This window comes from Triturus cristatus, chromosome 4_2, assembly GCF_964204655.1.
Source record: "Triturus cristatus chromosome 4_2, aTriCri1.1, whole genome shotgun sequence".
NCBI classification, from domain to species: Eukaryota; Metazoa; Chordata; class Amphibia; order Caudata; family Salamandridae; genus Triturus; species Triturus cristatus.
Window position 1 is genome coordinate 33,640,366 of NC_140586.1, and position 1,153,433 is coordinate 34,793,798.

At 46.8% G+C, this 1,153,433-nt stretch overlaps 2 protein-coding genes, 1 long non-coding RNA gene and 2 pseudogenes across 5 annotated transcripts; 2 read left to right on the forward strand and 3 right to left on the reverse strand.

Moving 5' to 3' along the window:
- Positions 1 to 12,015: 12,015 nt before the first annotated feature.
- Positions 12,016 to 230,396, forward strand: LOC146832872 (E3 ubiquitin-protein ligase DTX3L-like). The gene is made up of 7 exons (XM_085600296.1): positions 12,016 to 12,230; positions 72,087 to 72,147; positions 108,160 to 108,370; positions 109,647 to 109,966; positions 114,394 to 115,908; positions 191,918 to 192,135; positions 228,575 to 230,396. The coding sequence occupies exons 2-7, from the start codon at positions 72,106 to 72,108 to the stop codon at positions 228,642 to 228,644; spliced, it is 2,376 nt and encodes a 791-aa protein (XP_085456422.1). The 5' UTR covers positions 12,016 to 12,230; positions 72,087 to 72,105; the 3' UTR covers positions 228,645 to 230,396.
- LOC146832873 (28S ribosomal RNA) lies at positions 19,883 to 23,058 on the reverse strand (annotated as a pseudogene).
- On the reverse strand, positions 23,062 to 24,277 carry LOC146832874 (28S ribosomal RNA; annotated as a pseudogene).
- A 94,936-nt stretch (positions 230,397 to 325,332) lies between the features above and the next one.
- On the forward strand, positions 325,333 to 895,360 carry LOC146832875 (E3 ubiquitin-protein ligase DTX3L-like). Of its 3 annotated transcripts, none has more exons than XM_085600299.1 (10): positions 325,333 to 325,459; positions 423,620 to 423,675; positions 427,244 to 427,448; positions 479,552 to 479,688; positions 586,923 to 587,091; positions 612,178 to 612,356; positions 722,039 to 723,550; positions 815,192 to 815,403; positions 878,748 to 878,818; positions 894,134 to 895,360. In XM_085600299.1, the coding sequence occupies exons 2-9, from the start codon at positions 423,640 to 423,642 to the stop codon at positions 878,815 to 878,817; spliced, it is 2,520 nt and encodes an 839-aa protein (XP_085456425.1). In that variant the 5' UTR covers positions 325,333 to 325,459; positions 423,620 to 423,639; the 3' UTR covers position 878,818; positions 894,134 to 895,360. The 3 variants fall into 3 exon arrangements, with proteins under 3 accessions (XP_085456425.1, XP_085456424.1, XP_085456423.1); XM_085600298.1 differs by lacking the exon at positions 894,134 to 895,360 and adding an exon at positions 879,177 to 884,167; XM_085600297.1 differs by lacking the exons at positions 325,333 to 325,459; positions 894,134 to 895,360 and adding an exon at positions 339,393 to 339,513 and having other exon boundaries at positions 878,748 to 884,167.
- On the reverse strand, positions 851,878 to 952,479 carry LOC146832876 (uncharacterized). Its single transcript, XR_014960466.1, has 4 exons — positions 952,450 to 952,479; positions 936,326 to 936,375; positions 861,434 to 861,673; positions 851,878 to 854,614 (listed from the first exon to the last, which is right to left on the reverse strand). It is a non-coding gene; the product is annotated as an uncharacterized LOC146832876 (long non-coding RNA).
- Between the last annotated feature and the right edge of the window lie 200,954 nt (positions 952,480 to 1,153,433).

Consider the following 1,153,433-nt stretch of genomic DNA (forward strand, 5'->3'; position numbering starts at 1 on the left):
GATTCTCGGAGGACGGCCTATGCAGGAGGGGATGTGGTATGGTGGGTACTTTCCTGCATATCATTTGGGAATGTGGTGTCATTACGGAATTCTGGAGGAGAGTCCATGCAGTGATGGGGGAGGTGACGGGCATTGCTATGCAGCCGGAAGCGCGGTGTTGCCTCCTGAATGTCTGGGGGCCCACTGACCACGATGAGGCACAGACCCAATGGGTGACTCTGGGTAACATGGTCGATAAGAGAGATATCGCGCGATTGTGGGGCTCCGCGGGGCCCCCCACATTGACCGCGTGGAAAGAAAATATGGACTGGAGTATGCTAAGGGAGAAGACGGTATATTGCGCTAGAGGCCGCCCTCGGAAGTGGCACGCCATCTGGGGGCGGTGGAATCAATACAGGGGGGGAATATGTCTTGCCCCTGATTTGGATCCCCCCGAGGAACAGCTTTCCTCCTAACCTTCTTTCCAGCTCAGTATGGTTAATGGACTTCTTTGGCCTCTGCTGTCCCCCTTCTTCCTCTTTTCACAGTACTGTAACTGGTAGATGATTGGGGTCCTGCCTCCCCTGGGGGGCTATCACCATGGGCATTCAGTGTTCTTGCCTTGCTGGGGGTTGTTGTGTGTTTTGTGTTTATTTAAAAATGGAATCTTTGCACTCCTCCTTCACTGTACTGTGGACGCGTCTCTGTTCCTCTTTATCGAAGCTGCCGAACCTCCGGGTTGTCGGCTGAATAGCTGTGTCCAGACTTTTGAAAATAAAGGTTTTTTAAAAAAATAAAATAAAAAAAAGCGGTGGCCATAGATCATGGCACTGAGTCAGCAGAATCTAGGCCGCACCTCAGGATTTATACAGAGGCGTCCAAGTCATCATTGACTGATACAAAGAAAGACTTTTTAGTGGGCTCTGAAACATTGATAATTGTACGTTTTGCTCACTCCCATAGAGCACTGACGGAGCAGCCAAGAAGGCCGATGGCATTTACAGTGCAAAAAGTTAGTTTGCCAAATGAAATACCTTTTTGGGCCCATATAATCAAGCTGCTTCAATTTGATCTGCAGGGGGCGTAGAAAAGGCGTTGGGGTTCAATTTCGTAGAAGAGACTTTAACCACCAGGTTCTCCGGAGATGGATATGAAAACAAAAAATATGGGTCAGAAGGTGCACTTATTTGACATTGTGCAATTAGTGCATTTTCAGACATGAAATAGGTTTCTCGTAGGCATCCGGTACCAGCTCCAAGAGTGCCTTGTCAAACGACAGCAGAGGGTCTGAGACACAGAGGGATAAGGGACGTCCCAACTAGAGATGTTCTGAGGCCACTCGCATTTTGTAGATCTAGGTGAAGAGCAGCATCTGTGTTGTACGTGGGTGGAATTTGAAAGGCTTTGAGTTATCATCCTCTGTATAGCAAAAGTCTTTGTCAGGTATAGCCTGACCACTGGAATCTGATCTGAAAAGTGGTATCCTCCGGGTGGAAGTCTAGCCCCAGGAAGATGCTCCACCAGATGTTCAGGATCAAAACAAGTAAGGACCTTTTTTGCCACCTGAATGAAGTATGCTACCTTTAGGCTATAGCTGTACCACAATCTGCTCCAAAACCAACACCAGTGATGGCATTGCAACCAGCTTAGAGCCTCTCCACAGTTTTAAAGGTGGGTGGTGGTGGGTTCAGAGATGCCAGAGGTGGCAATCCTGCAGGACTGGGCCCAGCCTTGGGGAGTGACCCAGAGGGCAATGTGGCCATCGTGAATATGCACAACATGGCCTATTGAAAGGTCTCGACCTGCTCAGGTTCAACAGTTGGAGTCAGAAATTCCGGCTTTATCTTTTCCAGTATCAGAACTGACCCTGATGACGAGGAAACATCTCATTGAATCCCTAAATGGGGCAGAGGTGCGTTTTTTTACAGGACGATCTCATATGAGATCTTACCTGTCAGGAGATTTACTTCAAGAGGACAAAGACAACTTTGTCCTTAGTCAAAAATAGCTTAGCCACCAGCTTTCTGTTGGACTTAGGGTGCATTCAGGAACAAGAATTTCAGACCAAGGGATCATGATCAGATCTAAGACATCAATTACAGACGTCATTTGGTTTTAATAAAGACAGTTTGTAGGGCATCTGTGGCATGGTTTAAACTCCAAAACCTTAGGAGGAGACACTGACTTAGACTATGTACAATTTGAGGAATTCAATCAAGGAAACACACAGAGAAGCTCCAGACTCCTTTCGATGAGGTGCAGAAAACCAGGAACTGATGCCAGTGTGGCAAATGGTGACTTTTATACCCAGATTCCATCACATCCTTGGCAGGTGAAGTCACAGTAGGAGTTGTGTGGTGCTACCTAGCAACAGTGGTCAACTGTTGCTAGGGTAAAAAGGTTCTGGATCTATGCTTGATATTTACATGGTGAGGAATCTTCAGGAAGAAGTATCCATCAAAACAAACGTACGCAAGAAATAAAACAAACACCTTTTCAGTATTGCTAAACCAACCTAACTAACAACTCCAGTTGCCTTGAAAACCACATGCCAACTATTTGCCTGGATAAGGCACAAAGATTCAGAGCCACTATTCAAATAGCACAGTGTTTATGTCCCAAAATCTGATCTAAAAGGAAAATTCATGATCAAATGGGACACCTTTGATACCATTTCAATTAACTCCCTAGTAAAAATCGTTAACAATCTGCAACATTCCCCTCTTGATAAATTTACTATTACAGCCTCGGAATTCTCCCTTTGGTAAATTATAGGACAAAGTAAAAAAGTGTATTTAACTACAACAAATATAGCAAAAATAGTGTAATGATTAATATTATAGAAAATTGATTTTATATATTTATTTTAAATGTAGAAAACATACTGCTTGAGCAGTATTAACTTACTTTTTAATGTTAATGTTTCATTCTTTTTTTTCTATTTAAATATATTACATGAAAATTAATTTTCAGAAGTTTAAATTAAAAAGTAAATTCCCACTTAAAGTAATTTTTTGTTATGCATTACAATTAATAAAAGTATAGCATTAATTCAAAGTAATTTAATATTTTAATAACATTTAATCTAATATTAATGTTTAAATTCAACAAAGTGTGTTAAAATATTTTGTAATTAAATAGTAAGCAATTTCTTTTTACATATTTTTTTAACTTAAAATTATATTCACATTTTAAATAAGGTAATTTTTTTTAATAACAGACTTTATTGAGTTTTTCAATAAAAGACCCGGGAGGGTCGCATATACGCATTGGACTCTGTAGGATGGAACCCACTGCCATATGAAACAGAACCATGAAATACCCCCACCCACCCCAGAATTACATCAGGCATCATATACGACAATACATCTTCATCTCTACGCTCTATCATATACATTTTGACCATACAGTTGAATTTCATCATCCAGTAATTGACCAGCCAAGTTGACCGGCTCAAATACAATGCCCCAATAGGTTGCCCATCGTTGCCAGATTTTGGAGTTCTTCTGGGAGCAGCCCCTGACCTGGAAAACAAAAATCTCCAAAGCCATACAATAGTCCATCCTACTCTTCCGCGCACCAGCTGATGGCGGCTCATTGTCCTTCCACTGCCGAGCTATGTCCCTCTTCGCTAATGTAAGCCCCAGGAACAGTAGATGGCGCTTGTACTTATTCCCCCCAATACCATCTGGGCTGTGAAGAAGGAGTTGCTTGGGGGCGTGCGGGATGTCCTAAGCCAGGACCACATGTAGGCATGACATCACTCCTCTTCAAAATCAGGCCAATACCCCACAGCTCCATACAGTATGTATAAATGTTTCTTCCTCGACCTTACAGCGCAGGCACAAGGGAGACACTATAAGACCCATACGCCATAGTCGGTTTTACATATAGTAAGCTCTGTGAAGATATTTAAGTTGGATGAGTCATAAGTGAGACGAGATCGCCGCATGCCAGTGGGCCTCCAGTGCCTTTGCCAGTCATCGTCATCTAGGTCCTCAATGTCGGCCTGCCATTTTGCCCGGAGCGCGGGGAGCATCGTGGAGCTGTTAGTGACCAAGGATTGATATATTTTGTTGATTTTATGTTGACCCAGGTCACCCATCAGCAGATTGCCCTCGAGCGGACTGAACTCCGGGAGGACCGACAGGTCCTGCAAATAGGGGGATATAGCATGTCTTAACTGGAGATATGTATTTTAAAAAAATGGCTACGATGCAATGTGTAATATTCCTGGAGCTCCTGAAATGACTGAAGAGTAGTGCCACGCACAAACTCTCCCAACCCAGAGATGCCAATAACATTAAATAGTTAATTTATTTCAAAATTATTTTATAAGGGGTTTTACTTTACGTCCCTACCTCCATTATTTTCTATGGTAGGCCGTTGCAGTACCAGTGATTGTCCATGTGTGGTGTTGGACTTCAGCTCTAAACTGGAGCAACTTATGACTATTTAGGTCCCTTCTTTGCTGTAGTAACTTCAGAAATGCAGTTTGTGAAAAGCAATATGCTTACTCTTTCAGTGGCGGCTGGTGGCATGCATAAGTGGTGATGCAAGCAAATCAAGCATTTTGAACCACTGACAGGCACTGTGAGACAGTGAGAACACCTTTAGGGTCGACACCAAAGTTCTCAATCATGGATTGTTATAAACAGTGGAGCGGACGATGCGGCGTGCCCTAGATGCGGCGCTATAGGAGCAGAGCTAGGGCACATGCTTTGGGACTGCCCTCACCTGCGAGAATACTGGAGGGAAGTGGGCGAGACACTGGCTGAAACGACGGACAGAGACTTGCAGTATGATAAGGCGGTCTGTGTCCTACACTGGTTCCCCCACACGCCCAAAAACAAGACCACAAGTAAACTCATAGACATGGGCCTCCTCCTGGCAAAAAGGGAGGTGACGAGACTCTGGAAGTCGAAGGCGGGTCCCACACATAGGAGGTGGTTTAAGGAACTGCAGAAATGGGCGGCGAGTGAAAGTACGCTCAGATATCAACTGGCGAGTCGTAGAGCTGATGATAGGGCGCTAGAGACGGCCACGGAGTGGGAAATGTTAGTGCAGGCCCTGCGCAACAGCGCGGTTGAGGAGGAAGTGGAGCCCTCTGATCCTGATGATGGTCCCCAGACAGTTCCACCCACACAGACACAGTAGATAGGCATTTATTTCTGATACGTACCCAAGACCACATGTCACGGCCGAGACCAGTTGTAGGCGAGGGCACTGGCGGGTGGGGTGGGAGGGAGACAGGGGGATAGGGGCTGGGGAGGGGAAATGGTTGGGTGGGGGAGGAGGGGGGGTGAAAAGTTACAAGCGGAACATAGGCATCCCATAATGAGATGAACAACTGTATGGGGGCACAGGGTTACGTATCAGGACCTACATGTTATCGCTGCCCGGCCTCTGGGATGTGGGCTTTCAAGCTGTGTATGGGAGCCTTAGGGCCAGAAGGGAACGCGGCACTGGCATTGGCGGTGCAGGATCTTTATGTATGTGAGCTGACTATCCTATTGTTCTGCAAAAAAAAAATGGATTGTTATAAACAGTGTTTATAACATACTACGACTGAGAGCTCTGGAGTTGCGGCTGCACACAGGCTCGTTATAAACAATGTTTATAACAGACCACAACTGACAGCTCTGGAGTTGAGGCTGAAAGCAGTATGAGTTTCTCACAGTGCCTGTCAGTGGGTAATTAAATGGAAAATATATGTATTTACCCACTGGCTCACCTTCATCGGCCCTCCTCTGTGTTTTTCAGTCTGTCAGGAGCACGTGGTTTCAGAGCCAACTCCCCTGGTCCCTCCAGATGCTGCTCTCATGGTGTTGAAAATGTTAAGCAGAAAGAGAGAAGCAACAGGATTGGTTGCAGCGGACGGCTCAACACTACCTCAGGCACTGGGGGCATGTGTCTGCTCTCCACCCTGCTGTCTAAGACAGCTCAGGTTGGAGAGATTTGAAGTGTGCATGTCAGGCTGGCCATCGCAAGACAGCCGACTAAAGTGACATGCACACTTTAAACTGGAGTGGGCACCACTTCTCCCCTGCTGCAAATCAGCAGCAATGGCTCTGCCCCACCCTGACACTTGTCTTGGGCTGGGAGCATTGAAAAAGAAATGGTAATACATTCATTTTATTTTTCAACTTTGCAGCGTTTTCAGCAGTGGGTTCAACGCTCCTCCACCCTAATGGAGGAACTGTGGCTGTACTCTGGGTGCATGTACCTCCCTAAATGCCTACTGTTAGACCCGGCTTCCTGGGCACCAGGGCACTCAGGGGTTACTGCGCTCCAATCACATCAACTTGAGTGTTCCCTGCTGGTGTCCTTGGGCCACAGTCCTAGTGGACCCAAAATTGGATGGCAAAGAACTCCTCTCTAGCACTTGACTCTCTCAGGGTAGTGAGACAGAGCAGTCTAAGGCTTACCCAAGGAGGTGAGGTAGGGTTAGACATTCAGATTACAGTGCACCTCCATACTACCAGCTGATAAAATCAATGTCCAGTCAGTGCTTTACTTTTTATGAAAGAAAAGCACTTTAATACACTTAGGAATTATACTACACATAAAACTAAGCTAAACAGTGAAAAACAGATGTCTTTACAACCCTCTGGCCCCAAACAGTATTACAGCGCCTAGTACTATAAAAACACCGTTAGTATAAAGACACACAATTAGCATTGCATCTTACAGACCATGTTTCACAGGGTTGCTCTCATTCGCTAGAGCCTTGATACCAATCTTTGGATTGAAAGGCTATAGTTTCAGCATATGATGTGAAGTCAAAGGTTCTTGATCAGCCCCATAGCCCCCACCCAAAGCAACAGAAGTGCCCTCCCATCCTGAGTGAGGACACTGCCCTAGTGGTGTCAGGAATCTGATCACAGGTGCCTGATGTCTTGGTACAGTTTACTGGAGTCCCACTAGTCCAGTAGTGTAGGAAGGTGGAATCTGACTAATGGTTGCCCCCAACTTTTTGCCTGGTATTTGAGTGGTTTTTGACTAGTCTGGCTGGGATCCTGCTATCCAGGACCCCAGCCTATCTGCTTTCTCCCTAAAACTGATGTGAGTGCTCTAGATACAAACCTAATTGGATGCTGGGCATGCCCTACCAGTCCCTTGTAGATGGTACCCTAGGTACCCAGGGCATGGGTCCCCCAGTAGGCCTACCAGGGCTGCAGCACTTATTGTGCCACCCTGGGACAGCCATACAAACTGACACCACCAGACCACTACTGTAGTCTGGGTAAGGTGGTGCTAGCACCCCTTACAGGGATATAGGTAACCTATATCCCACCCCATTACAACACATATGCTCTCATAGGTCACCCCTATAGCAGGCCCTGCTAATCCTACAGGGCAGGGTGCTGAGGTGTGTGTGAGGGGGGACCCCTACATGAGTAGGGCCTCTCTGCAACCTTCGTAAAATCGTTACTGGGTTGTTTGTAGTGTAGCCATACCATATACTCTAAACCGCATTATAAGTCTATTGCGATATCGCGATAACTTGAGAATGGCTACACAGAACCATATCGTGTTTGGTGTCAAACATGTAGGAATCATACCCCCAGTCCAGCCATGGGCATGAGGGTACGATTCCCCCTTGCTAGAAGGGCGATATGGGAAAAGCAGTAGAATTTAGACACCAATTTAAAAGTGCACAAGTTTCACAAAATGGCTACTGCCCGCCACCTACACGACCCTGGCTGGCTGTTGCTGGGGAAAACCCCAGCCTCGCCAGCTGGACAATAGGGCTCCTGTGGCAGGGAGGTGCTAGCATCTCCCCAGACAGGATAATGTGGATTGGAACAGGGTGGGTGCACCAAATGTCCTTTCAGAGTTGCACGTAGGCAGCTGCAGAGACCTAATTCTGCATACACCGCTTGGAACCGGTTCAGGGGCATCCTGCCCCTCGCCCAGGCGGGAAACACACAAAGGGGAGAGGGTGTAGCCACCCTTTCCCGCCTCACCAGCCATTGGTGGACAATACTCTGGACACTCCCCTAATCTTGGGGATAAAGGTGAATAACGTGGCCCCAGAGTCTCAGATTAATTTGGAACTTTACAGAACCGACCTTCGACGAGCTGCTGCCCAGCTGACGGAAGAAATCTCCCTTGGGATAAAGGAGTTACCCCCCTGCTTGGCAGGCACCTGAAACACTGCAAGTGACCCGGTTGGAACTTCGCTGTTCTCACGAACTTCGACAACTTCCAGAACCCTGGAGGTGGGTTTCCAGCGCATCCCAGAGGCCAGTGAGTGTGCTCAACGAGTTTGGGCACCGTGGACCGCGTGGGTGCCGAGATCCCCAATACCCCGAGACCCCGGCCTCTTCTTGCATAGCACACGACCCTGACCAGTGGGGGAGTTGTGCTCTGGCCCGTTTACGAGCCAACCACTCTACAGCAATTGTGCCAAAGACCAGTGCCCTAGCCCCCTCCGGTGGCCCGTGGGTGCCCTTTTACGCACTCCAAATTACTGCCTCCCGCGGTCCCTTGTCTCTCGACTTGTGGGCCCTAGCGGAGGTCTATCTTTGAAAACAAGAGTTCCCCTGGTTGCTCCAGGCCTGCTCTACCGTCTCCTCGAAGGAGACCTCTCCCAGACCTCGTGGGTCTGCACTGTAGCTGATTTGTTTATTCTTCATGGGTTGCGGTTGCCAGGGCTTAGTGGATCCAATCCGGACACTAACACCGCAGCGACCCTCAACCGACGTGGGACAGTCGCCCTCTGGAAGCTGGCCTTCCTTGAAGTCTCCCGGAGCCGGTGGCTGCAGATCCAAGCCACAGCACCTCTCACCTGAAGCACCCGACATCGAAGGGCTCCTTGCTTTGAGCCTCCTGGTCACTTGCCCGTGACCCAGACTCTGTCCCCTCTGCTTTCAGGTTCTTCTCTACATTCTTCACATCTTTGATCTTCACGGCATCATCGACGCTTTTGGCTAGCAGAACTTTTGACTATTTTCCCATTGAAAATCAGCCCGCGACCCGACAGCAGAAACGACCTATGCACCCGGCTTCCCTGGGGCAGGTAACAGTGGTACCTCGGTACTCTCGGGGTTGTGGGCATCTCAAAAGCTTAAGTCTCAAGTTTTAACTTTGTACTCCTGCTAGAAGTATTTGTAATCTGTTTATTTCAAACCGCGACATTCTACACAGGCTAACATTGCGATCCCGATAGCAGCTCTTTGCACTGCACGTGTCTCCCGTGGGTCCTCTTCCTCATAACTGTGGGTGGATTCTGAAGGGGCAAGCGATCCTGAATGCCCTAGGCATTGCCTGTAAAATTGTTGTGGTTCTTATACCACTATTTTAGTATATGGTTTGGTCCCCCCCTGGGGCCCATTGATTACTGTGCTATTTATTGTGTTTTTAAATGCTTGTTTAAGGTGTAACTTTGCCACTACCCACATAAAGTGACTGTGGGATTCTGTCTAGAATAAATACATATATTTTATATATATACCTGTGTGGGCTACTCTTTCATTTGGTTATTCAAGAGGTTATTATGGTAAAACAATAAGCTTAACACTCCTTCAAGACTTAGCCTGAAGGCTGCTCTCCACAGCTACCATTAGGATAGCTTTCTTTAAAGGTTGTCTTAAACCTATCATCAATAAGAGTCGAATTGGACTGGTGCAAGGTGTCCCTATAATTAGGAACAGCATATGCCAGGCCAACTTCTCACAAGTAGCCACTGGCTAGCTCTAGGAGGGTAGTGGCTGGACAGAATGCCAGTTCACCTTGATACACCCAGAGATCACAAAAAGAAAGGTGGGGGCCTGTTTCACTGGCCTCTATTCCTAGCTACTGCTTGTACAGGCTCCCTCAGCGCAGGTGAGGAGTTGAGGGAAAGTGATCTCACCTCTAAGCACGATCAAGCTTCCCCTTCTCTGGCTCCCTTGATATGCTGCAAGCTTCCTTTCCACACCATCTCCCTTGATGTGCTGCAAGCTTTCTTTCCACACCAGCTCCCTTGATGTGCTGCAAGATTCCTTTTCTCCTTGCACAGCTGTTTGCGATTTTCTTGTTCAATAGTGCCCGCTCCACAAGTCTCACAGAAACAGCTGGTCTTCTCCCATGCTGCTGATGCCCTGGTTCCTCATTGAACTCTTCGCAGCAGAATCCATCCATCATAGAGAAAACGTCCTTAAGTTTCAGATGCTGGGAGCAAGTGTCTTATCTCCTTCACACTGCGGGTCATTGCTGGCTTCCTTTGGACGGACTTGTTATGGCCGCCTTTTCAATAATAAACCAGTCTTGAACAGCAGCTGACCATTCAGGCCAGACTTTTATCACCTCTGATTGATAGGCTCATCCAATCAGAAGGTCTGCTACTTTTGCATCCTGATTACACCTCCAATCAAAAACCCTTCATGGTGTGTTCAATGCATGAGCACAGCATGCCCAAATAACCTACTGTCTTTCCTGGTACCAGCCTGTGCTATTCCCTAAAGAGGAATTTAAATTAACTCCAGACCAGGAGGCACTGACCAGGGGGGAGTCCTCTTAGCAGAGTTAGTACAGCTAAACTCAGATAAGAGCTGATTGTCTACCCCAGCCCACCAGGCCTCTCCAAGGAAATGGGGAGGGGAACGGGGGGAGCTGGGATGTCCAGCAGAACAGCTCGCGTTCCACACACTAGCTCAACTCACCATCCCTTCCCTGTACACCCACTGGCTCTCAAACACACGTCCGGTAGACAAAGGCAACAGGACCCCAGGCAAGAGATAGACTGCACAGACTTGATCAGGAGGGTGGCTAGTGACTCACCACTCCTGACTATAGATTTATTGCTGCCACCACTATCAGTCTACCACAGCCTGGGTAGAGACGGCAGTAGCCACTCTTTGAAAAATAAGGGTGCACAAGGCATGCCCCCTTGCCCTCAGAGCCAAGCTCTAGGGTCTCAATCCATGTAAACAGGCAGACCCTCAGTGTGCATGTATGATTGTCATGCTCACTGAGATAGGGATCTAGAAACCATACAGTAGCTTTTGAGTGACTTGCCTGGAGATTAGCATAAAGCAGGGGAAGCACTCTCGCCAGAGACATGCAGAAGACTTCCCGCCCCACACCTGCTTAAACCCCTCCTTACTCCTCTCTAATCTCCTCCCCTTTAGCAGTAAGTATTCCCCATTTTCCAGCCACTCTCCTCTGTCCCTTCCATGTTTACTTCTGAAACCTATACTTACATGTATGGACACCCTACAGTCTGGGCAGAGATCTCTTCACAGAAAAAGATAGGAGAAGCGGAAACGGAACTTGCGCATATAACTTTGCACATTGCATTTTGGAGTACATTTGCAGCACTGTCACAGTATACAAAATGACGTTTTTGAATCGGCCCCAGAATTACCAATGTCCTCCATTCCACTCTATGGATTTCATGTTTCTCAACTGTAGTCTTGTAACATCCTGGATTACTATATCCTTACTGGCAAAGCCAATACTGGCAATCAACAAGCATGCACTTATAAAATGAAGTTCAATTAGAAAATATGAATCTTCTGATGGCCAGCGTTAATATTTAAAGCTTCCTTGGGTATTTGATGTCCTAGTATGAAGGTGCCCTAAAATGAAGTACTCAGGGCAACAAAGAGCATCCAAGCGGGAGATGCACCACAAGTTTTTTTTCTTGATTTTCTCTCGTTTAATGAGTTCTTGAAAAACGAAAATGCAGGAATAGATATATACTCATAATTTTAAAGTATGTGAAACCATTTGGTGTCGTGCTTTCCATTAAGCACCTGGAAATCATAAGGTTGTCAATGTCGACCCATCGGCAGCGCAGCAAGAAAATTGAACCCTAGTAGAATGAATAGTCCTTGCAAAATCCATATCAGAATTTGCATTTTTATGGTCTTAGGGGACTTAAATATCAGGCTTTAGGGTCCCCTCTCCTTAGATCGACAAGTATTTCTTAGCGAAGCTGGTTGGAGAAAATATTTTGAAAGCAACAAAAGCCATAAAGCCTGCCGTTGCACGCGCTAGCCTTTTGAGCGGTGTAGTTACAAAACACAGGAAGATCCTCTCATTCCCGGAAGTTCAAAGTGTAGACCATAGCTTTCACTTTCGCTTTCTGTATAATAGAAACGCTGTCAAGGAATGACTGCGTCCGGAGACAGCAGACGAGGAACCGAGTTTTGCTTCAGGCGTGGCCAGAGCAGCAGACGAGGAAGAGCGTTGCTTCAGGCGAGATAAAGGGCACGGGGGCGAGAACTGTCCAGAGATCCGAGGAAGTCCCGAAAGCGCAGGTAAGTGCTGGGGAAACCGACCTATGGTCGAGACCGTGCATTACAAATGAGAGCACAGGGAGACACAACAAGCTCGGGAACGGGTATTGCGGGCTACAGGCAGGGCTGCCAATTGGCTCTCGGGATTTAGCCACGCTTGGCTTCTAGCCAACAACTATTTACATGGCGGGATGTTTTACTTTATATTTAAAATAAAACTTACAAGCCACAAAATACAAGAATTCACTTTGAACTTGACTAAGAAAAGAGAATAGTAATGGCGGAAAGTGTCACGCATGACGTGTCCGCTTGACAGCTATTGCACGGGGAACGCAGGAGATCCTTTGGACGCGGGGCCATCGTACCTGACAATCTATTCTAGGTCCTTGTGACACATTAAGTCGCCCTGGCGTTTTAGTCGAAAGTGCTTTGCACTTAGGGTGACCAACTGGCATGGGTGCAAATTCAGGGCGGCGAGAGTAAAAATGCAGGACAAAAGTCAAAATTCAGGACAAAAATTCAGGACAGAAGGTCATAATTCAGGACAAAAATTCGGGGCAAAAGATACATTTTGCAGACACATCAGAGGATGTCATGCAATATCATATATGTAAGTAAATAGACAAAGAACATAAGTACAAGTCAAACAAAGTTTATATTAGGTTGAAACAATCTTGTACTTCACGGTTTTCCAGCATGGGCGCAGCTTTGAGCAACTGTGCAAGTATTTTTGTTGTATTTTATATAATCATAATCTATGTATATGGTTACTGCACTGGGTTGTCCAGTCTGATATTTTGTTTACAGTTCATGGTCCTGGTTCATGCATCGGGTAATATACTTGGGAGAGTCTGGGGTGGGAGCCAGCCTTTGAACCCCTTGTGGACCCAGAATGTGGGTCTGTGTGGACTAATCTTGCTTTGCTTAGGGGTTCTCTTCCAAAATCCCACTGGCGTACTGTACTAGTGTGTGCTGCTTTTTGAGTGCTTCTCTTGCGAGGCTTTGCACTTTCGCCATTTCCAGTAAATTTGTTTTCTTATGTGGCTAGCATGGGTAACAAATGACTAGATGAAAATATTTGTGCAGCGTCACAGGCACCCTTCTAAAGTTATTGGCGCTTTGGATGTTTGCTTGCATTTACCTATTTTACAGCCGAGGTGCTGTAGCTCAAAACCCGCAAAATTCGGGCCACACTGGCAAAGTGCTATTAACTGCTCTGAAATCTTAGGCCAACGATCTGTCATTGCTTGGGCTGATCCCACCAGGCTATGAAGTATCACTCAAAAGGCAGTAATCAGTAAACGATCCCCATGTGTTGCAGGCTGGTGTGGAAACAAAAGCAATGTCCCGTTGTTGTGTTTTGCAGCTTCTTTTCTGTGGTCCGCAGGTTCCACTGATTCATTTGTTCATTTTTAGGTCTTGCTAGCTTAGGCTGCGCACATGCGCAGTCTCGCTGGTGAGATTGAATGTTTTGGAGATTTTTCAGTAGAGGGCTTTAAGCCCCGCCCCTCTTTCCCATTGGCCGGCGTCACCGTTTATGCTAAACGGTGGCCAGCCATTGGGAAAGAGCTGTTGGTGACGTTTTCGCTCGGCTTTTCTGCCGTCCCACTTGGATGGCCACGCCAGCTTTCCTTCTGAAGTAAAAGGTTTCTTATCTTTATGGGGCCAAACACATGGCCCCATAAAGATAAGAAACCTTTTAGCAGGCGAGGCCGTCCAAGTGGGACGGCAGAAAAAGGCAAACGAAAACGTCATGGCGAGCGCTTGTTAACCAGCCAGTTGAGTGCACAGGTTTATTAGGGAAATCATCAAGGAGTTTTAAAAACCGAGTACTCCTCAGTTTCAGAAAGCAAAAAAAAGCCAGAAAGTTTTAGTGGCTGATCTAAAGCCGGCTCCGGACGTGTCAGCGTGTACCCCAGTCGCGTTATCGCGGACGTCACATCAGAGAGGGCGCGTGAGTGCGCGAGCGTAGCATGTACTCGTCATTTCAAGGTACTTCCTCAGCTGGCTCGAACGTGCTATTGATTGATGAGCCTGGGCCCTCTGTTTACAGACACACTTGCAGTGGATGCTTTGTTTCCCTGTGAGGTGAGATGAAGCAGACAGTCCGTCTGATCCTCGACAGGTACACTCTGCGCAGGCACGTTGTAGGGTGAGATTCAGGAAGGGGTGTCGGTGCTTGACGGAGGTGCGGGCTAGATGAGCGGCAAATGCAGTATGCTTCAACCAATGACTGCTTGGAGGTGGTGAGTCGGCTGCGAGCTTTCTGGGCTAAGACTCCTTTACCTGCAGAGCAGAGGACGCTGGGATTTGTAGTCGTTTTTTGGTAACACTTGCCTTTGTTCACCTGTCTGGCTCAGCTGTCACTTGTATTATAGCCCTCAAGTTTAAGACGTACGTCTCATTGTACAACTGTTTTGGGTAAAAAGTGTGCGATGGATGCTAACAAAGAAAGTGTGTGACCGTGGAGCTAGTCCTTTGTCTTGACCGGTATTTTTCTTAATGTCACATAAATAACCAGAGATGTGCCGCAGGTGATAGATAACAGGACTGCTCGAATATAGCCAGTTGCTAATATGTAATTAAACAAATGCAATGGATTTCTTTCACTTTATGTACTATGGACGCAAATTATTCACAACAACCTTCATGAATGCTCAACAACTAATGTCTCGAGCATGGTCAATTACTCCTAGAAAGCTGCTGGCTATTTCTGTTCGCGCACAGTTGCAGCCATGCTATTTTTTTTTAAAGATGATCTTCATAACACTTGTAATAATAAAAACAGTAGCTAACATGGCTCAGCTTTTAAGACGAGTAATATTATTTTTAATGTTTACTTATTTTCTCTACCCATTACCAAGCGGTTTACTGTCGGAGAGAGGAAAATGTTCTACTAACTTCATTTTCTTTTCAACCACCTATTCTATCTTCGGCCTCGTCCAAGTCAGTAGAATCAAACAGGCAGTGATGTAAAAATAATGATCGTGCTTGGTTTACTCACATTTCCTATTTCTCCTACTTCAGCACAGAAACTGGGTCGAAGGGAGTGATCAGCAAAATGGTTCCCATGGTCTTTATTTGCTGCATACAGATTGTACAATTTACAAAAGTTTAAGGTATTGGCATTGTAAATGACAATGCCTTTTATTTTTAAAACCAAAACATAAATAAAAAGCATTGTCATTTACAATACCAATAGCTCAAACTCGTGTAAATGCGAGATCAAGTGCATTGCAAATGCTTGTTTTGTCTCTGGTTTGTGTTAGGGCTCCAGCTCAAGCATTTGCGGGCCTCTCTGAACTCAAGCAATAAACATGAGTAGTTTGCAGGGCAGACTGGAGAAACCAATAGCAGCTTTGAGGGTGTCCTAAAATAGCCTCTGCAATCTCTGTGATTTCACTGACTTTACCTAGCTTAAAAGAGGTGCATCTCTCCTCCTCAAACTATGAGCGAGGATAGCAGTGCCATAGTACCCCGTCACTTCTCCTGCCCGGTCACTTCTCCTGCCGGGTCATTGACCTGCCCGTCGACTGCTCCTGTCCCATTACTGCTCATGCCTGGTCCCTTCTCCTGCCCGGTCACTGCTCCTGCCCGGTCACTGCTCCTGCCCGGTCACTGCTCCTGCCTGGTTACTGCTCCTGCCCGTTCACTGCTCGCTCCTGTCCCGTCACTGCTCCTGTCCCGTCACTGCTCCTGTCCCGTCACTGCTCCTGTCCCGTCACTGCTCCTGTCCCGTCACTGCTCCTGCCCCGTCACTGCTCCTGCCCCGTCACTGCTCTTGCCCCGTCACTGCTCTTGCCCCGTCACTGCTCTTGCCCCGTCACTGCTCTTGCCCCGTCACTGCTCTTGCCCCGTCACTGCTCTTGCCCCGTCACTGCTCTTGCCCAGTCACTGCACTTGCCCAGTCACTGCTCATGCCCAGTCACTGCTCATGCCCAGTCACTGCTCATGCCACATCACTTCTCCTATCCCATCACTTCTCCTATCCCATCACTTCTCCTATCCCATCACTTCTCCTATCCCATTACTTCTCCTATCCCATCACTGCTCCTGCCCCGTCACTGCACTTGCCCAGTCACTGCACTTGCCCAGTCACTGCTCATGCCCAGTCACTGCTCATGCCCAGTCACCGCTCCTGCCACATCACGGCTCCTGCCCCGTCACGGCTCCTGCCCCGTCACTGCTCCTGCCCCGTCACTGCTCCTGCCCCGTCACTGCTCTTGCCCAGTCACTGCTCTTGCCCAGTCACTGCTCTTGCCCAGTCACTGCTCTTGCCCAGTCACTGCTCTTGCCCAGTCACGGCTCTTGCCCAGTCACTGCACTTGCCCAGTCACGGCTCCTGCCCTGTCACGGCTCCTGCCCTGTCACGGCTCCTGCCCCGTCACGGCTCCTGCCCCGTCACGGCTCCTGCCCCGTCACGGCTCCTGCCCCGTCACTGCTCCTGCCCGGTCATTGCTCCTGCCCGGTCATTGCTCCTGCCCGGATGCCGCTCCTGCCACATCTCGGTCACTGCTACTACCAGGTCATTGCTCCTACCCGGTCACCGCTCCTGCCCCGTCACTTCTCCTGCCCCGTCACTTCTCCTGCCCCGTCACTTCTCCTGCCCCGTCACTTCTCCTGCCCCGTCACTTCTCCTGCCCCGTCATTTCTCCTGCCCCGTCATTTCTCCTGCCCAGTCACTTCTCCTGCCCAGTCACTGCTCCTGCCCAGTCACTGCTCCTGCCCAGTCACTGCTCCTGCCCAGTCACTGCTCCTGCCCAGTCATTGCTCATGCCACATCAACACTTTTTGCCCTCCCCAGCTCATGGCGCTTGCACCCTCATCGTGCCATTATTTTTTTATTAATACATTTTATATAGTGAAACATTTGGCAGTTAAATAAGTTTCAATGCGCAATTTGTAAAACATAATTAATCACATAGGCGAAACCAATGCATTACCAATGCTTGTTTTTGCAATCACCATCTTGGGTGCAGAACAATAAAAACATAAGTCTCAACATTTTGTGCAACATTTTTTTTGTTGGGTGAAAAAAAAAAAACATGCGCTGGTGGCTAGCCTTTTGGCTTTGTCAATGCTTATGTTGTTTTGTTAGGATTTGTTTAAGACTAGATTGTTGGTGAAGTTGTTAAGGCCCTTGAAAATATATATTAAAAAATATTGGCTAAAAGCAAAACCTTTTGGGTCTCAGAAAGCATGAATTTCGTAGCCTAGGGTTTACACTTGGTTGCAGAGTTTGAGGATCTAATTTCTCTACGGCGAAATGTAAATGTTCTCGAATATCGCATTGCAGTCTAGTTGTGTAGCTATGCAAGACTGCATTTTGCTGGGAAACACGGTTCAGAAGTAATGTCAAATACTTAAGAAAAAAATAAATATGAACTGAAAAAGCAACGTGATCCAGTAGTAACATGCAGAAGTATTTTGTCAGCACTGGGGCAAACAAGATTTGCTTTGCTTTGATGTGGGTGGTATATATTTAGGATACTGTGATTTATTTACGTTGGGCTATCAGTGAACAACATTGGCCGCCAGTTGCCCACAGTACTCTGAATGGCGAAACCTTCTCTGTAATCAGTAATTGCAATCTACGGGCTCCAAGTGAGTCACTTGCCTCCAAGGCACTCCCTTGCCACATGTTATGTTAAAGGCAGACGGCCCATTGTCATTCTAAAAGTGATAATCAGCCTCCATCAGAATGACAATGGGCCTGTCCACAGCCTGTGTGAGGTCGGGGAGGGGCTGCTGCATCCTGTGGAGTTCAACAGAGAAGTGCGAGCTGGCTCCAAGAATGTTAAAACTCTTGGGGCTTCTCGCAGGGGAACAGCACAGTTTGCTGTAATTAATCCCCTAAATTACAGACAAAAGGCGTCCGTAAAAGGAAAAATGACGGACAACGGACAGGACACCCAAATTACGGACGGTCCGTGAAATCTACGGACGGTTGGTCACCCTATTTGCACTTTGGGGTTTTGAGGCCATGTTTGCAATGTTAAAACATAACTTCAAGTCCCACAATTGAGAGAGTATGTAGGTTAATAGTAAAGGTGGGCAGAGAACTCTGCTGCGCGAAGTTACCCAGCTAGCCCCGCTCCCTGACCTGGTCCCTGCTTCTGAACGCAGCCAGGCCCGGGAGAGCCTCCCTGGGCCCTGATGGACCCCCGTCCCCAGCGACCGGATCCTCCGATGGCTTGCAGGACCGGGGTGCTCCCGAACCCCAGGGCCCGCCGGACGGAGCTCGAGCCCCGGGCCCGGTTCCAGCTTCCAAACCCTAGCCAGGCTGGGGAGAGCCTCCCCGGGCCCTGGTGTACCCCTGTCCCCAGCACCCGGACCCTCGGCTGGCTTGCAGGACCGGGGGCTCCCGCACCCCGGTGCCCGCCAGATGGAGCTCAAGCTCCAGGCCTGGTCCCAGCTTCAAACCCTAGCCAGGCCGGGGAGAGCCTCCCCGGGCCACGGTGGACCCCTGTGCCCACCGCCTGGACCCTCGGCTGGCTTGCAGGACGGGGGATCCCACACCCCGGGGCTCGCCAGACAGAGCACGAGCCCCAGGCCTGGTCCCAGCTTCCGGACCCTAGCCAGGCTGGGGAGAGTCTCCCCGGGCCCAGGTGGACCCCCGTCCCCAGCGCCTGGACCCTCGTCTGGCTTGCAGGACCGGTGTTCTTGCACACCGGGGCCCGCCGGACGGAGCTCAAGCCCCGGTCCCAGCTTCCGAGCCAGGCTGGGTAGATCCTCCCCGGGACACGGTGAAACCCCGTCCCCAGCACCCAGACCCTTCGGTTGGCTTGCAGGACTGGGGGCTCCCGCACCCCGGTGCCAGCCGGACGAAGCTCAAGCCCCGGGCCTGGTCCCAGTTCCGAGCCCTAGCCAGGCTGGGGAGAGCCTCCCCTGGGCCCGGTGGACCCCTGTCCCCAGCGCCCAGCCCCTCGGCTGGCTTGCAGGACGGGGGCTCCTGCACCCCGGGGCCCGCCGGACGGAGCTCAAACCCCAGGCCCGGTCCCAGCTTCCGAACCCTAGCCTGGCCGGGGAGAGCCTCCCCGGGCCTCAGTGGACCCCCGTCCCCAGTGCACGGACCCTCCGGCGGAACCAAGGAGGGTTAAGCCCAGGCCATGTCCTCTCCCCGCCGGCCTGCCCAGGGAGCCCATTTTCCTCGACTATTAGAAGGCTTGCAGAACCCCGGGGAAGCACAAAAGTTGGATATAGCCTGGCCAGCCGGCAGGCCGGCCATCTGGTCACCCGGCCCGCAGGGCCATCTTGGCGCCCGGCCTGCAGGGCCATCTTGGCGCCCGGCCTGCAGGGCCATCTTGGCGCCTCGCCGACCAAATGGCCTGAGACAGCCGGACCCAGTCACCCTTGCCGTCCGACGACGGCGAGGGTGGCCAGGCGCTCCGCGGCTGCTGCTTGGGAGGCTCCTTCCCCGGGGCTGCTCACCTCCCTGCTTGACTGGGAAGGGGGGGGCTGGCTGGGCCAGGCCATCTGGTCACCCTGCTGACCTGCTAGGGATGGTAGCTCCCAGAGGGAGAGGCCCCCGTGCCAGAGGGCACATGGTGGAGGCGGCCTCCCGCAAGTCCACGTTGTCCCCTCCGCATTCCTCCCGCCGCCATGGCAGCAGAGGGACCCACCCCTGGGTGTGGTGGAGGAGGGCATCTGCGGGCGCCCACACACGGAAAGACAAAAGCTTGGCTCAGAGGATGACTTTCAATAGATCGCAGCGAGGTAGCTGCTCTGCTACTTATAAAACCCTGACCCAGAATCAGGTTGTCTACGAATGATTTAGCACTGGGTGCCCCACGAACATGCGGTGCACTAAAGGCGATGGAGGCGGCCGCCTTCCATCCGCGCTCCGGTCCCTAAGTGAGCGGCTCTACGCACAGGCTCCCCGAGAGAGGCCGGCTATCCCAGGCCAACCAAGGCTCCATGGCACTGTGGTATCGTTACGGTTTAGGGAGGATTCTGACTTAGAGGCGTTCAGTCATTATCCCATAGATGGTAGCTTCCCCCCATTGGCTCCTCGGCCAAGCACATACACCAAATGTCTGAACCTGCAGCTCCTCTTGTACTGAGCAGGATTACTATTGCAACAACACATAATCAGTAGGGTAAAACTAACCTGTCTCACGACGGTCTAAACCCAGCTCACATTCCCTATTAGTGGGTGAACAATTCAACACTTGGTGAATTCTGCTTCACAATGATAGGAAGAGCCAACATCGAAGGATCAAAAAGCGATGTCGCTATGAACGCTTGGCAGCGACAAGTCAGTTATCCCTGTGGTAACTTTTCTGACCCCTCCTGCTTGAAACCCAAAAAGTCAGAAGGATCGTGAGGCCCTGCTTTCACAGTCTGTATTCATACTGAAAATCGAGATCAAGCGAGCTTTTGCCCTTGTGCTCCGCGAGAGGTTTCTGTCCTCCTTGAGCTAGCCTTAGGACACCTGTGTTATCGTTTGATAGGTGTGCTCCCCCAGTCAAACTCCCCACCTGTCACTGTCCCTAGAGCGGGTCGCGGCTGGCGGACGCGGGCGCTTGGAGCCAGAAGCGAGAGCCCCACGGGCTCGCCCCCCCTCCTCACCGGGTAAGTGATAAAACGATAAGAGTAGTAGTATTTCACCGGCGGCCCGAGGGCCTCCCACTTATCCTACACCTCTCATGTCTCTTCACAGTGCCGGACTAGAGTCAAGCTCAACAGGACCTTCATTCTTTGCTAATTCTGCCAAGCCCGTTCCCTTGGTTGTGCTTTCGCTAGACAGTAAGTAGGGACAGTGGGAATCTCATTCATCCATTCATGCGCGTCACTTAGATGACGAGGCATTTGGCTATTTCTGTACTACCTCGCGGTGGCTCATTCTGGGTTATTATGCTGCCCATCAACGTCAAATCGGTTTTGCTTCCAACAATACAACATTTGTGCGCTCTGGAGTACAGCCCCTCTGAACGCTGTCCTCACTGGAACTGGGATCACGTATAGGCCAGAGATAGTACACCCTGCAGTACTATTCCAACAATTTAAAATTGTCTACGAACAGTCCTGAGAAATTAAAGTATGATTAGCAGGACATCAATAATCAATGTGTGTATGTGGTGATTATGTGTATGTAATTATTTGAGACTTATTCATCATTCAAGACATTTCAATAATTCTGATGTACACATTTCTATCTAAATTGTTATAAGCACACATCTATAAAAAATACACATCTATAAATTGCACATCTAACTACAAAATGCACATCTATAACATTCTTGAAAATTCACATCTATACTAAATCTTGTGTCAACTATAAACTATTATGTAACTGTATAACCACATTTAAATATTGATGAATCAACAGTTTAAAACAGTATGCTTTATAAGGGTGACATGTGTGCTGCAAGAAAATGTACATCTCAGCATAAGCTTGATATTTAAGAGTGTCCATTAAAGTAGTTAGGCAAACATTTTTCTTGAACGGGAATGACATTTGCATACCTAGATCAGCCAGAACAACATCATTACATTGAGGCCAAATACCACGACATCCAACAATAAAGCCATGACATTTTACAGTGTTACATTTAGGTGAGATCTTTGATTTGCTGTGACAGATCCTGATAGTCTTTAACTTTATTCTCAAACGCTAATTCAGGAGAATTCTGTGAGTTTTCATAACAAATTGAAACATCAATCACTACAGCTGTACCATTTCTGGTTAACACTACATCTGGTTTTCGTAGTTCAGTTTAATTATTCTTAACATGAGGTTCCCTATAAGCCATCCAACCACACCTTTTTGCTCTATCAATGAGCAATTCCTGAATTTTATTTTATTTTATGTCTTTTTATCCTAATGTCCTTGGTTTTGGGACATGTACCTGAAATATGTGAAATTGGTTCGCAAACATCTTTACAGTACCTACATGAAGCAAATGTACGATTTCTTCCCCTAGTGATGGTTTCTCTAGTATATAAGACATTTGCTCTTAACATCAGCGCAGCTATGCATTGATTTTCTTTCATTTTATTATGCTTGCTGATCCAGAAATTTGAGGTTCGATTACTTGCTAAGTATTTTATACCATCACCTTGGACAGGGAGATTTGCCCATTTCTCAAATTCTTCTTTTCTCCAATCATATGTTGCTAACAAATTCAAATAATAACTCAGAAACCTACCATCTAAAATGTTGAGTTTGTGTGTTTTGATGATGTTATCAATTTTCTCATTGATTACTTCTCCTGCATACATGAATGAACGAGCTATGTACAGATCTGAAGCTGCCCTGAGATACAATAAACTATTGACTTTGTTTAGACCAATTGTTGTACATAGTTTTGGTATACTGAGACCCCCAAAATGATCGTTTCGAATATAGAAGACCATCACATGTGTATGCAGGAAGGTGTCAAAAATGACGAGGCATTTGGCTACCTTTAAGAGAGTCATAGTTACTCCTGCTGTTTACCCGTGCTTAATTGAATTTCTTCACTTTGACATTCAGAGCACTGGGCAGAAATCACATTGTGTCAAAACCCGCCTCGGGACTTCGCGATGCTTTGTTTTAATTAAACAGTCGGATTCCCCTGGTCAGCACCAGGTCTAAGTCTGCTGCTAGGTGCCGGCCGAGGCAGAACTGCGGCCCCGCGCCCCCGCGGAGGAGGCATGTCGAGAGGCAACCACCGCAGCTGGGGCGATCCATAGGAAGGGCCTGGCTCACGTCCAGAGTCGCCGGCGCCCCAAAGGGAGGCGCTTCGTCCAGCCGCGTGCCCAGTCCCGCTTCGCGCCCCAGCCCGACCGACCCAGCCCTTAGAGCCAATCCTTATCTTGAAGTTACTGATCTGACTTGCCGATTTCCCTTATCTGCATTGTTCCAACATGCCAGAGGCTCTTCACCTTGGATACCTGCTGCGGATATGGGTATAGCCCGGCGCGAGATTTACACCATCTCCCCCGGATTTTTCAAGGACCAGTGAGAGCTCACCGGACGCCGCTGAAACCGCGACGCTTTCCAAGGCTCTCCCCGGGGCTCCCACCGGCTTCCCCAGGATCATTTGCTTTACCGCACTGGACGCCGCGAGGGCGCCCGTCTCTGCCACTCCGGGTTTGATTGGCCGAGGGCAACGGAGGCCATCGCCCGTCCCTTCCGAACAGTGCTCGCCCATCTCTTAGGACCGACTGACCCATGTTCAACTGCTGTTCACATGGAACCCTTCTCCACTTCGGCCTTCAAAGTTCTCGTTCAAATATTTGCTACTACCACCAAGATCAGCACCTGTGGCGGCTCCACCCAGGCCCTCGCCCGGGCTTCCGTGAACACCGCAGCGGCACTCCTCGTTGCGGCTTAGCCCCCGCGGCTTTCAGCGACAGCGACAGCCGGGTATTGACCTGACGCTCTAGCACCATCCATTTTCAGGGCTAGTTGATTCAGCAGGTGAGTTGTTACACACTCCTTAGCGGATTCCGACTTCCATGGCCACAATCCTGCTGTCTATATCAATCAACACCTTTTCTGGGGTCTGATGAGTGTCTGCATCGGGTGCCTTAACCCAGCGTTTAGTTCATCCTGCAGCGCCAGTTCTGCTTACCAAAAGTGGCCCACTAGGCACCCGCATTCCATGCCTGGCTCCACACCAGCGAGCCGGGCTTCCTACCCATTTAAAGTTTGAGAATAGGTTGAGATCGTTTCGGCCCAAAGACCTCTAATCATTCGCTTTACCAGATAAAACTGGGGGCTCCGAGCGCCAGCTATCCTGAGGGAAACTTTGAATGGAACCAGCTACTAGATGTTTCGATTAGTCTTTCGCCCCTATATCCAGGTCGGACGACCGAATTGCACATCAGGACCTCTACGGACCACCACCAGAGTTTTCTCTGGCTTCGCCCTTCCCAGACATAGTTTGTCACTTTCGGGTCCTATCACGCACGCTCATGCTACACCTCCCCGACAGAGCGGGTGAGACGGGCCAGTGGTGCGCCCGCCGCTGGAAGTTCGGCAGGATCCCACCTCAGCCGGTGCGCACCGGCCGTCATCTTCATTAGGCCACAGGGTTTCGCTTGGCCCTCCGACTCGCGCAAGTGTTAGACTCCTTTGTCTGTGTTTCAAGACTGGTCGAGTGGGTAACCGACATCGCCGCAGACCCCTGGCGCCTGGCGTGGGCCTTCCCGCCCATCGGCGCGATGCTGTCGGGGCGCACTGAGCACAATCTGCCCCAGTCGACAGTCGCGCCGGGAGCAGGGGGCCCCGTCCCCCCTTCCCACCCCGAAGGAAACAGATGGCCGAGGGGAAAGGTGCAACCAGATGGCCAGGCTCGAAAGGGACGCACCGTGCCCTAACAAAACAGTGAGCGGGTGCCGAGGGCCCTAGCTGGGCCTCAGTCATGGGGGCTGTGAGGGGGAGGCGACGGGCCCTCCGACCCGGGGCCCGCGGACACCTTGACAAGCAGGTGAAACGGGGGAGGCCTGCATGGGGCCGACGGACCACTGTCCCGGGCCCTTGGCAGCGTGGCAGACCGGGTGACGGGGACCAGCACCCGACCCGGGGCCTGGCGGTGCCCCTGGACCCAGTCGGGGCTCCCAGGCCCAGAGGCAAAGGGGCAGCCTCCCCGGGCCCGCAGGACCGTGTCCCCGGCACCCTGCCACGCAGGAGGACCGAGGACGGAGACTGGGGTGGGGAGGCTGCCTTCCCCGGGGCCCCTGAGACGGAACTCCGTCTCGAGTCTTTGGCGGAGCAGCAGGCTGGGAGACGGGGCCCAGGGCTGGAGCACCCGACCTGGGGCCCTGCGGGGCCCCTGGACCTAGCCGGGGCTCCAGGGCCCAGAGGTGCAGAGGGAGCCTCCCCGGGCCCATGGGATCCTGCCACGCGGCAGAACCGAGGACGGAGCCCAGGGTGGGGAGGCCACCCTCCCCTGGCACCCTGGAGCTCCTGAGCCAAGCAGGTGGAGTCTCCCCGGGCACAACAGAAGCCTGTCTCGGGCCTTTGGCAGATCGGCGGCTGGGGGACTGGGCTAAGGGCTGGAGCACTCAACCTGGGCCCCCAGGACCCCGCGGGGCTGGGGGGGGTGTCCTGGCCCTGCCAGCTGGGGATCGCTAGGCCAAGAGGGGTTCCAGAGTACCCTGTCCCTAGTAATCCGGAGGAAGGGTACCCCCTTTCTGGTAACCCATGCGCACCACAAGACTTAGGGGACCCTAGGTGCGGATGCTCACAACCTCCTGGATCCCTGGCTGGGATCAGCGAGGCAAAAGAACCCTCATCGGGACTTCCAGGGCAGCCCGGCCATCTGGTCGCCCCATTGGAAAGCATTGCGCGCTACCAGATGGCTGAGGGGCGCGGACCCATCTGCCCGCCTGAGCCTTCGCAGGAGGGCTCCCGCCTGCCCTTTAGAGGGCGCGGGGGCTCTGCTTCCCCAGGCCTTGGGGACCCTGGCTGGGCTTCAGGCACGGGGAGGTCTCGGGCCCGAACAAGGAATGCCCAGGACCGATGGAGCTCGTTCCGGGCACTTTGCCACGCCGCGGGCCGGAGGAGGGAGCCCCAGTCAGTGGGGAGGTGTTGTCCGGGCATAGCCCATCTGGTCCCCGGCTGAGAACTGCCAGTCCGGGAGGGGTGTTCCGGCATACCCTGCCCCTAGTAATCCAGAGGAAAGCTACCCCTCTTTCTGTTAACCCATGCACACCGAGTGACGGAGGGGACCCAGGGCGCGGAGGCGCCCGGCCTCTTGGAGCTCTGCCAGGGATTGGGGAGGTGGGCGAGCCCTCATCGGGACTTCCAGGCTGGCCCGGCCATCTGATCGCCCCAATGGAAAGCATTGCGCGCGACAAGATGGCCGAGAGGAAAAGGCGCGATCAGATGGCCGAGACCGGAAGACGCCTATCTGCCTGCCCTGAGCCTTCACGGTAGGGGTCCACCCTGCCCTTGCAGGGCTCGGGGGCTCCGCTTTCCTGGAGCTCGAGGACCCCGGCTAGACCTCAGGCACGTGGAGGCCCGCAGAAGCTCTCGGGCCCGGACGCCCGGGGGAGGACTGCCCAAGACCGATGGAGCCCATCCCGGGCACTTTGCCACGCCGCGGGCCGGAAGAGGGAGCCCCAGACAGTGGGGAGGTGTTGTCCGGGCATAGCCCATCTGGTCCCCGGCTGAGAACCGCCAGCCCGAGAGGGGTGTTCCGGCATACCCTGCCCCTAGTAATCATTAGGAAAGCTAACCCTCTTTCTGGTAACCCGAGCGCACCGAGTGACATAGGGGCCAAAGGGCACGGAGGCGCCCGACCTCCTGGAGCCCTGGCTGGGATCGGGGAGGCGGACTAGTCCTCATCCGTACTTCCAGGCCGGCCCGGCCATCTGGTCACCTGATTGGCAAGCATTGCACGCAACCAAATGGCCGAGGGGAAAAGGCGCGACCAGATGGCCGGGACCAAAGGACGCCCATGTGCCCGCCCCGAGCCTTCACCGGATGGCTCCCACTTGCCCTTCGGAGGGCTCGGGGGCTCTGCACCAGGGACCCTTGTCCCGGTCAGACGGTCCCTTGGCAGGCTGCAGGACGGGGGCTCCCACACCCCAGGCCCTGCCTGAAACCCAGGCCTGGTCCCTGCTTCTCAACCCAGCCAGGCCAGGGAGATCTGGGAGCCTGCCCGGGCACAAGGGACCCCCGTCCCGGGCACACAGACCCTCGGCTGGCCACAGGACGTGGGCTCCTGTTCTGCACATTTATCCCATAACTCCGTGGAACTCCACGTAGTGGCGCTATGCCAACTCTGCCCACCCCTATTCAATAGCCAGGATTGACTGCATGTCCTGGGGCTGCTCGGCAGCTACGTGCAGGTGACGTAAATGTTCTGGTCAAGGGATTAGTAAACTAGAAAACCAGCTGTAGGTTGGTCCAGGAGCATGTTAATCTCCTATGAAACCCAGAGCTTTAAGTGGGCCAGGTCCTGCCGGTCCCTAGTACCTGCAATTCTTAAAAGCAGATGCTGAGCCGGGTCCCTATCAGGCTCTCCGTTTTTGCCAATCTTTCTAAGGTTTCACTTGTAACAGGGGGCTGCTTGGCACCTATGGGTTAGGATCCTATTTAAGTCTCCAATGGTGGGGGAGTCACTCACTATGCTGTACCAGTAGGGGTTGTATGATAACAGTGGGGGTTGCCGCCTTGCTGCCAATCAGAAGATAACGGTCCCGATTTACTAATCTTTTGCGCAGGCGATTGTGTGATGCCAAGCACCGCTGCACAGGTCAAAGTGGCGCAAACAGTAGAGTTGTGAACCTTTGTGACCCTAACTAACGAGCACATTACTTATTTATGACCTCTGGTTGTTCTGTAAATCAGAGGAGCCTAGGTGTGGGATAAATGGTGCAAAGCGCTCAAATTAGAAACGGCATGCTAGAACAAGCATTGGCCACACCAGTAGGTCGCACCTATCAGAGCTATTGGCTTAGCTGTGAAGCATGGCTTAAAATAATTTCTAAACAAGCATTGGCAAATCCAATAGGTCTCGCCCATGCGAGATCTATTTGCTTTGTCAATGTATTGTAGCCCTGTTGCACAGCAATGCAACTGCCGTACAGCTGGAAGAAAAGAAAACAAGCATTTGCAATGCAATAGTTCTAGCAATTGCGAGATTGTGACCTATTGGCATTGTAAAACACTTGGAATAATAAAAGGCATTGTCATTTACATTACCACTCGGTCAAAATTTCTAGAATGCGAGACCTATTGCATTGCAAATGTTTGTTTGGGTTCCCTGCCAAACTCCCTGGCTGCATAAACAACCTTTCTATTTTTTGAAAGCCATAGAAGACATGATTCTTCCCGATGTAGACCAGCCCATATAAATCTGTTTTGAAAGTTCAAAATGTTTACTTTAAGTTTAAACCATTAGTAAGTAGCAGTTAACTTTAAAGTTGTTAACTTTCCATGTATTTTGCATTTAGTTAAAATCATTTCAGTGGCTCTTTAAACGCCAGGCAGGCAGAGCTGCAAAGCTACTGGTGCACTGAAGGTAGCCTCCCTGCCTGCCAATCGACAGCCCACCCACTATTTTCTGTGATTCATGGATAAGGGATGGGAAAATATTTGCCGAAATTGCTTTTGGTAACATGGCTATAGTAAATCACTGAAAATGCATAGTGACAGTCAGTTTACCATGCTGTGGCAGCTAGATTCTTTTTTGTTTTTCAAAAAATTTAAGAAAAAAAACTGAGTGCCCCTGACACGCTGAGAATTTTCTCCCTGCATGTGGGGGGACATAGGTATGTTTTCATGTCTTGCACTTGTATAGCAGACCTGGGCATGAAAATAACACTATAGTCAGGCGGCAGAACGAGTCAGATGCCTTTTTTGACTCCACCCGAGAACTTCTACAAGTAAGGTACTTGAGGTTCCTTTAGGAGCAGCTTAACGGCCCGCCCTGAAAACTCCTGTGGGTACTAAGTTTTAACAATTATTTCACGTGCACTCACTTTCCACTACCTTGGTCCTGAAGAAGCGCAAATGACCGTTTTGGCGACAAATGCGCGAAACATGTTGACTTTACACCTGGGCACAGTGTGCCATTGGGACAACACCATTTGGATGGGTTTTTACTCTGGCAAGGGTTTGGCAAAATCCAATCTCTTTCTCTGAAGATTCCCCTGCCAGTTTTTTTATTTTTATTTTTTTTTATTGATTTTATTGTGCATAAAAGGGTTACAAACACGGGCCTACAACCACCAGGGCCGGCCGCTAGTAGTCAAAGTGTTCCAGCATATCAGAAAACAATGGCTAGCCCACAGGGGCTCCGCATTATCACAGTAATTCAGACTGCACATAAAGGAAATCAGAATACACACTTTTAGTATAAATAACAACAAAAAAGAAAAATACAAAAATACAACAAACAAGGCGAAACGACTTATGAAGGGCGGCGAACACCAGCCGGGGGAGTCAACACCCAACCACCCGAGGGTGGTCAATAAAAGAAGACCTGAGAGGGAGGGGGGGGAAACGAGAGAACCAAATCTGTACTCCGAAGTACGAGATGCACAAGGAACCCTCAAGGATCAGGGGGACGAGGCAACCCCGGACGTATCTACCAAAGGGGGAGCACAGATAGACCCACGATACGCGTTCCACTGCCCCCAAATTTTACCCCAAGCCCCCGGTTTACCACGGGCCACATACACCGTTTTCTCCCTGAACATGCACCAGTCCATGTTTCCCTTCCAGACGGACACGGTGGGAGGCCGCTGGGAACCCCAAAGCTGCGCAATATCTCTCTTTGCAATCATGTTCCCCAAGGCCGCCCACCGAGCCTGAGCCGCATTGCAGTCATTGGGCTCCCATACATTCAGCACACAACGACGCACCTCCGGCAGCAGAGCGACCCCGGTGACTCGTCTCATAATATCATGCACCCGGCGCCAGTATTCCGCCACCTCGCGGCATTCCCATAGGATATGGAGAAAAGTAGCACTGAGCCCGCAGCCACGCTTACAGAGTCCGTCGTCTGAAAACCCCATCGAGACCAGGCGGGGGCCCGTCACATATACACGATGGAGAATCTTAAGCTGGACCAGGCGGAGACGGGCCGGGATGGCCACCTCCTTAGGGGATGACAGTGCAGTCTGCCAGTCCTCATCGTCCAGCTCCACCCCATCTCCCGTCCATGCCTCCCGAAGACGCACCAAGAGGTCAGCCCGATTGTTTATCAGTTTTTTGTAAATCAGGGAAATAGTACTGTCGGGGACGTGACCGTCGAGTATGCGTTCCTCGAGAGGCGAAGAAGAAGGGACCGTGGTCCCCTCCCCAAAGACCGAAAGCAGGGCGTGCCGAACCTGTGCATAACGGAAGAACTCTCTGTCACTAAGCTCATACTCGCGCTGAAGCGCCGCGAAGGATTTAACCGCACCTTTAACCCACAGGTCCCCCACTCTGCTGATGCCGATCGTATCCCAGCGCTCGAAGCCTTTCGTTGTCCAGAGGTTTCCCAAGCGGTCTGAGTCGAATAGAGGAGTGGCGCACGTTAAACGCTCACTCCAGCCCATCGCAACGTTAGCCGCCTTCCATACACGGACCGCAATCCTGGTAGGGCCCGTAAGGGCCCTACCAGCAGACCGCGAGTAAAGCGCTCTGTTATAGTTACCGCCGGGGAGCAGGAATTTATCCATCTCATATGCCGGGTTCGAACCAGGAGCGTACGTAGCATGATTAATGGCAGACAGCTGGGAGGCCCAATAGTACCGTCTAATATCAGGAAGCGCGATGCCCCCGTCATACCAGGAAAGAGTCAGCTTGGCCAACGCGATACGCGATCGCCCGTCCCAAACCAGTCTCCTCTGCAAACTCTCCACCTCCCTAAAGTAGGCCGCAGGAATGACATCGAAGAAGTTCTGGAGTGCATAAAGGAATCTGGGAAGGGACATCATTTTAAACAGCGCCGCGCGACCAAGCGGAGACAAGGGCAGCTTACACCACCGAGCCGTATCTGCCCTCAAACGCCGGAGTGGAGACAGGAGATTCTGCTCATAGTGGACCGCCGGATCCAACGAAACGTACACCCCCAGGTATTTAAAGCCGGACTGAGATATTTGGAGCGGAAGCCGAGGCGGCAAGAGAGGAAAACCACCAGAGATAGGATACACACAAGATTTGGACCAGTTGATTATCAGACCCGAGTTTTTCCCGAAGGAAGTAAGGACATCAAAGAGAACATTGAGCGACTTCCGCGGTGAGGTGAGATACAAGAGAATATCATCCGCGTACAATGAAACCCGATCCTCGAAGCCCGGGGCCCACCGGAGCCCTCTAATCGAGGGCTCCCAACGGAGCCAGGCAGCGAGCGGCTCCAGGGCGAGAGCAAAGAGCAGCGGGGACAACGGGCACCCCTGCCTAGTTCCCCTCCCGAGAGCGAAAGGCCGAGAAACCCGCCCATTGACAACCACCTGAGCCATTGGTCCAGCATAAAGGAGCTTCACCCAGCCAAGGAACCCCTCCCCAAACCCAAACTTCGCCAAGACGGCCCAAAGAAATGGCCATTCAATGGTATCAAAGGCCATCGTGGCGTCTAGGGAAGCCAATATGGCCGGTTCAGCCAAGTACTCAGCCCTAGCAAGGACGCCGTGCAGACGCCGTAAGTTGAGAGCGGTATTACGATGTGGGATGAAGCCACATTGATCCGGATGTATCAAGTCACATATAACGCTCAGCAAGCGATTAGCGAGGACCTTAGCAAGGATTTTGGGTTCGGCATTCAGCAGGGAAATAGGCCTATAGGAGGCACAGCGGTCACGTGGCTTACCCTCCTTGGGAATCACTACTATAGTAGCCAGACGCTGGTCGTCAGGAAGGGAACCCCTCTCGAGCGATTCCTGAAACATATGACGGAGGAAAGGCGCGATTTTATCCGGGCGCAACTTATATAGTTCAATCGGCAGGCCGTTGGGGCCCATAGCCTTGCCCGAGCGGAGGGAGCGAATCGCAGTAGCTATCTCTTCGACAGACAAAGGGGCATCCATCAGCTCGCGGTCATCGACGGATAAGCCGGGCAGGGCAATATCCCGAAGCAGAAGACGAGAGTCGTCCTCATCTCTATCGGACACCGGGGAGTACACTGCACGGAGGTGGTCAGCAAAACACTCAACAATCTCACCCGGCTCAGTCACACACACTCCATCCGACACCCGAAGCTCCGGGACCACACGATTCACTCTCTCCTTCTTGTCCAACCAGGCAATCAGCTTACCCGCCTTGTCTCCGGCGTCATACAACCTGCCCTGCTGCTCCCTATATATAGTCTTGGCAGCATCAGTGACGAGAGACTTATATTCAAACTGCTTCAGGCTGAGGGCATGCAGCCCATCCGGGGTGACACCCGCCTCCAAGGCTGCCTCCAGCCCCGATATTTCAGTCTCCAGCGTCACAACCGCCTCTCTCTTGACCCTCTTGGCCTCCACTATCTGGGACAGGGCATGCCCGCGGAGCACTGCTTTGAAAGCTTCCCACAGGGACACCGAGGACAACACCGACCCCTCATTCTCAGAAAAATATTGATCAATCGACTTAATCAGGCTATCACGGATCTTGGGGTCTCGCAGGTACCAAGGGTTAATAGGAGCGATCCGCCCAGCGGACCGCGACCCGGTGTCAAAAAGCAACCACAGTGGGGAATGATCAGAAATACCCCTGGCCAGGTGTTTGACCTCTCGAATCCGAGCAGCCTGGGCCGCGGGCATAAGGAAATAGTCCAGTCTGGAGAGACTCCCATGGGCCCCAGAGTGAAAGGTGTACTGACACTGTGTCGGATGCATTAACCTCCAACAGTCCACCAGACCGAAGGTCTCCAGGAGCCCGCCCAGCCACGCCTGGGCAGCAGGGAGGGCCCTGGGCGGATGACGGTCCAGGTCACCCGAGACAACCGAATTAAAGTCCCCACCCATAAGCAAAAGACTGTCAGGAAGCCCAAGCAACATACGACCCAAGTCTGAGAAGGTGGAGTTCTGGAGGCCCGGGGGAACATAGACTGAGATCAAGGAAAGGGACTGCCCCTCCCACCTCCCAGTCAGAGCCACATAGCGCCCTCTATCGTCTGGGACCACCCTGGTGATCTCCAACGGAAGTGAAGCTCGCAAGAGAATGCCCACCCCTCTCGAACCAGTGGTGAAACCAGAGTGGGCCACAAGTCGATATCCCCCCCTGTTCATAGCCCGACAAACATTGCCAACCAGATGCGTCTCCTGTAAGAACACCACATCAGGAGTCAGACGACGCAGATATTGCAGCACAACACCCCGTTTGATACGGTCCCCCAATCCATTGACGTTCCAAGACATCAATCTCAACCCGTCCCCCCCCCCATCCCATCCAGTAGATCAAGGGCCCCCTAGCAAAGAGCTCAACACCCAAGGATGAACCATAGCCAATACTTCGCCTTGAAAACAAAAAACACAAATACAAACAACCCCACCCACCCACCAACCCCCCCCCCAACTCCAACACCCCCCAACTTGCAGTGTGCCTGTCGCCCTACAAACCCCATTCTACGAAAAGACCCCGGAGGAGGGAAGGGACCCGTCCCCGCCCGCTCCCCACACACAACATAGTGAAACAAAATGCACAAAAGAAGTAGAACCCAGCCGAACAGTACAACCTGGCAGAGTCCGGGACCATAAGTCACTCCAAAGGAGACCCACCACCCTCGGTACCGGCAGAGGGCCCAGTCCGGTCACCCCGGTCTGGCAGCGAATCCAGCCAGTCACTCACAGTCACAGGAGAGTCAAAAAAGGTAGTCCGATCTTCATGTTTCACTCGGAGCCTTGCAGGATAAAGCATAGAGTACTTGAGACCGAGGTCCCGGAGACGCCGCTTCACCCCCTGGAAGCCCATCCGCTGTTTCTGGATAAGTTGGGTGAAGTCCGGGAAAAAGTTAATGGACGAGTTCTCATGTCGGACCGGGCCATGAACCCGTGAGGCCTGCAGAATCGCGTCTCGGTCTCTGTAATGAAAAAGTCTCGCAACGATAGGCCTCGGGGGGGCACCCGGTCGCGGCCGGCCACCTTGGACTCGATGGGCCCGCTCCACAGCGAAAAACTTACTCAGGCCAGCGGGAGCAAGATGTTCGAGGATGAGCTCCTCGACCAGAAGATCAACCGGGCGGTTATCGGAGGTCTCCGGAACGCCTATGACGCGGATGTTATTGCGGCGGGCCCGTCCCTCGAAGTCTTCCAGCCGCCGGGCCATCAGATCATTGGCCGACTTGAGATCGCCGAGAGTGGCCTGCAGGTCCGACACGTCCGTCCCAAGGGAGGACGTCCGCACATCCAGCGATTGAACCCTCTCGTTGGTCTTAGAGAGATCCGCCCGGATTAGGGTAATGTCAATGGCCACCGTGTCGATTTTACGGGCCAAGGCCTCGTACTGTGTAGCGATGGTCTCTCTGATGCCCGTAATGGCGCCCATGATGTCCTGCAGGGACAGATCCGGAGAAACGGACGGGCCACCACTGGTGTCCTCCGGGGGGACATTGGCTGTCCTGGGGGATCCTTTACCCTGAGTGTAGCGGTCCATGTTGTTCATCTGGACCGGTCCCCCACGTAGGGATGTCTTGGTCTTACGCCTCCCGGGGTCTCCCTTGCCTCCCATGAGAACCTCGATCGCCGAAGGGGACCACCGAGGAAGCGTCGAGGTGGCACAGGCCAGGCAGACGCGTGTCGCACCACAGGCCGCAATATGGCGGAGCGAAGGGACCACCGTCAATGAGCACACTGGCAGCAGACGAAGCCACCGGCATCAAGCGAAGGCAAAATGGAAGCCCAGTCGCACCAAGCAAGTCCACAGTCCAGCCCCTCAAAGACCAAAAGTGAAACCGAAAGTGATGTGACGGCCACTGGCACCGCTCCGCTGCCGTTGTTGTTCAACTACGCCCCGGCTCCACAGATCACCCTCGCATCGGGCACTGCCGTAGGGTGGGCCTCAAAAGTTCAAACCACCATAACTCCGGATTGCCAGGTCCGATTTGATTTCCGAAAGGAGTTTAGTGTTCAGCCAGCATTCGTCTCCCAGATTCCATCAACCGAGTCAGGATAGATTCAGGATAAATTCCGAGGAGCAGCGAGGGTCCGGGGAGCCCTGTGCTCACGCGACCATCTTGGATGCGCGCTAGGCTCCTCCCCCCCCCCCCCCTGCCAGTTTTAACTGAATATGATGCACTCACTTTCAATTCCCACATAGGACCCTTACCCCACACACCCTCCTGCATCATCCGGCATTATCAAAAGATCTCCGCCAAAGTGACCCTACGGGGGATCCGTAGGGGATTGCAGCGCCGGCCCTACGAGGAGCAACGCCCGATGATGAAGCATGACACCTTGCGGGGTGTGTGAGGGCAACAAGAGGCAAGACTTTTTCTTCCTCTTTAGAATGGGTCCATCCCAACCTAGGATCCTGCTTCTTCTTTTTCCCCCTTTTTTCCTCTTTTTCAGGCATACAGGTGACTTTTTGCACCTTGCCACAGGAACAGTGCCCAAATTTTTGTCTAAATGTATCACATACGGAACATGGACACTGGACCTTTATTGGCTCCGAGGTCCCCCCCTCTCTCTCTTTTTTCTTAAACATGAAAATAACAGTGCCAGAAGGCCCCACTAAATAAGGCAGACTTCTGACACCGCTGAGCCGTGATCGGGTTGCAGCTGGAGGCTCAGAGCTGGCTGAGGCTGGGACTTTAGAACCGGAAGTGCATTCACCTCTAAAGTAGGAGGGGAAACGAGTATCCGGCGTAAGGGCCATTTGTCAATTTTTGACTGATGTCTTGTTACCGCCTGTGAGGCCCTGGACTGTAAAAAGTTTGACAAGTGATGCTAATCTTATATTGCAGTTTGGGCCTACTCATTACTTCGACTTTGAGCCCTACTTTGCCATGATGTTACTTCAACTAGGCAGATTTACTGTTTGCTGTTTCAGCAGAACTCTAATTATTTACCAGTGAGAATAACAATAGGAAAACCACTTGGTGTGAGTTGCTACTGTGCCTTTTATTGTGATGTTCAAAGTCTTTAAAAGTGTATTACTAGTGGCCTTATGACGAATGTTAAAAGAATGGAAAAGGTTTATTTTCCCTATGTTTATTGATCAGTTAAGTGGGGAACGAAAAAGGTATCATATGAACAAATATAGCAAAAACCCTTTTAAGAAAAAAAATATATTTTTTTTTCTTCAGTTGGTGAAGTGGAATTATTTATACTAATGATCAAAATAACAAAAAGTAAACCCTTTTTCTGTTAATTGTGTTACCACATCAGTAATCATGACAGTACCATATTTTAAATAGAGAAGGAGAATGACTTATTGGTATGGCGTTTCTGCGCGTTTTTCATATACAGGTGCCAAATTATCACCAACAGCTGCTGTTTAACTCAACAATAACAGCACAAAAACACAACGCAAAAAAAACCAATATGGTGGTAAATTTGTTTTGCACCAAGCACTGCCCTGCTTGCCAACAAGGACATGCAACAGCGCCAGTGAGAAACGTTTTGTTATCGGGCCTTATTGTCTTAAAGTGAGAGGGTTAAGTGGCTCAGCCATTCAAATGATTGCGAGCCCCTTCTGTAACACCCAGTGATCAAGTGGAAACCAAATAAAACAAGCATTAAAAATGCAATAGGTCTCGCCTTTCATTAAGTTAAAGCCATTTGCTTTGCTATACAATACCATTAGCTAAGCACATAGCTTTAACTTAATCAAAGGCGAGACCATTGTGTCCCCAAGCATCAGCTTGTCTGATGGAAATACATATATTTTCAAGCAAGAGCTTTATATTTTGGAAATATTAATGCAAATCCCCAAAATAAAATAATAATTTTGACGACCAAACATCAGTTTGGTATCTTCATCACATATTCACATGTACCGCTATCCAGGTGAATGTATTCTGCCTCGGATGCCCATATATTAATATCTAAAGTCATGGATGTGTTTCATGTTGAACGAATTATCACTATTAAACCAACAATACTGGAAAGTGCCCCAGAGATCAGCAATTGTTTTGCTTCCTTTTTATTTTTTACTTGCTCCCATTGGATTAACGCATGTATGCCTATTGGGTCAGGTACATCTCGTACACTGATGAAGCGCACTGATTTTAGGTCTCAAATATGTTTGCTCCATCAGGTCAAATGGAATCACCTCAGTCTTATCAGACCTAAGCAACCAGCTGCACTTTAAGCACTGAGCAGTATAACTTTCTAATAGATCAACTAATCTATTCTAAGTTGATATGCTTTAATTTTTCTTATGCATTTGTGTGGTAACTCCAATTTCATTTCAGTGTTTGATGCAGGAAAGAAAATAATCACGGATTGTAGGAGAGTAGGATCTGCACTTATGTTGCCCCCACTTTTTTTCTGATGTATACACTGGTTTCTGGCTATAGTCTGGCTGGGTCCCTGCTAATCAGGGCCCCAGTCTCTCTGTTCTCTCTAAACGACTTGGTGTGCATATTAGATGCACTAGTGATTGGATACTCTGGTACCTTATGAGCCCCTAGTATATGGTACCTTAGGTACCTAGGGCATAGGCACTTCACAGGCCTACCAGGGGCTGCAGCATGTGTTACGCCACCCCTGGGAAGCAGACTTAATCTGACACCACAGGCCTGCTACTGCAACCTGGGTGAGGTAGTATTAGCACTCCTCACTGAGGTATAGGTTTCTATATCTCACCATACACACACATACAAACCTATCAGCCACCCCTATGGCAGGCCCTATCAATCCTGAGGGCAGGGTGCTTGGTTTACAATGTGAGGGGGTGCCTCTGCATGAGCAGGGCCCCTCTGCAGCTGGCAGAGTCTATTTTATGTGGGTGTTTGTGGATGCGGTTAAACCATATACTCTTAAGTGCATTATAATGCTAACTTTGGAATGACTGCATCAAAACATATTATGTTTGGTGTCAAACAACTTGGAATCATACCCCACATCAGTCCATGATGTGGGAGCCTGATCCCACCCTTCTAGAGGGGACGACATGTGCCTACTGTGGTAACATGGTAGAAATCTGAAAGAGCCCTGGCATCACAAAATGGATGCAACCAGCACAGACACTGGGCTGCCCTCCTGCTGCTGACTGAAACTAGCAGTGGAGGAGGCCCAACAATAGGCATCGTGTCACAGGGAGGTGTCACCACCTTCCAGACAGGATTTAGTGTATTGGAGCTGGGTGGGTGCACTTCTAGAGTGCTTTGAAGTCCTGCACTGGGGGAGCAGTAGGCTCCTCTGTGCATATGCCAGCTCAAACCGGTCCAGGGGCTACCTGTCCCTGCTCTGGCGCGAAACTGGACAAAGGGAAGTGGGTGTAACCACCCCCTACCCTGACCCTCCCAGAGGAGTGGTCATAGAGCTAGTTCCTCCCCTATCTTCAGTATAAGATAGCAAACTTTGCCATTGCAAAATAGATAAGTCTGGACGACGCTCTAGAAAGAAGAATCCTGGCCCTTCAACGTTCCACTACCTTTGGAAGACAGAAGAATCTCCCTTGGAGTCAAGAAGTGACTCCCCTGCTTGGCAGGCACCAGAAACTCCAATCAACGGTCGCAAACTTTCCCGCTCCCGCCGGAGTTCGAAGTCCCTGCAGCCCCGGAAGTGGATTTCCTGACTTCTTGACGGCCATTGTGAGTCCCCAGCAAAGCTGAGGCGAGTGGACCCCATGAGTGACGAGGAACAGCAATACCCGGGTACCGTGCACTATTGTCGAGTGCAACCCCTTCATGACGTTCTACGAACTTGTGCTTTGGACCATTTGTGGCCCAAGCCTCCAGCAGATTTTGCAGTGAAAATCAGAGGCCTACCCCGTCCCGAGTGACCGTGGGCTCCTGTGAAGCATTTCCTCAAGAGGAGTCTTCGCGATCCCTTGCCCGTTGGCTTGTGGGTCCCCCGAAGACTTTCTTATCGACTCAAAGGGCTCCCCTGGTTGCTCCAGGCCTGCCCTCACTCACCCTCGCTGGGTGAGTCCCTCAGACCTTGCTGGTCTGCACCATTGACTTTCTTCACTCTACACGAGACTTGCTGTTGCCAAGGCTTGTTGGCTCCAATCCGGTTGCCGACACCGCAGTCAGCTGCAGACGTCGTGGGACACTCCGAATCCAGCTGCTGGTCATCGTCGATCCTTCCTGGACCTCGTGAGCCAAGAGTCAAAACACCCTTGATCACCTGAAATCACCCGACCTCTGTGGGCAACCAGCTTCCTGGCCCCTGGTCACTGGCAAGTGACTGTGAACACTGTCCCTTCAATTTTCAGGTCATCTGCATCTCGAATCCACCCTTGGATTCCACCGGACACTTCTTCAGTCGCCGCAAGCAGCATGTCTTCTTTGGTCTCCATAGAAAACAGCGACGTGACCAGACACCAAAAGACACCTATGCACCTGGCTTCCCTGGGTGAGGTAACTCGTGCACTCCGGTGCCCTACTGTGTGTTGGCCCTCGAATTACTTACCTTGTAAGTGGCTTGCTTGTAGACTTCCTCGAAGTACCCTAAAACTTTAAAAATCAAACCGCGACTTGTTCCATTATAATCAATAGGGAACCCGCGGCTGTGTTCACACACTGCATGCGTCTCCCATAGGTTTGTTACTTACCTGCTTTCACTGCAGTAGTGAAGCCCCAGCGATTCTACAGGCCCTAGGCCTTGTCATTTTCCAAGTCGACGTTCCTAACCCTCTTTTTTAGTATATGGTCTGGTACGCCCCTAGGGCCCCAGCCACATTTGTGCTTAACTTATTGTGAAACGTTGATATTTGAATGTGTTCCTGGCTTCTAATCTCATAAAGAGATTAGTAGAGTGTGTCTATAAATAAATACATATATATTTGATATATATATACCTGTGTGGTGTCCTTTCATTTGGTAATTCAAGAGATTATAAGGCAAAACAAGCTGCTTTACATTCCTCTGAGACTTAGCCTGAAGGCTGCTCTCCACAGCTACCACTAGGATAGTTTTCTTAAAAAGGTTGTCTTAAACCTATCTACCATAAGAGTCGAATTGGACTGGTGCACGGTGGGCCACTATAACTAGTGACCAGCATATGCCAGGCCAACTTCTCACGGTAACATTGATATATATACATTGCATTCTTCCATCCCATATTGACATTGTAGGCCCAAATCACAAAACCAAATTTACAGCGGAAAAAAGAATGCCTTTCAGGTATCCACCAGAGGATACATAGCATTTACCACTGCATATTTGTACATCACAACTTCATATAATAATGCAGTAAAGTTCATACAAATAGTGTGGAGCGGGTTGATCAACCATAATTTGCCTCGAGAGTTTGTTAATGCCCACCAACCTTTTAGTTTAAGGGCATTCACAACTCTTACCTGACACTTTCCCACCTTACAAATCCTTAGAAGTTTTCTCCTTCAAAGCACTGGAGTAAATCCCCTCCGAAGGTCGCAAGGGAAATAGAATACCCAAAACGCTTGGAGGCGTGAAGGGTTTCTCCAGAGAGAAAAAAGTTTTCCACGTGGAGAAAATAAAAAGTTCAACTGCACAGCGGCTTTTCCCAATAAGGATGTAAACGTACGTATGTACCATCTGCATTTTGGAAATAGTTGCATCCAAAAGTGTTACATTTCCTAATCTGTCACACGTAGAGGTATTCAAAATTCTTGTAATTTGCTGTTGGATAATTATTCTAAATTATGGCAAAATTACATGAAATTAAGCATAATTACGCAAAATGCCAATCTGTCATTTAACACTCTATTTTTTGCTTGAAATGCATCCATGTGTCCCGTTTATGTGAGGACACATTTCACACAAAAAAATTTTGTAAAAACACACTTAAAGTGGCAACTGTATCATGAGAATTCGTTTTTGGGTGGCAAGGGTATTTTTAGGGCGTATGGTGGGTGTGGGTTTTTGGATGGCAAGGGTATTTTTTACATTTTGGGTGGGAGTGGGTTTTTGGGTGGCAAGGGTAATTTTAGGGTGGGTATGGGTTTTTGGGTGGCAAGTGTATTTTTAGGGTTAAGAGAGGGTATGAGTTTTTGGGTGGAAAGGGTAATTTGAGGGTTTACGGTGGGTATGGTTTTTGGGTGGCAAGGGTTATTTTAGTATTTCAGGTGGGTATGGGTTTTTGGGATTGCAAGGGTATTTACAGGGTTTAGGGTGGGCATGGGTTTTTGGGAGGAAAGGGAATTTTTAGGGTTTCGGGTGGGTATAGGTTTTTGGGTGGAAAGGGAGTTTTTAAGGTTTGGGGTGGGTGTAGATTTTTGGGTGGAAAGGACATTTATAACATTAAAAGTAAATATAGGGGTGTGTGTGTATGTATATATACACACATACTATGTATACATACATGTATATATGTGTATGTGTATATAGTGTTACTACTTATCAATATTAATTTTACAACACATATGTCTTTAGCATGCATGCCTTTACCACAAAATGTAAGATTTTTACAGGTACACAGAAACCCATTACACATACACATATCCTATCTATCTATAGATAGATAGATAGATAGATAGATAGATAGATAGATAGATAGATAGATACACTCACATGTATGTATGTATGTATATGTTTACTCTTAATAATACTGGATAGTAAAACAACTCTGTAAATATTGGGCGTGCCCAATATTTACAGAGTTTTACTATCCAGTATTATTAAGAGTTATATTTTGACACGCATCACACATTTCCGTTTATATATTTTTTATTTTTATTTCTGAGTTTTTCAATTTCAGCTCATAAATGGACGCGTAATTTGTATCAATGAAATCAGTAATTCAATTCCTGATTTTTAATGCAGAATAATGTGTCTTTAAGCATGAATCTACGTTTGTAATGAAGAACTACTAGTCTGTTGTCTTATATACTCCATTTGTAGTCTTTGCACATGTGCCACGTAATTTGTGTTTCAAAATGGTGGAAAACTTTACTGCAAACTGTTGGGGAACAAGCCTGCAGGACAGGCGAAACGCGTCCAGCAGCTGATTATTAAAATCGTTTATTGCGGCAAGACATGGCGTCGTCATCCTTTACCTTGGTAACGGCAGTTTAGAGAATTCATACGGATCGAGCTTGGATGATCCGGGTGGACGACGCGCCCTTTGATCTGGAGATGCGGTGGCTGTGACCAAGCGACAGTGTTTGTGTATATATATTCGGCATTCGGGCGATGTAGGTGCAGCTTAACGTTCCGTATTTGGGGAGAACATTAAAAAATATTTAATTAAGTGCAAACGATGGCCATAGAGTGCGGAAGTGATGGAACAATGTTGAAATTAAAAGCGCTTCCAAGAGAGCAATGCAGCGGCCAAAGTAAATATATTATATTTTTAAGTGCAAACGAGGGCCATAGATTGTGAAAGTGATGGAACAAAAATATAAAAGCGCTCCCAAGAGAGCAATGCTACGGCCAAAGTAAGACGAGATGGAAGTTGAAGGCTTGGCTAGGGACCAGGCGCGTGTAGAAACGTACCTGTAGGACACGATATCTGCAGCCTTCTCCGTCCGGTGATACCAATTGACGGATGGCAGAGGTGCAGGATAAATACTGGTAAAAAGCGCGGGGAAAATTTCAAGGAACGTGCAAGTAAGCACGTAGTGTGTAGCGAGGCTGGTGGTACATTTCCTAGTGGCTGGAAGATGCACGGATGAATCCGTGTCATTTGGGTGATGGATTGCTGTTGTGGTGGCAGAGTCAGAACAAGACTAAAGATGCTTTCCATGGTGAGTGGCAACTCTCCTAAAAGAGCACATTTTAACCATTTTTACCCTAGTCTGTCTTTGTGAAACGAAAATCACTCTAATAACTATTGACAGTTGCCTAGACATCCGCTAGCAGCTTTAGAAGCCAAGATGAGTATCTGGTCGAGGAGTACCAGCCATGTCATTACAGATAGCCTCTTTAAAAAGTCATTTCTAAAGTACTTGGAAACTGAGCAAAAGAGGGTTAAAATAAATTTAAAAAAGTGCAAAAATTGAAAGAAAAAATTTATATAATTCAAAACAGGCTTCACTTTTGGCAGCGTTTTAAATATTTGACACTGCGTCTTACAACGGGATTATCACATGAAGAACATCAAAACCTGATTTTAAATAACCCTAGGAACCACGTCTGGGATCCCCCATGGAATGGATAACAAGCATTGGCATAGCCAATAGGTCTCGCCTTTGGGACCTTATAAGTGATTAGCCATGCAACAGTTGCATAACTAAATACTTATAAGGTCCCAAAAGCGAGACCTATTGGCTATGCCAAGCGGCCGCGAAATTGAAAGTGATCGCGATCATGATCAAACATCAAAGCGGCTGTGCGGCCTCGAAAGTGAAAGTAATCGCGGTCAAGCGCAGCACGAGCGCCCGCGCACATGCACATTAGCTCTAGGCTGGCCTGGTAGCACTTTTTGGAGCACTCTTAATAAGTCTCGCCATACCAGCGCATGCGCTGGGTCAGGCGAGACCTAAAAATGGTGGAGAGGCTCATCACAGAATGCTGCACGACTTAGCTGTTTTTCTACAGCGATCCAAACGCACCCTCGGCCGCCCAGTCCTCCAAACTCTGACTACTTCTGCAAAGTTAACTAGGCAATGTGCAACACAACACACACACCTAAAAGGATCCGCTTTAGGAAAGCAACTACAAAAACAAGCCACACAAAAATTAAAACAGAAAACCAAGGAAGAGTGATGAATGAGATTGGACACAGGTGTATGTGAGAAGCCCTCGAGTCCCATCCCTCACTCTAACTCATCCAAGCAGTGAGAGGGGTCATATCTTTTTAAAAAACACAAGCAATGTAAACTTGTAAATAAAGTAACCGAATAAAGTTCTGCAGCAGTGCTTCAGTTCTCCCCCATGCCCACTTCACCGCCCTCTGCACCTCTCTTGCAGCTCCGTGCCATGGTAAGCTCATGCACTTCCCCAGCGTGGGGTCTTGCTGCACCCACGCGCGTGCAACATCCTTCCGTCATCGCCGCGCGTTGCCGAACGAGTGACTGGCTTCAGTGACAGAATCAGTGCGCGGAGGGCACTGGACTCGATTACCTGCTCTCGGCGTCCCGGACGACTCCCCAGCTCCCCGCCAGCCGCGATGCCCGCAAGAAAGACACAAGTCGTCTCCGTTATATTTCCAATCAAGAACCTGATAGAACACATCAATACAGGTCATTGTTTCATAAAGTAGCACACTAATCAAGGAGCGACTTGGACATGGGAGTGTTGATCTTGATTCCTTTAGCAGACGCAATATTCGCCAACAATGCACAATGCAAAAAAAACAAGAAAAAGGCACGAGCGGATGGGGGAGCAAAGAAAAACAGACACGAGAGCAGATCTTGAGCACGGCACGGCCCGAGGCAAAGAGCAGCGGAGGGGGAGCCTTGCGCCTCCCGCTGCCCTCCTCCACCACGCCACTTCCAACTCACCCGGAATAGTCACGGAGGGAGCCACGCGACACTCGCCCCCCTTCCCCCACGACACAGCCACAAGTCCTCCAGGCAAATCAGTAAATAAATACACTCCGAAATACACTAAACAGCAAGGAAAATAAGTTAATAAACGGAGCTTGGTGTGCCTGAAGCGGGCGCCGCGCTCCAAAATACACTAAACAAGGAAAATAAGTTAATAAACGGAGCGTGGTGTGCCTGAAGTGGGCGCCACGCTCCGAAATACAGTAAACAAGGCACATACAGTAAACAAGGACTGCATTCAACAACAAGCGGCAGTGGAAGCGATCGCGATCCTAAAACAAACAAGCTGGGTACAGGAAGCGGCATTTTCGTTGCTATGACAAAGAAAGCTTTGCAAGATGGCGTCAGACTGTCCCACAGTCCGTACGGACACGCCCATGCTGTCTGCTATGGACAAATGGCATGTTTGTCCATGCAGACGCGTGCACTAAAGCCCTTGGCAGAATCGATTCCAAAAGGTACTCGCAATGGCGAGAGCAGCGCATGTGCTGCTTTCGCCAGGCGAGACCTAAACACACACACCAGAGCAGAGCATGCTACCTTCATTTTGCACCAAGGGACCCTGGGCCCTGTACTGCTTTTTTTACAGGATCTGGTGGAGTGCCTCTGAGGCTTCACTAAGTGTCTGTCATGCCAATTTACAGATGGTTTTCACCATGTGAGGAGAGGGGTTGGGTCTTGAAGGAGGAGGGGCTTAGTGCCGAGCACAGCCCCAGTCACTTTATATTCTTCTCCGCCTCCTTTCTAACACCCAAAATTAAAGTTTCTGAGGTTGCCACCATGTTCTTGGGAGGTTTCACACCCCCTAGAGAACACTGGATGTGCAGAACCTCCAAACAAATCCCTAGAAGCCTACTTTATGCAGGGCTTTCTAGCTGAATTGCCTCTGGGTACTTTTCGGTACGAGGACCCGACCCTTTCAAGGCCCCGCCCCCTCCTCCCCCGTTGAGATTGTTCTGCAAGTTGGCAGGTGTGGAACTGGCAGAACCAAGCCCTATGTTTTTGCGCCTTAGGTGTCTAAAATTCATACAAACAATGCATAATTTCTCCAGTTTAACACAACTTTTTGACAGAACGAGTCAGAAACAGAGAGAGGCCATCTCTGCTCACTGTTGCCGACTTGTTCTTTTAAAAGTTTAATGATCAACTCGTAGAATTTTGGAGTTATATGTATAAACGCGATATGCCTCAGACTCAAAAAGGCATACGCAGAGCCAGTGCACCCTATCCAGACGCGGCCCTTGAAGCTTGGTAGGAAATAAAAATCCCCCCTGCTTCAACACTGTAGCCGCTTAGGTCATGCCTGACACCACCGCACGCTTTAGTAACAGTAATCACTGGAGTTATGCAGCGCGTGCTACAATTTGTCTGGCCTCGAGGCGCTGATACCAACTATCTGGTCCCAGCATTGCGAGGTTTGCCTCGTTATACAGAATTTACCTACCTCAGCCATTAAAGAAAACAAATAATTATACCTGGCCTCTAACTTTGGATAAATACACCTCTTCCCTGGGAGTTTTAAAAAGCAACTCCACTTAATACTTGCTGAAATATCCCGCTCCTTAGCAGCCCGTGGTCAAACCCAGCTGGGCAGAAATCAAGGGTATCTAGGACTATGGTGAGGAAGACTAGGCCAAAGAATAATGAGGAGCATCAGTAAGCAATCAGAGCATTGTTACTCCTCTCAGTGTCGCTCATTTCCTTGACTTTGGAACAATGAAGGGCAGAGCGCATCCGTTGAGATTCAAACTTCTAATGGACAGGTTACACACAGAGTTCCACAACAGATTCATTTTTGTGTGCTGGTGCGAATCCCACCTCCTCAGCTGTTCAAAAGATTTGGGAATTACGGTAATTCAATTACCTCACACAATCAGTATCTGTGGGATCATTGTCAGCGCTGCAATGTATTTTATAACCTTCGTGCCTGATTATAAAACCTGTACATGTACTCTGACCCAGTGAACCTCTGGAAGAGAATGTGAACACGGTTAATGACCTCTTTAACCCCTTCGCTGCGGCGGAAATTCCGCCGCAGCGCTGGAGGGTGCGGGGGGGGCAGCGCGGTGGCGCGGTGCTCATGACGGAGCCACTCCGTCATGAGCCACGGTTGGGCTGTGCTCATGACGGAGTGGTTCAGTCATGACTCCGCCCACAGCGCTAATCGCCCGCACAGGCGGGGAATTAGCGCCGCCTGGGCGGCGCGACTGCCAACGGCCGCAGCATGACGGAACCACTCCGTCATGAGCACACGGCAACCGTGGCTCATGACGGCGTGGTTCCGTCATGAGCACGGAACGAGTTAAAGAGTTTCTCGTCTCTGGCAGCAAGGACAGCCTTCGTGTTGAACGAAGAAGGGCATGTTGGACATTCAGCCAGTGAGCTGCATTCACAGTATGAGCAGCCTGAAGCTCGCCAGGAGTAGCGCCCACCCTGCTGCAGGGATGGCTTGGAGAAGAGCCGGCGTCCAGAGCTGCCTGCTGCAGCCTTGCTGTGTCGTCTTCACCGCCTCGCGTTGCTTCCTCACGCTCCCACTGCTTGGTTACAGTGTCAGCAAAAGCTCAAGTCGTGTGAGCCCTGCATTTTTAAAATATCATATGTGCCGAAATTGGCAATACAAGCATTTGCAGGGCATTAGGTGCAGCGGGTTGTCTAAAAAAAAGGGGGTGGCCTTAATGTGAAAGCACGACATGGGATCTTGAAAACAACAAGAAAGATAAAGCAAGCATTGCGTAAACACACAATGTACGTGGAGCGGGCGCCATAGTAAATAAACTAACCAAAAAACATCAAAGCGGGCGCCGTACTGAAACACGGAGCGGTGCCATTATGTATAAAACTTGTGCACGTGACAGCCTGTAAAGTGCAGGGCACGCTGAATGTTGCAGGAAAGCATGTTGTGCCTGCAGTAGGAGAAACGCATTAAAGAAAACCGTGCTCACGTACCGTGTATCAACAGAAGTAAAAGGGCAAGTCGCCATGACAGGTTACAAATGAAGACAAGGCGGTACTAAGGAGGGACTAACAAGCCTATTAACCAATCAGAAGCCAGCATTTACAAATGACAATGACACAAGCCAATGACTAATATGGGCAGGGAGTGGGTGGGGCTTCAACTACATACTCCAATACAGCATGCTGCAGAGCAGCACATGCGCTGGCCAGGCTCGACCTAAACAATGACCGCTTTGACCGCTTCATAATGCTTTTGTTTTTTACTTTCAGCCGTGCTGCAAAGTAGCCAATGCTGCTGTACAACATGGCTTAGGCGAGACTTCTTGGCTTTGCCAATGCTTGTGCACATTAACAACCTGAAATCTGCTAAAAAAAATACACTTTCAGTTCAGGCCAGAATGATAAAAACGTGTGTTTGTCAGTTAAAATGTGCATGTTCTCATTATAACCACGCGCCTTGATTTTGGGGGAGGGGTGACCCTTCCAGAAACATATGCATAATTGTTTATTTGTGCACTCTTATAGAGTTCGGACTGTGTATTTTGTGCCACACACCTTCTTTTTCTCTCAATTGTGGTGTATTAATCTTCGTTGACTGTGGGAGGGGCAGGGGTGTCTGTGGTTGTTGGACAGCTTTGAGATGTCTGTCTTTGACATATTCATCTTTTAGGTGACGATGGGTCTAGGTTGACATAATGTAAATGTAAATGTAGAGGTACTTGTATAGCGCACGATTCAGAGCTTTTTGATGGAAGCAGAAAGTAATAGTGCAAAAGCATGCCCCAGCCACACAAACCTATTTAATACCACTTTTGTCTTGATTTTGCTGGGTCTGTGTGGTGTGATGCATTTATGCACACTGGTAAATTTTCATTTGTAATATTATGCCCAGCTAAAAGCTGGATTGGTTGGGGGGTAAGATGGGGGAAGAGGGGACGGGGGACATTTCTTCTCCAGAATGGACCCTAAAACTGTTTTTGATAAACAAAACTCTACCATAGAACTCTCTGACTCAGCATATGGATAATTAGTTGACACAATATCTCAACCTGGGCTCTCACTCGCCATCGACATCCGAGTGTTTAACTCACTGACCTCATCCCGATTTGCAACAGGTATTTTGCCAGCATTTGTGTTGCTTGGTTGTCATGTTTTGTTCTTGCCTAACCAACTGTAAAGCACTCTGATGCCTACTAGGGTCAAGTCTGCGCTATATAAAACTTTATAGATAAAATACCTTCATTCTCGCTTCCCACTCCTGACCTTTCGCAGCTGTAGGACCCGTCATCTTAGATCTTGAAATTGAGTTAAAATTCACACATTTCCCTGAGTGTCAGCTGTGGTGGCCTGACTATGCCATGAAGTGACTGATCGGCCTGGACTTAAGATGGATGGATGAGAACTGTGCCTTTGTAATGACCCTAAAAATTCCTGTCTTTCACGATACACACACAGAGGGATGCACAGGCAAAAAAATTAAATAGATTCACATAGGGGTGAGCATGTACACACGAGCTTGTGTGCAAAATCAGGACACGCGCCTTAAAACACAAGGCAGGGCAGGAACAGACCGGCACAGAAGAGAACGAGTCTGCTTTTATCCCCTGAGGGTCGACCATCCTTTTGGTGAAATCGTTGCAGATACAGGATATACCGACTTAAAACCCCTACTGCTCTATGCATGGAGTTTTGCTATGGTTCTTGTGGAAAAGTCCAGTATTTAAGAACAGTCAGTCTGATTCAACAGACATAAGGAGAAAATACAAACAAAAACGGTTATGTAATAGCCTCATAAATAGCGCATAGGCGGGCCACAAGCTGGCTCCATGGGGAGACTAATCTGCATGTCTCTTTCTTAGAAACATTCTCACTTTGAAGTCGGCTGTAAGCAAAGTAAACACCAAGCCAAGCTCCCTCAAAGACACAGCTTGATATTTGACCTCTGTCTTTGAATGCTCAGCAAAGGTGACAAGAACAAGATTTACAGGCCTTTCACCAGAAAGGGAGCTCCTGTAAGGATATTGATGAATAAGGTTTTGGCATCAGGAGGGACAAAGTGAACCTGAAGAGCCTAAGCCAGCAAATGGAGAGCAAGAAAATGTGAGTTACAAACCACAAAGCCAATGGCAAGCAACGGGCAGAATGCATTCCCAGGTCAACTTTCAGAAACTCCCCAAGATGTCTTTCGCATACCAGACAGCTGTGCCGTCTGGTAGGCTGCGACCTAAAAAGCGCTGGATGCAGCTAGCGCTAACGTCCTCTATCTTTTCCTTTTTTTACACACAATTCATGCTGGACTCATCAAAGCTCTATTTCTTAGGTCGAGCCTAGCGCAGCGCGCATGCGCTGCACTAAGAGAAGACTTCTTGGAATCACTCCAGACTTTCCAGAGACTTCTCCGCGTGGGTCGGACTCCTCCCACACATTCCATTGGCCTTCGCGAGTGGCTTTCAATAATGAAAACATGCAAATGGCCAAAGACGGGTGCATGTACCTCCTTTCCTCTAAACGTTCACTCCCATGGCCTATGGGTCTCGGAGGCGAGCAGAGGAGCAGTGGCTTGCAGTATGCCAGCTGCATTCCAGGATCACATTACTAATTAACCCAGCGTGGTCGCTTTCGCGACCGCGCTCGCTTTCGCGACCGCGCTTGTTTTATCTGCCTCTCATCTCCGTTTATTTATTTATTTATAATTGAATCAGCCCATGCCAAGGCTCGAACCCAAAAGTTGGTCGCACTCTGCTCGTCACACCAGCAAGTTGCCCCAAGGAACTGTGGTCAATGTAGTGGCGACGGCGAGTACATACATAGTGGCATAGGCGTACTCGCCGTCGCCACTACATCTACCACAGTTCCTTGGGGCAACTTGCTGGTGTGACGAGCAGAGTGCGACCAACTTTTGAATCATTTATTACGGCTCCCTTGAGCCAACGGGCTGACGAGCCTTGGACCTGCACCTGCGCGCCATGAGAGGTACTTCACCTGTTTTAATTACATTTTGGCAGTCCACGCGGCACCCCTTTACACTGACCTGCTCCCTGCTGACGAGAGGCAACTACCTCGAAACACGTGTCCAGGGATGGCTAATGCAACACATTCTTTTCTACATACATCGTGGCATAGGCGTACTCGCCGTCGCCACTACATCTACCACAGTTCCTTGGGGCAACTTGCTGGTGTGACGAGCAGAGTGCGACCAACTTTTGAATCAACCCTATTCTCCAGCTCCAAAGTCGTCAGCGTTTATATAAATATATATTTTTTTATTCCTGCTTTTATGTAGCGTGTGTGCCTTTGCGGTGCTGTAAGAACACGAGTTTCACTAGGGAAGTCATTGCGTAGGAGCAGCGTGTGCCCACGATTACTTTCCTCTATCTCCTTGTTGGCACTTTCTTGTATAGTGCCCTTTATGAACTGGGCGGCCTTTAGCCGCTTGTATGAAATGTTGGTGCATAGCCGGCGCTTGTGAAAAGTGCAAGCTTGAAGTCAGGAGGACCTGAAATACCTTACAGGGTGCCGGGATTTCACCCTTTCCCTGATTCCAGCTCCTCACACTGCCCTCTTGGAAGAACTTCAAATATCCATAAGTTGTGAGTGCCCAGCAGTGCCCGATTCCTGAAACAGCTTACAGGGTGCCGGGATTTCACTCTTTCCCCGATTCCAGCTCCTCACACTGCCCTTTGGAGTGCCCAGCAGTGCCAGATTCGTACACTGCCCACTGCAGGCGGGCAACGCCTGTAGGGCTCAAAGGGCTTCAGCCCCCCCACCCCCTGTCGTGTGTGTCAGCCCCGGCAGCTTACCGGGCCCACACACAGTTTTTGAGCTGCCAGCCACACCCGAGTACTTCACAGGTCTTTGAAGATCATTCACTTGTTAACGAGGCTTTGTTGTTTTTTTACCCCTATGGTAGAGACACTGCATCTCTACTCTGCCTATTGCTGGAAGAATTAGCCCCCCCGCCCCACATTTAGCTCTAGTTGTGCTTGTCTGGCCCACTGCGACAGTTCCCCTCAGTGCCCACAAGTGCCATTTTTTATGCTGCCCACAAGAGGCAGCTTTTTATATTTTCCTCTCGTGCCAGCTCTTCCACACATTACCCACCTATCCAAATTTGCGTCCCAACTTCCCACACCCCACCTGCTGACCCCGCTCATTGAACCTTCTGTATCCTTTCGAACTCTTCACATATAGCCATATGTTAATGGGCCCAGCCCGGCAAAACCTCCCTCCTCTCTGAATGGTGCCCAATTGCCGCCTTGCCATTTCCCAACATTCGCGCATACCTGACCTGCATTGACAACACCCACCCTACACACTTTAAAGCCACCCGACCACGCCTACCCTGTGCAACCCCCCATCCACCATCCCCTTGCATGTTGTTCCACTCCTGCCACCCTATGAATCTAGGGTGTGGTGGGGGGAGGGGCGAGGGAGGGCGCTTTTGTTGTGTTTCCTGCTTCCAGCTGCTATATGGCCTAGTCTCGACCCCTGTGCAGGGGCTGCTGCTCGGGAGAGTGAAGCTGCATTGGCTTGTGCAGTCCCGGCGCGTGGCAGGTACACAATCCAGGGCATCTGATTTCATGCTTGCCGGGTACTACTTGGAACAGAGAACGGCAATCGCAGCCCCTTCTCCGCAGGGCGGTGGCAGGAAGGAGCTCACCCCCACCGTGGTGCATATCAATACGGAGTTTGTTACCCAGGTACACGCTTCTTCTCCAGACCACTTTTAAAAGAGTGCTTATGTTACAATCGCACTGAGCATCAGTTGTGAGTAAGGACTCCCATAGAACATACACGGCACATATGTGACACTCCAGTTCTGATGAGTTACATGTAGTAAGAAATGTGTACTTCAAGCTGCCTAGGATATCAGATAGAAGCTGGATAGCAAAAAGAGGTGCCCTGTGTCTATAAGGAACAGGCATTGGTGTGTCTTGCGAATGGAGCCCCAATCCCCACGGTCAGAGGTAGTTGAGAGGTAATGCTTGCATCTTCTAGTTGACAGATGCAGTGTGGGCGACGATTAATAGATGTGCTTCAAATATCATGCACAAGTTTTACCAAAGATAACACATAAAGTTATAGAGAAGTTCGAACTCCCAGAGTTAATGTAGTTGTGCTTAAGATCACTACGTGCTCCTGCTCACAAGCTCGTCTACCTCTTCCCTACCCTCCACGAGTAGAGTAACTCAGCCCATGCCTCAGTTCTCTCCTACCCTCGCTGCATGACTAACCACTTCTAAGGTCCCAAAGGCGAGACCTATTGGCTATGCCAATGCTTGTTTATTAATATTTTTATCCGTGTGCTTCCTCCACTCCTCGCTCCTTTCCTCTCCCCTGTCTGTGCCCTTCTCTCATGCCCTCCCTCCCTTCCTCTGTATTGCCTTATTCCCCAAGCCTATCCTTCTCTACTGCCATCCCTCCTTCCCTCTCTGTTGCCTTGTTTCCTAACCCACCTACTTCTCTCGATCTCTCCCTCTGTCCATGTTGCCTTGTCCCCCAACATGGTTGGGGGGCTAGGCATCACTGAGGGAGGGAGGGTGGGAGAGAAGGATACAGGTACAGGGGCAGAATAGACTAAAGGGGATGAAGGAGCACACAGAAGGTGGATCGGAGCGTCTAGTCTAGGGCAAGCACTCAGACAACGGAGGGTGGTGGGATAGGCTGGGGCAAGCACACTGACAAAAGAGGGTGGTGGGATAGGCTGGGTAAAGCACATGGACATCAGAGGGTGGAAGAGGGGCTAGGGCAAGCACGCGAACAACAGAGAGTGTATAGGAGAGGCTGGGGGAAGCACACGAACATTGAAGAGTAGACCAGAGGGGCGGGAAAATCACACGGACAGCAGAGAGTGTGCGGGGGAAGCTTGGTCAAGCACACAGACAACTGAGGGTGGACAGGCAAGGCTGTGGAATTTATCGGACAGGCACAGACAGCAGAGGGTAGGTAGAAGGGGCCAAGGGAAGCACAAAGACAATGGAGGGTGAATAGGAGCGGCTGGAAAAACAAATAGACCACATAGGTTGGGCAGAAATGGCTGGGGCAATACACGGGCAATGGAGGGTGGACCGGAGGGGAATAGGAACAAATACAGAGGGGGAAGAAGTACACCAGGGAGACTGCTGGAAAATATTCATTCTCCTAGAGTGCTTACTTAAGGCGAAAAAAGTAGCTCCTGAAAAAGCGAATAGTAGTAGGACACGGTAATGTGTCTATGCTGCAGGCGAGGAACAAACACATGAAGAGGAATGAAAGCCTATGGAACCTGACAAATAAGAAGCAAGCAAATGAGAGTGACAGTAAAGCCAACCAATGGTAAGCAACAGTCGGCCTCTAAGCCCACTGTAAGGTGACAAAAGGTCTCACATGAGACAGCACATGCACTGTCTTAGGCAAGACTTACTCATACTTAGCATACTCGTTTTGTAAGCAGACTATGCAAGAGGGGATTTTATTGCAAGTTGGATACCTTGAAACTGTCATGCATCTTGTGTTAGACTAAAATATTTTGGAAACATTTCTGTTCCTGTTTCACAGCAGAGTCCGTGATTAGCCACCCAAGTCAGCTGAACTCAGAAGCTGAAAGAAGGCCATATTAATTTAAGAATTTTAGTTTCTACACTCCAAGTTTGGAGTTTCCATCTCTTACTATGTCGTCAGGACACTGTTTCTAGTACTGGGCTTCATTTGACACCATAATGCATTTTGGGAGTTGTAGTCTTCATTTGCTTCCACTGAAGTAATTGGAATAACGCACCTCTTGGCAACCCAGGTGTCCTGACAGCATGGAGTGAGGTGAATGACCTTTCAACCTAGTCCCCGCAGACAAGGGGCCTTTGCATCGCGTATGAAGCAGCAGTGCCCCCTCAGATAAGGGCAACAGGAAAGGTATAAGATTCATCGAACCTCTACCTTGACAGACCTGAAGTTCCGGTTCTCTGTGTTTCACATGTGTCGTTGATGTGCCTGTAGTGAATAATACATGCTGGTAAACAAGCTTTACAACGCAACTTTTACAACGCAATGCCATTACATTGCGGTTTTTACAACGCAAGTCGTTACAACGACTTGCGCTAGATGGCGCTCTAGGACAAGGAATAGTATAATTTACTATCCAACACCTTCCCTACTGTACGTAGACTGGAGTTGGAATAGTAAATTATACTACTCCTAAGTCCAGCGCCCTCCAACGCAAGTCGTTGTAACGACTTGCGTTGTAAAAACCGCGATGTAATGTACCGCGATGTAAATGTATGCGTTGTAACGTCATACATCCATACATGCTTGTTGCCAGGATCTCGTGGAGGACGTCGGTGAGGGGGACGAAGTGTTGTATCCACCTCCTCTTTGAACTGGTGCCCAGGGTCATGTGTGAAGAATTCCTTGTCGTAAAGCGTGCAGGGGATTCCTCTGTTCCAACAAGGAAAAGCGGCTTGTTTTCAAGCTAAAACGAGATTAAAAATAAGCATTGCAAAAGCCAATATGTCTGGTGAAATTCCCAGCCATTTATCTTTGCCAATGCTTGTTTTGTCATGGTTTTTGAACAGTTTATTGTTGGTAGAGCTGTTAGGGCCTCACAAATATAAACAAATACCTTGTATAAAATAAAAATAAAAATTGGTTTCAAAGAGCATTCATTGCTGTAATCGCCCCTGGCACTGAAGAGAACTACTTTATGTGCGGATGTGCTCAATGTGAAATAGAAGAATGTCATCACTCTGGCTGGCCAATGGCTGAAGTGGACTCCTACACTGTCCCTTGCTGTAGTGGGTGGAATTGCAGATTCTCCCAGCCAGTGGTGAAGAAGAGTCCTGATTTTATTAAGGAAATAAAGCAAGTATTATCCATTCTCTTAACTCACTGTTTTATTGACCGCATGCTAACAGAAAAAAACAACATTGCTCATAATACATTTCTTTACACTGAGGCTATAGAAGGACCAACAGCCCCATGCCCCTCCACTTCTCTTGATCCGTAAAGGACTTCAAGCTGATGAGCAGTAGTCCGAATCCAAGCCAGATGGTGTCTTCCCTCTAGGATTCAGGGTCGCTTGAGGAGTCCATCAGTAATCCAGAAAGCACTGTCCTGCATCGGCCTTACTGATGATCAGATTGGAGCTTGTTTTTTTGGCGGGCTAGGAAAGGACACACAAATCGTTAGCGTGGGTAAAACAGCGAGGTATAATACTTGCCTCTCGTCTTTAATAAAATCATGACTCCCCTTCACAACTGGCTAGGAGAATCTGCAGTTTTATAACAGGACAAAAGACTTCCTATTATGCATGTTTAAAGCAAATCTACTACGGTTGATGCTGCATGTTCAGCCCTTCTACAGTAGAAAGTTTTGAAAGAAGAAAATCTGAATAAATGTGCTGGCTTTAAGATATCCTCCAAGCTTGCACCTGCCCAGTAAACCTTGAAAGCCATTGCCCCTCTCGCTGAACGTGCACCAAACTTATCTGTGTCTATCCCAGCTACGAACACTAATGTATTTAACCCACCTACTCAGGGTAGTTGGAGAATAGGGTCTACGCAAAGCTTTTTAATAGGTGTGGCTCTAATGTTTTCTAGTTACTTTCACTTATATAATAAGGCAGCTAACCACACAAAGTTTTGGATGGAATGGAGAGCTCGGGAAATGAATATGTGTGGAAGAATATTTTGTGCATCTGACTGCATTAAAGTAGCCGCTGTTCGGGGTGAAACTCATCACTCGTAAATTCATAGCTCTAACATGTGAAACTCTCCTGAAGGATACTAAACACAATAGCATTACTAGTTTGGCACACAAATGTTTGAAAGATGGATCCTCATTATTCTCCCCGGATTCAAACAGAATTGAAAACTTTGTTTACTTTCCACATTGAAGTATATCTAGGTTCATGAACCTGACACATTTCATGAGGTGGTCCCCTATGGGTTTCCCATCCATCCATTTCATGTCAGCTGAAATAGCCAACCTATATAACTGAGAACAGTGACTACATCTCCTGAAACAGGATCCTAATTGCTTCCCAGACACCAGGTAGACCAACAGCTCCATGCTGTTCTTTAATGCTTCCCCTGACGCCTCTATATAACCAGAAGCGACTTCTGAAATTCGTGGCAAGTCCCCAACTGGCCTGAGAGGTTCCAGGACCCCAACCTTAACTTGCCCCTTACCGCTAGATCGTGTACCTGACCCTGTGGATTTCTCAAGATTTGAGGTGTGACTGGAAGTAATATGGGACAATCCACCAACAGCTCCAACCGGAGTGGATACCAAGGTTGCGATCTCCATAAGGGGGCGACCATTACCAACTTCGCCTGCTGTCTGAGGAGTTGTGTTAGGCATCTGGATATCATGATGAATGGGAGAAAGGCGTAAGGAGTCCCTACCCACCCCAACCAATCCTGGAGGAATGAAACTGAAGAAAGAGCTTCTGAATCAAGCCTCCAACTGAATGGGTAATTGTTTGGTTAATCTGGAGGCAACCAGGTCTATATTGAAGGGTCCCCAGGGGTCCTTTAGTTGTCTGAAAACCGTCACATCTAATTACCACTCTTCAAGTACCAATGCCCCACTAAATTGTTCTGTCCCTAAAGATATTTTAGCTTAATAGATATTTGGTGTTAAAGACAAAAGTCACACAGTACCATGGCTATTTCTGTCAAGGGTTTAGACCACGACCCTCCTAACTTGTTCACATACCTGACCGCAGTCAGACTGGTCATTCGTAACAGAATTGAACATCTTGCTTTCCTTTCGCCAGGCTCTGAGTTGCAAAAGAGCCTGCAAGAAGCTCTAAACAATAGACGTGCCCTGATGTTTCCCTCACTGACCATCCCCTCCCAGTCCAAACACTGCCACATCTTGCACCCCAGCCTTGAAGCAAGGCATCTGACTAATGCATTGTCTTGGGAAGTAGGAAAGCTAGTGTGGCCATTCCAGGTGAACATATGGTCCAACCCCCTTTTTATTTGTCCCCTGGCCCCTGTGGCTAGGGGAACCAACCGAGAATATGTTAACTGATCATTTATGTGCTTTATTTTGAATCTCTGAAGTGCCATGTAATGCAATAGATGGGAATATTGCTTGTATTGAAGATGCCAGGAGTCCTACGATTCTTGCTAGGCGTCTGAGAGATGATAGGATACTTTAACGTATTCGTCAGTTCCCTCCTGATAGAGGTCCGTTTTACTTCTGGGAGTTTCAGCATTCCTTGCTTCTTGACCACTAACAACTCTTAAGAAATCCATGGTATTTGAATGCACTAAATCAGATTTCCCCAGATGTATTATAAATCCCAGATTTTAAATTAGATTCATTGCCTCCTGTAGTTGTACCACCAATAACAGTGTGTCCAGACTCATGAATATTATAGTGTCTAAATACCATACTTATGCCCCATGACCTGAGGCAGTCTGCCACAGGTGTTAGTATTTTTGTAAAACAATAATGAGCTGAGGAGAGGGCAAAAATAAGAGACTTGAACCTGAACGCCTGGGTTCCCTAAGGGAATTGAAGGTATTTTCTTTAGGGATAATAAATAGGGATTGTCAAATATGCAGCTTTCAGTACCAACTCCATCATCCAATCCCCAAACAACAAAATGTCTCTCAGAGTTACCACAGTCTCCATTTTTTAAAGTGCTTGTAGGCGGCAAATTGATTCAGACGTTTTAGGTTCTTGATCAGTCTGAATTTCTTGTGCTTTTTCTGCACTAGGAAGATGTTGTTTACGAAACCTCCTGGGTGTAGGCTGCACTTCTCTATAGCACCCTTGAGTAACAAGTCCTCCCCTTCTTTGGACACGGAAGCTGCCTCCTGAGTGAAAAATATCGGCGAGGGAGCTATGCTTCGATAGTAGGTTGAAAGAAAGTCTATCTGAAATCCCCTCACCGTCTGGGGTACCCAGGGATCCTGAGAGAGGGATTCACACTCCTTGACATAAAGGGCTAGCCTGCCACAAACCTTTGCTAATAGTAGGGTAAGGATTCTTGCTTGGGCTCTCCCTCTCCTTGCTTGTCCGGAGCAAGGGCCAAAGCATGATCTTCTTCATTGAGGGAAAAGGACCGAGCTGGTGAAGCTTCTGGTGCCCCCAAGTAGGGTCTGAAGTAGGTCCACCGGCTTGCGAAACAGCCCCTGTATCCACTCGCTATCGTAGAGACCTGACCAAAGTCTCTGAGGAGGGAGGAATGAGATGTATCTGAAGTTGTAAATGTCTGTTATTTGTTAATCTCTTTCATATACTCACCTTCCGACAGCAAACAGACGTACATGCATACATTTTGAGTAGCAAGAAAAGAGGAGTGGCATGTGACTGTTGGTCCCTTTATAGCCGCAGTGTAAGAAAAGCATTATGGGTATTGTTGTTTTTGTTCTGTTAAAATCAGTAAAGCTGCGAATGAAGAGCCTGCATTGTAGGAAGCCTCTTGACGTGTTATGAAATTAAAATGTGACTCACACAATAGACTAATGGATGAAGAGGACTGACTGACAGATTTAGTAAAACCACAAGTTCTGCCTTTACACCTGGAGATGTAAGTTGATGTCCCACTAATAAGGCATGTAAATAGCCTACATTTGAGGGTGGTGGTGGCCAAGATTGGAACATATACCATCCACAAATCTGGCATTATTACTCGATTAGTTAGTCTAACTGAGGTGGAGGACCGCGAGGTCCACAGTTTACTCCTCCAAACACGGTGACACCCTGATACTATGTCTGGAGGAGTTAACTCCATGACAGTCCACCATGGAAATGATGGTGGACCTACAGAGTAAAATAGGCATGGGGCCCCTAAAGCGTTGGGATGCATAACCCCAGTATTTGAAGCAGGTCAGATTTGTGGGCCCTGAAAGTCTATTCCATCCCCCTGTCCCCCACCTCGAGGGAGAGTCCCAGTTTACTGGTGGAAGATCCACCAGAATTGATTGACTTTGGTAGATTTTCCACTAAAACTTAGTTGAGTACAGCCACTTTGGTGCAGGAACCACCGCCATCCTGGCGGGCCGTCCCTTATATGGTAGCTTTCCAAGTCTCACTACGTGGCAGATGGAGAATCCACCAACCAAAACTTAAAATCAGGTGGCTTCTATTGTAGCACTTGCAACCACAGACTGGTGGTTTCTTAGCACTATCCATAAAAGTTCATCGAAAATAGTGGTACGTTTGTCATCGGTTTCAGACCCAAGACTCCCTCCCAAGAACAGTTTGACAAGGACAGTGTTTCATATTTTTGTGGTAGAAATTTAGCATCGATCTTTAGCAACCACATTTGTTTATGTACAAGATAATATGCTTATTCATTGCTGGTCACAGGAAACACATCTGCAGCCTGTGCCAAAAGGGAAGTACATCTAGCCAGGGTCTATGACCAGTTCCTCTATCCATGGCCTAACGAGATTTTAGTTTAAAGATGGAAAACAAATTCCAACCCGACTCATCATTTGTTTTACACTAGCGCTTCAACCCTGTCAAATATTAATGAGGTCTGGGCGGGGCAGAGATTGTAGATACATTCGACATAATCTTAAATATTTATGTGGACGTCACTGTGGTATGAAGAGGTTTACACAGTTCATTCAGAAATAGGGTGATGGACGTAACTATGGTTGCATTTACTAGGGATAGTATTGCTGCCTGCTACCCCCTCCCCACTCGCTGTAACCCTATATCCTGGTGTATCACCACACCTGTCCCTTTGTATTTATGTCTTTTACAACTGTACTTGTGTTCTTTACGTTTCTTTTTAACCTCTGAAAATGTAATAAAGATTTTGAAATCAAAAAAGAAATAGGGTGATGTCTGCGTCCCTTCACATGGCGCTGGGTGTGGTCCAGGACATCTGAAGGACATCTCACCTAAAGCCCTGGAGACAGCTTTCTGGAAAAAATCAAACGTCCCAGTCGCACAAGCAGTCGTGCCGAGCGCACATAATTAAACACATTTTGGAATTTGACCTTCTGCAAAAAATATGACTTTTTCTGAGTGGGAAAATCACCGGGAATGATTTAAAAAAAATGTACTCCCAGCTATCACTTGCCCTGCATACTCAGTCGGATACGAAATAGGAAATATTGCCTTTACCAGCTTGGTGGATTAGTCGTATTTTACCCTTTCCGAATTTTTCTTTCAAGATCATGGTTGGCATTCGCCCCCGTTTAGATTTCTTACATTCTGTCTTTGCCTTCATGAGAAGTCGATTCAGAATCTGCAACGCATCAAACACGCACCAGGCGGAACCAGTTTCGGTTGTGGGCGTGAAAAAAGTGACTTCGTGACCTCGAAGTTAAAACAATTGCACAGGTTGTCTTTCACGAAAAGTACTACTCGTAAAGCGGCTTGTATTCGCCAGAAAATATACCATCCAAACACGTTCACTAAGCATGCGTTTTTTTGTGATCCCTTGTTTCTGTCTGAAGTAAAAAATACTCTTGGGGCCTGAGTAGTTTTAGAATCAAATGTGTTTCTATTCAAACTTTCCTCATTTATTTATTCGCAACATTGCTGAATGTTCAAACATCTAGCTACTTGAAATATGGAGGGTGTCTGTCCTACTGCAAACTCTCTGTCCCCCATTCTCCTCCACCCCCGTCTTGTATTTTGTGTCTCAATTCTCCCTCCCGATCCTTGCCTCAGCCCCCCCTATGCATGTGTGGCCCCCGAAGACCAAACAATCAATTCTTGCATTCAGTCATAAGGGATAGGCGAGCACCCTAACCGAGTAAATTTGTAATGCAGGTAGATTGTGCAAACTCACTAAGCAAGTGCCCACCGCTCAGCCCAGCGCGCAACTCAACTGGGGTGTCATTACAATCAAGAATTGGCAAAGTCAATAGGTCTGGTGTTGGCTGACTTTGTAAATGCTTGGTTTGTTTATCCCATTTTTTTTGCAAAACGTTATCACTAGGGAAGTTGCCTGGTTTCCTCAATCTAATATTGGCTAAGACCAAAAATGTATATATTTCTTTGGGTTTCAAATTGAACACATTGCCATAATAATCACTGCCGCCCAAAGGAACTACTTTACGTGTGGATTTGCTTCTTGTGAAAAAGCAGAATGATGTCAATGACAGTGAAGTTAGTCAGTGGCTGAAGTGGGCGGTCCCATTCTCCCATGTTATATGCTGCAGTTAGTGGAAGAAAAACATGTGAATGACACAATAATAGACCAATGGATGAAGAGGGCTGGTTGAAAGCCCCTATAAGTAGATATATTATATCTGGAATTAATTAACCCCTGGTGTACATCATAAGGATATTGCAAATCACTGATGAGATTTATTACCATGTAGAGAAATAAGGCCAGAGGCACCGTTCTTTTGTAAGGTTACAGAACTCCAAGGTGACTTGCAATATGCTTATCATGTACGGCAGAGGGGCGTACATGATAATATATGGTTACATTATCACATTTCCCACAAACCCCTTAAATTCTTGGTGCGTAGCTCTTTCCTATGAAAGAGAGAACAAGTATGCCAACCTGAAGAATAAAAATAGAATCTCTTTTGTAAAATTAAACCGATCAAAATGCTGTTATATATTTGTTGCAAACACTTTAGAATCAGTTTAGTACAATTCAGATTTTTTTTTTTTTGAAGGCACAGTAGCTCAGAATGTGCAGAAACATGCAGAAGATTCTATCTTTTCTATGATTACTTAGGGAGTGCAAAAAATAAGCATAAAGGAGATATGTATTGGCAACATGGTTATCAGTGTACAGTTAGAAAAACAAAGCAGAAGAAAGAAAAGCCATGTTGTTTCGTTCTTTAACCCGTTTACCGCGACGGTAATTCCACCGCGGTGCGGGGCGTTCCATTAAGTGGGCGGGGCCGCGTTGGCCAACAGACTTGCGCAGCACTACCGAGGTAGTGCTCGCGACGGCCGTTGGCCGACTGGGCGTAACGAAGGGGTTAAACAGCTACTTTAATTATGTGCTGTGACCTGGTCTGCCTTTCTCCTCGGCTACTGGCTCTGGCAGCGGGCATTGTGACATCAGCACTCAACTGTAGTAAGTTATTATAGTTGAGTTTTGTTGTCATTTCTTTACAATAGGAGATGGGGTGCTTCAGAAATTGCCTAATATAAAGCAATTAAAGTCTTTTTTTATACAGGGATTACGGAACCATGAACTATACGTATAAATTAAAGTAAACCAAAAGGTCTTCGCTAACTACTGACCTAGAAACGAGCATTGGCACAGCCAATAGGTCTCACCTCGGGACCTACTGGCTTTGCCAGTGTGTGTTAGCCCTGCTCTCAGCAATCCCGATACTGTGCAGCATAGCTAAAAAGAAAAAGGTGCAATGATGCAGCAGTTGTGTTATTTTGAAGGTGCGGGCACCGCGCAAAATAAATAATGTGGTGAAGGTTTTTTTCCCCCCATTATTTATTTATCCGATTTGGATTTGGGGTGGAAACAGGGTGGGGGGAAGCAACATGGAGGGTACAGGTGATGGGAAACAATGTGGGCGGGGACAGAATTGACACAGATGGGGGAGCTGTGAAGGAGCTATAATGCACGAGAGAAAGGGGGCGCAGGTGGGTTGGAAGCAACACCAAGGGCAGGGGAAGAAAAGCAACATCTGACAGAGGAGGGCACGTGTGGGGGAAGCAAAGCGGAGGGTGGGTGTGAGGTTAGAAGCAACTGGTGAGAGAAGAGGGTGCGAGTGGTGGGAAGCATGGAGGGCACGGGTAGGAGGAGATGCACCGGGGAAGCAAACATGGAGCGTGCTTGAAGCTGTAGCACACAGGTGAGAAAGCAAAGGGGGAAGTACACAAGAGAAAGTGCAACATGAAGGGGTCAGAGAGAAGAACACTGGTGAAAGACAGTAACAAGGAGTGCGGAGGAGATAACTACACGAGAAAGCCAACTGGAACACACATGCACTCCCATGGAGTGCTTAAGCAAAAAGGAAAAATAGAAGTAGTTGAAAAGCAAGAAGTGGAAGCATAAATGCCAACCAATCAAAATCGGTGGTAAAGAGATCACTCTCCATAAGAGGCTCAAACTTGCCAAAATTGACAAGCAAGGAGACCAATAAAAAGCAGGCAAATTAGAGTGACAGGAAAGCCAACCAAAAGCAATAGGCATGCTTCAAGCTTTTGAATGTTCTTGATAAACACACAATAGGTCTCGCAACAGTAGCTAGCAGGCTCCAGCTAATCAACAGTATGAAATGTTCCAAGTGTAATTACCAGTAATTCTCATGGTCAAACATTTGAATCCATACCTCATTTGGCATTCTGCAACTAGTTCTAGCAGGAATCATGCAGAGCAAAGCAGACTTGTGCACCGGGACACATTTATTGATAGCCAAATTATGAAAATCTACCAATCCATTAAACTGAAAAATAACTGATGCATTTAAAGGATTTTAGGCTCATGATTTTTTTCAGAAACTAGTCTAAAATTGCTGATGAACTGTTTGTACTGAGCTTGCATCAACACCCAAACTATCCATTGAGACCAGCATATTATGCAGCACTCTTACAAATATGTCATAAACACTATGTTTTTTTAGTTCAAAATTCTGAATGAGTGATGAGAGTGGAATGCTCATTGGTTACATCCTGAGAGCAAAGGTCTGCCTCTAAGGGAATCCTTGTGTTCAGTTAAAGCAGAGTCTTTTAAAGTCGGGTCCTTTAGGATGCATTTAGTGCAAATAAGGCTTTGCACAAGAACTCCAAAAATCTGAACAAACTGCCCTATAGTTACAGCAGGAAAGTAAATTCTGTGACAACTTGTTGGCTATTGTGATGTTTAGTAAATGCTATACCAACTTAAAAAAATATAGTAAGAAGCAACACAGACTAGGGGGTGAAGCAACACGGACAAGATCAAGTGAGGATGATAGGGGAAGAAGCAACACAGACAAGTGGGAGTGGGTGTGGAAGAATCAACACAGACACAGGAGTATGGGGTTGGGAGGAGAAGAAGCAACACAGAAAATGGGAGACTGGAGGGGAAGAAGCATCACAAAGGGATGGGAGAGGAAGAAGAAACACAGACAGTGGAGGGGAAAAAGCAATACGGGCAAAGAGGACAGAGCATAAAGAAAAAAAACACAAAATCACAATGTGATCAATGGAAGGATAGCAATCAAGCTGAAGCAATCAGTACTTGGTACATGCTCCAGCCAAAAGGAGAGGAAGTGAAGCCAGCACGCTGGTCAATTAGAAGGCAGCAAATAAGAGTTACAATGAAAGCAACGAATGGTAAGCAGTTGGTGGGCTGCAATTGCCTTGTATACAAAGTATCTCCCAAGCAAGAGAGCATGCAGTGTATGCATCTCAGGCAAGACCTAATGAGTACCCCTGTGTTGCTAGACTGATCTGCTGCTTAGGCCATACTCCTTGGCCCCCATTCAGGTGACTACCTCACTACACCTCATTATGAATACATTCTCCAATTCTGAACTTTTCACCTAATCTAGTTCTAATTAGCTCAATGAAAGCAAATCAAGACTACAACACCCAGAAAGTGTTATGCTGTAAAACAACTGAAATCAGCAGCTGTAATAATCGGGTGGGACGTGGTCATACATGCCCCTATGATTCTTTCTTCTTCTCTGATGCTTTTTCATGCTTTCTCTTTGCCTGAAATGCGATGTAGAAAGAGATAGGGTGAGAAATTTGTCAAAGTTTTCTAAAACAAGCAGCAAATTGTGAACATTTCCAAATATCTGTAGAAAATGAAAACACCTGTAGGGAATAAGGAAATTGGTGTTTTTTATGCAAAAAAAGCCTGTGCAACAGATTTAGACTATCATTAGTTATTACCACTGTTCATCTCAATCTGATCCCTTCGAGAAACACGTTGCAGAAATAGACGAAGAAGAATATGATGACCTCAGAAGGTGCACAAGGTGGGCTTTAGGTTGCTCGCAGTGTTAATCCATTCTGCCATGGTGATCTCTTCCAGGGTGAAACGTCTTTCTTCTGTCTTGCTTTAAGGATCAATAGTTAGAGTAATGACTGTCACTAATTTGACTGTTTTGTTGGGATTTATTTGGAATTTTGTCTTGGATATTTAGAATTATGTTACTAAACTACTTCTTGATATTATCACAGCCTGGTGACTAGTTACGGGAAAATTGAAATTCCCAGGACCTGCCAATGTTTTTTAAGTTGTAAAGATCTCTGTCTTTCAATTACAGACGTTCTCTCTATTGAAGGGAAATACAATTTTCACTTCCTCATGTGGGTGTTTATATGGCTTGTGGACTCTTAATACCTCAAACTTTGTTGCCATATCCTCATTCTGCCGCCTCTAAAGGGATCATCTTAACTTCATTTCATTAATGTCATTAGAGAGGCAGTTATTCTTCTTACATTTAAAGATGACTTTCTAGAGTCAAAGGAATACAATTTTTACCCACATCTGAAGTTAAAATTTGGTTATACCTTCCTGCAGCCTAAGACACATTTCATTTTAGTTTTGTGGGCTGATGTCTGAGAATGCCATAGAATGTATCCTAAAGCTTCCTAATACTTCTATATTTTTAATCAATGAATCATTTTAATGCTATTATTCGGAGCATCGTTTTTTAAATTACTTTATTTATAAAGCTTTGTATAGCGCGAACATGACACTAGTGGGTATCAGAGCGCTTTACATGACAAGAAGTAGCGTAACAATTGGACTGGTAAACAAAAACAACAACAAAAAAAACATGCACGAGAGCCAAACATATAAGAAAGTAAATATGATTTTTAAAAAAGGCTTGGTCTAGGTTAAGATCAGCAATAGGGTGGTCGCTCATAAAAAAAGAGGTGGATGTGCATACATTTTCATTGTCACCGATATATTGTCTTAGGGTAAAAACCTAGTTAGCAGAAAAGATTTTGCTTCTTTTTTGAAGGAGGCGGTAGAGGAGAATGTCCGGAGGTAGAGAGTTCCATATCTTAGGCGCAATAACCGAGAATGCTCTGGCACCCGTTTTCTTTTTGTGGTTTTGTTGGGGTTTCAGAAGGTGTGCGACCTTCCTGAGGATCTGCTGCAACCTTATTTTTCTAGCTTTTGAGTCAAGTAACTGGGGCATTGAAGTGTAACACTTTATGCATCATGCAGGCAATTTTCAGTTGGATTCTTGCTTCGTATGGTAGCCAGTTTAAGGATTATAGAGCCGATGATATGTGTGTGTTTCTTTTCGTTCCATGGACAAGTCTTTCTGCCACGTTGAGGGAAGCTCTTAGAGGGGCCAGTTTGTATCGTGGTAAGCTACTAAGTGTGGCACTACCATAATCCAGTCTGGGCAAAACAAGAGCTTGAACCACTTTTTTTAGGTCTTCGTGTGGAAGGTAGGGTTTAAGTTTCCACAGAATGCTCAGTTGGTAATTTGCTCCTTTGGTGGCTGTGCTAATGTGATTCTGCATATTCAGGTGTTTGTCTAGTATAATACCCAAGGATCTAGAGTAGTCTATAATGTGGGGCGAACATTTGAAGGCCGTAAGATGTTTCAACCAGAGCTCAATTGTGGGGATTATTCGGCGGAGAGATGAAGAGAAATGCATCATCATGATTAATATTAAAGAAACCTTCGATAGGTTCTTATACCATTACGCTGGATTTGATCAGGTTATTGATAAAATTAACTTGTTTGTTAGGATTGAGTCTATTGTATGACCCTTCTAGGAAGTGGGGTATAAAAAGATTAGTTTAAAAGCCTACTCTTGCATTGAAATTGAAGGTTTGGGATGAAAGTGGAAACGGGAACACCCAACATTTCCTCATGTGCTGTTGATTGCCTGTTTGGTGTTTTGCTAAATTGAAATGTCTGTGGTGTGTACCGATGCTGTTGTGAACTGAACTCTATTTGCTGTGGGTGGGTGGGTGCAGTGCTGAAAATGAAATCTTTAGCATATCAATAGAAAGCAAATTTCAATCCATCCATAGTAAATATATTTCTCTTCAGCATATCACCCACCCAAAGAAAACATAAATCCTTTCAGCACTCCATTCATGCATAGAAAACATATTTCAGTTTGACATATCCATAGCAGATTTCGATTCGGAAACAGCAGATTTCAATTCAGCATCCTATTCATCCACAGCAGATTTCAATTCAGCGTATCACTCATCCACAGTAGATTTCAATTCAGCATACTACCCAGCCACAGCAGATTTCTTTTAGCATACCACCCATCCACAGCGGATTTCTGTCAGCCTACCACCCATCCACAGCAGATGTCTTTCAGCATAACACCCATCCACGGCAGATTTCTTTCAGCATATTACCAATCCACTGCAGGTTTAAATTCAGCATACCTTACAACCCACAAATTGCAAACTACTAGGATAGGATAGGATAGGATAGGATAGGATAGGATAGGATCGTCACTTCTAGAGCGCGAACAAATGCCGAGGCGTCTTGGCGCTGGTCCATAGAGAGAGATCGCTCCATCTAACACCGAGTCGTATCAAACAGCCGTGTTTTTATCAGTTTTCTGAAAACTTGGTGACTCTCTGTACGTTTAACAAAGCCAGGGAGCTCATTCCACCGGCAGGCCGCATGAAACGAAAAAGCTCTACCACCACATCTGGCTTTTTTGACACGATTAAGTTTCAGCAGGCTTTGCGTAGATGACCTAAGTGTCCGCTCCGGGAGATATGGGCTAAAGAGCTTCTGAACTTCCTGGGCTCCTCCCCCATAGACCGCCTTATGGACTAGGCATAACGCCTTGAACTCTATTCGCTGCTGAACAGGGAGCCAGTGTAGCGTTTTAATTCCCTCGACAACAGACTGGTCCCTGGGTACATCCAACAAGAGTCTAGCTGCCGCATTCTGCAGAATCTGCAGTCTCTTCAGCAAGGTCTTGTTCAATCCTAGCAGAACTGCGTTGCAATAGTCTATTTTAGACAGCACTAAGGCTACCACCACATTCCTGCGAAGATCAGGATTGATGAAAGGGAAAATCTTCCGCAATATCCTGATTAAATAAAAGCAGGAGGAGGCAAGGTTATTAACATGTGCAGAGAAAGTAAGTTTGTTGTCGAATACCACTCGTAGATTTCTAACCTTAAGCACAGGACAGGGACATTCACCTGCCTCCGCTGGCCACCAGGAGCTATTCCATACCGGACTTCCCGGGCCGAATTCCATTATTTCCGTTTTCTCTGTATTAATCTTAAGAAAGTTTTCTCGCATCCATCTCATGATTTCGGACATACAGCTGTGAAATTTCTTAGCTGTGTCATTCGGTTCTTCACCAGCCGAAACTATAAGCTGTGAATCATCAGCGTAGGAGATTACAGTAAAGCCCTGAGCCTTAATAAGCTTGGCCAGGGGGGCAACGTAAATGTTGAAGAGCGTGGGGGACAGAGAAGAGCCTTGTGGCACCCCACAAGGTAGGTGGAAAGGGTCCGACTGTAGGCCGTCCCAAGACAGGCTGTTATCTCTGCCATCCAAAAAAGAAGCTAGTAGTGCCAATGCCCTTCCCTGTACCCCAAACTCCTGAAGCCTTCGAAGCAACACCTTGTGATTAACGGTATCGAAGGCAGCCGAGAGGTCCAACATCACCAATACTGCCCGACCTCCCCGGTCTGCTATAGCCCGTACATTTTCTGCTGCGATCAGCAAAGCTGACTCCGTAGAATGCTGCGCACGAAAACCGTGCTGAGAAGAGTCCAGCAGATCGTGGGCTACCAAATGTGCCATGAGGGCACGATTTAGTTCTTTCTCCAGGATCTTTGCCCCCATGGGCAGGGCAGAGATTGGACGATAGTTCTTTAAGACGAGAGGGTCTAATGTAGCTTTTTTAAATAAAGGTTTAATTATTGCCCTCTTCCAGCAAGACGGATAGTGCCCAGATTGTAATGCTATGTTAATTACCTGGGACAGTTCCTCCGCTATCAGGTCAGCTGCCAAATGGAACACTGATGGAGGACAAGGATCTAGAGGTGATCCTGAGTTTGTTGAGAGAATCAACCTCTGAGTTTCCTCCACCGTAATTGAGGCAAACTCACTGAGTCCTGTGTTGTTCCTAGGGCCCAAATCCGGCCCTACCTTTCCCCCTTCTCAACCAGCAAATTGCTTTCAATATACAAGTAAGCAAAGAAGGACTGACCTTTGGTTTGCTGTGGCATTATATAGGTATGTACTACCATATAGAACAGTAATGGCCCACAATAATAATAAAACCTTACTACACAGCTGTCAGCAACAAATTGTAACTCATACCTATTAAATTCAGATAGTACATATCTGCTGGGAAGGTTGTCCACCCCCAGTACTGTACAGCCAAAAACCAAATATCACCAAATGAACAGGCATGAAATAACTGAAGAGATCTGTCACACATTACTGGAAGAGTTTGAAGGACTTTAATACAGTTCATTCACTGCAGGTCCCAAATATCTAAAAAATCGTACCGCTTATTTTTGTACCTCACAAAGGCACTCTGATATGGAATGGTAATAAAAGTGCCCATCGCCCTCAGATCTCTTCTCTTCCCTCTTACTCCAACCATATCAGCTCAGGACCACAACTGTTCACAAAATCACATATTGGACATTCAAGTGCAGTAACCAGCTCAGCAGACTATATCGTATGACATACCATAAAATACCTGCAGAGCTGTTCAAAGCTAAAAGCATACTGAAAACCATAAAACTCTGCATCTGTCTCTTCCACTACAGCATCCAACACACTACTATACTCGCCATCCCATAATACGATAACCGCACGCACCGCTGTGGTCACCACGCATGACATGGACACACTTCCCACGTAGAAACATAACAAAAACAAGCATTGGCATAGCCAATAGGTCTCGCTTTTGGGACCTTCTAAGTATTTAGTTCTGCAGCACAATATCCTTGGTGCAACCACATCAACTGTTGCGTGGCTAAACACTTATAAGGTCCCAAAGGCGAGACCTATTGGCTATGCCAATGCTTGGTGTGGTTGTGTGTGTGTGGGTGTGGGTGCGGTTGTGGGTGTGTGTGGATGTATGGTTGTGTGTGTGTGGTTGTGGGTGTGGTTGTGTGTGGTTGTGTGTGTGGGTGGCTGTGTGTGTGGTTGTGGGTGTGGGTGCGGTTGTGGGTGGGTGTGGATGTGTGGTTGTGGGTGTGGTTGTGTGTGGTTGTGTGTGTGGGTGGCTGGGTGTGTGGTTGTGTGTGTGTGTGCTTATGGGTGTGGTTGTGTGTGTGGTTGTGTGTGGTTGTGTGTGTGTGTGGGTGTGGTTGTGTGTGTGGTTGTGTGTGTGGTTATTGTGGGCGTGGTTGTGTGTGTGGTTGTGTGTGTGGTTGTGCGTGTGGTTGTGTGTGTGACAGTAATACTAAAAGCATCTCAAAATAAACTAACACAAACATCGAGTTTGTCGAAAGAGAAAGCACGTTGTAAGTCAAACGGGCGCAGCAAAGCATTGACACAACAACAAAACAAGATCACTTAGCGAAGACTGAGTGCTGATAATGGATACACACAGCCCATCATCTTAAGAGTTCGATTGCAGCCAATGTGCACTCAAACCTGCCCCCTCCTTGTGAGTTGCACCCCATGAGTTATAACTGCTGCACCCACCATAGCGCTTTGAGATCTAAAGCGCTACATAGGTCTAATCGACTAGCCAGTCGCCAACATGCTGTGCTTTTAAAGAGAATGTGCCAAGCGTTTCCAGCTTCCTCATCATGTCCTCGTGAAAGCACCAACGAAAGGACTCCCTGAATGGTGCAACAGACATGAAGCAGCCGCTGTGATCAGAAATAAACACTGTGAACTTGTCCAGTTTCACAGTAACATTTCCTTAATGTTCTTTAAGTCACAAAACAGTAATACTAAAAGCATCTCAAAATAAAGGAACACAAACATCGAGTTTGTGGAAAGAGAAAGCACATTGTAAGTCAAATGGGCGCAGCAAAGCATTAACACAACAACATGTTCTTTGATGTTTGATGTTCATTGAACGAGAACATCAAAGGGGCGCCGCGAAAGTGATCGCGGGCGAAAGTGAAAGTGATCGCGGGCGCTTAATGAGCATGACGAGGTTTGCCATATGGTGCCTCTGCTCCTAAGCGCGCGCCCGCGCACATGCACTATAGCTCTAGGCTGGCCATGGTAGCACTTTTTTGAGCCCTCACTCGCTGGGTCAGGCGAGACCTAACAACATCGTTCCAACCACACACACAGAGTACATGGTGTAGCATGCTACTCATGTAGGCAAGCGCTTCAGCGCCCCACATAGGGGTGGTAAGTGCTATATAAATGCTACACTACAATACCAACCAGCAGATTTCAATTCAGCACATCACTCATCGACAGCAGATTGCTCTTCAGCATACACGCCTTCAAAGCAGATTTTTCTTGAGAATACCACCCTACAAAGCAAATGGATCTTAAGCCATCCTTGGTAAACATATCTGATGGTTGGTATCCTGAGTAGAAATATGTTTGATGTGAACTAATTTAAACTAATTTTAAACATGATAATTTTTTGTCTATTTTAGCCGGATGCCTTGCTAGGGGTTAATTTGAAGGAAAGACAAGTACTGTATGTAATGAAAACCAGTGACACAATGAGATAGTACATAACATTTGTTTTAAGCACTTGGAATGGATGTGGCACTGGGTATGTTTGCGACGTATCCCTTTCTACCAGCTAACTTTGTATATTTTGCAACCTATTTTTGGGCAAATAAATTAGTAATGGCAAACCTGAAAATAAACATTAGGCTCCAGAAAGTATAAGAAGGCCGATCAGTTTGCCGCCATGATTTGAGCCTGATGCTTGCATTTTATGCACAATCTCTGCAATAACCTTCAGAACTAGCTTGGTAAATAATGCAAGAGTGAAAATAGTAGAGTGAAGTGAGATGAATATTCTCCAGTCTCTGTTTTTAGAGATGTTGCAAACTCTCTTGTCTTAGGGATGCCGTCTTAATATATGTACATTTCTTTGGGACCTTTCCTCCTGATCTCTGAGCCTTTCTTCCCCTCAGCCGTCTCTTACCCTGGCATCATCTTCTCTATTAAGCAGAGCCCTCTCTCCTCCTTTCTGTGATACAGGGCTACTGAGGCGGTGAATATGGCAGCTGCTCAGGGTACAGATGAAGAAACCACACCAATGGTGAGTCTAAAATCTCGTCTTCTTTGGAAAATCACGTTCGTCTTTGCCTCAGTTCTTTCATGTGTTGAGATTTTCAGCTCTTAGAAACCGCCTATCTGCCAGCACAAAGCGCTATAGTAATCAAGCATCAGCATCTCAGTAGTTTAGAAAATGTAGATTTTTTTTAAATCAAGGTTTCCCAATGCAAAGAATAGGCACAGGATGGATGACAGCAGCAGCAGTGCAGACAGCTCTCACATACACAGGACAGTAACGGTGCAGGCAGTAGAAGCAGCCGTGCATTCCACCCCATGCACACCATGTGCAGAGCAGACTACCATCACATGCACAGGACAGTAACTGTACAGGTAACTGCAGCAGCAATTTATCCCACCACCGCACCCACCCACCCACACACACACCATGTGCAGAGCAGGGTACCATCACATACACAGGACAGTAACGGTGCAGGCAGTAGAAGCAGCCGTGCATTCCACCCCATGCACACCATGTGCAGAGCAGACTACCATGACATGCACAGGACAGTAACGGTGCAAGCAGTAGCAGCAGCTGTGCATTCCACCCTCACGCACACCATGTGCAGAGCAGGCTACCATCACATACACTGAATAATAACGGCGAAGGCAAGAGCAGCAGCTGTGCATTCCACCCCATGCACACCATGTGCAGAGCAGACTACCATCACATACACAGGACAGTAACTGTATAGGTAACTGCAGCAGCAATGCATCCCACCACCGCACACACCCACCCACACATACACCATGTGCAGAGCAGGGTACAATCACATACACAGGACAGTAACGGTAGAGGCAGTTGAAGCAGCCATGCATTCCACCCCATGCACACCATGTGCAGAGCAGAGTACCATCACATACACAGGACAGTAACTGTACAGGTAACTGCAGTAGCAATGCATTCCACCACTACACACACTTACACACACACCATGTGCAGAGCAGACTACCATCACATACACAGGACAGTAACTGTACAGGTAACTGCAGCAGCAATGCATCCCACCACCGCACACACACCATGTGCAGAGCAGGGTACCATCACATACACAGGACAGTAACGGTGCAGGCAGTAGCAGCAGCTGTGCATTTCACCCCCACGCACACCATGTGCAGAGCAGGCTACCATCACATACACTGAATAGTAACGGCGAAGGCAAGAGCAGCAGCCGTGCATTCCAACCCATGCCCACCATGTGTAGTGCAGACAACCATCACATACACAGGACAGCAACAGTGCAGGCAGTAGCAGCAGCTGTGCATTCCACCCCCATGCACACCATGTGCGAGCAGGATACCATCACATACACTGAATAGTAACGGCGGGCGAAGGCAAGAGCAGCAGCCGTGCATTCCACCTCATGCACACCATGTGCAGAGCAGACTACCATGACATGCACAGGACAGTAACGGTGCAAGCAGTAGCAGCAGCTGTGCATTCCACCCTCACGCACACCATGTGCAGAGCAGGCTACCATCACATACACTGAATAATAACGGCGAAGGCAGGAGCAGCAGCTGTGCATTCCACCCCATGCACACCATGTGCGGAGCAGACTAACATGACATACACCGGACAGTAACTGTACAGGTAACTGCAGCAGCAATGCATCCCACCACCGCACACACCCACCCACACATACACCATGTGCAGAGCAGAGTACCATCACATGCACAGGACAGTAACTGTACAGGTAACTGCAGCAGCAATGCATCCCACCACCGCACACACCCACCCACACACACACCATGTGCAGAGCAGAGTACCATCACATGCACAGGACAGTAATGGTGCAAGCAGTAGCAGCAGCTGTGCATTCCACCCCACACACACCATGTGCAGAGCAGGCTACCATCACATACACTGAATAGTAACGGCGAAGGCAAGAGCAGCAGCCGTGCATTCCACCCCATGTGCGGAGCAGACTAACATGACATGCACAGGACAGTAACTGTACAGGTAACTGCAGCAGCAATAGATCTCTCTCTCTCTCACTCTCTTCTCTGTCTCCCCCCCTCCCCCCGCCAGTGACAGAATTGAAGTGTGTATTTACTATTCTAACTCCTCACGCGTTTTGATAGTAGCTAAGGTTATAAAGCAGACGGAGGCCAAAATAACTGCTTTTTTAGTGCTTTTGATACACTTGCTCGAAAGTACCTAAACACACTACCAGGACCAGTTGTCCTAACGCACCGGTCCTCACAAAAGTTTTTGTTTGTCTGGCTCTGTCAGGGTTTACACATGCTATAAAGACCAATCTGATCCTCACAGCATGGGAGATGTATATCCCCCAACCCTCCACACACCATGGGCAGAGCAGACTACCATCACATACACTGAACAGTAAGGGCACAGGTACAGCAGCAGCAATGTTTTCCACCCCACCTCACCCCACCACACCGCACTCAGTATGTACAGGTGCAGACCAGACTACCATCACATACACTTAAGGGTAACGGTACAGGCAGCAGAGCAGTGAGTGCATGCTTCCCCAGACATGTGCGCACACTGAACCAACAGAGACTCTGCTGCAGTCAATTAATCAATCAATCAAACAAACGCACTTTATTTGGTTTCTGCATAAAACCATAAAAGTATTCTAAAATTCATACATAGTATAAACAAGCATTTGCAATGCAATAGGTCTCGCAGTTGTTAAGAGTTTGAGCTATTGGCACTGTAAATGGCAATGCCTTTTATTTATGTGTGGGTTTTTAAAACATAAATAAAAGGCATTGTCATTTAACAATGCCAATAGCTCAAACTCGTATAAATGCGAGACCTATTGCATTGCAAATGCTTGTTATTATGTGTTGTGTCTTAATTATTTACTGAAATTGTGTTTTTAAATGCTTTACATACCTGCCTTTGAAGTTAAGCCGGTCTGCTCGCAGCCACGTTACCAAGGGTTGAGCATAGGAATAGTTTTCTAAGGCTTTGCCGAGTCCTACCATGTGTTAGTGGCCTTATTGCCAGTGGCAGACCTACATTTACCCCTACCAATAACCCACTTTCCAACACATGCTATTTAATTGTAAAATATCATGTTACCAAACAACATTCCTTTAAAGCAAGGCCTATTAACATTGTCAATGCTAGTTAAGATTTTTCGTGGCCTGAAATAAGAATGTGCATCATCAGAGACTAAGGTTTTGCTACTAAAAGATCAGTGCTTCTTAGGGTGACCAGATTTTGAAAAACAAATACAGACAGGGACATTCCACACACATGGGTACTATGCTTCTGCATTAAGGAAAGGACACAGAATGATTTAAACTAAAGCACTCACCACAAAAAAATAAAATAAAAAAATAAGCACAAATCGAGGGTACACGTGTGTAGTAGATGGCATCTATCAGCTCTTTTCACAGTGTGGCCGCCATCCAACCTGCCAAGAAGTTGGGCTCCACTGAAATATGTTGAACTTGTCCCAGTGTAATTTTCAGACACCTGGACACATTCATTAGCATCTGAACATAATCTGCTTTTGTTCGAAGCAGCAACATGCACACAGCGAGGGGCCTTTGTTTTTTTATTCCAGGTAGACCAAAAACAAAGGCAGAAGTTGGCCATCAGGCCTCCTTTTGATTGAGTAACCTGACTGGTAGCGATCTGGAGCCTCACACCTAGATGCAAATGCAATGGAGGGGAAACACAGGCTTACAGATGGCAGATTTACTGGGTTCACGAAGATCTATGCAGCAGGTGCCTTAACCCCGTATGACATTTTGGAATGCAAACATCACAACCTATTAAGAATAACAGATTTACTGCCACCTTTCTCATTGTTGCCAATTTCATTGTGGCAGAGTTTAAAAACAAATGTAAATGTTGTGGCCCAGATTTTGTTTTACCTCACTTTTTTGGCACACTTCGATACAAAATCTAATTTGTTAAATATTGTAATGCACTCAAATATACTTATGACAGACCTGCTAAACATGTGTGAGGTCTTTATACCCTGATCTCACTTCTTGCGATGTCACTGCCTGTGAGGTCATGGGTTGTTATGCCACTTCCTGTGATGCCATATGTTATGTCACGTGCTGTGATGTCATGCGCCATGATGTCACTTGTATGCTCCCTAACCTGGTTAGTACCCCCATTTCTTTTTTTTACGACTTTGCCCTGCCTTAAAAGGACATCTTAAGGCATAACTGTACTTCGATGACGGCGCATGCTGCAAGTCAAACCAGGCATTCATTGTGCGAAAGCTAGATATTACTCCATAACATGTGGGAGATAGAATAGGAGGTTTAAAAAAAAAAACTTGAAATGTACCCCTTATTCGCCTCCCGTCCTCACACTCTCAATAACACTAAACTACGTACCACCGCCACGCCGCTGTGGTGGGCGTGGAGCAGCACCTGTCAGCAGCAGGTAAGAAAGAGTACACTTACCCCGATATTCGGCACCGCACACCTCTGGTTAGAAGGCTGAAGGAGAAACACGGGACAGGAGTCGTCCACCTAGTGACCCGCGTAGGTCGGCCTGCACGCTGGCCACACGGACAGAATCACGGAGAAATCAGGACCCTACGCAGAAGAGATCTTCGTACACTGACAGACCCAAGTGTCTGAGGTTGAGAGACACCAGTACGAGATGACGCGCCATGATGAAGGTACAGTCCGGATGGCTCCCAGGCAGCGATGCGCGCCTTAGAAAGTGCGGTGCGACTGGCCTTCCTATGCAATATTTAGTATCCCAGCCAGTTCGGCTTTCAGCCAGTTCGTCTTTCTTCGGAGCTCCTCGTGCACCAATGGCTTTGCGGTCCTCAGGGCTGGCTCGTCACAGCTCTAGCCCATTGTCCGCCGCTCATTGAAGAAATGACTGGAACCATGCCGCTTTCTGAAAAAATAAGAAGGAACCCAAGGGCCGGGGCCGGAGAACCAACAACAACCGGCAGAGCACCGCGACCAGTCTGCCCCCAGAGGTGAGGCGGCGAGGAATGGGGGTGGGGGGCAGAAGTTGCGCTCTTGCCTGAGCTCCGTCTGCGGGAGGGCTGGTTTGTGGGGGCAGGTATCCAGACGTTCTTGTGTTAAAGAGGAAGCGGGAATCACGGGACTGTGGAGGGGACCATGGGGTTAATGGCAATCGAAAGTGAAACTTCATGCTGGCTTGTGAGGGAAGGGGGACAGGAGATGTGCACGCCGCGTGGCTGTAAGCGCGTACACCAACTCAAATCCGCCAAAAGCCTGCGCGTGCACATCTCCTGTCCCACTTCCGAGGCAAGTCAGTAACAATAGATCTCGCTGGCGACAGCAGCGCTTCGCGCTGCGTTCGCCAGGCGAGACCTAAAAAGGACTTATACAGTGTGTTTGTACAAGCATCACAAGAAAAGCAAATCTTACCTAAAAATCTCATACAATGCATAAAATATATTATAAAGTGCATATACCGTAAATCATTGGAAGTAAAAAGCAGAAAGGAGAATGAGCTCCCAAGGTCCTTAACTAGACTATATATGTCACCGGGGTACCTAATATAGGACTATGCCATCATTTAAAAGCCACTATCAATTATTCGCGACAGCCTCTAAGCTTCACTGCTAATTTCAAAAAGTTAAGAACAAATAAAATAGTATCACCATACAGCAGTTGTAAATAGATAAAAGCTGGTCGCACCTGCTTAAACTCCAACCTCTTTAAAATAGGAATAATAAAATGTTTCCTGGGCGTCTCATAATGCTTACAAAATATTAAACAATGAAGCATGTCCTGTGGAGGCTCACCGTCGCAGCTACGCGGCTCTAAAATCTGGCCTCTGCTACACCCCCGTGGCTGTGCCAGCAGGAGGTGATAAAGAACAAAACCTGGACAGTAAAAAGCGTTCATAGGTGCTAAGACCCTAGGAGATACGGCTCAACCGGTTTCTTTCTTTTGCAATCCAAAATTTACGAACACTGGGTTTCCCCAGTTCGAGCCCTTCCCTCTCTAGTCTCCTGTGGCTACAAAAAGATACCCTAGCCCACCCCAGATCTTTCTTGGTCACTGATTCTGGATTAGTGAATAATTCAACTCTTCCCAATCTTTCAAAACGACTCTTTATATAGGTGAGCCAAGGAATGTGATGAGCATAATCACGAGCCATACACTCCTTCAAAATCCATCTACTCAAGGGTGACCCTTCGTTCAGCCAGGTCTTCAGCCAAAACATTAAAGGACGAAGGGCCAACAAGTTGGAGAGATAGAACACCCCCAGTTCTTCATGTGCCACCATATTAGACATTCCCTGGGGCACACCTAAAAGACGTTTCAAGAAGGTATTCTCAGTCACTTTTAACTCATCCATAGTGACATGACCCCATATTTCGCTAACATAGGAAGCTTTAGCGAGACATTTAGCCTGATATATCTGCAGAAGTGGCGCAATCGGTCTCCTACCCAATCTAGAGGCAAAATTAAAAACAGCTGTGTTTGCGTGCAATAAGTCTCCCCTCATTCTCTGTTTTAGTGGTCCCCATTTCATCTTCTCATCTATTGGGACTCCTAGGTACCAAAAAGCAAAAAGTGTCTTTGCGGGGAACCTGAACGGATCCAACCATGAATCGATAGGGCTTTCTAGGGCGAGGTTCCACCTGCATCACATAGGATCTGGAATCATTTATTGAGAGGTCCAAATCCACCATAAAAGAGGAAAAGGAATTGAGCAATGTTTGCAGCCCTCTAGCGGTCCTAGACATGAGGACCGCATCATCCACATATAATAAAACTGGCAGGCCACTGTGGTAAATAAAATATTACGCTCTCAGAATTTTTAAAATATAAATAAGATCATGCATAAAGCAAGAGGCTGAGTCTGTGGTATCAGGTTCATAAAGGGCTTTATTCCAATAACTCGAGTCAAAGGGAGAATATTACCATCACCAAAAAGGATCTGGAAAGGGACTCAAAAGTATTCTCAATATTCTCAAAACATTATTCACAGAGTACAGTATATATACATTTCTCAATTGTACGTAAGCAAAAGAGCAAGAGAGAATGAGATAAGAGCATGTGGGCGTGTAAGTAGGCGTGAAGGTGGGCGTCCATGTGGGCGTCCACTTGATGATAATGGGTAATTTGTCATGTGTGGGTGGATACCTGGAGGGGGTTGCGTGATCTGCTGGAATTGTACTGGAACTTTGCCTTACTTGTGCTCAACTCGAGCATGACGTGTAACTGACGTGGGGAGGGTTGCTATGCAACCGGACAAGTCTGGAAGTGAGGCCTTCAGTGAGTGAGGCCTTCAGTGTCAGGACGACCAGCACATCTTGTATTATCTGATATCCGATGTCTGGAGCAGGGACTGATTTGTGACATAGGTTGCTCATCACCAAGAGCCGATGTGGCATCTATTTCTTCATTTACTTCATTTACTGCAGAGGCCTTACATGGGGGCTATGGGCTTTTTACTGACGTGAGCTTTGCAATCTCACAAAGAGAGACAGTAAGGCTGGGCTCCCTCCTTGCAGATGGGTCGCGTTCATTCCTCCTTCACCAGGCAAGAATGTGGTTTCAGTAAGAGTAAGCAGATAACCGTGCTCAATACTGTCTCGGCAACTCGGTCGGGGCCCCTTTGGCTGAGGCCCAAGTGTGCAAGGCCAAGAATACGTAGCTGTAGCTTTCAGAGCGTTCTGAGGAATGAAACCTCTTTTCGGCTCTGGCTGAGCCATAAACATGGGCTTCATGAAAATGCAGGAAAACATGATGAAAAACGTGTAGGCCTCAATACAGATTTGTCGTTTCTCTCATGGGAGACTGGATGATGGCAGGCCACGTTATAGCATAAGCATCATGATAGAAAGGCCATGGAGGGGAAATACATAGGTTACATGTATGTGCATATAAGCGTTTGGGGGGGGGCACATGGGGACACATAGGCCTCATAGATTTTTATTTTCCTCATTCCCTCCTTGTACCCTAGTGAACCCCCTATGTAACGTCTATTTTCATGAGACAGTCGATCTGTTCTTGCAGCATTATTTTTCCATTTTCAATGCTTTGTAAATAGGGATGTGGAACACATGCAGTAGCACACAGGCCACAAATGGCCGGGCCACACTGCAGACATAGGCAACAACTGAATATCATTAATAGTATCAACCCACAGACGGTCAACACTTTCCATCCCCAAGTCGATATTAATCCCCAGAGCCAACCGGACCATGTCCACGTGCCTGGGTCTTGATGTATGTTTTGGGCAATCTTGTGGAGCCTTGTTATTGCTTTGTATTCTTTGGCATCACCGTTGATGGATGTCATTAAGGCAAACCATGCTCAGCAAGAACCATTATGGGAGAACGGAAAAGGAAAAAGAGGCAACACTCCCTTTACCTTCTGATACGGGGGAAATCGGCCACAGACCCAGCAGTCTGTAGCATTGCTAGTCTGATGTGAATGGTGCAGCATCTGAATAAAGGTATTGTTGCGTAAGGCAAGTCGATATGATAGCTCATGGGATGGCAGATCACTAAATGTGTGCTTTATGGTATCATTAGTGGAGGAGTATAAGAGTGAGGCAATAGGAGGAAAAATAGCATGTAGTATTAAGCTGATACATATTATCGTGATGCACAGAAGAGATAGAAAAATTACAGTCACTATACATCTACCACGTAATATTTTACAGTATTTGTTTTTTTTTTTTTTGCTCTTTTTATCAATGTTATTGTCCAAGATCTTATGCAAGCCAGAATACATGTTCAACCGCTTCACCACCTAGTGGACTTAATTGATCAAACGGGTTCTGACTTTTTAGATCTAAGTTTAGCTTTGTGGAAACTGCTGGGGAGTCTCCTCTAGAAAATGGTGTTCAAAGTCTTTCCTTTGTAAAAGAGTGGTGAAGGTGCAACCATCCTTTCCGTCCCTCGACTTTAACGGCTTCGGCGCCTTCCACCTCGGCTCAAGAGGGCTTGATCTATCAAAGTTCCTTATTAGCGATGGAGTGTTCCTTGACCTGGGTGTTGTCAGGGAAGGCGGCAGCAACCTGCGAACAACAAGAGAGTAGTGCAGACATCAAGGAAGCCAGGTAATCTGTCAGCATGTTACTATCAACATCAGTAATCTTTTAGGCATTGGAGTGCCCCACATATTTGGTGGTCTACCAAAGACCACTTCATAGGGAGATAAGCCTGTTCTAGAATGAGCTACCATTCGCATGTAAAAGAGGGCAACCGGCAGGGCTACCATCCAATCCTCACCTTTGTCTGCGCAAATTTTTAATGTCCGATTATGTCTTTCTACAAGGCCTGCTGCTTCAGGATGTCGCACACAATGGAATTTCCAGGTATACCCTAACACAAGGGACACCTGCTTCATTAGTACCAGGACATATTTGTAACCTCTACATCTGTTTATTTGGATATAATCCATTTGGAGCACTTCAAAAGGGTGGTCAGGTGGATGGAATCCACCTTGTTCCATCGGAATGCCTTTACCTGGATTGAATTGGCAACAGATCATACATGTTCTGACCTTTTGTTTCGCTGCTGCACGCAGGTGCTTGTTGAACCATATATTCTGTAAGCTATCTATCATTGCTTTCTCTCCTAAGTGTGCAGGACTATGTGCGGTATTTATAATCACTTGTACCATCGAATCAGGAAGAAACCATGTGGATTTGCCCTTATTCATCCAACCCTGATCAGTCAGTACCCCTCCTTGTTCCGACCATTTCTTTAATTCGTCCATAGTAGCATGTGTCTGTATGTCTTGTACATCCTTGGAAGGATCCCTAACTGTCATGGCTTTGGACAGTGATAGTATCTGTGATTTTGTCATGTCTAGTGGGGTCTGAGCTGTCTGTTTAGCTGTTCGGTCTGCCAGATCATTGCCTTGGGAAATGGTATCTGTGGCTCTAGTATGTGCTTTACATTTTAGGATAGCTATGGCTGTTGGTAAATGTATTGCTTCCAGTAGGGCTTGAATAAGGGGGCCATGCTGTATCTTGGCCCCATGAGAGGTCAAGAAACCTCTTTCTCGCCACAGAATCGGTGTAAATGTTTACTCTCAGGTGCTTAGCTCTTATGCACGCTTGTGTCAGGGTGATGAGCTCTGCTGCTTGTGCTGACAATATGTCTATTCTTTTAGTCTCTATTATTACAGTATCAGTAGTCACTGCATATGCTGCCACTAATTCTCCCGCCCCTGTCCTCATGCATGAGCCGTCAACTTATAGTGTTAGGTCGGGGTCTGGGAGTGCAACGTCTGTCAAGTCTTGTCTTGGTTTAGTCACGGTATGTATTACTTCAACACAGTCGTGTGGTGAAACGCTTTCTGTACTGGAGGGCAAAAGGGTAGCAGGATTCAGTATGTTGCATCGTCTGATCTCTATGTGTGGTTGAAATAACGTTGGCTCATAGCCTGTCAGTCTAGCTACAGTCAGGTGTTGTGTTTGTGTCCGGTTCAAGAGAACCTCTACTGCGTGTGGTACTTGTACTGTCAGAGGGTGGCCCAGCACTATCGAGTCACTTTGTCTTATGGCTAAGGCCGTTGCTGCAACTGATTTTAGGCACGCAGGCAAAGCCTGTGCTACTGGGTCTAATGTACTAGAAAAATAAGCACAGGGCTCGTGTTTTCCTGCATGATCTTGTGTTAGGACAGATAGTGCTGTTCCATCCCGCTCTGTCACAAAAAGCATAAACGATTTGTTGTAATCAGGGTTTGCTAAAACTGGTGCTTGACATAAAGCTCTCTTTAATTCTTCAAATGCCACAGTGTGTTCTTGTGTCCAAGGGAGGACTTTAGTAGAAGCTGTATTAGGGGCTTGGACTAATACCCCTGAAAGATCACAATAAAACATGAGAAAAAGGGGAAAGCACCATACCTATTTCCTCTGCTTAATTTCTAAGGGGGCTAATTACTAAGGGGCTTAATTTCTTAAGGGGCTAGCGGGAAGCGAACCTCCTCAGGGGCCAGCAGAAAGCCAATATTCTCCTCCTTCCCCCCCTTTTTGACAGGAGGAAATCTGAAACAGATTTCACTGCTGTCAAACACTATCAAACCCTGTGTCTTGTCAACACTATTAATCCCTGTGTGTAGCTACTGGGCGTAAGCAAAATTATAGGAGATACACAGCGTATTTGAAACGGCGAGAAATCCTTCAAATTAATGTACAAACCTCATTGTGTTAGCTCATAAGCTGGCCAAATGACATCTCATATGCAAATGTCCCTATTACATGAACCTACACCAACCTGAAGTCAATATTAATGCTAGGAGGCCCTAATAGGAATGCTAAATTACCTAAATATTCGGAAAACCAAGTTTAAGAACAGTTGTTAATGTTGATAATTAATAATTCATCTGCTAAAGAAATCAGTAATTCTGCAATAATTTCCACCTATACAATAAACAGCCTAATTTAAAAACAAGTCAACTTTTGGGGCCACCACTTACAAGAATGAGCTTACTAAAGCAAACTTTAAAAAGGAAATCCTGTCAGATATTTTCTCATTACCCTAAATACCGAGCCTCATTTGTCACTCTGGGGTGGCAGTCCTTATTTAAAACAGGCCTTTCAAGAGGTAAGATGCGAGTGCACAGATCATAATGGTTCCTTAATGTCCAATCTGGAAACATATGACCGAGGCTGCCTGTCTATAAGAGAAAGGCAGTCATGTGATACATATTTAAGTCTTGCATAACTACTTTCTTCTTTTATTCATCTCCAATACCAATTAGACATACACTGATAACGTGTTGTCCGCTATTTTGACAGCATGATAAAGGTAATATCATGTCTGTGAAATTTAGTAATTGTGAACAAGTTCCAGCCAAGCGCAGCGCAAAGATATACGTCGTCACGTCCATCTCTGTAACGCCCAGGAGAACTTGTATTAATGCCAAACATACTGGTCAATACAACACAAAAACAAAACATATATAAAATACATATGCCAAGCCATCAGTATACCAAGCACAGAAAGCATAGACAATTACACTAACATATATAAATGAGCAGCGATGCGCAATTACAGTACCTACAGCTCAGAGGCGAACATTCTGGCCTGCTTAATTTGTCAGGCTTATAATCAATAACTGATTTACCTGCCCTATACACCCCCATCTGAAATCACCGTGTCAAGTCTGACACACAGAATCAGCAAGAATAATCAAAAACGAAGAACAAACGAACCTGTTTTTTTTTTTTTTTATAAAAATGAGCTATGCATCTTCGTCAACACAATGTACCCTAATGTCCCAGACGAAGACGCACCTCTCATCTCTCCTCACAGACTTTTAACCACTGGATCATTTATCCAATGCAACTGGTGGCAGCTTGTGGCCACAATTCAAAAATGTCTGAATTTGAAAATCGTTTTTATATAGGCACATAGCCCTTAAAATTCCAAGCAAGAGCAACATTTTACTTTCTGGCCAGAAGCAATATAACATTTGCTAAAAAATAAAACAAATCTTCTCCATAGACATTTCCCCGGGGCACTGGTTTAGCACAGAATAGACCAAGGGAATCTTTCTCGACTTACATTTCTCAGCTGCCCTGTCTTATCAGAGAAGCTAAAAATAGCCCCTCAGCGCAGCCTGACCTTCGGCTGCCAGCCAACTTTTTTGTTGTTCATACTCCTGGCCCCCAAGGCTCTCCGGCTGCAGGCATTACACAGATGCGATGTCAGAGAAGCTTTCTAAGCAGTGCCTCTGTTCTGCTCCTCTCACCGGCCCCCACCTACACTGGCTACAAGGTCAGAATCTGTCTCCGAGTTCTGTATCACATACTGCTCTACACAGCCCCCACCTTCTCCTCACTCTGAAGCTGTCAAAGACAAAAAGACTACTCAATTCCATAAAAACTGCAATAATTCGCCCAATTGAAAAATTATTTTTACATACAATTTGCACTCAGTGGGTCATAATCTTACCGACTTGACCCAGCACATTGGCTCACTGGACCACCAAGAACACAAACCTGTATTCTTGAACAATTTGCAAATTCGAAATACCCACAATTCTTTTTTCAAGCTAAACTTTTCACTAATTATTTTTTCGTTAACACTTTGTACATTAGGGGTGTCATCAAATCACAGGTGTTGCTCCTTCTCTAGCTACACCCCTCTCAATTTTCTTTTGACAACGTAATCAAATGTTGGACCATGAAAACACCAGCTATGCGCCGATCTTTTGGCGGGAGGCTCAAGAACACTTGAGCTACTATATCATTATCATATGTATCGGGGTACTTGCGGTGGCACTCTAACTGGTCTTTCTACTGGGGCCACTCTTGCTAGGTCCTCTGAAAGGACGGGATAAATACCAGCAACTTCAGTATTTCTTTCTCTGTCAGCCTGCGCTCATTTTACCTGCTCCACTTCCTCCTGTAACATCTTTTCCTTGGCTTTTCCAGACTCCAGTCTACTTCCCTCTGCTTCGTGAAACACTTACTCTGTCCTCCTATGTGACTCCTTGCGCCAAAACTCAATGGCATCCTTCCAAGCTGGTCTACATTTTCTCTTTCATAAGAGTGTTTCGTTGTCTGTCTACTTGTTCTGCTTTTACTCGGATACCTTCCTCAACTAACACGTTTTCTCGGGCTTTGTCTGAATCCTCCCTACTTTTCTCTTCTTTTCTGAGCGCTTTCTCTGTGCGTCTATGCAATTCTTTACGCCATAATTCAATGGCATTTTTCTGTGACTGTCTGGCTGTCTTTTTCCATAACTCTTCTTCTACTCTCATAATGCAATCTGCATCCCAGGTCCCAGCTGCGGGCCACCTCTGACTTTCTGGTAAATCCTTGGTGTAGTCCACCCATAAATCAAGAAATAATACGGCATCTAGGCCATGCTTATGATACATAAAGTACCCTGGAGTGTCCCTAGGTGGAATGGGAACAGCTTCCTCGAGTACCCCTTTTCTAGTTTTGATCTGTCTTAATTTTGAAAAGAACGGCATCTTTAAACTTTGCTACTTGATTTTGAACACAATAAATTACAATAAACACAATAATGAACACTCATTCATACCACAATTTTTAAAACATATTAAAACATTTAACATTTAACATTTAACGAACAATGATAATTAGAAAAAACTAGTTACTGACATAACACTAATACTAGAGAATACTGTATTATACACAAGACTTACTAGATATACTGCTAAACAGTACAGATACACTGCTGAAACAGTGCAGACCGGATCTGTGTACCCAAACCCGTCTTGACCGGCACAAACTAATGTGCACGTCTAAACGCCTCCCCAGCAACGGTACTCACCGGGTAGCACGGAACGGAAGGCCTCGGAACTGAACTGGACTAGACCAAACTGGACTGGACTGGACTCGACTCGTGACCTGGATACTTCGGAACTTCGGAATCTGGTGGGCCTCTGTATACCTCGGACACAGCTCTCTCGCAGGTGGGCTCTGGGTAGGACAATCTGCGTTCCTCACCGCCTCGTATGGATGCCTGGTCGCAGTCTGTCCCCTTCGTTGGCCTGAGGGAGTTGGCGGGAAGACCCGCGACGTGCGCGCTTGAAGTCCGTCACGGCTATGGAAGGGGGCAAAACTGGACCTTCATCTCCGGCGTGTGGGGAAAGAGATGTCCCTGTTCGGGCGCCATTATGTGGTAAATAAAATATTACGCTCTCAGAATTTTTAAAATATAAATAAGATCATGCATAAAGCAAGAGGCTGAGTCTGTGGTATCAGGTTCATAAAGGGCTTTATTCCAATAACTCGAGTCAAAGGGAGAATATTACCATCACCAAAAAGGATCTGGAAAGGGACTCAAAAGTATTCTCAATGTTCTCAAAACATTATTCACAGAGTACAGTATATATACATTTCTCAATTGTACGTAAGCAAAAGAGCAAGAGAGAATGAGATAAGAGCATGTGGGCGTGTAAGTAGGCGTGAAGGTGGGCGTCCATGTGGGCGTCCACTTGATGATAATGGGTAATTTGTCATGTGTGGGTGGATACCTGGAGGGGGTTGCGTGATCTGCTGGAATTGTACTGGAACTTTGCCTTACTTGTGCTCAACTCGAGCATGACGTGTAACTGACGTGGGGAGGGTTGCTATGCAACCGGACAAGTCTGGAAGTGAGGCCTTCAGTGAGTGAGGCCTTCAGTGTCAGGACGACCAGCACATCTTGTATTATCTGATATCCGATGTCTGGAGCAGGGACTGATTTGTGACATAGGTTGCTCATCACCAAGAGCCGATGTGGCATCTATTTCTTCATTTACTTCATTTACTGCAGAGGCCTTACATGGGGGCTATGGGCTTTTTACTGACGTGAGCTTTGCAATCTCACAAAGAGAGACAGTAAGGCTGGGCTCCCTCCTTGCAGATGGGTCGCGTTCATTCCTCCTTCACCAGGCAAGAATGTGGTTTCAGTAAGAGTAAGCAGATAACCGTGCTCAATACTGTCTCGGCAACTCGGTCGGGGCCCCTTTGGCTGAGGCCCAAGTGTGCAAGGCCAAGGATACGTAGCTGTAGCTTTCAGAGCGTTCTGAGGCATGAAACCTCTTTTCGGCTCTGGCTGAGCCATAAACATGGGCTTCATGAAAATGCAGGAAAACATGATGAAAAACGTGTAGGCCTCAATACAGATTTGTCGTTTCTCTCATGGGAGACTGGATGATGGCAGGCCACGTTATAGCATAAGCATCATGATAGAAAGGCCATGGAGGGGAAATACATAGGTTACATGTATGTGCATATAAGCGTTTGGGGGGGGGCACATGGGGACACATAGGCCTCATAGATTTTTATTTTCCTCACCACGCCGACCCACCTGGGGGTAATCTACCTTGGTCTTCAGTAGAAATTCTTCCAGATAATTAATTTACAAAGTAAACAAAAAAGGGGCTAAAATATACCCTTGGTGTACCCTCTTTTTATTGAAAAATGGCAGGAAACCCTAAGATCTTGAGAAAATCTAATCTGAGCATTTGTTGCTTGGTGGAGGTCTTCCAGAAAATAAACAATATTGCCATCCACCCCAATGGCCAACATGGTCTGTCAGAGTTTATCTCTATTCACGTGATCAAACATGCATGACAGATCCATGAAGGCCAGATAGATAGTACCGTGGCGGGCGGCTGTATATCTTTTGAGAATCATAAATAGGCTAAGGCACTGGGCTACGGTGGACCGCCCAGGGCGGAACCCGTACGTGGCGTCCGATAAAATGTCGTGTTCCTCTGCCCAGCTACTCAGCCTATCTAGAAGAACTCGGCCCACCACCTTAACCACAGAGTCCAACAATGATATTGGTCTGTAGAAATGAGTGCTATCTCGGTTGCCCTTTTTAAAAAATCTGGCACTGTGGTAAAAGTGGCCCATGATTCAGGACAACCTGTTTTTGCTGCTGTGTTCATAGCTGCTGTGAGGATGGGTTCCCAGAAGTTTGGGTCAGATTTATAAAGATCGGACGGAATACCGTCAGGCCCTGGGCTTTATTGCTTGACAACCCAACAATACCTTTATTAACCTCTTTTGCCTTAAAAACCAGTCTGGAAATCCCTGCCTCGTGACCAGAGGAACTGTTTAAGTCAGGGGGTACACTGTAACATAGCTTCAAAGTGAAGCACTCAATCCTCCTCTGTAATATGGGCATCCACCGAGTTTCCTTCCTCTTCATTCAGGAAAGGGCTATTCATTATATTCCAAAACCTAGAACTGTTCGTCAAAGTGCTAACCTTCATTAACTCCCTCCAGACTTCCTCCTTTAGCATTGCCCTAAGTCTGGCCAGTTCTGTCTTATACTACCTACAACATGTTCTAACTAATGTGGGGTCTCTTGGGCTCTTATTTAATGCTTCCTCCAACTTCATGGCCACCCGAGGAAAATGAGAATTAAACCATCTAGGAACCTGAACAGCGGGTCGCTGTGCCCGGGCACTGAGGAATTCACTTATTTTAGTGGAAATAATCTTAAAAGCTTTGATGACCTCTCTCGGGGCCGTTCGTGGTGCTGTACACAATGCTAACTGGTTAGCACACGTGGTGGTTAGTGATTCATAAAATACCTCTGGGGGTATCTGGGTTCATTTGATCCTTCTTCCACCATCTGTTGGTCTCACCACCCCACTCTGCCCCCCCCCCTATTAGCCAATAAGGGACCACTAAGATAAACACACAAAGGGTTATGGTCACTATGTATACTAGCCAGAATGGTGAATCCTGTAGTTAGTTCAAGAAGAGGCGTTGACACCAGAATAAAATCAATAAATGAACCACCTCCCCGCCCATCAAAGGACGGTGTAAGGGCCTTGCTACGGGGACCTATTGTGCACATAGGTGAAGCTAAATTAAATTCATGTAAGAAACCATTAAGTATATTGCCTTGTGCAGTGTGTTAAAAATTCATCCCCCCTCACGCGTGGGCAGACCAAATCAATCAGACTTGTGGTCCTAGGATTTCCACATAGGTGAATATTAAAATCCCCGGCAATCACAGAGTTTTTAAAAACTGCATTAAGGTGTTTCTTTAAAAAGGATCCCAACCTAGAAATGTTACACACGCCCTTGGCACAAGACATTGCGTTGTAAAAATTCAAGAGACACAATTTGCAGGACCCTTACACAATAGCAAGGACTGTATACATGGACTTTAGTCGGCAACACAGATATCTTACACTCTGTTGCCAATGAAACATAAATTGCAAGACCCCCTCTCGATCTTCCTGAGGATGAGGTAGTAGCCGGAACAAAGAAAGACTCATAGCCCTCCAATGGAAAACTATTCCCGGTCAACCACGTTTCTTGCAAGCAAATCACACTGAACTGTTTTATTAATAAAATCCATGAGGGATCAAGAAACATATTAGCTAAGCCAGCTACGTTCCATGATATAAAGTTGCAGTCAATTTCACCCAAGGTCCCATTGATTTGCCAAGATTTGGCCTGCTGAGTATTTGGTGGCCCAGGTTCCACAGAAACGGCCCTACTATGTCAATCACAAGTGTCCAGAGCGCCCAAAGGTGCAAAACGGTTTGATAGCTCCATAAGTGGTGGAACAAGCTGCATCCTGCCTTGTGATGGCCAATGAGTATGGTTTGGATTTAAATTTGTGGGCTTGGAGTCTGCCTGTCAAACGGGGCCCTTATGTTGTAAGACATATTATTCCACCCAAGTGCCTCAGGTTTATAGAAGAATCCGAGAGGAAGGACCCTATTGGACGTCTGGGGGCCAAAAGAAACGTTAGTCGCGGTTGTAGCGAGAATCCTCTCTGCAATGTGAAGTCTGTTAAAATTTATATTAACGCAGTCTCCCTTGCAGGACTTATAGGAGCTACCTACCCAATTGACTCATCGCGCCATATTAATGTTTTTCTCCACCCTTGTGCCTAAGGCAGTATTATAAGACAGCCAATATAGGACTTTGTTCTTCAGTTGAGAGTAGTATTCATTAACCCCCTCGGAGAGAGGAGGCACGTTCCCCAGGATCACAACATACGCCGTTGATTCTGGTGGGAGATGTATATCAACAAGATTCCGATCAAGCCCCCCCCCCTGAGATGACTCTCCAGCTCTATTACTCTCAGGGATGGTTTGATCCCATATGGGCATCCTTTCCGCTGGTCGCATACTTAAACCAGGACTTGAGACCGTATGGGTCTGTGAAGAAGACAGGGACCACTGAGACTGGGGGTTCTGTGGGCAATTAATATCAAGACCCATGTGTTGCTTAGATAGATAGATACTCCCTGGTGTTTACATGTGAGGCTTCCAAATTGCATCCTTCGGTTGCCAGGTGACCCGTTGGGATCCTTGATTCCTTATTGAGGGCCTCCCTCCTCGAGGGAATACTACATTTAAGGTCGGAGAGTTCCTTTTCAATCGAGGGCTGACGTTGAAATATAATATGACCTTTAGATAGTCCTGAAAGAATTCTAATATACTCGCCATGTCTGCCTTTGTGATTACATGATCAGTTGGTAACTTCTGAGATGTCATCTTGGCTCTCTGCCTTTTGGCCTTTCCCCCCAGACATTTGGCCCTTTCTTTTCGTACCTCATCCTTGGCTAGCCTTCTCAACTCCTCCTGTTCTCCCTTGCATGGCAAATCCAGAGGTTATTAATTGCTTAACAAGGCTGCCCACCACACGCCTCTGGCTTGGGGGTACTTCGCCCCCCCCGGGATTGTTTACCACAATAGTGGGTGTGAGAAGTAAGTACTGACCCACCATACAGCTGTCTGGACCCTCTAATTCTTGCACCCCAGGACTATTTAATAGACCATCAGCGCTATCCGTGATCTTGTGTGTCCTGCCTGGATTAGGAGGAGGACAATTGACAGGGGACTGAGAGAGACGCCGGGCTACCAGCTCTATTTCTTTATCAAGCACTCCTGCGGCCCTCTGTAAGAAAGAATCTATGGTCACTACTGTGCCTGTCGCAGCTCTCCCAGGAACTGTAGTCACGTTTCTTTTCCTCATAGCAGGCCCAAACCAGTATGCACTTGGAGCACTCAAACCGTGGGCAGAATGTAACCAGGCTCGTATTCCTGCTTAGTGATGCAAAAGGAAATCCCTCAGGGGACTGCTAACACAATCATGTGGAATGGAGGCCACACAAACCTTGGAACCAAAACACAAAATGTCCATAGATCATCTGGACGCTGTGACCCTATAACCAACTGCAAGTAGAGGTTTAAAGATGCCAATAATGTAGTAAGTGAGAACGATGCCCTCCCTACCTGCTCCTCTGATGCCAGTAATAATGTAATGGCCCAGTCGTAGCACCCACAGAAACCCTCCACCATGCGATGCGCCGTGGCAAAAAGGCTGTTGTGGTGAAATCTTGAGAATAAAATTAATAGAGAACCAAGAAGTTAGGCCCAGCCTCCTTCGGTCTCTGAGGCGCTCGGACGGACCCGCCCTTGGTCTGGACGTCGCCCGGGCGCGGCGCGGGACAACTGCACTTTTCAGCACGCAGCGGGAGGGTCTGCCTCACGCTCTGCCTTGCCTTCTGGTACAGCGAGTCCCTCCACACAATGGCCCCAGCCCCCAGCAGCACAAAGATCCGGGCAACAGCAACGTCACTCCACTCTACTTCCTGCGCCGCGGGAGATCAACTGCGCTTTTCAGCGCGCGGGAGGGTCCGCCTCCTCACTCTGCCTTGCCTTCTGTGACAGCGAGTCCCTCCACACAATGACCCCAGCCCCCAGCAGCACAAAGATCCGGGCAACAGCGACTTCACTCCACTCTACTTCCCCAGTCATTCCTCACATACGCAGAACGGTGAGACATAACACAGAGGTGTGACCTCACGCAGACATTTCTCTCTGTGGCCCGGCGTCCCTGAATGCTAAATCCGAAAGCCCTTGGAAGGAAACGTTGATTGTAAAATTCTAGATAGTAAAATTCTAGATAGTAAAGTAAATCCTATCAGATGCTTCTGTGTAGTCTAACGCATTCAAATTGTTTATTAACTTAGCATTTTTAAATTTATTATTGAAATTATTGACTGTATATTTAGTGGGCTTACCATGTTGTGTTACACACATTATGATATTTACTCGTAGCACTGGCTGACTAACAATGCATAAGTGAATTACAAATATAAAAAGTCTACAAAAATTAGGTATCCTTATCTTTGATGCACTAGAGGACTAAAAAAGTCTTCTTTTTATCTTCAGGGCAGCGAATCCTACATCTTCTAAAATTCACTAAATATTTGTGTCTCCGTGCCTTTAAAAAGGGACAGTTTGGTTGGTTGGGCCAACGACAGCAAGACCCGGGAATCCAAATACGCGTTCTAACTAACTGAAGCAGACCCAAGTTATTTTTCCAAAGTTAGGGATTTTAAATACTCCTAATCATAATGTAAGAACATGTTTTCTGTAGGAAATTGGGCGCATCTTCAAAGTGAAGTTGCAACTGAAGGAGTCTTTCTGTAGAAACCTTGTTGTTCAACATCGGGAAAGCCTCAGTTTTTCTTCAATTTGTAAGACAGCACAAGGTGAATTTTACATGTGTTAATTGTACAGACATGTTGGCTCCTTTGTTGCTAGGGTGTGTAACGGTGTAATTTTAATTTGTGTCAAGGCACTTGGACGTTAATAGAAGTCGATGAAACTTCCACAGAGTTTTTACAGGTGGGTTTCCTTCAAAGAGCTTAAACCCGGATACATGTACACATTTGGTACGCTGAGTATTGCAATTTGTTAGGGCATTCCAGTGCGGAGTGACAATAGCAGCACTTTATAGGTGAGAGACAATGGTTGTAGGGGTTAGATGAAGGGATTGTAACAATGTACCTTATATTATTATATACATACCATGGAAACTGCACAAATGATGACATATTGAGGAAAATGACCAGTCTTGCAGCAGGGTACTGCCTATCATTGTTTCAGTATTGCACAGTATACATTAACCAAACCCATGCTCATAGCCACATCATTGGAGATCAGGTACCTAAGGCTCAGGCGAAACTTTTAAAGGACTAACTCAAAAAACTATTTAATTAAGCTATACCGTGGAAACCTAAGCCTTCTCAGGGGATGTTCTACATTCCCATTGTGGGGGAAGGACACCTAGATGACCAGTAGGAAGTGTTTATATTTAGGTTTGAAGGGATAACCTCAATGCTACACATTATAAAGCATGAGGCAAAGCCTACTAAAATAGAATTGATGGCTGAATTACCGAAGAGCGAAATATATATTAGGGAAGAGGTAAAATCACCCAGGTAACCACCATTCAGCATATAAACACGTATAAACTGGTAACAGTGAATAACTGATGGTTTTTAACCAAGAAGATCCCAGCAACATCAACTAGGCCACGAGAGCAAAGCTCGAGTTGTTTATGATGTCACTCAGAGCCAAAGATGAAAAACAACCCCGTTATTCACTGTTTACCCATCAGTAATTTTATGTTGTATATTCCCTTGCCCCTAAGAATTATCTGCCCCTGTCTCAGTGCTTAATTTGTAAACAATTAAGTGCCAGGGCCCTTCTCGGAAGGCCACTGCAGCCTGCACCACGCATACCCTACCAGGGCTGACAATGGCAGTAGCAACATAAAACCTAACCATCACACTCCTACAAGTGTGACAATTCAGACTATTTCAGGCTACACAAAGCTTTAATAATGGCATGAGAGGCTGGTATTATTCATTGTCAATGTATATTCACTTAATAAACACGGTTGTTGTGCTCATCTCCAAATTAAAAAGACAGCGTCACCATGTGGTGGACTGTCACTACAGCCAGTGCTGACAATTAAGTGCTGTGCCGAGCACCAGAAACCGCTGGCACAAATTAAACACTGCCCTGCCTTTCAACACCTACGCAGGGGCAGAGGAGTAACAGGGGAGCATCTGTAGCATAGCTTCCTCTTCCAAATAAAATAACACTGGCCCCCCGCCACCCACCCCACCCCCACTACATTTAACCTCTCTGTTAACCAAATGGAAAAAAACACTTTGTGTTCTGCCACCCACCGACACCGTTCTGTACATATACTCTCCAGCCCTCTACCCCAGCCCAAACTGGGAAAAAGTCTGGCCTCCTGCCTCTCGCATGCACCACTCTTTCAAAATGCCACCACTTCTCAACCAAACTGAACAAGCATTTACAATGCAATAGGTCTCGCAATTGCGGGTTTTTGAGCTATTGGCATTGTAAATGGCAATGCCTTTTATACAAAAATTAAAAGGCATTGTCATTTACAATACCAATAGTCCAAACTTTTGCGAAAGCAGTACCTGTTGTAATGCAGAGTGCGGTGTCTGTGAAGCGGGTGCTGCGCTCATTATTAAAGTAAAAAAAAAAAAAAAAGAAAGCGCGGTGTCCCTGTTGGTTGTTTTGTGGGCCCATTGGCCTGCAAACGTGTGCGTCTCAAGTAGCACGTGCTGTTGTAGTGGTTCTTAAACTTTTGACTACTGTGCCCCCCAGTGAATCATTACTGAAACCCAAGGTTCCCGATTTTGGGGCCGATTACGAGTTTGGCGGTCTGATGGACCGCCAAACCTGTGATGGCGGTGCGGCTACTGTGCACAGGCGGTCCGACCACTGTATTATGAGTTGGGCAGTCAGGCTGCCATAGGACCGCTGCTATTGCCAGGGATATACGATCCCTGGCAGTCTTGCAGCGGTCTGAGGCTCGCAATATGCTGGTGGTGCTGCTGCGGCACCACCAAGCATATTACAAGTTTCCTCACTGCCACAGTTTTCATGGCAGTGAGCCCCATGAAAAGTGTAGTTGTGAGGAAACTAAGTGGGCCTTACAGGGCCCCCTGTTGCCTCGGGGGCAGGGAAAACGTGCAGGGGGGCAAATGTTGTGCCCCCCTGTATGCATGCACCCCCAGTTCCTGCCAGCATGGAATGCAGGAACACGCTGTGGCGCTCCCATTGGGGTGCCTAAGGCTCAGACATGAGCCTTTGAAATGCGCTGCCGCAGGGCCACCTAACCTGTATTCCAATCGGCATACGGAGGGCGGCCAGACTACGGGTTTGGCATTTTGGAGCAGGGAGCTGGTGTGGTGGCCTACTCCATGACCGCCAGTAGGCTGAAACCAGTTGACCTACACTTTTTGGGATATTGAACAACAATTGTTTACCTTCATCGTATCCCGCTTACGTTTTTAACCATGTCCTAAGACCCTTCCATTAATATTGTTTTAGAAGGGCATTTCTTAGAGAAATTTTTAACATTTAATTACACTTCACATAAGCACTCACTTCACGTCACAATACCCGCTCCGCTGTAATCAGGCGTGGAAGCACAGCTGGGTTGTATTTGGCAATCCAGCTGGGACCCCAATGATGAAGCATGCCACCAACCAGGTTGGTGGGTGAGGGGTCTTCTTAAACATCCACTGGATTTCTGTGCTCCTGTGTATAAAACTAATGTGTCACTCTAAATGACACTGTTCTTATGGAGGCCTGTCCACGTTGTTTAATTACAATGACTCCCAACCACAAGGCATGTCTGTAAAGCCAGATTCACCGAAGAGTTTCTTGGTAATGTATGAAAGAGGTTAAGTGAACACCAACGGTACTCATTTTATAGACCTTAGAAGGGTAAAAGGCTAAGTCAGCGCCTTAAATGCATGACCATGGTGTTGTGAGCCAGGCCATGCTAAGGCCACTGGAATAGAGGTCGGGATGACCCACTATGAAGGGGCGGGGGGTGTCCCAGGTTTTAGCATCGTGGATTAAACATATTCACAGAAAAAAATGAAGGGAGCGGTAAAAGAATATAAAATGGGGGATTTTGTTAATGTTTCTTTGACAAAAAACAAAACATGCACCCTTTGTTTTTAGCCTGTGAAAAAGCAGGCTGTAAATTTGGTGTTTACACATTCCAACAGGCAGACGCTGCCTTGTCCTCACAACAAGCCTCGAAGCACCTGATGTTTTGGTAAACTCTGACCTGGCCAACCCGGGGATGTTCCAGCTTCATGTGAACTCTTTCACGGCAGGCTATCAAACAACCAGCGAAAGCAAGATGTGCAAGTTACATTTCAGGTCTCACAGACGCGGGTTTGGAAAACCCAACTTGCCCTATCCAGCGCTTATGATCACTGTGTATTTAGCGGCTAGAGGCTGTACACTGTGTGCTGTGTGCAGGCAGCAGCGGGGTATCTGCGCTGCATTATGTGGTGTTTGTCCTTCAATTAAGTCAAAAGCTTTAATTTCACAGCACACTGTCACTCAGGCGGGCTTTGATCTGAGGTAATGAACAGGAATGCCTCAGTTAGGAGTCATGTGGTACATTAACTGTTTCCATACTGAACAAACGTTCGTGGTGGCTCACCGTATTACCTAGCACTATTTTCTGACAAACTACTTGAGTTGCTTTCAAATAATGGATATGTTTCCAAAGCGTGAAGTTATTTACAACTTAGTAATCATCCGCAGGTGGCCTGGAGTTGATGGGGGACGGGGGCTGGAGGGGGCTGTCCAACTAACACAGCAATAACCCCTTTCTTATGGGCAGCAGTTGTAACGTCAACTTAATTACTATTCACAGGGCACCCCTATAAACCATGTAAGCGCTTTGAGACATGGCAATAATCGAGCACAATTTAAAACAAGCATAATAGAGCTCTCACAGGGCGGCGCGCAGTTCTCCCCCTGACGTGAGATGTCCACCCGGCCATCAGTGAGAAAGGTAAGCGGCGCGAGAGAGAGTCCGTGAAAAGTAGGCACTTGGGGAGAAGAAGGCAGGTGCGCAGAAACAGAACAGCAGAGAGAGAGAGAGAAAACGAGGCAATGAGAGTGGATGGCAACGAAAGCCGACTGACTGAAAAACCATAGTGCTTTAGCGTAACGCTGCAAGTAAAAGATCTAGTCCGGATGGGCGGTCACAAAAGGAGACCGTGCAGTAACAAGGAGGGACTAAGAAGCCTGATTATCAATCGGAAGCCAGCATTTACCATGGACAATGACGCCAGCCAATGAAATATGGGCGGGGCTTCCACAGCACTTCCACATCCGTCCCTTCTACAATATGCCTTGCAGAGCGAGCAGCGCTTGCGCTGCAACGCTAGGCTCGACCTAAAAATTAATTTGTCACCCACTCGCACCCTTCTGTGCCTATCCTTCGCCCTCCCTGCAAAAGCCAAGTTCTCCCTGCTCCCACTGAAAGCGGCTACCAGGCACTGCATTGACAGTGGCGCTGTGCGAGCTTCTTGTCATTGCAGGTTTCTTTCCTCTCTCAGCATGTTTCTGCTTTAAAGGCATCGAAGTCTGTTTCTTTTGTTTTTATTAATATTTTTATTTCAGTGAGTTCAATGATCACATGGTCCACAGCGTAAATATTGAATGTAAAACATAAGATCTGCTTATTAAATATAACTATAAACACACAATGTGCCAAATGCATTTCATACAGCATAATACATATTTCATATCCTATATTATTAATTATTAAAGATGGATTTTAAAATGCGATCTAGGGGAGAATAATGACGAAGTATCCTCCTTGACATTACTGGGTGATATATATACCACTAAGGAGTATTGCACATTTACTATTGCAGTCTGCCCCACTGGCCAACCAATGTCCAAGATAAAAACGTTTATGTTACATCATTACTTCTTACTCGTTTTTAAGACAGAAACCTCCACAACAATTTATACTTAGAATACGAGCCTGACCTTAAAGCATACCTCTTTTCCATTCCCTCAACCTTGCACATTTTATTTAACCCCTGTTGGAATGTTGGGGTAGATTCCGTTCTCCAATTCTGCAATGTTAAAGATCTGGCGGCTAGTGTAATAATATAAAGCCGTTCGCCTGTAGAGCCTGTAGAGGACTAGTGTGCATATCTGGAGAGTATCCCAGAGCAGTGGTCTGTGCATCTAGCACTGTCCCTGGTTCCAGACAGACCAACGTCTGCTCCTTGAAGCCCAGGAGCAAGCGCTCCTCCATGGCCATCTCTGGAAATTGTGACTGAGGCCTTCCAGGATTAAAGCTTCAGACTGTGGACATTAACTCCCAATCTTTGTTTCATCAAAGCAATCTTAAGCATGTCTTCCTGCAGAATAAGAGCTTCTGGAAGCGGGGGCAGAACTTGCAAACAGATCGCTTTCTTGAAAAGCAGCTAAAGGCGTGGGGGAAGTTCAAATGATATCTTGCATGCTGAACTACAGATATCAGGTGTTTGCCATGCATATACCTTCCTTTCCTGTAATGCTCTGGTGCTGAAACATGGAGGACTCTGCCGATGAGGCTCCAGTAAACTCATTGTGTCAGAATAGGGTGGGATGTTTGTCACAAGTGGTACATTTCATGACCCCAGGGTAAGTTATTTACCACGTGTGGCAAATACCCCAAAGTATGAGGTTTTTTTTTTTTTTTTTGTGTTTTAAAAACCTTTATTGACATTTCAAACTGTACACCGCTATTTAGCCAACAACCCGGAGGCAGGCAGCAAAGTGACGTGGCGGCACACCGCCAAAGATTATCCACCGTGTACATCTGAGCGATATATCCAAAATATGAATATACACAATTTACAGTAACATACAACCAAAAAGCGACAGTCGAAGAACAGTAGCACATTCCAGTCATCAGTACTCCTGCAGTTACTAACGCGCACCTATGCAATGCCGCAGCCTCGGGAACCCTAGTCGTCCCATCCAGTCATATCATATCACAGCCCAGCCACCAGAGCAGCAGCGGCCTGGGCAGCGCAGCCCCAACGCCAATCAGCCTCCACATGCAGACCCAAAGTGCGCCCATATCAAACCACCAGTCCACTCTCCCACGGCCTCAATCCTCGCCAGCCGCATCTCTACTCGCCAGCCATTCTACTAGCGGCTGCCATATATCCTCTGGTCGTGAACGCTGCGGCATCTGATCCCAATAGGCAGTGAGTTGGTCCTTGCAGTATATCGCAGACCTAACCCATCCTGCAACAGCCGGCGGAGCCTGCTTCTTCCAGTGTACTGCCAGTTGGCGCTTAGCGAGTAGTAGGAGAAGGGCCACAAGGCGACGCAACGCCGGGGGTATATTCTTGACGAAGCCCAGGAGGGCCACCAAAGGGTCCGGAACAATGCGCATGTCCACAATTTCTCTGACAGCTTTAAATATGGCATCCCAGAAGCCGTCAATGGGACCGCATGTCCACACCAGATGGAAGAACGTAGCGTCCCTCACACCACATCTCCAGCACCTCGTATCGGCCTGCAGGCCCATCTTGAAGAGCTGCATAGGTGTACGGTACGTCCTGTGTAGGTAGTTGAAGTGTACCAGCCGCAGCCGGTAATTGGGCGACAATTGCTCAAGCTGGGCACAGCAGAATTCCCATTGTTGTTCCGTGATGCGCACGCCCGCCTCCTCCTCCCACAGTGTCCTGGAGTCCATATGCGCAACCGGCGTCGCACGCTGTGTAGACCTGTATATGCGTGTTATTAATTTCCGCGAGGAGGAGTTGGACAGCACGTCCTCCAAGGCCGCCAGTGATGGCGGGGCCTCCGGGAACGTAGGATATCTCTTCCTGCATGCCGACCGTAATTGATAGTATAGCAGCAGCTCCGATGCCGTCGGTTCAGGGGTCGCGGCCATGTCTGGCAGTGTGATGAAAGTATCGTCCGGATACAGGTCACCTGCCACCGTCAACCCACACGCACCGGCCCGGCGCGCCACCGCCGCGTCCGTCAACGGACCCAACAGGGGATTTCCCTCCAGGGGCATGCTCGGGGCGTAGAGATCAGAGACGCCCGCGCGTCTGGCAATGCCCGCCCAGGCCCAACGCACCATTTCCACGGTGTTGATATCTTCCCTGGGTCGTTTATATTTCTGGTACACCGCCGTCCGTATCGGGCAGGGCGCCGCCACGTCCAGTTCTATCGCAACGTGTGGCTGGTAAGGAATCGGGTGGTGCCAGTAGTGTAAGTATTGTGCCTGCGCGCTGTACGCATACAGCTCAAAGTCCGGGGCTGCCAGGCCCCCCTGATTGAAGGGAAGTGTGAGGAGGTTCCAAGCCACTCGAGGCTGCCTGCCCGCCCAGACCAGTTCGATCACGGCTGAGCGGAGGCGACGGAAGAACGCCTTTGTTAGCGGTAAAGGGATGTTTACAAATAGGTAGAGAAACTTGGGCACCACGACCATTTTCGCGATGGCGATTCGGCCCAGCATGGACAGCGGCAGCGCCTTCCATCTCTTCACCTTGGTCTCCAGCCATTCCATGGCCACCCCAAAGTTAGACAGCCACACTTCCTGAATTGAGCGGCTGATCTGAATGCCCGGATACTTGACCTCGTCGGTGGCCCACTCAATCGGGAATTCCGTGTGACACACAGCCGTGCCGTCCGTCAGCGGCAGCATCACTGACTTCGACCAGTTAATATTTATGCCGGTTAGGCCGCTATAGCGTATCACCTCTCTCATCAGCGGATCAAAATTCTCTGCCGGGTTCATCATATATATGGTAAGATCATCAGCGTACAGCGAGATTAATAGGCCACGGGACGTGAAGCCTATGCTGCGCTGGGTGTGGTGCTGCCTCAACCGAGCCGCCAGGGGCTCCGTGGCGATGGCAAAAAGCAACGGCGAAAGCGGGCAGCCCTGCCGAGTCCCTCTGGTTATGCGTAGGGGCGCAGACGTTTGACCATTCACCCGCACCCTTGCCGTCGGGCCATTATATAGAACACCGATACGCCTAGCAAAGGGCAGGCTAAAGCCCATTCGAGTAAACAATGTCCGCAAGAATTTCCACTCCAGGGAGTCAAACGCTTTGGTCGCGTCCAGCAACGCCGCCGTCGCCTGCACCCTGGGGTCCAGGTAGTGTAGGAGCCCAAAGAGCACCCTCAAGTTCTGAGAGGTGGACCTCCCCATGACAAAGCCCGACTGATCCGACAGCGCTATCTGTGGCAGCATGAATTTGAGGCGGTCAGAGAGCAGTTTCGCATATATTTTAGCGTCAAGGTTTATCAGGGAAAGTGGGCGGTAGGAATCCGGGCTAGCGGGGTCCTTTCCTGGCTTCAGCAGCGTGATGATCAGCGCCTCACGCATTGACTGGGGAAGGATCCCCGTTTCTACCGCCTCCTCAAACACTCTGTGTAAGCGCGGGACCAGGATGTCAGCATATTCCTTATAGAAGGCCGCCGTAAGCCCGTCAGGGCCCGGTGCCTTACAGAGGGGTAAGCCAGCGATCACTGCCCTTATGTCATCCGGCGTAAATGGGAGATCCATGTATTGTCTGGCTCTATCATTGAACCACGCAAGCGCTATAGTGTCCAAGTACTCGCGGAGAGCAGTGTCGTCCGGATCCACCTTGGAGGTATATAATTCTGTGTAAAAGTCTGTCATAGTAGCAAGTATATCCGGTGGCTCCCGCACCACCTCGCCATTCTCCCTCCGTAATTCCAGGATATGATCCGCCCCACGCGGTGCCCGCAGCAGGTTCGCCAGCGTGCGGCCCGCGCGGTCACCCTCTCCATACCGTCTGGCTTGACAGTCTTTAGATAGGTACGCGACCTCACGGTCAGCTTCCTCCTGATATTTAGTCAGTGTCGATCGGAACATAGCCCTCGCGCCATCAGAGGGCGCCGCGAGTAACGTGGACTCAAGCCGCGCAAGTTCCGCCTCCAAGGACTCAAGCGTGCGCCGTATGGTTCTCAAAACTCCCGATTTTAGTGACATGCAGTACCCCCTGGTGACCACCTTGCAGGCCTCCCACAGTATTCCCGGGGACTCTACGGACCCCTCATTAAGCTCAAAGTACTCCTCGAGCTTCTCGCGGAGACCTTGCTGGAATACCTGGTCGCGCAGCGCTCGGGAGGGGAACCGCCAGCTAAAGGGCGTAGCATATTTGGAGGGGGTAGCCAGTGACAACAACACCGGGGCGTGATCAGAGAGTGACCTCGGTAGGTGCTCCACCTCCAATACCGAGGTGTGCAGGTCCCTGGACAACAGCCAGTAGTCCAGCCGGGACCAAGCAGCCCTATGCGCAGTGATGCACGTACCCGCCCGATCTCCGGGGTGCAGCACCCTCCAGGAATCCACAAGCCCCGCATCTTGTATAATATCACCGAGCGTTTCCGCCGCTCTAGGATGATGGTCCCTGGCCGCGCCCTGCCTATCCATCGTGTCAGAGAGCACAACGTTGTAGTCCCCCCCCCACAACACTGCCGCCGGCCCCCGGGTCTGCACCTTATGCCATAGTTCTTCATAAAAGTCAGGGTTGTCATCATTGGGGCCGTATACATTCACCAGCACCACCCTCATACCATGCAGCGCCCCCACCAATATGATATATCTACCATCTGCATCCCTAATCGTCTCATGGGTGGTCCATGGGAGCCCTCTCTTTATTAAGATCGCCACCCCTCTGGAGTAATTGGAGTATGCCGCATGCACTGGCTCTGCCCAACGATGCCGCCTGAGGAGCTGTGTCGCGGTAGCAGTTAGATGGGTTTCCTGCAGGAGGCAGATGTCTATGTCTTTCCTAAGTAGGTAGGCCTGCACTAGCCGGGCCTTGCGGCCGTCATTCATACCGCGCACATTCCAAGTCAGGCACCTCACTCTCTGCACTGCGCCAGGTACCTCAGAAGATCAGAAGCCAACCGCAGGCCATGATCGCTCAGCTCGCCACTCTCGCCCCACCTACAGACACTAGGGTCAAACACCTGTCGCACGGCTAGTAGTCTGGCACAAAAAGGAGCGCGGGACAGCGTGCACCATGATGGAAAACATTGCAGTGTGTACTGTACAGTAAAAGATAAATCACAGCGATGTGCTTCTTCTCGGTCGTCGCCACAAACCCCCCAACTACCCCGAACATCCTCCCAACTCCCAAAACCAGAAACCCCACCCGCTCCAACCCCCCAATCAGGTTGTGCAACTGCCCCCCCAATTACCCACCCCACCCCACCCCACAAACAGTCGCTAAGGCCATCGATAGCAGCCCGTAAATGGGAATCATCCCCTGAGGCGCGCAAGTTGGCCACCTACTAACCCTGTACTTTTGACAGGGCGATCGAGCGCCAGTGGGTTGTGCCAGCTCGAGGACCCCCACCCCCAGAATCAAGAGGTCAGATTAATAGCAGCCCAGCCATCTGGAGGAATTCCCCAATGCCCACAGCAGACACCAGTGTCCGGTCGAGCCCATACAGGCAGGTCATAGGGAAACACCAGAAAAAAAACCCCTGCGGACACACTCATTCCACATCACTTAGCCTGTCCGGAAGGTCTGGTCCCTCCGCAGGCGGGCGATTCTTTTGGTCTCTGGCTAACTGCTTCGCGTACTGCATGGCTGCCTTCGCATCCACGAAGAATGAAGGTTTCCCGGGGCCATGCACCCGGAGCTTGGCAGGGTAGATCAAAGAGTATTTCGTGCCCGTTTGTTGAAAAATTTTCTTCGCCGGCATGAATTCCCTGCGGGCCATCTGTACCTGTAGCGTGAAGTCCGGGTACAGCGCGATGTTGTTTCCCTTGTATTGTACGTCCTTCATGTCGCGTGCCATTCGCAGTATCGTGTCCCGATCCCTGTAATTTAGGATGCGTGCAATAATGGGTCTGGATGGCGCTCCCGGCTTAGGTCTAGGTCCCAGTGTCCTATGCGCCCTTTCAACAAGGAACATCTGCGAAAGGCCGGACCCAAACAAGTCCTTCATCATCTGCTCGACATACTGCTCCATGCTGGTGATGTCGGTCGACTCCGCCACCCCTGTGATGCGGACGTTGTTACGCCTTGAGCGAGCCTCCAAATCCTCGTTCTTTTGCTGTATGAGTGCCAAGACTTTTTCCATGCCCTTCATTTGCGTGGCCAGCGCCGTCTGGCTCTCCTCCGTCTCCGCAACACGAGCCTCCAGCCCTTCCACTCTGCCCTCCTGCTTGTCCATTCGCGTCGTAATGCCATCCATGCGCGCCGCTAGCGCGTCCATCTTGCCATCTATTCCCTGCAGGCTTGTTTTTAGGTCCAGAAACATTGATTTAATGTCCACGTCTTGAGAGCCGCCCTGGGCATCCTGCACCGCATCGGGGTCTCGAGTGTTCGGATCCGGCGCTTTTTGCTTGGATTTGTCAAATGTCAGGCGCGGTTGGCGGGTATCAGGCTTGCCCATTGTTACCTCGCAGCGCCAACTGTGGAACGGGGCCTACGCTGTCCCCAAGTCGTAATCCAACCGCAGGCCCGCGCCGCGGAGTATGTCCTTCCACGGGGTAGCACGCTTCGTCTGATCAGTTGCGGCACAGATCACCATCCGCCGGCTGCCCCCAGCGCGACCTCCTCACTGCGGGGCTCCCAGGTCAGGGCTTCGCAGCAGCACCTCACAGCGTCAGCATCGCTCCAGCCCGGCAAAATGGCGTCGCAGTCAGTGTCAGCAAGGCCCAAGCGCCACCACAGGCACAGGCCCCGGACTCCGGGGGGTGCCGGCCCGCTATCTCTCGTTCCTAGGGCCCCAGCAGTAGGCACTCCTCACCGTCTCACAGCCGCAGACCTACGCTACCGGGTGCCCCCTCGCAGGCCCCCGCGTCGTCGCCGATCCAGGCGCGGCGATCGATCTTCGTCCCTGATCCCAGGGCACAGTGCGGACCCAATAGTCAAAGGGGAGCAGAAGCGACCCACGATCACAGCACGGGTTACCCTGCCGGGCGGATTAGCAGTTCGCGCCCAGCTTGCGGTCTCCCACAGGGCCTCTCTCTGGTCAACAGGCCAGGCGCTCGCGCCACGACCTCCGTAATGGCTTCCGAGCACGGGGACCCAGAGTGCCCCGATCTCCAGCTCCAGCTCCGCCAGCGGCGGATCCAGTCCAGGGCGAACCGCCTTCGAGTCCCAGCGTCCCCCGAGGGGGCAAAGTCAGTGATCAGGCCTGGGAAGAGCAGCCTCACGCCCGCGAGCAGCACCGCGCCGCTCCGGGCACCAGTCCCACGCCAGTCCCCGGCTTCTAGGAAGGTCGTAGGCCCCGCCTCCGGTGCTCCGCTCGGCAGGCCGATAGTCGCCGCCGCCGCTCACGCCGCGGCAGGGATCCTCTCCGGCCGGGCCCCCACACCAGGGGGTTCAAGCGGGGGCGAGAGGACCGAGACTAGGCACAATTTCGACGGATATTCACCGGATTAATTCGCTCGATCGGCGGAGCTGCGGTTTCAGGCAGCCATTCCGCCTCGCAGCCAAGCCACGCCCCCCAAAGTATGAGTTTTTAAAAGTAAAATTAATCATAATATGCGGGATCGTGTTTTTTATTTTATTTTTTAACGCACAGAATGCAAAATATTGTGCCTTTTTCCCGGGTCTTTCTGACCTGCCAGAATTTATCAAGGAAGAACTCTGCGGGTATGATAGCTTTTTGCAACTCGTAATTCTGATCCTAGTGTAAACACGTGTTTGCATCGGTATCTAAATGTAGCACTTAACTCATAACGAGGGCCATAGTCACGCTTGGGACGTGGGGGTATTGATGTACTTGCATATAGCCCCACTACCAGCAGCAGCAGGTAACTGCACCAGTGCGGCCATCACTGCAGCACCGGTTGTCCTAGAGGGTGAGAAACAGATTCACATTAAAAGGCAGTGACTGTGCTGTGGGCACCATTTCCTGATTTCTTTGTTTTCTTTTTCAAAGGGGGCTTCTTTAGCTTAATGTGTTTTTGTGATAACGTGTAATGGGCTTTTAAAAAGGAAAAACAGAAGAATGTGCCTCCTGTTTACTTTATAGGATCAATTTGTGAAATGTAAAGTATATCTAATAAAAATGTGCTCTTGTGTACCTCAAACAGGCAGAGCTATTCGAGTGTTTATTAATTAAAAAAAGATACCCCTGTACATATATATCAATGAATACTGGAAGGAGGTGACAAGTGTCATGTCAGAGGTTATGGGGATGAGAATCCCAACAGAGCCACGCTGGCTGCTATTGTAATGTAACAGGGGAAGAAAAATGGCCGCAATATACAACCATTTGGCTAAGAGTGGCTGTGATGGTAGCAAAACGAAACATAGCAAGAAAGTGGGGCGCACGTTATGCACTGGACTTGACAGAATGGGAAACTGACTTGGATTGGTGCTCCAATGTAGAGAGGGTGATATATAAAGCCAGAGGATGCCCACACAAATGGTATAAAATTTGGGGTACTTGGCAGAAGTACCATGGGTACTGAGGTAATGGGGGGGGGAGGGGGGGGGGGGTCGAGCTTCAGATGAGAGAATTTCTGATGCTCACTAGGGGTTAGAGCAGAGACCTGCAAATTTGGCTGCATTGATGACAAGAATGACAATATTTGATTATGTAAACTCGATATTGTGATTATGTGACTTAGACAGAGCTGTGTTCAATAAAAAGAGTTAAAAAAAAAAGAAGGTACCCTTATGGGAGAAATAGTAAATCCATTGTCACAACAACCTTACAGACTTTTTATTCAAGTCAAACCAGCACGCACATCTGACTTTGGATAACTTCTAAACATATTGTGTGTATCTATTAGATTTCAATCCTCCAAACAATGTGAATACAGACTATGACCCATCACCCTGCAATCATTTTAGCTTGTTAGTTAACTACAACAGATCAAGGACCCGTGTTTCCAGAGTGTTAATGGGTCCATGACTAGATAAGGGAATGCGCCATGCACAAGGATTTCTCTTCATTAGGAGGCAACACAAGGACTGAAGAGAAGAGGTAGAAGCACTAACCTCCTGTTTGGGGGGGGGGGGGGTTATGGGATCACTATATTGCATGCGATATATCGCATAATAAAACTGGTGTATTTCTTTCAACTACCACTGGATATTCAAGGTAAGCAGATGATGAGTTAAGAATGGTAATCTATACCTGCCTATGTATACCTTGGTGATGTACTAGATGCAATATTTTGGTAGATCAAGTTTGTTGACATCACTATAGTAAGCTGCAACCAGAAGTCACTATCATACCTTCCTGATCAGTTCACATCAGTGGAGTGATGGGCGTCCTTCTAGCCCCCCTTGTTCTCTGTATATTCTAAGCTCTCATTAAAAGGAATAATCCTACAGCAAAACTCCCTCTTCTTATTCATATGGGAAAAGGATAGAGCAGTGTCTGCCCAGCAGTAAGGAACCACTGCTCCATACTGTGCTGGAATGGTCAGCTGACTGGTCTCCCATGCAGTGCCGCACTGGTTCGGAAGTTATGCGGCGTACATAAGAGGGTCCCCACTCGATCATGTAGTGCTTGCGTGATTGGGTGTCTGCATGTTGTACAGCTTGAGGGTCCTTACAGTGTAATGCAGTGCTGCAGTGATGAGGTGACTGTATGGTGCACACTAGGGGCTCTTCACTCCTCCATGCAGTGGTTGGCCTACGGTGCAGTGTACAATAGAATGTCCTCACTTCGATATGCAGTGCTGCTGTGGGTGTATAATTGCGCGGTACACAATAAAGGGTATTCATACTGCTAGGCAGTACTGCAGTGGTCTCAAAGTATAAAAACAATAACTTTAATAATACATATTTGAATTTTATATTAAAGTAATAAAAACATAATGGAAATGTGTGTTAGTGGAATCAACCTTGGCCAAGAGAGAGCAACAGTGCAAAGGTAACTTGCAGATGAGCGAGATGATGCTGAGATGAAGGTGTATATCTGGTTCCTGTTCTCTTGTCTCCACCTCCAGGACATGGATACCGACCAGAGTACGCCCCAGTCGCCATGCTGCAAGTTCCACCGTCTCGTGGTTCGAGGTCTCACAGCTACAGATAGTACTAAAAATAAACTGAAAAAGCATATTGGAGCTCTCGGCAACATGCTCCAGCTAGGAGAGGTAGATGTGGTATCGAAGGGGGTGGAGTCGGGCTGCCTGCAGTTGGAGTTTACCTGCAGCAAAGGTAAAGATGATAATATACCCTCTGATACCAAGAGTACTGTAAGACTTCTATCATTTCTTCATCTCCTCTTTGCAGCTCCACAATCTTCCACTGAGACCAGATCTCAACTAATCAGCCTTAAATCTGTCGCGCGCCTTTAATCCATCACCAACGCGACCTTTCGGCGTTCCACATGCAGCTCGAGCACAATACAACATAAGCGTCCACTTCATTCAACCTTATACAATACTTTATGAAATTACCAATCGACATCAGCCTCATCCACAAAACACCATCTGCTACCAATCATCACTGCACGCGTGCAAACAGCACCAGAATCCTACCATACGCAGAGTTCTCCAGCTGACCCTCTAGCTCGAATTCAAAGAACCATCATCTTCCATCCAACCCAACAGCTATTCATCTGATCCCACAGCTCAAGTACAAAGCACCTTCGGATTACCTCCGTCCCCACTCCACTCCTTTCTGATTCACAACTCATCCACATGACACCACAGCCCCTAAAGCCGTCCTTGCAGCTTTCTATCATGCCCCAGAACTCATTCACATAATGCCATCATTCTACTTCCAGCGCCACATCTCTACATCCCACCTAACAAGCATCCAGCTAACAATCCTACACTCAGTCACACAACTTAACATCCGACCCCATAGCTCATTCACAGTCCCACAACCCTCCAGCCAAGCACCACAACTTTTGTCTGGCATCAAAAGTCATTTACATGATGCCCCAAGTTGTACCCTACACCCCATGTACATAGTATTTGAATTCTACCAATCCCATAATTCAACCTTATAAGACCATTATCCTCCAGTCAACCACAACATTTTCCATTAGACCCCCACAACCCATCCACTGGGTCCTGCAACACCCAGTGCATACCATTTATACAAACTATATCCTTGATTTAGCATCATACTCACCCAACTGAACTGAACAGCTGTCCACCCTTTGCATGCCATCCAGTCATAAACACTATTAACCCCACTAAATCTCACAACTCATTCACTTTTATCCTGCCATTCCCCTCCCCAAAGTTCTCAATTTATCCATGCAAACCTATAATATAAATGATCAACCTACAGATTACGTCAATGGCAAGTGTTTTAATCACTGAGCGTTTTAGCCGGTACACCAGGCTTAATCAGGCGCCCAACTTATCAAGCCAAATGTATACTTTATCGACTCATCCTTATTCATCAGACCTCCATGAACCCCATAACCCTCTCTTTCCTGATTCTCTGTTTATGATAATTTTTTCATTTTGTTCACTAGACGCCACATGTGTAAAAAACATCACCTTGGAAATTGATGGAACACAATATGAACCTGCTTTCAAAAGAGAAAATGATCTTCAAGGTGCAAGAGCTGATGACCCAATACAAAAGACTCAAGACAGTCAAGTCCAAGGACTCCAAGATGTTCTAATGTCAGCGAGCCAGGGATCCCAGGGACCCTCTAGAGCCACCGAGTCTGCAGCTCCAAGCCAGCTAAGTCACAGCTGGCCCTCATCCGCAACCTCTGCAGTTCAGGATTGGCAGAACCAAGGATGGTCCGGTGTCTCAGGGATCCAAAGTCTGGATCGTAAACCCAAGGTGAGTTTTAAGTACTGTTGTCTGTTAAACCTTCTATGGTTGAATACGATAATGTGTTGGTATCTACTGGAAAGGCCAGAACCGAAGGGAAAATCCTTAGTTCCAATAGCTTTACAAGTGACTGCTAACTCATGGTCAGAGCTGCAAATCAGTGATCTGCATTAAAGCCCAGAACCTTCAAACCTAGGCAATTGACAGGGCTTCCGCGAACCTCCCCTCTGTTGCCCTTGTTTATGGATCTGGTGGTGAGACCTATCGCACAAGAAATTGCAAGGCGTCCGCTACTGTATTGGCGACGTCTGTGGGCAACAATCGAGCTGGCGGAGTACAGAGCCGAATTGCAAGAGGTACTCAGCCTACCTGGGGCAGGGAAGCTTCCTTGGCTTATGCATATCAAGAAAAGCTTAAATGAGATAGGCTGTCCCGAGCTATGGGCAAGTCCTATAAATGCCCACACCAGGGTCACGCGAACATATTTATCCACCATGTACTGGAAGGCGAAATTTGATAACATCTCAGAGGACCCCAAGATTGGCTCTGTAACTCGCCAGTTCCTGGATATAAAAGCCATTTACCAACTAGAGCCGTGCTTGGATTTTATACGTCCAACCATTGCCAGGAAACTCTATTTGCAGTTTCGTCACGGTTGTCTCCCCCTGCATTCAGTTGTTAATAAATGGTCTAAGGATGTTCCCATGGCCTGCCCTGCCTGTGGTCTAGCGGAGGAAACAGAACTGCATGTTTTTTTTGTTTGCCAAGGCTACTCTAAGATCAGAAGAAGAGAATTACAGAAATTATGTAAGAATCTAGATGCTATCCATTGCATAGATATGTTTAGGCTTTTAAAACATGACACGAGCATGCATATAGTATTTGCTACCTCACGATTTCTTGCTGCAATGTGGTGGGCTCGTCTGCAATTTTTAAAACCTTAATGAAATGTATTTTTTTATCTGTGGTCATTGACAAATTGCGAAAGATCTTTTTCTTTTATCAATATATTTTATTCTTTTAAATATTCCTGCCAAAATCTTTTTTTAATCGTTGACATGAAATACTGTCTTTTATGGTTTCATAACCGAAATAAAGATTTTCTACTACTTAGTTCCAATAGCTTTACAAGTGACTGCTAACTCATGGTCAGAGCTGCAAATCGGTGATCTGCATTAAAGCCCAGAACCTTCAAACCTATTTTATAAGCCAAAATCAGTTATCAATACTGTGATACAGCTGTTGCAGCAAATAGGGTAAGACCCAGTGGAATACTGTGATACAGTGGTTGCAGCCAATAGGGTAAGACCCAGTGACTGCAGCCGAAGTGAATGATAACTAGCTTGGGGCTTGATTCACAAAGCCGTTTGCACGTGTGTCAAACGTGTGTGCTGAGAGGTTTAGATTTATGAGTGTAAACACACATTTAGTATTAAAAATTGATTTTCAACTCAAAGTGTTCTACTCGCATGTAAAATTGCACCAGTATGGTTACATTTAACATGAGAATACTCGGCACTTCTGGGTAGGAATATGTAGGTTAACAACAAGTTTTGGGATATTTACAATCCTCTTTTGGAAGTTTCCCACCAAATTATGCTTATAAATTTACTCCTGTCAAGAATGTGAATAAATACGCGTTCCAACAGCAAAATGAGGAATGAGGAATCAGAGAAATCCTCTTTCCCTGTCGTCCTACTAGTTTCGGAGGATTCTCCTCCGCAACTAGTAGGACGACAGGGAAAGAGGATTTTCAGCAGGGTAAAAACAAAATAATGCAAATGAACATTTGTGTTTCGTTGTCATGTAAGGAGGTGCATCATGTGCATTTACACATGCGTAAACGGTAAAGCTTGTACATGACATGAAATTCATAACGAATTCCATGACGACTTATGGGAATTTGTAGCTGCTTTGGATTCCCATGAGGCGTTTTGGAATCCTTTGTGAATATCCTGGTAGCTGAAAAATTACTCCAAACATAGAAGGCAAACTCAGAGAGTACGTTTCCCACTACTTTTCGTGAATCAGGTCCTAAGTGCTTAGATGCCAGCACCAAAAACCCACCGAATGGCTTCCTGCCCCACTGACTGCTGAACACTTCAAGTGATTCCTTATTATAACAGATACCTAATGTTCTTAGCCAAGACCATATGTTTTTGAGGTTCTTCAGTTTCACGTCCCCTAACAATATCGTGAGGGGTGTAAAAATGTCTTCTCAGCCAATACAAGTAAAAAATGACACAAAAGGGGAGGTCACTGTATGTGCCACATAATGCATTTTTCCCCACAAGCTCTCAATATACAGTGTTTGTTGTTGAGATGTATATCGGGTGGAGGAAAGTGGAAAAACGTAGTGAGTACCTCGGATATAGATTGGTTTCAGTGCAGCACGTATGGCTGAGCGAAGGATGCAGATGGTGAAAAAAGTAATCCAAGGTGGAGTGGAGCGGGTGTCCTAATGCATTGTGGGCATCAGGTTGACATTGGGGTCACACCAAAAGACAAAACAAGCGTTGGCTTAGCCAATAGGTCGCACCTTTGGGACCTATTGGCTTTACCAAGGCATAGACAAAAGAGGAAAAAAGGCCCAATGAGGCAATTTCTACTGGCGGGCACTTCCTTATCTAGGCGTGTACGTGCTTCACAATGCATGCGCACACCTACGAAATGTCACAGGTGCCTATTCTTTTTAGACATATATATCGATCCGAGAAGGAGTGCAAAAGCGCCTTTTCTATGTGGAGGGTCCCGCAACAATCTGCCTCAATGGCCTCTAAACAGTATACATGTAAAATAAACACTAGAGGTGTCAAGTAATGCCAGTGGAGGTGGAAAACAGCACATGAGGGATAGCAGCAGCAGCCAGGAGGAGAAGCACAGGAGGGAGAAAGCATGGAGCCGGAGTAAGGAAGAGGTTGTTGGGAAGAAGCACACAAGAGAGGCAGCAAAACGAAGCGCAGGTGTGGTGAATATTTTGGGATGGGGGGGGGGGATAGAAGCACACGTCCACGAGGGAGAAAACTAATGGAAAATACATGTACTTTAATGGAGTACTTGACCAAAAGAACAAAACTAGTTCCCTAGGAGTGAGCAGTGAAAGATACAAGTCAGCCAAACAAAAGAATGGTAAAGAGGTTGTGCTCAGGAACAAACACAATATGGACAAGCAAAGCCATTGAATAAGAAGCAAGCAAATGAGGGTGACAATAAAGCCAACCAATGGTAAGCAATGGGCGGGTTTTAATTCCCTGTAATAGGTCTTAGTGCCAATATCGACAACACTCCCCATCCCTCCCACAGCAATAACCTGGAGAAATAATCAGACAAAGCACATTCTTAGTGGAGAAAATTGCTGCAGGTTTATTTGCATAACAAATAGGCCAACATGGTGGGTTATCTCACGGGTGATCCCAGGGCAGGCAGCCCCTCGCCGCCTGATGAGCCAAATTACACCGTGGCCTTAGCCAACCGGTGTTTGTTAGATTTGGGGGGAGGGGATAGCCCCTCCCACCTGTGGACCACCAGTCCACCCCCTTACTCACGCCCCCCAGCTAAGGGGGCGGAGCGTTGCAGGCAACCCCCAGTTGCTCAGGTCCACAACCACCCGTAGGACTAACGGGGCGCCGCCGCTCCTCCAGGGTCCAACACGAGGACCTCCCTGGAGATATTTGGCTTTCGCACCTTTACTGTGCTCCTGCAGAAGGTACCCTTCTGTACCTTACAGCCTCTGGATCGCCCTGTAACTCCGCCTGCAACACAAAATAATAAGTTAGACCCCCCCCCTCCTGCCTGTACGCCGGGTAAGCGGTGGGGAGGGAGACGGCGTCAAGGGAGCATCAAAAGAGGGCGACCAGTGGGCGGGAGAGGTATAAGTACCTCGCCCCCCGCCCCCTCCTGCCTGGAAGTGACACGGGCATGGGGGACCCTTGTGGGTCCCAAGACACTAAGAGGCTGACTTGTGTGCCATCCTGTGGCACTAAGGGGGGGGGCGCCCTCTTAGGAGGGCCCCCTTAGGGGGCCCGGGGCAGCCCTGCATTTGCTCTGCCTGGTAGGGTCGACCTAACAAAGATTTCAAGAAGCCCACTATGTGCACTATTCAGAACTCAACACTAGATGGCAGGTATACACAGAGCAGGCGACTCTACAACAGAGCAAGGTTCGAACCAATGATAAAGGGGTAGTAACATTTCCGTTTTTATTAGAGTTGAGAGTGGGGTCTACTTTTGTGTTTTGTAGATAGATTTTAAACATCTACTGCATGCCTAATTATTTTATTGTACTTTGATCAATCTGAATTGCCCATTGCTTATAGCTGTATTGCTTTGCATCTGTTTAGTGCTATGTTGTGTACATTTTAATATGACGCAAATATGTATTCGCTGACCAATACAATCAAAGCCATTATTATTTCTTTTTTTTTTGTCTTCCTTTAGATTGAAATGCTAACAGGGTTGCAGCTTGATCTCAAAGTCCTTCCTGATAATCTGCAAGGAGCAGTATTTGATTTGATCAGATTGAATGACCTAAGGAGTAGCTTTCCAATAGATAGAAAGATCACAATCGAAGGCCCATTTGAAGCTGTAGAACAATTTTATCGAGGAGTGATTGACCTTCAGAACAGTGTTCCGGGTGAACATACACCTAGTGAAATACAGCAGAAAACACTGAGCGAGAATGAACCGATGACGCATACTCACTACAGAGAGCTGGATAGCGCCATGGAACAAGACACAAACATACTGAGACTCCCCTTGTTCCACTATGAATACTTGAACAAAGTCTGCGCAGACAAGATCTCTGCCATACAGCAACGCCACCAGGTGGACATTCTATCAGAGGTGGTCCTCAAACTTCAGGAAAAAGGGGGCCAAGGCTATGCTCAAGTCGAAAAAGCACTGGACGCCCTCACAAATTCCATCCAACCACTTATAACAGATTTGGGACAAACTAAGTTTTCTATTTCAGAGTCCGAGAGACAATATGTGGTAAATGCTTTCAGGCAAATCCAGAAGAATAAACCTTTGTACACATTAATGGAACTGGAAGAAGAATATGCTATCACTGGGCCGAAAAGCAACCTAACGCAGGTGAAAGATGAGCTGTTGGACCTTGTGAAGTTAAAGGCAAGGCCAAAAGCCGTCCTGAAAATTGAGAATAAAATGACCACAATGGTGAAAGAGATGGATATCCCAAAGCTTCATTGGGAGATTCTGGAAAACCTCTTTAGGAAGGAACTGGAGACCATTAATAGCATTTTCCAGGTTCTAATAGAACCAGAAATCCAGTCACACAAAGGCAGTGTCAAGATCCTCATGAAGAATCTGTGTGCCACACAAGACCACTCTGGAAATGCCTTTCAGGCATTTGTCAGTCTGTATCAGAAAGCTACGACCAGTTGCATTGTGAGGGTAGTGGACGGCAGACACAGGGATCGTGTCAGAGTGCTGTATGATGAGGTTCGATTTAGTCACCAAGGAGTACGTTCCATTGTTCCAGAAGGGGGGGGTCTTGCTCTGATAGGCCTGCCACAACATGTAGAGGTGGCTGTCCGGGACATCGAAGAAAGACTGGGAGAGAAAATGTTTCCACATCTACCTCCGGGATCAGTGGGAGCTAGTGGTCCGCCCAGTTCAAGTGTATTAGCACAGCCAAAGAAAGAAGAAGCAAATGGCACAAACGACGAGGAGGAGAAATGTTGCATCTGCATGGACAACTTCGAGGAGAAGATAACCACAAAGTGCAATCACTCCTTCTGCAAGATGTGCTGGGATCAGGCTATGGCCATGAAACCTGAATGCCCTATCTGTAAAACAACATATGGGAATATTGAGGGGAACCAGCCTGAAGGAACAATGACTCACAGGCCACTGAAAGACCATCTCCCTGGATTTGGACATCATCATGGAACCATAGAGATTCAATATCACTTTCCAGATGGTACACAGTCGGTAAGTTCTTTTAACATGATTTTAAAGTACTAGAAGTGGTTGCTTGGTTCATACTTGTACTGTATACACAGAACAACGGTTTAGTAAGTGATACAATAAGTAATTTAGTTTTTTTTTGGGTGATTTTATTGAAATATGTATTGGTCTTTCAGTCCACCTGATTTCACATCTGATAGCAGAATTTCCTGTTCCAGCACAAAAAGGTTCCACTCAATACCATGAGAAATGCTCGTTTGCCAATAAAATAGCTTATTAGCATTAAAACTCAGACATAGCTTTAAGAATATTTCAGTCTGCCAAGTATTTGAAAACAGCTTAAACAGTGTCCTCAACAACTCCTATAACAAGGATGTGATTATCCAATGAGAATGAAGAATGAAGTGGTAACACCCCACTGAAATAGCTTCAAGCAGACATCTTCGATTTCACAAATTACAGGGCCATTTCTATTATAATGTATCGATTCTAAGCATTACATCAAATTATTGCTGACCAACTGTAGAATTTTAAATGGTATTCTTGGTCATAAGCAGGTAGTGCCCCTGTCTCTGGACTCTCTGCCATCTTCGATCCAGGATAACCGCTGTAAAAAAGCAGTGTCGGAGCCTGGATCTTGTGTGACCTTTCGACACAGTGGGACAATGCTGCTGTTCTTGGACATCTCAAGATCAGAGGTTCTGTAGTTGAGAATTGGGTGAAATCTTTTCTTCCCTGTGCTACTTCGATTTTGACCAGACCTCGTCTCTGGTGTAAACCAGAAACACAAATCAGATGGGGGCCCTCAAGGACTGGCCTTTTTTTGAGCCTTTTTTAAGATTCCTTATATAAAAGCGCTACATTCTCAGGCAATGCTACAACATTTTGCAGCTGTTGCTGGTACTTCATCAGAAACTCAGGAATACATACTGTGGGAAGCCCCTATATCTGAACAGTTACCCAAACACTCATAAATCCTTCATCCTCTCAACAAGAATTGGTAACCTTGCTAACTTTTAAACCAGATGCTTCCAGGCCCAGTGGGAATGCGGAGAGACCCTACCCCTCTTCTACAATATCCATCCTATCTGGATTCATTTTCACATCGTTGTTCCTCTATTTCTTAGATCAATAATAGCAAACAGGTTAAAAAGTGTTGGAGAAAACAGATTATTTCCCGCATATTTTGGGAACCAGTATCACCAGCCTTTCTATCAATCCACACTTTGCCTGTTGGGAAACAGGTGGGTGTATCTATCATAACCTTTCATCCTACCTTTCTTGAACGGGTTCTACAGTTCAAGAATGATAGATGGAGTTGTTGCTTATTCTTAGGGCAGGCGGTCCGCCCATAGAACTCTGATCCCCGCATATAAGGAAGATAGAGGAAGGACCACCTTACTAAGATCAATTCAGGGTCCCATTATAGTTGAAGTATTACTCTCCATTGCGGCAAACCCCATCTCAGTAGCAAAGCCTATGCACCAAAAAACCCCATTAACATAACATTTCTGCTGCAGGACACCGGTTCCAAAAATAAAGACAAAAATCACATCAGCAGTGCAAGACTTTGAATCTTTCAGGAGTTTCTTTGCATTTTTGGTAGATTTGAACACATTTTGAAATGTCGGAACTGTCCTGTTTTGCTAAAATGTGAGCACCCTGTCTTTAACTTTAGCCCTAATGGATTTTTTCTTCCCAGTATTCTTCCTGTCCTTAGAATAACTGCACTATTAGACTTATGACTGGGAGGCCCTCTAAGACTAGTTGGTGATATTATCTTAGGTCTAGCTCGGTGGACGAACCTGATATTTTTGGAAATGAGAAGAGCAACCCTTTTCTAAGAAGAAAACAGAAAGGAGAACACCCTGACAACCGTAGACTGGCAAAACTTTATTTAGGTAGATAAACATAATTTAGAAGAATATTTCTTAAAAACATAGTCACTGTAGATAAGAAAATGGCACAGTTGAACATTTGATGAGAAAATAAACAGGGCATGAATAATGTAGTGGGGAGGTACCGTAGTAAACATAAGGGTGAAGATACTTTGGTCTAAGAACAGATAAGAGGTAGTAGGGATAGCTAGAAGTTGAGGTACTAGGGTACAGGCAGAGATAGAGGTGCTAGATTATAGGTTAGTATAGAGATACTGGGGCATAAACAAAGGTAGATCAACTGTGGCATAGGTAGGATTAGAGATACTAGGGTAAAGGTACTGCATTTATCTAGCGTTTCATACACCTGACAAGTTGCTGCAGCACGTTATCGGACCGGTAGCATCCTACCCCGGGTGGGGTTGTTTAGAAGGGTGTTTTATTACAGTAAGGTCTAAGTTAGAACTGTTTTTGGACCATATGTGAATGACTAGAGTGGTGCTCTGAAACTGTCTGGGGCTGCAGCGCTTGATAGTGTGTTGAGGAAGAACCAGGAAAGTCAGTGAGGACGTAGTATGCATTAATCTTACTCTGTGACTTAATCAGCAGATCACTTATAGAGTTCTTGGATGACAACTGAACCACCAAACCTACATCCTGAGCTGGAATCGACCAGGATAGAAGTTCTGTATAATCCTGGAGGGGCTGATAAAGGACAGGAGAGAGGGTGAGATGGACTGTGTTAGTCATCCATGATACAAGCCATTATTGTTGTGGGAGTGTTAACTGACAGGCATCGAAGTACTTGGGTATAGGAATAACCTAAGGTTCTAGGGCGTAGGTCCTAGATAGAGGTATAGGTAGGAGTAGAGGTACTAGTGTATTGGTCGGTGTAAAGGTATATTAAAACTTTTAAATCCCATAAAACATATATGGGATAGTACGAGTGGAACCACCTCGGAAAATAGAAAAAGGGCAGAAGCGAGGACCAAAGTGGGAGTTGTGTGTGTGAGGGGGGTGTCTGGAGTTCTCTCCACCACAAACACATCGAAGAGAGGGTTGCCAGGAAGTCCCTTGCCTCACTCCCATAGAAGAGAAATGAGGGATCTATTTGATCATTTCACAGGGAATTGTTTTGATATTAAGGATACACACTTTGATGGATTCAGTTTCCTGTAGTGCCGTTTGTTTAAAAAAATTAGAGTCAGCTGGTTCATGTAGAAAGTTTTTCCTGAAACAGTTTCCAGTACATTTTTTTCCAGAATCACTTAACAGCCAAGATGACCATATTCTCTTAGACAGCTTACCGTACCTAATTTCTGCTTTCAGCACTTCTTCTACCTGTGAAGAGGATGCGAGATTCACAGAGATACAGAGGAGGCTGAGGAAGCCTGCCATGGCCACTGAGACACACATTTATTCCTCTTTCGCAATGTTGCTGTTATTTCTCTCTAGTTGTGCTCCCTAAAGAGTGAGTCAAAAACAAAAGGGGAACACATCTGTTTGTATCATGTGTGGCTGTTGATACACATGCTCGGCATATTCCTGCCATCTAGTGTGAGGCTCGGATGTTTACTAATTGTTTTTCTTTGAAGAAGCCTTTTGAGTCCTGAGGTACAGTGACTCCTTCCTTAGATGGTAATGCACATGGGTATCAACTTTATTGTTGGATAGTTTTTTTTTTTCCTACCGTCAGGTTCCAATCTGGTTCTATGTTTGGCGCTTAATGGTGGTTACTGCCAGGCCCATTTGATCGATTTGACTCCAGTGCTAACAGAAGATATCACTACATCAGTTCTTCTGTCCCGATTTCCTTTTTCATCACCACTCGGTGGACACCGAAATCCAGCCTCCCTTCAGTGCCTCACCACGTGGGCCTCTGACCCCTTCTGGGGCCTTCTACTCATTGCCTGTTGAGCCCCATTGATGAGAATGCCAGGTCCGTAATGGAATGGATGCCCTTTCAGTAGTGCTTCAGTGCCATTCCAAGTTAGCCTTGTTGAACCATCATCAAGTCTGCAATCTCTGCTTCTCCCCGGAGCACAATGACAGCACGTGGCAGGCCTGCCTCACCTTCCAGCCGAAGAAGACCCACCTGTTCTGACGCGAGTGGAAGTGGGCTCATTGAAGAATGCAGAGGCAGGATGCCCAAGACCCCCTAACATCTTTGAAGAACACAACATCTAGGTGGAGGAAGAAGCCAGTCCCTTAGAGGTCCAACTAACCCACTCCAGTTCAGAGGCGAGCTAACCCTCTGAGTCTAAGGGAGAACACCATCAAGACCCAAGCCTGCACAATCACGGAAGACTTAACGTGAGTATGGTCAGCACCCACACATAGCCAATGACCGTATAGCATCGACTTATACAGGTTGACAGGCTGAGCACCACCCCAGAGGGGGCTGGGCTTTGAGCTCAGAGTCTCAACTGCAGCCTGATGAGCCACACTGCTGCCATGATTGGCATAGACCAAAGGCTTTGGAGCTGACTGCTCCTTCCTACAGCCACAAAGATCCTGCATAATCCTTTGTTCCCTTCTGACTGACCGGTCCCTCAGCTCCGGCACAGAAGCCAGCATGGAACCAAAGATGACATTGGCACCAAAGCTCATATCAGTGCAGAAAACACTTAGCACGTCGAAGGCTCCCTCAACACTGAAGACACATTTGGTGCTGAAAACACCATTGACCACCTACTCAGAATATTTGGGTCAGCTATTTCTTCAGCACTTACAGAAGGAATTAGATGCTCACAGAAAGTAGCTGTTTATTCATTCATTGACTGGCAGAATCTCCACAAAGCTACCAAGGAAGCCACAGGACACTCTTACCATGAAGAGAAAATTGACTTTTAAGGAGTAGATCACTTTGGAGCCTCCTCCACCTCCCAAGCATAAGAAACAAGGACAGGGGCTTGAGTCCTGTCCCTGCTCGACCTCTTCCTACTCCGCTAGATTCCTCTCCTTCACCTCCACCTCGCCCAGCATGTCCACTCCAACTCCTCATGCACCACCACCTTCATTCTCACTGGAGAGGTCACCACTTTCTTTTTATGGTGACCCACTCCATCTAGCTGACCACTATGATGCTCCTTGGAACCCGGAGCCCAGAGATGATCTGTGGCACAACTATGATGTTGATCTCTCAGCTGATAGGGACCTGTATCTGTATCCTGCTAAGCCTTCACTCCCCGATAAATCCACTAACTACCACAAGGTTATACATAGGGCAAGCGAATAGCATAACGTTGATATGCATGTTGTCCAGGAAGACCGTTCCAGACAGGGTAAAAGTTATTGCGTGTGTGTGTACACACACACACACACTCTCACACACTCTCTCTCACACACACACACCCTCCACCCCCCTCCCCCTGCTCCTCCCTACATCCATGTCCACGTACCACCAGACTTGCTAATAGTTCACACAGCATGGGAATGCGCAGATTATAGGTTATGCTCCCCCTCCTGACAAGAATAAAAAGCTAGATGCAGTGGCCAAGAGGGTGGCAGTACAATCAGCCACACATTGGAAGATTGCCAAGTTGGGTGGCCTGCTCTCGCGATACAACAGGTCGCAGTAGTGATGAGATGGAGGAACTCCTTAAACACATCATTAAGGTGTGTAAACTGCATGAGCAAGAGCTTTTAAGAGAGGGGAAGACCATATATAATGCCACTATCCCTTGCACTGTAGACTCCTCCAACACCGCAGCCAGAGGCGTCATCACAGTATTTTGGTCAGACATCACGTCTGGCTTCGTGTCTCTGGCTTTAATCCAGAGGAACAGCAGCATCTGTTAAACCTGCCATTCGACTGTAAACATATCTTTTGAATAGCAGGTGGATCAGATGCTAGAGAAACTTAAAAAAGACACAGCCACAGCCAAGGCCATGGGTGCCCAGAATACATCTGTCCTGAGGGGGTCATTTCGGAGATCAAAGTATAGGGAAGGCTGTAAAGTCACCTTCCCAAACCCTCTACCCTTCTTTCAGAAGCAACAACCATACCACCAGCAGTATTCACAGGGTATTCTAGAGGGGCTTCCAAAGTCAACAACACCACGGGTAGGGGGCTGAGAAGGCTTGGCTAAAGGAACCGCCTCCTCCAAGCAGAGGCTCCCTTCACCTGCCCGGATCACACATCACTTGTTGGTGTTTCTTCCTCTTTCGTAAGATGTAGGAGAGTAGGATCTGCTTCTTATGGTTACCCCACTTTTTGCTGATGTTTCACTGTGTTTTTTACTTTAGTCTGGCTGGGGCCCTGCTAACCAGGACCCCAGCCTAGCTGCTTCCTCTCTAAATTAATTACCAGTACTTTCGGTACACTCCATATTGGATTCTGAGGTACCCTTATAAGTCCCTAGTATATGGTATACTATGTACCCAGGGCATAGTTACCCCAGAGGCCTCTATCTTGGACTCTAATCTCATAAAGAGATTAGTAGTGAGTGTTTAGAAATAAATACATATATTTTGTATATACCTTGTGTGGATCTCCTTTAATTTAGTAATTCAAGAGGTTATAATCTGGTAAACCAAGCTGATTTACACTCCTTCAAGACTTAGCCTGAAGGCTGCTCTCCATAGCTACCACTAGGATAGCTTTCAATAAAGGTTGTTTTTAAACCTATCATCAATAAGGGTTGTTTGGAATGGTGCAAGGTGCCCACTATAACTAGTGGTCAGCATATGCCAGGCCAACTTCTCACATAAGAGACTAACCCTGACCAATGGATTCTCTCCATCGTAGAGCACGGCTACTGCCTGGAGCTCACTTCAGCCCCACCAAACATACCACCCCTCAAACACACCCTCAGTCTGGCACACCAGCGCCTCCTTCAAGAGAAGGTTCAGGCAGTCATCTTCAAATGGGCAACAGAACCAGTTCCACCGCAACATCACGGCAAGAAGGTTTACATTCCATTTTCTAATCCCCAAAAAGACGGATCCCTAAGGCCCATACTAGACCCCAGGCCCCTCAACAAGTACGTCTTCTTAATAACATTTTCACTTTGTCACTGTACAGGATGTCATCCTGCTGCTGCATCAAGGTGGCTTCATGACTGCACTTGATCTGAAGGACACCTCCTTCCACATACCTATCAGTCCCGCTCATTGCTGCTATCTATGTTTTGTGGTAAGTGGGCAACATTATCATTTCAAGGTATTGTCATTCATTGTCACCACATCCCCTAGAGTATTCACCAAATAACCCCCCCCCCCCCAGAGTATTCACCAAATGCCGCTGAAGACCAGAGGCAAGATGGCGGTCGTGTGAGACTGCAGTGCGTACGAGAATGACAAGAGCTCCTTAGAAAAGAAGATATGTTAATTATGCTGTGCTAAAGATACTTAAATCCTTAAAGAAATGCTCTTGGAGTCTTGCGGCGAGGAGATAAAGCCTATCAGGAAACAATTATATACCCTAGGGACTTTAATTGGGCTTGCCATTTTAAGGTATCTGTGGAGTGCATACCTTGCGGCGGAAGCAAAGCGGAATCAACCGTGTTTGCCGTCGAAGGCTGGCGCTGGCTGCGGTGGACCTGGTGTACTCTCTGGAATGGCTCCGATGGCTCCGAAGGTGACCGCTGCCGCTGCTAAGGCTAGAGCAGCGAGATTGGCGCTGCGCGGGGGGCCCGAGTCGGCTGGTTCTGGGCCCGGAGACGCTGCAGTGGAGGCGCCCGGCTCTTCTGCTCAACCGCTTTCCCAGACAAGACACGGAACCACTCAGGGAAAACATCCGGCCGGTCCTACAGTTGCTGACTTGCTGCTGCGGGGAGCGGCCGCGAGAACAGTTCCGGGTTATCGGGGGAAGAGTGGGATCGGACCTGCGGAGACTGAGAGGGCTGCCAAGACTACGACGACTGGCATCGACTCCAATAAGGAGACCGAGCATGCTGATCTCGGCTCCGCGGGAGCTGTTCTAGAAACATTGAACGCCCCAGAGGTGTGGAATAAGGAGGGGGTTGAGGAAGGAATTGAAGATGCCTATAACTTGCTACCAGTGCCGCCAGTGTTAGAGCAGGATGTAACGATCGGATCAATGGTGATGGCGACTGAAGGTATGCATAGTTTAATCTCCCCTTTGGTTGGAACTGTTGCAGGGACTGATGCTGATGCTGATGTTAATGAAACCTTGCTTAACTCGATGGGCACTTTACAAATGGCGATTTCCTCCTCGGGAGGATGATTATAACTCAGGGGGATCCCCAGGCTTGACTGGCAGAGCAGCAAGGGCTAATATTACACCCATCCCACTGCTGCCGCAGATCTCCCAAATACAACAGGCCTCACAAGGTATAACAAATGAGATTGATGAAGAAGAGAAAGATCCCAGTGACTTATTTTCTTTCTCATATAGAGATTAATGGTCTGAAGATATTTTATCTACTGCAGATGAGAGTTATAGTGATCAGGAAGATGACCCTAGCTCCAAAACAAAAACCACTCTTAAAAAAAAAAAAGAGACATGGAGCAAAAGACTTGGCCTGGGATTATACCCCTACAACTCAATTTACCGATCATCGGAAAACACTAAACTCTATACAAACAGAACACCCAGAACAACTAACCCCAACTCCCCCAACCTTAGATACCATACTTCAAGCCATTTCAATGCACCGTGAAGAGACACGTCAAGATGGACGTAAGGCCCAAGCTACCATGCGTAAGGTGCAAGGAGTGGTTCGTAAACTAACTAAAACATGCAGTGCATTTGGGGATCGGCTCACCGATATAGAATCTAGAATTGTTTCTACTGAGTCAGAATTGGCATCAAATCAAACACGAGTAGACTCTCATGAGGCACAGCTGGCGGATGTCAAATGGAAGTTCGAGGAATTTGAGAACCGCCAGCGAAGGAACAATCAACGAGTACTTGGGGTTCCCGAAGGGGCGGAGGGAGAAGATATACGCTCTTATGTGGTGGAACTCTTCCGAGACTCTATGCCAGAATTAACTGGGTGGAACTGGGCCTTGGAAATCCAACTCGCTCACCGCGTTCCCTATAATATAAAACATCCGGCAAAAGTAGGGGGTTTCCCTCGCGCCATCCTGGTGTATTTTGGTAATTTTCTACTCTGCCAGGCGGTCTTTGAAAAGGCTAGACCGGAATCAAAGAGAACTAGGAATGAGATTTCTTATTTTGTACGACCAGATTTTTGCCACACTACGCCAACTAATCAAGCCATTCCAGGATAAGAAAGCCCAGGCCTTCCTCAATAACCCTGCTCTGCTTAAAGTGATTTGGGGGGGTCAAACCAAATTTTTTCTCTCAGAGATAAAAGCTAAAGAGTATCTAGATGGGTTATCTGGCTAGATTAGAATCACCCCCTCCTAAATTCTGTTATTACGGTATCTAATGTGTCCTCTTTCAGTGGCTTAAAGGGAACTATATGTCCCGACTCTAGCCTTTTTGTTTTGTTTTTTTTTCCTTCTGAGAGGAGAGGAAAAGAGGAGAGGAAGGGGAGAAGGAGAGGGAGGGGGAAGGAAAAGAAGAAACAAAAAAAAACATATATATGTCAAAGATAGGAAGGAAAAGGGGAAAAGGAAAAAAAAAAAAAGAAGAGCATTTAGTCGAAATTTAGAGCTCAGCACTCGAATAGCAAACGGTCATTCGTAGCACGTTCATCACTTTCCGACTCTAGCTGGAGTCTGTATGCCTCAGAAGGGGTGAAGGGTGGGTCATTGGGATGGGAGGGAAGGGGGGAGATGGTGGGAAGAGGGGAGGGGTGGAACATAAAAGAAAAAAAAGTAAAAAGAGCATTGCCGGAAATATTATTGATACCGTGAAACAGTTAATAAAGATAAGTAAAACACAAGCAATAAAAGAATTAAGATACATGTGGAAGATTGACAAGGGCTTCTGGCTATTGATAAAGGGGTTTCTGGAGCTGTCTAGGAGACTTTAATGGGGAAGATAACAATTTGCTCCTGGAATGTAGCGGGCCTGAATAATAGGGCCAAAAGGGTCCGCTTTGCTGAGATTATTAAATTAAATTCTATGGATATAATCTGCATACAGGAGACACACATACCCTGGGAAAAAAGAGAACTATTGAAGGTTTGGGGATATAATATTTTAGCTTGTACAAGTCAAACCTCTAATACTCGGGGGGTAGCTATCCTAGCTAAAATATCATTGGGACTTGTAAAGCGTAAGGTAGCAGAGACATTGGGTAGGTGGGCTATTATAGAACTTATATCTGGTATTACTATTTGCTCGGTTTATGGATCAAATGAAGATGACCCGCATATATTTGAGACTCTCGAAATCGAGCTTGCCTCCTGGCCAAAATCCATAATTTTTTGTGGAGACCTAAATATCTCTCTAGATTCCGAACCTGGGAGACAAAACCAGGCTAAATATGTAGGTCGAAAACCCAGAGTATACCGCGCCTTAACCCAACTTATGAATAGTCATGGTTTGTCGGATCTTTGGGATCTAACAAATCAGTCCGACCCTGGATATACATGTTCGAGGCATGTGGGCTGCTGAATTCATATCTGTGCATAGATCGCCGCCTAGTGTTGGGTCCGGATGTTTGCACGTTGTTGTCCTGGAAGAGTCTTCGAAGTATCCTTGGATAGGTGACTCCTCCCCTGGACTACAGTGCGCATGGGCATCCTCTCCATCCTCAGATTGTTTTTTTCCGCCATTGGGTTCGGATGTGCTATCTTAGCTCAAGTTAGGAAAAAATTTTGTCGAGGCCACAAGGCCTTTAGTTCGCGTCGGTACTGTTTATCGATCGGTTTTCGATACTCTCTGTTAGTTTACTAACTTTCAGCACCGACTTTGTTCGCATTTACCTGCCCATCAACTACTTCGACGATGGAATCGAGGACGCCATTCAAAAGGTGTCCGGTATGTAATGCGAAGTACCCACACATCGACGTCCATCCGGTGTGCAACAAATGCCTTTCGCCGGACCACGACGAGTCGACATGTATGGCCTGTGCCCGGTTCCGTTCAAAGAAGACTCTGCGGAATCGTCGAGCGGCGAGGCTCGAAGCGCAGGAACCCGGATCGGACGAGGCCGACGAGTCACTCTTCCACAGAGGTGAAGACGACACCGAGGTAGGAGACGACGAGGAGGCCTTAGGGGCCGAAGAGAGTAGCTCCGATGATGAACAAGGCCTACCTGTTCAAACCGAGAATTCACCAGTGCCACAGACTATGGCTCCGGTCGAGGGATCGCCTTCGGGCCTTACCCGAGACCTATCACGCAGTCCTTCGGCCCCGCCCTCGGGCCCGGCCTCGGACGTTCAGCGGCAGCCATTACCGCTTAAGCCAGCTGGTTTCCCTTCCACGAAACCGAAACCGAAAGCTGCTCAGGTTCCTACGAAACCGAAACTGAAAGTGGCGCTAGTCGGATCGAGGCCTTCAACACCTTCGACGCCGGCGCACCGTGTCGGCACCGACCGCACCAAGGGGGACTTCGGTGCCGAACTCGAGACGGGCGACATGGGAGTCGACAAACGGAAGAAGGCCATCGGCGCCGAAAAACCTGCTCGGTTACCGGCGTCGACGCCACCGACACCGAGGGCCGTCCCGCCTGCTACGCCTCGCAGCACTCCCTCGACGACACCGAAACCTCACGTGTCGAAGACGTCGACGGTGATCTCCGCACCTCGGCTCGATGCACCACGGGCGCAGAAGATATCTGCAGCCGCCTCGACGACCCTGGCGGGGGCCACGACCTCTAAGGCGCCCCGAGTACGGCCTGGCGCAATGCCAGGCTGCAAAACCAAGGCTGCCCTCCAGGACCAGTCGGGTTCGATCGATCCAGCGGTTTCGTCGGTGCCGACCAGCATTACCTTCGGCTTGCCTCCATCCACAATCCCGAAGGCGTTTCAACTCAGGACACAGGCCACCAAAACTGCGGTTACGCCTGTCGAGCCGTCTCCGTCACGCGTCATCGACGCCGACACTGGCAGGATGATTCTCCACGACCGAAGGATAACTTCGGACCGCCATTGGAACCTTTCAGGATCCCGCTAAAGAGGAAGCTGCCTGTGGACACAGAACCTCTCCTGTATGAACCCTTTCATTCACCCTACCAGGATCCACACCGGGCCTCCCCCACACGCTCCGACACGGATGCATTGGAGGACTACATGGGTGAACAAGTCCCCTACCATGTGGACACGGACCCTGATGACCAGCAGGACCCTGACCAAACTTGGGGCGACCCTGCAGACCCCAGTGCACCTCTTGATGCACAGGACCCACAACTATATGGGGCAAAAACGTCACCCACAGAGGATACTGCGGCGTTCAACGCTCTGATTGAACGGGCGGCGAACAACCATGATGTACAGCTTCACTCTGATATCATCGAAGATGACTTTCTAATGGACACCTTTGCATCCTCAGAAAGACATGTAAAGACTCTGCCAATGTTGAAGGGGGTCCTTAAGCCAGCCACTGACATTTTCAGGGAACCCACCAGGGCACGAGTGATAAACCCCAGGATCGATAAGAAATACAGATCAGCACCTGGGGATCCTACTTACATCAGAGGACAATTACCACTCGACTCCATCGTTGTGGCGAATGCCCGCAAGAGGGCACACTCGCAGACAACGGGTGACGCTCCTCCCCCGGACAAGGAGTCCAAGGTGCTGGAGACCTCCGGCAAGCGAGTTGCCGCACAAGCTGCAAGCATATGGCGCATAGCTAACACTCAAGCGCTCCTCGCTCGCTACGATAGGGCGCACTATGACACAATGGAGCAACTCCTTCAACACCTCCCTGACCCCTACAAAGAAGGTGCAGAAATCCTTATCAGAGAGGGACAGCTACTCACAAATGCTGCCATCAAATGTGCACTAGACGCTGCTGACACGGCTGCCAGGGCCATCAACACTAGCGTCATCCTACGACGTCACGCCTGGCTACGTATCTCAGGATTCAAGCCTGAGGTACAAAACAATATCCTTAATCAGCCCGTCAACCCCGACTTTTTGTTCGGGCCTGAGGTTGACGCCACCCTCGAGAAGATAAAAAAGGACACGGACACTGCAAAGTCCATGGGCGCCCTACAAACTCAGTCCTTTCGGAGCGGCTCCTTTCGTCGCCCCGGAAACAAGGGAGCAGGCAGAGGACAGGGGTCACAACAAACATATAACAAGGGTAATACGCAGACCACCTACGATAAGAACACCCGAGGTGGCTATCGTGGCTCCAGTACCAACAGCAGAGGACGTGGCTACGGCAACACCAGGTCCTCCCCCAAGAACAAGCAGTGACGCCCTCTCCCTTCCTCCCGACCACATAACACCTGTCGGGGGAAGGCTACAACGGTTCCTGTCCACGTGGAACTCCATCACCACGGACAGGTGGGTCAAAGATATTATAAAATACGGTTACTGTCTGGAGTTAACTTCCACTCCACCCACAATACCACCAAGAAACCGTCCTATGTCCTCAGAGCACTTGACGCTCTTACAGCAAGAGGTAGAAAGTATGCTTCTAAAAGGCGCTATCGAGGTCGTACCCGTCCACGAGCGGGGCACAAGGGTTTACTCCCTCTACTTCTTAATTCCAAAAAAGGACGGGTCGCTCAGGCCTATATTAGACCTGAGACCCCTGAACCAGTACATTCTTTCGGAGCACTTTCACATGCTCACTCTACAGCAAGTCCTTCCGCTTCTCCAGCAGGGAGACTTCCTAGCATCACTGGACCTCAAGGATGCGTATTTTCACATACCCATCCACCCCTCACACAAAAAATACCTCAGGTTCACTGTTCAGGGGCAGCACTATCAGTTCAAAGTCCTTCCCTTTGGCGTGACAACAGCGCCCAGGGTTTTCACAAAGTGCCTAGCTACGGTGGCGGCACATTTACGGAGACAGCACATACACGTCTACCCCTACCTAGACGACTGGCTCGTTCAAGCGAGATCGGCCCAGCAATGTGCAAGCCACGTGTCCCGTACCATTCACCTTCTTCACAGTCTGGGATTCTCACTAAATTACCCAAAGTCTCATCTCCAGCCCGCACACGTACAACAGTACCTAGGTGCGACTATAGACACTCTGGCGGCCACAGCTCAGCCAAATTTAGTGAGGATCAACGGCATACAAGCGCTGATCTCCAAGTTCAGACCCAACCACTCGCTTCCAGCGCGAGTGTTTATGCAGTTGATAGGCATGATGGCCTCCTGCATCTTCATAGTCCCGCACGCGAGATTACATATGCGCCCACTTCAGGAGTGCCTAGCACGTCAGTGGAATCAGGCTCAAGGACAGTTGAAAGACCTAGTGTTGGTGAGCGGTCGGGCATACAACTCTCTGCATTGGTGGAATCCACAAAAACTTTGCAAGGGCCGACCGTTCCAAGAGCCTGTTCCACAAATAGTACTGACAGCGGACGCGTCTCTCCAGGGTTGGGGAGCTCATGTACTCCACTACACAGTGCAGGGACTATGGACGACACAACAGAAGAAGATGCACATCAACCTTCTGGAACTGATGGCAATCTTCCTGGCCATGAAGGCTTTCAAAGTACATCTGTGCAACAAGGTCGTGTTGATCCGGACGGACAACATGACCGCAATGTACTACATACAGAAGCAGGGAGGGACACACTCTCCACAGTTGTCTCATCTGGCTCAGAGCATGTGGAAGTGGGCCATTCAGAGGAACATGTTCCTCATGGCGGAACACCTCCCCGGCAAGGACAACCAGATGGCGGATCTGCTCAGCAGACACAGCCACCAGATGCACGAGTGGGAGTTACACCCATCGGTACTCCAACCGTACTTCCAGCAGTGGGGTCACCCAGAAATAGACCTATTCGCGACAAGCGAAAACGCAAAATGCCAAAGCTTCGCCGCCAGATTCCCACACCCGCAGTCGCAGGGCAATGCGATATGGATGAACTGGTCCGGCAAATTTGCGTACGCTTTTCCTCCAGCACCGTTGATACCGCTGGTGGCTCGCAAACTCCGACAACACTCCCTGACACTCGTCCTAGTTGCTCCCACGTGGGCACGCCAGCCGTGGTACACCACCTTCCTCGAACTTTCCGTGGTACCGCATCAAAGGCTGCGGATCAAACCCGCGCATTTGACGCAGAACCATGGAGAGGTTCAGCACCCAGATCCGCAACAGCTGAACCTGGCGATCTGGCTCCTGAAGTCCTAGAGTTTGGCTATCTCAATCTGCCACCTGACTGTATGGACATCATCAAGGAGGCCAGGAGACCCACTACAAGAGCTTGCTATGCAGCCAAATGGAAACGGTTCGTCATTTATTGCGGTAATAATGACATTAACCCGCTGGACGCATCCATCCACAACATCATATGTTACCTCTTACACCTATACCGATGCAATCTGGCGTACACCTCTATACGGGTCCATTTGACCGCAATATCAGCCTATCTGCAAACCAGGCAGCACCTCTCTCTCTTCAGAGTGCCTGCCATCAAAGCATTCTTGGAAGGACTCAAACGAGTCATTCCACCTAGTCACCCACCGGCTCCAATGTGGAACCTCAACTTGGTCCTCACACGCCTGATGGGTCCACCCTTTGAACCTCTACACTCATGCGAGATTCAATTCCTTACCTGGGAAGTAGCCTTCCTGGTAGCGATCACTTCCCTAAGAAGAGTTAGTGAACTCCAGGCACTAACCGTTCAAGAGCCATTTATTCAGGTTCACGCCAACAGGGTCGTACTACGTACCAACCCCAAATTCATGCCCAAGGTAATATCGCAGTTCCACATGAACCAGACTATTGAACTGCCCGTTTTCTTCCAAAACCCACAAACTGTTGCAGAGAGGGCATTACATACACTAGATGTACGGAGGGCCCTCATGTACTACATCGACAGGACTAAACCCTTCAGGAAGACAAAACAACTGTTCGTTGCCTTTGCCCCACACCACAAAGGTAACGCCATCTCCAAAGCAGGGATAGCCAGATGGATAGTTAAGTGTATTCAAATCTGTTATCAAAAGGCAAAACGCACATTAACTATTCCACCACGAGCCCACTCAACACGCAAGTTGGGGGCTTCCATGGCCTTCCTAGGAAACATTCCCCTGCATGATATATGCAGAGCAGCCACATGGTCCACTACACACACATTTACAAAACACTATTGCGTAGATGTGCAGTCAAAACAGCAGGCAGCTGTAGGACAGGCTGTTCTCAAAACACTTTTTCAGACCGCTGCAGCTGGCACGGGTAGCCGCCGCCAATAGAGGGCACTGCTATGTATTCTATGCACAGATATGAATTCAGCAGCCCACATGCCTCGAACTGAATATGCTACTTACCAGTATGCATCTGTTCTTGGCATGTAGGGCTGCTGACATTCATATCGCCCTCCCTCCTCCCCGGCGCCTGTCGCAGCTGCAGCTCTCAGAATTATTGCAAGCATGGTCATCACTTTCTGTATCTACTCCATCACTGCCACAATGGCGAAAAACAATCTGAGGATGGAGAGGATGCCCATGCGCACTGTAGTCCAGGGGAGGAGTCACCTATCCAAGGATACTTCGAAGACTCTTCCAGGACAACAACGTGCAAACATCCGGACCCAACACTAGGCGGCGATCTATGCACAGATATGAATGTCAGCAGCCCTACATGCCAAGAACAGATGCATACTGGTAAGTAGCATATTCAATTTTTCGTATCCACATAAAAAATATGTTAGGATTGACTACTTCTTTACAACAAGAGACCTGGTACCCCAAGTGAAAATTATGAAATTGGCCAAAATAATTTCGCACCATAACCCCTTAATTTTAGTTATAGATTTAACTAGCTTTGTCAGACACCGTACTAAGTGGACGTTTGACAGAAAGCTCCTTGTTAACGAAGATTATATAAAATTTATTAGGGAATGGGCACAGAGATATTTTGATACAAATCGGTACAGTGCGGCTAGAGGGGTTGTCTGGGACTGTTTTAAGGCCACTCTTAGAGGAGAAACTATTAGGTTCAAGGCATATGAGCTGCAGATTACACACTTGTGCGTAGATCGCCATCTGGTGTTGGGCCCGGATGTTTGCAGTTGTTTTTCCTCTTGGAAAGTCTTTGGAAGTCACGAGGTCGTATTGCGCATGGGCTCCGGCTCCATCCTCAGATTGTTTTTTTCCGCCATCGGGCTCGGATGTGATCTTCGCACTCCGGTTCCGAACAGGTTTCGCGCAATCCTCACCCCAATTCGCAGTATTGTTTCGATCGCGATCTCCACACTCGGCGCAGTTCTCATCGATCAACACCTTCGATTCCAGTCGTCGTCGACGGCCTTCGGGCCTACCCAAGCTCCGGTCCTGGCTAATGGAAAGGACTCCCTTTAAGCCTTTAAGAAGTGCCCTCGATGTGGGTCCAAATTCACCCACACCGATCTCCACGAAGTATGTAACCTCTGCCTCTCCCCTGAACACGAGACTCGAGACTGTCCGGCAAGCAAGTCCTTTCGGTCCAAGAAAACTATTCGAGACCGAAGGGCAAAAAGAACCATGGCACACTCGTCAACGGCGATTCCAGATGACATCTTCAGAGAGGGCATCGACGCTCCAGAAGAACACCACACCGATGAGGGCCTCGTCAGTGCCTCCGAAGCCGACGATTCAGATGTGGAGGACATCACCCCGGCACAGAGGGTCGTGAGTACCAATTTGCCACCCCCCCCCCCACACCCTCGCCGGCACTGAAAAAGGCTTTGGTCACGCCTTCGCCTCCGGGCCTAGGTAAAACCAAAGACACTGCTTCCCACACCGCACCTTCGGGACCGGTAAAGAAGCCGATTAAGCCTTCCGGCGGCTCGAGCCAGCCCACCGTCGGTGCCGACAAACACTCCTCCGCACCGACACCGAAAAAGAAAATGGCCTCCTCTTCGGCACCGAGCCCCACACCGAAACACTCGGTGCCGAAACCCAGCTCCAGCTCCTCGGTACCGACACCATTCCCGGAACCGACAAAAGCACATAAGGCCACCGGCACCTAGATCTCGAAACCCATCTCGGCACCGACCAAGCAAAAAGCCCTTCCCAAGCCGCATAGTTCCAAACAGGACACTAAAGCCAGAAAACCAACGGCCCCGATGCCTTCGGCGCCGACGGATAAACCACCTTCAGAAGAACTGTTTACACCGGAACCATTGCAAAAGACATTGACCAAGGATCCCAAAACCGGACATTTGATGCTCAGCATCAAAAAGAGACAGCTGGAAAAACCTGCCCCAGCTCCACCTCCAAAGAGGAAAGTCGCTGCTACCTCACCTTTCAGAATACCTTCTTCACCTCTTCCACCCCCTCCACCTTCCCCTCCTCCACCTTCTCCACCCCCTCCTCATCATTCCCCAACACCCCCTCCGGATGATGATGATCATGATGACACATATGATGACATAGGGGACGTGCCCCATGACTTACCGACAGGGGACCCCACTCCCACAGGCTCCCCAGACCCATGGGACGACTATAACATCCCTGACATTCCTAACGTCCCACAAGATGATCTCTATCCTTCGAGACCATCCCCACCTGAAGACTCATTGGGGTTCAACCACTTACTCCAAAGGGCTGCACACTATCACGGGGTAGATCTCCATACCGACCCTGTGGAGGAGGATTTCCTCCTCGATACTTTCGACACCACGCATAGGGCCACCTCCATACTGCCCATGCTCAAAGGAGTTATAAAGCATGCACCGAAGGTCTTTAAAGACCCAGTCAGAGCCAGGGTCATTAACCCGCGCATTGAGGAAAAATATAAAGCCGCCCCTACAGATCCCTCCTACATCAGAGGGCCAGCACCACTAGATTCCCTGGTAGTGTCCACAGCACGAAAGAGGGCCAACTCCCAGGCGTCAGGTGAAGCACCACCACCTGACAGAGTCAAAACTCTTGGATGCATCCGGCAAGCGCACTGCATCACAAGCTGCCAACATATGGCATATCGCTAATACACAAGCGCTTCTAGCAAGATATGATAGGGCCCATTATGACGAACTAGAAGCCATAATGCAACACCTCCCTGGCAAATACAAAAATAGGGCAAACCAGTTAATTCAGGAGGGCAAAACCATCACTAATACCTCCATCCGTTGTGCCCTAGATGCAGCCGACACCGCCTCCAGGGCCATCAATACTAGCGTCCTCCTCCGTTGCCATGCCTGGCTAAGGATCTCAGGTTTTAAACCAGAAGTACAAGCTTCCATCCTGAACCACCCCTTTGACCAGGAACATCTGTTCGGCCCAAAAGTGGATGAGGCCCTAGAAAAGATGAAAAAAGACACGGACACAGTGAAATCTATGGGAGCCTTACAATCATACCCTCACAGGCGTTCCTTTCGCCGTTCTTCCTTTCGGAGCACATCCAGAGGCTACTCCTCTGATACCCCTTCCACTTCATATAAGGCCCCTACCCAATCCACCTTCACAAGGGGTTACCAAAGAGGCGGCTACAGGGGCAACAATAACAAAGTCAGAGTCAAGACAAACACCGCCCGCTCTGCCTCTGCACCTCCCCAATGACTCCCCTGCACTCCCCCCAGACCATCACACTCCGGTCGGGGGCAGACTCCAAAATGTCCTTCCTGTCTGGGCTACCATCACCTCAGACAAATGGGTAACACAAATAATTCGGTCAGGCTACTGCCTAGAACTAATATCTACCCCCCCAAACATTCCACCCAGACAACGCCCAATGTCACAGGAACATCTAACATTGCTAAAGCAGGAGGTAATCTCCCTCCTACAAAAAGGGGCGATAGAACACGTTCCTACCAACCAACAAAATATGTGGGTCTACTCCCTATATTTTCTCATACCAAAAAGGGATGAGACTCTACGGCCCATCCTAGACCTCAGGCCCCTAAACACATACATACACTCAGACCATTTTCACATGGTAACACTTCAGCAGGTACTTCCACTGCTCTCCCCGAACAACTTCCTGACCACTTTAGACCTAAAAGACGCTTATTTCCACATTCCTGTGCACAACGCTCACAGGAAGTTCCTCAGATTTGTAGTGGACGGCCAACACTACCAATTCAAAGTACTCCCATTCGGAGTCACAACAGCACCACGGGTATTCACCAAGTGCCTAGCAGTAGTGGCAGCACACCTGAGGAGACAACACATCCATGTCTTCCCATACTTAGACGACTGGCTAATAAAAGCCAGATCATACAACCAGTGTGTACAACACACGCATGCCACAATCCAGCTACTTCACCAACTGGGCTTCACAGTAAACCACGCAAAGTCCCATCTCCAACCATCCTACATAAAACAATACCTCGGTGCCACCATAGACACCTCAAAAGCGCTAGCCTTCCCCAGTCCTGCCAGGATTACAAGCATTCAGGCTCTATGCGCAAAATTTATGGCACAACACTCTCTTCCAGCTCGGGTGTTTATGCAACTAATATGGATGATGGCCTCTTGCATATTCATAGTACCTCATGCAAGACTCCAGATGCGTCCTCTCCAAGAGTGCTTAGCGCGCCAATGGAACCAGGCCCAAGGTCAATTAACAGATCTGGTGTTGATAGACGGTCGTACCCATCGCTCTCTGCAGTGGTGGACCACCACAAACCTTTCCAAAGGTCGACCGTTCCTGGACCCGGTTCCTCAGATATGTCCCCCTAACATGTCCCAGGAATCCAAAATACGATAGCAGATCTGCTCAGCAGACAAACACAACAACTCCACGAGTGGGAACTCCACCCACAAGTTCTTCACCCGTACTTTCAGATGTGGGGGCATCCACAGATAGACCTCTTCGCCACCCACGAAAACGACAAATGCCCAAGCTTCGTCGCCAGATATCCACACCCGTTGTCCAAAGGCAATGCGATATGGATGAACTGGTCAGGCAGATTTGCGTACGCTTTTCCGCCTCTCCCACTCATTCCTTTAGTGATGCGCAAACTACAACAACACTCCCTCACGCTAATACTAGTAGCTCCAACTTGGGCCAGACAACCGTGGTACACCACACTGCTGGAACTCTCTGTAGTACCGCACCAAAAGTTACACCTCTCTCCACACCTCTTAACCCAGAACCATGGAGAGATCAGGCACCCGGAGCCAGCTCAGCTCAACCTAGCGATCTGGCTCCTGAAATCCTAGAATTCGGTTACCTAAATCTTCCCCCTGACTGCATGAACGTCATCAAAGAAGCTAGGCGACCCACCACTAGAGCGTGCTACTCCGCCAAGTGGAAACGTTTTGTTGTCTATTTGTCACAACAATACCATCAATCCCCTAGATGTATCCATTCAACACATCATAGGCTATTTACTACACCTACAAAGATGCAATCTAGCCTATACGTCCATTAGACTGCACCTCTCAGCAATAGAAGCTTATCTACAAAACAGGCAACATCTATCACTCTTTAGAGTACCTGCCATTAAAGCCTTCATGGAAGGCCTTAAAAGAATAATTCCCCCCAGACTGCCACCCTAACCTGTGTGGAACCTAAATATCGTTCTCCCCAGACTAATGGGGCCTCCCTTCGAACCTCTGCACAAATGTGAACTTCAATTCCTAACATGGAAAACCGCTTTTCTTGTAGCCATCACTTCCCTCAGAAGGGTCAGTGAGATACAAGCTCTTACCATTCAAGAACCTTTTCTCCAAATGCACCATAACAAGGTTGTTCTCCGTACCAACCCAAAATTCCTCCCTAAAACCAAGCGGTAGAACTACCAGTATTCTTCTCGCAACCACAGACCGTTGCAGAAAGAGCTCTTAGCACACTAGATGTCAAAAGAGCTTTACACTACTACATAGAGAGAACACAACCTTTCCGTAAGACCAAACAACTGTTTGTCTCTTTCTCTCCACCACACAAGGGCAACCCCATCTCCACTTCGGGTATAGCCAGGTGGATTGTCAAATGCATTCAGATTTGCTACCACAAAGAAGAACGAACGCTATCCGTTCCCCCTAAAGCCCACTCTACACGTAAAATAGAGGCTTCAATGGCATTTTTAGAGAACATCCCATTAGATGATATCTGCAGAGCAGCTACATGGTCAACACCGCACACTTTCACTAAACACTATAGTGTAGATGTGCAAACGAAGCAACAGGCTAGTGTGGGCCAGGCTGTACTCAAAACATTATTTCAAACCACTGCAACAGATACGGGTGGTTGCCGCTAAGAATGGGTACTGCTATATAATCTATGCACAAGTGTGTAATCTGCAGCTCATATGCCTCGAACGGAATATGCTATTTACCAGTATGTATCTGTTCTTGGCATGTAGAGCTGCAGATCTACACACGCCCACCCGCCTACCTTTATCTGTTCCAGTTTATCTTCTTTAGATACAACACACATGGGCATCTTTCCTGTTACTACTACGCTCCATCTTTCCCTGCTGGCAAAAAACAATTTGAGGATGGAGCCGAAGCCCATGCGCAACACGATCCAAAGGAGGAGTCACCGACCTCGTGACTTCCAAAGACTTTCCAAGAGGAAAAACAACTGCAAACATCCGGGCCCAACACCAGATGGCGATCTATGCACAAGTGTGTAGATCTGCAGCTCTACATGCCAAGAACAGATGCATACTGGTAAGTAGCATATTCCTTACACAGCTAGAGCAAAAAAACAACAGGAATTAAAAAATCAACAACTGCTACGTGATTTGGCTAGAGCTGAGGAAGAGCATGTTTCAACAATAATGCAGGGTGATGATGGGGTCCATATTCTTCATCGTATATTGGTTTTAAAAACAGAATTAAATAGCTGGTTAACTCAGAGATCCGCTGAAATTTTTCAGTCGCATCTGAATAGCTCCTATGAAAATGGAGAAAGAATAGGTGAGCTAGTGGCCCTACGCACCCGTCAAAAGATTTCCTATAATGCAATATCCTCTATCAAAGTGGATGGGCATGAATATACCACTCTGGGCGATATCATTGAGGGATTCCAACGTTACTACCAAAGGCTATTTCAAGAAGATACCCCGAAAAACATTGCGGAAGTCCGGGATGCAATTAAAAAATTGGCTACAAACCTTAAACTGGAAAACGGATTGGATGACCCAACTAGAGAAGAACTAGAAAGATAATTTAATATTACAGAAGTCCAATTAGCCCTTTTTGACTTGTCCTCAGGTAAAGCTGCAGGTCCTGATAAAATTCCCGTAGAGATTTATAAAATTTTAGGAAATGTAATAGTACCTCTTCTATTGGATTTGTTTAATGGAGTAAAATCAAGTGGAATTCCCCCTGAATCTTGGAGGGAGACTGATATAATTATATTTCCTAAAAAAGGCAAACCTATCGAGAATCCATCCTCATACCGACCAATCTCCCTGATCAATTCAGATTCTAAATTATATGCGAAGATCTTGGCTAATCGGCTCGGGAGGGTCATCGAGCATCTGGTCTCCCCTTGGCAACATGGTTTCATCCCCGGCAAGGGCACTACAGATCATACTCGCAGTTATCTCGCTTTTTGACATCATGTCCGAGACGGGTGACCAGATGTCTATGATCCTCCTTGACACCGAGAAAGCTTTTAATCGGGTATCTTGGGAGTTTTTATGGGGGATACTTGAGATAAATAATTTTGGACCCCAGCTCATTAAATCAATCAGAGCTATGTATGTACATCCGAAAGCTCGATTGCAATTAATGGGTAGAGAATTGCATATTATTAATATATCCAGGGGCACAAGACAGGCATGTCCCTGCTCTCCGATTTTATTTGCCCTTTATATTAACCCCTTGATTATTCATTTGCTACAGAGCCCGAAAATTAAGCCAATTGTTACTGGGCCTTATGAGACCAAAGTTCTCGCTTATGCCGATGATGTGGCAATAGTAACACCAAATCCAGCTGAGGCAATTTTAGAAATAGATATAATCACCGAACAGTTTGGCCGGTATTCGGGCTATTCACTTAATAAAGCATAAACTGTTATCTTATGTACTGATAGCATTGAATATATTGATCCCAGAAAAACAGACAAAGCCACTTATTTGGGGGTTCACTTGTCTTCCAAAACAGAGGATATCATTAAATATAACTATGAACCCCTGATTAAAAACATTGGGAAAGACCTAAGGAGGGTTAATAGCCTACATCTATCTATTATTGGTAGGGCCAATTTTTTAAAAATAAATGTGCTCCCGAAAGTACTGTACTTATTCCGGGCTATACCACTGGCGGTAGAGGATAATATTTTGAAAACAATTGAATCACTTTTTTCAAACTTTATTTGGCATTATGGGAAAATTAGGAGATCTTTGAAGTATCTAGCTCTACTACATAGTAGGGGTGGCCTCAGAATTCCTAATATCACATTGTACTACTGGGCGGCCCTTCTTCATCAAATTGCCCCTTTGCTTAATTTGGAGACTGCAAATCGAACTAGTTCAGATATAGAAATACCCATGCATTTTTGAACTTTCTATTGGGAAAAAAGCTCAAGGACTTCTGCTGAAACAAATAAAACCAAGTTATTATAAAAAGGTTAAATTTAAGGTGATTATCACTGCATGGAGACTATGGAAGAAGGTTTTGAGGCTTATGAAAATCCCGAAGTTTAACAAATACACCCCCTTGTGGCACTCGTCATTATTCTCGATGCAGGTTAATGATGATATGGCTAAAAAATGGGAAAGCTTGGGGATAAGAACAATTGGTGATTTTTCTGGTGGAACATTAGATTTCCAGGTTCCGATGTTACAGAATGTTTTTGGAATTCCTAACAGCCATTATTTTAAATTTATTCGGATCCAAAACATTCTTAGATTAAAGACCCCTAAGATTACATTGGAAAGGATTCCACTCCTATATGTTATAGCGAAAAAAACTATAAAAATTGGTACGTTATATAACATGCTTCTTGATAGAACTCCTGATGATCTGGAACAAATTTAATCATCATGGGCGTTGAAGCTCATCAACCCCAATGTCGACATTGTCATGAGTCTTTCTTTAACAGCGAAAGTATTTCTATCCCCAAATTTGAAAGCCCAAGTATATAAAACTATTTTTAACTTATACTTCACCCCTGCTAAGCTGTTTTCATGGGGGAAAAGGATAGATGACTCTTGTCCCAGATGTGGACTAGGGCCGGCTACCTTGACTCATATGTTCTATGACTGTAATAAGTTAACTCCACTTAAAAATGAGCTTTCGATGTTCTGGGAAGAAGTATTTGGGCATAGGATAGCTGAATCACCTACATTGCAGATTCTTGGCTACGACGGGACACTGGGGCTTAAATTGGAGGAGGAATCATGTCTTTTTATAGGGACTGCGGTTTATAGAATTTTGCTAGCAGCCAGATCGAAGGACATGGATCCCCCGACCTTTCAGATGTGGCTCTCCAGGTTTCTGGGAATTTTTAATCAGGAAAAAGCTATATACTCCACCAGGGGCAGACAGTCAAGAATCCGTGGTCATAAGATCTGGTCACCTATCGTCGCCTGGACTAGTAATGTAAATCGATTAGAATTGAATAATAATAATAAATTATCTTATGGCTCAATGTCAACTGGGATAATCTTCAGATGACTTGAACTGCCTGTAAATTTTCTAAGATTATCGTTTAACTTGTTTTTTGATTTTAGTTTTTTGTAAACTTTATACTTGTTATTAATTTTTTTTTGTACTAATGCACTTTTGAATTTACTGTCTTGTATTACTTTATGTCTTATTATCTCTATATTACGGCAATGCTTAAATAAAAATGTTTTAAAAAAAGAGTATTCACCAAATGCCTAGCTGTGCTAGTCACCCATCTCAAAAGATGAGGCACCCACGTGTTCCCCCTATCTTAACAATTGGCTGATCAAGAGGGCAAAAAAGCAACAGTGCTTCACTCGCACCCAAGTCACTATATACCTCCTCCACAATTTTGGGATTCACAATTTATGATGTCTAGTCCCACATCCAACCCCTTCAGATGCAGCCCTTCTTGGGAGCTGTTCTCAATACAGTTACTGGCAAGGCCTACCCCCACCAAACGAGGGTGCAGGTGTTCCAGCAAACACTGCCTCTTTTTCAGCCAGACCTTCAACTCGCAGTCAGTACAGTCATGCACCCCCTAGGGATAATGGCCTCCTGCATAGCCATAGTCACCCATGCCGAGCTGCACATGCGTCTGCTCCAGTATAATAGTCACAGGCAGTGGTTCACTGAAGATCTATTGTTGATATGGGCCAACACTCATCGACAAGGATCATAGTATTGCCGAACAAGGAAAAGGTGAAAACCCTCTCCTAAACAGACTTTTGGCCAAATCCTTGAAATTGAACTGCAAACTAGGTTTCTGTTCCTCACATGCGCAGGACATTGAGATACCACAGTGCAACGAGTAAGATGGGCCATGTGTATGCTCATGGAACCTTGCTTTCCTTTGCATTATGTGCAGGCCCAGCTTTCATAACAAGTAGATCTTTTTCCCAATAAATGGCTCAAATGAAAATTTAAAAACTAAGCTTATTTAAGTTACTATTTAATTAAACCTTTTTATGAACTTCATTAATAGTTAAACATGGGTACTTTAAATCATAATTGAAGCACTTAGGTGTGTTGTTAATCTATGGAGGAAAAACATGTATTGCATTCGGACACTGAACAGCGACTTACGGGACCAATCTTCTGGACTTAAGGTGAGTAGGGGCAAGGTCCAAGGCAGCACCAACAGTTCACTTTGGGCAGCACTGGGCAGGGTGCAGTGGTGTTTTACAGTGTCTCGTTCCCTATTCAAGTCCATATCGATCGGTCTGTTGGAAAAGAGGCTGCAGGCTCGGACTGGGGGACCAGTCAGGCTAAACCAACGTGGGGGGGGACTCAACTCTTGCGAGCCTTGTGGACACGGGGACACCTTTTGTCCTCTTCTCTAGGGGTTTTCGTCACCTGGAACACTCGCAGTAGAGGGAACCTGCAAACAGAGGCTGCAGTCAGTTTCTGGAAGTCCAAAGTGGCAAAGTCCAAGGTGGGCTTTGTCTCTGGAGGGACGGGAGACCACACTGGCACCATTGGGCCACTTCAGCTATGGCTAGGAAGCTCGGATGCAATGGTGTTTTTGGGTGCCAGGTTTTCGTGGTTCGGAGTCTGTCTTCTTCGGGGTGCCTGCAGGATGCAGGGAAGCAGTTCCCCGGTTCTTCGTTGAAGCCAGGCAGGTCTTCCAGGCTTTGGAGGCAGAGTAGCTGCAGGACGAGACGACTTTTGGTGCACTTCAACGTGAACAGAAGACAGGCAGGCGGGGCTGATGCTAGGTCAGCTGCTTGATCCTTAGTCTTTGCAGCTCTTGAATGTCCTTTGTCTTCATAGGTAAACTGGAATCTTGGGACCATGTTGGCACCGTTGCTCCACTTTAGCTCTGGCTAGGCAGCTCGGTGCAGTGGTGCTTTCTGATGTTGGGTTTTCGTGGTCTAGGAGCCTCGCAACTCTGTCTTTGGTACCTGCAAGATGCAGGGGAACAGCTCTGCTGTTCCTCAGGAGTTCCTGAGTCTCTGGATAAGTGCTGGCAGTCCTCCGAGGCTTTGGAGGATCAGCAGATTGTAGGGCAAGACAACATTGATGCAATTATCAAGAATAGGTAAACAGGTTGGCAGGGCTGGTGCCAAGTCAGTTGCTTCCTTTGCAGCTCTTCGGCCCTTCTTCTTTTTTGCGTCAGCGGGATCTGATTTTCTGTTGCCATGGGCTCCCCTAAATACTGAATTTAAGGGCGTTCGTAGAGTGTAGGGTAGTAGCCAATGGGCTACTGACCCCTGGGGTAGCTTTGTCCTCTATATGACCACTTCCTGTGGGCAGTGGGCATAAACCTGTTCCAGAGTTCTTAAGTGTGCCATCACCAAGATGGCCAACTCTGAAAAGTCGCATCCACTTCATGTAGCCCACCTTAGGGTGGACTTGCCTATCTGATTAGATTATTTTCCCATCTGTGCTGGTGCTAAAGGTCTCTAGACAAAGGGGGTCAGCTCCTCTTCTGTGAGAGAAACCATATTTGCATACCAAAGGCGGTGGGCACTTTGAAGCTCCCCTGCCTTGGAATGTTAATCTGCAGGTTATCCTGTGGGAGTGGGTGCAAACATCCCCGGCATGAGCAGGCTTGATTTCTGGCTTCCGAAGAAACCTTGGGGGTCAGGAACTCGTCTCTGATGGCAGGCTGGCTAAAAACTGTCAGCACACCAGAAGCTGGTTGGTTTTTAGGTGCCCTCTGGGTGCATGTATTAATAATTCCAACACTGGAACCAGTGTGGGTTTCTTAATAAGATGGCTGATATCAAATATTCCTATTTTCAGTGAAGCCATCATGTAATTGGAGAACTCGTTTTCACCAGTGTCCAGCACATGTTTTAAAATGGCTTCCCTGATCACTTGTACTGTCAGTAAAGGAACTGACCAGCACAGGCATATTTGCTCATGCAGAGATGTCTTCACATGTAATATAATGCACCCTGCCTTAGGGCTGTAAGACCTGCTGTAGAAGTGACTTACAATGTTCAGTGGCATGGGACACAGGGATTTGTATCATGCCGTATTTTCACTTTTGTCTGCACCAAAACACTCAGCCTGCAATGGCAGTCTTGCATGAGTTTAGTGAGGGGTCCCTTACGGTTGCACAATAGGTGATGCAGCCCTTACGGACCCTCTTTAGTACCTCAGTCCCTATGTACCATTTACTAGAGGCTTACAGAGGGTACCAAAGCTATTGCCAATTGGGGTACAATTGAACAGGTTTTGGGAAAGAACACTGGCTCTGGGGACTTGGTTAGCAGGAACTCAGTACACCTCAGTCAATGTTGCATCTAATACAACTACCCACACACATAAGCTTCACTGACAACCATCTCCGCTTCAGAATATTACTCAAGAGCTGGCTCTTCCCCACATGATGACTATACTCACAACACAATAGCGTGCCACTACTGTGCATGGCCGTTCGTAGTTAGTGGAGCGATTTGTCTGGTTAATTCCGATAACGAACAAGACTCCTCCATGCTAACTAGTTACGCGACCCCCCAGCGTATATGTTTTGTACCTTTTTGAATATGGATTGTTGTCTTTTTACAGGCATTTCCTAAAAGCTGTCATAATTTCTCAAACATACGTTTCAAAATACAGTAATTAAATTACTTAGACCATTCGAAAAATGATAAAGTTCTTAGTCTGTTTATTAATTGAAACAGCATTGTTAAATAGCAGGTCAGGCCCATTTAAAAAGAAAAAAAAAAGTTTACAAGGTCCTGCCTGACCCCAGTAGGACCTAACCCCTCTTTCTCAAAAAAACTACTGTGTACTCAGACATGACCAACTATTCTTTTCACGGTATAGGCATGAAGTTGTGTTTACATTGCCATTGTACATAAAACTATGCTTCTTGTTGCAAGCAGATACAGTCATATAAGGAGGAAAATGTTTATTACACCACAAGTGACATGTGCATCAGGCAATGTCATAATTGCTGCTTCTATTTACATATAGGTGCATATATATATAAGCGTTTATGCCTGCTACTAAAACTCCTAAGAAATGTTTTGAAAAAGTTTGCAGACTTCACCACAAGATAACTGTGAAAATGAGACAATATTAAATATTACTGCTTCTGTGCATAAATGGGTATTTATAAAGAGGGGTTCTCGCAAGCAAATACAACCTTACCAAGTGTCATGTGTATATGTATACGTAAAAGTTCCTTTCATTTTTTAAAATAGCAGAAATAAAACAAAAATTCTCCTTTAAACCCTCATCTCTCCAACCCACCGCAAACCTTTCTGACTACTATGAACCTGCAATCCTTCTCCTCAAAGTTCCCTTCTATTTTACCCATGACACCCAACTAATAGACAACCTCTACTTACAAAAACAACTTGCTACTTTCCCATCCATTCCCATCAATCTATCCCTACTGTAACCTCTACTAAACACACAAAAAATCAAGAGTACAAACCTAACACAACTAATGCACAAAGGAATGGGAAAAAAAGTCTACTAACTATTAATCTCTAACCGTGAGCTCTGGAGAAACGTTCTACTCCACACAAAGTGCTTCAACGCCTCTTCTGGGGTAGTAAGCGGTATTAAATGTAATTTACAATTACATGCTTGTGGGAAAGTGCCATCTTTCTTGCATGGTATGCCCCCACTTTTTGCTGAATTGCTGAATGTACTTTGACTGAGTGTGCCCTGGGCTCCTGCCAATCAGGTGGCCAGGGCCTATGTTCCTTCCCTAAAACAAACCAACCCAAATTGGCAAACCCTGGCCACATGTCAGCCCCTGGTAAATGGTACCCTAAGTACCCAGGGCTTTGTGACCAAGGAAGGCCTCTAAGGGCTGCAGCACTCCTTGTGCCACCCTTAGAGGCCCTGTACCCTTACACACACACACACTGCCTTTGCAGGCTGAGTGTTTGGGTGCAAGACAAAAACAAAGTCGACATGGCACACATCCCTGTGTGCCATGTCCATCACCTACACTGCCATGGCATACATCAGTCACCCCTCTAGCTGGGTGCCTTATGCCAATGGTGTGGGCACAGGAGCAGGAGCCCTGTGCCCCTACAGTGCCCAGGTCCATTCCTGAGCCCTGTAAGTGCAGTGCTGCCATTTAAGAGTACATGGTGCTGAGAGCTCGTCAAACACGAGCTCCACAGCACCATAATGGCAACACTAAAGACTGAGAAGTTTGGTATCAAACTTCTCAGCACATTAAACCCACACCGATGCCAGTGTGGGATTTAATGTACCCAGCACCCCAGAGGGCATCTTAGAGGTGCCCCCTTAAACCTAACCTACAAATCCACGTCTGCTCTGCGGCTGCCTAGGCTGCCACCCAGCAGACATGTTGCTGGACCCCTGGGTTGGAGAGCCCCTGCTCTCCTGGTCCTGCAACAATGCACATCCTGGGCGAGGTGCTAAATCTCCTCCCCCAGGATGGGCAGGGGGAAGCTTCAAAGGCATGCCACCTCTGTGAGTTTCCCCAGGCCCCTGCAACCCCCCACTCTGGCGGGAAGCTTTGGCCGGAAATCCCAAATAAGGACAGGGGATGTGCCAGCCTGCCAACCCCACCCCTCAGGTGGGGGAGGCGAGGTGAAGCACATCTCCGGGCTCTCGCCATCTTGAAGATGGGGAGCCCTACCCTATCAGGACTAGGCTACTGCCCCCCTCCCACAGGAGAGAGGCAGGATAGGGGGTGTACCCACCCCAGGACGGGGACCCATTGATCCCTGCCCTTCACATACCTGCAACGCCCCTAAATCTAGTATTTAGGGGCACCCTGAACCTTCCTTCCCCAGATTCCAGATTCAAAACTACGAAGAGCAAGAAAAAAGAAGACCTGCCCTGCAGCTGCTGAAAAGAGGAAGACACCAACTGCTTTGGCCCCAGCCCTACTGGCCTGTCGACCCTCGAACCTGCTCCTGCTCCAGCCCGGCATCTCTTGTGGCTAGCAACCTCACCAACCCCGGTGGACCTGGCTACCTTTTGGCTCTAAGCCCCTGGGACTCCCATGAGTAGAGGCTCTATCTCTAACCCCTGGCAGCAGCCCGGAACCGCAAACCCAGCACACTCTGCACCAGCCGAGCCTGGCCAGTGCCGGAGTGAACAAAGACCCTGAGGACGACCCCACGGCGACTGTGACCCCGAGTCCGGCACCCAAGGACCTCCCTCGACACTCCTGAAGAAGCCTGCAGCCTCAGAACAAGGTGCCACCCCAACCGCGATCAACAGAGGGTAAGATTTCCCGACACCTAAAGGCACCCCTGCACGCGGCGCCCTACGGCCCCCTGTGCCCAATCCCGGGGTACCTACCTATCCTCCAACTACCCAACTTACCTCTCGAAGTGGTGGTGGCACCTGAAGAGTTCTCGTCCCCGAGCTTGCAGTCTTTTTCTTAACTGGAGATTTCCCATTGAAATCCATTGAGCGCCCGAAGCTCCCACAGCCGCGTGGCTTGCCAGTCAGCAGCCACCAAACAAGGCCCCCCTATCCCTCATAGGATAACATTGGGCCTAACTCTCTCTGCACCTGGCCGCCCTAGAGCCGCTGAGGGTGAACCGACTGTACCTACCTGACCCTGGGAGACCCCTGAGTCTGTGCCCAGAACCTCAACTCTGCCAGTCGAGTACTTACCCTTAAACCGCAAACTCTATTTTCCTCATAGGGTAACATTGACTGGCTTTTTCCTGAAATTTCTTTTAAGTGTGGACTTTTCAAATCTTCAAATATTCACCAAACATCAGCCGAGTGACAAAAATGAATTTACTCACCTGCTCTTAGGTGAGCTCCCAGTGCTGGATCTTGGTGCCCAGCACTGACTCTGAAAAATACCTACAACTGTACTTACCCTGAAATCAATTTTCTTCCTTAGGAAACGATTGACTGTTTTTCTGTGAAATTTCTTCTAAGTGTCGATTTCTGCAATCTTTAAATATTCTTCAAAAATCGTATAATATCTGAAAACGTAATTACTTACCTGTTTTGGATAAAGGTCCCAGTACTGAGTCTAGGCACCCAGTACTGGATTACAAAAGTAACGAGAACATACTGTACCTGTAACCTGAATTTTCTTCCATAGGGAATCATTGACTGTTTTCTCTGAAATATTTTTTGTGTCAACTTTTAAAATAGCTAAATATTAGTTAAAAATCATTACAGTACTTAAGTCGACTTTCATCACTTGATTCTGAGAACTGACCCAGGACTGAATCTAGGATCCAGTCCTGGAATTCCAAAAGTAATCTAAAAAGTAATCTGTTGCAAATAACTTGAATTTACCATTGAGCTCAATGTATTGTTGTGTTTAAAAATAGAGTTGCCTACTGCAACCACTTGTAACTGTTTACTAAAGTCTATTGCATATTGCAAAAGTATTTATATGAAACCTCTCCTGTTGAGAAAGTATAATTTAAATCCAAGTGTTGGTTCTAAAATAAAACAAGCATATATTTGTTATATATAAACCATTGACCTAGAGTTCAGTTATTGAGTGTGTGAAACCATTTGCTGACTGAGTGTGTACAACAAATGCTTTACACTGTCCTCTGATACGGCCTTGCTGCTCGACCAAGCTACCACTTTAGAGAGTAAGGTTATATCTAACTTTAACCTCTGTCAAACCCTGGGGGACTGTGGCCTCTGTACACCCTGTACCTATTAAGGAACAGTATATACAGAGCCACTTTCTCACAATGCTGCAAATGGAATATGCTACTTACCCTGTAAAAATCTGTTCATGGAGGGGGAGGAGCCTAGCGCGCAACCAAGATGGCCGCGTAGGTGCGAGGCTCCCGAGGACCTCCGCAACCTCCTACGATTATCCTGAAATTATCCTGCCCTGGATGAGGGGACTATGTTGGTGAACCTGAGCTGAGGTGGCACCCGTTTCCCGCTTCTGAATCGGACCTCGGACACCGGAGTGAGCACCGATTGAGGTTCGCGGCCTTCCCCTCGCCGGACCCCGGATTTGCGCTGTGGGGTGATCCAGTGACAAAGTGAACAACAGCGGCAGGCAGGGCCTGGCGACTCGCGTACCCCGCACTTTCGCTTTCGCTTTCGCACCCCCTTGCCGTCTCTGCGAGGTTGGGTCGCGGAGCTCTTGGTGTTGGTGTGGCCTTGCTGGGAGACCCGGCCTGCCTGCAGACTGTGATCCACCCCGCTGCTCTGAGGTGGCCCCCCCCGGAGCTCGTGGCCCTGCTTTCCTGCCCTACACGACGTGGCTGGTGCGACTGGGAGACTGGTGGCCATGGCCAAGAAACAAGATGGAGACCGGGCAAAGATCAAATCGACCCGGCGTGGCACTGTCCATCAGGCCAACAGTATGGACCGCTATACCCTCCAGAAGGGATCTCCCGATGGACCGCGCAAGTCCCCTGAGAGCCCTCCTGATGCCCCGGACCTGCCCGCAGATCTGACACTTCGAGATGTCATGGGCGCCATTGCCGAGATGAAGGCCTCGGTGGGCCAGCGGTTCGATACACTGGCGCAGAAGATTGACTCGGTCCTCGTGGATGTTGGCCTGGTGAGGGCCGATCTTTCCAAAACCAACGACCGAGTAGATTCTTTGGCCCACACCGCATCGGGCCTTACGACAGATGTGGCGGCCTTACAAACAGAGGTGCGCCGGCTTAGTCAGGCGAGTGCGCTTATGGATCGACGCCTGGAGGACTCCGAGAGTCGGGCACGGAGGAACAACATCCGCATCATCGGGGTGCCCGAGGGACGCGAGGAGGCGGCGGCGGATCTCTTTGTGGAGGACCTGATTGCTACCCATCTCCAGCCACGGGGGCTGAGTAAACTCTTCGCTGTGGAGAGGGCCCACAGGGTTCCCGGGGGAAGGCCGAAGGTCGGAGCCCCTCCGAGACCGCTCATTGCCCGGATTTTCAATTTTCGGGACAGAGACGCTATCCTGCAATCCTCCAGACTGCATGGACCGGTCAAGCTTGACAATATGGAGGTAAATTTTTACACTGATTTCACCCCAGCGGTCCAGAAGCAGAGACTGAGCTTCCTAGGCGTCAAACGTCGCCTTCGGGACCTAAACCTCAAATACGCCATGCTCTTCCCAGCCAAGCTGCGAGTGGAGGTGGATGGTCGCACGCACTTTTTTGATCGTCCCGAAGCGGCCGGGGACTGGCTGGATACTCTGTCCGGGGGGCGGGGGGGGGCGGCGGGGGGAGACGGCACGCTGGATCGGGACTGAGGGTTTAATATTGAGCCTCACTCTGGACGAAAATGATGCCACTTTCGATTCTGCGTCAGTCTTTGTAAGTTCCCCTCCTATGGAGGTTGTGTTGGGTCTATTGGGGGTTCTCCCTCCTCCTCTAGGGGGTCTAGTTAGTTTAACTATATATGGGGCGACAGGCACACTGCACGTTGGGGGGGGCTGTTCGGGCTCATGCAGGGGTGCAGGGAGGGGGGAGTTCTGTTGGGGTGGGTGGGTAGGGATGGGGTGTTGTTCGTTTTTATCACAAGGCAAACGTATTTTTGTGTTAGTTCTAAAGTGCTCTCCGGGGGACGAATGATGGCTTCTGTATATGATGGGGGGTAGGGAATTAACTTTGTTGTCTTGGAATGTGAATGGACTGGGGGACAGGATCAAACGAGGTGTGGTCCTGCAGTTTTTGAAGCGAATCTCGCCCGATGTAGTCTTTCTGCAGGAGACACACCTCATTGGCAACTCCTTCTGCGCCATGAATCGGCGTGGCTATCGCCTAGTGGCCCACTCGGGCTTCACGTCTGGCTCAAGGGGTGTGGGCATTATGGTTAAGAACTCGCTCCCGTTGGAGATTGATGAGGTGCTCCACGACGACAGGGGACGTTACACGGTCTTGGTGGGACGACTGGAGGGCAAAGTGGTTGTCTTTGTGTCAGTATACATCCCACCGGGGCTGCAGTCGACCACCTTTGCAGACCTGGGGCGCCTTCTCCTTGGCCTTCCGGGGGGGCTTTTAGTTGTGGGGGGGGATTTCAATGCGGTGGTATCTGGGACTGTGGATCGTCACCCCCCTAGGGACCTCCCCCGGGCACAGGCGTGGCTATCCGGCCTCTTGGATACATTTGGATTAGTGGACTGCTGGCGTTTAAAACACCCCACGCAGCTGCAGTACACTTTCCACTCGGGAGCCCATGGTAGTCTCTCACGACTAGACTATGTACTTGTCCCGGCGGCCTATGTTGGGAGGGTGGGAGAGGTGCGCCATTTGCCACGGGGTATTTCGGACCACTCCCCGCTCCTACTACACTTTGATGTATTTCCGAAGGGTGAGGGTAGGGTGGTCCCAATCAATCCTTGGTACCTGCGCGACCCCGCCATTCACGCTGAATTGATTAAATCCCTTCAGCGATATTTTGATGAGAATGTGGGGTCCGTGCCTTCGGCTGTACCACTGTGGGAGGCCTTCAAGACAGTACTTCGAGGGGAGGCCCTATCCCTTATTTCCCACGCCCGGAGGCGCGAGCGGGAGGAGGTGACCCGGATGGAGGCTGAAATAGCCGAGTTGGAGGGTAATCTAGAAGGTGGGGTGACGGATGCCGCATTACATGTTCTCCAACTCAAGCAAGCGGCCTATAGGGCCCTCGTCACGGAGGCGGCCAGGGGCCTCAGTAGAGAGCAACAGGGGCGACTGTATGATGTGGGTGATAAGGCTGGTAAACTGATAGCGTGGTTGGACAAAAAAGAGAGAGCGAATCGTGTGGTCCCGCTGATTGAGAAAACGGATGGTGTGTGTGTAACTGAGCCAGAAGAAATTGTCTCCTGTTTCGCGGATTATTTCCGTGGGGTGTATTCCCCGATGTCTCCCTGCTCGGAAGAGGATTCCCGTGCCCTGCTCAGGGATATCGCGCTGCCGTCCCTTTCCGGGGATGACAGGGTGTCACTGGACGCAGCTCCCACCTCCGACGAAATCGCCCTCGCCATACGCTCGGTCGCTTCCGGCAAGGCCATGGGTCCGAATGGTCTCCCTATCGAGTTGTACAAGTTGCGACCGGATACGCTGGCGCCCCACCTCCGGGCTATGTTCCTGGCGGCACACTCGGTGGGCTCCCTCCCGCTGGACCAGCGTCTGGCTACAATCGTGGTCATCCACAAGGAGGGGAGACCTCGGGACCGGGTTACATCCTATCGGCCCATTTCGCTACTGAATGCGGAGCCCAAGATTCTCGCCAAGGTACTGGCCAATCGGCTGGTCGGCGTGGTGGGCGATTTGGTTCATCAGGACCAGTCCGGCTTTATTCCCCATCGCAACACAGCCCTTAATTTGCGGCGTTTGCACGGTGTGCTCGCACGTGTCCCGTTCATACGGGAGCCGGCCATTTTGGCGTCCTTAGACGCCACCATGGCGTTTGACACGCTTGAATGGCCATACATCTGGGCGATGCTTGCGTAGTTTGGATTTGGCCCGGGGTTCATCAGTTGGGTCAAATTGCTGTATTCGGGCCCATTGGCGCAGGTGGTAGTGAACGGAAGGGTATCGGCTCCGTTCGAGCTGGGCCGGGGCACACGGCAGGGCTGCCCCTTATCGCCGCTCCTCTTTGCACTTGCCTTGGAGCCCCTGGCGGAGTGGCTGCGGTGGGAGCCTTCCATCCGTGGTCTCCGCTGGACCCCCGAGTATGAGGACCGCGTATCCCTATACGCTGATGACATCCTCTTGTACCTAGCTTCCCCACGTAAATCACTCATAGTACTGGTTGATGTCTTGCACTCATTCGGTCGTAACTCCGGTCTTGTCATCAACTGGGCTAAATCGTGTGTGTATGTTCTCTCCGGGGAGGCTCCTATCCTCCCGCGGGGCTGTCCGATCCAGGTCGCCCCGCAGGGATTCAGGTACCTGGGTGTCTTCATTACTCTGGACCCGGAGGCCCGGTATGATCGGAACTTGCTTCCCCCCCTCCAGCGTCTGAAAGAGGATGCCGCGCGCTGGCGGCGCTTGCCGCTTTCGCCGCTCGGCCGGGCGGCATTGTTTAAAATGATGTCGCTGCTGCGTTTCCTGTACGCGTTGCAGAACACTATGGACCTCGTCCCAGCGCGCTACTTCCGCGAGGTGGAGAGTTTGCAACGCCGCCTGTTCTGGGACGGGAGGCCACGTATTGCCCTGGCGAAGCTGATGCTCCCATGGTATGACGGGGGGGATTGCCCTCCCGGATATTAAACGGTACTATTGGGCCTCCCAGCTAGCTGCGATTAATCAGGGCCTATATGGGCCCGCCTTAAACCCGGCATTTGAAATGGATAGGATGCTACTTCCAGGTGGTGACCATAATCGAGCGCTCTACTCTAGCGCGCCCGACGCTCGCTTAACGGGCCCCACGCGTGTCATGGTGCGAGTGTGGCACGCGGCCAATGCAGCTATGGGGTGGAAGGACCGTTTGACCCGGGCGTCACCACTATACGCGTCTGAGCGGTTGGGCTCCTTGTGGACCTCGAAGGGCTTTGAGAAGTGGGACATAATAGGCATTAGCAAAGTGGGGGATCTCTGGACGAAGGGAGGATTTAAAACGTTCGAAATGCTGCAGACGGAATTTCAGTTACAGGGCAGCGAGTACTTTCGGTATTTGCAGGTCCGTCATGCACTGGGCTCCGTCTTTCCGGACGTTGCCTCCATCCCGGAGTGTTCCCCCCTGGAGGATAGAGTGCTGGATGGACACATCCCGGACAGCACGATCTCACTGATCTACAAAAAACTGATCAACGACCGCTCAGGCTTGTTGAAGGCCCTTCGTGAGGCTTGGGTAGCCGATGGGCTGGAGCTGGACGACGAGGACTGGATCTCCGCGGTGGCCTCCCCGAAAGAGGTGGCCATACCGGCTCGCCTTCGTTTCGTCCAGCTCAAGATACTCCACAGGGTCTACATGACCGGGCCAAAGCTCCTGCGTATGGGCTATGCTGAGGACGGTTTGTGTAAACGTGGGTGTGGTGCGTTGGGGACTTTTCTGCATATCTTGTGGGAGTGCCCGGAGGTGGAGGGGTTCTGGCGTGGTGTGCATGAGGTGCTGCGAGTGGTTACGCATGTGGCGCTGTTGCCCGAAGCGAGGAGATGCCTGTTGAATGTGTGGGAACCTACCGATTACTCGGTGCCGCAGACGTGGTGGGTGACTCTGGGGTATATGGTTGCCAAGCGTGATATTGCTCAACTGTGGGGATCCCAGAGGCCCCCGACTGTCTCGGCCTGGAAAGAACATATGGATTGGTGCATGTTTCGGGAAAAGGTGGTGTATGTGGCGAGAGGTAAGCCTGGGACATGGGTGAAAGTATGGGGCCCCTGGAACGCCTACCGCGGGGGAATCTGTGATCCGCCGTCATTGCCCGATCCGTCGCCGGCCCCGTCCCCTTAGCCAACTCATCCCCCCGGTACCGGGCATTGGGTTTACCCAGCCCTAGTTTTGATCTCTCCCCCCTCTTGAGATTCCTATGGATGGCTAGGATCCCCCCTCTAGGGGAGCACGTGTTGCTATATTCCGATTGAGGATTGCCTTGTGGGTTTGTGTGTATTTGTTGTTCTTTAAGTTTAAAATGGAACCGTATAGTGGGGTCTGGATGGTGTGGCTCTCAACGATGTTAACTCCTGTTCATGCTCATCCGCAGCACCATGTGTTTTATAAATGTATATCGTATGCTCCTTTTGTTGCTAGCGGCCGGCCGGAAGGTTGTAGGCCCATATTTGTATATTCTTGAGTCTTGTAATAAACGGTTTCAAAAAAAAAAAAAAAAAAAAATCTGTTCATACCATGTAGTGTAACAATGGAGCCGGGTGCCCATGCGCATTACCAACTAAAGTAGGCGCTTCTGTGCTTCATAACTCGAAAGACTTCTTGGAAGAAAAACAAGCTGCAAACATTCAAGCCCAACACTAGATAACAGGAGTATGCAGAACGTGTTAATCTGCACGCTACAAACAGATGCTTATAGGGTAAGTAAAATATTAATTCCTGTTTCTGATGCCTTCCTTTATGAACCTTGTGTAGCAGAGAAGAACAAGAATCCAAGGAGGTTGATCTCCCTCCCTCCTAACCTGGCGCCTGATCCCTGCAGTCTTTTTATGAAATATTAGGCTTCTCATGACTCGCAACCGAAGGGCTTCGTTATAGCCAAACACAGGAGCAGACAGCTTACTTGCTATTTTGGCTCATCTTTTGAACATATTTACTTTCCACCAAACATTTAGCCTAAGTGCACCTATTTGCAATTTAGTCTCAGTCGTAGCTTTAACTTGGGGATTTGCATGGCAACTATGGGCATACAAAATATCTGGGTATAATAGAAAGCCCAGGATAGAAAATAGGGATAATTTACCCAGCTCTCCGCTGTCCTGTTAAGTCCTATTTGCACAGTAAATTCTGCACCCTACTGCACTAAAGATTGTCAATACCCAGGAAGATAGCTCCTGATATACACCTCAAATCACAAATCCAGCTGCAGGAGAGATATTTGAAATCCCCACTCAAGGAGAGCATTTTTACCCTGCTAGAGGCCTAAAGGGCAGTCCCTTGGAAACAGTTCAAGTCCAAAGCTTCACTGCCTGCCCATATACGTGAGGGGTGTGAGTGCCCCATGCCCAATGAGGTAAAATAATGCAGTGTTGTTGTTGGTTTAGCCCAGCACCATGTTTTTATGTAGTGATAGAAGTGCCACAAACAGTCTCTAACTCCAGGATATGGATACAGAGATCCTTGTCCAAACAAAGACAATAGAGTGTGTATTTGCAGTGGTCCCAAAGTGTCTGCTATACCTCAGAAGAAACCAGTATTACAGAGACCACTGAAGTTGCTTGTGGATCACCACCGTTTCAGGTTCCACTTGACTACCTTTGAGACAAGGATCAGTCGATACTACAGTTATGTCTCAAGATCGCAGTACGTCCTCAGGTGAGCATCGGAGACAGCCTTGACTCTGGAATTCCCCCTTTCTATGCAGAGTTCAGTGGACCATGAGTCTGAATAGCTCAGTTGTCAGTAGTTTCCTGAAATACTGCTGATGTGCTTCTGCTCTCAAGTTTTGCTCCAGTAAATTGAGGAACTCTGTTCCTAGGGCTCTGCTCATAAATTTTAGTCTCTTTAAGAGGCTCTGAAGGATCAAGCATGGTGTTGATAGATTGTTATTTGGCACTTCGTGTGGCGTCCACTTTTGCAGGTCTCTTGGATCTTTGTATTAATGGACTTTGTGTGCACCCTCTGAAGGACCTTGAACTTTATTCTTGTACCTGGGAGCCAGTAGATGGCTTTTAGGGCTGTATTAATGTGCATAGTCCCAGATCATGAACCCACATACTATTCTCTGAATCTCAAAGGAATTAGTTTAGGGCGATAACTTCTACGCAACATCAGCTCCGGATCAAAATTAGTCACATCAAGTCCCTTGGAAAAAGAATTGGAAGAACTACCCCCTCCTGAATTCCCGGACTTGAGCTTTGGGAGGTTTCGACCACCTTAGAAACATTACACCAATGTTTACCAGAAACTCTCGCAGCACTCCCACACACCCGGTCAACTACAAAAGGACTATCTTATTTCTTCCCACATTTCTTAACAAAATTTCCTTTTTTGATAAACAACTTGTCACCCACAACAATCTGGCAAGCTTTGACTCTATTACGTCTGTCAAAATTCTCTTTCTGTTTCGACTGAGCTTTACGAACATTTAACCTTGCTTTTTCATCCCAGAGATTCAAATCCACACCAAACGTGACCCACTTAGACATCCAGCCAGGGCACAGCTTAGTGGTGGGCTTCCTTCCTCTCAGCATCTCAAAAGGAGAAATCTGAGTGCTAGAATGAGGAAACGTGCTGTAAAACCATAGCATGGACCTAACCGCATTGACCACCAAACACCTGTTGTCAACCGCCCACTGAATGCAATGCACAAGAACGCGGTTCATGCGTTTGACTTGACCGTTACATTGGGGATGATATAGGGCCATCTTCAAATGCTTGACACCCCCCTCCTGAAGAAAATTCTTAACAACTTCATTGGCAAATTGGACACCATTGTCCGAAATCACAAAACTGGGGTATTCCTCCCTGAGGAAAATCTCTTTAAGAAACTCAATGACAGCACCAGCACTGGGTTCCAAAACAAATTTGATTTCTGGCCACTTGGAATATAAATCAACTGCAACTGAGGCAAAACGATACTGTCTCGGCAACCTGTTGAAAGGACCAACTAAATCAATACCAATCTTCTCCCAAGCTCTTGCAGGGTACTCAATGGGTTGAAGAGGGGGTTTTCTTGTGCACAACCCTTTCTCTGAGGATAAACACACCCCACACCCAGAAACAGGTGCATCAACTTCTCTATCTAAAGAGGGCCACCACAATGTTTGTCTAAGCCTTTTTTTAGTGAAAGTAACTCTCATGTGACCTTCATGGGCCATCTTGATAAGCCTGGACCTCAAACCAGTAGGAGGAACTAAACTTATCACCTTTAAGAAGAATACCGTCATCAACTGAGAACTCCTCAGAGACCTTCCAAAAAGCTTGGCATGAAAAGGGCAAAAACGTTTCACTTGCCCACTTAGTCACTTAGAAACAACATATTTCATCACCACCTTCATGTCTTCGTCTGAACCCATTTCATCTCTCCATTCACGCTCAGTAATGGCACACGACTCTTCCAGATCGAAAGAACTTTCATCCACAGTTTTGTCACACTCATCTTCAACACCAGGAATGGCAAAGCGAGACAGGAAATCTGCTCGAATATTCTTCCCACCTTTGATATGTAGGATGTTAAAATGGAACTGTAACAGTTTAAAGGACAACCTCAAGATTCTGGGAGTCTGTTCTTTAATTTTCTCGCCGGACAATATGGCAACCAAAGGTTTATGATCTGTCTTAACAGTAAAATTTGTTCCCCCTATATAAGGTTTGAACTTTTGAATTGCCCACCAGCAAGCTAACCGCTCTTTTTCTATGGTAGAATAATGAGCTTCTGAATCCCACAGTACCCTTGAAGCATAACTGATGGTTCTTTCTGTCTCACCATCATCTTGTGTCAATATGGCTCCCAAATCATAGTTGGACTTATCTGCAGTGATACTGCATCGCAGGTTAGGGTCAAATAGTTTCAAAATCTTGAAACTCGCCAATTGTTTCTTGACCCACTCAAAGGAAAGTTGACAAAAACTGTCCCAGATAATCTTAGCATCCTTCTTCAACAGTTTGGTTATTGGTAAAATGTGTGAAGCATATTCGGGAATAAACCTGGATTAGCACTCGCATGCCCATGAAAGATTTAAGAGCGGTTTTGTCTTTAGGAGCCTCTACTTCCATGATGACACTAACCAGACCTGGTCTGGGTTCAATTCCGTCGCCTGACACAACATGACCCAAATATTCAATTCTTTCTTTACAAAATTCACATTTAGCAATTTTCAGAACAACCCCGTTATCTTGGAGAACAGAAAGGACACAATTAAGAATGATATTGTGCTCCTCCTTGGTTTTGGCAAACAGTCCATCATCTTGGAATGCAACTACGCCCTCTATACTCATGAGCAAGTGAAACATGATTCTTTGAAAGACTGATGCCGCAGACGCTAGTCCAAAAGGCATCCTGCGGTATTGAAAAGTACCAACAGGGGAAACAAATGCAGTATAATGTCTGGATGCAGTATAATGTCTGGACTCTGGTTCTAAAGCTACCTGGTGGTAAGCCGAGGCAAGCTCAAGTTTGCTGAACCATCTTGCACCCGCTACAGAAGCCAAGAAATCGGATATCTTAGGAAGCGGTGTGGTCAACCCAAATAGTCTTATTCAAATTTCGTAGGTCAACACAAACTCGAAGTTCCCAATTCTTCTTGCGGGCTACCACCAGAGGCGACAACCATAGCGATGACTCGATAGGCTCAATAACTCCCACATCACATAGCTTTTTTAATTCTTTCTCTAAATCTGCTGTTACAGAAAATTTCTAAGGTTGTGCTTTACAGGAATAAACCCATCCTTAACTTTTATCTTATGTTGGAAATCCTTTATAGTTCCCAACTCATCAGAAAACACTTTGAAAAAGGCAGCACAAGTTTTCTTGACAAAACAGTCAGGTACTGTGCTCACTTTGGACACTCCTACTACTGAGACTTGGTCAGCAGTGCCTGGTCTTAAAACTATTTTAAACAACCCTTGGTGAAACCAACCCAATATGCCTTTGATGGCAACATAAACCTTGCCAAAAATCTTCCTTCCACTGAAAACAAGAACTTCTTTAAAAAAAACAGAAAGATCAATGCGACGTCCCACGAACGACACAGAAGCGCTTTCTTCCAGGCCACAGTTCATTAAACAACTCTTGAGTGATCATCGTTATTCTTGCACCAGAATCAACCAACAATTTGACAACCATGTCCCCAATGAGAATTTCAACATGAGGGTCAACACATGTGGAGGGATCACCTGTTTCTACTTTGTTGTCAGTAACAACCGTTATCATGCCTTGAAGATCCTTTCGCACTTTGTCTAACTGGTCGTCTAACATCTCATCTCCCAGGTTAGCTACAACGGGAATGTTCTTACTGGCCAGTTTTCTTTGACTATGGCACATCTTGGCATAATGGCCGATTTTATTGCAAAATCTGCAAGTAACATTTCTTGCTAGACACAATCTACCAGTTTTAAAAGTGGCAAGTTTTCGCACCTAAAACAAATATTAGCTTGCTTGAAAAACCCTCTTTCCATCTTAATGGTTGATCTTGAGTTGACATCTTTGACAGAACCTTTGACTTTTTGTCTAACAACGTTTACAACTTCAGATTTACGTTCCTCTTTGTGAGGTTTCAATACTTTTAGCTATTCTCAAAGTTTCCTCCAAAGAAGGATCATGCAGCAACAGAAGCTTTTGTTGTATGGCTTTGTTGGAGCAGTGACAAATAAACTGATCATGTATCAATTGTTCTGTAAATAATTCAAACTGGCAATCTGCAATTAACTGCCTAAGGGCAGACACATAAGCATCATTGTTTTCTCCAGACATTTGTTTGCGCATGAAAAATTTGTTTCTCAAAACCACCATACTAGGCTGAATATCAAAACGTTTCTCTAATTTCTTCACACATATTGTGTAATGATCATAGTTTTGAGCATCGTTTTCCTCAACATTTGGTAAATGTTTAGAAATTGAACGTCACTCAAAACCCAAAGAATGTAAAAGATAATTTTTTTTCATTCCGGACAAAACCTGGAAACTCCTATGGCCCCTAAATATGTCTCAAAAGCATCAGACCAGGTCTTCCACACCACAGGTGGTTCGCCTGGTGATTCCAAAAATGATGGTTTTACTGATTACATAGTCTCTGGAGACACCAAAAACAGTAAGAAATGAAAAGAAATAAACCAGGAAAAAAAATAAAGCTAAGACACAGATATAGTGTGCCAAGGAAAATGTGACTAGATTAAGTAATACACAAAAAAGCAAAAGTAGTTAATTTTCCATGAACGCACATGGCGTGCGAATTGGCGCAACAATGTGGGGAACTAAAGTTATACAGAAACCGTACTGCACTGACGTGCAAAAAGAGATTGGAAGAACGATGACGATGCGCACTTACAAAAACTGACGTGCGAATCAGCGTGCTCCAAGACAAAAGTAAATACGTGTGAGCAAATGGAGTTTACGTGGAGAATGTAGAAATGTTGTTGCCGTGCTTATCGGCGATGACAAACAACAAGAGCAATGATGGCTTCCACTTCGTTATGGGAAAAAAATAACAATGCTGTGCGTATCTGCGATGACACACTGGCAGGACAAAAAGACGGCTAGATGTATCCTACCAGCGAAAACAGAGGCTAGTTACCCCGGTTACTGGGTTGCCACAACAATGCAGTGCATATTAACGGAGAGACGCTGGCAGGACAAAGACGGCTTGAAGTATCCTAACAACGAAAGCTGCGACTGGTTGTTGGGTTACAGGTTACTGGGAAGACCACTCTAAAAATACTCATGCGCACGAACGGAAAACCTCTACGAACATGCGCAGATCGAAACAACTTGGCCGCATCAATAAAAACACAGTCTTGCCAGAAACAGAAATCGGGTTTCGTGACAAACAGATCTATTATTATTTGCTGCAAACAGAACAAACAGGATGCAGCACACAGTACTTGCGGACCATCGAAAAAAAGTTCCAGTCCTTCCTCGCTTGTGTCGAAATATGACGACTTTGTTGAGTTTCGGAAAAGGAGATTGGAAAAATGAAGGCCAAAACGAGAACGAAGCCTCCTCAGCAGCTTTTGACTCTCGACCTTGAAGGTGCTCGCAGTTTAGGTTTTTTGGCAGCTCTCCACAGCTTGTTGCCAACAAAAGTGTGGTATTTGGAGGAATGGCCACATGCAGGTACCATGCAAAGGTGTATTTATTGGATATAATTTAAGAAAGAGAGCTACCCGTAAACGAGTAACAGCCTCCACACAGCATGAACAAAACCCAACTGCTAAAACATCCAGCGTCATCAAACCGCCCACAACATTCTAAGTTCCTTACTGTCATTCTGGCACTGCACAAGGCATAACCAGGACCAGAACGACATCAAGGAATATTACAAAGGGTTCACTGTGTGAATCAATATTTGAGATAAACGCTGGAGAACTGTAGTTACAGGTAAGTTACTTTTTTTTCTTTATCTTATGATTTTTTATAGAGTGAGATGAATTGTCAGCAGTTTATACATAAGCAAACAATGGATGCTGGTTAAATAAAGAAAAAAAAGGCTTGCCTTAATGAAAAAGTTGCTAAAGGACTGCTTGTCCCACTGCTTCATTTCTCTGTACTACAACTTCTTGAAAGTTGTGCTGTGTAAAGGCAGTTGATCACCACCTGTATATGATCATTATCTGCACTCCTGCGAAGATGGAAGGTGAAGCTACAGTGCTTCTTGACTTTTTGGTGATTGCACCCTCACAGGGCCTTGGGAGAGGTCAGCCTGCTTTTGAGAGGCTGAAGGCAATGGCTGCTTTTACCCATCCAGTTATCCCCTGTTTGCACAAACGCTGTCCCCTCTGCGGATGTCCAAAGGTAAACAGCAGCTCGTCATACTGTGAAAGTCCTTGGCTCTGTCAATGTAGAACAGTAAGCCCCATATGGACATCTGAGGTGTGCACTGGAATTTCCACCACATTTGCTGGATTCTAGAAGAAAGTCTTTAGAACCACTGGTTCTTTCAGATGGAATCGGTGGACAGCTTAAGGATGAAGTAAGGGTTTATTTGCAGAGCTCACTTATCCTTGTGGAGTTGATGAAACATGGTGAAGGCTTGTATTTCACTGCCTCTCCTTGCTAAAGAGAGCCAACAACAGTGCAACCTCAGGAAATATATTTTAAATCTCTTTGTGAACTGGTGCATAGGAAGTTCTCATTAACTGTAGTACTGTATATAACATTCGAGGCATTTGAGCTGCAGATCACACACTGTGCATAGATCGCCATCTGGTGTTGGGCCTGGATGTTTGCACTTGTTTTTTTATTGGAAAAGTCTTTGGAAGTCACGAGATAGGTGACTCCTCCTTTGGACCATAGTGCGCATGGGCATAGGCTCCATGGTCAGATTGTTTTTTTCCGCCATCGGGCTCGGATGTGTTTATCGCACTCCAGTTTGGTGCCGTGACCAATCCAACTTTCGACGCGCAATCCCCAACCCTTTCTCCGGTATTGTTTCGATCGCGATCCCTAGTCGTCGTGCATCTCTTCAAGTTCGAAGTCCTCGATTCCAGTCGTCGACGAAGGCTTTCGGGTGCCTACCTAGGCCTTTAGATCTGGCTCATGGAAAGAACTCCTTTTAAGAAGTGTCCTCAATGTGGATCAAAGTTTCCACACACAGATCTTCATGAGGTGTGTAACCTCTACCTTTCACCGGAGCACAAGGCCAAAGACTGTCCAGCTTGTGCCTCTTTCCGCTCCAAGAAAACCATTCGGGATCGTCGAGCTCGAAGAAGAATGGTTCGCTCGTCGACATCCATTCCCGACAAAATCTTCCAGGAGGGCGTCGATGTACCAGAGCAGGTAAAAAAAAAGGCTTCGGTAACACCTTCACCTTCGGGCCTAGGTGCACACTGGGACAATACTTCTCACGCCCTGCCTTCGGGCCTGGCAAAGAAGTCGACAAATAAGCCTTCAGGTCACTCGGGATCGAGTCAGCCTGCCGTGAGTGCCGAAACCCAAACCCCGGCACCCAAAAAGAAACCGTCCTCCTCCTCCGTGCCCACCACTGGTTCCACATCAGCGCTCTCGGCACCGAAACCTACTGGTACCGACCCTTCAACTCCGAAAAAGTAATCGGAACCGGGTAAAAAGCCACTTCCAAAGAGTACGGATGCTCAACCTTCGGAGCAGAAAAAAACCCTCGGAACCGAAAAAACAACCGGTTCCGCAGGCTCCTTCAGAGACTAAAGCATCTCACACTTCCAAGCCAAAAGCGCATAAATCCACTCCAGATTCGGTGCAGCGCAAGTCTTCGGAACTGAAAAAATCAGTGCCGAAAGACCAGCCTCAACCAGAAGAGCTTTTTACACCGGATCCAGCACCAAAAACTCTTCTAAAAGACCCAAGAACAGGTAAAATGACTCTCAGCTCCAAAAAGAGACCAATGGACATACCTCTACCGGCTCCATCTCCACCAAAGAAGAGAGACATTGCAATGTCTCCTCTCAGAATCCCTTCTCCACCTCCTCCTCTACCTCTCCCTCCACACCACTCCCCTACACCATCTCCTCCACCGGTGGACGATGATGACACCTCTGATGACGAGGGAGAGGGTGCAGATGATGAACCACTAGGGGATCCTAGTCCACCTCACACACCAAACCCATGGGACGATTATAATACACCAGATGTCCCTAATGTACCACAAGATGACATCTATCCCTCTAGACCTTCCCCTCCAGAGGACACCATAGGTTTCACCCAGCTCGTTCACAGAGCTGCACAATACCACAGGTTAGCTTTACTTACAGACCCTGTTGAGGAGGATTTCTTAATGGACACATTTGATACATCCCAAAGGTCCACTTCTGTTCTCCCTATGCTAAAAGGGGTACTCAAACATGCACCTGAGGTGCTTAAAGATCCTGTCCGGGCTAGGGTTATTAACCCCAGGATAGAAAAAAAATACAAATCTGCCCCAGTAGACCCTGTTTACTTCAAGGGACAGATACCATTGGATTTCTTAGTGGTCTCTAACGCCAGAAAGAGGGCTAGCTCACAAACGTTAGGGGAAGCTCTGCCTCCCGACAAGGAATCAAAACTCTTGGACGCCTCTGGTAAACGTACAGCGTCCCAAGCAGCCATCATTTGGAGAATCGCCAACACACAAGCTTTGTTGGCTAGATACGATAGGGCATAATATGACGAACTAGAGACCCTATTGCAACACCTTCCTGACAAGTACAAGACCAAAGCCAACAACCTCATACAGGAGGGTAAACTCATAACAAACACCTTCATTCGTTGCACTCTAGACGTGGCAGACACCGCCTCTCGAGCCATTAACACAAGTGTCCTTCTATGTAGACATGCATGGCTACGCATTTCTGGTTTTAAACCAGAAGTACAAACTACAATACTTAACCAGCCATTTGATCAGCAACACCTATTTGGCCCTGCCGTGGATTCATCTCTAGAAAAGTTGAAAAAAGACACCGACACGGCTAAATCAATGGGAGCCTTGCAATCGCAAGCTCCCAGGCGTTCTTTTCGTCGCTCCTCTTACAAGGGCACCTCCAGAGGCTATTCCTTTGACAACCCCTCCACGTCCTATAAAAATCACACCCAGACCTCATTCACCAGAGGTTATCAAAGAGGGGGCTACAGAGGCAATAATAGCAAAGGTAGAGGCAAAACCAACAATACTCGCTCCGCCTCCACCCCTACCCAATGACTTTCCTCCACTCCCCCTGGACCATTCCACTCCGGTCGGGGGAAGATTGCCACAATTCCTACCTGGCTGGAACAACATCACTACAGAAAGGTGGGTGAGACAAATCATTCAATCCGGTTATTGTCTAGAACTCACCTTAACCCCCTCAAACATACCACCCGGACAGCGCCCAATGTCACCGGAACATTTATCGCTGCTAAAGCAAGAGGTACTTTCCCTCCTACAAAAACATGCAATAGAACCAGTTCCCCTGCATCAGCAAAACACAGGGGTTTTCTCCCTGTACTTCCTCATTTCGAAAAAGGACGGCTCTCTGAAACCCATCTTGGACCTCAGACCCCTGAACCTCTACATACAATCAGACCATTTTCACATGGTCACACTTCAACAGGTCCTTCCTCTCCTCACACAAGGTGATTTCCTTGCCACTCTAGATCTCAAGTGCGCCTACTTCCATATTCCCATTCACACCTCTCACAGGAGGTTTGTAGTGGATGGTCAGCATTACCAATTTAAGGTACTCCCATTCGGAGTCACCACAGCGCCCAGAGTCTTCACCAAATGTCTAGCGGTGGATGCGGCTCACCTAAGAAGACCGCAAATTCACGTCTTCCCATACCTAGACGACTGGCTCATAAAAGCCAAGTCATACAACCAGTGTGTACATCACACTTACGCCACAATCCAACTACTCCACGACTAAGGGTTTACCATAAACCACACCAAGTCTTACCTACAACCGTCCCACGTACAACAATACCTCGGTGCCACAATAAGCACCTCAAAAGCACTTGCATATCCCATTCCACCCAGGATAGCAAGCATATAAAGTCTCATAACAAAATTTCAGCCGTGACACTCTCTTCCAGCTCGAGGGTTCGTTCAGTTGATAGGCATGATGACCTCTTGCATCTTTATAGTACCTCTCGCAAGACTCCAGATGCGTCCCCTACAGGAATGTTTAGCACATCAGTGGAACCAGGCTCAAGGTCAACTGACAGATCTGGTGTTGGTGGACGGCCGCACGCATCGCTCTCTGCAGTGGTGGAACACACAAAACCTTTCAAAGGGGCGACCGTTCATCGAGACGGTTCCACAGATTGTGCTAACAGCAGAGGCATCACTCTCCGGCTGGGGAGCTCATCTATTACATCACACCATGCAGGGCAGCTGGACGCCTCAACAAAAGTTACTCCACATCAATCACCTGGAGTTACTAGCCATATTTCTGGCGTTAAAGTCATTCCAGAAACAAATATCAGGCAAAGCTGTCCTAGTCCGTACCGACAACATGACAGCAATGTACTACATACAGAAACAAGGCGGGACACACTCCCTACAGCTCTCTCAACTAGCACAAAGCCTATGGAGATGGGCTATTCCTCAGAACATTTTTCTCCTAGCCCAACACGTTCCGGGAGTCCAGAACAACATAGCAGATCTGTTAAGTCGTCAAACGCAACAGATTCACGAGTGGGAACTTCATCCGCAAGTTCTTCAACCATTTTTCCAAATGTGGGGGCAACCAGAGATAGATCTCTTCGCCACACACGAAAACTCCAAATGCCCAAGCTTCGCCGCCAGATATTCACACCCACTGTTCAAAGGCAATGCAATATGGATGAATTGGTCAAGCAGATTTGTCAAATGTGGGGGCAACCAGAGATAGATCTCTTCGCCACACATGAAAACGCCAAATTCCCAAGCTTCGCCGCCAGATATTCACAACCATTGTTCAAAGGCAATGCAATATGGATGAATTGGTCAAGCAGATTTGTGTACGCTTTTCCGCCTCTCCCACTCATTCCACTGCAGCAATACTCGCTGACTCTCATCCTAGTTGCTCCAACATGGGTCAGACAACCGTGGTACACCACATTACTGGAACTATCTGTAGTTCCGCACCAAAAACTACACCTCTCCCCACGCCTCTTAACCCAGAACCGTGGAGAGATCAGACACCCGGACCCAGCACAGCTCAACCTAGTGATCTGACTCCTGAGGTCTTAGAGTTTGGTTGCCTTAACCTTCCCCCTGACTGTATGAATGTTATCAGAGAAGCTAGACGCCCCACCACTAGAGCCTGCTATGCAGCCAAGTGGAAAAGATTTGTGATATATTGTCACAACACCATCAATCCTTTAGATGTATCTATTCAACACATCATAGGTTATCTACTAAATCTCCAAAGGTGTAATCTAGCATACACATCTATTAGGTTAAACCTCGCTGCCATAGCACCCTACTTCCAAAATAGAGAACACCTGTCGCTATTCAGAGTACCTGCCATCAAAGCATTTATGGAAGGCCTCAAAAGAATAATTCCTCCCAGGGTACCACCCTCACCTGTGTGGAATTTAAACCTTGTTCTCACAAGACTAATGAGTCCTCCATTCGAACCTCTGCACAAATGCGAGTTACAATTTCTAACATGGAAAGTCGCTTTCCTAGTAGCCATTTCTTCCCTTAGAAGAGTCAGTAAGCTATAGGCACTAACTATTCAAGAACCATTTTTACAACTCCATCAGAACCTCTCAGAACCAACCCCAAATTCCTCCCTAAGGTATTTCTCCCTTTCACCTCAACAAGTCTGTGGAGTTGCCAGTATTCTTCTCGCAACCACAAACAGTCGCAGGAAGAGCTCTTCATACTCTAGATGTAGAAAGGGCACTCCTTTATTACATGGAAAGAACAAAACCTGGTACTGCTCATCAAGCTCCTTCTTTAACAATCTCACGTGCAGATGGTAGAAAGGGATTGAAGGGACGTAGGAGGACATCCTCCCCGATGAGGATTTGTGTAGACAACCTGAAACGGACCATTTTCTTTGCAGTTGCTGAGCCAGTGTGTGCAGTCACAGTATTCTCTCATCTGTGGGGAAGGTCTTCCTGTAGTCTGTGTCCAAAATGGCTCCTAGAAACTGCATACATCTTTAAACAGTAGGCAATGATTTTCCCTTTTTGAGAGAAAGACCCAATCTGTGAAACAGTTTCAGAGTATCTCTTGTGGGACCCTTGGCGGAGTGAAATAATGCCACTTCATCAGCCAGCTGTCCACATAGGGAAACACCTGGTTTGCCTGTCTGCTGGACTAAACCACTATTGTAGGCATGCATCTTATAAATTTTCTTGCACCCTATTTGAGGCCAAACAGCAGTAGCTTGAGCTTATAATGTGAAGTCACCACTTCAAGTCTGAGATATTTTTCATAGGATGGATGGGGATGCGAAAAAAGCATCCTACAAATCCAGCAGTGTCATGAAATCCCCCTACCTTCAGCAACTGAAGACTTTCTTGCAGTGAAACCATTGTTTGAGGTATTCTTTCAAGTGCTGAAGATCTATGATTGGTCTCTACACCCCAGACATCTTTCTGATGAGAAACAAACCTGAATTAAAACATGTCGTCAGCTGGGTTATGAGAACCGGCTCCAAGACTCCTTTCTTTATAATGGAAAGGATTTAGGCTTGCAGGACATTAAGATGTTGATGTTTTATCCTGCATAATGGAGTGTCTGGAGGACTTGAGCGTCTGTCCAAACTTTACTGGCTCTGGGACCCACTTACCCATAGTGATGGCACTGTATTCCTAAATAAAAATGCAATTCTTCCCCTGTCACCTCCACCGATCCTTCAGTGTTGAAGGTGGGGTATTATGGCTAGCACCTCAGGCGAGCAGTGCGATTAGCATCCTCTGATCTTGACTGATTGCCACCTTTACAGTGTGGTTTTTGTTCAGATAGGCCGTTGCTGGTGATGCTGTGTGATGTTGCTGAGAATATGATTGACTGCAAGGTTTATGTTGTACTCCATATGTGGTTAACAGCATTCTGGCCGAGATTCACTGATGGTGCTGTCAACGATGGTGGGGTCATCATTTATTGTCCTAAATTGGGTTGTCAGTGGTATTTAAAGCAATGGTGTCTTAGTCGTCAACGGATTTGCTCTAGCAGTGCACTCATCAATGCTGTCTTCGTTGAAGGTGAGAATGCCATCAATAGTATCGGAGATTATGGAGACAGGTCTGATCTGCGCTTTTCTTGTAGTGGTGTTGAAGGAATGTGTGTTGGTGTTGAAGGCTTGGGGAGACTCGGATCTGCAGATGAAGATTTAGACAGGACCATTTTCATAACACATACCACCTCAGCATATGGGCTGTGACCCTTGGACATTTTCATTTTTGCCTTCTGATTTTTGGAGGTGGCTCTTTGGACATTAAAGGCACCTCAGTCTTTAGAAAGCTTTGTCTTAAGGGCTTTTATTTTAAAGGCACTTGATTAACTCTGTCCCAGTCAGTCCCTGCGAAAGGAGCATCTCAAGCTTTGGGCCTCCGTTATCTATCCTTTAGTTTTGTGGAGAAATTCTGCATATCTTGCAGTGTTTGGCTTGTGGGTTGGATATAAGCAATACATACAATCCTTATAATGATCCTGCATATGGAGTCTCATTTTGCACAGGAGCCACAAAGCCCTGGAGAGATCTTTTCTTGATGACTCTGACATGCCTTATCCACGCTTCTGAGACAACACTCCAAGTTCAGAATGCTCGTCCTAAAGTAGGATAAGCAGAAATCTTGAAGTCAAAATTGGAGAACAAGATTTATCTGAAGAAAACTGAGTGTAACTCAGAGGGACTCCCTCAACACATTATGTACAGTTGAAATCTGAGATAGTGTGGCCTCTGGGGAGAGTGGTTTTCAATATGATTTCAACTCCTAAGTTCAACGAGGCTGTTGTGCTACTAGATGGACAGTTTAAGGCCTTTTCAGGTATATCAGAATTACAGTGCAAATTTCAAGTTACCATGGAGCACCAGCTTAACATCTGGCAATGATTCAAGCATGAAAGGAAGTAGTTACATTTGGCAGTGTTCAGTGTCTCTGTGAGGTGGTTTGGAATATGTTAATATTTATCCAAGAGTTTGTACTTGCACCACTTGCGGAAGAGGGGTTACATTTTTTTGTTTTCATGTTTTGGATACTGGTGGCTATCCAGGGCTGTGGGACTAGGGTTGAGTGGGATAAAGGTACGTAGAGCGTAGTGCGAGTTAAATGTTATTCTCACTGTGTTAAAGAAATCATCAAAAGAATGAGTGGAGCAAAGCAGTGGTTAAAGGTTGGTATGAAATTGGTTTAGAAAAGAAGGCATGGTTTAGAAAAGAAGGCAATGTCCTTAGTGAGTGCTTTCATTTGGAGGTTTTCAGCAGCCAAAGAATTTGAAGGGATGGTCACTAACTGGTGAATGATAGTATGATCAGAAGAAGATGGGTGGATTGTGTGATGAGAGTGGGCTATGGTTTCAGACAGAATTAGACATAGGGGTTTGTCATGTGTGCGAGTAAGTTTACATTTTTGAGTAAGTTTACTATTTTTCGGTATTCACAAGCTCTGAGTGTTAGTTACTACTAAAAGAAATACTATTAAGTCCAGCACTACACCTGGCCAACCAATGGTACTGCACACCCTCCCGTAGAAAATAAATAAGGTAGAGAATTAAAATAAAATTCCATAGGAAAAAAAGTTTTATGAAATAATTGAAAATGGTTAAAAATGTACATAAATATAAATCAATGTAAAAAATTGTATATATAATATTTCTTTATAAAAATATTTTAATAAACTATTTTAAATTTAAAAATAATGTAATGAATGTTAAGGTATAGTTACATTAATTATATATATATATATATATCACGTTACTAATTATTAAAGCACATTTACATTCACTTCTTGGTGCTGTAGCATTTTCTTTTTAATTTTTAATGCATTTGAAGTAAATATAAGAAATTAATTAACCTTCAAATTTAACATAATTTTTTTTAGTAAAATACATACATTTAATTTTCCCTATACTATACCATTGGGAGGCTCTGCAGTTGGTGCGGAGATTCCCACATGGTAAAATATAGGGAAAAATAAAGTTTATTTAACTCGAAAATAAATGTTAGAAATATTTTGTTAAATATTTGTGTAAATTCATTGTATATATTTATATTAAATGTCGAACAGAAAATAAAATGCTACAGCGCTAATAAATTGATTTTAACTTAATGCCATGGTTTTCTTGTGCAAAATGAAGGGCTTTAAATATACACTTTTAATAATATCTTAGACATTGTCTTCCCTGGGCCGTTTATCAAGCATGATGGAAAGTTCTTTTTGTACTTTTTTTTATTAACATATTATTATTGAATTTTTAACAGTAGCACAATCCTCTAGATCTTCTAGGTTTATCTTGACCAGTTTCTGTTGCATGTTCTTTTTGTACTTTAGGCCTGTGCAACAAATGATAAATGCCTTTTTAGGAGCTTTTGGCCGCATTAGTGGAAACTGCATTTTGTCATATCCAGCACCCTTTCGTCCGTGGTTGTCTACAGGCTTTGAGAGGTTTTACCTCCTCGGGGTTGGTGAGAAATGGGAAGGGAAAAATCATTGTGGCAGTGTTGGCTGAAGCAGTCATTTTCTCAGGGCTGCATAGAGGGGAGCTCCTCGTTGTTCTTTGATAAAGTTGTCTCTGAAATTTGTTCGGGTGCTGGTATGTGGGGTGGGCTTGCGTTCAGCCTTGCCTTCATTGCTGTTCTGATTTGTAACGCTGTCTCATTCCAGGCTTCTTTTTGCACATACAGACCTGTTGGTGAAAGTTTAGTATTCTTTCTCATCCTACCATGGTATGTTTGGAGAGTGAAAGTGGTGTTTCCTTAAAGTCAGCACTGATTTTCTGCTGTGCTGTCCTCATATCTGCAAGGCAATCCAACAAAATCAGTCTCTCAGGCAGGCAATGGGCAGCATCCTTGGGGGGCACAACTGATGATGCCAGCTGAAACCTTAATGATGGGGTCATTCACCACTTGGTCCCCTTTCTGTAGGTGTAAAGGCTTTTCATTTCTTATGAGACAGTGAATACTACTGAAGCTATTGAAACTGCTTGTCAAGGATGAGTGAAAATGTATATAAAAGCGAGAGACTATTGGTAGCTGCGCTGCGCAAGATCATGCAGGAAGTCAGAGGACAAGAGGGATCCAGTGAGGAAGTCCTGTACAAATCAAAGCTCAGAAAGAACAGGGCCCCGAGATACAATTCAGCATTCAGAATACTGGGATGTGTAACACATCTGGGTCCAAGAGGAGTGTGCCCTATGGTCCACCTGCTACATTGGCTACCCTACTTATGCCTTTTCAGTTTGCACTGGTTGATGAGAAACCAAACATGGACAGATTATGACTTTTGTATCTTCCTGTTTTGAAAAGCAAAAATATCTTAACACAATAAAGTTGGAGGTATATGGGCTTTCGTTTTGGAAAGTATATAATGAACTGTGATACCTCCCGCCATGTGATATAACTAATACTAAAAGGGATGAGTAGCAAAACACTCTGGAGCGCCACATTTTAATTCTGAAAATTAGTAGGTTCCTCACCCAGAATTGCTGTTACAGAAACTGTCTGCAAAATATCCACATGCAAGGCTGGGTCTGGGGAGCTGATGAATTCAGTGACGTTGTAAAAGGTAATTTAAAAGAGGATGCTCAGAATAGATGAAACACTGCATGTTTTCAGCTATGCGGACGAGATGCAGCAAAGGTGTGGAATGAAATACACAGCAACAGTATATAGAAATACAACTTAATGTGAAAAAACAGCAGAAAGAAAACAACCCCATCACACAAAGAAAATGGGAACTATAGCAGCAGGGATTGCAAAGCAGCATACGGGAAACAGGGAACTAAGGAAGACAGAGTCTGCGAAAACTGAAAGCAAACGAAATTCAAGAAATAAGGTTGTGCTGAAAAAGTGCTACCTCGGGGAACTTGGAAGCACCATTGAAGAGTGCTAGCTCGGGAAATAAAGATCCTTTGCAAAGCCATGCCAGTCGAGAAACAAGCATTTGCAATGCAACAGGTCTCGCATTTACGCGAGTTTGAGCTATTGACATTGTAAATGACAATGCCATTTATTTATGTTTTGGTTTTTGAAACCTAAATAAAACACATTGTCATTTACAATGTCAATAGCTCAAACTCGCGTAAATGCGAGACCTGTTGCATTGCAAATGCTTGTTGGGTTTGTGCACGCAAAGGTTTGATACAGAGACTGTCCGGGGCCGACAGGTGGCAGCTGCGCCCAGACACGTCTCTCTCTGTTATCGGCCAGGAGGGGGCGCTGTAGCTCCTGCTGACAGGGGTGGTAGTGGTCACTTGCGTCCTGAGAGAATAGCTTCAAGTGTGCATTCAATGGATCACAGTTCAATATATTCCTAAGTAATAAATGCAATTATACTGCCGTGCACTGCAGAACAAAGCAGTGTAACCCCACTACCAGTGCTGGGAAGGATGTCCTGGGCCCCGGTGAAAGCAAGGAAAAGCGCATCTGACTGCTGTTGGGTAGTAAAATACAGCAGTGTGTTCTGGACCCCAGTGACGCTGCACCTGCTGCACCAATGTTAGCCATTCCCCCGCCGGCTACATGGAAATGCGATCAAAAGTGGAATATGATAAAAATACAATTGTAAGAAACAAACAAGACAAGGCAATACACTAATGTACAGCAAAACCACGGGCAAAAAACCACACACAACGGAATGTAACACCATACAATTCCGTGCCAACACGAGACAACAGTACAATATGAAAAAGTACACTGCAGTATAATAAACAATGCAAAATAAGGCTATGCAGTGCAACTGAACACAACATAAGACAATGCGCTTTGACACACTGCAATCCACTAAATGCAATGCGATACAACACACTCAATGGCAAAACAAATAAAGCAAAATCATACTATGCAATGCAACAGCATACGCAAATGCGTAATGCACCACAACACATTACAATGTGAGACAGTGCTCTGCAGCACAATACAGTGCAACGTAATCCAAGGCACAGGTATAGCCAAGGGTGGGCCGGGCTCGTGAACTCTCATGTGCCCTGGTGCACATAATGTGTGTGCACACTAAGGCAGTACTTGACCCTGATGTGTGTGGTCCATGCACCTGAAAATGGCTGTGCGTTCAGGTGGGGCCAAGCCCCCCATCGTTCTCTGGGTTTGGGGGTGTTTTACAGCCGCATGCAGCACCTGCACCAGTTTTCAATGCCATCCCACACTATTTGCACCCGCGGTGAACACCTGTGGACACGCCCTGCTAGAGGCATCTGAAAACAATCAGATCAACATGAGGGGGGGAGGGGTGGGCTAGGTGGGGGCTGTGTACATAGAGGCACCATGTGTTGCAGGGTGTGACCAGAGGCCGAAGTACCACTGGTATAGATGTCATTTCATGCACAGAATGGTGAGTGGACCCCAGGATTGTGGGCCCTCTCTGCACTATGTGCTGCGAGGAGCCGGGGCGCGGCGCTATGAAATGTGGCATCTGCTGTCCAGCGGGGTTAATGTGTTGCTCTCTGGGCCACGGGGGTTGGTTGGGATGTCGCGGGGGGAAAGGGCACAGGGCAGGCCGGGTCCTCTGTTCAATGAGTGACAGTACGGTGTTAGGAAACACTGCATTTGATGTATAGAACGGTCCACGCAACACATACAGACGCGTCTTATTGAGCGCCGCTCAGAAGCTTTCTAAATACTGCGCGTTATAATTATCCAAGCGACCCCCTCCACCCCTCCTAAGTATCAACTTCGAAAGGATGAACTGCTGCGCCTGTCCTGCAAGGACTCTTGGCAACCATTACAGTCTCTAGTTGCTGATGGTATCTCGTTTCTGACGTGCATGGGTGAAGCAAGTACAGGCTTTTGCACGTCTACTGGGAAGGTAAGGGGAAAAACAAGCAGGAAGTGGGATAAGGGAGGGGGTAGGGGAGAGAGGCACGCAGGCTGGCATATGGTGAGCACTTTCGCGGCCGCTTTGATGTTCTCAGTGGCCGCGCGGCTCACTGAGAACATCAAAGCGGCCGCAAAATGATCACACAGGCTGCCAAATGGTGCGCGCGCCCGGCGCACATGCACTGTATTTGGAGGCCTGAAAGCACTAGTTTGCACTTCCAAATCCCCCATTTACAAAAGCTCTCGCGAGAGCAGCGCTAAAGCGCTGGCTCAGGCGAGACCTAAAAAGGATGTTGCAAGTTTACCTAGTGAGGGATTACCGTAGCTCAGGTATCTGGAAAGATAGGGCTATTATCCCATCAATGTCCTGTGTTTGACTAAAACAAACAGGCTTTGTAAGTGCCTGCTAATGATCACATGCCTCAGCTGTGATCGAGCTGGAACCTGCCAGACACATATATGCCGATTCTCCGCCCAACTTTGGCCTGCAAGGGTAAAGACAAAGCAGTGAATGGGGAATTACAAAGAAATGCAGCACTTGGAACAAAAAATACAGGCTGCCACAAAACCCAGCATTGATCTGTAATGCAAATCAATCCCCGAACGTTTTCCAAGAAGCTGGAGAGAAGTATTGGGATATGAATGTCACGAGCTCAGAGTTTCTAGGAAGTATATTCTTTTGAAGAAAAAACTTTCTTGCTGGAATAAAGAATGACACAAATACAAATTGAACAGTAAGTTCTGAATATGTCCCATGTCCTGAAAGGCAGTGCAGCAGTACAGGGATATAGCACAATGTGAGCTCTCTCTCTCTCTCTCGCTCTCTCTCTATATATATATATATATATTATCTACTGGCGGTCGCCAGTAGATAGTTATAGTTAGGACCGTGTTTCCATAGGAAATCCGCAACATTCTATTTGGAATAACTTTGGCGCCGGTTGACGAATCCTCACGAAATTTTCAAAATAGGTGGGGCGCTCTGCTCTGCTCCTACCCTGAAAGTCTCGGGGGGATTCGTCAAGCGGGGGCTGAGAAAAAAGGGGGTCCCAAAACGCGTTTTCCCCATGCAATTTTCCATAGGGACCTTTAGTCCAAGGTACAGCCCGAACGGCTGAACAGAATTACTTGAAATTTGGCAGAGAGGTAGTCCTCAGGTCAGGGAAGTGCCTTTTGCAGGTCTGGTGTCAATCTGTTCAGTAGTTCCTGAGAAAATCAAAAGTAAAATCATATATATATGTGGGCGGAGCCTAACCACACATCTCATCCTGAGATCTGATTGGCTGTCAGCACTTCATCCAAGAAGTGTTGGCAGCCATCTTGGGACCAATATACATGATAGCACCTCATTAAAAAGCATTGCAGTTCATAGAAGGTTTTAAGACGTTAGTTACATTATAAATCATTTGTTGATGGTACCATACTCATTTTAGGAATTGTGGTATGTTCTAAGGTGATTTCACCATGTGAAAAAGCCTTCTGCTGGGATATCATGATTGAGAGAAAAATATTTTCTCATGTTTTTCCCACAGAGGTTTGGAAGGTGATCTATAAGCTAAACTGAGAGCTTATTTTCTGTAAATTCACATTATCTTTCTCAGTCATGTGAGAATGAACTCTGACATTCTCAGTAAAACATGTACATCCAACAAGGGCAGAGACTGTCAGTTGATTCCTTTGTGTTCTACTGCAGCTTCCCAGAGTGTTCCAAAGAACAACTAGAGCGCTAACAGTCCTACTTATGATAAACATATGGCACACCTGAAGCCATCTTGCTTGGATTAAAGTGGTAACTCTTAAAACATGTAATTTAAAAATGAACAAAATGAGGGGGTTCATTTTTCCATAAAAAGTATGATTAGTGCTGCAGAAAGAAAAATTAGGGCACATTTTGAGTGGCTTCTCAAATCCTCTTCTATTTCATTAAAAAATTCTGACATGCAGACTGAAACATGCACTTTCAATACCAGCAGCAGTTTTCCCTGGTGAGCAGTAGCTTTACTACAGTGATCTAATGAGCAAAAAGAGTGCTAACATTCTGAATTTATGGCAAATGTGTGACACATCTGAATGCCTTCTTGATGGAATCAAAGTAAAAAACTGAAAGTATTTCCTACTGAGGAGACTGCAGTAAATGAGGAAATTAGGAAACTTCATAACAAATAAGTCTCCCAAGATGGCCACCAGAGACAAAAGAGCCCAAATGTAGCCCAAATATCACCCAGATGTAGCCCAAGTATAGCCCAATGACAGAATGTCCCAGAGTGTTCTTAAAAACAACTAGAGCGCTTACTGTCTCCATTATGACAAAAGTATGGCACACCTGAAGCCATCTTGATTGGAATAAACTGGTAACACTTAAAACATTTAATTTAAAAAGGAACACAATGAGGGGGTTCATTTTGCCATAGAAATTATGATTAATGCTGAAGAAAGAAAATGAGGGCACATTTTGAGTGACTTCTCAAATCCTCTTCTATTTCATTAAAAAATTCTGACATGCAGACTGAAACATGCACTTTTAATACCAGGAGCAGACTTCCATGGTGAACAGTAGTTTTACTACAGTGATCTAATGAGCAACTAGAGTGCTAACATTCAGAATTTATGGCAAATGTGTGACATATCTGAATACCTTCATGATGGAATCAAAGTAAAAAACTGAAAGCATTTCCTACTGAGGAGACTGCAGTACATGAGGAAATTAGGAAACTTCATAACAAATAAATCTCCCAAGATGGCCACCGGAGACAAAAGAGCCCAAATGTAGCCCAAAATCACCCAGATGTAGCCCAAATATAGCCCAATGACAGAAGTGTGCAAAACACTTATTATTTTGTGTTTTAGCAGTGTTATATAGTGCAGACTTGTCAGGTATTGGAGTGCTTTACATGAGCATTGGTTACATCACACAAGAACAAATTCATTTTGGTTGTAGACATGGGGAGACTAAGTGATTTGACCAGAATCACAGAATGTCGAGCTGAAGCAGAAACTCCAACCTGGTTCCCCAGTTGCAAAGTCTGCAGTTCTGGAAGTAACACCACATCCTCTCCCCTAAGTGCAACATTTAATCAAGTGGTCAACTGGATAAAAAAACATAAAGATAACAAATAATTTAAAAGTGCTTTGTCGCTATTTGAAAACTCAGAAAATATGTCCTTATTTTAGTCTTTTAGAGCACTAACCATAATTTTGATGCCAATAAGACCCTGTCATTTTTTTTCCAACTTCTTTTTATTGGCATTTATTAGTACAATTGTTACAGGTATATATTTTCCCACAGTATCAAGGTACAAATACAGCCAGCTAGTATCGGTAATAATCTGTGTGATGACGTAGAGTTCCTGTGGGTGCTGTATATGCTACAGCAGGTGTTTGCCAAGTAATAAACCGGGGAAGGTGGGGGAGTCAAACTAAGGGGGGTCGTCATGGAACTATAGGTGGTACGGCCAGTCTAGGGCACACGTGGTCCCTCTGATTTCTAAGTGTTGGCGCAGTTGTATCTCACTATGGAGGATAGGGATTCGCGGACGCACACGCTGCATAGGTGAGTGGGTCGGGTTAGCGGGAAGGGCAGAATACTAGCAAACCCTAGGGAGGGTGTTACTCCTCAGGGGGGGGATCTCCAGTTGTGTGGGCCCGCGCAGTGGATAGCTGTGGGTCTTCATGGGTTGTCACGTTCGTGGTCGATGCAGCAGGAGCCTGGGACTGTTTGACTTGGTGTAGCAACAGCGCCCATTCAAGGGAAATTGGGGTTTTTCGGATGCCTTTCGCTTCCTCCTCTCGTATTGCATCCTCTTCGGCTGCAGCCCATTTGAGCACCGCCCCCACCCATGCTGCGATCAGGGGGCCAGAAGGGAAGCGCCAGTGCATGGCTATGCAGCGCTTAGCCAATAGGTGAGCCAGGGAGACAAAGCGTATGGGCACCTTATACCGTTTCCTCCGACCGACTATGCCAAGCGCGCAACCCTCCCATGTGGTTAGGTGGGTGAGGCCGGTGAGATCTCGGAGTGCCGTGTGGACAGACTCCCAAAAGGCGTGGATACCCGGACAAGCCCAGAACATATGATGAAAGTCTGCGACTGGCGCCGGACAGCGGGGGCAGAGAAACGTGGTATCAGGATAGAAACGCTGTAGGTGTGCTGGTGTTAAGTAGGCCCTATGCAGTATGTGGAATTGTATATTCTTAAAGCGTGCATTCCTGGATACTTTCTTGGGGAATTCGAGTGCCCTCTCCCATTCGTTATCATGAAATGCCCGTCCAGCCTCCTCCTCCCACCGGGCCTGCAAGCGCCCTAGTAGTGGTGGTGTCAACTCCCTGATTGATTTGTATATCCATGTGGTGAGATGCCGTCCCGTTCCCATTCGTAGTATCGTGTGTAGGACCGGATGTGTGGGGGGCTCCCCTTGTGTGAGGTCATAGTATTGTCGGTAATGACTGATGAGCTGACGGTGCCGTAGGAATTGACCCGGGGGGAGGTCGTAGTCAGCAACAAGTTGTTGAAATGGTCTTAGTTGTGCCTCCTCGAATAGTATTTCTGCTTCGGTGGCATCTCTGGACGTCCAGGCCTGAAGCATGGCAGGGGTAAAGAACTGGGTATTTTTAGGCCAGCCCACCAGTGGCAATAGCGGTGTGTAAGGAGGTCTGTCTGGGGTCATGCGGTGTATGCGTTGGATACATTTCCGGGCTACCTCTATCTGGAGGGGGTAAGTCCTGATGGGTCGTGCACCCGGTAGGAGCAGACGCCGCAACTCCTGCATTGTCACCCGGCCCGTTTCTGTGTATGTTTCGGACGCGTATCTACCAGCTGTCCAATAGGAAAGCCATTGAAGCTGTGCCGCCAGAAAATAGGCCTCGAAGGACGGGGCACCGAGTCCCCCTTGTGTCGTGGGTAGTTTCAATTTTGCCAGCGCGATCCGGTGTCGTCCCTTACCCCATATCAGGGAGCCGAGGAGCGTGTCCAGCTCCCTAAAGAAGGATCTGGGAGGGATCACCGGGAGGTTGGTAAAGTAATAGAGTAGTCGTGGGACCAGGATCATTTTTGCGAGAGCAACACGGCCGATTGGGGCCAGTGGGAGGTTCCGCCAGAACCCGATGGTGGACCGTATACCGGCCAGTACCCTCCGGTGGTTACCCGCGAAGATGTCGGCGGGGGAATGGTATAGGCGGATCCCCAGATAACGGGGGGCGTCCGCGGTCCAGCTTATTTTCTGGTCACCTATCCAGACTTCCTGGGGGGCCGCGTTCGGGCATAGGGGGTACACCGTGGATTTATCCCAGTTCACTCTCAGGCCCGATGCAGCGGCGAACTCGGTCAAGGCAGTCCCAAGTAGGGTGAGATCGGTTGTAATGTCCCGTATATAAAGGAGAAGGTCGTCGGCGTATAGCGATACACAATGGGTGGCATCCGCGAGCGGGATACCCCAACCCTGCTCCTCTCGGCGAAGACGAATGGCTAAAGGTTCTACGGCTAGCGCGAATAGTAAGGGTGAGAGGGGGCAGCCCTGCCGCGTACCCCTATATATGGCGAATTCCGGGGAGATGTTGCGTCCAATGCGGACCCGGGAGGTGAGCTTAGTATATAGTAGGTGGGTATAGGCTATAAGCCTGGGGCCGAGTCCAGCACGTCGAAGAACCGGGAACAGGTACTGCCATGTTAGGGTATCAAAAGCCTTTTCAAGGTCCAAGACCAGGCACGCCGCCCGCGGGAAGCGATCGCCGATCTGATCCTGGATATGAAAAAGATGGCGTATATTCTGAGAGGTATTCCTGCCCGGGACGAATCCGCACTGGTCCGGATGCACCAGCGGGCGCACGATTTGGGAGTATCTGTCCGCCAGGACCCTCCCCAGGATTTTGCAATCGCCTGCGAGGAGCGTTATGGGCCGATAAAAGGCTAAGAGGTGGGGGTCACGGTCGGGTTTCAGGAACGTCACGATCACCGATTCTCTCATGGATCTGGGCAGTTCTCCGATCTGTAGTGCTGTGTCCAGCACTGTCAAGAAGCGAGGGGTCAGCTGGAGGGCAAAGGTGGCGTAGTACTCGAGTGGTAACACATCCAAGCCGGGGGCCTTGTTGCGGGCCAAGGCTTGTATGGCGTGTGTGATCTCCGAAGATCGTATCTTTGCATCTAGGTCCGACTTATCTGCGTCCGATATCCGGGGAAGGGGGAGAGGGTCCAAGAAATGGTCTACCGCCTCTAGACCCGATGACCGGGGGTCACTGTAGACCGCCGAATAGTGCTGATGGAAAGCCTGGAGGATCTCATCCTGAGATTGTACCAGGGTGCCGTGGGGGTTGATTATTGCGGTGATGGGTTGCACCTCCGTGTCCCGTTTAGCTAGCCACGCTAACAGTGTGCCCGCTTTGTCGCGGTCCTTATGCATGCGGGCCGCATAGGCCCGGAAGTTGTGACGCCGGAGGTCCGTGCAAGCCGCCTGGTACTCCGATTTGGCATGGGCTACTTGTGTCGCCGCTGCCACTGATTGGTCAGCGGCCTTAGTGACGAGCGCGAGCTGCTTTTCCCTTTTGTCAAGTGCCTGTTCCAAGGCGCGCCTCACTCCGGCCCTCTGTTGAATACACTCCCCCCTGGCCACCACCTTAAAGCCATCCCATTCAACCAGGATGGAGGATGCGGACCCCGTGTTGTGGGCGAAATATTCTTGGATACTGCGGTTTTGCCCGTGTGTGAAGACTGGGTCCATCAGACAATCTCGAGATAGACGGCATGTGGGAACAGGGGGACGAGGGGGCCTCCATTGAAGGCTGAGGGGATGCGCGTCATGATCTGAGACGACCCTACCGAGATAATCTGAGTGGCAGACCTGCGGTAGGAGTGTTGTTGTGCATAGGAAACGGTCTATCCTGACCCGCAAGTTGTGGGGAACGGAGTGGAAGGAATACATGCGGGTATGAGGGTGGTGTAGTCTCCATGCGTCCGTAAGTGACCAATGTGCGACCCATGTCTTGAATCTCTCTATTTGTCTGTGGGTGGGGGAGTGTGGAAGAGGGGGATAGGACCGGTCCAGTCCCGGGTCCAGGATGCAATTATAGTCCCCCCCCAAGTATCCAAGGTACATGAGTAAATTGGGCTAGGGTTTTCGTTAATCTGTCCCAGAATTTGTCCTGATCCACGTTCGGGGCATATATGCTGCCCAATAGGACGGCCTGACCATCCAAGAGTCCCTTTAGTAGGGCAAATCTGCCCTCCCCATCCACCACCCGCCTGAGTTCGCGGAACGGCGTTCCTGGGCGAACCCAAATCAGCGCCCCGCGCGCAAATGAGGAATAGGTTGTAGCGCATAGTAAGCCGCGCCACTTTGCGTGCACCCTGCCTGCTTCGGTTACGTTAAGGTGAGTTTCCTGTAAGAAAATGATAGACGCGTGCTGGCGCTTGGCGTATGCATAGATTGTGTAGCGTTTACGTGGGGTGTGGAGGCCGCGTGCATTTAGTGTGAGTAAATTGACGTCAGCGGTTTTCATCAACATCGCCATGGGCCATTTATGGTGTGTGTGGGCCGGGTGAGGTGTCCGCCATAGCGATCGATAAATGGGCTCCTAGGGATACGCTGCGTGTGGGGAGAATAGGGGGGAGGTGAGTCTGGCCGCTCGGGTAATCTGCTACGTGGGGGTCCATGACGCAGTGGGACTTTTATGAACTGGGGTGTAACCAACGTGCAAGGGTGCGGGAAACAGTCCCAATACAAAGGACTCATCGGTCGGAGAACGATGTGTCCAAACTCCCTCCCGTAACACTGGGGGAAAAAAAAAAACCTGCTCTATATGATGGGGGGTGGCGACATGCAGGTGCGAGGTCTCACGTCTAACGGGCATACAGAAGGATCATTGTGCGCCACTTAGAAGGTATCGCATTCTTCTCTCTCGACAATCAGACACATAATGATGATTATTCATAAGGATACAGTTAGGTAGTCTGTTATGCTGAGCTGAGTTAAGAGATGGAGGGAAGGGCTTGTCCATCCAGTAACCCTTTTGCCGTTTGTGGGGTGACATTGGGGGGTGCTGCTGAGTCAGCCCCTGAGGCAGGGTCATCGCTGTCGTTTTCGCCCTCAGAGGAGAAGAGGTGTGGAGGACGGTCTATGGTTTCTGAACGTTGCGTGGAGCGCAAGTCTATCACTGCTTGGAGCGCCTCGCGCCGTTCCTTCATGATCTGTTCTAGATCCGGCGAGTCATGGACTCCGGCAGCCGTTCTCGTCTCGGTGTGGCGGAGTTTCATGGGGCGCTTTCGAGCACGGAAAGTCTTGAGAGGTGAGTCACGCCCCGGGCGAGCGCCAGACACCTGCGGGCAGTGCTGGTCTGCCCAGTCATGTGCCGCCTCCGCGGTCGTGAAGAAAATGGAGGAGCCCTTGTGGAGTATCTTAAGACGGGCTGGGAAGAGTAGAGCGTATTGAATATTACGTTCGCGTAGTCACCGTTTCACATCTAAGAAGAACGCCCTTTGTTGCTGCACTGCGCGGGCATAGTCCGGGAAAATCATTATGTGTTTGTTCTCTATCCGGAGTGGTGCCGCCTGCCGTGCCGCCCGAAGCACTGCGTCGCGGTCCCGGAAATGGAGAAATTTAGCTAATAATGGCAGAGGGGCCGCTCCAGGTATGGGCTTGTGGGCAGGCACCCGGTGAGCTCGTTCAATTGAGAAGAACGCTGTGCGGTCTGCTGCCGGGGTGAAGGATTTAAGCCATGTGTCCATATAGTCTATAGGGTTTGCCCCCTCGATGCCCTCCGGTAGTCCCAGCACTCTAATGTTGCAGCGTCTTGAGCGACCTTCCAAATCCTGCGCTCGTTCCTCCACCACAGATAAACGGGTGAGAATTCCTTGGATTGTCGTCTGGTGTTCTTTTATCTGCGGCTGCATTTCCTCCAACGTCCGCTCCTCTGTCCGCACCCGGTCCGCTAGTTTGCGGTGATCGTCTCTGAGGAGATTGACCTCCGTCGCCAATGTTCCTAGTCGTTCTTCCATCGATAACCGGGACAGTTCAATGGCGGCAAGGACTTTGTTCAACTTGTCTGAGATTGACAGGTCCGATGCGGGCGCGGCATTAGGGGACCAAGATGAGGTCTTCGGCATATTTTCCGGGGCAGTTTCCGGCACTGCGTTGTACTGCGCTGGCTTCGGTTTCCCCATCTTCGTCGTACGTGGGATGAGGTCCAGTACCGTTGGGTTGAACTTGCAGGTTCTGGAGGGTGTAGTGGTTCAGGAGATGGAACGGGCAGTGCCCTGCGTTGTCATCTGGCGATGGGAGCACAGCCCTTGGTTGCTAGTTCCCACTTCCCGCCAGATGGGCCAAACGGGAAGCGATGTACGGCAATCTGAGCGCCGGGAGCACCCCCCCTAATGTGGGTCCTTCCGATCTCCCGGCCAGTCTCCTGGGGCAGCGCGTCCTGTCAGCGGTGCCAGTGGGGTAGTTGTGGGGCGGAGGTTCACAGTCGGTACCCCAGCAGGTGGGGGGCTCGCCCCATGCAGGGTGAAGGGCTATCGCCACCACTCCCGTGTGTCAGGATCAGGGCCCTTGGGAAGGATTCGCCACAATGCCTGATGTCCCACAGGCGGCCGGTCTCCTGGGGCAGCACGTTCCGTCAGCGGCGCCAGTCGGGCAGTTGTGGGCCGGTGGTGGGGGGGCTCACCCGCCAATAAGACCCTCTCATATATGTAATTTCTAAAGGAAATGCTCTAGGTATTACAGTTTTGATTACATCAAGATGACGTCAGGCGTTCCACACTTTTGTAATAAATATAGAATGTTAGCAATCTAGTTGTTCATTAGGATACTGTTGAGAGGCAGAGGCCAGGGGCACGGACTCTGAAAATTGAAGGCAGGTAGGAGGGTGCAAAGGCAACAATTTAACCACACTGAGCAGGCAGGAAGGGCCGTGGCAGCACAACAGACTATGGAGGGCAGTGGAAAGGGGGGCAGGGGCAACAAACCAACAATACAGGACTTGCAAGAGAGGCTGTGCCAATGTAATAGACCATTGTGGGCAGGCAGAAGGAAGAGGCAATGGTAGTACAACCATACATGCCAACAGACCCGATTCAGCCAGGAAACGTCCAATGTTTTTAAGCTCAAATGGGCTTTATTTGATCTGTCTCCTGTCTACAATCTCCTCTTTTTCAATGTAACTCAAAGGGGAAAATCAATACCCCAGTTTTTTTTTCAAAATCTCCCTCTTACCAAGTTCAAAATGTTCGCAAGTATGGTACATTGGATCATGGAAGGAAATGGGGTAGGGACATGGACTTGGATAACAGAGGACAGGAGGGACATGGAGAGGTGCACCAAACTGACCCTGCAGGGCAGGCATCAGGGTTTGCAGCAGCACAATACACCACACAGGGCATGCGGGACGGGAGTGCAGCACAACAATCCATAGAAAGCAAGAGGGAGGGGACAGGACCATGCACATGGACAACAGAGAACAGAGGGGCAAGAGGCAATGGTAGCTAGCTGACCATAATGGACAGACAGGAGAGAAAGCTGCGGCATAACAGACCATAAAGGGCAGGAGGGACGGATCAGGGGCATTACAATGGAACAGACAAGCCAGGAGGGAGGGAGTAGGGGTCTGCACATGTAAACAGAGGGCTGGGGGCAAGGGGGCAGGGCAGGAGCAGCAAGATAGCCATGGAGGTCAGGCAGGATGGGCACTAGAAGCAAGACACACCATGAAGAGCAACACTGAGACTGTGATGGCATACACACAGACCATGGAGGGAAGGTGGGAGGGGGTCAGGGGCAGCTAACTGACCACACAGGGAAGGTGGGAGGGGCCATGGCAGCACAGAAGACCATGCATGGCAAGTGGGAGGGTTAGTGGCAGCACAATGGCTATGATGGGCAAGAAGGAGGGTGCAGGGGCATGCACAAAGGACGATGGAGGATAGAAGGGAGGGTCAGGACCTGTGCACAGACAAGAAAGTTCAGGGGAAGGGGCCTCACAACAGACCGCACGGGGCAGGCAGGAGGAGCAGTTGCAGCACAACAGACCAGGGAGGGCAGAAGGGTGTGGCAGTACAATGGACCATGTAGGACAGGAGGAAGAGGATAGGGCCATGGCATGTGGACAGGCAGGGTGGAGGTGGCAGGGACAGGTTACAGTCATCTGACAATGCTAGGCAGGTGGGAGGGGAGTGGCAGCTCAACAGAACACTCAGAGTAGATAGGAGTGGCAGGTCCATGGAACATGGTGGGCAAAAAGGATGGAGCAGGGGCATGCACAAAGACATCGGAGGGCAGGGGGAAGGAGAATAGGGGCAGCAAGCTAAGCACAGAGTTTAAGCAGGAGGTCAATGATGGGGCTTAGAATTGGGCAATGGAGGGCAGGAGGAGTGGACTGGTACATCATACTAAATTGAGGGCAGTGGCAGCACATCAGACCATGCATGGCAGGAGGGAGGAGGCTAGTCCATGGATTCACACAACACAGAGGATAGGGAGGAGGGGGATGGGGCAGCTAGCTAACTGTTCAGAGAAGGCGGGTATTAGGAACTTTATTGTTTTTAAAACGTGTGTCTGTGCGAACTTCTTAAAATATGAACAAGTATGCAGCATAATCTCACTTTTATTCAGGAAGAAGAGGACGTTTGTGACTGTGACTCCGGGCTCACTTGGCAGAAACACCCCCTGACCCTCCACCCCCTATCGCAAAATGTAATGCGGTGAAAAGGGTAGGTGAACACAGTGTTATATAGAACATAGTCCTGAGAGCACGATTGAAAATGAAAACTAGATATAGTGTATGGTATAAACTATGCACCAAAAAGTGTGATATAAGATGAACCGGGCGTGAAATATAATATGCAATACATTGTGCGCAATTACAGATTCATTGGAAAGCGTGAGATAGCACAGGCACTAGCGCATGCTATGCGATATGCGCCTTGGAGTGTAATATGCACAGGGCAGTGTTGTGTAACCTAACTAGTCTCTAAAGTTGTAATATAAAATATGTGCTGGGGAGTGTAACGTTGCATATGCACTGTGACAAAGATATGGATCCCAGATTGTAATATGAATGGCATAGCACTGTGCGTTATAACATAGGCATCGAGGAAGGCACGTTAGATGGGGCAATATAACCCGTGCGAAGACAAGTGTGGCATGACATATTCACGGGGTGGTGTTACAGTGCACATGGGCTAGAGAGTGTCATAGCATATGCACTAGCTAGTGGAATACAACACAGAGGTGTGTGGCACTCAGCAGGCAATGGTGGGTGTAACACAGCATTGGGCTCTGCCAGGAGCGCGCTGTGACTCTCAAGTGATGTTCGTCCCCTTTCCAGAGAGTAAAATAAAAAGTATTACACATCCGGCAGTGGATGTGTGTTTTATTAACCGTGAGGGGGGTTTCTTGCATAGTTTTGGTCAAATTTTTGTCGAATCCCCTTTGAATGGCTTGGTGTGCATGTGTATTAAATGTGCCCGTCAATAGCTACCCATGTTTGTATAAATAAACGACAAGGGTGTCTACCGGGATTAGGCACGGTAGGACATCAGACATGTCAGAGTTTCACTAGTGGTGTAAATACATTCCACGTGGATTCATTGTATGCATAGTCGCCTTTTAATGAATATCACGCAAATCGTCATGGTGATAGGTACGTACGGTTTGTCCAGCATGTCCTAGGTGTGTCTATAAATATATATTTTTTTAAAATAATAAAAAACAGTGGCCGGCCCTGGGGATTGGGGTCAAAAAAATATAATTAGGAGACAGGCCCTGGGGGATGGGGTCATCAGGGCCAATAAATTAGAATAAGAAGGGGAACCACACAGCCCCCCTTCTTAAAAAATTAAAATAAATAAAAGACTGGCATCGTGCTGGAGGCCACGCCCCCTCCTTGCAGCACTCTGCAAACGCGCCCCCTGGCGAATTGTAAGTTGGGGAATTAATTCCTCTTCAATACTGAGGGTCCCTGAGGGCCAACTAGCCCAACCGGCATCTCCAGTATGCGCCAGGGAGCTGCGCTGCAGACAGGTGTTCTGAGGCCAAGCCCCTTTTTACACCTCTCTGCAACGCAGCTCTGTGGCGCTTACTGGAGGTACCTAGTGGTCTAGTTTGACCATAGGGACCCTTAGGATTCAAGGGGACTTAATCTCTCAACTTAGAACAGCCACAGGGCGCGTTTACACAGTGGTGAAGGGAGGGGACGGGGCCTGAGGTGACGTGTGCAAACACGCACTATGGCACGTTTTTAAATTGGGGATATAATTTCCCTTCAATACTGAGGGCCCCTGGGGGCTAACTAGCCCACCAAGTGCTTCCAGTAAGCGCCACTGAGCTGCATTGCAGATAGGTGGTCCAGGCCGTGCCACTTTTTACACCTCTCTGCAACGCAGCTCTGTGGCACTTACTGGAGGTACCTAGTGGGCTAGTTGGACTCTAGGGACCCTCAGGATTCAAATGAACTTACTCTCCCAACTAAAAACGGACACAGGGCGTGTTTACACAGTGGTGAAGGGAGGGGACGGGGCCTGAGTTAACGTGTGCAAAAACGCCCTGTGGCCTGTTTTAAGAGGTAGTTTTAATCCCCCTGCCCTATTATATACTAGGGGCTTACAGAGGAGGTCATGCTAATCACAGGGGGACCCCAACGCATAATGTTCCCTAGTGTATGTAGGTGTTTTCACTGTATTCTAAGTGTCTTTTAACATAGCACTGGCTCTAGGACTGGTTAGTCAGACTCAGTTACCACCAGTACCCGTCTGAAAAAGTTGAGGGTACAGGATGATTTTGCAACAAGGCTTCTTTCTGCTCTTCCTTTTGTTCTTTCTGCACGTTATCCTTCTTCCTGCACTTTTCTTCGTCTTTGAGGACTTCTGTTGCTTCTTTCTGCACTTCATTTTTTTCTTTCTGTGCATTTTTTCTTCTTTCTTCACATGTCCTATCTCTGTAGGCATAGTTGGAAATTAGCATTTAAAAAACCTTTGAAATTCACAGAAAAAACCATAGGTTTCAGGCACGTTATAGCTAGGAATTAGCATTTAAAAAACCTCAGAAATTCACTGAAAAAAACCATAGGTTTCAGGGGTGTTAGTTAGCTGGACTTTTCACTTGTACAAAACCATTGAAATTCCCCTGTTATAGTTAGTTCAGCTAACTATAACTCGCACGCCCGCAATGCACTGCTGATGACGTCACATATTACATCACTCATGACATGGTCAGTGACATCACTCACGACATCACTGATGACATCTCAAATGACATCACTGATGACATCACTGATGCATCATCCTTGTGATAGAGTGGCAGACCTCCTCTCACCCTAATATAACCTTTGATAGCACACATTCAAAAATAGAGACTAAAATTTTCAAAACAATGGACATACCAATACCAGTTACAACAACCTCTTCAGTAATTCTAAGATCCACATACACATCCACTCATTCACCAACAGTCCTATACAGTCACTCATACATGTACTCACTCATCATATGTACTCATACACCTATACATCCTGTTACACAATGCCACTCATCCATAGAGTTACTCACACACATAGTCACTCATGCTAATAAAGAATCAAACATACATTTACTTGCATATACAGTTATACACACACCACCACGCTTACTTCTACGGAAACTTACACATACTTAGTCTTTTAAACAATCACTTATAGAAACACATACTTATTCATACAGGAACTCTTTCAATCTCTCACTCTCACATATACTCACTTATATACACCAATAGTCACATATACTAGTTTAAAACATATGTAGTTACTCATAAAGACACTATTGAGACAGTCATTCACTCACTAACTCACTAACACACCCATACACACACTCATCCACCCATACAGTCCTGCACACATGCTGTCTTCAACACATACAAACAGTGAGTCACTCATTCATGCACCTATGCACTACGTAATACCCCCCACCGAACCATGCAGACACTCAGACTGATACTCAAAAAACCAACTAATAACCAATATAGACACTCATGTAGCTACTCACCAACCCATGCAGCCACTTATACACAAAGTGAGAGACTGATACAGATATTTACATATTTAAACATTACTCACTAAGCCATGTATTCACTATGATACACTTAATCAGTCAGTTACACAATCAATTTTTCAAAAACAAATCATCCATTTAGACACTTATATACCCATTTATTCTTCCATCGACCTTGAGATATACATATATAAAACATATTTAATTTTCAGAAAAACACACATTCACTGGATGATGTCATCAGTGATGTTATCAGTGATGTCATTTGAGATGTCATCAGTGATGTCATGAGTGATGTCACTGACCATATCATGAGTGATGTAATATGTGACGTCATCAGCAGTGCATTGCGGGCGCGCGAGTTATAGTTAGCTGAACTAACTATAACGGGGGAATTTCAATGGTTTTGTACAAGTGAAAAGTCCAGCTAACTATAACACCCCTGAAACCTATGGTTTTTTCAGTGAATTTCTGAGGTTTTTTAAATGCTAATTCCTAACTATAACGTGCCTGAAACCTATGTTTTTTTCTGTGAATATATATATACATGTATATGTATATATGTGTGTATGTGTCATTTTTTTTAATGCAGCTGTTTTTCTAAAAGAAAGATGTGATGTGTTTACAATATGAAAAGGACTACTGCTTACTCTTAAAAAAGAAAACATTTCACCATTCTCCATGGTGAAGGTATCCCATGGGGGCCATTTCCCGCTTGCAAATGGGTCACCACCTCCTTTGACTTTGTGATAAAATATTAGTGTTTTTAGACAAGATTCTAGTCGAAAAATATGAATACATACCTTGAGTAATCTGTATTTGGAAGGGACGCCCTTGAAACGCCCCTTCCAAATAGCGATGCCTTAATGTTCCCAAACCAATTTAACAACTTGGAAAATATTTCCAAATCGTTAAATGGGTTTATTACATTACAAATGGTTGTAGCGTTTGCAAACCCTCTGACTTACTGAATTAGAGGGTTTGCAAACATGAGTGCCTTTGTTGCTGATGACCCACACATGGGTTTCGGAGATTGTTCTGCTGAGCACATCTCCTTGCCTGTATTGAAAGTGAGATTCCAGACAGTGAGGTGGTATTGGATGGCCTTATTTCAGAGGGTTTTCAATAATTTTGTTTTGTGCTTGTTCAGACACTACATTGTTGCTCTGCTGTGCCTGAGTCATGATTTCATTGCTTTTTAGTGCTTGTCCGCAGAGGTGGTATACCACCCTGAGTTGCAGCATTCTGATGTGGTATGATGACTCGGTCGGGGACAATAATCCCTAGATCTAAAGGTTGCCAAGGTGCACTTCCCATGTCTAGAGGATAGCTTCTAGAACTGTGGGAGGTTCTTTTTTCGAAAGGCCCACTATTCATCAGTTTTTCTTCCTTTGCCTGCCACAACAATGGTTATGAAGTTACCTCAAAATGATCCTAAGAATGTTCCAGAATAACTAGGAGTGAGATCCTGGGCCCCTGGGATCTGAGGATAGAAGCTCAGGTTCAGTTGTGTTGAAGCACACACACTTCAGAAGGAATTTTTGGGAGTTTCCAAAGTGCTGTGCATGAGCCTGACAGTCAGGAGGTTGAGGCAGCAACTAGGGGGGCTGCGGGACCTGAGGTTATAACAGAATAGAATTTGTGGCTCCAGCGACAGAACTGAAAACTGATATTCCCTGAAGATTACTGCACATTTCCACGGTAGCTACAGATTTTTAGTAATGTGGTAATGCCGTTTCAAGTCTTGCATAGTCAGTGAGTTGTTGCTACCAGCAAACGTCTAATGATAATGTGCGCGTCAGTGTAAGCACAAGTTATACCTCCTCTTTACACTCAAATCGTAAATACAGTGGTAATACTGTGCTGTACTGATATTTCAGCATCAGAGCATTACTTCTAGATTCACACAGGGCTTAGAATGAGCCTGCTGCATTAGTTGTAGCCACGTTTCCAGAGAAGGGCAAGAAATGCTGCTGCTGGCAGATTACCTCCCATAGTCCCCAGTCCTGTCCCCACTGTGGGTCCTCTGTACATTAATGTAGGAGCACTGACACCTGTCCGTCTTTTATTTCTCCTAGCATAAGCACCCACACCCCGGCCAACCGTATTCGGGAACAACCAGATGGGCCTACCTCCCAGATAACGCTGAGGGCCGAGACATACTGAGAATGCTGCGCCAAGCTTTCGAGCAGAAGTTAATTTTCACAGTTGGGGAGTCACGGACGACGGGGTTAGAGAACACGGTGACCTGGAATGACATCCACCATAAGACTAGCACGTCTGGTGGACCCACGGCGTGAGTATCTGAAAATTCTCTTTGATATTGGTTGTTTTTTTTGGTGGTTTTGGGAAAAGGAAGGGATACATTTACGTATTTCAGTTCTCTCACAATGCTAAAGCATACCTTTACAAAAGAGGATCTAGAGTTTATTTATTCAGGTTCCTTATAAATTGTTGATTGTCATCTCACAATAACATTAAAGTGCTGAAATATACTGAAATACAGGAAAGAATATCAACAAAAGTAAGCAAGGTAAATGTCGGTGGTTAAAGTGCTGGAGGTTGAGGGGAGCACCCTATCTGACATTCGTCGTTAGAGACCTCCTATAGGAGGGCTTAAGTCACATTTCCTGAACAGTTCAGTAAACTAGTACCATGCCTTCTACCATCATAAGTATTTGTTCTGCACACCTGCAGAATATGGACCGCCATTGTTTTAATTTGTCCTCTGCGTCTGAAGCTTTTCTGCCATGGTTCTCTCCATGCACTGGCAGAGACGGATACTGTTTCTTGCACCACTGGTCATGGCCTCAGTTTAGTATCTCTGGGTCTCAGAAGATGTAGCTGATGAAGCACAAACTACAGATTTCTTCATAGACTGAAACACAGAAACAGCTGTGTGGCTGGAATCCTTGCTGCTTCTGAAAGAATTTGCAGGAGTGGGTGCTGAGACACTAACGGAGGGGAAGCAGAGGACACAGATTAATTGCTACAGATTTCAAAAGTTAAGACTTTTCATCGAAGCAGCTAGCCAATCTCTGTTGAACTGGATTGAACCGAAAAAATGCTACCCAGTGGCTTCGTGTTCTGCTTGCTTCCATCAGCCAGTATGAATTTTATTTAGCCAAAAAGCAACTTGCATTCTGTGGCTCAGGACTTCAATCCAGAAAATGTCAGAATTCCTACCCACCCACCTCTGTGTTTCTTTGCTCCATTTTGAATATGGCCAGCTCTGCTAGCGTGAATGACACCAGGCAGCCACGACGCTCAGCAATAGCCTTGGTAATGCCATCCAATTTAAGCATGCTACTCCACCGTCCTTGTCAGCAGCGCTCCTTCAGCGCAAGATCAGCATGTAAACCAGGATGTTACGCAGAGAGCCCTTCAAATGTCACAGACATGATAGGGGAAACCCCACAACACATAAGAACATTTGTCACATGGGTACCAGAAGGATACACAAGAGTGGCTGGTTATGCTGTCCAGAGTAGGACATGGCTTTTCACGTGTTGTAAGCCCATGGTCACCAACATTTTACTCGCCATCTATATCTCAAAATAAAAGTCTGAAATAGTAAGGAAGGGATAGAGAGAGCTGCTATCTCAACTGCTTACATCCAAAATAAGACATGTCAAGGACACATAATGTTCTTGGTGTGGAAGGTACAAAGATCAAATGGGAGGTGCTCTTGCTGTCACAAAATGCTCCTCCGAGTAGGACTTGTCTGAGAGGCGGGAGACTGTGCTTAGGAGAGTTTAGTTAGCAAGAGGAGGTTATTATGGTGCAGATGTTTGCCTAAAGGGATTCGGCCATTTTGTGTTAGGCAAAATTCTGTGAGGGGTTTTGGTAGTTTGAAAGCACACAATTTGATAAACCTCCATGACTTGAAGAGAATAGAGAGAGATCGATCGCACAATCAAACTAAACCTAGAGACTGGATATGGTTTCTATAGGTGCAGCAGCAGGCGGGGGAAATTTGCAGACGGGGAGATGGCTCCAAGTTGACATTTTGCTCTTCACCAGGGGTGTCTAACCTTTTCTGTAGCACAAGCTACTTTGAGTCACTCAAAAGCATCCCGAGCTACCGCCTAATATGTGAGTGTTGGATAAAGGTACATAAAGTCCACGTAACTGATAAAGGTACATAAAGTCCACGTAACTTACACTTTCCCTAGAGTATCACAGTCCTGCTCTAGTGAGCACACAGCATTAATGCCACATGAGCTATATAGCAAATATTAACTTGTGGGGACCCTATGGATTGGTTTTGTCTCTTGTTTATGAATCGAATCATACTGAGAGGTGAGTGTCTAATTTAGACATGTATCCTCATTGTCATGCGATTCGTAAGATGACACTGCTCATTTTGAGAGTTAGGTTACGAAGGATCATTGGCAAAAATACATTTTTTGAGGCCCATGCAGAGGTCTTAGCAATCTGGACGTAAACATATCTTGGCAGTAACCAGCACACTGTGTACCAGTCAGACAATAATGCCCCACAAATTCATGTATGAAGAGATTGCTTTAAGAAGGTGGGCACTCCTTAAACAAAGGTTAGAAAGACAGAAATAAAGCAATTACGAATAGATGGAAAAGGAAGAGAAGAGAAGGAGAGGAAAATAAATGAAAGGAAGCAGTGGGACAAAATAAGGAATTGTGAAAAACAAAAAGGAGGGAAGGAAAGAAGCAAGCGACAAGGAGAGAAAGAAAGTAAGGAGAGGAAGAAAGAGATGCAAGGAAGAAGGAAAGAAATGAAGAGACAGAAAGCCAGTGAAAAAGTGAGAGAAATGGAAAAGGATACAAAAAGAGAAAAGCAGTTAGAAAAGGGAGTGAATGAGAGAGAAAGGTAGAGTAAGAGAAAGCATGAGAGAGGGAAAGAGAGAGAAGAGAACATGAAAGAAAAGAGGAGAGAAAGAAAGAAGACAAGAGAAACAAAATGGAGAAATGGAAAGGCATGGGAAAAAGCAAACGAGTAATAAAGGAGAAAAGGAAAAACGAGTAAAAGAAAAAAACAGAGGAAGAAGTTTAAGAAGAGGAAGACAAGATAAGACAAACAGGGAAAGAAGAAGTCAGAAAAAAGGAGAGAAGAAAAGAGAAATGGAGCGCAAGTAGAGTTCAGGTCGAGAAGGAACGGTAGATAAAAGTGAAAGACGAAAGAAAAAACAAAGTGAAATAAAGGGAACGCAAGTGAGAAGAAAAGATAAAAGGAAAGAAAAAAGCTAAAGAAAGACAACACGAAATGAAAAAGACAAAAAGAAAAAATAAAGGAGACAAAGAAAAGCTGAGAAAGAAGCTCTAAATGAAAAAACAGGAATCTTTCTGAAGGGTGTGGGCTACATGCTTCTATATTGTCAGCTTCCCAGGCCCCAGAAAATGTAGTGCACCCTGTTTTACAGTGCTGCCTTTGCATTTGGGCAGCTGCGTATTGTCAAACCAGTTGACAGGTAATTATCATTCGTGAGCTACTCAGAATAAGTCTGATAGCCACTAGTAGCTCGCGGTCGGCCCGTTAGAGACCCCAGCTGTAGACCATTTCCCCGAATCCTGGTAATTCGAGGATACCTCTAATACTCAGGTGGGATCCCCTCCAATCACTTTCCAGACCACTTGCTTTGATACAAAATCCATACCCTGTTTACTGACACTATCAATGATCTTTTGAAAAACCTTACTCCTCTTTTTTAGTGCTGTGTTTTTAGGTCTCGCCTACGCAGCGCGCATGCGTTGCTTAGGAGGATCTTTAGCCATCGGTCTGCTCTTTTTTGAAGCACAGGGGCACCCCACAAGCACGAGTATGTGCTTCCAAAGAGAGCAGACTGCACGCGCACGCACCACTCCCGGGCTTGCAGTTAGCTCCCTCACTCTTGTTTCTTACAAAGGCTTAGAAGCGGCATGCTGCAAGGGGCCATTGTATAAGTACAACTTTTATTTAACTTTCACAGCGCGCCTCGCTCGTCTTGCATTTTTATTTAAATTACATGCAGACACTCATTTTGCACTCGGCGCGCGCAGGGGCCATTTGTTTATACTTGTGGTATTTGTACACTCCTAACAATATCCCCTCGGGAGCCTCTGCTTGCTTCAGCCCATCCCCCCCCACCCCTCATTTCGAAAGCGGATGTTTCCTGTCCTTTCAACTCTTACAAAGGCTCAGAAGCGGCATGCTGCAAGGGGCCATTGTGTAAGTACAACTGTTATTTAACTTTCACAACAAGCCTCACTCGTCTTGCATTTTTATTTAAATTACATGCAGACACTCGCAATTCACACTTGCCGCGCACACGGGCCATTTGTTTATGCTTATGGTGTTTGTAGACTCCTAATAATACCCCCTCGGGAGCCTCTGCTTGCTTCAGCCCCTCTACCCCCCCCCCCCCCTTATTTCGAAAGCGCATGTTTACTGTTCTTTCAACTCATGCAAAGGCTCCGAAGCGGCATGCTGCAAGGGGCCATTGTGTAAGTGCAACTGTTATTTAACTTTCACAACGCGCCTCGCTCGTCTTGCATTTTTATTTAAATTACATGCAGACACTCGCATTTCCTACTTTTAGATTAACAGCACGGGCGCATAGTCAATTTATAAACTGTGGGGTTAATGTTATGCAACACGCTGAAGGTGCAGGGAGAGGTTGGCCTCTGCAGCCGCTCCATTTGTTTTTTTAGAAGGTTTAAACGGATTAGATGCGGGAGGGGGTGTTTGCATTTAGTTCTCTGTCGATCTGGTCTCCGTGATTCCATATTTTTTAACATCATCGCAAGTTGGGGGAATGGATATGGTTGAGAGCAGATCAGGTTTAGTGGAAGCTTTTGTGTTGCCTAACTAGGTGCGGGCGTAGTTGCTTTTGGTACTCTGCATCAGCAGGCATGGGCTTCTTGCAGTTAGATTGGAGTTGCGAAGCCATCGGGCATTTCGGGTGTGTGTGGTAAAGAATGTGTGAGAAATGGGACCTGTGACTGATTCAGCGCTCTCCGGGAGTGGGTATCATGCAGTGGTACCGAGATGGTGGGAGTTGTGACGGGCATTAGGTTCTGCAGGGAGTGCTGACCTGACCCGATTGTGTCCTAGTGCGAGCAGTTCTGCTTTAGTGCAGCTTCATTCACTGTGAAGCTACCCTGGCACAGCAAGAAGCCGGGAGAGGCTCTTGAAAGAAATCACATTCGGCTTTACAATATCTTCACAGCTTTCCATTTTCCTGCGTTTCAGTACAGTGCTAGTGGCGCCTACGGGACTGACTTACTTTTAGAGTACTGCACATCAATCTAAGCACTTTCCCCCCTTATTTTTGAGGTAGTTTGGATGTGAACAGTATACTAGGTGGAATGTTCACGAGAGTTGTAAATGGCATTTTAACAATCTCATAAATATTTGAAGCTGTAAGGGTATGATTTAAAAGGGTAAGCAAGAAGCTGGTCTCCTGCAGATAAGGCAGCTGAGGCAACAAAAAGCACCCTTATAAATGTTCTCAAACAAGCGACAGAGCTACTCTCAAGTTGAGGCATTTCCCCTCCCAGCAGAGACGACTGGTGCATCTGGAAAGGTTGTCCTTACCTCACGCTTTATATAGAATTTATTAGCATTGTCTGATGGTTATGCCCAGGAATTGCATCTATTTTGTAGTTAAGAAATATGTATGGAAATACTATTGGTTTCAAAGTAGTGGATTGAGCTGACCATAGATAATGCCTTCTTGGTCATATATAAGGTAACAAAAATGCTTCTGACACTTTTTTATTATAACTTCTCAGCATGCTGCACAGCAGTCACACTTCTCTCAGCATAGCTTAACGACATTAGCAAAGTAAATATATGTAGCTAAACACTTATAAGGTCCCAAAGGTGAGACCTATTGGCTATGTCAATGCTTGTTAGACTTTCTCAAAGTACTCTGAAGTGGCTGTTTTGTAGAATATGGCCTATAAGCATTATATATAATACCAAAACAAGCCAAGTTTACCTAGTGGGTAACTTGAGTTTTTGCAGTTTGATTTCTTGCATATATTCAGGTATCGTCACAAAGTCTCACACTGAATAGTAAGAAAATGGCAAGAATGGGCTGCTGATCCCACAATAGCTCCCACAAGTCAGTCTGGTGAGGTTGTTGTGCTACAGCTCATTCCGGGGTTCTGTTTGATGTCTACAGACATGCCTTTAGAGTTGAGAACCCAATGGGAAATTCGGAATTATTCACAGTGATAGCATTATGCAAAGCATCCGAATCTAAAACAATTTTGAAGCATAAATCTGTTATATATTCGCATGTATGAAGAATCCTGTCATCTTGTGATTGGGCTCAGAAATGTCATCTCTATTCAATGCCGCACTAAGTGATGCCATTTCCTGAGTGCCTTTCATACCATTAGGTTGGGGGAAAATTGTAAAAAAGAGGAGGAGGAGAAGACTGTTCATCACTAAAGATCTCAAGAGATCAGTGTCCTACTTTTCCAAGGAAAATGTCACATGAGAGTGGCTCCATGAAATGTTTAATGTGTATATTGTGTTGCATTGTTTGGCTCTGAAAGGCGTGAATTGTGTCCTTTAAGTTGTGCCCCCAAATGTAAAAGGAGCTTCCTGTGGACCAGTGCTTAATTTGAGACTGTGGTTTCCGGTGCTCAGCATCGACACTTAAATATCAGCCCTGGCTTTTATGACAGTCTGATAACTAGGGGTGAGCACAACCGCAATTGTTTATTAATGGAATACACATTAACAATGGCTAATAACTGCCACCCGGAGCCATTCTTATAGCTTTTGGGGCCTGAAATAGTATGAAGCCCTTTGCTACTGCTACAAGATTTTCAGGAGGACCGGTGCAACCCATTTGCACCCTCTTATCCCACCGTATTCCCCTTTGAGGCATCGCAGGTCTTCTGGGGCCTTGTTAGCCCAGGTTCTGAGGGTAAAGAAAGCGTGTATGGGTGGGAGTTCCTTTGGATATTTGGCACCCAGGCTTTGAAACTCTCTCCCTCTGCAGTTAAGGCACTCTGAGACAGAACGTCTGTTTCAGGAAAATCTAAAAACCTTGTTGACTGCTAACTAGATGTCCGCTATTTCTTGCGCTTGGAGCTGTCGGTTGGTTTATCTGACCTTTGCTCTGGGACACTCCTCTGGGAGTAGTTGTGCCATTTATAAGCTGTTTTATTATTACTTGTTAGTTTGATGGTTAGTAGTTGTGTTGTTACTATCACTGGCCAGGCTGGCAGAGGCAGTGTGTGGCGCAAGCTACAGCAGCCTCCTGACAAGGGCCTGTCACTTATGTTTTCACATCTTAAGCACTGCTGTGGACTAGTAGCTACACAGCTCATAACCTTTATCAAAACTCCTTGACCACTAGAAGTGTGGGGCTTATGTCCATTACCATCCAATTCGCCTAAACATTTGAAATTGGATACACTGAGTAACCCACTGAATGGTGTCAGACTGAGGTCAGGAACTGATATTTTCCCAAAAACCACACAAACAGAAAACTATTAAGATTGAAGCACTGTCCTTTGAAACTGAAAGGCAGAATCTTCAGATATTTCGAACCCCAGTGGAAATGTCAAGATAAATATCCAAAGTTTTCATGATGTTTATTCAGCCCCATTGGACCGTTCCTTTTATTCCTTTTACAGTCAAAAATATCATAAATCCTAACAAAGAACATGATCCATCTGCAGGGCCAAAACATAGTACCTCAAAAAGCACTTGAAAACAAAGGATATTATGTACAGAATGCTATATCGATGCCTTTGCCCCTGAGGCGCACTGAAAAGTCAGTCGTAGGCTCACTCTAAAATCAGTGCTATTTCTGCTACAAATTAAACTAGCCTGATAAAAAAAGAAATCACAGGAAAGGGGCATTGTAATCTATGGCACCTGACATGTTGAAGCAGAAACAGAATGTTATGTTATGTTGTAACAATTTATATAGCGCACTAATACCCATGGGTGCCTAGGCGCTTCTGCTTCGCATACTGTGTCAGAGAAGACTAATTTCTAAAAAGCCATGTCTTGAGGTGTTCCCTAAACTCAGGCAGGGAGGAGATCTTCCTAAGAAAGAGTTGAAGGGAGTTCCACATCTTGATAGTACTATGCTTGAAACTCCCCCCCCACCTTCATTCTTTTAACTCTGGAGGTGGGCGTCAGGAAAGCATTGGCCGAACGTAGCGGTCTACTTGGAGATTACCAGCTAAAAGCGTCCCAAAGAAATTGTGGACCTTTTCTGTAAAGTGCCTTATGTGCAATGCAGAGTGCCTTGAATTTTACACGCTGGCCAACTGGCAGCCAATGCAATTCCTGAATCCCCGTCCTGATGGACTGGTATTTGGGAACATACAGAACTAGTCTGGCGGCGGCATACTGTACTGCTTGCAATCTTCTGAGTAGGTTGGATTGCAAATTAGTGTAAAGGCCATTACAGTAATCCAATTTTGATAAACCAGGGACGTCAGAACCGTTTTTCTGGTATTTTTAGAAATAAATGGGAAGATTTTACGTAAGGTTCTAATGGTGAGAAATGCGGAAGACACCACCATCAAAATCTGAGACTTAAAATTAAAGTTTCTCATCTAGGATAACCCCCCACATTATTAGCTTTGGCTACTATTGTAGGAGGGGGGCCAAGGGTATCTGGCCACCAAGCTGGCGACCATAGTGGGAAGAGATTTCCAAACAACACCACTACAGTTTTATTTGAGTTTAACTTCAAGCAGTGCCTACTCATCCAGTTGCTCAGAGTGACCATGCAATCATGAACTTTGATGGAATAGTTGACATCCTTGTCTATTGTTGAGATAACCAACTGGGTGTCGTCGGCATAAGAGGTGGGAATTAGATCAAAACTTCTAATCAAAGGGGCTAGTTCAAACACATAAAAATTAAAAAGCGTAGAGCTCAACGAGGAGCCCTGTGACACCCCGCAAGGCAGGATAGAAGGTGCGGATTTAAAATTAAAATAGGTGAACTGTTTGGGTTCTATCTGATAAAAAACGACGTTAAAAGCGAAAGGGCCTTTCCTCCTAAACCTATGATCTTTAATCGTTGTAGCAGCAATGTATGGTCCACGGTATCAAATGCCGCGGACAGGTCGAGGAGGATAAGGGCCACCAACCCTCCGCCATCCAGCGCATTGCGAATGTCCTCTGTGGTCTTTATCAGAGCTATCTCGGTGCTATGACATGCACTGAATCCAAACTGACTCTGGTCTAGAATATGGTTGTCTGAAATAAAGGTGGAGAGTTCCACATTCATAATTTTCTCAACAATTTTATCGGGAAGCGGGAGCCTCGCAATAGGATAGTAGTTGGCCGGGTCCATTATGTCTAAATTGGATTTATTTTGTAGCGGCAAAATGCAGGCCTGTTTCCACATTGTTGGGAAGAATCCTTGTGAAAGCATCTGATTGAACATGCTAGATAGCTGTGGGCTAATGAGATGGCTAATGTTGTGAAGGAACCTGGGAGGACAGGGATCTTCCGGGGATCCAGATTTGGTCCTTGAAAGAAGCGTAGCTATTTGAACTGAAGAGGTAGGGGTAAAGTTTAAAAACGACGTAATGATTCTAGCTTCCTGCTTTGTGACATTAGTGTTTAATTTGTAGTTGGCAAACTGATCATAAATTTGATCCACCTTTGATTTAAAAGATTGGGCAAGTGTGTTGCAGAAATCTTGAGTACAGTTGGCAGCATCGTCGTTTCTAACAGTAGTCAGATTGTTTATGATCTTAAAAAATTCCTTCCTCGAATTGCCCGCCTTCTCTATTTGCGGCGTAAAATATTGGTTCTTCTCAGCAATTAACTTTTTCTTATAGTCTGCCAACATTAATTTATACACATCTTTATCAGCTGCTTCATAGTTTTTTCGCCAAATTCTTTCTTGCCTCCTACAGGCTTGTTAATCTAATATTAGAGCTTCAGAAAACCATGGTGCAGAAGGGGTCTTTTTATTTTTATTAGTCACCGTGCCAGGTGCTAGTTTAGCAAAAGTGGACTCCAGCCAGGTAGTATAGTTTCTGGCTGAGACCTCTACTTCCAATTCAGGAACTGGTTGACTTTGCACTAACTGGCTTTCCAGTAAGCCTAGGTCATTTTTATGCCAAGCTCTCCGAGTGGACTTGGTGCTAGACGTATTGGTGGTATTGGATCTAGGCAAGTTATAACTAAATAAGATAGCGTGATGGTCAGACCACGTAAGAGTGAGGATGGATGCATGCAATGGAAATGGCAGGGTTATTAGTAAGAAGACCATCTAAAATATGTCCTGCTTGATGCATGGGGCCTTGGACCAGCTGTCGAAGTTCAGATGTAATCTCGAGAAACTCCTGAGTATTTTTATCAGCTAATGTTTCCAGATGGAAATTCGTATCACCTAAATTAGTGAAACATCTAGATTGGACACCTAGTTCTAATAAAGGATAAAAGTTATTCAGAAAGCTACTTCTAGAGCCTGGTGGACGATAAATCAATATTCCTTTGAATGTCTCTTGTTCAAACGGATTAATTTTAAAGAGGAGGGCCTCGCAGTCCGCTGAGGGTAATATTGAGCAGTGTGATGTAAGTTCGCTCCTGTGAATTAGTGCAAGGCCCCCACTTTTTTTTAATAGTCTGTCGTGCCTAAACACTTTATACCCGCAAGGAACCGCAATATTAAAATCTGGAACAGATGTTTCTTCGCTCCAGGTTTCCGTGACAAACTTCGCTCCAGGTTTCCATGACAAACAAGACATCCAACTTATTGTCAATAATAAAGTCTGCAATCTCATATTTATGTTTAATCAATGACCTAGCATTGATGAGCGCTAACTGAAGTTCTATATTACGTGTGCCAGAATTGACCAAGTTTCTATCGGGTTTCTGCTTCGCCTGAAAGCTCCTTTGGATTTTAATGAGACATTCTGAGCATTGAGGATGTTCTGTTCTTAGCAAATCTTCGCAAGTAAATTGATAACATGACTTACCCCTAGGCTGACCCAGCGCGCAAAGGCTCTCCCCTGAATAATTAAGTCTGTGCTTGATTTTAGTGTTAGGGCCAGGGGTCCTGGCCCTGGGCCCGGTCCAGGCACGGGCGGGCGCTGATGGGCTTGCCTTAGGCCTCAAAGCAGACACCATAGTTAACTTTCGAGAAGCACGAGCTTCACTCTCATGGTCTTTAATCCACCCCTCCCCCCCAAAAAAACAGAGAAAAAGACATATGCCGTTGTGGATGTATTTACTGTTACTAATTCTTATGAGGCATCAAAATAGGACAGGGTGAGGAGGATCTTCAACTAATAAAATAATTTTAAAAGTATTGGAATGTGCATTTTGGACTTAATATTTAAGCGGGGGATTGACTTGTACTTTCCGAAGCCATTGCCTCCACACAATAGGACCATCTAGAACATAAGACTTTCAACATTATTTCAGAGAAGAGCAGAACAGTATGGCACAGTATTCCAAGAGGAGAAAGAGGAATCATGTTCCCTAAAAAAAGATCTTTATGCCAGCAGACCCCAAGGCACTACCACCTTTGATGGTCAGAAGGTAATAGAGCCAGCTAGGGAGGTTTTTAGAACACAACATTACAAATATGAAACTACGTTGACAACAAAACAGTAGGAATTTAAGAATATAGCAAACTCAGATCCTCTAATATTCACCAATTTGAAGTCCAGAAGAACCTTTCTAATTAGTTTTCATAGGAAACTAGAAAAAAAAAGTAGAAGTTCTAGTTCCAGGTGGCAAAGTCATCTTAAATGAAATGTGTTGAAAGCTTCATTCAGTGCAGAGGACACAGCTAGTTTACAGGTGGCCATTGGGCTTGTGCTAAGAAGGCATGTCCGGTTGAGTCAAGGTCTGATTCAGAGTTGGGTGCTCTGATGTCTGACTGGAGTCCTAAATTCCGAGGAGAGTGCACATTGAATTAACTCCTCCATTTTATCCCTATGGTTGATGAACATCTACCAATGGATTCTTCGTCTGATTTAACATTTCCTCCAGAAGCTTGAGACGTTTCCATTACTGCCAATCTCTAAATCATGCCCTGGGCCTTTAACCTGAAGCATGGGCTCAGATCTTGAATATTCAATTTTATGTCAAAAACCTTTCTGATAAGAAATGTAATATTCCTTTTGAAACAAATTGATACATATACAGCAAGATCAATAGGGGCTCTAAAACGGTGGTGGCCTTCTCCGAGAGATACATAATAGTACAAGCAGATTTCCGCAAATGGTACTTCCTGGGGCGTGGCTAGCAGTGTGTGGCAGTCCCAGTGTAAGGACTTTTTCAGAGGTGTCATCGTATTCATTGGCGTAGCTACACAGGAAGTGGAGTTTCCCAGTCTAAACAATGATGGAAGCTACATTCACATCGTCTCCTGTACTACGGTGGTGCAAGTACAGGGTGGAGAAGTTCATACTTTTGAACAATGTGGAACTTAGAGCATTGGATGGGTGGGTACGACATTTAGTAACTTTCAATTATTGTAGAGAACTTGAATAACAAAAACAACAAGAATTATTTACTTTTAAAAAAGCTATTAAACAAACAACTTCTGCTAGAAGTAGTAGAGACACACGTTGTGTAGTTGTGAAGAGCTTTAGATGAGAGGTGACTTTGAGAGAGGATGTTGAGTTTGCTCAATATATTTCATACTTCTGATATTAAATCTGTGCCCTCTGAACAGAGATGTACAAATGCAAAAACCCTTCATGGCTACCATCGACAGGAAGGAGGCCTTTTTCCATATTCTTAAGCTCAGACAACACAAGATGAATCTGCGCTTTGTGGTACATATTGTCTGGAAAACATTTTGAGCCATGGGTATTCACAAAGGGATCAATACTCCAAGCTATTTGTGCATCCATGTTCCACTTGCATGCACAAATGCCCTTTCATAGGAGTCCGAAGGCCATGTTTTTGATTCATAAAACATTGTTTTATTCTCGTAAAAAGATAAACATACACACACAGATGCTTATGTGAGCAAATCTTCTCCTAGTTTCTGGGAGTGGACTTTCCTGGGTGGGAAAGACCTGGAAGGTGTGCACACAAACCTGTGGGTTATTGGTGTTCTCAAGGCTTTTTTCACCATTCCTGCCCTGAAATAGTCGGGGATGAACTGCAGCAAGGGCCTCCAGTCAACTTTGCTGAATCTTAAAAAATAATGTATATCTACTCTAAGTATTGATGTAAACTTGCGGTGCAGATTTGCAATATTTTGACAATCTAGTTTAACCCCTTTAGTGGAGAGGATGTAATGTTCGTGTGTTCAGGCTACCTTCACAGTGTGGAGAACTTGACCATCGTATCCTCCTACTAAGAGCAGGAACTTCCTCTGGTGTCCGAACCAGAGAGATTGCCTTTTAGCCTCCACCGTGGTCTGCTAGGGATCAGTTTCCCTAGCCGCTTGAGGCCTTTTATTTGTGTGACTGATGATCAGATACATGGCACACTGACTTCTTCACTTTTTTGAAAGTGAAAGCAGGAAGAGCCATTCGGCCCATTAGAAACCAGGGATGAAACAAATTCAAACAAGCATTTACAATGCAATCGGTCTCGCATTTGCGAGAGGTAGAGCAATGGGCATTTTAAAGAACAATGGCTTTTACCCATGTGTTTTGCTTTGGAGTGGAGTGGATGTATGTGGTTTGGAGTGGAATTATGTGAAATGAATTGGAATTGTTAGTTGTGGAATTGTGTGGGGTGGAATTATGTGGCGTGTAGTGTATTTGTAGCATGGTGAATATATAGGGGTGAGAGCTGCACAGAATAAATAGAAAGGAAGATAGGGAGGGATAGGTAGTTTGTGTAAGACGTGGTGAATGAACTCCAGACAGAGGAGCAGAAAGAGCGTGTGAGGAGGAAGGGGAGAGCAGACCAAAGACGCATAAAGATGGTGCGTCAGTGTACACAGAAGAGGAAGAGAGCATTGGTTTGAGGGATGGAAGATTTTGACAAGGCATGGGAAAAAAACTGTGCTCGAAGACGTGAAGTGAACCAATATGACAGAGGCAGGAAGAGTGCTCGAGAGAGCGAGAGAGAGGTGTGAGGGAGAGTACGAGAGATAGAGGGACGAGTGGGGGTTGTACCCGGGGTGAGGCGAGAGGTGGACCAATGCACAGCACAAGGATGTAAAGGAAGGTAGCATGTGTGAGCAGGTAGTATAGAGAGGAGACAAGGAGTGTGAGAGAGGGATGAGCGGGGACAGTGGAATTGCGAGTGGAATGCCATATTTAAAGGTTGACTGGTCACCTTTCTGTTGCTTATTACTATATCTGGGTGTTAAACCGGTACTAATGAGGTGCAACCAATTCCTAGACAGTCTTAACAAGTGTAAAAATGTGAAAATAATGATGTAACACAACCAAAACATGTCCTTCATTATGCCGAATTTGTCCCAACCCCGCTGCATAATTCTAGTGGCCCGCTATTATTATTATAATTAGATGTTGCTAACACCATTCCCCTCCTCATCACATTCTGGTTTCCTTTGTGTCCTTTTACCAGACACAACTTGCACAATACTTTTCTGTATAATGTGCCACTATTTTGAGATGGTCCCTCTCACGTCATAGGTTGTTATTCCAGAAACACGACTGAGCTCTAGAAACACAAGATTTCACCAGATGTGGGCATCTGTGTTTAGTGTAGGGATAAAATACAGATGCGTTTGTAAACTATGGTCGACTTTTCACCTATCAATTTCTAGGAGGGTAGAGTGTGTAAAAATACAATGCCTTTGTTCTAGTTGGCTGTGGGGTTACTTGGCTCCCCCAAACGTACTCCCTCACTCCCCTCCTACCTATGTAACCTGAGGGCTCCTGAAGTGATTCTGTTCCCATTTCTAGCTCAGGATTAGAGTGAGTGGAGGAGTCATTGAACAGCTTCAGACTGGCATGCTGTCTCCTACGAGAAGAGTAAGGGGGGCTGGGGCCAGACGATGCTGATGAGAGGTGCAGTTTGTGGTGCGATACATCAACTGAGCTGCCAAATGTCAGGTGTGAGGGTCAAACCATTGGAAGCTAAATGTCTACGAGTAAAAGAAGGATCTCCGGCGGATCCAGAGGCCGTGAGCTCGGAAACAGAACCTGAGAAATGCAAAGAGATGCTCCTAACAGCTGCAGTCAGGGACACTAACCAGCTCTGCGGAAAGCGGCAAAGGAGCTTAGAGTGTGGTGACTAGGCAGATAAATAAGACAATTACAGAATGAAATTGGGAACAAGCTGTTTGTGATGTCAGAAATGACATATCACCTCTGGGGAGGCATCCATGATAGTCCTAACCCTGTGAACACATTCTGCGATGTTGTTGCATGCAGACACCGAGTGCTGGACTACGTGTAACCAGAGGATTTTCACAAAAGCAGCCATTGCTGTTTGTTGCACCTCCCACAGCGTGAGTCTGTATTCTTCCTGCAGCTATTGAACTTGTGCTCTCTGGTGAACGCTCCCTCGCTGCTTCATGACTTTGCATGCGCTCTGCATCAGGAGGAGCCTGTGTGATCTCTGGCACTTGCCATCCCCTTGTTAGCACACCGTGGAGATAGGTCAGCGTGGATGTTGGCACATCTCCCAACATATTTCTAAGAAAAAAAACATTTAGAAAAGAAAGGAAAAAACACCACGAGGCCAGAAAAGGGAGAGGAGGAGGACGAGAGAGGTGGTCAACATGGAAAATGGCAGGGGGAAGGGAATAGGGAATATACAACAAGGACAGCATGAGGAGGGGCAAAAGGCAATCCGGACAGCGGGCGAATGAACAGCGGTACGCAGGGCAGCCCTTGGAGATACGGCGCAGAGCTCTAACATGAGCAGGAAACTAACAAAACAAGCCGAGGCAAAAGAAAAAGTAATCCTGGACACTAATGTATGTGGATGATAGTGTAATAATCCATATAACAGGGTCTGTCTCCAGGGCGGGAACAAAACAGCCAAAAGGCGTGACAAACGTAAAGCATTTACCAAACAAACCAAAGTAATTTTGAAAGGCAGGTCAAGGAACAAATTAAAGTGATGGGTGTGGTGAAAGCCCACAGAAGTGGATACAGCATGTCAAGAGTGAGCGCATGCGCTCGACCTAAAAATGGAATGGACGGGGGAAATGGGGGCCGGCTGTCCTCACATCAGATCAACTCCTCCACTCAAGACCATCTTTCTTCCACCCTGGGTTGCAGATTTGGGGGATTTACCCCCGTCTGCTGGCCCTGGGGACAGAAAACCCAGCCAAGAAGAGTAAATCTTCCTTATGGGGTAGTGGGACAGAAAGACTATTCGGTGCCTGGCAGCAGTGCCCGATGCTGCAACCCCACACTATTAATTTTTGGGACACCAATCTTTGGTGTCTAGTGGGCTTTCTGCCCTCGAGGGCCGGAAAAGTGGATATGAACCTTCCAATCTGTCCCCCTAAGCGGGCTAAAAAGACGGTCTTGTACTCTGGGTGGGTGGGTACAGCCTTGAGACATGATGATCAAGCCCAGCTCCACATTCTGTCTCTCTTTTTTCCTATTAATCTGGTGGGATTGCTGGCCTATCTGGAGTGGGCAGATAAGAGCGCAAAGCCCCTGTCTGCCCATCTATGCCGGGGGGCGGGGGGACACAGAGTCCACAAGACCACCAGAAATATTCTTTTGTTTTTAAAAAGTAAGGGTGGAGGGCAATCCCCCGCCCCCATTTCTTGGGTCCCTAGAGAGGCAGAAAACACACCAAACGGCAGAGAAAAAAGTAGGAAAAATAATTGGTTAGGTCACCGACCATCTAGACATAGGTCCCCATCTCTGGACACAAGGGAGTTTTTAATGGGGTAGGTCACGGACCGTCTTGGCATAGGAAACTATCTCGAAACACAAGAACAATATTTCTGCACCCAAGAGGAGGCAGTATGGGGGTTTATCCCTCTCTCTGCTGGCCCATATTTCAAAACTACGTTCGGAGAAATCCCAAATTCCTCTCCTTTGTCATGGGGGGTATTTGCGGTATTTGAGGTCTGCGTTGGCTGGCACCTAAGGAACTTTACTAACTCTGGGCATTTCGGAATATTAGAGACCCAGGGGAATGCAGGATGGTGTGGCCTGCATGGATCCGAGCATGCTTACTTAACAAGAATGTGGTACCAATGTCAAAACTATGCTTCACAGCATCCAGTTACTGGACTGAAGATCTGGGAGAAATTGATGAATGGCTGGAAGCAAAGATAGCCCCAAGGGTGTCGGCTATTTTGGCGCAATTATGCCTTATCCAATTTAAATACTTAAATCAAGTGTATTATATACCAGTTAAACTTCATAAGATGTGGAAAGATACAATCCCATCTGCACTACATGCTGGGTGGCGGTGGGCGCGCTCTTGCACGTGATCAAGGACTGTCGTGTGATAAAATATACTAGTTCCACATTCACAACACACTGCAAAAGGTAAAGGGTGTAACGGTGGTACAGAGTCCCAAGAGTGTCATATTCGGTATACAGATAGACTAGGATGGATCCCTTGGGGATAAAATGGTACTGCCCACGTGCCTTCTAGTAGCGAAAAGAAATATCGCTCGATCTTGGCAGGCTGCTAGCTCCCCAACAATGGATGAGTTGGTTCTGGAGATGGACTGGTGTACCCTTGCAGGGGAGTCTGTGTATAAAAACCGTGGTTGCATAGGGAAATATCAAAAGTTATGGGGGAAGGGATTGGGACATATGATATGACCGTGGGCGACTTTTTCTCCATTTTTAGCTTCCAAATGAAAGTCGGTGTTCAAGAAAACACATTTTGCAAAATACCTTCTGAATCGCATATTATGCCTAACCCCAAAGTCACAGTTGTACTGATAACTACGATTCCTAAACTAAATTTCAGCACATTTAAAAAATGCATAGCTTTTCTTCCTACCCATTTTTCATACATTATATTTTGCCTTCTGTATTTAATGCATGGCGAGGACACAATGAAAATATATTCTAAGCTGCAACTCAGTTAAGGACTCTGGGCATGTATGTTTTTTGACAACCAGCAAACACTATATAGCCTAGCAACTGGAAGAATCTTATATTACTTTTGTAGATAGGCTAACAGGACAGAGAAATTACAGATAAAAACATTGACACCTATTCCTGTTTTTCCTACTTACTTTCCTTAGATTTCAAAGCTTAGTTTTTTTGGAAAAACATGAGCACGCTACACAAAAAAATGACCCGTTGCCTATTTTAGAATATTGCCTATGTGTCTGAAATGTATTGCTTTCCACCGTCACCATTGGGTTTCTCATCTCTCTGTTCCCCGCAAACAACAAAGTAGGGAGAACACGCAAAAATAGAAAATATTGGCTGCCTCTTAGAAAATTGGTAAAAAACGTTGGTAAAAATAATTATTTTTACAACTCTGCCTGTTCCAGAATGCTGGGAAGGGGGCAGTCTAAACACAGCAAACGTTTTGTTGATGCCATTTTTAGAACAAAACACACTTTATTGATTAGCACCTTTTTCCCATTTTGCCAAAAAAAAAGGCTAGACTTTTGCTAAATATTGGCCATTTTCTTGGTGCCCCCCAGGTGAATCCACAAACGCTGAGTACCTTTGAAGTCTCAACATGTGGTTGAAAAAGGAATGCAAATTTGGCCTGGATATCTTTTGTGAAAAAAATTTATGTAGGCTTATGCACAAGGTGCAACATATATAAAACAATAAAGGAGTCAACACTGGGGTATTGGTGGGGAACATCAGCACATAAGAGGTTAAATTCAAAGCACTGATCGATGCACACTGGCAATGAGAATGGATACATCTGGGCCAGTCTCTAGATAATTGGTTCAGAAAGGTCTATTTATAACTCTGTTACAGGTGATAGGTGGTGAGGGACAAGGAGATCTTTATTTGTCACTTGTACTTTTTTTTAATTCTTGTTCATTGGGATTTGCTCTGGATGCTTTTCATCAACATATACACAACAAGGTAGTTCTGATAAGAAAGACATCATAACTGTGCAGTCCATATAGAAAAAAAGGGAGAACACGTTTTCCTCAGCTATCATCAGATCATCTGGTGCTGGGCTCTGAAGAGAAAGGAAAAGTTACATATTTTATTCTTAATTCTTCTCCTCACAAGGTAAAAATGCTAGCAGATAGGCACAGCCTTGTAGTAAAAGAAAGTAACTTTGCCATTTTAAGGTAACTATGCTTCTCATGAGTCTTGTTTTGCATGGTAATGATCGCACTCAGTTATTTCTGTCACAATATTAAGAATAAGATATGTTATCAATGCAGCCACATTCACCCTTTTGGTTTTTGTTGAGGCGATAGGAGAGAAAGATACACATGACAAAAAAGAATGATTACAAGTTTTCATTACAATTTCCCTACGTTTTCCTTTTTATCTTCTTAAATATTCAAAAGTAATAGGGTAGACTAAACAGCTCTACCTAGCACTGGAATGTGGGAAAGACCAAAAAACCTTGAAACCAGGAGAAAATTAAAATATATATATTTTAATTTAACAATTTCTACAGAGGGGCCAGACCTACTTGTGTATCTGCTCTTTAATCCATTTTCACTCAGAATTATCCTGCAAAATTAATAGCTGATGTCCATGTGGCAGCTATGCAAAATGCATTTTTCTGGACTTTTCTAAAAAAAGAAAGTGCAGTACTAGCTGTTTTCAGGCTGTTGGCCATTTGGTAACATATTTTGATACTTACTACAATTTACTGGGCTGAGGTTATTTACATATTTCTAGTTTTCATGAACAGCGCCATACTTAAAGGCTTGCTTTGTTTCCTGAATATGTTTGGTCTTGTTGACGTAATGTTGAAGGGTACTTTTCACATCTAAGGTGTGAACTGATTTGTGAAAGAGACTTCTAGCCACAGATTTTTCACCTTTTGAATACTACCCTAGGTGTGGGACTAGATCCAGAAACTTTTCAGCAGAACCTCTGCTTGCCCCAGGAGGCCTCGTGCAACTCCGCATCAATGCCATTTAGCTCTGAAAAACGGAAATGACGTGCAGAGCCAAGATAGGCACCGCTCCCATGTGCCGATTTCAGTTCCTTTCTTTCTATGTCACCAGGTGCGTATCTGGAGCTACCTCTCGTCTCTACGAAACCCGTTTACTTCTAAATGTGCACAGTGTGCAAGGAAAATGTCACCTCCCAAGACGATAGGGTTTTAAGCTTGTAAGGACTGTTGCAAACAAATGTCTGTAACAGATCCTCATCAGTTTTGCCTATGATCAGGCCATGAGTCTAAGGCCTGCAGTGACTGTACGTCAATGAATCCGAAGGCCATTAGAGACCACAAGGTGAAGATATACGCTGCCAAATATCAGCAGACCCCATGCTGGGACAGGTCCACATCCAAAGGTCAGTCTCTGTTCCGGTCTGGAAGTCTGTCCTGAGAGCGATAATCGTTGCGCCTATAAGAAATCCAAGCGGGACTCTACTCCTTCCTGCTACCCTAATGCACCCGAGAAGGCCCGACGGTGTCTTCATTCCTTTCAATCTTGCTCCAGAAGTCTGTCAATGTCGGACCCTATCTTGAAATTTGTCACAGCAGATCCCGAGTTTCTGGAGCCATCTGCGACACCGAGGCAGGACAGAAGTTCACCAGCCAACATAGACTCATAATGAGCTTCCGTTGCCGTTTAGTTTGGCCCTCAATGACTCCCTCTTAGGGGCTTGGGTCTGGGCCAAATCCTGGTCTGCCAGTACCATAGCTCTGCCCCCCAGCGACCCAACTTTTGACTCAGCATCTTTCTCCTGAGAGACTGGTGGTGCAAACTTCCACCAGTTGGAGAAACCCAAATGCTTTTTCGCTACTCCCCTGGATAGGGACTCTTAGAGAGTGGAGACCTTTGGGAAGAAGGGAATTTTTCCACAAGTTTGGCACTCTGCCGGTTAATGCCAGTTGCCTGTTAGGTCGCTATTCCTGTGCTCTTTGGGATTCTGCAGCTCAAGTCCTCTCAGGTGTTTTGGAAGACCTTTGTCTTGTACTGACCCAGGCCATACATGATGGCCGTTATACTGCTAAATTTACTATCCGTTGTGACCTGGATACAACAGATTTCATTGGGTGAGCCATTGGCACCAGAAACGCACCCCGTCACCATGCCTGGTTAAGATCAGTAGATTTATTCTGTGATGTTCAAGCATCCCTAATGCCTTTTGATGGCACTCAACCTTTGGGGATAAAGCAAACTCTAAACTGGAGCGTTTCAAAGAGAGCAGGGCCACAGTGCACTCCCTGGGTTTGTCTGCACTATCAACACCGATCACACCAGCCTTTTTGTTCTTTGTGCTGCTCTGGCAGGTGTACCCCAAACAGACAGACACTTCAGCCTTAGCAGGGTTCCCAGCTGTTTCAAGGCAGTGGCAGCCACTGACACCCCCATGCACCCCCTCCCTCACATCCCCTCCATAGTCAGGGATAGATCGCCAGTCAGTCTTCCACCATGGCTATCTGTAGTTCATGGTGAGACAGGAGAATTTTCAGTGTGTTTTGCCCTCCTTTGGTCTCACCAGTGCCCCTTGGGTGTTTCATGAAGGTTATGGCGGTGGTGGCAGCACATATTTGAGTTGAAACGTCCCAGTTTTCCTCGACAATTGGCTGCTGAAGGTGGATTTGTCCCAGGCAGTAGTCAGCCACTTCCAGACTCGGGTGCACCTCCTGTCATATATGGGGCTCACTATCAGCGTACTGAAGTCATACCAGAGTCCTTCTCACATCCTCCCTTTCGTCAGAGCCATTCTGGACATGGTCTGGATTTGAGCCTTTTCTCTGGAAAGGTGAGTCTGGGACATTCAGATTCACATCCCAGTCTTTCAAATTCTGCCCTGGATTTCAGTGAGGTTGACTTTGAGGATGCTGGGATTAATCGCCTTATGTATCCTGCTCAAGTATGCCAGGTGGCATGTGCGGACTCAGCAGTAGAATCTGATGTCTCAGAGGCCTAACATCAAGGGGACCTCTCAGACCATCTCCAGATCTCGGAGGAGACTGCAAAAGACTTGCAGTGGTGGTTGCTTGACCACTGTTGTGTCAGTGGCAGACCCCTCTTCCCTCACTACCCATATCTGACAGTGGTGACCAATGCCTTGTTCCTGGGTTGAGGCTGCCCACTAGGAGAGGTGAAAATCAGAGACCTCTGATCTCTGGCAGAAGTCCGGCTCCATATCCACCCACTAGAGCTGTGGGCCATCCACTTGGCGATGTAAACCTTTCTGATATCCATCGAAAGAATGCTGGTGCAGGTGCTCACAGACAACACCACTGCCATGTTGTATTGCAGCAAACAGGGTGCGGTGGGGTCATGGACTCTGTACCAGGAGGTGCTGTTCTTCTGTAACTGGCCGGGCCGCCAAGAGAGCTTTCTGGTGGTGAACCACCTGGTGGGATCTTTGAATGCCAGGGCGGATTAACTCATCTGTCGATGCCTAGCGGCTCACGGGTGACAGTTATACTTGGAGGTGGCGCAAGGTACTTTCCACGCATGAGGAGAACCTTTACTCAGTCTGTTCACTGCTGTTCCCAAAGCGTCTCTCTCTTTCTTTTTCTTTGTGTTGTCTCTTTATGGGTTTGAGCCTTTCTTGTAGCTTTCTTCAGCTTTGAACTTGACCTCTGGACCCTCTGACATCAACAAGAGGGCCCTAGAACCTTCATGTGGGAAGAGGCAAGGACTTGGATGCAGAGTCCAACAATGCTCTCTTTGTTGAAAGTGAATCTTGTGATGATTTTAAAAGCATTATTGTTTATTCAACCTTTAGTAATTAGGTATCCAAAATACTGAAGAGAAAGAAACTCTGGTTAAGATAGGAAAAGTGTAAAGCGTTGCAGAATGGGAACTCTAATGGTCCTTGGATGTCAGAAGGAAATAGAAAGTCATAGGAGATTCAAGTTGGCTGTAGTTGTACCGTTGCAGAATCCCTTAATAATTTTGTATTAGGATCTCTTAGTTTCTAGATTTCTTTCAGGGGCTTTGTTCTTACCACCTGTTGCAAAAATAATCATTTTTGGGGTTACCAAAACTTGGGGCAGGCTCCTTCTCTTCAGGTGTTCTGTTTCTTTTGTTGGGAACACTGTCGTAAAACTCCTACTGTAACTCAACGTAAAGAATTCGCATGACTTTCTCTATTCTTTAAAAAATAAATGTTTAATTCTTTTTTCATTGAACAAGTAAACATCCCATCATCATAATCAGTAACCAAGATTGGCGTATTTGGCAGTTCCCAGAGCAAGGATACAGTATTACATATAACGGGGAAGGATCATTGGCCCTGCAATTGTATTGTTGTGAGACTATTGCACCCTTCCTCGGCCGGATTCGTATCTTCATCCGTCTAGGCTCTATACTTTTCCCATGGACCCCACACTTTATCCCATTTTTTGGGTCATCCTCTACTTTGGTATAAAGCTTTTTCTGTCAGGCAGCACCAGTCCAGATCTTCTTTCCAGCTAGCGAGCTTTTCTGGCTCCCGTGCCCCCCACAACCTTGCTATGTTGTGCTTTGCCACCCCTGAGGCCAGTGTGAGCCACGTTTTCGTATGTGAGGGCCACCTGGACTCGCCTGTGACGCCCAAAAAGTGCCAGCGAGCATCAGGGGTATGTGTGTGCCTAGCACTACAGACATCACTCTAGTCACCCGAGTTCAGTAGCGTTATATTTCGGCGCACTCCCAGATAATGTGAAAGAAGGTGCCTGTCCCTCCGCACCCCCTGATGCATTGATCTGAGTCCGACCAGCCAAGTTTGAGATGGAGCGTCCGAGGGGTATATGATCTGTGTAGGACTCTGAGTTAGATCAATCTAAATCTTGTCCGTATGGCAACATTTCTGGGGCTCTGGATTGCTTCCTGCCAGTCTTTGTCTTCCAGTAGCCCCAAGTCAGATTCCCAAACTGCTCTCAGTGAGGCTAAGGGATCAGGAAGGTTGTTCATTATCTTCCAATAGGTTAGGGATGTCGCTTTGTCTATCATGGGGTCGACTAACAATCGGTCCTCTAGAGGGGAGTAGTCGGGTGGGGTTTCTCCTTCTGTTATGTAGCGACGTAGGGCATGCCTCTATTGTAAGTAGCGGAATTGTTCTGTGCCGACCATTTGGTATTCAGTTTGGAATTCCTCAAAGGTGAGCATTCGACCGCCCTGCCACACATCACCCATGGTGTCTAAGCCAATCAGGCTCCATCTGCAAAATCCCTGCAGGCGCCCCACATCACCCAGTGCATCATTATCCCAGAGTAGTGTGTGTTGAGTTAATCTCGAGTCCCACCCCAACAGCTTAGTAGTTACTCGCCATGCTCGTACGACCTCTTGTGTGTGGGCTGGTAGTGGTTTCCCCTGTTGTCTGCAGTACAGGGCCGCCAGGTGCCCTCTGTTCCCCATCGCATATCGGTCAATCCTATATGCCGGTCCAGCCTGGGGCGCAAAAAGCCAGCCATTGACATTGACCAGCTGGGACGCTAGGTAGTAGCTCCGAATGTCTGGGACCCCTAATCCACCATCGTATACCCTGCGCTGCAGTTTGTGCAGTGCTATCCTTGGTTTGCCGCCCTCCCACAGAAGGTTGCGTTGTTCCCCCTCGATGGCCCTGAAAAAGGTGTCTGGGATCCTATATGGGGTATTCTGCAGAGCGTAGAGCAGGCGCAGTAGGGCCATCATCTTAAATAGTGCTGCTCTGCCCATGAGGGAGATCAGTAAACACCGCCAGTGCATTATGTCCCCATGCAGCCTCACCACTTGGGAATGTATATTGAGATTTAGAAATTCCTCAGCTGTCCTTGTAATCCATAGGCCTAGGTATTTGAATTTATCGTGCTGCCTCAGGGCCGCACAGTCAGACGTGAGTGGTTGTAGTTCACCCGCAAGAGAAAAAATATGAGATTTGTCCCAGTTTATCTGATATCCGGAATAGGTGCCGAAAAGTCAAAGTATATTTATTAGACTATGGAACATTTGTTTAGGTTTTTGTGCATAGAGCAGTATATTGTCTGCGTACAGTGAGATACGTTCTTCCCATCTCCCTCCGATGTCTATGCCCCAAATTCTTCTTGGAATTACGCCACTAATGGTTTCAGCACAAATACGAATCATAATGGGGATAGTGGGCACCCCTGTTGCGTTCCCCGATGAGTGTGAATGTCCTCAATGTTGACCCATTTACATGGGCTTTCAGGCACTGATAAAGGAGGCGGACCCAGGCACAGAAGTGTGGCCCAAGGCCCAGCCTGAGTAACACCGCATTGAGATAGGGCCATTCGATACTATCAAATGCCATTAGGGCATCCAGTGACATTAGAGTGGCAGGTATATGTGGGTGTGCCGCCGTGGCATGTATTACTCCATATAGTCGTCTAAGATTAAGCTGGGTGCTTCTGTTGGGTATGAATCCAGACTTGTCTGGGTGTATTATGGTGGAGATTATAGGGATGAGTAGGTTTGCCAACACCTTCGCTAAAACCTTGGTTTCAAAGTTAAGGAGGGAAATAGGCCAATAGGAGCCACATAGGTCTAAGGGCTTGCCCTTTTTTGGGATGACTACTATTGTGGCTAATCTCAGGTCCTCGGGTAAGCACCCCTCTTACAGCGCACTTTGAAACATATCAAGCATCGGTAGTGCCACACTCGCTGCTGCACATTTAAAGAGTTCTGCGGGTAGCCCATTTGGGCTGGACGCATTCCCGGACTGTAATCCCTGAATGGCCCCTTCCACTTTCTCCTTTGCCAGGTGTTGGTCTAGGGCGTCTCTATCTTCTTTTGAGAGAGTTGGCAGGGAAGTGTCTCTGAGCAGTTCCCCACTTTTATCCTCTGATCTAGCTGTCGCTGATTGATATAGCAGAGGCATATTTGCCTCCTACTACGAGTCAGTCTGTCTACTCCAGACCCTTGCTTTGTGCCATCCGTCATACGGATTACTGAGACCCAGTTGCGCTCTCTATCTCTCTTTTCTAGCCAAACGATGAGCTTGTTGGCCTTGTCCCCCAGGTCGTACAGCCGCTTTTGTGTGGGTAGTGCATGTTGGCACGCCGCCTCCTCTTCCAAATGCCTAACTTTCCTTTGTTTAAGGCGTATTGTGTGTCTCAGCCCGCAGGCCTCTGATTCGTTGCCATGTGTTGTTTGTTCTAGTGTTTCAATCTCATGCTCTAGCTTTTTACACTTGGAGCGCCTCTCTTTCTTGAAACCCCCTATCATTGCTTGTAGGTATCCCCTTGCCACCACTTTATACGCCTCCCATAGGGTGCAATGCGAGTCAAGCGATCCCGTGTTTTAATCGAAGTATTGCTGGCGGTGTGGTGTAGTCTCCACCTGGGCCCTAGAGCTAAGCCTCCACCGGCGAATGATCAGAAATGCCTCTGGCTTTGTGCTGCGCCCCTCAATAGTTTTGCACATGCATGCATTGCTTGAAGAGATAATCAAAACGTGACCCAGAGCCGTGTACAGCGGAAATATGCGTGTACTGTCTACTGGCCGGGTTGTGCGGTCTCCATAAGTACGACAAGCCCATTGCCTTTGCAAATACCCACAGGGGCTCCGTCCCCCCTATTCTGGCCGGCGCTGTTGTCCGGTCTAGATCTTGGGACATTCATGTCCCCACCTAGTATGAGCTCTCCTGGAGGCATACCTAGCAGTATTTTGCTTAGCTCAGGGAAGATGTTTGCGTGTAGATTTGGTGGGATGTATGTTGAACATGGTTTCGCCCTTGCTATGTCCTAGTCAGTGCCACACATCTGCCCAGTGGGGCCCTTTATCAGAGGCACTGAGTTTTTCACCAAGATCGCCATACCCCGGGATCTTGACGTGAAGCCCGCATGAGCTACCAAATTATAGCCATATCTATTGAGTGCTAGGTATTGGTTGCCTTGCAAGTGTGTTTCCTGAAGAAGGACCAGGTCGGGGAAGGGCCTACGAAAGTATTGCAGGACCATAGTCCGCTTAATTTTGTCCCCTTGGCCATTCACGTTTCATGTCAATACTTTCAGTGTGGTCATGGACTGTGATGCTTTAGCTATGACCAGGTGTTTAGTGTTTGGATTCCCCTTCTCTTCGCCCTCTCAAATCCTCCGCCCCCTGGTTGGGGCCTGAAGCGTCTAGCCTGAGATGATGGGTCAATATGCAAATCGAAGTTAACATATAGCAAACATAACCTTGTAAACTAGTCCCCTTTGTGGTTGCCCCCCTCCCTGCCACGCTGCACTGTAGGTTTAAAACTACCCAATTCCCCAATTTGCAGAGCGCCTGTCGCCCCATTAGAACCATGTTAACAACAACTTGGGGTTGGCTGGCTCCGCCGCTCGTGTATGTGCAGTCGCCCTCCAGCCCTCATTGCATTAGTTAGTTAAACAAACATGTTGCGTGTTGTCCAAATTCACGGACCCCGTTCCAGTGTTCTGCTCTGGGCTTCGGAGGAGCCCGGTTACCTGTTAGTCTCTTGGCTCCTCTCTCGCCTTTTAAGTTGGGCGTGGTCGCCCCATTGTCATCGCTGTTCGGGGCTACTTCACACTCTTCCCCCCTCAGCTGGTCAGCATCCGGGAGTCAGTTCCGGAGAGAGTGTTTGTTTCTGTTGCATCATTGTAGGTTCTTCCAGGGGAGGTGCGTCCCCTGTCCTCACGTCTCCGACCCTGTTCCTGTCACCGTTGATGGTTTTTTGCCCTCTTTTGAGCCACTCCCATACCTCCTTAGGTGTTGTGAAATACCAGGATTTGTCATTGTCCAAGACTCTGAGCTTGGCAGGGAACAGCATCATGTATTTGAGGTTTTTAGTTCGTAGAGTTCTCTTGACCACGTCAAAGTTGCATCGTTGCCGCTTGACAATGAGGGTGAAGTCTGGGAAGAACCTGATCAACGTATTTTCGTAGGGTAAGTCACCCTTCGTTCGGGCCGTCTGCAAGATTATGTTGCGGTCCCGGAAGTTGAGGATCCGCCCAATTATGGTCCACGGTGGGGCCCCCGGCTGCGGTGGTGGTACCGGTTCTCTGTCTGCTCTTTCCACAGAAAAAAAGTTCCAAAAGCGCTTAGGTTGGAGGCGGTTAAGTATGATGTCTTCCAAGAATAATCCAGCATCCGAACCCTATGACCCCCTCAGGCATCCCTACCACACTGATGTTGTTCCTTCAGGCCCATCCCTCCTGGTCCTCAAGATTCGCTGCCATTACCCTGTGCTGTTGTGTGAGTTGTATCTGCTTTTCCATTTTTAGGGTAGTGACTTGCAGTTCAGTGATATTTGTCTCTGCCAACCCTATTTTATCCGAGGTTTTGTCCGATCTCAGGAGGTTCACCTCAATTGTTACCTTGTCCATTTTGGATTCCAGGGTCGTTCCCGGGTTGCCGTCATGATTGCCCCAATGAGGGCTTCATCCGATCCTGGGTTCCCTGCGCCGCTGCCCCTTCCGCCATAGTTACCCTAGGTACTGTGTATTTATCGAGTTTATTGGTCTGTGGTGGGGGGCGTCCTTCGGTTACGTTTTGTTCCCTTCCTCTGAAGTGGGGGGGAGGGAGATGTTGCAGCGTCTCAGTCTGGGCCAAAGCTTCTTGATTCTACCAACAGTTTCCAGGGCGCTCCCTCCCCTGGGCCGCTTGAACATCTACTACTGCCGTGGGCCTGGTCAGAAGCATTCTTTGTGTGACTCCCCTGGCTCTGTGTAGCGTGGGTTTTAGCCTCTGTGGTTTTATGTGCGCTTGCCCAGGGGTTCACTCTCATAGGGCCTGGTGTTGCCAAGCTACTTAAAGTTTCTCTGCCTCTCTAGCTGCCTCCAGTTTTAGATCCAAGGGGGGAAAGCGCCGTGGAGAAGAAGTATCTGTTCGAGGCATATGAGCTGCAGATTATACACTGTGCATAGATCGCCATCTTGTGTTGGGCCCGGATGTTTGCAGTTTGTTTTTCTTCTTGGAAAGTCTTTGGAAGTCACGAGGTTGGTGACTCCTCCTTCGGTCCGTATTGCGCATGGGCTTCGGCTCCATCCTCAGATTGTTTTTTTTCCGCCATCGGGCTCAGATGTAATACTTCGTGCTCCGGTTCCGAACTTTTCCAGTTCAACCATCGACGAAAAATCCTCGTTCATCGAGATCCTTCAGAATAAAATCATCTTTCTCCTCGGCACTTCTTCGATTCCAGGCATCGACGGCGGCCTTCGGGCCTATCCCGACTCCGGTCTCGGCTGATGGAAAGAACTCCCTTCAAGAAGTGCCCTAAATGTGGGTCTAAGTTTCCCCACACCGATCTACATCAGGTGTGCAACCTCTGCCTCTCCCCTGAACACGAGGCTCGAGACTGTCCCGCCTGCAAATCTTTTAGGTCGAAAAAGACCATTCGAGATCGAAGGGCTAGACGCAGCATGGCGCACTCCTCGGCTCCACTCGACATATTCGGGGACGACGTCGAAGCTCCGGGGCAGCAGCACACCGAACATGAAGATGACCTCGTCAGTGCTTCCGAAGCCGACGACTCCGACGTGGAGGACATCACCCCGGCGCAGAGGGTCGTGAGTACTCTACCCCCTCCCACACCCGCGCCCACACCCAAAAAGGCTTCGGTCACGCCTTCGCCTCTGGGTCTAGGCAAGACCAAACAGCCTGCTTCTATCACCCCACCTTCGGGCCCGGTGAAGAAGTCTCATAAGCCTTCCGGCGGCTCGGGCTCGAGCCAGTCAACTAGCGGTGCCGAAAAACACCCTTCGGCACCGAAGAAGACATCGACCTCCACACCAAGCTCCGTACCGAAGCCATCGGTGTCGAAACCCGGCCTCTCGGTGCCGACCAAACACCATAAAGCCCTCGGCACCGATACTCCCGTGCTGAAGCCTATCTCGGCACCGAGCAAAAAATCGGACCTGCCGAAGAAGCACGGCACAGACAAACTTAAAAAACCGTCGGCCCCGAAAACGTCGACGCCGACCAATCAATTGGTGCCGGAGGAACTATTCACGCCGGATCCTTTGCAAAAGACCCTCCCAAAAGATCCAAAGACTGGACATTTGGCACTGTCTTCAAAGAAAAGACATTTGGAAAAACCAGCTCCACCTCCACCACCAAAGAGGAAGGACTGTGCTACCTCCCCTTTCAGAGTGCCTTCCCCACCTCCTCCACCCTCTCCACCTCCGCCCCCTCCACCATCTCCACCCTCATCACTCTCCAACCCCCTCTCCAGACCATGATGACCAAGGGGACCCATACTATGATCCAACGGATGTCCCACAAGACCCCACCCCTCCGGGATCCCCAGACCCATGGGATGACTATCACAATCCAGACATCCCAGATGTTCCACAGGATGACATTTATCCAACCAGGCCATCCCCACCAGAGAGCTCATTAGGCTTTCACCACCTACTCCAGAGGGCGGCACACTATCATGGGGTGGAGTTACACACTGACCCAGTTGAGGAAGACTTCCTACTGGACACCTTTGATATTGCAGATAAATCTACTGCTATACTACCCATGCTCAAAGGGGTAGTCAAACATGCGACAGAGGTGTTTAAAGACCCAGTCAGGGCTAGGGTCCTAAACCCCCGAATAGAGAAAAAATATAAGGCCGCCCCCACAGATCCTGCCTATATAAAAGGACCTGCACCATTGGATTCCTTAGTGGTATCCACAGCTAGAAAATGGTCAAATTCTCAGTCGTCAGGTGAAGCTCCACCACCTGACAAGGAGTCCAAGCTCCTAGACGCGTCAGGAAAACGCACTGCCTCACAAGCTGCCAATATATGGCGTATCGCCAACACACAAGCGCTGTTGGCCAGGTACGACAGAGCGCACTATGATGAGCTGGAGACCATTATGCATGATCTCCCAGACAAATACAAGAAAAGGGCTAATGAACTAATTCAAGAGGGGAAAACCATAACCAACACCTCTATACGCTGTGCACTGGACGCAGCAGACACAGCCTCCAGAGCCATAAACACTAGTGTACTACTTCGTCGCCACGCCTGGCTCAGAGTTTCAGGCTTCAAGCCGGAGGTAGAAGCCTCCATATTAAATCACCCTTTTGACCAGCAACATCTATTTAGTCCAAAAGTAGACGAGGCCCTCGAAAAGATGAAAAAAGATACAGATACGGCAAAATCTATGGGAGCCCTACAATCCCATCCTCCTAGGCGCTCCTTTCGCCGCTCGTCCTTTCGGGGCACTGCTAGGGGCTACTCCTCCGATAGCGCCTCCACATCCTACAAATCCCCTCCTCAGTCTACCTTCACAAGGGGTTATCAAAGAGGCGGATATAGAGGAAATAATAACAAAGGCAGAGGCAAAACTAACACCGCCCGCTCTGCCACACCGCCTACCCAATGACTTCCCCCCGCTCCCCCCAGACCATTCCACTCCGGTCGGGGGCAGACTACAAAACTTCCTTCATGTCTGGGAGACTATCACCTCAGACAGATGGGTGACCCAAATTATTCGTTCGGGGTACTGTCTCGAATTAAAATCTACCCCCCCAAATATTCCACCCAGGCACCGCCCAATGTCGCAAGAACATGCCACATTGCTAAAACAAGAGGTAATCTCCCTCCTGCAAAAACAAGCCATAGAGCAAGTCCCCATCAATCAACAAAATTTAGGGGTCTACTCCCTGTACTTTCTGATACCAAAAAGAGACGAGACTCTACGACCTCTTCTAGATCTCCGGCCTCTAAATACTTACATACATTCAGACCATTTTCACATGGTAACCCTTCAACAAGTTCTTCCACTCCTCTCCCAGAACGATTTTCGCACCACACTGGACTTGAAAGACGCATACTTTCATATTCCAGTACACCCTGCGCACAGAAAGTACCTCAGATTTGTAGTGGACGGCCAACACTATCAGTTCAAAGTTCTCCCCTTCGGGGTCACAACAGCACCAAGAGTGTTCACCAAGTGCCTAGCAGTAGTGGCGGCACACCTCAGAAGACACATCCACGTCTTCCCCCTATTTAGACAACTGGCTAATAAAAGCCACGTCCTACAACCAATGTGTACAACACACCGCCACTACAATCCAACTGCTTCACCAGCTAGGTTTCACGGTGAACCACCAAAAGTCCAACCTGGTACCGTCTCACACAAAGCAATACCTCGGCGCCACCATAGACACCTCAAAAGCCATAGCCTATCCCAAACCGGCCAGGATTGCAAGCATCCAGGCTTTGCGTCAAAGGTTCATACTTCAGCACTCTCTCCCAGCCAGAGTGTTTATGCAACTTATAGGGATGATGGCCTCTTGCATTTTCATAGTACCTCACGCAAGACTCCAGATGCGTCCACTCCAGGAGTGCTTGGCACGCCAGTGGAACCAGGCCCAGGGGAAACTGACAGATCTGGTGTTGGTAGACGGTCGCACCCATCGCTCTCTGCAGTGGTGGAACACCACAAACCTTTCCAAAGGTCGACCGTTCCTGGACCCCGTTCCACAGGTAATCCTAACAACAGACGTATCGCTCTCCGGCTGGGGAGCTCATCTGTTACACCTCACAGTGCAGGGCACATGGACGCCACAACAAAAATTACTCCACATCAACCATCTGGAGTTATTAGCAATCTTTCTAGCCCTAAAATCCTTTCAGATGCAGATTTCAGGCAAGGCAGTCCTTGCCATGTACTACATTCAAAAACAGGGGGGCACACACTCTCCACAGCTCTCTCAACTAGCACAGAGCATATGGAGATGGGCAATTCCGCAACAAACCTTTCTCCTGGCCCAACACGTCCCAGGAATACAAAACACCATGGCAGATCTGCTCAGCAGACAAACGCAACAAATTCACGAATGGGAACTTCACCCACAAGTTCTTCCCCCATTCTTTCAGAGGTGGGGGCACCCTCAAATAGACCTCTTCGCCACCCACGAAAACAAAAAATGCCCAAGCTTCGCCGCCAGATACCCACACCCATTGTCCAAAGGCAATGCGATATGGATGAACTGGTCAGGCAAACACCTTTCCGCCTCTCACGCTAATTCCATTAGTGGTGCGGAAGCTACAACAGCATTCCCTCACGCTCATCCTGGTAGCTCCAACATGGGCCAGACAACCGTGGTACACCACACTGCTACAACTCTCGGTAGTACCACACCAAAAGTTACACCTCTCACCATCCCTCCTAACCCAGAACCATGGAGAGATCAAGCACCCGGACCCAGCTCAACTCAACCTTGCGATCTGGCTCCTGAAATCTTAGAGTTCGGATACCTCAACCTCCCCCCTGATTGCATGAACATTATCAGGGAAGCTAGACGCCCTACTACTAGGGCATGCTACGCCGCAAAGTGGAAGAGATTTGTTGTTTACTGCCGTAACAACACAATCAACCCTCTAGATGTATCCATACAGCACATCATAGGTTACCTGCTCCATCTACAAAGGTGTAACCTAGCATACACATCCATCCGGTTACACCTCGCAGCAATTGCTGCTTACCTACAAAACAGACAGCATCTATCACTTTTCAGAGTGCCTGCCATAAAAGCCTTCATGGAAGGTCTCAAAAGAGTAATTCCACCCAGAGTACCACCCTCACCTGTGTGGAACCTAAATATAGTTCTCACAAGGCTAATGGGGCCACCCTTCGAACCCATGCATAAATGTGAGATACAATTCCTTACATGGAAAACCGCTTTTCTAGTGGCTATCACTTCCCTTAGAAGAGTCAGTGAAATACAAGCGTTCACTATACAAGAACCTTTTCTACAAATGCATCACAACAAAGTTGTACTTCGCACTAACCCAAAATTCCTACCCAAAGTCATTTCCCCCTTCCATCTGGACCAATCAGTAGAATTGACAATTTTTTTCTCGCAACCTCAGACTGTTGCAGAAAGGGCTCTACATACACTCGATGTTAAAAGGGCCTTGCTTTACTATATCCAAAGAACGCAATCTTTCAGAAAGACCAAACAACTGTTTGTCTCGTTCTCTCCACCACATAAAGGCAACCCCATCTCCATATCAGGGATCGCTAGGTGGATTGTAAAATGCATACAGATTTGCTACCACAAAGCAAAACGAACGCTATCTGTTCCCCCTAAAGCCCACTCTACAAGAAAGATAGGGGCTTCTATGGCTTTTCTAGGGAACATACCCTTAGATGACATCTGCAAAGCAGCCACATGGTCAACACCGCACACTTTCACAAAACATTACTGTGTAGATGTGCAAACCAAACAACAAGCTAATGTGGGCCACGCTGTACTAAAAACACTTTTCCAAACAACTGCAACGGATACCGGTGGTCGCCGCTAGGGTTGGGTACTGCTATATAATCTATGCACAGTGTATAATCTGCAGCTCATATGCCTCGAACGGAATATGCTACTTACCAGTATTCATCTGTTCTTGGCATGTAGAGCTGCAGATCTATACACGCCCACCCGCCTCCCCGGCTACCTGTATCCGTTCCAGTCTATCTTATTTAGATACAACACACATGGGTTTCTTTACTGTTATCACTACGCTCCATCTTTCCCTGCTGGCGAAAAACAATCTGAGGATGGAGCCGAAGCCCATGCGCAATACGGACCGAAGGAGGAGTCACCAACCTCGTGACTTCCAAAGACTTTCCAAGAAGAAAAACAAACTGCAAACATCCGTGCCCAACACCAGATGGCGATCTATGCACAGTGTATAGATCTGCAGCTCTACATGCCAAGAACGGATGCATACTGGTAAGTAGCATATTCCTTCTTTGGGATGTCGCTCCCCCCCCCCCCCCCCCCCACCACACCACCACCTCCCTCTGGGCCCTCCAAGGCAAAGGAGCGTCCTGCTGACTTTGTCGCACTGCTAAGTCCCCCGTTGTAGCCCAGCTCCAATCCCCGCCGCTGGCCTCACCGTGCAATTCAGCAGTTTCCGGCTGCTCGGGGGAGGGGGGGCCCGGTGAGATGTCCAAGTTCCCACCAATGGGCCACTGGGCATTGCAGTCGCCTGGCCGCCTGCAGGCCTCGCCTTTTGGCTCTTCCCTGATGCAGCCCGGTTGTCCTCGTCTCTCCGGGTGCTTTTATTAGTTGCTTCCGCAGTGGGGGAGAGGAGGGGGAGAAACCCCGGAGAAAGCAAGTATCTATTTTGAAGGTGGCCCCCCCATGGAGGGGGTCACCGAGTCGAAAGAGCGTCTTGCGGCCAGGTCACTCGTCGCGGCTCGGCCCTGGACCCTGTTGCAGGCCTCACCTGTTGACCTAGGTTTCGGCTGCCTAGGACCCAGTGGTGCGTCGTATTTCACTGCAGGGCCAGCGGTCGTTGCAGTCCCAGCCGGTTGCTTAGAGGCCCCGACACCAGGCCCTTTCCCGATGTGGCTGTTCCGGCGCCATAAGCCCCAGCCGATCACTGCAGGGCTCCTACCTCCGTGCGCACCCCTGGTCGCACCTCGGTCCCGCAGATCTGCCGCCGACGGCCCTCGTAGGGCGCCGATCACAGCTCCGCTCCGGTCTGGTGTGATGCCCCCCTTCAGCAGACACTCAGGTGGACTTTCTCATGTAGAGTACGCTGGACAGTGTCGGTTTTGCTGAGGATGAGAGGGCCGCCGTGGAGCCCTCTAACTACTCGGCGATCTTGGCTGGTACCAAGTCATACCCCCGCTTTCTCTATTCTTGTTCAAACTGGAAAACTCTTAAAAAGTTGAATGCATCCACAATGTTACGGTCAAGAAATAATCAATCTATGCAACTCTCTGGAGATCTCACAAGACCTAATTTCTGTGTCAGCACTGAAAACATTACCTGAAGTAAGTTACCTTACTGCTCTTGCATTGACACAAGTTGCACAAAGCACAGTGTATATTACTGATAGAAAGCAAGACTCAAAGCAACTAATGTGTTCATTCTGCGTTTGGTAGTAATTCTGATTCTGGCACGAACTCCCGTTAGCTTCTGAATCCAGATGGATTTTCCGGCACTACTTGCTCAAGAGAATTTGCTGATAATTTTGCTGTCAAATGTTTGGGGGCAAAAGTGCGAATCTCTGGTCTGCATACCCTGCAACAGGGAAACACAAAAACACAATTAACGCATAATCCCCATTTCCAAGTTGAAAAACTTGGATGGTGCACAAATGGCACACCCCGTAATTACCATAGCCCTCAGTATAGGTAATTAGCGGGTGCACAGTTCACACCTAGGATTCTGAAAAGGTCAGAGTGAGCACTTAAGACTATTGACAAGTGATTTTTTTGGGGGGGCCAAAACATTCTATAGAGACAGGACTCAGTTGAGGATACACTCAGAAGTAAGAAAAAGTGAATGCAGTGGAATTATGATTACTGAAGAGGAGGAGATTAAAGCTGAATATATGAAGTGACACAGTTAGTCCTAATTTTGGGCTTCAAAAACAAATGCTGGCATATAGAGTTTTGAGAAAAGGTGCATACCCCATGAAACACCTGGCAGAAGGCTAGAGCGGTGGCCACCGAACTTCCACGGTTGGAGAGAAGGCCAAGGCTTCCACTGGGTCTAAATGACCTCGAAAGTGTCAGTTTCATTTTATATGTCCAAACACAAATAGGGTAGCACAAAACCTCAAATGCTGAAGGACTACATTTACAAAGATGCACTGCATCATACATGTGACGAGTAGTCTCACTTTAACTTTTTTACAAAAAAGCAGTCTGTGATTAATATGCTGTGTATTAATGATTTCTATTAATAATTCTCTATGCACTCACCAGTGGCAGGCGGGGAAAGAAGTAGTTTACAAAGATACACACGGGTCTGGTTTGAGGGACCAAAGTATATTATTCAACCCCCAAAACAGACAGAGCTACACCACTGTCAGAGAGCTCTGCTGTTTGAGGTGCACTCGACAAATGACAAGTAACAATCATTAATTATTTTTTTGCAGGTTTGGCTACCCGGATCCAGATTACCTGAAGAGAGTCAAGGAAGAGCTTCGGGCAAAGGGGATTGAATAAGCAGTGGACCATCCTATTGTCCCAACCTACCCCTGCACTTCTGATTCTCCAGAACCGTGTTTCCTTATCTTTCCAGGCCCATCTTAATATCATTGTAATTTCTGTCTGCAACATGTGCTGTTTTTGGTGGCACAAACTCCACCGTGGATCATTGTTGGTGCTTTGTAGAGGGGGCTGATCTATTGGCTTGAACACTTGTTGGAAAAAGGCAACTATAGGTCAAACCACTGGTGAAAATAATGTGTCTTCAAAGAGGCATTTGATGACCAAGCTAATATCCCTATTCATGATATGCTGCCGGCTGTGTTGCACATTTGTACTGGGGCATGCACAAATGTGTTCTATTCCAGAGAAACAAGGTTTGTAGGATTTTTCCCCTATTTCAGAGTTGTGACACAGGTAATCCACCTTTTGAAGTTGAGTGGGAGAGAAGGCCTCAAAGTGACTTTCCAGATAAGAAGTGTGACATTTTTAAGTGTGAAAAGGTGAAGTTTTTACTACGAGAAACTCAGGGCGTTCATGTTATATTTAAGCAGTGTGTAACATTGGAGGAGGAATAAGGGTCTTCTTGTTATATTGAAGCAATCTGTAACATTGGAGGAATAAGGGTCTTGTTAAATTGAAGCAATGTGTAACATTGGAGGAATAAGGGTTTGTTATGTTGAAGCAATGTGTAACATTGGAGGAGGAATAAGGGTCTTCTTGTTATATTGAAAGTGTTGAAGGTAGCAATCTTTTTGGTGAAAGGCATCCATTGTGGGAAGAGATCAAAAATGTATTCTGACTTGCTTCTACCTTACTATTTCCTTGGTTGTAATCAACATGTATTAAACTGTTGTTGTCGGGATAAAAGTCTGGACTAGTTGTGTCCCCCCATATCATGGAACCGTGGTGTGGAGGTCTGGTAGCATTACTTCCATCTTCTGAAACTTGGGAATGGGTCATGGAAAGCTGGCAAAGGCAGGAACCCACAACATTAAAAAACGGAAACGGTATCCACCCTGACTGCAGGTGCTCCAGTAATATATATTTTGCTAAAGGTTAAAAGAAATCCTAGGGTGCAAAGAATTCCAAAATAATAATGGTATAAAAGAATGGGGGATTCCAGCCTGGGCTGCTGGTGGCACACTTCGAATTAGTAGAAATGTTTCTTTGTTATTTTGAAGCCTGGCTTATTCGCACTTGGTCAGATGTATGTCTGGGTTTGTACTAGTCAAACAAAAAAAGTTAAACATCCATTGGACTTCAGCACAGAAAGATATTTCTAGCTAGACCTAGTTTTTATCACAGGGCACCAACTTACCCAGGACACAACCATTTGGTCTAGTAGAGGCCCAGAATATTGCACATAAGAATTGGTAGCTTAGAATTGATGTTTGGGGGTTTTGTGCTTCTTGTCACAAATTTCAGCCAAAACAGGTTGCTCCTGGAACGTCATCAAAGTAATTATCTTCTGTGATTTAGTACTGAGAATCAATTGATTGTTCAGATGTTCTAGAATGGAGTTAAGAAGCTATAAACAATAGTAAACAAATTTGATTCAGGATTTGTTTCTGCCCAGAACAAAGATTATTTACAAATTCTATGCTTCAAATACCTGCTGAAGTACAGAAAATAAATATGATTAACTGGAGTAAGACTGTAAATGCTATTTAAAAATATACATAATGTGTGATATTACTACCTTTGATTGCCTTCTTGTGGTGCTGGTCTACTGCCTAGATAAAACAATAAAATGAGTATGCAGCAAAATGACTTTGAGAGTTTATGTTTTACACAGTCCATTGCAATGGAAGGCGGGGTCCACCCTTAGTCCTTAAGTTCAGACACTCTCAAAGTGCAGATTTTGTGATTTCTCCAGCAGGCTGATGTTTCTGATGAGGGTGTGGTAGTCATCTGTGTCTTTTTACCAGTCTTTAAATCAGAACTTAATCTCTGGAGGCCAAGTGTTTCTTGATGAGTTCTTGACAGTCTGTTGTCGGGTCTAGAACATGTGGCGGCTGAAAGAACTGCTTCAAGCTGGATGAATGCCTCCAGCGTGAAATAATCTAGAACAGTAATATACCCTTTTACATAGTGGTTAAAGCCAGGGTACACTTGCACTTGTGAGGGAAATAAAAAAATGACTTCTAGACTTAGCATGATACCCCTAAAAACATTTACAAACCAAAAACCAGCCACGGACCTACAACATAAGTGGTTTAATTCTGTCCCATAAGTTAGCAGGTCTGCAGTCAAAGACTGCCCAAGAATGGGAATTGTTTGTCTTGAAACTTGATATCTGTCTGATCATGGAACTGCATGTGATGGGAAGGTCTGCTTTCTATTGCTTCACCACCTTTCATATGAAAGCCATTAAGGGCCATAGGAGAAGAACAGCAAGTGTAGGGAAAAGTAGAAAGTGGTAACGTTAGCAAATATGTTGAAATTTTTGGTAAGTGCAGTGATATTCCCAAAGTGTAGTTCTGTTTCTTGATCTGCACATCCCAGAAAACTCACATTTTTATGTTTTAAATGCATACAATTATCTCCCAAAAAGGAGCTCCTAGTAGAGGTCCCACATGACCGGCTTTGCACACCCACTGGAGTTCTCCTAACCTTTCTGGTCAACGTACAAATTCTCCAGTCCGATAGTTTTTATTTGCACCCGCCGTGAGTGAGGAGTTTGGTTAACAGTTCATTTTTGTCAGGCTTTTATTGGACGACATGTACCTTGGCTTTGCCATCAGGCAGATATTAATTTTTTAGTCCCATTATTCCAATTGTTGGACAAGTCTTCTGTTACTTTATCTCAAGTTAATACGCACAAGAGACCTCTTTAGAACAAACAATAGAATATATAGCGCACACCTTCCATGAAAAAAGAGCCTACCGTCTTTGTTTGGTAAAAAATGCTGAATGTTTTTAAATGTAAGAATGTTAAAGTATTTTAGAAACATTTTGAAGGCCATAATGTGACTTGATTTACTCTCATTATAATATTTCCACTAGAGCATAGGTTTAAGATTTCTCAACACTCTACAGCTGCCACACAGAGATTCCATCTGAAGATCTGCATGTGTGGTCGCTCTCTATGACCCCCTCAATAGGGGATTAAGCAGTATCACGCTCCAGAAGGCAAGTAGAAGCAAGGACCCTGGCTCTATAGTGCTTGTTCTCTTCAGGGAAGACCTCCTTTTATAGGCTTCATTTCCATTTGCCAATTTTAAAGCCACCTAAAATATGAGGTGATCACCCCTTTATGGACGTTAGGTCAATATTGGTGGTCTGTGACCTGTACTCACTTCCAAATTCTGCCTCCAAACATTTGTCAACCTTTATTTAGGCTATTTAACAACATAACCAGCCTCAGCATTTTAATGCACATCAGCATATCTACAGCAGTATTATAACCCTATAACACAAAAGAAAGGGGAAGGGATGAGGGAAGTACTGACAATCAACCCCTAAACATGAAAGGCGGGTATAGTTGGACCAGGCCCTGTGAGAGTGTGTCAATCAGAGTAGGTAAGGGACATGCGCACGTCCCTTCCAGCTGGGATGGGCTAAGAGTTGGTGTGTTGCGCTAAGTGGTACTTACGCAGAAGGTCCCAAACGTCTAGTGGCTTGTTTGTTTGCGGCAATAAAGTTGCATTGACCTCAGAGTGTGTAGAGCATATAGTGAGATCCCTCATCCACAGAGCATTGTGTGGAGCAGAGGGCTTCCCCCAGTTCATTGCCACCAGTTGCTTCTTGAGCAGGTGAGCTGGTGCCTTCAAGAGCCTGTGTGCACTGGGATATCTTGAACATATCAAGTAGAGCAACCATAGGGGTTAGAGTGAGGGAGAGGGACATCATACTGATGAGCTCTTGATTCAGCTTGTTCCAGTAAGCCAAGACGGGAGGACAGTCCCATGCCAAGTGTAGGTAATCAGTATTTGGGGCTCTGCATCTCGAGCAGTTAGTGTCTGTAGACAAACTGTATCTGGTCAGAGATGTAGGAATATAATATATCCAGTCTATGAATTTCAGGTGTAATAGTCAAAATGTACCGTTAGAGGAGACCCGTCTGGTCTGCTCACACCAGTATGTCCAACTCTGGGCCGGGATATCGTACACCACTTCTGTTTCCCATTGCACTTTAGCAGTGAGTGTGGCAGTGGGGGTTACAGGTGTGGCGCAGTTGTACATTCTAGTGATGGTTTTACATGTGATGGGATTATTTGTGTTTATGGCCCATAACGATCTACGGAGTCTATTATACAGTCAAACCTGCATTGAACAGGTTAGGGGGCCCATCAGGAACTCCTCAAATGAAAGGAACGATATGCTGGGGAACAGATCTCCCATCTACCCATGACCCCTATTGTGCTGTTGTCAGATTACACCGAGTTCAGACATCATAATCAGCAGCCTAGGGTAATCAGCCAGGGTTATGCAAGTACATGTCGGTATAGCCAGTATGTATAGTCGTTTGAGACCCGATTCAGGGCCTGGGGCCCCGTAACAGGACGGCTGCCTTAAGTGGAACAGGGGAAATCAATCTCGCCTCTACATTTCTATGAGGCGATTGCTGGGTGTCATGGAACCAGTAGTGTGCGAACTGGGCTTGTGCGTCAGATAGTACCGCAACCACTCAGTCAGGGGTGACAAATCCACACTCCCCATATGGTCTTATCAGCTTTGTCCAAGCTATTCTAGGCCGGCCGCCAGTCTGAACCAATCTCGTGATTTGTGTCGTAAATCATGGAAAAAGAACCCCCTTGTCAACAGTATCTGAAGATTCTGGTAGAGGTATAGCAATCTTGGGAGGATTACCATTTTCATTTTTGCCACCCTACCCACCAAAGATAGGAGAAGCTTGATTCATCTGTCCACCTGCTGTTTCAATTTAGAGAGACATTTTTCATATTTTTTTCGGAGCAGTGCCTCAGTGTCTAGATGAAACCAGTTACCCAGGTAAAGTATAGCCTACGTCTGCCATTGTACTGAATAATCTAAATGTGGACATTCAGTCTTCTATCGTCAGTGGCCTAATAATAGACGTATCCAGTTAATCTGCAGACCTAAATGGATTCCAAAGGCGACAATCTTCCTTCACTACGGGAGTCTAATTGTTGTTGGGTTCTTTCAGCATCAACAGGATTTAATCTGGGTACAAGGATATGAGTAGCCTGTGTGTGTGTGGAAATGTAATCCTCTGTGGGAGTGATGTCTAATTATGCACACCAGTGGTTCCATTGCCAATGCACACAGGATCGGCGACAGGTAGCAACCCTGTTGCGTTCCCCTTGTGATTGCGATTGGGAAGGATAGGAGATTTTTAACACTGTTACTAGCCTGAATCTCTGTGCAAAGAAGCCTGACCCACCACACCAGTCGCCTCCCCATACACATCCTCTCCAGCACCACCAAAAGATAAGACCATTCTATAGAACTGAAGGCTTTGGACGTGTCTAAAAATACCACGGCCACTGCCAAAGCTGGATCGACTTGGTGAGCAAGTGCAAATAGCATTCACAGATTATTTAAAGGGAACTTATTTGGCACAAATCCCACCTGATCAGGCCATATCATGTATGGGCGCATGCGAAGGAGCCTTTTCACAATATGGTTAGCTAAAATATTTGAATCTACATATATTAATAAGAGAGGCCAGTACGATTCACAGAGGTGTGCTGGTGTACCAGGTTTAATGAGTGTGATGACCACGGCCTCTCATAGGGCGGGGGGGGGGGAACTCTCCACTCAGGTGCTTCATAGTAGAGTTCCAGCAGAATGAGAGCAATCTGCTAAGTGTAGGTTTTATAGAACTCAACTGGTGTTGCATCCTCCTAGGTGCTGATCCATTTTTTAAATCTTTGATGCAGCTTTTAAGCTCTTGGACCGGGATGGAAGAGCAGAGGGGCTCTCTCTGGTATTGATCATGCCAGGCTAACATTACCCGTTCCAAATATTCATGTATCCGGGGCATTGTGGAGGATTGTCTGGCAGTGTAGGGATCAGTGTAGTATGTAACAAATTTATGCAGGCTATCTATTGACCTATAATATGTAGTCCAACCATGGGATGGGATCTCTGCTATGTCTATTACAATCCAGGGGGGACATAGCATTCAGGCCAGGGATATCCTTGGATGTTCCCCCTTCGCATACTGCTGGGCCACCAAGTATTTGCCTAAGAATTTAACCTCCCGCTCCACAGCCTCTCGGAACACCATCCATTGGGTGCCCAACTGGGCCAACGTTTAGCGTTCCATACAATCTCCTAGTCTGTTTTCAAATTGAGTGATTTCAGTTTGTAGTTGTTTCAGCTCCCTTTGTATTAACTTCACTATGCCCTAGGCTTTGGCAATACATTCTCCCAGTATTAACACTTTGAATGCTTCCCAGAGCATCCTAATCAAGTCTACAGTGCCAGTATTGGTCTCAAAGTGGGAGGAAATAGCCTGCCCAATCTTAGTCTTAAAAACCTTGTCCGGTTTTTCCTCTGGGCGTAAACGCCAGAGTCTGATACCTCGGTCATATCAGGAAAATATATAGTTATTGCCACTGGTGCATGCTCAGATAATGTCTGTTTCATATGTTTGATCTTGTTGGCCCAGCATACAGCAAGTGCCTAGCCTGTAGTCCAGTCTTAAGAGGAAGTTGTATACTGCAAGGTGTGAGGTGAAGGCTCGTGCTTCGGGGAAGCAGATACGGAACAGGTCCACCTGTTCCCACTGGGTCATTACACCCAGCAGTGCTCTCGGAACGCGTGCACGTTGTCTCGCTCCCGTCCCTGTAGTATCTACCCCAGGCTGCATGGAGAGGTTGAAGTCCCAAACTCACAGTAGTAGCGTAAAGTGGTTGTCTAATAGAAGCTGTCACCCTAGGGTTCTATAAAAAATTGGGGTTGGCAATATTTGAGCCGTATACATTAACCAACGTAACACATTGATCTGATATCTGTACACAGAGTGTAAGGTAACATCCCTGTGTTCGATGCATATGAGCTGCAGATTACACACTTGTGCATAGATCGCCATCTGGTGTTGGGCCCGGATGTTTGCAGTTTGTTTTTCCTCTTGGAAAGTCTTTGGAAGTCACGAGGTCGGTGACTCCTCCTTTGGATCGCATTGCGCATGGGCTTCGGCTCCATCCTCAGATTGTTTTTTTCCGCCATCGGGCTCGGATGTGATCTTCGCGCTCCGGTTCCGAACAGCTTCCATTTCGACGGTCGACGCGCAATCCTCACCTTAAACCCCGGTATTGTTTCGATCGCGATCTCCCCCACTCGACGCGCCTTCTCATCGGCGCGGACCTTCAGTTCCAGTCGTCGACGGCGGCCTTCGGGCCTCTCCAAGCTTCGGTCCTGGCTAATGGAAAGGACTCCATTTAAAAAGTGCCCTTGATGTGGGTCCAAATTCCCCCACACCGATCTCCACGAGTCATGCAATCTCAGCCTCTCCTCTGAACACGAGGCTCGAGACTGTCCGGCGTGTAAGTACTTCCGGTCCAAAAAGGCTATTCGGGACCGAAGAGCCAGAAAAACTATGGCGCACTCCTCGACGACGATTCCGGACGACATCTTCGGAGAAGGCATCGACGCTCCAGAGCAGTACACCGAAGAGGGCCTCGTCAGCGCTTCCGAGGCCGACGACTCAGATGTGGAGGACATCACCCTGGCGCAGAGGGTCATGAGTACTGATCCCCCTTCCCCCCCCAACACCCCTGCCGGCACCGTAAAAGACTCCGGTCATGCCTTCGCCTCCGGGCCTAGGCAAGACCAAGGCACTGCTTCCAACACCCCACCTTCGGGCCCGGTGAAGAAGCCAAGCAAGCCTTCCAGCGGCTCGGGCTCGAGCCAGCCTACTCCTGGTACCGATAAACACGCTTCGGCGCCGAAAAAGATGTCGACCCCCATATCGACACCGAGGTCCACACCGGAGCACTCGGGGTCGAAACCCAACTCTTCGGCACCGACAACACCTTTGGTGCCGACCAAAGCACACAAGGCCACCGGCACCGACACTTCGACGCCGAAATCCATCTCGGCGCCGACCAAGCGTCCGGACGTTCCCAAACCAGGTTCCAAACAACGAACCGGCACAGAAAAGCCTAAAAAGCCAACGGCCCCGATTCCTTTGGCGCCGACGGACAGACCAGCCTCACCGGACTTATTTACACCGGATCCCTTGCAGACAACACTCACCAAGGACATTTGACACTTTCTTCCAAAAAGAGACAGTTGGAGAAGCCTGCTCCACCTCCGCCTCCAAAGAGGAAGGACTCTGCTACCTCCCCTTTCAGAATACCTTCCCCACCTCCTCCACCTTCTCCACCTCCACCCCCTCCGCCTTCTCCACCCCAACCTCATCGTTCTCCCACCCCTTCTCCACAAGATGATGATGATCACGGGGACCCATATGATGACATAGGGGATGTCCCCCAGGACATAATCACAGGGGACCCCACTCCTACAGGCTCCCCAGACCCATGGGACGACTACAATATACCTGATATCCCCAACGTCCCACAAGATGACCTTTACCCCTCCAGGCTATCCCCACCAGAAGACTCATTGGGGTTCCACCACCTACAGCAAAGGGCGGCACACTATCACGGGGTAGACTTGCATACCGACCCTGTGGAGGAAGATTTCCTCCTCGACCCATTCGACACCACACATAGGTCTACCTCCATATTACCTATGCTTAAAGGAGTGGTAAAGCATGCGCCAGAGGTTTTTAAGGACCCAGTTAGAGCCAGGGTCATTAACCCGCGCATCGACAAAAAATACAAAGCTGCCCCCACAGATCCCTCCTACATCAGAGGGCCAGCGCCACTAGACTCTCTAGTTGTATCCACTGCACGTAAAAGGTAAAATTCCCAGGCGTCAGGCGAAGCACCACCACCTGACAAAGAGTCAAAGCTACTGGATGCATCAGGGAAACGCACTGCGTCCCAAGCAGCCAATATGTGGCGTATCACCAATACTCAAGCCCTATTGGCCAGATATGACAGGGCACATTATGACGAGTTAGAGAGCATAATGCACCACCTCCCTGAGAAATATAAAGCTAGGGCCAACAAACTAATTCAAGAGGGTAAGACTATCACCCCCTTCCAGCTCGAGTGTTTATGCAACTAATAGGGATGATGGCCTCTTGCATTTTCATAGTGCCTCACTCCAGATGCGTCCTCTCCAAGAGTGCTTAGCGTGCCTATGGAACCAGGCCCAGGGTCAATTAACAGATCTGGTGTTGGTAGACGGTCGCACCACAAACCTTTCCAAAGGTCGACCGTTCCTGGACCCGGTTCCTCAAATAGTACTGACAACGGACGCATCGCTCTAAGGGCTGGGGAGCTCATCTACTACATCTCACCACACAGGGCAAGTGGACACCTCAACAAAAGTTACTCCATATCAACCATCTGGAGTTACTAGCAATCTTCTTAGCCCTAAAATCATTCCAAACTCAAATTTCAGGCAAGGCAGTCATGATCCGAACAGACAACATGACAGCCATGTATTATATCCAAAAACAAGGCGGAACACACTCTCCACAGCTCTCTCACCTACCACAGAGCATATGGAGATGGGCGATACTCCAGAAAATCTTTCTCCTAGCTCAGCATGTCCCAGGAGTCCAAAACACAGTGGCAGATCTGCTCAGCAGACAGACACAACAGATCCACGAGTGGGTGCTTCACCCGCAAGTTCTTCACCCATACTTTCAAATGTGGGGGCATCCACAGATAGACCTCTTCGCCACCCACGAAAACGCCAAATGCCCAAGCTTCGCCGCCAGATACCCACACCCATTGTCCAAAGGAAATGCGATATGGATGAACTGGTCAGGCAAATTTGCGTACGCTTTTCCGCCGCTCCCACTCATTCCACTAGTGGTGCGCAAACTACAACAACACTCCCTCACACTAATCCTAGTAGCTCCAACGTGGGCCAGACAACCGTGGTATACCACACTGCTGGAACTATCTGTAGTGCCGCACCAAAAACTACACCTCTCTCCACACCTCTTAACCCAGAACCATGGAGAGATCAAACACCCGGACCCAGCGCAGCTCAACCTTGCGATCTGGCTCCTGAAATGTTAGAATTCGGGTACCTAAATCTTCCCCCTGACTGTATGAACGTCATCAGAGAAGCTAGAAGACCTACCACTAGAGCGTGCTACGCCACCAAGTGGAAACGTTTTGTTGTTTATTGCCATAACAACACCATCAATCCACTGGACGTGTCCATTCAACACATAATAGGCTACTTACTCCACCTATAAAGGTGCAATCTAGCCTATACGTCCATTAGACTACACCTCGCAGCTATTGCAGCTTACCTACAAAACAGGCAACATCTCTCACTCTTCAGAGTACCTGCCAAAAGCCTTCATGGAAGGCCTTAAAAGAATAATTCCCCCCAGAGTGCCACCCTCACCTGTGTGGAACTTAAATATCGTTCTCACAAGACTAATGGAGCCTCCCTTCGAACCTCTCCATAAATGCGAACTACAGTTCCTAACATGGAAAACCGCTTTTCTTGTAGCCATCACTTCCCTTAGAAGGGTCAGTGAGATACAAGCACTTACCATTCAAGAACCCTTTCTCTAAATGCACCATAACAAAGTTGTTCTCCGTACCAACCCAAAATTCCTCCTTAAAGTCATTTCTCCCTTTCACCTAAACCAAACAGTAGAACTACCAGTATTTTTCTCGCAACCACAGACCGTTACATAAAGGGCTCTTCACACACTGGATGTGAAACGAGCCTTACTCTACTACATTCAGAGAACACAACCTTTCCGTAAGACCAAACAACTGTTTGTTTCTTTCTCTCCACCACACAAAGATAACCCCATCTCAAAATCGGGGATAGCTAGGTGGATTGTAAAATGCATTCAAATCTGCTACCATAAAGCAAAGCAAACACTATCCATTCCCTCGAAAGCCCATTCTACACGAAAAATAGGGGCTTCCATGGCATTCTTAGGGAACATCCCATTAGATGATATCTGCAAAGCAGCTACATGGTCAACACCGCACACTTTTACCAAACACTATTGTGTAGATGTGCAAACTAAGCAACAAGCTAGTGTGGGCCAGGCTGTACTCAAAACATTATTTCAAACCACTGCAACAGATACGGGTGGTCGCCGCTAACGGTGGGTACTGCTATATAATCTATGCACAAGTGTGTAATCTGCAGCTCATATGCCTCGAACGGAATATGCTACTTACCAGTATGCATCTGTTCTTGGCATGTAGAGCTGCAGATCTACACACGCCCACCCGCCTCCCCGGCTACCTTTATCTGTTCCAGTTTATCTTATTTAGATAGCACACACATGGGCATCTTCATTGTTACTACTACGCTCCATCTTTCCCTGCTGGCGAAAAACAATCTGAGGATGGAGCCGAAGCCCATGCGCAATGCGATCCAAAGGAGGAGTCACCGACCTCGTGACTTCCAAAGACTTTCCAAGAGGAAAAACAAACTGCAAACATCCGGGCCCAACACCAGATGGCAATCTATGCACAAGTGTGTAGATCTGCAGCTCTACATGCCAAGAACAGACGCATACTGGTAAGTAGCATATTCCTTATCTGTCAGCAGACCAAATAGTTGCACCAGCACCGCTTTACGGTTTAAGACTGGAACTCCTCTGACATAAGTAGACAAGAATCTGTGTGAACTCCACCTGGCGGGAAACACAGGAGGAGGTAGTTTTGCTATATGGGTCTCTTGGATAAAGGTTACATCTGTATTTTGACGAGTAAGCTAGGAAATTATAAGCCAGGCCTTCCGGGGGTCATTTATGGCGGGACATTCCATGTTAAGAACTTACGAGAGTTAGTGGGATCAGGCATTATGTACAGGGGTTTGGAAAACTGCCCAATCCTGCCTTGGTGGCTGATGATGAGAGCAAAGGTATGAGTGAAGATGGTGAATCAGTCAAACTCACTGTAATGCACTGTTACAAAACTCCTGTCACCCATCCCACTCCCACCAACATTAACGCCAAACTCCTCGATGGAATACCCCATATGAAACTCTAACAACACAAAAAGGAGTTAAAACCAAGATGCACATTTCTAGTTTCCTCATAACGTCTCAATTGTGTTTGGGTAGGCCAGAGGCGCTAACCCTATGAGGTCACTCTGCTGTAGTGCACCGAATGATCAGTGTAGTTGTAAGGTGGAGTCAGCAGTGTTCATTTGTGATAGTTATTTGGCCCTGTCGCATCCAAGACATCGCCGCGCCCATTAAGGAGTCCAACAAACTCTTAGGCCATGTATGCCATCTCAAGGGCTCACTCTAGGCAGGCCCAGGATCGATTTCTGCATCAAATACTCTACATCGTCCATTGAGTGAGTACCCAAGAATGGAGGGGGGCAGTGACTTAGAAACTCTGGCTAGCATGGGAGAGGCTTCACAAATGTAGACACCTCCTCCAGGCTGTTGAGCATTAGGGGCTTATCGTTGTATGTGATACGAAATCAGCCCAGGTAGAGCATAGCATATGACTATCTGTAGATGTAGAGTTTCTTCTTAACTGGAATGAACTTGTGCCTAGCCTCCTTAACTGCTTGGGTAAAGTCTGGATAGAAGGACAGAGTAGCGCCTTCGCGTTGGATTGCACCATGTTCTTGGGCCAGGGGAGGATAGCATCTCTGTCTTGGTAATTGAGAAGTTTGACCAATAGCATCCATGGCGGGGCTCCGGGCACCGGTCACAGTGCAAGGGAACAGTGTGCTCTGTCCACCACAAACACTTGGGAGAGGTGCTCACGTCCAAATATGGTGATCAGTAGGTGTTCAATGCACTTCTCAGGCTTTGCCATGTTGGTGGATTCAGGCACGGGAAACAGCCATCACATTGCATTCGTAACGCACGTGATTACAACGCTGTTGTTACAACAACTGCGTTGTTACATCGCAGTACCATTACAACGCAAGTCGTTACAATGACTTGCTGTAGGGGGTGCTCTAAACTAAGGGATAGTATAATTTACTATTCCAACACCTCCCCTACTGTTGCACACACTGGAGTTGGAATAGTAAATTATACTATTCCTATGTTCAGCGTGCCCCCTACAGCAAGTCGTAACGACTTGTGTTGTAATCGCATGCGTTGTAAACACTTATATTCTTCAAGCACACCTACAATACACAGGTTACCTTTCCACGACAGCTTCCAGGTCTTCATTTTTGGCTTTGAATCGCTCTAGATCTACTTTCATCTCACTATAAAGTTTCCCCTGTTATGTGGTATCATCTTCTATGTCGGAGATCCTCCTTTCAGCCATATCCATTTCGGGGTGCTGATGGTCTAGGCAATGGGTACTCGCAAACATTTTCCTGGGAGCCGCAAAGTTTGGTCTTTTTTTTGACCAAGGGCCGCACCAATGCCAGCGGGGAAGGAGGGTGTAAAGTGGGTGTAGGGGAAGCAAAGCATGTATATCTGCAGGCTGAAGGCAATTGCGCAATGTGAAACCAGAAAATCTGGGATGAATGCCGGCTTCTCCACTTGACCAAATTATGTGGCCCGGGTAATTGTTTGTTTTAATTTCCCTCCATTTCCTTCATTATCACATATAAGGGGACCTCGAAATACATGACTTCAGGACGTGTGCTGTACAAAACCATCTCCAATGCTTGAATATAATCCTTCATGGCAGGGCACAAGTTGAGGGTACACACAGGTATACGGCGTCCACCCACTATTTTTACAGGGTGGACGCCGTCCCCCCCTGCCAAGAACTTGGGCCCCGCAGAAATATGCTGAACTTGTCCCGGTGTAATTTTCAGAAACCGGGGCACGTTCTGCAGAGCCTGTACGTTGTCTGCTTTCCATTCCCAGCAGCAATGTGCAGGCAGCGAGGGAGCTTTTTTTTCACCCGCAGCTGGGAAGTTAAGGAAATTTTGTTTGAATATCCTGACTGGAGGCGGCCTGGAACCTCTTTTTGAAAACACACGGGGCCCCTGAATAATTGGATAACCCTATCAGGGACTTAGACTATATTGGTAAAAAGGGAGGTTGCACCGGGTGAAGTGCCGTTTAACAATAACACAAAAATAGCGCAGCTCAAAACATGCAACCATATACAATATAACACACTGTGTGAATCATTTAAACTATTTTTTTATTTATGTAGAAAAATAGTTATTTTCCCCTTATATTAATATTTTTATAATTTTAGCTTATTTTTCTCATCCATAGACAATTGAATGTTTATACAAATTCAGTTTAAATATAAACTTTTCAATGTATAGATAAATTGACATAACAGTTCACATTACACTAATTTGATCACAATGTCATATGAAATCAACAATTCTAGCAGCATACTATATTTTTCACATGTGTTGTTATTAGGCCACAATTTACAATAAAATCACACTCATGTAAAATCAAGCACTGGCAGTGATTTGAGGAATACCACCAACGCGTTTCGGCAAATGCCTTCTTCAGGATTTTTCTTTGCCAGTGAATACTAAAAATGAAAATAAAAAATTAAATACAAATAACGGTTGTCATCCAGAGCTAGATTGTGCCAGTTCAAAGTGCTTATAGTTTATATATACATAGAGCAAACAAATGATAATCCTGAAAAGAGGTCTTGGATAATTAAAATCGAACAGCACTGTACACCGCCATTGTGAATGATGTAACAATACATTTTCTCTTAGAGAGAAGTCTGATGTTTTATATTCATTTATGAACTGTTTTCAGTGCTGATTCAGGGCAGAAATCAGAGAATCAAATGTAAATTAACTTACTAAGTTCTTATCTTAAGTAACCTTAACCCTAGTTTAAATATTTGTTCAAAAAAACTTGCCACTTATTAGACTATAGGTTGACAACTCAATTTAATTCTGAAAAATAGAGCAGTTCTTATCTATATTGTCCGTATATCATTTTGATCTAATACTATATGTTATATTTGGTTATAAATCTCTATATGTCTTTATGATCACATCTATGGGGTACCTGTTCCTAGATGTTGGTATATCTTCCCAGATTTCTCTGTGTCTCAGGATATACTAATGAATCCAATGTATTTCTTTATCTGAAAGGCATAAGATACAGCCTGTAGGAATCTGTTATCTGAGACAGTCACACTACCGTACTCGATATAAATACTAACTCTATTGTCCTGTTATACTTACTTAAGGATGCTTTTTTATGCCCTCTGTTTGATCATCTTATCTCGTTGTAGATCTAGCCAACATATAATGCCTATATGTATATCTCTCTTAAAATATTAATAAATTGATAATTAACTCATTTTTAATCCTCATGTTTTATTACGATAAAACTTATGGGTATTATACTAATTCATTTATCCCCACCCAATTTGTACAGCAACATTTCAGAGTAACATGATTACTCATTGCAGTGTACTCCAAATAAGTAAATCTGTTTGGCCATCTTGTAGAGTCTTATACATAGAGAACAGGAAACAATTATAGCGACCTATGTCCACACCCAAATGTTTATATATATAACTCAACACTACTAGTTATTTCAATGGCTATAAAATAGAATTGAAAAATGCATTACCTAAAGTTTCATGTTTGGCCGTTTTCTTTCTTCTTCAGGTATTTTAATTTTTCATAGCTAATCGGCATACCTTTTTTCCATAATTCGTTTTGATTTTAATTTCTGGGCCACTGCACGCACGAAGTTATATAAAAGAAAAGAAACAAATAATTGACTCCAATAATGAGCCATTCTCACAACAAGCCCAGCTAGATTTTTATCTATATGCTAAAATATAGCCTTCCTTTGTCTCTCCACAAAACATTAATCGTCCTTTTTTTTGGTGTCCATTATCAAACCAAACTCTACATGATTTTTAAATTAAAACCTACTGAAACCTTCCTGCTGTAGGTTACGTAGCCATCAATGAATTTAGTTATTAAAACTCTATTTCGCCTCATATATAGAATCTTATAGACTCTTAATACTATCAAATAGCACTTTACACATGACACAATTATTGGAAAGCGCCCAGAGTGTATCAATAGGCCCCTTTCCTCTCAACTGCTATGTACGCCCACTTACAGGAAAAAAATGTGTGTGATGCCTATCTCACACAAATTATGAGTCTAATTGTTTTAATGCCTCAGTTATTAATATACCTTATTTCTTTCATATCTAAACATGATGATTTACAACTGATATAATTTAAAATGATATGCTCTTCGGGCTATGAGTATTACACTTATTTACCAGCATTTACCGTAAATGCCAGCCTAATGTCGTAATTTTACTTAATAAAAGCTGTTTAAACTCCAAGTTAGCTAAAATTTAATTATTTCACAATACTGTTTACTTTCTTGCCTGTGGTATAAATTAACGTGATGGTGCCGTGGTGCCATGTGGTGCATAGTCTGTTGTTATGATCATCTGTAGCTACCATAGATAGATATAGATTTTCCTAATTTGCTGGCTAATCAATATATAAAGGATGCATATTGGATACATAGTACCTTATATTTGAATACTAATCTAAGATATAAGCTCTGGTTTGAGATGAAACTTACAATATTTCTTACATATTTAATTAATTCCGAATGGAGAGCTCTTGGATAACATCTTATTATAAGTGCTCTTTTCAAGTGGCATCCACGGTGTGTTATGCATGTGTCGTTAATTTATTTGCCATGGAGAGCTGGTGTGTGACATCTTACATCAAGCAGCATTTAATTGGAGAAGGAAATTCTGTAGTAGGGGATCTCTGTGTATAGTCATAATCTAGTGAATAGTCCCGCCCATGTGCGTGGACCCCGGAGCAATAAAAATAATCTCTTAAGTCGTCAAGCCATGCAGACCTGCATCTACACTTAAGAGAGAATTCAAAGACAGATAATGCAGCCTATATCCACAGGCTACACTGTCCAGTACTTCAACTAGAAAATTCCACCAACATCCACAAACAGCACTGCCTGCCCAGCTTTTTCCACAGAGAAAAAACCTGCCTCTACCAGCAAAAGCCTCTGGAATGATAGAGAGGGAGGAATGGACAGACAAGCCCCATAGGCTGCCATTATGTGGCTCATAACAGGATACTGTGCCTTTAAGAAAACTATCCAGAACTTTTCCAGTATCCCAGAATGCACAGCAGGTCCCTTTTACTTTCAGTTCTTTTTTCCGGCTCCTGCTAGCAGGACCCTGAAGCATTGAGCTCTCCCTTTTCAAGGGTTTATTTGGATATTGTTCACTTTTCAAGTGTTTATTACGTACCTTGTTGCCTTCCTTCTTGTGTGTGCTCTGTGTGGTCAACATGCCTAGCTTGTTTGACAAGTAACCAGAGTGCGAGAGAAAGCAGGCCAAGTCGGACCCACACAGGGTGTGCATCGTCTTCCTTCCCCAGTCCCATGTTCCAGAGGAGTGTGACATTTGCCACTCTTTCTCAGCCAGGACCCTGAAGGAAAGGATGAAGATCAGGCTCCTGGGCCTGGAGGACAGAAGGCTGAGGGCACAAGGTGGGTCAGGACGGGCTGATTCTGCCCATGCTGAGGCCCCTGGGGGGCTCCCCAGGGGCAGGAAGCCCAGCAAACGTCCCCATTCTCCGTCGGCGTCGAGGGGGATGGCTGCAGTCTGCTCACCGTCTCCCCAGGGCTCTGGGGAGAAACGGCGTCGACGCCCGACGTCGAGGGAGCTGAGCAGCCCGCCGTCGACGTCATCAGCATCTTCGTCGACGCCGTCGACTTCTCCGTCGAGAACAGTCCTGGCGTAGGCGCTCGCCTTCGAGGCGAGGTCGCCGTTCGCCGCCGGCGAAGAGGAGACGGTCACCGTCGAGGGGATCCCCGACGTCGAGGACCTGTCCCAGGCGTTCGCCGTCGAGGAGGCGTTCGCTGTCGTGGAGGCGTTCGCCGTCGAGGAGGCGTTCGCCGTCGAGGAGGCGCTCGCCGTCGAGGAGGCGTTCATCGACACCGTGGCAACGCAGGAGGAGTCCTGACGCCAGGAGTTCCTTGGGGTCATGAAGGAAGAGAACGGAGTCACCGGGCTCGGTGTACTCAGTGGTGTATACACCTCCTAAGCCGAGGTCGCCACCCTTTCCTCCTTTGCCGAGGGAGCCCTCACCACGGACCCCTACACCACCGCCTTAGCCCCTCTACCACTACCACCACCACCGCCTCCCCCTCCTCCTCCTCCTCCTCCTCCTCCTCATAACATTCCGCCTCACACACCGTCGGGCCCACCTGTGGCCCCGCCACGGTCGGTGTCGTTGCCTAGATATCCGACGCAGAGAACTCCGAAGCGGCCGAAGCCAAGCAGATCGTGCTCCCGCTCCGGATGGAGAGGGAGGTCACGGAATCGTGGACGGGCATCGTCGACATCTGGGCTACGCCGCAGGAGGCGCAGCGCCAGATCCCGCACCCAATCGTCTGCCAGGGACTACTCGCCGACGCTGTCGGACTCGCCAAGGACGGGAGTTTCGCCTGTCGACGATATAGTCTCCTTCCAGGAGGTGCTACTGAGAGGTGCGGCCAAGCTAGGGAACACGGTGATGGTGCCAACACCTACGACGTCCGTGATCTTCGAGACGCTGCACAAGAAGCACCTGTCGCGCCCCCTGCTGCCACTAGTGCCGGGATTGGTGGAGCCCGCTACGGAGTTGTTCCTCACTCCGGCGGTGACAAAACCAGCCCCCTCTAGGCTCCTGAAGAAGTATCGGGCGCCGGACTCGGACCCGACCTTTCTGAGGATGGACCCGAAGCCGGACTCGGTCATTGTGACAACGACAAGGAAGCAGCATGCTACCACTCCTTCCTCGACGGTGCCGCCTGATAAGGATAGCCATTGGCTAGACTCGGTGGGCAGAAAGGTCTGTGGGACGGCTTCTACCACCATGAAGGCGGCAAGTGCCGGGGCTCTGTTGGGGCGCTACAACCGGGCCCTGTGGGAGTCTCTCCAGCAGTACGCGGAGCTGCTGTTTCGCGACAAGAAGGAGGACTTTCTAGAGACTTTGCGTGAGGGGATGCTGGTGTCGAATCAGATTATCAGCGCGGCGGCGGATGTGTCTCTGTTAGCGGCACATGGATATTGTCATGGCATCAACCAACGGCGTCACGCTTGGCTTCGCCTTACCTCACTCAAACCGGAGGCACAACAAAGAGTGGCCAACCTGCCTTTCTCGGGGAAGACCCTGTTCGGCAAGCATGCGGATGACGAAATGGCCCGCATGAAGACGGAGGCAGAGACCCTGACGGCTGTCGGGTTAGAGAAGCCTGAGAGGAAAAAGCGCCCGTTCCAGAGACGGTTCGGGGCTGCAGGCAGAGGGCGCGGGCAGGCCTCGGGACAGCAGCAACAACAGCAGCAGCAGTTCCGGAAACCCTTCCAGAAGCGCCAGAAGGGTAGAGGAGGCCAGCAGTCCGCTACGGCGACCAAGGGCCCGGCTGGGTCTCGGCCCTGAGCGATTACTTCCCCTGCACCCTCTACCCACTCCAGGGGGGGGGAAGCGTTCAATTTTTTCTGGCAGAGTGGATAAAAATTACTCCGGACAAGTGGGTGCTGAATATTGTTTGCAATGGATACAGTCTTCGGTTCATCAGCCCGCCTCCAGCGATTCCGCCGGTAAGCTCACAGTATCAACTGCGAGAGCTCCAGGCGGAGGCAGACATCCTGTTGAGGAAAAAGGCGGTGGAAGACGTACCTCTGTCTCAAAGGGGAAGAGGTCTGTACTCTCGGTTCTTCCTGGTTTGCAAGAAGGACAAGAACGAGTTCAAGCCCATTCTGGATTTGCGGCAAGCAAACAAATGGATTCGCAGAGAGAAATTCCGCATGCTATCGTTGCATCAGATTTACCCTCAGCTGCAACGGGGAGACTGGCTCTGTGCCATAGACCTACAGGATACGTACTTCCATGTGCCCATTGCACAGAAGCACAGGAAGTTCCTGCGATTCCAAGTCGGCGCCAATCATTATCAATACACAGTACTGCCATTTGGGCTAAAGTCTGCACCCAGGACCTTCTCGAAGTGCATGGCGGTGGTAGCTGCACACCTGCGGAGGAACAAGGTGTTTGTCTACCCATACCTGGACGATTGGTTGATCAAGGCCGGCTCCTTCTCGGAAGCACAAGCGCTCTTCCAGAAGACGTGCGTTCTCTTGAACAAGCTGGGGTTGCACGTCAACATGTCCAAGTCTGTCCCGATTCCGGTCCAGTGCATACAGTACTTGGGGGCCTCTATCAATACGCTGTCAGCAAGCGTGTCTCCTTCGGAGGAGAGATGGTTATCACTCCTTCGGAAGGCTCAGGCTCTTATGACCGCCCCATCGACGACAGCGAGGAAGGTGTCTTCGCTGCTGTGATCGATGGCCTCATGTATCTTCCTCACGCCTCACGCACGGCTGCACATGGGACCACTGCAGGAGTGCTTGGAGGATCAGTGGGATCAGAGGACAGGTTCTTGGGACGACAAGATACGGCTGTCTCTGCATGCTCTTCAGTCGCTGAAGTGGTGGTGTTCGGCGGAAAATCTCCTCAGGGGGGTTCCCTTCCACAAGGACATTCCCACAAAGAGGATCGTGACGGATGCGTCTCTCCAAGGCTGGGGAGCGCATTCCGGAGACTTACAGATACAAGGAAAGTGGTCCCCGTTGGAGTCGACGTACCACATCAATTTCCTGGAACTCAGAGCCGTTTACTTGGCATTGAAGGCCTTCCATCCGTCCTTCCATACCAACTCGCTGCTGGTACAGACGTACAATACAACCACGATGTATTACCTCAACAAGCAGGGGGGGTCGAGATCACGCACTCTGTCGCAGGAGGCGCAGTCGATCTGGCACTGGCTTCTGGCCCGAGGACTGACGATTACGGCCACGCATCTGCCAGGTGTGCAGAATGCTCAGGCGGACGCACTGAGCAGACTGATTCAGGAAAACCACGAATGGGTCATAAACTACGAAGTACTAGGGGACGTCTTCGCAAGGTGGGGGACTCCAGACGTACATCTGTTCGCCACCGCCGAAAACAGCAAATGCCGAGACTTCGCATCCAGGTACTACCAGCGGGGGACGCTGGGGAATGCACTTTGGATCGACTGGTCGAACAGCTTTCTGTACGCTTTTCCACCCATTCCCCTGATTCCGGCGGTGCTCATCAAGCTGTCCCAGTCCGGGGCGAGGATGATCCTGATTGCCCCGGAATGGCCCAGACAGTGGTGGTTCACGGACCTGCTTCACCGGTCTCTCCTTCCTCACATACGGCTGCCGTGCAGGCCGGACCTTCTCACGAAGTTCGGGGGGCAGTTGGTGCACCCCAACCTCTCGTCTTTGAGTTTGGCGGCATGGCTCCTGAGATAGTGCAATATGGCCATTTGAATCTACCAGCAGATTGTATGGCTATACTGAAGGAGGCTAAGCGACCTTCCACTAGGACGTCCTATGCTTACAAGTGGAAGAGATTCTGCATCTGGTGCAAGTCCAAGAACTTTGACCCGACGACATGTAAGGAAGATGTCATCCTTCCGTACCTTTTGCATTTGGTGCAGTCTGGCCTTAATTTCCATTCCATTAAGGTTCATCTAGCTGCTCTGACTGCTTACAGGAAATGCCCTTCACAGACTTCCTTTTTTCAGATCCCTGTGATCAAGGATTTTTTGGAAGGCTTGAAGAAAGTGTTCCCTCCTGTCAGATTTCCCTCGCCTTCATGGGAATTGAATGTGGTGCTGTCCAGATTGATGAAGGAGCCTTTTGAGCCTATTCACAAAGCTTCGTTGCAGCACCTGTCTTGGAAGGCGGCGTTCCTAGTGGCCATTACATCGGCCCGCAGGGTGAGTGAACTTCAGGCGTTGTGTTGCCAAGAACCTTATACGGTATTTCATGCTACTAAGGTTGTTATGCGTACTCACCCTAAATTTCTACCTAAGGTTATATCTGATTTTCATGTCAACCAGACCATAACTTTACCTACGTTTTTTCAGAATCCCTCTTCTCCAGCGGAAAGGTCTCTACATTCCCTGGACGTTAGGAGGGTGTTGAAGTTTTATCTTGATAAGACCAAAGATATTCGTAGGTCAGACCAATTGTTTATCAATTATGGATCAGTCAGGACCGGTCTTGCTACCTCCAAACAGTCCATCTCTCGGTGGATTGTGTCCTGTATACAATTGTGTTACCAAAAGTCTAATAAGACCTTAAGGGGTAAACCTAAGGCTCATTCCACCAGGGGCAAAGCTGCCACGACTGCTTTGCTGCGTAATGTTCCGATTGCAGAAATCTGCAAGGCGCCCACTTGGAGGTCGGTCCATACCTTTGCTGAGCATTATTGTCTGGACACGGATGCCAGGGCAGATGCTCATAGAGGTTCCCAATACAAAAATCCAATAGACTTCTCTGAGTTTTCTAGTTTTATCTAAGTTAAGCCCTTCTCTTTAACTAATTCTTTCTAGAATGTACCACTGCATATCATCTGGGGCATGATTGTTGTCAATGTAATGATTGACCATTGGTGCTGTCGTGGTCTTAGTCCTAATTGCTGACCTATGTTCCGTTAATCTCACATTTAACGCCCTGCCTGTCTCCCCTACATAGCCCAATCTGCAAGGGCATATTATAAAATAAATTACATTTGAGGTTTTGCAATTATTAAGGCGGCCTGGAACCTCACGCTTAAATGTAAATGCAACAGAGGGAAAACAAAGGCACACAGCTTGTTATCTCTTTACATGTACTTAAGAGAGGCATGTTATTGCCTTTGTTCAGTCCTTGTATATAAGAGATGCATGCACTGTAAGAATGTCAGGTGTGTTGGCCTGTCCCAGTATTTACACAAATAACAATTTCCATAGCACTGTTTTTATTTATTTTCTAGCGTTACGCAACCCAATGCAGGGTGTCAGAGCTCTTTACGTAACATACACATTATATATTGACAATAAATCATGTACCTGTGTAAATCAATGTACAAGATTAATTACATGAGACAGGGTTACAAGGTGTAGGAGTCACATGTCCTTCATAGTTCACTGTGCTATTTTACAAAGCTTACAATTTATGAACTGCAGGTAACAAAAGGATCTCTGTGTTAAAAGCAGCAACCCACTTTACTATCTACATAAAATAAAAATCTGCCATCTGCACGTTACGTGATGTGCTTTGCAGGAGATACTTTAACCTACTATGCTACTTTGATTCAAATCTGGGTCTTCACAAAACACAGATCTCTCCAACAAACGCTTTCATCTCCAGAGTTATCTCACCATTATTACTATTCCCTGAGATTTACTGGGCACCTTTACAGCAGATGCCTTAACCCATAAAATATTTTAAAATGCAGACTTTGCAACCAATTAAGCAGAACAGATCTACTGCCATGCTTCTCCTTGTTGCCAATTTCTTTGTGACCGAGTTAAAAAAATAATTATATCAGTTGAGGCCCAGATTTTGCATTGTGGTTGCTCCACTTTTTTGGCAAAATCCGACACCAAATCGCATTTGTTAAATCTCATAATGTGCTGAAATGTACTCATTATATACCTGATAAACATGTAGGAGGTCTTAATATCTGATGTCACTTCTTGTGGTCATATCCAGTAAGGCCACTTCCTGTTATGTCACGTGCAATGTCACGCATCGTGACATCATGCTCTGTGATGGCACGCATCATGATTTCACTTGCATACTGCCTAACCTGGTTAGTCCCCTCACTTCTTTTTTTAGGACTTGTGCCCTGCCTAATGACATTGTTGTCAGGGTGGGGTGGGAAGCATGAAAGTTTCTAAATTCATCTTTGAAAACCATCACTTACAAAAAATACTTCTGAATGCAGTGATATAATTTGATTTACTAAGGTGAAATGGTCCTTCAAGTCAATGAAATACACTTTTTTTTATTTTGAAAAGACTATCGTATTTTTACATTTGCTGTCTTTAAAAAAGACTGTGTTCCTAAAGTTAAGGGCCTAGTTACTTCCTTTTGTTTAACTTCAATTAACCTTTAAATAAGTGTTTGCTGTATAGTTAACATTTCTTCATGTTAGTGCGGAGTCGAGTCTGCTCAAGAGGCCGCATGTAAAGGTCAGGAGGACCGCATGCGGCCCCAGGCCGTACCATGAGTATCACTGGTCTAGGAGCTCTTTCATATCGTCCATACTCTGAGTTAGGGAGTCCATTGAGTGTATTGAGGGAAGCCAGGCTGCCCCACATTTCCAGAAGCAAGGTCTTGACATCTAGATCCTCTCAGGCAGCCAGGATTTCTGGGCCATCAATTCTATCAGAGGTAGTTTGTGTGTGATCCTTGGTAGCAAGTTTGTTCCCCTCAAAAGTAATTTGCGATTGACACCCATTGGACATGCCCCTGTTACGCGGTATATTCAGGAGATCACCAGATGGGAATAGCAATGTGGGTAAGTTTCAGCAGGTGCAGCCTTATCAGGCAATGCCTCTTCCTGCAGTATGCCTAGAACTAGCCGCACGCCTCGCGGGACCAGGCCAAACTCACACCTGTTGCACCACCTTTCTCCCATCAAATTAGTCCAGGAGGCCACAAAGCCCAATTGCAGCCCACTGGTCTCTCTCACGCATGAGCCAGCAGTCAGCAGGCACCGACAGTCCTGCAGGGGCCCTCTACTAAGCTAGGATACCCTGCCCATCCAGTTTTACCCTGTGGCCTTCCATTATCCCCCGCAGTCACACAGGGCCCCCACAATTGCTCCTCCACTCACTACACCTTGTCCATCTGTAGTCTTTATGTCCTCACGAGTCTTTATGTCGTACACTTCGTACTTGGGGCTTTTTGAATAATGCGACAGAGTGCAATATGAGCCAAGAGTGTGTGCTTAGTGCACCTAGATGTTTATTAATGATAACCATTTCCTTATGTTAATCTTTATGTAATAGATGCCCTTTTATGCAAGGTCAATTTGATTTTTAGGGACAATATCACCGTACTTGAACTTGGTTTTACTCAGATCAGGATGTTGGTGTATGCTAGGTAGAACTTACGAAGGTTTAATATAGAACCTGGGCGGGACGATGGACTAGTGTATGACTCTGGTTGCTGGCTAATGTGTTGTTTGATTTTTGGTCTTTTTCTCCCAGGCATTATAATTAGAAAGAGACAATGTGTTTGTTATCTGTGCCGAGTATCATGGCTGGATTTGACTGACATGACCCAGGATCGTGGGGTTTCCTTTTGTTAATACTTTTTGAATTTTTCTTGTTCATATCTGTAAGTGTTTTGGAACACAATTTTCGTTATTAATAGGTGAGAATAAGAGTTGCTACTCTTTTTATTGTTTCATTTGCTCGTTTTCTTTCTTTTGGTTTCCCTTTTTCTTCTTTCCTTTCTATTGACTAAAACTAATGTTATGGTGTTTTCTTACTGTTGGGGCGCTAGAGAGCGCGCGGCCAAGATGGCTGCGTCTGAGTGAGGCTCCCGAGCAACGGAGCCGTTTTCCTGCGGTTATCCTGCCCGGAGTGTGCTGCGGGGCTGCCAAGTCTACCTGTCCCTGCCCGTGGGCTCCGGCACCCGGTGAATCGAGCGGTGGCGGCGGGGGCGGCCTCAGCCTGTGGGCCACCCCCTTGGGGATCTGACCGAAGGGCAACGCGGAGAGTGCTGGAAGCGGCGTTCGGCCGCGCGCATCACCCCACGCCGCGGCCTGCCACGAGGCGGCCGGGCCGCACGTCGCAACAGGAGGACTGGGGACCTGCGAGGGGGTCCCCCTGGGCCGACGGTACATTTGACGCCTGCTGCGTCGCCGGCGCTGTGCTGGCACCCCTCACGCCGTGATTCTGCCAGTCCACACATCCCAGGACATCGGGGGCCTGCCGTGGTGGACGGAGGAGGACGACATTGTGACCGGAGGCGCTGAGGGGGGACGTGACGCCCGCATCGCCCGGTGGCCTGGTGAGTGACCTGCTGTGGAGGACCCCTCTCTGGGCGTGAGGCCGGGGACGGGCCCCTGGCGAGCGCCCGACTGCTGCCCCCCGGAGGCGAAGCCGAAAACTGTAGTGGCGGAGGCGACCCTGGCGCCCACGGTGTGGCCCTGCTACCCACGCCGGTGGATCGGGTTTGGGGCGAGGCTCCCAGGGGAAGTGGCTGCTACGGATCCGACGGAGTGCGACCTGGCACACTTTGGCTACTGGTTGTCTACAGTTCGCGGTGCACCTCCCCCGCTGGCGACGCTGCCCTGCGTCCTGACACCCTTGGTGCTGGCCTGACTCGTGGCGGCGGGGCTGAACCCCCTTTGCTAACGGCGCCTGGTAGTGATTGGAGCCCCGATCGGCCTCGTGCATCACTGAGCCCTCTGAATGCCATCGGCGCAGCAGCTGGTCATGGGGCGACTTCGGAACAAGCAGGCCCAAGCAGGCCGAGAACAGACTGAGGGTGGACGGCCCTGCTGCGACGACGGAGCGCCCTGTTGTGATTGCGGCGCCGCCCGCATCGACCCTGGAGGCCAAGATGGACGCCATGTTGGCGGCGGTCGACCGACTGAGTAACACGCTGGAACAAACTCGCACCTCACTGGAGTCCCGAATCGACAAAGTCACCGGTGACTTCACCCTGCTCCACGCCGACCATCGCCGGCTGGCGGACACTGTTGCCGGTCACGGCCAGGCGCTACAAGACGTGCAGCCGATAGTGCGCAATCACTCCGCCACCTTGCAAGATCTGATCGACCGCGTTAACACCCTTGAGGACCGCGCGGAGGATGCGGAGGGCCGCTCTCGGCGCCAGAACATACGCGTCGTGGGCCTGGTGGAGGGCGAGGAGGGACGGCGACCCGAGCAGTTTGTGGAGGACTGGTTACGAGATATCCTGCCCCCAGGAATGCTCTCCCCGCAGTTCGTGGTGGAGAGGGCGCACAGGGTGCCGATGCGGAAGCCTGTCCCCGGAGCCCGGCCGCGTCCTTTCCTGTTTCGCCTCCTCAATTACCGGGACCGGGACGTGATCCTCCGGGAGATGCGGAAGATGGGAGCCCTTTCAATAGGGGGTGGCCCGGCGATGTTGTTCCCGGACTACACTGCGACTGTTCAGAAGCGGAGGAGCAACTACTTGGAGGTGAAACGCCGTCTCCGAGAGCTGCACATCCCATACTCGTTGCTGTTCCCCTCACGCCTCCGGGTGGTCACGAAAGATGGGACACGATTTTTCGATGCCCCGTCCGATGTCTGGGACTGGCTGGAGGAAACGGGCCAACATGGTGGCCCCCGGCCCGCGGACCCGGGGCCTATGGGGCGCAGAGAGAAGAGGCTGAGACGGCGGAGACAGAGGGACCGACGCGGTGGGATGGGGCCGAGTCCCCCGGCTGCGCCAAGTCCGGAGAGGATGCGTGTGGAGCGGCTGGAGGCTCTGGAGGCAGTGGCCACCCTGGGGTCTGTGAGCAGCCAGGGGGACGTGGCGGCTTGCATTCACAGTGACACTGAGACTGACCTGTCCTCCTCCCCGTCCATCCTGATTCCGGAGGACCAGGTGTTGCCGGAGGTGACCCCACAGACAGCCGACCTCCTGGGGTGAACTCTTGCTGGTTTGCACTGTGTCCACTGCAGGTACCCTGGGGGTCGGGCGGGTTGCTCCGAACTGCTCTCCGGGGGAGGGGGGGAAGCCTACTGCCTCTGCTGCCCCCTGGCCTGTGACTTCTGGGGCCCTGTTCATTTCTGTGAGTGAGATGGGGGTTGCGGGGATTGAGGGGTAACACGGGTCCCCCTACACATGGGCCGGGGACCGGGAGTTTCGGGCTTATTCTGGTTGCGGGGGAGCGGGGTGACAGCGATCCCTACACACACTCCCCTGGGGCACGATTGGGCGAATGGCGGCCCTACAGACACACGAGGCCCTGACAGGGGTAACACGGGGCTCTTGCAAGCCAGGCACAACGGTATTGCTCTTTAGCCCCTCGCCAACCCATCTCTGACCAGGTAGTTCACAGGCGGTTGAGCCTTACATGTTTGGACGAATACCCGGTTCTGGGGTTCGCCCCTGTGGTTATGGAGTTCCGCTTCTTCATATTGTTTTTACTTTTGTCTCTTTACACTCTGCAGTGTTCTGCAGTTTTCTCACACACCATGTTCTTGCAGCAGGAGATCTGGGTGGCGGTCCCTCTGGTCTTTCTTCCCCCTCCCCTTCCCCGGCTGGCCCGCTTCGGCCGATGAACCTAGTGTTGTCCGCGCTCTACCCCAATGGCTGACACTGCAATCGTCACTTGGAACATTAGGGGCATGCATACACCAACCCGCCGATATTCTGTTTTTGCCTATCTCCAGAGGCACAAGATAGGGGTGGCCCTTCTCCAAGAGACACACATGACACGGCTGAAACTAGACAGACTGCGCGCCCGCTGGAGGGGACAGCTTTTCGGGACTACATACTCCGCGCATGCTCGGGGTACACTGGTTTGGGTACGGGCAGGCACACCCTTCATATGCTCCGAGACAGTGCTCGACTCTGACGGTCGATACACTCTGGTGCGGGGGCGACTCAATGGGCACCCTGTGCTCCTGGGTTCTATCTACGCCCCGAACGTTGACCAACCGTCGTTCCTTGATCGCCTCTCGGTGGCCCTGACCCCGTATGTGGGTCTCCCCTGGCTGCTGGGTGGGGACTTTAATGCCGTACTGGACACGAGCCTTGATAGATCCTATCCACCACTCCGCAGTACACAGGCGGTCTCGAATGCGAGGAGCCTCACTGATTGGCTGTCACGGTGGGCCCTTCATGACGTCTGGCGCACCTTACATCCCGCTGACCGGCTCTATTCCTATTATTCTGCGGTACATGACCTTCACGTCCGCCTTGACAGGGTGGTGAGCTCCCCGTCGCTGGACCCTTTGATAGTCCAGGCGGATTACTTGGGCCGGACTCACTCTGACCACAACCCTCTTCGACTGCGTCTCTGCTGGGACCCGGGGAGACCACCCATCCCCACCTGGCGCTTGCAACCGGCTGCTCTTGAGGACGCGGAGTTCCGGGCCTCGCTCGGCACGGCGGTCGAGCAGTTCTTTGACCTCAATGAGGGCACGGCGGGGAGCACGTTGACGGAGTGGGACGCGCACAAGGCAGCCATGCGGGGACACTGTCTGGGGGCAACGGGGAATATCCGTAAGCAACTTACGTTCCTACTCACCGCTCTGGAGACCCGACTACTGGCATGCGAACGTCATGGCGAGGGTGGTGGGCGTGACTCGACCAGGCTGGCCCGGCTTCGGGCACGCCACGCTGCGCTGGTGGAGAGGTTGCGCTGCCACAACTACGCTGCCCATTCGGCACGGGTCCACGCCACATCGGACAGGGCGGGGCGATTGCTGGCCTGGCTGATCCGACAGGAATCGGGCTATACGCCAATCGCGGGCTAGACGGCACGCTGGTGCACACGCAGTGGGAGATCCACCAGACGCTCACGGCACACTACAAAGACCTGTATACCTCGGCGGGGCGACGGCAGGCACAGGATCTGGATCTGTTCTTAGGGGCTGCCGGCCTCCCCACAGTTCCAGATGCCCACCAGGAAACACTGGAGGGTCCCCTCACTCTGGAGGAAATAGGGGACGCGGTGGCCTCATTGGCCTCGGGCAGGGCGCCTGGACCGGATGGTCTCCCGGCAGAATACTACAAAGCATACCGGGAGTCTCTGGTGCCCCGTCTGCACGCGTTATATCTCACAGCCCTTGAGGAGGCCACCCTGCCTGCCTCCATGAGGGAAGCCTACCTGATCTCTTTCCCCAAGCCAGGGCGTGATCCTACTCATCTAGGGTCCTATCGCCCCCTCGCCCTCCTCAACACCGACTACAAGATCCTGGCCAAGGTCCTAGCGGAGCGGTTGGCCCCCACCGTGCCTGTACTGGTGCACAGGGACCAGAATGGGTTTGTGCCGAAGCGCAGTACCTCGCTTAATCTTCGCCGGTTCTTCCGTGTTGCCGCACACGGTGCACAGCACTGGCCACGGGCGGGCTGTCTAGTGTTAGACCTCGAGAAAGCCTTCGATAGCTTGGAATGGGGCTACCTGGTGGCAACCCTATCACATTACGGACTAGGCCTTGGGTTTCTGCAAATGGCGGCGCTCCTCTATAAGAACCCTGTGGTCCGGGTGAGAACTGGCCTGTACATTTCCGAGGCCATCTCGGTTGGCCGAGGTACCAGGCAGGGGTGCCCCCTTTCACCCCTCCTTTTCGGGCTCGCCATCGAGCCCTTGGCAGCCACCCTGCGGGGGGTGTTGACGGACGGCATTCCAATGGGCGACGCCACCCACCAGGTTTCCTTGTACGCGGATGACCTCTTGATCTTCGTGCGGGATGTGGCGAATATCTCAGGGGACCTTGAACGGGTTCTCACGGAGTTTGCAACGCTCTCCGGGTTAAGGGTGAATGCAGCCAAATCGTGTCTCTACCCGTTCCGTGATGATACCCTGATCCCCGGTTTCAACTGGGAGGTGTGCCTGTCCGGTGGCAACCGGACACCTTCCGTTACCTGGGCATTCAGGTGTACCGGCGACCCGCTGACTTAGTGGAAGGTAACTTGGGCAGGGCGGTGACGGCGATCAGAGCCCAGATGCGTTTCTGGGGCACCCTTCCCCTTGCTGTCACGGGTCGCATTGCACTGGTCAAAATGGTGGCCCTGCCCAGACTCCTCTACTATTTTGCTAACCTGCCGACCTATATCCCGGCGTCCTTCTTCGCCGCCCTGGAGCGCTCCCTTCGGGGCACCGCACGACACAGAGTGGCGCTCTCCAAGTTATGCCTCCCCACGGGTCAGGGGGGACTCGCGATGCCCTGTTTTGCGCACTATTACCTAGCGGCACAGCTGCAATGGGTGGCCAGGTGGTTGGCCGACCGGGAGAGGGACGACACGGCGTCCGTGGAGCCACCGCTCCCCCTGACGGATGTCATCGCGATGTTCCATCCGAGGGCCAGTGCGACCAAGCCGGGGCCCCTTCTGGTGGCGGTGGCCTGTCGGTGCTATCGGCGAGCCCTCGACCTGACTCGGTCACACACCCCATATGCCCCTGCCATCCCGATTGAGGGTTCACCTAGCGGTCGAGGGATATTGCGCTCGGCAGAGCTTGCCGACTGGCACGCGGCGGATATTTGCACGCTGGGGGACCTCTACCACGACGGTGTGCTTATACCGTTCGCTCAGCTGGCGGAGGAGACGGGGTTACCGGCCGGTCAGTTCCTCCGTCACCGCTCGCTAGTCGCGACGCTGACGAGTCGATGGGGTGCTCTTCAGGAGGAACCGGCGCAACACCTCATGATGCAGTACCTCCACGTCATGGGACGGGGCGGCCACATGATCCGCTGGTTCGCGGCCTCCTTGCGCATGATGGTGGCGGCAGACCTGTCTCCATTGCGGGGTAAATGGGAAGTGGATTTGGACCGTTCCCTGACCGACAAGGAATGGAGGGATACGCTACGGGGGCCCACACGGATCCCCAGGAATCTGCGGTTTCGCCAAATCCAGTACTTCATACTGCACAGAGCATATCTCACTCCCGACTCCATTAATCGCTATTTCCACCGGGCGGACGCTGAATGCCCACGCTGCAGGGCCCTGGATGCTGGACTAGTACACATGTTATGGAGCTGCCCAGCGCTCGACTCATACTGGAGGACGGTGCATGGAGCGCTACGTACTTGCGCCGGTCCGCTGGCGCAGCGAGATTGGCCCGCCTGTCTGTTACACTTGTTTCGTAGAACTCCCCCCACGAAGGTTGCCTGTCGCTTCCTCGATCTGGGCCTGGTTGTGGCGAAGCGGTTAATTACCAAGCGCTGGAAGGCGACTGAACCCCCTCGGGCGCAGGCGTGGCGGAGTTCCTTGCTAGTGTGGGCGGGGGCGGAGGGCACGGCTCTCTTGCGAGAGGAAACGTTAGGCCTCAGACTCACACCCATAGCGAGTCAATGGGACGTACACGTGCAGGTCCTGATGCAGCTGGATGGGGACGCCCTGAGACTCTGTGGGACACATACTGCGGAGCCACTTACTGGTGGGGAAGGGAATGGAGGTGAGCCTGGGAGACCCACTCCGGGGACTGGTGGGGAGGTCCTAACCGAACCGGGAGGATGTGCGGACACTGACATTTGCCTCTCATAGCATGATATGTCGCGGGGGATTGGGGGGGCCGGGTTTGGGGGGGGGGGTGGACCGGGGGGGGGGGTATCCTGAGGGTCGTATGGTCTAAGATCGAACCTGCTGCTGTTGTTTCTGATGGACTTCTGTTGTTTAACCTATCTTCTTTTATTTAAGTTCGGTTGTTACATGAATCTGTTCAACTGCGGGCGGTGGCCCTGACACTTACTTGATTGCATCAATCCACGCCTCATAGTGGCGCTGGATCTTGCGGCTCACCGCATTCACAATTAGCGGATACTCCTCTGAGTACCGGACTCATTGCCTGTGGGATATTACATTCATGATGTATGTTATGTCTATATCAACAAATGCTAATAAACAGATTTCATAATAATGGTGTTTTCTTACTGTTTTTCCCACATATTGGTGTGTCGTTTTATTTGTTTTTTTATTTATTATGGTGTTCCACTTTGGATCCGGTATTCTGATTGTATTACATCTGGAATCTCAATTGTCTAAAAAATAAATTAAAATATTATTTTATATACATCTGTGTATATTTTTCTATGATTGTGTTAAGTGTGGATTGTCTGTGATATTATTGTCTGTGATCTAGTCTAAAAAAAGGGTCTTTTTGTATATAAGTCTTCTGTCTATATAAATCACGGGTCATTTTGTGTTGTAGTGATATGTTATTGTATTGTATTTATGGTATATATGTGTTTTTTTTAACATGTATGTATTTTTAATTGTTGTAAGTATTTATGTGTTGTCTTGTGTTAACTGTTTTCAGCCCTGACAAAGTTCTGATGGAACGAAATGCGTTGGCTGATGTCCAATTCTGACTATTGTGAAGAATAAAATTAATTCTATGGACTTATTCTTGTGATTTTGATTTCCTCTCTGGTGCACCCTCTACAATGAAAATATCTTTGCTCTGGATGCCAGTGGAGCTTAACTGCGGCAAGCTCCAGAGGTGTATTGCACAGAACTTTTAACATATATTGAATAGGGATTGATGTGCTGAACTTATGGTCAGCCGTTTCTTTTGGTGTTTTGTATACTTATTATTTTGACTATTCATGCACCATCTCACAAGTTATTGATGGATTCATTTACAGTATGTCAAAATTTGTTTTAACTCTTTTTATTAGAGAACAGAAGGAGCTGCAGCATAATAAACAGCTAAGCGCCTACAACCCAATGATGGGCCGGCTACATGAATTGATTAGCATTCAATATAAGTGATAAAGGCAAAATATGACATCACACTTATGTTGGGTTACACAGCAAGTCGCCTACAACCCAAACTGGGCCGGCCGCGTGCAGAGACTACTGTATTAAAGAAACGCTGTGATGGAGCTCCTTCACACTAAAAAGCAAATCAACTCTTAATAGAAATAGAGAAACAAAGAGATAGAACTAGAAAAAGAGGGGGGGGGAGAGAAAGTCCCCAAAGAGTCAAGTGAGGGAGAAAAGAGAGAATAAGGGGAGAGCAAAGGAGAGAAGGGGGGAAAGAGGGCTGGGGGGTGACGGGCGGGAGAGCGGTTGGCATCCCCAAAGCCATAGACTGCAAAAGCGCGAACGCTATAATGTTGAGGGTCGCCAGCCAGCGCTGAGATCATGCAGATCAGAGACAGCGGCAGTCGCCGCAAGGCAGGAGTTTAGGGCCTGCATTTGTAGGGGAGATTGCGTCATCAAAGAGGCGGAGGGCCCTCAACCTCGGGGGTTTGAGTCTAGCATATTCCAGTCGTCCTAAGTCATCCACCAGCGGACTCCACAATTTGACAAACCTGGCATCTTGATTTTGTAGTTGCGCTGTAAGAAGCTCCATCGCCACCGTGTGCCACAGCCGGGTGAACCATACGTTAATCGACGGCGCCTCTGCTTTTTTCCAGTAAAGAGCAATAGTTTGTTTGACAGCCCCCAGCATATGCAGGCTGAGGTGCCGGTCACGTCGGGTCGTGGCTCGCATGTTCACAGGCTGGAGGCCCAGGACTGTTGTAAGTGGGTCTTCTGGGAGTGGGTAGCCTAATACCTGTTTGATATGACCGAGAACTTCCTTCCAGAAGACGGTCACGAGCGGACAGGTCCACCAAACATGAAGAAAGTCCCATGTAGCCCAAGTGCAACACCAACATAGGGACGAAGCAGTAGAGAACATTGTGTGCAATCTGTGAGGGGTGTAGTACCAGTGCGTCATAACCTGGTATGCCGCCTCCTGTTGGGGGATACTATGGAACACCTTGGGAATGTCCCGCCACAGACGTACCCATTGGGCGGGCGCAATATCAGTAGCAAATGCTGCTTGCCACCTCTGCTGATAAGGGTGAGGGGCGGTTCGCTGCGAATGTTGCAGAACGTGGTATGTGCGAGATATTAATCCCCTAGAATTGTCAAATGACTGCACCAACTGTTCGAACGGAGTAAGGGCCCGGGTAGCCACCTGCTTCAGCAAGGATGTCTGTACCCAATGCCGGAGTTGGGCATACTGAAACCGTGCCCCCTCATCCAGCTGGTATTCCTGTTGACATTGTTCAAAAGTTTTAAGAGAGCCCCCTATAAAAAGGTCCTGAATTGTCCTACAGCCCCCTTCTGTCCAGTCGGCGAAGTAGGGCGGAGCATTACCAGCAATGGGAGTATAAGGAGACGGAAAAGATGTGAGGCCTTTGCGCACTGCTACTTTATCCCATATCTCAAGAACAGTCTTGGTGGGAACTGCCAGATAGGCGCTACGAGAGCGTGCCTCCCGTGGAAGCCATGCTAGGTCCCAGATGGGGCGACAAGTCACCGCCCGGTCCATATGGAATCGGACCTTCTCGCTTTCCCATGCCATCCATTCCGAGATGAAACGAAGGTGAGACGCCCAATAATACTCGAGCAGGTTGGGGCACACCAGTCCCCCTCTGTCACGCGGAATCATAAGGAGTTTGTTAGAAAAGCGCATTTTTATTCCCTCCCCATACAAACCCGTTGAGTTCTCATTGGAGGCTACGGATTTGGTGCTCCGGAATGGGCGTGGGCAGCGTCTGAAAAAGGTAAAGTATCTTCAGGAGGATCAACATTTTGATTGTATTTAATCGCCCCAACCAGGAGAGTGACAGAGGCTTCCATGCCCTTAAGTCAGCTATAACCGCAGTCTTGCATTCTTGCCAATTTGCTTGGGTCCATGTGGAGAGAGAGGAGGTCAAGTTAAGTCCCAGATATTGAATGGAGCGAGCTGCCCACTGATAGGGAACAAGGGATTGTAACACAGAGACCTCGTCCGCGGGGATCGTAAGGTTTAAAGCCCATGATTTCATGTGGTTAATCTTAAGCCCCGAAACCTGTTCGTACATTTGAAGCAATTTATGCAAGGCAGGTAAGGAAGCCCGCGGATTAGATAGAGTAAGAAGGAGGTCATCTGCAAACAAAGCTATTTTATGGTCCAGGCCCCCGAGCCTGATGCCATGAATGTCTGGATCTCGCCTGATCAGGATGGCCAAGGGTTCAACCACAAGGGCGAAGAGGAGAGGGGATAGGGGACACCCTTGTCTGGTCCCCCTGTGGATGGAAATGGGCTGCGTGTGCTGACTGTTGACTCGGATCCTAGCAAGCAGGGAGATGTAAGGAGCCATGATTCTGGCGATCATTTGTGGACCCAGTCCTATTTTCTGCAAGACAGCTCGGAGAAATGACCAGTCAACTCGGTCAAATGCTTTCTCAGCATCGAGCGATAGTAAACAGGCTGGAATGTTCCAATGGTGGGCCTTCCATACTAAATGCGCAATACGGCGAACATTATCCGCCCCTTGGCATTGGTGGATAAAGCCCACCTGATCTGGTTCTATGAGGCCTGGAAGGTGGATGCTGAGGCATTTAGCTAGTATTTTAGTGTGCAGCTTAAGATCTGTATTTAAAAGCGCAATGGGGCAGAATGAAAAGCAGAGCACAGGATCTTTCCCGGGCTTGGGAATTAGAGCAATTTCTGCCATTGTCATATCTGTGGAAGGACCCAACTGATCCGAGAGAGTTGAAAAGGCGGAGAATGTAAGACTGTAATTGCGGTAGGATGGCACGGTAAAACGAGACCGGGAGGACGTCTGGGCCCGGATGTATGTCAAAATTTAATGATGGGCGGGAGGAGATGGCACTGAATCTATTCGGATCAGGTGCTTCAAAACAGATGGTGACTCAGGAGGCAACAAATAAGGTCTGCCTCAAGACTCTGTTCATTAGGCTAGAACGACTTAAGAAACAGGAATTCAGCCGTTGGTGGGATGGTATAACATTAAAGCAATACATGGAAAATGGGAAGATACCGAGGGGCTTGCGCATCCTCATTTTCCCCACCTTCGAGGACCTGAGTGAGAGTTTACTAAAGGAGTGGGTGAGAAACTTAGAGGAAGTATCGCATGTAGTGATGCAGATTCTAGTCAAACATGCGATGGAAAAAGGTGAGAAGCTTCAGGAGGAAATAGTGGCTATAGAAAGGGAAATTGATGCAATGGAGCAAAATGATTTAATTGAAAAAAAACTATGTTATCTTGAAACAAGTCATGGAGGGTCATCAAATCTACCTTAAAGAAAAAAAACTTTAAAAGATTGAGAGACGACGAGACTACCGAGACGGGCGAATATACACTTTTGCTAAGAAATTTTACAATTTACAGGGGGTGGAGGATAAGAAAAGGAACAGGGATCAGAGGGATGAGAGTGACGATGCCCTGTCCTTGAGTTATATCTCTGTCTCATCACAGAGCAGTACTGCATCCTCTTCTATGATGCAGAAGCCCCCTTTGGGGGAAGGTGCCTCGTCCTTCCAAAAGGAACTTGCAAAGCTGCGAATATCCAGCAGATTGCAGCGAAAAAGAGACCAGTTAAAACCAGACTGGGCGGGAGGAGGTCAAAAAGGAGCTCCCAAAGGAACAGCGAACAAAACCAATGGGGCAACCAGACCCAAAAAGACAAAGGTATATTAATATCTGACGTGGTTAACTCTCATGCTGATACAAATGAAAGTTATGATTTGAAAGTTGTTAATTTTTCAAATGAAACATTGGATAAAGATGAAATACAATTGCTGAGTAATAGTCTTAATTTTTGCCCCACTCAAAGTGGGAATTTTAGAAATATTCATATAGACCTGTATAAGCATATTGAAATTGAGAGATCATTTTACAAACAGGGTATTTGATCCTGGGGGTGCTATCGCGACCAGGGAAAGTGGTGCACATACAATTGCGGATATCCGCAATATACAGTGTTTATTGTCATTAAGTGATGGGGAAATGGTTGATATCCCATCCCTATTGGAGGAATTGGAGATTGCACAATACCTTAGGGTGGACAGTGGTCTACGTCCAGATTTGTGCCAACTGGTTCCTACCACCCTAATATCGATGTATTCCATAAGAAAGTGTCAAAAGATCTATTTGCACTGGAAGTTCCTAATAAATTTAGGTAAAAAACTGGTCAGAATTTATCCTCAGCTGAAAGACAGGCTTTAGAAAGTAAAGATCCAGAAATAGTAATAAATGAAGCTGATAAAGGCGGGAACGTTGTCATAATGAACCGTTCGGATTACATGAATGAAATTAACTACGAGCTGAGAAACAACTTATGCTATAGAGAGATTGAACTTAATCGTATACCTGGCCTCACGAATATGATTGATGCCCGTTTCTGTGATTGGCGAGACATATGTCTGATTACTGAGGATGAATATCGATATTAGAAGGTTAGTTGCCCCACCCACCCGTGTATATATGTGTTACCAAAATTTCACAACGGGGGGCAATTCCCCCCGTGGAGACCTATTATATCAGGGGTGGGCTCACCTACAGAGAAATTATCCCAGTTTGTGGACTTAAGACTACAAAGACATGTCCTTGATCTGCCATCTTATATCAAGGATGGAAAAGATATACTTGTGAAACTTAAAGATTTTCGATGGCCGGAAGAACTGATGTTTGTAACTTTCGACGTCGAGAGTCTGTATACTTGTATTGAAAAGCAGTTCGGATTGATGGCTGTATGTTTTTTCCTGGATAGGGAGGGCGCTCGCTGAGCGATTTGAATATAATTAAATGGTCATGGATATGATCGAGATCATTCTTATGAATATTTTTTTCTTACACGACAATTGGTGGTTTCACCAGACTCAGGGGACTGCGATGGGGTCAAGGTTTGCTCCCTCGAATGCCTGCCTTTTTATGGGTTGGTACGAGAGGGAGCATGCCTGGGCCAGATGTGCCTCCCCCTGGACCGAACACATAGTGTTCTGGGGGAGGTACATAGATTATGTTATCTGCCTCTGGTCTGGTTCTGCTGAAGAATTGCAACAGTATTTCACTTATCTCAATGATAATGTTTTTAATGTCAAGTTAACCATGTCTTACCATAAGGAAAGTATCAACTTCCTTGATATAAGATTCTGTGTTCGAGATGGCATTATTCACAGTTCCCTGTATAGGAAGGAGACGGCATGCAATTGCACACTGCTAGTGCACATTCTACCTCCGTTAAAATAAAAATTCCTTTTGGCGAGTTTACACGCTTTAGGATGAATTGTAGCGAACAAGAAACCTTTCAGGCTAACGTGTTGGAATCACGAAAAAGATTTTTGAAAAGAGGTTACAGCAAGGATGTATGGGACAAAGCTGAGAATAGAATTTTGAAAGTTGACAGGGAACTTACATTGCGCGATAAACCAGTAGCTAGTGATGACGCCAGAAAGAAGGGTAAAGCTAGATTTATCATTCAGTATACTATGTATAGTGACAAAATATTTAATGTCTTTAGAAAAAATTGGCATTTACTAACTGTGATGCAGCGGAGTTTACCAGCTCTACACATTCATACACAGAACACTCATTTGGGCCCATACACATTCATACAATCAATGAGCTAGTAAATTTCCACTGCTCATCAATTTTGTTTACCCTAGGAAACCTTTACATCCATATTCTTACCATTCCTGTCTTCTGAGTAAATGCACTGTCGAAAAGATCTAGTAGTAGATTAGAATAGGGAGGAAATACAATAATGCATTTAACCTTTTATTTTAAAGAACCACAGACTCGGAAGGAGTTTTAAAAGTTTATCTGAATTAATAATTTCGTGAGTCAAATCAAGATACACATGAATATACCAGAAGTCTCCATCAGGGAAATAGCACAGTTAGCTCATAATCAGTTTGCATTATTAAATTCTTGCAATGACAGCACCTGAGGAGAGAAAGGACAGAGAGCAAGTAGGGCGCATTTAACCTACAATTATATTTACCTAGAAATGGTGTGAGGACCCAGACATCAGGGTGTCAAAGATTCAGGATCAGCTCAGGACAGGGAAGGTGACCTCTTCTAGTTTAACACCAGTGTTACACCCCTCTCTGGTACTACTCTCTCCGGCTCGGGCGCGTCCGGACCCTTCCCTAGATGTGCCTCCTCGGTTGTTCCGCGAATTTCCCTAGTGTTAGATTCTTCAGTCCGATTGCAGCAAAATCGGGCAGCATCTCAGCATCAAGTGTATCTAACTAACTATAACTTACCTCTGTTATACCAAATTCAAGTGTATGATCCATCCCCAAATGTTTCACTTCCATGTTCACCCGCAATTTGAGTGGGCCAAGCAGTGGGGTGAGGACATCACATCATACTAAGCGCAATATTTTTCTTTAGACTATTGTCTAACTCTCCGCCCCTTAATTTTAATACCCACAAGCGTTATTCCCACAAGCATTTCATATGTGGATCGATAAGTCTTTTATACATTGTTGCTCCTTCTTCCTCTAGTAGGGTCAAGAGTTGGGTTTCTCATGTCCTTGCCAGGCTTAGGGTTTGGCAGTCAGTCAATTTACATCACTTGTTGCAGGATAAGCAGTTGTTTGCGCATGTGTGGAAACCACAAGGGAACAGAGACGTGGTCACCCCTCCAAGGCCCAAATACGAACTATTAATAAAGTCAGAGAAGAACATGTTAGAATACAAATATAAATGAATTCACTGTATACCACTTACTTCTACTCTAACCCCATTTACTTAATAAATCTTTTGCATTAATAGCTTAGTAGTACGTGCATAGGTTAGTTTCAGCACAGCATGTGCATTAGTACGTTACTTTAAAGCAGCCATATTAGAAGCTATTGCGCAGCTGCAGAGTTTTCCCCCAAGCGACAGAAAAGTCATACTACGTAGATGTAGTAGGCGCATGCGCAGTAGAATTCCCGCGTTATAGCGGCCATTTTAGGACACTCGGGTTATTCATTAGTGTAAGCACATAAGAAAGCTTCCCCTAGATATAAATATAAAATGTGATGCACTGTTAGTACTCACAGACGGGTTGATTATAATATTACAGGTTATTTGAGGGATTGCATACGAGCAAGTTTCTCTTTATGCGAAACCTTGCTCCATCAATCACCTCTCTGATGGCATTTTATGCCATCACTAAATTATATTAAATCAGATGCCAACTTTTAGCATTCTACCATTTCAATGTCTTCAAATCTTTTATTCCTTCCTTTATCTTTCTTAAATTGTGATCCCTTCATTCTTTTATAGATGTTTCCTTTCAATTCTTCAAGTCGTATTTCGTCTAATTTTCTTTTCCAACCCTTTTCATTTACTTCGTACCTTTTTCCTTTCCTTTCCCACTACATTTACGACAACACATTATCATCAGAACTAACAAGGTTATGCCCATGATTGGCAATAATATTTGACCTAAAATACCTTTGCCTATGTTAGAAATCCAACTACTAATGGTGGAAAAACTATTTGTTATTTTCTTCCATACACTGTCACCCTCCAGTGGTTTCAGTTCCTCTTCCAAATGAGTAATGTTTTTAATATATCTTCCAATTTCTACACTCTTGTCAGGTATATACGTGCAACAATGTTGCACTTTCAGCATTTTACAGACTCCACCCTCTTTTGCCAATAAGATATCAAGGGCAAGTCGATTTTGTAAAACCATAGATCTAACAGCAACTAACTCTGCATTGATCAGTAAAAATCCTCCAGCAGTGTCAGTAGATAACCGATCAACTACTGTTGACAATTGACAGATTTTTCGAGAATTTAGCAGAACCCCCACTGAAGGTATCTATGCACCAAATATATCACCTACTATTTCAGAAAAACTTGCTCTTTTATATCTAGTTAGTCCACTACTGTCAGTATTGTTTCCAGTGATTCTTTTAACATGATAGACTTTATGGAATACTTATCCAAAATAGCAACTTCCATACCAGTGATCAGGCAACCTAAAATAGGCTTTGTTTCCACAAATATAATAAATTCCATGGAATACTGGATCAGTTCCTCCTTTTAGTCCCCAACCCCCAATTACTAAGAAGTTATGTTTACATTCACTGGAACCAATAAATAAGTTGTTATATTCTGTTTTAAGTCTATGGAGACAGATTTCCCCTTTCTTTTCAAAGTCCAGGGACATAGCAGCATGAGTCTTGCCAGTTACTAAAAGGTCTTCCCTTTCAGCCCATTTAGGTATCTGAGGTTTCAGTTCAGAGGCCCTTCTTTGGAAATCCTGTCTCCTGTTTTCTACTAAATTCCAAAATATATTTTCTTCTTCGTGCAAAATTACAGGTTAAGTTGGGTTTATGTGCATCAGCTATATCTATTGTCTTCATTGTTAGAAAATATTCACCCATGAATTGTGAGTCTCTAGTACTAAGGACAGGGTTCATGCTCTTTCGCATAGGAACTTCTGAAAATATTACATCTACATTCGAATAATAATACTGCAGTTTTCCCATTCTATAGAATAAACTAGCCAGTACACTGCATGAAATTCCATATGTCAAGGGTAAATGATGATAAGTTACCCCTTCAGCTACTGAGCTTAGCAATTTCATACAAACGTAACAATCACTAACTTCCATAGTTTCTACATAATGTACTAAGAGATTTGCAAATACATTTAAATCAGTTTCATTCTTATGTACAGTGTGGTGTAAATCTAGCTCATCTGGTGTTTCTAAGGCTACTCTATCTCCTTTAATGTTTGCAACTTCTGTATGTGTGTTAGTACTATTGTGTTTGACAGTAACCATCAGATAGGGAATAGCTATTGCTAACATTATCCATATCACAAGGACTAATATTAAACTACATATACAGATTTTAATACAACTCTTGTTTATACAGCTTTGTTTTGGGTTTCCAGTAACTTTATCATCAGACATGTTTGGCCATGAAGATTTGTCTCTTCTTTAATTCAGAACCTGGTATGAGATAACACCTTAAGCGTCTTTTCTCTCTCAAGTCAGTCTCACTTCTTCCTCAATTTGTTCAACATTCAGCTCTTCATCACTTGCTTCATTTAAGTCGAGGTTTTCAAAGTCTTCAAGAAAAACATATGTCCATTCAGGACCCTTGAACTTGTTATTCAATGTCTTTAATCTTTGACTTCTTCTCTTTGGTATTACTTTGGAAGGTCCAGATGGACTAGTTACTTCATTTACTTGATCCGGTTCTTCATTGATTGTCTTAAGTCGATATCTCAGTCTCTTGATAATTCTTGGCCAATTATCACCTTTTCGACTTTTCTTAAACTTCACTGCACTGCCAGGTTCTTCAAGACACCTCTTATTTTCTTTAGACTTTGGCACAACTTGATCAGCTTCGTCTTCTGATTTCCTCTCTATCTTACCTATTTTTTCAGCCTGTTCTGCCTGGATTGGTTCATCTACCTCAATCTGACCCTGTTCAGGATTAGTGATGTCTGTTTTTTCTTCTGTATCCTGAACTTGAGTTTCTATGCCTATCTGGTCCTGTTCAGGTCTTTTTACCTTTTTACCTTCTTCTGCCTGAACATTTTCTTTAAGTCCTAACTGTCCCTCCTCAGACTCTGGAATGAGGCTTTGAGTTTCTTCTGTCTGAGTACATTATTCTCTCCTTAGCTGTTCCTGCTCAGGCTCTCTAACAGTCGTTTCCCTACTTTCCTGAGCGACTTCTTCTATACCTGACTGGTCCTCACTCTTCTCCTGTCTGTCTAACTGTATTTGACTTCTAGTTCTTATAAGTACTTCAGGTATGTCCACCACTGGGATCCAGTTGTTCTGATAGGTGCTCGGTTGATCTTGGGCAGCTACTTCAGGATCTTCTATAGGAAGTTCTTCAGCTGCACAACCTTCAGCAACATAAATTTCTCGCTTCAACTGAAACTCTTCTTCAGGAGCTGGTACCCTTTTGGTATGGCTTGCATGAATCCAATTAGGCAACCCTGCACACTTTACAGCGGTTGAGGTAGTCAAGATAACTTGATGCGGTCTATCCCACCTTGGTGCCAGGCACGATTCTTGAGTGTGATTTTCCACAACTACCCAGTCACCAGGATTCAAATCATGCGAGTGGCTCAGCAGTCTGTTGAAAGTGTCTTCCCCAACCTGATGAGAGATAGAACGCACTCTGTCAGCCAACTCTTTGCAATACTCCAAAACCAAGTCATCAGTTATATTCAACAGCTTGTGTCCTGGTACACATGCTTGTCTCATTGCTCTTCCCATGAGTATTTCATGGAGACTCAATCCAGTGTTTCTGTATGGAATACTTCTGAGTCCCATCAGAACAAGAGGCAAAGCATCAGGCCATTCCAGTGGGGTGGATGCACACACCTTTCCGAGTCTTGACCTGATTGTGCCATTCAATTGTTCTGCCACGCCAGAAGCCTCTGGACGGTAAGCGCAGTGCAATTTTTGTTCGACTTTAAACGCTTTAACAGATTAGTCAAATTATTTCATTATTAAAATGAGACCCTCTATCTGATTCAATCGTTACTGGAAAACCAAATCTGGGAATGAGTTCTCTTAATAAAAGTTTGGCCACTGTCAAGCTGTCATTCCTTCGGGTATGCCTCCACCCACTTTGAAAATAAACAAACTAAGACAAGCACATATTTCAGCCCTCGACAAGCAGGTAGTTGAATGAATTCTAATTGGAGTCTCACAAAAGGACCATCTGCCTTTCCAATCTTTCCCATGCAGACCACAGTTTTCCTGCCAGGGTTCATTTGTTGACCAATCTTGTCTTACAAGTCGAATCATTGCATCCCTACACACATGTGTATCGCCTTGGTACATTCTAGCCATTGGTGCAAACAAACTGTATGACATGACTGGTCTGCCATCATAACATACCCACACACCATCTTCTGCCCTTCTTTGACATCCTATTTTCACCTTTTCCCTCACACCTACTGCATCCTGCAGATCGTTCACCTCTTCCCAGTTTCCCACTCCTGCAAGTAGCATAAGTTGGCAGCTGATTCCACAAGTTTCAATTTTCTTGTTTAAGGCAATCTTATGCCTTGCACAATGTTGGGCAACCTGGTCAGCATATCTATTACCGGCTGTCACATAGTCATTTCCTGATTGGTGAGCAGCACACTTAACCACGGCCACCTCTTTTGGTAATTGAATTGCCTCTAGTAATTCTTTCACAAAAATTTAATTTTTAATAGGAGTCTCTGAAGAGGCCAGGAAATCCCTCTGCATCGACAGTTGGCCAAAATCATGCACAACCCTATAACCATATTGACTGTCAGTAAATATGGTTACTCTCCAATTTTTCCCAATTTTGCATGCCTTAATAAGGTGATCAATTCAGAAACTTGTGCAGATTTGTCTTCTGGTAAATAGGATGCTTCGACTATTCCAGTTAATGTACATACAGCGTAAGCAGCACTTAATCCTCCCTCCTCGTGTCTCATGCATGAGCCGTCTACAAACAGCTCATGTTCTGCATTTTTCAAAGGTTCTTCTTGAATGTCAGGACGTGGTTTAGTACTAAGTTCAGTCACATCAAGACATTCATGCTCAACCTCATCCCTCACTTCTTCTTCCCAAGGATCAGGTAGTAAGGTGGCTGGATTTAGAACGGTACACCTCACTATTGTCACATTCTCAGCTCCCAATATTATTCTTTCATATTTTGTCACAGTCTACTGGGAGTAAGGTACTGTGTTCGGGTCCTGGTCAGTAAAATCACCACTGCATGAGGAACGTACACCTTGACAGGGTGTCCCATCACAATTGACTCTCTCTGCTCTATGCTTACGCAAGTTGCGGCAACAGCTTTCAGGCAACCTGGTAATGCGCAGGCCACAGGATCCACGGTAGCAGAAAAATATGCCACTGGTCTTCTCATCAACCCATGTCTTTGAGTTAGTTCTGAAAGTGCACAATTACCCCGCTCAAAGCAGAATAAAGCAAATTCTTTTGAATAGTCAGGCATGCCTAAATCAGGTGCTTCACACAAGTACTCCCGTAATTTACTAAAAGTTCCTATACTTTCATTGTTCCATTCTATAGGATCTTTTTCGCTTTTCCTGGTCATTTGTATCAGGGGTTTTGCCAGTAAAGCAAACCCTACAATCAACTGTCTACAATACCCTACAACTCCAAGAAACATTCTTATTTCCTTTTGGGTTTGTGGCAACGGCATTTGTCTTATTATTCTTATTCTTTCAGAGGTCACCCTTCTAACTTCTCTTTTTATTTGATGTCCCAGGTATTTAACTGAATTTCTACAAAACTGAAGTTTTTCAGGGGACACTTTATGTCCACCCTTTGCCACATGATTTAACAATGCAATTGCCTCAGTGACACAGTCATCTCGGGTGTTTGACGCCACCAATAGGTCGTCAATATACTGCACCAGAACTGACTCTCTGGGCAATACAAGAAATTCAAGGCTTCTTTTGAGAATCTGATTAAAGATTGAAGGGCTTTCTGTGTACCCTTGAGGCACACGATTCCAGACATAAACATGCTCTTCAAATTTGAACGAAAATAAAAATTTGCTATCTGGATGCAATGGAATAGAAAAGAATGCATGACATAAATCGATTACTGTGAACCATCCTGCTTTCCATGGTATCTGATAAAGAATCACAGTTGGATTAGGCACCACTGGGCAGCATGGTACAACAATCTTGTTAATGTTCCTGAGGTTTTGGACCACCCTATATTTCCCATTAGGTTTCTTAATGCCAATTATGGGTGAATTACAAGGGCTACTCATTATTTCTTCCAGGATACCTTGTTCAACCAATCGCTCCATCTCTGCTGTGACACCTGCTTTTATTTCTGGACTCATTTTGTATTGTCGGGTATTTGGGTAAACAGCACCTTTTTTCACAGTCACTTTTATAGGATCTACATTTGCCATTAATCCTATTTCTTTTCCAGTAAAACCCCATACTTCTGCATTTACAGTCAGTTTGACTTCTTCAGGTAATTCATTTTGTGTCATCAGTGAATATAATTCATGTACTTCTGTTCCCTGTTTAGCTAACATGAACTTGTAAACTCCATCTTCATCTGGGGTTTGTATTGCAACACCATCCGGGGTGCAAAATATAGTGCAATTCAGATTTATTTATTTTAATTTTCTGTTTTTATTTATTGCACAGTTACTTAAAACCATTTGCAATATTGCAAAGTAAGAAAAAGGTTAATTAAATTACAGTTATGCCTTTTTCCTTTCCGTAAAAACATAAAACAATATCAACATTATGTAAAAGTTAAAAATTAGTTACATTTAAAAAGACATTATCACCATAGTATCGAGATCCTTTGTACACCTCAGGACTATTTTTCTAGGATTGTCTGAGTCCATTGTCTTGGTCAAGTCTGGCGCGAACGTCCTGCATGTATCTCCCCATTCTGGCCAAATCTGTTGTTAATGTACAAGAAAATATGGCTGAGACTGCCTCTTTTGTTGTTCGAACACCTTTTCTCAGCCATATTGATTCAGTAACTTCTGGCGGGGTTCTGAAAGCCCCATGCAACAGCATATCAGATGTAGTAATGATTCTGTTTTGAAGTTACATACTCTACAGCAGATTTTATTTTCCAAGGTTTTCCAGCCAGGATTTAATTCTTTTATTGGGAGAGGTACAAGTCTTGCCCATTGGATGTTTTTTAGGGCCTTTCTCCCCAGTGCTTGATCAAGATAAGGCTGGGATTTGTGGTCGTTGTAAGTTATTATCACCCCAGTTTTACCTCTTCCTTTTTCGAAATTTATTAAGTCAGTTTCTCTTGACAGTCGATAACATTGTTTGTTTATTGCCATTTTAATAATCGGGTAGGTTATACCCTCGTGGCTCCAGTTTTGTGTTGCCAAGGCCAGAACCTCTACTGCTTCCTGCAGGTACGCCTGCCATGGATTGGGTAAGCCGTCATAGATGGATTTCAGCATGGGCTTCAAACTCCTGTTCGGCGCCTTAAGTACTGAGTGGTAGTATTTTGCATGCATACCTAAGCATTCTTTGCTCTGGTGCACCAGGCCGAATTCCAGGTGAATCCCGGTGTTACTAGTATATTTCGGTAGTTTGAATATACGTTTGTATGCCCGACACTGCGCTTTATCCATCATTGTGCTCATTTTTCCGGGAAAAGCCTGCTGGGCGTATCCCGCGACTGCCCTTATTTTTAATTGTAGTACCTTTCTAATTGAGATGGTGGTGGGGTTCTGCATTTTATCTTGTAGCTTGCACAGAGCATATATTGTGGACTCTACCTTGGATTTCATTTTATGTAAGTGCATAGTAGCTTTTCCTGTGTCACTCAACCAGCACCCAAGGTAATTATAAAACTTTGAGACGGTTATTGTCTCTTTTCCCACATGCCATTTTAGGAGTGTTTTTTTTATACGTTTCCCGAAGATCAAAACTTTGTTTTTTTCCGGATTTATCGTTAATTCATTATTCAGGTTATAGTTGTTTAGAGCATTAAGGGCCCTTTGTAAGCCTGTTTTCGTGTGGTCCATCACCACTAAATCATCCGCATATTCTAAACTGCTAGATTAGCATTTTGGATCCACTTGCCCAAGTCAGCTGTGTAAAGATTAAAGAGTGTTGGGGCAAGTACGCATCCCTGTTTTAAACCCCGGTTTGTAAAGCACTTTTTTGTTGTAATATTTTTTACCAGTTTGACTCTGATCCAGGTATTACTATATAGTGAAATAATGGCATTAAGGAGGCCAGATGGAATTTGCCAATTACGCAGTTTGGACCAAAGCTTGCAACGGGGCACTCCATCAAACGCTGCTGAGTAGTCTATGAAACAGGCCTAAACTGGTTTATTTTCCTTAATATTGGCTTGATGACCTAGATAAGATATTGCGGTGATGTTATCAATTGTCGAGCAGCCTTTTCGGAAACCTGTTTGATAGAAGGGGAGAATTTCGTTTTCTTCAACCCATCTGGTTAATTCTGTTAGCAGGGTATTTGCATATGCTTTCCCCTCAATATCCAGAAGGGCTATTAATCTATAATTTTTCGGTTCTGTATTGTCACCCTTCTTAAATATGGGTTGTAAGATTGGCCCGCGCTACGAGTCTGGCACCTTGCCCTGTAATCGGCATTCGGTGAATAAGGAAGATAAGACTCTCCCCCAATAAGTTGGGTCTTCCCTGAACATCGCGGCCGGCAGGCCGTTAGGTCCTGGAGCCCCATCTTTCCTTATCTTTTTGATCACTTTTTCAACAGCTCTTACGTCCTGGTCTTTGAGCATGGATTCTACATTGTTATTCATGCTCTCTATATATACCCTAGAGCTTCCAGAGTTAGTGAAATCTTCCTTATCCACGTATATTGCGTCCACATGTCTCCCCATGCATCGGTATGTACGGCATTAGTCTGGGGTACTTTGTTGTTCTCCAATTCTGCTATTTAGTGCCAGAGTTGTCGTTGTTTGTGGGGTTTTGTTAATTCGTGGATTTTAATCCACTCTTCTTCTAGCGTGTTTTGCTTAATTGTCCAGAGCAGTTGTTTCTGTTTTTACATTGTACTTGTCCCGTGTATTTTTTGAGCCTACTTTGTTATGCGCTCTTTTTGCCCTTTTTAAGTTGCGAGTTATTTCAATTAATTTTTTATTATTGTCTGTAGATTGTGTAAAGGTCATTTCCTTGGAGTTGGGCTCAGCTGACTTCAAGCATATTTTCAGGTCATTTGTCCACTCAGTCCAATTTTCCCTATTAGGTGCAACACCAGGTTTATCCTCTGTATGTTCTTTCCAATGTTTTAGAGCCATCACCTGGTTAGTATTCCATTTTATTCTTCTTACTAGGGCATGTTCTTCAGAGCCTGTTGATTGGGAGAGCGTTATGATTTTTTCTCGTTCTTTGGTAGAGACATTGAGTTCTACCTGAAGTAGTGCATGATCACTTGTGTCGTCTGTTTTAATTTCAAACTTTTGAATTTTGCTAGCAAGCTGATTGCATAGGAAAATGTAATCAATTGTAGAGCAGTTCTTAAATGTGGGTATCCCTTGGTTGTTTGGGTCTAAGCTTTTCTGTAAGTACTAAGCTGAATTAAGTTTGTATTCTAGTAAGAAGTTGTTAAAGAGTCTTTCGGCGCAAGTTAAGTGAGTTCTTTCTTGCTGTTTTATTCCTAAGTAATGCAAATTAAAATCGCCCACGAGCATTTTCGCCGATGTCCGATATTTACATAGAATTTCCTGTAATGTTGTTATCATAGATCTTATGACTTTTAATTTCCATTGAGCTGGAGTATTTAAATATACATTAATTACAAGCAACGAAGCAATGTTTTCAATGTCGCTTTTTTCTTCCATTATCAATACTTGTAGCATGTTTGAGTTGATGTTTAAGTTCCTGACAGTTAGTTGTTTTGCGTGCTTGACATAAGTCGTGATCCTGCCTGATGGTCTTCCGTAATGGTTATGTTTGGTAGCAGATTGGTGGTAACCCGCATACCCTTCCAAGTGTACTGGTTCAATTGCCCAGGTTTCTTGTAGGCATAGGATATCACCTTCTAACAATTTATTTGTAGCTGTTGCTTCTCTAAGGGTTTTTTGTAAGCCAGCCACATTCCAGGAAACGAGTTTTAAACTTTGGTGTATTCTTTGCGTTTGGCCTGGGTTGCCAGTGTTATCCTCTATTAACAAATTTGTTCTGACCTTTAATCGAGGATCTTCCAAAAGGTCCACGGAATACCCTTTTGCATCAGGTACGGTGAGCGGAAATCTGTGTGCCACTGTGATTCCCCATAAAATTGTACCTCCATTGTTTTTTTTGGGGTGCTTCTGCTTTTTTTATTATTCTATATGGGGTTGCTTCCTCCTTGGTGCTTACCATGATACTTAAATTGTTATAGTTCTGATCCGGTTGTTTATTCGAGATTCCTTTCAATATGCTTCGAGGTTGCCTTACTTTCATTATATCTTTGACCGAGCTCGATAAGTCAAGTAGAATTTGCGGATATTTTTCTTGCTCGGGAATCGTAGCCACTATGCCCTAATTTTTGAAAGTTTCTGTTTCTACGAGCACAGCTTCTGCGATGTGTTGATTTATCCAAGTAACTACCGTGTTTTCCTGATTGGGGAATTCGTCCCTTGGTTCAAATGGACGCTCTCTATGTATGCACTTGTTATGTTTGACAAAGATGGAATATATTGGAGGAGCCTTAATAGGTTGCCCCTATTTATGATGTTGTGTCTGCCTTTTGATTTATAAAGAGCTTGGAAGATGCTTAGTCTTGAGTTTTTTCTGTCCGCAAGGTGGCTATTGTTGTAAATTACGTTCTGCGGGGATTTACTTTCATCCGGCATTGTATCACCTGGAAACTTATATGTAACCCCTTGAGGCTGGGTCATACCTTGCCCCCTTATATTTTTGAGGTGTTCGTTTAGTGTTTTGTCCAAGCAAGTAGTTGTTATATCCGTAAAAGCCCTCTTTGGTACCTCCTCTTGCTCAGGTTTCTTCTGAATTTCTCTAACGGCCGGTTGTTCAACTTTCTTCTGCGATTCTCTGATGGCTAGTTCGACTGGACTTTTCACTGCCTCAATACCATTACTTGCATATTTGTTCGCCTTTGTATACTTGGAAAAAATTGGATATACATTATTATTTGTTTTCTGATCCTGTTGCTGGTTAAATGTTATTGCTGCTGGTTCTTTAGGACCATGTGTAAGCTGTCCCAGCTTCTTCTGAGTTGTGTAGTTTTTTCAGCTTTTTTTAGTTTTTTTTAGTTTTTTCTTCATGCGTCTGGTCATGTTCAATTGAGTTAGTTGGATTGAAGCTAGTTGATTGTCCTCCAACTTTGGATTTTCTATGGTAACTAACAATTTCTTGGCTGAGTCTACATCTATGCTTGGCTTATTTAATTCCTCTTTGTTATCATTGAGCTGGGGGCTTACTGGCATGTTGTTAGACTTATTGTTGTTAATTACCCTGGTCTTTAGATCCTCGATGAGGGTGGTTAGAATTTCCGGAATTGTTGCCAATTTATCTATTGTTGGACCACAAGCACATTCCGTATTTATTGTGGTCGCATATGCCTGTGCTCGCCTGATTAGAGAATTGAGATCAGCCAATTTTTGATCAATCCCTGTGTTTGCATTTTCCATGATGTTTAGCAAGTCTACTTGTACGTCAGTCTTATTTGAATGGTAGTTTAATACCTCCAGGGTGAGTTGTGATGTTTTGAAGAAGATGTACCATATTGTCCCTGAATCAGCTACTGACGCTGTTTTAGTTGTTGAAGGTGGAGGTTGAATCTCAAGGCTTTGGCTCAAATTCGCTCCTTTATGCATTTTCTTTAAAGTTAATGGTGATATTACAGGTTGTAGGGTTGTTTCTAGTACCTTAATTTACTGATGTGCTTCCTCTTGATATGCTTGCATTGGTGTTTGATTGAGAATTTTTACCTGGACCTCTATAGGTTGTTGGGCCTCAGTATTTGTAAATGTTTCCTGTATTTTATTCCAGAAAGGGCTTTCCGGTTCCTCTAATGGACGTTCTGTGGCCAGCAGAGATTGTTCTCTAGATCAAATTAACTCCAAATCTGTTATGGATCCCCATGGATTATCTTGTCGTCCTGTTGTATCTTGTTGTAGGATACCCTCGGTTGGACCCACGGCTATACTTGGGTCATTTACATTGTCATGGGCATTTATGTCAAATGCTGCGTTTATGTCCTTTTTTACTTGTAGTTCCCACATTTTCTTGTTAATTGGTGTTATTGGTGAGGGTAATTGATTTCCTCCATCTTGTTTAGTGAGCATTGTCCCTGCAGGGTCTTTTAAAAAATCAGTCTTGCATCGAACTTTGTTTGTTTTTGTAAATATATGAAAGATTGGTGATATTAATGTTTGCGCCTCCCCCTCCGCTTTTGCTTTATTATTGTTTTTGGCTGGCGTTCCTTGCGCTTTTCTTTTCCTTTTTGTTGTGGGGCAAGGAGCTCCATCTCTTCCTGACCTCATATTTTTTTATATTTCTTTTTTTTTTTGTGTTTGTTATGTTTGTTGTTAAATTATTGTGTTTACTGTTCAACTTGTTCAAACTCCCCCAAGGCTGCAGACTCCGATCAATCTCTGAGCACTGGTGCGGCAGGGAGACACTAAGGGGCTCTAAAGGCGAGTGACAATTGTTTAGATGCAGGCCGGGAATACTCACGCTGTTATCAACCAAAAGCTCTCTGTATCATCTTGCACCTTTCCGCCTCACTCACGCTCCACCTTGGATTGCTACCCCGACGGAGTTACAATCTGCACCCTTGCTCCGATTGGTCTGCTTGATCTGCTCGGCCGCTCGGCCACTGTAACACCCTCTCAGGGATAGTCCAATGCCTTAATGCCTGAATCTAATCCGGGCTAAGCAGGGAGGCACCAGAAACCAAGAATAGAAACATGTGCAGCAGTTTCCGTAATGCCGTAATTGTAATTACAAATACGATGCCTTTCCTCGCTCCGCTTCAGATTTCAGGTGACTGTGGGAAATGGGGGCGAGTTTTTAGACAGCTATGGCCTTCTCACTACGGCCTCAATCTCCCCCCCGCTTTCCACGTCTGCAGCACTGTCCTAGGGCTACGCTACCCCTCAAAGCAGATGTCCGCACAACAGGGGGGGTCAAGGATGGCTCTCTAAGCTCGCAGCGCTGGCGTCTTTCCGTGGGGGTCCTAGTGGGACTAGTAGGCAATGGAGGCAATGGAGGCAAAGGAGGCAATAAAGGCTGACGGCCAGCTCACCATGCTAAAAGCAGAAACGGTCTTCCTACCCTGTCAGCACAGCACAGGCAAAGCAAAGCAAAGCGGAGGAGAGAGCGTGCGGCTCTCTGTGTTGGCGTGGCTCTCTACCATGGCACTCTACCAGTGCAGAGCCAAGTGCAGAGCTGAATACCCACTAACTTCTTTCCCAAGACATTTTGGCAACTGGAGTTTTGAGGTTTAATCTTAAAGTTGATGGCGTTCAGGTGGCGAGCAAGGTGTGCAAGGGCCTCAGGAGGGGCCAGAGAGGGGCCCCCTGTGCCCTGCGCCCTGCACCTTCCCAGTGGAGCCCTGCACGCTCTATTCTGCGCACAGTCTTGTGCGCCTCTCAGGTGGCACGGCGTGGCTTCAACCGCCAGCAATAATGACAGTGATAGTGGAAGCGTCCCTTCTCACCTTTCTTGCTGGTTGGAAAATCGGCAAAGTCTAAGCTGCGACAAAGCGGCAATGAAAGCGGCAGTAAAGTCGGCAGTGAATGTGGTGGTAATGCTGTTTAAACGGCTACCATACGAGGGGGCAGGAAGAAGGGAGGTGGATATAACGCCGAGCCAACGCCACTAGCCTTGGGGTCCGTTCGGCAACCATTCTTGAACCGCCGAGTAAGCCACCAGGAAACTTGCCGTCTTGCCGTCTGAACCTGCAGGAACCGCGCTGGACCAGGAGCTGGGAGCCGGGAGCTGAAAGCCTCTGAAAGCCACTGGTCACTTAACCCCGGTGCACCCTCTGCACCTGCTTCCCGCGCTCCTGCTGCTGCAGCTGCTCTCGGTGAAACAGACCGCTGACTGCCTGGCTGACGTTCGGTAAGCCGAAAATCCTGGAACTGGAACCACTGATCATACTGTGCAATAGTTCCCGCTTCGTTGTGACAAAGTACCATTCATTTTGCACAACAGGTCTCTCCCAAGCAAGTTTACAGGGCTTGAGTCACAGACCACAAACTTATGTTTTTCTTTAAAATTACCAATTCGCATCTCCATGGGTTCTGTGATTGGAGTGCTAATCCGTTTGTTTGAGACACCTACAGCTTGAATGTTCTCTCCCGAGAGGGGCAGGTTAGGAATGTCTGCTATTCTCACAGTAGACCTGGTAGCACCAGTATCTAGCAAGAAGGTAATATCATTTCCCTTTAATTTACCCTCTATATAAGAACCTGACTGATCTACCGGTAGGGATGCGCCAAGCACGCACTCCCCTTCCTCCCCCCCTCGCGCACCGTCATTCCTGATCATAATCAATCAGTGGGTCCTGCAAAAGAAACTGTGATGTTACAAAATGTTTCTTACCACTTCCTTCTGGAAATCCAGCGTCCACACTGTACTTGGCTTGACTCACAAAATTCGATTTAGGGGCAGGTGGCAATGGACTCTGAAGATCTATACCCTGTTCCTGATGACTCATTAACAACTCATTCTGCGTCTGTGGATTTAAATTTTGATTTGGGGCATTATTAATTTGTATAGCTGTACACTCGTTCTTCCAATGTCCCACCTTCCCGCACCCGTGACAGGGAAATATTTTCTTTGCCTCTAACCAATTTAATCTTCCCCGTGGCTTCCCCCCATTATTGTCACTTTAACCTTGTGCTTTTCCTTGATTTTCTGACTTTATTTAATTGGAGCTCTTGCTGTTCAGCTAATTTTACTTGTGCCCACATTACTTTTTCTTCTAAAGCCTTTAGCTTATCATCAATTTCGTCCCCACAACATTTTGCATATTTTAAAATACCATCAATGGGCTTCAATTGCCAGCACAGCATGTGCTGCTTAATCATTTGAGATATTTCCAATCTCAGCCCACTCACGAATCGATACACAAAATGAGTCATGTCCTTATTTTCCAAACTCTCATACCCACTATACTGTTTGAACACCTGTAAAAGACGCTCATAGTAGGCATGTACGGACTCATTTTTCTCTTGGGTTGTTCTGTCTATTTTTACCCCATCAGTTTCTTTCGGGGGAATTTTACTCTTTAGAAAGGTGATTACTTGATGATACTTTTTCATTACATCTTCTGACGGGGCTCCTGTTTTTGAATCTCTTGGATATTCCTCACTAGGCCAATCCACAGTAATTTTACACTCTGTCCGCAAATCTGCAGGTACCACTATGTCAAACAGACCATCCAGATCCTTTAATAAAACCTTTGAAACTTTTACGAACCTCGCAACTTGCCTGTACCACTCTACTGGTTTCTCTCTCAATTTTGGAAAATCATTCGTAAAAGACAAAATATCCTGTCTATTCCATGGCACATGTACGTGCCTTCCTCCGGGTACTTCTCTCATCGGATACAACCTTTCAGCTTTTTCTGTTTCTCTCACGACATATTCAGATGTCGTTCGATTTACCTGGGCTTTTTCCTTTATCTCTGCCCATCTAACTTTCCATCTTTCAAGATCTCCCCACTTTTGCAACAGAAATAACAATTCCCTGATATGCAACTTTCTTCTAGACACATTCATGTTTTCCAAATCCTTATCAGAAAATTCTGCTCTATATGGTTTCTGTAACACTTTTGATTTCCCTATGTCAGTTCCCATTTCTGATGCCAGATCTCTCAGCTTTTCATGAAATGCCTTTGTATTTCGTGTAATGCTTCTACAAATAAACAGTATTTCTTCTTCACTGTATGTGTTTAACCTGTCTAGGCTCACATTTCCAGCAACCATTTCTTCCAATTCTACTCTCAATTTAAAAATGTCTAATATTTTTGGCTGTGACTTTGGTTTCTCTATTTCTTGAGACCATCTCTCTATATCTTCTGGGGTTACTATTGTGGCACTTCTAGTTCGTGATGATGTTTCTAATCTAACTTCCTTTGAGCAACTGGGCAAATTCCTTTTCGGGGTTTTCATTATTGGCTCTCTTATGGGCAAATCCATCAATGATATTACTGATTCACATTCACTTGCTTGATCATCCATTATTATCCTTTCTTTTCTAGGTTCTATGCTTGGGGTAGGCATTACAGGAATTTTAGGACAGTTTGATTTTTCTCCATACAATGGAACTACCGGACCTATTGTCACTGGTATTGTCAAGGCCTCGGGATGCGTGTTTATCTGAGCTATTTTCTGAATCAACTCATCTCTATTCTTATTTATTGCCTCCTTTTCCTTTTCTTGAAGTACTCTATCTTTCGTGTCATGTACTATCTGTGGAACCAAAGGTGTTCCCATCATTGGGGCACTAGGGGTCATTCTGTTGAATCTGTCATTATAAGGTGGAGGACTTTTCATCAATATGTTTTCTAGGTATCCCTCTTCTGCTTCTCCGTTACCTAACATGGTTAAATGCTTTGTTTTCTCTGTACATTTACCTCCCATCTGCTCTTCTAATAACATAGGATATAAACCTTCTGCCACCATGGCCTGTCTCCATTGTTTCATTTGGCTATCTCTAGTTTCTCGGGGACATTTTGGGTAATATTTGCTTAAGGTCCTGTTACTTCGGGGTCTGTCCCGTTCAAAGGCTTCCATTTCCCATTCTTCTAAAGCTTCATATTGAGTCAATCTAGGTCTGGGTTCTAATTCATTAATTTGTGTTCTCAAGTTGTACAATAGTCTTCCATTAAAGCTTCCGTACTCAGGAAATGCTAATATTTCATCATCTTTTGTGTATTCTATCCAATTTTCGAACCATACACAGGTATGTTAGCCTCTCTCCACCATCATGTATGATACAGGCGAATTTGGAGGAGGAGTGAATATCTCCTCTCCACTCTTGATGGGTTTGTCCTTTTTGAAATAATTCTTAACTTTTTGTAGAAAATACATGTTCGAGGCATATGAGCTGCAGATTACACAATTTAGCATAGATCGCCATCTGGTGTTGGGCCCGGATGTTTGCAGTTTGTTTTTCCTCTTGGAAAGTTTTTGGAAGTCACAAGGTCGGTGACTCCTCCTTTGGATCGTATTGCGCATGGGCTTAGGCTCCATCCTCAGATTGTTTTTTCCCGCCATCGGACTCTGATGTAATCTTCGCGCTCCGGTTCCGAACATTTCCAGTTCGACGATCGAAGCGGATTCCTCACCTCACATCGCGGTATTGTACTCTGTTCCCTCACTCAGCCAATGCTTGCGCGGCTTTTCTGTGACGTCAGTTTCACTTCTTACTACTGACCCCTCCTTTACAAATTTGCATCAACTACACACCCGCTGTTTCAACCAATCCCAGCTCGGCTCCCATTGACGTCAGTGCAGCACCCGCAACTGACCCCTCCTTTACAAGGTAATGCGAAAACTTATTTTCTCACAAATTTTATTAATTAACAACGTATAAACATTCGCTATTGTGTCTGACCCACTAATTCAAAGAACAGTAAGATTTCTTTCACTACGAGTAAAACTCTTCCGCTTATTCTTCACACGCTATGAGTAAAACTTTTCCGCTTACTCTTCACACAAGCATCAGAGAACCTGCTACTCCTTCAGTATTACCCTTTCTAGGTGATATAATACCAAACTTTCACCAGCGAACTCCTCGCTACCAATTATTCTCACTAACATACAATAAATTTTTCCCTAACTTAGTGCTTCCAGTCCTGCGTAACTTTTAGCACATTCTCGATCCAGACCAATAACCTCACTGCAGTGTGGCTTCCATTCACCACCCGCTATTCAATATTCCCGGGTATTTCCAGACAACATGAAACAATACATAAGGGGTTTTGGTTAAAACATAAATCAATAATTCAAATTTCAAATACACTCCTCACCTAACTAACTATACTAACCATTCCTCTGCTACCAAGTTAAACTGATGCAGCGGAGTTTGCCAGCTCTACACATTCATTCACAAAACACTCTTTTGGGCCCATACACATTCATACAATCAATGAGCTAGTAAATATCCACTGGTCATCAATTTTGTTTACCCTAGGAAACCTTTACATCCATATTCTTACCATTCCTGTCTCCTGAGTAAATGCACTGTCGAAAAGATCTAGTTGTAGATTAGAATAGGGAGTAAATACAATAATGCATTTAACCTTTTATTTTAAAGAACCACAGACTCAGAAGGAGTTTTAAAGTTTATCTGAATTAATAATTTCTTGAGTCAAATCAAGATACACATGAATATACCAGAAGTCTCCATCAGGGAAATAGCACATAATCGGTTTGCATTAATAAATTCTTGCAATGACAGCACCTGAGGAGAGAAATGACAGAGAGCAAGTAGGGAGCATTTACCCTACAATTATATTTACCTAGAAATGGTGGGAGGACCCCGACATCAGAGTGTCAAAGATTCAGGATCAGCTCAGGACAGGGAAGGTGACCTCTTCTAGTGTAACGCTAGTGTTACACCCCTCTCTGGTGCTACTCTCTCAGGCTCGGGCGCATCCGGACCCTTCCCTAGATGTGCCTCCTCGGTTGTTCCGCAAATTTCCCTAGTGTTGGATTCTTCAGTTAGATTGCAGCAAAATCGGGCAGCATCTCTGCATAGCATCAGCATCTCAGCATCAAGTGTGTCTAACTAACTATAACTTACCTCTGTTATACCAAATTCAAGTATATGATCCACCCCCAAATGTTTCAATTCCATGTTCACCCGCAATTTGATTGGGCCAAGCAGTGGGGTGAGGACATCACACCATACTAACTGCAATATTTTTCTTTAGAGTATTGTCTAACTCTCCGACCCTTAATGTTAATACCCACAAGCTTTATTCCCACAAGCATTTCATATGTGGATCGATAAGTCTTATATACATTGTTGCTTCTTCTTCCTCTAGTAGGGTCAAGAGTTGGGTTTCTCATGTCCTTGCCGGGCTTAGGGTTTGTCAGTCAGTCAATTTACATCACTTGTTCTAGGATAAGCCGTCGTTTGCGCATGTGTAGAAACCACAAGGGAACAGAGAGACGTGGTCACTCTCCAAGGCCCAAATACGAACTATTAATAAAGTCAGAGAAGAACATGTTAGAATACAAATATAAATGAATTCACTGTATACCACTTACTTCTACTCTAACCCCATTTAATTAATACATCTTTTGCATTAATAGCTTAGTAGTACATGCATAGGTTAGTTTCAGCACAGCATGTGCATTAGTGCGTTACTTTAAAGCGGCCATATTAGAAGCTATTGCGCAGCTGCAGAGTCTTTCCCCCAAGCGACAGAAACGTCATACTACGTAGATGTAATAGACGCATGCGCAGTAGAATTCCCGTGTTTTAGCAGCCATTTTAGGACACTCTGGTTATTCATTAGTGTAAGCACATAAGAAAGCTTCCCCTATATATAAATGTAAAATGTGGTGCACTGTTAGTACTCACAGACGGGTTTATTATAATATTATAGGTTATTTGAGAGGATTACATACAAGCAAGTTTCTCTTTATGCGAAACCTTGCTCCATCAACTGGAATACCTGGCCTAAAGGACTGTATCAGTGAAAGACCCGCAATCACTTATCGGAGAGGTGTCTCATTGAGAAACCATCTTTGGGCGAGTTATGTAACAACACCTTCTGGCAGACATACTTGGTTGCCACCCAAACCAAAGGGTTTTTTTACCTGCGGAATGTGCTATATTTGCCCTATGGGTAAAAATCAAATCAAAACCTTTCTTTATAACACCATGAAAACATACACTATTGGTCACTTTATAAATTGTGATACGACATATGTGGTTTACGTTCTTGGGTGTGCATGCGATATAATATATGTCGGTAGTACGACACGCTGTCTTAAACTCCGGATACAGGAGCATTGGAGAGCACTCAGAAGTGGGGGCAGTAGATACCCATTAACGGGACATTATAATATGAAACATACTGGAGATACAAGCATTTGGTTTCATGGTATTGATCATGTCCCCCTGAACAAGAGAGGTGGTAATAGGGAAATGTTATTGAGACAGATTGAATCAAAATGGATTTGTCGCCTACGGGCAACGACTCAGGGTCACAATACAGATGGGGAGATGCACTATTTCTTATAACAGCTTGGGTACATCATGTATGTAATATTGATTTGGCCTAATTGAAGTACAACTGTATTTGGGTACCTTTTTTATGACAAGTGAATTAATGAAAGTTTATAAATGTATTCTGTCATCTAAACATAATGACACATATTTACTTGATGTGCATTTTTTAATTTGTGTCTTTAAATATTCTATTAAAATGAATTTTGGGGACTATTCGTCTTTGCAATGTTTTGGAGAATGATATAAATATTTAACATAAATCCTAATTTGCTTTTAGCAAGTTTGGGTGATGGTATTTTTGGGGTAGCTCTGTGAAAGGTCTTGCGTTCTTCTAGTTTAATGGTATGACGCTCTGATGATTGTATTTTATGTATGGGAGATATTCTAAATATGGCGTACGCGTCCGTTTTCATTCTGGTTAGTTAAAATTGATGATTTCGCAATTTTTATAGGTTATTTGTTACCTTACGATTTTATACAAAAAACATTTATAGTTTTTTGTATTGTCGTTTCATGTATCAGTTCGACCCCATATGGGTTGGTTACATATAAGTTTCTGTGACTTTACGGAGAGCTTTAATCGTTCTAATATGGCCGCCAACTGTTGACATATGGGTGACGCGACGGTATTGTCAATGGCATCATTACGTCATTAACGCCGCTCACCGCGAGAGTTCAAAATGCTGTGTTAACATGGGTCGGGTTCACATCATGGACGAGCGTACACGCTAAATCACGGAAGGATAATTCCAGGTATGGGGATCTTAGACTAGGTGAATTTAGTGACTTATTTGGGCTAAAGGTGGATTTCGCCACCATGTCTTGTGGGATTTGTATTTAACATAATATTCTAGGAATGCATGTTAAATTATATATTTTTCCACGCATGTCTGCCATCACTGACATGCTGGGTGGTGGTGTATGGGCTGTCGCTCCTTTTGTTATGTTATGTTATACTGATTTATAAAGCGCATAGCTGCCCCAGCAAAAAGGGCGTCCCAGCGCTACAGCGGAACCAAATCACTAAAACAAAGGAACGGCAAGAGGAGTGGAAAAAGAAGGAAGAACGTTAAGTAGGGGGAAAAAGAAAAGCTTTGATCGCCTTCCTAAAGCCGGATAAACAGGTCATGCTACGGATCTGGACAGGCAGAGAGTTCCAAAGCTTTGCTGCCAAACAGCGAAAAGACCGCCCCCCGCACGAAGGCGTTTAATACGGGGGACAGTGACCAAATGTTGCCCCAAGGAGCACAGGAACATATGGAACAAGTAGATTACTAAGCAGACTAGGAGTGGCCAGCTTCAAAATCTTAAATGAAAGACAAAGCGTCTTAAATTGAATGCGCTCTGTCATAGGAAGCCAGTGAAGTTTACGAATAGCACTGGAAGGGGAACAAAAACGCGAGAAACCAAGTAAGGCTCTAGCGGCAGCATTTTGAACGCGCTGCAGCCGTGTTATTTCTGCCTGGTTACCCCCTAAAAGTAGAGAACTAGCATAGTCCAGACGAGATAGAATAGCTGATTGGACAATCAGCTGGCGTGTTGGAGGGTCAAAAAACTTAAGAAGAGGCTTAAGACCCCGTAAGAGACCAAAACAAGTGCAGGCCACTTTCTTTGTGTGGTCTTGAAAAGTGAGGGAGGAATCCATCCAAACCCCCAAATTCTTTACCACAGGTTTAGGATTAGGAGCGCTGTCCAAGACACTCGGCCACCAGCTCTCACTCCAGAGGCTAGCGTTCTTCCCTACTAACAAAACCTCGGTTTTGTTAGCATTCAGCTGTAAGCAATTGGAAGTCATCCAGTCCGCGACGGCCGCCTGGCCATCTCTGAACCTAGAGGTGCTCAGTGTGGAACCTTCAACCAGGGTCACCACCAGCTGCGTATCGTCCGCAAAGGAGACCATGGTGAGGTCCCACTGCCTGGCGACCGCCGCAAGAGGCTGAACATACAGATTGAATAATGACGGACTAAGTGCCGAGCCCTGAGGCATCCCCTGATCGATGGAATGGGTCAGAGAAAGAAAGGGGGGGGCTGATACACGAAAAGATCTGTCAGTTAGAAAAGATCTAAACCAATCCAGAGCCAAGCCGACCACGCCCACCTCCTCCAACCGCTGAAGCAAAATACCGTGCGAGACCGTATCAAAGGCGGCACTAAGATCCAACAGGATCAGTGCCACCGTCTGACCGGAATCAAGAATGGGCCGAAGATGTTCAGTCATGGCCAAGAGAGCAGTTTCCGTGCTGTGGCCCGGGCGGAAGCCATTCTGAGACGGATCCAAGATGTTGTTGGTACTTAAAAAATTTGTGAGTATGTTATTCACATGTGTTTCTGTGATCTTAGCCACCCAAGGGAGGAGAGAAATAGGTCTTGAATTTCTAGGTTTGGTGGAGTCAAATTTTCGACTGACTAACATTAAAGTAGATTTTTAGACATTGATAATTGTGACGCTGTTAATTACGCATCACAGATGTTTCGTAACTATGAGTAAGGAGTATATATTATCAGTCCGGCCTTCGTATAATTCGTACTTGGGGCTTTTTTAACTATGCAACAGAGTGCAATATGAGCCAAGAGTGTGTGCTTAGTGCACCTAGATATGTATTCATGATAACCATTTCTTTATGTTGAACTTTATGTAATAGATGCCCTTTAATGCCAGGTCAATTTGAATTTTAGGGATGATATCACCGTACTTGAATTTGGTTTCACTCAGATCAGGATATTGGTGTATACTAGGTAGAACTTACGAAGGTTTATTATAGAACCTAGGCGGGACGACTGACTAGTGTATGACTCTGGTTGCTGGCTAATGCGTTGTTTGATTTTTGGGGATAGTTCAACAGGGAACCAAACACACATCCCTCTTGCCTAATATTGCGACATGCGTCACCCCCCAACAAGACATTTTCAGAAAACCCAAAACTTTAGAAAAACATTTTACTTTAGCTTGCATTCCCTAAGAGTATATGTATTTTCCAGAATTCATTGCTTCTGTACCATTCTCATTAAATATATGACTCTTGTAGAGCGCACACTTTGAACTGAGTTGGCTATAGGTATCTGGGTAAGTTCTAGTTATGGGTGGGTGTTTATGATGGGGCATGATTAAGACCACTGGAATGGAGGCTGAAGGCAGTGACGGTTTCTCACTGTATCTGTTGTTGGTCATAAAGGTGTTCAGTCTACATGCTCATCCAACCCTTGGCCTCTATGCAGAATGCATAGAGCGATATTCATATATGTGGCAATATTTATTACCATTGTAATTGAAATTGTGCATAGGCGGGATACACAGCTGTCGAAATACTGACAGCACCAGAGGAAAGAAAATAGAGGGCCAGATATACTAAGGACTTGTGTTGTTCTTGTGTAACGCAACTCATCACAAGCCACACAAGGGGGAACTTGTGCTGATCAGTCCGGCCTTCGTATACTTCGTACTTGGGGCTTTTTGAACTATGCAACAGAGTGCAATATGAGCCAAGAGTGTGTGCTTAGTGCACCTAGATATGTATTCATGATAACCATTTCTTTATGTTGAACTTTATGTAATAGATGCCCTTTTATGCCAGGTCAATTTGAATTTTAGGGATGATATCACCGTACTTGAATTTAGTTTCACTCAAATCAGGATGTTGGTGTATACTAGGTAGAACTTACGAAGGTTTATTATAGAACCTAGGCGGGACGACTGACTAGTGTATGACTCTGGTTGCTGGCTAATGCGTTGTTTGATTTTTGGGGATAGTTCAACAGGGAACCAAACACACATCCCACTTGCCTAATATTGCGACATGCGTCACCCCCCAACAAGACATTTTCAGAAAACCCAAAACTTTAGAAAAACATTTTACTTTAGCTTGCATTCCCTAAGAGTATATGTATTTTCCAGAATTCATTGCTTCTGTAGTATTCTCATTAAATATATGACTCTTGTAGAGCGCACACTTTGAACTGAGTTGGCTATAGGTATCTGGGTAAGTTCTAGTTATGGGTGGGTGTTTATGATGGGGCATGATTAAGACCACTGGAATTGAGGCTGAAGGCAGTGACAGTTTCTCACTGTATCTGTCGTTGGTCATAAAGGTGTTCAGTCTACATGCTCATCCAACCCTTGGGCTCTATGCAGAATGCATAGAGCGATATTCATATATGTGGCAATATTTATTACCATTGTAATTGAAATTGTGCATAGGCGGGATACACAGCTGTCGAAATACTGACAGCACCAGAGGAAAGAAAATAGAGGGCCAGATATACTAAGGACTTGTGTTGTTCTTGTGTAACGCAACTCATCACAAGCCACACAAGGGGGAACTTGCGCTGATCAGTCCGGCCTTCGTATACTTCGTACTTGGGGCTTTTTGAACTATGCGACAGAGTGCAATATGAGCCAAGAGTGTGTGCTTAGTGCACCTAGATATTTTTTCATGATAACCATTTCCTTATGTTGATCTTTATGTAATAGATACCCTCTTATGCCAGGTCAATTTGATTTTTAGGGACGATATCACCGTACTTGAACTTGGTTTTACTCAGATCAGGATGTTGGTGTATGCTAGGTAGAACTTACGAAGGTTTAATATAGAACCTAGGTGGGACGACGGACTAGTGTATGACTCTGGTTGCTGGCTAAAGCGTTGTTTGATTTTTGGTCTTTTTCGCCCAGTCATTATAATTAAAAAGAGACAATGTGTTTGTTATCTTTGCAGAGTATCATGGCTGGATTTGACTGACATGACCCAGGATCGTGGGGTTTCCTTTTGTTATTAGTTTTTGAATTTTGCTTGTTTATATCTGGAAGTGTTTTGGAACACAATTTTCGTTATTAATAGGTGAGAATAAGAGTTGTTACTCTTTTTCATGTTTTCATTTTCTCGTTTTCTTTCTTTTGGTTTCCCTTTTTCTTCTTTCCTTTCTATTGACTAAAGCTAATGTTATGGTGTTTTCTTACTGTTTTTCCCACATATTATATAAGTCTTCTGTCTATATAATTCACAGGTCACTTTGTGTTGTAGTGATATATGTTATTATATTGTATTTATGGTATATATGTGTTTTTTGAACATGTATGTATTTTTATTTGTTGTAAAAATGTATGTGTTGTCTTATGTTATCTGTTTTCAGCCCTGACGAAGTTCTTATGCAACGAAACGCGTTGGCTGATGTCCAATTCTGACTATTGTGAAGAATAAAAGAAATTATATGGACTTATTCTAGTGATTTTGACTTCCTCTCTGGTGCACCCTCTACAACGAAAATATCTTTGCTCTGTATGCCAGTGGGGATTAACTGCTGCAAGCTCCAGAGGTGTATTGAACAGAACTTTTAACATATATTGAATAGGGATTGATGTGCGGAACTTATGGTGAGCCGCTTTTTTGGTGTTTTGTATACTTATTATTTTGACCGTTTATGCACCATCTCACAAGTTATTGATTGATTGACTTACAGTATGTCAAAATGTAATGATGGTCGGGAGGAGATGGCACTGAATCTATTCAGATCAGGTGCTTCAAAACAGATGGTGGCTCAGGAGGCAACAAATAAGGTCAGCCTCAAGACTCTTTTCATTAGGCTAGAACAACTTAAGAAACAGGAACTCAGCCGTTGGTGGGAGGGTATAACGTTAATGCAATACATGGAAAATGGGAAGATAGCGAGGGGCTTGCGCTTCCTCATTTTCCCCACCTTCGAGGACCTGAGTGAGAGTTTACTAAAGGAGTGGGAGAGAAACTTAGAGGGAGCATTGCATGTAATGATGCAAATTCTACTCAAACATGCGATGGAAAAAGGTGAGAAGCTTCAGGAGGAAATAGTGGCTATAGAAAGGGAAATCGATGCAATGGAGCAAAAGGATTTAATTGAAAAAAACTATGTTATCTTGAAACAAGTTATGGAGGGTCATCAAATCTACCGTAAAGAAAAAAAACTGAAAAAGATTAAGAGAGACGAAAGAGACTACCGAGACGGGCAAATATACACTTTCGCTAAGAAATTTGACAACTTACAGGGGGTGGAGGATAAGAAAAGGAACAGTGATAAGAGGGATGAGAGTGACGATGCCCAGTCCTTGAGTAATATCTCTGTCTCGTCACAGAGCAGTACTGCGTCCTCTTCTATGATGCAGGAGCCCCCTTTGGGGGAAGGTGCCTCGTCCTTCCAAAAGGAACTTGCAAAGGTGCGAATATCCAACAGATTGCAGCAAAAAAAGATACCAGTTAAAACCAGATGGGGCGGGAGGAGGTGAAAGAGGAGCTCCCAAAGGGACAGCAAACAAAACCGATGGGGCAACCAGACCCAAAAAGACATAGGTACATTAATATCTGACGTGGTTAACTCTCATGCTGATACAAATGAAAGTTATGATTTGAAAGTTGTCAATTTTTCAAATAAAACATTGGATAAAGATGAAATGCAATTGTTGAGTAATGGTCTTAAATTCTGCCCCACTCAAAGTGGAGATTTTACAAATATTCAAATAAACCTGTTCACATTTAAAAGAATATTGAAATTGAGAGATTATTTTTCAAACAGGGTATTTGATCCTGGGGGTGCTATCGCGACCAGAGAAAGTGGTACACATACGCTTGCCGATATCCGCAATATACAGTGTTTATTGTCATTAAGTGATGGGGAAATGGTTGATATCCCATCCCTATTGGAGGAATGGGAGATTGCACAAGACCGTAGGGTGGACAGTGGTCTACATCCGAAGTCCAGATTTGTACCAGCTGGTTCCTACCATCCTAATATCAATGTATTCCTTAAGAAAGTGTCGGAAGATCTATTTACACTGGAAGTTCGTAATAAATGTAGGTCAAAAACTTGTCAGAATTTATCCTCAGCTGAAAGACAGGCTTTAGAAAGATTAAGTAAAGATCCAGAAATAGTAATACATGAGGCCGATAAAGGTGGGAACGTTGTCATAATGAACCGTTCGGATTACATGAATTAAATTAACCACCAGCTGAGTAACAATTTATGCTATAGAGAGATTGAACTTAATCCTATACCTGGCCTCACGAATATGATTAATGCCCGTTTGTGTGAATGGCGAGACATATGTCTGATTACTGAGGATGAATATCGATATTTGAAGGTTGATTGCCCCACCCACCCATGTATATATGTGTTACCAAAATTACACAAGGGAGGGCAATTCCCCCCCGGGAGACATATTATATCAGGGTGGGCTCACCTACAGAGAAACTATCCCAGTTTGTGGACTTAAGACTACAAAACATGTCCTTGATCTGCCATCTTATATCAAGGATGGAAAAGCTATACTTGTGAAACGTAAAGATTTTCGATGGTCGGAAGAAATTATGTTTGTAACTTTCGATGTCGAGAGTCTGTATATTTTTATTGAAAAGCAGTTCGGATTGATGGGTGTACGTTTTTACCTAGACAGGGAGGGCGCTGAGCGATTTGAATATAATGAAATGGTCATGGATATGATCAAGATAATTCTTATGAATAATTTTTTCTTACACGACAATCGGTGGTTTCACCAGACTCAGGGGACTGCGATGGGGTCCAGGTTTGCTCCCTCGTATGCCTGCCTTTTTATCAGTTGGTACGAGAGGAAGCATGCCTGGGCCAGATGTGCCTCCCTTTGGATCGAACAGATAGTGTTCTTGGGGAAGTATTCACTTATCTCAATGATAATGTTTTTAATGTCAAGTTAACCATGTCTTACCATAAGGCAAGTATCAACTTCCTTAATATAAGATTCTATGTTCGAGATGGCATTATTCACAGTACCCTGTATAGAAGGAGACGGCATGCAACGCTGTTTTGCACGGTGCTAGTGCACATTCTACCTCCGTTAAAATAAATATTCCCTTTGGCGAGTTTACACGCATTAGGATGAATTGCAGTGAACAAGAAACCTTTCAGGCTAACGTGTTGGAATCACGAAAAAGATTTTTGAAAAGAGGATACAGCAAGGATGTATTGGACAAAGCTGAGAATACAATTTTGAAAACTGACAGGGAACTTACATTGTGCGATAAAGCAGTAGCTAGTGATGACACCAGAAAGAAGGATAAAGGCAGATTTATCACTCAGTATACTATGTATAGTGACAAAATATTTAATGTCTTTAGAAAAAATTGGCATTTACTAACTGGAATACCTGGCGTAAAGGACTGTATCAGTGAAAGACCCGCAATCACTTATCGGAGAGGTGTCTCATTGAGAAACCATCTATGTCCGAGTTATGTAATGACACCTTCTGGCAGAGACAGTTGGTTGCCACCCAAACCAAAGGGTTTTTTTACCTGCGGAATGTGCAATATTTGCGCAATGGGTAAAAATCAAATCAAAACCTTTCTTTATAACACCATGAAAACATACACTATTGGTCACTTTATAAATTGTAATACAACATATGTGGTTTATGTTCTTGGGTGTGCATGCGATATAATATCTGTCGGCAGTACAACACGCTGTCTTAAACTCCAGATACAGGAGCATGGGAGAGCACTCAGAAGTGGGGACAGTAGATACCCATTAACGGAACATTATAATATGAAACATACTAGAGATACAAGCTTTTGGTTTCATGGTATTGATCATGTCCCCCCAAACAAGAGATGTGGTAATAGGGAACTGTTATTGAGACAGATTGAATCAAAATGGATTTGTCGCCTACAGGCAACGACTCAGGGTCACAATACAGATGGGGAGATGCACTATTTCTTATAACAGCTTGGGTACATCATGTATGTAATATTGATTTGACCTAATTGAAGTACAACTGTATTTGGGTACCTTTTTTATGACTCAAAGGAATTAATGAAAGTTTATAATTGTATTCTGTCATCTAAACATAATGACAAATATTTACTTGATGTGCATTTTTTTAATTTGTGTCTCCCCCCGCCTTTCACTCTCTCTTTTTTTATCTTTTCCTCTAGATTCGAATCTGTCTACTTTTCCATTTGCTCATGCTGAGTATAACTTGTATTGGGCTGTTTTCTGATTGAGCTATTGCAGTTCTTGTGGGTTTTTCGTCATAGGTCAAATTACAATTCCTGACCTTATGGAATATATAAGTTGTCAGTTAATGAATGAGTAATAAGTACCGTAAAATAAGGTTGTATGGCACGTTCATGTCTGTGTCATGAAATTTCCTTAAAATATTCTATTAAAATGATTTTTTGGGGCTATTCGTCTTTGCAGTGTTTTGGAGAATGATATAAATATTTTGCCTAAATCCGAATTTGTTTTTAGCAAGTTTGGGTGATGGTATTTTTGGGGTAGCTCTGTGATAAGTCTCACGTTATTCTAGTTTAATGGTATGACGCTCTGATGATTGTATTTTCCGTATGGGGGATATTCTAAATATGGCGTATTCCAAAGGCCATTTATTGGATCCGATATTTTCTAACATTGACAGTTTGCAGGTTGGTGATCCTGTCCCTATCCTCTGGACAGACCACTTGCATATCCCTTTCTCATGACCCTTACAAGATTCCACAATTCCAGCTATAACAATAAAAAAACTTACTCGGCCTGGTCCAAACTTTCTTTAAATTCGTGGGTGGCTATCCTTGAAGATAGTGTGCCCATGCTAGAATCGGACCCTGTTATAGCCAATGATAATCTCAATAATTGGCTCGAGCCATCTCTTAACTCTGTCCTTCCAAAAACATTTACTCATAAAAAATCAGGAATTAAAAAAAATGCATGGTACTCCCCGAAATTACGGGAGCTTAAACAAGCTTGTAAGAGATTAGAAAGGAGCTGGAGAAAGGATTACTTGGCCTCCCAAAAAATTGATTATAGAGCCGCAATTAAACTTTATAAAGTTGAAATAAAAAGCGCTCAAACGCTATACTATCAAGATAGAATTACATCTGCAGCAAATTCCCCCCGTGAAATATTTCGGATCGCAAAAGCTCTGGTCACCCCTTACACTTCCCCTAATATCCTAGAGGACACTCAACTTCGATGTAATCAATTGGCAGACTTCTTTTTAAATAAAATACAAGTGATTTAGAAGTCTTTCCCAGAGAATATAGTCCCTCAAATGGATTCTATGACGGACGTCATTATTTCTATCCAACTAGGTCCATTGGAAGAATTCCCTCCTTTGGATATGTTGTCTTCTCAGGGGATTCTGGATCGTTTAAAATCCGGTTCCCCTCTAGACCCTGTCCCACCCTCCATATTAAAACAAGTTAATATTTTGGTATCCCCAGTGATACTGGAACTAATTAATGCTTCTTTGCAGACAGGAATTGTCCCCCCTGCCTGGAAGCAAGCGATGGTTAAAGCCCTCCTAAAGAAACCCAATTTGGATCCAGAGGAGTTGGCAAACTATCGCCCTATATCCTTGTTACCTGGAGTAGGTAAAATAGCTGAGAGGTATGTGAATTCCATCCTCTCTTCTTTTTTGGAAACCAATAACTGTTTCCACCCTACCCAGACAGGATTTAGAGAGCAGCAGGGTACGGAAACTGCCCTGATCAGTGTTATGGAGGAAACAAAAACTATTCTTGATGCTGGAGGCTGCGCTGCCCTTATTCTCTTAGATCTCAGCGCAGCCTTCAATACGGTGAACCATCAACTGTTGATTCAACGACTCAGAAAGGTGGGAGTGTCAGGAATTGTATTAAAATGGCTGCAGTCTTTTCTTGAAGATAGATCTTTTGCAGTCCTGGAAGATGACATAATGTCAAACCTGATGCCATTGAATTGTGGGGTCCCTCAGTGGTCTTCACTGAGCCCCACGTTATTCAATATTTATTTGGGCCCGTTGGCTGAAATAGTATTGCCATTTGGGGTTCAAATAATTACCTATGCTGACGACACCTAGTTGGTGGTCTCTATCAACCAGAAAGATAGCTCCTCATCTGGCTTGTCCGCATGTCTTGAAGCCGTCTCTAAGTGGATGGATGAATCATACCTAAAGCTTAATGGGGCCAAGACAGAGCTTATGTTACTGGGTAACTCAGCTCCTTTGAATATAGATCATCTCTGGCCCAACTGTCTGGGTCCAGCCCCTATCCCCAGAGGACACATTAAGAGCCTTGGTGTGTGGCTGGACTGTAAGCTAGACTTTAAAGAACAAGCTCGAAAGGTTGCGGCTAGTTGCTATGGAATGTTAAGGCTGATTAGAAAGATCTTTCCTCTTTTACCTTTTGGTGCTAATAGGTTGCTGGTCCAGGCACTGATTCTTTCACGGTTAGATTATTCTAACGCTTTATATCTGGGAGCACCGCTCTCCTCGATTAGAAGATTGCAGACTGTGCAGAATTGTGCAGCTCGCCTGTTGATGAATACTCCTAGGCGGCTCTCGGCAAAACCGGCTCTTGCTTCCCTCCACTGGCTTCCCATCAACGAACGTGTCCAGTTTAAGGCTTTATGTATTGTCCATAAAGCAATTACTGGCAAAGGATCTCCTTTGATGCGTTCTCTTATTCAGCCCTATTTCCCTAATAGAGCGCTGAGATCTGGAAATAAACGTTTTGTCACGGTTCCGAAAATCAGAAGAGCTCGAAGTGGGGGGCGACTCTTCTCGTATAATGTGGCAGAGATTTGGAATCTTTTGCCTCTTCACATACGCTTAGAGGCTGATCATCTTACCTTCCGAAAGAAAGTAAAAACCCATCTTTTCCCTTGAGGACTGCCTAAGTGTTGAGTGCTTCCATTAGCGCTGGGATGCCTACGGGTGAGCATGCGCTTTATAAATGCTACTTTCATTTCATTTTCATTCTGGTTAGTTAAAATTGATGATTTTTTATAGGTTATTTGTTACCTTACGATTTTATACAAAAAACATTTATATATAGTTTTTTGTATTTTTGTTTCATGTATCAGTTCGGCCCCATATGGGTTGGTTACATATAAGTTTCTGTGACTTTCCGGAGAGCTTTAATCGTTCTAATATGCCCGCCAACTGTTGACATATGGGTCACGCGACGGAATTGTCAATGATATTATTACGTCATTAACGCCGCTCACCGCGAGAGTTCAAAATGCTGTGTTAACTTGGGGTCGGGTTCACATCATGGACGAGCGTACACGCTGAATCACGGAAGGAGAATTCCAGGTATGGGGACCTTAGACTAGGTGAATTTAGTGGCTTATTTGGGCTAAAGGTGGATTTCGCCACCATGTCTTGTGGGATTTGTATTTAACGTAATATTATAGGAATGCATGTTAAATTATATTTTTTTCGACGCATGTCTGCCATCACTGACATGCTGGGTGGTGGTGTATGGGCTGTCGCTCCTTTTCGACTGACTAACATTAAAGTAGATTTTTAGACATTGATAATTGTGACGGTGTTAATTACGCATCACAGATGTTTCGTACCTATGAGTAAGGAGTATATATTATCAGTCCAGCCTTCGTATAATTCATATTTGGGGCTTTTTGAACTATGCAACAGAGTGCAATATGAGCCAAGAGTGTGTGCTTAGTGCACCTAGATACGTATTTATGATAACCATTTCCTTATGTTGACCTTTATGTAATAGATGCCCTTTTATGGCAGGTCAATTAGATTTTCAGGGATGATATCACCGTACTTGAATTTGGTTTCACTCAGATCAGGATGTTGGTGTATACTAGGTAGAACTTACGAAGGATTAATATAGAACCTAGGCGGGATGACGGACTAGTGTATGACTCTGGTTGCTGGCTAATGCGTTGTTTGATTTTTGGGGATAGTGCAACAGGGAACCAAACACACATCCCACTTGCCTAATATTGCGACATGCTTTAAGATAACACAAGTATTCTGAGCACATTCCAGCGTGCGATGGGGGGGATATCACAATCCAAAGTTCAGGGCGCAGTTAGTGGGAGTCACAGAATGCCAGCAAGGGGGCGCAACCAGAAAAGGAAGGATAGCGACCCTGACCTAGCACAGCTATTAAAACTGGTGTTGGCTAAATTGAGCAGGGACGAAGACAGCGATGAGGATCAAGGGGGTGAGGCTCCAGTGCCAGACATTGACAGAGCCAGTAGACAGGGTCCGCCCTGGCAGAACCATGGTCCCTCCTAAATCAGCATTTCCCCCGCTAGTGAAGAGGCCCAGGGTGAATAAGAGGGGCCAAGGGAACAAGGAATCGGAGGAGCAGCCTCACGCGCCAGCTGCCCCCATAATACCCCCACAGCCAGAACCAGTGCTCCCAGTACCTAGTGTACCCCCGCAGCTTGTGCCCAACGTACCTCCACAACCAACACCTAATGTTCTCCCACAGCCAGAGCCAATACCACCAGTAACGGTTGGGGGACGGGCTGATGTGGGGACAATATTGGCTGAAATTAGGGGAGCTTTGAAGGCCGTGACGCCCGCGCCCAATCCCCCAAATCCCATAGTGCCAGAAGTAGCACCAGCCATAGCGCCAGCCCTACAGGGCGGGCAAGGGGGAGGTTTACCGACACAGGCGGGGGCACTAGGTGGGGTAGTTCCCCCCGCCCCAGGCCAACCGGAAGTAGCAGAGGGGGGGGCAAGCGCCCACAGCTAGTATACTGGCTTCAGTAGCAACCCTTTTAGTGCAGTTGGCAGTGCTGGCAGCAGGAATCAGACCGGTGGGGAGACATTAGCGCCATGGTCACCACTGACTGGCACAGGGAGTGCGCTCACCGAGATTAGTAAGCAGGTGGCCCTCTTGGGCAAAGCGCTGGACAAAGGTTTGAACACGGCCCCTCAGTCGGCGGGTCAAGCGGCCCCCGCCCAACCAGAGACAACAGGGACCGCTACAGGTAAGGCGGTTGAGAGCTCAAGCAAAGGTGCAGATAGCGGGTCTAAGGCAATTGGGGGCCACGATGCTGTGTTATCTAAGCGTAGTAAATTGGCAGCGCATGTTCCTCTTGTCACAAAAGAGAAGATTTGGAAAGGAGAATTCATTGATATATTCTCCTTAATCAGGCCAAAGAGGAGGGAAGTGGAGTCTAAAGAGAAAGACGAGAAAGAGGGTTCTTTTAAAGATAGGAAACCAAGAGTGGAAGAATCAATTACTAACTGCATGTTTGGTTTCGACGTTTTTGCAACAGTAATGTTAGAGAAGAAGCCTGAACTGGCAATACCTTTGATATGCTATGCGAATAAGATTCTGAAGGCGCAGACAATGTACGGGGGTATAGCCTGGCTTGATTATGATAGGGACTTCAGATGGGCCAAAGTTGAAGACCCTGACATGGGGTGGGACCAAACAGAGGTGAATGTATGGTTAGAAAGCGTCAATAACAAAGTACCCATGAAACAACCATTTCGGACCTCACGGGGGGAGCGGGCGAGAAAAAAGGGACGTGCTTTTAACCGAAAGACATGTACCTGGCCAACCGGGACATGTAAGTTTAAACACGCCTGTGCGTTCTGCGGTCACCCTTCCCATCCCGAGTTTAAGTGTATTAAAAAATCAAAAAAGAGAGGGAGAGAGACCAAGCCATCCCAGCAGTAAGTTACCCACACCAGTTGAGATAGGGAGGCTGATTTTTTGGTTGAATCAGTACCCTGACAGGATGGCAGCCAGGACATTGTATCAGGGGTTTTCCACAGGCTTCCGCATTCCAGCACAAGGGGTGCCTCCTGTTGAGTATTGCAATAATCTATTGTCAGCGCGCATGCACTTTACAGTAGTGTTGCAGAAGGTTAGTAAAGAAAGGGCGCTGGGGCGGGTGGCTGGCCCATTCTCCGCTCCCCTGTTGCCAGGATATGTGTGTTCACCACTGGGAGTGGTACCTAAGAAGGAGCCAGGCCAGTACAGGATGATACATAACTTATCGGCGCCAAGGGGAGCATCGGTGAATGATGCCATAGACCCGTGCTTGTGCTCGGTGACATATTCTTCCTTTGACATGGCATTACAGAAGCTGCGCGATTTAGGGCCCAACGCCTTCATGGCAAAAACTGACATTGAGTCAGCTTTCCGGCTCATGCCTGTGCACCCCGACAATTATCATCTGTTAGGTTTCCAGCTGAATCACCAATTTTACTATGACAGATGTATGCCAATGGGTTGTGCGCTGTCATGCAAGTACTTTGAGATGTTTAGTTCTATGCTTCAGTGGCTGTTTGTCTTCAGAACAAGACACAAAGACATTGTACACTACTTGGATGATTTTATGGTCATGGGCCCCCCTGCATCAGGGAGTGTGGCCAGGCTTTGGGTGGACTAGTTGCCATGTTTGAAGAATTTGGAGTGCCACTGGCTCTCGGTAAGACGGTGGGTCCGGCGACATGCATGTCTTTCATAGGGATTGAGATAGACACGATGTTGGGAGAATGTAGGTTACCAATGGACAAAGTACAGGCCTTCTCACAAGCAATAGATTCTGCATTGGCAGGAGCTAACGTCACGCTGCATCAGCTCCAGGTGCTAGTGGGTCAGTTGAACTTTGCCTTAAGGATCATTCCAATGGGGCGCCCCTTCTCAAGGTCAATTGCACAGGCGATGGTGGGGTTGAATCAAAAGCACCATCACGTGCAACTGCAGTCAGATGTGAGGGAGGACCTGAGGGTGTGGCGCAGTTTCTTGAGTGATTTCAATGGTAAGGAAATATGGCCAGCACCGACTTGGGCTTACTCACAGACTCAGCGGGTAGCATAGGTTTTAGAGCAGTGTTGGGGACACGCTGGTGCAGGGGAGATTGGCCGACAGCGTGGCATGAGAATGGGCTGATCAGGAACATAGCCTTTTTGGAGTTGTTTCCAATTGTGGTAGCAGTACAATTTGGGCTGAATTCTTTGAGAACAAATCAGTGATTTTCTGGTCAGACAACATGGCAATGATGGAGGCTATCAATCGGCAGGGAGCTACATATAAGCATGTTTTGAGGCTGTTAAAACATTTAGTTCTGGCCTGCTTGAAGCTGAATCTGTTGTTCAAAGTGGCACATATTCCAGGTGTAGAGAATCAGTCTGCTGATGCTTTGTCTCGCTTCAAGTTGCAGGATTTCCTGAGGTATCACCCACAGGCAGAGGAGCAGATGACAGTGTTCCCGACATCTCTTTGAAGGATTGGAGCCCCGCTTTAGCGGGGCTGGTGGGTGCTTCATTGAGCGAACGCACCAGAAGAACTTACCAGCAACAGTTCAAGTCATACAGGATATTTGCTAAGTGCACAGGCGAAGTGGCCCTCTTTTCTACAGGGGCTCTATGTGCTTTTTTGCAAGCATTAAAAGATCAGGGCCGGCCAGCTTCTTATGCTAGGGCGCACGTGACAGCGGTTGGATTCTTTGCTAAATTAGCAGGCGAGCGTGACCCTGGGGCAACATTTGTAGTCAGGAAAGCGCTGTCAGGATGGGCCAGGTTGGAAGGGGTCAAGACGGATGGTAGAAGGCCACTGGATGTGAAGACACTGAGTGACATTATTGGGTCTTTGCAGGCGGTATGCTCCTCATATTATGAGAGCATCTTATTTGGTGCTGCATTTTCCCTGGCCTTTTATGGGGCTTTTCGATTAGGGGAATTGGTGGGGGCCTCCAAGTTAGACCATTCAGGAGGGCTTCAGTGGCAAGACACTAAAGTAGTCCAGGGTGGGCTGGTGGTGGCCTTGAGAAGATCCATTGGGGAGGGGGACCACGATTCGGCTGAGCCCTGCACCTGGGGCGTCTATTGCCCAGTAGCCAGGATGGAAGCATACTTGGCGATCCGTTCATTAGGGAGTGGGCAGGCCCTGTTCATACATGAGCAGGTTGATTGCCTGTCACAATATCAATTCAGGGCTGTGTTTGGGCGGGCATTGGCGAGTCTGGGTTTGGATCCAACAGGTTATTCTTCACACTCATTCAGAATTGGGGCAGCAACTCTGGCAGCAAGCGCCGGCCTACCGGCTGAGGCAGTGAAAAGGGTTGGCGTTGGTCATCAGCTTGTTTCAAACGCTACGTGTGGCCCGAATTACTGTAGGATAACAAACAGATATGTTGGCATGATCATTCTGACTTTTCCATTGCTCTTCCCGCCATTAGTATTCCTTCAAAAGTGGTGTGGGTGTTGGAACACTCATTCTTACGGCGCACCACGGTCCGGTTGCAGCAGAAGCGAGTGTCAAAACCGCCGGGTTTGAAGGGGATGTCGTTCCTATGGCGAGGCGTCGGGGGGGGGGGGGCTGCAAATCCGGCAGCTACAACGGCTAGTGGAGGAGACAAGAGCACATGGGGGACAGCAGTCCCCGGATTTAGTCATCTTGCATTTAGGCAGCAACGACATGGTGGACCTAGGACGTCAGGCAGTCAGAGAAGCGTTATTGACCGAGTTCGCCTGGCTAGGGAGAGCGTTTCCTCGTGCACGGGTTGCCTGGTCTTGTATGATACCACGCCGAACATGGGGTGCCGGAGTACGATCTCGAGCCTTGAATGTGTCAGTGAGGCGACTCAATGGAGAATTGGCCAAGCTTTGCCCTGGACAGGGCCGCTTGTGTCATATACCACACAGATATCACTATCAAAGGAGAGAGAGAGGACTAGGTAGCTAGTCCGTATCCCCAGGGTTTATATGTGAGATCAAAAAGGACTAGCCTATTTGTGAATTTACATAGACTCAAGACTGTAAGGCAGGGTACAAACCATTTTGTTTGTCCATGAAGCCCTCACCCACCAACCTCGTTGGTGGCATGCTTCATCATCGGGCCCACCCAGTGACACCGAGTGTGTCCCGGGTGTGCTTCGACGCCTGGATACAGCGGAGCAGGTATGTATCTGAGTGTGCAGTGTAGTGACGTGAAGGTGACGATTTAAAAGCTATGCAGGGATCCCAGTGCCTGAGGGTAAATTATATTTTAATAACTGGGTCACTACTTGCATTAAAAAAGGCTGTTGGATGTTATAGGAATGTTAATTAGGGTTTCCTACATCCAGGTGTGGTCTACATGTTTCAGCCAGGCCTTTATGATTAAAACTGGCTTTCCTCAGGACCAAAGTGTGTAGGTGCAAATTACTTAGATTTAAGTTATTGTGTAATTTTGAGAAATGTGTAGCACTCGCTAAGGTGCTTTACATGTGAGAGGGGGATTCCCTCTTAGAGCATTACTGGACATACAACAAGTATGACAGGACACACATACAGGGGAGAGTCTCAGTATGGTTACATATTCACAAGACAGATTGATTGCCGATATCTATTGTGCTGTGTAGACGATAAATAAGCGGCAAATGGTGTAGCCATATTGGTGGTATGGCTAAGGTGAGAGTTATCATATGTACATGAAGTTTTGTGGTGGGCTAAGCATTATAAGCGCATCAACACACAAAAAAACGGTGGAAAGTGCATGAAAGGAAGATTATCCTCACGTTGGCTTGTTGCCAAACATGCCCCATGGAGTAGTCCGTCAGAGGAATGGACCCTGGGAAGATAAAGGGTCCTAAGGGGGTTGGGGATCTTTGGAAAAAGAGCTTACCCGGCTTGTAGCTGAAGCGCTTGGTTTACTCACGATACGTTTGGTTTGTGTCTGCGTTGAGCCTCCAGTCGTCTCTGCGGCCTCCGTTGGACTGTCCTCGGCCGTGTTTGTGCTTTAAATGCAGTCTGCATCATTCTGAACACCTGTGTGGGGAAGGACAGAGAAGACAGACTGTGCGAGGACACGCCGAGTCATGGCTGTACTGCACATGGACGGGAGAGCAGTGTATCCTGTAGTCTGCATGCCCAGAAGAGTATCCTGCTGCGAGCATGCCCATGTGCGGGGGAGTAGTGTACTCTGCTGTGAGCATGTGCGGTGCCGAATGTCCGCGCCTGCGCATTGGGATGGCTGGGTGAGCTGTACCCAGTGTACACAGATTAGTGTACAGTTGTAAAACAAAAGAGCGCTAACTGGAGAAAGAGAGAACTTAAAGAGCGCTGTGGGGTGCCAGGTGTGTTATAACTGGCCAATACAACAGGGGGACATTTAACACGGAGGGGAATCAAGAGTAAGAAATTCATGTTTTTAGTGAGCTCCAGGGTATAGAGTCATTCAGGCCCAGGCCTGGTTGCTGCGTGGAGAGGCGATAGATCCATCTCTGTTCTTTGGTATGAAGGATCCGGTCATTGTCTGTTTGGTGAATGTCAAATTGTTCAATGACAGTCCAGGACATGTCATTGGGGGTGTGGTGTGCACTGAGGTAGTGATCTGTCAGTCTGCTGATGTTTTTGTCACACCTGATCGTGCTTCTGTGTTCAACCACTCTGGTCCTGATTTTGCGGGTCGTCATGCCCACGTAACGGAGCCCACAGGGGCATGTTATGAGGTACACAAGGTTACTGGAGTTGCAGTTGGTGTGTTGGCGTTGTGTCCAGATTTTGCCAGGTTCAAGGTTGAGAGTTTTCGTTGGTTTGGTGAGATGGCACACACTGCAGTTGTTGCATGGATAATGTCCAGTGACTTTGGGAAGGTCCCCAACAGTTAAGGACTGTGTTGTCCATAGATTTGGGACTGGCACGTTGTCTTGTTGACACTAGTTTGTCTTTAAGGTTGTTGGCACGTTTGAATGCAAAGCGCGGGATCTCCCATTTTCTGGTGCCTGAATTGATTATCTTCCAGTGTTTGCGGATGATGCTGGAAACTTGATTTGACGCTGTATTATAGGTGGTCTCACAGGTCATGGGTGGTGGATCTTGGTCTTTTGTTACTGTTTCTTATAGTGACTCTCTGTTTATATTGCGTACCCTTTTGCTGGTTTTGGCAATAAGGGCATTGGGATATCCACGTTCCTGTAGTTTGTGTGATAAGGTGCGGGATTGTCTTTTGTAGTCTTCTAAGTGGCTGCAGTTTCTGCGGATCCGCAGGAATTGCCCAAATGGTAGATTTTCCCTTAATGGTCTGGGGTGGAAGCTGTCAAATCGCAACAGTGAGTTCCTAGCTGTTGGTTTGTAGTGGGGGGTGGTGCACAGAGTCCCCTGTTCTGCTCGAATGTTAAGATCCAGGAAGGCCAGCTCGGTGGCACTGGAGGTGCACGTGAATCGTAGGTAAGGGTCACGCTCATTAAGCCAAGTGAGAAAAACGTTTAGTACATCCTGTGTTCCTTCCCAAATCAGGAAAATGTCATCTATATACCTGTGCCAAGTCTTTACATTTTTTGAGTATGGGTTGGTCATTGACATGACGTGTTCCTGCTCGAAGTAGTGAACATACAGTCCTGCCACACTAGGAGCAAAAACACTGCCCATCGAGGTTCCGTTAGTTTGCAGGTAGTAAGTGCCATCATACTCGAAGTAGTTTTCCTTGAGGGCTAGGGCTGCACAGTCAAGGATGAATTGCCGTGGTGTATGGTACATCCAGGGGTTTTGCATCAGTACATCTTGTAGGACTTGCAGGGTGGCATCTTGTGGGAGACTGGTGTACAGGCTTTCTATGTCCAGTCCCACCAGTAGTTGGGTGGTTTGATCGAAATTCATTTCAGTGATGATGTTCAGGAGGTGTTTAGTGTCTTTGATGTAGGTAGGGGTTCCTTGTACCAGTGGGTTCAGGAAGTGGTCGCAGTACCTAGATAGCGGTTCCAGAAGAGAGTTGATCCCTGAGACTATAGGTCTTCCTGGGGGTGGTATGGTGCCCTTGTGTACTTTGGGTACAATATAAAAGTAAGGTACTTTCGCATTCTTGGTACACAGGTATTCCGCCTCTTGGGTTGAGATATGTTCAGCGTCACTGGCTCTTTTAACCATTGTGTGTATGGTGATTTGCAGTTCGGCGGTAGGGTCTTTTTCCAGGCGTTTGTAATTACGTGTGTCACTAAGGAGTCTGTGACATTCTTGATCGTAGTCGGTTTTATCCATAAGGACGATCCCTCCCCCCTTGTCAGCTGGTTTGATGACAATGGTGGGGTTACTTTGTAGGCGTTGTATGGTGTCACGGTCTGTCTTTGATAGGTTGTTGTATGTTCCTTTAAGGTTCAGTTTCTCTATGTCAGTGTAGACTGCTTGTTCGAAGGTAGAGATTTCTGTGGGTACACTGGTACGGAGGTGGCACAAAGGTGGATTTTAACCTAAGGCCTGTTTCATTGGGATTGGTATTGGTGGTAGTTTCTTCTGGTGTTACTTTTTCAAAGAAGGCCTTAAGTTTGAGCTTTCTAAAAAAACTCAGCTAGTTCGACATGGAGCTTGAATTTGTCCAGTCGTGTGGTAGGGACAAACGATAGGCCTTTACTAAGGACCGCTGTTTCGCTTTCTGTCACAGGTGTACTCGATAGATTAAACACCAGGGATATGGGTGTATCAGGGATCACTGTTTGCTCGTTCCTGGTTGTTCCCGGGTTTTGTTGCGGGTGTTGGCACTGAGTGGATCTTCTTCTTCCCATTGGACTTGCTGGTGGTTCCGTCTCCTGCCGTGTGTTCTGCGGCCCTGTCCTAAAAAAGGAGGTCTTTGGTTCCCTTGGTAGAAGGGCATTGGGCCTGGTGGGTATAGGGGTGGATATCCATAGAATGCGTGTTGCATTGGTCCAAATGGCGGTGGGCCGAAGGTGTGAGTTTGTGGTGGTCCCTGCCAGTTTTGTGGCCAGCGTTGGCCTCGGCGTCCTCTGCCGCGTTGTTTGTTGGAGCCTGCGCTCGAGTCGCTTGATATGGATGTGTTGTCTCCTGAGCTGTCATAGGCACCATCTGTTTTGTTCGGGGGTACATAGTCATTCTCCGCATATGGGTATGTTTTGGAATAGCTGAATTTTTTAAGGTCTTTTTGGAATTTGTTAATTTTGCTTTGGGTCAGATAGTCTTTGTATTCTGCCATCTCTTTGTTTTGATCGTCGAGTTTCTTTTTGTATGATGTTAGTGTGGTTTTGAAGTGGTTTTCTGTGGTTTGGATTGTAGGAAGGTGGATATCTGACTATGGTTACCCCCAACTTTTTGCCTAGTGTCTAGCTGGTTTTTTGACTTAGTTGGCCTGAGATCCTGCCATTCAGGGTCTCAGGCTGTCTGCTCTCTCTTTAAAATGGACTCCATGTACCCTAGGTACATACACAATTGGTAAGGATCACCTTATTGGACCCAGTACAGTGTACCCTAGGTACCCAGGGCATAGGTGTACCCTAAGCCTCCCAGGGGCTGCAGCATGTATTATGCCACCACTGGTCTGGCCTTCCAATCAGACACAACTGGCTGATCACTCAGCTGGGGCAAGGTCGCGTAATCACCCCTTGCTTAGATATAGTATACCTATATCTACCCTTAAAATAGACACATGTGTACCTATCAGCCACTCCTATGGCAGGCCTTAACAATCCTGGAGGCAGAGTGCTTGGTAACATGTGAGATGGTGCTCTAGCATGAGCTGAGCCTGTCTGCAGCTTTCGGAACCATGTCCTTATAGCTGTTCTATGATATAGCCTACCATATACTCTTAAAGTGCCTTATAATCTTAAACGGTTATGGTAACTATGGTTTGGCTTTATCAAAACATGTCGTGTAAGGTGTCTAACACTTTGGAATAATACCCCCATACCATTTCTGGTGATGAGGATATTATTCCCCCCTTCTAGAGGGAGAGACATGTTAAAATCCTACTTTGCTGTTTAACTCTAACCAAAGCCTCAGCATCACAAAATGGATGCTGCTGCCACAGACACGAGTCTGACCTCCTGCTGCTGGGAGTGATCCCGGCAAGGGAGGCCTGGACAATAGGTTTCCTGCTTGGGGAGGTGCTAGCACCTCCCCAGACAGACTTTAGTGTATTGGGGCAGGAAGGGCTGAAAGGAATGAGACATGCCTGGGGCACACAAGGTGTCCCATGCATAGTCCAGTTCAAACCGGTGCTGGGGCACTCCAGCCCCAGTCCTGGCGCGAAACTGGACAAAGGGAAGGGGGTGTAACCACCCCCCTCCCAGGTCCCACCCATAAGGCGTGACCTAGCAGGCAACCCAGCCCCCCAGATTAGTATAAGAGTGGTAGCTGGGCCCCAGGAGATTAGATTATCCTGAACCTGCAACTTGAACAGAAACTCTGGACCTTCGACATTCGACGAAAGAAGAAGACTGAAGAATCTCCCTTGTGGTCAAGGAGTGGCTACCCTGTGCAAACAGGCACCATCAAGAGACTACCCTTTGCTTTGCTGAAGTTATACGAGGGACCGACTGCAGAGCCCGACCAGAGCCTTGACTTCCAGACTTCTCCGACCCTGATCCACATCCACAGCCGAGCTGAGATCCGTGGAGGCGACGAGAGACGTGGGACCGGCTACCTGGGAAAAGTGGCGAGTATCTTCCAGCGCAGCTTCTGAGGCACCCTCGAAGTTGTGCACCGGGGATTGAGAAGCCCCAACCCCAAGCACCATCTGCACCGAAGATCAGCCCCCCACACTCCACGAGTCCTGCGTGGGGCCCTTCTGCATTTTCCTGCTTGCCGCGTCTGTCCGGTTGCTTGCCCGTTGGCTAGCGGCCTTTGTGACGACACACCTTGAAATCTTCACTGCTGGTTTGGCTCCTCCAGACTGGCTCCCGCTTCTTTGCAAAAGAGAAGCACCCCAGACTTTCCTGGTCTGCACCAGAAGCAAGTCCTCCGTTCTGCGTGGGTTCTGCTTGCCAAGGCTTGGTGAGTCCTAGTTCGACTTCGACGCCGCTGACAGCAAGAGCCTATGTGGGACAGCTCGCCTCCTGGTCCTGGTCGTCCTCGACATCTCCTGGTACCCGTGACTGCAGCGACAAGCTTCACCCTTCACCTGCAATCTTCACGACATTGCCTGGTTCCTTCCTGGTTCCACGTGGTCACTGGCTAGTGACCTTGACTCTGTCCCTTCTGCTTGCAGGTATCCTCTCTTCTTGATCCCAGCCTTGGGATCCACCGGACACTCTTCACTGACTGCCTGTCAGCAACTTTCCTTCAGGCATCCATAGATGTCCACGACGAAACCCGACGCAAGTTCACACCTATGCACCCGCAGCCCGTGGGCTAGGTAACTTGGGTACTTCGGTGCTCACAAGGGTAGTGACTATCCTAGGGTCTAGTTTCCGAGTCTCGACTCTCTAGCTGCTTCAGAAGTGTCCTTAAACTGTTAATTTCTAACTGCTAGTAATTCTATCGACTTTTACGCATTACGCGTGAGTGTTTCCACTCTGCACCTGAATCTCGTGGGCCTCCCACTTCCTAACTGTTGCTAGTGTAGTGTAGCCCCAGCGATTCCCTAGGCCTAGGCCTATCCTATTTCCGTGACAGTGGTCCTTATACCACTTCTTTAGTATATGGTTTGCGTGGCCCCTAGGGCCTAACTGTATTACTTACCTGTGTGACTTAATGTATGCTTGAATAAGACTGTGTTGTACTTACCTCTAATCTCATAAAGAGTGCTGAGGGTTTGACTAGAATAAATACACTTTATTTTATATATATATCTGTTGTGGTGTCCTTTCATTTGGTATTCAAGGGATTATATATGGTATCACAGCTGGCTTCACATGCCATTCAGAGTTTAGCCTAAGACTGCTCTTGTCCATGCTACCACTAGGATAGCTGGTCTATAAGGTTGACTTTACAACCAATCACCATAAGGGTTGTTTGGACTGATATAAGGTGTACACTAGAACTAGTGACATCATACATCAGGCCAACTTCTCACATGGATATCAATAATTATGGCGTCGGAGAGACGTTTCGCTGTTTTAATGATTAGCACTAACCAGTCCCTGGTGCAGTGCCAGGCTATCTGGGCCCAGTCTTTCCTAAAGATGGAGTCATCCAGGAATATTCTGGGGGCGTTGGTAACCAGGAGACCTCTTGGTGCTGTATTAGTGCGTAGATATTGGGTCAGTATGACGCCATGTAAGATGGTTCTTATTCGATTCCGATTTTTCTCCGTTAGTGTGTCCCAGTCTGTTGTTTGAGCTATGGTGTTAGAGAGGAAGTCTGTCAGAAAGGATGGGTTAGCAAGGATCTCACTGATTTCGTCCTCACTGAAGGTTAGGCCGTGGTTTTCGGCCATAGTGGGTATTCGTTATCTCTCGCAGCTGTGCGCTGCCTATATATATCACTATCAAAGTAGAGAGAGAGGACTAGGTAGCTAGTCCGTATCCCCGGGGTTTATATGTGAGATCAAAAAGGACTAGCCTATTTGTGAATTTACATAGACTCAAGACTGTAAGGCAGGATACAAACCGTTTTGTTTGTTCATGAAGCCCTCACCCACCAACCTAGTTGGTGGCATGCTTCATCATCGGGCCCTCCCAGTGACACCGAGTGTGTCCCGGGTGTGCTTCGACGCCTGGATACAGCGGAGCAGGTATGTATCTGAGTGTGCAGTGTAGTGACGTTAAGGTGACGATTTAAAAGCTATACAGGGATCCCAGTACCCGAGGGTAAATTATATTTTAATAACTGGGTCACTGCTACCATTAAAAAAGGCTGTTGGATGTTATAGGAATGTTAATTAAGGATTCCTACATCCAAGTGTGGTCTATATGTTTCAGCCAGGCCTTTATGATTAAAACTGGCTTCGTGTACATATGATAACTCTCACCTTAGCCATACCACCAATATGGCTACACCATTTGCCGCTTATTTATCGTCTACACAGCACAATAGATATCTGCAATAAATCTGTCTTGTGAATATGTAACCATACTGAGACTCTCCCCTGTATGTGTGTCCTGTCATACTTGTTGTATGTCCAGTAATGCTCTAAGAGGGAATCCCCCTCTCACATGTAAAGCACCTTAGCGAGTGCTACACATTTCTCAAAAATACACAATCACTTAAATCTAAGTAATTTGCACCTACACACTTTGGTCCTGAGGAAAGCCAGTTTTAATCATAAAGGCCTGGCTGAAACATGTAGACCACACCTGGATGTAGGAAACCCTAATTAACATTCCTATAACATCAACAGTGATCGAGTTATTAAAATATAATTTACCCTCGGGTACTGGGATCCCTGCATAGCTTTTAAATAGTCATCTTCACGTCACTACACTGCACACTCAGATACATACCTGCTCCGCTGTATTCAGGTGTCGAAGCACACCCGGGACACACTCGGTGTCACTGGGTGGGCCCGATGATGAAGCATGCCACCAACTAGGTTGGTGGGTGAGGGCTTCATGAACAAACAAAATGGTTTGTACCCTGCCTTACAGTCTTGAGTCTATGTAAATTCACAAATAGGCTAGTCCTTTTTGATCTCACATATGTTGTAAATTGAAACAGAATGTGATTAAGCATTTACTGAAGACATTAATGCTTTCCCTTTAGATCATGTTTTCTCCGTTATGTTGACCGAAGTTTGGACTCCATTTTGTATTGACATGCTGCCATGTGTTCACCACGAGGAGAGTCCGACCTCTGTGTTAGTTGCTCTTGTAATCTGCCTAGTAACAGTTTATAAATAGCTCTCTCTTGTCCATCTGGCGCATGCCCAGACTTGACCACATCTGTTATAATTAGCCTTGCTTGACCATGTGTTTTCGCGGGCTCAAGGAGTGTGTTGGCTCCGCCCATGTATTGATTCAGTATCGAGAATGACCATAAATGGTAATGTTCTTCGGCCTCATGTTGTATCCACCCACTTATGAGCCCCTCTGTTGTGTATAAAAGGGGACTGTGTACGAATGTTCTTTGTGCTACTCCAGGCAATACTGAAGAGTGTTGTGTGGATTGTAGGACCACCCTTAAGGGTTAATAAATGCTGTGTTTGTACTTTGCAGTTTCCGTGCCAACTTCCTTATAGATTCCGTTACAGGAGAGCGAACCCTTGTGCCTTGCGGGCCTAGCTGGGGCCTGTATTCATCAATTGGCGCCCGTCACGTGGGGCTCATCGGCGACTCGGATGCTCGAAGGACTGGTCGCGACGAAGGTGAGGAGTTTGGCCGGGGACGTGATCACTGCCAGCGGCGTCTTAGCCCTGGCATCCCGAGGTTTTTCTTCCTTCCCTTCCGAGCTGACCGTCTGGGTGGCGCCGGTCATCGACTGAGACCTCTTCTGTCGGTCCTGCCGTGAGAGCCGTTTGGGCGATTGTGGAGCTTGGCAGTTGGAACCTGGACTCTTGATTGGTAAGAACCGTTGTACGGTACTTGCTCCGAGTTTTTGAAGCCTGGGTTGGCTATTTGAGTTTGATTGATGATGACTAGTCATATTTTGAATTTGTCTTTGTGAAAATATATGCGTTGCAACACATATAGGCAGGTAATGTGGAGAGATTTCTCCGGAGCTGTGTGAACTTTGAACGGCGCAACGATTAAGTGCCATTTTTCCTTATAATATTGCATATTTTGCATTATTCCTAGCATGCCTGCTTTTAGCGCACTCCGTAAGTGGTGCTGTTGTTTTGGTAACCGGTTGAACCTCGAGGAATCTGCTCCAGCTCCCCCAGAGGGGACTCCTAATAGGGATATGTATGTGAAGCATGGTCTTTCTTCCATAATGTACAGCACGCTATGGAGGAAATACACGAAGAAGGATCCTGAGTTGCGATGGCCTTTGTATGGATCGTTTGATATACGTAAGATTGAGTATGTGGAACAGTGTATGTGTAAGCGACGTGCTCGTCAGGATATGTTTGAGTGTGTGCGATTATGGGTGAAGGAAGTGCGTGAGCGAGAGAAACGTGAGAAAGCGCTGTTTGATAAAGAGCAACGGAAGAATGATCATGTGCGAGCGCAGGAAGCGAAGCGTCGGGAGGACAAAGAGCAAACGGACAGACAAGAGAAAGAGCGTAGGCTACAGGTCTCGGGTCAATATGTTGTTCGTCAGCCACTTTATCCTGTCCTTAATAATCCTGATGATGATTTTTATTTACTAGATCGCTCTCCGCCCCCTTATGTTGGCGCATCCGCTCCGCGGCCGCAAGATTCTGGCCCGGCTTCGGGTAAGGTAGACACACGGTCCATGTTATCGGCCGAGCATATGGCTGAGCTTCGGAAACTTTCCCTCCGTGCACTTAAGGGCAAGATGTCTAAGGAGGAGTTGTTCCATACTTGGGGGTCGTGGCAAGATAGAGAGAGGGTGTATTTTCTGTCTCATTTCGCGGATGAAGTAATTGCTGCTTTCCGAAAATATTCTAGTGTCCTTGAGCCTGACGAAGTGTCTTCGGATGCCGGAGCATTACGTAATGGTGTTTTTTCTCCCCCTAAGGCTCCTGAGGCGGCTCGGCGGCTGTTCGCTTTGCGGGACGAGGTGCTGGCCCTTAGAGAGAAAGCACGCCAACAAACGGAGGAGGAGAAGCAGTCGGATTCGTCCGCAGCAGGGGGCCACCCATCCGCCTCCCAGTCAGATAAGGATGACATAGTGCATGCTAAACCAATGCGAGAGGTGGCGCCTTTGTATGTTCCTCCTAAAGGAGCGGGGACTAGCTCGGACATTAACTCCGCCGATGCAAGGGGATATTTTGTGTATAATTGGGTTTACACTCCATGGCATAGGGCCGATGTTATGGCATTAAAGAATGCGTTGCCTGACCCCCGCAAGAATCCAGCGGCCTTCTATGAAGAAGTCGAGGGGGCCTTGAATTCTTGCATTATGACCTTAGCGGATATAGACCTGTTCTTTGGCCTTATCCTACCGCCGGATACGTGGCGCTCTGTCCGAAAGGTAGATGATGCGGTTGCCTTCAAGGCCCGGTGGTCTGACCTTGAGGATGAGGATAGGGAACGGAAGCCCGCACAGAAACCACCCCAGAATATTTTAGATCTCCCTGCGGCTATTGTGGCTAAGTTGAAGACGATTATCCCCCCTAAAAAGATTGACTGGAATATGTTAGCTGCATGTAAACAGAAAGTTGACGAGTCAGTTGCGGACTTCTTTACGCGCTTTGAGGAGACGTTTCATGATTTTAGTGGTCAGTCGCTTACTGACGACACGGGCCGCCACCTTTTCGCGGACAAATATGTGGCTAATCTGCTACCAGCAGTTGCGGCCCGTTTAAAAGCGAGCGAGAGTTCCTGGTCCTCCGCGACGCCGACTGCCCTTCTGACTATCGCCCAGTATTATGAGCGTCAGGAGCACGAGGCGAAGGGCCAGGAAGAGAGGAAATCGAAAGACCTCAAGACTAAGGTGATGTTAGCACAAGTATATGGCCCGCCCCGACGGGGTAATAATAGAGGAAGGGGCGGATCTTATGGTCCCCCTTCGGGCCGATCTGATTTGAATAGGAACCAGTGTGCGTATTGTAAGCAATTGGGCCATTGGGCCAGGGATTGCCCAGTGTTGCGTGCTTCACGTCAGGGGCATACTCCGGGTGGCCCGAGAGGTAGAGGGGGTTCCTCGAACTTTAGAGGGAATTCTAATGATAATGCCCGTTTCGATACTGCTGGGCAGCACCGGGATAGCTCAAATGTTTTCGATCGCCAGCACCAGTATCATGTATCGGACATCGATCGATCGGGATATCACGATTCTCAGCATGCATAGGAATGCGTTGGATGGGGGTCCGAATCAGTTGAGGTGCCGGTCGATCAGACGGGTCCTTATGTATCGGCTGAGGTTTTAGGTTTTACTGATCAGTTCCTAGTGGATACAGGAGCGACACGTAGTGCATTGTCTAGGTACTTGGTTCCGGGGGCTCCCCCATCCGGCACAATGGTTACATCGGTAGGGTTTGACGGTACACTCTCCCGAAGCCCTCTTTCACAGCCCCTTACATTTAAGGTTGATTCTTTTTCTGCGCCCTGTCCGTTTCTGCTTGCTCCGTATACACCGGATAACATTATGGGCCTTGATATGTTAAAGTACTTTAGGGCTACAATCCGCTGCTCCCCTGAGGGTGTGAGGGTGATCTTAAATGACAACTACCCCCGGTCTGGGCGGATGTGTACGATATCAGAGGATGCGTTGTTGGCTACCCTCCCCCGAGCTTTATGGGCGACTTCGGACACTGATGTGGGACAAATGGTGATTCCTCCGGTCCACATTAGTGTCCAGGAAGGGGCGGTGTTACCACGCCTCCCGCAGTATCGTATTTCCCAGGAGGGCGGGGAGGCTCTCATACAGATTGTGCAAGACTTGATCGCAGTAGGGGTAGTGGAAGAAGTTCCCTATAATATCTGTAACAGTCCGATTCTCCCTATTCTGAAAAAGGACACGGATGCAAAGGTCTATCGGTTCATAATTGATTTGAGGGAGGTCAACAAGATCGTGATACCTCAGTACCCGGTGGTTTCCGATATCACGACGTTGCTTACCTTGGTCCCGCCTACGGCGACCATGTTCTCAGTGATTGATTTGAAAAATGCCTTCTTTTCTATTCCCATTCACCCTGATAGCCGATTTCTTTTTGGGTTCACATTAAACAATAGATCTTATCGTTTTTGTAGAATTCCCCAAGGCTATACAGAAAGCCCTAGTATTTACAGTCAGGCTTTGAAGCGACAGTTGGATTCCTTTGTTTTACTCGAGGGGGTCGCCCTCATTCAATATGTCGATGACATCTTGTTGGCGGCTGACACCCTGGAGTTGTGTGAGAAGAGCATGTTATCCCTACTTTCCTTTTTAGCATCCCACAATCATAAAGTATCTAGGAAGAAATTGCAATTCTGTAGACCAAAGGTGACTTATTTAGGTCACCTTTTGTCTAAGGAGGGACGTGCACTCACACCAGATCGTATCCAAGTAATTTTGGACACACCGAGACCATCCACGCAGAAGGATGTGCGTGCATTTTTGGGCCTTGTTTCTTTTTGTAGACAGTGGATATTGGGGTTTTCACACATAGCTAAGCCATTGTTAGCCCTTTTGACAAAGGATACGCCTATCCCAATCCCTTGGTCAGATGAGTGTGATGCTGCTTTTCAGCAACTGCGACAGGCCCTTTGTTCAGCACCAGTGTTAGGGACCCCTGATTATGCAAAACCCTTTTCGTTGTATGTGCATGAGAAAGATGGATGTGCATTGTCAGTTTTAGTGCAGATGCACGGCGACAAGCAGCGCCCTTGTGCATACTTTTCGGCTGTGCTTGATCCTGTCGCCCGAGCATTACCAGGGTGCTTTCGCTCGGTAGCGGCGACAGCTGTGTCAATACGCCAAAGTGAAGGAATTGTGTTGTCCCATAAATTGTTGGTGTTAGTTCCCCATGCTGTGGATGCCCTGCTTAATCAAACAAAGACGCAGCATTTGACCAGTGCCCGTTTAACGGGATATGAGCTGACGCTTTTGGCTCCTCATATTACGTTGAAAAGGTGCGTGACATTAAACCCGGCCACATTGTTGCCATACCCCGAGACCCAGCCTGAGGCGCAGAAAGCGCATGATTGTATTCTTGTGACTGAGGAACAAACAAAGGGTCGTATTGATCTCCAGGATACGCCCTTTTCAGATGTAGATGGAGAGTTGTGGGTAGACGGATCATGCCTGAAGCTACCAGATGGTACGACTTCAGCAGCGTATGCAATTACCACATTACACACGATAGTGGAGACAGCACGCATACCACAGAAATCAGCTCAAGCAGCGGAACTGATAGCATTAACACGAGCATGTGAGCTCAGTACAGGATTATGTGTGAATGTTTATACAGATAGCCGCTATGCCTTCGGAGTAGCGCATGACTTCGGCCTACTCTGGAAGGAGAGAGGGTTTTTAACGTCACATGGAGTACAGATAATGCATGGAGAGTTAGTTCATAATCTTTTAACTGCATTGACATACCCAAAGAAAATTGCTATCGTTAAGTGTAGCGCCCATAGGAAAGTGGTTGATAAAGTTGGAGAAGGGGATGCGTTAGCGGATCGAGTAGCACGGGAGACTGCGATGCAGCCCGGTACTACTGCCATGTATGTAGTGAAGTCACAGGTGGAGAGATGGCATGATGCGAAGGAGGAAGTGCGAGAAATACAAAGGACCGCTTCTGACAAAGAGCGGGAACAATGGGCTAGCGAAGGAGAACTGGATGACGAGGGTTGCTGGAGAAATAAGCAGATGGATAGATGGAAATTACCCACGGCCTTTGTACAACCTATGGTTCAGATGGCACATGGGCTAGCACATGTTGGAGCTTCCGCAATTGTAAAATTGCTTACCCAAGTCTGGGAGCATCCAGAGATTGCTAGCACGGCAAAGAGGGTGGTGCAGACCTGTATGATCTGTCTGAAGTATAACCCAGGGAAAGGCACTCGAACTCCAGCAGGAGGATTTGCGACACCCACTGCACCCTTTGAGGTTCTGCAGATGGATTACATCCAGCTTGAGCGCTGTAACAATTTGAAGTATGTTCTAGTAGTGGTTTGCGCTTTCAGTAAATGGGTTGAGGCGTACCCTACGAAAGACAATACTGCAATGACCACGGCGAAGCTACTGCTAAAAGAGTTTTTCCCTCGATACGGCGTCTGTAGACTTCTGTGGAGTGATAATGGCCCTCACTTTGTAGCGGATGTTATAAAGTATGTCTTGAAGGGCCTAGGCATCACTCAGAAGTTTCATGCCGTGTTTCACCCCCAGTCTGCCGGACTAGTCGAGAAGTATAATGGTACACTGAAGCTTAAGATCGCCAAAATCCAAGCTTCAACGTCTTTGACTTGGCCAGACGCCCTGCCACTGGCGTTATTGTCAATTAGGTCAGTGCCACACTCTCGAACCGGCCTTACGCCGTACGAAATAGTATTCGGACGCCCAATGAACATTTGGGGTCCACCAAGGCCTAAGGCTGTGTATGATGTACCTTGTGTAATGATGAGCGATTATCTGGCACAGTTAACGGATAACTTGGTTTCTATTCATCAACAGGTCCGAGAGGCGCTCCCTGATCGGTCTACCGGCGAAGGACATGGTCTCCGGCCCGGAGATCATGTTATGGTGAAAGTCTTCGACAGAACGAACAGTTTGGAGCCGAGATGGGTAGGACCTGAGCAAGTCCTCCTTGCAACGAGGACGGCTGTGCGAGTCTCGAACCGAAAGAATTGGATCCATTCCTTGCACTGTCGAAAGGTACCGCCCGGATTGGTGGAGTCTGCCGTGCTGACCGATCAACGAGAAATCCTAGCAGCAGAGACAGGCCGTGCTGCGAAGCCGAATGACACTGAGGAGCTCTTTCCGGACCACACGACTTCTGGAGGAAGGCGATATCATCTTTGACCAAGGAAGTAAGGTTTCCAGTACCGGGACATACTGTCAGAACGGCCCTTGGGTTAGTGAAACGGAGAGCCGATGAGGCAAGGGGGGGGGATCAGCCCTGCATTAGTGTAGCGACACCCGTCTTGGCCCGCTGGTGAAGAAATCAACCACTGCCCAAGGGGAAGAGTTCTGACAGACTTTTTAGTTTCAGGAAGATATCAGGGTATTGTTTCTTTTGACATGGAGAGGAAGAAAATCCTTTGTGCGTTGGGGTTCATGCTAGCAGTAGCTGTTGTTGGGATAACCACATGGTTTGTGGAGGAGGTAACTCCTGCTCGGAAAACACTTGTGTTGACAACTCCGGTGCCTGAGGAGCACTACTTTTATACATTACCGTATCAAGAGTTGAAGCATCGACAATCTTACTTGAACAACACTTTCATCCAGATGCTGCATCATACCCACGTTGCTACGAACGCTACGAACTGTTGGATATGTGGGATGATGCCGGCCCATCAGAAGAAAGGAGGTACGCCATTCATACCACTTCCTTTCTCTCATAATGGCTCTTGTAGAGCATGGTACACTTTGCTTTTTGCCACTCGGAAACCGACAGTGGGACGATTGCTTTTCAGACTTAATAGAGAATGCCATCAAGACAAGAATGGGTATCCACAAGCGAATGGGACAATTTGGGAATGGGAAGAGTACCGACCGGACAATGAATCCATTCCCTATATCTTCACGAACACCAGAGACACTGTGGGGAAGGACAAATTCGTGATCCAAGTGGCACAAGCTCAAGCGGACCTGTGTGTCCAGAGTGTGGGTTTTATCCCTGTTGGTGTCAGTGATTGTATAACTGTACTGAATATTGATGGGTTGAACAACAGTACCTTCCTAGCGTCCCATAATACTTACTTTGTATGTGGAAATAAAGGTTATTACCGTTTGCCGGCTGGGTGGTCTGGGGTATGCTATGTATCATTCCTATTACCTCCTGTATTCCTAGCACCCGCGTCATATCATAAGGATTTGAAATTGTTGAATAATGTGACTGTAAATAGGTATAAACGTACTCTATCAATTGATGATGTGGATCAGACCGATACCAGCTTGCAACAGTATATTGATTTTAACTTAGGACTGTTTTTCTTTGTTGGAGCCGCTTTGAATAGTAGGAAGATCCGAAGATTAACAAGAGTGGTAGAAGCTGTGACCAATCAGACTGCCGCTGCTCTTGGGAACCTTACGGAAGAGTTACAAATAACTAGGATTGTTGCATTACAGAATCGTATGGTATTAGATGTAATGCTAGCTGATCGAGGTGGAGCCTGTAAAATTATTGGAAGTAGCTGCTGTGTGTTCATCCCTGATCATACGCCATCCGTTTATAACGCCATTAACAAGTTGCATAAAATAGCAGCTGAAATCCACACAGAAAACGGCACTTGGTCCTTTTCTGGATGGTTTTGGGCGTTGGTTACTGCCTGGGGATGGAAGGTCTTAACTGGTCTCTGTATTATTATAGCAATTCTGTTCTTTTTCTGTATGTGTGTTCAATGTGGACCATTGTGCTGTTCTGTGTGCATTTCATTCTGCATTCCAGATAAGAAAACTATTGCCGATGTTGCTCACCAGAAGGGTCTAGCTAAAGAGGTTAAAGGAATGATGATAATTGACATATATGATGATTATTCTTGGAAACCGGATGTCTTCAGTAAATGCTGAAAGGGTCGTCTGTTGTAAATTGAAACAGAATGTGATTAAGCATTTACTGAAGACATTAATGCTTTCCCTTTAGATCATGTTTTCTCCGTTATGTTGACCGAAGTTTGGACTCCATTTTGTATTGACATGCTGCCATGTGTTCACCACGAGGAGAGTCCGACCTCTGTGTTAGTTGCTCTTGTAATCTGCCTAGTAACAGTTTATAAATAGCTCTCTCTTGTCCATCTGGCGCATGCCCAGACTTGACCACATCTGTTATAATTAGCCTTGCTTGACCATGTGTTTTCGCGGGCTCAAGGAGTGTGTTGGCTCCGCCCATGTATTGATTCAGTATCGAGAATGACCATAAATGGTAATGTTCTTCGGCCTCATGTTGTATCCACCCACTTATGAGCCCCTCTGTTGTGTATAAAAGGGGACTGTGTACGAATGTTCTTTGTGCTACTCCAGGCAATACTGAAGAGTGTTGTGTGGATTGTAGGACCACCCTTAAGGGTTAATAAATGCTGTGTTTGTACTTTGCAGTTTCCGTGCCAACTTCCTTATAGATTCCGTTACAGGAGAGCGAACCCTTGTGCCTTGCGGGCCTAGCTGGGGCCTGTATTCATCACATATACCACACAGACTCATCACAGGGGACCTGATGTTTCACCATGACGGAGTACATTTGTCAGACATTGGGATGGACGTATGGTTCAAAGGAATCTGGTCATTTGTGCAGAACTTGTTCGGTGGTAGGGAGGGTAAAGGACCTGTGGGCCCTGGTCACCCTAGTGGCGGACAAGAGGCCACAGAACATTGACTCGCAGGGTTAATGGGAGTCCTCCTTACATACTCCCTAGGCCAGCACTGAGGGGGAGAGACAGTAAGGTCTCCGGAGGGAGAATGGGAACACCGGCTGGGGAGGCAAGGGCGCCAGGTCACGAACCAGGGCATGGGGCAGCGGCCCCTGGTAATTCCCTACGAGCCTCCTTGGCAGCCTGGTGGTAGAGGGGTGGGCCCCATAAATGACGGACAAGGACCAGAGGGCTGGGGCTCACCGCTCAAGGACGCAGGTGGGTTGCGCCTTGCGTGGTTCTCAGATTAGGAGATGCGAGCCAGAGGGCCCCTTGGTGCTGGAGCAAGTGGATATCGCATAACCGGTGGTTATGATATGTGATTTTGATTGTAGATATTAAAAGTGTAAATATTGAATTTGTAAATGTGAAATATATAACTGCATTTTGTCATGTTTATGTGTGTTGATTGTAATTAAACATGGCCGTTTATACCCACAGTCTTAAGGTATCAAGTATTGATTGTGGGATTTCATGAGGGTGGGGCGGGGGACATCCTAGGGGGTCCGGGCTCTATGTAAATTTGGCCCGGTGTGTTCATAGGTGATTAGTGAGAGAGTGGGTGGCTGTGCGGTGAAGGGGGCAACAAAAGGCATTACATGGAGAAAGACACTGAAAAGACAGTGATGAACAGGGAGGAGATGAATATATGCAGATATAGGATTTCAGAAAGATGCAGGGGGAAAAGGGGTACAAGTGGATAAAAGTGAGGCCATGCAGAGGAAATCAATACAATGAGGAAGAATAGGAGTGAGTCAGACACTATAAAGACTTCCACAGACCATGGTAATTTTTAATTCACAGTCTCTTTTCAGTATTGAAGCATTTTGAAATCTAATTTTTCACAACAAAATCCATGCCAATAAGTCTGTTTTTTTGATGCGTATGTTCATTTTTGTGTAAGATGCCTGAATGCAATTATAGAATAATAGAAAACTCACAGAGACACTCAAATAGTCACTGCTTTGACTTATGATAATAAATGTTAAAAAGTCAGAAATGGCTAAATTGTCTCTGTATCAATTTAAGTCAATCGGGAAATTCAATGTAAGTCAATGGGGGGAAAAAATCACCCGTTTTTTCACTATCTCAATCTTTGCTGTTTCGAAATGTTGGCATGCACTGTTTTGCCCCCCCCCCCCCCCCCCCCCCCCCCAGCCACCCTACATATGCCTTGTTTCCTGCGGAGCGTGAGTTTACACACTCCCCCACTCTGCATGCTTCCTGAACAGTGAAGGTGGAGCCAGCAGCTGTAGACTGAACTGGTCTTAGCTTTCACTTTCGCTTTCTCTGGAATAGAAACTTAACTCGATCCACGGTGAGACACTGAGACCAGGAGAAGACGAGGATGCGCATGGTAGCACAGGCGGAACAGCAGACAAACACATCGCCGTACAACAGAGTCAGGTAGGAATGGATAGAAGGCTGCCCCGGGGGTCAGCACGGGACACCAGCGGGAGCAGAGTCGATGATAACTGGAGGTCGTGTGTCACGTTTCACAATTACCAAAACAAACGACGTACGATTTACCAGTCTCTGGAATCTACGTTTTTCACTTTTCCAGATTCAAATTCGTAATTTAGTCGTAGTGGAAATAGAACTGAATTGTACTCACTCGTCCACCTTACCCGAGCAAGGGAATCCGAGGAAGTCCCTACACCGTGAGGGAGGGGTGAGGGGAGTGGTACACGGTGGCCCGGCACAACCAGGCAGTGCACCACTGGAGCGCATGGGCATTGGCGCCAGGTGGCTCCGTTTCATATGCGGCACCTTCATATCTGCGCAATCATCGAGTGCGCTCGAAAACAAGGAATAACACCGCGGGTTTGCTTCAAAATCTAGCGCCTGGACACTCCTCGGAGCATCCGCGCGCTCTACAAATCCCATCCATCATCATCATCAAATCTGAAAACCTTTGCTTCAAATTCCTCTTTTTAATTAATGTCATCCGTGGGAAATGCGTGTGACGTGATCTCTCTGTCACTTGTAAACTCTGCCTCTGGGGCAGTGAACACAACACTGGAGTACAGGGAAGCACAGATGGGCACTGAAGACAGTGACGGATAACTTCTGAGCACGAGACTAGGCTCCGAATCCGAGGAAAGCACAGGACACAGCAGGACTCGTGCTCGAGCGAAATTGTGTTTGCTACTTTCCCCTGACAAATACACCTTATTTTATGTTTCCAAACGCAAAGTTCTCTACAGTGTCCTACTTACCGTCTTCAGTATTTTCTTTTCATAGCACCATCGTCTTAGGGTACTACAGGGGAGCCCATCAGGAGGGACCAGGCAAGGAGGTGCAGACACCTACTAAGGGCACAGTGGCGTACAGACGGGGGGAGGGGGGTATGCAGGGCCGGCGCTAGGCATGGGCCGTGTGGGCAGCTGCCCAGGGCCTCCCACTCAGCCTACCAGCATGGGGCCCGCACAATTGCAACACCCCACCAGTTCTCATGTACCCCTGTCGATCCAATTGAAAGAAAGGTGTCTCTTTACAATTGGTCCCATGGGAGGAGGCCATCTCCCTGGGCCTCTAAGGGATGGTGTGGGATGGCCTAGGGGAGGGGGACACCTCTCGGGCTGCCCCTTGCCTCTAAGGGATGGTGTGGGAAGGCCTAGGTATGGGGTACACCCCTCAGGCTGCCCATTGCCTCTGAGGGATGGTGTTGGGAAGGCCTAGGGAAGGGGGACACCTCTCGGGCTGCCTATTGCCTCTAAGGGATGGTGTGGGAAGGCCTAGGGATGGGGTACACCTCTCAGGCTGCCCATTGCCTCTAAGGGATGGCCTAGGGGAGGGGGACACCTCTCGGGCTGCCCATTGCCTCTAACAGATGGTGTGGGAAGGCCTAGGGATGGGGTACACCCCTCGGGCTGCCCATTGCCTCTGAGGGATGGTGTGGGAAGGCCTAGGGAAGGGGGACAGCTCTCGGGCTGCCTTTTGCCTCTAAGGGATGGTGTGGGAAGGCCTAGGGGAGGGGGACACCTTTCGGGCTGCCCATTGCCGCTAAGGGATGGTGTGGGAAGGCCTAGGGGAGGGGGACAACTCTCGGGCTGCCCATTGCCTCTAAGGGATGGTGTGGGATGGCCTAGGGATGGGGGACACTTCTCAGACTGCCCATTGCCTCTAAGGGATGGTCTGGGAAGGCCTAGTGGAGGGGGACACCTCTCGGGCTGCCCATTGCCTCTAAGGGATGGTGTGGGATGGCCTAGGGGAGGGGGACATCTCTCGGGCTGCCCATTGCCTCTAAGGGATGGTGTGGGATGGCCTAGGGGAGGGTGACACCTCTCGGGCTGCCCATTGCCTCTAAGGGATGGTGTGGGAAGGTCTAGGGGAGGGGGATATCTCTCGGGCGGCCTCCCCATTCAGAGACACCGCAGGATGCCTATTGTTAGCACTTTAGCACCCCCACAGATTTAACTCTCAGCCCCCAAGCAAGTCTCACACCTTCAGCCTGGTCTGAGCTGTAAAACAGGTGCTTGTAGGTGGCAGAGAGGGGAGCTGCGGCCCAGGAGGAGTCTGCACAAATAAGCTTGCCAAGCCCAGAAGATGATACTTTTGTAAATTAGAGGGGCCTCACACCTTCCCTTTGGCCCGGGGCCCAAAAAATCCTAGAACAGGCCCTGGGAGTATGCAGTCTCCTCTGTGCAGTGTACACCCTGCCCTCTCAGCAAACACTCATGAGCCCTTGAGGCCCTGCTGCCAGAGCTCTTCAGCCAAATGGACAGCATGTATCCACATAGTCTGTGTATGTCCTATACTGCACAAGCTTCAATCAATATTATTGTTTTTTTAAAAAGGCTACTCATAACAGAGGAATTTGATCATGTAGAGAAGCCATTATAGTGAGCCTCAAGCCAGGCAACCCGCAATGAAACTGCAAACTGGTGAAATTCCTGTCAAAGGCTTCCATCTGATATATAAATTAAGTAATTTGCATGCTACAAGTTTACCAATCCTGGCGGTTGAAGGGACTGATGCCACTAATTGGGTTGGTTGCCTGGGACGGTAGGCCTTTTTAATTCGATGTGTGCTTGGTTTTAGCATTGCCCCTTTCTATCTGTTCTCTGTAAAGGAAGGTGGAACTGGCTCGATTACTATGCACAGTTGCACTTTTTCCTTTTATTCAATTTTAACGCTATATATAGCTTGAATTGTAATAAAAAATATAGTTATGGTTTTAATTAACTGAAACAATAAAACTATAGAGTTGAATTAAGATTTACAGTTTAAGCGCCAGATTATAAATTTCCTCTGTTACGATAAAGATATTTGAACATTTGAATGAAAATGACTCCCTGTTGATAGTAGTGCCCAGGGCAGGGGACCAAACATGGGCAACCTCTTTTCAGGTCATGTGTGGAACCTAAAGGGAAAGAGACATAGGAAATATGACTGTGTGATAACAAAAACTCTTTTCTAAGAAACAAATTGTGAAAGGAAATATGCAGAGTTCCTAGCTTCTTGTGATATACATGGATCTGTACGGAGTCTCTTGAGGAACAATAGGACCAGATCCATGTTGCTGCACAGGATCAGAAAAGCGCTGAAAACCCCTAAGACCGAGGCTGCCTGTGGCCCACGCAGGGGGCTCCCATAGGAGGGCGGCCACCTTAGTGCCACATGAGGGCACAAACCCGACAGACAAGTCTAGTGTTTGCACCCACTCGGGTCCGGCGATACCTAACCACGTCATTTCCGGCGAGGGAATGGCCAGGGAGGCAGGTATATAGACCTCCCCCACCCATCTTGCGATCCTTTATCACGCTGAGACTTCACGCCGTTAGGTCGTGCCTTTTCTTGCCGGTACAGAGTCACCTTCAGTGCATTTGGCGGTGAGTCCCCCTCCCCTTCAGGAGTGCTATTGTCCGTGTGTGGGGCTCCACTACGTACACCCACTCCCCCCACTCTGCCACCCAGCTCCTCCGCCCGGTGCGCGTGAATGGGCAGGGCCGCTACACTGGAAAGGGGCAACGTGGCTGGATCAACCGGCCCCTTGGCCGGGCACCAATGTCCGGGGTAGTGGGGTGGCCATCCCCGGACCCGGGCTGGGTTCGCCTTTGCTTCGGAATAGGGTGGGCTCACTGGGTAGCCTGTTCCCCGCTGGACACACTGTGTTTGTCGTGTCCCCCTGGTCTGGCAACTCGCGTGTTGGGATTCTCTAGGTGAGTGCAGGGGCATGGTTGGCGCCCCCCCAGAACCTTTACCTTTCTTGTCAGGCACATTCTTTGTGATGTGCGGCTGCCTGCGGCGCACGTGGAGCGGGGTCTGTGGTTGGGGGGGCCGGTATCTGGGCTGACGGTTCCCCATGTCTGGCTGTCCAGGGACACGCCTGCCCGGGCGTGGTATTTGGTAACAATTTGAGTGCGGGTTTGTCGCCCGGGGGCGGCACCCCTGAGTCAGGGCTCTGCCGGGATGGCGTGGGGTTTCTGTTTGCAAATTTAACCCAATATCTACTGCCCATTATCTTTCCAAATAGGGCGTTTAACTGTAATTTTCCGCTTCTAGTTCGCATGACAGCCAATCCTATGCCTTGAACATATGCTAGGAATCGTTAGGGAGGTGAAATGGAGTTGTATTGTGTAAGGTGAGCTAGTATTGGAGGACATTATGTCTAATGGAAACGGTTTGAGATATGCCAGGAAGTGTGGCGCCCTGCTCTGTTTGCGTAAAAAGTATTTGTGCTACCGTATGGCATGGTGCAGCCAGGATAGGGGAAATACCCGAAACCCCTAATTGTGTTGTGGTAAATATTTCATTACCGGTACTATTTTTTATGCGGTAAAGTCTAGTAAGAATAACTCAGTAAATATAAGAGGCAGAATCCGTGGTATTAGAGGTTCTAAAAGGCTTTATTCCTCTACAAAGGAAATTACAGTTCGAACTGCAGGCTTCAAATTCCATCACCACGAAAGTTCAGGAAGGGAAGGCAATACATTATTGACAAGTAATGATATTTATATGAAAAGTATTACATTAAGACAGATGCAAGAGGCGTAACAGCTGATAATACAGATATGATACACATACGTAATGAAAAAAGGCGTGAACATAGGCGTAACTAAATACGTCATCAAACATGATGTCACAAGTGGGTGGATCCATAAGAGAATCCTGCAATGTCAGCAGAAATATTTGGCAGAGATGCGCGCGCAGCCGCATGACGTGTGATTGACGTGCAACTAGAGGGTGAAGGGGACTTGACATTTAGCTCTACATGTGGAGACAGAAGTCTGGGGGGTCATGTCAACCTAATCCCAAATCATATCTAATATCTTATGTTTGAAGAACTGTATTATCCAAAAGGAAAGGTCTCTATGATGGAATCTATTCTATACTGACTGTTAGTGCGTGTACAAGCGTCTAAGTGTCTACATGAAATGCGAGGGGGCAGGAATCTTCCATGGTAACAGGGGCTATGAATTACTTGCATGAGGACAGTGAGGCCTGGCCCTTTGCACGGTAGCTGGAGGAGTGTTTACCTAAACTATTAGACAGGAATGCATCGGATGAGGAGCGGAGCAGATAATATTGAAGGTGAAATACAGTTTTTGGCAGGCAACAGGCTGGATCAGACACCGTTGGCCGCGCAGGGAGTAGGACAAAGTTCATGGATACAGATGCAGGCTCGGACTGGAGCTTTCAGAGGCAGAAGGCAGGAAAAGGCTTGATGGCAGAATTCAGGGCCTACTCGCCTGAATCTGTAAAATGTGGAAAGTGAACCACATAAAGTCGGTGGCCTTTCATACTTAGGAATGGAATATCTGACCCATTCATGGCGGATCTGAAAGAGGACATGTTGACGGTGGACGCACATGTATTTGCGTCTTCATAACTGGAACTGGAGGGAACATACATGTACTTATAGCATGCACATGGAGCCGTTGGGGTCTACGATAGGGGACATAACTGATCACAAAATTCATATTTCCTCATTCCCTCCTTGTCCCCTACGGACCCTCAGGAGATATCGATCTTCATCAATCCATCGATCTGTTCATATAGCATCATTTGTTCTTCTTTCTTCTTCCGGGATCTTGAACGAAAACTTGGATGTGGGATACACGATGTGGCACACAGACCACAAATCGCTGGCCCACATTGTAGACATAAGCAGCAACTGAATAGTATGAGAAAGCCAATACCTAGGAAGGATAGGATCCTCCATCCCCAGGCTGACAACACGCTCCAGAACCAACCGGACCAAGTCCAGGTGCCTGGACTCTGGTGTATCTGGCTTATAATCTTATGAAGGCGGGTTACGGCTTTATATACTGACGGCGAATTTTCTGGTATGAAAACACAGCAACTTGATCCGATGACCCTACAAGCTCCGCCCCTATCGGCCAGGATGACGTCAAGGACAAGACGATTTTGAAGCACAACAATCCGCATAGCAGACTGCTCTTCTGTTAAATTGCCTAAGGCGGAAGTAGTCTCGTTCACTACTGCTTCAAGGGTTCTAGTTAATCTACGTATCAGCTTACTATGAGTGACTGTACCTATATAAGGAAAGAAACCTTTATTGAAATCTGTGTATTGCTCCCATGTCGTTTCAGTGTAATCGACAATCGGGAGATCTCTCTGCTGTCTATTGTGTACTAAATGGGTATTTCTGTGATAATCCGGAGGAGCTAGGAAAACAGGTGGCAGAAGGAATGCTATGTAACAGGTACCATCCCAATCTAGAGGTAGACGTATATATGCGGTCTGGCCACATATGAAGTAGGAATGACGGGAAGCTCTAAATGTAGACTTGCCTTGATCACTGAATTTTATCACAGTGGTGCATTTACTATGGCCCATGTGTATGGAACCATTCTTTCTTACACATAATTCCCCTTTAACTGGGAATACTGACATAGCGTGCAAGATTGGTGTGGCTTCGGATTCAACATTCAGGATCATGAGGTTAAGTGTAAAATTACCCAATCCATATACTTCATTTTCTAGATCAGTTCCTGTTCTTTTGGGAAGTCCCTCCTTGTTAGGGTAGCAGACTTTAAGCAAAACTAGGTTCAGGTTTCCCCATACCCAGTTGTCTTGATAAACTGCGGAATTTGAATCTAGGGAATTAATCAAACTAAACCATGCTCCACAGGAGCCATTGTGTGTGAACGGATACGGAAAGAGGGGCAAAACTCCCTTATAGTTCTGATAGGGAGGGAGTCGGCCACATATCCAACAATTGGTAGCATTGCTGGTCTGATGAGAATGATGTAACATACTAATAAAAGTGTTGTTGCGCAGCGCAAATCTATAAGACAACTCATGCGGAGGTAATTCACTAAAAGAATGTTCAGCAGTAACATTGTAAGTACGCTTAGAAATAGGGTAATACATATGAAGCAATACACTAGTTATAATGATCAGAAAACTTAGAAAAAACAAAATTAATAATGTTACTGTGAAATGACTACGAAGTGATTTACAATACGCATGCTTTTTAAGCTGCATCTGTCGATTTCTTTCTCTATTCCGGTCTAGAGGATACATGTCAAAGACAAATTCAACCGATTCACCTTGGAGAGGACTTAAACAATCAAATTGTCTGACTTGCTAGACCTTAATTTCAGTTTATAAAGTTCAGTTTCCGTGGGTTCAACCAAGGGGAGCTTTAAATCAGTCTGTGAAGGAATGCAAGGCTGAGTGTTCACATCGGACGGTAGTCCATAAAATTTCTTGATATGGCTCGAGTGCAACCACCCTTTACGTCCCTCGATCTTCACGGCTGTCCTTGTTGTTAGTAGAACGAGTTTAGGCGATTTCCACCTAGGCTCCAGTTGGGTCTTCCGGTCGAAATTCCGCACCAGAACCAGGTCACCTGGAACCACGTCATGGGGCTTTACCTCTGTGTTATCGGGAAAGGCTGCAGCTACCTGTGAACGACAAGATTGTAGTGCAGACATCAAGGAAGCCAGGTAATCTGTCAGCATATTACAGTCAACATCAGTGATTTTGCGAGGTATAGGCATCCCCCACATATTTGGTGGTCTACCGAAGATCACCTCGTACGGGGATAGCCCTGTTCGAGAATGTGCTACCATTCTCATATAAAAGAGTGCAACTGGTAAGGCTACTACCCAATCAACACCTTTTTCTCTACATATTTTGGACAATCTGATTTTCAGAGTTTGATTATGGCGTTCCACGAGACCTGCTGCCTCGGGATGTCGGACACAGTGGAATTTCCATTGGTAGCCTAACAAAAGGGAAACGTGTTTCATTAGTTCGGATGAGAATGGCTGGCCGTTATCTGAGTAGACAACACGTGGTAAACCGTACCGTGGGAAGAATTCTCGAACTAGCTGTTTGGCAGTAGTCGGGGCAGTGTAATCTGAAACCGGGTAGGCTTCTGTCCAACGGGAGAGAGCACAGACAACTACGAGAACATATTTGAATCCTCGACATCGTTCCATCTGGATATAATCCATCTGGAGGACTTCAAAAGCATGATCGGGAGGTTGAAATCCACCCTGCTCTACGGGGATGCTTTTACCTGGATTGAACTGACAACATATCATACAGGTACGTACTTTCTGTTTGGCTGCTGCTCGTAAGTGTTTGTTGAACCAAATGTGTTGAATACTGTCTAGCATAGCTTTTTCTCCTAGGTGCGCTGGACTATGTATTGTGTTAATGATGACTTGAACCATGGAGTCGGGAAGAAACCATATAGATTTTTCCTTCGTCATCCATCCTTGATCCGTTTGGATCCCTCCTAATTCAGTCCATTTCGTTATTTCTTCTGGTGTAGCATGTGTCTGTATGTCAATTACATCAAGGGCGGGATCCTTAACTGTCATGCAATGTGTTGGTGTCGGAACTATTGTCTTTGTCGCGTCAGTTGTATGAGTCTGGTTCTGAGCAGTCTGTTTAGCTGTTCTGTCAGCTAGGTCATTACCCTGAGAAACGATATCGGTAACTTTTGTATGAGCTTTGCATTTCATAATCGATATTGCAGTAGGTAGATGAATCGCGTCTAATAGGGCTTGAATGAGGGGTCCGTGTTGGATGTGGGCACCGTGAGAAGTTAAATAACCTCACAGTACACCGAAGTCATGGACGACTCCGAATGCATAACGTGAATCTGTGTATACGTTGACTTTCTTATTTGTGGCTTGAATACAGGCTTGTGTCAGAGCGATGAGCTCGGCTGCTTGAGCTGACAGAGTGTTAATACAATTTGTTTCAATGACTTCAGTGTCTGTTGTGACTGCGTAAGCGGCCACTAACTCTCCTGTACTTGTTCTCATACATGAACCATCTACATACAATGTCAGGTCTGGATCTGATAAAGGGATGTCTGTCAAGTCTTGTCTGGGTTTCGTCGTGATAGTAATGACTTCAACACAATCATGTGCCAATGGATCTGTTCCATTTACTGGCAACAGTGTGGCAGGATTTAACGTGTTACAACGTCTGATTTCTATATGTGGCTGAAACAATGTTAATTCATAACCGGTGAGTCTCGCTATAGTCAAGTGTTGCGTTTGTGTGCGGTTCAAGAGAACCTCTACTGCGTGTGGTACTTGTACTATCAATTGATGTCCTAACACTATGGCATCGCTAGTTGGGGTGTACGTTGGAGTGCTAAATCTCTAAGGGTCTGTTTATTTCGCGGCGGTGTGGCAAATATGTCTGTCGTACCTCCTGTAGCACCATCTGAGGTGCTGGGCAAGAAAGGATTCGTTGGACGTAAGATAGAAATTGTAGATGCGGGAAAAACAGTAGAAACGGACGGACCTGTTGGAACTTGTGTAGGAGTTTGTTGTTGCGGAGATACAGACGGATGCTCTTGATGTTGAACACCATCGGCAAGCGGTGTGTGTGGGGTGGAGTTAGCATACTCGGGAGCTACGTCATCTAAATAGGAGGAAAGGAAAACGTCCTTTGCTGTTTTAGGATGTGTTTTGGGATGTACTTTTATCGGGAGCAATGGAGGAGTCAAGTCTTTTGGTATTTCCGGGGTAGCCTTAGGTAACCCTTCGGCCAGAAGAGGATACATACCATTCATAAGAGTGTTTCTTTGTCTATCTACTTGTTCTGATTTTACTCGGGTACCTTCCTCAATTAATAGATTTTCTCGGGCTTTATTTGAATTCTCCCTACCTTTCTCTTCCTGTCTGAGCGCTTTTTCTGTACGTCTATATGATTCTTTACGCCATAATTCAATGGCATCTTTCTGTGACTGTCTGGCTTTCTTTTTCCATAATTCTTCTTCTACTCTCATGATGCAATCTGCATCCCAGGTCCCAGCTGCGGGCCATCTCTGACTTTCTGGCAAATCCTTGGTGTAGTCCACCCATAAATCAAGAAATAATACGGCATCTAGGCCATGTTTATGATACATGAAGTATCCTGGAGTGTCCCTAGGTGGAATGGGAACAGCTTCTTCGAGTACCCCTTTTCTAGTTTTGATCTGTCTTAATTTCGAAAAGAGCGGCATTTTTAGATCTGGTTACTTAACCTTGAACACACTTAATACAATAAACACAATAATGAACAATCATTCACACCACAATATGTAGAACGTATTTAAAACATTTAACATTTAACAGTTTTAACGAACGATGATAACTAATAAGAAACTAGTTACTGACATAATACTTAACACTAGATAATACTAAATTATATGCAAGACATACTAGATATACTGCTAAACAGTACAGATACACTGCTGAAACAGTGCAGACCGGATTTGTGTACCCAAACCCGTCTTGACCGGCACAGACTATGTGCACGTTAAATGCCTCCCCGGCAATGGTACTCACCGGGTAGCTCGGAACGGAAGGCCTCGGAACTGAACTGAAACTGGACCGGACTGGACTCGACTCGACTGGATTCGGAACTTCGGAACCTGGTGGGCCTCTGTATACCTCGGATCTTGCTCTCTCAGCTAGGCTCTGGTCGGGATACTTCGCACTTCTCACCGCCTCGTCTGGGTGTTGATCGCAGCCTCAGTCGCCCCCGCTTGGCCGGAGGGAGATACAGGAAATCCTGCAGGTACGCGTTTTTGTCCGTTCAGCTGTGGCAGGAGACCGGGCCTGCAACGCACCTCCGGCGCGTGAGATGAGAAAGTGTCCCTATTCGGGCGCCAATTTATGTGGTAAATATTTCATTACCGGTACTATTTTTTATGCGGTAAAGTCTAGTAAGAAGAACTCAGTAAATATAAGAGGCAGAATCCGTGGTATTAGAGGTTCTAAAAGGCTTTATTCCTCTACAAAGGAAATTACAGTTCGAACTGCAGGCTTCAAATTCCATCACCACGAAAGTTCAGGAAGGGAAGGCAATACATTATTGACAAGTAATGATATTTATATGAAAAGTATTACATTAAGACAGATGCAAGAGGCGTAACAGCTGATAATACAGATATGATACACATACGTAATGAAAAAAGGCGTGAACATAGGCGTAACTAAATACGTCATCAAACATGATGTCACAAGTGGGTGGATCCATAAGAGAATCCTGCAATGTCAGCAGAAATATTTGGCAGAGATGCGCGCGCAGCCGCATGACGTGTGATTGACGTGCAACTAGAGGGTGAAGGGGACTTGACATTTAGCTCTACATGTGGAGACAGAAGTCTGGGGGGTCATGTCAACCTAATCCCAAATCATATCTAATATCTTATGTTTGAAGAACTGTATTATCCAAAAGGAAAGGTCTCTATGATGGAATCTATTCTATACTGACTGTTAGTGCGTGTACAAGCGTCTAAGTGTCTACATGAAATGCGAGGGGGCAGGAATCTTCCATGGTAACAGGGGCTATGAATTACTTGCATGAGGACAGTGAGGCCTGGCCCTTTGCACGGTAGCTGGAGGAGTGTTTACCTAAACTACTAGACAGGAATGCATCGGATGAGGAGCGGAGCAGATAATCTTGAAGGTGAAATACAGTTTTTGGCAGGCAACAGGCTGGATCAGACACCGTTAGCCGCGCAGGGAGTAGGACAAAGTTCATGGATACAGATGCAGGCTCGGACTGGAGCTTTCAGAGGCAGAAGGCAGGAAAAGGCTTGATGGCAGAATTCAGGGCCTACTCGCCTGAATCTGTAAAATGTGGAAAGTGAACCACATAAAGTCGGTGGCCTTTCATACTTAGGAATGGAATATCTGACCCATTCATGGCGGATCTGAAAGAGGACATGTTGACGGTGGACGCACATGTATTTGCGTCTTCATAACTGGAACTGAAGGGAACATACATGTACTTATAGCATGCACATGGAGCCGTTGGGGTCTACGATAGGGGACATAACTGATCACAAAATTCATATTTCCTCAGTGTGTGGGTGAAGACCCACACAATTTGCAGAAAACCAAAGTCCTGGGCACACATAAGCTAGGTGAATTTACTATTTGTCAAAAAAGTCATTCGTATTTCACAATGTCTGATAATTATGGTTCACACAATTGTTCTTTCAGGTATTCAATCTTTACGAACAGAACCAGCCAACACGTGTTTCGTCACAAAGGGAAGTATCCTGTGAATTCTTCAGGGCGGAGTGCCGGAGATCTAAGATATTGAGGTGAACCAGTGCCTGTCATCGTCCTGAAGCGCAACTGCTACAGGAAATTATCATACAGCAAACTAACCGTACTGCAATAGACAGGCGCTTTACTTGTGGATCGCCGATGCCCCGACGATCCTGTTTTACAAGCGGACTGATTCTGGCTGATTCCGCTTCTCAATATCTTAGATCTCCGGCACTCCGCCCTGAAGAAGTCATAGGATACTTCCATTTGTGACGAAACATGTGTTGGCTGATTGTGTTCGTAAAGATTAAGGGCCATATGTAGGAAGCCTAATACCGGTCAGTAACGGCCGATTTTCGGTAATTTTACCGTTACCGACCGGTATTTAGGCTTTTGCTATGTAGGGAGATCATTTCATGATTCGGTAATTTACCGAATCGGTAATTTTACCAATTCGGTAAATACCGAATCATGAAATGGGATGTAGGGGGAGTGTGTCGTGGGTGTGGGGATTCGTTATTTACCACCAACTAAAAGTTGGTGGTAAATGACGAATAGGTGTAAAAAAGCATTTCTGTGCACTTTGCAGTGTGCAATGTGGCAGACATACATGCCCTTCGGGCATGTATGTGTGCCACATGTGCACACATGCACGAATCAGGGGTGCAACAGGGTGTCAATGTGACACCCTGCCACCCATGATGATGCCTCCCCCATTACCGAATCGGTATTTACCGATTCGGTAATGGCAACTGGCTTCCCGTTCATTCCTATGGGCCTCCAGGCCCATAGGAATGAATGGGAAGCCAGTTGCCATTACCGAATCGGTAAATACCGATTCTAAAATACCGACACTTACCGATTCGGTATTTTTCTACCTACATTACATTTACCGATTCATAAATACCGAATCGGTAAAATTCGGTATTTAAGAATCGGTAAATGTAACTTACCTACATATGGCCCTAAATACCTGAAAGAACAATTGTGTGGACCATAATTATCAGACATTGTAAAATACGAGTGACCTTTTTGACAAATAGTAAATTCACCTAGCTTACGTGTGCCCGGGACTTTGGTTTTCTAGTATTGGAGGACTGTATGTACCTCAGCCTATCCAAGTATTTAAATAATTTCCCGACGTGCTTATTGGCTGTGGAATATGCACGTAGTTCTTCAGTTTTCACACAGTGTCTGTTCTGCTGCTGCTGCTCAGTACCAGTTGTCAGGCGCTGTATTCAGCATGCAGGATTTTAGAGGTGGATAGTCTGAGGTGAGCCAGTCAATGACCTAGCAGTAAAATTTGAGTTGGGTGTGGGGCAGGTGGTCACAGCCTTTGGTTTGTGGATAAGCATTGCATGGGGACTTCAGAGTACACAAGTTACTTTGTAGAAAGCTCTAGATTGATTCACATGGGAATGGTAGTGGGTGCTTGTTTGGACCGCAGATGCTAGCGGTTAGAGTTACATATATACGGGTTGCAAATTCACGAAGGATTGCATTTCAATACATTTTGAGGCTGTCGGGTTTGGAGAAATATAAAATGCATATTTACACGGCATGCATGGCCCGGTTGGCCCGCGGCCTAGTCTCGCACGGGCTCCCGGGGGTTAGATGGTATTTCCCAACCTGGCAGTAGGCACCGTTCTCGCAGTGGCAGCTTCGTAGCAAATGAGGTCTAACCGAGGCGTGTTGATTACTTATTGAAAACTGACAATACAGCCTTATGCAGAGCCACCGATGGGCTCAGAGTAGGAGGGGCACACGTAGGTTTCTCGCGGGAGCGGAGGAACAATTGGGCGGCTTGAGGGTGGATTGCGGCCCCCGGTGGGAGTGCAGCCTGTGTCGTAGAGGTGCGGCCAGAGCTGTTGGTTGTGCAGCTGTGTAGCCGGAAGCGGGTCCCGGTGACAGCCTGACCGTGATTCGGGGCGTGGGGGCCAGGCTGAGCTCTCGCATGGAAATTAGCGCCAGGTGAGCACACGCTGTCCACAGGGTGTCACGCCCACTGTACTGGGCCGGTGAGCGGAGCCAGCGCCAGGACCCTTGGGGGGGGGGGGAGGTGGCAGGTGGCAGGTTGGTCATGGAGGTTCCCCCACACAAAGTAAAGCTGCTTCGTGGCAATGGTGGCAGTCGCTGTGAACTTGCTTCTCAGTTTAATCGAGACATGTAATTCAGTGTTTAAAAACATAAATGCGACACAGTCTCACTAGTTCCGAATGAAAGCATTTTCAATAGGCTATGCTCGATAGCCACAATTGTGGCTTATTTATCTTATGCAACAGACATGCAGGAACAAAGCCAACAGTACTGGCTGGTAGGTGTAGTGTTGCTTTTGTAGCATATCTCTGGATGCAATTATAGAAGCCGCAAAACCAGTGGTTGGCACACCAAGCTAAGCTCAAATTTGCAGCATACTTGTTTCACACCACGCCCATAATTCATTGACCACGCCGACCGTTTGACTAATTAAGGGAGGTGAACACGGCAGACCAATGCCATTCATTGGGTCGGCTGTCCTCCGGCTCTTGCTTCAACAACTTAATATTATGATGCCTGAGTTCAAATGTGGTACAGAGATGCCTCGAATTGTTTTAATATCCGTTCTGTCAAGGCAACTACCTGCATTGTGTGTCGCACAAGGTGAAACAATTGTGTAGCTTTAATCTGCTGTGGCCGGGAGGGCCCGGCTAGAATAGCCAAATCTTCCCACAGTTGGGGTTATGACTTGTGATCAGGATATGTGGAAGGACTGGTTTCAGACTCTTATGTTAATTTCAAGTAACATCATGTTGAGCGAATTAAATTAGCGCTGCAGTCAATAACTCCTTTTCTTGTCAGGCAAAGGGACTGCAGAGCTCTGGTGATAGCAATGTGGAGCTGAACCTACCAGTTTCTGTGTTTTGCTTCTATTCAAACCAAGGGTATCTGACGAGGTGCAATCTGGTGTTTAGGAAACTCAGCTAGAGCATGGGTAGATTTATGATGCATTGGAATTTGTTGCAGGCTTGCGTCAAGAGAAGAGTCAGCGGCGCTGGTGGTTTGCCTATGACGGGAAGGGGAAGAGCTAGGGCATCCTTTCCTTCAGAGGAAGCCCCTCTTAAATCTTGAGTATTTCCCACCATCCTTGCCTTTTCTTCAGGGCCTCTCCTTGTGCGGTGAGGAATTGGCTGTCTGTTGGTACTGCCTTTTCAATGGAAGCTGCGGTTTTGCTGGTTTTAAAGCTGCAGTGGCAACACCTCATTGTCACATCCTACGGTATACAAACTGCTTTTGATTGTTTGTGGTCATGCTGAGCGACATGAGGTCTGACTGACCCCGACGTCTGAAACAGAAATGTGAAGAATAGTAATAAAACAGCCACGTACACTGCCAAGACAGCCACAGCCTTCCCCGATCCTTCAAGTTACACTAAGAAGACTCACAATAAGGTGGGTTGGGGGAGATTTGAAACTGTGACTATTAGGTGTCAAGCATCTGTCATTACGCCACTCATACTGTTAGCAATTAAGCAGCCTGGGAAGATTGTGGGCAGGATAATTGAGAGTAAACTACATACTAGCCATTCCTTTAAGAAAGGTTGGGCATATTGGAATTACATAGGGGCATCTATTTACTAATGCCATCCCATCAGATAGTGTGCCGTCCACTTAACCTTTCATAATAATAATGGAATAACATTTACCTTCAACAGGTCTGGGCACAAACAATTGTAATGTATTTTAGTTGCAGCTTCAGCCAGCCGTTCTCACTTAGGGCCTCATGTAGGTAAATAAATTTTACCGGTTCTTAAATACCGAGCCGTACTGAATCGGTAAATTAGAATCGGTAAGTTATATGTAGCAAACAATTCGGTAACAGTTACCGAATCGGTAACATTCGGTAAATACGAATCGGAAAATACCAAATCGGTAAATACCGAGGTGGTATTTACCGAATCGGTAAATACCGAGGTGGTATTTACCGATTCTGAAAATACCGAGGATACTACCACCTTCCCTTCACTAAGTAGCCAATATCAGAATCATGTTATCATAGAAGGCCGCTCAGGCTGGAATAGGGGACCCCATACCTCAAAAATCAGCTCAGTGTAATCACATCACAGGAGCATCAGGAGTCTACTCGCAGGAAGGCTCGTCTTCGGTCTGAACAATAAACATGATGTCTGTGATATGAAAAGCACCAACTATCAGGTATGTGCAGCTGCGCGTGTGTCATGGCTAAATAGTGGGTCGAACAACCTAGAGTGGAAAACATGCATTGTGTAAAAATCCAGACTGTGTGTCACAGCATGTACAGACCAAGGTCGCTGCGCAGAGCTGTGGATGGGAACAACAGAATGCACTCGTCTGAAGGAAGTCTCGAGTCAGCAGTTTATTCAAGACAGACCATGTAAACGCAGTGTCGTGTGCAAAGACAAAAAGATGGCTACATAACATTCAACGTGGTTATGCTAACTGAACAATGTATGTACGTATTCAGGGAGAACTCACTACACGCCCCCTTCAGCGAAGCAATATGTAATAGACAAGGAAAGAGAGAACGCAGAGTTCATTTTCGTCAGAGCAGAACAAGGCGTAACCAATGCAGCGCCAAAGTCTGTAAGTCCAATTAATTGCAGCATGAAATACCTAAAAACACAATGCAAGTATAGTAAAAAACCCAAGCAGACCATCAGGAAGAGTAAAACGACAAATGAAAGAAATGAATGTTGCGCCAGGGTGCTGTCCAGTAGCACAGGCGCAATGGACGACAATCCAGTTAATCCATGAATGTATAGGCAGCATATGTGGCCACGGCTTCCAACAAAAAATCGTTTTCAGGGCCACTAAAAGTCTCAGCCATCCAATTAAGTAAAGAAAAGGAACATACGTGTTCTCCAACCAACGGAGCCTCTAGCACAATCAGAGGGCACCCGGAATGTTCCTCCAAATAGCTCATGGACAAGAAGTCGTAGGCTGCCGCTGAGATGTCCCAATTACCCAGGATACCATGCGCCGCACCACACGCCATGATCCGGACACCAGAACAGGCCAACTCGTGAGACACCAAGGGCCTCATCAGTCGATCGAAATCCGGCACCGGAGACACCATGTTGGTCAAGCACAAATCCAGAGGCCATTCAAAGGGACAATCCAGGCAGTGCAATACAGGTTGTACGCAGGTGAAGTAGGAATACCTGAAGGATAATCCATAAGCCAGGCTCAAAGTCGCCAATGGCAAAGTACCATAGAAGTCAAGCATCCTATCACGAAGAAGATGCAGACGGGACAGGTGCTCGTGTGGCACAGAAGGAGCAGCCATTCCGGAGTATGAAAAGGAAAAGCAGCACACCTGCCACTAGCGCCAGAAGCAGCGGGACACCTCCAAAGATGCACGAGAAAAGTGAATGTACAAATGCCGGACTTACACCAAAAATAGTTTTGAAAGAGGTCACGAGACCCGAGCCCACATGTTTAAAAAAATGAGCCAGGCCGGTGGTGGACGAGGCATTGATTATAGTTTGGATCACAGAGCCGAAATGCAGGGGGAGGTCAGTATTCAGAGGCGCCTGTACATCAGTGCGCGTTTTAGCAACGTGAAGGACAAATTTTTCACGGGAGGGAGTCAAAGGCACCTCTTTGTGGGACAATGGCGCTCTATTCAGCTCAACTTGTTGCACCCTGCTTTCAAGGTTGTAATCGAAGGCCAGATGGAAACATCCCGCCGCACATGCGGGGGTGGAATAAGAACTGTATTGCAGCAGACAACTTCATGCGAGACAGTTATGTACGGGATTCACAATCACATCCCGCAGCACGCTTCGTCAATCAAAAAGAAATAAATACCGTTTGCAAGCAGAGTGGAAGAAGGTGTAATCACAGGCACTGGGATACCTCGTAGGATGCACGCCACAATCGGGGCTTGTACATTGCATGCGCCGTGTACTTGCATGCGCCTATTGTCTCATGTATGAATCCTAGAAGTGAGAGTGCTGGAGCTATTATATATAACGGCTAAGGCCTTCTCCATGTTTGCTTGGTCAGTAGCTCTCAAACTGGAAGCCGCCTCACTGTGCGACAACTTGCAGACTTCGTTGTAAATAGCATACGCCCACCTTTTGGTTCTGCCACCCACAGGACCATTCCCAAATTCATTCAATTCGGTATTCACATTGGTGGAGTGGGTGGAGTTCCTGATTGAGTCCATGATGGTTTCGGGGTGTAGCCTGTACCTGTCATGTATCTCTGCATCAGTCAGCTGGAATAGTGTGATGCGCTGTCTGTAGATGCGTTCCTCCCGTCGCCAAACACTCAGTCCTGCTGCCTGTAGATGTAGGCGCCTTGCAATGACGTACATGGCGGGCATGTTGTCCACGCAGTTGCATTTTGGGATTGCTTATCTGCACTGTTGATGGTTACCACCTGCTTTCAATCCGTGTTAATTACCGACTCTTATATACCGATTTTCTTGGATTTCTTAATTACCGAGTGCTCCTACATGTCATTTTAATTTTTACCACTTCATATTTACCACTTCATATTTACCGATTCGTTAATTATGTATTCGGTAAATATGAATCGGTATTTACCGCCTCATAATTACCGAAATTTGATTTTTGGACTCCTACATCTCACTTGTCTGAATACCGGTCGGTAACGGCATATTTACCGAAAATCGGCCGTTACCGACCGGTATTTGGCTACCTACATGAGGCCCTTAGAGTTTCAGAGGCCAAGGGGCTGTTACCTCTTTAGAGGTAGGTCCATGGTAAATGTTGTGCTTACTAAGTTTATCAAAACCCAAGCGGTGTATTGTATCTTCCCAAGAGGAAGAGATATGTTAGGTACTTAAATGCTTACAACATAGCACATGAAGGTGAGCAGGAAAACATTTTTCAAGTTGCAACCAGGAGATTCCCTCATTAATGTCAGCAACTGCTCACATTGCTAGCAGTTAAGAAGCCTGGGAAGTCTGGGGGCCAAAACCACAGATTAAACCGAACAGGCAAGATTCCTGTAAGAAAGGAGAGATTCAGGGCAAGGGCATGAGGACACATATCTCTAAGCTCATCGGATGGTTGAGCCTTTACACATCATAGTAGGATAGTCACCTCCCAGGGTCAGGCTATTGGGTATGCCTTGCCAGGACATAGCCACACACTACATACGAACAGACGTCACTTAAATAGGTCAAATGCTGAAAACATGGACTGGGGTACGTTTGGTTCAAAACCCTCTTCATTATACAGCAGTGCGTCAGGTTGTTGGCTGGTGCCTTTGAGTGGCAAGCAAGTGCAGTAGGGTGCTGTATTAAGTAACAAGTTTACTTACAGGGAGGCAGAGGGGTCCCAGCGGACCCACAAAAGATGGGCTGCGGCACAACATGAAGCTGGGAACCGTAGATTCCTCATTATCAGTGGATTAATAATACGCAGTATCCTCTGGCTATGTGGGGTAAAATGTTCCAACATGTATTACTAGGCAACCTGAAGGTGAGCTGATCCCGGCTCTGATTTTGTGGAGGGCAATCAATTTCGGGGATGACGAGGTGAACTAGGTCTATTGCTGGATTAGGCACCAAGGGTCACAGCTGGTTGGCTTAGTGTGTATCTGTGATTGACTGCAGTGCGCAAGTTGTCACTCCAAGAAGGGTGCGGTGACTGCAATAGTGTGCACCACATACATGCCCTCAAACCAGTTTTGGCACCAGTAAGGTTTCCGCTATGGTTTTGCAATCAAAAAGGTTTGTGCAATTGTCTGGTCTAAGTCAGCAAAGTAGGTGCACTCTGGAACCAAGGGCATGTTACAGGTTGCTTCAGCCAAGCAAAACATTCCCCGCCCGGATACCCATAGTAGGTAGGTTGGCTGTGGAAGCTGTCACCTAACAAGTGTGCTGCGGTCCCAAAAGTTGAGTTAATAAGGTGGTATAGCACAAAAGGCTACAATGTATTATAAAAATTTGGCACGTCCATTATTCAAGAAAAGGCAGGTATCTGTAATTTGTTCCCCCTGTCCCCACCCAATTATCTGCTTCATGGTACACATTAGCAGAAGTTGGGAAGTGCCCTACTTGTCCAGGGAGGGGACATCAGCATGACGTCACAGCCGCTAAATAGTGCAGCCAGAAGGTGATGGGCTGGCATGCAATAGGGTCATGTAATGAAACAGAATACGGGGGGCAGGCGCGATGCTATGGGCGTTACCTTGACCATACACGGGCAGGAGGGTACAGTGCCAGGAACCCTTAAATAGAGTGGGTTTTTAGAAAGGGGTTGCGTAATCTCGCCATTCCAAACAGTGTGTGCTGCGTCTCCAATTAGGGGGAGAAAGAGGGGGGCAGTGCACTCAAGCGGACAGTTCTAGTAACAGCGGAAAACAGGTCTGGTAGGAGCAGGTATACTTCTACTGCTGGTGCTGTGCACGGTTATCAGTTTGGACCCCCCATGTTTAGGAAGAGTCAAGTACGGGAGTAAACAAGGGCTTAGTCAACCTGAACGTGAGATACATATTGCATGCAGTTCTCAATGGATTAAATCAGACATTCCTGGGTTACGAAGAGCAGTAGTTTTGCATCCCTGTCTGGGTAAGAAGTCTGGCCGGCGTGGTACTCCTATACAGGAGGAGGCCAGCTTGCAGAGAGAATGGGATAGTGTTTGCCTCAAACAATAACTCGTTAACAAATACACAGTGTGCCTGGGAGGCCAACTCCAATATATTTTCCAGCATATTATGGAATCAGTGACTGAGCGGTGTGGGTAATGCACAACCCGGCAATACCTAACAACAAGGCCCGTATTGGAACAGTGTACCATATGATTTTCACCCTGAACTGCGGTCAAAGTACAGAGCAATTATTTTGTTTCCAGGCAGGTCATCAAACAAGCCTAGGTATGGGTAAATAAATCTGTGGTTAAAAAAGAACAGTAGTCCCCAATTTGAGTGGAGGCCAGCAGACTTGCCTTCGATGGGGTATACAAGCCATGCACACGCCTATCAAGCAGGAGGGCTTAATACAACCTGAATACAAAATAAAAAAAGGACTTGGTGTATAAGGTGTGGTCTCTTGAGTGGATACGCCACTAGGTTTCCCCGATAGGGACTGGTTACACCTGCAGAGGTGGATGGGAATTGTCCAGCTAGAAGGACTGGGAACCATCAGAGGTAGATGAGAAGCACGGTAATCACACAGGGTGTTTTGATGAGGATGGGGTCCACCTGTCTAGAGTGGGCATGGACCTGTTTCTGTTGGACCTGTTCGACGCCCTATAGTCGGCAGGGTGTAAGTGAGAATGCCTGCCTTGGTGAGGGTCCTGGGTGTGATAGGTGCCACACTCAGAGCTATCACAGAGTTAGAGGGCGATCCTGAGGCTGAATGGTACATAGTGGTACCCTCTTCAGGAGCACAACAAGGGTGCAAATGCCAAACAACCCCAGGAAGTCCTTACCGCAGGACCCTGGAGGAACAATGGCTCCCTGTTAGTCCTTCGGACGGTTGTAAACCTGAGCAACCAGGGGCTTGCCTGTATACGCTCCGCCCCATCAAGGGGCCTGAGTAAATGGGTGGACTGGTGGTCCACATGATGTAAGGTGTGATCCCCCAAAATGGTGAGCACCGATTGGTTAGGCCACGGTGCAATTTGCTCTTCAGGTGGACAGGGCAGCTTAGGGGTGTCACTGCTGTCTGCCCTTGGATCTCCCGTAAGTTGACCCACCATGTTGGCATAATTTCTATGCAAATAAACCTGCAGCAATGTTTTCTCCAACAAACAATATGTCTTGAGTATTTTTTATTATGAGATTGCTGTGTTTGCGGGTGGGGTGTGTTGCTGTTATTGCCACTGTGTTCTTCTTTTGCTAAAGAGCAATTGGGATTACCCATATGTATCCAGGCACATGCAACTGTTAAGAATGTGTGATAACATTGTGCTGCAGTGTATTGCAAAGGCCCAGAGTGTCTCTGACCCTGTTGGATGGCCTCCTCCTACTGTGCTATCTCGTTTTCCGTCACCAGCTATGCACTCCCATTTTTTAGTGCTATGGACTTTGTACCGCTTATCTGAATGTCTCCTCTCTGTGCTCTTTGGTTAACGCCTTGCATGCTCCGCCAGTGGGCATGGGTTTGGAAGCAGTATATCTGACTAGGAGTACTGTCGCTTTGTCCTAGGGCTTTAAGTATGATGAAAAAACTGGAGGGGGTCTCTCAAAGGGGCGTGGCTGATGTAATTAAGGGCATGGCTTAAAACACCTAAGCTAAAAGTCTGTGCTTGGCATAGAGTGCCGCCCCACTGGTATTTTGCTGTTTCTAAAATTGCTTCCAGATATTTAAAACAACAAGTAACATTGCACATACAACAAGCCAGGACTATTGGCTTTCCCAATGGTTGCTAGTTGCATATGATAAAATTAGCTACAACTATCGCTTCGTTGTATAAAATATTGAAAATGCTTCCATTCTGAAATGATGAAGACTGTGAAAGAACTATAACGAGCGTCTTTGAAATTACCCAGAATGGGAAGAGAAATTATAACACCCAAAGATTAATCTTGTACACAACTTATTTCAGCGAAATTCACATTACAACACAGTGTACAAGTACAAAATAATACAACTAGAAAGCTGTTCAGTTCCAGCAGACTCAAAATCTACTCCAAATTCCAAATAGAATAAACTGGCTAGAGCTATATACAACTAAGCACCTTAAAAGTTACCATCTTAGGGGTTGATTACGATGTAGTTTGGAAAGGCACGAATTGCTTTCGGTTCGTTCGTATCCGATTCGGAACCCGCCTTTCTGACCGACTTGGACACTTTTCCGAATGACCGATTACGATAGCTGGAAACCGTTCAGACTTTCCGACTCGGTCCCGAAAGGCATTCGGAGTAACCGAGTCAGTTGGAGCCGAATCGTAGTGGTCTACGGATCGCGTTTCCAGCTGAGAAATTAGGATGTCGTACTCGGACAGCCTTTCCGAATCGGCTGTTCCGACATGGATCGTCTGTTGGAATCTGACTTTTGTGGCCCGTAGCAAGCCCCTCCTTCCCCCAGGGGTATCCAATTGGGCCTGTGGGGGTACCCATGGGTCCCCCTTTCCATTCATGCACAGTGTGGCAGGCACCATGGGGTGCCCGCCACAGGGTGCACGATTTTCCCCAATCACCCCTTTATTTAATGGGAGCCTGTGTAGTCAGTCGGAACACAGGCTCCTATTGAAGTCAGTGGGAGTCCGACCGAACAGCGTTCAGACACATCGTGATCAGTCGGTCAGACTCCCCAAACCCGAGTCGGTCGGACTGCTTTCCGGACGACATCGTAATCGGCCCCTTAGTGTCCCTAACACACAGTTGCTACAAAGTGGAAGCGAGCTCATAGCTACACCCAAGGAACAGTTCTGAGATGATGATGGAGGTGTAAAACAGTCAAAGCAAACCCGGGCTAAAAACCTCCCAAATGCTGCTCCTCTGTGGAGAGATTGACTAGCAAGAGGATTTACAACGTGTTTAGTTAATGGAGTACGATTGGCCGCAGTGCGTGCGCACCACACAATGTGTCCGACCGTGATGTTCAGTCCTCGTGACGTCATCCATTGGTTCATGGGCCATGCAGACCTCCAACACTTAACATGAGTCTGCACAGGAATAGGGATTTCCGACTGTGGATTTAATGAGAGTGTAACTCTTGTGCTCCTTATGCACGGGGTATCATACCAGAACGCAAGAAAGCACAGGAGGCCACAAGAAATGTTAACTTTGAATACGATGTGGCTCTGAGAGGGGTACATAGTCAGGGCCAGTACTCAGTTCTGACTTATGCACTCAGTTTGCATGTTCATCCAGTGCAACTGAACATCCTGAAAGCATGTATTTGACGAGAAGAGACAGAAATACTGGTTGAAGAGAACCACTAACGTACAATGCTTATTAGTCCGTCCTCCTATTCACTGTTCCATCACACCTGTTTGGCGCATCCCCTTTCTGCCACCATACAATCTGTCAGCAGGCAGAGTCACATAACACCCAACCACAGTATATTACTACTGTGCAAACCACAGAATATTCCCACTGTGAAACTACAGTATACTTTCATTGTGCAACTTCAGTATATTCTCACCGTGCAACCACAGTATGCTCACAGTAGACTCCCACTGTCCACAGTATACTCACGCTGTGCAACCACAGTATACTCTCACTGTGCAACCACACTACACTCACCATGTGCAACCACCGTATGCTTACAGTATACTCTCACTTTGTGTCCACAGTATACTCCCCCTGTGCAACCACAGGATACTGCCCCTGTGCAACCACAGTATACTCCTGCTATGTACCCACAGTATTTTCCCACTGTGCAACCACAGTATGCTCCTGCTGTGCAACCACAGTAGACTCGCTTTGCAACCAGAGTGTACTACGGCTGTGCGACCACAGTATACTCTCACTCAGTATACTCCTGCTGTGTTCCCACAATATTTTCCCACTGTGCAACCATAGTATGCTCCCGCTGTGCAACCACAGTATACTCTCACTATGCAACCATAGTATACTCCTTCTCTGCAACTACAGTACACCCTGTGCAACCACAGTATACTCCCACTGTGCTGTGTAATCATAGTATACTCCCCCTGTGCAACCACAGTATACTCCCCATGTGCAACCACAGTATACTCCCACCGTGCAACCACAGTATACTCTCACAGTGCAACCACAGTGTACTCCCACTGTGCAACCACAGTATACTCCTCCTGTGCAACCACAGTATATTCCCTCTGTGAAACTACAGTATACTTATACTGTGCAACCAAGGTATACTCTCGCTATGCAACCACAGTATACTCCCCATGTGCACCCACAGTATACTCCCACCGTGCAACCACAGTATACTCTCACTGTGCAACCACAGTGTACTCCCACTGTGCAACCACAGTATACTCTCACTGTGCAACCGCAGTGTACTCTCACTGTGCAACCACAGTATACTCCTCCTGTGCAACCACAGCATATTCCCACTGTGAAACTACAGTATACTTGCACTGTGCAACCACGGTATATTCCCCCTGTGCAACCACAGTATACTCCCTATGTGCAACCACAGTATATCCACTCTGTGAAACAACAGTATACTCTTGATGTGCAACCACAGTGTACTCCCACTATGTAACCACAGTCTACTACTCCCTCTGTGCAACTACAGTATACTCCCCCTGTGAAACCACATTATACCCCGTGCAACCACAGTATATTCCCACTGTGAAACTAGTGTATTCTCACTGTGCAGCCACAGTATACTCCCCCGTGCAACCACAGTATATTCCCCCGTGCAACCACAGTATACTCCCCCCTGTGCAACCACAGTATACTCCCCATGTGGAACCACAGTTTACTCCCTCTTGTAACCACAGTGTACTCCCACTGTGAAACCACAGTATACTCCCACTGTGAAACCACAGTATACTCCTGCTGTGCAACCACAGCATACTCTCGCTGTGCAACCACAGTATCCTCTCGTTGTGTAACCAGAGTGTACTCCCACTGTGCAACCACAGTATTCTCCCGCTGTGCAACCACAGTATACTCTCACTGTGCAACCACAGTATGCTCACAGTAGACTCCCGCTGTGTATCCTATGCAATAGTATGAAAGGTAAGGAAACATTTAAACATTAAAAGTAACATTTATGTAATTAAAATAAGGTATGGGTTACTCAAATAAATGTAAAAAAGAGGGGTGATAAGAGTCTCGCCAGACATGATGTAATGAAGATTACTGGTAAGTTATTAAGACAGCACTGTTAGAACATGTAACAGCAGACACCAGGAAGGCATAAGGGCTAAAGGGCGTGCAGGAGGTCCAAGCAGCGTACAACGAGGCAAACAACCCTTGTCAAGTGAAAGTTTTCCAGAGCGCTAGTGTACAGAGTCCAGGCGTTGGAGCACAGCACGACTCAAGGTTGGCCGTCTCTGCCAAAAGGCACAGGTATCAGCACTGCCAGGTACATCAGAAACCAAACTCTGCTCCATTACTGAAACCCAAGAGAGTGCTAAGAAGCCCAACCCCGATCCCATATATCCAGGTACAGGAACACAGCACCTATGTGGAACCCAGTGCTCAATGGTATGGGTAAAGTAGGGCAGCAGGGTACATGGGAACCCATTCTCTGCTCAAGGATGTGGACACTGGAGCAAGGATCTGGAGACAGTAGCATATGAGGGCACATGGCACCCCAGTCTTGGATCAGGTTTCCATGCACTGGAGCACAGCATGACAAGTAGGAGGCCAGCATCTTTCAAAGGGTTTAGGGACTGGAGCACAGGAGAGCATCGTGGATGGAACACAACTTTGGCTGATGGGCCAAACACAGGAACACTAGGGAGCCAAAGTTGTGACATTTTAGAAATTACCTGTCAATTTTCTAACTCTGCCTGAATTTCCGGTCATAGAGAAAATTTGGAGAACATTCGAAAATACGGGGGATGACTAGGGCCATGAAGGCAGGGTCACACTGACAGCTATTAGGATAGAGTACTAACACACCAAGGGCCCTATTACATATAGAGTACACTTTCCCTGTTCACATCAGAGTGCACCTTCAAACTGGTGTGCTGTGTGAAAACAGGGAGAGTGCGCCCTATTATGTTGAATGCGCAGCCCTCAGGGCAGCCGTGAACTCATGCTGCCCTGGGGGAAGCGCATTCAAGTTAAGTACAGGACGGCTGCTTCAAAGCACTCCTTGTTCACTGTGCAGGCAGGTGCACTGAGTGACTGCACTTTCCTGCAAGGGGATGTCTGGGGAGGTGGTCAATAGGACCCCCTTGAGCCCTCCAGAGGGCTACTAATAGGGGGTGCACTGACCGTGCACCACCTTTCAGTGCTGTACTTTCAGTGTGCCTCCTGATGGCTTCTTTGCCATTGCACCCGAGTCCATAATACGGCACGGGTGCAGAGGTAAAGAGATTTCCTCATTTGCATTGGACCTTGACCCCATGCAAATGAGGGAATGCCCTCTTGAGATAGTGCTGGTGCAACATATGCGTCAGCACTACAGAAGGGGGCGCACAAGTGTCTGCGGCCCCTTTTATAATATCAAAGTGCCCCGGGGGTGCACAAAATGGGCTAACATACTGTTGTGCCCCAGAGCCACTTTCTATAATACGGCACCAGGTGCCTGTGAGAAAATGGCTCTGTATATACTGTTCCCAAATAGGTACAGTGTGTGCAGAGTCCACAGTCCCCAGAGGTTTGGCAGAGGCTAAAGTTAGATATAACCTTACTCTCTAAAGTGGTAGCTTGGTCGAGCAGTAAGGCAGTATCAGAGGACAGTGTAAAGCATTTGTTGTACACACTCAGTCAGCAAATGGTCTCACACACTCAATAACTGAACTCTAGGTCAATGGTTTATATAACAAATATATGTCTGTTTTATTTTAGAACCAACAATAGGTTTTAAAATATATTTTCTCAGAATGAGATGCTTTAGGTAAATTCTTTTGCAATATGCAATTGACTTTTGTAAATACTGGTTACAGGTTGTTGCAATAGGCAACACAATTTCAAACACAATAATGCATTGAGTTCAATGGAAGTTTTACGTTATTTGCAATAGATTACTTTCAAGATTACTTTTGTAACTCCAGGACTGGATCCTAGATTCAGTCCTGGGACAGTTCTTAGAAACAAGTGATAAAAGTCGACTTAGTTACTGTTGTGATTTTTAGGCAATATTTAGCTATTTTAAAAGTTGACACTTAGAAGAAATTTCATAGAAAAACAGTCAATGATTCCCTATGGAAGAAAATGTAGGTTCTCGTTACTTTTGTAATCCAGTACTGGGCTCCTAGACTCAATACTGGGATCTCTATCTAAAACAGGTAAGTAATTACGTTTTCACAGTTAGCACGATTTTTAAAGAATATTTAAAGTTTGCAAAAATCGACACTTGGAAGAAATTTCACAGAAAAACAGTCAATGGTTTCCTATGGAAGAAAATTGGGTTAGTGGTAAGTATGGTTGTGAATATTTTTCAGGGTTAGTGCTGGGCACCAAGATCCGTGAATATTTTACGTTTTAGAAACTCCACACTTATAAGAAATTTCAGAAGAAACCAGTCAATGTTACCCTATGGAGAAAATTGAGTTATCGGCTTTTGGGTAAGTACTCGACTGGCAGAGTTAAGGTTCTGGGCACAGACTCAGGGGTCTCCCAGGGTCAGGTAGGTTCAGTTGTTACACCCTCAGCGGCGCAGGGGCAGCCGGGTGCAGAGTGAGTTAGGCCCAATGTTATCCTATGGGAGGCAGGGGGGCCTTGGTTGGTGGCTGCTGACTAGCAGGCCACGCAGCTGTGGGAGCTGGGCTCCTGGTCACTTGCTCAGGGCAAATGGGGAAGTAGATAGGTGCAGAGGTTACACTGCCAGGGCCACTCGGGCGGCTGGGTGCAGGGTGCTTTTGAGCCTTCAGGCGCTCAATTGATTTTAAAGGGAAAGCTCCTGGTTAGAAAAAGGCTGCAAGCTCGGGGACGAAGATTCTTCAGGTGCCACCTCCACTTCGAGAGGTAAGTTGGATAGTTGGAGGATAGGTAGGTACCCTGGAGTTGGGCACAGGGGGCCGCAGGGCGCCGGGTACAGGGTGCCTTTTGGTGTCGGGAAATCTTACCCTCTGTTGATCGCGGTTGGGGGGTACCTGGTTCTGAGGCTGCAGGCGTCATCAGGAGCGCCGAGGGAAGTCCTTGGGTGCCGGACTCGGGGTCACAGTTGCCGGGGGGTCATCCTCGTGGTCTTTGTTCACTCTGGCACAGGCCAGGCTTGGCGGGTGCAGAGTGTGCAGGGTTCGCGGTTCCGGGCTGATGCCAAGGATTAGAAGCTGATTTTGAGCAGAACCTCTGCTCATGGGAGTCCCAGGTGCTTAGAGCTAAAAGGTAGCCAGGTCCTCCTGGGTTTGTGAGGTTGCTGGCCACAAAAGGTGCCGGGATGTAGCAGGAGCAGGTTCGAGGGTCGACAGGCCGGTAGGGCTGGGGCCAAAGCAGTTGGTGTCTTCCTCTTCTTAGCAGCTGCACAGCAGGTCTTCATTCTTCTTGTTCTTCTTTGTATTTTGGAATCTGGAATCTGGGGAAGGAAGGTTCAGGGTGCCCCTAAATACTAGATTTTGGGGCGTTACAGGTAGGTAAAGGGCAGGGACCAATGGGTCCCTGTCCTGGGGTGCGTACACCCCCTATTCAGCCACTCTCCTGTGGGAGGGGGCAGTAGCCTTGTCCTGATTGGGTAGGGCCTCCCATCTTCAAGATGGCGAGCGCCCGGAGATGTGCTTCACCTCGCCTCCCCCACCTGAGGGGTGGGGTTGGCAGGCTGGCACATCCCCTGTCCTTATTTGGGGTTTCCGGCCAGGCTTCCCACCAGAGTGGGGGCTGCAAGTGGCCTGGGGAAGCTCACAGAGGCGGCATGCCTTTGAAGCTTCCCCCTGTCCATCCTGGGGGAGGAGACTAGCACCTTGCCCAGGATGTGCATTGTTGCAGGCCCAGGAGAGCAGGGGCTCTCCTACCCCGGGGTCCAGCAACATGTCTGCTGTGTGGCAGCCTCCCAGACCAGACGTTGATTGTAGGTTAGGTTTCATGGGGCATCTCTAAGATGCCCTCTGTGGTGCTTGGTACATTAAATCCCACACTGGCATCAGTGCGGGTTTAATGTGCTGAGAAGTTTGATACCAAACTTCTCAGTCTTCAGTGTTGCCATTATGGTGCTGTGGAGTTCGTGTTTGACGAGCTCTCAGCACCATGTACTCTTAAATGGCAGCACTGCACTTACAGTGCCCAGGAATGGACCTGGGTACTGTAGGGGCACAGAGCTCATGCTCCTGTGCCCAAACCACTGGCATAGGGCATCCAGCTAGAGGGGTGGCTGATGTATGCCAGGGCAGTGTAGGTGATGGGCATGGCACACAGGGATGTGTGCCAAGTCGTCTCTTTGTTTTGTCTTGTACCCAGACACTCAGCCTGCAAGGGCAGTGTGTGTGTGTGTGTGTGTGTTAGGGTACAGGGTGTCTAAGGGTGGCACAATGAGTGCTGCAGCCCTTAGAGGCCTTCCCTGGTCACAAGGCCCTGGGCACCTAGGGTACAATGTACCAGGGGCTGACATGTGGCCATAGTTTGCCAATATGGGTTTGAGGTTTTCAGGGAAGGAATATAGGCCCTGGGCACCTGATTGGCAGGAGTCCAGGGCACACTCAGTCAAAGTCAGCGCTTTGAGACCCTCACGGGTAAGTAGTGCGCTTTACAAATTCCTTGATTGATTGATTGAAAGTACATTCAGCAAGTCAGCAAAAAGTGGGGGCATACCATGCAAGAAAGATGGCACTTTCTCACACAACCCCCCCAAACGAAAGGTGATGAGACTAACCTTGCCCTATGGAGTCTTCATTGTCTAAGTGGAAGAACCTGGAAAGTCCATCTGCATTGGCATGGGCAGTCCCTGGTCTGTGTTCCACTTCAAAGTCCATTCCTTGTAGGGAGATGGACCACCTTAGTAGTTTTGGATTTTCCCCTTTCATTTGCATTAGCCATCTGAGAGGTCTGTGGTCAGTTTGAACCGGGAAGTGAGTACCAAACAAGTATGGCCTCAACTTCTTCAGGGACCAAACCACAGCAAAGGCCTCCCTCTCAATGGCACTCCAACGCTGCTCTCTGGGGAGTAGCCTCCTGCTTATAAAAGCAACAGGTTGGTCTTGGCCTTCATCATTGGTCTGGGATAAGACCGCTCCTATCCCTAGCTCAGAGGCATCAGTCTGCACTATGAACTGCTTGGCATAATCTGGAGCTTTTAGAATTGGTGCTGAGCACATTGCTTCTTTCAGGGTGTCAAAAGCCTTTTGGCAACTAACTGTCCAGTTAACCTTCTTGGGCATCTTTTTGGAGGTGAGTTCTGTGAGGGGGGTCACAATGGACCCATATCCCTTCACAAACCACCTGTAGTGCCCAGTCAAGCCACGGAATGCCCTGACTTGGGTCTGGGTTGTTGGAGCTACCCAGTCCAGGATGGCCTGGATCTTGGGTTGTAAGGGTTGTACCTGGCCACCACCTACAAGGTTGCCCAAGTACACCACAGTGCCCTGCCCTATCTGGCATTTGGATGCCTTGATAGTGAGACCTGCATTTTGCAGAGCCTCTAAAGCCTTCCCAAGGTGGATCAGGTGATCCTGCCAGGTGGAGCTAAAGACAGCAATATCATCAAGATAAGCTGTACTAAAGGGCTCCAGCCCAGCCAAGACATGGTCCACCAAGCTCTGGAAGGTGGCGGGGGCATTCTTTAACCCAAAGGGCATCACAGCAAACTGATCATGCCCATCAGGTGTGGAGAATGCTGTCTTTTCTTTTGCTCCTGGGGCCATGCCAATCTGCCAGTATCCTGCGGTTAAGTCAAAGGTACTGAGGAATTGGGCTGCCCCTAATATCTATCAGCTCATCTGCTCTTGGAATAAGGTGAGCATCTGTCTTGGTGACAGAGTTGAGCCCTCTATAGTCCACACAGAACCTCATCTCTTTCTTTCCACCTTGTTGCTGAGGTTTGGGGACCAGAACCACTGGGCTAGCCCAGGGGCTCTCAGAGGGTTCAATGACTCCTAACACTAGCATCTTGCTGACCTCAGCTTTGATGCTTTCCTTGACTTGGTCTGACTGGCGATAGATTTTGTTCTTGACAGGTGCACTGTCACCAGTGTCCACATCATGGTGTAGTAAATGAGCCACTTTTGTTGTCTGACACCCTATGATGACCCTCAACCACCACCATTTTAACTGATTTTAGTGTGTTATGTTAGCCTAGCCTTAATGTAGAATGGTTTTGCATATGCCTGCTTCTCTTCTGTTCTATAATCTTGCTGTCTTTCAGTAGAATAGTCTTGCCAAGAATAAAGGGTGGTGGGACTGTTTTTTTGGGTGGCTACCAGATTTTGGTATGCTACTATCTTGGGTGGTGCACTCTTAGTTATTTGTTTTTTAGTTGCATTATGTTGTTGCATTCAATGTGTGTAGTCTATACGTTATGTTTCTTATTATTCCAGAGATGGTTTGCATATTGTTTAAAGGTTTTGTATGTTTGACGGTGTTGGACGATGGTCATGGGTGGAATGTAATGAATGTGCCATTTATGTGGATAAATAGCCTGATAATGACCGTCACCCATCACCATCTCAGTCTTATTTAGCATATTATAACATAATATAGTGATGTGTAGGCCTGCATAGTAAGAATAAGCTACGAAGAAGGGCTTGAATATGTCTCTTTCAGATTCTGACTTTATCTTGCTTAACGGCAGTGCTTGCTATTGGCTTTGGCCTGATCTTATTTCATCTTGCATACTAATTTTGCTCTTTTGCGTGAATAGAGGCTTATGCTTGAGTGACTCCATTTTCTGAGCTGTCGCCATTTTTTGAGCTTCACTAGGTGAGAAGGGCATGTTTTCCTTTTCACTTGTTTTTTGCACTTTACTGACCAGAAAGAACTGTATCTTGACAGAGGAATGTGCTCGCTCTGCTCTGAAGCCATAACAGATGCCTGGCCAGCTGAAGCTGTGGCCTTGGTGCGGAGTGGTACGGACTCTGATGGGAAAAGGGGGTGAGGCTCACCAGGTGCTTCGTCTTACTTCTCCACTTGTACTAAAGGAGGTGTCTGGGTTCTGTTCGGTGGAAGTACATCACAGGGCAGACGTGCAGCTGTGGCGGTGGGGCGTAAAGTGTCACTACTGTCTCCTGTTTCGACCGAAGAACCGTACTCCCCTTTGGCGAAGTGGAAACGGGATGGACAGACAGTTGTTGAGGTGTTCCACTAATTTCTAGTTTCCCTACTGTTCTTGCTTACTATAACTTTATTTTCAGGTTCCATACATTTATATACATATATATATTTCTACATATATATTTGCCTTGATTGTGTTTCAATCATAATATTGATATGTTAGAGTCTGCTATGATAGGTGCATTTGGCTTACCGTGTGGTACTATTTACTAATAAATATATCCCAGATATACCAATTCGTCTTTTCCTTGTAGCAGGAGGTTTGGACTCTTCTTGGCCAAGTATTCTGTTGTAGAAGGATGGGTGAATCCCCTTCTAGCAGGTAATTGTGTTATAGGAAGTTGTTCTACTCCTGGCAAGTGATGTGCAAAGTATATCTCGCTCTAGAGAAGTGTTGTGTGTGTTACCTTGGTCTAGAGGAGACTCATGTGATATTGTTTTCTTGCCTTGCCTTTGGGGGAGTGTTGAAAGTTTGCCCACCTTAGGAAGTGCTGTGTATATGTTATATTCCATAAGTTTGGAACTGATATTCTCTCCCTGGAAAAGTGACGGTACATACCTTGGTCCAGGGTTGATCTGAGACCTTTCATTACACATGGGTACACCAGTTTGTCAGACCAGGGGTCAGGGAAAAGAGGCTAGCATACTGTTGCCAGACTTGCTTGCAGTCAGTCTGCTGTTGGGCAGAGAGGGTGTCTGAAAAGACCACACCATCTACTGACCCATCTTGTGGGCTGTAGGAGAGGAGGTCAGGGAGAGATTCACTCTCTGCTTCCTGTTCCTCATCAGTCACCATCAGCATGGTGATGTCAGCCCTGTCATTGTAGAGCTTAAGGTGGTTCACATGGATAACCCTTTTGTGTGTCCTGCTAGTGTCCAGGTCAACTAAATAGGTGACCTCACTCTTTTTCTCTAGGATAGGGTAAAGGCCACTCCATCTATCTTGGAGGGCCCTTAGTGCCACTGGCTCCAAAACCCACACCTGTTGCCCAGGTTGAAATTCAACCAGTGCAGCTTTTTGGTCATACCAGTGCTTCTGAAGCTCCTGGCTGGCCTCAAGGTTTTTGGATGCTTTCACCATGTACTCAGCCATTCTGGACCTTAGGTCAAGCACATAGTCCACTATGTCTTGTTTGGGCTCTTGAAGAGGCCTCTCCCAGCCGTCTTTTACTAGCCACAGTGGTCCCCTCACAAGATGACCAAACAGAGGTTCGAAGGGTGAGAAACCTACTCCCTTCTGTGGTACTTCTCTGTAAGCGACAAAAGCAGGCATGGTAACAGGACATCCCATCTCCTTTTGAGCTTCTCCGGGAGAACCATGATCATGCCTTTCAATGTCTTGTTGAATCTCTCAACAAGGCCATTGGTTTGTGGATGGTAGGGTGTAGTAAATTTGTACTGCACTCCACACTCCTTCCACATGTGTCTCAGGTAAGCAGACATGAAGGTGGAACCTCCGTCTGAAACCACCTCCTTAGGAAACCTACCCTGGTGAAAACACCCAGGAGGGCCTTGGCTACTGCAGGGGCTGTAGTAGTCCTAAGTGGAATTGCTTCAGGGTACCTAGTAGCATGATCCACTACTACTAGAATAAATGTGTTCCCTGAGGCTGTGGGAGGTTCAAGTGGACCCACAATGTCCACTCCTACCCTTTCAAAGGGCACCCTCACCACTGGTAGTGGGATGAGGGGGGCCTTTGGGTGGCCACCTGTCTTGCCACTGGCTTGACAGGTAACACAGGAGCAGACAAACTCATTCACCTTTTGGTGCATCTGGGGCCAGTAAAAGTGACTCACTAGCCTTTCCCAAGTTTTGGATTGCCCCAGATGTCCAACTATGGGGATGTCATGAGCCAAAGTTAGGAGGAACTCCCTGTACTCTGTGGCACTACCACCCTCCCGGTGGTTCCAGGAGTGGGGTTTCTTGCCTCATCATACAGTAATCCCTCTTCCCAATAAGCTATGTGGGTACCACTGACATCTCCCTTTGCTTCTGAAACAGCTTGCTGCCTCAGGCTTTCAAGAGTGGGACAGTCTCGCTGACCCTGGCATAGCTCTTCCCTAGAGTGTCCCCCTGGGCCCAAGAGTTCAACCTGGTAAGGGTCAAGCTCCATTGGCTCAGTTCCCTCAGGGGTATCCAAATACTCTCCCTGTGGAGAGGGGTCCTGCATGTTTTGCTGTACAGAAGCTGGTTCCCCAGTCTTCTTACCTTTTCTCTTGGTTGGTTGGGCCATTATTTCAGGCTCCAGACCTACTTTTTCACCCTTCCTCTTGCTCTGTGCTCTGGTTTGCACACACACCAATTCAGGGATGCCCAGCATGGCTGCATGGGCCTTTAGCTCAACCTCAGCCCAGGCTGAGGTTTCCAGATAATTTCCCAGCAGACATGCAGCTGGCAACTTTGGAGAGACCACTACCTGTTTCAGGCCAGTAACCCTCCCCCCCCCCCCCCCCACCCCCCCATCCTAATGTCACCATGGCCATGGGATGACTAGTGGTGATGATAGAGATCAGGGTGTGTACAATATTCCCACTACCACGGATAAAGTAATCTCACAGTTACACGCACATGCATACATCATACGCTAGGGCCCATTTCACTAACATACGCTCAAATACTCTACCAGCAATAAACCTGTGGAAGGAAAACACTCCTAAACACCCTGCATCTATATCGAGGTCGATAAGACCTGGTTTTTGTGACTGTCCTTAAGCATAATCTATACAATATATACAACAATAATCAATAATGCAAACCCAATAATTGACAAGAAAGAATATCCAACACCATGTTTAAAATTATATTGCTTTATCTAAAATTAGTCAAAGGAAATCAATCAGAGTAAATCATTTCTCATAGTTACCTATTCTAGCTAAATGTCAGAACGGGTCAGGACAAGTCTCTCGGTAAATGTCTCTCAAGACGAAGTCCCATCAGCATCAATCCTCAGCAACGCAGATTCGGTACGCGGCAAAGGCAAAATGGCAAGTGGCAAATGGCCTCTCTAGGCTAACATCTCTTATAGTTTCTAAACAATAGAAAGATACATTGAGAACATAGAAAAAACTATAATGTCCGCCGGACTTGCTGAGCAGAGCGAAAAGGAAAGGATGTAACATTGCTGCATTTCCTGGGTGTCTTCATTACTCTGGACCCGGAGGCCCGGTATGAACGGAATCTGCTTCCCCCCCTCCAGCGTCTGCGGGTAGATGTCGCACGCTGGCGGCGCCTGCCGCTTTCGCCGCTCGGCCGGGCGGCATTGTTCAAGATGATGTCTCTGCCGCGTTTTCTGTACGCTTTGCAGAACACTATGGACTTGGTCCCGGCGCGCTACTTCCGTGAGGTGGAGAGTCTGCAACGCCGCCTGTTCTGGGACGGGAGGCCGCGCATTGCTCTGGCTAAGCTGACGCTCCCATGGTTTGACGGGGGGATTGCCCTCCCGGATATTAACCGGTACTATTGGGCCTCCCAGCTCGCTGCCATTAACCATGGCCTCTACGGGCCCGCCTTAAACCCGGCATTTGAAATGGACAAGATGCTCCTGCCAGGTGGCGACTACAATCGAGCGCTCTACTCTAGCGCGCCCGACGCTCGTCTGACGGGCCCCACTCGTGTCATGGTGCAAGTCTGGCACGCGGCCAATGCAGCTATGGGGTGGAAGGACCGTTTGACCCGGGCATCACCACTATACGCGTCTGAGCGGTTAGGTTCCCTGTGGACCTCTAAGGGCTTCGAGAAGTGGGACATAATAGGTATCAGTAAAGTGGGGGATCTTTGGACGAGGGGAGGATTTAAAACGTTCGATATGCTGCAGACGGAGTTTCAGTTGCAGGGCAGTGAATACTTTCGGTATTTGCAGGTCCGTCATGCGCTGGGCTCCGTCTTCTCGGACGTTGCCTCCATCCCGGAATATTCCCCCCTGGAGGATAGAATGCTGGATGGGCACGTCCCGGACAGCACGATCTCACTTATATACAAAAAGCTCATAAACGACCGCTCGGGCCTGTTGACTGCCCTTCGTGCGGCTTGGGTTGCCGACGGGCTGGAGTTGGACGACGAGGACTGGACCTCCGCGGTGGCCTCCCCGAAGGAGGTGGCCATACCAGCTCGCCTTCGCTTCGTCCAGCTCAAGATACTCCACCGGGTCTACATGACGGGGCCAAAGCTTCTGCGTATGGGCTATGCTGGAGATGGGTTGTGTAAGCGTGGGTGTGGTGCTTTGGGGACCTTTATGCATATTTTGTGGGAGTGCCCGGAGGTAGAGGGGTTCTGGCGTGGTGTACATGAGGTGCTGCGACTGGTTACGCATGTGGCGCTGTTGCCTGAAGCGAGGAGATGCCTGTTGAATGTGTGGGAACCGACTGATTACTCGGCGCCGCAGACGTGGTGGGTGACTCTGGGATATATGATAGCCAAGCGTGATATTGCTCAACTGTGGGGATCCCAGAGGCCCCCGACGGTCTCGGCCTGGAAAGAACACATGGACTGGTGCATGTTTCGCGAAAAGGTGGTGTATGTGGCGAGGGGTAAGCCTGGGACATGGGTGAAAGTATGGGGCCCCTGGAACGCCTACCGAGGGGGTATCTGCGCACCACCGCTGCTGCCTGATGCCTCGCCAGCCCCATCCCCTTAGCCGACTCATTCCTCCGCTTCCGGGCATTGGGTTCCCCCAGTCCTCGCTTTGTTCTCTTCCCCCTCCTCACACTTCTGTGTATAGTTGGGATCCCCCCTCTTGGGGAGCACGTGCTGCTATTTTTGATTGTGGGTTGCCTTGTGGGTGTGGTCTTAATTTTTGTTGTTCTTAATTTAAAATGAAACCGCATAATGGGGCCTGGATGATGTGGCTTTGACATTGTTACCTACGGAGAAATGCTCCTCCTGTAATACCACGTGTTCCATAAATGTATGTCGTATGTTCCTACCATTGCTAGCGGCCGGCCGGAAGGTTGTGGGCCCATACTTGTATACTTTTAAGACCTGTAATAAACGGTTTAAAAAAAAACCAAAAAAAAAAAACATTGCTACATTTGAGAATCTCCGCTTAGGAAAAATACACATAACGAAAACTACGGAACAGGAACCAAGAAAATAAAACATGTATCACAATTATCCTGCTTCTCCTCGGCCATCGAGCCACAGTTCAGAGCTTCTCTCTAAGGCTCCTTTGTTTCCCAAGGCTGCCAAGGACACTTTCACTTCTCTTGGAGACTTCCCAAAAACTGCTGCTGTCCTCATGGAAAGTTTTTCAACAAGGACCATGGTCAGTTAGCTTCAGGACCATTTCCAGCAGGGGTCTCCCTCGTCACAGTTTTCATATTATAAATCACAGCCAGGCTCATAATTCGGCCATCTTTTCTTAGGCCAACATAGGCCTTAATAGACCATCTTAATTAAAAGAGACAAAAACAACGTTACTACAGCATAGTGATTAAACAGTGTTAACCCCACTAATACCCTTATGTGTATGCATTTATCTAGCACTTGCAACATAGAAAAGCATTAATTCAGAAAGCGTTTTGTGCTAAAAAATAAACAGCACATAGCAATGTTTAAACATGAAAACACGCACGTTATTTTAAAAACAGCACATTTATGCACACTCACGTGTAACTCTCTCCTCTCTTGTTAGGACAAACGGATTGATTAATATAAACGCACTTGCACAAGACAAATAATTAATTATTAATTATTAATAAATTAATACAACGAATAGACATGCCAGAGCTTCAAAAGCCCCAGAATTTTCAAACTGAAAACTCTGCTCCAGCAATCCCCCTTTGGTGATTTTATCACCAAATAAACCCAAAAAAAATTAGTGAAAATTTAGCCCCATTTTAGGAGAAATTGGAAATGTCTTTTCCCCTTTACACAACATTAAACACCAGTCACTCTTTCATCATCCCTTTTTGTCTCTAAGTAAACACTCTCCCTCAATTCTTCTAGTTCAATTTCTTGAGGTTCTCTCTTCAACCTCTTGTTTTTCTTTTCTTTATTCAATTTCTTCCTCCCTCCCCTGTTTTTACAACACACACACACCAATCTTATTATTAATAAAGCCACAATTATACAAGACAAGGGAAACAATATTCTACCTATAATAGTACTACCTAATTTTGCAATAAAATCCTTAACAGCTATCATTTTATCAGCTATTTTAGTCCATAAACTCTCAGCTTCAAGTGGTACTAATTCTTCATGCAAATCAGTAATATTTTTGATATAGACCTTTAGGTCTCTGCTTTCGTCTGGAATGTAAGTGCAACAATGTTGAACTTTCAGCATTCCACAGACTCCACCCTCCTTGGCCAATAGAATATCAAGGGCAAGTCGATTTTGCATAGACATGGCACGTACGGCACTTAATTCCGTATTCACCAAAAGAAACCCTCCAGCGGTATTTGTCGATAAGCGATCAACCACTGTGGACAGTTTCCGAATTCCATAAGCATTCAAAGAAATTCCCACTGCTGGAATCAAAACCCCAAAAATATCACCCACTATTTCAGACCAAGTTTCTCTCTTAAAACGCATTAGTAAATTAATATGTTCTACATCTGTTACTTTATCTATATGAAAAATCTTTGGAAAAACTAGGCCCACATAACATGTGCCATACCAATGGTCAGGCAACTTGTAATAAGCCTTATTCCCACAAACATAATATACTCCTGGAAAAATTGTATCTTCTCCACCTCTGAAACCCCAACCTGTTGCAATGAAGTATGTATCATGGCACTCACTAGTCCCGACAAAATATGTATCATATTGGGATTTCCTTCTTGTAATACAAAGTTTACCCTTCTGTGGTGCATCTAGAGCTAAAGTTGGACTAGCCCCATTCTTCAACTCCTTTCCCATCGCAATGTCCCAAATTGTCTCACTCACTTTATATTTTCCTGCTTTCTCATGCATGTTCAATCTCCTTTCTTCTACCATATCCAGGAAAGCTTTCTCCTCTCCTTTCAAACTGCAAGTTAAATTATTCTTAAAAATGTAATCTAATGTTAATCCTTTTTCTTCAATAAAAATCTCACCAAAAGTGTTAGCTTCTTTAGCTGGATTCAGCTCTTTGTTCATTGGCAAGTGCCCAAAAATACTATCTCTGTTAGACATCTTATAATCTACTTTCCCTAACAAATAAAAAACACTACTTAAAATACTACAGGAAATACCATATGTAGCTGGTAAATGATGATAAGTAACACCCTCTGAAACGGATGCAGGTAATTGCATACAGACGTAGCAATCCCTTACTTCCATTGTCTTCACATATTCATATAACAGTTTCGAAAAAACATTACTAGAAAAGTTATTAATTGACCTATCTTTGTGTATGTAAGTATTACTAATTCTATTTGGAAGTACTTTTTGTGAATTTTTCTCTACATTTGTCACATTCTCTGTATGCATCTCAAACTCTACTTTAAAAGTAACTAATAAAACTAAAACACCCCATAGAAGCATTAATAATCCAGTACAGCAGCAGCACATCCTACACCACCTCTTAAGGAAGGCACATCTATTTCTATTATCCTCTATGTTAGCCATTTTAGTTTAGCCTCTACTACTCCACTACTGTTTGAACTTTTCAATTTCAATTCTTCAGCAATTCTTCAGCTTTCAGTTTATCCAAATGATCTCTTTGTTCACTCAATCCAAGTGAATCCTTCTTTTACTCAGTTTGGATACTTGTCATTCTTCACTTCAATTTCTTCAACATCAAATTGTATTAGATCTCCAACATCAAAATCTTCAGTACTCGACTCTTCTCCAATGTCAGTCAAGAGTACTTTCAGAATTTCACCAGTATCTTCCTCAACCACTTCTCTCAAGATCTCTTCCGGATTATCTCGAGTCACTGCTTCTTCTTTTCCTCCTTCAGACAGTGCCACAAAAGACCATTCCGGTGATCTGTACTTTTGGTTGGGTTTTCTTACTCTTTTTATTTCCACTGGTTCGTTTGACTCCTTTGATTCTTCTCCTTCAGCTTTTGAACTTTGACTCGAAACTTCATTCACTTGTTCAGCTTTCGATGTATTTGCTCTTATTATTTTGTATCTCAGCCTCTTAACTCTGTTGTTAGGCCAACGGTCTCCTCTTAACACCTTTTTCGGCTTTATTTCTTTATTACTTCTTTCTCCGATCCAAGTTCTCTTTCTCAGAACTCGACCCTCTGTTTGTTCATCTTCATCATCTGTTTCAAGTGCCTCTTGTTTCCTTTTTCCAGCAGCTCTCTTCTTTTCCACAGATTTTTTCACCACTGTTTGAGACTTCCCTACTCCTGTCCCTCCTCGGGTCTCCGACACGCAATCTTCTTGCTGTCTACTTGTCCCTTCACCTGGCTCATCAAGAATGTTCCCTACACCTCCTCGGGGGTCTTCCGCAATCTGTCCCTCTCTATCTTCTTCTGACCCTACTTCTTCAAGTATAATCTCAAGTGGTTCTTCAATCTCCTCCTCTTCTGATTCAGGAGTAGTCTCTGTGTGATTTCTCTTTTCTTTTCTTTTTCCTTCATTGCTGTTTGAAACTCCAGGCTCTTTTACAGAATTTGATCTCTTCTCTGATACTCGCAGTGGTTCATTCGAAGCTCTTCCTACTTCTTTCCCCACTGATTCTGTATCTATTCCCTGCATTATTTCCTGGATTATTCGCCTGTTCCACTAACTGTGCTTCTTGTCTCTCCGCAACTTTCACTTGTGCCCACATTGCTTTCTCTTTCAGCTTTCTTTGTTTTGCTTCAATTTCATCACTGAAGTATTTTGCATGTCTCAGGATCTCATCTACTTTCTTACTCTGCCAATCCACTGTGTGCTCACGAATTCTCTCACCAATTTCAGGTCTAAGGCCATATACAAATCTGTATACAAAATGACTCAAATCTTTGTCACCCAGGTGTTCATCTCCACTGAATTGTTTAAATGCCAGTATCAGCCTCTGTCAGCATTGGTGACTGGGTAAGACTTCCCAATCAAATATTGCTCAGGGGAAACCAGTGTGTCTTTCACCATAGTGACACTGGCACCTGTATCCCTCAGAGCTTCTACCCTAGTTCCATTCACCCAGGGGTACTGCAAATATTTCTTTAAGTTGGGTGGCCACACAGCTACAGTGGCAAACTCCACTTCCCCCAGTGAGACTAGACTTGCTTCAGTGTTTTCCCAGATTTGCTCAGGGTACACTTCTGATCCCATCTGTATACTTGCTGCCCCAGGAGTAGCTGTACTGGGTGCCTTAGGGGCTTTGTTGTGCGGGCAAGATTTATCTACAGTTAGGTGTCCTGACCTCTTACAGTTATTACACCAGGCCTTTAAGGGATCAAAGTTCTTCCCCTATAGGGTTGAGGCACATAGGGAGTAGTTTGGGTCCCACCCCCTGAACAGGTTTTTGGGGCCCTTTGGAAGACTCAGACTTTTTATCTTGGGGATTCTCACCACCTTTCCCGTAGGGAGGTTTTGTGACCACCTTCTTCTGGTCACCCCCAGTGGCTGTCCTTGTCACCCTAGTCTTGACCCAGTGGTCTGCCTTATTTCCCAATTCTTGGGGAGAAATTAGACCTAGGTCTACCAAATGCTGATGCAACTTTTCATTTGTGCATTTACTTAATATATGTTCCTTCATGAATAAATTGTACAATCCAGTAAAACCTGCACACCATGTCCAGCTAACCAACCATCCAGTGTCTTTACTGAGAAGTCTACAAAGTCAATTCAGGACTGGGTCTGGGTTTTGTGAGCCCCCCTGAATCTAATTCTATACTCCTCAGTAGTGAATCCAAATCCCTCAATCAGAGTCTTCCTCATGAGGTCATAGGATCTTGCCTCTGGCCCAGAGAGGGTCAGAAGACTGTCTCTGCAGTTACCAGAGAACAGTTCCCACAGGAGAGCCCCCCAGAGAGGTTTCTTTACTCTTCTTATTTCACAAGCCCTCTCAAAGGCTGTGAACCATTTGGTGATGTCATCACCTTCCTCAAATTTAGGGACAATCCCTTTGGGGATTTTAGGATCAGAAGTTTCCTCCCTATCCTTGTTTTTATTATTGCTGCCACCATTGATGGGTGCTAAACCCATCTCTCTCCTTTCTTTTTCTAGAGCCAGGAGCCTGGACTCTAGCTCTAATCTTTTGGCCAGCCTTACTAAAAGGCTGTCCTCTTCACTGGTGGGTCCCCCAGTGATCTCTCTGGTACCAGGGTCACCTGTGTGATCCCTAGGTCCCCAGATGCTAATTCTTGTATTGAAGGGTATGAGGGCCCTCTCCTCCCTAGGAAATAGTGTGTGGGGGTCATTATCCACCCCCTCTTCTTCCCTTTCCTCATCTGACTGGCCATCACCATGTTCAGATGGGTGGTCCTTAGCATACTCAGCCAAGAGCTCCTGGAGCCCTAGTGTGGTTGGATGCAGGCCCATTGGTATATTTTTAAGTTTGCATAGGGACCTCAATTCCTTGAAAGACAAGTGTAAGTAAGGTGTAAGGTCGAGCTCCTCCACCAGGTCCATGTTATTATTTTCACTAATATCTGGGTTTGTTTGAGTCATTCTAACCTGACAGTACTAATCCTCTACCCTGACTATAGTGACTTTTATTTTTCTAAAATTCTAATGGGACTTAAGCAAGGCCCTGACAAGACTTTTAGTATTTTGAAAAAGACCAATCAGAATTCTAAAGGCAATTTTAATAGTTCTGTCGTGTGATCAGATGGTAACTAAGTAGTCCAACAAATGCAAGTTTGTATCCCACCGCTGATCCACCAATGTGAGAAAGTGGCCCTGTATATACTGTTCCCAAATAGGTACAGTGTGTGCAGTGTCCACAGTCCCCAGAGGTTTGGCAGAGACTAAAGTTAGATATAACCTTACTCTCTAAAGTGGTAGCTTGGTCGAGCAGTAAGGCAGTATCAGAGGACAGTGTAAAGCATTTGTTGTACACACTCAGTCAGCAAATGGTCTCACACACTCAATAACTGAACTCTAGGTCAATGGTTTATATAAAAAATATATGTCTGTTTTATTTTAGAACCAACAATAGGTATTAAAATATATTTTCTCAGAATGAGATGCTTTAGGTAAATTATTTTGCAATATGCAATTGACTTTTGTAAATACTGGTTACAGGTTTAGCAATAGGCAACACAATTTAAAACACAATAATGCATTGAGCTCAATGGAAGTTTTAAGTTATTTGCAATAGATTACTTTCAGGATTACTTTTGTAACTCCAGGACTGGATCCTAGATTCAGTCCTGGGACAGTTCTTAGAAACAAGTGATAAAAGTCGACTTAGTTACTGTTGTGATTTTTAGGCAATATTTAGCTATTTTAAAAGTTGACACTTAGAAGAAATTTCATAGAAAAACAATCAATGATTCCCTATGGAAGAAAATGTAGGTTCTCGTTACTTTTGTCATCCAGTACTGGGCTCCTAGACTCAGTACTGGGATCTCTTATCTAAAACAGGTAAGTAATTACGTTTTCACAGTTAGCACGATCTTTAAAGAATATTTAAAGTTTGCAAAAATCGACACTTAGAAGAAATTTCACAGAAAAACAGTCAATGGTTTCCTATGGAGGAAAATTGGGTTAGTGGTAAGTACGGTTGTGAATATTTTTCAGGGTCAGTGCTGGGCACCAAGATCCAGCACTGGGATCTCTCCTAAAAGCAGGTGAGTATTTTCGTTTTCGTTACTTGGCTGATTTTGGGTGAATATTTTAAGTTTTAGAAACTCCACACTTAGAAATTTCAGAAGAAACCAGTCAATGTTACCCTATGGAGAAAATTGAGTTATCGGCTTTTGGGTAAGTACTCGACTGGCAGAGTAAAGGTTCTGGGCACAGACTCCGGGGTCTCCCAGGGTTAGGTAGGTACAGTTGTTACACCCTCAGCGGCGCAGGGGCAGCCGGGTGCAGAGTGAGTTAGGCCCAATGTTATCCTATGGGAGGCAGGGGGTCTTGGTTGATGGCTGCTGACTAGCAGGCCACGCGGCTGTGGGAGCTGGGCTCCTGGTCACTTGCTCAGGGCAAATGGGGAAGTAGATAGGTGCAGAGGTTACACTGCCAGGGCCACTCGGGCGGCTGGGTGCCGGGTTGTTTTGAGCCTTCAGGCGCTCAATTGATTTCAATGGGAAAGCTCCTGGTTAGAAAAAGGCTGCAAGCTCGGGGACGAAGATTCTTCAGGAGCCACCACCACTTCAAGAGGTAAGTTGGATAGTTGGAGGATAGATAGGTACCCAGGAGTTGGGCACAGGGGGCCGCCGGGTGCAGGGGTGCCTTTTGGTGTTGGGAAATCTTACCCTCTGTTGATCGCGGTTGGGGGGGGGTACCTGGTTCTGAGGCTGCAGGCGTCGTCAGGAGCGTCGAGGGAAGTCCTTGGGTGCCGGACTCGGGGTCACAGTTGCCGGGGGGTTGCAGGGGTGTGGAATTTATTAAAATATCTACTTGTACATGGGGCATGTTGCTTCATAAATCTACTTGTCCTGTAGCAAAATCCACTTGTCCCTTTGGTGCCATGTTGTGCAGCGACAAATTATGGCAGCAATCTCATTATATAAGAGCTCTTATATAGCCTCTCTGATTATGCCAGGGCTCATACCATAGTAGTGTTTGAATACTAGCAATCCCTTTATGTTGCTACGTTTCCGCAGATCTACAAACTGGGACTGAAGGTAGTGGTAAACAATAGTTTCAGGGTTGGAATGTCCTTTTGAGTCTGTGCAAACCTACTAACTTGCTTGTTTTAAAGGTTTTCAACAACTTTTCTCTAATCATTTCCAATACTGAGAAATGTTGGAAAGTTACTCCTGACAATGGCAGACGTAAACCTTCTTCCAGAGTTGGGTAAAAAAGTGGTTGGAGGGAAAATAAACTTGGAAACACTCAGATTTTCACATGAGTAAATCTATACATGCATATTTGCTCAGGCTAAAATGCAGTTCACAAATATTTTCTAGGAGTACTATTTCTTGCCCTACTGCTGTAAATTCTTGTGAATTCACGAAAGCCATATAGCTGCCCTTAATGCAAGGACATATACCAAGGGTGCACTTTTGAGACTTTCTTTAATAATTGGGCCCTTAATTTGGTCTGGCGTTAACCATGACCTTTTGTGTTTATTAAAATTCTCTCTCTCTCTCTTTATCGGCTGGCTTCACGGTGAGTGACAGCATTCTGCTCTTTCACAAGGAGTATATCGGCACACAAAGTAGTTTTGTTCAGTGCCAGTAACTAATGTGGCAGTGTGTTATTTTTTTAGACCAAAAACATTTTTTTTGCTTTGGCCAATGTTTGTTATATTGTTGAGGGTCCGGCAGCTCTCACATCAATAAGGTTTTACAAAAACCATGCCACAACAAGTCACGCATTGCCAAAACTAAAAAGCTGACCACCAATTCAGACGTACTGGCTTTTCCAATGCTTGTTTATTTTTATGTTTCCCAAAATCTTATTGAAACTGGTTACACTGATTTTCTAATATGAATATTTTGGGAAAAATACTAGCATGCATCAACACATTTTACTAAATGATGCTGCGAAGAAACGGTACCTGAAATTTTACAGTAGTTTAGCAAAAATGTGTTTTTCCTACTTTCATTGTTTAGGAACGTTTTATATTGATAGCAAAGAATCATTAATCTTTCTTTCAAGCTTCGGCAAATATTTGCATCTAATCAGAGCATTCTGGGAGCATTTTGCATAGCCTCATATTGCTAAACTTTGAAACTGTGTGTACACTTTTTTATACTGGAACCACTGTTGGTAGTGCAGTCAAAACTTATATTTACTGTGAGCGCTCACCCTAATAATAAAGGCTTTCAATTAATGAACCATAAATACAAGTTTGAGCAGCATTAACATATGCACACAAATATTAACTTAACTGCAGGCAGAGCCCTTCCCTTATCCTTAATGTGGTACTGCAAACTGGCAGCCAAAGGGTTTGTGCTGCAGGGGGTTGGGCCTGCTTGTCCCAAGGACAAAATGCACATTAAAACTTGTTGCCCTTGACCCCAAACAATATGTCCAGGGCGTCGGGCTATAGGAATTCCACATCCCTGGGTTGTCCTCGTGGTCTTTGTTCACTCCGGCACAGGCCAGGCTTGGCGGGTGCAGAGTGTGCAGGGTTCGCGGTTCCGGGCTGATGCCAGGGATTAGAAGCTGATTTTGAGCAGAGCCTCTGCTCATGGGAGTCCCAGGCGCTTAGAGCTAAGAGGGTCGACAGGCCGGTAGGGCTGGGGCCAAAGCAGTTGGTGTCTTCCTCTTCTTAGCAGCTGCACAGCAGGTCTTCGTTCTTCTTGCTCTTCTTTGTATTTTGGAATCTCGAATCTGGGGAAGGAAGGTTCAGGGTGCCCCTAAATACTAAATTTAGTGGCGTTACAGGTAGGTAAAGGCAGGGACCAATGGGTCCCTGTCCTGGGGTGGGTACTTCCCCTATTCTGCCACTCTACTGTGGGAGGGGGGCAGTAGCCTAGTCAAGATGGCGAGCGCCCGGAGATGTGCCTCACCTTGCCTCCCCCACCTGATGGATGGGGTTGGCAGGCTGCCACATCCCATGTTCTTATTTGGGGTTTTCGGCCAGGCTTCCCGCTAGAGTGGGGGCTGCAAGTGGCCTGGGGAAGCTCACAGAGGCGGCATGCCTTTGAAGCTTCCCCCTGTCCATCCTGGGGGAGGAGACCTAGCACCTAACCCAGGATGTGCATTGTTGCAGGCCCAGGAGAGCGGGGGCTCTCCTACTCAGGGGTCCAGCAACATGTCTGCTGTGTGGCAGCCTCCCAGACCAGGCGTGGATTGTAGGTTAGGTTTCAGGGGGCATCTCTAAGATGCCCTCTGTGGTGCTTGGTACATTAAATCCCACACTGGCATCAGTGCGGGTTTAATGTGCTGAGAAGTTTGATACCAAACTTCTCAGTCTTCAGTGTTGCCATTATGGTGCTGTGGAGTTCGTGTTTGACGAGCTCTCAGCACCATGTACTCTTAAATGGCAGCACTGCACTTACAGTGCCCAGGAATGGACCTGGGTACTGTAGGGGCACAGGGCTCATTCTCCTGTGCCCACACCACTAGCATAGGGCACCCGGCTAGAGGAGTGGCTGATGTATGCCAGGGCAATGTAGGTGGTGGATATGGCACACAGGGATGTGTGCCATGTCGACTCTTTGTTTTGTCTTGTACCCAGACACTCAGCCTGCAAGGGCAGTGTGTGTGTGTTAGGGTACAGGGCCTCTAAGGGTGGCACAATGAGTGCTGCAGCCCTTAGAGGCCTTCCCTGGTCACAAGGCCCTGGGCACCTAGGGTACCATTTACCAGGGGCTGACATGTGGCCAGGGTTTGCCAATTTGGGTTTAAGGTTTTTAGGGAAGGAATATAGGCCCTCGGCACCTGATTGGCAGGAGTCCAGGACACACTCAGTCAAAGTACATTCAGCAATTCAGCAAAAAGTGGCGGCATACCATGCAAGAAAGATGGCACTTTCTCACAGTGCCTGCCTAGGGTACTGATTAATTTTAGTAGCACCACAGCAGAATTGTCTGCCGGACTGAGAAGAAAAAGTTATGTATCTTGGGTAACAATCTTTCTGTAGATACTATAGCTTCCTACAGAATCATCACCTTAGAAATAATACCAGGTGCCAGACTGAGTTTAGAAACTATTCTAGTAATAACACAGTAGCACCACCAGATGGAGCTGCTTGTCTCCAGTTGCAGCACCGCCTGTCCAGGATTTAATGACACTGACCTAAATATGGTGCCATGTGGCCCTCTGGCATTGGTACCTTACCATTTGAGTTTAACAACAGGAGACGATAATACAACCGGAGTATTGTGTGCTACTTATTATGAACAACATTACTTCAGAAGTGGAGGAGGGAGGGTGGTTAGGAACTTGCAGGAAGAAATAGTTTCCATGCGAATAATACGTTTCTTACCTTCACTAAGACACTTTCTGGTTGATACTATATCACCTGCAGAATTCTCAATTTCTGAATTCTCCCCAGCATAAGAGTAGATCTAAAACTTTGCAATAGCTATCAAACTCTGTGTTGACTCCACACCTCTGTATGTGACAGCACATATATGCACTATCTCTATATTTACCACACCGACAGATGTGGAGCTACTGACAATAGAAAAATTACAGTGTATCATATCTAACTCAGACTTTTTTAACACAAAGTACGGGGGAAGGGCGCCAGTGAGGAATCTTTGTTTAGGTAGAGTATCCACCAGAAAGAGTGTTACAGACGGTAAATAACTTGTTCTTCTGATCTTCTTAACTCCAGATTCCCTACCTTCTGAATAGGTAACCAAGCAAAAGCCACACAAGGAGTAGAGTCTAAGAAGTGGTCTTTACACCGGCAGGATTGAGTGGGCAAATGGCTCTCCCTGCTGAGATTCGATAACTTAAAGGTGTGGACGGATGCCCAAGCGGCAGCCAAGCATACGTCCTACACTGTGTGGTAAATATTTCATTACCGGTACTATTTTTTATGCGGTAAAGTCTAGTAAGAATAACTCAGTAAATATAAGAGGCAGAATCCGTGGTATTAGAGGTTCTAAAAGGCTTTATTCCTCTACAAAGGAATTACAGTTCGAACTGTAGGCTTCAAATTCCATCACCACGAAAGTTCAGGAAGGGAATGCAATACATTATTGACAGGTAATGGTATTTATATGGAAAGCATTACATTAAGACAGATGCAAGAGGCGTAACAACTGATAGTACAGATAATGATACACATACGTAATGAAAAAAGGCGTAAACATAGGCGTAACTAAATACGTCATTAAACATGATGTCACAAGTGGGTGGATCCATGAGAGAATCCTGCAATGTCAGCAGAAATACTTGGCAGAGATGCGCGCGCAGCCGCATGACGTGTGATTGACGTGCAACTAGAGGGTGAAGGGGACTTGACATTTAGCTCTACATGTGGAGACAGAAGTCTGAGGGTCATGTCAACCTAATCCCAAATCATATCTAATATCTTATGTTTAAAGAACTGTATTATCCAAAAGGAAAGGTCTCTATGATGGAATCTATTCTATACTGACTGTTAGTGCGTGTATGAGCGTCTGAGTGTCTACATGAGATGCGAGGGGGCAGGAATCTTCCATGGTAACAGGGGCTATGAATTACTTGCATGAGGACAGTGAGGCCTGGCCCTTTGCTCGGTAGCTGGAAGAATGTTTACCTAAACTACTAGACAGGAATGCATCGGATGAGGAGCGGAGCAGATAATCTTGAAGGTGAAATACAGTTTTTGGCAGGCAACAGGCTGGATCAGGCACCGTTAGCCGCGCAGGGAGTAGGACAAAGTTCATGGATACAGATGCAGGCTCGGACTGGAGCTTTCAGAGGCAGAAGGCAGGAAAAGGCTTGATGGCAGAATTCAGGGCCTACTCGCCTGAATCTGTAAAATGTGGAAAGTGAACCACATAAAGTCGGTGGCCTTTCATACTTAGGAATGGAATATCTGACCCATTCATGGCGGATCTGAAAGAGGACATGTTGACGGTGGACGCACATATATTTGCGTCTTCATAACTGGAACTGGAGGGAACATACATGTACTTGTAGCATGCACATGGAGCCGTTGGGGTCTACGATAGGGGACATAACTGATCACAAAATTCATATTTCCTCATTCCCTCCTTGTCCCCTACGGACCCTCAGGAGATATCGATCTTCATCAATCCATCGATCTGTTCATATAGCATCATTTGTTCTTCTTTCTTCTTCCGGGATCTTGAACGAAAACTTGGATGCGGGATACACGATGTGGCACACAGGCCACAAATCGCTGGCCCACATTGTAGACATAAGCAGCAACTGAAGAGTATGAGAAAGCCAATACCTAGGAAGGATAGGATCCTCCATCCCCAGGCTGACAACACGCTCCAGAACCAACCGGACCAAGTCCAGGTGCCTGGACTCTGGTGTATCTGGCTTATAATCTTATGAAGGCGAGTTATGGCTTTATATACTGACGGCGAGTTTTCTGGTATGAAAACACAGCAACTTGATCCGATGACCCTACAAGCTCCGCCCCTATCGGCCAGGATGACGTCAAGGACAAGACGATTTTGAAGCACAACAATCCGCATAGCAGACTGCTCTTCTGTTAAATTGCCTAAGGCGGAAGTAGTCTCGTTCACTACTGCTTCAAGGGTTCTAGTTAATCTACGTATCAGCTTACTATTAGTGACTGTACCTATATAGGGAAAGAAACCTTTATTGAAATCTGTGTATTGCTCCCATGCCGTTTCAGTGTAATCGACAATCGGGAGATCTCTCTGCTGTCTATTGTGTACTAAATGAGTATTTCTGTGATAGTCAGGAGGGGCTAGGAAGACAGGTGGCAGAAGGAACGCTATGTAACAGGTACCATCCCAATCTAGAGGTAGACGTATATATGCGGTCTGGCCACATATGAAGTAGGAATGACGGGAAGCTCTAAATGTAGACTTGCCTTGATCACTGAATTTTATTACAGTGGTGCATTTACTATGGCCCATGTGTATGGAACCATTCTTTCTTACACATAATTCCCCTTTAACTGGGAATACTGACATAGCGGGCAAGATTGGCGTAGCTTCGGATTCAACGTTCAGAATCATGAGGTTAAGTGTAAAATTACCTAATCCATATACTTCATTTTCTAGATCAGTTCCTGTTCTTTTGGGAAGTCCCTCCTTGTTAGGGTAGCAGACTTTAAGCAAAACTAAGTTCAGGTTTCCCCATACCCAGTTGTCTTGATAAACTGCGGAATTTGAATCTAGGGAATTAATTAAACTAAACCATGCTCCACAGGAGCCATTGTGTGTGAACGGATATGGAAAGAGGGGCAAAACTCCCTTATAGTTCTGATAGGGAGGGAGTCGGCCACATATCCAACAATTTGTAGCATTGCTGGTCTGATGGGAGTGATGTAACATACTAATGAAAGTGTTGTTGCGCAGCGCAAATCTATAGGACAACTCATGCGGAGGTAATTCGCTAAAAGAATGTTCAGCAGTAACATTGTAAGCACGCTTAGAAATAGGGTAATACATATGTAACAATACACTAGTTATGATGATCAGAAGACTTAGAAAAAACAAAATTAATAATGTTACTGTGCAATGACTACGAAGTGATTTACAATACGCATGCTTTTTAAGCTGCATCTGTCGATTTCTTTCTCTATTCCGGTCTAGAGGATACATGTCAGAGACAAATTCAGATTCACCTTGGAGAGGACTTAAACAATCAAATTGTCTGACTTGCTAGACCTTAATTTCAGTTTATAAAGTTCAGTTTCCGTTGGTTCAACCAAGGGGAGCTTTGAATCAGTCTGTGAAGGAATGCAAGGCTGAGTGTTCACATCGGACGGTAGTCCATAAAATTTCTTGATATGACTCGAGTGCAACCACCCTTTACGTCCCTCAACCTTCACGGCTGTCCTTGTTGTCAGCAAGACGAGTTTGGGCGACTTCCACCTGGGCTCCAGCTGGGTCTTCCAGTCGAAGTTCCTCACAAGAACCAGATCACCTGGGACCACGTCATGGGGCTTCACCTCAGTGTTATCGGGAAAAGCGGCAGCTACCTGTGAACGACAAGATTGTAGTGCAGACATCAAGGAAGCCAGATAATCTGTCAGCATATTACAGTCAACATCAGTGATTTTGCGAGGTATAGGCGTCCCCCACATATTTGGTGGTCTACCGAAGATCACCTCGTACGGGGATAGCCCTGTTCGAGAATGTGCTACCATTCTCATGTAAAAGAGCGCAACTGGTAAGGCTACTATCCAATCGACACCTTTTTCTCTACATATTTTGGACAATCTAATTTTCAGAGTTTGATTATGGCGTTCCACGAGACCTGCTGCCTCGGGATGTCGGACACAGTGGAATTTCCATTGGTAACCTAACAGAAGTGAAACGTGTTTCATTAGTTCAGATGAGAATGGCTGGCCGTTATCTGAGTAGACAACACGTGGTAAACCGAATCGTGGGAAGAATTCTCGAACTAGCTGTTTGGCAGTAGTCGGGGCAGTGTAATCTGAAACCGGGTAGGCTTCTGTCCAACGGGAAAGAGCACAGACAACTACGAGAACATATTTGAATCCTCGACATCGTTCCATCTGGATATAATCCATCTGGAGGACTTCAAAAGCATGATCGGGAGGTTGAAATCCACCCTGCTCTACGGGGATGCTTTTACCTGGATTAAACTGACAACATATCATACAGGTACGTACTTTCTGTTTGGCTGCTGCTCGCAGATGTTTGTTGAACCAAATGTGTTGAATGCTGTCTAGCATAGCTTTTTCTCCTAGGTGCGCTGGACTATGTATTGTGTTAATGATGACTTGAACCATGGAGTCGGGAAGAAACCATATAGATTTTTCCTTCGTCATCCATCCTTGATCCGTTTGGATCCCTCCTAATTCAGTCCATTTCTTTATTTCTTCTGGTGTAGCATGTGTCTGTATGTCAATTACATCAAGGGCGGGATCCTTAACTGTCATGCAATGTGTTGGTGTCGGAACTATTGTCTTTGTCGTGTCAGTTGTATGAGTCTGATTCTGAGCAGTCTGTTTAGCTGTTCTGTCAGCTAGGTCATTACCCTGAGAAATGATATCGGTAACTTTTGTATGAGCTTTGCATTTCATAATCGATATTGCAGTAGGTAGGTGAATCGCGTCTAATAGGGCTTGAATGAGGGGTCCGTGTTGGATGTGGGCACCGTGAGAAGTTAAATAACCTCTCTCTCGCCACAGTACACCGAAGTCATGGACGACTCCGAATGCATAACGTGAATCTGTGTATATGTTGACTTTCTTATTTTTGGCTTGAATACAGGCTTGTGTCAGAGCGATGAGCTCTACTGCTTGAGCTGACAAAGTGTTAATACAATTTGTTTCAATGACTTCAGTGTCTGTTGTGACTGCGTAAGCGGCCACTAACTCTCCTGTACTTGTTCTCATACATGAACCATCTACATACAATGTCAGGTCTGGATCTGATAAAGGGATGTCTGTCAAGTCTTGTCTGGGTTTCGTCGTGATAGTAATGACTTCAATACAATCATGTGCTAATGGATCTGTTCCGTTTACTGGCAAAAGTGTGGCAGGATTTAACGTATTACAACGTCTGATTTCTATATGTGGCTGAAACAATGTTAATTCATAACCAGTGAGTCTCGCTATAGTCAAGTGTTGTGTTTGTGTGCGGTTCAAGAGAACCTCTACTGCGTGTGGTACTTGTACTGTCAATTGATGTCCTAACACTATGGCATCGCTTTGTCTGATTGCTAAAGCTGTTGCTGCCACTGATTTCAGGCACGCAGGAAGAGCCTGAGCTACTGGATCTAATGTACTAGAGAAATAAGCACATGGTTTGTGTGATCCTGCTTGTTCCTGAGTGAGTACTGACAAGGCAGTACCGTCGCATTCTGTAACAAAGAGTGTAAACTGTTTACTGTAACATGGTGTTGCTAAAACAGGTGCTTGGCATAAAGCTTTCTTTAAGCTTTCAAAGGCATGTGTATGTTCTTGAGTCCAAGGGAGAACAGTCGATGTGGCTGCCTCCTGTGTTGTCAACTGGATGAGTGGTTTTGCTAGAAATGCATATTGAGGGATCCACTGCCTACAGTATGAAGTGAGACCTATAAAAGCCCGCACCTCCTTTTGTGTCTTGGGTGGTGACATGTTAGCAATTAACTGGATGCGGTCGGGTGTAAGCTGTCTTCCCTCCTTGGACAGCGGGTGCCCAAGGTAAACAACTCGCTGGACACAGAATTGCAGCTTAGAAGGGGACACCTTGTGCCCCTTGTCGGCCAGAAATTTTAAAACCGTCAGTGACGCTTTTTCACATTCAGGTTCGCTTCGAGCGGTGATCAGCAGATCATCGACATATTGAAGCAAGGCAGTGTTAACTGGCATGTGGATACTGTCAAGTTCTCGTTTCAGTGCTTGGCTATAGATGCTGGGGCTTTCTGTAAATCCTTGAGGTGCGCGTGTGAATATAAAACTTCGTCCATTTAAACTGAATCCGAACAAATATTGACTTTCCGGATTTATTGGGACGCTAAAGAAAGCATTCTTGAGATCAATTACAGTGAAGAACGTTGCTTCTGAGTCAATAGCCGTTAGTAATGAAGAGATATCTGGAACCACAGGGTATTGTGGTACAATACATTTATTTAATTCGCGCAGATCAATAACTAATCGATATACTGGTGGTGCTTTTGGATCCGTTCTCTTAAGAATCGGAATTATCGGGGAATTACATACATTGGAGTCGGTTTCTACAACCACTCCTTGGGCAATGAGCTCGTCAATGATTTGCAGCAAAGCCACAACAGCATCTGGTGGTAACTTGTATTGTCGCATTCGTGGTAGTACTACTCCTGTTTTTAGTGTGACTCGATATGGTGTAATGTTCATGCGACCAACATCAGTGGGGCCTTGTGCCCATAGATGTGTAGGTAAATTCTGCAGCCGGTGATCCATGTCTCTGGACACGTAGTGACCTTTAAAGTCACGTAAAAATAATCGTACTCCTTCCGGAGAACAACATATTATAGCTCCTAGAGCTTTCAATGTTTTTATACCTAACAAGTTTTCTGGACATGATTTAGTAAGCAATAAATCTGTAGTTCGTGTCAATGGACCAACCGTAAGTGGTAGGGGTTGTGTTACATCATTAATGATAGGCTTTCCTGAGAATCCAAGGGAAATATTCTGTGAGCCTGAGAGGGGTGCCCCTGGAACTTCACTGCGTCGTATAGTTGTTCTGCTTGCCCCTGTATCAAGTAAAAACTTTCTGTCTTCCCCTAATAGTTCACTATGTACATAAGGTCCCTCTTGATCTACAGGAACCTAAATAAGGGGTAAGCCAACTTCCCTCTCTAGGCTATTTCATGTGTATCGCTGATAATCGGGATAATCAGCTTGTGCATACTGATACATCTGTTGTGTCGTTGCTTGTGTTGCAGCAATAGGCTGCGCTTGTGGTGGTGCTACAGTCTGTTGTGGAGCTGCCTGTTGCGGAGCTAGTTGTTGCGGAGCTGGCCTAGATTGTGCATGCTGAGGGATCTGTTGTTGATTCTGATCCTGTCTAGGTGGACGGGTCTTTCCTGTGTTCTACCCGTGGCGATATTATGTTTCAGAACTGGACAATCATGTATATAATGACCTTGTTGTTTACAATAGTTGCATGTCCCTTTCGCCGGACCTGTGGCATCACCCTTTTTATGACCATCAGCTGGAACTGACTGGGCAACAAGCATTTTCATTTTCGTATCTTTCATACGTCTTTGTTCATGTTCTTGTTCTTCTCTAATTCTATTGTGGTGATATTGTAACATCTGTAACATCTGTGACGGGGTGTTACCTTGCCAGGTACTCTCAAATTTCAATACTCTATTCTTAACTTGCGGCAGGGAATTTTCAACTAATTTTGTCACAAACAGATGTGGATATGACTCGCTACTTGCTTTTATGCCACTATTAATACCAAAACATTTTTCAAATCGGGAATAGAAATCACTAGTGTCTTCATCTTGCTTTTGTTTACAGGCTGAGATTGCACCCCAGTCCTCCTTTTTCGTAGTTAATAAACGTGGCAGTACCTGCACTAGTAATCCTGGTAGTGCTGTAGTCTTTTCCCCAAGCCCTGATCCTGCAGCTCGGGCCTTTTCTTCGTTTTCTAATGCTGTCCAATCTATCTTTTGGTCTCCCACCTCCCATTCCTTTTCTTTGAGTTTCTCGTAAACACCGGCAGGCATTAACACTTTCAATATTTTCATAATGTCGGGGTAGGTATACTCTCCCATGAGTAACATGTCTTTTATCTCACGGTGGAAACCTGCTGGATCTTTGTCATGGCTGGGTACTACTTTCTTCATTTCTAATAATTCAATTTTAGTTATAGGCGTGTACACAAACACGCGTGTAAAGTTATTATCTTCACCTCTTATTGGGTGTACTTCGCGTAACGGATTCTGTCTATCTATGTGATACATTTTTCTTCCCATAGTGGGAACTGGAACGTGTTCTGGGCATATGAAAACTATATACTGGTTTCGAAATTCTAGAATTTCTTTAATTAAGTCAGTACCTGACCCTCTCCATTTATTCGTGAGTAATTCGGTCAATATGTCAGGTAAGGGTCCAGGATCGGAGTGTTGACTTTTATATAATATAAGGAGGTGTTGAACCATGTATATACTAGCTAAACGCTGTTCGTCTGGGGCAAGGTTCAGAAACGTGTGTGCTAGTGCATCATCACTGTATTTGCTGGGACTGTCAGCCCATTGTACTGCTGACCTGGCTAATTCTTGTTCGTCCATAGAATCGAGCATATGATACCCCTTCGATCTCGGAGTAATTTATCAGCGGCTTGGAATAGGTGTTCAGGGGACCTTGTATTTAACATAGGGGTTTGAAAATGTCTGTTACATTCTGGACGTATCGGACGTATCGGATCATTAAAGCCTCTAGTATTATTATGGGGTCTTCCTCTACCTACGTAAGCTATCGTTTCTAATTGTTCTGATTCCATTTGGCAAGTTTTTGCATGGTATCATGATCTGCCTCAGGCCTGTCTTGGTTCCTGATCACGCAGTTTATGAAAAAACGTAGTAGTTGTCTTTGTACATCCACTTTCTGGTATTCCATAGCTTCGTTAATACTTTCTGGGCCTCGCCCTGTTTGGACAAAGTGATATATATTGTCTAGGTGTTCAACCATTCCTGGTATCGTCATTAAATACAATGTAGCTCGTCGTATACGTAGTGATGATAGTAGCAGTCTGTCCTGTTTACCTGGCACTGGATCGTATCTACAATCCACAAGATGTTCTTTAAACATGTCGGATGTCGCTAGTTGGGGTGTACGTTGGAGTGCTAAATCTCTAAGGGTCTGTTTATTTCGCGGCGGTGTGGCAAACATGTCTGTCGTACCTCCTGTAGCACCATCTGAGGTGCTGGGCAAGAAAGGATTTGTTGGATGTAAAATAGAAATTGTAGATGCGGGAAAAACGGTAGAAACGGACGGACCTGTGGGAATGGGCGTAGGAGTTTGTTGTTGCGGGGATACAGACGGATGATCTTGGCGTTGAGCACCATCAGTGGGCGGTGCGTGTGGCGGAACGTTAGCATATTCAGGAGCTACATCATCTAAATAGGAGGAAAGGAAAACGTCTTTTGCTGTTTTGGGATGTGCTTTGGGATGTGCTTTTATCGGGAGCAATGGAGGTGTCAAGTTTTTCGGTATTTCCGGGGTGGCCTGAGGTAACCCTTCGGCCAGAAGAGGATACATACCATTCATAAGGGTATTTCTTTGTCTATCTACTTGTTCTGTTTTTACTCGGGTACCTTCCTCGATTAATAAATTTTCTCGGGTTTTATTAGAATTCTCCCTACCTTTCTCTTCCTGTCTGAGCGCTTTTTCTGTACGTCTATATGATTCTTTACGCCATAATTCAATGGCATCTTTCTGTGACTGTCTGGCTTTCTTTTTCCATAATTCTTCTTCTACTCTCATGATGCAATCTGCATCCCAGGTCCCCGCTGCGGGCCATCTCTGACTCTCTGGTAAATCCTTGGTGTAGTCCACCCATAAATCAAGAAATAACACGGCATCTAGGCCATGCTTATGATACATGAAGTACCCTGGAGTGTCCCTAGGTGGAATGGGAACAGCTTCTTCGAGTACCCCTTTTCTGGTTTTGATCTGTCTTAATTTTGAAAAGAGCGGCATTTTTAGACCTTATTACTTAATCTTGAACACACTTAATACAATAAACACAATAATGAACAATCATTCACACCACAATATGTAGAACGTATTAAAACATTTAACATTTAACAGTTTAGCGAACGATGATAACTAATAGAAAACTAGTTACTGTCATAATACTGACACTAGATAATACTTAATTATATGCAAGACATACTAGATATACTGCTAAACAGTACAGATACACTGCTGAAACAGTGCAGACCGGATTTGTGTACCCAAACCCGTCTTGACCGGCACAAACTATGTGCACGTTTAAATGCCTCCCCGGCAATGGTACTCACCGGGTAGCGCGGAACGGAAGGCCTCGGAACTGAACTGGACTGGACCGGACTGGACTTGACTCGACTGGACTCGGAACTTCGGAACCTGGTGGGCCTCTGTATACCTCGGATCTTGCTCTCTCAGCTAGGCTCTGGTCGGGATACTTCGCACTTCTCACCGCCTCGTCTGGGTGTTGATCGCAGCCTCAGTCACCCCCGCTTGGCCGGAGGGAGATACAGGAAATCCTGCAGGTACGCGTTTTTGTCCGTTCAGCTGTGGCAGGAGACCGGGCCTGCAACGCACCTCCGGCGCGTGAGATGAGAAAGTGTCCCTGTTCGGGCGCCAGTTTATGTGGTAAATATTTCATTACCGGTACTATTTTTTATGCGGTAAAGTCTAGTAAGAATAACTCAGTAAATATAAGAGGCAGAATCCGTGGTATTAGAGGTTCTAAAAGGCTTTATTCCTCTACAAAGGAATTACAGTTCGAACTGTAGGCTTCAAATTCCATCACCACGAAAGTTCAGGAAGGGAAGGCAATACATTATTGACAGGTAATGGTATTTATATGGAAAGCATTACATTAAGACAGATGCAAGAGGCGTAACAACTGATAGTACAGATAATGATACACATACGTAATGAAAAAAGGCGTAAACATAGGCGTAACTAAATACGTCATTAAACATGATGTCACAAGTGGGTGGATCCATGAGAGAATCCTGCAATGTCAGCAGAAATACTTGGCAGAGATGCGCGCGCAGCCGCATGACGTGTGATTGACGTGCAACTAGAGGGTGAAGGGGACTTGACATTTAGCTCTACATGTGGAGACAGAAGTCTGAGGGTCATGTCAACCTAATCCCAAATCATATCTAATATCTTATGTTTAAAGAACTGTATTATCCAAAAGGAAAGGTCTCTATGATGGAATCTATTCTATACTGACTGTTAGTGCGTGTATGAGCGTCTGAGTGTCTACATGAGATGCGAGGGGGCAGGAATCTTCCATGGTAACAGGGGCTATGAATTACTTGCATGAGGACAGTGAGGCCTGGCCCTTTGCTCGGTAGCTGGAAGAATGTTTACCTAAACTACTAGACAGGAATGCATCGGATGAGGAGCGGAGCAGATAATCTTGAAGGTGAAATACAGTTTTTGGCAGGCAACAGGCTGGATCAGGCACCGTTAGCCGCGCAGGGAGTAGGACAAAGTTCATGGATACAGATGCAGGCTCGGACTGGAGCTTTCAGAGGCAGAAGGCAGGAAAAGGCTTGATGGCAGAATTCAGGGCCTACTCGCCTGAATCTGTAAAATGTGGAAAGTGAACCACATAAAGTCGGTGGCCTTTCATACTTAGGAATGGAATATCTGACCCATTCATGGCGGATCTGAAAGAGGACATGTTGACGGTGGACGCACATATATTTGCGTCTTCATAACTGGAACTGGAGGGAACATACATGTACTTGTAGCATGCACATGGAGCCGTTGGGGTCTACGATAGGGGACATAACTGATCACAAAATTCATATTTCCTCAACTGGAACACAGCTAGCTAAAGCTGTAGGGGCAGTCTTGGTCCCTGTCAAATGATGCCAAAAGCCCTCAGGAGGCTCTTTCATGGCCAAAGTGTAACACAGCTTGATATCGAGGATGCTTCATCTCAACAAGATCAGTGTGTTGATTGCCTTTCCTCTCTTTGCACCCTGTTAAAAGTTGATCATGCAGACAATGTTCCCTTGTCCTATCAATATAGAAACAAATGAGCTTGCTTGGGATCCAACTGTTCCAGCCTGTCATCCTCCATAGAGGGATGTGGCTGAGAAAAATGAAGGCGTGTGATAGACTGCCCCAAATGAAAGGACAGCACCATTTTCGGAAGAAAGTATGTCTGACTTCTAATCACCACTTTGTTGAGGAACAATGTGAATGGTGGTTGCACATATAATGTTTGCAGCTCGCTGATGTGTCACGCTGAGCATTTTTTGATATGGAAGACATTCTTATGAGTCAGCAACCTCAGAGTACAACTGTACATGGTCTCCCAATGGCTTCAATTTGCTGTGTCTTTGAAGATTGCCTAGGAAACCCAGGTGCATCAGATCAAGAATCAGGTCGGAGTATGGAGACATGACAGAAGATAGGCTTTTAGTGTGCTTACTTTACAATCTCTTGAGCAGGAGTTGTGGGAAGTGTTAGAACTCCACATTTCCACCTCAACTTTTCCCTCAACTTCGTTTTAAACTTACCAGAAGATTAGCAATGATTCTTATGATCCGTGATCTAGAGTTTAGCTTCGATCCCCTGATGGCCTTTGAGTGCATCTGGAACAAGGTTGGACTGGGAGCCAAAAGCAGCTCTAGCAAAAACACTCAAATCGCCTCATTCTCTTCTTTTCACCACTCTCTTCTCATCCATCCTTCTCTGCTCTCACTCTTCTCCCTCTCTGATCTCTCTTTCTCTTAACCTCTATTGCACTCTCTTTCTCAAAGCTCCCCCTGTGCCTGCTGCAAATAACCTTGTAGCTCCTGCAGCCGCCTTGGGCTTTCAAAACCAGTCTTGAATGGATCCAGTCCCCCTGGGAAATGCCTGATGGAATAAAAATTAAGTCATAGCCTGATCAGGAAGCATTTGTTGTATGTCTTTGAATCATGTTTACTACTGAGGCACCAAAGACAAATGTATAGGTTTGCGACTGACATCCGTTTGCAGCAACTGCAGCAAGTTGTGAAGCCTTTAGTCTTTGAGTAATACACTTAGATCTGCATCGAAGGGCACATAATAAAAGGAACTAATGTAAGCATCTAGTGGTGGTGCATTTGTGGCTCCGTGTCATCCCATCCAGCGGTGACATGAAGTCTCATTGCACCACCTGCCAGCTTATGGGAGCTGTTACAGTTTCTACTTACACTCTGCTCCTGGGAGGATTTTGAAGGTGAGAATCTACAATTTGAAGTAGTCCTCAGAAATCTTGTTACTGAAGGTATGCAACTTTTTCTTCTGATGGATACTGTTTCCTACAGGTTCCTCACTTTATGAAGGAGTCCCGAAGCGGTATCTCCCAGGAGGTGGATGATATTCAACCCTTGCAAAGTAATTGTCACTTCCCACCTCAGTCACCTGGTAATAATACTTGGCAAATGTGCTCACTAAAAGGCCAATATGGCTACTAAGTAAATGTCAACCGCTGGAGCGCCCTTGTCATGGCAGTAGAAGCTACCCAAGGCCTCGTATAATATGTATCAATATAAACTGGTGAATCTTTTTTCACTAAGCATAACCCGCCCTCGTAAACAAGTATGTTTGAATGAATGAAGGGATTATAAAGCGCCAGAATCGCCCCCTAAGGGGTATCTCCGTGCTATTGGAGCTAGGACACGGGACCAGTAGAAAGAGGTCTGTTTTGAGAAGTATCCTAAAAAGAGAGGTCTGCACACTTTCAAAAGTGCAAAGGCAGGAGATTCCAATATAGGGGAGCAAGGTAGAAGAAGGCCTTGGCCCCCCGTGCGAGACTTCCTAAAACTGGTGATAAGGAGGTATTTCTCCCCCGAGCGTAAGGATCTGCTCGGGTGAAAAGGGATGGATTTTTCAGTTAAATAGCTAGGACCTTTGCCATTTAGCGCTTTATGTACAATACAGCAGATATTAAACTTGATTCTCTGGTGTGTGGGGAGCCAGTGTAGTCGTCGCAGAAGTGGAAGAGAGGCTGTTCTGGGTGGCATAGCAGTATTTTGCACCACCTGAAGTTTATTCAGTAAAGATTCATTTGCGGCAGCTAGGAGTGTGTTACAGTAGTTCAGACGACTGATCACCAGTGCTTGAATCTGAGTTTTCAGCACAGATAAAGTGAGTAGATGGAACGCTCTATGCAAAAGACTCAACATATGAAAGCAGGTACCAGTGGTAGCCACTACCTGATTTTTCATAGTGAGAAATCGGTCCAAATGGATGCCCACATTTTTAGCCATAGTCTTGTGGACCGGGGCTTTGCCTAAATCTGATGGCCGCCATTATGTAGACCAAAGTGTTTGAGCATTGCCAAAGAGCATATTGTCCGTCTTACTAGCATTCAGATGAAGGACATTTTCTATCATCCAACCCAAGACCGCTCAAAATTGAAGAGGGAAGTTGCTGGACTGACTTGTCTGGGTTGGACCAGCAGAGCCAGTAACTCCCTGACAGCCAAAGCAGTTGCCTCCAAAAGGACAGAGATAAAGTTCAAAAGATAACTAGAGCAATTGTGTATTGTTTTGAATGATGATGCCAAGAAGTAGATCAGAACCAAACTGAAGTCCCTGTCATGTTCACCAACATTATTGGGTTACAGATTACAACTATTATAAAACAATAAGAAAGAAATAGCCAACAATGTTTTCTTCTAAATTGTTTTGCTCAGGTGGTCGATTTACCAGATTATTCTGGTCACAGGAATATTTTTAAAAAAAACATTACAAGTTTCTTGAAATAGGGTGTGGTATTTATCACACATGGTTAAAACATTTCACCAGGGTGAGTTAATTACCACTTGTGGTATATACCTCCTATTCTGAGTTTTCAGCAGGAAAATAAGGCATGACGTGCAAAATAATTTTTTAACACATGCAATTCCGCTTCTTTTTTCTGTTTTCCGGGCCTATTCTACCACTACATTTCAGTAGATTTGTCTTGCTGGATTTTCTCACAGGAAAACAAATTATAATTCCAATCGTTATGCCAAAATGTGTTTTCACTGAGGCTGGAATTTAGCCCTGAACTCATAATGAGGACCAAACTGTTTGATGGCTGTCCAAAAACATGCGGTACACAGAGCCAACAACTGAGCTGCAATGATTGTTCAGTGTACTGAATATACTTCACTTCATATGGTAAAATCTAATGATTTAAAAAAATGGGTATGAAGGAATCCTATTCAATTCTAGGTCTCGTCTGACGAGACTTATTGAGAGGGCTCCAAAAAGTGCTTCCAGGCCAGTCTAGAGCTACAGTGCATGTGCGCGGGCGCGCTTTACCGCAATTACTTTCACTTTCGCGGCCGCATGGCCACTTTGATGTTTGATCGTGATCCCGATCGCGATCACTTTAACTTTCGCGGCCGCACGGCCGCTTCGCATAGCCAATAGGTCTCGCATTTGGGACCTTATAAGTATTTAGTTATGCAACTGTTGCAGGGCTAAACACTTATAAGGTCCCAAAGGCGAGACCTATTGGCTATGCCAATGCTTGTTTAATGTGCCCTAGATACTGACTTTAGGAATAGCAGTAATTTGTACAATTCGGAATCTGGGGTTTCCCATACAGGGAGTGTTTTTTTGCACACTGGCTTACATTTGGAAGACAAAAAATTAGAGAAATTCAATAGATAATAACAAATGTTCTACTACATTGTGTTTCGTCACATCTCCTGATAAAAGAGTCCCCACTTGTGCCACAGTAAAGCCTCTAAAACACACTTGGAGACATCAAATTTTCCACATCCAAATTGATCCATTTTAGCAATGTGGTAGCTGCTTTATTTGAGCCAGGCTTGACCACCACTCATGGAAACCTACTAAACCTAGACAGTTATAAAAAAAACTAGATACCACGGGTTGACCAGAGTGTTGTGACTTGTGTGGACCCCACTACATTTTCTCACCAGGACTGCCCTGCAAATCTCATACTCTGGCTAAAATATGTGAGGTTCACCAAAATTTCTACCACTCAACGTTGACACTCTTCTCCTGATAAAAACAGTACTGCCCATTTGTGTGGCAGGACCTAGTGCCTGTGGCAGGAAAGGCCCCATAATGAAACATGCAGCTGTTGCATTTCTTCCATTAAAATTGACCCATGTTGGCAATGTCTGTATCAGCGAAGGCCTGGCTACACCAAGGGCAACATACTAAACCTAAACATTTCTGACACTCAGGTGATTTCAGGCGAGTGTGACTTGCGGGCATCCCACTACATTTTCATACTCCGAATGCCCTGCAAACCTCAAACTTTGGCCAAAATCATGCATTTATTCATTCATTTTGTGTGAGGGAAAGTTCTGGAATCTGCAGGGGCCACAAAATTCCTATAACCCAGTGTTCCGACATTTCTTCCAATAAAAATGGTACCCTACTTTTGTGTAGTCAAATTAAAATGTAGCAAGGCCCTTTGCCACATATAACATCACATCACATTTATATTTAATCAAATCTAGTCCATACACCTCACCTTTTGATTTGAAAAATCAAAAGGTGTGGCCAGGAACATACTTAACCAATTTTTTAAAGAGCGATACACCGGGGGCAGTTGAACTAAAAAGGCTGCCTAGGGAGACAAAAAAGGCAGACGATGCAAACAAGTAACATTTCATGGTAGAATGGGGTCGCCAACCTTTTCTGTAACCAGAGCTACTAATGCTCAATAAAAACCATCCTGAACTTCTAATATTAGTGATGTAAAAGTGAACACCACATCCAAGAGTGTCCGCAGTGATTACATTGGTGTATTAGGCAGGGTTTCCAGCAGTAATGTAGAAAAGGCTTTGGCAATTTGAAATGAAATATTACATGGGCGGTACATACAAACCATAGCTGTAATCCTCCTGGCACCATGAAGAGTGACAAATCTCTCCAACTCAAATAATAGCTTTAAGCACATTTTGAATTTTCAGCTATTTTTGTACAGACATCAGAATATGAGTTAAAAAAATACACACATTTTTGTCTTGAGTACATGCTCTTTAATTTTGGTTTACATATAATATTTCAACCAAGCAAAAGCTTTGGTAGTCAATTGCTGGGCTGCACACAGGAGAGCTACTCGCAGGTAGCTGGAGAGCAACTGGTACCTCACCAGCTACTCGTTGGACACACCTGCGGTAGATACTACCAAACCCTGTTAAGCGAGGCAAAGAGCAGAGCAAAGAACACCTGCCAAAGCCTCGCACCATGAGACAAAATTTGTCTCAGCACCCAGAGTAAACCGACGTGGCTGCTGGTTTTCAGACACCCAGAATGACATCTGCTCCATCTCTGGTGGGAGACTGACGGCCTCTAATTGAGACTGCTCAGTTGCCACAAAGGACTCACCCTGATACTGCTTCGAAAGCAGAACTGCTGTGTCGGAAGGAAGAAGAGGAGGCTGAATGCTGAGTTCAACAAACTGACATACCGACCAAGAATCAGCTGTGTGCCATACTCTCCCAATTTCTGTAGAACCATCGGCATTAATATATTTAGAGGGAATGCATGGAGTTAGTCTTGTGACCAGTTCAAGCAGATGGCCTTTTCCAGAGAACCACGTGATGGGAAGTGCGGAGCTCAGTACAGGGGGCATTGCTTTATAGAGGTGAAATTAGGGACGCCCTAACAGAGAAAAAACAACCCCTGTCACCTCAGGGTGTAATTATCATTCATGATCCTCTAGGAACAAATTACTCAATGAGTCTGCCTTCATATGCAGAGCTACTGAGCTGATCTATGGCTAGGAAAATACCCCTTAGAGCTCACTGTCACACATATAGGGGTGGGTGAAGAATTCCGCTCCGCGGGCTGAGTTTGAGGAGTTTTGCTCAGTCCTCACGGAGCACTGAGTTCTGAACATTTCACAAAGTGACCTGAAGTGGGGTGTTTTCTCTTGAGCAGCTCCCCAACTTTAGGTTGGTGAGTGCTCGCGAGAAAAAATTGCATGCTAGACCTCTTGGTGAGATTTCTCAACATGGGCGGTCACAGCAGGTCAGAAACCTGCTGCTTGAATTGAGGAAGCTGCCACTTGAGTAGAATGTCTACTCGAGCAGCAGAAAGCAGCAGCACCCTCTGGTGCAATGCGTAGCGCCTTTTGCGCTCATTTTACAGCACAGGACAAACTCCTGGTGCTAAAACTCTGTGCCAGCAGCACGACTTAACAGACTCCGCTGCTGGAAGTAAACTGCAGAGCGCGACAGAGTTTTTCTGACAACATACAATCCCATTACAAGCTCTAAGGACAGACTTTTTTTAAAAAATAGGTTCATTAGAGTTATGTATACATTCAGGAACAATTGACCTGTGTTAGGCCGGAAAGGTCTTATACTATGTACAAATGATGTATATATATGTCACAATACTTTTTCCCTGTCCTCCACTCACACGTTCACCACCATCTACCCAACCTTTTCTTTTTCTCCCTCTATACCAAGAGCACTGTAAATATCTACCGCACTGTTATATATTAGAGCAACTGTGTTGCCATTAACAAATGCTTTGACTCTGAATTGCATTAGATGCTTTTGATTTTGGAATTAAATTTGATTTAAGTATCTCAGAAAAGTAAGAGTGGTGAATGCATTTTCTTTGTTTTTTCTAAAAGAGTTGCTACCGCGACCACCATTCTATTGTACTGTAATACTGCCCCAGGTCGGGTAGTTTTTTTGTGGGTTACCCCGTTAAAACTCAACACAGTACTGTAGGAGAGCACACAAGCCCAACCTCAGAGAATGGCACAAGGGAGCAGAGGAGGCCGCGAGGGAATTCCACCTGTGACTGGGATATTTACACCACAATCCCTATCTAAGGGATCCGAGTCATTGATGCTGAGTGTGGAACTAGTTCTGCTCTGTGCCCTTTGCCTACTTGTGCATCGGTGCAAGAGAGCATCATCATAGTGCACATGTGAAGATGAGAGATGATACAGCGGAGTTTGCCAGCTCTACACACACACACACACACACATACACACAACTCTCGTTTGGGCCCATATACATTCAATGACCTGGCAAATATCCGCTGGTCATCAATTTTGATTTACCTTAGAGACCTGTTACACCAGTATCATTACCATTCCCTGTCTCCTTAAGTAGATGTACTTTTGAAGATAGATCTAGTAGTAGATTAGAATAGGGAGGAAATAATAACACATTTAACCTTTATTTAAAGAACCACAGACTCAAATGATTTTTAAAGATTTATCTAAATTAATAGTTATGTGAGTCAAGTCAGAATACACGTAGATACACCAAATTCTCCATCAGGAAAAATAGTACAGTTAGCTTAGAATCAATTCACAGTAATACATTCTCTTGATGACAGTACCTGAGTAGAGAAAATAGAGAGCAAATACAGAGCAATACCCCACTGAACTATAATTACCTAGAATGGTGTGAGGACCTGGACATCAGAGTATCAAAGATTCAGGACAGGTTCAGGACCGGGAAGGTGACCTCTTCTAATGCAACACCAGCGCTGCACCCCTCTCTGGTGCTACTCTCTCCGGCTCGGGCTCGTCCGGACCCCTTCCTAGATGTGCTTACCATACCTCTGTTATATCAATTCGGGTGTATGATCCACCCCCAAATGTTTCAATTCTATGTACACCCCTCAATTTGATTGGGTCAGGCAGTGGGGTGAGGACATCACACCATATTAAGTGCTATAACTTTCTTTAGTTCTATTGTCTAATACCCTGCCCCTTAGACTTAATAACCACAAGCTTTATTCCCACAAGCATTTCATATGTGGATCGATAATTTTGAAGTACAATGTTTCGACTTCTTCCTTTTGCAGGTTCAAGAGTTTAGCTTCCCATGTCCTTGCTGGGCACATGTTCTTGGCAGAAGTTCAATGACATCACTAGTCTCAGGACAAGGATTCAGTGCGCATGTGTAGTTGTCGCAAAGGAATAGGGACATCAGTCACCCTCAAAGGCCAAAATACGAACTATTAATAAAGTCAGAGAAAAACATGTTAGAATATGAAATTAAATGAATTCACTGTATACCACTTACTTCTACCCTAACCCCATGTTCGAGGCATATGAGCTGCAGATTGTACACTTTTGCATAGATCGCCATCTGGTGTTGGGCCCGGATGTTTGCAGTTTGTTTTTCTTCTTGGACAGTCTTTGGAAGTCACGAGTTCGGTGACTCCTCCTTCGGTCCGTACTGCGCATGGGCTTCGGCTCCATCCTCAGATTGTTTTTTTCCGCCATCGGGCTCGGATGTGATACTTCGTGCTCCGGCTTCGAACCTTTCCAGTTCGACCTTCGACGGAAAATCCTCGTCCATCGAGATTCTTAAGAGAAATCATCTTCTTCATCTCTCTCGGCGGCACTTTTCGATTCCAGACATCGGCACCGGCCTACGGGCCTCCCTCGACTCCGGTCTCGGCCGATGGAAAGGACTCCCTTCAAAAAGTGCCCAAAATGTGGGTCTAAATTTCCCCACACCGACCTCCATCAGGTGTGTAACCTCTGCCTCTCTCCAGAACACGAGGCTCGAGACTGCCCCGCCTGCAAGTCTTTTCGATCGAAAAAGACCATCCGGGATCGAAGAGCTCGACGCACCATGGCGCAGTCATCGACTTCGGCTCCACCCGACATCTTCGGAGACGACACCGGAGCTTCGGGGCAGCAGCACACAGAGCAGGAGGAAGAACTCGTCAGCGCTTCCGAGGCCGACGACTCTGACCTGGAGGAGATAACACCGGCGCAGAGGGTCGTGAGTACCTTACCCCCTCCAACTCCCCTACCCACACCGAAAGAGACTCAGGTTACACCTTCGCCTCCGGGCCTAGGGAAAACCAAACATACAGCTTCTTTCACCCCACCTTCGGGCCCGGTGTTGAAGCATCATAAGTCTCCCGGCGGCTCGGGCTCGAGCCAGCCTACTCCTGGTGCCGAAAAACACCGTTCGGCACCGAAGAAAACCACGCCCAGTTCGGCTCCGAAGTCATCGGGCTCGAAACCTGCACTCTCGGTTCCGATAAAGCATAAGCATAAGTCCCTCGGCACCGACGCTCCGGCGCCGAAGACCACCTCGGCACCGAAGAAATCGGAGACCCCGAAAAAGCATGGCATGGAGAAACCATCGAAGCCCTCGGCTCCGAAAACATCGGCACCGACAGATGATTCGGTGCCACAAGAACTATTTACGCCTGATCCTTATCAAAAAACTTTAACAAAGGATCCAAAGACTGGTCATTTAACTTTGTCTTCCAAAAAAAGACATTTACACAAGCCAGATCCTCCTCCACCGCCAAAACGGAAGGACTCTGCCACATCCCCCTTCAGAGTACCCTCTCCACCACCTCCTCCACCTCCTCCACTTTCTCCACCTCCTCCACCTCCCATATCTCCACCACCTTTGCCTCACCGCTCTCCGACCCCATCTCCAGACCCTGATTATGGAGACCCAGATTATGACCCGGCAGACGCCCCAATAGACCCCACACCTCCAGGGACACCAGACCCATGGGAGGATTACCACAACCCCGATGTACCAGATGTGCCTCAGGATGATATTTATCCATCCAGGCCGTCTCCTCCAGAGGACTCCCTGGGGTTCCACCACTTAATACAGCAGGCGGCACACTACCATGGGGTAGAATTACATAGCGAGCCAGTTGAGGACGTTTCCTGCTGGACACTTTTGATATACAAGATAAGGCCTCAGCAATATTGCCCATGCTAAAAGGGCTAACCAAACATGCTGCAGAGGTGTTCAAGGACCCAGTCAGAGCTAGGGTACTAAACCCCAGGATAGAGAAAAAATATAAAGCAGCCCCCACAGATCCTGCATATATTAAAGGACCTGCTCCCTTGGACTCTTTGGTGGTATCCACAGCTAGGAAGCGGTCTAACTCTCAATCCTCAGGGGAGGCTCCCCCACCAGATAAGGAGTCAAAGCTCTTAGATGCGTCTGGTAAACGCACTGCCTCGCAGGCCGCAAATATGTGGCGCATTGCCAACACACAAGCTCTGCCTGCACGTTATGATAGAGCACATTACGATGAACTGGAGGCTATCATGCAACACCTCCCAGACAAACATAAACACAGGGCTCAGGAGCTAATACAGGAGGGAAAGCTCATCACCAATACCTCAATTAAATGTGCCCTCGACGCAGCAGACACAGCTTCGAGAGCGATAAACACCAGTGTTTTGCTTTGTCGTCATGCCTGGCTCAGAATCTCAGGGTTTCAGCCAGAAGTCCAGGCATCTATATTAAATCACCCCTTTGACCAACAACACCTATTTGGGCCAAAGGTGGACGAAGCATTGGAGAAAATGAAAAAGGACACGGATACGGCAAAGCGTATGGGGGCATTACAATCCCATACCCCTAGACGTTCTTTTCGTCGTTCCTCCTTTCGGGGCACAGGCAGAGGTTACTCTGCCGATAACGCCTCTACTTCCTACAAGTCCCCTCCTCAGAATACCTTCTCAAAGGGCTATCAGAGAGGTGGTTATAGGGGAAACAATAATAAAGGCAGGGGCAAAACCAACAACACCCGTTCTGCCACACCACCCGCCCAATGACTTTCCCCCGCTTCCCCCAGACCATTCCACTCCAGTCGGGGGCAGGCTACAACATTTTCTTCACACCTGGGAGACCATAACATCAGACAAATGGGTGACACAAATTGTTCAGTCAGGCTACTGTCTCGAACTAACATCTACCCCACCCAATATTCCACCCAGGCACCGTACAATGTCACAAGAACACACCATACTGCTCAAACAGGAGGTGATCTCCCTCCTCCAAAAACAAGCTATAGAGCAGGTCCCCGTCAATCAGCAAAATCTAGGGGTCTACTCTCTGTATTTTCTAATCCCAAAGAGAGACGAGACCCTACGGCCCATTCTAGACCTCCGGCCTCTAAATGCATACATACATTCGGACCATTTCCATATGGTCACCCTCCAACAAGTTCTCCCTCTCCTGTGTCAGGGAGACTTTCTCACTACACTGGACTTGAAAGACGCATACTTTCATATTCCAATACACCCTTCTCACAGGAAGTACCTCAGGTTTGTGGTGGACGGTCAGCATTACCAATTCAAGGTTCTCCCCTTCGGGGTCACAACCGCACCACGGGTGTTTACCAAATGCCTAGCAGTAGTAGCAGCTCACCTCAGAAGGCAACACATTCACGTCTTCCCTTACTTGGACGACTGGCTCATAAAAGCCGCGTCCTACAGCCAATGTGTGCAACATACAAACAGCACCATCCAACTGCTCCACCGGCTAGGCTTCACGGTGAACCATCAAAAGTCCCACCTCATACCATCTCACACAAAGCAATATCTGGGGGCCACTATAGACACCTCCAACGCTATAGCCTATCCCAATTCAGCCAGAATCGCAAGCATACAAGCCTTGCGCCAAACATTCACTCTTCAACACTCTCTCCCAGCACGAGTGTTTATGAAGCTAATAGGGATGATGGCATCTTGCATCTTCATAGTGCCCCATGCAAGACTCCACATGCGTTCACTCCAAGAGTGCCTAGCACGGCAGTGGAACCAGGCCCAGGGACAGCTGACGGATCTGGTGTTGGTGAACGGCCGCACCCATCACTCTCTGCAGTGATGGAACACCACAAACCTTTCCAAAGGGCGGCCGTTCCTGGACCCGGGTCCTCAGGTGATTCTAACGACGGACGCATCGCTCTCCGGCTGGGGAGCGCACCTTCTACACCTCACAGTGCAAGGTCTATGGACGCCACAGCAAAAAGTACTCCACATCAACCATCTGGAGTTATTGGCGATCTTTCTAGCCCTGAAATCCTTTCAGAAACAAATTTCAGCTAAAGCAGTCCTCATTCGCACAGACAATATGACTGCGATGTATTATATTCAAAAACAGGGGGGGACGCACTCTCCCCAGCTTAGCACAGAGCATATGGAGATGGGCAATTCCACAAAAAATCTTTCTCCTGGCACAGCACGTCCCAGGCATACAAAACACCATGGCAGATCTGCTCAGCAGACAAACGCAGCAAATGCACGAATGGGAACTGCATCCACAAGTTCTTCGCCCATTCTTCCACAAGTGGGGGCATCCTCAGATAGATCTCTTCGCCACCCACGAAAACAAAAAATGCCCAAGCTTCGCCGCCAGATACCCACACCCATTGTCCAAAGGCAATGCGATATGGATGAACTGGTCAGGCAAATTTGCATACGCCTTTCCACCTCTCCCGCTAATTCCGTTAGTGGTAAGGAAGCTACAGCAGCACTCCCTCACACTCATTCTGGTAGCTCCAACATGGGCCAGGCAGCCGTGGTACACCACACTGCTACAGCTATCGGTAGTACCACATCAAAAACTGCACCTGTCCCCATGCCTCCTGACACAGAACCGAACAGAAATCAGGCACCCGGATCCAGCTCAGCTCAACCTTGCGATCTGGCTCCTGAAATCTTAGAATTTGGATACCTTAACCTTCCCCCTGATTGCATGAACATTATCAAGGAAGCCAGACGTCCTATCACTCGAGCATGCTATGCCGCAAAGTGGAAGAGATTTGTTGTTTACTGCCGTAACAATACAATCAACCCTTTAGATGCATCCATACAGCACATCATATGCTATCTGCTCCATCTTCAAAGGTGTAACCTGGCATATTCATCCATACGTCTACACCTCGCAGCAATTGCTGCTTACCTACAAAACAGACAGCATTTATCACTGTTCAGAGTGCCCGCTATTAAAGCCTTTATGGAAGGCCTAAAACAAGTAATTCCACCCAGGGCACCACCTTCCCCTGTATGGAATCTAAACGTAGTTCTTACACGGCTAATGGGTCCGCCTTTCGAATCAATGCATAAATGTGAGCTACAGTTCCTCACCTGGAAAACAGCTTTCCTCATTGCTATCACTTCCCTTAGAAGGGTTAGTGAAATACAAGCGTTCACTATACAAGAACCCTTTTTGCAGATACATCACAGCAAGGTGATACTTCGCACAAACCCAAAATTTCTGCCCAAGGTCATTTCCCCCTTCCATCTTAATCAATCGGTGGAATTAACGGTTTTTTTCTCGCAACCTCAATCTGTTGCGGAAAGGGCTCTACATACACTTGATGTTAAAAGGGCTTTGTTGTACTACATACAAAGAACGCAACCTTTCAGGAAGACCAAACAATTGTTTGTCTCCTTCTCTCCACCGCATAAAGGTAACCCCATCTCTAAATCAGGGATAGCTAGGTGGATTGTTAAGTGCATACAAATTTGCTATCGCAAAGCAAAAAGAACATTATCTGTTCCACCTAAAGCCCACTCTACAAGAAAGATAGGGGCTTCTATGGCTTTTCTAGGGAACATACCCTTAGATGACATCTGCAAGGCAGCCACATGGTCAACTCCGCACACCTTCACAAAACATTACTGTGTAGACGTGCATTCCAAGCAACAAGCTAGTGTGGGCCAGGCTGTACTAAAGACACTATTTCAAACCGCTGCAACGGATACCGGTGGTCGCCGCTAGGGCTGGGTACTGCTATATAATCTATGCAAAAGTGTACAATCTGCAGCTCATATGCCTCGAACGGAATATGCTTCTTACCAGTATGCATCTGTTCTTGGCATGTAGAACTGCAGATCTGTACACGCCCACCCGCCTCCCCGGCTACCTGTATCCGTTCCAGTCTATCTTATTTAGATACAACACACATGGGTTTCTTACTGTTATCACTACGCTCCATCATTTCCCTGCTGGCGAAAAACAATCTGAGGATGGAGCCGAAGCCCATGCGCAGTACGGACCGAAGGAGGAGTCACCGAACTCGTGACTTCCAAAGACTGTCCAAGAAGAAAAACAAACTGCAAATATCCGGGCCCAACACCAGATGGCGAGCTATGCAAAAGTGTACAGATCTGCAGCTCTACATGCCAAGAACAGATGCATACTGGTAAGTAGCATATTCCTTTAAGTAGCATATTCCTTACTGCATATATATTTAGCATTAATAGATTAGTAAAACTTACGCGGGTTAGTTTCATCATGGCATGTGCGTTAATGCGAGAGTTTCGAGCAGCCATGTTAAAAGCTATTGCGCAGCTGCAAAGATTTCCCACCAAGCGACAGAAGCGTCATTACTACGTAGATGCAGTAGACGCATGCGCAGAAGTGTTCCCGCGTTTTTGGCGGCCATTTTAAGGACACTTGGGTAACTGGTTAGTATTGCACATAGTTAAGCTTCCCCTAGATACAGTATGTAAATTGTGGTGCAACATTAGTACCCACGAACATGTTGGTTACATTATTACATGTTATTCGAGAGGATTGCATACGAGCAAGTCTCTTTCATATGAAACCTTGCTCCATCAATCCCCTCTTAGATGGCATATTATGCCATCACTAACTTCTATCATTAAATCAGATGCCAACTTTGCATTCTACCATTTTGATTTCTTCCTTTGTCCTTATTAAATTGTGATCCTTTCATTCTTTTGTATATTTTTTCTTTCAATTCTTCAAGTCGTATTTCGTCTAATTTTCTTTTCCTACACTTCTCATTTACTTCGTACGTCTTTCTCTTCCCACTACATTTGTGGCAGCACATTATTATCAGAACTAACAAGGTTATGCCCATGATTGGTATTAATATTTTATCTAAGATATCTTTACCTATGTTAGAAAACCAACCACCTATTGCGGAAAAACTATTAGTTATTTTCTTCCATACACTATCAACCTCCAGCGGTTTCAGTTCTTCTTCCAAATTTTTAATATACCCTCCAATTTCTACACTTTTATCAGGAATATAAGTGCAACAATGTTGCGCTTTCAAAATTTTACAGACTCCACCCTCTTTTGCTAATAAGATATCAAGGGCAAGTCGATTTTGCAAAACCATAGATCTAACAGCAACTAATTCTGTATTGTTCAATAAGAATCCTCCAGCAGTGTTAGTAGATAACCGATCAACTACTGTAGACAATTGACACCCACTGAAGGTATCAATGCACCAAATATGTCACCTACTATTTCAGAAAAACTAGCTCTTTAATATCGGGTTAGTCCATTACTTTCATCATTGCTTCCAGTGATTCTTTTAACATGATAGACTTTAGGGAACACTATTCCAAAATAGCAACTCCCGTACCAATGATCAGGCAGCCTAAAGTAGGCTTTGTTTCCACAAATATATTAGATTCCAGGAAATACTGGATCAGTTCCTCCTTTTAGTCCCCAACCCCCAATTACTAAGAAATTATGTTCACACTCACTGGAACCAATAAATGCGTTATTATATTCTGTTTTTAGTCTGTGGAGACAGATTTTCCCTTTCTTTTCAAAATCCAGGATCATAGCAGCATTTGTCTTGCCAGTTACCAAAAGGTCTTCCTTCTCAGCCCATTTAGGTATCTGAGGTTTCGGTTCAGAGGCCCTTCTTCGGAAATCCTGTCTCCTCTGTTCTACTAGATTCAAAAATATCTTTTCTTCTTCATGTAATTTACATGTTAAGTTGCGTTTATGTGCATCGGCTATATCTATGGCTTTCATTGTTCGAAGATATTCACCCATGAATTGTGAGTCTCTAGTACTAAGGACGGGGTTCATGCTCTTTCGCATAGGGACCTTTGAAAATATTACATTTACATTTGAATAATAATACTGTAGTTTTCCAGTTCTATAAAATAAACTAGCCAATACACTACATGAAATACCATATGTCAAAGGTAATTGATGATAAGTTACCCCTTCAGCTACTGAGGTGGGCAATTTCATACAAACTTAACAATCACTAACTTCCATTTTTTCTATATAATGTACTAATAGATTTGCAAATACATTCAAATCAGTTTCGTTTTTATTCACAATGTGGTGTCTAACTCATTTGGTGTTTCTAAGTCTACTCAATCTCCTTTAATGTTTGCCACCTTTGTATGTGTATTAGTACTATTCTGTTTGTTTGTAATCTTTAAATAGGGACTAGCTAATGCCAATATTACCCACATTATGAAGACTAATAATAGGCTACATATACAGATCCTACAGCACTTCTTTATGCAGCTTTGTTTTGGGTTTCCAGTAACTTTATTATCAGACATTTTTGGACAAGAAGATTGTCTCTTCTTTAATTCAGAAACTTGGTATGAGATAACACCTTAAGCGTCTTCTTTTCTTTCAAGTCGGTCTCACTTCCTCATCAATTCGTTCAACATTCAGTTCTTCGTCACTTTCTTCATTTATGTCGAGATTTTCAAAATGTTCAAGAATGACATATGTGTTACCTCCGCGGTGTCTTTGTGGGAAGCGTTTAAAACAGTACTGAGAGGGGAGGCCCTCTCCTTGATAGCAGATGTCAAACGTCGGAGAGATGCGGAGGTGGCGCAGATCGAGGCTGAGATAGTGGCATTAGAGTCTGTCCTGGAAGACGAGGTTACGGCGGAAACACTGCATAAGTTGAAATTAAAACAGTCTGAATATAAAGCACTGGTGACAAACGCGGCTAAGATTCTTAGCAGGGACCAACAAGGGCGATTGTATGATGTGGGCGACAAGGCTGGGAAATTAATAGCGTGGTTAGACAGGAAAGAACGAGTGAATAGAGTTGTGCCAGAACTACTGACGGATGGCGGGGATATTGTCACTGAACCCGATGGGATAGTCCAGTGTTTCGCGGACCACTTCCGCATGGTCTATACATCTGTGTCGGACAAGCCGGAGAAAGACTCGCATGAACTGCTGCGAGACATTGCCCTGCCTTGTCTATCCGACGTCGACAGGGAGGACCTTGATGGTGACATCACCGCGGATGAGGTTGTAGTTGCTATCCGCTCGCTACGCCCGGGCAAGGCCTCGGGCCCGAATGGCTTGCCGGTCGAGTTGTATAAACTCAGACCGGATAAGATTGCTCCGTATTTGCGAGATATGTTTGTAGAGGCGCGGGAGCATGGGTGTCTTCCATTTGACCAACGTCTGGCGACAATAGTGGTTATACATGAAGATGGCAAGCCCCGGAACAGATGCGGATCGTATAGGCCGATCTCCCTACTCAACGCTGAGCCCAAAATCCTCGCCAAACTGTTGGCTAACCGTCTGATCAGGGTCATTGGGGACTTGATCCACCCGGACCAATCCGGGTTTATCCCACACCGCAACACTGCGTTGAACCTCAGGCGACTTCATGGCGTGCTCGCGAGGGTTGAGACGCTGCGGGAGTCGGCCATTTTGGTGTCACTCGACGCCACGATGGCTTTCGACACTGTGGAATGGCCGTATCTGTGGGCAGTGCTCACAAAATTCGGCTTCGGACCGGGTTTTATAGGCTGGATTAGGCTACTTTATGAGGAACCTTTGGCTAAAATCGCGGTGAACGGTAGGGCGTCATCTCCGTTCGTGCTTGGGAGGGGCACCCGGCAGGGTTGTCCTCTGTCGCCACTACTGTTCGCTCTCGCCCTCGAGCCGCTGGCGGCATGGATTGGATGGCAGCCAGACATAAGAGGGATCCGATGGTCGCCAGACCACGAGGACCGCATTTCTTTGTATGCAGACGACATCTTGTTATACTTGACCTCGCCTCGGAAATCCCTCATAGTGGTCTGCGACGTTTTGAAGTCTTTTGGTAGTAACTCAGGTCTCGCCATTAACTTGGGAAAGTCGCACCTATATGTTCTCAGTGGGGACACCCCTACCGTCCCGCGGGATTGCTCCATCCAGATCGCCCAGCGGGGCTTTCTGTACTTGGGGATATATATTTCCACAGACCCCTCTGTCCGATACGAGAAGAACCTCCTCCCTCCGCTGTCACGCTTGAGACGGGATGTTGCGGGTTGGAGGCGGCTACCGCTCGCCCTCCTAGGCCGCGCCGCATTGTTTAAAATGATGTGTCTTCCCCGGTTTCTCTACGCCTTACAGAACACCCTAGAGTTAGTTCCTGCCTGTTATTTTCGTGAGGTGGAGAGCCTCCAGCGTTCGCTGTTATGGGACGGTCGACCGCGTATAGCTATAGCAAAGTTGACCCTTCCATGGTATGACGGAGGGATAGCACTCCCTGACATCAGAAGATATTATTGGGCTACCCAATTGGGAGCGATCAACCATGGGGTTTACGGTCCGGCGTTAAACCCAGGGTTTGCTATGGATCGGTGGCTGTTGCGCGGAGGTAATTACCTTAGGGCGCTGTATTCCAAATCATTGGATGGGTCCCTCACAGGACCGACCAACACGGCAGTGCATGTGTGGAAGGCGGTTACAAACTCGTTGGGCTGGAAGGACAGACTTACCCAGGCTACTCCGCTTTTTGAATCCGATATCCTAGGGAAATTATGGCACACGAAAGGGTTTGAGAAGTGGGACCTAATTGGGATTTCTAGAGTTGGGGATTTGCTGACTAAGGGTAAGGTGAAATCGTTTGAGACGCTGCAGACGGAGTACGAATTAGGGGGTACTGAATACTTTCGATATGCCCAGGTGCGTCACGCTCTGCTATCTGTTCGTGCCGAGGGGGAGGCCGTGCCTGAGTCTTCTCCTTTGGAGGATCGGATTCTGGATGGTCATATGCCGGAGAGTACAATCTCCTTGATTTACAAAAAGCTTGTAAATGTCCGGACCGACCTCCTCCTAGATGTGCGAGAACAATGGACTAGGGATGGTCTCGAACTGGACGATGAGGACAGGCAATATGCCGTCTCCTCTCCGAAGGAGGTTGCGATCCCGGCTAGACTGCGGCTGGTGCAGCTTAAGATACTTCACAGGGTTTATATCACGGGGCCCCGCCTGATTCATATGGGTTTCTCTGACGATGGCTTATGCAAGAGAGGCTGTGGGATGTTGGGCACCTTTCTACACATTATTTGGGAGTGTGGGGAGATCGTAGAGTTCTGGAAACAAATTCATGATGTGATGGAAGAGGTCACGGGTATCGCACTCTTCCCGGAGGCAAGACGATGCCTGTTGAATGTCTGGGGCCCCACCGACTATGATGCCGCTCAGACCCAATGGGTGACTCTGGGGAATATGGTGGCGAAGCGAGATATTGCGCAGCTGTGGGGATCCCAGAGACCTCCCACCTTGGTAACATGGATGGAAAATATGGACTGGGGCATGTTCCGGGAGAAAACGGTGTACAGTGCCCGGGGTCGCCCTAAGAAGTGGCATAAGATATGGGGGCAATGGAACCACTATAGGGGAGATATTTGTGTGCCCCCGGTTGCTGAGATGCTCGATGTGCAACTTTCCCCCTAGCTCTACTCCCAACTATATACGTAAACTGTTCATAACCTGGAGTCTGTACCCCTGCTTTCCCCTCGCTTCTTTGGCGTGGTCTACCGCTCCGCTGATGGGAGTGGGACCTCGCCCCAGCTGAGAACTAGCGCATGCTTATTATATGCTTTGCCTTGCTCGTGTTTTTATTTTTTTGGTTTACATTAAAACTAAACCTTTGTTACTCCTGATGTACGGATATGGACCTTCCTACGTATTGTTCCCATCGTGCTGCCGAACCTCCGGGATGTCGGCTGAATAGCTGTGTACCATGTTGACGTAAAAAAAGGTTTAAAAAAAAAAAAAAAAAAAAGAATGACATATGTCCATTCAGGTCCCTTGAACTTGCTATTCAATGTCTTCAATCTTTGACTCCTTCGTTTTGGAGTTTCAGTGGAAGGTCCAGATTGGCTGAATATTTCGTTTACTTGATCAGGTTCTTCACTGATTGTCTTAAGGCGGTATTTCATTCTCTTGATAATCCTTGGCCAGTTATCACCTTTTCGGCTTTTCTTAGCTCTCACTGCACTGTCAATTTATTCAAGGCTTCTTTTATTTTATTTTATTTGTGGCACAATTTGATCATCATTGTCTTCAGATTTTCTCTCTATCTGACCTTGTCCAGGGCTTATTGTTTTGGCCTGTTCTGCCTGGATATGTTCATCTACCTCAATCTGACCCTGTTCAGGATTGGTGATGTTTGGGTTTTCTTCTATATCCTGAACCTGTGTTTCTATGCCTGTCTGATCCTGTTCAGGTCTTCTTTTCCCTTGTCTTTCTTCTGCCTGAACGTTTTCTCTAAAACCTACCTGTCCCTCCTCTGACTCAGGAATGAGGCTTTGATTTTCTTCTGTCTGAGTATATTGTTCTCTCCTTAACTGTTCCTGCTCAGGTTCCCTAATAGTTTTATCCGTACTCTCCTGAGTGAGTTCTTCTACACCTGACTGATTCTCACTATTTTCCTGTCTATCTAACTGTGTTTGACTTCTAATTTTTACAATTACTTCAGGTATGTCCACCTCTGGGATCCAGTCGTCCTGATAGGTGCTTGGTTGTTCTTGAGCAGCTACTTCAGGATCTTCTATAGGAGATTCTTCAGCTGCACAACCTTCAGCAACTCCAACTGCTCGCGTCAATTGAAAACCATCTTTCTCAGGAGCTGGTACCCTTTTTGTTTGACTTGCATGAATCCAATTAGGCAATCCTGCACACTTTACAGCTGTTGAGGTAGTTAGTATAACCTGATGTAGTTTGTCCCACCTTGGTGCTAGGCCTGATTCTCGAGTGTGATTCTTCACAACTACCCAGTCACGGGATTCAGATCATGTGCTTGGCTCAGCTGTCTGTTGACTGCGTCTTCCCCAACCTGATGAGAAATAGAACGCACTCTGTCAGCCAACTCTTTGCAATACTCCAAAACCAAGTCATCAGTTATATTCAACAGCTTATGTCCTGGTACACATGCTTGTCTCATTGCTCTTCCCATGAGTATTTCATGGGGACTCAATCCAGTATTTTTGTCAGGAATACTTCTGAGTCCCCTTAGAACAAGGGGTAAAGCATCAGGCCATTCCAGTGGGGTGGATGCACACACCTTTCCGAGTCTTGACTTGATTGTGCCATTCAATTGTTCTACCACCCCAGAAGCCTCTGGGCGGTAAGCGCAGTGCAATTTTTGTTCGACTTTGAATGCTTCACAAATTAGTCGAATTATTTCATTATTAAAAAGTGACCCTCTATCTGATTCAATTGTTACTGGAAAACCAAATCTAGAGATGAGTTCTCTTAATAAGAGTTTGGCCACTGTCAAGCTGTCATTTCTTTGGGTCGGGTATGCTTCCACCCACTTTGAGAATAAACAAACTATGACAAGTACATATTTCAACCCCCGACAAGCAGACAGTTGAATAAAATCTAGTTGAAGTCTTACAAAGGGACCTTCTGCCTTTCCAATCTTTCCCATACTAACCACGGTTTTCCTACCAGGATTAATTTGTTGGCATGTTAAGCATCTTTGACAAAGACTCTCTGCTACATTCCTGAATTTTGCGTTAAACCAATCTTGTCTGAAAAGTCGAATCATAGCATCTCTGCCTACATGTGTGTCTCCATGATACATCCTAGCCATAGGTGCAAGCATACAGTCTGGCATTACTGGTCTGCCATCATAACAAACCCACACACCATCTTCTGCCCTTCTTTGACATCCTATTTTCACCCACTCTTCCTGTTCTCTCATTTCTACTGCATCCTGCAGATCTTTTACCTCCTCTCAGGTCCCCACTCCTGCAAGTAGCATAAGTTGACAGCTGATTCCACAAGTTTCAATTTTCTTATTTAATGCAATTTTATATCTTGCATAGTGCTGGGCAACCTGGTCAGCATATCGATTACCGGCTGTCACATAGTCATCTCATGATTGGTGAGTAGCACACTTAACCACGGCTACCTCTTTTGGTAATTGAATTGCCTCAATTAATTCTCTCACAAAATTTCTATTTTTAATGGGAGCTCCTGAGGAAGTCAAGAAATCCCTCTGCATCCATAGCTGGCCAAAATCATGCACGACCCCATAACCATATTGGCTATCAGTAAATATGGTTATCCTCCAATTTTTACCAATTTTGCATGCTTTAATGAAAGCAATTAATGTGGCTTCTTGTGCAGATCTGACTTCTGGTAAATAGGATGCTTTGACTATTCCAGCCAATGTACACACAGCGTAAGCAGCACTTAATCCTCCCTCCTCGTGTCACATGCATGAGCCATCTACAAATAGCTCATGATCTGCATTTTTCAGGGGTTCCTCTTGTATGTCAGGACGCGGTTTGGTGCTAAGTTCAGTCACGTCAAGACATTCATGTTCGACCTCATCTTTCACCTCTTCTTGGTATGGATCAGGTAGTAAGGTGGCTGGATTGAGAACAGTACACCTCACTATAGTCACGTTTTCAGCCCCCAGTATTATTCTCTCGTATTTGGTTAGCCTACTGGGAGTGAGATACTGCGTTTGGGTTTTGGTCAGCAAAATCACAACTGAATGGGGAATGTACACCTTTACAGGGTGTCCCATCACAATTGACTCGCTTTGTTCTATGCTCTATGCAAGTTGCAGCTACAGCTACAGCTTTCAGACAACCTGGCAATGCACATGCCACAGGGTCTAGAGTAGCAGAAAAAAATATGCCACTGGTCTTCGCATCAATCCATGTATCTGTGTCAGGACTGAGAGTGCACAATTATCTCTCTCATAGCAGAACAATGCAAATTCTTTTGTGTAGTCTGGCATTCCCAAAGCAGGTGCTTCGCACAAACAATTTCGTAATTTTATAAACGATTCCATGCTTTCATCATCCCACTCTATGGGGTCCTTTGCTCTCTTTATGGTCACCTGTATCAGAGGTTTAGCCAGTAAAGAAAACCCTACAATCCAATGCCTACAATATCCCACGACCCCAATAAACATTCTTATTTCTTTTTGGGTTCGTGGCAACTGCATTTGTCTTATTATTCGGATTCTTTCTGAGGTCACCTTTCTAATTCCACTCTTTATTTGATGTCCCAAGTATTTGATTGAGTTTTTACAAAACTGAAGTTTCTCGAGGGATACTTTGTGTCCACCTTTTGCCAGGTGATTTAGCAATGCAATTGAATCAGTGACACAGTCATTTCGAGTGTTCGACGCAACCAATAGGTCGTCAATGTATTGCACCAGGACTGATTCTCTGGGCAGCACAAGAGATTCACAACTTCTTTTGAGAATCTGATTAAAGATTGAAGGACTTTCAGTGTACCCTTGAGGCACACGGTTCCACACGTAAACATGCTCCTCGAATCTAAATGAAAATAAAAACCGACTATCTGGATGCAATGGGATAGAAAAGAATGCATGACATAAATCAATTACCTGCTTTCCATAGTATCTGGTAAAGAATCACAGCTGGGTTGGGCACTACTGGACAACATGGTACAACAATTTTATTTATTTTTCACAGATCCTGAACCACCCTAAATTTCCCGTTAGGTTTCTTAATGCCAATTATAGGTGAGTTACTCATTATTTCTTTCAAAATGCCTTGTTCGACTAATCGCTCAATCTCTGCTGCAACGCCTGCCTTTTTTTCAGGACTCATTTTGTATTGTCGAGTATTTGGGTAAATAGCTCCTTCTTTCACTGTCACTTTTACGGGATCTACATTTGACATTATTCCTATTTCTTTTCCAGTAAAATCCCATATCTCTGCATTTACAGTCAGTTTGACTTCAGCAGGTAATTCATCTTTGGTTATCATTGAATACATTTCATTTATTTATGTTCCTTGTTTGGCTAACATGAACTTGTAAACTCAGTCTTCATCTGGGGTTTGTATTGCGACACCATCCGGTGAGCAATATATGGTGCAATTCATTTTGCACAATAAGTCCCTTCCAGACAAGTTTACAGGACTTGAGTCACAAACTACAAATTTGTGCATTTCTTTAAAATTACCGATTCGCACCGCTATGGGTTCTGTGATCAGGGTTCTAATCTGTTTGTTCGAGACACCTACTACTTGGATGGCTTCACCCGAGAGGGGCAGGTTAGGAATGTCTGCTGTGCTCACAGTAGACCTGGTAGCACCAGTGTCCAACAAGAAAGTGATATCATTTCCTTCTACTTTACCTTCTACATATGGACCTGACTGATCTACCGGTAGGGATGTGCCAAGTACGCACTCCCCTTCCTCCCCCCTCAGGCACCGTCATTCCTGCTCATAATTGAGAATAGGGTCCTGCAAAAGAAACTGCGAGGTTACAACATTTTTCTTACCACTTCCTTCTGGGAATCCGGTGTCCACACTGTACTTGGCTTGACTCCCAAGATTTGGCTTAGGGGCAGGTGGTAATTGACTCTGAAGATCTATACCCTGTTGCGGTTGACTCATTAACACCTCATTCTGCGCCTGTGGATTAAAATTTTGATTTGGGCCATTATTAACTTGAATGAATTTACACTCGTTTTTCCAATGCCCCAACTTCCCGCACCCTTGACAGGGAAACCTTTTCTTTGCCTCTTCCCAATTCAACCTTTCCCGAGGTTTTCCCCCATTATTGTCATTTTGACCTTGTACCCTTCCTTGATTTTCTGACTGTTTATTCAATTGAAGCTCTTGCTGTTCAGCTAATTTTACTTGAGCCCACATTACTTTTTCTTCTAAGGCTTTTCGTCTGTTATCAATTTCATCCCCACAATATTTAGCATACTTTCGTCTATGGGCTTTGGTTGCCAACATAACATGTGCTGCTTAATTATTTGAGATATATCCAATCATACCCTGTCACAAATCGATACACAAAATGAGTCATGTCCTTGTTCTCTATACTTTCAAAACCACTATACTGTTTGAACACCTGTAAAAGACGTTCGTAGTTTGCATGTACACACAAATTTTTCTCTTGGCTTGTTCTGTCTACTTTTACCCAATCAGTTACTTTCGGGGGAATTTTACTCTTCAGGAAAGAGATCACCTGGTGATATTTTTTCATTACATCTTCTGACGGGGCTTCTGTCTTTGAATCTCTTGGATACTCTTCACTAGGCCAATCTTTAGTAATTTTACACTCCGTCCACAAATCTGCTGGTACTACTATGTCAAACAGACCATCCAGATCTTTTAACAAAACCTTTGAAACTTTCACAAACCTCTCAACTTGTCTGTACCACTCCACTGGTTTCTTTCTCAGTTTAGGAGAATCATTTGTAAACAACTAAATATCCTGTCTAGTCCATGGTACATGTAAGTACCCCCTCCGGGTACTTCCCTCATCGGATACAACCTCTCATCCTTTTCTGTTTCTCTCATTGCATATTCAGATGTCGTTCGATTTACCTGTGCTTCTTCCTTTGTCTTTGCCCACCTAACTTTCCATTTGTCAAGATCTCCCCATTTTTGTAATAGAAATAATAACTCCCTGATCTGTAGTTTTCTTCCGGACATATTCATGTTTTCCAAATCTTTATCAGAACATTCTGCTCTATATGGTTTCTGCAACACCTTTGATCTCCCTATATCAATTCCCATTTCAGATGCCAGATTTGTCAGTTTTTCATGGAATGTTTTTGTATTTCGTGTGATGCTTCTACAAATAAACAATAACTCTTCCTCACTGTATGTGTTTTATCTGTTTAGACCTACATTTCCGACTATCATTTCTACTCGCAATTTGAAAATGTCTAATATTTTTTACTGTGGCTTTGGCTTCTCTATTTCTTGAGTCCATCTCTCTATATCTTCTGGGGTTACTATTGTGGCACTTCTGGTTCCTGTTGAGGTTTCTAGTCTAACTTCCTTTGAACAACTGGGCGAATTCCTCCTCGGGGTTTGCATTATTGGTTCTCTTATGAGTAAATTCATTAATGATATTACTGATTCACATTCACTTGCTTGATCATCTATTATTGCCTTTTCTTTTCTAGGTTCTACGCTTGGGGTAGGCATTACAGGAACTTTGGGACAGTTTGACTTTTCACCATACAATGGGACTACTGGGCCTATGGTTTTTTTTAAATGTATTTATTAGCATTTTCAAATACTTACAGAACAATTCAACCAACAAAACAAGCCAGTGATTGTCACATCTTATCAGTATTTGTGGTGCTTTCAGATGTCATGTAACCGTATACACATTTAACATTTGGACATGTCAGTTCTACCATGAGATATACACATGTTTAAACAGCTACTTAGGTTCAGGGGTCTTCCAACTGCAATACATTCTTACACATGTGTTAAAGCATAAAATTCTCGTTTAGCTGCCTCAGAGTACTACGGTCATATACGTGCCCATACACACTTCTTCATTCTACACCAGGGTATTGCAATAGTAGCCTACCTCCCAGTTTGCATGATCTATATATCATCTCCTTGTATCCCAGGATCTACACACCTAAGGCATTGTCGGCTACAGCCTCCCCCTGTTGTGTCTGAGCCCACTGCACAGATGGTTCCCAGATGTCACGAGGATGGGAGGTCGGCGGCATTAACTCCCAGAACGTGTTCAGTTTTGAGTGACCATAAGCTACATCCGCCAGCCAGCCCTTAACCGAAGGTACCCTTCTTCTGCCCCAGTATACTGCCACTTGCCTTTTAGCGAAACGGAAAAGCAAAGCATGCAATTTGCGCGATTTAGGTGGAGTATCCTTAACTTATCCCAGTATACCCAGTTCAGGGGATGGGGTATACGACCGTCCAGCAATCTGATTCACCAATGTAAAAATCTGAGACCAAAAGCCCTCGAGCTTCGGGCAGGACCACGCTATGTGCAAAAAAGAGGCAGGTGAGTGCCTGCATCGCCAATATCCATCTTCCTCTCTAAGCCCCATCCTATGCAGACTGATCGGTGTCCTATAAAGTCTGTGCAAGTATTTAAAATATATCGAACTTAATCTATAGTTTGGAGAGAGTTCTGTAAGTTGCCCGCAACAAAAGTTACACTGTTCTTCAGTCAGCGGAGATTGGAGGTCCTCATTCCAGTGTTGGAGGGATTGAGGTCTGACCACTGGCGCTGTGTTCTGCATTTGTCTATATATTCTAGTGACCAATCTATGTGGGGACGGGAAGCCTACCAAGTTCTCCAATGCAGGGAAGGTTGGGGGGGGGCCAACGGAAAATCCTCGCTAAGCGCGCGGCATTCCGCCCGCAGCCTGTGATACAAAAACAGTTCAGAAAGGGTACAGTCTGCCCCTCCTCCGCCACCGGAGGGGGCATAAATTAGTTATTGGGAAACAAATCAGCAAATGTGTGAAGGTGCAGTTTCTGTTCCAGAGGCTTGCCAATTCCTCCTTCAATACATGGCAGCAACGGATTTTGTGCCAACGAAAGAGAGGGGGCATATAGCATCGGGACTCCCGCCCTCTTACGCAACTCCTCCCATACCCAACGCAGCGTCCCAGCAGAGTCTACATCTCCCCTGGGGCGCCGTGCTTTTACACAAATGACCAATCTCAGCAGGACTAGCACCACAGTATCTTGCTCTACCGCTACATGAGGCTGGAAGGGAGTCGGGTGAACCCAAAAGTGTATAAATTGGGCCTGCGCGCAGAGTGCATAAAGACGCATGTCTGGAGCGCCCAGTCCACCCTGACTTAAAGGTAGGGTCAGCATGTCCCAGGATGCCCTTGCTTGGCTGCCCGACCGCCCGCCCGCCCACGCCAACGCAATCAGGTGTGATCGTAGAGTAATAAAAAGTGCGATGTTAGTGGAATTGGTATGTTTGTAAAAAATGTGGGCAATATGACCATTTTAACCAAAGCGATCCTTCCCGTGAGTGACAGAGGCAATCTTGCCCATATCTTCACCTTCTCCTCCAGCCACATGACAGCTCTCCCGTAGTTTAAGTTCAAAATTTCTTGAGGTTCTCGGCTCAATATATTCCCAGATACTTGACCGCCTCCCACCTCCCACCTCAGGGGGTACTCAGAAGAGACCCTCGGGGTGTTTTCTGTCAAAGGAAAAATTATCGATTTTGACCAGTTTACGGAAATCTCAGCCAGACCCCCAAATCGAATAAATTCACGCAGCACTGGGTCCAGATTTTCTTTCGGGTTTATAAGGTAGAGTGTCACATCGTCAGCATACAACGATATTAGAAGGCTCCTTGAGCTGAACCCTATACGCTGCGCCGTGTGATGTTGCCGGATGCGAGCAGCCAAGGGCTCCATTGCTATTGCAAACAGCAGCGGCGAAAGGGGGCATCCTTGCCGCGTACCCCGCGAGATAGGAAATGGGTCCGAGGCCAAGCCATTCACCCTGACCCGGGCGCTGGGCATGGTATACAGCAAACAAATCTTTTTAATATGGAGCGTGCTACATCCCATCCGCGGCCTGAACATCTGGCTGCAGATAGTGCAAAGTGGAAAAAATCGTACGTATGTTGTGACGTTGATCTCCCCGGAATAAACCCCGATTGATCAGGGAGGGCTATCAGAGGTAGCATGGGCTGCACTCGGTTAGCTATCAACTTGGCCAAAATTTACATCCACATTTATCAGAGAGGTCTGTATGAGTCCATCTCCTCCGCCGGTTTATCGGGTTTCAGCAATGTGATTATCAGTGCCTCTCGCATAGTTGCAGGCAGTAGTCCCTCCCCCAGGGCCTCTTCGTACACCGCCAACAGTCTGGGAGCCAGCTCCTCGACATACGCCTTATAAAAGGCTGTGGTCAGACGATCTGGGCCAGGAGCTTTGTCGAGAGGTAGGCTCTTTTTTACTTGTGCATCATCCTCCGCGCTTATCGAAAGATCCATATATTCCCTGTGGGTGTTGTTAAACCAGACAAGCGCAATTGAGTCCAAAAATGACTCCATCCCCTCCGGGCATGTTTTCTGAGTGGCTGTGTAAAGGTTGGAATAGAAACCAGAGAATGCATTTAGGATTTCTCCCTGACCTCTAATCGTGGCGTCCGATGCCGTGTGTAATTCATGAATGTACGTCTTGGGCCTTTCCCCCTCACCATACCTCCTGGCCTCCGCGTATTCACCCCAAAATTTCACCTCACGCTGCGCTTCTTCAGCGTAATCTAGTAACTTGGCTTTCAGCAGACCGGTTGTATCTGGGTTGCCTGCTTCATAGAACTGATTCTCGAGTTCTTTTATGCTAGTCTCCAGGGATGCGAGCGTGCCTCGTATAGCCTTCAGCACTCCCGCCTGGCGGGCGATGCATTGGCCTCTAATTACAACTTTGAATGCCTCCCAGAGGGAGGACTCAGTGTCCACCGACCCAGTATTCAACTCAAAATAATCAGTAACATCCTTCCTAATTTCTCCTTTAAATGCATCATCTAGCAGGGCATGCTGCGGGAGGCGTCACGAAAAGGCGCAACGAGGCAGATTTGGGATCAGTAATTTCAGCATGCATGGGGCATGGTCGGACAGGGAACGGGGCATGTGTTCCACGTCCGTAGTCCACATGGCTACATCTCGTGATACTAACCAATAATCCAATCGGGACCACGCATTGTGGTGATCCGAAATACAGGTACCTTCCTTCAGCGCGTCATGTCTCCCTCTCCATATATCAATCAGTCCTCCATCAGACATTATCGCCTTCAGGGCGGCGCTAGCCATCGTATGTAATGTTCGAGCAGCCCCCTTTCTATCAAGTGCATCGTCCAGGACAGCATTGAAGTCGCCCCCCCAGAGAATGGTATTACAGCCGGTCGTCCTAATCATCGCCCAGACCTTGTGAAAGAACTCAGGGGAGTCAACATTTGGGCCGTATACAGCCACAATGACCACAGACACGCCACATAAGAGCCCCTGAACCAAAACATAGCGTCCTTCCGGGTCTCCATTTATCAACCCCTCCTTCCAATCTAGCTCTAGTTTAATCAGTACAGCTACCCCGCTAGCGTAGTTTGAGTATATAGCAGAGTAAACATGACCTCATCTATTATGACGGAGTCGTTGGGACGGTGTGGTATTCAAATGCGTTTCCTGAAGCAGGCATATATCAATGTTGTGACGGGCTAAATAAGCATGCACCAATCTGGACTTCCTGCCATCATTAAGCTCCCAAACATTCCAAGTCAAACAATTCAGAGCATTATCGGACCTGCGTGCGTCGCTGTCAGTGTAAAGTTGTACAACAATAAAACTGACAAAGCACACGCTCTCCAAAAATAACATCAACCACACATCTATTGACATTTATACTGGCATATAACATCAAAACTAACCCTCCCCTCCTCCCACCGCCCACTCCAACCCCCCAATCAGGTTGTAGATTGCCCATCCCAAAAATGAAGATACACATCAAGAAAGGGAACCTTCCCCTGGGGGCGTAACTATGCCGGCGTCTACCCTGTGGTGGACAGGGTGGCTGGAAGATCTGCGGATGACTCGAGTCGCCCATGACCACATTAATTTGAAACAGTAAACTACAACGTGGCAGGAGCTCTTGAAGGATAAATGCACAACTACATCAACAATTTTCTGGCTCCCCTTTAAACATCGTAACATGGTCAGTACACATTCAATACGATACCCATATCAGTCATTGTCACTTAGCTGGCCTCCTGTTGCCGCCGCGCTTTCAGGATGCCTCTTGGGTTTCTTACCACCTACATGCTTGGTGAACTTCAACGCCGACTTGGCATCCATAAAAAAGTGAGTGGTTCCGTCGAAAGATACCTTGAGTTTAGCCGGATACAACAGAGAATATGGGATCTGCGCTTGTAGAAGAACACGTTTGGCCGGGAGGAATTCTCTTCTCGCCGCCTTCACCGCTGGGGTGAAATCCGGGTAGAACGAGATATTGTTTCCTTTATACGTAATTTTGCCCTTCTCTCTAGCTAGCCGCAGGATGAGGGCCCTGTCCTGATAGTTCAGAAGCTTCGCAATTATAGGCCTGGTTGGCGCCCCAACAGGTGGTTTTTGTCCCAGCGACCTACGCGCTCGCTCCACCACAAAAACTGTAGAAAGGTGCGGGTCAAAGAGTTCATGTAGCAAATCCGCGATATAGGTCTCCATTTTGGATATGGCGGTCGTCTCCGGAACTCCCGTTACGCGGAGGTTGTTGCGTCTCGATCTTGCCTCCAAATTGTCATTTTTGGCTCTGATGACCCCTAGTAGTTTGTCCATGTGCAACAACTGTTCCTTAGTCTCTACCTGAAATTCATGGAACTCAGTGTGACGATTTTCAAGCGCATCCAGACGTGCCTCGTGCGTTGTCACCTGCGACTTGACAGAGTCCAATTGTGTCTTCAGGGTGTCCAGTTTAGTGTCAATGTTGCGGAGACTAGACCGCATCTCCAGCATAAGGGTTCTCAGATCTTCTCCCTGATCCTCCGCGTTGGAATCCCGTTGGCCTTCCGCCTGTGTCTCGGGTTCCGAGTCTGCATGCCTTGTTGCCCGCTTATGCTCAAAGGTCAGCTTCGGCTGCTTAGCGTCCTGCTTACCCATTGTGGCGGAGACGTCGGTCGTAACACAGAGAGTAGCAGTCAATGCACCCTCGACAAGGTGCTGTGGGAGGCGCACGACGACACAGTCTCTGCTCCTCTCCGGTCACCTTTCCACTCCAGCAACGCTATACCTGCGCCCACGTTCCTCCTCCGACGTCTCGTGGTATATATAGGACGTATCTTCCTGGAGCTAGAGCGCGCCCCCTGTATCCAAGCTCCCTGACCGGCAGCCACACACAGAGAGGGCCAGAGGTGCACGATGATATGAGTATCCACAGAGCAACTCGGTTTATTCCTGGGCCGCAATTACTGCCTCTGCCCGCCTGGGCTCACCGCCTTCCGCGGACCGGGCAGAACAAAGTTCATACACACAGTTCAAACATCAGGGCAGAGGCAGCCAGGCAGAGCTAGCTATATGCACAGCCTCAACTCCGCTCCGTCACAGGCAGGCAATCCTCCATCTGCGCCTCATCAATAGGTGGCAGTATCGGCTCCAGCATCAATCATCGCCCGGTCGCAGACTGCCTGTGCTTGCCCCAAAAGGCATCAACAGCTACCATCAGCGCAGCTAGCCCCAGCTACTCTCCGTCTCAGACCCCCCCTTCTCAAGGGAGGCGAAGTGGTATCCTGGCTTTGTCATAAACACCGGAGCACTTCCAGGCAGGAAAGAAAATTGCCACCAAACTGCGCCGGACACACATCCAGGGGGGGTCACGGGCGACAGAAATCCTTCTTGGCATACATGTGCACAATGGGGGGTGTGCGCCCCCCCTCGACCACCACAACGCTTTATAGCAAGCTCTCCCCACACTTACTGATCAGCTATGTCACAGTTCAGCAGCCCCGCAGCTCCAGGAGCAGTCCCAGGCACTGCTGAGTCTGCCTCACAAAATGGCGGCCGTTTGTGCTCCCACTGAAGTTATTGGGCGCCGGAGGTCTCACAATGTAGTAATCTCAGGCCTCTGGATGGCATATGCATTCCTCAGCTTCCACATCACGGCGCTCCAGCCGCGCCACACAAAAGTCAGCGCTCGCCGCACAGCAGCGGCACGCCCCGATGATCTCCCACAGTGGACCCTCAAGCAGCTCCGCTCCCGGGCTCACACAGTGAAAGCCCGCAGGGCAACAGACGTCGCGTCCTGCTGCTCCTCCTCATGCATCGGGCAGGGCCTCCGCAGCTTATCACACCTCACTCTCGGGACGCCACCCGCCGGCTTAGACGTACCAGTGGCCGTTGCGGGCAAAGCTCCGCCTCCCAGTCAGAAGGCCCCAGGCAATGGGGCAGCCCCGGACTTGATTTTAGCGCTCCTCGCCAGCCCTCCAATGCGATCTCCGGTGTCCTCCCGGCATACAAGCTGCCAGGCGCGTATCTCGACCTTCTAAAACAAGAGAGCTTCGAGCTTTCACCCACTTATGCCCCACGCCATCCGTCGTCCCTGCAGTTGGTCTGGGCGACCTATTGACGATCCGAAGTGCAGGATTTTGTCAGGATTGTATTCCGGCCGGCAGAGCACACTTAAGGAGTGGCCATTCCGCTGCTCAGCAGGCCACGCACCCACTACTGGGCCTATTGTTACTGGTATGGTCAATGCTTCAGGATGTGCGTTTATCTGAGCTATTTTCTGGATCAATTCATCTCTATTCTTATTTATTGCTTCCTTTTCTTTTTCTTGAAGTACCCTGTCTGTTATTGTGTCATGCACTGTTTGTGGAACCAAAGGTGTTCCTATCATCGGGGCACTAGGGGTCATTCTATTGAATCCTTCATTATAAGGTGGAGGACTTTTCATCAATATGTCTTCTAAATATGATTCTTCTACTTCTCCGCTACCTATCATGGTTAAGTGCTTGGTTTTCTCTGTACATTTGCCTCCAGTCTGCTCTTCTGATGTTAACACGGGATATAGGCCATCTGCCACCATGGCCTGTCTCCATTGTTTCATTTGACTATCTCTAGTTTCTCAGGGAAATTTTGGATAATATTTGCTTAGGGTCCTGTTACTTCGTAGTCTATCATGTTCAAAGGCTTCCATTTCCCATTGGGTCAATCTAGGTCTGGGTTCTAATTCATTCATCCGAGTTCTTAAGTTATACAGTATTCTCCCATTAAAGCTTCCGTACTCAGGAAATGCTAATATTCCATCATCTTTTGTGTATTTTTCCCAATTTTCTAACACTACACAGGTATGATAGTCTCTTTCCACCATCATGTATGATGCAGGCGTATTTGGGGGAGAAATAAGAATCCCTTCTCTACTCTTAATGGGTTTGTCCTTTTTAAAATAATTCTTAACCTTTTGCATAAATGACATATTTCTCTTTTCTCCATACATTGCGTGCTTGTGCTTGTTAAGGTACTGTTTGTAAGCAAACCCTATAAATCTTCTGTCTGGACGAGTCCCTGTTAATGTTGGATCGTACATGCAAACTCCACTATCTATTATTAATATTGGGATTTCTATTTTGGTGACCAATCAGACGCTTGCTTTAATTCTAATGATTCTCCAATACCAGCGCGTTTTCTATGCTGACGATCGATCAACTTCTACTCTGCTCACTCGCTTAGCCAATGCTTGCTCAGCTCTTTGTGACGTCAGTATCACTCCTTACTACTGACCCATCCTTTACAATTTCGCATCAACTACATGCCCGCTGTTTCAACCAATCCCAGCGCGGCTCTCAGTGACGTCAGTGCAGCACCCTCAACTGACCCCTCCTTTACAAAGTAATGCAAAAACTTATTTTTTCACAAATTTCACACAATTTTCATTAATTAACAACGTAGAAACATTTGCTATTGTGTCTCACCCACTAATGCAAAGGATAGTAAAATTTCTCACTGCGAGTAAAACCCTTCCGCTTACTCTTCACACACTACAAGTAAAACCTTTCTGCTTACTCTTCACACAAGCATCAGAGAACCTGCTACTGCTTCAGTATTATTATTTCTAGGTGATATAAGACCAAATTTTCACCAGCGAACTCCTTTGCTACCAATTATTCTCACTAACATACAAGAAATGAATCCCTAACTTAGTGCTTCTAGTCCTGTGTAACTTTCAGCACTTTCTCGATCCAGACCAATAACCTCACTGCAGTGTGGCTTCCATTCACCACCCGCTATTCAATATTCCCGGGAATTTTCAAACAACATAAAACAATGCATAACAGGTTGGGTTAGAACATAAATTAATTCTTCAAATTTGCAAACTACAATCCTCGCCTAACTTAACTAACCATGCCTCTGCTACCAAGAAAAACTGATGCAGCGGAGTTTTTCAGCTCTATACACACACACACACACATACACATAACTCTTGTTTGGGCCCATATACATTCATACATTCAATGAGCTAGCAAATATCCGCTGGTCATCAATTTTGATTTACCTTAGAGACCTGTTACACCAGTATCATTACCATTCCATGTCTCTTTAAGTAGATGTACTTTTGAAGATAGATCTAGTAGTAGATTAGAATAGGTAGGAAATAATAACACATTTAACCTGTATTTAAAGAGCCACAGACTCAAATGATTTTTAAAGATTTATCTAAATTAATAGTTTTGTGAGTCAAGTCAGAATACACGTAGATACACCAAATTCTCCATCAGGAAAAATAGTAGTTAGCTTAGAATCAATTCACAGTAATACATTCTCGTTATGACAGTACCTGAGGAGAGAAAATAGAGAGCAAATACAGAGCAATACCCCTCAGAACTATAATTACCTAGAATGGTGTGAGGACCTGGACATCAGAGTATCAAAGATTCAGGACAGGTTCAGGACCGGGAAGGTGACCTCTTCTAATGCAACGCCAGCGTTGCACCCCTGTCTGGTGCTACTCTCTCCGGCTCGGGCTCGTCCGGACCCCTTCCTAGATGTGCCTCCTCGGTTGTTCCGCGATTCTTCCCTAGTGTTGGATTCTTTAATCAGCATGCAGCGATTCGGGCAGCATCTCAGCATAGCATCAGCATGTGCGGCATCAAGTGTGTCTGACTAACTAAACTTACCTCTGTTATATCAATTCGGGTGTATGATCCACCCCCAAATGTTTCAATTCTATGTACACCCCTCAATTTGATTGGGTCAGGCAGTGGGGTGAGGACATCAAACCATACTAAGTGCAATAACTTTCTTTAGTTCTATTGTCTAATACCCTGCCCCTTAAACGTAATACCCACAAGCTGTATTCCCACAAGCATTTCATATGTGGATCGATAATTTTGAAGTACAATGGTTCGGCTTCTTCCTTTTGCAAGTTCAAGAGTTTAGCTTCCTATGTCCTTGCTGGGCACATGTTCTTGGCAGAAGTTCAATGACATCACTAGCTAGGACAAGGATTCAGTGCGCATGTGTAGTTGTCGCAAAGGAATAGGGACATCAGTCACCCTCCAAGGCCCAAATACGAACTATTAATAAAGTCAGAGAAAAACATGTTAGAATACGAAATTAAATGAATTCACTCTATACCACTTACTTCTACCCTAACCCCATTTACTGCATATATCTTTTGCATTAATAGCTTAGTAAAACTTACGCGGGTTAGTTTCAGCATCGCATATGCGTTAATGCGAGAGTTTCGCGCAGTCATCTTAAAAGCTATTGCGCAGCTGCAAAGATTTCCCACCAAGTGACAGAAGCATCATTACTACGTAGATGCAGTAGACGCATGCGCAGAAGAGTTCCTGCGTTTTCGCCTGCCATTTTAAGGACACTCGGGTTACTGGTTAGTACTGCACATAGAAAAGCTTCCCCTAGATACAGTATGTAAATTGTGGTGCAACATTAGTACCCACGAACATGTTGGTTACATTATTACATGTTTTTCGAGAGGATTGCATACGAGCAAGTCTCTTTTATACGAAACCTTGCTCCATCAGAGACAGACCTCTTTCTTGAATTGAGGAACTTGGCCCATTACTTACTCGTCTGTCTTCCTTGTCAAGGTTCTAATACCATCTTTCATCACCCCAAATGTTTGCTTTCTCCCCTTCCTGCTGAATTAAATATGTTGACATGCGGCCCTCGTCCATAGACCCCTACCTGAGGATGTGATCCATATGCGCTCAAGAGGAGTGGGGATTGCCGGGACGCTGACGAGAAATGTTCAGCTTGGAGTAATGAAGTTTACTGTTCATTAACCATGGCAGCAGCGATGAAACAGAAAAGAGCGGACCAGGAAAGCAAAATGGATAATGGTGGTGCAGGTGGGCCCAGGGGTACATGAAGGTGGCATAGAGGCACACAACCTTTGTTCAAAGGACTCCTGCGAAGCACAAGTGGGGATAGAGGGGACCAGACTGCCCAAAAGTCCAAGCCCTGAAGCACAACAGGACAATGACAGGCCGTCCCCTGCCAAAACGTCCAGCCTGTGGTGCACAGCCTGGTACAGGGCAACCCAAACTCCGCTATGCCACTGAAACACCATAGAAGCCCAACCTCGGCCTATGTGCCCGGTTACTGAAGCTCAGCAAACACACAGATCCCAGTCCGTGCCTAGCGTGTTGGAACACATTAGGATCTATGGGATCTCATTCTTTGACCAACGGGCCTAGTACTGTAGAACAACTGGATACCTTTGTGCCTATTTCTTCTACCCGATGGCATGGACAGTGGCATCCATAGAGTACCAGTCTCTGCTCATCATTGCAGACACTGGAGCACAGCAAGACAGGTGTGAGCCTAGCATCGTCCCGAGGGTGTATCACAGCAGAGCAGTGGGACACCCAACTTACACCCAAGGGCCCAGGCACAACAATTCTAGGGAGCTAATCTAGGCACTGGAGCAGAGGCGCTTCAGACCTCTACCTAACGTCTTCATGGCGCTGAGTGCTTTATCTATAGGTCCACACACTGGAGGACCAGAGAGCACACACAGGGAGCTGATCTCATTTCCAAAGAAAGACCACCCTAATAATATCAACATAGCCGCACAGCTGTTCCCGTAAAATATGAGACACCTTCAGACATTCCTGGCTTTCCAGTCAGTTGCAAAGAGTTGCACTTTGCTTGGGGATGTGTAAGCTCCTTGTAAATTAAATTATACAAGTGCTCCTTCCACCCTCCACCTAGAAAGTGGTGTTGGCTAATAAGTAATTTGTCAATGACTTAACAAATCAATCGCCGCTGCTTGAAAAATGTCAACACAACACTCGGCAGTAAGGGCCATTTTACAGTGGGAACATGAGAAGTGGCTTTATCCCTGCATATTCAGAACAACATGGAGGCGCGAGGAGGAACTCATTGGTCTGTGCATCTCAATAGGATATTATAGGATTTCTTTTCTTATGAGTTTCTTCTTTGAATATTTTTGTCTCTACCTTTTTAGTTTCTTCTTGACCTTTGAATTCCCCAGGATTTAATATTTTTTATTAAGCCTCCTTGTTCTACATGTTACAGGGCCTGTCGAAGGAGTGAAGATGGCGACCGATGAAGATAGAGGTTCAGAACCAATGGTAAGGGACAATTTTCCTGAGGTACTTTAGGGCCCTCACTGTTGTGTGTGTGGGTGCAGTGTAATACACAATGTCTGTCTTCTGTTCATCTGTCAGTGGGTTTAATGTTTGCTTGTAGTGAAACCATCTTACTTGTTTTCTCACTTACAATTAGTGATTTTAAGTTTTTTATTTACCTTTACCTGCAAGGCTACGCGAGTGTCCTCTTCTGTGCTTGAAAATAGGTCACAGAAACATATATGGTACTCAGACAAAGCATGTTAATATAAACAATAAATAGGCCTTTGATCAAGTGAGTTAAAGTATATTTTATGCTCCTCTATAAATTGAATGATGCAAATCCAGGCCCTTTGAAAAGTATAATGCTGGCCTGGAAATTGAACGTTGAGGTGTTTATTGGTTATTGTATAGATCTACAGTTGGCCCTCATCATTAAATCATCTTTTATCACTTGAAAGTTTGGTAAGAACCCAATCATATGCAAACAGACGTTCACAACAATGGGGTGTGATTTAGATTTGGAAGATGTTATCTGAGAAAACTCCTTTCACACTCTCAGAACTACCTACATGAAACAAAAATTTGGAGCATAGACCAAGTATTTGTGTTCAGCCACTGCTCCCTTTTCTGGAGCTACGTTTTTCTTTGTGTTCAAGCACTCCCTGTAAATGCTTGTGTTTTCACTCCCTCTCCAATTATCACCGTCGGTGTAGCTTCTATTCTCCCACCCGTCCCCCTTCCATTTTGCTTCTTTTCCCTCCCACCCATACTCTGTCATGCTGTAGAGTGTGTAGAATGGAATGGCATTCAATAAAGTGGTGTCGAATGGAGTAGAGTGTCGTAGAGCTAAGTGACCTTGGGGCATATCATCAAGGCCCGCGATAAAACTTATCGCCGCTTTAGCGTCCGTTTTCAGACGAAAAGCGGCGATAATTTTATCGCCCTATCAGCAAAGACACGCTATCGCGTGTTTTCATGCCTCTGCGCCCGTTTCCTCAATGCCCAGCTTGGCATCGCTAATGAGATGCAAAGTGGGCATAACACACAGGAATTACCAGGAAAATGTCACTAAGCGACATTACTCCTATTATCAATCTGCATGCTAACCTGTGCAGCGACGATAAAAGTAGCGCTAACCTTGCTTATCGCAGGTTTTCTTACGCCTGCTTTTCATCTGACTAAGCCATATTAGCCTATGGGTGGTGGATTATAAGGCTGAGACCACCCAGCCCTATCAACAAGGTTTTGCCTATCGCTGTGCGGTTATCGCTGGATTTCCAGTGATAATCGCACTTTCGCCGCCATCGCTTGAATTTATATCGCATTGGAGATAAGCGTTGTTGATAGCGCGCTATTTCTGCGATAAAATTCAGCGATAGCCGGCGATAATTATCCTAGCGCTAAGTTCGCTTAGTGATAATTATCGCCGGCTGTTGTTGATATGCCCCCTAGAGTGGAGGGGAGTGGAGTAGAGTGTTGTGGTGTAGAGTGGTGTAGGATGGTGTGGCATAGAGTGGAGTTGTGTAGAGGGCGTAGAGTGGAGTAGAGTATTGTGGAGTTGAGTGGTGTAGAGTAAAGTAAAGTGGCGTAGAGTGTCTTAGAGGGGAGTGTAATAGAGTGTGAAAGAGTGGAATATCGTGGAGTGGTGTAGAGTAGAGTGGAGTGGTGTAGAGTGCGTGCTTAGACTGGTCAAAAGTGGAGTGTGGTGGCGTAAAGTGGAATAGAGTGTCTTAGAGTGAGTGGTGTAGAGTGTCGTAGAGTGGTGTGGCATGGAGTATGCAGGGTGTGGTAGCGCACTGACATTACAGACAACACATTTAGTTTAAATTACCATTACATTCACACAGACATAGTTTTACTGATACAACTATTCATTACACAAACAATAATGTGTGGAAATTAGTATCACCTTGTGGATTGATTTGTTTTGATAGTTTTAAAATATTTGTTTCCATTACACTTCAAAAGTACAAAAAAAAGTGCTTCATTTATACTGTCATAATGATAATATATTTTGAAATATTTGTACAGTTCAATTACATGTTGTCCTGTGCTAGAAAAAGTAACATCCTACGGCCTTTCCCACTCCCAGCACCCAGCAAGATTGTCATATAAAACCTCTAACTTTGGATTCAGAGAAATAAAAGTGAACACAAAGCTCCCTCCGAAGACAGAGCCTAACATTCGACCTCAGACCTTTAATGCATAGCAAATGTGCCAAGATAAATACACAATTTAAAGGCTGTTTATTGCTCATTCACTTCTGAAGTTCAGCATGGTTATTTTGGGGGTGCTTCACTCCTCTCACTCCCAGTGCCTACAGCATGGGCGTGAAATTGAGGAAGAGGATTGTTTAAATGATGCTGTTAGTAAAGAGCACTGATCAAAATAAACAAGCTCCTAGACAGAACATTGTTCCTCACAGGCATGCAAGATTGATGATCCAAGTGGCAAAGATAAGTAGAATCAGTCAAGAGGAACGACAGGAGGCAGGACACCTCTTCCAAGAAATATGGCACATTTACTGCTTTTTGCACTGTCTTTCAAGGCAGACAACACTCTCCTGGAGTGCCGCTCAAAAAACAAAAGAAAGAGCTCCCAGAAAGCAAGCACGTGGGGAGGAATACAAGGAGCCAGTCATAGAGGTGGTAAACAGGCTATGCACCACAGGAAGAACAAAGACATGCTAGACTGCTTAAAACAGTTAACACCAGCAAATAGAAATCACAGCAAGCAAATGTGAGTAACAGAACACAAGGCCAGTGGTAAGCAATGGGCTGTATGCATTCTTAAAGAAGCTTTATGCATGTCTCCAGTATGTCTTTCACAACCAGACAGCTGTTCTGTCTGGTAGGCTTCGACCTAAAAAAGGAGCTGCCAGCTAAGCACATCTCAGATTGCTTGTCTGCAAACATGCAGCTTACACTGACCTATTCAATACAACTGCTTTCAGAAAAAGCCTTCTTTTTCATCTGAGGGCAAGGCTAACTCTCTTACTCTCACATATGCAAGTCTTTCACAGCACATGTGCCAATGTCGTTTTTTGGCAGTGGCATGAGACAAAGGGACTTCACATGCACATAATCAATAGCCACTCAGGAAAAATGAAGGTGATATTACCAGTCCACAGCCTTCACCAGTCAAACCACAGATGACATTGTTTCGCGTTTCCTTCAAGACGATGCAAGGATGTGTAGCACCCGGCATGCGGTACCCCCACAGTCCAAAAGTAAGACCAAACTTAGACTGGCAAGGGGTTGAACAGCAGGTCTGAGAAGGTGACTGCTGTCTTAGAAAGCTGCTTGCAGAACTCTCTAATCATTTATCTTCTACTGTTTCTCGCCTTTGCTCCCTACGTAGGTATAAAGCCTTTGCAAGCAGAGTGTAGTGATACAAATATTCAGTGTTTCAAGAGGGACTGCCATTGTTACCTGGCCTACCTAGGTGATAGGCATGTCATCAGCTGCCCCAAGGAAGCTAAGGCTGAAGTCATCTTCTAGAACAGAGTGAAGATACTTTAAGGACACATCTATTTTACTTGATGTTATTCTTGTTATTTCACTTACAGGAAGTGGATTCAGCTCAGGATGACACTGAAGAGTACTGTCTACTGGTCAGAGGCCTCACAACCACTCAGCTTACTAGTAGTGAGATACGAAAACTACAAATGAAACTGCAGAGTTTATTCCAGGCATGTAAGCTAGGAGAAATACAGCATATATCATTGGAGAAGGAGCCGGACTGCTTACAAGTGACATTTTCTTGCCCCAGAGGTAAGTGAAGGCAACATGTCTGTGTGAACCACTAGAAGGATCTTCTTTATCTTCAACAACATAGCCACTGTTACTATAGAACAGTCCCCCAAATTACCTTCCAATTTCTAAAGACACAACATAATCTGAATGCTTCATTCCAGCACCATACATCATCCACCCAAAAATGAACTGCAAGAATAATTACATTGTGTTGTCTTCTTTTAGTGCCTAAGCACTCTTTTGCCCATCCACTTTGTGGTGGGGCCCCTCCCCACCTTTCTCTTATAATGGGCGGCTACTTCTCCACAATCGCCTACAACCCACCATCCCTCTTTGTTTGTGTCATGTGATGTAGGGCCACACAACGGGCTCCTCAAAGCCAACTTCCTCATGGCTTCTGGGCAAAAGGGCCAAATAAGCTAAGGAAGACAACCCTTGCAACCCTGTTAGGCCATGATGGACCAAGGGCAGGTATTCCTTGCACAGCTACTCCGCCTTACTTCCACCACTCCTCCAGCTGCCAGCTAGACTGGACCGCCAACCACTCAGAGAAGAAGGTGTGTCGAGGAACACCATGGTTGCTTCACAACTGGGGGGCAGGTGGATTGGTACAGCTATCCAGCAGAGGAGGCCTCTTTGTTGTTTTTCCTCTCTTTAACTATGCCCTGTTTCCCTGTACACATAGTAGTACTGGGGTAGGAAATGCTTAACTAGTGGCATAAAGCATCTGATGACCTACGGCTAGAGCAGAGTAGGTTCTGGGGTAAAGGTACAGTTATATACCATACTAGAATATACCATACCACCCACTTCACACTTACCAATATCTCATAACGTCAAACCACACCATTTTTGCAGATCACCATACACTATAATATTGTGTCTTACCATACAACACAACATAAGATAGCACATCATACCCACCTCATTTCAGAGTCTACAGTCACACCAGTGCACACTGCACTACATTGCACTGCACTATTCAGCAGTACACCACAGTGCCATGTACAACACCGCCTGCGACATCACCAGTGCATATTCAGATTGTATGACCTGATAGCTGCAACACACCTTAAAACACACAATAATCCTACACATCACACAATTTCCCAAAGCAACACTCCACCCTGAACAATCCCTAACAAACCAAACCAATCCTTTTACTGGTTACCTCTTCAACACATCAGAGTCATTCCAAATAAACTACACAACACATATAATAATGGACGGGGTGGGGTGGCTCAAGCCTATCCTGGACTTTATCCCTCTGAATACCTTCCTGTAGAAGGAAAAACTCAAAATGCTCACAAAGGTTCAGATCATTTCTGGACACGGGAGACTGGACTTAGACTTGCAGGACCTGAACTTCCATATACCCGTCCTGCCATACCACAGGTGTTACCTACTGGTCAAGGTGAGCCAGGAGCATTTTCAGTTTGACATTCTCTCCTTCAGCCTCACTAGACCCCTTGGGTGTTCACAAAAGTGACTGTAGTGGTTGCTGCAAATCTTCAGAGACTGGGATTTCATGTATTCCTGTACTTCGACAAATGGCTGCTGAAGGCGCAGTAAATCATGGAGCACCTCTTGATGATAGCAGAACTCCTGATATATTTGGGATTTACCATAAACAAGCCGAAGTCCACCTGATCCCCACACAGGGGTTTCTATTTCTTGGGCTGATCCGGGATTGGGTTGAAGTTCAAGGCAGATCACAGAAGTGGAGTCGTTCAAGGGGGAGCCCATGAGTCATGTGAAAACTACATTCAAGTTCTACATTGGGGCTGGGGGTGTTTTTAAGACTATCAATGCCTTCCTTGGAAGCTTTAACAACAGGTCTTTTGAAAAGAGATGCATGTTCCCTGTTCTGCATGTATGCTGTGACTGCAATTAAATTCATGGCGAGGAAATAGCGGGAGGAAGTAGTGAGTATAACAACCCTTTTCTCTGAATATGGCTTTTGCTTTATGGTACCCTTGGAGAGCAACAGGCGGACCTCATGCAGCAGGATGGACAGATTCTCCTTCAAACTTTGCTCTGGTGGCTGAGGAATATTGGGTGGGAAAGAGAGAAATGATAGGGTGTAGCCCCTTTGAACCACCTGCAACACCCAACTGTTGGACATGATGGCCTGCCAACTTCGGAGGAATTGTTGAACCTTGCCCCTGACTGATTGGGTATAAGCCACTGAGGACAAGCTAAAGTAACTTCTTGGCTATTATTGTAGGGAAGAGGAATTAAAGTATTGACACATCTGCTGGTCTGTGAGCTGTCTGCTAGTTCCATGTCCACGGCTCGAAAGGAATGGGCTGTATGCTGCATCAGTGGCTGAGAAGGCTGTCACTGCCTACATACAAGCCGCCTGGAGTAGCCCCTAAATTTGTAGAACTGGTGGGGAAATGGCTTTACAAAGGTCAACTGCCCCAAGGAACGTGTTTTAGCCCTACTATCTTTAGAGCATTCCAGAGTGGAGGCCGCCTTCTTTCAGAAGAGGCGACACCCATCAACGGGTAGGTTCATTAGCAATGCCTGTACATCACCAGAAAATCTGGTTGATCTCATCCAGGCATGTGTGTAAAGCACAACACTGGTAGTGACTGCCCTGCCAATGCAGTCTGTACGGATGACATACTTTTCTATGCCCTGCCCGTCATGGATTGTCTGAGCCAAAGAGGCCCTAAGGTCCTTCGGTACTATTGACAAGTGTCCCAAAGGGCGTGTGTATATAAGCCCCACAGACAGACGGTGTTTACGGATTCAGTACCAAGCTGAAAGAACATTTGCTTGTCAAAGGCATTAATTCTTGTGAATTCTCTTTCCGGGGGATTGATCTGAAATGAATTAGGCTTTACCATAGGGTGCTTGGTGAGAAAATCTCTGTCACTGTGTGCAGGTCCATGTCGCCTGATCACATGACGACTAACACGCGGGCAAGACCGTAGTTTCCACCTGGTAGCCATCAAACTATCCTTGAAGGCCTCATTAAAGGGAAGCAAGGACTCTGATGTTGCTGGCCCAGGCTGCAATATTTCTGTTACAATGTTCACCATAGTCTCAATGAAGGGCAGCTGTAATTCTAGAACCTCTGCTGCTCTCCGAACCATCACTGCAAATGAGGAGCTTTTTAACCTTTGGTGGCTTATGTTCCTTGTCGAGCTCTGATTCAGAGGTACCAAGCCCACTGGTATTCTGTTAATCAAGGAGTAAAGCATGCTCATTATACTAAGGGAGGAGCAAGGCATCCCCCTTACCATCAACACCCGGATTCTGAGGAACCAAAAGGAAAATTTAAAATCTGTTGATAACTGAGTCATGGTAGAGGCTCTAGATTAGAGTCAGGTTGCATGAAAACGCTTTGCACTTTTATAATTTCATAGCGTGACATCGGTCGAGCTTTGGCCAGTGTATTGTCGCGGTTTACATATGCTGCTGGATACATCAGCATCAGGGATATGGAAACTAGCATGCATCTTAGGGCTGGAGTGGAACTATGTACTGGAGTTGGTATGGGCTTAGTTAACGGTTACAGACGGCGCTGGAGAAGGTGAAGGTGGTAATCTGATTGGAAGCTCTGTGGTTCTGTGGGGCCCAAAGGTGCGAAGAAGGAGCAGAAAATGCACTAATGATTTGTAGCATTGCCTCTGGGAAGGCCCCAAACCTCTGTGGGGTTGACGGCGGTCCGGGAAACTCAGGTAACACAGGGCTCATCGGTACCAATTGACTTATTGGTTCTCTGACTGATTATCTCAAAGGGGGGTGAGTGAAATCTTGATGCCATTGCGCCTTCTCTTTGGAGTTAGACTGGCGAGATGGGGTTCAGTCCTGCTTTGCTTTGTTATGCTTGCACTTCGCATTACCAAAAATGTCATGCAGGAAGTGGAGCAGTCACAGGAACTGTCCCCTGTCTGGACCACGCCTGCGACTTTTGTGAAGGCTCTGACTTCTTCTTGTTTCATATGTCTTATGTTCTTTAATGTACGACTTTGCCTTCAGGTGTCAAATTACCTTTGGGTGCATTAGAGCACATTAGACACACAACTTTGAGTCCTGTATGGAACCCAGGCACCAAATGCACATCTTCTGCGAGTCCATGACCGCCATCTGCTTTTTACACTCGCTGCAATGCTTGCAACCTGTCATTTTTGTTCCCTAGTTTGAGAAGTTGGCCTGATGTATGATGTCACTAGTTCTAGTGTACACCTTATATCAGTCCAAAAAACCCTTATGGTGATTGGTTGTAAAGTCAACCTTATAGACCAGCTATCCTAGTGGTAGCATGGACAAGAGCAGTCTTAGGCTAAACTCTGAATGGCATGTGAAGCCAGCTGTGATACCATATATAATCCCTTGAATACCAAATGAAAGGACACCACAACAGATATATATATATAAAATAAAGTGTATTTATTCTAGTCAAACCCTCAGCACTCTTTATGAGATTAGAGGTAAGTACAACACAGTCTTATTTAAGCATACATTAAGTCACACAGGTAAGTAATACAGTTAGGCCCTAAGGGCCACGCAAACCATATACTAAGTAAGTGGTATAAGGACCACTGTCACGGAAATAGGATAGGCCTAGGCCTAGGGAATCGCTGGGGCTACACTACACTAGCAACAGTTAGGAAGTGGGAGGCCCACGGGATTCAGGTGCAGAGTGGAAACACTCACGCGTAATGCGTAAAAGTCGATAGAATTACTAGCAGTTAGAAACAAACAGTTTTAGGACACTTCTGGTATAGCTAGAAAGTCGAGACTCGGAAACTAGACCCTAGGATAGTCACTACCCTTGTGAGCACCGAAGTACCCAAGTTACCTAGCCCACAGGCTGCGGGTGCATAGGTGTGAACTTGCGTCGGGTTTCGTCGTGGACTTCTATGGATGCCTGAAGGAAAGTTGCTGACAGGCAGTCAGTGAAGAGTGTCCGGTGGATCCCAAGGCTGGGATCAAGAAGAGAGGAGACCTGCAAGCAGAAGGGACAGAGTCAAGGTCACTAGCCAGTGACCACGTGGAACCAGGAAGGAACCAGGCGATGTCGTGAAGATTGCAGGTGAAGGTGAAGCTTGTCGCCGCAGCCACGAGGACCAGGAAACGTCGAGGACGACCAGGACCAGGAGGCGAGCTGTCCCACGAAGGCTCTTGCTGTCGGCGGCGTCGAAGTTGGACTAGGACTCACCAAGCCTTGGCAAGCGGAACCCACGAAGAACGGAGGACTTGCTTCTGGTGCAGACCAGGAAGGTCTGGGGTGCTTCTCTTTTGCAAAGAAGCGGGAGCCAGTCTGGAGGAGCCAAACCAGCGGTGAAGATTTCAGGATGCGTCGTCACAAAGGCCACTAGCCAGCGGGCAAGCAACCGGACAGGCGCGGCAAGCAGGAAAATGCAGAAGGGCCCCACGCAGGACTCGTGGAGTGTGGGGGGCTGATCTTCGGTGCAGATGGTGCTTGGGGTTGGGGCTTCTCAATCCCCGGTGCACAACTTCGAGGGTGCCTCAGAAGCTGCGCTTGAAGATACTAGCCACTTTTCCCAGGTAGCCGGTCCCACGTCTCTCGTCGCCTCCACGGATCTCAGCTCGGCTGTGGATGTGGATCAGGGTCGGAGAAGTCTGGAAGTCAAGGCTCTGGTCGGGCTCTGCAGTCGGTCCCTCGTAGAACTTCAGCAAAGCAAAGGGTAGTCTCTTGATGGTGCCTGTTTGCACAGGGTAGCCACTCCTTGGCCACAAGGGAGATTCTTCAGTCTTCTTCTTTCGTCGAATGTCGAAGGTCCAGAGTTTCTGTTCAAGTTGCAGGTTCAGGATAATCTAATTTCCTAAGGACCCAGCTCCCACTCTTATACTAATCTGGGGGGCTGGGATACCTGCTAGGTCACGCCTTATGGGTGGGACCTGGGAGGGGGGTGGTTACACCCCCTTCCCTTTGTCCAGTTTCGCGCCAGGACTGGGGCTGGTGTGCCCCAGCACCGGTTTGAACTGGACTATGCATGGGACACCTTGTGTGCCCCAGGCATGTCTCATTCCTTTCAGCCCTCCCTGCCCCAATACACTAAAGTCTGTCTGGGGAGGTGCTAGCACCTCCCCAAGCAGGAACCCTATTGTCCAAGCCTCCCTGGCCGGGATCACTCCCAGCAGCAGGAGGTCAGACTTGTGTCTGTGGCAGCAGCATCCATTTTGTGATGCTGAGTCTTTGGTTAGAGTTAAACAGCAAAGTAGGATTTTAACATGTCTCTCCCTCTAGAAGGGAGGAATAATATCCTCATCACCAGAAATGGTATGGGGGTATTATTCCAAAGTGTTAGACACCTTACACGACATGTTTTGATACAGCCAAACCATAGTTACCATAACCGTTTAAGATTATAAGGCACTTTAAGAGCATATGGTAGGCTATATCATAGAACAGCTATAAGGACATGGTTCCGAAAGCTGCAGACAGGCTCAGCTCATGCTAGAGCACCATCTCACATGTTACCAAGCACTCTGCCTCCAGGATTGTTAAGGCCTGCCATAGGAGTGACTGATAGGTACACATGTGTCTATATATAAGGGTAGATATAGGCATACTATATCTAAGCAAGGGGTGATTACACGACCTTGCCCCAGCTGAGTGATCAGCCAGTTGTGTCTGATTGGAAGGCCAGACCAGGGGTGGCATAATACATGCTGCAGCCCCTGGGAGGCCTAGGGTACACCTATGCCCTGGGTACCTAGGGTACACTGTACAGGGTCCAATAAGGTGATCCTTACCAATTGGAAATGTACCTAGGGTACATGGAGTCCATTTTAAAGAGAGAGCAGACAGCCTGAGACCCTGAATGGCAGGATCTCAGGCCAACTAAGTCGAAAAACCAGCTAGACACTAGGCAAAAAGTTGGGGGTAACCATAGTCAGATATCCACCTTCCTACACAACCCCCCCCAAACGAAAGGAGATAAGGCTGGCCTTGACAAGGTAAGCCTCTATTGCCTAAGTGGCCATATAAGGAAGAACCAGCACTGGCATGGTTACCCCCTGTCTCATGGTCCACTAAGCAATCCCTCACCCTAAAGGTATCATAGGGTCTCCACCATAGGGAATCACTACCTTTGGTGTGTCTTTGCAAAGTAAAAGGCTGGTGTTGAGATGGAGTACTGAAGTGAGTGTCCTCAAAGTGAGGCCTCAGCTTCCTGCAATCATCCTCCACCATGGATGCCTTTCTTTCTTTCACTGAGTTGCACTGTGCTCTCAGGGTCAGCCTCTGGCTACCTAAAACTGGAGGCTGGGTCCCTTTTGTGGGCTTACTGGAGGGACAGGTCAGGTTTGGGGCCCTAAGGTCCCATGTTTGCCTGGGCCCAACAGAATCCCTCTGGGGGAGGTCCCTAACTACCTGTAAAGGGGATCCCTCAGGAATGTTTTTACCCATCACCTGGCTAGGGCTACTAGCCAGGCAATCCTCATTCTTTTGATGGGGGGGTTCTTGTGGACAGGGGCCCTCTTGGGGTCCACTGGCCTCCCTGACCTCTGCAGCCCTGGGCTGACTGAGGCAGGGTAGAGAGATGCAGGCTACCTGCACCAGACTGGGTCCCACCTTGGAAGGGGCCACTGACATCAGAGGCTCTGCCAGGCCAGGCCTGGCTACCTCTGGGGCAGTTCCTTCACAAGGGGTGAGGTCAGATCCCTGAGGAGGCTGACCTTTTCCTAATGTCTGGGGAGAGGGAGACTTTTCTTCCTCTCCACTACTCTCTGTTTGTGTGGAGTGATCCATAGTTTCAGGCTTCACTACACCTATGTCAGTCTGAGTATGGGCTGAGACCATTACAGCCTTGCCAACCTTTTCAGGGAGGCACTCAGTTTGGGTTTGAGCTGTGATTGTCACAGCTCTGCCAATCTCTACAGGGAAGTCTGTCTTTGCCTGGGCTGTGGCTACCACTGCCCTTCCAACCTTTTCAGGGAGGAAATCTACTTGGACAGGGGCTGTGGCTGGCACAACCCCACTACCCTTTTGTGAAAGGCCTACCATTTTAGAATGGGTGTCTTGTTCAACTCCAGCCCAAGCTGAGAGTTCCAAGTCATTCCCCAGTAAGCAGTCCACAGGCAAGGTTGGAGACACTGCCACCCTTTTAGGGCCAGTGACACCTCCCCAGCTGAGACATACCTCTGCCATGGGATGACTGTTCTGTTTGCCATCAATGTTAGTTACCTGGTATGAGAAACCAGGCAAAAGCTGCTCAGAGGGAACCTTCCTATGGGCCACCATAGTGATGCTAGCTCCAGTCTCTCTGGAGGCGTGGGTTCGAATCCCACTGCTGCCACCAATGTGAGAAGTTGGCCTGATGTATGATGCCACTAGTTCTAGTGTACACCTTATATCAGTCCAAACAACCCTTATGGTGATTGGTTGTAAAGTCAACCTTATAGACCAGCTATCCTAGTGGTAGCATGGACAAGAGCAGTCTTAGGCTAAACTCTGAATGGCATGTGAAGCCAGCTGTGATACCATATATAATCCCTTGAATACCAAATGAAAGGACACCACAACAGATATATATATATAAAATAAAGTGTATTTATTCTAGTCAAACCCTCAGCACTCTTTATGAGATTAGAGGTAAGTACAACACAGTCTTATTTAAGCATACATTAAGTCACACAGGTAAGTAATACAGTTAGGCCCTAGGGACCACGCAAACCATATACTAAGTAAGTGGTATAAGGACCACTGTCACGGAAATAGGATAGGCCTAGGCCTAGGGAATCGCTGGGGCTACACTACACTAGCAACAGTTAGGAAGTGGGAGGCCCACGGGATTCAGGTGCAGAGTGGAAACACTCACGCGTAATGCGTAAAAGTCGATAGAATTACTAGCAGTTAGAAACAAACAGTTTTAGGACACTTCTGGTATAGCTAGAAAGTCGAGACTCGGAAACTAGACCCTAGGATAGTCACTACCCTTGTGAGCACCGAAGTACCCAAGTTACCTAGCCCACAGGCTGCGGGTGCATAGGTGTGAACTTGCGTCGGGTTTCGTCGTGGACTTCTATGGATGCCTGAAGGAAAGTTGCTGACAGGCAGTCAGTGAAGAGTGTCCGGTGGATCCCAAGGCTGGGATCAAGAAGAGAGGAGACCTGCAAGCAGAAGGGACAGAGTCAAGGTCACTAGCCAGTGACCACGTGGAACCAGGAAGGAACCAGGCGATGTCGTGAAGATTGCAGGTGAAGGTGAAGCTTGTCGCCGCAGCCACGAGGACCAGGAAACGTCGAGGACGACCAGGACCAGGAGGCGAGCTGTCCCACGAAGGCTCTTGCTGTCGGCGGCGTCGAAGTTGGACTAGGACTCACCAAGCCTTGGCAAGCGGAACCCACGAAGAACGGAGGACTTGCTTCTGGTGCAGACCAGGAAGGTCTGGGGTGCTTCTCTTTTGCAAAGAAGCGGGAGCCAGTCTGGAGGAGCCAAACCAGCGGTGAAGATTTCAGGATGCGTCGTCACAAAGGCCACTAGCCAGCGGGCAAGCAACCGGACAGGCGCGGCAAGCAGGAAAATGCAGAAGGGCCCCACACAGGACTCGTGGAGTGTGGGGGGCTGATCTTCGGTGCAGATGGTGCTTGGGGTTGGGGCTTCTCAATCCCCGGTGCACAACTTCGAGGGTGCCTCAGAAGCTGCGCTTGAAGATACTAGCCACTTTTCCCAGGTAGCCGGTCCCACGTCTCTCGTCGCCTCCACGGATCTCAGCTCGGCTGTGGATGTGGATCAGGGTCGGAGAAGTCTGGAAGTCAAGGCTCTGGTCGGGCTCTGCAGTCGGTCCCTCGTAGAACTTCAGCAAAGCAAAGGGTAGTCTCTTGATGGTGCCTGTTTGCACAGGGTAGCCACTCCTTGGCCACAAGGGAGATTCTTCAGTCTTCTTCTTTCGTCGAATGTCGAAGGTCCAGAGTTTCTGTTCAAGTTGCAAGTTCAGGATAATCTGATTTCCTAAGGACCCAGCTCCCACTCTTGTACTAATCTGGGGGGCTGGGATACCTGCTAGGTCACTCCTTATGGGTGGGACCTGGGAGGGGGGTGGTTACACCCCCTTCCCTTTGTCCAGTTTCGTGCCAGGACTGGGGCTGGTGTGCCCCAGCACCGGTTTGAACTGGACTATGCATGGGACACCTTGTGTGCCCCAGGCATGTCTCATTCCTTTCAGCCCTCCCTGCCCCAATACACTAAAGTCTGTCTGGGGAGGTGCTAGCACCTAGCACCTCCCCAAGCAGGAACCCTATTGTCCAAGCCTCCGTGGCCGGGATCACTCCCAGCAGCAGGAGGTCAGACTTGTGTCTGTGGCAGCAGCATCCATTTTGTGATGCTGAGGCTTTGGTTAGAGTTAAACAGCAAAGTAGGATTTTAACATGTCTCTCCCTCTAGAAGGGAGGAATAATATCCTCATCACCAGAAATGGTATGGGGGTATTATTCCAAAGTGTTAGACACCTTACACGACATGTTTTGATACAGCCAAACCATAGTTACCATAACCGTTTAAGATTATAAGGCACTTTAAGAGCATATGGTAGGCTATATCATAGAACAGCTATAAGGACATGGTTCCGAAAGCTGCAGACAGGCTCAGCTCATGCTAGAGCACCATCTCACATGTTACCAAGCACTCTGCCTCCAGGATTGTTAAGGCCTGCCATAGGAGTGACTGATAGGTACACATGTGTCTATATATAAGGGTAGATATAGGCATACTATATCTAAGCAAGGGGTGATTACACGACCTTGCCCCAGCTGAGTGATCAGCCAGTTGTGTCTGATTGGAAGGCCAGACCAGGGGTGGCATAATACATGCTGCAGCCCCTGGGAGGCCTAGGGTACACCTATGCCCTGGGTACCTAGGGTACACTGTACAGGGTCCAATAAGGTGATCCTTACCAATTGGAAATGTACCTAGGGTACATGGAGTCCATTTTAAAGAGAGAGCAGACAGCCTGAGACCCTGAATGGCAGGATCTCAGGCCAACTAAGTCGAAAAACCAGCTAGACACTAGGCAAAAAGTTGGGGGTAACCATAGTCAGATATCCACCTTCCTACACAACCCCCCCCAAACGAAAGGAGATAAGGCTGGCCTTGACAAGGTAAGCCTCTATTGCCTAAGTGGCCATATAAGGAAGAACCAGCACTGGCATGGTTACCCCCTGTCTCATGGTCCACTAAGCAATCCCTCACCCTACAGAAGTATCTGACATAAATATTGTGGCCTAAAAATCCTTTACAAATAATATTGCTCCACTGGATGTGGACTTTCTATTTATGATTTAAATAGTTTGATATTTTTGTTAAGTATGGTTCGCATAGAGAGCAACTGACATGAACAACTGATGTCTAAATCCAGTAATTTACTGCTATTGCATAGCAACATTTATTAAGAAAAACTATTACTCACTGTTGCTATGTCATAAAGGAATTCCAGGCTGCACTGGCTGGGCTGTCGGAGAGCAGCCCTAGAAAGCCAGGTGCACAGCTTCTGGACGAGAGGGAATTAAAGGCACATGGTGTTGGGTGTAGATGGCAGGAGGACTGGGAGGAGAGGATGTGTTACGTTTATTTTCCCCATTGCTCTTCTGCCCCTGTGTAGTAGTTGAGGGCCACACACAAAGCATAAAAGTATAGATGGGTAAAAAGTGAATCACAGGGAAGTTTTCACATCTGATGTCACTCAGACCCCGAGGTGAAAAACATACTCGTAATTCACTGTCACCTATCTATAGTTATTTATGTAAGTAATATTTAGGACACTATATATTTTTGTCAGATATAGGCCACAATATTCTGATACTATATGTTCGAGGCATATGAGCTGCAGATTATACCCTGTGCATATATCGCCATCTGTTGTTGGGCCCGGATGTTTGCAGTTTGTTTTTCTTCTTGGAAAGTCTTTGGAAGTCACGAGTTCGGTGACTCCTCCTTCGGTCCGTACTGCGCATGGGCTTCGGCTCCATCCTCAGATTGTTTTTTTCCGCCATCGGGCTCGGATGTAATACTTCGTGCTCCGGTCCCGAACTTTCCAGTTCACCGATCGACGAAAAATCCTCGCTCATCGAGCTTCTTCAATATTGAGAATCATCTTATTCATCTTCTCTTCGGCACTTCTTCGATTCCGGTCGTCGACGGTGGCCTTCGGGCCTATTCCGGCGCCGGTCTCGGCTGATGGAAAGAACTCCTTTCAAGAAGTGCCCTCGATGTGGGTCCAAGTTTCCCCACATGGATCTTCATGAGGTGTGTAACCTCTGCCTCTCACCAGAACACGAGGCCCGAGACTGTCCCGCTTGCAGGTCTTTTCGATCAAAAAAGATCATTCGAGATCGACGTGCTCGACGCAACATGGCACACTCCTCGACCTCCGCTCCAGTCGACATCTTCGGAGACGACGTCGAGGCTTCGGGACAGCAGAACATCGAACAGGAGGATGATGACCTCGTCAGCGCTTCAGAGGCCGACGACTCGGATGTGGAGGACATCACTCCGGCGCAGAGGGTCGTGAGTACAATTCCCCCTCCCACACCCACGCCGATTCCGAAAAAGGCTTCGGTCACGCCTTCGCCTCCGAGCCTAGGCAAGACCAAGGACACTGCTTCTCATACCCCACCTTCGGGCCCGGTAAAGAAGCCTTTTAAGCCTTCTGGCAGCTCGGGCTCGAGCCAGCCAACCCCTGGTACCGAGAAACACCCTTCGGCACCGAAGAAAAAAATCGGCCTCCACCTCGGCACCAATCCCGGCACCGAAGCCTTCGGTGTCGAAACCTGCTCCTTCGGCGCCTTTGAAACATCACAAGGCCCCCGGCACCGACACTCCCGTGCCGAAGCCTTCTTCGACACCGACCAAAAAGTCGGAGGTTCCAAAAAAGCACGGCTCCGACAAACCTAAAAAGCCGTCGGGCCCGAAACCTTCGGCGCCGACCGAACAACTAGAGTGGCAGGAGCTTTTCACACCAGATCCTTTGCAGAAAACCCTCACAAAGGATCCAAACACTGGACACTTGACTTTGTCTTCAAAAAAGAGACATTTGGACAAGCCAGCTCCGCCTCCACCTCCAAAGAGAAAGGACATTGCTACATCTCCTTTAAGGGCGCCTTCCCCACCTCCTCCACCTCCTCCACCCACTCCACCTCCACCCCCTCCACCCCAACATTCCCCCACCTTGTCTCCGGTTCCACATGATTTGGGGGACCCTTATGATTATCCAGCAGATGGGCCACAAGATCCCACCCCTACTGGATCTTCAGACCCATGGGATGACTATAACAATCCGGACATTCCAGATGTCCCACAGGATGACCTTTATCCATCTAGGCCATCCCCGCCTGAGGACTCCCTGGGGTTCCATCACTTGTTACAAAGGGCGGCACACTACCATGGGGTGGAGCTACATACAGACCCAGTGGAGGAAGATTTTCTCTTAGACACCTTTGAGGATACACATAGATCCACTGCCGTTCTACCTATGTTGAAGGGTGTAATTAAACATGTTCCTGAGGTTTTTAAGGACCCAGTCCGGGCCAGGGTCATAAATCCTCGGATAGACAAAAAATATAAGGCCGCCCCCACAGACCCTTCTTACATTAAAGGCCCTGCACCCTTGGATTCCCTAGTAGTGTCTACAGCTAGGAAACGATTAAATTCTCAGGCGTCAGGCGAAACACCCCCACCGGACAAAGAGTCCAAGCTCCTAGATGCGTCAGGGAAACGCACTGCGTCACAGGCTGCCAATATATGGCGTATAGCTAATACGCAAGCACTGCTGGCGCGATACGATAGAGTGCATTATGATGAGCTAGAGGCAATCATGCACCATCTCCCTGAAAAGTACAAAACTAGAGCCAATGAACTTATTCAGGAGGGTAAAACTATAACCAATACCTCAATAAGATGTGCCCTAGATGCAGCAGATACCGCCTCCAGGGCCATAAATACCAGTGTGCTTCTCCATCGCCATGCTTGGCTCAGGATTTCAGGGTTTAAACCAGAGGTTCAAGCCTCTATATTAAATCACCCATTCGACCAGGACTATCTATTTGGCCCCAAAGTAGACGAAGCCCTCGAAAAAATGAAGAAAGATTCCGACACGGCAAAATCGATGGGAGCCCTGCAATCACACACTCCCAGGCGCTCCTTTCGCCGTTCTTCCTTTCGAGGCACGGGCAGAGGCTACTCCTCAGATAGTGCATCCACGTCCTATAAATCTCCTCCGCAATCTACCTTCACCAAAGGTTATCAAAGAGGCGGATACAGAGGCAATAATAATAAAGGCAGAGGCAAAACAAATACCGCCCGCTCTGCCACACCCCCTGCCCAATGACTTTCCCCCGCTCCCTCCAGACCATTCCACTCCGGTCGGAGGCAGACTACAACAATTCCTTCACGTCTGGGAGACAATCACCTCAGACAGATGGGTGATACAAATAATTCAATCATGGTATTGTCTAGAGTTAACATCTATACCACCCAACATTCCACCCAGGCACCGCCCTATGTCTCAAGAACATACGGCGTTACTAACGCAAGAAGTAACCTCTCTCCTACAAAAAGGAGCAATAGAAAAGGTCCCCATAAAACAACAAGTTTTAGGGGTCTACTCCCTGTACTTCCTAATTCCAAAGACAAACGAGACCTTAAGACCTATCTTAGATCTCAGGCCTCTAAACAAGTACATTCACTCAGACCATTTTCACATGGTAACCCTTCAACAGGTCCTTCCCCTCCTCTCCCACAACGATTTTCTCACCACCCTAGATTTAAAAGACGCGTACTTTCACATCCCAGTACCCGAATCTCACAGGAAGTACCTCAGGTTTGTAGTGGACAAACAACACTACCAGTTCAAGGTGCTCCCGTTCGGGGTAACAATAGCACCAAGAGTTTTCACCAAATGCCTAGCAGTAGCGGCTGCACACCTCAGAAGACAGCACATTCACGTCTTCCCCTGTCTAGACGACTGGCTCATAAAAGCCACGTCTTACCAACAATGTGTGCAACATACCGCCGCCACCGTCCAGCTACTTCACCAGCTAGGTTTCACGGTGAACCACCAAAAATCCTACCTGATACCATCATACACAAAACAATATCTCGGAGCCACTATAGACACCTCAAAAGCCATAGCCTACCCCAATCCTCCCAGGATTGCGAAGATACAGGCTCTCTGTCAAAAATTCTTATGCCAACACTCTCTACCAGCAAGAGTGTTTATGCCGCTCATAGGGATGATGGCCTCTTGCATCTTTATAGTCCCACATGCAAGACTCCAAATGCGTCCAATCCAAGAGTGCTTAGCACAACAGTGGAACCAGGCCCAGGGAAAACTAACAGATCTGGTGTTGGTGGACAGTCGCACCCATCGCTCTCTGCAGTGGTGGAACACCAAAAACCTTTCCAAAGGTCGACCGTTCCTGGACCCAGTTCCACAGGTGATTATAACAACAGACGCATCGCTCTCCGGCTGGGGAGCTCATCTATTACACCTCACAGTGCAGGGTGTATGGACACCACAACAAAAATTACTCCACATAAACCATCTGGAGTTATTGGCAATCTTTCTAGCCCTGAAATCTTTTCAAAGGCAAATTTCAGCCAAAGCAGTCCTCATTCGCACAGACAATATGACTGCAATGTATTATATTCAAAAACAGGGGGACACACACTCTCCACAGCTCTCACAACTAGCACAGAGCATATGGAGATGGGCGATTCCGCAAAAAATCTTTCTCCTGGCCCAACATGTCCCAGGGATACAAAACACAATGGCAGATCTGCTCAGCAGACAAACGCAACAAATGCACAAATGGGAACTTCGTCCACAAGTTCTTCACCCATTCTTTCAGAAGTGGGGGCAACCTCAGATAGACCTCTTCGCCACCCACGAAAACAAAAAATGCCCAAACTTCGCCGCCAGATACCCACACCCATTGTCCAAAGGCAATGCGATATGGATGAACTGGTCAGGCAGATTTGCTTACGCCTTTCCGCCTCTCCCGCTAATTCCATTAGTGATAAGGAAGCTACAGCAGCACTCCCTCACACTCATTCTCGTAGCTCCAACATGGGCCAGGCAGCCTTGGTACACCACACTACTACAACTATCAGTGGTACCACACCAAAAATTACACCTGTCTCCATGCCTCCTAACTCAGAACCATGGAGAGATCAGGCATCCGAACCCAGCTCAGCTCAACCTTGCGATCTGGCTCCTGAAGTCTTAGAATTTGGATATCTTAACCTTCCCCCTGATTGCATGGACATTATCAAGGAGGCTAGACGCCCTACCACTCGAGCATGCTATGCAGCAAAGTGGAAAAGATTTGTTATTTACTGCCGTAATAACACAATCAACCCTTTAGATGTATCCATACAGAACATCATATGTTACCTGCTCCATCTACAAAGGTGTAACCAAGCATACACATCCATCCGGTTACACATCGCAGCAATTGCTGCTTACCTGCAAAACAGGCAGCATTTATCACTTTTCAAAGTACCTGCCATTAAAGCTTTCATGGAAGGACATTATCAAGGAAGCTAGACGCCCTACCACTCGAGCATGCTATGCAGCAAAGTGGAAAAGATTTGTTATTTACTGCCGTAATAAAACAATCAACCCTTTAGATGTATCCATACAGAACATCATATGTTACCTGCTCCATCTACAAAGGTGTAACCTAGCATACACATCCATCCGGTTACACCTCGCAGCAATTGCTGTTTACCTGCAAAACAGGCAGCATTTATCACTTTTCAAAGTACCTGCCATTAAAGCTTTCATGGAAGGCCTTAAAAGAATAATTCCACCCAGAGTACCACCTTCACCTGTATGGAATCTAAACATAGTTCTTACAAGATTAATGGGACCGCCTTTCGAACCACTGCATAAATGTGAGCTACAGTTCCTTACATGGAAAACAGCTTTTCTGGTAGCTATCACTTCCCTCAGAAGGGCTAGTGAAATACAAGCCTTCACTATACAAGAGCCTTTTCTACAAATGCATCAGAACAAAGTTGTGCTTCGCACAAACCCAAAATTCCTGCCCAAGGTTATTTCCCCTTTTCATCTCAATCAATCAGTGGAATTACCGTTTTTTTTCTCGCAACCTCAATCCGTTGCAGAAAGAGCGCTACATACGCTTGACGTAAAGAGGGCCTTGCTCTATTATATACAAAGAACGCAGGCTTTCGGAAAGACTAAACAGCTGTTTGTCTCGTTCTCTCCAACACATAAAGGCAACCCCATCTCAAAATCAGGCATAGCTAGGTGGATTGTAAAATGTATACAAATTTGCTACCACAAGGCAAAAAGAACATTATCGGTCCCACCTAAAGCCCACTCTACAAGAAAGATAGGGGCTTCTATGGCTTTTCTAGGGAACATACCCTTAGATGACATCTGCAAAGCAGCCACATGGTCAACACCGCACACTTTCACAAAACATTACTGTGTAGATGTGCAAACCAAACAACAAACTAGTGTGGGCCAGGCTGTACTAAAGACTCTGTTTCAAACAACTGCAACGGATACCGGTGGTCGCCGCTAGGGTTGGGTACTGCTATATAATCTATGCACAGTGTTTAATCTGCAGCTCATATGCCTCGAACGGAATATGCTACTTACCAGTATGCATCTGTTCTTGGCATGTAGAGCTGCAGATCTATACACGCCCTCCCGCCTCCCCGGCTACCTGTATCCGTTCCAGTCTATCTTATTTAGATACAACACACATGGGTTTCTCTACTGTTATCACTACGCTCCATCTTGCCCTGCTGGCGAAAAACAATGTGAGGATGGAGCCGAAGCCCATGCGCATTACGGACCGAAGGAGGAGTCACCGAACTCGTGACTTCCAAAGACTTTCCAAGAAGAAAAACAAACTGCAAACATCCGGGACCAACACCAGATGGCGATATATGCACAGTGTATAGATCTGCAGCTCTACATGCCAAGAACAGATGCATACTGGTAAGTAGCATATTCCTTCTGTAGTAGGGGATCTCTGTGTATAGTCATAATCTAGTGAATAGTCCCGCCCATGTGCGCGGACCCCGGAGCAATAAAAAATAATCTCTAAAAGGTGACAAATCATGCAGACCTGCATACACCTTTAAGAGAGAATTTAATTTAAAGACAGATAATGCAGCCTATACCCACAGGCTACACTGTCCAGTACTTCAACTAGAATTCCACCAAAATCCACAAACAGCACTGCCTGTCCAGTTTTTCTCCCCATAGGAAAAAACCCTGCCTCTACCAGCAAAAGCCTCTGGAATGATAGAGAGGAAGGAGTGGACAGACAAGCCCCATAGGCTGCCATTATGTGGCTTGGAACAGGATACTGTGCCTTTAAGAAAACTTTCCAGTTTTCCAGAACTTTCCCCAGTATCCCAGAATGCCCAGCAGGTCCCATTTACTTTCAGTTCTTTTTTCCGGCTCCTGCTAGCAGGACCCTGGAGCATTGAGCTCTACCTTTTTCAAGGTTTTTCATTGAGATTTTGGCAATTTTTGTCACTTTTTCTTGTGTTTAGTAGCTGGTACTGTCAACATGCCTGGCTTGTTCGACAAGTGCCCGGAATGTGGTCGAAAGAAGGCTAAAACTGACCCACACGAGGTGTGCATAGCTTGCCTTCCCCAGTCCCACGTGCCTGAAAGCTGTACCATCTGCCACTCGTTTTCAGCAAGAACCCTGAGGGACAGGATGAAGAGCAGGCTTCAAGCTCTGGAGGAGCGAAGACTGAAGGCACCAGGTGGGTCTGGAGGGGCTGATTTGGCCCATGCTGAGGCCTCTGGGGGGCTCCCCAGGGGCAGGAAGACCAGTAAGCGCTCCCGCTCCCCGTCGACGTCGAGGGCGTCGACGGCGACGTCGAGGAGGATGACCACCGTCTGTTCGCCGTCTCCCCAGGGCTCTGGGGAGAAACGGCGTCGACGATCGCCGTCGAGGGACCTGAATAGGCCGCCGTCGACTACATCGGCGTCGTCGGCGACGACGCCGTCTTCGACTGCGTCCAGCGGTCGACGTCGAGAGAAGACCCGGCGTCGGCGTTCGGCGTCGAGGGATCGCAGCTCGCCGTCGATGAAGAGAAGGATCGACGTCGAGAAAGCGAAGATCGCCGTCGAGGCGAAGATCACCGTCGAGGCGAAGGTCGCCGTCGAGGCGAAGGTCACCGTCAAGGCGAAGGTCGCCGTCGAGGCGAAGGTCGCCGTCGAGGCGAAGGTCGCCGTCGAGGCGGAGGTCGCCGTCGAGGCGAAGGTCGCCGTCGAGGCGGAGGTCGCCGTCGAGGCGAAGGTCGCCGTCGAGGCGAAGGTCGCCGTCGAGGCGGAGGTCGCCGTCGAGGCGAAGGTCGCCGTCGAGGCGGAGGTCGCCGTCGAGGCGAAGGTCGCCGTCGAGGCGGAGGTCGCCGTCGAGGCAGAGGTCGCCGTCGAGGCGGAGGTCGCCGTCGAGACATAAGTCGACGCCGAGGAGGAGATCGACGCCGAGGAGATCGCCGTCGAGGCACAGGTCGACGTCGAGGCACACGTCGACGTCGAGGAAGAGAGAGTCGCCGGGATCGGTGTACTCAGTGGTGTATACCCCGCCTCGGAGGTCTCCGTCGCCTCCTCCTCTCCCACCTCTGCCACCGCCTCCTCCACCACCACCACCACCGCCACCTCCTCCACCACCGTCTCCACTTCCTCCACCGCCTCCTCCGCGGCCGCGGACTCTGTCTCCGCCACCCCGGCCTCTGTTGCTGCCAAGCACTCCTGCGGTGCCGCCGCCGGTCCCCCCGAGGTCGGTTTCCCTTCCACGGTACCCGACTCCGCCGCAAGGGACCCCGAAGCCACGACGCCCACGGTCGCCTGGACCAGCGAGACCGGCGGACAGGCCTAAGCCGAAGAGGTCGCGCTCCCGCTCTCACAGGAGGCGACGATCGCGGAGCCGAGGGCGATCCTCGTCAGACTCTAGACGACGCCGCAGAAGGTATAGGTCCAGGTCGCGCTCCTCGGACAGGGACCTTTCCCCGACGCTGTCGGACTCCCCGGGGACTAGGGTGTCGCCGGTGGACGACTTGGTCTCGTTCCAGGAGGTGCTGTTGCGAGGGGCTGCAAAGCTGAATATCACGGTGACGGTTCCAACACCCACGACGTCCGTGATATTTGAGACGCTTCATAAAAGACATTTGTCTCGCCCCCTCCTGCCTCTCGTGCCTGGACTGGTGGAACCAGCTTTGGAACTGTTCCTCACTCCCGCAACAGCGAAGGCCGCTCCGTCCAGGCTCATGAAGAAATATAGGGCCCCGGAGTCGGATCCGTCATTCTTGAGAGGGGACCCGAAACCGGATTCGGTTATCGTGACGGCGGCGAGAAAACAACATGCGACCGCCCCGGCCTCCACGGTGCCACCGGACAAGGAAAGCCGCTGGCTGGACTCTGCGGGCAGGAAGGTGTGTGGTACCGCCGCCACCACGATGAAGGCGGCGAGTGCAGGGGCGTTGTTGGGCCGTTACGACTGGGCCCTGTGGGAATCCCTGCAGCAATATGCGGACCTCCTGCCACGAGACAAGAAGGAGGACTTCTTGGAGACGGTGCGCGAAGGCATGCTGGTTTCGAACCAAACGATCAGCGCAGCAGCAGATATATCGCTATTGGCCGCCCACGCCTACTGTCATGGCGTCCACCAGCGGCGCCATTCCTGGTTGCGCCTGACGTCCCTCAAGCCGGAGGCGCAGCAGAGAGTGGCCAACCTGCCCTTCTCGGGGGAAACCCTGTTCGGGAAGCATGCGGACGATGAAATGGCCCGCATGAAGGCTGAAGCGGAAACCCTGACGGCCGTCGGGTTAGAGAAGGCCGAGAAAAAGAAACGACCGTTCCAGAGGAGGTTCGGGTCGTCGGGCCGAGGGCGTGGGCAGGGCTCGGGACAGCAGCAGCCACAACAGCAGCAGTTCCGCAAGCCCTTCCAGAAGCGCCAGAGGGGTAGAGGTGGCCAGCAGGCTACTACCACAAACAAGGGCCCGGCCGGGTCTCGGCCCTGAGCTGTTACTTCCCCCTCAACCGTTACCCACTCCAGTGGGGGGAAGCATTCGATTTTTTCCGGCAGAGTTGAGAAAAATTACTCAGGACAAGTGGGTGCTGAATATTGTTTGCAATGGATACAGTCTTCGGTTCATCAGCCCGCCTCCAGCGATTCCGCCGGTCAGCTCTCGCTTCCAGCTGAGGGAGCTCCAGGCGGAGGCAGACATCTTGTTGAGAAAAAAGGCGGTAGAAGAAGTACCTTTGTCTCAAAGGGGAAGAGGTCTGTACTCTCGGTTCTTCCTCGTTCGCAAGAAGGACAAGAACGAGTTCAGGCCCATTCTGGATTTGCGACAAGCAAACAAGTGGATTCGCAGAGAAAAGTTTCGCATGCTATCGTTGCACCAGATTTACCCTCAGCTGCAACGGGGAGACTGGCTCTGTGCCATAGATCTACAGGATGCGTACTTCCATGTGCCCATAGCACAGAAGCACAGGAAGTTCCTGCGATTCCAAGTCGGCGCCAATCACTATCAATACACAGTACTGCCATTCGGGCTAAAGTCTGCTCCCAGGACTTTTTCGAAGTGCATGGCGGTGGTGGCGGCACACCTGCGGAGGAACAAGGTGTTTGTCTACCCGTATCTGGACGATTGGCTGATCAAGGCGTCATCCTTCGAGGAAGCGCAAGAACACTTCCGTTGGACGTGCGAGCTCTTGAACAAGCTGGGGTTACACGTCAACATGTCCAAATCGGTCCCATCTCCGGTACAGTGCATACAGTACCTGGGGGCCTCCATAGATACGCGGTCAGCAAGCGTGTCTCCTTCGGAGGAGAGACGGTTATCACTCCTTCGGAAGGCTCAGGACCTCAGGACTGCTCCATCGACGACTGTGAGGAAGGTGTCGTCTCTACTGGGATCGATGGCCTCCTGTATCTTCCTCACTCCGCACGCACGTCTACAGATGCGACCACTGCAGGAGTGCTTGGAGGATCAGTGGGATCAGAAGACAGACTCTTGGGACGACAAGATCCGACTGTCTCTACATGCTCGTCAGTCTCTGACGTGGTGGTGTTCGGCGGAAAACCTCCTCAAGGGGGTTCCCTTCCACAAGGACATTCCCACGACGAATGTGGTGACGGATGCTTCTCTCCAGGGCTGGGGTGCGCATTCCGGGGACCTGCAGATTCAGGGGAAGTGGTCTCCTTTGGAATCGACGTACCACATCAATTTCCTGGAACTCAGAGCTGTCTTCCTGGCACTGAAGGCTTTCCTTCCGTCCTTCCAGACCAACTCGCTGCTGATACAGACGGACAATACAACCACGATGTATTACCTCAACAAGCAGGGGGGGTCGAGATCGCGCACTCTGTCGCAGGAGGCGCAGGCGATCTGGCGCTGGCTGCTGGCCCGAGGATTGACGATCACGGCCACGCATCTGCCAGGGGTGCAGAATGCTCAGGCGGACGCCTTGAGCAGGCTGATTCAGGAAAACCACGAATGGGTCATAAACGACGAAGTACTAGGAGAATTCTTCGCAAGGTGGGGGACTCCAGACGTAGATCTGTTCGCCACCGCCGAAAACAGCAAATGCCGAGACTTCGCATCCAGGTACTACCAGCGGGGGGACGCTGGGGAATGCGCTATGGATCGATTGGTCGAACAGCTTTATGTACGCTTTTCCACCCATTCCCCTGATTCCGGCGGTGCTCATCAAGCTGTCCCAGTCCAGGGCGCGGATGATCCTGATCGCCCCGGAGTGGCCCAGGCAGTGGTGGTTCACGGACCTTCTTCACCGGTCTCTCCTTCCTCACATGCGGTTGCCGTGCAGGCCGGACCTTCTCACGAAGTTCGGGGGGCAGATGGTGCACCCCAACCTCTCGTCTTTGAGTTTGGCGGCATGGCTCCTGAAATAGTGCAATACGGTCATCTGAATCTACCAGACGATTGTATGGACATTCTGAAGGAGTCTAAGCGACCTTCCACTAGGACATCCTATGCTTACAAGTGGAAGAGGTTCTGTATCTGGTGTAAGTCCAAGAACTTTGATCCGACAACATGTAAGGAAGATGTCATCCTTCCATACCTTTTGCATCTGGCGCAGTCTGGCCTTAATTTCCATTCCATTAAGGTTCATCTGGCTGCTTTGACTGCTTACAGGAAGTGCCCTTCACAGACGTCCTTCTTTCAGATTCCTGTGGTCAAGGATTTTTTGGAAGGCTTGAAGAAGGTGTTCCCTCCTGTCAGACTTCCCTCGCCTTCTTGGGACTTGAATGTGGTGCTGTCCAGGCTGATGAGAGAGCCTTTTGAACCTATTCACAAGGCTTCATTGCAGCACCTATCCTGGAAGGCGGCGTTCCTAGTGGCCATTACATCGGCCCGCAGGGTGAGTGAACTTCAGGCATTATGTTGTCAAGAACCTTATACTGTGTTTCATGCTGCTAAGGTTGTGATGCGTACTCACCCTAAGTTCCTTCCTAAGGTTATCTCTGACTTTCATGTCAATCAGACCATAACTTTACCTACGTTCTTTCAGAATCCCTCTTCACCAGCGGAAAGGGCTCTCCATTCCCTGGATGTCCGAAGGGTGTTGAAATTTTATCTGGATAAGACCAAGGATATTCGTAGGTCTGACCAGTTGTTTGTTAATTATGGCTCAGTCAGGACTGGTCTTGCGACCTCTAAGCAGTCCATCTCTCGGTGGATTGTGTCCTGCATACAGTTGTGTTATCAAAAGGCTAATAAGACCTTAGGGGGTAAACCTAAGGCTCATTCCACCAGGGGCAAAGCTGCCACGACGGCTTTGCTGCGTAATGTTCCGATTGCGGAAATCTGTAAGGCGGCCACTTGGAAGTCGGTCCATACCTTTGCTGCGCATTACTGTCTGGACTCGGATGCCAGGGCAGATGCTCAGGTTGGGCAGGCTTCGCTGCGAAATTTGTTCGCACAGTAGTGGTTGTGTCTTATGTGTTCTCCACCGCTTTTGTTGTGTGGGGATGGGCTTGCCATTCTATTCACTAGATTATGACTATACACAGAGATCCCCTACTACAGAAGGAGTAGTTTCTTTTCTGTAACTCCAGTTCTGTAGTAGGGGTATCTCTGTTATAGTCATAAGCGCCCGCCCTCCTCCCCGGTGGAGAGATACTTATTCATATGGAGAATGCTACAGGTCTGGCGTGCTACGCCTTCAAAAAGAACTGAAAGTAAATGGGACCTGCTGGGCATTCTGGGATACTGGGGAAAGTTCTGGAAAACTGGAAAGTTTTCTTAAAGGCACAGTATCCTGTTCCAAGCCACATAATGGCAGCCTATGGGGCTTATCTGTCCACTCCTTCCTCTCTATCATTCCAGAGGCTTTTGCTGGTAGAGGCAGGGTTTTTTCCTATGGGGAGAAAAACTGGACAGGCAGTGCTGTTTGTGGATTTTGGTGGAATTCTAGTTGAAGTACTGGACAGTGTAGCCTGTGGGTATAGGCTGCATTATCTGTCTTTAAATTAAATTCTCTCTTAAAGGTGTATGCAGGTCTGCATGATTTGTCACCTTTTAGAGATTATTTTTTATTGCTCCGGGGTCCACGCACATGGGCGGGACTATTCACTAGATTATGACTATAACAGAGATACCCCTACTACAGAACTGGAGTTACAGAAAAGAAACTACTCCTTCCTATTCACGTAATTACAAGATGGAGACAGCCAACTATAAAAGTTGGAATTAGACATGATCAGCTGCATATGTTCTGAAATGTTCGGCTTATGCTTATACACAGCCATGTATGTCGCAATGTATTTGAGGCAAGTCTTCTAACATCTTCCTTCTCATAAAACAGCTCCCAATAAGGACATATGCCCACGTAACATCTTTCCAAGCACCCACCCCTAAAGGGTGTCCAAGAACGCAATGCAAATCGGAATGCTTTGTTGCACTGTAATGGGTGTGACGGGCTATACATACTTTGCAGTACAGTACAATAAACTGCTCTGCACCACACCATACTGCATAACACCACATCACCTAAAATCACTTCATACCGCAGATAACATCATCACACAATACCAGTTGAAACACATCTGTTCGAGGCATATGAGCTGCAGATCACACACTTAGGATAAGATCGCCATCTGGTGTTGGGCTCGGATGATTGCAGGTTGTTGTTGTCTTCAGAAGAAGCCTTTGGTCACCAGATAGGTGACTCCTCCTCTGGACAACAGTGCGCATGGGCATCCACTCCATCGTCAGATTGTTTTTTTCCGCCATTGGGTTCGGATGAACTTTTTTCCGCTCCAGCAGAAAACTTCCAGCAATCGAAACAACTCTCAAAATATTCACTACTCGACGTCGAAATCCACTCGGACCGGTTCCGGACGCGGCTGATGGAAAGGACACCTTTTAAAAAATGCCCCCAATGTGGAGCAAAGTTCCCCCACAGTGATCACCACGAGGTTTGTAACCTCTGCCTGTCGCCGGAACATAACGAATCCAGCTGTCCAGCCTGCGCCGCATTCCGTTCGAAGAAAACCATCCGAGACCGAAGATCTCGACGCCATATCATGGCCAGGCCAGCTCCAGAACCAGACGACATCTTTGCCCAGGATGTCCCTGAAGACGATTTCGAAGACCTTCAAATCGTATCCGAGGCAGACGATTCCGATGACCTCATCACTCCGGGGCAGCGTGTGAGTACCAGCTCCCCTACCCCAACCCCACCCAAAAAGACATTGGTCAAGACTCTGCCAGCTGGCCCCAGTCGCGACCGAAAATCATCTTCAGAAGCCCCGCCCTCGGGCCCGGCTCCGAAGAAAAATAAGCCTGCAGGTGGCTCGGGCTCGAGCAAACCTCATATTATTGTGCCTACAATACCTTCGGCACCGAAAACTCCACTCTCGGCACCGCAACAGGCTCCAAGGCCGAAATCTCCATCGGCACCAAAACGTTCCTCGGCACCGAAGTCTCCACCGGCACCAAAACGTTCTTCGGCACCGAAGTCTCCACCGACACCGAAAGGTTCTTCGGCACCCAAAGGTTCGTCAGCACCAAAAGGTTCTTCGGCACCGAAAATTCCATCGGCACCGAAAGATTCTTCGGCACCCAAATCTCCGCCGGCAGCGAAAGGTTCTTTACCACCAAAACCATCCTTGGTGCCCAAAAAAGTCCACAAAGACTCTGCCGATCTCCCACAACCCAGATCGGAACCGAAACGATCGACGCCACAACCACTTTCGGAACCTGAAGAACTTTTTCGACCAGATCCTACTCAAAAACGGATCTACATCAATCCGAAAACCGGACATGTCACAGCAGTGCCATACAAAAAAAGGAAGCTGGACATACCACCACCTCCAGCTCCCATAAAGAAGAAGGACTGTGCCACTTCACCAATTCGTCCTTCCTCTCCTATATTACCTCCCATCCCATCCCCCCCACCCCACCTCCTTCTCCTTTACCATCTCCTTCTCATACACCACCTCCACAGGATTTTGATGATGATTTAGGGGGAGGGGTAGACCCGGATTACCTTAATGATCCTACTGATCCTAACGATCCCTTTACACTCCCAGACACAGCACCCTTAGATGACTGGTCTTACCCTGTACCTGACATGCCTGATCCCACTACATACCCTTCCAAACCCTCCCCTCCTGATGACCATTTGGGGTTTGGTCAACTTATAAATAGGGCGGCAACATTCCATGGCGTCACTATGCACACAGACACACCTGAAGAGGACTTTCTCCTCGACACCTTTGAGCAGTCGCAAAAAACTGTTCACATTCTGCCCATGATTAAGGGAGTGATAAAGCATGCCACTGAGGTTTTTAAAGACCCTGTTAGAGCTAGGGTTCTTAACCCCCGTATAGAAAAAAAATACAGACCAGCCCCACAGGATCCCGCGTACATTAAAGCGCAGCTCCCTTTAGACTCCTTAGTCGTGTCAAATGCCAGGAAGCGTGCTAACTCACAGACAACTGGAGACACAACGCCCCCGGACAAGGAGTCTAAACTTTTAGAGGCCTCAGGCAAAAGAGTTGCCGCACAGGCGGCTAACCACTGGCGTATTGCCAATACACAAGCCCTATTGGCTCATTATGATAGGGCTCATTATGACCAGCTTGAGGACCTTTTGCAACACCTGCCTGATCAGTACAAATCCCAGGCCAGTGACCTCATTCAAGAAGGCAAATTAATATCAAATGCCTCAATCAAATGTGCATTAGACGCAGCGGACGCCGCCTCTAGGGCAGTCAATACAAGCGTTTTACTTAGACGCCATGCATGGCTCCGTATTTCCGGCTTTAAGCCGGAAGTACAAACCACCATCCTTGCTCAACCCTTTAATCAGGAGCAACTATTTGGACCTGCAGTGGACACTGCGTTAGAAAAAATGAAAAAGGATAATGAGACTGCGAAATCAATGGGAGCATTGCAGTATCCTCAACCCCGGGGCTCCTTTCGTCGCTCCTTTTATAGGGGAGCCTCCAAAAATGTGGGAACAGAGACCTCGTCCACTTTTAAAACTTCTGGACAAACATCCCCTAACAGAGGATATTTTAGAGGAGGTTACAGGGGAAACAATACCAAGGGCCGAGGACGGGGCAACACCAACACCCGCACCTCTCCAGCCACTAAACAGTGACTTGCCTCCACTCCCCCCAGACCATTCCACTCCAGTAGGGGGACGGCTCCAACAGTTCCTACCTGTCTGGGATTCCATCACCACAGACAGGTGGGTCAGACAAATTATCCAGTTTGGCTACTGCCTCGAACTCATACACCCCCCCCCCCCCCAAACATACCACCCAAACCCTGTCCAATGTCGTCACACCATCTCACGCTCCTCAAACAAGAAATTCGGTCCTTGCTACAAAAACACGCAATAGAACCAATCCCACTTCAACATCAGGGCACAGGAGTGTATTCTATATACTTCCTTATTCCCAAAAAGGACAAAACCTTAAGACCCATACTGGACCTCAGATTGCTAAACCAGTATATACAATCAGATCACTTCCACATGATCACCCTCCAACAAGTCCTCCCACTATTACAACAGAGAGACTTCCTGGCCACATTGGACCTCAAGGACGCATACTTTCACATCCCTATGCATCCCGCTCACAGAAAGTATCTACAATTTGTGGTAGACGGGCAGCACTATCAGTTTACAGTTCTCCCATTCGGAGTAACAACTGCACCCAGGGTATTCACCAAGTGCTTAGCAGTCGTGGCAGCGCACCTCAGAAGACAACAGATCCATGTCGTCCACTATCTGGACGATTGGCTCATAAAAGCCAATACTCTCCAAAAATGCGTTCTCCACACTCACCGCACTATTCAAACCCTCCACGACTTGGGATTCACCATCAACTATCCCAAATCCCATCTGCAGCCCTCCCACGTACACCAGTATCTAGGAGCCACCATAGATACATCCAAAGCCATAGCTTATCCCAGCACAGCCAGGATAACCAGTATACAAAATCTCATCTCACAATTTCAAACTCAACACTCTCTTCCAGCAAGAGTGTTTATGCAACTGTTAGGCATGATGGCGTCCTGCATCTCCATAGTCCCACATGCACGACTTCAAATGCGTCCCTTACAGGAATGTCTAGCACAACAGTGGAACCAGGCTCACGGACAACTTACCGATCTGGTGTTGGTGGACAGTCGCTCACTTCGTTCACTGAAATGGTGGAACACCATCAACCTGTCCAAAGGGCGGCCGTTCTTAGAGCCTCTTCCACAAGTTGTGCAGACCACCGACGCATCTCTCACGGGATGGGGAGCCCACCTCCTTCAACACACCACTCAGGGCAGATGGACCACTCAACAAAAACTGCTCCAACATCAATCACCTAGAACTTCTAGCGGTGTTCCTGGCACTAAAATCCTTCCAAGTGCACCTAAAGAACAAAACTGTCCTCATACGCACAGACAACATGACGACAATGTATTACATACAGTAACAGGGGGGGACACATTCTCTCCAACTGTCCCAACTGGCACAGCAAATCTGGAGATGGGCAATTCCCCAAAACATCTACCTGTTAGCGGAACACCTCCCAGGCATTCACAACCAGGTGGCCGACCTCATAAGTCGTCACACACAGCAAATCCACGAGTGGGAATTACACCCCAAGGTTCTACTCCCATTCTTCCAAAAATGGGGCCAACCAGACATAGACCTGTTCGCCACTCCCGAAAACACAAAATGCCCAACCTTCGCCGCCAGGTTTCCACACCCACAGTCGAAGGGCAATGCAATATGGATGAACTGGTCAGGCAGATTTGTATACGCTTTTCCGCCTCTCCCACTCATTCCATTTGTGGTACGCAAACTGAAACAACAGTCGCTAACACTAATCCTAGTGGCTCCCACTTGGGCACGTCAGCCCTAGTTCACCACACTTCTGGAACTATCGCTAGTTCCACATCAAAAATTACGCCTCTCCCCGGCTCTATTAACCCAGAACCATGGAGAAATCAGACACCCAGATCCTCAGACACTGAACTTGGCAATCTGGCTCCTGAAGTCTTAAGAGTTCGGGTACCTCAACCTTCCTCCAGACTGTATGAATATCATAAAAGAAGCCAGAAGGCCTACTACTAGGGCATGTTATGCTGCAAAATGGAAAAGATTTGCCATTTACTGCGCTAACAACGACATACGCCCACTAGATGCTTCCATCCAAAACATCATTTGCTACTTACTACACTTGCAAAGATGCAATTTAGCGTATTCCTCTATACGTCTACACCTAGCGGCCTTAGCAGCCTACTTGCAAAATAGGCAACACCTGTCCCTCTTTAAGGTACCAGCCATCAAAGCATTTATGGAGCGTCTTAAAAGAATTATTCCTCCAAGATTGCCACCTTCCCCAGTGTGGAATCTCAATATTGTCCTAACAAGACTTATGGGTCCCCCATTTGAACCAATGCATAAATGTGAACTGCAGTTTCTGACATGGAAAGTAGCTTTCCTTACCGCAATCACTTCTCTACGAAGAGTAAGTGAAATACAAGCCTTAACTCTTGAAGAATCTTTCTTACAACTACATCGTAACAAAGTGGTTCTTAGGACAAACCCTAAATTCCTTCCTAAAGTCATTTCCCCTTTCCACCTTAACCAATCAGTTGAGCTACCAGTCTTCTTACCTAACCCAGACTCCGTAGCTGAAAGGGCCCTACATACCTTAGATGTTAAAAGAGCCTTGCTTTATTACATCGACAGGACAAAAACTTTCCGGAAAACAAAACAACTGTTTGTTGCTTTCGCTCCACCACATAAAGGCAACCCTATTTCCAAATCAGGTATAGCCAGGTGGATAGTTAAGTGTATCCAAAAATATTACCAAAAGGCTAAACGTACTCTTACAGTTCCCCCTAGGGCGCACTCCATGCGTAAAATAGGGGCTTCTATGGCCTTCTTAGGGAACATTCCCTTAGAAGATATTTGCAAAGCAGCCACATGGTCTACAACACACACCTTCACTAAACACTACTGTGTTGATGTGCAATCCAAACAACAAGCTTCAGTAGGCCAGGCTGTCCTAAAAACTCTATTCCAAACTGCTGCAACGGATACAGGTGACCACCGCTAGGGGAGACACTGCTATATAGTCTATCCTAAGTGTGTGATCTGCAGCTCATATGCCTCGAACGGAATATGCTACTTACCAGTATGCATCTGTTCTTGGCATGTAGAGCTGCAGAGCCACACACGCCCACCCGCCTCCCCGGGACCTGTATCTGTTCCAGCATTTGTCTTAATTAGACACTACACATGGACATCCTTTCTCTTTATTTCTTATACACTCCATCTTTTCCCATCATGGCGAAAAACAATCTGACGATGGAGTGGATGCCCATGCGCACTGTTGTCCAGAGGAGGAGTCACCTATCTCGTGACCAAAGGCTTCTTCCGAACACAACAACAACCTGCAATCATCCGAGCCCAACACCAGATGGCGATCTTATCCTAAGTGTGTGGCTCTGCAGCTCTACATGCCAAGAACAGATGCATACTGGTAAGTAGCATATTCCCTACACCAACCAACAACACTCCTCATCATACCACATAAAACCTTCACCTTGTGACACCACTGGCCATACGTGAACTACACAAGACCTACATTGTGAGTACATCAAGACTTGCATCTTGACACCTTACAATGACCACACCGACCTAATACTGGTAAAAACTGTCAAACTCACAAGGACACAAAGATGGGATTGGAACAAATACCTAGAACCTAGACACCAAAGCTTGGGTTCAGAGGAAGGTTCTGTCCCCTTTCACATTCTTCCTTTTGAAGCTTTCTTTATGGGACTATCCACACAACAAACTAGCCACAAGGCCCAAATGCAGGAACTTCGTCCACTTAAGTCAGGTCAAAGAAGACAGACCAAAAGAATCCTCACCTCTTCCAAAGGTTTATAAAGAGGAGGTCATGATGATTGTCTATCGATCGCTGTTAGGCAGAAACCGTCTTCAGAGCCTGTAACAAAGTTGCCGTCCTCAGGGAAGAAGATTCTAACACAGGTTCTGGTTCAGTTTCTCTTTATTGCACCTCATCCAGGACACTAACTTCTCAACTGTTGGAACATGTGAACCTCGACATTCTTATCGTAGTATTCTAAACTTCATGACACTATGGAAGGGCGCTAAGACCTCATTTCAGACACACCACGCTCCTCCCTCCCACCAACAACGTCAAGAACAATGTATAACGCTGAGAAATAAAGAAGTTATCTTTGCAGGGGGAAGAGAGACCTCATAAAAGGGAAATGAAGTTGATATGTTAATAAAAGTTACCGAACAACCTACAGCAAAAGAGACCAATGCATCACAAAATACCGAAGATAAAAGGTTTCTCCAGCCTTTTTGCCATTGCTATTGGATCAAGCCAGTCAGTAGCTTCAACCGGTTCAATCACTCCAGCCAGAGACCACCGGTCTATTTTTCTTCTCACATCATCTTGCATACTCAGAGGAATACATCTCACCTTTGACCCTACAAGGTCTGCCCCCCCTTCCTCAATTTAATATGATGCTTGTAACCTTTCCCAAATCCCAGATCCCTTTCAAATTGCTCTTCGAGTACATCTTGAAAAGCAATTTCCACTCTCTTCCGCCTCTCGCCCCTGTACTTAAGGTGAAGCATTTGGGTTGAGTGTGACCCCTAATAATTTTCCATGTGTCCAGCCTATGATTTCATCTCCTCTATGGGAAACATGCACCTGTCTTGCCACAAAACTCCCTCTCACTTCTACACACATCGGGAAATAACCCATCATATTTATAGGCACACCCCGATCGCCGCCAAGTGACGCTTTCATCTTGCACATCTGAAGTGTGAACTGCGATCAAATTTCATTTTCAAATCGACTCCATCTATCGTCACCGGGTAAGTAGGATAAATTCTACCGACACCCTCATTTTCTTAACCCCTTCGACGCTTATGACGGAACGGTTCCGTCATGCACGTCGGTTGGGCTGTGCTTATGACGGAACCGTTCCGTCATGGCCCCGCCCGCGCTCAGAACCTTCAGCACTGCGCGGAAATCCGCGCAGCGCTGAAGGGGTTAAACAATTTCCTTGTTGATTGCTTTCATATCTTTAAATTGATCTTTCTTGTATTTGTTCCTGCAACACTTCTAGTGGTGTGCTTTTCTCCAACAACCATTGTACACAACATTTATGGAGGGGCACACCTTTGCTCTGTCCTTATGGCCAACATTGCTGCAATGAAAACGTGTCCCTTCAAACCTTTTTTAAACTTTTTGCCCTGATGAAGTTCCCCTTGAGGGAATGAAACGCGTTGGCTGACCATTTTTTATCAACTGAAACTCACTTACAATTGAAATAAAGAGGACATTTGGTTCTAACGCTTTGGCTTCATGGACTGTCTGATCCGTGCACCCCCTTTTTATTCTTTATGCTTTATTGATCTGGAACACAGTAACGCTGTGTCAAGAATTCCTGTCATGCGAGGGGAGGAAAACGGTAACCAGCGAAAACGGACTACATCTCCCAGGATGCTTAGCGGTTGAGAGGTTATGTAAACAGGAGAGCTGTTACATAACTCAAGGAAAACACGCCCTTATGTAAACAGGAGAGCTGTTACATAACTCAAGGAAAACACGCCCTTATGTAAACAGGAGAGCTGTTACATAACTCAAGGAAAACACGCCCTATAAAGGGAGGAACCGGGAGGTACAACGCTGTCGGATATTGTGTTTACACCGACGTACCTGCTCAGTGTTCCGGAGTGGTGCTCCAGTAAGGCAAGAACGGAGGTAGGTCGAGTCGTTACTCCCTGGGCCGTGTCTTGCCCCATCGTCACCTGTGAAGGACCCGGAAGCTCTACCGGATAACCATTGAGCTTCGCTTTTTGACTCGGCTGAGTCAAAGCGCAGTGGCGCTTTTGCTGGTTGGAGTCGTAACTCCCAGCCCGACCAGAGATACAGGGACTGCCAGCTGTAACGCACACCAGGAGGTGTTTGCCGCGTTACAGACTCGGAAGTCCACGGGATCGATCGAGCGGCTGCTCTCGGTTCAGTCTTCTTTGCTTGTGATTGGGGTATCGGTGACGCATCACCAGGAGGTGACTCCGCGTCCCGGTGCAGTCTGAGGAAGAGGTTGAGCGGCTGCTCCCTTCAGGTAGAGACCCCGGCTGGGTGTTTCCCTGACTCCTCGATTCTCCCCAACACTCTTCGTGCCCCTCACAGCCTACCGATTGGCATTGTCGGCCATTTCATTTCTGCCCTCTGTTGGCATACGCCGGGATCGGCGTATATGCAGAGGACGGTTAGGACCATCCGTGCTGTGGGCTGGTAACGTACTTAGCCTGGAGGATTCCAGTGACTATAACCTTTGTTTATTCCTTGTATTATTTTTGCCTTCATTAAATAACGAAACCTTCACAAGTGGTTGCGTTCTCATTATCGTGTCTGTTAAACGATCCTGAGACGTTCAGGGCGTTACACGCTGCTCAACGGCTGGCGTGCAGGGTTGATTGCACGACACAAGTGGAGTGCCCTTAACAGGTCGCCACCTCAATGGTCCCCTCAGTTCCTGCCTCAGTTCTCATGCACGTGGAAGTCCCGATCTTGGGCAGTAGATGGAGCAATTTGAGATACTGGGGGCATGGCAATTCATTAAATTCAGTTGATAAGAGAGTAATGCGTGGAGGTCAAAATTCCCAGTATACTTCAGGTTCTGGTGTCGCAGACAGCAGTAATTTCTCCATCCCTAAAAAGGTGCCACATTTTGTGTAGCCATGTATAGGGTGACCAACTGGCATGGGTGCAAATTTAGGACAGTGAGTATAAAAATTCAGGACAAAGGGTCAAAATTCAGCACGAAAATTCAGGACAGAAGGTCAGAATTCAGGTCAAAAACTCAGGAAATGGTATCGACCTTCCCCCCTTGCCCGAGGTGGACCCCTGAGAATGGCCCAGTTTTTCTTCTGCTGTTATATTCCAACTGTATGTTCTAAAATGGGTATATTGACATGTTTGATGTTGCACGAATGCACCGTTTGCTCGGAGACTGGAACCTGTCTGTGAGTTTTTCATTTATGTCACCTACATGTTTGGTGGGTGTTGTTATAAGTCAGAAATATGGTTGTTGGAACAATCTAATTTTTCGCCTCTCTTGCTTTGGTGGGGCTGTGACCCCTACGTATTGCAAAATTACCAAATAAAATTTGTTGAAAAAATTCAGGGAAAAGGTATGCTTTACAGACACATCAGAGGAGGTCGTGCAATATTACATAGGTAAATAGAGGTTCGAGGCATGTGGGCTTCTGAATTCATATCTGTGCATAGATCGCCGCCTAGTGTTGGGTCCGGATGATTGCACATTGTTGTCCTGGAAGAGTCTTCGAAGTATCACGAGATAGGTGGCTCCTCCCCTGGACTACAGTGCGCATGGGCATCCTCTCCATCCTTAGATAGTTTTCTTCCGCCATTGGGTTCGGATGTGCTTATCTTAGCTCAAGTTCGGAAACTTTAGTCTAGGGCCAAAAGGCCTTTAGATCTCGTCGGTACTGTTCCCGTTCGGTATCGACCAGTTTCTTTAGTGTTTTAGCACCTTCTTCACGGTTTTCAAATCCGCTTTGGTCCGAACATCGAACTTCGATCGACGATGGAATCGAGGACTCCCTTCAAGAGATGCCCCTTATGCCACGCTAAATACCCACACATCGACGTCCATCCGGTATGCAACAAATGTCTCTCACCGGATCACGATGAGTCGAAATGTATGGCCTGTGCCCGGTTCCACTCGAAGAAGACTCTCCGGAATCGACGGGCAGCGAAATTGGAGGCACAGCAATCGGCGCCTGCCCCGGCCAACATCTTTAGCACCGAAGACGCCGAGAGCGTAGAAGACGTAGACTCCAGCCACGCTTCCGAACATGACTCCCGATCGGAAGATGACGATGAGGTGATCTTTGAGGGCGAAGACGTCGTCGAAGAGGTAGGAGACTACAATGAGGACCTTGGGGCCGAGGAAGATAGCTCCAGCGAAGAGCTAGGCCAACCCGTCGATACGGAGGCCGAGAGACTAAGTCGTCATAAGGCTCAGGTCGAGGGATCGTCTGTGGGCCTTACCCAAGATCAATCACACGGTTCTTCGGCCCCGCCTCAAGGCCCGGCCTCGAACGTTTCACAGGAGCCATTATTATCGAAGACGACTGTATTCCCTTCAGTGAAACCGAAACCGTTCGTCGCACCGGTTCCATCGAAACCGAAAGTGAAACTGGTTGCGATCGGCTCGAAGGCCTCGAAGCCCTCCACTCCTTCGACGCCGGCAAAGGTCATCGGCACCGACCGCGCCACAAGAGATTTCGGTGCCGAGCTCACCGCAACGGGTCCGGGCGTCGAGCGAAAGAAGAAGGCCCTCGGTCCCCACAAGGCGCCTCGGCCTATGGCACCGAAGATTACGGCCCAACCCACCAAGGTCAAGGTGGCCGACCCGTCTGCGTCTACGTCGACGACGGCGGCGCCTGCAAAATCATCGACTCCGACGAGCGTCGATACCTCCCTTCGGATCGACAACCCAAAGACTGGAAATAAGTCGGATGCCGCTTCGACGCCTACCTCCAAGGTGCCGATCGGTTCCAAGGCGCCATCTGCGTTCACCATGCAACAGGTCTCAGCATCGTTGCAACGTATCAGAGACCGGGCAACCCTCCACTCTACGTCGGGTCCCGAAACGCACAAGGCCGCAAAATCACACTCGGCGCCGGCGCACATCACATTTGGACTGCCACCACCCACGGCGCCGAAAATGTTCGAAATCCGGACACGTGTCCGCCAAACACAGTCCCTCTCCACTGGACAAACCGATATTGAGCCTTCGCAGGCACACTTTATCGACGCCGACACTGGTAGGCTGATGCTCCGCAAGCGGAAAATCATGCCAGAGAAGGGCTTGGACTCATACAAGATTCCTCTGAAACACAAATTGCCGGCAGGTTCAGAACCAGTGCTTCATGAACACTTTCAACCCTTCCATCAGGATCCGCCGTCCTTTTCTCCTACGCATTCAGAGGCAGACGCAGGAGAGGACTATATAGGGGATGATACCACCTACCCTGGGGATATCGATCCTGATGATCACTTGCAAGACCCGGATCAGGCATGGGATGACCCCACCGACCAGGGTAACGCACCAGATACTCCTGACACGCAGCTTTACAATATAAAGACATCTCCCACAGAGGACACTGCTGCCTTTAATGCCCTCATAGAACGAGCTGCTGCCAATCATGGAGTGGAACTCCATTCTGACACTGTAGAAGAAGACTTCTTAGTGGACACTTTCGCCTCCTCTGAGAAAACCGTCAAAACTCTGCCAATGTTGAAGGGAGTTCTAAAACCTGCAAAAGACATTTTTAAAGAAACAACCAGGGCACGGGTGCTAAACCCCAGAATCGAAAAGAAATATAAGCCTGCACCCGGAGACCCTATGTACATTAGGGGTCAGTTACCTTTAGACTCCATGGTTGTTGCTAATGCTCGCAAACGAGCCCATTCACAAACAACGGGTGATGCTCCTCCCCCCGACAAGGAGTCCAAAGTGCTGGAGACATCAGGCAAAAGAATAGCAGCGCAAGCGGCAAACATCTGGCGCATTGCCAACACACAGGCACTCCTGGCCCGTTATGATAGGTCCCACTACGACACACTAGAATCACTGCTACAACATTTGCCAGATGAATACAAAGAGGCAGCGGAGCTCCTTATCAGAGAGGGACAACTCCTTACCAATGCGTCCATCAAATGCGCACTGGATGCAGCCGACACTGCGGCAAGGGCGATCAACACAAGCGTCATGTTGAGGAGGCACGCATGGTTGAGAATCTCAGGCTTCAAGCCAGAGATTCAGAACAATATCTTAAATCAACCGGTCAACCCAGACTATTTATTTGGCCCTGAAGTTGACACTACCCTCGAAAAAATTAAGAAAGACACTGAAACTGCAAAATCAATGGGGGCTCTGCAGTCGCAGCAGTTTCGTAGTGGCTCCTTTCGTCGCCCCGGGAATAGAGGAGCAGCTAGAGGTCAGGGGTCCCAGCAGCAGTACAATAAAGGGGGCACACAAAGTAACTATGATAAAACCACCAGAGGTGGATATCGTGGATCCAGCACCAAAGGCAGAGGACGTGGGTACGGCAACACCAGGTCCTCCCCCAAAAACAAACAGTAACGCCTTCTCCCTGCCCCCCGACCACATAACACCTGTCGGGGGGAGACTCCAGCAGTTCCTGTCAGTCTGGAAAACCATCACCACAGGTGGGTCAGGGACATTATCCAGTACGGTTACTGTCTAGAATTAACGTCCACTCCACCAAACATACCGCCAAAGCACCGTCCTATGTCCGTAGAGCACTTGGCATTATTGCAGCAGGAAGTACTAAGTATGCTGCAAAAAGGTGCAATAGAAGTCGTGCCCGTCGACCAACAGGGGACAGGGGTGTACTCTCTGTACTTCTTAATCCCAAAAAAGGATGGTTCGCTCAGACCTATACTAGACCTGAGACCCCTCAACCACTACATTCTATCAGAGCATTTCCATATGCTCACCCTACAGCAGGTTCTACTGCTACTCAGTCAGGGAGACTTCCTAGCCACACTGGACTTGAAAGATGCGTATTTCCACATACCCATACACCCATCACACAGAAAATATCTCAGGTTCACTATTCAGGGGCATCACTATCTGTTCAAAGATCTCCCCTTCGGAGTAACGACGGCACCCAGGGTCTTTACCAAGTGCCTAGCAACAGTGGCGGCACATCTACGAAGACAGCACATTCACGTCTTCCCTTACCTGGACGACTGGCTTGTTCAGGCAAAGTCAGCCCAGCAATGTGCCAGCCACATGTCCCTCACCATTCACCTTCTTCACAGTCTGGGATTCTCACTAAATTACCCAAAATCACATCTTCAACCCGCACACGTACGACAGTACCTGGGCGCGACCATAAACACTCTGGCAGCCACAGCTCAGCCAAATTTAGTGAGGATCAACAGCATGCAACTGCTGTTCACAAAGTTCAAACCTCAACACTCCCTTCCTGCGCGAGTGTTCATGCAGTTGATAGGCATGATAGCCTCCTGCATTTTCATAGTCCCGCACGCGAGACTACATATGCGCCCGCTTCAGGAGTGCTTAGCACGTCAATGGAATCAGGCTCACGGACAATTGAAAGACCTAGTGTTGGTGAGCGGTCGGGCATACAACTCTCTGCATTGGTGGAATCCACAAAACCTTTGCAAGGGCCGACCGTTCCAAGAGCCTGTTCCGCAAATAATACTGACAGCGGACGCCTCTCTCCAGGGATGGGGAGCTCATGTACTCAATTATACAGTGCAGGGACTATGGACGACACAGCAAAAGAAGATGCACATCAACATTCTGGAACTGATGGCAATCTTCCTAGCCATGAAGGCATTCAAAGTACACTCGTGCAACAAAGTCGTGTTGATCCGGACGGACAACATGACTGCCATGTACTACATACAGAAGCAGGGAGGAACACACTCTCCACAGTTGTCTCATCTGGCTCAGAGCATGTGGAAGTGGGCCATTCAGAGGAACATATTCCTCATGGCGGAACACCTCCCGGGCAAGGACAACCAGATGGCGGATCTGCTCAGCATACACAGCCACCAGATGTACGAGTGGGAGCTACATCCGTCAGTACTCCAACCGTACTTCCAACAGTGGGGTCATCCAGAGATAGACCTATTCGCCACAAACGAAAACGCAAAATGCCAAAGCTTTGCCGCCAGGTTCCCACATCCGCAGTCACAGGGCAATGCGATATGGATGAACTGGTCCGGCAGATTTGCGTACGCTTTTCCCCCAGCGCCATTAATACCGCTAGTGGCACGCAAACTGCGACAGCACTCACTGACACTCATCCTAGTTGCTCCCACATGGGCACGCCAACCATGGTACACCACCTTTCTAGAACTTTCCGTGGTGCCGCATCAAAGGCTGCGGATCAAACCCGCACTTTTAACGCAGAACCATGGCGAAATTCAGCACCCAGATCCGCAACAGCTGAACCTGGCAATCTGGCTCCTGAGGTCTTAGTTTGGCTACCTAAACCTGCCATCTGAATGTATGGATATCATCAAGGAGGCCAGAAGACCCACTACCAGAGCTTGCTATGCGGCTAAATGGAAGAGGTTTGTCATTTACTGCAACAACAATGACATTAACCCGCTGGACGCATCCATTCAAAACATCATCTGTTATCTCTTACACTTATACCGATGCAATCTGGCATACAACTCCATACGTATCCATTTAACCGCGATAGCAGCCTATCTTCAAAACAGGCAGCACCTCTCTTTATTCAGAGTGCCTGCCATCAAAGCATTCTTAGAGGGACTCAAACGAGTAATTCCCCCAAGACACCCACCGGCACCAGTGTGGAACCTCAATGTGGGCCTCACCAGATGAATGGGTCCACCTTTTGAACCTCTCCATTCATGTGAGATTCAATTCCTCACCTGGAAAGTAGCTTTCTTAGTGGCAATCACTTTGTTAAGTAGAGTTAGTGAACTCCAGGCACTAACCATTCAAGAGCCATTCATATAGGTTCACGCAAACAGAGTTGTACTACGTACCAACCCCAAATTCATGCCTAAAGTGATATCGCAGTTCCACATGAATCAGACTATTGAACTGCCTGTTTTCTTTCCAAGTCCACAAAATGTCGCAGAAAGAATGCTCCTTACACTAGATGTAAAGAGGGCCCTCATGTACTATATAGACAGGACAAAGGATTTTAGGAAAACAAAACAGCTTTTCGTTGCCTTTTTTCCACAACACAAGGGCAACGCCATTTCCAAAGCAGGGATAGCCAGATGGATCGTTAAATGTATTCATATTTGCTATCAAAAAGCTAAACGTACATTAACGATTCCCCCACGAGCCCACTCAACACGAAAGTTAGGGGCGTCCATGGCTTTCCTGGGAAACATTCCTTTGCAGGAAATATGTAGAGCAGCCACATGGTCCACTATACATACATTTACCAAACACTACTGTGTAGATGTACACTCAAAACAGCAGGCAGCTGTAGGACAGGCTGTTCTCAAAACTCTTTTTCAGACTGCTGCAGCTGGCACGGGCAGCCGCCGCTAATGGAGGGACTGCTATATAATCTATGCACAGATATGAATTCAGCAGCCCACATGCCTCGAACTGAATATGCTACTTACCAGTATGCATCTGTTCTTGGCATGTAGGGCTGCTGAAATTCATATCGCCCACCCTCCTCCCCGGCGCCTGTAGCGGCTGCAGCACTCAGAATTACTGTATAGCATGGTCATCACTTACTGTATCTACTCCATCACTGCCACAATGGCGAAAAACAATCTAAGGATGGAGAGGATGCCCATGCGCACTGTAGTCCAGGGGAGGAGCCACCTATCTCGTGATACTTCGAAGACTCTTCCAGGACAACAATGTGCAATCATCCGGACCCAACACTAGGCTGCGATCTATGCACAGATATGAATGTCAGCAGCCCTACATGCCAAGAACAGATGCATACTGGTAAGTAGCATATTCAAACTAACACAAGCACAAGTCAAAATAAGTGTATATTCGGTTGGGAGAACCTTGCACTGCATCTGTTGTGTGCACAAGTGAAACTTAAACACCTGCGTTTCAATATTAAAAATAAATAAAAATGAAGAAGACAAAGATCCATGCTGAAGGCTTCTCAGATCTTACATGTCCCCTCTCCCCCATTGAAAAAAAACATCCAATCCGATCAATCGTCCCAAGGCGATGTGATGTGCAAAAGCTTATGGGTGCTGGAGGTGGTGGGGGGTAAACATGAAAGAACAACACAAATGCAGAACCTTTTCACTATTGGAGCAAATGAAATAAATAATAAAGGAAAATTGTATCTGTACCATTATCACTGCTTGTATGACAGTTTAAGAGGCTGACAGTGGATGCACCTGGGTAACATGTGCCAAAATTAAAACACCACCTCCCCAGAGCTTGGCCCCTGGTGAGGTGACAGGAGCCCCTAAACAAAAGCAGGGTGTCATGCCCTAGACTCTGGCAGGAGAAGGCCTAGCAAATGCACAGAGAGGCCCATTATCATTCTGTCTGTGATAATTAGGCCGACATACAGAATTATAATGGGCTGATAGCAGACTGTGCCAGGTTGGGTTAGGGGCGGCTGCAGGCCACTGATCACAGCAGGAGCGCGAGCTGCCCCTGTAGTGAGAGTTACAGAACTCTCAGGCTGCTTGCAGGGGGACAGCTCACTACAATGTCTGAAATTACCGACAAAAGGCGTCCGTGGAAGAAATCCTCATGGACAACAGACAAGAGGCCCAATTTACGGGCGGTCTTTGAAATTCACGGATGGTTGGTCACCCTAGCCATGTAGTATATGTGGGAGTTGTATCTGGACCCCAGAGGGAGAGAATAGCCTGTTGTTCTGCCCCCAGTGCTAAAGCAGATTGTCGTCCTCCCAGGGATTTCAAAGGGTAGATTAGAGGGTTGGGTAACCCTATAATGATATATGCCAGAAAGTGAAGGAGCCGGTTACCTAGAAAGTTGGCAACATCGTCCAATACCGACTCCCAATATTCAACCAGCTTTGGGTAATGTTATAGGAGATATAGCAGTGTGCCAGTTGCCCGGCAGTTGTGCTAGCATAGCTTGCTGCGGTCTTTTCGCTGTGATCTGTGTACCATGTATATATGCATGTTGGCGTCATGTACCAATATGTTGCAATCTATGTGGATGTTTCTGTACTGGAAGTGTTACGTGCTGTATGTCATTTGCGATAGTAGATGTCTTCCCATTCTTTGTGTGAGTGCCTCACATCTTTTCTAACCTGCTTTCTGCTCATACAAGGGCGGTTGTGCTAAGGGCGTAAAGTTCAGTTATCATTCGTTTGAACACACGACACTTAACTGATCTATTATTGTTGATTGCCTTAGATCCATGTCGGTTCTTAAAATCCCCTGGCTTAAATTTGTGCACAATGTTTTGGCAGACATTGGTTATCCCGGGTATTTTGACCACCCAGAGAGTTTGGTAAGAAAAGTACTCAAAATGAAATGTTTATCACTATTAGAGGATTCCAGACTAACATCCAAAATTATGAAATCTTCTGTCTTGAGGAACCAAATGATCCTGACTAGCTACCACATGCAATATTATTTAGCCAATGTGCACAATGTGTGCCACAGGTTTGTGTTGACCTGGTTTCGCTTGGATATTTTCCATCACCTAATTAATTTCCCACCATTAATAACTGGTCACCTGACCTGGGGAAATGCGCTTGTGATGATATCTCCTCGTAGAGCACCATGCACAATGTCTTTTTCTGTAAACATTTCACTGGGTTGAGGAAGAAATATATTAAACCCTTGCTTTTGCAGCTGGGTTTTGTACAATGCCGACCAGCTTTCATGTACCTGCAAATGTTAACGATTATTTACGTATGTGCTGCAATGTCCCGATTTCTGTTGGCCGTCATTAACTGCAGGAAGCAGCGGTAAATAGAAATTTGTAACTGATGATTGTATTTGTGCACTGCAGTTTCTTTTAGCTTTTATCTTTTTAATCCTGTTTTAACTTTTATATTGGTTATTAAACTTTGTTATGGATGTATTTCGTTGCTTTTATGATTCACTTTGTGAGTTTGAATAAAGCTTATTTTGACTTGTCTCCCGCCTTCAGAAGAGCCATTTCTATAAGGGAGTTGGTGCTCTCTGGGTGTGTTTTTTTGACAGACGGGTGTGTGACCCAATGCTGGATCTGAAGGTAGTGTATGTGTGCAGTTTCGGGGAGCCCATATTCAGATTTCAGTGTGTCAAAAGAAATGATCCAGTCTTTGGCAAAGAGTTCTCAGCTCTCTTACATCCCGCCTTCTGCCACTGATGGAAGACATTGGGTTTGAGACCTGAGGGGAAATCCCAGTTGTCAAAAAGTGGCGTCATCCTCAGTGAGAGTTAAGATGTCAGTTCGTTGCGCAGTGTCACTCTGGGCCAGACCATGAACGCAGTCTGCATCACTGGGTAGGAATGAAGGTCCCAGGCTGCATTTAGCCATGGGACCTTCCAAATGTGGGTGCTGGCTAATTCCTGATCCACAAAGCACCAATGCTTCTCTGTTTCAGACCGTGGTACTCAGCTTCACTGCCTGTTAGTATTGAGTGATGTTGGGCACTCTCAGTTCCCCTTTGGCCACAGGTCTGTATAAAAGTTTGTGACGTAGACGCTGCCCCCCCCACAATTCATTTCGGACTTCAACATTTTCAGGGAAATGGGTGGGGGCGTCAGTGGAAGCTTGGGAGAGGAATAGCCCCCTGGGCAGAATTGTCATTTTTATGGCTGCTGTGCGGTCCAGCCAGGAGAGGCGGTATTGTTGTCATTGATTGAGATAGTACTTGACCTGTCGCAGCAGGATGCGATAATAATTTGCTGTCCTATCCCTATCAGCCGGGGCAATCTGTATGACCCGGTAGGAGACAGACGTGGTGGCTCAGGCTATCGTATGTTGGGCAGACAATTGGGCCAGGCCCTCCAATGTCAGATCTGAGGGGCTCTGCGTCTACCCTCGGCACCAAGGAGGCATGTGAGTCCACTCTCTGTCACTAGACTCATCCATCACCACCAGATGGGTCATCCCCCGCCTGCTACAGCCTTGTGGCCGCCATCTTGAATTGCGCCACTGGAGCATGGCTAAATAGGGTTCCATTTGCCGCTGCAGCGATTTTCACTGCTCCTGGAAGCACCTCCGGTATTTTCAGGGCTCCTTTGCACGCCTGACTCTGCATGTCTGCCCCACTATACCCCGCAGGGGTGACATGACAATCTCGGCGTTGGACTGCTGGAGGACAGCGGGGCACATCTTACATATGGCCAGTATCTTAGCCCATGAGTGGGTGATGAGACTGTCACTCATACTGGAGCAGTAGTTCCCCCTCCCATTCACTTGCAACTCTCTTATACCCAACAACTCTTTCATCAACGGTGTAACCTGTCCTATCACACAGCCTTCCACACAGCCTTCCACTCATCATGGCATGCAGTCACCTAACACAGCGTTGCTCACTCTTCAGTATGTATTCATTACTGTTTTATGTTAAAATTGTATGTGTAATGCACTGGATTCTGTCTGTCATAAAATAGATTGTGGCTGCCCAAAGGCGTGCTCTAAGAGAATGACTAGTTCTGAGGAAGCAATGCATAAGCCTTAGACTCACAACTAGATGGGGAGCCGCATCGCGAGCAGAGAGCAAGGAGGACACTATGTTAAAAGGGACTCCAAGTCCCAGGGAGCCCACCGGTTATTGCTGCACCTGAGCCTGACATCATCACCTGCCTGCCTACTTAACAACTCGCTGCTCCCGCTCCGCGGGATGCACGCGGGCGCGCGCCAGGCGAAGCCCGGGCCAAGGGCGGGCACGTTTGAGCCCGCTAGAGACCGGACGATGCCGGGTCGGGTCCCCCCTCTGAAAACAGCGGTTCTCCAGGTCTGTTTGAAATCATTTTATGTTGTTTCCTTGGGATACTAACATTTTGGGCTTCTTGCTTTCATCGTTCCTAGATCGAAATGAATATTTGCGAGCAGGGCACAAGTCCTAAAAAAAAAAGTGGGGGGACGCTGTCACCGGAAGTGACGTCACAACAGGAATCTCATGAAAAGAAGTGGGGGGACGCTGTCACCGGAAGTGACGTCACAATCGGTGCCTCTTAAAGTCTCCAATTACAAATATTAGCATATCTTTGGTACACAATGCTGTCCAGCTTTTGGGCAGGGGGGACGGCGTCCACCCGGAAAAACCTGGTAAAATAAGTGGGGGGACGCCGTCCACCCGCGTGGTACCCCGACTCGAGCCCTGTTTGCGAGGGAAAGAGTAGACCTGAACCATCGGAGGGAAACGTGGCAGGGACTTTGGACCAATTTTTAATTAGGGCCAGCTCTGTTTTAGCTCATGAGATCGCGCTGACTGAGCGTCGTCTATCTTTAGACGTTTTGCAAACCAAAAGATCATCACTGGGCGGTCTGACATCTGCTCGTACACCTGAACGTTGTCTGGCCGCAGGCACTAATTCTTGTGGTTTAGTTGGAGGTGCTAGTCAGACTTCACACGTCTCGTTGGATTTTTCTGCAATACCGGAGGTTCAAAATAGTCCCCCTCCTGATGACCTGGCCCGAGAAAGTACATCTAGTGGCACCCTAACATGTATTGCTACAAGGTCTGTGCCCAAATCTAAAACTCAAATTAAGGAATCTACGGTAACAATGCCGGAGCCATCAACAAAGAGGAAGAGGGGAGGGGGGCCGCAAAGGCAGAAAAGTGCAAAATTGCAGAAGACTAATAAGTATGGCGGGACAGTGACTATGATATCCCCATCGATAACAGAACTGCAGCCCGCCACATCTATCTCTGGTACTTTGAACTTTGATCCACTGAGTGTTCCCTCTGAAGCTTCTGAGGTTCTATGGGTCAAAATGGGTGCCTTAATTGCATCATCCCTTTCCCCTATCCTTGACAGGCTAACTCGAATTGAAGAAAGATTGATTAATTGTGAAACGTATGTTGTGCCTAATCTTCGTACTATTGAAGACTCATTGACAAACATTGGTAGGGTGATTGAAAATCCAACGAATGTACTGTGCAATCCTGTAATTCCAAAATCCCCCCCCCCCCCATTACCTCAACATCCAATTCTAGGCTTCCATCTTCTAGTAGAATTGGTAGAGTAGGAACAGATCCTGTTGCGGGGTTGGTAGATTCGGGTGGCTATATGGATGAGGTAGGGAACATCTCAAGTGAATTTGCTCAGTTAATACCAGGTACCCCAAGGGAGGAGGGAAATAAACCCCGGGCTAGATCAGAAACGAATATTATACAAAATTGTTCCAATTGTGGCGCAGGCAATCAATAAACGCTGGCCGAGGGATAGGGACAGTCTGGCCGAGACCCCCCAAGCCGTGCAAAATGGTTTGGTCCATGGCTCAGTCGAAGATGGTTTTAGGGCAGTACATCTCCCACCGGCCGCTGCCCCTTTGGTAGTGGTCCTGAGGAATGTGCCGACCCTACATGCTGGGTAGTTAGAATCGACTGATCAAAAATGGTCAAAACAATGCATTGGCTTACAGTACAACTGAAGTCAGCCGGGGTACGGGGCTGGGACATTTGCAATCAAATGATAATGGCAAGACGCACACCTTGGGTTGGACACTCTATGAAGGATGGGGGGTGACTGTGTAATTGTCAACTTTAACAATGAGCATGTTGTTAGACATCTGCTGGAGCATTTAGGCAGCTGGAAGCAAGGGTACCATCGTGGGGAAATCTCCCTCCTACCTCTAGGGTTTTTTTACAGACCTAGGTATTTTTCCGAAGTACACCCCATAGGCTCATAGGCAGACCTTTTGACCTTGAACTAGCTAATAGATTTACCCCTTTGTCCAGTTTAGACGCCTGTGATTGACTGCCACCAGTAGTTGCACCAGTGATAGAGAAACCTATTAGCCAACCTGCTGCTCTTTCTGTGTTTGACTTAAGACCCCAGCTAGTTTTCAGCTTAGGGGTAGCAAGTCCCATTACATCTGAGGGTATTAATATGGGTAATGTGGACTGTAATCCTGATCCATGTCCTATCGATATGGGCAGAGATGAAGGTGCTGGTGATTATATCCATAATTGTAGAATTTTGAGCTGGAATATTGCGGGTTTAAGATCTAAAAGAAATGACCCCAACTGGCTATCCTATATAAAACATATGATATTATTGCCCTCCAGGAGACCTGGGACAGGGGGGAGAAGTTTTGGTTGGATGGTTTTAGCTCATATTTTTTACCTGCATGTCCGGCTTTAGCGGGCAGAGCAAAAGGTGGCCTTATGTTTCTCCTCTCTTTGGATTTAATGGGCTCCATAAAAAGGCTAGAGATAGATTCTCCCCACTGTATGATATTGGAGCTTAGTAAGCAAAATATTCCAAAGCTATTATTTGTGAACCTCTACAACTCGGGGGAGTGCGATTATGTAAATCAGCACTTAAGTACTTTGAATTACTTTTTAAATGAATATAGGATAAAGCAATCCACATTTTATTATGTTTTACTAATGGGTGATTTTAATATTCACTTGTGTGATTCGCACTGTTTAATTGACAACCCGTATGGTTTTAATTATGCCATGACTCCACACTTCGAACACACCGCACGGGGCGAGGGCCTTGAGTCCCTTCTGACTGATGGCGATCTTTTTGAACCCAGTTTTGCTAACCCCCAGGATCGGTGTCCTACGTTCAAATCCATGGCAAGAAACATCATTATAGATTATATTTTTATGTCCCCTATGCTACTGAACAAGGTTATTTTTTATAATGCCCGGGAATCGCCTTTGAGCGATCACAATCCGGTTATTTTAAGTTTGGATAACACCTGTGGCACTCAGGGCAAAGGAGACAGGAATTGGGTTTCGAGTAAGGTGGTAACACGTGATCAGGGGAGGAGGCTTAGATGGGCTAAAGTAACCCCGGATACCTTCCTCAAGGGTCTGTGTGAGAAATGTATAGAGAATATTACAACTTGCACCGACCCCTTAAGTACTAAGGATGCGGTTCTCAGAGCCTTTGAGGGCATTTGTAGTCAGATAGGTCGTGACCTAACTATAAAAACTAAACCGAGAATTACTTGTGGCCCAAAGTGTTTTGATGAGAATTGTTCATATGCCCACCGCTCCTTAATCTTAGCCCTGAAAAAACAACCTTGTGATAGGGAATTGATAGCTAGGTGGAGGAAGGAGTATAAGATAGCACTTCACAGTCGGAAAAAAGAGATTAAGGATGAGGCGTGGAATTTACTATTATCTGTGGAGGTGTTAAGGGACAGCTCTAGATTTTGGTCTATTATAAACACCCCTGTTTTTTTGTGGGGAGGATAATGAGGCTCAGGAATGTAATATCACAGAGGCCCAGTGGCTCTCTCACTTTGAGGCGACTTATGAGTCCAGGAGGGCATCGGATTGCATCCCCTGGTCTTCGTTCCATCAAGTTAGTGCGCTGATTGAGTTTAATGTGGGGGAAATTAAGAAAGCCATAAGAGATACGGCTAGTAAAAAAGCGCCGGGCCCAGACTGCGTTCCTGCAGACCTCTATAAAAGTAATCCTCAATTTTGGGCTAAAATCCTTGCCAATGTTTTTAGTGCTGTGGGTTCAGCAGGTTTCCTGGCATCTTGGTCAAAATCAATTATTATTCCCATTTTTAAAAAGGGGCAGAGAGGGGATCCTCGGTGTTATAGACCGATATCCCTTATTGATTCCTCTGTGAAAATTTTAGGAAAGCTAATCTTAACCAAAATTACAGATTGGGTAAATGAGAGGGGGATTTTATCTAACATGCAATATGGATTTAGATGTGGGAGGAGCACTATGGATCAGTGTTTGAATCTGTATTTGCTAATAGGCAAATATACCATGGCTAAAGAGGGTTGCTTGAGGATGGCATTTATGGATCTATTCTCTGCGTTTGACCTTGTTAACAGGTCAAAGCTATGGAATATTTTGTTGGAAAAGGGACTTGATACTTGTCTAGTTTATTTTTTAGCTAATCTCCATCAAGATCTGACAGCTTCGGTTAGGATATCCCAGGTTGGTGATTGCACTAGATCTTTTAAATTGGGCAGGGGCATCCGGCAGGGATGCATTTTGGCACCCCTGCTTTTTACTCTTTATATTAATGATCTGGATAAATCACTTCTGGAGGCAGCTCTGGATATTCCGCGTGTGGGAGACTGCCCAATCCATGTTCTCCTATACGCGGATGACGCTGTACTTTTAGCCCGCACTGCGGTAGGTCTGCAGCGGCTTTTAGATGCTTTTGGGGCGTTTATGCACTCTCTGGTCTTGATTGTGAATAATGGAAAGTCAGACACTATGTCAGTAGGTCACAGAGCTAGAAAAAGTAAACCCTTCTACTGTAATGGAGTGGAAGTTTCCTCTGTCCTCTTTTACTTACCTGGGGGTCCTTTTTGACGATAGGTCATCATGGGTTTTGCAACAAAAAGTTAAAAAGAACGCAGTCACACGATCTTCTGTATCTCTTTTAGGGTTTGCACAGCGGTTGGGGGCCAGACCGTTAGAGGCTATTCTAAAGGTTTATAGAGCTAAGTGTTTGGCCATTGCCGCCTATGGATCCTCTATATGGGGCTACAAAGATCAGGTTGGGATACAGTTAGCTGAAAATAAATTTTTACGGAGTCTTCTGTCTGTACCACAATCCACCCCATCGTATGCTATACATCAGGAGTTAGGGCTAGGTTACGTTACTGATATTTTGAGTATAGCTCCGTTGCTTTGCTGGCTCAAAACTTGGCTAAACCTTGATTTAACCCTGAATCATATGATCTTACGGGACTGCGTTAAACTAGATAAGTCCTCTAAAATTAAGTGGCTGTTGTATGTTAAAAGCATGTTATCCAAAATAGGACGGCCAGAACTTTATGAGGACCCTGATAAAATCCGGAATGAGGATGTGATGTGGGTAAAATTGAATTTTAAGAATTTTTTGATGCTGAGGCGAGAAGAACAGGAACTATGCAAACCTTTAGTTAGGGCTCATTCCTTGTTAAAAACAACTATTAATATGGAACCTTACCTGTCAATGGTAAATAAGCCTTATCATCGCTGGCTCCTAATTAGGCTCCGCTTTAATTTGATTCACTTCACATTGGGGGATTACAAGGGATGGTGTAATCCTGATGACGCAGAACCCTGCCAATGCGACAAATTCTCATCCCAGGATACTTTACATTTTATGATGTTCTGTGACTTTTATTCTAATATTCGCATGAGATTTCTGGTACCCATCCTGAGAGGAAGGGATTTTTCTCAGGTTAGACCAGTGTTCGTTTTTCTACAGTCATTGAGTAACCCTGGTGACATTTTTAATATAGCGTCTTTTCTCATAGCGGCGGTGAGGTTAAAGAAAAAAAGAAACTTGATGATGATTCCTTCTTAATTAAGAGTTTATGGACTATTGTTATTTTTAAAATTTTGGTAACTCGGATAAGGGGTGATAGTGTTTTAAATATTAAGCTTAAGTGAACTGCAACATTGTCCGCGTATTTTAATTATTATGTTAAATGATCTGTAATATTGTCTATGTCTGTAGTTTGTTTTGTACTTTTATGATTTTAATTAATCGAATAAAGTGGATTGACTGACTGACACAACTAGGTTGCTGCAGATGTATCCTACAATTATTAAATGGTTTAACTCTCTAATAACTCCTTTAGGCTGTAACTTGAAGGAGAGGTTAACGTTAAAGTGGACCCTTAGATAACTAGCCTTGCTTACTTAATGGGCATGAGGTGGTCCCTGGTTGCTAGGTTGTCTATGAGCATCTACTTGGAAAGAACAAAGTAGGACATCACCAGAATTTCAGATATGTGTCTATTAAAGGCCATTCACATTTCCTTGATGAAAAGCTGATGACATGCTCACCTTAACATGAGACCCAAACCCATCCTTGATCTGGAAGTGAAACCGGTTGTCAACTGCATTCACACAATAGTCAGCAACAAGATGATGTAAGCAACATTTTATTCAATTTCAGCCATGGATGATCACTAGGGCACGCATCCCAGACCATCAGCTTCTCCCACTGTGTCACTCTAGACAGAGATCACCCATTTGAAAATCAGTCTTGGTCCTGCGCCAATGGGAACAGTCCATCCCCAACTGCCAAGCCAGGTGCCCCCAGATGGGAACACAAGCAACGCCAGGCCTCTTTCGGCTGACTTAGGCCTCTTCCATGAGGCATAGCTTGAGTCTTATGGCACAGTGCGCATGTACCCCTGTCTGGGCAAACCCATAGCACTTACGGCAACAGACAGCAAGATGATAGAAGGAATGTATGGATTAATCTCAAGCACTGGTGATCTCTCAGGCTGCATTCCAGTTCATCATTCTGCTCACACTAGATCACTCTAGAAAGAGACCAGCCATATACAAAGCTGCTTCGACCTGCTCCCTCCAGCGAAAACAGCCCAGTCTGAACTGCCAGGCCAGGCCCCCTCCAGATGGGAACAAAAGCAACCTCTGACCCGTTTCAGCCTACTTAGCCCTCGTGCAGGTGTTCATTAAAACGTAAAGGTTGGGATGCAGATCTCTTGAGGAGCCTCACAGTTAATATTTGATATTTATGAATGACGAGCAAACCTGCGGGAATCTCTTTGTAATGTTTACAAGAAAGTAATTCATGCCAGTACCTCTTCTGTCACCCCCAGATTTTTAAAGACAAGCTAACTGCTTGTCCACATTATTATAAGCCACAGACAGGTTCAATAGGATGAGGGGTGGTCATCCATAATCAAACACTCATAGTGGTACCTTTGTCATATTTATAAATGTATTGTTTGCGCTCAGTAGCACACAAAAACTGGACATAATTCACAAATGTTTTGCTCTAAATGGATCCTTTGGTTGCCAGCTTTCTCTCTTTCTCTTATTGTCTGTGCAGTGAATGGCATGTTTCATATTGAGCGATTGTAGGTTGGAGGCGCAGAGTCTGAATGATTTGTTTTTTTCTATTTTCATTTTTATGATATGTTTAGAAAATATCGAAAACATCACTATGCAGTTCGAAGGAGAGCCACATCTCACTTGTTCCAAAGGAGAATTATCTTCACCAGGATTGAACTCAGGAGGCCACACTACCAGAACGTCTGCAAGTGAAAGCAGAAAATTTAAGGTAAAGTTTAGACATTGTTGCATATATGTAAGAACTTGGGCAGAGATCTTCATGCTTGCAGCTGAAGCTTTTAACTTTAAGGTGTGGCACAGACCTTGCCTTAATGTTGGTTACCCTATGTTTGATCCTTCAAACGCAACAATTTTTGCCACAATAAGTTACTCTGCTGTTTAAGCACCTAATTGTTTCAGGAATTAGGTTATTAAAATATTGTGAAAGAGAATAAAAGGTATTACTTAGGGACTGCCCAAACCTATGATCTGACCTTGGAAAAGGATCTACAATATCATTCTCCAGCTACTGATTGGACATGGACCAAAACAGTAAGTCTTGTAGATCTCAGTCGGGGAAAAACAGGGCAGCATGACCTTGTAGATCGTTAAATTTAATCTGTACACAGTCCAGCTGACTTCCACAGGATGTGACACCAGTGATGTGTAAAGTTCTGGGAAGGACGTCCTAGATGCATGGAGGATCAGGCCTGTTGCAGATCTTTTTCTTTTCAGTTGGAGTGGAAAGCACCCTCTGTGAGTGGTGTGCGAATTGAAAAACAATCGAAAGGTAACATGGAGCATTTTATAATACTCATGAATAAATATTTATTGAATGCTGTCCATTGGATTGCCTCAGTCCAAACCCCTCTCTGATCTCGTAGAAATAAAAATATACTCATCTGAATAGCAGATTATGTACGTTTCCTCCTTAACCGCCCAATATTCACAACCTGTGTATTAGTGCAACTCTAAGGACTGCATCACAATTTGGCACAAATTGCATGGAGTGATCCGAAAATACAGACACTCCTTGGGAAACTGCGCCTCCACCATCTGCTTAAATATCTGATGTGTTCCTTTGGCTTCCCTTCTTTAACAGCCATTGACTTGTAAAGTAAGTTTAACTGGCTGAAAGCTGTGAGGATGGATTTTAAATGGCAGGCTGGAGAGCCAAGGCTAAATCTTTCCTCAACGTGATCCTTCTTGGATTTACTAGAATATAGGAATGATCCTCTCTTTCCTTAAACCACTCGGCAGCATCTTTACTTTTGTGAAAGCGCTCATAATAAAAAAGACACTACAAACTGGTACCCGAAGATGAGGGAACATACCTCTTGGCAATTAGTGCAGATTTAAATCTAGAGAAGTGAAAGCAGAGAACCTGTTTCAATGTGGGTGAAGACTTTGGCCATCTTTACTATTCTCTATGCATAATGATATGTGGGGTGACCCTGTAGAATTACAAGAAATGCAGAGAAATCCACATGGGGTAATCTTCCTTGCATTTGTCTAAGGCAACCTTTGGCAGGAGCTGCCTGTCAAAAGTCACCAGGGGAAAAATGGCTGTGAATTACAGAGACATGCAGATTTTGGCTCAAAAAGCACCAAAATCTGCATGCCTTTCCAGATTATTATGCAGTAATTTGTAATTGAGGATTAGGGACGTCTTTGCGTTCCTTGCAAGGGCGCACAGCATGTTTTTTCATTTGATCTTACTATTCAGATATCAATTTTTTTTTAATTAATCCATGTACTCCATAATATTGTGTAGTAGAGACTTCATTTATTTTCAGATGATTCATCGCACATCAAACGACGTATTTTGCATAGCTTCTCGTGCCTCAGATATGCTAATCCAAGCCTTTATCTGGGCATGCCACAAAACACGGAAACACATCTTACATTTTTTTGACATCTGAATATTAAGATCAAATGAAAAAAACATGCTGTGCGCCCTTGCAAGGAACGCAAAGACGTCCCTAATCCTCAAATTGTTTAAGTAAGCGTGAACCAGGGCGGATCACGCACTCGGGCTGCACGCTCAGCAGTGCTTAAAACTATGATAGTTTAAGAAGACAAAGGTAAACTTTGGTGTGCACAGTAACTCTATGATGGTAACTTGTAATTGGACATGTTTATCACGCCAGACAAACCACGATCCCTAGTTTATTGTTATTTATCGGGTGTGGTAAACATTGCACTAAATACTAGAACACTCGTAAAACAAGGACCTTCGTGAGATTTGAATAGAAAGTTGATGATCAAATTTGAGGGAACAAAGTAAGGATGACACGATTAACAGTTCAAAGGCAGAAAAACATCACACATCAACTAACTTTTACAGCTGCATTTTGTAGTGTTTGGTGACGTGGCTCTCCCCCTCCTCTTGGATATTGTCCTAATGCTGCTTATCATGCAGCTGTGATGTCCACATTTATGAATACTGCATGCTGCAGTCTGGCTACTGCTGCCTTATCAGTTTAAAAATCAATCTGTTTCGAAGTTATCTTTAATGTTATTTTCCATGTCTTGCTAGAGTGCTGGGACTTTTTGAACTTTAGTTCTGTCCCTCATTCCACTTTGCTTTCCCCTTCTCTCTTCACGCCCTGTTTGTTTTTCCCTAGACCTGTTTACTTCACAGGCCTACATTCTAGTGCTCTTGTGATAAGCTTGTCCTCACTCCTCTTTGGTGTGGTCTTCCTGGTCGAAAGCTACCGTGCAAGCCGCTATTGCGTCCGAGTGCACTAGACGCACACCTAGAGAGGCAAGATCAGTCTCCTCAATCCGCAGCCCACTGTTGCCAAAGACAGGGTGTGCTGTCCTGGGAAACCCTGATGCTGTTCTTATTGTTATTCTGGTATAGACTTGACTACTCCTTTCTCCTTCCATTATGAGGTCGATCAGTGGGTTTTAATCGAGCTTCAAGCTGAAAATCTTTATTATCCCATAAACTCTTGGAAAACTTCTTGATTGGCCTTCGAAGAGGAGACCCACTCAACTGAAACAGGCAGTTCTTTGTTCCTTCGCTCAGTTGAATGCTAGATCTTTTTTTAAAACACATATCATGGAAGGACATTTCGGGAGAAATGGTCTTGATTTTATAAGAGTCCTGGTTAACAACCCATAGGCGTCTTATTTATGCAGACCAGTCCCTCCGCCTGTGCAATATTTTGTACTACGTTAAGGGGGAGGTTTTGGAGAGAGGGATTTAGAAGAGGAGGTGAAATAGTCAGTATCTTCCAAGTTGAGTTGGATCTTCGACTGCTGCAGTAATATTTTACTGGTATCTTTGCATGCTAGTTCCATCATTTATTTTTTTGCTTAGAAGGCATATTTTCTAACAGTATCATTACCTCTGCAATGAGATGCCAAGTTTATGGATTTGTGGGCAAGGGGAACTAACACATTTCTCTCATGTTCATTGTGAACAAAACAAATAAGTTTAGAACAGAAGAGAGTGACTGGCATAGGCTAAGCATGATTGTCATGCTTAAACATTGGAATCACCAATATTTGAAGCAAAGTTACACCAAAATGCAGCAAGAAAAACTACAAAAAATTGGGCAATGAACTATGTGTTGACAATGAACAAGTTACTTATTTTTTTATTTTACAGAGTTTTATATAGCGCGAACTTGACCCGAATTGGTTATCAGAGTGCTTTACATAGCACCAGTTGCATTACATGAGGACACATTCATTTTTGTTAGGCACAGGGAGATTACGTGATTTGCCCAGAATCACAGGATGTTCAGCATCATTGCCGAGACTCAAACCCAGTTCCCCAGATTCGAGGTCGAATGCCCTAGCCGTTAGGCCAACTCCACTCCCCTACCTTCTGTAATGCTCTTTCTTGTGAATACTCTATTTAACCACAGATTTCTCACCTTGTGAGTACTCCCAGATGCCAGACTGACTCCAGATATTTTTCTCAGCAATTCCCTCGTGTGCCAGCATGTGGCGTTGTGTGGCTCTGTGTCGGATCCTTCAAACCTCAGAAGTGATGTCGGCAACAAAAGAGCCGCTACCTCTGTGCATCGATGTCAGTTTCTTTCTGATATTCGGCTGCACCTTCCTATGTGAAACCCTTAGTAATCAGATTGTACCAGTGTGCAGATCTCTAATTAGAATCTTTTTTAGTATGAATCAAAGGAGTGCATTGTACAGAAGGGAGAAGAGTTGCTCAGTGAAGAATCTGTGGTTAGATAGAACATCCACTAGAACTTTGTTGAAGATAAGTTACATGTTCCTCTGATGGATACTTCTAACTGCAAATTCCTCACCTTTTAAATAGATATCAGAGTCGTACCTCAGCGGGTGGTGGGTCTGTGAAGTTGCTCAGACCAGGAAATCCTGCAGGACTGAACAGGCAAAGTGCCCCGCCCACCGAAACTGACTATCCAGGCAGTATTGCTTTGTGAAAATGTGAACTGACACCCTTGTCACGACTGGCAGATTTCCTAACCGGGCACTCCATGTCTACATTGCGGTGGTAGCAGCTTTGGCATTGGTGGAATGAGCCCATGGGCATTCTGGAGGATGTTTCTTGGCCAGTTTTTAGCAGCCCCTTATAGAAAGGACAGTCCCATCTGGAGACACTCCGTTAATGCACTGCTTTTCCTTTTTTGCCCTAGAAAAACCCACACAGAGCTGATCGTCCACCTGGTGATCCTTGGTGTAATCTATGTAAAAGCTCAGAGCTCTACTTGGATCTCGTTCATGGAGCCTCACTTGTGCCTTCAATGAAGGAGGAGGAGCAAAGAATGTCAGAAGGGCAATATACTACTAAATGTGAAAAGACAGTACAACGTTTGGGAGGAATGCTGCCTTTGTCCATAGTACAAACTTGATCGGGTAAAAGGAGGCGTATGGTTACTGGACAGTAAGTGCCTGAAGTTCGCTCATGCGACGAGGAGATGTGATCCCAATGAGGACACTGTTTTTAGGTCTCGCCTACACAGTGCGCAAGCGCTGCTTTGGAGTGACCTTTTGGAATCCCTCTGTACTTTTTTGGTAACTCGTGCATGTACTGCACTGTTTCCATTGAGCCCTCGTGCATGTACGGCGTTTACCTTGTGAAAGCGAGCAGCGGCGCCATCTGTTTGCAATTATTATGCCTGCCGCTGCTCTCTCCCGTAAGGTAAACGCTGTAGATGGACTTTAACTTTCACGGACGCGGGGCCGCGCTTGTTTTTGTCTTGCGGCCGGTGCACCTCTTGGATCCCAGGATAAACTGAACCAACAAGATGCCTCCCAGCAGCAGGGCGCAAACACCTCCTCCAGCCAAAGCCCCTAGACGGGCTGCCCAGCCCCACTCCGTCCTGTACACGTTGCAGCCTGTGGCGCGCCTTAGCTCTCTGCCAGGTCACTGTCGCGGTGCAGAGGGGCTGTTATGGATCAGAGGCTAGATGGCTACGGCTTACCCCGCTTTACATGTGCTCCACCGGCACCTGTCAAGATATGTTGTAGATGAAGGACAGGCTGCCCGTCCCCGCTCCATGCTCCGTCCCGCACATGTTACTGCCTGTGACGTGCATTAGCTCTCGGCCGTGTCACTGTCACGGTGCAAAGAGGGCTGTTATGGGTCACAGGCTAGATGGCCACTGCTTACCCTGCTTCACATGTGCTCCACCGGTACCTGTTAAGATATGTTGTAGATGAAAGACGGGATGCCCATCCCTACTCCATGCTCCGTCCCGCACACGTTGCCGCCTGTGATGTGCCTTAGCTCTCCGCCGGGTCACTGTCGCGGTGCAGAGAGGGCTGTTATGGGTCACAGGCTAGAGGGCCACAGATTACCCCGTTTTACATGTGCTCCACCGGTACTTGTCAAGATATGTTGTAGATGAAACTGTACACCGAGGGCTTGACTTTCGGCTGAGTGAATCCAATAGTAAGATCTTAGCGGCCATTTTAGAGTGGTACGTACTTTACATTTAGTGAGGTGACTGGCTATTCTGGCAAAGACGCCCCTTTATGTTACGTATTTCAGGATAAGGATACATCTTTGTAAGCTGAAAGGTAACTTTCTTTTAGTCTATGCCAGTTTTTCAACATTACACATTTTTTATTTTGCGAACCTAAATGTGTTATTTAGTTATATTAAACGTATGTAATATGAACACAAGTTTTTCTTTACGGCAGCAGGTTCTCTGTCTGATTTTTTTGTATTTTATAGAAAAGATATTGTTCTTGTATATGACGCTTTGCTACGGTGTCATCTATGTACCGGCTCCAAATAGGCAACTACTCGCAGTCCTTCTTTTATGTCTTTAGAACATTTCTTTTGTTAATGGCCCTGCTATTCCCCGACAAATTGAAGATAAATGGTTCAGAGTGTAGTTCGTATACCTAGAGTCCCCGCACTTGGAGTATAATCGCAACTCGCAATCTATGACTCCTTCCATTTTAAGATTATAACAAGCATTGGCATAGCCAATAGGTCTCGCCTTTGGGACCTTGTAAGTAAAAAAAAAAACTGAAGTATAAGACTTCACGTTTACATTTACTTCGTATTTAGGATGCAGTAAATGTAAACGTGAAGTCACTCACTTCAGTTTTTATTTTTACAGGGGGCGCCTGCTATTGTATAGATTCACCATCGCAGACAGGTCACTCGTGATAGGCTCATTATATGCTCCCAATGAGAAACAAGAGGAGTTCCTGCACGGAGCACTGGAGAGGGCACTGGGATCAGGGGACCAACTAGTACTGGTGGGAGGAGATCTGAACCTAGTATTCGACAACACACTGGACAGATCGGGGCAGAGGTACGGTCATTCGGGAGCGCTATCTGCGGATGGTCTGTTACGTCTGGAACAACTAGGGGTGGTGGATTTATGGAGGGCCAAACACCCATAGTCCACAGCATTCGCTTACTACTCTCATGCTCATAAACCTTATGCCAGGCTTGACTACTTCCTATGCACTAGGGAGCTTATTTCACTCACTAAGGAATTAGAGATACAAACAGCCACGCTGTCAGACCATGGGGCGGTGACACTCTCTCTTTCCATGCGCCCGACTGTACGCCCCCCCAGATCCTAGCAACTTAGGGACTCCTTACTGCACCGCAAGGAGGTTAAAAAGCAAATCCAGCACACCCTTGATGACTTCCTCCAACACAATGCCATCCCTGAGACATCACAATCCTATGGGGGGCACTCAAAGCCGTCATTAGAGGGGAATTTATAGCTATAACCTCTGCAGATAATCAACTGCGTAAGGCCAAGAGAGAGGACCTCACTGGGCGGGTGAAAGAACTTGAACACATTGTGAGAAAGTGGGTTTCTGTTGCAGTAAACCCCCCCCCCTTTTTTTTTGTTGCCCGACTACTGATGCTCTTTGACTTGATGTGCTCTGATGCCCTGCCAATCAGGACCCCAGGGCCTGTGTTCTTTCCCCAAAACAAAACCCAATTGACAACTCTGGCCACAGGTAGGTCCCTGGTAAATGGTACCCCACGTACCCAGAACACTGTGACCAGAGAAGGATCCTAAGGGCTGCAGCACCAATTGGGCCACCCTTAGAGGTCCTTGTACCCTGGCACACACACACTACCTTTGCAGGCTGAGTGTCTGGGTGCAGAACAAAACAAAGAGACAACATGGCCCACATCCCTGTGTGCCATGCCCACAAATCACTGCCCTGGCATACATCAGTCACCCCTCTAGCTGGGTGCCCTATGCCAGTGGTGAGGGTACAGGCGCATGAGCTCTGTACCCCTACAGTGCCCAGGTCCATTCCTGGGCCCTGTAAGTGCAGTGCTGCCATTAAGAGTATATGGTGCTGGGAGGTTGCCATTACGAACTCCACAGCACCATAATGGCTGCACTGAAGACTGGGAAGTTTGGTATCAAACTTCTCAGCACATTAAACCCACACTGATGCCAGTGTGGGATTTAATGTAAAATGCACGACAGAGGGCATCTTAGAGATGCCCTCTGAACCTCGACCAACTTCCAGTGACCTGATTGAGTGGCTGCGCAGGCTGCCACCACCAGACATGTTTCTGGACCCCTGGGTCGAGAGCTTGCTGCTCTCGGGGGCCTGAAACAATGCACATCCTGGGACGAGGTGCCAAGCCTCCTCCCCCAGGATGGGCAGGGTTCACGAAGGAGAAGCTTCAAAGGCATGCCGTCTTTGTGAGCTTCTCCAGACCACTTGCTGTACTCAGCAACTGGTCCCCACTGGTTCTCCCCATCACTTTGGGCGGGAGACCCGGCGGGAAAAACAAAGTGAGGAAGAGAGGTGTGCCCACCTCTGCCAACTCCACCCCTAAGGCGGGGGAGGCGAGGTGAAGAACAACCTCGAGTCCCTGCCATCTTCAGGATGGGGGGACCCAGCCAACCAGGGACAGGCTCCTGCCCCCCTCCCACTGGAGAGTGGCAGAATAGGGGGTGTACCCACCCCAGTGCCCTTTACCTACCTGTAACACCCCTAAATGCAGTATTTAGGGGGCACCCTGAACCTTCCTTCCTCAGATCCAGCCTACCTACAAGAAGAAAAGAAGAAGAAGGACGAAGAGCCATGCAGAGCTAACAAGAGGACGCCGCCCATGGACTTGGCCCCAGCACTACAGGCTTGTCTCCCCTCGAACCTGCTCCTGCGAAATCCCGGCATGTCCAGTAGACAGCAACCTCACAAACCCCGGAGGACCTTCCTGCCTTCACTTCCCAGACTGTTTCTCCCATGTACACCGGACGTGTTTAAACTGCAGATTCTGGCGCCAGCCAGAGACTGCGAATCCAGCCCACTCTGCACCCGCCAAACCTGGCCCGAGCTCGAGTGGAAAAACACCACGAGGAGGTCACCCTGGCGATCCTGAACTGAGATCCCGCGACCCCTGACCTGCCTCAAGCCTCCAGCCGACTTCTGCAGCCTAAATCCAGAAGGCCCCCCTAACCGCGACCAGGAGCTGGTAAGAAGATCCAACCCCAAAAGGCACCCCTGCACCCGATGCCCCACGGCCTTGTGTGCCTCAACCGGCGGTGCCTAGCCAACCCTTAACTTCCCAACTTACCTCTCCAAGTGGTGGTCGCACCCAGAAGTCTTTCGTCTCCCTGCCTGCAGTGCTTTTTCAAACCGGAGGTTCTCCATAGAAAACAACAGGGCGCCCGACGTCGAAACAGCACTCTGCACCCGGCCGCCCCAGTGCCTCTGAGGGTGCACCTTTTGTACTACTTTGTTTCCCCATCTGCTCTGACCTTAACCCTAGGACACTAGATGGTTGGTTAACTGGACACAATGTGCATGACTTTACTGGACTTTACAATTTGTTTATGAAGGAACATATTTTAAGTAATTGCAGAAATGAAAAGTTACATTTGGTAGACCTAGGTCTAATTTCTCCCCAAGAATTGAGAAAGAAGACACACCACTGGGTCAAGACAAGGGTGACTAGGACAACCACAGGGGGTGACCAAAAGAAAGGGGTCACAAAACCTCCTCAGGGGAAAGGTGGGGAGAATCCCCAAGATAAAAAGTCTGAATCTTCCAAAGGGCCCAAAAAACCTGCACAGGGGGGTGGGTCCCAAACTACTCCCTATACTCCACAGCCCTATAGGGGGAAGAACGTTGATCCTGCAAAGGCCTGGTGTAACAACTGTAAGAAGTTGGGATTCTTAAGTGGAGACAAAGCTTGCTCTAGCAAGAAGGCCTCTAGTCCTACAGTTACAGTTACAGCTACTCCTGGTGTAGTAAGTCTCCAGATGGGATCAACAGTGTGCCCAGAGCAAATCAGGTTGCACACTGAAGCAGTTCTAGTTTCAGAGGGGGAAGTTGAGTTTGCCACTGTAGCTCTGTGGCCACCCAACTTAAAGAAATACTTACAGTACCCTTGAATTAATGGAACTAGGATAGAGCCTCTGAGGGATACTGGTGCCAGTGTCACTATGGTGAGAGACACACTGGTTTCCCCTGCAATATTTGATTGGGCGTACTTACCCAGTCACCAATGCTGACAGTGTTACCACTAATCATGCCATGGCTATGGTGACATTTGACTGGGGGGGGGGGGGGGTTACTGGCTTGAAACAGGTAGTGGTCTCTCCAAAGCTACCAGCTGCATGTCTGCTGGGCAATGACCTGGAAACCTCAGCCTGGGCTGAGGTTGAACTAAAAACCCATGCAGCAATGCTGGATATCCCTGAATTGGTGTGTGTAAAAACAAGAGCACAGAGCAAGAGGCAGGGTGAAAAAGTGTTGGAGCCTGAAAGAATGGCCAAACCTACCAAGAGAAAAGGTAAGAAGACTGGGGAACCATCTTCTGTTCAGCAACAGGATCAGGACCCCTCTCCTCAGGAAGAGGACTTGGACACCCTAGAGGGAACTGAGCCCATGGAGCTTGACCCCTACCAGGTTCCGCTCTTAGGCCCAGGGGGACCCTCTAGGGAAGACCTGTGCCAGAGGCAGCAAGACTATCCCCCTCTTGATTGCCTGAGGCAGCAAGCTGTTTCAGAAACAAAGGGAGATGTCAGTGGAACCCACAGAGTCTATTGGGAAGAGGGATTACTGTACACTGAGGCAAGAGGCCTCAATCCTGGAGCCACCAGGAAAGTGGTAGTGCCAGAGAAGTACAGGAAGTTCCTCCTAACTTTAGCTCTTGACATCCCCCTAGCTGGGTATCTGGGCCAAACCAAGTTAGCCACTTTTACTGGCCCCAGATGCACCAAAAGGTGAAGGAGTGTGTCAGCTCCTGTGTTACCTGTCAGGCCAGTGGCAAGACAGGTGGCCACCCAAAGGCCCCCCTGATACCACTGCCTGTGGTGGGGGTTCCCTTTGAAAGGGTAGGTGTCGACATAGTGGGTCCACTTGAACCTCCCACAGCATCATGGAACAAATTCATACTAGTGGTACTAGTGGATCATGCCACTAGGTACCCTGAAGCAATTCCACTTAAGACTACTACAGCTCCTGCAGTAGCCAAGGCCCTCATTGGTGTCTTCACCAGGGTAGGGCTTCCTAAGGAGGTGGTTTCAGACAGAGGTTCCAACTTCATGTCTGCTTACCTGAAACAAACACATGTGGAAAGAGGGGGAGTGCAGTACAAGTTTACTACACCCTATCACCCACAAACCAATGGCCTCTTACCATGTCTGCTTTTCGCTTACAGAGAAATGCCACAGAAGGTAGTAGGTGTTCGAGGCATATGAGCTGCAGATTGTACACTTTGCATAGATCGCCATCTGGTGTTGGGCCCGGATGTTTGCAGTTTGTTTTTGTTCTTGGACAGTCTTTGGAAGTCACAAGTTCGGTGACTCCTCCTTCGGTCCGTATTGTGCATGGGCTTCGGCTCCATCCTCAGAATGTTTTTTTCCGCCATCGGGCTCGGATGTGATACTTCGTGCTCCGGCTTCGAACTTTTCCAGTTCCAGCCTCGACGGAAAATCCTCGTCCATCGAGATTCTTCATCAATCATCTTCTTCATCACTCTTAGAGGCACTTTCTCGATTCCACACATCGGCACCGGCCTTCGGGCCCTCCTCGACTCCGGTCCCGGCCGATGGAAAGGACTCCGTTCAAAAAGTGCCCAAAATGTGGGTCTAAATTTCCCCACACCGACCTCCATCAGGTGTGTAACCTTTGCCTCTCTCCCGAACACGAGGCCCGAGACTGCCCCGCCTGCAAGTCTTTTCGATCGAAAAAGACCATCCGGGATCGAAGAGCTCGACGCACCATGGCGCACTCATCGACCTCGGCTCCACCGGACATCTTCGGAGACGACACCGGAGCTTCGGGGCAACAACACACCGAGCAGGAGGAAGATATCGTCAGCGCTTCCGAGGCCGACGACTCCGACCTGGAGGACATCACACCGGCGCAGAGGGTCGTGAGTACTCTACCCCCTCCCACCCCCGCGCCCATATCCAAAGAGACTCCGGTTACACCTTCGCCTCCGGGCCTAGGGAAAACCAAACATGCAGCTTCTATCACCCCACCTTCGGGCCCGGTGTCGAAGCATCACAAGTCTCACGGCGGCTCGGGCTCGAGCCAGCCTACTCCTGGTGCCGACGAAACACAAGCATAAATCCCTCGGCACCGACGCTTCCGCGCCGAAGCCTACCTCGACACCGAAAAAACCGGAGGTTCCAAAAAAGCATGGCACAGAGAAACCACCCAAGTCCTCGGCTCCGAAAAGATCGGCGCCAGCAGACGATTCGGTGCCAACGGAACTATTTACACCTGATCCTTCTCAAAAAACCTTAACAAAGGATCCAAAGACTGGGCTCTTGATTTTGTCTATCAAGAAGAGACGTCTTGACACACCAGCTCCTCCTCCACCGCCAAAACGGAAGGACTCTGCCACATCTCCTCTCAGAGTGCCCTCCCCACCACCTCCTACACCTCCTCCACCTCCTCCACCTCTTCCACCTCCTCTCCCTCCCAGGTCTCCGCCACCCTTGCCTCATCACTCCCCAACCCCGTCTCCAGAACCGGATTACGGGGATCCGGATTATGATCCAGCGGACGCCCCGATGGACCCCACACCCACAGGGACCCCAGACCCATGGGAGGATTACCAAAACCCTGACATACCAGATGTGCCTCAAGATGACCTCTACCCATCCAGGCCATCTCCCCCGGAGGACTCACTAGGGTTTCACCACTTAGTGCAGCGAGCAGCACACTATCATGGGGTAGAACTACATAGCGAACCAGTTGAGGAAGATTTCTTACTGGATACCTTTGTTATTCAGGATAAATCTACAGCCATCTTCCCCATGCTTAAGGGTGTTACCAAACATGCAGCATAGGTGTTCAAGGACCCAGTCAGGGCCAGGGTCTTAAACCCCAGAATAGAAAAAAGTACAAAGCAGCCCCCACAGATCCTGCATACATTAAAGGACCTGCTCCTTTAGATTCACTAGTTGTGTCCACAGCTAGAAAGCGGTCCAACTCCCAGTCCTCAGGTGAGGCTCCACCGCCAGATAAGGAATCAAAACTCTTAGATGCGTCTGGTAAACGCACTGCCTCGCAAGCCGCAAACATTTGGCGCATTGGGAATACACAGGCGCTGCTTGCGCGTTATGACAGAGCACACTACGATGAGCTAGAGGCTCTTATGCAACACCTCCCAGAGAAACACAAACGTAAAGCTCATGACCTAATACAGGAGGGTAAGCTCATTACTAACACCTCCATTAAATGTGCCCTCGACGCAGCGGACACTGCTTCTAGAGCTATAAATACTAGTGTCCTGCTTCGCCGTCATGCCTGGCTCAGGATCTCAGGGTTTAAGCCAGAAGTCCAGGCATCCATACTAAATCACCCCTTTGACCAACAACACTTATTTGGGCCAAAGGTGGACGAAGCATTAGACAAAATGAAAAAGGACACGGACACAGCAAAGTCTATGGGGGCACTACAATCCCAAACCCCTAGACTCTCCTTTCGACGTTCCTCCTTTCGTAGCACAGGCAGAGGTTACTCCACCGATAGTGCCTCTACCTCCTACAAGTCCCCTCCTCAAACTACCTTCTCAAAGGGCTACCAAAGAGGTGGATACAGGGGCAACAACAATAAGGGCAGGGGCAAAACCAACACCACCCGTTCTGCCACACCGCCCTCACAATGACTTCCCCTCGCTCCCCCCAGACCATCCCACTCCGGTCGGGGGCAGACTACAAAACTTTATTCACACCTGGGAGTCCATAACATCGGACAAATGGGTGACCCAAATTATTCGGTCAGGGTACTGTCTCGAACTAACATCTACCCCACCCAATATTCCACCAAGGCACCGTACAATGTCACAGGAACATTCCACACTGCTCAAACAGGAGGTGATCTCCCTCCTACAAAAACACGCCATAGAGCAAGTCCCCGTCAATCAGCAAAATTTAGGGGTCTACTCCCTGTATTTTCTAATACCGAAAAAAGACGGGACCCTGCAGCCCATTCTGGACCTCCGGCCTCTAAATGCACACATACATTCGGACCATTTCCACATGGTCACCCTCCAACAAGTCCTCCCACTCCTCTGTCAGGGAGACTTTCTCACTACCTTGGGTTTGAAAGACGCATACTTTCATATTCCAATACACCCTTCTCACAGGAAGTACCTCAGGTTTGTGGTGGACGGTCAGCATTACCAATTCACGGTTCTCCCCTTCGGGGTCACAACCGCACCACGGGTGTTTACCAAATGCCTAGCGGTAGTAGCAGCACACCTCAGACGCCAACACATTCACGTCTTCCCTTACTTAGACGACTGGCTGATAAAAGCCGCGTCCTACCACCAATGTGTGCAACATACAAACAGCACCATCCAACTGCTCCACCAGCTAGGCTTCACGGTGAACTACCAAAAGTCCCACCTCATACCATCTCACACAAAGCAATATCTCGGGGCCACTATAAACACCTCCAAGGGTATAGCCTATCCCAATTCAACCAGAATCGCAAGCATACAAGCCTTGCGCCAAACATTCATTGCTCAGCACTCTCTCTCAGCAAGAGTGTTCATGAAGCTAATAGGGATGATGGCATCTTGCATTTTCATATTGCCCCATGCAAGACTCCACATGCGTTCACTCCAAGAGTGCCTGGCACGGCAGTGGAACGAGGCCCAGGGACAGCTGACGGATCTGGTGTTGGTGGACGGCCGCACCCATCACTCTCTGCAGTGGTGGAACACCACAAACCTTTCCAAAGGGCGGCCGTTCCTGGACCCGGTTCCTCAGGTGATTCTAACAGCGGACGCATCGCTCTCCGGCTGGGGAGCGCACCTCCTACACCTCACAATGCAAGGTCTATGGACGCCACAGCAAAAGTCGCTCCACATCAACCATCTGGAGCTATTGGCGATCTTTCTAGCCCTAAAATCCTTTCAGAAACAGATTTCAGCCAAAGCAGTCCTCATTCGCACAGACAATATGACTGCAATGTATTATATTCAAAAACAGGGGGGGACACACTCTCCCCAGCTCTCCCGCTTAGCACAGAGCATATGGAGATGGGCAATTCCACAAAACATCTTTCTCCTGGCACAACACGTCCCAGGCATACAAAACACCATGGCAGATCTGCTCAGCAGACAAACGCAACAAATACACGAATGGGAACTGCATCCACGAGTTCTTCGCCCATTCATCTGCAAGTGGGGGCATCCTCAGATAGACCTCTTCGCCACCCACGAAAACAAAAAATGCCCAAGCTTTGCCGCCAGATACCCACACCCATTGTCCAAAGGCAATGCGATATGGATGAACTGGTCAGGCAAATTTGCATACGCCTTTCCACCTCTCCCACTAATTCCATTAGTGGTCAGGAAGCTACAACAGCACTCCCTTACACTCATTCTGGTAGCCCCAACATGGGCCAGGCAGCCGTGGTACACCACACTATTACAGCTATCAGTGGTACCACATCAAAAACTGCACCTGTCCCCATGCCTCCTAACTCAGAACCATGGAGAAATCAGACACCCGGACCCAGCTCAGCTCAACCTTGCGATCTGGCTCCTGAAATCTTAGAATTTGGGTACCTTAACCTTCCCCCTGATTGCATGAACATTATCAAGGAAGCCAGATGTCCTACCACTCGAGCATGCTATGCCGCAAAGTGGAAGAGATTTGTTGTTTACTGCCGTAACAATACAATCAACCCTTTAGATGCATCCATACAACACATTATATGCTATCTACTCCATCTTCAAAGGTGTAACCTGGCATATTCTTCCATACGCCTACACCTAGCAGCGATTGCTGCTTACCTGCAAAACAGACAGCATTTATCACTGTTCAGAGTGCCCGCTATTAAAGCCTTTATGGAAGGCCTTAAACGAGTAATTCCGCCCAGGGCACCACCTTCCCCTGTATGGAATCTAAATGTAGTTCTTACAAGGCTAATGGGTCCGCCCTTCGAACCACTGCACAAATGTGAGCTACAGTTCCTCACCTGGAAAACAGCTTTCCTCGTAGCTATCACTTCCCTTAGAAGGGTTAGTGAAATACAAGCGTTCACTATACAAGAACCCTTTTTACAGATACATCACAGCAAGGTGATACTTCGTACAAATCCAAAATTTCTGCCCAAGGTGATGTCCCCCTTCCATCTTAATCAATCGGTGGAATTACCTGTCTTTTTCTTGCAACCTCAATCTGTTGCGGAAAGGGCTCTACATACACTTGATGTTAAGAGGGCTTTACCGTACTACATACAAAGAACGCAACCCTTCAGGAAGACTAAACAATTGTTTGTCTCCTTCTCTCCACCGCATAAAGGCAACCCCATCTCTAAATCAGGGATAGCTAGGTGGATTGTAAAGTGCATACAAATTTGTTATCACAAGGCAAAAAGAACATTATCTGTTCCACCTAAAGCCCACTCTACAAGAAAGATAGGGGCTTCTTTGGCTTTTCTAGGGAACATACCCTTAGATGACATCTGCAAAGCAGCCACATGGTCAACTCCGCACACCTTCACAAAACATTACTGTGTAGACGTGCATTCCAAGCAACGAGCTAGTGTGGGCCAGGCTGTACTAAAGACACTATTTCAAACCGCTGCAACGGATACCGGTGGTCGCCGCTAGGGCTGGGTACTGCTATATAATCTATGCAAAGTGTACAATCTGCAGCTCATATGCCTCGAACGGAATATGCTACTTACCAGTATGCATCTGTTCTTGGCATGTAGAGCTGCAGAGTTGTACACGCCCACCCGCCTCCCCGGCTACCTGTATCCGTTCCAGTCTATCTTATTTAGATACAACACACATGGGTTTCTTACTGTTATCACTATGCTCCATCATTTCCCTGCTGGCGAAAAACAATCTGAGGATGGAGCCGAAGCCCATGCGCAATACGGACCAAAGGAGGAGTCACCGAACTCGTGACTTCCAAAGACTGTCCAAGAACAGAAACAAACTGCAAACATCCGGGCCCAACACCAGATGGCGATCTATGCAAAGTGTACAACTCTGGAGCTCTACATGCCAAGAACAGATGCATACTGGTAAGTAGCATATTCCTTTTGCCCCTTTGAACTTCTGTTTGGCCATCCTGTGAGAGGACCACTCTGTCTCATAAAAGAGGGTTGGGAGAAGCCTCTCCAAGAACCCAAACAAGATATTGTGGACTATATGCTTGGCCTAAGGTCCAGAATGGCTGAGTACATGGAAAAGGCATCCAAGAATCTTGAGGCCAGCCAGGAGCTTCAGGAGCACTGATGGTGTGGGTTTTGGAGCCAATGGCACCAAGGGCACTCCAGGACAGATGGAGTGGCCCTTACCCTATCCTAGAGAAAAAGAGTGAGGTCACCTACTTAGTTGACCTGGGCACAAGCAGGACACCCAAAAGGGTTATCCATGTGAACCGCCTAAAGCTCTACAAAGCCATGGCTGACATCACTATGCTGATGGTGACTGATGAGGAACAGGAAGCAGAGAGTGAACCTCTCCCTGATCTCCTCTCCTACAGCCCAAAAGATGGGTCAGTGGATGGGGTTGTCTTTTTAGACACCCTTTCTGCCCAGCAGCAGACTGACTGCAAGTAAGTCTTGCAACAGTATGCTAAGCTCTTTTCTTTGTCCCCTGGTCTGACAAACTGGTGCACCCATGATGTGGGCACTGGTAACAGTGCTCCTGTCAAAAACAAAATCTTTCGACAGTCAGACCAAGTCCAGGAAAGCATCAGAGCTGAAGTCAGCAAGATGCTAGAGTTAGGGGTTATTGAACCCTCTGAGAGCCCCTGGGCTAGCCCAGTGGTTCTTGTCCATAAACCTCACCCACAGGGTGGAAAGAGAGAAATTAGGTTTTGTGTGGACTATAGAGGGCTCAATTCTGTCACCAAGACAGATGCTCACCCTATCCCAAGAGCAGATGAGTTGATAGATAAGTTGGGTGCAGCCAAATTCTTAAGTACCTTTGACTTCACTGCAGGGTACTAGCAGATTGGCATGGCATGTCCCCAGGAGCAAAAGAGAAAACAGCATTCTCCACACCTGATGGGCACTATCAGTTCACTGTTATGCCCTTTGGTTTATAGAATGCACCTGCCACCTTCCAGAGGTTGGTGAATCAAGTCCTTGCTGGGTTGAAGTCCTTTAGTGCAGCTTATCCTGATGATTTTGCTGTCTTTAGTTCCACCTGGCAGGATCACCTGATCCACCTTGGGAAGGTTTTAAAAGCCCTGCAAACTGCAGGCCTCACTATCAAGGCATTCAAATGCCAGATAGGGCAGAGCACTGTGGTGTACTTGGGCCACCTTGTTGGTGGAGGTCAGGTACGGCCCTTACAGCCCAAGATCCAAGCCATCCTGGACTGGGCATCTCCAACAACCCAGACCCAAGTCAGGGCATTCCCTGGCTTGACTGGGTACTACAGGAGGTTTGTGAAGGGATATGGGTGCATTGTGACTCCCCTCACAGAATTCACCTCCAAGAAGATGCCCAAAAAAGGTTAACTGGACAGTTAGTTGCCGAAAGGCTTTTGACACCCTGAAAGAAGCAATGTGCTCAGCACCAATTCTGAAGGTTCCAGATTATGCCAAGCAGTTCATAGTGCAGACGGATGCCTCTGAGCTAGGGATAGGAGCGGTCCTATCCCAGACCAATGATGAAGGCCAAGACCAACCTGTTACTTTTATAAGCAGAAGGCTTCTCCCCAGGGAGCAGTGTTGGAGTGCCATTGAGAGGGAGGCCTTTGCCCTGAAGAAGTTGAGACCATACTTTGGTACTCACTTCCTAGTCCAAACTGATCACAGACCTCTCAGATGGCTAATGCAAATGAAAGGAGAAAATCCTAAACTGTTGAGGTGGTCCATCTCCCTACAGGGACTGGACTTTGAAGTGGAACACAGACCTGGGACTGCCCATGTCAATGCAGATGGACTTTCCAGGTTCTTCCACTTAGACAATAAAGACTCTCTAGGGCAAGGTTAGTCTCATCATCTTTCATTTGGGAGCCTACGCAGCAACCCCACACACATACCTACTCCCTGCTGACGAGAGGCAACTACCTCGAAACACGTGTCCAGGGATGGCTAACGCGACACTCATTTTCATTTTAAACATTTGGCATAGGCGTACCCGCCGCCGCTACTTCATGGACCACAATTCTTTGGGGCAACACGCTGATAGGACTAGCAGAGTGCGGGCAATCGGATTTTTGTTTATATTCAGGCTCCCTTGAGCCGGTGGGGCTAACGAGCCCATGGCTACGCACCTGCGCGCCTTGAGTGGTACTTTACCTGAGAATATTTTTTGCCAGCCTACGCAGCAACCCCACACACATACCTACTCCCTGCTGACGAGAGGCAACTAACTCGAAACACGTGTCCAGGGATGGCTAACGCGACACTCATTTTCATTTTAAACTTTTGGCATAGGCGTACCCGCCGTCGCTACTTCATGGAGCACAATTCTTTGGGGCAACACGCTGATAGGACTAGCAGAGTGCGGCCAATCGGATTTTTGTTTATATTCAGGCTCCCTTGAGCCGGTGGGGCTGACGAGCCCATGGCTACGCACCTGCGCGCCTTGAGTGGTACTTTACCTGAGAATATTTTTTGGCAGCCTACGCAGCAACCCCACACACATACCTACTCCCTGCTGACGAGAGGCAACTACCTCGAAACACGTCTCCAGGGATGGCTAACGCGACACTCATTTTCATTTTAAACTTTTGGCATAGGCGTACCCGCCGACGCTACTTCATGGACCACAATTCTTTGGGGCAACACGCTGATAGGACTAGCAGAGTGCGGCCAATCGTATTTTTATCTTTCATATGGGGGCGTGGGGGGGGTTGTGTGAGAAAGTGCCCTCTTTCTTGCATGGTATACCCCACTTTTTGCTGAATTGCTGATGTCCTTTGACTGAGTGTGCCCTGGGCTCCTGCTAATCAGGTACCCTGGGCCTATGTTCCTTCCCTAAAACTGCATTGAAGCCTAAACCTAATTGGCATCTCCGGCCACATGTCAGCCCCTGGTAAATTGTACCACAGGTACCCAGGACACTGTGAGCAGAGAAGGCCTCTAAGGACTGCAGCACTTATTGTGCCAACCTCAGAGGCCCTGTACTCTGACATTCACACACTGCCTTTTCAGACTGAGTGCCTTGGTGCAGAAAAAAGTGAAGAGTCGACATGGCACACATCCCTGTGTGCCATGCCCAAAAACCACTGCCCTGGCATACATCAGTCACCCCTTGGTGCCCTATGCCAGTGGTGAGGGTACAGGAGCATGAGCCATGTACCCCTACGGTGCCCAAGCCAATTCCTGTTAAGCAAAACTATTGGTTCTGTTGGGTTTTCAATTGCTTTTGAATGTTCAAGACGCATAAAGTCCACTTGTAAAATATATCATTGATTTAAGGAAAAGAATAACAAGAACATAACACACACCATGGTATGAATTCAATAATATATTTTTGAAATAGCGAATAATTAAGGCTGTCCAATTTACAATTATGAGAAAGTGCCATCTTTCTTGCATGGTATGCCCCCACGTTTTGTTGAATTGCTGATGTACTTTGACTGAGTGTGCCCCTGGGCTCCTGCCAATCAGGTGCCCAGGGCCTGTGTTCCTTCCCTAACACTGCATTGAAGCCTAAACCCAATTGGCATCTCTGGCCACATGTCAGCCCCTGGTAAATGGTACACTAGGTACCCAGGGCCCTGTGACCAGAGAAGACCCCTAAGGGCTGCAGCACTCATTGTGTCACCCTTAGAGGCCCTGTACCCTAACACCCATACCCTGCCCTGGCTGGCTGAGTGTCTGGGTACAAGACAAAACAGAATCCACATACCTGTGCGCCATGCCCACAACCTACACTGCCCTGGCATACATCAGCCACCCCTCTAGCTGGGTGCCCTATGCCAATGGTATGGGCACAGAGGCAGGAGCCCTGTGCCCCTACAGTACCCAGGTCCGTTCCTGGGCCTGGAAGTGCAGTGCTGCCATTAAAGAGTACATGGTGCTGGGAGCTTGTCAAACACGAACTCCACAGCACCATAATGGCAGCACTGAAGCCTGAGAAGTTTGCTATCAAACTGCTCAGCACATTAAATCCACACTGATGTCAGTGTGGGATTTAATGTACCAAGCACCACAGAGGGCATCTTAGAGAGGCCCCCTGAAACCTAACCCACAATCCACGTCTGTTCTTTACTGCCTAGGCTGCCACACAGCAGACATGTTGCTGGACCCCTGGGTAGGAGAGCCCCTGCTCTCCTGGGCCTGCAACAATGCACATCCTGGGCGAGGTGCTAAATCTCCTCCCCCAGGATGGGCAGGGGGAAGCTTCAAAGGCATGCCGCCTCTGTGAACTTCCCCAGGCCACTGCAACCCCCCACTCTGGCGGGAAGCTTGGCCGGAAACCCCAAATAAGGACAGGGGATGTGCCAGCCTGCCAACCCCACCCCTCAGGTGTGGGAGGCGAGGTGAAGCACATCCCCGGGCTCTCGCCATCTTGAAGATGGGAAGCCCTACCCAATCAGGACTAGACTACTGCACCCCTCCCACAGGAGAGAGGCAGGATAGGGGGTGTACCCACCCCAGGACAGGGACCCATTGGTCCCTGCCCTTCACCTACCTGTAATGCCCCTAAATCTAGTATTTAGGGGCACCCTGAACCTTCCTTCCCCAAATTCCAGATTCCAAAATCCGAAGAAGAGCTAGAAGAAAGAAGACCTGCCCTTCAGCTGCTAAGAAGAGGAAGACACAAACTGCTTTGTCCCCAGCCCTACCAGCCTGTCGTCCCTCGAACCTGCTTCTGCTCCAACCCGGCATCTCTTGTGGCCAGCAACCTCACAAACCCCGGAGGACCTGGCTACCTTTTGACTCTAAACCCCTGGGACTCCCAAATAGTAGAGGCTCTACTCAAAACCTATTTCTAATCCCTGGCAGCAGCCCGGAACTGCGAACCCAGCACACTCTGCACCACCCTGTCTGTGGAGGTGCTAGCACCTCCCTGCCACAGGAGCCCTATTGTCCAGCTGGCGAGGCTGGGATTTTCCCCAGCAACAGCCAGCCAGAGTCGTGTGGGTGGCGGGTAGTAGCCATTTTGTGTTACATGTGCACTTTTAAATTGGTGTCTAAATTCTGCCGCTTTTCCCATATCGCCCCTCTAGCAGGGGGGAATTGTGCCCTCATGCCCATGGCTGGACTGGGGGTATGATTCCTACATGTTTGACACCAAACACGATATGGTTCTGTGTAGCCTTTCTCAAGTTATCACGCTATCGCGATAGACTTATAATGCGGTTAAGAGTATATGGTATGGCTACACTACAAACAACCCAGCAATGATTTTACGAAGGTTGCAGAGAGGCCCTACTCACGTAGGGGTCCCCCCTCACACATACCTCAGCACCCTGCCCTGTAGGATTAGCAAGGCCTGCTATAGGGGTGACCTATGAGAGTATATGTGTTGTAATGGGGTGGGATATAGGGTACCTATATCCCTGTAAGGGGTGCTAGCGCCACCTTACCCAGACCACAGTAGTGGTCTGGTGGTGTCAGTTTGTATGGCTGTCCCAGGGTGGCACAATAAGTGCTGCAGCCCTGGTAGGCCTACTGGGGGACCCATGCCCTGGGTACCTAGGGTACCATCTACAAGGGACTGGTAGGGCATGCCCAGCATCCAATTAGGTTGTACCTAATGTACTCACATCAGTTTTAAGGAGAAAGCAGATAGGCTGGGGTCCTGGATAGCAGGATCCCAGCCAGACTAGTCAAGAACCACTCAAATACCAGGCAAAAAGTTGGGGGCAACCATTAGTCAGATTCCACCTTCCTACAGAAAGAAAATCATACGCCAAGTAATTGAAATTGCATTTACTTAAAAACTCCCATTGAGCTCAATGTTATAATTGTGTTGCCTATTGCAGCAACTGTAACTATTGCATTTAAAAGTCTACTGCTAATTGAAAGTACTCAACTAGAGCATTTCATTCTGAGAAAGTAGTTTGATACCTACTTGTGGTTCTAAAATTAAACAACTGTATATTTTTATATACAAAACAATTGGCCTAGAGTTCAGTACCAATTGTTGGTTCTAAAATAAAACAAGCATATATTTTTTATATATAAACCATTGGCCTAGAGTTCAGTTCTTGAGTGTGTGAGAGCATTTGTTGACTGAGTGTGTACAACAAATGCTTTACACTGTCCTCTGATACTGCCTTACTGCTTGACCAAGCTACCACTTTAGAGAGTAAGGTTATATCTAACTTTAGACTCTGCCAAACCTCTGGGGACTGTGGACTCTGTACACCCTGTACCTATTTGGGAACAGTATGTTCGAGGCATATGAGCTGCAGATTGTACACTTTTGCATAGATCGCCATCTGGTGTTGGGCCCGGATGTTTGCAGTTTCTTTTTCTTCTTGGACAGTCTTTGGAAGTCACGAGTTCGGTGACTCCTCCTTCGGTCCGTACTGCGCATGGGCTTCGGCTCCATCCTCAGATTGTTTTTTTCCGCCATTGGGCTCGGATGTGATACTTCGTGCTCCGGCTTCGAACCTTTCCAGTTCGACCTTCTACGGAAAATCCTCGTCCATCGAGATTCTTAGGATAAAAATCATCTTCTTAATCTCTCTCGGCGGCACTTTTCGATTCCAGACATTGGCACCGGCCTACGGGCCTCCCTCGACTCCGGTCTCGGCCGATGGAAAGGACTCCCTTCAAAAAGTGCCCAAAATGTGGGTCTAAATTTCCCCACACCGACCTCCATCAGGTGTGTAACCTCTGCCTCTCTCCCGAACACGAGGCTCGAGACTGCCCCGCCTGCAAGTCTTTTCGATCGAAAAAGACCATCTGGGATCGAAGAGCTCGACGCACCATGGCGCACTCATCGACTTCGGCTCCACCCGACATCTTCGGAGACGACACCGGAGCTTCGGGGCAACAGCACACCGAGCAGGAGGAAGAACTTGTCAGCGCTTCCGAGGCCGACGACTCTGACCTGGAGGAGATAACACCGGCGCAGAGGGTCGTGAGTACTTTACCCCCTCCCACTCCCGTTCCCACATCGAAAGAGATTCCGGTTACATCTTCGCCTTCGGGCCTAGGGAAAACCAAACATACAGCTTCTATCACCCCACCTTCGGGCCCGGTGTCGAAGCAGCATAAGTCTCCCGGCGGCTCGGGCTCGAGCCAGCCTACTCCTGGTGCCGAAAAACACCGTTCGGCACCGAAGAAAACCACACCCAGTTCGGCTCCGAAGTCATCGGGCTCGAAACCTGCACTCTCGGTGCCGATAAAGCATAAGCATAAGCCCCTCGGCACCGACGCTCCGGCGCCGAAGCCCGCCTCGGCACCGAAGAAATCGGAGACCCCGAAAAAGCATGGCATGGAGAAACCATCGTAGCCCTCGGCTCCGAAAACATCGGCACCAACAGACGATTCGGTGCCAGAAGAACTATTTACGCCTGATCCTTATCAAAAAACTTTAACAAAGGATCCAAAGACTGGTCATTTAACTTTGTCTTCCAAAAAAAGACATTTACACAAGCCAGATCCTCCTCCACCGCCAAAACGGAAGGACTCTGCCACATCCCCCTTCAGAGTACCCTCCCCACCACCTCCTCCACCTTCTCCACCTCCTCCACCTCCCATATCTCCACCACCTTTGCCTCACCGCTCTCCAACCCCATCTCCAGACCCTGATTATGGAGATCCAGATTATGATCCGGCAGACGCCCCAATAGACCCCACACCTCCAGGGACACCAGACCCATGGGAGGATTACCACAACCCCGATGTACCGGATGTGCCTCAGGATGACATTTATCCATCCAGGCCATCTCCTCCAGAGGACTCCCTGGGGTTCCACCACTTAATACAGCGGGCGGCACACTACCATGGGGTGGAATTACATAGTGAGCCAGTTGACGACGATTTCCTGCTGGACACTTTCGACATACAAGATAAGGCCACAGCAATATTGCCCATGCTAAAAGGGGTAACCAAACATGCTGCAGAGGTGTTCAAAGACCCAGTCAGAGCTAGGGTACTAAACCCCAGGATAGAGAAAAAATATAAAGCAGCCCCCACAGATCCTGCATATATTAAAGGACCTGCTCCCTTGGACTCATTGGTGGTATCCACAGATAGGAAGCAGTCTAACTCTCAATCCTCAGGGGAGGCTCCGCCACCAGATAAGGAGTCAAAGCTCTTAGATGCGTCTGGTAAACGCACTGCCTCGCAAGCCGCAAATATGTGGCGCATTGCCAACACACAAGCTCTGCTTGCACGTTATGATAGAGCACATTACGATGAACTGGAGGCTATCATGCAACACCTCCCGGACAAACATAAACACAGGGCTCATGAGCTAATACAGGAAGGAAAGCTCATCACTAACACCTCAATTAAATGTGCCCTCGACTCAGCAGACACAGCTTCTAGAGCTATAAACACCAGTATTTTGCTTCGTCGTCATGCCTGGCTCAGAATCTCAGGGTTTAAGCCAGAAGTCCAGGCATCTATATTAAATCACCCCTTTGACCAACAACACCTATTTGGTCCAAAGGTGGACGAAGCATTGGAGAAAATGAAGAAGGACACTGATACAGCAAAGTCTATTGGGGCATTACAATCCCAGACCCCTAAACGTTCATTTCGTCGTTCCTCCTTTCGGGGCACAGGCAGAGGTTACTCTGCCGATAGCGCCTCTACTTCCTACAAGTCCCCTCCTCAGAATACCTTTTCAAAGGGCTATCAGAGGGGTGGATATAGGGGAAACAATAATAAAGGCAGAGGTAAAACCAACAACACCCGTTCTGCCACACCACCCGCCCAATGACTTTCCCCCGCTTCCCCCAGGCCATTCCACTCCAGTCGGGGGCAGACTACGGCATTTTCTTCACACCTGGGAGACCATAACATCAGACAAATGGGTGACACAAATTGTTCAGTCAGGCTACTGTCTCGAACTAACATCTACCCCACCCAATATTCCACCCAGGCACCGTACAATGTCACAAGAACACACCACACTGCTCAAACAGGAGGTAATCTCCCTCCTGCAAAAACAAGCTATAGAGCAGGTCCCCGTCAATCAGCAAAATCTAGGGGTCTACTCTCTGTATTTTCTAATACCAAAGAGAGACGAGACCCTACGGCCCATTCTAGACCTCCGGCCTCTAAAGGCATACATACATTCGGACCATTTCCATATGGTCACCCTCCAACAAGTTCTCCCACTCCTCTGTCAGGGAGACTTTCTCACTACACTGGACTTGAAAGACGCATACTTTCATGTTCGAGGCATGTGGGCTGCTGAATTCATATCTGTGCATAGATCGCCGCCTAGTGTTGGGTCCGGATGATTGCACATTGTTGTCCTGGAAGAGTCTTCGAAGTATTACGAGATAGGTGACTCCTCCCCTGGACCACAGTGCGCATGGGCATCCTCTCCATCCTTAGATTGTTTTTTTCCGCCATTGGGTTTGGATGTGCTTATCTTAGCTCAAGTTAGGAAATTTCAGTTTAAGGCCAAAAGGCCTTTAGATCTCGTCGGTACTGTTCCCGTTCGGTATCGAATAGTTTCTTAGTGCTTTAGCACCTTCTTCCAGCTTTTCGGATCCGCTGGGTCCGAACATCGAACTTCAATCGACGATGGAATCGAGGACTCCGTTCAAAAGGTGTCCTTTGTGCCACGCGAAATACCCACACATCGACGTCCACCCGGTATGCAACAAATGTCTCTCACCGGATCACGATGAGTCGAAATGTATGGCCTGTGCCCGATTCCGCTCGAAGAAGACTCTCCGGAATCGACGGGCGGCGAGATTGGAGGCGCAGCAATCGGCGCCTGCCCCGGCCAACATCTTTAGCACCGAAAACGAGGACGCCGAGAGCGTGGAAGAAGTAGACTCCAGCCCCGCTTCCGAGCACGATTCCCGATCGGAAGACGACGATGAGGTGATCTTTCAGAGAGAAGAAGTCGTCGACGAGGTAGGAGACTACGATGAGGCCTTTGGGGCCGAGGAAGATAGCTCCAGCGAAGAGCTAGGCCAACCCGTCGATACGGAGGCCGACAAAATACGTCGTCATGAGGCTCAGGTCGAGGGATCGCCTTCGGGCCTTACCCGAGATCAATCTCATGGTTCTTCGGCCCCGCCTTCAGGCCCGGCCTCGAACATTTCGCAAGAGCCATTATTGTCGAAGGCGACTGGGTTCCCTTCAGCGAAACCGAAACCATCCATCACACCAGTTCCATCGAAACCGAAACCGAAACTGGTTGTGATCGGCTCGAAGGCCTCGAAGCCCTCCACTCCTTCGGCGCCGGCAAAGGTCATCGGCTCCGACCGCGCAAAAAGGGATTTCGGTGCCGAGCTCACCGCAGCGGATACGGTTGCCGAACCAAAGAGGAAGGCCCTCGGACCACACAAGGCGCCTCGGCCTCTGGCACCGAAGACGTCGGCCCCAACCACCAACGTCAAGGTGACCACCCCGTCTACGTCCACGTCTAAGACGGCGGCGCCTGCCAAGTCATCGACTCCATCAAGCGTAGATACCTCCATTCGGATCGATGACCCCTTGACTGCAAAGAAGTCGGGGGCCGCTTGTGAGAAGTTGGCCTGATGTATGATGTCACTAGTTATAGTGTACACCTTATATCAGTCCAAATACGCTTATGGTGATTGGTTGTAAAGTCAACCTTATAGACCAGCTATCCTAGTGGTAGCATGGACAAGAGCAGTCTTAGGCTAAACTCTGAATGGCATGTGAAGCCAGCTGTGATACCATATATAATCCCTTGAATACCAAATGAAAGGACACCACAACAGATATATATATAAAATAAAGTGTATTTATTCTAAGCAAACCCTCAGCACTCTTTATGAGATTAGAGGTAAGTACAACACAGTCTTATTTATGCATACATTAAGTCACACAGGTAAGTAATACAGTTAGGCCCTAGGGGCCACGCAAACCATATACTAAGTAAGTGGTATAAGGACCACTGTCACGGAAATAGAATAGGCCTAGGCCTAGGGAATCGCTGGGGCTACACTACACTAGCGTTAGTTAGGAAGTGGGAGGCCCACGGGATTCGTGTGCAGAGTGGAAACACTCACGCGTAATGCGTAAAAGTCAATAGCAATAGTACAGTTTAGAAAACGGTAGATTTGGGACACTTCCGGAGTAGCTAGGAAGTTGAGACTTGAAAACTAGACACTAGGATAGTCACTATCCTGATGAGCACCGGAGTACCCAAGTTACCTAGCCCACAGGCTGCGGGTGCATAGGGGTGAAGATGCGTCGTTTTCGTCGTCGACTCCTATGGATGCCTGAAGAAAGATGCTGACAGGCAGTCAGTGAAGAGTGTCCGGTGGATCCCAAGGCTGGGATCTAGAAGAGAAGAAACCTGCAAGCAGAAGGGACAGAGTCAAGGTCACTAGCCAGTGACCACGTGGAACCAGGAAGGAACCAGGCGATGTCGTGAAGATTGCAGGTGAAGGTGAAGCTTGTCGCTGCAGCCAGGAGGACCAGGAAGCGTCGAGGACGACCAGGACCAGGAGGCGAGCTGTCCCACGAAGGCTCTTGCTGTCGGCGGCGTCGAAGTTGGACTAGGACTCACCAAGCCTTGGCAAGCGGAACCCACGAAGAACGAAGGACTTGCTTCTGGTGCAGACCAGGAAGGTCTGGGGTGCTTCTTCTTTGCAGAGAAGCGGGAGCCAGTCTGGAGGAGCCAAACTAGCGCAGAAGATTTCAGGGTGCGTCGTCACAGAGGCCACTAGCCAGCGGGCAAGCAACCGGACAGACGCGGCAAGCAGGAAAATGCTGAAGGGCCCCACGCAGGACTCGTGGAGTGTGGGGGGCTGATCTTCGGTGCAGATGGTGCTTGGGGTTGGGGCTTCTCAATCCCCGGTGCACAACTTCGAGGGTACCTCAGAAGCTGCGCTGTAAGTTACTAGCCACTTTTTCCAGGTAGCCGGTCCCACGTCGCTCGTCGCCTCCACGGATCTCAGCTCTGCTGCAGATGTGGATGAGGGTCGGAGAAGTCTGGAAGTCAAGGCTCTGGTCGGGCTCTGCAGTCGGTTCCTCGTAGAACGGTCGCAAAGCAAAGGGTACTCTTGATGTTGCCTGTTTGCACAGGGTAGCCACTCCTTGGCTACAAGGGAGATTCTTCAGTCTTCTTCTTTCGTCGAATGTCGAAGGTCCAGAGTTTCTGTTCAGTTTTGCAGGTTCAGGATAATCTAAAGTCTTGAGGCCCAACTCCCACTCTTATACTAATCTGGGGGGCTGGGATACCTGCTAGGTCACGCCTTATGGGTGGGACCTGGGAGGGGGTGGTTACACCCACTTCCCTTTGTCCAGTTTCGCGCCAGAGCTGGGGCTGGAGTGCCCCAGCGCCGGTTTGAACTGGACTATGCAAGGAACACCTTGTGTGCCCCAGGCATGTCTCATTCCTTTCAGCCCACCCTGCCCCAATACACTAAAGGCTGTCTGGGGAGGTGCTAGCACCTCCCCAAGCAGGAAACCTATTGTCCAGGCCTCCCTGGCTGGGATCACTCCCAGCAGCAGGAGGTCAGACTTGTGTCTGTGGCAGCAGCATCCATTTTGTGATGCTGAGGCTTTGGTTAGAGTTAAACAGCAAAGTAGGATTTTAACATGTCTCTCCCTCTAGAAGGGAGGGATAATATCCTCATCACCAGAAATGGTACGGGGGTATTATTCCAAAGTGTTAGACACCTTACACAACATGTTTTGATAAAGCCAAACCATAGTTACCATAACCGTTTAAGATTATAAGGCACTTTAAGAGTATATGGTAGGCTATATCATAGAACAGCTATAAGGACTTGGTTCCGAAAGCTGCAGACAGGCTCAGCTCATGCTAGAGCACCATCTCACATGTTACCAAGCACTCTGCCTCCAGGATTGTTAAGGCCTGCCATAGGAGTGACTGATAGGTACACATGTGTCTATATATAAGGGTAGATATAGGCATACTATACCTAAGCAAGGGGTGATTACACGACCTTGCCCCAGCTGAGTGATCAGCCAGTTGTGTCTGATTGGAAGGCCAGACCAGGGGTGGCATAATACATGCTGCAGCCCCTGGGAGGCCTAGGGTACACCTATGCCCTGGGTACCTAGGGTACACTGTACAGGGTCCAATAAGGTGATCCTTACCAATTGGTTATGTACCTAGGGTACATGGAGTCCATTTTAAAGAGAGAGCAGACAGCCTGAGACCCTGAATGGCAGGATCTCAGGCCAACTAAGTCGAAAAACCAGCTAGACACTAGGCAAAAAGTTGGGGGTAACCATAGTCAGATATCCACCTTCCTACACCGCTTCTACGCCTACCTCCAAGGTGCCGATCGGTTCCAAAGAGCCGTCTGCGTTCACCGTGCAACAGGTCTCGGCATCGTTGCAACGCATCAGAGAACGGGCAGCCCTCCACTCTACGTCGGGCCCCGACACGCACAAGGCTTCCAAAGCACCCTTGGCGCTGACCAACATCACGTTTGGGTTGCCGCCGCCCACGGCGCCGAAACTATTCGAGATCCGGACACAGTCCCCAGCCACTGGACAAACAGATCTCGAGCCTTCACAGCCACAATTTATCGACGCCAACACTGGCAGGTTGATGCTCCGCAAGAGGAAACTCACGCCAGAGAGAGGATTGGACTCCTATAAAATTCCTCTCAAACACAAGTTGCCGACAGGGTCAGAGCCAGTGCTTCATGAACACTTTCAACCCTTCCATCAGGATCCACCGTCCTTTTCTCCGACACCTTCAGAGGCAGACGCAGTAGAGGACTATGTAGGGGATGATACCACCTACCCTGGGGATATCGATCCTGATGATCACCTACAAGACCCAGATCAGGCATGGGATGACCCCACAGACCAGGGTACCACACCAGATACCCATGATACGCAGCTTTATAAGATAAAGACCTCTCCCACAGAGGACACTGCTGCATTTAATGCCCTCATTGAACGGGCTGCTGCCAATCATGGAGTGGAACTCCATTCTGACACTGTCGAAGAAGACTTCTTGGTGGACACTTTCGCCTCTTACGAAAGAACTGTCAAGACTCTGCCCATGTTAAAAGGGGTCCTCAAACCTGCCAAAGACATTTTTAAGGAAACAACCAGGGCACGGGTGCTAAACCCCAGGATTGAAAAAAAGTACAAGCCTGCACCCGGAGACCCTATGTACATTAGGGGTCAGTTACCTTTGGACTCCATGGTGGTTGCTAATGCTCGCAAAAGAGCCCACTCACAAACAACAGGTGATGCTCCTCCCCCAGACAAGGAGTCCAAAGTGCTGGAGACATCAGGCAAACTGATTGCAGCGCAAGCAGCGAACATCTGGCGCATTGCAAACACACAGGCACTCCTGGCCCGGTATGATACGTCCCACTACGACACACTCGAATCCCTACTCCAACATTTGCCAGATGAATATAAAGAGGCAGCGGAGATCCTCATTAGAGAGGGACAACTCCTTACCAACGCATCCATCAAGTGCGCACTGGATGCAGCCGACACAGCGGCGAGGGCAATCAACACAAGCGTCATGTTAAGACGGCATGCATGGTTGAGAATCTCAGGCTTCAAGCCAGAGATTCAGAACAATATCCTGAATCAACCGGTCAACCCAGACTATTTATTTGGCCCTGAAGTTGACACTACCATCGAGAAAATTAAAAAAGACACTGACACTGCGAAATCAATGGGGGCTCTGCAGACGCAGCAGTTTCGTAGTGGCTCCTTTCGTCGCCCCGGGAATAGAGGAGCAGCTAGAGGTCAGGGGTCACAGCAGCAGTACACTAAAGGGGGCACACAAAGTACCTACGATAAAACCAACAGAGGTGGATATCGTGTCTCCAGCACCAAGGGCAGAGGACGTGGTTACGGCAACACCAGGTCCTCCCCCAAAAACAAACAGTGACGCCCTCTCCCTGCCCCCCGACCACATAACACCTGTCGGGGGGAGACTACAACAGTTCCTGTCAGCGTGGAACACCATCACCACAGACAGGTGGGTCAGGGACATTATCCAACACGGTTATTGTCTCGAATTAACGTCCACTCCACCCAACATACCGCCAAAGCACCGTCCTATGTCCGTAGAGCACTTGGCATTATTGCAGCAGGAAGTGCTAAGTATGCTGCAAAAAGGTGCAATAGAGGTCATGCCCGTCAACCAGCAGGGGACAGGGGTGTACTCTCTGTACTTCTTAATCCCAAAAAAGGACGGGTCGCTCAGACCTATACTAGACCTGAGACCCCTCAACCAATAGATTCTCTCAGAGCATTTCCGTATGCTCACCCTACAGCAGGTTCTCCCGCTACTCAGTCAGGGAGACTTCCTAGCCACACTGGACCTAAAAGATGCGTATTTCCACATACCCATACACCCTTCACACAGGAAATATCTCAGGTTCACTATTCAGGGGCATCACTATCAGTTCAAAGTTCTCCCCTTCGGAGTAACAACAGCACCCAGGGTCTTTACCAAGTGCCTAGCAACAGTGGCGGCACATCTATGGAGACAACACATTCACGTCTTCCCTTACCTGTACGACTGGCTTGTTCAGGCAAAGTCAGCCCAGCAATGTGCCAGCCACATGTCCCTCACCATTCACCTTCTTCACAGTCTGGGATTCTCACTAAATTACCCAAAATCACATCTCCAACCCGCACACGTACGACAGTACCTGGGCGCGACCATAAACACTCTGGCAGCCACAGCTCAGCCAAATTTAGTGAGGATCAACAGCATTCAACTGCTGATCTCAAAGTTCAAACCTCAACACTCCCTTCCTGCGCGAGTGTTCATGCAGTTGATAGGCATGATGGCCTCCTGCATTTTCACAGTCCCGCACGCGAGACTACATATGCGCCCGCTTCAGGAGTGCTTGGCACGTCAATGGAATCAGGCTCACGGGCAATTAAAAGACCTAGTGTTGGTGAGCGGTCGGGCATACAACTCTCTGCATTGGTGGAATCCACAAAACCTTTGCAAGGGCCGACCGTTCCAAGAGCCTGTTCCACAAATAATACTGACAGCGGACGCCTCTCTCCAAGGTTGGGGAGCTCATGTACTCACTTACACAGTGCAGGGACTATGGACAACGCAACAAAAGAAGATGCACATCAACGTTCTGGAACTGATGGCAATCTTCCTAGCCATGAAGGCATTCAAAGTACACTTGTGCAACAAAGTCGTGTTGATCCGGACGGACAACATGACTGCCATGTACTACATACAGAAGCAGGGAGGAAGACACTCTCCACAGTTGTCTCATCTGGCTCAGAGCATGTGGAAGTGGGCCATTCACAGGAACATATTCCTCATGGCGGAACACCTCCCCGGCAAGGACAACCAGATGGCGGATCTGCTCAGCAGACACAGCCACCAGATGCACGAGTGGGAGCTACATCCGTCAGTTCTCCAACCGTACTTCCAACAGTGGGGTCATCCAGAGATAGACCTATTTGCCACAAACGAAAACGCAAAATGCCAAAGCTTTGCCGCCAGGTTCCCACATCCACAGTCACAGGGCAATGCGATATGGATGAACTGGTCCGGCAGATTTGCGTACGCTTTTCCCCCAGCGCCATTAATACCTTTAGTGGCCCGCAAACTGCGACAACACTCACTGACACTCATCCTAATTGCTCCCACATGGGCGCGCCAACCATGGTACACCACCTTTCTAGAACTTTCTGTGGTGCCGCATCAAAGGCTGCGGATCAAACCCGCACTTTTAACGCAGAACCATGGCGAGATTCAGCACCCAGATCCGCAACAGCTGAACCTGGCAATCTGGCTCCTGAAGTCTTAGAGTCTGGCTACCTAAACCTGCCACCTGACTGTATGGATATCATCAAGGAGGCCAGGAGACCCACTACCAGAGCTTGCTATGCGGCTAAATGGAAAAGGTTTGTCATTTACTGCAACAACAATGACATTAACCCGCTGGACGCATCCATTCAAAACATCATCTTTTATCTCTTACACTTATACCGATGCAATCTGGCATACAACTCAATACGTATCCATTTAACCGCGATAGCTGCCTATCTCCAAAACAGGCAGCACCTCTCTTTATTTAGAGTGCCTGCCATCAAAGCCTTCTTGTAGGGACTCAAACAAGTAATTCCCCCAAGACAACCACCGGCACCGGTGTGGAACCTCAATTTAGTCCTCACCAGACTAATGGGTCCACCCTTTGAACCTCTCCATTCATGTGAGATTCAATTCCTCACCTGGAATGTAGCTTTCTTAGTGGCAATCACTTCGTTAAGAAGAGTTAGTGAACTCCAGGTACTAACCATTCAAGAGCCATTCATACAGGTTCACGCAAACAGGGTGGTACTACGTACCAACCCCAAATTCATGCCCAAAGTGATATCGCAGTTCCATATGAATCAAACTATTGAACTGCCTGTTTTCTTTCAAAATCCACAAAATGTCGCAGAGAGAATGCTCCATACACTAGATGTAAAGAGGGCCCTCATGTACTATATAGACAGAACTAAGGATTTTAGGAAAACAAAACAACTTTTCGTTGCCTTTTCTCCACAACACAAGGGCAACGCCATTTCCAAAGCAGGGATAGCCAGATGGATCGTTAAATGTATTCAAATTTGCTATCAAAAAGCTAAACGCACATTAACGATTCCCCCACGAGCCCATTGAACACGAAAGTTCGGGGCGTCCATGGCTTTCCTAGGAAACATTCCTTTGCAGGAAATATGTAGAACAGCCACATGGTCCACTATACATACATTTACCAAACACTACTGTGTAGATGTACACTCAAAACAGCAGGCAGCTGTAGGACAGGCTGTTCTCAAAACTCTTTTTCAGACTGCTGCAGCTGGCACGGGTAGCCGCCGCTAATGGAGGAACTGCTATGTATTCTATGCACAGATATGAATTCAGCAGCCCACATGCCTCGAACTGAATATGCTACTTACCAGTATGCATCTGTTCTTGGCATGTAGGGCTGCTGACATTCATATCGCCCACCCTCCTCCCCGGCGCCTGTAGCGGCTGCAGCACTCAGAATTACTATATAGCATGGTTATCACTTACTGTATCTACTCCATCACTGCCACAATGGCGAAAAACAATCTAAGGATGAAGAGGATGCCCATGCGCACTGTTGTCTAGGGGAGGAGTCACCTATCTCGTGATACTTCGAAGACTCTTCCAGGACAACAATGTGCAATCATCCGGACCCAACACTGTGAGAAAGTGCCATCTTTCTTGCATGGTATGCCCCCACTTTTTGCTAAATTGCTGAATGTACTTTGATTGAGTGTACCCTGGGTTCCTGACAATCAGGTGCCCAGGGCCTATGTTCCTTCCTTAAACCACACAAACTCCAAATTGGAAAACCCTAGCCACATGTCAGCCCCTGGTAAATGGTATCCTAGGTACCCAGGGCCTTGTGGCCAGGGAAGGCCTCTAAGGGCTGCAGCACTCATTGTGCCACCCTCAGAGGCCCTGTACCCTTACACACACACACTGCCTTGCAGGCTGAGTGTCTGGGTGCAGGACAAAACAAAGAGTCGACATGGCTCACATCTCTGTGTGCCATGCCCATCACCTACACTGCCAAGGCATATGTCAGTCACCCCTCTGGCTGGGTGCCTTACGCCTATGGTGTGGGCACAGGAGCAGGAGCCCTGTGCCCCTACAGTACCCGAGTCCATTCCTGGGCACTGTAAGTGCAGTGCTGCCATTTAAGAGTACATGGTGCTGAGAGCTCGTCAAACACGAGCTCCACAGCACCATAATGGCAACATTGAAGACTGGGAAGTTTGGTATCAAACTTCTCAGCACATTAAACCCACACTGATGCCAGTGTGGGATTGAATGTACTAAGCACCCCAGAGGGCATCTTAGAGATGCCCCCTCACAGCTAACCTACAATCCACGTCTGCTCTGAGGCTGCCCAGGCTGCCACACAGCAGACACGTTGCTGGACCCCTGGGTGGGAGAGCCCCTGCTCTCCCGGGCCTGCAACAATGCACATCCTGGGTGAGGTGAGAAATCTCCTCCCCCAGGATGAGCAAAGGGAAGCTTCAAAGGCATACCGCCATTTGGAGTTTCCCCAGGCCACTGCAACCCCCCACTCTGGCGGGAAGCTTGGCCGGAAACCCCGTACAAGGACAGGGGATGTGCCAGCCTGCCCACCCCACCCCACCCGTCAGGTGGGGGAGGCGAGGTGAAACACATCTCCGGGCTCTCGCCATCTTGAAGATGGGAGGCCCTACCCTATCAGGATTAGGCTACTGCCCCCCTCCCACAGGAGAGAGGCAGGATAGGGGGTGTACCCACCCCAGGACAGGGACCCATTGGTCCCTGGCCTTCACCTACCTGTAACGCCCCTAAATTTTGTATTTAGGGGCACCCTGAACCTTCCTCCCTGAGATTCCAGACAGAAAACTACAAGAAGAGCAAGAAGAACAAGGACCTGCCCTGCAGCTGCTAAAAAGAGAAGAAGACACCAACTGCTTTGGCCCCAGCCCTACCGGCCTGTCGACTCTCGAACCTGCACCAGCGCGGCATCTCTCGTGGCCAGCAACCTCACCAACCCCGGAGGACCTGGCTACCTTTTGGCTCTAAGCCCCTGGGACTCCCATGAGTAGAGGCTCTACTCAGAAACCTATCTCTAACCCCTGGCAGCAGCCCGGAACCGCGAACCCAGCACACTCTGCACCAGCCAAGCCTGGCCAGTGCCGGAGTGAACAAAGACCGAGAGGATGACCCCACGGCGACTGTGACCCCGAGTCCGGCACCCAAGGACCCCCCTCGACATTCCGGAGGAAGCCTGCAGCCTCAGAACAGAGTGCCACCCCAACCGCGATCAACAAGAGGGTAAGATTCCGACATCAAAAGGCACCCCGGCGCCCTGCGGCCCCCTGTGCCCAATCCCGGGGTACCCACCTAACCTACAACTACCCAACTTACCTCTCGAAGTGGTGGTGGCATCTGAAGCATCCTCGTCCCCGAGCTTGCAGCCTTTTTCCAAACCGGAACATTCCCATTGACTTCCATTGAGCGCCCGAGGGCTCAAAAGCACCCTGCACCCAGCCGCCCGAGTGGCCCTGGCAGTGCACTCTCTACACTAACCTACGACCCCACTTGCCCTGAGTATGTGACCAGGAGCCCAGCTCCCACAGCCGCGTGGCTTGCCAGACAGCAGCCACCAACCAAGGCCCCCCTATCCCTCATAGGATAACATTGGGCCTAACTCTCTCTGCACCCGGCCGTCCTGAAACCGCTGAGGGTGAACCAACTGTACCTACCTGACACTGGGGGACCCCTGAGTCTATGCCCGGAATTTCAACTCTGCCAGTCGAGTACTTACCCTTAAACCGCTAACTTCATTTTCCTCATAGGGTAACATTGACTGGCTTTTTCTTGAAAAATCTTCTAAGTGTGAACTTTTCAAAGCTGCAAATATTCACTAAAAATCAGCCAAGTGACAAAAACGAATTTACTCACCTGCTCCTAGGTGAGCTCCCAGTGCTGGATCTTGGTGCCCAGCCCTGACTCTGAAAAGTGTCCACAACTATACTTACCTCTAACCCATTTTTCTCCCATAGGAAACCATTGTCTGCTTTTCTGTGAAATTTCTTCTAAGTGTCTGCTTTTGCAAATTTGAAATATTCTTCTAAAATCGTACCATTTCTGCAAACGAAATTACTTACCTGTTTTTGATAAGGACCCCAGTCCTGGGTCTAGGTACCCAGTCCTGGATTACTAAAGTAACGATAAAGTACTCTACCTGCAATTTGAATTTCTTGCCATAGAGATCCATTGAATGTTTTCTTTGAAATATTTTCTAAGTGCTAACTTTTGAAATAGCTAAATATTATTTAAAAATCATTACAGTTATTAAGTCGACTTTCATCACTTGATTCTGAATACTAACCCAGGGCTGGATCTAGGAGCCAGACCTGGAATTCCTAAAGTAATCTGAAAAGTAATTTATTACAAATAACCTGAATTTACCATTGAGCTCAATGCATTGTTATGTTTAGGAAATAGGATTGTTTATTGCAACCAACTGTGACTGTTTACAAAAATTTATTGCTTAAGGCAAAAGTATTTATATTCAACCTCTCATTCTGAGAAAGTATATTTTTATCCCCTTTGTGGTTCTAAAAATAAAACAAGCATATATTTTCTATATATAAACCATTGGCCTAGAGTTCAGTTATTGAGTGTGTGAAACCATTTGCTGACTGAGTGTGTACAATAAATGCTTTACACTGTCCTCTGGTACTGCCTTACTGCTCGACCAAGCTACCACTTTTGAGAGTTAGGTCATACCTAACTTTGACCTCTATCAGCCTCTGGGGGACTGTGGACTCTGTACACCCTGTACCTATTAGGAAACAGTATATACAGAGCCACTTTCTCACATTGGTGGATCAGCGGTGGGATACAAACTTCCATTTGTTGGACTACTTGGTTACCATCTGATCACACGACAGAACTCTTAAAAATTGCCTTTAGAATTCTGATTGGTTTTTCCAAAATTACTAAAAGTCTTGCTAGGGCCTTGCTTAAGTCCCATTAGAATTTTAGAAAAATAAAAGTCACTATAGTCAGGGTAGAGGGTTAGAACTGTCAGGTTAGAATGCCTCAAACAAACCCAGCTATTAGTGATAATAATAACATGGACCTGGTGGAGGAGCTCGACCTCACACCTTACTTACACTTGTCTTTCAAGGAATTGAGATCCTTATGTAAACTCAAAAATTTACAAATGGGTCTGCATCCAACCAAACAAGGGCTCCAGGAGCTCCTGGCTGAGTATGCTAAAGACCACCCATCTGAACACGGTGATGACCAGTCAGATGAGGAAAGGGAAACAGGGGAGGTGGACAACAACCTCCCCATACTATTCCCTAGGGAGGAGATGGCACCCATACCCTCCAACTCAAGAATTAGCATCTGGGCACCTAGAGACCACACAGGTGGCTCTGGTCCCAGAGACAACACTGGGGGATCCCCCAGTGAAGAGGACAGCCTTGTGAGGCTGGCCAAAAGATTAGATCTAGAGTCCAGGCTCCTGGCTCTAGAAAAAGAAAGGAGAGAGATGGGTTTAGCACCCATCAATGGTGGCAGCAATAATGAAAACAAGGATAGGGAGGAAACTTCTGACCCTAAAATCCCCAAAGGGATTGTCCCTAAATTTGAGGAAGGTGATGATATCACCAAATGGTTCACAGCCTTTGAGAGGGCTTGTGACATCAGGAAAGTAAAGAAACCTCTCTGGGGGGCACTCCTGTGGGAACTGTTCTCTGGTAACTGCAGGGACAGGCTTCTGACTCTCTCTGGGCCAGAAGCAGGGTCCTATGACCTCATGAAGAAAGCTCTGATTGAGGGATTTGGATTCACCACTGAGGAGTATAGAATTAGATTCAGTGGGGCTCACAAAACCCAGACCCAGTCCTGGATTGATTTTGTAGATTTCTCAGTGAAGACACTGGATGGTTGGTTAGCTGGACATGGTGTGCAGGATTTTACTGGATTGTACAATTTATTCATGAAGGAACATATTTTCAGTAACTGCACAAATGAAAAGTTGCATCAGCATTTGGTAGACCTAGGTCTAATTTCTCCCCAAGAATTGGGAAAGAAGGCAGACCACTGGGTCAAGACTAGGGTGACCAAGACAACCACTGGGGGTGACCAAAAGAAAATGGTCACAAAACCTCCCCAGGGGAAAGGTGGTGAGAATCCCCAAGATAAAAAGTCTGAGTCTTCCAAAGGGCCCCAAAAACCTGTTCAGGTGGGTGGGACCCAAACTACTCCCTATGTGCCCCAACCATATAGGGGGAAGAACTTTGATCCCTTAAAGGCCTGGTGTAATACCTGTAAAAAGCAGGGACACCTAACTGTATCTTGCCCCCAAAACAAAGCCCCTAAGGCACCCAGTACAGCTACTCCTGGGGCAGCAAGCATACAAATGGGATCAGAGGTGTACCCTGAGCAAATCTGGGAACACACTGAAGCAAGTTTAGTCTCCTTGGGAGAAGTGGAGTTTGCCACTGTAGCTGTGTGGCCCCCCAACTTAAAGAAATACTTACAGTACCCCTGGGTGAATGGAACTAGGGTAAAAGCTCTGAGGGATACAGGTGCCAGTGTCACTATGGTGAAAGACACACTGGTTTCCCCTGAGCAATACTTGATTGGGAAGTCTTACCCAGTCACCAACGCTGATAGTGTCACCACTAGTCATCCCATGGCCATGGTAACATTAGGCTGGGGGGGGGGGGTTACTGGCCTGAAACAGGTAGTGGTCTCTCCAAAGTTGCCAGCTGCATGTCTGCTTGGAAATGATCTGGAAACCTCAGCCTGGGCTGAGGTTGAGTTAAAGGCCCATGCAGCCATGCTGGGCATCCCTGAATTGGTGTGTGTGCAAACCAGAGCACAGAGCAAGAGGAAGGGTGAACAAGTAGGTTTGGAGCCTGGAATAATGGCCCAACCAACCAAGAGGAAAGGCAAGAAGACTGGGGGACCAGCTTCTGTACAGCCAAACACTCAGAACCCCTCTCCCCCTGGAGAGGATGTGGATACCCCTGAGGGAACTGAGTCCATGGAGCTTGACCCTTACCAGGTTGAACTCTTGGGCCCAGGGGGACCCTCTAGGGAGAGAGCTGTGCCAGGGTCAGCGAGACTGTCCCACTCTTGAAAGCCTGAGACAACAAGCTGCTTCAGAAGCCAGGGGAGATGTTAGTGGTACCCACAGAGCTTATTGGGAAGAGGGATTACTGTATGCTGAGGCAAGAGACCCCACTCCTGTAGCCACCAGGAGGGTGGTAGTGCCACAGAAGTACAGGGAGTTCCTCCTAACTTTAGCTCATGACATCCCCCTAGCTGGACATCTGGGGCAATCCAAAACTTGGGAAAGGTTAGTGAGTCACTTTTACTGGCCCCAGATGCACCAAAAGGTGAAGGAGTTTGTCAGCTCCTGTGTTACCTGTCAGGCCAGTGGCAAGACAGGTGGCCACCCAAAGTCCCCCCTCATCCCACTACCAGTGGTGGGGGTCCCCTTTGAAAGGGTAGGTGTGGACATTGTGTGTCCTCTTGAACCTCCCACAGCCTCAGGGAACAAATTCATTCTAGTAGTAGTGGATCATGCTACTAGGTACCCTGAAGCAATTCCACTTAGGACTACTACAGCTCCTGCAGTAGCCAAGGCCCTCCTGGGTGTCTTCACCAGGGTGGGTTTTCCTAAGGAGGTGGTTTCAGACAGAGGTTCCAACTTCATGTCTGCTTACCTAACACACATGTGGAAAGAGTGTGGAGTGCAGTACAAGTTTACTACACCCTACCACCCACAAACCAATGGCCTTGTTGAGAGGTTCAACAAGACATTGAAGGGTATGATCATGGGACTCCCTGAGAAACTCAAAAGGAGGTGGGATGTCCTGTTACCATGCTTGCTTTTCGCTTACAGGGAAGTGCCACAGAAGGGAGTAGGTTTCTCACCCTTTGAACTTCTGTTTGGTCATCCTGTAAGGGGACCACTGTGTCTTGTAAAGGAGGGCTGGGAGAGGCCCCTTCAAGACCCCAAACAGGACATAGTGGACTATGTGCTTGGCCTAAGGTCCAGAATGGCTGAGTATATGGAAAAGGCATCCAAGAACCTTGAGGCCAGCCAGGAGCTCCAGAAGCACTGGTATGACCAAAAAGCTGCACTGGTTGAATTTCAACCAGGGCAACAGGTGTGGGTTTTGGAGCCAGTGGCACCAAGGGCTCTCCAAGACAAATGGAGTGGCCCTTACCCTATCCTAGAGAGAAAGAGTGAGGTCACCTATCTAGTTGACCTGGGCACTAGCAGGACACCCAAAAGGGTCATCCATGTGAACCGCCTTAAACTCTACAATGATAGGGCTGACATCACCATGCTGATGGTGACTGATGAAGAACAGGAAGCAGAGAGTGAACCACTCCCTGACCTCCTATCCTACAGCCCAAAAGATGGGTCAGTAGATGGTGTGATTTTCTCAGACACCCTCTCTGCCCAACAGCAGACTGACTGCAAGCAAGTCTTGCAACAATATGCTAGCCTCTTTTCCCTGACCCCTGGTCTGACAAGCTGGTGTACCCATGATGTGGACACTGGTGACAGTGCACCTGTCAAGAACAAAATCTATCGACAGTCAGATCAAGTCAAGGAAAGCATCAAAGCTGAGGTCAGCAAGATGCTGGAGTTAGGGGTCATTGAGCCTTCAGAGAGCCCCTGGGCTAGCCCAGTGGTTCTGGTCCCCAAACCTCATCAACAGGGTGAAAAGAGAGAGATGAGGTTCTGTGTGGACTATAGAGGGCTCAACTCTGTCACCAAGACAGATGCTCACCCTATCCCAAGAGCAGATGAACTGATAGACAAATTGGGGGCTGCCAAATTTCTCAGTACCTTTGACTTAACTGCAGGGTACTGGCAGATTGGCATGGCCCCAGGAGCAAAAGAAAAGACAGCATTCTCCACCCCTGATGGGCATTATCAGTTTACTGTGATGCCCTTTGGGTTAAAGAATGCCCCTGCCACCTTCCAGAGGTTGGTGAACCATGTCCTGGCTGGGTTGGAGTCCTTTAGTGCAGCTTATCTTGATGATATTGCTGTCTTTAGCTCCACCTGGCAGGATCACCTGATCCACCCTGGGAAGGTTTTAGAGGCTCTGCAAAGTGCAGGTCTCACTATCAAGGCATCCAAATGCCAGATAGGGCAGGGCACTGTGGTGTACTTGGGCCACCTTGTAGGTGGAGGCCAGGAACAGCCCTTACAACCCAAAATCCAGGCCATCATGGACTGGATAGCTCCAACAACCCAGGCCCAAGTCAGGGCATTCCTTGGCTTGACTGGGTACTACAGGAGGTTTGTGAAGGGGTATGGGTCCATTGTGACCCCCCTCACAGAACTCACCTCCAAGAAAATGCCCAAGAAAGTTAACTGGACAGTTAGTTGTCAAAAGGCTTTTGACACCCTAAAAGAAGCAATGTGCTCAGCACCAATTCTCAAAGCTCCAGATTATGCCAAGCAGTTCATAGTGCAGACTTATGCCTCTGAGCTAGGGATAGGAGCGGTCCTATCCCAGACCAATGATGAAGGCCAAGACCAACCTGTTGCTTTTATAAGCAGAAGGCTACTCCCTAGAGAGCAGCGTTGGAGTGCCATTGAGAGGGAGGCCTTTGCTGTGGTTTGGTCCCTGAAGAAGCTGAGGCCATACTTGTTTGGCACTCACTTCCTAGTTCAAACTGACCACAGACCTCTCAGATGGCTAATGCAGATGAAGGGGGAAAATCCAAAACTACTGAGGTGGTCCATCTCCCTACAGGGAATGGACTTTGAAGTGGAACACAGACCAGGGACTGCCCATGCCAATGCAGATGGACTTTCCAGGTTCTTCCACTTAGACAATGAAGACTCCATAGGACAAGGTTAGTCTCATCACCTTTCGTTTGGGGGGGGGGGGGGGTTGTGTGAGAAAGTGCCATCTTTCTTGCATGGTATGCCCCCACTTTTTGCTAAATTGCTGAATGTACTTTGATTGAGTGTACCCTGGGTTCCTGCCAATCAGGTGCCCAGGGCCTATGTTCCTTCCTTAAACCACACAAACTCCAAATTGGAAAACCATAGCCACATGTCAGCCCCTGGTAAATGGTATCCTAGGTACCCAGGGCCTTGTGGCCAGGGAAGGCCTCTAAGGGCTGCAGCACTCATTGTGCCACCCTCAGAGGCCCTGTACCCTTACACACACACACTGCCTTGCAGGCTGAGTGTCTGGGTGCAGGACAAAACAAAGAGTCGACATGGCACACATCTGTGTGCCATGCCCATCACCTACACTGCCAAGGCATATGTCAGTCACCCCTCTGGCTGGGTGCCTTACGCCTATGGTGTGGGCACAGGAGCAGGAGCCCTGTGCCCCTACAGTACCCGGGTCCATTCCTGGGCACTGTAAGTGCAGTGCTGCCATTTAAGAGTACATGGTGCTGAGAGCTCGTCAAACACGAGCTCCACAGCACCATAATGGCAACATTGAAGACTGGGAAGTTTGGTATCAAACTTCTCAGCACATTAAACCCACACTGATGCCAGTGTGGAATTTAATGTACTAAGCACCCCAGAGGGCATCTTAGAGATGTCCCCTCACAGCTAACCTACAATCCACGTCTGCTCTGAGGCTGCCCAGGCTGCCACACAGCAGACATGTTGCTGGACCCCTGGGTGGGAGAGCCCCTGCTCTCCCGGGCCTGCAACAATGCACATCCTGGGTGAGGTGAGAAATCTCCTCCCCCAGGATGAGCAAAGGGAAGCTTCAAAGGCATACCGCCATTTGGAGTTTCCCCAGGCCACTGCAACCCCCCACTCTGGCGGGAAGCTTGGCCGGAAACCCCATACAAGGACAGGGGATGTGCCAGCCTGCCCACCCCACCCCTCAGGTGGGGGAGGCGAGGTGAAACACATCTCCGGGCTCTCGCCATCTTGAAGATGGGAGGCCCTACCCTATCAGGATTAGGCTACTGCCCCCCTCCCACAGGAGAGAGGCAGGATAGGGGGTGTACCCACCCCAGGACAGGGACCCATTGGTCCCTGGCCTTCACCTACCTGTAACGCCCCTAAATTTAGTATTTAGGGGCACCCTGAACCTTCCTCCCTGAGATTCCTGACAGAAAACTACAAGAAGAGCAAGAAGAACAAGGACCTGCCCTGCAGCTGCTAAAAAGAGAAGAAGACACCAACTGCTTTGGCCCCAGCCCTACCGGCCTGTCGACTCTCGAACCTGCACCAGCGCGGCATCTCTCGTGGCCAGCAACCTCACCAACCCCGGAGGACCTGGCTACCTTTTGGCTCTAAGCCCCTGGGACTCCCATGAGTAGAGGCTCTACTCAGAAACCTATCTCTAACCCCTGGCAGCAGCCCGGAACCGCGAACCCAGCACACTTTGCACCAGCCAAGCCTGGCCAGTGCCAGAGTGAACAAAGACCCAGAGGATGACCCCACGGTGACTGTGACCCCGAGTCCGGCACCCAAGGACCCCCCTCGACATTCCGGAGGAAGCCTGCAGCCTCAGAACAGAGTGCCACCCCAACCGCGATCAACAAGAGGGTAAGATTCCGACATCAAAAGGCACCCCTGCACCCGGCGCCCTGCGGCCCCCTGTGCCCAATCCCGGGGTACCCACCTAACCTACAACTACCCAACTTACCTCTCGAAGTGGTGGTGGCATCTGAAGCATCCTCGTCCCCGAGCTTGCAGCCGTTTTCCAAACCGGAACATTCCCATTGACTTCCATTGAGCGCCCGAGGGCTCAAAAGCACCCTGCACCCAGCCGCCCGAGTTGCCCTGGCAGTGCACTCTCTACACTAACCTACGACCCCACTTGCCCTGAGTAAGTGACCAGGAGCCTAGCTCCCACAGCCGCGTGGCTTGCCAGACAGCAGCCACCAACCAAGGCCCCCCTATCCCTCATAGGATAACATTGGGCCTAACTCTCTCTGCACCCGGCCGTCCTGAAACCGCTGAGGGTGAACCAACTGTACCTACCTGACACTGGGGGACCCCTGAGTCTATGCCCGGAATTTCAACTCTGCCAGTCGAGTACTTACCCTTAAACCGCTAACTTCATTTTCCTCATAGGGTAACATTGACTGGCTTTTTCTTGAAAAATCTTCTAAGTGTGAACTTTTCAAAGCTGCAAATATTCACTAAAAATCAGCCAAGTGACAAAAACGAATTTACTCACCTGCTCCTAGGTGAGCTCCCAGTGCTGGATCTTGGTGCCCAGCCCTGACTCTGAAAAGTGTCCACAACTATACTTACCTCTAACCCATTTTTCTCCTAAAGGAAACCATTGTCTGCTTTTCTGTGAAATTTCTTCTAAGTGTCTGCTTTTGCAAATTTGAAATATTCTTCTAAAATCGTACCATTTCTGCAAACGAAATTACTTACCTGTTTTTGATAAGGACCCCAGTCCTGGGTCTAGGTACCCAGTCCTGGATTACTAAAGTAACTATAAAGTACTCTACCTGCAATTTGAATTTCTTGCCATAGAGATCCATTGAATGTTTTCTTTGAAATATTTTCTAAGTGCTAACTTTTGAAATAGCTAAATATTATTTAAAAATCATTACAGTTATTACGTCGACTTTCATCACTTGATTCTGAATACTAACCCAGGGCTGGATCTAGGAGCCAGACCTGGAATTCCTAAAGTAATCTGAAAAGTAATGTTCGAGGCATATGAGCTGCAGATTGTACACTTAGCATAGATCGCCATCTGGTGTTGGGCCCGGATGTTTGCAGTTTGTTTTTCTTCTTGGACAGTCTTTGGAAGTCACGAGTTTGGTGACTCCTCCTTCGGTCCGTACTGCGCATGGGCTTCGGCTCCATCCTCAGATTGTTTTTTTCCGCCATCGGGCTCGGATGTGATACTTCGTGCTCCGGCTTCGAACTTCTACGGTTCCAGCCTCGACGGAAAATCCTCGTTTCTTCGAGTTTCTTCATCATCATCTTCATTTCTCGAAGCGGCACTTTCTCCATCCCGTACATCGGCACCGGCCTTCGGGCCCTCCTCGACTCCGGTCCCGGCCGATGGAAAGGACTCCGTTCAAAAAGTGCCCAAAATGTGGGTCTAAATTTCCCCACACCGACCTCCATCAGGTGTGTAATCTTTGCCTCTCTCCAGAACACGAGGCCAGAGACTGCCCCGCCTGTAAGTCTTTTCGATCGAAGAAAACCATCCGGGATCGAAAAGCTCGACGCACCATGGCGCACTCATCGTCTGCAGCTCCACCGGAGATCTTCGGAGACGGCGCCGAAGCTTCGGGGCAAATACACACCCAGCAGGAGGAAGACGTCGTCAGCGCTTCCGAGGCCGACGACTCCAACGTGGAGGACATCACACCGGCGCAGCGGGTCGTGAGTACTGTGCCCCCTCCCACCCCCGCGCCCAAAACCAAAGAGACTCAGGTTACTCCCTCGCCTGCCGGCCTGGGCAAAACCAAGACCAAAGCTTCTATCACCCCACCTTCGGGCCCGGTGTCGAAGCCTCCAAAGTCTCACGGCAGCTCGGGATCGAGCCAGCCGACACCCGGTGCCGAAAAACAGCATCCGGCACCGAAGAAAGTAATATCCAGCTCGACTCCGAAGCCACCGGTGCCGAAGCCTGGACTCTCGGTGCCGACCAAACACAAACACAAATCTGTCGGCACCGACGCTCCGGCGCCGAAAACTCCTTCGACGCCGAAAAAACCGGAGGCCCCAAAAAAGCATGGCGCACACAAACCATCGAAGCCCTCGGTTCCGAAATCACCGGTGCCGACGGACGATTCGGCACCATTGGCTCTGTTTACACCAGACCCTTTACAAAAGACTCTGTCCAAAGATACAAAGACTGGGCTATTGACTTTAATTATCAAGAAAAGACGCCTTGATACTCCGGCTCCTCCTCCACCGCCCAAACGGAAGGACTCTGCTACTTCTCCCCTCAGAGTGCCCTCCCCACTACCACCTCCCCTACCTCCTCCACCTCCTCCACCCCCTCCCAGGTCTCCGCCACCTTTACCTCATTACTCTCCAACCCCGTCCCCAGATCCGGATGACGGGGACCCGGACAATTACCCGGCGGACGCCCCAATGGATCCCACTCCACCGGGGACCCCAGACCCATGGGAGGATTACAATAACCCTGATGTACACGATATACCTCAGGACGACCTATACCCATCCAGGCCGTCTCCTCCAGAGGACTTCTTAGGGTTCCATCATTTAGTGCAGAGAGCAGCACACTACCATGGGGTGGACATGCACACTGAACCAGTGGAAGACGACTTCTTACTGGATACATTTGACATACAGGACAAATCCACTTCTATTTTACCCATGCTTAAGGGTGTCACCAAGCATGCCGCAGAGGTGTTCAAAGACCCTGTCAGGGCCAGGGTACTAAACCCTAGAATAGAGAAAAAGTATAAGGCGGCACCCACAGACCCTGCATACATTAAGGGCCCTGCTCCCTTAGATTCCCTAGTTGTCTCTACAGCTAGAAAGCGGGCTAACTCCCAGTCCTCAGGAGAAGCCCCACCGCCAGACAAGGAATCCAAACTCCTAGACGCGTCTGGCAAGCGCACCGCCTCTCAAGCTGCAAACATGTGTCGCATTGCAAACACACAAGCGCTACTTGCGCGCTATGACAGAGCACACTACGACAAACTTGAGTCTCTTATGCAGCACCTTCCCGAGAAACACAAGCGTAGGGCTCATGAGCTAATACAGGAGGGTAAACTAATTACAAACACCTCCATTAAGTGTGCCCTCGATGCAGCCGACACTGCTTCTAGAGCCATAAATACCAGTGTCCTGCTTCGTCGCCATGCCTGGCTCAGGATCTCGGGGTTTAAGCCTGAAGTCCAGGCGTTCATACTCAATCACCCCTTTGACCAACAAACTCTCTTTGGGCCCAAGGTAGACGAAGCGTTGGAAAAGATGAAAAAGGACACAGACACAGCAAAGTCTATGGGGGCACTCCAAACACAAGCCTCTAAACGTTCCTTTCGACGCTCCTCCTTTCGTGGCACAGGCAGAGGCTTCTCCACCGATAGCACCTCTACCTCCTACAAATCCCCTCCTCAAAATACCTTTTCAAAGGGCAACCAAAGGGGTGGTTACAGAGGCAACAACAATAAGGGCAGGGGCAAAACTAACACCACCCGTTCTGCCACCCCGCCCACACAATGACTTCCCTCCGCTCCCCCCAGACCATTCCACTCCGGTCGGGGGCAGACTACAAAACTTTATCCACGCATGGGAGTCCATAACATCGGACAAATGGGTGACCCAAATCATTCGGTCAGGGTACTGTCTCGAGCTAACATCTACCCCACCCAATATCCCACCAAGGCACCGTCCAATGTCTCAAGAACATTCCACACTGCTCAAACAGGAGGTACTCTCCCTCCTCCAAAAACACGCTATAGAGCAGGTCCCCATCAATCAGCAAAATCTAGGGGTTTACTCCCTATATTTCTTAATACCAAAGAAAGACGGGACCCTCAGGCCCATTCTGGACCTCCGGCCTCTAAATGCCTACATACATTCAGACCATTTCCATATGGTCACCCTACAACAAGTCCTCCCGCTCCTCTGTCAGGGAGACTTTCTCACAACCTTGGCTCTGAAAGACGCATACTTTCACATTCCAATACACCCCTCTCATAGGAAATACCTCAGGTTCGTGGTGGACAGGCAACATTACCAATTAACGGTTCTCCCCTTCGGGGTCACCACCGCACCACGGGTGTTTACCAAATGCCTAGCGGTAGTAGCAGCACACCTCAGACGTCAACACATTCACGTCTTCCCTTACTTAGACGACTGGCTGATAAAAGCCGCGTCCTACCACCAATGCGTGCAGCATACAAACAGCACCATCCAACTGCTCCACCAGCTAGGCTTCACGGTGAACTACCAAAAGTCCCACCTCATACCATCTCACACAAAGCAATATCTCGGGGCCACTATAGACACCTCCAAAGGTATTGCCTATCCAAACTCAGCCAGAATCACAAGCATTCAAGCCTTACGCAAAACATTCCTTCCCCAACACTCTCTTCCAGCAAGAGTGTTCATGAAGCTCATAGGAATGATGGCGTCTTGCATCTTTATAGTGCCCCATGCAAGACTCCACATGCGTCCACTTCAAGAGTGCCTAGCACAACAGTGGAACCAGGCCCAGGGTCAGCTGACGGATCTGGTGTTGGTGGACGGCCGCACACATCACTCTCTGCAGTGGTGGAACACCACAAACCTTTCCAAAGGGCGGCGGTTCCTGGACCCGGTTCCTCAGGTGATTCTAACAGCGGACGCATCGCTCTCCGGCTGGGGAGCGCACCTCCTACACCTCACAATGCAAGGTCTATGGACGCCACAGCAAAAATCGCTCCACATCAACCATCTGGAGCTCTTGGCGATCTTTCTAGCCCTAAAATCTTTCCAAAAACAGATTTCGGGCAAAGCAGTCCTCATTCGCACAGACAACATGACTGCAATGTATTATATCCAAAAACAGGGGGGGACACACTCTCCCCAGCTCTCCCGCTTAGCCCAGAGCATATGGAGATGGGCAATTCCCCAAAACATCTTTCTCCTGGCACAACACGTTCCAGGCGTACAAAACACCATGGCAGATCTGCTCAGCAGACAAACGCAACAACTACACGAATGGGAACTGCATCCACAAGTTCTTCAGCCATTCTTCCAACAGTGGGGGCATCCTCAGATAGACCTCTTCGCCACCCACGAAAACAAAAAATGCCCAAGCTTCGCCGCCAGATACCCACACCCATTGTCCAAGGGCAATGCGATATGGATGAACTGGTCAGGCAGATTTGCATACGCCTTTCCACCTCTCCCACTAATTCCATTAGTGGTCAGGAAGCTACAACAGCACTCCCTCACACTCATTCTGGTAGCTCCGACGTGGGCCAGGCAGCCGTGGTACACCACGCTACTACAACTGTCAGTGGTACCACATCAAAAACTGCACCTATCCCCATGCCTCCTAACCCAGAACCATGGAGAAATCAGGCACCCGGACCCAGCTCAGTTCAACCTGGCGATCTGGCTCCTGAAATCTTAGAATTCGGATACCTTAACCTTCCCCCTGATTGCATGAACATCATCATGGAAGCCAGACGTCCTACCACTAGAGCATGCTATGCCGCAAAGTGGAAAAGATTTGTTATTTACTGCCGTAACAATACAATCAACCCTTTAGATCCATCCATACAGCACATCATATGCTATCTGCTCCATCTTCACAGGTGTAACCTGGCATATTCATCCATACGCCTACCCCTAGCGGCGATTGCTGCTTATCTACAAAACAGACAGCATTTATCACTCTTCAGAGTGCCCGCTATTAAAGCCTTCATGGAAGGCCTTAAACGAGTAATTCCTCCCAGGGCACCACCTTCCCCTGTATGGAATCTAAATTTAGTTCTTACACGACTAATGGGTCCGCCCTTCGAACCAATGCATAAATGCGAGCTACAGTTTCTCACCTGGAAAACAGCTTTTCTCGTAGCTATCACTTCCCTTAGAAGGGTTGGTGAAATACAAGCGTTCACTATACAGGAACCCTTCATACAAATACATCACAGCAAGGTCATACTTCGCACAAATCCGAAGTTCCTGCCCAAGGTCATTTCCCCCTTCCATCTCAATCAATCGGTGGAATTACCTGTCTTCTTCTCGCAACCTCAATCTGTTGCAGAAAGGGCCTTACACACACTCGATGTAAAAAGGGCCTTGCTATACTACATACAAAGAACGCAACCCTTCAGGAAGACTAAACAATTGTTCGTATCCTTCTCTCCACCACATAAAGGCAACCCCATTTCTAAATCAGGGATAGCTAGGTGGATTGTAAAATGCATACAGATTTGCTATCAAAAGGCAAAAAGAACATTATCTGTTCCGCCTAAAGCCCATTCTACAAGAAAGTTAGGGGCTTCTATGGCCTTTCTAGGGAATATACCCTTAGATGACATCTGCAAAGCAGCCACATGGTCTACACCGCACACCTTCACAAAACATTACTGTGTAGATGTGCATTCCAAGCAGCAAGCTAGAGTGGGCCAGGCTGTACTAAAGACACTATTTCAAACCACTGCAACGGATACCGGTGGTCGCCGCTAAGGTTGGGTACTGCTATATAATCTATGCTAAGTGTACAATCTGCAGCTCATATGCCTCGAACGGAATATGCTACTTACCAGTATGCATCTGTTCTTGGCATGTAGAGCTGCAGAGTTGTACACGCCCACCCGCCTCCCCGGCTACCTGTATCCGTTCCAGTACATCTTATTTAGATACAACACACATGGGTTTCTCACTGTGATTACCAAGCTCCATCATTTCCCTGTTGGCGAAAAACAATCTGAGGATGGAGCCGAAGCCCATGCGCAGTACGGACCGAAGGAGGAGTCACCAAACTCGTGGCTTCCAAAGACTGTCCAAGAAGAAAAACAAACTGCAAACATCCGGGCCCAACACCAGATGGCGATCTATGCTAAGTGTACAACTCTGCAGCTCTACATGCCAAGAACAGATGCATACTGGTAAGTAGCATATTCCTTATTACAAATAACCTGAATTTACCATTGAGCTCAATGCATTGTTATGTTTAGGAAATAGGATTGTTTATTGCAACCAACTGTGACTGTTTACAAAAATGTATTGCTTAAGGCAAAAGTATTTGTATTCAACCTCTCATTCTGAGAAAGTATATTTTTATCCCCTTTGTGGTTCTAAAAATAAAACAAGCATATATTTTATATATATAAACCATTGGCCTAGAGTTCAGTTATTGAGTGTGTGAAAGCATTTGCTGACTGAGTGTGTACAATAAATGCTTTACACTGTCCTCTGGTACTGCCTTACTGCTCGACCAAGCTACCACTTTTGAGAGTAAGGTCATACCTAACTTTGACCTCTATCAGCCTCTGGGGGACTGTGGACTCTGTACACCCTGTACCTATTAGGAAACAGTATATACAGAGCCACTTTCTCACAAACACTAGGCGGCGATCTATGCACAGATATGAATGTCAGCAGCCCTACATGCCAAGAACAGATGCATACTGGTAAGTAGCATATTCAATTCCAATACATCCTTCTCACAGGAAGTACCTCAGGTTTGTGGTGGACAGTCGGCATTACCAATTCAGGGTTCTCCCCTTCGGGGTCACAACCGCACCATGGGTGTTTACCAAATGCCTAGCGGTAGTAGCAGCTCACCTCAGAAGACAGCACATTCACGTCTTCCCTTACTTGGACGACTGGCAGATAAAAGCCGCGTCCTATGACCAGTGTGTGCAACATACAAAGAGCACCATCCAACTGCTCCACCAGCTAGGCTTCACGGTGAACCATCAAAAGTCCCACCTCATACCATCTCACACAAAGCAATATCTCGGGGCCACTATAGACACCTCCAAAGCTATAGCCTATCCCAACTCAGCCAGAATCGCAAGCATACAAGCCTTGCGCCAAACATTCATTCTTCAGCACTCTCTTCCAGCAAGAGTGTTTATGAAGCTAATAGGGATAATGGTATCTTGCATCTTCATAGTGCCCCATGCAAGACTCCACATGCGTCCACTCCAAGAGTGCCTAGCACGGCAGTGGAACCAGGCCCAGGGACAGCTGACGGATCTGGTGTTGGTGGACGGCCGCACCCATCACTCTCTGCAGTGGTGGAACACCACAATCCTTTCCAAAGGGCGGCCGTTCCTGGACCCTGTTCCCCAGGTGATTCTAACAACGGACGCATCGCTCTCCGGCTGGGGAGCACACCTTCTACACCTCACAGTGCAAGGTCTATGGACGCCACAGCAAAAATTACTCCACATCAACCATCTGGAGCTATTGGCGATCTTTCTAGCCCTGAAATCCTTTCAGAGACAAATTTCAGCCAAAGCAGTCCTCATTCGCACAGACAATATGACTGCAATGTATTAGATTCAAAAACAGGGGGGGACACACTCTCCCCAGCTCTCCCGCTTAGCACAGAGCATATGGAGATGGGCAATTCCACAAAAAATCTTTCTCCTGGCACAACACGTCCCAGGCATACAAAACACCATGGCAGATCTGCTCAGCAGACAAACGCAGCAAATGCACGAATGGGAACTGCACCCACAAGTTCTTCGCCCATTCTTCCACAGGTGGGGGCATCCTCAAATAGACCTCTTCGCCACCCACGAAAACAAAAAATGCCCAAGCTTCGCCGCCAGATACCCACACCCATTGTCCAAAGGCAATGCGATATGGATGAACTGGTCAGGCAGATTTGCATACGCCTTTCCACCTCTCCCACTAATTCCATTAGTGGTCAGGAAGCTACAACAGCACTCCCTCACACTCATTCTGGTAGCCCCAACATGGGCCAGGCAGCCGTGGTACACCACACTACTACAGCTATCGGTGGTACCACATCAAAAACTGCACCTGTCCCCATGCCTCCTAACACAGAACCATGGAGAAATCAGGCACCCGGACCCAGCTCAGCTCAACCTTGCGATCTGGCTCCTGAAATCTTAGAATTTGGATACCTTAACCTTCCCCCTGATTGCATGAACATTATCAAGGAAGCCAGACGTCCTACCACTCGAGCATGCTATGCCGCAAAGTGGAAGAGATTCGTTGTTTACTGCCGTAACAATACAATCAACCCTTTAGATGCATCCATACAGGACATCATATGCTATCTGCTCCATCTTCAAAGGTGTAACCTGGCATATTCATCCATACGTCTACACCTAGCAGCAATTGCTGCTTACCTGCAAAACAGACAGCATTTATCACTGTTCAGAGTGCCCGCTATGAAAGCCTTTATGGAAGGCCTTAAACGAGTAATTCCACCCAGGGCACCACCTTCCCCTGTATGGAATCTAAACGTAGTTCTTACAAGGCTAATGGGTCCGCCTTTCGAACCAATGCATAAATGTGAGCTACAGTTCCTCACTTGGAAAACAGCTTTCCTCGTAGCTATCACTTCCCTTAGAAGGGTTAGTGAAATACAAGCGTTCACTATACAAGAACCCTTTTTGCCGAGACATCACAGCAAGGTGATACTTCGCACAAATCCAAAATTTCTGCCCAAGGTCATTTCCCCCTTCCATCTTAATCAATCGGTGGAATTACCGTTTTTTTTCTCGCAACCTCAATCTGTTGCGGAAAGGGCTCTACATACACTTGATGTTAAAAGGGCTTTACTGTACTACATACAAAGAACGCAACCTTTCAGGAAGACTAAACAATTGTTTGTCTCCTTCTCTCCACCGCATAAAGGCAACCCCATCTCTAAATCAGGGATAGCTAGGTGGATTGTAAAGTGCATACAAATTTGCTATCACAAAGCAAAAAGAACATTATCTGTTCCACCTAAAGCCCACTCTGCAAGAAAGATAGGGGCTTCTATGGCTTTTCTAGGGAACATACCCTTAGATGACATCTGCAAAGCAGCCACATGGTCAACACCGCACACCTTCACAAAACATTACTATGTAGACGTGCATTCCAAGCAACAAGCTAGTGTGGGCCAGGCTGTACTAAAGACACTATTTCAAACCGCTGAAACGGATACCGGTGGTCGCCGCTAGGGCTGGGTACTGCTATATAATCTATGCAAAAGTGTACAATCTGCAGCTCATATGCCTCGAACGGAATATGCTACTTACCAGTATGCATCTGTTCTTGGCATGTAGAGCTGCAGATCTGTACACGCCCACCCGCCTCCCCGGCTACCTGTATCCGTTCCAGTCTATCTTATTTAGATACAACACACATGGGTTTCTTACTATTATCACTACGCTCCATCTTTTCCCTGCTGGTGAAAAACAATCTGAGGATGGAGCCGAAGCCCATGCGCAGTACGGACCGAAGGAGGAGTCACCGAACTCGTGACTTCCAAAGACTGTCCAAGAAGAAAAACAAACTGCAAACATCCGGGCCCAACACCAGATGGCGATCTATGCAAAAGTGTACAGATCTGCAGCTCTACATGCCAAGAACAGATGCATACTGGTAAGTAGCATATTCCATACAGAACCACTTTCTTACAACAATTCAATTGCAAGAGTAATTTTAGGTGACTGTGGTGAAGAAGTGACATGTGGTGATTAGTGATATAAACAGTACACTATATACAAAACAAAAAATGAATGTGCAATTAAGAAGGAGAAAAAGAGGGAATTATGGTCAGTCCTTATGATTTTTGCACATATGCTTCAGGATCCATTAACAAATGAAGCTGTGATCATGAGCGTTGTACAGACATGTGGTGCGTCGACGTTTTGACCCCGTAAGTTGCGCAATTAGTAAAGTGCGTCAAGGTGGGTCTTCTTCAGGACAGGAAGGGAGGATGGGCAGCCTACGGGTTTAATCGGAAAGCTAAATCAGGTGTGTGTTATGAAACAGAAAACCATTTAGCTGTTATAATGGAATCAGGCTTACCAAAATGCAGATTCTTTAATATGTCTGCAATTGTGAAAGGCATCTGAATCAGGGAGTGGTCTGTGTTTTCCACCAGCCAGTGGTAGCCTAAGAGAGTGAAAGCAGAGAGTTGGTCACTCGTGGTGATATAATTATTATCAATTACAGGAAGGATAAGCTACCTGAGTCATACCTCAAAGTGTTTCTTTAGAAGTTCTCAGTTTAACTACTTCCACCCTTCGGTTGGAGTCTGTAAGTGCAGTGCTGCCATTAAGAGTATATGGTGCTGGGAGTTTGTCATTACGAACTCCACAACACCATAATGGCTACACTGAAGACTGGGAAGTTTGGTATCACACTTCTCAGCACATTAAACCCACACTGATGCCAGTGTGGGATTTAATGTAAAATGCACAACAGAGGGCATCTTACAGATGCCCCCTGAAACTCAACCAACTTCTAGTGACCTGGCTGAATGGCTGCCTAGGCTGCCACCACCAGACTTGTTTCTGGACCCCTGGGTCGAGAGCTCCTGCTCTCGGGGACCTGAAACAATGCACATCCTGGGATGCCAAGCCTCCTCCCCCAGGATGGGCGGGGTTTAAGAAGGAGAAGCTTCAAAGGCCTGCCGCCTTTGTGAGCCTCTCCAGACCATTTGCTGCTTTCAGCCACTGGTCCCCACTGGTTCTACCCCCCACTTTGGGCGGGAGAACCAGCGGGAAAAACAAGTGAGGAAGAGAGGTGTGCCCACCTCTGCCAACTCCACCCCTAAAGTGAGGGAGGCGAGGTGAAGCACAACCTCGAGTCACTGCCATCTTGAGGATGGGGGAACCCAGCCAACCAGGGGCAGGCTCCTGCCCCCTCCCACTGGAGAGTGGCAGAATAAGGGATGTACCCACCCCAGGGAAGGGACCCATTGATCCCTGCCCTTTACCCATGTGTAACGCCCCTAAATTTAGTATTTAGGGGGCACCCTGAACCTTCCTTCCTCAGATACAGCCTACCTACAAGAAGAAGAAATACGAAGAGCCGTGCAGAGCTAACAAGAGGACGACGCCCACTGACTTGGCCCCAGCCCTACAGGCCTGTCTCCCCTCGAACCTGATCCTGCGAAATCCCGGCGTGTCCAGCAGCCAGCAACGTCACAAACCCCAGAGGACCTGCCTGCCTTCACTTCCCAGACTGATTCTCCCGTGAACACCAGACGTGTTTAAACTGCAGCTTCTGGTGCCAGCCAGAGACCGCGAATCCAGGCCACTCTGCACACGCCGAACCCGGCCCGAGCTGGAGTAGAAAAACACCACGAGGAGGTCACCCCGGCGATCCTGACCCGAGATCTGGCGACCCCTGACCTGCCTCAAGCCTCCAGCCGATGCCTGCAGCCTAAATCCAGAAGGCCCCCCTCACTGCGACCAGGAGGTGGTTAAGAAGATCCGACACCAAAAGGCATCCCTGCACCCGATGCCCCACGGCCTTGCGTTCGCCAACCGACGGTGCCTAGCCAACCCTTAACTTCCCAACTTTCCTCTCCAAGTGGTGGTCGCACCCAGAAGTCCTTCGTATCCCTGCCTGAGGTGCTTTTTCAAACCGGAGGTTCTCCATGGAAAACAACAGGGCGCCCGACGTCGAAACAGCACTCTGCGACCGGCCGCCCCAGTGCCGCTGAGGGTGCACCTTTTGTGCTACTTTGTTTCCCCATCTGCCCTGACCTTAACCCTATGAGCTTTGCTCCCACAACCCAGTGGCCTGCTTGCCAGCAGCCACCAATCGGAGGCTCTCTATCCCCCATTGGATAACATTGGGCCTCAACACTCTGCACCCGGCGGCCCCAGAGCCGCTGAGGGTGCAACAACAGTGAATCACTGACCCTGGGGAACCCCTGAGTCTAACCCCAGAACCTTAACTCCTACAGTCGTTTACTTACATGTGAACCGTTAACATGTTTTCCTCCCATAGGATAACATTGACACTTTTTCTCCAAAAAGTTTCTAAGCGTGAAGTTTTGAAACCTAAAAATATTCTTTGAAAATCGCACAAATAACCAAAACGTGTTTACTCACCTGTTTGCAGGAGATGTCCCAGTGCTGAATCTAGGTATCCAGCACTGAGTTAGAAAAGTAACATAAAAAGTAACTTACCTGTAATTTACTGAAAAAGCCTATTCATTTCAATGTACTGCATTTGCTAAGTGTTGCATACTACTGCTCCCCTGTAAATCAAACAAAGTACAATTCCTATAGCATTTTTCATCTGTTCTACATCCATTAACTTTTTACTGAAAAGTATTCAATGCTTACCTGTACCAGGCTTGCTTGGTTCTAAAAATAAACAACAGTATATTTTCATTCAAAAACAATTGGCCTAGAGTTCAGTTCTTGAGTGTGTGAATTCATTTGCTGACTGAGTGTGTACATCAAATGCTTAACACTGTCCTCTGATACTGCCTTACTGCTCGAGCAAGCTACCATTATTAGAGAGTAAGGTTCTATCTAACTTTAACCTTTGCCTACCTCTGGGGACACTTGGACTCTATACACACTATACCTCATTTTGGTGTAGTATATATAGAGCCAGTTTCTTACACTGGCCAGCCTTGCTCATTGGGGAACAACGAATACCCCTACCCACACAAACTGGCTGCATAAGATTGGGCACATCTTGGGCATGGAGAAGATCCCTATGTCTCTATCAGGGAAGGGGGTGGAATTTCAGGAGGTATGGGAACCCTATGTGACACTACTGTCTCAGGAGTACAACGAGCTGACCTGCCCAAAGTTTCTCAGGCTCTTGCGTCTCACGGAGATCCCCAAGCCGGAACATCACACAGCGTAAGGACAACAGTTAACTATACACAATAGTGCAAATAATGTAATTGGGTGAGTGTGGACGGGGAGGGGGAAGTTGGGGGGGTCTTCGAGGGTACGGGTTGTTCGAGGCACATGAGCTGCAGATCGTACACTGTGCATTAGATCGCCATCTGGTGTTGGGCTCGGATGCTTGCGCCTTGTTTTTGTCTTGGAAGAAGTCTTTTGTAGTCACAAGATTGGTGACTCCTCCCTTGGACGATAGTGCGCATGGGCATCGACTCCATCCTCAGATTGTTATTTTCCGCCATTGGGTTCTGATGTAACTTTTGCGCTCCGGTTCGAAACCTTGTTTTTCAAACTTTTTCGATGCGCAAACTCTCTGGAACTCTCTGGTATTGTCTTCGATCGCGTGATCTTTGACGCGCATCTCAACAACTCGATTCCGGTCGTCGACGCGGGCCGCTAGGCCTATCGACGCCATTCGGGCCTACAGCTCATGGAAAGGACTCCATTCAAAAAATGTCAGCATCTCCACCCACCATACCACCCAAACAACGCCCAATGTCCACAGAACATCTCAGGCTCTTACAACAGGAGGTTCTCTCACTGCTTCAAAAACAGGCGATAGAACCAGTTGCCTTACAGCATCAAGGAACAGGGGTTAACTCGCTGTATTTCTTAATCCCCCAAAAGGACGGCACCCTGAGGCCAATACTCGACCTCAGACCTCTCAATCTTTACATACAGTCAGATCATTTCCACATGATCACTCTTCAACAAGTCCTCCCACTACTTCAACAAGGCGACTTCCTTGCTACCCTAGACCTCAAGGATGCCTATTTTTATATTCCCATTCACCCCGCTCACAGGATTAACCTAAGATTCATGATGGACAGACAACACCACCAGTTCAAAGTCCTTCCATTCGGAGTGACCACCACACCCAGGGTGTTCACAAAGTGTCTGGCGGTAGTAGCAGCACACTTGAGAAGACAACAAATCCATTTCTTTCCATACCTCGACGACTGGCTGAAAAAAGCCAGGTCACACAAACAGTGTGTTCATCACACTTATCAAACCATCCAGCTACTACACGACTTGGGATTCACAGTCAACTACACCAAGTCACATCTTCAGCCCTCCCACATACATCAGTATCTAGGGGCCACAATAGACACCTCTAGAGCTCTGGCATATCCAACATCAGCCAGGATAGCCAGTATGAAAGCCCTAATCACCAAATTTCAACAACAGCACTCCCTCCCAGCAAGGGTATTCATGCAACTCATAGGAATGATGGCCTCTTGCATCTTTATCGTACCTCATGCAAGACCTCAAATGTGCCCCTTACAGGAATGCCTAGCACGTCAGTGGAACCAGGCCCAAGAACAACTTACAGATCTGGTGTTGGTGGACAGCCGCACACATCACTCTCTACAGTGGTGGAACACACGAAACATGTCCAAAGGGCTGCCGTTCCTCTAGACGGTTCCACAGATAGTGCTAACAGCAGATGCATCACTCACTGGTTGGGGAGCCCATCTCCTAAAACATACAATTCAAGGCAAATGGACCACTCAACAGAAAGTGCTCCATATCAATCACCTGGAATTACTAGCAATATTCCTAGCACAGAAATCATTCCAAGTACATCTACAGCACAAGACTGTCCTAGTCCGGATGGACAACATGACAGCCATGTATTACATACAAAAACAGTGGGGCACACATTCTTTGCAGCTGTCCCAGCTCGCACAAAGCATTTCGAGATGGGTCATTCCACAAAACATATACCTGTTTGCAGAACACCTCCCAGGAGTTCACAATCAGATTGCGGATCTGCTAAGTCGGCAGACACAGCAGGTACACGAATGGGAACTTCATCCCCAAATTCTTCAACCATTTTTTCAAATGTGGGGTCAACCAGAAATATATCTGTTCGCCACACATGCAAACGCAAAATGCCCAACCTTCGCCGCCAGGTTTCCACACCCGTAGTCCAAAGGCAATGCGATATGGATGAATTGGCCAGGCAGATTTGCGTACGCTTTTCCGCCACTCCCACTAATTCCCCTAGTAGTACGCAAGCTCAGACAACAGTCTCTCAAGATGATCTTGGTGGCTCCCACATGGGCACTCCAACCATGGTTCACAACACTACTGGAACTCTCAGTAGTTCCACACCAAAAACTACGCCTCTCCCCAACATTGCTAATGCAGAACCATGGACAGATAAGACATCCCAACCAAGGTCAGCTGATTCTAGCAATCTGGCTCCTGAAGTCCTAGAGTTCGGTTAACTTAATCTTCCGTCGGACTGTATGAATATCATTAAAGAAGCGAGACGCCCTACTACTAGAGCTTGCCATGCTGCAAAATGGAAAAGATTTGTCATCTACTGCAACAACAGTCATCTTAATCAGCTGGATGCTTCCATCCAGGACATCGTTTGCTACTTGCTACACTTGCAAAAATGTAATCTGGCATATTCATCCATACGATTACATCTAGCAGCACTTGCTGCTTATTTACAAAATAGACAACACTTGTCACTATTTAGAGTGCCTGCAATTAAAGCTTTTATGGAAGGCCTTAAAAGAATAATTCCTCCCAGATTACCACCCTCTCCGGTGAGGAATTTAAATATTGTTCTTACCAGGCTCATGGGTCCCCGATTTGAACCTCTACATAAATGTGAACTTCAGTTCCTCACATGGAAGGTAGCTTTCCTTGTCGCAATTACCTCTCTCAGAAGAGTAAGTGAGATCCAGGCTTTAACCATACAAGAACCATTCTTACAAATACATCGTAACAAAGTGGTTCTCAGAACAAATCCAAATTTCCTTCCCAAAGTCATCTCTGCTTTTCATCTTAACCAATCAGTTGAGTTACCAGTGGTTTTCCAAAACCCTGCCTCAGTAGCAGAGAGAGCCCTTCACACACTAGACGTTAAAAGGCTACTACTTTATTATATCGATAGGACTAAACCCTTTCGAAAAACAAAACTACTGTTTGTAGCCTTCTCCCCACCTCATAAGGGTAACCCCATCTCCAAAGCTGGGATTGCCAGGTGGATAGTAAAATGCATTCAAATATGCTACCAAAAGGCTAAACACAGATTAACAATTCCCCCTAGAGCTCATTCAACATGCAAACTAGGGGCTTTCATGGCATTCTTAGGGAACATCCCCTTAGATGACATATGTAAAGCAGCAACATGGTCTACACCACACACCTTTACCAAACACTAATGTGATGACGTGCAGGCTAAGCAACAAGCTTCTGTAGGCCAAGAGGTTCTTAAAACACTTTTTCAAACTACTGCAGCGGATACAGGTAACCACCACTAGGGGAGACACTGCTGTACAGTCTGTGCACAGTGTACGATCTACAGCTCATATGCCTCGAACGGAAACAGTATGCATCTGTTATTGGCATGTAGAGCTGCAGATCCGTACACGCTCACCCACCTCCCCGGGACCTGTATCTGTTCCAGTATTATCTTAATTAGATACATTCACATGGACATCTCTTCTACTTCCTACTGACTCCATCATTTCCCATCATGGCGAAAAACAATCTGAGGATGGAGTCTATGCCCATGCGCACTATTGTCCAAGGGAGGAGTCACCTATCTCGTGACTACAAAAGGCTTCTTCCAAGACAACAACAAGGTGCAAGCATCCGAGCCCAACACCAGATGGCAATCTAATGCACAGTGTACGGATCTTCAGCTCTACATGCCAAGAACAGATGCATACTGGTAAGTAACATTTTCCTTCTGCTGTCTGGTTTTCTTTTCTTTTTGAGTTTATGACGTATCACTTGCAGTAAATACTGTGCGACTAGCAGTCTGGAAGTTGCCTCCCCGAAGATTTACATTTTCTGCTGTATCTGCTTATCCTTTTCTGAAAATGCTAATAAAAGATTTAAACCATAAACAGAGATGGCTGATCAAGCAATCATAGAAAATCAGATAAGGCAGACAAATAATTTTTAACAATTGCCACAGCAAGGCCTTGCTAGGCTAGAGACATGGAGAAAAGGAGATCATCCAACAGTTGGGTCTGTTAGGGTTGGACATGCCAGGAAGAACACCAAGCAACAAACTTCTCCCAGTGTCACTCATAGATTGTCTTAGCAGAGGGATGCCTGGCTGCCAAAATCATACTCACCACTTCGGGAGGGAGGCTGGAGGTTGTCAATTGTTGCTCCTCAGTTTTCAAGCATGGAGCTGCTAGTTGTGCATGCTCAGATGCAGACCTTGTCCTGCTGTTTTGACAGTAGATCCTCCCAAAAAGGCAGCTGATTCGGAGGGCAATGCCGTTGGTCAGAAGTTCCGGGTACCATGCTCTCCTGGTCCAGTCCACAGGCACTAGGTTGACTAGTCATCACTTATCTTCTTCAGAGTTTTGAGCAGGAGAGGTAGGAGCGTGAAGGCGTACAGGAGCCCCGAGTCTCAGTCCAACCGAAAGGCATCTCTGAGGGAGAATTGCCTTGGGAACTCCAACACACAAAAGTTTAGACACTGTATGTTTTCAGCAGTGGTGAAAAGATTGAGAAAGGGATCTCCAAACTTCTGGAAAATGCCCGTGCCTCCTCTGAGTGTAGATGCCATTTGTAATCTGCTAGATGACGCCAGCTGAGTGTGTTCACCCTGGCGTTTAAAGATCCTGCCAGGTGCCTTTAGGGCCAAGCAAATCATCCTGCAACTTCAATAGGTTACATGGAGATAGTGTTCCACCAGAAACCAGAGTCCTCTGATCCCCACCTTCCCCAGATGGCCACCCTCACCCAGCAATGATATATCCATCACAACAGTTAGCTGTAGGTGGGGTTGGGGTGGTCTGCTGTCGATCCAGTTGCAGTTCAGCAACCACCACTGTAGATCTTAAGCAATCTAGTCCAACATCTAGATGGAATATGAGAAGTTCCTTTGGGTCTTTGTCGACTGAGACTTCAGATCCCACTGCAGAGCTCGCATGTGCTACCTTGCGTGGTCCTCAAGCAGTTTGCAGGAGGCCAAGAAGCCTCAGAGCTGCTCTGATTCAGTGTTTAATTTGCGCCTGTGGTTTCCGTTGCTCCTCACATGCACTCGATTGGTTTCCTGTGCTCAGCACCGGCACATGATTGTCAACACTGCACTTATGACAGTCTGCTAGATAGTAGCGCTACTCATCTAATTTAGGGATGAGTGGAACAACGGTTGTTTATAAATACAATATACATTAAGATTCAGAAAGTGCTTTATTTGATTTTAAGTACTAGATAAAATCATAAAAGCCGAAAATACCAGAAACAATTCATATGTACATTATATCTTTTAAAAGTGCATTACAAAACCAGCTGCCCCCATGAATCACAATTGTTACAATTATTAAAACAGTTAAAAATTTATACTTTTCCTTTTTCTTGATATACATTAAAAAATTACTACTACTTGCCTCCTTGGCCATTCCTTTTGCTTTGTGGACCTTGAAACATCTGAACTGTCACACTTGCAGGCGAGAGAAATGGTAAGTACTTGTTTTGATACCGTCATTGGCAGTGATGACAGGGGCAATGGGTGGTGCAAGCTGCAATGACCTTTAGGTCAGGGTCCTGGCACTTGTTATTTTACAAATTAAGCACTGCTCTTACTGAGACCCAGGCCAAGGGTTGAAGCATCGATATCATAGCCCATATGTCCTGGACTCTTTAACCCCTTCGCCGCAGCAGGAATTCCGCCGCGGCACTGGGGGGGGGTTTGGGGGCACAGCGGCGGCGCCGTGCTCATGACGGAACCACTCCGTCATGAGTCACCGACGAGCTGTGCTCATGACGGAGTGGTTCCGTCATGACTCCGCCCACGGCGCTAATCGCCCGCACAGGCGGGGAATTAGCGCCGCGTGGGCGGAGCGGCCGCCAACGGCCGCAGCATGACGGAACCACTCCGTCATGAGCACACGGCGCCCATGGCTCATGACGGAGTGGTTCCGTCATGAGCACGGAACGGGTTAAGGCAGAGGGAATGCTCGAAACAGCACTGTGTCCAGGATGTCTCCATTGAAAAGGAGCCTCTGTGAAGGAGTCAGGTCTGATTTTGGCGATTTGATGGAGAATCCCAGCGATGTCAAGAGATTGGCTGTCGCCTGGCGGTGGTCCACAACAGTTTGATGCTAGCTCACCTTTAGCAACCAGTTGTCAAGTTAGGGGAAGACTGTATTCCCAACCTCCGAAGAGGGGCAGCATCTAACACAAATCATTTTATGAACACCCGAGGTGCGCTGGTAGGGCTGAAAGGGACTGATTGTGCTTGTGGCTTACTTGGCATCGCAGGTAGTGTCTGTGATGGACTCAATACTCAATATTTATAACTACTATAATTTACACCTTACTTTAATGTTCTACGCCTATTGTTAAGGTCCCAACAACCTTGGGTATTCTAATTTATTTTATATGCCTTATGTAATGAACTATTATTTCTTTTGAAAAGCGCTCTAACACCATTAGTGTAAAGCCAATTAAATAAATACATTCCTAGGCAAACTTTCTACCTCTGTTGTAAGCTGGACAGGCTGAAATGAGGTTCTGTCTTATTACAGCTATTACTTATGTCTAGTTCCCGTCACCATTGTCTGCTAGGTAAGATTTTATCACTCCCCCTAGGGATTCTCTAAATCGTGCATAATACGCTCTCTCTGAGACTCCATTGTCCACTGGTGGTAGGACTGGTTTGAAGTTTTCTTATGTTCACTAGAGCTTTCTGAAGCAGCAGGTTTGGATTTTTGACCCCCTCAGGTAAAGTGCAGTTCCATGAGACTAGCCAGGGAGAATCTTCTTTCATGAATGGACAGCACACTCAAAGATCACTAAAAACAGAATGCACATTTTAAAATGTTTAAAAATTAAAACGACGTAATCTAGTGCACATGATATGAGTTGCTACCACAAAAGGGTCAACATTAAGGCAGCAAGGAAATGTATGAGTAATGTGAACAATCCCTAGGGAGAGTGTTAGGGTATAGTTCTGCCTGGGCGTTAATGTTAACTCTCTGCTCATGACCTTGTGTACCATTGTGGTTGATTAGGCTACTTCCTGTGTTGTGGAAGGGAGTCTGGTTTCCCCGGGGCCTCATCAGCTGGGGCTTTGAGCTCAGAGTTGCTCCTGACCCGCTATACCCCGGTGGGATTCCCATTGGATCCTCTGCCTGCACTCCTCCCCCTATCTCCTGCACACACACGTGGTAAGCTTGTAGTGAGTTCGCTCTGGGAGGGATCATGGGGCCCAGTTGATGCAATGCTCATCTTGGCCCACAAATCTCGGGCCTGGCTTTGTCGTACTTCCCTGGATAAGCTCACGCCTCCTTCCTGGACATGCCCTGGTGCGGCCTGGAATTCATGAACTTCCAGCGAGCTGTGCGGTCTTCCCTTTCTGCCAGGGACGCTGGCCCTGTGGTCTCCCCACCTCTGTGCTACTTTGTGCATGGATAGACTCAATCTCTCTGTTGCATCGTGCCTCTGGGTCCTTGTAAAGCTCTGGCCGCCATGTTGGCTATGTTGTGTACAGCAGGCCGCAGGGAAAATCCTCTTCAATATGGCTAAGGAGGGATACCTAATTTACGATCAAACTTTGTCAAATGTTAGTGTTTTCTTGGTGGCTCCCCTGATGCTCATAACAGCCGCACCGTTCCTATTCCAGGAACAGTACCATACTTGTGTATCTGCATCACTAAACACAGCCAACAGTCATTGTATCTTGTGGTGGTTGTTGGCCGCAGTTTTATTACTCCTTACATACGTCATATTTGTACAACTCCCCCGGACACCTTCTTGGGGCCGGGGTCATAAATCATTATCAGACATTATCGCAAATTGGGTATCACTCAGTGTTATTTGGACATCATAAATCAGGGGTCATAAATCATCGAGTATCGTAAATCATTCTGCCGCAACCGGCCAATATTTTGTTGTCATAAATCACTCGGCCTGATCATCATAAATCAGCAGCGATAAATGATGGTCATAAATCATTGGGATGTCATAAATCATTCTGTAACAAATCTGTCATCATTTTGTTGTCATAAATCATTCTGCATGAGCATCATAAATCATCAGCCATAAATCATTGGCTGGCAATAAATCACTGGCTTGTCTTTTGCTCATTTGCATCTCCTAGGGGCGTAAATCACCCTGACAGCTCGTAGATTGTTCTTTGTTGTTTTCCATGCCCGTTTGCGTGTGGGGGGGTAGCCTTTCCCCGGAGTTAGGCCCCAACTCGCTACCTTGCTAGTCTCTTTTGTGCCCTGCCGTCTGGCGGGGGCTGGGCTGCGAGTGCCGTCTCCATTTGCTACCCCGATTATTGTCAGGCGTACTCACCCAGCCGTGAGGCATCCCAGAGTGAGTGGCCCTCCTTCTACACACCGCCCTGTCGGTGTGTTTCCATAACCAAACCAATACACCTTTTGTTTCTGCCCTTTTTTGGTTGGATTTGCGCTCTCTTTGCGCTCTCTTCGTGTGGGGGTAGCTTCTTCCCGGAGTTAGGCTCCCAACTCGCTACCTTGTTAGACTCTTTTGTGCCCTGCCATACGGCAGGGACTGGGCTGCGAGTGCCGTCTCCGTTTGCTGCCCTCTTTTGTTAGACCACTTCGCTCAGCCGCGAGGCATCCCAAAGTGAGTGGCACCACTTCACCCAGCTGTGAGGCATCCCAAAGTGAGTGGCCTTACTCCCACACACCGCCCGTCACTGTGTCTCCATAGCCATCCAATGTACCATTAGTTCCTTTTGCCCCTGTCAGCACTGCGACGCTGCTGTTGTAGGTGTTGGTGGGTGGGACTCAAAAATCGTTGGCGCCGCTCCCCCAGCTCCCTGATGTAAAGGTGAGCTGCCCAGGGGGAGCGTCACCTTATATCCCCCTCCCCTTCCTCTCTTCCCGTTGTTCTTGGAAGGGGGGAGAGGGCCTCAGGCGTGTTTTGCCACGCGTCCTTTCCTGGCGGCTCAAACCGGCGCCAACCAGATCCGTTCCTTTGTGGGCTCTGGCGGCCGTTATGGTGCCGGCCCTCGAGGCCCCATTCGGGGGTGGCCTTTGCTATTTCCACCACAGAATGGGGGGATTGCTGCATTTAGGGTGCTGAAGGGTAGAGGGTCGGGAGAACAGTTCCACTCATGCTGCTGTCTTGTCTTTAGCCCCATCAATGTGACTTTAAAAAGCATCCTATGGTATATTTGTCCTGGAGGAATGAACAAGATGTTTCTAAGGAAAATAAACTAATCGAAAACCTTAAATATGAATACGATATAACGGTAATTACTGTACTGCAGGGTAAATAGTGCATACGTTTACCAACCTGTCTGATTGCAAGTAAAAAAAACATGAGATATATTTCCCTTGCACTAAATGCCACATGTCTGTATGTTTTGTGCATTATATATCAAATGCATAATTAATCCTCTGATATATTTACCGGATACAAAAAATAACACGTGGTTAATAAAACCCAATTACAAGTATGGGACATCATTGAAAACCAGTGCAAAATACCTTCTAAAAGTACCGCCTGTAAAAAGCAGGCGGTATAAGTTCCAGAAAGAATAGGAAATTAAGGGAAGCTATATAACAACACCTAATAACCTGAGAGCAACCCAACAATCTGCATGGATGCAACATTTTAAATCCATTGCATCTTGTTATGCCAGATCGATGTTCTGTAGCAACAAGCCATGAAGTGTAGCGATGGAAACCAGGCCGCCCTGCCACATCTCACATGGTGGCAGCATTACAGGATGAGAGCCAGGATTGACAAAGTAAGGCTGGAACCCCTAAACATGAGTCAACTTGAGATCCTGTGGAATACACAGGCTTAATACAGGTACCATGCAAATGATACTTGGATCATTAAGGGATACTCTGAAGCCCAGAATTGGAATGCACACTACTATTGGGCACATCCTGAAAACGCTAGACGTCTTTGCAACAGGTACTGACAGTTGGAGTGTTGCATGACATTTCTCAGCCAAACTTCAACTAAATTCTCAAATAGGGTATAAATGCTTTGCTGATAGTGAATGGGCAGCATAGCCATTCTCCATGGGCACCACATAGCCATTACCTTCAAAGAAAAGTTCTATGCCATAGTGGGATTTCCTAACATACTAGGTTTTTGTTTTTTATATTACCAAGTTTATTTAGTTTTATAAAGCATCACCATCCAGCATTACAGGCAGAAAAAGCTGAGCATTCTGTTCACGAGGACAAATCATGATAGGACCACCACTTCCCTCACACTTTATCGTGTTTTTTTGGGGGGGGCATCCATGTGCCTAATATATCGATGTTTCTGCTGTGCGCAGTAGGCAGTAGTCGACTCCTGTTTGCCACGGCTGCAGCGAGGGGGGTGAGGGCTGCTTCCACAGTCGCGCCACATCTCTCTTGGCTACCAAGCTGGCCTCCCCCACAAGGAGCCTCTCGGATCATGGATTTCCCAATTCCTCCACAAGTCCCAGTAATGCAGCTCGGGAAACCAAATCAATTGGATGCCTCAGTACCTCCATGAGCTCCCTTTGCACCCCCCTCCAAAAGGGTCTCAGCACCAGGCAATCCCATGCCATGTGGAAAAAATCAATGGCTGGGATTGCATGGCATGCACACGTAACTTGACTGGTCAGGAACGTCGGTTGTATGCGACATGGGGATAGGTAGGTTGCGTGTAGATAGTTCACGAGTATCATACGCAAGCATGCGGCTATTACTAACTCCCTGGGTGCCATGCACACCTCCCTTCAGTCATTGTCATCAAGCTTATACCTCTGCCGCAAGGAAGTAATGCCGTATGTGGCATAGATAATCAAGGAGCGGTAGATTGGAGAGATCGCCCCTTTCCCCAGGCGCCTCATCAGGAGTTTGACCTCGAGCGGGCTGTATTCGGGAAGCTGAGTGTCAAGGGCTATATGGGACTACAGGGCATGTCTCAGTTGGAGGAAGCAAAAGAATTGACCAAGGCATAGTGAGTCTTTAAGTTCTGGAAGGACAGCAGGTTACCACCCTAATACACATTTCCTAGATATGTGATTCCTCAACGGTCCCACTGGTGGAAGCCCTCTAACCTCGAGAGATGTTCAAGCCACATACCCTCCCACAGGGGGGCCAGTTCATTCAGTCGATGGTCCCATAGTATAAAGCGTAGTGGCTCTCTCCAACAGTGCACCGTCACACGGGTGCTTGAGGCCATCAGAGGGGCCAAGTGCCCTCCATACAGTTGGCATAGGAGCCCCTCGAACCCAAGCAATTAAAGTTCCAGGCAGTAGGCAGGGTTGTCCCAGCCTCCAGTAAACCAGTCATTGATGGCAACTAATTGTGCTACCAGATAGTTCACATAGACATTCGAGACCCCCCAAACTCCCATCAAAGGGTGATTTCCATGCCGAATTGAAGGCCACCCTGTAGTGATTCTCAGCATAAATGAAGGCAGTGAGTTTGGAAGTCAGAGATCGGAACCACCCCTGTGACATGGGATATGGAAAATTTGCAAGGACATATAGATATCGGGGGAGGCCCATCATCTTGAAGAGTGCACTACACCACATGGGATTGAGTGGGAGGCTTTTCCAGTGGTATAGGTCTCTGTCAAGGGTCAGGGCAAAACCAAAGGGGATAATGGACAGAGTGTTGAACATTGCAAGCACTCACCCCCAGTCAACTGATCTGGGTTTAATCCATCATCATTCTTTAGCTCACTCCGCCACCCCAGTTCAGTCAGGGCCATATGCAAATCAGTCTGACCCTGTACCTCATGGGAACAGTCCAGTCCGAACTGCCAAGCCATGTCTTCGCTGGACCGGAAACAAGCATGCTGGGACCGGTTTCTGGCTAATCAGCCGTCATCAACAAGGCTAGCTTGAATCCAGTGGGTCACGTGCTCTCCATGCCACTGTAATCACACTATCCTGGCTGAAGAGGGTTGAAACCCTGAAACCGGTCCTAGGATGCTTGTTTCCAGTCCAGGGAGGACCAGGCTTGGCAGTTCGGGCTGGACTGTTCCCATTTGGCACAGGGTCAAGACTGATTTGCATACGGCTGGGTTCAAACTGGAATGGCATGGTGAGCAAAAAAACGATGGATTTAGGCCCAGATCTCTGTACTGGGGTGAATGTATGACATTGTTCTGCATTCTGTCCATCAACTGTTGTTTTTGCAAGGGTCAGGGCCAGGTTTTGAAAGTTAAGGGACCCGGCCACGTCTGAGAGGTGAGATATGTGAATCCCCAAGTATTTAAAAGTGTTCCGCGGTAGGGGGTTGTCTGGGCACCAGCTGTGTCTCTGAGCGGCACCCTTAACCTCTACCAGGAGCCTAACCATAAAGATGAAAAATATCCAGGCTGTGGGGGCCAGAGGGTCTCTAAGGAAAAGGAGAACGTCGTCTGCATGTAGCACCACATGGTCCTTTGGTTCTCTCCCCCATCTCCAGTCCTGTATCCGTGCATCACAGCGTATGAGGAACACTAGTGGCTCAATAGCCAGGGCAAATAGTAATGTGGAGAGGGGTCTTCCTTGGTGGGTGTCTCTGTGAATTCAAAAAGGGGCGGACAAGTTGTCTTTTACCCGGACCTGAGCCATGGGGCTATTGTAAATAAGTCGTACCATTTGGTGAACATCCTCCCAACCATGCTCGTAAGAGGACTGCCTCGAGAAAGTTCCACAAGACATGTTTAACACCTTATGAAAGCAGGACTCGAAAAATCCACTCCCTCACTCGCATTGTCGAGCAAGATTTATTCAGGATAAGCTATTTTCAGAGACTACTCGTCCTTTCTAGCGTGTTGAAAATCCTCTAACTTCAGGGAAGACAAACTGACTTTTGACCCCTGTCTCTGAAAGCAGAGGAAATGTGACAAAATAATAATATTTAAAGGCATCTTTATCGCTCACAAAGTGAAAGAGCAATATAAAGGCCATTAAATCTTATTATCTTGTCACATTTGTTGGTTTTCAGAGAAAGAGGTCAAAAGTCGGCTTATCTTATTACATTTATTTTTCGTTCTTGGACTTAAGTTACAGGTGTTGGAAAGTGAACTGAATGACAATTAAACTGTGCAAAGCATGTTAAATGAAAGGCTGTAAGATTTCATGCTTCTTTATAACACAACACTGAAATAGCTAAGTGAAGTGTTCAAACATTTCAAATATATTGTACTAGTTATGAAGACCCATTTTTGTAATTCTATGGTGAAAAAAATATGTTCAAGGCATGTGAGCTGTATATCACATGTTTACATAGCCTGCCATCTAGTGTTGGGCCCAGATGCTTGCACTTTGTTTTTGTTCGCGGAAGTCTTATCCAGTCACAAGGTAGGTGACTCCTCCTTTCAGTGATAGTGCACATGGGCACCGACTCCATTGTTAGATTGTTTTTTTCCGCAATCGGGTTCGGATGTGAACTGCTGCGCTCCGGTTCGGCACCGGTCCTCGCGTTCCCTTCGACGCGCAATCTACTACCCTCAACTGTATTGTCTCTCGATTGCGTTTACGATTCTCCGTGTATCGTCCCGACTCAAACACCTTCGATTGGAAAACTTGTGGAGAGTCGGTGAGCCTACCCACAACGGGCTCTCTAGCAGTCGATGGAATGGACTCCATTTAAGCTCTGTCCAGGGTATTGCGCCAAGTTTCCGCGCACCGAGGACTCCATTTAAGCTCTGTCCAGGGTGTTGCGCCAAGTTTCCGCGCACCGACTTGCACCAAGTGTGCAACCTCTGTTTATCCCTGGAACTCGCTGAAAAAGACTGCAACGTGTCCCAATCATTTCAATCGAAGAAGACGCTTCGTGACCGTCGGGCTCGACGTCACGAGATGCAACATCAGGGCGGCTCCCTACTGGACATCTTCGGTGAAAATTCCGATACAGAAGAACTACACGCTCAAGGAGCCGAGGAAGCATAACACATCTCCGTATCCGAAGCCGACTCTGACATGGAAGAAGAGGCGCAAGTTACACCGGGTTAGCGTACCGTGAGTACAGAAGCCCCCTTGCCCCAACAACACAAGACCAAAAAGGCTCCGGTCCTTCCTCTGCCTATGGGCCAAGGTCGACACCGAGAAAGTTTTGGGCGCTCCGCTTTCGGGCCCGGCACCGAAACATAAAGAAAAGCCTTCCGGCTCGGGATCGAGTCGGCCCCATGCCGGAGCTGGGCAGAAATCTTTGGCGTCGAAACCGAAGCATGTCGAGTAAATCTTCAGAATCAAAGGGTTCAGAGCTGAAACTTTTGAAGCCGAAAACGATGACCAAAGACATAAAGACTCCACCTAAAGAGCCTCGGTCCAACGTTCCACCGTCGGATAAAAAAACAGAAAGAGCTCGTTATACACCCAGACACTTGACATATCCAGGCCAAACTGCCTGAAAAAAAGCAAAACAGGCCTACAGGAGGATTACCCCACATTTCTCTGAAGAGAAAAAATGTGGGTACTAACCCTTCATCACCTTACATTCCAGCTCTTTCGCCCACTGATCCCAACTTACTCATCACATCCATATTTTCATCACCACCACTATCACCTGATCTACAGGATGAAGGGGATGGGGATGAGAATAGGCCACAGGATACTGAGCCATGGGATGACTATGACACTGACCCAAACACGGATAATGACCCTGAATTATATCCGTCCAGACCCTCACCACCTGACGACAATATAGGATACATTGAGTTACTTAACAGGGCTGCTCAGTATCATGGAGTGGAACTGCATAAGGAGGCTTTAGAAGAGGATTTCCTATTCGAGACCCTAAGTTCCTCTCAAAGGACTACTCATTCACTGCCAATGCTTAAAGGGATGTTAAAGCACGCAGATGAGGTCTTTAAAGACCCTTTGAGGGCAAGAATCATCACACCTAGGGTGGAGAAAAAATATAAACCTGCACCTACTGACCCCGCCTACAACAAGGGTCAGATGCCCTTAAACTCTCTTGTGGTTTCCAGTGCTCGCAAGAGAGCCAACTCACAGACCACAGGTGAGGCCCCTCCTCCTGATATGGAGTCCAAGTTAATTGATGCCTCCGGCAAAAGACTTGCGTCACAAGCGGCCAATCATTGGCGCATTGCTAATGCTCAAGCTTTGTTAGCTTGATATGATAGGGCTCATTATGATGAGTTAGAAAAGCTCATGCAATTTCTGCCTGATGAGCATAAATCTAAGGCTAATGATCTTACCCAGGAGGCAAGCTTATCACCGATACCTCCCATCAGGTGCGCCCTAGACTGAGCAGACACAGCAGCCCGCGCAGTAAACACCAGGTTACTGCTACGCAGGCATGCTTGGCTGTTAATCTCAGAATTCAAACCTGAGGTGCTAGCCTCTATTCTCAAACAACCATTTGACAAACAACACCTCTTTGGCCCAGCAGTTGACACCTCGCTGGAAAAAATGAAAAAAGACACTGAGGATGCAAAGTCCATGGGAGCTTTGCAGTTACCTTCAAATAGGGGTTCCTTTCATTGCTCCTTTTACAGGGGTGACACCAATAATATATCCACATAGAATCCCTCCTCCTCTTACAAGGGCAACAACCGATCGCCCTCATCAAGAGGCTACTTTAGAGGAGGTTTTAGGGGAAACAACGGTAAGGGAAGAGGCAGAGGCAACACCAAATGCACTTCCCCCGCAAATTACAAGCAGTGACTTCCTTCCGCTACCCCCCATCCTTCCACTCCTGTCGGCGACGTCTCTCTCAATTTCTCACTGTCTGGAACACAATCACCACAGACAAAGGGATTCTACAAATTTTCAAATATGGTTACTGCCTGGAACTTACAGACACTCCCCCAAACATTCTCCCAAGATCACACGCAATGTCACAAGAACATTTCACCCTTCTGAAGCAAGAAGTTCTCTCTCTGTTGGAAAAATGAGCATTAGAACCAGTCCCATTACAATATCAAGGGGCCGGGGTATACTCCCTGTACTTCTTAATTCCCAAAAAGGACGGCTCTCTGTCTACTAGACCTCAGAGAACTAAATCTATACATTCAGTCGGACCACTTTCATATGGTGACACTTAAACAAGTGCTCCCGCTCCTTCAACAAGGTGACTTTCTGTCCACTCTGGACTTAAAGGACGCCTATTCCCATATCCCAATATACCCTGCTCACCACAAATACCTCAAGTTCGTAGTAGCAGGCGAGCATTATCAGTTCAAGGTGCTCCCATTCGGAGCAACCGCACTCAGAGTTTTCACCAAATGCCTGGCAGAAGTCGCAGCTCATCTATGAAGACAACACATTCACGTCTTCCCATGCTTAGGCGACTGGCTCATAAAAGCTAGCTCGCAACAATGCTGTCTATGTCACACTTACAAAACAGTGCAGGCGCTCCATAAACTTGGATTCACAGTTAATATGTCCAAGTCCAATCTGCAACCTTCCTACACACCGGTAGATAGATACATAAAAAGCTCTGGCCTACCCCAATCCGGCCAGAATCCGCAACACGCAGACTCTACTGTGTCAGTTTCAGCCTCAACACTCATTCCCAGCTCGAGTGTTCATGCAGTTGCTAGGGATGATGGGATCCTGCATCCTAATAATCCCTTACGCAAGACTTCAAATGCATCCCCTCCAGGAGTGCTTAGCACGTCAGTGAAACCACGCTCAGGGTCTGTTATCAGATCTAGTGCTGGTAAATGGCCGCACCCATTGCTCTTTGCAGTGGTGGAATACACAACCTTTCAAAGTGCTACCTTTCATCGACCTGGTTCCACAGATAGTGCTAACAGCAGACGCATCGCTCACTGGTTGGGGAGCTCATCTCCAGATGCATACAATTCAGGGCATGTGGCGTCTGCAGCAAAAGCAGCTTCACATAAATCATCTAGAGCTGCTAGCGATTTTTGTAGCGCTCAAAGCTTTTCAAGTTCATCTAGTAGGCAAAGCTGTCCTTATTCGTACAGACAACATGACAGCAATGTACTACATACAAAAACAGGGGGGTCACACTCTCTCCAGTTGTCACAACTAGCACAGACCATCTGGAGATGGGCTATACATCACAAAATGTATCTCCTTGCAGAGCACTTTACAGGAGTAAACAATCGGATTGCAGACATGCTCAGTCGTCAAAAACAACAGATCCACAAATGGGAACTCCACCCTCATGTTCTCCTCCCATTCTTTCAAATGTGGGGCTTTCCAGACATAGATCTGTTCGCCACAAACCTAATCGCAAAATGCCCAAGCTTCGCATCCAGATATCCACAATCGTTGTCCAGAGGCAATGCACTATGGATAAATTGGTCAGCGATATTTGCCTACGCTTTTCCACCTCTCCCACTCATTCCATTAGTGGTTCCAAAGCTCAGACCGGCGTCCCTGATACTAATCCTAATTGCTCTCACATGGGCTTGTCAACCATGGTTCACAACCCTGTTTGAGCTCTCAGTAGTTCCTCACCAAAGACTACATCTCTCTCCCAATCTCCTCACTCAGAGCCATGCAGAGATAAGACATCCAGATCCCAGTCATCTCAACCTTGCGATCTGGGTCCTGAAATCTTAGAGTCAGGCTACCTTAATCTCCCGCCAGACTGCATGAACATTATCAAAGAGGCTAGACGTCCTGCCACAAAAGCATGCTATGGAGCATAGTGGAAGCGGTTTGTGATGTACTGTAATAATAATCAAATCAACCAGCTTGACGCTTCAGTTCAAAACATCATTTGCTATCTATTACATATGCAGCATTCCAATTTAGCGTACGCATCCATACACTAACATCTTGCTGCAATAGATGCATACCTATAGAACAGACAACATCTGTCTCTCTTCAGAGTGCCTCTCATTAAAGCATTTACGGAGAGACTTAAAAGAATCATTCCCCCAAGACTTCCACCTGCTCCAGTGTGGAATCTCAACATTGTCCTCACCAGACTAATGGGTCCACCTTTGGAGCCATTGCATAGATGTGAACTGCAATTTCTCACTTTGAAGGTAGCTTTCCTCATAGCTATCACATCACTGAGGAGAGTAGGTGAGCTTCAGGCACTAACCATAGAAGAACCATTTTTACAAATACACCAAAATGTTTTGTGGCCATTTCAATGGAAAATATGCTATCTGTAAATGACAATGAGCTACCACATCATGCTTTGGTAATATATGTTCGAGGCATATGAGCTGTAGATCATTTGCTGTGCATAGATCGCCATCTAGTGTTGGATCCAGATGTTTGCATTTTGTTTTTCTTCGAAAATGTCTTTTGCAGTCTTGAGGTAGGTGACTCCTCTTTTCGGTGATAGTGCGCATGGGCATCACCTCCATTGGTAGATTTTTTTTTTCCGCTAATGGGCTCGGATGTGAATTGTTGCACTCCGGTTCGGCACCGTTCTTTGGGCCTCCTTCGACGCGCAATCTACTACCCTCTACGGTATTGTTTATCATTCGCATTTCTCATTCTCCGCGTATCGTTTACACTCGAAAACCTTAGATCGGAAGATTCGTGGAAGGCCGTTGGGCCTACCCACGCCAGGGTCGGTAGCAGTAGATGGAACGGACTCCATTTAAGTTCTGTCCAGTGTGTTGCGCTAAGTTTCCGCGCACGGTCTTACACAAAGTGTGCAACCTTTGCCTATCCCCGGAACACGACGAGAAGGACTGTGACGCTTATGGGTCGTTTGGATTGAAGAAGACGCTCCGTCACCATAGGGCTTGACATCACGAAATGTACCAGCATAGTGGCTCCGCGACGGATCTCCACGGATACGAGTCCGAACACGAAGAATCAAAGGCGCAGGAAGCCGAAATGGAGGAGCAACACATCTCCGTGTCTGAAGCAGACTCTGATGCCGAAGACCTCACACCGGGACAACGGATCATGAGTAAAGAGACTTCCTTACCCTACCATCTTCCCCATAAAAAGGCTCCGGTCCCTCCTCTGCCTTCGGGCCAAGGTCGGCACCGAGAAAAGGTTTTGTGCGCCCCGCCTTCGAGTTTGGCGCCAAAACATAAACAACATCCTTCCGGCTCGGGCTCTACTCGTCCCCACACCGGTGCCGACCCGAAACCTTCAGCATCGAAATCCAAACACCTTCTGGTTTCCGTGCCACCGGTGTATAAGGCTAAATCTTCTGAGCGGAAAACTTCAGAGCCGAAACTTTTGACACCAAAACCGGCATCGAAAGAAAGTACTTCAACTAAAGAGCCTCAGACCGATATTCAAGCTTCGGATCCAAAACAGAAGGAGATTGTGATTCATCCAGAAACTGGACATATTCATGCCAAACTTCCTGAGAAGAGGAAAATGGGCTTACAAGAAGACTACCACATTCCACTAAAAAGGAAAAATGTGGGTACCAACCCTTCTCCACCATACATTCCACTTCCTTCACCCATTGATCCAAATTTACTCATTACATCTACACATTCCCCTCAGAATATAGAGGGTGGGGATATAGATGACTACACACCACAGGATACTGACCCATGGGATAATTATGATGCTGACCCTCGACCAGATAATGACCCCGACCTATATCCATCCAGACCTTCTCCTCCAGATAATAACATTGGATATATTGAGATCCTTAACAGAGCTGCACAATATCATGGAGTAGAGCTTCATAAAGAGACTTTAGAGGAGGATTTTCTGTTTAACACACTAAGTTCATCTCAAAGGGCTACACAAACATTACTAATGTTAAAGGGTATGCTTAAATATACTGATGACATCTTTAAAGACCCTGTAAGAGCTAGAATCTTTGTTCGAGGAATGTGGGCTGCTGAATTCATATCTGTGCATAGATCGCCGCCTAGTGTTGGGTCCGGATGATTGCACATTGTTGTCCTGGAAGAGTCTTCGAAGTATCACGAGATAGGTGGCTCCTCCCCTGGACTACAGTGCGCATGGGCATCCCCTCCATCCTTAGATTGATTTTTTCCGCCATTGGGTTCGGATGTCCTAATCTTAGCTCTTAGAGTATTTAGGCCTTCATTCGTCGGTATTGTTTTCGTTCGGCGCCGAGTAGTTTCATCGAAGTTAGCCATTTGCCCTTCGACGTCCGAGGCCCGATCAAGATCGACGATGGAATCAAAAACATCGAATAGCCCCTTCAAGCGTTGCCCTCTTTGCAACGCTAAGTATGCTCGCTTCGACGTGCACCCGGTGTGCAACAAGTGCCTCTCTCCAAACCACGACGAAGCCACCTGCATGGCGTGCTCCAGGTTTCGATCGAAGAAGACCCTTCGCAAATCTGCGAGCAGCTCGGCTCGAGGCGCAGAAAGCGGCGCCGCACCCGGACAACATCTTCGGGACCGAAGATGAGGAGGTCGTGGACCTTGAAGTTCAGGGAGAGATGTCGGATCCGGCGTCGGAGCGTGATTCCGACTATGATGCCGAAGACGAACATATAATAGATGAAGAGGAGGATGAAGTCGTCGTACAGGTAGGAGACGACGAAGAGGCCCTTGGGGCCGAGGAGGATGGCTCAGAACATGAGCTAGGCCCTCAGGTCGCAACAGGGCCGACGGAGGCACTCGATAAGGCTCAGGTCGCGGGATCGCCACAAGGCCTTACCCAAGATCATTCCTCTCGTTCTTCCGCCCCTCATAAACGCCCGGCGTCGAACTATCCTAAAGAGCCATCGGTATCCAAAGCGCCATCACTCGATCAAAAAGAATCGAAACTGAAGGCAACGGCACCGAAATCGAAACCGAAAGTAAAAGAGTCTCTCCACGGCGACAAGGCCTCGAAGCCCTCGGAGCCGAAGACACACAAGACTGCTGTCGACGCCAAGAGAGGTCATGGGGACGTCGAGCCAAGGGCGGCGCCGAAACAAAGCCAAGGTCGCCGACCCCAAAGCATCGGCGCCACTATTCCGGTCCAGAAGATGTCATCTGGTACGGGGCTTGATGCCACAACGAAGAAGGCGTCGAAGGACCGTGTCCAATCCACGACGCCATCGCCCTTTGTCAAGCAGAAGGTGTCGGAGTCGTTATTACGCATCCACGACAAGGCTTCCACAACTGGTGCGGAGACAGCCCCGCAGCCGAAAACGGTCAGCGCAGTTCACATCGCATCGACGCATATCAAGTTCGGCCTCCCACCAGCGGTGCGACCGAAAATGTTCGACGCAAAGAAGGGTCTCGACCTGCAAGAAGCTCTCGACCCGAAGAAAACTGTCGATTTACCACCAGGAATACAGATGGGACAGAGACCTGTTGCAGTGCCTCACGACGATGAGTTTCCACGGCAGTTTATCGACGCCACCACTGGTAGGCTTTCCATATACAAACGGAAAATCGTAACAGACACCAATGGAGCCGTACAAGATTCCATTAAAAAAGAAGAGAACCACATCACCAGTTCTGGTGGAACATATTCAATTTGGCACCCCAGAAACTCAGCCATTCTCGCCCACACACTGTGATACGGATGCTGGAGATGATGGTGATGCTGAGGGCACTTATCCTGTGGATACTGACCCTGAGGACCAAAACCAACCTTGGATGGACAATACGGATGCAGGGGACACACATACTGCTCCTGACACACAGGCATATGTGGCAAAAACATCTCCTACAGAGGACACTGCTGCCTTCAATGCCTTAATTGAAAGAGCTGCCAACAATCATGACGTACAGCTCCACACTGATCTTATTGAGGACGACTTTTTGATGGATACCTTCTCTACTTCAGAAATATCTGTGAAAACTCTGCCCATGCTGAAGGGGGTCCTAAAACAGGCTAATGACATTTTTAAGGAGACCACTAGGGCGAGAGTCCTTAACCCTAGAATTGAAAAAAAAATATAGGCCAGCTCCTGTGGACCCTGCCTACATAAAAGGACAGTTGCCTTTAGACTCATTGGTGGTTTCCAATGCTCGGAAGAGAGCCAACTCACAGACAACGGGTGATGCTCCTCCCCCCGACAAGGAGTCTAAGGTCTTGGAAACATCAGGAAAGAGGGTTGCTGCACAGGCAGCTAACATCTGGAGAATTGCCAACACTCAGGCACTTCTCGCTAGATACGACAGGGCGCATTATGATACCCTAGAGACACTGCTGCAGCACCTCCCAGATCAGTATAAAGAAGGAGCGGAGACACTTATTAGAGAAGGGAAGCTCATTAGTAACGCTTGCATTAAATGCGCTCTTGACGCAGCTGACACTGCAGCTAGGGCTATCAACACCAGCGTCATGTTAAGAAGGCATGCTTGGTTGAGAATCTCGGGATTCAAACCGGAGATACAAACAACTATACTCAACCAACCGGTCAACCCGAACTCCCTCTTTGGCCCCGAGGTTGACACCACCCTAGAGAAACTCAAGAAAGATACAGAGACTGCAAAGTCTATGGTGGCTCTGCAATCCCAGCAGGTTCGCAGTGGGTCCTTTGGTCGCTCTAGCAACAGAGGACCATCTAAAACACAGAACTCCCAACAGTTGCAGTACACTAAGGGAGGTACACAGCCCACCTATAACAAGAATAGTAGAGGTGGATACCATGGAAACAACGTCAAAGGCAGAGGCCGAGGAAACAACAGCTCCCGGTCCTCCGCCACCAACAAACAGTGACGCCTTGTCACTGCCCCCCGACCACGTAACACCTGTCGGGGGAGACTACAGAGGTTCCTGCCAGTCTGGGAATCCATTACTACAGACAGGTGGGTGAGAGAGATTGTCCAGTACGGTTATTGTCTGGAGTTCACATCCACTCCACCCAACATACCACCAAGACAACGTCATATGTCCGCAGAGCACTTGCACTTATTCCAACAGGAGGTTCTCAGTATGCTCCAAAAAGGAGCCATAGAACTCGTGCCCACAAAGGAACGAGGATCAGGGGTGTACTCACTGTATTTTCTGATCCCCAAAAAGGATGGATCTCTCAGACCCATACTAGATCTAAGACCTCTAAACCGTTACATTCTGTCAGAGCATTTTCACATGCTCACTCTGCAACAAGTGCTACCGTTGCTCAGTCAGGGAGACTTTCTCGCAACATTAGACCTCAAAGATGCGTATTTCCATATACCCATACACCCCTCACACAGAAAGTTTCTCAGGTTCACTGTTCTCAATCAGCATTACCAGTTCAAAGTCCTCCCTTTCGGGGTAACGACGGCACCCAGAGTGTGCAGAAGGTGTCGGAGTCGTTATTACGCATCCACGACAAGGCTTCCACAACTGGTGCGAAGACAGCCCCGCAGCCGAAAACGGTCAGCGCAGTTCACATCGCATCGACGCATATCAAGTTCGGCCTCCCACCAGCGGTGCGACCGAAAATGTTCGACGCAAAGAAGGGTCTCGACCTGCAAGAAGCTCTCGACCCGAAGAAAACTGTCGATTTACCACCAGGAATACAGATGGGACAGAGACCTGTTGCAGTGCCTCACGACGATGAGTTTCCACGGCAGTTTATCGACGCCACCACTGGTAGGCTTTCCATATACAAACGGAAAATCGTAACAGAGACACCAATGGAGCCGTACAAGATTCCATTAAAAAAGAAGAGAACCACATCACCAGTTCTGGTGGAACATATTCAATTTGGCACCCCAGAAACTCAGCCATTCTCGCCCACACACTGTGATACGGATGCTGGAGATGATGGTGATGCTAAGGGCACTTATCCTGTGGATACTGACCCTGAGGACCAAAACCAACCTTGGATGGACAATACGGATGCAGGGGACACACATACTGCTCCTGACACACAGGCATATGTGGCAAAAACATCTCCTACAGAGGACACTGCTGCCTTCAATGCCTTAATTGAAAGAGCTGCCAACAATCATGACGTACAGCTCCACACTGATCTTATTGAGGACGACTTTTTGATGGATACCTTCTTTACTTCAGAAATATCTGTGAAAACTCTGCCCATGCTGAAGGGGGTCCTAAAACAGGCTAATGACATTTTTAAGGAGACCACTAGGGCGAGAGTCCTTAACCCTAGAATTGAAAAAAAATTATAGGCCAGCTCCTGTGGACCCTGCCTACATAAAAGGACAGTTGCCTTTAGACTCATTGGTGGTTTCCAATGCTCGGAAGAGAGCCAACTCACAGACAACGGGTGATGCTCCTCCCCCCGACAAGGAGTCTAAGGTCTTGGAAACATCAGGAAAGAGGGTTGCTGCACAGGCAGCTAACATCTGGAGAATTGCCAACACTCAGGCACTTCTCGCTAGATACGACAGGGCGCATTATGATACCCTAGAGACACTGCTGCAGCACCTCCCAGATCAGTATAAAGAAGGAGCGGAGACACTTATTAGAGAAGGGAAGCTCATTAGTAACGCTTGCATTAAATGCGCTCTTGACGCAGCTGACACTGCAGCTAGGGCTATCAACACCAGCGTCATGTTAAGAAGGCATGCTTGGTTGAGAATCTCGGGATTCAAACCGGAGATACAAACAACTATACTCAACCAACCGGTCAACCCGAACTCCCTCTTTGGCCCCGAGGTTGACACCACCCTAGAGAAACTCAAGAAAGATACAGAGACTGCAAAGTCTATGGTGGCTCTGCAATCCCAGCAGGTTCGCAGTGGGTCCTTTGGTCGCTCTAGCAACAGAGGACCATCTAAAACACAGAACTCCCAACAGTTGCAGTACACTAAGGGAGGTACACAGCCCACCTATAACAAGAATAGTAGAGGTGGATACCATGGAAACAACGTCAAAGGCAGAGGCCGAGGAAACAACAGCTCCCGGTCCTCCGCCACCAACAAACAGTGACGCCTTGTCACTGCCCCCCGACCACGTAACACCTGTCGGGGGAGACTACAGAGGTTCCTGCCAGTCTGGGAATCCATTACTACAGACAGGTGGGTGAGAGAGATTGTCCAGTACGGTTATTGTCTGGAGTTCACATCCACTCCACCCAACATACCACCAAGACAACGTCATATGTCCGCAGAGCACTTGCACTTATTCCAACAGGAGGTTCTCAGTATGCTCCAAAAAGGAGCCATAGAACTCGTGCCCACAAAGGAACGAGGATCAGGGGTGTACTCACTGTATTTTCTGATCCCCAAAAAGGATGGATCTCTCAGACCCATACTAGATCTAAGACCTCTAAACCGTTACATTCTGTCAGAGCATTTTCACATGCTCACTCTGCAACAAGTGCTACCGTTGCTCAGTCAGGGAGACTGTCTCGCAACATTAGACCTCAAAGATGCGTATTTGCATATACCCATACACCCCTCACACAGAAAGTATCTCAGGTTCACTGTTCTCAATCAGCATTACCAGTTCAAAGTCCTCCCTTTCGGGGTAACGACGGCACCCAGAGTGTTCACCAAGTGCCTGGCTACAGTGGCGGCACACTTAAGGAGACAGCACATACATGTCTATCCTTATCTGGACGACTGGCTTATCCAGGGAAAGTCGGCCCAGCATTGTGCCAGCCACATGTCCCATACCATTCACCTTCTTCACAGCCTGGGCTTCTCACTGAATTATCCAAAGTCCCACCTTCAACCCAACCACATACAGCAGTACCTAGGCGCAACCATAGACACTCTGGCAGCCACGGCACAACCAAATTCAGTGAGGATTAACAGCATTCAGTTGCTCATAAAGAAATTCAGACCTCAACACTCACTCCCAGCAAGAGTGTTTATGCAGTTGATAGGCATGATGGCCTCCTGCATCTTCATAGTCCCACACGCAAGATTACATATGCGCCCGCTTCAGGAGTGCTTGGCACGTCAGTGGAATCAGGCCCACGGACAGTTAAAAGACCTAGTGTTGGTGAGCGGTCGGGCATACAACTCTCTGCATTGGTGGAATCCACAAAACCTTAGCAAGGGCCGACCGTTCCAGGAGCCTGTTCCACAAATCATACTGACAGCGGACGCGTCTCTCCAGGGATGGGGAGCTCACGTACTCAATTACACAGTGCAGGGACTATGGTCGACACAGCAAAGGAGGATGCACATCAACCTTTTGGAACTAATGGCGATTTTCCTTGCAATGAAAGCTTTCAAGATACACTTGTGCAACAAGGTCGTGTTGATCCGAACGGACAACATGACCGCCATGTACTACATACAGAAACAGGGAGGAACACACTCGCCACAGTTGTCTCATCTGGCTCAGAGCATGTGGAAGTGGGCCATTCAGAGGAACATCTTCCTCATGGCGGAACACCTCCCGGGCAAAGACAACCAGATGGCAGATCTGCTCAGCAGGCACAGCCACCAAATGCACGAGTGGGAGATACATCCATCAGTACTCCAACCGTACTTCCGACAGTGGGGTCATCCAGAGATAGACCTATTTGCCACAAGGGAAAACGCAAAATGCCAAAACTTTGCCGCCAGGTTCCCACATCCACAGTCGCAAGGCAATGCAATATGGATGAACTGGTCCGGCAAATTTGCGTACGCTTTTCCCCCAGCACCATTAATACCGCTGGTGGCACGCAAGCTCAAGCAACACTCGATGACGCTCATCCTGGTTGCTCCAACGTGGGCACGCCAGCCATGGTACACCACTTTTCTGGAACTCTCCGTGGTACCGCATCAACGGCTCCGGCTCACACTCACTCTTTTAATGCAGAGCCGTGGCGAGATTCAGCATCCAGATCCGCAACAGCTGAACCTGGTGATCTGGCTCCTGAGATCCTAGAATTTGGCTACCTAAACTTGCCTCCAGACTGTATGAATATCATCAAGGAGGCTAGGAGACCCACTACCAGAGCATGCTATGCGGCCAAGTGGAAGAGATTTGTCATGTATTGTAAAAATAATGTCATAAATCCACTGGATGCGTCAACCCAGAACATTATCTGTTATTTATTACACTTATACAGATGCAATCTAGCATACAATTCCATCCGTATACATTTAACCGCATTGGCAGCTTACCTTCAGAACAGGCAGCACCTATCACTCTTCAAAGTGCCTGCCATCAAAGCTTTCCTGGAGGGCCTCAAACGTGTCATTCCCCCTAGACACCCCCCGTCACCAGTCTGGAACCTAAATGTGGTCCTCACCAGACTGATGGGACCACCTTTTGAACCTCTACACTCCTATGAGATTCAATTTCTAACCTGGAAAGTAGCTTTCCTCGTTGCCATTACTTCCCTAAGACGCGTTAGTGAACTTCAGGCACTCACCATTCAGGAGCCATTTATACAGGTTCATGCAAACAGGGTTGTGCTACGCACCAACCCTACTTTCATGCCCAAGGTCATTTCGCAGTTCCATATGAACCAATCTATAGAACTACCAGTATTTTATCCTAATCCCGAGAATGTAGCGGAGAGAATGCTCCACACCCTTGATATCAAAAGAGCTCTCATGTACTATATTGATAGAACACAAACTTTCAGGAAGACAAAACAACTGTTTGTTGCCTTTTCCCCACAGCACAAGGGCAACCCCATTTCCAAAGCAGGGATAGCTAGGTGGATCGTTAAATGTATACAGATTTGCTATGAAAAAGCTAAGCACACACTAACGATTCCTCCGAGAGCCCACTCCACTCGAAAGTTGGGGGCCTCCATGGCTTTCCTGGGAAATATTCCCTTAGAGGAGATATGTAGAGCAGCCACATGGTCCACTATACATACCTTTACCAAACACTACTGTGTAGATGTACACTCAAGACAGCAGGCTGCTGTAGGCCAGGCTGTTCTCAAAACTCTTTTTCAGACTGCTGCAGCTGGCACGGGCAGCCGCCGCTAAAACGAGGGACTGCTATATAATCTATGCACAGATATGAATTCAGCAGCCCACATGCCTCGAACTGATTATGCTACTTACCAGTATGCATCTGTTCTTGGCATGTAGGGCTGCTGACATTCATATCGCCCACCCTCCTCCCCGGCGCCTGTAGCAGCTGTAGCATTCAGTAATTTCTGGTTAGCATGGTCATCATTCACTGTATTACACTCCATCTCTGCCACAATGGCGAAAAACAATCTAAGGATGGAGGGGATGCCCATGCGCACTGTAGTCCAGGGGAGGAGCCACCTATCTCGTGATACTTCGTAGACTCTTCCAGGACAACAATGTGCAATCATCCGGACCCAACACTAGGCGGCGATCTATGCTCAGATATGAATGTCAGCAGCCCTACATGCCAAGAACAGATGCATACTGGTAAGTAGCATAATCAACTCCCGGGTAGAGAAAAAGTACAAATCTGCACCTAATGACCCTGTATATATCAAAGGCCAGTTACCCTTGCACTCTCTCGTAGTTTCCAATGCTCGTAAAAGAGCTAATTCGCAAACAACAGGGGAAGCCCCTCCTCCTGATAAAGAGTCCAAACTAATTGACGCTTCGGGCAAAAGGGTAGTGTCACAAGCAGCTAATCATTGGTGCATTGCCAATTCTCAAGCACTATGGCAAGGTATGGTAAAGGTATTGATAGAGCTCATTATGATGAGCTTGAAATGCTCATTGAATTTCTTCCTGATGAGCATAAATCTAGAGCTAGTGCCCTTGTTCAAGAGGGTAAATTAAGAACTAATACCTCTATCAGGTGTGCTCTAGATCAGACAGACACAGCAGCTTGGGCAGTAAACACTAGTGTACTGCTCTGTAGACATGCTTGGTTTAGAATTTCAGTATTCAAGCCTGAGGTACAAGCCTCTATTCTTAATCAACCCTTTGACAAAGCACACCTCTTTGATTCAGCTGTCGATACATCACTAGAAAAGATAAAAAAGGATACTGAAGATGCTAAGTCCATGGGGGCCTCACAATCACATTTTAACAGAGGAACCTTTTGTCGCTCATTTTACAGGGGTAGCTCCAAAAATTTGTCTACAGACAATCCCTCCTCCTCTTACAAGGGCAACAATCAAACACCCTCGTCAAGAGGTTATTTTAGAGGTGGATATAGAGGAAACAACGGCAAGGGAACTTCCCCTGCAAACACCAAACAGTGACTTCCTTTCCATACCCTCCGACCATTCCAGTCCTTTCGGGAGACGTCTTTCCCAATTTCTACCCATTTGGAATACAATTACATCAGACAAATGGGTTCTACAAATTATCCAATCTGGTTATTGCCTGGAGCTTACAAGCACTCCACCGACATTCCTGCGAGGTCACACGTCATGTCACAAGAACATCCACCCTTCTAGAAAAAGAGGTTCTCTCTTTGTTACACAAAGGTGCAATAGAACCAGTCCCTTTACCATACCAGGGAGCAGGGGTGTACTCCCTCTACTTTCTAATTCCCAAAAAGGACAGCTCTCTCAGGCCTATATTAGACCTCAGAGAACTAAATCTATACATTCAGTCAGACCATTTTCATATGGTAACACTCCAACAAATGCTTCCCCTTCTCCAGCAAGGCGACTTTCTCTCCACTCTGGATTTAAAGGACGCTTATGTTCGAGGCATATGAGCTGCAGATTACACACTTTAGCATAGATCGCCATCTGGTGTTGGGCCCGGATGTTTGCAGTTTGTTTTTCCTCTCGGAAAGTCTTTGGAAGTCACGGGGTCGGTGACTCCTCCTTTGGATCGTATTGCGCATGGGCTTCGGCTCCATCCTCAGATTGTTTTTTTCCGCCATCGGGCTCGGATGTAATCTTCGCGCTCCGGTTCCGAACAGTTTCCAGTTCGACGATCGACGCGGAATCCTCACCCCAAATCGCGGTATTGTTTTGATCGCTATCTCCTCAATCAACGCACCTTCTCATCGGCAAACCTTCAGTTCCAGTCATCGACGGCGGCCTTCGGGCCTACCCAAGCTCCAGTCCCGGCTGATGGAAAGAACTCCATTCAAGAAGTGCCCTCGATGTGGGTCCAAATTCCCCCACACCGATCTTCATGAGGTATGCAACCTTTGCCTCTCCCCTGAACACGAGGCTCGAGACTTTTCGGCCTGTCGGCCTGTAAGTCTTTCCGATCGAAAAAGACTATTCGGGACCGAAGAGCCAGAAGGAACATGGCACACTCCTCGACCTCCGTTCCAGTCGATATCTTCGGAGACAACATCGAAGATCCGGGACAGCAGCGCACCGAAGAGGACCTCGTCAGTGCTTCCGAGGCCGACGAGTCAGATGTGGAAGACATCACTCCGGCGCAGAGGGTCGTGAGTACTATACCCCCCCCACACCCGCGCCAACACCCAAAAAGGCTTCGGTCATGCCTTCGCCTCCGGGCCTAAGCAAGACTAGAGATACTGCTTCACACACCCCACCTTCGGGCCCGGTGAAGAAGCCAAGTAAGCCTTCCGGCGGCTCGGGCTCGAGCCAGCCTACCAGCGGTGCCGAGAAACACACTTCGGCACCGAAAAAGAAACCGGCCTCTACCTCGACACCGAGCTCCGCACCGAAGCCCTCGGGGTCGAAACTCAGCTCTTCCGTACCGACGCCATCTTCGGTACCGACCAAACCCCATAAGGCCCTCGGCACCGACACTTCCAAGCCGAAGCCCATCTCGGCGCCGACCAAGAAATCGGAGGTTCCCAAGCCCAGTGCTAAGCAAACTGGCACCGAAAAGCCTAAAAAGACATCGGCCCCGACGCCTTCGGCGCCGACGGACCAAACACTTTCACAGGAACTATTTACACCGGATCCCTTGCAAAAAACTCTCACCAAGGATCCAAAAACTGGACATTTGGCACTCTCTTCCAAAAAGAGACATTTGGACAAACCGGCTCCGCCTCCACCTCCAAAGAGGAAGGCCTCTGCTACCTCTCCTTTCAGAATACCTTCCCCACCTCCTCCACCCTCTCCACCTCCACCCCCTCCGCCTTCTCCACCCCCACCTCATCGCACTCCGACCCCGTCTCCAGACGATGATGATCAGGGGGACCCATATCAGGATATAGGGGATGTGCCCCAAGACCCCACCCCTACAGGATCCCCAGACCCATGGGACGACTACAATAACCCAGATATCCCCGACGTCCCACAAGATGACCTTTACCCTTCCAGGCCATCTCCACCGGAAGACTCATTAGGGTTCCACCATCTACTTCAAAGGGCGGCACACTATCACGGGGTAGACTTGCACACTGACCCCGTGGAGGAGGATTTCCTCCTCGACACATTTGATACCACACATAGGTCTACCTCCATATTACCTATGCTTAAGGGGGTGGTAAAGCATGCGCCAGAGGTTTTTAAAGACCCAGTTAGGGCCAGGGTTATTAACCCACACATAGACAAAAAATACAAAGCTGCCCCCACAGATCCCTCCTATATCAAAGGGCCAGCGCCACTAGATTCCCTAGTGGTTTCCACTGCACGAAAATGAACAAATTCCCAGGCGTCAGGCGAAGCACCACCACCTGACAAAGAGTCAAAGCTACTGGACGCATCAGGAAAGCGCACTGCGTCACAGTCGGCCAATATATGGCGTATCGCCAACACCCAAGCACTATTGGCCAGATATGATAGGGCACATTATGATGAATTAGAAAACATAATCCACCACCTCCCTGAAAAATATAACACTAGGGCCAATTAATTAATTCAAGAGGGTAAAACAATCACCAACACCTCTATACGCTGTGCCTTAGATGCAGCAGACACAGCCTCCAGGGACATTAAAACTAGCGTCCTCCTCCGTCGCCATGCTTGGCTAAGAATATCAGGATTTAAACCAGAGGTACAAGCCTCCACCCTTAATCACCGTTTTGACCAGGAACACCTATTTGGCCCAAAGGTAGATGAGGCCCTGGAAAAAATGAAGAAGGACACGGATACGGCGAAGTCCATGGGAGCCCTACAGTCACACCCTCCTAGGCGCTCTTTTCGCCGCTCTTCCTTTCGAAGTACATCTAGAGGTTACTCCTCAGATAACGCGTCCACTTCCTACAAATCCCCCACTCAGTCCACCTTCACAAGGGGTTATCAAAGAGGCGGCTATAGGGGCAACAATCATAAAGGCAGAGGCAAAACAAATACCGCCCGCTCTGCCACACCGCCTACCCAATGACTTCCCCCCGCTCCCTCCAGACCATCCCACTCCGGTCGGGGGCAGACTTCAAAATTTCCTTCATGTCTGGGAGACCATCACCTCAGACAAATGGGTGACCCAAATTATTCGGTCAGGATACTGCCTGGAATTAACATCTACCCCCCCAAACATTCCACCCAGGCAACGCCCAATGTCACAAAAACATTCCACATTACTAAAGCAGGAGGTAATCTCCCTCCTACAAAAACAGGCAATAGAACACGTTCCCGTCAATCAACAAAATTTAGGGGCCTATATTTTCTAATACCAAAAAGGGACGAGACTCTACGACCTATTCTAGATCTCCGTCCCCTAAACACATACATACACTCAGACCATTTTCACATGGCTCCTCTCCCAGAGCGACTTTCTCACCACACTGGACTTGAAAGACGCATACTTCCACATTCCAGTACACCATGCTCACAGAAAGTACCTCAGATTTGTAGTGGACGGACAACACTACCAGTTCAAGGTGCTCCCATTCGGAGTCACAACAGCACCACGGGTATTCACCAAGTGCCATACTTGGACGACTGGCTGATAAAAGCGGCCAGGATTGCAAGCATTCAGGCTTTGCGACAAAAATTCGTGCTTCAACACTCCCTTCCAGCAAGTGTTTATGCAACTGATAGGGATGATGGCCTCTTGCATTTTCATAGTACCTCACGCAAGACTCCAAATGAGTCCACTCCAAGAGTGCTTAGGGCGCCAATGGAACCAGGCCCAGGGGCAACTGACAGATCTGGTGTTGGTAGACGGTCGCACCCATCGCTCTCTGCAGTGGTGGAACACCACAAACCTTTCCAAAGGTCGACCGTTCCTGGACCCGGTTCCCCAAATAATACTAACAACGGACGCATCGCTCTCCGGCTGGGGAGCTCATCTATTACACCTCACAGTGCAGGACACATGGACGCCGCAACAAAAGTTACTCCATATCAACCATCTGGAGTTACTAGCAATCTTTCTAGCCCTAAAATCCTTTCAACCTCAGATTTCAGGCAAGGCAGTCCTCATTCGCACAGACTACATGACGGCAATGTATTATATTCAAAAACAAGGCGGCACACACTCTCCACAGCTCTCTCAATTAGCCCAGAGCATATGGAGATGGGCAATTCCACACAAAATCTTTCTCCTAGCTCAACATCTCCCAGGAGTCCAAAACACCGTGGCAGATCTGCTCAGCAGACAGACACAACAGATCCACGAGTGGGAACTTCACCCACAGGTTCTTCATCCGTTCTTTCAAATGTGGGGGCATCCACAGATAGACCTCTTCGCCACCCACGAAAACACAAAATGCCCAAGCTTCGCTGCCAGAGACCCACACCCATTGTCCAAAGGAAATGCGATATGGATGAACTGGTCAGGCAAATTTGCGTACGCTTTTCCGCCTCTCCCACTCATTCCATTAGTGGTGCAAAAGCTACAACAGCACTCCCTCACACTGATCCTAGTAGCTCCAACATGGGCCAGACAACCATGGTACACCACGCTGCTGGAACTCTCGGTAGTATCACATCAAAAGCTACACCTCTCACCCGGACCCAGCTCAGCTCAACCTTGCGATCTGGCTCCTGAAATCCTAGAATTCGGGTACCTAAACCTTCCCCCTGACTGTATGAATGTCATCAGAGAAGCTAGACGGCCTACCACTAGAGCCTGCTACGCTGCCAAGTGGAAAAGATTTGTTGTTTATTGCCACAACAACACAATCAATCCTCTAGACGTGTCTATACAACACATCATATGCTACTTGCTCCATCACTTTTCAGAGTACCTGCCATTAAAGCCTTCATGGAAGGCCTCAAAAGAATAATTCCCCCCAGAGTGCCACCCTCACCTGTGTGGAACTTAAATATCGTTCTCACAAGGCTCATGGGGCCTCCCTTCGAACCTTTGCATAAATGCAAACTGCAATTCCTCACATGGAAAACAGCTTTCCTTGTAGCCATCACTTCCCTTAGAAGAGTCAGTGAGGTACAAGCACTTACCATACAAGAACCTTTTCTTCAAATGCACCAGAACAAGGTTGTTCTCCGTACCAACCCAAAATTCCTACCTAAAGTCATTTCCCCTTTTCACCTAAACCAATCTGTAGAATTACCAGTATTTTTCTCGCAACCTCAGATTGTTGCAGAAAGGGCTCTGCACACACTAGATGTCAAACGAGCTTTACTTTACTATACTATATCCAAAGAACACAACCTTTCAGAAAGACCAAACAACTGTTTGTCTCTTTCTCTCCACCACACAACGGCAACCCCATCTCAAAATCAGGGATAGCTAGGTGGATTGTAAAATGCATCCAGATTTGCTACCACAAAGCAAAACGAACGCTATCCGTTCCCCCTAAAGCCCATTCTACAAGGAAGATAGGGGCTTCCATGGCCTTTCTAGGGAACATCCCATTAGATGATATCTGCAAAGCAGCTACATAGTCAACATCGCACACTTTCACTAAACACTATTGTGTAGATGTGCAAACCAAGCAACAAGCTAGTGTGGGCCAGGCTGTACTAAAAACACTATTTCAAACCACTGCAACAGATACCGGTGGTCGCCGCTAAGGTTGGGAACTGCTATATAGTCTATGCAAAAGTGTGTAATCTGCAGCTCATATGCCTCGAACGGAATATGCTACTTACCGGTATGCATCTGTTCTTGGCATGTAGAGCTGCATATCTACACACGCCCACCCGCCTCCCCGGCTACCTGTATCTGTTCCAGTCTATCTTATTTAGATACAACACACATGGGTTTCTTCACTGTTGTTACTACGCTCCATCTTTCCCTGCTGGCTAAAAACAATCTGAGGATGGAGCCGAAGCCCATGCGCAATACGATCCAAAGGAGGAGTCACCAACCTCATGACTTCTAAAGACTTTCCAAGAGGAAAAACAAACTGCAAACATCCGGGCCCAACACCAGATGGCGATCTATGCAAAAGTGTGTAGATCTGCAGCTCTACATGCCAAGAACAGATGCATACTGGTAAGTAGCATATTCCTTTCAAATTTCGAATAACCCAGCGCACTGCAAATACCTCAGGTTTGTGGTAGCAGGTCAGCACTGTCAATTCAAGTCCTCCTATTCGGAGTAACAACCACACCCAGGATTTTCACAAAATGCTTGGCAGTAGTCTCAGCCCATCTAAGAAGACAACATATTCATGTCTTCCCATATTTAGATGACTGGCTCATAAAGGCCAGCTCGCACAACAGCTGTCTACGCCACACACAAAAAACTGTGCAATTGCTCCATGAGCTAGGATTCACAGTAAATCTGTCCAAATCCCATCTCCAACCATCCACGTCTCAAGCATATCTAGGAGCTACTATAAACACACAAACAGCTCTAGCGTACCCAACTCCAGCCAGAGTCCGATTATACAAACCCTGATGTCTCAGTTTTAGCCTCAACACTCCTTTGCAGCTCGAGTGTTCATGCAGTTACTGGGAATGATGGCGTCTTGCATTTATATAGTCCCCTACGCAAGACTTCAAATGCGTCCCCTACAGGAATGCTTAGCACGTCAGTGGAACCAAGCTCATGGTCAGTTATCAGATCTAGTGTTGGTAGACGGCTGCACCCATCGCTCTCTGCAGTGGTGGAACACACAAAACCTTTTAAAAGGGTGGTCCTTCAGCGACCCGGTTCGTACTGACAGCAGACTTATCACTGACAGATAGGGGAGCGCATCTCCACACCCACACAATTCAGGGCTTTTGGAGCTTGCAGCAGAAACAGCTTCATATAAATCATCTAGAGCTGCTAGCAATTTTTCTAGCGCTGAAAGCATTTCAAGTTCAGCTAGTACGCAAGACTATCTTATTCGTACATGAGAGCCATGTACTACATACAAAAACAGGAGGGACGCACTCTCTCCAGCAGTCTCAGCTAGCACAGACCATTTGGAAATGGGCCATACATCACAAAATATAACTCCTAGCAGAACATCTTCCAGGAGTAGACAATCAGATGGCAGATTTGTTCAGTCGTCAGACACAGCAAATCAACGGATGGGAAATACACTCTCAAGTTCTCCTCCCATTCTACCAAATGTGGGGATTCCCACACATAGACCGGTTTGCTACACATCTAAACGCAAAATGCCTAGACTTCTCGTCCAGGTATCCACACACATTCTCCAAAGGCAATGCTCTATGGATGAATTTGTCAGGGATATTTGCTTACGCTTTTCCGCCTCTACCACTCATTAGTGGTTCCGAATCTCAAACAAGCACCTCTGACACTAGTCCTAGTTGCTGCCACATGGGCACGTCAACCTTGGTTCACAACCCTATTGGAACTCTCAGTAGTTCCTTACCAAAAACTACATCTTACACCCAGTCTCCTCACACAGAGCCATGGAGACATAAGACATCCAGACCCCAGTCATCTCAATCTTGCGATCTGGCTCCTGAAGTCTTAGAGTTTGGCTATCTTAATCTACTGCCAGACTGCATGAATATTATCAAAGAGGCTAGACGTCCTACCATAAGAGCCTGCTATGCAGCAAAGTAGAAGCAGTTTGTCATATACTGTAATAACAATCACATCAACCCGCTTGATGCTTCTATACAAAACATTATGGGCCTCATGTAGGTAGCCAAATACCGGTCGGTAACGGCCGATTTTCGGTAAAAATGCCGTTACCGACCGGTATTCAGACAAGTGAGATGTAGGAGTCCAAAAACGACTATTCGGTAAATATGAGGCGGTAAATACCGAATCATATTTACCGAATCCTAAAATACCGAATCAGATTTACCGAATACATACTTAACGAATCGGTAAATATGAAGTGGTAAATATGAAGTGGTAAAAATTAAAATGACATGTAGGAGCACTCTGTAATTAAGAAATCAAAGAAAATCGGTAAATAAGAGTCGGTAATTAACACGGATTGAAAGCAGGTGGTAACCATCAACAGTGCATATAAGCAATCCCAAAATGCAACAGCGTGGACAACATGGCCGCTATGTATGTCATTGCAAGGCGCCTACGTCTACAGGCAGCAGGACTGAGGGTTTGGCGACGGGAGGAACGCATCTACAGACAGAAAGTTGTCTGCTGCAATAATGTTCTTTTTCCACCCCCGCATGGGCGGCTGGATGTTTCCATCTGGCCTTCGATTCCAACCTTGAAAGCAGAGTTCAACAAGTTGTGCAGAATAAGAGCGCTATTGTCCCAAAAAGAGGTGCCTTTGACTTCCTCTCGTGAAACATTTGTCCTTCACGTTGCTAATTCGCGCACTGAGGTACAGGCGCTTCTGAATACTGACCTCCCCCTGCATTTCGGCTCTTTGATCCATACTATTTTCAATGCCTCGTCCACGACCGGCCTGGCTCATTTTTTTAAACTTGTGGGCTAGGGTCTCGTGACCTCTTTCCAAACTATTTTTTGTGTGATTCCGGCATTTCTTCATTCACTTTTCTCGAGCATCTTTGGAGGTGTCCCGCTGCTTCTGGCGCTAGTGGCAGGTGTGCTGCTTTTCCTTTTTGTACTCCGGAATGGCTGCTCCTTCTGTGCCACACGAGCACCTGTCCCGACTGCATCTTCTTCGTGATAGGATGCTTGACTTTTATGGTACTTTGCCATTGGCGACTTTGAGCCTGGCTTATGGATTATCCTTCAGGTATTCCTACTTCACCTGCGTACAACCTGTATTTCACTGCCTGGATTGTCCCTTTGAATGGCCTCTGGATTTGTGCTTGACCAACATGGTGTCTCCGGTGCCGGATTTCGATCGACTGATGAGGCCCTTAGTGTCTCACGAGTTGGCCTGTTCTGGTGTCCGGATTATGGCCTGTGGTGCGGCGCATGGTATCCTGGGTAATTGGGACATCTCAGCGGCCGCCAACGACTTCTTGGCTATGAGCTATTTGGAGGAACATTCCGGGTGCCCTCTGATTGTGCTAGAGGCTCCGATGGTTGGAGAACACGTATGTTCCTTTTCTTTACTTAATTGGATGGCTGAGACTTTCAGTGGCCCTGCAAACGATTTTTTGTTGGAAGCAGTGGCCACATATGCTGCCTATACATTCATGGATTAACTGGACTGTCGTCCATTGCGCCTGTGCTACTGGACAGCACCCTGGCGCAACATTTATTTCTTTTATTTCTCATTTTTCTCTTCCTGATGGTCGGTTTGAGGTTTATTATATACTTGCATTTTTTTTAAGAATTTTATGCTGCTATTTTTTGTAGTTTCGGACTTTGGCGCAGCATTGGTTACGCCTTGTTCTGCTCTGACGAAACTGAACTCTGCGTTCTCTCTTTTCTTGCCTATTGAATGGTGCTTCGATCAAGGGGGCGTGTAGTGAGTTCTCCCTGAATACGTACATACATTGTTAAGTTAGCATAACCACGTTAAATGTTAGAAAGCCATCTTTTGGTCGTTGCACACGACACTGCGTTTACATGTTATTTCTTAAATAAACTGCTGACTCGAGACTTGCTTCACACGAGAGCAATCTGTTGTTACCATCCCAAGCTCTGCGCAGCGACCTTGGTCTGTACATGGTGTGACGAACAGTCTGGAATATTACACAATGCATGTTTTCCACTCTAGGTTGATCGACCCACTGTTTAGCCATAACACACGCGCAGCTGCAAATACCTGAAAGTTGGTGCTTTTAATATCACAGACATCATGTTCATGATTCAGACCGAAGACGAGCCTTCCTGCGAGAAGACTCCTGATGCTCCTGTGATGTGATTTCACTAAGCTGATCTTTGAGGTATGGGGTCCCCTATTCAAGCCTAGGAGACCTTCTATTAGCATGATAATAATATTAGCTTCTTAGTAAAGGGAAGGTGGTAGTATCCTCGGTATTTTCCGATTCGGTAAATACCACCTCGGTATTTTCCGATTCGGTAAATACCACCTCGGTATTTACCGATTCGGTGAATTCCGATTCGTGATTACCGAATGTTACCGAATCGGTAACTGTTACCGAATTTTTACCTACATATAACTTACCGATTCTAATTTACCGATTCGGTACGGCTCGGTATTTAAGAAACGGTAAAATTTATTTACCTACATGAGGCCCTATATGTTATTGGTTGCTTCTACAATGTTCCAATTTAGCGTACACGTCCATACGTTTACATCTGGCTGTAATAGCTGCATACCTCCAGAATAGACAACATCTATCTCTTTTTAGAGTGCCTGTTATCAAAGCCTTTATAGAGGGACTCAAAAGAGTCATTCCCTCGAGACGTCCACCTGCTCCAGTGTGGAATCCCAACATTGTTCTCACCAGACTAATAGGTCCACCCTTTGAGCCATTAGACAATGTGAACTGCAATTTCTCACATGGAAAGTTGCTTTCCTCATTGCTATCACATCACTCAGAAGAGTGGGTGAGCTTCAGGCATTAACTATAGAAGAACCCTTTTTACAAATTCACTAAAATAAAGTGTTTCTTTCGACTAATCCTAAATTCCTTCCTGAAGTAATTTCTGCCTTTCATATCAATCAATCTGTTGAGTTACCTGTGTTCTTCCCTCAACCAGATTCAGTGGCAGAACGTGCCCTACACACATTAGATATGAAGAAAGCATTGCTTTATTACATAGAAAGGACAAAACCTTTCTGTAACGAAAATCAACTATTTGTTGCTTTTGCTCCACCACACAAAGGCAATCCCATATCAAAATCAGGTATTGCAAGGTGGATAGTCTAGTGCATTCAAATGTGCTATGCAAAAGCAAAACGAAAGTTAACAGTTCCCCCTAGAGCACACTCTACACGCAAACTGGGGACGTCTATGGCATTCTTAGGATGACATATGCAACACAGATGACATATGCAAAGCTGCAATATGGTCTACACATCACACATTCACAAAACACTATTGTGTAGATGTGTTAGCAAGACAACAAGCTAGAGTGGGCCAGGCAGTTTAACGTACACTATTTTAGACCACTGCAACAGATACAGGTTAGCCACCGCTTTGGGAGATAACTGCTATGTAGTCTATGCACAGCATATGATCTACAGCTCATATGCCTCGAACGGAAAATGCTACTTACCCAGTATGCATCTGTTCTTGGCATGTAGAGCTGTAGAGACATATGCGCCCCCGCCTCCCTAGGTACCTATACCTGTTGCAGTAACATTTTACTTAGATACATGCATTTATGGACATTTCCTTCTTACTACTCTTACTAACTCCATTATCACCCTCTGCGGGAAAACAATCTAACAATGGAGTTGATGGCCATGCGCACTATCACCAAAAGGAGGAGTCACCTACCTCGTTACTGGAAAAACTTCTTCGAAGAAAAACAAAGTGCAAACAACCGGACCCAACACTAGATGGCGATCTATGCAAAAGCATATGACTCTACAGCTCTATATGCCAAGAACAGATACATACTGGGTAAGTGGCATTTTCCTTCCACCGTACGTCATGTATTCCTTGCCCCACATTTAAGTCCTTTCGAAAGAAATGGGCAGGTCAAAAAAACTTAGGAGATCAGTCCTCACACTCTGAAACCCTTTGGTTTGGATGTCAGGTTTATGCAGATCCAAACTCTTCCAGAATTGGGCTTATGTCTCAAGTATAATGATACTTTCTCAAACTATTTTAAGACCCTCACAGGACTGGAAGGCAGAGATCTTGATCCCACTATTAAAGTGCAGCAACAATTATAATCCATCATATTACCAACTGCTTTTCATGCATTTTTCTGTCTGTGAAAATATACTCCAGGATATTGTTAGCTGTGGAATTGTGTCTCTTAAAAGATGGAAAAGAACTGGTACCGGCTACACAGACTGTTTTGGGAAGGAATATTGATGACACACAATGCTAGCATTCATGGTTAGCCAAGTGATAATAGCAAAAACTGTGCAAATACTACCATTTTTCCATGGCTTTAAATGTTTAGATTGAGCTCTACTTTGAGAAAAGCTTTTGGAAATGGGCCTTACCAATGCGTTAGTATGCTTACTCAGTGGAATACACCTTACCGCATGGCCACATTTTGTAATTGTGGCTTGTCTTTAATAACTGATGCAATCCCTATTGAGCTTGGAATGTGCCAGTGTTGCATTTTAGTACCGACTCTTTTTTACTTTACATATGTGACTACAAACGTATTCATGTTAAACAGTAATAATCTCACATTCCACAATTTTGACAAAATACTACAATCTTAAATTAACTCAGCAGTCATTTCTCAAGGGTCTTTGCAAGCATCTTTTTATTTACATACAGGTAATATTAGCAAATGGTCATGTTCTAATAATTTAAATCTAACCAAATAACATGATATGGATTTGGTGGTCATCTATCGCGTGTCAGTCTGAGCTGAGTTAGTGTACCTGGTATAGGCCCTGGAATTGGAGATAAGTCATTTGTAGAAAGATGGGAGCCGGTTAGGGAGGCTCACTCATTTGCTGTTCTTCTAAGCCCTGCCATAGGTACGAGGCCCGCTATTCCCTGTATTAGCGATCATTCAACCATCAGTCTTTATTAGGTCAGAAATGTAGACACTGTTCCCAATTCCTTACTAATGTGCTTCCCTAACTTGGGGTCATGAAGGGTTGGTGCTCTTTATTACGCACACGATCTGCTACTCAGTGACTTCACCCAAACGGGCTTCTGAGATCACTTGAAGCATGGTCTGGTTATGCTCTGAAGTGAAACTAGGACAAGTGTCAAGTTATGGTGTTTGGTCGCATCAGGTGTAAGGACAGTTGGTGTATTGAGGGTATTCGCCTCTGGAATTTGGTATCTACTTCAACAGCAAGGTGCCCTGCAAACTACCTATACCATCTATGAAAAGCTCACAATTTTATTTGCATAATTAACGTCATAGTTATAATTACAATTGTTCAGTTTTATTACTTATTACTGTGCTCCTTGATTAGAGGTTATCATGCCATTGATACGCCTGTAGTCAGTTTTGGTGGCCCAGCCTCGTTCCCATTGCCACAATCTCTACTGGTCTTAAAGGCCCAGTTTGGCACTGGCTGTGTGTCAAGAAAATCTCTGTTCGAGGCATATGAGCTGCAGATTGTACACTATGCATAGATCGCCATCTGGTGTTTGGCTTGGATGTTTGCATGTTGTTTGTGTCTTCGAAGAAGTCTTTGTAGTCACAAGGTTGGTGACTCCTCCTTCGGTCGACAGTGCGCATGGGCATCGGCTCCATCCTTAGATTGTTTTTTTCCGCCATCGGGTTCGGATGTGACTTGCTGCGCTCCGGGTCGGTGTCGTTATCGAACCCCATTTCTACGCACAATCACAAGCTAACCGACAGTATTGTTTCGATCGTGTTACTTCGACGCACCCTCAACTTAAAACCTTGAAAATCTTCGACATCGGTGAACATCGACGCGGGGCGTTGGGCCTACCCACGCCGGTAGCGACGGACGTCGATGGAACGGACTCCCTTTAAAAAATGTCCCCAGTATGGTGTTAAATTCCCACACATTCGGACCTCCATCCCGTCTGCAATCTGTGCCTCTCTCCAGAACATTGAGAGGATGACTGTGAGGCTTGCCGATGACTGCGAGGCTTGCCTTTCCTTCAAATCTAAGACGACTATCTGGGATCAACGAGCTTGACGCCACGAGATGTCCCGAGGCACAGGTTCATCCCAGACATCTTCCATCCAGGTCCCGACAGCCTTCAGGAACCAGAAGAAGAGCAGGTCCCGGTCTCCGAAGCAGACGACTCCGACGCCAAAGATGACATCACACCGGTGCAGCGGGATGTGAGTACCGAGACCCCCGCCCCACCCAAGCCCCAACCAAAGGCTCCGGTGACACCTTCGCCCCCGGGCTCAGGTTCACACCGACCAAAATCTTCGAGCGCCCCACCTCCGGGCCCAGCGCCGAAGGACAGAGAAAAGCCTTCCGCCTCGAGCTAACCACCCGGTCCCGAAAAACCACAGCACCGAAGGCTAAGTCACCCGAGATGCCATGCCCTCCGCCGTCGGCACCGGAGAAACATTTGACGCCGAAACCGGCAAAAGACCCCTCAGCACCGAAACAGCCGGACAAAAGCTCGGCACCGAAGCAGCCAGATAAAAGCTCGGCACTGGAGCAGCCGGACAAGACCTCGGCAGAGAAGCAACCTGATAAGACCTCGGCGCCGAAGCACACAGATAAGCCTTCGACACCGAAGAAGTCGGAGCCGAAAACATCAAAGGGGAAACCTCTCAAACAAACACCTCCGGAGCAGAAACAACCCGCTCCAAAGATCTCGGAACCGAGAAAGACTTCTATACCGGACATTGCCCCTAAACAGTCAACACCAGTGTTTAAGGATAAATCTTCCACGCCAAAGAAAACCTTCGATACCGAAGAACTTTTTCTCCCCGATCCAAAGCAAACTACCATTTTGATTCACCCAAAGACTGGTCATATAGTTACCAAGCTACCTAAAAAGAGGAAACCAGAGCAGTTACCACATGCACCAGTTCCTCTCAAAAAGATTCACATAGCTACTAACACTTCACCACCACCTTCACCCCCCCCACCAGTCAACCCTAATTTACTTATTTCGCCACCACATTCTCCACAACCAGAGGATAGTGACGATCCAGGTGGATGGGTAAGAAGACGAAGATGTAGTGCTACTAGACACTGACGATCCTAATGATCCCCCACAGGAACCATCTACATGGCATGACTACAATACTGATCCGGATCTTAACAATGATCCAGACTACTACCCCTCAAAACTATCTCCACCAGATGACAATGTGGGTTTTGCCCAGTTAGTTAATAGGGCCGCAACTTACCATGGAGTCAAACTACATTCAGACCCTGTGGAGGAGGACTTTCTGTTAGAGACCTTTGATCAACCACAAAGGTCTACACAGGTACTACCAATGCTTAAAGGTCTTCTTAGACACGCTCCTGAGGTGTTCAAAGACCCAGTTAGCGCTAGGGTTCTTAACCCCAGAGTAGACAAAAAATATATAGTAGCTCCTTCTGACCCCATTTACATCAAGGGTCAACTCCCGTTAGATTCCCTAGTCGTAGCCAATGCGCGCAAATGGGCAAACTCTCAGGGATCAGGTGACACACCATCTCCTGACAAGGAATCTAAGTTATTGGACGCATCAGGCAAGTGCATGGCATCTCAAGCTGCCAACTCATGGAAGATAGTAAACACACAAGCCCTTCTAGCAAGGTATGAACGGGCTCACTATGATGAGCTGGAAAAGCTCATTCAACACCTCCCACAGCAGTATAAGGACAAAGCCAACAACCTTATACAGGAAGGCAAGTTAATTACAAATACTTCCATAAAGTGCACGCTCGACGCAGCAGACACCCCGTCCCGCGCAATAAATACCAGTGTTTTGCTACGCAGATATGCCTTGCTCAGGGCGTCTGGCTTTAAACAGGAGGTACAAAATACCATCCAGAACCAGCCTTTTGACCAGCAACACCTTTTTGGTCCTGCAGTGGACACATCTTTAGAAACAATAAAGAAGGATACGGAGACTGCCAAGTCTATGGGAGCATTACAATCACCCTCTAACAGAGGATCCTTTCGGAGTTCCATCTCTAGAGCAGGCTCCAAAACAAATACACCAGAGCACCCGTCCTCATCCTACAAAAGTCCCAACCAGGGTTCCTTTTCTAGAGGATACTCCAGGGGAGGTTACAGGGGAAATAACAATGAGGGCAGAGGCAGGGGTAATAACACCCGCAGCTCCCCTAGCACCAAACAGTGACTTCCCAGCGTTTCCCCCCGACCATTCCACTCCTGTCGGGGAGCGCCTCTCATAGGTCATACCTGTCTGGGACTCCATCACAACAGACAGGTGGGTAAGACAAATTATCCAGTATGGTTATTGCCTGGAACTCACTTCTACCCCTCCCAACATTCCTCCCAAACAGCGTCCAATGTCAACAGAACATCTAACGCTTCTCAAACAGGAGGTTCTTGCACTATTACAAAAACATGCACTAGAGCCGGTTCCCTTGCCCCATCAAGGCACAGTGATCTAATCCCTCTATTTTCTCATTCCGAAAAAGGACGGCTCTCTCAGGCCAATATTGGACCTCAGTCCGCTAAATTTTACATCCAATCAGACCACCTCCACATGGTCACCTTGCAACAAGTGCTTCCTCTACTCCAGCAAGGGGACTTTCTCTCCACCCTGGATCTAAAGGACGCCTACTTCACATTCCCATTCATCCCGCTCACAGGAAATATCTCAAATTTGTGGTAGATGGCCAACACTACCAGTTCAAAGTCCTAGCATTCGGAGTCACCACGGCACCCAGAGTTTTCACCAAGTGCCTCGCAGTGGTTGCAGCCCATTTAAGAAGACAACACATTCATGTCCTCCCTTATCTGGACGACTGGCTCATAAAAGCAAAGTCTCACAGCAGCTGTGTTCAACACACACTCCGTACCATACAACTGCTTCACAGTCTGGGATTCACACTAAATCAGGGCAAATCCCATCTCCAACCGTCCAAAACACAACAATATCCGGGGGCTACAATAAATACCTCCACAGCACTAGCATATCCCAACCCAGTCTGTATAATTGCTATGCAAACATTAATTCAAAACTTTCAGCCACAACACTCACTTCCAGCAAGAGTGTTCATGCAACTAATAGGGATGATGGCCTCTTGCATTTTTCTCGTTCCTCATGCAAGATTACAAATGAGTCCATTACAGAAATGCCTAGCATCTCAGTGGAACCAGGCTCAAGGTCAGCTAACAGATCTGGTGTTGGTGGACGACCGTACCCACCGCTCTCTGCAAAGGTGGAACACACAGAACCTTTCCAAAGGGTGGCCGTTCCTCGAGTCAGTTCCACAGATCGTGCTAACAGACGCATCGCTCACCGGCTGGGGAGCGCATCTTCAAACCCATACCATTCAAGATATCTGGACCCCCCAACAAAAACAATTCCACATCAACTACCTGGAATTGTTAGCAATATTCCTAGCACTGAAATCTTTTCAGCTGCACCTCCTAGGCAAAGCTGTCCTGATCTGCACAGACAACATGATAGCAATGTATTACATACAGAAGAAAGGGGGGGCACACTCCCTACAGCTATTGCGCTTAATGCAAAGCATATGCAGATGGGCCATTCTGCAAAACATATACCTCCTGGCAGAACACTTACCAGGGATACACAATCAGATTGCGGATCTGCTCAGCCGTCAAGCACAACAGATCCACGAATGGGAACTTCATCCTTAAGTTCTTCTCCCATTCTTTCAACAGTGGGGACACCCAGAGATAGATTTGTTTGCCACACACCAAAACGCAAAATGTCCAAACTTCGCATCCAGGTATCCACACCCATTGTCCAAAGGCAATGCGCTATGGATGAATTGGTCAAACAAATTTGCTTACGCTTTTCCGCCTCTCCCACTCATTCTGTTAGTGGTGCGGAAATTCAAACAACATTCGCTCACATTGATCCTAGTTGCTCCAACATGGGCAAGGCAACCATGGTTCACAACTCTGCTAGAACTATCAGTAGTACCGCATCAAAAGGTACACCTGTCACCCAAGCTTCTCACTCAGAACCATGGAGAGATAAGACACCCAGATCCCAATCAACTCAACCTTGCGATCTGGCTACGGAGGTCTTAGAGTTTGGCTACCTCAACCTCCCACCAGACTATATGAATATCATCAAGGAAGCCAGACGCCCTACAACAAGGGCATGCTATGCGACAAAATGGAAGAGATTCATCATTTACTGCACGTACAACAAGATCAATCTCAATCCGCTAGACGCTTCCATTCAAAACATCATCTGCTATCTACTACATCTATAACAATGTAACCTAGCGTATACATCTATTAGGTTACATTTAGCCGCTATAGCAGCATACCTACAAAACAGACAACATTTGTCTTTGTTTAGAGTTCCTGCTATCAAAGCTTTCATGGAAGGACTTAAAAGAATAATTCCACCAAGAGCCCCACCCTCTCCAGTGTGGAACCTTAATATAGTCCTTACTAGATTGATGGGTCCTCCCTTTGAACCCCTCCACAAATGTGAGCTACAATTTCTCACTTGGAAAGTAGCCTTTCCGATTTCTATCATATCTCTCAGAAGAGTAAGTGAACTCCAGGCATTAACCATTCAAGGACCATTTTTACAAATCCATCATAAAAAATTGGTTCTTAGAACTAACCCAAAGTTCCTACCCAAAGTAGTATCTGCATTTCACCTAAACCAGTCGGTCGAACTACCGGTATTTTTTCCTCAACCAGACTCAGTGGCAGAACGAGCTCTTCACACATTAGACGTTAAAAGAGCAATACTCTACTACATTGAAAGAACAAAATCTTTGCGGAAAACCAAACAACATTTTATGGCTTTTTCGCCACCGCATAAAGGCAATCCTATATCTAAAACAGGAATTGCAAGGTGGATTGTGAAATGTATACAAATATGCTACATGAAAGCCAAACGCACATTAACCATTTTCCCTAGAGCTCATTCTACACGCAAACAGGGGCTTCTATGGCATTCTTATGGAACATTACCTTAGATAACATTTTCAAAGCAGCAACTTGGGTTACACCACACACCTTCACAAAACACTATTGTGTAGATGTGCAGACAAAACAACAAGCTAGTGTGGGCCAGGCTGTATTAAGAACACTATTTCAAACTACTGCAACAGCTACATGTAGCCACGGCTAAGGAGGTAACTGCTGTATAGTCTATGCATAGTGTACAATCTGCAGCTCATATGCCTCGAACGGAAAATGCTACTTACCAGTATGCATCTGTTCTTGGCATGTAGAGCTGCAGAGTTGTACACGCCCACCCGCATCCCCGGATACCTCTATCTGTTCCAGTGTTATCTTACTTAGATACATTACACATGGACATCTTTCTATTTCTCACTACTCCATCTAACCCTAAGTAGCAAAAACAATCTAAAGATGGAGCCGATGCCCATGCGCACTGTCGACCGAAAGAGGAGTCACCAACCTTGTGACTACAAAGACTTCTTCGAAGACACAAACAACATGCAAACATCCAAGCCAAACACCAGATGGCGATCTATGCATAGTGTACAATCTGCAGCTCATATGCCTCGAACAGAGATTTTCTTGACACACAGCCAGTGCCAAACTGTGCATAGTATACAACTCTGCAGCTCTACATGCCAAGAACAGATGCATACTGCTAAGTAGCATTTTCCTTCTTTAGAGCTGTACCATAACCATTCAAACATCTTACTGCAGCATGGAAGTCCAACTTATATGCCCCATTGAAAATTAAGACGAACATGCAAATTAGATTTGGGCAGCTACTTCTATCAGTGGTAATTAGGCGTGGTGGGATCTTTCATCTACCAATAGGAAGTACAGTTTATGTAATGAATTACTGTAGACTTTTGCGAATATTAGAGTCTCTTTTAGAATATTGTGTTCATTCATTGCAAATACAATAATTATCTGTTTACTCCTTGCTTTCTTGGTGATGAGCATTATAAACTATGTGGGATATAAACAATAAGGGCAGACTACAATATAACACTGTTCTAATATTGAAATATTTGTGTAAATTCTGCCGATGTTTTTGGTGATGGAAATACCTGTAACTAGTTCAAATGGTTTATTTTGTAACCATGAACAAGCTGTAAGTAATTAATAACATATAAAAATAATAAAGTATTTGATGATCAAAATTATATTGGTTACCAAAAGAAAAGTTCATAAAAGGGTTATGTTTTTCTCTTTTTCGAATAAAAGATTAAATAAGTTTTCTGTTTTTTCTTTATTCCACATGCAGGATGTTCACTGTCTGCTGGTTAGAGGTATTGCAAAAGGCAAGATTAATAATATTGCCAAAATAGAAGAGAATATCCGAAATATCTGCCTTGTGCTGCAGCTAGAAGTGCAGAAAGTATTAAAGGGCAATGAACCGGGCAGTCTAATTGTGGAATTCAACTGCATTGCAGGTAAATATACTGATATGCCTCTGAGAACAAACACAATGCACATTCTTCTCTTCCTTCCATAACTCCACCAGGGAGCTCCACAGTCCACTGACTACATGATTTGGCTACCTGACTTGGAATACCATAACTCATACCCAAAGCAACACTGACACCACCAATCGTCCACCCACTACTGCAGTCCCACAACAAGCCCCTCACCTCAGCCGTCCAGAGCCATAGTTGCGTACATAGCCTCACAATTGACCCTCTCAGATACAGTGCTCCCTCCACTCAGGAGGCAACTTTACCATTCAGTTCCATACCGTGTCCATCCAGTATCCTGCTTATTCATGTATCTTGAATCTTCCACCTAGCACCCGCTCCCAATAAAAGATGTGAAGGAGGGGTAGAAATAGTGCAATGCCCCGGACCATGATAAAGCAGAAACAGTAAAATACCTTTTGCATAAGTTATGAGATACCAAGCTTAGCTTTGACTCTTCTGTTTGGTAACATAGCATTCCAGATTTCCGCTTCATAGGATACTGCGATTTAAACTCCCCAAAGACAAGATTCTTACTAAACGTAAGAATGGTGCAGTGCTGGTGAATCCACTATTGGGTATTTCCTTTAAAATACACCACAGACCATTTCCTTTTTTTTTTTAGAGGTACATAACCATGCTTTCTAGCCATCATACTTCAGTAGAAAAGGCTAACAAGAGTGAAATTCATTTACTCCAAACCTTGTGCCACAGACACTAAACATAGAATTGACTATGTAAGTCAGATGTTACTTTGTCAGTAGCCAAGATCTGACTCTGGTGAAGTCTAGAGTCTCATTGTATTTGCATCATAAGGAAACTATTGCCAAAGACCTTTGGGTTTTGGAGGTGGTGAAAAATGTTTTTTTACCACCACTAACCATTCCCCACCCTCCTAATATTTTTTTTGTCATCATCCTTCTAATGAACATCTGTTTTTGGAAGTTCAGAAGCTTCTTCTGTTGGATGCAATGGAAAGGGTTGCAATATTAATTGGTAGGGATTATTTACAGCAGAGATAAACTCTTCGATTATGCATACTATTCCGATAGTGGTTCTGTTCAATGGTCACAAATTGTGTATACATTTCAAGATGACAACTTTAGCACTGATCATAGAATCCCTGCAACAGATAGACTAGCCTTCTGTGATATATCATAATAATGTGTATTTTCACAAGCTAACTTAGCTTCCTCTTCAAAAAGGCTTTGGAAATGGAGTGGGGTGAGAACGTATAGTATGTAATTCTTGAATTCTGTTTAGATTTTGCCCACGTTTTCCCAAGAGTAATGGCAGCAGTGTTTTTTTTTAACCAGAGGAAAAAAGTGAAGTGTGTCACTTTTGGTTCGATGATTGATGAGGGTCCCTTTATCTGATGTAACCATGGTTGAATTTTCATATGTTTTATTTCATTGCATAATCTGCTGACAGTAAAAGTGTCAGTGCCAACTAAGATCCTTTAAATTAGTAATGCCATTTTTAAGAAGAAATGGGAGTAGGCTTTCCCTGTCCAGAGCAACTTTAAACTCTCTCATAAACAATTCTTTGCTTTTAAATAAAGCAGCCCATTTATGCCGTGTGGTTCAAAAGACCCATTTGCTGATGGCATCTTTCACTCTACTTATCTTTATAATAAGACTGCAAATGAATCTTATTACATTTCATCTAGCAGATGATGAGGATCAAGCGACCAAGAGCCAATCAAAGACAATTCCATTTTCAAATTCTATGTTGAATTCTCTGATATATGGAGGTAAAAAACCCAATTTGTTCAGAGAGTAATATAAGCTTTGTCAGACCTCAATCTGTCTATGACATCAGGTTTGTACAAAATCCACTTACAGCTTTTGGAAACGAAGAACAAGTTACTTACCTTTAGTAATACTCTTTCTGGTAGAGACTCTTATCTAGCCGCAGAATCCTCACCTTTTGGATATTCCCCCATGCATCAGACTGAATTCAGAAACTTTTCAGCAGTACCTCTGTGCGCCGGTAGATGGCACTATCTGGTTCCGCACTGACGCCGTTTCACTCTAGAAATTAAATGTGGAGCCTATATAGGTGCCACTCCCTCATGCCGACGTCAGTTGCTTTCAATAGTGTCCGGATTTGGATAGATACCAAAGCAGTACTTATTTGGGAGGTGGACTCCAATTGGAAAGTCTTATGCTGGCAGAATACCCCTCTCAGTAAACCTGACTGTCCAGACAATGTGGTTTGTGAACGTATGGAAGGATGTTCACGCAGCTATCTAATAAATGTCCAGGACAGGGACTCCGGGTTGCCTGGGAAGAAGGTGGCGTATGGCAGGTTTACTCGGAGAGCTTAAACCTCACTCGCATACCACCTCAACGTTATGGTGATGAGGAACACTGTCTTGTGGGTAACAAGCTGAAAAGAGCAGCTGTGAATTGTCTAGAAGGGAGTGGCACTTATGAAATGTAAGGACTAAGGTAAAGCCCCACAATGGTGTGACAAATGGAGGAGGAAACAAATGTTGTAAACCTTTCAAAAAAGCTTAACAGCTGGAGACTTAAAACAATGACGAATGATTCAATAACCACAAAAAAACCAACAGAGCTGAAAGGTACCCTTTAACTGTGCCCAGAGCAAAGCATTGGCGGGATAGGAGCAAAACAAATTAAAAACCTCAGATAACTTTGCCTTAAGGGGGTCTATCTGCCGAGCACTGCACCAAGCCACAAATGTGTCTCAACATCAGGCTTATAAAGCTTATGTCGAGGGGCACCTGTTTGCCAAGATGACATCAGCCACCTCCGGAGGAAGGGTAAAAGTGGTCAGATGTAGTAGCTTAGTCTCCAATCATGAAAGTGAAGATTGTGAAGGCCCGGGTGCAGAATCCTGCCCAGCTGCTGCAACAGCAGATCCTCCCAGAGGGGCAGCCTGATTGGAGGACAGATGGTCAAGCCTAGAAGTTTTGGATACAACTACGTGTCCAGTCCAGAGCCACTAGAATAACTTGGGGCTGGTCAGTCCTGATCTTCGAGAAAACTCGGGGCAAGAGTAGTATCCGCGCCCACGCCGCCCTGCTTGTTTTAGTACCAGATGGTGGTGGTGTCCGTGAGCACCTATGCCAGTCTCTCTTTGATGGATGAAAGAAAGGCTTTCAACATCAAGTGCATGGTCCTCAACTCCAGAAGGTTGATGTGGACCCTAGACTCAGCTGGAGACCATCGACCTCTGATCTCCACCTCTCCCAGGTGGCCACCCGAACCCAGAAACAGTGAATCGGTCATCACTGTCAGCTCTGGGTGGAGTAGGGGAGAGGAGTCTGCCGCTGATCCAGTCATGGTCTAGTAACCACCACTGCAGATATTTTGCAGTCTCCTCTGAAATCTGAACTTGGTTGGAGAGATCACCTTGATGTTGGGCCACTGAAACTACAGATCCCGCAGATCCCACTGCAGAGCCTGCATATGCCACCTGGTGTGCTCAAATAGTAGGAGGCCATCAGTCCTAGAAACCTCAGAGTCGACCTCACTAAACTCCAGGACCGAGACTGAAAGATTGAGATCATAGGCTGTATGTCTTTCCTGGGAGAAAGGTATGAAACTGAATAGTGTCCAGAATGGCTCCAATAAAGGGGAGCATCTGAGAAGGAGTCAGATGTGACTTTAACATGTTGATAGTGAATCCCAAAGTTGACTGGAGGTTTGCTGTAGTCTGGAGGTGGTTGACGACTGCCTGAGGTGGGCCCTCCTTCAACCGCAAGTCGTCGAGTTAGGGGAAGACTGGCACTCCTGACCACCGAAGGTGTGCTGTCATTACCGCTATCACTTTGGTGAACATCTGAGCGCAGTGTTGAGACCAAAGGACAGCACAGTGAACTGAAAAAGTTCATGTCTCACCACGAAGCGCAGGTAGCGGTGATGGACCTGCAGGACAGGTATTTGGAAATAGGTGTCCTGCACATTCAACACCACCATCCTGTTGAGGGCAGAAAAGACCTGGGTCAGAGTGAGCAGTTTGAATTTCCCCTTCTGGAGGAAGGTGTTGGGAGGGCACTGGTCTAAAATAGAATGAAGGTCTCCATCCATTTTGGGCACCAGAAAGTAGTGTGAATAAAAATCATGGCCTAATTTTGGTACGGCCTCCCCCTCACTAGCCCCTTTGACCAAAATGGCTAGCACTTCCTGCTGCATATTAGGGAGATGGTCCTTCGTCAGTCGCTGGATGGACAGTAGAAGGTGCGGCGGTGAGAGAATAAAAAGTAGGGCATATCCTCCCCAAACAATTTGCAGGACCCACCTGTCCGAGGGTATGGCTTGCCAACCTGGCAATAATTGTCAAATTCTGCCTCCTACTGGGTGGATGTTCACCACTAAGGGCATACTAAATAGGTTTGGCAGGTGGGGCTGCAGGGGTGGTAGTGGATTGTCTTGCCCATTAACCTTAAGTGCGGGGGTGGTGGGTACCATGGCCTTGACTACAAAACTGCTTGGCTCCTTCTGGAGGTTATAATGGCCTGCAGTATGGGGTACCTCTACTGAAGTTGTGAAAATAGCGGTAGGGCCAATGCGGCTGGAGAGGTGGTGCAGGTGCGCCTAGGTAGCGTGCAGTGGACCTGCTTTCCTTGAACAGCTCAAGAGCAGAGTCTACCTTGTCCCCAAACAGGTGAGCCCCCACGAGTGGCACGTCATTTTGGGATGACTGGACATCTACTGAAAAACTGGTGGACCGCAGGCAAGAGTTGTGGCAAATGGGCAACACTAGTGCCAGTGGCCCGGCCAATGGACTCTATGGTGTCCAAGGTGGTACAAATTGTGAACTTGCCCGTGTCATGACCATCCTGTATAACCTGGGCAAGAACAGGTCAGAGATCTTCAAATAAAGTTGGAACATGATTTCACTGGACTCTTTGATGGCTCCAGAAACTCGGGGTGTGCGAGAACAAGTTGCAGAACAGACTCTGAGGTCAACCAAGTTCGGACGTGATATCAAGAAGTATGGCGTCAAAGAATGAACCATGGAATGACTCATCTGACTTCTGGATCTTGAACAGAACCAGGATTGAGGTTATGAATGGGAGCAGTCTCATCACAGACTCTTCTATTGCTTGGCCATGTAGAGTTTCACCTCGCAGTCTCGGATGGCCTTCTGGTTCATCGATGAGCAATTGCTGGAGGCCTCAAAGTCATGGCTTGACTCCAGGTACCTTAAGCAAACCTGATGAGGGTTTGTCATAGACATTTGTTTCCAACAGTTCCTCATGGTTTAAAACGTGTTGTCTTGATAGTTGACGTTTACCTTGCACACTGTTCTACAATTTTGTAGAGGTAAAGGGAGTCTCAACGAGACAACAGGGAGCTCTGGGTCCGCATCTATTGGCACAGAAAAGAAGGAACTGATGTCCGCGCGCGGGAGTGATGCCTATATAGCCTTGTCATCTCCAGAGCAAAACAGCGTCAGTGTGGAACCACATGGTGCCAACACTGCGTGCTGAAGTACTACTGAAAAGTTTCTGGATCAAATCTGACGCCTGGGGGAATATTCAAAAGGTAAGGAATCTGTGGCTAGAAATCACTATCAGAATATAGTGTTCGAGGCATATGAGCTGCAGATCACACACTTGCATTAGATCGCAATCTGGTGTTGGGCTCGGATGCCTGCAAGTTGTTGTTGTCTTGGAAGAAGTCTTTGTAGTCACGAGATAGGTGACTCCTCCCTTGGACGATAGTGCGCATGGGCATCGACTTCATCCTTAGATTGTTTTTTTCAGCCATTGGGTTCGGATGCAACTTTTTTGCTCCGGTTCGAAATCTCCATTTCAAACTTTTTTCAACGCGCAAAACTTCCACTTCGAACATCTTCATCTTCGACGTGCCTTTCATCGGCTCGATTCTGGTCGCCGACGCTGGCCGCTGGGCCTATTCACGCTATAAGGCCTATGGCTAATGGAAAGGACGCCATTCAAGAAATACCCCCAGTGTGGAGCAAAATTCCTGCACAGTGACCATCACAAGGTCTGCAACCTGTGCCTCTCACCTGAACACGATGAGTCCAGCTGTCCAGCCTGCGCATCCTTTCGATCAAAGAAGACTATTCGAGATCGAAGGGCTCGACGTCACATCATGGCGCAGAGATCAACTCCGGAACCAGAGGACATCTTCGACGAAGGCCCGCATCTCCCAGAAGAAGATTCCGAAGCTCTCGAAATCGTGTCAGAGGCAGACGACTCAGACGACCCCATCACTGCTGGTCAACGAGTGAGTACTACTGCCCCTACCCAAACTCCACCACCAAAACCGAAGGCACTGGTCAAGCCTTCGCCTGTTGGCCCCAGTCGCGACCGAAAACACACTTCAGAAGCCCCCCTCCGGGCCCGGCTCCGAAGAAAAAAGACAAGCCTTCCGGTAGCTCGGGACCGAGCAAACCTCACATATTCGTCCCGCCGGCGCCTTAAGCACCGAAGCCAAAGGAATACTCGGCTCCGAAATCGGTTCCAACGCCTTCCACTTCCAAAGACAAATCGGCCCCGAAAAAATCAAAGTCCATGGATAAGCCGGCTTCGAACACTTCCAAGCCTAAAGATCCCGCTTCGGCTCCGAAACCAAGACCCTCGGAACCAAAAGACAAGCCTAAGAACTCTACCACGACTCCTAAGGCAAAATACCATAGAAATCAACACCAGCCACGCTCGGAACCGAAAACATTGACACCAAAGGCGGTTCCCGAGGAAGAGAAACTTTTTTACCTGGATCCTGTCGATCCTAGGCAGAAAAAGATTTATATTAATCCTAAAACAGGACTTGTCACAGCTGTGCCATGTAAAAAGAGGACGTTAGACAAAGCACCTGCCACTCCAGTGCCTGTGAAAAAGAAGGACTCTGCTACATCACCTATGCCTCCTTCTTCTCCTGTACTTCCTTCTAACCCACCTCCTCTCCCTAAATCTGTTACACCACCTCTGTCTGTAACCTCTCCACCACATACACCACCTTCACGTGATGATGATGATGACCAAGGGGTGGGGGGGTGACCCAAATGACCCGTACATAGATCCGGACGACTCACCACAAGATGATTGGGAGTACCCTGTCCCAACAGATCTACCAGACCTCCCAAGCCCCCAACCATACCCCTCAAAACCATCTCCCCCAGACGACAATATTGGTTTTGGACAACTGCTTAATAGGGCTGCAGTTTATCACGGCGTAACAATGCACTCAGACACAGCAGAGGAAGACTTCCTTTTGGATACATGCGAACAGTCCCAAAAGACAGTACAAATACTGCCAATGATCAAGGGAGTCATTAAGCATGCCCCTGAAGTGTTCAAAGATCCAATACGTGTCAGGATTCTTAGCCCAAGAATCAATAAAAAATATAGACCTGTCCCTGAAGACCCTGCTTACATTAAGGGACAGCTGCCTTTGGATTCTCTAGTAGTTTCCAATGCTAGAAAGCGCACCAACTCACAAACCTCTGGGGATGCGCCACCCCCTGATAGAGAATCAAAATTACTAGACGCTTCTGGCAGGAGGGTAGCTGCGCAGGCAGCCAATCACTGGCGCATAGCCAACACGCAAGCACTGCTGGCTAGATATGATAGGGCGCTCTATGACCAACTGGAAACCCTATTACAACATTTGCCTGCCCAGTATTAAACCCAGGCAAATGATCTTATCCAAGAGGGCAAGCTAATTTAAAACGCGTCAATTAAATGCGCACTTGACGCGGCAGACACTGCCTCCAGATCCATCAATACCAGTGTACTCCTTAGACGACATGTCTGGCTGCGCATTTCAGGCTTTAGGCAGGAGGTCCAGACTACCATCCTCAACCAGCCGTTCAACCAAGAACAACTTTTTGGCCCGGCTGTAGACACTGCACTTGAAAAGATGAAAAAAGACACAGAGACTGCTAAGTCCATGGGAGCGTTACAGTCTCCACAAACACCTGGCTCCTTTCGTCGCTCCTTCTATGGAGAAGCCTCCAGAAACATGGGCGCAGACACCTCATCTTCGTTTAAAGCCACTACACAAACATCCCCCATACCAATAGAGGATATTTTAGAGGCGGATACAGAGGGAATAACAGTAAAGGAAGAGGCTGAGGTAATACAACACTCGTGCCTCCCCCACTACAAAACAGTGACTTCCCTCGGCTTCCCCCAGACCATTCCACTCCGGTCGGGGAAAGATTATCACAGTTCCTACCTGTCTGGAATTCCATCACAACAGACAAGTGGGTAAGACAGATTATCCAGTATGGTTACTGCCTGTAACATACAGCTACCCCCACACATACCACCCAAACAGCGTCCGATGTCCACAGATCATCTCACGCTACTAAAACAAGAGGTTCTCTCACTGCTTCAAAAACACGCAATAGAGCCTGTTCCCTTACAACATCAAGGAACAGGCGTTTACTCGCTGTACTTCCTAATACCAAAAAAGGACGGGACTCTAAGACCGATACTTGACCTCAGACCCCTCAACCTATATATACACTCAGATTATTTTCATATGATCACTCTCCAACAAATGCTCCCGCTGCTGCAACAAGGTGATTTCCTTGCCACACTAGATCTCAAGGACGCTTACTTCCACATTCCCATACATCCCGCTCACAGGAAGTATCTAAGGTTTGTAGTGGACGGACAACACTATCAGTTCACAGTCCTTCCATTCGGAGTCACCACCGCACCCAGAGTATTCACAAAATGTCTTGTGGTAGTAGCAGCACACCTGAGAAGACAACAGATCCATGTCTTCCCATATCTAGACGACTGGCTAATAAAAGCCAAGTCATTCAACCAATGTGTTCAACACACTTACCAGACCATCCAAACATTACACAGCTTGGTATTCACGGTCAGCTACACCAAGTCGCATCTCCAGCCCTCTCATATACACCAATATCTGGGGGCCACAATAAACACCTCCACAGTTCGAGCATATCCCAGTCCAGCCAGAATAGCCAGCATACAAACCCTCATCACAAAATTACAAGCCCAACACTCTCTCCCAGCCAGAGTGCTCATGCAACTCATAGGCATGATGGCATCTTGCATTTTTATTGTACCTTATGCAAGACTTCAAATGCGCCCCTTACAGGAATATCTAGCACATCAGTGGAATCAGGCTCAAGGACAACTTACAGATCTGGTGTTGGTAGACAGCCGCACACATTGCTCTCTGCAGTGGTGGAATACAAAAAACTTGTCCAAAGGGCAGCCGTTCCTCGAACCTGTTCCCCAGATAATGCTCACCACAGACGCATCACTAACAGGATGGGCAGCCCATCTCCTCGGACACACAACCCAAGGCAAGTGGACCACTCAACTAGCAATATTTCTAGCTTTAAAATCATTCCAAGTACATGTACAAAACAAAGCTGTCCTGATCCGGACGGACAACATGACAGCCATGTACTACATACAAAAATAAGGAGGCACACATTCTCTGCATCTATCCCAGCTTGCACAGAATATTTGGAGATGGGCCATCCCACAAAATATATATGTTCGAGGCATGTGGGCTGCTGAATTCATATCTGTGCATAGATCGCCGCCTGGTGTTGGGTCCGGATGATTGCACATTGTTGTCCTGGAAGAGTCTTCGAAGCATCCTGAGATGGGTGACTCCTCCCCTGGACCACAGTGCGCATGGGCATCCTCTCCATCCCCAGATTGTTTTTTTCCGCCATTGGGTTCGGATGCAACTATCTTAGCTCAACTTCGGAATACTTAGTTTAGGCCAAAAGGCCTATAGTTTTCGTCGGTACAGTTACCGCTCGGTGTCGACTACTAGTCCTAGTGCTCCACACCCTTTTTCAAACTTTTGATTCGACTTGGTCAAAACTTCGACGCTCCACGACGATGGAATCGAGAACTCCGTTCAAGAGGTGTCCGTTGTGCCACGCCAAGTACCCTCACATCGACGTCCACCCGGTCTGTAACAAATGTCTCTCGCCGGATCACGACGAGTCAAAATGCATGGCCTGCGCACGGTTCTGATCCAAGAAAACTCTACGGAACCGACGGGCAGCGAGACTCGAGGCGCAGCAGGCAGCGCCCGCACCCACCAACATATTCAGCACCGAGGACGAGGACGCCGAGAGCGTGGAAGAAATACTATCTAGCCCCGCTTCGGAGCATGGTTCCCGATCGGACGACGATGACGAAGAGCTCTTTCGACGTGAAGAAGCCGTCGACGAGGTAGGGGACATCGACGAAGCCTATGGGGCTGAAGAAGACAGCTCCCCCGAGGAGTTAGGCCAATCCGTCGAAACGGAGGCCGAAATTAGTCGTCAGGCTCCGGTCGAGGGATCGCCTTCGGGCCTTACCCAAGACCTAATCCATGGTTCCTCGGCCCCGACTTCCGGCCCGGCACTGAACACTATGCAAGAGCCAATATTACCCAAGACGACCGGGTTGTTAAACCCAAAAACATCCATCGCTGCAGTCCCTTCAAAATCGAAAGCGAAACTGGTGGTGGTCGGATCAAGGGCGTCGAAACAGTCCGCTGGCCCGGCACCGACGCCGAAAAAAGTCGTCGGCTCCGAACGCGTACAGAAAGACTTCGGCGCCGAGCTCACCGCAGCAGACGCGGTCGACGCTCAGAAGAGGCGCGCCCTCGTGCACCACAAGGCACCGACACCTTCGGCGCCGACACCGAAGCCCGTCGCCTCCGCAGTCAAAATGGCCGCCTCGGCAACGTCGACGCCTAAAGCACCGATGCCAAAGAAGTCCTCGACTACGTCGACTATCGATGCATCCCTTCAAGCCAGTGACCCCCTTCCGACAAAAAAGTCGGGGTCGGCCTCCACACCTACTACCAAGATGCCCACCAAAGCACCATCTCAGTTTGCTGTGCAGCAGGTCTCTGCCTCTCTTCAACGTATCCGGGACCAGGTAGCCCTCCACTCTACCTCGGGTCCCCACACTACCTCACCCGGTACAGTGCACTCGGAGCCCACCAACATCACCTTTGGGCTGCCACCGACATCGGCACCGAAACTTTTTCAAATTCGGACACGTGTCCTCCACACACAGTCCACCGCCTCTGGCCTAACGGAACACGACCCTTCAGGGCCACAGTTTATCGATGCCGATATTGGCAGGCTCATGCTCCACAAGCGCAAGATCACGCCAGTCAGGGAAGAGGTGCCATACAAAATTCCTCTAAAACGCAAGCTACCGGCTGAGCAGGAACCAGTGTTGCAAGAACACTTCCATCCCCTCCCACTAGCTCCACAGTCCTTTTCTCCTACCCCTTCTGAATCGGACACAATGCAGGAATATGGTGGGGACGATACCATCTACCCCGGGGACGCAGATCCCGATGACACATCCTGATCAGGCATGGGATGACCCCACAGACCCAAGTGTCACGCCACATGCTCAGGATGCGCACCTCTACAATATTAAAACTTCTCCTACAGAGGACACGGCCGCATTTAATGCCCTTATCGAACGGGCAGCTGCTCATCATGGGGTGGAACTGCACTCTGACGCCATTGAGGAGGACTTCCTGCTTGACACTTTCGCATCTTCGGAAAGAACTGTCAAGACTCTGCCCATGCTTAAAGGGGTTCTGAAGCCTGCCAAAGACATTTTCAAGGACACCACAAGAGCCCGAGTGTTAAACCCAAGGATTGAAAAGAAATATAAGCCTGCACCTGGTGACCCTAAATACATTAGGGGTCAGTTGCCATTAGACTCTATGGTGGTTGCCAACGCTCGCAAAAGAGCCCACTCACAGACAACTGGTGATGCTCCTCCCCCCGACAAAGAGTCAAAGGTCCTTGAAACATCGGGCAAACGTGTGGCAGCGCAAGCAGCCAATATCCTGCGCATCGCAAATACACAAGCACTCCTGGCACGTTATGACAGGTCACATTATGACACCCTAGAGTCACTGCTCCAACACCTACCAGAGGAGTATAAAGAGTCAGCAGAGCTCCTCATTAGAGAAGGACAACTCCTCACTAATGCGTCCATCAAATGCGCCCTAGACGCAGCTGACACAGCGGCCAGGGCAATAAACACAAGTGTCATGTTACGACGCCATGCCTGGTTACGCATCTCAGGCTTCAAACCCGAGATCCAAAACAATATCCTCAACTTACCGGTTAACACAGAATTTTTATTTGGCCCAGACGTTGACACTACCCTAGAGAAAATAAAAAAAGACACAGATACTGCCAAATCTATGGGGGCGCTACAAAGCCAACAATTTCGTAGTGGCTCCTTTCGTCGCACTGGAAATAGGGGAACGTCAAGGGGCCAGGGGTCACAACAACAGTATGCTAAAGGTAGCACACAGACCACCTACGACAAAAACAACAGGGGTGGATATCGTGGATCCAGCGCCAAGGGTAGGGGACGTGGATATGGCAACACCAGGTCCTCCCCAAAAAACAAACAGTGACGCCCTCTCCCTACCCCCCGACCACTTAACACCTGTCGGGGGACGACTCCAGCTGTTCCTGCCCGCATGGAAGAACATCACCACGGACAGGTGGGTCAGGGACATCATTCAACATGGGTACTGTCTGGAACTAACTTCCACTCCACCCAACATACCACCAAAGCACCGTCCTATGTCAGCCGAACACTTAGATTTACTCCAGCAAGAGGTGCTTGCTATGCTCGCAAAAGGGGCCATAGAAGTAGTACCCACCGCCCAGCAGGGCACAGGAGTGTACTCTCTGTACTTCTTGATCCCAAAAAAGGACGGCTCTCTCAGACCTATCCTAGACCTGCGACCCCTAAACCTATATATACTGTCGGAGCATTTCCATATGCTCACCCTCCAACAGGTTCTCCCACTACTCACTCAGGGGGATTTCCTAGCTACACTAGACCTGAAGGATGCATACTTCCACATACCAATACACCCTTCACACAGGAAATACCTCAGATTCACCATTCAAGGGAATCACTATCAGTTCAAAGTTCTCCCCTTCGGAGTAACAACAGCACCCAGGGTCTTTACCAAGTGCCTGGCGACAGTGGCCGCACATCTACGAAGACAAAATATTCACGTCTTCCCTTATTTGGACGACTGGCTAGTTCAGGCCAATTCAGCACAACAATGTGCCGCCCACATGTCCCACACCATTCACCTTCTTCACGATCTGGGATTCTCACTAAATTACCCAAAGTCAAGTCTCCAACCTGCGCACGTACAACAGTACTTAGGCGCTACAATCAACACTCTGGCTGCCACAGCTCAGCCAACTTTAGTGAGAATCAACAGCATGCAACTGCTGATCTCAAAATTCAAACCTCAACACTCCCTACCGGCGCGAGTGTTCATGCAGTTGATAGGCATGATGGCCTCCTGCATCTTCATAGTCCCACACGCGAGACTACATATGCGCCCGCTTCAGGAGTGCTTAGCACGTCAGTGGAATCCGGCTCAAGGACAGTTGAAAGACCTAGTGTTGGTGAGCGGTCGGGCATACAACTCTCTGCATTGGTGGAATCCACAAAACCTTTGCAAGGGCCGACCGTTCCAAGAGCCTGTTCCACAAATAATACTGACAGCGGACGCGTCTCTCCAGGGATGGGGAGCTCATGTACTCAATTACACAGTGCAGGGACTATGGACTACACAACAAAAGAAGATGCACATCAACCTTCTGGAACTGATGGCAATCTTCCTGGCAATGAAAGCATTCAAAGTACACCTGTGCAACAAGGTCGTGTTGATCCGGACGGACAACATGACTGCCATGTACTACATACAGAAGCAGGGAGGAACACACTCTCCACAGTTGTCTCATCTGGCTCAGAGCATGTGGAAGTGGGCCATTCAGAGGAACATATTCCTCATGGCGGAACACCTCCCAGGCAAAGACAACCAGATGGCGGATCTGCTCAGCAGACACAGCCACCAGATGCACGAGTGGGAGTTACACCCATCAGTGCTCCAACCGTACTTCCAGCAGTGGGGTCATCCAGAGATAGACCTATTCGCCACAAGGGAAAACGCAAAATGCCAAAGCTTTGCCGCCAGGTTCCCACATCCACAGTCGCAGGGCAATGCGATATGGATGAACTGGTCCGGCAGATTTGCGTATGCTTTTCCCCCAGCGCCGTTGATACCGCTAGTGGCACGCAAACTGCGACAGCACTCTCTGACACTCATCCTGGTTGCTCCAACGTGGGCACGCCAGCCATGGTACACCACCTTTCTGGAACTTTCCGTGGTGCCGCATCAAAGGCTGCGGATCAAACCCGCGCTTTTGACGCAGAACCATGGAGAAATTCAACACCCGGATCCGCAACAGCTGAACCTGGCAATCTGGCTCCTGAAGTCTTAGAGTTTGGCTACCTAAATCTGCCACCTGACTGTATGGAGATCATTAAGGAAGCTAGGAGACCCACTACCAGAGCTTGCTATGCAGCCAAATGGAAGAGGTTTGTCATTTATTGCAACAACAACCACATTAACCCACTAGACGCATCTATTCAGAACATAATCTGCTATCTAATACACCTATACCGATGCAATCTGGCATACACCTCAATACGTGTCCATTTAACAGCAATAGCAGCCTACCTCCAAAACAGGCAGCACCTCTCTTTATTTAGAGTGCCTGCCATCAAAGCCTTCTTGGAAGGACTTAAACGGGTGATTCCCCCAAGGCACCCCCCGGCACCGGTGTGGAACCTCAACTTGGTCCTCACCAGACTAATGGGTCCACCCTTTGAACCTCTCCATTCTTGCGAGATTCAATTCCTCACCTGGAAAGTAGCTTTCCTGGTTGCCATCACTTCCTTAAGGAGAGTTAGTGAACTCCAGGCACTAACCATTCAGGAGCCATTTATACAAGTTCACGCAAACCGGGTCGTACTACGTACCAACCCCAAGTTCATGCCTAAAGTAATATCGCAGTTCCACATGAACCAAACCATTGAACTGCCGGTTTTCTTCCAAAACCCACAAAATGTCGCTGAGAGGATGCTCCACACACTAGATGTCAAAAGGGCCCTCATGTACTATATTGACAGAACTAAAAACTTTAGGAAGACTAAACAACTCTTCGTTGCCTTCTCTCCACAACACAAAGGCAACGCCATTTCCAAAGCAGGTATAGCCAGATGGATCGTTAAATGTATCCAAATTTGTTATCAAAAAGCTAAACGCACATTAACGATTCCTCCACGAGCCCACTCAACACGGAAGTTAGGGGCGTCCATGGCTTTCCTGGGAAACATTCCTTTACAAGAAATATGTAGAGCAGCCACATGGTCCACTATACATACATTTACCAAACACTACTGTGTAGATGTACACTCAAAACAGCAGGCTGCTGTAGGACAGGCTGTTCTCAAAACTCTTTTTCAGACTGCTGCAGCTGGCACGGGTGGCCGCCGCTAATAGGAGGTACTGCTGTGTATTCTATGCACAGATATGAATTCAGCAGCCCACATGCCTCGAACTGAATATGCTACTTACCAGTATGCATCTGTTCTTGGCATGTAGGGCTGCTGACATTCATATCGCCCACCCTCCTCCACGGCGCCTGTCGCAACTGCAGCTCTCAGAATTACTGTATAGCATGGTCATCACTTCCTGTATCTACTCCATCACTGCCACAATGGCGAAAAACAATCTGGGGATGGAGAGGATGCCCATGCGCACTGTGGTCCAGGGGAGGAGTCACCCATCTCAGGATGCTTCGAAGACTCTTCCAGGACAACAATGTGCAATCATCCGGACCCAACACTAGGCGGCGATCTATGCACAGATATGAATGTCAGCAGCCCTACATGCCAAGAACAGATGCATACTGGTAAGTAGCATATTCACTACTTGCCGAACACCTTCCAAGAGTTCACAATCAGATTGCGGATCTGTTAAGTCGACAAACACAACAAATTCACGAATGGGAACTGCATCCCCAAGTTCTTCTACCATTTTTCCAGATGTGGGGCCAACCAGACATAGATCTGTTCGCCACACACGAAAACGTCCAACCTTCGCCGCCAGGTTTCCACAACCATTGTCCAAAGGCAATGCGATATGGAGGAACTGGTCTGGCAGATTTGCGTATATTTTCCGCCTCTCCCACTGATTCCACTAGTAATACGCAAGCTCCGACAACAGCCTCTCAAACTAATCTTAGTAGCTCCCACATGGGCACGCAAACCGTGGTTCACAATACCGTTGGAACTCTCACTAGTTCCGCACCAAAAAACTACGCCTAGCCCCATCCCTGCTAACGCAGAACCATGGAGAGATCAGACATCCAGATCCAGGTCAGCTGAATCTGGCGATCTGGCTCCTGAAGTCCTAGAGTTCGGTTACCTTAACCTACCACCGGACTGTATGAACATTATTAAGAAGCCAGACACCCTACTACTAGTGCTTGCTATGCTGCAAAATGGAAAAGATTTGCCATTTACTGCACCAACAACCATATTGATCCCCTGGATGCCTCCATCCAGAATATCATTTGCTACCTGCTGCACTTGCAAAGATGTAATCTAGCATACTCATCCATACGTTTACATCTAGCAGCACTTGCTGCTTACCTGCAGAACAGACAACACCTGTCACTTTTTAGAGTCCCTGCAATTAAGGCCTTCATGGAGGGCCTGAAAAGAATCATTCCTCCTAGGTTACCACCCTCTCCAGTGTTGAATCTAAATATTGTTCTTACCAGGCTCATGGGACCCCCATTTGAACCTTTGCATAAATGCGAACTGCAGTTCCTCACATGGAAAGTAGCTTTCCTTATCGCCATCACCTCTCTTAGAAGAGTAAGTGAGATCCAGGCTTTAACCATACAAGAACCATTCTTACAATTACATCGTAACAAGGCGGTTCTCAGGACAAACCCACAATTCCTTCCTAAAGTCATCTCTCCATTTCATCTTAACCAATCAGTAGAGTTGCCAGTGTTTTTTCCAAACCCGGACTCCGTAGCGGAAAGAGCTCTACACACCCTAGATGTAAAAAGAGCCATGCTTTATTACATTGACAGAACCAAATCCTTTCGCAAAACAAAACAACTGTTCTTAGCTTTCTCCCCACCGCAGAAGGGTAGTTCCATCTCCAAAGCTGGGATTGCAAGGTGGATCGTCAAATGTATCCAAATATGCTACCAGAAAGCAAAACGCACATTGACAATTCCCCCTAGGGCGCATTCCACACGCAAACTAGGGGCCTCTATGGCATTCTTGGGGAACATTCCCCTAGAAGACATTTGTAAGGCAGCAACATGGTCTACAACACACACCTTCACTAAACACTATTGTGTTGACGTGCAAGCCAAGCAGCAAGCTTCTGTGGGCCAAGCTGTTCTTAAAACTCTCTTTCAAACTACTGCAACCGATACAGGTGACCAGCGCTAGGGGAGATACTGCTGTACAGTCTATGCAAGTGTGTGATCTGCAGCTCATATGCCTCGAAGGGAAAATGCTACTTACCAGTATGCATCTGTTCTTGGCATGTAGAGCTGCAGATCCCCACACGCCCACCCACCTCCCCGGGACCTGTATCTTTTCCAGTTCTATCTTAGATATACACACATGGACATCTTTTTCTTTCTACTAACTCCATCATTTCCCATCATGGCGAAAAACAATCTAAGGATGGAGTTGTTGCCCATGCGCACTATCGTCCAAGGGAGGAGTCACCTATCTCGTGACTACAAAGACTTCTTCCAAGACAACAACAATGTGCAAGCATCCGAGCCCAACACTAGATGGCGATTTAATGCAAGTGTGAGGATCTGCAGCTCTACATGCCAAGAACAGATGCATACTGGTAAGTAGCATTTTCCTTAAGTAGCTAGGAAATCATCACAAGAAAACAATGTCAAAGTAAGTTCTTCCTTGGTTGTCATTGTACTTTATCGTGCTTAGATTATTGTAATAGTCTTCTCGCAGGAGCTAATAAAGCTATTTTAAAGAAGTTACAGGTGGTGCAGCACGCGGCAGCGCGGTTAGTGCTTAAACTCCCACGAAGATCTTCAGCTTCCGCAGCTTTAAATAGTCTTCATTGGCTCCCAGTGCACAAGAGAATTCTTTTCAAGATTCTCCTGATCACCTACAGAGACAGGCTCAACTTGGGACCCAAATATCTTGCAACACGATTTGCTCCATACACCACAATAAGACTTCTCAAGTCATCCTCAGCAAACCTGCTAAAAAACCCCACTTTAAGATATAAATTGAAAGGAGGTAAGACCGTGTCTTACCTTGGAGCCAAAGCCTGGAATCTACTTCCATCTCATCTAAGGCTATTTAACTCAGAAACTCTATTTAGGAAGGCCTTAAAGACATGGGTTTTTAGTGTCCCAGATGAATCATGCCTTTCTCTTATCTAGTCTCTTTATGGTTCTTTCTCACCTCCAAACCAATTCAGCGCCAGGCTACTCCTCGCGGAGTGACAGTCGCGCTTTACAAGTACTTAATCAAATCAAATAAAAAGATTAATCCACTTTCTCTTTTTTCTGCATAAAGTATTATTATGTGTTTCTCTTTTAGCCCATTCCAGGAAATGGGTAAATGCTTACAAGTCTAACTTTGCTGCCATCAGCGTATACAACTATTTGAAAGAATTGCCAAGTATAAGATGGTTACTAGACACTTCTCTTTTCCCCCTATAAAGAGGTTTCACTCATTACAAGATACAGATCTTGTAACTTATTTGATGTTAAGTTGGCTACTTGGAAACCTTTTTTATTTCTGTTTACTTTATTAGTTTATGTTTCTCACAGTGGGAGGATTCTTCAACAGTTTTTAGGAAAGAAAGGTTTGCCTATGTTGGTCATGGATCTCCAGTTGAAATAAGGAGATCTTAATTTCTATTGCTTTTCAAGATCTTACATCTGAATCTGAAAGAGCACTACATACAATTTGTAAGAAAGTGCCCTCTTTTTGCATGGTTGCCCCCGCTTTTTGCTAAACTGCTGATGTGCTTTGACTGAGTGCGCCCTGGGTTCCTGCTAAATAGGTACTAAGGACCTATGTTCTTTCCCTAAAACTGCATTGAAAACTAAGGGTGGGCGACAAATTCTGTTCTGCTCGTGGAACTTGCGAAATTTCTGCATTTTCGCATTCCGTGCGGAATGCAAAAATGTCAAAACGTCCGCGATCCGCGGGGGAACGGAAATATGAAGGGCAGGATTCATTCTGGCACGATGCTCCTGTCACTAAACCTCAACAGGAAGTACTTACAGATAAATAAAGTAGGTGCCCGAGTTGAAGCTCAAATTCTGGAACGCATTAATCTGCCATTCGTGAGCATGGTGGTGGCTAAGCAGATGTCAGTTCTCCCCATTTCCACTCTGAAATGTTAGCTGTAATCCTTGACGGTGGTGTTTGCATCCTTCATTTTCTCGAGCGCAATACTCGTGTAGAATTCGTGAGCGTGGTTAAGCAGATGTCAGTTCTCCCCATTTCCACCCTGAAACGTTAGCTGTAATACTTGCCGGTGGTGTTTGCATCCTTCATTTTCTCGAGTGCAATCCTCGTGTAGAATTCGTGAGCGTGGTTAAGCAGATGTCAGTTCTCCCCATTTCCACCCTGAAATGTTAGCTGTAATACTTGCCGGTGGTGTTTGCATCCTTCATTTTCTCGAGTGCAATCCTCGTGTAGAATTCGTGAGCGTGGTTAAGCAGATGTCAGTTCTCCCCATTTCCACCCTGAAACGTTAGCTGTAATACTTGCCGGTGGTGTTTGCATCCTTCATTTTCTCGAGTGCAATCCTCGTGTAGAATTCGTGAGCGTGGTTAAGCAGATGTCAGTTCTCCCCATTTCCACCCTGAAATGTTAGCTGTAATACTTGCCGGTGGTGTTTGCATCCTTCATTTTCTCGAGCGCAATACTCGTGTAGAATTCGTGAGCGTGGTTAAGCAGATGTCAGTTCTCCCCATTTCCACCCTGAAACGTTAGCTGTAATACTTGCCGGTGGTGTTTGCATCCTTCATTTTCTCGAGTGCAATCCTCGTGTAGAATTCGTGAGCGTGGTTAAGCAGATGTCAGTTCTCCCCATTTCCACCCTGAAATGTTAGCTGTAATACTTGCCGGTGGTGTTTGCATCCTTCATTTTCTCGAGTGCAATCCTCGTGTAGAATTCGTGAGCGTGGTTAAGCAGATGTCAGTTCTCCCCATTTCCACCCTGAAATGTTAGCTGTAATCCTTGCCGGTGGTCTTTGCATCCTTGATTTACTCCAGCGCAATCCTCGTGTACTTCCTGTGACAAGGCGGTTCCTTCTCCTTGTCTGCCTCAGAGACCCTGCTCTGATCCTTTATAAACAAGAGGCATGTGAACTGGCCTAGAAGCCCTGCCCGTTTGGCCCCACACACACTAGCGGTGTGCAACGTCTTCCCGCCCTTTCCCGAAAGCTCACTCAAGGGACCCCGGCGCCCATCGGCGCGGTGGCAAAGTTACAGGCACACATGGTCACTGGAGACAACTCTTCTGGCCCTTTACGCAGCTGTATTGTAGGAAACGGACTATGCATTTCCCAACGAGGTAGCACTTACTGATTAGCCGGTAGAAAGTACTCCAGTTGAGTAGAGGTATTGCACAAAATGGTGGCATCTTCTTGGATAAACATGCAGGGAAGGATTCATTCTGGCACGAGGCTCCTGTCACAAAAATTAAACCTCAACAGGAAGCACTTACAGATATAAATAAAGCAGGTGCCCGAGTTGAAGCCCAAATTCAGTAACGCATTAATTAGCCCAAAATCTCCGCGAGCACGCGAAATTTCACATGTTTGTGCAGATTTTTTCCGTTTCGCGAAATTTTGCGAAAGGCAATTTCACAAATTCCGCCCACCCCTATTGAAAACCAAGCCCAATTAACACTCTTTGGCAACAGGTCAGTCCCTTGTAAAAGGTACCCCATGTACCAATGGCACTGTGGCCACGGAAGGCCTCTGAGATTTGAAGCACTTATTGTGCTACCCTTAGAGGCCCGTACCTTTACACACACACATTGCCTTTGCAGGCTGCGTTTTGTTGGTGCAGAACAAAGTGAAAAGTCGACATGGCCTACATCCCTGTGTGCCACGCCTACAACCAACTACCCTGGCATAGATCATCCACCCCTCTAGCTGGGTGCATTATACCAGTGGTGAGGGTACAGGTGCATGAGCCCTGTACCCCTAAAGCGTCTAAGTCCATTCTTAGGCATTGTAAGTGCAGTACTGCCATCAAGAGTATATGGTGCTGGGAGTTTGTCATCACAAACTCCACAGCACCATGATGGCTTTACTGAAGACTGAGAAGTTTGGTATTAAACTTTTCAGCACACTAAACTCACACACTGACGTCGGTGTGGGATTTAATTAAAAATTCACACAGAGGGCATCTTAGAGATGCCCCCTGAAAAATGACCTATCACTAGTATCCAGACTAAGTGGCTGCTCCCCAGCTGCCACTACCAGACATATTTCTGGACCCCTGGGTTGAGAGCCTGTTGCTTCTGGGAGGTCTGAAACAATGCACATCCTGGGATGAGGTGCCAAGCCTCCTCCCCCAGGATGAGCAGGGCCCATGAAGGGGAAGCTTCAAAGGCTTGCCACCTTTGTGAGCTTCCCTAGACCTGTTGCTGCTTTCAGTAACTGGCCCCCACCGGTTTTGACCCCCACTTTGGGCGGGAGAATCAGCAGAAAACCAAGAGAGGTGTGCCCACCTTTTCTAACGCCACCCCTCAGGTGGGGGAGGTGAGGTGAAGCACAACTCTCAGTTCCCGCCATCTTGCAGATGAGGGACCCTAGCCAACCGGAGTGAGGCATATGCCCCCCTCCCACCGGAGGGTGGCATAATAGGGGGTGTACCCACCCCAAAGAAGGGATCCATTGGTCCCAACCTTTTACCTACCTGTAACGCACCTAAACCTAGTATTTAGGGGCTACCCTGAACCTTGCCAGCTCAGACAAGAATCGACTAAGAAGAAAAGAAGAAGAAGAAACGAAGAAGCCTTGCCAAAGCTAAGAAGAGTAGGACTCCCACTGACTTGTCCCAAGCCCTACCGGCCTGTCCCCACCTCGAACCTGTGGAAGTGAAATTGTGTGTCCTGCAGCCAGCAACCTCAAAAACCTAGAGGACCTGCCCTGCCTTCCACAAGAAAGACTTTGTCTCCAGTGAGCACCGGATTTGCTCACCCACAGACTCTGGTTTCGGCCAAATCTGTGAGTCTGCACCCGACGCCCACAGCCCGAGTTCAAGTCGCCCTACACCACGAGGAGGTCTCCCTGGCGATCCTGACCCGAGATCCGGTGATCTCTGATCTGCCTCGAAACTCCCAGCGAAGCCTGCAGCCTCTTTCTGGAGAATCCTCTCAACCGCAGCTGGTAAGAAAACCTGATGCCTAAAGACACCCCTGCACCCGAAGGCCCACGGCCTTGGGTGGTCCAACTGATGGTGTCCCAGCATCTCCAGGCATCCCAACTTACCTCTCCAACCGGTAGTCACCTCCAGAAGATCTTCGTCCCCGAGCCTGCAGTCTTTGTTGAACCCGGAGAATCCCCATTACAAACAACACGGCTCTTGACACCAAACCAGCACCCTGCACCCAGCCGCCGCTGCGGGTGTACTTTGTGTGCTAATCTGGATTCCCCTTTGCCCTAAGCCTAATACCAGGAGCTTTGCTCCCACAACCTTGTGGCCTGCTCGTGAGCAGCCACCAACCGGAGGCCCCCTATCCCCCATTGGATAACATTAGGGCCTCAGCACTCTGCACCCGGCCGCCCTAGTGCCGTTCAGGGTGCCTTGAGAGTGCATCCTTGACCCTGGGGGAACCCGGAGTCTAACCCCAGAATACTAACTCCCACAACCTTGTACTTACCTGCTAACCGATAGCTCTATTTCCTCCCATAGGATAACATTGACTGTTTTCTTGAGAAAAAGTGTGGAGTTGGAAAATCTATAAAAGCCTATACAATTGTGTTCGAATAACAAAATTGCATGTTCGAGGCATATGAGCTGCGGAATTCATACTGTTGCATTAGATCGCCATCTGGTGTTAGGTTCGAATGCTTGCACCTTGTTGTTGTCTTGGAAGAAGTCTTTTGTAGTCATGAGATAGGTGACTCCTCCCTTGGACGATAGTGCGCATGGGCATCGACTCCATCCTCAGATAGTTTTTTTCCGCCATTGGGTTCGGATGTAACTTTTGCGCTCCGGTCCGAAACTTTATGTTCGAGGCATATGAGCTGCAGATCACACACTGAGCATAGATCGCCATCTGGTGTTGGGCCCGGATGTTTGCACTTGTTTTTGTCTTGGAAAAGTCTTTGGAAGTCACAAGATAGGTGACTCCTCCTTTGGATCATAGTGCGCATGGGCATCGTCTCCATCCTTAGATTATTTTTTTCCGCCATCGGGCTCGGATGTGTTTATCGCGCTCCAGTTCGGTGCCGTTACTGATCCAACTTTCGACGCACAATCATTCACCCTTTCTCCAGTATTGTTTCGATCGCGAACCCTAGTCATCGCGCATCTCTTCAAGTTCGAAGTCTTCGATTCCGGTCGCCGACGAAGGCCTTCGGGCCTACCTAGGCCATTAGATCTGGCTCATGGAAAGGATTCCTTTTAAGAAGTGTCCTCAATGTGGGTCGAAATTCCCACACACAGATCTTCATGAGGTGTGTAACCTCTGCCTTTCACCGGAGCACAAGGCCAGAGACTGTCCAGCTTGCGCCTCTTTCCGCTCCAAGAAAACCATTCGCGATCGTCGAGCTCGAAGAACAATGGCTCCCTCGTCGACATCCATTCCCGACGACATCTTCCAGGAGGGCGTCGTTGTACCAGAACAGGAGCGGGTCGAAGGCCTCGTCAGCGCCTCCGAAGCCGATGGCGAAGACATCACTCCTGGGCAGAAGGTCGTAAGTAGTGATGTCTACCCCTCCCCCCACCACCGAAAAAGGCTTTGAATAGAGTTTCAGAAACAAGGCAACTGTGATGGCCTGATGATGGGTCCCTGAAGCAGCTCAAGGGGAGGTGGGTATTAAGGTGTCAGACTTGCCTTGATTCTAGCAGTGCAACAACAAGTAGTCTTTGTAAGAGTCTGTTTCTCCCTGTCTGTTCATTGCAGCTTGGTTTTGGAAGCTGCTCTTAGTGATGTTTTTGTGGGCCGGGGCATAGTTGTTTAGCAGTAAAAATCTGTTTGTTGCAAGCGAGGCTAGCTAGAATCAAGCGTTCTTTCTACATGTGTTAATAAAGCGGTTCCAGGCAGATCTACTTTTCCGACAACAGCTAGAATCCTGGCTTAGACGCTATTATAAAATGAGTACTTCCTCTCTCATGGTGTTGGATCAGATATTTGCATTTCATCTATGTAGCGCCACAACACATTCACAAACTAATCATGCAAGTAACCCTAAGCTAACCTAGAAATAACCACAACTCATCCGCCTATTTAAAGAACAAGGCAACAAACCTCCAAGAGAGGCGTTAGAGGTTGGTGGAATTTAAAATCCCCCAATTTTTTGAGGAAACTCAAAATAGGTAGCAAAATTCACTTCCTGATTTTCCTCCGTTGCTGATATGGAGGAAATTTAGCCAGTGGTTTCTACTCCATATTTCTTCAGAAATTAGACGTTTTTCAGATGGCATCAAAGACTGAAAAGTCAAAATATGACCTATCAATCCTTGTGATGAACTTTTCTTAAATGCTTCTGCTGACACGGTCAGCAATGTCTTGGCAGCATGATGGGTGACAATATATCATTTTTGTTTTTCAGAAACAAACCACCAAAGTAGAAGTTTGTTTTGGGAAAAACACTGAAATCTTCCTGTTAGATGTTTTCATCATTTCCACCCATTATTTGAACAGTCTAAATCTAAGGACTTTAAGGAATAATATCACCCAGGGTACCATCTGCACCTGTCTGTAACCTTAATATTGTATTCACAAGGCTTATGGGTCCACCTTTTGAGCCTTTACACAATTGTGCATTACACATCTTACATTGTTCACTAAATGTGGCAATTTATACATTTAGGTAGTTAGCCAACATTTTGTGGCATCCAGTTCTTTTACCTTTATGAACTAGTACAGCACCTTTGCTATAGAAGTGTTTGGACAGACCAGGGATTCATCAATTTTATTTTTTCAATAGGGAAAAGATGTGTTAAAGACATCATTTTGGAAATTGACATAAAGTCAAAACTCCCTGCTTCCAGGAGAGAATTACACCCGAGAGGAGGTGGATTTCATGACACACAAGAGCAAAACCGAGACCATGGAGAGCAAAGAAGCAACAGTGTAAGTTCTCCAGGGACAGGAGGACAACCCTACGTAAGTTTCATATCCTTTTTCATGCAAAACAAATGCAGTATCATAAGGTAGGGTGAGGGTGTCTTTGTGAACAAACCAAGATGTAAAACCTTAGCAAAAGTCCATAGTCCCATTGCCCAAAGAGCATAATTTCAGGTTTTGCAGTGTGAATCTATTGTCATTCACAGGCTTTGCATAAGTAAGGCATCTGGTGATTGAGCTTGAAAATGTTCTGTTTTTGGGGTTACATTTTAAAAAGCTGTGTGTTAGCAATAGGTTTGTCGTGAATGACTCAAAACCTCGACTTGTAGTGCCCTCTGCTTCGTACCTCGACAACATCTTAATAATATTTTTGAGACAATTTGGGGGTTTACAGCCTTTGCTATGAAAAGAATGCCATGGATTTTTTGAACTCCTTGTATTTTCTAAATTCCTGCATGTACTTATCTTCCCATCGAATCACAACAAAACTATATGTAAGGTCTGTGCCTGTGTCTAGTAAAACAGTTTGAAAGCTCAGACTTGGGACTGCTCATGCAAAGAACACAAGAAAATGGTCACCAGGAATTGTTTCCACTTAATAGAGAATAGGTCCAGTGTACTAGGCCCTTTTGTGGTTGCAAAGTCTGCATTTCGCAAAATTGCAGACTTTGCAACCACAAAAAGGCGTGTTGTAATGTGGAAAGGTGGCATTGTGATTCTGAAATGATTTTCCGACTCAATGTGTCCTTTGTAATCGCTTGAGATTTGGTAGCAGGAGGGGGTGTGAAAGAAGTGCAATTAATTTTATCAAAAGTTGGGGACTGTCAAATGGGTATGGCATTCCATTTAGAAGTGAATTCCATTACCTCGTGTATGTATGTGTGTTTCATATGGGGGAAATAGTATTATCATTCACTCAATCCCATCTTTTTTTATTCAAAGTAGGAAAAGGAGCTGCTTTTAAAAACATGTCAACATTCAGTGAATGGGAGTGCAAGGATTCAGTCTCTGCCAATATTGAAACGTTCAGATTTGAGGCTATTTGTTTAATCAGCAGCACTGGCCTTGAAAGACACCCATTAACGATGAGTCAAAAACATTCAGGGCCTGATTCACAAAGGTAAACGTACACTTTTTCTATCGTTTTATGTGAGGAGACTCCGCACTTGTAAGGATACTACTCATAAATGCCTTTGTGAATGTGAATAGCACGCAATCGTAAACTTACACAAAAGTGTAAGAGTACTTTATGAATTAAGCCCTCAATATTCAACACTAAAACGTCCACATCGACTTTCAGTCAAGCAAACAAGAAGTTCCACACTGAAAACCACAGACCCTCATTCTAAGTTCACAGAAATGAGAGTTTGCATCCAAAATGGGATTCCAACTGGGGTACAGACTGCAACTGAGTGTTTTTGGCACATACAACTGGCATGACCCATGTAGGCAAGTAATGTACATTTACAGTTTGCGCAGATCAAAATGGAGGGAAGTATGCACAATTAGCCTATTTGCCCTCATTCAGAGGTTCAAAACTGAAAGGTGCAAATGGCGCATCAGGTGAATAACGACCCCTGCACTATTGCTATTTACTGGATGTTCAATTTGGAATGAGGGCCACTGACGTTCAATACTAAAGAAGTGCTGCATGGCTAAGACAGGAGACTCCAGTGCCAAAAACCTTAAGAAAGAAAATATAAGCTTACCTTTATTGCGATGCTGTTACTCTTATTCATGAAGCATTTTCATTTTAACAGTATGCGGGGTGCCTACCTTTAAACAGTATGCGGGTACAATAACAAATAGTTGTGGGACTAACGGTGCTTCTGTCCCTGATAATTTAGAATCTGCATCAGCTTTGGATGTACTTCTCCTGCCCTGGAAATGTCGTACCTACAGTCAAGATCTGTTGGACTCCAGTGATTGGAATCACCAGCTTCATTGTCAATGACACTTTGAATTCAGTCAGTACCGGAGGGTTCTCCAGGCACCAGGTTTTACAAGAATGCCTCAGGGCATATGGGTATGTGGGAACACACCCTTCCAGTTTTGCTGCAAACGCAATTCTAAATTCTTGTGGTCGTACCATCACCGAGTTTGCAATCTCTGCCCACCTGTAGATGAGTTAATGTGCTTGGCCTACCTGGCATTTAAAAATAAAAAAGACCAGGCACTATAGAAGAGAGCTTTGATAGGCACATTATAAAATGCAGCGCCACAACTCTACAGCATTTATGCTGGCCTGTGGCTCGAGGGCGACCAAGAGACTTACTCCAATGGGGAAGGCCAGTTAGAATTCCCGCCAGACTGACTCAAAGCAGAACAGAGTCCTGAGGGCTCCGGTGTCCAGAGGAACCTGCTTCAGGAGCCTAAGGGAAAACTTCCCTAAGGACAATTTTGACACCAAAGACATTCGTACCTCGATTAACTTCCAACAATTGACCTAATCCCCCTCCCCCCCCCCCATGAGTTTGACCTTGAAAAGAGTCTAGCACTGAAGCAGAGCACTGCTCATGCAGGAGCTGGGCATCAAGCCCTGAGACTGGGACCAAGAGGCCTTTATAGTTGGTTCTGCCACTGCCTTCCAAGTTCCTCAGCCCCCCTCCGCTTTGGAGAAGCCTTGATTCAAGGCTCTGAGCCTTGAGTTCAAGCCACACTTTCTCAATCCTGAGCCACCCACTCAACACTGGAGTCGGTTTAGAAGCTGTCTCTAAAACAATTCTCTACTCCAGTTCCGATATTAAGTATCACTACTACACACATCAACCTTTTAGAGATGCCTACAGCAACACATTAGCCCGGTTCCACTATCGCCACCCAGCTCAGTTCCACCACCGCCACAGAGGTCAACTTCACCACGTAACTCAGTCTACAGATAGACACACACTGATTATCAAAGCCATTTTGGCTCACAGGACTCCTACTTTGTGCCAACTCCACGTGATGTTGGGGAAGATCCCTGGCAGGACCCAGAGTCAGGTTTCACCACCCAATAACATGACCTCCTACCACATGGTCATACAAAGATTAGCTGTTAACCATACAGTGGAGCTCCTCGTCGTGGAGAAGGGGGAAGTCTGGTGGAGACCTTGTCCAAAATTGAAAGGTCCATACAATACCGGCCAATGCTGGTGAGTATGGTCAGGGTGGTGAACCTCAGAATCGAGAAGAAATACAAGATGCCGACAGATTACCCTATTTGCATCATGGAACATTGTACCTGAGGTTTCTTGAGTCATGCTTACAATATACAAGAGAGTATTCACACAAGGCACGGGAGATACTCCACCTCTGACAGGACAAGCCACAACTTTGACGCACCTGGGAAGCATGTTGCGGTATGGTCAGTAACACAGTGATGCATAGTCAACTCTATCGGACTCCTCTCAAGTTATCATAGATACCATTGGGAGGAAATGAATCAGCTAGTAAAGCATCTTTCAGAGGCATACCAAAAATACGGCAAGGGGCTAGTGTGCTTGACACAGCTGACTGCTTCCAGAGAGGTCAATACTAGCATCATAGTCCTAGACAAGCATGATAGAGAGTCTCTGGGTTCCGCCTAGAGGTACAACATCACCATAATGTCTCCTTCAATAGCAAGCACCTCTTTGACCCTTAGGTGGACACGATGTTGATGAAAATTAATAAAGCCATAAAACTGCAAAATCTATGGGGCACTCCAAACACAACTCGATATGGCTCGGTTTTGGTGACAATTGACATTAGGGAGTGTGAAACCTGCTTCAACAAGGTAGTATGCTGGCCTCAGGAGTCCTATTCCGATGGAGGATTCCAGGCCAATAATGGAGGAAGAGGTAGAGGGGGCTCTGGAAAGGGCGCTTCTACCACCAAGCAGTGACTTACCCTCCATCTTCCCAATCGTACAACACCTGTTGGTGGAGAATCAGGGTATTACTTCCCTAGTGGAAGGAAATAAAATCAAACAAGTGGGTCCTATCAAGTAGTACAGCAAGGATGCTGCTTGGAGTTTCACACCACGCCACCAGAAACATACACCTCGCTGTCATGTGATAAGTCACGAGCATCAACAGCTGCTAGAAGAGTAAATAAATAGAAGACGTTCTCAGCAAAGGTACCATTGAACGGGTGCCCCATACCAGCAGGTTTGGGGTATTCTCCCTGAACTTCCTAATTCCAAAGAAGGACGGCACCTTGCGGCCTATCCTCAACCTCAAGTCTATCAATTGCTATATCTCAGTGGGGCATTTCAAGATGTCAGCCTTGCAGGAGATCAGTCCACTGCTTTGAACAGAAGATCACATACTGACCCACGATCTTAAAGTTACGTATAGCATACTTATTCATTCTGCACACCATGGTCACTGCAGATTTATGGTAAGTTGACAACAGTACCAGATCAATGTTCTGCCCTTCGAGCCTGAGGGTATATACAAAGTACCTTTGGTGGCTGCAGTATATCTGCGCCACAGGGCCTATCACGTGTTTCCATATCTGAATGTTTGGCTGATAAACAGCAGCAGCCAACAATAATACCCAATACACACTCAAGCAGCAGTAATGCTTCTATACTGTATAGGATTCATAGTAAATGGGGGGAAATCCAATTTTTGTCCTCAGCATAATTTGTCCTTTTAAGGCCAGTTCTCAACTCACTAACATGGAAAGTGAGTCTTGGCTGAGGGAGTGTATGCATATTCTTCGTAATGCTCACAAATCTACCAAATGAGCTTGTTGTGCAGCAAAATGGAGGCATTTTGTCCACCACTGAATACATAAACAACCAGAACCTCTGAAAGTGTTGGTTCAAGACATAAAATTTTGTTTGTTATACCATCAAAAGGCAGAGTTGGCATTCACATCTATTGGGCTTCATTTGGTAGCAGTGGCTACCTACATGCAGAACAATTAACCTACATTTTTATTTATAATGCCAGTCGTTAAGACCTTCATGGAAGGCCTTAAGAGTGTAATTCGCTGAAGACACCATTGTTTCCAATGTGAGATATCAATATAGTCCTCATTAGTAATGGGACTCCTTTCTGAGCCATTAAATTCTTGTGAAATGCAATATCTTTCTTCAAAGGTATCATTTTTAGTGTCAATCACTTCCTTGCACAAGGTAAGCTTCAACAGTGGAGGAGCCTTTGATTCAGTTACACAAGAACTGAGTCGTCCGGAAGACAAATTCTAGCTTCCTGCCAAAGGTGGCCTTCCCATTTCAAGTCAATAAAACCATGTTTGTGGCATGTCTTATTTCAGTTACATATGCTCTGCACACTCCTGCCATGTAGTGTTGGTCTCTGACATTTGCAAGTTGTTTTTCTTCGAAGAAGTCTTTAGAGTCACGTGGTATAGTGTCTCCTCCCTTAGTTGGCAGTACGAATGGGCATTGACTCCAAGTTAGGTTGTTAGGTTCAGACGTGTACCTACGAAGCTGTGTTTGGCACTTTTAGTGCTTTTCTGTGGGCCTATTTGGTTGCTTTTTAGCTACAGGAACACCAGAAGAACCTCCACTAGGCGATCGATTATCCGGAATGACATTATGCTGACACTGACCTCCTTTGACATCTTAACGTCAGGGCCGTGGTACCTTTTTGGGGCTTTTGCCCCTTCCCTCGAAGATGTTGTCACCTAGAATGCTTAAACAGTGAAGGAAAGGATGCCCTAAAGGTTGCATCCTTTGGCATCAAACCCGATTCCTAAAAAAAATAGTCAGATGGGCCACCACTGCCCTTAGGCCATGGTCAGCACCGACCTGCTCCTTCAGAGCCTGCAACGCTCCTTCTTTCAGGCCCCAAACCGAGGCATCCTTCAAGGCTGATGATTCTACATAGACCTTTAAAGCCAAAAGGACCTTTGGTACTGTCATCAAAGCCTTCCTCGGCATCAAAGCCTTCCTTGGCCTCAAAGCCCATGTCGAAACCACTCTTGATGTTGAAAACTTCATCGACTCTAAGAACATACTTTGTGCCGAAAACACCCTTGACGGCTGGGTCAGAGGGGTCAGAACAATCCATCCTCCAGCAGCTGCAGAAAAAGTTGTAAGCTTACCAGAAATGCCTATTTATCCACTTTAAGACAGGCAAGATCACAACCAATCTGTCTCCAATTCCTCCAAACTCTGTGCCAAGGTAGAGGAATTTCACCTTTTGAGGAGAAAATTGCAGTGGAGCTTCCCCCGCCTTCTAAACTCAAGAGGTGCAAAGACAGGGGCACTAGCCCTCCACCACTTTCACCTCCCTCTCTTTCTCTCCACCCACCACGACCACCTCCTCCTCAACTTACCCTTTGCCATACTCAGCAGAGGGTTCACTCAATACATCTTACATGGTAGGCAGCCCACTTCACCCTGCCCACCCCTACGATGCACCTTATGACTTGGTGCTTACTGATGACCTGTGGCATGACCACAATGTTGATCCCTTGGGCAACACACACTCAGATCTTTACCCAGCTAGGCCAGCCCCCACCCCCTTCCGGATAGCACTACATCCTACCACAAAGTAGGATAGAGGGCACCCACCTATCATATGGTGGAAATGCACGTCCCCCAGAAGGCAATGACGTCTTGGTAGAGACGCTTTCTAAAACCAAGCACAAAGTGAAATTCCTCCCTATATATAAAGGTAGACCTAAGACCACCACAGACACCTTCAAGGAGTCTTTGAAGGCAGGAGTAGTTACTCCCTGAATCGATAAGAAATATAAGCCTTCTCCCTTTGACCCATCCTACATATATAGGCAGGTACCCCTTGTAGGAATGTGCCCCTGTTAGCCTGTTAATTTTGACAGAAAGTTACCAGGGTTCCTGCTGTCCAGGTCCCTAGTGCCAGACCTCTTTCCCTAAACTGTATAATTGTTTCCCCAATTGACAATACCTTTAGCACCCCCTGTAAGTCCCTAGTAAGTGGTACCCCTGGTATCTAGGCCAAGGTGGCTAAAGAGGGTCTCTAAGGGCTGCAGCATTTATTGAGCCACCCTAATAGAAACCCTCACCTCGCTCATGCAGACTGCCCATTGCAGGCTGCAAGTCTTGGTGCAGACTAAAAGGTAAAACACAACCATTGCTAATATAGGTAGGTTAATTGTAAGTTTGTAATTCTTCAAGGACCTAGGACTCAAATTAGGTTTATTCAGCAGAAGATGCACAGGACCATTTTTTGATGTGCTAGAATGGAAAAGAATATTGAAAAGGTGGCAAATGGTCGAGACGCGTAGTGCTGTGATCTGTTGAGTGTCATGTCGAATCTGATGGTGAGTTGGTTGCTTTCAATGAGGATAACATTCCTTCCATCTTTTGAAATGTAGCTGGCTGAAAATAAACAAGAGACTGCAAATTAGGAAGCAACTAGATGGAGAGGGTGGAGGCATTCATTGGGCTTATTTTATTTATGTTGCTTGAAAAAACAGAATTTCTGTCCTCTCACAGTTGGAGTGTGTTTAGACTCTGACTAACACTGAATGGGACAGATAGATTTGTTAACCAAATTAAATAGCCCTCTGAGTTGACATTCAGTTCTGTCCTCAATAGCAAGTTTGTAGTCATATCATAATAATTCAGACATTCCTTTCATTTGGTATCCTTTTTTCACCCCAAGACTTCTATTGGTCTGTTTCATTTTCCAAGCAGATTGCTAGTGAATAGGGTACTCTGTGATCTGCCAGAGTTCGAGAATAAAGTCACGGTGAGGTTCACCAAGGCAGCAAAAGTCTCAAAAGTGGCTTTAATTGGAACGGTAAAATTGCCTAGATTGGTTCAATTTGGAGCAATTTGCTTACTCAACCATCCCATCATTTCTTTGAAGGGGTGTTAATATTTCTTGGGATCATTTTGCATGGATTTACAGCCACAAATTCACCTACAAGTGATCTCACCAATGTCAGAAATATTCTCAATGGTGTGCACCCTGAATATCAGCCTCAGAATATCGATGGAACACATTAGTGAATGCAAATTATTGAAAAAAGATATTGAATGGAAGTAAGTCTAGATTTTCTACACCTAACTCCACGTCTATGTACCTACACGTCACTTATGACTTCAAGGTTCGTAGATGTGGCGTTAGGAATAGTAAATCTATACTTCCCTATATGCACTTACCTTTTGATATTTTGTCCCTCGATAGTCTGTCCTCGATACTCTTGTACAGCAATATTCTGGGGGTTGATAGTCAGTAGTACAATTGTTCTGTATGTTAGAAATTGAGAGTTCGAGGCATGTAAGCTGTAGGTCACATGCTGTGCATAGATCGCCATCTAGTGTTGGGTCCGGATGTTTACACTTTGTTTTTCTTCGAAGAAGTCTTTCCAGTCTCAAAGTAGGTGACTCCTCCTTTCGGTGCTAGTGCGCATGGGCATCGACTCCATCTTCAGATTGTTTTTTCCTGCCATCGGGTTCGGATGTTAGTCGCTGCGCTCCGGTTCGACAACGTTCCTTTGGTTTCCCTTGGTGCGCAAGACACTCACCCTCAACGGTATTGTTTCCGATCGCGTATACCATTCTTCGCATGTCCTGTTTAATTATAAAAACCCTCTTTCGATCGGAGAGCTCGTGGTAGGCAGTCGGGCCTACCCGCGTCGGTCCAACTCGCAGTCGATGGAATGAACTCCCTTCAAATTCTGCCCTCGGTGCCACTCAAAGTACCCCCGCACTGACTCACACACACTATGTAACCTGTGCTTGTCTCCTGAGCACAGAGAACAGGGCTGCGACACGTGCCAGGCTTTCCGCTCCAAGAAGACGCTCCGCGACCGTCGGGCTCGATGTTGCGACATGCAGGGTCAACACACAAGCTCTATTCCGGACCTCTTCGGACCAGAATCGGATGAAGAAGCCTGCAACGCTATCGGGATGAGGAGGAACAGGAACCAATCTGCATTTCCGAGTACGGCTCCAGCCCGTATCAAGACATCCCGCATGAACAGCTTACTGTAAGTACAGAAACTCCCTCGACCTGACATCCATCTCAACCGAAAAAGAAGGCTACGGACGAACCTGCGCCCTCGGGCCCCAGTCGGCCCCGAGACCACGCTTCTGACGCCCCGCCTTCGGGCTCGACACCGAAGACTGCAAAAAAAGCCTTCCGGCTCCGAAAAGTCCCACTCCAAATCAGGAACCGAGGCGAAACCTTCGGCATTGAAGCCAAAGTCCGGCACTGAAACATACTTCGGATCCGAAGACACCAGCTCCTAAAGTGTCGGCTTCAAAACCTTCAGTACCGAAATAGACTGATTCACCAAAAAAGCACAGTTTTGACGATCCACTCAAAAAAGAACGGACCGGGAACAGAAGGTGTTGTTTATTAATCCTCAAACTGGACATATTGCCACAAAAGTGACTCTAAAAAGGACTGATGTAGAAGAAGAATATCACATTCCTTTGAAGAAAAGAACTGTTGGAACTAACCTTTCCCCTCCTCCTCTTCCTCCTACTCTTCCATCACCCCCTTCTCCTTAGTTTCTACCTGTGCCAACTTCACCTGAACATTCACCACCACATACAGCTGACAATCAGGGTGATGGGGATGGCAATGGGGATGATGATGTTGATATTCAACCTATACCTACAGACTGATGGGACGATTACAATACTAACTCGCCCACAGGCAATGATCCTGACTAATACCCTACCAGGCCCTCTCCATTGGATGACAGTGTAGGCTACATTGAATTGCTGGGTAGGGCAGCTAATTACCATGGGGTGCAACTACACAAAGAGTCTCTCGAAGAGGATATCCTCTTTGAAACCCTTAGCAGTACACGAAAATCATCACACACGTTACCCATGCTCAAAGGGATGATTAGGCATGTAGATGATATCTTTAATGATCCTGTCAGGGAACGTATCCTCACCCCTAGGGTAGATAAAAAATATAAGTCAGCACCATCCGACCGAGTCTACATAAAGGGACAATTACCATTGGACTCATTGGTGGTGTCCAACACACGCAAAAGGGACAAATCCCAAACTACAGGAGATGCTCCACCCCCAGATAAAGAATCTAAGCTTCTTGATGCTTCTGAGAAAAGAGTGGCCTCTCAGGTAGCAAACTTCTTTCGCATATCTAACACACAAGCATTGTTAGCTAGATACGACCGTGCACACTGGGACGAAATGGAACAATTAGTTCAATTTCTACCCCAAGAACAATGGGCCAGATGTACGACCATTTCATTTAGCGCCTTGCAGTTTGCGACACATTGCGAGGCGCAGTATGAAATGTACAACAGTGTGGTTAGCACTGTTTGCAATTCCCAATGGGGTCGCAAATTGAGAGGCTCATTAATATTAATGAGCCTCTCACAATTTGCGATCCCATTGGGAATGCCAGCCCTCCCAGGGATGGTGGCCTGCTGGACTCAGCAGACCACCATGTCTGGGACTGCTTTCAAATTAAACAGTTTTTTTTTAAATGCTGCCCGTTTTCATTAAAGGAAAACGGGACGCATTTAAAAAATAATAATTAATGTTTTCATTTCATATTTTAAGGGCAGGCAGTGGTCCCTGGGACCACTGCCTGCCCTTAAAAAATAAATTTGCATGCATTTGCAAAGGGGAAGGGGTCCCCTGGGGACCCCTTCCCATTTGCGAATGCATTACCACTTACTTGAAGTAGGTGGTAATTGTGAGTGTTTTGCAGTCGCCAAAACATTAGTACATGGTTTTGAGACTCGGTTTTGGAAGGGAACGCCCCTTCCAAATAGCGAGTCGCAAAACTTATTTAACGAGTCGCAAAAAAATTGCTACTCGCTAAATAGGCTATGTACATGGCCCAATAGATTTTTGCATGCGAAAACGGGTTTGCAAACCCGTTTGCGCATGCAAAAACGGGTCGTACATCTGGCCCTTAGAGCTAAAGCACAGGACCTAGTAAGGGAGGAACAACTTATCTCAAATAATCAAAGGTGCTCCCTAGATGCTGCTGACACAGCTGCCAGAGCGGTAAACACCAGTGTCCTGTTAAGAAGGCACGCCTGACTTTGCATATCTGGGTTCAAACCTGACGTCCAAACTTCCATACTAAATACACCCTTTGATAAGAAACACCTATTTGGCACATTGGGAGATTCTTCAATGGAAAAGAAGAAGAAAGACACTGAAGTGGCCAAATCCATGGGAGCCCTTCAGTCAACACAAGGCTGTGGTTCCTTTCGGCGCTCATTCTATCGAGCAGGGTCCAAAAATACTTCCGCAGAGACTACATCCACCTACAAGGGCAATAACCAACCCCTGGCTCTCAAAATTACTTCAGAGGGGGTTACAGAGGAAACAACGGCAGAGGTAGAGGGTCAAACACACGTAACTCCCCCTCTAATACAAAACAGTGACTTACCTATACTTCCCCCCAGACCATTTAACACCTGTCGGGGGAAGACAGTCCTATTCCTTACCAACTTTCACAGGACCACCTACACCTTCTCAAACAAGAGATACAGTCTCTACTTCTAAACGTATCTATAGAACCAGTACCGCTACAACACCAAGGGTGGGGCGTGTACTCCTATTACTTCCTATTACCCAAAAAGGACGGTTCTCTCAGACCAATATTAGATCTCAGGGAGCTAAATTTCTACATACAGTCAGACCATTTCCACATGGTAAAATTCAACAGGTATTACCTCTTTTGCAGAAAGGCGAATTTCTGTCTACTCTAGACTTAAAGGACGCATACTGTTAGACACGGGTAGCGTGGGGCAGAGTGTGGGCCAAACTCCGGAGGAAATGTGTAAAGCATCCGCGCAGCACACACAGGCGACACACAAGGCATACTACAAAAAGAGACTCCACACCAGGTTGCATGAAAAATAACTTGTGTATTTAGAAGAACACGTTAGAATGCAGAACACAGGTGCATAACTTCCGTGCCAGCCGGCACCGGGTAACAATTCACGGGGGACTCTTTACAAGGCAGGGCCAATCGGGCCACTGCCAGAACCAGCACAAGGTACCATTGGGGATAAAGGTAAGTGCAAAGAATAAACGTAAAGTCCATCAGCTTCAGGGGAAGGCATTAGGCATCATCCTGAGCATAAGTGCATTATACAGAAGACCAAGGCCCACTTTGCATAAACATATTAGCATCTTAGGAGTAGAACACCACCTTAGGCATAGCATTAGGCATAAACATCTGCATGAGGCATCATTAAGGCGTAAACCACTCATCCTGCAACGAAAACATCATGGCATCACAATAGGCAACATCACATGCAGTAGGCATTGCCATGTGCCCGAACACCTCAGGCTTCATCAGTGGCAAGTAAAAAGTAGGCATAAAACAGCAGGCATGAAAACTCATTATGCATCAGAACCCATAAGGCCTAGAACATTAGGCATAAAATCATGAGTAGGGGCATCATCATGAGGATAACCGCATTTGGCATAGCTGCGTTATGTAGACATCATGGCATATAAACAAGATGCATCTCAACAGGCGTAACAGGATCTTAGGCCTGCACATTAGGCATAATCATCACTATCACCATGGGCCCAAACCTGTGAGCCTAGGGGCATTATCCTGGGGCTGAGGCACAATCTGGCTTCAAAAACAACCCGTTCCCCAGGTGGCAGATCAGTCTCTTGCCACCGTTGCCACTGCCCACTGTCCGGCGGGGCAGTGGTGTCAAATCAGGTCAGCACAGTCACGTTGGAGCCCCCAAAACCTCTGGGGCTCAGAAGTCAGAAACTAAGGCCCAGCAAGACTTAAAACAATATTCTGCCCTCGTGACAGCTGCCCGCTTCTGCGGCGCAGCTGGTGCAGTCTGTGGCCCTGGGCACGAGGGCCCCTCCTCTGTTGCAGCTGCCCGCCGTCGCGGTGCAGTTGTGACGCACAAATCAGCGTGGGCACTGGGGTCCCCTCATAGGGACCAACCGAGGGGACGGGCACCGGCAATGTGCCCCGACATTTCCCCCCCACCACCACCAGAAAACGGAGCCCCACTCACCAGCAGCCCGGGGCTTCTCTCGCCTTCACTGGAGGGCTCCGGCAGATTCTCCACACATACAGGGCTCTCCTCCGTTCACGGGGAGCCCTGCCGATGACAGCACCCCCCCCTCGGCTTCACCCGGGCCCCCTCCTGGGACCCGGGACTATGGCGCGGAGCCCACGAGGCTCCAGACGACTCCGGCTGTACCCGGGGCTCTCTTCAGCATGCGGAGAGCCCCACAGATAGCAACACATCTTCTCTGCGCCAGCCCCTGTCTTTGGGGGGCACGGACCGGAGGGGTGGGCTCCCGCTCCGGTTCCTCCTTGCGGCGCAACCTTCACCTGGTCCTCCAACGTGGGCCTGCAGGCTCCGGACGGCTTCCGGTCTCTCTCCCTTGCGAGGCGCGACTTCCCCTCATGCGCTCCAGCCGGCACCAATCGCTGCGCGGCTCCCCTGACGTCACGGGGAAGCCCGCGCGGCACTTCTGAGCCTCCCGGGCCGGCGGCGGTGATTGTTTTGTCAGTTTTGAAGTGCGGGGTGGGCTCCCGCTGACTTCAATTAACACCACGTTGCGGGGTGGGCACTCGCAATTTTTTTAATGTGCAGAGGCGGCACGCACACAGGGTGGGTTCCCGCTGTTTTTAATAACACACAAAGCGGGGTGGACACCCGCGGCACTCTACAATAAAACAGCTCTCCCAGGCCACACAGCGCCGCTGGATCCCCGCTCCCCTCTTCACTGGCCACAGCAATACAGCACTCCCAAGGCCTAAGTCTCACCAGGAGCTCCAGGGACAACAAGATAGCGCCTCTCTCTCCTGGCACTCCACATGCAGAGCTCACGAGACGCTAGGACCCAGAGGCACACAGTCCCACACAGCAAAGTAGCTCTCTTGCTCCTCACCTCCTGGGGGTACAGTCCAGCCCAATATAGCGCTCTTCTTTTCCAGGCGCCAGCCAGCAGGCAGGGCACAGTTGTAGCGCTCACGAGGCGCTAGGTAGGAGAGCAGGCAGGTAATGCTGGGTCAGATCCGCAGTCAGGGGGCACTCATCAGTTTGGACAGCTGTTCCTGGAAACAGGCAACCCTCATAGCGTGGCACACCTCCTGGCATACAGTCTTTACTCCAGCAGCGGGCTCTCACTATCCCTGTGGACAGAAGAGGGTAACAGATGGGCACAGGGGCCAGCACACAGGCCCATGCGGCGGTACCTCCTGGCAGTATGTCCCCTCACAGTCAGGTCCACGCTTCCTCTGAGCACATGGTGGCCTAGCCCCCCTATATATACACCTCTCCTCCCACCTACCAGAAAGGGCTGGAAGCTTCTGGAAGGTTCCCTGGGGAACCGGTCCCAACTGGTTTAGGGGAAGGTAACCCACCTCAGTCAGGCGGCACGTGTGCAGACAGGTATGGCGTCCATTTTAAAACTGACATTTTACACAATGGTCAAAATAAACCTACGTACACCATTGTATTCCATTTAACATTTGTATTTCAAATACATCATGACATGTTGATTCCCACAAAAGCGAAAAAATTCAGGGAAAAAGGGCCAAGTCCAATACATACTCTCATATTCCAATCCACCCTGCTCATCGCAAATTTCTCAGGTTTGTGTTAGCGGGTCAACATTACCAGTTCAAGGTACTTCCATTCGGAGTCACCACTGCCCCCAGAGTCTTCACAATTTGCCTGGTGGTAGTAGCTGCTCATCTGAGAAGACAAAACATCCATGTCTTCCCATACTTGGACGACTGGCTCATCAAAGCCAACATGTACCAACAATGTCTCAAGCATACTTCCATAACTATTCAGTTACTGCATCAACTAGGGTTCATAGTCAATGTGCTAAAATCACATCTTCAGCCAGCCAATACTCAGAACTATCTAGGAGCCACTTTAGATACTCAAAAGGCTCTCACGTTTCCCAACACAGCCAGAATTTGCAATATTCAGGCTTTAGTTCTCCTTTTTCAACCCAATCAATCACTTCCAGCTCGGGTTTATATGCAATTGCTGGGGATGATGGCATCTTGCATCATGATCATTCCCCTTGCCAGGCTGAACATGCGTCTGCTTCAGGATTGCTTAGCCAGTCATTGGAACCAGTCACAGGGTCTATTAACCGATCTAGTGTTGGTAAGCGACCGTACTCATCGCTCTCTGCAGTGGTGGAACACACACAATTGATCAAAAGGACACCCCTTTATAGATCCGGTTCCACAGATAGTACTAACAGCGGACGCATACCTAACTAGCTGGGGAGCTCATCTTCAGCAACACACTGTAAAAGGCCTGTGGAGCCAACAACAAATGTTGCTCCACATCAACCCTTTAGAGCTGATGGCAATATTTCTAGCTCTCAAAGCTTTTCAGACCCACCTAGCAGGCAAAACTGTCTTGGTTCGTAGCGACAACATGACAGCTATGTATTACATACAAAAACAGGGGGGGGGGACACTCTCTCCAACTCTCCCACTTAGCCCAAGACATCTGGAGGTGGCCTATTCACCACACAATCTATCTCCTAGCAGAACACCTCCCTGGAGTGAACAACCAGATTGCAGACCTCCCAGCAGGCAGAGGCACCAAATACACGAATGGGAACTGCACCCTGAAGTTCTCCTACCATTCTTCCAAGCTTGGGGAGTCCTTCAGATAGATCTGTTTGCTACACACCAAAACGCAAAATGCCAAAGATCAACCTCCAGGTACCCACACCCGTTATCCAAGGGCACTGCACTATGGATGAACTGGTCAGGGATATTTACCTACGTTTTTCCGCCTCTCCCACTCATTCCATTAGTGTTTCGGAAGCTTAGACAAACATCACACACTAATCCTAGTAGCTCCTACATGGGCACGTCTAACTTGGTTCACAATCCTGTTGGAGCTCTCTCTAGTCCTGCACCAAAAATTGCATTTAACCTCCAGTCTCCTCACAGAGCCATGGAGATATCAAACATCCAGATCCCAAACAACTGAACCTGGCGATGTGCCTCCTGAAGTAATAGAGTTTGGTTATCTTGAATCTTCCACTAGACTGTATGAACATCATTAGGGAGGCCAGAAGACCTACCATAAGAGCCTGTTACGCAGCTGAATGTCAGAGTTTTGTTATTTATTGCAATAAGAATCATATCAACCCTCTTGATGCCTCCATACAAAACATTATCTGTTACACTTGCAGCAGTCAGCATTGGCTTACACCTCCATCAGACTGCATCTTGCTGCAATAGCTGGGGATCTTCAGAATAGACAACATGCATTGCTCTTTAGAGTGCCTGTAATTAAAGCTTTTATGGAAGGACTAAAATGAGTCATACCACCAAGACTCCCACCTGCCCAGGTGTGGAATCTTGCCATAGTCCTCACAAAGTTAATGGGCCCGCCCTTTGAACCCATGCACAAATGTGAACCACAGTTGCTCTCTTGGAAAACAGCTTTCCTCATTGCCATCACTTCATTAAGGAGAGTGGGTGAACTACAGGCACTAACCATAGAAGAACCTTTTGTTCGAGGCATATGAGCTGCAGATTGTACACTTAGCATAGATCGCCATCTGGTGTTGGGCCCGGATGTTTGCAGTTTGTTTTTGTTCTTTGGACAGTCTTTGGAAGTCACGAGTTCGGTGACTCCTTCTTCGGTCCGTACTGCGCATGGGCTTCGGCTCCATCCTCAGATTGTTTTTTTCCGCCATCGGGCTCGGATGTGATACTTCGTGCTCCGGCTTCGAACTTCTACGGTTCCAGCCTCGACGGAAAATCCTCGTTCTTCGAGTTTCTTCATCTATCTTCATCTCTCGAAGCGGCACTTTTCTCCATTCCGCACACCGGCACCGGCCTTCGGGCCCTCCTCGATTCTGGTCCCGGCCGATGGAAAGGACTCCGTTCAAAAAGTGCCCAAAATGTGGGTCTAAATTTCCCCACACCGACCTCCATCAGGTGTGTAACCTTTGCCTCTCTCCAGAACACGAGGCTAGAGACTGCCCCGCCTGTAAGTCTTTTCGATCAAAAAAGACCATCCGGGATCGAAGAGCTCGACGCACCATGGCGCACTCATCGACCGCAGCTCCACCGGACATCTTCGGAGACGACGCCGGAACTTCGGGGCAACTATACACCGAGCAGGAGGAAGACGTCGTCAGCGCTTCCGAGGCCGACGACTCCGCCGTGGAGGACATCACACCGGCGCAGCGGGTCGTGAGTACTGTACCCCCTCCCACCCCCGCGCCCAAAACCAAAGAGACTCAGGTTACGCCCTCGCCTGCAGGCCTGGGTAAAACCAAGCACACAGCTTCTATCACCCCACCTTCGGGCCCGGTGTCGAAGCCTCATAAGTCTCATGGCAGCTCGGGCTCGAGCCAGCCGACGCCTGGTGCCAAAAAACACCGTCCGGCACCGAAGAAAGTGATACCCAGCTCGACTCCGAAGCCACCGGTGCCGAAGCCTGGACTCTCGGTGCCGACAAAACACAAACACAAATCTGTCGACACCGACGCTCCGGCGCCGAAAACTACTTTGACGCCGAAAAAACCAGAGGTTCCAAAAAAGCATGGCACAGAGAAACCATCGAAATCCTCGGCTCCGAAAACATCGGCGCCAGCGGACGATTTGGTGCCACTGGACCTCTTTACACCAGACCCTTTGCAAAAGACTCTATTTAAGGATCTAAAGACTGGGCTATTGATTTTAGTTGTCAAGAAAAGACGTCTTGACACACCGGCTCCTCCTCCACCGCCCAAGCGGAAGGACTCTGCTACTTCTCCTCTCAGAGTGCCCTCCCCACTACCTCCTCCTCCCCCTCCTCCACCCCCTCCCCCTCCCAGGTCTCCGCCACCCTTGCCTCATCACTCCCCGACCCCAGATCCGGATTACGGGGATCCAGATTATGACCCGGCGGACGCCCCAATGGACCCCACTCCACCGGGGACCCCAGACCCATGGGAAGACTACCAAAACCCTGAGATACCGGATGTGCCTCAGGACGACCTATACCCATCCAGACCGTCTCCCCCAGAGGACTCCTTAGGGTTTCACCACTTAGTGCAGAGAGCAGCACTCTACCATGGGGTGGAAATGCATAGTGAACCAGTGGAAGACGACTTCTTACTGGATACATTTGACATTCAGGACAAGTCCACAGCTATCTTGCCCATGCTTAAAGGTGTCACCAAACATGCTGCAGAGGTGTTCAAAGACCCTGTCAGGGCCAGGGTATTGAACCCTAGAATAGAAAAAAAGTATAAGGCGTCACCCACAGACCCTACATACATTAAGGGCCCTGCTCCCTTAGATTCCCTAGTTGTGTCCACAGCTAGAAAGCGGGCTAACTCCCAGTCCTCAGGAGAGGCCCCGCCGCCAGATAAAGAATCCAAACTTCTAGACGTGTCTGGCAAACGCACCGCCTCCCAAGCTTCAAACATCTGGCGCATTGCAAATACACAAGCGCTACTTGCGCGCTATGACAGAGCACACTACGACGAGCTTGAGGCTCTTATACAGCACCTCCCCGAAAAACACAAACGCAAGGCTCATGACCTTATACAGGAGGGTAAACTAATTACTAACACCTCCATTAAGTGTGCCCTCGATGCAGCTGACACTGCTTCTAGAGCCATAAATACTAGTGTCCTGCTTCGTCGTCATGCCTGGCTCAGGATCTCAGGGTTCAAGCCTGAAGTCCAGGCGTCCATACTAAATCACCCCTTTGACCAACAAACTCTCTTCGGGCCAAAGGTGGACGAAGCATTAGAAAAAATGAAAAAGGACAAAGACACAGCAAAGTCTATGGGGGCACTACAATCACAGACCCCTAAACGCTCCTTTCGACGCTCATCCTTTCGTAGCACAGGCAGAGGCTACTCCACCGATAGCGCCTCTACCTCCTACAAGTCCCCTCCTCAAAATACCTTTTCAAAGGGCTACCAAAGGGGTGGTTACAGAGGCAACAACAATAAGGGCAGGGGCAAAACTAACACCACCCGTTCTGCCACCCCGCCCACAAAATGACTTCCCTTCGCTCCCCCCAGACCATCCCACTCCGGTCGGGGGCAGACTACAAAACTTTATCCACGCATGGGAATCCATAACATCGGACAAATGGGTGACCCAAATTATTCGGTCAGGGTACTGTCTCGAGCTAACATCTACCCCACCCAATATCCCACCAAGGCACCGTCCAATGTCTCAAGAACATTCCACACTGCTCAAACAGGAGGTGCTCTCCCTCCTCCAAAAACACGCTATAGAGCAGGTCCCCGTCAATCAGCAAAATCTAGGGGTCTACTCTCTGTATTTCTTAATACCGAAGAAAGACGGGACCCTGAGGCCCATTCTGGACCTCCGGCCTCTAAATGCGTACATACATTCAGACCATTTCCACATGGTCACCCTGCAACAAGTCCTCCCGCTCCTCTGTCAGGGAGACTTTCTCACTACCTTGGATCTGAAAGACGCATACTTTCATATTCCAATACACCCTTCTCACAGGAAGTACCTCAGGTTTGTGGTGGACGGTCAACATTACCAGTTCACTGTTCTCCCCTTCGGGGTCACCACCGCACCACGGGTGTTTACCAAATGCCTAGCAGTTGTAGCAGCACACCTCAGGCGTCAACATATTCACGTCTTCCCTTACTTAGACGACTGGCTCATAAAAGCCGCGTCCTACAACCAATGTGTGCAACATACCAACAGCACCATTCAACTGCTCCAACGGCTAGGCTTCACGGTGAACTACCAAAAGTCCCACCTCCTACCATCTCACACAAAGCAATATCTCGGGGCCACTATAGACACCTCCAAAGGTATTGCCTATCCAAACTCAGCCAGAATCGCAAGCATACAAGCCTTGCGCAAACATTCCTTCCTCAACACTCTCTTCCAGCAAGAGTGTTTATGAAGCTCATAGGAATGATGGCATCTTGCATTTTCATAGTGCCCCATGCAAGACTCCACATGCGCCCTCTCCAAGAGTGCCTAGCACGACAGTGGAACCAGGCCCAGGGTCAGCTGACGGATCTGGTGTTGGTGGACGGCCGCACCCATCACTCTCTGCAGTGGTGGAACACCACAAACCTTTCCAAAGGGCGGCCGTTCCTGGACCCGGTTCCTCAGGTGATTCTAACAGCGGACGCATCGCTCTCCGGCTGGGGAGCGCACCTCTTACACCTCACAATGCAAGGTCTATGGACGCCACAGCAAAAGTCGCTCCACATCAACCATCTGGAGCTCTTGGCGATCTTTCTAGCCCTAAAATCTTTTCAAAAACAGATTTCGGCCAAAGCAGTCCTCATTCGCACAGACACAATATGACTGCAATGTATTATATCCAAAAACAGGGGGGGACACACTCTCCCCAGCTCTCCCGCTTAGCCCAGAGCATATGGAGATGGGCAATTCCTCAAAACATCTTTCTCCTGGCACAGCATGTTCCAGGCGTACAAAACACCATGGCAGATCTGCTCAGCAGACAAACGCAACAACTACACGAATGGTAACTGCATCCACAGGTTCTTCGCCCATTCTTCCAAAAGTGGGGGCATCCTCAGATAGACCTCTTCGCCACCCACGAAAACAAAAAATGCCCAAGCTTCGCCGCCAGATACCCACACCCATTGTCCAAAGGCAATGCGATATGGATGAACTGGTCAGGCAAATGTGCATACGCCTTTCCACCTCTCCCGCTAATTCCATTAGTGGTAAGGAAGCTACAACAGCACTCCCTCACACTCATTCTGGTAGCTCCAACATGGGCCAGGCAGCCGTGGTACACCACACTACTACAGCTCTCAGTGGTACCACATCAAAAACTGCACCTGTCCCCATGCCTCCTAACTCAGAACCATGGAGAAATCAGGCACCCGGACCCAGCTCAGCTCAACCTTGGGATCTGGCTCCTGAAATCTTAGAATTTGGGTACCTTAACCTTCCCCCTGATTGCATGACCATTATCAAGGAAGCCAGACGTCCTACCACTCGAGCATGCTATGCCGCAAAGTGGAAGAGATTTGTGGTTTACTGCCGTAACAATACAATTAACCCTTTAGATGCCTCCATACAGCACATCATATGCTATCTGCTCCATCTTCACAGGTGTAACCTGGCATATTCTTCCATACGCCTACACCTAGCAGCGATTGCTGCTTATCTACAAAACAGACAGCATTTATCACTGTTCAGAGTGCCCGCTATTAAAGCCTTTATGGAAGACCTTAAACGAGTAATTCCTCCCAGGGCACCACCTTCCCCTGTATGGAATCTAAATGTAGTTCTTACACGGCTAATGGGTCCACCCTTCGAACCAATGCATAAATGTGAGCTACAGTTCCTCACCTGGAAAACAGCTTTCCTCGTAGCTATCACTTCCCTTAGAAGGGTTGCTGAAATGCAAGCGTTCACTATACAGGAACCCTTCCTACAAATACATCACAGCAAGGTCATACTTCGTACAAATCCGAAGTTTCTGCCCAAGGTCATTTCCCCCTTCCATCTTAATCAATCGGTGGAATTACCTGTCTTTTTCTCGCAACCTCAATCTGTTGCGGAAAGGGCCTTACACACACTTGATGTTAAGAGGGCTTTACTGTACTACATACAAATAACGCAACCTTTCAGGAAGACTAAACAATTATTCGTTTCCTTCTCTCCACCACATAAAGGCAACCCCAAATCAGGGATAGCTAGGTGGATTGTAAAGTGCATACAAATTTGCTATCAAAAGGCAAAAAGAACATTATCTGTTCCACCTAAAGCCCACTCTACTAGAAAGTTAGGGGCTTCTATGGCTTTTCTAGGGAACATACCCTAGATGACATCTGCAAAGCAGCCACATGGTCAACACCGCACACCTTCACAAAACATTACTGTGTAGACGTGCATTCCAAGCAACAAGCTAGTGTGGGCCAGGCTGTACTAAAGACGCTTTTTCAAACCGCTGCAACGGATACCGGTGGTCGCCGCTAAGGTTGGGTACTGCTATATAATCTATGCTAAGTGTACAATCTGCAGCTCATATGCCTCGAACGGAATATGCTACTTACCAGTATGCATCTGTTCTTGGCATGTAGAGCTGCAGAGTTGTACACGCCCACCCGCCTCCCCGGTTACCTGTATCCGTTCCAGTCCATCTTATTTAGATACAACACACATGGGTTTCTCACTGTTATTACTACGCTCCATCATTTCCCTGTTGGCGAAAAACAATCTGAGGATGGAGCCGAAGCCCATGCGCAGTACGGACCGAAGGAGGAGTCACCGAACTCGTGACTTCCAAAGACTGTCCAAAGAACAAAAACAAACTGCAAACATCCGGGCCCAACACCAGATGGCGATCTATGCTAAGTGTACAACTCTGCAGCTCTACATGCCAAGAACAGATGCATACTGGTAAGTAGCATATTCCTTCTGACTACACAAAGATAAAGTGGTCCTTCGTACCAATCCCAAATTTTTACATAAGGTAGTACCTGCACTGCACATAAATCAGTCGGTAGAATTACCTGTATTCTTCCCACAAACTGATTCTGTTGCAGAACGAGCTCTACACACCTTAGATATCAGAAGAGCACTCTTGTATTACATTGAAAGAACAAAATAATTTCTGAAGACCAAACAACTCTTTGTTGCTTTTGCACCACCTCGCAAGGGCAATCCTATCTCTAATTCAGGTGTTGCAAGGTGGATTGTTAAATGTATTCAAGTATGCTATGCAAAAGCGAAGAGGACTTTAACTGTACCCCCTAAAGCACATTCCACTTGCAAGCTAGGGGCTACTATAGCTTTCTTAGGAAACATCCCTAAAGCTGACATTTGCAAAGCTGCAACATGGTCTACACTGCATACATTCACAAAGCACTATTGTGTAGATGTGTTAGCAAGACTAGCTAATGTGGGCCAAGCAGTACTTAAAACACTGTTTCAGACAACTCCAACAGCTACAGGATAGGCACAGCTTTCGGAGGATACTGCTGTATAGTCTATGCACAGCATGTGATCTACAGCTCACATGCCTCGAACGGAAAATGCTACTTACCCAGTATGCATCTGTTCTTGGCATGAAGAGCTGTACAGTCACATGCGCCCACCCACTTCCCCGGTAAACCTGTAGCTGCTGTGGTTCTCTCTTTACTATAAATACATACATATGCATGGACATCTCTATTCTTTACCACTACTCCATTCTCACCCTCTACGGGAAAACAATCTGAAGATGGAGTCGATGCCCATGCGCACTCTCACCGGAAGGAGAAGTCACTTACCTCGTGACTGGAAAGAATTCTTCGAAGAAAAACAAAGTGTACACATTTGTATCCAACACTAGATGGTGATCTATGCACAGCATGTGACTCTACAGGTCTACATGCCAAGAACAGATGCATACTGGGTAAGTAGCATTCTCCTTTATCCATTTCTTTAAAAAAGACAAAAATTTTATGTAGTTTACAGCGTGAACATGTGTTGAAACCTTTCACATTCATGTAACCTCACATGTCATATGAAGCAGCGAAAACATATTCGGAAGATGGAGTTAGGATATGAGTCATTATCTAGAGGCCATTTTTTAACATCCACTTTAAGGTATTACACAAAAAAATATTTTCCAGAGCCCAACCATTAGACATGTTGAAGACTGGATGGAATAGTTGCACCTTCCTCTCGTAGCTAGGCTGCAAGAAGAGAGGGTGACTGCTTTCTTTCGCCATTATGTTGCTTGCTCTAAGGCGTTCTACATTAAGGCAACAAATTTCTTTAAAAGATGTGTAATAGTTTGCAAGAAAAAGCATCAAAGGATTAAAAAAAAAAAACAGAACACATGAATGTACTGCAGAGTGTTGAAATGAGGGTGCAACTGTGGAGGAGTTGGCTACTCAATCACCCTACACACAGCGGAAGAGGGCTAATTCCAATAGCAAGGATCCAGGACTAAAGGTCAGGCCTGGCGGCAGAGAAAAACAAGGATTTGCAATGCAATGGGTCTCGCTTTTGGGATCTTATAAGTATTTAGCTATGCAGCACATTATTTTTGGTACAGCAACATTTATTTGCTGTACACAAAGCAGTGAAAGGGTGCAGTACCAGAGGTTTTCACTAGGGACACCTTTTGGCGACATAAGGTACTGCACCCTGTGAGGGATCATGCTCAGTGACAAAAGAACGTAAATAGAAGGGGCGTGGCAAATTTCTTAAAGGGGTGTGGCCTATCCGAGTAGGGGCGTGGTCTAAATCAAGATAACTAGCATTGTGTGCTTAAGAAAATCATGAAGTTGCATCCAGCAAAGGATAATAAAATAGGCAAAAAGGTATATTTATTAAGTACCAACTACAAAAAAATGATTGTATCCTCATGTAACGCAACTGGTGCTATTATATAAAGCGCTCTGGTACCCGATTCGGGTCAAGTTCGCGCTATATAAAACTCAGTTAAAAAAAAAAACTTAGTGTACTTTGGAAAGTATATTTCCCAACAGTTGTTTGGAGAAAATGACAATTCAAGACTGGAGCAAACTTAACCATCGCCAGAGAGAAATTCCACAGTAATCGGTGCAAATTTGCCCAAAGTTTGTTGAGCTGGCTTTAAGTGAGCCCTTGCGGTCCTTTCCTTCCCATTTTTCTTTAATTATTCTCTTATTACACACTTAAGGGAAACTGTCTAATTTCAAGTAAGTGTTATTTGGTATCTCAGTAGTAACTAAGCAATTTCGCTGAGACTGCATAGTTAATAAAGGCACTTGATGCTGACTAATGGTTCCCTTTAAGATGTTTGATGTCATTTTACAAAAACATAAAATATGGTATAATTCAAGCATTCCACCCATCACTTTTCCCTCACTGAGAAACCTAAGTGTAATGGATTTATCAAATCACGAGTCGAAGCGAAGTTGCACATCAGCCTTATACCTGGTACCAGTCAGTGTGAGTGTATATTCCCCATCTGTGTAGAGTGTCACACAGGACTTAATTACATCAGTGTTAGTAAATATAGGAAGAGCAGAACAATGTGAAAGTAGATGAAAATGAAACTCAGAGGGGTCCTGGGTCGGCTTTACTATTGACTTGAGATATCTACTTACTTCTGAATTGTGCCTGAACATTTTCAATGCAGCCACAAGCAAAACTAAAATTCTCAATTGCAACAATATGTTTGAGGCATATGAGCTGCAGATTACACACTTTTGCATAGATCGCCATCTGGTGTTGGGCCCGGATGTTTGCAGTTTGTTTTTCCTCTTGGAAAGTCTTTGGAAGTCACGAGGTCGTGACTCCTCCTTTGGATCGTATTGCGCATGGGCTTCAGCTCCATCCTCAGATTGTTTTTTTCCGCCATCGGGCTCGGATGTAATCTTCGCGCTCAGGTTCCGAACATTTCTAGTTCGACGATCGAAGCGGAATCCACAACTCACATCGCGGTAATTTTTCGATCGCGATCTCCTCAATCACCTTCTCATCGACAAATCTTCGGTTCCAGTCGTCGACGGCGGCCTTCGGGCCTACCCAAGCTCCGGTCCCAGCTGATGGAAAGAACTCCATTCAAGAAGTGCCCTCGATGTGGGTCCAAATTCCCCCACACCGATCTTCATGAGGTGTGCAACCTCTGCCTCTCCCCTGAACACAAGGCTCGAGACTGTCCGGCCTGTAAGTCTTTCAGATCGAAAAAGACTATTCGGGACCGAAGAGCCAGACGAAACATGGCACACTCCTCGACCTCCGTTCCAGTCGACATCTTCGGAGACGACATCGAAGATCCGGGACAGCAGCGCACCGAAGAGGACCTCGTCAGTGCTTCCGAAGCCGACGACTCAGATGTGGAGGACATCACTCCGGTGCAGAGGGTCGTGAGTAATATTCCCCCCCCCCACACCTGCGCCGAACCCCAAAAAGGCTTCAGTCACGCCTTCGCCTCCGGGCCTAGGCAAGACCAGAGACACTGCTTCACACACCCCACCTCCGGGCCAGGTGAAGAAGCCAAATAAGCCTTCGCGGCTCGGGCTCGAGCCAGCCTGCCAGCGGTGCCGAGAAACACACTTCGGCACCGAAAAAGAAACCGGCCTCTACCTCGACACCGGGCTCCGCACCGAAGTCCTCGGTGTCGAAACCCAGCGCTTCCATACCGACGCCATCTTCGGTACCGACCAAACCCCATAAGGCCCTCGGCACCGACACTTCCACGCCGAAGCCCACCTCGGCGCCGACCAAGAAATCAGAGGTTCCCAAGCCCAGTGCTAAGCAAACTGGCACGGACAAGCCTAAAAAGTCATCGGCCCCGAAGACTTCGGCGCCGACGGACCAAACATTGTCACAGGAACTATTTACACCGGATCCCTTACAAAAAACTCTTACCAAGGATCCAAAAACTGGACATTTGGCACTCTCTTCCAAATTTGGACAAACTGGCTCCGCCTCCACCTCCAAAGAGGAAGGACTCTGATACCTCCCCTTTCAGAATACCTTCCCCTCCTCCTCCACCCTCTCCACCTCCGCCCCCTCCGCCTTCTCCACCCCCACCTCATCGCTCTCCGACCCCGTCTCTAGACGATGATGATCAGGGGGACCCATATCACGATCCAGAGGATGTGCCCCAATACCCCACCCCACAGGATCCCCAGACCCATGGGACAACTACAATAACCCAGATATTCCAGACGTCCCACAAGATGACCTTTACCCTTCCAGGCCATCTCCACCGGAAGACTCATTAGGTTTCCACCACCTACTTCAAAGGGCGGCACATTATCACGGGGTAGAGTTACACACTGACCCAGTGGAGGAGGATTTCCTCCTCGACACATTTGATACCGCACATAGGTCTACCTCCATACTACCTATGCTCAAGGGGGTGGTAAAACATGCGCCAGAGGTTTTTAAGGACCCAGTCAGGGCCAGGGTCATTAACCCACGCATAGAGAAAAAGTACAAAGCTGCCCCCAAAGATCCTGCCTATATCAAAGGGCCAGCGCCACTAGATTCCCTAGTGGTTTCCACTGCACGAAGAAGGTCAAATTCCCAGGCGTCAGGCAAAGCACCACCACCTGACAAAGAGTCAAAGCTACTGGACGCATCAGGAAAGCGCACTGCGTCACAGGCAGCCAATATATGGCGTATCGCCAACACCCAAGCGCTATTGGCCAGATACGATAGGGCACTTTATGATGAATTAGAAACCATAATGCACCACCTCCCGGAAAGATACAAAACTAGGGCCAATGAATTAATTCAAGAGGGTAAGACAATAACTAACACCTCCATACGCTGTGCCTTAGATGCAGCAGACACAGCCTCCAGGGCCATTAATACTAGCGTCCTCCTCCGTCGCCATGCTTGGCTGAGAATATCAGGTTTCAAACCAGAGGTACAGGCCTCCATCCTAAATCATCCCTTTGACCAAGAACACCTATTCGGCCCAAAGGTAGATGAGGCCCTCGAAAAAATGAAGAAGGACACTGATACGGCGAAATCCATGGGAGCCCTGCAGTCCTACCCTCCTAGGCGCTCTTTTCGCCGCTCTTCCTTTCGGAGTACACCTAGAGGCTACTCCTCAGATAGCGCGTCCACTTCCTACAAATGCCCCACTCAGTCCACCTTCACAAGGGGTTATCAAAGAGGCGGCTATAGGGGAAATAATAATAAAGGCAGAGGCAAAACAAATACCGCCCGCTCTGCCACACCGCGTACCCAATGACTTCCCCCCGCTCCCTCCAGACCATCCCACTCCGGTCGGGGGCAGACTACAAAATTTCCTTCATGTCTGGGAGACCATCACCTCAGACAAATGGGTGACCCAAATTATTCGGTCAGGATACTGCCTGGAATTAACATCTACCCCCCAAACATTCCACCCAGGCAACGCCCAATGTCACAAGAACATTCCACATTACTAAAACAGGAGGTAATCTCTCTCCTACAAAAACAGGCAATAGAACAAGTTCCCGTCAATCAGCAAAATTTAGGGGTCTACTCCCTATATTTTCTAATACCAAAAAGGGACGAGACTCTAAGACTCATTCTAGATCTCCGGCCCCTAAACACATACATACATTCGGACCATTTTCACATGGTAACGCTTCAGCAGGTGCTTCCGCTCCTCTCCCAGAACGACTTCCTCACCACACTGGACTTGAAAGACGCATACTTCCACATTCCGGTACACCATGCTCACAGAAAGTACCTCAGATTTCTAGTGGACGGGCAACACTACCAGTTCAAGGTGCTCCCATTCGGAGTCACAACAGCACTTCGGGTATTCACCAAGTGCCTAGCGGTAGTGGCGGCGCACCTCAGAAGACAGCACATTCACGTCTTCCCATACTTGGACGACTGGCTGATAAAAGCCATGTCCTACAACCAATGTGTACACCACACCGCCACTACAATCCAACTATTTCACCAACTAGGCTTCACGGTGAACCACTAAAAGTCCCAACTAACACCATCCCACATAAAGCTATACCTCGGTGCCACCATAGACACCTCAAAAGCCATAGCCTACCCCAATCCGGCCAGGATTGCAAGCATTCAGGCTTTGCGACAAAGATTCATACTTCAACACTCCCTTCCAGCAAGAGTGTTTATGCAACTGATAGGGATGATGGCCTCTTGCATTTTCATAGTGCCCCACGCAAGACTCCAGATGCGTCCACTCCAAGAGTGCTTAGCGCAACAATGGAACCAGGCCCAGGGGCAACTGACAGATCTGGTGTTGGTAGACGGTCGCACCCATCGCTCTCTGCTGTGGTGGAAAACCACAAACCTTTCCAAAGGTCGAACGTTCCTGGACCCGGTTCCACAAATAATACTAACAGACGCATCGCTCTCCGGCTTGGGAGCTCATCTATTACACCTCACAGTGCAGGGCACATGGACGCCGCAACAAAAGTTACTCCAAATCAACCATCTGGAGTTACTAGCAATCTCTCTAGCCCTAAAATCCTTTCAGAGACAGATTTTAGGCAAGGCAGTCCTCATTCGCACAGACAACATGACGGCCATGTATTACATTCAAAAACAAGGCGGCACACACTCTCCACAGCTCTCTCAACTAGCTCATAGCATATGGAGATGGGCAATTCCACACAAAATCTTTCTCCTAGCCCAACATGTCCCAGGAGTCCAAAACACCATGGCAGATCTGCTCAGCAGACAGATGCAGCAGATCCACGAGTGGGAACTTCACCCGCAGGTTCTTCACCCGTTATTTCAAACGTGGGGGCATCCGCAGATAGACCTCTTCGCCACCCACGAAAACAAAAAATGCCCAAGCTTCGCCGCCAAATACCCACACCCATTGTCCAAAGGAAATGCGATATGGATGAACTGGTCAGGCAAATTTGCGTACGCTTTTCCACCTCTCTCACTAATTCCATTAGTGGTGCGAAAGCTACAACAGCACTCCCTCACGCTGATCCTAGTAGCTCCAACATGGGCCAGACAACCGTGGTACTCCACGCTGCTGGAACTCTCGGTAGTACCACACCAAAAGCTACACCTCTCACCATGCCTCCTAACCCAGAACCATGGAGAGATCAGGCACCCGGGCCCAGCTCAGCTCAACCTTGCGATCTGGCTCCTGAAATCCTAGAATTCGGATACCTAAACCTTCCCCCTGACTGCATGAACGTCATCAGAGAAGCTAGACGCCCTACCACTAGAGCCTGCTATGCTGCCAAGTGGAAAAGATTTGTTGTTTATTGCCATAACAACACAATCAATCCTCTAGACGTGTCTATACAACACATCATGTGCTACATACTCCACCTACAAAGGTGTAATCTAGCATATACCTCCATTCGGCTACACCTCGCAGCAATTGCAGCTTACCTACAAAACAGGCAGCACCTATCACTTTTCAGAGTACCTGCCATTAAAGCCTTCATGGAAGGCCTAAAACGAATAATTCCCCCCAGAGTACCACCCTCACCTGTGTGGAACTTAAATATCGTTCTCACAAGGCTAATGGGGCCGCCCTTCGAACCTTTGCATAAATGCGAACTGCAATTTCTCACATGGAAAACAGATTTTCTTGTAGCCATCACTTCCCTTAGGAGGGTCAGTGAGATACAAGCACTTACTATACAAGAACCTTTTCTCCAAATGCACCAGAACAAGGTTGTCCTCCGTACCAACCCAAAATTCCTTCCGAAAGTCATTTCCCCCTTCCATCTAAACCAATCGGTAGAATTACCGGTATTTTTCTCGCAACCTCAAACTGTTGCAGAAAGGGCTCTACACACGCTAGATGTTAAACGGGCCTTACTTTACTATATCCAGAGAACACAACCTTTCAGAAAGACCAAACAACTATTTGTCTCTTTCTCTCCACCACACAAAGGCAACCCCATCTCTAAATCAGGGATAGCTAGGTGGATTGTAAAATGCATACAGATTTGCCAACACAAGGCAAAACGAACGCTATCTGTTCCCCCTAAAGCCCACTCTTCACGAAAGATAGGGGCTTCTATGGCTTTTCTTGGGAACATCCCATTAGATGATATTTGCAAAGCAGCTACATGGTCAACACCGCACACTTTCACTAAACAGTACTGTGTAGATGTGCAAACCAAGCAACAAGCTAGTGTGGGCCAGGCTGTACTAAAAACACTATTTCAAACCACTGCAACAGATACCGGCGGTCGCCGCTAAGATTGGGAACTGCTATATAGTCTATACAAAAGTGTGTAATCTGCAGCTCATATGCCTCGAATGGAATATGCTACTTAACAGTATGCATCTGTTCTTGGCATGTAGAGCTGCAGATCTACACACGCCCACCCGCCTCCTCGGCTACCTGGATCTGTTCCAGTCTATCTTATTTAGATACAACACACATGGGTTTCTTCACTGTTATTACTACGCTCCATCTTTCCCTGTTGGCGAAAAACAATCTGAGGATGGAGCCGAAGCCCATGCGCAATACGATCCAAAGGAGGAGTCACCGACCTCGTGACTTCCAAAGACTTTCCAAGAGGAAAAACAAACTGCAAACATCCGGGCCCAACACCAGATGGCGATCTATGCAAAAGTGTGTAGATCTGCAGCTCTACATGCCAAGAACGGGGAACAACCTTTACAACGCAACTTTTACAACGCACTACCATTACAACGCATTTTTTACAACGCATAATCCATTACAACGCATGATATTACAACGCATGACACTACAACGCATTTTTAAAAACTACCTTTACAACGCATTCCATTACAACGCATACTACCATTACAACGCATACCATTACAACGCATAATATTACACTATACTATCCAACACTTACCCTACTGATGCACCCCCTGGAGTTAGAATAGTAATTTTTACCCCTATACTATCCAACACTTACCCTACTGATGCACCCCCTGGAGTTAGAATAGTAATTTTTACCCCTATACTATCCAACACTTACCCTACTGATGCACCCCCTGGAGTTAGAATAGTAATTTTTACCCCTATACTATCCAACACTTACCCTACTGATGCACCCCCTGGAGTTAGAATAGTAATTTTTACCCCTATACTATCCAACACTTACCCTACTGATGCACCCCCTGGAGTTAGAATAGTAATTTTTACCCCTATACTATCCAACACTTACCCTACTGATGCACCCCCTGGAGTTAGAATAGTAATTTTTACCCCTATACTATCCAACACTTACCCTACTGATGCACCCCCTGGAGTTAGAATAGTAATTTTTACCCCTATACTATCCAACACTTACCCTACTGATGCACCCCCTGGAGTTAGAATAGTAATTTTTACCCCTATACTATCCAACACTTTCCCTACTGATGCACCCCCTGGAGTTAGAATAGTAATTTTTACCCCTATACTATCCAACACTTACCCTACTGTTGCACCCCCTGGAGTTAGAATAGTAATTTTTACCCCTATACTATCCAACACTTTCCCTACTGTTGCACCCCCTGGAGTTAGAATAGTAATTTTTACCCCTACACTATCCAACACTTACCCTACTGTTGCACCCCCTGGAGTTAGAATAGTAATTTTTACCCCTACACTATCCAACACTTACCCTACTGTTGCACCCCCTGGAGTTAGAATAGTAATTTTTACCCCTACACTATCCAACACTTACCCTACTGTTGCACCCCCTGGAGTTAGAATAGTAATTTTTACCCCTATACTATCTAATACTTACCTTAAATGCAATTTAATATTATGCGTTGTAATGGTATGCGTTGTAAAGGTAGTATGCGTTGTAATGGTAGTGCGTTGTAAAGGTATTTTTTAAAAATGCGTTGTAGTGTCATGCGTTGTAATGTCATGCGTTGTAATGGATTATGCGTTGTAAAAAATGCGTTGTAAGTGCATGCGTTGTAATAGTGTGCGTTGTAACGTCATACATCCGCCAAGAACAGATGCATACTGGTAAGTAGCATATTCTTTTCGAATTCTGGGGAACCAGTGGCGCTCAATATTTGCCTTGATTTCCCTTCGGAGGGCTGTTCAATCTTTTCTACGCATAAGCAGTGCTTTCTATGAGGGTGCTTTACCACCGCATATATAAATCAATAAACAGAACAAGTCAGCATTGGCTGTGAGAGTGTTTTGAAAAAGATGAATGGCGCTTTGCGGCGGAATGAGAAAGCTGCGGGGAAGGGGATTAAAAAAACGGCCATTAAAATACTCACGTTGAGGGCTTGCAGGCTGGGAGGGCAAGTCTTGTGTGGCTTCGGAAGGATCCTGGCTGAGGCAGCTCTGATGCGGAGGCAGTGTCCCGACGGTGCTGGTAGGGCTGGGGAAGCATCACAAAGGTAAGTTTCCTTTTCTCTGCTGCTAGATTCTGTTTTAGACCCTCGTCCTTCGCTTGCTTTAAGGCAGAGCAGGGTCACACTGGTTGCTGGAGAAATCTTGCTGCAGGCCGTAAAAGCAGTGTCGTGCCGTTTCTAACCAGCTGTTGTTGTGCCAATGGCTGGCACGATGACGTAGGTGGCGCTGCGTGTTCAAAGAGAAGGGAAATCCCGAGAGAAAGTGTCTCTTTTCAAAGGATTTCCCTTCCTGCTACAATGATGTCACGCCTTAAGCAATGCGTGCGCATGCTCACCCGAAACACCAACAAAATCCGGGACGTGTGGTCACCCTACCTTTGACATTTGAGGCCCGAAAATAGAGACCCCTTTCGAGGCCCCCCCCAAAAAACTGGGGGTGCTCAGACCCCCCTCCCCCCACTTAAAGCCCTGGTCTCGTGCCAACTTCTTGCTCGTTTTAACATTGCTGGTTCTAGAATGGTTTGTCTTTCACGTTGCTCCGGCAGTTGGAGGTTGTTCATCTTTGCCTACGGTCAACACTCCGCTGCTGGGGACATTATTATAACTAATGAACATTTACCTGCAAGCTGCTGTCTGCCCTTATCACTTCAATATTAAAATGGATCTGAAGCTAGGGAGTTTTTCCAAAGTAATCATTTGAGAACCAAGGAACCTGATTATTAAGGCTGCAATGGAAGGAAGCTTTGGTAAGGAAATACATTAGTCTTGTCTTTGGACAGACATTGTTAATAGGATAAGTCAAATGACATTCCAGCTATGTACCTTTGCTACCCCAGAAGGACTTCCTTGAACCTAATGAAGCATTAAGGCTTTCACACCAAGGAAAAATTTGACCTCTTGGCAATCTTCTGACCAATGATTAGTTGCATTAATCATTTTCTCTGCAACGCAGGAGAGTTGCAGCACAAATGAAATGTTAGCTCAGCCAACATATTCGTACTCAACAGACAAACTGCAAGTCAGAAACGAAGAAACAAACTCCATGCGACATCAACCCCACACCTCAAAACATTATTACAGTCGGCCCCTTATACAACTTTCACTTGCCTATGTGGGTGAGCGGGATTTCCTTCTTGTTGACATCTCTCTCAAGGGGCGGAAATAAACCTAACTACAAACCATAACCAAGGACAGCTCGAGGGAGAGGATGTAGTGCACCGGCCAGAGCTGTCGACTCAGGAGCTGGAGATCCGGGTTCAAGTCCTGGCGTCAGCTCAACATCCTGTGATTCTTGGCAAATCACTGGATCTCCCCGTGCCCATGGAAAACGCCTCATGGGGGATACGCTGCTCTACATAAATCCACAAATTTAATTTCCTTAATTTATTTTCAATGAAACTGGCAGACTTTACCTCTTCCAGTCTCCCTTAACGTTCGAAACAAAGGTTTGTAGAGGAGTTTAAATAGTTCCACTTTTAAGGTGGAAAGCGTGGGAAAGCAATATATGTCAAAAAAGAAATCTCCACAATTTCAAAGCTTTAAGACGTGCTACTCTTGTACTCCTTTCCCTAAATACTGCATGAAAGAACAGTAGTGAAACAAGACATTTTTTTCCCTCTAAATTTAAGGGTTTGCCAGTGTCAAAGAGTAACAAAATATTTCAGTTTACTGCACGCCTCAAAGTAAGCATATTAACCAAGGTACAAATTATTTCCATATTTGAGCAAGTCTACATTTATAAAAACATTTTTTTACAAGATGTTGCACCCATGAATTTAAAAAGTGCAGTGCCTGCATTTTAAACCTCCTAGTTATATATATTTAACTAGAGCTGTGCCTCACACGTTTCTGCACACAGCCCCTTGAAAGCAGGCGCTGCCACAGCAGATAGTTTCATGCGAAACGAACAAAAAAAATGAAACTCTGCCACTCCCACTCAAACATACTGCCATATGCCCAGTAATATTTGGTGAGAGGAGGTGGCACAACATCCAAAGCTTCCGACTTTGGAGCTGGGGAACTGGGCTCAAATCTCCGCGTCCATGCCTAGTAAACTAAAAAATAAATAAATACATGATTATGTGTTAAAATAAAGCAAATGGCAAGACAACTGTAGAGTACTGTTAAGTGTATTGGCAGTAGGAATGTGTAAATGCTTAAAGGAAAAAGCGTACATTTCGAAAATAGGAGCAGTTAATAGAAACAAAAAAATATGTGAAGCACGAGGCACAGGGCCGAGCTGCTTGGGCTCCAAAACCATGTCATTATTCAAAGTACAATAAGAGAGCTCTGTGTCCATGAGGAATGATCAAACACACGGCGGGAGAGTAGCAGCCATACTTCAAAATAAAGAGCGGCATGCTGCGCTGCATCAAAACAAATAAAATACATTAAACATACCATTAGGGTCATGGAAGTGGTAGGTTCGTGCCTGCAACACCAGCTTATCAAGGAACTAGAACAATTGTAAATGAAACACACAGAGTAAGAGCAGATGTAAAAGGGCCAGTCCTTATGGGAGGTTACAAGAGTAGAAAAGGAGGGACTCAGGAGGGACTACTAAGCAAACTAGCCAAAGAAAGAAAAGCATTTACTAAAGACAGTCACAAGAGCTAAATTAAAACATGAGTGGGCAATAGGCGGAGCTTAAAGCCCATATCCTGTACACAGCATATCTAAAACAAGCATTGGCATAGCCAATAGGTCTCACCTTTGGAACCTTATAAGTATTTAGTTATGCAGTACAATATCCTTGTTGCAACAACATCAACTGATGCATGTCTAAACACTTATAAGGTCCAAAAGGCGAGACCTATTGGCTATGCAATGCTTGTTTGTTTTGAGGATCTGGTCACCCTATCTTAGAGCCAAGCAAGGCCTCTGGTTCGGCTCTTCCCATGAGTTTTTTCTGGCCTGCCGGCGCACACCTCTACCCCAAAGCCTCTCACTGAAAGGTGTGAACTCTAGCACTGCCACGCTCGCACTGGAAGGGCACAGGTCTCTCCACGTATCTCTTTAAAACTCCTACAGTACACCGGCAGGGGGCAGCAAAGCTCACACATGTAGAGCAGGGATACCTGGTGAAGGATGGAAGATTGGCACTCGCTTAGCAAGGGAATGGTGGGATGGAAGAGGAGGGCACGGGCTACAGGACAGCGCATGGTAATGGAGGCGAGAGACAAGTAGGGAGCATGGAGTAGAGCAGGAAAAGGTGAGAGGGAACGCACACACACCACCCTAGCCTTTCACAACCTCATCCACTGCTGACTCTGCAGCTGCAGGAGAATCATTAACAGGCACCAGCCCTGAGCAGCTGGAATGAATGATACACCACCACTGCTGGAGGCTTGACAGGGAGCAGAGGCCGGCCTGCTGTCAAGCCATGGCCCTATTGAAAGCAGTGAGAACCAATGAATGCCTTACCGTGCATAGCAGAAGTCATAAGTGCTTCGGCACTGCACACTACCACCACTGTGCCACCAGTGCTGGAGGCCTGGCAGGGTGCAAGGGGTCCTTGTATCATAATAAAAGCACCAATGAATGACTTACCATGCGTAGCAGGAATCAATGGTGCTTCGGCACAACACACTAAAGAAAGAGAGAGAATGCATGTGTGTGTGAGTGCGAGAGAGAAAGGGAGAGAGAGAAAGAGCATGCACGTGTTTGTGGGTGTGTTTATGTGTGTGTGTGTGAGAGAGGGAGAGAGAGCGGGCATGTGTGCGTGCATGCGTGGGAGGGAGCGAGAGCATGCATGTGTGCGTGCGTGGGTGTTTGTGAGAGAAAGAGAGAGTGCATGTGTGTGTGTGAGAGTGAGAAAGTGCATGTGTGCATGCCTGTGCGTGTGTGAGAGAGAGCGGGCATGTGTGCGTGCATGTGTGTGAGAGAGGGAAAGAAAGAGAGCAGAGAGCCTGCATGTGTGAGTATGCATGTGTGAGTGCGAGAGAGCATGCATGTGTGCCTGTGTGTGTGAGAAAGAGAGAGAGAGAGCGTGCATGTGTGCGTGCCTGTGTGTGTGTGAGAGGGAGGGGGAGAGGGAGAGAGAGCGTGCATGTGTGCTTGCCTATGTGTGAGAGAGGGAGAGAGAGAAAGAGTGTGCATGTGTGCGTGCATATGTGTGTGCGAGAGAGAGAGAGCTTGTGTCCATGAAAGAGAGAGAGTGTTTTAGGGAGAGCAGGTATATCCAATCAATGAGAGGAACTGCGCCTGCGGCACCGGTTCTCATGCAATCTTTTCGTGTTTTTAGGTATTTCAAATGCTGTGTTTTTCAGATCTCTGTAATGTACACACGATTACTTCTGTCACCTCAATAACATGTTTCAAGATTAATAACACGATTTGACATAGAAAATATTCACCTCTGATGCAAGCGCTTGCGGTAGGGAGTGTGTGCGCGTGGGTGTATTTGTGCGCAAGCACGTGTCCATTGCCTACGCACCACAATGTAAAACTCTGATTAAATTGTTCCATCACAGAATCTATGCCGTCGATAAACTGGCCTGTGTAATTACAACCTTTTCATATAGAAAATAATAACACATTCAAAAATACAAGGAGAGAAAAGGTGTGAGAGGGAGAGAGAGAGAAAGAGAGCAGAGAGCCTGCATGTGTGCCTATGTGTGTGAGAAAGAGAGAGTGTGCGTGCCTGTGTGTGTGTGTGTGTGAGAGAGAGGGGGAGAGAGAGAGAGCGTGCATGTGTGCTTGACTATGTGTGAGAGAGGGAGAGAGAGAGAGTGTGCATGTGTGCGTGCATGTGTGTGTGAGAGAGAGAGGGAGAGAGAGAGAGCTTGTGTGCATGAAAGAGAGAGAGAGTTGTAGGGAGAGCAGGTATATCCAATCAATGAGAGGAAAGGCGCCCCGCGGCACAGGATCTCATGCAATCTTTTCGTGTTTTTAGGTATTTCAAATGCTGTGTATGCTCAATAACATACTTCAGGATCAATAACACTATTTAACATAGAAAATATTCACCTTTGATACAAGCGCTTGAGGTAGGGAGTGTGTGCGCGTGGGTGTATTTGTGCGCAAGCACGCGTCCATTGCCTACGCACCACAATGTAAAACTCTAATTAAATTGTTCCATCGCAGAATCGATGTCGTCGATAAACTGCCCTGTGTAATTACAACCTTTTCATCTAGAAAATAATAACACATTCAAAAATACAAGGAGAGAAAAGGAGCCTGTTAGAAGTTTGGAAGTTGGTCGCAAACTGCGCACCGACAAAGATAACAAAAAGATCATTAAAAACAGATGGCACTGGGCCACGCAACTGCTCGCTCCTGAGCAGCCTAGGCCACAGGACACAGAAGGCGGGACATGCACCCACCTTGGGCCAATTGCATGCTGTCTTTCTTAGAAAGACGCATGCAAAGCCCAATAGCAAATGATTTAAAAAAGCACACGCAAGAGCGTGTGTTTGGAGTTTAAAATCTCTGACTAAATGTCTCGCAGAGCAGCGCACGCGCGCTGGCAAAGGCAAGACCTAAAAAACAGCACAAGCGCTGCCTAGGTGAGACTTAAGAATGCAACAAATGAAGAGACAAAAAGGTAGAAAAAGGGATGATGAACATATCAACAAAAAGAAACCAGAGCATTTGTGACACAAATTACTCTGGAATAAGACTACTTAAATAGTGGATAACAGGAAATGGAAACATGAGGACGTGACCTACAGGAAACTGGCTGCCATGATGTATAATTGACCTGTAACAATGCAGCATGAGGCAGTGGCCATCTTGGATGAAACTTTATGAAAAGATTAATTTCCTGTTTTGGTGATACCAAAAAGGGAGGACATATTGGACTCCAATACATTGACCATGCCAGGAAGATACACTGCCAGAAAATTGGTCCATGCAAAGAATGTGACAGATCTAGCCCCTCGAAATCCAGGCCGAGCTTGGAGCATGTGTGGCAGTATGTTCAACACCAAGATCGCAGTCTGTCAACCTGCTCCAAGCCACTGACAGGGAGTCACCCAATGTCACCTGAGAAGGGAATGGTGACTGTGCCATCCGCTCCTCACCAGGAGAGGCTACGTTGCCAGACCGAATGGCTTAGAGAAGGGCACAGCTGTTCTGCCGTATTCCAAAGATGTACGCACCTAAGCCAACGGCTGCCCTAGCAAAGTCTGCCATCGCCATCCACCTGGAGACACAACAAGAGAGAGGAATTATGCATAGCATGTGAATCTGTAATTACTGCAAGTAAAATACAAAATAAGGCTCAGGCAAATAATGTTTTTTGTATGTGGAACACACCTAATGCTTACAACCAATTCCGCAATAATGTTATGCATGGTTTGATGTCTTTGCTTCTTAAATCTTTAGTTCCCCATACCTTTACTTTTCTACCTTTAGTCTTACACTTTTATTTAGTCAAACTATTATATTAATTAAATTATTTATAGCACACCCTAAACAAAATGTTATTTTACATTTATTAAAAAAAATATTAGCCTAGTCTTATCTCCAAATTACGACCAAATTAATATTGATTCTTCTCCTAACCCTATTTTAACTTATTTATTAAACATTTAATAACATTCTAATGCTTGGATAATCTTTGCTCTATGAATAATGCAATTTAAATCATGGTAGTGAAAATTAGCTAAATTCAAGTAATAATAAACTGTTCAAGGCATATGAGCTGCAGATTAAACACTTGTGCATAGATCGCCATATGGTGTTGGGCCCGGATGTTTGCAGTTTGTTTTTCCTCTTGGAAAGTCTTTGGAAGTCACGAGTTCGGTGACTCCTCCCTTGGATCGTATTGCGCATAGGCTTCGGCTCCATCCTCAGATTGTTTTTTTCCGCCATCGGGCTCGGATGTAATCTTAGCCCTCCGGTTCCGAACAGCTTCCAGTTCGACGATCCACGTGCAATCCTCACCCCAATTTGCGGTATTGTTTTCGATCGCGGTCTCCCCACTCAACGCGCCTCTCATCGGCAAAACCTTTGGTTCCAGTCGTCGACGGCAGCCTTCGGGCCTACCCAAGCTCCGGTCCTGGCTAATGGAAAGGACTCCATTTAAAAAGTGTCCTCGATGTGGGTCAAAATTCCCCCACACCGATCTCCACGAGGTGTGCAACCTCTGCCTCTCCCCTCAACATGAGGCTCGAGACTGTCCGGCGTGTAAATCCTTCTGGTCCAAGAAAACGATTCGGGACCGAAGAGCCAGAAGAACCATGGCACACTCTTCGACGGCGATCCCTTACGACATCTTCGGGGAAGGCGTCGACGCTCCAGAAGAACACCACACCGACGAGGGACTCGTCAGCGCCTCCGAAGCCGACGATTCAGATGTGGAGGACATCACTCCGGCACAGAGGGTCTTGAGTACTACTCTACCCCCCCCACCCCCCCACCCCCACCGGCACCGAAAAAGGCTTCGGTCACGCCTTCGGGCCTAAGCAAGACCAAAGACACTGCTTCTCACACCGTACCTTCGGGCCAGTAAAGAAGCCAATTAAGCCTTCAGGCGGCTCGGGCTCGAGCCAGCCCACCGTTGGAGTCGATAAACACCCTTCGGCACCGAAAAAGAAATCGGCCTCCATCTCGACACCGAGCCCCACACCGAAACACTCGGGGTCGAGACCCAGCTCCTCGGCACCGACCCCATCCTCGGTGCCGACAAAAGCCCACAAGACCACCGGCACCGACATTTCGAAGCCGAAATCCATCTCGGCGCCTACGAAACAACCGGAGCTTCCCAAGCATGGTTCCAAACAACGAACCAGCACCGACAAGCCTAAAAAATCAACGGCGCCGACGGACCAACCAACCTCTCCAGAACTATTTATACCGGATCCTTTACAAAACTAAGGATCCCAAAACTGGACATTTAATGCTCTCTATCAAAAAGAGACAGTTAGACAAACCTGCTCCGCCTCCACCTCCAAAAAGGAAGGACTCTGCTACCTCCCCTTTCAGACTACCTTCCCCACCTCCACCACCTCCTCCACCTTCCCCTCCTCCACCCTCGCCACCCCCACCTCATCATTCCCCCACTCCATTCCCGGATGATGATGATCAAGGGGATCCATACGACGACATAGGGGATGTACCCCAAGATATACCACAGGGGACCCCACTCCCACAGGATCCCCAGACCCATGGGACGATTATAATATCCCTGATGTCCCTAACGTCCCACAAGAAGATCTTTACCCTTCCAGACCTTCTCCACCTGAAGACTCCTTGGGGTTTAATCATTTATTGCAAAGGGCGGCACACTACCACGGGGTAGATTTACATACCGACCCAGTGGAGGAGGATTTCCTCCTAGATACATTTGACACCACACATAGGACCACCTCCATATTGCCTATGCTAAAAGGTGTTAGAAAACATGCGCCGGAGGTCTATAAGGACCCAGTCAGGGCCAGGGTCATTAACCCGCGCATTGAGAAAAAATATAAAGCCGCTCCAACAGACCCCTCCTACATCAGAGGGCCAGCTCCACTAGATTCCTTGGTGGTATCCACAGCACGGAAAAGGGCCAACTCCCAGGCGTCAGGTGACGCGCTGCTGCAGATCGGCGCATATAAAATCTCCCTACTTCCACGTATAGAGTAAATCCACAGTCACACGCGCATACACTCATCACACGCTAGGGCCCATCACACTGAAATTCACACTATTACTCTATCCACACTGAATATAGGAGAGAAAAACCTAAACCAATCTGCATCTGAACGAGGTCAATGCGACCATAAAGAAATTGTCCTGAGTCATGATTTTAAACATAGGAAATACATTTGAAACTCAATAAATGACAAAGAAATAACCACCCGACACTGGAATTCAAACAAATGCTTATTTATCTAAATTAGTTCAAATGAAAGTCAATCAATAGCGAAATCATTGTTCTCATAGTTACCTATTCTAGCTAAATGGGTCAGGACAGGTCTCTCGGTAAAGTCTCTCGAGCTGCCGTCCTCAGCATAGGTTTAGAAAGGAAATCCAAAACGCAATGACCGCAAAGAACACGATGAACACGGACCCTCTCTAGTCTAGCATATTTATAACAAAAATAACAAAAAATAAAGTTACAAACAAACTTTGAATATCCGTTGAGCCGCTGAGCAGAGCGAGCAGGAAAGGATGTCACTTGGTAACATTTAGAAAACCTCCACTCAGGAAAAATCACAAAAATAAAAACACGGAAGAAGGAAACTCGAGTTTGCAAGCGATACAGTTATAAATGCTCTTCCTTGGTGCCATAGCAGAGCCACCACAGATTTACCATTGTTCATTGTGGCTTTATTCTTCTCCAAGGACAATTGGAATCATGCCCAGAGCTGCTGTCCTCACGGAAACTTTTAATTCAGGCAGAGGCTGTGGTCAGGTGACTTTCAACCATGTTCAGCAAGGCCTCTCGTCAAAATTCAATCACTCGAGCGCAGGCTGTAAATAGCAGCCATCTTTGTTTAGGCCAAAACGGACCATCTTAATTAAAAGAAACACAAAACAACGTTACCACATCATAATGATTATACAGTGTTAATTCCCACTAATACCCTTATGTGTATGTAATTATCTAGCCGTCTGCAACACAAAGAAGCATTAGCACACGTTATTTTAAAAGCACAAACTCAAAACAAATAGCATTTTTGCGATACTCATTTAATTAAACTGCGCATATTATTAAGCAACATATATGCATTCCCACGTGTAGTTTTCTCTCATTAGTAATGTTGATTAATTTAGACTTTTAACATAACAAACTACTATTTAGTGATTACAAATTAGTAATTTTAATCATAACATTTAGACAAAACTGGAGCTTAAAACTCGATAAATTTTCAACAGAAAACCCTGCTCCAGCAATCCCCCCATTTGGTGATATATTATCACCACAAAAACCAACCCAAAAAAAAAAAATGTTGTCCCAATTTTTAGGAGAAATTGAAAATGTCTTTTATGACACAACATTAAACACCAGACTCTCTCACATCATCCCTCTTCGACTCCAAGTACACACTCTCCCTCAATTCTTCTAATTCTATTTCTTGTGGGTCTCTCCTTGACCTCTTTTGTTTCCTTTCAGCATTCCCTCTAATTATTCTCTTTTTCCCTCCCCTGTTTTTACAACACAAACACCCCAATCTTAGTATCAATAAAGCAACAATTACACATGTCAATGGAAATAATATTTTACCAATAATGGTACTACCTATCTTAGCAATAAAACTCTTAACAGCAAGTAACTTATTAGCTATTTTAGTCCAAATACTTTCAGCTTCCAGTGGTACTAATTCTTCATGCAAATCAGTAATATTTTTGATATAGACCTTTAGATCTCTGCTTTCGTCAGGAATGTAAGTGCAACAATGTTGAACTTCCAGCATTCCGCAGACCCCACCCTCCTTGGCTAATAGAATATCAAGGGCAAGTCGATTTTGCATAGACATGGCTCGTACGGCAATCATCTCCGTATTTACCAAAAGAAACCCTCCAGCGGTACTTGTCGACAAATGATCCACCACTGTTGACAGTTTCCTGAATTCCATATGCATTCAAAGAAATTCCCACTGCTGGAATTAAAGCTCCAAAGATATCACCTACAATTTCTGACCACGTTTCTCTCTTAAAACGTGTTAGTAGATTAATGTGTTCTACATCTTCTATCTTATCTATATGAAAAATCTTGGGAAAGACCAGGCCCACATAACACGTGCCATACCAATGGTCAGGCAACTTGTAATAAGCCTTGTTCCCACAAACATAATACACTCCCGGGAAAACTGGATCTTCTCCACCTTTAAAACCCCATCCTGTTGCAATGAAGTATGTATCATGACACTCACTAGTCCCAACAAAATAGCTATCATATTGGGATCTCTTTCTGGTAATGCATAGTTTACCCTTCTGTGGTGCATCTAAAGCCAAAGTTGGACTAGCCCCATTCTTCAACTCCTTTCCCATCTCAATATCCCAAATTGTCTCACTCACTTTATATTTCCCTGCCTTTTCATGCATGTTCACTCTCCTTTCCTCTACCATTTCTAGGAAAGCCTTCTCCTCTTCTTTCAAACTGCAAGTTAAATTGTTTCTAAAAATGTAATCTAAGGTTAATTCTTCTTTCTCAATAAAAATCTCACCAAAAATGTTAGCTTCTTTAGCTGGATTCAACTTTTTATTCATAGGCAATTGCCCAAAAATGTTATCTTTGTTAGACATCTCGTAATCTATTTTCCCTAACAAATAAAAAACACTACTTAACACACTACATGAAATTCCATACGTAGCTGGTAAATGGTGATAAGTAACACCCTCTGAAACGGATGCAGGCAATTGCATACATACGTAGCAATCCCTAACTTCCATTGTCTTTACGTATTCGTACAACAACTTTGAAAAAACATTACTAGAAAAATCATTAATTGACCTATCTTTATGTATGTTAATGTTACTAATTCTAGTTGGAACTACTTTTTGTGAACTCTTCTCTACATTAGTCACATTCTCAGTATGTATTCCAAAAGTGTCTATTGTAACTCTAAAAGTAACTAGTAAAGCTAATACACCCCATAATAGCATTAATAATCCAGTACAGCAGCAGCACATTCTACACCATCTTTTCAAGAAGGCACATCTACTTTGATTATTCTCTGTGTTAGCCATTTTACTACTTTGGCAGTGTCTTTTGACTTAGCCTCTTCTACTCCACTACTGAGTTTTAGAACTCTAGATTATTTCAAACAGCTAATTTCAGATTTTCTCTTTTCACTTTTCTCCAAATGACTCCTTTAGTTCACTCAGTTTGGATTTTCATCACTTTTCACTTCTTCTTCAGCAACATCAAATTGTATCAGATCTTCAACAACATCCTGTGCATCTGATTCTTCTCCAATGTCAGTCAGAATTATTTTTAAGATTCCAACAGTTTTCTCTTCAAACACTTCACGTATGGTCCCCTCTGGATTTCCTTGACTCTCTGCCTCTTCACCTTCAGACAGTGCCACGTACGTCCATTCCGGTGACCTATATTTCTGGTTAGGTTTTCTGATTCTCTTGATCTCCTCTGGTTCTTTTGAGACCTTTTGTTTTTCACCTTTTGCTTGATTCTGACTCGACACCTCGTTCACCTGTTCAGCTTTCGATGAATTTGCTCGTGTCAGTCTATACCTCAGTCTCTTTATCCTATTGGGCCAAAGATCTCCTCTTACAACCCTTTTTGGTCTCACTTCTTTATTATTTCTTTCTCCGATCCAAGTTCTTTTTCTCAGAACTCGACCCTCTGATTTCTCATTCTCACTTTCATCCGATTCTGTCTCATTTGCCTCTTGTTCTTCAACAATTTTCTTTCGCTCCACAGTCTTTTCCACCACCGATTGAGACTTCCCTAATTCTGTCCCTCCTCGGGTCTCCGACACGCAATCTTCTTGCTGTCCACTTGTCCCTTCACCTAGCTTATCAGGAATGTTCCCTACACCTCCTCGGGGGTCTTCCGCAATCTGTCCCTCTCTATCTTCTTCTGACCCTGCTTCTTCAGGTGTAATCTCAAGTGGATTTTCAACCTCCTCATCTGATTCAGGTGTAGTTTCTGTGGAATTGCTCTTTTCTCTTCTTTCTTCTCTACTGCTTGTTGGAACTTCAGGCACTCTTACAGAATCCGATCTCCCCTCTGAGACTCTCAATGTTTCTCTTGAAGCCTCTCTTGGAAAGAAAAAAGAATCACCTGACTCTCTTTCTCCTTCACCCCTTTCAGGATTCTTTTTTCTTCTCACTGGTTCAGTTTCTGCATCATCACTGGAATCTGACTCTTCAAAATACTCTTTACCAGTCCCATCCTTCGGATTTGGAACTCTCAGAGTATGACTCGCATGCACCCAGTTTTTCACACCAGCACACTTTACTGCAGTTGTCGTAGTCAGAATGACTTGTCTTGGCCTTCCCCACCTTGGAACCAAGCAATTTCTTCTTCTGTGCACCTTAATCCTCACCCAGTCCCCTGGACTCAGATCATGGGCTTGCTTCTTCTCAAGTGTGGTAGCGTCTTCTCCAACCTGGTGAAACACAGAATGAACTGCGTCAGCCAGGCCTTTACAGTAATCCAAAATCATGTCATCAGTTATTGTCATCAACTTGTTGACAGGCACAAATGCATGTCTCATCGCACGTCCCATTAATATTTCGTGCGGACTCAAACCTGTGGTTCTATCTGGAGTAGACCTAATAGTCATCAGCACTAGAGGCAAGACATCAGGCCATTTCATTCCAGTGGCTAAACACATCTTACCAATTCGTTTTTTTATTGTGCCATTCATCTGTTCAACGACTCCAGAAGCCTCTGGTCTGTATGCACAATGTAGCTTCTGCTGTATGCTCAATGCTTCACAAATTAAACCCATGAGCTCATTGTAGAAGTGTCCACCTCTGTCAGACTCAATTGAGACTGGGAACCCGTACCTAGGAATCAACTCTCTTAACAGTAACTTTGCAACTGTTATCCCATCATTCCTCCTAGTCGGATAGGCCTCCACCCATCTTGAGAACAAACAGACTACCACTAGAACATACCTCAATCTGTTCACTTGGGGCATTTCAATGAAATCTATTTGCATTCTGGTAAAAGGACCTCCTTCTCTGCCTATTGTTCCTAGACTCACCACTGTCTTTTTCCCAGTATTGAACTGCTGACAAATCAAACAACTTTGACAGATGCTCTCTGCAATCAACCTGAACTTTGCATTGTACCAGGTCTGCTTAAAAGACCTAATCATTGCATCCCTCCCCAGATGTCCCTGGCCATGATACATTCTTGCCATTGTCGACAACATGGAGTTGGGCATGACTGGTCTACCATCTCTATAGATCCAAACATGATCTGTTTCTCTTGGGGCACAACCTGCCTTGATCCAATCTCTCATTTCCTCATCTCCTGCTTCATCCTGCAACTGTTTCACTTCATCCCACGTTTCCAGGACATTAGTAAACATCACAGAACAAAAAGACATCTCCCTTTCTCGTGCCCTATTAATCGAATGATTGTTCTTTGCACAATACTGTGCTATGTCATTGGCAAAACGATTACCAAGAGTAACAAAATCATCTCCTTGTCCATGGGCAGCACACTTCACCACTGCTAATTCTTTAGGCAGCTGTAACGCCTCAAGCAACTTTCCAATCACTTCAGCATTCTTTATTGGAGTCCCACTCGACGTCAAGAAACCTCTCTGTAGCCAAAGCTGGCCGAAATCATGAATGACTCCAAATCCGTACTGACTATCAGTCATCACAGTCACTCTCAGATTCTTCCCAATCTTGCAAGCTTTTGTCAATGCCACCAATTCAGCCACTTGAGCAGATCTCACTCCTTTCAAAGGCGAAGCTTCCATAACTTCTGAAACCTTGCACACCGCATATGCTGCACTCAGCACACCATCATCAGTTCTCAGACATGATCCATCCACAAACAGCACATGATCACTCTCAGGCAATGGCAAATCTCTTATGTCTGGTCTTGGTTTTGTGCAGTAATCAAGCACATCCAAACAATCATGATCAACATCATCTCCAACATTCACATTGTCAGCATCTGGTAACAACGTTGCTGGGTTCACATTCACACATCTCTCAAGAGTCACATTTGATGCTCCCAGAATGATTTTCTCATATTTAGTCAACCGACTATGTGACATGTACTGAGTCCTGCTTCTTGTCAAAAGAATAGCCACATCATGAGGTACGAATACCCTTACAGGATATCCCATTATTATACCCTCACTCTGTTCCAAGCTTCTGCATGTAGCAGCTACTGCTTTCAGACAACCTGGCAAACCCACAGCTACGGGATCAAGTGTCGATGAGAAGTACGCAATTGGCCTTCTCAGTTGTCCATGTTTCTGAATTAACACTGAAAGTGCACAACCATTTCTTTCACTGCAGTACAACTCAAACTCTTTCTCATAGTCTGGCATTCCCAAAGCAGGACCTTCACACATTCTGCTCTTTAACTCTTCAAATGCTGCCATTTGTTCTCCATCCAGTTCCAATGGGTCTCTCACCTCACTTTTGGTCAACTTAATCAGTGGCTTTGCTATCAGGGAGAAATTACTTATCCACTGACGACAATAACCTACCATCCCCAGAAACATCCTCACCTCTCTCTGGGTCATCGGGGCTCTCATTGCTCTGATAATTTTAATCCTGTCATCAGTCACCTTTCTCAGACCCTTTTCAATATTGTGTCCAAGATAATGCACCTCTTTCTTGCAAAATTGCAATTTGGCTGGAGATACCTTTAACCCTCCATCTGCCAGATGATTCAGTAAAGCTATGGTATCTACTTCACAAGCTTCACGTGTCTTCGATGCCACAAGTAAGTCATCGATGTACTGCACTAGTACTGAGCTTTCAGGCATGATCAAACTCTCCAATGACTTTTTCAACAACTGATTGAATATCGAAGGACTCTCTGTATACCCCTGTGGGATACGACACCATGCTAAAATACGCTGGCCAAACCGAAATGCAAAAATCGGCTGGCTGTCATGATGCAACGGAATTGAAAAGAAAGCATGACACAAATCAATCACTGTGTACCACTCAGCATCATGAGGAATCTGATACAGAATCACTGAAGGATTTGGCACAATGGGACAACATGCCACCACAATTTTGTTAACTTTTCTCAAATCTTGTACAATCCTGAACTTTCCATTAGGTTTCTTTAGCCCCATTATCGGTGAATTACACGGGCTACTCAGTAACTCTCTCAAAACACCCTGTTGAATCATCTTGTCAATTATAGGAGTTATTCCCTCAATTATTTCTGGTGTCAATCTGTACTGAGGAATATTAGGATAAACAATCCCCTCTTTCACTGAAATCTTCACTGGATCTACATTATTCATCAATCCCACATCTTCTCCAGTAAAATCCCAAACCGCTGTTTTCACTGTGTGTCTCAACTCCTGAGGCAAATCGTCTGGATTAAACACAACATATGTACCAACAATCTCACTCTCTCTATTATCTAGAGTCATCCGGTACAAAACATCCTCATCTGGTGTCTCAAAAGCTATTCCATCCGGAGTACAGAAAATTGTACAGTTCATTTTGCACAATAAGTCCCTACCTAACAAGTTCACTGGACTTGTGTCACAGACTACAAACCTGTGCATGTCTGAAAATTTCCCTATTCTTACCCTTACTGGTTCGGTAAGACGAGTCTTAATCTGTGTATTGGCTACACCAACCACTTGGATTGCTTCGTCCGAGAGAGGAAGATTTCTAATATCTGCTGACCTGACAGTTGATCTCGTCGCTCCTGTGTCTACCAAAAAAGTAACACTCTCCCCATTTATTTTCCCATCTACAAATGGTCCTGCCTGGTCTATTTCTAGAGTTGCACCAAGTATGCACTCTTCCTCCTCTCTTCGGCACCGTCAATAGTCCCCTTCAGACTCACTCCCCTCATTCTTTAACCAGTACTGCTGTACCAGGTTAGAACGTCTCGGTTTGTTTACCTGCTCATCATTGTAGAATCCTGAGTCCTGGTTATACTTTTGGGACCCTCTATTCTGCGGCAAGGGCGGTTTTGGCTCTTGACTCTCCTGTCTGACAACCTTCTGCTGTTGCTGCTGTTGATTACACCCCTCGTTCTGCACCTGTTGATTTAAGGGTTTATTTTCATTACTCACTAATGGTGGATTGGTACACTCGGATCTCCAATGCCCCAATTGTCCACAGTTGTGACAAGGGAACTTCTTCTTGGCCTCCTCTAAATTCCCCTTTCCTTTTCCCGCATATCTGGGCCTATTTCCTGGATTATTTGCCTGTTCCATCAACTGTGCTTCTTGTCTCTCAGCAACTTTCACCTGTGCCCACATTGCTTTCTCTTTCAGCTTTCTCTGTTTTGCCTCAATTTCATCACTGAAATACTTTGCATGTCTCAGGATTTCATCAATCTTTTTACTCTGCCAATCAACTGTATGCTCACGTATCCTTTCACTGATTTCAGGTCTCAGGCCATATACAAACCTGTATACAAAATGACTCAAATCCCTGTCACCCAGGTGTTCATCTCCACTGAACTGTTTAAAAGCCAGTATCAGCCTTTCGTAAAAAGCATGAACTGATTCTTTTGCTTCCTGATGTGTTCGATCTATCTTAACCCAGTCTGTCTCTTTCGGGGGTACTTTATTTTTCAGGAACACAATTACCTGTTCATATTTTTTCATAACCTCTGGATCTGGTGCTCCTGTTTTCGGATCTCTTGGATACTCCTTAGCAGGCCAATCTACAACTATTTTACACTCTGCCCACAAGTCTGCTGGAACAATTATATCAAACAGACTATTCAGGTCAATCCACAGCACTTTTGACAATTTCACAAACCTGTCTACCTGCCTATACCACTCGACGGGCTTTTCTCTCAATCGAGGGAAATCATTCGTAAATGACAAAATATCCTGTCTAGTCCATGGGACATGTACATATCCTCCTCCAGGAATCTCTCTCATAGGATAAGCATCCACTGTTTTCTCTTTTTCTCTCATAGGAAAAGCTGAGTAAGTCCTGTCCACTGCATCTTCCCTTTTCTTGTACCACCTATCCTTCCACTTTTCCACATCACCCCATTTTCGCAATAAGGCAATCATTTCCTTAATCTGTCCTGTTCTGCCAGCACCATTTAGATTCTCAATATCTTTGTCAGAGAAATCCACCCTGTAAGGTTTCTGCAACGCTTTCACCATATCCATGTCAACTCCTTGTTCACTCGCTATTGCTCTTAACCTGTCATGTGTACTCTTAGCCCTCCAGGTGATACTCTTGCACATAAATAACAACTCTCCATCATGATGATTTTTCAGTATATCTGTAGGAATTGTTCCTGCAATAAGCTCCTCCAATTCTATGCGCAACCTGGCTACATCAATTGCCTGTGAATCTTTATCCTTCTTTTGAAGAACTTTCAACCAATCATTCAAATCTTCAGCTGTTATTTCAGTAGCCTTTTTCACTGCACCCACTTGTTCTGTCATCCTCTGTGGTTCCAAAATCGTTCCTCCCAAACAACCAGTATTCAATCCTGAATTAGGCTGCACATCTGATCCTCCACTACAGGTGTCATGTCTCGACTGTCTCAAATTATTTTCACCTGTCCTCATTCCCGATTCCTCCAAAGTGCAAGTACCAACCAAGCCATTTCCAACATAGGGAACCGTCAAACCATTTTCACCCATTCTTTGTTTATCAAAAATAGGCACAACCGGACCAATCGTTACAGGCACTGTAACTGCTTCAAGATTTTTCGTCAGCTCCCTAATTTTCTCAGTCAGCTCAGATGTGGTTCTGGCTAATTCTCTCGTTTTCTCATCACCGATTTGATTCTCTCTCTCTTGCTCTCTCTCTCTCTCCCTTTCTGTGAAAGAGCTACCACTTTTCAGATCAGGTGTCACAACCTCAGTTTTAATAATTCGCAAAGTATCTCTTACAGGAGTAGCAACTGGCGTGCTCTCTTCTGGTTCTGGTCTATACGGAGGTGGTCTCTTGTAAATCATGACATCCAAAACCTCATCCTCGTAATCGTTAGCTCCATACCTTCTCACTTCTGTATCAGGCACCTTTTCTGCACCTTTCCTCCCTTCCGCTTCTTCAACAGTTCTCATAGGATATAATCCCTCTGACATACTAGCATCTCGCCATCTCCTCATTCGATCATGATGAGTCTCACGATCATATTTCCTCCCGAACATGTACCTATAATTGCCTCCACTCCTCTGCTTTTCTCGCTCATGCACCTCATCTTCCCATTCCACCAATGCCTCGAACTGTGTCGGCCTTGGTCTAGGCTCTAGACACATCATCTTTTCCCGTAAATTTCTCAACACGGCCGGATTAAATGAACCATGTTCCGGGAACGCTAAGACACCATCTTCCTTAGTATACTTAGCCCAGTTGTCTAACCATATACAGGTATGATACCCATATTTCGCAACCATGAAGGATGCAGGAGTTCTTGTCGGAGGTAGCAATTCACCCTCTCTAGTTATTATGTTCTTATCCTTGTCTAACCACCTTTTAATTTTACCGAACAAGGATTTCTTCTTCTTTTCCTCCGGTTGGTAATACATTTTAACGTTTATCAATATTCTCTAGTCCCTTCCGCAACTGTACGATCTTTTGTCCAATAACAGCGCGACTCACACCAACGCACCAATCCTGGAGCGTCTACGTCACCCTGTACTCCTTCCAATCCCTGCGCGACTCACACTAACGCACCAATCCCAGCGCGAGCACTGTTCTGATCCACTGCCCAATCACAGCGCGGTCCGAATGACGTCAGCAGTCGCTGCAGACGCTTCTGCTCTGTCTCCTGTCACTCGTCTACCCCTCCTTTACAAAGCCTTCTCATTAGACTTCGTTTCAGATTCTACAAAATCTATTAGTTACAACATATAAACATCTCCATTGTCTGCTTCGCTAACCACAGAATAGTAAAAAAAAAAACTCTCACAAGAATCCCGCTTCTCCCTAGAACAGCGCTTACCTCTGCTCTACCACGGAATTATTACTTTCGTTGACACAGTAGCACATCCCTCTACTCTGCCCTTCTAACATGCATCCATTAACTGTTTCCTCTAGGACTGCTCCAAAGAGTCTTACAATCAACTAAATGCTCATACATTCACACACTTTCACACCAGAAAATGTAGCACATGCACACAGAATCCTGCCTTTCCCGAGAACAGCAAACAGTCTGTCCCACTACAGAATTATAACACACGTTAACCAAACAGCGCTTACCTCTGCCCAGTCCTTCAGACAAGCTCAGAGAAAACCTATTACTCCTCCCGCGATAAGCTTTAACGGCAAACCTTACGGATCCCTGGGACTTAAGACCAGAGTTTCACAGATAACCTTCACTACCATACACATTCCTTTTATACCGAAAATATGTCTCTAGTAGTAACACACGACGATGTCACTGATTCCGAACCCAGACAATGTGACGCGCAACTTCAATTGTCACACGTTTTTCCCCGCTTACGTACAGGGCCAACAATCCCGTCTTTCCCGAGAGCAGCACTCACTTCCCTCTGCCCTACTACGGAACCGTCACCAGCTCCCCACGTTCCAGAAGCCGTACACACTACATAGAACTCAATACGACGACCTCAACATATAGTATTAGTACATATACCAACATCAATCAATAAATCAAAAGCCTATGTACAAGCAATCTATCAGATCAAGACAATAATCTAAAACCATCATACTGCTACCAGGAAACTGCTGCAGATCGGCGCATATAAAATCTCCCTACTTCCACGTATAGAGTAAATCCACAGTCACACGCGCATACACTCATCACACGCCGTGGCCCATCACACTGAAATTCACACTATTACTCTATCCACACTGAATATAGGAGAGAAAAACCTAAACCAATCTGCATCTGAACGAGGTCAATGCGACCATAAAGAAATTGTCCTGAGTCATGATTTTAAACATAGGAAATACATTTGAAACTCAATAAATGACAAAGAAATAACCACCCGACACTGGAATTCAAACAAATGCTTATTTATCTAAATTAGTTCAAATGAAAGTCAATCAATAGCGAAATCATTGTTCTCATAGTTACCTATTCTAGCTAAATGGGTCAGGACAGGTCTCTCGGTAAAGTCTCTCGAGCTGCCGTCCTCAGCATAGGTTCAGAAAGGAAATCCAAAACGCAATGACCGCAAAGAACACGATGAACACGGACCCTCTCTAGTCTAGCATATTTATAACAAAAATAACAAAAAATAAAGTTACAAACAAACTTTGAATATCCGTTGAGCCGCTGAGCAGAGCGAGCAGGAAAGGATGTCACTTGGTAACATTTAGAAAACCTCCGCTCAGGAAAAATCACAAAAATAAAAACACGGAAGAAGGAAACTCGAGTTTGCAAGCGATACAGTTATAAATGCTCTTCCTTGGTGCCATAGCAGAGCCACCACAGATTTACCATTGTTCATTGTGGCTTTATTCTTCTCCAAGGACAATTGGAATCATGCCCAGAGCTGCTGTCCTCACGGAAACTTTTAATTCAGGCAGAGGCTGTGGTCAGGTGACTTTCAACCATGTTCAGCAAGGCCTCTCGTCAAAATTCAATCACTCGAGCGCAGGCTGTAAATAGCAGCCATCTTTGTTTAGGCCAAAACGGACCATCTTAATTAAAAGAAACACAAAACAACGTTACCACATCATAATGATTATACAGTGTTAATTCCCACTAATACCCTTATGTGTATGTAATTATCTAGCCGTCTGCAACACAAAGAAGCATTAGCACACGTTATTTTAAAAGCACAAACTCAAAACAAATAGCACTTTTGCGATACTCATTTAATTAAACTGCGCATATTATTAAGCAACATATATGCATTCCCACGTGTAGTTTTCTCTCATTAGTAATGTTGATTAATTTAGACTTTTAACATAACAAACTACTATTTAGTGATTACAAATTAGTAATTTTAATCATAACATTTAGACAAAACTGGAGCTTAAAACTCGATAAATTTTCAACAGAAAACCCTGCTCCAGCAGCACCACCACCTGACAAAGAGTCTAAACTCTTGGACGCATCAGGCAAGCGTACTGCATCTCAAGCGGCCAATATATGGCGTATCACCAATACACAAGCACTACTAGCGAGGTATGACAGGGCCCATTATGACGAGTTAGAAGCCATAATGCACCATCTCCCTGATAAATACAAAGCTAGGGCCAATGAGCTAATTCAGGAGGGCAAAACAATTACCAATACCTCCATACGTTGTGCCTTAGATGCAGCAGACACAGCCTCTAGGGCTATCAATACTAGTATCCTCCTCTGTCGCCATGCCTGGCTCAGGATATCAGGGTTTAAACCGGAGGTACAAGCTTCCATCCTCAACCATCCCTTTGACCAGGAACATCTGTTTGGCCCCAAAGTGGATGACGCCCTAGAGAAAATGAAAAAGGACACTGACACGGCAAAATCCATGGGAGCCTTACAATCTCACCCTCCCAGACGCTCCTTTCGCCGCTCTTCCTTTCGGAGCACATCCAGAGGCTACTCCTCAGACACCGCTTCCACTTCATACAAAGCCCCTACTCAGTCCACCTTTACAAGGGGTTACCAAAGAGGCGGCTACAGGGGCAACAATAACAAAGGCAGAGGCAAAACAAACACCGCCCGCTCTGCCACCGCGCCTCCCCAATGACTTCCCTCCACTTCCCCCAGACCATCACACTCTGGTCGGGGGCAGACTCCAACATTTCCTTCCGGTCTGGACTACCATCACCTCAGACAAATGGGTAACACAAATAATTCGGTCAGGCTACTGCCTAGAACTAACATCTACCCCCCCAAACATTCCACCAAGACAACGCCCGATGTCACCAGAACATCTGCGGCTACTCAAACAGGAGGTAATCTCCCTCCTAGACAAAGAGGCAATAGAACACGTTCCAACCAACCAACAAAATATAGGGGTCTACTCCCTGTATTTTCTCATACCAAAACGGGAAGAGACTCTACGGCCCATCCTAGACCTTCGGCCCCTAAACACATACATACACTCAGACCACTTTCATATGGTGACGCTTCAGCAGGTACTTCCGGTACTTTCTCAAAACGACTTCCTCACCACTTTGGACCTAAAAGACGCTTACTTCCACATTCCAGTGCACAAGGCCCACAGGAAGTACCTCAGATTTGTAGTGGACGGCCAACACTACCAATTCAAAGTGCTACCGTTCGGAGTCACAACCGCACCACGAGTATTCACCAAGTGCCTAGCAGTGGTGGCAGCACATCTGCGAAGACAACACATTCATGTCTTCCCATACCTAGACGACTGGCTGATAAAAGCCAGTTTATACAATCAGTGTGTACAACACCCACACACCACCATCCAGCTACTTCATCAGCTGGGCTTCATGGTAAACCACGAAAAGTCCCATCTCCAACCATCCCACATAAAACAATATCTAGGTGCCACTATAGACACCTCAAAAGCGCTCGCCTACCCCAAACTTGCCAGGATTGCAAACATTCAGGCTCTATGCGCAAAATTCATAGCACAACACTCCCTTCCAGCTCGGGTGTTCATGCAACTAATAGGGATGATGGCCTCTTGCATCTTCATAGTACCTCACGCAAGACTCCAGATGCGTCCTCTCCAAGCGTGCTTAGCGCACCAATGGAACCAGGCCCAGGGTCAATTAACAGATCTGGTGTTGGTAGACGGTCGTACCCATCGCTCTCTGCAGTGGTGGACCACCACAAACCTTTCCAAAGGTCGACCGTTCCTGGACCCGGTTCCACAGATAGTACTAACAACAGACGCATCGCTCTCCGGCTGGGGAGCTCATCTATTACATCTCACCATGCAAGGCAAATGGACACCTCAACAGAAGCTAGTCTATATCAACCATCTGGAGTTACTAGCGATCTTCCTAGCCCTAAAATCGTTTCAGACACAAATTTTGGGCAAAGCAGTCCTAATCCGCACAGACAACATGACACACATGTATTATATTAAAAAGCAAGGCGGCACACACTCTGATGGGCCATACCCCGGAAAATCTTTCTCCTAGCCCAACATGTCCTAGGAGTACAAAACACAATAGCAGATCTACTCAGCAGACAAACACAACAACTCCACGAGTGGGAACTTCACCTGCAAGTTCTTCACCCATACTTTCAAATGTGGGGGCATCCACAGATAGACCTCTTCGCCACCCACGAAAACAAAAAATGCCCAAGCTTCGCCGCCAGATACCCACCCCATTGTCCAAAGGCAATGCGATATGGATGAACTGGTCAGGCAGATTTGCGTACGCTTTTCCGCCTCTCCCACTCATTCCACTAGTAGTGCGCAAACTACAACAGCACTCCCTCATACTAATATTAGTAGCGCCAACTTGGGCCAGACAACCGTGGTACACCACACTGCTGGAACTATCGGTAGTACCGCATCAAAAATTACGCCTCTCTCCACATCTCTTAACCCAGGACCATGGAGAGATCAGACACCCGGACCCAGCTCAGCTCAACCTTGCGATCTGGCACCTGAAATCCTAGAATTCGGGTACATAAATCTTCCCCCTTACTGTATGAACGTCATCAAAGAAGCTAGGCGCCCTACCACTAGAGCGTGCTACTCCGCCAAGTGGAAACGTTTTGTTATCTATTGTCATAACAACACCATCAATCCACTAGATTTGTCCATTCAACACATCATAGGCTACTTACTCCACCTACAAAGGTGCAATCTAGCCTATACGTCCATTCGTCGACACCTCGCAGCCATAGCAGCTTACCTACAAAACAAACAACATCTCTCACTCTTTTGAGTACCTGCCATTAAAGCCTTCATGGAAGGCCTTATAAGAATAATTTCCCCCAGAGTGCCACCCTCACCTGTGTGGAACCTAAATATCGTTCTCACCAGACTAATGGGACCTCCTTTTGAACCCCTACACAAATGTGAACTTCAATTCCTAACATGGAAAACCGCTTTTCTTGTAGCCATCACTTGCCTCAGAAGGGTCAGTGAGATACAAGCATTTACTATTCAAGAACCTTTTCTACAAATGCACCATAATAAGGTGGTTCTCCGTACCAACCCAAAATTCCTCCCCAAAGTCATTTCTCCTTTTCACCTAAACCAATCTGTAGAACTACCAGTATTCTTCTCGCAACCACAAACTGTTGCAGAAAGAGCACTAGAAGTCAAACGAGCCTTACTCTACTACATCGAGAGAACACAACCTTTCCGTAAGACCAAACAACTGTTTGTCTCTTTCTCTCTACCACACAAGGGCAACCTCATCTCCAAGTCGGGGATAGCTAGGTGGATTGTCAAATGTATTCAAATTTGCTACCATAAAGCAAAACAAACTCTATCCATTCCCCCTAAAGCCCACTCTACACATAAAATAGGGGCTTCAATGGCTTTTCTAGGGAACATCCCATTAGATGATATCTGCAAAGCAGCTACATGGTCAACACCGCACACTTTCACCAAACACTATTGTGTAGATGTGCAAACTAAGCAACAAGCTAGTGTGGGCCAGGCTGTACTCAAAACATTATGTTCGAGGCATATGAGCTGCAGATTATACACTGTGCATAGATCGCCATCTGGTGTTGGGCCCGGATGTTTGCAGTTTGTTTTTCCTCTTGGAAAGTCTTTGGAAGTCACGAGTTCGGTGACTCCTCTTCTGGTTGGTATTGCGCATGGGCTTCGGCTCCATCCTTAGATTGTTTTTTTCCGCCATCAGGCTCGGATGTAATACTTCGCGCTCCGGTCCCGAACTTCCCAGTTCATCGATCGACGAAAAATCCTCGCTCATCGAGCTTCTTCAGATAATAATTCATCTTACTCATCTTCTCTTCGGCACTTCTTCGATTCCGGTCGTCGACGGCGGCCTTCGGGCCTATTCCGGCTCCGGTCTGGGCTGATGGAAAGAACTCCCTTCAAGAAGTGCCCTCGATGTGGGTCCAAGTTTCCCCACACTGATCTTCATGAGGTGTGCAACCTCTGCCTCTCCCCAGAACACGAGGCCCGAGACTGTCCCGCCTGCAGGTCTTTTCGCTCAAAAAAGACCATTCGAGATCGACGGGCTAGACGCAACATGGCGCACTCCTCGACCTCCGCTCCAGTCGACATCTTCGGAGACGACGTCAAAGCTTCGGGACAGCAGGAGATCGAACAGGAGGACGACGACCTCGTCAGCGCTTCCGAGGCCGACGACTCAGGTGTGGAGGACGTCACTCCGGCGCAGAGGGTCGTGAGTACAATTCCCCCTCCCACGCCGATACTGAAAAAGGCTTCGGTCACACCTTCGCCTCCGGGCCTAGGCAAGACCAAGGACATTGCTTCTCACACCCCACCTTCGGGCCCGGTAAAGAAGCCTATTAAGCCTTCTGGCAGCTCCGGCTCGAGCCAGCCGACCCCCGGTGCCGAGAAACACCCTTCGGCACCGAAGAAAAAAATCGGCCTCCACCTCCACACCAAACCCGGCACCGAAGCCTTCGGTGTCGAAACCTGCTCCTCCGGCGCCGACCAAACATCACAAGGCCCGCGGCACCGACACTCCCGTGCCGAGGCCTTCTTCGGCACCGACCAAAAAAACGGAGGTTCCAAGGAAGCACGGCTTCGACAAACCTAAAAAGCCGTCGGCCCTGAAACCTTCGGCGCCGACCGAACAACCAGTGTCGCAGGAGCTTTTCACACCGGATCCTTTTCAAAAAACCCTCACCAAGGATCCAAAGACTGGACACTTGACTTTGTCTTCAAAAAAGAGACACTTGGACAAGCCAGCTCCACCTCCAAAGAGAAAGGACATTGCTACCTCTCCTTTCAGGGTGCCTTCCCCACCTCCTCCACCTTCTCCACCCTCTCCACCTCCACCCCCTCCACCCCATTGTTCCCCCACCTTGTCTCCTGTCCTAGACGATTTGGGGGATCCTTATTACGATCCAGCAGATGTGCCACAAGATCCCACCCCGACTGGATCTCCAGACCCATGGGATAATTATAACAATCCAGACATCCCAGATGTCCCACAGGATGACCTTTACCCATCTAGGCCATCCCCACCTGAAGATTCCTTGTGTTTTCACCATTTGTTACAACGGGCGGCACACTACCACGGGGTGGAGCTACATACCGACCCAGTGGAGGAAGATTTTCTCCTAGACACCTTTGACTATACACATAGGTCCACTGCCATTCTACCTATGTTAAAGGGCGTAATTAAACATGCCCCTGAGGTTTTTAAAGACCCAGTCAGGGCCAGGGTCCTAAACCCTCGGATAGAGAAGAAATATAAAGCCGCCCCCACAGACCCTTCTTACATTAAAGGCCCTGCACCATTGGATTCCCTAGTGGTATCTACAGCTAGGAAGCGCTCAAATTCTCAGGCGTCAGGCGAAGCACCACCACCTGACAAAGAGTCCAAGCTCCTAGACGCGTCAGGGAAGCGCACTGCGTCACAAGCTGCCAATATATGGCGTATAGCCAATACGCAAGCACTGTTGGCCCGATACGACAGGGCGCATTATGATGAGCTAGAGACCATCATACACCATCTCCCTGAAAAGTACAAGACTAGGGCCAATGAACTTATTCAAGAGGGAAAAACAATAACCAATACCTCGATACGATGTGCCCTAGATGCAGCAGATACAGCCTCCAGGCTCAGGGTTTCAGGGTTTAAACCAGAGGTACAAGCCTCTATATTAAACCACCCATTCGACCAAGATCACCTATTTGGCCCCAAAGTAGACGAAGCCCTCGAAAAAATGAAAAAAGATACAGACACGGCGAAATCCATGGGAGCCCTGCAGTCGCATACTCCCAGGCGCTCCTTTCGCCGCTCTTCCTTTCGAGGCACGGGCAGAGGCTACTCCTCGGATAGTGCATCCACGTCCTACAAATCCCCTCCGCAATCTACCTTCACAAAGGGTTATCAAAGAGGCGGATACAGAGGCAATAATAATAAGGGCAGAGGCAAAACAAATACCGCCCGCTCTGCCACACCTCCTGCCCAATGACTTTCCCCCGCTCCCTCCAGACCATTCCACTCCGGTCGGGGGCAGACTACAACATTTCCTTCACGTCTGGGAGACAATCACCTCAGACAGATGGGTGACACAAATTATTCAGTCCCGGGGGTATTGCCTAGAATTAACATCTACACCCCCCAACATTTCACCCAGGCACCGCCCTATGTCTCAAGAACATACCGCGTTACTAACACAAGAGGTAATCTCCCTCCTGCCAAAAGGAGCAATAGAGCAGGTCCCCATAAATCAACAAAATGTAGGGGTCTACTCCCTGTACTTTCTAATTCCAAAGACGGACGAGACCTTACGACCTATCTTAGATTTCAGGCCTCTAAACACCTACATTCATTCAGACCATTTTCACATGGTAACCCTTCAACAGGTCCTGCCACTCCTATCCCAGAACGATTTTCTCACCACTCTGGATTTGAAAGACGCGTACTTTCACATCCCAGTACACCAGTCTCACAGAAAGTACCTCAGGTTTTTGGTGGATGGACAGCTCTACCAGTTCAAGGTGCTCCCGTTCGGGGTAACAACAGCACCAAGGGTTTTCACCAAGTGCCTAGCAGTAGTGGCTGCACACCTCAGAAGACAGCACATTCACGTCTTCCCCTATCTGGACGATTGGCTGATAAAAGCCACGTCCTACCAACAATGTGAGTCCCTTGCTCACTTTGCCACTGGATTCAAGCAAGCCTGGCTGAAGACGGTTGAAATGCCAGAAACCGGTCCTAGGAAGCTTGTTTCCCGTCCAGGGAAGACATGGCTTGGCAGTTCGGGCTGGACTGTTCCCATGAGGCACAGGGTCAGACTGATTTGCGTATGGCCATGTCTGAACTGGGGTGGCAGAGTGGGCTAAAGAACGGTGATGGATTAAACCCAGATCAGTTGACTGGGGGTGAGTGCTTGCAATGTTCAACACTCCGTCCATCATTTCCTTTGGCTTTGCTTTATTTACAGAATAGGCAGCACCTCTCACTTTTCAAAGTGCCTGCCATTAAAGCCTTTATGGACGGCCTCAAAAGAGTAATTCCACCCAGAGTGCCACCCTCACCTGTTTGGAACTTGAATATAGTCCTCACACGGTTAATGGGACCCCCTTTCGAACCATTACATAAATGTGAGCTGCAATTTCTCACATGGAAAACAGCTTTTCTAGTGGCCATCACTTCCCTCAGAAGAGTTAGTGAAATACAGGCACTCACTATACAGGAACCTTTTCTTCAGATGCATCACAACAAGGTTGTACTCCGCACCAATCACAAATTTCTACCCAAAGTCATTTCTCCATTCCATCTAAACCAGTCGGTAGAATTACCAGTCTTTTTCTCGCAACCCCAAACAGTTGCGTAAAGAGCCTTACACACACTGGATGTTAAAAGGGCTTTACTTTACTACATCCAAAGAACACAACCTTTCAGGAAAACCAAACAGCTATTTGTCTCCTTCTCCCCACCACACAAAGGCAACCCTATTTCTAAATCAGGGATAGCTAGGTGGATTGTAAAATGCATACAGATTTGCTACCACAAAGCAAAACGAACGCTATCTGTTCCCCCTAAAGCCCACTCTACAAGGAAGATAGGGGCTTCTATGGCTTTCCTAGGGAACATACCACTAGATGACATCTGCAAAGCAGCGACATGGTCAACACCGTGCACCTTCACAAAACATTACTGTGTAGATGTGCAAACCAAGCAACAAGCTAGTGTAGGCCAAGCTGTACTAAAGACACTTTTTCAAACAACTGCAACGAATGCCGGTGGTCGCCGCTAGGGTTGGGTACTGCTATATAATCTATGCACAGTGTATAATCTGCAGCTCATATGCCTCGAACGGAATATGCTACTTACCAGTATGCATCTGTTCTTGGCATGTGGAGCTGCAGATGTACACACGCCCACCCGCCTCCCCGGCTACCTTTATCTGTTCCAGTTTATCTTATTTAGATACAACACACATGGGCATCTTCACTGTTATTACTACGCTCCATCTTTCCCTGGTGGCGAAAAACAATCTGAAGATGGAGCCGAAGCCCATGCGCAATACGATCCAAAGGAGGAGTCACATACCTCATGACTTCCAAAGACTTTCCAAGAGGAAAAACAACTGCAAACATCCGGGCCCAACACCAGATGGCGATCTATGCACAGTGTGTAGATCTGCAGCTCTACATGCCAAGAACTGATGCATACTGGTAAGGAGCATTTGCCTTATATTTCATGAAATATATTTATTTCAATTACATTTGGTTCATTTATTTTAAAACTAGCCCTAAACCTGGCTGTATATACTATCGGTTTAAATATCTCTAAATATTGTTTTAACCATATAATAAATTGTATTCAACCTATTTTCACGTAATTACTGACATACTAAACGTCACATTATATTAAACAAAAGTGAATTACTATGAATTGTTCACAATTAACATAGTGATTCATGTTCAAATCCAGTACTAAATTACGTAACTATAAATGCAGATAGAGTAAAGCGCGGGTGGAGGAATAAAGAAAGGCACCTATGCTTCCTGTTAAGGGGGCCAAACATGATATGGTCCAGAGCCTTAATGTCTATAGTCAGGTCAGTGATGAAGAAATGTGCCTAAGTCCTAATTCCTAAAAACAACGGGTGTCCCTTAGAGGTTGGCGACATGGGGGACCTGCCAAATAATGGAAGAAGCCCTATCTGCCAACCTCACAATTAATCTGCCCCATTTAATTGCTATTGAACTGCTCGCTGTGTTTTCACTGGTAAATCCTTAGCCATTTCCCCAGCCAAAACTCTTCATCCAGCAATGGTCCGCTACAAGGCCCTCTGCGTAGCAGTGAAGATCACTCCACCCCATCGAGCGTGCCAAATGTCACAGGATTTCCTTGCCTAGGGTCACTATGTGAGGCATGGTGGACCCAGACTGGAAAAACAAACAATGACCTTGACAAACAGAGAGAAAGCTCTTAGTAGATCAGAACCAGCCATATTATTGTTTTTCTGAAACAAACTCCCCATTTTGGCAGTATGTTTCAAGAAAACAAAAATAATTCTCAGCAGGGCCAGCAAAACATGAGACACCCCCAGCATTCTCCCCTGCCTGCAGTGAATCTGCCACATTGGTGAATGCACTTAAGGCACAGAGATCTCTATCGTGTCGTCAGCGATCTCTCACTATGGTGGATGGTTCTCTGCCTTAGTTACAATTAGAGGGCAGCCTCTGTGGAAATTTAGCTTGCAAACTGAACATTATCTGCGCCATCTTGCCTCTCCCCAGCGCCACGCACAGCGAATGCACGGCCGCCATTTTAGGCACCCCACTCTCTCCCCGCTCACTCTCGATCGCCAGCGCTTTCCCCTGGCGCTGCGAGCATCCCCCGCGCGCCGGCCACCCCCGCTCTCTCATACACGGGCCGTAAACCCTCTCCTTCTGCGCGACCCTGCTACGGAACCACATCCGACCGACATCCCATACATGGTCATGCCTCTCCTTTGATAACCCCCTTCCTCTGCGCCCCATTGTCCGAACCGATCCCAGGCCATCACCTAGCCCTGCGGATGCAGTTTATTGCCCCTACTGTAAGGGAAACACCCCACATCAAAGGGATTACAGTGGATCAAAGCCCCTACCCCCTGAGACCCGGCCGGTTGCACACACCCCCGGGAATTGGCGGAATGTCCAGCTGTGTGATAGCCATCTCCTACTGTAGATGGGGTGGGGACTTCTACTGTAGATATGTGTGGGAACGAGCTTGAAGTGGGGGTTCCAAGGAATGTCTTTCCGTACATCAAAGTCTCAATAAGAATGTACCATATGTAATAAAGCAATAAACCGGTGTATAAGAGACCAGGTCTCAGAGATGCAGTTAGAGCACCTCGTGACGATACCTTGCTGTCTGATCTGATGTGTTCTGCTCCGACGGAATAAAACTTTGTTTCCTGCCTTCCAGTCTCCGGCGCCTGCCTCTTTCATTGGTAAATTATCGAGTGGTATGAGAGGCGATTACCGCCGGGCAAATACTTGAAAGGTTATCGATTGAAACTGCCGCTACCATTTAACACCTCCTAACCTCCAAATAAAGCTCAAAGTTGACAACTAAGATAAAAGTCACAGCCCTATTGTTTGTAGTCACAGCCAGCAACCAAGGCAACGCTGTAGCTCCAAAGCCTGCAGCCAAGGCAGATAACCAAGATTTGGGCCAGAGCCCTGACCTATAGTCAGAGCTAACAACCTAGGCATGCGTAAAAGACTTGGGACATAGTTTAGTTTGGCATACTCAGTACTCCGTCACAAATTATGAAGGAGTACTCTAACTCTCAGTCCGCCATCCATGGGGTCCCGGGTTGGCTCTTCATCTGTCAACTTGGATAACAAAAAGCATCAAGAAATGCAACATATAAAAAAGCAGTATAAATGGTAAAAAAAATCATACAAAATAGTCAATCAGCAAACTCTTAAAAGTATCTCATATCAGGGTCATAATTATGCAGACAAGAGCAGCTATTTAGCATTGCAGTGGTTGCTGGTGAATAACATGTTCAAGGCATATGAGCTGCAGATCACACACTTAGCATTAGATCGCCATCTGGCGTTGGCCTCGGATGCTTGCACCTTGTTGTTGTCTTGGAAGAAGTCTTTGTAGTCACGATATAGGTGACTCCTCCTTTGGACGATAGTGCGCATGGGCATCAACTCCATCCTCAGATTGTTTTTTTCCGCCATTGGGTTCAGATGCAACTTTTGCGCTCCAGTTCGAAACTTAACTTTCAAACTTTTTCGACGCGCACAACTTCCTCAAACTCTTTGGATTGACTTCGAACATCGAAATCTTCACCGCGCCTTTCGCCGATTCGATTCCAGTCATTGACGCGGGCAGCTGGGCCTATCGATGCTGTAAGGCCCACGGCTCATAGAAAGAACGCCGTTCAAAAAATGCCCTCAGTGTGGAGCGAAGTTTCCACACAGTGACCATCCTAAGGCCTTCAACCTGTGTCTCTCGCCAGAACACGACGAGTCCAGCTGCCCAGCCTGCACCTCTTTTCGATCAAAAAAGACTATCCGAGATCGTTGGGCTCAACGACACATCATAGCACAGAGATCAGCTCTGGAACCAGAGGACATCTTCGACGAGGGTCTGTATGTCCCATAAGAAGATTCCGAAGATCTGGAAATCGTGTCAGAGGCAGAAGACTCCGACGACCCCATCACTCCTGGTCAACGAGTGAATACTACTGCCCCTACCCCAACCCCACCACCAAAACAGAAGGCACTGGTCAAGACATCGCCTGTTGGGCCCAGTCGCAACCGAAAACACACTTCAGAAGCCCCACCCCCGGGCCCGGCTCCGAAGAAAAAAGACAAGCCTTCTGTTAGCTCGGGACCGAGCAAACTGCATGTAATAGTCTCACCGGAACCTTCGGCACCCAAACTGAAAGAACATTCGGCTCCGAAATTGGCTCCGACTCCTTCCACGCCGAAAGACAAACCGGCCCGAACACCTCGAGGCCCATAGATAAAGCGGCTTCGAACACTTCTAAGCCTAAGGATCACACCTCGGCTCCAAAACCAAAACCTTCAGAACCAAAAAACAAGCCTAAGGATTCTACCACGCCTCCTAAGGCCAAAGAGCAAAAAACTCAACAACAGCTTCGCTCCGAACCAAAAAAATCGGAGCCGGAAGCGGTTGTCGAGGAAGAGGAACTTTTTCATCCGTATCCTGTCGATCCCAGACAGAAAAAAAATCTACATTAACCCTAAAACAGGACATGTCACAGCTGTGCCATGCAAGAAGAGGAAGTTAGACACAGCACACGCCCCTCCAGTGCCTGTCAAGAAGGACTCTGCTACATCACCTATGCCTCCTTCTTCTCCTGTACTTCCTTGTAACCCCCTTCCTCTCCCTAAACCTGTTACACCACCTATGCCTGTAACTTCTCCACCACATACACCACCCCCAGATGATGATGATGATGATCTAGGGGAGGGGGGGAGACCCCAGTGATCCGTTCACGGATCCAGACGACTCACCACAGGACAATTGGAATTACCCTGACCCAATAGATCTACCAGACATCCCAAGCCCTCAGCCATACCCAACAAAACCATCTTCCCCAGACGATAACATTGGTTTTGAACAATTGATCAATAGGGCTGCTGTTTTTCACGGTGGGACAATGCACTCAGACACAGCAGAGGAGGATTTCCTTTTAGATATATTTGAACAGTCCCAAAAAACTGTACAAATATTACCAATGATTAAAGGGGTCATTAAACATGCCCGTGACGTATTCAAAGATCCTGTTCGAGCCAGGATTCTTAATCCTAGGGTCAATAAAAAAATTTAGACCTGCCCCTGACGACCCTGCCTACATCAAAGGACAGCTGCCTTTGGATTCACTAGTAGTTTCCAACGCTAGGCGCGTCAATTCACAAACCTCCGGGGATGCACCACCCCGGATAAAGAATCCAAATTACTAGACACATCTGGCAAAAGAGTAGCTGCGCAGGCGGGCAATCACTGGCGCATAGCCAACACTCAAGCACTGCTGTCTAGATATGATAGGGCCCACTATGACCAGCTGGAAACCCTATTCCAGCATTTGCCTGACCAATATAAAACTCAGGCAAACAATTTAATCCAAGAGGGCAAACTAATATTAAACGCCTTAATTAAATGTGCCCTTGATGCAGCAGACACTGCCTCTAGGTCTATTAATACCAGTGTACTGCTCAGACGACATGCTTGGCTGCGCATTTCAGGCTTTAAACAAGAGGTCCAGACAACCATTCTAAACCAGCCGTTCAATCAACAACAACTTTTTGGACCGGCTGTAGACACTGCTCTTGAAAAGATGAAAAAAGACACAGAGACTGCTAAGTCCATGGTAGCGTTACAGTCTCCGCAAACACGTGGCTCCTTTCTTGGCTCCTTTTATAGAGGAGCCTCCAAGAACATGGGCGCAGATACCGCATCTTCTTTTAAAAACACCACCCAAACATCCCCCAATAGAGGATATTTTAGAGGAGGATACAGAGGGAATAACAATAAAGGGAGAGGCCGAGGTAACAACAACACTCGCACCCCCCCCTGCTGCTAAATAGTGACTTCCCTCCACTCCCCCCAGACCATTCCACTCCAGGGGAAGATTATCACAGTTCCTGCCTGTCTGGGAATCCATCACAACAGACAAGTGGGTAAGACAAATTATCCAATATGGTTACTGCCTGGAACTTACAGCTACCCCCCAAAACATACCACCCAAGCAACGTCCAATGTCCACAGAACATCTTTCACTTTTAAAACAAGAAGTTCTCTCGCTGCTTCAAAAGCAGGCCATAGAGCCAGTCCCCTTACTACATCAGGGAACAGGGGTTTATTCCCTGTATTTCCTAATCCCCAAAAAAGGACGGGACCCTAAGGCCAATACTCGACCTCAGACCCCTCAATCTGTACATACACTCAGATCATTTTCACATGATCACTCTCCAACAAGTGCTTCAATTACTCCAACAACAAGACTTCCTTGCCACACTAGATCTCAAGGAAGCCTACTTCCACATTCCCATACATCCTGCTCACAGGAAGTATCTAAGGTTCGTAGTGGACGGACAACACTATCAGTTCAAAGTACTTCCATTCGGAGTCACCACCGCTCCAAGAGTATTTACCAAATGTCTGGCAGTGGTAGCAGCACACCTAAGAAGACAACAAATCCATGTCTTCCCATAGCTGGACGACTGGCTAATAAAAGCCAAATCATTCAACCAGTGTGTTCAACACACTCATCAAACCGTCCAAATACTGCACAACTTGGGGTTCACAATCAACTATACCAAGTCGCAACTCCAACCCTCTCATGTACATCAATACCTAGGGGCCACAATAAATACTTCCACAGCTCTAGCGTATCCCAGTTCAGCCAGGATAGCCAGTAAACAAGCTCTCATCAACAAATTTCAAACCCAACACTCTCTCCCAGCCAGAGGGTTCATGCAACTCATAGGCATGATGGCATCTTGCATATTTATTGTACCTTATGCAAGACTTCAGATGCGTCCCTTACAGGAATGTCTGGCACATCAGTGGAATCAGGCTCAGGGACAACTTACAGATCTGGTGTTGATGGACAGCCGCACACATCGCTCTCTGCAGTGGTGGAACACAACAAACTTATCCAAAGGGCGGCCGTTTCTCGAGCCTGTTCCACAGATAGTACTAACAACAGACGCATCACTCACAGGATGGGGAGCACACCTCCTCAATCACACAACCCACAGCAAATGGACCACTCAACAAAAAGTGCTCCATATCAATCATCTGGAACTGCTAGCAATATTCCTAGCTTTAATATCATTCCAAGTTCATGTACAGAACAAGGCTGTCCTGATCCGGACGGACAACATGACAGCCATGTATTACATACGGAAACAAGGTGGCACACATTCTCTACAGCTGTCTCAGCTAGCACAGAACATTTGAAGGTGCGCCATCCCACAAAACATATACCTGCTTGCAGAACACCTTCCAAGAGTTCACAATCAGATTGCGGATCTGTAAAGTCGACAGACACAACAGATTCACAAATTGGAACTACATCCGCAAGTTCTTCTATCATTTTTCCAGATGTGGGGCCAACCAGACATAGATCTGTTTGCCACACACGAAAACGCAAAATGCCCAACCTTCACCGCCAGGTTTCCACACCCGCTGTCCAAGGGCAATGCGATATGGATGAACTGGTCAGGCAGATTTGGTACGGTTTTCCGCCACTCCCACTGATTCCACTAGTGGTACGCAAGCTCCGACAACAGTCTATAAAAATGATCCTAGTGCCACCCACATGGGCACGTCAACCATGGTTCACAACACTGTTGGAACTCTCACTAGTCCCACACCAAAAACTACGCCTCTCCCCATCACTACTAATGCGGAACCATGGAGAGATAAGGCACCCCGATCCAACTCAAATGAATCTGGCGATCTGGCTCCTGAAGTCCTAGAATTCGGTTATCTTAACCTTCCACCGGACTGTATGAACATCATTAAAGAAGCCAGGCGCCCTACCACCAGAGCTTGCTATGCAGCAAAATGGAAGAGATTTGCCATTTACAGCACTAACAATCATATCGATCCACTGGATGCGTCCATCCAGAACATCATTTGCTACTTACTACATTTGCAAAGATGTTATTTAGCATACTCATCCATACGTCTACATCTAGCAGCACTTGCCGCTTACTTACAAAACAGACAACACTTGTCACTTTTTAGGGTCCCAGCAATTAAAGCCTTTATGGAAGGCCTTGAAAGGAGCATTCCTCCCAGATTACCACCCTCTCCGGTATGGAATCTCAACATTGTACTTACTAGGCTCATGGGACCCCCATTTGAACCTCTACGCAAATGTGAACTTCAGTTCCCCACATGCAAAGTAGCTTTCCTTATTGCAATCACCTCTCTCAGAAGGGTGAGTGAGATCCAGGCTTTAACCATACAAGAACCATTCTTACAAATACATCGTAACAAAGTGGTTCTCAGAACAAATCCAAAATTCCTTCCTAAAGTCATCTCTGCATTTCACCTTAACCAATCAGTAGAGCTACCGGTGTTTTTTCAAAACCCAGACTCCTTAGCAGAGAGAGCTCTTCACACGCTAGACGTCCAAAGAGCCCTGCTTTATTGCATTGACAGAACTAAATCCTTTCGCAAGACAAAACAACTGTTTGTAGCTTTCTCCCCACCGCATAAAGGTAGCCCCATCTCCAAAGCTGGTATTGCACGGTGGATTGTTAAATGTATCCAAATATGCTACCAAAAGGCTAAACGCACATTGCCAATTCCCCCTAGAGCGCATTCCACAAGCAAACTAGGGGCTTCCATGGCTTTCTTAGGGATCATTCCCCTAGAAGAAATTTGTAAGGCATCGACATGGTCTACCACACACACCTTCACTAAACACTATTGTGTTGACGTGCAAGCCAAGCAACAAGCTTCTGTAGGCCAAGCTGTTCTTAAAACTCTCTTTCAAACTACTGCAACCGATACAGGTGACCACTGCTAGGGGAGACACTGCTGTACAGTCTATGCTAAGTGTGTGATCTGCAGCTCATATGCCTCGAACGGAAAATGCTACTTACCAGTATGCATCTGTTCTTGGCATGTAGAGCTGCAGATCCACACACGCCCACCCACCTTCCCGGGACCTGTATCTGTTCCAGTTCTATCTTACTTAGATATACACACATGGACATCTCTTTCTTTTCTACTAACTCCATCATTTCCCATCATGGCAAAAAACAATCTGAGGATGAAGTTGATGCCCATGCGCACTATCGTCCAAGGGAGGAGTCACCTATCTCGTGACTACAAAGACTTTTTCCAAGACAACAACACGGTGCAAGCATCCAAGCCCAACACCAGATGGTGATCTAATGCTAAGTGTGTGGATCTGCAGCTCTACATGCCAAGAACAGATGCATACTGATAAGTAGCAATTTCCTTTAAATTGCATCAGCCACTCTGCGTGCAAATACCTGCCCTGACCCCCAGCTTAACAGTTACTACAAGAGCTGTCTTGGTGGCCCTGCAAACAGGTGTAAACCATTCCTGGAGCCCAGGGGCTCCGGTAACAGGTTTAAAGCTTTTCTGAAAAAATCTTTACGTTCCGCAAAGAGTATACCACGGGTCTCTAGGATTAAGTTGGACTAACCCATGTTCTCAATTAACAAACTTAATGTGGTTGATACATCCTTATAAAACTTTGAGATCGCTTCACTGGAGGTGCAAATGGCATCTGATTCAACAGTCGTGTGATAGTTACTTGTTGTCAGAGTATCTAGACTGGTATGAGGGATACACACCTGAGCAACGTGCAATAAACTATGAATTTCAAGAGATAGGGAAAGTGATTACTCTTTTGTCCACTGATTACCGTCATATCACTCATGTTTCTCCAAGCCCTAACATCCATAATAATATAATGTTCGAAGCATTTGAGCTGTAGATCACATCCTGTGCATAGCCCGCCAGCTAGTGTTGGGTTGGGTTGTGTGCACTTTTTTTTTGTTCGAAGAAGTCTTTCCCAGTCACGTGGTAGGTGACTCCTCCTTTCGGTGATAGTGCGCATGGGCATTGACTCCATTGTCAGATTGTTTTTTCCCCGCCATCGGGTTTGGATGTGAATTGCTGTGCTCTGGTTCGGCACCGTTTCTCAGGTTCCCTTCGACGCGCAATCCACTAGCCTAGACGATATTGTTTCTTGATTGCGTTTCCTATTCTCTACGTATTGTTTCGAACCAAAAATCTTCGATCGGAAAACTCGTGGAGGGCTGTTGGGCCTACCCGTGCCGGGTGCGCTAGCAGTCGATGGGAAGGACTCCATTCAAGCTCTTTCTCGGGTGTCACGCCAAGTTTCCGCGCACCGACCTGCACAGTGTGCAATCTCTGTTTGTCCCCGGAACATGACTAGAAAGACTGTGACGCGTGCTGATTGTTTAGATCGAAGAAGACGCTCCGTGACCGTCCGGCTCGACGTCACGGAATGCAACAACAAGGCGGTTCTGTACCGGACATCTTTGGAGAAGATTCCGACCAAGAACACTCAAGGAGCCGAGGAAGAAGAACATTTCTCCGTGTCCGAAGCCGACTCCGACATGGAAAGAGAGGAGAAAGTTACATCGGTCAGCGTACCGTGAATACAGGAACCCCTTTGCCCCAATAACCGAAAACTAAGAAGGCTCTGGTCCGTCCTCTGCCAGCAGGCCAAGGTCGGCACCGAGAAAAAGTTCTGAGCACCCTGCCCGCGGGCCCAGCACCCAAACACAAAGAAAAGCCTTCTGGCTCGTGATCGGGTCGCCCCCCTAGCGGCACCGAACCGAGATCATCGGCGCCGAAAAACAAGCATGCCCAGCCTCCTTCTTTGTCCAAGCCTAAATCTTCAGTGCCGAAGAGTTCGGAGCCAAAACTATTGGCGCCGAAAACTACAACTAAAGAGAAAACGACCCCAACAAATGATTTTCGGTCCGATGTTTCACCTCTGGATCCGAAACAAAAAGAACTGGTTATCAGCCCAGATACTGGACATGTTCATGCCAAATTACCTGAAAAAAGGGAATTGGCACATCAGGATGAGCATCATATACCTCTAAAGAAAAGGAATATGGGTACAAATCCATCACCATCTGATATTCCACCTCCTTCACCTACTAATCCTCACCTACTTATTACCCCCATTAATTCACCACCACCACTATCACCTGACCCACATGATGAGGGGGATGGGGATGACAACAGGTCACAAGATGCTGATCCATGGGAGGATTATAATACTGATCCACATACAGCCGCTGACCCTGATTTGTATACATCTAGGCCATCACCTCCTGATGAAAATATAGGTTATATTGAGCTTCTTAATAGGGCTGCTCACTATCATGGGGTGGATTACATAAATGAAAAAGGACACTGAGGTTGCAAAGTCCATGAGGGTTTTACCTGCTAGTAGAGGTTCCTTTTGCCGCTCCTTTTACAGGGGTCGTCCCAAAACTGTTACCACAGAAAATCCCTCCTCCTGTTACAAGGGCAGCAATCGATCTCCCTCATCAAGAGGATATTTTAGAGGAGGTTTTAGAGGAAACAATGGTAAGGGAAGAGGCAGAGGCAACTCTACATGCACTTCCCCCGCTAATAACAAACAGTGGCTTGCTTCCACTACCCTCCGATCATTCCACTCCTGTCGGGGGATGTCTCTCTCAATTTCATTACCAACTCGAGTGTTCATGCAGTTACCAGGAATGACAGAGTCTTGCATACTAATAGTCCCTTACGCAAGACTTCACATGCGTCCCCATCAAGAATGCTTAGCTCGTCAATGGAACCAGGCTCAGGGTCAGTTATCGGATCTAGTGTTGGTAGAGCCGCGCCCATCACTCTCTGCAGTGGTGGAATACACAAAACCTTTTTAAAGGGCGGCCCTTCATTGACCCGGTTCCATAGCTAGTGCTAACAGCAGAAGCATCACTCACTGGTTGGGGAACTAATTCTCCAAACACATACAATTTAGGGCATGTAGAGCCTGCAGCAAAAACAGCTCCACATAAACCATCTAGAGCTGCTAGCAATTTTTCTAGCGCTCAAAGCGTTTCAAGTTCATCTAGTAGGAAAAGCTGTCCTGACCCATACAGACATCATGACAGCAATGCACTACATACAAAAACAAGGCGGGGCACACTCTATCCAGCTGTCACAACTAGCACAGACCATCTGGACATGGGCCATACATCACAGAATGTTTCTCCTGGCAGAACACCGCCAGGAGTAAACAATCAGATTGCAGATCTGCTCAATCGTCAAAGACAACAGATCTACGAATGGGAACTCCACCACCAAGTACTCCTCCCATTCTTTCAAATGTGGGGCTTTCCAGACCTAGATCTATTCACTACAAACCTAAACGCAAAAGGCCCAAACTTCACATCCAGACATCCACACGTATTGTCCAAGGGCAATGCACTATGGATGAATTGGTCAGGGATATTTGCCTATGCTTTTCCGCCTCTCCCACTCATTCCACTAGTGGTACGCAAACTACAGCAACACTCCCTCACACTAATCCTAGTTGCTCCCACATGGGCTCGACAACCCTGGTTCACAACCCTGTTGGAGCTCTCAGTAGTTCCTCACCAAAAACTACACCTCACTCCCAATATGTTCACTCAGAGCCATTGAGACATAAGACGTCCATCTCCCAGCCATCTCAACCTTGCAATCTGGCACCTGAAATCTTAGAGTTTGACTGCCTTAATCTTCTGCCAGACTGTTTAAATATTTTAAATATTATCAAAGAGGCTAGACGTCCTACCACAAGAGCATGCTATGCAGCAAAGTGAAAGCGATATGTTATATACTGCAATAAAAATCAAATCGATCCACTGGACGCTTCAGTTCAAAACATCATTTGCTATTTACTACATCTGCAGCACTCCAATTTATCACACTCTTCGATACGCTTACATCTTGCTGCAATAGCTGCATACCTACAGAACAGACAACATCTGTCTCTTTTTAGAGTGCCTGTCCTCAAAGCATTTATGGAGGGACTTAAAATATTAATTCCCCCAAGATTTCCACCTGCTCCAGTGTGGAATCTAATCATTGTCCTCACCAGGCTAATGGGTCCATCCTTTGAACCATTGCATAAATGTGAAATAGTTTCTTACTTGGAAGGTAGCTTTCCTCATAGCTATCACATCTCTGAGGAGAGTGGGTGAGTTTCAGGCACTAACCATACAAGAACCATTCTTACAAATTCATCAAAATAAAGTGGTTCTACGGACCAAACCTACATTTCTACCAAAAGTCATTTCTTCCTTTCATATCAACCTATCTGTTGAGTTTCCTGTGTTCTTCCCTCAACCAGATTCTGTGGCAGAACGGGCTTTACACACTTTCAATGCAAAAAGAGCTATTCTTTACTATATAGAAAGGACAAAACCTTTCCGCAAAACAAAATAACTATTTGTCGCTTTTGATCCACCACATAAAGACAATCCAATATAAAAGTCAGACATTGCAAGGTGGATAGTCAAATGCATTCATATATGCTATGCAAAAGCAAAAAGAACTTCAACAATTCCCCCTAGAGCACACTCCACTCACAAACTAGGGGCTTCTATGGCATTTGTTGGAAACATACCAATAGATGATATCTGCAAAGCTGCAACATGGTCTACACCTCACACATTCGCAAAACACTATTGTGTAGATGTGTTAGCAAGACAGCAAGCTAGTGTGGGCCAAGCAGTTTCATGTACACTTTTTAAAACTACTGCAGCAGCTACAGGTTAGCCACCGCTTTGGAAGAGATAACTGCTTTGTAGTCTATGCACAGCATGTGATCTACAGCTCACATGCCTCGAACGGAAAATGCTACTTGCCCAGTATGCATCTGTTCTTGGCATGTAGAGCTGTAGAGTCTTGTGCCCACCCGCCTCCCCGGGTACTTATACCTGTTGCAGTTACATCTTATTTAGATACATACATACATGGACATCTCTTACTAACTCCATTATCACCCTCTAAAAATGGAGTCGATGCCCATGCTTACTATCACCAAAAGGAAGAGTCACCTACCTTGTGACTGGGAAGGACTTCTTCGAAGAAAAACAAAGTGCAAACATCCGGACCCAACACTAGATGGGAGGCTATACACAGTATGTGGCTCTACATGCCAAGAACAGATGCATACTGGATAAGTAGCATTTTCCTTATTAGGTCTTGCCTGAGCCAGCGCTTTAGCGCTGCTCTCGAGAGAGCTTTTGTAAACGGGGGATTTGAAAGTGCAAACTAGTGCTTTCAGGCCGCCAACTACAGTGCATGTGCGCTGGGCGCGCGCACGATTTGGCAGCCTGCGTGATCATTTCGCGGCTGCTTTGATGTTCTCAGTGAGCCTCGCGGCCACTGAGTACATCAAAGCGGCCGCGAAAGTGCACACCATTTGCCACCCCTCCCTTATCTCTGACGCTGTCCACCAACACCGTGGCTTTTTGTTTCGTTTTGTGACTGCTAACGTTCAAAAGGAAGACTTGGAAGAGGCGTACAACTTCCCTCTACTGCGCCAGCAATGTTATTCGAATGTCAAGGGATCATCTCTCTTTTAAGGCAGATTGATGGCACTGTCTAGCACATCCACTTACACAAGTTGAACTAGATGGTAAAGAGTGCTGCAGACAGGTATGTAACTGGCGACAGCGATGCTGCTGCATAGTGCTGTTGTGTGTAGGAATGCAGTCCTACACTAAATCTACTGATTAATATGACCACCTACCTCTCTTTGTACACCTTTCCTCCCTTCCTTCTGCCCACTTAAAAGACCGTGTCTAGTTCCCGTGTCTCGCCCTGAGTTTCGATTTCAAGAGGTCAGCCACTTACGGCGTCTCCTCCCTCCGCTCCGACTACAACTCCTTCTCCCTGTCTTAGGCACAAGAGGTGCTCACGCACCACAGCGCGCTGCCCGCCTATGAAGGCTGCACAGGAGTCCGGGTTTCTGCTGCCATCCTCGGTGCACTACGTGAGGTCTTCATGTCATGCGCTCCTCGGAGCCCTTCCCTGTCTGCTCCTCTCACAGCCCTCCACCGTCGCCTGCTGCCATGCCTTCGTCTACCCGCAATGTATGTATTTTTTTTGTTTATAAGTATGATGCTTCTAATTCACTTTTCTAATTGGAAAGATATTTCCTTCACTGGATGCAGCTCGCGTCTCACCTTGCCTGAGTTATTTCTGCTACCACCCAACTTCCTTCATTGCAAGGTGGCCTTTAGAATGCAGGCCAAAGATTAATGGGAAATTTGATGCAACAAATTGCCTCTTGAAATTGCTTTAAATGAACCCCACAATGCAATGCTAATTTCACCGACTAACGTTATCAACACGGACTGATTAAGAGAGAGGTAATTTGAAAAATCGACTAACTCAGTGGTACTCATTTTATTTACCTCAGAAATAAAATATATTCACTGCAAAGTGCTCGCAATTTCGCCGCATGTGCATTGATCCAGTGAGCTGTCTAGTAGATTTGGTACTCGGGCCAAAACCCAGTCCATCAATTCAAGGCTAGACTGATTTTTCTTGTCTTCCCCTCCCAGGTTTTGTTCTATTACACAGACAAGCTAGTCTTTTTAAAGAATTCACACAATATATTTTATGACTTCTAACATTTAATTCCCCTCAAATGTTTCACAACACCCTGTCCCATATAACACTCAGGCTGCAGCGCCTTGGCACTCCAGCTTTGTCTTTCCTGGAAACAGGCCGCCTCTCAGCTGTCATTTCAGAATCCACGACATCACCATTTGGGAGACCCAACCCAGTGCACTTCCAACAGAAAGCACAAAACACTAACATCTGGCAACTTTTTTTCAAATTTAAAACGAAAATTACCACAAACGTCCCAGGCGCAAACCGTAGTCTTTCCATAAAACGTTTGCAAAAAGTGAAAGAGAGCCCCGAGGGAGACGTACTATCAATGAAACTGAAGTTTTATTTACATTTTCCTTAGCTAGTGAATTGCCATTTGCACAGAAAAAATGCATTAATTCCAGGAATTGTGTCCTGCTTGACATCGTATAGAGTACATGAAATAAAACAAACCTACCAGCATTAGTATCTGTACACTGGAAAGCTTTCATTGTGACATATTCATGGAAACGAAGAGTGCATGGGGGCAAACACATAATCAGGGTGTAGATGTATATACACCATGTCTCCGATGCTTCTCTACCTGGGTAATATCCAGCAAGTGAGGTCTTTCAACGAAATTCCTGTTAGCCATTTGCAAATGTTTTTTGCTGGATATTTGGCCAATGTGTTTTTTAGACTTTGGACTATGCATGTACATCTGGAAAAAAAAAGAAAATCTTATACCCCAGGAAGAACTACCACTGAACTAAACAGACACAGTTACCCTCACATAAACAATGCCTGTCCTTCATACCCATTCAGCAGATGCTAAAACAAGCATTTGCAATGCAATAGGTCTCAAATTTGTGAGAGTTTAAGCTATTAGTATTGTGATTGACAATGCATTTTATTTACGTTTTAAAACCGCAAACATAAATAAAAGGCATCCTCATGTACAATGCTAATAGCTTAAACTCGCGTGACTGCGAGACCTATTGCATTGCAAATGCTTGTTTTAGTTATGTAGTCCCCTTTCTGAAATGTAGGCGCAGCACTGCTATCAGAGGGGGAGCGGGTATTGCATGCACGTAGGCCATGGGTTAAAGTTATATCAACCAAAATTGGAGTGCTGATCTTCTCAGATGGTTCCTGGTGTGACCTATTAAATCCGGGATGCCACAAAATGCAGCCTTGCCTTTAGTCAAATCCTGAATGAGTATTGATGGTTCAAACTTTAGATTAAAGTCGCCGGCAACAAAGATCTACTAGTGTAGGAACTCAAGAGTGTTGAGAAGTTGAAAGGTGACTGATTCAATTTGGGTGTTTGTGCTTCTGTTATAGTTGTTATATATAAGAAGCAGCATCTGGTGATCAGAAATAATCTTCATTCCCTGTATATCTGGCAAACCTGTGGAGATTTCTTTTACTAAACTCTTTGAAGAAGCTTTCATCCATACTACTAGGCCGCCGGAAGCTCTCCCTCCCCGTGTTGTTCAAAATGTTTTATTCATATAGAAAGTGATCCCAAACTTTATCATTCAATTTTGGTTTTAATCTGGCTACATTCCAGCTGTTAATGGAGATATTCTTCCCACAAACGCCGCTCCTGTATCTAGCCTTGAACCTGATAGTTACTTGAATTTTGATGATTACTAGGGCTTACGCCGAGCTCCTCCCCTCCTGGGGTCTCCTCAATTATAATAGAGGGGTACTCAGACTAAAACTGAACAAACCAGGAGGGTCAGTGTTGATGACTATTATTCAGTCATTCTCCTGTAAATTCGAGAGCACCGAGAAATATAATATAATATAGGGCACCCAGATTTTAAGTTCCGAATGGAACGAAACTCTGGGGAAGCTGTTGAAGTACTGGGAATTTTAAGCCCAGCGGTGCAGGGGAACACACCCTATGACTTCGGGTTCTTCCTGTTTCAGACCTACAGAAACACAGAGTCTTCTGGGTGAAGTCAAAGATCAGTTTATTGGCTGCAGACCAATTACAGGTATCCTAGAAGTACAACAGTGTGTATGTTCTCAGGAGACTGCTAAAAATTACAGAAACAAGCTTCTCCTTAAATACAAAATATCATGCTTCAGGCACACATTCCTTGTTTTATGGCATGGTCATTCATAGGTATACATTACAAACGAAAAGGCAGAGTCATGACGACCATCCCACATTCCAGTTAAGCCAGCCCACAATTATTTACCCAGCGAGGCTCAGATCCCACATCAGATATCAACAGGCCCCAATAAACACGGGCATCTCCTGTTTGGAAAACAAGCCATAAAGCAGGAACGGTCAGGTGTGAAAGAGATTAGCTGGAGGCTCGTGTGGGATGAAAAAGGCTTTATGGTGTGTCAAGCCTTGATGCTAATCACAGGTGGCCATAGGACGGGGAGCTCGTGAGACCGGACGGACCTGGGGCAGCGGAGCCAAGCTGCCCAGGTCACAGAGAAGTCAAAGGAAGGCACATGTGCTCTAAAGGCCCGTATTTGCTCGTGATATGTAGCCTATGTAGCTATTCCAGCGTGAGCGCTATACTTGGAGCGCTGCTCTTGGCAGTTCCTTGATTTTAAAATACCAGTTTTTTGCCTTTTATTTAGCTTGTTTCTGAACACTTATCCCTTGTTCTTAATCAGCCTGGCCTCGCATACCCCCACCTCTGTCACCATACTTGCACTATAATAGTGAAATCACCGCTCTTTGTAGGTCCTCCGCCCCTGTCCCGTGGCGGCCATCTTAGGTGAGTGGGTCCTAGCGCGTGTTGAAGTCCTCTCTCTACCTTGCTAGGAGAGTATTTAGGTAGCCATGTTGACGCGCAGCGGCCACGCGCAGCGGGGACGCCGGACTGACGCCGGAGTTACGCCAGAGTTCAGCCCGTCTGGGCCCGTCCGGGCCCAGACGGGCTCAGGGCTGGTCCCCCTGCCTGTCTCACAGGAGCCACCTCCTACATGTATCAGGTATAGGAGGGATGGCCTTCTTTCTTGGCGGTCCCCTATTGTATCTACTTGTAGCTTTGCTCACGCGGACGGATACCCGTTCCTCCCTTGTGGGGCCTGCAATCTGGATTTGGATAACTCTGTGTTATCACTAGCTTTGCTGAACTGCCGCTCCTTACCCAACCACGCGACGGAAATTAACTCTCTCATCCTTGACCATAAATTGGATGTCTTGTTCCTAACGGAGACCTGGATTTCCTCATGCTCCGGCCCGGACATGGTTAGAGCACTTCCACCAGGCTTCCTCATATTCCATCTAGACAGACCTGTGGGCCGGGGCGGAGGAATTGCCATCCTTTACAGGGATACGTTAGTGTGCAAGGTTCAAGATGGAGGGTTGAGCGACTGCGAGAGCTGTCAGTTCTCCCTACGTATGTCGCCTACGGCGTCCCTGGCTGGCCTTTTGATTTACCGCCCCCCTGGGACTATGGGCAATTTTATCAACTCCTTTCTCGAAACGGTCGCGCTCCTTGCCTCCTCTACTGCCAACTTTGTGGCATTGGGTGATTTCAACATTCACTTTGACGACCCCTCTTGCTCTCTGGGTGCAGATCTGCAGTTCGACATCAAGGCGTTTGAGATTAGCCTGGCCAACTTGGGTGCAACGCATGCAAAGGGACATCTGCTTGATCCCATATTTTCAAACTCGGATCGCCTCAAAATATTGCCCGCGCTGGCTCTGCCCTGGACAGACCATTTTATGGTCCCGGCCCAATGGCAGCTTGATGTCGCAGTGGCATCAACTCCCAGGGTATTTACGGTTGGAAGAGCCTGGTCTAGGCTTCCAGTGCACATCTGGGCAACACATCTGGAGTCGTCCCGGCCCCTTCTTGGGTCCGATCCGCTGGTAGCCGATGTGTACCTTAGCACCTGGTTGACCAATTCGCTCGATGCCATTCTACCTAAGAAAAGATTACTTACCAGGGGTAGAAGAGTGGGATCAGCCCCCTGGTATTCACCATAGCTGAGAACACTCAGGAAGGGCTGCAAGAGGATGGAGCGGACTTGGAGGAAGGACTGGAGTAAAAACAGCTGGACAGAATATCGGGTGGCTCTCGGTACCTATAAATCTGCCATCAAGGCAGCGAAGGCTGTGTTTTTCGAGGAGAGAATAGGTCTCTCCTCCAACTCTTCGAAGGAATCCTTCAGGGTTATCAGAGAACTCCTGCAAACTCCTGAACCCCTGGTTACTCACGACAACCCACGTGAGAAATGTTCCGAACTTGCTTCTTTCTTCAAGACCAAAGTTGAAAACATCTTGGCATCCCTTCCTCAGCTAGCCCAGGAGACACACTCGGGTGGCAGCCCAGGGCTTTGCCCTGGGCCGCGGGCAGTGGAGCTGGATTCCTTTGGTCTAGTTACAGTGGAGGAAGCTCTCGGGGTTCTGGTGACTGTGAAGAGTGGGTCACCGAGAGACCCTGTACCGATGAAATACCTGAAGCAGGTCGCCTCTATCATCGGCGGCCCTGTGACTGACCTTATAAATCTTTCTTTCTCCAAAGGAGTGGTGCCCCCCAGTTGGAAGGGAGCGGTTGTTAAGGCCCTTTTGAATAAGCCTAGCCTGGACCCCGCCGACCTTGCTAATTTTAGGCCTATCTCTTTGCTCCCCGGCATTAGCAAGGTGGCGGAGAAACTCGTGAACAGGCGTCTATCGGGTTTTTTGGAATCCAATTCCCTCCTGGGTGATTCCCAAACGGGTTTTCGCCCTGGTCAGGGGACGGACACTGCCCTGCTCGCAGTCGTGGAGAATGCCAGGAGCATTTTGGATTCAGGGGGATCGGTGGCAGTGATCCTCCTGGACCTTAGTGCGGCATTTGACACCGTAGACCACCAGGTGTTACTCCAACGGCTGGCGGGGGTGGGGGTCTCCGGGATGGCCCTGAAATGGTTCGCGTCATTTTTGGAGGGCCGGACGTTTGAGGTTTGGGAAGGCCAGGAGAAATCAGCATCTGTCCCTCTCCAGTGTGGTGTGCCACAGGGCTCATCGTTGAGCCCTACATTGTTTAACATTTATATGGCCCCACTGGAGAGTGTGGTGCTGCCACTGGGTATCAAGATCATCAGCTACGCTGATGATACCCAGTTGGTGGTAGGGCTCCCCCAGTCGGCTAACCAACCCGACCGGCTGCACACCTGTTTATCTCAGATCTTTACGTGGATGTGCAGCTCAGCACTCAAACTTAACGGTTCGAAAACCGAATTGATGATGCTGGGGAATTCCCCTCCCTCCCTCTCACCGAGCAGCTGGCCCAGCTGCCTGGGAGTGGCACCCACCCCCAAACAGGAGATTAAGAGCTTGGGGGTGTGGCTGGAGCAGGACCTCTCTTTTAGGACACACGCTAAAATAACAGCAGGCGTGTGCTTTGGTCTGCTCCGGGCTGCCCGGAAGATCTTACCTCTTCTCCCGATGGCTTCGAGGAGGCTGCTAATCCAGGGACTCATCATCTCACGGTTGGATTTCAGCAATGCGCTGTTTCTGGGGGCCCCAGAAACAACCCTAAACAAACTGCAGCAAGTACAAAATGCTGCTGCTAGGCTCCTGACGGATCTTCCCAGGCGTCAATCTGCCCGCCCGGCGCTTAAGGCGCTTCACTGGCTTCCTATTAGAGGGAGGGTGAATTTTAAAGCACTCTGCATGGCCCACAAAATCCTGCAGGGTAAAGGGCCACCCATCCTACGGGAGATGGTTCAACCCTACAAGGCCCCTCGTACATTGCGCTCGGATCACCAACATCTGCTGCAAGTCGCGAGAGTGAGGAAGGCCAGGACTGGCGGCAGAAGATTTTCCATAAACGTTGCAACTCTGTGGAACTCCCTTCCGTTATTCCTTCGCTCTGAAACGAGTACTTTATGTTTCCGAAAACTTTTAAAGACCCACCTGTTCCCTGCTTAATGCCGCTGTCTTGTGTTATGGTGCCTTTTTTTTTCTGGAAGAGCGCGGGGATGCCCAAGGGTAACCAGGCGCGATACAAAACTCAGTAATAATAATAATAATAATAATATGTGAGGGCAACCATAAGATGGCCACCGCTCTAAGATGGAACCCACGTAGTGATGTATAATATCGTATACACAGTGCTTTCATAGCTAGAACGTTATACAAAGCACTTATACATACCGCATTGACCATTCGCGGTTCGCTAATACCGGGATAGACAGGGGTAGGGCCCTGCCTCCTACGCGGTCCCAAATTTCAAAGTACGACAGACCCTCCTTTTGCCCTTACATAGGCAATAACTATACTCACATCAATCCGAGTCTAGGTCAATATTCATGAAGTCATGGAGATGTTGCTGTAGCATCATCCTATTACTTAGCTCGTCCCTCGATACAGGTTTCCTTACACATAATGTAGCACAGAGGCCACATATCGCAGGAGCACACTGGATGCACAGACAGAACAGGAAAAGGATGGCTAGGATCATTCCAATGACCATCAGAATCTTCCAACCCCAGGCAGATATCAGTTCCCAGAACCACCCTACCAGTGACCAATCTCCTTTATCCACGTGTATGGATTCAGATATTCTATGCAGTTTGGAGATGGCTTGATAGACTGTTGGAGCATTATCTGGTATGAAAATGCAACAACTAGATTGGATAACCTTACATACCCCACCGCGGTCTGCAAGTATAACGTCTAGAACCATGCGGTTCTGCAAAGTCATGAGGCGATCCGCTTGGAGCTCAGCTGTCAAATTACCATGGGCACCAGCCGTAACATTAACAGTGGATTCAACCACACGAGTCAGTTGTCTCAAGTTCCTACTTTTGACCATCGGTCCCCAAAACGGCAGGAAACCCAAAAAGAAGTCTCCCGCTTCCTGACCTGCAGTATCCTCCTTACTAATCACGCCTCTCACAACTCTGGTCTTGTGATAGTCGGAGGCAGCAGTAAATGTTGGCGGTAGCAGATTTGCAATATAACATGTGCCCGAGAAATCAGGGGGCAACCATGTATATGCTCGGTCATTGCAGACAAAATATGTACCCTTGGCAGCCAAAAACGCAGGGGAAAACTGTGATGGAAAAGTGTACTTTTCAGTACAGTCACTTTTCCCCAGTTGAGCTCTTGGATTCTGACCATTACCTTGTAAACAGAACCGACCTATGTGGGGTACGACCCAAATTGGGGATGAGATTTTCCGCTGCCTTTCACCCAGACTAATACTATACCCCGTCGCGTTCCACCCTACATATGCTCTCAATTCTTCTTTGGGAATAGATGAGTATGCATCGATATCTCTGCTCATATCGGCAACTCCTTTCATTAAGGCCTTATTATTTGTGCTAGGTCTGATGGAACGCGGTTGTCGCGGGGAGTAGGCATCTAGTGCAAAGAGAAACATGGTCTGGAATGCCCATGACGATCCATTGTAACTAAACGGCAGCACTAGATACGGAATACCCTTATTAATGGTATGTGGCATTAAACCACACACCCAGCAATTGGTTGTATTCATAACTAGTTGGTGCTGATGTAGGAGCTGAATAAACGAGTTGTTTACAAACTCTGATCGTCTAGCTTGTTCGTGTTCAGGCAGAGGGTGAAAAGAGTGTGAGGAGACAGTAGGAGGAGGTATAGGCTGTACAGTGGGTGCAATGGGCTCTTGAGAGGAGAAGAATACAAATCCTACAGTAAACACTATCATACTACATAATATAAACAGACATAATAATACAAAACGTTTGCTCTTCATTATTTTACACATTCTCGTTTTCAAGTTCATTTCCTCAGCGAGTCTCTCCATCTTGAAAAACTCCATCCTCTAATCGTGCCGCTCGCGGCGGGTGAGTATCTTCTGCTAAGGAGTACGCCTGTCGGTCCAGGGAACGCCCTAGACCAACCAGAACCGTTGACCTAACGTCTTCGGCCTGTACCCCAAAGTCTTGGCACCGCGACCCTGCGGCTGAACCCGGATGGTGGTTCGAAAAACAAAAATCAAGAAAGTCCTTCAGATGGGAGAGCTATGGTATCAAAAACAGAAAGGTAAGGAAAAGAATATTTATTTGTCCATAGGCCTTGGTCTTAAGTTATAGTGAAAACGGCCAGGTACTGTCTGATCTTGAAACAAGAGTTCAGGCTCTGTGGTGTCCAATCGAATTGACGGTGGCACAGCTTCTTGCAAAATATCGTCACTCTGTTGTGCTGAAGTTGTGCCTCTTACGCGTGCATCACTGAACGGCACAAAACGAGGTACAGTGTCTGTTTCAGAGTCAGCGATACCCTCCTGGACCCACTGGTCATACGGTAGAGGCAAAGGTATCCTCTTGATGTGGGCGCCGTGGATCCAATTCTTTTTCCCCTTTACTCGAACAGCTGATCTTGTAGACAGAAGTACGAGGTGAGGGCCAATCCAACGGGGCTCATCGTTGCTTTTTCGCTGGAAATTCTTAATGAGCACCCATGTGCCAGGGTCGATAGGGTGTCCTGGAGCCTCAGAGGCCTGGGGGAGAATATCGTGCACCTGTTGGTGTAAAACACGCAATTTAGCCGTCAATTCATATAAATAATCAAGCAGTACTGGATGTTCGATTTCGCTGAATTTCGTCGGTCTTGGCACACCCCATACATTGGCCGAGCGGCCAAAAACCACCTTGTATGGGCTAAGTCCCACTCGTGAGTGTACGGTCATTCTGATGGACAGGAGTGCTAGAGGCAGAGCGTCAGGCCATTTAAGACCGGAGCTCGCCTGGATTTTGGCCAGCTTGAGTTTTAGAGCGCCATTGTAGCGCTCTACTAATCCAGCTGATTGGGGGTGATTTGCAGCGTGGAACTTCTGCTTGATCCCTAATCCCTCACACACATTCTTCATCACTTGACCCACAAATTCACTCCCATTATCACTCCACACCATTCTTGCCATTCCAAACCTAGGGAAAAATTCTTTCACAAGGGCTTTGGCTGTGGATAGAGCAGTGTTGTCTTTTAGGGGATACGCTTCTATCCATTTTGAAAAAGCGCAAACAACAACCAATACATATTTCAGGTTGTTGCACCTTTCCATGTGGATAAAATCTAGCTGCAAAACTTCGAATGGATATGATGGAGGCGCAAAATGACCAGCTGGAGTTGGGGTTCCCCTACCAGGGTTGTATTTCAAGCATACCATACAATTCTTGACCACATTCTCTGCACACTTGGGAATTTTTAGCATTCTGCCATACTGGAGCCAACAACTTACAGATTCCTTTCATACTGATATGTGCCATTCCATGTGCCATAGTAACCACTGGAAGCACATATGCATCAGGTAACAACCATCGCCTATGTTCTGACAGATCAATCCAACAACCATTCTCATCCAATTTACCCGTACTTTCTCTCCACTTGCTCAACTCTTTCTCTGTGGCTTCAGCTTGAAGGGACTTCACACTCTCTATCGTGTTTTCACACATTCCAACATCACCAACCCATCTTGCAGGGCCTGCAACATACATTCGAGTCTTCACATCTTTTGCTGTTTCTTTCGCGATTTCATCAGTAAACGCATTACCACGACCAACATCATCAGTGATTTTCTTGTGCGCACTGCATTTCATGATCGCAACTTGTAACGGTAGGGTCAGTGACTCAAGGAGATCATTCACCAACTTGCCATTCTGAATCTTAGCTCCATGCGAAGTCAGGAACCCACGTTCTTTCCACAATCGCCCAAAACTATGAGCCACGCCAAAGGCGTACTGGCTATCAGTATATATGTTCACTTTCATTCCTTCAGACAACACGCATGCTCTAGTAAGGGCAATTAAATCTGCTGCTTGAGCCGAATTTTGTGGCACACGTGCAGTTTCAACAATCGTGTGCAAAGTAGTGATAGCATATGCAGCAGTCGTATCACCATTCGGAAGCTTGAAACACGAACCATCCACCCATAAGGTACCATCACACTCAGTCAGGGGAGTATCTTTAAGATCTACTCTCCCTTTCGTCTCTTCTTCTGTTCTGAACAGACAATCATGTTGCTCAATCTCATCTAGGTCTGCTGGGATTGGTAATAATGTAGCTGGATTCAACGTGTTGCATCTCTTTATGTGTATATGATTTGCTAACAGTGTCAACTCATATCCGGATAATCGCGCACTAGTTAAGTGCTGTGTCTTGGTCCTGTTTAACAATGTGTCCACAGCATGTGGAACCATAACAATCAATGTATTATCCATTACTAGTCCAGCAGACTGTCGTATAGACATAGCTGCGGCGGCTGTAGCTCTCAGACAACTTGGCAATGCCCTCGCTACCGGGTCCAAGGTTGACGAAAAATATGCACATGGACGCGGTCTGTCGCCAAAAGGCTGTGTTAACACTGATAATGCGCACCCGTTCTTTTCGTGAACATACAATGTAAAAGGCTTGCTGTAGTCAGGGGTACCCAACACAGGAGCTGAACATAATGCCTTGCGCAATTCCCAAAAACTTTTCTGACATTCTTCAGACCATGGGATAGGATTCGGTGTGTCTTTACATGTTAATGCTAACAAAGGTTTTGCCAGCAAGGAAAAATTTGGAATCCAATGCCTACAGTATGAAGTAATGCCCAAGAAAGCACGCACTTCTCTCTGTGTTCTTGGCACACTTAATTGTGCATTGGCATGAATTCTCTCTGGGGTCAGTTTCCTTCCCTCCTTCGATAAGAGATGACCTAAGTAGGTCACTTCTTGTCGACAATATTGCATCTTTGAGAGGGATACTTTGTGATGAAAGGCAGACAAATGACGCAACAAAGACAGTGTAGCTTTCTTGCAAATCTCCTCAGTATGCGCGGCGATTAGTAAATCGTCAACATACTGAATAAGGATAGCACCACTAGGTAAAACAAGTGCATCAAGCTGCGCTTTTAAAGCCTGACTGTATATTGATGGACTTTAGCAGTAGCCCTGGGGAGCGCGTTTAAAGCGGAAGCTGTGACCTCCTAAACTGAAGCCAAAAATGTCTCTACTCTCCTCTGCAATTGGGATGCTAAAGAAAGCATTCTTTAAATCGATCACTGAGAACCATGCAGCGGAGGCTGGAATCATGGTTAACAAGGCAGTTATATCAGGGACAACTGGAAACTGTGGCACAACAATCTTATTAACCTCTCTAAGATCAATCACAAATCTGTAAACAGGTGGCTGTGAAGGGTCCGTTCGCTTTAAGACAGGTAAAACAGGACTATTGCAAACGTTACCTCTTGTCTCTTCAATTACACCCTTTTTACTCAAATCGCTGACAATTGCTAACAACGCTTTCTGACCCTCATTGGAGATCTTGTACTGGGGAATGCGTGGCAATCTGACATTGGCTTTTAAAGTTACCACATATGGCGGTATTTCCAGAAGACCCACATCATTGGGACGAGTAGCCCAAAGGCCATCCGGAAGGGATGACAATTCAGGTGGCATTGCATTTTTAGACAAATACATTGGGGAAATCACTTTCTTACCTAATGTAAGTTGTACTCCTGAGGGAGAACAATATAGTGTTGCATGCAATCTTTTTAGCAAATCTAATCCTAGCAAATTTTCACCACAACCTGTCGTTAGGATGAGGGGTGCTTTTAGCTCACAAGGTCCAACAGAAAGTGACATAGGACTAGAAATCGGGTTCCTAACTGGGGCGCCAGATAAACCTACTGAAACATTCATTTCGCCAGACAAAGGCGCACCAGGGAGTTTTGAATGCATGATTGAACTCTTTGCAGCACCAGTATCCAGCAGAAAGGGCTCCGTTACATTTGCTGTAGTTACTTTAACATAAGGTCCGCTCTGATCCACTGGCACCGAAACAACTCCCTCTCTCTGTCTACGGCTGTCCTAGTAATCATTATCTTCTACATTGTCGTCTTCTGCATAATAATCATTATTGTAGTACTGAGCTGTATTACCAGTCGTGTTGGCTTGCTGATCAAAGCTATTTATGGTATTTTGAGGCGGAAGAGGACGCGCGTGTTGGGGAACATTTCCACGCCCTCTGCCTCTAGGAGCTTGCTGACCACCTCTACCTCTTGCGCCATACGCATTACTGTTACGCTGCATTAATTTAGGGCAACTATATTTAAAATGACCTTCCTCTTTGCAATATGAACATTGGTTGGGACCTACAGGGATGCGTGGTTGATAATACCCATTCATTTGCTGATTATTCTGAAACTGTTGGGGCTGCTGATAGATACCTTGGGTTTGCCTATAATTATTCTGTCCTCCACGTGGCGGATAAGCCTGCTGTAAGAGGACCTTTGTCTTCAGTTCTTTTGTTTTCTTATCTGTTCTATCCTTCTCATCTTTGTCTCTATTTTCATAATACTGTGCAGTAGCCAGTATTTGTGCTGAAGAGGAAACAGCCCAAGAACTTTCTGAATCTTTTAATTTCTTACACAACTCGGGAAGTAGATTCTGTACAAATTTATCAACAAATAACCGCTGGCCACCTTCAGTGCTCATGTCTTGACCACTGTGGTCGATAAACGTTTCTTCAAACCGTGTAAAGAAATCGGACACTGTCTCATCCTTCTTCTGCTTGCATGCGGACAGTTTATCCCAATTTACGCGCATCGCAGGCATTATAGTTTTCATGTATGTAATATTCTACCAGGGAGTTCTGCTACTAAAGGGTCAGGTTTCGCACCACCAACTTGGCCAGCATCTGCAGCAATGATATTAGCCCATGTGTTACCCAATTCTGCAGCGTGATCTACATTACGAATGGATCCCCATAAAGGCTGTGGAACCACATTCCCAAACAACATATCTATGTCAGCCAGATTCATGACACACGATTCTGCAGTTTGTGATAACTCCTTATAATAACCTGTAGGGTTTTTACAGGGGTCAGGCAATGTCTGCTTAAGCGCTAACACCTCAGAACGTTTCCATGGGACATGTACCCAAACACGCTGAAAATGAGCTGGGACAGCTAGATTAGCATTTGGATCAGCAGGTCTCCACACTGGAGGAACCTCACGCATCGGATATTGGCGCGCTTTTACCTTTTTCCCCACAGGGAGTTCCTGTTCGAACAATGATTGCTGACAATCGCCATTTCTGAAGGACAGTAAAGTCGCAACTGCTTTATCTACATTGGGACCCACAATTGTACCTTTTTCAAAATCAAATCGCACTCGACACAATTCCTGGGGGTTTGGGTTTGAACCATTATCTTCCAATTCCTCACAGAGGAATTCACACATTTTGTCAAAGGCATACCTCTGTGTTGGGGCATCCCATTGGTGAAAAACGTTAACAACTGATTCCACATCATAGAGTGAAGGGAAACCAATCCACCTACGCGCCAGATGATCTAACACCTCTTTCTCATCGGGACCAGGCAGCTGACTGCGCAATTGTTTACACTGTAAGCCAGGAGTCGCACTAGATGACCCAAAGAGAGGCGACATTAAACTAGTAACTACATTAGCTAGTCGTTGTCGTGCTGAAGGAGAAGTTGAGGCGAAAACGGGGGGATAGACAGAGGGGAGAAAAGCGGATTCAGATACAGGTACCTGGGTGGTGTAAGAAGGAGCGCCAGGGGAGGCAGCTGATGTGCTAGGCAAAGTCGCAGGAAGTGCAGGGGCAACAGGTAGCAAAACTGGCGGCCCTTGAGAGGGCTGCACTGCAGGGATAGGAGCCAGCTGAAGAGGAGCTGGCGGCTGTGGGAAGGCTTGCGGCATATTTACTGGAGGCTGCGCATTTACAAGCTGTGGAGGCGCTGTGGCATTTTGCGCATACGGGGGTGGCGAACTTAGCAAATGGGACATTAGGGAATCCTTCTCTTTCTCTTTCGTCTCATCTTGCACAAGGGGTGACAAAACAGGGTAACATTTATCAATCCCTAGTTTGCGATGTCTATGTAGCTGTTCATTCATTTGTTCCTCCTCATTATCTTTAAATTGCACAGCTGCTTGCATCACTGACATACTTCTTCCTCTCTTATTCCTTTTCGCTAGCTTAATTTCCTTCTGTTTGGCTTCCTTTCGCCATAGGCGGAAATAATCAAACATCGCCGGCCGGGCTTTCTTTTTAAACAATTTAACTTCCAAATTATCTAAGATATCTGTATCGAAACTACCATTTTGGGGCCATTTTAAAACACCGTCCTTTCTGGTGTATCGGATCCATACTTCATTATATGCAATGGGGCCCACGCCATGTTTTACATAAAGCTCATAAGTTGGAGTTCCAATTGGAGGAACCGGACATGAATCCTCTAACTGGAAATCCCTTCCACAACCCAAACAAAACTATCTTCCAAATACACTAGCACCAGGCATCTTCGCTCACTAGTCTAGTTCCAAAACTTCAAAGGATTATCGATTACGATAGTCTCGTGAATACACGAGTCCTCTGGCTTTGGCGTTTGCAAACTCCAAATCAAAATGATCCCGAAGGATACCAAAAATCCCAAAGGATACCAAACAAACTGGGAGACGCTCCACTTATACTTAACTGAATATCGATGATCAATGGAGTCACCAGAAGACTCTCTCGATTGTTTCGCTCTACCAAAATCGTCAAGGGTCCAAAACAGGGCGATTAATCAGGGCAGCAGTCCTTCGTAGCCGTCGGGACGCGGAGAACCTCGCAGAAAAGACTTTCGGACCACGTCGACATGCAGGGGTCGATGAAGTGGCGGCCTTCCTCCAGAATTTCCACACGAAGCTCCTCACGAACCTCTGGCTTGGACCGGTACCGCTGAAATCGTCCTGAGTTGGGCGCCAACTGAAGTACTGGGAATTTTAAGCCCAGCGGTGCAGGGGAACACACCCTATGACTTCGGGTTCTTCCTGTTTCAGACCTACAGAAACACAGAGTCTTCTGGGTGAAGTCAAAGATCAGTTTATTGGCTGCAGACCAATTACAGGTATCCTAGAAGTACAACAGCGTGTATGTTCTCAGGAGACTGCTAAAAATTACAGAAACGAGCTTCTCCTTAAATACAAAATATCATGCTTCAGGCACACATTCCTTGTTTTATGGCATGGTCATTCATAGGTATACATTACAAACGAAAAGGCAGAGTCATGACGACCATCCCACATTCCAGTTAAGCCAGCCCACAATTATTTACCCAGCGAGGCTCAGATCCCACATCAGATATCAACAGGCCCCAATAAACACGGGCATCCCCTGTTTGGAAAACAAGCCATAAAGCAGGAACGGTCAGGTGTGAAAGAGATTAGCTGGAGGCTCGTGTGGGATGAAAAAGGCTTCATGGTGTGACAAGCCTTGATGCTAATCACAGGTGGCCATAGGACGGGGAGCTCGTGAGACCGGACTGACCTGGGGCAGCGGAGCCAAGCTGCCCAGGTCACAGAGAAGTCAAAGGAAAGCACTTGTGCTCTAATGGCCCGTATTTTCTCATGATATGTAGCCTATGTGAGGGCAACCATAAGATGGCCACCGCTCTAAGATGGAACCCACATAGTGATGTATAATATCGTATACACAGTGCTTTCATAGCTAGAACGTTATACAAAGCACTTGTACATACCGCATTGACAATTCGCGGTTCGCTAATACCGGGATAGACAGGGGTAGGGCCCTGCCTCCTACGCGGTCCCAAATTTCAAAGTACGACACTGTCCAAGCCTGGAGCCTTTCCCGTCCTCTGGAAACGATAGGCATTAGGAATGTGTGGAAAAGTGGAAGCGCAAGTGAATGGGAAGCATGTCTCTGTGATTCTGGGTTCAGGTGCCTATAAAAAAACAAAGGCAAAAGCTTGCTTGAACCTGAGTCATTGGGATCCAAGTGAGAAAGGTACAAAGAGCTTTAAGAATATGTGAATACCTAGAGTTCACAATCACTCAATCGCTAGTGAAGTTCTTGATCTGTGGGCCAACCCATCCAACCCTTTGTTCGAAAAGAATATCATTATGGAAAGTGAATATTAGTTCTTAAATTCCTGTTCGAGGCATATGAGCTGCAGATTGTACACTTTGCATAGATCGCCACCTGGTGTTGGGCCCGGATGTCTGCAGTTTGTTTTTGTTCTTGGACAGTCTTTGGAAGTCACGAGTTCGGTGACTCCTCCTTCGGTCCGTACTGCGCATGGGCTTCGGCTCCATCCTCAGATTGTTTTTTTCCACCATCGGGCTCGGATGTGATAAACTTCGTGCTCCGGCTTCGAACTTTTCCAGTTCCAGCCTCGACGGAAAATCCTCGTCCATCGAGATTCTTCATCAATCATCTTCTTCATCTCTCTTAGAGGCACTTTCTCGATTCCACACATCGGCACCGGCCTTCGGGCCCTCCTCGACTCCGGTCCCGGCCGATGGAAAGGACTCCGTTCAAAAAGTGCCCAAAATGTGGGTCTAAATTTCCCCACACCGACCTCCATCAGGTGTGTAACCTTTGCCTCTCTCCCGAACACGAGGCCCGAGACTGCCCCGCCTGCAAGTCTTTTCGATCGAAAAAGACCATCCGGGATCGAAGAGCTCGACGCACCATGGCGCACTCATCGACCTCGGCTCCACCGGACATCTTCGGAGTCGACACCGGAGCTTCGGGGCAACAACACACCGAGCAGGAGGAAGATATCGTCAGCGCTTCCGAGGCCGACGACTCCGACCTGGAGGACATCACACCGGCGCAGAGGGTCGTGAGTACTCTACCCCCTCCCACCCCCGCGCCCATATCCAAAGAGACTCCGGTTACAACTTCGCCTCCGGGCCTAGGGAAAACCAAACATGCAGCTTCTATCACCCCACCTTCGGGCCCGGTGTCGAAGCATCACAAGTCTCACGGCGGCTCGGGCTCGAGCCAGCCTACTCCTGGTGCCGACAAACACCGTTCGGCACCGAAGAAAGTGACACCCAGCTCGGCTCCGAAGCCACCGGTGCCGAAGCCTGGACTCTCGTGCCGACGAAACACAAGCATAAATCCCTCGGCACCGACGCTTCCGCGCCGAAGCCTACCTCGACACCGAAAAAACCGGAGGTTCCAAAAAAGCATGGCGCAGAGAAACCACCCAAGTCCTCGGCTCCGAAAACATCGGCGCCAGCAGACGATTGGGTGCCAACTGAACTATTTACACCTGATCCTTCTCAAAAAACCTTAACAAAGGATCCAAAGACTGAGCTCTTGATTTTGTCTATCAAGAAAAGAAGTCTTGACACACCAGCTCCTCCTCCACCGCCAAAACGGAAGGACTCTGCCACATCTCCTCTCAGAGTGCCCTCCCCACCACCTCCTACACCTCCTCCACCTCTTCCACCTCCTCTCCCTCCCAGGTCTCCACCACCCTTGCTTCATCACTTCCCAACCCCGTCTCCAGAACCGGATTACGGGGATCCGGATTATGATCCAGCGGACGCCCCGATGGACCCCACACCCCCAGGGACCCCAGACCCATGGGAGGATTACCAAAACCCTGACATACCAGATGTGCCTCAGGATGACCTCTACCCCTTCCAGGCCATCTCCCCCGGAGGACTCACTAGGATTTCACCACTTAGTGCAGCGAGCATCACACTATCATGGGGTAGAACTACATAGCGAACCAGTTGAGGAAGATTTCTTACTGGATACGTTTGATATTCAGGATAAATCTACAACCATCTTGCCCATGCTTAAGGGTGTTACCAAACATGCAGCAGAGGTGTTCAAGGACCCAGTCAGGGCCAGGGTCTTAAACCCCAGAATAGAAAAAAAGTACAAAGCAGCCCCCACAGATCCTGCATACATTAAAGGACCTGCTCCTTTAGATTCACTAGTTGTGTCCACAGCTAGAAAGCGGTCCAACTCCCAGTCCTCAGGTGAGGCTCCACCGCCAGATAAGGAATCAAAACTCTTAGATGCGTCTGGTAAACGCACTGCCTCGCAAGCCGCAAACATTTGGCGCATTGCGAATACACAGGCGCTGCTTGCGCGTTATGACAGAGCACACTACGATGAGCTAGAGGCTCTTATGCAACACCTCCCAGAGAAACACAAACGTAAAGCTCATGACCTAATACAGGAGGGTAAGCTCATTACTAACACCTCCATTAAATGTGCCCTCGACGCAGCGGACACTGCTTCTAGAGCTATAAATACTAGTCTCCTGCTTCGCCGTCATGCCTGGCTCAGGATCTCAGGGTTTAAGCCAGAAGTCCAGGCATCCATACTAAATCACCCCTTTGACCAACAACACCTATTTGGGCCAAAGGTGGACGAAGCATTAGAAAAAATGAAAAAGGACACGGACACAGCAAAGTCTATGGGGGCATTACAATCCCAAACCCCTAGACGCTCCTTTCGACGATCGTCCTTTCGTAGCACAGGCAGAGGTTACTCCACCGATAGTGCCTCTACCTCCTACAAGTCCCCTCCTCAAACTACCTTCTCAAAGGGCTACCAAAGAGGTGGATACAGGGGCAACAACAATAAGGGCAGGGGCAAAACCAACACCACACGTTCTGCCACACCGCCCTCAGAATGACTTCCCCTCGCTCCTCCCAGACCATCCCACTCCGGTCGGGGGCAGACTACAAAACTTTATTCACGCCTGGGAGTCCATAACATCGGACAAATGGGTGACCCACATTATTCGGTCAGGGTACTGTCTCGAACTAACATCTACCGTACAATGTCACAGGAACATTCCACACTGCTCAAACAGGAGGTGACCTCCCTCCTACAAAAACACGCCATAGAGCAAGTCCCCGTCAATCAGCAAAATTTAGGGGTCTACTCCCTGTATTTTCTAATACCGAAAAAAGACGGGACCCTGCGGCCCATTCTGGACCTCCGGCCTCTAAATGCATACATACATTCGGACCATTTCCACATGGTCAGCCTCCAACAAGTCCTCCCACTCCTCTGTCAGGGAGACTTTCTCACTACCTTGGATTTGAAAGACGCATACTTTCATATTTCAATACACCCTTCTCACAGGAAGTACCTCAGGTTTGTGGTGGACGGTCAGCATTACCAATTCACGGTTCTCCCCTTCGGGGTCACAACCGCGCCACGGGTGTTTACCAAATGCCTAGCGGTAGTAGCAGCACACCTCAGATGCCAACACATTCACGTCTTCCCTTACTTAGACGACTGGCTGATAAAAGCCGCGTCCTACGACCAATGTGTGCAACATACAAACAGCACCATCCAACTGCTCCACCAGCTAGGCTTCACGGTGAACTACCAAAAGTCCCACCTCATACCATCTCACACAAAGCAATATCTCGGGGCCACTATAGACACCTCCAAGGGTATAGCCTATCCCAATTCAGCCAGAATCGCAAGCATACAAGCCTTGCGCCAAACATTCATTGCTCAGCACTCTTTCCCAGCAAGAGTGTTCATGAAGCTAATAGGGATGATGGCATCTTGCATTTTCATAGTGCCCCATGCAAGACTCCACATGCGTCCACTCCAAGAGTGCCTGGCACGGCAGTGGAACCAGGCCCAGGGACAGCTGACGGATCTGGTGTTGGTGGACGGCCGCACCCATCACTCTCTGCAGTGGTGGAACACCACAAACCTTTCCAAAGGGCGGCCGTTCCTGGACCCGGTTCCTCAGGTGATTCTAACAGCGGACGCATCGCTCTCCGGCTGGGGAGCGCACCTCCTACACCTCACAATGCAAGGTCTATGGACGCCACAGCAAAAGTCGCTCCACATCAACCATCTGGAGCTATTGGCGATCTTTCTAGCCCTAAAATCCTTTCAGAAACAGATTTCAGCCAAAGCAGTCCTCATTCGCACAGACAATATGACTGCAATGTATTATATTCAAAAACAGGGGGGAACACACTCTCCCCAGCTCTCCCGCTTAGCACAGAGCATATGGAGATGGGCAATTCGACAAAACATCTTTCCCCTGGCACAACACGTCCCAGGCATACAAAACACCATGGCAGATCTGCTCAGCAGACAAACGCAACAAATACACGAATGGGAACTGCATCCACGAGTTCTTCGCCCATTCTTCCGCAAGTGGGGGCATCCTCAGATAGACCTCTTCGCCACCCACGAAAAAAAAAATGCCCAAGCTTCGCCGCCAGATACCCACACCCATTGTCCAAAGGCAATGCGATATGGATGAACTGGTCAGGCAAATTTGCATACGCCTTTCCACCTCTCCCACTAATTCCATTAGTGGTCAGGAAGCTACAACAGCACTCCCTCACACTCATTCTGGTAGCCCCAACATGGGCCAAGCAGCCGTGGTACACCACACTATTACAGCTATCAGTGGTACCACATCAAAAACTGCACCTGTCCCCATGCCTCCTAACTCAGAACCATGGAGAAATCAGACACCCGGACCAAGCTCAGCTCAACCTTGCGATCTGGCTCCTGAAATCTTAGAATTTGGGTACCTTAACCTTCCCCCTGACTGCATGAACATTATCAAGGAAGCCAGACGTCCTACCACTCGAGCATGCTATGCTGCAAAGTGAAAGAGATTTGTTGTTTACTGTCGTAACAATACAATCAACCCTTTAGATGCATCCATACAACACATTATATGCTATCTACTCCATCTTCAAAGGTGTAACCTGGCATATTCTTCCATACGCCTACACCTAGCAGCGATTGCTGCTTACCTGCAAAACAGACAGCATTTATCACTGTTCAGAGTGCCCGCTATTAAAACCTTTATGGAAGGCCTTAAACGAGTAATTCCGCCCAGGGCACCACCTTCCCCTGTATGGAATCTAAATGTAGTTCTTACAAGGCTAATGGGTCCGCCCTTCGAACCAATGCATAAATGTGAGCTACAGTTCCTCACCTGGAAAACAGCTTTCCTCGTAGCTAGCACTTCCCTTAGAAGGGTTAGTGAAATACAAGCGTTCACTATACAAGAACCCTTTTTACAGATACATCACAGCAAGGTGATACTTCGTACAAATCCCAAATTTCTGCCCAAGGTCATTTCCCCCTTCCATCTTAATCAATCGGTGGAATTACCTGTCTTTTTCTCGCAACCTCAATCTGTTGCGGAAAGGGCTCTACATACAATTGATGTTAAGAGGGCTTTACTGTACTACATACAAAGAACGCAACCCTTCAGGAAGACTAAACAATTGTTTGTCTCCTTCTCTCCACCGCATAAAGGCAACCCCATCTCTAAATCAGGGATAGCTAGGTGGATTGTAAAGTGCATACAAATTTGTTATCACAAGGCAAAAAGAACATTATCTGTTCCACCTAAAGCCCACTCTACAAGAAAGATAGGGGCTTCTATGGCTTTTCTAGGGAACATACCCTTAGATGACATCTGCAAAGCAGCCACATGGTCAACTCCGCACACCTTCACAAAACATTACTGTGTAGATGTGCATTCCAAGCAACAAGCTAGTGTGGGCCAGGCTGTACTAAAGACACTATTTCAAACCGCTGCAACGGATACCGGTGGTCGCCGCTAGGGCTGGGTACTGCTATATAATCTATGCAAAGTGTACAATCTGCAGCTCGTATGCCTCGAACGGAATATGCTACTTACCAGTATGCATCTGTCCTTGGCATGTAGAGCTGCAGAGTTGTACACGCCCACCCGCCTCCCCGGCTACCTGTATCCGTTCCAGTCTATCTTATTTAGATACAACACACATGGGTTTCTTACTGTTATCACTACGCTCCATCATTTCCCTGCTGGCTAAAAACTATCTGAGGATGGAGCCGAAGCCCATGCGCAGTACGGACCGAAGGAGGAGTCACCGAACTCGTGACTTCCAAAGACTGTCCAAGAACAAAAACAAACTGCAAACATCCGGGCCCAACACCAGGTGGCGATCTATGCAAAGTGTACAACTCTGCAGCTCTACATGCCAAGAACAGGTGCATACTGGTAAGTAGCATATTCCTTTCAGCCAATGAGTGACATTGTTCCTCAGCTGCTCCGGTGCTTCTAGTGCATGTAAGGTAAGTGATGGGACATTCGCCAAAACAGTAACATATGGGCGGGCTGCAAAGGAGCTGATGGATCACGGAACAAGGCACATCAGACCGCTGTTGTGTCAGTCTCTTTCCTGTATCCCTCCTGCCTTCTCTCCCCCTCCACTCCTCAAGCCTGGAAAGAATGACCTGGTGGGGGAGGGGGCATGATTTATGATCAGAGCGCCTGCATTCCCCACTGGTAGATCCACCTCATTGGGAGGGGGCCCGGGGAGAGGAGTTCTGGACAATTACTGGAGTTCTGCCTTATTCAAGATGGGCTGTGACTTTGCCAGTATAGCATCTGACACCGCCCCAAGTTTTTTCGTAATAACCTTCAATTAACCCTAAACTATAGTAAATGGGCCTAAAGACTATTTTCCAAGATGGGTGTAAACGCTGCCGAGAACGGCTGCTCAGTCAACGTGGATCCATCAGGATCTACTACAGTGGATGTGGCAGGCTTGTGTTCCCCTCGATTCCTGGGTTGATAATGTTTTTTCTCACTTGGCTGCTGGGCAGTGGGGGAGAGCAAGCAGACTCCATAAAAGCATCTGTAGTAGGAGGGACAGAAGACCCTGGGTCAGGGCCACTGGTTGGACCAGGGCCTTGTTCTCCTAGGGCTTCTAAAGAGTGTGGGAGGAGATGGGGAACAACTCATCAGCTGAAAGCGACAAGCGTCTTTCTTCCAACTCGATCTCTTTGGATAAGACTTCATCTGCGTGAAGAAGAAAGGGGGAACACAAGGCTAACGCAACATTATCCACCCGGGCAACGCGAGAGCAGACGTGGACATATTAGACCCCAGTTGGAAGGGAACACGGGATGGGCCCTGGGATATACTGCCAATAACTACGGCCAGGATATATTTGTATCACGATGTGTGATTTAACAGATTGATAATAAATGCCAATAAAGTTTGTTTAAAAAATAAAATCTGTGTGCAGAAGAAAACCATCTTGAGTCGAGTCTTTGGGTGCTTTTTGTTGGGTAATTCCTATCTTGGTGTTCCCTATTGTAAGCTGCTCAGAACACTGGTGGTCAGTAGCTCAAATTTGGCTCCTGGGACCAAATCATGCTCAGCCAGTGCCTATAGTCCAATCCGATGTTTTGAAATGTAAGTTTCACAAAACTGTTAGCCGCCTTTCCACTTGAACCAAGAGAATGAAACACTTGGGAGTCAGTAATTAGTTCCTTGATTTCAAACAGTTCATCCCTCCATGACCACAGCTCCTCTGAAGGTACTGAGATGAATGCTGAGCCAGCAGTGATCTCTAAATTTGGCGGCTGGTAGTCTGTCAGGGTGGTGGGTGCAATGGCCTCCCCCACCTTGACAGAGAGCAGGCTGCCCGCTAAACCCTAAATCAGGCCCTTAATCTTTAAAGTCAAGACCTGTGATAAGAGTGTGTCAGAGCTTTTTGCTCTTTAAACAAGACTAGAAAGCTAGACAGGGGTGTCAGCCCTAATACTTACTGTCAAGGCTAACATCCACATGCAAGTGGTAAAGCTTTGATATTTCAAGTCGAGGCTAACAACCAAAGAATGGAACTGTGCCCTATTGCCGACTGCGAAGGCCACGATGAGAACCAGAGCCATAATACCTACAGGCGTGACTAACAACCATGGCATGGCCCAGAGCACTGTCTGCAGACAAAGCAAACAACCAAAGTGTGGTCTACAGTCCTGATTTCTACAATGAAGGCAAACCACCAAAGCATGTGCTACAGCCTTACCTTTTATGACCAAGGCATCAACGCATGTGTTAGCCTAAACCCAAGGCAAGACCGAGAATTGTTAACGACTTCCAGGGTCAGAAACTTAGGAATGGCTACAGCCCTAGGGGGATATTTATGAGTTGTTCACGCAGCGTAGCAAGTCACTTTTCTACGCTGCACTTCTTGACAGGGAAAGGGCAGGAATGTGCTGTATTTAAACGAACATGGAGCACCTCTGCATTTTTCCCAGCGCTGGTGCCGCTTTGGCTGCCTAGCACCAATGCAGGCACCCTTGCAGCATGGTACAAGGATGCCAACGATGCACAGTGGATTGCTTTTGTGCCAGAAGGGGCACCTTCATGCACAATAACAATCCATTGAGGCATTTTCCTATTTCTATGTGTGCTACAGAATGCATCACATCTAGAAAGAGGAAAAAACAAGAAGAGAAATACATATTTTCGAGGCATATGAGCTGCAGATTACACACTGTGCAGATTACACACTGTGCATGGATCACCATCTGGTGTTGGGCCCGGATGTTTGCAGTTGTTTTTCCTCTTGGAAAGTCTTTGGAAGTCACGAGGTATGTGACTCCTCCTTTGGATCGTATTGCGCATGGGCTTTGGCTCCATCCTCAGATTGTTTTTTTCTGCCATCGGGCTCGAATGTGATCTTCGCGCTCAGGTTCCGAACAGTTTCCAGTTCTCCAATCGACGCGCAATCCTCACCCCTTTTCGCGGTATTGTTTTCGATCGCGATCCCCTCACTCGACGCTGCTCTCATCGATCAACACCTTCAATTCCAGTCATCGACGACGGCCTTCGGGCCTACCCAAGCTCCGGTCCTGGCTAATGGAAAGGACTCCCTTCAGGAAGTGCCCTCGATGTGGGTCCAAATTCCCCCAAACCGATCTTCACGAAGTATGCAACCTCTGCCTCTCCCCTGAACACGAGGCTCGAGACTGTCCGGCGTGCAAATCCTTCTGGTCCAAGAAAACTATTCGAGACCGAAGGGCACGCAGAACTATGGCACACTCGTCGACGGCGATCCCAGACATCTTCTGAGAAGGCGTCGACGATCCGGAAGGACAACACACCGACGAGGGCCTCGTCAGCGCCTCCGAAGCCGACGATTCAGATGTGGAGGAGTTCACTCCGGCACAGAGGGTCGTGAGTACCGAAATCCCCCCCACACCCTCGACGGCATCGAAAAAGGCCTTCTGTCACGCCTTTGCCTCCGAGCCTGGGCACGACCAAGAACACTGCTTCACACACCGCACCTTCGGGACCAGTAAAGAAGCTTATTAAGCCTTCCGGCGGCTCGGGCTCGAGACAGCCAAACCGTCGGTGCCGAGAAACACTCCTCCGCAACGACGCCGAAAAAGAAAATGGCCACCTCCTCGACACCGAGCTCCTTACCGAAGCACTCGGCGCCGAAAACCAGCTCAAGCTCCTCGGTACCGACACTGTCCCCGGAACCGAGCAAAAAACACAAGGCCACCGACACCTATATCTTGAAGCCGAAAACCATCTCGGAGCCGAGTAACCAACCAGCCCTTTCGAAGCCGCATAGTGCAAAACAGCGCACTAGTGCAGACTCTAAAACCAAAAAACCTACGGCCCGATGCCTTCAGCGCCGACGGACAGGCCACTCTCAGAAGAACTTTTTAAGCCTGATCCATTGCAAAAAACACTGGTCAAGGATCCTAAGACTGGACATTTGATGCTCAGCATCAAAAAGAGACAGCTGGACAAGCCTGCCCCAGCTCCACCTCCAAAGAGGAAAGACTGTGCTACTTCCCCTCTAAGAATACCCACGCCCCCTCCTCCAACCCCTCCACCTCCCCCTCCTCCACCACCTCTTTCTCCCCCACATCATCATTCCCCCACACCCTCTCCGGATGATGACAATGATGATGTCTATGATGACATAGGGGATGAGCCCCATGACCAACCTACAGGGGACCCCACTCCCACTGGCTCCCCAAACCCATGGGACGACTATAACATTCCTGATATTCCTAACGTCCCGCAGGATGATCTCTACCCTTCGAGACCATCCCCACCAGAAGATTCATTGAGGTTCAACCACCTACTCCAGAGGGCTGCACACTACCATGGTGTGGATCTCCATACCGACCCCGTGGAGGAGGACTTTCTCCTTGATACTTTCGACACTACACACAGGGCCACCTCTATCCTGCCCATGCTCAAAGGAGTTATCATGCACGCGCCGGAGGTCTTTAAAGATCCAGGCAGAGCCAGAATCATCAACCCCGCATAGACAAAAATTATAAGGCCGCTCCTACAGATCCCACCTACATCAGAGGGCCAGCACCACTAGATTCCCTGGTAGTGTCTACAGCACAAAAGAGAGAAACCTCCCAAGCATCAGGTGAAGCACCACCACCTGATAAAGAGTCAAAACTCTTGGACGCATCGGGCAAGCGCACTGCATCCCAGGCTGCCAACATATGGCGCATCGCAAATACACAAGCGCTTCTGGCAAGATACGACAGGGCCCATTATGACGAACTAGAAGCCATAATGCAACACCGCCCAGACAAATATAAAAATAGAGCCAATGAACTAATTCAGGAGGGCAAAACCATCACCAATACCTCCATCCGCTGTGCCCTAGATGCAGCTGACACCGCCTCTAGGGCAATTAACACCAGCGTCCTCCTCCGTCGCCATGCCTGGCTAAGGATTTCAGGTTTCAAACCAGAGGTGCAAGCTTCCTTCCTGAACCACCCTTTTGACCAGGAACATCTGTTCGGCCCAAAAGTAGATGAGGCCCTGGAAAAGATAAAGGAAGACACAGATAAGGCGAAATCTATGGGAGCCTTACAATCCCACACTCCCAGGCGCTCTTTTGCCGCTCTTCCTTTCGAAGCACATCCAGAGGCTACTCCTCAGACACCGCTTCCACTTCCTATAAAGCCCCTACCCAATCCACCTTTACAAGGGGTTACCAAAGAGACGGATACAGAGGCAACAATAATAAAGGCAGAGGCAAGACAAACACCTCCCGCTCTGCCTCCACCCCTACCCAATGACTTCCCTCCACTCCCCCTTGACCATCCCACTTCGGTCAGGAGCAGTCTCCACAATTTCCTTTCTGCCTGGACTACCATCACCTCAGACAAATGGGTAACACAAATAATTCGGTCAGGCTATTGCCTCGAACTAACATCTACCCCCCCAAACATTCCACCCAAACATCGCCCAATGTCACAGGAACATTTAACACTACTAAAGCAGGAGGTAATCTCCCTCCTACAAATGGGGGCAATAGAACTAGTTCCTATCAACCAACACGATATAGGGGTTTACTCCCTATATTTTCTCATACCAAAAAGAGACGACACGCTAAGGCCCATCTTAGACCTCAGGCCCCTGAACCAATATATCCACTCAGACCATTTTCACATGGTCACACTCCAGCAGGTACTTCCCCTGCTCTCCCAAAACAATTTCCTGGCCACATTAGACCTCAAAGATGCCTATTTCCACATTCCTGTTCACAACGCTCACAGGAAGTTCCTCAGATTTGTGGTGGACGGCCAACATTATCAATTCAAAGTGCTCCCATTCGGAGTCACCACAGAACCACAAGTATTTACTAAGTGCCTAGCAGTAGTGGCCGCACACCTGCGAAGACAACACATCCATATTTTCCCATACCTAGACGACTGGCTAACAAAAGCCAGCTCATACAACCAGTGTGTACAACACACGCACGCCACTATCCAGCTACTTCACGAACTGGGCTTCACAGCAAAAACCACGCAAAGTCTCATTTACAACCATCCCACATAAAACAATACCTTGGTGCCACCATAGACACCTCAAGAGCACTAGCCTACCCCAGTCCTGCCAGGATAACAAGCATTCAGGCTCTACGTGCCAAATTTCTGCCACAACACTCTCTTCCAGCTCGAGTGTTCATGCAACTAATAGGGATGATGGCCTCTTGCATATTCATAGTACCTCACGCAAGACTCCAGATGTGTCTTCTCCAAGAGTGCTTAGAACGCCAATGGAACCAGGCCCAGGGTCAACTGACAGATCTGGTGTTGGTAGACGGTCGTACCCATTGCTCTCTGCAGTGGTGGACCACCAAAAACCTTTCAAAGGGCGACCGTTCCTGGACCCGGTTCCTCAGATAGTACTAACAGCGGACGCATCGCTCCCTGGCTGGGGAGCTCACCTACTACATCACACCATGCAGGGCAGGTGGACACCTCAACAAAAGTTACTCCACATCAACCATCTGGAGTTACTAGCAATATTTTTAGCCCTAAAATATTTTCAAACACAAATCTCAGGCAAGGCTGTCCTAGTCCGCACAGACAACATGACAGCCATGTACCATATACAAAAGTAAGGAGGCACACACTCTCCACAGCTCTCTCAGCTAGCACAGAGCATATGGAGATGGGCCATACCCCAGAAAAATCTTTCTCCTAGCCCAACATGTCCCAGTAGTCCAAAACACTATAGCAGATCTCCTGAGCAGACAAACTCAACAAACCCACGAGTGGGAACTCCATCCACAAGTTCTTCACCCCTACTTTCAAATGTGGGGGCATCCACAGATAGATATCTTCGCCAAATGGCCAAGCTTCACCGCCAGGTATCCACACCAATTATCCAAAGGCAATGCGATATGGATGAACTGGTCAGGCAGATTTGCGTACGCCTTTTCGCCTCTCCCACTCATTCCATTAGTGGTGCGCAAACTACAACAACATTCCCTCACACTAATCCTAGTAGCTCCAACTTGGGCCAGACAACCGTGGTACACCACACTGCTGGAACTATCAGTAGTACCGCACCAAAAGCTATACCTCTCTCCACACCTCTTAACCCAGAACCATGGAGAGATCAGACACCCGGATCCAGCTCAGCTCAACCTTGCGATCTGGCTCCTGAAATCCTAGAATTCGGTTATCTAAATCTCCCCCCAGACTGCATGAACGTCATTAGAGAAGCTAGACGTCCTACCACTAGAGCTTGCTACGCAGCCAAGTGGAAACGATTTGTAGTCTATTGTCACAGCAATAACTTCAATCCCTTAGATGTGTCCATTCAACACATCATATGCTATTTACTACACTTACAGAGATGCAATCTAGCCTACACGTCTATTCGACTGCACCTTGCAGCCATAGCAGCCTATCTACAAAACAGGCAGCACCATCACTCTTTAAAGTACCTGCCCTAAAAGCCTTCATGGAAGGCCTCAAATGAATAATTCCCCCCAGAGTGCCACCCTCACCTGTGTGGAACCTAAACACCGTTCTCACCAGACTGATGGGGCCTCCCTTTGAACCTCTACACAAATGTGAACTTCAATTCCTAACATGGAAAACTGCTTTTCTAGTAGCCATCACTTCCCTCAGAAGAGTCAGTGAAATACAAGCACTCACTATTCAAGAACCTTTTCTGCAAATGCACCATGATAAGATTGTTCTACGTACTAATCCAAAAGTCCTCCCTAAAGTCATTTCTCCCTTTCACCTAAACCAATCTGTGGAACTACCCGTATTCTTCTCGAAACCACAGACCGTTGCAGAAAGAGCTCTCCACACACTAGATGTAAAACGAGCCTTACTCTACTACATCGAGAGAACACAACCTTTTCGTAAAACCAAACAACTGTTTGTCTCTTTCTCTCCACCACACAAGGGCAACCCCATCTCCAAGTCGGGGATAGCTAGGTGGATTGTCAAATGTATTCAAATTTGCTACCACAAAGGAAAACGAACGCTATCGGTTCCCCCTAAAGCCCACTCTACACGTAAGATAGGGGCTACCATGGCATTCTTAGGGAACATCCCCTTAGATGATATCTGCAAAGCAGCTACATGGTCAACACCGCACACTTTCACTAAACACTATTGTGTAGATGTGCAAATTAAGCAACAAGCTAGTGTGAGACAGATTGTACTTAAGACATTGTTTCAAACCACTGCAACAGATACTGGTGGTCGCCTCTAGGGATGGGTACTGCTATATAATCTATGCACAGTGTGTTACCTGCAGCTCATATGCCTCAAACGGCAAATGCTACTTACCAGTATGCATCTGTTCTTGGCATGTAGAGCTGCAGATCCACACACGCCCACCCGCCTCCCCGACTACCTTTATCTGGTCCAGTTTATCTAATTTAGATACAACACACATGGGCATCTTCACTGTTTCTTACTACGCTCCATCATTTCCCTGCTGGCGAAAAACAATCTGAGGATGGAGCCGAAGCCCATGCGCAATACGATCCAAAGGAGGAGTCACATACCTCGTGACTTCCAAAGACTTTCCAAGAGGAAAAACAACTGCAAACATCCGGGCCCAACACCAGATGGCAATCTATGCACAGTGTGTAATCTGCACAGTGTGTAGATCCGTAGCTCAACATGCCAAAAACAGATGCATACTGGTAAGTAGCATTTGCCTTCTCCTCGTTATGCCCTACCTGGAAGGTGTTTTTTTTGGCCAATTCCCAGGTCTACCACTTCTGGTAAATCTGAGAATGCATCAAAATCCATGAATGTTGTGTGGGGACAGCCATGCAGCACCCATGGAACGTCTCCCTGGCACAGAGTAAGGCAATGCAGCAATGGCGCTGCGTTGCTTTACTCGGAATCCATTAAGCCACTCAGGCTTCATAAATCTAATTTTTGAGCTGCGTCAGTCTTGCACCCCGTTGCATGGTGCAAGAGCAGCGCAGTGGGGTTCGTAAATATGTCCCTTAATGCTTACAGCCAAGGCCAACAATCAGGATATATGCTGCAGATATAATACTTACAGCTGAGGCCAATGCTCCATATATGGAAAAGGACCTAATAGCTGCATACAAGACCCACAGCTATCAAATCAAATCAAGGAGTATTTATTTAGCGCACACATCACCCAAAGGTCTCGCGGCGCTGGCGAAGTGATAGAGCAATAATGTCTGCAGCCAAGGTCAACAACAAAGGCATAAGGTGCAGCAGCAATGCTGACAACCAAGGCTAACCAGCAAGGTTTAGACTATAACCCTGATGTGCCTAAGATGGTAAGAACTGAGCCAAAATGTTTACTGTCTCGGCCATCACCCAAGACATGGGCTATCAGCCTACTGCTTGTAGCACAGACCAACAACCAAGACAGAGGTAGAGACTCTATTTCTTACAGCTAAGCCTGGCACAGGGTAGAGCACTAATCCTTACAACTAGTGCTCACAAGGCTGGTATTTAGGCCAGCAGTCCGTAATGGTCAGAACCTATCACCTACAGCAGCGGTTCTTAAACTGTGGCCCGGGGACCCCTGCAGGTCGGCCAAATCTTCTCAAGGGGTCCACAACTTATTAGAAAATTAAATAATATTAGCAGATGAATAAAGTATGTAAATAAAGAAGCAAAACGTACAATTGAAAATTATAAAACTTTATTTAAATGTGAAGGAATATGAAATTGGAGACTAAAAATGAAGGGCCTCATTTATGAGCACTTTTGCGCCGCCGGATGCACCGCATTTTTAGGTCTCGCCTGACCCAGCGCATGCGCTGGTCTGGCGAGACTTTTTGAGAGGGCGGCAAAAAGTGCTACCAGGCCAGCCTAGAGCTACAGTGCATGTGCGCGGGCGCGTGCGCCGCACTTTACCACAAATACTTTCACTTTCGCGGCCGCATTGATGTTTGATCGCGATCACTTTCACTTTCATGGCCGCTTTGCATAGCCAATAGGTCTCGCTTTTGGGACCTTATAAGTATTCAGTTATGCAACTGTTGCATGGCTAAACACTTGTAAGGTCCCAAAGGCGAGACCTATTGGCTATGCCAATGCTTGTTGATGTTACGGTGGCGCAATGTGCCCCGGCATATTTACAAGGCCACATAAAGCCACTTTACATGGCTATTCATGACCTTGTAAATATGTGCCCCTTTCACGCAGAACACTGCATGAAAGGGGCATTCCTTGGGTGTTGCTGTGGGTGTACCCACGCAACACCCATGGAATCTGAAGCATTCCCATATTTACGTGAAATCGTAAACCTGGGAATGTGTCAGAATCTAACGCAACCCCAGGGTTGGCGTTAGGGAGGCGGAATGAGGAGAAATGTGTGCGCTGCTTCTGGCACAAAATCAATCAGCTCCGCAACGCAGGCACTCTTGCACAGGGATGCCTGCATTGGCGCATGGGAGCCCATTGTGTGCCAGTGGAGGGAAAAAGGACAGGAATGTACCATATCTCATAGATATGGCACATTCCTGCCATTTTGTTCTGACATAGCGCAGCGCAGCAACATTCCTTGTGGCACTGCTCTACGTCAAAACCTCATGAATGAGGCCCTAATTTAGTAACTTCAGAGTGATTTATGAGAGCAGTGCAAGTGCATCAAACAGAATATAGTATGGACGATGAGTGGCCTCGATTGAATTTAGAAAAGCTCAAACTTTCCTGTTAAAATGTTGTTTTTGTAATATTTGTTTGAGAATTAAATAAAATGTTTTATTTGTTTATTTGTATGATGAATGTATGTTTCTGTATTTGTTGTGCATTTTTTGAGGTTCAAATCATTGAGAATGCTCAGGCTGGGGTCTCTGGCTTCCAGTAATGACTCACTGGTGGTCCCCAGATTCCAATAATGATTTAGTGGGGGTCCCTGAGTTCCACGAATGATCAAGTAGGGGTCCACATTAGACAAAAGGTTGAGAACCGGTGACCTATAGCCATGGTTAACAACAAAGATATGGACAAGAGTCACAGTGCCACTAGGTAAAGCCAAAAACGAAGGTATGGGCTAGAGTACTAAAGTATACAGCTTCAACTAATAACCAACTAATGTACCTGGGCCATAATGGTTATGGTGTTATCTAACAGTAGGCCGTAATGCCTATGGACAAGGCTAACAACCATAGTATGGGGAAGAGTCTTAATTACTAAAACTAATGCAAACTACTCAGTGTTTTGGCTAACTGTCTTCGGACTATGGACAAAGTTTACTAACCAGTGTTGGGCCATCATATCTAGGTAAATAAGAAAAAATGTAAAGCACTGATCATCAGCGATTGCAAAGAAGGCCACAACCAACAACCCTGTATAAGGGCAGTGGCTGTGGCAATCAATGTATGGATTAACAATCGAGTGGCTACAGTTGGGCTCATTAATCAGTAGGAATCAGTGTCCAAGGTCGGTAAGATAAAGAATGACTGTGTCAGCAAACTGCAAACTATTAAAGTAATGTAAACATTATTATGTTTTACCTACAGAAATAAAACCAAAATCAAATTTTGTTTCTGTCCTCAGCTTTATATGCCGACAACTGTAGAGTGGGACCTGTGTACCGTTGAACGGCCTCTACGGGACAAAGTGGAAGAACTGATCAAGTCAAGCACTTTGAAATATAGAGTATTAACAAATGACACTGTAAAACTAGAGGGCTCATTTGAAGATGTGGCCCTTTTGAATCAGTTGGTGATTAATCTTTATAAAAATGTTTGTGGTGAAAAGGTACCTGACGGAGCACAGGGCAGCGCTAGGACACCGCATTGGACCCTTCCGGAGGATCAGAACATGGCAGCCATCTTGTCAGAGAAGCAAGCACAGAACCAGCTGAGTCTTTCTCTCTTCCATTATGAATACCTAAACCAAGCATGCTCAGACGTCATTTCCAGTTTCAAGAATCGCCACAAGGTGGACATCCAGCCAGAGGTGCTCTTATCCTTTACAGACACATTGTCAGGTGGACCACATCACAATGCCGCAGCACAGGAGGCCTTCACACAAATATTCCAACCAATGATTAAAGATCTGGGACGCACAAGGGTTTCGATTGCAGATTTTGAGAGAACTAAAGTTGTGAATGCATTCAAAGAAATTCGGGAGAAGAAACCTTCCTTCATCCTGAAAGAACTAGATGGAGCATTCGTCATTACTGGACCAGCAGGTGGCTTAAAACAGGTGGAAACTGAGCTCATGGATCTGCTCAAGGCAAAGTCCACGGGGAAGGTGACTCTAAGAATGAGGCATGAATTAACATCTACATTCACAGCTATGGAAATCCCAAAAGCTCATTGGGAGCTTTTGGAGAACCAGTTTCAGAAAGAACTTGATGCCATCAGGGCCAACTACCAGATTCAGATAAAATGCCAAGGCAAGTCATCTGAGGGCAATGTTCAAATTGTTATTGAGAACCAGAATGGTGCCACTGACCTCTCTGGAAATGCCCTGCAGGCTTTTGCAAGCCTGTATCAACAAGCTATAACCAGCTGCACTGTCGTGAATGTGGACATTGACCACAGGGATCGTGTAAGAGAGCTGTGTAGGAAGATTCAACCCACTCACTCAAGCGTCAAGTTGATAACATCCAAAGGAGGCGAGCTTTCTCTCATCGGCATGTCACAACATGTGGAGTTAGCTGTCCGATACATTAAGCAGCGACTGGGTGACAAAGTGTTTGTAAATCAGCGTAGTGATCTCTGTGAAGCTCGTGTCCAGTCTGGTTCAGGGGCAGTGGCAAAGGAATTGGTAGCAGCAGGCAGTTTGCCAGAAGAGGAGAAATGTAGTATCTGCTTGGATGCCTTCACAAATAAGATGACCACAAAGTGTAGGCACTCCTTCTGCAAAGATTGCTGGGACAAAGCAATGGATGCAAATCCACAGTGTCCTATCTGTAAAACTGCCTATGGGAAGATGGAAGGTAACCAGCCTGAAGGGACTATGACACATGACATAAGAGACCACCTATATCTTCCTGGATTTGGGTACCAGTGTGGAACCATAGAGATCCAGTATTACTTCCAAGGTGGCGTGCAGTCAGTAAGTAAATGGAAAATTCATCTGAAAAAAATGTAAATATATTTATTTCTATTGTTTCCAGAAGAAAGAGGACAGGAAGTGAGAGGAACAGTAAAAATTACCTTCATGGTAACTTCTATGCTCTTAGATCTTGCTCTCACTCAGTACAGTTGGGAATTACCTGTGCTGGCATTACTTGGAAAAAGTTCTCTAAAAATAACGCAGTAATTTTAAATAATCTGTTGTCCTCTATGCAGTAAGCTTCCCTCCACACATGTGGGCCCTCAATATACGGGCATCGCAAACCACTGCAACTAGTTCTTACAAGGTTTTCCCAACATATAAGTTGTGCACCACAAACCATGCTGTTGAGGGGATGGAGAGGTGGGTGTTGGGAAGAAAGGAGGGCAAGCACTAACAGTACCTTAATCCCCATGGAGCAAATTTTTCCTTACTCAGTCATCCTCTACTCTTTCCTGAAAGGTTGGATAAACAGACGCAACAGCTTAAACCCCTTAGAAAGGGGACGACTGCATCGGCCCAGCGAAGATTCAAACAGATTGCCTAGAGCTCGCAAGAGAGCATACATTAGCCCATTTTGCAGCCATACGCATGGATGCAATAGGGATATCCTTTCGAAAGTCCATTGACGCTACCTTTATTTTAGTGGAATAGACATGCTGTAAGGCTTTGAAATGTAAGCTACTATCCACCTGGCAAGAGATGCTTTAACTGTTTTGTTGCTTGGAATAAATCATCATGATGACAAATAGTTGGTGAGAAAGTCTGAAAGATTATGAGTCTGATGCACTAAAAATAGGTCATAAAAATCTGGTCGCAATTTGCAACCAGTATTTTTGCGACCAGTAAAGAATTTTATAAACTGCCCTGTCTGGTCCAAAATAAACTTATTACATTTACGAAAAGAAAGGGGCCCTAAAGGGACCGTGTCCCTTTTGTGGATTTATTACCGCTCCCACCTCAGTAGTCAGTAGTTTTTCAATGACTGGATTTTGGTCACAAAACAGTGATACTTCTCATAGCTAATGACATCTCGGTATGAGATGTATCAATGTTTTGCTATCAAAATTGCAGAATATTTACTGACTTGTAAAATTGTTTTAGTACATTGTAAAAAAACATTTTGGCAAAGAGCAATTCAAACTGTTTGTGACTGTAAAACGTTTGGTACGTCTGGCCAGTTGTCCTTTCTAGATAAAGCTTTAGAGGCCTTAATACATCCTGATTGTAAAGTCTCTTCAAACACAAAAAAAGCATGGGGTCAAGGGTAAAAGTCCAAGAGGACTATTTATTGATTTCAGTGATTTTGCTTGTAATACCTTCTGAGTCAAAGAAGGGATTGTTAAAGGACAACTTTGGCTTGGTGGAAGATGATGTAAGGGCCTTCAGAAAAGAACTTGGAGCTCACTAAAACTTCTGGCAAAGTTAATCTCTAACAAAAAGGCCATCTTGCAGGTTAGCAGATCCATGCCTGTAGTCCATTTATTTGAATTGTTTAAGCATGAGTACAGTCAGAATTTGTTTTAAGTCCCTCTAATGGCTATTATACTAATCGAAGGAAGGGCATGGAGAAGACCATCAAATGGCACCTAAAAGGGGTGCATGTCTTATTCAACAGTTCTACAATGGCAGGAATATAATGCTCACCGGAGCCAGTTAGCCCATGGCTCAAAGTCAGTGGGCTCATATAAAGGAATATTTCTTTCCAGACCAACTTGGGCCTGCTTCTTTAGGCGCAGTGGAGTTCTACACTGCAAGTGCAGCATGAATTATCCCTGAAGGGTCCTTAAGCATCTTGCAACACTTTTATCAACCCAGACCTCCCCACCTGGTTTCACTCAGGGTGCTCTGCAAGAGTTTCTGGGCCCAAAACTGTGTTGACCTGGAGCCTACCTCAGTCTTATTTCTGATCCTACCCTTTTGAGGTTTCTCCTCTGCAGGAGGTGCCGCTACCTCAATAGGAGTCTCTTCTGAAAACAGCTGACAAGAAAGCCGGTAAAGGATGCTAGCTATACCTATCTTCTTCCTTTCTTCAGTGTTAACCTGGAGCCTTGTCATCCATTTCCACATTGTCCCCTTCCAAGGGAATAGTAAAAGTAATCAGCAGAGGCTGCTAAAGCAAAGCCTCAGACTGCTTGGAGAATCTTTTCATGGTTTACAAAAGCCCTCTCCTTTGTGATTTGCATGCACCAATGGCTCTAATGACAGGGACCTTCCTGCCACCATTATGGTTTTTCTGAGCATAGCACATAGATATAGGATGCATGTTTCATTTCACACCTTTTGGTCTACAGATGCTCGTGGCTACCAGGGACAAGTCAGTTGGTCCTTCTTTGGTACCTTCAGTGGTGAGAAGTAGATTCCCTATGACGGGGGGGACACATGAAGGATCCTCCACTGTACAGTCCTTCTTTTAACAAACTTGACTGTAATTTAAAGCACCCTCTGGTTTTCGAGCTGGTGGAAGAAGCCATGCCTCTATTGCCCACTTTGCGGTCCTCTCCATTGGACCCATATCACCCGGGCTTCTGCTGGGAGCCCTGAAAATTGCCACTGTCATTCTTCTCAGGTGTTGGGCCATGCTTTTGGGAACTCTTGTCACATTGGACCTATAGCCATCAGTCTCCTGTCACTTCTGTCCAGCACGTTGGCAATCCACTTAACAACAGCTACAACAAATTGCTTGGTATAATTCTCCATAAGATCAGCAAATACTACCTGAGACCTGGTGGACACTTTTCCCTGAGTTTCTCAACAAATTAAAAATATATTCAATGAGTCAAAATCATTACCACTCAAGGGATTGTGACAATGTAGAGTTGCTGCCTGTGCATCATCAGGGCCAACCTTTGGAGAACTACAAGCCAAATAAAAATGCTCTGGCGAAGCGACAGCATCTGCTGGTGTGGGAGGGTACAAGGTTCTTGGGAACATTCATTCTGGAAGGGATGGTGGGGACCTCTGACTATATCATCAGGGACTGAAATGGGAATTTGGGTGACTTTATCTCTAGTTTTAATTCTCGTATCTTTTGTCCTATCCTAGCTCTAACCTTTTGTTTTAAAACTCTCCATCTGTTACTTAGGTCTCCCACCCTCTCTCTCTTCTTTCATTCCCCCTCAGTGTCCATCAATCCTCTTTCTCCAAGGATCTGCGCTACGCTTCCTAGGATCTTAATCTCACATTTTGTAAATCAAATCTTCTCTGTCTAGGGATTTGCCTGGAGCAGGTCTAATTCTAATTCCTGGAGATTTAGAGTATCCTTCCTATGTGTAAATAGGAATGCATGTTGTAGTTCTATAGTGTTAACCTAGCTAAATACACTAGATTGTCTGTACATTATGTTAGGCCCACCTCAGTTACTGAACCCTGGGTATGGAGGGATTAGAAGAGGTAGTAAGGGAGGTGATGTATCTGTCAGGAGACTCTGCAATAGGGAACTGTGTGCGGAGGCAGGCAGCTGGGTTATCAGAGCTGTGTTTTGCATTTCCTGTACTAACTCTACAGCCCTAGAGTCACTCACAAATAGTATCCCTACTGGGCTAAGAGGCCAGGATAGAAGCCACTAGTTGATCTTTCTTTTTGTCAGGAGTAATAAGTCCCTTTGCAGAAAAAAAACTTCCTTCCACCAGGCTACAGTCAGATCTCCCAGCTCATATTAAACCCAATTCCTATCTGCCATTTGAAATGTAGCTTAGCTGTAAGTCCTGGACTTATTAAATGCTGTTTGATCTCTCTTAACGTGAAGTCTAATGATCCCTCTGCTTTCACCCTTGTGAGGAATATTTTTTGGTCTTAAAAGCAGTCAGAGGTTACGTGGCAATAGCTATTAGGAATATTGTGTTCGAGGCATGTGGGCTGCTGAATTCATATCTGTGCATAGATCGCCGCCTAGTGTTGGGTCCGGATGTTTGCACGTTGTTGTCCTGGAAGAGTCTTCAAAGTATCCTGGGATAGGTGACTCCTCCCCTGGACTACAGTGCGCATGGGCATCCTCTCCATCCTCAGATTGTTTTTTTCCGCCATTGGGTTCGGATGTGCTATCTTGACTCAAGTTAGGAAAATCTTTTTTCAGGCCAAAAGGCCTTTAGTTCGCGTCGGTACTGTTCTCGATCGGTATCGATAGTATTTTTGTTAGTTTACTAACTTCCAGAACAAACTTTTGCATCTTACCCGACCGTCGATTCGACATCAACGATGGAATCGAGAACACCATTCAAGAGGTGTCCGGTATGCAATGCGAAATATCCCCACGTCGACGTCCATCCGGTGTGCAACAAATGCCTTTCACCGGATCACGACGAATCTACATGCATGGCCTGTGCCAGATTTCGATCCAAGAAGACTCTACGGAATCGACGAGCGGCGAGAATCGAGGCGCAGCAAGCGGCACCGGCCCCGGCCGACATCTTCAACGCCGAGACCGAAGATGTCGAAGAAGTGGAGAACCTACCCTCCAGTCCCGTTTCCGAACATGACTCCGGATCGGAAGACGTCCACGAAACACTCTTTCGCAGAGATGAAGACGACACCGAGGTAGGAGACTACAATGAGGCCTTCGGGGCCGAAGAGAGTAGCTCCGGTGACGAGCAAGGCCTACCCGTTCAGACTGAAGAAAGCCCAGTGCAACAGTCTATGGCTCCGGTCGAGGGATCGCCTTCGGGCCTTACCCAAGACCTATCCCGCAGTTCTTCGTCCCCGCCCTCGGGCCCGGCCTCGGACATTCAGCGGCAGCCATTAATGCCCAAAACGGCTGGTTTCCCTTCTTCAAAACCGAAACCGAAAGCTGTATTGGTTCAATTGAAACCGAAACCGAAAGTGGCGCTGGACGGATCGAGGCCCTCCACACCTTCGACGCCAGCAAAACACATCGGCACCGAGCGCACCAAACGAGACTTCGGTGCCGAACTCGAAGCGGCCGACGTCGGAGTCGACATAAGGAAGAAGGCCTTCGGTACCACCAAACCTGCTCGGCTCCCGGCACCGACGCAATCGATCCGACCCCAAAGGTCAAACAGCCTGCTGCGTCTCACACCGCTTCCACGGCGACACCAAAGCCACACTCATCGAAGAAGTCGACGGCCATTCCCGCCCCTCGACTCGATGACCCACCGGCGCCGAAAAAATCCACGACCGCCTCAACAGAACCGGTCGGTGCAAAAGACTCAAGGGCGCTCCAGACGCGACCCATTGCTGCGCAAAGCACCAAAAAGAAAATGGTCCTCCAAGACACGTCGGGCTCCGAACCAATTAAAGCTCCAGCAGCCTCTTCGACACCAGCCAACATTACTTTTGGCCTGCCACCATCCACGGCCCCGAAAATGTTCCAAATCAGGACACGGGTGACCCATACCACAATCACGCCTGCCGAACGCTCTGCGGAGACGTCTCCATCGCATCTAATCGACGCCGACACCGGCAGGATGATTATCCACAAACGGAAAATAACTTCGGAGCCGGCTTTGGACTCCTTCAGGATTCCACTTAAAAGAAAGCTGCCTGTGGCTACAGAACCAGTTCTTTACGAACCTTTCCACTCACCCTACCAGGATCCACAATCCTTCTCTCCCACACACTCCGACACGGATGCGTTGGTGGACTACATGGGTGACCAAGTCCCCTACCCCGGAGACATGGACCCTGACGGCCAACAGGACCCTGATCAAACTTGGGATGACCCTGTGGACCCAGGTGCACCTATGGATGCACAAGACCCGCAACTCTATGGAGCAAAAACATCTCCCACAGAGGACACGGCAGCGTTCAACGCTCTAATTGAACGTGCTGCGGCCAATCATGGGGTGCAACTTCACTCGGACACCGTCGAGGACGACTTTCTTATGGATACTTTTGCATCCTCAGAAAGGAATATAAAAACTCTACCCATGTTGAAGGGTGTCCTCAAACCAGCAAAGGACATCTTCAAGGAACCCACCAGGGCAAGAGTGATAAACCCCAGGATCGACAAAAAATACAGATCAGCGCCTGGGGACCCTACTTACATCAGAGGCCAATTACCTCTGGATTCCATTGTCGTTGCGAATGCTCGCAAGAGGGCACACTCCCAAACAACAGGTGACGCTCCTCCCCCGGACAAAGAGTCCAAGGTGTTAGAGACCTCTGGCAAACGGGTTGCCGCCCAGGCAGCCAACATATGGCGCATTGCCAATACTCAAGCACTCCTCACTCGCTACGATAGAGCACACTACGACACATTAGAGCAACTAATCCAACATCTCCCTGACCAATTCAGAGAAGGTGCAGAGATCCTCATCAGGGAGGGACAGCTCCTCACAAACGCATCCATCAAGTGCGCACTGGATGCCGCAGACACAGCTGCCAGGGCCATAAACACTAGCGTCATGCTGCGACGACATGCCTGGTTACGAATCTCCGGATTCAAACCTGAGGTGCAAAACAACATACTCAACCAGCCTGTCAACCCCGACTATTTATTCGGCCCGGAGGTTGACACCACCCTAGAGAAAATAAAGAAGGACACGGACACTGCAAAGTCCATGGGGGCTCTCCAGACTCAGTCCTTTCGGAGCGGCTCCTTTCGTCGCCCCGGAAATAGAGGAGCAGATAGAGGACAGGGGTCACAGCAAACATACAACAAGGGCAATACACAAACCCCCTACGATAAAAACACCCGGGGTGGATATCGTGGCTCCAGTACAAAGGGCAGAGGACGCGGCTACGGCAACACCAGGTCCTCCCCCAAGAACAAGCAGTGACGCCCTCTCCCTTCCTCCCGACCACATAACACCTGTCGGGGGAAGGCTACAAAGGTTCCTGTCCACGTGGAACTCCATCACCACGGACAGGTGGGTCAAAGATATTGTCAAATACGGTTACTGTCTAGAACTAACCTCCACTCCACCCACAATACCTCCAAAAAACCGTCCTATGTCCTCAGAGCACTTAACGCTCTTACAGCAGGAGGTGCAAAGTATGCTTCTAAAAGGCGCAATAGAGGTCGTACGAGCAAGGTACGGGGGTGTACTCCCTGTACTTTTTAATACCGAAGAAGGACGGGTCACTCAGACCTATATTAGACCTGAGACCCCTAAACAGATACATTCTTTCCGAGCATTTTCACATGCTCACTCTCCAGCAAGTCCTCCCGCTGCTCAAGCAGGGAGACTTTCTAGCCACACTGGATCTCAAGGATGCGTATTTCCACATACCCATTCACCCATCACACAAAAAATACCTCAGGTTCACTGTTCAAGGGCAGCACTACCAATTCAAAGTCCTTCCCTTCGGCGTGACAACGGCACCAAGGGTGTTTACAAAGTGCCTAGCTACTGTGGCGGCACATCTACGGAGGCAGCACATACACGTCTACCCTTACCTGGACGACTGGCTCGTTCAAGCGAAGTCAGCCCAGCAATGTGCCAGCCACATGTCCCGCACCATTCACCTCCTTCACAGTCTGGGGTTCTCACTAAATTACCCAAAATCCCATCTACAGCCCGCACACGTACAACAGTACCTAGGTGCGACTATAGACACTCTGGCGGCCACAGCTCAGCCAAATTTGGTGAGAATCAACAGCATGCAAATGCTGATTTCAAAGTTCAAACCACAACACTCCCTTCCCGCGCGAGTGTTCATGCAGTTGATAGGCATGATGGCCTCCTGCATCTTCATAGTCCCCCACGCGAGACTACATATGCGCCAGCTTCAGGAGTGCTTAGCACGTCAGTGGAATCAGGCTCAAGGACAGTTGAAGGACCTAGTGTTGGTGAGCGGTCGGGCATACAACTCTCTGCATTGGTGGAATCCACAAAACCTTTGCAAGGGCCGACCGTTCCAAGAGCCTGTCCCACAGATAATACTGACGGCGGACGCGTCTCTCCAGGGATGGGGAGCTCATGTACTCCATTACACAGTGCAGGGACTATGGACACAACAACAAAAGAAGATGCACATCAACCTTCTAGAGCTGATGGCAATCTTCCTCGCTATGAAAGCTTTCAAAGTACACTTGTGCAACAAAGTCGTGTTGATCCGGACGGACAACATGACTGCCATGTACTACATACAGAAGCAGGGAGGAACACACTCTCCACAGTTGTCTCATCTGGCTCAGAGCATGTGGAAGTGGGCCATTCAAAGGAACATGTTCCTCATGGCAGAACACCTCCCCGGCAAGGACAACCAGATGGCGGATCTGCTCAGCAGACACAGCCACCAGATGCACGAGTGGGAGTTACACCCATCAGTACTCCAACCGTACTTCCAGCAGTGGGGTCATCCAGAGATAGACCTATTCGCGACAAGCGAAAACGCAAAATGCCAAAGCTTTGCCGCCAGGTTCCCACATCCGCAGTCGCAGGGCAATGCGATATGGATGAACTGGTCCGGCAGATTTGCGTACGCTTTTCCCCCAGCACCACTGATACCGCTGGGTGCTCGCAAACTGCGTCAACACTCACTGACGCTCGTCCTGGTTGCTCCAACGTGGGCACGCCAACCGTGGTACACCACCTTTCTCGAACTTTCCGTGGTGCCGCATCAAAGGCTGCGGATCAAACCCGAGCATCTAACGCAGAACCATGGAGAGATTCAGCACCCAGATCCGCAACAGCTGAACCTGGCAATCTGGCTCCTGAAGTCCTAGAGTTTGGCTACCTCAACCTGCCACCTGACTGTATGGACATCATTAAGGAGGCCAGGCGACCCACTACTAGAGCTTGCTATGCAGCCAAATGGAAGAGGTTCGTCATTTATTGCAATAATAATGACATTAACCCGCTAGATGCATCCATCCAAAACATTATTTGTTACCTATTACACCTATACCGATGCAATCTGGCGTACACCTCTATACGTGTCCATTTGACCGCAATATCAGCCTATCTGCAGACCAGGCAGCACCTCTCTCTATTCAGAGTGCCTGCCATCAAAGCATTCTTGGAAGGACTCAAACGAGTCATTCCACCAAGCCACCCACCGGCTCCGATGTGGAACCTCAACTTGGTCCTCACACGCCTGATGGGTCCACCCTTTGAACCTCTACACTCATGCGAGATTCAATTCCTTACCTGGAAAGTAGCTTTCCTAGTAGCGATCACTTCTTTGAGAAGAGTTAGTGAACTCCAGGCACTAACCGTTCAAGAGCCATTTATACAGGTTCACGCCAACAGGGTCGTACTACGTACCAACCCCAAATTCATGCCAAAGGTGGTATCGCAGTTCCACATGAATCAAACCATTGAACTGCCCGTTTTCTTCCAAAACCCACAAACTGTCGCAGAAAGGGCACTCCATACACTAGATGTCAAAAGGGCCCTCATGTATTATATCGACAGGACCAAACCCTTTAGGAAAACACAACAACTTTTCGTTGCCTTTGCCCCACACCACAAAGGTAACGCTATCTCCAAAGCAGGAATAGCCAGATGGATCGTTAAATGTATTCAAATTTGCTATCAAAAGGCTAAACGCACTTTAACGATTCCCCCACGAGCCCACTCAACACGTAAGTTAGGGGCCTCAATGGCTTTCCTAGGAAACATTCCTTTGCATGACATATGTAGAGCAGCCACCTGGTCCACTACACATACATTTACCAAACACTATTGTGTAGATGTGCAATCAAAACAGCAGGCAGCTGTAGGACAGGCTGTTCTCAAAACTCTTTTTCAGACCGCTGCAGCTGGCACTGGTAGCCGCCGCTAATAAGAGGGCACTGCTATATATTCTATGCACAGATATGAATTCAGCAGCCCACATGCCTCGAACTGAATATGCTACTTACCAGTATGCATCTGTTCTTGGCATGTAGGGCTGCTGACATTCATATCGCCCTCCCTCCTCCCCGGCGCCTGTAGCAGCTGCAGCTCTCAGAATTACTGTAAGCATGGTCATCACTTTCTATATCCACTCCATCACTGCCACAATGGCGAAAAACAATCTGAGGATGGAGAGGATGCCCATGCGCACTGTAGTCCAGGGGAGGAGTCACCTATCCCAGGATACTTTGAAGACTCTTCCAGGACAACAACGTGCAAACATCCGGACCCAACACTAGGCGGCGATCTATGCACAGATATGAATGTCAGCAGCCCTACATGCCAAGAACAGATGCATACTGGTAAGTAGCATATTCATTACCATTTGTATCCTGAGGCCAGAGTTCCATTGCACTTAAAATGAATGACCAATGTTCTTTTATACCACTAGACTCTTTCAGGGTAGTGAGCTTTCTGCGGAGGCAAGATGGCGACCGCTAGCTTAGCGGTGTGAGCTGCCTCCCAGTTGCTCGCTGTTTCCCTTACCTGAAGAAAGCTGATGCCGAAGTGAGATTATGTGATTTGCTGATTTTGGCTTCACGGATTCCAGGCTTTGTGATACCCGCGGCTGACCTCGGATAAGAATTTACGAGTCACTGGCACGAAAGTTTGTCTGATTATGCTTCCCTCATCTTCGACTTTGTTGTTCGTGCCATGATTGTTACCAGCATTGTATCCATCTGGCTTCCTCCTCGTTCTTGCTGATTTGGGTCTGCTTCATCGTTTGTTTGGCTTTCATTACGCTCGACTTCGTTGGTGCTGGGCTGCTGGGCTGAATGCACTGCTTCTCAGCTGATATCTATGTGGCCTCTTATTATTCGGCTTCCTCGGCTACGTGATTTTACCCGGCACCTCTTGTTCTGCTGGGAGAGACAATCTGCGCTTTGCTCTGTATACATCATGCCGCTAAAAAATGTTAATCAACAGGCGAAGCCTCTAAACACGCGCAGTGGCAAGAACAGGAATGCCCAAACATTCCGCACAGAAGAACTGGAAGCTGGTAACCCGACTCGAGGATTAGCTAAATCCGGTGAGTCTACATCCACTTCTTTCTCGGCAAAAAAAGGGGGAGAATCTCTGAGTAGAGCTTTTAACCAAACAGTTCCCGCATTATTTAACAAGCAAGCTGCCAAAAATGTAATTAATCTCAGTACAGTATTGGCTTCCTCCCCTGCACCCGCACCTGTAGATACCTCCCCAAAATCTGTTTCCGATCCCGGATCAGAAGCGTTACATTTTCCTGACTCCGAGCATGTGTTTGGATTAATGTCGCACAGCACTCTGGGATCTGGAGTCCTGAACTCTTTGATTACTACCACTGGAGGTGGGGAGGCGTCAAACACTATGGCAGATGCTCAGATTACCTCTATTTCTGCTCAGCCCATAGCAAAGCCTATTGAAACTTTGTGCCAGGAATCTGCTTCGGAGCCCACTGAAAAAAAAATTTCTATGTCTGATCTCACATCTGACGAAAGCCTGGATAAGGACTGGGCTGATTATTCAGAGGACAGTAGCTTGGGAGAGGAGACGGGAGTAAGCGAGACGTCACCTGTTTCTAGTGTGACCGTAAGGTCAAGACTAGGAGGATATCCTCAACCAAGAACCAGTCTAATGGTGTAGAGGACCTTTCAGTCACTCAATCTAATTCTTCAAATGAGCCAGCTATTTTTGAGGAACCTGATGCTGATCTTTGCCCGGAAGTGACTCTCTCCATGATATATCAAACAATGCTGGCTCATCGATCAGACACAAAAATGGAGATTGCTCGTACACAAGGTACATGTCAAAAAGTCAAAAATGCCGTTCGTCGCATCACGAAATTTTGTACTGATATGACGACTCGAGTTTCAGAAGCCGAAACCAGGATATCTTCTCTTGAAGATGAACTAGCTATACAAAAGAAGGAACTTGTTTCTATAAAAGCACAACGGGACGATGTTAGTTTCAAGCTTGCTGAGATTGAAAATCAATCACGGAGGAACAACTTGCGTGTGCTTGGCGTTCCCGAGAATCTAGGTGGCACAGACATGCGGAAATTTATTTGTGAACTTTTTTCTGAAGCATTTCCTGAACTCACATCTTGGAACTGGCCTTTGATTATCGAACGTGCTCATCGTTTCCCGTTTCAAACTAAATCTAGACCAAAAGAGGGAGAGCACTCTAGAGCCATTCTGATCAGATTTAATAATTTTTTAGCAAGAGAAGCTATTTTTGATCTGGCCAGACCGGATAAGAAACGCTCCGCTAAAGGCTGCAGTTTTTTCGTAAGACCGGATTTTTGTCAGTCCACTGTCACCAAGCGATGGCAGTTAAGACAATTAATAGCTGGCTTTCAACAAAAAGGCGCTACTGTTTATTTACAAAATCCGGCCAAACTCAAAGTTATTTTTAAAAATCAAACAAGCTTCTTTTTTTCCGAAATTGATGCAAAAGAATATCTTGACTCTCTTTGACTCAATGTTTATTGTTATGTCGGCTTGATATTGTTGGCTGGATTAAGTTGTTTTTTGAACAATATCTTCTCTTTTCAGGTCTGGGAGGGGGCGGGGAGGCTCTCCATGACTCCAGGGACTGGCTATCCCTGTGCCACATAGGGTGGGTTGGGGTGGGGGTTGGGGTTGGGGTGGGTGGCAGGTGTCGGGGTGGGGGGGGTGGTGGCGGTGATGGTGGTGGTGGTGGTGGGGGTGTAACGCAACATCAGTCCAATATGAGCAAGATATAACGATATTGTTTAGTTACTTGCAAGCCATGGAGTACTGCTCAGTCTGCTTTACTAATGATTTAATACTGGGTAAAGTAATGATTTTTCTTGTTATGGTTGTCTGTGTCCAATTTTTTATGGAACCATGTTTTATAGATTCTATTTTTCTAATTTTTCTTTATGCTCTATCTTTAAATGGATAAGACAATTAGAATTTGTACCTTTAATGTCAATGTTCTCAATGATCCGAAAAAGAGAGGTATTCTGTCCAAAATGATCCATTTGTTGCAAATTGATATACTCTGTCTTCAAGAGACTCATCTATCATGGGGAAAAAAGGACTTGCTAAAGAACTTGGGGTTGGAAGTGTTAATTGTTTCTAGGCAGACTGGCATTAAAAGAGGTGTCGCTATACTCATGCGTCGGAATTTGGGCATTCTAATTAAGACTGCTGCTGATAAATGGGGCCGCTGGGCCATGGCAGAACTTTCTATCTCTCAGAACAGGCTTTTGATCTATTCAGTTTATGGCCCTAACCTTGATGATTCTGAATTATTTAATTATCTTAATCAGGAGCTTGCTCTTAGTAGCATCCCTATTATTTTTTGTGGGGATCTCAATATTCATATTGATTCTGCTTTCAATATTAGAAAAAATTCAAGGTATAAAGGATCAAAGCCACGGTCTTTTAAGGCTCTGCGGTCTCTGGTATTAGACAATGCTCTATCTGATGCTTGGCATATTGCTCATCCAGATGAGGATGGCTTTACTTTTTTTTCTGCCCCGCACAAGAAACACGTTCGGATTGATTATTTTTTTTTATCTCAGTTTTTTTGGGATAAAATTGGGTTAGAAATTCTGCCTAGGCTATTATCGGATCACAATCCTCTTTGTTTAAAGTTTAGTATAACATCAAATGAACAGGGCCATAAACCAATTTGGACGTTTCAACGAAACTTACTTGTACAACCTGACTATATTCAATTTATGTCTAAAGTAATCCAGGATTTTTTTTGAATTAAACAATGACTCAGCCCCTGTCCCAGTTGTTTGGGACACGTTTAAATCTGTGGTACGGGGAGAGACGCTAAAATTTACTAATTTTCAGCTAAAGAATAAGCGAAATAAATTTAAAAGGGACTGTGAAATGGTATTTCATGCAGAGTTACGGATGGCTGAATGCATTAAATTAAATAGGGACATAGAAGAAGCCCAATTAGATCTACTGATTAAACGTAGCTCTGTTTATGCTCCTATAGCTGAACAAATAGCTCTATATTATAATCAACATCGGACTGAAAGCTACGAATTTAGCGAACAAACAGGGAAAGTCTTAGCACAAAGACTACGTCAAAAAACCACTGCTAATGAGATTCTCAAAATACAAGATCTTCATGGGGGCTTCAAAACCTCAAAAGAAGATATACTTGCAGCCTTTAACGAATTTTATCAAGTACTTTATCATCAACCGGATAATGTGTCTCATTCTGCTATAAAACAATATCTTGACAAGATTTACACTACAGAAATGTCAGCAGAATATGTGGAGCGTCTCAGTACTCCAATTACCTGGGATGAGATCGAACTTGCTATTATGAGTCTTGCGGCTGGAAAAGCCATGGGTCCTGACTCTATTCCTCTGGAATTTTATCGAGTATTCAGAGAAATTTGGAAGCCAGAACTAATGAAGATTTTTTCCCTGGCTTTCGCTGGTAATCCACCTGAGTCATGGTCTCTCGCAACGATAGTAATTTTTAAAAAGAAAGGTAAAAACAGCGAAGAATTAGGCTCATATCGACCTATCTCTCTGATCTCCACTGATAGCAAGATCTATTCAAAAATTCTTGCCAACAGACTTAACCCAATGATGCCGACCCTTGTTTCTATCAGCCAACACGGCTTTATATTGAACAGAGATACCACAGACCACGTCAAAAAAATAATAACATTATTAGATTGGGCTCAGATATCCGAATCCCCGGTCGCGGTGGCCCTGTTGGACGCAGAAAAGGCGTTCGACAGGGTCTCCTGGGAGTTTCTTTGGTCTGTCATGCTCTGGATGGGTTTTCCTATCTTATATATTAACGGTGTGAAAGCCCTTTATTTTCAATCTAAGGCTGCCATAAGAATAACTAACTCTCTCTCGAAGGGCTTTCCGATAACAAGGGGGACTAGACAAGGTTGTCCCTGTTCCCCCTTGTTGTTTGCTTTATACTTAGAACCATATTTACGTAATCTGTCCCTTGCGGCAGACATTATACCTGTCAAAATTAATACCAATCTATTTAAAATATTTGCCTACGCGGATGATGTCGCCGTAACTACCGTAGATATTGGATCTGCTTTACCAAAAATCACTCTTTTGGCGGAAGAGTTTGGCCAGTTATCTGGCTATAAATTAAATATAGCCAAAACCCAATTGATTCATTCTGATTTTGGCCGACCTAAAGAAATGGTTTTTGATCTTGCTGCTCAATATCTGGGGATAACGATCTCTTCCAGGGTGGACGAGATTGTACGTTTAAATATCGAGCCTATTCTGAACTCATCTAATACAACTCTAGAGAGACTAAACAATATGCACTTTTCTCTTTATGGCCGAGTTAATATTATTAAAATGTTAATTTTACCAAAGTTTCTATATTTGTTTCGCACCATACCACTCCTGTTTCCGGCACACTATTTTACAAAAATTGACAGAATGATCTCTAGATTTTTGTGGGGGTATCACCGCTCTCGTCGAGCTTTGAAATTGTGTTTTTTGCCTAGGCTGAAAGGGGGGTGGGGTATCCCTAATTTTCGGCTGTATTATTGGCTTATTTCTTTAAAATGTATGGGTACACTTCTTTTTGTGGACTCGGTTACTGAAGAATCCGTCTACCCCTCAGTATATGAATTACTACTAGGCAAGGTTGCTCCTCAATGTTTAGTTAAAATCATTGAACCCAGCTATTATAAAAAAAACAAATTCAAGACTATTTTAGCCTGTTTCACAATCTGGCGACAATTTAGGAATAAAATTCTTGGTCTGGGTGACATTACTTAATATTCTCCAATTCTCAATAACTCTGCCCTCCCCCCGGTGTTTAGCGATCAAATCACCAGAGTATGGCATCTTTCCGGAATACAGACTCTGGGAGATTTATACGAGGGAGCTCAATTTTCTTCATTTATGTCTCTTCGCACTAAATATGGATTACCTCAGCATCATTTTTTTAAATATCTTCAGATTTGAAGCTTTCTGGAATTAAAAGGACTTCTTATTAATCCTAGTATGAATTCTCACAAGATATTAGAAATTAATAGGAAAACAAAAAAAATAGGCCCAGTTTATCAAATGATTATTAATCAGCTCGAAGATGACTTATCTTTTGTAGAAAGTAAATGGCAAAGAAAGCTAGATATAGCATACATTGACATAGGAAGATCAATCGAGATATCCATGAAGGTACTCTTTAATGGGCCCCTTCAAAGTCAACACTATATGTCTATCTTTAATCTTTATTATTCACCCGCTAAGATAGCCAAATGGAAGGCCGGCGGCGATTCAAGATGTAGTCGCTGCAAAGAGCTTGATGCGGATTCTATTCATATGTTTTTTAAATGTGAAAAACTTCTCCGGTTCATTACTGATATTGAATCCTTTATCAATAATAATTTACGGATAGTTATAAAACTCTCTCCTGAGGTGGTGATTTTTGGTATTCAAACAGATCAATCTAAGATAAGACCTTTCACCGAGGAAGTATTTTTGTTTATTTGTATGTCTGTTTTCCGATTTTGCATTACTTCCCGGTGGATTGATAACGAACCCCCGACCTTTCATCAATGGCAATCTAAGCTACTCTCCATTTATCATATAGAAATGGCTATGTATAAGCTTAAGGGGATAAAGAAAAAACTTTGGGACCCGGTTACTAAATGGATTTAAAAGACATCTTTTACTTTTTGTATTATTGCTGCTTGTATCTGTTTTCCTTTTTTCCTTGTCTTTTTTTTTCCTGTTATATTGCTCATTGTACGACTGTATGTTGTTGCAAAACTGTAAATAAATTTTTTTAAAAAAAAGACTCTTTCAGGGTAGTGAGTCGATCAATCAAGGTTTATAACAGGAGGTGGTGTAGGGCTTGCAACAGAGAAATAATAAGACAGCATAGATCGCACTTAAATATTAAATTAAAAACAGGCCTATAAATAAAACGGATGTATCACGCTTGAACTACAGATTCCCAACGAAAACCAGAAATGTCTTGCACCTTTTGAGCCAAATGTATAACCCCAAAAGTGTTTCTAGGCCTTGCATGCTAAGCACTACATTTTTACTTAACTGGGCACTACGGCCAATGTTATTCTATATGTAAATGTTTTTGTCAACTCAGGACTCATGGGAAGCCTTTGGGTCCTCAGTTTGTCAAAGACAAAAAGACACCCAACCCTGCTGTCCTTCCTGAGACCAGTTTGGGCTGGTTCAGTGTGAGGTGGGTGCCTTCAGAAAGGCAGGCCATGACACAAGAGGATGCTGATCACAAACATGAAAGGGGATGGGCTAATTTTCACTTTGACAAGAGAGTTACAGCTACATTAAAGTGTTCTGGCTAGCATCCTCTTCAAAAGGAGAAATACGTCTAAGAACTGTATTAGGCTTAAATGGGTTTATTCGAATTAGTGAGGATTTCCACGATTACTTAAGCTATAGAAAAATCCAATGATTTAGGGGGGAAATGGAAGGAATTTAGAGGATGTTTCACCGACCAAGCAAAAGGACAGCATCTTCTGAGGACGTTTTCCTTAACCCTAGTGGAAATAAAAACTCTGGATATTGAGTGTTGTTTTTCATGGTGAAAAGATCTACATGTGAAACTCCAGATATTAAAGATATTCATTATACATTTTCGGTTCGTCTCCTGTTCATGTGAAGAAAGTTGCAGACTCTTAATGGAGTCTGCTTTATCCTTTCTCTTCTCCTCTTTCTCTAAATGTAGAACACTACTGCAAAAATGTTGTTGCCGCGAGGCCAGCTTCAGATCTCTTCCATTAGACTCAGATACTAAAGATCAAAGGTCTGCCCTATTTTTAAAAATAAACCAGGGTTCTTTAGGGATAGAATAACTTCTACCGAGCAGAGGAACGAAATGCTAAACCAGACAAATGTTTTTAGGTTACTGCAACAGTCAGTAGTCAAGGTGGCAGTAGGAATCAGGGTATTTACATTTGGGTACCTTCAGCATGTTGAACACCAGGTTTTCTAAATGAATAAACTCTAGCACTTGGCTGGAAATCACAATTTTTTGTATGGCAAATAGACAGACTAGGTCTGATGTTTTTTCAAGACGTTGCTATGGCATATGCATCCAAAAGGGAACCAAGGAGATGACGTGAATACAGGAGACATTTAAAAGCTTTGATCTCTAGAGCAACCATGTCATAGTGACAGCACAGCATATTTTGAGGATGCAGTCTGCTTCAGACACAGGAAGGCTAAACCTACAAAATAATGTATCACCACTGAAATAAAATAAAGATTCTGAGGTGGGATAAGATGAGATTTTTAGTAAATGGAAATGCACAGAAGTAAAAGATTGTAGAAGAACTAGACTGAGATTCTGTATACTCGTGGTGAATGAGCAAGTCTTGACCAGCCAATTTCTTAAGTTAGGATGCATATAGATGCTTTGAAGATGAAAACGAGCCACCACTACTTAGAGAACTTCTTTGAACATTCTGTGGGTAGAGTTCAGTGAGAAAGGCAGACACTGGTATTGTCAATTCTAATCTGCAATTGTAAATGAAAAAGTTCCTAGCTTTCGTAACGGAAAGTTTCAATTCTATTAAGGGCATAGAGGTGAGGATTAGGCATTTCTTTCTTCTTTTTTAACACAGCAGCCATTTTCTAACGTAAACATCAAAATAGGACTTCATTTCCCATGAAACCTAGAGAAACCATGAAGTTCAACAGCAAAACAAGTTCATCCAATCGGGGACCTTCAGTCCCATGAACTAGCATTGTTCCTTGTCAAATTCCCTCTTTGTTCCTGTGACCAAGCCGACAGTGGAAGATCATCACTCCTGCTTAGAAAATTCTTAACCTATGAGCAGAAAACATTTGTAAGCTCTGGGAGAATGCATTGGTTTCAGCACCAGCAACACCACTAGTCAACAATCATTACAGAAACCAGGAATTTGTTTTACTTACACCCAGACGTAGATCCGATCAAACCACACTATGTGGTCTATACTCAGTAGTAGGCCACATGGGCTCATGGTTGCACCAGATCTCCTCTCACTACCATACAGGAAGTTCAGACAGAAAGATTAATTACGTTTGAAGATTTACTCTACGAAGTGAGGGACTTACCAACAATAGAATGGAACTCGTGCCCGCTGACATTGAACAAGAACAAAGTACAAATGAAACACATATCTCAATTCGGCCTAATACCAACATCTATGTGAATATGTCTCGACAGGAAACATCTGCCTATTCTACAAAACCTGCTGAGCTACCAAAGATAGATTGAACTGCGTCTGGCTTCTTCTTTGATTTTGATACTTTCTCATAGTATCCAAGTGAACCAGAGTTACCGTCGCTATTTCCCACAAACACGATTTTGTGATTTGTACCTTTGGCTGAAAAAGACCTGCCCTCCTTCTCCCTTGCTACAGCTCTGGATTTCTATAGGTATACTGTTCCTAATCCTCTGGATAGGTGTAGTGAATGTATTTTTCCTGCTCCTGAATGGATATTACCTCCCAGAACGGTCCGCAGTACAACATGTGAACTTGGTTCGAAAAACCGCATGCAATATCACACCGTGAACAGAGAGACCTGTCCTTAGTGAACATTACAGCAATTCCAGTTCCTGAAGAAATAGTTTGGGACAGTCAAAGTCAAAGTCATTTATTGTGTTGATTATTTAAAATCTTACAACAGTACAAAAGTATTAAAAGTTATATTCTTACTATAAAATCACTATAAATTGCATTACACGGACAAACTTGATCAATTAATTATTTGCAGTAAAAGCGTCATCGAGTTTCTTTTTGGCTAAAATTAGGAACTTTACAAAAGAAACATTTAAAATAATATCGTCTGGAACCATACATTTGACCACCGCCTGCCTACATGATCGTATGCTGCGAATATTAAAATGAGCCTTAAGAAGTCTTTTTCTTTCTTGTAATAGTCCAGGACAAATACATAGTAAATGAGTGATATCTTCCTCTCCCCACTTACACAGTCTACATTTTGTTTTGGTTTCCTGAAATTCCCATGGTGGAAGATGACATAACCCAGGCATAGATCCGAATCTCGCTCTAAGCAGAACCTGCTTGTTTTTTTACATCCACGGAGTTGTCAAATATTTTTGGATCTCGTTCTTTTTATATCCATTCACTACCATCCATGCGTGGTTTCTCTTTGTAAGAGTAGCCTTATCCTTTACGACTGATAAGTGGGCTGCAGTTTTATTAATAATTTTCTTAAATGATAATTTAGTTATGTTCATTTCCCATATAGATGTAATTCCAAATGCTTTAATTGCCTCACTAAGATAGTGAGCAGCAGTGGAGTTAGTGTCCCTTAATATTTCTGACCATAAGAGCTGGGAAATCTCGTTGTGTTGATCAGTTTTTATTCGATTCCAGACTTTTAAAAAGTGACCTTGCCTTGCAAACTCTTGATTGATGAGGCCAAATTCTAACCTTATTTGCGAAGGAGACGCATTCGCTGGGAGATAGAAAAGCGCTCTGTAGACTCTGGTTATAATTTTGTTAAGGTTGGTGCTATCATTACCCATCACGGCTTCGCTGCCATATGTAATCGCGGGTAAAGGTTTTGCACCAACTATATTTAGGAGGGGGCCATATGTCAGGGAAGGTAAAGATTTCTGAATAGTTCTAAAAGCTGAAGTTAATGTATTAGCTTTTCTTTGTGACTCTTTGGTGTGTAGATGGTAGGTGCCCTTTCCATCAAATAGTACTCCAAGGTATTTATAGACCTCAACTTGTTCCAATTCTATTTTTTCCATAAACCAACGGCTTTTATATTTAAGCCTAGTGTTTTTGGCAACCACCATAATTTTGGTTTTGGTCTCGTTTATAACCATCCCGTTCTCATTTGAATATATATGAGTCCTTCTAATTAACCGCTGTAAGCCCACTCTTGTGTGGCTCATCAAGATGACATCATCGGCATACATCAGATTTGTGAGCCTCTTTTCTGCTAGTTTCGGGGGATGTGCATTTTCTTTATCTAAAATTGGAGGTAGGTCGGCGAGGAACAGATTAAAAAGAAGGGGAGCTAGCACGCAGCCTTGCTTTAGACCTTCATTTGCTGGGATCTCCCTCGATAAAGTACGGCCATCACCCATCCTCATACTCGCCCATTTCTCTGAATATAAAAGGCAGATTAACTTAAGTAGTGGAGTTGGAATTCCCATTTCTTCTAATTTTTTCCAAAGAAGTTTTCGGTTGACACAGTCAAACGCCGATTTAAAGTCTATAAAACAAAGATACAAAGGTTTTTTTAACCGGAGAGACTTATCAATTAAAAGTGCAAGAATCATTATGTTGGTAGTGGTACCTAATCCTTGAATGAAGCCTGTTTGATTTACGGGCATTATTTTTTCTTCCGTCTGCCATTCTGTTAGCTTCATGAGTATTATTCTGGCAAAAAGCTTAGCGTCAGTATCTTGCAATGTGATCAGTCTGTAGTTTTCAGGCCGAGCCCAATCACCTTTTTTAAAAATGGGGCTTATTAGGGAGCCACGCCATGACTTAGGTACCATTCCTGTCCGAGCAACTTCTAAATATAATTTTTCCAAGATGGGTGCCCATAATTCTGGATTTTCTTTGAGGAGCGCAAAAGGTATTCCATTTGGGCCCGGTGCGCCGTTTTTCTGTTGTTTTATGAGCTTAATTATCACTTCTTTTTCTATTTTTATGACTGGATCTGTGTCACTGCCTTGGTAAAAAGTGGTATTTACATTAACTGTTTTGTGCCCCTGTTGCATTTCTATTGGGGTTATACGCACAGTCTGTTGATTCAGATGCCTCCTCAAGTACTTATCCCATTCCTGTTCAGACAAAGGTGATGAGACTGCATGCTTATAAGGTCTTGCAAGACCGTTAATTATAATCCAAAAGTCCCTTGAGTTCTTTTGCTTACTGGCGTGGAATATTTTTGCCCAAATTGCTTGTTCAGCTTTACTTTTCTCACCCCATATTAGTTTTTTTAAATTCTGGTTTAATGACTTTAGTTTTCCCTTGTATTCTACATTTCTCCCTAATTTATTGGCTCTTCTGATAATCCTATTTCGTTCTTTCTTTAGTGCTCTTATTGTTAACGGCATATTCAGAGTAACTTCATTTTCCTTTTTATTTTTCCTCCTATAATTTGGCCTAATTGGTCTTAATTGGTCTTCCGTTTTAGTTAGGGTACCGATCAATTTTTCCCATTGCTCTATCATTGTTTTTGTTGTAGTGTCTCTCAAAGTTTTGTCGAGGATCATTACTAGTTGTTCATTTATTTCATCTTTATTTTCTATTTTCCAGATTAGTTTTTTATAATTAATAGTACCAATATGCCCTTGAGTTGTCCGGTAGATCTTTTTCGTCGTTACTCCAATGTCCATTAGAATAGACTGCTGGGCATGGTCACTTTCATTTACCTTTATTAATCGATATGAAATGATGTCTTGGAACATACAAACTGATGTCATTGTGTAGTCGATCCTGGAATTTCCCTTATGACCATAGTAGCTGTATTTAGGTGGAACATCTGGTTTTACTCTTCCGTTTAGTAGTCGAAGGCCCAAAGCTTCCATGTTTTTTAAGAAAGCCAAAGCTATACGATTACAGTTGGAAATACTCGCCGTCCCTATATCCTGCTCAGGAATTAGCCATTGTAGATTTTGGATGAGCGTGGTCTCATCTCTTTTGTGAGAAGACATTAAATTGAGATTAAAGTCCCCGGTGATCACAAAATCTGCTATTGGTTCATTCAACATTTTGTCAATTAAAACTGCGTTCAGGGTTCCACATACTGACTCTCTGCTTTTATTTGTAGGCAATATATAGACAGAGATCAGATATATAGTCCTAGCATTTTGAGTATTTGTTTTATATCTCAGTTTAACCATTAAAATGTTCGGGTTATCTATCTCCACTTGTTCATGGTTAATATGCAGCGAGTTGGAAATGAATATTGCCTGCCCAGCACTTGCTCGTCCGAACCTTTGTTCTTTCGTTGCTTTTTTGTAATATCCAGCATAGCCATGTAGCATAAATGGTTTAAGTTCCCATGTTTCCTGCAGGACTACTATTTCTGGGTGACCATGTATTGAGTCTATACACGCATTGCATATTTTCCCCCTCAATCCATTAATGTTCCATGAACATATTTCTATTATCTCTTTATCTTTATTGATAGATCCTATTGGATTTAGAGGGGCATATCATTGACTATGGTTACTATGGAGTGCCATATTAATCCATTTCTCTTTTATTTCATGGTTTATTTCTCCCTTACTTTGTATGTTTGCGGCTACCTTTTTTTCCGGGGATCTATGTAGAGCGTTTTTTAGTACTGACATAGGCTTAGATCTTAGTATTTTTTGTTTTGGTAGATTGTCGACATCTATAAAGGGAGTGGGGTAGACTTCTGGGAGTTGTTTCCTTAATGTTATACACCGTGATTTAAATATTTGCTGCTCCTTCATTATCTGATCAACTAAAGATAATGTTGTTAATGAGATGAGAGTTGGAGTTTGAGTGCTAAGTTCATCCTCAATAAATTGTACAGAGATAATGTCTTCACTTAAAATGTTATTCAGTGAGGGTATAGATTTAAAGAGTCGTAGTAGATTCCCTCGATTGAGTATATCTTGTTTACCTCTAGATTGAAATTCCGGTGTAAATATAAGTTTCTCAGCAGGGATATGTAGGTTAGTTTGATCCTTTTGTTCTATATGATTTGTTCGCAGGCTGATTGTTTTACTCCCATCCATGCTTTTAATATGGAGATTGGCCCACTCACTAGCTTTTTCAGGGCTATTTTCAACCCTTCGTACTATGGGAGCCCTTTCTTTTTTTTCTCTTCCTCGTAACACACCTTGAAGTGAGGGATCAATTCATCCATAGTGACTCTTGATTTAATTCCACTACTTTTATCCGAATTGTTAGTGAGAGGTTCTTTTTCCTCCCTATTTTGATTAGCCTCCCCATTTGATATTGTTTGTAGATGTTTTTGTTTCCCATTCTGCTCTTGTATTTCCAATGTTACTTTAACGTCCCCTACTGGTATATGGTCGCTTTTTTTTTCAAGTTTTATCATTTCAAATTTTGTTATATTTTGGCCTTTTAATGGTTTTTTTCCAAATATAGGGAAAGGATTGATATTTTCTTTCGTGTTATTAATGTTTTCTATGCTCGATAACACTTTCTCCTCAACTTTGTTGTTACTCAGCTTTGATTTCTCATTTTTCCGTGCTTTACGGAGTTTTTTCTTTTGACGTTTAGACATCTTCGTAAAGCCATCTGAGTCAGTGTCACTCTGATTAGAATCCATTATATCCACTTTGGTTGCAGTCTCCCGCATATAGTCATTGTTCGTTAGATCGTTACTCTTCTGTGCCTGTACGTTGGTTTTATCACAGGGCTGGTTTACTAGCTTATGTGAATCTTTGTCTATAAGTATAACAGATCTAGACTCAGGTGGAATTTCTTGCATTCCCTTAGTGTTTTCTGGAATTTTTACCGAATTGACCATACTCGATCGAATCTTTCTTTTTGTATCTTCTATTACGGAAGTTAGTACTGCTGGTAAAGCTGATAGCTTATCCATGATTGGAACATAGATAGAGTCAGAGGTACTTGATTCGTTTTCCCTTTGTGCCCTGATTATAAGATCATTTAATTGAGCCAGTTTGTTATCAATTCCCGCTACATTCGTAGCCATCATTTTCAGAAGGTCAATCTGTATATTCATTTTTATTCGATTGGTAATGAAGAGCTTCTAACGTAAGGGTCGATGTTTGATAAAAAATATCCCAGGGTTTCACTATCTCCTGTTTATTGAGTCCCTGTAGGTCCTCTGTTTTTGCCCCTTGCCTAATGATTTCTTCTTTCGTTTCCTTAGGAGTGATGGTATAGTTGTCACTCTGATAATACTCCCCTTGGTAATTAGGGAGTATCTCAGTTCCTTCAGCAGTTAGAGCCAAGTTTTTCTTACGTTGACATTCACTTCCAAGGGGATTCTTTGAATTGCATGTTCAATCAAGTTTGGGACAGGGTTTCATATGATGTATATGGTCCAACTGAACTTGCAAAAATACTACGCTTATTTAAAATTTCTTTAAGTGATATCATCACCTCCAGTACTTTCTCTGATGATTGCGACTTTGAAACTGTAATTACTATGCTGTCTGATATAGAACAATCGGCTAAATGTTCTAGTGATGAATTGTATGACGATACATCTAATTTTGACACCAAGTTTTGTTACCAACACTATGGTCATTATTTTTTGCACAAAGCAAATATCCCAAGTAAAGTTTTCTCTTACCATCAATGAAAACATTGCCCAACACCACCGAAAGGTAGTTCAGCCACTTTTGCATAAAAATGTTCTTATTTTTCTGGGTTTAACACATCAGACCCAACCACTTTTTATTATAAGATCGCACCTACAACTGCAAAGAAAAATATGCTCACTAACACGAAACAGATATACTCTGCTTCCTTTCTTTCCCTGCTGTCTGTACAGGGTTTCGACTTTTGGAAGGACACTACAGACACTTTGTCTGGGGAACTCAAGATTGGCAGGTACAGGGAACTGAGGCCTTATTTAGAGCTTGCCTCATACCACATCAGATAATATTCCTGAACGAGATAGTGCAACAGACTTCCTGCCAGGGGCTAGCCAAGATCAAGGACTTGAACACATCACTGATTCCCTTACTTACACGCTTTGAGGGATGGTAAAATTACACACAACATAGTGGGGGTACATTAGATGACATTCTGCATGATGGTTCGTACAATTCATCTGACCCCAATTGGAAGGGATGGTTAGTCTGGCCTATCAATACAAATAGGTTTCATTCAAGATTCAGCTGTACCACCGAAGGGTTTAGTGCCCATAGGCCTGACCAGCGCTATGTACAAACTGAACATTCAGGCTGGTGACATCTTACAATGTTGGAAAGTTATGCTAACAGTGGCTAAGAACCTCATCACTGTCCCAGGTGAAGCAACACTTGTCCTTACTGTCAGATGACATGGATCTCAGGGATTTTTTGTTAGGTCCTCAGAAGCCACGTCGGAAACGCTTCTTATACGCTGTTTACAGTGAGATTTGAAAAACCTCTCAACAGGAAGCTGCTGAGAGACTTCGTGAAATTGATAGGGTTAACCTAGAAAAAGCTTTGGCAGTGGTCGACAATGGTATGACCACATTATCATCCAGGATGTATTCTCTGGGCAACATTTTGTCTTCTGCAATAGATATAATGGAACTGAGTTTATCTATATTACAACATGGACAATCACAATCCATTCTGTTATTGAGCTGCACGCCACACTCATTGCGTTCTGGTCACGTGTGTGAGAAGTTGGCCTGGTATATGCTGTCCACTAGTTGAAGTGGGCACCTTGCACCAGTCCAAACGACCCTTATTGATTAGGTTAAAGACAACCTTTATTGAAAGCTATGCTAGTGGTAGCTATGGAGAGCAGCCTTCAGGCTAAGTCTCGAAGGAATGTAAAGCAGCTTGGTTTACCAGATTATAAACTCCTGAATGACCAAATGAAAGGAGATCCACACAAGGAATATATAAAATATATGTATTTATTACTAAATACTCTCTACTAACCTCTTTAGGAGATTAGAGAACAAGGTACACAATTTTAAAGCACTAGAACGACAGTAAGTAGCACAATACACAGTGGGCTCCAGGGGGAGACCGAACCATATACTAAGAGTGGTATAACAACCACAACTTGACTTGACACAGTGATTAGAGCACGTAGAATTGCTGGGACCCCAAGGAACCACCCAAAGTAGTGACACTGGGGACCCACGGAAGACGTGTGCAGGGTGAGAACACAGCCGCGAGCTCCATACAACTCTATGGGAAAGTCGCGGTTGGAATTTTAAAGATTAAGGACACTTAGGAGAGGACTTCAAGCAAACCCTTTGGAACATAGAAGGTTCTAAGGCCAGCACCCTTGAGAGTACTGAGGTACCTGTGTTACCTATCCCAGGAGAGCCGGGTGCATAGGGGTCAAGTGGTGTCGGAAACACTTGTTGATTTCAATGGCGTAATGCGAAGAAGTGCCACTGCCGGGAAGATGAGAAGTGTCCAGTGTGATCCAAGCCTGGATCGGAGCTGAGAAGAACCTGAAAGCAGAGGGGACAGAGTCTGGGTTACTTCACAGTGACCAGGGGCATGATAGACGAATGCCCACGATGTCGGGTGAGAACAGTCCCGTGCACTCATACAATCATCAATTACACAAGGTATGTGTGTCTTCGGTATTTTATTTTTCTTTCAGGACTTTGTTCATAGCCATATGTCCAGTCTTTGTTCTTACAAGGCTGATTGTGTAATTATCCGTATCTTGATTTGATGTTCCATTCGTATATCTTTCTTGTATTGGAGGACTTCCTGTTCTTTCGGTAAGATGTTGTTTGTATGAATGTTTGTACTTTATTTGGTAGTTTTGCTTGTTTGTTTTTTTATCTGCATTTCATTTATTGGTGTCGACATCAATCTCTGTTAGAACCTTTGTGCTTACTAGGTGTGGTTGCACGTTAACACATGTTAATGGAAGTGGTAGTGGGCTCTTCTATTTCTGCACGCGATTATTCTAAAGGATTTATTGAAACAAACAAAAAAAACTAATTTTTTGGTAACTTTACACCAATGTGGGATTTATGGTTGTCTTTTCTTTTCTTTTCTTTCCTTTGCTTCCCTTTTAACCATAGGAAGGTTGTTTTTAGTAATTTGAGAGCAGATTTTACATTGTATTGTGCTCAAATTATGTATTTGTATTATTTCCAGCCCTGAAGAGTCAGAGTTTGAAATTGTCTCTGACGAAACACGTGTCGGCTGGCTGTTTGTGTTCTTGCCTGATGACCTATTAAAGGAAACATAAAGATTGCCACGCTGCAGTATCTTCATGTCATACCGAAGACACACATACCTTGTGTAATTGATGATTGTATGAGTGCACTGGACTGTTCTTATGCGTTCAAGTGTTGGTTTCTCCCACACTGATTGAGGGGTTTTAGGGCCTTCCCCTCCCTGTTAGCACCATACTATTTACTTATTTTTGCATTGGTGATACTATTGCGTATATCTGGTTTGTGCGCCTTTGTCTTCCTGTTCATAAAACCCTTTTTCTGGTACCCACGATGTCGGGTGTTTCAGGTGAGAAGAGGTGAAGCTTGACTCTGCAGCCACTGGGACCAAGAGACGTCGACGATGACCAAAGTCCGCAGGTGAGCTGTCCCACGAAGGATGTCGAGTTCTGGGGGGTCAGTGTCCGGATTGAACACCAACAAGCCTTGGCAACTGCAACCCACATGGTCAGAGAAGAGATGCTTCGGTGAGGACCAGCAAGGTCCTGGGGACTCCCCAAGCAATGGAGAGTCAGGGCACGTCTGGAGCAACCAGGAAAGCCCACTGAAAGTTAAAGTTCCCTTCTCAGGGACCCACAGGTCGACGGACCAGGGACCGCGAAGGGACCTCGAGCTGAATCCCAAAATGTGTAGGCCGGAAATCTTCAGTGGAAATACTGCTCGGGGTTTGGACTACAAGTAGCCCAAAGCACAGCCTCAGGGGTCCCCAAAAAGCATATGCTGCTGCAAATGGACACGGTGCACAGGGGTACAGGTTGCACGATCCCCACGAGGGCTGCGGGTCTCAGGAATGCTGAGAGCACTAGTCGACCTTGAGGACACTTGGGAACCCACCTCCAGTGTTGCAGAAATCTTCAGAGTCCTCAGGAGCTCTGGAGATGCAAACCGGTCAGATACGTTTAAGTTGCCTGCCTTGCAGGGGAGTAACTTCTGTACTCCAAAGGAGATTCTTCAGTCATCCAGCGTAGTGTAGATAGTTGAAGTACTTGGTTTCTGTAGCAGAGTTTCTTCCAGGTAAATCTAAAGTCCTGTAGTCAGGGGTTCCTACTTTATACCCAAGGAAGGGGTGGGGCAAACTCTGGGGACCCACCTATGGGAGGGTCGGGACAGAGGGGTGACTACACCCATGTCCTTTGTCCAGTCTCGTAGCAGAGCTAGAGCAAATGGCTCCTGCAACCGGTTTGAGCTGGACTATGCACAGGTACACCAAATGTGCCCCCAGTGCAGACATCAAAGCACTCTGAAGGCACCCACCCAGCCCCAATACACTAAAGCCTGTCTGGGAGGTGGTCACACCTCCCTGTGACAGGAAACCTATTGTCCAGCATCCCCTGCTGGAGTTTCGTCCAGCAGCAGGAGGGCAGACTTGTGCCTGTGGCTGGCAGCAACCATTTTGTGATGCCAGGTTAGAGAAAGCTGGTACCGGGTGTACCGGTGTTGTCATATTTCTCCCTCTAGGAGGGTGGAATCTTACCTCCCACACCAGTTACTGGTGTGGAGATATGATTCCAAGGTGTTTTACAACAAATACTACATGTTTTCATGCAGCCGTTTTAAAGTTAGTATTTACTGCTAGGTTATAATGCACTTAAGAATATATGGTTGGCTGCATCACAAACAACCCCGGAATAGAGGTTCTGAAGGCTGCAGAGGGGCTCTGCTCATGCAGGTGCACCCTCTCACATAAAACCCAGCACCCTGCCTTCAGGATTGATAAGGCCTGCCATAGGGGTGACTGATAGGTTTATATGTGCAGTGATATGGAGTAGATATAGTTAACCTATATCTAAGTAAGGGGCGCAGTTACCACCTTACACAGGCTGCTGTACAGACCTGTTGTGTCATTTTGAATGGTCTCCCAGGGGTGGTGTAATATATGCTGCAGCCCCTGAGAGGCCTCTGGGGTACCTATGCCCTGGGTACATAGTATACCATATACTAGGGACTGATGAGGGTACCCCAGAATCCAATCTGGAGTGTACCTAAAGTACATGAACAACCAATTTAGGGAGAAAGCAGATAAACTGGGGTCCTGATTTGCAGGATCCCAGTCAGACTATGTCGAACCAGCAAAACACCAGGAAAAAAGTGGGGGTAACCATGCAGTCAGATTCCACCTTCCTACAACGTGCTCTGGCGATATATCAACAGTACGACTCTGTTTTCTGCATTTAATCTAACAGAAAGACAGACAACAATGGCACAGTGGTGGCTGGTGAAGTTTGAGAGTGCTGGGGCTGGGCGAGGGGGCACATGAGCAATATTCAACTGAAATGTGGAAATCAACCTTTGAGATGTGCCCTCCTTTGCGAAGCAACAATGATTATGTATTTAGCAACGTTTGATCTAGAACATTTTTTTTGTTGGAATCTGCAAATTATGCAGTAGATAGATTATGTGGCAAATGCAGGAAATCAACCACAAAAGCAAATAATTCCAGTAGCCCTGCATAGGTATCTTCCCATCTCTACCAAAATAAGGCACAGGAAAAAGAAGGGGTCCTGTCTGTCCCAGACAAAGCACCCCCATCCACATGAGCAGGCAGGATTTGTGAAGCCCCTCCAACTCTCAAACAAAGGGTTGAAGAGTAAGTCACAGCCTATCTCTCCAATAGCAAAGTCCATTGGGGAAAAGCAACTCTTTCTCATTCCATTGCCCCATAGTCCCCAGCAATGTTGTTTACACCAACAACAAGCCAGGTCACAAGCCCCTTACAATCACTGGGCAGAGAAAGAGATCTCATAGCCTATAATGCGGCAACTGAGGTGGGGGCAGAATAGTCAGCTATCTCGCCTTGTACCAAGAAGGGCAGCAGGTGTAATGCGTACCTTCCCCCTCCAAATCCAGGCTGCTATGTCTTCACTAGATTAAGGAACGAGGCTGTGGTTCGAGCCTGGTCTGACGAGTTGAACTGCCACTATGGAAAGAGGAACCACTCCCTGTCTTACACCGAAGCCCCCAGGTACCCTCAATTCACAGAACAATGTGATCCAGTGGAGGCACACTGAATAAGAATTATTACCATTATAGGCTGTTTGTTCACCCAAACTCAGCACAGTTCACTATAGCTGAGGTACACAGAGAGCTTGTGATGTTCACTATTTGAAGTGATGTCAAGGGTCGCTAGGGTTAAAACTCATGCCTTTCTCCAGTGCACATAACCTGCTGCACCTAGCACGGAGTTCTGCTCTCCTTCCACCAGTTATATAGCAACGCCCCGACCATCCATGGGGTGTCCGGTCTTAAATGTACCAAGCCCCTTCTCCACCAACCCCCTGAAGTTTAGAAAATGAGCATAAGAGTTTGACACATGTCAGAGTTACTCAAGCCATGCCACTGACTTGTTATATGAGACTGACTCAGTTACACCTCCACAAACCTTTTGATTTCCAAGGTCATTCATCATCTGGCTATCTCACATTTGAGTTGTTAGAAGTGTATTTGTGAATGTTATTGAAACAAAACATCCACAAAGACTACCCTGACCCAGCAACTGCAGGACCGGATGCATACACCTCTCTTATCCCACCCTGTCCCCCAGTGACTAGATACCGTGGGATCCCTGAGAAACTGATATTCCTGTGGCTTCTGTGCCACTCACAAATCCACATGATAATCACACACTTCGACGAACAAACACTAAGGAGTTGGGGCACTCGGATATTACCACACCTTTTTGACACACATGTACAGAGACATTCATATTCTTTAACATACATACATGAATGACATGAATAACAGAAACATGCATTTCGGTTAAAATAGCTCAATTTACAACTAAATGCAAGTAGCATAAAGGACAGGGGTTGGAATCATAGTCAGCTGTTTTGATGGACTCTCACCTTCAAAACTTTGCTACGTTGTAGTGCAGGAGGAAGCCCAGCAGGGCCACTCTGTGCCTATGTCATGTTAACACTGCATGCAGAGTGCCACTTCACAGAGCCAGGCATTAGGGATAGGCGGGGGCAGAAGAGTTTGGGAACTCACCCTGCACCAAGAAATAATGCAGGTATAACAAGTATAACATGTTCCTTCCCCCTCTGAATCCCTCTGTGATCTAAATTCAAATTAGAGGGGACGTGGCCAAGATGGCGTCTCACTAGGATGCTGCTTCTCAGCTCTCCGCTCCCGCTGGGCACCTTAACGCACTCCCTGCAGCTACAAGCACGTCAGACCCTACCCTGGTGGTCCTGGGAGTGCCGCTGCACACCCGGGGATGAAGCGGAGTCCCATTCCTTCGGGAGTGAGATCACTGCGAGCCCGCAGCGGGGCAGCTGCGGGCACAAAGGAGCCTCGAGAGAGACCGTGGCGGCGAGCCTGTGCCTTTGACCCTCGGTGCGGGCTGGAGGCGCCCCCCCCCCCCCCCCAGAGTAGTGTTGGGGGGCCGTGTATGTCTCAAAGCTGCTGCCACCCCTCAGGTGGCGGTTGGGGACGCACACCAGAAGAGACTGGCGAGGCTTTAAGAGGCGCGGACTGCACGAGACCCCGGCTCGGCTGGCTTGGTCGGGCCCTCCTGGAACGTGGATGCTGGGGCTTCGGCCGCCTATGCCCTGCAGGTGAGAGAGCCCGCAGTCTGCTACCTCAAGCAAGCCACATACGACACCACGGCCGGCAGGCCCCGGAGTGACAAAGGGGGGGCTGCCATCAGCATAACAAGGCCGTCCTCCAGAACCACACCAGGTGGCGCTGATTGGGGTCAGAGAAGGCGAGACCAGGCAGCGCGCTATTCCTGGGACTGGTGACATGGTCGGCCAGTATGGACCTTCAGTGTGGTGGGGCATGGCCTGAGGGGGTGGCCAATAGCAACTGGCGAATAGAGGCCCGCCACAAACATACGCTCTCCCTCTGGCCAGCAAGGGTCTACTTGTGGCCCCCCTCTGGTTGTGCGTACAGGGTCTGCAGCCACCACATATTGTCGCCCAGGTTGGCGCCCCCAGCGGCAACAGCACAATTGTGCCTTGGAGGCCTTGAGGATGGGCCTGGCCTGCGTGCTCTGCAGGGGACTGTGAGCTGATCGGCTCGACAAGGCCTCCCTTGTGCCAGCACTTAATTGAGGGGCCAGAGACCTACGACAGGTGGACGCTGGGTGGTTAGAGTGGCCTTTCTTCCAGGGTTCGAGCAAAAGCAGCTGGCTGCAGGGCCCGACCCTATTTGTTTTGACGAGCCCCACGTTCCACTACCAGCCAAACACCCGTGTAGCCATCCTCCTTGGACCCGACGAGAAGAGGCAGTGACGCAGAGTACTGGTGGCGGGACGGGCATACCTCTCCTGGTGCTTGCAGTGGAGAGAGTGAGGAGAGCCCAGCGCACAGGTATCGCGGCACAACTGAGTCCATTCATGCCACCCTGCTCAGTGGGCGCCCACCCAGCTGGATTGTGGCACCAAAAGGCAAAAAAGACAGGTCAGTTAAGGACTTGCTCCTTAAGTCGACGGCTCAGCAGACGAAGGGCACACCACCGGCAAAGCACTCGGATGAGGCGGAAGGCGGCGGGGCATCAGAGGATCCGATCAGCCAATCCTTCATGGAGTAGCTATTTTCCTTGCTCCGTGAGGACTTGTCCACCATGAAGCTCGAGCTTTCAGTGGACTTGCGAGAGGTCCGGCGCGATGTGGACTCTTTGGGGGAACGAATAAATACGCTGGAGGAACATGAAGCAGGTTGGGATGAAGAACTTGAACACCTCCAGCAAGAAGTCCTCAAACTGCAAGAGCAGAACATGGACCTCCAAGCCCACGCGGAGGAATTGCCGGAACAACATCCGCATTTGTGGTATGGCACAGGGCGAGGGGGACAGTGACATAGAGGCACTGGTGGTGGGCCTCTTCCACTCCATTTTGGGGGAGACCCATGAGTTCCCCATCAAGTTGGACCGCACTCAAGAGAGTGGGCCCCAGGAGGAAGGCACCGGGCCCGCCGGCGGATATTCTGACGTGTGTTAGACTTGGCACCATTGGCGTGGTTCTCCCTTCCATTTTTTCTGCTGTTGCCTCATCTGTTTTTGCTGGTCTAGATGCTTTGGGCTCTTTGCCACCACTGTTCAGTGCCAAAATGCAAGTGTTCCCTTTGTAAATTGATGTAATGGATTAGTGATTCCATGCTTGGCTGGTTTGATTTACTTGTCAGACGCTGGTACAGTTCACCATGTGTGCCCAGGGCCTGTAAATCAAATGCTGCTGGTGGGCTTGCAGCACTGATTGTGCCACCCACAGAAGCAGCATGTAAAATGTGGCTCAGGCCTGCCATTGTAGAGCCTGTGTGCAGTGCCATGTCTGCATGTTAGTCACCCCTAAGGTAGGCCCAAGGTACCCCTGTGGGCAGGATGCATTGTATGTAAAAGGTAGGACATGCCCTGAAGGTTGTGGCATGTCCTGATAGTGAAATACTGCCAATTTCGTTTTTCACTATTGCAATGCTATCTGTTCCCATAGGCCAGAATGGGCAGTTAGTTTATAACATCTTATAAACATAACTGGCCCTAGGAACAAGATCGGAAAATAAAGTTTAATATGCCTGAACTCAAAATGTTGAAGTACATCTTTTAGTGAGGGTGATTTTTACATTCTGTGTTTGAAAATACCACTTTTGGAAAGTGGGTATTTTCTTGCCTAACCATCCAGTGTGCGTCTGCTGGGTTTGTGTATTGCATGTCTGGCTTGTCAGTGACAGGGGGCTGGAGGAGGTCTGGGGCTCCTGCAGTCTGATGAGTCAGGGCTCGGCTGAATAGGACATGGGTTGAATTTAGAGTAGGAGGAGGAGATTTCCTTTCACCTATCTGGGCCAGGTCTGCTTTCAACAATGCTGTCTCCACCTCCTGCCAGGAGGCTGCACCAGTGAGGACAGAACTGGTTTTGGTTGGGCACAGACACTCTCTGCCTTCAGAGAACACATAATATGTGTGTATACAAAGGGGGACCCAGACACCAGAACTTTAGATCAGTTCTGGGAAATCAAGAGGAACCCTTTGCCAAGGAGAAGAGATGGATAAGCTGAGAAGGAATACTGCCCCTGTGCTGTTTGCTGTCTGGGGTTGGCCTGCAGTGGCTGCTTGCTGCCAAGGAAAGGAGAAGAAGGACTTTGCTGTTTGCTTTGTCACCTACTTGAAGAAAAGATCTTCAAGGGCTTGAAACTGAGCTTGCCTCCTGTTCTGAAGTCTCAGGGACACAAAGACTTCACCACCAGCTCCCCTGAATGTCCTTGCTGGGAATTCTAACCTGCAAAGAGGTGCCTGCTGCTGTTTAGGATCTCTAGAGACTGTTTGTCGCTGGGAGATAGAAGATCGACGCAACTAGGAAGAAGCGTATAGCATCCGCACCGATTCCCGATGCATCGCCGAGCCACAGGGAAGAAGTGCACCGCCTCCGCACTTAGTTCCGACGTCTCGCCGAGCAACCAGGAAGAAGCGCGCCGCATCCACACAGGGTCCCAACGCATCGGCGAGAAAACCGTTGCAGCACCTACCGTGCGGCTGCAATAGATCACGCATCGTACAGGACTGTCGCATCGCATCGAGCCGCCATTTTTGTTGCATCGGACCGGATCGTCACCACACAACGACGCGCCATCTTGTCGCATCGTAACTGAAACGCTCCTGTGCTCGAACCACAGGACCTGGCTCGCTTAGTGGCTAAAGTGAAATCTGGGTCACCTGAGGACCCTTGTCCTCCAAAGGTGCTCAAAATGATTATTCCTCTGGTTGAGGCTGAGGTGCTGTCTGTTCTGAATCTATCCTTGACCACAGGAACAGTACCTCAGAAGTTTAAGGATGCTATAGTACTCCCACTGTTGAAGAAAGCGGGGGCAGATACTAGGAATCTAAAGAACTATAGCCCCATTTCCCAACTCCCATTCCTGGCCAAAGTACTTGAACAGCATATACTTAGAGCTCTTGCATGATACAGCGCATCATGGGAGGCATCAGGGTAGCCATGCGCCTATATAAATATAAATTCATTCATTCATTCAGGTGTCTGCTGTTGTGGGAAGTTGCATCGGACTGATGCGTCAACTTCGGAAATGATCAATACTATTGTCATCCACCACCATGCAGGCGGCGGTGACTGCTTTAATACTATCCCGCCTAGACTATGGCAATGCAGTCTACATTGGCCTCCCTGGCACACTTCTGAGGAAACTCCAGGTGGTCATGAACGATGCAGCAAGGTTGATATTTAAATTGCCTCGCAGAGCGCATGCTACCCCCTCGCTGCGTCAGTAACACTGGCTGCCTATTAAACAAAGGGTAAGCTTCAAGGGCTTGTGCATTGCACACAAATCCCTGTTTGGTGAAGTCCCCAAATATATCAAAGAATGTCTGAAGTCCTATGTACCGGGCCGGCATCTCCGTTCATCACAGGCCAGTCTCTTTAACTGCCCTCGTTTCAGCATGGCGACATTTGGAGGCCGGGCCTTTTCGGTCTTTGTACCCCAGATGTGAAATAAGCTACCAGATGACATGCGCAAGGAAGTCAGACTGCTCCCATTTCGAAGGAGGCTAAATACGATACTGTTCTGAGAGGCATTTGACCAGGCCTATTAGGATCAATGTTAAGCTTAGTGACGCAACGGAACTCGGACTGTCGTCTATGATGCAGCGCTTAGAGACCTTTGGTGATTAGCGCTTTATAAATGTTATCTAACATTAACATTAACATTAAGAAACAGACACATACCCTCCTCTCCGGTAAGGAACAGATGCATCACCTCCCCTGCGCTGCATTAAGGAATTGCCGCATCGCCTCCCCCGAAGCAAGGAACTGACGCATCACCTTCCCTGCAGCCCTTTTATTTGTTTTGCGTGGCGCATCCGAGGTACTTTGTGAGAAAAGAGTTGCATTTACAACTTGCATTGAACTGAACTATTTCTGCCATTTGAGAGCCTTATTTTTAATACTGTAAAGTGGATTTTTGTTGTTTGGTCTTGTTTAGATAAACTGGTGTGGTGTCCATTTGTAGTGTTTTCACTGTGTTACTGTATGTGTTCACAAGTGCTGTACACACTGCCTCTGAGATAATCCTGTCTGCTCGTGCCAAGCTCCCAAAGGGGTGAGCAGGGGTTATTTTAGGAGTGTATCCGCCTTACCCTGACTAGAAGCAAGGGACCCTATTTGGTCAAAGGTACCTACCTCTGCCAACTAGAGACCCCCATTTCTAACAACGCGCGTCCACGATTTTCAACTAAAGGAGCGGATCCGCCAGGAGGCCCGGTCAGACGCTGGTATCAAATATTCTTGGGGCCACCCCTTCAGACTGATCTTTCAGTTTAAGGGAGAACTGAGACAAATCCGATTCCTGGCAGCGGCGTGTGACTTATTGAGCATCGAGGATCCTACAGGGGAGACTTCATCACGGAGCAACCGGCCACGCAGCCGCCGCAGCGGACATGGGTGGACTACTATCAAGCCTCCTAGCCCATCAGCACGCCCTGATCCGGACACTATGGCTAGGGAGCGCCAAGCAGTCCTGGTGTCCCTCTCTGGGGCGCACTCGGAGTGATTCAACACACCAGGAAAGTTGCTTTGTATTTTGCAGTTACTCCTTCTGCCGGTTGCTGGACATAGTCTACTTTATGATGTGAGCTGCGTGGGGGGAGCGGGGAGCAGCCAACCACTTTTACCCTAATCTCTATCTACTGGGAGCAGTATGCTCTGGGCATTGACTATGTGCGATTTTTCGTCTTTAATGTTCTCATTTTGTTGGGATGTTTTACTTGTCTGTATTGGGTTCCCCTCCATTCCCAACGCGCATTGCTTGGCCTGCCTGTATGTTTGCGATCCTCACCTGGTTAGAGCCCCTAATGTTGCACTATGCAGGCCCAGAAGGGGTATGCACTATACGCCCCATAGTAACCATAACGGAAGGCGCTCCCTTTACTTGCTCGGATGAGTATTAAAATCCTGACCCTTAATGTGAAAGGGCTTAACAACCCTACCAAACACAAAGCTATCCTGTCTTGTTTGGAAAACTCCAAAGACCACATCTGCTTGCTACAAGAGACCCACCTGCTGCGCAGAGACACACATAGGCTTCGCTCTAGGACCTTTCACCAGCAGTATTTCTCCTCTCTCCCAAACAAAAGAGCTGGGGTTGCCATCCTCATTTCGCGCTCTTTCCCTGGGGTGGTAGGGGCGAAGGTGTTGGAAATTTGGGGAAGACTCTTGGCGTTTTCTCTTAATGTGGGCCCACACACGATCACGCTAGCTACCATTTACGCTCCCAATGAAAGCCAAGAGTCGTTCCTACGTGGAGCAGTGGCCGATCTGACATCCTCCTCTGACAGACAAATACTTATAGGGGGCGATTTGAATATTGTCTTCGATGGCCAACGAGACTGTTCAGCGCAGAGGTAGGAACAGACTGGCACCTTATCAGGTAGCACGAGGCATTGTTTTGAAGACCTGGGGTTGTTCGATGTTATGGTGTCACTTCCACCCCCACACGAATGATTACACCTTTTACTCGCACTCCCGTGGAACTTATGCTCGCCTGGGTTATTTTTTGGGTTCCCGATCCCTCCTCCCCTCACTGCAGTACTCGTGTATTGAACCGCAGTCGTCGGACCACGCAGCACTGACCACGGCCCTGCTGTCTCCGCCTGCTTCTCGCCCATCCTTCTCGTGGAGGCTCAGGGACACTCTACTCCACCGTCCTGAAGTTATTACACGCCTCACTAAAACGTTACAGGATTATCTGACCGTGAACGATTACCCCTGATACATCTATAGTATCCCTGTGGGAAACACTGAAATTGGTGGATGGGGAGACCTAATAGCTACATCTTCTGCAGATAATAAAACTTGCAGGGAGAAAGGGAGGAGCTTTCCCGGCAGGTCTCTGAACTAGAGGGGATTCACAAGAGAACAAGAGCCCCGAGGGTATGGAGGCAAATAAAAGCTGCACGAGCCCAATTAGCTAGCTTAGATCTTGACCGAGCAGAATATGCAGCCCTCCGACTCAAACACATGTTTTACACTGGGGGAGACAGATGCAGCCGCTTATTAGCCAACAAACTTCGCACACAGCGTCAGGCGGCGGTGGTTTCCACGATCATAGACGAGGGGGGCTCTGAACTCACGCAGGAGGTAGACATTTCTTGCGCCTTCAGGGACTTTTATGCCAATCTTTACTCGGCACAACAAATCCCAGAGCAAAATCCCTCGGCATATTTTAGGCACTTAACACACTCCTGCTTATCTCCCGACCAGGCGGCCGCATTAGATGGACCGATCCGACTGGAGGAGGTCATCTCGGCCAACGCAAGGCTCAAGCTCCTCAAATCTCCTGGCCCGGACGGGTTTTCAGCCATTTTTTATAAGACCTTTTGCTCAGTCCTGGCCCCAATTTTGACACTATTATTCAACGTCATAGGTGACGCTTCAAAGATGCCCCCCACGATGCTTATGGCGTCAGTGGTTGTTTTGCCCAAGCCTGGGAAAGACGGCAGGTACTGCGCCTCGTTTAGGCCTATCTCCCTGTTGAATATTGACCTCAAGATCTTCACTGGGATATTGGCGAATAGACTAGGCCCGTTGATGCCTGGACTAATAGAACCAGACCAATCCGGATTTGTGGCAACGAGGCAGTGTAGTGACAACACCAGGAGGTTGCTTCACCTCATAGACAAGGCACACCGCCAAACAGTGGAGGGAGTGGTGCTTTCTGTAGATGTTGAAAAGGCATTCAACAGGGTGCACTGGCCCTTGGAATAGGACATCGATTCCGTAGGTAGGTGCTCAGTGGGTATAGCCACCCTTCGGCCACCGTCCGAGTAAATGGCTGCACGTCTGAACCCTTTTCGATAGCCAGGGGCACAGGACAAGGCTGCCCGCTCTCCCCACTCCTGTTCGCCCTGCAGACTTTAGAGTAGATTTTGACATGCTCGAATCGGAACAATATCTCTAACAGCAAATAAGGCACTGGGTGAGGCAGCCCCAGGTACGTCAAGGAGCTGAGAGAAGGCTTACCCCCTACAAACGATGGGTACTATCCAAAAAATCTCCCAAATGTCTCATCTCAGAGCTTTACCACATCCTACGCCCCCCGGAATCAGAGATCAAATCAGCAGGTCAGAAAAGGTGGGAAGTGGAATTGGGGCGGGCACTGATTCAGAAGGAGTGGAGCGACATACACTACAGGGCCAGACACTTAGCACGAAAAACATCTCTAGTGTAGAATCTGCTACTAAGATAGCGTCATATTGGTACCTTACCCCCCATAGGCTGCACAGGAGACACCCTGACTGCTCCCCGAGCTGTTGGAGGGCATGCGGAGCTGATGGCACCCTGCTACATATGCTGTGGGAATGCCCCATACTCAAGCCTTATTGGACCCAAGTCTTGGACGACCTAGATCTTCATTTTGACACTACAATCATACAATTTTCGGAATTGTGAGACGGTGCCAATGGGGACCCGTATCGTACCTGCTATTTTGGAGCGCCATATCCGAAACTGTCCTCAATCCACTCAGACCCCAGGGAAGTACAATGCCCCTAGAACGCCGCCGGAAAAGATAACACCGCCCCCCTGTCGTGTATCCCTACAGGAACCAAATACGCGGCATGAGCCGGCGGAAGGGGGAGGGATTGACTCCGGAAGCAGTAACCCATGGACAGTGAAAATGGCCCGAACAGAAGAGGAAGGCGACGCACTTGCAGGAGGCGTAGAGGAGTTGCGGAGAGCCAGAGTGTGGAGGACGACGCAAGACAAAAAGACGAGGCAGACGGAAGAGACGGCGAAGAGCAGTGGAGCGAGGAGTGATGGTGCCCACCGGAGGAGGCTGGAGAGTGCCCGCAACTCAGGAGAGTTGCGGCGGAGCTGGTGAGTGCCCGTGGGAGTGAGAGAGAGATAGCGGGGTCACAGGAGGGGGGAGGTGAGTGGATACTGGGGGTGGGATAGGGTAGGGTGTGGGTGTAAAGCACGTCGAACACACAACCCAGAAGTACCTCATCCCTCAAATCCCATTTATAAACACCGTATTTCCTCTGCCGTGACTTACTTTATCCTGTACCCCTTTCGTCCTTCACGTTTTCTTTACCTGTCCTGCCCTCAACATTTTCACCAAAGCACGATTGGGTGTGGTGAAGGGCAGCCTAACACTCCGACCATACGGTCAAACCTGCGACTGACGGCTCCCTTTTGTTTCTCCCCTCTTTATGAGCCTCCGGAGATGGTCACTGGATTCGAAAGCGGGAAAAGACGAGACGGCAACTGACACTGAGGCCACCGGACAAGGAGAAAATCCGAGGAAGAAAGAAGAACCATTCCCGTCCCGGGATCCCAGGCAGCCCATTGTTCACAATAAACCACTTACAGTTGCTCACTACATACAGCCTCCGCGTCTGTTTATTTGGCCCGCCCTCCCACAGCGCTCACAATCATCCTAGGCATCTCTGATAGACTTACCTTGACTCTCAAATCACTTAAAGGGAAGCAGATGGGCATCACTCTAGGGGCAGCTTTACAGAACATACTCTCAGCGTGGGGTTCCGATAGGGCACCTTCGATACAGGGGTGGCTGCACAGGCTTTGGTACATGTTAGGCATGGAGCGCATTTCCTTTTCTCTCCAGGGTGATGAGACCTCTTTCCCAGATCTATGGCGCCCTTTTATCAGTCTTCTCTGCTCTGAATTTCGTGAACTCACATGCCCTAGATACATGCACCTCTTGCGACTTGCCGCACTATCGCAAGACTCCACTCAATCACTAGGCCACTAGTTTGGTGGTAACTGGATCCATACACCTCAATGGCAATATCAGGATTGGGGGGATGGAGGGGGATGGGAGGGGCTAAAGGGTGGGGGGTGGTTGGGTAGTTCCTCTCCGAGTGTTTTGATTACATCCTGTAGCGTTTTAACTGTCTATGGCCCGTGTACTGGGTATCACTGCCTGATGCATTGTTTTATTATCCTTTCTGTCGTTCAAATCAGTAACAAAGATTTAAACATACATTCAAATGAGATTTAAAAAACACACTATCCGAACATCTATAACCTAAAGCAAATTTCATCACCACTTTGGAGGTTGAATCTTTTCTTTAAATGCTGCTGTGCACGGTGAGCATGGGTTTAGGTACTCTTAATTGTATGTACATATCCTGATATTGTGTGCAGCGCACTAAGAAAGTAGAAAAGGTGACCATGCCCAATAACTCAGACTTGAAAAGGAAAATGGTCGTCTTTAGACCAGCCATTGATTAATTAACTGGCAGCCTCTGTGCAAGATGTGCCCCTCTTTTCACAAAGACAGACAAAACTCACTGTTTTACTGACCGCAAATTAAAAAAAGAATAAGTCACCTTCAGTCACCTTCAGACACACTTCTACGGAAACCCTTTCACCAAGTTGGCCTAAAATGGGCTGTGCAAGTACATTCTTCCGCAGCTGCTGCTAATGTTTTTTTTGTTTTACTTTGTTTAATTACTTACTATGAAAACAGGGCTGGGGGCTGGAATCTAGGCTCATTTGTAGAGCCACGCCACCTACAGAGCGCGATTTTGCTCCACTGGAGCTGAAATGGTTTCCCTTGCTTGATCCCATATTAGATCAATGCGAGTCTGCGCAGAGTTTCTTCAAAACTCCTGATGATAAACTGCACAGACTCGATTTCTTGTCCTCCCCCCTGCAGCCTCTACCCCACCCTTTCCCAAATCATCACAGGGTAGGGACACACCCCACCCTATGATGATCTGGGAAAGGGTGGTGACAATGCTCTCCACTCTCTGATTAATGTGGAGCTCCGGTGTTACAGGGCTTCAGCCTGAAATGCCCGGGTCTAATTTTATCTCCAAGTTGTTAGGGGGTGGAGATAGATCCTTGAGGCTTGTCTTTTTCCGAACTGATGATGTCACTGCCCTTAGTGCTGTGAGATCATCAGCCCGGCAAATTATCATTACTTGGACTGGAGGAAAGAGTCAGGTGTTGAGAATACGTCCGGGGCAGGCTGCATTAGACAACAAGCGTGACTACAGCACCCCGCTCTCCAGTTAGTAAGCTGTGTGCAGGTACATTGCAAAAAAACAAAACAAAAGGCACTGTAATAGCTTCAAATATGATTTTATATTGACCTGCCCTGAGTGGGGGCTGGGGGATAAAGGGGCAGGGGGCGTATACAATGCTGCACATTGAAAAATTGGACCAATGAGTCACCTTCCACAGAATGGTTAATTCATGGCCATTTTACACTACCGGTCACAACATTCCAATTTCGATACTGTCTGCGATATCACCAGGTAGGCAGGTATGAAGCGATGGGACAGGGATACATATGATCCAGCACAAACCCAATAAATTGATCAGGGATAAACATTCAATAAATCACGTACTTTGGCCCATACATATTCACCCAAATCCCTGATGCGCTGGGGTCAATGCCTCAATTTACTCTGCTACCCAAACAAAATTTTAATATTGAAATTTTTGCATATCTGAACAAATAATAATCGACTTTTCATCAACTTGGTCGTTGGACCAATTAGTTGAAGAGTTGATGGCAATGGAAATTCTATGGGTAACGTTGATCATAAAACTGGCTCAAATAACCACAGACTCTCGGTATGATGTAATACATTTTATCTAAAAGCTCAATGCGATATTCTTTCATAAATTCAAATTCTGGAGAACCTCATGAGAGATAGAACAATCTAATCAATTCAACAAACAAAACAATCATTGCTAAATATATGTTGCAAAGAGTGGAAAGATTTAGAGACATTAGACAAATGTATCAATTTATAAATCAACAATTGGAGGGATAGATGAAGAGACAAAAGGTTCAAAAATAAGGAAAAATACGAATGATCAAATACAAACCCAAAGGATCTGTAAGAGGAAACCACCACCCAGGCCTAGGTAGCAGTGGGGGAACCCCTGGACCGAGAGCCAGGGATCAAAGACTCAAGAATCAGGACAAGGACAAGACCAGAACAGCTAGGCCTCCCTGCAAACCGACGATCACCGGCGCATCCCTCACTCGGACACCTCAGCCTATGCAACCCCAATGACGTCTCCTCTACTTCTCTCTTACTGACTCGCGCTCTAAAAATCACACCTCTAAAGCACCTATTCTTATACCCTAAAAAACACATGTCCATCCCACTATGGTTGCTAAGTTCATAATTTTTAGCTACGGGATTGGCTAGATTCTAGGGTTGGATTTGTCACCCCATCATTAACTCATCTTCTTTTGGCTACAACATTGTTTACATAATTTCTCACATAGTCATCAATACCCCTTCTCTCTCATGAGTACATATGCAACAATTTATTGTACATTTTAATACATTCAACAACTTTGGATTCCGTTCCTACGATGACACTGGCGTTGGCCGCTTGTCAAATGTTCTGTCCTTCACCAGGTCATGCTTTTCATAGCAGTTCAGTCACTTGGTCACATGGTTCACGTGCACTCCCAGCTCTACCCTCTGCTGTTAGGCTAAGTTAAAGCAAAATGGACAACTCGTCCATTACTAAAAGAACTGGAAACAGACATTTGTTAATTATGTGATAATGCATTTTCACTGTTTACCACCCAACTTATCTCTACTTCATATTAGCGGTTAGCCTAGCATAGCATAAGCAGGAAAGCTGCATTATTTATTAGGATAAAGCAACACACATCATGCTTTTTACTACATACACATGCGGCCTTGCCATGCAAACCTTATAAAATCACTCTAGACACAAGATTATTACATTTCCGGTTATTTACGTATGGTTTAAGGTTAATTCATGCATATTGCAAAGCTAAACTCCCACATGTAATGTAAATATGTACATTTGTCATATTTAACATTACTTTCGAGTAGTACGCATTATAGGGGTGTTCGATTGAGCAGGTTTCTTTTGAGAAATCCTGCTCCAACACATACATGATTCTTGGTATTTTCTGTACAGATTTAGATGCAAGAGTGGGGAAACTGAGGTTTTCCTCAGCGGTTCAGACAGTAAGAGTTCTTTAAGTGGGTCTCTAATTTGTTAGGATATTTTGCTTCGTGGAGTTGCAAACCTATCATGTCACTTGAAAGGATCCCCAGCTGCTGTGATTCATCTGGTGTTCAAACTGCTCTCGAATGGGAGCCATTTGATGTTGAATGATCAAGTTTGTTGTGGGGTGGTAACAAGCATCGCATATCTGGTCACATAAGTTACAGGGTTACTTGTTGTATGCAAGTATTGTTTCCACCGACCTACACAGTTAGGGAGGCAAAGCTGTGGCCTTCGTTGGATGTTTCCTTTATACAGTTTAATTCTCTGAGCAGACTGAAAGCCATGCTGTTACAGAAGGATGTGGCCTTAACCTTAGCCCCAGCGACTTTTGATCTCCAGGTTGCAAGGTCTTCATCTGAGATACAGGCGCGAGAGCAAACTAACGTCCTGTGCCATTTCGGAGAAATAGTATATTGTATCTTTAACATGTCTGATACGAATGGGATTGTGCACTTATTTAAGAGCATAGATTCTGGACTATTAAGCACCTTTCAGACAATCTTCGGAGTTTTTCCAGCATTAATACACTCCGTATTGGGAGCAGTTTTAAAGGGCTTTAGTTGGTCCTACAATTTGTAGTGGGTATCCTGGTTTTAATGTTCCTGCTACGCAATGGACGGCCCAGTTCCACTAGAGATTGAAAAAGCACTTCTTGTGTGACGTTGCCGTAAACTCATGGTACTCCATCTGGGCGCACCGGGGCTTCGGGAGCTAAGCGAGCAATGGTTTCTATTGTTCAGATCAGTCTGGGTTGACTGCATGTTGCCTACGCTCCGCTGCCTATTCTGTGGATACAGTCACGGGGGGGCTTTAGTTGCACAGGAGCAGGATCCGCAGGGTCCAGGCACGGTTGGAGGACCAGGCATAGCACTTTTTTCAGGTCGGGCCAAGCAGCGCCTACTTAATGCATGGGTGTTTTGTCCCAACAAGCAGCTGGCATTGACTGACTGGAGGGCAAGGCTGACCGGGGAAAATATCCACTTCCCAAAAGTCTCAAGGCAATTTGACTCTCTGTCAGGAGGAGCCATAGGAAAATAATCGTGGTTCCGCCTACAGATGGAGGCCTAAACCACCATACTACTTGGTGCAAGGAACTGTGTCAAAAAATCAGGGTCACCCGGCGCTGGCCTTTGGCATCTGGCACTCTGCCTGTTTACCAGAGGGCAGGAATAGATCATAGACCGACCAAGTGTGTATAAGAAAGTCGGTCAGGGCCTCATTAAAGAGAGTAAATGTTCTGATGAAGTTTGCTTTGGTAGTAAAACCTCTGTTAGAACATTGGTTTTGACTTCCACAGTGGGCATTGCAAGTCTGAATCGTCTGCCACGCATCTCATTTACAACGGTGAAGGAGGCACTCTCTTCTGTCCATGCCCCAGGGGGAGAACACAGTCCAGTGTCTGGGATGGCGGGGGGAAGTGTCTAACTCAGTGGCATCATGTAAATCCATATATAAATTGGCGTCCTCATTATGTGGAGGAAAATGTACCCCTTCATCACCATTGTCATCCCCAGAGGCTGGTTGGCTTTTGCCAGAGTCCGAAAAAAATGTTTGGTGGAGTGATGAGGTGCAGCTCCTTTCCAATGAAACCACAGCTGAATGACCATCCTTTGAGCAGGGGAATAGTCAGGAATGCACTGATTCAGAGTAGGAAACACTCCAGTAAACCTCAGTGCAATGTGGTGAATACCAATGACATAAAGAGTAGAAATGTTGTCAAACGGATGGAACATTCACTGAAGGAGATATGTATCTAAGAAAGCTCAAGGTGGCCGCCAGAGTCATTAACATCTGAATGAAGTCATCATCATCATTTTCTTTATTCGATCCATTTAAAATACAGATCATAAAATTACAAAAATACATGTAAAGAAATATACTCATAAATATGTAAACATGTTTGCACAAAATCCATTTCTAGATACAAAATCCATTTCTAAGTGCAGAATGCCTTGCAAAAAGGCTAGGGTTTGCCCCACAACCAGTCAATACATTAATGATTCAAACCATATTGAATTGTGGGTAAAAACACCTCAAAGTGCCAATTTATAAAATGCTAGGGTGCAATGTTTTCCTTTTTCTAATGCAAGACCATACATTGCATGCTGTTGAACAGCATATAAAAGGATTAGAAATTCTCTTTAAAAAATAAAGTGCTACACTGCTTAGCTTAAAATGAAAACGTCTTAAAATTGGAAGGATAAATCTTGCACATTCTTCTTGTAAAAACCACAGAATAAAACTATATGGAGGTCAGACTGCTTTGAAACCTTATCGCAGGGGCAAGGAGACAGATCAGAATGGCTGATTTTTTTTGCAGGAAAGCCCATCAGAGGAATTAAATTCATCGGACCCTTATTAAGATGTATCTGTGCTGTGGTATTTTACTGATTCCTAAATAAGAATACTCCTCCACTGGGATAGAAGGTATTTGTGAATAAATGCAAATAATTTCTTTGCGCTGTTAGCTTACTGACAGTCAAGGGCAGCCTCGTTTAGATAGATATTCTTTAGTTCAAGCTTTGAGATCTTCCGGCATGTGCTAGGGTCATCAAACAATTCTCTTAGCCCAAGTGCGGTCAAGGTTAACTTCACATACTGAAGCCAAGTAATTTTGTGAGAGTCATCTAGATTTAGGCAATTTTTTATTATAGATTGGGTAAGATTTATATGTCCCTGCTCCATATGGAGTGCCATAACATGATCAGTGGGAACTTAATTCGATCACACACATAGGGCAATCCTGGCTCTCGATGGCAGATATGATTTGAAGAAATTCTGGGATGTGAAACAATGCCCTTGGAGAATCTGTCTTCCAGTTTTTGGAGTTGATCTGCGGGCACCATGCCCCACACACCTGCCCCATAAGAGATGGTGAATACTGTCTTTGCTTGATAGATATTTTTGATTACTTCGAGAGGTTTTGATTTCAGCTTTTGACAAAGCCCGAGATTGCTCCTAGACTCCTCTCCATCACTAAGGCCCTATTCTCTATCATGGTTTACCAAGACAGTTTTTTGTCAAACAATAACCCTGAGGTACGAGAAGGACTCAACCACCTCCAATTTTCATGTGCCAATATGGAAGTGGGGTGTTCTTTTAGCTGTAGGTGCCCCTGTTATTAGAACAAAGGATTTGGATTCATTGACATTCAGGTCCAAAGAGGACATAAAGGCTGCATATTCCTTTATTAAGAGCTGGAGGGTCAACCCTGTTCTGGCGATTAAGACCGCATCATTCGCGTAAACCAGTATTGGCACTTTAAGGTTATCAAAAATGGAATTGTCTGGTGTTGACCCCCTAAGAGCTGCCTCCACCCCATTTGTGTAAATTAAGAATAAAAAAGGGGTGAGGACGCACCCTTGTCTTACCCCTCTAGTGATCTTAAATGGGCGTGTACATTCCCCGTTTTTGCCATAACGGACAGAAGCAGTTGCATTGACATACAGTTGATGAATGAAATTTATTATTGCGGTCTCGATCTCTATAATCTCCAATAAATTGCATAATTTAGAGTGGTTACAGAGTCGAATGCAGCAGTGAGTCCACAAATGCCATACAAGTTTGGCCTCTCTTTGCTCTGGAATATTTAGCTATTGTCAAGCTTAGATTGAGGCAGTGGTCTATTCGATTGTGCCTCTCCCATTGTAAAAACCATACTGCACTTCAATTAATAAATTCTTCTTTTTGGCCCATCCTGTGTAACAATAAACGGCCCATAAGCTTTGCTGTAGTATCCTGCAAAGAGATGGGTCTGTAGTTTTGGGAGTTCTCTTTATCAACCTTTTTAAAAATGACTACCCTGAGATCCACCCTCAAAGTATCGTAGCCGGGCACTGGCGGGAGACTCCTCAGGAGGAGAAATCTCAGATCGAGGATCGTACTTCTGGCACCACACGACACAGAAACACCACACCGTGTGTCCTTAGGAATCAATCTTTATCAAACAGGTTAGCACTGCAAATATGTACAAGGAGAGCGCGGGCTCAATGAGTCTCGGAAAAGATAGGGGGTATCGGGACAGTCTTTGGCACAAAGGTTCAAGGCAAGGATGTACCCGGCGCACAGCTCACAATCCTCGAGCTGGGGGGTAGGCTGGTTGTCGTGGGGTCCGGCGGGAACAGTGGAGTCTGTGGAAGCCGCGAGTCACTCAGCGGGCTCAGGTACAAGTTCGGAGGTCTTACGATCTTCAGGGAGCCGCGAGTCACTCAGCAGGGCTCAGGTGCAGTTCGGAGGTCTTACGATCTTCAGGGAGCCGCGAGTCACTCAGCATGGCTCAGGTGGTTCGGAGGTCTTACGATCTTCAGGGAGCCGCGAGTCACTCAGCAGGGCTCAGGTGGTTCTAAGTTCCAGGAGCCGCGACCGCGTCAGCAGGCTCTCGTTGTTCCAGCGTCGAATCTGCCGGACAGTCCCAGAGCACCCCTTGTTATAGGTCGACCCCTCTTTGATGTCCGGAGTCTGTGCAGGCAGGGGTCTTGTCACCTGGGGGTCGCTTGTCGGGGTTTCCTGCCATTGTCTTTTGATCCTTTCAGAGCTGGGTCGGGAGGAGTCCCAGACACCCAGCAGGCGTGGAGCCAGCCTTCAGGGAGGCCGGAGGGCCGATCGAAACCCATCGTCCCAGGGGAGTTCAGAGGTGCGATAGAAACTGCTCCTCCCTCTCTCAACCCCTGGAAGCGTGATGTCCTCCAGCCGGAGTGGCGCCTCTAGGCCCGGGTCGCGCTGGGGCCGGGCGGCCATCTTGGTGCATGAAGTGGGCACGCGGGCCCGGGGTGGCCGAAAGGAGAGAAGCCATGGACGAGGATGTCCGGGTCGAGTGCGTGTGTTCTTGGTGGAAAGGCTTGGTGAGGCCGGGGGATTGGGGCTGCCGGCACCAGGTTAGGTGGTGTGGGGACCAGTAGAGCCATGTTATGAGACCGGGTCCAACACGCGTCCCCCCCAGCTGAAAGCCGGAGAGAACTGCCCATCATCTTGGGGGGTTCTCTTCGCTGAGGCGGAAGAACCGGGAGAGGCCATCGGCGTTGGCGTGGTCCGTCCCAGGGCGGTGTTCCACGGTGAAATTCATCCCCTGAAGGGAGATTGACCACCGCAGTAGCTTGGGGTTTTCTCCCCGCATCTGCATGAGCCATCGCAAGGGCCGATGATCGGTTTGGACTTTGAAATGTGTGCCGAACAGGTAAGGGCGTAGTTTTGAGTGCCCAGACCACGGCAAAGGCTTCGCGCTCAATGGTACTCCATCGCTGTTCTCTGGGCAACAGCCGCCAACTGAGGAAGGCGACGGGCTGGTCCAGGCCTTGGTCATTCATCTGGGACAGGACGGCCCCAATGCCATGCTCGGAGGAATCGGTCTGGACTACAAACTCCTTGGAGTAGTCGGGAGCCTGGAGGACGGGGGCCGTGCACATGGCCTTCTTTAGGGCATCGAACGCCTCCTGGCAGGCGGTTGTCCACTGAACCTTTTTTGGCTGTTTTTTGGATGTGAGTTCTGTGAGGGGGCCGACAAGGCTGCCATACCCCTTGATGAATCTGCGGTAGTAGCCAGTGAGGCCCAGAAAGGCTCGGACCTCCGTTTGGGTGGTGGGGGGTTCCCAGGCCACGATGGCGTCGATCTTTGGTTGTAGAGGGGCGACCTGGCCACTCCCGACCTGGTGCCCCAGGTAGACTACTGATCCTTGCCCAATTTGGCACTTGCTGGCTTTTACTGTCAGGCCTGCCTGGCGCAGGGCGGTTAGCACCCTCCGGAGGTGCTGGAGGTGCTCACTCCATCCGGAACTGAAAACGGCGATGTCGTCCAGATAGGCCGCGCTGAACTGTTCTAGCCCGGCCAGGACTCTATTCACCAGTCGCTGGAAGGTGGCCGGGGCATTTTTCATTCCGAAGGGCATTACGCGGAAGCGGTAATGCCCATCTGGGGTGGAGAAGGCGGACCGCTCCTTGGCCCCCTCGGTGAGCGCAATCTGCCAGTATCCGCAGGTGAGGGCGAAGGTGCTGAGGAACCGTGCTGCCCCGAGTCGGTCAAAGAGCTCGTCGGCTCGTGGAATGGGGTGGGCATCGGCTCGGGTGACGTCATTGAGCCCCCGGTAGTCCACACAGAACCGGAGCTCGGGGGCGACACCGGGGGCCGCTGCCTTCGGGACCAGGACCACGGGGCTGGCCCAGGGACTGTCAGATGGCTCGATCACTCCCATGGTCAACATCTTTGAGACTTCAGCTTGAATGCAGGACCGGACCCGGTCGGGGACCCGGTAGGCTCGGTGTCTCACCGGCGGGCTGTCCCCGGTGTCCACGTCATGGACACACCAGTCGGTGACTCGGGGGATCAGGGAGAAGAGGTCGGCAAAATGTCCTAGTAGCTGGCGGCAGTCCTCTTGTTGCTGGGCAGTGAGGGCTGGGGAGAGATTCACTCCCTCCACGGAGCCATCCTGCTCCTTGACACACAGGAGGTCCGGGAGGGGATCGGACTCATCTTCGGCCCCGTCATCGGTGGCCAGCAGGAGGCTTAGTTCTGTCCGCACGAAGTGAGGCTTGAGGCGGTTCACGTGAAGGACCCGGAGGGGATCCCGAGGCGACTGGACGTCCACCAAGTATGTGACTGGACTCTTCCGCTCAATCACTTTGTAGGGCCCGGTCCACCTGTCCTGGAGGGCGCCTGGCTTCACGGGAGCCATGACCCATACTTGTTGGCCCGGCTGGAACTCGACCAGAGTGGCATTCTGGTCGTACCAGCGCTTCATCTCTTCTTGGCTTGTCTCTAGGTTGGCCTCGGCCAGTGCTCGGAACTTCCTGGTCTGGTTCCGGAGGGTCAGAACATAGTGGAACACATCTCGTGGGGTGGTCTGGGGTGCCGCCTCCCACCCTTCCTTAACCAAGCTGAGGGGACCTCGGACGGGGTGTCCATAGAGCAACTCAAACGGGCTGAACCCTAGGGACTTCTGGGGGACCTCTCGGTAAGCGAACAAGAGGCAGGGGAGCAGGACGTCCCACTTACGCCGGAGGGGCTCTTCTAGGCCGGTGATCATCCCTTTCAGAGTCCGGTTAAACCTCTCTACTAGGCCGTTCCCTTGGGGATGGTACGGGGTAGTGAATTTGTAGGACACTCCACATTGTTGCCACAGGGACGTCATGTACCTCGAGATAAAATTAGTGCCGCGATCGCTCACGACCTCGCGGGGGAACCCTACCCGGGAAAAGATCCCCATCAGGGCCCGGCCCACTACGGGGGCCGTGACGGTGCGTAGGGGGATCGCCTCAGGGTATCGGGTGGCGTGATCCACCAGGACCAGGATAAAACGGTGACCTTGGGAGGTGGGGGGGTCCAGGGGCCCCACGATGTCGATCCCGACTCGTTCAAAGGGGGTACTGACGACCGGGAAGGGTTGGAGGGGAGCCTTGCGCTTCCCCCCACTCTTCCCGCTAGCTTGGCACGTGGGACAGGACTTGCAGTGGGCTTCTACGGCTGCTCTCATCTTAGGCCAGTAAAAATGGGTCACGAGACGGCTGTAGGTCTTGTCTTGACCCAGGTGGCCGGCAAGGGGGACGTCGTGGGCTAAGCCCAGGAGGAAGTCTCGGAAGCGGAGGGGTACCACCAGCACCCGTCCGGATCCCAGCTCCACCGACTTCTGCTCACTATACAAAATGCTATTCTCCCAATAAATTCGGTGCGTGCCAGTTTGGTCGCCTGCGGCTTGGCCCTCGGCCTGGCGCCGCAGTCCGACCAGGGAAGGACAGGTGGCTTGCTCCCGGCAAAACTCCTCCCGGGTGGGCCCACCCTCGTGGCGCCATTGGGCCAACTCGGGTAGATCGCCTAACTCAGGGACCGGGGCGGTGTCGGACAGGGAGGGCTCGTCGCTGGCGACGGGCCCTCCGATGGGGGGACGGGAGGACCCTCGGGGTTTACTGCTCTGACTTCTTCGGTCGGGGCGTCTTCGACTTCTCCCAGGGGGGTGAGTCGGGCTGACATAGATCGGGTGGTGGCGCACACCCACTCGGGGAGCCCCATCATCTCTAGGTGGGCCTTGCGTTCGACGTGCTTCCAGGGAGAACTCTCCAGGTCGTTCCCAAGGAGGCAGTCGACCGGCTGGGAGGTTCTTACGGCAACCCTCAGTTTACCTATCACTCCCCCCCACTCAAACGGCACCAGAGCTACCTGACACATACTCTCTCTATTATCGGCGGAAATGACTGGGCAAAAGACGTTGGGGAGGATCTGCTCCTCGGGGACTAAGTGCCTGAGGACACCGGTGATGCTGGCCCCGGTGTCCCGCAGGGCCTCTATTTGGTGGCCATTGATCTTAACGAGCTGCCCGTATTTCTTCGTGTTGGAGGGCAGGAGGCTACCAGGGACCATCTCCCTATCTCCCAGGGATACTAGGGCCATGGACTCTTTCCCTTGACTTCCTTGCTTCTAAATAGTTTTTCTGGAGGGACAAAATCAGGGCACTATTCCGCGGTCGTACTTTTAAGTGCTATATACAATGCTTTTAAGGATTGCGTGCAAGTGTGATCGAACCATCGATTTGTTGGAGCTTCAGTTTTTGATTTAGGACGGGTTAGGACCTTTTTAACTTCATCACGGAAGTCCATAAAATAGTGTATGATTAAAACGGGAAAGCTATCAGGGTCCAGGCAATTTAGCCCAATCTCCTTACTGTTGGTTATAATTAGCAGAACTAGTTTATATTTATCAATTTGGCTCCATTTTAATTGGTAGCCATTTTTCCTACCCAGGATTGGTTTCTGGATTTTTTGTGTAGGGATGCTATTTTGTGGGGCCATTGCCAGCATAGGGAAAAGGATTGCGTTGTCACCAAAACCGGAAAATTGGGTGTCAACTTGTTCAATATTACTCTGGAAGGAATCTGACACTAATACATAATCAAGGGTAGATTCATACTCATTTCGGGAGAAGGTGTTACACAAATTACCCGATATAGGGTTAGTCTTGTTAATAACTTTCAGTTTTCTAGCAATTAGCATTTTATTTAGGCTATTGCCATAATTATGGTGAGGAAAGTGGTGGATAGGGTCCCCCAGCGTATCCTCAAGACCACAAGCGTAGTTTAGATTGTACCTACATAGCTGGACTTTGAAATGTCCTACCCACAAGATGTTAACACCTTTTTTGTGGCAAGCTCTGTTGATTTTGTTCATCTCTGCATCTAGGTGGACCACTACTTCCTTCATATTGCCCCCAAAATTGTTATTATAAAAATTTACGAGCAACCAGTCCTGGTCATTATCCCCCTCAGCCAGATGAAGGTGGAAATGGGGACTGAGGCATTGGAAATTCTTGATTCTCAGTGACAAAGTGTTTGAGATCAAGGTCAGTAGCCCCCCCCCCCCCCCCCCTTGCTCTACCTTAGAGGGAAAGGCAATGCCCCCGTTTAGAAAGAGCGACACCCATCAATAAATATAGAATCAGTCGCCCACGTCTCTTGTAGACATAAGATGTCCAAGTGGGGATTGTCCTGCTTTGACCCAATGCCTAACACATTCCATGAGCCTAATTTAGTACTTACTTTAACCCCCCTTAGATGACATTCGTGGATTTTAATTACACCCTGATTGTTAGCCTCATTTTCCACCTCCCGGGGCTGGGCTGAGGCCTCCCTTCGTAGTTAGTCACAAGATTCCAGGTCTGTTAAGTGGGCTAAAGGCTCAAATCTATTTGCTGCCTTCGGCCCACGCGGCCAACCCTAAACTTAATGTACCACTAGCCATTTTACAGGATGGTAAGGGGTGTCTATAGAAGTACTCCAACAGGAGTGCAGAAATCTGTCTTCTAGATAGAAATTCCTCTATTTTCGTTATTCTTTTGTCTGCGGGACAAGTAGAACATTAATCATATTTTCTAGTCTCATCCAATCAATTTCGTCATTTAAAAGTCTAGAGGATTTCTCAGTGAGGGGTTGAGGCTTACTCCTCTCGTCATCTGTTGACTGCCCACTTCTGGTAGCTCTCATGTTCCTCAACATGCTTGTTTTTTGGACCCTACCCCCTTTTTTTCTCTTGGTCGCAGGCTGGAGAACTGGGTTGGATAAGTGTGTGGGGGGGGGGGGTAATTCAAATTCAGGTTCCGCAACAGTCACATAAGAACTATTTAAATGTGCAGGAGGAGGTTCGCATCTCAGCTTTTCCGAGTGCTCAGAAGGCACTTCGAATACAGTTTGAGTGGGCTCCGGGTTTCGCCTACCCTCCTCCAGAGATAGCCGCCGCTCGGTGAGTTCTATCTCCTGGGATAACACATTTGCGGCCCTTGACAGAAAGGCATCTAAGGTGGTAACTATTGCCCCGCCTCCATGATCATTTATGTTCTTCCTCTTACCCATTTCTCTCCACACTCAGCTTTGCAATCTTTTTCGCGATCCACTTTTCAGAGGGAGAGCCCAGCCCAGCCTCCTCTGGGCTCTGACAGGTGTAACATAGCTTTTCTGGGCTTAGAAGACCTTTGATAAGTGGCAACAACACTCCAATCCAAGCGTCCCGTGTTGCGGTGGATGTTGGTCGCGGGTGTTAGGCCCCTCCTCCTGGTCGTAACACAACTTTCTGGGACTGCTACTCCGATCTAAGTGTCCCCCTTGGATTTCAATACAAATCCTCCAGGAAACCCCTCGGGACCACCTCTGGCAAAATCTCCCTCTTATGGCACCATGGAGGATGCAACCTGGTCCTACGAGTGTGGACCTCCCCAGATAGTCTCTCCGTTGAGGCCTCCTCTCTACCAGAGGGGGGACCTGGCCTGCAGAAGGGTCCAGGAATCCGCTACGGGGATTGGCCCCGCAGCCGCCGACCTCCAAAACCACACCTCAGCAAACGTCCACCTACAAGCAGCCTTGGAAAGAGAGCACCAAACAGGTCTCACCCCCTGGCACCGCAAGCAGCAGGGCGGAGGCGCACAATAAATGACCTGGCCCTACAGCAGCCTGCCAGTGCACTGAAAACTTGTAGGAGGGCCCTCTGTAACAGCTCCCCGAGGGCCCTCTAGAAGGAGGTTCGCTCCCCCCGCAGCAGCCACTCTCACTGCCGCAGCGACACTGGAGAAGCTATCCCACCCGCTCACCTCTCCTCTCGCAGCCCCCTACCACCAGGGGACGGACTGCAGCCCCTGAATGAAGTCAGTGTGACAGCGATTATTTGTGGAATGGCTGCAGAGATAACTTAACATGCCCACCTCAGCAGCTTGATACTTCAACTAGGTGCTTGCTTGCGGTTCCGAGAAGCGACCAGCAACCTGCTTTGTCTCACTAGGCCGACTTGACCAACCTGCTACCCCCGGAACCTCAAGACACAGAAGCTCACACTCTGACCCCCGAAGCCGTCCGCGCAATGGCTCACCTTTCACCACATGTACTCCGTTTTTCACTCGTCCTGAAGAGGCCTTCAGTTTCAAGGCCGAAACACGTCAACACTTTTAATAGGAGGAGTCAATCTAAACCTCGATCTTGTTTGACAGACATTGGCTGATACACTCCAAGGATACAGAGGGCAAACGGCCCCTCATGTGTGTACACTCCACAGACTATCTCCTATATGGACTGTGTAAGAAGCAAAGAACACAGCCATATCTGTTTAAAACAACTGAAGAAAAAAAATTCTACTTGGCACACTTATTGTTTTCATTTGTTATATAGTTTATGTACGTGCAACTCTGTGCGATTATTGTCCTTTTTATATGTTTTTCCATTTGCTTTATGTATGTTTAATGTGTTTTACATCCTCTATACGCCCCAGTTACCTCCTCCAGGAGTGAACGATTGTAGGTCTAGATAATAGGGTTAAAATATATTTGTGTAGACTTTGAATACATCTCCAGTGACTAATTCAGGTACTCACTGAAAAAAACATGATATAATAATTTTTTCCCGCATTATATCATTGTTTGTTTACTTAGACACTTTAACTACTGCATCTGAAGAAACAAGTAATTTGAGAGTATGTGGGCTCCTGTGCTTGCTTTCCTTCATCAGGAAAAGAACTGCTAAGTATATAGAGACACTTATCGGGAATTCCTTATTGTCGTCGGATTTGTTTGGTTTAATTGGCAAGATAGTACTTCTAGTCTTGCATTCTGAGGCAATGCTGTTCATATGAAAATTGTTACCTAATAGACAGTCATCAAAAGAATCATGATGTATGTTGAACACACTTGCTAAAGAAAAAATTAAGCTAGCGCACTAACCACCAACAGACTAAATACAGTTTAACGCTACCCACCAAGAAAATTCAATAGTATGATTGTCAACAGAAAAGAGAGAGACATTAATATGAACATTAATTGATGTGAATATCTAGATAAGTGTGTGTATATATACATATCATATAATGTATATGTGTGTGTCTATATATAGATACGGCATATAGTCCGATAGAAGTTATTTATGTAAAAAGTTTTATATAGCGCAAACATGACCCATGAGGGTATCAGAGCGCTTTACATACATTCAGAGAGCAGATACATATGACTGCAAGATATAGAAACAAATGGATTCTGTAGTACAAGAGCAAAACCATAGGTAAAATAAAATCAAAACAATAACAGCCAGCAGTAATAAGGGAATAATAGACATATCGAGAGGGGTACGGGGAGAGGAGATCCTGAGATCTAGGGCATAAATTTGTTCATGAGTTGCAGTTGAGGGATTCAATCTGGTTTCAGGGCGCAGGGAGTTCCAAATTTTCAGGGTAATCCCAGAGAAAACTCGGTTGTAGGTTTTCTTTTTAGAGAATCTCTGTGGTTTCAGCAGCAGGGTGCTAGAGCTCCTGGAGGATCTACCCCCTCCAGAATATTATGAACTGGAGGAGCTAAGAACTCCTGGTTGTAAGGTATTTCACAGCATTGAATGATACTAAATTGTAATGACCTTGTTAAGATTAATGCAAGATTAAAAGAAAATATTTCACCTGAGCAGCTATGCACTGAAAAGCAGACAATCTATCCTCAAGAGAAATAACAAGAGAGGAAAATCAAAATAAGAAATAGCTGACCTAGAACCAGAGGCAGGCACTTCTCTCGTTCCGGTTCCTCTTTCTTCCGATCTTCTCATGCACAGTTTACAGACCCCCTTTTAGAGGGCCACTGGGCAAGCAGGAGCTACTGGGCCCAACAGTGGGGGATGAGGCCTTTTTTTCACCTGGTTTCCTTATGCCCGACCTAATATGGGTTATGAGCAACTGGGCCATGTTCCCCTTCAGCACTTGACTCTCAGTGGTAGAGCGTCCAACACTTTCCTTTATGACAAAAAGAGTATTTGTACATGAACACAAAATGAAATACAGCATACATAAACAATAGACACTACAGCATTAGTTCAGTGCTTTGGTATTCAATAGGCAGGTCCCTGAGCCCAACTTCCCTCAGCAGTAGTGGTTATTCCCCATTCACTATAGGTGACATTCAGGGTAGGCCCCTCTAGTACTCGGAGTCTCAGGAGTCCCACGCTGACTCTTGATAAAAGTAAAAGCAACTCTAGCCCCCTAAGTGCTAAGTCGCAGAACAAGATCCCCCGGGGCCTTCCGGCCCTGCGATCAACCTTACCTGCTCCTGCAAGGATGGTCGGACTGGAGTCTCAGCTGGGAGAGGCAGTGACTTCTGTTCCTGACTACCTCTCGTAGCTTGCCCAGGACAGTGGCTGGGTGTCCAAGGTGCATCCTCCAATGAGACACTAAGTTCCATTGTTCCTTCCCACCAGTAGAGGGTTGGTTGCTCCCGTTCCTATCATCAGTTGGGTATCCGGTCCGCACAGGTCATCACGTTGGCCTCTCCTCATGACGATGACTTGAACTAGGCAACGGTCATTATCCTTTTTTCTGGCCCCACCTGACATACGGGGTCACTGACCTTACTCCATACAGGCGACAGCCTGCTGTGCATGTCAATAATCTCCATAACAGTCTCACTTGGTGTGAGAAGTTGGCCTGGCATATGCTGGTCACTAGTTATAGTGGCCACCTTGCACCAGTCCAATTCGACTCTTATGGTAGATAGGTTTAAGACAACCTTTTTAAGAAAGCTATCCTAGTGGTAGCTGTGGAGAGCAGCCTTCAGGCTAAGTCTCAGAGGAATGTAAAGCAGCTTGTTTTACCTTATAATCTCCTGAATTACCAAATGAAAGGACACCACACAGGTATATATATCAAATATATATATATTTATTTCTAGACACACTCTACTAATCTCATTATGAGATTAGAAGTCAGGAACACATTCAAATATCAACGTTTCACAATAAGTTAAGCATAAATGTGGCTGGGGCCTTAGGGGCGTACCAGACCATATACTAAAAAAGAGGTTTAGGAAAGTCGACTTGCAGAATGACAAGGCCTAGGGCCTGTAGAATCGCTGGGGCTTCACTAATGCAGTAAAAGCAGGTAAGTAACAGACCCACGGGAGACGCATGCAGTGTGAGAACACAGCCGCCGGTTCCCTATTGATTACAATGGAGCAAGTCGCGGTTGGGTTTTTAAAACTTTAGGGTACTTCGAGGAAGTCTACAAGCAAGCCACTTACAAGGTAAGTAATTTGAGGGCCAACACACACTAGGGCACCGGAGTGCACGAGTGACCTCACCCAGGGAAGCCGGGTGCATAGATGTCTTTTGGTGTCGGGTCGTGTCACTGTTTTCTATGGAAGCCAAAGAAGATTTGCTGCTTGCGAAGACTGAAGAAGTGTCCGGTGGAATCCAAGGCCGGATTCAAGATGCAGATGACCTGAAAATTGAAGGGACAGTGTTCACAGTCACTTGCCAGTGACCCGGGGCCAGGAAGATGGATGCCCACGGAGGTTGGTGATTTCAGGTGATCAAGGGTGTTTTGACTCTTTGCTCACGAGGTCCAGGAGAGATCGACGATGACCAGCAGCTGGATTCAGAGTGTCCCATGACGTCTGCAGCTGACTGCGGTGTCGGCAACCAGATTGGAGCCAACAAGCCTTGGCAACAGCAAGTCTCGTGGAAAGTGAATAAAGTCGATGGTGCAGACCAGCAAGGTCTGAGGGACTCACCCAGCGAGGGTAAGTGAGGGCAGGCCTGGAGCAACCAGGGGAGCCCTTTGGTTCGATGAAGAAGTCTTCAGAGGACCCACAAGCCAGCCGGCAAAGGATCGCAAAGATGCCTCTTGAGGAAATGCTTCACAGGAGCCCACGGTCACCCGGGATGGGGTAGGCCTCTGATTTTTACTGCAAAACCTTCTGGAGGCCTGGGCCACACGTGGTCCAAAGCACAAGTTTGTAGAACGTCGTGAAGGTGTTGCACTCGACAATAGTGCACGGTTCCCAGGTATTGCGGTTCCTCGTCACTCGTAGGGTCCAGACACCACAGCTTTGCTGGGGACTCACAATGGCTGACGAGAGGTCAGGAAATCCACTTCCGGGGCTGCAGGGACTTTGGACTCCGGCGGGAGCGGGAAAGTTTGCGACCGTTGATTCAAGTTTTTGGTGCCTGCCAAGCAGGGGAGTCACTCCTTGACTCCAAGGGAGATTCTTCCGTCTTCCAAAGATAGTGGAACGTCGAAGGACCAGGATTCTTCTTGTAAAGCGTCGTCCTGGGTTATCTAACTTGCAATGGCAAGGTTTCCCTAACTTATACTAAAAGGAAGGGAGGGACTAGCTCTATGACCACTCCTCCGGGAGGGTCAGGGGAGTGGGTGGTTACACCCACTTCCCTTTATCCAGTTTCGCGCCAGAGCAGGGGCAGGTAGCCCCTGAACCGGTTTGAGCTGGCATATGCACAGAGGAGCCTACTGCTCCCCCAGTGCAGGACTTCAAAGCACTCTAAGAGTGCACCCACCCAGCTCCAATTCACTAAATCCTGTCTGGAAGGTGGTGACACCTCCCTGTGACAGGATGCCTATTGTTGGGCCTCCTCCACTGCGAGTTTCAGTCAGCAGCAGGAGGGCAGCTCAGTGTCTGTGGTGGTGGCATCCATTTTGTGATGCCAGGGTTCTTTCAGATTTCTACCGTGTTACCACAGTAGGAACATATCATCCCCTCTAGAAGGGTGGGATCATACTCCCACACCAGTTACTGCACACCAGTTACTGGTGTGGGGGTATGATTCCAAGATGTTTGACACCAAACACGACATGTTTTGATGCAGTCATTCCAAAGTTAGCATTTACCGGTAGGTTATAATGCACTGAAGAGTATATGGTTTAACCGCATCCACAAACAGCCACAGGGAATAGACCCTGCCAGCTGCAGAGGGGCCCTGCTCAGACAGAGGCACCCCCTCACATTGTAAACCAAGCACCCTGCCCTCAGGATTGACAGGGCCTGCCTTAGGGGTGACTGATAGGTTTATATGTGTGTGTATGGTGAGATATAGGAACCTATACCTCAGTGAGGAGTGCTAACACTACCTCACCCAGGCTGCAGTAGCAGGCCTGAGGTGTCAGATTTAGTCTGCTTCCCAGGGGTGGCATAATACATGCTTCAGCCCCTGGTAGGCCTGTAAAGTACCTATGCCCTTGGTACCTAAGGTACCATATACTAGGGGCTCATAAGGCACCACAGTAACCAATCACTAGTGCATCTAATATGCACTCCAAGTCGTTTAGAGAGAACAGAGAGACTGGGCCCTGATTAGCAGGGATCCAGCCTGACTATAGCCAGAAACCAGTGTTAACATCAGAAAAAAAGTGGGGGCAACATAAGTGCAGACACTTGGCATACGATGGCCCGATTGCCACTGCAGTAATCTTTGTGGCAGCCCCACCTGGCACACAGGGTTGTCGACTCTCCTCCGGACATTTGCTATGGCCCAATCTGCACCGCAGTGATCTTCAAGGTAGACCCACCTTGCATGTCTCCGACTTCATTCCACACACAGGTACGCCACGATCAGCACAGCAGTGATGCTGACCACAGCTAACTCAATGTAAGCAAACTCTGGCATATGGTATCACCTACATGAACCTGCCACCGGCATTGACCTGATCGGTGCAGTAGCCATCTCCTCAAACCTCGCTACAGGGATCTACTTACCAGGATCCCCCTCTCGACCTTGCTCCCCTCATCGCTCTTCTCTTTGTCACAGTGCAAACTGCTCATGGCAAGCAGGCCGGCACAGTTGCTCCAGGCTCCAGGAGCAGGTGGTCTTGGATATCCCTGGGTGATGTCCCCTTGCCCAGCTGGGAAGAGGCAGGCCTTAGCCCCCAGCCCTTGTCACAGGCAGACATCTTGCGTAGCTTCTCCTCCTCACAGTCGGACTGGCTGCTTGACAGCTGACAATTTTGAGGGCCTCGAACTCCCCTCCTTATAGTCCATTTCCAGACACCAAATGTGATTTAGGGTCTGAGTCCTTGAAGTGTGTGTTGGGGGTCTACTTCCTTTTAAAGTGTCCTCTCCTCTACCCTGCCCTTCCTGCCAGAAAGAAGTTTGTCACAGCAGGACTCAAAATGTGTTAGCCCCACAACACAGGCCATTGAAGTGACTATAGCTTAACTCTTCGATGTCAATCACAGTGATATGTGCATCAAAAGGTTACTCCAGGATACAAGCCCTACTGTTTATGATCCTCTTATCAGACCCATCCTCTTCCTGAGATGGGCCCAAGCCCCTTTTGAGTGACCTCTCTCTGAATCAAAAAGTACCTTTTCTCTTTGAAGTGTACTGAAGAGCCTGGCTCTTCTGTAGTAGGGGATCTCTGTGTATAGTCATAATCTAGTGAATAGTCCCGCCCATGTGCGTGGACCCCGGAGCAATAAAAAATAATCTTTAAAAGGTGACAAATCATGCAGACCTGCATACACCTTTAAGAGAGAATTTAATTTAAAGACAGATAATGCAGCCTATACCCACAGGCTACACTGTCGAGTACTTCAACTAGAATTCCACCAACATCCACAAACAGCACTGCCTGTCTAGTTTTTCTCCACATAGGAAAAAACCCTGCCTCTACCAGCAAAAGCCTCTGGAATGATCGAGAGGAAGGAGTGGACAGACAAGCCCCATAGGCTGCCATTATGTGGCTTGGAACAGGATACTGTGCCTTTAAGAAAACTTTCCAGATTTCCAAAACTTTCCCCAGTATCCCAGAATGCCCAGCAGGTCCCATTTACTTTCAGTTCTTTTTTCCGGCTCCTGCTAGCAGGACCCTGGAGCATTGAGCTCTCCCCTTTTCAAGGGTTTATTGGAGATTTTGGCATTTTTTGTCACTTTTTCTTGTGCTTAGTAGCTGGTACTGTCAACATGCCTGGCTTGTTCGACAAGTGCCCGGAATGTGGTCGAAAGAAGGCTAAAACTGATCCACACGAGGTGTGTATAGGTTGCCTTCCCCAGTCCCACGTGCCTGAAAGCTGTACCATCTGCCACTCGTTCTCAGCCAGGACCCTGAGGGACAGGATGAAGAGCAGGCTTCAAGCTCTGGAGGAGCGAAGACTGAAGGCACCAGGTGGGTCTGGAGGGGCTGATTTGGCCCATACTGAGGCCTCTGGGGGGCTCCCCAGGGGCAGGAAGACCAGTAAGCGCTCCCACTCCCCGTCGACGTCGAGGGCGTCGACGGCGACGTCGAGGAGGATGACCACCGTCTGTTCGCCGTCCCCCCAGGGCTCTGGGGAGAAGCGGCGGCGACGATCGCCGTCGAGGGACCTGAATAGGCCGCCGTCGACTACATCGGCGTCGTCGGCGACGACGCCGTCTTCGGCCCCGTCCAGCGGTCGACGTCGAGATCAGACCCGGCGTCGGCATTCGCCGTCGAGGGATCGCCATTCGCCGTCGATGAAGAGGAGACGGTCGACGTCGCCGAAGAGGAGATCGACGTCGAGACGCTCGAGGTCGCCGTCGAGGCGGAGGTCGCCGTCGAGGCACAGGTCGCCGTCGAGGCACAGGTCGCCGTCGAGGCACAGGTCGCCGTCGAGGCGGAGGCCGCCGTCGAGGCGAAGGTCGCCGTCGAGATGAAGGTCGACGTCGAGGCGAAGATCGACGTCGAGGAGAAGATCGACGTCGAGGAGAAGATCGACGTCGAGGAAGAGAGAGTCACCGGAATCGGTGTACTCGGTGGTGTATACGCCTCCTCGGATGCCTCCGTCGCCGCCTCCTCTCCCGCCTCCGCCGACTCCTCCTCCACCACCTCCACCAACGCCGCCTCCTCCACCTCCGCCACCGCCACCTCCGCCACCGCCACCTCCGCCACCCCTACCACCGCCACCTCAGCCGCGGACGCTGCCTCCGCCGCCCCAGCCTCAGTCGCTGCCACGCACTCCTGTGGGACCGCCGCCGGTTCCCCCGCGGTCGGTTTCCCTTCCAAGGTACCCGACTCCGCCGCAGGGGACCCCGAAGCCACGACGCCCGCGGTCGCCTGGACCGGCTAGACCGGCGGACAGGCTGAAGCCGAAGAGGTCGCGCTCCCGCTCTCACAGGAGGAGACGGTCACGGAGCCGTGGACGGTCCTCATCGGACTCAAGACGACGCCGTAGGAGGTATAGGTCCAGGTCGCACACGCGCTCCTCGGACAGAGACCTTTCCCCGACGCTGTCGGACTCCCCGGGGACTAGGGTGTCTCCGGTGGACGACCTGGTCTCGTTCCAAGAGGTGCTGTTGCGAGGGGCTGCAAAGTTGGGTATCACGGTGACGGTTCCAACACCCACGACGTCTGTGATATTCGAGACGCTTCATAAGAAACACCTGTCTCGCCCCCTACTGCCTCTTGTACCAGGACTGGTGGAACCCGCGTTGGAGCTGTTCCTCACTCCCGCGACAACGAAGGCCGCTCCCTCCAGGCTCATGAAAAAGTATAGGGCCCCGGAGTCGGATCCTTCCTTTTTGAGAGTGGACCCGAAGCCGGATTCGGTGATCGTGACGGCGGCAAGAAAACAACATGCGACCGCCCCGTCATCCACGGTTCCGCCTGACAAAGAAAGCCGCTGGCTGGATTCTGCGGGCAGGAAGGTGTGTGGTACCGCCGCCACCACCATGAAGGCGGTGAGTGCAGGGGCTTTGTTGGGCCGTTACGTCCCTGCAGCAATATGCGGACCTACTGCCACGGGACAAGAAGGAGGACTTCTTGGAAACAGTGCGCGAAGGCATGCTGGTTTCGAATCAAACGATCAGCGCAGCGGCGGATGTATCCTTATTGGCCGCCCACGCCTACTGTCATGGCGTCCACCAGCGGCGTCATTCGTGGTTGCGCCTCACGTCCCTCAAGCCAGAGGCGCAGCAAAGAGTGGCCAACCTGCCCTTCTCGGGGGAAACCCTGTTCGGGAAGTGTAGGAGAGTAGGGTCTGCTTTCTATGTTCACCCCCACTTTTTGCTTTTGCTTTACTGGTTTTCGACTTAGATGTGGCTGTGGGCCTGCCAATCAGACCCACAGCCCTGCTGTTCTCTCTCTAAATTAATACTATGTACTTTAGGTGCATAACCCATTTGGATAGGATCACCTTATTGGCCCCTGTACAGTGTACCCTAGGTACCCAGGGCATAGGTGTACCCTAGGCCTACCAGGGGCTGCAGCATGTATTATGCCACCCCTGGCCTGGCCTTCCATTTTGACACAACTGGCTGATCACTCAGCTGGGGCAAGGTCGTGTAATCACCCCTTGCTTAGGTGTAGTATTCCTATACCTAACTTACATATAGACACATGTGTACCTATCAGTCACTCCTATGGCAGGCCTTAACAATCCTGGAGGCAGAGTGCTTGGTAACATGTGAGGTGGGGCTCTAGCATGAGCTGAGCCTGTCTGCAGCTTTCGGAACCAAGTCCTTATAGCTGTTCTATGATATAGCCTACCATATACTCTTAAAGTGCCTTATAATCTTAGACGGTTATGGTAACTATGGTTTGGCTTTATCGAAACATGTCGTGTAAGGTGTCTAACACTGTGGAATAATACCCCCATGCCATTTCTGGACATGAGGATATTATTCCCCCCTTCTAGAGGGAAAGACATGTTAAGATCATACTTCACTGTTAGCCTCTGACCAAAGCCTCAGCATCACAAAATAGATGCAACTGCCGCGAGTCTGACCTCCTGCAGCTGGGAGTGATCCCAGCCAGGGAGGCCTGGACAATAGGTTTCCTGCTTGGGGAGGTGCTAGCACCTCCCCAGACAGCCTTTAGTGTATTGGGGCAGGGTGGACTGAAAGGAATGAGACATGCCTGGGGCACACAAGGTGTTCCTTGCATAGTCCAGTTCAAACCGGCGCTGGGGCACTCCAGCCCCAGCTCTGGCGCGAAACTGGACAAAGGGAAGTGGGTGTAACCACCCCCTCCCAGGTCCCACCCATAAGGCGTGACCTAGCAGGTATCCCAGCCCCCCAGATTAGTATAAGAGTGGGAGTTGGGCCTCAAGACTTTAGATTATCCTGAACCTGCAACTTGAACAGAAACTCTGGAGCTTCGACATTCGACGAAAGAAGAAGACTGAAGAATCTCCCTTGTGGCCAAGGAGTGGCTACCCTGTGCAAACAGGCACCATCAAGAGACTACCCTTTGCTTTGCCCACGTTCTACGAGGAACCGACTGCAGAGCCCGACCAGAGCCTTGACTTCCAGACTTCTCCGACCCTGATCCACATCCACAGCAAAGCTGAGATCCGTGGAGGCGACGAGCGACGTGGGACCGGCTACCTGGGAAAAGTGGCTAGTAACTTCAAGCGCAGCTTCTGAGGCACCCTCGAAGTTGTGCACCGGGGATTGAGAAGCCCCAACCCCAAGCATCATCTGCACCGAAGATCAGCCCCCCACACTCCACGACTCCTGCGTGGGGCCCTTCTGCATTTTCCTGCTTGCCGCGTCTGTCCGGTTGCTTGCCCGCTGGCTAGTGGCCTTTGTGACGACGCACCCTGAAATCTTCTGCGCTGGTTTGGCTCCTCCAGACTGGCTCCCGCTTCTCTGCAAAGAAGAAGCACCCCAGACCTTCCTGGTCTGCACCAGAAGCAAGTCCTCCGTTCTTCGTGGGTTCCGCTTGCCAAGGCTTGGTGAGTCCTAGTCCAACTTCGACGCCGCCGACAGCAAGAGCCTTCGTGGGACAGCTCGCCTCCTGGTCCTGGTCGTCCTCGACGCTTCCTGGTCCTCCTGGCTGCAGCGACAAGCTTCACCTTCACCTGCAATCTTCACGACATCGCCTGGTTCCTTCCTGGTTCCACGTGGTCACTGGCTAGTGACCTTGACTCTGTCCCTTCTGCTTGCAGGTCTCCTCTCTTCTTGATCCCAGCCTTGGGATCCACCGGACACTCTTCACTGACTGCCTGTCAGCATCTTTCTTCAGGCATCCATAAGAGTCGACGACGAACACCGACGCATCTTCACCCCTATGCACCCGCAGCCTGTGGGCTAGGTAACTTGGGTACTCCGGTGCTCATCAGGATAGTGACTATCCTAGTGTCTAGTTTTCCAGTCTCGACTTCCTAGCTACTCCGGAAGTGTCCTAAATCTATCGTTTTCTAAACTGTACTATTGCTAGTGACTTTTACGCATTACGTGTGAGTGTTTCCACTCTGCACACGAATCCCGTGGGCCTCCCACTTCCTAACTAACGCTAGTGTAGTGTAGCCCCAGCGATTCCCTAGGCCTAGGCCTATTCTATTTCCGTGACAGTGGTCCTTATACCACTTACTTAGTATATGGTTTGCGTGGCCCCTAGGGCCTAACTGTATTACTTACCTGTGTGACTTAATGTATGCTTAAATAAGACTGTGTTGTACTTACCTCTAATCTCATAAAGAGTGCTGAGGGTTTGACTAGAATAAATACGCTTTATTTTATATATATCTGTTGTGGTGTCCTTTCATTTGGTATTCAAGGGATTATATATGGTATCACAGCTGGCTTCACATGCCATTCAGAGTTTAGCCTAAGACTGCTCTTGTCCATGCTACCACTAGGATAGCTGGTCTATAAGGTTGACTTTACAACCAATCACCATAAGGGTATTTGGACTGATATAAGGTGTACACTAGAACTAGTGACATCATACATCAGGCCAACTTCTCACATTGGTGGCAGCGGTGGGATCTGAGCTTGCTGTTGTAATACCATTGTAATCTTGAGATACTAAATTGAAAGATCACACAGATATTGTCTAGGTACATATAACATAGATTATAATACTTAAGTCCTACTGGACTTAGTAGTTGTAGGTTGAAGGGAGTAACACACCCTGACTACAACTACTAGAGAGGTTTAGTAGAAACAACTAGTGTAGGTAGGTGCACACACCACACCCTCACTAGATCATGTCTCTGAGAGGAGATCAAGTAGATGCTCTCTCAGGAGGATCACGTCTGCAGAAGACCCCCTCTAGATATGATACCTTAACATTCCAGGAGATGAGACAATTGTGTACCTCCAGAGGAATAAAACAGGGTGCAAACCCTACCCTCCTTCAGTTAAGACAACTCCTAGAGGAGTATGATACTCTTAGGGCCTCTCAGGCAGGTACCCTAGGTACAGAGGAGGGTCTACCCACCACAGAGGAGTCAGATGGGGCTTCAGATGGAGAGGTAGACAGCCAGGGCCAAGTAGGAAGACTTAGCCAGGCTAACCTAAGTTTACATGGGAGTTTGCATGGGGTCCCCCCATACAGACCCCCAAGTGGGCTTAACCAGAGAAACAGGAGGGACAGATCCCCTTCAAGGGAATCCATCCACTCCCATGTCTCTAGCATCTCTAGTGTTTCCTCTCACAGGGGAATGACTTCCCCTGAGAGAAAGGAACATGAAGCCAGAATGAGGGAAGCTAATCTGAGGATTCAGAGGGAAGAACTTGCCCTTGCCAAGGAGAAGCTTGCTCTGGCTAGAGAGCAAAAGTTAAGTGGGTCAGAACCCACTGGTGGCAGCAATATCCCTAAGGATAGAGACAGGCACTATGATAATAGAAACCTGAGCAAGATTGTCCCTCCCTACAAGTGTGGGGATGACATCCACAAATGGATAACTGCTTTGGTGAGAGCTTGCAAAGTACAGCAGGTACCCCAAAGTCAGTGGGCAGCTATCTTGTGGCTCTCCTTCTCTGAGAAAGGTAGAGACAAGCTCCTCACAGTTAGTGATGAGGATGCAGATAATTACACTGTCCTGAAGAGTGCTCTGATTGATGGGTTTGGCCTAACCACTGAACAATACAGGTTGTTGTTCAGGGATACCCAGAAGACACAGACTCAGGACTGGACTGACTTTGTAGATTGTGCCACTAAGGCTCTGGAAGGCTGGCTAATGGGAAGTAAGGTTAAGGACTATACAGGGTTGTATAATTTGATCATGAGAGAACAAATACTTAACAACTGTCAAAACCAGCTATTGCATCAACACCTGATTGATTCTGATCTGACTTCTCCCCAAGAATTGGGAAAGAAGGCAGATAGATGGGTCAGCACTAGAGTTAAGCAGAAAAACCAGAACCAGGGCGGTGATCAGAAAAAGGCAGACCAGAAGGGTAATGATCAGAAACAAAAAGACCAGAAGTCTTCACCAGGCCCCCAAAAGGCTCAGGGGGAGGGTGGTCCCAAAAAGGATAAAAAGAAAGATGGCCAAAAGAAACCATGGTGCAACTATTGTAAGTCCAACTCACATTGGTTTAGTGAGTGCACCAAAAAGGATAAGCCCCCAGCCACCATTGCCCCTAAGGCAACTGTACCCCCTAGTTCAGCTGTAAGTGGTGGTTCCCAGCAAAAGGGTGTAGTAGGGTTAACCCTGGGAACTGAGGAGGATTCTGGCCTAGTCAGAGTACCTACTCAGGCTGTTCTGATCTGTGATGGGGACTTAGCTTTGTCCTCTACTGTAGGCCCCAGTAACCTGGGCAAGTACAGACAGACTCCTATTATCAACCAAAGAATGGCTCAGGCCTACAGGGACACTGGGGCTAGTGTCACAATGGTGACACCTGCTTTTGTGGACCCTGGACAGATCATACTAGGTGAGAATTACCTAGTGACCAACGCTAGCAATGCCACTACCTCCCATAGTGTGGCTATTGTTAACTTCTCCTGGGGAGGGGTAACTGGCCTCAAGAAAGTTGTTGTTAGTTCAGACCTTCCTGTAGAGTGTTTACTGGGCAATGATCTTGAAACTTCAGTTTGGCCTGAAGTGGAGTATAGGACCCATGCAGAAATGCTGGGGATAGATGCACATGTCCGTGCTGTGACCAGGTCACAGGCCCAAAAGTGCACCACTGAACAAGTGCTGGATCCTGAAACTATGGACCAGTCACAACCCAAGAGAAAGAGCAGCAGGGTTAAGGCTGTGCCTTCCCCCCTGCCTCAGGTGGTGGATCAGCCCTCCCAGGAGGATGATTCTGAGAGCCCTGAAGGAACTGTCCTAGAAGAACTTGAACCTGATCAGGTTGAGTTTCTTGGGACAGGGGGACTTTCAAGGGCAGATCTGAGGCAGGCTCAATTAGACTGCCCCTCTCTTGAACCCCTCAGACAGCTGGCTGCTGCTGAGGCTGCAGGGAATGCTCAAGGTACCCATAGAGTGTATTGGGATGAAGGGCTACTGTATTCAGAGGCTAGAGACCCCAAGCCTGGTGCATCCAGGAGGTTGGTCATACCACTGAAGTTCAGAGGCTTCCTTCTTACCTTGGCCCATGATATTCCCCTTGCAGGACATCTAGGCCAGAACAAGACTTGGGACAGGCTTGTCCCTCACTTTCACTGGACCCATATGTCAGAAGACACTAAGGAGTTTTGTCGCTCCTGTGTCACCTGCCAAGCCAGTGGCAAATCAGGTGGCACCACAAAGGCCCCCCTCATACCACTACCTGTGGTGGGGGTCCCCTTTGAAAGAGTGGGCATAGATATTGTAGGACCAATGGACCCACAAACAGCATCTGGGCACAGATTCATACTGGTGATAGTGGACCATGCCACCAGGTACCCAGAAGCAATTCCCCTGAGGACCACAACAGCTCCTGTTGTGGCAAGGGCCCTGCTTGGAGTAATCTCCAGAGTGGGCTTTCCAAAGGAGGTCATTTCTGACAGAGGTGCCAACTTCATGTCAGGATACTTGACTGCAATGTGGAAGGAGTGTGGTGTTAACTACAAGTTCACCACACCCTATCACCCACAGTGCAATGGGCTTGTTGAGAGATTCAACAAGACCCTAAAGGGAATGATAAAAGGATTACCAGACAAGCTTAGGCGAAGATGGGACATCCTTTTACCCTGCCTTCTGTTTGCTTACAGAGAGGTCCCACAAAAGGGGGTTGGCTACAGCCCTTTTGAGCTTTTGAAACCCTGACGGCCGTCGGGTTGGAGAAGGCCGAGAAGAAGAAGCGCCCGTTCCAGAGGAGGTTCGGGTCTTCGGGCAGAGGGCGTGGGCAGGGCGCGGGACAGCAGCAGCAACAACAGCAGCAGTTCCGCAAGCCCTTCCAGAAGCGCAAGAGGGGTAGAGGAGGCCAGCAGGCTACTACCACGACCAAGGGCCCGGCCGGGTCTCGGCCCTGAGCGGCTACTTCCCCCTCAACCGTTACCCACTCCAGTGGGGGGAAGCATTCAATTTTTTCCGGAAGAGTGGAGAAAAATTACTCAGGACAAGTGGGTGCTGAATATTGTTTGCAATGGATACAGTCTTCGGTTTATCAGCCCGCCTCCAGCGATTCCGCCGGTCGGCTCTCGATTCCAGCTGAGACAGCTCCAGGCGGAGGCAGACATCTTGTTGAGAAAAAAGGCGGTAGAAGAGGTACCTCTGTCTCAAAGGGGAAGAGGTCTGTACTCTCGGTTCTTCCTCGTTCGCAAGAAGGACAAGAACGAGTTCAGGCCCATTCTGGATTTGCGACAGGCAAACAAATGGATTCGCAGAGAGAAGTTTCGCATGCTCTCGTTGCACCAGATTTACCCTCAGCTGCAACGGGGAGACTGGCTCTGTGCCATAGATCTACAGGATGCGTACTTCCATGTGCCCATAGCACGGAAGCACAGGAAGTTCCTGCGATTCCAAGTCGGCGCCAATCACTATCAATACACAGTACTGCCATTCGGGCTAAAATCTGCGCCCAGGACCTTTTCGAAGTGCATGGCGGTGGTGGCGGCACACCTGCGGAGGAACAAGGTGTTTGTCTACCCGTATCTGGACGATTGGCTGATCAAGGCTTCATCCTTCACGGAAGCGCAAGAACACTTCCGATGGACGTGCGAGCTCTTGCACAAGCTGGGGTTACACGTCAACATGTCCCAATCGGTCACGACTCCGGTCCAGTGCATACAGTACCTGGGGGCCTCCATCGATACGCGGTCAGCAAGCGTGTCTCCTTCGGAGGAGAGACGGTTATCACTCCTTCGGAAGGCTCAGGACCTCAGGGCTGCTCCATCGACGACAGTGAGGAAGGTGTCTTCTCTACTGGGATCGATGGCCTCCTGTATCTTCCTCACGCCTCACGCTCGGCTACACATGAGACCACTGCAGGAGTGTTTGGAGGATCAGTGGGATCAGAGGACAGGATCTTGGGACGACAAGATACGTCTGTCGCTGCATGCTCTTCAGTCTCTGAAGTGGTGGTGTTCGGCGGAAAACCTACTCAAGGGGGTCCCCTTCCACAAGGACATTCCCACGATGAGTGTCGTGACGGATGCGTCTCTCCAGGGCTGGGGAGCGCATTCCGGGGACTTGCAGATTCAGGGAATGTGGTCTGCCTTGGAATCGACGTACCACATCAATTTCCTGGAACTCAGATCTGTCTTCCTGGCACTGAAGGCCTTCCTTCCATCCTTCCAGACCAACTCACTGCTGATACAGACGGACAATACAACCACGATGTATTATCTCAACAAGCAGGGGGGGTCGAGATCGCGCACTCTGTCGCAGGAGGCGCAGGCGATCTGGCGCTGGCTGCTGGCCAGAGGACTGACGATTATGGCCACGCATCTGCCAGGAGTGCAGAATGCTCAGGCGGACGCCTTGAGCAGGCTGATTCAGGAAAACCACGAATGGGTCATAAACGACGAAGTACTAGGAGAAGTCTTCGCAAGGTGGGGGACTCCAGACGTAGATCTGTTCGCCACCGCCGAAAACAGCAAATGCCGAGACTTCGCATCCAGGTACTACCAGCGGGGGACGCTGGGAAATGCGCTATGGATCGATTGGTCGAGCAGCTTTCTGTGCGCTTTTCCACCCATTCCCCTGATTCCGGCAGTGCTCATCAAGCTGTCCCAGTCCAGGGCGCGGATGATCCTGATCGCCCCGGAGTGGCCCAGGCAGTGGTGGTTCACGGACCTACTTCACCGGTCTCTCCTTCCTCACATGCGGTTGCCGTGCAGGCCGGACCTTCTCACGAAGTTCGGGGGGCGGATGGTGCACCCCAACCTCTCGTCTTTGAGTTTGGCGGCATGGCTCCTGAAATAGTGCAATATGGCCATCTGAATCTACCAGACGATTGTATGGACATACTGAAGGAGTCTAAACGACCTTCCACTAGGACATCCTATGCTTACAAGTGGAAGAGGTTCTGTATCTGGTGTAAGTCCAAGAACTTTGATCCGACGACATGTAAGGAAGATGTCATCCTTCCGTACCTTTTACATTTGGCGCAGTCTGGCCTTAATTTTCATTCCATTAAGGTTCATCTGGCTGCTTTGACTGCTTACAGGAAATGCCCTTCACAGACTTCCTTCTTTCAGATCCCTGTGGTCAAGGATTTTTTGGAAGGCTTGAAGAAAGTGTTTCCTCCCGTCAGACTTCCCTCGCCTTCCTGGGACTTGAATGTGGTGCTGTCCAGACTGATGAAGGAGCCTTTTGAACCCATTCACAGGGCTTCGTTGCAGCACCTATCCTGGAAGGCGGCGTTCCTAGTGGCCATTACATCGGCCCGCAGGGTGAGTGAACTTCAGGCTTTATGTTGTCAAGAACCTTATACTGTATTTCATGCTGCTAAGGTTGTGATGCGTACTCACCCTAAATTTCTTCCTAAGGTTATCTCTGACTTTCATGTCAACCAGACTATAACTTTACCTACGTTCTTTCAGAATCCCTTTTCGCCAGCGGAAAGGTCTCTCCATTCCCTGGATGTTCGGAGGGTGTTGAAATTTTATCTGGATAAGACCAAGGATATTCGTAGGTCTGACCAATTGTTTGTTAATTATGGCTCAGTCAGGACTGGTCTTGCGACCTCTAAGCAGTCCATTTCTCGGTGGATTGTGTCCTGCATACAATTGGGGTAACAAAAGGCTAATAAGACCTTAGGGGTAAACCTAAGGCTCATTCCACCAGGGGCAAAGCTGCCACGACGGCTTTGCTGCGTAATGTTCCGATTGCGGAAATCTGCAAGGCGGCCACTTGGAAGTCGGTCCATACCTTTGCTGCGCATTACTGTCTGGACTCGGATGCCAGGGCAGATGCTCAGGTTGGGCAGGCTTCGCTGCGAAATTTGTTCGCACAGTAGTGGGTTTGTCTTGTTTGTTCTCCACCGCTGCTGTTGTGTGGGGATGGGCTTGCCATTCTATTCACTAGATTATGACTATACACAGAGATCCCCTACTACAGAAGGAGTAGTTTCTTTTCTGTAACTCCAGTTCTGTAGTAGGGGTATCTCTGTTATAGTCATAAGCGCCCGCCCTCCTCCCCGGTGGAGAGATATTTATTCATATGAAGAATGCTACAGGTCTGGCGTGCTACGCCTTCAAAAAGAACTGAAAGTAAATGGGACCTACTGGGTATTCTGGGATACTGGGGAAAGTTCTGGAAATCTGGAAAGTTTTCTTAAAGGCACAGTATCCTGTTCCAAGCCACATAATGGCAGTCTATGGGGCTTGTCTGTCCACTCCTTCCTCTCTATCATTCCAGAGGCTTTTGCTGGTAGAGGCAGGGTTTTTTCCTATGTGGAGAAAAACTAGACAGGCAGTGCTGTTTGTGGATGTTGGTGGAATTCTAGTTGAAGTACTGGACAGTGTAGCCTGTGGGTATAGGCTGCATTATCTGTCTTTAAATTAAATTCTCTCTTAAAGGTGTATGCAGGTCTGCATGATTTGTCACCTTTTAGAGATTATTTTTTATTGCTCCAGGGTCCACGCACATGGGCGGGACTATTCACTAGATTATGACTATAACAGAGATACCCCTACTACAGAACTGGAGTTACAGAAAAGAAACTACTCCTTCTTCCTCCAGTGTGTGTCCCACCCAGCTCACAGGAATGCAGCAATGCACATATCTGTCTTGGCGGCATCCTCTAGTTCCTCATGCTCCTTCAGTAAGCCATGGGCCTACCAAATGGAACTTAGAATCTTCCATTTATTGTACCATTCATAGGCAAGCATACATCCAGCACCTGCATTTAACACACATGTGCTGCACAGTGCTACATACTAACTTGGTGTAGGCCAAGGATGAGTTAAGAACACAGCAGCTGAACTTAACATGAGTGAGTCTGTATCCTCATTCCAGTGACACCGTTAAAAAGGCCTGTTCACTTCTACTGACCACCCTTCCACTCCCAACCTACTGAAATCAACTGCGGAGTCCGACAAGGTTCATCACTCAGCCCTACCCTCTTCAACATCTACATGGCCCCCCTCGCCGCCATCGTCCGACGGCACGGACTCAGCATAGTCTCCTACGCCGACGACACCCAGCTCATCCTCTCCCTGCCCAAGGACCCCACCACCACCAGACTCAGCTTCCAGGAAGGAATGCAGGACGTTGCTTCCTGGATGAACAACAGCTGCTTAAACTCAACTCAGAGAAGACAGAAGTCCTCGTCCTCTGAACCACTCCTTCGGCGTGGAACAAAACCTGGTGGCCCATCGCCCTCGGCAGCGCCCCGACCCCCACAGACCACGCCAAGAACCTTGGCATAGTACTCGACTCCTCCCTCTCCATGAATCGACAGGTCAACGTCGTGACCTCCAGCTGCTTCAACACCCTCCGCATCCTCCGTAAGACCTTCAAATGGATCCCACCCGAGGCAAAGAAGACAGTCACCCACGCACTCATCACCAGCAGGTTGGACTACGGAAACACCCTCTATGCCGGCATCAACAAGTCCCTACTCCTCAAGCTCCAGACAGTTCAGAACGCCGCCGCCAGACTTGTTCTCGGGGTCCCTCGACGCGAACACAACAGCCAACACCTACGCACGCTCCACTGGCTCCCCGACGAGAAAAGAATCACTTTCAAGATACTCACCTTTGCCTACAAATGCCTACACAACACCGGACCCCAATACCTCAATGACAGAATCCCCCTCCACGTGCCCAAACACAACCTCCGCTCCACCAACCTCCTCCTCGCCGAAACCCCACGCATCCGCAGAGCCAGAGCAGGGGGAAGATCCTTCTCCTGCATTGCGGCCAAAACCTGGAACGAGCTCCCCATCTAAATCAAGCGCACCCCCTCCCTGAACACCTTCAGTAAGGCGGTGAAGACCTAGCTTTTTGACTGATACGGACCTGCTGACCCCACCCCCCCCCTCAGCGCCTTGACACCGTCACGGGTGAGTAGTGCGCTTATAATTCCCCATATTATTTGATTGATTGATTGACTACACTGTATCCTGCCACCACTGCACTCATGCTGCTTAACTCCTAGCAAGCAAAAGACACACAATTGATGGACGGAATGCAGAACAAATCAACACATTCACCCCCAGTCAAGAGATCTGAGTTAAATCCATCATTCTGTTGCTCACCATGCCACCCCAGTTTAGACCTTGCTATATACAAATCAGTCTTGACCCTGTGCCTCATGGGAACAGTCCAGCCCGAATTGCCAAGCCAGGTCCTCCCTGGACAGGAAACAAGCATCCTAGGACCGGTTTCGGGGTTTCACCCCTCTTCAGCCATGATAGCTTGATTCCAGTGGCACAGTGAGCCCAGGACTGACGTCTGAGCATACCTGGCGCATTTAGGGCGAGAAAGCAAAAGACACACAATTGATGGACGGAATGGAGAACAAATCAAAACATTCACGCCAGTCAAGAAATATGGGTTAAATCCATCATTCTTTTGCTCACCATGCCACCCCAGTTTAGACCTGGCTATATGCAAATCAGTCTTGACCCTGTGCCTCATGGGAACAGTCCAGCCCGAACTGCCAAGCCAGGTCCTCCCTGGACCAGAAACAAGCATCCTAGGACCGGTTTCGGGGTTTCACCCCTCTTCAGCCAGGATAGCTTGATTCCAGTGGCACAGTGAGCCCAGGACTCACGTCTGAGCATACCTGGCGCACTTAGGGCGAGAAAGCAAAAGACACACAATTGATGGACGTAATGCAGAACAAATCAAAACATTCACCCCCAGTCAAGAGATCTGGGTTAAATCCATCATTCTTTTGCTCACCATGCCACCCCAGAAACCGGTCCTAGGATGCTTGTTTAAGTCCAGGGAGGACGTGGCTTGGCAGTTCGGGCTGGACTGTTCCCATGAGGCACAGGGTCAAGACTGATTTGCATATGGCTGGGATCAAATTGGAATGGCATGGTGAGCAAAAAAACGATGGATTTAGGCCCAGATCTCTGTACTGGGGTGAATGTATGATATTGTTCTGCATTCTGTCCATCAACTGTTGTTTTTGCATTTGTCACCCCGAGTGGGACGGGTATGCTCAGACGTGAGTCCCGTGCTCTCTATGCCACTGGAATCAAGCTATCCTGGATGAAGAGGGGTGAAACCCTGAAACCGGTTCTAGGATGCTTGTTTCCAGTCATGGGAGGACCTGGCTTGGCAGTTCGGGCTGGACTGTTCCCATGAGGCACAGGGTCAAGACTGATTTGCATATGGCTGGGTTCAAACTGGAATGGCATGGTGAGCAAAAAAACAATGGATTTAGGCCTAGATCTCTGTATTGGGGTGAATGTATGACATTGTTCTGCATTCTGTTCATCAACTGTTGTTTTTGCATATGTCACCCCGAGTGGGACAGGTATGCTCAGACGTGAGTCCCGTGCTCTCCATGCCACTGGAATCAAGCTATCCTGGCTGAAGAGGGGTGAAACCCCAAAACCGGTCCTAGGATGCTTGTTTCCAGTCCAGGGAGGACCTGGCTTGGCAGTTCGGGCTGGACTGTTCCCATGAGGCACAGGGTCAAGACTGATTTGCATATGGCTGGGTTCAAACTGGAATGGCATGGTGAGCAAAAAAACGATGGATTTAGGCCCAGATCTCTGTACTGGGGTGAATGTATGACATTGTTATGCATTCTGTCCATCAACTGTTGTTTTTGCATTTGTCACCCCGAGTGGGATGGGTATGCTCAGACGTGAGTCCCGTGCTCTCCATGCCACTGGAATCAAGCTATCCTGGCTGAAGAGGGGTGAAACCCCGAAACCGGTCCTAGGATGCTTGATCCCAGTCCAGGGAGGACCTGGCTTGGCAGTTTGGGCTGGAATGTTCTCATGAGGCACAGGGTCAAGACTGATTTGCATATGTCTGGGTTCAAACTGGAATGGCATGGTGAGCAAAAAAATGATGGATTTAGGCCCAGATCTCTGTACTGGGGTGAATGTATGGCATTGTTCTGCATTCTGTCCATCAACTGTTGTATTTGCAACTCCTAGCAATGGCAGTGGCCTATCACCACTATGAGGGTAGCGCTTTGGGTGCACCTTCCGGTCCACCAAGACCGCAATCCATGAGGCTGACCTATGTCATGGCACACACACACACACACACACACACACATGATCCGTGTTAACCCATTACAACACAAAATCAGCAGCAGCGATCCAGACACCTTACAGCTGGGGCACTCAGGGCAGGGGTACACGTCCATTACCATGAGAGGGACTTTTCTGTCCCAACACATAGTCAGGTATTTATAAGTGAGAGGAGCACTGGGAGTTTGTTTTGACTGTTCCTGACGAAGAATTATTGGACTCCTGACAGTGTAAGGGTCATTCATTTTAATCTTCCCCTTGCCACAGGCCATACACACCTTGAAGAGAGATTTCCTTTCAGAAGCTTCTGACATGCTTGGAAATGTCTAAGTAAATAAATACAGATCACCACCTCACAATTGAAGTGGAGCTGAAGCTGAAAAATTCAAAGTGTAATAGAAAAAACCTCTTTAAAAGGTTGATTCCCTTTCACTGATGTGTTGGTATGAAATCTGCCAGTTGAAGGACGGTGTCAGGGGAGGAGATGAGGTTGCTGGACTCTCTTTGACTGAAGTTTGGGTCACACAAATTGGTTGACTGGTTGTGTGTAGTCTATGGACGTTTTTCAATATTATTGAGTGCAGTGCACATTGCTTTGCTAACACTGATGAGGGTTCAGAACCAGATGATGGGCAGTGATTCAACTATGTGAATCTATGATAGATCCAGTGCTGGAGAATCTAGGTTTCTCCGATCATGTTGATTCATTCATGTAGGCTTGTGGCAGGATGACATTGAAGGAAGGAAAAAAATAAGAGATATGGTAGATATTCAGTAAATTTAGGCTGAATGGTTTACAGTACAGGAATTAGGGGCCATATGTATCAAAAAAGAGTTTTGCGATTCTCCAATTGCTATTTATAGCAAATTGCAATTAGAGAATCGCAAAATGCAATGTATGTAGGATTTGCTAAAAATTCTGAGAATCCTACATATTCCTTATTTGCGAATCGCAAATTGAGATTCACAAATAAGGAATACCTTCCCATTCATTCCTATGGGCTAGGAGGCCAATAGGAATGAATGGAAAGTCATTCTCAATTTGCGATTACCAATTAGAGAATCGAAAATTGAGAATGCAAATTCAGGGTTGCAAGGGTGCCAAAAGGACACCCTGTTGCACCCCTGAAATATGCATGTGTGCACATTTTCCCACATACATGCCCTTATGTATGTGCAACATATGGCACTTTTAAAACATCTAAAAAGTGCTTTTTTAAAGAAAATTGCAAATTACCACCAACTTGAAGTTGGTGGTAATTTGCAATTCCTTAAGGCCAAATAGCAAATTTCTGGTGCTTCCAGAAGTGCATTTAAGGAATCGCAATTTGCAATTCCTTAATTGCATTCGCAAAACTGAGAATCGCAAATTTTGCAATTCTCTATTTTGAGATGGCCTTTTGGGATGATACATCCCAAAAGGCTTTTTCCAATTCGCAAACGGGCCGATTCTGAGAATCTGCCCATTTGCAAACGGGAAAAAGGCTTGATACATATGGCCCTAGGAGCCCATCTTGAACAAAATCTTTAGAGCCTCCCTGCTCATTCTAGTTCTTAATGTCCACTGTTCATGGGCTAAAATACTGCCCGGTCAGTGCTGTGCTCAGATTAGTTCCAGCAATAGCACCACCCACAAACATTGGAACTAGGCCGCTACGCCACCTACGTTAAAGAAATGGAAGGAGGATATGGACTGGTGCATGATCCGTGAGAAAACCGTTTATGTAGCACGGGGTTGTCCCAAAAAATGGGTGGCGATCTGGACTAAGTGGAATACATACCGGGGAGGGATATGTGAGCCGCCGGCTATCACGTCCCCAGAGGACCACTGTACACTGTGAACCGCAATGTATGTTTAATGTAGCTCTGCCTGCAGCGCGGAAGAGAAAGTACCGACGCATGTGTAAACCGATGCAATTATATTATGTGAGACGTGATGCTGTGTAACATGACCTAAGTTTCTATGTTTAAATAAAAAGAGTTTAAAAAAAAAAAAACATTGGAACTAGCAGGCCACAAAGATTACATATTATTTTAGCACATAACAAGATTTCAATCCCTCAAAAGTTACATCCAACCACCTCTGGTAAAGCATATGCATTCCAGTCTGAAAACGACTAAAGATCTGTGGTCGAAGTGGGCGGGATCGGCAGGGCACGGCGTGCCCCTACTTCTTCAATTCCAAGGATTCCGTTCCCCTACTTTTTTATTTTGAAAATGCGTCCCAGGACGCAAGAAATCACCATTGCCTTTAAATAAAGCTTGGCGTTCCTGGCGTTCGTTGGAGGACGGGCAGCATAGAGGTAACAGGACTCTGTCTTTTCCTTCTTGCCCAGAGAAGAAAAATACAGTGTCCACTTCTGCTCTGCCGCTTCAGCTGCCCCTCCCTACCCTCCACTCTTTCCTTCTTCCCTCTCTTTCTTTCTAGCAGTTCTTCTGTTACTGAAAACCGTGACTTCAAGACGAGGTTCTCACTCTGTTTCCTCTCCTTTCTTTTATTTGCTCCCCTGTGAAATGAATCCAAAAAAAAAAAAACCATTTTTGCTGGAAATGTCGTATTTTAATTCCAAAGTGCAGCATCTGGAATAAAAGGTTAACAATATGAAAAATAACGAAATAAAGTAATACAGGGTGGTAGCAAACTGGCCAGATTGATTTTATTCACACCCAAACACATTAGCGCCACTTTTACAGAGTTTGCCAATAAAGCACTATTTTTGTTTTCTTGTCTTTGTTTTCCCTGGGCTTGCAACTAGTGCACCAATCCCGGATGTACTGCAAACTGTGGATTGGAAAACAAAATGTGTACTGCGGCTCCGTGTCCAGGGATGTGGTCTTTTTACCATACTGCTTACGTTTTGTAAGGATATAAGCAATGGACATTGAAATAGGTCCATTCAGGGCCCTGTAGTCATGTCCTTAACTTTTCAGGCAAAAGCACTCACTGATTTCTGAATAGTGAGTGTAAAAGCGTTAAGGTAACCATGTTGTTCCTGCTTACATTTCACATGGTTTGCTAAATTTTGCATTCCCTATGAATGCTTGCTTTTTCCAGGATGTTGTTACTGTTTTTTTGTAGGCCGCATATTGCTCTTGTCTAGTGCGTCATTTAAATTGAGCCGCATCCACGTGTTTATAGCCGGCAGCAATTGGGATGTAGTTGAAGGCAGTGTGAGTTTTTCTCAGTGGGGGAGAGGATGTGGCACTATGGCCAGAGCTGCTAAATTTGAGAACTGGGGAACCAGGTTCAGCCTTAATAACCAGTCCACCAGAGCACTCTCATGAGAGAGCACAATCCCATGCTAGACCTTAGAAGGCTTCACAGGACCTTAGAAGCCCTGGTGTCTTAGCACCAGCAGGTGGACCCTAGCAGTGGCAAGTGTGGGTTAACCTTCAAAGTTTGTCCACCACAATCCATACTGAAGTTCACCTCCAGTCTTGCGGGCAGGCCTATGAAGCAGCACAGGCTAGAACAACAGGGACTCTGTCACTGTGGTCACAGGACTCTTGAGAAGGGCCAGCTCTAGGGCAGTGCAATCGGTGTGACCGCACCGGGTGCTGACTTTGGGTGGAGGCATTATGTTTGTAAGTATATTAAGGTTTTAAAAGCGCCTGCTGCCTCCTTCCTGGCCTCCAGCAATTTTCGGCAACAATAAAAATGTCATGATGACTCCGGTGTTTAAAGTTCTTCCTAGAGAGAAATCATTTTGTCTAGTGGACGTTTTGATTCATGGAAAGGTAGCTCAGAGGGTTAATGTGCCTGCTGCAAAGAACATGTACCATGCAGTTCACAAAGTGCACATAATGTAAATAGGTCAGTGGGCTACTGCTTTTGTCAGAGAGATCCTTTTGTTACTTGCAGTTTATAAGTTAAAATCCTAACATAGAACAGTGAGATATTAACTTTCATCTAAGAGCTGCATACAAACTGCAAGGTATAAATTAGAGCGTTATGTTTTTTTCCCAGTCTTTGATTATCCTAATGTTACAAAAAGTGTTCTTTTGGACAGAAATCAATTCTGATTATTAAAGAGAACCCCCAACCATGGTATTACGTTTTAAATTCTGAGTTAGTGTTTCTCCAGACCAATCACTATTAAACTATACAGCCTACTAGTATGGTTGTCATGTGACTCCTACACCTTGTAGTCCTTAGTCTTATGTAACATTTTCTATACAGTGATTTACACACACATTGATTGTCTCTGAGTAATGTGTGTGATGTAAAGTGCTCTGACACCCTACACTGGTATGAGTGGTGCTGTAAATCAAATTAAATGCATCTGAAAGTGTGGTTATGGAGACTTGAGGGGCACTGTTAAAGGGTGGTTGTGAGGGAATCCATGGCAGAGGTGGTCATTGGGGGGCAATAACAAACATTAATGCACAGGGCACCACCAGTGCTAAGGCCGGCCCTGCCCTTGAGGCCAGTCTTCCTCACCCTTAGGTACCTCCATTGGCCTTGTTTCATAAGTAGTAGCTGCAACTCACCAGGGATTGGCAATGCAGAATTTGCACGCACACCAAACTAAATTCACAAACTTCACAATCTCTCTGCTTCATTCACAAGCACTTTTACCATGTGCTGCTTGCTGTTGGGCCACTGGAATTAATTATGCAGCAAAGGACACAATTTTGCTGCAGTGTTGACTAAATTATGCATTAAAAAATGGCTGCAGTACGTCTATATTTTATGCCAATGTGATATGTTTGTGTCTTGGTCTTGCCTTTTAAGATGTATTCGTAAATGGTGCTGTTGCAACCGAAAATCAATAAAAATTGGTTATCATCAAAAAAAATGGCTGCAGCGTAATGCAGTATATTTTCTGATATTTTATTATTTTGACATATGTACACATGCTAAGAGTCTCTGGAAAGATTCTGCCTTATTAGTACCAGTGTAACATACAAATGCAACAGTGAGAAAGGTGACCAGTCAACCTTTGCAATAAGCCATCCACTCCGCAGCAAAACAAGTCACATTTTTTATTAACTTTTTATCCGTTTGAGCTATAAACAATTTATTAGTTTAAATGGTCAGATCATGCAGCAGATCTTGCATTATGAGGCAAATATGGCAGAGCCATAATTATATAGAAAACATTTGTAAACTAGGATATTTTGCCATTCATGTTTGAACTGCTGTTGTGGAAAAAGGGAGAAGTGCTGATGACAAACACTATGGCTCGGCGACAAAAGGCTTGTGCTTTCACATTTCATCGTATTTGGGACATTCTGTGATTAGAAGCGTATCCTACTTTGTGATTGTGTTTTAATGTCGATAACTCATTATAACCTTAAATAATCATGTGTATCCATTGGTTGATTAAACTGGGCAGTGAAATGCCAGACAAATACTAAAAATTGGGATGTTTGCGCATTCTGGCCACACCCCTGGCTCCGCCCACAGATCCAATCCTTGGGTTATTCCCGCCCTCTGATTCTCCGCCCACAGTTTCCCTACTTTTTCTCTCCCACTTCGACCACTGCTAAAGATGCACGTATGCAACCAGTTCAGCGATAAATCAAATAAGAGCAATTGGACTGTGACACTTTGTTCTACGGAGGCAGACTGACTGTAAGCCCTACAAGATTTCAGTCAGTTCCATGCGCTGACCGCTAGGTGTCCTTGTTGCACCAGTTTCGTTTGCCTCTTCTCTCCTTGCACGACCTCAGTGTTATCCTGTAGCTGACCACTAGGTGGCGATGTAGCCACAACGTTCGACCTACTCATTTATTTTTATTTTTTATTTTATTTTTTTTTTTTTTTTTATTTCAAATCTTTTTTATTGAGAAAGAAATCAAAGACATACAATAAAAGACAATAATGACAATAAAGAATTATAAATGACAATAATGACATATGTAATCCAGAGCCCCTGAGCACTGACGAATCGAACTGGCTAATCGCTAGGGGACTCGCCCCTTCACAAACTAACATGGATTCATAGTCCTGAGTACATAGCAATAAAAACTGTACATAAAATTCTCATCAGGACTATAGTTCTGACCTTGCAACCGAATAACATGAGCAATCCTATAGTGAGACTAGTAATGAAACTGAATTTGGAAATACTGAAACTGGGGCTAGATGAATTGAATGAAGTATACTAGTTAGATGAGATGAATTACATAAATTAACCACATGAATTAGCTGAATTAAATGAATTAAATAAAACACCTAAGTGAAAGTGAAAGAAATGAAATGAAACAAGATAAATAAGTAATTGAAGGACGTCACGAATTCCAACTCGCACCAAATACTCCGCTTGCATTATGGTGAATGAGCATCATATCATCCCATGCCTTATATCATACGTTTACTACAGCAGCTGCCACACCCTGTACTCTATGATCCAAAAGGCATAACTCTTCCCCTCCCCTCAGGGCGGGTCAAACGAGAACGATGAGCTGTCCAGGGATTTCCAGAGCCTCCTATTGGGAGCGCGCCACGGGGAGGAGTGTAGCGCTGGATTATCAGCCCCTCTTAGGAACGAAAGCCAATCCTGCCACACCCTGAATGAGACCTCAGAGGCGCTCTTCCATTTACATAACACCACTTTGCATGCTAGGGTAAGCATGATATCTAACAACTGACGATCATTGTTATTAGGAAGGTTGTTATCTAGCACCCCCAACAGAACATATACAAACTCCCTCTTGGATTTGATCTTAAAAGTATGGTCTATGCAGTCGAACACTTTCCCCCAAAACAGACCTAGTGCAGAACACCCAAAAAGCATATGAGCCAAGTCACCAACCGCTATATTACAATTCCAACATAGGGGGCTGTCCCTCAGATGCAGTCGATGGAGTTTTTCGGGCGTCCAATATGTCCTGTTAAGGAGCATGTATTTGGTTTGGGCCAGAATCGGGGAAATCTTATTCGTCAGAGCAGTATTATGGATCAAGTCCCAATCAAATACCAAACCAGTAGAGTTAGGCTCAGATTCCCACCTGGATTCATTCTTCTTGTATGCCTTCCTTGGGATGGGAAGGAGTAATTTATAGATTTTAGAGACAAAGTGACCTGACCTCAAGAGTCGTGGAACCTGGGTCAGAAGCCAAGGGTCACTAGGGTTAAGAGAGCGATTAGACAAAACAACCTTAAGTTTCAAAAAGTCATAAAAATCCATTGGTGACAGGTTGTGGCTAGCCTGGAGCGAGGAGAACGGTAGTGGTTGTTTTTCCTCAAATAAGTCCTTAACCAGATTAATGCCTTTCCTAGACCATTCTTCCCACTGCAAAGGCCTCCCTTCCATTTTAAACAACGGATTATGCCATAACGATCCCATAGTAGACTTCCTCCATAACAAACCTGTTTTATGGGTCTGATCTAGTCTCAGAAGCGCTCTTCTCGTATTCAGTAGTATATACTTGGAATGGGGCAGATGGGCCAGATCCATTGAAAGAAATGCTGTTAGGGGGGCATCACCAGCCAGAGATTTTTCAATCTCAATCCACAGGGGGGTATAGTCCGTATCTCGACACAACCACTGCGCCCCTTGTTTACACAGAAATGCTGTCTGGTAGTTCCTAAAGCTAGGAAGACCCAGGCCGCCCTTCTCTTTTGATAGCTGTAGCTTCTTCATAGATATCCTGGGTTTCTTCCCCTGCCACAGGAACCCCCCAAACAACCCATCCACCTTTGTCAAGAAGGCTTCCGAGAACGTCATTGGTAACATGGACGCCAGATAATTTACCAGTGGTGTCACCATCATTTTTAGGGTTTCCACCCTACCCCACCATGAAAGGAATTTTGGAGACCATCCTTCCAATAATTTAGAAATTTTCTTCAGAATCAAGGTTTCGTTCACCCCTAACGTTGTGACTAGATCTTTCTCAAATTCCAGTCCCAAGTATTTAAAGCAGCCTGGCTGCCACGTCAATCCTGAGTCCCCCATGATCTCCTTATTACCAAAATTATTCAACAATTTCACCTCTGTTTTATCTTTATTTAGCTTGTATCCTGATACCTTGGAGAAATCGTCAATGGTAGAAAGAAGAGCCGGTATAGCCTCTTCCGCCCTTTCCGAAACTATTAAGACATCATCCGCATATGCCGTCAACTTTATTGTACAATCTTCAAATGGGATACCAGCAATACCATCGTTATTTCTCAATCGATAGAGAAAGGGTTCAATGGCCAATAGGAACAGTGATGGCGAGAGAGGACAACCCTGTCTGGTGCCTTGGTGTAAATTAAACGAGGAGGAAAATGATCCGCCAGCCCTAACTCTCGCCGAGGGACAAGAGTACAAAGACATCACCATCTTTGTAAAAGTTTGACCCAGGTTGAATTTATTTAGGACTGCCTGCAGATAGTTCCAATCCACCCTATCGAACGCCTTCTCTGCATCAAGCGTGATAGCAACCGTGGGTGTAGGTAACAATCTTGCCCTTTCGAGGACATGCGCCAATATTCTGGTATTGTCGCTTGACAATCTATGCTTTAAAAATCCCGCCTGTGAGGCGTGTATCAATTTGGGTAGGACCTTTTGAAGCCGATTGGCCAAAATCATGGCTAGAAGTTTACAGTCGAGATTAATGAGGGAGATAGGCCTATAATTCTTTGGCAGCGCCGGATCTTTCCCTTCTTTCGGTAGTACTGCAATGATGGCTTCCGATAACGTTCCCCTCACCTCCCCCACTTCACTGATTTCTTGGAATAGATGTAGAAGTGGTTGTGATAGAAGTGCGGAAAAACTCTTGTAAAATCTAGCGGTGAACCCATCTGGACCGGGTGCCTTACCGCGTTTTAGCGCTTTAATGACTTTCTCTACTTCCTGAAGAGTAATGGGTTCGTTAAGGCCATCACGATCTACATTGGACAGGGATGGGAGTTTGCAGTCCTCCAAGTAACCTTCTATTTTGGAATCAACTACCTCCTTATTCTTGGCATAAAGTTGCTCATAAAATTGCTTGAATACTTCCGCTATCTCCACTGGGTCAGAGTGTGCCGCACCCCCTTGGTCTTTGATGGAAATTATCGTATTCTTTTGGACTTTAAACTTGAGGTATGCCGCTAGGCTTTTCCCTGCCTTGTTTGACGCACAGAGTTTGAATTGTTTCCTCTTAGTCAACCAAGTCCCTGCTCTCTCACTGACTATTTTGTTATATTCATACTTTTTATTAGCTAGTTTATTCAATGTGTCCTCTTTCCTATCTGACAGGTGCTTCTTTTCCAATGCTGCAATTTCTCTTTCCAAGACCTCCAGAGCTTTATTGTGTTCCTTATTGATAACAGATTTTATTTTAATAACTACTCCCCTTATTGTACTCTTTAGCGCCTCCCACCGAATCAGATCCGAAGTGTCCCCCCTACCATTATGCTCTAGGTAGTCACCAATCGCGGTCTCTATCTCCACCCTATATTGTTCTTTATCAAGGACCTCCTCATTAAACCTCCAGATTGATTGTCTGACAGAAGATTTAACATTGGAAATGGACAAGGAGATACATGAGTGGTCGGATAAGACCTTTGGCTCTATAGATGTTTCCTCCATTCTGGGAATGCCATTCTTTGTTATAAATAGATAATCTATCCTGGAGAATGAGTCGTGTGGTGGAGAGTAAAAGGTATAATCCCTTCCATCAGGGTTCTGTAACCTCCATGTATCTACCAGTTGGAATCGAGTGCACAGATTAGTGAAGGCCTTATGAGATTTATTACTACGAAAGGAGCATCTAGAGTCCCTGTCCAACACCGGGTCAAATGGGAGATTAAAGTCCCCTGCCATAATGTGAATGGCTGAATCCGGGATATTCTCTAGTTGTTTAGCCAGATCAGACCAGAACGTTAGATCACAGGTATTAGGGGCATAAACATTTGTCACATAAAATTCAGTGTCGTCCTTCGACAGCTTGGTCGTAACCCACCGCCCTTTTGAGTCCGACTCAAAGGAGAGTAAATCCACATTAGACTTTTTCGCGATCAATGTCAGGACCCCATTTTTCTTCCCTATCGCCTCCGACCCTGCGACCTCAACAAAGAATTTATTCCTAAGGGTATGAAATTGTGAGGCCTCAAGCTTAGTTTCCTGCAGCATCACAATGTCACCCTTTTGCCTACGTAAATATTCTAGAATCTTTTGGCGCTTGACTGGCTGGTTCAGGCCCTTGACATTGAAAGAGAGCAATTTCAAGTTATTCACTCTCGTCACGCCTATAGAAGTATCAATAGCAGATAATGACATAACTATTCAAGGCCAACATGGTGGATTGGAAACAGCCTGTACATTCTGCAAGGGCAACAACAGGGGAACAATCCTAGGTCAGGAGTGCATAGCGATTGGACATACGCATTATCAGGATCGTGACAACCACCCCAACGTTGATGCTGGCAATATGGAGAGACTGATTCTGGGGTACATTGGGAAATGACATAGGCATAGGTAGGATCGTGATAGTGTAATCGACATAGGCATTGGCAATAAAATGGACCTGGCGCGTGCTGGAACATGACGTAGATGGTAACATAAACAATAACATAAATACAAAATAACACAAAAAAGAAATACACATCCCCCCCACTCTCCCTCTCCCATCCTCCCACCTCCCCCTCACCCACCCAAACACCCTCTCCCACCCCTCCACCCCGATTTAAACTAGTAGGCATGGTGACACGGAAAGACTAGTGTTCCTCCCATGGTCACAAATCGTATTCGTGCAGGCAATCCGGAGATTGACCCAACCTCCAAACAACACAATTAAGTAACCGAGCCTATTTAGGCAACACTGAATCCTGAGTTATCAGTAACCATTTAACAGTAGTAATCTGCAACACCCATTTTCCCTGACCTTAACCCATACTAACAAAAGGCACCTTCGGGCAGAACACTGAGCAAGTAATAGATATATACAGCGAGTCATGGCTAGTAACCAACACTCGAACAGAGCACAAGTCATCCTAGAGCATAAAAGAGAAGATTCCCCCCCTCTCTATTCCTTGGATATACTCCTCCACTACAACAGAACATCACTAGACCAACATATCAGAGACCAGCATTATATAGCCCCATATGACCAGTGGAATGATAGACTGCTATGGATTCAGGGAGTTCTACTTAGATGATGGAGTGGAAGCCACCGTTGACGTGTCCATACGTAGCTCATCACCTCCCTCCATACATTGCCTGAGTTTCACCGGGTCCGTGAAAACCTGCGGGGATCCTTTGATAAAGACGCGGAACTTTGCTGGACCTACAAAACCAAACTGGTAACCCAGCGACTTCAACTGTGGTCGCAAAGCAAGAAAAGCCTTCCTCGTGTCAACAGTTTCCTTACTGTAGTCCTGTGATATAAACACCTTATTAGATTTCCAGAGCACATGGTTATTTTTGCGTACAAATGATAGAATCTGTTCCACATGCTGGTATCGCAATGGTTTGCAAACAATTGGTCGCGGCCCTCTCTGACCCGGCAAGATCCTGCCTGGAACTCTATGCGCTCTGTCAAATTCCAATGGGTGATGGAAGCTAAGATTAGTTGCCTGCGAGAACCATGTTTCTAGAAATGAGACACAGGACCCATACGTTTCTTCTGACCCTTCCGGAATCCCAAAAATGCGTAGGTTCCCCCTCCGATTTCTGTCTTCCAATTCCGACAGCTTCCGTGACATTTGCTCAGTGGAAATATGTAGTTGTTTCAACGAGCTACATGTTTTGGATTCCATATCCTCAAGACGGCTGATTCTCGATTCCGACTCCGTCAATCTGGCATTGGTGTCCCTAATATCTTTGCGAATTGCTACGATTTCTTCTTTTGTAGATTTCGCAATCTCTCTGACCTCTTCTAATCTATTTAATATTATGTCCATCGTGTCCGTTACATCCTTATTACCCTTGACCGGTGAGATCGGACTGGGTGGTTCTGCCTTGAGTCTTTTTAGATTCTTGGTGTCTTTGTTTGCTTCTTTGTCCCCCATCTTGGAAACGCACTTAGAGGCTATCAGGCACAATTACAAATCTCAAAGACAGTCACCCCGGCTAGGGTACCTCAATGTTGTCACAGCTCCAGGTCAGACTCACTATTGTTTAGCTGACTTCTTCTTTCATGCGTTACTCAGTCATCAGCTACACTGTTGGTGTATATGTAATGTAATCAGGAAGCCCCCAGCATCCTCAGTACTCACATCCTTCATTAGAGTTTAACATTTTTCTGTGCTTCTTAAATCTGCATACATCTTCCAATCCTCTTTCCACCGTCTCATTCAGGTTCATTGCCTTCGTTAGGGACCTTAAGCTTCATTGTGATCATTTATGGCCATTCACACCACTCCAACGCGGCTGACTTGCTTCCTTGTGCACTTCTTATGCACTTGCGCTTCTATGCACTCGTATGCGTTACGCGCAACCTTACTTCCTCCATCGAGGTCGCCGCAATTCAACTAACCAGTTTTCATCCAGTTCGCATCCAAATTGCATCTGTGGCCCCCAGTGACCTCGTTCGAGCACAATATTCCATCTGCTTTCAGGAATTCGCTGGTGCTCCGGGGAACTCAGCCGTCTTCGCCGCCGCCATTTTGTGTTTATCCGAGCCTCAGTCCATCAATAATTCACTGCTGACCCAGCCCATGGCGGTGAGAGCCACATCTCCAGAAGTGTTCCCCGTTCGTGTGTATGTACGCCAGCCTCGATCCAGCAGCGTGTCCCCCACTGACCTTCCTCATACAACCGTCGAGTCGCTCACCGAGACCGGGACTCAGGGACTCCCATCGCCGCCATCTTGCGCGTCCGCGTTGTCTCTCCTGACGGGGAACTCCACCGCGGCCCAACCTGGAAGTGTCCTCATACGCGTATTACCTCATGTGTATCTCCCGTCCTTCCACGGCGGACCTTACTCGTTGCAGCGATATCTTTAACGTTAGCCTCCGCTTTCCGATCGACAGGGTCTCACGTCCACATGTCTCGCTCTGCAGCCGCCTCCAGGGGATTCAGCGATAACTCTCCAACGCGACTGCCCAGGCGTCTCAAATTCGGACCAGAGTCGGGCACCGCACTCCGATCGCCATATCAGTCGTTTTCCGCTCGCATGACTCGCATTTGACTCCGTCAGCTGCTTCGGATTACACGACCACGGGAGGAGCAGTGCGCTAAGCCGCCATCTTCCCCGGCGTCCAAACCACGCCCCCTTTATTTTATTTATTTAATGCATTTTTATATAGTGCGGACTTTACCCAAAGACTTCAGAGAGCTTCACAATAGAACCAGGTAGGTTACATGAGGAGAGTTTTACATATTTAAACGTTACAGATACAAACGAGAAAGAAGAAAAGGTAAAATAAAACAATAGACACAAAAAAATTAAGATGAAGATCGTACAGGCATAAATTACAAATTTACAATATTGAAAGAACTTTCTTGAGGGACATGAAAAGGGGTGTATTAGGTCATGTCCCTCAACATTGCGCTACGCCACTAATATCGAGATTCCTCGGTATCTTTTTATGGCATAGTGTGGCATTTACCCATTGTTATGAAATTTGTCTTTCATTCCTCACAGGATAACCACCCAAACCCTGGCCAGCTGTACACTGGCACAACCCGGACTGCCTACCTCCCCGATAACCCTGAGGGCCGGAAGGTGTTGACGTTGCTGTATCGAGCATTCAAACAGAAGTTAACGTTTACAATTGGAGAGTCGCGGACCACAGGGGAGAAAAACACTGTGACCTGGAATGACATCCACCACAAGACCAGCACTCATTCTCCACCGTGAGTGTCCTTAAATCACATCTACTTTGGCTCAGTAAGATTGTAAATGTTGATTATTACGTCCACACGTGGAGGGGTACCATGCCGGAACTCGTTTCTTCCTTTGTGTGTTATTATGAAGGAAATACAAAATAAACGTCCGTTTTGCTCCGCACACTTTGCACCCTGTGCACCGGTGGTAAAGTGCTATGTTGTCTTCGCATGGCTCCGGTTGCTGAAGGCTCTTCTGCCATGAATTGCCCTCGTATTTTTTCTTTAACTTTCCATTTCCTGTTAGAATTGAGGTAAAAAGGCAGAATACTCAAGTCATCATGTAGAGGGATCGGGGATCTTTTTTCGGCGCAGCTTCCGTACTCTAAGGCATATTATCAAGAAAAGGCGTTAACATTATCGCCGCTTTAGCGGCAGAAAATGCGGAAAAATGGATATAATGGGCTTGATAATATGCCCATGAGAATTCCCATAGAAGCCCATGTTCTGGTGTCAACATGGGCTTCTATTGGAATTCTCTGCGGCATATTATCAAGCCCATTATCGCCGCTTTAGCGGCAGTTTTCTGCCGCTAAAGCGGCGATAATTTTAACGCCGTGCTTGATAATATGCCCCTCTATTCCTTCTGCAAAATGACTCACTGTCAGGCATCGATTCATATCTCTCCCACCAAGTTAACAGCTTACCTGTGGAAATAGTGAATGTTACTTACCATGGTAACTACAACAGGCTTAGTCACTGAGTCTGTGTTTTCTGAGCACCAGTTGAATCGGCCAATCTCTTACCTGCAGTAATGTCAGACTCTGCTTCTGAGGATGAAAGAACTTTGCATAATTTTGCATAATGTGATGTAAAAATCAAGCTTCAGTGTTTTTTACCTTTATTTAAATATGCCCAAGGCTGTTAGTCTCACTTTAGGAACTCTATCCATGATTATCCAGATGTTACGTTCTTTTGGCATTGGAAGCAGGCTTTGAAATAAGGTAAGCAAAACTATGACCTTTCAGGACTACAATAAGACCAGACAAAAGGGGAAGGTGTTTGTAGGAAAGTAGGATCTGCTTTCATGATCAGCCCCACTTTTTGCTGGTGTCTTTATGTTTTACTGACTAGTCTAACTGGGATCCTGCTAATCAGGACCCCAGTCTCTGCGCTTCTTCCCTAAATTGGACATGGTGAGTACTTAGGTACACTCCAGGTTGGCTACTGGTGTACCCTTATAAGTCCCTAGTATATGGTACTAAGGTACCCAGGTATAGGTACACCAGGGGTCTCCCATGGGCTGAAGCATGTATTATGCCACACACGGGGACCACTCAAATTGAGACTACAGGCCTGCATTGCAGCCTGTGTGACCTGGTGCTAGCACCACTTACGACGGATATAAGTTTCCTTATATTTGATGTCACTACACTTGAAACCTATAACCCTTAAGGTAGGCCTTTCAATCCCGAAGGCAGGGCGCTCAGTTCTAAGTGTGAGGGTGCCCCTGCATGAGCAGGACACCCCTACGACCCTCGAAGTCCATTCTCTCAGGCTGTAAGTGCATCAGCCATTACGATACATAGAGTGGCCATGTGTCATTACACGATGGCTATCTCTAAACTAGCTGTAACAAACCCTGTTGTGTTTGGTATCAAACATTATGGAACTGTAAACAGTGTGTGAGGTATGATTCAATGCACTGTAAAGCTCCTCCGGGAGCCCTCAGTCCCGGTACCAGTCTTCTAGACCCAGACAGCAAACTATGGCTGCTGCCGACCAGAACACGTTTCTGCCCTCTTGCTGCTGAGCCAAGCTTGAGCAGGGAAAGGCAGGGCAATAGGTTTCCTGTCACAGAGAGGTGTGACCACCCCCCAGGCAGGACTTAGCGTATTGGGACAAGGTGAGGGCGCTTGCCAGCGCTACTAGACTGCTTTGAAGGGCACATTTGGTGCCCTCCTTGCATACTCCAGTTGAATCCAGTTCAGGGAGCCATTGGTTCTGGTTCTGGTGCAAAACTCGACAAAGGACATGGGAGTATCTCCTGCTGCCAAGATATTCGCCTACACCACATCCTTTGCACTGTGGGCCTTCATCCTTTGGTGAGCTTCTCAAGGCCCTCTTGCGACTCCTGTGCCTCCATCCTGTGGGTCCTCTTGAGGGTCCTCTTTGGCTCAGTGGGCTCCCCTGCTTGCTCAGGGCCTGCTCTCACTTACCTGCTTGTGGTGAGCCACTTGGACCTTACTGGTCACGACACTGCACCTTTTTCGATGACTATGTTATTTGCCACTGCCAAGGCTTGTTGGTGGCCGTGCTAGACTTTTGACATCCAACATGGGACAGCTTGTGAATGGCTCCTGGTCTTCCTCTGTGCTGCCTGGGCCATACAGCTGCAACTTCAAGGGCACTGTCAACTCTCCTGCATCCCTGATATCTGTGGGCATTCATCTTCTGTGCCTCCTGGTAACTCCTGAGTGGCATAGACTTTGTCCCCTCTGCTGCTTGCAGGTACCTCTCATCTTGAATCCACCTTTGGGTGCCACCGGACACTTTCACCTTCTTCACCAGTGGCATCTATTCTGAAGTCCTCTATTGTGGTCTATGGTGGTTTCCAACGTCACTTCGCACCTATGCACCCGGATTCCCTGGCATAGGTATCCTGGTTCCTGGGGCATCCACGGGTGGGGTGACTCTTCAACCTTCGATCTTCCATGGGGTTTCTTCAGGGTCCGCTGGTAAGGGTCTTTCTTTAAAATTGCAAGTTCCCACTCTGCACACGACCTCCGTGGGGTTCCTAGATACTCACTTTGGGGGGTTCTTTGGGTCCTCAGCTCTTCTACGTCTACTGGTTCCAATCTTGACTTGAGTCATGGTTCGCATTTCACTATTTTAGTACATGGTTTGGTCTCCCCTTGGAGACCACTGTGTATTAGTGCTGTTTAAGTATTCTACTGACAAAGTATTGTGTGTATTGTGTTTATATCATGGGGTAGGAGATATTGCAATGTGTTAGTGAGTGTTAATATTAAATACATATCTTTATAACTACACTGTGTGATTCTTTTTCATTTAACCTATACCATAAGATTAAGTACTTGTAAAACAAGCTGCTTTACTCTCCTTCTGTACTAAGCCTGAAGGCTGCTCTCCATAGCTACCACTTAGATTGCTTTATAAGGTTGTCTAAGACCACTAAAATCACCATAAGGTTGTCTGGATTAGTGCAGGGTGCTACACTTACATAAGTGAGCACCATATACTAAGCTAGCCTCATGCAGTATTTTTCAGCCTGTGGGAACAAACTATAGCTTCCAATGTCTCTTCACTCTCTTATTTACCTAATTGTAGAGATAAATTAGCTGTATTGGTGTTCTCTTATTGGACTGTATTACTGCCACATAAGCCTTACAGCACGAGCCCTGCTGCAGACCAGAAGGCTGATGACCTGCTGCTGGGGACGGGGAATCCCCAAAATATAGGACATATATATTATAATTAACAATTTGTTCTCTCATTTGGGGCCCGCTTAAGTTTTTCTTCTTTACCACAATTACTTAGCACACTGGACTTTGTACACTGGGACATCGTGTGGAGCAACATTCGCCGAGCAGAGAAGGGATTGGCAAAGTGTTGAACCTAGTGATGCAGTCAATATGTATAGGGCCTATGGAGAGGGCGGGCGAGAATGTAAAATGTGTACTGTGCATGCTATCTTACCTGGCCTATTGTGGAGATGTGGCAGCCTGTAAGCCATGAATATGTATGACCTATACGTGTATTCTTTTCCTGTGCTATTGTTGTAAAACTTCTATCATAAAAAAAGAAATTAAAAAGAGGGACATCTAGTGGTAGTCATCCATCCTGAATAGGGCAGAGGGACTTCAATGTCCCCTCGTGGCCCTGAGGTGGGCGGGCCATCGTGTCCAGGCTTCCCTCTGGTGAAGATAGCGGAGGCTGCGCCCATGAAAACCCTGCAGATCACAAACCTCAAAATGGGTGTAGGGAACACCCTCTCATAAAAAATAATGGAGGCAGGTACTTAAAATAAAACCACATCATTAATTTAATCTATTAATAATAACATTTATTGTTACATTATATTTTCACTTTAAAATAGATTATTAAATATTTTATATTACAATTTTACATATGTACTATTTTTACATATATCTTTTAACATTAATGGATATGTATTTATATTTTTTTAACTTTCTTAAATAATTAAATTTAGCATTATTTCCTATGGGGTTTTATTCCTAAGACCCTACCTCCATTAGGCTATGGGAGGATATTTTTGTACCACTATTTGCCCATGACCAATGCTGGAGTAAGTTACTAGAAAAGTGCAATTTGTAAATAATGAAAAGTAGTCAACTTACTCATGTAACACAGATATTGGAGCATCTTTTAGACTGGAGTGATGAAAACCAATTTCTTTCAAATCTGCAGGCAGGTGTCAGATCCAAAACTGGTGCTATTGACCAGGTTTTACAATTTCTGCTGGTCAAATGGAAAATAGTGGATATAGGGAGTGGAAACCTTTTTGTGGCATTCATCGATCTTCAGGCTGCATTTGGGAATCGACTCAGGCTATCCCAGCTGACCAAGGTGTGCGTAAAGGTTGCATCCTAGTACTGACACTTTTTCTTTTATATTTCAAATACTGTGTAAGTTACCTGCGGAACGGTGTCAACGACTCCCCCTCCCTGGCGGGACATAAAATCCCAGCACTCTTCTTTGCTGATGACACCCTTTTGTTGGTCAAAGTTAGGAAGGGGCTACAAAACTTGATTGATAGTTTCAACCAGTTCTGTTTGGAGCATGGACTTGAAATTAATACCACTAAAAGTAAGCCGATTGCCTAAGAGAGGTAGGGAGATGGGTGGTATCAGCATAGGAAAGGAACCATTAGAAAGAGTTGGGGAGTTCGATTACTCAGGAATTCGGACAGCAGAATCCAGCTTATGGCATTGTTTTTTTCCGCTATCGGGCTCGGATGTAATCTTCGCGCTCCGGTTCCGAACAGCTTCCAATTCGACGATCGACGCGCAATCCTCACCCCAATTCGCGGTATTGTTTCGATCACGATCTCCCCACTCGACACGCCTCTCATCGCCAAGACCTTCGGTTCCAGTCGTCGACGGCGGCCTTCGGGCCTACCCAAGCTCCGGTCCTGGCTAATGGAAAGGACTCCATTTAAAAAGTCCCCTCGATTTGGGTCCAAATTCCCCCACACCGATCTCCACGAGGTATGCAATCTCTGCCTCTCCCCTGAACACGAGGCTCGAGACTGTCCGGCGTGTAAATCCTTCCGGTCCAAGAAAACTATTCGGAACTGAAGAGCCAGAAGAACCATGGCACACTCCTCGACGGCGATCCCAGACGACATCTTCGGGGAGGGCGTCGACGCTCCAGAACAACACATCGACGAGGGACTCGTCAGCGCCTCCGATGCCGACGATTCAGATGTGGAGGACATCACTCCGGCACAGAGGGTCGTGAGTACTAATCTACCCCCACCCACACCCACACCCTCACCGGCACCAAAAAAGGCTTTGGTCACGCCTTCGGGCCTAAGCAAGACCAAAGACACTGCTTCCCACACCGCACCTTCGGGACCGGTAAAGAAGCCAATTAAGCCTTCGGGCAGCTCGGGCTCGAGCCAGCCCACCGTCGGAGCCGATAAACACTCTTCGGCACCGAAAAAGAAACTGGCCTCCATCTCGACACCGAACCCTACACCGAAACACTCGGGGTCGAGACCCAGCTCCTCGGCACCGACAAAAGCACACAAGGCCACCAGCACCGACACTTCGAAGCCGAAATCCATCTCGGTGCCTACTAAACAATCGGAGCTTTTCAAGCATGGTTCCAAACAACGAACCAACACCGATAAACCTAAGAAACCAACAGCCCCGACGCCTTTGGCGCCGACGGACCAACCAACCTCTCCAGAACTATTCGTACCGGATCCCTTACAAATAACACTAACTAAGGATCCCAAAACTGGACATTTGATGCTCTCTATCAAAAAGAGACAGTTAGAGAAACCTGCTCCGCCTCCACCTCCAAAAAGGAAGGACTCTGCTACCTCCCCTTTCAGACTACCTTCCCCACCTCCACCACCTCCTCCACCTTCCGCATCTCCACCTCCTCCACCTTCTCCACCCCCACCTCATCATTCCCCGACCCCATCCCCGGATGATGATGATCAAGGGGATCGATTTGATGACATAGGGGATGTGCCCCAAGATACACCTACAGGGGACCCCAGACCCATGGGACGATTATAATATCCCTGATATCCCTAATGTCACACAAGACAATCTTTACCCTTCCAGACCTTCTCCACCAGAAGACTCTTTGGGGTTCAACCATTTACTGCAAAGGGTGGCACACTACCACGGGGTAGATTTACATACCGACCCAGTGGAGGAGGATTTCCTCCTAGATACATTTGACACCACACATAGGACCACCTCTATATTGCCTATGCTTAAAGGTGTTATAAAACATGCGCCGAGATCTTTAAGGACCCAGTCAGGGCCAGGGTCATTAACCCGCGCATTGAAAAGAAATATAAAGCCGCCCCAACAGATCCCTCCTACATCAGAGGGCCTGTGCCACTAGATTCCCTGGTAGTATCCACAGCATGGAAAAGGGCGAACTCCCAGGCGTCAGGCGACGCACCACCCCCTGACAAAGAGTCTAAACTCTTGGACGCATCAGGCAAGCGTACTGCATCTCAAGCGGCCAATATATGGCGTATCGCCAATACACAAGCACTACTAGCGAGATATGACAGGGCCCATTATGACGAGTTAGAAGCCATAATGCACCATCTCCCTGATGAATACAAAGCTGGGGCCAATGATCTAATTCAGGAGGGCAAAACAATTACTAATACCTCCATACGTTGTGCCTTAGATGCAGCAGACACAGCCTCTAGGGCCATCAATACTAGTGTCCTCCTCCGTCGCCATGCCTGGCTAAGGATATCCGGTTTTAAACCGGAGGTACCAGCCTCCATCCTCAACCATCCCTTTGACCAAGAACATTTGTTTGGCCCAAAAGTGGATGACGCCCTAGAGAAAATGAAAAAGGACACTGACACGGCAAAATCCATGGGAGCCTTACAATCTCACCCTCCCAGACGCTCCTTTCGCCGCTCTTCCTTTCGGAGCACATCCAGAGGCTACTCCTCAGACACAGCTTCCACTTCATACAAATCCCCTACTCAGTCCACCTTTACAAGGGGTTACCAAAGAGGCGGCTACAGGGGCAACAATAACAAAGGCAGAGGCAAAACAAACACCGCCCGCTCTGCCACCGCGCCTACCCAATGACTTCCCTCCACTTCCCCCAGACCATTCCACTCCGGTCGGGGGCAGACGCCAACATTTCCTTCTGGTCTGGACTACCATCACCTCAGACAAATGGGTAACACAATTAATTCGGTTAGGCTACTGCCTAGAACTAATATCTACCCCCCCAAACATCCCACCCAGACAACGCCCAATGTCACCAGAACATCTACTGCTACTCAGCAGGAGGTAATCTCCCTCCTAGACAAAAAGGCAATAGAACACGTTCCTACCAACCAACAAAATATGGGGGTCTACTCCCTATATTTTCTCATACCAAAAAGGGACGAGACTCTACGGCCCATCCTAGACCTTCGGCCCCTAAACAAATACATACACTCAGACCGTTTTCATATGGTGACGCTTCAGCAGGTACTTCCGCTGCTTTCCCAAAAAGACTTCCTCACGACTTTGGACCTAAAAGACGCTTATTTCCACATTCCAGTGCACAACGCTCACAGGAAGGACCTCAGATTTGTAGTGGACGGCCAACACTACCAATTCAAAGTGCTCCCGTTCGGAGTCACAACCGCACCACGAGTATTCACCAAGTGCCTAGCAGTGGTGGCAGCACATCTGCGAAGACAACACATTCATGTCTTCCCATACCTAGACGACTGGTCGATAAAAGCCAGTTCATACAATCAGTGTGTACAACACACACACACACCACGATCCAGCTACTTCACCAGCTAGGCTTCACGATAAACCACGAAAAGTCCCATCTACAACCATCCCACATAAAACAATATCTAGGTGCCAAAATAGACACCTCAAAAGCGCTCGCCTACCCCAATCCTGCCAGGATTGCAAGCATTCAGGCTCTACGCGCAAAATTCATAGCACAACACTCTCTTCCAGCTCGGGTGTTCATGCAACTAATAGGGATGATGGCCTCTTGCATCTTCATAGTACCTCACGCAAGATGCGTACTCTCCAAGAGTGCTTAGCGCACCGATGGAACCAGGCCCAGGGTCAATTAACAGATCTGGTGTTGGTAGACGGTCGTACCCATCGCTCTCTGCAGTGGTGGACCACCACAAACCTTTCCAAAGGTCGACCGTTCCTGGACCCGGTTCCCCAGATAGTACTAACAACAGACGCATCGCTCTCCGCATCTCACCATGCAGGCAAATGGACACCTCAACAGAAGCTACTCCATATCAACCATCTGGAACTACTAGCAATCTTCCTAGCCCTAAAATCCTTTCAAACACAGATTTCAGGCAAGGCAGTCCTAATCCGCACAGACAACATGACAGCCATGTATTATATTAAAAAACAAGGCGGCACACACTCTCCACAGCTCTCTCAATTAGCACAGAGCATATGGAGATGGGCCATACCCCAGAAAATCTTTCTCCTAGCCCAACATGTCCCAGGAGTCCAAAACACTATGGCAGATCTACTCAGCAGACAAACACAACAACTCCACGAGTAGGAACTTCACCCGCAAGAACTTCACCCGTACTTTCAAATATGGGGGCATCCACAGATAGACCTCTTCGCCACCCACGAAAACATAAAAATGCCCAAGCTTCGCCGCCAGATACCCACACCCATTGTCCAAAGGCAATGCAATCTGGATGAACTGGTCAGGCAGATTTGCGTACGCTTTTCCGCCTCTCCCACTCATTCCACTAGTGGTGCGCAAACTACAACAGCACTCCCTCATACTAATATTAGTAGCTCCAACTTGGGCCAGACAACCGTGGTACACCACACTGCTGGAACTATCGGTAGTACCGCACCAAAAATTACACCTCTCTCCACACCTCTTAACCCAGAACCATGGAGAGATCAGACACCCGGACCCAGCTCAGCTCAACCTTGCGATTTGGCTCCTGAAATCCTAGAATTCGGGTACCTAAATCTTCCCCCTGACTGTATGAACGTCATCAAAGGAGCTAGGCGCCCTACCACTAGAGCGTGCTACGCTGCCAAGTGGAAACGTTTTGTTGTCTATTGTCATAACAACACCATCGATCCCCTAGTTGTGTCCATTCAACACATCTTACTCCACCTACAAAGGTGCAATCTAGCCTATACGTCCATTCGACTACACCTCGCAGCCATAGCAGCTTACCTAGAAAACAGGCAACATCTCTCACTCTTTAGAGTACCTGCCATTAAAGCCTTCATGGAAGGCCTTAAAAGAATAATTCCCCCCAGAGTGCCACCCTCACCTGTGTGGAACCTAAATATCGTTCTCACCAGACTAATGGGACCTCCTTTTGAACCACTACACAAATGTGAACTTCAGTTCTTAACATGGAAAACTGCTTTTCTTGTAGCCATAACTTCCCTCAGAAGGGTCAGTGAGATACAAGCACTTACTATTCAAGAACCTTTTCTACAAATGCACCATAATAAGGTGGTTCTCCATACCAACCCAAAATTCCTCCCCAAAGTCATTTCTCCATTTCACCTAAACCAATCTGTAGAACTACCAGTATTTTTCTCGCAACCACAGACCGTTGCAGAAAGAGCTCTTCACACACTAGGGTGCCGATTCCGATCCTGTAAAACCCCGGTACAAATGGTCGTACGGAGCGTTTTCTCCGTACGACTCGTACCCGGGAATTCCACCGTACAAACCAGCAAGTACGATTCGTACAGAAATACCATTTCCGTACGAATCGTAAAAAACACCGTACGGCTAAAAAATACATACAATTCCGATCCTGGACAGCGTGTACGCGACGTCCGCACGGAGTCAGGCAGCGTTTTACGGACCAGCAAGTACGATTCGTACCTACAGCACTCCGCGCGGTTATATTTTTACGGGAGCCAAAAAGTGCCGGAAAAGCTAAGCACGCTGCGATGCATGAGGAAAAGGGGGCCCGCTACGCGACGTACACGCCATCACCCACATCGTACGTGTCATCATGTACGGTGCGTACCCCAACATTGCATATGTACAGCCCGTACCCCCCACCCCCCCCTATGTACGGCCCGTACCCCCCGTATGTACGGCCTGTACCCCCCACCCCCCATGTACGGCCCGTACTCTCCACCCCCGTATATACGGCGCGTACCCCCACCTGCGTATGTCCGCACTGTACCCCAGGCGTACCCCCCACCCGCGTATGTCCGCACCGTACCCCAGGCGTACCCCCCACCCGTGTATGTTCGCACCGTACCCCAGGCGTACCCCAATCCTCGCGTATGTACGGTCCGTACATACGCGAGGATTGGGGTACGCCTGGGGTACGGTGCGGACATACGCAAGGATTGGGGTACGCCTGGGGTACGGTGTGGACATACGCGGGTGGGGGGTACGCCTGGGGTACGGGCGGACATATGCAAGAATTGGGGTACGCCTGGGGTACGGTGCGGACATACGCGAGGATTGGGGTACGCCTGGGGTACGGTGAGGACATACGTGGGTGGGGGCTATGCCTGGGGTACGGTGCGGACATACGCGGGTGGGGGGTACCCGCCTAACATACGGGGGTGGGGGGTACGCGCTGTACATACGGGGGCGGGGGGGGTACGTGCCGTACATACGGGGGGGGGCGGTACGGTGCGGACGTACGCGGGAGGGGTGGGAGGCTGGGGGGGGCCTTACGACTCGTACCCCGGGACACGGGGTAGGGCTTGTACAAAGTTCGCTCCGTACGGAGCCTTTTCCATGCGGTTGTGTTTTCGGACGGGCGGTACGGATCGTACTTGCGCGCTCGGACTTCAGTTTTACGATTTGTATGTAAAACTGTCCGGGGACGTCTCGTAGACTTTTCCCGAGGCGATTCGTTTGTATTTTTCACGTACGAATCGTACTTCGCCGTTTGTACGGGACTTGTACGATTCGTACGTAAAAAAATACGGATACGAGCAGTACGGAAAAAAAAAAACAGGATCGGAATCGACCCCTAGATGTCAAATGACCCTTACTCTACTACATCGAGAGAACACAACCTTTCCGTAAGACCAAACAACTGTTTGTCTCTTTCTCTCCACCACACAAAGGCAACCCCATCTCCAAATCAGGGATAGCTAGGTGGATTGTCAAATGCATTCAAATTTGCTACCACAAAGCAAAACGAACGCTATCCGTTCCCCCTAAAGCCCATTCTACACGTAAAATAGGGGCTTCAATGGCTTTTTTAGGAAACATCCCATTAGATGATGTCTGCAAAGCAGCTACATGGTCAACACCACACACTTTCACTAAACACTATTGTGTAGATGTGCAAACTAAGCAACAAGCTAGTGTGGGCCAGGCTGTACTCAAAACATTATTTCAAACCACTGCAACAGATACCGGTGGTCGCCGCTAAGGATGGGTACTGCTATATAATCTATGCACAAGTGTGTAATCTGCAGCTCATATGCCTCGAACGGAATATGCTACTTACCAGTATGCATCTGTTCTTGGCATGTAGAGCTGCAGATCTACACACGCCCACCCGCCTCCCCGGTTACCTGTATCTGTTCCAGTTTATCTTATTTAGATAACACACACATGGGCCTCTTCAATGTTATTACTACGCTCCATCTTTCCCTACTGGCGAAAAACAATCTGAGGATGGAGCCGAAGCCCATGCGCAATACGATCCAAGGGAGGAGTCACCTACCTCGTGACTTCCAAAGACTTTCCAAGAGGAAAAACAAACTGCAAACATCCGGACCCAACACCAGATGGCGATCTATGCACAAGTGCGTAGATCTGCAGCTTTACATGTCAAGAACAGATGCATACTGGTAAGTAGCATATTCCTTCTTAGAGTCCTCACAGGCTTAGAGAGCGGCACGTCATTGGTGTTGCTTCAATTGGATTTAGGTATTTTTAAAATAGGCCGCAGTGAGACCATTACTATATTGGGAAGCTATTTGTAGTAGACAACCATCGCAGGTAGTGACCCAGGGCATCCTTCAGCCGGTGATTCTTTTGGAGAGTGTGGAGTAAGGTCCTCCCTGAGCAAGGAAGAGGTGGTTTCAAGTACTCTAGGGTCCTCCGATCAAGAATGCTTGTCTTGCTAACCTGAGAGGTGACCTCTTGAGGCCAGCACCTTTCGGTGCTTCTAATCCAGCACCGATCAGGTATCGATAATCAATATCAATGAATAGGCCCATACACATTCACCCAAACGCTATCAGCTGAAATGACACTGGGGTGAGTTTCAAGGCTAATGAACACTCGTAATCAGTTGTTCGTTATACAGGCTACATCTAAAACTCTAAATACCTAACTGAGTCTGCATATCAACTTCTTTCCTCTGGTCGATGGACCTTAAAGTTGAGAAGTTGATGGTAATAATAATAACTATCTATCTATCTATTTATAATTTCTGAATAACCACAAACTCAATGTAAAGTTAATAAATTGTATCACCAAAAATTATATAGTAAATATAAGCTCAACATGTACAGATTCACAAGACAAACAATGCATTAATCACAGAGGGAGAGAGAATATTTATCAATGCAGCAGTGTCAAACTTATATCAAAATGAAGAAATGCAATATGAAGGAGTGGATAGGTGAAGAGACAATAGTTTCAGAGACAAAATACATTTGCAAATGATTATGCAAAATGTGGATCTTTTAGCTAGTACTAACCTGAAGAAATAGAGAAATACTACCCCCTGGCAACAGAGATAGTAGGGGTCCCCTGAGATAGCTTCAGGGAACAAAGATTAACAGGACAGGAACAGGAAACAGGTAGGCCTCAGAAAACCACGGACAGCGACGATCTCCCTCTAAGCTTCTTCTCAATCGGGTCTTCCCCGTAACCGCTCTCTCCCAACACACCCCCTAGGGCACCCCAATTATACCCTAAAACCTACATGTCCAACCCACAGTAGTTGAAACATTTACGAAAACTCAGTCTCTCATTGGCTGATTCAAGGGGTGTTCTATCACACCACCATAGTCATGATCATGTTTTTTTAGTGTTCTTTGTCTAATACACTTTCTCATTACACTATCCACACATTTCCTCAAGAAGGCAACATGTTACAATTTCTACATTTTTATTATTCAGCACTGCCGCTTTCAACGGAAGAAGTTGTACATTTCCTCTCTTTCTCATGGCCATCTTTCCGTTACTTGGCAGACAAACACATGCCTCGCGAAGGTCAGCAGCCTTAGCCTCTGCCACTTCTCTCTCAGAGCTCGATTTTCGGTTTATTAAATCATTTTCTCTTTAACCCAGCACAAACATGCAGAAATGTAGGCCCATGCGTTTCTCTATAAAAAAAAATGGAACACAGACATTTATTAATTTCATGAAAAATACTTTTCACTGTTTACCACACACCATTGTACTAACCCATATTATGTTCCTAACAAGAGCATTAATGTGCAAAAGCAACATTACGTTTATTAAACTTAAAAGCGGAACACAAAAGCGGCCTTGTCTGTCATGCATTAGTCTCCGCTGTAGTGCACGCATGCGCAAAGCAATTTCCCATGTGTTTATGTTGGTGCATGTTAATCTCACAGCACACTGTTAATAAATGTTACCGTGGAATCAATCCGAGCAGGTTTTATTTTCTCAAAACCCTGCTCCATCATTTCCCCCCTTTGATGGCATTTTTGAGCCATCACAAAATACCCATCATACCAATTGTCACCTTTAATTTTATCTAAAGGTCTGTACTCTTTTCATCATTCTTTCATCTAAATCTTTCATTATTTCATAATAATTTCCTCTCATGTCTTCTAGTTCTATCTCATCTCTCTTTCTTTTTCTGGCTTTCCGTTTGTTGTCTGATTCTATCATGTTCTTCTTTCCACATCTACACTTACAACATGTTCTAAGCATATTAGCTGTAGATCATATGCTTTAGCATAGATCACCCAGAGGACAACGACTTTGGGGATGGGAATGGGGATGACGACCACCATACCCCACAGGATCTGGACACATCACATGACACTGATCTCTGGGATGATTATGATAAGGATCCGGACCATCCTAATGACCCTGACCTGTATCCCTCCAGTCCTTCCCCACCTGACAACAATGTTGGTTTTACACAACTTATCCACAGGGCTGCCCAATATCACGCAGTGGAACTACATACAAAACCTCTAGAAGAGGATTTCCTTGTAGAAACATTCACCCACTCTCAAAGGTCTACTAACACTTTACCCATGCTGAAGGGCATGTTAAAACATACCAACGACGTATTCAAAGACCCAGTTAGAGCCAGGATACTAACACCTAGGGTCAATAACAAATACAAGCCCGCTCCAACAGACACTGTATACTTTAGAGGTCAGCTACCTTTAGACTCTTTTGTTGTATCTAACGCCCGCAAGAGAGCTAACTCTCAAACTACAGGCGATGCCCCTCCTCCGGATAAGGAATCTAAACTTATCGATGCCTCTGGCAAGAGAGTAGCGTCACAGGCAGCCAATTAGTGGCGTATTGCAAATGCTCAGGCTTTGTTAGCAAGCAATGACAGGGCCCACTATGATGAGTTGGAAAAACTCATGCAACATTTGCAGGAGTATAAAACTAAACTTAACGACCTCATCCAGGTGGGAATCTAATCACCAATACTTCCATAAAATGCACCCTAGATGCAGCGGACACAGCTTCTCGGGCTATACACACTAGCATACTGTTGAGGAGACCCGCTTGACTTCGAATCTCTAGATTCAAGCAGGAGGTACAATCCTCCATACTTAATCAGCCTTTTGATAAAGAGCATCTTTTTGGGCCAACAGTAGATACCTCATTAGAAAAGATTAAGAAAGACACCAAAACAGCAAAATCCATGGGAGCCCTACAATTACCTTCTAGCAGGGGTTCCTTTTGTCGCTCCTTTTACAGGGGTGGCTCAAAAATGCTGTCTTCAGAAAATCCTCCTCTTACAAGGGGAACAACCAATCTAACTCCTCTATAGGCTATTTTCGAGGAGGTTACAGAGGAAATAATAACAAGCGAAGAGGCAGAGGTAACGCCACCCGCACTTCCCCTGCCAAAAAACAGTGACTTCCCGCCGCTACCCCGATCATTCCACTCCTGTCGGGGGACGTCTCTCACAGTTCCTACCTGTCTGGAATTCAATCACCTCAGACAAGTGGGTATTACAGATTATCCAGTATGGTTACTGCCTGGAACTTACCAGCACTCCCCCAACTATTCTTCCAAGAGAACGTGCAAAGTCACCAGAACATCTCACCCTCTTAAAACAAGAAGTTCTCTCTCTGTTACAAAAACATGCCATGGAACCAGTCTCATTACATCACCAAGGGACAGTAGTGTACTCCCTGTACTTTTTGATTCCAAAAAAGGACGGCTCTCTCAGGCCCATATTGGACCTCAGACAGCTAAACCTATACATTCAATCAGATCAATTTCACATGGTCACACTCCAACAGGTGCTCCCTTTACTTCAGCAAGACGACTTTCTGTTCACTCTGGATTTAAAGGACGCCTACTTCCATATTCCCATTCACCCAGCTCACACCTCAGGTTCGTGGTGGACGGACAACACTACCAATTCAAGGTTCTCCCGTTCGGGGTAACTACAGCACCCAGGGTTTTCACCAAGTGTCTGGCGGTAGTTGCAGCTCACTTAAGAAGACAACTTATTCATGTCTTCCCTTACCTGGATGACTGGCTAATAAAAGCCAAGTTGCAGCACAGCTGCATACACCACACGTACAAAACAGTTCAGCTACTTCACGACTTGGGGTTCACTGTAAACCTCACCAAGTCTCATCTACAACCCTCCAACACGCAAGCGTACCTAGGATCCACAATAGACACTTGCAAAGATCTAGCATACCCCAACCCAATCAAGATACGCAGCATACAAACCCTGATATCACAATTTCAGCCGCAACACTCATTACCAGCCCGAGTGTCCATGCAATTGATCGGCATGATGGCCTCTTCCATTTTGATTGTCCCTTACTCAAGACTTCAAATGTTTCCCTTATAGGAATGCTTAGCCCGTCAGTGGAAACAGGCTCAAGGTCAGTTAACCGATCTGGGGTTGGTGGACGACCGCAAACATCGCTCTCTACAGTGGTGGAATACACAAAACCTTTCCAAGGTGCGGCCATTCATCGAGCCGGTTTCACAGATAGTGCTAACAGCAGACGCATCGCTCACTGGTTGGAGAGCGCATCTTCAAAAACATACCATTCAGGGCATGTGGACCCCACAACAAAATCAACTCCACATAAACCATCTTGAACTATTGGCCATTTTTCTAGCGTTGAAAGCCTTTCAACTGCATTTAGTAGGCAAAGCTGTCTTAGTTCGTACAGACAACATGACCGCAATATACTACATACAAAAACGGGTGGACATACTCTCTACCGCTTTCACAACTAGCTCAAAGCATCTGGAGATGGGCCATACCTCAAAAGATTTATCTCCTTGCGGAACACCTTCCAGGTGTAAACAACCACATTGCAGATCTGCTCAGTCGTCAAAGACAACAGATCCACAAATGGGAACTACATCCTCAAGTCTCCTCCCATTCTTTCAAATGTGGGGCTACCCAGAAATAGATCTGTTTGCCACACACCTCAACGCAAACTGCCCAAACTTCGCGTCCCGGTATCCTCACCCATTATCAAAAGGCAATGCGCTATGGATGAATTGGTCAGGAAAATTTGCTCACGCTTTTCTGTCTCTCCCGCTAATTCCATTAGTGGTTCGGAAGCTCAAACAACATTCCCTGACAATGATCCTAGTTGCTCTCACATGAGCTCGACAACCCTGGTTCACAACCCTGTTGGAACTATCAGTAGTTCCTCACCAAAAGCTACACCTCTCCCCCAAGTTTCTCACTGTTACAATTGCAGCGTTCTAACTTAGCATATACATCTATACGCTTACACCTTGCAGCAATAGCTGCGTACCTACAAAACAGAGAGACAGACAGACAGACAGGACTCAAAAGAATCATTCCTCCTAGACTTCCACCCTCCCCAGTGTGGAATCTTAATATAGTCCTTACCAGACGCATGGGTCCACCCCTTGAGCCATTGCACAAATGTGAATTACAATTTCTCACCTTCCTTATAGCCATCACATCTCTCAGAAGAGTGGGTGAGCTCCAGGCACTACCTATTCAAGAACCATTCTTACAAATTCACCAAAATAAAGTGGTTCTTAGAACTAACACCAAGTTTTTACCTAAAGTCGCTTCTGCATTTCATCTCAACCAGTCTGTTGAGTTACCAGTGTTTTTCCCTCAACCAGACTCAGTAGCAGAACGTGCTCTTCACACACTGGATGTAAAAAGAGCCATACTATATTACATTGAAAGAACTAAATCTTTTAGGAAAACCAAACAAATCTTTGTTGCTTTTTCACCACCCACAAAGGCAATCCCATATCAAAAGCAGGTATTACACGGTGGATAGTTAAGTGCATCCAAACATGCTACATCAAAGCTAAGCGCACTCTAACAATTCCCCCTACAGCGCACTCTACACGCAAGCTAGGGGCCTCTATGGGATTATTAGGGAACATTCCCTTAGATGACATCTGCGAAGCTGCAACATGGTCTGCACCACACACATTCACAAAACACTATTGTGTAGATGTGTTAGCAAAACAACGAGCGCGTGTGGAACAGGCAGTTTTAGGAATACTATTTCAAACCACGGCAACAGATACAGGTTAGCCACCACTTGGGAGAAACTGCTATAGTCTATGCTAATATATTTATAAGGGACAAGGGAACCCAAAAAGGTAATTGAGGACCTTGGGTAATAGTTCAGGTCCTCAATTACCTTTTTGGGTTCCCTTGTCCCTTATAAATATGCTAAGCGCAATCGCTGGATTGCAAGGGTAGGATACCTATGCCCTTTCTAATAAGTGGGCTCTCTCCCTGTTTCCTCTTCCCCACTCCACCCTTCGAGTCCCCCTTGGTATGTCTGACCATGCACCTCTATATTCCGACGATTATATCAAAAAAATATGTGAGGGTCCTTCCTTTTTCTCAGACTCTGTAGATGGCCCTTCTTCCACCAACATATCATCAGCTGACCAATTAGAAAAGTGCAAAAAGAAACAAGTACGCCTCCAACTCATGACCCGTATGCTCACCGAATATCTTAAAGCAGAAACCATCCCTACTGGGTTACAAGTACGTAATATTCCTGGAATCTTCACTGATAATCCAAAGTATATTAACAGCTTTAGCTACATAGGCACCACCTGCTCTAGACACTGGTTGGTGCTTGGCATTGACACCGCCACAGAAGCTCTTAAAAAATTAGCAGAAGAAATCGAAGAGATTGAAAAACAAATTAGGGAAACATGCCCAATCGCTGAGAGTAAGAAATTATTAGAACAAATACAAAAGACAGTTGACGACTTCTACAGAATAGAGCAAAACAAAAAAAACAGTTAAAGTAGGAAAAGACATCAGATCATACAATATTGAGCGTACTTACCCGTATTTGCAAAAAGATTTCTATACCAACAGGACATACTCCAACCCACAAAACAGCAGACCCTGGGGCCGCTTCAACAGACGCAACAATCTAGTTGGTTTTTCAGACACATCAGCTGAGTCCTCAGATAACTCCGACGCAGGTGAAGGTACTAGCACATCCAACCGTACCCCTGGCCCCAACTTCCCAGTCCCAAGCAGTAATTTTTTAGGATGAGGCCAGAACGAACCACCCAGGCGAGGCCGTGTAAAACAGGCCCAGAGATGGGTACAACCCACCGGGGGAGCGCCAAACTCGTCAAAAATTTTACCAATGGTAACTGATGACAATTTACAACGCATACCCATATTTAATCTCTCACAACACAAACTTTCAGACCCTGAGTTATCTCTACTTAGTAAAGGATTATCCTTTGTCCCCACTACCCATCCCAATTTTTTGGAACTTCACACTGAACTGCTCAGATTCTTCAGACGACTACGTCTACATAAATTTTTTCTTTTGAATCCATCTCCTCCCTCCATCTCCAACACTCCTTTCAGACCTCCATCCATTTTCTCCCCCTCCACCAACATGATTCCTGGTGAAATAACCACCTTTGAGAAACTGGTTTTGAATGATTTATCCGTTTTGGAATCCAAAAAAAGTTTCATTCCCTACAACATTTCCCTTCCTGAAAAGAAAGCTATCACTTCCCTGAAAATGAATGATTCCTTAGTCATCAAATCAGCCGACAAGGGTGGAGGCATTGTACTTCAAGAAAAAGTTGCGTACAAAGGAGAAATTCAACGCCAATTATCCAATACAGATCATTACTGTAGACTACCCACGAATCCAACAAAGGATCTACAGACACTTATCTTACAAATCACTTCAGAAGCTAAATTGGAAGGCTTTCTTAGTCAGAAAGAATTCCTATTCCTCAACGTGAAATCACCCCGTACACCAGTTATTTACACCTTGCCAAAGGTCCACAAAAATCAGACCAACCCCCTAGGACGACCCATAGTTTCTGGTTGCGGCTCCATTTTAGAGCATTTGGGTCAATATATTGACCACTTTATTAAAGACTTCGTACCACTTACTCAGTGCTATATCAGAGATAGCATGGCGATGATCAATCTTATCGAGCATCACCCCTTTGATCCCACCCATGAAATACTTTGCACCATGGATGTAGAATCACTCTACACTAATATTCCACAAATCCCAGCACTTCTCGTGATCCAAGGGATCTTGGACTCAAGACCCCGCCCCCACTCTGTCCCCACACTTTTCATTATTCAGTTGCTTGAACTCTGTCTGACCCGTAACTTTTTCACTTTTGAGAATGAATATTACCAGCAAGTCAAAGGCACGTCGATGGGCGCAGTTTTCGCGCCCAATCTAGCCATCCTCTACATGGATCATCTAGAAATGACTACTATCCTTGATACCACCAACCCATTCCTTTCAGGTATCATTATGTGGCGGCGCTACATAGATGATATATTCCTAATATGGCATCAAAATGAGGTTACACTTTCCCAATTCAATCACTGGCTCAATAATAATTGTTCTGGCCTCAACTTCACCAACACACATGACAGATCACATATCCCATTTCTTGATTTAACCATATACCATTCCGATGGTGAACTACTCACCAAACTATACAGAAAAAGTACAGAGAGAAATACATTACTCAGATATGAAAGTCACCACCCCCGAGCACTCAGAGACTCTTTACCGTACTCCCAATTTCTCCGTATTAGACGCAATTGTTTCTCCAAGGATGATTATTTCTTTGAGGCCCTCACTCTCACCAACAAACTCAGAGCCGGTGGCTACCCTAAAAGACTGGTACGAAATGCACAAAAACGTGCTTGGTATTGCCCAAGGGAAGTCCTTCTGTTACCTAAAGTTAAAACCAACTCTAATCGCCTAGTCTGCGTCACCACCTTTTCTCCTGCCTCAAATCAAATTCGCAAATCCATTCTGCAACATTGGCCTGTGGTTAATGCGGGCAATCTCTCGATAGAGCGACCTATTTTTGCCTTCCGAAAGAACCGGAACCTAAAGGACCATTTAGTAAGAGCCGCCTTACCTCCCTCCCGTCCAATGGCTACTCTTGATGCACATTGGGGGCTAGATCCTCTCACTGGACATGCCAAATGCGGTAACTGCAATGTGTGTAGCACTACCATGGAAGGAAAAGACTTTGTATTCAACAATGTTTCTATCACCCTAAATTCCTTTTCTAACTGCAATACAAGCAATGTTATTTATTTAATCTCTTGCCCATGCAACAAGATCTACATCGGACAGACAACACAGAAGGTGAAATTGCGCATTGGCCAACACAGAAGCAGAGTGCGTTGTAAAACCCCAAATGCCCCCCTTGTCGAACATTTCATTGAAATGGGGCACAAAGAAGATGACATTAAATGGACAGTGCTCAAATGCATCAAACAGCCGCCAAGAGGTGGGGACATTGCTAAAATCTTGAACAAAGAAGAACTCAGAATGATCATCCGCACTAACAGCATCAGGCAAGGCCTGAATCGCAGCGAGGATTGGACTAACCTCATCTGATACCATAAACTCTCATGTAAATGCCATTTCTCTTTGGCTTCACTTTTTATCCTTCGTTTTTATTCTTACATCTCCTTGTATCACTATGCTATTTTTTGTTTACTTCCCTTTATAAACTTTATTACGCAACGTACATTTTCCCTTCACTGAACAATTATGTGCATAATTACATTAACGGTACTTTCCGGTACGTGCTGTGGCGAGTTGTTAATTCTTCTCTCACTATCTTATTGCAGTTTTGTGGGCTACTTGTTTTTCCTGCTCTTGTTTCTCAAATTGTCCTGTTAAAAAACCGCTTTGCTCGTTGTTATTCCAACTCTAACATTGTAATTGAACTGGTCATCATACGTAATTGTGCGTTTCTGTAAATTGTACAAATTTATTGTGTGTTGCTCCTTACGACACAACTTGCCTATTAGAAGCATAAGTAGGTCGTAGAAACATCCTTCCCTTCTTTGTGACCTACGCTCTCAAATTGTCCTTTTTAGATTTGCTTGGTCAGTTCCTTTATATGGTCTTGTTTATCCCTTCTGTATACTTCCAAAGTCTATCTTCCCTTTCCACTTTCTTCTCCCAAGATGGCGCTGCTCCCACTCGCTCTAGTCCCCAACACACTTCCTCAGTATTTATCCACGCCCAACGCGCCTTCACTCCGTCACTCGGTTCACCGTAACCTAAGGACCTGGCTGGATCCCGGTAAGCGCAATTCACTACCTTTTTCTTTTCTTGTCCCTCGTTCACGCACCACCACCGTACTTATACCGTGCCCTTCCTTCCCTAGTGCATTGTCACGCCGCCTCAACTTTTTGAAGCATCGCTTGGACCATTAACTGTTGGATACCTCCTCCACCAATCTAGGTAAATTGGCTCCCCTTTAGCCTGTTTTCATCACCACACTCACTGTCCACTCACTTAACGCGGTAATTTTCTCCATTTTAGTGAACCTTCACTTAACCTGGCTAACATTGTTGCTCTTGGCTCCGGCCGGATCGTGCATTCGCCTTCAGCTTAAACTAGGTAATTTGTTTCCCCTTCCGCCGATGGTCACCATTACACTCACCATCCACTCACCTAATGCGATACTTTTCTCCTCTCCAGTGAACCTTCACTGTACCTGACTACCGTTGTTGCCCTGGGCACTGGACGGCTCGTGTATTCTAACGACTCCAGGTGAGAACACTCCCCCACTCCTCATTGTAGTCACGCGCTCTTCACATCCACCCCCAAACACTCCGCTTGGTATTCTTCCACTCCGTGACAGTTTGCTCTACAGCGTCATCACTACCACCTTGAAAGGTTTTCCTCCATCACCGAGTGATGCCGCCTATCCACCTAGCCTGGTTGCCTCCTTTCACGGCTCATCACGCACCTCGCTCCCTTTCCTGTACACGACAACTGCAAACGCATGTCTCCTTATCACGCGGTCCTTCTCCGCTCCAACTCTTCATTAGTCAGCCATCCACCGTGAACGTTTTTCTTCCCGGTTGCTCACCACGTATACGGCTTGTTTGCGCCCGCCACTTATCCATCAGTACTTGGCTCTTGTACCCGACGCATGCCTATACACAAGCATGCCTCCATGGTACCACACCTGCATCAATTGCGCGATTAAATCTTGTTCAACATGCCATGAGTGGACCGTCCTAATCTTCTCTTTCAATTTTTCCTCATTTTTTCCTCTGATCACCGCTTATCCTTCCCCCTCTCTATATCACCCCTGTTTGTTTTCCCACAGGCAATTTCATTCACAATCAGGCATGTACACATTAATGTCCTGATGATGATCCTAGTACCCTCTTAACAGGATCGAAACGTCGTCGACACCTTCTAAAATAGCATGCACGTTAATCCATTGTGTTAAAAAAGTGCAGTTGCTGTTTTGAAAAAGCTTACAACATTGGATAATGTAAAAAGCTCCTATTGTCTTGCCTGAAATGCCTTTGTTTGTTTTGTAATGTTATTGTTCTAATCGGATACAGGACTGTGTCCCACAAGTACTTTGTTCCTATATATGTGCATATTTTTTTATTGAAAAATTAAATCGGTTGTCCGGCTGGACTTCCAGAATATAGTATCGATTCTGAACTATATTTATCTAATCCTTATCCTAACCATTTGAGGATCATTGTTGTTTGTACTGACATAGTCTATGCTAAAGCATATGATCTACAGCTCATATGCCTCGAACGGAAGATGCCACTTACCCAGTATGCATCTGTTCTTGGCATGTAGAGCTGTAGATTCATGTGCGCCCACCCGCCTCCTCGGATACCTTTATCTGTTGCAGTATTATCTTACTTAGATACACTATACATGGACATCTCTTTCTACTCTTACTAACTCCATCATCACCCTTACGGCAAAACAATCTGGGGATGGAGTCGATGCGCACTATCACCAAAAAAGAGGAGTCACCTAGCTCATGACTACAAAGACTCTTTCGAAAAAAACAAAGTGCAAACATCAGGGCCCAACACCAGATGGCGATCTATGCTAAAGCATATGAATCTACAGCTCTACATGCCAAGAACAGATGCATACTGGGTAAGTAGCATTTGCCTTCCAATCTCCAAAGTTGGGCAGCAACCACCACCATCCCTTTTGTGAATACCTGAGAAGCACTGTTAAGGCCAATAGGGATCACTGGGAAATTAAATTCTGTAGTAGGGGATCTCTGTTATAGTCATAATCTAGTGAATAGTCCCGCCCATGTGCGTGGACCCCGGAGCAATAAAAAATAATCTCTAAAGGTGACAAATCATGCAGACCTGCATACACCTTTAAGAGAGAATTTAATTTAAAGACAGATAATGCAGCCTATACCCACAGGCTACACTGTCCAGTACTTCAACTAGAATTCCACCAAAATCCACAACAGCACTGCCTGTCTAGTTTTTCTCCCCAAGGGAAAAAACCCTGCCTCTACCAGCAAAAGCCTCTGGAATGATAGAGAGGAAGGATAGGACAGACAAGCCCCATAGGCTGCCATTATGTGGCTTAAAACAGGATACTGTGCCTTTAAGAAAACTTTCCAGATTTCCAGAACTTTCCCCAGTATCCCAGAATGCCCAGCAGGTCCCATTTACTTTCAGTTCTTTTTTCCGGCTCCTGCTAGCAGGACCCTGGAGCATTGAGCTCTCCCTTTTTTCAAGGGTTTTCATTGAGATTTTGGCAATTTTTGTCACTTTTTCTTGTGTTTAATAGCTGGTACTGTCAACATGCCTGGCTTGTTCGACAAGTGCCTGGAATGTGGTCGAAAGAAGGCTAAAACTGACCCACACGAGGTGTGCATAGGTTGCCTTCCCCAGTCCCACGTGCCTGAAAGCTGTACCATCTGCCACTCGTTTTCAGCCAGGACCCTGAGGGACAGGATGAAGAGCAGGCTTCAAGCTCTGGAGGAGCGAAGACTGAAGGCACCAGGTGGGTCTGGAGGGGCTGATTTGGCCCATACTGAGGCCTCTGGGGGGCTCCCCAGGGGCAGGAAGACCAGTAAGCGCTCCCACTCCCCGTCGACGTCGAGGGCGTCGACGACGACGTCGAGGAGGATGACCACGGTCTGCTCGCCGTCTCCCCAGGGCTCTGGGGAGAAGCGGCGTCGACGATCGCCGTCGAGGGACCTGAATAGGCCGCCGTCGACTACATCGGCGTCGTCGGCGACGACGCCGTCGTCGGCCTCGTCCAGCGGTCGGCGTCGAGTGAAGACCCGGCGTCGGCGTTCGGCGTCGAGGGATCACAGCTCGCCGTCGATGAAGAGAAGGAGATCGACGTCGAGGCGAAGGTCGCCGTCGAGGCGAAGGTCGCCGTCGAGGCGGAGGTCGCCGTCGAGGCGGAGGTCGCCGTCGAGGCGAAGATCGACGTCGAGAAGGAAGTAGACGCCGAGAAGATCGACGCCAAGAAGATCGACGCCGAGAAGATCGACGCCGAGAAGATCGACGTCGAGGCACAGGTCGACGTCGAGGAAGAGAGAGTCGCCGGGATCGGTGTACTCGGTGGTGTATACCCCGCCTCGGAGGTCTCCGGCGCCTCCTCCTCTCCCGCCTCTGCCGCCGCCGCCGCCTCCACCACCTCCACCAACGTCTCCGCCACCGCCTCCTCCACCACCGCGGACGCTGTCTCCGCCACCCCAGCCGCTGTTGCTGCCACGCACTCCGGTGGGACCGCCGCCGGTTCCCCCGAGGTCGGGTTCCCTTCCACGGTACCCGACTCCGCCGCAGGGGACCCCGAAGCCACGACGCCCACGGTCGCCTGGACCAGCGAGACCGGCGGACAGGCCTAAGCCGAAGAGGTCGCGCTCCCGCTCTCATAGGAGGCGACGATCGCGGAGCCGAGGGCGGTCCTCGTCGGACTCTAGACGACGCCGCAGGAGGTATAGGTCCAGGTCGCGCAAGCGCTCCTCGGACAGGGACCTTTCCCCGACGCTGTCGGACTCCCCGGGGACTAGGGTGTCGCCGGTGGACGACTTGGTCTCGTTCCAGGAGGTGCTGTTGCGAGGGGCGGCGAAATTGAATATCACGGTGACGGTTCCAACACCCACGACGTCCGTGATATTTGAGACGCTTCATCAACGACATTTGTCTCGCCCCCTCCTGCCTCTCGTGCCTGGACTGGTGGAACCAACCTTGGAACTGTTCCTCACTCCTGCAACGGCGAAGGCCGCTCCATCCAGGCTCATGAAGAAGTACAGGGCCCCGGAGTCGGATCCGTCCTTTTTGAGAGTGGACCCGAAGCCGGATTCGGTGATTGTGACGGCGGCGAGAAAACAACATGCGACCGCCCCGGCCTCCACGGTTCCACCGGACAAGGAAAGCCGCTGGCTGGACTCGGCGGGCAGGAAGGTGTGTGGTACCGCTGCCACCACGATGAAGGCGGCGAGTGCAGGGGCGTTGTTGGGCCGTTACGACCGGGCCCTGTGGGAATCCCTGCAGCAATATGCGGACCTCCTGCCACGAGACAAGAAGGAGGACTTCTTGGAGACGGTGCGCGAAGGCATGCTGGTTTCTAACCAAACGATCAGCGCAGCGGCGGATGTATCGCTATTGGCCGCCCACGCCTACTGTCATGGCGTCCACCAGCGGCGCCATTCCTGGTTGCGCCTGACGTCCCTCAAGCCGGAGGCGCAGCAAAGAGTGGCCAACCTGCCCTTCTCGGGGGAAACCCTGTTCGGGAAGCACGCGGACGATGAGATGGCCCGCATGAAGGCTGAGGCGGAAACCCTGACGGCCGTCGGGTTAGAGAAGGCCGAGAAAAAGAAACGCCCGTTCCAGAGGAGGTTCGGGTCGTCGGGCCGAGGGCGTGGGCAGGGCTCGGGACAGCAGCAGCCACAACAGCAGCAGTTCCGCAAGCTCTTCCAGAAGCGCCAGAGGGGTAGAGGAGGCCAGCAGGCTACTACCGCAAACAAGGGCCCGGCCGGGTCTCGGCCCTGAGCAGCTACTTCCCCCTCAACCGTTACCCACTCCAGTGGGGGGAAGCATTCAATCTTTTCCGGCAGAGTGGAGAAAAATTACTCAGGACAAGTGGGTGCTGAATATTGTTTGCAATGGATACAGTCTTCGGTTTATCAGCCTGCCTCCAGCGATTCCGCCGGTCAGCTCTCGCTTCCAGCTGAGGGAGCTACAGGCGGAGGCGGACATCTTGTTGAGAAAAAAGGCGGTAGAAGAAGTACCTTTGTCTCAAAGGGGAAGAGGTCTGTACTCTCGGTTTTTCCTCGTTCGCAAGAAGGACAAGAACGAGTTCAGGCCCATTCTGGATTTGCGACAAGCAAACAAGTGGATTCGCAGAGAGAAGTTTCGCATGCTATCGTTGCACCAGATTTACCCTCAGCTGCAACGGGGAGACTGGCTCTGTGCCATAGATCTACAGGATGCGTACTTCCATGTGCCCATTGCACGGAAGCACAGGAAGTTCCTGCGATTCCAAGTCGGCGCCAATCACTATCAATACACAGTACTGCCATTCGGGCTAAAGTCTGCTCCCAGGACTTTTTCGAAGTGCATGGCAGTGGTGGCGGCACACCTGCGGAGGAACAAGGTGTTTGTCTACCCGTATCTGGACGATTGGCTGATCAAGGCATCATCCTTCGAGGAAGCGCAAGAACACTTCCGATGGACGTGCGAGCTCTTGAACAAGCTGGGGTTACACGTCAACATGTCCAAGTCGGTCCCGACTCCGGTACAGTGCATACAGTACCTGGGGGCCTCCATAGATACGCGGTCAGCAAGCGTGTCTCCTTCGGAGGAGAGACGGTTATCACTCCTTCGGAAGGCTCAGGACCTCAGGACTGCTCCATCGACGACTGTGAGGAAGGTGTCTTCTCTACTGGGAACGATGGCCTCCTGTATCTTCCTCACTCCGCACGCACGGCTACACATGCGACCACTGCAGGAGTGCTTGGAGGATCAGTGGGATCAGTGGGATCAGAGGACAGGCTCTTGGGACGACAAGATACGACTGTCTCTGCATGCTCTTCAGTCTCTGAAGTGGTGGTGTTCGGCGGAAAACCTCCTCAAGGGGGTTCCTTTCCACAAGGACATTCCCACGACGAATGTGGTGACGGATGCTTCTCTCCAGGGCTGGGGGGCGCATTCAGGGGACCTGCAGATTCAAGGGCAGTGGTCTCCTTTGGAATCGACGTACCACATCAATTTCCTGGAACTCAGAGCTGTCTTCCTGGCACTGAAGGCCTTCCTTCCGTCCTTCCAGACCAACTTGCTCCTGATACAGACGGACAATACAACCACGATGAATTACCTCACCAAGCAGGGGGGGTCGAGATCGCGCACTCTGTCGCAGGAGGCGCAGGCGATCTGGCGCTGGCTGCTGGCCCGAGGACTGACGATTACGGCCACGCATCTGCCAGGGGTGCAGAATGCTCAGGCGGACGCCTTGAGCAGGCTGATTCAGGAAAACCACGAATGGGTCATAAACGACGAAGTACTAGGAGAAGTCTTCGCAAGGTGGGGGACTCCAGACGTAGATCTGTTCGCCACCGCCGAAAACAGCAAATGCCGAGACTTCGCATCCAGGTACTACCAGCGGGGGACGCTGGGGAATGCGCTATGGATCGACTGGTCGAACAGCTTTCTGTACGCTTTTCCACCCATTCCCCTGATTCCGGCGGTGCTCATCAAGCTGTCCCAGTCCAGGGCGCGGATGATCCTGATCGCCCCGGAGTGGCCCAGGCAGTGGTGGTTCACGGACCTTCTTCACCGGTCTCTCCTTCCTCACATGCGGTTGCCGTGCAGGCCGGACCTTCTCACGAAGTTCGGGGGGCGGATGGTGCACCCCAACCTCTCGTCTTTGAGTTTGGCGGCATGGCTCCTGAAATAGTGCAATATGGCCATCTGAATCTACCAGACGATTGTATGGACATTCTGAAGGAGTCTAAGCGACCTTCCACTAGGATATCCTATGCTTACAAGTGGAAGAGGTTCTGTATCTGGTGTAAGTCCAAGAACTTTGATCCGACGACATGTAAAGAAGATGTCATCCTTCCATACCTTTTACATCTGGCGCAGTCTGGCCTTAATTTCCATTCCATTAAGGTTCATCTGGCTGCTTTGACTGCTTACAGGAAATGCCCTTCACAGACTTCCTTCTTTCAGATCCCTGTGGTCAAGGATTTTTTGGAAGGCTTGAAGAAAGTGTTTCCTCCCGTCAGACTTCCCTCGCCTTCCTGGGACTTGAATGTGGTGCTGTCCAGACTGATGAGGGAGCCTTTTGAACCCATTCACAAGGCTTCATTGCAGCACCTATCCTGGAAGGCGGCGTTCCTAGTGGCCATTACATCGGCCCGCAGGGTGAGTGAACTTCAGGCATTATGTTGTCAAGAACCTTATACTGTATTTCATGCTGCTAAGGTTGTGATGTGTACTCACCCTAAGTTTCTTCCTAAGGTTATCTCTGATTTTCATGTCAACCAGACCATAACTTTACGTACGTTCTTTCAGAATCCCTCTTCGCCAGCGGAAAGGGCTCTCCATTCCCTGGATGTTCGAAGGGTGTTGAAATTTTATCTGGATAAGACCAAGGATATTCGTAGGTCTGACCAATTGTTTGTTAATTATGGCTCAGTCAGGACTGGTCTTGCGACCTCTAAGCAGTCCATCTCTCGGTGGATTGTGTCCTGCATACAGTTGTGTTATCAAAAGGCTAATAAGACCTTAGGGGGTAAACCTAAGGCTCATTCCACCAGGGGCAAAGCTGCCACTACGGCTTTGCTGCGTAATGTTCCGATTGCGGAAATCTGCAAGGCGGCCACTTGGAAGTCGGTCCATACCTTTGCTGCGCATTACTGTCTGGACACGGATGCCAGGGCAGATGCTCAGGTTGGGCAGGCTTCGCTGCGAAATTTGTTCGCACAGTAGTGGTTGTGTCTTGTATGTTCTCCACCGCTTTTGTTGTGTGGGGATGGGCTTGCCATTCTATTCACTAGATTATGACTATACACAGAGATCCCCTACTACAGAAGGAGTAGTTTCTTTTCTGTAACTCCAGTTCTGTAGTAGGGGTATCTCTGTTATAGTCATAAGCGCCCGCCCTCCTCCCCGTTGGAGAGATACTTATTTATAGATAGAATGCTACAGGTCTGGCGTGCTACGCCTTCAAAAAGAACTGAAAGTAAATGGGACCTGCTGGGCATTCTGGGATACTGGGGAAAGTTCTGGAAATCTGGAAAGTTTTCTTAAAGGCACAGAATCCTGTTTTAAGCCACATAATGGCAGCCTATGGGGCTTGTCTGTCCTATCCTTCCTCTCTATCATTCCAGAGGCTTTTGCTGGTAGAGGCAGGGTTTTTTCCCTTGGGGAGAAAAACTAGACAGGCAGTGCTGTTGTGGATTTTGGTGGAATTCTAGTTGAAGTACTGGACAGTGTAGCCTGTGGGTATAGGCTGCATTATCTGTCTTTAAATTAAATTCTCTCTTAAAGGTGTATGCAGGTCTGCATGATTTGTCACCTTTAGAGATTATTTTTTATTGCTCCGGGGTCCACGCACATGGGCGGGACTATTCACTAGATTATGACTATAACAGAGATACCCCTACTACAGAACTGGAGTTACAGAAAAGAAACTACTCCTTACTTGTGACCCACCTGAAACCGTAACGCCTGTAGGACTGTAGGGCGGGAATGTGGAAAAAAGCATCCTGCAGGTCCAACGCTACCATCCAGTCTCCTGGGTCCAGGGTTGGCAGAACTTGGGTCAGGGTGAGCATTTTGAGCTTGTCCTGCCGGAGTAAGAGGTTTAAAGGGTGAAGGTCAAGGATAAAGTGCAGGCCTCCGTCCTTCTTTGGCACCAAGAAGTAATGGGAGTAACAACCTGCCTTGACTTCTGATGCCCGCACCCTCTCTATGGGTCCCTTGTCCAAGAGAGCCTGAACTTCCCAGTGCAGAAAAGACAAGTGGTCCTCCTAGAGGTGTTGCAGTGTAGGAAGCATTTAGGGAGGGATGGAAAGGAAGAGGTGTGTATATCAGTTCTGGACAATCTGGAGCATGCAGTGTTCTGACTTGAGCCTCTGCCACCTGTGTAGGTAAAAGGTGATACAAACTTCTACAGGCATTCATGCGCCGAGGATGCTAAGGTAAATTAAAGTGGTTTTGAGGCAGCAGTGGATGTGGAGGGGTAGAGATTTGAGTAGATCTTTGCCTCTGGTGCCTGGTGGCTGGATTGTCGGCCTCTGCCTCGAAAGGCTTAGGAGGCTTGTAGCTGCTGAGGCGAGATCTGACACTACCTCTGCTGCAAACCCCTTCCAAAGTCTCAAAACGGATGAAATTGTTGTTGAAACAGCCCTACCAGCAATGCATGCCGAGGAGACCGTGCTGTTGCCTTCCTCTTCTTGAAATGCTCCAAAGCTGAGTCCACCTTCTATCTGAATAGACGTGTGCCTATGAAAGACATAACCATTAATGATTGTGGACCTTACTTGAGAACCCTGTTGAACAATTTTAAGCATGGCAAGGAAGCATCACACTGGTTCCGATTGCCCAATGTAAGTAGTCGGTAGTGTCCGGGTATGAGAGAATAGCATATTTCGCAGCATCCTAACCATGTTGAATGACATGCTGAAGGTTGGATCTAAAGTCCTCTGGGACTAATGGCAAGATCTGCACCACCATATCCTATAATACATAGAAATGTTTGCTCAGGAGACAACTAGAGTTCACCGAGTATAGGGCAAGACTAGCGTACAAGAACATTCGTTTGGCAAAGGTTTCCATACGTTTTGACTCTGTCTGGCAGGGTGGTCAGAAACGCATTGGGCTTTAACCTGCTTGCCGATTCCTGAACTACCTTACTTTCTGGCATGGTAGTTGAAGGAAAAAAACAGGGTCTCCCAGAGGAGGTCTCTGTCTCCTCGCTATTTGGTAGTTTCCATGTGGGTAAGATCCTGGTTTTGCACAGATGCCCAGCAGTGTGTCGTTAAGGGCCTCATTGAATGACAGGAGATGTCATTCAGGATGACCTGTGACTTCTGCCCAGGGTTTTGAACCTCAGTGAGGACATTAGTTTTGACTTAAGTTGTTGGTCATGTCAGTTCAAGGACCTTTACTACTCTCCTTGTTACCATTGTAAAACAGGCAGACTTTTTCAAGGCATGTGAGCTGTAGATACACATACTTTGCATACAGCTGCCATCTTATGTTGGGTCAGGGTGTTTGCAAGTTGGTTTTCTTCGAAGAAGTCTTTCCAGTCACGAGGTAAGGTGACTCCTCCTTTCAGTGATAGTGCGCATGGGCATCGACTCTATTGTTAGATTGTTTTTTTCCTCCATCGGGTTCGGATGTGTATTGCTGTGCTCTGGTTCAAAGCTGGCCTTTGGGTTCCCCTTGGTGAGTGATCCACTCTACCCTCGACGGTATTGTTTCGTACGCGTTTCCCACTTCTCCGCGTGTATCATTTTGGTCAATAAAATCTCCAAAATGCCCAGCCAAGCCTTCCGGCTCGGGATCGAGTTGACCCAAATCCTCTTCAGAACTAAACCCCTCCGGTTCGAAGCCCAAATCCGGCTCGGAGCTGAAACCCTCCACACCGAAAAAGAAATAGCCTTCGGAGCCGAAACCTTCCTCATCCAAAGGTCATTCCATCTCGGCACCAAACCCGACGACGCAGAAACCGTAAAATTTCCTTTCAGATCCAAATTTAGACCATGCCCTTCCAAATTGGAAAAGAGGCTTTATATTAACCCAGATACAGGGTATATTCACACCAAACTGCCTCTTAAACACAAGCTACCTGATGATGAGATTCCTATAAAGAATGTTGGTACCAGTCCTTCTCATCTACTACCACCCTCTTCTCCAACTTTTGATCCTTTGCACATCACACCTCAGGATTCTCCACAATCTCAGCCTGACAGGACGATATTGATGAGGAGGACATGCATTTAACAGTAGATCCATGGAGGGGTTACACAATTGACCCTCCATTAGGCAATGATCCAGACCTTTACCCTGCCAAACCATCTCCACCTGATGATAATGTATCTTATCAAGAATTCATTGCCAGAGCCGCAGAATACCATGGGGTGGTACTACACCAAAAATTCTTAGAGGAGGATTTTTTATTTGAGACACTAGGATCTACACACAGGTCGAGCCAAACAGTCCCTATGCTTAAGGGTATGATGGGACACGCTGACAAAAATGTTAAAGATCCCGTGCAAGCATGCATCTTGACTCCTAGAGTCGATAATAAATATGAACCTTCCTCAACAGATCCTGTATTTATCAAAGGCCAGTTACCACTAGACTCCCTGGTGTTCAATGCTCTTAATCGACCTAATTATCAAACCTCTGGGGACGCTCCTCCCTCAGATAAAAAATCCAAGCTATAAGACCCTTCTGGCAAATGCATGGCTGCTCAAGCTGCCAATCATGGGAACATTGCAAACACGCAAGGCCTTTTAGAGCCAGATACGACAGGGTGCACTGGGATGAAATGGAACAATTGCTCCAATATCTCCCAGATGAGCATAAAGCAAAAGCACACGACTTGGTACAGGAAGGAAAGCTAATTTCCAATTCTTCAATAAGGTGTGCTGTAGATGCTGCTGACACCGCAGCTAGAGAGGTCAACACTAGCGTCCTACTCAGAAGGCATGCTTGGTTAAGGAGTTCCAAGTCCATCTATTTATTTTAAAGACCCTCTTTGATGAAGAACATCTTTTTGGTCCCGAGGTACATCAGGCACTTGAAAAAATGAAAAAGGATACCAAAGTGGCAAAGTCCATTAGTGCGTTCCAGTTTCCTTCAAATAGAGGCTCCTTTCGTCGCTCCTTTTATCAAGGAGGGGCCAAAACCACACCCTCAGACTAGAATGCTTTCTCTTACAAAGGTAACAACCAATCCTCTTCCTCAAGAGGTTTTTATAGAGGAGGGTATAGAGGAAACAACTCCAAAGGCAGGGGTAAGGGTACCACACCCTGTAACTCCCCTTCCCCTAACAAACAGTGACTTCCCCATGCTTCCCTCCCGACTATTCCACACCTGTCGGGGGAAGACTTCAACAGTTTCTCCCCATTTGACAATCTATCACAACCGACAAATGGTTAATCGGAATTATCCAACATGGTTATTGCCTGGATCTTACCGCCATTCCTCCAAACATTTCACCTCGCTCACACAAATTGTCACAAGACCACTAGCAGTTGCTCGAACAAGAAGTGCAATCTCTCTTACTAAAGGGCGCCATAGAACCACTTCCACTACAGTACCAAGGTTCCGGGGTTTACTCTCTCTACTTTCTGATCCCAAAAAAGGGCGCTCCTTAAGACTGATTCTGGATCTCAGAGAGTTAAGCCAATACATACTTTCGGAGAACTTTTACATGGTAACCCTTCAACAGGTACTTCCACTTTTACAGCAGGGCGGTTTTCTGTCTACTCTAGACTTGAAAGATGCATATTTTCACACTCCAATTCATCCAGCTCATTGCAAATAGCTCAGATTTGTGATAGCAGGCAAACATTACCAGTTCAAGGTGCTCCTGTTCGGAGTGAACACTGCTCCCAGAGTATTTCCCAAATGTCTGGCAGTAGTTGCAGCTCACCTCAGAAGACAACATAGTCATGTCTTCCCCTACCTAGACGACTGGCTCATCAAATTTAACACGTAACAAAACTGTTTTCTACACACTCAGACCACAAAAGATCTACTTCAACAATTGGCTTTCACGGTCAATGCACAGAAATCTTACCTGCATCCTTCACAGATGCAGTCTTATCTAGGGGCCACTATCGACACTCTCAAAGCTCTAGCCTCTCCCAATGTAGCCAGAATTCACAAAATTCAGTCTATGATACTACAGTTTTAACCCAACCAAACATTACCAGCCAGAGTATTCCTACAACTGCTGGGAATGACGCAGTTTTGCCTCCAGGCTCCTCACTCAGAACCATGGAAAAATCAGGCATCCAAAACCCAAAGAATCAAACCTAGTGATCTGGCTCCTGAAGTCATAGAGTTTGGTTATTTAAATCTACCACAAGACTGTATGACTTTTCTAAAGGAAGCAAGAAAGCCTACTACCAGAGAGTGTTATGCGACAAAGTGGAAAAGATTTGTTGTCTATTGTAATAACAATAAAATCAATCCTCTAGATGCTTCTGTACAAAATATTATCTGTTATCTGTTGCACTTACAGCAAACTGGACTGGCTTATACATCTATTCGTTTTCACCTTGCAGCGGTAGCTGCGTATTTGCAGAACAGACAGTATTTATCCCTATTCAAAGTTCCAGTAATCAAAGCCTTCATGGAAGGCTTGAAAAGAGTAATACCACCAAGAATTCCCCCTGTACCAGTGTGGAATCTTAATATAGTCCTTACAAGGCTTATAGGTCCACCTTTTGAACCTTTGCATAATTGTCCTTTACAGTTTCTTTCATGGAAGGTTGCTTTCCTCATTGCAATCACTTCATTGAGGGGAGTTGGTGAGCTGCAGGCATTAACCTTAGAAGAACCCTTCTTTCAGCTCCACAAAGACAGGGTAGTTCGCACCAATCCCAAATTCCTTCCCAAAGTAGTTTCTGCGTTTCATATTAACCAACCAGTTGAGTTACCTGTGTTTTTCCTCAACCTGATTCAGTAGCAGAACAAGCTCTTCACACGCTTGAAGTTAGAAGAGCCTTTTTGTACTACATAGAAAGGACCAAAGATTTTCGCAAAACAAAACAACTGTTTGCTGCATTTGCTCCCCCTCACAAAGGCAATCCCATCTCTAAATCCAAATTTTAAGATGGATTGTTAAATGCATTCAAACATGCTATGTGAAAGCTAAAAGAACTTTAGCTATACCCCCTAGAGCGCATTCCACTTGCAAAATAGGGGCTACTATGGCATTTTTAGGTAACATCTCTTTAGCTGACATATGTAAGGCAGCAACATGGTCTACACCACACACATTTACCAAACACTATTGTGTAGATGTGTTAGCACGCCAAGCAGTGCTTAAAACACTTCTTCAAGCAACTGCAACATCTACAGGTTAGCCACCAGTTGGGGAGCATACTGCTTTATAGTCTATGCAAAGCATGTGTATCTACAGCACACATGCCTCGAACGGATTATGTTTCTTACCCAGTAAGCATCTGTTCTTGGCATGTAGAGCTGTAGATTCACTTGCGCCCACCCACCTCCCCAGACATCTATAGGTGATGCAGTTCTTACTGTATACATTAATACGCATGGACATCTATATTCTACACTAAATGACTCCATTCTCACCCTCTTGCTGGAAAACAATCTAACAATGGAGTTGATACCCATGTGCACTATCAATTCAATTCAATTTAATTGTCTTTATTCGATCTCCCGAGGACAAATCATAAAAGATACACACAATAATAGATAAAAAAGGCAAACAAAATTATAGTCAACACAAAAATAGCAGCCATGTTTTCCATTAAAATAAAATAACAGGGCAAAAAGGATAATTTGGCCGTAGCTAAAGTGGCAGTGCAACAGTACTGGATCCAGAAACAGCAGCGAAGAAGCAGAAGAGTATTAAAAATTTAGCATCGGTGATGAACATATAAAATCATTTTTATAGGAGAATAATGAAAAGTAGCAGCAGCAATGAACATTAAATCTACATTACAAAAGCAGAAATTACTGGAGCCACTAAAATGCTTTTTTATTAAAACAACATACTCCTTCTCAATGCTAAAGTGCACTTCAGGAAACTCGCGACTGCAAAGCAAACATTACAATCTTTGAATTGCAGTAGGTAGTGTCGGGAAAAAATAAGCAGTGCAAATCATTTAATCACCATATCTGCAACAAAAGGGAGTACATAAAGGTTTATTGTACATGCCAGGCTAATTCAGCTGGGAGAGTGATGTGCTATTAACGAAGCACAAGTCAGTCTCAACTTACATACACTTCAAGTCTACTTCATATAATACTAATTTTGGCCTAGATCCATATTTAATACAATGTTCACAATAGAAAAAGCTTCCTGCTTTTCCATTCTGTCCCACCCAGATTACATACATTTATTTCAAGAACAGCTCTTTCTTGTGTTAGTGACTTCTCACGCCAAATTTACAGACAATAGAAAACATTCTTGCTGCTCTGAATTTCCTGTTAAATATCCTAGGCAGGACGTTCTCAGCTCGAATACAATGAAGAGGAAAAACACTTAAACCAGACCGCATTTAGACCTTTTTTTTAAAGCAGGCTGTAGGTTATTTCCAGATACAATTGTGCAACTTTAACATGCACGTTTAAACAGCATTATACCGTTTTTCTGTCTTTACATAATATTTCACAGTTTGTGGGCAAGTGACAGATAAAACTGAATAATTAGGTCCTAAATCTAAATTAGGGTTTTGATTCCTTTCATTCCCCTCTCTAGTCGAATCTTCGACTACTTCCTCACTACCCCTGTGCATTTCTTCCAATTCTATATTTTGCATCTCTTTATTTCTCATTATAGGGAACATACCTCCCACTGTAGCTGTAACCCTCTTGCAACATGCTAAGATAACCTGAAATACTACGTACATCAATAGCGACAGAACTATTATAGGCAACAAGGCCTTAGACAACCCCGACATCCAGGACGGCACCCAATCAAACCAGCCAGTGAACCACTCATCTGGAGCACCCCCCTCTTTCTTCATCTGTGCATGCAAATCATGCAAAGTCAATATGGCCTGAGTTAGATTTCCTTCATCTTCATCATTCGCCGGTATGAAAGTACAGCATACTGAATTATGTTTTTTACATACTCCTCCTTCGATTGCTGTCATTAAGTCCAAAACATATCTGTTTTCCATCACCATAAGTCTGATTGAACGCAACGCTTCTTTAATTGCATTAAAGCCATCTTCAGTAGCATTTATGGCTTTCATTAGCTCCCACCGGGTGATCTGAACCCAGCGAGCAGTTGCTTTTGCTTGAAACATAGGTATCAGACTTCCAAAAAATGTTTGGGCATCATTGAACAACCTATACTCTTTGGGCACATCCTGCCACATTGAAGTTCCAAAGTACTCAGTCATCCTTTTTCTTCTGTGATGATGCAGCAAAGTTGATGCTTTACTCATGGAATGCAAATGCAAATCTTTTATTTCTTTTGCTGGTATTGCCATAGATGGAGTATGTAAAGTCACCAGAGAGCAGATTCCGCTCCAGTCGGGGGGTAATTGAGTGTATATTCAAGCTCCACACTGCCAGAAATAATTCATAAGGCTGGAGGTACCGCCCTGCATATCGGCATTGTAAATGGTTGAACTGCAATTGAGATTCCGTCCCACTTTAACAATCCCATTTCCCTGAAAGTAAAGAGAAAATCTCATTATTTTCACAGCCAGCTTAGGATGACGTTTAGTTCCAGTCCATGTATATCTCTGGATGTTTTCATCCCATACTTGCTGACATGATGCTTTTATATAATCAAATCTCAAATGATTTTTTGTTTCTGTGCCATTCCATAAAGATATGGCCCTAGATGAAAACCAAGCTCCAGTAAACCATTTATTAATGGCAAATACTGATGCTTCAATACTTAATACTGGCCTGGGTGCGCAATCTGGGGGCAGTGGTTTGGCAGAATAATTATATTACGGGTGGATGGTGGATTATATCTACCTAGAAAACCTCGTTTCAATACGGCTTCCTCCCAATTTGCATAACTATATTTCTGCCCTGCTCCTTTCATTCTGGATATCTTTTTCATTATTTCTGTTTTATCTGTCAAAATTTGCAAAATTTCAGGGGTTGTATCAAACCTGGTTGTATTTACTCTGGCAGTCATAGGACTAACATGCGTTGGCTGTAACTGTGCTTTTATCCTACACAAGAAAAGATGCAATAAACACTTTGTCATATTAACAGGAACTTCTTTAGGATACACTAAATGTGGTGTTTCTATGGCATGGGGAATAAGAGAACATACATAACAACTATCATTTTGTGTATTGGTACCTATGTCATGCATGCTTTTGTACCACAAATTATCAAGTAGAGTATCATGCAGAGGATGTATATTTGTTTCATTGAAAACAGCTCTACGAAAGCGTAATACTTCTTCCCTATGGGTGGGATCTTTTGCATCTACATAACACATAATACAATAGCAAATTATCAGAGTAATAATCATAACCACTGAACTTATTATTATACTAGGAAAAATATAATTTAACTGTCTCTTCATTGTATAATTTGTTCTTGGACCATTGCATCCTCCCCTCTCTGTGGGAGTGAGGCCAAAAATGGAATAATGTCTGTTATGTGCACCCAGTTCCGCATCCCCTCCACTTTTACTGCTGTTGGCGTGCTCTGTGTTACTTGGTAGGGGCCTAGAAACTTGGGATCCTTCCATGTTCTCACAAATTTGCGCACGAACACCCAGGAACCGATGCTGATGGCTGTAGACAAGGGCAGGGGTGGTGCAGTACTGTCGGCCTGTTGCAGTTGAACCTGTTTAGAATAAACCTGTACAGCTTTTGTTAAGGCAGACATGAATGCATTGATTTCTTGCCAAACACTTTCTGATGCAGACTTAGTATCAGAACAAATCATTTGATTTTGTTTAAAAGAAAAATTAGAATGCCTACCTGTTACGACTTGGTGAGGGGTCAAATGATGATCTTTTGAAGGGGCATTTCTCAATGCATACAGAGCAAGGGGAAGGCAGTAAAGCCAATTTTTTTTCAGTGTCTCACACATTTTTGACACTTTGCTTTTCAATAAGCCATTCATCCTCTCAACAATTCCATTACTCTCTGGGTGGTAAACTGAGGTAAACTGGTGTTCCACTCCTAATAGTGTAGTAATTTGCTGAAATACTGTGTTAGCAAAGTGTTTTCCATTATCGCTGCGTATCGCCGCCGGAACCCCCCACCTAGGTATGACCTCTCTCACCAGGAATTTGGCTGCCTGGTCAGCATCACACCTGGAGCAGGGTCCTGCTTCAATCCATCGCGAAAATGGACACACCACTACTAACAAATACCTATATCCATTACATTTTTGTATCATATGTACAAAATCTATGTGTAACTCTATGAAGGGACCTATTGGTCTTGGAATGGAGGATGAAGGCATTTTTGGTGACCTATTATTAGAGTACTGATAATACACATGACATGAAGCTAGAATTACATCAACAAATGGTCCTAGATTAGGGATAAACCAGCTTTTATTCAATTCATCCATCATTACTCTTTTAGAATTGTGTGTTGGTAAATGAAGTTGTCGAAGGGCTGTTATAAGTAGTGACTGAGGCATTATAACTTTACCTGAAGTTGCTGATCTATAAAGAAGATCTGGAAATCAAGTGACTCCCCCCCTCGATTTCCAGAGATCTTTCTCATGTTGTGGTGCTGTATTTTGAATGTCTAATAATGCCTTTGTAGAAATATTCTCATAGTGTTGTATCTCGACCTCATCATCTGCATCTAAAGTGTGCATACCCTTGGTATGTGCCTGGCACTTAACCACTGCTACTTGACATGGTATTTGTAATGCAGCAATAAGGTCAGCTAAAAGATGTTGGTGCGCTACTGGTGTCACATCAGATTTAAGAAATACTCGCCTTTCCCATCTCTTCAGCCCTGAGTGAACTGTGGAAGCTACATATGGTGAATCAGTGTATATTGTTACTGGCTGACCCTGACAAGCCTGTAGGGCCGTTATCAATGCTTTTAATTCAGCCACTTGGGCTGAGTCTTGGGATGGCAAGGGTAAGAGATGCAATGTGTGTAAGGTATAATCAGTAGGTGTACCAATAGCCTCAACAGCTGCACCTGTATGTCTTTTACCTGTCTCCTGGTCTATCCATGAAGAACCATCAATAAACAATTGTCGGCCATCAGACAAGGGGTCCTCATGTGCCAGGTGATCGTCCTCCTCCCATGTTACACTACAGTCATGATCAGTGGGCTCTAGTGGGTGCACTAAAAAAGTTGCAGGATTGACCGAGTGTACTCGCTCAATGCAGATAGAAGGGTTTGACAGTATTACTTCATAACCTGTTGCTCTTTGAGTGGTCAGTGTGCTTTTACTTTTCTGCAGCACAGCAAATGGAGAGTGCTCAACATACAATGTTACAGCGCATCCTGCTGTAATAGTACTACTCTTTTCTACTGCAAAAGCTGCTGCTGCAAGCGCTCGCTCACAAGGAAAGTGACCTTTCATTACTGGATATAATAGTCCACTAAAATAGGCGACGGGTCTGTGATCCATTGGGTATTTTTGAGTAAAGACTGATATCATGGAATCCTCAGTGGCAGCAGAAAACTGAAAACATCTTTGTATAGTCTGGATTTGCTAGCACTGGGGCTGAAGCAATTGCTTCTTTCAATGTCTGAAATGCACTTATACTGTCATCACTCCACTGTATGCCTGTGTTGTCAGTTTTAGCTTGCTTCATTGCATATAATAGTGGTTGTATGATGGTAGCATAATCAAATACCCACTGACGTACAAAATTACAAAGACCTAGAAATGTCTGCATGTCTTTTACTGTCTTGGGCTGAGGCTGATCATGTATAGTTTGTATTCTAGAACCTGCTATCTTTTTGCCTTCTGCAGACAACACTTGGCCCAAATACAGCACTTCTTTTTGCACAAACTGTGATTTTTTACTGTCCACTTTGTATCCCTTAGTAGCAAGTAGCGTTAGGAGATTGACAGTGTCCAAAACACATTCAGATTCTGTTTTACTGCATATTAATAAATCATCTACATATTGCAAAACTGTACTGTCTGACTGGAAATATAACAAATCATCTCTCAAATAGCCTTGTGGGAGTCTAGAGTACTGGATTTGTTCACCATCAATTTGAAGTCTGTCAAATAATGACTGTCAGGATGTAAAGGTATGCTAAAAAAAAGCATTCTTTAAATCCACCACAGAAAACCATTTGCTGTCACTTGGTATATTAGTTAATTTCACAGATGGCTCTGGCACTATGGGGTGCTCTGCTAATACTATGGCATTAAGGGGGTGAAAATCCTGAACCATCCTCCAAGTATTACCTGTAGATTTTTTTTATTACAGGATAAATTGCTGTGTTACAAGGCGATGGACAGGAATACAGGACTCCCTGATCGTTCAGTCTTTGTATTGTCCCTCTAATACCTTCTTTTGCTTCTTTAGACAGTGGATATTGTTTTACACGTGGCAATTGTGCACCTGGCTTCAACTTTATCTGAAATGGTTCTGCAGATAGTATCAGTCCTACCTCATCTGGAGCTGATGTCCAGAGACAAGGTGGGATTGCTGCAAGTGCTTCAATATCATTGGAGAGGGATGGCACAACTGGTAACGTGGTCTGTGCACGGTAAACACGTACTAACAAGGGTGCAGTGTGTGTATAAACTATCTCAGTCCTGGTGGGATCGTCTGAAAAGAGTTCTGAATCAGAAATGTCCCGCGGTCTCAGACCAGGCATAAGAAAAATCAGGACCTTCCAAATTCCTCCATCATTATCTGATGCCACCAGAGCGCCCCACCTTCTGGATATTTCCATACACTCAAGATAAAGGATATTCACCTGTCCCAGTTCCTCACCACCAGCTTGTCTCCTGAAAATTAGTCTTGGTGGTAATTCCATCCATCTCCCTAAAAGTATTTCCTCTGACTTCAGAACCGTAAGTACTGCATCTGCTAGCAATTTATAATGCACTGGCTCTGCCCTTCCAACCACATTTTCCTCTGGTATTCTTAGTAAATTTATCCCTCATTTCGCTTGCCCTGGTATTTCACATGTCATGGACCCATCAGAGGAAAACCTTATTGTCATGTTTAATTTAGACATGATATCCCTACCTAATAAATTTGCTGGTGAATTTGGTGAATAAAGGGGACGCTCCTGCGTTCGCACTCCTGCCATCTCTATGGGCACATGTGTTGTGTATGGAATGCTCTGTACTTCACCAGAGAAGCCCTGCGTATCCATGGTGGCAGAGGACAATGGGACATTTCCTTCTGAGAGGCAAGATTTTGTTGCCCCAGTATCAACCAAAAAAGCATACATGCTTCCCATTATAATCATTTCTACCAGTGGTTCTTCCTCTGGGTCTATAGTCCTAGCTACCACAGTACTATTGGGATTCCCTGGTGCGTCCCATCAGGCTGTATGATAAAAGGGGTTTCCTCCTTGAACAATCACTCCCTCTTGTCCTTGACTCCCTGCGCTCACCAGTGCAGTAGTCTGCACCTGATGTTGGCCTCCTGCCTGCACAACAGGTGCTGGTGCCCCTTGAATAGGTATGTTAGCAAATTGCTGTTGTGGCATATAAACCTGTGTTAGTGGTGTTATATGTTGTTGAGGATAGGGGGCATACTGATAAGGACCATATTGAGGTGCTGGCCCTGACTTGTTCACATTTTGTCTTCCTCTCCCTCTCCCTATTCCACTCCCTGCGCTTCATCACTCTTCTTAAAGCGGCATTCGGCTATAAAATGTCCAATATTACCGCAGTAATGGCATTTAAAATGTCTTCTTCCTTGCATCTCTCTCCCCTCTCTTTGACCTCTTCCTTGTTCCCTGTTTGCAACAGGAACCTGCATAGTCATGTCTTTTCCTTCTCATTTTTCTGTATCTTTTCTGTCACTAGTTTAGCTTGGGCTCTGTCACTTTGGTCTTTATTCCTCCTTTCCTTTTCTTCCTTTTTTCTACAAAAATGTATACTATGTGCTTGTATTTCTGCCCAGGGTTTTACATCTAAAGCCACAACCTGATCTAAATGGTCTTGTATGTCTCCTGGTAGCCCCTGTTTTAAAACATTGTAGAATAATCTACAACTACCTCCCATGTCTACAGGTCCTACATCTGCTTCCCACTTTTTCTTCATCATTTTTATGTAGTCTGCACAGGACTTTCCTGGAGACTTAGTTTGTGTCATCAATGCCCCAATATTTGGTCAGTCTGGGTACCTATTCCTTAATTCAGTCCACACTCTAGAGCGCGCTACTCCAAAAGCAGACCCATCATGTTTTCCTTTAGTAATAGTTACTCCTTGTATCCCTGCACTTATCATTATACTATCCACCTCATCCCCTACTATGGAGCTCAAAAGGCTCTTTAGATCCCCAAGAGCTGAAGGTATCCCAGCTGTTGCATTTTCAAATGCCTTTATCCATTTCCCTGCTCCTTCATGTAATGGAGGCAGGCCTTTTTTTAGATTTTCTTTATCCGTGTGTTGCCATGGAACATAGACAGGCTGTGCTCCCTCTGTCTTATATACCAGTGGCATCTGCATTACAGTGGTATTCCTGTCACCATGTCCCTCATAAGGTGTGCCAGACCTTAAAGCATATTTCTTCCACACACACAGACTTTGTTGCATGTAATCATAATCCCACTCTGAATCCCCATAACCTTGAAAAATACATAAATCAGCCATATTTATCAATTCAGGGTCAAAGGATCCTGCTCTTGGCCACACTTTCATCTGTGGCACCATGCCTGCTGTCCATCCTGCAAGGTTATTAGTAAATGGGACAACATTATACCAACTATTTTCTCCCTTTGCTACTATTTCATTGGGTATCAAGTCACTGTTTCCTTTCCTTTCTTTTCTCTGTATAAAACTTGTCATTCCCTGCATATTTCGTACATGAAGGGATCTTACTTCAGCTGGAGGGGAACTTTGTCCTAACTCTATCATACCCTCTGCGCGAAATGGACGCCCAGACCTTGTTGTACTACTGGGAAACACCTGCTCTCCTCTTAATTGTTCTCTAAAAGCACTTTGTTCCTCTAATCTTCTTCTATTTATTTCAGCATTTCTGTTCTCAGCCTCTTGCCACAATTCCATGCGTTCCCGGTCAAGAACCCTTCTAGTTTCACTGTCCACTGAGTTTACTTCTTCCTCATCTTTCTCATCCTCTCCTGTCACATTCTTGATTTCTAGATCATATCCTAGCTCCCTTACAACTGGCTTTGCATCTGGTTTAAATGATATGGAATTACATATATTTGAACAGTCATCAGCAATAAGGCTTAATCTCTTAATTGTATTTTGTATTCCCTTTACACTGGTGGTCATGTCACGATAACCCTTATCCTCTTCCTGATATATTTTTGATCGTGCCCCTAAATCAAACTTCACCCGTGGGGTGCTAGTATAATATCCATTTCCCTCACTTGAGCTTTGAGGAATCTTGCTAGCCCATTCTAATATGTCTTTTGACTTTTGTTCCGGCAATTTTCCATTGTAGTCTTGTCTTAATTTTACTGAAATGTCTTCTGTTAAGGACACTGTTCCCTCATATACTTTTTCAGGTTTCAGGTTTAAGAGGCAAGATCAACCGCCCCCATTTTTAATAAGTCATCAACCTTTGGTGTAACTTTGTTTATGTCAGTCAAGGGTATTAATATCGGATCTTTATAGCCTAAAGCTGGAACACCAGTGTCCACTGAGTCTATTGAGGTAGTGGATTCCTTATCTTCCACTGACAATGATGGATACATACCCTGATGGCATAAGGGCCCTCTAATTATCTCAGAATATGTCGAGGGTGGTGCTGTGGCTTCTACATGGGAATCCTGACTGAATATCTTCCACATGTCCAATGATGCTAATCTTTTTGTTCTCTTATCTCCTTTATATGCTCCTGAGATATATGATATTACATGGGCTATCACTGTATTATCAAAAGAGCCATCTGGTGGCCATGGAACCAGGGAAGTCTTTGTGCCTTCTTCCCATTCCTAGCAATGTCTTTTTATTCTGTCAGAGTCTCCTGGAAATGTGGAAATCATATGGCCTAAAGGAGTCCCTTTGTCTCCCTGCCTCTCCTTGGAAGATTTCTTGAAGAAAGGCATGACCTCTCAATTTTCCTTTTAATCTACCAAAAAACTTTTACTATTCTTAAAGGCTCCTGTCCTAATGTAGTTCACACTAAAATCAGTTGGTACCTCTGATAATGCAAGAGAACTCATAATCTATTACACATGATATAACAACCACAAATCTACATTATATATATATATATTTATTTTTTTTCAAACTGTCAGGATAGACTTCTTATATAATTCCTATTTCTCTAATAATTCCCCAAGGGAAAGACAAAACAGTCTGCCAAATTTAACTAAATAAACATCTATTTCACTGGCGATTCCTAAACAAAAGGTCTGTCAGGATCAACAAAACACATTTAATTGTTTCTCTTCCTCTCTGACGATTCCTAAACAAAGGTCTGCCAGGATTAACTAAATACACATCTCCGTTTGTAACAGTTGTGGATCAATACCCAAGGATTCGACAATCGCCCTTTTTTCCTACCTTATCTGGCCGCTGCAGACGTCCCCCAGACCGGTACCCCTGTCATCCAAAAAACAGATCTTTCATCTCAACGGGTGTCTGTCATCCTCCTCAAATTGTGCACGACTAAATTAGTTGTCCAAAGGGGCCCCGAAGGGGAACCTCCCCAGCAGCAGGCCGGATCAAAGGGGATCTCCTGGCTGGCTCGCCTCGATATCGGGAAAAATCCTTTAAGCAGTGCAAATCATTTAATCACCACATCTGCAACAAAAGAGAGTACAAAAAAGGTGTATTGTACATGCCAGGCTAATTCAGCTGGGAGAGTGATGTGCTATGATCGAAGCACAAGTCAGTCTCAACTTACATACACTTCAAGTCTACTTCTTATAATACTAATTTTGGCTTAGATCCATATTTAATACAATGTTCACAATAGGAAAAGCTTCCTGCTTTTCCGTTCTGTCCCACCCAGATTACATACATTTATTTCAAGAACAGCTCTTTCCTGTGTTAGTGACTTCTCACGCCAAATTTACAGACTACAATGGAAAACATTCTTGCTGCTCTGAATTTCCTGTTAAATATCCTAGGCAGGACGTTCTCAGCTCGAATACAATGAAGAGGAAAAAACACTTAAGCATTTAGACCTTTTTTTTTAAAGCAGGCTGTAGGTTACTTCCAGATGCAATTGTGCAACTTTAACATGCATGTTTACACAGCATTATACCGTTTTTCGGTCTTTACATAATATTTCACAGTTTGTGGGCAAGTGACAGATAAAACTGAATAATTAGGTCCTAAATCTAAATTAGGGTTTTGATTCCTTTCAGTAGTAAAGGGCCGCTTTGCACTTAGAACATTTATGTCTGCGCAGTAGCAGTAATAAAAATTTCCTGGTAAAAGGGAGATAAAATTGGCAAAAAAAGACAAAGTGTAAAAAATCGTGCAGAGGAAATCTCGGGTCCTTCCTTCACAGTGGGTGATCCCAGTCGTCGCCAATGTAAAAATGGGTCGCAGACCGTTGTTGATTCAAGTTGTTTATTCTCAAGATGCATATAAATAAACCCACCAGTGCAGATGACAGAGACGCTCCAGCACCGGTCAGCACAGAACACGAAGTGTCTCAAAGCATTCTTACCAGTAACTAAGCAACATAGAATGTACCTACATCATATTACTGACATCAGGGAATTCCATATAAGCATCATACTAATAAAAAGGGCACTACACAACACCCAGGTTCTTCATGAAACTATCAATAAGTTTTATAAGGCCATTCGCAGTCTTTGCCAGAAGGACTGCATCATCAGCATATAGTAGCGTGGGCACAGCCTTATTCTACACTTGAGGGACGTCTGCCCCAACCGAAACTAAGGTGTTCTCCAGATCATTAGTATAAGGAAGAAATAGGATTGGGGCAAGGACCCCGAGCTTGATGCTGACCGGCTCAGTACATTCGCCGGCCCCACCAAACCTAACTGAAGCAGAAAGGTCATAATGGAGAAGCCTTAAGAATGTGACCAGACCCGCATCAACACCCATGCTTTTTAAGATGTCCCACAACTTGGAGCGGGAAACGTAATCAAATGCGCTGGTCAGGTCCATAAATGCCCTTCGCGTATTTGTATTTTGCCAAAATGAGATGGAGATTGAGGCACTGTCCGATTGTGCCAAGCCCCTTTCTGAACCCATACTGACTAGGGGCCAGTATGTGGTTGGCATTAATACAGTCCAGTAAGCAGTCCAAAACAACCCTCCCAATTATTTTAACAGTGGAATCCATTACACCACATTGGGTCCATGTTGAGCGACATCTTCTCTCTGCAACAAATGGTCTTGCAGTTTTATATGGATCTGGTTCAAGCCGAATAGATCCACGTAACCCCCTATTGTCTGCAATGCGTAAGATATGGCAAAGAGCGCATCGTATCTTGGGCATTAATTCTCGTTTAAATGTAAAGGCTCCTATATGGAACAACTCCAGAATACGCATTAAAGGTAGAAGCTTTCTATGGCCTCAATGGAAATCGGCAGGCATTCTCACACTAGACCAAATTCTCCATGACGGGGATCTTAAACCTCTATCACAGTTAACGGATGAATTCAACTTACCCCCGCTGCAGCATGCCAAATACGATCAACTTAGAAAATCTCTTCTCAAAGCTCTTGGTGCCACACCTTGGTCATTATCTATATCACCAATAGTGTTTTATTTACAAATTTGGGGCAAACAGAAAGGTGTCATTTCAGGTCTCTACAAAACAATTACATCTCAATTATTTTCACACCCATTATCCTGCGATCTCCGACATAAATGGCAAACACGTTTACAGACTTCTTTTTCAGATATGGAATGGATGAATATACTAGATGGTTTGGATAAGGGAGCTCGAGAAGCTCGTTTAAAGTTTTGCTTATTTAAAATTCTACATGACTGGCATTGGTCTCCGGTTAGATTATATAAGGCAGGCTTGTTACCGCATTCCAATTGTTGGAGATGTAATGCTTCTGGATGTGATATTGTTCATATTCTTTGCACGTGTCCATTGGTTAAACATTATTGGTCTTACATAGGTCAGACCTTACATAAGTCTATCTCACTGCATTTACCCCTCTCCACAGCTAATATTATATTACATGATTTCAGAAATGTTCCCACTCTTTCTAAACCACAATCTCGTTTCCTACATACCGCGCTTGCAACTGCTAAAATCTGTATATTAAGACAATGGAAATCTTCCACTCCACCATCTCAAGAGTCCTGGTTATCTGCTATGATTCAAAATGCTTCGCATGAAAGGATTATATATAATATTCAAGATCAACTAGAGTTATTTTCACAGATATGGAATCCTTTTTTACTTTCTTAACATGTTTGTATTTGTTATCATTTCGTTTTTAAAACTTGATTGTGTATGCTTTTTCACTCTTTCCTTTATATATTGTTATATATATTTATTGTCCTAGATAGCATAATATTAAATATTGTTTTATATATGAATTTACTTTTTAATCTCTATCATATGATCCTTACCCTTATTACTTGTATTTGAGTTTTCTTGTTTTTGTTTAATGATTCTGAAATGCTAATAAAAAATTTCAACACCAACAGTGGAATCCAGAAGGGATACCGGGCGGTAGCATTTATCATCTTGCACATTTCCTTTTTCAAACACATTCACAATTACAGATGTACACCACGACCTTGGCACTCCCTCACTGCAAGCGGAATTAAAAACTGAAGTAAGCACCAGGGTCCCGAACACTGGGATCTTCCTTGAATAAATCAAGTGGAATACCATCTGGTCCCGGAGCCTTCTTGCCTCTGCTATTAACAATTGCTTTTAGGAACTCCTCTTCATTTAAAACAAGGTTTGGGCACGTTGTACTCAACTATACTGGGGCTTCAACAGCCCTGGAATCAGGGGAATACAATCCAGCATAATGAGCCACCCATATCTCAGACGAAATATGGACAGTTACTTTATCAGCTGGTAAGGCAGGGGATAAAACAGACCGTGCTGCTTTCCAGAAGGCTTGTGGGTCTTTAGAATGGCATGCACCCACTATAGAATCCCACTTCTCCTCCTTCATGGAGGACTTTCTTATTTTGATGGCATGCTTGTATAACTTCCTACTTTCCTTAATCGTAAACTGGCCTCTAGGGATTTGCTTTAAGGCCCTACGTAGGGTGTTATTGGCTTCTCTACAGGCATAATCAAACCATGATTGTACATGGTGACGCAGCTGGCTAATGGGACTAGAAAGCAGAATTGTAATCTTATCTAAGAGAATTGCGAAGTCAGATAGGATGCAAGCCGGATTGCAGGGTATGCAATTGCAGCTATGCACCAGGGCAGAACTATTGCATAACACCTGGGACATTATGCTGTTCATGTTCGCAGATTGCCATACCTCCCTACGTCCTTAGTAGATAGGACCTGGGGAGGCAGATGCTTGAGCTTTTGTAGCATGTGTGGTAGCACTATCTTAACAGAAATAGGATTGTGATTGTGATCACTATAGGTCTGGATGAGGACCTCACAATTCCTAATAAATGGAGACATGCTCCAGGTGGAAAAAATATAGTCAATAGTGCTTCCTGCACCCCGCCCTATAAGGTTGGAATGTGTTGGTCAGTAGATTTAGGAACCTTATTGACCATGCCCCGTTCTGCCAGATGGGAGAATAAGACCCGCCCCCTAGCATCCATTACATTATAATCCGACTCTCGAAAAAATGAATCAAAGGTGGTTGGAGAAAGGGGCGGAGGGTGCCCCAATTTTGCATTAAAGTCCCCGCCACCAACAGCTTAAGGGGGCATTCCACTCGAGCCTATCTCTCCACAAGCATATCAATTAACACGAATAGTCCTTGAAAGTCTCCCTTGGATGAGAAGTTGTTATTATAGAAGTTTACCAAATATATCTTATGGGTGTCTTTCCAAGTGAGGCAGAAGGCCTACGCCTCCCCCTTTTCCTGGAATAGCTGTACAATCGAACCCCCAATATCCACTTTAAACCAGGCCGACAAGCCCCCTTTGGCTCTGTTCGATGAGGATGGAATCGCGGGCAAACTAAAGCACATAAAGCCATCAAATGCAATGTCATTAGACTCCCATGTTTCTTGCATGAATACTATACCGTAATTCACAATGAAGAATCGCCATCCGTCAGTCAGAATATTTGAGGCTAGACCCGCTATGTTCCAGCTTAAAAAGGTCACGCAAGCATTATCTGTTGGACCTTCATCCATACATATGCTCACACTGGCCCCTAAGGGAGGAGGGTTCTGCGTAGGAGTGATGGACGAGTGGATAGCAGGGATTGAACTGACTGGTGCCTCGTCAATATTCAGAACGCAGGGTCCTGCGCCTAAGTGGTTCTGGGAGAGGATAATATTAGTTTGGGCAGTGGGAATGGAATTGTAGGGGGGCTCACCCTTCTCTAGTAAACCCGGAACTGTGGGCAGATGATTCTGTAGGGGAATGGGGGGCATTTGGGCAACAAAATTTGAACTATCTAGTACCCTGCCGTCCTCCTGAGAATCGGAGCAAACAAGCTCCTCCCTAAACTGTCAATCAATATCCTCCAGCCCGGGTAGAAAATCTATTCAAAGGGAGTGACACTTAGGGGGGGGGGGGGGTCTAGGCAACACAGTCATTTGGGGATTAAGACTGCCAGGAGTACAAAATCGATTGGCAAGGTGCTGATAAAAAGAGCCAAGTGGGACTATCTAAACAGGGCTGGTTTTAACCATTCTTATACTTGCTTTATGCAATATTTCATGAAGAACCATGGGATTACGAAGGTTGACCACAATGACATCCCCACTGTGCCCACGTCCCCCACCACCAATCCCCCCCCCCCCAGCTTGCCATCAAGATCTCTTTTGGTATGTCCCAATTGCCAGCATTGTTGTTGTTCTACGAGTGGATAGATTTGTTCATTAGGCCCCTGGTGGATTCCATATTATCTTCTGTGAGTCTGGGTACATTAGTCAGGGCAGCGACGTAAGGGGAAGATCTATCACAGGTAAAGGGTCCTGGCTTGGGGCTTGGGTTACCAGTTGTTTTACAGGTTGGTTTGCTGGTAATTTGACATGTGGATGATGTTCGTCCATGCTCCGGACAGCTATAGTAGGGGGTAGATCAGAGGTCAAATACTAAGTACAAAGGGAAGTCATGGGATCCAAGGTCTTCACCAATTTAGATTCAATTATTGCTAGTCGTTCAAGGATGGGGCGAAATTTGGAATCCAAAAGATACACCCTATACATTTGCTCAGTTTACTCCAGGTATTTTTATTTGCCACTGCTGAACCCCCAATCAAATCGTCATTGCCAGTCCTAATACGTGAGGCCATTTTGCTAGTTGTGGCTGAGTTTCCAGACTTTGTTAATTTGACAGTTTTCCTCCTGCGCTTGGATTTTGGGCCACTCTCCCCATCAGAGTCACAAAGCTGATCATAACCCTCCGTGCTGGTTGGCCCAGGCACAGATCCCCCTCCTGGTGCGGGGAACCCAGCCCCCACGCAATCTGGAGAGTCACCCAAATTTTGGACTGGCTTTGTGGAGCAAACGTGGTCCATTGACGCTGCAGTTGGGCTTGTTGCTATAGATACACTCTGCATTGGTAACAGCTCACAGGAGCTTTGATCAGTGCGTAAATGAGTGATCTCTTCAGTTGTGAGTGAAAGGCGACGTTCCACCAGCCGTATTTCGTTAGTGACCGTGTCCACAGCCCGAGTTAGATAATTGTCAATAGTCGAGCGGGGGCGAGGTATCACGTTGGGGACGCTTGAAGCACCCTTCCTCTTGCCCATACTACAAGCCTATTTGGAGTGACGTGGACTAATGGAAAAAAAACAAATAGGCAAAAACTAAAGCAGATATGCACGGTGAGCCACAGCTCTCAGATTGTTAAAAAGGGGATAAAAATATGGAAGATAAAAATAAAAGACAGAACCTTATTCCGTAATGGCTGCTTATACGGCTCAACATAATCCTGAAACAGGCCTTAGGGAGGGGGCCAGCCCAGCCTCTTCCGGCTTTGACGGGCGCAGATGGGCCCACCCTTGGCCTGGGCTTCTTCCGGGCACTCCTACGCACGTCCTGCGCTGCCGGATGCTCTGCCGGCTTTTGTGTGCCTCCGGGCGCGTGCAGGTGGTCACGTTTGGCGGCTCACAGCCGCGTTGGTTGCTGGGAATTGGAGTCCCGGGTGGCGGTACTGGCGTTGTCCTTCCTGCACTGCAGGATGCTCTTCTAGCTTTTGTGAACCTCCGGGCGCGTGCAGGCCGTCACGTTTGGCGGCTCACAGCCGCCTTGGTTACCGGGAATTGGAGTCCCGGGTGGCGGTACTGGCATTGTCCTTCCCGCGCTGGGGGAGGTTCTGCTGGCTTTTGTGGGCCTCCGGGCGTGTGCAGCTGGTCACGTTTGGCGGCTCACAGCCGCGTTGGTTGCCGGGATTCGGAGTCCAGGGTGGCGGTACTGGCGTTGTCCTTCCCACTATCGCCAAAAGAAGGAGTCACCTTACCTCATGACAGGAAAGACTTCTTAGAAGAAAAACAACTTGCGGGTGAATGTAGGCTAGTATCAAGGGAGGTATCAAGTCCTGTAGGCCCACAAATAGATTTCCATCATAGACGTAGACCTGACTCTCATCATCGGGCTAAGGGATGTCACAGTGTTTTGGTAGAATCAGAGTAGGTGAGATGTTGGGGGTTGCAGCTTTGGCGGAGATCGTGGCAGATTGGGTTCCGAGTCTGGAAGGACTATCGGCTCCCCTCTGGCATTGGCAGAGTTGATGCTGGCATCAACACAATTGGTTGCAGCATCAGTCTCAGTTTTGTGGATGATATAGGGTGTGACAGGACAAGAGACACCAAACTCACTCAAATAGGTGTTTTATGGAATTCATTTATTCCTTTCGTTCACAGCTTTAAAGCCCCGTTAGTCACACCATAGAGAACTAGAACAAATCAGTCATTTCTTGTTGAACTTGGGGTTCTTTACGTTCATCTATTCATATCCATGCATTTTGTTCAGCATCCACTCCCTCAGGAAAATATTAAGACAAGGCTATTAATAGCCATGTTCATTATCTATATAGCCTTCCACCTGTCACAGCTCAAGCCTCTTGTACCATCAAATGGCCCCACTGTTAGTCAGGGGTAGCAATGCCTGCTCTGCAGAGATAGAGAACGTTTTGCGAGAGTCCCTTGCCATGCTGAAGAAGGACAGGAATTTATACAAGCTCCCTTACGGGACAGAAGAAGGACAGGAATTTATACACGCTCCCTTAAGGGACTGAAGAAGGACAGGAATTTATACACGCTCCCTTAAGGGTATAAATGCAGGCCAGCAGATGGACCCAGTGCTTGGCTCCCGGAAACTTCACCCTTGAGACCACGCCCACTTCCTGTTCCTTCGTGGAGATCAACCTTGCTGTGGCTGAAACCTGTTTTTCTGTGGAGGTATTAAATCCTATTTCTTTTTGGCTGCCAATTCTTTTTGTTCCTTTTCTTTTGCCAGCTGGCACGCTACTGCTCCCTGATTCTTTTTGTGGATGGAGAGTTTGCCTGTTATTGCGCAGTAGCGCTAAAGGCATTTAATGAGCAGCACCTATTTTTTTTTAGCAGTGTGTGACTCCGCGGCCGCGTTTGAAGGTAATTCGCGGCCGCGTCCTTTTTCTCGCTGCAACCGCGGTCGCGTATATATCTAATGCGCGACCATGTTTATTACAGTAGCACCTCTCTGATTATTTTTTGGGGCTTTAGCGCCAATTCATGAACATTCCTGGCCCCCAATTTCAAGTGGCCACATTGGGCTGAATAAACGCCCCCGAAATAAAAGGCCTTTTGGGAAATTGAACCATACTTCAGCTTTTTATTTTTGTGCCAAAATCCCTATGTTTGGAAATCTCCATATGTTCTCAGTAATAGACTGTGAATGCTCTTAAGAGGCCTACGAATTTGTAAAGTCAGACTTTTTGTGGAACTTATGCCTTTAAAACATGTTTGGACATTGAAAGCAAACCTTTTTGGATTTATCTGCCTCTTCTTCTTCGGATCTTCTGCGGACTGTGAAGGAAATAACTGATGTACCTTGTTCTTCGAATCACTCAGACAGTTCATACGTCCCTTATCAATTCTGGCTGGTAAGTGGAACAACTGTCTCTACGGGACAGGCATAATATCCTTACGAAGTTTTTGAGATTTACATAAGGGGATAGAATTTCATTTGGGGCATTTCTTGTTTTCTCTCCTAGGACACTCACTTTGAATTCGCTTTCCTTGAACCTTTTGGGGATTCAGAAGAGGCTACCTGGGTTGGATATCATTCCCCGCATCTCCCTGGGCTAGCCTTCCTGTATGAGAGAATCTCTTTTCCATATCTTGGGGGCTGTCTTTGGGGAGTGTGGAGCGCTCTCTTCGTTCCCGTGGACTGGGAATTACTTCAGGTCAGTAGATCCGGCGACACCACCTATACACCTCTGGGGGGGGGGGGGATTGAGTACGTGAATGTCAAGGTCAGAAGAAAACCTCACTCCTCCTTTTCTTAGGGCAACGTTGTCAGGAGAAGTCTGTCTCTACAATACAGTGCCCAAAGACAGTGTGCATGAGTACTCAATCAGTTCAGAGGAAAAAGTGCCATTCATTATGTCACGCCAAAATAAACGTGTACCAATGTGGTATTTAGTTAATATACAACCCCAAGGGATACATTAATTCCCATACAGACAGTGCAAATAGCGTATTAGCCATGCTCCCGGCATGCGGACAAAAGTTGAATACACTTGCTTTAAGCCGTGACCCCAAGCAAAAGTCACAGCTGGCTCAGCCAATGCGCAGTCCCTCAGGTGGTCTTGTCAATCGTCACGCTCTCCGCACCCGGTTTACAATTCGCGTCTCCGTCCTCCGAACTGCATCCCCATGCCTTCAAATCCTCTTTCGCTGATTCCACCTCGATCACTGTCACTCCCTCGGTCTGCTCTGCGGCGTCCTTCACCTCCTCACGATGACCCGGATCTTCCTCCTGCCAGCCTCTTTCACCACCTGCCGATGACCTCTGTCCTGACTCCAACCAATCGGAAGTTAAGATCCTCATAACTTCCAGGTTATTCACAAACAGAATGCTAGACTGCTCTTCTTTGGTGCCCCGTGGCGATCCTTACATGTCCGCAAATTCATACCATCACATAGGGCTTGGTGCCAATCTCGGAGTTGGAAAAGAAGCAATAAACAGGAGTAGGCCCGTTTTCCCAGAAGAGACCAGGCAATAGTTTGTAACAAACAACAGCGTCTCAACTGGAAGTCATTAAAACATAGCAATTTCAAACATAGTCATATAAATCACATAGGGAGGGGGAAGAAGAAAGGGAGACCACAGGGGAATTTGGAAAAGGATTGTATTTGTAAGTAGTTATTACAGCACTACAGTACAAATCAAAGTACAGGTGACCATAACACTCAAGTGAGCACTGTGCGTGATAGTGAACGGCGCAGTGACACAAGGGTCGAGGGGCACAGTAGGTGTCGGGGAAGGATCTGCTCTGACTGGCGGCCCCTCAGATACTTAGGGCCTATAGGCTCTCCAAGTAGGGTCCCAAATATTCGCAACATGGGGTCTTTGAACTCCTGAATCTGTTTCAGTGTCGCTGATGGACCTGGGAATATGGGTTGCATTGGGACGAAGACCAGAGTCATTTCCAAAGTCGAAGACCGGGTTCGCGGTCTGGAGGTACCCAGGACATTGTGGGACTCCGCAATGTGGTAATGGCAGGATGAAGGGAAACCATGCTTGGATTTTTTGTTCTTCTCCTTCTTTGACTTACCTGATAACTTGGATTTCAAAGAAGAATGATCACGGAATCGATCTCAAACATGACCGAGTCTTCAACTTCCAGCAGAACCAGGTCTTCCTGGCCTTTTGTCGATGTTCTGCAACATATAACATGGCCTCACTAATTTGGATAGCCTTCGGATTCATCTTCATGCAGTTGTTGCACTGCAACAAATTGTGTGAAGAGTCTACACACCAGAGACAGATCTCGTGTAGGTCCGTCACCGACATCTGTTTGTGGCAATCTTTACAGGGTTTAATTTGTGTCATTTTAGGAGGGGACTTGTCTTTTTGTCTTTTGTACACTGGGGAAATTTGAAGTAAAAAGGCTGTCTGGCCTGAGAGAATTTGAGGAAGCAAGCTCTGTATCCTCATTAGAAGGCATAGAATGAAAGGGACTGATGTCAGGATTTGGAAGTGGCACTATTTTCTTTAATATCTTTAATCTAGCTGCTTTTGCAAGCTCAACAGGCTCTCCCTAACCCACCCTGTTTTCATGACAGCGCAACGCCCGATCATCGACGCTGCGCTTTATCTCTCAAAAATGCTCCCTGCACAGCACGGCACTTCTGCAAGCGCTATGCTGCTTAACAAATGCTTTTTATTCTTAAAAAGCACCCCATCCCGTGCTTTTACTTTAATGGTGGCCGCACCTTTCTTTAGATGAGCGGTGTCTTAAACAAAGAGGTGTGGCCGACATTAAAGTGAAAGTGCGGCATGGGGCGCTTTTACAAAAAAATAATTGTCAATTTAACAAATACTTTTTTTTGTGAAAGCGCCCCATAACGCGCTTTCACTTTAATGGGGAAAAAAGCGATATCAAAGGGGATGATGGACGGAGCATTTGAGCAAATCAAACACTCACCCCCAGTCAACTGATCTGGGTATAATCCATCATCATTATTTAGCTCACTCCACCACCCCAGTTCAAACATGGCCATATGCAAATCAGTCTGACCCTGTGCCTCATGGGAACAGTCCAGCCCGAACTGCCAAGCCATGTCTTCCCTGGACCAGAAACAACCATCCTGGGACCGGTTTCAGGTTCATAACCCTCATCAGCCAGGCTATCTTGAACCCAGTGGCAAAGTGAGCAAGGGACCCACGTCTGGGCATACCCTGCCAACTTAGGGCGAACAAAGCGATAACAAAGGGGATGATGGACGGAGCGTTTGAGCAAATCAAACACTCTCCCCCAGTCAACTGATCTGGGTTTAATCCATCATCATTCTTTAGCTCACTCCACCACCCCAGTTCAGACATGGCCATATGCAAATCAGTCAGACCCTGTGTCTCATGGGAACAGTCCAGCCCGAACTGCCAAGCCATGTCTTCCCTGGACCGGAAACAAGCATCCTGGGACCGGTTTCGGGTTCATAACCCTCATCAGCTTGGCTATCTTGAATCCAGTGGCAAAGTGAGCAAGGGACCCACGTCTGGGCATACCCTGCCAACTTAGGGCGAACAAAGCGATACCTAAGGGGATGATGGACGGTGCTCTCCATGCCACTGGAATCAAGCTATCCTGGCTGAAGAGGGGTGAAACCCTGAAAGCGGTCCTAGGATGCTTGTTTCCAGTCCAAGGAGGACCTGACCTGTCAGTTCGGGCTGGACTGTTCCCATAGGGCACAGGGTCAAGATTGATTTGCATATGGCTGGGTCCTAACTGGAATGGCATGGTGAGCAAAAAAACGATGGATTTAGGCCCAGATCTCTGTACTGGGGTGAATGTATGCCATTGTTCTGCATTCTGTCCATCAACAGTTCTTTTTGCATTTGTTGCCCCGAGTGGGACAGGTATGCTCAGACGCGAGTCCCGTGCTCTCCATGCCACTGGAATCAAGCTATCCTGACTGAAGAGGGGTGAAACCCTGAAACCGGTCCTTGGATGCTTGTTTCCAGTCCAAGGAGGACCTGGCCTGCCAGTTCGGGGCTGGACTCTTCACATAGGGCACAGGGTCAAGACTGATTTGCATATGGCTGGGTCCAAACTGGAATGGCATGGTGAGCAAAAAAACGATGGATTTAGGCCCAGATCTCTGTACTGGGGTGAATGTATGACATTGTTCTGCATTCTGTCCATCAACAGTTCCTTTTGCATTTGTCACCCCGAGTGGGACGGGTATGCTCAGACGTGAGTCCTGTGCTCTCCATGCCACTGGAATCAAGCTATCCTGGCTGAAGAGGGGTGAAACCCGGAAACCGGTCCTAGGATGCTTGTTTCCAGTCCAAGGATGACCTGGCCTGGCAGTTCGGGCTGGACTGTTCCCATAGGGCACTGGGTCAAGACTGATTTGCATATGGCTGGGTCCAAACTGGAATGGCATGGTGAGCAAAAAAACGATGGATTTAGGCCCAGATCTCTGTACTGGGGTGAATGTATGACATTGTTCTGCATTCTGTCCATCAACAGTTCCTTTTGCATTTGTCACCCCGAGTGGGACGGGTATGCTCAGACGTGAGTCCTGTGCTCTCCATGCCACTGGAATCAAGCTATCCTGGCTGAAGAGGGGTGAAACCCGGAAACCGGTCCTAGGATGCTTGTTTCCAGTCCAAGGATGACCTGGCCTGGCAGTTCGGGCTGGACTGTTCCCATAGGGCACTGGCTCAAGACTGATTTGCATATGGCTGGGTCCAAACTGGAATGGCATGGTGAGCAAAAAAACGATGGATTTAGGCCCAGATCTCTGTACTGGGGTGAATGTATGACATTGTTCTGCATTCTGTCCATCAACAGTTCTATTTGCATTTGTCACCCTGAGTCGGACGGGTATGCTCAGACATGAGACCCGTGCTCTCCATGCCACTGGAATCAAGCTATCCTGGCTGAAGAGGGGTGAAACCCGGAAACCGGTCCTAGGATTCTTGTTTCCAGTCCAAGGATGACCTGGCCTGGCAGTTCCGGCTGGACTGTTTCCATAGGGCACTGGGTCAAGACTGATTTGCATATGGCTGGGTCCAAACTGGAATGGCATGGTGAGCAAAAAAACGATGGATTTAGGCCCAGATCTCTGTACTGGGGTGAATGTATGACATTGTTCTGCATTCTGTCCATCAACAGTTCTATTTGCATTTGTCACCCTGAGTGGGACGGGTATGCTCAGACGTGAGACCCGTGCTCTCCATGCCACTGGAATCAAGCTATCCTGGCTGAAGAGGGATGAAACCCTGAAACCGGTCCTAGGATGCTTGTTTCCAGTCCAAGGAGGACCTGGCCTGGCAGTTCGGGCTGGTCTGTTCCCATAGGGCACAGGGTCAAGACTGATTTGCATATGGCTGGGTCCTAACTGGAATGGCATGGTGAGCAAAAAAACGATGGATTTAGGCCCAGATCTCTGTACTGGGGTGAATGTATGACATTGTTCTTCATTCTGTCCATCAACAGTTCTTTTTGCATTTGTTCACTTTAATGGCGGTCACGCACCTTTCTTCAGACGCGGGTTGTCCAAAGAAAGGGGCATGGCCGCCATTAAAGTGAAAGTGCGGCATAGGGTGCTTTTACAAACAAGCATTTGGAATGCAGTAGGTCTGGCATTTGCGAGAGTTTAAGCTATTTGCATTGTAAATGACAATGCTTTCTATTTATGTTTTAAAAACCAAAACATAAATAAAAGGCATTGTCATATACAATGCCAATATGTCAAACTCGAGTAAATGCGAGACCTATTGCATTGCAAATGCTTGTTTATTTTGCCATTTGCTACTCAGATATTTTCTTTTTAGGAGTGGTCAGCTTAGAGGATGGCGACTGCTTGTGAGCTGACTTTGTTTAACCTTTTTTATTCAGCACAGCCACCTCAGTTCAGCATCTCTGGTGGATTGATTGTGGATTTTTCTAGGCAGTTCCCCAAATGTTGGGGCTTTATACTCTTATGTTGAATTTGAAGAGACTGCGAGTAAACCCTTTTTTTTAAATTTTCTTGAGGACTTTGAAGTACCTTCATAATCTTCTTTAGGACAATGCACATTTGCTGATTTAGATTTTTGGAGTCATAGTAAAAGTATACCCTCTCTATCTTTGAGCGTTTTGTAGAAAATGTTTGACATATTTTGTAATCCCTTGTCTTGTGATGAAGAACTATACAATATATGCAGTCTTTCTGAGGATCCTTAAAATGAAGCCTCTTTCTACCACAGATTCTGCAGCGTCTGAATAGACATTTCAGACATGCTATAGTCTTGTCAGTTTTATAAAATCCTAGAGATGATGGATATCCTTTAAGAAAGCTACCAGGTTTCTTTCACAGCCACAAAAAGTGGCTAAAAGAGAATGACACACATTAGACATTAAAAGGGTTTTTATGTTTTACATTGACAGAATAAAGTTCATCTGCATAACTAAACAGCTCTTCATTGCATTTACCAAGTCCCACTTCACAGTCAGGTTTAGCAAGGTGGATAGTCAAATGTATGCATGTATGCTACACAAAGGTAAAACATTCTGTGTTTGCTTTGTCAAGTGCACACAATACGAGAAAGAAATGCACTACAATGGCATTCTTGGGTAACACACTGCTAGCAGACATATGGAAAGCAGTTGCTTGGACAATATTACACACTTTTACAAAGCACTGTAGTGTGGTTATTCAAGCCAGTTAGGAAGTTCAAGTTGGCCAAACAGTACTTAAAACCTCTTGTTCAAGGCATATGAGCTGCAGATTACACACTATGCAAAGATTGCCATCTGGTGTTGGGCCCGGATGTTTTCACTTATTTTTGTCTTGGAAAGTCTTTGTAAGTCACGAGGTATGTGACTCCTCCTTTGGATCATAGTGCGCATGGGCATCGACTCCATCCTCAGATTGTTTTTTTCCGCTATCGGGCTCGGATGTGTTCTCGCGTTCCAGCTCAGAACCGTTAACGGTTTTCTCTTTCGACGCGTAATCCTTCCCTTCTCGACGGTATTGTTTCGATCGCGTCTTCCCAGTCCACGCGACCCTTCAACTTCGAAGTCTTCGATTCCGGGCATCGATGAAGGCCTTTGGGCCTACCTGGCCTCATCTCCGGCTCATGGAAAGGACACCATTCAAAAAGTGTCCTCAATGTGGGTCGAGGTTTCCCCACACTGACCTACATGAGGTGTGCATACTCTGCCTCTCACCGGAGCACGAGGCCTGAGACTGTCCAGCTTGCGCCTCCTTCCGCTCCAAGAAGACGATCCGGGACTGATGAGCTCGAAGAACAATGGCGCGCTCGTCATCTTCGATCCCCAACGACATCTTCCAAGAGGGCATCAATGTTCCGGAGCAAGGTCAGGTCGCAGAAGCCATCATCAGTGCCTCCGAAGCAGATGATTCCAACATCGAAGACATCACTCCAGCTCAAAGGGCTGTGAGTACAGACGTCGACCCCGACCCAAACCCCCCCTCGACACTATCAAAGAAGGCTTCGGTACCACCTTCGGGCCCAGGTGCACACCGAGACACTGCTTCCCATGCCCCGCCTTCGGGCCCGGTAAAGAAGCCTATTAAGCCTTTAGGTGACTCGGGCTCGAGTCAACCTACCCTCGGTGCCGAAAAACATACTCCGGCACCGAAGAAGAAGACGTCCTCGTCCTCATCCATGCCGACCGCTGCTTCGACATCAAAGCACTCGGCGTCGAAGGCTAGCACTGGTTCCTCGGCACCGACAACACCCTCGGAGCCGACTAAAAAGCGCCCACCAATAGGCCCCGATTCTTCGAAGCCAAAGACCTCGGAACTGAAAAAACAACATCAGGTTCCATCTGATAAAGACACTACCAAACTACACGGTTCCAAACCTAGAACCGCTACCGAGTCGACGCTGAAAAAGCTTACGGCACCAAATCCCCCAAAGTTGTTGAAAATCTGACAAACATCATGTTCAAAGCCTTCTCTTAGTCAGCCAGTCAAGGATGAAGAAGACCTGGTTTGCAACATTAAATTCCTTATGATAAACAGAATTATCAAATATATGGGGCCTGATGCACTAAGATTCCATTAGATGGATTGCAGATTGTGTACCGACTCTTTGCGAATTGAATCTGATTTTGCGAACCGACCTATGTACAATTAGTTCGCAAAATAATTCCTAGGGCTTTACTTTTTTTTAAATTCCAGTTTGGGAAAACTTGAGAAGGAGCAGGCAGTTGTCCCTCCTTTGAAGAGTCGATAATTGGTCAGTGGCTTGTAGCCACAAACTTGAGATAGCTTGGCTACCAAATCGCAGTTTGTAAGGAATGCCCCTTTCACACCCCTTCCAAATTGAAATTCAGTATGAGTTGCAAAACCGATTGTTCGAGTTGAAAACACGTTTCTGACTCCTAAAACAGATTTTGTACATAACACAAAGGGATTGTGTTGTCACAAACCTAGTGGTTGTGAGAATCACAGGGCTTGTGAACACAAAATCCTTCTGTACTTCTGACACAATTCTTAACCCTCCAATACTGTCCTGGTTTTGACATTTGCTATTACACACGCAGTGATGCTTCAATGATTTATTGATCTGCACTATAATTACATATAAAAAGTAACTCCACATATTTTGTATTATCAGCGGTTTTATCAGCGTGCAGTGAGATATTAATGAAAGGTTTTTGCCAATAGAAAGCCCTGAATGAATTTTAAAAACACATACTTGTGTGGGTGCATAAAAAGACGAAAGAGGTACATGTAAAAACAACCAACTATTGTTTTGGGTGTAAAAAAAACCTCTGGCACATGAGTGCGCAAATACCCAGGCAATGAAAGGGTTAAGAAGTAATTGCCAGTTTTGTCTATAGATGGCAGTGTGAACATCACACTGGATGGTACTAGAACACCGTTGACTAGGAGGAACAGAGGAGCCATAAAGGTAACGTTTCCCTTCTTAGAATTTGAACATGTGAAAAATAGCAGACCATAATAAAAACGCTGAATCACCTTTATATTTATTGACAATTCTCATGATTCTTGTGATTACTTAGGTTGAGTTGGAATAAGAAGCTGTGCATGCAGTCTAAGGATATCTCTGATTCTTTTCCTTCCATCAGGTTTGGTTACCCAGATCCAGATTACCTAAGAAGAGTCAAGGAAGAGCTTCGAGCAAAGGGAATCGAATGAGGTTGTGATCCTACCTACTCTCAACGTTACTTTCCAGCACTCAGTTTTCCTCCCTTAATTCACAATCTCCTTTTGGAATTTCATTTAGATCAATCATTTCCCCTTCTCATTCTTAACGCTTGAACCGGCAAAAAAACCTGCAGCAGGGCGATTTAATAAGAGTCCTTTCGGGAGGTTGGTGTATGGGATCTACTGGGAAAAATATGGTGGGGACTGTCAATTAATAAAACCAAATCTGAGAAAACAACAATGCCTTCATAGGGACTTTTGGTCCTAACAGATTCAGGTTTTGCAAATTCATTGCATGCTGTTTTGCACACTTTTGCTGAAATAGAGTGATTTTGTTTTTCTCTCCATAGATCCATTTCATCATAATTTTGCCAAGGTTTTCTGGATTCTTCGGCTTTGGTGTATGCGATTTCACTGGTGGAGTTTACAATGAAAGAAACAAATTGTTTTGATATTTTAATGTGGCATAGTACTCTGAATCTCTGGGAAATTCCACAGTGGTGCTCACAAGATGAGGAGAGAAACAGAGACAGTAATGTGAAATGCTTGAGAAGAAAGCGCATTTTCTCAGTGTCATTGCTTTGCTGAGGCCCATCAGCCCCGCTAGAGACAGCTTGTTGAAGAAGGTCAGAAAAACATTCTCGTTTATTGCAACTCGTGCATCTCTGGTAATGAGTACTCTTATAATGGTATTTTAAGATAAAAGTTGGAACTGGTCTGACCACATGTTAACTATGATCATAGGGAATGGCAGCAAAGCTCCTAACTTATAAATAGATAGCAGTGTGGGCTAGTTCGCAGCTTGAAAACCAAAACAGTGCTAACCCTTTTTTCCCAACGCCCCTATCTGCAACGTGGTAGGCAAAGTACACTCAAACATTTAAAAGCAAAAACAGTAATAGGAGGTGGTCTGGAGCTCCTTGATTTAATCTGAAGTAGGGCTTGGATTATAGGTGGTGCTCTATAAATCAGCAGCAATATAAATTATATTTGCAAACTGGACCTTTCACAATTTCGGTTTGTGTGCTTTTTTCAACTTGTAGCTGGATCTCACATGTCTTTGAAACATATTTAACACATCCTATAGGAATTGGCTGAAAGCTGTAGGAGAGACCTGTAAGCAAAGTGATAACTTTCTCTTTGATACTTTCATCATATTCCCACCACTAGATTTGTAAACAGTTGAAAGTGCAGCAACACACTTTGTACAGTGTGGCTTGAAATCTGATGCTTGTCAAGATTTTCAGGTTTACCAAGTGAACATGAAAAATCTGTTCAATCATCCATTCCTCACGTATATCGCAGACCCTTTTTTCAGTTTGCTAACTTTTGCAAATGTTTTTTCACATCCATCTACCGAGTGATGTAATTTCATCAGTAGCAGGAAATATTTTCCAGTCAGAAGGTGTTCCGTTGCTGAAAAGTGGCCTTCTTGTGGAAGGAAAAAAGGCAGTCTTTGACGCACACTAGGTCTGTGTTGTATGTCTCCTAGCTTCACACACTGTGAAGGAGTGTAATGTTTGAGGACATTGAATGCCCGGGAGAGCAGAAGGTTGAGAGGGATGCTCCAAGACATGAGGGCAGAAGACGAGGAGAAAAAAACAGGGGAATCCCCTTCCCATGCACCCTCTGAAAGTAAGCTGGCCCCTGGCAAGGGCTTTCCAAGGGAAGACCCAAGGGGCAGAAGACAAGGCTAAAAACACATTCAACATCATACCTTCCGACATCATTTAAGACCGTTGTCAAGACTTACAGTGTCGACATTGAAAACCTCGGCGGCTACTCACTGTCTAAGGTGGGTTTAACAACATCTACTCACCATTGCCATAAAGACCGGGGACATTGATCTTCCAAAGGTGTGACACCATTGACGTTGAAGGACCATTGAATCACGTCGAAACAATCACTGTCCTCATTGATGTCGAAGAAGATTCAACGACTGACAAAGCCATTATCGCCTATAGGAGGAAGCATTGCTCCCCATCACCATTTAAGAAACAACATCTAACAAAATCACCGCCATCGACGTCGAGAAGATCAAAGATGAATGCCTTGCCATCACCATCAATATCCAGGGTGAAATCTGTCTGTCAGTCTCCTCCTACTTTTTCATTCGCCTTGCCAAAGTCCTTTCATACACCTTGATTTATGTCAACTAGTCAGACTCCCACTCCAAGGATCTCTGCAACTTCTCTTGCACCAACACCAAAGAAAAGGAGAATGACAGAGAGCATATCTAGACCAAATCAGGCACTACCAATACCTCTCACTCTAGAGGCTCACCCCATCCTTTAAGGTTCATGATACTTAGGGCATATTTATCAAAATGTCACATAAGGCAGCGCAGCATGACAAATTGCTGTGCTGCACTGCGTTGCGTGACAGGGAGAGGGCAGGAATGCCCATATCTAACACTATATGGTGCATACCAGTCCTCTCCTTGCACTGGTGCACTATGGTGCAAGGGTGCCTGAGTGTAGGCAGGATTGTTTTGTGCACAAAAGGGCACCTTCCTGCAAAAAAATTGTTTTAGGCTTTTTCCTCTTTCTATGTGTGCTGCAGAAAGCAGCACATGTACACAGAGTAAAAACGAAGAGAAATAAAGTTATTTGTCCTCGTTATGCCTCCCGTGGGTAGGAAAAGCACTTTGACTTATTCCCAGGTCTACCACCCATGATAAATCTGAGAATGCACCAAAATCCATGGGTGGATGTGTGGGAACACCAATGCTCCACCCATGAAAGGCCTCCTTGGGGCAGACTAACGCAAGGCAGCGATTTCACTGCCTTGCGTTACTCCAGATTTACCAAGCACCGCAGGGCCACTCAAGGTGGCCTTGCATGGCTTGGCAAATCTCATCTAGGTTTTGCGCCGCCCTTGCGTTACATTGCAAGGTCTTTGGTAGAGGAGGTCCGAAGCTCAACATTATTCTGGTAACACAGCATCACAGGGTTTCAGTAATCCTAGAGGCATTACAACCAACATTGTCTCTCCTTCCACTAGTCCTTGGCCTCGCTGACATAGCAGAGAGCACATTTCTCACACCTGCTATGCTGAAAGATGCTGCTCCATGTTTCCTGAAAAAATATACGTCTCCACAACAGGATCAAGAGTTCTAAAAGGCTGATCCCAAACCAGACTCGATATTGTCCCTTCAGTGAGAAGGGGACATTAATTGGCACCAGAGACTTCTGTGCTACTGGAAAGAGTTAAGAAGTGGGAGGCGACAGGAAGGGAAATCTGAAGAATTCTTGGCAGGTAACAGAGAGAGATAATGGACACCATGATGTCTTTTAGGGATGATTTGCCAAAACATTGGCAACAAGACTTCCTAGAGAAACTCAATAAGAGTTCACTGATAGCCAACCAAGTGATCAGCACAGCTGTAGGCCCTGCGGAATTAGCTTTCACTGCCTTTTGTCATGGTATCGCAATTAGGTCTTCCTGACTTGAACTCAACTCCTTGAAGCTAGAAGTTCAACATAAGAGTTTTAATCTTCCGTTTTCAGGGTCAGCTCTGTATGGTCATCATGCCTGTAACGAGATGTTCAAAAGGAAAAATTAAGCATAGTGTAGACCTTTGACGCAGTGGGATTGGAAGAAAAGATTGTTCAAACAACAGTTTAAAGCAAAATTCCACAGATTCTTCCAATGGAAGGTTCAGTCCCTTCAGCTGCAAAAATATCCACCGGGCCAAAGACACCAATACCAAAGGCACATACTTCCAAAACCAAGACTACCTCAAAGTCAACAACCCCTAGAAGAAGACCTGTCTCTGGAGTGACAATGACAAAGGTATAGCCGCTAACCCAATCTCTCCCACCGTCCTTCAACAGGAAAATGCAATTTCTTATCAAACATTTTATAGTACTGGCTCAATTTCTCTCCACAGCCTGTGAGCACCGCTGTGGGATTTCCCTGAGGTTTAGAGTACTATGCCACAGTGTAAATTCCACTAGTGAAATCTCATTTACATAAACCATGGCAGAAGAACCTTGTTATTCCATGAAGTGCAAACGTTTCTGTTTGTGGTGCCAAAACAATGGTCACAATCCTATTGCCTGTCAAGAGGATGTTATACTATTCTATCTCCTGCACTTAGTACAGCTAAGCTTCTGTTTTCATGTATTAAAGTACACCTGGTAGCTATAACTGTATATAAGAAATTCTCACAATCAGATTTTCTTATTTCATTTTTTTTTAAGGTACCAGTAATTAAAGACTTCTTTAAACCGAATCTAGTTCAATGGAAAATTATGGACGCTCAATTTGATCCTATTCACAAGGCTACATTGCAGCACCTTTCAGAGAAAGCAGCCTTCATAGTAGCCATCACTTCTGCTGAGGACTGAGCATGAGACACACTCTGTCTTCGTTTGGACCTTTTACTGTATTCCACTTTTACAGAGTAGTGATGAAGACACATGGTTATTTCCTCCCAAAGATCGTTTCAGAATTTCATATCAAACAAATCATTACATTACCACCTTCTTCCCAAATCCCTGGTGACACCTGTTGTACAGTCTCTAAACTAGTTAATATAAGAAGGGTACTTAGTTTCTACTTTGACAAGACTAAAACCTTTAGAAAATCCAATTAGCTCTTTGCAAATTATGGCCGCCTTAGGGTGTTCGCAGTTTACAAGCAGTCTATTGCTAGATGGTTAGTTGCTTGCATCACTCACTGCCTGTTATCATTTAGCAAACAAGCCTCTCCCAGGTCGACCTAAACCACTCTCAGCAATGTTCCAATTTCTGATATTTGTAAAGACACAACTTGGAAATCTGTGCATACATCTACCAGACATTATTGCCTAGTCTCAGAAACAGACTGATGCAGGGATGGGTCAGGAAACACTTTGAAACCTCAACAAGTGATCTATAATCCTGGATCTTAAGGCAGCATTAATCTTCTCATATTCATTGTCTTTCCTAATGCACAACAGCCACTTTCTATGATTTTAATGTAGCTTGCTACTCTGTTCAAGTATTTATGACCTTAAATGAAGAATCTATGATGCAGAAGAAACGATTCTTGTAGTCCATGTTCTGCATCCTAGAAGAAAGGTTACTTGTAGTCCAGGTTCTCCATCGTAGGAATATTATTTTAATTCATAAACAGCCCCGCCTCCTCTGCTGAGTAGAATTGGGCACTATTAATCACTAAGTATTTCTCTAAAAAACACAACTGGCTCTGGGAGACAACTGCCATTAAAATACATCATGGGTAGGGGAAGTTCCTTCACAGCTTTCAGTGATGACCTATCAAACTGTTTATTGTCCTTCCTAGTATACAATTTCAGCCTCTTTTGCAATAAAGAAACTGCAATGCAGACTTAAAATGGGCATTTTTTCATTTTCATTTCACCTGATAAGACCCTAAAGGGAGCCATTCACCATGTGTACATATAGACAGTGGAACCCTCTATTCAGAGAGAGAGAATGAGTGTGTGTGTGTGTGTGTAAGAGTAGGGAAGTCAGAGGGTGTTAAAACCTTAATTCTGATTGATTCTTGTACGATTGAAGACCTCTTGACTTTTTTTGTGGAACAGACAAAGTATTTGTTTATTATGTTTGCTTATAATTGTAGGATTTGTGTACGAGAAAATTGTGAAGGAAGGTGAACCGTTGCAAGGAGTGAGAAAACATGCGGCGCTCACATTGGTTTATTGGTGTACTGTTGCGCTGCAAATGGTTAATGATGACACAGAGTGCCCCACTGCCATAAGTTACTTGTTGTGAAAGTGCTGTGTTGGGATTGGATGACAAGTCTTACAGTATTAAAGCTGTAACAGGATTGGAGGAAGAAAATTGACGTATATGGAATTAAATCGGAATTTGATAACTGAATATTTATTGTTAAATTATAGCAAAAATGAAATGTTTTAAAACATTTAGATATTAGATATGGGGTGCTGTGAGAGTCCCAGTTAAGGGAGGTTAAGAAGCGGCACCAGAGGGTGTGCGAGCTCATTACATGATGACCAACGTGGAGCGACCTACATGTGTATGGCTTCGTCAATGGTGCTAGGTCACTGAAAATGAGGGTCCATTGACATTTCCACAATATGGTACATTTGATTTACAAATTACTAAACATTTAAGGGAGAAGTTATATGGAATGAAACCACCTCCCCGACCCACACAATACGAGCATTAAATGCATTGTAAAAGAAGCACATGCTAAGGTGAAGGAGAAATACCAGAATACGGCAAAAAGAGCTGTGCAAAATTATGCAGATGCTCAATAGGACGAAGAACAGCAAGGGTAGAGAAAATGCATAATAGAAGGAACTACAATGTATCCAGCTATAGACACTGAAAAGATTAAAAAGAATCAGAAACAGGGAAACAATGAGGAAGAAACTCCTAAGAAAACAGACACTGATAGTGACTCGGGATAATATTTTGGATGCATTACTGGCTTTGCATCCACCACCATATGTGGCCCCTACAACAAATATCGATAGTGAGACTACTACTAGCACTGCAGTGGCTACAGCCCCTGTTGATCCAAGTGTAAGTCAAATTGAGAGACCACTTCCAGTATCACCCATTGGGCCTTCTCTTTCATCTGTACCTGTAGAAGCAGGTACTAATATAATAACACCAGGTGTAGCTGCTTCGATTGTAACTGTTCCTGCCCCAGTGCCACAAGTTGCAACAACACAGACAATGGTAATGCCAGTTGCTACTGGTCCAGTAAACATTGTTCCAAACGCCGCAGTTCAAGGAGACGTACAAAGGGTAGCTGTGACAGGGTTCATCCCAACATCTCACGAATTCACAGATTGTTGCCTGGACACCACTGCAAAATGGTCAATCAATGAGAGAAGGTAGGATTGTCTTTAGGATAACAGTTGTACAGGTTGTGACAACATTTGAGGATGAAATATATCTCAGTGGTTCGAGGACACCACAGACAATAAAAAGATAGGAATCACAGAGAGATCCACCTGTAGTCAGGAAAGAGAAAGACTATTAGATGTTCCAAAACTAAAGGTAGTGTTGGAAGAGATTATTAGGGGTTATTTAGAGATTTCACATTTGGATAATTATCAAGAAAATTAGCTGATATATTTAAGTAAAGAAATCACAAGGCATGAGCAGCCACACAAGACAAACTCAGTGAATTGGCTGGAAAATATGAAGTGGACCATTTAAAAAGTGTCCCTTTATAAAGGAGCTTTCACGCACAATTAGATGATAAAGCTATTGTGACAATGCGATCCTCAGGGATGAAGTTAAACTTTGCGGACTTGGTAAAGTGCATCTGCAAGTGGAGTGATTTTGGCAGATCAGAAGCAAAAGGCAAATAAGCAGGAAAAGAAAACCAATCAGATACAGTAGAAATAAATAGTAAGCCGCCACCAGCACCCCCAGACAAAGATGAGAAATACGCTTTTCCAATGACAGAAATTCCAGGTGGAGGATATGTCCATGTACCAATCAATCAGGGGTTTGTAAAGCGCAGCTACTCACCCTGAGGGTCATAAAGTGCTGGGGAGGGGGGGGGGCATCGGGTTGAGCACTTGGTTCATAAGAGCCAGGTCTTGAGGTCCTTACTGAACTGGGACAGCAATGGGGATTGCCTGAGATGGGGGCATGGTGTTCCAGGTCTTGGCGGTGAGGTTGGAGAAGGATCTTCCTCCGCTTCTGGTCTTGTGATTCTGTGGGACGGTAGCCAGTGACAGTAGGGTGGAGCGGAGGGGTCTTTTGTTTGCATGGAATGAGAGGCCGTGGTTTGGGTATGCTAGTCCGGCGTTGTGGAGAGCTTTGTATACGTGGGTGAGGAGCTTGAAGGATATTCATCTGTCCACTGGGAGCCACTGGAGTTCACACAGGTGTTGTGTGATGTGGCTTCGGTGGGGGATGTTTGGAACCAGTCTGGCTGTGACATTTTAGATGTTCTGGAGCTTCGGGAGGAGTGTCTGGGTGATGCTGGCGGAAAGTGCATTGCCGTAATCAAGTCTGCTGCTGATGATGGCATGGGTGACTGTCTTCCTGGATTCAGTAGGGATCCATCTGAAGCTCTTTCAGAGCAGGCAGAGCGTGTTGAAGCATGAAGAGGAGACTGCGTAGATTTAGCGGTTCATAGTGAGTGAGGAGTCTTGTATGATGCAGAGGCTTTGTGTGTGGTTCCTGGGTGAGGGGGGTGTTCCCAGTGCAGCGAGCCTCCAGGAGTCGGTCAAAGCGGAGGAGGAGGACTTCTGCCTTCTCTGAGTTGTGCTTGAGGCAGCTGTAATTCTTCCAGGTGGTGATGGCTTTCATCCCTTCGTGAAAGTTGTTCTTGGCGACTGGGGGCTCCTTGGTGAGGGAGAGGATAATATGGGTGTTTTCGACATAGGAGACAATGTTGAGTCCTTGGTTTCTGCTGATGGCTGCGAGTGGGGCTCATGTAAATGTTGAAGAGGGTGAGGCTCAGGAAGGAGCCCTGGGGCACTCTGCAGCTGATCTCTGTAGGTTCTGAGAGTTACGGTGGTAGTCTGACCCGCTGTGTTCGGCCGGTGTGGAAGGAGCGGATCCAGTCCAGGGCTTTGTTGTGGATGCCGTCGTCGTGGAGTCTTGTGCTTACGGTATGGTGGGAGACTGTGTCTAGGGCTGCCGAGAGGTCCAGAAGGATGAGGGCCGCGGTTTTGCCCTGGTTGAGAAGGGAGCTTATGTCATCGGTAGCAGCGAGGAGTGCGGTGCTATGGTTGCTCCGGAAACCGGATTGGGAGATCGTGGTTGGCTTCAATGAGATCGGCAAGCTGGGCGTTGATGGATTTTTCCATGACTTTGGCTGTGAAGGAGAGAAGGGAGATGGCCCCGAAGTTATTGCGATCCATCGGGTCCATGGAAGGCTTCTTCAGCAGATGGTTGATCTTGGCGTGATTCCAGTCGTCGGGGAAAGGTGGCGGTCTCGATGGAGCATTTGGAGGTGCGGCATAGCTCAGTTGCGATGGCGGATGCAGCTCTGTGGAAGATGTGGTGCGGGCAGGGATCTGATGGAGCTCCGGAGTGGACGTTCTTCATGGTCTTAAGGGTGACGTCCGTGGTGAGCGGGGTCCAGTTGGGCAGCATCTGCATGGGGGGCAGCAGCGTTGGTTGCAGTGGCAGCAGAGGCAATCTTTGACGTCGAGGCTGTAGTAGATGTGCTTGATCTTGTGGTGGAAGAAGGTGCTGAGTTTGTTGGAGAGGTCTTGGGAGGGTGGTAGGTCTGTGGTCTCGCTGTTGGGCTTGGCGAACTCCTTGATGATGGCGAAGAGATTTTTGCTTCTGTGGGGGCTGGTGTTTATTCTGTCTTGAAGGGATCTTTTCTTTGTAATGTTGATGAGGTGGTGGTGTGCGGTGGTGATTGCTTTGAAGGTGGTGTGGGTTTCAGGGGTTTTGTTTTTTCTTCATCCCTTCTCGAACCGTCTAGAGGTGCTTCTGGACTCTTTCTTGGTGTGTTGTTTGCCGGGGGCATTCTTGAGGAGAGATAGGGTGTTGGAGTAGTTGGCGAACAATTGGTGGAGGTTGCATGCTGTGGTGTCAGTATCTGTGGTGCCAGCAGTGGGGTCTGCTGAGGAAGGTGGTGAGATGTTTTTTGGTGACTTTGTTCCAGCTTCTGCAGGGGAAGCGGTGGCCATGGTGGTATACAAGTGAGTTTTGTGAAGGAGAAGTGCCTGCAGTGGTGGTCAGTCAAAGGAGTTTGGTGGTGTGGCTGATTGTGATGCTGTCGCTGGCGGTGAAGACTGAGTCTAGCGTGTGTCCTGCTGTGTGCATAGGGGAGGTAACTAGAGGCATGAGTCCTATGTTGGAGAGGTTCTCTAGGAGTGATGAGGTGTTCTGGTTGTTGGGGTTGTCCAGGTGGAAGTTAAGGTCACCGAGTAGGGTGTAGTCGGTGACCTGGGGTACGATGAAGTCGATGTCGATGAAGGGAGCCCGAGGCCTGGGTGGTGGGTAGACAAGGACGCCACCGAGGGTGGTGTTCACGTTGCTCTGGAAGTGGAAGTGCTCCATGTAGGTCTTGTGTCGTCCAAGTGGGTGGACAGGCGAAGGGTGTTTTTGTGGACGATGGTCATGCCTCCCCCTGGTCGAACGGCACGGTCCTTGAGGATGATCTTGTTGCCATCGGGGATGGCAGTGGCGATGTCTGCTGCTGAACTGGGGTTGGTCCAGGTTTCTGTCAAGAAGGCGATGTTGGGCGAGGCAGAGTCGTGGAGGTCTCATACCTCTATGGCATGTCTGTGGAGGGAGCGAACGTTGAGGAGGATGCAGCTGAGGTCGTTGGGTTGGTGAGGTTGGTGGAGGAGCTGGAGTATGGAGGTGTGTGTGGGTGCAGCAGCAGTGGTGGCAGGACAAGGGGCCGTGGGAGTCGTTTGGCATTGAGAGCTGGCAGGCTGTGTTGTGTCCAAGCTTGAGTGCGTGGAGGGTGCTGGAGTCATAGCGGTGGCAGGTCCGAGGACCAGGGTCCATGGTGCTGGTCCCGATACGGGAGCAGACAAGATTGCCTTTGTTGCGACCGCACAGTGGATGCCATTAAGTAGCGTGAGGGGGAGGGCTGGACAGCTGGGAGGCGGGGAGCTGGAAAAACTGCCCCGTGGGGGTCCGCAGTGGCGTGAAAAGGGTGAACGTGGAGAAGAAAGGAATAAAAAGTGGCAAGAGCAAAAAAGCTGTAAAAAAGATGGAAAGGAAGAAGTGAAGAGGCCGAAAACTCAGGGACAGAGGGCAGAAACTGCAGAAGAGATGCCCTACCACTGGACCATCAGGGATGAGGCACAGGCGGGAGCCTGCGGGTGGAGGAGGGCCTCAAACTCACTATCCAGCAAGGTTCAGTGAGTCTGCAGGGAAGCAACTACTTGGTGGAGTGGCGCGAAGGGGAGCAGTTCATTGACCTGGTCAGTGGGATTGCTCCTATCTCCATGCAGCGGACGCCATTAAGTAGTGTGAGGGGGAGAAAACACTGTGCTAGAAGGAGGTGGGGCGGCGGGTGTCCACAGCGGCGGGAAAAGAGTGAAGTGAAAGTGAAAAATAAAGGGAGGAAAAGTGCCAAAATAGCAGGAAAAAAAGGTGGAAAGAAAAGAGAAGGGAGCAGAGGTGATCTCTCAACATTTATGAACAATTTCCCAAAGTTAAGAGAATCCAGCACAGTGGTATACACAAGTTGACAGATTTGTTAAGATTTAAAAGGTTTAGTGGACAGATTTGAATACTTTCATTTACATTGTAGTGCCGAGAGATTTGGGATCTGAGTGAAAAATAGCTGTGCAATGGCCATGATCTGAGCCTCCAAGAGATTCGCGTACTAGTGCACCATCTCCTGTGGTAATGACAAAATACGATGAGGTGATTACCTTTTTGAAAGGAAACATTCCAACGAGGGACATTGATTGGCTGAAAAACAATAGAACTACTCAAGAACAAAGGAATCAGTTCACGCTTATTATGAACTCTTGTTTCGTGTGTTTAAACAACAAGCGAACAAGAAAACCCTAAGTAAAGTGATATGGCGATTTGTGTCACAGTTTGTTCTTGGGTTGTGACCAGAGATCAGTATGCACATACAACAAAATGTGATTAGTTGGCAGACCAAACCCGTAAATTAAATCCTGTGGCATGCAAAATACTGTATTGATAAGCAAGAAATGAATCGGAAAAGGTTGAAAGAGAAATTTATCCTTGCACTGACTAAATTGACAAAGAAAGGTTTTCAGAATCGGTCATTTGACGAGAACACCAGTGGAATGCAAGTGGTTAGTTTTCAAGCTGGCAGCCAAGTTGTTCAGGTAGCAGTTCATGTTTTACAAGGTAGAGGGGCTTTGATTGACCCAAATTCTGAAATAGATTTGCTACTTTGAAGAAGTTCCTTGTCATTTTCTTTAACAAGATTGGGCATTGGATGAGGGAGTGTGCACAGAATCGGAATAGAGTGAACAATGATGGGCAAATGCGGGGAGCAAATCAAACTCAAACGCAGAACCCTTTACCCATGCTGTAAAAACAAGAGCTTTGATTCTGATCATTCCCAATGCCGATGTCTGGGGGGGAGGGGCAATGCATACTTGGCGCAGTCTTGGAGATAGATCAGAGTAGACCATTTGTAGAAGAAGGTAATGACCACCAAGTGTCATTTCTTCTTCACACTGAGGCTACCCGATCCACTGTTACAACAGTGGAAGTTCCAGACCTACCCCTCTTGGGAAAGAAGATCCAAGTTGTAGGAGTTACGAATAAGCAAATAACATCCAGTTTCAGAGAAAGTGCTTGTAAAAATAGGTTCCTTTAAAGAAAAACACAAATGTGTCATATGTAATTCTAGTCCCGTAAATCTGCTAGGTAGAGAACTTTTGTGAAGATTAAATTGCACTATTTATTGCACATTCAGGGGTGCTGAATTTCGAAAACATGATAAAGATGTTGAATTTAAAGTGGCCCGGCAAGGAACAGCTTTAGAATTGCACCCAGTGAGAACAGTTGAAGATTTGCCTTCTGATTTAAAAGGTACAGTAAAACAGAAGTGTGGGATTTTACAGGAAAGGATATTGGACTAATTAAAGGTGTAGAACCTGTCCAAATTACAGTAAACCAAATGCAATTTACCCCAAAACACCACCTTAAAACCTGGCACCAGACACAGTTGCAGGAACAACACCAGAGGTTGAGAGCATGCTTAAACGAAAAATATTAAAAGAAATTGCTTGGAAGTTCTTGCAATTAGCATATTATGGTATTACAGAAACCAAATAGGAAATATTGAACTGTACAGGATCTTTGAAAGATTAATAACATAGTTGTTTCATGTTGTCCTGTGGTACAGAATCCAGCAACAATACTTTTTCAGTTTCCTTGCACTGCAGCATCGTTTACATATGTGGATCTCTACCAAGCCTTCTTTTCTATTCTGTTGTATGAGGACAGCCAGTACGTGTTTTTATTTGTGTTTAGAGATAATGTTTGGGCATGGTGCCGAGTTCCACAAGAGTATACAGAGAGCCTATCAATTTTTAATCTGATCTTGAAAAAGAATCTTGAAATTGCAGATGCCTTGCAACTCATCACTCGTGCAGTACCTTGACCTACTGGTGGCATCAAATACATGAGAAGCTTGCACACAGGATACAATTGCAATACTGAATCACTTGGTAAAGAATGGACCCAAGGTGTAACTAACCAACCTGGAATATTGTGAAAAAGAAGTTCAGTATTTGGGACACAATTTAAGAGGGAACGAAAAATTGTCACCAGAAAGAGTGGAAACCATTATAACAATGAAACTGCCAAGAACCCAGAAAGAAGTCAGAGTGTTCTTGGGAATGATTGGCTACAGCGGATACCAAACTTTTCCCCAGTGGCTAAGACTTTACTGAGGCTTACACACAGATATGTGTCTGAGCTGTTTCCATGGGACAGCGATTGCTTGAAAGCTTTCCTAGAGCTGAAAGAAAGTCTCTGTCATGCCTTGGCACTAGGAATGCCCCATTACCAAATGATGTTCACATTTTGCTGTGAGAGGGAGGCCTGTGCTCTCTCAGTGCTTACTCAAATGTATGGAGATTCAGGGGGACCTGTGGCATATTTTTTGACTGCCCTTGACCCCGTCACCACAGAACTACCCAGCTGCCTTAAAACAGTCAAAGCAGTTGGTGTCAGTATCAGTATCAAGAGATGTGAGATCATAGTTATGGGACTTCCTCTTACAGTTATGGTCCCTCACTCCATTGAGATTTTGCTCACCTGAACTAAGACCCAGTTTTTGAGAAACAGCAGTTTAATAAAATATGAACAGATACTTGTGGCAGAAAATGTACTTTAAACATGCTGCATGCTGAACCCTTACTGCCCATTCCTGACAACGAAATTGATGGGGAGGAGGGTGAGCGTGTTTGTCTAGATGTCACGGATTTATGCACACCGCCAAGGCCATACATAAAGGATGAGCCTCTTGATGAGCCAGATTATATCCTCTTTGTGGATGTCTCATGTTTAAGAAACAATGAGGAAATCCTGAGAGCAGCCTATGTTGTCTGCATGATTGAAAGGGTGGTAGAAGCTTCATGGCTTCAAGGTGTTATATCGGCACAAGTGGCAGAACTGATTGCCCTTACAAGAGCATTTTGCCTTTCGGCATAGTTAAGAGTGACTGGATTTACAGATAGTCAATATGACTTTGGTGTGCTCCATGATTTTGGACAGTTATGGTTACAAAGGTGAGTCATGACATCTTCAGGCTTCGCTATTAGAAATGGGGAGTACGTGAAAGAACTGTTAGATGCATTAAAATTGCCTCTAGAAATTGGAGTAGTGAAGTATACTGCTCACTGGACAGGAAATAATTATGTTACAGTTGGAAATCGATATGCAGATGAAGTTGCCTGATATTGTGCACTTGTGGGCTATACCTTTAAAGGGGACTACACAATTGAATCTGACGAGGACACTGTCTATGTTGACATCTGTAGTTGACACTTGGGTGGAATTCAAAAGGTTGCAAGAAGAGGTTTCAGAGGCAGAACAACAAGGTTGGATCAAAACAGACTGTATAAAGGATGATAATGACAACTGGGTTTCAGCTAATGGAAGAACTGTGTTGCAAGAAAGCTTCATGGTCTTGAACACATCGGAAGGGATGCAATGGTTAGGTTATTTAGACTGAACTGGTTCAATTGCCGATTTAGAGTTTTAGTGGAAGAACTGTGCCACAGATGTGTAACATGCCAACAGGTGAATATGAGAAGAACACATGTAACCATGAGTCATGGAGGGAGTTCAGGTTGGCCATTGGATAGGATGCAGTTGAACTTTATCGAAATGTCTGTTTGTAACGGGCTGAGATAAGTCCTGGTTATAGTGTGTATTTTCTCCAGCTGAATAGAAGCTTATCCAATGTGGAGAAATGACAGTCTAATTGTAACTAAAATGCTATTGAATGACTTGATACCCAGGTACAGATTTTCGGTTTCTCTGGAGTCATACAGAGCAATTCATTTTAGTAATGAGGTCCTTAGAATGCTGTGTGTGACTCTTCAACTAGACAGAGATTACACTGTAGCTATCGTCCTGAGGCTTCAGGGATAGTGGAGCCAGGGAACAGAACTTTGAAGTCCTGCTTTGGCAAAAGTTTGTGCTTCCACTTCATTAACATTGGCAGATGCTTTACCACTGGTTTTTATGAGACCCAAAGTACCCCTGATAGGAGAACAGGAATATCGCCACACAAAATCCTCATGGAACGTGCAATGAGACTGCCTGCTGTACATGCAAATGCACTTGTGAATATTACAGATGACATAATACTCAATTACTGCAAAGGACTGGCTGACTTGGTGCGTTCTGTTTCTCACCAGGTTGGAGCTGTCACTGCCAATTCACATCAGGAGCAGTGCCATGACCTTGGTCCCTGTGACTGGGTTTTGGAAAAAGCTTGTGCGGAAGTCTTGTCTGAAACCAAGTTATTCGAATAACATAACAAACACTGCTGTCAAATGTGCTGGGATACCTAATTGGGTGCATGCATCGCACACTTAACGAGTAAGTTTTCTGTAACTAGTAGTGTTTTTTAACCTGGTCAGAGCATACATGACAGCACATTCAGATGAACCAGAAAGAGGTGAAGAACTGCAAGATCTCACACCAGTGCAAGCTTCTGAAATATAGCAAATTAGTGTGGAAGTACATTCTGAAGGAGCTGTTGAAGTTGCACAAAGGCGACCAGATGAAGGATTGAGTGTGATACATGAACGAATCTGGAGATTTGAATGGCCGAGTGGCAATTAAAGTCAAGTGTGTCAATTGAACAAATACCATCAACAATCATCGGAGAAACAGAGTCTAGCGGTATGAGTGACACCGAAGAGGATCAGCAAACACTGAGGAGATCCAAAAGAGCAAGAGTCCATTGTCACAGATACTCACAACCTGAGAAGACCTACTATTCCCATACTCCCAGAACTCAATCGGCGAAGCCGTGCCTGAAGATCAAATTCAAATCCCTTTGTATAGCCCACAAAACCTTAATGGGCAAAGGTCCTCATATCTATAAGTCCTTCATTACCTTCTATGATCCCAGGAAACTTCTCCGCTCCGCAAGCCTGAGCCTGGCCGTCATCCCCAAAATCCAAAAGATATGAAGTGGGGGCACCTCCTTTTCAATTGCATAGCCAGGCTCTGGAATACCCTTCCCCTGCAGTAACGTTCAGAGGCCCATCATCTTACCTTTCGAAAGCACTTGAAAACATGGTTATTTCAGAACATCAACCTATAAGCTTCACTCCTCTTCCCGCTCAGCTGCTAGCGCTGGGATGCCTTAGGGTAGCTACGCGCCTAAGAAATGTTAACTAATAATAATAATAACATTCAAGCAATGCGCCAAGAGGGTGAAGACAGGGTCCAGATGAACAGAGTTCTGAGTTGTTTAAGCCTCCTTGATAAGCCACACTGACAGACAGCATTGATTAAAGCAAAATGTTTAAATAAATATTGCAATTGAGAACTCAAAAACAGCTCCAACAAGTGATTGACCATGCTAAAGTAAAAAAATACAGACACATAATAAAAGAACTAATAAAAGAAAATAGAATAATTAAGAAGAATTTCTTAGGTCCAATGTTTTAGTAGAAGAGTAGGGATAGTACATTTAGAAGAAGATGGAGTAGGGTTAGGAATAATTCACAAAGATTATTGTGCATAAGCTGAATGAAATAACTGCAAATCAACTTTCAAAAAGAAAGAAAGGTTTTGCTTTCTGCACAAAGAGAAGTTAAGGCAGAGAATGTAATCTGCTTGCTGCTATATTCTACTCAAAGGTCTGACTGTAGACAAAAATGTGTCTCCTAACAAAACCTAGATGTAGGATCATTGTAGGTATCACATTAATAGGTGTACTGAAAATAATCCTTACATTGCTAGTGGGATTCAAATTTGCACCAAAGATAGCAATGGGTCTACAACATCTGCACACACAATTGATGACACATAGAAAGCTTCATTTGTAGATTTATAAAACAGTAGTAATGGTTGACAAAATCGCATTTCCTACTATACAACAAATTGAGAAATGCAGTTAGTAACAAGTAAGCTACATGGTGCTAATTGATATCAGACACCCTACTACCAATAACTCATAACATAATATGCAAAGGGTATCACAGCACTCGAGAATGTGATCTAGTATTCAAATTTTAGTCCAATACGTCAAGATCAGGAAATGTTATGATGGAACACAATTTGTTTGAGACTTATTTGGGCAATTATACCACCTGCAGTAGTAGTTTTAAATGATGAAAATATGAGAAAGCTGTCAACTTAGTGGACAAGTTGGCAACTAGTACATCTGTAGCTTTGATAGCTGCTAACACAATTAGTGACTATTGAAGCCATGGTTTTACAAAATTGATTAGCTTTGGACATTTTACTGTCAAAGACAGGCGGAGTTTGCAAAATATCGAAAGCCCAGCATTGTTTTTAATACATACCTGACAAGAATAAAAAGATAAACGAATTGTAAAGAATATTTCTGATCAGAAACCTGAACTAGAACCTTTAGAAGCTACTAGTGTATTAGGGACTTTAGGTAAAGGATCTTCTGCTATTGGTAATAGGTTTGCAAATGGTAGGAGGAGGATTTCCAATGATCATTCTGAAACCTGCATGAATTATAGGTGCTTGCTCAATAGCATTATATGCTTTATATAGGACAGTTAGGTGATATATAACCAGAAGGAAGAATAACAAGAGAAACAGGTAAATAAGAAAAGAACTCGCAATGAATTAGAGGATAAATGGAGAATACAAGGTTTTGAAATAGCTTGGAAAACACGGGGTTCCTCATGTAATTTGTGCCGATCGCACGGTGTCTGTAGACCTACCCACTCCTACAGGAGGGGCAAAAATTACATGAGGAACCCCTCGTGTTTATTGCCTACCGGGTACTGTGATGCCTGGCTAGTCCATAACACTGGATAGTTCCAGCACTACCAGCTATCCAACGAGTTAGTCCTATGGGTGATGTGAGTGTGTAGCCACAAAACCATCTGAGTTTTAGTTGTAGATAGTTTACCCCCCCCCCCCCCCCCTCTTTTTTGGTCCTGACGAATCGCCTGCAGATTACTCATTTGGGTAGAAACATGTTGACCTACCTCTTATAAGTGCACCACAACCTGAGACATTACCTCAGCCTTGCGCCTTATAGTTTTGTTTTTACTTAGGGTAGGAGACCCCTTGATTAAAGTTGTTGTCTTAGGTACTCCCAACCCTATTTTACATTCACTTCTAACATTAATACACATCTACACACACGAGGCCCCCCACCCGCACTTCACCAAACGGCTGTTGGAAAAAGATCTCCGCTAAAGTGCCCTACTATAGGGAGCCTGTTGGGTATTGCACCGCCGACCCGACGAGGAGCAGCCCGATGATGAAGCATTACACCCGACAGTGTGTGTGAGGGCATTATAATCCAATACAATGGATTCCCAACTTTGAACCTTAGTGGTCAGGATGGTTCAGATTCCCTGTGTTTTGTCTCTCATCTCAGAGAAACAGCATAAACCTTTTGTTTAAGTACATATTTTTAAGAACATTGGATCTAGTCTGATGACTGGAATAATTTTTTTATTTGTTCATTTGCGTTTAATACATGTTACATATACACATTGCATATTGCAAAAGTAACAGTAATGGGAAAAAACAGCGAGACATCAGCTTAACACGTCCCCCCGTGGTTTTTCTTACAATGGAAAGGAAGCATTTGTGGTTGTTACATTTGATACAGTACACAAGTCATATATGTTATATTTACGAGTTGCCGTCAGTACAATAGACATTTTTTTGGTGTCGAATCCGATCCTGGAAAAACCGGGTACGAATCGTCGGATGGAGCATTTTCTCCGTCCGACCCGTACCCGTGAAAAACACCATACAAACCCGCAAGTACGATTCGTACAGAAACACCATTTCCCGACGAATCGTACAAAACACCGACCGGCAAAAAATAACATACAAATCGGATTTGGGACACCGCGAACGTGACGTCCGGACGGAGTCAGGCAGCGTTTCATGAACCAGCAAGTACGATTCGTGCCCACGTCACTCCGCACGGATAATATTTTACGGCAGCCAAAAACTGCCGGGAAATCAGGACGACGCGCAGAAGGAGCACCTGTACGCGTCGGACAGCCATGGACCCCAACCTACGTGTCCTCCCGGCCCTCATAGCAGTCCACCTGGTGTACAGGAACTGACGCAGACGCCGCAGAAGGTCAGAACAACAACCAGGGGCAAAGGGGGGTACAGGGGCAGGAAACATAACCCCCACCCAAGTCAAAATCCATACATGCCCTGTACATACCTGAACCCCAGGGCATGGTCACTTCGGGGGGCGGGGGCGTCTCCACCAAGGCCTGCGTCCGCCACAACGGAAGTCGACATGGATGCGAACCGGCAACATAACAATTGTGGTACGCACCGTACCCACGCCTTAAGAGCGTAGGTACGGGTCGTACCACGCCCACCCCTATGTCACCGCAACAATGGCGGTACGGCCCGTACCCACGTCCCAAAGGCATGGGTAGGAACCATACCGCCATTGTTGGGGTAACGTAGGGGTGGGCGTGGTACGACCCGTACCCACACTCATAAGGCGTGGGTACGGGCCGTACCCCTAAGGCAACCCCAACAATGGCGGTACGGCTCCTACCCATGCCTTTGGGACGTGGGTACCAGCCGTACCGCCATTGTTGGGGTGACGTAGGGGTGGGCATGGTACGAACCGTACCCACGCCTTAAGAGCGTAGGTACGGGTCGTACCACGCCCACCCCTATGTCACCGCAACAATGGCGGTACGGCCCGTACCCACGTCCCAAAGGCATGGGTAGGAGCCGTACCGCCATTGTTGGGGTGCCGTAGGGGTACGGCCCGTACCCACGCCTTATGAGCGTGGGTACGGGCCATACCCCTACGTCACCCCAACAATGGCGGTACGGCCCGTACCCACATCCCAAAGGCATGGGTACGGGTCGTACCACGCCCACCCCTACGTCACCCCATCAATGGCGGTACGGCTCCCACCCATGCCTTTGGGACGTGAGTACCAGCCGTACCGCCACAGATACCAGGGTACACCCCATGAGCAGCACACTACAACATTTCCCAGACACCTAACACATTATCACCACCCCAAATCATGGAGCGGCACCACCAACAGCAAGACCAGTAAAGCATTTGTGTGCAAATGAAAAACAAAATGCTTTATTCAGCATGAAAAATCATAGCTAAAGAAATGTCAACTATATACAGGGCCCATAGGCCAGGCCATGTGCAAAGTCCTGGTGGGGGACACTTGGGGACGCGTCTCCCCTAGCTTGCCTGCACAGTTCACACTTCCATATCATCCACAGAAGGGGGGGCATCATGTGGGGGGGGAAGGACCAGGCACCGCAGGGACAGGAGGGGCAAGGGTAGGTGTCGTGGGTGCAGGGACGGACGACTCCACCACAGGGGGTGGGGCAGCGCCAAAGGTGGTGGTTAGGATGGCGCTGCACACGGTCGCAAGGTCTTCCAGCGTCTCCCCTGCACCCGAATGAACCACAGGCCCCAAGGAGGGGGGGGGTCAGAGGGATGGGTTGCAGCGCTACTGGGGGAGGGCGTGGACAGGGGGGGGACTCAACTACCCTGGCCGGGCACTGCCTCCACCGCTTGCGGGGTGGTGCCACACTGGGGCTGAGGGACACACTGGCCACGAAGGACTCCTTATCTGACAGTTGGCCAGGAGAGCTAAGGGGAGTGGTTTTGGAGGAAGTGGGTTGTGAGGACTGCACTCCCACTGTGGCTGCGGTTTGCCCAGTGGCTGTGCCTACTTCCCCCTGTGTGTGCGTGACAGGATGTGTGCGCTTGGCCTTCCCTGGTGGTGTGTTGCCTGTGTCTGGTGGGGTGCGTGCATGGGGCCGTCTGTATGTGCGTGGGACAGGCATGGGAGTGGGAAGTGTGGATGGTGCAGGGGTAGGGTGGGGGACGGAGTGCTGCTGGAGATCCACTGCTGCAGTCAGTGACGAGTCTATGGACCTCAGCAACATCCGTTGGTCCGACATCGCTGCTGACATGCCCTCCATGTACGACACCATCTGTGTCAGCAGTGTGGTGTGGCCATGGAGGACATTAAGCAGTTATGTCTGACCAACCTGCAACTGCCGCAGAATGTCCACAGACTCGGCATTGATGGCAGCAGGGGAGACAGGGGCAGGGGGTGCGCTGCCTGGCACGAAGGAGACATGTTGTCGCCTAGCACGGAGGGAAGGGACCCGAGCAAGTGGGAGGCCGGTGATGGGAATGGAGGGGGCGGCAAGAGATGGAGTGCTGCTTTCAGCTCTGGGAGCAACCTCTGCCCCCTCTGGGAGCTCAGCCTCGGACCCGTCAGCGTCATAGTCGGTGGTGGGACTGGACAGGTCCTCCGCCTCACTCCCCTCGGCCTCCGTGCCACCCGCTGCGCCAGACTCGCCAGCACTGGTGGCATTGGTGCTGGATCCCTCCTCAAGGTCCGTGCCAGTGTCTCCCTCGGTTTCCCCCGACGATGCTGTGGGCAAGGTGAAGAGACAGGAATAATCAGACACCTGTATACATATGACACATGATTCAAAACTACATAGGTCACAGTGCATAGCATGAAAAACAACATGAGTAACATCTACAATACTACGCACATATGTAGGCCCTGCACCACACAGTTGGTTGACCCACCATGCCACTGGGAAACAATGGAGAGCATGACACAACAGCAAATGACTTGAAATCAAATTAGACAGAGGAGCCAGTCTCTGGGTACAGTCGAGCACAGCATCTGGACCACACACCGTTGCCAAAAACAGGGATAAGCAGGAACCATGTCTCCTAACTTTTGGCACATGCTGCTTAGCAAATACATGAAACCATACCCAACATGACTGGGTCACTGCATGTTGAGTGTATGTTCAGACAATCATCACACACAGGCCAGACCTGGCAAGGAGACATAAGGTTTGGACATGTAGGCCTTCCCTGCACAAACCCCACCCTACCTGAGACAATGTGATTGAGACAGAGGAAGTACTTACACCTCCTACTCGGGGATTACAAACATGCCCTTCAATAAATCCTGAGTGTACACAAAGTACCCCTTGTGCGCCTGTCCACACATATAATTGACAAACAACCATCATCAGATAGTTGTACCAAGACACACAGGCACTGGCCACTGTGAGTATGCACAAGCCAAATTGGGTCACCCTGTACAGTGGACACATGTAGCACACTTTACGTAAATACAAATTAGGCCAGGGTACAATGCCACAGAGCCCAACGTATGCTGAAGACACAGAGACTGTCCACAGTGTTGGATGACACACATGATACCTAGGAAAAGGTGCCCCAGGGGACTGTAGTGGCCACACTCCTCCATGGTCCTGTATGGATATGACTGCAACAGAAGCGACCGTCCCTGCACTATGCATATCTCACACTCATGCACATCATGTCTGAGGGCACAACATTGGTCAAGCATGCTGTAAGGCAGTACACTTTCAAGACACACTCCTATGTTGGGACTCAGCAGCAGTGCCAACTAACATGGACCCCACAATGACTGAACTGGCCAGGGCACAGGCAAGCTCACAACACATGTTACACACCACCCCCACACATGATGTTGCCAGCATTGGGCACTTGGATTAACTGCCAGCCTAGATAACCTTGTGCAAGAGTGACTACCCACTGCCCCGGGAACACATGTCAAGGAGGGGAAGGGAGGAAGAACAGCACGGGTTGACTTCGTGGAACAGGATATGCACTGCACATTTAAACCCTGGCAGTGTATCCATGCGACTGCGCACTTCCAAAAGCTGGTGACACACAACAAACACACATGTACCTACCCCCTTCCTGCTGCTGCTTCTCCAGTAAGCGCCTATCCATCTCTGGGAAGACCACCGCCAGGACACGCTTCATTAGGTGGGTCAGTCGGCGACGCCCGCCGTGGGGGCGTGGTGGTGAGTCCCCCAGCAGGACCCGGGCGATCCTCCTGGTCCAGCACCGGATATCCTGCCAGTGTTTCCTCACCTGGGCCAGGCGCCGCTTCCGACCCTCCACCGACCTCACGGCCCTGACGGCCGCCTTCCAGGTCTCCCCCTTGGCATAGGTGCCTACCTGTGAGGATGACGAAGTGAGACAACATCAATACACCTGCTACATGTCACAGAGACACACATTTTAACAATTTGACAGGTGTGAACAGGGCATAGTATGCAGCCAACTCATTGCACCTTTGTCATAGGGACATTATCCTCTCGGGAAGGCAAAATGCACTACGTGGCTTTTAAAGTACACAGGTGGCATGAGTGGTGCGACAGAATCAATGATCATGGCTCACACTGTGCATCACAAGCTACACCAGGATTATGTGCAGCACCTCAAAGCAGTCACATGCCCCAGGCAACTGACGCAACCTCAGCAGAGTACACAGACACACACAGGCACAGGACAATCACCTGCCATTGGCAACTGCGGGTACAAACCTCACTCTGCACATGTGCCACTTGACTGTGGGGTGTCACAGGTGTTGGGCTAGCCCGGCACGTCAGACACACAGCACTGCTCCCTGCTCACATCAGATGGGTAGGGTATATGTATCCCTCATGCATCTGGGCGGTAACACTCCACATGGACACTCACCCACATGACAGGGGACTTACACACAGACCAATGTCCAGGGGACGAACACATCATTTGGACACTCTCACCACAGGTACACTCAACTCACACACATCTGTGGGTACAGTCACCTGTCACACTGGGGGGGAACACAGAATCACATCAGGGCTGTAGAAACAACATTTCCAAGTGGATTAGCCAGGCTGAATGTGGCATGCACCATGCAGTGATTGTCACAGTAAGCACTATGCAAGTGAGGAGTGCAGACATGCACCACAGCATGCTCTGCATGGGAGACATGAGGCATTCCCCCCCTGGGACCTACTCTAAACAACATTGCATGTCTGTCACACCTGGACACAATGCCAGAAGTGACAGTCACAAAAAAGGGGCACAGTCTAAGCTAGTGGAGTCAGCACTCACCTGCTCCCTTGGTCTCCCATACAGGCTGGGGTACTGTGGGAGGATGACATCCAGCAATGCCACATTCTCCTCCAGGGTGAATGGCTTGGCCCTCTCCACAGACCTGGACATGGTGCCAGAGGAATCACGAGCAGCAGCAGTGGTGTGGAATGAAAGGTTGTGCAGGCAAGTGCTCTCTCATGGGACCTGGCTGCCTTATATTAGCCTTGCTGGCCTGTTACATTTACAGGAGTACAGAGTGATTGGTCAATCTCATTTGCATCCTACGTTTCCTCCAATCCCTTTAAACCTACCCCAGTGAGGGGCTTTGCATGGTTTAAAAATTGAGCATGATGTCAAGTCAACAACCACTTTGCAACATAGTATATTGTCTCCAACCGACTCTTGCTGGCCACCTGATGAAAAGATTTGAAATTGAAACTCGGTCTCCAAGACAACCAGCATGCATTTAGGCCCTTATACTTGTCCCTCATGTGTCCCCTATGTAATTTCACTATACACACACAGGTACGGTGCGTTCCTCGCCCCTAGGGCACCACCACTCCCGTGATATGGTCCGTACAAGTGTGTGTAGGGTCCACATCACTATGGTTGTGTTGCCGTAGGCGTACGCCATAGGGATACGGTCCGTATAGGCGTGTGTAGGGTCCGCATCACTATGGTTGTGTTGCCGTAGGCGTACGCCATAGGGATACGGTCCGTACAGGCGTGTGTAGGGTCCGCATCACTATGGTTGTGTTGCCGTAGGCGTACGCCATAGGGATACGGTCCGTACAGGCGTGTGTAGGGTCCGCATCACTATGGTTGTGTTGCCGTAGGCGTACGCCATAGGGATACGGTCCGTACACGCACATGTAGGGTCTGTATCACTATGGCGTACGCCTACGGCAGCACAACCATAGTGATGCGGACCCTACACACACGTGTACGGACCGTATCCCTATGGCGTACGCCTACGGCAACACAACCATAGTGATGCGGACCCTACACACGCGTGTACGGACCGTATCCCTATGGCGTACGCCTACGGCAACAACCATCGTGATGCGGACCCTACACACGCGTGTACGGGCCGTATCCCTATGGCGTACGCCTACGGCAACACAACCATAGTGATGCGGACCCTACACACGCGTGTGTAGGGTCCGTATCACTATGGCGTACGCCTACGGCAGCACAACCATAGTGATGCGGACCCTACACACGCGTGTACGGACCGTATCCCTATGGCGTACGCCTACGGCAACACAACCATAGTGATACGGACCCTACACACGCCCTCAGAGCATGTGTACGGTGCGTTTCACACCTTACACTGGTGACAGGCGGCACACAGAAAGGAATTGTGGAGAAGTGTGGCTCACTGGTTAGAGTAGGCAGACCTGGAAGCAGATGTCAGCCCGGGACCAGGGTTCAATTCCCGGCTCGGCTGGGTCTTGAGTCCATAAATTGTCCATGGACTCGATAATTCTCGCTCCAGTGCATACTCGATTCATGGGTTCACACTCTGCGACTCTGGGCAATAGCTTGCTTAATCTCCACAATGGCCCCTCGCGGCGGGATGTCTGGCTTTCACCTTGTGGATGCCCTGCTGGGTTATCTCACAGGGGAATACCAGGACGGGTTCCCTAAGCAAACGCTTAGAGACCGGTTGGTGATTTGCGCTATATAAATATCTGTACATTTACATTTACATTGAGCTGTCATACTTGGCCAAGGCTGGACATCAAGTCATTGTCAGTGCAGTCCTACATGTCTCGAGCCTAGTTTGTGTCAGGCTGTGATGTGGCACAAATCTCATCATGTTTGAACCCAATAGATGTGTGATGAGCTGTGTACACATGTCATGTGTGATGGTGCACTATGTGCCACACATCCCCTTCACACCTTTGACATTTGTGCATGTAGTACAGACCAGTTGAGCACTGCGTCACTGGCATGGCACAGTCGCCAACACCCGCAACTGTCCCCTGATGCCAGGTACACGGATAATGACACCTGACATGTGACTACCGGCGTTGCACGATGTGAGTATGTCATGTGTGTGTCATGTGTTCCCATAAGCTTGCTGTTGGTGTTCGGTCAAATGCATCTGCAGTTGCTGCATCCAACATGTGCATGTGTGTGGATGGGCATGGCACACTATTATGCACACCAGGACACATGTGGAATCAGACGTAACGTGTGTATTTATGCATAGAACATGGACTTGCGAGACAAGGACATATCTGCGTAGTATCAATGTATGTGTGATCAGTCTTGACATGTACCCCTTCATGGCAAGGTGTGTGGTCTGTCCTTTTTTCAGGGACATGTGACCTGTGCCTCTAGTGTTCCGCAACCTGTCTGTATGATAAACATCCTTCTTCTGCACACATGTGGATGTCTGTCACTCCTGTAATGCGTCTGCCTGTTCACTTACACTGGCCCACAGCTAGTTTCATGCCATGTCATGTTGAGCATGTGAATCCACGTTTGTAGCTGGCTCTTGGTAGGAGTGTCACCTGCCTGGCATACGTGTCCAGGATATATTGCACAGACCTGACTCTGCATGTAGCATATGTGTATTGGCTGTTTAACATGTGCTCAGTACATTGACAGTGTTGTTGTACTGTACTCACTCTCCGTTGTCCCTTCCAAATTACTGCAGGGCTCCGCCTCTCCCTGACCAATCCCAGACTTGGCTGCCCTGAGGGAACATGACTGTATACGCCGCTACCGCTTCACCCAACGGTTGATTCTGGACTTGACAGCAAGGCTGGCACCACACCTCCAACCGCTACACAGGGATCCTACTGCACTGACACCCATGATGAAGGTGATGGCAGCCCTACATTTCTTTGCCACGGGTACGTTTCAAGAGACCATGTTCAGCCGTGTCCTGCATGATTTTTTAGAGGCCATGTTGGTTCACCTGGATGGGTTTATTCATTTCCCAACTCCTGAGCAGTTGACAGGTGTCAAGGGTGACTTCTATGCCCTGGGAGGGATGCCCCATGTCATTGGGTCTATTGATGGGACACATGTGGCTTTGGTACCACCACAGGCACAGGAGGTAGCCTATAGAAACAGGAAACATTACTACTCCATTAATGCCCTTGTGGTGTGTCTTGCTAACATGGTGATTTCCCATGTCTGTGCTCGTTTTCCAGGATCAGCACACGATGCCTACATTATGAGGCGTAGCAGGGTGCCTGAAATGATGCTGCAGCTGCGCAACGAACGAGCATGTCTTGTTGGTGGGTATACTCTGTTATTCCTGTATTTAGCGTCATCTTTCTGTCTTACTGCTTCTCCTGACCCACTTCTGTCCATGATGTTTCCATGTAGGGGACTCTGGCTATCCCAACATGGCATGGCTGATCACGCCTCTCCGCAACCCCAGAACGGCTGCCGATCACCGGTACAACAACGCCCATGGGCAGACCAGGCGAGTGATAGAGAGGACCTTTGGCCTCCTGAAGAGCCGATTCCGGTGCCTCCACAAGACCGGAGGCGCACTCCCATATGCACCGGTGAAGGTCTGCAAAATCTTCCTCGTGTGCTGCATGCTGCACAACATGGCAGTGGAGAAAGCTGTGCCACTCATCCTGGATCCGGATGAGCAGGAACATCCACCCGTGGAGGACGAGGGGCTTGGTGACGAGGCAAGTGATGTTGAGGAGGAAGAGGATATCCGGAGTCGGCTCATACGCAACTTCTTTGCTTAGTGGTGAGTTGCAGTGTCTGAGTGTGCACACACTGAGCCTTGTGTGGCATGTGTTGCAATGTGTGGGTCCATCTGCATGTATGGCAAGTGAGTCAGAGGTGTGTTTGGATGTGTCACTTGAGTGATGGTGTAATAAAAGTATGTCTTTCCTGAGACACTATTTTCACCTAGCATGTTGACAACCTTATACGTGTCGAGTGCATGCGGATGTGCTTCTTTTGGCTCACTTCTTGTGTGTCTCTCATCCCCAGGTATTTGCGCATGCTGTCTGCTGGTGGCATTGTTGTGCTCCTGCTATTCCTCATGAATACAGCAACGTGTGCTGAATCAGCGTAACATGCACGGACATGTCGAAAATTCACCTTAGGGTAAGGGATGCACCACGGCTTTTTGGGTGTGCTATTTGTTTGGAATGTGTGTGCACTGCTCCTGTTCATGTTTGGTTACTTAGCATACATGTAGAATCACCATGGGGCACATGATATGGAGCTGGATTCACCTGAATTGATAGTCACACTTGGTGACAGTCATCTGTAATGTGATTGTGGATTGGGATGAAGGCATCAATGTGTGTAACACTGCCCTTGGAAACATACGGGATGCACCAGGTTGACATAGTGTGGGACATCCCCATTAGTGGCTCAATGGTGAATTGCAGCCTCTCCGTGAGCAGCACGGGGTGTTTGCCTCAAACCCGTCACTTGTGTGCCAGTTCTATGGGTTTCCTGCATCTGTGGTGCAAAGGGGGGTGCCAGTGTAGGTTCCACATGTTCATCCACATGACCTGTGCATCTGTTAATATAGATGCATTTGCCTTCCGGCAAACATGACTAATAAAGGTGTCCCTCAGCCTCCAAGGTGCCTCATCTCTTTCAATGCAGGTCTCTTGCCACTGTGCATGCGGCATGTCTGGCATAGTTGTCACAGATTGTGCATATGAGTCTATGTGTAGAGTAGCAAGATGCAAGCTGTATGTCAGGGATTATGATATGTATTGTGCATGATGTACATGGCTGTGTAGGTATTTTGGCATCTCAGTCCCCACAACGGCCACTTTGCTGCATGTGCATCCATTGTCTGTGTGTGTGCCATGTTGAACCAGACACTCCTCCCTTCTCATACACCTTTTGCAGTAGTCCTTTCTGACATGCTTGTGTTAGTGTGCAACTTGTGGCATGGTTTTCAGGACATGGCGCCTGCTGCTGCAGGCCCTGCAGCAAGGGCACACAGAGTTTCTATATTTGCCCTCACACACATGCCTCTAAGACGCACCCCCCTTCCTCCCTCCACCCATTCATTTTGGTGTAATCTGTTTGTGTGTGACACAGTTGCGGTGGGAAAGGCTGGACCGTCTGCACATGCTACATGCACATTGCACGTGCCTCATGTCCTTGCATGTGCCACATCACGCTACACCATGATGTTGAGGCCACCCACCAAGCAATGTCCATCCAATATATCTGTTGCATGCACTCGGGCATGCACTCATCGCCCACACAACACCTTAGCATTATGAGTGTGCAACTCCAGCTGCCTACACAGCGCTGGCACGCCTTCCAGGCCCTGTCACACCAACCAGGTCATGTCCCTCCTACTCCCCACCGGCTCTGTACCCCAACATGGCCATGTGAGTGGTACTCCAGGCCTCTGCATGTAGTATGGTGTCGTTGTGGGACACATGGCACAGGTATCATGTCTCAGCGTGTCAGTCTACAATGTGTCCAGGATCCCCCTCTACACCATGACATGCGCACTGTATCTCATCATCATCTGGTGTCCCATTGACAGGCAGGTGCTCCTCACCCTCCCCAAAGACGCAGTCCTTGCCAGTTCTCATACCGAATAATGCATGGTATCCATTGGCAGATGGCTGCACGTTGGCCACCTGATGCTGGACTTGTACACGACTGAGGTGTTCATCTGCGGATTGTCCCCTTACAGCTGGGTCAACTGCTTGTGTCCCACCCGCAAGGGCCCTGCACAGGCACACAGTGTCCACGCACACGAGCTGGTGTGCATCATGGATTGCTTGCTCACATGTGCTATGCTGATCACCAGCATCTGTACCTCAGGCCTCAGCACACTCTGCATTATGCACAAGATCCACAGTTCGGTCCACCTCAAGGCAAGCCAGACCATCCCCCAGGTCAACTACAACATCCGTGTCTAATCCTACCCTGCACTCTAGGGAGAAGTACGTTACAACGCCCATGAGACTTGTCCACATCCAGGGTGCATCTGCACCGCTCTGCTTCAACATCCGCCGACTCAGTCACATCACCGTCCAACAGAGATAGCTGCAATGGATCACTGTCAGCTGCAGGATGACCTTCACAATCCATACCCACACTCAGGATGCAGCCCACGACCACGCCCCCAACACAACCTTGTGGCACTGTCATCCAAGACCCCATTGTGCCATCTCCATGCATCCAACCTTGGCCTGGCCACCATTCTCCACATCCACCTGACTCCTGCATGCAGGACATAGTTCTCCCACCTGGCTACACATACCTGGGACTCCCACCCCAGGACACTCCACATGATCCCTGACCTCTGCGCATGACTGTTGCTCTTCGAAATAGGTCTGTCCGCACAGTTGTGCAGGCACCCCCTCAGCTGGTTGGACCCATCATGGGTGAGTATGGTGCTCCATGTCTGTATTGGATGATACATTTTGACCCATGTGTGTCCTGTGCCAGACTCAGACCCCAGGGTATGCATGGTTGGAGTTACTTCAAAACTCAGGCATGGTTTGACTTTCCAACACACGCATGTAATGGAATAATGCAAAATGACGGCATCATCTCGTGATTTCTATGATTTTTATTGGTGGTGGGGTACGTGTTTGGGGGGATGTAAAGTGGTGCTCGCCGGGTGTCTGTAATCCAAAGTTCACAGGGGGAGTTGGGATCCTTGCCATTGGAAGTCATCAGAGTCCATGCCACAGTCTTTGTCAACATTGGTCAGACAGTGACCAGCAAATCCATGTGGCAGAGAATGTCATTGGATGAGGTGCTGCTGTTGCGCCTGAGGGCCAGGTGCCAGGCCAGGTGACCTGGGAGATGGTGATGGTCCGCTGACTCTCACGGTCTTTTGCGTGGACGACCCACCTTCCTCCAGGGACCCTCAGAAGCAGGCTGTGACGATGTCTGTGATGCTCCGTCGGACGAATCCTCCTCCCCCTGATCCCTCCCTGTGGCTGGTGGTGATCTACGCCTGGTGGCACAGGGAGGGTTGTCCATGTTTTTGGCAATCCGACGGAGTACACGGGTCATGTCCGTTTGCACCGCCACGAGCTTAGCCAGTCTTGCCTCCATCCGTCCTTGGTGTTGCTGTTGACTGGCATGTTGCTCGGCCTGCATGTTCTTAATCTCATTGAGGGCCTCCACGGCCTGGCTGATGCCCCTGGTGTCACGCCGGTATGTGTCCAGGATGTTGCGGACGTGTGACATAACCAGTTCCTCAGCTGTCTGGTCAGGTTCGCGCCTCCGCCGTCCTCCACTCCCACCATCCCTGCCCACTTGAGCCTGGCCTGCCGTTGTGGGCACATCGGGTCTCCGGGACCCCTGAGGGATGGCATTTGCGGGGTCGCCTGCCTCCTCCTGGGTGCCCGGGGTACCTTGTCCCTCCTGGTCAGACTGGCTGCGTTGTGTTCGAGCATGGCTCCTGTGTGTATCCTGGGATGTGGCAGGAATGGGGGTGGTGGTTGGCACAGTTGTACCTGACGCAGGTGCTGCAGGTGCTTGGGCACCAGAGGGGCCAGGTTGGTCGGGGTCATCCACGGTGTGGTGAGAGTCGTCGCTGCCGGTGGGATCATTGTGACGCCGAGCCTGGTCCTGTGATTCTGTGTTGGGGGAAGATCGACGACGTTGCCCTGTGTGTGAGAGAGAGACAATGTTAATGGTGTTTCATACGTCATCCATGTTTCATACATATTCAAGTTGGCACAGTGCCTCTGGGTAGTTGGATATGTCTAGCATTCCTCTCACAGTGCACTTGTGGATGGGTATGTTGCGGGGGACAGATTGATATGTACTCCTGGTTATTTGGCCTGTCTAATGAGTGTTGGGATGCTTATTTGGCTATGGATTGGTCTTGTTGTGTCACATATCCATTGTGGGAGTGCCAATTTGCGTTGCCTGCCCCGGGGGTGTGTGCTTGTGTAAGGGGGGGGTGTGACCGGGCATGCTGTTGGGTGTGGTGTGATTTGTCATTGGGTCTACCAGGTGATGTGCCGATCCCCTCATGGTGCCTGCTGGCATGACAGTGAATGTGAGTTCCTGTGGTAGGTAGGTGGCATGTGGAGTTGGTGTTTGAGTGTACAGTGGTCACAGGTTTGCCTTGTGCTGTCTACAGCAGGGCCAAGTGTCATCTACCTTGTCTGTACTTGGCAAGTCCCTGTGCATTGTGCATGGTGCATGGGTATGTCCCTTGGCCACAGCTGTCAACACTTTTCCTATGTGTGACACACTCTTTGTTGTTGCATCAGTTTGGAACGCAGTGAGCAGTGTAGCGAGCGTGCATAGCGAGCGCTGCAGAACCGACTTACGTGTTGCACTGTACGTGGCCAAATGTTGCTTTGTCATGTCTATTGGAGAATGCAGGTAGGTAACTTATGCATTTGTGACTCGGTTCTAACAAACACAGTGAGTGGATATACTGGGTGTGAGGTTAGGTTTGTGCCTGCAGCAAGGATCGACTCGTGCACAGTTTGACACATGGCCCAGTGCTTTCCAAACGAATGAGGGGTGTTTCACGCACTGCCAGACCTTGTCAACATGCACACAGTCCACCTGCTGATGAGCGGACATGCCCACACCACCCAAGGGTGATTTTGTCTCCCTCTGTCTCCCTCTCTCCCTCCCTCTCACTCTCTCTCCCTCCCTCTGTCTGTCGCCCTCTGTCTCCCTCCCTCTCTCTCCCTCTCCCTCCCTCTGTCTGTCTCCCTCTGTCGCCCTCTGTCTCCCTCCCTCTCTCTCCCTCTCCCTCTCCCTCCCTCTGTCTGTCTCCCTCTGTCGCCCTCTGTCTCCCTCCCTCTCTCTCCCTCTCCCTCCGTTTGTCTGTCACCTTAGCCCAGCTTCCTGGGCACACACACTTTGCAGGTCTTTCAAAGGCCATTGGCTTGTTCAGGTGGCTTTGTTTAGATTCTCCCGGACCCCATTGGGCAGAGTGTCTCTGAGTCTGCGCTGCAGCGGCGGTGTGTGATGACACTCTTTCACAGTGATGCCTCTTCATTAGCTGCTGTTATGTGCAAATTGGGCCTTCATACCCATGTCATCCTGCGACGCGGCCGCCATTTGCAGGCGACACAGTACAGTGTCGGGACACACTGTTTGTATAGCTCTGCCCTAGGCCATATGGGCTGAGGGCATTGGTGTCTGCTTCTGAGTTGCACAATGTGGTTTTGGAGGCCCCCCCTCCCGGCATCACGGACATCCTGTCTTGTGTTGGTGTTTTGTGTGGCCTGTGACTTGGCATGGCCTTGCTTGGTGCATGGAGCCGCTAGTGGCATGTGCGTGCTTTTGGAGTGTGGTTGTGTCCGGTGATGGCTTTGGGGTAGTTGCTTGCATTATTGTGAGTTGGGTTGTTGATGCGGTTCCCCCCATGTGGGGTGAGTTGTTTGTGTACTCACCAGGCTCAGCGACTCCTTCTACTCCGTGTACTCCCACCGGCGGCAGCGTGCGCATCACCTTCTCCTCCCAGGGATGGTAGTGTACCGGTCTGCGGGGCGGGCCACCTCCAGTGATGTTCCCCTGGTTGTATTCGTCTGTCATTTTGCGGCGGGCCGTCCTCCGCAGATCGTACCACCTGGCTTGGCATTCATGCCTGGTCCTTCTGATGGGCGCAACAGCATTCACCCTTTCGATGATCCTCTGCCACATGGCTGATTTAGCTGATACGCTGGTCTGTCTGACCAATGTTCCAAAGAGCTGTGGCTCGACTCTGATGATTTCGTTGACAAGGCTCTCCAGCTCCGCTGTTGTGAACTTTGGATTCCTGTCTGTGGGTGTGGGGTGTGGGTGTGGATGGTTGTGGGTGTGTGTGTGTGGTTGTGAAGGTGTGTGTGGGAATGTGATGAGGGGGTGTTTGTGAAGGTGGTTGTGTGAAGGTGTGCACGTGTAAGGTGTAGTAAAGGTTCAAGTATGGTGCTGTGGGTTGTCTGTGGGGTCTGGCAGCAGTGGGTCTGTTGCAAAGGCTCATGGTTTGTGTGTGTGGGCCCTTTTTATTGGTCCATTTGTGCGTGTGGCTGTGTTTGAACTTATGGTGGGTGTGTTATAAGGAGTGGTTGTGTTTTGGGCCTCTGTTTACCTGTTTGGCTGTTGCAGGTCAGTGTATTGGATGTATTTTGACTTGTTGGATGTGTTTTGTGGTGTTGTGCGATTCGAATTGACTCTCCTTGTGTTGTTTTGCAGTGTCCTGGTTCAGTACGTGTGTTTTTCGCGTCTGTGAGGTGCGTACATCGGCCATGTTGTTGTACAGTGCTCACATTTACTATGGCTTGGTACGACTCGTACATGCGCAAGGTTGGGTGAGGGTGCTGGTGTAGGGGCCTGGGGTAGGGTGCGTACAGGCACGGGCAGGGTGTAGGGGCCTGGGGGTACATGCCGTACATACGGGAACCGAGGATACGGTGCATACATGGGGGGGCTGGGGGTACGGCGCGTACATATGGGGTGCTGGGGGTACGGTGTGTGCCCCCACCCCCGTATGGACGGTGTGTACCCCCACCTCTGTTTGGACGGTGCGTACCCCCAGCCCCCGTATGTAAGCACCGTCCCCCAGCACATACCCCCAGCCCCCCGTATGTACGTGCCGTACCCCCAGCCCCCCCTATGGACGGTGCGTACCCACACCCCCCCTATGGACGGTGCGTACCCCCACCCCCCATATGGACGGTACGTACCCCCACCCCCCCTATGGACGGTGCGTACCCCCACCCCGTAGGTATGGCGCGTACCCCCACCCCCTTAGGTACGCTGCGGACCCACGGGGTGTGGTGGGGGTACGCTCCGTACCTACGGGGTGGGGGTACGCTCCGTACCTACGGGGGGGGTGGGGGTACGCTCCGTACCTACAGGGTGGGGTGGGGGTACGGCGCGGACATGGGGGGGTGCTGGGGTACGGCGCGTACGTGGGGGGATGTGCTGGGGGGGTGTTCGGCGCGTATGCGGGCACATATTTGGACATCTCCATAGTTGCTATGGGAGTTCGCGCCGTACGGTGTTTTTTCCATACAGTTGTGCATTCGGACGGACGGGACGGGTCGTACTTGCGCGCTCGGACTTAAGTTTCCCGATTCGTATGTAAAACTGTCCGGGGACGTGTCGGACACTTTTTCCGACCCGAGGACGTGTCGGGAATTTTCCCAATGCGATTCGTATGGATTTTTTCACATACGAATCGTACTTGCCAGTTTGTACGGGACATGTACGATTCGTACGTAAAAAAATCCAGATACGATTCGTATGGGGAATATTTTTAACGGATCGGAATCGGCACCTTTGAGTCTAATCAGCTGCCAAGGGTATCAGTTGTTCAAAGTGTGCATCAGGAGGTATGTGGTTAGGCCCCCTGATATATCCTTGGCTCTAGAGGTTCTCTGTAACTCTTCTGCATAGAGTTGTTGTGATTGACAATATAGCATATCCAGAATCCAGTTTGTTTTAGTGGGTTTAACTCTGTTGCGTCAGTGCAGGGCTACACGTCTTTTGTGCTCATAGGGCCACAGCTGTGTGCTTCTTCGGAGATGGTGACCCATCTTTAACCAGTTCTAGCAAGCAGATAGCTGGGTCTCATTGTAAAGATGTGGATATCATTTCAGTTAATGCCTCAATGACATGCATTCAATATTGACTTATAACATGACATGTCAGTGCCAGATTAATGCTCATAGCCCAGATTTATATAATTTAGAAGGTGTATAATATATTTGATGCAGGAACTTGTACTTAATGATTTGTAAGTTGCAATTAGAGGTTAGGCTTTCTGACGGTGTGCAACAGAAACTCCAGTCTTCCACACCCAGACGGTTTCTCAACATAGTTTTCCAGCATTCCCTCGCCTTCTCAGTGGTCTGTATTCTATCCATCTGTATTGCAATATGTAAGTGGGTAATGAGATGCCTACGCATGTCAGAGATGAGGAGTACCTGCAATGCTTTGAGCACGGGGCCTCATCCGGAAAGCTGGGATAAAGCTCTTGCATTGCTGCTCTAAGCCTGTAGTATATGAAGGTTGTGAGTAGAGATGACCTGTTCGAGTTGGTAAATGCATCAAGCATTATAAATGTACCCCCAGGATAAACATCTCTCATGCTTTGTAAACCAGTGCTAGGATTTTCAGTGCAACCTCTTCTTGAGTCACTGAAATCTCAGGGTGGTTCGTTAAAGGCATCGCCAGTGCATACAGCAGCAGTCTACCATCCTCACCACCCAGCCTTCGCCATGCCGACAACGTGGTTTGTAGAGTGTTGATTTCTGTGTGCATTATGTTCTTTCTTTTGTGTGATATGAAAGCCGATAGCAGAGTAGGAGGGGCGGCGTCATATTCAACTGCAACATGTGGTGTGTATTCATGCGCGGCATGCCAATAATGTGCAGAATGTGTTTGTGCACAGAGGTAGTACAGATAGAGATTGGTCGCAATAAATCCACCCCTCTCGTACGGCAATGTGAGTACATCCCAGCCGATTCTCAGCTGTTTGCCAGCCCATAATAGTGGATTCAAAAGGGACTTCAGCCCCTTGAAGATGTGCACAGGAAATGTAATGGGTATGTTGACGAAGAGGTACAGGAGCTTTGACAAGATGACATTTTAGCACCGTGACTCCGTCTGCCAGTGATAATAGCATTCTTGCGCAACGTGAAACTTGATCTTCCAGCTTAGACATGGTGCGTCCATTATTGGCCCGTATCACCAATTCAGGATCTCTATGTAACCCTATCCCCAGATATGTGACTGACTCAGTATCCCATACCAGCTGGAACTCCAACATTCAATTTGGATTCACCAATGTAAGCGGGAAGACAACTGATTTGGACCAATCAATACTGAGCCGAGTAATATTCAAATCTTACATATTTCTGTATAACTGGCGCCATGTTGACAGGGGGATCACGGACACATAGCACCATGTCATCAGCATATAGCGATAAGCTGAGAGGACGAAGTCAAAATGTTAAGGCCACCTTGGCGTGTCGCTGTCGTATTATACAAGCCAAAGGTTCTAGGATTACCATGAATAATAAAGGCGACAGGGAGCAACTCTGTTGCATTCCTCTACGTATGTGAAAACTGTCGGAGACATGTCCATTGAGGCAGACTCCCGCTATCGGTATGGTGTACAGCAGTCTGATCCAGCGGGTGAATTTTTGCAGAATGCCCATGCGTGTCAATATAGTGAGCATATAGTCCCATACAATGGAATTAAATGCTTTGGCAGCTTCCAATAGCACCGCTGCCATTCATATAGTAGGGTCTAATTGTTGCAATAAAGAGAATATAGTACGCAGATTATGTGTAGTAGAGCGAGATGGTAAGAAACTCGATTTGTCGAGGAGGACCAAGGTAGGTAGAAGTGGCTGCAATCAAATTGCCAATATTTTGACAAGTATTTTCATACCTATATTTGTTAAAGACAAAGGGTGATAGTATTCACATGCTTCCCGCAACTTATCCGGCTTGAGTAGAGTCACAACTAATGCCTCCCAAAGAGAGGGGAGAAAAATTTGAGTCAGATAGGCCACTTCATAGACAGCCTGGAGATGTGGCGCCAACAGTTTGTTATATTCTTAATACAATTCCCCACTCAGCCGATCAAGACCAGCAGTCTTGTCATTCAGGATCTTTCAAATTGCCTCCTTAACATCCCCTACTGTGATAAACTGCATGAGGTACTCCCGCAGCCCAGGTGACGACCACACCAGTGTCACGTCCTCAAGATATCAATTTATTTAATCCAGGGCAGTAGTGGGTCTCGCACTGTGCAGATCCACATAGAATCTTGTAAAGGCTGCTAATATGTTGTGTGTATCGAAATGTGCCTGCCCGTCGGTCTCAAGTATTTTTACTATGTGTCCAGCGTCCCGTGGTGTCATTAGCTTATGTGTCAACATTCATCTGGGCCTCCCTAACTTACCATACGACTGTGCCATGTGGCACTTAGACTGGAAATGTAACTCCTGTGCTGCTAAATCGTGATATTCTGTCAATTGCTGTTGTATCTCAGCCGTAGTGGCTGGAATTGAAGTGTTCTCATAGCTTCATTCAAGTGTATGTCATGTGCCTTCTGTTTTATGTATCTGGGTGCAAATCGCCCTAAGGACCCCTGTCTGGGTGGACATACAGATCACTGGGATCGTTATTTTGAAGGCTTGCCATAAGGTGCACTTACCTTCTACAATTGCAATATTCTTTTCAGAATATTCAACTATCACTGTACGAACCTCTTCCCTAAAAACTGCATCTCGTAGGGCAGTAGTGCGAAACCTCCATGTAAAGGGGGGTGGAGCCATATTTGGCATTGCTAATCTTAATTTCACTGGTGCACGATCTGATAGTGTTTTCGGTAAATGCGCCACCTCCACTACCCATGGACATACCTCCCTGGACATTAGTCAATAATCCAATCTGGACCACGTACCATGGACTGAGGACAAAAATGTACCCTCCCGTTTATGCAGATTGTGCAGACGCCATGTGTCCACCATTATGCATTCTTCCATACCTATACAAATAACCTTTGCTGACTGTTTGCAGTGCAATTCAAGAACTGCCATACTTGGTTCCAGGTATGTATTAAGATCTTCCCCCCCCCCATATAATTATGCCTGTGGCCCGTTCATGGCAATGCCTCCATAGAGTGGCATAAAACTCTGGACTATTCACATTTGCCCCATATATATTAACCAAGGTAAGGAATGTACCAAAGAACCTTCCCCGGGTGTCCACCCTGGAGTTTTTCATCGTGAAGGGGATGCCAAAGCCATCCTATAAACCATCCAATGTGTGCCTAGATTCTGATCAGTGAGCCGCGTTACACGAGTCTCCTGCAGGAGAACAATTTGTGTGCCATATGTGTCTAGGTACTTGAGGACTAAACGTGTATTGCGGGGATAGTTTAGCCCTCTGACATTCCATGTGAGCAAGGTTACTTTATCCCTTAATCTAGTCAGCTAAGAGTTTTACCTGCATATGTCAGTTGTGTATGCCACCTGGGAACAAATATAGCTCTTGTGTTGGCACATGGTGGGTATTCCGTCAGTGCCGATGTCTTAAACAACCCTATAACCCCTCCACACTTCAGCATCAGTACTGTGCCAAAGACATATCCGTACAGAATGACAAACATCAAAACATTTCAATAAAAGGGTAGATAAGAAAACATGTCTACTCATCACAACCATTCGGGATGTTCCTTCTGTGGGGGTCGCCAGGCACTCGTACCCCTCCCTGTGTAACAGAGTTGACTGAGCCTTAATGTTTGCCACCTATGATCCACCGATCACCACAGGGGGACCCTTGTCTACATGTCGTGGCATACACCTGTTGTCACAGTCTCAGTCATCCTGTGTGTGGCATGGGTCCCTACAGTGTCAGAAACAAAATGTGAAGATGGGAACCAAAGTGCTCATGGTTATGCCGCCTTCTCTTCCTCAACGTTGCCCTAGGGATAGTCTTGCTTCTTCAGTGAAAGAGTGAGAAGGAACCTCTTGGAAGCCTTGGGCATCATGTGGATTGTCAGTTTCCCCTATATAATTGAATTGGAGGCTTGCCGGATAGAGCACTGCATATTTGATCTCAGCTTTCTTCAACTGTTTCTTCACCGGTTAGGAATTCCCCGCGGACCACTTGGACTGCCACCGTGAAGTTAGGAAAGAATGCAATCTGATTTGGTCTGCTTAAATCGTTAGAGAACACAGACGGGGATCAGCTGGTTTATCTTCCAAGAATTTATGCAAACAAATTCTTCGCATGGTTTCAAAAAACTCTGTCCTGCATTTGAAAAGGTCATGCTGTGATGTAGGGGCATATCGAAGGTGTTTTAGGGACTTGTGACTCTGATGGTCCCAAATACCTCAACAAGAGAGTATCCTTCCACATACCCAAGAGGAACCTCCGCTCTGCCAAACTCGCCCTGGCAGAGGTCCTCCGCATCCGCAGAAACAGAACTGGCGGGAGAGCTTTCTCCTTCATCGCGACCTGGAACGAGCTTCCTTTGAACATCAGACGCTCCCCCACCCTGCACACGTTCAGGCAGGACCTCAAGACCTGGCTCTTCGAATGAGCTGGTGCCGCTCCCCCCTCCCCCCCCACCCAAAGCGCCTTGAGACCCTCACGGGTGAGTAGAGCGCTTTATAAATCCCCTGATTGATTGTTTGATGGTGAGAGAGTGTAGTTAGTTAATTATTTAAACCACAATTTAGACCATTATAGAGGTCCTCTCCCTGTGCTGCGTGTTATTCGTGGGGAATTGGTCTGCCATGGCCCCTGCCTCTCTGTCGTCCTCCTCTGCAGTTCCACCATTGTTCTTGGCATAAAAAGGTTCTCATGAGTGTACCTAAATCATAACCCTGTCTGGTCTTGGGGCCAAACTGTACCCTGATGTTGCTGGAGGTGGTTGCCTGCTCTGCCAGTTCCTTCTCCTCACTGCTCGTGTTATCGAAAGTCCAGTTATGTGGGGGTCTGTCTTTTTTGGAATCTACCCCCTCTTTGTTGGTTATTATACTGTCATGAACCAGTCTTGGTCTGGTAATAGTTATTTTCTACATAGGGAAGGGCCCATTCGTGGGAGAACCTATCTAGATTTCTCTTGAGACCCCTTATTTTCTGATTCACCATGTATGTTTTGTGTTCAGAGAGATCACTCTGAATACGCGCTAGCTGTTCCTTGGTGTCAGCAATAGTTTTGTTCCTTTTCAGAGTTTCTTCTAAATGCAGGATCTCTTTGAGAAGTGCTTCACTAAGTTGTTAGGTAGTATTTATAATAGGAATTAACCGGTCTCTGGTGCATTTGTTGGTGATATAGCTCCAATCGAGATGGGATTGCCTATCTTCCATAAAGTTCTTGGGTTCAAATCCTCACAAGGAGGCTTGTGGAGTTGCATTTACACGTAAATATTCTGTCATTAATCTCCCCATGTAAAGGAATCCGTACCTGGCGTTTCTTGAAATTAGATAGTTTCTCCAATTCTTTTCTAGCAGGAGTCCCTGACAAAAGAGGAGAATCAGGTAATAAAGATGGTCCTGAGAAAATCTGTACAAATTTGTACATCAGTAAAGGCCAGACAATTCCTGCCCATCCCACTTCCAACTGTCATACAAACAGATGTACAGATAGTGTCAAGATACACAACTGACAATGTATATAGATGGGAACACACTCACACTCCTAAAAGGGAAAAGGAGTTACTCCATCTCAGATCCCTAGTCTTATATGAGGTGTAATAAATGCTATTGCATCTCCATGCTATGCCGTCCACCAAAATACTTCAGTTGGTTCAAAATAATTTGAAGACTCACGGCTGAGCCACCATTCAAATTACTTATAATCAAAAAAGGAGCATTAGAGGGAAATATAGGCAAAAAAGGGCACCCTCCACTCAACTATACCTTATACATAAAAACGCTTATTGCGCATTACACATCATGTCAATATTTAATCGCCCTCACCGCTTCTATTCTAGTGGGAAACAGTCTAATATCTACTTATGGAACTTCCCATATGTGTATCTCAATGCAGCCCTCGCTGTCACTTCAATGGTTGCACCATCCTAAATAGTGCTATGCATTCCTTATTGGGGCCGAGGCACCCCCGCTGCAGGTTATTGTTTGCTACTCTCAGCACTTGGTTCTGCCAGCTACTGCACTCCTCACACGTCTTACTGGGAGCAGCGCAAGTATATTCTCTGATTGTCACCTTCCAGCCCTCCGTGTAGGCCACGTTGCAGTCCTCACTCCGCATGACCACTTTTCAATCCACGGCGCAGCGGTAGGTCACAGCTGCTTCGCTGTCTCCATGCCGCCTGGCAGCTCCACTATGGTTTGCCCCTTGGCGGCGAACTCCGGCAGCCAAGGCGGCCGCCAATAGCATGCCAGTGTCCCAAGCTGCGTACCATGCATGCTAGGCATTCGCAATTGGTATCTGCAAGGACTTTTTGCTGCTGGTGTAGGCACAGGAGTCTTTGCTCACCCTGGGTCACCCAGATGCGCTCCCGGGAAAGAGGGCAGGCAGCTAGTACCTGGCAACTGAAACGGTCACTTAGAAGATCGGTGTGCCGCTCTCACCTCTTGATCCTCTGGGGTCTGGGGCCACAGCGGAGAATCTGGGCAGGCTGCGACAGGCCACCGCACACCGCAGGTCACCCATAGCTCAGCTGCACTTTGATGATTCTCCGCCCCTTTACTTCAGATCTTATCAATTCCAGGGTCTGCAGTGGCACACCGTTTTTTTTCTGTATTGATCCCTGTGCTGTCGTCGCATATAATGGAGCTCAGCCGGCAGAGCTGCACTAGAGTGCGGCCATCTTGCTGAGTGTCCCACCATCAATGAAATCATTTAAATAATATTTTCAATAAAGTTAACAGTTTATCCAGAATGCTTAGAATGAAGCACTCTCCTGGTCATGATTTGTTAGTCGTAACTTCCCATCTACATACGTTTAATTGGCAACAAAGCCGAAGTCCCAGCAACAGCCCTTGAGTGGCAGACAACTTGGCAGAGATGTGCAAATCTTTTTAGTACTGTGGGATGCTTGCATTGTCCATGAAATCTGAGACTGTTGATAGTATTGGATGATCTTTACAATGTGAGTCTGAACTGTACTTTATGATACAGCCTGTCTTTATTGAGTCTCTCCTACATTTCAAGTGCTGCACAATTTCAGAGTGGTTGGTTGGCCAGGTGCCAACTACCTTTTTGAGGATATAAGCTGGTCCGGCTAGCCAGATGTAAATTTTATCTTTAGATGCGAAGAATGCTTTTTGTACCAGCCCGTCTAATGCTTGGACAGAGCCAGAACAATACTTGACTGAGGTCAAAGGCCTGTTTTTTCTGTTGCCCAAAGGAAATAAACATTCCGGTGTGTTGAGAACTTGGCCCATTCGAGTTCTAGAAATAAAGGTGCACCGCCTTCAAATAATACTTGTACAAATTGCTGCTTAGAAGAGGAGTCTTCCTTAAACCAGAGTATTGCTGATGGCCTGTTCAACACTAAGACCACTACAAGAACACAACTCTTCGCCCTCTCTTCACCTCTAGGAGAGAAAATAATTCTTGTATCCAGTCGCCGGGTAGGTGAGGGAAGAGCAACAGCATGGATTAAATTGCTGCCAAATAGCTGGTTACTAAAGTGCTCTTCCTCCCCCAATAGCCCACTTCAGTGGTCCTCAAAACAAAAACTGACACCGCCCTATGCAGCCGCACTGCTTCTGCAAGACAGAGCTGTGAACAGTGTGCTCATGCTGTACACACGAACAGAGATTCATGCCTTATAAAGTGGAGAACCTCTGAGTGTCTGTTGGCACCACCCTGAAGTGTCACAAGCATTCTGAGCTGGCTCCGACTACAAGTAGTCAGTGTTCCTTAGGTTGTCAGACTAAAAGTACTGGAGACACCTGTGCTTACCAGAATCCTAAGGCTAGAAAACTAAAAACTATGCAGAACTGGGACTTTCTTACTTAGACCAGAAAGTCTATATATGCTGCATTTTGTTAATACCTAGCAGCCAACCGGTCCTTGCGTAGCGTGTTTGAATATCTGCCACATGAAATAGTCAAGCTTACAATGCATTTTAGTTGGATAAGGAGCCTTCAGTTGTTGTATTAACTATGACTTTAACATGGTTCTACAAGGTGTGCATTCCCACGTACTGGTAAGACCAGTCAACTCAGTTCAATGCACCAGCGCTGAATGTGAAAGACAACCCTATCCAATACATTGTTGAAAGAGATTTATTACTTTTGGGTTACTAACAATCTGTATGAATTGATATGGGGCACCTTGGTAACAGAAACAACCCTATTTTGTTATTCACACTGTCACACACATACTGCACTAAGAATAGACTCCTAAATAAAAGTGTTTGTTATGACAGGAATAACCTGTTTCTCAGTACATCTAAAACAACTGACTATTCTGGGGCCGATTCCGATCCTGGAGAAACCGGGTACGAACCGTCGGACGGAGCATTTTCTCCGTCCGACTCGTACCCGGTCAAAAAACTTTACAAAAATGCAAGTACGATTCGCATGGAAACACTATTTCCGTACGAATCGTACAAAACACCGACCGACGAAAATCTACATACAAATGTGATCCGGGAAAGCTCCGACGTGACGCCTTCAGGCTGCGTTTCACGAACCAGGAAGTACGATCCGCACCGACGTCACCCCGCACGGATTAAATTCTCCGGCTGCCAAAAACTGTCGGGAAATCAGGACGACGCGCACAAGGAGCACCTGTACGCGACGGACAGCCATGGACCCGAACCTACGTGTCATCCCAGCAGTCATAGCTTTCCACCTGCTCTACAGGAACCGACGCAGACGCCGCAGAAGGTCAGAACAACACCCAGGGGCAAAGGGGGGGCAGGGGAAGGACACATAACCCCCACCCAAGTCACAAATCACACATGCCCTGGACATACCTGACCTGCAGGACCTGGTCACCTCGAGGGGGTGGGGGCGTGTCCATCAACGCAAGCGTCCGCCACAACGGAAGTGGATGTTGATGCGAACCGGCAACACAACAATACCAGTACGTACCGTACCCAAGCATTAAGAGCGTGGGTACGGGTCGTACCACGCCCACCCCTACGTCACCCCAACAATGGCGGTACGGCCCGTACCCACGTTCTAAAGGCCTGGGTACGGGCCGTACCAGCATTGTTGGGGTGATGGAGGGGTACGCGTGGTACGACCCGTACCCATGCTCTGAAGGCCTGGGTACGGTGCGTACCCCTACGGCACCCCGTTAGGGGTCTGCACCGTACCCAGGCCTTCAGAACGTGGGTACGGGCCGTACCGCCATTGTTGGGGTGATGTAGGGGTACGCGTGGTACGACCCGTACCCACGCTCTGAAGGCCTGGGTACGGTGCAGACCCCCAATGGGGTGCCGTAGGGGTACGCACCGTACCCAGCCCTTCAGAGCGTGGGTACGGGTCGTACCACGCGTACCCCTACATCACCCCAACAATGCTGGTACGGCCCGTACCCAGGCCTTTAGAACGTGGGTAGGGGCCGTACCGCCATTTTTGGGGTGACATAGGGGTAGGCGTGGTACGACCCGTACCCACGCTCTGAAGGCCTGGGTACGGTACGTACCCAGGCCTGCAGATCGTGGGTACGGGAATGTACGGAGCATACCCCCACCCGTGTTTGAATGGAGCATACCCACACCCCACCAGTGTATGCACGGAGCGTACCCCCACCCGTGTATGAATGGAGCGTACCCACACCCCACCAGTGCATGTACGGAGCGTACCCCCACCCGTGTATGAATGGAGCATACCCACACCCCACCAGTGTATGTACGGAGCGTACCCTCACCCGTGTATGAATGGAGCGTACCCACACCCCACCAGTGCATGTACGGAGCGTACCCCCACCCGTGTATGAATGGAGCGTACCCACACCCGTGTATGTCCCGAGCGTACATGTCCAGACACAGGAGGGGTGGGTGCCTATCACTCCCAGCAGTGCCCAGACACAGGAGGGGTGGGTGCAGAGTCCTCCTAGCAGTGCCCAGACACAGGAGGGGTGGGTGCAGAGACCTCCCAGCAGTGCCCAGACACAGGAGGGGTGGGTGCCTATCACTCCCAGCAGTGCCCAGACACAGGAGGGGTGGGTGCAGAGTCCTCCCAGCAGTGCCCAGACACAGGAGGGGTGGGTGCCTATCACTCCGAGCAGTGCCCAGACACAGGAGGGGTGGGTGCAGAATCCTCCCAGCAGTGCACAGACACAGGAGGGGTGGGTGCAGAGTCCTCTCAGCAGTGCCCAGACACAGGAGGGGTGGGTCCCTATCACTCCCAGCAGTGCCCAGACACAGGAGGGGTGGGTGCAGAGTCCTCCCAGCAGTGCCCAGACACAGGAGGGGTGGGTGTAGAGTCCTCCCAGCAGTGCCCAGACACAGGAGGGGTGGGTGCCTATCACTCCCAGCAGTGCCCAGACACAGGAGTGATGGGTGCAGAGTCCTCCCAGCAGTGCCCAGACACAGGAGGGGTGGGTGCAGAGTCCTCCCAGCAGTGCCCAGACATAGGAGGGGTGGGTGCCTATCACTCCCAGCAGTGCCCAGACACAGATGGGGTGGGTGCAGAGTCCTCCCAGCAGTGCCCAAACACAGGAGGGGTGGGTGCCTATCACTCCTAGCAGTGCCCAGACACAGGAGGGGTGGGTGCAGAGTCCTCCCAGCAGTGCCCAGACACAGGAGGGGTGGGAGCAGAGTCCTCCCAGCAGTGCCCAGACACAGGAGGGGTGGGTGCCTATCACTCCCAGCAGTGCCCAGACACAGGAGGGGTGGGTGCAGAGTCCTCTCAGCAGTGCCCAGACACAGGAGGGGTGGGTGCAGAGTCCTCCCAGCAGTGCCCAGACACAGGAGGGGTGGGTGCCTATCACTCCCAGCAGTGCCCAGACACATGAGGGGTGGGTGCAGAGTCCTCCCAGCAGTGCCCAGACACAGGAGGGGTGGGTGCAGAGTCCTCCCAGCAGTGCCCGGACACAGGAGGGGTGGGTGCAGAGTCCTCCTAGCAGTGCCCAGAAAGGAAAGGGTGCAGTACCCACAGATACAATGCCCACAATTGTCAGTCAGGTGCTCAAAGACCCTGCAGAACACGTAACATGTGTGCGAGGCTGGTTGTACACACATGCATAGTGTGTAAAAGGGAACATGTCCACATGAAGTAACTTCAATATACTCCACACACAAGTACAGTGACCACCAAGGATGCCACAAATGATGCAGGTGGAGACATTGCCCAGCATGCATGGCCAAAGTTTAACGGATCCGTCACACACCAAGGATATGTAGACACAGCTCAGCACAACATTTAGGAAACACCCTGCAGGGAAGATGTCAGGGTCCACAGAGGAAGGAACACACCTTGGGACAATGTCACCATGCAGTAAGAACACACATGAACAAAGTTATTTCGCAAATACCTTGTGATGGCACACAGATACCAGGGTCCACCCCATGAGCAGCACACTACTACATTTCCCAGACACCTAACACATTATCCCCATCCCAAATCATGGAGCAGCACCACCAACAGCAATACCAGAAAAGCAGTAGTGTGCAAAGGGAAAAAAACATTGCTTTATTCAGCATTAAAAAACATTTGTTATTAAAAGTTCAATATGTACAAGGCCGATAGGGCAGTCCATAGTCCAATTCCTGGTGGGGGACACATAGGGACGCGTGTCCCCTAGCTTGCCTGCACAGTTCATACCTCCTTTGCTTCCACAGGGGGGGGCATCATGTGGGGGGAAGGACCAGGCACCGCAGGGACAGGAGGGGCAAGGGTAGGTGTTGTGGGTGCAGGGACAGAGGACTCCACCACAGGGGGTGGGGCAGCGCCAAAGGTGGAGGTGAGAATGGCGCTGCACACGGTTGCAAGGTCCTCCAGCGTCTCCCTTGCACCCGAAGGAACCACAGGCCCCAAGGGGGGGGGGGGTGTCGGAGGGATGGGTCGCAGCGCTACTGGGGGAGGGTGTGGACAGGGGGGGGAATCAACTACCCTGACTCGGGACTCCTTCGACCGCTTGCGGGGTGGTGTCACACTGGGGCTCAGGGACAGAGTGGCCAGGAAGGATTCTTTGGTGGAATCTTGGCCAGGAGAGCTGAGGGGAGTGGATTTGGAGGGAGTGGGTTGTGATGGATGTGTACTCCCACTGTGGCTGCGTGTCTTCCGTTTGCCCCCCGACCCAGTGGGTGTGCCTACTTCACCCTGTGTGTGCGTGACAGGAGGTGTGCGCTTGGCCTTCCCTGGTGGTGTGGTGCCTGTGTCTGGTGGGGTGCGTGCATGGGTACGTCTGGGTGTGCTTTGGACAGGCATGGGAGTGGGAAGTGTGGATGGTGCAGGGGTAGGGGGGGGACGTAGCGCTGCAGGAGACCCACTGCTGCAGTCAGTGTCGAGTCTATGGACCTCAGCAACTGGCGTTGGTCAGACTGCGCAGCTGAGATGCCCTCCATGTATGCTTCCATCTGGGTGAGCACTCGTGTGTGGCCATGGAGGACATTAAGCATCGCAGTCTGACCAACCTGCAACTGGCGCAGGATGTCCACAGACTCGGCATTCACGGGGGCAGGGGGTGCGGTGCCTGGCAAGAAGGAGACATGTGGTGACCTAGCACGGCGGGAAGGGACCAGAGCAAGTGAGAGGCCGGTGATGGGAATGGAGGGGGCGGGTAGAGATCGAGTGCTGCTTTCAGCTGTGGGAGCAGCCTCCGCCCCCTCTGGGAGCTCAGCCTCGGACCCGTTAGCGTCCTAGTCGGTGGTGGTACTGGACAGGTCCTCCGCCTCACTCCCCTCGGCCTCCGTGCCACTCGATGCGCCAGACAAGACAGCACTGCTGCCACTGGTGCCTGCTCCCTCCTCACGGTCCGTGCCAGTGTCTCCCTCGGAGTCCCCCGACGATGCTGTGGGCAAGGTGAAGAGACAGGAAATAATCAGACACCTGTATACATATGTCACATGAGTCAAATCTACATAGGTCACACTGCATAGCCTGAAAAGCAACATGAGTAACATCTACAATACAAGGTACATATGTAGGCCCTGCAACACACAGCTGGTTGACCCACCATGCCACTGAGAAACAATGGAGAGCATGACCCAACAGGAAATTACTTGATATCAAATTGGACAGAGGAGCCAGGCTCTGGGGACAATCGTGCACAGCATCTGTACCACACAGCGTTGCCAAAAAAGGGATGAGCAGGAACCATGTCTATTGACTTACTGCACATGCTGCAAAGCTAATACATTAAAACATGCCCAACATGACTGGGTCACTGCACCTTGAGTGTATGTCCAGACAAACATCACACACAGGCCAGACCTAGCAGGGAGACTTCAGATTTGGACATGTAGGCCTTGCCCGCACAAACCACCCCCTACCTGAGACAATGTGATTGAGACAGAGGAAGTACTCACACCTCTTACTCTGGGATAAAAACACATGGGCTGCACTAAATCCTGATTGTACACAAACTACCCCTGGTGCGCCTGTCCACATATATCATTGACAATCAACCATCATCAGATTGTCGTTCCAAGACACACAGGCACTGGCCACTGTGAGTATGCACAAGCAAAATTGGGTCACACTGTACAGTGGACACATGTAGCACAGTTTACGTCAACAGATGAGGCCAGGGTACAATGCCACAGAGCCCAACCTATGCCAAAGACACAGAGAATGTCCACATTGTTGGATGACACACATGATACCTAGGAAAAGGTGCCCCAGGGCACGGTAGTGGCCACACTCCTCCATGGTCCTGGATGGATATGACTGCAACTGAAGCAACCGTCCCTGCACTATGCATTACTCCCACTCATGCACATCATGTCAGAGGGCACAACATTGGACATGCATGCTGGAAGGCAGTACACTTTTAAGACACACTCCTATGTTGGGACTCTGCATCAGTGCCAACTGACATGGACCCCACAATGACTGAACTGGCCAGGGCACAGCCAAGGTTTCAAAACCTGTTACACTCCACCCCCACACATGATGCTGCAAGCATTGGGCACTTGGATTAACTGCCAGCCTAGATTACCTTGTGCAAGGGTGACTACACACAGACCAGGGAACACATGGCAAGGAGGGGAAGGGAGGAAGAACAGCACCGGTTTACTTTGGGGAACTGGTTATGCACTGCACAGTTAAACTCTGGCAGTGTATCCATGCAACTGCGCACTTCCAAAAGCTGGTGACACACAACAAACACACATGTACCTACCCCCTTCCTGCTGCTGCTTCTCCTGTAAGCGCCTATCCAAGTCGGGGAAGACCACCGCCAGCACACGCTTATGGATGTGGGTCAGACGCCGGCGCCCACGGTTCTTCCGGCTCTCAGGTGAGTCCCCCAGCAGGACCCGTGCAATCCTCCTCGTCCAGCACCGGATATCCTGCCAGCGTTTCCTCACCTGGGCTAGGCGCTGCTTCCGACCCTCCGTCATCCTCACGGCACTGAGGGCTTGCTTCCATATCTCCCCCTTGGCATGGACGCCTACCTGTGAGGATGCAAAAGTGAGAATACATTAATTCACCTGAGCAATGGCACAGAGACACACATATTAACAATTTGTCTTGTTTGAACAGGCCATGGTATGCAGGCAACTCATTGCACATTTGTCATAGGGACATAATCCTCTGTGGAAGGCAAAATGCACTACGTGGCATTTAAAGTACACAGGTGGCATGAGGGGTGCCACACAATCAATGATCCTGGATCACACTGTGCATCACAAGCTACACAAGGATTATGGACAGCACCTCAAAGCAGTCACATGCCCCAGCCCACTGACGCAACCTCAGCAGAGTGCACAGACACACACAGGCACAGGCCAATCACCTGCCATTGCCAACTGCGGGTACAAACCTCACTCTGCCCATGTGCCACTAGACTGGGGGGTGTCACAGGTGTGGGGCGGGGTCAGCACGGCAGTCACACAGCACTGCTCCCTGCTCACATCACATGGGCAGGGTATATCCATCCCTCATGCAGCTGATGTGCAACACTCCCCATATGCACTTACCCACATGACAAGGGACTTACACACACACACCAATGTCCAGGGGACCAACACATCATTTGGACACTCACAGCACAGGTACACTAAACAAACACACATCCATGGGTACTGTCACCTGTCACACTGGGGGACCACAGAATCACATCAGGACTGTAGCAACAACATTCCCAGGAGGAGTAGCCGGGCAGAATGTGGCATGCACCATGCATTGATTGTCACAGTAAGCACAATGCAAGTGAGGAGTGCACACAGGAACTACAGCATGCTCTGCATGGGAGACATGAGGCCTTCACCACCCTGGGACCCACTCTAAACAACATTGCATGTCTGTCACACGGGAACACAATGCCAGAAGTCACAGTCACAAAAAAGGGGCACAGTCTAAGCTAGTGGAGTCTGCACTCACCTGCTCCCCTGGTCGACCATACAGCATGGTGTACTGTGGGAGGATCACATCCACCAACGCCATATTCTCCTCCATGGTAAATGGCTGGGCCCTCTCCACAGACCTGGACATGGTGCCAGAGGAATCACGAGCAGCAGCAGTGTTGTGGAATGAAAGGATGTGCAGGCAAGTGCTCTCTCATGGGACCTGGCTGCCTTATATCTGCCTTTCTGGCCTGTTTCATTTACAGGAGTACAGAGTGATTGGTCAGTCACATTAGCATCCTACGTTTCCTCCAATCCCTTTAAACCTACCCCAGTGAGTGGCTTTGCATGGTTTAAAAATTGAGCATGATGTCAAGTCAACAACCACTTTGCAACAAAGTATATTGTTTCCAACCGACTTCTGCAGGCCACCTGATGCAATAATTCAAACTTTAAACTCGGTCTCCATGACATCCAGCATGCATTTAGGACCTTATACTTGTCCCTCATGTGTCCCCTATGTTATTTCAATATTTACACACAGGTACGGTCCGTTCCATGGCCCTAGGGCACCCCAAATGCAGTGATATGGACCGTACACGCGTGTGTAGGGTCCCTATCACTATGGGAGTGCTGGCGTATGCGTACGCCATAGTGATACGGACCGTATACGCGTGTGTAGGGTCCCTATCACTATGGGAGTGCTGGCGTATGCGTACGCCATTGTGATACGGACCATACACGCGTGTGTAGGGTCGGTCCGTATCACTATGGTGTACGCATACGCCAGCACTCCCATAGTGATACGGACCCTACACACGCGTGTACGGTCCGTATCACTATGGCGTACGCATACGCCAGCACTCCCATAGTGATAGGGACCCTACACACGCGTGTACGGTCCGTATCACTATGGCGTACGCATAAGCCAGCACTCCCATAGTGATAGGGACCCTACACATGCGTGTACGGTCCGTATCACTATGGCGTACGCATACGCCAGCGCTCCCATAGTGATAGGGACCCTACACACGCGTGTACGGTCCGTATCACTATGGCGTACGCATACGCCAGCGCTCCCATAGCGATAGGGACCCTACACACGCGTGTACGGTCCGTATCACTATGGCGTACGCATACGCCAGCACTCCCATAGTGATAGGGACCCTACACACGCGTGTACGGTCCGTATCACTATGGCGTACGCATACGCCAGCGCTCCCATAGCGATAGGGACCCTACACACGCCCTCAGAGTGTATGTACAGTGCGTTTCACACCTGACAGTGGTGACAGGCGGCACACAGACAGGAATAGAGCTGTCATTCTTGGCCAAGGCTGGACATCAAGGCATTGTCTGTGCAGTACTACATGTGTCGGGCACCGGTTGGTCAGGCTGTGATGTGGCACTTTACTCCTGAGGTGTGAAGCTAATAAAAGTATGATGAGCTGTGTACACATGTCATGTGTGATGGTGCCCTATGTGCCACACATCCCCTTCACTCCTTTGACATGTGTGCATGTAGTACAGACTTGTTGAGCCATGCGTCACTGGCATGGCACAGTCACCGACACCCGCAACTGTCCCCTGATGCCAGGTACACGGAATATTACCCCTGACATGTGAATGCCCGCGTTGCACGCTGTAACTATGTCATGTGTGTGTCATGTGTTCCCATAGGTTTGATGTAGGTGTTTGGTCAAATGCATCTGCAGTTGCTGCAACCAACATGTGTCTGTGTGTAGATGGGCATGGCACACTGTTACGCACACCAGCCCACATGTGTAATCCGACGTAAGGTGTGTATGTATGCATCGACACGGAGTTCCAAAACAAGGACATATCTGCATACTGTCAATGTATGCGTGATCAGTCTTGACATGTACTCCTTCATGGCAAGGTGTGTGGTCTGTCCTTTTTCTATGACATGTGACCTGTGCCTCTAGTGTTCCGCAACCTGTCTGTACAATAAACATCCTTCTTCTGCACATATGTGGATGTCTGTAACTCCTGTAATGCGTCTGCCTGTTCACTTGCACTGGCTCACAGCTAGTTTCATGGCATGGCATATTGAGGTTGAGAATCAACTTTTGTAGCTGGCTCTTGGTAGGAGTGTCACCTGCCTGGAATACGTGTCCAGGGCATATTGCACAGACCGGACTCTGTATGTAGCATATGTGTATTGCCTGTTGAACATGTGCTCAGTACATTGACGGTGTACTGTACTCACTCTTTGTTGTCCCTTCAAATTCACTGCAGGGCTCCGCCTCTCCCTCGACCAATTCTGGACTTGGCTGACCTGAGGGAACATGACTGTATACGCCGCTACCGCTTCCCCCAACATTTGATTGAGGACTTGACGACACGGCTGGCACCACACCTCCAACCGCTACACAGGTATCCTACTGCACTGACACCCAAGATGAAGGTGATGGCAGCCCTACATTTCTTTGCCACGGGTACCTTTCAACATACCATTGCTCATGTTGGTGGCATGTCCCAAACCATGTTCAGCCGTGTTCTGCATGATTTTTTAGAGGCCATGTTGGATCACCTGGATGAGTTCATAAAATTCCCAACTCCTGAGCAGTTGACAGGTGTCAAGCGTGAGTTCTATGCCCTGGGAGGGATGCCCCATGTCATTGGGTCCATAGATGGAACACATGTGGCTTTGGTACCACCACAGGCACAGGAGGTAGCGTATAGGAACCGCAAGCATTACCACTCCATTAATGCCCTTGTGGTGTGTCTTGCCAACATGGTGATTTCACATGTCTGTGCTCATTTTCCAGGATCAGCACACGATGCCTACATCATGAGGCGTAGCAGGGTGCCTGAAATGATGCTGCAGCTGCAGCTGCGCAACGAACGAGCATGTATTGTTGGTGGGTATACTCTGGCAGTCCTGTATTTAACGTCATCTTCCTGTCTTACTGCTTCTCCTGACCCACTTTTGTCCATGATGTTTCCATGTAGGGGACGCTGGCTATCCCAACATGCCATGGCTGATCACGCCTCTCCGCAACCCCAGCACGGCTGCCGAGCACCGCTACAACAACGCCCATGGGCGGACCAGGCGAGTGATAGAGAGGACGTTTGGCCTCCTGAAGAGCTGATTCCGTTGCCTCCACAAGACCGGTGGCGCACTCCCATATGCACCGGTGAAGGTCTGCAAGATCTTCCTCGTGTGCTGCATGCTGCACAACATGGCAGTGGAGAAAGCTGTGCCACTCATCCTGGATCCAGATGAGCAGGAACATCCACCCGTGGAGGATGAAGGGCTTGGTCACGAGGCAAGTGATGTGGAGGAGGAGGAGGCGGTAGAGGACATCCGGAGTCAGCTCATACGCAACTTCTTTGCTTAGTGGTGAGTTCCAGTGTCTGAGTGTGCACGCATTGGGCCGTGTGTGGCATGTGTTGCAATGTGTGTGTCCATCTGCATGTCTGCCAAGTGAGTCAGAGGTGTGTTTGGATGTGTCACTCGAGTGATGGTGCAATAGAAGAATGTTTTTCCAGAGTCATCATTGTCACCTAGCATGTTGACAACCTTATACGTGTCGAGTACATGCACATGCATGCGGATGTGCTTCTTTTGGCTGACTTCTGGTGTGTCTCTCATCCACAGGTACTTGCGCATGCTGTCTGCTGGTGGCATTGTTGTGCTCCTGCTATTCCTCATGAACACAGCAACATGTGCTGAATCAGCGTTACATGCACGGACAAGTTTGAAAATCTCCTTAGGGTAAGGGATGCAGCACGGCTTTTTGGGAGTGGTATTTGTTTTGAATGTGTGTGCACTGCTCCTGTTCATGTTTGGATACTTTACATACATGTAGAATCACCATGGGGCACATGACATGGAGCTGAATTCACCTGAATTGATGGTCAGACTTGGTGACAGTCATCTGTAATGGGATTGTGGATTGTGATGAAGCCATCAATGTGTGTAACACTGCCCTCGGAAACATACGGGTTGCACTGGGTTGACATGGTGTGTGAATTCCCCATTAGGGGCTCAATGGTGTATAGCAGCCTCTCCGTGAGCAGCAGGGGGTGTTTAGCTGTAACCCGTCACTTGTGTGCCAGTTCTATGGATTTCCAGCATCTGTGGTGCAAAGGGGGGTGCCAGTGTTGGTCCCACGTGTTCATCCACATGACCTGTGTATGTGTTGACAGAGTTGCATTAGCATTCCGACACACATGACTAATAAAGGTGTCCCTCTGCCTCCAAGGTGCCTCATCTCTGTCAATGGTGGTCTGTTGCCACTGTGCATGCGGCATGTCTGGCATAGTTCTCAGAGATGGTGCATATGAGTCTATGTGTGGAGTAGCAAGATGCAAGCTGTTTGTCAGGGATTAGAATCTGTATTGTGCATGATGTCCATGGCTGTGTAGGTATTGTGGCATGTCAGTCTCCACGACGGCCACTGTGCTGCATGTGCATCCATTGTGTGTGTGTGTGCCATGTTGAACCAGACATTCCTTCCTTGACATACACCTTTTGCATAGTTCCTTCCTGAGATCCTTGTCTTTGTGTGCTACTTGTGGCATTGTTTTCTTGACATGGCGCATGCTGCTGCAGGCCCTGCAGCAAGGGCACCCACTGTCCACGCAAACAAGCTGGTGTTCATCATGGATTGCTTGCTGACATGTGCTATGCTGATCAGCAGCATCTGTGCCTCATGCTGCAGCACACTCTGCATATTGCACAAGATCCCCAGTTCCATCCACCTCAAGACAAGAGAGACCATCCCCCAGGTCAACTACGACATCCGTGTCTAATCCTACCCTGCACTCTACGGACATGTGCGTTACAACTCCCATGATACTTGTCCACATCCAGGGTGCATCTGCACAGCTCTGCTTCTACATCCGGCGACCAGGCCACATCAACGTCCAACAGAGATGGGGGGAATGGATCACTGCCAGCTGCAGGATGACCTTCTCAATCCACGCACACACTCAGGATGCAGCCCACAACCACAACACAACCTTGTGGCACTGTGATCCAACACCCCATTGTGCCATCTCCATGCATCCAACCTTGGCCGGCCCACCATTCTCCACATCCACCTGACTCAAGCATGCAGGACATGGTTCTGCCACGTGTCTACACATACCTGGGAGTAGCACCCCAGGACACTCCACATGATCCCTGACCTCTGCGCATGACTGTTGCTCTTCTAAATAGGTCTGTAGGCACAGTTGTGCGGGCACCACCTCAGCTGGTTGGGCCCATCACGGGTGAGTATGGTGCTCCATGTCTGTATTGGATGAATTGGATGATTACCCATGTAAATAATACATATAATTAAAAGAAACATAGTTAAATAATAACTAATACATATAATGTTAAAATTAATTAAACATATACATATAAATTAATATATATACTTACTCCACATAGTGCAACAGTTGGAAAAACGTTGGAGAGCATAGGGGTAAAATGTACTATTCCCACTTCGAAGAGTGCAACAGTAGGGAAAACGTTGGATAGCGTAGGGGTAAAAATTACTATTCCCACTCCAGTGAGTGCAACAGTAAGGAAAGTGTTGGATGCGTGAGGTTATAATTACTATTCCAACTCCAGTGAGTGTAACAGTGTGGAAAATGTAGGATAGCGTAGGGGTTAAATTAACATACTTATTAATTGAATAATTTTTGTAAAATAAACAACATATTAAGAATTAATTAACTAAAAAATTAATAATAAATACAAATAAAATTAAATTAATATTTACTTAAATAACATTAAATTACTTCCCACCCTATTTCCCCATAAACAAACAACCCACTACACATAAAAAAGAACACAATTAATGTAATTGTCAATTAATCAATTAATAAAAATTAATTACCAATTAATAATACATTAACAATAAATTAATTAACAATAAAAAATAATAAATTAAGTATAATTAATATAATTGTAAATTAATCAATTATTCAAAAATTAATTACCAATTCATAATTAATTAACAATACATTAATTATCAAGAACAATAAATGAAAAAATATTAATTAATTAAATTACTTCTCACCCTATTCCCCTATAAAACCACAACCCGCTACACAAAAATTAACATAATTAATTTAATTATCAATTAATCAATTAATACAAATTAATTACCAAGTAATGATTAATTAACAATAAATTAATTAAGAAAAACAATAAATAAATAAACTTATAATACATTAATGATAATTAATCTGCTAAATTAATCAAATAATAGAGCTAAATTACCAATTAATAATTAATTAACAATAAATTATTAATCAATAACAATAAATACAAAGATATTAATTAATTAATTAATTATAATTAAATTACTTCCCACCCTATTTCCCTATAAACCCACAACCCTCTCTGATACTAAAATGCAAAATTTACTAAATATTTAATACAAATATTTAAAAATAATACAAATCCATTACAAAAAATGTTAAACATACATATAGAATACATACTAAAATACATAACACTAAGATAAATATCCATATTATTAACAACTATACTTTTGCTAACGATATTACTTACTTCAATATTACTAAATTCAACATTACTTACTTCGATATAAAAAAACGATATTACTTACATAAGGTCGATATTCTGGTCACCGATATTCTTGACATCGATATTCTGTCCCTACGATATTAAAAACTCGATATTAGTGTAGGTCGATATATAAAAATCGATATTTTGACTGCGCACCGTTGTATTTATACCTTTATCCGAGAACTCTTTGTAAAGATTACCTTATTGCATCAGGTATTTTATTGCACTGCAACCCTATCCAGCTCTCCCATTTACAGCGCTCTGATACTGTGATGATCATGTTTGTGCTTTGTAAAACACAATAAATAAATAAATTGTAGTCTTGCAGAACCCTATCCAAAACATTGTTGAAATATAGTAATTGCTTTTAGGTTACTAACAATCACTCTGAAGGGATCAGGGTCACTCACTGTGGTAACAAAAACAAACCTATTTCGTTAGTCACAATGTTACACACACAGTGTACTAAGAATAGACACTTTAAATAAAAGTGTTTATTATGACAGAAATAACCTGTATCTCAGTACAACTAAAATAACTATACAGGATATCATAAAAATAGCTAGATGGTTAACATATCATCTCAAAACCTAATACTCTAAAACCTACTTCTGTGCCCTACACTGACAGAGCATGGAAAGCAGAGAAACTTGCAGAGTATAGTTTCTTTGGGAGAAGCATTGTGCTGCATACCTTGTTGACAGCAAAAGCTGTCATTATCAGCGGAGGCATGAAGGCAGTGTTCCGTGCAAAGGGCACACTCCGGGACTTAGCTTTATCATCACTGAGTGGGATGTTGCCTCTTCGAAGTGAACTGGCCGTAGGTGAGACCATCTTCAGGTCAGAATCTCAGGCGATAATCTAGGTGAAGGACCTCTGAATTAAATGGCCGAATGGTGGTGCTTATAATACTAAATCTTGTAATTTCTGACATAGGAGGATGCCAATTCAGACTTCATTATTTTGACTAAGTTTGGACATTGTTCTAATTTTATCTAGACATGGTGATAAGTAGAAACTTGACCCAGACTCAAATTGCATCAGGTGTTGTATCTATGTCATGAGTCAGATGACCTTACACCTTCACAGTTGTTAGAAATATATAGTCCTCCCCTTCAACTGGCAGACATAGAAATGATTCTGCATAAATGGAGAAAGACGGCAACCTCCATGATCTAAAATAGTGACCTCCATGATCTAAAATGTCAATGAGGCCTACATAAAATAAAAGCAGATGAGTTGGACCTTAGGGGTCTTACGTCACAGTTATTGGCTAGTTTAGGTCAGCACCTTCAGCAACTGGTTTGAGACTTTGTCAAACACATTTTGATACGCAGAGTATACATCTCACATCTCATACTAATGTTTCTTGGGTCATTTCAGCTCCCAGGAAGTAATTCCATTTTAATATATGAGAAACCATTTTATATCTGAAACGTAAACTCATTCATAACACATTCAATTCTTCATCATACATGCATTGTATATCGGGAGCAATCCCTTTTTGTATTTTTAGTGCAGTGAGCTTTTTTAAAGGCCTTTGTCATGACTTGGATGCAAACCTAAGGTGTCTATTTGCTTTTTTATGCTTACATCACAGGACTGCCTGAACCCAAAATGGCTCACATGTGTCTTGCGAGATCTCAGCTTCTGGTTATAATTTACATGCTTTAGATACGGAAAACAAAGTGTTATGTTGTTTACACTGCTGCAGCTTTTTTTTTTTAAATCTTGAGTGAACAGGTGCGTTTTTTTTTGTTCTGCTCCAATTGTCACTGCTTCACTGTTCCAGCACCTCTGCTCCATCCTTCTTGCTGCAGTTTAGGCAGGCACATTCATGGTATCTTGAAATGTTAAGCCTTGAAAGCGAGAGCATTCTAAGAATGTGGGTAAGGGTTCTGAAGGAGACAGTTGGAGAGAGCGGAAGCTGCAGGGTAGCTTAAGTGGTTCTCTTGATGAAGCTTGAATAAAACTCATTAAATCTACACTGAACTGGTTTACTATTTCACATTGGCGATGTTCTTTGAACTTAGAGAATTCTAATGCCTCAATACCGCTTTCAATTTGGACGAAGTGGACCCTATTTGGTGAGGCATTGTTTTCTCACTTTAAGCCTGTGGGTTTGGAGATTTGGATCCCTTGGCGAAGACACAGATAGGGGATTGTATATTTTATTTAATTCCTTATAATCGACACTTTTTGTGGGGGATTCAGTAGAATAAACACACTGCCTCACCATTAATTGGGTTACATGCTCAAGTCTGTCGCATGTTGCCTGTTAGGAACAACGACTTGTAATACATTCGTAGGTACTTGTATGCCTGTTCTGTGAAGTGATGCCTACATTCAGGCACAAACTCTTGCTTGGAATACGCTTGTGGATGTACTGGTGCATGGAATGTTTCCAATGCTTTCTCCCACGTGGGGGTGCCTTATGTTATGACGTTGGGCACCAGCTCAGTCTGATTGGTTATTTTCTCTGGCAATGCTGTTCCTGGTCGGTCTCCAAATGTCGGATCTTCTTATTGGACAGGGGATCTGCTGAGGAAAGGTCCTTCCTCTTCGGCGATGTGTGCAGTGTGCAAAACCCCTTCTCTTTGGGGATGTCACTAAGAAAATTTAACAGCCACAGGTTGCTAAAGTTTGTGATATGAACCAAGGTGAGCTGCATTTGTTTTTGGGGGTGCCTACACTTAATCACAGCACCTACCGGGTCGCACTACTAGTTAAGACGAACGGGGCCACTTTTTACACCTTTTCTTGTATGTTTTTTTATTATACTTACCACTAAGGGCACTGTATCTGATATGTTTACCTGGGTAACTTTCTCATTGCTTACAGGAATTTCACTGGGAGTAAGTTACTCAACCCATTTGACCTGAGCATTCACTCAGACAGTGACTTCACTCTACTCCACAAGGTAGGAGGTAGGGAGAGTGTCTAAGGGATCGATTTTCATAGTCCTGATGAAAGCCGGGGACAATGCATAAGCCGTCTGAAACATGTCGACAGTTTGCAGATTAGATGGGTAGTGGGTTCATCATAGTCAATAAAACCACCATCCACTGGTTATATAATAACCTTTTTAATCTGACCAAGGAGTCCACCAATAAAGGGTAATTTTGGAGATCCCAGTGTCAGTTTTAGCTTTATCTTCTCTGCACTCTCTTCTTGATCCCGCACAGTTTTTCTTTATGTTTGTTACGTCTCCCCTTCCCTATTGCTCCACCTTGCATAGCCCCATTTCTATGTGGGTGTTGAGTCGTATCTCAGGAGGTCGGAGTGGGGCTTCTCGTCCTTCCCCCTTAATTACTGTGTGTGCGAAGTGCTTAGCGCGGCCACTGAGCCACAGGGTTTTTTTTTCTTTTTTATACTTGGACCTCTGTTTACCTAAATATAGCAGACACTCCTACAATTAAGCATTGCTGTAGGATGGCAGAAGAACAGGGTCTAGCATATGGAGAGGAGGCTTGGCACAGATCCTGTCAAGGTCATCATTGCTCAGTGACGCAACCATAAACCAAGTCCTTTCCCAGGGTGAAGGGTGGGACGCTTTGATTGAACTGAAGCGGTCACACGTGAAGGGGATATTACATGGGGCTATACTGACTGAGTACTTGAGGGGGAATGCCGCCCCTAGACGCCTTATCGTTAACAATGAACCCCTCATCTTCTTAGAAGACATAACATTGTGAAAGGACTGGGCTCTGATTGTCTGGAAATGTACATGGGATTGGCTTATTTTAATTATAAATACAGCCAAAAGAACAGCAGATACCCTCTACATTCAAATCCAGGTGAGTGAACAGGGCTTGTAAACAAGTATTTTACTGACCACTTACAAAAAGAAACTGGAAGAAACAAACAGTGAGATAGGGGAATATAAAGACTATCTCCTAAGATCCAAGGTAGACAAACTACAAAAAGATCTTACAAATGTTTCTAAAGAAAAGGTTTTTTCCTATACAACAGAGGAATACATTCACAAAAAAATGGAGGACATGATGAAGGGCCTAAACAGGGAGGGCAGGAACTATGACTTAACGAGTTCTAGTAATGAGAAAAATGATTATGAGAGGAGACCCCGTAGAAGGGGGAGAGGGAGGGGTTTCTTTGGAGGACCTCACTCTGCATTCAACCATATACCCCAATTTTCCAGGACAAAACTACGGTTGGCCACCCATGTACCACCAATTCCCACAGATGCAGGGACCCCAAATGCCACAATATCCACAGATGCCGAATCATTTTTTAGGGAGAGACAGAGGGAGAGGCAGGGGCAAACAGAAGGGGACAACAGGGGTACATTGGGAGGATTTGAACCAGAAGGTAACCAGGAGCATGGCGAGGGACCCCTCACCGGGGACGAGCGGGGAGTAACTTTGGTAATGAACCTGACAGACACAACCCTTACCGGCCCACAAGAAGCACTCCTGAACAAGGGACTTGGCTTTGTCCCTACCAATACCCTAGATGTTTTCAAAATTTGCCAGGAATTGGCAGTTTTTTTTCAGAGCATCAGACTCAGGGTCTTCGTTGAAGGAAACCAGAGGCAGATGAGAGGGGTGGCGACACCAACTCCCCCCCCCAATCTAAACTTACACTCTCAACCGCAGCTCTCCCTATTGAGGTAGAGACTTTGAATGGGCGGTCATCCATGAGGTGGAAACCCTGGCGATGAGTCCTCCCCCTTCAAAAACCTAACCAGACAGGAAAAGAAAGCTCTGGAACAGCTGAGGAACAACCCAGACATCGTGTTCAAACCAGCAGAGAAGGGGGGGTCCTTGAGCCCATCCCAGTTCTACGATTTCTTTTTAAAACCTTTAGTACAGAACAGGACAGCCTACCTGAAGGACACTACCGATGTTCTCAATTTACTTAAGGACCTCACATTTGATCCCAAGAAAGAGTTCTTGGTGGGATTAGACATCGAGTCCCTATATACAAACATACCGCAGAGGGAAACCTTGCGGGTGGTGGAAGAGATCCTGTTTGACCAAGAACGGCCATTCTATATCCCAAGGCCATTTAATCTACATCTCGCAGAGATTGCATTGACGAAGAACTACTTTGAATTCCAAGGTACCCATTACCTCCCAACCCATGGTACTTCTACGGGGAGTACCCTTGCCCCCAGTTTGGCAGGACTTTACATGGCGGCCTTTGAGGACCAGTTCATCTTCGCCCCCATGAGCATCCAGAGAGGGAATATCAAAATATGGAAGTGTTACATTGATGATGTGCTCCTGATTTGGGAGGGAGAAGCCCAGTCTATTGTTGATTTCCTAGACTGCTCAACAACCGATATCCCCTCCTGCACTTTACATCGACTATCACAATGGAAAGCCTACCTTTTCGGGATTTGGACATTTTCCCAGGGAAGGACCAACTACAAACACAAGTGTTCCATAAAGCAACACACAGGAACAGCCTCCTGCTGTTTGAAAACTTCCACCGTAAATCATTAAGGGACAACCTCCCGATGGGACAATTCCTACGCCTCCGCAGAAACTGCTCCAATACAGGGGATTTCAGGGAAGAAGCTGATGTCCTAGCAGGGAAACTACTGAACAGGGAATACCCATGAAAGACAATTAAACGAGCACAGAAGCGGGCTCTCAACTGTAATCGTGAAGCCCTGTTGGATACAGTAGAAAAACCTCCCACAAACAAGGCTATCTGTGTGACCACCTTTAACACTGCCTCCAACAGCATCAAACGGATTATACCACGAAACGGGAGGATCCTGAACTCCAATGGCCTTCAGCTGGAGAAACCCCTTGTTCGAGGCATATGAGCTGCAGATTATACACTGTGCATAGATCGCCATCTGGTGTTGGGCCCGGATGTTTGCAGTTTGTTTTTCCTCTTGGAAAGTCTTTGGAAGTCACGAGGTCGGTGACTCCTCCTTTGGTTCGTATTGCGCATGGGCTTCTGCTCCATCCTCAGATTGTTTTATTCCGCCATCGGGCTCCGGTTCCGAACTTTTCCAGTTCAACGATCGACGCAAATCCTTGCTCATCGAGATTCTTCAGATAATAAATCATCTCAACCACCTTCTCTTCGGTACTTCTTCGATTCCGGTCGTCGACGGCGGCCTTCGGGCCTATCCCGGCTCCGGTCTCGGCTGATGGAAAGAACTCCCTTCAAGAAGTGCCCTCGATGTGGGTCCAAATTCCCCCACACCGATCTTTATGAGGTGTGCAACCTCTGCCTCTCCCCTGAACACGAGGCTCGAGACTGTCCCGCCTGCAAGTCTTTTAGATCTAAAAAGACTATTTGAGATCGAAGGGCCAGATGCAACATGACGCACTCCTCGACCTCCGCTCCAGTCGACATCTTCGGGGACGACGTCGAAGCTCCGGGACAGCAGAACATCGAAGAAGATGAAGACGACCTCGTCAGTGCTTTCGAGGCCGACGACTCAGATGTGGAGGACATCACCCCGGCGCAGAGGGTCGTGAGTACTATACCCCCTCCCACACCCACGCCGATACCCAAAAAGGCTTCGGTCACGCCTTCGAGCCAAGGCAAGACCAAGGACACTGCTTCTAACACCCCACCTTCGGGCCCGGTAAAGAAGCCTATTAAGCCTTCCGGCAGCTCGGGCTCAAGCCAGCCTACCAGCGGTGCCGAAAAACACCCTTCGGCACCGAAGAAAAAATCGGCCTCCACACCGAGCCCAGCACCAAAGCCCTCGGTTTCGAAACCCGCTCTCTCGGTGCCGACCAAACATCATAAGGTCCTCGGCACCGACACTCCCGTGCCGAAGCCTCTCTCGGCACCGAACAAAAAATCGGAGGTCCCGAAAAAGCACGGCACAGACAAGCCTAAAAAGCCGTCGGCCCCGAAAACCTTGGCGCCGACCGAACAACCAGTGTCGCAAGAACTTTTTACACCGGATCCTCTACAAAAGACACTTACCAAGGATCCAAAAACTGGACATTTGACACTGTCTTCAAAAAAGAGACATTTGGACAAACCAGCTCCACCTCCACCTCCAAAGAGGAAGGACACTGCTACCTCCCCTTTCAGAGTGCCTTCCCCACCTCCACCACCCCCTCCACCCTCCCCACCTCTACCTTCTCCACCCCTGCCTCATCGCTCTCCGACCCTGTCTCCAGACCATGATGATCATGGGGACCCTTACTATAATCCAGCAGATGTGCCACAAGACCCCACCCCTACTGGATCCCCAGACCCATGGAATGACTATAACAATCCGGACATCCCAGATGTCCCACAGGATGACCTTTATCCATCTAGGCCATCCCCACCAGAAGACTCTTTAGGTTTTCACCACCTACTACAGAGGGCGGCACATTATCACGGGGTAGAGCTACATACTGACCCAGTGGAGGAAGATTTTCTCCTAGACACCTTCGATACTGCCATAATGCTTAACATAGAGTCCATTAGCTTGCCCATTTTGTCTAATTTATCACCGCTAGCTGCGGTTGGGTTCACGGATCATGCCGGCACCGCCATGGGCACTGCTTCTAGGCGAGTGGAAATTACTGACTTTCGATGCGGGGCTCTGCAGGGAACTCATTGTATTTGGGCCGGTGAGCCCGTTTAGGCCTCGCAGGTTCCGCCTCCGCTGGTCCCGTCTGAGGTGCCTCAGGTAAGTTGGATATTACCCTGGAATCTTCTGGCTCACCCCTGTGGAGTATGCCTCTCACCTACTCTAGTCCTTTAGACTTTGCCATTTCCATAAAGTTCACTCAGACTGCCTCCTGCGACGTGCCAGGCTGGGAATCATCGACAGTGAGATTTGGGAAAACAGATGGAGTGATCCTTGGTTCTCCAGGACCTTGACCTGTCGTGCCGAAACCTCTAGGCAGGTCCTGCAAGGATAGAGAAACATGAAAGGAAGGTCCCCACCGCTACTACGCCGCGGATCTGAGGAGATCTGGAACTAGGCAGCCCCCGCGCAAGTGACTTGTGCCCCAACGTCTGCCAATGCTCACTTTCTCCCTTGATTCAAGACCAGCGATGCCTGTTGATGTGAATTCTGCTGAGTCTGAGGTGTGAGAGATAAGCACCGGTTATCATGTATGTCAGGCTCGCACGCGCTGATCCGGGCACTTGCGCCTGGATCCTCACCCACGGCCTACCAATCCCCCCCCTTGCAGCAACCTAACTTACCCTGCGTGTCCTCGTGACTCAGGGTCGCTGTTGTTGTGGGGACCCCTGCATGAAGCCAAGGGGACTCACTACCTTGCTGTAACATAAATGGTGGAGATTAGGAGATTTGTTTGTAATTTGCATCCATGCCTGCTCCAGTGTGGGCAAAGCCCAAGGCTCCCGCTTAGGATGCCAGCACGCCCTTGCTCTCAGTTAAAAAAGTATCTGCCCCACCCTAGGGGCACGGAGCAGAGGCAATAGAGGTACCACCGCAGTGGCGCATACCTGTTGGTAGGATGGAAAAGTTACCCATGTCCTTATTTTTTAACAGAAGCTATCCGTGCCTGATGCGCCCGGCTTTCTGGCATCAGAGTATTTGAAAACTTAAATGATTAGCAGGACCAGACAGCTATATGCGTAGCACCAACCATGACCCAAGGCCTACATAAACAAGTGGCTGGAAATGTGCTGCCCTATTTGGCATACTTACATATGGCCAAGTGGCCTGGTCATCTTTGTGCTTCTGTAGATTGCAATGCAAGGCTACCACATAACTCCTGTTCTGTGATGCGAATAGGTCATCCCTCGTAGTATCTGGGTTTGGAAACAATCATCAATTGCCAAACAATACAAGCCATGGAGTCAGCACAAAGTACACTGGGCATCTGAGTACCCACAAACACTGCTCCCGGAGATCTGTGGCACAGCTGGGGGCCGGGCCAGGTACCTGCATGGATGGCTGACTCCCCCTGCATGTGCACACCAGGAGGGGATGGGGGCAGCCAGAACCCATGCGCCCCCGATTGTCCCACCGCCCCAAGCAATCGTCTATCCCTCAAGTGCCACCATGAGGCCAGACTCTGGGTGTAGTACAAGTGTCCAGTCCATGGAGTTTGGCGAGATGGACCGAGTCCGGGTCACCCTTGGCCCCACCAACACCTCCAACGCTACCCTCCCACCCAGCTCCAGTAAGGCGGCACCCTAGCTAGCACAAAATTCCTCTTACGTGTTAAGCCACATCCATATAACAAGACCACACCCTGGGGATACGATTATTGGTGCTAAGCAGGCTCTTTCAAGGAGGTCCGGATGGACACTGTGGGAATATCAGAAACCTGGGAAATAGCATTTTCACTCCGCATGTGGAATTTTTGCAATGTTGAGTGAAAGAATAACAAAAATTAAAAAGTATAAAGTTGGAACAAAGAAAAGAATATAAAAAGGAGTATGTTTATGAAGACATTGCCTTGAAGGCACAATTAAGCAGTGTGATTGGTTGGGGTGAGACGTCGCCCCACTGGTATGGCGTTAAGCAGGCTCAGCCATACCGGGTTCTGACTTTGGGGGCCATAGAACTGCAACGAGGTGATGGCCTGCCCACAGCCACTAGGGTGGGGATGGAGCTGTGCATGCTGCTAGAAGGACACAGGGCCTGAATTGTGTTTTGCGGATTCTGTCCCCGCATTCCTATTCTGTACCGCAAAGTAGCTTTACCCTTGCCACAAGCCCGTCCCCAATGTCGGCATGTAAAATAATTTCCTCCCTCCCAGGATGGTGGTGCCGTGCCGCTCGCAGTTCAACAATGCTTCCCCCTCCTTCGCAAGGGCCCTCCAGCCCACGCCTCACCGCGAGAGCCCGGTGAGTGAGTCCCATGGGAATCCTCCAGCAGGTCACTCACCCCCATGCCCCCGGCAGACAGAGAAGCAGTGCATGGCCTGGCCCTGCGCCCCAATACTGCACAGACCCTGCCCCAGAGCCGCAGCTCGTGGGCCGCACTGCCCGTTCGGCCCCCCTGATGAGACACCACACCGCAGGGCCCCCTCCCAACAACGTGCATCACGCGACAAGGCGCCGGACGGTCAAGGACCCGCTCGGCACCCTGCAGTGGCATACATATGCTGTGCATGAGGTCAAGGGACCGCTGCATGATCAAGATGAAAAAATTAGAGCGTTACCCCTCGGGCACCGGGTCTAGGTGAGCAAAGCCCCTGCCGGGCGCCCCACGATGTCCGCACAGTAACTTTACCTCTGAGGGAGGCCTCACGCGGGTCGCTGGGGTCTGGAGCCTTCGGGCTGCTGTATTTGCGGTTGTTCACCCCCTCCCCCTGAGTGCCGCCTTCTCTGCAGGGAGCACTTCTTGCTCGTTATTTGGTCAAGTGTGGTCTAAAGGGCATGAAGGCATTCGTCACTGTGGGTGCGTGTTCGAATCCCACTGTTATCAGCATATAATTTGCTCACGTCCCTGCCTTTTCTCATGCGGCGCTCAGCCCCCCTGTGCCCGGACGGCATCGCCCCCTCCCTCATGGCATTGCAACATGCCCGGGCCCTGCTAAGTGCCTGTAGACCCGACTTCTCCAAACTCCCCAACGTGCGTCTCTGCTTCCCACCCCATCCCCCTAACTTCCATTAAAAGAGGGTTGGGGGGAGTGGAGCGGGCCGAGGCGTGCAAACAGTCGGTAACCCTGGCAAGTACACGCAGCGGCAAGCACGGAGACACTGGCAAGCATACCAGAGCCCACACCCCCCATAAACCCAGGTGGTCGCTGGAAAAAAGAAGTGCGTGTAGTACCAGAAACAGGACAAGCCGTTTCATCAAGGGCCCCGGACGGGGGTACCTACAGGGCCCATGGACCACCCTACTGAAAAGTTTGAGGTGAGTGCCATGCCGCACAGCCCCCAAATCGTCTCAGGCAGTCGATGACGACTACGCCGAGGGAGGCGAGCCGGGTGGGGGTTCGGGGGGGGGGGGGGCGCCGGGGAGGGCAGTGGGCATACGAGACAACTCACCGTCAACCTTCGAAGTCCTGTAACTTGGCCTGAGTCAAAGCGCGAACAACGTAAGATAATTGTCGAGACGGCGTGTCCGGCAGCAAAGAGAGCACCAGGAAAGCGGGTGGAGGGGGAGGTAGAAGTAGCTCCCCCAACCCCCTGCGTGCCGGAAATGACACGGCCCGGGCGTCGGGGTGTGGGATCCTCCCCAGGGTCCCCAGACTAGATGGGGTGCCTAAGTGGCACTGTGGGAGGGCAGGTCGGATATACAGACGCAGAGGCTGAATATACTTTCCAAGTGAGAGAGTTCTTTGTCAGGACGGACACTCTTAGGTTTTGCTACAGGGATGGTCTCTCTTCCTGTTGGTGGTATCAAGTCTTCGGTCCTAATTGGGGAACTGGAAAGGGTCTGCTCTTCTTCTTCCTCCTCTGAACTGGTGCTCAACGGTGTCTGCCTCGGTTCGTCCGTCGTGGTTGATTCCTCCCGGAGGCTCATAGAGGGAGAGGGGAAAAAATGGTGGCCGTCAGTGATAGGACAGTTTGCACTGGGCAGGAGTTATTCTACCGGTCACCTTCACCGTCACCAGTGGTATCACGTACTCACTATAACTTCTTAGACAGTAATGTATTCACCCAAGCGTTTTCTCAGAGATTTAGAGGTGGTGAGCTGGTTCCTGTTAGACTAATGCGTCGCCTTTCACACGATCCAGGAAGCTGGGAAAACTGGTCTAAGTACCGCGTGAGGGGGGGTGTAGAAAATGTACTCAATCAAGGTAAAGAACGTGCAGGGTATCAGTGTCAGAAAAAAGGAGTTTGTGCCCGATTTTAAAACAAGAACCTCCTTCTACCCTCCCCGCAACCGTTGTCTACCCTCCTCCTGAATTTCCACCCGCACTTCCCCTTGAACCCCGTCACTCACCGGACCTGCCGCAACTCTCCGGAGTTGCGGCCGCTCCACAGCCTCCTCCGGTAGACACCACCACTCCTCGCTCCAGCAGTCTTCTGGTTCCTCCGTCTCGGTTCTGTTCCCGTCTTCGGCATGTTCCCCTCAGACGTCGTTCCTCTTTTCGCTTCTCCGTTCCGCTCGTCTCTCCGCTTGACTTCCGATTCCTCCTCTGGTCGAAGACACTCCTCCCTGGTCAATGTCTCTTTTCAGTGGTTGTGGACCACTAGTTCCGGGGTCAGCTCCGCCTTTCTCCGCCCTCTTGCCTCGCTGTGGGTAGACACGAGAGGTAGGTGTGGCTGACCTACGTGACGTACCACCCTGTATTTTGTTTCCGGTTGTTCGTCTCTCGCTTGGGAGAGTGTCGGGTATTGGCGTTCCCCTAATTACAGGTAAATGCCGTAACCCGAGCTGTACCCCCTTACAGGCACCTAGGTGGCCCACTGCGTAAGCCGCGGGAAGCCGTATTTATGTTTGTGTCCCTTCTGTCGCTCTAATATTCCTAGTCGTGCTCTGCCTACCTGTCGGTGCACTTTGTTTGTTTTCCTTCTCTCTTTGCCCCGTCTGTCAGTTACCTCGTATTATTCCCGTCACTACTCCACTATTACACACGTTTGTGTAATGAACGTTTTTCTAACACACATACAGTGGAACCATAGAGGTATGTGAGTAATTGGGTCTCTTAGGGAGTCTCAGCTGGTACTGTTCCAGGGTCCTAGTGTCGGGGGGGGAAGTTCGCTTGATGGAGACAACGGAATAGGTTTTATTTCATTTTACCTATTCCGTCCTCTGTCGACTCGCCTCCCACACTGACCCCCCCCCCCCCTCCGCTTACCTGCACCTGAGGCACACTATATGGATGAACCCCCTCAGCCCGCCCACTAGGTTGTATGCAGGGCCGGACAAGTGCAATTGCTGGGACTGTCCCGGGATAGTGAATTACCCAGGACAGCCTCCAACTTGCCTGGACTATCCTGGCAACGGGACAGCTGGCAGCTATGTATGCCATGCCAGCTGATGGTGCTTATGCAGGTATTTAAAAATATATATAAATAAACGTACAAGTGCAAGATTGTTAAATAGGTTCTTGAAAGGCCAGTCCAGGCTGGCCAGAGATGCTCTCAGGCAAATAAAGACGCATTTCCAGTTTGAAAGCACAGGATTTAAATGAAAGTATTCTTTTAACACAGCGCTTCTATGCGCTGCACATAGTAAACACAAAAAAATGAATCGGATTAACTAACCCTGGTAACAATTGAACTGCTCGCCTACAGTGCCTGTAGGTTCCGTGGCAAAGATTACCCCAACCCTCTATCTAGAATATGTTGGTAAATCGTCTTCCCGATTACTAAAGGCAGCGCTCTGCGTAATGGGGGGAAACTGGCAGTCCAGCAAAATGTTGGCATTTCCAGCTTCCCTTCTACCCGACCCCACGCAACGAGCGCGAGACACTTTACCATTCTCTTAGACAGACCGATCCCTCAGCAAAACACACGTTTACGAGCTCTGCTTCGCAAGAGCAAAGCTAGATAACAGGTTCTAAGTGGCTGCAACTGGTAAGGAAAGAGCAAAGTACGGCAATGTTTAAGTTTTGTTTTCCTGACCCCCCTGCGTCCTTTTAGAAGGGAATACTACGAAAAGGCGAATTAACACTGCCCAGAAACGGCGAGGCTATATTACCGACTTCTGGAAGGCACGAGCAACAACACATTCAAAGAGACTATCTACCGCCAAGTGAAACTTGCACAGCAAAAACAAAAGACAGAAAAGCGTAAAAACCGCCGGCGAAGAATTTTTTGTGTGCCTAATTTGCATAATGAATGCCAGTTAGCTTTGTGAAAGGCGGTCAGTTTTAATTTTACTTCTTCTCTACTATTGGCTGTGCACACATCAACGTCATGACCTGCACGTAAGGATTGTGGGGAGGGGGGAGGGGGGGGGGGGGGGTGTAGTTGGCTTTAAAAGCAGCAGGCGCGGCATCATAGCGAGTTCGTTGTTTTTTTTTTATAGGAAGGGTAGTAGCAGCAGCGTGGGGGTGATTGTATGCTTGCTAAACGGGTCTTTATAAATATAGATAGATATATTTTTATATTACGCAAGGTATTTTTTCGTGGTGACTACATGGTTGTTTTCAAACGAGAACAATTGAGCAAAATTAGTAATATTTTGAAACGGGAAAAGCAAGGTGCTAATTAATCCGAGTGAGAAAGTCTTGTTAATTAGGCTTTTGTTTTTTTATTAAAGAGTTTCACTATTGACTTTTTTGAAACTAAATGTGTATTGTCACAGTTGACTTTTTTTTTCTTACAAAAAAAACAAGTGTTAAAAGTGTTGTTCGTGTTCGATCATTAAGTTAATAAAATAACTGAATGTGCTGTTTTTCGTTTCTGGACATGTTTTTTTAACTGGTTATTACATTACAGCTGAGGCAGTTAAGTTTGCAAATCTACTGATGAGTATTAAGCTAGCAAAAGGGGTGCAGTGGCTAAGCCGTCTACTTCCAAAGTGTATTCTAGGGTTCAAATGGATGCTCCTGCTTTTGAGTGTATATTGTGTGATTCAATGCAATTTACATAATAAATATCCTTGCAACTGTACTTGTAAATGTGTAATATTTAATACAATTTGTAAAAATGTGTAACATGTTAGCGCTTAATTTGTTTAAAAAAAAAAATTCTGGGCCCAAATTTTGTTCATAATATCGCAGCTGGTTTTATGTAAACTTGGGGTGCCAAATACCAAGGCATTGTAGTCTTTATTGAAACTTATTCCTCTTTAATCACCACCAGACACTTCTGTCTTTGTCATCCTGGCTTTCATCCTTTGTCACTGGTTTTCTAGCGTTCTCTTCATCAGTTTCACCTTTTGTGTTTTTCCCGCTTACTTTGCTTCAAAGTTATCTGAGGAGAAATAAGTGCCAGTCTCCCATAAGCATTTGCATCGCAATAGGTCTCACATTTGTTGGAGTTGGAGGTATGGCAGTGTAAATGGGAATGTTTTTATTTGTTTTTTTGTCTGCAGTTGAGGAATTATTTAAAGGAAAAAAGTGCACACTATACCATATTATAAGCTTTATGGCAACTGTACAGTAAAGCTATGGTTATGTTAATATAAAGGAGTGTGAATAAATGAATTAAAACACATCAAAAATTATATTAAAATGCATGATGGAATGTATAGCACGTAACAGGGGCTACCTATTTAATAAAAAATACGTATAATAAAAAGAGCCCATGCAGAGAACGTGAGAGCTTCAGGAAACTGGCTGGCAGCAGCGTGGTGATGGGCACATGGGATAGAGCCAATCTGTTTTTTAGGATAGTGCTTCGGTTATGCAAACCCAGGCGGCACTAATAGGTTTAGAGTAATAATTGTGGAATTACACACAGCATGTTACACTCAAACATTCCCACAGATAATTGTGGTGCTGAAGGTTAACCAACAGACATCTATAGTTCTAATCCTAGTGCCTTTGTGGCAGTGTTCACATTTTTAATGTACTGAAGCATAAAAGCAGAGTAAATCCCTCTCATTTTGGCTAAAGACTGTAATACAGATTTAATAAATACTTTTTAAAAATGCTTTAAGTTGCACATGTATGTTAATAAAATAATGTAAGAAATTTGGTTTGTGTTAAGTGGCGCTTATATTTTCATTGTTTCTTTGTTTATTTTATAATGTTGCCTTGACACTTCCAAACATATTTAGTTATGCAACAATGTTTGTGTTGAACACCCAATGAAAGTGAGACCTTTGAGCAAGAAAATACAGTCTAAGGATATGAAGAGAGTATGAAACCTAACTTTAAACAGATTTTATATGTTTGAACTACCGGTTCCCAAATGTACCAGATATCTATGCCTAGAGCAGGACAGCAGAGGAGCACACTTAAAGTAGTCCATTACACTGTAAACAGCTTTGCATAAAAGCAATTCAATAGTAATCACAAAATAAACTGGAGGGCAACTTGCAAATGGATGTTTGTGATTTAAATTTTTGGGTTGGACAGAGAATGCAGGCAGGTTTTATTCAAAGTTATTTATTCCTGGCATTCCCCTCATGGAATACGGCACTTGGAGGAGCCATGAACCCTTACCTAGGGGCAGGATGGAGGGGGTGCCACTTGCATGGTCCTGAGGAGAGGGTGATAAAAGGCTGGGCACGCAGTGGCAAGGAAGGGCCCAGGATGCCTGTTTTCAGAAAGCAGTGAAAAGGGAACGCCCCCCCAAGGTGAAACGCTTGTGACCCCTCTGCAGACCCAGTGTCTCTTGCAACAGGAGCTGCTGCCCCCGAGGCTCTAAGACTCTCTGCCCGACTCTACTCACCAGCCACCTTAATTCCGTGTCCTGTTAACTTTCCCATGTCTGAAAGCGGAAAATAACACCCTCCCTCTCTGAAACAAACAGGAAACAAGCGCATGTACTATGGAAAAAAGCCAAAAGCAAACCCAGCCTTCAAAGGCCGTGAAGGTGATGGACGTTAAAGATATAGAGTGCCTTTAAAAAAAGTTGAATTTAACTGTTTTGTTCGAAATTTCGCAGCAGAGCATACGTGAGCTCCTGCTGTGCTGCAACTGGCAAGATATGATCTTATTGTAGTCTGCATATGGAGCGACGCAACAATAGTAAACATGCTTTGCTGTTTTTTAAGTCATTAAAGCATCAAGAGATTACCTCCAAGTGAATGCAGAGAGGAAAATAAAACAGACACCGTGCGGTGCATGGCTACAATGGTGTGAGCTGAAGCGTTTCAACCTGTATCCTCCTCGCCCTTTCTCTCATTCACCGTGGGAGCATTTATAATTATATGCTTGCAGGAGCAGTACGCCTTTGTTTAAAGTTAAATATGAGAAGGAAGGCATTTCCCTGTTCCGGAAACCAGTGCTCAGCTAATAAAAAATGTGCTCCATGTGTTCGGCAGAGCCCAGGCTTAGATGTACATGATGTTTGTGTTTTTTAACATGAAAGCACGCCGCCCGTGTACATAAATCCTATGTCCCCAAACAAAACACATAAGCACCTAAACTGTAATGAAACTGTAGTTGATCGGTGCTGCTGGGCTAAAAACGGAAATGATGCATCACCACCACCACCAACCAATAGGGAGCCAGGATATAGGAGTGATGCAGGAATGAACCAATACCAAGCAGCAGGTGGGATTACTCTCCATATTGTCATTACTGCAGCTGCCTAGGCTCGACCTAAAAATGAGTTGCGGTGGGCTAAACATGCCTGCATCACGGTTCAAATTAAGCACTGGTCATTATGAAGTATTAATATGTAATTGATGTAGGCTTAAAGCAGTGTTCTTCATGTATATGCTTGTAGAGAGTTTTTTTTTTTTAAATTAAACCAAAAAAAGTGAGAACTTGTTCGAAAGGAAATTTAAGAATCCAATATTAAGCGGGCACCAGAAGTTAGGGATTCATTCAAAGCATGTTTCTATGTCTGTTCTAGAGCTAGCATGAAAATATTCTGGAGTAAAAAATATAGTTGTACATAAAGGGGCTTTGTGTCAGCCATTTTCATGCTTTGGTCTCTTTAATTCAAGTCCATTAAATGTGATTCCGTCTACTAAAGCATGCAGCACCTTAGGACCTTGGCTTTTTGTCACTGTGAGTGACCAATGTTTGCCTAATTACCTGTGCACAACCGGCTTAGTCTCCAGAAGTTCCAGGGATTGTTCAACAATACTTTCATTCAACAGTTTTTTAAATTCTTTTTCCATTATTTAGTATTAAAATATTTTTATTAAGTTCCTTTTTAGTGGGTCTAAACTGTCATTAGGTTACAGTAATTCAAATCTTAGGTACCTCTACTTTGCTCAAATAGGAATTGCATATCCTGGTGAAGTGCGTCAAAACAATTTCTATGTCTGTAATAAGTGCTCATGGAAAAAACTTGCAGCAGCTTCTTAACACTAGATCAGTTGGATTTGCCAGTGGTTGTTTACTGCTAATTAAATATATCAGGTGATTTGTTTCAATACACAAGAATACATGTGCAAGGCAAAAGACAAGGGTTATTAGCTAAATTGCAGACTTGTAATTTATAGCTTGGGCTCTAATCCTCACTCCTCTACGTGCCTAAAAAGACGTGATTCTTGGCAAATTGCATCTTCTTGTGCTTAACATTGTGGATTGTAAATACGTGAAATATAATGCTACTGGAAATACAAATCCCCCGCTGGGGTTTGTTACTCTGTTGCAATCCTGATAAGTTTGTGCTGTATAAGTGCCAATGCATAAAACAGTGCTATTCTTCTTTAAAGCTTTCTTAACAGGCATTGGGTGCACAAAACCAATAGGTTAGTCCTGAAGACCTTTTCGTAAACATTTAAAGTTTTCCATGACATACACAACAACCTATCCCTTTCTGGGGTACTTTAGTCTAGATGAGGTGTTGGGAGTTAGTGTAATTATAAACAATTTTACCTAATCGCTTTATCAAAACTGAAAAATGGTTCAAATCGGTTGCTGCGCAGTAGCAGAGCCTACAGTTTACATGGTATGCGTTTTTGATGCTATCATTTTTTGAGCTCCCTATAAGCAGAATACAATACACACATAAGATAAAAAGTAACAAAGTATGCATTATATACCGTACTCTGCAAACTGTATCACTGCTAGGCACTTGAATGTGCCTGCTGAGAGAGACGCCAGAAACAAAAGTGATAAAAAACAAACAAACATGAGCAGAGTAAATTTGTAGGTTGTGGAACAGTCTTATATTAACGTTTATGATTAGCATAGTGGGTGCTTTTCCTTCTGGAAGAGGGGTGTGGGAGAGAATTCCCAATATGAAGGCTCTCCAAGTTTGATAGTTTCAGTAGTTAAACTATAATTTTACAGGTGAACATTTTGATGGTAAATCACCTTTAAAACAATTGAAAACACAAACATTACAGCACACCTGCCAAAGGAACAGGAACTTTCCCAAGAGTTTCCAGAGCCTCAATGGTAAGATGGATGTAACACTGCTCCAGGAAGCTGGGGCGTGAATCATAAAATAATTCTCGAGTCTAACAAGAGAGATAAACAGCTTATTACATTTTACCAAAAACTATTTCCACCTTCATAATTAGAGGGACACTAGGTGGACGACGGACACTAGGTGGACGAGGGACACTGAACTGTGAAGTCGAGAATATTATGATCAACTACATCTTCAAACAAATTTCTTAGTCTCAAATAATTCTCTAATTTCTTTTATCTCACCATCTTATTCTTTAGTTGGGTGTCCTGCCTACCCTGCTACCCACTTCAATAATATGATAAATGTATTCTATTGTTGCTAGGCAATTGATTGGCCCTCATGTCAGGTGACATCCTGCTGTAGCTTTATGATGTCAGGGCACAACTTGACCAATTGTCCTGGGTGAAGATGACACACACAGGAGGATGAGACATCAGAAATTATGCGCTAGGTTACTATCAGCAACTGTGATTACAAGGCATGTAGAAGATTGTGGTGTCCTGCCGTTCTTGTTGGAATCTGGAACACGGTATGCGTGGTCTGGATTCCAGCAGAGGACGGTTTGCCCAGGCTTGTGTATGTAGCTTAGGGCTGCAGCCCCTGTTAAATAATAAACCCATCAAGAAGCTCAGTGTCCCGTTGTCATTTCTCTGGAACTTCACATTGGCGACGATCGGGAAACAAACTGACAAGCCTGGAGCCCTGCGGTAGGCAGATCAAGCGTCCGATGTCTGCGTGAAGAGCTGTGCTTCAAAGAGTGTTTCCGAAGCATTCTTCACGAAATCCTGCCCTCTGTGGTGAAAACCCCACTTTTTGTAAGGTTGTGGTGAGACTTTCTTCTATTTTTAGTGATTTTCTCGAGGATGTGTCTCTTCCTGAAGACGGAGTGGCTCGAGCGAACCGCTGACATCATTCTCTGCCTCGTGCGTGCGCGCGCACTCTGTTCGTATCTAGAGTACTGACTAAGGAACTCTCAGCGGCTCTCAGCTGGTACTATGACGCATGCGTACAATGTTTATTTAATATCATAGGCTGAGAATTTCAAACATTTATGGATTCTTCTTGCGCAAGGCTGACACGAACCTCTGTTACATTTACAGATATCAAAAGGTGTTTACATTAGGTTACCTATGACCAGCTGTGACGATATCGGATCAAACAGAAACACTTTGAGGCTTGAAAACATGTTTATACTGTGGGATGTCTTTGTCTCTAAACTCATGCTTAAAATACTGTGCCAGTCCAAAGTCTTGCACAGGATTGTGCAGCTGCCAACTTGATTAAGGATGTGAAATGATTTCAGTTGCCGATGGGAAAACAGTTTGTCATCCAAGAGACTGGGACGCATTCCTATTAATCAAAGTGAACGTGCATCATCTCAACCATCTTTGGTGGTCCTTCATACACAAGGTTCTTAGAATATAAAAAGTGTTTCCATTATTTAATGTGAACACGCATCACATATTGTTTCTGCGGTCATTTCTTTTTCGGTGATCCGCACACCATCAGCTCTTCTAACATTCTAGTTTGATATTTCATTTTGGTATTTCTTCTCTGGTGAACTGCACAACTGCATTAAAATTTGGGAAGTCACATCAGTGATTCGCACACTTTTCCTCCTTGTGTGAGCAACACATTTTGCTTTTCTTCAGTGATTTGCACACTAATTTATTATAAAATATTCCAGGCATTATCTGAATGTGCAGACTTTTCATTAATTAACAACAGTTATTTTGTGTTATTTCTGTGGATACACATCTATTTATGCAATATTGTTATTGATGTTATATTACGCTGTTTCTCTTTAAATGATTTATTTCAAATTTTAATATGGACGGTATAGGTGCTCCTCCTCCGTTCCTTGCCACTCCAGGAGAACCTATTTTAGAATGGAAACGATCGAAGGAAGACTTAGAGGCTTATATCGAACCTATAGGCGGCGATGATTACACGGACAAGCGGAAATTCGCTTTTTTGAAGCATTGCTTAGGAGCTGAAGGCAGACGCATTTTAAGTCATTTACCACCCATTTCTACTAATATTTCAAGTGATGATGATGATGGCGTTGATGTGTTTGACAATGCCGTCAAACAATTGCACAAACTGTATGTAAAAAAAAAGTCAATGAAGTGGTTTCACATCACAAATTTGTAAGCAGAGGGCAGTTAGTACATTAATTCCTTGATGTTTTCATCAATGATTTGAGACGACTTGCTGCCAAGTGTAATTATTCTGCATTTCATGATCAAATGGTACGTGAGCAAATGGTACATAAGGTAGCTGATGTCAAGTTACAGGAAAAATTGTTAGCCGCTGAGTATTTGACACTCAATAAAGCAATTGACATTACTCATCGTTTTGAAGACATGAAGTTAGGCATGAAAGAACTATCTGACAAGAATGTTTCTGATGTTCATTTAGTTAAAAAGCCTATATCTGATAAATCCATTAATAACAAACCTAAAAGTAATTTACCAACCTCTCATCCAAGTCAGGAAATAAAAGAGTATGTTTGTTTTAAGTGTGGCGTTCCTGGTCATCTAGCCAATGACAAAAGATGTCTTGCAATTTGTCAAGTGTGTAGATACTGTAAAGCAAAGGGACATTATGCCAGAATGTGCAGGAACAAAAACAGATTCAGGAACAAAACTTACGATGCCAGAAACCAAATTTCTAGTCAAATTAAGGAGGTTAATTATGATCTTGATAAAGGAAGAATTTCTATTAACCGTTTGTGAAGTCAATGGTAAAGGGAAAGATGCTCCTTTTTGTACAATCTTAATTGGTGATTAAGAAGTTAAGGTAATGGGGGATTCTGGTGCCAGGTACACACTCATAGGTGATGAGTGGGTAAAAGAATTTCCAAACGTTCATTTATCTCCTCCTGACATCAAACTTGTGGGATATGGAGGGAAACCCATCAATGGTTTGGGCTTCTTCACCACTAATCTTAGTTTTACAGTCCATTTCTGCAAAAGTGTATGTTGCAAAAGCTGGTTCCTGTCTTTTGAGGTGGCCTCAGCAAAGGGACCTAATGATCACTATCCCAACCATCCTGATCAAGTTCTAGGCTACTCAGATCTCATTTTTCAAGTAGGTGATGATCCCGCAACTGAATGGGAACAAATATTTCCCAGTGCGTTTTCTCCGCAATTGGGTTTGCTAAAATATTTTGTACATAAGATTATCCTAAAAAGCAATGCCATACCCAAGGTACACAAAGTCAGGAATGTTCCTTTACTTCTTAGGGATGCTGTTAAAAAAGAACTAGAGAGGTTGTGTCAATTTGATATTATTGAGGAGATTGAATCCTCCGAATGGTTATCGCCTGATGTTGTGGCACATAAGCCCAACGGTAAGGTCAGATTATGTGTTGATTTAAGAGATCTAAACGATAATGTGTGGGTGAAAAGACATCCATTGCCAAATATCTGAGAGATGTTTGTCAAACTTAAAGGGGTTTCAATATTTTCAACCTTAGACTTGACAAATGCATATCATCAAACTGCTTTGCATGAAGAGAGCAAACAACGTACTTCTTTTATTACATCGGAAGGGGCTTTCAGATACAAAAGGATGCCTTTTTGTTTAATTTTGGCATCTTCTGTTTTTCAGAGAATTATGCACAAATTATTTAAAGATGTAAAGAATGTATTGTACTTTCAGGATGATATTCTTGTCTTTGGGTCCAATTGTCAAGAACATTCTGAAACCTTGCACAAAGTTCTATGTACTCTTCGAAATAATAGTTTGACTTTAACCAAAGAAAAATGTACGTTTGGTATGTCATCGATAGACTATTTAGGTCACTCCATTAGTAAAAACTGTATCTCATCAAAACAAAATTTGATCAAGGCCATTGAGGATGCCCCTGAGCCTCAAAACAAAGAACAACTTAGATCTTTTTTAGGTCTAGCGGAGTACTACGCTAAATGTATTCCTGTATTTTCTGACAAAATTGTTCATATGAGGAACCTGATAAAGAAAAAACAGTTGTTTTTGTGGGATGACAACTGTTCTAATGAATTTAAGCGTCTTAAAAAATGTATATCACCTGCCCCCGCATTAGCCATTTTCAACACCGCCTGTAATTCAGTAATCATTTCCGATGCCAGCGACGTTAGTATCGGTGCTGTCTTGATGCAGAACCAAAAAGGGCACTTAGTCACAGTTGCTTTTGCATCAAGGCCACTAAGAGATGCCAAATACTCTAACTTGGAAAAAGAAACTCTTGCATGTTGGTGGGGCATTGAATATTTTCTGAAATATATTTATGGAACTGTTTTTAAAGTAAGGACAGATCATCGTCCTCTAGTGGACTTATTTACAACAAAGGGTTGTGGTAAGGTAACTCCCAGGATTGCCAGATGGCAATACAAGTTACAGGATTTTCACTTTAAAGTTGAATACATTCCGGGTGTAAAGAACATTCTTGCTGACTGTTTATCAAGACTGCCTGTGAGTGATGACAAGGTGGTTGAGGATGATGTTGATCCAGAAAGAGTTGTTTTCATCTGTGAAGTATCTAAAGGGTGTATCAAGGAGGGCCAGTAGAAGTTAGCTTGTGATAACGATATTAATCTCAAAGAGGTGGTGGAGTTTGTCAAATCTTCATGGCCCAGAAAAATCTAGTGTTTATCAAGATCTAAAACCATTTTTTCAAGTAGCTCCTGAGTTGTCCCTTCAGGATGGTATTTTAATGAGGGGTCAGCAACTCGTGCCGATTGATTTGGTACAAACTGTGTTGGATATGGCTCATGAAGGCCATCCTGGAATGGCCGCTATGAAGAGAAGAATCAGAAGTGAATTCTGGTGGCCTGCTATGTATAGGCGTATTGAGTGCAAGGTCAGAGATTGTGTCGAGTGTTGTGTCAGTGACAAATTGCAGAAAACTATTTCTTATGAACATCTGCCATCTCGTGTCTGGGAGTGTGTGTCTCTCGATATTGCTGGTCCCATGTGTTTTGGCTACAATCCCTTGTATGCTATTTTTCTCATTGACCAGTTATCACAATGGCCTGTGTAAAGTTGGTTTCTCAAATCACTTCAAAAGTTGTCATTCAATTTTTAAATGACGTTTTTGAAAAGGGAAGGTTTTCCTGAATGAATACTTACCGACAATGGTGTGCAGTTGACTTCTGTTGAAATGAAGGATTATCTAGGATGTCATGGCATTGCACATAAACGCTCTTCAGTCTATTACCCCCAGAGCAATGGTATTGTGGAAAGGTGGATTTGAATGTTAAAAGATGGTTTACAACTAGCAATTAGTAATGGTAAGAATTGTCACCAAGCCATTAAGGAGTTACTTTGGTGTTATAAAAACACCCTCAGAAGTGAAGGGGAGACCGCTTTTGTTGAATCCTGCACTTTGGTGTCCAGCCCTCACGCACGGCAGCACTTTATCCAGAGCCCCTGGAGGGGCCTGAAAGGCAGCTCGGTGGTCCCGCGACGTGGGAGACTGCGTTTGTTGAATCCTGCACTTTGGTGTCCAGCCCTCAGCCCTCACGCACTGCAGCCCTTTATCCAGAGCCCCTGGAGGGGCCTGAAAGGCAGCTCGGCGGTCATGCGACGCGGGAGACCGCGTTTGTTGAATCCTGCACTTTGGTGTCCAGCTCTCAGCCCTCACGCATGGCAGCACTTTATCCAGAGCCCCTGGAGGGGCCTGAAAGGCAGCTCGGTGGTCATGCGACGCGAGAGACTGCGTTTGTTGAATCCTGCACTTTGGTGTCCAGCCCTCAGCCCTCACGCACGGCAGCACTTTATCCAGAGCCCCTGGAGGGGCCTGAAATGCAGCTCGGCGGTCACGCAAAGCTGGACTTGCGCGGGCTCGGCACGGGCGAAGACCGGGCCAAGACGGGCCCGTCTACGCCCGTCAGAGACGGATAGAGGCCGGGCCGGGCCACAGCGCTGTCATCATCATTTTTGTAGTAAGGTACTGTGACGTGGTGACATATCTGTTAGTAATACGGTACTCGGAAAATACTATTGTAGTCATCTTTTATTGACTGTGAAGTAAGCAAGAACCATGCTCTGATGTCAATTATTTTTTTAGAGGAGCTTTTGAAGGGCATTAAGTGACTTGAAAAAGAACTAGTTACAGCTTTTTCTATCTTCCATCTTCGCTTTTTGTAACTGCTTAATGGTATTGTATTCTATTATTGGTATTAGTGACTTGTTTGTGATACATCTAGCACGGGGAAGAGAAAAATAATGAGCACTCAGAATAAGAAGTCAGCTAAATCAGGGGAGCACTCCCGCCAGTCTCTACTTAATTATCTCACTGGAGCAGTAGGTACCATAGAACGCCAGATTACCACAGTTGAGGAGGCTTTAAAACCTGGAGCGGAGGATAGCACCACAGTGATAGTTAGTTCTAATTCAAATGAGGCTCAGAGAAGCACTCTGGGTAAAAATGGCTGTGTGGTGAACATTGTTGATCATCTGTCAGGTAGTGAGCAGGAGCACGATGTATCGCAGCAACCACCGAATAAGCACGCTAGGAATCCGGATAATTGTTCTAGCATCATCGAGCTCTCGGGCCCTTCAATTGAAAGGCCCTCACCCAAGACCCGCAAAAGAGCCCCTAAAAGGGTAAAATCCACTCCAGCCACTAAAGCAGAAAATTGGGAAAAATCAGTAATTAGCTCAAATATGCGTACTCAGAGTGAGGTAGGGAAGTTAAATGTAAAGCTGGTTGCTCTGGATACATTGATTAGAGAAAGTTTATGTAATCTGACAACTAGAATAGACACCATGGAGGCAAAATTAGTCAAATGTTTGGATATTCTTCATCCATTAGTACCTGATAGAATGCGTTTGCCTGGCCATGTTGTTAATGACGAGAACCTTAATAACAGTACCAAGTTAAATTATGCTGGCTCTGCTATAGCTACACATAATGCCTCTGGTTATGTGCCCCCTGCAACCATTCAATAAACCCCTCTTGCTAATACCGAGGTACACCTATCTGCTATTACACCAGCTGTGATCAAGTCTACATTTATTCCAGCTTCAGCAAACACTAATTGTGCGATCATGCCTCAGGGGACACAACATATTACATACCTAGATTTACCGCCAGCTGCTACACCGTATGTAGTGGTGTTAGTTAACATACCCACATTAGCAGACGAGACAGTAGAATCTTGGGATAATTTAAGGAATAAATCCCTACAGAGGCTTGGCACCAGGACAGGTCTAACCGAGAAGTTATTTGATGAGTTCAAGATGGTAAGGAAAGTGGGATGGTTAGGAAGAGGGCCAAAAAAACTTCAAGGGGACTGTGTTGTGTTGTCATTTAAAACCCCAATGCTAGTGAGATTGATATTGAGTAGAATTGGAGCTAACTTTACGGGAAGCTCACACATTAGTGTTGTTCCTTTAGGATATTTTTATCAATTGCCACTCAGGAATAATCCTAGGTCTAACTGGGGAAATCTTACCCCGCTCTATAGGAGACAGTTTAATATCCCTACCCAAAACCGTTTTGATAGACTCAACTACCTTGAGGAAGTTGATTGACTGAGTCTAGAGGACTCTATTCAAGGCACAATAACAAGAGGCTTGGAGGATTGTTGCATTAAGGGCTCTTTAATAACGATTCACAGTGTCACAAAAGTTGTACAACCACTCCAGGTGACATTGGTAAATATAGAAGCAGCTGATGCTATTAATATAGAGGAGGTGGATGCCTTGGAATATACCCCCATGCCCCATAACAAAATTACATCATCGTTCGTTGAGGGAACTGGGGGAAAGATTGGTAGCAAAGGGAGGAACGTTAACTGTCAGATTATGTTTTGGAATGTGGCTGGTTTGAAATCAAAAGTGTCCAATAAAGTATGGGTGGATTATGTAAACAATTACCAGATATTAAGTTTACAGGAAACATGGGTGGAAGAGCCAATCCATATGTGTGGCTTTAAAACGTTTCATACTCCAGCAATTGGGTCTATTCATGGTAGAGCAAACGGGGGACTTTGCACTTACATTACTAACCATCTAAATATAAGGAAAGCTGAATTAGTTATTAGTAATAGACACTATCAAATTGTTAGCATGGATGTAGATCAGGCATCCTGCGTGATAATACTGAATTTTTATAACAACACCTCCTCGGAGACGCGGGAGGAGGTATTTAGAACTTTGAGTTGAGATGCGATTAAACTACAAACACAGACAACTAAAGATGCTTTTATTATTTGGGGAGGGGACTTTAATTGTCTCCTATGTCAAAATGGTGATAAGGGCACCTGTGGGATAACATATGGAAAAGACACTAGTCTTTCGCACTTCTCCCATACAGTACATGGAGACCTCTTGAATGACATTGCATTTTCCTGTGATATGGGGTTTGCTAATAACTTATGCCTACCTGAGGTTCCATTTAGTCCAACTTTTAATGGACGAGGTGTCTTTTCAATAATAGATCATATTATGATATCTAGCAGACATTACCCCTGTGTTAAGAATTTTACTACCCATGACATCGCTTTAAGTGACCATTTTCCTCTAAGTATTGACATTATGGTGTTCAATAAAGATTTTAATACAAAAGGCAGATCCACGCAGCTTTTGACGAATATCACTTTTAGCAGGCAAAATGGATATGCACTGAAGTGGATGAAAGTGAACCCGGAGGAATTTATCCCCAAGTTATTGAAGAGGTGCAAAAATATGTTCCATGCCTGTCTTGATGAAAATTCCTCTTGCGCAGAAATTATAAAGAATTTTTTGATCATATCAACTCAAATTAAAGAAATTCTCTGTGTAAACGCTAAAAAGAAGGATAACCATCGCGAAGGGTGGTTTGACACCATTTGCACTAAGGCCTATACTAAACTTAAATATGCATTAAAGGCAAGAGTGAAGGATCAGGACCTTATTAGAGAATCTAGAACGAATTACAAGAGGGCATTAACTGCAAGGAAGAATCAGCTAAGAGAGGAAGCTTGGAATGCCTTGCATGAGGCTTCGATTGACCGCGATTCTGCTGCATTTTGGAAGGCGGTTAATGCGCCTTTTTTGGCTGATAAATCTAAAGCCACTATAGAGATTGCCATCCGTGAGTCAGAGTGGGTTTTTCATTAATCTAAGCTCTATACCAACCAAATAATGGATGCTCAGGGAACTTTGGTATATGAGGCTGCCCCGGAGTTTACACCCATTTTCCAGGATTGTGGATTGGTTCTTACTATGAATGAGGTTAATGTGGCTATAACAGCCAGTTTGGGTGGTAAGGCGCCGGGCCCGGATGGTGTTCCGGTTGACCTGTTTAAAAACAATATGGAACTATGGGGACCAATTTTAACACAACTTTTTAATGCTTGTTGTTCCAGGGGGGTTTTATCGTCTTGGTATGAATCCATTATAGTTCCTATTTTTAAAAAGGACGATAGGGCGAATCCAGCTTGTTACCGCCCAATTTCATTATTAGATTCTACAGTCAAGATTATAGGGCATGTGATTTTGGATAGACTACAATTGTGGGCGGAGGATCACTCCATTCTAAGTGATTTGCAATATGGCTTTCGTAAGGGTCTTGGGAGAATTGATCAGGGTCTAAACTTACATATTCTTTTAGATAAATATACTACAGCTAAAAGGGAAAGGCTGTTTTTAACTTTTGTTGATTTAACATCAGCATTTGATTGTGTAGTCCATGAAAAGCTTTGGGTAATTTTGGAGGGGTTGGGGGTGGACAACTTTATAATTTCCTTCTTAAGGCAGCTATATTCGGGGGCAAAGGCGAGGGTCCGTTTTGGACAGGGGGGAGACTGCACTAAGCACTTTGGAGTTTCGAGAGGAGTGCGGCAAGGCTGTGTCCTTGCCCCATTCCAATTTTCATTATATATAAATAGGCTTTCCTGTTTTCAGTTTCTATTTTTGGTGAATTCTGGTGGTGTTTTTTCAGTGTTTTCCAGTGATTTCAAAACCTCAAAAAAACAGTGCTTTTCAGTGGTTACTCATTTTCGACCCAAAAAAAACAACTGAAACGGTGTTTTACCGGTGTTTATGGGACGCTTTGCTTTTATTATTGTTTGCTTTCTTAATTGGTGCATGGAATATAGACAGTCTATGTACAGTGTATATGAGGATAAAATACATTTTTACAAGTCGAATTTATTGTAGTACACCATACAATATTTTTTCAGTGAATCTTTGGTCATTTGCGCTCTCTCTTTCCTACCCATGTACACTTTTATTTGGGAAAAGGCCCTCTCGACATTGGCACTTGAGACTGGCAACGCCAAAACAGACAGTACACAATTTGCCAACTCTGGCCACTGACGTAGCTTTCCATGCCAATACTGGTGCACCTCAAGGTTGACATTCTCTGGGCCAGGTTTTGCGACATATGCGTTGAACTGGGTGCATATGCCCTCCGAGGTGTTAAAGCGGTAAAAAATGAAGCTGTACTTCGCAAAGTCTGGAGAAAATTCCCCTTTACGGAAGGGATCTAACACTTGCGCAGAGTACCAAAGTGAGGCTTCATTGGCTTCAAACGCCATGGTTGGTGAAGGGACATTTCTATGCATCATAGCTAGCCATTTCTCATGCATTGTGAAATAAAATTTCCTGAATTGGTCCTCAACACTTCTATGCTTACCAAGTGGCAAGCATTCTAACAGGGAACATGTTGCAGTGCCAAAGTCACTAAAAGTGTCGCCTAGCCTACTCTCGAGGAGATGTTTGACATCTACACCAATTATGCTGAACACTTGGTAGACCAGGGTGTTTTCTGACTCTAGTTTTTTTTATTATGTCCACTACAGCAGTCATGTTTTCCTGTAGGAATCTAAGAATGCAGTACAATGTACTTTTTTTTACATCGCTATCAATATGCACCCGAAGATCCTCACATTTCTTGCCTTTTGCATCATCACTAAGCAAAAAATCAGTAAACGGTCATCACATAGATAATATTGCATTCACGGCCTCTAGGACTGAGAAACACCGACTAAATGACACAGTTGGGATTACTTTTTCTTTGCTGCCACACAAAACACAAAATGAGAAATATTTGCGTTTTAGTTCCCGCACATACCGAAACAGTGCACCTGAATGGACTACAAAATCAATAGCATTCTTCATTTAGCTCAGAAGATTGTAGAGCTGCTTTCAGCATACCATCTAGCAAATGGCATGGATCTCTTACAGGGAAACACTTCAGCTCAGGTATTGCTTTTGACAGGTCATCACATAACTTTTTCATATACGTAGCTGCAAATACAAACAATATCACTCCAATCTTTGTTAAACTTGGTAAGAACTCTCTGCAGCAGCATTCCAAGTGACACTGCGTTGCATGTTTCCAGTACATCTAGATCTTCCATGATGGTACGTCTGTACCATCCATTTTTTGCATCACAAAATGTGATTAGCACTGCCACTGCTGGGTCGCCACGCATCTCTGGGGTTTCATCAAGCGTAACAGATCTTTACATCACCTTGGAGTAACTCTGAAATATGTTCAATATCTGCAAGGAACAACTCTGGTAGGTATTTGTCATACATTTGTGTTGCTCTTGGTAATGTTTTGCATGCTGGTGCACGCTTGCGGAACAGATTCCCAATGGGTCCATCGGCTTGGTGTAAGCTGGTTCCAGATTGCACTAGGGCACGTACAAATTCATGTGCCACATCCATTTCTTCCTCACGTTTTCTTTTAAAGCGTGTCATTGTCTCAGCAAGAGACATCTGGAATAGGCTGTCGCTATTAGGTGGCTCTTTCAATTTCAAGTGGGTCTTGGTGACAAGATGTTCAGCAATTCGGCTTGCAGTCTTCCCAGTTACTATTGGGACAGTCACTCTGCAAAACCTGCAAATTAACATCTTTTGCCCACGCACTTCTTCAACCATGAAATCTTTGTTTTCCAGCACATAATCTTCTGCCGTCTTTATTCTGCGGGGCATGTTGTTCTGCGCAAACTAGATCATAAAAGAAACACTTAGAAACCGGTTGCGTACTGTTGAAAAAATAATGATGCCACTAAACAGGCTGCCAACCAATTGGTGAAATTGACGAACACATATTTGAGGCATAGCATAAGAATCAATTTTATCTTTAAAGCCTGATGACACCAAACAAAAAGTCTACCCAGCCACCCTAATGAGACTCTCAGTCCAATCTGACATGAAAAATGTGTTTCAACGATGGGCACAATGTGGCTCAGATTCCTTGCTCTGGGAGTCTCTCCCTTGTCCTCTTGGCCTTGAATTGACTAAGGATTCGAAAGTCATCAAAATGTGTTTGTTCCAATAGCTGACCTTGAAGCAAAACCTTCAGCCATCAGGGCTCTAACAGGAACATTCACGAAAACTGGCAATTTGCAGTTTCTAAGTGCTTTTGAATTAAAACATTAAAACTCTGTATCCTTGGTACCCTAAATGCTTTTTAACCATCATGCTTTAAAAACAAAATCGGTTCTGGATGTATGCACATTAGCTAACCTCCAGCTTGCCTAAAAGTGATTAATACTTGGTGGTCGAAAGCCCTTAGGCCAATTTCACGCTTTAAAAAAGTCCAAATAAATGCGATGTATATACAGATGCAGGTCAGGTAACCTATTGTCAGGAGAATGTTCAGCTTAATGAAAGGGGAGTGTTGAATCCATGTGTACAGTATGAAACATTCATATACAGTTCAACAGTAATAAGGACCAGCGGCGTAAATATACTTACATAGCTCCCAGATGCGCAACTACAGTCAAATTTCGGCGGGGGGGGGGGATTCTTCCAGCAATCGGCAGAATGGAGATGCAGGGGCTCTAAGAAGGGGTGAAAAACAAGAAAGCCTCATTAAGTAAAATGGTCTTTTACAGACCTGTGAAGTACTCAGGTGCGGCTGTAGTAAGACAGACGCCAGAACACAATAGCTCCTCTCCCTTCCCATGTGAGCCAGGCAGGGGGCCTGGTGTTGCTCTGGCCCTTTGGCCATTCACACCTCGGCTCCCCATTCTCTTGTCTGTCTTCGCGCCCTGCACTCTGTGTTGCACTAAACAATGTCAGGAGAGGTTGTACCGCAACTGGTGCTCATGTAAAGCACTCTGATACCTGCTGGTTTTTGTGTGCGCTATATAAACCCCCCCCTGAAAAAGTAGGCCCAGGAATGCCTGCAAAGATTTTATGGCAACGTAACGTGCATGTTCGTCGGATTAAGAAAAAAGGCTTTTTTGCAAAACCCAAAATACTTTTCCTACGGATTACATGTTCTAACCTTTACTACAGAAAAGCTGCAACCACTATGTAGCTATGGTTAAATCTAACTTTGCACAGCAGAGGCGCAACTAGAGCCAAATTTCAGGGGGGGGGGGGGGTGTAAGTAAACATTTCGGGGGGGGGGGCTGAATCTTTTAAGCCATAGTTGTAAATACCATTCTGGCGGCCTGAGGAGCAGGGTGCCGCTCCACCCACACACACACACACTTGTCAGTGCTTCTAGAAACCTGGGGTCCATTTTTGTTGCTCAAACTACTGAAGCATCACCCGGGGCCTTCCATGGGTTATGCAGGCTTCATCCAGAGCCCAGCCCTGGCAGCCTCACTTGGAGCTCTGATGACCACACCAGAGGCCCGCACTGATGCTACGTCATAGGTTTCCCATCTGCAGGGAATAACATACATGCCAGCATTTCAGAAAAGCAAAGTGGGAGATTTAAAAAAAAATAAAAAAATCGGGAGAATGGAGCCTCAATCGGGTTTCTGTCATGTATGGACTTTGGAAGTGTGCTGCTGCAGGATCAGACATTTGAAAGCAAATTCACGTGTTCGCCTTTCAGAAGCATGGAGGGCAATGGCAGGCAGAGAAAGAGGGGGATGCAAGAGTTTGAGCTGGCCTGGCAGGTTGCGGTCAGTGCATACACCCCCCCAGGCTGAATTCGCTTTGGGCACACACACAGCCGCCGCCCCCCCCGCGCCCCCTTCCCAGTACTTCACAGACCATTCGCTTGTTCATGAGCACGTTACACAATACCAAGCCCTGTCAGCTGAAACCCCGAGGAATCGGGTTTTTGCTTGCAGGAATCGGGAGGCGAGAGACTAGCCATGAAATCGGTAGTCTCCCGGCTGAATCTGGAGTGTTGGCATGTCTGCAATAGGCATTGGTCCCCAGGCCCCACGCTGAACGTGGGCAACATTATTTATAGATTTTTTAATGACGAGCCACCTGACCATGCCGGGGCCTTAAATGGAGCCAGAGGCAGGACCTGCCCTGCTTTCGGTTTCCCCACAGCACACTTTTAAAACAGGTCCTCGCACTGTGGGGCCCCGCGTTAGTCTGTAGGCCCCGGGCCCTGTAAGAACCTCGGAGATGCCTGGTGGTGGTAACCTGGCCTCCTTCAGGCACAGAGGCGCAACTAGAGCTAAATTTCGGTGGGGGGGAGGGGGGTGGCTAAGAGAAAATTTCGGGGGGTGGCTGAATCTTTAAGCAATAGGCAGAGTGGTCTTTTAAAGACCTGTGAAGTGCCCGGGTGCGGCTGAATGTGCGCCGGGAACCGGTCTCATCCCGGGCTGCCACACACGACCGAGGGGCCTTTGAGTCCAATGGGTGGTGCGCGCCTGGCACAAGCCCACCTTCCGGTAGTGTTTGACAAGGGCTCATTCTAGTCTAAATTTACAAAAAGCGTTGTTTTCCTCGTTTATATATACTTGGCTAAAATTGGTATATTCTCGCGAAATTGTAATAGAATGGCAACATTTGCTCCCTAGCTACCAAAATCTAGCCACCTTGTCAGGTTCCGCCTGTGCAACGATCCGCTACACCACGCTGGCTTGTTTTACAAAACAACATGCGGGCATGTATGTACGTATGTATGTTGTTTCGTGACGCATGCATGCATTCACCCGGAGCTATATGGCGTAGAACAAGATGCGTACAAATACTGGATTAGGGACAGTGCTATTCTGAAGGTAGACATTCCGCAGGGTGGAGGGGGCCTTGCAATCCAGGTGCTCTACCATAATATCAAAATATTAATATCAACCCGCATTTATGTCGATTCCACCATATCGCCTTGGTGTTTTGACCTATAACCACAAGCACATAGATCGCACTGAAAGAAGGCCCCACCACCCCCACCCGGATCACTCAAGGAACACAGTCTCATGATTTCACATATTTTTACAAGCGATTAAATAAAATGATGAAACCGAGGCGGTGCCCCGGAGCATTGAGGTAACTTAACTCCTTGCCCTCCACACACTACGACAAATAGGCCAACCCTGTCATCCCTCCGCTCTTCAACCACTGCTCGCAAGGAACACACACACTTTCCACTTACCTGCTGGGCCTTGGAGCACTCGGAGCACTGGTGGTCGTCGTCTCGTTGTCGTCTCGTCATCGTGGGGGTATGAAGTGCGCTGCGGTGTGGTGTGTGGGGCCAGACAAAGTCCGGACAGCATTTTCAATCGGACCTGGCCCCACCCACCAACCTTGCCAACCAATGTGTGTCCCCGGATTTAATGGGGGGGACACACGTTCCAAACTGCTCTGTTCTCGGGCCTAAATTGGGGCTTTGGATCTAACGCCATCTAGTGGCCAAGTGGTGCAACAGCAACGAAAATCAGTGAGACTCGGTTTAAACCGAGTCCGCTGATTTTCGTCCGGTAGGGTACTGTCGGTCAGATTCGGTTAAAACCGAATTCCGGACAGCCTATATATAAATGATCTTGAAGTTACTTTAATTAAGGAGTGCAGGGATCTGCCATTGGTAGCTACACGCCCCATCCCTGCACTTCTCTATGCAGATGATGCGGTCCTGATGGCCCGTACGCCCATTGGTCTCCAAAGGGTAGTAACTTCTTTTACAAAATTTATGACAAATTTGGGCCTTACAATTAACTGCTCAAAAATGTTCTCCATGAAATGTGGGACTGGGGCAAACAAAAAGAAAAATAATATTTATATTAATACTAAGGCATTAGAGAATATTAATACTTTTTCATATCTAGGGATCCTATTTGATCAGTCAGGCTCTTGGAGCAGGGCTATCAAAGTGAGAAGGTTGTTATTTAGTAAATCACTGATGGCTTTAATCAATTTTAGTAGAAAATTGGGTAGACGCTCTCCAGGGGAACTGTTACGTATATATAGAGCAACATGCGTAGCGATTGCCACCTATGGAGCAGGTATCTGGGGATACGCTAATGTTAACCCACTCCAATTGGCAGAAAACATCTTCCTCAGGTATCTTTTGGCAGTACCTGAGAGTACGTCAACATTCATCTGTCATACTGAACTGGGCCTGCCATACATTGGGGATGTGATTAAGATACAGCCTGTTCTTCTGTGGCATAGGGCTTGGACTACTGAAGAATCTGCTTTTAATCGCCATGTTCTAAAGGACGCACTGGAAATTGACGGGGCAAAACACATAAGATGGTTGAAATGCGTTAAAACATTTTTGATTCAAATAGGCCATGTTGAATATTATCATGACCCCTCTACTATGTGCAGGGTATCAAGAAAAGACCTTAAAAATATATGCATGCCATACATGAGCGAATCTAGAATATCGAGTGAAATGGCCAAGACTTCAGTGGTAGCACATCATCTTACTTTGACCTCGGTAAATATACAACCATATATTTTGCTGACCACTAGGGATTATGATAGGTTTTTGCTAATGCGCCTCAGACTGGATATCCTGCATAGATCTCTGAGTTTTCCTGAGGTAAACGACTGGTCAAGAACACTCTGTAACTGCCCATGTGATGATGTGTCAGTCCAGTCATCTATACATATATTGTTCTTTTGCATATTTTATTCCAAACCTAGGAAAAGATGGATTATTCCTGTGCTAAAAAGATTGGAACTGAGACAATGCCGCCCTGCATTCCTGGCGCTGCAGAATTTGGACAATGTATTCACTATTGCCTCTGTTACTGTGTTTTTAAAAAATGTTTTTACATTTCGTAAATCAATTGTGACATGATTATTAAGTTTTTATCTTTATTTATTGATTCTTTCTTTTTTAAATTGTGGAACTTTAGTGTGATATATAAACTGTGCTTTTATGGTTATTTTCTTATAGCCAAATAAAGTTCTTTGAATTGATGGTGATCTCTCCCCATTTGTAAAAATGAGGGGGTAGGAAGAGTGTGTAATATGAGTCAAGCATGGATGAGAGATTTAGCTGCTAAGGGAGAGGAGAAAGGAGAACTTGATATGGGAGTTAGATCCTATGTTAATGGTTATCGGTGTGAGTTCAAGTCACCATTCTTTCCTGTGAAAATTAATGATTGGGTGCGTGCGAGGAAAGGGAAATTGGTGAGGTCTGGAGAGTCAAAGTTTTCACCTCCAATAAAAGTGGTCGGAGTTGGCAATCAGGTAGTTGAGCTCACTGATGGAAATGTCTGGAGTATGTCCAAGGTTGTTAAAGTATCTCCGTTGTCCCCGGACAATTGCTGTCCAGATTCCATGTTCAGTCATGATAAAAGAAATTGGAGCAGTTCGTCACAGGTTCTACCAAGAAATGCGCAAAGGCACAGTATAGTGAGACAAAGACAGAGACCGAAATGGTGCAATGATTACTACATGAATCGGTACATTTTTAAGTACTTTCGTACTCAGCAAAGTTGCGTTCATTTGTTGATGAATATTGTTACATTTCTTTGGTGTACTTTCTTTTTATTTATTTTGTAATTGTTGTTAACGAAGGGGGATGTCTGGTGTCCTGCCGTTCTTGTTGGAATCTGAAACACGGTATGCGTGGTCCGGATTCCAGCAGATGACGGTTAGCCCAGGCTTGTGTATGTAGCTTATGTCTGCAGCTCCTGTTAAATAATAAACCCATCAAGAAACTCACGGCTTCCTGTCATCATTTCTCTGGAACTTCACAAAGATGTAATGGGAAGAAACTATTAACCATTGAAAGCATTTGACTCTTTTTGAAAGTGGGATGAAGTTACAAAAACACAGAGTATCCTCATCAGCAGTCCATCTTGATTATCAGAGTCCCCCATACAGCGTGCAGGGAACCAGGTTAAATGAGCTTCCCGCCATACGAAAATAAGTCACTCGCTCTACATTAAGACAATTCTTTCCAGCCTGAAAGGCAGTACGTTTCTCAGATCACATATTAATTACAAAAGTATTTAAAGCAAGCATTGTCATCCTCGGAGACAATCATAGTATTTCAAGAACTATCAATAGCACCATAATGTCATCCATATTAATACCATCTTGACAGAAAATATATTTGTGCTGAAGACCCCCAACTAAGGCACTGAGGACCTTCAGATGATATGGCCTTCTTTTAATGACAAGCAAAACTATTGAGTTGAGCTTGACTTACCACATAAATTGATAGCACAATGCTAGTAAAACGTTTCTTTTTTTTCTCAGCAATGCAGAGAAATTCTCTTGTGCCACTGCCCATCACTCAGTATATTCAGCAGATGGAAAAGCCCACTGTTAAGGCACCTACCATTTTAGAACATGAATGTTTTCAAACTAATGCAATATAACAACTAAAATATGTTTATAAAGTGATAATAGATCAGTACAGTGAAGAATGTAATTAGTGAAAATCCACAGCTCATTAGAAAATCTCAATTTGTGTTTTCAACCTAGCATACATCTCTCATTCCTGTGCCTCATATGCTACCACTCTCTATATAAACCTAGCACCTATCAGAGAATGTAGATAAAAAGATTTTATTGGCAGCCAAGTGACCGCGTACCCTTCTCACTGCAGTTCTTTTACGTTATCGAACACCAATAGCAATTAAGTCATCTGATAACTTGAAAGAGGAAGGTTTATGCTACAGTTAGCAGGAATAAATAAAATTATGATCAACGAATTCTAACATCTTCAATTTAGCACAACTTTATCAGTTAAGCAACTGTGAAGTCGAATATTATGATCAACCACATCTTCAAACACATTTCTTAGTCTCAAATAATGCCCTAATTTCTTTCATCTCACCATCTTAGGTTTCAGTTGGGTGTCCTGTCTACCCTACTAACCACTTCAATAACATGATAAATGTATTCTTTTGCTTGCTAGGTAATTGATTGGTCCTCATGTCAGATGATATCATGCTATAGCTTTATGATGTCAGGGCACCACTTGACCGATTTGTCTTGGGTGAAGATGGCGTACAGGAGGATGAGACATCAGAAATTATGCACTAGGTTAATAAGGGCAATTATGAATACAACGCTAATAGGAGAAGTAATGGGGAGATACTATTCACCACTGATAGCATTGGGCACTTTCTGAAAGTGGGATGGAGTTACAAAAACACAGAGAACCCTAAACAACAATCCATCTTGACTGTTAGTCACCCATACAGACGATTCATTCTAGCCTGAAAGGCACAAATTTCCTCTGACATACTGCTAGCACAAGTATCTAAAGCAGGCATAGTCAGCCTTGGAGACAGTTAAAGGCTTTCATTAATTATTATGAGCACCATAATGTCATCCATATTACTATCATCTTGAGAGAAATTTCTTGTTTGGAAGACCCCGGATTAAGGCACTGAGGACCTTCAGAAGTTATGAACTTCTTTTAAGGAAAAGCAAAACAATTTAATGTGAGTTTAGCTTACCATACAAAATAGATAGCAACATGCTGTTGAACCTTTTTTTTTTTTTCTTAGCAATGAAGAGAAATTCTGTTGTGCAACACTGCCACTACTGGCCACTCAGAATATTCTGCAGATGGAAAAGTCCACTGTAAAGGCACCTACCATTTTAGAACATGTTTGTTTTCAAACTAATGCAATATAACAACAAAAATATTTTCATAAAGTGATGAAAAATCAGTGCAATCAAGAATGTAATTAGTGAAAATCCACGGCTCACTAGAAAATCTCAATTTGTGTTTTCAACCTAGCATACATCTCTCACTGCTGTGCCTCAAATGCTACCACTCTCTACACAACCCTAGCACCTATAAGAGAATGTAGATAAAAAGATCTTATTGCCAGCCAAGTGACAGCGTAGCCTTCTCACTGTAGTTCTTTTAGGTTATCGAACACCAATAGCAATTAAGTCATCTGATAACTTGAAAGAGGAAGTTTTATGCTACATTTAGCGGGAATAAATAACATTATGATCAATGAATTCTAACATCTTCAATTTAGCACAACCTTATCAGTTAGGGGCGTGGCCTAGCCGGCTAAGATGGCGGACGTACCTCTCTAGTGCTCCTTTCGGTGGCCGGCGCAATCCACGATAATCCATGCCATAACCCCTTCCAATTCCGCTGAAACCTGCACCAGAGCCGACGACACTCTCCTGGTCTCATTTGACATCTGGATTGGAGACTGAGGGGTGACCCCCGTGCCGTGAACGGCCACCCAGGCGGCCTAGCAACGAGGCCAACATGGCGGCGCCCACCCGGCACAGAGAGAACGTGTTGGAGACGCAGGGATCACGCAACCTGTTGTAAGGTCCCCTGTCTTTTTTTGGCGCAACAGAGAGGAGCACGGAAAAGGCCCCTCTGAGTGCCCCTGTGGTACTGGATACAGAAGGTGAGAGTGCGGCTTAAGGACAACGGGCCCCTGGAGAAAGCAGTGATCGCTTGTGGGACCTGCACGAGGTGCCGGCAGTATCGTGATCTTGGCCTGGAGGCCCCTCCCCGGTCCCCCAACACAAAGTGCTTCACCCCGCGCTCACCCGAATGCGGTGGCCTCCCCCCACACAGCACTGGGGCACAAGGCGCGCGGCAGGAGGTCAGAACACACTGGAGGCATTCTGGGGGGCCGCATCGACACTCCGCAATTCCAGGCCTAGGTCTGGCTCTTCCCCAGCATCGGGAAACAACTGGTGGCTGCATGTATTTCGGTGGCGCGGTGTTAGGCCAATGAGAAATCTCCCTGACATGGCCTCCTGCCTTTACTAAGTCTGGCTGTCTCCGCTTCTCCCCCTGAGCCCCTGGACCCCGTCTGCATGGCGCCAGGCCACGAGGCGCGTGTCGGTCGGGCCAGGGCGGACATTCCACCGGGGTAGCACACCTAACACGCCCGAAGTGGAGAGGCCTTCCCCACCCTCCCAGCGCTGGGACTCGAGGCGCGAGCAGGGGGGCCAAAGAGGACGGAAGATGCCCATGTAGAGGAGGGCAGCCCTGAGTCACTGGGGCTCGCCAATTGGGTCCCGGCCTGTTTCGGCAGATATAAAAGAACAGACGGCCACACATCCCCAGGGCATATTGCCTCAGTACTCAGCAATCCGAGGCCTAGGTCTGACTCCTCCCCAGCATCGGGAAACAACTGGTGGCTGCATGCATTCCGGTGGTGTGGTTTAAGGCCGATGAGAGATCTCCCCGACACGGCCTCCTATCTTTACCGAGCCTGGCAGTCTCCGCTTCTCCCCCTGAGCCCCTGGACCCTGTCTGCCCGGCACCAGGCTACGAGGCGCGCGACGGCCGGGCCGGGGCGGACACTCCACTGGTATAGCGTGCCTTTCACACCAGAGGCGCAGAGGCCTTACCTCCTCATGGCGCTGGGCCGTTTCGGTTCTAGCCTGTTTCGGCAGATATAGAAGAACAGATGGCCACACATCCCCAGGGCGTACTGCCGCAGAGTGGAGAAGACCCTCCTGGATGCTATAGGACCCCTTGGCCTGCCCCATCTGCACGGAGCCAGGCCTCGAAGCTGGTAGTGGGTAGGCCAAGGTGGGTATTCCACAATCGATTAGGCCTACCAGTAAAGAGGGACCAAGAGGACCACTAGAGGCCCGCATTGCCACAGCCACACGCTACGACGTTGGGAACAAATACGACAGAACAGCACGAAAGGGATCGCGCTGTCCTAGGGGCAGTGGAGCCCAGCCATACGGAGAGGAACGCAGAGCAGTGCCCGAGCCCCCTGCTCCGTTCTGCTGTGAACCCACCACAACAGGGGACCCTCGCAAACAACAACGCCTTTGACAAGTGAGCCCCAATCGACAAGACCGGACGTCAACAAACCTTGGAGAGACGGCATATAAGATCACACCGCCAGTTAACTATGAGGCGACCGGGCACAACTCACGGGCCTCCCTACAGACAGCAACCAGATATAAAAACAACATGGGACGCCAAAACATAACAGGGACATGGCAAACAGCGGCGAATCTGAAGCAGACCTCCCCAGACCACACGACCACCCAGTCAGAGGGGGAGCCCTTCCACGCAGAGTCCATGTCCGACAAATTGGATAAGGTCCTTGTGGCAATCGAACATTCGAGAATTAGCCATGGACCTTAACCTCCTTCGGGATGATCATAGAAAGCTGGCGGACAAAGACAAACAGGGAAAGAAAGCCCTCCAAACCATAAAACCGAAAGTGCAGATGCACCAGGATGCCATTAAAGACCTACAATCTAGGGTAAAGATCCTGGAAAACAAGGCAGATGACCTGGAATGGCGCTCTCGCCGTAGTAATATCCGCATTCTGAATCTATCGGAGGGGGGCAGAACGATCCAACCCTCTTCAATGCATCGAGATGTGGACTAAAATATTCACCCAGACAAAAGACTTGACCCAGTTCTTTTCCATAGAGAGAGCACACTGGGTCCCAGCCCGCAGACCACCGCTGGGATCGCTGCCTCGGCCGTTCCTACTGAAACTACTCCACTACCAAGGCAGAGACACTATTCTCTGGGCTGCTAGACAGAAAGGACCGCTTCGAGTGGAAGATAAACAAATTATGATGTTTCCGGATTACTCCTGTGCTGTCCAATAACAAAAAGCTACCTTTTTTGGCAATCAAACAAACCCTGCACCAAAAAAACGTACACTATGCTCTTCTTTTCCTTGCCCGTCTCAAAATCCTGCATGACGGAACCGCACACTTCTTCACTGACCCTGTGGAGGCAAGTGACTGGGTGGAGCAGCGATTGTCGGGCCTGGATGGCCACAGAAAAACCCAAAGTCAGCGGCCCGCTGGCTGTCAACGGCGACAACACAAAAGAATCACCCTCACACAACTGAGCCCGCTCTCTGATTCCCTCACAAAACATTCCCCTGACCTGGATTAAATTACAGCGGAGCGCAGAAAGGCACTGCAAGCAGCAGCGGTAGTGTGATCGGGGCCCAGCTCGGATGGAGAGAACGGCCCACACCTATTCACTTCAGAGGAGGAAATCAGTTAACGCGCACACCTCCCGCGATGGCTCAGCCATACCTTCAAAAGTGACTCTCCAAACGGAGGACACACTTATATACTGTTTGCTCGGCTGTTAGGTGACCACAGGGTGCACTATTCTTTGAGACATGCATTCCCTGACAGCGGACACTGCTATGAATAAACGGGACACCACTGCAAGGTTTTCAGAATGTCACAACCCTACATCCCAGACTGCAACGTTGCGGGTGAAAAGTGATGAGGGGGAATCCTTAGGCATCTCTGATTCAGCGTCACAAAGCGGGCGCCCAAGACACCAACGAACTAAAGACAGTACATGTAGGTGGATCGCTTGCGTAAGAAGTGGCAGGGTATTATCTGTGCCACAGGGTATTATCTGTGCCACAACATACTCAGCATTCGCCAGGGGTGCCCTAATCTGGATTCAGCCTGCCATCCCCTTCCAGGAGCAGTCACGTATCATAGATAAAGAGGGACGATATTCCCTGCTAGAGGGATTGTTAGAGGGTCAGTCAATACTGTTAGGGAGCATATATGCTCTTAACGTAGATCAGGACCACTTTGGAGGCGCCTTACAGGAATGTTAACCTAATACACCTAGGTCCTGTGGCTCTTAGGGGGGTTATTACAACTGTGTCTTGGACATCCGACTCAATAGATCCCATCCCCCACCGGTGCACTCACCGGCACACAAGCAGACGGAACAATATCGAACATGGGTGGAACACTGGGCATTGGTAGACGCATCGCGGGAGCGGAATCCAGACACTAAAATATACTCCTTCCACTCCATCCCACATAACCTGCGAGTGCGGCTTGATAGATTTCTCTGCTCCACAACACTGCTCCCATGAGTACAACATGCAGACTATCTGGGCAGGGTACTATCAGATCATGACGCACACATAATGACTCTAAGATGGATGCCTCCCCACCCCAGGGCCCACATGGAAACTACCGCGGGAATGCCTCACAGACCAGGTGTTTCGCCACAAACACGGGGATCACATCCAAGAGCATTTCACATTCAACGCCGGCACGGCGACATCCAGACTAATAGAATGGGACGCATTCAAAGTCGCAGCCAGGGGGCATTGCATACGGCAAATAGGGGTACCTAGAACACTTGAAAGGTCACTGCAAAGCGCAGAGGTGTTGCTTGTGGCTTTAACGAAACAAACAGATGCCGATGGAGCCACCCCCGACCAAATAGCAGCGGCCAAAACGTCCCATGCAGAAGCAATGAGGGACTTACGCAAATACAACTTTCGGGCTTATGCCTCCACGGTGCATAGAGAGGGTAATAGAGTGGGGACACCCCTGGCTTGGCTAGCCAAGCAAGACACCGATGTGAAACTGATCACGGAAATACTTGATAAGGCTGAGACTCCTCGACACTCGCAAATAGATATTTTGCACATTTTTCACGACTATTACTCGGGTGTCCACTGGACCCCGGCATAGGGAGATCAACATGCGATTACCCAGTTCCTCCGCCCATTCCTTATACCCCGCATCCCATCCGCAGACAAAAAAGCATTAGAAGCAAAGATCAAATCCCCAGACGTCACCCATGCAATCAGAACACTGGCACGTAACAAAGCTCCAGGTATGGACGGATTCCCGCTCGAATATTACAGTACCTTCTCAGCCCAACTGATCCCCCGGGCTGTAGCCATGTACGAAGACGCGCTAGACAGAGGTGAACTCCCAAGCTCTCTCACTAAATCTATTCTGGTTATTTTTCCCAAACCACACAGAGACCCAACACTCCCCGCCTCATACAGACCAATAACACTGCTAAATGCAGACTGTAAAATATTAGGCTAAATCCCAGCAGACCGGTATACCCAAATTCTCGCGCCATTGATCGACCCTGACCAATGTGAATTCGTTCCGAGACGTAACACCTCACAGAACCTTCGCAGGTTGTTCCATGTCCAAGACAGAGCGAGAATACACTTCCCTAATGCGGCGTGTCCGATTCTAGACCTCGAAAAGGCCTTTGACACTTTGCTATGGCCGTATATATTTGCCGTCCTCCGTAGAATAAACGTAGGGCCTACCCTGATGGCGTACACACAACTCCTCCTATAAAGACCTTATCTCGCCCGTAAGAATAGGTAAATACATTTCTGCTTCCTTCCCGGTAGAACGAGGGACTTGGCGGGGGTGCCCCTTGTCCCCCCTCCTATTTGCCCTGGCAGTAGAACCCCTGGCAATACGGTTGCGTGCGTCAGGGGTGCGAGACCTGGGGTATTCCGATAGCAGACACGGTGCATTGCGTATCATTGTACGCCGACGATCTCCTGATATATGTCCGAGACGTCACAAGTGACCTCACCCCAATGTGGATGACGCTGCGAGACTTTGCAGAGGTTTCTGGCCTCAAAGTCAATTGGGACAAATCCACGATTTACCCACTGAGCCCTCATTTAGCCCTGTATGATATATCTGTCGGAGCTCACACACTTGACTGGAGCACTGCGGCGCCTAGATATCTGGGGGTGAGGCTGTTTCATTCACCCGAGGACCTGTACGAAGGGAACCACTGCAAAGTACTAGCGGGGATATGCACGGCGGTGGGCTTCTAGAAAACACTGCCTCTCGTCCCCATTGGACGAGTAGCCCTTGCAAAAATGATCATGGTTCCCAGACTTCTCTATCATTTCACCAGTCTCCCCATGATACCACCGCGCCCCTTCTTCCGAGAGCTGGACACACTGCTAACATCGCTGGTCTGGGGAGGAAATAGACATAGGGTAGCCTTAACCACACTGTACTTGCCCCCGAATCATGGAGGGCTGGGAGCTCCATCCTTTGAAGCATACTTCTTGGTGGCTCAACTCCAGTGGTTGTCACAATGGGCAGCGGAGCGTCACATAGGAGAAACAATCACGGATGAGGGTCGGGTACCCCTCCCAGCAATCCGGAGACTACTTGTGTGAAGTTGGCCTGGCATATGCTGTCCACTAGTTATAGGGGACACCTTGCACCAGTCCAATTCGACTCTTAAGGTGATAGGTTAAAAGACAACCTTTAAAGAAAGCTATCCTAGTGGTAGCTGTGGAGAGCAGCCTTCAGGCTAAGTCTTGAAGGAGTGTTAAGCTTATTGTTTTACCATAGATAACCTCTTGAATGACCAAATGAAAGAGTAGTCCACACAGGTATATATTCAAAATATATGTATTTATTCTAAGAACAAATCCCACTAGTCTCTTGTGAGGCTGGAGGTAAAGATACAATTCAATAACGCAATTATAATGACAATAAATAGCACTGGAATCACAGGGCCCCAGGGGGGGACCAAACCATATATTAAACAAGTGGTATAAGAACCACGACAGTTCTGCAGACAGTGCCTAGGGCACTTAGGATCGCTGGCCCCTTATGAAACCACCCAAGGTAGTGAGGAAGGGGACCCACAGGATGCGTGTGCAGTGTTTAAACTACAGTCGGGATCCCTATTAAACCCTATGGGAAATGTCGCGGTTAGGAATTGCAAGAATCTGGACACTTCTAGCAAGAGTTCAAGTTCAGGAGTTTAGAGTTAAGCTCTTGGAGGGCCCACACCCACGATAGTACCGAGGTACCACTGTTACCTTCCCCAGGGTAGCCGGGTGCATAGGTCGTTTTCGGTGTCGGGTCGATGTCTCGTTTTCAATGGAAAAACGTGAAGAACTGCTGCTGGCGTGAAGCGTTGTCGATGTCGTGCAGATCGAAGATGTAGATCTTGAAGGGAAGGACCTGAAAGCAGAGGGGACAGAGTCTGGGTCACTAGCCAGTGACCAGAGGCCTTAGGAGAAAGAGCCCTTCAATGTCGGGTGTTTTCAGGTTGAAGACGGGTAGCTTGGATCAGCAGACACGGGGTCCAGGAGGCTTCAAGGAAGGCCAGCTGCTGGAGGGCGACTGTCCCACGAAGGATGAAAGCCGCTGCGGTGTTAGTGTCCGGATTGGATCCACTAAGCCTTGGCAACCGCAACCCACGCAAGGATCAAGAAACAGCCACGGTGCAGACCCACGAGGTCTGAGCAAGGTCTCCAGCAAGGAGACTGTAGAGCAGGCCTGGAGCAACCAGGGGCGCTCTTGGAAGTGAAGATTGACCTCCGCTAAGGCCCACCTATTGAGAGACAAGGGACCACGGGAGGCAGCAATTTGGAGTGCCTAAAGATGTGCCCACGGGTCGCCAGAGCGGGCTGGAGCGTCGTCCTTTGGCACAGGTGATGCTGAGAGGTTGGCTCAATGATGGGCCAAAGCACAACTTCCCCACTCGTCGGGTTCGTGTGCTGTGCAAGAGGTGGCCGGTGTCCTGGGGTATTAGAAATCTCGGCACCCACGGGGTCCACGGTGCTCAGATTTGCTGTGCACACTCACTGGCCTCTGGGATGCTCGGGAGCCCACCTCAGGGTAGGCAGAAGTCTTCGTTGTCCGTAGGAGCAGCAGAGTTCCAACTGGGTCAGTTGCAGTGTTTCAGGTGCCTGCCAAGCAGGGGGGTAACTCCTTTACCCCAAGGGAGATTTCTTCATTCAGCTGAGCGGCAGCTCGTCGAAGTTTCAAGTCTTTGAAGCAAAGTTCTCGTCCAAGATTAATCTGAGGCTCTGGGGACCCTGCACCCACCTTTATCCAGGGATTAGGGGAGTGTCTGAATCAGAGCCCACCAATGGGAGTTCAGGCGGGAAAGGGTGGATTCACCCTCTCCCCTTTGTGTGTTTCCTGCCGTGGCAGGGGACAGGATGCCCCTGAACCGGTCTGAGCAGGTGTATGCAGAAGTAGGCACTGGAGAAGCCTACGTGCAAGTTTGAAAGACATCCTAAGGTGCACCCACCCAGTTCCAAACCACATCGTCTGTCTGGAGAGGTGGGGACACCTCCCTGCAACAAGATCCCTATTGTCCAGCTGCCGTGGCTGGAGGTCTGCCCAGCAACAGGCAGCCAGAATCATGTGGGTGGTGAGTAGCATCCATTTTGTATTACTTGTGCTCTTTTAAATTGGTGTCTAAAATCTGCCGCTTTTACCATATCACCCCTCTAGCAAGGGGGAATCATGCCCTCACTCCCATGACTGGATTGGGGGTATGATTCCACGATGTTTGACACCAAACATGACATGGTTCTGTGCAGCCACTCTCAAGTTATCACGCTATCGCGATTACTTATAATGCGGTTAAGAGTATATGGTATGGCTGCACTACAAACAACCTCGCAATAGTTTTAAGGAAGGTTGCAGAGGGGCCCTACTCAGGTAGGGGTTCCCCCTCACACATATCTCAGCACCCTGCCTTGTAGGATTAGCAAGGCCTGCCTTAGGGGTGACCTATGAGGATATATGTGTTGTATTTAAGTGGGATACAGGATACCTATATCCCTGTAAGGGGTGCAAGCACCACCTTACCCAGACTACAGTAGTGGTCTGGTGGTGTCAGTTTGTATGGCTGTCCCAGGGGTGGCACAATAAGTGCTGCAGCCCTTGGTAGGCCTCTGAGGGACCCATGCCATATACCATCTACAAGGGGATCACAGGGTGTCCTCAGTATTCAATTGGTATGTACCTATAGTACTCACATCCGTTTAGAGAGAAAGCAGATAGGCTGGGGTCCTGGATAGCAGGGCCACAGCCTGGCTAGAGTAAAAAAACAGTCAAAACATCAGCAAAAAGTTGGGGGCAACTATGCAGTCGATGCCACTCTCCTACACTACTAATGCCAGGTACCAACCTACTACGTACTTACCCCCTACAAGTATCCACAGCCCGTACGTGCATGCTGAAAATTCATCGTATGTCCCCAGAGAAACCTCTGTACCAGGGTTTGCCCGAAAGGATAAATACTATACCACCCGAGCTCTTCAGGTATGGACTGAACATTCGGTCACAGAGTTGGAATTCCTGTTCGAAGATGGACATCTAAGAACGTATGCCCAAAAGGCTGCCCACTATGAACTTCCACCTGGCCGGTTTCTAGTGCACAGGCAACTATTAGACAGCAGTCGACGCTACTGGGAGCTAAATGAGGGGTAACCTCCGATACACCCGGTGATACACACCATTTTGCATATGGGAGCGGGTAGACATTTAGTTACCTGGCTACACAAAGCTGTTTGGGGAACTGATCCTCCACCCTTTAGACTCATTACAGCAAACATGGGAAGATGAAGTGGGATAGGTATTTAATGATAAAGAGTGAGAAAAGGCCCTAGAATATCCCAAAAAGGTCTCCAGGAATGCACTTTTCAGGAACATTCAATTTAATATTCTCCATAGGGCATACCTAACCCCACACCGTCTCTACCGTTTTTATCCTGACACACACTTCGCCTGCCCCCTCTGCCAAACTCCTGAGGCGGACTTCAAACACATGTTTTGGGACTGCCCCACTGTCCAACAATACTGGGACTGAATACACCGAACAATCCGAGAAACGACCAACATTATGACCATGTCTTCTTGGGAAGCCTGTGCCCTCGGAATCTTCCGCAGGCGGAAGACCGCAAAGGTACAGTGTCGCTTTGTCTCCTCTTAGCAAAAAGGGGTATAGCCGTGCATTGGCAGGCCCCGGCGGGACCCCAAAGCAGCCTGGATAGGGGCCAGGAAGAAGTGGGGTGCGGCGTAAGAAGAGGTATTAAGAGATGAGGAAGTGAGGGGAATACGGAAACATCCCATATCTCTGGAGTGGGCACAATTATTGCACCAATTCACCCATGAAACAATGCAAGTGGAATCACTGGCACCCTCCCAATCTCAGACTCCACCCCTATCCCCCATGGGTCCAGCGGAAGATAGTCCAAGGCGAAACCCAGGCGCCTAGGGCTAGAAATGTAATAGGACCACATCAGGCCATCCCACCCACTATGTCAGGACGACCTGTCACGGCCCTCCCCCACACACACGATATCGCACAGTGTAACGGAACCGCAACCAATCACACAATTATTACATTCTGGAAGCTCCCCAACAGCTTCCCCAGTTCACCCTCATGGTTAGTAGTTTTATCCCTACATCGGCTGTTCCGAAAGTGATGACTTTTAAATGGGAACGCACTCACTAAATGTTATACGAGAGAACACAAAAACTCTAGGCGTGGGGAACAAATAACAAACCCATGACCGCGGGAAATGCACCCAGCCAGGGTCTAGTAAGCATACTAGTACAGAATCAAAGTTAGGCAAGTGGGTATCTCTCAGAATGTTCTACTGTACCTTGTCTAAAATGTCGGATATGCAATAAGGTTATGAACTCTGTTCTCTACAGTTGTCTCTCAATTGACAACAGATGTATGTTAATATAATATAATGATATGACGTCAGCTTGTACAGTGAAATGCAAACTCCCAATAAACAAATTTAAACAAAAAAAAACCTTATCAGTTTAGCAACTGTGTAGTCGAAAATATTATGATCAACCACATCTTCAAACAAATTTCTTAGTCTCAAATAAGGCCCTAATTTCTTTCATTTCACCATCTTAGTCTTCAGTTGGGTGTCCTGCCTACCCTGCTACCCACTTCAATAACATGATAAATGTATTATATTGCTTGGTAGGCAATTATTTGGACTTCATGTAGGATGATATCCTGCTGTAGCTTTATGTTGTCAGGGCACCACTTGAACGATTGTCTTGGGTGAAGTTAAGTTGGCATACAGGAGGATGAGACATCAGAAATTATGCACTAGGTTAATATGGGCAATTATGAATACAAGGCAAGTAAGATGTGTAATGGGAAGATACTATTCACCACTGAAAGCATTGGGAACTTTTTGAAAGTGGGATGGAGTTACAAAACACGGAGTACCCTAAACAACAATCCATCTTGAATATTAGATTCCCCCATACAGACTGTAGGAAAATAGGTTAAATGAGCTTCCCTCCTTGAGAAAGTAAATAAATCACTCTAAATTAAGACGACTCATTCCAGCCTGAAAGGCACACATTTCCTGTGATGGCATACTGCTAGCACAAGTATCTAAAGCAGGCATAGTCAGCCTTGGAGACAGTTAAAGGCTTTCATTAACTATTATGAGCACCATAATGTCATCCATGTTACTATCATCTTGAGAGAAACTTCTTGTGTGGAAGACCCCGGACTAAGGCAATGTTCTGCTTGGGTTTTCGGATCAGATAGAACCCGCTCATCAGAGCCTCACTAACCCAGCCAGAACGTTACCCCCTCCCTAGAACCTATTTACAATCCTACAACCACATATATCTATCACCTAAGGACAGGGGATTCCTACTATGCATACCAAGATCTCATAAGTGGCGGCCTCGCGGTCCCATACGAACCCAGACCTCTCTGCCCATACGACAGTATCAGCACAATCGGCGGCCTCGCGATTCCCTACGAATCCAGACCTCTCTGCCCATACGACAGTATCACAAGTGGCGGCCTCGCGGTCCCATACGAACCCAGACCTCTCTGCCCATACGACAGTATCAGCACAATCGGCGGCCTCGCGATTCCCTACGAATCCAGACCTCTCTGCCCATACGACAGTATCACAAGTGGCGGCCTCGCGGTCCCATACGAACCCAGACCTCTCTGCCCATACGACAGTATCACAAGTGGCGGCCTCGCGGTCCCATACGAACCCAGACCTCTCTGCCCATACGACAGTATCACAAGTGGCGGCCTCGCGGTCCCATACGAACCCAGACCTCTCTGCCCATACGACAGTATCACAAGTGGCGGCCTCGCGGTCCCATACGAACCCAGACCTCTCTGCCCATACGACAGTATCAGCACAATCGGCGGCCTCGCGATCCCCTACGAATCCAGACCTCTCTACCTAGACGGCAGTCTCATACGACAGTTCATCCTATGATCACCATAACATACAAAAAGGGAATCAGTCTCACTATTCATCAGATCACACAAGGATTACCAGTTCGGGCATAGCCTGTTCTCAGGTTTGAGGGGCTCCTCTTTCCCTTATTCAGTTACCACTTACCTGATCAGGGTTAACATCTGTTCATGTAGCCGCAGCTGACTAGAAGAATAGGCTACCCTCTTATACAAGAACACACAGCACATGTTGGTTCACTACAAACTGGATACTTTATTACTCATTGCACATACAATCACATAACATTACGATATAACACATAACCTGCAAAGAAAAGTGAAAGATTAAGTTGTACACTCTAATAAGAAAGGGTCGACATCACCTTAGTAGTATGTAGCCTGCACTCAGTGGTCATCTAGGCTCCCTTCTCGTCTATGCCTCGGCTCGCCTGGAATCACCCTTCTCCGAGTCACTGGGACCTCTTCCTTATCGGCTACTCTCTCCTCTCTGGTTATTCTGTTAGGAAAGCATCTGTCTCTCAGTTCTTCTCCGCCTTCAAGATGGCGTCTGTCTTCCCTGGAATAAGTAGTAGCTTTACTGCTAACGGCTAGATGCCGCCTACGGACTGAACTTGTAACTGCCTCAGACTTTCACTAATATAGAGGTGCATCTCCTCATGGAAAATTCCGGCCCGTAACCTGCCGCCCACCAAATTCTTGTACCTCCCCGTACCAAGGACACGTTCCCAGCCGGCCGGCCTGATGTAGTGTCTTCGGCATGAAGAAAAATACAATCCTTCGATAAGGGCCGGCCTGAACCGGTTCTCTCCAAGCGAATAACACCTCATAACTAAAACATCACATTTGACCTAGAAGCATCCCAAGCTGCCGGAGCAGAAAGAAAGATGGAGTCTCTCCCGTTTGAGGCCTACCAGGCCTGCATTCAGCACGGCTCCATGAAATACCCTCACTACAGGACAGGTTATCCCTAATACTAACGAATCTATCCCCTAGGCTATATGTGCAAGCCCTGATCTATGGGGAAGAGCACAGAATCACGTCGAAGTGCCTAGTAAATAGGCTCCATCCACTACTCTAACCCTTAGGCTTGAATGGTAAGAGACTGAAGTCACATTCAATCACCTGTTAATACAAGAAGACCGGGAAAATCGAGCAGAACAGGCACTGAGGACCTTCAGAAGTTATGAACCTCTTTTAAGGAAAAACAAAACAATTTAATGTGAGTTTAGCTTACCATATAAAATAGATAGCAACATGCTGTTGAACCTTTTCTTTTTTTTCCCCTAGCAATGCAGAGAAATTCTCTTGTGAAACACTGCCACTACTGGTCACTCAGTTCATTCTTAAAGATGGAAAAGTCCACTGTTAAGGTAGCTTCCATTTTAGAACATGAATGTTTTCAAACTAATGCAATATAACAACTAAAATATTTCTATAAAGTGATAAAGATCAGTACAATGAAGAATGTAATTTGTGAAAATCCACAGCTCACTAGAAAACTCATTCCTGTGCCTCAAATGCTACCACTCTCTATACAACCGTAGCACCTATAGGAGAATGTAGATAAAATGATCTTATCGCCAGCCAAGTGACAGTGTACCCTTCCCACACCAGTTCTTTTAGGTTATCGAACACCAATAGTAATTAAGTCATCTGATGACTTTAAAGAAGAAGGTTTATGCTACAGTTAGCGGGAATAAATAAAATTGTGAGCAACGAAATCTAACATCTTCAATTTAGCACATCCTTATCAGTTAAGCAACTGAAGTCGAGAATATTATGATCAACCACATCTTCAAACAAATCTCTGAGTCTCAAATAATGCCCTAATTTCTTTCATCTCACCATCTTAGTCTTCAGTTGGGTGTCCTGCGTACCCTGCTACACCCTTCAATAACATGATAAATGTATTCTTTTGCTTGCTAGGCAATTGATTGACCCTCATGTCAGATGATATGCTGTAGCTTTATGATGTCATGGCACCACTTGTGCGATTGTCCTGGGTGAAATGACATACAGGAGGATGAGTCATCAGAAACTATGCACTAGGTTAATATCTGCAATTATGAATACAAGGCAAATAGGAGATGTAATGGGAAGATACTATTCACCACTGTAAGCATTCGGCACTTTTTGAAAGTGGGATGGAGTTACAAAACACGGAGTACCCTAAACAACAATCCATCTTGACTATTAGAGTCCCCCACACAGCCTGTAGGGAAATAGGTTAAATGAGCTTCCCTCCTTGAGAAAGTAAATAAATCACTCTAAATTAAGACAATTCATTCCAGACTAAAATGCTCAAATGTCCTCTGATGACATACTGCTAGCACAAGTATCTAACACAGTCATAGTCAGCCTTGGAGACAGTCAAAGGCTTCCATGAATTATTATGAGCACCATAATGTCATCCATATTACTATCATCTTGAGAGAAATTATTTGTGTGGAGGACCCCGGACTAAGGCTCTGAGGCTCTTTCAGAGTTTGACACTTTTTTAGGGAAAAGCAAAAAAATTTAGTTTAGCTTACCATACATAATAGATAGCAACATGCTGTTGAACCTTTTCTTTTTTTTTTCTTAGCAATGCAGAGAAATTCTGTTGTGCAACACTGCCACTACTGGCCACTCAGTATATTCTGCAGATGGAAAAGTCCACTGTAAAGGCACCTACCATTTTAGAACATGTTTGTTTTCAAACTAATGGAATATAACAACTAAAATATTTTTATAAAGTGATGAAAAATCACTAGAAAATCTCAATTTGTGTTTTCAACCTAGCATACATCTCTCACTCCTGTACCTCAAATGCTACCACTCTCTATAAAACCCTAGAACCTATAAGAGAATGTAGATAAAAAGATCTTATTGCCAGCCAAGTGACAGCGTACCCTTCCCACTACAGTTCTTGAAGGTTATCGAACACCAATAGCAATTAAGTCATCTGATAACTTGAAAGAGCAAGTTTTATGCTACATTTAGCGGGAATAAATAAAATTGTGATCAACTAATTCTAACATCTTCAATTTAGCACAACCTTATCATTTAGGGGCGTGACCTAGCCGACTAAGATGGCGGACATACCTCTCTAGTGCTCCATCCGGCGGCCCGCGCAATCCACGATAATCCATGCCATAACCCCCTCCAATCCTGCTGAAACCTGCACCGGAGCCGGCAACACACTCCTGGGCTCATGTTGACATCTGGATTGGAGACTGAGGGGCGATCCCTGTGCCGTGAACGGCCACACAGGTGGCCCAGCAACGAGGCCAACATGGCGCCCACCTGGCACAGAGAGAACGCGTTGGAGACGCAGGGCTCACGCGCCCTGTTGTGAGGTCCCCTGGCTTTTTTTGGCGCAGCAGAGAGGAGCGCGGAAAAGGCTCCTCCGAGCGCCCCTGTGGTACCGGATACAGAAGGTGAGAGCGCGGCTTGAGGACAGGGGGACCCCGGGAGAAAGCAGTGACCACTGGAGGGACCTGCATGTGGCGGCGGCAGTATTGTGATCTTGGCTCGGAGGACCCTCGCCGGCCCTCCAACACAAGGTGCTTCACCCCACGCTCACCCAAATGCGGTGGCCTCCCCCCGCACAGCAATGGGGCACGAGGCGCGCGGCATGAGGTTGGAACACACTGGAGGCATTCTGGGGGGCCGCATCAACACTCTGCAATCCCAGGCCTAGGTCTAGCTCTTCCCCAGCATCGGGAAACAACTGGCAGCTGCATGTATTTCGGCGACGCGGTTTTAGGCCAATGAGAGATCTCCCTGACATGGCCTCTTGCCTTTACTAAGCCTGTCAGTCTCCGCTTCTCCCCCTGAGCCCCTGGACCCTGTCTGCATGGTGCCAGGCCACGAGGCGCGTGACGGTCGAGCCAGGGCAGAACTTCCACCGGGGTAGCGCACCTAACACCCGAGGCGCAGAGGCCTTTCCCACCCTCACAGCGCTGGGACTCGAGGCGCGAGCCAGGGGTCCAAAGAGGACAGAAGATGCTCATGTAGAGGAGGGCAGCCCTGAGTCATGGGGTTCACCAATTGGGTCCCGGCCTGTTTCAGCAGATATAGAAGAACAGACGGCCACACATCCCCAGGGCATATTGCCTCAGCACTCAGCAATCCTAGGCCTAGGTCTGATTCCTCCCCAGCATCGGGAAACAACTGGTGGCTGCATGCATTCCGGTGGTGTGGTTTAAGGCTGATGAGAGATCTCCCCGACACGGCCTCCTACCTTTACCAAGCCTGGCAGTCTCCGTATGTCCCCCTGAGCCCCCGGGACCTGTCTGCACGACGCCAGTCTACGAGGCGCGCGACGGCCGAGCCGGGGCGGACACTCCACTGGTATAGCGTGCCTTTCACACCCGAGGCGCAGAGACCTTCCCTCCTCATGGCGCTGGGACTCAAGGCGCGAGCCATGGGGGCCAAAGAGGATGGAAGATGCCCAGGTAGAGGAGGGCAGCCCTGAGACACCGGGGCTCGCTGTTTCGTTCCTAGCCTGTTTCGGCAGATATAGAAGAACAGAGGGCCACACATCCCCAGGGCGTACTGCCACTGAGTGGAGAAGACCCTCCTGGATGCCCTAGGACCCCTTGGCCAGCCCCGTCTGCATGGCACCAGGCCACGAGGCTGGTAGTGGGTGGGCCAAGGTGGGCATTCCACAATCGATTAGGCCTACCAGTAAAGAGGGACCACTAGAGGTCCACATCGCCACAGCCAAATGCTACGACGTTGGGAACAAATACGATGGAACATCACGAAAGGGATCGTGCTGTCCTAGGGGCAGTGGAGGCCAGCCATACGGAGAGGAACGCATAGCAGTGCCCGATTCCCCCTGCTCCGTTCTGCTGTGAATCCACCGCAACAGGGGACCCTCGCCAACAACAACGCCTATGACAAGTGAGCCCCAATCGACAAGAACGGACATCAACATACCTTGGAGAGACGGCATATAAGATCACACCGCCAGTTAACCACGAGGTGACCGGGCACAACTCACGGGCCTCCCTGCAGACAGCAACCCGATATAAAAACAACATGGGACACCAACGCATAACAGGGACATCGCAAGCAGCGGCGAATCTGAAGCAGACCTCCCCAGACCAGACGACCACCCAGTCAGAGGGGGAGCCCTCCAGCGCAGAGTCCATGTCCGACAAATTGGATAAGGTCCGTGCGGCAATCGAACAATCAAGAATTAGCCATGGACCTTAACGTCCTTCGGGATGATCATAGGAAGCTGGCGGACAAAGTCAAACAGGGAAAGAAAGCACTCCAAACCATAAAACCGAAAGTGCAGATGTACCAATCTAGGGTAAAGACCCTGGAAAACAAGGCAGATGACCAGGAAGGGCGCTCTCGCCGTAGTAATATCCGCATTCTGAATCTGCCGGAGGGGGCAGAAGGATCCAACCCTCTTCGATGCATCGAGACGTGGATTAAAACATTCACCCAGACAAAAGACTTGACCCCGTTCTTTTCCATAGAGAGAGCACACCGGGTCCTGGCCCGCAGACCACCGCCGGGATCGCTGCCTTGGCCAGTCCCACTGAAACTACTCCACTACCAAGACAGAGACACTATTCTCCAGGCTGCTAGACAGAAAGGACCGCTTTGAGTGGAAGATAAACAAGTTATGCTGTTCCCGGATTACTCCCGTACTGTCCAGTAAGAAAGAGCTACCTTTTTGGCAGTCAAACGAACCCTGCACCAAAAGAACGTACAGTATGCTCTTCTTTTCCTTGCCCGTCTGCAAATCCTGCATGACGGAACCGCACACTTCTTCACTGACCCTGTGGAGGCAAGTGACTGGGTGGAGCAGCGATTGTCGGGCTTGGATGGCCACAGAAACACACAAAGTCAGCGGCCTGCTGGCTGTCAATGGCGACAACACAAAAGAATCACCCTCACACAACTGAGCCCGCGCTCGGATTCCCTCACAAAACATTCCCCCGACCTGGATTAAATTATATCGGAGCGCAGAAAGGCACTGCAAGCAGCAGCGGTAGTGCGATCGACGGGGCCCAGCTCGGATGGAGAGAAGGGCCCACATCTATTCACTTCAGAGGAGGAAGTCAGTAACGCGCACACCTCCTGAGATGGCTCAGTCACACCTTCAAAAGTGACTCTCCAAACTGAGGACACACTTATATAATGTTTGCTCAGCTGTAGGGTGACCGCAGGGGGCACTATCCTTTGAGACATGCGTTCCCTGACAGCGGACACTGTTATGAATAAACGGGACACCGCTGCAAGTTTTCAGAACGTCACAACCCTACATCCCAGACTGGAACGTTGAGGGTGAAAAGTGATGAGGGGGAATCCTTAGGCATCTCTGATTCAGTGTCACAAAGCGGGCGGCCAAGACACCAGCAGCTAGAGGAGCTGTGCAACCACTCCCCGCAAACAACGAACTAAAGACAGTACATGAAATATAGTTTGGACAACAATAGGTCCTCTAAGTTGGGAATGTTTCCCGTTGTCTAGTTTTAGTTTTCCCTTATCTCAAGTTCCCCAACTACCCTCAGTGAAGCAAACTAGCAGAATTGTAAGATGTATGTGGGCGATTGACATTCAGGTGGGGGGAGTCGGGGGGGTGCGGATGGGCATCACACATGCACAGCCTTCTCTTACACTGTGGGATTCAAGTCAGTATGTGAAGTTAGCATAACGTATCTTGGGCTGTATCTCTACTCCATATGCATCGAGAATTGCCCTATAAGATGGCCCATTCGTTCTCCGTGTCTTGTACGATAGAAAGGGCCGAAAAACCATACTGCGGCCATCTTGGATCATGACCATTCGTGCCTCAGATCACGTGGTTCTCTCTGAACACCGTCTGTATGATTTAGCTCGTACCAGCCTATAGACAGGGTGAATTGTATTTACGGCTGAGGCCCAAGGTCACATCTGCAGTAGGGAGTATTAAGCGAAATTCCTCTGTGCCCGAGACGAAAGGGAGTCACCCTGCCGACCTTCTCTGTAGAAGATAGTAACCTTATGTGTGCAGATGGTATGAGCTCATTTAGGAGCTCTAGGGCTAACTGGTGTTTTTCCACTTACAATGCTTTGTATGCTGAGTCTGTTATGTATATAAGTGTGATTCTGTCAAGGGGCCAACAGTCTTCCTCGGCGCACCTGATGGGTGAGGATCGATGAGGCTCCTCTATGTAGAGTTCTGTTGTGGCCAATAAACGCTTGAACCTTCTACGTTGCCAACTGCTTATTATTGACTTGCTATTGCGGGCCACTGGTAAGTGTGGCCCTTGGGATTACTATTTGGATTACTTCAACACATTAGACGACATGACCACTAAGATCCCTAACACGGATCTAAAAATCATTACGATAAACGTCAGGGGCATGCACACAACAAATAAACGATATGCTGTCTATGCATATATAAAGAGACAGCAGGAGACACACCTGTCAGCGGTCGAGGTGGATCACTTGCGTAAGAAGTGGCAGGGTATTATCTGTGAAGTTATAAACAAGTATGAACTTGTATGCAGCTGTGCACTATTCACCTGGTGTTGATCCTAACACCTCTTGTTATGCCAAATAATATCAAACGAACAATATATGAATGCACAAATACTTAACATTGGCTTCTCAACAAAGCATTTGCTGTTGTTTATTTAACAAGCAGTAATGATAAATAAAGTTTTCCAAATTGAATTGTTCAAAAAAATTGTGCATTGATTTTACATAAATTTCGTGCTTTATACAAATATGTTAGTCATTCACATAAATGAATCTGCTATTTGCATGCCCATTTTTTTTAACATTGGCTTCTCAACAAAGCATTTGCTGTTGTTTATTTAACATGCAGTAATGGTAAATAAAGCTTTCCAAATTGAATTGTTCAAAAAAATTGTGCATTGATTTTACATAAATTTCGTGCTTTATACAAATATGTTAGTCATTCACATAAATGCATCTGCTATTTGCATGCCCAATGCATTTCGGAACCTTACGGTTCCTTCTTCAGGGGCCAATCTGCAATAGAAACATAAAACATTCCTGTCAGTTTTAATGTCATGGTGGTTCTGGCTTTGTATAAGATTCTAATGTTTTGTTTGAAAGTCATACCTGAAAGGTCAGAAATTAGTGTGCCAATACCAAATGTTCTGAAAGAAAACATAAAGTAAATGATGTAAAGGTCATGGTGACCGCGTCAATAAAGTGCTTAGTAAAACGAAAGGAAAGAGGATCTGAAATGCTGGGCTTACCTTCGCGTTGTGATCGTTAATGAATTTAGAGAAAACCCTGCGTGGTGCAAACGGAAAAACGTACTGATGAATGGGAAATGACATGTATCTAACAAGAATGAATACGACTTAGATACCATGAGGGAAATGAATGAAAAACGAAACAATCTTACCTCAAAGAGGTGTAGTTCAAGTTTGCTCTGCAAAAAATGTAAGACAACGTGCGGTGAGCGGACGCTGTTAAAATCTCCAAGAGAATACAGGTCTATGCAGAAGTGGCGAATGAAAAGCTTACCGGTAATAATATTCGTAAACGGGGTATCTAATTTCTGCCAGAAGCGTGGATGTCGATATGCCGCGAAACGAGCTAATGAAGCCGACAACGTGAGAAAAAACATAAAATAACAAAGAAAGCGGATTGGAACCGTTTCCCTGGAGTTTCCATACTAAGAGCGCCATGTTAGAGCGGGAATAACACGGATGTGCTGCTACAATATGGAAAGAAAAAAAGATCTGCGTTACGGTGAAAGACCAGTACTAGCTCAGGATTTGATAACCAGTACTGGCTCAGGATGTGAAAACATAGTTGTGAAAGTCACAAGGCACGTGCCAAAAGTCACTTCTATAGCCGCACAGTCAAACTGCACAAATAATAAGCCATCTTGGATGGGAGTCAGATGCTGTGTAATGTACAGGAGAATCTGAAGCTTTATCAGATAGAACGAGACAGATAAAAAATGTGTTACTGTGTGCTCTAAAATAGTGGCCTTAATCGATGCTGATGAACACTGAAAAAAATATATGCTGAAGATGATATTTTGTGTAAAGAGTACTAATACTGAACCTAGTAATAATGAAGAAACCGAAAAAAAGTTCACTGAGGTTCAAAATGGTAACTAATACTCACGTACAATAAAGAACGGGAAGAAAACTATAAGAACTAATTCTGATGAAATAAAAATGAAGAAAAAATGGGAATTGTGTAAAGATATGAGGAAAGTGTATATGAAGTGTTGCATAGCTTATCCTGTTGTAATGGAGGTATGAGAAAGTTCAATGACTAACCGATGCGGTACAAACAATATGTGTCCTACAGATGTGTTGACTTAGTGAGCATAATATTCAAACAACAAACACCATGATGAACAAAAGAATCAATATACGGAGACAATAAATCATCAACTACTGAACTGGGGTGTTGGTCTAATAGAATTTAACAATAATTAGAATTAAAGGACTCCAAATAAGATTGAGGTTTTATAAATAGCATGCCATGTCCATTCTGTCGTTCAAACCCTTGGGGAGCATAGTTTCCAGGTATTTAATCCAATAAGTTTCTCTTTGGAGGAGTTTAAGATGGTTGTTAACACCTGGAACTGTATAGACTCGTTCTATGATCTGAAATCTCAGTTGTGAAATTGAGTGGTTTGCTTCTGACCAATGAACAGCAAGAGAAGAATTCAAGTTTTTAGTCCTTATACGACTCTTATGTTTTGTGAGACGAGTTTTGATTTTGCGTTCTGTTTTGCCAATGTACATTCTGCCACATGGACATTTAATACCATATACAACATTGCTTGTGTTGCAGTCACTCGTGTGTCTTAACAGTATCTTCTTGCCAGTTGTTGGGTGTGTCAATTCGTGTCCCAGTATAACATTAGTACAGTGGGAGCAATTGGAACATTTCAAGGTCCCCTTTGGTGAAGTTTGAACGGCGTGAACGTGAGTAGTGGAAAGTAATTCACGTAAATTTCTTCCTCTGGTGTATGCATGTAATGGAAGTTCCCGGAAGATGTGATTGAAATCTGGTTCGTGAGCCAAAAGTTCCCATCTGCTGTTGATTATTTTCTTTATGGCAGGTGAGCTTGTTGTGTATTTGGATACAAATACTACATTGTTCTTTGTTGGCGATGTAGTGGCATTAAGGAGTTCTTTGCGATTTTTCATGGATGCTCGTTGAGCACATTCTTGTAGTATTTTCTCCGGGTAGCCTCTTAGTTGATACTTATGTTTGAATTCCTCTATTTTGTCATTGGAAACTTGTGGGTTGGAACAAATACGTTTGATTCGGGTAAATTGAGAATATGGGAGATTTCTGATGAGACTCCTAGGGTGGAAACTCGAATGTTCCAGAGTATTATTGCGGTCTGTGGGCTTTGAATATATTGAAGTTTCAGGTTTGTTGCCATCTGATGATTTAATGATAGTGACATCAAGATATTCAATGGAGTGCGCATGAATTTTATGTGTGACTTTAATCCTAGGGTCGTACGTATTGATCGTTCTGATCATGCGTTCCAAGTTGTCCTGAGTGTCCGTCCAGATAAGGAATATATCATCGATGAAACGACAGTATAGTTTGATTTTCGACCACCATGTGGGGTTGTTGATAATGTGATGATATTCAAAATGTGCCATAAAGATATTGGCGTACGCCGGTGCTCCTGAAAAACCCATGGAGGTTCCGGATAGTTGGGCGTAGTACGTGTCATCCCACTGGAAGTAACTATGGTGTAGACAAAAATGCAGTAGTTGTAAAAGAAAAACTTTATCCACGTCAATGTCATCACTCTGTAATATAGCCCATTCGCCTGCTTCAATTCCTGCCATGTGAGGTATGGATGTATACAGTGCGACCACGTCAATGGTGCAGAGAAACCAGGATGGACGTGTATCTGATTGTATCCTTTCAAGTTTGTTAAGAAAATCGGTAGTGTCTTTCACATATGACTGCCACTTTTGTACAAATCTTTGGAGATAATGATCTAGAAATCTGCCAATCGGATCAAACAATGAATCACAACCTGATACTATTGGTCTGAAAGGTGGATTTTGCAGGTCTTTGTGGATTTTAGGAATCATGTACAAATGTGGTCTGCGAGGATTGGATGTCATCAAAAATTGTTTTGTGGATTCTTCTATCCAACCATATTCGGTGGCATTTCATAGAATGTTGTTAAGTATGGTTTGTAATTCCATGGTTGGATCAGTAGTTAAAGCTAAATATGTATCAGGATCCAATATGTGACGATTAACTTGTTGGTTGTAAAATGCAGTATCCATAATAACTATTGCTCCTCCCTTATCTGCTGGTTGGATGGTGACATCAGGATTCTGTGCTATAGCTTTTATGGTGTAACGTTCTTGTTTGGTCAGATTTTGGTGTTTGTTTTGAGTGAGGTTTAAGGCCTGTATGTCCTTCTGAACCATTATCTCAAAGGTATCTAACATTTTATGTGATACTGGTGCCAAAAATGTACTTCTGGGTTTGAATTTCAATGGTGTTTCCGTGATTTGAGTAGATTCTTTGCTGACCACATTGGTAAAGAAATGTCGTAACCATAACGTGCGCATACATTTAAACAAAGATATGTCAATTTCCATGCTGTTGGTGGAGTTGGTGGGTACGAAAGAAAGACCTTTATTAAGAACTCTTTTCTGCTGTGGTGTGATGTTTAGTGATGAAATGTTGACTATTAAGGAATGTTCTTCCCGCTTCGCAGTGACTTGCCTCCCCTGTCCTCGCCTGGTCGGTCTCTTGTGCTTGATGACCCCTTCTGTGTGGCTGGAGGTTGTCCTTGATCTGGGGCCTGTGATAAAAAAGACACAGCCCGATCTGATGCTATCTGTTCGATTGGTCCAGGTGTGGCAGTTGAGGTGTTGGAAGTGGATGTTCCAGGTTGAATTGGAATTCTGGTCGTGGAGATGTCTTTATCTGTTACTAGACTTTCTTCAGACGAATGTGTAGCAGGTCTACGTTGGTCAAATCTCTTTCGTGCATAAATTTCTGCCCACGTGTACACTTCGTTTAATTTGCAATCTATCGTATCCCTTCTGTATTTCCTTAATTTTCCTTCTTGAAGTTCCTTGCTATATTTATCCAATTTTTGATTGAGTCCCTCCAGGTTAATTTTCCATGTGTCATGTTCCAGTCTGAGTTGGAGTTCTCCCTTTAGGGTAATGATTTTCTCTTCCAACTCTGATTGATTTTGATAATTCCTCTATGATTAGTAGAATTAGGTCCAATGAGCATTTGTTTAAGATGGAGTACCATTTATCCATAAAAATCGGGTTTAAATGAAATCTAAATAACATTGGTTTGATTGAAAGACGGAGTCCTCTGGGGATGCGTTTAGCCTTGTGGTACTGTACCAAAGTTGATGCGTGTAGTTGTTGATTTAATTGCCTCCGCGTTATATATTCCAATTGTTTCAATTGTTTAGATGCAGAGCCACCATGTGTGTCCTGAGTTTTGACTTCTTGAATGAGAGCGTAGATTTCTGTGGCTTGGTCAGTAGTGTATACCATTGTGTTAGCTCTGTTGTCCGTAATATTTGAAATAGATTCAAACGACATTATTCTTTGGGTGCTGACCCTGATGTGGACAAAATGGAGTAATGTATAAATTATGTAGATCCAGGGAGCACTCCTTATTAATGGTTATTTCAGAAAACTGATTTGATCAAGTTTTTTCACGGTGCTGCAGCTGAGCATTAGTTGTCCACTGATGCTAAGGATTAATGAAGTTATAAACAAGTATGAACTTGTATGCAGCTGTGCACTATTCACCTGGTGTTGATCTGAACACCTCTTGTTATGCCAAATAATATCAATTGAACAATATATGAATGCACAAATACTTAACATTGGCTTCTCAACAAAGCATTTGCTGTTGTTTATTTAACAAGCGGTAATGATAAATAAAGTTTTCCAAATTGAATTGTTCAAAAAAATTGTGCATTGATTTTACATAAATTTCGTGCTTTATACAAATATGTTAGTCATTCACATAAATGAATCTGCTATTTGCATGCCCTTTTTTTCCTTAGCATCAGTGGACAACTAATACTCAGCTGCAGCACCGTGAAAAAACTTGATCAAATCAGTTTTCTGAAATAACCATTAATAAGGAGTGCTCCCTGGATCTGCATAACTATAGGGTATTATCTGTGCCACAACATACTCGGCATTCGCCAGGGGTGCCCTAATCTGGATTCGGCCTGCCATCCCCTTCCAGGAGCAGTCACGTATCATAGATAAAGAGGGATGATTTTCCCTGCTAGAGGAATTGTTAGAGGGTCAGTCAATACTGTTAGGGAGCATATACGCTCCTAACGTAGATCAGGACCACTTTTGGAGGCGCCTTACAGGAGTGTTAACCTAATACACCTCGGTCCCTTGGCTCTTAGGGGGTGATTACAACTGTGTCTTGGACATCTGACTCGATAGATCCCATCCCCCACCGGCGCACTCACCGGCACACAAGCAGACGGAACAATATCGAACATGGGTGGAACACTGGGCATTGGTAGACGCATGGCGGGAGCGGTTTCCAGACACTAAAATATACTCCTTCCGCTCCATCCCACATAACCTGCAAGTGCGGCTTGATAGATTTCTCTGCTCCACAACACTGCTCCCACGCGTACAACATGCAGACTATCTTGGCAGGGTACTATCAGATTATGACGCACACATAATGACCCTGAGATGGAAGCCTCCCCACACCCCAGTGCCCACCTGAAAACTACTGCGGGAATGCCTCACAGACCAGGTGTTTCGCCACGAACACGGGGATCACATCCAAGAGCATTTCACATTCAACGCCGTCACGGTGACTTCCAGACTGATAGAATGGGACGCAATCAAAATCGCAGCCAGGGGGCATTGCATACAGCAAATAAACGAAACAAACAGATGCCGATGGAGCCACCCCTGACCAAATAGCAGCGGCCAAAACGTCCCATGCAGAAGCAATGAGGGACTTACGCAAATACAACTTTTGGGCTTATGCCTCCTGGGTGCATAGAGAGGGTAATAGAGTGGTGACACTCCTGGCTTGGCTAGCCATGCAAGACACTGATGTGAAACTGATCACGGAAATACTTGATAAGGCCGAGACTCCGCGACACTTGCAAATAGATATTTTGCACATTTTTCACGACTATTACACGGGTGTCCACTGGACCCTGGCACAGGGAGATCAACATGCGATTACCCAGTTCCTCCACCCATTCCTTACACCCTGCATCCCATCCACAGACAAAAAATCATTAGAAGCAAAGATCAAATCCCCAGACGTCACCCATGCAATCAGAAGACTGGCACGTAACAAAGCTCCAGGTATGAACGGATTCCCGCTCGAATATTACAGTACCTTCTCAGCCGAACTGATCCCCCGCGCTTTAGCCATGTACGAAGACGCGCTAGACAGAGGTGAACTCCCAGGCTTGCTCAGGGAATATATTCTGGTTATATTTCCCAAACCACACAGAGACCAAACACTGCTAAATGCACACTGTAAAATATTAGACAAAATCCTAGCAGACCAATATACCCAAATTCTCGCGCCGTTGATCGACCCTGACCAATGTGGATTTGTTCCGAGACGTAACACCTTGCAGAACGTTCACAGGTTGTACCATGTCCAAGACAGAGCGAGAACACACTTACCTAATGTGGCGTGTCTGATTCTAGACCTCGAAAAGGCCTTTGACACTTTGCTTTGGCCGTATATATTTGCCGTCCTCCGTAGAATAAACGTAGGGCCTACCCTGATGGCGTGTATACAACTCCTCTATAAAGACCTTACCTCGCGGGTAAGAATAGGTAAATACATTTCCGCTTCCTCCCCGGTAGAACGAGGGACTTGGCAGGGGTGCCCCTTGTATCCCCTCCTATTCGCCCTGGCAGTAGAACCCCTGGCAATACGGTTGCGTCAGGAGGGCGAGGCCTGGGGTATTCCGATAGCAGACACAGCGCATTGCGTATCTTTGTACGCAGACGATCTCCTGATATATGTCCGAGACGTCACAAGTGACCTCCCCCCAATTTGAACGACACTGCGAGACTTTGCGGAGGTCTCTGGCATCAGTCAATTGGGGCAAATTCACAATTTACCCCCTGAGCCCTCATTTAGCCCCATATGACATATCTGTCGGAGCTCACACACTTGCCTGGAATACTGCGGCGCCTAGATATCTGGGGGTGAGGCTGTTTCATTCACCCGAGGACCTGTACGAAGGGAACCACTGCAAAGTACTAGCGGGGATATGCACGGCGGTGGGCTTCTGGAAAACAATGCCCCTCGCCCCCATTGGACGAGTAGCCCTTGCAAAAATGATCATGGTTCCCATACTTCTCAATCATTTCACCAATCTCCCCGTGATACCACCTCGCCCCTTCTTCCAAGAGCTGGACACACTGCTAACCGCGCTGATCTGTGGAGGAAGTAGACACAGGGTAGCCTTAACCACACTGTACTTGCCCCCGAATCAGGGAGGGCTGGGAGCTCCATCCTTTGAAGCATACTTCTTGGCGGCTCAACTCCAGTGGTTGTCACACTGGGCAGTGGAGCGTCACATAGGAGAAACAATCACGGATGAGGGTCGGGTACCCCTCCCAGCAATCCGGAGAATACTAATGCCAGGTACATACTTACCCCCTACAAGTATCCATAGCCCGTTCATGCATGCTGAAAATTCATCGCATGTCCAGAGAGAAACCTCTGTATTCACCTCTGCTCCCATTGGTAGGGTATCCCCGAAAGGATAAGTACTATACCACCCGAACCCTTCAGGTATGGACTGAACATTTGGTCACAGAGGTGGAATTCCTGTTCAAAGATGGACAGCTAAGAACGTATGCCCAAATGGCTGCCCACTATGAACTTCCACTGGGCCGGTTCCTACTGCACAGGCAACTATTAGATGGCAGTCGACCCTACTGGGAGCTAAATGAGGGGTAACCTCTGACACACCCGGTGATACACACCATTCTGCATATGGCAGTGGGTAGACATTTAGTTACCTGGCTATACAAAGCAGTTCGGGAACTGATCCTCCACCCTTTAGACTCATTACGGCAAACATGGGAAGATGAAGTGGGTTGTGTATTTAATGATAAAGAGTGGCAAAAGGCCCTAGAATATCCCAAAAAGGTCTCCAGGAATGCACTTTTCAGGAACATTCAATTTAATATCCTCCATAGGGCATTCCTAACCCCACACCGTCTCCACCGTTTTTATCCTGACACACACTTCGCCTGCCCCTGCTGCCAAACTCCGGAGGTGCACTTCAAACACATGTTTTGGGACTGCCCCACTGTCCAACAATACTGGGACAGAATACACTGAACAATCCGAGAGACGACCAACATTATGACCATGTCTTCATGGGAAGCCTGTGCCCTCTGAGTCTTCCGCAGGCGGAAGACCAAAAAGGTGCAGAGCCGCTTTGCCTCCCTAGCCATTTTCTTAGCAAAAAGGGGTATAGCCATGCATTGGCGGGCCCCAGCGGGACCCCCCCAAAGCAGCCTGGATAGGGGCCATGAAGAAGTGGGGTGCGGCGGAAGAAGAGGTATTAAGAGATGAGGAAGTGAGGGGAATACGGAAACATCCCATATCTCTGGAGTGGGCACAATTATTGCACCAATTCACCCATGAAACAATGCAAGCGGAATCACTGGCATCCTCCCAATGTCAGACTCCACCCCTATCCCCCATGGGACCAGCGGAAGATAGTACAAGGCCAAACCCAGGCGCCTAGGGCTAGAAATGTAATAGGACCACATCAGACGATCCCACCCACTATGTCAGGACGACCTGTCACGGCCCTCCCCCCACACACATGATATCACACAGTGTAACGGAACCGCAACCAATCACACAATTTTTACATTCTGGCAGCTCCCCAACAGCTTCCCCAGTTCACCCTCATGGTTAGTAGTTTTACCCCTTCATCTGCTGTTCCGAAACCGATGACTTTTAAATGGGAACGCACTCACTAAATGTTATACGAGAGAACACAAAAACGGTAGGTGTGGGGAACAAATAACAAACCCATGACCGCGGGAAATGCACCCAGCCAAGCTCTAGTAAGCATACTAGTACAGAATCAAAGTTAGGCAAGTGGGTATCTCCCAGAATGTTCTACTGTACCTTGTCTAAAATGTCGGATATGCAATAAGGTTATGAACTCTGTTCTCTACAGTTGTCTCTCAATTGACAACAGATGTATGTTAATATATTATAATCATATGACGTCAACTTGTACAATGAAATGCAAACTTCCAATAAACAAATTTAAACAAAAAAAACCTTATTAGTTAAGCAACTGTGAAGTCGAAAATATTATGATCAACCACATCTTCAAACAAATTTCTTAGTCTCAAATAAGGCCCTACTTTCTTTCATTTCACCATCTTAGTCTTCAGTTGGGTGTCCTGCCTACCCTGCTACCCACTTTAATAACATGATAAATGTATTATATTGCTTGGTAGGCAATTATTTTGACCTCATTTAGGATGATATCCTCCTGTAGCTTTATGTTGTCAGGGCACCACTTGAATTATTGTCCTGGGTGAAGATGGCATACAGGAGGATGAAACATCAGAAATTATAATGTCATCCATATTACTATCATCTTGACAGAATGTTTGTGTGTGGAAGACGCCAGACTAAGGCACTGAGGACCTTCAGAAGTTATGAACTTCTTTTAAGGAAAAGCCAAAAAATTAAGTGTGAGTTTAGCTTACCATACAAAAATAAATAGCAACATGATATTGAACCTTTCCTTTTTTTTTCTAAGCAATGCAGAGAAATTCTCCTGTGAAATCTGCTACTACTGGTCACTCAGTAGATTCTAAAGATGGAAAAGTCCACTGTTAAGGCACCTACCATTTTAGAACATGAATGTTTTCAAACTAATGCAATATAACAGCTAAGATATTTTTATAAAGTGATAATATATCAGTACAATGAAGAATGTGATTTGTGAAAATCCACAGTTCACTAGAAAATCTCAATTTGTGTTTTCAACCTAGCATACATCTCTCATTCCTGTGCCTCAAATGCTACCAACCTCTATACAACCCTAGCACCATTCGGAGAATGTAGATAAAAAGATCTTATTGCCAGCCAAGTGAAGGCGTACCCATCTCACTGCAGTTCTTTTAGGTTATCGAAGACCAATTGCAATGAAGTCATCTGATAACTTGAAAGGGGAAGGTTTATGCTACAGTTAGCGGGAATAAATAAAATTGTGATCAACGAAATCTAACATCTTCAATTTAGCAGAACCTTATCAGTTAAGCAACTGCGAAGTCGAGAAAATTATGATCAACCACATCTTCAAACAAATTTCTTAGTCTCAAATAATGCCCTAATTTATTTCATCTCACCATCTTATTCTTTAGTTGGGTGTCCTCCCTAACCTGCTACACCCTTCAATAACATGGTAAATGTATTCTATCGCTTGCTAGGGAATTGATTGGCCCTCATTTCAGATGACATCCTGCTGCAGCTTTATGATGTCAGGGCACCACTTGACCAATTGTCTGGGGTGAAGATGGCATAAAGGGGGATGAGAGATCAGAAATTATACACTGGGTTAATATGGGCAATTATGAATACAAGGCAAGTAAGAGGTGTAATGGGAAGATACTATTCACCACTGAAAGCATTGGGCACTTTTTGAACGTGGGATGCAGTTACAAAAACACAGAGTACCCTAAACAACAATCCATCTTGACTATTAGAGTCCCCCATACAGACTGTAGGAAAATAGATTAAATGAGCGTCCCTCCTTGAGAAAGTAAATAAATCACTCTAAATTAAGAGGATTCATTCCAGCCTGAAAGGCACAAATTTCCTCTGATGACATACTGCTAGCACAAGTATCTAAAGCAGGCATAGTCAGCCTTGGAGACAGTTAAAGGCTTTCATTAACTATTATGAGCACCATAATGTCATCCATATTACTATCATCTTGAGAGAAATTATTTGTGTGGAGGACCCCGGACCAAGGCTCTGACGCTCTTTCAGAGTTTGACACTTTTTTAGGGAAAAGCAAAAAAATGTAGTTTAGCTTACCGTACATAATAGATATCAACATGCTGTTGAACCTTTTCTTTTTTTTCCTTAGCAATGCAGAGAAATTCTGTTGTGCAACACTGCCACTACTGGCCACTCAGTATATTCTGCAGGTGGAAAAGTCCACTGTAAAGGCACCTACCATTTTAGAACATGTTTGTTTCCAAACTAATGGAATATAACAACTAAAATATTTTTATAAAGTGATGAAAAATCAGTACAATGATGAATGTAATTAATGAAAATCCACAGCTTACTAGAAAATCTCAATTTGTGTTTTCAACCTAGCATACATCTCTCACTGCTGTGCCTCAAATTCTACCACTCTCTATAAAACCCTAGCACCTATAAGAGAATGTAAATAAAAAGATCTTATTGCCAGCCAAGTGACAGCGTACCCTCCTCACGGCAGTTCTGTTAGGTTATCGAACACCAATAGCAATTAAGTCATCCGATAAATTGAAAGAGGAAGTTGTATGCTACATTTAGCGGGAATAAATAAAATTGTGATCAAAGAATTCTAATATCTTCAATTTAGCACACCCTTATCAGTTAGGGGCGTGGCCTAGCCGGCTACGATGGCGAACGTACCTTTCTAGTGCTCCGTCCGGCGGCCCGCGCAATCCACAATAATCCATGCCATAACCCCTTCCAATCTCGCTGAAACCTGCACCGGAGCCGATGACACTCTCCTGGACTCATGTTGACATCTGGATTGGAGACTGAGGGGCGATACCCATGCCATGAATGGCCTTCCAGGCGGCTCAGCAACGATGTCAACATGGCGGCGCCCACCCGGTACAGAGAGAACGCGTTGGAGACGCAGGGATCACGCGAATTGTTATGAGGTCCCCTGGCTTTTTTTGGCGCAGCAGAGAGGAGCGCGAAAAGGCCCCTCCGAGCACCCCTGTGGTGCCGGATACAGAAGGTGAGAGCGCGGCTTGAGGACAGCGGGGCCCCGGGAGAAAGCAGTGATTTCTTGTGGGACCTGGACGAGGCGGTGGCAGTATCTTGATCTTGGCCTGGAGACCCCTCGCCAGCCCCCCAACACAAGGTGCTTCACCCCACGCTCACCCGAATGCGGTGGCCTCCCCCCGCACAGCACTGGGGCTTGAGGCGCGTGGCAGGAGGTCGGAACACACTGGACGCATTCTGGGGGGCCGCATCGACACTCCGCAATCCCAGGCCTAGGCCTGGCTCTTTCCGAGCTTCGGGAAACAACTGGCGGCTGCATGTATTTCGGCGGTGTGGTTTTGGGCCAATGAGAGATCTACCTGACTCCTGCTTTTACTAAGCCTGGCAGTCTCCACTTCTCCCCCGGACCCCGTCTGCACAGCACCAGGCTACGAGGCGCGCGACGGCCGGGGCGGACACTCCACTGGTATAGCGTGCCTTTCACACCCGAGGTGCAGAGGCCTTCCCTCCTCATGGCGCTGGGACTCAAGGCGTGAGCTGGGGGGCCAATGAGGATGGAAGATGCCCAGGTAGAGGAGGGCAGCCCTGAGCCACCGGGGCTCGCCGTTTCGGTCCTAGCCTGTTTCGGCAGATATAGAAGAAAACACGGCCACACATCCCCAGGGCGTACTGCCGCAGAGTGGTGAAGACCCTCCTGGATGCCCTAGGACCCCTTGGCCAGCCCCTGTGTGTGGTTGGAGAGAAATGAGGTTAGAAGGGCTCTGGCTTTATGCTGAATGACGATGGAGGAGACACGGTTGATCAGGATGGCGTGATCGACCGTGTCAAATGCTGCGGAGAGATCCAGTAGAATAAGGACTGCCGCGCCGCCTTGGTCTAGGATCAGACTTAATGAGGGCCGTCTCGGTCCCGTGGCCCTTCCTAAACCCAAATTGGGTGTCATCCAAAAGATTGGTGTGGTCAATGAATTGAGATAATTGAATGTTCATAACGTTTTCGAAAATCTTTGATGGAAAGGGGAGGCATGCGATGGGTCTGTAGTTTTTAGATTCTGATGGATCGAGATTGGATTTTTCAGTAGGGGTTTGATGATGGCCTTTTTCTCAACTGAGGGGTAGGAGCCTGTAATGAATATTGAATTGCAAATATTGGTAAGGGTAGGGGTTATGGAGTTCGGGATGAGTTTTAGAATGTAAGGGGGGCAAGGGTCGAGGGGGGTCCTGAATTGATGGAGGAAATAAGCTCTGTTATCTGCTCGGGTGCAGCCTGACTGAATTCAGAGAACACAGTGGCAGGGGCATTGGTGAAAGTGTTGGAGTTGACATGGGTTGAGAAATTTGAGTAAATTTGATTGACCTTTTCTTCAAAGAAGTTAGCGAGGGAATCGCAGAGGACTTGAGAGGCATCTATGGTTGAGCTCGTTGGTGGGCTAGATAGTTTGGTTGCCACCTGGAACAACTGTTTGGTGGAATTTTGGTCCGACTCTATTTGTGTAAGGTAATATTTGCTTTTCTCTGCGACGATGAGATGTTTATATTTAATTATCGCGTCCTTATATAGTAATTTGTCTATGATGTCGTAGTGTTTGCGCCAACGCCTTTCCAGGTTTCTGCAGTGTTGTGTCTCAAGACTAAGCGCCTCTGAGAACCAAGGAGCGGAGAGAGCACTTCGGTTAGTGGAATTTTTTTTAGGCGGTACTAAGGTGCTGAAGGCATTGTGTAGCCAGTGTAAGTAATTGTTGGAAGCTTGATCGGGGTCTAGTGTGAAGTTGTGTTGAGTGGAGAAGAGGGTTGTTTTTAGAAGATGGGTGTCAATGTTCCTCCACGCCCGGAGCTGTTTGGGTGCACGGGAGTAAGTATGCGGGCGGTTCGCTTTTCTAATCTGAATAGTAAAGATTACTGCGGAGTGGTCTGTCCAGGTCAGGGGCATAACAGTAGATAGGGAAATATTGCTATTGTTAGTGAAGAGACCATCAAGTGTGTGACCCGCCAGGTGAGTGGGCTTTGTGACTAGCTGTCGTAGATCTGCTGATAGTAGGTCTGTTGTAAGGGAGGAAGAGTCCTTGTCGTCTGGGGATTCTAAGTAAAAATTAAAGCCTCCCAGGATGATGTAGTCGGGAGCTCCTGCCACTGGCTCCAAGAAGCTATCTAGAGCTGAAAGGAAATCAGCTTGGGAGCCAGATGGGCGGTAGAGGAGGGTCCCTTTGAAGGATTGGGAGTTCGAGAGCATAATCGAGAAGGTTAGTGCTTCACAGACCGGTGAACCAATTGTTTCTATTTTAATTAAGTATTTGTCTCGATAAATAATCGCTAAGCCACCACCCTTCTTTAAAGGTCTATCCTGTCTGAGTACGCAATATCCGTCGGGAGTGGCGGTGCAGAAATCGGGTCCCGATGAGGGATCACCCCAGGTTTCAGTTATAAATAGGAGGTCTATGTTGTGGTTGGTCAGTAATTCGTGAATTTCAAATTTATGTTTGGGGAGGGAACGTGCATTTATGAGGGTGGAATAAAGTGTTCAGGGTTGGAAGGTAGGGGGTGAGAGCAGGGGAGTGGGGACAGGGTGAGTAGAACCAGGTTGAACGAGCAGTTGGGGCAACTGGAGGTTGCTTTAATGGCAAATGAGTCCAAGCTGAAAAAGGGGCAGTGATGAGTATTAAAGGTGTTGTTGAAGTCCATAAGCTGAGAGCTTGTGTAAGGTAATACCTTATTGCCTACAGTTGGTATTAGAGGACCAGGGGGACTGGCCCTGGGCCCAGTCCAGGCGCGGACGGGCGCAGACGGGCTTGCCTTTGGCGCGCCTGCTGAGCGCTTCTGCTGCGCGTTGAGAAAGGCATGTGTTTAAGGTTGCGGTAGGTGAGCTGCTAGAGTGCTGACCTCCGTTGTCACCGGAAGTGTGTGGGGTATACTTCCGGTGGCTGCGATCGATCCCTCCACACAATCTGAATAATCAGTGGTGGACCGTGGAACAAGCAGGGGGTGACGAGAGAATGGTGAGAAAAACAGCAAAACGGCAATTTACATGCTTTTGGTTAATTTTTAAAAGTGAAATGCAAAGTGCAAATGATATACAAAGCATTCGGAAGCCCTTTACCAGGCCCTTCAAATGGGAGCAGCAGGCGTGCTGCTTCCGTTACTTTAATTAAAGTTAAAACAGCTGCGTGATACTTAAAAATGCAATTAAAATAAGCAATTTAGGAAGCCCTTTGCCAGGCGCTTCAGAACGGCAGTCACAGCGCGCTAAACTGTTACCTTCAGAATGAAATCACATCCTTGGAGAGACGGCATATAAGATCACACCGCCAGTTAACCACGAGGCGACCGGGCACAACTCACGTGCCTCCCTGCAGACAGCAACCAGATATAAAAACAGCATGGGACGCCAACGCATAACATCGCAAGTAGCGGCGAATCTGAAGCAGACTTCCCCAGACCCCACGACCACCCAGTCAGAGGGGGGCCCCTCCCGCGCAGAGTCCATGTCCGACAAATTGGTTAAGGTCCTTGCGGCAATCGAACATTCAAGAATTAGCCATGGACCTTAACCTCCTTCGGGATGATCATAGGAAGCTAGCGGACAAAGTCAAACCGGGAAAGAAAGCACTCCAAACCATAAAACCGAAAGTGCAGATGCACCAGGATGCCATTAAAGATCTGCAATCTAGGGTAAAGACCCTGGAAAACAAGGCAGATGACCTGGAAGGGAGCTCTCGCCGTAGTAATATCCGCATTCTGAATCTGCCGGAGGGGGCAGAAGGATCCAACCCTCTTCGATGCATCGAGACATGGATTAAAACATTCACCCAGACAAAAGACTTGACCCCGTTCCTTTCCATAGAGAGAGCACACTGGGTCGCGGCCCGCAGACCACCGCAGGGATCGTTGCCTCGGCCGTTCCTACTGAAACTACTCCACTACCAAGGCAGAGACACTATTCTCCGGGCTGCTAGACAGAAAGGACTGCTTCGAGTGGAAGATAAACAAGTTATGCTGTTCCCAGATTACTCCTGTGCTGTCCAGTAACAAACAGCTACCTTTTTGGCAGTCAAACAAACCCTGCACCAAAAGAACATACTATATGCTCTTCTTTTCCATGCCCGTCTCAAAATCCTGCATGACGGAACTGCACACTTCTACACTGACCCTGTGGAGGCAAGTGACTGGGTGGAGCAGCGTTTTTCGGGCCTGGATGGCCGCAGAAACATACAAAGTCAGCGACCCGCTGGCTGTCAATGGCGACAACACAAAAGAATCATCCTCACACAACTGAGCCCGCGCGCTGATTCCCTCACAAAACATTCCCCCGACCTGGATTAAATTATATCGGAGCGCAGAAAGGCACTGCAAGCGGCAGCGGTAGTGCGATCGACGGGGCCTAGCTCGGATGGAGAGAAGGGCCCACATCTATTCACTTCAGAGGAGGAAGTCAATAACGCACACACCTCCCGAGATGGCTCAGTCACACCTTCAAAAGTGACTCCCCAAACGGAGGACACACTTATATAATGTTTGCTCGGCTGTAGGGTGACCGCAGGGTGCACTATCCTTTGAGACATCAGTTCCCGGACAGCGGACACTGCTATGAATAAACGGGACACCGCTGCAAGGTTTTCAGAACGTCACAACCCTACATACCAGACTGGAACGTTGCGGGTGGAAAGTGATGAGGGGGAATCCTTAGGCATCTCTGATTCAGCGTCACAAAGCGGGCGGCCAAGACACCAGCGGCTAGAGGCGCTGTGCAACCACTCCCCGCAAACAACGAACTAAAGACAGTACATGAAATGTAGTTTGGACATATCGTACCCAACAATAGGTCCTCTAAGTTGGGAATGTTTCCTGTTGTCTAGTTTTAGTTTTCCCTTATCTCAAGTTCCCCAACTACCCTCAGTGAAGCAAACTAGTGGAATTGTAAGATGCATGTGGGCGATTGACATTCAGGTGGGGGAGTCAGGAGGGTGCGGATGGGCATCACACATACACAGCCTTCTCTTACACATTAGACGACATGACCACTAAGATCCCTAACACGGATATAAAAATCATTACGATAAACGTCAGGGGTATGCACACAGCAAATAAACAATATGCCGTCTATGCATATATAAAGAGACAGCAGGCACAGACAGCTCTCTTACAGGAGACACACCTGTCAGCGGTCGAGGTGGATCACTTGCGTAAGAAGCGGCAGAGTATTATCTGTGCCACAGGGTATTATCTGTGCCACAACATGCTCAGCATTCGCCAGGGGTGCCCTAATCTGGATTCGGCCTGCCATCCCCTTCCAGGAGCAGTCACGTATCCTAGATAAAGAGGGACGATATTCCCTGCTAGAGGGATTGTTAGAGGGTCAGTCACTACTGTTAGGGAGCATATACGCTCCTAACATAGATCAGGACCACTTTTGGAGGCGCCTTACAGGAGTGTTAACCTAATACACCTCAGTCCCGTGGCTCTTAGGGGATGATTACAACTGTGTCTTGGACATCCGACTCAAGAGATCCCATCCCCCACCGGCGCATTCACCGGCACACAAGTAGACAGAACAATACCGAACATGGATGGAACACTGGGCATTGGCAGACGCATGGCAGGAGCGGTATCCAGACACTAAAATATACTCCTTCCACTCCATCCCACATAAATTGCGAGTGCGGCTTGATAGATTTCTCTGTTCCACAAAACTGCTTCCACGAGTACAACATGCAGACTATCTGGGCAGGGTATTATCAGATCATGACACACACATAATGACCCTAAGATGGAAGCCTCCCCACCCCCCAGTGCCCACCTGGAAACTACCGCGGGAATGCCTCACAGGCCAGGTGTTTCGCCACGAACACGGGGATGACATCCAAGAGCATTTCACATTCAACGCCGGCACGGCGACTTCCAGACTAATAGAATGGGACGCATTCAAAGTCGCAGCCCGGGGGCATTGCATACAGCAAATAGTAGGGGTACGTAGAACACTTGAAAGGTCACTGCAAAGCGCGGAGGTGGTGTTAGCGGCTTTAACAAAACAAACAGATGCCGATGGAGCCACCCTGACCAAACAGCAGCGGCCAAAACGTCCCATGCAGAAGCAATGAGGGACTTAAGCAAATACAACTTTTGGGCTTATGCCTCCAGGGTGCATAGAGAGGGTAATAGAGTGGGGACACTTCTGGCTTGGCTAGCCAAGCAAGACACTGATGTGAAACTGATCACGGCAATACTCGATAAGGCCGAGACTCCTCGACACTCGCAAATAGATATTTTGCACATTTTTCACGACTATTACTCGGGTGTCCACTGGACCCCGGCACAGGGAGATCAACTTGCGATTACCCAGTTCCTCCGCCCATTCCTTATACCCCGCATCCCATCCGCAGACAAAAAACCATTAGAAGCAAAGATCAAATCCCCAGACGTCACCCATGCAATCAGAACACTGGCACGTAACAAAGCTCCAGGTATGGACGGATTCCCGCTCAAATATATCAGTACCTTCTCAGCCCAGCTGATCCCCCAAGCTGTAGCCATGTACGAAGACGCCCTTGACAGAGGTGAACTCCCAGGCTCGCTCAGGGAAACTATTCTGGTTATATTTCCCAAACCACACAAAGACCCAACACTCCCCGCTTCATACAGACCAATAACACTGCTAAATGAAGACTGTACAATATTATGCAAAATCCTAGCAGACCGGTATACCAAAATTCTGGCACCGTTGTTCGACCCCGACCAATGTGGATTCGTTCCGAGACATAACACCTCGCAGAACATTTTCAGGTTGTTCCATGTCCAAGACAGAGCGAGAACACACTTCCCTAATGTGGCATGTCTGATTCTAGACCTCGAAAAGGCCTTTGATACTTTGCTATGGCCGTATATATTTGCCGTCCTCCGTAGAATAAACGTAGGGCCTACCCTGATGGCGTGTATACAACTCCTCTATAAAGACCTTACCTCGCGGGTAAGAATAGGTAAATACATTTCCGCTTCCTCCCCGGTAGAACAAGGGACTTGGCAGGGGTGCCACTTGTCCCCCCTCCTATTCGCCCTGGCAGTAGAACCCCTGGCAATACGGTTGCGTCAGGAACGCGAGACCTGGGGTTTTCCGATAGCAGACACGGTGCATTGCGTATCATTTTATGCAGACGATCTCCTCATATATGTCCGAGACGTCACAAGTGACCTCACCCCGATTTGGACGACGCTGCAAGACTTTGAGGAGGTCTCTGGCCTCAGTCAATTGGGACAAATCCACGATTTACCCACTGAGCCCTCATTTAGCCCCGTATGACATATCTTTTTTTTTTTTTTTTTTTTTAATTTTATTGAACAATAAATCAATTACAAGCATGGGCCTACAACCACCAGGGCCGGCCGCTAGATTCAGACAGGATCATACAGATGTTAAGGCAGTAGTCGACTCCCGGGGCCCAGCCCCGTACATGGCTCCGGATAGTCCTAGGGAAGCAGGATACATAGGTTTAACATAAATAACAAATAAAAAACAAAAGGCGAGGCGTAAGGGCAAAAGATGTGGGTCAGGCTACATCCGGGGGACTCTACTTCAGACCTTCAAATAGCTATCAGGAGAAAGGAGTACTGATAGGTCGGGGGGGGGGGGTCACGGGAGAGGAACGTCTATATTCGGTTATTCCAAAAGTCGCAAGGAACCATCAAGGGTCAGGGGGACAAAGCGATATCGGTGTCCACTAGGGGGGGAGTACAGATACCCCCACGATACGCGTTCCATTGCCCCCAGATTCTACCCCATGCCCCCGGTTTACCACGAGCCACATACACAGTCTTCTCCCTGAACATGCACCAGTCCATGTTCTCCTTCCATACGGACACGGTGGGAGGCCGCTGGGAACCCCAAAGCTGCGCTATATCTCTCTTGGCAATCATGTTCCCCAGGGCCGCCCACCGAGTCTGAGCCGCGTTATAATCATTGGGCTCCCACACATTCAGGACACAGCGACGCACCTCCGGCAGCAGCACAACCCCGGTGACTTGGCCCATGACCACGTGAACCCGGCGCCAGTATTCCGCCACCTCGCGACACTCCCAAAGGATATGGAGAAAGGTGGCTCTGAGTCCACATCCCCGCTTACAGAGCCCGTCTTCAGAAAATCCCATCGAGACCAAACGGGGACCCGTCACATACACCCGGTGGAGAATCTTGAGTTGGACCAGGCGGAGACGGGCTGGAATGGCCACTTCCTTGGGGGACGACAGTGCGGACTGCCAGTCCTCGTCGTCCAGTTCCACCCCATCCCCCGTCCACGCCTCCCGGAGGCGCACCAAGAGGTCAGCCCGATTATTGATAAGTTTTTTATAAATTAATGAGATAGTACTGTCGGGGACATGACCATCGAGTATGCGGTCCTCGAGGGGCGAAGAAGCCGGGATCTTGGTCCCCTCCCCAAAAACAGAGAGCAGGGCGTGCCGAATCTGGGCGTAGCGGAAGAACTCCCTTTCCGTAAGTTCGTATTCGCTCTGGAGCGCCGCGAATGTTTTAACCGCACCCTTAATCCATAAGTCTCCCACTCTACTAATACCAATCGTGTCCCAACGTTCAAACCCCTTCGTTGTCCAGAGGCTTCCCAGGCGGTCGGAGGCAAACAGAGGAGTGGCACATGTTAATCGCTCACTCCAGCCCAAGGCTACATTGGCCGCCTTCCAGATCCGTACCGCAATCTTAGTAGGGCCCGTAAGGATCCGTCCAGCCGAGCTGGAGTAAAGTGCCCTGTTATAGTTTCCGCCGGGAAGCAGGAATTTATCCATCTCATACGCCGGATTCAAGCCAGGCGCATACGTGGCATGGTTAATGGCCGATAGCTGTGAGGCCCAATAATACCTGCGAATGTTGGGAAGCGCGATGCCCCCGTCGTACCAGGGGAGAGTAAGCTTTGCCAGAGCGATACGCGCCCGTCCGTCCCAAACCAGTCTTCTCTGCAGGCTCTCCACCTCCCGAAAGTAGGACACAGGAATAACATCGAAGGAGTTCTGAAGTGCATAGAGAAATCTGGGAAGGGACATCATTTTAAACAGTGCTGCCCGACCCAGCGGGGACAAGGGCAGCTTACACCACCGAGCCGTGTCCTCCCTCAGACGCCGAAGTGGAAGCAGGAGATTCTGCTCATAGCGACGTATATTCCCAAGTATTTAAAGCCGGACAGAGATAATTGGATCGGAAGCCGAGGCGGCAAGAGAGGAGGGTCACCGGAGATAGGATAGACACAGGATTTAGACCAGTTGATCGTTAGACCCGAATTTCTCCCAAGGAAGTCAGAACATCAAAGAGAACATCAAGCGACTGCCGCGGCGAGGTGAGATACAGGAGAATATCGTCCGCATACAACGAGACCCGATCCTCGAAGCCCGGGGCCCACCGGATCCCTCTGATCGAGGGCTCCCAGCGGAGCCAAGCGGCGAGCGGCTCCAAGGCAAGAGCAAAGAGCAGAGGGGACAACGGGCACCCCTGCCTCGTACCCCTACCGAGAGCGAAGGGCCGAGAGACCCGCCCATTAACTACCACCTGAGCCATGGGTCCCGTGTAAAGAAGCTTCACCCAGCCAAGAAATCCCTCCCCAAAGCCGAATTTGGTCAAGACAGCCCAGAGGAATGGCCACTCGATGGTATCAAAGGCCATCGTGGCGTCTAAAGAAACCAGCACGGCTGGTTCGGAGAGGTACTCCGCCCTGGCGAGGGCGCCGTGAAGACGCCGCAAGTTAAGAGCGGTGTTACGGTGAGGGATGAAGCCGCATTGATCCAGATGAATCAAATCGCAGATGACGCTCAACAAACGATTGGCAAGGACTTTAGCCAGGATTTTAGGCTCTGCATTTAGCAGTGAAATAGGCCTGTAGGAGGCACAGCGATCTCGTGGCTTACCGTCCTTGGGGATCACGACTATCGTAGCCAGACGCTGGTCGTCAGGAAGGGAGCCTGCCTCAAGGGACTCCTGAAACATACGACGGAGGAAGGGCGCGAGTTTATCCGGGCGCAACTTATATAATTCAATAGGCAGCCCGTTGGGACCCATCGCCTTGCCCGAACGAAGGAACCGAATCGCAGTTGCAATTTCATCTACAGACAAGGGGGCGTCCAGCTGCTCACGGTCTTCGGCGGACAGGCCGGGCAAAGCAATATCCCTAAGCAGAAGGCGAGAGTCTTCTTCATCCCTATCAGTCACCGGGGAGTACACGGCCCAGAGGTGGTCAGCGAAACATTCCACAATCTCACCAGGCTCAGTCACACACACTCCATCCGAGACACACAGCACCGGGACCACACGATTCACTCTCTCCTTCTTATCCAGCCACGCAATCAACTTTCCCGCCTTGTCCCCGGCCTCATACAATCGACCCTGCTGCTCCCTATACTTCGTTTTAGCAGCGTCAGTGACAAGAGACCTGTATTCAAACTGTTTCAGGCTGAGGGCATGGAGCCCGTCCGGAGTGACACCCGTCTCCAAGGCTGACTCCAGCCCCGAAATGTCAGTCTCCAAATTCACCACTGCCTCACTCTTGAGCTTCTTAGCCACCACTATCTGGGAGAGGGCGTGTCCGCGGATTACGGTTTTAAAGGCTTCCCACAAGGACATTGCGGACGACACCGACCCCTCGTTTTCAAGGAAGTATTGGTCCATAGCCTTAACCAGGCTGTCGCGAGTCATAGGGTCTCGCAGGTACCACGGGTTAATAGGAGCAATCCGCCCTGCAGACCGCGGCTCGGTGTCAAAGAGCAGCCACAGCGGGGAATGATCGGAAATACCCCGCGCCAGGTGCCTAACCTCTCGAATCCGACCAGTCTGTGCCGCGGGCATAAGGAAATAGTCTAACCTAGAAAGACTCCCATGCGCCCCAGAGTGAAAGGTGTACTGACACTGGGTCGGATGCATTAATCTCCAACTATCCACCAGGCCGAAGGTCTCCAGCAGGCCACCAAGCCATGCCTGGGCAGCGGGGAGGGCCCTGGGTGGGTGACGATCCAGGTCACCCGAAACCACCGAATTAAAGTCCCCGCCCATAAGCAAAAGACCTTCCGGAAGTTCAAGCAGCATTCGACCCAAGTCAGCGAAGGTGGAGTTCTGGAGGCCCGGGGGGACGTAAACTGAGACCAGGGAAAGGGGCTGCCCCTCTCACCTCCCAGTCAGACACACATAGCGCCCTCTGTCATCCGAGATTACCCTAGTGATATCCAACGGAAGTGAGGATCGCAGGAGAATGCCCGCCCCCCTGGAACCAGTTGTGAAACCAGAATGGGCCACGAGGCGGTATCCCCCCCTGTTCATTGCATGACAAACATTGCCAACCAGATGCGTCTCCTGGATAAACACCACATCAGGAGTCAGACGACGCAAATACTGCAGTACTACCCCCCGTTTGATACGATCCCCCAACCCATTGACGTTCCATGACATCAGTCTCAACCCGTCCCCCCCCATCCCCTCCAATAGATCAAAGGCCCCCCAGTCAGTAGCACAGTTCCCGAATCTGGACAAAAATCAATACCTCGCTCTGCGAACAAAAAACACACAGCAAAACAACCCCTCCCACCCCCCAACCCCCCCCCAAATCCAACTCCCCCCACCCTGCACCCCTGCGGGCCAGAAAACCCCCCCAACTTGCAGTGTGCCTGTCGCCCTACTAACCCCATTCTACGAAAAGACCCCGGAGGAGGAAAGGGACCCGTCCCCGCCCACCCCCCACACAGGTCCTAGTGAGACAAAATGAACAAAAGAAGTAAAACCCAGCTGAACAATGCAAAATGGCAAAATCAAGGACCAAAAGTCACTCCAAAGGGGACCCGTCACCTTCGGCGCCTGCAGAGAGCCCGGGACGGTCACCTCTGTCCGGCAGCGAGTCCAGCCAGTCACTCACGGCCACAGGAGAGTCAAAAAAGGCAGTCCGATCCTCATGTTCCACTCGGAGTTTTGCAGGGTAGAGCATAGAGTACTTTAGGCCCAGTTCACGGAGACGACGCTTCACCCCCTGGAATCCCATCCGCTGTTTCTGGACAAGTTGGGTAAAGTCCGGATAAAAGTTAATGGATGAGTTCTCATGACGAACCGGGCCGTGGACCCGTGAGGCCTGCAGAATCGCATCTCGGTCTCTATAGTGGAACAGTTTGGCCACGATAGGCCTCGGGGGGGCCCCCGGCCGTGGCCGACCGCCCGGAACTCGATGGGCCCGCTCCACAGCAAAGAACTTACTTAGGCCTGCAGGGGCCAACTGTTGGAGGATGAGGTCCTCGACCAGGAGGTCAACCGGGCGGCTGTCGGAGGACTCCGGTACGCCTATGACACGGATGTTGTTGCGTCGGGCCCGTCCCTCGAAGTCCTCCAGCCGCCGGGCCATCTGATCGTTGACCGCCTTAATGTCACCAAGCGCGGCCTGCAGGTCCGACACATCCGTACCAAGGGTGGAGGTCCGCACATCGAGAGCCTGGACCCTCTCGTTAGTTTTGGAGAGATCTGCCCGAATTAGGGTGACATCAATTGCCACCGTGTCGATTTTACGGGCCAGGGCCTCGTATTGCGTGGCGATGGTTTCCCTGATGCCATCAATGGCGCCCATGATGTCCTGCAGGGAAAGCTCCGGAGAGACGGTCGTGCCACCACCGACGGCATCCGGGGGGGGGGCGGTCGCTCCAGGGGACCCTCTGCCCTGAGTGTAGCGGTCCATGTTGTTGGCCTGGACCGGTCCCCCGCGGAGGGAGGCCTTAGTCTTACGCCCCTCGGGGCCCCCCTTGCCCCCCATGTGGTCACGGACACCGAAGGGGACCGCCGATCAAGAGTCGTAGGGGCACCGGCACCGCAGACCAGCGCCTCACCAGAGACCACAATATAGCGGTGCGGGGGGACCCAAGGCAATGGGCACACTAGTGGCAGGTGGAGACAAGGCCTCGCGCAGAGGCCAAGGAAACACCCCGCCACATCAAGTGCATTCGCAGGCCAGCCCCCCGAAGTCCGAAAGTGAAACCGAAAGTGGTAAAGCGGCCACTGGCACCGCACTGCAGCCGCTGTTGTTCAATTACGACACGGCTCCACGGTTCACCTTCGCCCCGGGCACCTCCGTCGGGTGGGTCCCAAAAGTTCGAACAACGACAACTCAGGATTCCCAGGTCCGATTCGAGTTCTGAAAAGAGATACGTGCTCAGCCGGTCTTCATCTGCCAGATTCCATAAACCACATCAGGATATTCTCAGGAGATATTCCGAGGAGCAGCAAGGGTCCGGGGAGCCCTGTGCTCACGCGACCATCTTGGATGCGCGCTAGGCTCCTCCCCCGTATGACATATCTGTCGGAGCTCACACACTTGCCTTGATTACTGCAGCACCTAGATATCTGGGGTGAGGCTGTTTCATTCACCCTAGGACCTGTACGAAGGGAACCACCGCAAAGTACTAGCGGGGATATGCACGGCTGTGGGCTTCTGGAAAACACTGCCTCTCGCCCCCATTGGACGAGTAGCCCTTGCAAAAATGAACATGGTTCCCAGACTTCTCTATCATTTCACCAATCTCCCCGTGATACCACTGCGCCCCTTCTTCCGACTGCTAACCGCGCTGATCTGGGGAGGAAGTAGACATAGGGTAGCCTTAACCACACTGTACTTGCCCCCGAATCAGGGAAGGCTGGGAACTCCATCCTTTGAAGCATACTTCTTGGCGGCTCAACTCCAGTGGTTGTCACACTGGGTAGCGGAGCGTCACATAGGAGAAACAATCACGGATGAGGGTCGGGTACCCCTCCCAGCAATCCGGAGACTACTAATGCCAGGTACCAAGCCACTACGTACTTACCCCCTACAAGTACCCATAGCCCGTACGTGCATGCTGAAAATTCAACGGAGGTCCGGAGAGAAACCTCTGTACTCACCTCTGCTCCCATTGGTAGGGTTTCCACAAAAGGATAAATACTATACCACCGAGCCCTTCAGGTATGGACTGAACATTCGGTCACTGAGGTGGAATTCCTGTTCGAAGATGGACAGCTAAGAACGTATGCCCAAATGGCTGCCCACTATGAACTTCCACCGGGCCGGTCCTACTGCACAGGCACCTATTAGGCGGCAGTCAACCCTACTGGGAGCTAAATGAGGGGTAACCTCCGACACACCCGGTGATATACACCATTCTGCAAATGGGAGCGGGTAGACATTTAGTTACCTGGCTATACAAAGCAGTTCGGGAACTGATCCTCCACCCTTTAGACTCATTATGGCAAACATGGGAAGATGAAGTGGGATGGGTATGTAATGATAAAGAGTGGGAAAAGGCCCTAGAATATCCCAAAAAGGTCTCCAGGAATGCACTTTTCAGGAACATTCAAATTAATATTCTCCATAGGGCATACCTAACCCCACACCGTATCCACCGTTTTTATCCTGACACACACTTTGCCTGGCCCCGCTGCCAAACTCCTGAGGCGGACTCCAAACACATGTTTTGGGACTGCCCCACTGTCCAACAATACTGGGACAGAATACACCGAACAATCCGAGAGACGACTAACATTATGACCTTGTCTTCATGGGCAGCCTGTGCCCTCGGAATTTTCCGCAGGCGGAAGACCAAAAAGGTACAGTGCCGCTTTGCCTCCCTAGCCATTTTCTTAGCAAAAAGGGGTATAGCCATGCATTGGCGGGCTCCGGCGGGACCCCCCCCAAAGCAGCCTGGATAGGGGCCATGAAGAAGTGGGGTGCGGCGGAAGAAGAGGTATTAAGAGATGAGGAAGTGAGGGGAATACGGAAACATCCCATATCTCTGGAGTGGGCACAATTATTGCACCAATTCACCCATGAAACAATGCAAGCGGAATCACTGGCATCCTCCCAATGTCAGACTCCACCCCTATCCCCCATGGGACCAGCGGAAGATAGTACAAGGCCAAACCCAGGCGCCTAGGTCTAGAAATGTAATAGGACCACATCAGGTGTTCCCACCCACTATGTCAGGACGACCTATCACGGCCCTCCCCCCTCCACACACACGATATCACGCAGTGTAACGGAACCGCAACCAATCACACAATTATTACATTATGGCAGCTCCCCAACAGCTTCCCCAGTTCACCCTCATGGTTAGTTGTTTTACCCCTTCATCTGCTGTTCCGAAACCGATGACTTTTAAATGGGAACGCACTCACTAAATGTTATACGAGAGAACACAAAAACGGTAGGTGTGGGGTACAAATAACAAACCCATGACCGCGGGAAATTCACCCAGCCAGGGTCTATTAAGTGGGTATCTCCCAGAATGTTCTACTGTACCTTGTCTAAAATGTCGGATATGCACTAAGGTTATGAACTCTGTTCTCTACAGTTGTCTCTCAATTGACAACAGATGTATGTTAATATATTATAATCATATGACGTCAACTTGTACAATGAAATGCAAACTCCCAATAAACAAATTTAAACAAAAAAAACCTTATCAGTTAAGCAACTGTGTAGCCGAAAATATTATGATCAACCACATCTTCAAACAAATTTCTTAGTCTCAAATAAGGCCCTAATTTCTTTCATTTCACCATCTTAGTCTTCAGTTGGGTGTCCTGCCTACCCTGCTACCCACTTCAATAACATGATAAATGTATTATATTGCTTGGTAGGCAATTATTTGACCCTCATGTAGGATGATATCCTGCTGTAGCTTTATGTTCTCAGGGCACCACTTGAACGATTGTCCTGGGTGAAGATGGCATACAGGAGGATGAGACATCAGAAATTATAATGTCATCCATATTGCTATCATCTTGACAGAAAGTTCTTGCGTGGAAGACCCCAGACTAAGGCACTGAGGACCTTCAGAAGTTATGAACTTCTTTTAAGGAAAAGCCCAAAAATTAAGCGCGAGTTTAGCTTACCATACAAAAATAAATAGCAACATGATGTTGAACCTTTCCTTTTTTTTTTCTTAGCAATGCAGAGAAAGTCTCCTGTGAAATCTGCTACTACTGGTCACTCAGTAGATTCGAAAGATGGAAAGTCCACTGTTAAGGCACCTACCATTTTAGAACATGAATGTTTTTAAATTAATGCAATATAACAGCTAAGATATTTTTATAAAGTGATAATATATCAGTACAATGAAGAATGTGATTTGTGAAAATCCACAGTTCACTAGAAAATCTCAATTTGTGTTTTCAACCTAGCATACATCTCTCATTCCTGTGCTTCAAATGCTACCAACCTCTATACAACCCTAGCACTATTCGGGAATGTAGATAAAAAGATCTTATTGCCAGCCAAGTGACAGCGTACCCATCTCACTGCAGTTCTTTTAGGTTATCGAAGACCAATAGCAATTAAGTTATCTGATAACTTGAAAGAGGAAGGTTTATGCTACAGTCAGCGGGAATAAATAAAATTGTGATCAACAAAAGCTAACCTCTTCAATTTAGCCGAACCTTATCAGTTAAGCAACTGCGAAGTCGAAAATATTATGATCAACCACATCTTCAAACAAATTTCTTAGTCTCAAATAATGCCCTAATTTATTTCATCTCACCATCTTGGTCTTCAGTTGGGTGTCCTGCCTAACCTGCTACACCCTTCAATAACATGGTAAATGTATTCTATCGCTTGCTAGGGAATTGATTGGCCCTCATGTCAGATGACATCCTGCTGTAGCTTTATGATGTCAGGGCACCACTTGACCGATTGTCTTGGGTAAAGATGGCATACAGGAGGATGAGACATCAGAAATTATGCACTAGGTTAATATGGGCAATTATGAATACAAGGCAAGTAAGAGGTGTAATGGAAAGATACTATTCACCACTGAAAGCATTGGGCACTTTTTGAAAGTGGGATGCAGTTACAAAAACACAGAGTACCCTAAACAGCAATCCATCTTGACTATTAGAGTCCCCCATACAGACTGTAGGAAAATAGGTTAAATGAGCTTCCCTCCTTGAGAAAGTAAATAAATCACTCTAAATTAAGATGATTCATTCCAGCCTGAAAGGCACAAATTTCCTCTGATGACTTACTGCTAGCACAAGTATCTAAAGCAGGCATAGTCAGCCTTGGAGACAGTTAAAGGCTTTCATTAACTATTATGAGCACCTTAGTGTCATCCATATTACTATCATCTTGAGAGAAACTTCTTGTGTGGAAGACCCCGGACTAAGGCACTGAGGACCTTCAGAAGTTATGAACTTCTTTTAAGGAAAAGCAAAACAATTTAACGTGAGTTTAGCTTCCCATATAAAATAGATATCAACATGCTGTTGAACCGTTTCTTTTTTTCCCCCTAGCAATGCAGAGAAATTCTCTTGTGAAACACTGCCACTACTGGTCACTCAGTATATTCTAAAGATGGAAAGTCCACTGTTAAGGTACTTACCGATTTAGAACATGAATGTTTTCAAACTAATGCAATATAACAACTAAAATATTTCTATAAAGTGATAAAGATCAGTACAATGAAGAATGTAATTTGTGAAAATCCACAGCTCACTAGAAAATCTCAATTTGTGTTTTCAACCTAGCATACATCTCTCATTCCTGTGCCTCAAATGTTACCACTCTCTATACAACCGTAGCACCTATAGGAGAATGTAGATAAAAAGATCTTATCGCCAGCCAAGTGACAGTGTACCCTTCCCACACCAGTTCTTTTAGGTTATCGAACACCAATAGCAATTAAGTCATCTGATGACTTTAAAGAAGAAGGTTTATGCTACAGTTAGCGGGAATAAATAAAATTGTGATCAACGAATTCTAACATCTTCAATTTAGCACATCCTTATCAGTTAAGCAACTGTGAAGTCGAGAATATTATGATCAACCACATCTTCAAACAAATTTCTGAGTCTCAAATAATGCCCTAATTTCTTTCATCTCTCCATCTTAGTCTTCAGTTGGGTGTCCTGCGTACCCTGCTACACCCTTCAATAACATGGTAAATGTATTCTATCGCTTGCTAGGCAATTGATTGGCCCTCATGTCAGATGATATCATGCTATAGCTTTATGATGTCAGGGCACCACTTGAACGATTGTCCTGGGTGAAGATGGCATACAGGAGGATGAGACATCAGAAACTATGCACTAGGTTAATATCTGCAATTATGAATAAAAGGCAAATAGGGGATGTAATGGGAAGATACTATTCACCACTGTAAGCATTGGGCACTTTTTGAAAGTGGGATGGAGTTACAAAACACGGAGTACCCTAAACAACAATCCATCTTGACTATTAGAGTCCCCCACACAGCCTGTAGGGAAATAGGTTAAATGAGCTTCTCTCCTTGAGAAAGTAAATAAATCACTCTAAATTAAGACAATTCATTCCAGTCTGAAATGCACAAATGTCCTCTGATAACATACTGCTAGCACAAGTATCTAACAGAGGCATAGTCAGCCTTGGAGACAGTCAAAGGCTTTCATTAACTATTATGAGCACCATAATGTCATCCATATTACTATCACCTTGAGAGAAATTATTTGTGTGGAGGACCCCGGACTAAGGCTCTGAGGACTTTTCAGAAGTTATGACACTTTTTTAGGGAAAAGCAAAAAAATGTAGTTCAGCTTACCATACATAATAGATAGCAACATGCTGTTGAACCTTTTTTTTTTTTCTTAGCAATGCAGAGAAATTCTGTTGTGCAACACTGCCACTACTGGCCACTCAGTATATTCTGCAGATGGAAAAGTCCACTGTAAAGGCACTGTCAAGAATTCCTGTCATACAAGGGAAACACGCCCTTATGTAAACAGGAGAGCTGTTACATAACTCAAGGAAAACACGCCCTTATGTAAACAGGAGAGCTGTTACATAACTCAAGGGAAACACGCCCTTATGTAAACAGGAGAGCTGTTACATAACTCAAGGGAAACACGCCCTTATGTAAACAGGAGAGCTGTTACATAACTCAAGGAAACACGCCCTTATGTAAACAGGAGAGCTGTTACATAACTCAAGGAAAACACGCCCTATAAAGGGAGGAACCGGGAGGTACAACGCTGTCGGATATTGTGTTCACACCGACGTACCTGCTTCGTGAAGAGCAGTGTTCCGGAGTGGTGCGCCAGTAAGGCAAGAACGGAGGTAGGTCGAGTCGTTACTCCCTGGGCCGTGTCTTGCCCCATCGTCACCTGTGAAGGACCCGGAAGCTCTACCGGTCAACCATTGAGCTTCGCTTTTTGACTCGGCTGAGTCCAAGCGCAGTGGCGCTTTTGCTGGTTGGAGTCGTAACTCCCAGCCCGACCAGAGACACAGGGACTGCCAGCTGTAACGCACACCAGGAGGTGTTTGCCGCGTTACAGACTCGGAAGTCCACAGGATCGATCGAGCGGCTGCTCTCGGTTCAGTCTTCTTGCTTGTGATTGGGGTATCGGTGACGCATCACCAGGAGGTGACTCCGCGTCCCGGTGCAGTCTGAGGAAGAGGTTGAGCGGCTGCTCCCTTCAGGTAGAGACCCCGGCTGGGTGTTTCCCTGACTCCTCGATTCTCCCCAACACTCTTCGTGCCCCTCACAGCCTACCGATTGGCATTGTCGGCCATTTCATTTCTGCCCTCTGTTGGCATACGCCGGGACCGGCGTATATGCAGAGGACGGTTAGGACCATCCGTGCTGTGGGCTGGTAACGTACTTAGCCTGGAGGATTCCAGTGACTATAACTTGTTTATTCTTTGTATTATATTTGCCTTCATTAAAACAACTAACCCTTCAATAGTGGTTGCGTCCTCATTGTCGTGTCTGTTAAACGATCCTGGGACGTTCAGGGCGTTACAGGCACCTACCATTTTATAACATGTTTGTTTTCAAACTAATGCAATATAACAACTAAAATATTTTTATAAAGTGATGAAAAATCAGTACAATGATGAATGTAATTAGTGAAAATCCACAGCTCACTAGAAAATCTCAATTTGTGTTTTCAACCTAGCATACATCTCACTCCTGTGCCTCAAATGCTACCACTCTCTATAAAACCCTAGCACCTATAAGTGAATGTAGATAAAAAGATCTTATTGTCAGCCAAGTTACAGCGTACCCTTCTCACTGCAGTTCTTTTAGGTTATCGAACACCAATAGCAATTAAGTCATCTGATAAATTGAAAGAGGAAGTTTTATGCTACATTTAGCGGGAATAAATAAAATTGTGATCAACGAATTCTAACATCTTCAATTTAGCACAACCTTATCAGTTAGGGGCGTGGCTAAGATGGCGGACGTACCTCTCTAGTGCTCCGTCCGGCGGCCCGTGCAATCCACAATAATCCATGCCATAACCCCCTTCAATCCCGCTGAAACCTGCACCGGAGCCGATGACACTCTCCTGGGCTCATGTTGACATCTGGATTGGAGACTGAGGGGCGATACCCGTGCCGTGAATGGCCTCCCAGGCGGCCCAGTAACGAGGCCAACATGGCGGCGCCTACCCGGTACAGAGAGAACGCGTTGGAGACGCAGGGATCACGCGACTTGTGGTGAGGTCCCCTGGCTTTTTTTGGCACAGCAGAGAGGAGCGCGAACAGGCCCCTCCGTGTGCCCCTGTGGTACCGGATACAGAAGGGGAGAGCGCGGATTGAGGACAGCTGGGCCCCAGGAGAAAGCAGTGATCGCTTGTGGGACCTGCACGAGGCGGCGGTAGTATCTTGATCTTGGCCTGGAGGCCCCTCGCTGGCCCTCCAACACAAGGTGCTTCACCCCACGCTCACCCGAATGCGGTGGCCTCCCCCCGCTCAGCGCTGGGGCACGAGGCGCGTGGCAGGAGGTCGGAACACACTGGAGGCGTTCTGGGGGGCCGCATTGAAACTCCGCAATCCCAGGCCTAAGTCTGACTCCTCCCCAGTATCGGGAACCAACTGGTGGCTGCATGCATTCCGGTGGCGTGGTTTAAGGCTGATGAGAGATCTCCACGACATTGCCTCCTACCTTTACCGAGCCTGGAAGTCTCCCCCTCCCCCTCTCCCCCTGAGCCCCCGGGCCCTGTCTGCACGGCGCCAGGCTACGAGGCGCGCGACGGGCGAGCCAGGGCGGACACTGCACTGGTATAGCGTGCCATTTACACCCGAGGTGCAGAGGCCTTCCCTCCTCATGGCGCTGGGACTCAAGGCGTGAGCCGGGGGGCCAATGAGGATGGAAGATGCCCAGGTAGAGGAGGGCAGCCCTGAGCCACCGGGGCTCGCCGTTTCGGTCCTAGCCTGTTTCTGCAGATATAGAAGAACAGACGGCCACACATCCCCAGGGCGCACTGCAGCAGAGTGGAGAAGACCCTCCTGGATGCCCTAGGACCCCTTGACCAGCCCCGTCTACACGGCACCAGGCCACGAGTCTGGTAGCGGGTGGACCAAGGTGGGCATTCCACAATCGATTAGGCCTACCAGTAAAGAGCGACCACTAGAGGTCCACATTGCCACAGCCAAACACTACGACGTTGGGAACAAATACGACAGAACAGCACGAAAGGGATCGTGCTGTCCTAGGGGCAGTGGAGCCCAGCCATATGGAGAGGAACGCATAGCAGTGCTCGATCCCCCTGCTCCGTTCTGCGGTGAACCCACCGCAACAGGAGACCCTTGCCAACAACAACGCCTATGACAAGTGAGCCCCATTCGACAAGAACGGACGTCAGTTTATTTATTTATGCAATTTGTATAGCGCACAAATACCCTAGGGTGTCTCGGCGCTGTGGAGTGAAAGAAGGGCAGTTGAGATGGGTGAATACTGGTTGAAGAGCCAAGTTTTTACTAGCTTCCTAAAAGTCAGGAGGGTGGGACGGGTTTTAATGTGAAGGGGGAGGTTATTCCTTAGCCTAGCTGTGGCAACTATGATTCGTCTATCTCACCAAGATGTTTTCTTTGTGCGAGGAATGGTAAGAAGGTGAGCTGAGGAGGATCGCAAGGATCTGTTGGCGGTGTATGGGTAGCGTACTTTTTTTAGGAACTCAGGTCCAGAATTGTTAATCGCTTTATATGCGATGCAGAGTGCTTTAAATTTAGTTCGACTTCTGATAGGTAGCCAGTGAAGAAGACGTATGATTGGAGAGATTGATTTGAACTTGGGGGTGCCGGACAGAATTCTGGCAGCTGAGTTCTGAACTAGTTGCAATTTGTTCAGGACTTTCTCCTGGTCGTTTAGGAGGAGTCCGTTGCAGTAGTCGACTTTCGACATAACCAGTGTGCACATGACGGTCTTGCCAGCGCTGGGGGGGAGGAATGGTAGGAGTTTCCTTATCATTTTAAGGGTGTAAAAAGATGAAGAGACGACCGCATTCGCATGGTGGATGAACGAGAGCTTGTCATCGAACATTACGCCCAGGTTCCTGACCTAGGTGACAGGTCCTGGGGGAGATCCCAGATCGGTTGGCCACCAAGTGGGGGACCAACCAGGGGGTAGGCTGCCAAAAATCATTACTTCCGTTTTATCTGAGTTTAATTTTAGGCAGTTGATTGCCATCCAGGAGCTGATGGGTAGCATTCCCTCCTGGAAGCTGGCAGCAACTGCTCCTCCATCATTGTGTACTGCCAGCACCAGTTGGGTGTCGTCAGCGTACGAGGTTAGTCTCATCTCGTGTGCTTTAATGACCCTGGCCAAGTCCGACAGATAGATGTTAAATAAGGTCGGACTTAGGGATGATCCTTGGGGCACACCACAGGGAAGTGTAAATACAGGGGAGTAGAAGTCACCGAGTTTGACTGACTGTGTGCGGTTGGAGAGAAATGAGGTTGGAAGGGCTCTGGCCTTATGCTGAATGCCGATGGAGGAGACACGGTTGATCAGGATGGCGTGATTCACCGTGTCAAAGGCCGCGGACAGATCCAGTAGAATAAGCACTGCCGCGCCGCCTTGGTCTAGGATCATCCTGATCTCGTCAGATGCCTTAATGAGGGCCGTCTCGGTCCCGTGGCCCTTCCTAAACCCAAATTGGGTGTCATCCAAAAGATTGGTGTGGTCAATGAATTGAGATAATTGAATGTTCATAACGTTTTCCAAATTATTTGATGGAAAAGTGAGGCATGCGATGGGTGTGTAGTTTATAGATTCTGATGGATCGAGATTGGATTTTTTCAGTAGGGGTTTGATGATGGCCTTTTTCTAAACTGAGGGGTAGGAGCCTGTAAGGAACATTGAATTGCAAATATTGGTAAGGATAGGGCTTATGGAGTCCGGGATGAGTTTTAGAATGTAAGGGGGGCAAGGGTCGAGGGGGGGGATCCTGATTTGATGGAGGAAATAAGCTCTGTTATCTGCTCGATTGGAGCCTGACTGAATTCAGAGAACACAGTGGCAGGGGCGTTGGTGAAAGTGTTGCAATTAAAATGGTCGGAGTTGACGTGCGTTGAGAAATTTAAGTAAATTTGATTGACCTTTTCTTCAAAGAAGATAGCGAGGGATTTGCAGAGGACTTGAGAGGCATCTATGGTTGAGCTCGTCGGTGGGCTGGATAGTTTGGTTACCACCTGGAACAACTGTTTGGTGGAATTTTGGTCCGACTCTATTTGTGTAAGGTAATATTTGCTTTTCTCGGCAACGATGAGATGTTTATATTTAATTATTGCGTCCTTATATAGTAATTAGTCTATGTTGTCGTAGTGTTTGCGCCCATGCCTTTCCAGGTTTCTGCAGTGTTGCTTCTCGAGTCTAAGCGCCTCTGAGAACCAAGGAGCGGAGGGAGCACATCGGTTAGTGGAAAATGTTTTAGGCGGTACTAAGGTGCTGAAGGCGTTGTGTAGCCAGTGTAAGTAATTGTTGGAAGCTAGATCGGGGTCTGGTGTGAAGTTGTGTTGAGTGGAGAAGAGGGTTGTTTATAGAAGATGGGTGTCAATGTTCCTCCACGCCCGAAGCTGTTTGGGTGCACGGGAGTAAGTATGCGGGCGGTTCGCTTTTCTAATCTGAATAGTAAAGATTACTGCAGAGTGGTCTGTCCAGGTCAGGGGCATAACAGTAGATAGGGAAATATTGCTATTGTTAGTGAAGAGACCATCAAGTGTGTGACCCGCCAGGTGAGTGGGTTTTGTGACTAGCTGTCGTAGACTCGCTGATAGTAGGTCTGTTGTAGGGAGGAAGAGTCCTTGTCGTCTGGGGATTCTAAGTAAAAATTAAAGTCTCCCAGGATGATGTAGTCGGGAGCTCCTGCCACTGGCTCTAAGAAGCTATCTAGAGCTGAAAGGAAATCAGCTCGGGAACCAGGTGGGCGGTAGAGGAGGGACCCTTTGAAGGATTGGGAGTTCGAGAGCATAATCGAGAAAGTTAGTGCTTCACAGACCGGTGAACCAATTGTTTCTATTTTAATTAAGTATTTGTCTCGATAAATAATCGCTAAGCCACCACCCTTCTTTAAAGGTCAATCCTGTCTGAGTACGCAATATCCGTCGGGAGTGGCAGTGCAGAAGTCGGGTCCAGATGAGGGATCACCCCATGTTTCAGTTATAAATAGGAGGTCTATGTTGTGGTTGGTCAGTAATTCGTGAATTTCAAATTTATGTTTGGGGAGGGAACGTGCATTTATGAGGGTGGAATAAATGTGTTCAGGGTTGGAAGGTAGGGGGTGAGAGCAGGGAAGTGGGGACAGCGTGGGTAGAACCAGCTTGAACGAGCAGTTGGGGCAACTGAAGGCTGCTTTATTGGCATATGAGTCCAAGCTGAAAAAGGGTCAGTGATGAGTATTAAAGGTGTTGTTGAAGTCCATAAGCTGAGAGCTTGTGTAAGGTAATACCTTATTGCCTATCGTTGGTATTCGAGGGCCAGGGGGACTGGACCTGGGCTCGGTCCAGGCGCGGACGGGCGCAGACGGGCTTGCCTTTGGCGCGCCTGCTGCACGTTGAGAAAGGCATGTGTTTTAAGGTTGCGGTAGGTGAGCTGCTAGAGTGCTGACCTCCGTTGTCACCGGAAGTGTGTGGAGGATACTTCCGGTGGCAGCGATCGATCCCCCCACACAATCTGAATAATCAGTGGTGGACCGGGGAACACGCAGGGGGAGACGAGAGAATGGTGAGCAAAACAGCAAAATGGCGATTTACATGCTTTGGGTAATTTTAAAAAGTGAAATGCAAAATGCAAATGATATACAAAGGATTCGGAAGCCCTTTACGAGGCGCTTCAAATGGGAGCAGCAGGCGTGCTGCTTCCGTTACTTTAATTAAAGTTAAAACAGCTGCGTGATACTTAAAAATGCAATTAAAATAAGCAGTTTAGGAAGCCCTTTGCCAGGCGCTTCAAAACGGCAGTCACAGCGCGCTAATCTGTTACCTTCAGAATGAAATCACATCCTTGGAGAGACAGCATATAAGATCACACCGCCAGTTAACCACGAGGCGACCGGGCACAACTCACGGGCCTCCCTGCAGACAGCAACCAGATATAAAAACAACATGGGACGCCAACGCATAACATCGCAAGCTGCGGCGAATCTGAAGCAAACCTCCCCAGACCCCACGACCACCCAGTCAGAGGGGGACCCCTCCCGCGCAGAGTCCATGTCCGACAAATTGGATAAGGTCCTTGTGGCAATCGAAAATTCGAGAATTAGCCATGGACCTTAACCTCCTTTGGGATGATCATAGGAAGCTAGCGGACAAAGTCAAACAGGGAAAGAAAGCACTCCAAACCATAAAACCGAAAGTGCAGATGCACCAGGATGTCATTAAAGACCTGCAATCTAGGGTAAAGACCCTGGAAAACAAGGCAGATGACCTGGAAGGGCGCTCTCACCGTAGTAATATCCGCATTCTGAATCTGCCGGAGGGGGCAGAAGGATCCAACGCTCTTCGATGCATCGAGACGTGGATTAAAACATTCACCCGTACAAAAGACTTGACCCCGTTCTTTTCCATAGAGAGAGCACACCGGGTCCCGGCTCGCAGACCACCGCCAGGATCGCTGCCTCGGCCGTTCCTACTGAAAGTACTCCACTACCAGGACAGACACACTATTCTCCGGGCTGCTAGATAGAAAGGACCGCTTCGAGTGGAAGATAAACAAGTTATGCTGTTCCCTGATTACTCCCGTGCTGTCCAGTAACAAAGAGCTACCTTTTTGGCAGTCAAACAAACCCTGCACCAAAAGAACGTACAATATGCTCTTCTTCTCCTTGCCCGTCTCAAAATCCTGCATGACGGAACCGCAAACTTCTTCACTGACCCTGTGGAGGCAAGTGACTGGGTGGAGCAGCGATTTTCGGGCCTGGATGGCCACAGAAACACACAAAGTCAGCGGTCCGCTGGCTGTCAACGGCGACAACTCAAAAGAATCACCCTCACACAACTGAGCCCGCGCTCTGATTCCCTCACAAAACAGTCCCCTGACCTGGATTAAATTATATCGTAGCGCAGAAAGGCACTGCAAGCGGTAGCGGTAGTGCGATCGATGGGGCCCAGTTCGGATGGAGAGAAGGGCCCACATCTATTCACTTCAGAGGAGGAAGTCAGTAACGCGCACACCTCCCGAGATGGCTCAGTCACACCTTCAAAAGTGACTCCCCAAACTGAGGACACACTTATATAATGTTTGCTCGGCTGTAGGGTGACTGCAGGGTGCACTATCCTTTGAGAATTCAGTTCCCGGACAGCGGACACTGCTATGAATAAACGGGACACCGCTGCAAGGTTTTCAGAACGTCTCAACCCTACATACCAAACTGGAACGTTGCGGATGGAAAGTGATGAGGGGGAATCCTTAGGCATCTCTGATTCAGCGTCACAAAGCGGGTGGCCAAGACACCAGCGGCTAGAGGAGCTGTGCAACCACTCCCCACAAACAACTAACTAAAGACAGTACATGAAATGTAGTTTGGACATATCGTCCCCAACAATAGGTCCTCTAAGTTGGGAATGTTTCCCGTTGTCTAGTTTTAGTTTTCCCTTATCTCAAGTTCCCCAACTACCCTCAGTGAAGCAAACTAGTGGAATTGTAAGATGTATGTGGGCGATTGACATTCAGGTGTGGGGAATCAGGAGGGTGCGGATGGGCATCACACATACACAGCCTTCTCTTACACATTAGATGATATGACCACTAAGATCCCTAACACGGATATAAAAATCATTCCGATAAACGTCAGGGGTATGCACACAGCAAATAAACGATATGCCGTCTATGCATATATAAAGAGACAGCAGGCACAGATAGCTCTCTTACAGGAGACACCTGTCAGCGGTCGAGGTGGATCGCTTGCGTAAGAAGTGGCGGAGTATTATCTGTGCCACAGGGTATTATCTGTGCCACAACATACTCAGCATTTGCCAGGGGTGCCCTAATCTGGATTCGGCCTGCCATCCCCTTCCAGGAGCAGTCACGTATCCTATATAAAGAGGGACGATATTCCCTGCTAGAGGGATTGCTAGAGGGTCAGTCAATACTGTTAGGGAGCATATACGCTCCTAACGTAGATCAGGACCACTTTTGGAGGCGCCTTACAGGAGTGTTAACCTAATACACCTCGGTCCCGTGGCTCTTAGGGGGTGATTACAACTGTGTCTTGGACATCTGACTCGATAGATCCCATCCCCCACCGGCGCATTCACCGGCACACAAGCAAACGGAACAATATCGAACATGGGTGGAACACTGGGCATTGGTAGACGCATGGTGGGAGTGGAATCCAGACACTAAAATATTCTCCTTCCACTCCATCCCACATAACCTGCGAGTGCGGCTTGATAGATTTCTCTGCTGCACAAAACTGCTCCCACGAGTACAAAATGCAGACTATCTGGGCAGGGTACTATCAGATCATGACACACACATAATGACCCTAAGATGGAAGCCTCCCCACCCCCCAGTGCCCACCTGGAAACTACAGCGGTAATGCCTCACAGACCAGGTGTTTCGCCACGAACACGGGGATCACATCCAAGAGCATTTAACATTCAACGCCGGCACGACGACTTCCACACTAATAGAATGGGACGCATTCAAAGTCGCTGCCCGGGGGCATTGCATACAGCAAATAGTAGGGGTACGTAGAACACTTGAAAGGTCACTGCAAAGCGAAGAGGTGGTGCTAGCGGCTTTAACAAAGCAAACAGATGCTGATGGAGCCACCCCGACCAAATAGCAGCGGCCAAACGTCCCATGCAGAAGCAATGAGGGACTTACGCAAATACAACTTTAGGGCTTATGCCTCCAGGGTGCATAGAGAGGGTAATAGAGTGGGGACACTCCTGGGTTGGCTACCCAAGCAAGACACTGATGTGAAACTGATCACTGAAATACTCGATAAGGCAGAGACTCCTCGACACTCGCAAATAGATATTTTGCACATTTTTCACGACTATTACTGGGGTGTCCAATGGACCTCGGCACAGGGAGATCAACATGCGATTACCCAGTTCCTCCGCCCATTCCTTATACCCCGCATCCCATCCGCAGACAAAAGCATTAGAAGCAAAGATCAAATCCCCTGACGTCACCCATGCAATCAGAACACTGGCACGTAACAAAGCTCCAGGTATGGACGGATTCCTGCTCAAATATTACAGTACCTTCTCAGCCCAACTGATCCCCCGGGCTGTAGCCATGTACGAAGACGCGCTAGACAGAGGTGAACTCCCAGGCTTGCTCAGGGAAACTATTTTGGTTATATTTACCAAACCACACAGAGACCCAACACTCCCCGCTTCATACAGACCAATAACACTGCTAAATGAAGACTGTAAAATATTAGGCAAAATCCTAGCAGACCGGTATACCCAAATTCTCGCGCCGTTGATCGACCCCGACCAATGTGGATTCGTTCCGAGACATAACACCTTGCAGAACCTTCGCAGGTTGTTTCATGTCCAAGACAGAGCGAGAACACACTTCCCTAATGTGGCGTGTCTGATTCTAGACCTCGAAAAGGCCTTTGACACTTTGCTATGGCCGTATATATTTGCCGTCCTCTGTAGAATAAGCGTAGGGCCTACCCTGATGGCGTATACACAACTCCTCTATAAAGACCTTACCTCGCGGGTAAGAATAGGAAAATACATTTCCCCTTCCTTCCCGGTAGAACGAGGGACTTGGCAGGGGTGCCCCTTGTCCCCCCTCCTATTCGCCCTGGCAGTAGAACCCCTGGCAATACGGTTGCGTCAGGAGGGCGAGACCTGGGGTATTCCGATAGCAGACACGGTGCATTGCGTATCATTTTATGCAGACGATCTCCTCATATATGTCCGAGACGTCACAAGTGACCTCACCCCAATTTCGACGACGCTGTGAGACTTTGCGGAGGTCTCTGGCCTGAGTCAATTGGGACAAATCCACGATTTACCCACTGAGCCCTCATTTAGCCCTGTATGATATATCTGTCGGTGCTCACACACTTACCTTGAGCACTGCGGCACCTAGATATCTGGGGGTGAGGCTGTTACATTCACCCGAGGACCTGTACAAAGGGAACCACTGCAAAGTACTAGCAGGGATATGCACGGCGGTGGGCTTCTGGAAAACACTGCCTCTCGCCCCCATTGGACGAGTAGCCCTTGCAAAAATGAACATGGTTCCCAGACTTCTCTATCATTTCACCAATCTCCCCGTGATATCACTGCGCCCCTCCTTCCGAGAGCTGGACACACTGCTAACCGCGCTGATCTGGGGAGGAAGTAGACATAGGGTAGCCTTAACCACACTGTACTTGCCCTTGAATCAGGGAGGGCTGGGAGCTCCATCCTTTGAAGCATACTTCTTGGCGGCTCAACTCCAGTGGTTTTCACACTGGGCAGCGGAGCGTCACATAGGAGAAACAATCACGGATGAGGGTCGGGTTCCCCTCCCAGCAATCCGGAGACTACTAATGCCAGGTACCAAGCCACTACGTACTTACCCCCTACAAGTATCCACAGCCCGTACGTGCATGCTGAAAATTCATCGTATGTCCAGAGAGAAACCTCTGTACTCACCTCTGCTCCCATTGGTAGGGTTTCCCAGAAAGGATAAATACTATACCCCCCGAGCCCTTCAGGTATGGACTGAACATTCGGTCACAGAGGTGGACTTCCTGTTCGAAGATGGACAGCTAAGAACGTATGCCCAAAAGGCTGCCCACTATGACCTTCCATCGGGCCGGTCCTACTGCACAGGCACCTATTAGACGGCAGTCGACCCTACTGGGAGCTTAATGAGGGGTAACCTCCGACACACCCGGTGATATACACCATTCTGCATATGGGAGTGGGTAGACATTTAGTTACCTGGCTATACAAAGCAGTTCCGGAACTGATCCTCCACCCTTTAGACTCATTACGGCAAACATGGGAAGATGAAGTGGGATGGGTATGTAATGATAAAGAGTGGGAAAAGGCCCTAGAATATCCCAAAAAGGTCTCCAGAAATGCACTTTTCAGGAACATTCAATTTAATATCCTCCATAGGGCCTTCCTAACCCCACACCGTCTCCACCGTTTTTATCCTGACACACACTTCGCCTGCCCCTGCTGCCAAACTCCTGAGGCGCACTTCAAACACATGTTTTGGGACTGCCCCACTGTCCAACAATACTGGGACAGAATACACTGAACAATCCGAGAGACGACCAACATTATGACCATGTCTTCATGGGAAGCCTGTGCCCTCTGAGTCTTCCGCAGGCGGAAGACCAAAAAGGTGCAGAGCCGCTTTGCCTCCCTAGCCATTTTCTTAGCAAAAAGGGGTATAGCCATGCATTGGCGGGCCCCAGCGGGACCCCCCCAAAGCAGCCTGGATAGGGGCCATGAAGAAGTGGGGTGCGGCGGAAGAAGAGGTATTAAGAGATGAGGAAGTGAGGGGAATACGGAAACATCCCATATCTCTGGAGTGGGCACAATTATTGCACCAATTCACCCATGAAACAATGCAAGCGGAATCACTGGCATCCTCCCAATGTCAGACTCCACCCCTATCCCCCATGGGACCAGCGGAAGATGGTACAAGGCCAAACCCAGGCGCCTAGGGCTAGAAATGTAATAGGACCACATCAGACGATCCCACCCACTATGTCAGGACGACCTGTCACGGCCCTCCCCCCACACACATGATATCACACAGTGTAACGGAACCGCAACCAATCACACAATTATTACATTCTGGCAGCTCCCCAACAGCTTCCCCAGTTCACCCTCATGGTTAGTAGTTTTACCCCTTCATCTGCTGTTCCGAAACCGATGACTTTTAAATGGGAACGCACTCACTAAATGTTATACGAGAGAACACAAAAACGGTAGGTGTGGGGAACAAATAACAAACCCATGACCGCGGGAAATGCACCCAGCCAAGCTCTAGTAAGCATACTAGTACAGAATCAAAGTTAGGCAAGTGGGTATCTCCCAGAATGTTCTACTGTACCTTGTCTAAAATGTCGGATATGCAATAAGGTTATGAACTCTGTTCTCTACAGTTGTCTCTCAATTGACAACAGATGTATGTTAATATATTATAATGATATGACGTCAACTTGTACAATGAAATGCAAACCTCCAATAAACAAATTTAAACAAAAAAAAACCTTATTAGTTAAGCAACTGTGAAGTCGAAAATATTATGATCAACCACATCTTCAAACAAATTTCTTAGTCTCAAATAAGGCCCTACTTTCTTTCATTTCACCATCTTAGTCTTCAGTTGGGTGTCCTGCCTACCCTGCTACCCACTTCAATACCATGATAAATGTATTATATTTCTTGGTAGGCAATTATTTAGCCCTCATGTAGGATGATATCCTGCTGTAGCTTTATGTTCTCAGGGCACCACTTGAACGATTGTCCTGGGTGAAGATGGCATACAGGAGGATGAGACATCAGAAATTATAATGTCATCCATATTATTATCATCTTGACAAAAGGCACACATTTCCTGTGATGGCATACTGCTAGCACAAGTATCTAAAGCAGGCATAGTCAGCCTTGGAGACAGTTAAAGGCTTTCATTAACTATTATGAGCACCATAATGTCATCCATGTTACTATCATGGGGCGTGGCTTGGCAGCCGACGGGCGTGGACGCGTGAGCGACGAGCTCCGCATCCAGCCCAGCAATTGATCCTGTAACGAGTGTCCCCCCGGCGGTTTGACGCTCCCGGGACCCCTGGAGCAGTCGGACGGGGTGGATCGCAGCGCAGAGGGCTGACGCGGCGACAGAAAAGCGGCGGAGGCGGGCGGCCGCCGGCCATCTTGGGCGGCCTCTGAGAGGACGGGAAGCAGCGGTCCACAGTGCTGGAGGAGCGGGCCGGAAGTGAGGCTGCATCGGCCGCGGGCACCGGAAGTGCCGGCCTGGCCCTGCTGATCGGAGGGTGGCTGCAGGGATCGCCCTCCATGCGGAGCCCGGGGCTGGGATGCCCGCAATAGAGTGACCTAGCGGCGGTGGCTGAGCTGCAGGGAAGCGGCGACACGGCGGACAGCACTGGGCTTGTGTCGGTAGAGGAGGGCCTGGACCTGGAGCGCCCGCAGTGAGACGCCACGTGTTTCGTGGGCCAACGAGGTGGGTGACCGGCGCAGCGACCCCTTGGAGGTGGCGGCTTGACTGGCCACAGGTGGCGGACGTGAGGACCTGGCCTCCGGGTGGTGCGACAGCCCCGGCGTCCCTCGGAGGACAACGGAGAGGGTCGGACGAGGCCCCCGGACACAGCAGCTCTAGAGAAGGCTAGAGGCCCCCCCCGTCGAGGCGCCCGGTGAGAAGCAGGAGGGCGCTGGTTCCCTTGTGGACCGAAGGCACGGTGGAGCAGGCTCCTGAGGCCGGTGAGGGGGCGCACTGCCCGCAGATCTGGTGAGCGGGCCTGGAGGCCGTTTGGGGAGGGCCTCCCTAACGCACCGCCTGGCCGGTAGAATGGGCAAGCCGCGACTCAAGCCGGGAGGGAATCCGGTGGAATCGGCGGGGGACCCTACCGATGGCTGCAAGGGTGCAAGGGTGGCACTGGCGCCGACTCTGCGGCGGGCCTACAGCAGCGACAGCTCGACCAAATCTTACAGGCCATAGCGGACACAAAAACGGCGCTGCAAAATGATATCGCCCAGGTATCCTCGGACCTGGGACTGCTCCGGGCGGACCACAGGAAGTTGGTGGACAGGGTCAAGACCACGGAGGACAGGATGGACCTGGTGGAGCCAGCGCAGAAGGTATTGGAGGATCAGACAGCGGATCTCCTGCGGCGGGTGGTGACTCTGGAAAAGAGGGCCGAGGACGCTGAAGGGCGCAACCGCCGCAATAACATTCGCGTAGTCGGGCTGCCGGAAAAGATCGAAGGGGGAGATATGCTAACCTACCTGGAGACCTGGCTGCAAGAGGTGGTGGCGCCCGAGGGACTTACGCGGTTCTTTACTTTGGAGAGGGCGCATAGGGTTCCGGCCCGTCCCCCGGACCCGGGCCGGCCGCCCCGACCGGTGGTGGCCCGCCTGCTGCATTACAAGGACCGGGACATTATCCTTCAGTGGGCCAGAACTTCGGGACCCTACCAGGTGGAGAACGCTCGGGTCTCTATTTACCCGGATTACCCCATGGAGGTTCAGCGCAGACATACCTCATTCCTGGCGGTGAAGAGAGCACTGCGGGAAGAGGGGCTGCAATACTCTTTGTTGTTCCCGGCCCGTCTCCGAGTGGTGATGGATGGGGCGGCTTTCTTCTTCACTGACCCCGCGGCGGCCTGGAGTTGGCTGGAGTCGGCCAGGCCCGAGCGGCGGCGCACGCTGCTGGGGAGGGGCCGCAGGGTACCCCAACGAAGGCCCGTCGCAACAGACGCAACAGGGTGAGGACAGCGGGGGCCCGATCACCGGGTGCATCCCAGACGGCTCTGGAGAGGCGAGCTGCGCTGCGGGCGGTCTCTGTGATTTCCGGGGCCACGGCCTCCCAGCCCAGCGAGGATTCGGGCTCTAGGAAGGGCACGGAGGACTCCCATTCGGACGGCGCTATCGACGAAGCGGAGGTGCTGCCAGATGTTACCCCGGGGACGGCGGATGGACTGTTGGACGCTTGAAGGTTTGGGGAGTGCTCGGGCCATGAACTGAGGGACTTGGGCAGGGAGGACTGGGTACATGTGGAGAGGGACGTTGATTCGGGCTTGATGGGGCTAAGGGAGAGCCGGGTACCAGGTGGTGTCCATGGATGGAGGTTCTTGAGAGTCTTGGGGGCCCCGGGGGTGGGGGTGGGGGAGCCTGCGGGGGGTGGACCGCTGGGGGGGATTGACATTGACGGAGAATGGGCATGGATGCTTTGGGGAGGACTGCCGTCAAACCCGTCAGGCGTAGAGCCACCACCTCAACCTCACGGACATAGTGAGACTCTGGTGGCTACCAGAGTATTTGGTTCTGTTTGGGGGAATATTTGGATGGGTGACTGTGGTTTAGAGCCTGTTCTGGGGAGGGGTGGGGAATCGGGGAGTTGGGGTGTTTTAGGGTTTCAGGGGGTTGTCAGTGTGCCTTGGAGGGGTGGGAAGGGATGGTTGGTTCGACGATGGGATGGGGACCCCCCCTGAATTGAGAATTGTGACTTGGAATGTGAGGGGGCTCACCTCTATGGTGAAGAGACATAAAATCCATGCCTACTTAGTGCGGAGAGGGGTTCAGGTAGCCTTCCTTCAAGAGACCCACTTGGATAGAGAGGAGGGGAAGGCACTGCAGAGGCGCTGGCGGGGTCAATTGTACTACACCACCTTTTCGAGGTTTGCCCGGGGGGCTCTGATCTGGGTGAGAGCGGGTGTCCCTTTCCAACCCCTGATGACATTGGTAGACCCAGAGGGCAGGTTCGTAGCAGTGCAGGGGCGGCTGGATGGAAGGGATTTGAGCATGTGTAGTGTATATGCCCCTAATATGGACCAGGCGGCGTTTTTCTCCAGGCTGTCGGGGCAGCTGGCGGCGTATTTGACGGGGCCGGTGGTGCTGGGAGGGGACTTTAATTCGGTGACGGATGTGGAGTTGGATAGGTCCCACCCTCCCCTGGCACAGTCGGCGGTGCGTCGGGTGGCCAATACTCGACGTAGCTGGCAGGACACCTGGGGTCTGGTAGACACTTGGCGTACTCATCACCCGCTGGACAGGGATTACTCCTTCTATTCTGCCCCCCATGAGCTGTATGTCAGATTAGATGGTATACTGTGTTCTCCGGACGTCCACTCGCTGATGCGACATAGTGAATATTTAGCGAAGACTCTCTCGGACCATAACCCCTGTATGGGGGTGCTGCAGTGGTCCAGGCAGCGGCAAGTTATTCCCACGTGGCGTCTTAACCCTCTGCTTCTGGAGGACCCGGTCTTCCGGGCTGAGGTTAGCGACTGCTTAACACAATATTTCGAGCGAAACTCGGGTACGACGGCAAGCCGGGCGACGGAATGGGACGCGCTCAAGGCGGTTGTTCAAGGGGTTTGTATCTCGTCCACAGCCGGAGTAAGGAAGTCGCTATTGAAGGAGGTAGATGGGACGGAGGCTCTGCTGCGGGCGGCGGCACGGGCGCATCAGACGGGAGGCGGTGAGTTGGCTGCGGTTGCTGAGGCGCGTGACGGTGTGGCGGTGCAGGTGGAGAAGCTCCGCTGCTTCGACCATAAAAGCTACCTAATGCGAGCGCACGCGGAGCGCGATAAGGTGGGATCCCTTTTGGCGTGGTTGGCGAACCCGGCAGCCCAGGGGGAACCGATACTTTCCCTGGCCGAAGCGGGGGGTGCCCCGGTTTACTCCCAGAAGGGGATAAATCAGCAGTTTGCCGGATACTACGCTGGGCTATACGATAGCACCATGGAGGGGGAGCCTGAGGGCCTAGCGAACTTCTTGCTGGAGGCCCGCCTACCTCAACTGGACCCGGAGATTGGGAAAGAACTTGGCGGTGCCATATTGCTGGGCGAAATTCGTGCGGCGATTAGACACATGGCACGTCGGAAAACCCCGGGGGCAGATGGGTTGCCTGTCGAGTTCTATGCGGCGTTTCCGGATCTGTTGGCCCCGCAGCTGCAGACCCTCTACAGCGAAGCCTGGCGACGTGGGTGCTTACCCGCCTCTGCTCGGGAGGCGATTGTGATACCCTTATTAAAGCCCGGAGGGAAGGCCGACGCGCGCACGGCGTATCGGCCGCTCTCCATGTTGACGGTGGACTATAAGATATTGAGTAAGGTACTGGCGTCGCGTCTTTTGGGTCATATGGCCGCCTTAATCCACCCGGATCAGGCGGGCTTTATTCCTCGACGCAGCACTGCCACTTCCGTGCGAAGGTTAATGCGAGTGATGGAACTGGACCGGGAGGTCTTCCCGGAGGCCTGCACGCTGTCGGTCGACATAGAAAAGGCCTTTGATAGTGTGGAATGGCCTTATTTGTATCGAGTGTTGCGGGAGTTCGGCTTGGGGGAGGACTTTGTGCGCTGGACCACGTTGCTTTATAGCGAGGCTACGGCCCGAGTGAAGACGGGGGTCATCATATCGGCCTCCTACCATGTCCGGAGGGGGACGAGACAGGGGTGTTCCCTCTCCCCCCTGCTGTTTGCGCTGGCCATTGAACCATTGGCGGCTCATGCCCGACGAGGGGGTGCGTATGTAGGGGTTTCCTTGCGGGAGGATACGCATTATATCTCCCTCTATGCGGACGATCTGCTGATGTTCTTGGCAGATGCGGCGGGTGCACTGGAGGGAGAGGTTGCCCTTTTGGAGGTGTTTGGTCAGCTGTCTGGGCTTAAAGTCAACTGGCGTAAAACATGTTTGTTCCCGTTGTCGCGAGGGGGACAGCCCCCGCAGGCGTTGGGTCATATCCGCTGGGAAGGCAGCTGTCTCCGTTATCTGGGGGTTAACATTTACCATACCCAGGCTGATTTGCTGGAAGGGAATGTGGGTAGAGCGCTTCGAGGCCTAAGGAGTAGTATGGGGTTTTGGAAAACGCTCCCGCTCTCGTGTGCTGGGAGGGTGGCGCTGCTGAAAATGGTGGCGCTGCCGCGGCTCCTTTACTATTTTCGCACCCTTCCAATATGGATCCCGGCGTCGTTCTTTGCGACGCTGCGGGGATTAACCACGAGCTTCATTTGGGGTTCGGGAAGGCGTCGAGTGGCGCTGACCACCTTGCGGCGGCCACGGGCGGAGGGGGGCCTGGCGGCTCCGGATTTCGAATGGTACTATCTGGCGGCCCAGCTTCAGTGGCTCACGCAGGCGGTGGCCAGGGAGTACAGGGGCCCGGAAGGCCCCCAGGGCAGACTAATCCCGCGCCACGTGCTGGCCTTTATAGTCCTCCACCAGAGGTTGGACCTCGCCCAGCTCACCATGGAGGAACGTACCCTCCGGTTATGCTGGAACAGATGCCAAAGAAGGGCTGCCATAGTTCACCCCTATGCCCCGGAGATCCCCCTGGGGATGTGTACGGCGTTCCCGCATGGAGGAGATTGGTCGGGATTAGCGGTCTGGGAGGAACTGGGGGTACAGATGGTGGGGGACTTATTTAGAGAGGGAGTACTGCTGCCTTTCCAAGACTTGCAGGACTCTTATTGGCTTCCGCGGGGGGACTTCCTGCTTCATGCGGCCTTGGTGGCGAGCCTCCAGAGGCATTGGAACGTGGGGCTGTCGGAGCCCCCGACTGCCGCGGGTTGCCAATATGTAGTGATGGCGGCGGGGACGGCTAAGGCCATCAAATGCCTTTATCGCCGGCTGTCGACGGAGAGCCTCCTCCCCTTGGGCGCCTTGAGGGAAAAGTGGGAGGCGGACCTAGGGAAAGAGATCCCTGAGTCTACATGGTCCACACTGGTGCGGAGGGCATGGAAGGGGACGAGGAATGCCAGGTTCCAGTTAGTCCAGTTTTTCACGTTACACAGAGCATACCTGACACCGGCCAAGATACTGCAATATTTCGGGGGAGTGCACTCTCAGTGCCCGCGGTGCGGGGTGGACGGTGCAGACTTTCGACACATGTTTTGGTCCTGTAGGCAGTTGGGTGACTACTGGGAGGCGGTGGTAGATTGCTTGAACCAGGTCACGGATCGCTCCATTGCTCCGGAGATGGGGACCTGCTTGCTGCTTTGGTTCCCCCACACTCGTCGCACGAAGGTCACTAGCAAATTTTATGATCTAGGGCTGATAATGGCCAAGAGGGAATTGACTCTGCACTGGAAATCCCGGGGGGGACCCAACTTCCTGCGCTGGAGATCAGCACTGGCGCGTTGGGCGGGGGCTGAGGGCACGCTCAGGGTGCAACTGGCCCTCCGGCGAGATGATGAAAAAGCGCTAGCGACGGCCCGGGCATGGGAAGCGTTGGTGGTAGAGCTCCAGGGGTTGATGTCCGAGTCGGGGGAGGAGGGGAGTGGGTCTGATGGGGAAGTGGTAGTGGGGAGCGGGGAGTAGTCGAGGCGAGACGGCGGGCCCTGACCGCCTACACTTTGGGCTGGGCTAGCGGGAAGGTCCTGTTGGTTTAGGGAGAGGCTGGGCCCCTGTATTGCATTGACCAGGGGGAGGGGACACATCGAGAGTGGGACCGGGGTAGAAGATGGGGGCACACTGACAGAGGGAGGGGGGGGAAGGGACCGGGTGGGAAGGTTGAGCGGAGATGCTGGTATATGTGGGGTATTTCCTGAATGGGCGGGGATTGAGAGTTGATTGTTGTATTGATGTGTTGGAAAACAATAAAAAAAATTTCAACAAAAAAAAAAAAAATCCATGTTACTATCATCTTGAGAGAAACTTCTTCTGTGGAAGACCCCAGACTAAGGCACTGAGGACCTTCAGAAGTTATGAACTTCTTTTAAGGTAAAGCCAAAAAAGTAGGTGTGAGTTTAGTGTTAAAATGAATGATAGTGCACAGGCATGGTCTTGTATTAATGATTGATGATTTATTCTTCAGATCCAAATCACATGTTACAGGTTATCAGGAGATATTCTGTTCCTTCTTAATGCCCCACCAGGAGCAGCGTCCTCCCTGCTCAGCCCCTTCTCACCAACTGAACCCACTAGAATCCAAACCACCCTCAACATTCTATCATACCTCATCAAAGGCTGAGCAGGCAGGCAGAGAACCAGAGTAGGGAGAGTGTATAGATAATAAGCACATTACAACATTTAGCTTACCATACAAAAATAAATAGCAACATGATGTTGAACCTTTCCTTTTTTTCTTAGCAATGCAGAGAAATTATCCTGTGAAACACTGCTACTACTGGTCACTCAGTAGATTCTAAAGATGGAAAAGTCCACTGTTAAGGCACCTACCATTTTAGAACATGAATGTTTTCAAACTAATGCAATATAACAGCTAAGATATTTTTATAAAGTGATAATATATCAGTACAATGAAGCATGTGATTTGTGAAAATCCACAGTTCACTAGAAAATCTCAATTTGTGTTTTCAACCTAGCATACATCTCTCATTCCTGTGCCTCAAATGCTACCAACCTCTATAAAACCCTGGCACCTATCGGAGAATGTAGATAAAAAGATCTTATTGCCAGCCAAGTGACAGCGTACCCATCTCACTGCAGTTCTTTTAGGTTATCGAAGACCAATAGCAATTAAGTTATCTGATAACTTGAAAGAGGAAGGTTTATGCTACAGTCAGCGGGAATAAATAAAATTGTGATCAACGAAAGCTAACATCTTCAATTTAGCCGAACCTTATCAGTTAAGCAACTGCGAAGTCGAAAATATTATGATCAACCACATCTTCAAACAATTTTCTTAGTCTCAAATAATGCCCTAATTTATTTCATCTCACCATCTTGGTCTTCAGTTGGGTGTCCTGCCTAACCTGCTACACCCTTCAATAACATGGTAAATGTATTCTATCGCTTGCTAGGGAATTGATTGGCCCTCATGTCAGATGACATCCTGCTGTAGCTTTATGATGTCAGGGCACCACTTGACCGATTGTCTTGGGTGAAGATGGCATACAGGAGGATGAGACATCAGAAATTATGCACTAGGTTAATATGGGCAATTATGAATACAAGGCAAGTAAGATGTGTAATGCGAAGATACTATTCACCACTGAAAACATTGGGCACTTTTTGAAAGTGGGATGGAGTTACAAAAACACAGTGTACCCTAAACAACAATCCATCTTGACTATTAGAGTCCCCCATACAGACTGTAAGGAAATAGGTTAAATGAGCTTCCCACCTTGGAAAGTAAATAAATCACTCTAAATTAAGACAATTCATTCCAGTCTTAAAGCACAAATTTTCTCTGATGACACACTGCTAGCACAAGTATCTAAAGCAGGCATAGTCATCCTTGGAGACAGTCAAAGGCTTTCATTAACTATTATGAGCACCAGAATGTCATCCATGTTACTATCATCTTGAGAGAAATTTCTTGTGTTGAAGACCCCGGACTAAGGCACTAAGGACCTTCAGAAGTTATGAACTTTTTTTAAGGCAAAGCCAAAAAATTTAATGTGAGTTTAGCTTACCATGCAAAATAGATAGCAACATACTGTTGAACCTTTTCTTTGTTTCCTTAGGAATGCAGAGAAATTCTCTTGTGAAACACTGCCACTACTGGTCACTCAGTAGATTCTAAAGATGGAAAAGTCCACTGTTAAGGCACCTGCCATTTTAGAACATGAATGTTTTCAAATTAATGCAATATACCAGCTAAGCTATTTTTATAAAGTGATAATATATCAGTACAGTGAAGAAAGTAAGTTGTGAAAATCCACAGTTCACTAGAAAATCTCAATTTGTGTTTTCAACCTAGCATACATCTCTCATTTCTGTGACTCAAATGCTACCAACCTCTATACAACCCTAGCACCTATCAGAGAATGTAGATAAAAAGATCTTATTGCCAGCCCAGTGACAGCATACCCTTCTCACTGCAGTTCTTTTAGGTTATCGAAGACCAATAGCAATTAAGTCATCTGATAACTTGAAAGAGGAAGGTTTATGCTACAGTTAGCAGGAATAAATAAAATTGTGATCAATGAAATCTAACATCTTCAATTTAGCAGAACCTTATCAGTTAAGCAACTGTGAAGTCGAAAACATTATGATCAACCACATCTTCAAACAAATTTCATAGTCTCAAATAATGCCCTAATTTCTTTCATCTCATCATCTTAGTTGTCAGTTGGGTGTCCTGCCTACCCTGCTGCACCCTTCAAGAACATGGTAAATGTATTTTTTTGCTTGCTAAGGAATTGATTGGCCCTCATGTCAGATGACATCCTGCTGTAGCTTTATGATGTCAGGATACCACTTGACCGATTGTCCTGGGTGAAGATGGCATACAGGAGGATGAGACATCAGAAATTATGTACTAGGTTAATATGGGCAATTATGAATACAAGGCTAATAGGAGATGTAATGGGAAGATACTATTAACCACTGAAAGCATTGGGCACTTTTTGAAAGTGGAATGGAGTTACAAAAACAAAGAGTACCCTCAACAACAATCCATCTTGGGATGGAGTTACAAAAAGACAGAGTATCCTCATCAGCAGTCGATCTTGAGTATCAGAGCCTCACATGCAGAGTTGAGGGAAACAGGTTAAATGAGCTTCCCGCCATATGAAAGTAAGTCAATCGCTCCATATTAAGGCAATTCATTCCAGCCTGAAAGGCAGTAATTTTCTCAGATGACATATTAATTACAAAAATATCTAAAGCAGGCATTGTCAAGCTCGGGGACAATCATAGTATTTCATTAGCTATCAATAGCACCATTATGTCATCCATATTACTACCATCTTGACAGAAAATATATTTGTGCTGAAGACCCCAAACTAAGGCACTGAGGACCTTCAGAAGTTATGAACTTCTTTTAAGGAAAAGCAAAAAAATTGAATGCGTTGTGCTACGACGCCTGATTACAGCGGAGATGGTTTTGTGTAAATGTGAGGGAAGTTGTGCGGATTAAAATTATCTCTGGGAGTCCTTACTAAATATACTTTATTCTTAGTGGCCCAGGGTAAGGTTAAAACTAGAAAGAGGTCAACCTCGGAGACAAATGCTCCTTGTTGTCACAATGGTAGGTCTACATGTTTCAGCCTCATAAACCGTGGGGGGCTTTCGTCAGGACCAGGTGAGTGAAGTGAGGCTGTGGCAAAAATAAGCCACATGTATAGTTATTTGCAACACACATACTAGGGTGTGTTGTGAGGTGAGTGGTGTCTGTATACTTACAGAACCACTGATAAAAAACCTGTAGGGAGAGAAAGACAAGGAGACAAAACAAAGATGACATAGAGTGCAACATAAAATGCAATCTTCATTACAGTATTCGTCTGCCACTGTGGTTGTCTCAGGTAAGTGGGCACAGAAGTGAGTCGATCAAAAGTCGTAACCAAGCGGTTACCGGTAATGCATGCTGTTCAGATATACTGTGCTACCTTATCATGCATAAGTCCTACTGCTTGTGGCGTACTTATAGCATGCTAGTACATTACTAAAACAACAAATGTAAAGGGCTAGTGAGGACCTGTGGGGTACCATATGTGCCTTTCGCCTTACTATTATAAGTTCAGGGCAATGGTGCCGATGTGGGCTCAGACTCATACTTAATGTTAAAAATTGAATGCACAGAAAATACAGAATAAAAACATAATTACACTAGCTACGTGTTACTAGTAGCTGTTAGCAGGACCTGGAAGGGGTGCCCATCTGTAGTCAAATACTAGGGGCGAGAGCGAAAGTAGATGTTAGCAGATATAGGCTTGAGGAGTCAGGTATAAAGGCGAGAGGCTCGGCATGTATATATGCATGAGCATGCCATTGCTTGTGTGAAAATAGGAAGGTCTTACTTCGTTAAGACGGAGCACCCGCCGGCACCACCTATTTCGGTCTCCTCGCGGTCCTGGATGTTACTGGCCCCTTGCGCAAACCGGGTACAAATATGGAAGCGGGCCAGTAGCGGAAGGAGTGTAAACATCATTGCGTCCACGTTGGGATTGTGGAACGCGTTGGAAAAAAGACTAGTATGCCAAAGTGAGACATCAATCGCACATGCGTATAGTATGCCGTGTAGACTCATGAGCTTTGGTAAAAAAGCTGCGTACTTGGAAACAAGGTTAAGGTGTTATCAGCAGCCTAAATGAGTGCAAAGGGGGTCATCTTTAGAGCGTAAAGTGCAGGGTCACTGAGTGGGGGCACATACTACCACACAGAGCGTGTATGAGGACTAATCAGGTGTGTCAACCTACTAAGGAAAGTAGAAGAAATGGTAAATAAATGTCATTTCCATGAATGGCAGAAGTATCCCGTGTGGTATTAGAGCGTGGATGTGTGCTCTGTTATAGTAGATGGTTATAGATACAAACCACTGAATTAAAGCATTTGCGAACCTGTCTTGTGGTACTGGGTACATACTGTAGGTATTGGCAAAAGTTTTGCTTGTGGTATGGGGGACAATTGCCTTCTTACAGTGGGGCATATAACTAAAATTTCTGTCCGCTGGATTGCAATGTCGCGAAACTGTCTTGGGGTGCAGGGCACACGCTGAAGACATGAAGTGCTCTTGGTGAGGCACAGACATGATCATACGGGGGTTTTTTCAGGGAATTTCAGGGGGATGTTGTTGTTAAGGCCCGTGAGGTGGGTAGACAAGCGGTAAAACCACCGCTGTTCCTTCTCCAAAAGGCGGCTCTGTAGGTTTGGCAATTTGGTGTCCAGTGTTTCGATCACTACCCATTGCATATCATTGGTGGTATGTCCAGCCTCTAGGAAGTGGCTGGTCATTCATGTCATGTTTATTTTCCATCGAGTGGTGCTGCGATGCTCACATATGCGGGTCATGATTTTGCGGCTGGTCATGCCAATGAAAGTAAGTCCGCAAGGGCAAGTGATCCGCTAAATGGCGTTCATGGTATTACAGTTGGTATGTTGTCGAATATACAACGTCTTTCTAGGTTCCAACTGCAGGCTTTTGATGGAGTCCGTTAAGTGGCAGACATTGCAATTCCCGCATGTGAAGTGGCCTACGATATGGGGAAGGCCCCAGGCATTCAATACGGTGTTGGCTTATCTGGAGGGCTGTGTGGGGCGCGTAGATACAAGAGTGTCTTTGAGGCTTCTCGCTCGTTTGTAGGAGAACAAGGGTTTCTCCCAATCAAGTTTGCCAGTGTTGAGTATTTTCCAGTTTTTTAGTATAATACGGGAAACTCTGTTAGAAACTGAGTTAAATGTGGTAACATAAGTTAGGGGAATAGGGATGGTAGTTCGATGTGTAACTTCCAACAAACCTTCTCGGGTTTGGTTGCAGTCGCATTTTTTTGCCTTTTCATTAGATCTTTTTGGATAGCCACGTTCTTGTAGTTTGGTAGTTAGGGTGTCCGCCTGGTCCTTGTAGTCTTGGATTTCGCTACAGTTTCTGCGCAGGCGGAGATATTGCCCGAATGGTAAATTCTCACGCAATGTCCTGGGGTGGAAGCATTGTAATGTAGTAGGGAATTGCGTGCTGTTGGCTTGAAATGTGTTTTGGTTTTGAGTTTTCCATCTATAGCTTGGATATCAAGGTCCAAGAAAACAATGTTGTTCCTGTGTACAATATGTTTGAACTTTAGTTTAGGATCACAGCCGTTGATCCATTGGAAGAATGTTTGTAATGACTCATTGTTGCCCTCCCAGATAAGCAGGATGTCATCTATGTAGCGCTTGTAAAATGTTATGTTGGCAACGTGAGGCATATTGGGGTTGAAAAGGTGTTTCATCTCGAAGTTGTAGACATAGAGTCTCACCACACTGGGGGCAAAGACGCTCCCCATAGATGTTCCATACTTTTTGCGCATTTAATTACAAATGATTTAGGTGTATGATGATTCCATGTGGTGGCATTCAATGCCATTTGTAGTACAGCCAAGGTGTCATCCTGTAGTAAGCAGGTGTAAAGGCTCTCGATGTCTAAACTGACTAGGAAAGACGTCTCAGGATTGTATGCAAGGGTGTTGATATGGCCAAGTAAGTCCTTCGGGCCCTTCAAGTAAATGCTGGTGGACTGCACTATCGATTGAAGGAAAAAGTCACAATATCGTAAAAGAGTTCCAGTAGGGACTATGCCCGATACTATGGGGCGTCCGGGTGGTGGTGTCTTGTTTATGTGAATTTTGGGGACTGTGTAGAAGTAAGGAATTTTTCCAGCAGTGGTAGTGAGGAACTGGGCTTCTTGTTTTGTTATGTGGCTTGGCTCAGGCCAACAGGCTTTTACCCCCTCGTAGCGCCTTGTGTTTGCATCACACCCAGCTCACAGTTTAACGCCACACCACTCAAAAAGGACACTACACCGATTAAATCTTAAGGTTATTTAAACTCTTTATCTGGTCTTCTTACACCGGGATGCTCAATGTCCCCTTTAAGGACAAAATGTCTCCTTACAGTCCCGGTTCAACAGTTCATTACCTCACAGGATAAATATTCCAATTCATTTCAGGATAACATTTCACTCCAAGATAAACATTTCATTACATTTAGTTTGACAATATAAATTCCCATTTGTTACTCCAGTGTAGCATTTTCCTACACCCCCCCCCCTCCCTCCGCTGTTGTTCCAATCCAGCCCTGTGCCTCTAGAGCGCCACTTTAATTCCGCACAAACGTGCTCCCCAAAACATTTATATCCCTCTGTACATCAGCTGGTTACACAGTCTACACAATGTTCTTCTGACAATGGCTCCCCTAACCGCTATAACTCCTGGTCCTTGTTGCTGTCGCCAATTCTTCAACTACTACATTTAGGGATAAGCGGGAGGTTCATTCTATTCCTGGCCTTTAGCGGGTGATCTCTAGGCCGGGTACAAGCAACCTACTTTATCACCAGTTAATAATGCATTACATTTTAGGCATTGCCTCAACCCTGGCAGACTAGAGGCTAACTGCTATTTCAACCAGTTTACTCCATTTTACAATACCTAGGCTTTAATCTCCCAGGTGTCTGTGTTTATTTACTCTGGAACTTGGCTTCTGAGGGACTAATCGGGTATAAACAGGACATTAACTGTCCTTAGCTGCGTGCTTCCCTGGACTCTCATCCCCCCTTCCTCCAAGGCCCAGCTTACTGTACAGTCCCGGTGTCCTCTGCTCCAGGAGTCCAGCCGGCACTGGGGCTGACTTCCCCTCTCTTTGTGGATGACGGGGCTCTCCCCCGACGAGGTGCTCTCTTCAACAAGGAGGGCGAGAATCTGGGAACTCCCACTGATCCCGAACCCCGAGGAATACCCTGCTGGGGGATCCCCTCCGGGACGGTAAGCCTCGCTCAGGCACTCCTCACAGATCGGTGCCTCCCTCCCTCCCTCCTCCCTCCTGCCAGCCGGGCGCTGTCACAACTCAATTCTGGGACTTGGAAAGTACGCGTTCACCACCTTCAGAAGCAGTGCGGGGGCGCGGTCTTCCACAACTAACGGCAACGGAGGGCGGCGCTTCGGCCCCTTCCCATGTGACCTGAGGACGGCGGCCTCCAGGCCTGTCACGCCCCCCTTTCTTCCTGTAGCGACTCTCCTCACACGATCAGCGGCGTCGCTGGCTCCCAGCCCCTCACCTTCACAGCTCTTGGGACAAAAGCGAGTCCACTCCAGAGGACAACCGGCCACCCGCTGATCATTGGGTGGCGGTGGGGTCCATTCCAGGTAGGGACTCGAAGATCGAATAGAAAGAGGGGGGGGGTGGGGGCTGAACTTTGAAGCTGTCAGGAACTCTCCGGTACAGCCGACTGTGACGACAAAGCCCTACTAGTTACGGGGCGCGGTCATCTCCTCCTCAATCAGGGATGAAGGGTAATCGCCACGGCCAGTCTAATTCCACATCTCCGGCCAAGAAGGGATGAGGGAGGGTGTGGTCCCAGACAACGATCCGGGACCTCCTTCAAGGATTCTGGCTACCTGTGAAACCCCCAGGATAACGCTGTTCCACCAAATCTCTGACTGCGTGCAGGGACCGGTCACAAGGTTAGGGGTGGTGTCAACGAATTGGGAATCTGTGCAGACCCTTAGACCTGTCCATTCCCTTACTAGCTCAACCACCTCCTCACACAGGTGCCTTATTCCTGATTACCGCACAGTGCACTCTGTCCTAAAATGGCCGCCCGCCTGTCACCTCTATTTATCACCTGGGGCCTGACTGGCCAGAGGGGCCCAGAAGGTTCCGGGACCTCTCATGGCAGTCATGGCCCAGGTGCTGTGGTGACAGTTGGAACCACCATTTTGTGAATCTGACCTCCCTCTTCCTATTTCCTCAGTGAAGGACCTTGCGCCTCTCCCTAAGCTAATAAGGATGAGGCGCCCAGAGCCTCTACATCAGCACCAAAAGTAGTTAGTGAACAGAAAAAAATGAGAAGGGGAAGGGAAAAAAAAAAAAAAAAATGAGGAGGGAACTGCCAAAGGGCTGACAGGTCTAACAGTGTAGAAGTAAGGAATTTTTCCAGCAGTGGTAGTGAGGAACTGGGCTTCTTGTTTTGTTATGTGGCTTGAGTTTTCTGCATCCTCCACTAGATTCTGGATTTTGGCCTTCAGATTTTCACTGGAGTCTTGTGCCAGCCTTTGGTAGTTCTTGGTGTCATTCAAAAGGCGTTTACGTTCTGAGCGGTAGGCATCCTTGTCCTGAAGGATGATGCAGACGTCTTTGTCGGCTGATTTTATAATAATCCTATCGTTGGACTTGAGTTTTCAAGGCTTCACGTTCCTTGTTACTGGCATTCTTGAATGGGTGATCTTCCTGCAGAGTTTCGATCTCGTTGAAGACCGCTTGTTCAAAGGCTGTGATTTCAACTGGTATGGCACTGGGGGTGGGGGGGGGGGGGAATAAAGGTGGATTTGATTTTGAAATTGGTACCCCCCTGTGTCTCTGGATTAGTCTGATATGGAAGATTTTGAAAGAATGCTTTTAATTTGAGTTTGTGGAAAAAGTCCACTAGTTCACAGTGTAGTTGGAACTTGTTGAGTTTTGGCTGATGGAGCAAGACCCAAGCCTTTGTTGAGAACTGTCTCTTCTAGGGGCGTGAGTGTGTGGGAGGAGAGGTTCATGACCAGGCCTAGTTTGTGCTGGGACATGGATGATGATCCTTTGTCTTGCTCCTTTTGTGTGCCCCCTGGTTATGGTCTTCCTCCCAGTGGACTTGGGCTTGTCCTCTTCGTCTGCCTCTTCCGCGTCGGCCAATAACTAAAAAAGGGAACCTCTGGTTTGTATTCATGTATGGTGGTGGTGGACCAAAGGGGGATTCCAACTGTTCATCTGTGGATAAGGGGTCTGGTAATGCATGTTGCCTCCTGGTGGTAATTGTGGCCATGGTTGTTGCCAGTTGCTATTCCTTCCTCTACCGCGTTGTCTATTGCGGAAGCTTCCTGTGCTTGAGCCACTGCTCACGGATGAATCCTCATCGGGGGAACCTCCTGATGTGTCAGGCCGTCTCATCGGTTTGTATTCTGCGTCTGCATACGGGTATGTCTTCACGTATGAGAATTTTTTCAGATCTTTCTGAAACTTTTGTATTTTGGCTTGGGTGAATCCTTCCTTATATTCATTCATTTCCCTCGCTCTCTCCTTTTGTTTACCCATGAACTAATTCTAACATCTTCAATTTAACACATCCTTATCAGTTAAGCAACTGTGAAGTCGAGAATATTATGATTAGGGCTCCCGGTTTTATGGTATTTTTTTTTTTGCCATTTCCGTCTGTATTTATCCATATTTATTTTTTGGGCTATTTTTCTGTATTTATCCATATTTATTTTTGCCACAAGCAAAAGGCAACGCTACAGCTAGTATTTTTCCACATTTATTTACATTGACAAGGCACACCTGCGCCCGGTTGTTATTGGTCAACACAATACATTCAGCTGAAAACTTTGCCATTGTAGTACAAGCACATGTGCATTTCAAGAGACTTTGAGGACATTGAGGCTCTTTCTGGTTTGTTAATGAAGTGAAGACCACTGAAAACCCGTTCAATATTTGCTGATGATACCGGAATGGCCAAAAGATTCAAAGAAAGATTACACAGTGTTGGCCATTCTTGCTTCTGAGAACGCCAGTATGTCATTGCACTGATGTCTTTTTGTGGGATAGGGTGCATTACATATTTCTTGAACTCTTCTTCTACAACATTCATTACATCATCAGAAGCTCCAACCAATATGAATAAATCTTTGTGATCCTTGAAATCCTGACTAAACTGAACTTTCTTGAATGGGTCCAGGATTGTAACCCGTTTCCAAAAAGAGCTGTAACTCATTTGCCCAGTTATGTTACGAGCTAGTACAGCATCCCACTTGTTTTTCAGTGCATCTTTAAAAGTCATCATCTCTTTTGTTAGGGCATTTGCTCTTTTGGGTGGTAACATTTGCAATAGACTGGCGATCATTGGGTCTTGTGTATAGCCTTGCTCCAATGCCACAGCCATGTCAACCTCTATGGCTGAATATATTTGGTGGGCATGAGTTTCTTCTGACTCGAGCTTCTTCTGAATGTTGATGATACCAGTGAGAGTTTTAACAATGAAATGCACCTTCACATAGAAAGATTGGTGGTTTGCACTGTTGGGGCCGAGTAGTTTACGTAGGTGATCAATTTTGGATCCAGTGGCTTCTTCATTGTTTACAAAAGCTAGGAAGTAGTGCCATATTTCCAAAAGTCTTACTGCTCCCTCATACCAGCTGAACCATCGGATCACAACAACCGCCCTTGGATATCTCATTCTCCCGTCTACATTTCCTTGAGAATAAATGCGTTTTAAGTTTCGCGCATACTTAAATACTGCTCCAGCCTTTATAACAAAATCATACATGTCCCGGTTCTCAGGCTGAGACAGAGCATAGGAAACAGCAGCATGTATAAGGTGACATGGATCTTTTACATGGATGGTATTAATTCTCTGAGCAGCGCGCAAATCAGTTACTGCCTTTGTCATATAGGATGCAGAATCGGAACATATTGCAACAAGATCATGCCATGATTTACCCAACTTTTGAAGCACACTGTATACAATTAAGGCAATTTTAGCAGAATTACACTCATCAGATACAGTGATGTCAACTAAGGCTGAGCGGCGACCCTTTTCTTCATCATCACAGTAATATGTGACCAATGTTCCAATGGCTGGGTCACCATGCACCTCTGTGGTTTCATCAATTGTTAAAGAGATAGGGACATTTGCTACAGCTTGACGTATGTTTCCAAGCTGTGCTTCAAACACTTCGGGGAGATATTTTTCGTACATTTGGCTGGATTTGCACATTGTCCTTGCTGCAGGGCACAGCTGCCTAATCAGCTCTCCAATTGGACCATCAGTCTGGTGAAGTGGAACACCACCTTCACACAGAGCTTTCACAAACTTGTGCGGGAAATCCGCAGCCTCTTCAATATTTTGGCGTGCACGAGTTGTGCATTGCTCCATGGTCACTTGCTCCATTCGGGCCTTCTTTAGGACCGTAGAAGAAAGTCTCTCGCGGGTTTTGCTGCTCAGGTGGGCTTTGATATTATCCGCTGCCCTGTTTTCAATGTCGACAGTTGTTAGGCATGACTTGCAGGTGAACATTTTCATCCCTTTAAGGGATACGGCTTCAAATTCAGCATACTCCTGTACGTAATCATCAATGTCCTTGCGTTTGCGGCCCATCTCTATAAATGTAAGGATTCAACATTTAAGCAGCCATTGGTTTGATGTTTAAAATACTGTATGTGACTAGGGCAAAACACTCAGCCATTATCTGCGCTGCGGAATTAGATATTTAGGAATTTTACCCGAAAGACATTCAAATCCATCAATGTTTCTCGTTGATCTTAGCTTGTACATTTTTAGTTGCAAATAATTTCTTCTTTATCAAAATACGTCCAAGCCTTTCACGATAACCAATTAGTTTTCAAGTTTTCGAGGAGCAGAGAAGCCAGCTCAATGCAATTGCAGATGCCAATAATATGTTCATATATACCAATGGTTTCTTCACACGCTCACTCAATAAGTTGATTTATAGAGCTCAGCTAATCACCCGAGATGGTGCCTAGGCACTTGCAGGGTCCAAGAGACTCATGTAAATAGCCAGGTCTTAAGAACATTTTGAAATTCCAGAATAGATGGGGCGGTCTGGAGCTGGAGTGGGAGGTTGTTCCAGGTCTTCGCTGTGAGATAGGAGTAGGAGTATCCTCCGCTCGTGCTTCTGCTGATGCGGGGAGTGTGGGCGAGCGAGATGGAGGCGATGGTGACGTGCTACGTAATCTGCCCTCTGCAATCTTTTTTTATATTGGTAATCAATCTGGCATATCACAAAAATAAATGATGCAAAAGGACATCATGGCCAAACTATGAAAAAGAATAACTTTTGAAATTGGCCCCTAAGGGCAGAAATACTCACAGTAGTGTTTGCCTTATTGTGCCGGATTTCCTCGGAGCTAAAAAAGCTTTATTTAAGGTTTCAAATTCTAGTTTTTCCAGTGAGGAGACAGAGTTGTACAAATGGTGTTTTTTAACTTGTTTTATGATGTGATTTTGCTCTGAAGAGTTACCCTCACCGTAGGTGTACACCATACTGACGTAAAACTAGGCGTTTTATCGACCTGATAAGGATGGAAGGCCGAGTGGGCCCACCGGATTCAAAACTGACAACCTCTCTTTTAAACAGTGTGCTAATAATTACATGGAAGTGCAAAGGTAAACGGGGCACCTCAAGGAAGTTTTGATCCCTGAACTTAACAGACTTACCTTAATAAGTGGTAAACAGGAAGTGACGTCAGGACCTTGCAGCAGCAGGCGAGTCAGGAGAGTGCAACACACTGAAAGCAAGACACACAAAGGCTTTAAATGGCGGCATTAGCTATTGTTGTTCGCCTGCATTCTGAGTTCAGTGAAAGTTTAAACCTTGGGCTACAAGCAGACAATAAAACATAGCGCTTATATTTACTACCAAGAACAGAAAGTGTTTCTTACTCTTTCTGTGTTTTTCAAGGCAAGTAAGGTTACTTTCTAGTATGTTATGCTTCCCTTGATGGAAATGTATTTACAAATGTTTTCTTCTGCGTCAATTTGCAGTACATGATTTTTAGACTGTATGTGTCTAGCGCCAACAAATAAATCACGTTGTCCTGGCTAAAAAGAATAAAATAAAATACTACCTGAATCCAAAATTACAACACAACTTACTAGTTCCACGATGTAATTGGCTTCTAATAGAATTTACTCCATCGTAGTTATCGAGAGGTACACATAATGTAAATAGATCAGTGGGTTACTGCTTTTGTCATAGGCACCCTATTGTTACTTGCAGTTACTAAGTAGAAATAGAGGCTATCACCAGAGCTCACCACCTGATATTACCACAAGAACTCACCCCTCAAGTTTATCACCAGAGATTAACACCAACACTTACCATCAGAGCTTCCCACTAGCCAGGGCTCACCACTAGCGCTCATCCATGCTGCTCACAACTGGAGGCTTTCACCAGAGCTCACCACTAGATATTATCACAAGAACTCACCCCTAGAGTTTATCACCAGAGATTCAGAGGAAGCAGCACAGTGCCCATCCACAGCAGAGCATGCCGCCTTTTAAAATAGACTCAAAGCATACAGCAGCACCTCTTTTTTTTTATTCAAAGAGCCTTCTGAGACAGGAGCCACCACTTTTGACCACCGACAGCTTCTGAATATAGACAGCAATGATTTAAAATAGTGAGACCAGGTTGCACATTCGGCACCTCTTTTTAACAAACAGTTCCTGTTATACAAGCTGAAGCTCTCGTCTACAGAAGCATCTTTTTGTGAATTCAAAGGGCCTTCTGCACCTGTTTTCAATATGAACAGAGCACCGTTATAGACAGCGACTATTTTATACAGAGAAACCAATGCGTGCACGCCATTTGAATGCCAACAATTATTTAACCTACCTAACACCTCTTTTTAAAATAGTCATCAGCTTTAAACAATACCCTGGCCCTGCTTTAATTATATGAGCTCTCTAATAAAATCAACATCTCTTTTCAACACAAATAACCTGTCGATGCAGGCCACACCAATATTTAATACGAACTTCCCAGGCTGCACATGGGAGGGCGGACATGTAGGCGAAGCAAGGCTGTCTGGAGGCGACCGGGCGAGCCAGTGCTTTGAAACTCCCCGCTCCGTGGTGAGAGCCGCAAAACACATCCCCTCATCCCTCACGAGGCAGCAGGGGGAGCCAGCCCAGCACAACCTTACAGCTGGCTGGAGGACGTTTAAAGCAGCAGGGAGGCTTCTCATGGGTAAAGAGGGATCACTGAAGGGCGAACAGCTGAGGGAGACACAGTGCATCCCAGAGGGTCAAAATCATGGCTCTCGAGTTGGTCCGACACACTACGTAGTTGCCTAATAGTTCAGACACAAAACGAATTTCTAATGCACATTGTTGCTAATACTTAAGCGTTCGTCAGCAAAGACAACTAATCAAAGCAGATACAACATGGCGGAACCTGTCTTTGAGGAAATGCGATCTGATTTTTTTAAAATAAATGTCTCATTTGTAACCACACATGCTTACCACGATTGAATACCCAGCATGGCGATTCAAAAATCCCTGCTATTTAAGGGGGTATTGTAGTGCTTGAACATGCATGGTGTATCTTGGAGCAAGACTTCTATGTAGACTTTCACTTTGGTCACCCATCTGCTTACATCCATGAATCATGGCTCTCGAGTCGGTCCGACACCCATCCTGCCCGCTCCCCCCAGTTCGTTACCCTCATTCTCACTCGGCAATCAATCATGGTGGAACGGCGCGAGGGCGGGCCCTTTCCCTCCACCCCACGCTATACACCATTAAGCAACCCCTTGCTTTTCTCTTCTTGAGTCTCTGCAGCCTCCATTATTACTACTAGTGGGTCTTTGAGACAGTAATTAAAAAGAACGACAACAACCCCCACCTCCCCCCCCCACCCACATGAGGATGGAGGATACGATCCCCTGGTGCTGCCAGGGCATACGGGGGGCAGGGGAAATTCACCTACCTTGCCAGTAGAAACGGCGGTGGGCTGGTGCAGAGCAAGCACGAGCGGCGGAGCCCTGGAGATGCCGAACTCGAGAGAAGGGCCGATGCAGGAACAAAAGCTGATGATGGCAACAGGAAGGCATCTTCAAGCCTGGTGGTCCGTAGTGCAGGGAAAGAAGGAATACAGTCAGGTGAGCCCCCAAAATAAAGGCAAAAGTTATGAGGGCGAGGCCGGAGGTGTTGGCACGCCCACACACTGACGCTTCAATCCGACGATGATTGGCTCAGGGGAACGGGCGTCACTGAAAGACCCTGAGCCAATAGGTCCACATGAGGGCGCTAAAAGACCCTGATTGGAAGGAATTTCAAAGAATTTCCAGGGGCGTGGAAAGGAAACTGATGCAGCGACAGTGCGGCAACATTTGCTTTGTTTTGCCGTTTGTACATATAAATACAGACAAAGGAAATATCGATTTCCGTCTGTATTTATATGTAAAAAACGGAAAACCGGGAGCCCTAATTATGATCAACCACAGCTTCAAACAAATTTCTTAGTCTTAAATAATGCCCTAATTTCTTTCATCTCACCATCTTAGTCTTCAGTTGGGTGTACTATCTACCCTGCTACCCACTTCAATAACATGATAAATGTATTCTATTGCTTGCTAGGCAATTGTTTAGCCCTTATGTCAGATGACATCCTGCTGTAGCTTTATGATGTCAAGGCACCACTTGAACGATTGTCCTGCGTGAAGATGGCATTTGCTACCAGTCTCTACACAACTTTACCACCTATATTAGGACGTAGATACAATTTTCTGATTGCCAGCCAAGTGACAGCGTACTTTTCTCACCGCAATTCTTTTAGGTTATCGTACACCAATAGCAATGAAGTCATCTGATAAGTTGAAAGAGGAAGATGTGAATAACACATTCTAACATCTTCAATTTAGCACATTCTTATCTGTTAAGCAACAGTGAAGTCGAGAATATTATGATCAACCACGACTTCGAAATTCTTTTTAGTCTCAACTAATTTCTTTCATCTCATCATTTTAGGCTTCAGTTGTGCATCCTGTCTACCCTTCTACCCATTTCAATAAAATGATAAATGTATCCTATTGCTTGCTAGGCAAATTGTTTGGCCCTCATGTCAGATGACATCCTGCTGTAGCTTTATGATGTCAGGGCACCGCTTGACCAATTGTACTGGGTGAAGATGACACACAGGAGGATGAGACATCAGAAATGATGCGCTAGGTTACTATCAGCAATTGTGATTGCAAGGCATGTAGAAGTTGTAATGGGAAGATACTATTAACCATTGGAATAATTGAGCTCTTTTTGAAAGTGGGATTGAGTTACAAAAATACTGAGCATCCTCATCAGCAGTCCATCTGGAGTATCAGAGTCTCACATACAGAATGCAGGGAAACAGGTTAAATGAGCTTCCCGCCATATGAAAGTAAGTCAATCGCTCTATATTAAGACAATTCATTCTAGCCTGAAAGGCAGTAATTTTCTCAGCTGACATATTAATTACAAAAGTATCTTAAGCAGACATTGTCAACCTCGGAGACAATCATAGTATTTCATTAGCTATCAATAGCACCATTATGTCATCCATATTACTACCATCTTGACAGAAAATATATTTGTGCTAAAGACCCCAAACTAAGGCAGGCACTGACAGTGAAAGTCTTTCATCAACTATTATGAGCACCATAATGTCATCCATATTAATATCATCTTGACAGAAATTATTTGAGTGGAAGACCCCGGACTAAGGCACTGAGGACCTTCAGAAGTTATGAACTTCTTTTAAGGATAAGCAAAAAAATTGAATGCGAGTTTGGTTTACCATACAAAATAGATAGCAACATGCTGTTGAACCTTTTCTTTTCTTTCTTAGCAATGCAGAGAAATTCTCTTGTGCAACACTGCCACTACTGGTCACTCGGTATATTCTGCAGATGGAAAAGTCCACTGTAAGTGCATTTACCATTATTAGAAGTTGAATATTTTCAAACTAATTAAATCAAACCAAAAAATCAGTTTTTTTTATAAAGCTTCAAACTACTCTCTGTTGAAGACAGGAGTGCTGGCGTCGGTAGGCATCAGGTGTTGCGGTGCAAAGGGCAGCGGTACGGCGTACAGTGCTCTCCGGTTGCGGTGCGAGCAGCAGCTCAGTGGTGGAGTCAGATGGTGTCCTCGGTGAGACTTGGGTCGTGGTGCTGGCAGGTCGCGGTGCAAGCAGCGTCGTTGTCATTGCTGAAACGCTGTCGTCGGCTGATGAACTGGAGTCGATGGTGCCGGCATCGGTAGGCCAAGGCTGCGGTGCGGGATGAGGGCGGTGCGTCGTGTAACTTCACAAGCGGTGCCCTTGAACCATGGTGCAAGCAGCAGCATAGATTTTGCCATGGAGCATCATTGTCTGGGATACCAAGGCGTCGTCGTGATGCGAGGCGGTGCCCACAGATCGCAGTGCAAGCAGCGGCTCAGTCGCTGCATCAGCAGGCGTCGTCGTTGAGACCAGGGTCACGGTGCGGAGGTGACCTCTGCAGTGCCTTCAGGACATGATGTCGGCAGCTGTGTCGTAGACGTTGTCGGGTTGCTTGTTCCTCTGTTGCAGCACAAAACCCACAGTCCCCAGTGCAGAGGGCTGAAGAGCTTGAAGTCTTTGCTGTTCCTGAGACTTCTTGAACAGGGGGCAAGCTCTACCTCAAGCCCTTGGAGAAACTTACAAAGTAGTTTGCAGCAAGTCCAGTCCTTTTACTGCCCAAGACAGAAGCAGCAACTGCAGGCCAACACAGCAAAGCACACAGCAAAGTGGTAGTTCCTCCTCACAGCTTCTCCAGCTCTTCTTCTTGGCAGTCTTCTTGGTCCAAAAGAGTTCTAATGTTCAGGTGTTTGGGCCCTACTATTTATATCCCAAAATTATTTGATCTCTTAGGCAGAGAGTATCTGTGCCCAGCCAGAACCAGTTCTGCCTTCTCTGGTGTGACTTCCTAGCAGGAGGTGGAGACGGCATTGTCAGAGGCAGACCAGGCCCTTTGAGGTGCAAGCTATTCAGCCCTTTCCTGACCAACCTAGACTATCTGGAGCCACTCCTGCTCCCCAGCCTTCTGTCATCCAAAACCCAGACAGGCAATCCACTTTCTAGCAGAGGCACATGGGATGACTGAGCCAGAAAATACCTACTTCTAAAAGTGGTGTTTTCAAACACAGATTGTAAAAATCACCTTCACTAAAAGATGCATCTTTAGATTCTGAGTTCAGGCGTACTAAACTTTATTTCCCCACCTAATTCACCGGGCCAGTTATGTTTATAAGATGTTATAAACAAACTCCCCATTTTATCCTATGGGGAACAGGTAGCCTTGTAATAGTGAACATGCATTGGCATAGCCAATAGGTCTCGCCTTTGGGACCTTATAAGTGTTTAGACATGCAACTGTTGATGTTGTTGCACTAAGGATATTGTGCTGCATAACTAAATACTTGTTAGATGCCAAAAGGGAGACTTATTGGCTATGCTACTCTTTTTATAGCATAACTGTTTCTAAACACTACTACAAAGTAATGAACTGTCTGCCACTAAAAATTGTTGTTGTAGCCTTTTTGCTTGAAAATCAAATGTGCAACAGGTTTACAATTAGTTGTAATGTTAAAGTAGCCTGAAGGCTAAAAATACAAAAGTAACCTTTTGAGCAATTTGCAGTGATATTGTTTTAGCACACGTAAAACACCTATTTTGCAGCTATTGGCGTTGTTAATATGTGTTGTTGTTTTGGCACTTTATAAGTGTTTAACTAAAGATATTGGCAATGGTTTGTCCAGGAATAACAAATGTTTGTTAATGTAAATTTTATTGCAGCATGTTGTTGTTTACATTTTTAGTACTATAAAGTAAGTTGAGTGGAAAAAGAATCAGTTATGACGTATATTTATGCATGTATTATAAATATATTCATTCTGGTGCAATATCTTTTAATATTTTTGTAATAATGCCATTGCTGACTGACTGACTGAAACATTTATAAAGCGCACTTATGCCGTTGCTAAATATTACTTCACATGTCTGCGGTAAATGTGGCATAAGTGCATCGGATAAGTCTTAAACATCTGTATTGATCATAAACCAGTCCATTAGAAGTTCATTGCTAATTTCCATAGATTGAGATGTTTCAGTATTGTGCACTCGCTTTATTGTACTTATTTCTTGCTACTTTTTTTCTATCCCATATATTTCAATTTGAATTGTTTCTGTTGGTGGTTCTGTTGCCTGTGAATAGATGTTAAGGTAAATATCAGGTTTGTTCCTACTACGATTTTGTTTTCTTTGTAACACTTTTAGATTTTGTATTTACTTGAATTTGGCTGTAACTTGAGTGTAGAAATCTTCATGGTAACAAGTTGCTTTTATTGTTCCTGTTGCATTAGCTAATGCCATATGGTTTAGAACTTTGTTGTCTTGTTTTGCGTTTTTTGTAGTACGTTTTTGGTGCGCATTTCACAAAGTTATTCTGATTGGCTTTTGACAAGGTTTGTTGTCTTCTGTTGGCTTGTTAATTATTTCTTGAATAGTAAGCATCTGAAATAAGAGACAAATGTAATTGCATTTTAAATTGTTACCCATAATGCTTTATGATCATTATATTAGCATTGTAATATTCCATAGCCTTGCAATACTTCATTTGTGTATATGTGATCTAATAATGTTTGGTAGTTTGTTGTGTAATTGTTTATAATTTTTTTGCATTGTAATTGTATGTCCATACATTTTAGAAGATCTGCAGTTTTTGGGCATTTCGTTTTTAAATCTACGTTAAAATCTCCCATAATGATATATTTATAATTTGGGTAGAAGTGTGTTATTTTTTGTATTGTTTGCAATAGTGAATGTATTAATATATGTGGTGGTTTTGTACAATATGACAACTAGGTAGTTGGTATTATTAATATGTAATGTAAAATGTATAATGTCAATCCCTTGTTGTGTTTCATAACTAGGTAGAGTGAAAAGCTCCCTTTTGTAGTAAATTAACATTCCATGGTTTGTATTTTGCTTATGGTATTTATCAAATATCATATGATGATATAGCCCTATTAAAGTCATTTTGTGTTGCTTTTCTAGTAGTGTTAATTTCTGTTAAGCAAATAATGGCAACTTTTAAAAGATTTTATCTGATATTGATTTAAAATGCTTTTGAATTGAACGTATATTTTGTGTGATATTTAAATGTCTGCTGTATGTTCCTATTTGTTGTACCAATGTTTCTAGTAGCATATGTGTTCTTAATCTTTGCATTTCTTTCTTTACTTTGGGAAGTACTATAACTTTGTGTTCATTAAAGTTTTGAATATATATGTTTGATATAGATTTTGCTCTGCTTAAAGCTACATAATGCAAGTGATGTATTTTACTGTTATTAAAGTGCATATAAAGTTGTTCTATAGTTTCACCTTGTGTCCTATGTATAGTTGTTGCAGATGCTTGCCGTAATGGAGATTGCTTGCTTATAATTGTTATACATTTTTTAGTGAATTGATAATGTCTTGATATAGGATGTATGGGTGTCCATGTTACTGAAATATGTGAGTGATATAAGTGTTCGTTTTGTTCTTGTGTAATTTTACCAATAGTTTTATTATCAAATGCAACCCAAACAATAAATTATGTATTATTAATATTTTCAACTAACTCCACTAAACCTGAAGCTCCATTAGGTAACCCATCATTAACATCAACATTACAAGTTAAATCCTAACATAATTTTAAAGCTATGTGTAATGTGTGGACAAGTCCCATCGTTTTTGTTGCATCTTTTGGTAATTGTTTTAATATTGTTTCTTTTACTTTTTCTGCAAGATCTGAACTGACGGTGTCTTTTGCTATAGTAGTGAAAACTGGATATTGCGGGCTATGTTGTAATAAAACTTTATTGTTAAGGTCATTTACTTCTATGTTAGTTGACATTATATATGGTATTATTATGCCAATACTGTCATCTGTTTTTTTTTCACATTGCTTTATGTCTGAAATATCTTTGTGGGTATGTTTCTCCTCACTTAATCTGTTTAGTAATTCTGCAAATTCAAGGTCATTTTGCTGGCGCATTATTTTCGTTAGTTCAAATAGTTTAAAATGTTCTACCCATAAGTTAGTACTTAAAGGTCCATATGAATGTTTTGTTTTGTTCAAATATATAGCTGTTGAAAACTGGCTTTTAAAAGTCTCCAGTAGCTAAAATTGAAATGCCTCCAAAAGGTTGGTTAGATACTTTTATTTCTTGTAGCCTGTTATGTATAAAATTGAACATATTTCTTCCAACCATAGAAATCTCATCAATTATTAGTACTTTAACATGCATGACTTTGCAGAGCAGTTCTGTGTTCATGAGTTAGCGGTTTATAATTTAAACTTTGTGACACAGGTATTTTGAAAGTGCTATTCAGTGTTTTTCCATTAGTATTGTAATGTACTTCTTTTGCAGCTTGTGCAATTAATTTGCTCATTCCTCTTTGTGATTTACTGATATATGAAATTATGTAGACAGCACAAGCATAATCATATAATATAAACTGTAAGTCAATGTTTGCTCTCCAAGCTTCTAAAATAGTAGAATTATAGGTATTAATAAAGCATTCTGCTGGTGTTCTTTTCAAGTAAATTGTTTTTGTTCTATTATTGATCTTATACATGTAATATATTGCTTATTATCCATTATCACTTCTAAGAATTGTGAACAATCTAGTGTATTAAATGTATGACTATTCATAGCTTCATGGATTGATTTCATGTTTTCTTGTAACTGTTTATCTGTTTTGTCATGTGGTAAAGATTCTAGTACTATAGTGTGTGGCATTGGATATTTAGGATATTGATATTTGCATGTCTGTTAGTTTTTTCTTCTGCAATTTTTGTAGTGTGCATGTCTTTGTAGAGGTATTTAAGGCTGTAATTGTGGCTCTTGTGATTTACTACATGTGATATAGTTATCAATACATGTAATTACTTCTTCTAGGTTTGATACCCCATATTGGGGCATTTTCAATCAATAACAATGCATGTAGAACCTCTCTGTTGAAATTCTACTCTGTAGAAGTAGTCAATTAATTTCCCAATGGGATTATTTTTATGCATTAGAATGCAATTAAATAATTTTCTAACTTGATAGTCGAAATGCCTTGCACATGCAATTGGATCTTGTTGAATTAATTTACACTTTGTTTCCCAAGGCATGTTTTGAAACTCTTCTTCTGTGCATTCATTTAGTTTTTCTACTCGTAATAGTATATTTATTAAATGGTGCCATTTTGTTTCTGCAGCAGATAAAGTAAGGAAAAACGTTGGTATTCCAAGTTGCCTTATCATAGCAAGCATATCTTTTTTGCAATTTTCCCAATACGGTGGGGAACTGCGGATAGTTTTTAGTATTTTGTATCCTTCATTGTACTGTAAAACGTTTTCTAAATTACATTTTATGTCTTTTGCGGTAATACATTTTCCATCGGTAAAATGTTTTCTTAGCGATATGTTAATTTTACCTTGTACTTGTTTTATGTGCAATTTTTTTAGATTAAAGAAAATATTAGTGATAGATTTTGCTACTCTTCTATCATAGCTCCTTAATTCCAATTGACATATTGTACTATAATGTATAGGTAAGTGTATCATTATTGTTAGGTCTTCGCTTGCTACAAAAAATTGTCGCAAAAGCTACAAATTCAGAATCTTTGTCTTCGTATAAACCTCTTGGTGTGTTATGTTCAGCAGTTGCTAAACTTTAGATATTAACACTGTCCGTGGTAATAGGTTCATTTGCTAACATTGTATCTAAATTTCCAGCTTCTATGTTGTCTGCAGTATCTGATGAATCATTTGTTTCTGATATTTCACTGCAATCGTTTGTGAGGTGGTATATACTCCCAATCTGGATTCACAGTGACTCCATATTCGTTAAACATGTCACTATTGTTTGCTAGCCATATTGCTGCTTGTTTGACTTTATTCGGTCTAACATTTTCAAAATGTGTATATGATTTATAAGCTAACTTCCTTTTTAATTTTACAGGAATTGTCATGGTGTCATTAATTTGCCTTGGTAAAATGGTGACTGTTGTCATAACATCTGCAGGTACATTAACAGCAGCACCTGATAATGATTTCTGAAATCCACGTGGCAATGTTCTAATTTGTAGAAATGGAATTCTTGGTGAAACTAAACTTTCTACTAAATTATGTAAGTTTAATTGCATTGGGACATTTGGAAACTTCATTCCATTTACAAAAGAACATGGTGGTATTTTATCTTTAATAATGTATTTATAGCAAGTGATACATATATAGTTTTTGTTTTCTCTAATGTTACATTGCATAAACTTTTGACGTGTGCAAATAGTACGGGTATTCTTGAAAGATTGTTTGTGCCATAATTGATTGCAAATGGTGCAAATGTACTCTGGACCATATAATATTTCCTTATGAAATGTCCTCATTTTTTTTAATTCTTTGTGTGTTTGTTTGTTTGTTTGTGTTTATTATTAATGACTACATTATGTATGTTATGCTGTACACACTTTTGTTTGCTGGCTATTATTTGCTCTGTTCTAGAAATAGTGCATGTTCTTTTTTGTGTTTTTGATAACAAATTACTCTCAACATTATTAAGTTGGTTTTTATGGTGATTTGTTTGCACACTAGATATTGTTGTTGATGACAGATGTAAATCATTAATGTTACACCAGTATTATTTTCTAATATTTTTCTATTTTCTGTAGCAGGGAATACTGTATCGATAACTGTATTTATAGATACTTGTGTTTTATGTACATATAGGCTTTTTAAGTTTTTTTTATTCTGATTTTTGTTTTGTTTTTTCCAAACTGCATTTTGGTTTTTTTTTTTCCCAATTGTACTTATATCTATTGGAGTTAATTCAAATTCAACATATTCCTCATTATGAACTTTGATACTGTTTGCAAGGTGTAAAATATATTCCACCACTCCTTCTGCTATGGGAATCAAATACAAAGTATGTTTGCATATTTTTAAAAATTGAAACAACATATACATTCATACAAAATAGTATGCCAGTATGCCTATTTATAGTTACATTTAATGCAGTTTTAATATCTGTATATAAAGGATCAATACAATAAGGTTTCCTTAGCATTATTGAATATATGTTATTGTGTTGTATATATTTAGGTAAGTCATCTGGATGCATAAGTGTTTCTTTATTAATGGAATGCATTTCTGTATATAAAGCATCTCCAAGTTCCATAATATAATGCAAACCATTTGAATCCCATGTATTAAAAGATTCATAAAAGTTACGTAAAATTGCAAAAGTACTATTTGGTAGGCATTGTTTGCCTTGTGAATTGCTATTAAATCTTTGATGACAACTAGCTTGCAAAATTGTATGCATAGTATATGTATAGGTTGTATGGAATAGGTGGTATAGACTGTTTGTTTATTTTGTGTTTTGAAAGAGATGTGTATTTGTAGTGAATGTGCTGATGTTTTTGTGTGTGAAAAGTTTTCAAAAATATTTTCTTACCTTTTTATTTTCCTGCATTTTGTTGAACAAAGGAATCTGTATGGAAGTACAATTAAGCGTTATTGAGATGTGAATTTGATGGTAATAGATAATGATGAAGCATTAATTTACAGTGCCCCAGCCCCTCCAGCCTTTAAGAGTATGTGTAAGTGCTTTACATGAGTACTGGTTACATTACAGAAGAATAGTTTAATAAGTGTGTGTGCATGAAAAGTATTTTTGTAAGGTGTTTTATTTATGTAACTCGGGCTATTTATAGTACAATGTATTGCTTGAGTATGTACTATTTGGTGTCCAATTGTATACTAAAGGCTATGCTTTAAATGTGGAAAGTGTAGGATTATAAGGTTTACCCATAAGTGCACCAATGCGCTGTTAATGAACACTAAATTGTGAATTTAAGTGTTGTTGTTAAGCATTATAACATTTCCCAAGAGTGCCTTCTAAAGAATAGTATAAGAATTTTGTTTTAATGTTTATAAAATGTATACTTTGTTGTATAATGTGAGTAATGGTTTGTTACAGATTTACTGAAGCTATAAGTATGTAGGAGTAGTACCTTAACACATATTTATTATCAAATTTTTTGAAGAGATAACAGTTGGAAATTGTTTTATTTGTGCAACATACTGTAGTGTTATTGATTACTATTACATACTGAGCCAAAAGTTTAATATTTGTAGTAATTAGTAATTTATTGTTTAACAAAAAATTTATAGAACATGGTAGTTAAAAGTATGATACTTTTTTAAAAAAACATGTAAACGGTAGTGAAACAGAATGAATATGTGTTATAGAGGAGAAAGGTAGAGTTCTGTATTATTGAAAAACAGTTTTATTACAAATTGGCTCTTGACTGTTTTTTTGTTTATAAAATATCGCATAAAATCTTTCAGAAAAATAAAAAGACATGGAGAGGTTTTATAGATAAGTGTATAGAGACAGTGAAAGGCAGAGATATAGCGAGAGATAATAAAACATAGACACAGTGAAAACATTGAAATGGTGAAAGACAAAGAGACGCTGAGGACGAACATGGCATAATATAGATAAAGAAAGACATAGAAACTATGAGAGTGAGGGGTGGATAAAAAAACATAGTGACAAGGAGAGGCCAGAGGAGTGAGATATTAAGAGAGTGTTAATAGGTACACTAAAACTCACAGCAGTTAGAGACGGCAAGCGCTAAGACAGAGCACTTTTGCACACTATGTATATATAGAGTAGTGTATGCTTTAAATATGTTTACATTTTGCATTTTTAATATTGGATTACTCCCAGATAGATATGATTACTGGTGTTTTTGTAATGTAGGCTAACATTTATCTACTTTAAGTACTTATAACAAACAGTTTTGTCATAAGGTATGTTGAAGAAATCTGTGTACATACAGCAGCCATAGGTTCAAATTAAAGCAGGGCTGACTGTAACTTTTATCCTTGCTACACTTGAGAAAACATTTCTGTATTAGTATTATGTTAGGCAATAAAGACAGAAAATAAACTTATTGTAGCAAAAAACGAATAGCTTTTAAGAAGCAGTATATAAGTAGCACATTTTATTAGTAAAAGTGATTTGTTGAATGAGGAAGCAAACCATGTGTGTGTTTGGCGTTGTGATAAAAACTTTTGAAATACAGTTTGTCTTTAGTGTTTATCGAATTTTGTATAAGTGGTGGTAGATAGACAGAAAGATACGAAGAGGATAAAATGAATGGAAAACTCAACACACATGAGTAATATAGAAAGTTGTTTATAGAGACAGCGAGATATGGACAGGGGGATAGGGATAGATAGTAAAAACCGAGAGAAGGGCATTGAGATAGGATATATAAATAAGTGTAGAGAAATAGGGTATATAAATAAGTGTAGAGAAGTAGTGAAAAATGTAAATATAAAGTGAGTTAAAGAATGAGAGATATGGTGAAAGATAAACAGACGGTGAGAAGGAATATGGCAGAAGAGATCAAATACATTAGAGTTGTAGAAAGTATAAGAGTGAGGGTCAGACATAGAAAGACACAGTGAGAAGCTGAGCAGATATGATAAAGTGTTCGATAGAGGGTGCTAAGAGTTACACCTATAGATACAGTGTGTAGAGGCAGTATGTGCTAGGAGACAGCGTTTGTTTATATGGTGTGTGTAGAGAGCAGCCCATGTTTTAATGTGAATTGATAAGGTGTTTAGGTAATGTTTTAATAACTTATGTAAACAATTGAATCTAGAGTAGTTACGTGGAGATTAAGTGATTTTGTGGAGGATTAAAGGATGTTTAGTTGATGTTGGGATTTTAGTAATTTTGAGTACAGATAGAAAGCTGGGTGTTATTTAATTAGCAATAGTGATTTGTAGATAGAGGCTGAAAAGCCTCTTTTAACCCCTTGTGTGCCACGCCCTTTCCCCGCCCTGTGCCGGGCGTTGCATTAGCGGGCGGGGTTCATGACGAGCTGGACTCGTCATGGGCACAGCGCAACCGCGGCCCATGACGAGTCCAGCTCGTCATGGGCATAGAAGGGGTTAAGAAGCTACACATAAACAACTGTGCGTGGCAACGCTAATTATAAACAGAAGGCCCTAGAAATATGTGCGCACGCAGCAGCCACAGGTTGAAATTATTGCAGGGCTGACTCTAACTTTTATTCTTCACACATTTGAGAAAGCATATTTATAATATTATGTTAGATAGCTCTAGAAAGCATTATTGTAATACTATTACATTATAGTAGCAAAAAAACAACTGAATTTAAGACGCATTATATAAATAGCATATTTTATTAGCAAAATTGATTTGTAGACAGAGGCTAAAAACCCCACCTGTGTTTGGCGTTGAGCATAAACAGTTGTAGAAATACAGTTTGCTCTTAGTGTTTACAGTTTTTTGTGTAAGTGATGGTAGCAGTTACGTTTGACAAAGCAGGATTATTTAAAGTTAAGTACTATACTTAAATGGGCGCGCGGCAAAGGTAAAGCTATGGTGAAAGATAAACAGAGGGTGAGCAGAGTAAGAAGTCTTGAGATGAATTGTAGCAGATGTTTTTGAAATACATTAATATACAAAAATACATGGTAGCAGATACTTTTTGAGAAAGTACGATTGTTTTAAGTGCAGCTGCTAGATATGTAGCATAGTAATTGGCAGAGATTGTGAAACCTGAAAATTGTTTAGAAGGAGATGGTTGATAAGGGAGGGCGAGGGTGAGAGAGGCAGGGGAGCGAGAGTAGCGAAATATACATAGTAGGTGTATGGGCACGCTAATTAGAAACATTTGTTTACGTGGAGACGGCAGATGGAGGGTGAGAGAGGCAGGGTAGAGAGCGTAGCGAAATATAAAGAAGCGCACGCGGCCACGCTAATTATAAACAGATGGTCTTAGAAATGTGTGGCACGCAGCAGCTACAGGTCAAAATTAAAGCAGGGCTGACTATAACTTTTATCCTTCCCATTTTTTATTAGCAAAAGTGATTTTTAGACAGAGGCTAAAATGCCCGCCTGTGCTTGGCGTAGTGCATAAATAGTTTTTGAAATAGTTTTTGTTTTAGTGCTCATATATTTTTGTGTAACTGCTGGCAGATGGTAGCATATATGTTTGATAAAGTACGAGTATTTAAAGTTTAGCTGCTACACATAAGCAAGCATGCGCGGCTACGCTAAGGAGATGGTGAAAGATAAACAGACGGTGGGCATAGTAAGAAATCCGGAGATGAATTGGAGCAGATGAGTTTAAAATACATTAATATACAAAAATACATGCTAGCAGATACTTTTGACAAAGTACGATTATTTTAAGTGCAGCTGCTAGATATGTAGCACAGTAATTGGCAGAGATTTAGACGTTTGACACTTGTTTAGAAGGAGACGGTTGATAAGGGAGGTTGAGGGTGAGACAGGCAGGGGACCGAGAGTTGTGAAATATATATAGGGGGGGGGGGGGGTGGAGGAATGGCCACACTATTTAGAAACACTTGTTTACGAGGAGACGGTTGAGAAGGAAGAACGAGGGTGAGAGAGGCAGAGGAGAGAGAGTAGAGAAATATAAAGAAGCGTGCGCGGCGATGCTAATTATAAACAGATGGCCCTAGAAATGTGTGGCACGCAGCAGCTATAGGTTGAAATTTGAGCAGGGCTGAGTCTAACTTTCATCCTTCCCATAGTTGAGAAAGTATTATTGTAATACTTTTAGGCTAGGTAATAAAGGCATAACAGAAATTTATAGTAGCTTAAACGATCTTTTTTTAAGAAGCGCTATATAAATAGCAGAATAAGAAGTCTGGAGATGAATTGGAGCAGCTATGTTTAAAATATATGAATGTAAAAAACTACATGCTAGCAGATACGTTTGAAAAAGTATGGTTATTTTAAGTGCAGCTGTTAGATATGTAGCAGAGCAATTGTGAGAGATTCAGAAGTTTGGAACTTGTTTAGAAGGAGACGGTTGATAAGGGAGGGCGAGGGTGAGACAGGCAGGGGAGAGAGAGTTGGGAAATATACACAAGTGTGCGTGTGGCCACGCTAATTAGAAACACTTGTTTACGAGGAGACGGTTGAGAAGAGTGAGTGAGGTTGAGAGAGGCAGGGGAGAGAGAAGCAGCAAAATATTAAAAAGCGCGCGTGGCCACGTTAATTAAAAACAGTTGGCCCCAGAAATGTGTGCGCACGCAGCAGCCACTGGTTAGGGCTGTCTAACTTTTATCGTCCCCATAGTTGAAAAAGCAGTATTGTAATAGTATTACGTTAGGTAATGAAGAAAGTACATAAATGTATAGTAAAAAAAACGAACACCTTTTAGGAAGCGCTATATAAATAGTATATTTTATTAGCAAAAGTGTTTTTTAGATAGAGGGTAAAAACCCCTCCTGTGTTTCGTATTGTTCATAAACAGTTTTAGAAATACAGTTTGGTTTTAGTGATTAAATATTTTCGCATAATTGGTGGCAGATGGTAGCAGATACTTTTGACAAAGCAGGATTATTTAAAGTGTAAGCGCTACATATAAACGTGCGCATGGCCATGGTAAAGATATGGTGGAAGATAAACTGAGGAGGAGCAGAATAAGAAGTCTGGAGATGAATTGGAGCAGATTAGTTTAAAATACATTAATATAAAATAAGTTTCTTCTAGCAGATACTTTTGACAAAGTATGATTATTGGAAGTGCAGTTGCTAGATATGTAGCCTAGTAATTGGCAGAGATTTAGAAGTTTCGAACTTGTTTAGAAGGAGACGGTTGATAAGGGAGAGTGAGGGTGAGACCGGGAGGGAAGTGATAGTTGTGAAATAGACAGACAGGGGAGAAAGAGTAAACAAATAGAAAGACGCGTGCACGGCCACAGTAATTATAAACAGATGGCCCTAGAAATGTGTGCGCACGCAGTAGCCTTATGTTTACATTAAAGCAAGGCTGACTTTAACTTTCATCCTTCCCACATAGCTTAAAATATATGAATATAGTAAAAATGATGCTAACAGACATTTATGAGAAAGGACAATTAGGTTTAGTCTAGATTTAGATATGTAGCACAGTAATTGGCAGAGATCAACAAGCCTCAAACTTGTTTACGAGGAGACTTTTGTGAAGGGAGAGGGAGGGTGCTAGAGGCAGGGGAGAGAGAGTAGTGAAATAAAAACAAGCGCGCGGGGCCACGCTAATTATAAACAGATGGCCCCAGAAATGTGTGCGCATGCATCAGCTGCAGGGCTGACTGTAACTTTCATCCTTCCCACACTTGTGAAAGCATTATTGTAATACTATTGCATTACATAATAAAGACAGAACATAAACCTTTAGTAGCAGAAAACGAACACCTTTTAAGAAGCACTATCTAAAAAGCAGATTTTATTAGCAAAAGTGATTTCTCTGCAAAGGCTCAAAACCACGCCTGTGCTTACCGTTATGCATAAACAATTGTACAAATAAATTTTGCTTTTAGTCTTTACAGATTTTGGCATAACTGGTGGTAGATGCTAGCACATACTTGTTAAGCTGCTACATATAAACAAGGGCGCGCAGCCACGCTAAACATATAGTGAAAGATAAACAGACGGTGAACAGAATAAAAATTCCAGAGCTGGTCTGAAACACATGAGCTCACAATACATCAACGTACTAAATTTCATGCTAGCAGATACTTTTGAGAAAGTACAATTATTTAAAAGTTCAGCTGCTTCATATTAAAAAAAAGCATGCGCGACCACACTAAAGATATGGCGAAAAATAAACAAACGGTGATAACAATAAAAAGTCCGGAGATGTGTTGAAGCATATGAGCTTTAAATACATCGTTATACTACAATACATGCTAGCAAATACATTTGAGAAAGTACAATTATTTTAAGTTCAATTGCTAGATATGTAGCCCAGTAATTGGCACAGATCAACAAGTTAACAAGGGCCCCTGTCTATATACTAAAGTACATGCTAGCAGATACTTTTACCAAAGTACGTTTATGCTAAGTTCATTTGCTACATATAAAAAAAAACACGCGCGGCCACACTAACATGTGGTGAAAGATAAACACACAGTGATGACAATAAGAAGTCCGTATATAATTTAAAGTACATTAGCTTTAAATACATGGATTTACTACAATACATGCTAGCAAATACTTTTGAGAAAGTACAAATATTTTAAGTACAACTGCTACATATGTAGCACAATAATTGGCATAGATCAACAAGTTGCCAAGAGTATTGTCAATATACTTAATTACATGCTAGCAGATACTTTGGACAAACTACAACCGATAAAAAAGAAAGATAGCCCCTGCGCGTGCCGCTGCTCAAAAAAGCACGAACACAAAAGTTAAAGCACATTATGAAAAAGAAAAAGATGGCCCCTGAACACGTTGATGATCGAAAAAGAACAAAAGTGAAAGCTTATTAGTTTGGTTTTTAAAAAGTTTAAGAAAATACTCTACCTAACACTGCTTCCTTTTTAGACCCACTGTTTAAACCTCCATGCCAACATTTAAACAGAGTCACTCAGCCAGTTATGGTAAAATAGCTTATATAAGCACCTTGCATTGCTTAGCAACCAGTTCCCAATTAAAATATAGACACGATAAAAGGCAAACAGACGCTGAGGAGGGACATGGCACAAGACAGTGCATAAACATTTGTGAATGACTGTATATATATGCTTTATGTTTAAACTGCTTCATAAGTACACAGTGTTTCTCTGTTTATAAAATTTTGCATAACCGCTTGCGGATAAATAAAAAGACATGGAGAGAAAAAAACGGTTAAGGAAACGGAAATAGCCATTATAAAAAGTAGTATAAATGCTATAAAAATAAATGTAAACAAATAAAAACCAGGGTAGGCACGGGAGATTGAGTGATTTTGCACAGAATCACAGGATGTTGTGGTGACACCAAGATTTTAGTAATTTTGAGTACAGAGAGGAAGCTCGGTGTTGCTTTAAGTATGCTTAGAAAGTAGACACCATTCTGTAGCATTGTGGAGGTTGGGAGTAGGGCCTTTAGTATTGAAAAGACGTTATTGGCAGTGTTAATCTGTATTCCTATAGATGAGCACAGTAATAAGTGCAGAGATGATTTGGAACAGATGAGCTTAAAATATATGAATATAGTAAAATAGATCCAACAGATACTTTTGAGAAAGTACAATTAACTTTAATGCAGCTGCTAGATATGTAGCATAGTAATTGGCAGAGATCAACAAGCCTCAAACTTGTTTAGGAGGAGACGATTGATAAGGGAGGGAGATGGTAAAACAGGCAGGGGAGAGAGAGAAGCGAAATATAAAGAAGCGTGCGTGGATACGCTAATTATAAACAGATGGCCCCAGAAATGTGTGCACACACAGCAGCTACAGGTTTAAATTGAAGCAGGGCTGACTGTAACTTTCATCCTTCACGAACTTGTGAAAGCAGTATTGTAATACTATTGCGTTAGATAATAAAGACGGAACATAAACTTTTAGTAGCAAAAAACGAACACCTTTTAAGAAGCGCTATATAAAAATCAGATTTTATTAGCAAAGGTGATTTGTAGACCGCGGCTGAAAACCCCACCTGTGCTTGGCGTTGTGTATAAATAGTTTTAGAACTACAGATGGCCCCAGAAATGTGTTTGTATGCAGAAGCTACAGGTTTAATTGAAGCAGATCTGACTGTAACTTTCATCCTTCCCACACTTGTGAAAGCATTATTATAATACGATTGCGTTAGATAATAAAGACAGAACATAAACTTTTAGTAGCAAAAAATGAACACCTTTTAAGAAGCGCTATATAAAAAGCAGATTTTATTAGTAAAGGTGATTTTGTAGTCGGAGGCTGAAAACCCCGCCTGTGCTTGGCGTTGTGTATAAGAAAAAACTAAAATACATTTTGCTTTTAGTGTTTACATATTTTTGCATAAGTGGTAGCAGATAGATAGAAAGATATGAAAAAGATAAAACGTATAGAAAACGAAACACAGATGAGCAATATAGAAAGTTGTTTATAGACACAGCGAGTGCAAGATATGGGCAGTAAATTAGAAGTAGACAGCAACAGGCGTGTCAACGGCAGTGAGATAGGCTATTTAAATTACTGAAAAGAAAAAGTGAAACGCGGAGATATAAAGTGAGATCAAGAAAGATAGAAATAGTGAAAGATGGACAAAGTTGTTTAGGAGGAGACAGTTGAGAAGGGAAGGCGAGGGTGACATAGCCAGGGAATGGAGAGTACAAAAATATAATCAAGCGCGCATGGCCACGCTAATTGTAGTTGCCTGAAAGGAAAATGTGCTTTTAGGCTACCTTTCTAGTTGAATGTTTTTGAAGGGAAGATTAAGTTTTTTTTTGTGCAGGATGACCAAATGTTGAGCAGATTCCGCAATTTTTGTATTTTTGAGTAAAGAGAGGAAGCTGGGTGTAGCTTCCAGCAGTGCTACAATCAAAACATGTTAATGTAGCATTGTAAAACCAAAGGAAATGATGGACGGAGTGTTGAACATTGCAAGCACTCACCCCCAGTCAACTGATCTGGGTTTAATCCATCACCGTTCTTCAGCCCACTCTGCCACCCCAGTTCAGACATGGCCATATGCAAATCAGTCTGACCCTGTGCCTCATGGGAACAGTCCAGCCTGAACTGCCAAGCCATGTCTTCCCTGGACCAGAATCAAGCTTCCTAGGACCGGTTTCTGGCATTTCAGCCGTCTTCAGCCAGGCTTGTTTGAATCCAGTGGCAAAGTGAGCAAGGGACTCACGTCTGAGCATACCCTGCCAACTTATGGCAAACAAAGCAAAACCAAAGGAAATGATGGACGGAGTGTTGAACATTGCAAGCACTCACCCCCAGTCAACTGATCTGGGTTTAATCCATCACCGTTCTTCAGCCCACTCTGCCACCCCAGTTCTGACATGGCCATATGCAAATCAGTCTGACCCTGTGCCTCATGGGAACAGTCCAGCCAATGTAGCATTGTGGCATTTGGGAGTAGGGCCTTTGTATTGAACGAACATTATTGGCAATGTTAATTTGTATCCTTATAGACGAGCACTAATAAATGCAGAGATGATTTGGAACAGATGAGCTTAAAAAATATGAATATAGTAAAATAGATGCTAGCAGTTACTTTTGAGAAAGTACGATTAAGTTTAATGCAGCTGCTAGATATGTAGCATATTAATTGGTAGAGATCAACAAGCCTCAAACTTGTTTAGGAGGAGAGGGTTGATAAGGGAGGGCGATTTTAAAACAGGCAGGGGAGAGAGAGTAGCGAAATATAAAGAAGCGTGCACGGATTCGCTAATTATAAACAGATGGCCCTAGAAATGTGTGTGCATGCAGCAGCTGCAGGTTTAAATTGAAGCAGAGCTGACTGTAACTTTCATCCTTCCCACAGTTGTGAAAGCATTATTGTAATATTATTGCATTACATAATAAAGACAGAACATAAACTTTTAGTATCAAAAAACGAACACCTTTTAAGAAGCGCTATATAAAAAGCAGATTATATCAACAAAGGTGATTTGTAGACAGAAGCTGGAAACCCCACCTGTGCTTGGCGTTGTGTATAAATAGTCTTAGAAATACATTTCGCTTTTAGTGTTTACACATTTTTGCATAAGTGATGGCAGATATATAGAAAGATATAAAAAAGATGAAACGTATAGAAAACAAAACACAGATGAGCAATATAGAAAGTTGTTTATAGACACAGCGAGAGCGAGTTATGGACAGTGAGATAGAGGTAGACAGCAACAGGTGAGATGACTGCAGTGAGATAGGCTATTTAAATTAGTGAAAAGGAGAAGTGAAACGCGGAGATATAAAGTGACATAAAGAAAGATAGAAATCGTGAAAAAAGGAAAATGTTGTTTAGGAGGAGACGGTTAAAAAGGGAGTGCAAGGGTGACATAGGCAGGGGAGAGAGAGAATAGAAATATAAGCAAGCACGCACGGCTACTCTAATCGTGGTTGGCTGAAAGGACAATGTTGCTTTTAGGCTACCCATCTAGTTGAATGTGTTTGAAATGCATTAACACCTTGCTTCTCAAAAGACTACCAAGTGTAGCCGCCACTAAGTCTGGAGTGGTGTGAAACATTCCAATAGTTACTAAATGTGGTTGAATGGGAGTCTGCCGTGGCACAATAAAGAAATGTTGCCTCCTTGTAAAGATCGTTATCATAGGTAGGAGATGCAAATGTGGCTTTGATGCAGTTGCACATATGGGTGATGTTCAAACAACAATTTGGCAAGTTTGTAACTGATATAAAATAATGTACGAGCGTTTTTGTTCTTTTTGCGCTGTAACAGTTTGTTTTTTAAAAAAGTTTAAGACAATACTCTACCTAACACAGCTTGCTTTTTAGACCCACTGTTTAAACCTCCATGCTAACATTTAAACAGAGTCGCTCAGCCAGTTATGGTAAAATAGCTTATATAAGCTCCTTGCATTCCTTAGCAACCAGTTCCCAATTGAAATATAGATACGATAAAAGGCAAACAGACACTGAGGAGGGACATGGCACAAGACCGTGCATAAACGTTTGCTCAAATAAGCACCACTCTAAAGATATGGTGAAAAATAAACAAATGGTGATAACAATAAGAAGTCCGGGGATGTTTTAACGCACATGAGCTTTAAATACATCGTTATACTACAATACATGCTAGCAAAAAGTGCGTGCGGCGACGCTAAACATATGGTGAAAGATAAACACACGGAGATGACAATAAGAAGTCCGTTTATAATTTAAAGCACACTAGCTTTTAATACATCGATATACTACAATACATGCTAGCAAATACTTTTTAGAAAGTACAATTATTTTAGGTACAACTGCTACATATGTAGCACAATATTTGGCACAGATCAACAAGTTGCCAAGGGGCCTTGTCAATATACTTAATTACATGCTAGCAAATACTTTGGACAAACTACGACCGAAAAAAAACAAAAAAACAGATGGCCCCTGCGCGCGCCGCTGCTCAAAAAAGCACCACACTAAAGATATGGTGAAAAATAAACAAACGTTGCTAACAATAAGAAGTCCGGACATGTTTTGACGCTCATGAGCTTTAAATAAATCGTTATACTAAAACAGGTGGCCCCTGCGCGCGCCGCTGCTCAAAAAAGCACAAACACAAAAGTTAAAGCACATTAGGGAAAAAAAAACAGATGGCCCCTGAACGCGCTGCTGATCGAAAAAGAACAAAAGTGAAAGCTTATCAAAAAAAGCACGAACACAAAAGTTAAAGCACATTAGGAAAAAAAACTGATGGCCCCTGAACGCACCACTGACCGAAAAAGTACAAAAGTGAAAGCTCATTCGAAAAAAAACAGATGGCCCCTGCGTGCGCCGCTGCTTGCTCCCACAAGGTGGATGCCGCCACATGCACGAGTGTGTGGAAAAGAGCTGACCAATTTCTAAAGGTCATATCCTAGGGCAGCGCATGTGCGCTGCGCTAGGCTCGACCTAAAAATTGGCCGTAATTCACTATCAGGACATGCCACACACACCAGGTCATGTCCTACCTTTCACATACACTGCACCCTGCCCACAGAGGTAGACTTAGGCCTACCTTAAGGGTGCCTGACATGTAAGAAAAGAGAAGGTTAGGGACTGGCAAGTGTGTGCACTGGCCAAGTCGACATGGCAGTTACAAACTTAGCGCAGACTCTGCCTTGGCAGGTCTGAGTTACCTTTTCAGGGCTACTTATGTGGGTGGCACAATCAGTGCTGCAAGCCCACTAGTAGCATTTGTTTTACAGGCCCTGGCACACTCAGTGCACTTTACTAGGGACTAACAGGTAAATCAAATATCCAATCATGGAAACACCAATCCATAACACAATTTACACAGAGAGCATATGCACTTTAGCACTGATTAGCAGTGGTAAAGTGCCCAGAGTCCTAAAACCAACAAAAACTGGTCAGCAAAAAATAGGAGGAAGAAGCAAAAAGTTTGGGGATAACCCTGCAAAAACAATTATACAAACAAAGTTCAAACAGTACCAATACCCAAAATGCAACATAATAAGCAGAAGAAATAAATAAGTTTAACCACAAATGGGTGTGAGCAATAGGCCTGGGCTAAATTTCCGTTCCGCTCGCGGAAATTGCGATAATTTGACATTTTCGCGTTCCGCGGAGAGCGCGAAAATGTCAAAATTTCCGCATTCCACAGCTTAGCGATAATTTGTTTCCTGCTCGCGCTGTAAAATAATACATTCTCGCGCGCGAGCGATCGCCTTACCTGAATCCCCACGTTCGCCGACAAGTTTTCCCGATCCGGTCGCGTTCTCCACGAGATGTTGGATTGTTGGTAGCCATGTGCGCTGTCTCACGACAGTTCGCGCCCGCAGTAATGTCATTGGTCGCGCGATCACGTCTTTCTTCTCGCGATCATGCACCGCGAGAAGAGTGAAAACAAGATGGCCGCGCCCGCGAGCAACCGCATGGGTAAGTTGACGAGCCGCGACCACGCAGAAACTAACGCGAACGGGCGGGAAAAAAACTTCCGCATCTTCGCGATATTTCCGCGTATTTGCGGAGATTTTTAACATTTTTGCGATAATTTGCGAAAGTCACTTTCGCAAATTCCGCCCACCCCTAGTGAGCAATATTGAGAAATATATGATTGAAACTTCTAAACCTATATTTAGGCAATGGCAGTATCATATTTTAACATAGGGGTAAAGGGAGGGGAAGGAGGAAGGGAGGAAAACAGGGGAAGCAATAAAAAACAAATAAACAGGAATGTAAAAATAGCAATGAGAACTAATTTAAAAAAACTGTCATAAAAGGGGTACATGACGAAGGTACAAAGGAGGTCAAGCAGCAATCCTGGAAAGAAATGTTGTAAGGGGTGACCAAAGTAAATCTTTTTTAATCAATGGGGGTATAAAGGTGACATGTGCACAATCTAGTCTACGATGATGGCATAACAGGTTCCACCAAGCATGGTATGAGATTTTAGCTGCATCCTTCCAATTGACGGTCATGATCTGAAAGGTAATAGCTATAAACAAGTCAATAAATGTAAGCACGCCTACCAGAGTTCCCCGTATAGAAGAGGAGCCACCTAGAAAAACATGAACAATATCAAAGGGAACATTGGTAGAATAATATAGAGTCTGCGTTGTACTTGCTGATTGTGAGGAGGTATGAATTCTTGTCCATATGGAGCCCCAAGTGTTAAACGAAAATTCTTGGGCCAAATCTTTTTCCCATAGACGTTCTACCCTGGATTTGGTTCTAAGGTCAGTAGTGTGAGACAATATCTTATAAATGACAGATGCCTTGAACAGAGTAGAGCAGTCTAGGGTGAGAGTGGGTGTCTGATTGTGGGAGTCTAAGGAAGAATTCCGGGATTGGAGTTGTGTTATAGACAAACTGAGGTAAGAGTAATGAGGAGTATGTGGGAGAGATATTTCATACTTCTCTTGGATCTCTGTAAAGTCCATAAGAGACCCGTCAATGGTCAAGTGCTGAAATGTGATAATGCCTTTTGCAATCTATTCCTTCCGGAATAAAGCTTTTTTAAAAATCTTTAACTGTTTGTTGTACCAAACTAGAGTGTGTGCACAGTTATCTGAGTGAGAAAAGTGGACTTTGAACAAAAAAGTAGCTACTGCAGTAGAATGCGTGAAGGTAGGAGATAAAATACTTCTAGGAGGCTGGTATAGATGAGTGGCCGCGGTAAAAGAGAATGGTGCATTTTGAGATTGTTCTAGTGAGCTCCAGGCCGTTGGTGGTGTATGTGAGGAGTCAGATAGAAAGGTCCAAACTTGTTTAAGGGTAAATGCAGAATGATAACGTCTGAGATTAGAAAAGTTAATCCCTTATAATTCTTTTGGCTGCTAAAATCAAATAAGTGAAATTCTAATCTTGCGATTATTCCATAGGAATTTGGTCAAGGAGCGGTTACTAATCTTGAAAAAAGAAAGTGGGAGAGTGATTGGGAGCATGGAGAGATAAAAATTAATGATAGGAAAAAGCATACTTTTGATTGTAGCTAATCTACCCCACCAAGAAAGAAATAGTAGGGACCAACTGTCAATGAGTGCCGAAAGTGTTTTAAGTATATCTGTAAGTTTAATTTTAATGGTTTCTTTGATATTGTTATTGTAAAGGATACCTAAGCATTTAATACTTTTGGAGTTCCATTTGAACCCCGAGTCTTGAAACATATGAGAAAAACAATGTTTATTTAATGGCATAAATTCGGATTTATCAATATTAAGTTTATAACCAGAGACTAGAGAATACTCATTTAGCAAAGAGAAAAACGCCGGCAAAGAGGTAGTGAGGTTGGAGAGGTATAGTAAAATGTCATCCTCATATGCAGTAAACTTAATATCTATCTATTTAAATTGAAACCCCGTATACTGTGAGGAACGGCAAAGTATTTCCAAAAAGTTTTCTAGGTCAAGAATAAATAAAAGTGGGGATAAAGGGCATCCTTGTCTAGTTCATCTGTGGAGTGAAAAGTGTTTGGATTGACAGACGTTCACCCAAATGGAGGTGGAAGGTGCAGAGTATAACAACTTAGTGTATCTCAAAATGGGAGGACTAAACCCATGCCACTTTAATACTCAAAAATGAATTCCAAATTTACTGTCAAAGGCTTTTTCAGCATCTAACGGAATTACAGCAACTGATGAATCCATTTTGGAGGCCAAAGAATAATATTAAGGAAAGTCTAGGAGTTATCAGTAATGGAACGTCCCTTAACAAACCCTGACTGATATATATTAATTAGGTACGGGATTACCTGATTAATACGAAGGGCTAATAGTTTGGCAAAGATCTTACAATCTGTATTAATACGGGAAAAAGGTCTGCAATTTTGACAATAAGAGGGGTCTTTGTCTTTTTTAGGGATCAAACAAAGCATCACTTGAGTGAAGGAACACCGCGTTTCACCTGAGGCTAGGAAGTGATTTATAAGGAGCAAAAACTGAGGGACCAAAAAGTTTTGAAAGGAAGGAAAAAACGTACAGTAGAACCATCTGGGCCAGGTGTTTTGTCTTTAGGAAGTTGGTTAATAGCATACATGTTTTCTTGTTCTTATATTGGACTATCGAGGGATGAGAGATCATCACGGTTATCAGAGGATTTGGGGATAGTTTGAAAGAATGAATCAATTTGATCAGAGCAAGGGATCGACTCAGGGGTGTAGAGAGAAGTATAATAATCAGTAAAACATTCAAGAATCTTAGTATCAGTGATGTGTCTGATTTCTGCACTATCTGTAATTGCAACAATCTTAGATTTTTGTTTTTTATTTTAAGATAATTGGCTAGGGATTTTCCAGCTTTATTTCAGCCGCCATACATTTTAGCATCAAATTTAAGAAGATTGTTGCAGGCATTATCCCCGGATTGTTTATTTTATTGCATTTTAGCCTTAATGAGATTGGACAATGTGTGAGAACAGTTTCAGGTAAAATATTTGTTCTCTAGGGCCTTAATTTGTTTTAGAAGTAATGTTGTATCCTTAAGTGCCTCATTTTTGTTCCCGGAGACAAAGTCCATTATAAATCCTCTGTCATTAGCTTTGAAGGCATCCCAAAGAACATGAAATTGTGAAACAAAATAGAGATTATTATTGAAAAACTCCTGCATAAACTGTGTAAATTGTTCTACAAAATGAGTCTAACAAAAGGGCATTGTTAAAACGCCATCGACGTGAAATGGGTGTGGATGTGGATGTCGGATAGTCCATTTCTGTATGACAGGGGCATGGTCAAAAATGAGAATGGAGCCAATTTCTGAATTTGTCATGAATTGAAGAGATGTTTGGGTGAGAAATATATAATCTATTTGGGAATGAGATTTGTGAGCGGGGAGATGAAAGAGAATTCCAAGACGTCAGGGTGAGAAATTCTCCACACATCCAACAACCCTCTAGAAGTAATAGCTTTGTGAAGTCTTTTGCATTCTATTGGGGATGAACTTGGTTTGAGAGTTTCGGTGTAAAAAAGGATCCATAAGTTGGTTGCAATTGCCCCCCAGAATCAGGTTTTCAGAGGCGTGAGAAGAAAGAGTGGAAAAATCTTCCCAAAATATTAAATCAATACCATTGGGTCCATATATGTTACAAATGGAAAATTGAGTTTTGTTAAATTTAGCATTCAATAAAAGCCATCTACTGTTGTTGTCCTTGACCTCAGTTTGCACAAGAACATTTAGTCACTTGTGAAACAAGATCACTACACCATTCTTGTTATTAACAGATGGGGAACAAAAAACATCTCCAACCCATAATTTGCACAAGGAAGACAGTTTTTGCTCCTTAAGATGTGTTTCTTGTAATAACGCTATGTGACATTTCAATTTTCCAAAATGGGATAATACATGTTGTTTTTTTTTAACTGGATTACGGATACCCTTAACATTCCATGAGATAACACATAACTCACTCATTAAAAAAACTTATTTAAAATTAAGCAACAGAATACATGAAACTTAAACAGTGAAATAGATGAGTTGCAAAATGGCATTAAGTGGTACAAGTCCAGAAAGGAAGATAATCAAAAAAAAGAAAGAAACAGATGAAGGCCCGATAATAAGGAAAAATGAGAATTGCGAAATAGGAAGGAAAGTAAAACACTTAGCCTGATGTACCCAATTAAACATACCAGGTAGGAAATAGTAAAAAGCCATGAAAACAATAACGTAAAGACAAAAAGAAGCTGGAGTTAAATACAGGGTATATAAGAAAGGGAAATAAAGGAGAAAAAGGAGAGGATGAAGGGGATAGGCAAGAGGCAAAGGAAGAACACAGTCTCCCTTGAAATGTAACCGAAGAGAAGATGACAAAAAGCCAAAAGACTTTAGTCTTAGTATTCACACACAAAGTAAAAAACAGTGATATGGGGGGGCGAGAAGGACAGAAGCTGCCCCAGAGAGGGACACTGAGGAATAAAAAATGTTATGGCAATAAAGAATCAGAAAACTGTACTCATGAGACGTAAACATATGTAACACAATGGAAAGAAACTTAACAAACTTTGATGAAGACAACGCAACGGATTGAAGCATACACAACTAAAACAGATGGACAACGCAAATGAGGACATCCGGGTCGAACAAGAAGGGGAGACCTGTGAAACAAAAGAGACAAGGTGTTAGAATACAATACATTTTTGCTCCGTTCCATAGCTTCTTCCTTGTGAACGTGGATACATTTCCTAAGCTCTGCAGGATCCTCAAAAGTGAAAGTTCTGTCTTTGTAGGTTACTTTGAAGAAACTGGGGTGAATAAGACTGTAGTGGGCATTCATGGATCGCAGCGTTGGTCGGAGGTCCAGAAACTTCTTTCGGCGATTTGCAGTAGGCTTAGAGACATCTTGACTGAAGAAAATGTTATGACTGGATCAAACCATCTGTTTATGTTTCTTAGCTGCATTGATTATCGCCATGAGATCAGAGTATAATAGGAAATATGCAAGGATTCGCCGTGGCTTGTTTGCGGATGATACATTCTGTGTGCCCTTTGAATATTAAGTTCAGTGGATTTCAGCAAATCAACTATCTGAGGTACTTGAATCTTAATAAAGGAGATTATATCCGAACCTTCGTATCGTTTCCGAATTCCATAAACACGTAGGTTGTTGCGCCTGTTTTGATTTTCTAAATCTTCTGTGGTTTTTCTTAACTGCGCCACCTCTCGAGAAAGAATGTCCACTTTGGCAACAACATCTTGTGCGCCGCTAATATTTTGTTCTACGTCCGAAACCCTGGAATCCAAACCAGACCATTTCTCTTCAATTCTTTGAAGTGTTACGGTAGTTTCCGTCTGAAAAGGTCAAATGTTGTGCAATTCGTCCATAATGACTTCCAGAGTCAGAGGAAGAGGTGATTTTGTTGGAGAGGACGGTTCTTTTTTGACACGTTTGTTGGTGTTGCCAGCCGAGTCTTCGCGACCAGTAGTATTGGAACCAGCAGCCCCTTGGGATTTGTTAGGGTGCAAGGAATCCATGTTCAAAACAATGCTTAACCGCAGGGCCGACTAAAAAGAGAATAACCCTCTCTCAAGGCACAGAAATCCAAGTCTATAAACTACTATGTGGCTGGAAGTTACGCTGACGGATCAGCTGAGGACCCGACCACATATGCAAGTATAAATAGCCTTAATAACATATGAGGAGAAGATAGTGACAAGTGATGAGGAAAAGGAACTTCCATTGCAAATTATATATTTGTTGTAAAAATATAATTAGTAATGTTGAAAAGAGCCCAAATGGTCAAAAAACGCCAACCACAGAGGCATTTCCACAGCGCTGTTTTCTGTGCAAGTGACGAACGCATAAAATGGCGGCCCCAATGTGAGGAACACCAATGCAGAAGAAAAAGTGTCCAAATAGACCGTTTGAGGTCTAACAAACTTGCCTCAGCGCTCTACTCCGGTTCCGACGAGGAAATCCATGATAATATCTCCCCGCCGATGACTGGAGAAAACCCTTCCGCTGCAAAACATTCCTCAATGTCGCGGAGCTGCTCTAGGGGGCGGCCATCTTGTTTCGCCACCACCTCTTAGTCTCAAATAATGCCCTTATTTCTTTCATCTCACCATCTTAGTCTTCAGTTGGGTGACCTTTCTACCCTGCTACCCACTTCAATGACATGATAAATGTATTCGATAGCTTGCCAGGCAATTGATTGGCTCTCATGTCAGATGACATGATGTCAGGGCACCACTTGACCTTATGTCCTGGGTGAAGACAGCACACAAGAGGGTGAGACATCCGAAATTATGCACTAGGTTAACATCGGCAATAATGAATTCAAGGTAAGTAGGAGATGTAATGGGAAGATACTATTCACCACTGAAAGGATTGGGCACTTTTTGAAAGTGGGAAGCAGTTACAAAAACACAGAGTATCCTTAACAACAATCCATATTGACTATTACAGTCCCCCATATAGACTGTAGGGAAATAGGTTAAATGAGCTTCCCTCCTTAAGAAAGTAATTATATCACTCTAAATTAAGACAATTCATTCCAGCCTGAAGGCACACATTTCCTCTGATGACATACTACTAGCACAAGGATCTAAAGCAGGCATAGTCAGCCTTGGAGACGGTCAAAGTCTTTCATTACCTATTATGAACACCATAACGTCATCCATATTACTATCATCTTGACAGAAATCATTTGTGTGGAAGACCCTGGACTAAGGCACTGAGGACCTTCAGAAGTTATGAACTTCTTTTAAGGAAAAGCAAAAAAATTGAATGCGAGTTTGACTTACCATACAAAATAGATAGCAACATGCTGTTGAACCTTTTCTTTTTCTTCATAGCAATGCAGAGAAATTCTCTTGTGCAACACTGTCACTACTGGTCTCTCAGTATATTCTGCAGATTGAAAAGTCCACTGTTAGTGCATCTACCATTATTCGGAGTTGAATATTTTCAAACTAATGCAATACAACCAAAAATTCATTTTTTTTAAGGCTTTAATAAATCCGAATATGGAGTCTCTAATATTGACAATCCACAGCTCACCAGAAATTCAAATATCAATTTGTGTTTCCAACCTAGCGTACATCTCTTAATCCTATGCTTTATTTGCTACACAACTATATTAGGACGTAGATAGCATTTTCTGATTGCCAGCCAAGTGACAGCATACTCTTCTCACCGCAATTCTTTTCGGTTATCGTATGCCAATAGCAATTAAATAATCTGATAAGTTTAAAGAGGAAGGTTTATTTTGCAGTTAGTGGGAATAATGAAAATTGTGAATAACACATTCTAAGATCTTCACTTTAGCACATCCTTATCTGTTAAGCAACAGTGAAGTCGAGAATATTATGATCAACCACGCCTTCAAACACATTTCTTAGTCTCAAATAGTGCCCTAATTACTTTCATCTCACCATCTTAGTCTTCAGTTTGGTGTCCTATCTACCCTGCTACCCATTTCAATACCATGATAAATGTATTTTATTCCTTGCTAGGCAATTGATTGGCCCTTATGTCAGATGACATCCTGCTGTAGCTTTATGATGTCAGGGCATCACTTGACCAATTGTCCTGGGTTAAGACGACACACAGGAGGATGAGACATCCAAAATTATGCACTAGGTTAATATCAACAATTATGAATGCAAGGGAAGTAGGAGATGTAACAGGAAGATACTATTCACCACTGAAAGCATTGGGCACTTTTTGCATGGAGTTCCAAAAACACAGAGTATCCTCAACAACAATCCATCTTGCCTATTAGAGTCCCACATACAGACTGTGGGGAAATAGGTTAAAAGAGCTTACCAGCATATGAAAGTAACTCAATCACTCTAAACTAAGACAATTCATTCCAGCTGAAAGGCAGTAATTTTCTCTGATGGCATATTTGCTTACACAAGTATCTAAAGCAGGCATTGTCAACCTTGAAGACAATCAAAGTCTTTCATTCACTATCATGAGCATGATGAGCGTTGCCAGGTTGCCGACCAAGATTGCTGCATAGTACTGCCGCTCTGCCAGCCATCCCGATATCTGTGCCATATCCACGCCTTGTAATGACATCCTGCCCATAATTTTAGGGGACTGGGCTGTGAGCGACGACGGGCTTGGAATACCTGCAGCAGAAATGAAAAAAATTAATGTAAACTCCTGTCCCGCCAGGGAAGCCTGGTGACCGCGAGAGAGGCCACTTGGATGCGCCCCGGGATGCACGGCTGGTGCGGGATGACTGAGGCCCTCTTCTGCTGTGAACCATTGGGTCAGCTTGCTAGCTCATCGGGGGCCCCCGCACCCTGCCGCTTGGAGCCTGCCTGGGGCTGCTGGTGCCCGCTACATCAGAAACTGGGAGGAGGCTGCTGAGACCAGGAGCCATCGATAAGCCGCTGATGCACAGGATTATCGTCGAGCCGCAGGTAAGCTGGCCCGCGCTGCTCCCAGAACCCCACGGTGACAGGGAATGTGGGCGAGCCTTGGAGCAGGCCACCCGGCTGGTTGGGCCTGCGGACTGTGCGCAGTGGTGCCCTCCGTGCCTGGGCTCTGCCTCCTCCCTTCTGCTCACATAGTCAACAAGCCTGCTGATGAAAATCCACTGAGCTGGACAAGGAGGGGTCAGGCGGAGAGCTGGCTGCAGTGAGGGCCTGTGCTGGGGAATGGCCGGGTCGTTGGGCCCCATAGACACTAAGCCTGAAAACGATAGTTGTTTTGGTCTGAGACCTGCGATGAGGACGGGCCGGGCTTTCAGCCCCCATGAAAAATAAACCTGCTTTGGACTGTGGGGGACCGGACAGGAAGCCGGCTGCAGTCTTTGTGAAACTATGATGAGGACAGGACTTACTCCAGAGAGGTGGGGTGGGTGGCCTGTGCGCTCACGGCTGCTGGCTGCAGCGGGGTCCTAGGCCCACTTGTTGGCAGCTCCCTTGCACAGATTAAAAAACACAGTAAGGAGAACTGAGGACATTGCGGAGGGCCTGGATACCGGTAGCCAGACGCACAGGGGTGTAGCACCTGTTACTCGAGCCGCGGAGGGCGGTAAGGGAAAAGGGCCCGCTGAAATGGCAGGGCTCCTCGATTTCCCTATATCCAGATTTCACTGCTAAGGTACAAGAGGCCTGCCGTAAATACAAAGGAGTCAATGCCACGCTAAGGAATCTGGGTCTAAAATACGGCATAATTTACCCTGCTTGGCTCCGTGTGATAGTGGAGGGTAGGGCACAGCTCTTTGACACCCCAATGGCAGTGCAGGAATTCTGCTGCTACTACTCAGAGGCCCAGGGGGTGTGCAGGAAGGATCAGCTGAGAGGGTCTCCGCCAGACAGTAACTCCGGGGCCAGCGTCAACCTCTTTTCCACAGAGTAGCTGCCGGCTTGACACATGGCCTCCAGAGACACATATCAAATGAACTGGATGATAACTGAGCAAAAGGCTTAGATGCTGCTCAGGCTAGAATAAGGCAAATATAGCATCATACTTCAGTAATTGAACCATCCTACAAATATGGGTATCTGGCGTAGTGTCGCCACCCCCTTAGTGTGAATCACACCTCTTTGAAACGCATATAAGAAATTATTTTTGTTTCTTTTATATTCATGGTAACCTATGACTTGTTGAGATTTCCCTGTTCTGGACATGGCAGGGATGGGAATAGGGTAGGGGAAACGAGATTTCAGAGTTATACTGGAAGTTTTGCATTGGTTGCATGTTATGGTTGCTGTTCTCTATACACCTCGACACTTGGCATACACACCTAGTCTCACTAAATGTTCCACATGACCACACAGGGTAGGCTATACCCTTTTTCGATTTAACACTAGTCACATGGAACATTAGAGGATTAAATAATGCACGTAAAGGCAAACCGGTTCTACACTATCTACAAAGACACAAGGCAGATATAGCCTTCTTGCAGGAGACTCATCTTCTCCCTGCGCCATCACCTGGATACGCGTCCTCATGGGGGGGGGGGCATCCCGCTACTTTGCAAACTACAGCACATATGCCAGAGGGATGGCCATTTTATTACATAAGCGTATACCATTCCAACCCTCAATGATTCCGCGCTGACACTGAGGGACGCTACACCATTGTGGCGGGCCTCCTTATGGGGTACCACATGGCTTTTATCTGTGTGTATGCACCCAACACGGACAGCCCAGAGTTATTTTGCAATTTACAGGCCCAGATAGAGCAGGTGGAGGCGGACTATTTCTGCATGGGAGGTGATTTCAATCTACTTTTAGAACCTAACGTGACCGTACTGCTGATACCCCCCACTCTAAACTGAGGTCGCGCCGGGCAATGGTTGAACTCTGCAAAACGCACAACTTAATAGACATCTGGTGCCATCATCACCCATTCCAGCCTGCCTACACACAATCAAAAGCTTTATTTGTATCAGATTAATTAAAAACGTCATTATAAAGTGCAAATACTTTTTTCGTGAGGTGCGTTTCGGATTTGTCGGGGGTGCAGTTATTTACAAGTTTCGGCATTGCTGTGTAAGGAAGTTTTAACATGCATTTTTGTGTAATTAAAACTGATTAGTCTTATGTCTACAGGTACATGTCTTGGATACAATAGGGCTCATGTTCTGCATTTGGTCCTTCTTCCTGTGTTTTTATAATAGAAACGTTCCCGTGGCTGGCTTTTGTATCCGCTTACCGAAGAAGTTTGTTTACTAGGTTGAGGAAATTTGTGCCACGGCGAATCAGGATGATGGATGTACCCTCCATCCAGTGGATCACTGCCTGTCTGCATGTTCGAATTTTTAGAATGTTTAAAATAGGTTTTAAAAGAATCTTCCTCAACTCACTGATGCTTGGGCATACACACAGCAGATGCGTTAATGTTTCATTATAATATCCGCAGACACAGCAGTTCGTTGTTTGTGTTTTCCTTTTCCATATTGGCAGGAGGTCCTTTGAATCGTGGAGACCGACCTTCACAATGCGGTCATTACACCGCGGTATGTTTACATCACGGGCATTACAACGCAAGTCGTTACAACGACTTGCGCTGGATGGCGCTCCAAGCTAAGGAATAGTATGATTTACTATTCCAACACCTTCTCTACTGTAACGTAGGCTGCAGTTGGAATTGTAAATAATACTATTCCTAAGTTCAGTGCCCTCCAGCGCAAGTCGTTGTAACGACTTGCGTTGTAACGAACGCGATGTCAAATACCGCGTTGTTAATGAATGCTTTGTAATGGCATACATTCTTGAATTGTACATTCCTAGTAGATATTGGATGAAACTCTTTTTTTATATCTATGCGGAAGTGTGAAGACAGGTAGACTTGAGACTTTGGGTGTGTGTATGAGTTTATCACTGTCCATGCGTCGCGTCATTTTGTCAGGATTATTTTGTCTTCCAAAAAGGTTTTCTTCTTTAAATGGTTGTTACAGGCCTTATTAAATACTGCCTTCTCGTTCTCGTTATCCCACAGCTCTTGAATGTCTAACTCCTTCAAAGATCTTCTTAGATGGACGCCCCTCGAATTTGTAAGTTTTTGAGCCATTTGCACCTGAATCTCAGCCCAGCATATGCTGTTCAGCGAGCCGTGTTCGAAGATTCGAAGCTTCCAGCTGAACTTCACAAAGGCATTCATACTTCGAAACTTCTGATTCAGGAGGCCAAATTCTAGACGAACCTGGGCTGGTGATGCGCATTTGGGGGAGACAAAAAAGGGCCTTGTACACCTTAGTCTGGAGCTCGTTCAGCAAATTGGAATCATTGCCACACCATGTTTCTATACCGTATGATAGAGTACGTAGTATTTGTGCTGCCATCACTTTCAAGAGATGGCTGTAATCGGGGCAGCAAAGTTTTTTATTAAAGTGATATTCAATCTCTACTACTGTCCTATGATCTGCCACTTCCATTCACCCCTTCTAACTCGCATTTAATTGAATCAATCCCCACTGATCCCTTCAGGGAACCTAAGCCAAATACTAGAACTTTAAATGTAAACAACCTCACGATAGTCACTACCACGCTACCCCCATCAACTGACACCCCCGTTAGTCTCAAATGTGCGCTCCTAAACTTCAGATCGGCTGTTAAACACGCTGCAGATATTGACTATCTCATCCTTGTCCAAGATCTTGACCTTTTAATGATGACGGAACTTGGCTAAATGACTGTCGCGCCTATCCTGGATCTTTTAATTCCGCCCAACTTTGATGTCATTAGGTTGGATAGAACTAGTGGTCAAGGGGGAGGCATTGCATGCCTACATCGTAGTAATTTAACAGTGAAAGTCATTCATGTCGACCTCCTGCCGACTTGTGTTGAAGTGACTGGGGGTAACAATCACACATGCAAACTGCATACGTTATACCACCCCCCTCGCGACAACCTTCCCTTCACAATAAATTGCTTGCGTTGGTGCTAGCTAGCCATAATCGTGCAAATGCATGGAGAGGGCAGAACTGCGCTATTACTTTAAAAATATGATACAGTTTTGCTCTTTCCATTTCACGGAATGAGGCACAGCAACTTCACTTGCTACATTGCATTGCATGAAATGTTGTATATCTCGCCCTATGTGCATAAAGTATCATCAGGTCAGTACTCCAGTCGCTACAAATACTCACAAATTCGAATTTGCAGCCACGGGTAGTATAAGTGGAAGTTCCAGCAGGCCACAGAAGGCCTAAAGCTAGTCGGTAATTAAGATTAGTAACCATGGAGAGCAAGTCGGTCTGTCACACCTCTCCTTAAAACTAATCAGTGATGCAGAGTTATAAATATATGAAGTATATGGAAAAGGCACAGTATTGGGTCAAGAACCCATCACCAAAGCTAGTTATTGATCAATAGCAGTGACCGCAGAGCGTATATGTGGAAAAGTCATCTGTTCAGGCGTAAAGGAAAAAGCTTGCGCGCCATGACTGCCGTACCTAAAGCAGGTCAGTAGGGCCTAGACACCCCTGGGCAGTAGTGTGCTTTACAAATCCCGCTAACATAACAGTATATCAAGAAGGTGCTAATGCTGCAATCCATCGCTCAGCTCGATATTCCATATTCATGGTTGCGAAGTCTGCTCAACAGGAGACTCTTTTAGTGAGAGTGAATATAGAAAACATGTTGGCACATCTACTGTTCACTGTGCTGAATATCAGGAACAAGCGATCTGTGGGTTGTATTGGCCGCCTGCACATCAGGGATAAAGACAGCATGGCTAAGAGGAGAGAATGAGCCTTACAAAGTTCAACTCTCTAGGATATCACCTTCTGTACTTTGTTTCCTTCACTGCAGGGGATTTGTAGAGAGAGGTGGGTGAAGAGGGGTATGAGAGGGCAGAAGTTGGCATTACCTTTACTTTGCTTGTTGGTGCTAGGAGATGCTGCTGTTTGTACAGGCCTGGTGCCAGCTGGTGACTGACATTCCACCCTGTGTGTGGGAGGTTGAGGGAGGCTGCCAAGCAGACAGTGCAAGCTGGGTGCAGGCCAGTGAAGAAAAACCCTGGACTGCTGGGACAAGCGCAGTCTTGTGCCTGAGCACTGTGCAAAGAAGCAGGCATCGGGGACTCCATCTTTGAAACGGACAAGTACAGTTGACCTAGCCTTGGACACCAAGAGAGGCGTTTCAAGGTGTGGGCAAAGTGGGCGATTGCCCAGGTCCCCCACTTTCCAAGGGCCTTCTGGGAAAGTGAATTTTCTCTCTAATTGACCCCTGTCTATCCTATTTCTCTATCTAAATCTCTGTGCCTCTGTGTCTACCTCTAGCTACGACTCTTTCTTTCTACTCTGTGTGATTTTAAGAATTTTTGGGGTCCTGGGCAAGGCATACTTCAACTGCATTTGGGTGGCCCAGTTAAAATTTTCATATCATTTAGCAGTTGATCAGTACATTGGCCCCCAAATATTTCTTGCCCGGGGCCACCAAAATCCTTAAAACAACGCTGGACACCAATGACCGGTCTACTGAGGTTTCAAGCCACAAAGCCATAATGAGCAGTGTGACATTAACGCCAAGACGCAACTGGCGCAAGGCGCTAACATCAAGGTGGGTGCTGCAGATCCGGGGGCATCAGAGAGGCACTGAAAGAGGCATGACTATAACAGAACCTCTAGGCTCGAGCCCCTGGGACGATAACTGACTAGGATGCGGATCGCCAATTAAACTATTTGAAGACTCAAGGTCCATCAGGCGCAGAAGTATGCAGGATACTCCCAGAATAAAATGGTCTGAGGGGGCGCAAAACTGAAAGAAACAGGGGTTTAGAAGATTACAAACATTTTCTACCTCGAATACACAGCATTGAAAGGACGTTCTGTAGCAATCTCTTGGAGAAGAAATATAAAAAGCATTGGCATAGCCAAAAGGTCTTGCCTTTCTAATGCAAGTTCTGCACTGTTGGCTTTGCCGGTGTGGGCCTGTAGAGTATTGTTTATTAAAAATAAAAGAAAAAAAACAATTTGAAATACTGGAGTAAAAGCAAACATATATCTTATGGTATCTCCAAACTGTACAAGGAAATCAGTGTTTTCAATCTTTATAAATGGCATAGTTTATTTTTCAAATACTTTTAACTCAAGAAACTCTCGAGAGAATTAAAAAAAGGATAAGGATGTGTCAGAATGTAAAGGGAAATGCTTGCCAAGGTCTAATTTACTTACCATAGCATTCAGCCATGTGCTCCTCTCCAGTAGCCAAGGCATCAGATTTTTGGGCTTCCAGGAGTAGTTTCATGCTAAGTACACCTTCTGAAGCCACCTGAGTTAGTGCAGCAGATGGGCCTTCTTACAGCGCCATAAAAGCCTTTGTGTGCCAAAGCTTGTGCTTTTATACAGTATGTGAAATGAAGAATATAAAACAAAACCAACCTTTAAAGTCTGTTCTTCAGCCATGCTTAAGCAAAAACATCCATGTTGCTGTGCTTTAATTAACAAGCTGGGAGGGGTTGGGAGCGATACACCACAGGTAATAGGGGTGGAAGGCACGTTTTTGCGGGGTGAAGCAGCACATGAGGGAGAGGGTTAGAAGACACATGCACTCTAATGGAGTGCTGAATGAAAAAGAAAAAAAAACGTTCCCTAAATGTGAGCAGTGGAAGGATACAAGTGAGGCAAAAAATGGATCATAAAGAGGCTATGATCCAGGAGAGAGACAAACACAAGAAGCCATTGAATAAGAAGCAATCACATGATAGTTAGAATAAACCCAACCAATGGTAAGCAAGGGGCAGGCTTTAAGCTCATAAATAGGTGTTTTGCAACCAAACAGCTTGTGCTTCTATTACGCAAGGCCGAAAAAACCTAAGGGGAGATTTACTAAGATTTTGCACCATGTTTCGCTCAAGATCTTTTTTTCTGATTTACTTCTAGGAGTGCTTAACTTATTTAGAGCTGGAAATAATGTGAAAGTAGCGCAAAGCAGCGCATAGCACTGCTTTATCTTTACTTAGCGCCAAGAGACCATATCATGGGTGTAGCATGGGCATTCACATTCAACCACCCAAGGTATCTGACGCTAAACCCTATTTACTAAATAAAGTACACAGGAATCAGCGTCGCCCTTTTGAAGTAGGCACAACAAAGGAGAAATGCTTTCATTTCTCCATCCTTTTCCGACTTTGTACATGTGCTGCACTTTCCAGTACACATACAGAGAGGGAAAAGGGTTAAAGTTAGTTTAAGCATGGTATTCCAGTACAAAACCTATGCTTTACTCACAGAGACACCCTTGCACCACGGTGCAAAGGCGTCTCCGTGGAGCACAGCAGCTGATTTCAGTGCTGGCGCCAGGCAAAAGGGAGGAGAGTGCCACATTTCTGTAAATATGGCATTCTCCTCCTCTCTCCTTTTCATGCAGCGCAGCATTTGCAGCTGCTGCACTGCACTGCGCTGCGTAAGTGGTAAATCTGGCCCCAAGAGGTTAAACAAGACATCTACCTCCAGTACATGGAAGTGAAAGAAACACCTGGCAGGTCGGCAGCAGAATCCAGTCTAGATCTACCGAGTGGGTCCAGTGTCTGGTGAAGTAAACATATTGGGCATCATGGCCAGGGCAGATTAGGGCATCAGTGTTCTAGTTGACATGGGTATACTGGAGATGAGGCACTACCTAGCAATGTATGGGATGTGCAAACAAACAGGTTAAATAGATTTGTTGAGTATCAACCCTCTCTACTCAGGCCCATAGCCAGGGGTAGATGTTTTGGAGGGCATGGCCTTCGGGAACAATTGCAGCATCTCAGAGTTGAACAGAAGTGTGCAACTCTCCAAAATATCTTTAAAAAACATAACCCAATATTATATTTTAATATGCAAAATATTTTGCAATATTTTAAAGTATTAGCATTATCACTTTTAATTTACATTTATCCATTTTTGTAAAATGTATTCATACTGTTGCAATATGTTTTATGATTTCTGTAATAATGCCATTGCAAAATATTACTTCACATGTCCGTGGTAAATATGGCATAAGTGCATCGGATAATTCCTCTACATCTGTATTGATAAGAAACCAGTCCATTAGAATGTCATTGCTAATATCCATAGATTGATATGTGTCAGTATTTAGCACTTGCGTTGTTATTGTACTTATTTCTTGCTCTGTTTTTTCTATCCCATATATTTCAAATTGAATTGTTTCTGATGGAGGTTCTGTTGCCTGTGTATAGATGTTAAAGTAAACATTAGGTTTGTTCAAAGATTCTTTTAGTTATTGTGTATAAAATATTTTGAATTTGTACTTACTTGAAGTTGGCTGTGTCTTGTTGCATTTAATTTTTTCACCATCGAATTCATGTACTATGACGTGGGTTATTTTTACTTTTCTCCAATTTTCACATTAAAGTTGGTTGGTTCTCTCCATAATGTTATTTTTATAAAGTCCGTCGAATCCGTTATTGTTATTGATTTTAAATTAGTTTCTTGTCCGCAGATAAATACAGTTTTTATTTCTTCTTCCTTGAAAAAAAAATTAGAATAGTTATTTTTTTTATTTAGTTACTTAGTTAGTGAAAGCGATATAATGTGATAGTGTGAAAGAGAGTTAGAGAGTTAGTTAGTGAGAGAGAGTTAGTAAATGAGAGAGTTAGATAGTGAGTTAGTGAGAGAGAAAGTTAGTGAGAGAGAGAGTTAGTGAGCGAGAGAGAGTGAGACAGTAAGAGTGTGTTAGAGAGAGAGAGAGAGTTAGAGAGTTAGTTAGATAGTGATAGAGTTAGTTAGTTAGTGAGAGAGAGAGATAGTTGTATAGGTTGAGAAGTGAAGAGCAGGTAGCGTTGTGAGGAGCGGTGTGACGTTGGATTTGGGTTTTTTCAGGTGTATGAGGTATTTGTGGAGAAGTGAGGAGCAGAGCCTAGGGCACCATCGTTGGCGGTGTGTGGACCCTTCTTGTGGAAGAGTAGATAGTGTTGCAAGGCGACGCGTGGGGTGGTATTGGGAGGTGCTTTTGTAAGGGCTAGGGCCGTTGTGTAAGGGTAGATAGTGTGTGCTGCAAAGTGTGGCGCTGGGTGCAGTTTTTAGATGGCCGTGATCTATTGTGGAAGATGAGATAGGCGTGTGAGAGTAGGAGTGGTGCTGTGCGTGTTTTTTTAGGCGTTTGAGTCCCATATGGAAGAGGAGATAGCGCTGCAAGGGAAAATGTGTGGCGCTGTGCAAGGGCCTTGAGTAATAGGTGTAGAAGTGAAGTGAAGAGTAGATAGCACTGCGAGGTTTTTAGTGGTGCTGTGTGTGGCCGTTGGAGGCTTTTGAGCCCCTTGTGGAAGAGCAGAGAGCGCTGTGAGGGGAGAGGTGTTGCGCTTAGTTTGTTGGAAGTGTTGTATATTGACTTACTTCTGCAACTGTTCCGCAAACAGTCATCAGTGTTTTTTAAGTTGGCATCTTTAATTGCTTTCATTGACGATGCTGGAGGTGCTGGTGGCTGTAATATTTTTTCCACCTCTTTTACAAGTAATTCTGATAATGCTATTGCAGGAAATTTTGTTATTTTTGTTTGTTTTGTTATGATAATTGTATTGTTTTTGATGATAATGTTCCGAATTAGTAAACCATTTGTTTCCTTTGTTTGACTGTAGAAATCTTCATGGTAACAAGTTGCTTTTATTATTCCTGTTGTATCAGCTAATGCCAAATGGTATAGAAATATGTTGTCTTGTTTTGCGGTTTTGTAGTAAGTTTTTGGTGAACATTTCACAACGTTTACTCTGATCAGCTTTTGACCAGGACTTGTCATGTTTGTGTCTTCTGCTGGCTTGTTGTGAGAAAGTGGCTCTGTATATACTGTTCCCTAATAGGTACAGGGTGTACAGAGTCCACAGTCCCCAAGGGTTTGACAGAGGCTAAAGTTAGATATAACCTTACTCTCTAAAGTGGTAGCTTGGTCGAGCAGTAAGGCAGTATCAGAGGACAGTGTAAAGCATTTGTTGTACATACTCAGCAAATGGTCTCACACACTCAATAACTGAACTCTAGGCCAATGGTTTATATAAAAAAAATATATGCTTGTTTTATTTTAAAACCAACACTTGGCTTTAAAATATACTTTCTCAGAATGAGATGCTTTATATAAATACTTTTGCAATATGCAATTGACTTTTGTAAACAGTTACAAGTGGTTGCAATAGGCAACACTATTTTAAACACAACAATGCATTGAGCTCAATGGAAATTTCAAGTTATTTGTAACAGATTACTTTTAGGATTACTTTTGGAATTCCAGGACTGAATCCTAGATTCAGTTCCGGGTCAGTACTTAGAATCAAGTGATGAAAGTCAACTTAATTACTGTGATGATTTTTAAACAATATTTAGCTATTTTAAAAGTTGACACAGAAAATATTTCAAGGAAACAGTCAATGATTTCCTATGGAAGAAAATTCAAGTTGCAGGTACAGTATGTTCTTGTTACTTTTGTAATCCAGTACTGGGTACCTAGACTCAGTTCTGGGACCTTTATCCAGAACAGGTAAGTAATTACGTTTTTAGATATTATACGATTTTTAAAGAATATTTAAAGATTGCAGAAATTGACACTTAGAAGAAATTTCACAGAAAAACAGTCAATGATTTCCTATAAGAGAAAATTGGGTTACTGGTAAGTACAGTTGTAAGTATTTTTCAGAGTCAGTGCTGGGCACCAAGATCCAGCACTGGGATCTCACCTAAGAGCAGGTGAGTATTTTCGTTTTCGTTACTCGGCTGATTTTTGGTGAGTATTTTAAGATTTGAAAAGTCCACACTTAGAAGAAATTTCAGGAAAAAGCCGGTCAATGTTACCCTATGAAGAAAATAGAGTTATCGATTTAATGGTAAGTACTCGACTGGCAGAGTTGAGGTTCTGGGCATAGACTCAGGGGTCCCCCAGGGTCAGGTAGGTACAGTTGGTTCACCCTCAGCGACTCTAGGGCGGCCGGGTGCAGAGAGAGTTAGACCCAATGTTATCCTACGAGGGATAGGGGGGCCTTGGTTGGTGGCTGCTGACTAGCAAGCCACGCGGCTGTGGGAGCTGGGCTCCTGGTCACTTACTCAGGGCAAGTGGGGAAGTAGGTAGGTGTAGAGGTTGCACTGCCAGGGCCACTCGGGTGGAGGGTGCAGGGTGCTTTTGAGCCTTCGGGTGCTCAATTGATTTCAATGGAAATCTCCGGTTTAGAAAAAGACTGCAAGCTCTGGGACGAGGATTCTTCAGGTGCCACCACCACTTCGAGAGGTAAGTTGGGTAGTTGGAGGATGGGTAGGTACCCCGGGATTGGGCACAGGGGGCTGCGGGGCGCCGCATGCAGGGGTGCCTTTGGGTGTCAGGAAATCTTACCCTCTGTTGATCGCGGTAGGGGGGGGCACCTTGTTCTGAGGCTGCAGGCTTCTTCAGGAGTGTCGAGAGAGGTCCTTGGGTGCCGGACTCGGGGTCACAGTTGCCGTGGGGTCATCCTCGTGGTCTTTGTTCACTCCGGCACTGGCCAGGCTTGGCTGGTGCAGAGTGTGCTGGGTTCGCGGTTCCGGGCTGCTGCCAGGGATTAGAGGAAGGTTTTGAGTAGAGCCTCTACTCATGGGAGTCCCAGGGGCTTAGAGCCAAAAGGTAGCCAGGTCCTCCGGGCTTTGTGAGGTTGCTGGCCACAAGAGATGCCGGGTTGGAGCAGGAGCAGGTTTGAGGGCCGACAGGCCGGTAGGGCTGGGGCCAAAGCAGTTGGTGTCTTCCTCTTCTTAGCAGCTGCAGGGCAGGTCTTCTTTTTTCTTGCTCTTCTTTGTATTTCTGAATCTGGAATCTGGGGAAGGAAGTTTCAGGGTGCCCCTAAATACTAGATTTAGGGGTGTTACAGGTAGGTGAAGGGCAGGGATCAATGGGTCCCTGTCCTGGGGTGGGTACACCCCCTATCCTGCCTCTCTCCTGTGGGAGGGGGACAGTAGCCTAGTCCTGATAGGGTAGGTCTTCCCATCTTCAAGATGGCGAGAGCCCGGAGATGTGCTTCACCTCGCCTCCCCCACCTGAGGGGTGGGTTTGGCAGGCTGGCACATCCCCTGTCCTTATTTGGGGTTTCCGGCCAAGCTTCCTGCCAGAGTGGGAGGTTGCAGTGGCCTGGGGAAGCTCACAGAGGCGGCATGCCTTTGAAGCTTCCCCCTGCCCATCCTGGGGGAAGAGATTTAGCACCTCGCCCAGGATGTGCATTGTTGCAGGCCCAGGAGAGCAGGGGCTCTCCCACCCAGGGGTCCAGCAACATGTCTGCTGTGTGGCAGCCTCAGAGCAGACGTGGATTGTAGGTTAGGTTTAAGGGGGCATCTCTAAGATGCCCTCTGGGGTGCTTGGTACATTAAATCCCACACTGGCATCAGTGTGGGTTTAAAATGCTGAGAAGTTTGATACCAAACTTCTCAGTCTTCAGTGTTGCCATTATGGTGCTGTGGAGTTTGTGTTTGACGAGCTCTCAGCAACATGTACTCTTAAATGGCAGCACTGCACTTACAGTGCTCAGGAATGGACCTGGGTACTGTAGGGACACAGGGCTCCTGCTCCTGTGCCCACACCATTGGCATAAGGCACCCAGCTAGAGGGGTGGCTGATGTATGCCATAGCAGTGTAGGTGATGGTCATGGCACACAGGGATGTGTGCCATGTCGATTTTGTTTTGTCTTGCACCCAGACACCCAGCCTGCAAAGGCAGTGTGTATGTGTAAGGGTACAGGGCATCTATGGGTGGCACAATGAGTGCTGCAGCCCTTAGAGGCCTTCCCTGGACACAAGGCCCTGGGTACCTAGGGTACCATTTACCAGGAGCTGACATGTGGCCAGGGTTTGCCAATTTGGGTTTTGTGTGTTTTAGGGAAGGAACATAGGCCCTGGGCACCTGATTGGCAGGAGTCCAGGGCACACTCAGTCAAAGTACATTCAGTAAAAAGTGGGGGCATACCATGCAAGAAAGATGGCACTTTCCCACACTACCCCCCCCAAACGAAAGGTGATGAGACTAACCCCCCCCCCCCAACGAAAGGTGATGAGACTAACCTTGCCCTATGGAGTCTTCATTGTCTAAGTGGAAGAACCTGGAAAGTCCATCTGCATTGGCATGGGCAGTCCCTGGTCTGTGTTCCACTTCAAAGTCCCTTCCCTGTAGGGAGATGGACCACCTTAGTAGTTTTGGATTTTCCCCTTTCATCTGCATTAGCCATCTGAGAGGTCTGTGGTCAGTTTGAACCAGGAAGTGAGTACCAAACAAGTATGGCCTCAAACCACAGCAAAGGCCTCCCTCTCAATGGCACTCCAATGCTGCTTTCTGGGGAGTAGCCTCCTGCTTATAAAAGCAACAGGTTGGTCTTGGCCTTCATCATTGGTCTGGGGTAGGACCGCTCCTATCCCTAGCTCAGAGGCATCAGTCTGCACTATGAACTACTTTGCATAATCTGGAGCTTTTAGAATTGGTGCTGAGCACATTGCTTCTTTTAGGGTGTCAAATGCCTTTTGGCAACTAACTGTCCAGTTAACCTTCTTGGGCATCTCCTTGGAGGTGAGTTCTGTGAGGGGAGGTCACAATGGACCCATACCCCTTCACAAACCTCCTGTAGTACCCAGTCAAGCCAAGGAATGCCCTGACTTGGGTCTGGGTTGTTGGAGCTACCCAGTCCATGATGGCCTGGATGTTGGGTTGTAAGGGTTGTACCTGGCCTCCACCTACAAGGTGGCCCAAGTACACCACAGTGCCCTATCTGGCATTTGGATGCCTTGAAAGTGAGACCTGCATTTTGCAAAGCCTGTAAAACCGTTCCAAGGTGGATCAGGTGATCCTGCCATGTGGAGCTAAAGACCTCAATATCATCAAGATAAGGTGCACTAAAGGACTCCAGCCCAGCCAGGACATGGTTCACCTTCCTCTGGAAAGTGGCAGGGGCATTCTTTAACCCAAAGGGCATCACAGTAAACTGATAATGCCCATCAGGGGTGGAGAATGCTGTCTTTTATTTTGCTCATGGGGCCATGCCAATCTGCCAGTACCCTGCAGTTAAGTCAAAGGTACTGAGGAATTGGGCAGCCCCTAGTTTATCTATCAGCTCATCTGCTCTTGGGATAGGGTGACCATCTGTCTTGGTGACAGAGTTGAGCCCTCTATAGTCCACACACAACCTCATCTCTCTCTTTTCACCTTGTTGATGAGGTTTGGGGACTAGAACCACTGGGCTGGGCCAGGGGCTCTCAGAGGGTTCAATGACCCCTAACTTCAGCATCTTGCTGACCTCAGCTTTGATGTTTTCCTTAACTTGGTCTGACTGTCGATAGATTTAGTTTTTGACAGGTGCACTGTCACCAGTGTCCACATCATGGGTACACCAGTTTATCAGACCAGGGGTCAGGGAAAAGAGGCTAGCATACTGTTGCAAGACTTGCTTGCAGTCAGTCTGCTGTTGGGCAGAGAGGGTGTCTGAGAAGATCACACCATCTACTGACCCATCTTTTGGGCTGTAGGAGAGGAGGTCAGGGAGAGGTTCACTCTCTGCTTCCTGTTCCTCATCAGTCACCATCAGCATGGTGATGTCAGCCCTGTCATTGTAGAGTTTAAGGCGGTTCACATGGATGACCCTTTTGGGTGTCCTACTAGTGCCCAGGTCAACTAAATAGGTGACCTCACTCTTTCTTTCTAGGATAGGGTAAGGGCCACTCCATTTATCTTAGAGAGCCCTTAGTGCCACTGGCTCCAAAACCCACACCTTTTGCCCAGGTTGAAATTCAACCAGTGCAGCTTTTTGGTCATACCAGTGCTTCTGGAGCTCCTGGCTGGCCTCAAGGTTCTTGGATGCTTTTTCCATGTACTCAGCCATTCTGGACCTTAGGCCAAGCACATAGTCCACTATGTCTTGTTTGGGCTCTTGAAGGGGCCTCTCCCAGCCCTCTTTTACAAGACAAAGTGGTCCCCTTACAGGATGACCAAACAGAAGTTCAAAGGGTGAGAAACATACTCCCTTCTTTGGTACTTCCCTGTAAGCGAAAAGCAGGCATGGTGACAGGACATCCCATCTCCTTTTGAGTTTTTCAGGGAGACCCATGATCAAACCTTTCAATGTCTTGTTGAATCTCAACAAGGCCATTGGTTTGTGGGTGGTAGGGTGTAGTAAACTTGTACTGCACTCCACACTCCTTCCACATGTGTGTTAGGTAAGCAGACATGAAGTTGGAACCTCTGTCTGAAAACACCTCCTTAGGAAACCCTACCCTGGTGAAGACACCCAGGAGGGCCTTGGCTACTGCAGCAGCTGTAGTAGTCCTAAGTGGAATTGCTTCAGGGTACCTAGTAGCATGATCCACTACCACTAGAATACATGTGTTCCCTGAGGCTGTGGGAGGTTCAAGTGGACCCACAATGTCCACCTCTACCCTTTCAAAGGGGACCCCCACCACTGGTAGTGGGATGAGGGGGGCCTTTGGGTGGCCAACTGTCTTGCCACTGGCTTGACAGGTAACACAGGAGCTGACAAACTCCTTCACCTTTTGGTGCATCTGGGGCCAGTAAAAGTGACTCACTAGCCTTTCCCAAGTTTTGGATTGCCCCAGATGTCCAGCTAGGGGGATGTCATGAGCCAAAGTTAGGAGGAACTCCCTGTACTTCTGTGGCACTACCACCCTCCTGGTGGCTCCAGGAGTGGGGTTTCTTGCCTCAGCATACAGTAATCCCTCTTCCCAATAAGCTCTGTGGGTACCACTGACATCTCCCCTTGTTTCTGAAACAGCTTGCTGCCTCAGGCTTTCAAGAGTGGGACAGTCTCGCTGACCCTGGCACAGCTCTTCCCTAGAGGGTCCCCCTGGGCCCAAGAGTTCAACCTGGTAAGGGTCAAGCTCCATGGACTCAGTTCCCTCAGGGGTATCCACATCCTCTCCCTGTGGAGAGGGGTCCTGAATGTTTTGCTGTGTAGAAGCTGGTTCCCCAGTCTTCTTACCTTTTCTCTTGGTTGGTTGGGCCATTATTTCAGGCTCCAGACCTACTTTTTCACCCTTCCTCTTGCTCTGTGCTCTGGTTTGCACACACACCAATCCAGGGATGCCCAGCATGGCTGCATGGGCCTTTAGCTCAACCTCAGCCCATGCTGAGGTTTCCAGATCATTTCCAAGCAGACATGCAGCTGGCAACTTTGAAGAGACCACTACCTGTTTCAGGCCAGTAACCCCCCCCCCCCAGCCTAATGTCACCATAGCCATGGTATGACTAGTGGTGACACTGTCAGCGTTGGTGACTGGGTAAGACTTCCCGATCAAGTATTGCTCAGGGGAAACCAGTGTGTCTTTCACCAAAGTGACACTGGCACCTGTATCCCTCAGAGCTTCTACCCTAGTTCCATTCACCCAGGGGTACTGTAAGTACTTCTTTAAGTTGGGGGGCCACACAGCTACAGTGACAAACTCCACTTCTCCCAAGGAGACTAGACTTGCTTCAGTGTGTTCCCATGTTTGCTCAGGGTACACCTCTGATCCCATTTGTACACTTGCTGCCCCAGAAGTAGCTGTACTGGGTGCCTTAGGGGCTTTGTTGTGGGGGCAAGATTTGTCTAAAGTTAGGTATCCTGACCTCTTACAGTTATTACACCAGCCCTTTAAGGGATCATAGTTCTTCCCCCTATAGGGTTGAGGCACATAGGGAGTAGTTTGGGTCCCACCCACCTGAACGGGTTTTTAGGGCCCTTTGGAAGACTCTGAATATTTATCTTGGGGATTCTCACCACCTTTCCCCTGGAGAGGTTTTGTGACCACTTTCTTTTGGTCACCCCCAGTGGCTGTCCTTGTCACCCTAGTCTTGACCCAGTGGTCTGCCTTCTTTACCAATTCTTGGGGAGAAATTAGACCTAGGTCTACCAAATGCTGATGCATCTTTTCATTTGTGCAGTTACTTAATATATGTTCCTTCATGAATAAATTGTACAATCCAGTAAAATCCTGCACACCATGTCCAGCTAACCAACCATCCAGTATCTTCACTGAGAAGTCTACAAAATTAATCCAGGACTGGGTCTGGGTTTTGTGAGCCCCCCTGAATCTAATTCTATACTCCTCAGTGGTGAATCCAAATCCCTCAATCAGAGCTTTCTTCATGAGGTCATAGGATCCTGCTTCTGGCTCAGAGAGGGTCAGAAGCCTGTCTCTGCAGTCACCAGAGAACAGTTCCCACAGGAGTGCCCCCCAGAGAGGTTTCTTTACTTTTCTGATATCACAAGCCCTCTCAAAGGCTGTGAACCATTTGGTGATATCATCACCTTCCTCAAATTTAGGGACAATCCCTTTGGGGATTTTAAGGTCAGAAGTTTCCTCCCTATCCTTATTTATATTATTGCTGCCACCATTGATGGGTGCTAAACCCATCTCTCTCCTTTCTTTTTCTAGAGCCAGGAGCCTGGACTCTAGCTCTAATCTTCTGGCCACCCTCATAAGGCTGTCCTCTTCACTGGTGGGTCCCCCAGTGATCTCTCTGGTACCAGAGTCACCTGTGTGATCTCTAGGTGCCCAGATGCTAATTCTTGGATTGAAGTGTGTGGGTGCCCTCTGCTCCGTAGGGGATAGTATAAGGGGGGGTTATTGTCAACCTCCTCTGCTTCCCCTTCCTCATCTGACTGGCCATCACCATGTTCAGATGGGTGGTCCTTAGCATACTCAGCCAAGAGCTCCTGTAGCCCTAGTTTGGTTGGATGCAGGCCCATTGGTAAATTTTTAAGTTTGAATAGGGACCTCAATTCCTTGAAAGACAAGTGTAAGTAAGGTGTGAGGTCGAGCTCCTCCACCAGGTCCATGTTATTATTGTCACTAACAGCTGGGTTTGTTTGAGTCATTCTAACCTGACAGTTCTAATCCTCTACCCTGACTATAGTGACTTTTATTTTTCTAAAATTCTAATGGGACCTAAGCAGGCCCTAGCAAGACTTTTAGTAATTTTGGAAAAGACCAATCAGAATTCTAAAGGCAATTTTAAGAGTTCTGTCGTGTGATCAGATGGTAACCAAGTAGTCCAACAAATGCAAGTTTGTATCCCACCGCTGATCCACCAATGTGAGAAAGTGGCTCTGTATATACTGTTCCCTAATAGGTACAGGGTGTACAGAGTCCACAGTCCCCAAGGGTTTGACATAGGCTAAAGTTAGATATAACCTTACTCTCTAAAGTGGTAGCTTGGTCGAGCAGTAAGGCAGTATCAGAGGACAGTGTAAAGCATTTGTTTTACACACTCAGCAAATGGTCTCACACACTCAATAACTGAACTCTAGGCCAATGGATTATATATAAAAAATATATGCTTGTTTTATTTTAGAACCAACACTTGGCATTAAAATATACGTTCTCAGAATGAGATGCTTTGTATAAATACTTTTGCAATATGCAATTGACTTGTAAACAGTTACAAGTGGTTGCAATCGGCAACACTATTTTAAACACAACAATGCATTGAGCTCAATGGAAATTTCAAGTTATTTGTAACAGATTACTTTTAGGATTACTTTTGGAATTCCAGGACTGGATCCTAGATTCAGTCCTTGGTCAGTACTTAGAATCAAGTGATGAAAGTCAACTTAATTACTGTGAAGATTTTTAAACAATATTTAGCTATTTTAAAAGTTGACAGAAAATATTTCAAGGAAAACAGTCAATGATTCCCTATGGAAGAAAATTCAAGTTGCAGGTACAGTATGTTCTCGTTACTTTTGTAATCCAGTACTGGGTACCTAGACTCAGTACTGGGACTTTTATCCAGAACAGGTAAGTAATTACGTTTTCAGATATCATACGATTTTTAAAGAATATTTAAAGATTGCAGAAATTGACACTTAAAAGAAATTTCACAGAAAAACAGTCAATGATTTCCTATGGGAGAAAATTGGGTTACTGGTAAGTACAGTTGTAAGTATTTTTCAGAGTCAGTGCTGGGCACCAAGATCCAGCACTGGGAGCTCACCTAAGAGCAGGTGAGTATTTTTGTTTTTGTTACTCGGCTGATTTTTGGTGAGTATTTTAAGATTTGAAAAGTCCACACTTAGAAGAAATTTCAGGAAAAAGCCAGTCAATGTTACCCTATGAAGAAAATAGAGTTATCGGTTTAAAGGTAAGTACTCGACTGGCAGAGTTGAGGTTCTGGGCATAGACTCGGGGGTCCCCCAGGGTCAGGTAGGTACAGTTGATTCACCCTCAGCAACTCTAGGGCGGCCAGGTGCAGAGAGAGTTAGGCCCAATGTTATCCTATGAGGGATAGGGGGGCCTTGGTTGGTGGCTGCTGAAGAACTGAAATCTTCATTCTCAGGGTAATATAACAAAAAACTTGGCAAAGAAGCTGAAATATGGAAAGACATCTTTATTAAACTCAAATGAGTGAGACTACGTCACACAGAAGCCTTAGCAACTGAATGAGGCAGTCTCCAGAATGGTCTTAGCTCAGACCATTTATACCATTTATTATGCCCTAGGCATGCAAGGGAGTTGTACCAGTCACATTCCTAAACAAATGAAAAAGCAGGAGAGGCAACAGGTGAGTAGCCTTTGGGGTTTTAGCAGGATATGGGTAAAACATTATAATTACAGGGTTTCATAAAGGTTACAGTCGACAAAGGTAAAAAGACCGGACAAAACCAACATTCTTCTTTAGACAAGCTGGACAAACCCATAATAAAAATGGTCACCTCCCCATCGTAAATAGACCATAAAAACAGGAACAGAAACAGATAGGAATAGAATAAGGCATGTTTGTGTGTAATAAATATTTACAATGTCCTGTGCTCTGAACCTTAATCTTGATCAGCTAAAGGGCAGGAACTGGCATGGCAAGGTCGGCCTTAGGCAATAGAGTCAGCTTTCGCCAGGTCATGCAGGAGTCAGCACAAACCCAAGCTAAGGTGAATGTGTCCTAAATACTTGTTCAGCCACAGTCAGGGCCTATCTAAAGGGCAACCACAAAATGGCTGCCATGCACAAAATGGAACCCTAGGGTTCAGAACAAAACCTTCAAATACACAGTGAATCCATTGGTGTAACATGACGCAAACACTCGTATTTGCTGAACTTCACTGTTTACGGTTTGCTGTTACCAAAATCATAACAGAATCATGACATTTAAAACACAGGTTCAGAATTCACGGAACCACAGACCCTCCTTTTGCCCTTACATAGGCAATCACTCAGTCTATATTTGCAACTGTGCCCAAAGTCCGTTATAAGCCTCTTTGGAAGGCTTCTATTGTCCATCAAATCTGCTTCCATTGTCTTCTTCCGCGCTGGGCCTCTCAATTCAGGCCTCTTCGTGAGAAAAGTACTGCTTAGTTGGAGTGCCCTCCTGGCAAACACCCACAGCTCACTCGAAAGTCTCAATGTCTTAAGGCAATGCACCAGTGTCCCTCCTCTGTGGTAGACACTACAAACAATGTACTCTTCGTTGATCAAGGGCACAAATCATCTCATGCAGACCCAAGCACTATTAATTGGGAAATAGCTCAAGCTCAGCAGCACTTTCAGACTCCAACACTCATTATTTAGTGTCGGAGGACGCTCAAGCTGCTCTTTCATGGGCACCACAATATAGTGCCTTTTTCCAAACTTGAAATCTCCGGTGCACTGCCCTTGTTCTGTTGGAGCAAAGAAAAGGGGGGGTGTGGCCAAAACTCAGGCCAAGGGGCTCAAGGGACTGCACACTGTCAGAGGTTACCAGCACATGGCAGGTAGAGAAATGAAGCCTCAAACCAGCCCTGTCATCAACAACAGGAATCCTTCTCTTTAGCTCTTTTACACTGAAACTTTGGTTTTGTGATGTCCAACGCCGTCTGATGGAGCAAGTACGATACCATGCGCTGGCGATCGCTGTTCAGCTTTGCTACTTTCTGGGTGCTGAGACTGTAGGGCCAAGACATCCGTCTTTCATCTGTAGCTGTCACTGATGGGAATTGGGCTTAAATAAATGTTCTGCAGGTTATTATGACTTGATACCCGCAGAATCTAGTGACGTAGGAAATGTGACACAGTTGTTAGTTTCCTTCAATTTAGTACAAAAACAGTTCATGGTTTTTAACAAGGGGACTGCAAGCAGGTGGTCTGCAATCTTCAAAGGAGTAGCCATACACCATGGGCATAGAATACAAAGACAAAAGCAGAAGGGCAAAACAGGGTCTCTAGCATCTTCAATTGGGTTCTCTCCATTATTCTCTGCCATCTATAGCTACATGAGAATTCTATCTGAATGGATTTCCTCACACAGTGGCATTGTCTAATGGGGTAAACACATATTTTCCTCAATGATTAAGTCTAGGTGTTCCTCCTTATCTTAGAACATCTCAATAGAGAAATCACATGATACAGATTGTCAGGGACATGTAGAAACCTTCCTTTCAAAACTGTGCATCAGGTGCACTATGCAATACACAGGCTAATAGTCAAATGTGCAAACCAAAGACAAGAACTAGAGGGTCCTGATATTTGCATGATTAGGACACATCTGATCCCACCAAAAATTAAAGCAGCAGGAACAGAAGGGAACTGAAAACCAAATTAAAATAGACATTGAAAATTTGTCATGTTCAAAAAGGTAAACATAAGATATCTCCTATTGAGATGGAAAACTTGTCTTACTATAATATTGAGTCAGTTAACCAGTCTATCACTACCCTGACAGTCAGGCTGGAGAACATTGAAGTAGGCCTAAGGAAAATTCTTGCAAACCAGTCTGGTCATACAAAAGGGAATTATACATAACATGGGGGTATGGGGGTACATTACTACCGTCTGGAAATGTGAACCTGAACAATACACCAATAATAATAAAAGGGCTGACTGGTTAAAGGAATTCGAAAAAGAGAAATGGGACTAGGACATAGCTAAAATCCTCAATAACTAAGCATGATGCGACATTGGTCAGGGGAGAAGTAACAAAAGCAAAAATCTATAGGAAGAACAAAAACATTATTTGGGTGATAGTCAGGCATGTGACACAACACCAAGAGTACGGGTGATACACAGAGGCCAAAGTTACACAAATTTTAACTCTACCGCAGGCGACTACACCATATACGGTAATCCTAGCTAATGTTCCAGTTCCTTCTTCAGGGAAAAATGAAAACCTTTTAAGGAACAAAAAGCCATATGCTACTTAGGAAACAGAACATCATTAACTAATGTAATATAGAAAGTAGGCCACCTTGAGTCACAGATCTATAATTTCATCCTTAGGTCCAATCAAGGATACATAAATGTAAGGCTGCCTGTTCCTTTAAGGGAAGGGGCAGTAACGTGACTAACTGCAGGTGACACACTTTGATCCTGTAGATCTCTTTTAGTTTTCTGTAATACCATTATAGCCAATTTAGACATGCACTGGTAAAGTGCCGCCTGTCTTCCTCACAGTATGAAAACCATATCTGTGAAATTTATTATTATACCAAATTCACCCAACTGTTATGTAACAATACATATCGTCATACGCATCCCTTCACAACACAGGGGAACTTGTAATAGTATAAAAGCAACAACATAAAACAAAACATAAAAAAAATAAAAAAAATGCACAAATAAAAAAAATGCACATGTCAAGCCATCAGATATACTCGCTGTATATCAAGCACAAGAAGCATAGACAAAACAATAGCATATGTGAATAAGCGGTGACACACAACACCATGTCATGTACTTTATGCACTGTAAACCTGCAGCCCAAAACCCAATATTTGGGCCTGTTTAATTTGTCAGGTTTAAAATCCTTACCCTCCTTTTGACAGTAGATCACCAGGCAATGGAAATCCGCTGTCAAATATAACTTTACTGTCTCTCTTCTAACATACAGGACCAGCAAGAACAATTCATGATAGGACCAAATACACAAAAATACATTTCCATTACTTAACTGTTACCCTCTTGTCAGTCACCTTGCAACATCAAGCCACCTTAGTTTTACCTTTCTAAAAGTAAAAATTGTTACACTGACACTCCATATTAATTTGGCACCTACAATTTCCACTGTGAAAAATAATTCTTAATTGGCAAATCGTTCTCACTTAGGCATGTAGCCTTCAAAATTTTAGAAAAGGGCTGCATCTTATTTTCTGTCTAAGACTTAATGCAACACTTCGTTTTCTGTCAAATAAAAGCAACTAGCAGACATTATTTTTGTAGAGCGGAGACACAAATGTATCAGTTCTGCAGAGCATGTAACATGATGTTGGGACTTTCAAAGAAACCCTTTTTTCTATATTTTCCATTTGGAATTAAGTTCTTTAATTGTATTGATGTTTTTATGGAGAAACCAGAAACCCCACCTTTAGAGGCCCGTTTAGCAAGGTCATTCTGCATTCCACAGAGACAAGGCCCTAATTTAACCCCTTCTGTGCCCATGACGAGCTGGACTCGTCATGGGCCGCGGTTGCGCTGTGCCCATGACGAGTCCAGCTCGTCATAAACCCCGCCCGCTAATGCAACGGCCGGCACAGGGCTGGGAAAGGGCGTGGCACACAAGGGGTTAAAAGGTCACAAATGTCAACATGACAGCCTTCTCCATTGTTTACAGGGAAACAAAAGATAGCATCTCAGCGCGGCTTGAGCCAGCCTCTGCAGCTCCCAGCTTCTGCCACTCTGAATCTGTCAAAGACAGTAGGCCTTCCTAATTCCTCCTACCCTGCAATAATTCACTCTATTTTGAAAAATAATTTCTCCTTTTTAGGCGCTAAAAATGATCTCTACTCCCAGTTTATTAAACTACATTTACTGTGAATAATTCACAAAACCTAATAACACACATACCAGTTTTTAGAATAAATGCTTGTTGCAATGGTACTTATTTCATCAACCTTAAATGGATCTCACTGGGCCATTAAAAAAAACAAACCCCAAATGGGAACAATCCTGCAAATTTGTATTATACCTAAATGTATGCATTTACTAAAGCCTGAGACACTTTAAAAGCTACTCTGAATGAAAGAAAATGCAGTTTAAACAGTGCTTTTGCCCAAAATCGACTTTGATATTTTAGGCATTAAAAAATGAATATCCTACAATTTTCTTGCATAATATGCATTACCAGAATGTCTATTACACAACCCATGAGTCAGCCATTGAAAATATTCACTTCACTTCACTTTGATAGCTTTATTTCGGTCGGTGACCATAAAAGCACAGATAAAATATATACATATACATAAAATACATAAATAATTCTGTTTTTTTTGATAAAAAGTTATTAAACAACAGTTATCAAAGTAGCAGCAAAGAACAATAAAATCCCATTTGTATTAAAAGTAAATAGTTGATTAATTTATCAGGGCTGACCTTCTTCTCCACATACCATATAAAAAACGGGAAACAGAAAACACAATTGGGGGGGGAAGTGTCATAGCGTAAAATCCTGCAGGCTTGTGCACAATGCTTTAATCCCAAATTTCTGTACAATGGCACAAGCCAGGCTCTGCGTATTTTATTATAAGCGGAGCAGAAAAATAAAACATGAGCAATGTCTTCTTTGGTTTTATTACAGACGGGACAGACCCCCGCACCTCTTCCCGTCCACTTGCAAGTCAGTTCCCCAATCGGGAGACAGCCATACCTTAGTTGGATATATAACTTCTTTGCTCTGGGCGGCTGAATCAAGTCTAGGAACTCCTCCCTGCTAGGGGTCAATTTTACTTGCAGGAATTCCATTGTCAGCCTACCCATAGATGACAGGCGGTATAGTTGGTCCAGATTATGCTGTCTAACTAGAGCTAACAACGCCGTTCTTTTTACCGCCAAACAGCCTTCCTCTGGGGTCTCCCATAATTGGGGGAGGCCAATCTGGTATAATGTGGCCTTTATATGGGATAGCCAGGGTATGTTTCTACTCTTCAGCTGATCCCAAATTGCTAGGAACTCAGCTCTGTAATCGCCGAGCTCTGGTGCTGTCCACAACCTTCTCCAATACAAGAGAGGTCTGCTCGCCAGAAGTTCAAAGATAGGCTCTAGATCTAAGTCTAGTCTCAGGGGTTTCAGCGGGGTGCTCTGAGGGAGCCCTAGCAAATTTCTAGTAAATGTATGTTCGACCTTGGAAAGGGCCGATACACGGGTATGGCCCCAGAGTTCTGCACCGTACATTGCAGCAGGTCTAGCTTGGGCTTTATATATTTCAAGACCAGGAGAGACTGGTTTAAATAGCGTTTTCCTTTGAAATTTATTTATAACCCCCGCTATCTGTGTGAGCCTCAGGGCGGATTTAACCACCTGTGGGCCCCAGCCAAAATCTTCGGTCAGGGTAACACCCAGATAGACAAAGGTACCAACCCTTTCTAATGGGATGCCATTTAGGACTGGGCAGGGGCGAGTGCGCTTCGGGGGGCCAAAGATCATGAACTTTGTCTTTTCTAGATTGATCTCAAGCCCCCGCGAAGCGCAGAATATTACAAAGCCATCCAATACCCTCTGGATGCCTGTAGAGGGTCGAGACAACAGTAGAGTGTCGTCTGCGAACATCAATGCAGGCACCCGTCCAGATGCCAACCGAGGAACATCGCTATTCTTAACCTTATCCAACTCACCCACCAAACCATTAATGTAGAGGCTAAAGAGAGTGGGGGCCAGGGCACAGCCCTGGCGTACTCCTCTGGTGACTGGAAAACGTTCTGAAAGCTCTCCATTTTTCCCACAGCGTACCTGGGCATAGTTCTCTTTGTGGAAATGCTTCAAAACTTCTAGAAGGTAAGGCGGGAGGTTTAGATCTTTCAGGACCTTCCATAGACTTTCTCTGGGCACAAGGTCAAAAGCAGCCCGTAAGTCTACGAAGACCAGGTAGAGACTAACCCCTCCCAGAATTACGGTTTTCCAAAACAAGACCTGTAATCTAAAGAGCTGATCCAAGGTCGAGATCCCTGCTCTGAACCCTGCCTGGTAGGTACTTAATATCTTGTTCTCCTCTGCCCACTCAAGTATTCTATTTAGTATGATCCGGCCCATAAGTTTCTGTGTAGTATCCAAGAGACTTATAGGCCTGTAATTCGAGGGAGCTAAAGGGCAACCTTTCTTGTAAATAGGAACAATTTCAGCCCCTGCCCAGGCATCTGGTAAATTAGCTCCTGCTAGAACTGCATTGAATAGTACAACTAGATAAGGTCCCCAGATTTTGGGTTGTGAACGAAAGAGATCGCCTGGCACTTTATCAAGCCCTGGGGCTTTGTTAGAGGGTAGCCTGGCAATAGCAGATTCTACTTCTTTGATTGAGATAACCTCAGTACTTTCAGTGGTCATCTGCTTCCTAGTTCTTAGGTGGCCAGAGTGGTTTCCACGATCTGACAGCTCCTGAAGACAATGCTCGTGTGTAGGATTTAAATCCGATGGAACACAGAGTTGGTCTTTTGGTTGCATTATCCGAGCCCTATTCAGTGGGTCCAAGGTGACCGAGGGGGAAGAATACAATGTGGCAAAGTGCGTTTCCCATACTGAGGGAGCAATATTTGGCAGAAAAGATTCCCCACTGCCTCCTACAGAAGAACTCACTAGCTCCCAAAAGAGTTTAGCGTCCTTTGTCACCAAGGCATCCCTCAGCGCTTCCCACCTCTCTTCTTCCCATTCCAACCTACTCCTAGACAGTTCCTTCTTATACGCTTGTCTAGCATCTCGAATGTTGGGTTTATTTTTTGATTTAATTGCTGCAAGAAGGTTCTTTTTTTGTTCCTGCACCTAGTGTTAAACCAAGGAAAAGCTTTGGGCACATACCTCTTTGCTCTAGCTATTGGATAGAAAACATCCCCCAATTCCATCACTAACTGTTTGTGTATTTCCACTGCCTGCGTAGGCCCTGTTTCAGCAGCCATCCGAGTTATCCAGGGTATCGCAGTTTGGTAGATGTTCGCGAGTTGTAAAGGTGACGTTGCCAGACGAGGCCATTTCACCCTTCTGCGATTGTTAGATAATACAAGAGGAGGAATTGCCACATTTAATGTAGTCTCAGGGTTTTTTAGCCCGAAGGACCCTGGCTTCAAAGTTAAAGTCAGAGCATTGTGGTCACTATCCTGCCTTTTTTCAACTTTGAAGTTCTTTATCTTACTCCAATTTTTAGCTTCTATCATTATATAATCAATGATGGAGACCCTGTCTGTCCGGTTAAACGTTCCTGCTGCTGGGCGGTCAGAGTCCATTCTCCCGTTACACGCCCGCAGAGACGTTGTAAGGCAGAAGGATTTTACTTGTAATACCAAAGGTGTCCAAGCTCTGACTGGGGAAATATCAGGGTCTGGAATGTGCCATAGCGCATCTACCTCTTCCTGCTCACCCTGATCCACCCCACCCAATGGTTCAAACTGGCAGTTAAAGTCCCCGCCGAGGACTATAGAAATACAAGGATCTAGCCCTGAGATAAATAATGTCAGCTCACTCAGTGTGGTTGATTCTTTACCATTTCTGGTTGGCCTTGAATAGACATTGATTAGTGCTACTGGGGGGTTATTTGGCAGTTGTAATAAAACACATTGGAAATCCAGCGATTTTGTTGGTATTTGTACAGCCTGGGTTCCCAAATGTGTGGTTACCCATATCGATAATCCCCCAGACGGGCGGCCTTTACCTAGTGATGTTGCGAGGATATTATAGGTAGCAAAAGTCGGGCTTCTGCTATCCTCCAATGCCCAAGTCTCCTGCATTAGACAAATATCGAATTTAGTCATAAATGCAGTCCAATCTGGGGTGCCCAACTTGTTTTTTAGGCCAGCTATATTCCAAGAGACCAATTTTGTGCAACCTTGTGTCAGATCATCAGGACTCTCAGTGTCCAGGCTATTTATATTAGTTTCCCTGCTCACGCTCGTCTGATCAGTTTGTGAGCTGTTTATACCATCTGCTAGTGGTGCTTCTTCCTCTATGACCCTTGTCCAGCTGGCAGTTTTACTAGTGGGTTGTTGATCTAATTTTCCACCTAAGCTAAGTCAATCCACCTCTTCCAGTACACTGAATCTATTCCAATGTGGCTGTAACGGGTAGAGAGGAGTACGGATAGGCCAACCTTCTCTATGTATTCCTCTACTTTCCGAATTGCAGGGTGGGAGGTGATGCCCCCTATTAAAGATCCTGGCTCTAGGACAGTGTGGTTCCCAGCTAGGAGTAGGATAGAAATAGGAGAGATGTAGAGCAGATATTTGGGTGTTTTGTTTATAGGTGTCACTACTACATATATATTGTACAGCAGTGGCATCCCTAAAATTTAGGATTATTACATCTCCTGCTACAGTCTTTGGTTTCCTCCCAATCCAGCCCACTCTTCTAGCCAGCAAAATTTCTCCTGAAATGTCTCTTGGTAGGGGCCTGTTTACTGTGAGCCACTGAATACACTTATTTTTTAGCTCACCCTCGTTTTCTCTTTTGCCCTCACTTAAAGGTGGAACACCCACCAATGCAACGACAAAGGTTTGTGCTTCAGGTGGTAAGTTTATTGTGGGTAAGTGCTGGGCATTAGTTTCTGGTATCATATTAACTTTCACGGGGATGCTAGTTTTGTTACTCAGCTGGCCTTGCTTTGGTTTAGTCGGGACTTTATCAGGTTTACTTGCCAGAGTTTTTGTAGATTGGCTATTTCTTTGCTGAGAACCAACACTAAGAGTGTCTTGGGGTGGAGAGGATGTGAATTGTTGGGTGTCCAAAGTCACTCCCGTATTGACAATCTGTGCCGGTTGGCTAGTAGTGCCAGGTACTAGAGTACAGGGAGCTTTATTTTGTTGGGCTTCCATACCAAGAGGGGCCAACGATCTTTGGGGATTAGCTGCCTCAGTTTTCCCCCCACCTCTGGTGTTCAACATGGAAATCAATTTATCAAGTTTTGATACCAGTGGCTTAAGCTGAGTGAGAATTGTACGTTCCAAGGAAGTTTGTAGGTCCGTGACCATATTAGCAACCCAACACGGTATTCCTGGTGCTGCGTCACGCAGATTTTCAGATGGAGTCACCAGGTCATGATTGGTATGGATATTTTTGTTTAATTTGGTTGGGGCAATGTTATTTTTATTTTTATTTTTACTCCTCGGACACGGCTTACATGTATCCACCCTTTTCTTTACAACAGGGGGAGAAGCCAGTGTAATAGATCTATCTCGGGGATCTTTAGAATTTTCTATTGGCACCTGGCTGGAAGGTAGATCTATATAGGATGATGTCATAAAAGAGCTAGCCTCCAGCGCTTCAGTCATAGTGACCGAAGTGTCTCTTTCCTGACTTGGGATATACAGTGATGGTGTAATGGAGAGCCGTCTCTCGGTATTCTCTATAGCATTGGCCACAACCCCAATGGTCTGCTGCAACATCTTATCAATAGCAGTCAACGTTGGTAGTGGCTGGGGACCTGCAGCTAAAGACTTAGTATGTGACCGTGTTGCAGGGGTTCTGGCATTTGTTTTCCTTCCCCGTTTCATCATTTCCTAATTTTATCACGTAGAGCTAATAAGTACAATATAAAGATAATTCTGCCACAAGTAGACAGTAGGTGGAAATGACAATCCAAACAGTTAATAGTCTCTAGTCCGTAAATGGAGGGTCTTGTGCTTCAGTGGATAGTAAGCTTATCCATACGCCTGTGTCTAATACTGATCAAATACAAATCAATAACATAAAACACCGTAGTGACTCACGATCTCGGGGCGAAGGGGATATGGCCCAGCCCGGCCTCTTCCAACCCCGGACGGCCACAGACGGCCCGCCCTCTGCCCGGGCTCAGCCCGGCGCCGCCCGCGCGCGTCCCGCGACGCGGAGGGAGCAGCTCGTTTATGAAGCGCCTCCTGGCGCGCTCGTGGCAGGAAGTGATGCGGAAGCCAGGAGCAAGGGATGACGGGAGCTGTAGTCTCCCCCAACTGCGGCCAACGAAGGTGAGTGGCGGCGGGGGAGACACACAGCGTGGGTGCCCCGTGTGCAAGTCGCCGTGCCTGTGAGGTGAGTCCGCTGATTACTGGCCAAAGGAGATGCCCCCCGCTCCACCGAGGGAGCTGCTCGTTTATGAAGCGCCTCCTGGCGCGCTCGTGGCAGGAAGTGATGCGGAAGCCAGGAGCAAGGGATGACGGGAGCTGTAGTCTCCCCCAACTGCGGCCAACGAAGGTGAGTGGCGGCGGGGGAGACACACAGCGTGGGTGCCCCGTGTGCAAGTCGCCGTGCCTGTGAGGTGAGTCCGCTGATTACTGGCCAAAGGAGATGCCCCCCGCTCCACCGAGGGAGCTGCTCGTTTATGAAGCGCCTCCTGGCGCGCTCGTGGCAGGAAGTGATGTGGAAGCCAGGAGCAAGGGATGACGGGAGCTGTAGTCTCCCCCAACTGCGGCCAACGAAGGTGAGTGGCGGCGGGGGAGACACACAGCGTGGGTGCCCCGTGTGCAAGTCGCCGTGCCTGTGAGGTGAGTCCGCTGATTACTGGCCAAAGGAGATGCCCCCCGCTCCACCGAGGGAGCTGCTCGTTTATGAAGCGCCTCCTGGCGCTCGTGGCAGGAAGTGATGCGGAAGCCAGGAGCAAGGGATGACGGGAGCTGTAGTCTCCCCCAACTGCGGCCAACGAAGGTGAGTGGCGGCGGGGGAGACACACAGCGTGGGTGCCCCGTGTGCAAGTCGCCGTGCCTGTGAGGTGAGTCCGCTGATTACTGGCCAAAGGAGATGCCCCCCGCTCCACCGAGGGAGCTGCTCGTTTATGAAGCGCCTCCTGGCGCGCTCGTGGCAGGAAGTGATGCGGAAGCCAGGAGCAAGGGATGACGGGAGCTGTAGTCTCCCCCAACTGCGGCCAACGAAGGTGAGTGGCGGCGGGGGAGACACACAGCGTGGGTGCCCCGTGTGCAAGTCGCCGTGCCTGTGAGGTGAGTCCGCTGATTACTGGCCAAAGGAGATGCCCCCTTATACTTTATAGAAATGAGCTTGTTTGCTCCTGCGCCAAGGGAAAATTGCAGATACAAATGTCATTTTAGCGGTGCAACATAACTTAAATTAAATTTTAATGCTAGGGGGTCATAGTATAGGTATTAAGTTTTATAAATATTAAAAAACGATTTTTGAAAGGCACTTATTTTTTAAATAATTTTTCCATAATTAATAATTTTCTTTTAAAAAAAGCAATTATTCTTTTTTTTTTTGGTGATAATTCCACATATAAAAGCAAGCTGCATCCCTTGCCTATTATTTTGGACACATTAACTCACAAGCCCAAGCGCATAAGCCTAACTTGAAACGCGTCACATTTTTGCGTCACATTTATTTAAAAGTACCAAATTTGCTACGATTAGGCATCTTCGCTCACTAACCGAGCTTCAAACTTCAAGGGGCTATCTCTATCGATACACTCGCAAATGTACGAGACCCTCGGTTTTTGAAAATTGCAATCTTCAAATAAAACTAAGGACCAATACTAAGAACCAAAGAACCAAACTAAGAACCAATGCAGAACCAAGAACCAAAAACTAAGAACCAAAGGACCAAAGAACTAAGGACTGGGAGTGACCCACTTATACTTCAACTAAAGCAGATGGAGAAAAAGTCTCTTCATTACCTGCCTACACAAATTGCAATTCGCGTATACAAACCTATACAAACCTATCAAAGCTATACCAAACAAATAGTTGTCCAAATTCTAACTGCCAAGTTCTAACTGCCAAGTTCTAAATGACCTAACAGTCCTTTTTTTTAATACTTACGCCAAAAAGGTTCTCAGTCAGGAATGACATCTTTTAGAGAGTCAAAGTCAGAAAGATCAGAGATATACTGGGCCGCAGAGACAAAGAATCCCCCAGAACCTCTGTGCACAGAGTACCTGCTGAGTGGATTTCTGTCCTGTTCTCCCCAGTAGATTTCTGTCCTCTGACAAGATCGCTCCTCCAGATAGCCACTTCTGATGATGCCTCCGTTGTTGGGCGCCATCTGAAGAACTGAAATCTTCATTCTCAGGGTAATATAACAAAGAACTTGGCAAAGAAGCTGAAATATGAAAAGACATCTTTATTAAACTCAAATGAGTGAGACTACGTCACACAGAAGCCTTAGCAACTGAATGAGGCAGTCTCCAGAATGGTCTTAGCTCAGACCTTTTATACCATTTATTATGCCCTAGGCATGCAAGGGAGTTGTACCAGTCACATTCCTAAACAAATGAAAAAGCTAGAGAGGCAACAGGTGAGTAGCCTTTGGGGTTTTAGCAGGATATGGGTAAAACATTATAATTACAGGGTTTCATAAAGGTTACAGTCGACAAAGGTAAAAAGACCGGACAAAACCAACATTCTTCTTTAGACAAGCTGGACAAACCCATAATAAAAATGGTCACCTCCCCATCGTAAATAGACCATAAAAACAGGAACAGAAACAGATAGGAATAGGATAAGGCATGTTTGTGTGTAATAAATATTTACAATGTCCTGTGCTCTGAACCTTAATCTTGATCAGCTAAAGGGCAGGAACTGGCTTGGCAAGGTCGGCCTCATGCAATAGTCAGCTTTCGCCAGGTCATGCAGGAGTCAGCACAAACCCAAGCTAAGGTGAATGTGTCCTAAATACTTGTTCAGCCACAGTCAGGGCCTATGTAAAGGGCAACCACAAAATGGTTGCCATGCACAAAATGGAACCCAAGGGTTCAGAACAAAACCTTCAAATACACAGTGAATCCATTGGTGTAACATGACGCAAACACTCGTATTTGCTGAACTTCACTGTTTACGGTTAGCTGTTACCAAAATCATAACAGAATCATGACATTTAAAACACAGGTTCAGAATTCACGGAACCACACTGCTGACTAGCAAGCCACGCGGCTGTGGGAGCTTGGCTCCTGGTCACTTACTCAGGGCAAGGGGGGAAGTAGGTAGGTGTAGAGGTTGCACTGCCAGGGCCACTCGGGCGGCTGGGTGCAGGGTGCTTTTGAGCCTTCGGGCGCTCAATTGATTTCAATGGGAAATCTCCGGTTTAGAAAAAGACTGCAAGCTCGGGGACGAGGATTCTTCAGGTGCCACCACCACTTTGAGAGGTAAGTTGGGTAGTTGGAGGATAGGTAGGTACCCCGGGATTGGGCACAGGGGGCCGCGGGGCGCCGCATGCAGGGGTGCCTTTGGGTGTAGGGAAATCATACCCTCTGTTGATCGCGGTAGGGGGGGCACCTTGTTCTGAGGCTGCAGGCTTCTTCAGGAGTATCGAGGGAGGTCCTTGGGTGCCGGACTCGGGGTAACAGTCGCCGTGGGGTCGTCCTCGTGGTCTTTGTTCACTCCGGCACTGGCCAGGCTTAGCTGGTGCAGAGTGTGCTGGGTTCGCGGTTCCGGGCTGCTGCCAGGGATTAGAGGTAGGTTTTGAGTAGAGCCTCTACTCATGGGATTCTCAGGGGCTTAGAGCCAAAAGGTAGCCAGGTCCTCCTGGGTTTGTGAGGTTGCTGGCCACAAGAGATGCCGGGTTGGAGCAGGAGCAGGTTCAAGGGTCGACAGGCCGGTAGGGCTGGGGCCAAAGCAGTTGGTGTCTTCCTCTTCTTAGCAGCTGCAGGGCAGGTCTTCTTTCTTCTTGCTCTTCTTTGTATTTCGGAATCTGGGGAAGGAAGGTTCATGGTGACCCTAAATACTAGATTTAGGGGCGTTACAGGTAGGTGAAGGGCAGGGACCAATGGGTCCCTGTCCTGGGGTGGGTACACCCCCTTTCCTGCCTCTCTCCTGTGGGAGGGGGACAGTAGCCTAGTCCTGATAGGGTAGGGCTTCCCATCTTCAAGATGGCGAGAGCCCGGAGATGTGCTTCACCTCGCCTCCCCCACTTGAGGGGTGGGGTTGGCAGGCTGGCACATCCCCTGTCCTTATTTGGGGTTTCCTGCCAAGCTTCCCGCCACAGTGGGGGCTTGTAGTGGCCTGGGGAAGCTCAGAGAGGCGGCATGCCTTTGAAGCTTCCCCCTGCCCATCCTGGGGGAGGAGATTTAGCACCTCGCCCAGGATGTGCATTGTTTCAGGCCCAGGAGAGCAGGGGCTCTCCCACCCAGGGGTCCAGCAACATATCTGCTGTGTGGGAGCCTAGGCAGCCCCAGAGCAGACGTGGATTGTAGGTTAGGTTTAAGGGGGCATCTCTAAGATGCCCTCTGGGGTGCTTGGTACATTAAATCCCACACTGGCATCAGTGTGGGTTTAATGTGCTGAGAAGTTTGATACCAAACTTCTCAGTCTTCAGTGTTGCCATTATGGTGCTGTGGAGTTCGTGTTTGACGAGCTCTCGGCACCATGTACTCTTAAATGGCAGCACTGCACTTACAGTGCTCAGGAATGGACCTGGGTACTGTAGGGACACAGGGTTCCTGCTCCTGTGCCCACACCATTGGCATAAGGCACCCAGCTAGAGGGGTGGCTGATGTATGCCATGGCAGTGTAGGTGATGGGCATGGCACACAGGGATATGTGCCATGTCGATTTTGTTTTGTCTTGCACCCAGACACCCAGCCTGCAAAGGCAGTGTGTGTGTGTAAGGGTACAGGGCATCTAAGGGTGGCACAATGAGTGCTGCAGCCCTTAGAGGCCTTCCCTGGTCACAAGGCCCTGGGTACCTAGGGTACCATTTACCAGGGGCTGACTTGTGGCCAGGGTTTGCCAATTTGGGTTTTGTGTGTTTTAGGGAAGGAACATAGGCCCTGGGCACCTGATTGGCAGGAGTCCAGGGCACACTCAGTCAAAGTACATTCAGCAATTCAGCAAAAAGTGGGGGCATACCATGCAAGAAAGATGGCACTTTCTCACACTTGTTAATTATTTCTTGAATAGTAAGCATCTGAAATGAGAATAATAATTACTCTTATTTTAAATTGATACCCATAATGCTTTTTGATCACTATAATAGCATTCTAATGTTCCATAGGCCTGTAATACTTGATTTGTGTATTTGTGATCTAATGATGATTGGTAGTTTGTTGTGTATGTGTTTAAAAGTTATTTGCATTGTAATTGTTTCTCCATAAATTCTAGAAGTAGTGCACTTTTGGGCATTTTGTTTTTAAATCTATGTTAAAATCTCCCATAATGATATATTTATAATGTGGGTAGAAGTGTGTTACGTTTTGTATTGTTTGTAATAGTGTTTGTATTAATATATGTGGTGGTTTGTATAATATTATAACTAGGTAGTTGTTGTTATTAATATGTAGTGTAAAATGTATAATGTCAATGCCTTGTTGTGTTTCATAAATAGGTAGAATGTAAAGCCCCTTTTTGTAGTAAAGTATAATTCCATGGTTTGTTTGTTGCTTATAGTATTTATCAAATACCATATAATGCTGGAAAAGGTGCTTATAGTATTTATCAAATACCATATAATGCTGGAAAAGGTGTCCACTGGACGTGTACCACGGAGCTTGCAGCGTGCTTCCGCAGTAGCCGAAGCCTCATTCTTGGAATTTTAAAACTTCCGCGTGTTGTATTTTGTTTACTTTATTTTCTTTTCCCTGGTTTTAATTGTTCTTACCCACCTCCTGGCCTATACTTGCACTGTAAAATTTAACAAACTCCCCGCTATTTTGCGGGTCCGGGCTCACGGGGCTGCTTCGTTTCTATGAGCGCCATCTTGGAGCGGGAAGGGACGCTCTAGCCACCATTCCCGAGCGCTCTAGTGCTCGATTGGGGGTTTAGCCTATATTAGACGCCTGTACTCGCCGGGTCAGCCTGGAAAAGGTGTCCACTGGACGAGTACCACGGAGCTTGCAGCGTGCTTCCGCAGTAGCCGAAGCATCATTCTTGGAATTTTAAAATTTCCACGTGTTGTATTTCGTTTGCTTTATTTTCTTTTCCCTGGTTTTAATTGTTCTTACCCACCTCCTGGCCTATACTTGCACTGTAAAATTTAACAAACTCACCGCTATTTTGCGGGTCCGGGCTCACGGGGCTGCTTCGTTTCTATCAGCGCCATCTTGGAGAGGGAAGGGACGCTCTAGCCACCATTCCCGAGCGCTCTAGTGCTCGATTGGGGGTTTAGCCTATATTAGACGCCTGTACTCGCCGGGTCAGCCTGGAAAAGGTGTCCACTGGACGAGTACCACGGAGCTTGCAGCGTGCTTCCGCAGTAGCCGAAGCCTCATTCTTGGAATTTTAAAACTTCCGCGTGTTGTATTTCGTTTGCTTTATTTTCTTTTCCCTGGTTTTAATTGTTCTTACCCACCTCCTGGCCTATACTTGCACTGTAAAATTTAACAAACTCACCGCTATTTTGCGGGTCCGGGCTCACGGGGCTGCTTCGTTTCTATGATCGCCATCTTGGAGCGGGAAGGGACGCTCTAGCCACCATTCCTGAGCGCTCTAGTGCTCGATTGGGGGTTTAGCCTATATTAGACGCCTGTACTCGCCGGGTCAGCCTGGAAAAGGTGTCCACTGGACGAGTACCACGGAGCTTGCAGCGTGCTTCCGCAGTAGCCGAAGCCTCATTCTTGGAATTTTAAAACTTCCGCGTGTTGTATTTTGTTTGCTTTATTTTCTTTTCCCTGGTTTTAATTGTTCTTACCCACCTCCTGGCCTATACTTGCACTGTAAAATTTAACAAACTCACCGCTATTTCGCGGGTCCGGTCTCACGGGGCTGCTTCGTTTCTATGAGCGCCATCTTGGAGCGGGAAGGGACGCTCTAGCCACCATTCCCGAGCGCTCTAGTGCTCGATTGGGGGTTTAGCCCATATTAGACGCTCTTTCCTAGCGCAGCGGTGACGCGCAGCGGAAGCGCCTTCTCTGCGCCTGAGTCGCGCCAGAGTCCTGCCCGTCTGCGCTCGTCAGCGCTAAGGCAGGGCTAGGGCAGGACTCTCTGGAGGTTGACTATGCTTGCGGCCAATTACCTACTTAGTTTTCGGAAGAGGTTGGGTGGATGTGCGCATGGGGCCCTTGATCCTCTCTCCGGCCCTGTTCAGTGTTCTCGGTGTAGGTTTGAGCTCCCATTGTCTCTGCCTATTAGGGCCCTACAGCCCCCACCAAGTGTTTTTAATGTAGTAGACCACTCTGCGGTCTCTCACCAGCAAAGTACATTTAAAATATTCCATCTGAACGTGAGATCGTTGGTCTGCCATTATTTAGATGTTTTTACTCTACTTACAGATGAAAGACCGGATATATTTTTCTTAACGGAAACCTGGCTACATGACAACGCCACGGCGGCGATAAATCTTGCTCTACCTATGGATTATACTATGTATACCTTACATCGTAACTCGAGAGGTGGCGGGATTGCGGCCGTAGTTAAGACATGTTATCCTTGTTCATGGAATGCCATAGGTATAGCGGGTTGCGAAAGTGCTCACTTTGCAATCTCGATGACCCCACAGTTTACCTTCTCCGATCTGGTTATCTACAGACCCCCCGGCCCTGATGCTGCCTTTCGAACTGCTCTTCCAGAGGTGGTCTCTTCTCTAGCCCTCAGATCAGCAAACTTTAGTATAATAGGTGATCTTAATCTCCACATGGATGCCCCTCAATCCTCTGTGGTGAGTAGTTTTCTTGCAGATCTTGAGGCGCTACGATTATATCAGCACATTAATTGTCAGACCCATGTAGGGGGTCACATTCTGGACCCCTTTCTGACGAATCTGCATAATGTGAGTGTATCGCCGTCTAAACCTATGGTGTGGACAGACCACTATCTGGTCGAAGTCTGGATTACTTCGACTGTCCCTCCTTTTAAAAGTACTATACCCGTCGTTTTTAAACGCCCTTGGAGGAATATGAATCTGGAAGATTTCCACCACCTTTTGCTACAACATCTTCCAGAACACCCTACAGACGTTGCCTCCGGGTATGACCACTTTTGCGAGTGGTTGACCCAAGCATTAGACATTTTAATACCAGCGGGTTGGAGTAAGATCCGGCCGGGCCACTCAAGCCCATGGTATGACGACTCCCTTAGGCTCCTTAAGGTCGCCTGTAAGAGGGCAGAAAGAGCTTGGCGCAAGGCATATGATCCCATTCTTAAACAGGGATATCACCGAGCTATCTGTAAAGCACGGGCCTCATTTTATTCCTTAGAATTTAAGAACAGTTCTAACCCTACTAAACTAATCTTTAAGGTTTTTAAAGATCTGACCAATAAGAAAGTCGCAGTGATGGGGAATGGCTCTTTGGCCCACTGTGAAGAGTTAGCATCTTTTTTTGTGGAGAAAGTGGACGCGATCTATAGGTCTTTTCCTCCTCTTACTACATCTAATAACAACATAGGATCTATGCATGTCATTTCCAGTCCATTGTTAGTGATTCCTGTGCCATCCCAGGAAGAGTTTGAATCCTTAGTTGTGAAAGTCAAATCGGGCTTTCCGGCGGACCCTCTGAGACCTGCACAATTTAGGGAATCCACCGAGATCTGTTTCCCGTCTCTTTATAATCTCATCAGGTTATCTTTCACATCTGGGACGGTACCCATAAATGGAAGCAAGCCACGGTTATACCGATATTAAAAAAGCCTATTCTAGATCCAACAAAACCAGAACATTATCGGCCCATTTCTCTGCTTCCATGGATCTCTAAGATCGCTGAGGCTCACGCCAATAATATTTTATCTGGTCACCTTCTAAATACAGGCATTCTTGATCCCTCCCAGAACGGCTTTCGTGCTAGCCATAGCACAGAGACAGCTCTGTTGGCTATGGTTGAGCACCTGCGGAGGATGTTAGACTCTGGACAGACGGCGGCACTGATCCTTTTGGATCTCAGTGCCGCCTTTGACACTGTCTCCCACCCGATTTTGCTTCAACGGTTAAGAGAAGCCGGAGTGGAGGGTGCAGCTCTAGACTGGTTTTGCTCATTTTTGGCTGAGCGCACTTTTAAAGTGTTTATACCTCCCTATGAGTCTACTCCTCGCCACATCTCCCAAGGAGTCCCGCAGGGTTCGGCACTTAGTCCGACCCTGTTTAATTTGTATGTGCAACCGCTGACTGTGGTCACCAATAAATGAGGCCTAACTATGGTGTCCTACGCCGATGACACCCAGCTAGCGGTTGCTCTAAACGGGAACACTGTGTTGGATGCTTCCAATTTTCAGAGGGCCCTCAAGGAGGTGGCAAGCTGGATGACGGATAACCGCCTCCAACTCAATGCCACTAAGACTGAAGTCTTAGTCTTGGGCAAAGAGGTTCATCTTTGGGGAGGCGACTGGTGGCCATCAGAGCTTGGCCAAGCCCCTATCCCGGTGACACAGGTAAAGAACCTTGGGGTCTGGCTTGATGCCAATCTATCATTTACCCCTCATACAAAAAAGGTGGCTGGTACCTGCTTTGGTGCCCTTCAAAGTCTTAGGCCCATCTTTAAATTTTTCGATGCCTCCACTAGGCAACTCATAGTCCAAGCTATGATTCTTTCCAGATTGGATTACGCCAGTGCACTTCTATTGGGCACCAACCAAGCAGAGCTTACACGCCTTCAGCGTGTGCAAAATGTGGCTGCCAGAATGTTGGTCGGTTTGCCCAAATTCTGCTCAGCTAGGCGTTCCATTCTGGACCTTCATTGGTTACCTGTCGGGCAGAGAATAAAGTTCAAAGCCTTGTGCCTGGTTTTTAAAATCCTAAAGTTTGCCTCTCCTCCCATTTTAGCTCAGACCATCTCCTACTATACCCCTGCAAGAGCATTATGATCAACTGGTCAATTTCTGGCTAATGTCCCTCGTTTCAAAAAAGCCAGGATGGGCGGCCGCTCATTTGGTGTTTTGGCAGCAAGCCTTTGGAACACACTGCCTGTCAGTATTCGTTCTATTCCTGATTTGCTGCCGTTCAGAAAGGCTGTGAAAACATTTTTGTTTCCTCTGGCTTAATGGTTTTTGCGGCTGGTTACCACGCGTCTTGTGTTATGTCACCTGATCCTTTATAGCGCCGGGACGCCACTTGGCTGCGGCATTTGTGCGCTTTACAAATATAAATAACATAACATATTGCTCTATAAAAAAATCATTGTGTGTTGCTTTTCTAGTAGTGTTTATTTCCGTTAAGCAAATAATGTCAGCTTTCATACGGTTTTTATCTGATGTGATTGATTTAAAATGCTTTGGAAGTGAACGTATATTTTGTGTGATAATATTTAAATGTGTGCTCTATGTTCCTATTTGTGGTACAGATATTTCTAATTGCATATGTGTTCTTAATCTTTGCATTTCTTCTTTTACTTTTGGATGTATTATAATTTTGTGTTCATTAAAGGTTTGAATGTATATGTTTGATACAGATTTTGCTCTACTTAAAGCTACGTAATGCAAGTGATGTATTTTACTGTTATTAAAGTGTATATAAAGTAGTTCTATAGTGTCACCTTGTGTCCTATGTATAGTTTGTGCAGATGATTGCCGTAATAGAATTTGTTTGCGTATAATTGTTATACATTTTTTAGTGAATTGGAAATGTCTTTAAATAGGATGTATGGTATGGGTGTCCATGTTGATGAAATGTGTGAGTGCTGTGTTTTTTTGGTTCCCGTGTAATGTTCCCAATTGTTTTATTATCAAATGCAATCCAAACGATATATGGTGTATTAATAATATTTTCCACTAACTCAACTAAACCTGAAGCTCCATTAGTTAACCCATCATTAACATTAACATTACAAGTTAAATCATACCGTAGTTTTAAAGCAATGTGTAATGTGTGGGCAAGTCCCATAGTTTTTGTTGGCTCTTTTGGTAATTGTTTTAATAATGTTTCTATAACTTTTTCTGCAAGTTCTGAACTGACGGTATCTTTTGCTATTGCAGTATAAACTGGATATTGTTGGCTATGTTGTAATAAAACTTTATTGTTAATGTCATTTACTTCGTTGTTAGTTGACATTATATATGGGATAGATTTTCTAATACTCTTATCTGATTGTTTTTTCACTGGAACATGTGACTTAAACCACTTGCCCCAGGAGCTAGGCCGTCCAGCGCATAACCTCTCATTTTCTAGAGAGAAAATTTTAATCTCACTGGACGCAATTGTACCTGCGACAGCCCCTGGCCCAGATGGTATTCCGGGTGACCTTTTTCGTGGAGATCGGGGAAATCGGGCTACCTATTTTACAATGTTGGGCAACAACATAGTTGGTGGGGGAGGATTACCGATTCATGAAAAGGGGCTGAAGTAGTACCCATCTTTAAGAAAGGGGACAGGTCGATGCCCTCCAACTATCGTCCGATCAGCTTGATCGATTGTGCCCAAAAAGTCTTTTGGCATTCCATCCTGACTAAAATCCAGGACTGGATGGATGAGAATGACATCCTCTCTCCACTCCAACCAGGATTCCGGCAGAAGACCGGCACAATGGATCAAGTATTCCGCTTAGTCATGTTATACTGAAAGGTTGTTGTCCTGGGCAAGGCAAGCCTATACCTTGCCTTCATTGATTTAAAAACTGCATTCGACCTTGTTCCCAGGGACCTACTATGGCAGGTACCTAGGGATATGGGAATGCCTTTAGAGATCCTGGAAATATTAGTTACGCTCCATGATGGAAACTATGCCCGGGTGAGGTGGGGAAACCAGGGACAACTTTCCGAGCCTTTCATGATCCAACGTGGGGTCCGCCAGGGTTGTGTATTGGCCCCTACCCTTTTCTCCCTGTACGTCAACCAGGTAGAAGAGCTTTTGTGCTCACAATCCGTTGACGCACCATTTCTGGTGAACCAAAAATTGGCTACACTGTTATTCGTTGACGACAACCTACTAATTTCCAATACACCCACGGGTCTCCAAAAGCTTTTAAACCACTATAAGTCATTCTGTGATGAGAGGGGCTTGGTTATCAACACAACTAAAACCAAGCTAATGATGTTCAACCTGCACAAATCCTTTCAGGGAAACATACTCCTGGACAATGTCCCGCTTGAGAGGGTTAGCTCCTTTGATTTATTGGGTATTAAATTATCGGAGGGAATGGCTTGGAAAAGACATTTAGAGAAAGTCTTGTTGAAATTTATCAAGCTTACTGGGGCTTTGTAAAAGGAGCATTGTTTGTTGTACACCAAGCCCGTAGCCCCTGCCCTTAAATTTTACAACTGTAAGGCCGTGACCAGCGCCCTTTATGGGGCGGAGCTGTGGGGCATAGCACCCTCCAACGAGCCCGTAGCTGTGGAAAATAAGTTCCTTAGGAGCCTGATTTCCCTCCCCTTAAGTACACCCCTTCTCCCTCTGAAACTCGATCTGGGTGTTAAGCCCATTAATGACCTAGCGAGGCAGCGTACACTGTTATTTTTGCATAGACTGGATTCTACTCCCGACTTGGCACATTATTTAGCAGCTCTTTGTGAGGTCACCCGCTTGGATACCACTAACAAAATTGGGTGGATTAAACAAGTAAACACTTTATGGTCTAGTATTGGTCCGCCAACCCAGGCCATCGGCCAACCACCTTCATATACAAGATGCCAAATAAAACATCTGTATTGGGCTTGGGTCAAAGAGAACAACCTTCGGAAATTTCAACCTGGCTCCCTAACAGATTCTTTTACCGATTTTAAACCGAATTGCTGTTTAGAAAGCTACCTCGACATCATCAAGGTGCCAGCCAACAGGAAGCTGTATACACAGTTTAGACATGACAGCTTACCAATTAATGCTTTCACTTATTCCTGGCAGAGTAACAAATTTCAATCCAAGGGCTGCCCCGCCTGCCAATGTCCGTATGAGACTATCGGGCATGTACTTTTTGCATATAAAGCATATTCCAAACCAAGACGTAAATGGCTAGCTCCTGTGTATAGACAATTAGGGACCCGTAGCTCTAAAGTTGCCCTACGGATATTAAAATCAGACGCTAGACCCCGCTTCGCCTGTGCCACTGCGAAATTCCTTGGCCAGTTCTGGGCGATTAGAAGGAGGCTACCAGGCTCAATTGGTACGAAGAGCTAAAACTAATTGTGCTGATCAATCACGACTATATTGACCAGTTAATGCTGCTATTTTTAAACTTTTAAATAATAATTTTGTTATGGTTGCATTTTATGTATTTTATTATTTTATGATTAGTGTTAGAACTTTATTCTTAACCAGGGGTAATCTCCCCCTTCCTTCAGGCTTAATGTGCAAGCTCTTAACACAGGAACTGCTTGGCGCAACTTTCCATGATACATTTGCACTTTATTTCTATAACCATGCTAGAGAGATTAAAGTCATGAATTGTGTGGAATTGTTTTATGTATATGATGATGATGATGATGATGATGATATCAATGTCATCTTATCATGTCAACTTGAGCACTTTTATTCTTTATTTGTACATTTGCTTTGAGAAATGCTCTTTCACCCAAAATGACACACCCATGATTTATACGGTGGTTTCTTTTGTGGTCTGTTAAACCGAAATAAATAATTTGTTGTTGTTACTAGCTGAAACATAAGGGTTGTAATGCAGTGTAGAGGGGTGCAAGTGGACAGCTTAGCAACCTCTGTGATTCAACCAATCAAGTAACTCGCTTTAAAGAAAACCTGCCTTTAGCTTTTGCTTGTGGTAGTGGGTTGCTGTTTGTGCATGTGCATCATCTCAAGTACATTAACATGCTACAGTCTAGGTATGTCTGTGAATGTCTAGTCGCTTTTCAGTGCCATATAACTGTAGATGACAACACTTTTGGTGATGTCACTTATGGCAATGTCACAGAGGTCAACAGTTGTGCCTCACAGTTCAGCCCCACGATCCTCCGCCTGGTAATGAGGAAGCCGGTTCCTGCATGTGACCTCGGCTCAGATTTTCCAAAACTTTTACTCCTTTAAATCAGATGTCTCCAAAGTATCACCTCCTAGTGGTGATTCACATGAACTTTCCAGGTTTATAAGCCCGAAACAGTTACCTCCTCTAAAGTGTCATTTTACTTCATCTGTTGATGAATTAACAAACTTTCTTTTAAACATCTGGTTTTCTTTCAATGTGAAGCTGCCTTCAAGACCATTTGTGACACTTTGAGTATTTCAATTCTCTTACAAGTGCCTTTGAAGCTAACAAGATGCCCCATGGCATGTTCACCCAGTCAAAGCCTTAGAGCTCTTGGTGGGGCATCCTACAGTCCTTTAAATGGGCCTTGTTATTGAGAATGTGGTCACCCATGGTGTCACCCTTCTGGAGCTTGGAGCATGGAATGCTGAAGAAGTCAGCTTCACCCTGCTACTCCGTACCATGCTCCATACACCCAAACAGTATCCTTTTTTGCCGAAGAGAACTCCAAATGACTGCAAGAGGTCTTAGGAGGTAGTCAAAATAGATGCATGCAATGATAATTTTTGTATGATGATGATTGTGTTGCAAAAGAGCACTGCCAACGACACAGGCCTGCAAATGGAGCGACCCTTGGCCAAGGGCTGGTGAGTGCTGGTTTTGGTGGCTGGGTGAACAGATAAGTCCACTATAAGGCTCCGTGTTTGACTCCATGGTCGCAGGTTCACATCCTAGCAGAACTACTTGATCACTTTTATAAATGTAAATAAAATGATGCTATTAAGCTGTGTAATACTGAACATCAGTTATCGATCAATGGCGCCAAGGACCCTGCTTTGAGATGAAAGTGTGATCTACATAGGCTACCATGATGCAGAGTATTGTCTTCCCCCAAAAAGGCAAATTCTGACAATGAATCTATTCTGGAAAACGGAAAGCCATATTTATTACTCATTAACGTAAGTGCATCAAGACATATCATCACATCCATGTATAACACAATTCATCACTCAAGCGTGCAAAAATTTGTGAGACTATGCAGAAAAAGAATTTTTGCCAGAGGGCCCTTTCTCCGATGACCACTAGACCCATGGACCCCTCTCGCCATTCTGGAACCATTCTGGTCCCTCAAACGACTTGTCATGCAGACCATCCCAACCACCCCGACCCTGTGGACTGATGGCCAGTGCCCAGGGCAGCAGTGCCGGTCGGGCAGACTAGCCTGAGCCCCAATCATCAGCCCAAAAATTGTGGAAAATGATGGTCAATTGTCATGATTATCATCATTTTCCCAATGGCGAAAACAAAACTCCCTTGGTGGAGGTTGAGGTTCAAAGCAGGGCGGAAGCTTAATAAGGAGGGCCTTTCTTTGTTGGCCAGATCCTCGAACGCCAGACCTCCGTGTGTGGAGGCAGGTTTCACAGGTGCACGGGAAGCATTGTCATTGCCACTAGTCAACCTGCGAGAGAAATGCCCTTTCCGATGGACAGGTTATTTTCAGCTCGGAAATGGAGGGATCTGTCCTTTCGCTCAAGGCGGGCTGTAGGCTGCTCTTTATTTAGGTAGCACCTATTTCAAAATGCCACTTATGTTCACGTGTCCAAAGCAGTGACAACAGACATTATTGTAACGCATTGTGCTACCTTGAGTTACTTTGCGTCAGGGAAGGGTTCCATGGGTGGTGCATGGATGTTTGTGTATCCACCCATGGATGTTTACGAAAAATCCATGTTTACAAAGAGATGTAGAAACCGGTTTGCACTAGAATGGTGCACCTGCCTGAAGCTGGCATATCAAGGAGAAATATCTTTATTTCTCTTCATTATTTCCTATTTGCATATAAGCTGCATTCTGCAGTCAAAATAGAAAGAGGAAATAGCCTCAAAGGATAGTTTTGTGTAGGAAGGTACTCCTTTCTGAACGAAAAATATCCTGACAATAATGAAGGTACCCTTGACTAAGGGGCAAGATTGCTTGCAATGGTGCTAGATAGCCATAATCGTGCAAATGCATGGAGAGGGCAGAACTGCGCCATTGCTTCGAAAATATGACACAGTTTTGCTCTTTCCATTTCACGGAATGAGGCACAGCAACTTCACTTGCTGCATTGCACTGATTGAAATGTTGTATAACTGGCCCTATGTGCATAAAGTATCATCAGGTCAGTATGCCAGTCCCTACAAATACTCAAAAATTCGAATTTGCAGCCACAGGTAGTATAAGTGGAAGTTCCAGCAGGCCACAGAAGGCCTAAAGCTAGTTGGTAATCGAGATTAGTAACCATGGAGACCAAGTCAGTCTGTCACACCTCTCCTTAAAATTAATCAGTGATGCAGAGTTGTAAGTGTATGGAGTATATGGAGACGGCACAGTGTTGGGTCAAGAACCCATCACCAAAGCTAGTTATTGATCAATAGCAGTGACTACAGAGTGTATATGTGGAAAAGTCATCTGTTCTGGCGGAAAGGAAAAGCTTGCGCACCCTGATTGCTGTACCTAAAGCAGGTCAGTAGCGCCTAGATGCCCCCGGGCAGTAGTGCGCTTTACAAATCCTGCTAACATAACAGTGTATCAAGAAGTGCTAATGTAGCAATCCATCGCTCAGCTCAATATTCCGTACTCATGGTTGCCAAGTCTGCTTTCCAGGAGACTGTTTTAGTGAGAGTGAATATAGCAAACATGGCACATCTATTGTTCACTGTGCTGAATATGAGGAACAAGCAATCTGTGGGTTGTATTGGCCTCCTGCACATCAGGGATAAAGACAGCATGGCTAACAGGAGAGAATGAGCCTGATAGGACCGGATTCTTGACTACCTGGTTATCTCCAAGAATCCTCTCAGGTCGCCAGGATCTTTTTATCTGCTAAATAGCGTAGAGGGGAGGAAATCAAATTATTAGTACATAATCATCAGAATCAAATCTCATTTAGTAAGGACCACTGACTCCAAATCTAAAATTTGTAATATTTTATTACAACCAAAAATAACTGCACGTACAAACACCTTAGCACAAGGTGAAGTAGATAAATGGGCACTAGAACAAATGCAAGTCTACGTAAGAGTCTCATACGACTCAGAACAAAAAGAATAACAAGCTCTAAAAGCATAAGAAATGCAATGGTCAATCCAATATCTACATTAGGAATCATTAGCCTAAAAGGAGATCAGTTAGTCTTTCCGTACTCTATCTCTAAGGTGACATCCCTACTTAGCATTTCCCCATCCCAAGCAAGAGAATAAAAAGGTGTCAGGAGTGAAGACTTCCTAAGAGGTACGCTCACTTAGTCAGAGCTCGTTCTAAGATGCTACTTCTAGCTCCCCATCTAAACCTCAACTACTCAACCCACGGGGCACTGTCCCTAATACAAAATCCCAAAAACGTAGAACACGCCCTTCGACACACCTCTTCAGCCAGGTCTTCTTCCAGTACTTTTCCAGTGAAACTTGTATCCCATCCAACGACTGTTAACTTGACCTTGGGTCCCAGGCACCTTCTCCGCTGAAAGTATCATCCGCACATTCCAATATACTCCCCTGTTGGCTTCTCGTACCATCCTAACTCCTAAAACAAAGACCTAGTTTCACTAACAAGCTAAATGTCCTTGCACCTGCAACAGAAACATGGGAACGAAAAACTCTTCTCTAAGATGTTCCATCATCCTGTAACCAAAAGCCTTTACCAAGGGAAATCATTTTCGGTCTACAACGTTTAGCTAACAGAAGAAAATGAACAGGCCTTCTCTTTAAACGTATATGCGATCAGGCCTTTACAGTGTAAAACACATTACTAAATCACACATTAAGCATTAGTTTATCACTCTTTATACATGAATAAGCAAACTTGCACGTGCAACTTTATCATGGCGCACGTTTAACTAACACATTACATTACGTAAAAATCAGTCACTATGCATTTACCAAAATACATTTGCAATAATCTGCAGCATTACTTGTCATGAAAAGCATGGTTACATTTCTAATCACCTGTATGTTAAACGATTCTAATAATGCATTTCTATGGCACACTTAACCTACATTGTTTAATATGCGGGTGCTGACTAACAGTGAATATGATGCCCCCCTACAAATTTCAGAATAACGTGACGCTCTGTCAGTTCCCCCCTTTGATGACAAATGTCATCACACCATCACACAATTTACTCCCTTGGAGAAAGAACCGACCTAAACAGTACTTGTTGCCATCCTCCCCCGCCGGAACCTCTCCATATTCTTGATATTCTGATATTGACTGTCCTGCAGTCTAGCCATTTGCATCTCGCTTGGATAGCTCTTTCAATTCTGTTTCCTCTGTACCACTTATAAGCTCTGATGAGACCCCACAAGCAGATCACACAAACCACTACAATAATGAGAGGTTTTAGCACAAATCCAAGGAACCCTTTTCCCAAATTCGCAAACCAACTTCCCACACGACAAAATCCTTTACCAACCTTTTCCCACACACCTTCTTCAGTCAAATCTTCAATCTCTTGATGAATCGTGGTAATGTTGTCTATATATGTCTCCAGATCCTTGCTATTGTCTGGAATATATGTACAACATTAGTTAGATAGTTAATACTTTATTCGAATTCAATATTCATGAAATCATAAAAGCAACAGGTTCATACATGGACAAAAGTAAACCACAGTAAAAAATTTTGTTTAAATAGGACATACAAAGATTACCTAAAAATTGATTAAACTTTTCCTTTTCCTTAAAATACTTTTTAAAAAGCCCAGCATTATTGACACACAATATTCATCCTGTAAGGAAACTAAAAACAATAAAGCGGGGCGACTATGTCTCCGTGAACCATGTTTTTTTAAAAATGGCTTGATCCATCTTGATCTTTCCATCGAGTAAAATTTACAGAAACAAATTACGTGCAAGGTTGATTGGGTAGACAGATTATCACACGGGCAATTACAAAGTTTTCTCGCCCAATCATTAACTGCGGGAAAGGAAACTAGTCGGAAGAAAACGTCGAACCTTAGCCTAGTTAGTAAGAAACGGTCAAAGCCCACCTGACACCAGGTTAAATAAGGCTGAATGTTATAGGAGACCAGTATACGTTGATGTTGCAAAACGAGATTCTTGTTAAATTCAACGCCTAGTCTAAGTGATTCAACGTGAGACCAACATAGCTCCTTCAGATCCTTTCTTGTTATCCCGCACAGAGACTCTGGTTGATGATAAAACTCGGGTCTACCAAGATCCCTTGTGAATTGACAAATATACTTCAACCAGGGTATCCTGAGGGCCTTATCCAATCCCATGCAATCCTTGAGGATTTCTCTATTTAACGTTAGGTCCGGCGAGGTCCATACCCTATACCAAAGCAAAACTGGTTGTATGCTAATCAGGTCACTCACATAACGCATACCTAACTCTGCATGGCAGTTAAAAACAGGGGAGCTAACAGGGGTTGCCAGAATGAATCTCAAAAATGCATTCTCTACCTTTTGTATAGGGGAAGAATTGTTATAGATCCCCCAAATCCCTGCCCCGTATATGGCTATGCTGATGCACTTAGCTTGATACATTTTTAACAGAATCGCAGGTGGTCTCTTCCCCAACTTTTTCGAGAAAGTCATAAGTGCAGCGGTGGCTTTCTTGAATGACAATGTCCTATTTCTGATGGCTGGCCCCCAGGACCTCTTTTCCTCGAGGACTATGCCCAGATAAGAGAATATTTTGGTTGGGGCAAGTTCCTCCTTCCCAGCAAACAGGTGACACGCTTTTTTCTTACGACTACCACAGGACATTACAAATGATTTAGAAACATTGAGTTTTAACCCCCTGTTGTCCATGAAGTTTAAGTAAGTGTCCAGAGCAGTTTGGAGACCTCTTTGAGTCCGGGACATGATCACTGCATCATCAGCGTATAGGAGGGACGCGATTTGATGCTGATTAACCTGAGGGGAGTCGCGTACTGCAGCAACTAAGACATTTTCTAGGTCGTTAGTATACAGGTTAAACAGGAGTGGGGCGAGTACACACCCTTGTCTCACTCCCCTTTTTACATGAAAAGGCTTAGTGCATTCACCATTTATACCGTACCTAACCTTCGCCCTTGCGCCGGCATACAGCTGTCTTAGGAAGGGAATAAGTACTTCGTCTACCTTCATGTCGCTCAAGATCTGCCACAGTCGATTGTGGATGACACAATCGAAAGCAGCACTTAGGTCGACAAACACTACAAAGAGTTTACCTTCCTTGGCCTGGGTATATTTACCAAATAATGATGTAAAATTAAGAACCTGTTCTACGGTACCGCAGCCCTTGCGAAAACCGTATTGAACCGGTGATAGAATGTTGGACTCAGCGGCCCATAGTTGTAGGCGATTCAAAATGACCCGCCCGGTGACTTTCAAAAAAGAATCCAGAAGGGATATGGGACGATAGCAAGAGGGTTTATCCCGGTCCCCTTTTTTAAATATTGGTATGAGTACAGAGTCTGCCCAGGTGTCAATAAAGCCCCGCGCACAGCTAGCCTCCAGTACACGCGTGAGTAGAGGCGACCAGAGCCCAGGCTGGATTTTAAATAGATCTATTGGAACGCCATCAGCACCTGGCGCTTTGTTACCTTTGCTCTGGGTGATTGCGTCAAAGATTTCATTAACTGTAGCATCTAGCTTAATCGGAGCAAAATCGCCCGCCTTTTGACCCTGGGTAATTATCTTCATATCTACCAGTTTGTCTTTCCCTCCTGGATTATAAACCTCGGCGAAAAAGTCTACCCAGGAATCTTCTGTGATGGCCACTTCCATTCTATCAGTTTCCCCTGTAGTAAAAAAAGGTGCCTTGACCGCCAGCCAAAAGGCAGAGCAATCCTTATCCAAAGACGCATTGTATAAACATTCCCAAGCATCGTTCTTAATTGCGCATTTACGAGCCTTCCTAGCCTGGTTGTACACACGTCTAAGATAAATAATTTCAGTTTGATTCCTCGGATTTTTCCCTAAAGCATTCTTTAGGACAGTATGGGCCTTAGTACAGGCTGAGTCGAACCACCCTTTTCTAGCTACTTTCCCTTCTTTAATTGGACGTTGTAGGTCATCTTTAATTATCTTAGTAATTGAAGCAAAAGAGTCCAAAATGTCTGTATGAGATACTTCGTCCTGAAGGCAAACATTGATGGGAATTAATGCTTGTTTAATTATGGTCCTGTTCATCACCTCTTGATTACACTTTGACCATCTAAGGGCATACCCATTCATTCTATTTAGGGTGCAGTTAGTTGTCCAGGCCAATTTCTCCGCCGGAGTACAGACTGTTTTACAGGGGAGCTGTATACTAAAGCTCAATGGGAGATGGTCACTCACCCCAAGTGTATGTGTGGCAAAGTCGGTTAACCAGCTGGAGTGGGAGTTGGTAACGGTAACAAAGTCGATCAACGTACTAGACCCTCTCCCCACATACGTCGAGCTAAACTCCACCGGGGGCCTACAGAGCAGGTTAACAAAACCAAGATCGAATGATGCCATCATTTCATTAAATGAATCGCCCCCGCTATTATGATCAAAATGTGGTTGATATTCTGATTTATATTTTTCCTGATCACCACAGCCACTCAAATAATATTTACAGAGGTGGTGGTTGAAATCACCTCCCCAGATGATAATGTAATCCCTTGGGGATGAAACTAGTAGAGCCCCTAAATCCTTAATGAGAGTATTTATCATACCGTTAACTAGACCTTTCTCAATACTATTATGCATATTAACGATAAGCATCTCCACCTTGGGAGTCACCCGAATTAGAATGATCTGATAGTAGTTGCATTGGCCCACCAATTTTACTGACAGAGTCTCCATCAGATTGGATAAATAGATAATCAGGCCGCCTTTATTTCTCCCTGAAATGGAGGGACTAGCAGGTTGATGAAAAGTTCTGTAGCCGGTAATATGGATGGCGTCCAGGGACCAAGTCTCTTGCAGACATAATATATCTATGTCCTTATTATAGTCAATCCATATGGGATTTTCAATCTTGGAACGGAGACCAGCTACATTCCAGAAGGCAATCCTGGTTCCTTTATTTTTAACAACCCCTGGTTGATCGGACAGAAAAGTTACCTTCTGTTGGTCACCTACACAGGCTATCGCACTTGGTTCTTTCAAATCAGTTGTGGCAGGATCAACAGCAGCTTCCGTAGTTGGGCGTCAATCAACTCCTTCAAGTCCGCTCAAAACTGAGAAGCGATTGACCCCTTCAAAACTATGGCAGTGGCCGTCGTACCCACTCCACATCTGATTAGGAAGCGTTTTTCTGGGGAATTCCCAACCTGAATTAAGTGGGATGCGGTAGCTCTTCCTACTCCCAAGCTCAGAGACCTTGCTAGAATTTGGTCTGTTCAGCTCCCTATAAAAGTAATCAAGTGGGAGGATCTGGATACCCTTCGATTGTGGCTTAGCATTAAATATGGACTCATCAATTATTCGTCTAACCAAAAAGGGATTATTAAAATTGAGTATAATACAGTCTCCAGCTTTAGTCTTCCTGGTTCTACCAATCCAGGACACTCTACGTACCATTATTAAATCATTCCAAATGTTGTTACCCGCCAAAGTGTTCTTTGTAAACCAGTGGAGCACCTTATTTTTTAACTGCCCAAAGACCTCTCTAACGCCCCTGTTCAATACAGGGACGTTTGCGAGCACTACTACTAGGGGTGAACACACTGGTGGAAGATTAATAACTGGTAAAGGGACCCGTTCAACCTGTTCAGCCCGCTCTGTCTCCCCCATACATTTATCGCTGGTTTGTGAAGGTGTAATAGTAAATGAAGTGGGTTCGGCAATATTAACATTTTTAGTTGGAGGGAGCAACAGAGGTAAAGTAGTGGTACAATTTTCACCAGAAAGGGTTGCAGCTACAGGAATGGTTGGTCCTTGAGGGGCTAAGTTATTGCTAGACGTTATCTCGGTACAAGTGTTCGACTTGGGAAGTGTTATGTTATCGAGCCTACATGTATTCATATTGACAAGGTCACCCAAGGCGTCTACCTTCCCATTGATGATTTTCAGTCTCTCGATTATTGGAAGGGTAAAGGATCGCAAAAGATGGATTATGTTTGAAAGTGATACTACTGTGTCCTCGTCCCTTCCGCTAAATATAGCTCTATTATTTAAATCAGGAGGCTGCAATACAGGATCTATCGGTGCTTGAGAGTTCCTCTTGGATTTTTTGATGCCTTTCTTAGGACAAGTTACACTCTGTGTACCAGACAGCTTTAGAACTTTTGGTTTCCTGCCTGTTTGACTGCTCCCGCCCCTTTTCCTTTTCCCTTTCCTATCCATACTAGGTGGGGCCACTACCGTTATGGCTTCGAGGTCTACAAGATCTGCTGGCTGTAAACTTTTCCTGGGCTCTATCGGGTAAAAGCCCTCGGATGAATCAAGACTACTAAAAGAGTTATTACTCTTGGACACAATTTCCTCTACAAACGGGTTATCAGAATAAGTTGAGCTGCGTGGGCATATGGAAGTCAGATCTGCCCTTGCCGGTGACACCACATTATTTAAATCTCCTAGGGAAGAGCGTCTGGCGTTCAAAAGTTCCATAGACAGTCGCTTTTCAGTCCTGGCAATCTCCCTTCCTACAACGTCAGCAGCTCTCAGGAAAAAGTCATCAAGAGTGCCAGTAGGTCTTTCGCCGGCAACGGCCGGTGTAAGGCGGCGTTTCCCCTCGTTATCAGAAGTGAGTGACATGATCACGTACAAGTGCAAATAGTCAGGAAGATCTTACCGTGGAGAAGTAGACCTCAGGGACGTGCCCCAGCCCAGCCTCTGCCGGCCTTGGACGGCCGTAGACGGCCCGCCCTTTGCCCGGGCTTAGCCCGGCACGTCCCGCGAAGCGGGAGGCGCGAGGTCTGATAAGGCTGCCGCTGGAGAGGGAGGGGCTGTTACAGGTCACGCCGCCCCCGTAGGTCCTGGGCCATGTAGTTCTCGCTGGGCTGAGTATTCCGCTGTCAGTGCGCTGCGCGTCCTGCGAAGCGGGAGGCGCGAGGTCTGATAAGGCTGCCGCTGGAGAGGGAGGGGCTGTTACAGGTCACGCTGCCCCCGTAGGTCCTGGGCCATGTAGTTCTCGCTGGGCTGAGTATTCCGCTGTCAGTGCGCTGCGCGTCCCGCGAAGCGGGAGGCGCGAGGTCTGATAAGGCTGCCGCTGGAGAGGGAGGGGCTGTTACAGGTCACGCTGCCCCCGTAGGTCCTGGGCCATGTAGTTCTCGCTGGGCGGAGTATTCCGCTGTCAGTGCGCTGCGCATCCCGCGAAGCGGGAGGCGCGAGGTCTGATAAGGCTGCCGCTGGAGAGGGAGGGGCTGTTACAGGTCACGCTGCCCCCGTAGGTCCTGGGCCATGTAGTTCTCGCTGGGCTGAGTATTCCGCTGTCAGTGCGCTGCGCGTCCCGCGAAGCGGGAGGCGCGAGGTCTGATAAGGCAGCCGCTGGAGAGGGAGGGGCTGTTACAGGTCACGCTGCCCCCGTAGGTCCTGGGCCATGTAGTTCTCGCTGGGCTGAGTATTCCGCTGTCAGTGCGCTGCGCGTCCCGCGAAGCGGGAGGCGCGAGGTCTGATAAGGCTGCCGCTGGAGAGGGAGGGGCTGTTACAGGTCACGCTGCCCCCGTAGGTCCTGGGCCATGTAGTTCTCGCTGGGCGGAGTATTCCGCTGTCAGTGCGCTGCGCATCCCGCGAAGCGGGAGGCGCGAGGTCTGATAAGGCTGCCGCTGGAGAGGGAGGGGCTGTTACAGGTCACGCTGCCCCCGTAGGTCCTGGGCCATGTAGTTCTCGCTGGGCTGAGTATTCCGCTGTCAGTGCGCTGCGCGTCCCGCGAAGCGGGAGGCGCGAGGTCTGATAAGGCAGCCGCTGGAGAGGGAGGGGCTGTTACAGGTCACGCTGCCCCCGTAGGTCCTGGGCCATGTAGTTCTCGCTGGGCTGAGTATTCCGCTGTCAGTGCGCTGCGCGTCCCGCGAAGCGGGAGGCGCGAGGTCTGATAAGGCTGCCGCTGGAGAGGGAGGGGCTGTTACAGGTCACGCTGCCCCCGTAGGTCCTGGGCCATGTAGTTCTCGCTGGGCTGAGTATTCCGCTGTCAGTGCGCTGCGCGTCCCGCGAAGCGGGAGGCGCGAGGTCTGATAAGGCTGCCGCTGGAGAGGGAGGGGCTGTTACAGGTCACGCTGCCCCCGTAGGTCCTGGGCCATGTAGTTCTCGCTGGGCTGAGTATTCCGCTGTCAATAATTTACAAACTCCGCCCTCTTTTGCCAATAATACGTCTAAAGCAAGGCGATTTTGCAAAACCGTCGTCCTTATCGATAACATCTCTCCATCCACCAATATCAAAGACCTTGCTGTATTCATTTGACAACTCATCAACCACAGTCGCCAACCTTCTTATCTTCACGTCATTCAAAACCACACCCAAACTCGGTATCGTTGCTCCAAAGACATCACCAATCACCGCTCCCGCACTCACAGCTCTCCTTACTCTAGGGTGATGTCCAGTCTCCAAAAGCTCCAAATCTTCTGCATGATAGATTTTCTGAAAAATAATAGCCAAATAACATGTACCATACCAATTCGCAGGCAACCTTACATAGGCATTCCTTCCGCACACATAATAAACAGTTGTAATCACTTGCACCGAGCCTTGCAAAAAGTTCTTAGCTGAGTATTCCATCGTAAAGATATGATCACACGTACTTTGTCCTACCGAAACCTTTTCATAGTAGGTTTGAGGACGTCTCACACACAACTCACACAACTCACACGAAGCTTTAAAAACGCGCTGAATACGAGCGCGAGGCAGAGGCAGACAGAACTCCTGAGGCGGAAGCCGGGAGATAGCGAAATTCGTATTTTAAAAGTGTGATAACTGATTGTATTTTGTTCACTCACCTCCCCCTCCTGGGCACTTGCACATGAGGTCTTGGCATTTCCCCCGCAACTGATCGTATAGCTGCAGCAGTGCCACAACATCAACGCCGCCATTCTCCAGAGGCTGCTGGCCACGCCCCCCTCCAACAGGCCACGCCCCCCTTACTTTCCATCCTATAAAAATGTGCTTTCCCCATAAGCGCAGCGGACGGGCGCAGCGGGCGCGCCGTCAGCGCGCCGAAGGCACGCCTAAGGCAAGCCCGTCTGCGCCCGTCCGCGCCCTTCCGGGCCCAGGGGCCATACCCCCTGGTCAAACGGTATGCCCGCGTTTGTGCTATGACGCTGATCAGATTCTCGCTCTTAATTCTAAATTGAACCATCCAACAGCTACTTTTAATATGCTAGATCAATTCCAATTATGTTGCCCCCACTGCTCCTTCCATCTGGAGACCCCACAACGTTGTCGTAGTCTATCTCCTCGAGCAGTAATCCACTCTCCTTCAAGCTACATCCTCTTCAGCTTGAATTGCCGCTCCCTACCCAAACACAAACATGAGATTTTCGATCTCCTCACGGATGAATCTCCTGACGCACTCTTCATTACAGAGACGTGGCTCCGTGATAGTTCCGGACCAGATATTGCAGAAGCTCTTCCTGCTCAATATGCGATTGTTAGACATGATCGCCCCAAGAAAATTGGTGGCGGTATAGCAATAATCTTTAAAAATACCTACAAATGCCATCTGGATCCTGTTCCGTTACACGGCTGTGAGGCAGCGTTTTTTAAGCTGGCTCTCCAACCCAAAATCACTCTTTCAGGTCTACTAGTGTATCGCCCTCCAGGTCTTGGCAATGCCTGGCAGTTACAGCTCTCTGAACTCATAGCTTCGGCCTTATCTACATCTAGCAACTTTTTCGTCATTGGCGATCTGAACGTTCATCTGGACGATCAAAATGACAACTTGGCCTGCAATCTTATTGCAGACCTTGCTTCCATGATCCTCAGCTTATCCAACAAGGGCTCCACTCATATAGGCGGTCACCTCTTAGACCCAATTTTCTCTAACAGTATCCATGTAAAGTGTTCCGCGGCAGTGCCAATCATCTGGTCTGATCATTTTTTAATCAAATTTACTGTTACAAACTATGTGAACACACCCACTTACAAACCTGATCCCTACTCACAGAAAAGGGAGTGGAAAAAATTCGACCCTGCTGCTTTCAATAAAATTCTATCTGATCTTAAGCCAGAAAATATATTTGCGTCCAATGATATGGATGGGTTAGCCAGTGCTGCTAATGACTGGCTCTCGGAAGCCTTAAATACCTGTCTTCCCACTACCCACAAGAAAGGTATTATTCACAAAGCCCCCGCGCCTTGGTACAATGAGACGCTCCGTCTGCACAAATCAAAGTCTAAGAAATTAGAACGCTTATGGAGGAAAGACTACTCACTTACATCGGGTACCGCTTATAAAACTGAGCTGAAATGCTATCATAAGGTGTGTGCTACAACCAGAGCCATCCACGTCAACAAATCCATAAACGAAGCAATAAATAAATCAAAAACCCTATTCAACGTGGTGAAAGAGCTCGCTGGTTCACAGACCACGGCAACACCTCCCCAACTGTCCAACACGAAATGCGATGAGCTTGCCCAGTACTTTATTTCTAAAATTACAAACATACATCAGGACATTCTCGCTCAAAGCAAAACCCAAGTTCCCTCTATTTCCCCTCAGACTAGTAACGTGGCCATGAATTCCTCTGGGTCACCTTCACCTCTACTGCTAGCTTGGCCTGATCTCTGTCCGATAACTCTTTCAGAAACATTGAGCAAAATAAAGTCAGGATCCCCGCTGGACCCTTTGCCCGCCCCGATTTTACGCTCTCTGAACTCTTCGCATTTAGCCACCATCTGCAAAATGCTAAACAACTCACTGGATACTGCTATCGTTCCTAGCTGTTGGAAACATGCCATGGTCACCCCGCTTTTGAAGAAGCCACTAGCCGATCCCAAAATATCCGCCAATTACCGTCCCATTTCTTTACTACCGGCATTTTCAAAAATCTTGGAACGTCACATCCATGCCCATCTTTCAAAATTTGTAATTGACAATAACCTGTTACATCCTTCCTAATCGGGATTTCGCCCCGGTTTCTCTACAGAGACGACCCTACTGGACGTTACGGACAACCTGCGTCTGCTCTTGGATCGAGGAGAAACAGTTGCGCTGATCTTACTCGATCTCAGCGCAGCTTTTGATACTGTGTTACACAGTATCCTTCTCAAATCCCTCGCGGCCATTGGCATTGGAAACAAAGCATTGGACTGGCTCGCATCCTTCCTGTCTGACCACACTTTTCAAATTTTCTCCAAGTCATCGTCCTCTAAGAGTTACCCCTCCCCCCATGGGGTACCCCAAGGGTCTATCCTTAGCCCTCTTCTTTTTAATTTATATGTCACACCTTTGGCTTATGTTGCACAAAGTTCTGGATTAAATCTTTATTCTTATGCCGATGACTCACAAATTGTTTTCTCACTGTCTCAAATTTATCCCACAACTCTCTCTCCGTTGCAAACTGGACTTAGCAAAATATCTAAATGGATGAGCAACAACTTACTCAAGTTAAACGGCGGAAAGACGGAGGTCCTGATTTTTGGCAACAAACCTGATCTCTGGAACCTGAGTCACTGGCCCACTACCATGGGTCCCCTTCCAACTCCATCTGAACAAGTGCGTAACCTGGGTGTAATTATTGACAGGGGACTATCCATGAAAGATCAGGTCAACAGAGTCACAGCCACCTGTTTCACCATTCTACGATGGCTGCGTAAAATCCTCTGGATGCTCCCCAAAAATACCCAGAGATCTGTTGTGAATGCCTTGGTGACCTCCAGATTGAATTACGGCAACGTGCTCTATCTGGGTCCTCAAAGGCCGTCACACAGCGTCTTCAGCTGGTACAAAATGCTGCAGCTCGGCTTCTCTGTGGCTGTCATAAACGTGACCACATTACAGAACGCCTGAGAGAGCTGCATTGGCTTCGTGTTGAAAACCGGATAAAATTTAAAGCTTTGAGCTTTATGCATAAGATCAAAATCCGATCAGCACCCCTCTACCTTCAGGCCCTTGTCAGCCCCTATCTTCCTACTCGGGCTCTCCGTTCTTCATCCCATCATCTTTTTAAGGTACCTAAGTTCAAACTTACCAGAATGGGCGGTTGTTGCTTTGCGAACTTAGGACCCAGACTGTGGAATTCACTTCCACTGGCCCTACGGATGGAAAACTGTCACATGCGATTTCGCAGAGCGGTGAAGACCTAGCTCTTCGATCTCTAAACCTTCTGCCTGATGTTGTCAATCTGTCTCTTAGCGCCGGGAAACCCTCAGGGGTAGCTGTTCGCGCTCAACAAATTCAATGAATAAATACAAAATAAATAAACTTACCCTTTTGCACCTGGTCCAATGCTATAGGTACATAACTCCTCTTAGATCTGTGTAATCTCTCCTCGTCAGTCCAATCTACTGGGCAATCTCCTGTATTTCGTGTTTGTGTTAGTTTTCTATATCTATCTTCTACTTGACATACAAACTTCTTCTCTGTATCTGATAATGAACATGTCAAATTATGTCGGTGAGCATAAGCCGGTTCCAGTTCCAAAGACGGTATGAAATACTTCCGGAGTCTGTCCTCTGACTTATAATAATCGTATTTATTCAAGTGCTTGTAAGCTGGAACTTCAGGAAGTACTGCATCGTAATTGGAAAATAAATACTCGAACTGACCTCTCTCAGAGAAGATGCTAAGCAACAAACTACAAGAAATTCCATATGTTAGTGGAAGATGATGATACCTAATACCCTCATCTACTGAAGAAGGTAACTGCATGCACACATAGCAATCTTTCGCATCCATTACATCCACATATTCGTACGACAGCTTTGCATACGCATTAAGCTTAAAACCACTTGTAGATATATCTATGTGAAACCTGCGACTCTCTTCGATTAGTAAAGCTCTTTTAGCTCCTATAGTAACCTCCTTTTGGCTAGAAGTGGTAGGTGTCCCCTGTACCTCCCCCTCCTGCTCATGGGAAACGATATATGAGGCTACGACTATTACAACTATAGAAACTATCACTAACCCTATAAGTGTACCTATCACTAATTTAGCCCTACGGTGAGTATGTCCAGTATCTGCCATCTTTCAAAGTTCTCAAAGTTCTTGACTTGACAGCAACAATTGAGTCTTTCTCCTCCAGATATCGCTTGTCAACCAGTTCAAACGACACTTCAAAAGCTGGAAATCCCCTTGCAGCTATCAGTTCCTTATTTACACAGTCCACAAAAGACTCCCTAGCCCTCTTTCGTCGTCTTGACGGAAAGTCCCTAAATTTATTCTTCTTCCACTCGGGCCTAGGTTATCTTGTTTTTAGACTTTTATGTACAACAAGTTTACCTTCAGTCCAGAATAAGATCAGCTCCCAAAATCTCTAAAACACGTTGCAAACGTTCAAGTCGAAGCACCACTAATTCTTGATGCGGTGGTACAAAACCAAAAGTTGGAAAAACCAGCGTCTCCAGAATCAATTCCCGAATCTTGCTCAGAAGTAGTGGATTCAGAATATTGAGAGTCAGTATTCATTCGATCTCAACCCCTGGGACCAACAACAGCACATCTATTTTCAGATTCGGAGAATCGCTGACCAGCGTCAAGGACCTCAGCCTCCCCGAGCTCAACACTCCTGGCATCAGTCACAGCGTATGTCCACTCTTGTTCTCCTGTATCTTCTCAGACTAGCTCGAGCTTGCTCTTCGTCACTTTGTTCGGATTCAGATGTTTCAGAAACTGGGGCAAGATCTCTTTCAGGTGCCAATCTCAAGTTCAGCCGTCTCTGACTCACTGGCCAAACTCTTTGTGCTTCAGTGGCAATTCTGCTCTCCCTTCGGGTACCCTGTGAATTACTACTTCCTTCTTCAGCAGAATTTAACTCTACTCCACCCACAGCAACACTTTCTCCGTCTGAGTCAAATTTGGGGCTTCGATTTGCACAACCCCTTTCAGCTCGATCTAGTGCACAACCAACTGCATCAGCAACCCTCACAGCTTGGCTTGCCCTCTCAGATGGCCTTGCCACCTCAGCTGGATTTGCATTCGCGAGAGGGGCTGTATCTTCCAAGGGTGCTAGAACTCTGTGGGTATGGGAGGCATGCACCCAGTTCGGCAGTCCCCCACACTTCACTGCCGTGTTCGTGACCAGTATTACCTGGTACAGACCACGCCAACGAACATCCAGGCAACTCTTCCTCACGTGTTTACTCGCACCTGCTGGGACACAGAACGGACTACGTCAGCCAGTCCCTTACTTTTTATTTTATTTATTTAATGGTTTTTGTAAAGCGCGTAGTAACTCCGAAGAGCATCCCAGCGCTGATCTGCTTCTCCAGGGGTTTTAGCCAACTAGTGAAAATTATATTTGCGGGAAAAGGAGGGTCTTTAAGGTTTTTCTGAACTGGAGATAGTTCGGCTCTGTCCTGAGTTTTCGGGGTAAATGGTTCCATCGTTTGGCCGTGTGAACCGAAAAGCGACGGCCACCGGTCTTGGCTTTTCTCACTCTAGGGACTGCAATGAGGTTTTCTGTATTGGACCGGAGATTTCTCTCTGCTTTGTATGGGATTAGGAGTTCTTTCAGAAGTGGGGGACCGTTGTTGTTGAGGGTTTTATGGGCCAGACAGAGGGCTTTGAAAACGACCCTTTCTCTGACTGGGAGCCAGTGGAGAGAGTTGAGGGCCGGCCTGGCGGAGGATCTTCCAGGTGTGCCCGTAAGTAGGCGGGCTGCGGCGTTTTGGACTTTTTGCAATGAGTTCAGGGTGGCTTCAGGGGCTCCCAAGTATATAGCGTTACAGTAGTCTAATCTTGCCAGGATTAGACCCTGAATGAGGAGCCTCCTTGCGGTATCTGGGAGCAGGGGAAAGATCTTCCTGCAGGCTCTAAGTAGCCCAAAGCATGTCCCTGCGGTTCTTTTTGCCTGGGTTTTAAAACTCATGTCCTTCTCAATCCACACACCAAGGCTCTTGACCTCTTCCTTGGGTGCGGGAGGGTCCCCTAGGCACTTAGGCCAAAGGTGAGATGGTAGAGAGGGCCCACTGTGGCCCATCAGGAGAATCTCAGTCTTGGACCCGTTCAATTTTAATGAGGAGAGATTCATCCATCGGTGGACTTCGGAAAGGCAGCTGTGGAGGTCGGATGGGGCGTGGTGAGGGTGAGAAAGGGTAACGACCAGCTGAGTGTCGTCGGCGTAGTTGATAACTGACACGCCGTACGAGCTGACCCTCTTCTCCAGTGGGGCCATGTACACGTTGAAAAGTGTAGGGC

Coding starts and splice junctions, on each gene's coding strand:
- LOC146832872 (XM_085600296.1), top strand. CDS start 72,106: ATGGCAGCTGCTCAGGGTACAGATGAAGAAACCACACCAATG. Junction 109,967..114,393: donor GTCTGGATCGTAAACCCAAG/GTGAGTTTTAAG, acceptor GTCTTCCTTTAG/ATTGAAATGCTAACAGGGTT. Junction 192,136..228,574: donor ACGTCTGGTGGACCCACGGC/GTGAGTATCTGA, acceptor ATTTTTTTGCAG/GTTTGGCTACCCGGATCCAG.
- LOC146832875 (XM_085600299.1), top strand. CDS start 423,640: ATGGCGACCGATGAAGATAGAGGTTCAGAACCAATG. Junction 427,449..479,551: donor GACATTTTCTTGCCCCAGAG/GTAAGTGAAGGC, acceptor TGATATGTTTAG/AAAATATCGAAAACATCACT. Junction 612,357..722,038: donor GGACAGGAGGACAACCCTAC/GTAAGTTTCATA, acceptor TTCTGTCCTCAG/CTTTATATGCCGACAACTGT.